The 1,153,433-nt window shown below is 41.4% G+C and overlaps 7 protein-coding genes, 3 long non-coding RNA genes, 1 other non-coding gene and 2 pseudogenes across 25 annotated transcripts; 6 read left to right on the top strand and 7 right to left on the bottom strand.

Moving 5' to 3' along the window:
• The first annotated feature begins 550 nt into the window (after window positions 1-550).
• Window positions 551-82,684, top strand: TRAM2 (translocation associated membrane protein 2). Of its 2 annotated transcripts, XR_003521320.1 has the most exons (12): window positions 551-806; window positions 42,223-42,286; window positions 63,668-63,777; window positions 64,281-64,397; window positions 69,931-69,989; window positions 71,066-71,150; window positions 71,692-71,762; window positions 74,290-74,394; window positions 74,687-74,830; window positions 75,682-75,845; window positions 77,245-78,162; window positions 78,422-82,684. XR_003521320.1 is itself a non-coding variant. In XM_027601419.2 (11 exons), exons 1-11 carry the CDS (start codon window positions 687-689, stop codon window positions 77,316-77,318), a joined length of 1,113 nt encoding a protein of 370 aa, XP_027457220.1. In that variant the 5' UTR covers window positions 551-686; the 3' UTR covers window positions 77,319-82,684. The 2 variants fall into 2 exon arrangements, 1 of the variants encoding a protein (XP_027457220.1); XM_027601419.2 differs by having other exon boundaries at window positions 77,245-82,684.
• A 1,788-nt stretch (window positions 82,685-84,472) lies between these two features.
• On the bottom strand, window positions 84,473-153,657 carry EFHC1 (EF-hand domain containing 1). The gene is made up of 13 exons (XM_027601418.1): window positions 153,497-153,657; window positions 143,867-144,088; window positions 140,097-140,384; window positions 134,959-135,108; window positions 131,778-131,970; window positions 125,663-125,883; window positions 118,879-119,019; window positions 114,528-114,741; window positions 113,995-114,142; window positions 90,604-90,747; window positions 87,931-88,141; window positions 86,436-86,543; window positions 84,473-84,602 (listed from the first exon to the last, which is right to left on the bottom strand). Exons 1-12 carry the CDS (start codon window positions 153,557-153,559, stop codon window positions 86,472-86,474), a joined length of 2,067 nt encoding a protein of 688 aa, XP_027457219.1. The 5' UTR covers window positions 153,560-153,657; the 3' UTR covers window positions 84,473-84,602; window positions 86,436-86,471.
• A 9,458-nt stretch (window positions 153,658-163,115) lies between these two features.
• On the bottom strand, window positions 163,116-278,614 carry PAQR8 (progestin and adipoQ receptor family member 8). 8 transcript variants are annotated; one of them, XM_027604167.2, is made up of 4 exons: window positions 278,524-278,614; window positions 278,055-278,197; window positions 274,293-274,364; window positions 163,116-167,477 (listed from the first exon to the last, which is right to left on the bottom strand). In XM_027604167.2, the coding sequence occupies exon 4, from the start codon at window positions 167,445-167,447 to the stop codon at window positions 166,383-166,385; it is 1,065 nt and encodes a 354-aa protein (XP_027459968.1). In that variant the 5' UTR covers window positions 167,448-167,477; window positions 274,293-274,364; window positions 278,055-278,197; window positions 278,524-278,614; the 3' UTR covers window positions 163,116-166,382. The 8 variants fall into 8 exon arrangements, 6 of the variants coding, with proteins under 6 accessions (XP_027459968.1, XP_027459965.1, XP_035584611.1 ...); XM_027604164.2 differs by lacking the exon at window positions 278,524-278,614 and adding an exon at window positions 278,456-278,517; XR_003521771.2 differs by lacking the exons at window positions 274,293-274,364; window positions 278,055-278,197; window positions 278,524-278,614 and adding an exon at window positions 170,533-170,774 and having other exon boundaries at window positions 163,116-165,904; window positions 166,011-167,477.
• Window positions 278,615-278,842: 228 nt separating this feature from the next.
• Window positions 278,843-296,513, top strand: MCM3 (minichromosome maintenance complex component 3). The gene is made up of 17 exons (XM_027603990.2): window positions 278,843-279,003; window positions 280,120-280,232; window positions 280,833-281,041; window positions 281,487-281,617; window positions 283,587-283,825; window positions 284,297-284,405; window positions 285,461-285,614; window positions 285,960-286,091; window positions 286,667-286,875; window positions 288,725-288,899; window positions 289,248-289,374; window positions 290,140-290,290; window positions 292,475-292,615; window positions 293,942-294,045; window positions 294,803-294,888; window positions 295,327-295,396; window positions 295,562-296,513. Exons 1-17 carry the CDS (start codon window positions 278,926-278,928, stop codon window positions 295,758-295,760), a joined length of 2,427 nt encoding a protein of 808 aa, XP_027459791.2. The 5' UTR covers window positions 278,843-278,925; the 3' UTR covers window positions 295,761-296,513.
• A 21,004-nt stretch (window positions 296,514-317,517) lies between these two features.
• Window positions 317,518-323,868, top strand: IL17F (interleukin 17F). Its single transcript, XM_027603382.2, is given in 4 exon segments — window positions 317,518-317,550; window positions 321,910-321,927; window positions 321,929-322,116; window positions 323,313-323,868. Coding segments are annotated over 4 exon segments (480 nt in total). The 3' UTR covers window positions 323,554-323,868.
• Window positions 323,869-365,536: 41,668 nt separating this feature from the next.
• On the bottom strand, window positions 365,537-369,186 carry IL17A (interleukin 17A). Of its 2 annotated transcripts, none has more exons than XM_027603551.1 (3): window positions 369,119-369,186; window positions 367,704-367,906; window positions 365,537-366,466 (listed from the first exon to the last, which is right to left on the bottom strand). In XM_027603551.1, exons 1-3 carry the CDS (start codon window positions 369,143-369,145, stop codon window positions 366,229-366,231), a joined length of 468 nt encoding a protein of 155 aa, XP_027459352.1. In that variant the 5' UTR covers window positions 369,146-369,186; the 3' UTR covers window positions 365,537-366,228. The 2 variants fall into 2 exon arrangements, with proteins under 2 accessions (XP_027459352.1, XP_027459353.1); XM_027603552.1 differs by having other exon boundaries at window positions 366,229-366,466; window positions 367,704-367,900; window positions 369,119-369,145.
• Window positions 369,187-388,044: 18,858 nt separating this feature from the next.
• Window positions 388,045-400,407, top strand: LOC113926364. The gene is made up of 3 exons (XR_003521294.2): window positions 388,045-388,149; window positions 390,160-390,326; window positions 400,304-400,407. It is a non-coding gene; the product is annotated as an uncharacterized LOC113926364 (long non-coding RNA).
• A 62,867-nt stretch (window positions 400,408-463,274) lies between these two features.
• Window positions 463,275-934,629, top strand: PKHD1 (PKHD1 ciliary IPT domain containing fibrocystin/polyductin). 6 transcript variants are annotated; one of them, XM_027602298.2, is made up of 67 exons: window positions 463,275-463,411; window positions 473,458-473,592; window positions 475,874-475,951; window positions 476,570-476,714; window positions 479,327-479,435; window positions 483,763-483,820; window positions 487,165-487,243; window positions 488,529-488,603; window positions 491,036-491,100; window positions 491,614-491,653; window positions 492,508-492,578; window positions 495,410-495,511; window positions 496,317-496,412; window positions 498,995-499,136; window positions 502,482-502,596; window positions 503,601-503,879; window positions 504,859-504,948; window positions 505,045-505,135; window positions 505,827-505,969; window positions 507,391-507,521; window positions 508,550-508,725; window positions 511,370-511,514; window positions 513,901-514,028; window positions 516,482-516,666; window positions 517,667-517,789; window positions 518,998-519,112; window positions 519,840-520,115; window positions 532,291-532,421; window positions 534,370-534,505; window positions 538,789-538,984; window positions 539,699-539,766; window positions 541,168-542,775; window positions 544,772-544,915; window positions 551,512-551,731; window positions 558,385-558,535; window positions 607,815-607,971; window positions 626,089-626,301; window positions 654,360-654,570; window positions 654,954-655,111; window positions 657,403-657,594; window positions 660,461-660,586; window positions 662,712-662,768; window positions 663,129-663,259; window positions 680,551-680,663; window positions 682,431-682,536; window positions 686,963-687,097; window positions 692,682-692,817; window positions 695,216-695,462; window positions 707,818-707,995; window positions 708,991-709,186; window positions 720,263-720,328; window positions 727,010-727,138; window positions 763,975-764,112; window positions 783,767-783,880; window positions 786,364-786,451; window positions 803,124-803,278; window positions 804,668-804,820; window positions 810,477-811,355; window positions 812,054-812,222; window positions 814,217-814,374; window positions 885,641-886,655; window positions 897,698-897,833; window positions 898,759-898,846; window positions 906,238-906,345; window positions 912,399-912,557; window positions 916,300-916,419; window positions 932,085-934,629. In XM_027602298.2, exons 2-67 carry the CDS (start codon window positions 473,541-473,543, stop codon window positions 932,486-932,488), a joined length of 12,198 nt encoding a protein of 4,065 aa, XP_027458099.2. In that variant the 5' UTR covers window positions 463,275-463,411; window positions 473,458-473,540; the 3' UTR covers window positions 932,489-934,629. The 6 variants fall into 6 exon arrangements, with proteins under 6 accessions (XP_027458099.2, XP_027458102.2, XP_027458101.2 ...); XM_027602301.2 differs by having other exon boundaries at window positions 695,294-695,462; XM_027602300.2 differs by having other exon boundaries at window positions 518,998-519,103.
• Window positions 517,229-517,335, bottom strand: LOC113928112. Its single transcript, XR_003521795.1, has one exon. It is a non-coding gene; the product is annotated as a U6 spliceosomal RNA (small nuclear RNA).
• Window positions 639,713-641,900, top strand: LOC113926911 (annotated as a pseudogene).
• On the bottom strand, window positions 820,814-837,184 carry LOC113926915. The gene is made up of 3 exons (XR_003521448.2): window positions 836,667-837,184; window positions 834,138-834,197; window positions 820,814-821,308 (listed from the first exon to the last, which is right to left on the bottom strand). It is a non-coding gene; the product is annotated as an uncharacterized LOC113926915 (long non-coding RNA).
• On the bottom strand, window positions 872,050-877,188 carry LOC113926913. The gene is made up of 4 exons (XR_003521447.1): window positions 877,143-877,188; window positions 876,353-876,489; window positions 872,970-873,081; window positions 872,050-872,168 (listed from the first exon to the last, which is right to left on the bottom strand). It is a non-coding gene; the product is annotated as an uncharacterized LOC113926913 (long non-coding RNA).
• LOC113926912 lies at window positions 889,046-889,333 on the bottom strand (annotated as a pseudogene).
• Window positions 934,630-1,153,433: the final 218,804 nt, after the last annotated feature.

Raw genomic sequence — 1,153,433 nt, forward strand, 5'->3', positions numbered from 1 at the left:
TCCACCGAACCTGCGCTGCTCTCGGCCCCGCAAGCCCGGGAGTATCCGGCTACCCGGCCCACCCCGCCCTCTGCCGGGCCGCGGCCTCCCCGGCCCTTCCCTTCCCTCGGAGGAAGGAGCGGGCGCCGAGAAGTGGGAAACCCGGGCCCACTTCCTGTCCCGGCAAGGCCGGGCGGCAGCGCCCCCCGCGGCCTGCTCCCTGCGCGCGGCAGGCGGCCGGGCCGCAGCGGCGAGAATGCAGCGGGGCGCGGCGACGGCGACGGCGACGGGCCGGGCCGCGGGCGCGGGGCCAAGGGGGCCCGAGCCGCGCTCGCGGCCCCGCGCGCCGGCCCCGCCCCGCTCCCCCACCCCGGACCCCGCTCCCTCCCGACCCCGCGCGTCCCGGCGGCCAGAGGGTTAAGCGCGCGGGGGGGCGGGGCCGCAGCGAGGCCGGCGCGCCGAGTGCGGGCCGCGGGTGGGGAGGGGGCTGCGGCCGGGGGCGGTTCCGGGCGCCGGGGGCGGGGGCGGGGGCGGGGGCGGGCGGAGGAAGGGGGCGGGCCCCAGAAGTTGTTCGGCGCTAGGCCGGCGGGCGGGAGGGCGAGCGGGGCAGCGGGCCGGCGGGCGGACCGGGCCGGGGTTGGAGAAGTTTGCGCGGCGGCTCGAGAGCGCAGGGTGCGGGCCCCGCCGGCCGCTGCGCGCCCGCTGCCATGGCTTTCCGCAGGAGGACGAAAAGTTACCCGCTCTTCAGCCAGGAGTTCGTCATCCACAACCATGCGGACATCGGCTTCTGCTTGGTGCTCTGCGTCCTCATCGGGCTTATGTTCGAGGTGAGCGAGACTGGGGAGGGGGTGCCCCCTCGCGCGTCGCCCGGCGTAGCCCTGCAGGTCAGGCGGGTCCTCCTCGTAGCCGGGGCGTCTGGCTGCCATGTACGCTCTCTGCACCCCGGCTTTGTGCACTCCGCGCCCCCTTGGCCTCCTGGTCAGCCCGGACGCCACCCCTCAGCTCTGCGGCCGCGCCAGCCTTGCCCTGCTCTGCCGCCCCCTTGAGCACCCACACTATCCTGCAGCGCTTTCTGCAGCCCTGGATCCTAAGCCTGGCCTCGAACCATCCGCAGCGCTGCCACCCTGGCCCGACCAGTGGGGTTTCCTTTCTGGTGTCCGGGAGCCAAGCCCGGAGACTCCCAGACCCGCGGTCATTGCACAATTCCCCCTCCCAAGCGGTGGCTGCCAGCTCCTCTGGGCTTTTCCAGCGGGAGGGACGCTGACTCTTTTCTACGTCCCACCTGGTTTTCCAGGTCTCATGCATCCTCACCTCTGGAACGTGCTCAGGGCGTTCACGTGTGGCCCTGACCCTGTCCCAGCAGTGCCCTTCTGCCATCCCCCCCCCCCTTTTTTTTGCCCTTGCCGAAAAGGCCAGGTTTCATATACCCTTTATTACCCTGAGGACTGTCCCTTTGGATCCATCTGTGGTGGAACCAGAGCTTCTCCCCTGTTACAGGGGCAAGGAGAGGGACAGGGATATTCTCTGCTTTTAGGGGAAAGATGATTCTCTCAGAGCCGTGGGGGACAGGGGTTGGAGGGGATGGGGTCCGACCCCGGACAGCAGAGCCCTGGTGTAGGCCTCACCAAGCCGACCAAGCCGAGTTTTAGTAAGCCCGCTGGGGGTCAGAATCCAGGGGAATGACTGACTGCTCGGGAGAGGGAGAAAAATGTGATATCCAAAGTGGGAAGAACTGGAAGAAAGTGAGGATGGGCTTGCTCTGGTATATCTTGTCTTACGAGTGAGATTATGTGGGTGACGCTCCCCTCCTCTCACCCATGTCTCCTTTGAGGCGTGCCTGGTCCTCCCTGCCTGGTAGTGCTGCTCATCTGCATTCTCAGGGATGGGTTAGGAAGCTGTAACCATTTATAAACGGCCTTGGAGACGGAGGATTCTTAGTGTGGCTAATTCCGCCTTCAGTGCCCCTCTCTCTCTGGGTTCCTTGTCTCCCCTCTGTGGATGACAAGGGTTCTGTTTGGGCCTGAAGCGGCCCTCAGGCTGGGGACATTTTCGTGGTGGTGAGTCAGGGTTGGATGTGTGAATGCATCCTCGGCTGGCCTTCAGGGTCTGTAGGAAATAAACCTGGGACCAGGATTGGGGTCTGCACTCCAGCTTTTGCTAGGGCTCCTGCCCTTCAGTTCCTCCCTCCTTCCTTCCCCCACCCCCACAGCTCTCATGGCATATTCACCCTGACTTTGTCAAGTCAGGACCGTCCCTGGGTCCCCGTCTCTGCCCTGTCACTAGTCCGGACGGAAAAATTGACTGCAGCCTCAGTTTCCCCTTGGCTAAAGAGGTTAGTAAAACCTGTCTTCCTCACAAGGTTATTGGAAGGTTCAACTGAGATCATTCAAGCCATAAGAGCCAGAACAGATTCCACAAATGTGAAAACGCGTCGCTTGTTGAGGAAGCCCCGTTACTATTGATCATGGTACTAGCTTTAATGAAATAAGAATTTTTTTTTGCGCAGCCCATACCCTCAGTATCTATTTGCTGTCCTCCGTTCTAAGAGGCCTCCCGGGGCCGTGTCACCAGTCTTAGAAGGTGTGGTTGGAAAGACACACGTGACAGCTGTAGACCTCATAGGCACACTCTCTTCAGCCCGCGGGTCTCTCGCATAGCCTTGTGCCTCTCTGCTGCGCAGTTGCTAAGGTTCTCTGTGGGTTTTATTGTTGCTTCAAAGAGCTGCTTAGGGTTTGAGCTCTGTACCTCCTTCCCTCTCCTGCCTTCAGCCTTGTGGAAAGTCCTTTGCATGAAACCTGGGACTTTGTGGGAGTTGAAAAGTGCTAGGAGCCCTTACTCCCACTCCCTGACAGAGGAGGAAGGTCCGGGATTGAGGAAATAACAACAATGCCTTCCCCGGTTCCCCATCTTGGGGAATGTGGAAAGGGCCCTGGTTGAAATGCCCTGCAGACTGACTCCTTCTTCCTGTCACCCTCTATCTGCAGAAGCTTAGACCTGCAGCGGTTGGGCTTACAGGGCAGGGCACCTTTTCTAGAAGGGGCATCGGAGGTACATTGTGGGATTGTCGGTGTATGCTGGTATGTGAGAGAGAGGGCCATGCCCAAACCTCCCTTCTGAAGGACACGTGTTCTGCTGTGTTCGGCACATAGGTCCTTGTTGTCTGTGCCTGACAACTGACTCTGAGGAGGTAGGAGAGAGAGTCAAGTTTTTGGAGCTCTGCTCTCCCTACCAAAAGAGCAGAAATAACTCGGTTAGTCCTAGGGACCTCAGAGAGACACATGTGGGCATCTTCACATTTGGGGTAAAGCCGGGGATGGCACCTCATAACCCAGCACAGGACTTACTGGATACATCTAGTTAGGGTCTTCTGGGTTCTCCCCTGGAGGTGTGGTGTATATGTAGGGACGCATGTGGGCAGGGGGCAGTTCAGCTCTTAACAAGCTTTTTCCTAGAAATGAGAATAGAAGGAGGTGGCAAGGGAAGGGGGACAGAGGGAGAGAGGACGTCAGGCTGTGGGGTTTCTAATTTGGGCAGGGCTAGAGTTCCTTCATCAGAAGCTGAGTCAGGAAAACCCAGTTAGGATTCTTGCCACAAAGAGTAACTCTCCTGGCCACTCCTCCCTCGGGGTCCCCCTCCCAGCCCCTGCCGATGAGCTGGACCCCTTTGCCTCCACCCCAGGCCTCCGCAGCCCCTGGCATCCTGACTGGTCTCCATCTCACCCATGCCTTACCCCTCCCCAACTCACCCTCAGCTCGCCAGCATTTCGGGGGGCCTCCATCGCCCCCCCCCCCCCGGGGACCCTAGGACTTCAGTTCTATCCTCTGGGAGAGGCTGACTCCAAATTTCCTCCCTGGGGATCACTGCCTTTGGGGAACACACATGAAAGTGCCCTTCCCTCCTCCTTCTGGTTTAGTTTTGGGTCGTCCTAAAATTCCGTCTCCCATTTCCAAGGCAGAGGGCAGGTTCTTTGCCCTGCATCCAGGTTTTCTTTCCATTCCGCAAGGCCGTTTGGAATAGAGCTGTTCTGTGTAGCCACAGCACTTGGCTAAAAAATGTCAGGAATGTGGAGCTTTATTTTTTTTCCCCCTCCTTCCCTTCCAGCTTTCTCTTTCTTAACTCTGCTTTCGGGGGAGTTGGTGCAAGTGGGAGTTTTCTACCCAGCAGCTTGGGTCTTCAGTCCTGGCTGTGGTGGAGTGCTGACCCTCCTTCGGGGTGTGGGCAGCCAGCTGGGGGGTGTGTGCGTGCGTCAGACCTGAAAGCAGCCTTCCCCTCCCCTTTCCCTTTGCTTTCCAGTGGCCTGTTCAGTGCCACGTTTCAAACTGAAACAGGCAGGGGAAGAGGAAAACTCTCTCATTAGTGAATGGAGAATGAGAAAAAGGCGGCGGGGGCGAAGGCGAAGGCGGCGGCTGGGGGGGGGGAGCATCGAACAGAGAGGAAGCAATTATACATTACCTCTAAAATGTCATTTTGAAACAGAAACTTTTTTGTTGGTTTTAAAGCTCATTTGCAGGCTCTGCTGGCTCTGTGGCAAGGAAATGTTTCTAAAATTCTAGGCCTGTCATTCGTAGGTTCGGGTCCCAGTTCGGTCTGCGATGACTTAAGGGTTCAGGACCCAGAGACCTTTTCCAGTAGTGGCTGGGTTTGCTTCTTTTGGAGGTAGCTGTGGTAGGGCTACCTTCTTCCCTGTTCCTGACACCGTGATTGACTTGCCAGGATGATGCGTCTGCAGTGTATACAATGGGAGTCCTGTTAGTACAGGGGCTCCGTGGCACCTGTTTACATCCTCCCAGACATACAGATCGGCATTATAACCCGAAGCCAGGCTGCCACTCCTGTCTATTAGCATTGTGAAACAGTTCTGCTTCTGTTGTGTTTCTATGAAGGAGAGGTTTATAAATGGCGCAGACCTGCGTCTGTGCACACCGGTTATTTCCTTGACTACCTTCTAATGCGCGTTTGAAGATGTTTCCCCACCAGCTTTTACAGCTTTTGACTTTATGCATCATCCTCTCTAGGCTCTGACATCAATCCTTCAGTGGTGTTTTGGAGAAATTAGCCCAGGGAAACTGAGAAGGGTGACTTACTCTCTTGGGTGCCCTTGTTCTGTGGTTGGATTTCTACACACATCGCTCAGTGATCGGAGCAACAGAGCGGAGACTGGGAGCTAGTTTTTCTCCTGGTCAAGCCTAAGTGTTAAGCCTCACCTATGAGACATAATGGCCCATCAGCCATCCCTGTGTCTTCCCTTGGCCAAAATGTGATATCCAGAAAGGTGGCGTTGATCCCTTAGTGAGTTTTTGACCCTTACTTCAGGATGAAGACTGAGACCTGTAAACATGCCTGGCACTGTGCCCGGCCCATGAGCGCTTGATCGATGGTCTCAACGACCGCGCCGATCGCTGCTGTTCTTGGCTTCATTGCTGAGTCTTGCCTGCACACCTTCCACCACCACACTGGCTCGTGGGGCACCGGGGCTGTGTTTCATTTTAGATATGACATGTGTTGCCATGAGACCTGGCCCCCACGTTTTCCAGTGCTGGCCATTTTGCTCACCAAAGGGGATTTTTGCTCGACACTGGGTCCCTCTTTTCCCCAGGGCGCCCGGGGGACAGCTGCTCTTGCGAGAACATCTGTTTTCTCTCTGACATCCCGCTCATTAGGACCAGGGCTGTGGGTCTCTGGGCGGCCTCTGTCAGCTGTGTGGAGGGGTCAGAACCGTGAGGAGACGGCCGCGCACGCTAAGTAGGTGCCACTTTTCTCTCACTTGCTCCGTTGTCTGAGCCCTCGGTTGCTGGTTGGTTTCTCGGGGGCACTGTCCGGACCAGTCACAACAGAGCTCCTCAGTCCTGACTGTTTGTAGAGTACATGTGTTGCTATGGTGAAAACTTCACTCTGGCAGGCATGAGCTCCCTTTTGATCTGCTTGGTCGTGGGCAGGGGCCCCAGAAATCACTCCGTGGCAGAGCTGATGGACCCCCCCCCACCTTCCCACCCTGGTAAATGACGAAGCCAGAGGCTTGATAAGACCGGATTAGAGTTCCCAAATGACAGAAGTGCTTTCTCATCAGCGAGAGCGCTCTGAGCAGGCTTTGGTGGGAAACTGCCCCGATGCTATCTCTTCACCTTTTCATCCAGCGCTGTGTATCTGGTATCCACTGGTACCTCATGGTTAAAGAAAGGGGTGGGGGAAAAAAGGAGGAAAAGAAAACGGTAAAACTACTACCATGGCTCCTGATGCAGCCCTTCTTATTTCACAAGCCGACCTTTATCTTTTACCCAGTCTGTTGCTCTGCCTTGATTTACCTCCGCTGTCTCAAGTGTCCCGCAGTAGAGGAGAACCCAACCCAACCTCATCACAGCTGGTTGGCGTTGCGAGTTCACTGTGTGGTTTAAAGAGCTTTGCAGGCAGGTCTTCTGGCCACTGTAGGTTCCCACAGCGTTCCTTGCTTTTCAGCCAAGGAAGTGGAGCCCGACTGGGGGCGGGGGGAATCTGAGGCCCCTGAAGCCCTCTGGTGCGTTTGCGGGAGCCCAGGGTTAGGTGAGGCACTGCTTCATGGCTCTCTGCCCGAGCCACGTTGCCTCTTGACGGCTTCCCTCATTTGTCCTGAGGGGTTGGCAACATTTTCCATCTGTGAAATGCTTTCCTAGCCTCACCCTGTAATCTGGATGGTTTATGGGGGTTGTCATACCCATCCAGAGCCTGGCTTCCAGAGGAGAGACTTGGCCAAGGACCATTCCCTCCGAGTTAGAGTCGGAGCCAAAATAAGAATTCAGCAACGTCTGGCTCCCATTTAGAGCTCAGCCCTAACGCTTCCATGAACAGGGGAGTCTATGGAATGTAGCCACAGGCTGCTTTATTTTTCTTTGTCTGAGTGGAATCTTAGTTTATTACCCAGAAGTAATGTCTGCAGGTCATTGTTCCACTTGGAGGCTTTTCTGCCTGGGACAGTCACGGAAACGCGCATCTCCCCGAGAGGGACCACAGAGAAGGACCCTCACGTGTGGATCACAAGTGAGCATAGGCGAACGGGCAGGGGCTTCACCTGAAAGTTACTGCCTGTCGTTCGCCGACATCTGGGTAAGCGGAGCTACCTCTGGCTGTTCTGTTTTCACTGCCCTTATCCTCAAGTTGATATTGTGGCCATTGCTCAAGGGTGTATCTTTCCTTCCATTTCACGAGCTGAAGGGCTAGGGGCAAACCTAGAAGCCACCTACTATGTTTATAGAAAAGGAAAATAAGCCTCTCAGAGGTTGGGAGATTTGCCCAGGACAGTGAGAGGGAATTTTTGGCAAATGTGGGGCTTGAACCTACATCTTCTGACTCAAGTCTAGGGAATTTTCTACACGTCTGCCTGCTGAAATTCTCGATGCTACCTTTGAATGCAAGGGTATGTGAGGAAGCTTTGCAATTGATGTATCTTTCTTAAGTGTGCTACGTTGGTTAATTTGGCAGCTGCTTATTGAATTCCTGCGGTAGGCCTGTGTTGAGCTCTGGGAATGCAGATGAATAAGGTGGGGTCCTTGTCCTCAGAGAGGTCACGTGATTCATGGCAGCTTGAAGCTGGTAAACTGTTTCTGGAGGGGAATCAGGTCTTGCACTTGATGTAAGTGGCAGGTGCAGCATACAAACAGACTGTTGGGCCTCAACCTCAAACCACCGCTGTTGGTGGAAGGGGTTGGTTTATTGAGACCCAACACCCTGAGTGTGGGGTTGTCAGTCGTTGGAGGACAAGAGCGGTGGTCATTTAGAAACTTGTGAGGAACAGCTGGTACTCTTGTACTTTATAGCTTTGACCAAAGGCTGGGCGTATGTGTGTGCATGTGTGCGTGCATGCCTGTGTACAGATGTGATTTCTAGTACTAGGTGGTCTTTATTTATTTTTTTTTAGATTTATTTACTTGAGAGAGAGAGAGAGCAAGCAAGCATGTGAGTCGAGGCAGAGGGAGAGGAAGAATCTCAAGCAGACTCTCTGCTGAGCGTGGAACTTAATCCCAGGACCCTGAGATCTCGACCTGAGCCTAAATCGAGTCAGATGCTTAACCGACTGAGCCAACCAGGCGACCCTAGGAGGTCTTTATTAACTGAGGTTAAGAGAACTCTTCCAGGGGTGCCTGGGTGGCTCAGTCGTTAAGTGTCTGCCTTCCGCTCAGGTCATGCTCAGCGGGAAGCCTGCTTCTCCCTCTCCCACTCTCCCTGCTTGTGTTCCCTCTCTCGCTGTGTCTCTCTCTGTCAAATAAATAAATAAAATTAAAAAAATAAAAAGAACTCTTCCATATGATTTCTTGAGATTTTTACCATCAAACTCCAGCATGATCTGAAATGTTCCTTTTGGGTTAATGGAGGTGATAATCATACCTGGGGTAAGGAGGACATAATACTCTGAGCCTCAGTTGCCCTGTCTTTGAAGTAGGGTGAGGACTTCTTAATAAAGCTCCTGAAATTTGCAAAAGCAGAGTATTTTTTTTTTACTTTATTTATTCATTTTATTATTTTTTTTAGTAGGCTCTATGCCCAACATGGAGCTCGAACTCATGACTTGGAGATCAAGAGTCTCATGCTGTACTGGCTGAGCCAGCCAGGTGCCTCAGGGCAGAGTATTATTAATCAGTTTGTTCCTTCATTTTTATTATAAAGGTGTAGATACTGTCCCACAGAGAGTTTTAAAAAGAGACTTTTTAGTGACTCACCACTATTAGGAAGATTTCTGTGACTTCTGGGAGGCAGAAGGGTGTGCCTACTTCAAGACAAAAGATAGAGATGTGATTGCTGCTCCCCCCCTCCCCCCCCCCCCCCCCCCCGCCCCATTTGCTTTGAAGAATGCACAGGATCATACTGGTTAGTCAGCAAGTGTTTACAGTCTGGTCTGTGTGCCTGGTACAGTGTGGGATCTGCCAAAAGATAGCGTTGAGAGTTGGTAAGAATGTGGCTTAAGGCTTAGAGGTACCAGGGATGTATTACGGGCTCTTTTCCTGAATGTGCAGAGCAGTCTGGGGGCTCCTGACCTGAAGGAGCAATCCTGGGGTAAGCAGGCCTCCCCTCCAGCAATTCCTGGAGTCCTGCAGGAAATCACCAGGCTTGCTTCACAATGCCTGGTTTCCTGCTGAGAATTGCTTGGAACTTGGAGGAGAATTGAACTTTTCAGACCCAACACTTCTAGAGTTTAGAGCGTGTGTAGTTTGTAGTCTGACTTTGCACTGGATCAACTTTTGACCTCTTGGGCAAGGAATCACTTGTTCATATGGATTTTGTGACTGTTGCCCGGAAGCTAGAAAGGAATGATTGTTAGCTGGGGTTTTTTTTTTGTTTGTTTTGTTTTGTTTTTTAGTTGCAGTTTGCTCTCTGGTTTGGCATGAAGTGTGAACACATGCTCCTCTTCCAGATTCCTTGAGGCTTGAGTCCTGACCCGGGCATGGATGCGCGTGGTGGCGAGCGTCGGGGACTAAGACCTGGTGGCCTGGATTCTCCCTGGGGCTCTGCCATTAAATAGCTACGTGGCCCATGCAAGCCCCTCAGCTCTCTGGGCCCCACTTGCTTGCTGTTGTGTGTCTCGGTCATGCCATTTCCACGTGGTTACACAGAACAGCGCTGGGGAATATGTATATGACTTAAGTTGGCAGTCAGAATTGGGTGGGTAGGGAAGGAAGCACCTTCCCCCCAGCCACATAGGTTTAGGATTAGTCAGACTAAAGTTGTGCCTCCATTGGGTTAAGCCATCTCTATTTCTAATCTTGGTTTCATTTCTTATTTGAGTTGAAAATCAGGTTCTAGCCTAAATTTGGGTTTGATGTGGAACCCGTGTTGGGAAGGAGAAAATCCTATTAGAAAGGAATCATCTTGGGTTGGGGGAGAGGGTGGGCTTTGTTTGTGACTTTCACGCCAAAGGCCCTGTGGCCTCTCCAAGGCTCCCCAGGGGGCTGGGGAAGAGCAAGAATAGTGGCCCATGTCTTCCGCCCTGCCCTGTGAGTTTTACCATTCTGGTCCTGTTGAGTGTGCTCTGGGGCCCTGGGCTCGAGCAGATCTTCATACTTAGTGATATGCTTGTCAAATCCACATGGACATTCATCTGTGGCTTATTTATTTATTTTTCTCAGATCAGTAGAGTGAACCTAGTGTCTGGAACCTGACCTGTGATCTGCCACTCTCCTCCCCAAGCTCCCAATAGTGCTCTCAAGGCTCTGCCCGGCCAACTTCAGCCACTTCTTCTGCGAGCCCCCACTGCATGTGGAAGCCTCTTCCGCCACTCTGACCAAAGAGCACGCTTTCTTCCTCAAACTTAGGAGAGTGAATTAAAACCAGAGCAGGGTGGAGAAGAGGTTGTGAGAGAGGCCGCAGGACTTCATGACCTTCTTTTTAGCGCCTAGCTTCAAGTACGAGTTAGCCATCCTGTCTCTCATTGGAAGCATCCGTGTTTGGCTCACCAAAAGTAGTCCACACTTGTGGATGCACTTGTATCCACATCTAGCAGGCCACCAGCCACGTGTGGCTATTCCTACTCACCAGCATGGAAGGAAATAAAAAGTTCAGTTCCTCGGTCACACTGGCCACAGTTCACATCTCAGTAGTGCAGATAGAGATAAGTGTTTCCATCACCGCAGAGAGTTCTGGTGGACCACACCGGGGCACACGTTGCTTTCTGAGGGCTTGTTCTGTTTGTTTTTGTAGTAGTAAGCAGTATCTTGTGGTGTGGTTCTGTGGGGGAACCGTTAGAGGCCCCGAATCACCGTGGTTAAGGTCAGGGTTCTACCTCTGGTTCTATTCTGGTTTGCCATGTCCTTGCCATGTCCTCTGGGTAAGTGGTTTCACCTCTCTGTGCTGTAGTTTACTTGTCAGTAAAAATATGCCACAAGAGTTGTTGGGAGGATTAGGAGCATCAATATAAAATATGTCAGAAGCGTTGATATAAATACAGCGCTTGGAAGAAGGCCTGGCACAGGCTAAGTGCCCAATGCCTGCTACCTGTTGTTACGACACTTGAGCACTTGGACAGCCTTGGGGTGACACCTTGACTCTGCAGATACCCCCTTTGTGGCTGCCTTCTCTGTTTGGAACGTAGCTGAGAAGCAGGATGGCATGGGAAGAATGCAGGGAGGGGCGTCCCGGGGCAGCCCAGGGATGGCCCCAAACCGATGTCCTGACACCACACCTAGGCTAGCCGCTCAGGGTCTTACTCCTGCTCATAACCCACCCAAACTTACTTTTCACACGGTTCTATGAAGCTTGGTTATCTGGTTCCCAAGATTACAGAAGGAAGAATGAGTTAAAATGGGAGAAGTGGCTGGGGTAGCTGACAGCTAGAAGGACCATCCATTACTAAACACTTAAGAGAAATGAAGAAATGGAAAAACAAAAAACTGGGGTGGCTGGGTGGTTCAGTTGGTTAAGCATCTGCCTTCAGCTCAGGGTCCTGGGATCGAGCCCCGCATTGGGCTCCCTGCTCCTCGGGGAGCCTGCTTCTCCCTCTCCCTCTGCCCCTGCTTGTGTTCCTCTCTCACTGTCTCTCTCTCTCTCTGTCAAATAAATAAAATCTTAAAAAGAAAAAGAAAAAGAAAAAACAAAAAATCATGCATACTTGGTGTTACTTAGTATATGCACAACTTCTGTAGATTTCGAGGTTACCATGATAGACTAGCACAGTACAGGGCTTGATCATAATGATTATCAGCAGAGAAAGTAAAAGGTATACAGTATGCTCACAAACATTCTTACTTTTTTAATTTTCATTTATTTTTTTAAAGATTTATTTATTTATTTATTTATTTATTTGAGAGAGAGAGAGCACAAGCAGGGAGGAGGGGCAGAGGGAGAGGGAGAAGCAGACTCCCCACTGAGCAGGGAGCCCGATGCGGGACTTGATCCCAGGACCCTGGGATCATGACCTGAGCCGAAGGCAGAGGCTTAACCAACTGAGCCACCCAGGTGCCCCTCTCACAAACATTTTTAGAAACATTTCTGTCCACAAGGATTAATGTTAAAGTTTCAATACCTAAATCTTTAGCAATAGGGAAAATTTGGATATCCAGAATGATTCAACCCCAGAAATTTCTGGCAAGCCACAGTTTTTTTTTTTTTTTATAGCCCTGAAATAAAAGGCAAAGTTGGTCTTTTGTAAATGTAGGTTCTTACCCAAGAAATGTGGAAGAAACTTTTTTGACATTCTTCTTATCTAGCCTGGGAAATACCTTCATTCAACAATTTAGCCACCTGCCATTCAATTTTCTTTTTCTTATTTTAATCATTCAGTAAGTACACCTATTCCGTGCAAGATTCTGAAATCTGAAGTGGAAGCCAGCTAACATATTTGCTGACATGCCTTGCTCTCCTGTGGTCATTTTTGAGATACTTCTCGGTCACTGTTTTCCTTGAGTTTCATGGGTCCAGATGCTCCAGGCTGACAGCCGTGGCCTTGTCAGGTTGTCACTGGCCACGTCCCACACCTTTAGCCTGCAGCTGTAGTCAGGAGTAACTTGACCAGTGTTGCTGGCTTCTCAGTCCCACCAGGTGGGCTGTTGCTCACATGGCTCAATGGATGTGAATCTGGACCGAGCTGATTCTAATTTCTGGCCTCTTTTTTCTGCAGACGTTGATTAAAGAGTGCTTTTTTTGTGAGGCATTGTTCTAGATGCTGGGAACACAGGGGAAGGCCAGGTTTCCCAATTACAGGGAACAACCTGACCATGTCATAAGGGAGCCAGATAAGAGGAAAGGAGTACAGTCTCTTGGTGATGAGTCCTACAGTTGAGCTGCCATATTGGTCTTCTGTGTCTGGTGCACAGTGGCGTTCACTAAGTAGTGGTCTGCTGGAGGGGGTGCTTGCCCAGAATGGGGGTAAGTGGATGGTGGGCCAGGCCAGGGAGAGAAGAGGATACGAGAGGACACCAGGCAAGGGGATCAGCTCGTCCTTGTGTGTGAATGCACTGCCGGGACCAGCATGAAGCACTGGTGTACTCAGCAGGCTGGTGTCATAGGATGCTCCGGACGAGATTGCAAATGAAGGGTCTGGTCAAGAGGCTGTGACACTGATCCTTGTGAGAACTGACCCCCACCCCGAAATTTCAGTCTCCACTCCAACCAGGAGGCGGGACCAGCCCCCCGCCACCGACATCTGAATTCTCTGATGTCGATTGAGAGGCTGCTGGAATGGCAAGGCCTCTTCTCTCCCAGTTCCCTTGACCCAGGCACTCTGTGTGACACAGGCAAGCGGCCCAGGCAAGGACAGCTAAAGCTAGGAGAGAGGGACAGCCTTTCCTTAGACGTCCCTATAACCCTGAGGCGTGCATCGATGTGTTGTTGCCCTCGAACACGAATATCATTGTTTTACTGCCTTGTGTTGCCTTTGCATTATCACTGACATGTCCTTTGAACTTATTTAAAAGGTATTTTTTGCATTTAATATGATTTCTAATTTTTTAAAAAGTAAAGAGGGCCTCAGCTAATGGAACATCTTTTTTTTCTCTGCCTTTTATTACTTTTTTAGCTGAATAGGCCACAAAGAGGCTTGCAGTCGAGTACTGTGGCCTTACTTAAGGAAGCTGGTTCTGTTGCAGTGTTCAGGGGGAGGTGGAGGGAGGGGGACCTTTTTTTTTGTAGAGGCTTTTCTAGGGAGAGGTGAGGTGGGGACGGACACGTAGTGTTCATTGGTGGACAGAGGAAGGTAGGCATGGCCCGAATGGAGCGTTTCATTTGCCAAGTTATCGAGCACTCAGTGTATACTAGAGTCTATACCCATTTTGTGTTGGGGAGTACCTGACAGGGGTGTCGGGGAAGAATTCTTTGAAGTGATCTGTCCTGTGCCTTCCATCTCTAAAATTTTGCAGACCCCTAGAAACAGATGCAATGAGACTTTCCCTTGTCTGATTTCTAGCCCCTTGTTTGAACCCCTGGGGGTCTTTTTACCAAGGCCTGTTGGTGATCGTCCACAATTTTATTAAACACCCCCTACCCCCATGAGAGGTTTATGTTGTCTCCGGAGGAGAGAGAGAAAAAAAGGGCATGTGTCAGGACAGAAACCCACAGTGCTCATTCCTCCCTCGCCTTGTCCCCCGCATCGAAGTCCCAGCGGTTTTAACCGCTGATTTGCTCCCAAGCCCCTTCTCACACTTAACAGTTCTTGGGCCTTAACTCAGAGCCCTGAATGGTTCCGTGGGTCCTAGCTTGGACCTCAGCCTCTTGTCTCCTCTCTGGTCCCTTTCCACAGAGCTACTGCTGATGGTCCTCAGACACAGAGCTGACCCTGGGGCTCCCTTACTTCAGATCCTTCCATGGTGCCACCGAAAGTCCAGGCTGCTTAGCATGGCGTTCTAGGCTCCGCCGAAGTCTGACCGGCCTTTGTCCTGGACCTCCTCTACTCACTCAGGCCCTGCCCCTGCCCCGCAAACCACCGACCCATGTTCCAGAATATCCTTTCTCTGTGCCTGCCTGCTTTTGTTCATGCTCCCACCCACCCCTGGGGCTTCTCTTTCCCTCTGTCATGGCTGCCCACCTGCTCCTTGAACGCCTGCCTCCCATATCACACAGGCACCACCTGCTCCAAACGTTGTCCCCGGCCCCTCTTCCCTAGCAATGTTCACTCCTCCTTGCTGCCTGCCTCTGTATTTCTCTTGTTTATTCATGCAGCCAGACTCAGACCGAGCATTTGCTCTCTGCCAAGCACTGTTCTTGGAGCTAGGATAAAAGATGAAAAGGCGAAGATTCTGCCGTCAGGGAGCCGAGTCCTTAGGGAGGCGGTAGTGTCTCTGCTGCTGCTCATGTGTGTATGAGGTGCACTGCGAGAGTCAGGGAGGGGAGCAGAATTCTCTGAGGAGGATTAGGGACAGTTTGCTTGAAAACAGAGAAGTTTGAGCTGGGCCCTGGGGCCTGAAGGGCACTGGCCAGGCAGAGAGTGGACATGTGTAAAGGAGAGAGAGGTGCGGGGCGGGGGTGGGGGGTGATGCGGCTCGTGGCTCTGTGTTACCAAAGTGGGGTGGGGGTGGGGGTTGCGGAAGGAAGTGATGGAAGATGAGTCTGGACTGGCAGGCAGAGTTCGGCCCATGGTGGCCCTTGTTCAAAAGTTTGGATTTACTTCTCGGCTCAGGTAACAGGGAGCCATTGAGGTTTCCGGAGCACAGGAGTGACTCCATCACATTGTGCTTGGAGGGTCATAGGCAGTAGGGCTGAAGCTTGCTCCTTGTACTTGGTGTGAGCTCCCTGAAAGGAAGGGGTTGCTTTACACTTTTGCAGGATCCCAGCGCCTCTGTGCCTAACGTGTGTAGTTGGTATGAATTGATTGAAGATGGTCTGGTGCACACACAGGGTAGTGTGTTTCTTGAGTTGCCTTTCTGCTGCCATGGTCATTTGCAGCTTTTCTATCCATGCTGACTCTTCAGGGTTCTTGGGTACCCAGTTAAGAGATGCTCGTGAGCATATTAGGAGTGCCTGCTACTTTAGCGTGTGCATGCAGGTAGGGAACCTCTAATTCTAGCTATTGAACCTTTTTTTTTGAATAGGCAATATCTGGCAGTACAGTCACGTTGTTCAAAAATCAAAAACATAAGAAAAAGAATACATTGAAGGTGTCAGTCCCTGGCCTCTTCTTATCCAGCTTCCCTCCCCTGCCCCCCGGTACCACTTCGTTAATTTTTGTGTATCCTTGGGCCTATTTATGCACATACAAGCAGCTATAAATTATATGCTAGATTTTGCACATATATGTACTGTACATATAGACATAGACAATATGCATGCATATATATATATACATATGTATGTGTGTATGTGTATATTCCTATCCCCTTTCTTATGCAAAACAAATCATATTATCTGCACTGTTCTGCACCCTGCCTTCTTTGGTTAACAAAGCATCCTAGAGCTCTTTCCATGTCAGTACACTGAGAATTTCCTCCTGGCAGTCTAAGGTTGCCTAGGCTTGCGTTGTACAGGTTCACTGTAACTCATTTCACCAGTCCCCTTTTGATGGATACTTGGGTTGTTTCCAATCATTTGCTCTTATAAACAATGCTGCAGTGAATATTTTGGTACATAGGTCATTTCATGCCTGTACAGCCATATATCTTGTAGCATATGTTTACAGGAAGTAGGGTCATTGGGTCCAAGCATTAGTGCATTTGCATTTTTGATAGAAATTGACAAATTGTCCTTGTCCTTGTTAAATACCATGCCGAAACCCAGGAATCAGCCACAGACTCTTTACCATGTATCACTGACAATGTAATACCAGTGTCTGCATTGATCTTGTTCAATATATTCTCGGCGACTAGCATAATTTGCGGCCTGTCACAGGAGTCAAATACTTGTTGGATTTCTTAAAATTACATTGTTTGGCACGTTTGGGTAATGGGAGTTCTTCCCTATTGATTATCTTCCAGCTCTTCTATGATGTTTCTCTCCTGTCTGGCCCTTTATACAAGTATTTTTCTCAGGACACTCTCCTGCTTTTCCTTGGCCACTGTTCCTCATTCCTGAGGCCACAGTCCACTTTTCCTGGAATGCCCTCCTTGGCCCCCTTGGGTGGGGTCCTTGCTTCTGCCTCAGCAGTCAGTTCCCTGGGCTCCCCTGCCCTGCCTCTGTGATGTGTGGCCTTGTCGCTCTGCAGGCCTTGGCCATGCGATTCGCTAGGGCAGGAGAGAGTCCTGCTCACCACAGTGTCTCCAGGACCCAGCACGGTACTTGGCTTTCTGGTGGTTCTCCTGTAATATTCTTGCAGTAAATACGTGGTGAAGTGGAATTCACCAACTGGATAACCAGTTTTCAAAGGACTTTTGCATATTTAATTGAGGTATAATTTATATATCATAAAATTCACCCTTTAACATGTACAATTCAGTTTTTAGTATATTCACCATGTTCTGCAACTATCACTGTTATTTAATTCCAGAACATTTCCATCCTCCCCCAAAGAAACCAGTCAGCAGTCACTTCCTGTCGCTCCCCCACCCCCAGCCACTAATCTGCTTTCTGTGTTTGGATTTGCCTCTTCTGGACTCATCATGTAAATGGAATCATGTAACACGTGGCCTTTTGTGATGGGCTTCTTTCGCTTCGCATAATGTTGTCAAGGTTCATCCATGTTGAAGCTTGTGTCATTCCTTTTGATGACTAATATCCCACTGTATGCAAATACCACCTTCCGTTTATTCCCTCATCAGTTGATGGGCATTTGGATCATGTCCACCATATTCCATGAATAATGCTGCTGTGAACATTCATGTATAAGTTTTTGTGCGGACATAATATTTTCAGTTCTCTTGAGCCTATCTCTAGGGGTAGAATTGCTGGGTCACCACATAATTTTAATACAGGAAAGGAGCCAGGATTGAAACTATAATTTGAACAGTTTGTCTTTTGGATCTGAGAGTTGTATCTGTCTCAAGGGCCAGCATTGCAGATATTGTTCCTTCTCATCCAGGCTTGTCACAGCAGTGCTGGCTATTGAGAGTTACATTTAACAGACTCTGGCTCAATAATCATCTGTGATTCTGAGGCAAATATTGTCAGAGTTTACACAACACAACTTCCTGAATTCTTACCATGTGCATCGTGCTAACTCTATGGAGATGCCAAAGCACATAGGACACAGCTCTTGCCCTAAAGTCATCATTCATTTGAAATGACCCAAATATCCATCTGTATTGAACTGATTCAGTAAAATACGGTATGGTCATACAGCGGAATCCTCTATAGCTGTTGAAAAGAGAATGAGGTCAATCCTTAGGTAATGACATGGACTGATGTGTGAGGGAGAAAATAGGTTAGAGATTAGTATGTACAGGGTGAGCCCGTTTTAATAAAAAACTTACGTTTATATATACACAGTCAAAATCTGGAAAGATCACAGAAGGCTGTCCACATTTCTTATGTCTCTAGGAGGTAGGTTATGGAAGACTTTAGCTTTCCAATGTTACATGTTTCCCCTTAAAAATGTTTTTATACTGGAGGCGCCTGGGTGGCTCAGTCGTTAAGTGTCTGCCTTCGGCTCAGGTCATGATCCCAGGGTCCTGGGATCGAGCCCCGCATCAGGCTCCCGGCTCCGCGGGAAGCCTGCTTCTCCCTCTCCCGCTCCCCCTGCTTGTGTTCCCTCTCTTGCTCTCTCTCTGTCAAATAAATAAATAAAATCTTTAAAAAAAAATGTTTTTATACTGGGTGTATAGAGCTTCTCAAACTTAATTAAACTCCTTAAGTTAATGGATAGAATTTGCCCAATTCTATTTTGGAAAAAGAGCTTGAGATAAGAATTATATGGGAAAACACTAGGTATCAGTGTGGGATCTGATACTACACATCAGCATATGACTAAAGATGAATAAGTTTGTAAGTAAATAGTCTCATATGTAGTATAGCCAGGGGTGAGAGGGCGCTGAGACTCTGGCAGCCAGGGGAGCTTCATGAAAGAAGCTATGCTTGGGCCTTACAGGGTGGTGAGATTTATATAGCACTTCACCATTTATGGGGCCAAAGAATAAATGCATACCAAGAGCTGTAATAAGTAAGCACTTCGCCCGTCTTATTCAGTCTGCACTCACCCTGTGGGGTAGATAACCATGATTACTCCCATTTTACAGATGAGAAAACTGAGGTTTAGAAAGGCTAAGTAACCAGATCAGGCCCCCATCGGTCATAATGTCAGAATCAAAATTCAGAGCTTGTTTGTCTGACTTCAGAGCACGTGTCCTGTACTCCATTTTAAAGGGAAGGAGACCTAGAAAATTCAAATTATTTGCCTAAGATCACCCAGCTGGGAAACTGGGGAGCCAGGATCTGAACTCAGAAAATTCCCCTGAAATCTCTGAGGGTGGTCATGGGAGGCTGGGAGGTTCTGGGTCAGATAGGTGTGTGAAACTCTGCGTATCATGCCCCCTTTGGAGATTCACATGTTGCATAAATTTACTAAAGTAGCGTCCTACATTTCTGGCCTCCCTGACCATCTCTCTCAAGTAGTATTTAGTAACATCCCACAGATCTCACTTTGTGAAATGCCACCCTCCCATCCTGTCAGGAGGCACGAGGGAAGGCAGGTCCGTGAACAGCTTTCTCTCTCAACTTTAATAAATAGGAATGCCAGCTCTAAGGTCAAGGTTGGAAGTGTATGAGGAAGAGTGTATTTGTTGGAATTAGTGAGAGTGGAATTCCCTGGAAGGGTTTGAGGCCACATCTCCACCCCCCTACACAAAATTTATCCACCCTTCCTGCTTTAGAACACCTGGCAGAACCTACTGAGGGTCATATTTGCCATCTCTTTGTGACTTTTTGTCTCAGGAAATCAGGATCCACTGTTGATAACAGTTACCTCATTAAACCTTCCCCCGTACTTCTTAAATTCAAATTATCCAACCCGTATTCGACCAAATTTCATAAAGTATTAGAATTAATGTGTGCCACCTCCCCTCTACCCTGTAACAGGGTACTATTGTTTTTTTCTAAAAACCATGGTAAATACTCATAAATTTTACTATGTTAACCATTTTTTCATTATGTTATGTTAATCACCATACATTACATCATTGGTATTTGATGTAGTGTTCCATGATTCATTGTTTGTGTATAACACCCAGTGCTCCATGCAGAACGTGCCCTCTTTAATACCCACCACCAAGCTAACCCCTCCCCCATCCCCTCCCCTCCAGAACCCCCAGTTTGTTTCTCAGAGTCCATAGTCTCTCATGTATGTTAACCATTTTTTAAGTGTACAGTTCAATAGTGTTAAGTACATTCACACTGTTGTGCAATCTCCATTACTCCTTTTAATTCATTCTACAACTATTGAGCAACTGCTCCTTGAAGGTGCCTGGGACATGGAGATGGTTAAGACACACTTTCTGTTCAGTCTGATGAGGAAGATGGATTAAAAAAAACCCCCAGTGGATTCAGTTCAGTATGGCCAGAGTCGTGAGGTGCTCCTTATGGGATTAGATCCTTGGGGGGCTTCTGCGCTTTGGGGTGGGACCGCATTACCCCCCAGTGCTTCAGAGCACCTTCTCCTCTGGCTTCTTGGTGGCTCCTTGCTGATTGTTTCTTGCCCCATTGTTCCCTGGAGTCGTTTGCTACCTCTGCTCTCCAGAGCCTGGGGAGAAGGTGGGAGACTGTACTTCTCTGAGGTCCAAGTTCTGTAGCTGAGCCCATGTGGCCTGGGGCGGGGGGGCAGGGTGGGAGAAACGTGCTGTTGCCAAAACCAGAACGGCACCAAACCCCAAATCAACGGTTTGCCCAAATATAGTATCATAGACCTCTTCCACCCAGCGTGTGTAAACTAAATGTGCCGTCCTTCAGCTTGCAAGCTCAGCATCCTCCAGGAAGGACTTATGTGATGAATCCCAAGTGCTGTTAGTCCGCTTTACTTTAAAAAAAAACTGACCGCGGTGACGTGGCTGAAATCCCAGACTAGGGGCATGTCAGAAACGAAACAGATTGGCTCTGGGTCGCGTTTGGTTTGGTGTATTTCCATGGAGACCTTGTGGAAGTAAGATAGTGGTATTGTCTTGTACAGTCCCTAGAGCTCCTTATAGAGAAGAAGGTTCGTGATGACGATTAACTCACAGGCTCTCCTTCCCCTGAAAAATAGACTACGGGTTTGAGGCTTAGTTGCCTTAGCCATCTGGATGTGTACCCTGATTCCCCATTGCACGGTGCCAGATTGTACTGGGCTCATGAATACCGTGAAGTGTGCACAGGTTGGGAATGCAGCCTTTGAATTCAGATTGCCTCTTCTTTACCAGCTCCCTCACGTCACTAGATAACTTGATTAAGTTACTTAACTGTGCCCCAATTTTTTTGTCAGTAAAACGGGAATGAAGATAATTGTGCCTACCTCATGAAGTTTTTGGAAGCATCAACTAAGCTAATAATGCACGTATAGCACTCTTACATAGCGAATACCGCGTAAGGACTCCACCGATGTTAGTTACTCATGAATATTAATTAATTAATTCCATGACAATTACCTCTGTCCCTAGGCAGCCATTTTCCTGTGCCTCTCATTTTCTTATTCCATATTAGTTATGTATAGTCTGTATATTCTGGGGCATTCCATACCAGATAGACCTTTCACACTCTAACATTGCTGCCTCAGCCACCAAGACTGTTAAGAAGCTTGTGGGTTGAGGGGCGCCTCGGTGGCTCAGTCGTTAAGCGTCTGCCTTCGGCTCAGGTCATGATCCCAGGGTTCTGGGATCAAGCCCCGCACCGGGCTTCCTGCTCAGCCAGGAGCCTGCTTCTCCCTCTCCCACTCCCCCTGCTTCTGTTCCCTCTCTTGCTGTGTCTCTCTCTGTCAAATAAATAAACAAAATCTTTTTTTTTTTTTTTAAAAAGAAGCTTGTGGGTTGAGTCTGTCTGAGGGCTTCTCCTTGATGGGCTCTGAGCCTGAGCCCCAGCCCATGGTTCTCCCTATAGAATGCCTTTCCTTTCCAGAATTACTCTTCCCCTTTTCCCTTTCTCGGAGATCATATAGCTTCAGTACTGCTGTCTTCCTTTCCTACTTAGAAGAAAACTCTGAGGTTGAATAAGTGGAAATCACCCGCTTAAAATATTTTACATTGAGGCATGACCTGTCATAGCATCTTTTTAGACAATAGGGAGTCTGTGTTTTACGAATTACTTCTGTTGAAGGACTTTTTTGGTGTTTGACTGCTACCTTTATAAACAGATTTCCTCATGCTCTTCCACATAGCACAGTTGATTTCATTTCTATTCTGTTCTTATGCCCAGACACTATGGTTTTTGCGATTGTAATAAAAATACACAGACCAAATTCTGATTTTTTTTCTACTCGATATTATATCCAAATATTTTGAGGTGTTAGCATTTTTAAAAGATGAGGTTGTTCCTTAATGCCTACCAGTAAGGAATTGGTTACATATCAAATGGTGACATACATTGATATGCAGTGTCACTGAACAATGTCCAAAACATATGGCTGTGTTTAAAAAAACAAAAAACAGATTACAGAATGCCATATTGTTGTGGGATTTTTTCTGTAAATGTTTGGATTTGTTTTATTTTTATAAAAAGTTATCTATAAGGATAATCATTAAATATAATCAGTGGTTTTTTCTGTGTAGTAGAGTTACAAGTACATTTTTTTCTCTGTATATTTCAATAAAATGTATATTATTTTGATGATTAGAAAAGGCACATGAAAGCTGTTTTCATTTTGGAAGTAGAAGGATGGAAAGGTGAGATCAGTGACAACCTGTTGCTTGGAGAACAGGAAAGGTGAATGGAGAGAGTGGAGGAGAGAGGCTGGAGCATGGGATAGGAGCTGGTGTGTGTTGCGGGGGAGGGGGATGCCGTGAAGATAAGCCCTTGCCCTTGATCTTAGAGATGTCGTTCCCACCTACTATAAATAAAAGCTTTGCTTTTCAGAGGCCTTTTGAAGAATGGCTCAGAGGGTGAAATAGGGATATTTTAAACCATTCAGAGGTGCCTCTACAAAAGCATCAAGAAAAATGCCAAGTCTAGATTGACTGGAAGTGGAAATGAAACTTCTCAGTTCCAGATATGAACTGGAAAAGTCACATGACCGAAATGGGCTGTGTTGAAAATTTGAGCTTTTTAAAAACAGCAATTGAGCTCGGCCTTAGCGCCATCTTCTTAGAAACCTCTGCGCCATGAGAGCCAAGTGGAGGAAGAAGCGAATGGGCAGGCTGAAGCGTAAAAGAAGAAAGATGAGGCAGAGGTCCAAGTAAACCGCTAGCTTGTGCACCCATGGAGCCACAGGAGCAGAAATAAGGAAAGCCAGAGGCCAGGGACGCTGGTACCAATTGTTGGACTGCATGCCTACTTTCTAGAGCTTGATTCAAGGGCTCTAGGTCATCGCCATCTGATCGCAACGACCACCTTTGAAGAGACTTGCCTTGTTCATACCAAAACAGTCCCTTTTGGTCCTTTGCCCTGGACCTGTGACTTTCGGGACTAATTCTGTTTTCATTTGTGGCTGGATGTAACACGTGTACAATAAATCATCTCTTCTGCTGTCTTAGCTGAAGAAAAAAAAAAAAAACAGCAATTGAAAATGGAAAATTTAAACCCCAGCACAGTAGTCCATTATTGCCCAATTGTGGGGCTGTGGAGATGGACCACCCAGGCCACTTTTGGGTGAGACCCGTTCACTTCAATTTACAAAGCAGCCCCACTCCCCAACCGTCCAAGGGCATAGTGAACAGGTGCTGGAGACAGAGCAGGACAGCATGGTCCAGGAGGTTCTGTGAAGTTACAGGACCATTGCCTTGAAGGACCTCTGTCCTAACAGCGTCCTGCTCAGTGCTGATAGTCTAGGACTGGACTGGTGGCTCTATTTCCCTGCTGGAGATACACATTTTTTTTTTTAAGATTTTATTTATTTATTTGACAGAGAGAGAGAGAGAGAGAGAGATAGCGACAGCAGGAACACAAGCAGGGGGAGTGGGAGCGGGAGAAGCAGGCTTCCCGCTGAGCAGGGAGCCTGATGTGGGGCTCCATCCCAGGACCCCGGGATCATGACCTGAGCCGAAGGCAGACGCTTAACGGCTGAGCCCCCCAGGCGCCCCCGGAGATACACATTTACCTGCCATCTGGTGGAGGGTGGAGCTGTGAGTGGTGGTTGCCTTTCAACACCTATTTGTTAACCCCGATTTATATGTAGAGGGAGGGGTAGGGGAAGGGACAGCACCTAACGGTGGGGCTTCCGGTGACTTCCCATCTAGAAGATACACAGAAAATGGTAAGTGATAAAACCACGATAAGAAATCAGAAGAAAAATGACTAATTTGTTACTTCTTGAATACTGTGATGGGCCAGGCCTTGTGCTAGACTTGCCTTTCTTATCCGGCTAATCCCCTCAACAGTTTTCCTTGGTAGATTCTGTTATTTCTGTCCACACCAAACAAGCGAAACAACTCCATCTCAGAGTTCGTGAGGGCATACTTGGGAATTTAATACAAGTCTTTCTGAATTCAAAGCCCAGGCTTGTAACCATTGTGTGCCCCTGCCTCTCAGCAAGGAGGTACAGAAAGCAGGTGGTTCAGATGGGAAGAAAGGAAGCGGCATGGGCACTCGTGGGAGAATGGGGGAGAAGGAGGCTTCCAGGGGAGGGGAGGGAAGAACTGGCCCTCAAAGGAAAGTCAAAGCAGAGACATAAATGGATGACAGAACAGAGCGCTGGTATTTCAGGCAAGAAAAAGCGTTCCAAGAATTGAAGAAAGCAGTTAATAAGTGTAATGCTAACCAAAAGTTCCTGGGCCATATAGGCTTGGGGAAATGCTAGGCTAAACAGGTTGGTTTACTGCAGGACTTGTCAGAGCCTTTAATATAGTAGTAATGAATATTGTATATCTGCACCAAAAATATTTGTTGACTTTGGAGAGTATTTCATGGAATAATAATCTAGAATATCCTTTGGGACACCCAGGGCAGTTGGGGGAGTTGTGATAATCAAAGGAGGAGAGGGAAGGAGGTTCAGGAATGTCAGATTAAAGAGGTGTTATCCTGTAAGCAGTGGGGAGCCGTGAAGGGGGTGTCTGTTGTTTATATTATGTGTAGCCTGGCTGTTCTGTCTCAGATGGTAGGAGGGGCTGGAGGGGGTTGAGTACTGAGGCAGACCATCCAGTTAGAAGTCTCTTCTATGGGCTGGTATGAGATGAGGGTGTGAGGCTTTTCAGTAGCAGTGCAGGCAGAAATAATGGATTTAATAAAATAATAAGTAGAAAGCCACCAGGTGGCTGGCTGTAAGCGATGATGGGCAGCCTAGGAGGACACGGGCAAGTATAGGTGTGTTCCCTGGGCACCAACTTTCGGAATAAAGATGCAAGGTTTGGTTTGGGGTGTGCTGAATGGAAGTTGGTGCTGCACTGTTTTGGTAAGGATGCAGGACGATCCTCCGGGAGAAAGATCTGAGGGGGGAAAAGTAGATTTGAGAGTCACTGGAATAGAAGCAAACACTGAGCAGGGATTCCAGGGGAGCAAGAAGGGCTGGGCTTGAACCCCTACATCCGGAGGTGAATCCCCGTCTTGGAAGCGTGTGGAAAAAAAATTCATGGAGGCAGAGGAACTTCTGCGAACACCCTTTAAAAAATAAGAGCCCTGGGGGCCTAGCGAGGGGGGCTGGGAGTAGCCTGAGGCCCCACATCTGGTTTGTGGCTGAGCCTCCCCAGAATGGGTCTCCTGCCTCCTCCCAGCCCTTTTTCTCTTTTGCTCTTCTGGGTTGTCGACTTCCTCTTCTTGGTAATATATATAGCCATCTGGGGTTAGACACCTGCAGGTGCGCCAGGAGGGCTGCAGGTGGCCTTCCTAACAGGTGTGGCCACGAATGCCCACCAGGACTTTAGCCTGTCTGTTCTTGTCCCCCGAGAGCTCTGCAGGGAAGCAGAGAGGCCCACGTGGCCTGGTGGTCTCGTTTGGTGGGCTGTGTCCTCTGAATCCTGCTCCGCTCTCCCCACACCGGGCTGTGCATAAGGGAGCCCCAGGTGTCTGTCTTTCAGGCTGGAGACCAGGATGGCTGCCCAGGACCGCGGGCTCTCTGTGCCCTCCACTGCGCCTGGCCTCCGTCTGGGGCCGACCGTGGCCCGGAGCCTGCTTGTCAGCACGTGGCTTGGGTTTCCGTGTTAAGGGTCCCAAATTGGGACCGCAGAGGATTGAGTGTCCGCGCTGTCTGATCACGCTGAGCCTTCTCCGGCAGGCAGCTGCGACCCTTTCAAAGGGCTGTGTGTAAATTGGTTTGGGAGATGTTGGCGGGGGAGGGTGGGGACTGAGATGGGGACAAAGAAGTCAGTTTTTGAAAGAAGAAAAATAAAGGAACCTAACAGCCTGGGGACATTTGGGTGGGGCGTGGCGCCTTGGGTAGTTGAAACCCAGTTTCTTCTCACCTTCCTATTTTTCCACTTCCAGAGCCTCCCCTTTGGCTGGTGCCTTACTGACCCCTGCAGACCCCCTCTGTGTAAATACAGCCTCTGCCTTCCACCCCCTCCCTCATTACTCATTCCTTTAATCTGACCCATCTCCAGGTCGCCAGCTGGCAAAGACTCAGCAGATTCCAAACCCCAGCTGGTGCCAGAGTGTTGACACGGGAGGCGGGCGGGGAAGTTTGGCAGACAGCTTGCCCCCAGGCTACTCAGCTGTAGGAAAAGGTAGAAAGACATCCCAGAGTTGAGTGGCCCGTTTGTTTGCAGAGTCACCCTCCCTCGTTCACCTTCCCCGCATCATGCCCACCCTTACTCCAATTCTTGCTCTATCCTGAACAAATAGAAGGGAAAAGAATCTCTTTGTGTCAGAGGAGCTAGCGGGCTAGGGCTCCCTGGCTTACCCCTTCCGTCTCAGGAACCCCTAGGTGGCACATTGAGCACATAAGGCAAAGAACCTTTCACTTTCTGACCGGAGCAGGGGTCAGATATTATTTAAAAGACACGACTTGTCACTAGAAAGTCACTCCCCATTCACAGGGGCTGTGATTTTCCACAATCAATCCTCAAGGCGGTGTGGTCGAGTGTGTGTGATGCCAGGCTTGGGATTTGCTCAGGCAGCCTGAGGTCAGGAGGGTCCTTGAGGGCCTATGTTCTCCTCTGTCCTCAGTAAAGGCCCCCAGAGACCCTCAAGACAGGTGGTCACTGAGCCCCAGTGAGGGGTGGTCTCGACCGGAGTTGGTGAGAAGTCCCTTCCAGGGCGTCGTGCGCAACTAAAGCTAGTGGTCAGCACTTTTGGGCCTTCGGCACTCAGCTGGCCTGGAGAGAGGGACTGGTTACCCGAGGAGTGGTCCCAGCATGTATGCCTGGGAGAGGATTTTGCTGATTTGAAGTGCCCTGTTGCCAGTGGTTGTATCGATGAGGTTCATTATTATCATGTGCTGTTAGTAGTTAAGTCTTTTATTTGAGGAGCATAACTGCCTCAGTCCGGGTCCCACCGGAAACAGATGGGTGATTAAAGAAAGGTTATTGAAGGTGCTATTAACAAGGGTGTAGAGAGGATCAGGGGAAACAGATAAGGGATGGTAAAGCACCCCACGGTTTGCAGAAGTGGGGAGATAGCCCTAAGCCTGAAGGGCCCAGGAATGCAGTGGATACAGAGCTTCTTAAGATGTAAGGAGGAAAGAGAGGATGAGTGGGGAGGTCATGCCAGGAGCTGTGGCTGAAGGAGAGGGGCTGGACCTTTGATCTGGATCAGGTGGCTGCCACAGCTGCCCAGCAGGGAGGGAGCCAGGTAATGAGCACCCTCCTCGTGCCGTGCGATCTCCTGCGGATTCATCTGAAGCCAGTTGTCCTGGAAGCCCATTGATGCACTCCAAAAAGTCATCCACTCTCTGCTCTGCGGCTCAGGGCAGGATGGAAAGTGGACCTGGACGGGCAAGTGGAGAATTGCCCAGCCCGGTAGCACTTACACACCCTCTGTTTCCTATTGAATCCTGCCTCATTTACACCCACAGGCAATCGGAAGAGGTGGCAAAGCAAGACTGATGCCCCTGAAATACTGCAAACTCTGACAACAGGCTTTCTGGACAGATGTTTCCTGATTGCAATAAGCCGATTAGCGTAACACGTCTACTTTCAGCTATTTATTGCCCTGGTCTCTCGTGAGACCAGGATCGCCCTTGCTTCTTAAAAGTCGCAGTACAGCAAATGCCTCCACTTCCATCTTTTGCGGCTAGCTCAGATAATACTCAAGTACCACTTAAACCCATTTCCTTCTCTTACCCCAGTCCTTTGCACGCTCTGCCCTCAGGGACCAAGAGGAGTTTCCAGTGTAGCATTAATGGGATTCTAATCGCTGTGTCCAGTTACCACTAGTCTTTGAATATCGGTATCCAACAGGAAATTGCTTTCTTAACAGTTTCACATGGAGGAGCTCAGACTGTCTTGTCCATTAGGTAACTGATAAAATTTAATTGGTAAATGATGAAATACGGGACAGCATTTAAAGTTTGTGGCTGGAAATAAAGAGTTTGAATCTTTATGCTACAATGTTGCCTTGCTTACTTTGAGGGAAGCAACTGTTTCTTTATGTGGGCTTGAGTGGTTTGGGGAAGCATGGTTTTGAAATGCACATCCTGCTGGAATAGGCACATGTCTATGGATGAACTCAGTAGATGGAAACAGTTGACATTGGGGCCCAGTAGCTTTTATAATAAATGAATGGATGGACGAATGGATAAAAGCTTTAAGGAGTCTGAGGGCCAGATTTCCTTCCCTCTTCCCATTTTAGACTTGCTTGAAACAGATGAGGACAGCTGAGATCTAAAGTTGGCCCACACAGTGGATGGTCCCCCCAAACCACCATGATTACATTCAGCTGGAAGGTTCCATCTGGAGTCCTCTTCCTGTACTTTCTCAGCACAGTGACTCTCGTAACCCTGAGTCCTCTCCTCTACTTATCTACAATCTATGTCTCCCCCCGCCGCCGCCCCCCCCCACACTCTGTGTCTTGCCAGCTTAGCTCAGTCCCTCCCACAAGTCTTCCCAGAGGAGATCCATAAATCTCCAAACCCAGAGCACTTAACCGACATTTATTGAGTCCCTCCTTTGTGGCAAGGAGCCTGGGGGTGCAAATATGACTAAAACCGGGGTCTCTGCCTTGAGAAAGGGAAAGAGCCTTCCCTTGTCTTTTGCCTAATTGTGTCCTGATCCATGACACCTTTTCTTGCCTTAAAACTCACTTTTCATGGATCAAAGTCTTGCTCCGATCCTGAGTTTTTTTAGAGCTATTGCTCAGGTAGCATGGTGGGTAAGAATTCCGACATCACAGTCCGATGGATCTTGAGATCCAGTTCCACTTCTGGGCTTGTTAGCTGTGTGCCTTTGAGCAAGTGTCTTAAGCTCCCTGAGCCTCACTTGTTTGGTACAGTATGGCCTCAGGGAGGGTGAAATGAGATAGTTTCTATGAGAGTTTAAAGCAGTTCCTGGCACACAGTAGGAGCTCCATAAATAATAGTAGTAATAATAGCAGACCCAGCAGCAGTTTTTCTAGAGTGGGAGGTTAAATGAGGTAATCGTGTTTGGTGTTTAGCACAGTGCCTGGCATTTAGTAAGATCTTTCACATTAGTTCCTCACAGGGCTGTTGAGGGTTGTGTGAGGTAATCATCATATAAAGTGCCTCAACCTTGCCTGGCTTGCAGTAAATGATGAATAAAAGGTCGTCAGTTTTATCACTTCTGAAATAAGGGAGCTGGGCTAGATTGATCACCTAGCTCCTGATTTTCGTCTCTGAGGGAAGGAAGTGGGTCTTACAGATTTTTCTATCTCCTGTAGCCCTGTGCCTTGCTCAGACTATGCACTCAAATATTTTGATTGAAGGGTTGATTTTATATATTTTTTAATTCTGTTTTTCTGGAGATGTTACTAAACAAAGACATGTTTCTGGAGTGTGGAAAAAATGTCTTAGCTAGCTTTGCTCACCTGTGTGTGTATATGTGCGTGCGTGCGCGCACACACACACACTGCTTTCCTTGACACATCCGTTTAGAAAACCTGGTGGGGCCATTATAAGATCACTGTGGCTGCAGCCACTGCAGGTCTCAGAACGTGGAGTGTCAGAGGGAGCAGGGATCTTGGGGAACCGGGAGGTGTGCGGCCTGATGGGGAACCCGCTCAGGGCCAGTGCTCCCCCTCAGGCATCCCTCTCCTGTGGTTCTAGATGCTCTTTCCTAAAGAAATTTCTCTTGGATTGATGTATTCCTCTCCAGCTCCCCCTACTTTTCTGCATACCCAACCATTCTTCTCTCCCTGGTCTTTCTCCTCACCACACTTAGGTTCAAGCATCTCCCACCCCGCACCCCCTGCCCCCCGGCTTCCCACCCCTTCCCCACCCCGGCCTCCCCTCTAGCTCCCAGCCGCCCATACAAGCCGTATGGACCTCTGTCTCCATCTTCCACTTCACGTTCACCTCCATGTGCACTGACTTCTTGCCCCCACCTTTCCTATAATATTTACTCTCCAAAGTCCTCAGTCGCCTTCTGGTCCCCAAATCTGATGGACTCTTCATGCATTCATTCATTCCACAAATATTTACTGAAACCTCACTGTGTGCTGAGCACCATTCCCACTGCTTGGGACCCATCAGGAAAAAAACTAAGCCTGCGAGACTGCTGTCCCCCCCGCTCCCCCGCCGTGCAGCCTGCATCTCAGCCGCAGGTCGACTTGTTCTCCCTGAAGCTCTCCCTGTGGTGAGCACTGATTCCTTGCTGCTGGCCTCCCTTGGCTGTTGGGGCCCTTTGGGTGTCCTCTGACCTGATGTTGGTCCTTCTCAGTCTCCCCCTGCCAGCCCTGGACTTCTGCTGTTTCTCGGTGATACCATCATCTACAATATTTTTTTAAAGGTTTATGTATTTATTTGAGTGAAAGAGAGAGTGTGTGTGTGGAGTGGAGGGGCAGAGGGAGAGGGAGAGAGAAACTCTAAGCAGACTCCGTGCTGAGCATAGAGCATGGAGCTCCATGCAGAGCTCAGTCTCACAATCCTGGGATCATGACCTGAGCCGAAATCAAGAGTCAGATGCTTAAATGACTGTGCCATCCAGCCGTGCCCACCATCTACAACATTTTGAGTAACCAACCGTCCTAATACGTTGCATATTTTACTTAAATTATATGTTTGTGTGCCTGTTTCTTGAGCACGGCCTGAGCACCACTCCTGACTACTTTTCCACCTTAATTTATTGTGCCATCGAGTCTTCGGAAAATCACCCATCACTGTCCTGTGTCTGTGCCATTACCTTCATCCAGACCTGATCATCCCTTGTTGTAGCAATCTCCTTCCTAAGCTTTCCACACCGCCTGGCTTACCTCCCCTTCCCCAGCCCATCCTCCACACCCAGAGTGGGATGTGCTCTCTGCAATGCACATCACTCCGTACTACCTCCCACAGGTAGGATAAAGTCCACTTTTTATACCTGCTGTAAAGGACCCTTCATAGACCTGTTTCCTGCCAGCCTTCCAGCCCCATCACCTTCGACACACAGCATTCATTTTTCCTGGGAATCATATTTCCCCTACTTCTCTTAGTGCAAGCAGCCCCTTTGCTGCTTTCTTTTGGCCCATCCATCCTTTCAGGATACAGGTGAGACAGAACCTCATTGGTAACATTTTCCATGGAATGGAGTGGTTGGTGGGGGGTGCTCAGTCCCCACTTCAGTCAGGGGGACCCCCTCTCGTCTCCTGAATGGCTTGCGCGCACAGTAGTCCCCCTCGTCGGTGTGGTTTCAGTTAGGCGCCGCCCACTGCGGTGTGGACGTGGGTGGTCCTCAGACCATCAGTAGTAGCCTAACACTACGTCACAAGGCCCACATCATTCCCCTCACTTCATCTCATTACGTAGGCATTTTATCATCTCACACCATCACAAGGAGGAGGGTGAGTACAGAACACTAAGCTATTTTGAGAGAGACCTCATTCACGTAACTCTAACTACATACTGTTATAGTTGTTCTGTTTTATTATTAGTTATTGTTGTTAATCTCTTACTGTGCCCAATTTATAAATTAATATCATAGGTATGTAGGTTTGTATAGGCAAAAACATGGTAAGTACATGGAGGGTTCGGTACTGTCTGCAATTTCAAGCATCCAGTTGGGGTCTTGGAGCATATCCCTCATGGATAAGGGGGGCTACTCTACCCTCTAAGAATGATGATTTTGTTGTGTTGTAAGTGAGCTTTTACATACTGATTTATCTGACTGGGCTCCACATTTGGGTGTTGCCTTTCCTGCCTGGGATGGGTGTTTAGAGTGGGAGGGGTACAGGGGCATTCTGGTGTCTGGGATTTGAGGGGGTGAGGCTTGGAAAGGTGAGGTGGGGTACCTGTGGGTCCTGTGATGCCGGGCAGGAGGCCTGATTCTCTTGATTCTAGGCACTCGGGCGTCATGGGGGACTGTAGAACAAAGCCTGCAGTGTTTTAGGAAGACGGGCCTGTCATCTTTCCCAGCAAGAGCACTTGAGGGTAGTCCTTTAATCTGCCCTCTGCAGGCCATGGCCTTGGTTCCTGCCTAGGGCGGACAGAACAGTGGCTAACGAGCGAAAGGAGCAGACCCACACCCCCACACCCAAGGCCTCGTTAAGGGGGAGTCTTGCCTCTCTCCCTCCCACTTCGTGTGTGTCTATGTGTAGCTCTGTCCTCCCCTCCATCAGCTCGTACTGTGTGACTGTCTTGCATGGAGATTATCTGTGTTTCTTGGCCAAAGCTTAAGGTCACTTAACTGTCCCAGGCAGTTCCTGTTTCTTTCTGTATCCCCCTGAAAGAGAGTTGCCCAGTGGGTCCCGGCGTGGGAACACCTGGCCTCCTAGCTCTTTTTCTAAGGCCTGGATTTATTAGCAAGTGGGGTGTTGCTCATCAAGCCTTGGATGCGGGTGCCCGCAGCCTCCTGTCAACCCCTGAGGATCAGCTGTGCGTTCAGACTGGGGTCCAGGCTGTCCCTGTGTTGGCTGGTTTTCTTCCCCGGTGGTGTTTACCCTGTGTGAGGTCACAGTCAGGCTCCTGGGGTGCTGAGAGGCTGGGCAGAGAAAAAGCACACTAATTTTTAGATGTTCTTTAAAATGCTGCTTTCTTTCTTTCTTTTTTTTTTTTTTTTAAGGGATCTATTTATTTGAGAGAGAGAACATGAGTGGGAGGGGCAGAAGGAGAGAGAATCCCAAGAAGATTCTGTGGCTGAGCACCGAGTCCAATGCAGGGCTTGATCCCACGACCCTGAGATTACCACCCTAGCCAAAACCAAGAGTCGATGCCCAGCTGACTGCGCCCCCCGGTTGCACCTAAAATACTACTTTCTATTAGTAAAATGAGTTCTGAAGTAATGTATGTAGCTATATCTTTGGGGGGAGGCGGGAGGCAGGAGGAGACGGAGAGGGAGAGATCTTGGAATATGGCATTCTACCTAAGACTATACCTAAGTATTGACATTTGCCCAGATTTTATTAGGTTTAGGGGTATGGAGGAATTGGTTGGTGGCACAGTGTGGGTGGTGTTTACCGCAGGCCCTGCCTTTGGGGTGAGATTTGTATTTTCTGTTTATCTGTAGCACGTTTCTCTGGGAACTCTTGCCTTTTATGTTATTTTCCTTCTCCACTTTGAAGATGATTTGGAATATCCCCTGTGAATATTATTTGCTGACAAATAGGGATATTTGAGGGCTATTTTTCTTTAACCTTCTTGGCCTTGATTTAATCCACTTGAATCAAATCATCATCATTAAGTTCTGCTCATCAGGTGCTCTCATTCAGGTGGTCCTTGATGGGTCTTTGTGGACTCCCGCAAGACAGGCTGGATGCCAGCCCAGAATGGGGTTGTAATTCATGTCCCATAGGAGCAGGAGGCATTGTTGTGACACAGAGAACGGTGGGAAGTAAAGGCTGATGCAGAATCAAGAGGCACATAGCGGGGGGTCCCTGGCCTGACCTCCATTCCTTGCCATGTGTGGATGGAGGATGGTTCTTACTGGTGTTAGGGTGGTGCCGCGGTGGCCCGTTCTCTGGGACCCATCACCTAACAATCCCTTTCACCCCCAGTGGAGTCGGGGTGTGCAGAAACGGGGACAGCAGAGATCACACATCTAGAATTTCTACAGAATGGCTTATTTTTAAAAACTCATTTATTGGCCTTCTAGCCCTGGTTTGCTCAGTTTAAATATGGGCAGAGGTGGACACGCTGAGTCAGGGCCTCTCTTTCGATGCCCCGACCCAAATAACTAGAGGAATCTGAAGGCTTCCTGGGTGAATCTGCCGTCAACCCCCTGGCAGGCCTGGTTTATGGCCTCTGGAGATGGCTTCACTTTGCCAGTTCATTTTTCTAGCAAGCTCTAATCCCCATGCCTGGCTCTGCAGAGCCCCAAAACATGGGGATCGGCACACTGCTGTTTTGAGTAGAAAACTTTCCAGATGGTAGAGAATAATTAAAAATGGTTGCCGCAGATGGATCACTGTCTGCCTTCTCTTTCCTTCCGTGAGTGTAAACAAGCAGGTGAAGGCAGATACACCTGGGCCCTCCCTGGTCCAGCTACCCATGCGCATTGGAGCCCCTGGATAATCCTTTCATTTCCCCAAATACCAGGAAATGCCATAAGTGCCTTGAGGATGATTCTCCCTGGCACCCACTCTTGACGATTCACAATGATTAGTGACTAGCTGTCGCAGACACATCTGTGACGATTCGAATTACCCCCTCTTGGTGCATCCTGCTTTATGGAGCTCAAGCTTCGTTAAAAACTGCAGCTGAGACAACACCCTGTCCCTGGCAGGGGCCCCTCTTCTGCAGTCTAGTCTGAAATGTGACCCAGTCTTCCCTTGCAACCTGAAATTCCACACTCCAGAACCTCTTCATTTTCCTGTTTTGATTTTTAATTGATTTTAAATTATATATTTATCTCATATTTATATTCTATCTGAACAGGTGGCTTTTGGTCACATTTAAAAATATTTCGTTCAGACCAATGTGTGTGTGTTAGGAACATCCACAGCGTAGCCAGTAATCTGAGCTCTGCCGTGCAGCACGAGAGAACTGCATCTGAAGAACATTGGTATTCTAAGCGATTATTTTGTGTGCATGCTTCTTTATTTTTCTTTAGTTTTCAGCTTCCACACAGAATGGTTTATGAGTACGCCATGCTGTCCAGATGTGGGGAAAGCTCTTGGGATGGGGGTGGTGGTGAGGAGACTGAAGTGTATAATCAAGTAGGATACTAGAAATACTGATCCAGGGATCTTTTTTGAAGGGGTGGATGAGGGTGTATGTATTAAGGCCTTGAGAGAAGAAATACATTTCATGAGAAAGCGTGTATGTTATTTAAGGCTATCTGTAAGGTACCTCGTAGGTCAAGTTCAACCTGTGCAAGCATGGGTTGCTTAAATATGCAGTCTTCTTGAAGTGATCATTCAGTTGTGGATACAGAGGCTGTGGGGAAGAGCTGTCTTCCCCTAGGCCACCTCCTGTTTTTCAGTACATAATTAACTTCCCAAATTGGGGATGGATAGCATGACAGATTCAATTTTCAGATGCATCCTTTTTAAAAAGCCCAAATTCAAAGATTTTTTAAAACTCTGTAAGTGACCCTTTCTAAATTCCTGTTTATCCCAGTATAAAATTTAGACCTTGGAACCGATGTGTATAATAAAGCAGGTAATATAATTTTATCATGGCTGTTCTGATTATGGACTTTTCTCAAGTATTCATTGTCATTTTTTAATCCGATATAAAACTGTGATCGTGACTCTTAAGGGTGAGTCTATTCAGCCTTGTGAACATGGGCTTGTCGAGAATCTGCATGTGTGTGTTTGTGTAGCTTTGCTAAATTCTTCTATCAAGGCAGTTTTTCAAGTGAAAAAACCAGCATCTCTAGGCGTTGCTAAAAACCACACAGAAAGGTACTGTCAGAGCTCTGCCTCCTGGTTTCAGGCACCCGGCCCTCCCCGCCAGCTTCTGGTCATCCAAAACGGAGGATTTCAGAAAGCAGGAGTGAAAAGCATCTTTGTTTCAGCTGTATCTGCCTTTTATTGAGTGACAGAGGGGCTGCAAACTGGGTACATCAAGTCCCGATCATAAAAACGTGCGTGCAGGTGACCAGCCGAAGCAGGAGCCCCGGGGAACAAATGCTCCAGGAAAGAGGGGCTACAAGACTCTTTATTTAAAACAAACAAACAAACAAAAAAAAACTTCCCCACCAATTGGGCGTAACTTTCAAATGTTTTCCTGTCTGACTGAAATTTTCCTATCCACTGCCTCAGGAGCAAGATGCAAAACCAATTTTGGGAAGGTCCGAGTTGAGCCCATTTGGCTGAGCTGGGGGACCAGGACGTTTCATTTGGCCCTCCCCGTGCTTGTCAGGGGAGAGACCCCAAGCTCGCTGTCCCTTGTGGGGGGTCAGGGTTCCCCACACGCTGCTCTTTGTGTTCTAGCCCCGAGGTGGGAGTGGTGGTCGCGGGGCGGCCACCGATGGGACAGAGCTGCTTCTGTGAATCAGGCCTCACACCCTGTCCTGTCCTCAGTGGCTGGTCTTCCCCCCCAGCCCCTTCCAGGTGCCCACGCGTGGTTGTGTCTGCCAAGGAATGAAGGGAACCAGCCAAACCTGAGGGTGAAATGCTACGTAGGAGGAAGGAACGAGTCTGCTTTCATTGCATTTCTTCTCTATTCTCTTTGGTGCCCGGATATCAACTGGCATGGAAGAGACAAGAGTTTGGGGCATTCGGAAAGCCTAGGCGCGCCTGGGGTCTGTGGCTGGCTGGCTGGCGGTTCAGCTCGAGAGGCCTTGCTTCCTCGCTCTGTCAGATACAGGTGATACCCAGGCCCCGTCCCCACAAGGTGGAGGAGCAGTAATACAGTTCGGACTTTGGGGATGACCTCCAGCAAGTTGTCAGTGTAAGGCTGTGCTCCCGGGGGTTGACAGTAAGTGGGATCCAGAAGTGATAACCTTTTGGACCTGAGCATGAGGAGGATCAGATCATCCATTCTACCTGACTTGGCCTGATCCTTTCCACCTTATCTGTAAAACGGGGATATTTTTAGTATCTATTCTGTAGAGATGTCGTGAGCATTCCATGAAGTAATTTATGTAAAGCCCTTATGACCACGCCAGGTGCTGACTAAGCACTTGATAATATTAACTGCCATAACTGTTGTTGTTGCAAATGGATGAGAAAACTGCGGTCCAGCGAGGTAAAATACCGTTGCCTGAGGTCACCCACCTGCCCTGCAGCAGAACTGGGCCTGGAATCCCAAGTCCGGTATGCTTTGCCAGAAGCAGCTGTTTTGCTGGCATCTTTGGTCTAGTTGCAAGCAAGAGCTCAGCTTCATGCGCCCCTAACAGAGTATGGCATGTGGAACGGTTTTAGTTTTGTTATGGCTACACAAGCATATGCTCAGTGTCACTGCCTTTGTGCTTGATGCTCTGTTTTAGTTAAAAGTTCAGCGAAGCTTTCTCTCTCTCTCTCTCTCTCTCTCTCTCTCTCTCTCTGTGTGTGTGTGTGTGTGTGTGTGTGTGTGTGTGTGTGAGAGAGAGAGAGAGAAGGGAGGGGGAGGGAGGGAGATGTGGCCCCTCCTCCATAATTTAGTGTTCTCCCTTTGCATTAGTGTATTAGCACATTTTCACTTTTAACCTTTCACCCACTGAGCCTGGCGTTTAAAATGCTATTAAACCCAATAATGTTTCCTATAAACAGCCTTAGAGGGATGGGAAATAATTGGAATGACATTTTTAATAGGCTCCTGTTTCTCAGCCCCATGTGCTCTATGAACCCAACGAGAACTTGCAGAGGGGGCTTGGTCGTTGTTCTGTCCTTGCTCTGAGGTTGGCAGAGGGTTATGGAGGGAGGTTTTGGGGTGCCAAAGGACCTTCTAAAGCACGGAATGTGGTTTTTATGCTGGAGAAGTAGAACTGCTTTTTTTGAGTAGTCTTTTTGTTTTTCAAATTAATGAAGGTGGTGAATGACGGAGCAGATCACGTCTTCCCCCTTCAGATGGCTTCAGGAAAGCATAGAGCCAAATTTCTGGCCACGTTTAGCGAATGAGAAGGACTTCCTGGACTGCATTTTTGTGGATCAGCTTCATTCCTTACTCCTCTTTGCCTTCAGTAGATATTTTTTGGTCCTCTCCTGCTTCTCTTTGATTAGTTGCCATTCTGTTTTATGTGCCATATTGTGTGTATCCTAAGTTTGTTTTTGGAGCACATTTTTTAAGACTCACATTGAACCTGCCTTTTCTGCTTATAAAGTCGTGAGGTCTCCGGAGGCCACTGTGTGCGTCTGTGCGTCTGGGCCCCACGTTTATCTTCTTCTTCTATAAAACGTGGAAACTGACATCCGCTTGCTGAGACGTAGTGAAGTGGGAGCAAGCATGGCTGCTGACAGAGAAGGATGCATGGCCCAGAATGGTTTCTCCTGCTGCTACCCAGGGGTTGGGGATGGAAAAATACTGGAATTTGGCGTTTTTGCTTTAATCAGAGCCCTAGATCCTATTCTCTGAGAATCATGTTTGGAAACCATTTGTTAAGCATTCATCTGTGGTTACTAACTATTATAGCTGCTTGCAGTGTTAGTTCATCAAATAGGTATTTATGAGATACCCTACGACAGGCCCCGCACTGGGGATCCCAGGCAGGGAGAGAGCACATGGATACGAGCCTAAGTGTGGGCAGAGGACAGGCTGAGGGTCAGCTACCTGAGCACAATCCTGGCTCCCCTGTTTAATCACTGTGTTCATTTAACAAGTGCTTATTGAGTGCTGGTTGTGAGCTAGGCACTGTTTCAGGCTATGGATCGAAGGTAACCAAGACAAGTAAGATCCCCACTTCCCTAGTACTTCTAGTCCAGTGAAGGGAGAGTTTAAAAGTAAGTAAAGATAAACCCCATTAAGCTGTACACTTACAATGGCTAAATTTTGTAGTGTGTAAATTATACTTCAAAAAAGGTGTTTCAAAAGAAAATATCTTGGTCCTCACAGAGCTGGCTGTCAGGTTTGTCCCAACACAGTTGATCCACCTCATCTGTCACACGTTTTGTGTCTGCCAATGCTCCTGCTTGCTAAAATTTATTTGTAGCTCTAAAATCAGCACCGGGCGATCCTGCAGTCGTTTGTGGACGCACACACAGCAGTGGAAAATTTGAGTCACCCCATGAGCACGTTCCCAGCTGAAGTCAAACAAGACCATGCTTTGCCTTCTAGTTTCAGCTTTCCTTGTTGTAAGCAAGTGTCCTTTTTGTGGTCTATTTCGTGCCCCCCCCTTTTCTTTTTCCTTTTTGCATGTTTGTGTGTCTTCTTGCTGATTTTGCTGTTTTAAAATGATTCTCACCCCGGGTGCTGAAGCTCTATTGTTTGTAAGCATGAGAAGGCTCTGTTACGCCTCACCGAGAACATACGTGTGTTAGATAAGCCCCCATAGGCACGAATTGTAGTGCTGTTGGCCATGGGTTCAGTGTTCACGCTTCATCAAGATACATTAAATATAGCATCTTTAAAGAAAAACGCACATAAACAAGGTTGTATATTGATACGTTGATGGAAATGTTGTGACCAGAGACCGTGGGTACCTAACCCTGTATTTCCCCGGGGAGAAACAGTCCTGTGTCCGCTAACTCAGCATCCGCAGTGACTTCATTGAACAGAACTAATGTGAATAACAAGAGGTGACTCTATCTTCAGGACTAGGGAAAAAATACGTGTACAGCCCGTATACCAAATGTCTATCTTCCTCAAAGAAAAAAAGTGGAATGATTCTTTCAGGAGTTAGAGTAGCGGACTCTATACATTTATATACACTGTCAGATCCCGTTTTATTTAGATGAGCTTTTTGGTGTCAAATATTGGTGACTCTGTGAAAAATATTAATGAAAAGTACTAGAATGTGTCAGGAAGTTTTTATTATATGCCTAGGTGTTTGTATGTTGACATGAGTAAACAAAAGTTGACCTACACATTTTCCACGTAGCTAACTATACTTCAAATACTTTGATGTACGTTGAGTAGATTTATATCTTGGCCTATAGGATACTGCAATAACCGTTTCCCTGACAGAGCTAAAAATGTGATTTGAATGTTATTTATAAGGTGTAGCTCTTTTTAAATTTTTTTCACTCTTTCATCCCTTGTGTCAAGTTATATAAACACAGCTTGAGTTATAATGTCAAAATAAAATGAAATAATTCCAAATGGATGCATGCGTAGGAAGAGCGCTTGGGAATTGGCACCAAACATACGGAGGGAAACATGAACGCGGGCTGCTGAAGGGAGGAAGGCAAAGAACACAGAGGGGTGGTGATACTGGTCAGCCAAAACCTCACAGAGGCCCACTCCACGCCACGAACTTAAAAGATGGGTGTGTTTCCCGGATGAAGCTGAATGGAGATTTGTGCCTAGAACATGCGCAGTGTTGGGTAAATACTGTCTTCTTGCCTGTCTGCTTGCCTTCTTCCTCTCTCTTCCCTTCTCCCACACCCTCTGGCTTCCATGTCTTCTCTCGCAGGGCTGTCAGCCTGAGAAGACAAGGTTTACCCTTGAAGGAGTCATGGTGGACAGCACTGAGTCAGGCAGTTGGGTCAAGGATGACCACCGTGAGTGGAGTTCAGGAGGGGACACTGCCGTGGCTGGAGTGGTGGGGGGGCGGGGCTTCATGATGGCGTGGGTTCCGGTGGGTTAGCAGCCAGATGGTGTCAAGGAGGAGGCTGGGGTGACAGCCAGGTGAAAGGGAGATGGCCAGAGTGATGGCAGTGGGGCAGCTCCCGCGAACGAGTGGGGACAGAACAGCTGAGTGAAGCAAGCCGGCCCAGACTCAACTTTTGATTTTCCATCTTGTCCGTTGAGTGGTTCCTGAGCCCTTCCCGTGTGCATCTGGGTTAGTCCCTGTGTGCAAGGAGTGGCACATGAGGAGAACTACAAGGAGGAGACTGAAAGGGTGGTACGGGGGGCACGGTGGAGGGCACCTCCAGTAGAAGAAGCCATCCCCGCCTGTGAGCTGTTAGGGAAGGCTTCCTGGAGGGGCTGCAGGGGAGCTGGGTTATGATGGATAAATGAGATTCTGATCAATAGGATTTGGTGTGTGTGTGCGGGGCGGGGGGGCATGTAACAGAGGTAGGATACAAAGTGAGAGGGGCTAAAACCCCCAAAAGGAAATAGTGAGTAGCACATTTTGGCTGAAACACAAGCAATTGACTAGAAGGGAGGTTGGGAGCCCCCTGAAAAAGGTCTTGTGGACCACAGTAGGAAGGTCTTGGGGTGAAGATCGGGGAAGACCTGTGTATTGTTTTTTTTTTTTTTAAGATTTTATTTATTTATTTATTTGAGAGAGAGAGACACAGCGAGAGAGGGAACACAAGCAGGGGGAGTGGGAGAGGGAGAGAGAGAGACACAGCGAGAGAGGGAACACAAGCAGGGGGAGTGGGAGAGGGAGAAGCAGACTTCCCGCCGAGCAGGGAGCCCGATGCGGGGCTCGATCCCAGGACCGACTAGAGCTGAAGGCAGACGCTTAACGACTGAGCCACCCAGGCTCCCCAAGACCTGTGTATTTGGATAGGGCTTTGTGTTTTCCAGAGCTCCTTCTTATCCCTAGTCTCATTTGACTTTTTCCCTGCGAGCATGACAGAACACGTCCCAGACAACAGCACAAACACATGTGAAGCCTTATGCATCGCTGTGTACAAAGAGCACCTCAATGCAGAGACATGGGGCTTGTTGACGGGGACAGTGGCCGAGAACAGTCCCCTCCTTCTGGGTTGTTGAGAGTCCACCCCGGGAGGGTCTGCAGTGCGTCGTTCGCTCGGTTCCACGCTGCTTTGGCTATGCCCAGTGTGTTTCCCCCACACCCACAGTACAGCCTTAAGACCTTTTTGTTTAGAGGAGAACCAGTAAGTCTTTACTGCTGAGGTGTATCCGGAGGCGTCCTCCCCTGCTTCGGAACGGTGTGGGTGGTGCTTCTGAGCCCCAGCTGCACATCAGAAACATCTGGGGAGCCTTTAACCACACTAGCAGCTGGGCCAGCGCCACCCAGAGCAGCTGGGGGACTACAAACGTCCCCGATTTTGTGCACAGGGAGACTGAGGCTCGGGGTCTGGGGTTACACAGCTAGCAACGGCAGAGGCAGCATTTGAACCCAGGCAGTCAGTCGATCCTTAAGTCCAAGCTTTGAATCCCCACATTTGGTCAGCTCTTCCCTGCAGGCCGAACTGCCCAAGTACTGATTTGGCTATTGATAGCCAGGTGACAAGCAGAGACTAGGGACAGCACAGGTAAGATTTTCGAGGCAGCTTTTGAAATAAACAGTAGTGTGGGGTGTTACATCTGGCCCCCCAGCACAGCGGACGTGAACTTAGCAGTTGCGGTTCTCGGTTTCTGAAGCTCGGGTGTAGACTTTGGGAGCTACTGTCCAGCGTGCAGTTAACCAGTGTGCTGGGGAGACCTCCGCCCCGTGGAAGCTTCTTGAAGTCAGAGTCCTCATTTTCTACCGGCTGCTGTCTTCCGCAGTGCCGGGTGCCTAGGGCTGACTTAATAAATACCTGAATGGATGGCAGGCAGGTCTGTGCCCTTAGCTTGGGAGCGCTCGGCTTGTTTGGTTTCATCTGCAGCAAGTACAAAAGCCTAGATACCACCCAGTGCCCAGCACTGTTTTGTTTGTTTTTAGTGCAGGTATTGGGAGACATGACGTTCAAGAAACACGGGGAAACAAGCAAACACAGTGCTAACTCCTCCTGAGGTTCTACTGTGTGTAATGGAACAGGTCTGTGGGTCTGAGATGCAAAAAGGAAGGGCCCTGGGGGCTGGTAGCAGGATCCACTTGTTTCTTCTGACGTGAGCAAGAAGCTAAATTGGAACATTTTTCCTTTATTTTACAGGTCACCGCCAAGACTGCCTTCCTATTTATTTTACCTCAGTATAATGTTAGCGTGCCTACAGCAGGTAAGAAAAGCACAAGTCTCTGTCTTGCCCTGGCCCCGTTAACTCTGAAGGCCTCAGAAAACGTACTGTTCCTGTGTACATGCATGATCTTGTTAGCCATTGGAGCTCAGCCTCCCACGTCCTAGCACCGCTAAGAGCCAGCCGCGGGCCACGCGCAGCCCTCAGCCTGTGGCTCTGTCCTCTCGGGGACCTTAGGTCCCGCCGTCAGGAACCGGGCACTGCACCCCTCTTCCAGTAGCAAGGCGCTGGGCGTCCTCTTGATGAATAAAGGAGGAATTTTTGTTTGCCGAACCTAGTTCTTTCTTCACTGGTACAGAGGGGAATCATCTTGACTTCGAGGGGAGAGTCTCTTCTTTGCCTGACTCTCCCAGTGACTAGCTGAAGGATTCTGGGGGCAAATCCCCTACCCCATGGCCTATGGAGGATGTAGTCCCCGGAGCCAGACTCAGGGGAAATGGGGCTCCGGGGGCAGCCTGATCAGTTCCTTCGTCTGAGAGTCAAGCTGAGGGGCGCTAGCGAGAGAGGAGGAGAACTCCATGCTCAGGAGAGGAAAGACAGGAGCCCTTATGGCCATTGCAGGTGGTCAGGAAACAAGGCCAACGCTTGCTCGTTCCGAGGCATGCTCCATCCCTGGCGGCCACCATGGGTTGTGGCGCTCGGTGCCACGCGGCCTGAAGTCACATTCTGCCTTCTCTGCTCCTGCCCCTCAGCTCTTTTATTCTAAAATTGAAGTAAAGTCGACACACAGGTGTTACATGAACTACTCCTCTTGAAAATCCTAGTAACTAAGACACCCCTAGATCCAGGGGTACTTAGATTTACTGATTTAAATTGTTTAGCTTTTTTTTTTTTAAAGATTTATTTACTTATTTGAGAGAGGGAGAGAGCGAGCGAAAGAGAGAGCGAGAGCACTCTAGCACGAGCAGGGAGAGGGGCAGAGGGAGAAGGGGAGAGAATCCTCAAGTAGACTCCCCGTTGAGTGTGGAGCCCAACAACTTGGAGCTCGATCCCAGGACCCTGAGATCATGACCTGAGCCAAAATCAAGAGTCAGATGCCTAACCGACTGAGTCACCCAGGCGCCCCCTTTTTCTTTCCTGCTTTTTTCTTTTTTTAAGAAAATTGTGATAAAATACACATAACACACAATTTACCATCTTAACCCTTTTTAAGTGTCCAGTTCAGGGGCATTAAGCACATTCACACTGTTGTGCAACCATCACCGCCGCCCATCTCTAGAACTGTCTTCATCTTGCAGCACTGAAACTCGGTACTCGTTAAACAGTAACTCCCCACCCCAGCCCCGCCCGTGCTACTTCCTGCCTCTACGATTTGACTACTCTAGGTAGCTTATGTAGGTGGAATCGTAGACTGTTTGTCTTTTTGTGGCTGGTTAAAATTTATATTTGTAGATAAACATTTTTCAAAATACATGACTGGGTCAAGTACTATGCACATTTTAAAGGTTTTTATATATACATTGTGTGATACATGATACTCAGAGGAAATTTATAAAATGCAGATAAACATAGGAAGATAGAAATCACACATGACACCACCACCCAGCTAACCACTACAGTTCATGAGTGTTGATTTATTACCCACTATTTTTGCTTTTAGTATATGATGAGCCTTCTTGCCATGCCATTAATTATTATTCTATTCAGTAAGATATTTTGAAAAGCTGCAGAGTATTTTTTTTTAAGATTTTATTTATTTATTTGACAGAGAGAGAGAGAGCACAGGCAGGGGAGTGGGAGAGGGAGAAGCAGGCTCCCCGCTGAGCAAGGAGCCTGATGCAGGACTCGATCCCAGGACCCTAGGATCATGACCTGAGCCGTAGGCAGTTGCTTAACCGACTGAGCCACCCAGGTGCCCCAGCTGCAGAGTATTTCTTAATAGGGATTACCACCAATTATCTATTCAATCCCATATTATTGGATATTTAAGTTTCCAGCTTCTGTTGTAAACGGTGCTACAGTAAACATTCTTGGGACTAAATTTTAACATGCATTTCTGATTATTTTCTCGGGATACATTCCTACTACTTGAATTTCTGGGTCAAGTACTATGTACATTTTAAAGGTTTTATATATGCATTGCCAAAATACCCTCTCTCATCTCATTCTTATGACCCATAACTCCTAAGCTTTTAAGGTTTTTTTTTTTTTCCAAATTTAAAATGGAGAGGCTTTTTTTTTTTTTAGTGTCACGATGCCTATTTATTAATTTATAAAGAGAGATCCAGCTATTGAATGTTGTGTTGGTATTTTCATTGCATTTCTCCCTGAAGTCCATTTGTATGGGAAGCCAGATCATAACCCAACACTGCTTTATTAATTTAGCATGAGAAAGTACTGTCCTGGGGGCCACAGCAGCTGATGTGCGTGTGACCAGGGCATGCTTTTATTATAGGAAGGGCCTCAGAGATACTGTGGGTTCAGTTCCAGACCACCGTCGTAAAATGAATAGTGCAGTAAAGCACATCAGATGAATTTTTTGGTTTCCCCGTGCATATAAACAGCTCTGTCTACACTCTAGCCTGTTAAGCCTGCAATAGCATTATGTCTAAAAAGCAGATTCGCACCTTAAGTAAGAAGTTTATTGCCAACAAATGCTAACCATCATCTGAGCTTTCAGTGAGCTGTAATCTCTGATCACAGATGACCGCAGCAAACATAATAATAACAAAAGCCTTTGAAATATTTTAAGAGTTACCAAAATGTGACACAGAGGCAAGTGAACAGATGCTGTTGGGAAAATGGCCCTGATACACTTGCTTGACACAGGGTTGCCATTAAGCCTTCAATTTGTAAAAAAAATGCAGTGTCTGCAAAGTGCAGTAAAGCGAAGTGCAATAAAATGAGATATGCCTGCGTTTGTAAAGCCGGATCACGAGCGGAGGGTCGATTTCTGAGTTTGAAACTTTCCCAGACAAGTGATATCCTAAAAGAGTCCATCTCCTGCTGGGATGAGAAGGTAGACTTCTGGCTCCAGGGCTGAACCTGGAACCTCTGAGCATAAAGAGCTTCCCACCAGGATTTGGAGGTATGCCACTATTGATCATATCATGCTCTCATTTATTTTTTTTTGTTTTGTTTTAAAGATTTATTTATTTGTTTGGGGGGGGGCACGGGGAAGGGGCAGAGGGAGAGGAAGAGAGAGAATCCTCAAGCAGACTCCTGGCTGAGCGTGGAGCCCAACACGGGACTCGATCCCAGGACCCTGAGATCATGACCTGAGCTGAAATCAAGAGTTTGATGCTTAACCAACTGAGCCACCCAGGCACCCCTCATTTGTTTGTTTTAAATAATTAATTAATTGATCAATCCATACGAATGTTTGTGTGTCTCCTGTGCTCCAAGCCCTGGGTGTTAAGTAATTTACAAAACATCTGATTTCTTTCTTTCTTTTTTTAAAGGAATTGTTATTTTAAATTTTCACTAAAAAGCAATCTGGGAGGGGTACGACCTATTTGTAGATGAGCAAAGAGGTAAGAATTACATCTGAGTTCTTGGAAAGCATGAACAAGCAAGCAGAGAGTGAAATGAATTAAAGTTTTTAATTTTTATTTTTAATTTTAATTTTTCAATTTTTTTATTTGGGTACAGTTGACATACAATGTTACGTTAGTTTCAGGTGTGCAACTTAGCTATTAGACAAGTTTATACCTTGTGCTAGGCTCACCACAAGTGTAGCTGCCATCTGTCAGCATTCGGTGCTGTTACAGTATCACGGACTACATTCCTTATGCTGTGCATTTTCTTCCTGTGACCCTTCATTCCATAACTAGAAGCCTTTCTCCTCTGCCCCTTCCCCCATTTTGCCCATTCTCTTCCCTTCTCCCTTCAGGTAAATATCAGAGAACAATACATTTTGTTCTCTGTATTTATAGGTCTGAATCTGCTCTTTTTTCATTTTTTTTCCTTCTTCCTGTTCCTCTTCTTCTTCTTTTTTTTTTTTTTTTTAAGTAGGCTCCATGCCTAATGTGGAGCCCAATGCAGGGCTTGAACTTACAGCCCTGAGATCAAGACCTGAGCTGGGATCAAGAGTCAAGACGCTTAACCAACTGAGCCACCCAGGAGTCCTTGATTCTGCTTTTTGTTTATTCATTTGCTTTGTTTTTTAGATTTCACATATAAGTGAAATCATATGGTATTTGTCTTTCTCTGATTTATTTCACCTCTAGGTCCATCCTTGTTGTTGTAAATGGCAAGATCTCATCTTTTTTTTATGGCTGTGTAATATTCTGTTCTCTTTTTCTATCATACACACACACACACACACACACACACACACACACACGCCCCACATCTTCCTTATTCATTCTTCCATGTCTTGGCTACTATAAATAATGCTGTAATGAACATAGGGATGCATATATCTTTTTGAATGAGTGTTTTCGCTTTCTTTGGGTAAGTATCCAGTAGTAGAATTATTGGGTCATATGGTATTTCTATTTTTAATTTTTTGAGGAGCCTCCATGCTGTTTTCCACAGTGGTTGGACCAATTTACATTCCTACCAGCAGTGCACATGGGTTCCCTATTCTCCACATCCTCACCAACACCTGTTAGTTTTGTGTCTGATTCTAGCCATTCTGACAAGTATGAGGTGTTCTCTCATTGTTTTGATTTGCATTTCCCTGATGATTGGTGATGTTGAGCTACTTTCCACGTGTCTGTTGGCCATCTGTATGTTTTCTTTGGAAACATGTCCGTTCAGGTTCTCTACCCATTTTCAATTAGATTTTTTGTTTTTTTTTCTTTTTTTGGCATAGAGTTGTAGGAGTCCTTTACATATTTTAGATATTAGCCCCTTACCAGATAGATCACTTGCAAGTATCTTTTCCCATTACTGTAGGTTGCCTTTTTGTTTTGTTGACTGTTACCTGGGGTGTGCAGAAGCTTTTTATTTTGATGTAGTCCCAGTAGTTTGCTTTTGCTTTTGTTTCCCTTGCCTCAGGAGACATTTCTAGAAAAATGTTGCTATAGCCCATGTCAGAGAAATTACTGCCTGTGTTCTCTTTTTGGATTTTTATGGTTTTAGGTCCCCCATTTGTGTATGTGATGTCAGAAAGTGGTCCAGTTTCATTCTTTTGCATGTGGCTGTCCAGTTTTCCCAACACCATTTATTGAAGAGACTGTCTTTTCCCCATTGTAGATTCTTGCCTCCTTTGTCATAGATTAATTGACCATATAAGCGTAGGTTTATTTCTGGGCTCTCTCTCCTATTCTATTGATCTGTATGTCTATTTTTGGTGCACAAAACATGTCTGATCTCTGACTCCTGGAGCTCACCATTTATTAGGGAGGGATTGATAGTGAACAAGTAAATAATAAAAAATTATGGTTGTGGTAGGGGTGGTGAAGGGAATAGATAAGCTTATGTGTGATAAAGAAAACTGAAAAAGTAAGGACAGAAGATGTTGCTGAGAAGCTGACATTGGAGCCGAGTGTGTGTGAGAAGTTGTGTTGGGGGCATAGGGAGAGAGTCCAGGCAAGAGAAAGAACATTCCAGGCACAGGGATTAGCATGTGTGAAGGCCTCAAGTGAGAAGCAAATGTCTTGGCACGTTCCAGTGCCTGAACAAAGGCCAGTGTGACTGGAGCCAGCTGGGTTTGGCATTTTTCTAGGGTGGGGTTATTGAATTCTGCTCCTGGCATCCTCCTCTCAGCCAGAAGAAGGCCTGGGTAGAGGTGAAGGTACATGATAAGCCGTACTGAAACGAGGAGGTTTCAGTTACTTTAGAAAGAGGGGATAAAGTATTGTTAAATAGCCTATCTCTTGCTTAAATCTTGCCATTTGGGGCTAATTCGAAATATGACAAGCAAATAATCAAGAGAAGCAATGAAATCAGAAACAGCCTGCTTAATTTTGTTGGGCCTCCTTAAGCACCAGCTCGGTCCGGTCGTGTTTGGTTTGTAAGTACGGAAGGAAAGCAGACTTCTCGTGGGAAAACAGCAGTTCACAGTAACAGGTCTGTTGAGGTTGCGATTTTCAGGGCCCTCCTCCCAAATCTCTTTAAGGCTGAGGGTGCTTGGGAACATACCCTTTCTGTATAACCTGGGTAAATTCTGGTTTCTAAGGTTTCTTTAAACTGTGTAACTTGCTCAGTTCAACATTTATTTATTTATTTTTCAAGTCGACATTTATTTATTTATTTTAAAGGTTTTATTTATCTGAGATAGAAAGAGAGAGAGCAAGAGCAGGGGGGAGTGGGAGAGGGAGAAGCAGACTCTCACTGAGCAGGGAGCCCGAAGTAGGACTCGACCCCAGGACCCTGGGATCATGACCTGAGCCGAAGGCAGACACTTAACCGACTGAGCCACCCAGGCGTCCGTTAAATTGGACATTTAGTAGAGCAGTGGCTGTGTTCATAGAAAGCGGTCTCCCATCTCTGAATCCCCGTGTCTTTCCTTGGCTGAGGTTTTCAAGTTCTGCGGACAGTAGCTAATGGTAATGCCTCTCTCCTCTCCTCCCTCCTCCCAGCTCCCTGTATCCGTGTATAGGGCTAAGGTCACAAAAGTGCCACCAACTGAGTGGCTTACCAACAGAGATTCATTGTCTCACAGTTCTGGAGGCAAGAAGTCCAAGGTCAAGGCATCAGCAGGGCCACGCTCCCTCTCCAGGCTCAGCCCTGGCTTCTGGTTCCTTGGCTTGTGGCTGCAGAATGCCTGTCTTCATATGGCATTTGCTTTGTGTGCATGTCAGTCTCCGCATCCACGTTTCCCCTTTTTATAAGGACATCAGTCACATTAGATTAGGGGCCCACTCTACCCCACTGTGACCTCATCTTCACTCACGGCATCTGCTACGATTCTATTTCTAAATAAGGTCACGTTCTGAAGTGGCGGGGGTTAGGACTTCAACAGATGAATTTGCAGGGATGCAATTCAACTCATAATACCAGCCGTAAATGTATGATTTTGTCCCATTATAATGAGCTGGCTAAGAAGATTAAGCCCCATTCAGAGAGATGGGCTTTACTCTTGTAGTAATAAGTTGTGCACATCCTGATGGAATGCCTGTCACGCTTCATCCTTGTGTTTTTCTTTAAAGTCAACGGCAAAGAAGCAGGAAGTGTTCCCTGTTACCAAATCCCTACTGTCCTTATTCCCATTTTGCTACCCTGTCAGGGTTGCCAGACTTAGCAAACAGAAATCCAGGACTGCCAGTTAAATTTGAATTTCAGATAAACAGTATTTTCTTTTTTCTTTTTTCGTATGAGTATATCCCAGATTATACATGGGACATAATTATACTAGAAAATTCTTTATCTATCTGAAATTTAACTGGTCTTTTTTTTTTTTTTTTTTTTTTAAGTAGGCTCCACTCTGGGCTGGGCTTGAACTCAACAACTCTGAGATCAAGACCTAAGCTGAGACCAACAGTTGGGCGCTTAACTGACTCAGGTACCCCAGTCGTCTTGTGTTTTATCTGGCAACCACACACCTTGCCCAGCTCTGGCAAGGAATAAAATGTCCAGTTTTTGGTCTTACCATTAGACACCGAGTCTTCTTTCTGATTAAAATACCCCAAAGTGTCGGTGTTATGGCCAGAAATAGAATGTAAAAGCTCAGAAGATTCTTTACAGGGGCGCCTGGGTGGCTCAGTTGGTTAAGCGACTGCCTTCGGCTCAGGTCATGATCCTGGAGTCCCGGGATCGAGTCCCGCATCGGGCTCCCTGCTCAGCGGGGAGTCTGCTTCTCCCTCGGACCCTCTTCCCTCTCGTGCTCTCTATCTCTCATTCTCTCTCTCTCAAATAAATAAAATCTTAAAAAAAAAAAAAAGAAGATTCTTTACACAGACAGACCCTTCCATCTAATCCAGAGCAGGTGACTTCAGATGGGTTTTTACGAGGTTGAGCATTTACAAGGTTGTTTTGGGTTGTGCCACTAATTTGCCGAATGACTCAAGGCCTACTGGCTTTTCATCTGATCTAGAACAAGTGACCCCAAATGGGCTTAACACTTATAAGGTTGTTTTGGGTTGTGCCGCTAATTTGCTCCCTTGTCTTGGGTGGACTGTTTAACATTTGTTGTCTCCATCGTTTCATCTGCAAAATTGAGAGCTATGGTCACGGTCTCAAGCCCATGTGTTTTCTGATTGCAGGAAGCCCCAAGAGTCCTCTTAAGTGTTTGCCCCTCAAATTGTCCTTGGACCCGCACCATTCACATCACCTGGGAACTTATTAGACATGCAGGCTCCCAGGCCCCACCGCACAACTACTGCATCAGATCTTGCTTTTTTTTTAAGATTTATTTATTTATTTGAGAGAGAGAGAGTGTGCATGCCCTTGAGCAGGGGAAGGGGCAGAGGGAGAGAGAGAATCTCAAGCAGACTCCAGGCCGAGCATGGAGCCCATTGCAGGGCTCGATCCCAGGCCCCTGAGATCATGACCTGAGTGGAAAACGAGAGTCAGCCACTTAACGGACTGAGCCACTTGGGCGCACCCAGATCTTGCTGTTTAAGGAGAGCCACAGGTGATTCCTGTAAAGACTGAAAAGTGCTGTTCTCAATGCCTTGCATAAAAAGCACCAGGCAGGCTTTGAAACGACCCTGTGCTTCCGACCTTGAAGGTGAGACAGGGAGACCCACTTGGTCCTGTAACTTGTTTGTATTTTTCTGTGCTCTCCCAATTTTGGTTCTTCTAGAACTCTTTGGTTGGCGGGGGTGGTGGTGGAGGGAGGTGAGGAGTACCACGGGAGTAGATTTGGTTTCGAGCTGGGCCGTAGCTCCCAAAGAAGTCATGGCCATGTTTGTAAGGCAGTGTGGGCAGGGGTCATGGTAGCTGTACATTCCTGAGCCTGTTGCTCCACCCCTCGATCAACAAGGCTGAGGGACCCCTTCAGGAGAAGGGTTTGTTTTGTAGTCCTCAGAGGTGACAAGGACACATCCCTGGCTCGCGTGGTCCTCGGTGGCTTTATCGCCCCCAGCTGCTGGGCGACATTTTGTAGCTAGGGTTGCAAAGGCCACGGACCTCCCCCGCCAGAGCTTGGCCGTGGTTCTCATGGTCCCTGGTAGGACGAGACGCACACTGCCCTGTAAAACCCCCTCAGACAGATGGTTCTCAGGCCTCATTCATCTGAATGCCTTTGTCCAGGGCTCAGAGCGTGTTTTTGTTCCCTGTGCTGCCTGGCAGGAATTAGTCTTGTCTCCTGCTCGTATCACGTACTTGAAAGACTGGCATCACGTATCAGACTGAGCCCCTGCTTGTCAGATAAGCTTGTGGGGGACAAAAGGGAAGAGACAGGTGGGCAGCAGCGGCTCTGGAGACGGAGCCTTGCTTGATTACAGAGCAAGCTACCCACCCTGGACCTGTGGCCTACCCAGCTGGAGGATACTCGAGGCTCACCTAGCCTGGCTCCATCCTTTTTCCCCTGAGGGGGCTGAGACACAGAGAGACCTTCCCAGGGATCCACCACAGGCTGGGCTGCTCCCACCCGATGCAGCACCAGCACCAGGGCCTGGGCAAACCGTGGGAAGGCTGGGTTTGCTAAGTGGGTGATGGGGAGAGGGAGGGGACCCACCAGGGAGGCAAAGACCTGGCTCTGTCCTGGCCCCTCGGGCCTAACAGCCCCCAAGATTCCCTTTGGCCCTAGAGTCCTGCCTGTATGAATAAGAAGAACCCATATTCCCCAGTGTCCCTGGCCTTATTGGTCAACCATCTAAAAAAGAGTGGGGAGCCTCTGACCCAGGACTGATAGCCAGCGACCGCCATCCGTAAATTGAAACTTGTTCTTGAACTTGCTGCCTTCCTCTATTTGGTCTGCTCAAACAAACTACCACAGACTAGGTGGCTTATAAACACCAGAAACCTACTTCTCCCCAGTCTGGAGGCTGGAAGTCTGAGATGAGGGTGCCAGCAGGGTCAGGTGAGGGCCCCCTTCCAGGCACAGACATCTTGTTGCCTCCTGACGGGGTCCGGGGGGGGAGGCAGGGAGAGCTGTGGGTTCCCTTGTAAGGGCCCAGCCCCATCCACGAAGGCTTCACCTTGTGACCCAAGCACCCCCCCCAAAGGCCCCTACCTGTAACACCTTTACATTGGCGTTAGGACTCCAACATGTGAATTTGGGGCAGGGGGAGGACACCTTCACACCAGGGCACCTGTTATCGAAGCCTAACAATTGTGTAGAAAAGTGGACAAACCATAAGTGGTCAGCTCAGTGAGTTTTCACGAGGTGAACACATCAGCGCCTCCAGTGACCCCTTCCAGCCTAGACCTGATTTTCACCAGTTCCCTGTTACAGCCCGGAGGATTCATCCCCTTCAGTGTGCAGTTCTAGAGGCTTAAGTAACTGGAACCCCTGAGTGGCTGTGGCTGAGGGTTCACCAGCCAGAAGCCTAGCAATGGCGCCCTTGACCCGCTGCCGCCTCTTCTCTTGGATTTTCTTGCTCTTTCCCTTCCCCCCACACCCTCTGATCCAGACCCCACCCCCACGTTTTTACTTCACATTCCCGTCTTTCCTGAGCCAATCTTGTCTTCTGTCTAGCTTTGATAATTGTTTTCTTATTCAGTTCCTACTGAAATTTTGTTCCTAATTTAACAATGCACTTGTTGACATTTTTATCCAGGGGGAGAAAAAAAGCTGTGATTCTAGGTCTATTCTTTTTTTTTTCTTTTGTATGTGATCCTTGAGTTATTTTTCCTTTATGGCTCTCAATGAATTTTTTTTTTTTTTTTTGTAAAGCTCACGTTTTCCCTTCCTGTAGGTGTTCTCCGCGTGCTGCGTGTTGTCCGCTCAGGTGGGTTGTAGATAGAAGCCTCACGTTTGTAAACTGCAACAGGGACTGAGTGTGTGCTTGGCACCTCGGAGTTATTGCTGTATTTCTTCCCTGAACGCCCTGGGGCGGGGGGTTTGCAGCCTTGTAAAAAGGAATGGTACTTCAAAAAAACAATTCCAAAGTTAGGCCCTTTATTTCCAAATTCTCTTTACTGCTTCTCTCACTTCTGCTACATCTTTTTACATCATGAAAGTATCCTTTTCTTATCTATTTTACTAGAAAATTGGCAGAAATGTATCCCGAGTCCTGTAATATGGGGTTAAAATGGTAACCTTGACGATTCCTGTGCTAGATCTTTAGTTAACTGGGTGGAGCGGGGGCGGGGTGTGAGGAAGGATCATATAAGGGCGTGTAATTTTTGCGAGGGCTGCCGTGACAAAGGACCACAGACCGAGTGGCTTCAATAACAGAAATTTATTGTCTTCCAGTCCTGGAGGCTAGAAGTTCCAAGATCAGGGTGTTGGCAGGTTGGTTCATTTGAAGGCCCTGAGTGAAGGCTCTATTCCAGGCCCCTCTCCTTGGCGTATGGATGGCCATCTGTGTGTGTGTGTGAGAGAGAGATGTCCAGTTTCCCCTTTTCGTAAGGACACCAGTCAAATTGGGTTAGGGCCCACACTAATCTTATTGTAACTTGATGACCTCTATAAAGACCCTGTGTCCCGGGGAGGTCATATTCTGAGGTGGTAGAGGTTAGGACTCCAACTTAATCATTTTGGGGTGGGGGGAGCCACAGTCAACTCCTAACAGCCGAGTGCGTGTGAGCACCTCGGTGGTGCTTGTAGTTCTGACGCCGCTGGCCCCATCTTCCGGGTCGGGAGGCCAGTGAGGGCATGGCCTGGCAGCCTGGTCGGACGTAGGAATGGAGGTCAGGATGCCGCCCTTTGAGGCGCTCTGCCCCACGCCTGTCCTCAGCCGCACTCATATGGCGCCTCGGGGAGAAGGCAGGCCTTCAGGGTTTAACAGATGCACCGTCTGTATGATTCGAGGGGGAGTCAGAAAGCCAGGAGGCCTTGGCTTCTGCCACTGGCCGCGTGCTGGGGGCCTTGGCACACCCCTCACTAGCTGCTGGCCTCTAAACCTCAGCTGCCGGGTCTGTAAAATGGGCATAATACTCAGGATTCCTGTGAGAGGCGAATGATGCCACCTACGAAATGTGTTCACTACAGCGCCTGGCACAGAGCATGTGCTCAATAAATGGCTTATGGTTGTTGTTTGTAATGTTTATCCTAAATAAGCTCCCTCGTGGGAGTACCTTTTGTGTGTGGTGCATGATGACAGTTATGTTCTTTTATCTTCGGATTCTGGTGGAAGTGGTCATAATGATCCCCTCTGTGTAGCACTTTACAGTTTGTAAGGCAGTTATCGATTTCATCCTTCTACCTTTGATGGTATAGGGTAGGTGGTGTGATCCTCATTGCCCAGGGCGGGTGAGTGCGGGCAGAGAGACCCTGGGTCACATGATTGGCCGCTGGCAGCTCCAGAAATGAGCTTCAGGTCTCTCCATGCCTGGTCTGGGTCCCTGTGGGGGGGCGGGGGGGGGGGATGAGGTGGGAAAGATACCACTTCTTTAATTTTATTTGTACAAAGTGGAAGAATTTGGACGTGTATTTAAAGATCACTTTTTGAGTAGAAACTACACTCACCTGTCCAAAACGTCAGAGTGAAAGTCCTGATCCCACCCTGAACTCCTCCTTTGAGAGCCCCGTCCCCTATGGATGATCCCCGTTGCTTCCTTTGTGCCCTTCCTGGATTTCTCCTCTTACCTTCCAGTATTTCTTTATGCACACACAAATACGCATGTTTCTTTTCTCTTTCTCCTAGAACTGGTAGAATACTGTGTGTTCTGTACCTTGCTTCCCCCCCCGCCCCCAAATAAGTAATCGGTCCTGGATATCCTTCCATGGCGACATGTAGAGAGCCTTGTCGTTTTCCTCACAAACCGAACTGAGATATAGCACGTGCTGTGAAGCACACTTTAAGGGCCCAGCTTGGTGAATTTGCACACAGGTGCACACCCATGCACCTAGATCAAGATACCGCCTCCCAGCGTCCTCTGAGCCAGTACCCCTTCCCAAAGCGACCATTATTCTGCTGTCTAAATCTCCTGATTAGGTTCCCCTGTTTTTGATCTTGGTCTCTCATTTTTAAAAACCGCTCCATTGTTTATGTTGGAATCACCTGGAGATGTCATTGTGTGTGAAGGCCGGGGCCCTCCCAGGAGTGTCTGGGGTAGATTGCAGGAGCATTCATCTCCAAGCTCACGGCTGATGCTGGTGCTGCTGGTCTGCAGCCACACTTGGAGTAGCCCCAGTGCATTAGAACTAGGATCTGTGTAACCAGGCCCCAGTAGATGAAAACCACTTGGATTGCTGCCATTAGTTTATTGTTAAAAACAGTGCTGTGGTGCATAACCTTGTACACGTGTCATTTTGAACATGGCAGGTATCACCATAAGATAAATTCCCAGAAGTGGAGTTGCCACATCAAAGGGTGGATGCACTTGTAATCTCAATAGATATTGCCAAATTGCCCTTCCGAAGAAGGGGTCCATTTTGCATTCTCATCAGCAGTGTGTGAAAGAGAGCCTGAGTATATTGTCAAGCTTTGGATTTTTGCCAATCTGATAGGTATGAAATGGTAGCTCACTGTAGTTTTAATTTGCATTTCTCTTCGGTGTAGGGTTGAGCATCTTTTTAAATGCATAAGGGCCATCTCTTTGTGAATTGTTCATATCCTTGTGCATTTTTCTGTTGCAGTTTTGATCTTTTTATCCTCAAGTGGTGGGAGCTCTTTACATGTTAGCGAGATTAGTCTTTCATTTATCGTCTGAATTACGAATATTTTCCCCCAGGTGATCATTTGCCTCTTGATTTTGCTTGTGGTGATTTTTTTTTCATATCTAAGGTCTTTTTAAATTTGTTTTAAGATTTTTGAGAGCGAGCGTGCCAGAGAGAGAGCACAAGCGGGGGGAGGGGCAGAGGGAGAAGCAGACTCCCCGCTGTGCAGGGACCTTGAGCCCAGGACCCTGGGACCATGACCTGAGCCGAAGGCAGACGCTTAACCGACTGAGCCACCCAGGCGCCCCTAAGTTCTTCTAGAACTTCAAAATAACGTGGAAACAGAGTTGGCCGTAAGCACAGAAACCTGCAGAAAGTGCATTTTGTCATATCCTGGATGTGCAGGTGTTATGAAAGGCACCAGGAACCAAGAGACGGCCGGATGGTGCAGTGATGCTCTCTGAACAGCCAGCTTTTCACACAAAGGTGCAAGGCTCGTTGGAAGATACCCAGACTCTAAGGATCTGAAAGGTGGCTAGGTTGACTCCAAGCAGTCACCAACCAGCTCAAGTCCTAGGAAGACGTGCAAGACCGCACAGGAGTACCCGGACGAGATGGGCACACGTAAGGCAGAGGGGAGAAGCTGCTTACAGGTGACACCAAAGGAAACAGGAATGTATCTCTTAGTTACAGGAAGCAAAACAGGATGTCCATAAGAACGTTACTCCTGTCAAGGGACAGCTGCTGACAGAGGTGGTCAAAACAGCCAAGGCTCATATTGATGACTCTAGCTCTCTTTTTAAACCGTGATCAGAGATAAGCCAAGCAAATGCCACGTTTGATGGGAGAGGAATAATGCATCTACAGTTGGAAGATCAGTACTGAAGGTGCTTTCTTCCGAAGCTGGATTGATTCCTACGAAGGGCATATTGACACATTCTGGTGGGGTGCGTAGGAGGAAGGGTGTCAGGGGTCATGTAGGCTGGAGGCTCCATATTGGTGGCCCATGGTCAGAGTTGGCCTGCAGATTTATTTTCTTTGGCTAGTCTGGTGTTGGCCCATGAAGTGTTTTTTTATTTTTTTTTATAATTTTGAATTAGTCCCCAATATTTTTAAATCAGATGATTTCACGTAAAAATTTTTCTCTTTGCTTCTGGAATATCAGGAATCTGGCCACACTGGGCTGCACCCCTCCCCTGGCCACAGTCTCTGAGGAGCACCTTCCCTACTCCTTCATCCCCCCCGGGGGACATACGCTGTGTGGCTTCCCACAGTCACCCTCTAGCATCCCTGACATCGAGACTACCTGTCAGTTACTGTGTATTCCAGTTTTAACTGTCTTTTATTTTTAAAAAGATTTTATTTGACAGTACAAGTAGAGTGGCAGGCAGAGGGAGAGAAGCAGGCTCTCCGCTGAGCAGGGAGCCGGATGTGGGGCTCGATCCCAGGATCCTGAGATGATGACCTGAGCCGAAGGCAGACGCTTAATGACTGAGCCACCCAGGCACCCCTTTAACTGTCTTTTAGTAAGGTGGAAAAGGAAGTGGATATTTTTTTTTCTTGTACTGAGAACTTTTTTAAAATTTAAATTTTAGTGAACATACAGTGCAATATTGGTTTCTGGAGTAAAAATCACTGATTCGACACATACAACACCCAGTGCTCATCATAACAAGTGCCCTCCTAAATACCCATCCCCCACCTAGCCCATCCCCCCACGCACCTCCCTCCATCAGCCCTCAGTTTGCTCTCTGTCGTTAAGGGTCTCTTATGGCTTGTTTCCCTCTCTCCTTTCTTCCCCTTCCCATATGTTCATCTGTTTTGTTTCTTAAATTCCACATAGGAGTGAGATCATCTGGTTTTTATCTTTCTCTGACTTCTTTCATTTAGCATAATGTACTGTAACTCCATCCATGTCGTTGGAAATGGCAAGAGTTCCTTCTTTTCGATGGCTGAGTAATATTCCACGGTGAGTGTGTGTATACCACGCCTTCTTTATAGGAAAGTGGCTATTTCTTGTCCCTCTCTCAAAGCAGGAAGGTGAACGATAGACCAAGAGGGCGCTCTGTTTACAGCTGTACTGTGGAAGGGGTGATGTCAGCTGTCTAAGGCAGCGGACCTCTGCTGAAAGGTGTGATCTTGCGAGACCTGGACTGCTTTGCTCGTTTGGGTTATCCACCTGGTACCTGTCGGCATTTTGCTGCGACTCGTGACCAGGGGGGCCTCTCTGGGCTAATAGCTCAGAGACATGCTTCAAGTTACTTTTCTGCAAAACTAGTATAGGTTACTGCAAACCATGGCCAGCCTCTTTGAGAGCTTGTGCAAGACAGGGGCAGCCCTTCAAGAGGAGGGGCTCCAACTTGGGTAGTGAAGATTTTTATAAGAATTAGTAACCAAAAACCTAAAAATATATATATAATACACACACACACACACACACACACACACACACACACACACACACGAACATCAATTTGTTTATGGCCTCCTGGAAGATCACAAAGTTCCAGCCTCTGTGGCTCTGTGGAGAGCAGAAGGAGCCAAACCGTCAAACCAGTTTCCTTTCCTCCTTCGATCAAAACTGGGGAGATAGCAGATCAGGGGAAAGCACCAGAGATACTGTGTATGAATCAGAGCACAGCTTTTGAGTATTTATGGATGCTGCTACTTGTTACCAGAGTAGGAGAAGGACCTCAGGGGAATGGATCATCACCAGTAAGCATGCGGGACAAGGGGTGGGGGTGAGTGGGTCATGTTGGCCGTGAGGTGGTGTTTGGTGGCTGGGCTGGGGCACTGAAGCCCCTGGGAGCCCTGAGAAGGGCTTCTGTCCCTTACCTTTCTGAACCCTGTGTCCTCCACTGCTCTCCTTGCCCATCTCATGAGATCAAACAGAATAACACATGTCGCAGAATGCTGAAACCATGAAGGAAGGCTCCAGAGTGCCGATGAGGTTCCAGAAGGAACTTGAGAACCATTCCCCGGGGCCGCTCCATCACCCACATCTATCCGGATGTGTCTTCTTGCCGTGGCTCTGCCACCACACCCTCCTGCCTTCTGTGCATGCTTCTTTAGTTCTCCATGTGGCAGGAAGAGTAAGCTTTATAAATACGGGCCTGAAAGCCTCAGGAGCCTGCCAGGGCCTTTCAGACCTTGCCGGGACCTGTCAGGGGACCTGAAGGTCATGAGCTGGCCCTCCAACCTCATCCCCGCCCCGCCCACCCCATCTGCCTGGGGCCTCTGCCCTCGCAGTGCTCTCCCCCTGCATAGCTCAGCTGTGTCCCCTCCTTGAGCGATCGATGCTTCTGCTCCCTGTTCCTTCCCCTTGAGCCTTTGGTCCACTTCAGAGTACTTACCTAACACCTGGCCACTGGGGGTGGGTTTTTAATTTAAATAGGGGATAAAATTTGCCATTGTCCCCATTTCTAAGTGTACAGTTCAGTAGTGTTAAATACATTGACACTGTTGGGCAGCCCATCTCCAGAACCCTGTTCTTGCAAAACCACAACTTTGTAGCTATTAACCAGCAACTCCCCTTTTCTCCCCAGCCCCCACTCCCCAGCATTCTGGTTTGTGTCTGTGAATCGAACTACATACACCTGCAGGTTCATCTGTGCTGTAGCCCTCGACAGGATTTCCTTCCTTTTTAAGGCCGAGTAATATTCTGTTGTGGGTCTATATAATGCATTTTGTTTGTCCATTCATCTGTCAATAGACACTTGAGTCATTTCTACCTTTGGCTATTGTGAAAAGTGTTGCTATGAACATGGGTACACAAATAGTACTTGGAGATCCGGCTTTCAGTTGTTTCGAGCATATACCCCGAAGTGGAATTGCAGGATTATACGGTAACTCTATTTTTAATTTTTTTTTAATGGAAATATAGTTGACCTACAATGTTGTATTAGTTTCAGGTGTACAACATAGTGACTGGACAATTCTGTACACAGCACTGGGCTCACCACCCTAGGTGTTGTCACCATACGACGTTATTACAATGTTGTTGACTCTATTCCCTATGCTGTACTTTTCACCCCCCTGACTTAGTTTATAACTGGTAGGGTGTACCTCTTAATCCCCTTCACTTATTTCACCCACCCCCCACCCCCACCCTCGGGCAGACACCAGCTTGCTCTCTGTATATAGGAGTCTGGTTGTTTTTTTGTTTTTTACACGCCACCTATAAGTGAAACCATAAGGTATTTTTATTTCTCTGACTTCACTTAGCATAGTACCCATAGGGTCCATCCATACTGTCACAAATGGCAAGATCTCCTTTTTTTATGGCTGAGTACTATCCGATTACATCTTCTTTCTCCATTCATCTTCTCAGTGGACCCTCAGGCTGCTTCCATAATGTGGCTGTTATAAATACTGCTACAGTAAACATAGGGGTGCAGATATCTTTCCAGATGACTGATTTCATTTGCTTTGGGTCAATACCCATAGTAGAATTGCTGGATTGTATGGTAGTTCTATTTCTATTTTTGGGGTGGGGGGGAACCTCCATACTGTTTTCCACAGTGGTTGGACCAATTTACATTCCCACTACAGTGCACAAGGCTCTCTATTCTCCACGTTGTCACCAACACTTATTTCTTGTTTGATTCTAGCCATCTGACAGGTGTGACGTATTCTCCCATTGTGGTTTTGATTTTGATGATGAGTGATGGGCATCTTTTCATGTGTCGGCCATCTGGATGTCTTCTGTGGAAACATGTTTATTCAGGTCCTCTGCCCATCTTTAATCAGATTGTGTGTGTTGACTTGTATAAATTCTTTATATATTTTGCATATTAACCCCTTATTGGATAAATCATTTGCAAATACCTTCTTCCATTCTGTAGGTTGCTTTTTTGTTTTGTTGATTATTTCCTTTGCAGAAGCTTTTTATTTTGGAGTAGGCCCGATAGTTTATTTTTGCTTTTGTTTCTCTTACCTCAGGGGACAGATCCAAACAAAAGTTGCTAAGGCTGATGTCCAAGAGACTACTGCCTGTGTGTTTGTTTAGGAGTTTTTATGGCTTCAGATCTTATGTTTAGGTCTTTCATCCATTTTGAATTTACTATTTTTAATATTTTAGGAACTACCATACTGCTTTCCATAGTGACTGTCCCATTTTACAGTCCCACAGTCTGTGTACAAAAGCTCCAGTTTATCTACGTCCTCACCAACACTTGTTATTTCCTGTCTTTTGGTGGTTTTTTTTTAAAAAAAAATGGTAGACATTCTAATGGATGGGAGGTTGTATCATCGTTTTGATTTGCATTTCCCTAATGATAGTGATGGTGGGCACTTTGTCATATACCTGTTGGCCATTCGTATGTCTTTTTTTTTTGATAAATGTCTATTCAGGTCCTTTGCCCATTTTTTAATCTGGTGGTTTGTGTGGGGTTTTTTTGTTTGTTTTTTTTTGTTTGTTGTTGCTGCTGCTGTATTGTAGTTTTAGCCTCCGGTTTTTTAGTGTGAGGATTTGGTGTGCACTCACTCTGCTTCAGGAAGGCAGGGCCGGGCCCACCTTGTTCATGGTCTTCTCCTGGTGCCCCGAATGGAGCCCGTGCACGTGGGCTATTTGTTGATGGAAAAACACGCATGTCGCTCTCAACGGCGAAGGGATGAAAGACTGTATTAAGTCATGCACTCATTCTTGTTTCAAGAGGGATCGAAAGCAAGGGTCGCATCTCTTTGGAACCATGGTATTTGGGGGTGAAGAGCGTCAGGTGGCCCTGAAGAGGCTTTAAAGAAGATAATCCAAAGTTGACAGGTGTTGTCTCACTACTCTGGGGCCGTGCTTGTTTGGTTGAGTATAAATCCCATTTTGCCTGGTAATGCTGGTCTCGACAAAACTTTGCATGTGTTTATTTTATGGTTTCAAACTATGCCCCCGTCGAGTGTGTGTGCTTTGGTCCTCCCTTCTGAAGGAGGTGGGGCAAGTATCCTCTCACCTCTAGTGCCTTCTCCAGCCCCCATGCCTGCCTCTTCCCCATGCACCGCCCCCCCCCCCCCCCCCCGCCCCCAGCCCTCAGCCCCTGGGTGGGCCCGGTGCCGCGTGCTGCCCCTTCTCACCGATGGCCGTCCTCCTGCTTTACTGCAGGCCTCTGTGGTTCCTGACGTGGATCACGGCGGCAGATCCTGACTGGTGTTTTCACCTCCAGGCACGCCGTCATTCACCGTTGCCAGAGTCCACTTCCCCAAACCCGTATTTCATCATTTGCCTGTTGAATCTGAATTCTCCGATGTGTCCGTGTTGCCTTCAGGATCAAGTCCACCCCCTTTCACGGGGCACCCAGGCATTCACCGTGACCTCCCCCGCCACCCCGGCCTCATCCCCTGCACCCTCTGCCTCGATGCTTCTACCCCCTGACCACCATGCCTACCCCCGGGGCTCCGACGTCGTCCTCTCCTAACCCCCAGACCTGGTCCCCGCCACACCACCCCAGCCGGTGTTGCGCCCTGGCCTGCCGCGGCTCGCTGGGGCGCTCTGTGTGCCTCTTGGCCCTGTGTGCCTGTCCGTGGGGTCATTGTCCGTTTGCTTGTCCGTCTCCTCACCGGTCTGTGTGCTCCGAAGCTGGGCCGGTGTCTCTCATCTCCACACTTCGGCAGTTAGCCCAGGGCCCCTCACGGGCAGGTCCTCGTGGAAAGGTGGCAGCAGAGGAAACAGGCAAGTCTGTCCGACCTCGGGGCTCCCAGGCTTGCTGCCCTCCCACCCCTCGGCACTGTGGACTGTCCATTCTCCCAAGTCCAGGGTGGCAGAGGGCGGGGTGGGGCTCTGCTCCGTTCTGTGGCCACCCTGAACCTCCCCGACCCCTGTCTACCTTCTGGTAAATGCATCCCGGCAGAGAGCGATGACTCATAGGTGTGTGACTCAGCGTGCATGCGGCACAGCTGGAACGACAGCCGTGCGTCTGCTGGGCCGAGGCCAGGGGCGCTTTGCAGAGCAGCAGAGATCCAGGCCTGGGTTCACGAGCCCTGGTACCCCTAGCCTGCTAACTGGAATGAAGGTAGAAACCCTCCTCTGTCCGTGGAACACAAGGCTGCCACTGCAGAGCTTTACAAGGCTTGTATGTCTGGGATTCTTGTCTAATTTATTGCCATTAAATGATACTTCAGCCAACTACCGTTTATTGCATGCTCGCCATGGGTGTAGACACTGTGATCAGCATCTTGCATACAAATTATCTCACTTAATGTTCACACTAGCCCAACAACAAAAATAGTCACAAATACATCTGTAGCACTTACGCTGTGCTAGGTAGAGTTCTGAGCCCTTGCATTGAAGTCCTCTGATTCTCAAGGAAACCCTACGATACGGGAACTGCTTTTACCCTCATTTTACAGATAAGGAAATTGAGGCACAGAGAGGTGTCCCAACATCACATAGGAAATGACAGAGCTGTGATACAGACTCAGGCTTCTGAGTCCACACTTCTAACCCCCACTGCATGCTTCTCTAATGAAGGCTGCAGTCCCATCTTACAGGGAAGGAAATTGCGGCTCAGAGAGGTTGGTTACTTCTGCCTAGTCACACAGCCAGGGTGAGCTGGAGATTGTTTGTCTCCCACCCTGCCTCCTAACCACCATGCTCTCCTGCCCAGAGGCAGGGGAGGTAGTCATCATGGCAATGTACTTGGGTCTCCTTAACCCTCCCTGTCGGCACTTCCCAAGGGCCATGGCCAGAGGTTGGGTAGGATTCTGGGGAAGAAACTGTCTTCTGCATCTAGGGGTACAGCATGGCACATTCTGCTTCAGAGGTCTCCAGTTTGGGGGTCCCACAGCACTTCCTCAGCCCGGGGATGCCGATGTGGCTCTTCTTTCCTCCCTAGATAGTGAGACCGTTCACTACCACTATGGGCCCAAGGACCTGGTCACCATCTTGTTCTACGTCTTCATCACCATCATCCTGCATGCTGTGGTTCAGGAGTACATTTTAGACGTGAGTGACGTGTGTGGGTCCTGACATCATCAGAAGCTGGGGAGTTGCCACGGGTGGTGGGGCCTCACCCCGGAGGAGATTGCAGCTCTGGGCCCCTTTGCCTCCTAATTTGTGTGCCCTGATTGGTCCTATTGATTGGACATCCCTTGCCACACACCGTGGTTTCTGTCCCCGCTCACAGCTTTCTTAGTGTGGGGGACGACAGCACTTAATGATGTGAGGGCGTCACACACCTGAAATGGCAGGGCAGCATCCTTATGGGTCTGCCCTATAGCCTGATCGGGGGATGTTTTCTCTACATCTAGGCTGAAGACCTCCATCTTGCCACTTCCTCAAAATGCTTGCCTTGAACTGAGTGCTCTGTGCACACAGCAGGCTTACACGGACTAGCCCGGGTCATGGCCACCTGCTGCCCTTTCATGGGTGGGAAATGGGAGTTCGAAGCCCACCCGTTACCCATCCACCTGCATATATTAACATGTAGGATTCTCTTTATTCCTTAGAAAATCAGCAAACGGCTTCACCTCTCCAAGGTCAAACACAGCAAGTTCAATGAATCTGGGCAGCTGGTCATCTTTCATCTCAGCTCGGTGGTATGGTGCTTCTACGTGGTGGTGACGGTGAGTGGCCCTGGGGACTGGGGCCTGGGCTGCTGGTGGCGCGTCTCTTCTCGGATTGCTAATAAAATAACTGCGGGGCTGAGCTGGGAAGGAACAGAGGCGGGAGCGGTTTGTAAAAACTTTGAGCAGTTTCTTGGAACTGAAGCTATTTTTGCATCCTCATGGTATGAGAGGGGCCAAGTGGTATAGCTGCCCTTTTATAGCTGAAGAGAGCCCTCTCGTCCAAAAATAAGTCCGAGTTCTCGTTACGATGGGTTGGTATGAGAACGATACCGTGCATCTCCATAGCACTGCTCATTTGACTGGGTCCTCCTACCAATGCTATCCAGTGAGAGGAGTCTTATTCTGGTTCCCATGTTAATGGTTTGAAGACCTCCAAGATTGAATTTTGCAGTGTCCCCATGGTCACGTGGTTCGGAAGCGGCAAGGACCAGACTTGGACTTAGGAGTCTGGTTCCAGGTCCAGGACACTTTCTGTTTTCCCATATTGGCCTCCTGCAAACAAGGCCAGCCTCCCCCCTGTCCGCACATCAAATCCTGTGCAAGTCCATGCCCTTCCCACAAGTGCCTGGAGGACCAGACAACTTATCTACCTCTCCTTTCTACACAAAAGGACTCTTCTTTCAAGCAGCCGTCGATACGGTAGAATTCCTTTGTAGCAGGGAATGTGGACAGCCCTTTGGGGTTCACTGTAGCAAGACCCGGCCTGTGGCGCATGACCGTGGTTAATTAGCAGCCCCCCGCCCCCACTTGGAGCACCTCCCGTCTGGAACTTGGTCTCTTTCCCAAGAGCTAGAATTGTCCTGTGAGAAATGCAGGCCCGGGCTTGGAAAATTCAGCAACCCTGTGATCTTTTAGAAGTTCCCTTCCCTGTCTTCCACTGACCTCTCACCCGCTTCCTCTTCCTTCAGTGACCGCGATGAGCTTTCATATCCTAAGGAACTCTGCTTCCAGAGCCGAACGCTGAATTCCTATTCTGAAAGCGGGAGTCAGCATGTCCTTTCGTATTTTGCTTCTGTTTCTATTATCTAATCATGGAACAGTCTTCCTAGCCAGAACATTAGGAGTTTTAAATGCCAGGACCACAGGCTTCTGTCCCCCTCAAGAGGGACTGCCCTGTTACACTGTCCCCGGGGGAAGACCTGCAGTGTGGCCTGTGTGAGGAGCACCCCCTGCCGTTGTGCAGTGCACGTCCTGGCCCCCCGGGTCTGGGTAACGCTGGATGCCAGAGCTCTTCTGCCAACCGCTCAGTGTTTGGTTCCTGCAGCCTGCGGAGTCCCCTCGGCTGCTTTGAGGCAGAACGGTCTCAGGGTCTTTCAGAAGAAGCATTGCCTCATCTCTGGATCACTTTTACCCAAGTCAAGTGCTGCCTCACCCCCAGACATTCCACCCGAGCTGTGACACATTTAGACAGATTCTGGAGGCCAAAAGCCATGTTACTAACACCCCTTCCAGAATGTTAAATGCTCAGCAGTTCTGTCTTTGCTTCTCTCAGGCCTGCAAAGGCTTGAAAATGATGATGGCTCCTTAGTCTGGGAGCAGGCAGTACTTTACGTGGGGGAGCTCACAACAGGCTTTTATTATGGGGACAGCCAGGTGCCCCACTCAACATCTTCTGTAGGAAGTGGAGACCCGGGGGACCCTGGAAAGCTCTAGTGACCCCAACTCCTAGTAGCACCATGCAGCCCCTGGCCCTCAGCTGCTCCATCTGCACCGTCCTGTGGGGAATGAAGGTGATTGAGGAAGAAGAGAGAGGGTAGTTTTGTAAAAGGAGTGGAAAGTAGCTAGTGTTTTTTAAATGCTATTTTTCTGTGAGGATGAGATATTTTTTGGTCTTCTTTCTTTCCCCGCCCACATTCAGCTCATCAGCAGGGTCCGCCCCCCGCCCCACTGCAGAGCGTGTCGAGGTGTGGTCCCCGCTTTCTGCCTTGGGCCTGTGGTCAGCAGGGGAGATTTGGGGACCCTGGCAGTACGCTGCTGGCATCGGTGGCCGGAGGCCAGGGACACCACCGAATGTCCTGCCGTGCACAGGCCCGCCGCCACGACCGAGGCTTGTCCGGCCCCAGGTGTCAGGAGTGCCGAGGCTGGGGAATCCTGCTGTGCAGTCCAAGCCGCCATCCTCTCTCACCTGGACCACTGACTGTCCTCCCAGAAGGAGGCTGTTTTCGCTCCGGTGGCCTGCCACCCAAATCCACTTTCTGCTTAGCCAGACAGGGCTTTTTGGAACATAAGTCCTGCACCCTTGTGTCAAAGCTGCCATCCCACTTGCAGTGAAGGCGTTTTCTTCCTCACTCCTGTGATCTGGGTCCCCCTCTTCTCACGGCTGCTCTTCTGCTCCTGGCCCTCGGGCTCTGCATGGGTGGTTCCTCCGCCCAGATGCTCCATCCCCTGAATCCGTGGCTGGCTCCTCCTTCCCATCGAAGTCTCCACCTCAGAGTCTCCTCCTCAGGACCCCCTGCCCCACAGCATGTACTGTGTACCCTGCACCCGGTGCTGTGGGGTTTTTCTCGTTCACCTGTGTGTGCTCTGCTGTCCGTCGGTCTGTCCCACTAGCCCCTGAGCTGCTCGTGAACAGCCCGTGCCCACCACCGTGTCTTGCGTGCAGAGCCTGGCAGGTACTGCGCGCTCACGAAGTTGTGCTTGTGAGAATGAGGGACTAAGCTACAGGCCCGTCTTCTTGCTCTGGCCCCCAGCAGTTTTTAAAATCATGAGTCTCTTTGTTTTTATAAACTCATAGGTCTATTAAAAAGTGAGCAAGACACAAAAGGTTTTTAGAAAACATTCCTCAGATCCCTGCCCCTAAAATAACTGGGTTTTGGGGGGTGCTTGATCCAGACATTTCTCTCTGCATTTATACAAGCAGAGTGAGGACAGCATGGCTGGACCAACCAATAATGCAGGAGGTCAACCTCCTTACTTATCCTCTACCTTTGAACTACTGACTATTGATTGTTAGAAGACAAAACAAGACACCCATGCTCTACTGGGGGGAGCAGGGTGGGCAGGCGTCTGGTCTCCCCTGCCCAACTTCCTTGGGAGGTCTTCATTCATATCTAAAACCTGAAGTCTGATGCTTTGTGAGAGCCTGCTAGAGGGAAGGCCCCTCACTCTGGACTGATTTCTATTAACAGCTTGGCCACTTAGAGCAGAACTCGAGTATGTGATTGTTCCTAAAGGATGAACGATGTTGGTATGTCTGAGTCTAGGTAGCAACCGGCTGTGTTATGACTGGGTTCTGCTGTTTCTGTGGTTCTGTTTGTCTGTTCACCAAAAAGGAAGGCTGTGGGGGCAAAGGGAGAGATGGTTCCAGTTTGCTCGGGCCTCCCTTAGCTCCTAGGTTGAGGAGAGAACAAAGGATTTCAGGAGTTCCCCCAGCACCTCTGCCAGTGCCTGTCGGGGACCAGGATTGGGGCAGGGTTGCCACACACTCGGCCCCCTGGGATCTCAGGTCCTTGGCTTCTGGCCCCCAGAGGGCACCCCGGCCCTGGGCCGCCCTCGGGCAGCTGCCTGGCCTGAGGTCTGGAAAAGGCTGTTCTCAGAGCAGTGAGTCATTTTCCTGACTCCCCCGCCCTCCTCCCTGCACTCCTTCCCTGCGCTCCCTGAGGACTAGACATTCACAAGCAGGCAGCATTTTTCTGGGGGATTGTTGGCTTCAAACTTCTGACCTCCTTGTCTCCTAAGAAAAGGGGCCAAGCCGAGGAGGGTTCCTGTTTATTTTTTAAAGATTTTATTTGTTAGCGAGCACGAGAAGGGGGAGGGTCAGAGGGAGAAGCAGATTCCCCGCTGAGCAGGGAGCCCGATGCAGGACTCGATCCCGGCACTCCAGGGTCATGACCCGAGCCGAAGGCAGTCACCCAACCAACTGAGCCACCCAGGCGCCCAAGGGTTCCTGTTTAAAATCACAAGGTCATCGGGGCTTTAGGTTCTCTCAGTGCGGTTTCTCTTGGCCAGTCTCTTTTCGGGCAGAAATGTCCCTCCCACCTCAGTCCCAGATGGACCATTTTCTTCCTTAAGTACATTGCTGCTTCCTTGGGATGTTCTCACTGGAGATTTCCCTGGAATGACGGGGTCATACTGTCCTAACCTTCTCTGAGGGGCTAATAAGAGCCTCGCTCTTCCCTCAGAAGAGAGAAAGTGCCTAAAGCATTCATCATTGATTCATTCATTCAACAAGTTTTTATCGGATTCTTGTAATGTCAGCCGACTCTTGCTCACAGAGGAGTGTTTCCTCTTGTGTTTTGTAATTTTGGATTACAGACTCTTTAGCACGGTTTTAGGTGTGAGAATCCTGTACATCCTTGGATGAGAGTATGCCCCAGTCCCCAGTGGTATCACTGGCCCAACAGTATTAATACTACTAACTTCTAAGCTTTGTAGTTCTTGGACCATATGAGGGGTGTAAGTTTGAACTCCAAACCCATGTGAAAGTGAACCTGAGGTTACAGATTTTCAAGGGATAATATATTTTGCTTTTCATCCCGAGCCCAGGATGAGCAGAAAGCTTCTTTAATCCCTCTTTATTGGTTGTCAGACTGTAGTCTACCCTTTCTCTAGTCTAACCCAAACTAGTGCAGACTCTAGTCTAACCGTCTTTTGTAGCTCTTCAGGGGTCCTGATTTTACACAAGGGTCTTGGATTCCACCTCTGGAGGCCCTGTCTTCTGTTCTCACATGGGCACAGACACCCTGGCCGCAAGACTAGTGCCCTCTGAGCTGCCCCAGCCTCCCCTCACTGCTCTGGCTTTTAGCCTCCTGTCCCTTGGAGATCCCTTTCTGGGAAAACCCTTTGCATTTAAGAGCATTGTTAGATGTCATCCAGCATTTCTAGACGTTTCATGATGGGAGAGTTTTCAGGTTACTTCCCTTACTCTAGGCCCTGGGCTAGGTGCTGGAGGTGTAAAGGAGGGCATGATAAGACCCTGGTGGGAAGGAACTTGTGGAGTAACGGAGACCTCTCATGATGATGACCCAGTGTGGTCGGCACTTAGGAGTCCTCTGGGGTGAGGCCTCCTGGGGAAGCCTGTGCGGTGCTGCATTCTTTTTATTCATAGCGATGCGAAAAGCCAAACTAGGCTTTTCGTTTTTCCAGTCCACTTGCTTATTCATTCTACAAGCATTTCCTGAGTGCCTTCATGCCAGGCATAATGCTAGACGCATAAACATAAGCTATAACATTTATTTCTAACAATAACTCTGCGAGGGTATTTTTATCCTCATTTTCAGACGAGCCAACTGAAGTTTAGGGAGACTAACTTGCCCAGAGGATACAACCGGTGAGTGCCAGGCCCACGTGCGGACACAGGTCTTTAGCCCCCAGACTAGGGCTCTTTCTGCGATGTCGTGGCTCTGTCACAGTGAAGAAGCCGGCTGAGGGCCGGGTGGCTCCCGTGCAGAGAGAGCGCCTTCATTTTTCATGTTTCCTGTCTCTTCCTCTTTCTGGCAGCTGGGGATTGGGTGCGCCTCTGGCCCTGCCCAGGGCCCCGGCGGGTCTCCTAGCCACCTGTCTAAAGGCCGTCTCTCCTTGCCCACTACAGGAAGGATATTTAACAAACCCAAGAAGCCTCTGGGAAGACTACCCACATGTGTGCCTCCCGTGAGTATTCGCAGGACTGTGTCTCCAGGGAGCAGCAAGCCGGGCTGGCTGGCCGGAGCCGCTCACGGCCCGAGCCTTTTTGGGAACCGTGTTGCACACGGCAGTCTTGTCTGGGCACTGCTTCCTGCTAGTGCGCTTGACTGGAGACTCCCAAAATGATGTCTCCTCACTAGCCCCTGTCACAGAGGTGATGTCTTAGCTCCGCCGGCGGAGGCTGGGTGGCTTAGAAATTATACAACAGAAATTTATTGCTCGCAGTTCTGGAGCCTGAGAAGCCCAGGATTTGGTGTCTGGTGAGGGTCTGCTTCTGGGTTCAGAGAGGGCGGTTTTCTGGTGGTGTCCTCACGTGGAGAAGCCTGGGAGGAGCTCTCTGGGGTCTCTTTTACAAAGGGCACAGTTCCCATTAATGAGGTCCCCGCCCCCATGACTAAATCACCTCCCCAAGGCCCCACCTCCTAATACCGTCACATGAGGATTCGGATTTCAGCATCTGAATTTTGAGGGACACCCACTTTCAGCCAGCAGCAGGTGCCTACACCGTCAGAGACCGATAATGGAAACGGAGCATCTCCGGAAAATTCTCTGGGCCTTGTACCTTCTTGATGACCTGCACCCCTTCACAGCACACCTTCCTCCCAGCCTTGCGCGGCCGGTGCGCCTTCTCTCCTGCTCTGTGCTGCCGAGACAACCAGGAGGGTCTGCCTCCCGTGGGAGGCCCTCGGTGCCTTTCCTGAGACCCTTCAGAACAACAGCAAAGGGCTTAGAGCTGCGATGCCTCCTTTGCCACTTAGCTCTGTTCACTCTATTTCAATAGAGTGGTGCCCCATCTTGACTGTCCGTGCTCAGCCTTCCGCTCTCGGAGCCAAGGAACCCTCGTCTGTACTCTCTTCACCGTTTTTGTTTCCTTCCGTGGACTCTGCCTCCCGTGGAGTGCTCTGGTCTGTGGAGCAGGGTCCCTGGGCTCGGGGCCTTCCTCCGGCTCCTGGACCAGCTCCTCCCACAGTCCTGCCACCCCCCCCCCCCCCCCCCCCGCCCCGTGCTCGTCCCTCCCATGTGACTCATTCCCTTGTCTCCAGCTTCCAGGTGAAGTTTTTCTACCTGTGTCAGCTGGCCTACTGGCTGCACGCACTTCCTGAGCTGTACTTCCAGAAGGTACGGAAGGTGAGTACTCCCCATCTGGGAAGCCCCGTGTCCCCCACACCCCCTGCAGTAAGCTGCTGGGCCTGAGCTGGGTGGGCTGTGTTGGCGGGTTGATGAAGATGCTGAGCCAGCAAAGTCTCTGCAAAGATCTCCCAGAGAGCAGGCCACCAGCGCGTCTCCTGCCTCCCACGCTAGATGTGTTGCTTTGCGGGAGGTCTACCTCTTGTCTTCCAGATAGCGGATCAGAGGTTTTGGCCTTTCTCGGTCTTTTTTTTTTTTTTTCCCCTTAAATAGCCTCCCTCTGAATTATTTCCAAAAACCCTGTTCCCCAGTCCCTGTCTCTTCTTTCTCAACCCAGTCCCGCCCCGTGGACTGGAAGCTGGTGCCTCGCCCTCTGGCTTGCCAGCAACCTGGTGCGTGGGCCTCCGGCGTGATCTGGGACTGGCTGGGTGAGAGCAGCCCGGCCCGGCCCACTGTCATCCCTCTGCACCTCCCCTCCGTTCCTGCATCTGGAGTTAGGGGCGGGGAGGGCATGTTTACCGTCTGCTTCTCTTGTTTGCAGGAGGAAATCCCCCGTCAGCTGCAGTACATTTGTCTGTACTTGGCCCACATAGCTGGAGCATACCTCTTAAAGTGAGTGAGACCCCGAGCCGGTCAGATTGCCATGCCCTTGTACGTCCATGCAGCTCTCCACACAGGCACTTGATGAGGCATTTATTAGACACCTTCTGTTTGCCAAGCACCATGCGAGACCTGGGAACACAAAGGTGGCAATTGCTTTATCTTGAGCGGTTCATGCTTAGCCCAGTGGGAGAGACTGTTGTCGGCACAGGTCAGGACCGCTCAGTGTGACCAGCGTGGGGCTACAGTACGTATGCTCGGCTGTGGGAACCCAGAAGAGTGACTCAGTCCCCCTGACACAGAGCCAGGGGAGGCTTCGAGGGATGTTGGCACTTGAACCATAGCTTTGAAGTCGCAGGAGTTGCCATAGTGTTTGGCCTGGAGTGTCTCTTACAGAAAGAATCCTGTTGATGAGTAGGATATGTCATTGCTAACTTGGAATTTTCTTGAGCTTTATCTGTGCAGCGTAGAACACCCTATACTTCTCTGGGCCGACATTTTGAGGGTTTGCGATGGATAACTTTCTGCTAGGCTCCCTGGAGGTCCCTGAGCCCATCATCTCCCAGACCCTCACGGCTGGCGTCCTGTGAGGGTGACCGGCCTGGGGTAATGGAGTTAGGAGGAAGGCGGCTCTTGCACCTGCTCTCTTATCACTGGCGGCTGATACGGCATCAACTCCTGGCTGGGTCTTTGGGGAGCAAAGGTTATATGGTGGGATGATCTCTGTGCTTGTGCAGCACCCAGCAGCGTGCGGTGAGGACCTGGGTGAGAATGTGCAGGCAGGACCAGGTAGAAAGAGAGCTTCCTGCTGTTGGGTCCTTGCTGTACCGTCACTGTTCCTCCCAAAGACAGGAGATGCTCTAGGATCTGTTTATCTCACGTCTGACATGTCCCAGGGAAGGAGATGGACAGGAGTCTGACCCTGTTCAGGCAGAGTCCTGTGATTCTTGTTTTGGAATCAGAATAGAACCAAGAGGGCAGGGAGCAGCAGATCCTCCAAAATGAAGCCCATTCCATTCCCCAGTGATGCTGGTGCAGCCGTGTCTCTGCTCGTGTAAGGACCATGATCTCCCTTCTCCTCCATCCTTTTTCAGAAGGGAGTGTGAGGAAAGGAGAGATACAGGATTTCCCCAGGAAGACACACCTCTGAAATGCCAACTGATGCCTTGGTGTTTGTTTTGGTGAAGAGCTTGACTTTTAGAGGCCTTCACTCACTCAGCACATACCTGAGCTCCTCCCCGGGCCAGGCGCTGCCTTAGGAGCTGTGGTCCCATCTGGCTGAAGGCAGACCAAGGCCTTGCTTTCCTGGGGTGTCCATTCTAGCGGGTGGCAGACCATTAAGAAAACTGAGTTTGCAGGCACCTGGGTGGGTTAGTCCGTTGAGCGTCTGACTTTTGATGTCGGCTCAGGTCATGATCTCAGGGTTGTGAGATCGAAACCGGCATTGGACTCTGTGCTGGGTGTGGAGCCTGCTTGGGATTCTCTCTCCCTCTGCCCCTACCCCGTTCCTCTCTTAAAAAGAAGGAAAGAAAAAATAGTTTCCTGTGGTGCTAAGTGTGATGAAGAGAATAATAAAGCTGGGTAATGGGAGAGAGGGACTTGTCTCCTTGGCACCTTTGTCATGCGGACGGAAGACTCTGAGGTGACTCAAGTGGAGGCAGGAATGACAAGACTCAGGCACGTGAAGATCTGGGGGGACAGCGGTGCGGGCAGAGAAACTGCAGGTCAGAGGCCCTGAGGTGGGAGTGGGTGTAAAGCCCACTGTGGCCGGAGTGCCGAAAGTGAGGTTCGAGATGAGGTCACAGGCAAGATCATGTTGGACTTTCCAGGTTATGTGAGGACGTTGGCTAGTTTTCACGTCATTCTCTCGAGCATCCTCAGGATCCCGAGACCCTCCCCGTCCATCTTGCCCTGCCTGGGTCTCGGTGGAAGCTGCGGGATCCGCAGTTAGCACTGCCTGTGGGAGCGCTCCCACATCATTTCACTTTGCAGTCCTTCTGCGTGTATTTGAACGACAGTTGACCTTCTGTAGCAAACTGCCTAAGGAAATCCGTAACGACCCCGTGCCTGGAATTGAGCAGAGGGGGGTGTCTGAGTGGGTGGTGCTAGTGTTTTAAGAGGCTGGTTCATTAGCACACATTTTTGCGTTAGGTTGAGTTTTGCCTCTCCGTGTACCTCTTAGCTGCGAAGACTTTGATAATGAAAAACCAGACGGTGGGAATCCCTTGTATTTCTACCTGCAAGGCTTGGCCCCTTGTTCTGAGCACCTTTTATGTGCTTGGTCCCAGGCTGGGCGAAGCATGCAAGGGGACAGGTGCCGTGAGAGCCAAAGCCCAGGTTCACTGTGGGGGGGGCGGGGGGGCGGCCCCGGACCCAGACAGGCCCGGTGGACAGCCAGGGGTTTCAGTATTCCCTTAAAGAATCCTGCAGGCTGAGGAGGGCCAGCTGGGGAGAGGAGGCGTGGAGTGCGGACCGCAGGGTGCCTCTGCTCTCCATGGCGCCCGGCGGGAGGACTGTGAGGCTTGTCCTTTGCTCCCAGCCTGAGCCGCCTGGGCCTCATCTTGCTGCTGCTGCAGTACTGCACCGAGTTCCTCTTCCACATGGCTCGACTCTTCTACTTCGCAGACGAGAACAACGAGAAGCTGTGAGTGGCGTGAGGCCGGCTGGCCGGTTCGGAGGTGCCGTGGGCAGGGCCCTCCTGTGAGGCCTGCCTGGTGGGAGGCTCCTGCCTGGGGTATGAGCTGCCCCTTACCTGTAGGCGGCACCCCGAGACTGTTTTTCGGAGCCTCTTACTCTAGATCTCTCCTCCCTCCCTCGGACACCCTACTCAGCTACCCTTGCATGCTCTTTCCACGTGGGGTTGCTTCCAGAGAAGTGGGTGAAGGTTCCCTCATGGGCCCTACAGGCTGATGTCCCTTCTCTGCCTCCCCGAGCAGGTTTAATGCCTGGGCTGCTGTATTTGGGGTCACCCGCCTCTTCAGCCTCACCCTCGCTGTGCTGGCCATCGGCTTTGGACTGGCTCGCATGGAAAACCAGGCCTTTGACCCCGAGAAAGGGAACTTCAACACCTTACTTTGCAGGTGAGTTGGGAAGAAGCCCAAGGAGAGAAATTAAGGCTCCCTGAGCCCTGCCAGGAGCCTCCTGAACTTGGCACAGTTTGGAAGGCCAGGGGGTAACAGACCCCTGAGTCTCCTGCACATTGATGTTTCACTGGAGATCTCTAGACAGCAGGCCCGAGAGGAGAAGGAATACCAGCCTTCTGCTTCCGGCAAGCCCATCCTCACTGGCCGGCCTGGCCTGGCCTGCTGAGACTGCGGTCAGGGTCCTCGAGTGGGAGTCCCCTTGCCCTTGCCCAGTGCTTCGTGGTGCAAGATGCGTGTCCTGTCCAGGCCCTCGATTTACAGCCACGCTTGGACTCTGTATGGTGGTGTGCTAGGCAGCTTGGCCAGTGGCCTTCCACAGAGGGGAAATGGGGCCGGGGGGGGGGGGGGTGGAGGCAGGGAGGAAGCCATTGTGTTTCCAGGCGACCCTGGGGCCTGGGAGGGTGTGTGATTTGTCCGCTGTTGCTCAGCTTTCAAAGTGGCATGCTAAATGAGAAGCCACTCTTCTAGAATTATTTTGCTGTATCTTGATTCAATTCATTTGAATTCTTTCACTCTATATATGAAGCTTAAAGGAGTCCCGTTCTGTGCTGTGGGTACAAAAGAGACAGGCCATGGAGGGCATTTGACTAGGGAGTTGGACGTGCGCCTGTCACCTCCTCCTCCCTGGTCTCCCGTGCCCCCATCCCTCTGTCAGCACCCGTCCAGTGTGCTTGCGGGGAGACTGGCACGCTCTCCAGGGTGCGGGTGGCGGGGTGGGGGCTGCGGAGCGCCCCCCCCCCCCCGCCCCTGAGCCTGGCCCCCGGCCCCTGGCCCTCGGTCCTCTGCAGGCTCTGCATGCTGCTGCTGGTGTGTGCTGCCCAGGCCTGGCTCATGTGGCGCTTCATCCACTCCCAGCTGCGGCACTGGCGGGAGTACTGGAACGAGCAGAGTGCCAAGCGGAGAGTCTCAGCTGCCCCCAGACTGCCAGCCAGGCTCATCAAGAGGGAGTCTGGTGAGTGCCAGGCCCCCGGGCAGGTAGCGGTACTGTCTGGGAGGGATGGGGAGGAGCGCAGGCCCCGGGCCCCGCAGGCTCTCCTTGGACCAGTCCTTCCCTGGGCCCTGCTCTTGGGCTCCTGCCGGGGCCTGACTGGCACGTGGTTGGGCGGGGGCCAGGGCCACGTGGTGGGGGTGGGGCTGGCCATGGTGGGGCAGGGTGGGGAGCTCTGGCGGGAAGCGTGTCCTCGAAGTGGCTTCTGAACGCCGGCCAAGATCTGCCTCCTGTTGCCCGGGTGGCTCTGTCCTCACCTGCCCTCTCGTTCTGCGTCACGCCATGTGCCTGCCTCCCAGGCTGTTGGCTCGTCTTCTGTCTTAGGGAGTGACTCGGGGACACAGTGCCAGGTGGGCAGCAGGGGTGGGATGCCCACTTCTCCTGTGGCCTGGCCACACTCCCATAACCGCCGGCCCCAGGCCCCAGCCAGTCCTTGCCCTTTCGGTCCAGCCTGTGCTCTGACTCACCTGCCTCTCTCCAGGTGCGGCCGCTGGGCAAGGGCTCCTGTGTGTTTGGAGCAGGGCGTGCGCGGCCAGGAGTGGGTGCGGCCTCTGGGCAAGGGCTCCTGTGTGTTTGGAGCAGGGCGTGCGCGGCCAGGTGTGGGGGCTCAGGCCGGGTGGGGGTGGGTGCGGCCACTGGGCAAGGGCTCCTGTGTGTTTGGAGCAGGGCGTGCACGGCCGGGTGTGGGGGCTCAGGCCGGGCGGGGGTGGGTGCGGCCACTGGGCAAGGGCTCCTGTGTGTTTGGAGCAGGGCGTGCGTGGCTGGGAGTGGGTGCGGGCCGCTGGGCAAGGGCTCCTGTGTGTTTGGAGCAGGGCGTGTGCAGCCGGGTGTGGGGGCTCAGGCCGGGTGGGGGTGGGTGCGGCCGCAAGGCTGCAGCTACAGCGACTTGGAGCAGGCACAGGGAGGAGTTCTCCACAACAGTAAAAAGATAGCACAGTGTTTTCTGCCAGAGGAGTATAGGGCCTCTGAGTAAGGCCTGTCCCTGGAGCCTCTGCGGCCTCCTCTCTGTTCTCCCTTCCCCGGGAGCCGGTGCCCTGCAGGCGGCGGAGAGAAACCGAGGCCGCTGGGCGTCTATGCTGGCGGGTCTACGCTGGGCGGGGTCTACACGATTCTACCTAGGATCTGGTCCGGGTGGCGGGCCCCAGCCTGTTCCTGGGTCCCCACTCTGTCACCCTGGCCCCCTTCTGCTAAAGGACAGTCAGGGACCCTCCAGCCTCCTGCAGAGTCACACTTCGGGGAGCAGGAACTCCCTGGGAGCCGTTCTCGGTGGGCAGCTGTGCCGGGCACCGCCCCCCCCCCGCCCGTGTGCCCTGCGCCTGTCCCACGGGAACACTACATCTGTCTGTCTCCCTTCACTTCCTAGGTTACCATGAAAACGGAGTGGTGAAAGCAGAAAATGGCACCTCCCCACGGACTAAGAAACTCAAGTCTCCTTGAGGGCAAAGTGCTGGAACAGGGATCCTCTTGTGGGGGCCCAGCAGGGAGGGGGGGAGCCCGGCCCCCAACACTGCCTTCCCTCTCCTAGTCCTGTTGCTCACTCTCAAGCAGCAGGAACCTGTCTCTGAACAGGGCTTTTCCTCTTTCTTACTTCTTGGCTTTCTCTTCTTACTCTTCCATAAACCATTCTCAATAAAACCAAAACTCTTCTTCTTTCTCTCCCTCAAGCCACTTCATGTCCTCACCTCTGCGCTGTGTTGGGTTTTCTAGAAGCCCAGGCTCTCATGGTTCTGTTGACTGGCCTCCTCTTTCTCTTCCTTCATGGCTGCTTCCTTTGACTTTTCACCATATTGTGCAATTTTTCTGTCTGATTTTTACGAGAGGGAGCTCAAATTGCAGTCCTGGCCATCCGACACCCAGCATCAGTCCCCAGGACCTGTCAGAGTCAGACGCCTCGTGCCCCGGAGCCTCTGCCCGGGGCTGCTTGCAGGCCCCTGGGGGGCCCCCCCGTGTTCGGGTGAGGAGAGGAGAGACCAGTCCTCTTGGATCATCATCTCCAGGTGCTGATTAACTGAGATGTATGATTCCAGGTCCGCACACACCATCCGGAGGCCCGGCAGCGCCACTGCTACTTGGAAATGCCACAGCGTTTGGCTGTGGGGCATGGCGACCTGGGCCAGAAAGGTGGTGGTAACTGTGTTGGGTCCTGTGACTCAAGACCGCTTCCCAGTGGCCGGTCCTGCACGGAGGCCAGTTGGCCCTCGCTCTGCCGGGGAGGTGCTGAAGGAGGACAAGTCTTCCCACCCACTAGAGCAGGAACAGAGCAACAGGCCTTTCTGGAAAGGTAACGGTGGCAGAGATGATGGAGTGGGAGCCCTAGGCCGTTCTTCAGCCCCAGCCCCAGCCCCAGCCCCAGCCCCAGCCCCAGCCCCAGCCCCAGCCCCAGCCCCAGCCCCAGCCGCTTTTTCAACCGTTCACCAGCATTCAAAACCCCACCCAACCACAGTTACCAGAGCGGCCCGGCGGATGCTGGCCCAAAGCCCAGAGCCAGGTGGCCCGGTGAGGGGCTGGCCTTGCTGCCTGACTTGTCTCTCCCGCTGCAGGAACACCAAGCCCCCCACTGGCCCCCTGGTGCCACAGGGAGGTCGCTGGGCTGCTCACCCTCTGGCTCATCTGTTGAGTGTCTCTGTCATCGTCATCCTGTGATATTTGAGCACACCTGCAACATTTTAGACTGTATGAAAGCGGGACTCAGAATGATCTGCAGGGTAGATGAGCAGACACCTGTGCCAAGGGGAGGCTTCTGCCTTACCCTCCCCTCTTCCTTCCCTCTGTTCCACCCAAAGACAAGGCCTCCAAGTCCATACGGGGCCTGGGGAGGACTTCCAGAAGGGGTTAGGCTTAGTCCTAATTAGGAACTCTTGAACTCTGTGCTGAGGTGTGGGGAGCAGGTCTTGGTGGGCGTAGAAATGTCAGTTGAGGTGCTGGTCCTCTTTCTGACCTCATAGAAGCCAAACCTTGGATTATTATCCTAAAAAGGGGGAGATGGGCCTTTTCATCAGGGCAACTCCTCTCCTCCATGTCACTTGCATCAGAGATTGAATTTTCCAGTGACTGAGGGATTTGTACCCAAACACCATTGTAGACCCTCCTCTCTCTGTCCAGGCTAAGGCTATAGAAATGGGAAGATCTGCCCTTGGCGTCTGATTACCCTTAGGAAGCAGGACGGCCTTTTTGGAGATCTGCATCTCTCCCATCCTTCCCTGACACTTCTCTGGGCTGCAGAGCAGAAACGTTGCTAGGAGCGTGGCTTGGTACCAACCCAGCAGACCTGAGCCAGGACCCCTTAACTATTTGGCCCAATACCCCTGCCCAGGCTGTAGTTTCGTTCACGCTCCCCACCTTGCCTGGTGAGGGAAGGGCGTTCAGCCAGCAGCCTCCAAAGCTGCCCCATGAGCCTCCCCGCTCAGCCCAGCCCTCCCCTCCCCTTGGCCATGTCCCGGGCAGTGTTCTGTTCCCTGCAAGGGGCCGCTCCCTCAGGTGAGCCCCGGCTCAACTTTGGCGGGTACGCTGTGACCTGCAGGCCGAGAGACAGGGCGAGCAGCTCAAGGCCTGCATCAGGCAGCCTCCCTTCTCATGGCCATAGGTCTAGGTGTTTGTTGCCAGAGGCCACCTGGCTCTGTGTTCCCGAAGTGTCCTTCAAGCTTCTGGCGCTGGGGCAGGTGTGATTCAGAGGTGGTACCGCCGCCCCAGGGGCTGGGGCTCTGTTTCTTAAAGGATAGGGTGTGTGCAGGGATGAGGGTTAGTAAGATTTTTTTTCTGCCGTGTCAACACCCCTGAGACCATGAGTAAGGCTAGCGTGTCACCAGCTGGGCCTTAGGAAGGATCGGAGGGGAAGGGGGGATATCAGAGTAATTGGAGGGAGCTTTGTCACCCTTCTGGCATCCTGGCCACATTTATCTCTGAGCAGAGCCCAGGCTTTGGCAGGCTGGCGCAGCAGGGTGCCAGGGGCCCAAATAACCCCATCTCATCCTGTGAGCTTGTTGTGCTGGCTTGTCCTGATTTGGCCACCTTGGCTGTCGTCTTCAGTCTTAAACTAGCGCTCTCCTGTTCCCAAAGTGCCGAGCCATCAGTGAGGGCCCTGTCAGATAGCTCTGAGATGCTAATCTACCTCAGCAACAGCCGCCTCTCTCTAAAACATCCCTGACCGGCACAGGCGTGGGGGAGGCCGAGCAGGTGGCCGTGGCAGGACAGACAGGCTGTGTGGTGTGGGGGGAGGACCTGGGGCTGCTGAGGTTCAGTGGTGGGAAAGCTATTTTTACCATCAGGCTCTGATAGCTGCACTATTAATAAGTTACATGTGTTCTTTTTGAAGGTAGGGGAAGGTTTGAGAGGAAAGGGGGAGCAGGCAGGGCCTGGAGGGGAGCTGCTTCTCCCCCATTCTAACCGTGTGTGTGTGTGCGTGCGCACGCGCCCCCTCTGTGTGCGCGCGCCCCCCTCTGTGTGCGCGCGCCCCCCTCTGTGTGCGCGCGCCCCCCTCTGTGTGCGCGCGCCCCCCTCTGTGTGCGCGCCACCAGACCTAAATTGTTGCCGAGAACCTTTTGTGTTTCTGTCTCAAGGCAGCGCTTGAATTTCAGAAACCAAAATAGACCTTGTGCTCTGGCCACCTTTGCAGATGCCGCTCTTGACTGGAATCCCTTGGCCTCCAGAGACCCCTGAAGCCTGGCTTCAGTGTTCTTTCAGGGGAGTGTGCGTCTGGGTTTTCCTTTAGGGACCTCCTTCCTCCGTACCCTTTCACTTTTTTTCTAAATGGTGAAGGAGAGGAAGAGGCAGAGAGTACACCTCCTCCCAAGATTCCACAAGAGAAAATTCTGTTCCCTGGATGCCTTTTTAAGTTTTCAGTGGCTTGCCAGGTCCCCTGTGGCTCGGGAAGGTTTGGTTTGGATATCTTGCACAGGTTTCAGCCTTCCAGTCGGGTTTTCCTCCCCTGCTGACCCAGGCGAACAGACTCCGTTCGCGAATGTTGTTGCCGCCCTCTGCTCTTCCCTGCTGGAGGCGGGACAACAGAGTGGTCTTTCTTCCCTCCCGCTGCCTCCCCTGCCTGCAGCCCTGCTCCTCCGAAGGGACTCTGGGTACAACTGGGGAAGCGGGTCATTGTCCGAGCATGTGAAACTTCCGTGGGACCCCTCTCCGGCCCCGGCTGGCCCAGGAAGCAGCCTTCACCCTCTTGCTTTTCTCTGGTTCCCACCGGCCTAGTTTACCTGCTGCTCCTCGTCTGCTGCCTCCCCTGCGGCCCGCTCCCTCTTGTTCTAGAGGTCTCAGAAAAGCACTGGGACTGCTGTGTTCCGTGCTGACCCTGTGCTCGGCGACCCAAGAGTGCTTGTCCCAAGCGGGCCCTCCTCTTCTTTGTGTACGAAGTGCCTTACTTGCCGTGGGGCCTCCCAGCCCCCGCGCGTGCTGTGTGGCCAACCCCACCGGGCAGGCCTCTGGGGCGGGTTGTCCTCTGCAGCCAAGGACACTGGACCCCGGTACATTCCATGTAAAGGGGACATGGATTGGGAGTTTGGCCTCATTTGTCTCCGTCCCCGCCCCCCGTGGGGGTGGGGTTCATGGTATGTTCTAGGTTTTGTTTTGGCCCACACGGGTGGCTGCAGAAGCCTTGAGGGCCCGGCCGCAGGCACCTGCACGTCCTACCTGTGGAGGGAAGCCCAGGGGCCTCCGGGGGCACAAGCCCCCCCTTGGCCAGTCCTCCCAGCGCGCCTCCTCCCCATTAAAAAGAACAGTAGCCTGGCTCTAACTTCTTCCAATCTTTTTTGCCTCCTATTCAACCCACAGTTGGTAAGATCAAGGTGTTTACTTTTACTTCCCAGTCACAAGTGTTTGCTCCCAGACCCCGGTCTGACGGTGGGTCTGGTTTGGTCGTTGCAGAGTTTCTCCGCGCTCCTAACTCAGTGTTACCTATGTTAGCAGCCGCAGCTGCCCGCCATTCCCTTGCTCCTCCGGGTTGTGCAATAACTCCCCCAGCCCGTGGTCTTCCACAGGCCCTGCTGTCCCTAAGTACCCTGCAGCCGGGAAGGGAAGGGACCCGCGGCAGGGGGGGGTCGTCCTCCCCTACCGAAGAAACGTGCGCTACTTTCCCTTCATCGCAGTCATCTCTCCATCCTGAGTGGGTTTCAGTGGCACTCTCCTAGAACAGTGTAGCATCGCCTTAGAAGGCCGTAGATTTTTCTTAAATCAGTTGAAAAGGAAAAAAAAAAACATTCTCATGATGGGGCATTAAATAAATCCGTGTCTGGGAATAAGATCTCTTGGGACACCTGAGATGTCACCGTCACTCTAAGAGCATTCTAGAGTTTCTTGTTCGTGTGGAGAGGAAGGAGGTGGTTCTGAGGGGCAGCCATGCGTGCACTGTTCACTGACAGGGGCTGGCTGGGGCTGAAAGCTCCGCTGTGTCCTTGGGTACGGATTCGAGTGTTCATGTGAGGAGACCCCCACACCTCATTTTTCAGTTCTTTTGTTCAGTAAACACCTGAAGGATGAGCTGAGGCTGCTGGTGCCGTGAGCAACTCATAATGCAAATGTGGACAAGTCTTGTTTTTCTATTTTAGCCTGTTCATGTCATGGACCAAATTTCAACTAGGAACTCAAGGAAAATTTGTACCTGCCGTATTTATGCTTTCATGTAAAAGGTGGGGTTTTTTGGGCGGGGGCGGGGGGGTCTTTTTACTTTCAATGAACTTTTTTCAAAAGCTTTTCCACTGTTTCTGTCTGGTTTTAAAACAAATTACAGTTTTGTATGGATTTTTTTAATGTACATTTTGAAACAAATCAAATATTTTTGAAATAACTGAATAAAAGGCATAGAATTATCAGTCTCGCTGTCTCTGGTCACTTTATCTTCCTTTTTAATCTGGATGCTTACATTTGTTTTCACTTGAAAAGTAATTTTGTGTCCATTTTAATCTCATTGATATCATTTTTCACTCTAATGGTCCTTTCTTGTATGTCTGTTTTGAGCGGTATTTGTTCGTTTTGGTCCCAGAAAGGAGGGAATTGGAATGAAGGATGGAGAAAGTTATCTTGAGTGCTGGGTCGTTCTAGGCATTTTTGAGTCTGTAACTATAAAGTAAAGTAGAAAAGCAGAAAGGCTTTTTCTTGACACGGGGTCTGCCGCCAAGCTCCACGGGGAAGCACCTCGAGCTTGCTGCGTGATGCAGTCACGTCCTAAGGTGTGCATGTAAAATCCTGCTGTTGGTGCTGAACAGTATTCGTCATGGTGGTGGGCCGTGGGGATTGCTGGGGTCTGTTCTATGGACTGCCCCTGCCTGCAGCGGTCTGTGTTTTCCAGAACGGTCTTCAGAGAGCACAGGAGAGGAGTGCAGTTACGGGGGGCAGGTAGCCATGGACCCCCACAGGGCGTGAGGATGGCACAGGAAGCACTCACCTGAGGTGAAGCTGAGGGACACCCATGGAGGGCAAGCTCTGCTGCAGATGTGGGTTTTGGTCCGGCTCTGCCGGAAGACGCTAGGTGACCTTGGCCAGTTAACCTTTCTGAGCCCGTTTGTTTGTTCATCTGTGTTCTACAGTTTTGAGGGTTGTGTGCTTGCTGCTTGTTTTCACAGGGAGTGGTGCTGGTGAGATTTAGGGAAGGTGAATGCTGAGTGCATGGTACAAATAAAGCACTGTTGGCTGGTTTTTAATGAACACATACACTCAGGCTATTCGGTACCAGCAGGATCTTAAGGAGTCCCTCACCCAAGTGACCCCTGATTTTCTGGAAGCACTGAGAGGTCTTCTCCCCCTCTTGGTCCCAAATGCCCTCAAGGCCTAGAGACAGGGGTTTGACCCGCCCTACTTAGCTGGTATTTTCAAGGCCCCGAGGGTGGTTACAGACAGGGTGCAAGCCCCGGGCCTGAGCAGCGGCTGCCCCCGAGCCCATCTTCCCCGCGGGGCCGATTTTGCTGCCCCGAGCCCATAGCTGTCCCAAGCCGTCCTGTCCCCATTGCTCAGAGTGGAGAGCTGCCGTTCTCGGCCGCCTATGGGGCAGACGCCAGGCAGGAGGCAACCTGTCTCCCCTCCCTGGTGGCCCCCTCAGCAGAGGTCCTTTCCCCTCCCTGCAGTGCTGCTGGCTGCAGGCTAACGTCCCACGCTAACGTCCCCTCGGCCAGGACCCCACTGCATGCCGGGGCTGAGTGCAGCCCAAGCGACATCAGGTGGCTGCGGTGCCATTCGGAATTCAGGAGAACGATCTGTGCGTGGGGCTCTACCCTCGGCGGGGCTTGTATAAACTAGCGGGGCTGAGCAGGGAGCGTGGGGCCCCCAGAAGTGACCTGCTGGCTCTGGTCGTCTGTACGTGGTGACAGAGCTTCCCGCCTTGGGCAAGCTTGGGAAGTGAGGCTGACGTCCTGTAGGCAAGCGCAGCCTGCCGTACTCAGCATAGCTCTCCGTGAGGCACTTGACCTTCACAGCGGGGCAGGCACAGAAGAGAACAGTCAGAACAAGGGTAGAAGGGTGAGGAGCACTTGGACCTCAGAAGGTGGGTGAGAGGACGTCTTCCTAATGTCTCCCTTTTGGCTTCGGACCAAAGCCGGCAGGTACCTCCGTCTGTAGCAGGTGGCGCAGACCTGTGAAAGACTTGAGGATCCAGTTTCGTGAACTTCCCTCTTGCAGGGTTGTGGAGAAGTTACTAGAGTGTGGAGTTCCTGAAAGGGACTGTCGGAGTGCAGTAGGTCCACAAGCTAAGTGAGGAAGATGCTTTAATGGACTCAGTTTGACCTGGGTCCCCTAGAGTTAAGAGAACGTGAGATTTAGTACCTGATTCTCACCTACAGTGAGTCTCCAGGAAAGGACCAGCTGAGCTGCTGAACTGCACAGGCCAGAGAGCAGTCTAGACAGACACACAGCAAGATTGAAGGCCCTGGGAGGGGAAGCCTGAGGGGACGAGGAGGAGCCCGGAGGGAATGTGCTTTTAGGACCAGGCACGCTGGAGACTGGGCCATCTGAGGATGGCATCTGAGAGGTTTCCTGTGGGAGTGTCCTTTCTGGGGGGGGGGGGGAGCGAGAGAGCCAGCCTTTCGGCACATGACACACAGGAGGCCCTGACCCAGATGATAACTTCACTGGACCCAGAAATAAGACTTTGCCCCTTTCCTCTGGGATCTACTCGCTACCCTTCCCGGACACTACACAGGCCAGAAACAGCAGTGTGGCTGAGTTGGGAGCAAGGGGAGCAGAAACCAGAAGGAAGAAGAAACCCGCTATACCTATCACTCACACACACACTAAGGCTTCTAAGTTTGGGCAGGCAGGATAGAGTTTAGGATTTTTACTTTAGACTGAAATGGACTTCTGAGTACTTGGAAATTAGGCTTTTACTAGTTAAGTGACTGAGGGCTTTCACTAGTTCTTGAGATACTGACCTGGAGCAGGAAAGGAGTCAGTACATATGGTCTTACAGCCCTTTGAGTAAGCTAGTTGGAGGGGGCTTGGCTCATCAGTGAAGGAAGAACGAGCCGTTCTGAGAGGGCAGGTGTCCTGGATCCTGTAGGGACAGCTCTCCCCTCCTTTACACCACCACCTGGGGAAGCAGGGAAGAATCTGGGCTGGCAGTTAAAATTGGAGGTGGTGGCTGGCCTCAACTCGGGAGCAGCCCTCATTCTAAAAGCTGAGGCAGAGCTCATCAGATAACCAGTAACTACTTTTCCTCTCATCTCAAGGCTAGGCTCTCAAAAAGCAGCATTTTTCTACTATATATTTTAACTATAATTCACATCAAGGAATACATTTTCCATTATGACCCAGTAAATACACTCAGTTGAAACAAAAGTTTCATGAAACAATATATAACCTATTTGTACCACACTTATATTTTCTATTCCATTTTTAAAACTGCAGGTCCACTAATGGGCCTAGAGCCACAGTTCAAAAACTGTGGCTTCCAGCCCGCAGCAACAGCAGAGTGTGCGTATTTCCAACACCCCACATGCTGCTGCCCCAGCAAAATCTGGCTTTCCTTCTGCTCGTAGTCATTCCATACCCATAGTAGTCCGCATTCTCCAGAGAACCAACCAATGGAATGTCTATGTAGAGAAAGAAGTTTTCTTATAAAGAATGGGCTCGTGGGATTATGGAGGCTGACAATTCCCAAGATTTTGCTCCCATGAGAGTGGAGGGTATAGTTCTAGTCTGAAGGCCAGGCCAGCAGGCACGAGACCCAGGACAAGCCAGTGTTTGAGTCCAAAGGCATGCAGAATTCTCTTTCTTGGGGAATGGTCAGCCTTTTCTGTTCAGGCCTTCAGTGGATTGGATGTGGCCCACCCACCCCAGGGGCAATCTGCTTTTACTCAGTCTACCACTTCAACTGTTAATCTCAGCCAGAAACGGACACACCCAGAGAAATGTCTAACCAAACATCTGGGCACTCCATGGCCCCAGACAAGCTGATACCTAATTAGCCATCACAATACCCTACCCCTACCTCCCTAAATAAAGCACCAATCTTAGCTCTTTAAAAGATCCAGTTTAATTTTAGTATTGAAATCTAAGAACTGAAAAATATAAAGATCCCTGTGAATGCCTCTATGAAAAGTACAAGGTGTTTCAAAACGTAGGTCTGACCTCAAAACGTCGTACTGCATTCTCTCCTCAGCCAGGTCATTTGGAGAAAGCACGCACAAAGTGATAGTAGTTAATCTTGTCTTCTCTGTGAGGGCACAGCCTGATCAACTGCGGGAGAAAGGAGAGAGCAAGTGAGACAGAGCGGCAGGGCCCGCTTATTAATAACCATCCCCAGCCTTTGTAAACCAGGTCAGAGTTTAAATCGGCGGATTCTAAAATGCTCCTATGAACCTGGCACGTGGGTCAGACATAATCCCCATCTTCAACTGAATGAAACTGAAGCTCAGAGGAGTCAAGGGCCTGCCGGGGATTTCAGGACTCACATTTATAAGAACACTGTCATTTCCAGAGCACTCTTAATTATTTTTATATTCAAATACGAGCTTTGTCCACCTGGTCTGCACAGAGTAGAACTCTTTAAAATAGCAAGTTGCTGTTATCACAGGAAAGTAGAAGAATCTAGTTCCGTCACTGCTCACTTGATCTTTGCCCAAAGGCCAAGAAGCCTTGCGTCACTGCTCAAACCACGTCCCCTGAAGCTCCGCTCTAGGGGGAGTAGCCTGATCTGCTGTGGTTACCTTTACACGTGCAAATCATCCTTGCCACCCACACCTTCCCCACCCTGCTGACCGCAATTCCTATGTCAAGGTCACAGCACAAATGACTTAAAAAAAAAATCAAAAGCTGGGCATGCTGTCCATCTGAGATTTGGGAAGCTAAATGGGCATTTGCCCAAGTGAACACATTCTTTTCTACCTGCCCTCTTCCCCTCCCTGCTGATGTTCCAATATCTGAAAAATCCTCTTCTCCAGCACCACACGACAGCCTCCCCTAAATGAGTCTTCACTTCTGAACATCCCTTTTTGCTAAAATCTTTAAGAAGGTCTACAGCAGGCTTTTTATCAGGGAGAAGTCTCAGTGATAAGTCACAGTCATCGGCAACTGTGGGAGAAATTTTGGTCCAAGTTCCAGGGAAGCCCTGGCTAGAGGGATTTCTAATGAAACAAAGGCACAAAACCCTCTCTGCAACTCACTCATGAAAATTCCAGGAGGACAATGTCCATGTCCTTCCTCCGTGTGCAGCTGGCCCTGGGCGGTGGTCACGCCCTCTCCCACACCCGCTGTACTGCTGAGCTTCGGTAAGCGCTGGCTGGGAGGGTGGCCACAGGCTCAATCCCATTACCTTTGGGTCTCCCCTTGGGGCTGCCCCTCTGGGATCACGGCTGCAGCCCTCCTTCGGCGGCCATGGCTTATCCACCATGCTGTGCGGTCTAGCCCATACCCACGTAAAGAGAGGCCTTACTACAGCCATGAGCAAAGAACCCCAATGCGACAATCAAGGGGAAACCATAAAAATGAGGGCCGAATAGGAGATCTGATTCAAACATCTTAAATTTTACCGTTAAAACCAAAACCACCTGCAACTGCCTCTGGGAGAGAAAAAACGGGTGTTCACAGCCTCTGCAATCAACCCAGAAGGGCAACTCCTACTGACCTCCTTAATCAAGGAATCATCAATTGGCAGGTTGAGAGAGTCACAGATTTTAAAGAACATCTCTTTGTCAATATATCCTGAAGCTTCCTTGTCATAAATTTGAAAGGCTTCGCAAATGTTATCTTTGCACGGATGATCTTGCAGTTGCTTCTGGATTGTGTCTATTAATGCCTCCAGTTCTTGCACACCTGGATCCTCTTTAGTTTGCTTGCTGTAGAGAAAGGAAGGAAATGCCTGGGCATCTTATTTATCCTTGACCAGTCTTAGCTCAGTGACCAAAGTTCTCCTTTGGTGAAGTTGGGGCAGCTTCTAACGACAAACGGCCCTGGCACGGAGGTGACCAATAACTGGACGCCTGCCTACGGGGGCTGGCTGACGGCTGGGGAGCCTGGTCAGGGGGGTGCAAGCTGACGCTCAGCCTCCCTGGCTGCCACCTGTTAAATCTCTGTACCACAAAGAGCCAAATCTACCACCGCCACCTCCCCAAGTTCGGTGTTTGTGAGTCACCTACTGCTGCTGAATGCTGTTGCACATCTGCAGCGTCTATGATACATCATCTGCAGATGAATGAGTTTTTAAAAAGTTAACACACATCATGATGTATGGTGACTAACATAATAAAATTTTAAAAAAAAGTTACATTCACACACATAAATTCACCCTGAATTTTATGAAAGATAGTGGATTGAGAAGGTGAGGCTTAGCATTTACTGAAATGAAGAGAGATGAGTAACCCACATCATTAGAAAGAGGGAGAACTCAGAAAGCACTCCTCCCTTATTCAATGATGAAAAAACAGACTCGAAGACCTTAGAGACTTATCCCAGATGTCCCAGCAGAGGCAAGACCAGAATGGACATCTCACTCAGGTTCTGATGTGTTCTTTCAAATACTTCCAGCCACCCCTCACCGAGCCCTCTCCCTCCACACCATCACAATAGTGGTCCCCCGTGGCTTTCCTGTTCCTATTTCCTCCTGCATATAATATTCGAAAGGTTCACTCTTCCAAACGGCCTCTATTAACTTAATTCTCTTTGGATCTGCTGGCAACCCTTGCTGGGGAAGGTACAAAGTGCTAGAACCTTTCAGGAACAATTTGGAAAACATGAAGCAAAAGCCCAGCAAAGAATTTCAAGTAATTTATCCTAAGGAAATAATCATGAGTTGTATACAAACATACAATCTAATAATTAAAGCTGTTTTGAGACAGCCAAAGGTCTAAAAAAATCCTCCCCAAATCAGGAATTGGTTAAACAATATCCAAAAACGATGAGGCAATATAATAATAATGCAGCATGGACAATGTTGCAGGTAGAGTATACAGATCTATTAGAAAAATCAAGGTGTAAAAGTACGTACAGAAGGCTACATTTTGCATAAAAGTTGTGAGGGGAATAAAAACATATTTAAATCTGCTTATATTGTGCAAAGAAACTCTGGGAAGATATTTTAAAACCAATGAAATAGGTAGTTACCTATGGGGAATGGAGGGTAACAAGCAGGTATGTGTATATATAAATAAAACTCATGTGAATGTAATATGCACTCAAAAAATTATCAATGCTTCATAAACATTTCATATCAGAAATGTTCATGATACACTATCAAGTGCAAAGAGCTAGTTAAATATTACAGGATTAATTCTATTTTATATGCATATTAAAGCAATATTGGAGGTAATCATCTCTGGGTTATGGGATTTTAAGAAATATTTTTATTTCTATTTTCTAAATTTTTACTCCCTGAATGTTATTCTGGGCATGTATTACCTTTATAGTAAGACAAAAACAATATAAATTCTAATAAAAATCTCTAGTATCTAAATGCTGTCTGGCATTATTTATTATTGAAGCAGAATATGTGTATCTGATGGGTATACCTCCAATCATACATACTAAATTATGCATAACTGCCAGAGAGCTATTTTAGTGGCAGAAAGCAGTCAAACCTCAATCTTGCATATCTTCCCAGGAGTTAGTGCCATGGTGCATATATATTTAAAATGTGATCATCCAGTCATTTTGGGAAAGAGAAGATAATTCTCCCTTTCCTGAAGGGGCCAGATGTTCATACTGCTTCATACAATAGGGAAAATGCCCATGGCATCTGCTGTCTTTGAGTACGATGGAGTAAACTGAAACAGCTTGCAACAGAGCTTGGTACTCTTTAACACAGAGCTGGTGAAAGTTATAGCCCCTACTTTATTGAGGGGGTGTAAACCAAGACCCATTTTCTAGGAAAGCTGCAAGACCCACATGTTAACAAAGGAACACAAGGGCTCAATGATTATCCTTAACGGGACTGCCAACTGAAAGAGATGGCTGGGTTCCCAACACGCAAGGTGTGGACTCTGTGCCAACCCCTCCAATGCCCTTCTTTTACTTTCCATAAAAGCAAACATAAGTTTTATAGGGTGATTGAACTCCCATAAGTAAGAAAGACTTCATGAGTTTCATTCTGCTCTTAGAATATTTTCCTAGGAGCAACCTGGCAAAACCCTCTACTTAGCAAGAGCTAAATGGAATTCACATATTTTCTTCAACAGCAAAGAGACTTCAATCTTGTTCTTTCTCATATTTTGGGGGCGGGTAGCGGGCAACTCTTCGATGAGTTAGAACTTTAAAGTGTGGCCATTTCCATTGCAAAGATTCAGTGTCAACCCCTTGGCCTGACCTTAGCTCTTGATCCATGATCCAAGGTCTCCCCTTGGTCCCAGTGAAGGTAGACCCACTCCCAGGACAGGCAGTCCCTTGCTCAGAGAGCTTCGGGTAGTCAGGAAGCTGAGTAACAACATTCTCGATTTCTTGCTGCTTTTCTCTGTTGAGACAGAAGAAATTATAGTAAAGACTATGAGCTCTAGAGTCTGACTGGTTCAAAAGCTGTTTTACCACTGAAAGGCTACATGATACTGAGTAGATTAGCTACTTGCTGTGCTTCAGTTTCATTATCTGTCATATGGGAGCTTTGAAAGGAAGTCACTTCATAAAGACTGTGGTGAGAATTACATGACCTGTTACATATAAAGCACTTAGTACCTAACATAGACACACACAAATGTCAGCTTTGAACAAAGTTCTTCTGACAGTCCTAGGAGAAGTATTCTCTCATCTAACAACTATTTGTTGAACATGTATGGCCCAATTCTAGAAGGAACCTGTCTCTAATAAGGATCCCTGATCTCCAGAAGGAAATCAAAACAGGGACTTCAAAATTACTCAAAGAAGGGAGAAAATGACCATTACCATGTAGAGGAGGTACAAAGCCTGAGAGGACCAGGAAGGGCTGAACTAGGAGGTGGCATTTGACCTAGGCCTTGAAGGATGTGAGGGCTTAGGCCTGCAGAATGAAATGAAGGAACTGCAGACTGGGAACAGCCCGAGAAAAGGCTTGAAGAAAGGAATGCTAGAGCTTAGTATAATAAAACCTGTTTGGGGTGCAGAGTATGTGGAAAGGTAAACTGGAACTCTAAGTTAGATGGTCATTTGGAGACACACTATGGAGTTTCTTAGATACCAGACTAAGAACTTCAGAGTTTTGTTTTTAAGTGATGGAAATCTCTTAATAGTAAATATGATGAAGAAATCAAAAACAGGTCAAAAGGGAAACCAAAAAATACCTTGAAACAAATGAAAACGTAAATACGACATACTAAAATATGGGATGCAGCAAAAGCAGTTCTAAGAGGGTAGTTTATCACAATAAATGTTTACATTAAGAAAAAAAGGATCTTGGGGTGCCTGGGTGGCTCAGTCAGTTAAGCGTCCACCTCTTGATTTCGGCTCAGTGTTGTGAGATCGAGACCTGCATTTGGGCTCTGCACTGGACGTGAAGCATGCTTAAGATTCTCTTTTTCCCCTCTCCCTCTGCTCCCCATCTCCTGCTCATGAAGAAAAAAAATAAACACCCTAACTTTATACCTCAAGGAACTAGAAAAAGAAAAAACTAAGCAAAAAGTTAGCAGAAGGAAGGAAATGATAAAAATCAGAGCAGACTAATGATAGAGAAGGTCCATGAAACTAAGAGCTGGTTTTGTGAAAAGATAAAATTGACAAACTTTTAGCTACAGTGAGAAAAAAAGACAAAATCAGAAATGAAAGGTGATATTACAACTGATATCACAGAAATACAAAGAATCGTAAGAGATCATTATGAACAATTATACATCAACAAATTGGATTACCTGGAAGAAATGAATAAATTCCTAGAAACAAAACCTACTAAGACTGAATCATTGAGCTAGAACACCTGAGCAGACCAATAACAAATAAGGAGGTTGAATTGGTAATAAAAAAGAAAAGCCCAGGACCAGATGGTATCACTGATGATTGCTACCTAGCATTTAAAGAGAAGTTTATACCAATCCTTCTCAAACTCTTCCAAAAAAACTGAAGAGAAAGGAACCCTCCCAAACTCATCTTATGAGGCCAGCTTTACCCTGATACCAAAGCCAGACAAGGACACTACAAGAAAGTTATACACCAGTATCTTTCGTGAACATAGATGCAAAAATCTTCAACAAAACACTAGCAAACGAAATTCAACAGCACGTTAGAAGGATCATATGCCATGATCAAATTATATTTATCCTTTGTATGCAATGATGGTCCAACATACACAAAAATCAATAAATGTGATACATCACATTAACAGAATGAAGGATAAAAATCATATGATCATCTCAATAAAGAAAAAGCATCTGGCAAAATTCAATGTACTTTCATGATAAAAACTCTCAAAAAATTAGGTATAGAAGAAATGTACCTCAACATTATAACAGTCACATATGACAAACCCACAAGCTAACATCATACCTAATAGTGAATAAGACAAGGATGTCCAGTCTTGCCGCTTGTATTCAACACAGACCTAGCCAGAGCAATTAGGCAAGAAAAAGAAATAAAAGGCATCCAAATACAAAAGGAATAAGTAAAATTATCTCTGTTCACAGATGACATGTACTATGTACAGAAAACCTTAAAAACTCCACCAAAAAAAGTTAGAACTAATCAACAAATTCAGTTAAGTTGCAGGAAACAAAAATCAGTTGTGTTTCTATACATTAACAATGAACTATCTAAAAGAAAAAAGTATAAATCCCACTTATAGCATCAAAAGCAATAAAATACTTAGGAATAAATTTAAGGACATGAAAGACAGGTACACTGAAAATGAAGACATTGAAATAAATTAAGGTGCAACCAAATGGAAAGATATCTTGTGTCCTTGGATTGGAAGAATTAATCACTGTTTAAATGTCCACACTATCCAAAGTGATCTACAAATTCAATGCAATCCTTATCAAAATTCCAATGGCATGTTTCACAGAAATAGAAAAAATAACCCTAAAATTTGCATGGAACCACAAAACCCCCCAATAGCCAAAGCAGTCTTGAGAAAGAACAAAGCTGGAGGCATCACACTTCCTGACAAAGCTACCATAATCAAAACTACATGGTACTGGCATAAAAAGAGACACATAAGCCAATGGAACAGAATAGAGCCCAGAAATAAGCTCATGCATATATGGTCAACTGTCTTTGACAAGGGTGCCAAGAATACACAATGGGGAAAGGACAGTCTCTTCAATAAATGGTGCCAGGAAAACTGGGTATCCAGGCAAAAGAATGAAAATGGATCCCTATTTTATAGAACTCACAAAAATTAACTCAAAATGATTGAAGACTTAAACACAAGACCTGGGACTGTGGAACTCCTAGAAGTAAACAAAGGAAAAAAGCTCCTTGACATTAGTCTTGGCAGTGATTTTTTTTGGACACCAAAAATACAGTCAACAGAAGCAAAACAAACAAGTGCAACTACACAAAACCAAAAAAGTTTCTGCACAGCAAAAGAAATAATCAAAATGAAAAGGCAACCTATGAAATGGGAGAAAATATTTAAGAACTGTCTTAGTCCATTCAGGCTGCTATAACAAAATACCAGAGACTGGGTAGCTTATTAACAATAGAAATTTATTTTTCTCAGTTATGGAGGCTAAAAGTCCAAGATCAGGGCACCACAGATTCCACGTGGTGGCTGGTGAAGGCTCTTTTTGGTTCATAGCCAGTATCTTCTCACTGTGTCCTTACATGATAGAAGGGGGCTAGCAAGTTCTCTGGGGCCCTTTTTTTTTTTTTTTTTTTTTAATAAAAGCACTAACCCCATTCATAGGGTTCTCATGACCTAATCACCTTCCAAAGGCCCTTCCTCTTAATACCATCACATGGCTTCTTAATAAGGATGATATCAACTTATAAATTCTGGGGGGACACAAACATTCAAACCATAGCACAAACCATATATCTGATAAAGGGTTAATACCTAAAATATGTAAGGAACTCCTACAACTCAATAGCAAAAAAATAAACAATCCAATTAAAACATGGGCAAACAACCTGAGAAGACATTTTTCCAAAAAGGATATACAAATGCCAGTGGGTACATGAAAAGATGCTGAACATCACTAATCATGAGGGAAATGCAAATCAAAACCAAAATGAGGTATCACACCTATTAGGATGGTTATCATCAAAAAGACAAGAGATAACAACTTGGGGAGGATGTGGAGAAAAGGAAACTCTTGTATACTCCCACTGTAGGTAGGAATATAATTTAGTATAGCCATTATGGAAAACAGTTATGGAGTATCCTTAAAAAATTAAAAATAGAACTATCATAGTATCTAGCAATCCCACTTCTGGATATATATCTGAGGGAAATGAAATCAGGATCTCAAAGAGACATCTGCACTCCCATATTCACTGCAGCATTATTCACAATAGCCAAGAAATGAAAACAACCTAAATGTCCATAGATGGATGGAGTTTAAAAATGTGACACATATATAAAAACATGGCACAATGGAATGTTACTCAGCCAGAAAAAAGAAGGAAATCCTGCCATTTGTGATAACATGGATGAACCTGAAAGATACTGTGCTTAGTGAAATAACCCAGAGAAAGACATACTGCATAATCTCATTTATATGCAGAATCTAAAAAAAGTGGAACTCCAGGGGCTGGGGGAAGGGAATGATGTTGGTCAAGAGTACAAACATTCAGTAACAAGATGAGTAAGTTCTGGAGGTCTAATGTACAGCATTGTGGCTGGAGTTATACTGTACTGTATACTTGATATTTGCAGAGATCTAAAGCATTCCCACCACACACACACACGTAAATGGTAGCCATGTGAGGTGATGGATATGTTAATTAACTTGATCGTGGTAGTCATTCACAATGTATATCAAACCAACATATTGTAGAATTTAACTATATACAATTAGACCTCAACAAAATTGAGGAGAAAATAGTCGTATGATGAATTTGGAGCCAGGTTCCAGGATGACTGGTCTGATAACTGTACGTGAACTGGAGTAAGGGAAAGAGTGGACATGGGATGATACATCAGGAGGTATCGCGGACGCTGAGGTAAGCAGTGATGGAAGTAGGGCAGACACTGGTAGTTCCTCTCCTTTTCCTACCAGAGCCCTTATTTTGTTTGGAGCAGCAGCTAGGAGTGGCTGTGTGACACAGCCCAGACAATGAGATGTCAGCAGAAGTTGCTAGGTGGGGCTCCTAGATAAGCCCTTTAAAAACAGGAAAGACATGGTGAGATTGGCTGTTCAGTCTTTTACCCTTTGTCCTTTCCCTTCTTCCTGCCTGGACTACATAGATGCAATGCTAGAGATGGAACATTCACTTTGTGGCTACAGAGTGAAAAGCAGGAGGACAAAAACTACTCGCTAAGGATATCTGAGAAGAGAGAGAAAAAATGTCAAGTCTCTTGTTGGCATTGCAAAGTCACCACACCAGCTCTAGACTGCTTCCCTCCAGATGTTGTATTCCAGGAGGAACACAAAACTCCACTGGGTTAAGCTAATGTAAATTTGTTTTTATTATTATGGGCAGACAAATGCAGCTCCTAACTGATTGAGTGCTTTAAATTAGGAAATGGTGGGGAGAATGAATAGAAGTCAGAGGCAAAACCTATTATAGAAAAAAATAATTTAACATATTGAATAGGGTGCAAAATAAAAGAGGTCAAAGGTATCTCCAAGGTTTCAAACCAAGGTAAATGGAACACTGATGTGATTAAGAGAAAGTGGGCAAGTAACATTTATTGCTTGCCTCCTGTGTGCGCCAGACTCTACACTGGCACTTTACATATGTTATCACAACTCACTGTTATCACCAGTATTTGAGACAGAAAGAAGAAGAAAGAAGGAAAAGCAGTTGTCCTAGAAAGATGAAAACAACAATGGCCTCATTTTTTTGTTGTATAAATTGTGAGGTACTGTGGCTCAGCCAGATGAAGACACACTGAACAGGCCAACCAGGAATCTAGGACTAGAATCAGGAGAATGGTCAGGATGGACAACAACTTATTTAGACACTGTGCAATGAGATAAGATTGTCAAGAGAGTTTAACAAAAGCAAATAAGGGGACCAAAAAAGGATCTCGAGAAACACCAACCTAGTAGACAAAAAGTAGCAAAAAGATACAAAGAATAGGCTTCCAGAGAAGTAGCAGGAGTCTGATCAGTGACTCTGACTTTCTAGAACTCAAAAGGGGGTTTCAAAAAGGGGATGGTAGGGGCGCCTGGGTGGCTCAGATGGTTGAGCGTCTGCCTTCGGCTCAGGTCATGATTCCAGGGTCCTGGGATCGAGCCCCACATCGGGATCCTGGCTCAGCAGGGAGCCTGTTTCTCCCTCTCCCTCTGTCTCTCTCCCTGCTCATGCTTTCTCTCTCTCTCTCTCTCTGTATCTCTGTGTCTCAAATGAATAAATAAAATCTTAAACAAAAACAAAAAAAAGAACCACGCCATCCAAGAGACTAGCGGTTTAAAACTTAAAAAAAGGGGGGGGATGGTAAAGACTTCTGGGAAGATGGTGGAGTAGGAGGGTCCTAGGTTCACCTCAACCCATGGATACACCTAGATAATACCCGCATTAATGTAAATAACCCCAAAATGACCCAAAGAATGGCAGAACAGTTGTACATAGCTAAATGTAGAGAAGAGGCCACACTAAAAGAGTAGAAAGGGCAGAGATGTGGTTAGGAGCCCAACAGACCCACAGGACTCTCTGTGGGAGGCAGGGACTCCACCAGTGTGGACAGAAGAGAGAAACAGACCCCACACCAGGCACCTCAGGCACAGGGGACTCACAGGGGGAAGATGAATCCCCATAACATTTGGTTTTGAAAACCAGAGGGGCCTAATAATCAGTAGGGCTTAACACCTAGAACTTTAAAAATCAGCAGCTTGGCTCTGGGAGAGCCAGAAGGGCAATAGGAAACTGAGTCCCTGCCCTTAAAGAGACAGCACAACAAAGAACCCCACTGAGATACAGCATAGAAGCAGCAGTTTGAAAAACACCTGGGGTATAAAGGAAGGAGATTTGTTTACTAATCTCAGAGTGTGTGCTGGAGGGGCAGGGATCTTTGGGAGACTTCCTTAAGAACAAAACAAGAGGGGTGCCTGGGTGGCTCAGTTGGTTGGGCGACTGCCTTCCGCTCAGGTCATGATCCTGGAGTCCCGGGATCGAGTCCCACATCGGGCTCCCTGCTCAGCAGGGAGTCTGCTTCTCCCTCTGACCCTCTTCCCTCTCATGCTCTCTATCTCTTATTCTCTCTCTCTCGAATAAATAAATAAAATCTTAAAAAAAAAAAAAAAAAGAACAAAACAAGAGGGGGTCTGGGTGGTTCAGTCAGTTAAGTGGCTGACTTCAGCTTAGGTCATGATCTCCGGGTCCTGGGATGGAGCTTCACATTGGCTCCAGGCTCAGTGGAAAGTCTGCTTCTCCCTCTCCCTCTGCCCCTCCCCCACTCATGCACACACTCTCTCTCAAATAAAATCTTAAAGAACAAAAGAGCAGGCATCATTTCCCCCCTCCCCAAAATACAAGGACACCTGTGGGAACCTGGGCAGCACAAACACTCTCCACCTAGCTTGCTAACAGCACACCCCATCTGTGGGTTCTCCTGTAGACATGACCTGTCCATTCTGGCCTGGGCAGAAGTTTTCCTACCTCCCCCACCACTCCCCGGGTGGCTGCAGGTCTCCTTACACTGAAAACCAGCATGGACCTTGTTGGCATAGTGCAACCTGACCCGGATCCCATCCCAAGTGGTGCCACAGCCCGGCAGTGTGCAAGCAGCCCTGAGAGGGCCCAGCACCACTCCAAAGTGACTCCTGCCCCAGGGAGAGGGAAGATAACCACACACACCATTTGGACTATGGCCCCAGCAGTAGGCCGGGGCCAGACATCTGGTCTGACTACAGACGCTGCCCACCAATGAAAGTTTCTCAGTGCACAACACAGGAAGAATGCCCTGCAGTTTGGTGCTACCACAGCTCTGGCAAATGCCTGGTATGACTCAACTCAAGCCCGAGGTGGCCCCAGACTGGCCCACCAACACCACAGGGACCAAACACTGCCCACAACAGGCAAAGAGAACCACTGCAGACAACTGGATTGAAGGCAAGAGATACAGAGAGTTAGACAAAACAAGGAGACCAAAGAATATGTCCCAAATGAAAGAACAGGACAAAATCACAGCAAGAGAGCTAAATGAAACAGAGATAACTGATATGCCTAACAGAGAATTTAAAATAATGCTCATAAAGATATTCACTGAACTTAAGAGTGGATGACCTCAGTGAGACCTTCAACAAAGAGATAGAAAACATTAAAAAGAACCAATTACAGGTGAAGAACCCAATAACTAAAATAAAATATATAAATATTATATAAATATATATTACATTTATATACTAATAATATAATTATATATTTTATACACTAGAAGGAATAAATACTAGACTAAAACAAGCAGCAGATCAGTGACCTGGAGGACACAGTTATGGAGAGCAATCAAGCTGGAGAGAGAAAAAATAATAATAAAAAACGAAAATAGATTAAGGAACACAAGAACACCGTCAAGTGTAATAACATTCACATTATAGGAATCCCAGAAGGAGAAGAGAGAGAAAAGGTGGCAGAAAATGTATTTGAAGAAATAATAGCTGGAAACTTCCTGAATCTGGGGAAGGAAACAGAAATCCAGATCCAGGAAGCATGGAAAGCCCCCAACAAAATCGACCTAAGGAGGTCCACCCCAAGACACAGTAATTAAAATGGCAAAAAGTAATAAAGAGTCTTAAAAGCAGCAAGGGAAAAGAAAACAGTTACATACAAAGAAATCCCTATAAAGCTATCAGTTAATTTTTTAGCAGCAATTTTGAAGGCCAGAAGGCATATAATCAAAGTGCCAAACAAACAAACTCCTGCATTTAATAATACTCTATGCAGCAAGGCTATCATTCAGGATAGAGAGATAAAAAGTTTTTCAGACAAACAAAAGTTAATGGAGGGGCACCTGGGTGGCTCAGATGGTTAAGCGTCTGCCTTCGGCTCAGGTCATGATCCCAGGGTCCTGGGATCAAGTCCCGCATCGGGCTCCCTGCTCAGTGGGGAGCCTGCTTCTCCCTCTGCCTCTCTCTCTCTCTCTCTCTCTCTCTCTCTCTCTCTCTCTGTCTCTCATGAATAAATAAAATATTTAAAAAAAAAAAAAGTTAATGGAATTCATCACCACTAAATCGGCCCTGCAAAGAAATGTTAAAGGAGACTCTTTGAATGGAAACACAAGACCATAAGCAGGATTAAGAAAAGTAAGAAGCACAAAAGCAGTAAAATTAAGCATATCTATAAAAATCAGTCCAGGGTAAGGAAAAAAAAAAAAAAAGGATGTAAAATATGGTACCATACACCTAATCATGGAGGAAGAGGAGCAAAAATGTAGTGCTTTTAGAATGGGTTCAAACTTAAGTGAACATCAACTTAATATAAAGTGCTATATGCAAAAGATGTTATATACAATCCTAATGGTAGCCACAAATGAAAAACTGGTAATAGATATGCAAGAAATGAAGAAACATGAATTCAAGTATATCACTAAAGAAAGCAGTAAACCATGAGAGAAGAGCACAAGAAAGGAACAGAAATGAAATATAAAAACAATCATAAAACAAGTAACAAAATGGCAATAAGGACATACCCATCAGTAATCACTTTGACTGTAAATGGACTATGCTCCAATCAAAAGATATAGGGTGATGGAATGGGTAAAGAAGCAAGACCCAGGGGTGTCTGGGTGGCTCAATCAGTTAAGCATCCTACTCTTGATCTCAGCTCAGGTCTTGATTTCAGGGTCGTAGTTCAGGCCCATTAGGCTCCATTAAAAAAAAAAAAAAAAAAAAAGCAAGACCCATCTATATTATGCTGCCTATAAGAGACTCATTTCAGATCTAAAGACATATACAGACCGAAAGTGAAGGGATGGAAAAGCATTTATCATCTAAATGGCAGTGAAAAGAAAGCCAGGGTAGCAATACTTGTATCAGACAAAATAGAATTTATTTTTTTATTACTTTTTTAAGATTTATTTGAGAGAGAAAGAGTGCAAGCAGGGAGAAGAGCAGAGGGAGAGAGGAGGAAGACTCCCTGCTGAGTCGGGAGGCTGACGTAGGGCTCGATTTCACAACCCTGAGCTAAAACCAAGAGTGGGACACTCAAACAGCTGAGCCAGAAGGTACCCCAGAAAAAATAGACTTTAAAACAAAGACTGTAACAGGAGACAAAGAAGGACACTATATAAAGGGAATAATCCAACAAGAAGATATAACAATTATAAATATTTATGCACCCAACATGGGAGCACCCAACATAACATAAAGCAGTTAATAACAAACATAAAGGAAGTAAACAATAGTAATGCAATAATAGTAAAGGACTTTAACACCCCACTGACATCAATGGATAGATCATCCAAACAGAAAATCAACAAAGAAATAGTGGCTTTGAATGACACACTGGAACAGATGGATGTAATAGATATACTCAGAACATTCCATCCTAAAACAGATTACATATTCTTTTCAAGTGCACATGGAATGTTCTCCAGATAGACTATGTTTGGCCATGAAACAAGTGTCAACAAACTCAAAAAGACTAAAGTCATACCACACATCTTTTCTGACCACAACACTGTGAAACTAGAAATCAACCACAAGAAAAAAAAATCTGAAAAGAACACAAATACATGGAGGTTAAATAACATGCAACTAAACAACGAATAAGTCCAACAAGAAATCAAGGAGGAAATAAAAAAATACATAAAGATGAATGAAAATGAAGACACAATGGTCCAAAATCTTTGGGATGTAGCAAAAGCAGTTCTAAGGAAGTTTTTAGCAATACAGGCCTCCTCAAGAAGCAAGAGAAATCTCAAATAAACAAACTAACCTTAAATCTAAAGGAACCATAAAAAGAACAAACTCCAAACCAGTAAAAGGAAATAAGATTAGAGCAGAAACAAACAAAATAGAAACTAAAAAAACAGAACAGTACAATGAAACCAGGAGCTGGTTCTTTGAAAAGATCAACAAAATTGATAAACCTTTAGCCAGATTCATTAAAAAAAAAAAAAAAAAGACTCAATATCAGAAATGAAAGAGGAGAGATCACTGATACCACAGAAATTCAAAGGACTGTAAAGGCATATTTTTTTTTATAATATTCTAACAAATCAGACAACCCAGAAGATATAAATTCCTAGAAATATATGACCTCCCAAAACTGAATCAGGAAGAAATAAAATTGAATCAGTAACCAAAAAAACCCTCAACAAAGAAAAGTCCAGGACCAGATGGCTTCATAGATGAATTCTTTTTTTTTTTTTTTAGATTTTTTTATTTATTTGAGAGAGAGAGAGAATGAGAGACAGAAAGCACGAGAGGGAGGAGGGTCAGAGGGAGAAGCAGACTCCCCGCTGAGCAGGGAGCCCGATGCGGGACTCGATCCCGGGACTCCAGGATCATGACCTGAGCCGAAGGCAGTCGCTTAACCAACTGAGCCACTCAGGCGCCCCATAGGTGAATTCTATCAAACTTTTTTTTTTTTTTTTTTGAGAGGGAGATGGGGTGGGGGGAGGAGCAAAGGGAAAGGGAGAGAATCTTAAGCAAGCTCCATGCCCAGCACAGAGCCTGACTTGGTTGGTGCTCAATCTCACAACCCTAAAATCATGACCTGAGCTGAAATCAAGAGTCAGACACTTATTGCTTCTCAGCCTTTTGGCTAAGATCAAGAGTCAGACACTTAACTGACTGAGCCACCTAGACACTCCAATTCTACCAAACATTTAAAGAAGACTGGGTGTTATATGCAACTAATGAATCACTGAACATTACATCAGAAACTAATGATATATGTTTGCTAGTTGAATTTAAATAAAAATTAAAAAAATAAAGAAGACTTAATACCTGTTCTTCTCAAACTATTAAAAAAAAAATAGAAGAGCAAGGAAAGCTTTCAAATTCATTCCACGAGGCCAGCATTACCCTGATACCAATACCAGATAAAAAACATTACAAAAAAAGAGAAAGAGAACTACAAGCCAGTATCTCTGATGAGCATAGATGCAAAATCCCTCAACAAAATATTAGGAAACCAAATCCAACAAACCATTAAAAAAAAAAAATCATTCACCATGATCAAGTGGAATTTATTCCCAGGATGCAAGGGTGGTTTACTATTCACAAACCAATGTGATACATCACATCAATATGAGAAAAGATAAAAACCATATGATTATTTCAATAGATGCAGTAAAAACATATGACCAAGTACAATATCCATTCACAATAAAAATCCTCAACAAAGTAGGTTTAGAGGGAACATACCTCAACATAATAAAGGCCATATTAAAAAAAAAAAAAACAACAAAAAACCACAGCCAACATCATACTCAATGGTGAAAAACTGAGAGCTTTTCCCCTAAGATCAAGAACAAGACAAGGATGTCCACTCTCACCACTTTTATTCAACATAGTACTGGAAGTGCTAGCCATAGCAATCAGACAAGATAAAGGAATAAAAGTCACCCAAATTGGTTAAGAAAGAAGTTAAACTGTCACATTTGCAGATGACATGATACTATTTATAGAAAATCCTAAAGAATCCACCAAAAAACTACTAGAACTGATATAGAATTCAGTAAGGTCACAGGATACAAAATCAATAGACAGAAATCCGTTGCATTTCTATACACTAATAATGAATTAGTTGAAAGAAAAATTAATAATCCCATTTACAATTGTACCAAAAATAATAAAATACCTAGGAATAAACTTAACCAAGGAGGTGAAAGACCTGTACTCTGAAAACTATAAAACAGTGATGAAAGAAATTGAAGAGGACACAAACAAATGGAAAGATAGTCCATGCTCATGGACTGGGAGAGCAAATATTGTTAAAATGTCCATACTACACAAAGCAATCTACAGATTTAATGTAATCACTACCAACAGCATTTTTTGCAGAACTAGAATAATCCTAAAATCTGTATGGAATCACAAAAGGCCCCAGACAGCCAAAGCAATCCTGAAAAAGAACAAAACTGGAGCTATCACAATCCCAGATTTCAAGATATACCACAAAGCTGTAGTAATCAAAAGTCTGTACTGGCACAAAAAAAGACCTATAGATCAATGGAACAGAACAGAGAACCCAGAAATAAACCCGCAATTATATGGTCAATTAATCTTTGACAAAGGAGACAAGAATATGCAATGTGAAGAAGACAGTCTCTTCAACGTATGGTGTTGGGAAAACTGGACAGCTACATGCTAAATAATAAACAAACAAATAAATATATTAAAGACCTAAATGTGGGACCTGAAACCATAAAAATCCTAGAAGAGACCATAGGCAGTAATTTCTCTAATTATCAGCTGTAGCAACATTTTTCTAGACAGGTAGCCTGAAACAAGGGGGAAAAAAAAGCAAAAATAAACTATTGGGACTACAGCAAAGTAAAAAAGCTCCTGGACAGCAAAGAAAACAATTAGCAAAGCTAAAAGACAACCTACTGAATGGGAGAAGATATTTTTAAATGTCATATCCAATAAAGGATTAGTATTTAAAATATATAAAGAACTTATACAACTCAACACCAAAAAAGCAAATAATCCAATTACAAATGGGCAGAAGATATGAACAGACATTTTCCAAAGAAGACATCCAGATGGCCAAGAGACACATGAAAAGGTGCTCAACATCACTCACCGGAGAAATGCCAATCAAAACTACAATGAAATATCATCTCACACCTGTCAGAATGGCTAAACTCAAAACCCCAAGAAAGAACAAGTGTTGACAAGGATCAAGAAAAAAAGGAGCCCTTGTGCACTGCTGGTGGGAATGCGAACCGGTTCAGCTACCGTGGAGGTCATATAGTATGAAGGTTTCTCAAAATAGTAAAAATGGAATTACCATATGATGTAGTAACTCCAGTACTGGGTATTTACCCAAAGAATATGAAAGCTCTAATTTGAAAAGATTTATGCACCTGTGTTTATTAATTACAGCATTATTTACAAAAGTCAAATTATGGAAATAACCCAAGTGTCCATCAACAGATGAATGGATAAAGGTGTGGTATACACACATGCACGCACGCACACATACACAATGGATTACTCAGCCATAAAAAAGAATGAAATCTTGCCATTTGCAACAACATGGATGGAGCTAGAGTATAATGTTAAGTGAAAGAAGTCAGTCACAGAAAGACAAATATCATATGATTTCACTCATATGTGAAGTTTAAGAAACAAAACAAACGAACACAGAATAAAAGAGACAAATGACTTAAATTTAGACAACAAACTGGTTACCAGAGTAGAGGTGGGGGGCATGGGTAGAATAGATGAAGGGGATTAACAGTACTTTTATTGTAGAATGTCCAATGGAAAAAAGACAGTCTCTTCAACAAATGGTGTTGGGAAAATTGGACAGCCACATGCAGAAGAGTGAAACTGGACCATTTCCTTACACCATACACAAAAATAGACTCCAAATGGTTGAAAGACCTATATGTGAGACAGGAGTCCATCAAAATCCTAGAGGAGAACACAGGCAGCAACCTCTTCAACCTAAGCTGCAGCAACTTCTTCCTAGAAACATCGCCAAGGGCAAAAATGAACTACGGGGACTTCATCAAGATAAAAAGCTTTTGCACAGCAAAGGAGCAGTCAACAAAACCAAAAGACCACCGACAGAATGGGAGAAGATATTTGCAAGTGACATATCAGATAAAGGGCTAGTACCCAAAATCTATAAAGAACTTATCAAACTCAACACCCAAAGAATAATCCAATCAAGAAATGGGCAGAAGACATGAACAGACATTTTTCCAAAGACATCCAAATGGCCAACAGACACATGAAAAAGGGCTCAATATTGCTTGGCATCAGGGAAATCCAAATCAAAACCTCAATGAGATACCACCTCACACCAGTCAGAATGGCTAAAATTAACAAGTCAGGAAACGACAGATGTTGGCAAGGATGCGGAGAAAGGGGAACCCTCCTACACTGTTGGTGGTAATGCAAGCTGGTGCAGCCATTCTGGAAAACAGTATGGACGTTCCTCAAAAAGTTGAGAATAGAGCTATGGTATGACCCAGCAATTGCACTACTGGGTATTTACCCCAAAGATACAAATGTAGTGATCCGAAGGGGTACATGCACCCCAATGTTTATAGCAGCAATGTCTACAATAGCCAACTATGGAAAGAGCCAAGATGTCCATCAACAGATGAATGGATAAAGAAGATGTGGTGTATGTATATAATGGAATATTATGCAGCCATCAAAAACCCCCCTGAAATCTTGCCATTTGCAATGACATGGATGGAACTAGAGGGCATTATGCTAAGCGAAATAAGTCAATCGGAGAAAGACATGTATCATATGATCTCACTGATATGAGGAATTCTTAATCTCAGGAACAAACTGAGGGTTGCTGGAATGGTGGGGGGTGGGAGGGATGGGGTGGCTGGGTGATAGACATTGGGGAGGGTATGTGCTATGGTGAGTGCTGTGAATTGTGTAAGACTGATGAATCATAGACCTGTACCTCTGTAACAAATAATACATTATATGTTAAAAAAAAGAGAAGATAGTAGGAAGGGAAAAATGAAGGGGGGGCGGAAATCGGTGGGGGAGATGAACCATGAGACACTATGGACCTGAGAAACAAACTGAGGGTTCTAGAGGGGAGAGGGTGGGTGGATGGGTTAGCCTGGGGATGGGTATTAAAGAGGGCATGTACTGAATGGAGCACTGGGTGTTATACGCAAACAATGAATCATGGAATACCACATCAAAAATTAATGATGTAATGTATGGTGATTAACATAACATAATAAAATAAAATTTAAAAAAATAGAGTACCTTTATTGTAATGGACACTGAGTAATGTATAGAATAGTCGAGTATATTGTACACCTGAAACTAATATAACACTATATGTTAAAATTTTTTAAAAATGAAAATAAAGCAATGGAATAAAAAAAGGGGAGGGCGATGGTAAAGAGTGACTTACATGTAGATCAAAAAAGGCTAAACACTAGACCAGGGACTTGGCAAACTACAACAGTTCAAAATCAACCTGCTGCCCATTCTAAATAAAGTTTAATTGGCATTCAGTCACACCTTCATTTACACATTGTCTATGACTGCTTTCACCCTGGAAGGGCAGAGTTGAGTGGTTCTGATGAATGGTATGGCCCACAAAGCCTTAACTATTTACTACCTGCCTCTTCGCTAAAAATATTTGCCATCCCCTGTCCTACACTATGAGCTCCCTAGGCTCTCATATATTTGCCTGAGCATTTATTAAGGTCTGGCACAAGGCACAAGCTCACGTAGCTGTTGAATTAATGAATAAATGACAAGAGACCATTAGATTTGGAAGCAATCAATGACCTTCAAGAAAGCAACTTATGAAGCATGGACGCTGAAGCAGTCAGAGAGGAGGTGGTTACAGACTCAAAACAGAAGAATGAAATTTGTTTGTTTTTTTTTTTAAAGATTTTATTGATTTATTTGAGAGAGAGAGAAAGAGAGAGAGAGAGAGAGCGCATGAGAGGGGGGAGGGTCAGAGGCAGAAGCAGACTCCCCGCTGAGCAGGGAGCCCGATGCGGGACCCGATCCCGGGACTCCAGGATCATGACCTGAGCCGAAGGCAGTCGCCTAACCAACTGAGCCACCCAGGCGCCCCCAGAACAATAAAACTTGGAGAAATGGGAGCTACTTATCGTTGACAAGAAGGTAAAGAAAAGGTAATAGTTCAGAAACTTTTTAACGTGAAGAGTGAGAAAATTGAAGGAACTTACTTTGGATCATTTGATCTCATATTTGAGACCATATTCAATTTGTAAATTGAATATGGAAGAACTTGGGGCATAAAGAACTTGGGGCATAAAGACATTTGGGAATGTCTATATGGGAAAAGTGGCTAAAAGTGAAAAAGGATGAAAAAGCTCACTGAGCAGGGGAGGAGCGTCACCTCAAAGATGACAGCACAAATGGGGATGCTAATTAAGCAATGATATATGAACACATGGAGATTTTGTGTAGAGGGGTGGATTTATGAGCATTTTTTTTTTGTAAGTCTGAGTTCCATATACCATAGCGAGGACCCAAAACCCAAAAGGACTTCAGATAAAAGTCAATACTCAATTACTTGTGCACTTTTAAATTTTCTGGCTCAGAGAAAGAAAATGGGTAACTGCAAATATTATCATCCTGTGATTGACACTTGACACTTCAGGTCTGACAAGTACTCGAGAAACCCTTTATTATTCTTAGTGATGATTAGTCAAATAAAGGATCTGTAGCTCCTTAGAGCAGGTTCTTGATCAGATGGGAGGAGTTAGGAGCCAAAAACAGAATGGCTAGAAGACATGGAAGGTGCGGCATCTGGATTCACATCATTTTTTCTCTCACTTATCTATCTGACCCATCAGAAAAGAGGGAAGATGAGGGTCAAAACAGGGACAGCAATGGAACCTTAACTCAGAACTTGAATTTCTCTTTATTTTTATTGGTATCTTAATCTAAGTGCCACACACTCTTTTCCTCATTACTAAATCAGGAAAAAGAAAGAGATTCTACTGGTAGTATGCCAAAGCAAGAAGCTTTCCAGGGTTGCTGGTATTTGCATAGACATGGGGAAATTACAGAAAAAACTTTTGAGAAGCACTTGAATTAGATATACGACCATGAATCTCCCCTTGGCCCTTAAGGCTGCCCAGTCACCAAACTGTGCTTCTCTAGAACATGGGCCTCCCACTTTCCTAGACAGCTGCCATATTTCATTAGGCCTGTGACATTTGTTTCACAGTTTTTATATGTCTGGAAGTAGGAGGCATTTCTTAATTGATGGTGAATGTCAGTTATAATTGACTGTTTATTTCTTAGTTGATAAAATAACACTATGCATTTTCATTTTCGATTTTATTGATATAGTCAGGAGAATGGTACAATTCACAATTCTTCCACTCTCCTGAAACCTCCAACATGTCCACATCCTCATTCTTCCTATGGCACTATGACTCTGAAAACGAGATGCTCAGAAGGGCCCTTCAACCTTACCCACCCACCTCCCAGGTGCTGCACCCACACACTCCACCTTCCTGCTTGTTGCCATAGATCAAGGTTTCAAAGAGTAATTCTAGGTCTTCCGGAGGCTCCTGAGATCCTTTTGGGGTCTGTGAGGGCAAAACCATTCTCATAATAATACGAAACCAGTATTATTTGCTTTTTGACTTTTGTTTTCTCACAAATGCACAATGGAGTTTTCCAAAGGTTATATGATGAATGATAACACAGCAATCTGAATACAGAGGCAGATGAAAATTCAGCTGTCTGTTAATAAAGTCAGACATTAAGGAGACTTGCAGAAATGTAAAACAATGTCACTCCTCTATTTTTTTTTTTGTTTGGAAATACAGGGGTTTTTTAAAATTTTATTTTATTATTTTATGTTAGTCACTATATAATACATCATTAGTTTTTGATGTAGTGATCCACGATTCATTGTTTTCATATAACACTCAGTGCTCCATGCAGTACGTGCCCTCCTTAATACCCATCACTGAGCTAAACCATCCCTCCACCCCCCTCCTCTCTAAAACCCTGTTTGTGGGCTCCTGGGTGGCTCAGTCGTTAAGCATCTGACTTCGGCTCGGGTCATGATCCCAGGGTCCTGGGATCGAGTCCCACATCGGGCTCCCTGCTCAGCGGGAAGCCTGCTTCTCCCTCTCCCACTCCCGCTGCTTGTGTTCCTGTTCTCGCTCTCTGTCAAATAAATAAATAAAATCTTTAAAAAAAAAAAGTAAAACCCTGTTTGTTTCTCAGAGTCCATAGTCTCTCATGGTTCATCTCTCCCTCCAATTCTGCCCCCCCTTCATTTTTCCCTTCCTTCTCCTAATGTCCTCCATGCTGTTCCTTATGTTCCACAAATAAGTGAAACCATATGATAATTGACTTTCTCTGCTTGACTTATTTCACTTTGCATAATCTCCTCCACTCCCATCCATGTTGATGTAAAAGTTGGGTATTCATCCTTTCTGGTGCCTGAGTAATATTCCATTGTATATATGGACCACATCTTCTTTATCCATTCATCTGTCGAAGGGCATCTTGGCTCTTTCCACGGTCTGCTCTACCTGCGGACATTGCTGCTATGAACATTGGGGTGCATATGGCCCTTCTTTTCACTACATCTGTGTCTTTGGGGTAAATACCCAGTAGTGCAATCGCTGAGTCATAGGGCAGCTCTATTTTTAATTTTTTGAGGCACCTCCACACTGTTTTCCAAAGTGGCTGTACCAACTTGCATTCCTACCAACAGTGTAAGAGGGTTCCCCTTTCTCCACGACCTCTCCAACATTTGTTGTTTCCTGCCTTGTCAATTTTTGCCATTCTAACTGGTGTAAGGTGGTATCTCAGGGTGGTTTTGATTTGAATTTCCCTGATGGCTAATGATGATGAACATTTTTTCATGTGTCTATTAGCCATTTTTATGTCTTCTTTGGAGAAGTGTCTGTTCATGCCTTCTGCCCATTTTTTGACTTGATTATTTGTTTTTTGGGTGTTGAGTTTGAGAAGTTCTTTATAGATCCTGGATACCAGTCCTTTATCTGTAGTGTCATTTGCAAATATCTTCTCCCATTCTGTGGGTTGCCTCTTTGTTTTGTTGACTGTTGGAAAATAGTTATTTTTTTATAAAACACTATTATTTATGTTAACATGGAATGGGTTTATTATTTTTTGAAACAAATTAATGACTATTCTTAATTTCTCAGATATAATTTTTATTATGGTAAATATTGATAGATATAAACCACACACAAAAAAACTCTTTGTGGTCCTCCCTAATTTTTAGGAGTAGACAGGCGCTCTGAGACCAAAGAGTTTGAGAACGACCACCAGATGAATGCTTGGTGCTTCTATCTTAAAGCTCATTCCTCCACCAGGTTCCATGTCCCATCTCTCACACACACTCCACAAAGCTCCCCTCTTACACATATGTCAGTTTCCCTCTCTGCACAATCATTCCCATTTATGTATAAACATGCTGTTTATTTTATCTTAAGGATAAACAAAAACTTCTCCTGTTCCTCTGTCAGCTACTGCCCATGTCTCTTCCCCTTTGCACAAAACTTCCTCAAAAAAGTTGTCCATACTTCCAGTCTCAAATTCCTCTCCTCCCATTCTTTTTTTTCTTTAATTTTATTTCCATATAGTTGACACACAGTTTCATGTGCACAACACAGTAATTCCACAAGTTTCTACCTTATGATATGCTCACCACAAGTAGTTGCCATCCTCCCACTCTCTCTTAAATCCCCTCCCGTTGGATTTTCCTGCTCTTCCCATTCCCCTGAAGTGGGGAGATCCCACTTGGATCCCCCCACATTGTTAAATCCCCATTCGACAAAATGAATCCTGTCTTCCTTGATATATAGGCAGCTGTCCCTTTGCAAGGCTCTGATAAGGGTGAATTTCAGTTAACACTGTTTAGTTAAATAACCCAGTCCCTCAACAACATGGTTCAAATTCCAGTTACCGCATTTAACTGTGAGGAATTACAAGAAGCACAAACTCACTGCTGGGCTGCTCAGTGCACCGACTACCACATAAACAACTCATGCACAGTGAGCAGTGACAATCATCTCATTTCTTTCAAAGTCTGTCAGCGACTGGCCCCTGAGCATCTGTTTTTTAGCTCGCAGATAGACAGCAAAATGTATATTTGAAATGAATCACTGAAAGAGGAAATTAGCGAAGAAAAGTGAAAGTGAAGCAAAGACACAAAAGTGCTAACACTGGATGTAGAAATGGAATCTAACATAATGGAGGTACAGAAGTAGCCGCCTGGGAACGGGGACTGTCAGCGCAGCGCTCAGCTAGGGGAAGGACGACTTAGGGCCTGAATGAGGACAGCGGGTACGTGGGAAGGACAAGCGTCTCCCAGATGCATCGAGAAACTTCACATTAAAAGAACTCTCAGAGGTACTTCACGGTTGTTAAAGGAACACGAGGAGATATTTCACAACATCGAAAGCAAAAATAATAAAATGTTGAAAGCTGATCCAAAATTAGAAAGGAATATGCCAATTTGCCAAGGCATAGAAAAGATATTTGCTCTGGTTATGTGACAAGAATGAGGCAAGCAGTGTTCAACCTTGTCTCAGCAAGTTTATTTTACAAAGAAGTAAAACACTTTAATTCTTGATGTTGCCAACAATTTTTTTTTTTAAGACTTAGAACAAGTGTGCATGTGAGTAGGGGAAGGGGCAGAGGGACAGGGAGAGAGAATTTCAAACAGACTCTCTGCAGGAGCACAGAGCCCGATGAGGGGCTCGATCTCACACCCCTGAGATCATGACCTGAGCCGAAACCAAGCATAGGACGCTCAACTGACTGAGCCACCCAGGTGTCCCGCCTTTGTTTTAAAAAAATTGGTGTACTAAATACAAATTGGTCTTACTATTTTTTCACTTCCTTATACATATATAACCATCAGAGTTTTTCATGTTTTGACAGAAATTTTTAAAGGTCACAGAACAGTAAATTTTCCCATCGATTATTGAGACTGTTTGGCATGGTTGCTTTTAAAGTTGGAGCTCCATGCAAAGGGAGGGTGGCCTGCACTTCCCTCATCTGACTTCCAGGCCACCACACCCACTTGCTTCTCTTCCTGCCTCGCTAGCTGACGTCCCAGTCTCCTCTCTCAACGCTTACTGTGGGAGGACATCAGAGCCCAGTTCTGGGAGCTATTCTACTTGCACTGCTCCCTTAGAGATCTCACCCGGTACTGTGGCTTGAAACATCATCTATATGCCAACAACTTCCACATTTACATCCCCAGCTTAGACCTCTTGCCTGAAAGCCAGATTTATATATCCAATGGCCAGCTCCACCTGGATATGCGTAGATACCTTAAACCCAGGATACTGTTAGAAGATGGAAGAGGGTCAGTAAAGTATCCTCTATAATGTAAAGGCACTTTAAGACTGAAAAAGCAAGCCACTCCATCCCATTTACGTAGTTTCTTTCAGGATAACTTACAGGGGGGATTGGGGAGACGGATACAGACAGGAATGATCCAGGCAGCACTCGGCTATTCTCGGCCCCTCTTCTCCACCCACTCAGGACTTCAATCTCCAGCTTTTATGGAGCAAGGGGCATGGTGGTGAGGTCACAGGGCAGCTATCTAAAGTGGCGCCATTTGTGCACCAAAGGATCTCTACTAGTTACCTAAAGTGGGGCCTTCTGTGGGCCAGCCATCTCTACTAGTTACCAGTGGGGCCTTCTGTGGGCCAGCCATCTCTACTAATTACCTAAAGTGGGGTCTTCTGTTCACCACTTTAGGGAAGATCAGAACAAGCCTCCTGCAATCCCATCAGGGCAGACATTAACCTCCACGGGACCAGGAACACATAGCCCGGAGGGGGGATGTTGCGTGGACATGAACAAAATGGAGGGCCAAAGATGGAGTCAGTGTGGTCAGCACTCCTACAATAGTTAAACTGAAATCCTTCCCCCAACCAAAAAATCCCTCCTCTGCTACCCACAATGCACATCTTCCCCATCTCAGTTGATGGCAACTCCTTCCTTCCAGTTGCTTAGGCCAAAAACCTTAGAGTCATTCTTAACTACTGTCTTATATCCTCTGTATAATCTGTCTCAAGTCCTATTGGCTCTACCTTCAAAATATATCCAGACTCAGACTTTTCTCCACGTTCACTGATGCACCTGGTCCACACACCCTCACCTCTTGCCCGGATTACTATGACATGGTCCTAACTGGTCTCCCTCCTGATCTAGTCTCAGCACAGCAGCCAGGCGAGTTCTTGTAAAACACGTGCCAAATCTGGCCAGTCCTCTCCCAAGAACCCCCCACAGTGGCTCTCCATTTTACTCAGAGAAAAGTCAACATCTTTCCAAAGACCCAGTGGGTCCTACAGGATCTAGCCCCTTCTTACGGGGCTATGTTCTAACCCCACCTCCTCCTCTTTCTCTCACTCCCTCACTCTTGCTGCCTTCACTGGCCTGCTTCTTTCCAGAACTCTGGGCAGGCTGGGCTTTGGCACTTGCCAGTCCCTCTTCCTGGAAAGCTCCTCCTCCAAATAGCCACATACCTGACTCCTTTTCTTTCAAGTGTTTCCTCACTGTCACCTTCTCAAGGTGTACCTGGCTCCCCAGATCAACTGTTACCCACCATCATCCTGCAGAAATCCTTATCACTCTTATTCTCCATTTTCCATAGCATTCATCCCCTAATGTGCTATACAGTTTACTTGTGTTGTATTGGTTGTCTCCCTCTCGTACTGCTTAGAAGGTCAACTCCAGGAGAGCAGCAACTTCTTGTCTATTCTGTTGACTGATAAAAGCCAAAGGGCCTAGTGATAGTATCTGATACATATTAGGCATTCAATAATTATTTGCTAAATAAATGAAGTTAAAAAAGTTCTAAGTTACTAGTTATTATAATGGACCCCCAGAGAACCTTCTGTGTATGTCTAATAACTCCCATTTGGTGAGGAAAATCTAAACGTCTATTACCCATTCATTTTATCAAGAACTATTTCCTAAATATCTTATATGTGCCAAAGCCAAATTGGACCTTAGACGGTCAAACATACTTTTCCAATTCTGGCGCAGGATCTTCTTGCTTTTGAACACGGTTCTGAATGGACAAGAGTGCTTCTGGTGAATACTGGGCAGCATTGCTCTCCATATACTTCAAAACATAGTTGTCTGTGTCAAGGATGACAAACCGGTGGCCAAACACTGGGGAGAGGGTAGAAATACACTTAGCTTGGTTATGGTTTTAATCATGCCATTAGGGGTAAAATAATACTGATCCTCCAATGACAAGGTCACAGATAGGCATCTGTGACCTAGACGAAGGAACATTCCATAGCTCTCTAAACTAATATGCAGTTCGCTCAGTGTTCAGGAAGCTCGGGGTCTACATCTATAGCCCACAAACGCGACCACCTTACAGTTTAATTGACATGGATCAAGACACTGTTATCACATATACAAGAATATTAGCTTTAGTTCAGGTGGAATGCAGCCTAACTGCCTCTTACAAGTTAAACGAATTAAATTCCCACTAAGAAGAATCCATTCACTTGGCAGGTAGGAAACACTAAGCTGTGCTTCGACCTACCCTCAATCACAGCACCAATGAAGAAGTCAGTCGGGCCATAGTAGATGGGGTTTTCCACTGTTGAGGACGGTTTAGCAACTTTAGTTCTGCCAAGGTACTTGCCCCCAATGATGCCAGAATTGCGGACAGGTGGCTCAAAGATACTGATCATGTCACTGGCAAGAAAATAAGAGAAGACAAATCGGCGGTCTTTGTCTTCCGGGATGGGAGATTCCTAGACAGGAGAAGAAAGGAAGTTATTATGAAGGTACATGATAGACCCCAATGTTCCAAACTTAAGATTCTACAGGACAAGGTATAAAATATAAACCAAATACACAAAGTATAATGTAAGTGAACAGGATGGGGGACGGGGACTGTGGTGGTCTGGAAAGGACATGCCTCATCTAAAGGAGGCTGCCCCAACTCAACTCCGACTGGTTGCTGCCTTGTGCAAATGTAAGCTCAATGTTGTGGGATCTTCCCATTTCTCACGGGAAGACAGAAATCCGGGTGTTGTATGTGAGTGATGAATCACAATTCTACACATGAACCTAATATTACACTGTATGTTAACTAAGTGGAATTTAAACAAAAACTCGGAAAAAAAATAAAACCCCTGATTTAAAAATGTTGACCTTGGGCGCCTGGGTGGCTCAGTTGGTTAAGCGACTGCCTTCGGCTCAGGTCATGATCCTGGAGTCCCAGGATCGAGTCCCACATCGGGCTCCCTGCTCAGCAGGGAGTCTGCTTCTCCCTCTGACCCTCCTCCCTCTCGTGCTCTCTATCTCTCATTCTATCTCTCTCAAATAAATAAAATCTTTAAAAAAAAATGTCGACCTTAACTCTTTTAAAGCACTATGTGTGCCAAATAAAACATGTGGGCTATGTTCTGCCCACAGGCTGCCCACAGTTTGAGACCTCTTGGCTAACATGTTCAGTTTCACAGACACTAAGATGATTATGCAAAGTTTAGTTCTTTAAACAAATCCATTGATATACATAATTTATTAAGAAGATTTAAGAAAGGAGGAATGAGTAATATAATGTCATAGAGTTGAAGTTGATTCTGGCAAACTGTCTTGTAGTAAGACTGTTCCTATATCAAATCACTGAGAGTGATCACATAACCCTAAGAAACCAATTCCAGACTGAACAAGCTTAAATATAGACATGCTTATTCTTGACTAAAATCCTCTGAAATTGCAACTTCAGCACATATCTTTTCATTTACAACATGGAATTTCTTGTATAATAATTTCTTGTTTATCAAAGAAAGTCACTGGGTTTCCTCTTGTCAAATAATTTCCTCATACCATTCCCTAATCTAACAGTCTCCAAACTTTTTCAATTAGACTCTAACAATAAAAAATTTTTAAACAAACATCCACAATATAGTTAATAAAAATCAAATCACATCACTCCTCTGCTCTCAAACCTCCAGAGGACTCCCGTCACACTGAAAAAAATATGAAGTTCTGAGCACGGCGACAGGCAGGTCTGTACCAAGGGGGTAGGAGGGGACAGAGCCAATGGTTCATCCTGGCAGGAGTATTTTAGGAGTATTTTAAAAGTTAAAAAAAAAATTCGTTATGTTTTTATTTAGGACTAAGTGTAAAGTTGCATTAACAATAGAGAATTTTCATATACTCCTCACCAAGCTTCCCCTAACATTAGCATCTTATACAACTTACATAACCATACAATTATCAGACCCAGAGTAATGGTACAACAGTAACGGTAAATAGTAATGGCATAATACTATTAAATAAATCACAGTTCTTATTCAAATTTCACCTGTTTTTCACTTATGTTCTTTTTCTGACTCAGGATCCTATACAGGATCTCACATTGCATTTAGTTGTTCTTTCTCTTTGATCTCCTTCAATCTGTGACAGTTCCTCATTCTGTCCTTGTCTTTCATAATCTTGACACTTTTGAAGAGCAATGGTCAATTATTTTGTTGAATGTCCCTTGTGCATCTCATTTTTGCATCTTTGGCAAAAATACCAGAGACAGAATATCTTGTCTTTCTCAGAGCGTAACAAGGAGTTCACGATATCAATAGGTTTTATTATTGGTGATGTTGACCTTGGTCATGTGGGTAAGAAGATAAATGCTGGGTTTCTCCCTTCTAAAATTACCACCTTTCCCTTTGCAGTTGATAAATATCTTAAGAAACACACCTTGAAACTATGAAAATCCTGTTTCTCCTCAAAGGTTTTCCGGTAATTTTAGCATCCACTGATGGATACTCTCTGCAATCATTATTGTTGTGGTGTGTGCTTAATGGTAATTTTTTATTGCCCTCTTCTCTTCCACATTTAGTAACTGAAATTTCTACTGTACAGAGGCACAGCCTGAGGATGAGTATTGTATTGCTGATATTTAGAATTACAGGCACACAATGAGAGTAAGAAGCAGATCAACTTTTGGGTTTATTTTTAAATTGTCTGCAGGCTTGTTACCTACATCCCTTGTTACCTGCATCATGGGTGACTACTCCCACCACTCTATGCCTCCGGCCTTGTTAGGCCACTAGCTGTAAGACTCTCAGCTGGTGCCTGATCCCGTCTTCATTTCTGTCTCTCTAGCCTCCATTCCCTGTACACCACATCTGCATGAAATGCAGTTCCCTCAGATATGCTGCTGGCTAGCTCCCTGGGCCATTCATTCTGGTCTCCACTCAGCTGTGCGTCCCCTCCCCAGCATTTTCCTTATCGACCAGTTAAACGAGCGCCTCCCCATCACTCTGTCTCCTGCTTTACTTTTCACAGCACGCTTACTACTTGTTCTTTGATGATGTATTTACTCTTGACCAGAATACCCTTAACTGGAATGTAAGCTCCACGAGGCCAGAGATTTGTCTGTCTTGTTTTCCACTGTACCCTCAATGCCCAGAACAATGCCAAGCCCAAAGTCATTCTCTAATATTTGTTGAATGAATGAATAATTCAACATCTATTCTTCTACATAAACATGTTCTGTGCCCTACAAAGTACATATAAAAACATCAGGGGCTATAAAAAAAAAGTACACTCCTGATAAATTATAAGCAGAGGCTGTAACATTTTCTTCAGAGCGTCCATGGAGTATAAGCTGTCCACAGGCTCCTTGGAAGGCCAAGCCTGCTGCTGTGGAGACCACTGCTCAAGTCGAGTTCTTACCTTCTCGAGCTTCCCCAAGTCGCTCCGCCGGCACTCCACCCTGAGCCTCAGATACTTCACTAGCCATACTTGCACTTAGGCCCCAACCGCCTGTCTGGGTTTAGCATACTTTATTTCTTTTATATGTATACACTTTTTACTGTGAACTATAACATGCATAGAGAAAAACTGCAAAAAACCAAAATGTACAGTTCAAAGAATTTTCATTAAGTGAACACTCGTGGAACCACCGCCCAGGTCAAGAAACAGAACGTTGATGGAAACTAGGAAGCCCTCCCAACTGAGAGAACTTGGTAATACTGTAAAAGGTTCATTAATCAGAATTTTTATAGTAGGGAGTATGCTACTTGGCCTAGAGTTTGCTAGAACTTCCTTTTTATTTAAAGCTTTGTTCAACATTTTTCTAAAATATAGTAGTCAACTATGTCTTGATTTAATTTTTATTTTTTCAAATATATGCATACAGTTTGAAAACTCACTTGGCCCACCTCCCACACTCCCAATTCCTATTCCCAGAAGTAACTTATTTCAATTTCTATTTATATCCATATTTCTAAATAGAATGCTTATATTCCTATTTCTGTATATTTTCCATTTTTAAAGACATTACCCTTTGAACTCCTATCAGTAATTTGCCTCAGGTAACTCAGCCAATGAGTGGAATATTCAGGATTTAAATTTATGTCTGTTTCCAAACCCATGCTCTTAATCCACTAGCCATATGACCTTTCAAAGGCAATTATCTATTAAATTGGTAGGATCCCATTTATTACATTTAAGAAATACAAAATACATCAAGCTAGATATCACAAGTAATGATAAAAATTAGTAAGATATGGTCCCTCCCTCAAGGAAATCACAGTACACTCGATTGCACACAAGCACACAGATAATTTCACTGTGTCAGACTTTCATAATTACTTAATAAAAAAGGCAAAAAGGTCAGTCAAAATTTGAGGGGTAGAAGGGAGAGATTAACAGTCTAAGAACGATGTTTCCAGGAGATAGGACTAGAGCTAGGTCTTGGCTCAGGGCACCACTGCTAACACTACCCAACCCACCCAAAGGCTGGGGACTGGGTCCCATGGCTGTTTAAATAACACACGACTCTGAAGACTGTTACCCTACAGCTTAACAGACAAAAAGGACCACTGGGCACAGTACTGAGACTGAACGGAATCTGAGCACACAGAAATCATCCTCACCAGTGCAGCCAAATAACGAAGCACCTTGTTATCGTTCACCAGCATTTTAATAACATCTTTTTTCGGAGCCTTTGGAATGAGAACAAAGCAATTCTGAGCAGAGTCTTCAACAAGTCCATAACCGTTATAAGGAGGTAATTCCTGGAGAAATAGAAGAAGTAAAGCAGATGCTATTTGTGTTAAAATTACATTAAAGGTAACCAAGTTTCTTTTTTAAATATCTAGAAGATACTTATTCAAAAGCAATTTCTATATACACAAATGTACTGTAGTCAGAAACTAAAACATTGCCTATTCCATTCCTTTTTATATATAAGCTTTATACACCATGATCCTTGCTCATAGGAGTGACTGATGCTGCTACAGAGTAACCCAAAGGGCTAGATCAAAAGTTCAGCAGTCCCCCTTACCCACGGGGGATATGTTCCAAGCCCCCCACTGGATGCCTGAACCCTATATATACTATGCTTTTTCCCACACATATGTTTGATAAAATTTAACTTATAGACACAGGAAGAGATTAACAATAATAACCAATAATAAAATAGAATAATTATAACGACATACTGTAATAAAAGTTACGTGAATGTGGTCTCTCTCTCAAAATATTTTATTGTATTACACTCACCCTTCTTGTGATGATATAAGATGATAAAATGCCTACATGATGAGATGAAGTGAGGTGCATGACATAGGTGTTGTGACATAGTGTTAAGCTACTATTGACCTTCTGATGATACATCAGGAGGAGGGTCATCTGCTTCCAGACTGCGGTTGACCGTGGGTAACGGAAATCGTGAAAACAAAACCGTGGATAGGGGAGGACTCGTGTGTTGCTGACGTCCACTGATCCCTTAACCACCAAAGCAGGACCTGGCCCTACTCCTGGTCCCAATCTTGGCCCTGTGGTCATCCTACCATGGACAAGCCCAATGGTCTGTGACTTCTTTGTTCTAGGGTGTGTGTGTGTGTGTGTTGGCATTGGGGGAGGGTAGGACTTGGTTCGTGCTACTGTTTTCCTATTTATCTCCTTATTTCTAGTATTTTTATTTCTTGATTTTTGCCACACAAACAGGGATGGCGGCCATTCTTTACTGAGAACTCAGACTCCTTGTCCACTCAGGACTCTCCTTTCCTAGCAAAGGAGCAAACTCAAGACACCAAACTTCTGCTATGACGGTTATTTGGTGAGTTAGCGTGAAAGTACAGGATGAGCTTTTATTTTTCATTCAGGCCCCATGAAGAGCTGAAAGCGTCACTCTAAGATGGTAGGATTTCTTGGTCTAAAAACTTGAGTTCAGCGGCTGTTTTCCTCTCCTTGATGAGGACTGCAGCAGAGTTCTTTCTCTTTGACTCTTTTTTGCTATGCTTTCTCAGCAAAGTCGGCTTATTCCATACATTTCATGTGTAGGGACCTTCCCCAAATCTTTTTATATATTGCATTGAAGCACTTTGACAAATTAGTCTGTACGGTCCATCTGTAACCGTTACTTCCTCAAAACCTGTGACTACTCTGCTCATCCAAGGTGTAGTGCCTGGATCACTGCCTCTTCGCCCACCTCCTGGGGCCGTAATGTGATCATCATGGAGGAAATATGACTAGTGCATCCAGTAGATGGACAACAGCCTAACTTGCTCTAAATGCAAAACCACTACTCAATGAATATACAAGTTTGCCATGGACAGAGGGACCTTGGGTGAGACACCACATGCTGAGCATTTGAGTTACTCTAGAGCATAGGCAGAAATATACAGTGGAGGGTGCCTGGGTGGCTCAGTTGGTTAAGCAACTGCCTTCGGCTCAGGTCGTGATCCTGGAGTCCCGGGATCGAGTCCTGCATCAGGCTCCCTGCTCGGCGAGGGGCCTGCTTCTCCCTCTAACCCTCCCCGCTCTGATGTACTTTCTCACTCTCTCAAAATAAATAAATAAATCTTTAAAAAAAAAAAAGAAATATACAGTGGAATCTAAACTTCCTCTGGGTGTTGGCAGTGGAGATTGAAGAATTTTGAAATAGGGAGGTAAGCCTCTGAACACCTTCCTCTCAAAATTCTTTTTGTGTTTTAACAGAGTTCAACCTATTTTTTCTGAATCACACCTTATGCCCCCTGCTTGGAATGAAGACCTTCCCTAAATATCAGCTCCTATGCCTGGGGTTCTGGCACTATGTTTCTCGTCCTGCAAGCTACTGTCTACTGTCAATGTCCTGTTCTAAACTAGATGAGCCACTCACTCCTCGATAATCCTGCTCACATGCTCCACCCACATTATCTTAACAAAACAAGTACACAAGGAGCTTGAGAGTCCCATAATCCTCCAGATAAAGCTTCTCGAGGCCAGCTTCATAGCGGATTTGCTCTCCTAGTTCTGGATTCTTTGTCTTCCCTACCAGCAGGTCTCCCGATGGAGTCAAACTGAGACGGACACATCTGGCCAGTGGATATGTTTACTTACTCCTAAGCTAACAGATTAGCCTGACTTAAGTGTCATGATTCTTGAATTGAATATATCCTCTTCATATCTGCTTCTACCCCTGACCACTGGCCTGCCTCTAGCTTTATCCCTTGAGAACCCAGCTACAGCTTCCCATCCCTACTTTCCAACCACGTTGTGCAGGGTTTAAATGACAGAAGCATAATGACTAAGGAGAGCTGAAAGGTATTTGCTGTTTGGTAAGTGGTGCTCTCCTACTCATTTCCAACAAAGACTTCCATTGACAAGCTGAGAGCGCTTATGTGTAATTGTTTATTATAGAGAATTTACTGAAAATAAACTGACCAAATACTATGACTCATGTGCCATATGTATGGAGAATTGGTTTTATTTTACAGGGTGACTGAGACAGGGCAAAACAAATGAACCAAAATCTACAGTGGTTCTTCAGTTCACTCTGCTCTCTATCTAAGCCCTCCCTTCCCTTCCTTTCTTTAGAAGACAGGTTAGAAGAAAAAGATGAGAGTGAAAGAATGGGGAGCAGAGGCGTTGTAGGACTCAGAACTTTTATCAGCTCAAAAGATGGATCAAAGCCTTTTCACTAAGAAAAATGCACTATTATATTGCAGTCCCTCCCCATTCTACTTCCTGGTTAGGTCAGATTCCTTCTTGTAAAGGGGTTTGGCATTTAATAAACTCCCCCTTGTACTTTGCAGTGTGACCTTGGACTGCTATCTCATACTATACTTCTCTATAAACTAAAGTGATGGAATAGTTTGCTTAATCAAAATCTAGATCTTTCCTATGGTACTTTTTCTCATATATTGCAACAAATGGTACCCCAATATTTGGGGATAGGAGCAAGGGCTTTATTATAATTCTTAATCAATGAGCCTATTCATTGGCAAAGAATCCTCTCAGAGAAAAAAAACTGACAGCAAGAAGTATTATCTTGATCCATATTCCTTCCAGAAGTTTTATTGCCCCTGGGAACTCATAGCATATTAATCCAAATCCTTCTTTGTAATTGTTTTTATGAAATGTTGGTTCCAAAAGGCTGGCCTAAGATATCACTTGCCTCTTTGGGGAACAAATGCATACTTCACAGGCAGTCTTCCTGTCTAGTTCAAGAAACATACCACATGCGTCCTATTTGCTAGGCACTGAGTTAGGTGCTCCCTGGCCTCAAGGACATTACGGTGTAGTAGAAAAGATTCTTAGACAGATATTTTAATATAATAGGTAAGTGCTAGCAGAGGGAGGCACGGGACCCAAGGAACACACAGGAGAGGTGATTAAGCCTGCTGGGAGCTTAGAGATGCCTTCTTGGAAGAGAGGAGGCCTACACCGAGTCTGGAAGGGTAAGGAAGAGCTGTGTAAAGAAATGATGGCAAAGGGGTTCAAGCGCATGAAAGAGCATCAGCAAAAGTGCAGGAGAGTGAAACAGGAGGCTGTGCTGCCAGAACCACAGCTAACTCAGGGTACTTGGAGGCTAAATGAAAGAAGCAGGGCAGCCGATCAGGGGAAGGCAGACGCCTGCGCTGGAGGAATTCATTAATTCCATCCTTCCATTCACAGCTTTCTTTTGAAAAGAAAGAGCCACAACCTTATTTTACACACAGAGGGGTAAAGATATATATCTTTATATATAAAGATAAGTCACAGGTATCAATACCCAATTTTATACATAGGCAACAGACCAAAGAGGCTGGATACATTGCTCTGGCCCCAAATGCACAGAACAGGTGCCAATGCTGACAGTCTGGGATACGGCGCTGCCTTAACACATCAGATATTTTTTTTAATTTTTAATTTTTTATTTATTTTATTTTTTTTTTAAAGATTTTATTTATTTATTGGACAGAGAGAGACAGCGAGAGCAGGAACACAAGCAGGGGGAGTGGGAGAGGGAGAAGCAGGCTTCCTGCTGAGCAGGGAGCCCGATGTGGGACTCGATTCCAGGACCCTGGGATCATGACCTGAGCCGAAGGCAGACGCTTAACGACTGAGCCACCCAGGCGCCCCAGATATTTTTTTTAATAAAAATTTTATTTATTTACTTGAGAGAGAAAGAATGAGACAGAGAGAGCATGAGAGGGGGTAGGGTCAGAGGGAGAAGCAGACTCCCTGCCGAGCGGGGAGTCTGATGCGGGACTCGATCCCAGGACTCCAGGATCATGACCTGAGCTGAAGGCACTCGCTTAACGAACTGAGCCACCCAGGCGCCCCACATCAGATACTTCTTGAGTTTGCTGAATAATGTGTAATTTTTAACACAGGCAATTTTTTTTTTTTTTTTTTTGAGAGAGAGAGGGTGCGCAAGTGCGAGGCGGGTGGGAGGGGAGAGAAAGAATCTAAGCCGACTCACGCCCAGTTCAGAGCCCCACATGGGGCTCCATCCCACGATCCTGAGACCATGACTTGAGCCGAAATCAAGAGTCGGTCGCTCAACAGACTAAGTGACCCAGGTGGCCCCACATGCAATTCTTACTTGAATTTCTAAAATATGTGGCTGAACCACTCTGAAGGCTCAAGTCTATCCGATTACCATGTGGGTGCATTTAAAAGAACCATGACCTTACTCACAGATCAGAGTGGACTCTGTGGTACACAGTACTAAATTTCGTGGTTCAGTATAATTCTAAGGAAAGCTATGTGGCAATGAAAGAAAGCCATCTTCCAACATCTTCATTAATCAGCTTCTGTTCACTCCCAAATAGTTTTTAAGTAAAAGGGTCTGATAGATAGGCAGGGAATAGTGAAATGCCCTAGTTGTCTGGAATTTTAAGAGATGTCTTTTTTAATCAAAATAAAAAAATTACATGGGGCGCCTGGGTGGCTCAGATGGTTAAGCGTCTGCCTTCAGCTCAGGTCATGATCTCCGGGTCCTGAGATCGAGTCCCACGTCTGGCTCCCAGCTCAGCAGGGAGTCTGCTTCTCCCTCTCCCTCTGCCTCTCCACCTGCTTGTACTCTCTCTGTCTCTCTCTCTCAAATAAATAATCTTTAAACAAATAAAAATAAAAAATAATAAACAGAAGTAATACAAGGTTTGGTATAAGAAGAGAAATTAAAAGCACACAGAGTATAAAAAGAAAGGTCCCTTGTCATCTTGCACTGCCCTCCCCACCCCCATTCTCACATCTGGAACTACCCACTGCGAACAGTGTGGGTGGAGAGTCCTCCAGGTCCTCTCTTTGGTAAGTGTAAGCAGATACTGTATGCAGCAATTTATACAAACAGGGCCGTATCACATAAACGCATTCACTTACAAATGTGACGGACATTTTTCCATGTTGATATGCAGAGACTGACTTCCTCTTTTTCTCTTTAACCAGTCTTATAGTCTCACATTCTTCTCACTGTTCTATAGTTTATTCTGCCAATCTCCTTACACTTTATTATAAGTAATCCTTACTTACACATACCCTTACACCTATTGCTTTATGGTCCCCAAACCAGATTTTCTAGATCAAGAGACAGGTAATATTTTATTTTGAAAAAATTAAAATGACGACACTGTCCTTCAAAAAAGTTTCTCTTGGGGCGTCTGGGTGGCTCAGTTGGTTGGGCGACTGCCTTCGGCTCAGGTCATGATCCTGGAGTTCTGGGATCAAGTCCCGCATCGGGCTCCCTGCTCAGTGGGAGTCTGCTTCTCCCTCTGACCCTCCCCCCTCTCATGCTCTCTCTATCTCATTCCCTCTCTCAAATAAATAAATAAAATCTTTAAAAAAAAATTCAAAAAGGTTTTTCCTCTTGGCTCTCCTGTTAACAGTATATGAAAATGACCATTTCGGGGTATCTGGCTGGCATAGTCAGTAGGGCATGGGGCTCTTGGTCTCAGGGTTGTGGGTTTGAGCCTGATAGTGTGTGTAGGGATTACTTTAAAAAAAAAAAAAAGAAAAGAAAATGTCCACTTCTTCAGATCAGGGCAAACAATGGATATTGTGTCTTTTTAAATCAAATAGATCCAAAACCTCATTATTTTCATTTCTATTTTCTTTGATTATCAGTTAAGTTGAGGGTCTTTTTTTTTTTTTTAAGGATTTATTTATTTATTCTTTAGAGAGAGACTGAGAGCGAGCAAGCATGAGCGGGAGGGGCACGAGAGGGAGAGGGGCAGAAGGAGAGGGGGAAGGACAGAGAATCTGAAGCAAAACTCTGCACTGAGCATGGAGGAGGGTCTTTTCATATGTTCATTAGCCATTTGTATTTCTTCTTTTGTGAAGTGTTCTGTATCATATGCTTTGTCCATTTTTTATTGGGTATTCACATGACTCTGTTTTTTCTTTTTCTTAAACCTCTATATCAAAAGATTAATTCTCGCACTACACTCGGAACTAGTGTTCCATTACCGGTTTCACAGGAGGTGGCTCCTTCTTGCTCACATCAATACGTGGTAAATCAGAGATTCCAAACTTTTCTTTGTAATACTGTCGAGTGAAAGAATCGCAATCATAGATGAAGAAGGTTCTCCCGAGGATAGTGAGTGGTTTCCCCACAATGAAGTCTTTGGCAGTATACCATTCCAACACCTCTTGATCAGAGATCTCCAGCACACACTGAGGGAAGTTCTCTGACAGAAGATAACAGGGAGAGAAGAAAGAAAAGGAATAAGGATGGGAAGAAAGACTGACACACAGCAGCTGGGCACTCTTGAGAATTCGAGGGAGAATGGTCTCTAGCTCTGGTCAGGGGTCTCCTCTACTCTCCAGCAGAAAATAAGGTTGTGTATTTCCATCTGTTGACCGGACACAGAAATAATATCCCAGATAGTTTTTGTGAAATCTCTCTCCCTTATTCAGCCTGAACTATCAGTACAGGTCACTAACCTTAGCAGAACTCATGCTTAGGGGAAATCATTACAGGAGGAAAGAATAAATGTCCTTCCATAGAATACAAGATCAACGGAGGGATCTAAGTCATTCAGTTCAACCTTTGACCCATTTATTCATTCACACAACATATTATCAATGACCACATATATCATGTACCAGGTTCACTGCTAAATACCGAGATTATAACAATTAACAGTGTAGGTGAGATCTCTGCCTTGATGGAGAAAACAGTCTGTTTGGGACAACGGATACTAAACAATTACACAAATAATAGTTTCATTTCAAGTGTCCTTCCACTGCTAGAAGGACAGTCTGACCTAGTCCTCTGGCGGGAGGCAGGGTCAGTGAGATGATCATACTAATCTGTTTATCTGGGCACTCAACAGATTTTCAAATGTAGAATCAACCTTGCATTTTGGGAGGAATAAATCCAATTCTATCACATTGTTTTATGAGAACTAAGGACTGACTTATTTAAGACTGATTCCCTGCAGCATGGCCACCATGGAAACCATAAGATAGTCAATTCTGGTAAAGTGCCACACTGTATAGCTGTAACCACAAAGCTTGACCCTAGAACTCTGATCACAGGGTGCTTGAGAGGCCACTATTCTCCCAACTGATAACTACTAAGATGGAAAAACAGGGAAGAAGGCTAAGGTTTTGTTACATCAGGCAGAAAGGCTTGAGCGCCAGCCCTTGATCATGACAAAAGATCATGATTTTTCCCAATCATGCATCTTAAAAGCCCTACAGACCAAGGGTTCCTTCTCCCATTGCCTAGTGCCTAACCCTACTAGACCCCTTTGAGTTACCCCAGGAAATGATGACCACTGGGGGGCACAGTCAACAATGTTCCAGGAGACCTGGGGTGTGTATGTGTGTGCATGTGTACACACGTGTGCACACACACTATACAACCATTCAACTTTTTTGCTTAACGATTATCTTTTTCATATATAGCTAGATTTCATTTACTGATATTTTATTTAAGTTTTTTGCATATATGACTGTAGTCTTACTCATGGTGTCTTTGGTTTTATTGGTCTTTTCTTTTTAAAGAGTTTTTTTTTATTTATTTGAGAGAAAGAATGAGAGAGAGAGAGCACATGAGAGTGGGGAGGGTCAGAGGGAGAAGCAGACTCCCTGCTGAGCAGGGAGCCCGATGTGGGACTCGATCCCAGGACTCCAGGATCATGACCTGAGCTGAAGGCAGTCGCTTAACCAACTGAGCCACCCAGGCGCCCTTATTGGTCTTTTCTTAATGAATGAATTAGTTCTTTTCTATGAATCTGTATTAGGCTTAGAATTAGCTGTTCTTTATTTGGCAAAACTGAAAAATTATCTAGATCTGGTGTTTCCTTTGTGGAGAATTTTTTAAGTGATTCTATTTCCTTAATGGTTAAAGATATTTGGTCTCTATTTCCTCTTGGACAAGTTAAATTTTTCTAAAACTTTGCTCATTTCACACACACACAAAAGAGACAAACCAAAAAACTGACTCTTAACTACAGAGAACAAATGGATGGTTACCAGAGGGAAGTTGGTAGAGGGATGGGTGAAATAGTTGAAGGGGATTAAAAGTCCACGTATCTTGAGGAGCACTGAGTAATACATGGAAGTGTTGAATCACTATATTGTACACCTGAAACTAACATAACACTTGTATGTTAACTATACTGGAATAAAAATTTAATTTTAATTAAAATTTGCTCTTTTCATCTAACTGAAATTAATTTCCAAATACATGAGTTTTTTAGTAGTTCTGAAATTGAAATGTAACTTGTGTTAAAATTAGAAAATATTGTATAAGATGCCCAGATTTTAAAAATTTGTTAAGACTGACCAGTTTTTATAAGTGTTCCATTTGTACTTGAAGAAATGGGAATTCTCCAGGTGTTGATGCATATACATATTCATTATATCAACACTGACAATTCTATTATTTAAATCATATATACATATATGTGGTTATTGACTTATCTTTTTTGATCTAACAATTATAAGAAGAAATGTTTTAATGGCTCCCACTATTTTGATGAATTTGTCCATTCTTTTGCCTAATAATGCTATAAATTTTTGCCTTTCATGTTTTGAAGCCATGTTACTAACTGCATTCAAGTTTAGAATTAGTACATTTTCCTGGTAAATACAATTCTTGCAATATGTATGATCTTCTTTATCTCTAGCAATGCTTTCTGCCTTAACGTCTATTGGTATTTTAGTAATATAGCCTTAAAAGTTTCTTTTGCTACTTGATTGTACATCTTTTTTGACCTTTTTATGTCTCTGTATCTTAAGTATGTTCTTAAAATATTTTTCAAAGTTTATTGTTTTTTAATCCTATCACTTCTCCTAAGTCTTTGTTGTAATATATTTCAATTCTACCTTGATATTTTTTAACTCCCACAAATTCAACATTGTTTTTTTAGTTTGTATAGTCAATGTTTATTTAGATATACCCACACTCTGCCATTTTCTTCTTCTTTTTTTAAAATCGCTTCTTATATCCCAGACCTAACTTCTGGAATAATTTTCTTTCTACTAAAGGTACACTCTAGAATTTTCCTAGTAGGGTCTTTTGTTAGTAAAATCTGTTTTGTTTGCCTAGAAATGTATTTCACTTTCTTCTTGAAAGATAGTTTCTCTAGGTATTAAATTCTGTTTCCTTCTCAGCACTTTGAAGATTTTAGTACGCTGTCTTCTGGTAACTAGTGTTGCTATTGAGAGGTCAGTTGTCATTGTAGCTGCCATTCTGTATGGATAACCTTGTTCTTCGGGCTGCTTTTATGATCTTTTTGAGTTTGGTGTTCTTAAGTTTGACTATAACATATCTAAGTATGGATTTATATTTTTACAACGTTACTGAGGTATAATCGACTACAAGAAGTTGTACATATTTAGAGTGTACAATTTTGATGTTGTTTAACATTTGTATTTACCAAGGGAAAGGCAAGGTCAAAGGACGAAAGCCAGTCTAAAGGACAGTTAACAGACTTTAAGAACCTAGAACCTTAGGTTCAAGAGCTGAGTAGAAAGCTTCTGGTGACCTTCTTTTGACATTACTTACCATGTAGTGGTAAACTGCAATTACGTTCAACCAAGAAAGAACTTTTATAATTCCTGAAACTTTAACTCTATCCATTATAAAAATACAATTTTTATTCATCTTAACTACTTAAATGAAGGCCCTGGCAAAGAGAACTTCTGAAAGATACTCCCGTAACTGCCTATTACTGTCCAACACAAACTCTGCCTAGCCACTGTCTCTTGGATGCCCCCAAACATAACATACTTGTTCCTAATGCCCAACACTTGCTCTTGTTCTTCTCTAACATGCACTTTCCCTTTGTTCTCTGCCACTCTAAATCTGGGTCCAACCTCAGGTCTCCCACAAAGCCTTCCTTAGTCTTTCTAGGTCACATCTCTTCTTCTGAGCTCTGTCTACATGACATAACTAATTACATAATCAGATGATCTGGTACACTTGTGTTATTGTTAAACAGCTTTGTGTATTTATATGACTTGTCTCCACAGTCACTAGAAGTGATTGAAGGACAGAGATTCTAGGTCTGGAAGTTATGCCTTCATTTTATCCTCCACAGCACTTACGACATGAAATAGTTCCCTTAGCAGATATTTAACTCTTGTTTAATTGAATGTAATTGAAATCATCCACTGGATAAATGACTTTGAGAGTCAATTAGATGCTACTTCTTCAACATCACAGTTCTAGTTAAAGGAATTATTCAGCTGATGGAAGCTTAGTCTTTTCTGTCCTGCTACTGCATGACTAACTTTCACAAAAAGATATGTTTTCTATCTCTTAAAAGGACCCTACATATGTCACCAGGCTGCCTCTCCACATAACTTTGATGAAAATTTTGGTTAAAATTTGAGAAGTTGTAGAGGCACCTGGCTGGCTCGGTTGGGATAGTGTGTGACTCTTGATCTTTGGGTCGTGAGTTCGAGCCCCATGTTGGTTGTAGAGATTACTTAAAAAAAACTGGGGAAGTTATAAAAGAGGATGATCACATATTCAAAATTTTAAACATAGGCCATGTTGATATGGCAGAGACAAACACAGAACTCGAGATTTCAAGGGGTTCAGTTTCAGTGATACTGTTTTCATGCCTGAATAAATTCCCATTCTTTCTCTTAATCTACCATAAATCTAACATTTGTTAGCTCTAGATGGCAGGAATTTCAGGCTCATGTAAGCATTCTGGAAGGCCTAAATTAGTACATTAGTCTCAGTGTCCTAGAACCTAAGAGTGTTCTACAGGAGGGCAAGTATAAGAATATGATCAGCAGCAACTGGACTAGGTTGAACTAGGGCTCAAATCCAGTTGCTGCTATCTGAGAATGCAAGCTATATTAGCAATTATTTTCATCTCTCTAAGAGAGATTTTTACCACTAATTCTTTTAGTTTTAAAATGAGGACTATTTCCCCAATCTCATTCTCCTCTACTTTACATGCAACCGTTCTAACGTGCAGCTTTTTATGTGTGTACTATGCATATTGTTTTGTTTGGACTTCACTTTACATAAATATTATTGCACTGTACATCTCTTTTCTTTCTTCTACACAGCACTTCGCTTTTAAGTGCATCCATTTGCTTTCTTTACATTTAGTCATTGCTTGTAATTACTACTTTTATATTAAGATATACCTTCACCACATTTTGTTTATCTACTATCCCAGTGATGGGAGTCTCCACCTCCTTGCCCCCAAGTAACACTGCTTAAAAAAAAAAATACTATATAGGCAAATCAATACATGTAGGTAGATTGCCTTTAGGCTTCAGACTGCCAATTTGTATATAACCTCTAACCTCAACTTGTTTATAACCTCTACGACAAACCTCTTGCTCAATACCTGAAATTTCTTATCTCCTAGTTCCAAAAAAATAGAGTATAAAGAAAACCAACAAAAGTATTTACAGAGTTCTGTCAGCCGTCCAAGCATGAGAGATGTCATCACATGTGACCAAAAGATGACATTTTTGCAAGAGAAAATTCTTAAACCACTAAGTCAATAACCAAAGTAAGTGTACTTATTCCAGAGAAAGACTGATGGGCAGAGGGTGTCAGCTGCACTTTGTTGCATTCTCCCTCTCCAGTCACTAGGTTATTTTACACAGCAAAGAGAGCAGGGGCTGACACAATGGGGCCCCACCTCTGAGTCACAGACATGCCTTTTCCAATCTTAAGTTATCCTACATACAAACTTCCTGTTTAGGAAGTATTGAGGTGAGGGGCAAAGTCAGGAAAGAACATAAGGAAATGGTAAGCTATATGAAAGCAAGCTTGTTCTAAAACTGCATTAAAAATCTGATATTAAATTGCTTTACTTCAGAAGCCTTGCTCTTCTGCACTTTAAATGAATCTCCCACTGCTGTTTTGGTTGTTTCCTTGATTTGGGTATCAGTGATCTCCACCAGACCATTTTGGAGGCAAGCCTGGACTGTGGGGCAAGCAAGGAGGGGAGTTACGGGAAAGCTATTTTTTGAGTACCTACAACACAGCAAGAGCCTCCCAAGTGTAAAGGGAATGACCATACTGATTAAGTCACTCCTTCGAGATCCAAAAGATGTCCCAATTACGGAGGATAAACTGAATCAAACATACTTGCATTCTCCACCAAAACCTTTGGCATGCGCTGGCGGTTCATCAGGAGTGGGAAAGGATCTCGCCCATCGTTCCGCTCATGGACTTCTCGAATTTCCACTGTATCATCCATAAGATAGTAATGAATGATGTAGGTCCGACATTCACCAAACATGCTGTCCGTATCATCCCAGATTGCATAGAATCGAAGAACCTTTGAGGAATCCAAAGTAGTGACTTAAGTAAGAATTCTACAAGTGGAGAGATTAACTTAACTACTTTGGCATTCATATATCAGACAATGATGGAAAGATTAGCTACAAAGACTATGAAGTAATCACAGATGGTAAAAAAAAAATTCACCAAAGATACAAAAACATACAAAAATTATATACCAGATGTCAACAACTGTAAAATATTAAATAACAGGCTTATAAGTTTGTACTGAGAAAGCAGAATTCACTTTGATCCAAAATATTAGTCAGTGAAAGAGAAGCCGAATTAAAAGAGCAATGGAAACTATAAGAAACTGATGAGAGAAATTGAAGAAGAAGAAGGTAAGTGGAGAGATATTTTGTGCTCACAGTAAAAGAATTAATATTGTTAAAATGTCCATGCTACCCAAAGCAATCTATAGATTTAATGCAATCCCTATCAAAATTCCAATGGCATTTTTCACAGAACTAGAACAAATAATTCTAAAATTTGTATGGAACCACAAAAGACCCTGAATAGCCAAGAAACTCTTGAGAAAGAACAAAGGCAGAGGTACCATGCTCCCTGATTTCAAACCATACTACAACACTATAGTAATCAAAACAGTATGGTACTGGCATAAAGATAGACACACAGACCAAGAGAACAGAAATGAGAGCCCAGAAACAAACTCACACTTCTATGGTCAATTAATTTATGAAAAATGAGGCAAGAATATACAATGGGGAAAGAGTCTCCTCAATAAACGGTGCTGGGAAAACTGTGGACAGCTACATGCAAAAGAATGAAACTAGACCACTTTCTCACACCATACACAAAAATAAACTCCAGATAGATTAAAGACCTGAAACATAAAACTTCTAGGAGAAACATAGGCAGTAAGCTTGTTGACATTGATCTGAGCCATGTTTCTTTGGATGTGACTCCAAAGGCAAGGGAAACAAAAGCAAAAATAAACAAATGAGACTACATCAAACTAAAAAGCTTCTATACAATGAAGAAAACTATCAACAACATGAAAAGGCAGCCTACTGAAGGGGAGAAGATATTTGCAAATCATATCTGATAAGGAAGGAATTAACATCTAAAATATATAAAGAACTCCTACAACTCAATAACAAAACACCACAAATTCTGATTAAAAAAAAGTTGGCAGAGGATCTGAATAGATATTTTTCCAAAGAAGACATACAAATGGCCAACAGGTACATGAAAAGATGCTCAACATCATTAATCATCAGAGAAATGCAAACCAAAACACCAATGAGATATCACCTTACACTTGTCAGAATAGCTATCATCAAAAAGACAAGAAATAAGTGTTGGTTGGAGAAAAAGGAACCCTCGCACACTGCTGGTGGGAATGTAAATTGGTGTGACCACTATGGAAAACAGTATGAGGTGCCTCAGAAAATTAAAAATAGAAATACCATATGATCCAGCAATTCCACTACGGGGTAGCCTCCAAAGAAAACGAAACACTAATTCAAAAAGATATAAGCAACCCCATGTTCCTTGTAGCATTATTTACAATAGTCAAGATTTGAAAATAACCTGTCCACCAATGGATGAATGGAGAAAGAAGATGTAGTTTATATATACAGTGGAATATTACTCAGCCATATAAAAGAGAAATCTTGCCCTTTGCAACAACATGGATGGACTTTGAGGGTATTATGCTAAGTGAAACAAATCAGACAGAGAAAGACAAATATTGCATAATGTCACTTATATGTGGTATCTAAAAAACAAAACAAACAAAACCAAACCCAGCTCATAGACATGGAGAACAGATTGGTGTTGCCAGAGGGTAGGGAGCTTGGGGTGCAGGTGGTAGGGGAATAGATGAAATAGGTGAAGGGGATCAAGAAGCACAAACTTCCAGTTATAAAATAAATAAGTCATGGGAACGTAATGTATAGCATAGGGAATATAGTCAATAATATTATATTAACTTTGTAATATGACAGATGGTAACTAGACTTATTGTGGTGACAATTTTGCAATGTATTCAATTGTTGAATCACTATGTTGTACACCTGAAGTTAATATAATACGTCAATTATACCTCAATAAACAAAAAAAAAAAAGAAAGAAAAAAGAGCATTGTGTTTTATACAGGGGCTCATATGTATTAAGAAAGGTATATGTACATATAGGTATTGCTTATATGTAATTAGTATGGAAAGAATTTTTATTTATTAATCAGTCTTTTTTTATCCATCAACATACCTCTTCTAGTAACAGTATCAACAACACAATCTTTAAAGACAAAAGAATAACAGATATATGATTGATATAAAGAATGTCCTTAAAAGGTGATACTAGTGCTAGGCAAATTTTTCTGAACTAAAAGGAATTACATTTCTGAGAGAACACCAGCAGCAAAGAAGCACTGAGGATGATCTCCCCATCTTCTTTTCTACAGAAAGGAGAAGACCAAATCTCCTCCCACACACCAACTCACAGTGGGTAGGATAGGACGGTTAGAACAGAGCTGGAAAATACCTAGAATATTCTATACTCAAAATTCATATAACATATAACAAGGAAGCATCTGTGATGGGATTTCTGTGAAATTACTATTTTAACATTAGAAAACTACCTATATGCAATAGCTTCGAAATTTCCCAATAAATCACTTAGGGTTTCCCAAAGAAGGCTATGAAATGAACTCCTATTTGGGAAAAGAAGTAGTTGGAAACGTAAAGTGGGAAGCAAACATAGCTCAGGAATTGCTTTAAGATTGAAAAGTTTGGTGGAACTCCTAAAACTTAACTCCACAGCCTCCTCTGGGTCTCTTAATACAAAACCTGGGCATTCCTGTACCTCTAACTCTAGATGAAACCAGAAAAATTGCACTGTCTCCAAATGGCTAAATTACAGATGTAATGTTTTAAAACACACATCTACCAGAACAGCTTGCTAATAAACATGCATCACATGTGGAGATGAGCAAATCCACTGAGGTGCTTACGTCACTTACTTGTTTGTCAAAGGTGAGAAACTGCTTCAGTTGGTCAAAGTCCGATGGGGTGACATACTTACGAAGAGGCTGTTTCCGGAGTTCAGTGTAAGGATCAAGAGCCATCTTCTCTGGTGGATTTAATTCAATTCCCTGACTTTCCAAAAATACCTAAATCACGCAAAAGTAATGATCATCTTTCTTGAAGCTTCCAGGACTATTAACTGATGGTGTAAAGATAAGTGTAATAATAATTTCTACGCCAATGTCCAAATTAATCGTTAGCTTGCAGTTTGAAGCACATCTTAGCAGCATTAAGCCTCCAATTGACCCAATGCTATAATGCAGGTAACAACTGATAATTACCATAAGTATTCTATATTATAAACTTGCTAGGCAATATGCTGAGCTAACTGGAAGACATGATAGTAAGGTAACTGGCTCCATATATGAATTTAGATCAATGAAATTTAGTTAGGTGCCCAAGAACAGAGTAAGTCTTAGGATTGCTTACATACACACATCTGAAACCCAACCACGGTTTCAAACAATATGTAATTCATATCAGGGATGGGGGCAAGCTACATAATGGCAAAGTTAAGCTGAAATCAAATTCCCAACTTTCAACTCACCAAAAACAAGTATCTGATTAAGTCCCCATCTCCACCCTCCTCCAAAAAGGAAAAGAATCACTGGTTATTTTAGACCAGAAAATATTTTAGCAAAATAGGAGAGACAAACCAAGTACTCAAATCTCACCAGATAAAGTTAAGGAAAGCATCTGAACTTGATATGATCTTGTTTAATTTGCTAATTATAAGTAAATACAACATTTTCAGTAACTACATCTTTTAATGCAACTTGGCATTTCTTCTTCATAAAAGCACCACAATAAGCTGTATTTTTTTTTTTTTTTTTTAGTAATCAGAAAAGAACAATGTCATGGGATCTGTTTACATTCTAGAACTAGAAATTAATCTGAAATCTGGGTTTCTTTTGGGAATTGTGTGATTTGCTTTTGGACAATTCAATAGAAAATATGCAGGACTCAGAGCCAAAATATTTGGGTTCTAATATTAGCTCTGCTGCTAACTAACTTGTAATCTTACTACTTAAAGTTTCATTAAGCAGTCTCCAGTATCTTTCAATACTAAAATACTGGGATCTCAATGTCTATTAAAAGTACTGAGCTGGAGATAATGACTAACAATATTCTCCTCTCCCTTGAGATGATATATTAGTGTAGCAGGATTATTGATTGAGGTATTTCATGGGGGTTTTACTCCTTTCTGTTGCTTTCAACAGATAACCAGGCCCTTTGTTAACCTTATCTTAGGGATTTTGGCAGGAATGCAGAAGCTTCCTGAAGTTTGACTATTCTTCCTGTCTCTTAGAAAAAGCCTAAACTCTTTGAAGAGATTATTCTGAAGTATCCCAGAAGGAGGGGAGAGAAGGAAATGTCTTTGAAGGCAAGGAGAGAAAAAGGGGGAAATTCTCCCAGACTGGAAAATAGACACAAGCTGATGGGTCTCAGAAGAGCAAGACTCCACATGTGCTCTTAGGGATGCTCGAAGCACACGTGTAGCCCAGTCAGGCACATCGGTCACAGGCACTCGGGTTCTCAGTATCTGACCTCGCACCAAAGCATCCAGGAGGTGCCCTTGGGCACTGACAGCCTAGGGACCCTGCCTGTATGACCCCATTAGGCCTGGGTGTGCCTTGTTGTTCTGAGGGCCTGGAATTTTTGGCAAAGCTGAGGGTGAACAGAAATAGCAGCCCAGTTGGATGTGGGTTCAAGTAGGTTTTAAGTTATTTTTAAAACACAAAACAATATTTCCTGCACACTTGCATATGCAGAGCAGGATTCACACCCGCTATACTACCGGTCATACTCTAATGAAGATAATAAATTCTAGATCTCTGTTTTCTGGAGTTAATTTTTTTTACTGTGTTAATTCTGTCTCTAGGACCAATGTTTATTTGGAGCAGTGAGGAGGGGCTCAGAAGGGGTGGTGGTGGTGATATATTTGATTAAAGGTGGCTCCTTGTTCAAGTCCACACCATAAAGACAACTATCTTCTTTATCCACTCATAGGTCCAGCCCTAATGAAAACCATCAAATTAGATAAGATGTGTATAAATTTTAAACTGTTACAGGAGCCAATTTCTAACAGATCGACTACTGAAAACATAATTTAATCTAGTCATCGGTACCTAAAATATGCAACTCTAGTCATTAGCAGTCATCAAAATAGAGTTGATCCTATATTTGCACTTTTGCCTATTGCAAAAATTTATTAGTAACCTCCAAATCAATAGTCATGGTGCTTCTGTGGTCCTTTGCAGACACACACAGAGTGGTAAAAATTTTGAGTTGTCTGATAAGGTACATTCCTAGCTGAGGTCAAATGAGATGACATTCTGCCTTCTTATTTCAGCTTCCATACTGAAAAGTGTCCATTTAGATGTCTGTTTAGTGCCACTTTTTCACACTTTTGTGCTTTTGTTGCTTTTGCTATTTAAAATGGCCCCCAACCTTAGTGCTACAGTGCTGTCGCGTGTTCTAAGTGCAAGGAGGCTGGGATAAGCACTTAGTGTCACTAAACTGCACATCGAAGAAAAGTGGTTAAGGTGGTCACGTTTATGTTATGTACTTTTTATCTTTCTCTCTCTCTCTCTCTCTCACACACACACACAAGGCTGTGACGTGCCTTCAGGAGAAAGTACATGTGTGAGATATGCTTCCTTCAGGCATGAGCTCCAGTGCTGCTGGCCATAAGTTCGATGTTCATGAATCAACAAAGTATTTTCAACATGGCAACTTTAAACAGAAACACACATAAAACAAGCTTATAGAAACCTAACCTCGTATTTCTCCCAGGAGCGATGGATCCATAGTTGCTAATTAAGGGCTTGTGGTGACTTCCTAGAACAGAACTACCGTCAACAATGAGAGTTGGGGCCCCTGGGTGGCTCAGTCGTTTAAGCGTCTCTCTTTATGAGAGTTGACTCACCGCTCAGGAATGAACTGCTGATATTCAGATTGTTCATAAAGAGACAACTGTAAAAATAGCCACAATACCTGAAATTTACATAACATTTTATAATTCCTCATTATAGGTACAGTTCTGAAACTGCGTATGATAAAAAGGACCTCGAAAACCTAAACAATGAGCGATCAAAACCTGTTTTCCCAAAGATGGTCTAGCACCTCTACCTTCTGCACTGTTTCTCACTGTTGCTGTGGGATGGCACGGATGCCAGGGCTCCTTCCTTCACTTCCTTGGGGTCTCTGTTCAGGGTGAGGCCTCCCTTGGCCAGCCTCTATACACCCTCCTCACCCTCCCCTCCCTTTTCCTCAGCTCCAGTCCCTTCCGCAGCTCTAAGCAGCATCTGACAGGTTATATACTTGCGTGCTTATTTTTGCCTCCTCCAGCCAGAATGTAATAGCCTTTATTTTTTTTTAAGATTTTATTTATTTGAGAGAGAGAATGAGAGAGAGAGAGAACGAGAGGGGGGAGGGTCAGAGGGAGAAGTGGACTCCCCGCTGAGCAGGGAGCCCGATGCGGGACTCGATCCCAGGACTCCAGGATCATGACCTGAGCCGAAGGCAGTCGCTTAACCAACTGAGCCACCCAGGTGCCCAGTGTAATAGCCTTTATAAGGACAAATCTATATATGTGGCACCTAGAACCACTAGGCTTGGCACAGAGCAGGCACTTAGTAAGTATTTGCTAAATAAATTACTAAATGCAAAACAGAAATGAGTGGATTCACAGGAACTCAGTGCGTGGTAAAGATCAATCACATGTGGCATTTGGTAACATAGGGTTAAAGGCACAAAAGAATTCAGAAACTGGGGCGCCTGGGTGGCTCAGTTGGTTAAGCGACTGCCTTCGGCTCAGGTCATGATCCCGGAGTCCTGGGATCGAGTCCCACATCAGGCTCCCGGCTCAGCAGGGAGCCTGCTTCTCCCTCTGACCCTCTCCCCTCTCATGCTGTTTCTCTCTCTCTCAAATAAATAAATAAAATCTTAAAAAAAAAAAAAAAGAATTCAGAAACTGTATCTTTGCTTCTAGAAATTTTTTAAACTAAGAAATTTAGAACTGACTTCCTAATACCTACATTTTGTGCTCAAGAAAGGACTCTGTGTCTATGTACGTACACATAACTTTAAGTTGTCAAAAATCCATACTTATGAAATAGAGGGAATGGAGGATTCTTCTCGATATAAACAAGCATTCTCCTGACAATAAATTGTCTTTATTTCAGGAATTCTTTTTTTTTTTTTTTAAAGATTTTATTTATTTGACAGAGAGAGACACAGCGAGAGAGGGAACACAAGCAGGGGGAGTGGGAGAGGGAGAAGCAGACTTCCCGCTGAGCAGAGAGCCCGATGCGGGGCTCGATCCCAGGACCCTGAGATCATGACCTGAGCTGAAGGCAGACGCTTAACGACTGAGCCACCCAGGCGCCCTCAGGAATTCTTTAGATAGCCAGTTTCTCCAGAATATAGCAAGTATGATTTACAGGAAAAATATGAACTGCACAAAAAATGTGAGGCTCATATCTGCTAATAAAGGTAATACTATTTTGTAACTCAAACTTCAGATAAATCGTCCAATGCCTCTTTCATATTTCTATCCCATCAAGGGTGCTACCACTTGAACCGGCATGGGAACTGGTTCCTTATCAAATGATTCAGCTATAATGCAAGTTTAATTTTATTTGAATGGATATGTATCCATATCATTGTGAAAAAAGTGATATCACTACACAGTGTTGACAGTTATCAACACACACACAAATACCTAATCAAACTACATAATAATCCATTCAGGACAGAGTACCAGTGTCCTCCTCTCACCCTTATATTTTTCTTTTTAAAGATTTTATTTATTTATTTGAGAGGGAGAGAGCACGAGCAGGGGTGGGGGGGAGAGGCAGAAGGAGAGGGACAAGCAGACTCCTCGCCAAGCAGGGAGTCCCACGCGGGGCTGGATCCCAGGACCCCAAGATCATGACCCGAGCCAAAGGCAGATGCTTAACTGACTGAGCCACCCAGACGCCCCTCCTCTTGCCCTTATAAATGAAATGTATCCTTCCATAAATTAGAATGATGCCTCAGACACCACAATTTCCAGAAATATATACCATACCTGCGTGAATCGGTCGCAGTCAACAATGCGGAAAGTTTTGCCATAAATTGTAATGTTTATTCCTCGATTTAGGTCTTTCCAATGGTAATGGTCTCCCTGGTCATTCTTGGTTAGCCGCTGGCGTTTGATTAACTTGCCTTGAAGGATCCCAGAGTTTTCCACAACAGGCTCCACGACAGACATGCTGTCATCTTCCAGGTAGTAGTAAATGTTCACTTGACGAATCCGATAATGTTCCTCAGTTGACATAGGAACATCTTCTTGGAAATAGGCATCAAATTTCAGCACCTATAACACACAAGGCAGAGAGAAATGGCATTGTATTAGTCTCTCATCCAAAAAACATCCAGTATCCTCCTCTAAAGGAGAGCCACTCGGGGAGAACTAAATACTCATCACTCCTATTTTCTAAATGAAAGGCTGCTAAACTACGGTCCATGGGACCCATCTATTCCTGCCAGCTGATTTTGTATCACCTCCAAGCTAAGAATGTTTTATTTACATATTTAAATGGTTAAAAAAATCAAAAGGATAAAATCTCACAACACATGGAAATGATACAAAATGCAAATTTCAGTATCCACAAATAATTATGTAAATAATTAGCAGGTATTTGTCAATGGCTGCTTTCCAATTATAAGGGCAGGATTGAGTAGCTGTGATAGAGACCACGTGGGCTGCTACTATGGACTGAATTTTGTCTTAGCCCCCCCAAAAAAATTTGTATGTAAAAGCCCTAACCCTTAATATGACTGTATTTGGAGACAGAGTCTTTAGGAAGTAATTAAGCTTAAGTGAGGTCCCAAAAGTGGGGCCCTGATCCAATTGAATTAGTGACTTTGTAAGGAGAGGAAGACCTCTCTCTCAGCAAACCTACCCTGAGGAAAGGCCACGTGAGGACATAGCAAAAAGGCAGCTATCTAAAGCCAGGAAGAGAGCCCTCACAAGAAACTGAATCAGCAGGACCCTTGATCTTAGACTTCCAGCCTCCAGAATAGTGAGAAAATTAATTTCTATTACGTAAGGCACCAGTATATGGTATCTTGTGATGGCAGCTCAAGTAGACTAAGATACCTGCAAAGCCCCAAATATTTACTATTTGGCCCTTTACAGAAAACGTTTGCTGATCTTTGCTCTAGATACTCAAACTACACATAGACTACTTAGTAATGTGGTTCTTGATGAGATGGCTTAAAGACCTTAACTGTACTAGCTTCACTTCCGTGTCAAAAATCTCTTAGAATTTCTGCAAAGAGTCAAAAATTTGGGCAAGACTATAACCTTTGGTTTCAAAATGAAAACGAAGCCTCAAGTCCATTTCTTTAGAAGGAAAGTGGCCTGTAAATGCATATTAATGACATATTCATCCTTAGAGAATTCATATGAATGAGACTCAAATCATCAATCCAGCACAGAATCTTTGAGTGGCATGTAAACACACCCTCACTGTACTCAGAAACATACATGACAGATGGAGGAAACCTTAGGTCCTCTGGGGAGTATCAGGGGGAATCCAAAATGGCATGTTCTCTTGCACATTTAAAAATATTAAAAGCTTGTGTTGACAAGCTTTGGGATTAACTTTAAAACTTTCTTTTATCCTGTCTTTATTTTTAATATTTCCTCCCATGAAGAGAAAATACTAGAATGGTGTTATAGGTAGACAAGAGTGTAAACCTAAACCTCCACTGGAACTAGAGGAACAAACCAAGAAAACCGTTTAGTGAAGACACAAATATGGCTTGATGAATGGGAAGATGCATAATTTTATACATGAGTGCTGTTGCTAAAAAGGTGTAGTGTCTACTGTGGAAAAACAAGATTAAAAGCCAAAGAGATCAGGCAATTGCTTATGTGAAATACGCATATAATGGAATAAAACCTTAAAACTCTTAATAAAAAGATGAAATACATGAATGGAATAGAATGTTTAAAGGAGAAAGATAAGGGCGCCTGGGTGGCTCAGATGGTTAAGCGTCTGCCTTCGGCTCAGGTCATGATCCCAGGGTCCTGGGATCGAGTCCTGCATCAGGCCCCCTGCTCAGCAGGGAGTCTGCTTCTCCCTCTCCCTCTGCCTCTCCCCCTGCTTGTGCTCTCTCTGTCTTTCTCATAAATGAATAAATAAAATCTTTAAAAAAAAAATAAATAAAGGAGAAAGATAATACAGTAAAAACAAAAGACAAAAGATCGTTTTCAAGTAACTTTGTAGATCCACTACAAAGAACTGAAATGGAGACATGATCACTATAAGTGGGGGCATGATCACTAATTCATGCATGAAATGGTCTGTAATATGAGCCACAGATATATAAATACACAAATGTGAGAGCCAGAAATAATCAGCTAATTGAACCTCCCTCATTTTACAAATGGAGACTCAGGGTGGTAAAGTGACTTGCCCGAGGCCAAACTCAGGGTTAGGGGCACAGCTGGGGCTGAAACTATCTGTAGACTCACAAAGAAACAAGAAAAAGGTAGAGAAATACCCAACCATGTAACTGATACTGTTTAGGTTCAGCTTCTGAACGGATATATGAACATGTTCCTATTGGATGAGTTCATTGAGATGGGGACAGGAGGATGGTATGGATTATGGCCGAGACATTTAAAAAAAATTTTTAAACTAAGTGATTAATGAATGTAAATGGCATAATTCCACCACCAGGTTATTTTCTATTTTTCAGCCACTAGTTTCAATAGGTACTCAATTAGGGGCACCTGGGTGGCTCAGTCGTTAAGCGTCTGCCTTCGGCTCAGGTCATGATCCCAGGGTCCTGGGATCAAGCCCTGCATCAAGCTCCCTGCTCCGTGGGAAGCCTGCTTCTCCCTCTCCCACTCCCCCTGCTTGTGTTCCCTCTGTCACTGTGTTTCTCTCTGTCAAATAAATAAATAAAATCTTAAAAAGAAATAGGTACTCAATTAAAGCTGACTAGCTAGATGAACACTATAGACATTTAACAAAAAGAAAAAATGAAAAGAAAGACCAAAAAAAAGACAGAAGGAAAATAAGCTAGGAGTAAATTAGGAAAGCTAACTTGTAAAAACTGGTCAGTAGTTCTCAGATTCAGTTATACATAAAAATTATCTGGAAATTAAGATCGATGAGGGTTAGGGTGACATCTCAGTTTCTTAAAAGCCCCACTAGGGATTCTGTTGCATGGCCAGAGTTAGGACTACCTCACCTTAAAGAGGAGGCCCACTGACAAGGAGAATCAAGGATGATATGGAAATGTCAACAGATGGAACTAAAATAGCTCACATTACAAAAGCATAAGGGTAAATGAGACAGAAATGAAAATGTTAGACTATCCTTTGGTTATATTATGCAAACCTGAAACGTTCCCTGAAAAATAAAAACTTACGCAGACTGATTAAAACTGACAAAAGATGGAGTTGTCGTGATGCATTTCACAAAGACTAAGGGTTTGCCATCAGTACAGATAAGACTTCCAAAAAGTAGACAGCACAGAGCAGGTAAACATGGAGCAATGTGAACTCAAGAATTCAGAATTCATCCAACTTTTCTCTAACTGTATTTGGAAAACATTTCACTGAAGTCTACAGGGAATTATTTTCTGTAATAAGCTTCCTGACTAAAGAAAGCCTTTTTCAATCCTGAGTTCAGCTGTCTATGACTAAAGGTTGAGGCATTTGAACAATTTTCTCCTCAGAGCCCTCTGGAAAACCTGTGGTTTGCTGTTGACTTTTCTGCAAACAGTTGGCTCTCAGAAATCTGAATTCAAGGGGTACCCGGAAATCCCAGATGATACCTTTTTGTCAAAAGCCACATGTGCAGGAATAAATTCTGCAGGTGGGGCCCGCTTAGGTTGGCCATAAGTTAAAACTGGTGCCTTGTTGGCCAACTCATCCAGCTCAGCCTGGGACAGCTGGTTGACCTGGAGCCGCTCCCCGCCTATACCAACTGTTGGATGTCGAACAACTGCATAGCCGTTCCTGTAGCCCAGTGTCTGGCTTCTATGAAATGCTGCTTTCTGAAGAACAAAAGAAGTGTTTCATTAATAATATTTTATAAATATGTGTTAGGTAAAAGAGCTAACTTTCAAAAACATCATAACTTAAACCTTCACTTAAAAACATCACAAACCTTGTATCAAAATGCTTACCTATATTAGAAGGTTCTTATATTTTAAGCTAAAACACCTGGTCAGGAACAGGGAGAAAAGCAGCAGTCTGAGCTTAAAATAAAACTTAAAGCCCTGCTCCAGAATGCCCAATATAATTACCAGCTCACTTTTCATGAGAAACTAAGATATTATCTTATCTATACTCAATCTTTCACTTAATTCTTTCTGTGTTTTTAATTTTTTTTTAAGATTTTATTTATTTATTCATGAGAGACAGAGAGAGAGAGAGGGAGAGAGAGAGAGAGAGAAGCAGAGGGAGAAGCAGGCTCCCAAGGAGCAGGGAGCCTGATGTGGGACTCGATCCCAGGACCCTGGGATCATGACCTGAGCCGAAAGCAGATGCTTAACCATCTGAGCCACCCAGGCGCCCCTCTGTGTTTTTAATCTTATCTAGTGTTCATAAACCATGGAACCTAGAAGATCTGACTCTGAGAAATGAATTTTTGCCTAAAATAAAAGGCTTTTCTTGTTATAATAATACTGATACATTCAAACAACTCTTTGGAAGCAAGTGAGTATTATACGTTTAAAGTCTTGAACTCAATAAATTCTACCCTCGATCCTTTATTTTAAAAATATAATCCAAAATTATGAGAAGGAACAATATGCCTAAAGCTGACCACTGTAATGTTAATTACAATAGTAAAACATTGGAAACAATATAAAAGACAAACATATGAGTTAATGATGGAAAACTCACTTAACGGACTATGTATGACGCAGCCATTAAAATATTGGTTTTAAAGACCATGTGGCAATCTGCAAAAAATGTTTATGATTCAATAAGCACAAAAAGCAGTATATAAAATTATATGTATACCATAGGGCACCTGGGTGGCTTAGTTGGTTAAGTGTCTGCCTTCGGCTCAGGTCATAATCTCAGAGTCCTGGGATCGAGCCCCACATTGGGCTTCCTGCTCAGTTGGGAGTCTGCTTCTCCCTCTCCCTCTGATCCTCCTCCCCACTTGTGCTCTCTGTCTCAAATAAACAAAAGCTTAAAAAAAATTTAAAAATTATATGGGTACTATAATTAGAAGCATGCAAACACATGCACAAAAAGAAACTGGATTTGGATAATGTTCTCTGTATTCTTTCTGAATTAAGTTGATTTTTTTTATAATGAACATATTTTTTTTCTGGAAATTGAAAAAAACAAAAGATTAAATAAAAAAAGAAAAAAGGGGAAAGGAAATATTTTTGAAGGCAGAGGAGAGACCAAAATGGTAACATAGGACACCCCAGCCTCCCTACCCCTCCACAAAGATCAACAATTAGACAGTTATCCACGGACAAAAACAGCTCTGGAAGAGCTTTGGAGTCCAGTTAGGTTTTAGGAACACAGTGGAACGAAAAACCCAAGAATAACTACACAAGAAGAAGGAAGACTTCATTCTGCTGCATCATCTCATCCCCCAAGCCAGCACTGCTCAGTGTCAAGAGGGAACTTCTTGGCCAGAAAGAAATCCCCTGGCCAGGAAGGAAGAGCAACCAGCTTCTCCAGTCTTTTGGGGCAGTCCACAAAGGTCCCACTTCAGTTTCCTCCCACCCAGACTGGCAAAGCTGAAGTGTATAAGGCCAGCTAGGAACACAGAAGCAAAGTAGGGGCTACAGTCGGAGTGACTGTGGTGTGTAGACACCTGCTCTGCAGACAAACCTGGCAGATCTTACCACTGAGCCAAAGCCAAGGGCCAGGATGGCCGTGGCCACTGGGTACCCCCTGCAGATTTCATCAGTGTTCATCCCACAGGCATTCATGATGCCAAGCATCAGAGCCCCTTGCCCAGCCTCCCCTCCCCACATCCCCGCCAGAGCCTGGGAACCATGCCGGCAGCCAGCTCAGAACTCTGCAGCTGCTGGAGTGCAAGATGCCAGCACAGACACCCTCTGGCTGACCCCTCCCCGTTCATGCAGTTGGAACTAGCCCCTCCAGCTGTGCATCTGCACACGGCCCAACCCTCATCACAGGCCTCCACTGCAGTGTGCATGCTGGGGGGAGAGTGTGCAGCCACAGGAGGACACACCAACAACCAGGGCCTTGTGCAGCTGCCAGTGAGCCCATAGCTGGCCCTGGCCCTTGCCTTCTCTGCTTCCCACCACCATGTGTGTGTCTGTAAACGGCCCCTGCCACTACACAGGCATCCACAGCTGGCACCCGACAGCCAATTATGTGTCCTAGCTCCAGTCACCACTGCTGCTTGCCCTGTTCCCTAGCTGCTGGACCTGGAGGTCGCTAAAGACCCCCCAAAGCCCTTGCAGCCACTATGGACCCCCTGTAGCACCTGTCAAGGACTACACAGTTGTCAGTGCCATAGACCCCAGTGGCCTGGGCAAAGAGACATCATGTCCCCTAAACCTAAACCCAGTGTTGCCACAAAGCCCTGCACTCGGTGCCCTACACCACTAGGCCCAGGATCACAGCAAGCTGCAGCATACCTCCACCACAGGTCAAAGTCATCCCTTACCAAAGTCAGTCCATAAAGTCTGCAAGAGGTAGTGCTTCTTCATGTGAAGACACCTATGCAAGATATAGGGATCATGAAGAATCAGGGAAACATGATTCCACCACCTATAGTAACTGGCCCCAAAGAAATGGAGAACCAGGAATTGCCTAATGAAAAAAATTCAGAATTGTCCTAAAGATGCTCAGGAGACCTACAAAAGAACAGAGATGGGCAATTTAATGATATCAGGAAAACAACAAAGGAACAAAGTGAGAAGTTCAATAAAGACTTAGAAAACATAAAAAAGAACCAAACAAACTTTGGAGCTGAAGAACACAATGACTGAACTGAAGAATTCAACTATAGCTTCAAAAGAAGATCTGAACAAGCAGAAGAAAGAATCTGTAAGCTAGAAGACAAATAACTTGAAGTTAACCCACAGAGGAGCAAAAAGAAAAAAGAATGAAAAGGAATGAAGAAAGCCCATGGAACTTATGAAATACCAACAAGAAAAATCATGTATGTATCACTGGATCCTTCTCTAGAAGGAGAATACAGAAAGGGGTAGACAGCTTATTTAAAGAAATAATGGCTGAGAATTACTCAAACCTGGGGAGAGATTTGGACATTCAAGTTCATGAAGCTATTGGTACTCAAAATTTCAATCTAAAATAATCTTCTCCAAGGGCGCCTGGGTGGCTCAGTTGGTTAAGCGACTGCCTTCGGCTCAGGTCATGATCCTGGAGTCTCGGGATCGAGTCCCACATCGAGCTCCCTGCTCAGCAGTGAGTCTGCTTCTCCCTCTGACCCTCTTCCCTCTCATGCTCTCTATCTCTCATTCTCTAATAAATAAAATCTTTAAAAAAAAAAATCTTCTCCAAGACACATAATAATAAAATCAAAGACAAAGAAAGAATTTTAAGAGCAGTAAAAGAAAAAAAAACTCTCTCATACGAGGTAACTTCCATAAACGATCAGCACATTTTTCAGCAGAGATCTTACAGGCCAGGAGAGAATGGGATCATTCAAAGTGTTAAAAAAAGAAACTGCCAACACAGGATACTTTATCCAGAAAAAATGTGCTTCAGAAAGGAAGGCAAGATAAAGACCTTCCCTAATAAACAAAGATGAGAAGATTTATTACCACTAAACCTGCCTTATGAGGAATGCTGAAAGAAGTTCAAGCTGAAATAAAAAGGCATTAATTAGTAACATGAAAATACACAACACATGGATAAAGTGAGCATATAGTCGGATTTAGAATACCCTAAAACTGTAACATGGTGATGTATTCACTTCTTAATTCTAGTATAAAGATTAAAGGACTAAAGTACTGAAAACCTCTGTAGCTCCAACAATTTGTTAGTGGATACAAAATATAAAAAGATATAAATGGTGACATCAAAAAACCTAAAGTGAGGAGGGTAAATAAGGATAGGGTGTTTATATGTGATCAAAGTTGAGCTGCTATCAGTGTAAAATAGACCGCTACAGATATGTTTCATGTGAGTTTCATGGTAACCACAAAGCAAAAACCTACAGCAGCTTCACAAAAAATAAAGAGAAAAAAATCAAAGATACTATGACCAATCATCAATACACAAAGGAAGACAACAAGACAGGAACAAGGGAACTACAAAACAGCCAGAAAACATGAAATGGCATTAATAAATCCTTACCTATCAATAGTTACTCTAAACATAAATGAACTGAATTTTCTAATCAAAAGACAAAAAGCTGAATGATTTAAAAAAAAAAACCCACAAGATCAACTATATGCTGCCTATACTATAAGAGACTATAAGAGACTTGCTTTGGCTTGAAGCACATACATAAGCTGAAAGTGAAGGAATGGAAAAGATAATCCATGCAAGTGGAAACCAAAAGAGACATGGGTAAGTATACTTACAACAAACAAAATAGACTTTAAGCCAAAAATGGTAACAAGAAACACAGATGGTCATTATATAACGGTAAAGGGATCAATTAATCAAGAAGATATAACAACCACCTGAAACTAATATAACACTGTGTTAATTATGCTGGAATTAAAATAAAACAGAGGGGGAAAAAGATATGATCATAAATATACATGCACCCCACATCAAAGCAGATACTAACAGATGTGAAAGGAGAAATAGACAACAAGACAATAATAGTAAGGGGTTTCAATAGATGACTAAATCAGATAGGAAATGAACAAGGAAAGGTTGGATTTGAACCATACTTTAGACCAAACAGACCTAACAGACATAAAAAGAATAATCCATCTAACAACAGCAAAATACACATTCTTCTAAAGTATACCAACATTCTCCAGGATAGGTTATATGATAGGTGACAAAATAAGTCTTAGCAGATTGAAATCATACCTAGTATGCTTTTGCACCACAACAGTATGAAACTAGAAATCAATAACAGGAAGAAAACTGAAAAACTCCCAAATATGTGGAAATTAAGCAACACACCCTTGTACAACCAGTGGGTCAAAGAAGAAATCAAAAGGGAAATCAAAAAGTATCTTGAAACAAATGAAAATAGAAGCACAACATATGTAAACCTTTGGGAACCTGCAAAAGCAGTTTAATAGGGTTTTTTTGTTTTGTTTTGTTTTTAGACAGCAAGAGAGAGAGAGCAGTGGGGGTAGGGATGGGGGTGCTGAGGGAGAGAGAGAATCCCAAGCAGGCTCCCCGTTCAGGGCAGCGCCCAACATGGAGCTCGATCCCACAACCCTGAGATTATGACCTGAACCAAAACCAAAAGTCAGATACCCAACTGAGCCACCCAGGTGCCCCAATAGAGGATTTTATAGTGATAAATGCATGCATCAAGAAACAAAAAAGATCACCCTGATATCAACACCAGATAAGGGTACTATAAAAAAAAGAAAGTTACAGACCAATATCCTTGATGAATATAGATGCAAAAATTATCAAAAAATATTAGCGAACCAAATTGAACAGCTCATTAAAAGGCTCATACATCATGACCAAGTGGGATTTATCCCTGAGATGCAAGGATGGTTCATCATACACACATGAGTACTTGTTATACAACACATTAAGAGAATGAAAGATAAAAATCATATGATCATCTCAAGAGATGAAGAAAAAGACAAAATATCCATTCATAATAAAAATTTGACAAACTGAGTATAGAGGGAACATACCTTAACACAGTAAAGACCATATGTGACAAGTCCATAGCTAACATCAAACTCTATGGTGAAGGGTTGAAAACTTTTCCTCTAAAATCAGGAACAAGACAAGGGTGTCTACTCTTACCATTCCTATTCACCATAGAACTAGAAGTCTTGGCCAGAGCAATCAGGCAACAAAAAGAAGAGGCATCCAAATAGGAAAGGAAGAAGTAAAACCCTCTTTGTATGCAGATGACATGATCTTAAATTCAGAAAACCCTAAAGACTCCACCAAAGAACTGTTAGAACTAATCAATGAATTCAGTAAAGTTGCAGGTTACAAAATCAACATACAGAGAAAAACTGTGTTTCTATACACTAACAATGAACTATCTGAAATTGAAATTAAGAAAACAATTCTGTTTACAATAGCATAAAAACAATAAAATACTTAGGAATAAATTTAAGTACATGAAAAACCTATACACTGAAAACTATTAAGACACTGATGAAAGAAATTAAAGAAGGCACAAACAAATGGAAAGGTATCTTGTGTTCCTGGATTGGAAGAATTAATACTGCTTAAATGTCCACACTATCCAAAGTGATCTACAAATTCAGTGCAATCCTTATCAAAATTCCAATGGCATGTTTCACAGAAATAGAAAAAACAATCCTAAAATTTGCATGGAACCACAAAAACCCCAAATAGCCAAAGCAGTCTTGAGAAAGAAGAACAAAGCTATAATCTCAGGAAACAAACTGAGGGTTGCTGGAGTGGTGGACTGGTGGGGGTGTGGGAGAGATGGGGTGGCTGGGTGATAGACATTGGGGAGGGTATGTGCTATGGTGAGTGCTGTGAATTGTGCAGGACTGTTGAATCACAGATCTGTACCTCTGAACCAAATAATGCAATATATGTTAAGAAAAAAAAAAAGAAGATAGCAGGAGGGGAAGAATGAAGGGGGGTAAATCGGAGGGGGAGATGAACCATGAGAGACGATGGACTCTGAGAAACGGACTGGGGGTTCTAGAGGGGAGGGGGGTGGGGGGATGGGTTAGCCTGGTGATGGGTATTAAGGAGGGCACGTTCTGTGTGGAGCACTGGGTGTTATGCACAAACAATGAATCATGGAACACTACATCAAAAACTAATGATGTAATGTATGGTGATTAACATAACAATAAAAAAGAACAAAGCTGGAGGCGTCACACTTCCTGATTTCAAACTACCATTACAAAGCTACAGTAGTAATCAAAACTACATGGTACTGGCATAAAAAGAGACACATAAGCCAATGGAACAGAATAGAGCCCAGAAATAAGCTCATGCATATATGGTCAACTGTCTTTGACAAGGGTGCCAAGAATACACAATAGGGAAAGGACAGTCTCTTCAACAAATGGTGCCAGGAAAACTGGGTATCCAGGCAAAAGAATGAAAATGGATCCCTATTTTATAGAACTCACAAAAATTAACTCAAAATGATTGAAGACTTAAACATAAGACCTGGAACTATAAAACTCCTTGAAGAAAAAAAGGGAAAAACTCCCTGACATTAGTTTTGACAATGACTTTTATTTATTTATTTTTTAAAATATTTTTATTTATTTGTCAGAGAGAGAGAGCACAAGCAGGGGGAGCAGCAGAGGGAGAGGGAGAAGCAGGCTTCTCACTGAGCAAGGAGCCCGATGATGTGGGACTTGATCCCAGGACCCTGGGATCATGACCTGAGCCGAAGGCAGACGCCTAACGACTGAGCCACCCAGGTGTTCCGACAATGACTTTTAGATATAATAACAAAAGCACAGTCAGCGGAAGCAAAAATAAAGAAGTGGAACTACATAAAATTAAAAAGCTTCTGTACAGCAAAGGAAATAATCAACAAAATGACAAGGCAACCTAGGGAATGGGAGAAAATACTTACAAACTGTCTTAGTCTGTTCAGTCTAGTCTAACAAAATACCAGAGACTGGGTAGCCTCCCCACCCCTCTTAGTCATTATGGTTCACCTTCTGAATGCTTTGAGTGTAATACACACCTAGTTCTTCAGTGCTGAGTAAAGATAGTGACCAAATAGGCAAATAGGTTGACACTTGGACCGTGTTTTTAAAATAGAAAATATGTCCAATGCACAGTTATTCTTATATGAAGGACAGCAATGTATATTCTCAGAGCCTGGGACCTACAGTCTGTACATTTGTAATCCCCCAAATCGACTCAACCCTGCCTAACCCACACTCACCAACACCAAACGCTTAGGCTTGCTCCTGCACGGGACAGGAATGTGCCTACAATTTCTAACAAGAATGAAAAAGCCCACTGAAGGAAAAGCTCTGCGATGCTGTGTCTTAATGCAGGGATAATTATGAAGAAGAGGCTCAGAATCCACACTCCCTCACCAAAATTTCAATTTCAGTTCATTCTCCCAAAGAAAATAAATGGACTACATATTTTATCTTACCTTTATATACATGGAAAGGAGCTTACAGCTTAAATTATTAAGCTATACAATTTATTATTGTCTCATCTATGACAGTTTACTGAATCTCAACATTGATCTTCAAACATATATTTCAGTAACCAGGTTAAAATTAAAACAAATACTAAATAATTCTGTCAAGGGCTAAGCTATGTCAGGAGAAAAAAAAAAACAAGCTTTTTTTTTTTTTGGTCTACAGAATACAACTAAAAACAGTTAAAAGTAGCAAAGGAGCAAAATCATCTAATCAGGCATCTTTCATTAAAATGTTAGAAAAGAATAGGACTAGGGGAAGAAAAAAACAGCTAATCAATTGTGGTTGAAAGGACTGGAATGGAATTATCTCCTACAAAGCAGGGAGGGATGGTTTGGGAGGAAGATAGGCAAGTGTTGAAAGTCTAACTTTTGGAGAAACAGCAATTGAGAAAGAAGATAAAACAGGACTGGGGAGAAGCTGGGACTAGGCTGTAGACAAGTCAGAAGTGCTGAACGGAAAGGGGATGGGGCTAGGTAGAAGCATAAATGAGGAGGGCGGAGACTGCGTAAAAGAACCTGGTGGAAAGAGGAGAATGAGTGGAAATGATTTATATAAGACTGGAGACGGAGCTGGAAGGGGGCAAGATTAGTGGGTCCAGGATAAAGAAGAGGAAGGAGGCGAGCGGGAATGATAGGCCTGGGGAGATGGGCAGGATGAGGCTGTGGGAAGGAGGACGAAGATGTTAAGGAGGCTGAGCGGGAGAAGGGGCTAGCCTGGGGGACTGAGGGTGGTCAAGAAGGGAGCTGGGCAGAGAGGGGTACGGTGTGGGAGAATGAGCTAGGAGAGGACCTAGCCAGAGCTGGGGAGGAAAGTGGGGGAAAACAGAGATCTTGGGGGAGGTGAGGCAGGGGCTAAAGGAGCAGGGCAGGAGGAAGAACGCAGCTAGGCCGACGAGAACGAAGGAGGCCAATAGACTGCCAGGATGGAGTGAAAAAACTAGAGGATGGAGCGGAGGGCAAAGCCTGGGGGAGAGAGGGTGAGGCTGGAGGGGGAGGACGCAGGAATTGTGGTGGCGGACTGAGAAAAGTGGGGACAGAGGACGGGGTCTGAAGGGAAAGGGCAATCTTGGGTGGAGGAGGCAGGTGCACCAAGGGGCGAGCTCTCCGAGGCCGCCGGGGGTGGGGCCGGGTGGGGGTGGGGCAGAGAAGTCCTCACCGTGGCGTCCTTAAAGGACGTGCCCGGGAGAAAGGGCAGGCCATGCACAGGGTTGGACACCATCGCCGCCGCTTTCGCCGCCGCCGCCACCTGAGTCCGGTGTTGGCCTCCTGGGTTGCCGGGGCGACGAGCCGCGTCCGCCGGCCTCGCGAAGCTCCATGGTAATGCCAAACATCCGGAGCGCCGCGCGCGGGGGCGGGGCCTGAGGCGCGGGCGCGACGGGTCTGCGCGTGCGCCGCCCGCGGGCCCGGCGTTCTGACTGAGGCGGGAGCTGGTGGGCGTGGTGGGAGGACGTGACTGCGAGGAGGCTCCCCTAGTCACCTTGAGGTGCAGGGGTGGGGGCCGGCCTTTAGAGGGGTTACAGTGGAGGGGAAGGTGCTTCCTTCCGTCCACCCAGTCCTCACAGCTCCCCGCCCGCGCCGTGAGCTCGGGTCCCGTCTTCTCCCAGCCTTGGGAATAGGGCTCTTGTCCCGGTTCACACTGAAGTGTAAATGGTTGGTTCCGGTTGAAAGTGGCACCCCGTGCCCGTGCTTGTTGGGGGCAGGGGCTGCGGATTACTCATGGTTGTATCTCTTGCTCAAGGATGTTCAGGGAACTAATGCAACCGATCGTCCCTCATCCTCCCATTGCTGCATTATTTTCCATCTTCGCCTCTCTTTATTCTACGGGTCAATACCTGCCGCTCTGCAGCCTCTCAATTTTTGAAGGCTGGGCCTTGCCTATTCACCCCAGGACACTCAATATTCGTTGACTGTAGAGCTATAGGGTGCTTATCTCAATTCTCTTGATCTCTATACCTCTCTGCCGCTGCAATGCAAAGATCCGACCCACAGGGGGAAATGCATCTCCTTCGGAGAGAAAACTAAGTCATAAAGACGCAAACAAGTGGGGTGAGATAGTGTCAGGATCGTAGGTATTCTCGCCTTTGGTGATTTTTATAAAACTTGTTTAAATTATTATGCCTTTAAAGAAATATAATCTCGTTCCTGAAGCATCTTCAGGAAAGAAAGAAAACCCTATCCATCAGCACCGAGGAGTTTAAAAATAAAAACAAAAAGCAAACAAAACCCTGGTGCCCAGACATGGGATTCATTAGGTCTGAAATAGAGTTCAGGAATCTGATTTTTATAACAGCTGTTCCTGATAATGAGCCAGTTTAGGAACATGATAGAGTAGCAAGCCTGCCACAGAAAGCATAGCTCCACGTCATGGGTAGTTGAGTGCTAATGCAGACAGCAGCTTTAGTTTTATTGCCGCTTGTCAGAGCAAATCCCTCTGTTGGGCTTCACTAATGGGCATGAAGCTCAGGGGGTGAAGGACATGAATCCACTGATGGCACCTGAAGCAGTTATTGGTGGCTGTCTACCACATCCTGCTTAGTTTATTTTCCACTAACCCCTCCTCTCTCCTCACTACTTCTGTTTTCCTGTTCTTGTCCCCTCCCCTTTTTTTACCTTTAAATTTTTAAAAATTTTCTATTAGTATATTACTTTAATGCAGACATTTAATGCTTTAAAAATCGATGAATTACCATTGTTGAATTTACTGAAAACTTTAAAAGCATCTGTCCATTGCATTATATCTTAGCCACTGACCTAGGATACAAGCCAGCTACTGGAAGAATACTTCAAAATGGCAAGTTCAACCTTTAAAGAGGTTGAAGATGCCTCTCTCACTTCTCTCCACCTCACTGATGCTGAGTATCCAGAAACACTGGTAGCTATAATCCTTGCTGACTCTTGGATAATAACCTTTAACTCTTACCAGTTATACGATCCTGCCCTCCTCTCTATCTTAATAAAAGTAAATCCATGGCATTAGGATACACTTGAAAGAGCCCTTCTGGACTAACTGCTTGGTCGCACTTGGGTCTATATTCCCTAGATTGGGTAGGGAAGAAGTCCATGGGGGCTGGAAAGGGTAAGTCATGCCTAAGTCTATTGTCCATTGTGTCATCTGTTTCTATTTGAAGAGTGGCCTCTGCTCAAATGCCTTTCTGTTCCAGAAGAACACACTAGTTAAATGGCTAACCAAGTGTGTTTTAATACTTTCAGACCCTAGAAGTGCATGGTGACAAAAACTTTTCTTGGTCTATATTCTCCTAAAAATGCCATCACCCCTGAGGAGAGGAAGCTGGGCCGTGTTGCATTGATGCTAAAAAGCACAGGGACAAGTGTGTAAAGAAGGGGGGGGGAATAAAAAAATAAAGGTAGGGCTTCGGAAAACTGCTTGAACCCTGAGGTTTGGTATGATTAAGAGTTTATATCACAGGGCGTCTGGGTGGCTCAGTCAGTTAAGCCGCTGCCTTTGGCTCAGGTCATGATCCCAGGGTCCTGGAATCAAGACCCGCATCGGGCTCTCTGCTCAGCGGGAAGCCTGCTTCTCCCTCTCCCTCTCCCCCCACCGCCCAGCTTGTGCTCTTTCTCTTGCTCACTCTCTCAAATAAGTAAATAAAATCTTTTTAAAAAGAGTTTATATCCCGGGGACGCCTGGGTGGCTCAGTCGTTAAGCGTCTGCCTTCGGCTCAGGTGATGATCCCAGGGTCCTGGGATCGAGTCCCACATAAGGCTCCTAGCTCAGTGAGGAACCTGCTTCTCCCTCTCCCTCTACTGCTCCCCCTGCTTGTGCTCTCTCTCTCTCTCTGACAAATAAATAAAAATCTTTAAAAAAAAAAAGTTTATATCCCGTTTCTCCCAAACATGACTACTTAGCATGGATCAGGCTTCAGTTTGCACTCACCATTTTCCACTTGGTGCAATATACAGGAGGGAGCAGGAAACTGACCATCCCTGACAGCTCGAGTAAAAAGTGCCACGGGCGGGCGCCTGGGTGGCTCAGTTGGTTAAGCGACTGCCTTCGGCTCAGGTCATGATCCTGGAGTCCCAGGATCGAGTCCCGCATCAGACTCCCTGCTCAGCGGGGAGTCTGCTTCTCCCTCTGACCTTACCCCCTCTCATGTACTCTCTCTCTCATTCTCTCTCTCAAATAAATAAATAAAATCTTAAAAAAAAAAAAAAGTGCCACGGTCTGAAGGCTGTGCATAAAGCCTGGACTCAGAAGACCGCAGAAATATCGCATGACTTTAGCAGGTGTTTCACAGCGTGGGGAAAGGAAGATATGGAAAGATCAGTCTGCCAGCAGACCAAACCCGAAAGAGGGCCTCATGCTGGATGATGATCCCAGGAACTGATGGGAGATAGCAGACTGGCAGAGGTTAAAATAAAGCAGTTGTAAAAATTAGGCATCTCTTTTTCAGGATTTTGCCCAGAATGCTGGCTTTATCCAGAATTCGTTTGCAATCCTGTGATATTATTCTTCAGTACCTAAAGTCACAGGACATATATCAAGCAGGTGTGTGTGTGTGTGTGTGTGTGTGTGTGTGTGTGTGTGTGTGTGTGTGCGCGCGTGTGTGTGTGCGCGCGTGCGCGTGCGCGCGCGCGCGCGCCCGGTAGATATTTATGCAATGATTTTGGGTGCTCTACTTCCCTCTGCTGGATAAAAACGGTACAACATGGTTTCTGAAAAAACTCAATTCTACACCTGTAAGTTTGAAAGTGCTGGGGGTGTGGCTAGTGTGTGGCCATAGTGGTGAGACCTTGCAGGGGAGTGTCCCTCAGTCAGAGTGCTACCCAGCATTCCTTTCCACCGCTCACTTCTTAGTTTCTGGAATCTCTTATCTTAGAAGAGTGCCCAGAGTCAAGCCACTTCAATCTTTGCAAAGTATGGTAGAAGGAGAGAGAAACACCATCAGGGATTTCCAAGTAGTTATAGGGGCAGATTTAGGACCCACAGGAAATCTTCATTTGACACAAACTCATGCAATTTGGGTTTAGTTTTGGCCTTGCAGTGGTTTCCTGCCAGGGGTTCCAAAAAACTTGTGTTTCTGCTCCTTTTTTCTTCCTTAAGTCAGACACATTCTATAACTTTAGCTGATTCAGATGGCATTCCCTTCTCTCTGAAAAAGCCTATCAAACATCACCTCACAGAATCAGAGATTTCACAGGATATAAGCATCATAAAGATAGGTTATTTGTTTTGGTCACTGCCATTTTCCCGGATCCCAACACAGTTGGGATACTCAATAAACAGTTGTACAATGATTGACCAACTAAGTGAGTGAATGACTTGGAGATCATCCAGTATTTTTAACTGCCGGTCTCCACTAGGAGGCGGTAAAATCAACTTAATGGATTGTGACAACAGTCAGAATTTTTCATTAAAAAAAGGAAGAAATAGGATCTAAATTATCAGGATGTATCCCATATTATATGGGTAAGAATAATTTACTGAAAAAGTTTTCAAAATATGTACATACACATTCATATTCCAGATATTTTTTTTCATGGTCACAATCAAAACACTTGGAAATCGACACTATCCAGCCCACTCATTTTACTGATGAGAAATCCCCAGACCAAAAGAGATTAAGAAACCATCAGCTAATGACTGGTTCCCAGCTGAATATTTCTTACACTCCACCTCATCTTCTCTCAGATGGAAAAGATACTCCTCCTTCAGCACGTGAGGGATCATTGACTTTGCAATCCTGCTTGTCAGTCATCTCTGATTTAAGAAGGCTATTAATAGTATGGACAAAGAGAAATATGAGAGTGATGTGGCAGTAATATCTACTATAGTTGTGGATTCCAAATGTGGGCAGGCAGGTGGAGTCCATTAATTCAGGTAAATGATAACCTTGAAACAATGGGGAAATGCCTTTGATACCCCCTCTCCCATTGCACACCTCAAGCAGTCTTCCTTTTCTCCTTTTATATATGCAGCATAGAACAGAAAATGAAACACCAGGTTGGGGTCTTAAGAACTATAGTCGTGTCCTCACTGTGTTATGAATATTTGTGTGAGCTCAAACAACTTACCTACCTGTGATTCTGGTTTTTTCATCTCTAAAATGAGAAGCCTGAACCAGAATTAATGATCACTAATTGTTTGGGGGTCATGGGGTCATCTTGAAAACCAAGTGAAAGCTATGGATGAAAAATATGCAGAACCCTAGGAAAATAAAACATGTATTAATTTGTTATGAGTAGGGAGAAATCCTTCCCGAGGACAGAGAGCTCCCACTCTGGGAGATACCTCCGAGAGCCCATGGAAAGGGTGAACACTTCTGTATAGAACCCACAGCACCCTGCTCTGCATAAAGTGATAGAAATAATTATGACAATGATAGCCACTAGTACTTATTGAATATGAACTTTGTGCTAAGGTATTTTTACCACAGTAAAATTAATCAGATTCCAAAATGATTTGTTCTTGCTGGAAAAAAACAAAACAAAACAAAACACCGAGTGGAGATGCTTTGCATGTTTCCATAGTTGTCTTTGAGAAAAAGAAATTGCGTTAGCCCAGAATAGTGCTCAAGTTCACTTTAATGAATAATAGGATATATTTAACAGGTCCTGAAGATAAGGAAGGATTCACTAGAGAAGTGTAGGGAAATAATCGAGGATAGTCAGTGGTTCTTAAAGCTGGTTTGAGTCCTCGAAGCTCTTCCAGATGTCACAGATGGCTTCTGAGATTGACATGTGTCATGTGACTAGGTCTGCATTGGATTCTAGCACAAAAATACATTTAAGAATTTCACTATCGGTCCTGCTTCAGCAGTAACAGCCTGAGGACTTATGCTTGGCTCAAGTGTCTAGAAATGAAACAAGAACTGCATCTTTAGGTTTATTTCATTTGAGGGCACAAAATAAAAAAAAAAAATCCATATTACCCTTCCTTCCCAATTCTACACTTCTAGTTCACATAATTGGCAGTGGGGAAGTTAGACCAAAAAGACCTTCTACAGTCACTTTTGTTTTGGTTGTTAAGAATATGGACTCTGGATTCAAAGTCCCGAGTCTCTGTGAGATTGCATTACTTACTAGCCAGGTAGCCCGGGACAAACTTACCTAATCTATCAGTTTCCTCATTTGTAACATGGAGGCAACAATAACATCTATCTCATAGGGTTGTATGAAGGGTTAAATGAAAGAATCTAAGAAAACAGCTCGGCTAAGGACTTGGCAAGGAGTGAGCACTAGCTAATGTAAACTGTTAATGTTACTATTATTCCTAGTTTATAGACTCTGCCCTGGGTGTTTCGTTGCATTTTTGCCCAGAGGATTACCCAGAGTACAAACCAGTGTCAGGAGAACAAGGAAACACTCAAAGCCTATCTGGGAAGTGGAGGTCAGTGTTCTGAGCACTTAAAAAAAAAAACGCTAAGAAGAATCTGGGAAGAATCCTCCAGGCACCAGAGTGTGTCCACGGGAACCGAGTCCCTGTGGCCAGGCCCATAGATGGAATCACTTAATGATAACCTGGTTTTGTGTAGATTGAAAGGGACAGGATTTACCATTTTCTATGGGCAAGGTAATGTGTAATTAGTAATTAGTCCATGTAGGTAAACAATGACCCTGAATTTTCTCGAACAGAATTCTTCCCCAGCATACCCTGTCCTAAAGTCACAGTAAGAGCTGAAGTGCTTACAAGGCTCTCACAGTCTGCATCTCCTACTGCCCTCCCTCTCTCCGTTCATGCTGGCCTCCTGCTATTCCTAGTGTGCTCTGGCCTCAGGGCCCTTGCACTTCTTCCCTCTGCCTGGGAGAGAAACAGAGCCAACTCCCTCACCTCTTTCTGGAGTCTTCCCTGATCCTGTTTAAAACTGCACACCCACCCCGCCCCTCTGGCCTGTTCTTCCTTGCTTTCTGTTTCTTCTTGGCACCATCACCTTCTAACATTCTATATAACTTACTTATTTGGTTCATTGTCTGTCTTACCCCTACCTCCAGCCCCTGAATATAAGCCCCCCAAGGGCAAGGATTTGTGTGTTTTGTTCATTGCTGTATTCCTAGAATAGGGCTTGGCACCGAGTGGTGGTCAGAGTTTGTGGAGTGGCTGCCAGTGAATCCGGATACTCACCCGTTCAGCAGGCAAGGCCTCCCCTCCAGTGAAGGTCTTTCTAGCAGGGCACTCTCAGAGGGCTTGAGTCAGGAGAAGCATTTCAAAGAATTCTTTCAACACAAGATAACGTATCATCGGCTTTGTCGTGTGAGCCAGTATCTCAGCCATAGCATCATTAAATTACCGACGTAGTGTAATGTCAGAAGGGGGTGTAATGTAACTATCTTGGTATTTCCATAAATTGAGCCAGAGACCGTTGATTTTGTACTTTATAGAATGAAAGTATTAGATTGCTTAATATTTCTCGGTCCCAATTTCTGTTTTTTTTTTTTTTTCAGGAAGCATAATTTTATGTGACACTAGCTAATTTACCTATCACTGATAACATTTCACTATAGCTTTATTTTTCCCCTGGAGAGGTTTATTTTCGTGATGGGCCCGTGGATTATCTTTTTTTCCCTATTTTTCTGCATTTTCTTTAATTAGCATATATTACTTGAAAATGAGAAATAAGGACTCTTGGGGGACTTTCTGCTAAGTCTATAACTCTTTTATAAGGCAGAGAAGAATTTTTTTTAAATCCCATATTCAAAGTCATACAACATGTCAAAATCCCTGGGAGAACTGATTGTTTGAAGAACTGACGATCCCTAGTGAAAGAGGAGAGGGAGGGTTTGCATAACCCTGGCAAGATTATCAATACCAGATGAATTTCTTATCCAAGGAATCAAAGTATTTTCAAGAATCTGTGACTGGAGAGTGAGATTTGATGTTATACTCTAGGCCAGCAAGGGCCTGTTGCCAATTGGGCCTGTTGCCTTTGGGCTCTAAGAAAACTGTGAGGTGCAAAGAATGCTTTATTTGGCATCCAAGGACACAGTGTGAAGTAAGTCACTTCAACCTGCAAAGAAACAATACAACCCTCGCTATTCATGAGGTATTTAGGAACAAAAGTTAAAATGAGATTAGGTTAAAGTATGCACAATAGTAAAAGTGCTTCACACACTGTAAAGGGCTCTGCAAATATTTGGGTGTTGATGTTTCTGATTAGCTGAGCCTTGGATTTATCTGAAGGAAAAATGCGTTTGAGTTTAAACATTACGAGTTATGTGACTTTGAACCAATCATTCCACTTTCCTAGGGTGTTTCCTAGTTTAGTGGAGATTTTTTTGGCCTTGCTTCACATGATTATTTAGAAGCTTAAATGGATGTGGAAATGTTTTGGAAAGCATAATGCACGATAAGATCTGAGGTGTTACTCTGTAGCCTTTGAGTTGGTCAAGGCCTCTTGGAATCTAAAATACAGTGCATACCTCTTCCTATGAGATCCTGTTAGGTAAGAAAAGCCCTTACCTTAGATAGATATGCTCTCAAAATTAATGTTTAAATGAATTTTCCTTTTATTGCAAAGCATTTCCTTCCATATTATTTTAATAAAAGTTCCTTAAGGGATAAGATGGTTATTTTTTGTTAAAGGAGACAGCTAGAGCGTAACATGCTGTTTCCAATTTAGTAAATCAGGAACTTGTACTCAGGTTGGAACCCTACATTCCCTGAAGGATGGGGCTTTAATTACCTGGGACTTTACTGCCTGTGGAAATATAGGGCTACTCTGTGTCCAGATGTGTAAAGTGTGTCTGAGACTGAATTAAACACTAGAGGACAGTGTAAAGGGCTAGAGAAGCAACAGGAGTAACAAGAAGTGTTGAGGTCTGACCATAGGTGACAGCCTTACTGGTGGGAGAGATATTTCTAGTCTCTGGGGGACAAAGGTAGAGATCTCAGTCCTTTTAAAAATGTTCTGGTACAGAGCAAGTCCCAGCCTCCCCTGGGTTTGGCTGGCCATCTGGCCCTCAGGTTGTCACTAGGAGACCAAGACCTAGAGGGAGATGCTGTGATGGCCCAACATGGGAAGATGCTCGTTCTCAGCAGTCTGAAAACTCTCTGTGCAAGGGTCCCTGCTTTCTTTTCCTCACTGTGGGATATCCAGAGCCAACATGGGTACCTGCCACCAATAGGTGCTCATAAATACTTGAGGGATCAGTAACTGAAGAGTGGTTAAACTATTAATAGTGACAACAGAAGCATTTGCAAGCTGCCTATGGCCTCCGTGGGTCATAAAAAGGGTTAGGGCAAGAGGGATATCCATAATTCTATCAGTGGTGCCTCAAGCCAGACAAATGTTGTCTTCTCACTCTTGTGACAGTACTATGGCTTGAAGCTGGAGCAGTCTGGAGAATGACTTTTTTCTTCACAGCTATTAAATATAACAGGCTACAAAATCCTTTGGTAGATAGGTGCCACATATCACAACACATTCATTATGGTAGCTATTATAGTGCAATTATAATTCATAAGTTTTGTATTTTAAAAACAAAAATTGTACATCAATTCAAAATTTTGAAAACATTTAACACTATTTCCCATGAAACTAGAAGTATTTATTCAATTAGATGGAAATCCTCAGAGAAATCAACTCCATACTTTTTGTGGGGTAGGGGTGGCAATATGATCTTTTCACAAGTGGGGATTTAGGGTGTGTGTGTATATTTGGGGTGCTGGGGTATGGAGATTTTTAAAGATTTTGTACTTTCCTACTTCTAGGTGGATATAAATTGTCCTGACCTCCTCCTCCTGGCAATGTTTGTCTAGATAAAACCTTTAAGGTAGGCCTTGTCAAAGAAACAAGATAGTTGTTGACGGTACAGCAATCCATATATACAAAATCTGTTTAATGGTCATTCGTGTAAGTAGATTTATATTAAAATAGTTCCATTTTTTCTTTGCCAAGCAATCAACCAAACCCTAGGACCCATACAATTAATAGCCCAAAGACTTGGCTACAATAGCCACGCTGAGTAAGACATGAGCGCCATCTGGAGGGTCCACTTGAACCTACAGTGCAGCATCTGAAGAACCTGCTAAGTATTAAGGTACCATTTGTGGATAGGAGTCAGGAATGAGCTACCTTCATTCCACAAACTCAGCTCCTACTATTTCAGGCTTCCAATAGAGGACTGAGAATATTGTTATTCAGTGAAGTGCTTTTAGCCGAGGTGGGAAATGAAACTTTAACACCTGAGGAGTACTGACATTAGCTCATTAGTAAATATAAGTCAGAAAGTACTAGGCAAGAGGGAATAGGCAAATATGTCCCCAGTCGGCTGCGTCCTGATGCCCCATCTCCTTACCCTGAGTAGGGCCTCATACAACTCAATCAGAATTTTTATTCACAAGATGTAAATGACTGATAGTTTAGGTTTTCCAGAGGCATTTACGTTTTAATATAGAGAGAACTGGCAGAATTTCCAGATGTCAACTGTAGGGGAGGCTATGGGGGAGTAAAACAATCATCTCCTTTATCAAATACTTATTTCTTTTAAATAAACTAGGTCTGTTCCTTGCTGATACACTCATTTTAATGAAAATGTTCTAAAAGGAGTATTTAGTCCCTCAAAAGTCTGAGTAACTTAAAACATTTGCATTTCCTATGCTTATATATTTCTAATGAGACACTGATTATTTTGTTTGTTTGTTTTTTATGACACTGGTATTTTAATTCGATACTTAGTCCCCAATGCTCTCAAATATCTCTGGTGAAAAACTATTTTTTAAAAATTTCCTATCACTTGAGGGACCAATACATGGTGTAAATTAGAGTAATAATTTCATGGCAATATCTTAAAGAGTTTCACCTATCTGAACTTGTCACAGACTGTTTAGAGTGGGTCAGCTGACCATGGTCTGTTGACTACATTTAAAGATCGCTGTTGCTGCCCTATTTCTTATTTTCTAAAAAATACCTGCATTTGGCCTGAAGATCTCTGTCCAGCAGGACCACCACCATGTTCAAAAGCCTGACTTACACTTTCCTCCCAACTTTTAGAAGAATACAGTCTTTGAATCCATAAAAATGAACATTTCAAACATTTTCTAGTCCCCATTTTAAACTGACCCTCTTCTTGCAATGTGTTTGTACAACTCCCCCATTCCCTTGTTTAGTTCAACTGGCTTCAGTTTTGCCAACTTTATTTGTGATGAATTTGGCCTAGACACCAGAAGCTTATGTAAGACACTTGGGTAGCACAGAAGTTCAGGTATTTAAGGATTAACAGAGAAATCCATCTAGGAAATCCATGTAGCAGACAAGACATATGCTTTCTTGACATGAAGATTATAGGAAAGCTTCAGTTGAGGCTCTGTTTTTTTTTGTTTTATTTTGTTTTGCCAAATGCAAACTGACAGCATCTTTGTTTGTTTGTTTGTTTGTTTTGGTTGACAGTGCCTTTGATTTATAAGTAATTCTGGTTTTCTGACGTTTCTTTCACCCACTGGTTCAAAAGCAATGCATTCTTTTTTTTCTTATCCCAATAACCCAAAACTGAAAATTCCACATGGCCATCTATTAAGTGTTCGTATGTTTCCATTTATAAGGCACAAAATCCACAAATCGCTCGGAGAAAGGAAGAAAACAAAGACCTGAAGATAAAATAACCTATTAATAGAAGAAATTCATCAAATTGGAGTGAAAACAAAGTACTTCTCTTTGTAGTAAAAGGGATCTTATACTGATAGGAAACATAGCCTCTGAGAAGACTTCCATGGCTCCTCCATCAACACAGCCCCCTTCGCTGGATTAGTACATAAAATCGGTCCTGAGAGAGGGCTGTGTGACCAGAACACATCAATCACAAGTACCACTTATCCCACACAAGCTACTGGGCAACAGAAAATTCTAGCTACAGGGTATCTGGTTCACCATTCTTACCCAAAGGAGCCTTCAGGGACCAACCCACAATGATCACACATGCTCATCTGTCCTGGGGCTTGATTATTTTAAGGATTCAGCTCTAAGTTGGGGCATAACCTCCTGCCTGAGGAGCCCGAACTAGGGTAATTATGTGGGTCCTTTACATGGCAGCATCTAGTTAAGAGGCTGGACCTTGGGATCCTCTTGAAATAATCAGATCCCTAGAAGGACCAGAACCAATTCACTCTATTAGGGTTTTTTTGTTTGTTTGTTTTGTTTTTTGTTTTTAAACATGCTCGTCCGAATCTGGAGAAAACTCCCTAGCACAAGCCCCAGATTTTCTGGCCTGTAAGGCAGCCCTGGTTGATCTCAAGTACTGCAGTCCACAGGTATAAAACAGAAGGGTCTCATGACACAAAACAGTATCCACACTTGTTGGCTGGGCCTCCTGATGGCTCTCGGCACTGTACTTTCTAGTACCATGTAGTAGTATGTGAAAATAAGCTTCCTGAATGTCCATATAGATCCAAGCATTTCCTGGAAATATGACGACTTCATAGTCCTCTATATTACCATGCAAGGTACAGATGGGAGTAGAGAAAACAGCCAGGCAGACGTCATCCCGAGAAAAGGGTCAGTGTCAGAGTGGGCAAGACAGAAGGGACCAGAACTCAGATGAACCGAGTAATTCATTATGTCTAAGGGTTTCACTGAATCATCTTGAAGATTCTGACTTCTCCACCCTGGATCATCTGAAATCCAAATGAAATCAAGTTCTTGGGTCAGTTTACTCAATTACCAAAAACCAATATAGTAGGATGGTCATTCCAATACGGTGTGGACTAGCCACGTACTTACTTTCCAGTCCAACTTTGTTATCCCTTTAGCTCCAGGACTTGCCCCTGCTGGCCAAAGTCAGAATTCCTCTAAATTTTCAGGCAGAAAGATCGTCCTTAGTTCAGTGTCCTTTGAATCCTAGCCAATGTCCCTTCCTTTCCTGTATCTTGTAAGGCTATGACACAGAGGGAAAAGTAATACTCCTTTTATTAGCAACAACTATTAACAACAAAATTCTTGAATCCTTTGGCTTTCCAATTCCATAGCATACCCTTGGAAACATGTGTTAATTTAAAAGCAACTCTTAAAAACAAAAAGTCAACTCCTATTGTTGTACTGAGTTTTCCCCAAATCACGACAGCCTGCCTCCACACCTCACCCCACCTGCCAGTCTCAGGAATCTTTCTTTGTCAGTCTGGCCTTGACTTTGTGTCTCAGGAGGGCTGCAGTGGCAGCGCTGCAGGCCGCCAAGAAGAAGAAAGAAAGACAGGCCATGTAGACAGACAGGGGGCCATGGCGCTGCAGAAAGATCTCCTGCCGCCCTTGGTAGTCCAGAAGGATGGCCTCCAGCTGGGAGAGCGTACAGACAGACAGAAAGGCGTGGAAGATCTGATGCCCATGGCCCACAATGTCACAGGAACCCGGGAAGTACTTCTCAGGCACTGGGCAGGAGAAGAAGTAGGCGCTGACCAAGAAGAAGAGGATTTGGAGGGTGTGGTACCAGGCCGCCTGCTCCTGGCACCCAGCCAGGTGGCACAGGGCCACGCGGTGTGCCACGGGGCTGATGTCTAGGACGAAGGCCAGCCCCGCCGGCACCACTTGACAGATCTTCCTCATGACCGGGTAAGGCCTGCGGTAGCGGTACTTGGCATAGCAACAGCCAGCGCAAGACAACCAGCCGCAGAAGGCAGCTGCCGGCAAGAAGAAGAGCCAGAACAGCTCGTACCAGGCCTGGTCGGAGCTGTAGAAGAAGTGCGCCAAGGCACTGCCGTACTGGTAGACGCTCACGCCCACGTAGTCCACAAAGTAGAAGGTGTAGTGCGAGAGCTCCGACTTGGACTGCAGCAGGTGGGCCAGAAGGCTGCACGTGAGGTAAGTGATCGACGACAGGATGAAGAGGAGCAGGGGCAGCGAGCGCGTGGAGGCCCACGGCAAGGCCTCGGCCTCGGCGAAGGCCCAGAATCGCAGGAGCACGGCCAGGGCGGCCAGCAAGTGGGTCCACACGTTGACCACCTCGTTGTGCTTCTGAAAGAGGCTGAAGAAGTAGTAGCGCCACTCGTGGCCCGTGGGGCGGTAGCCGGTGTGGATGTAGGGCTCCCGGAAGAGCTGGGGCACGTCGGTCTCGGGGACGGTGCAGGGCATCTTGGGAAGGCCGTCCTCCAGGAGCTTGGGCAGGCGGCGCAGCTGCTGCCCGCTCACCGACAGCGTGCTCAGGCGCTCCAAGATGGCGGTCGTCATGCCTGCCGGCGCGGCGGACGGCGGGGCGACCTGCAGAGAACACAGGAGAATCGGCACACCGGGGGCAGGCGCTCGGAGGCGCGGCGGCAAGGGCTGTGGGGCTGCTTAGTGCTTCTAGTGGGAGCCCGGGAGCCGCAGACAGCTTCTCTGAGCCTCATCTTTGTCTCATCGGTACTCAATTGTTGGACAAAGATCCCTTCCCACCTGAAGGTTCTGGTTTCGTCTCTGCTACCCAGGGCGGTGTGAAGCAAAGTCCTATCTAGTAAGATGTAATGATAGCCACAGGGTAAGTAACGGTGCCTTTAGAGGCTTTGAAGTTTCCTAGATGTTATTACAATGAGGTCATCAGGCTCTAGTAGTATGAGATATTATATGGAAATATAAAAATTATATTGATGGTACTAACGATAGCCTACATTTCTTGAGCACCTAATCTTAAAATAGCCACTAAGTTCACCAGTAACTTGAAATTCTGAGATAAGCAATAGTTAACTTGAACTTCAAAGGAAAGACAGGCAAATGAGTCATGAATTTGGTTGGTAAAGACCAATACATATTCTGGGAAATACTTTAACAGTTAAAATTAACACATGGCCTAAACTTAACATAAAATCTAATTGTAAAGATTGGTTTTCTTTTCTTTTTAAATTATGGTCTGGAAGGTAAGTAGTTTTGGATTTGTCTCTCCTGGGTACCTAAATCAGTACTCAATGAATTTCAGACCTCAAAAATGCTTACTTACCCTACACTTGGAATTTTTACATGATACAGATGAGCCAGATGAGCATAGCAGTAATTTCATAAAAAATTTCACAAGATAGCTGCTGCAAATTTTCATGTGAATTTCTTGGGTAAAGAAATGGATTTTCAGCATATATACAGCTACCTTCTGTACTTCGTATTTCCCAGCCTCTTTTCTTCAGAAAAGTTCAAAACTTGATTGTTTTATCTAAATGGCCCCCTCACTTCAGAGCCCTTCTGCTGGGAGAGATACAGCAAGTGCTTCTCAAGGCATTACTAATTTTAGTGAAGAAAATTTAATCTTCCTACTCACATTTCTTAATATTGAAAAGGAAAAAATATTAGGTCTAAAATGCAGGGCATGAAAATTAATAAGATGGGAAAAAAAGTTCAGGGAGATGTGGACTCAGTCCTTGGTTTAGGACCACTTCCTGGGTAACCTTGGGCAAGTTACAGAGCTATCTAGGCTTCAGTTTCTTCATCTGTAAAATGGGAGTAATAATTCTACATACTGTATGAGTGGTTGTGATAGTTAAATGCGAGACTCTAAAGTACAAAATGCTTACTAAGGATTATGGAGTCAGAAGGACAAAAAGAGGGGGGGTGCTGAGAGAAAGAAAACAGTCATCAGAATACCTTAATTTTTTAAAACAGAAAAAGAGAAAAAGTTAAGCAGTGCTTCCACTGTCAGCCAGCAGGGGGAATCCAAGAGCCTGGGAGTTGAGTTCTAGATGGGAGACTCCTCCAATTGACCTCCTGTGGTTGTTAGTGACAGAGCACAGCAGGGGTAAGGGAAAGGGATGGGAAGGTGGGAACAGGTGGAATATGCTGGCCCCAGAATCAAGTGGACCCACTGCATGACTGGGCCTGGGACACGGGACAATGTTTCAAGTTGTCCCGTGGCTACTGGCCGAGAAGCATGTAGCTTGGGGGAGCTGGGCTTTGTTGGAGCTCTGGGGAATTAAAGAGCTCTATTCTTTAGATATAGGCACATCTCTTGTGAAGTGGAGAGGAAATCAGACAGAAATATTGGTGTGATTTTGTGGTTGGGAGAAACAGAGGTGAGTCACTGGGGGATATGAACTGTAGAGGAAAGAATCCCTAATGATACTCCCGGGTAGGCCCCACCATAGCATTGCCATCTAAGATCAAGGGTGTTTCCATCATCTCTGGGTGACCAAACCAGTTAGAGACAATTCCACATCCAAAGTTAAATAACACATGACTGCACGATTTCTGCTCATGTTTGTCTCCTCAAAATAGGGTGTCTAGGACAATAGCAAGTTCTTACAAACCAGTAACACAAGCGAATTTCTAAGGACTGAAAACTTGGGTTTTGGTTGCCTAATGGTTGGAACCGAGCACGATGCAGACCTGGGAAGCAACTGGCATCTGTCTGTTCTGAGGGAGAAAGGACAGATCATGATGCTGCTTTATTGTCATTTTCCAGAAAACCCCGTCTGCAGAGCTCTGACCCCAAGAGTTCCTCCAGTCTTCATATTACCAGCCTCACCTCATGGCTTTATGTGGACAAGTTCTTTTCAGAAAATTATTTCTACGTCTCTCATACTTACAGAAAATAAACAAGGAGAGGTTGCTTCAAAGGAAAGGATGCACAGGAAAAAAAAATTGGCAGAATCATTATTTCTCCTGCAAATGAGGCTTTCTTTTCCAAGGATCTTTAAAATGCCGCCACACCAGCCTCAGGGTCTCCTTAATAACTCCATCCTCTGGAGTGTGCAGCCCCATACCCACAGAGAGACCTGGTTGTTGCTGCGGCACTACCATAATGGCCTCTGACTCAAGATACGATCCCTCATCTCTGTCAGTGATGAGAATGCTACCAAGATCTAGGTCATCTATCTGTGGGTGAAAAGGATCTAAATTCCTCTTTGGAAGGGCAGGTCATGAAAAATTCTAAACTAATGCTCAGAAAGAGAAAGGATTCTTTTTTTGTCCTGTGCTTAGCAACTGCCCCTTCCCTGCCATAAAATCTTCCCTTCATCTGAGAGCAGCCACCACAGACACAGCAGTGGTGATAGGGTGTAATTTTTGTATCATTAACTTCAGAAACTCCTGTCCAGTGGTCACCCCCATAGACAGCACTACTTTCACTGGGCCAGAGTGTGCTGTGCTTCTAGAAATAGGCTTCAAAGGGCCCGCTGTCAAGTTTGAGAGCCTGTCTGGGAGGAAACTACATATTGGCCTCATGATGTTGGTGCAGGCACACATCTCCAGCCATCCTGGTGCTGGCTCTGAGTAAGGGTCTCCCCTTCATTCCTGGCCTCTGTCCCCATGCACTCCTCCCTGAGCTGATGTGGCCATCAATCAACCAAGATGTTACCTTAGAATGATCTCTTGTGCACAGGGTATGCTCCAGCTCTTCTGCTGAGACAGCCAAAAGGTCATCTTCTTGAAGAATTCTCATGAACTGGCTAAGCTCAAGTCCTATTTGGATCAACCAGAGAGCTCTTCCAGAGCAAAGACAGTCTGCTCAACGATACCGCAGACTACAAAGGCCACGAAGGAAGAATAAAAATAAGACCCTTACCTCAAACAGCCTACAAGAAGATTCACACTTCATGAATCTGTAGCCAATACCACCAGACTGCATATAATTGGGTGTTAAGTAGAGTGAAATACAAACAAGTCTCCAGAGCAGAGCATTTGGGGCATGCTGGGGCTAAGACACGTGAAGGGGTGAGGAGCAGGGCATTCTGGGAGAGGGGTGAATATGAGTGAGGGAATGCAGTGGCTTCTTTGTGGGTCCATAAGCAGAGGGGCTGTTGGGGAGTAATAAGGCCACGAGTGGGGTAGGTGCCATGGCATTAGGGGAAGTTTAGATTTGATGTTGCAGAAAGCTGCTAGCTTGCTCAATCCTTGTCTCACCTGAGCTGTGGGGATTCATACTGCTGACCAATGCCCCCTCCTTGGCTTAAGTGATACAATACTCTCTGGTCTTGCCTGTTTTTTGTTTTTTTTTTTTGTCCCACCACCCCTGTCAACTGTGGTGTTCCCAGGGGTCCACCATCTGCTCCCTTTTCCACATCCACAGTCCCTCTCATGCGGGTACTTCTCCCACAGCCTTGGCTTCAGCTAGCACCTGTATCAGATGATTCCCACACATACATCTGCAGCCAGATCTTCCCTGAAATCTGGATTCAATTATCCAGTGGCTCTGGATTTCCAACTGAATATTCCACAGGCACTTCAAATTCAACATCTTCAACTTCTTCAACCCAGATCTGACCCTTCGCCTACATCTGATCAGTCATTTAGGGTCGGTTGATTTTATCGGAACATTTCTGGAATCCATTCATTCTTTCTATTTCTACTGCTCTCTATTCAGGCCTTCACAATGAACTTAGGCAGAGGATAACAGCAGTGTCATAACTCACCTCTTCTCCTCAAGTTCCCCTGCCTCATGTCCCCCAGACCCTCTCTTCTCCAAAGCACTTCAGGGTGATGGTTTAAAAATGGAAGTCTGATCACCACTTCCCCCACCTACCCCTAGCAGCTCACCATTGCTTGTTTACAGCACAAACTCTAAGCCCTTAACAGGCCTACTTCTGTTGACCTCCTTCCACTCCCAGCTTCCTCTCCCAGGAGAGGATCCACACCCCCAGGCCACAGTTGGTGGCCTGGATGATGATACTGGGAGTTTTTCCAAAAGTGCCACACTCTTTATCTCCAGTGCCTGCTTCTGCACACAATGACAGCCCTCCAGTCCAGCAGCCTCAGCTCGTCAACGTTCTGCCCAGGAGCTCTGCCAGGAAGTTTTTCCTAACCCCCAGGCCAGGTTTAAGACTCTCCCCAGCATCCATCTGCCCTGGCCTTCCTCCCCCAGCACACTTCTGTCCTGGGGTCCTGATCGTTGGTTTACTCCACTCACTCCCCTGTTCGTGGCCAGCTCCGTTCTGTGTAGTATACAAGTTCCCATGTCTAAAATGATACACAGCATATAAAATATTTATACATCTGCTCATTATTTACTGAATGAGCAGTTCTTCAGGCCCACACAGATGGCACCAATTTCCTTCTGTTCAGCAAGGTTAAGGGAAAAGAGAAATAATGGTCTGGGAGTTAGGGGGTCTGGCTGTTCCATATTTGCTCTCCTCAGTTAGCTGTGTGGCCATGTCTGATGAGGGAACAGAAGGCTGGCTGAAGACAAAGCGTCAGCAGACAGCCTGCAACCTCCCCCCATCCCCCACTCCTGGGTGGGACATGTGTGACATTCTTCCAGGGAGTTCCCAACTATCTTAATGTTAATGCCTTACTAGAGGTGTAAACAACCTTGACAATGGCAAGGCCTCTGGTATCCTGTGAGTGTTCTTTAATATACAAAAATCCTTTTGAAACCTCCCTTTTCCTAACCTTCCCCAACCCCATGGTATATAATCAGCCACCCCTATGACCCTGGGCCAGCAGCTCTTTCTGCCCACGGGTCCTGTCTCCATGCTTTAATAAACCACCATTTTGCACCAAAGACGTCTCAAGAATAGGGCTTCTGTCGTGAGTGGCACACGTAGGGCAGCTCCATTGCTCTGCGCGGAATCGACACCAGGAGTCCTCGGCTCCGGACTCCACCCCGTTGAACCTCACCTATATCCCAAAACCCCATCATGCCCAAGACATTAAACTACTCATTGTAATTTTCTTCATGAATAAAGGTGGGTGGGAGGTGATTTCCTGACTTTCCATCTCTCAATATAAAAAGAGGATAAATACAAAAATGGACAGTAGTTGGACAGCGCTTTGAAGAGACAAAACATGCACATTAAAGTACTAGTAAAATATTTTAAAAACTCACAAAAAGATTCTAACTTAGTAATATATATTTTTTCTGTCTTGTATTTGATTTTAATGCAGATTTTGAAACGGAATTTAAAATTTTTGGTTCATTTCTGCGAATCCTCATAATACCTTCCCCAACTGCTTTATAAAGCTTTCATTAGACTCAGATTATAATGGAATTGGAATTTAAAGTTCTATCTTAATATGAACTATTATTTAACTCTATTTTAATAATATGAGTATGATATCTGTACCATGAATTCAGGTAATGTTTATATAAGAAAGTGTTAAAAATGTTACATCGTGTTTTGGACTATTTAGGGGTCCAATCTTAAAGTTTTATTTCAGATGCTCCTTTAAGATGATTTAGAAAAATTAAAGATAATTACTGTAAGAAAAAATAGAAAGAGAAGAACAGGTAAAACCTATGTTCATAGCAATAATTTGACATTTTAGTAAAAAAATATATTTACATTTTCTTCTTAAAAAGAAATCACAACCAAAGTATGCATTTTTAAGGTTTGGTTTTGTTTACCTAGTTTTGATGGGTGAAAACTACCCAGAATGCATCTCCTTTTCAGTAACGTTAAATAAAACAACGAAATGACCTGTTTCTGTGAGTGTTGTGGTCCCCTGGAAGCATACTGCAAACAATGTCAAGTGTCCATAAATAACCATTTCACTTTCGGAGAGGAGCTGTATGGATGGATGAGCAGCGCGGCACCTGGGCCAGTCTCCAGTCTCCTAGTAACAGATGTAACTGCTTATACCAGGTATGCCCACTGCCCTTCCTGCTCCTTGCAACCTCCTCCACCTGCTGGGTTCCCTCTCTGTGGGTGCTCAGAAGTGGCCTGGCCACTTCCTACTTTGGGTGCTGATTATCTCCTACAGCCACCTTTGTAGGATATAGGAGGCCTTTCCTCTGGTCCCTACCTGTGTGTCTCCATGACTATTCCCAACCATCGCCTACACTTTTTATGTATTCCATTAATTCTGCCATTCTTTCAGGCCTTTGTGCTTGTGTACATGCCTGGAATGCCCACCACTGATGCCCACTGGCCAACTCCTCTTCATCCTTCATGCCCCAGTTCAGATTTCCCCTGGGGAGTCTTTCCTTTCAGGTGCTTCTTTGCCTATACCACCACTGCACTACCCCCCACCATAGCACTCTCCTTTCTGTATAATTACAGTGTCCTGGTTTGCGTTACAGGCATACCTTGTTTTACTGTGTTTTGCTTTATTGTGCTTTGCAGATACTGCATTTTTTAAAAGATTTTATTTTTAAGTAAACTCTTCACCCAATGTGGGACTCAAACTCACAACCCCAAGATCAAGAGTTGCATGCTCTACCGACTGGGCCAGCCAGGCACCCCAGATACTGCATTTTTGACAAATGAAGGTTTGTGGCAGCACTCTATCTAGCAAGTCTATCAGTGCCATTTTTCCAACAGCGTTTGCTCACTTTGTGTCACATTTTGGTAATTCTTGTAATATTTCCAACTTTTTCATTATTATCACATTTGTTATGGTGATCTTTGATCAGTGATCTTTGCTGTTACTATGGTATTTGTTTTGGTACCATGTACTGTGCCCATATAAGACTGCAAACTTAATCAATAAATGTGTCTGTTGATTGCTCCACAGACTGGCCAATCCCAGGTCTCTCTTCCCCTCTTTAGGCCTCCCTGTCCCCTGAGACATGACAATATTGAAATTAGGCCAATTAATAAATCTACAATGGCCTCTGAGTATTCAGGTGAAAGGAGTCACACAACTCTCACTTTAAAAAGCTAGAAATAATTAAGCTTTATGCAGAAGGCATGTTGAAAGCCAAGACAGGCCCAGAGCTAGGCCTCCTGCACCAGACAGCCAAGTTGTGAATGCAGAGGAGAAGTTCTTAAAGGAAATCAAAAGTGCTACTTCAGTGAAAACACAATGAAAAGAAAGTGAAACAGTTTTATTGCCAATGTAGAGAAAGTTTCAGCGGTCTGGACAGATCAAACCAGCCACAACATTTCCTTAAGCCAAAGCCTAATCCAGAGCAACGCCTTAACTCTCTTCAGTTCTGTGAAAGCTGAGAGAGGTAAGGAAGCTGGAGAAGAAAAGTTTGGAAGAGAAGAGGCTGGTTTTGAGGTTTCAGGAAAGAAGCCATCTCCATAACATAAAAGTAAAAGGTGAAGCAGCAGGTGCTGATGTAGAAGCTGCAGCAGGTTACACAGAAGGTCTAGCTGAGAGAATTAATGAAGGTGGCTACACTAAATAACTAAATAAATTTTCAATGTAGATGACACAGCCTTCTCTTGGAAGGAGATGTCATTTAGGACTTTCGTAGCTACAGAGAAGTTAGTGCCTGGCTCCAAAGCTTCAAAGGACAATCTGACTCTCTTGTTAGAAGCTAATGCAGCTGGTGATTTTAAGTTGAAGCCAGTGCGCATTGACCACTCTGAAAAACCTAGGTCCCTTAAGAATTATGCTCAGTCTACTTTCCCTGTACTCTATAAATGGAATAGCAAAGCCTGGATGATAGCACATCTGTTTATAACATGGTTTACTGAATATTTTAACCCCACTATTGAGACCTACTACTCAAAAAAAAAAAAAAAGATTCCTTTCAAAATATTACTGCTCATTGACAGTGCACCTGATCACCCAGGAGTAATTTCAACTCTCAAGTCTTATTATTTCATTCTTAATTAAATTCCATAATTTAGGGGCGCCTGGGTGGCTCAGATCGTTGGGCGTCTGCCTTCGGCTCAGGTCATGATCTCCAGGTCCTGGGATTGAGCCCCATGTCAGGCTCCCAACTCAGCGGGGAGTCTGCTTCTTCCTCTCCCTCTGACTCTCCCCCTGCTTGTGCTCTGTCTCTGCCTCTCTCAAATGAACAAGTAAAAAATCTTAAATAAATAAATTCCATAATTTATAAATTAAATTATAAAATTTATAACATAAATTAAATTAGATGTTATTTAATTCACATTTCACAAGGCCATAGATAGTGATTCCTCTGATGGCTCTGGGCAAAGTAAACTGAAAACCTCCTGGAAAGGATTCATGATTCTAGATGTCATTAAGAACATCCATGGGAAGAGGTCAAAATATCAACACTTTCATACAGAATCACACACTACAGAGAAATCCTTCACGAATAGAAGAGTCCATCGATGAGGCCGACTTCACTGTTATCTTATTTTAAGAAACTGCCTTTAAGAAACCCCAGCCTTCAGGAACCACCACCCTGATCAGTCAGCAGCCACCAACACGGAGGCAAGACCCTCCACCAGCAAAGAGATTACGACTCACTGAAAGCTCAGATGATGATTAGCGTTTTTTAGCAACAAAGATTTTTTTTTAAATAAAGGTATATACTTTATTTTTTTAAAGACATAATGCTATTGTATACTTAGCAGACTACAGTATAATATAAATACAACTTTTATATGTGCTAGGAAACAAAAGAAGTCATTTGACTCACCTGATTGCAGTATTCACTTTACCTGGTTGTGTGGAACCAAACCTACAGTATCTTTGAGGTGAGCCTGTTATATTCTCTGCCCACTAAACTATTGAGATCCTTTGAGGGCTTGAGAATCTTTTATCATCTACCACTGTGCCTAGCACATAGGAGATGTTCCAATAAATTGTTGAATAAATGACTGAATGGAATGAAAATGTCAGAATAATAATAATAACAAACACTTACATGGTGTTTATCACATGCCCAACAGTATTCTAGGTACCTTGCAAATATTAGCTCATTTAAACTTCCTAACAACTATCTGGCATTAGTACTATTGTCATTATTCCCATTTTGCAGTTGAGGAAATAGAAGCACAGAGAGGTTAAGTAAACTTCCCTAAGGCTACACAATAAGTCCCAGAGCCAGCAGGTAACCCAAAGCAGTTGGCCCTAGAGTCTGGGGCTCTTAACCATTATGTCCTCAAAAACTGCGCTCTAAGTCCAAACCCAAAAATGATGATATGCAACTTCAGATATACTGCTATAAAACTGCTCTGCTCCATTAACAAAGATAATTTGCAGTTGGCCTTACAAAAGCCATCAGTATCACAAAGCTTATTTCTTTGCCACTGAGTTTATTTGTAAATCAGACTCCAAGAGAAGAAAATGTGACTTCCAGAAAATCTGACTGAAATCTATCAGACAATCCAAGTGGGTCTATGACCCAAGTAAAGTGATCATAAACCCAGTGGGCCTGTTTCATCTTAGAAACACACCATTTGTTATGGCTGGCTTTGCAGAACTGGTGTGGTGAGACATTTCAATCATAAACCTAAAGACCAAGGTCATTTACCAGCCTGTTGGAGGAAAGCACACCAAGATTGAGAATAGTCACTGAATTCTGCTCTGTCTGTAGCATGCTACTTAAAAAGTCCTTCCCTGATTAACAAAGTAGAGAATTAAATGAAAAGCTCCATGTTTGGCAAACAGAGTTTGGTACTGATGATATTGTATCTGGAGGCCAAATAGAAGTGCTTCAAAGCAATGGTGTTCCCTGGTCTATTACCTACTTTAATGGAACACAATCTTGGAATAGCTGACTCCCTAGAAAAGCACCAAATGAGGATGTAGAAATCCCAACTTCTAGGGGTGCCTGGGTTGCTCAGTTGGTCAAGCGTCTGATTTTTTATTTTTGCTCAGGTCATGATCTCAGGGTTATGGGATAGAGCCCTGTGATGAGCTCCGTGCTTAGCATGGAGTCTGCTTGAGATTCTCTCTCCCTCACTTTGCCCCTCCCCCCACTCGTGCATGTGCTCGCTCTTTCTCTTTCAAATGAATGAATGAATGGATGAATGAATGAATGAATGAATGAAATCCCAACTGCTTGTTCCAGCTCTATCACTAACTATGGGACTTTCGGCCAATCACGCAACCTCTCTATACTTGGTGTCCTTGTTCATAAAATAGGGTTGTAATCTCTAGAAGCTATAAAATTCTGCACTTCATCTGGGCTATGTTTTGCTTTGTATGGAAGATCAAGCAGTGTGCTGAAACCACCAACAAACAGATCCTATGACATCATCTCATGTCACTGTGTGGGGGGCTCACACAGATGGCAGGAAGGTGGCCTGCTGGTTGTTGGACAGAGAACAAGAGAGTGGCAATTTCCATCAAAGAGAGCAGAAGAAATGCTTCCAGAATCCATAGAAGCCCAGCATCACACATCACTGCATAACTATAAAGGGTTGAGAAGAAACAACAGCCAAAATGCTAAGTTAGGGTCCACTTATAAGGACTGGAACCTTGCTTTTGAGCAGTCTTTGGCCTAACGGAGACAGATGTGAAGTTGCAAACAGCCTGAAACACCTCCAGGATCTCCAGACACCCTTCAAATGAGAGGCTGCTGGGCCCACATTGGTCTTTGTAGCCACATCTGCCACGTAGCATATCAGTGTTTATAAAATCATTTTAAAGTGGCACTACCAGCAGAACCCTGTTATTAGCAGAGATAATTTTGACATGAATTCAGATTCACAAATGGTCAATGCATAGTCTCTCCATATTTAAGAAAACCTAACAATCATAAATAACATCTCAATATCCCAAAATGGGAGATGATTTCATAAATTCTGATAAATCTATACAATAGAATACTATGCAACTGTTAAAATAATTATGTAGATATTTAACATTATTGTTCTAGAAAGATGCATGTGAAATGTGTGTTTTCCCTTGTTTTTTTTCACTGCATTCTCCCCTGCACTTAGAACAGGGACTGACTAGCACATAGTTGGTGCTCAACAGGTATTTACTGAATAAATAAAATGAATGAAAGACATTGTTACAAGGAAGAAGCAAATTAAAAGAATATGTCCCATTTTTGTAAACATACACATGTAGCACAGAGTTAAGTATGAGATTGCATATAATCAAAACATTAATACAGACATTATTAAGTGGTGGGTTTATGGAAAATTTTACTTTTCTTCTAGGTAGATACTATCATTACAGAAGGTTTTTTTTTTTTAAGATTTATTTTTGAGAGAAAGAGAGCGTGCACGCGCATGCGTGAGTGGGGAAGGGCAGAGGGAGAGAGAAATCCTCAAGCAGACTCTACACTGAGTACAGAGCCTTAGGTGGGGGCTCAGTCCCAGGCCCTGAGATCATGACCTGAGCCGAAATCAAGAGTCGGATGCTTAACCGACTGAGCCACCAGGCGCCCCTCACTACAGTACTTTTTAACAATGAACATTTACTACTTTTGTAATTGGAGAAATGGTTATTGCTATTCTACAAATAGGAATATTTGACATAAGTATGTAAAACTTGGTAAAACATGATTAATTAGTACAATGGATTTTAAGACACTCTCCCCAACCCCACCCCCCCCAAAATACCCCAGCATTACAAAGAAATAAAACACTTACTTGCATTATTCTGTGGATTTTGAGCTTGACTAGTTAGGATTCCATACTAATAAAATTATTATTAGAAGCAACCTATCTGTAATGTAAGCTAATGGTCATGGAGGGTTTGAAGGGGAAAAAATGTATGTAACATCTAACGTTAAGGTGGCAATCATGTTCTCTTAGATTGGAAAAGGCAATAATATGCAATATTGTCTAAAGACTTAGTCATCGCACACAAACCCACATGGCCTTAATACGCCAGTCAGTCCCTGACCACGTGGGAACCTGACATGGCTGAACCCTGCCTGTAAAAAAGATGAGGTGCTCCTGTGTGCTACAGATAAGCCAGAAACACATGTCATCTTCTGGGTTCAGGGACCTTTCCACCTCTGAATCTCTTCCTCTGTGCATCCCCGTAATATTGACAGGAGAAAGAAAAGACCACATTAACTTGCTGCTGTGCTCTGGGGAAGATGAACAGAGCGTATTTCCTCCTAGTGACTTTCTCCCTCTGCAGCTGGAGCCCTCTGGCTGGGATTCCTGCATTTTCTTTATTGCTACTTCCTGTACTTCCCACATCTCAGGTCATCTCACTTGAACAGGTACTGTTTTCCAAATGCATCACTACAGGCACAGAACACCCCTTCCACAGGCAATAAACAGTATCTGTGTTTAGTTCTAGTGGGAGGATTCCAGGGAGCTGGGAACAGTTTAGAACACATTGAACAGTCCAAGTCCATCAACAGGTTAGCTGGGTGTGATGCTTGCTTTTCTTCAGAGACTTCTTGTTTGGGTAGAGGTAAGCTCTGCCGTCTGAAATGCCTTTTAATTAATGCCTAGGGACAGGAGTCCCCCCAGACTTTCCCTAAGAGTGTAACTACCGGCTTCGTTAGGTACGGTCTGGCACAGTAACGCAGCCTCTCGGCTTGGTCCAGCCTCTCGCCTGCAGGAAGCTTCATCACCCACCCGCAGTCCTGCTGGGACTGGGGCCAACCCAGGTGAACCCTGAAGAGCACCACAGATTCCACTGGCAGGAAGTCAACCTGGGAAATGCACTTTCCATAGAAGAATCTGATAACAAATTAAGTCCAGGTTGGAGCAGGTTGTAAGGAATGCAGTTTCCCTAGCAATGAAAAGTTAACCCTTTTGCAGCTGATGCAGTCCACTCTGTTGGTAGTCCCAAGGCCCGGACTTCTTATTTGCTCCCAAGAATCAAGCAAGTTGGTTCAATTCTCAGTTTCTCTTTTGATATCCTCAAGGCCTTAATTCAATTCCACATTGACCATGAAGCCTTCTCCAGGCCACCTTGATTTCTTTTCTCCGTGAACACTTACCTACCTATTCCACAAGTTTGGTAAGCAGAACATCCAGGCTCAAGCACTATTTCACTGCTGTGTGTGTAGAAAGCCTTGTCTTTCCTATGTATTGGGTTGCAAGCTCCTTGAGACATGAAACACTGACTGATTTATCCTTTCTCTCTCCTATCAGCAACTATCCGAGTAAAGGTGCCCAGCATGTGTCAATAGATAATTGTTTAAGACAAAGTGAAATAAGATTCCCCTTTTGGCCCTTTTTGCTTCTAAAGGTAAAACCAGTGAGATCTTCGATAATGAAAATGTGAGGTATTTCAAAAGGAAACAACATTTGAGTTGGATGTTGTTTATCTGTGTGTGGTTCATCTACCTGTTAACTGATTTCCAGCCACCAGCTCACTTTTGGTCTATGTCCTCTTACCATTGGTACTTTTTGCTCAAGAATGCCTAAGCAATATAAATGGCTAACAGACACATGAAAAAATGTTCATCATCATTAGCCATCAGGGAAATTCAAATCAAAACCACACTGAGATACCACCTTACACCGGTTAGAATGGCAAAAATTGACAAGGCAAGAAACAACACATGTTGGAGAGGTTGTGGAGAAAGGGGAACCCTCTTACACTATTGGTGGGAATGCAAGTTGGTACAGCCACTTTGGAAAACAGTGTGGAGGTGCCTCAGAAAATTAAAAAATAGAGCTACCCTATGACCCAGCAATTGCCCTCCTGGGTATTTACCCCAAAGACACAGATGTAGTGAAAAGAAGGGCCATATGCACCCTAATGTTCATAGCAGCAATGTCCGCAATAGCCAAACTGTGGAAAGAGCTGAGATGCCCTTCAACAGATGAATGGATAAAGAAGATGTGGTCCATATATACAATGGAATATTATTCAGCCACCAGAAAGGATGAATATCAAACTTTTACATCAACATGGATGGGACTGGAGGAGATTATGCTAAGTGAAATAAGTCAAGCAGAGAAAGTCAATTATCATATGGTTTCACTTACTTGTGGAACATAAGGAATAACATGGAGGACATCAGGAGAAGGAAGGGAAAAATGAAGGGGGGTGGAAATCGGAGGGAGAGATGAACCATGAGAGACTTGGACTCTGAGAAACAAACAGAGGGTTTTAGAGGGGAGGGGGGTGGGGGGGATGGGTTAGCCCGGTAATGGGTATTAAGGAGGGCACGTACTGCATGGAGCACTGGGTGTTATATGAAAACAATGAATCGTGGATCACTACATCAAAAACTTATGATGTATTGTATGGTGACTAACATAATAAAATAAAATTAAAAAAAAAATGAATGCCTAAGCAAAGATGCAGGAAAGAGAGAGGCCAGGCAGAAAAAAAGATAAAGTAAAATAACATTGGAACAGGAGTTCACAGATTAGGAGACCTAGTTTTGTTTGTTTGTTTGTTTTTTAATCCTTGTTGTATAGAAGTCAGAACAGACTGTCCTGGTTCCCTGAACAAGCCACACACTTCGCCAGTGTTAATTGCACCCCTCTCTATGCCTGACAAAGCCACATTCTGGCTCAGATATAACCTCTTCTGTGCAGTTTAGCAACAGCCTCGAGCAGAATTAGTCATGTCCTGTTATACCCCCTCAGCATTATGTTGTAACTGGTTGTACATACGTCTTCCTTTACATTAAATGGTGAAATTCATTAAATTGCACAAGGACGTTATTCAAGACATTAATTTTATTTATTTATTTAAGTTTCTGTTACTTGATTGTAAGAGTAACAGGCACAAAGAATTTAAGTGATCTATTCAAAGCCCTAAACCAAATCAGCCCTTAAAGTAGGGGCAGGCCCTATTGCTTCTGAGTTCTGTGTCCCAAGAGCCAGCTACCCGTGTCTCAGAAAAAGAAAGTCGTGCAAACATGAATGGAAAAAGAAGAGCTGGATGAGATGCTGAGTGTCTGTGTGTCTCCGACCTGATAACAGATGAGGAATCCTGGCTCCCTGTAACATCCTAGGTGTGTTATCCAGAGCCTCCTCTCCTAGGACTTTCCAGGAGGACTCTCTGAAGGGTATCCTTGAAGACCCCTCTCCACTTCCCATTGTAACCTTTTCTACAACATGGAGTAATAATTCATAATCAGTAGCCAGTGCAGTTAAAAATCATTAGTCATTCCAGAGAGGAGCTTCTGTTTGAAAAGTCTGAAAAGTTCATGGGGCGCCTGGGTGGCTCAGTCGGTTAAGCATCTGCCTTCGGCTCAGGTCATGATCCCAAGGTCCTGGGATCGAGGCCCGCATCAGGTTCCCTGCTCTGCGGGAAGCCTGCTTCTCCCTCTCCCACTCCCCCTGCTTGTGTTCCCTCTCTCGCTGTGTCTCTCTCTGTCAAATAAATAAATAAAATCTTAAAAAAAAAAAAAAGTCTGAACAAAGTTCAGATCAGTAACTATAAACTATGCGGTAGTTCCAGTTTTCCTCCCCATTACATGACAACTGCCCACTTGCCTAGACTGCAATTTCTCTACCAAGGTAGTGACTGTTTATCACTCAGGATGGCTTTAGCTCCAAGATCTCAGATTTGAAGCTCCTCCTTCCCAACCATAATACTCCTGATGCCCACCTGTGTTACTGCCTCACCCTCTAACACGCTCCTCCGAATCTCTGGTCCCCCAACCTTTCTTCTCTCTTAGCCCACCCACCTCATTTGGTCCCACTGCCAGCCATTTCATTTCTACCTTGGCCAGCATCCTTCACCCTCCATGCTGGGTCAGCCTGCATAGCCACACTTTGATTACACCCAATTTCTCTCTTTCCTTACCAGCTACTGTGTACTGCTAGAGACACTCATGAAATGTTATGAGATCATGATGAATCCTTGCCTTTTAACCTCCACCAACACTTTACAGTATACATCTGGATATTCCATGTTAAGCATTTGTGTGTTTAAAACCAACTACTGATGTACCTAGTTTTGTGACTTAGAGCCAAGTGCAGATATTTGCCCAGAGCGGATCCATGGGGAATGCCTGTAGAAGCCATTGAGCTTTCCTTCTTTGGCTACCAAGCACTGCTATCACCATCTAATGACACACATCTCATGACAACAGTATACACTTAATGGTTGCTGCATTCCTGTGCGCTACCATTTCACCATGAGGGGAAAGAGAAGCCCATCACTACCATCAACACTGTATATTGGGGGAACTGGAGGTACAGGGGATATCTTGAGCTTGATAACTTTCTGGGCCTAATGACCACAGGCAGTGTCTATGTATAAAGATCAAAGCAAATATATTCAGATGTAAAAGAAATCAAACATGGAGCAGATAAGCATGTGACAAATCAGTCAACCAATGCTTAGTGCCACCAGTGTAGGCAGGACTTAAGAGGGAATCCATTTCTCCTCCTTCTACCTAGCCCCTAATAGTCCCTAGACCTCAGCAATCACTGCATGACTCCAGCCTTGGGGGGAGAGGCACAGACAGTGTGTGTGTTTCCAATGGTTGCCAGTGTAGCTTCAGAATCCTTGACCAGGGACAGGATTGTGGAGAGGCAAGGTGCCTGTCCACGCATGGATGTTCATCTCCCCTCCAAGTTCAGTGGTGTGGCAATGAGGGCATCATGAGGGACTTCCTGACTCCAAAGCAGCGATACATTCTCATTATACTTCTTTTGTTTTTACTAGACATGGAAAAGGTTAACAGATGAGATGTGGGAAAATCAGTTCAAGAACCCAATGCTGCAAACCTCTTTCCATTTTACTCATCGGTACAAAGTATTGGCTTAAATGATGGCAAGCTGATACCTGTTTATATCAGCCTCATAAATTAGTAATAAAACATGTCCAGGTCATGGGATTTTTATAAGCAGCTCACCATTCCAAGCCATATGACCTACCAGAGAGACAGTAACTAAAATAAATACTCTTGAGCTGCCCACCCCCTACCCCCCCAGTTATGGGTTGACAGAAAGGTCAGCTGAAGCCCTAAAAATCCTAGTCCTACGAAGGAGCTTAAAACTCATGTTGGAAATGGGCTAAACAACAAGACGCAAACTTAGGAGGCACTAAAAAATCCAACTCCTGATTGCTGTTTCTAGGTTATGGAGTTTGATTTTAGAAAGGGCCAAGTATGAGAACAACCATTTCTCTTTACTGTAACATGACTGCGAGTCTCAGATGACATCTGATTATAATCTGTGCAAATGCCACCTGAGTGCCTGGATTGTTTTTCCAATTGAGTTGAAATGCCCACGGCCACCGTTTCTGCATCAGCTGCCCACCAACATAAGCTTTCCAACTATGCACCACTTGGTCATTGCCTTGGCATAGCTGCACACCACCTGCGGGCCCTGGAAGATGGAGACTCCTCCATCTTCTGTAATAGCAGCCAAGACATGAACAATTCCTCCAGTCCTCGCTCAAATGGCCCCTCCTCAAGGAGGCGTCCCCACCACCCTACTCATTTAATATCATTTGTACCCTCCCCAGCCTTCTGGGGCCCCTTCCTCTGCTCTATTTCTTGTTTTCTGTGCCTTAATACATTACTTTCTTTCTCGTAAGTTTTTTTAATTGTGGTAAAATATACCTAATGAAATTTTCCATCTTAACCCTTTCTAGGTGTGCAGTTCAGTAGCATTGAGTACATTCACATTGTTGTACAACCAATATCCAGAACTCTTTTCAGCTTGCGAAACTGAAACTCTATAGCCATTCAACAGCAGCTCCCCATTCCCCCTTTCCTCCAACTCCTGGCAAACACCCTTCTACTTTCTGTCTCTATGAATTTGACTACTCCAGGTACCTCAGATAAGTGGAATCATGCAGCATTTGTCTGTTTGTGACTGGCTTATTTCACTTAGCGTGATGTCCCCTGGATTCATCCATGTTGTAGCATGTGTCAGAATGTCCTTCCTTTTTAAAACCGAGTAATATTTCATTGTATGTACTGTATTTTGGTTATGCGCTCATCTGTCAATGGACATTTGGGTGCTTCCACACTACATTCAGTAGTGTGAATAATGTGGCTACGAACATGGGTGTGCAAGTATCTCCTCGAGACCCTGCTTTCAGTTCTTAGGGGTATAGAGTAGTCCTCCCTTATCTGGAGTTTTGCCTTCTGCAGTTTCAGTTTCCTGCAGTCAACTCTGGTTCAGAAGCGGTCAACAAGCGTTCAGAAGCAGATGATCCTCCTTCTGATGTATCCTTAGGAGGTCAGTAGGAGCCTAACGCTACAACCCAACGCCTGCATCATTCCCCTCACTTCATCTCCTCATGTGGGCATGTTATCCACTCACATCACAAGAAGGGTGAGTACGGCACAACAAGGTATTTTGAGAGAACACATTCACATAACTTTGTTATAGTATATTGTTAATTGTTTTATTTTATTATTAGTTATTGTTAATCTCTCACTGTGCCTAATTTATATTAAACTTTATCATAAGTATGTATGTATAGAATATATAGAGAGTTTACTACTCCCTGCAGTTTCAGGCATCTACTGGGGGTCTTGGAATGTAGCCACTACAGATGAGGGGGACACTATCATATACTCAGAAGGGGAATTGCTCCATCGTTGATAATTCTATTTTTTTAAAGATTTAATTATTTATTTGAGAGAGAGAGAGAGGTGGGGGGGAGGAGCAGAGGGAGGAGAGAATCTCAAGCAGACTCCCCACTGAATGGGGAGCCCTTTGTGGGGCTCGATCTCATGACGCTGAGATCATAACGTGAGCCAAAATCAAGAGTCAGACATTTAGCTGACTGAGCCACCCAAGCACCCCGGTAATTCTATTTTTTAATTTGTTTGTTTTTTTTTTTAAAGATTTTATTTATTTATTCATGAGAGACAGAGAGAGAGAGAGAAGCAGAGGGAGAAGCAGGCTCCCCACTGAGCAGGGAGCCCAATGCGGGACTCGATCCCAGGACCCTGGGATCATGACCTGAGCTGAAGGCAGACACTTAACCATCTGAGCCACCCAGGCGCCCCTATTTTTTAATTTGTTGAGGACCTGCCATACTATTTTCCATACTGCCTACACTATTTTACAATCCCACCAATAGTGCACAAGGGCTCTAATTTTTCAGCATCTTTGGCAACACTTGTTATTATCTGGCTGTTTTGTTTTGGATTTTTTTTTTTTTTTGTAGTCATCTTAATGGGTATGATGTTAATATATTATTTTTATTAATTATGTTTATTGTCTGTCCTTCCTGGCCCTGCTGCTAGCCCAGAATATAAGCTCTATTACCAGAGGGATCTTTGTCTATCTTGTTCACTAATGTATCCCTGCACCTAGAATAGGACTTGGCATATAGTAAGTGCTCAGTAAATATACACTGTAAGAGTAAATAAATGAATTGGTGAAAGAAAGACACTGACAGTATACTGGTCTTTAATTCCCTTGTTTCTATATCAAAATCTCAATCTGGCTATCTGGCTATCTGTCTATCCATACATCCACACATTACCTTAATGCAAGCTACTTAGCACCTTATGAAAGCAACTATTCTTTGAACAAATATTTGCTGGGTGTCTGCTATGTGCCATTATTATGTTCAATACTGTTCAGATGGAAATTCTGAAGCACATGGAATTCAGTTGTTTTTGGAGAGCTCACAAGAAATCCCTAAGAAAGCCAAGGAGAGAATCTGTAGTACACAGAAAACTTAGTTCTTATCTGTCATGTCCATTTATTATCGATGTCCATTTGAGATCTCTGCTCATTTGTAACACAGTACCTCACAATGAACGCAACCGAACAGAGCAGTGCTTCTTCCTCCATTGACCTTGCTTCTGTCCCATGCTCCTTGCTCCTATCTCAGTAAATGGCTCCCAGAAACCAGAGATATATATTTTCCCTCAGCCTAACCTGGTACTCCTCCTTATCCAGTTGCCAATAATAACTGTTATAATAACTGACATATATTGAGCTCTTACTCTATGCGAGGAACACTTCTAAGTTCTTTGCATGTCATTAACTTATTTATTCCTCACAACTCTGTGAAATGGAGTACAGGTCAAGTCTCTTGCCCAAGGAAGGGACCACGCATCTGGGAAGTGGGAGAGCCAGAATCCGTACCCAGGTAGTCTTGTGCCAGAGCCTATGCCCTGAACTTCTACTTCCTTCTCAGGAAGTGCTGTTTCAACCTCATTTATTGAAAATCATTCTAAAATGTATTCGTTCACGTTCCTAAAAGTGTAAGTGAAAATATTTTGTATAATAAAGAACTGTGCAAGTTCTTCAGCTCCTTCTGGATATCAGTGATCATTAGGCAGCTTGAATAACAGAGCTACCAATGGTCAGAAAGATAGTGGACAGTTATCTCTGGTGAGCCTAGAGCCTTACTGGGAAGTTGCTCTTAAATAAAAGTTTTTGTTTTTGTTTTTTTTAAGATTTTATTTATTTATTTGTCAGAGAGAGAGAAAGCAAGCACAAGCAGGGGGAGCGACAAGCAGAGGGAGAAGCAGGCAAGGAGCCCAATATGGGACTTGATTCCAGGACCCTGGGATTATGACCTGAGCTGAAGACAGACGCTTAACCGTCTGAGCCACCCAGGTGTCCCTCTTAAATAAAAGTTCTAATAGGACTTTATTTTCCTGCTTTGATGGTTTTTTTTTTTCAAAGTGGAATGTGTCACTAGCAATTAGCTTAACTGAAGACTTTGATTAGTCAAAGCTATACTGTAGTAGATGCATTGTCATTAATGTAAACAAGGCCTACCCATTATATAAACACTATTAAAAAATGGACAACTTTTTCTACTTTGAGATTGTATTGATCTTGGAGGCCAAGGGAGCCAGAAGGCAGAAGGCCCAAATCCTACTCAAATCAAATGAATCACATACTTAAAAATAAACCACAATCCTTCTGGCACCAATAGTGCCATCTGTAAAGGGAGAATAATAAAGGCCAACAACTTGTGATTTCTGAATTAAAGTTGAAAAAATAAAAAAAAGAATGTAATTATAAGCCTAAGACAAGATGATTGCAGGTCCAGAAAGTGTCACTTCCAAGTTTTAAGCCGATTTCGTGTGTAACAGCCCACATTATGTAAGTGCATCATCCATTTAACATTCAAATGAGATGCTTTTAGATCCGATGATTTTAACCAAAAAGGATGCACTTTAACATCCCCAGAGTGCCTTTGGAAAACAAAAGATGCAGTACCAGCCAGAAGCTCTTCAGGCAAGTTGCACAGATCATATGGTCTTGGGAAGAGACAAGCACTGATTGTTACCAGAAAACTCAAGGTCAGTACTTACAGTTCCATTTCCACCACCCCAGCGCTTGCTTCCACAAAGGACAGTAGTATCTACTGAAAAGTTGCAATTATTCCCCAGCTCGCTATTTCAGCCTCACCAGCCATTCATCCCTGCCAGAGAATTCAACTACTTCAGACATCCCCAAATAACAGCAGCAAATGATGTTTGGGGGCCCTTTTTTTCTACGACATCCAAAAAAGTGGAGAAGGCAAAGAATGTCGTAAACCAGAAGTGACTGCAACTGAAGTATGATTTTTTTTTAGATAAGCATAGCTAGATAAAAGTAGGAAGCAGGGCTCTAAACCTAACCTGATTTTTAAAAATACCTTTAAAATACTTGGCCAAACTAATGCTTTGTTGACCGATGTGGTTTTTCCCTTCCCTGCCCTTTCCCCCCAGCCCCCATATCCAGTTGAGACTTCTGAAATGGAAAAGGGCCTCTGCAGGTCCTTGCTAGTAAATCAGAGCATTCCAAAAAGATCCCTGGTTTGACTTTTGCTTGCAAAAGTATGTACTGTCGGTTAAAACAACAAGAGAAAACCACACTTGAGAATGCACAGCCTGATCTTGACTGCCCAGAGGGCAAGCCTGGGTCAAAATTGACAGATTGTCAATCTGTCAATCTTCCTGGAGACGCCCAGGCCTGGAGCAGCCCTCACAGCCTCTGCCCACACAGTTTATCAGACAGTGATTTTTTCTGGTGACTACAGACCGGCCCAGGCCATTCCTATAGTCTAGTACATTATCTATAATATGGTACTGAGTACTTAAAACATCTTCTGTCAAGGAAGTCCTGTTGCTTCACAGGCATTAACTTAACAACCTCCAAATTTCTTCAAAAGTAAAAAGAATTGTGAGTCGGCTGAGAGTAAGTTAATTACAACTAAGCACTAAGTTTCTTGTTTTCACTTCTCATTCAACTACACTGAATCTAAATTCAGCTTAATACAACTGCTAGACTAGATTAGGAACTCTTTTTTTTAAAAAAAACATTTTATTTTTTTCTTTATTTGAGAGAGAAAGACAGAGTGAGAGAGAGAGCACAAGCGGGGTGAGGAACAGAGGGGGAAGCAAACTCCCCACTGAGCAGGGAGCCTGACGCGGGGCTGGATCCCAGGACACCGGGATCATGACCCGAGCCGAAGGCAGACGCCCAACCGAGCCACCCAGGCGCCCCCCAGATTAGGAACTCTTAAAGACAAGTTCTGGGCTGCCATTTAGTTTCTATACCCCTTGAGCATTAAACATTCCATTTCTCCCATGAAAAGAACGACTTTAATTAGTCTTACTGACTAACCAACAATCTACAAACACAACCTACTACGGGTTTGTGCTATGTAAATCCACACGACCTACTATGTGTTGAAAAAGGACAGTCAGTCACCGCCTCTAAATCCTCCATGAACCATCAACATTTAAAACATTTTCCTCTCTTGGGCACCTGGGTGGCTCAGTTGGTTAAGCGACTGCCTTCAGCTCGGGTCATGATCCCGGAGTCCGGGATCGAGCCCCACATCAGGCTCCCGGCTCGGTGGGGAGCCTGCTTCTCCCTCTGACCCTCTCCCCTCTCATGCTGTTTCTCTCTCTCTCTCTCTCTCTCTCTCTCTCGCTCTCTAATAAATAAATAAATAAAATCTTTTAAAAAAAAAAAAACATTTTCCTCTCCCATCTGTTTTCCAGATGGTGGTAACATTTCTCTCTTCCCAACCTTTGATCCGATTCTGGCTGAAAGAGGAGAGCTGGTCCCTAGCTCTTAAGGACCTAATGTGACTACAGGCAGAAAGGCTCAAGGGATTTTAGTGTGGGAAGAGCTTTAAAGACCATTTACTTTGGAAACAGCAAATAGATTTCAACCCTCATGCCAACCTCTTTGGTAAGGGCTTTCTAGAGTCCTGTGCTGAGAGGCATTCTAGGTGTGGGCCAAACTCAGAGGGAAAGGTGCTGTGATTGATTTACTGCCACGGGCTCTTGAGGAACACCAGGCTCAGGAGGGAGCCTGGCACAGAGCCATGTATTTGCTATTCCTGAGTTGATTCTACAATAGAGAGCTAAGAGACCTGCAGTCCACTGTTTTCCCCACTTGACTGTTTAAAAAAGTAGAAGTCACAGCAATCATAAAAAACTATTTTGAAATATTCACGACAATAAATATTTAAAGAAAATCCATGCTCCCTGAAAAGGACCCCAGCCAAGGTCCTTGCTGGCATGTCCCAGAGAAAGCCAAAGGCGGAATTTATTTATTTATTTATTTATTTATTTACTTACTTACTTACTTACTTACAAGAGCAAGAGAGAGAGCATGAGCAGGGTGAAAGGCAGAGGGAGAAGCAGACTCCCCGCTGAGCAGGGAGTCCGATGCAGAACTCGATCCCAGGACTTTGGGATCATGACCTGAGCCAAAGGCACACGCCCAACAGACTGAGCCACCCAGGCGCCCTATTTTTTATTTTTTAAAGATTTTTATTTATTTGAGAGAGAGAGAGGGAGAATCTCAAGCAGACTCTGCACTGAGAGCCGACCCTGAGATCATGACCTGAGCTGAAACCAAGAGTCAACGCTCAACCAACTGAGCCACCCAGGTGTCCCCAAAGGTGGAATTTCTAAGTTCTTGCTCACCTGCACCCTGACAGGTGCCACCTTTTAGAGCTCCATGAGAGAGGGTTAAGTAGGAGATGAGTAGTTCTCCAGCGGTTATGTAGCTTCCGTGATAGGACTGCATGGGGAAGGAGGAAGAAAAAAAAAGACTGAGGTTTGAGAGTCAAGTAAATGTCAGTGATCCCGAAGACAAAGGAGAGAATTAAGAGAAAAGTCAATGCGATGCTTGTTTTGATAGGAAAAATGGAGAATCCATTTCTTGAACTTGAACCAGCAAAGCTCTCATCTTCACTCAATCAATAGTATTTACTTGCTTTCTCTTCTGCTCTTAACACTGATGGACCAAGTGGGTGCAGACAAGGCAAACGACATGGTTCTTTTCATAGCCAGCTTATATAATCTCTCTCCCTCTCTCCTGAGGTGAGCTTGTATGCCAGAAGCCAAGTTAGCCCTCTGGGGAGACAGAGTTGGCCTCCCAACATCTACTCTGTGTTGTCAGCCAACTGGCTCCCAGGTGAGGAGAACATTTTTGGCAGTAACTGTAGTACAAAGCAGGCAAGAGACCTTAAGAAAAGGAAGGGAGAGGAGGCAGGCATGTGATTCTGGAGACAAATAAACACAATTAGCTGTGCTAGAAACAAACTGAAAAGCCTCAGTGGGAAGACTGAGTCCCTCTGCCAAGAGAGAAAACAAAGGGAAATTCATTTTAAAAGAAACCTTTTACTTCCCTTGGCAGCCATGGGCCAATGACAGTCATATTTTCTGTCAAGTCCTTTTACTTGTGGGTTTCTCTAACATCTCAAATACTATGGCAATGATGGTGCTTTACCAGGTTTGCTGATCAGACAGAACCCACTAATGTTTCAGGCCGGTCATGTCATTCATGGAGATGACAAGTCCAAGCCTTTCAGAGCCGTTCTGTCCCTCTGTACCTAAAATGACTCAATTTGCAGCCGTGGTCAGGTGGTAGAATTCACAGAAATCATAGTCACATCCCTGGACGTCTGTTCTTCCAACAGATCCAGTTGTTGTGTAGGATTAGCTACAGCAGAAAGGTCTAGTGGTAACCACCTAGCATGGCGGTTAACAGGTCAGGCCCTGGAGTTAGGTAACTTGTAAGAGTGCCACTTACAAGTTGGGTGACCTTGGGCAAGTAATTTAATCTCCTTGTATCTCACTGTCTTCATCTATAAGGACATAATAGTACCTGACTAATAAATAGGGTTGTTGGGAATTTTAAAGAATTATAATAAAGGAGTCCTTATCTTTTAGAGATGCATTCTAAAATGCTCACAAATAATAATACGAATTCTGGGATTTGCTTCAAAATCATTTGGAGGTAAGGTATATATACAAAGAAGTTGGCCATGAGTTGATAATTATTGATGTTGGGGGATGGGTACATGGGGGTTTATTATACTATTCTGTGCACCTCTGTCTTTTTGAAAGATTTCTATAAAAGGAAGTCTGAAAGAGAGAAAGAGAGAAGATAATACGTGTAAAACTGCTAGCACACAACATGTGCTCAATAAAGGTGATCTGTTATAGATCAGACGGGGTCTTGAAGGCACTCTTGCCAGGTCAAAGAGGCCCACTCTAGCCTGCCTGTCTAGAGACGTGGATGGGTCCTGGGGTAAGAGGGAGGGGGAAGTCAGACAAGCCCTGAGCTTCATTGTCACTCATCCATTATTGCCCAACCTTTTTATCATCAAACCTGTTTTAAATTGATTATTGTTCGTTCCCTATGCTTTGAAAGTTTACCAAATCAACCCCATCCAATAAATACTCATTATCCCATATCTTTTAGTTAGATACACAAGTCAGGGTTTGAGTCAGCTTTAGATGAACTGGTGATTGGCTCTGACCTGAGCTGCCATCACCCCAGCCCACAGCAAAGCACTTCCACGCTTTAATGGCCCGAGCAGCACACATATATGCAGTTCGGCAGGCATGGGAGTAATGAAAAAATGCTCATGTCTCTCTACGCCTGTGTGTATACATGGGTGTATTGTTATTACCTCCTTTGGAATTTGGTTAATATTTAGACCCAGTGGTTCCCCAGGCCATGAGACGTACCAAGACCACATAATTATAGTTTAATATTTTCTTTCTCTTTCATTTGACAAAATTTTGATGCAGCTGCATTCAATCTCCTCCACAGAGCTGATGTATAAGTAACTATGTTACTGTCATCAATACCTCCATGTCCTCTCCTGCGTGATTCCCTTTTCTCCTTCCGTAAATATCTTGTGACCGTATCTTTTAATTAAAAAAAAAAAATCACAAAAAGTAAAAAGAAAAATGTGGTCCAATTCAAGTCTGGCAAGGCCATTCTTATTACTATTGTGCAATGCTTGCTGAATGCCCATCATATATATATATATATATATTATATAGGTATAATATATATATGGTGGAGAGTCAATGGATGAGATGAATAGAAACAATAAAGCCTAAATTCCATTAGCAAAGACTTCAGGCTTCTCTAGGGGAGTTTAGGGCTAATTGGAAATCTTTATCTTGTCCTTAACCTCACCTAAAACCAGCACTCTTTCCCCTTGAGTTATTTTTTTTATAACATTTTTCACTACCTCAGAGTATGTATTTTCTGATTTACTTGTTTATTGTCTGTCTCCCCCCGAGAGAATACATGTTACCTGAAAGCAGGAATCTTGATCACGTCTGTATCTCTAACAACACAGGAGAATGAGTGCCAAGCACGGAGTAGGCCCTTGAACATTATCTTTTCCTTTCTCCAAACACCCAACGACAAAAAGGCATCTAGATCTGCAATCCTGGCCTGTGTACTCCTCACATGGCTGACCCCCGGGACCCAGTGCAGGAGACGGTGTCATCAAGTGGCTCCATGAGAGGTGAAGAAAAATGAAGCAGAAGGAAGTGATTTCCTCACGGCCTTACACGCACCAGATACAGGTACCATTCTGATTTTTGCCCCTGTGCTATTGCTTAAGCCGTTTCTCCCATCAGAAATACCCACGTCTCTACCTACATGTTACCCCCCTTCCAGATCTCACTCAGGCTATTTCTCCTGCCCTTTGCTAAACTGAGGGGAACACCCCCCCCACCAGTGCTTTACAGCCCTGCATGTAACCATAAGCAGTTTAAAGTTTTCTTTTTCATATGAGAAAAATTTGATGCTCCAAATGTATTATAGGCTCCTTAAGCACAAAATCATGCTTTATGTTTCTTTTGAATTCCTCAAAGTAACTAGCACAGTGTTAGGCACTTACTGTGTAGTCAAAAAAAATCCCCGCACATGAACTAACAGATTTCCCATCCGAATCTCACCTCTGCTGCTCTGGCAAGATGCCATTTACTCCCCCAAGAATGTCTGTCTCTTTTTTCTCCCTCATCCTTCCAACTGCTATTAGAAGGACTCTCCAGCTGCAAAGATCTAAAATATGACCATCTCAGATGAGACAAAAAATTGTCAAGGTCCCTGACAGCAGCAACTCAGAAGGTGACATTATAGTCCAGAGATGTAAGCCCTGAACAAGTCATCATTCAGAATGTTTTCAAGAAGAAAAAAAAAAGGCCACAAGACCTAAGAAATACCCACAGCACCTCGTGAATGAAACTGAACCCTTCACCAAGCTGAGATCTGATGAGTCAGTTTCTACCTGAATGCTGCCCAATTTCAATGACATTCCTGCAGCTTTACCTGAACCTGGCTGGGTGATGTTCTAGTACCGCAGCCCATTCCAAGCTCAGCATCAGCATATGCAGGAAACTAACTCCACATTCTGAAGTGCTCAGGGTTCCTGGCAGCTCAAGAGAATAGCATCAATGCCTTTATTTTGCTTAAGTGCAGGAATAAAAAAGCTAAGATGGAACTCTTGAAATGAATTCTTTGGACAGACTTAAATATACCATGGAGAATATAAATTTTCTAATTCAAGAGCCATTACACTTCAACATTGATTTTACATCATCCTCCCTTTTCGTCCATTTTTTTATTCTTTACCAATCCTCTGCAGAGTCTAAAAGAGAAATGAGAAGGTAGTTTTCAACAACAAAAGTTTTATATCTCACAAAATACGATCTAGAAGCCATATTCAGCAAAGTGTGTGTGTTTTAAGTCCATCTTCAATTGGCTGGGGTAGGTGTAGCCCTCCTCCAGTTTCCCACTGGTAGACTTATCTTTAACCTTTCAGGTATTCTCTTAGACTCCAAAGAGCAGGTGTCAAGGATAAGACAAATGCAGTTTCAAGCTACTGATGAAAAGCAACAAATTCTTTATTCCTTGAGAATAGAAACATGTTTTCTTCTTTGCTCTTCTTAATCTTGGACTACATCACCCTAGAAAGATAAATGTCACCGCCCTTAATACTAGCTACATCTCAAGACCAACAAAAACTCTTCAAATCAGTAACCTTTGCTTTGATCTTCAAATCCTAGGACTGGGAATTGGTTGAAGTCAGATGTCAGCTCAGCCTGGGGGCTGAACTCTCCAACTCTCCCAAGGCGGGAGGGCTAGCCTTGGTACTTCTCTGGGTGTATTAAAAATTTTGAAGTCTCCAATTGCTTCTATTGTATATTAACATTCATCATAATTATTATTAATTCACTCATTCAACAAATACTATTCTGATAAAGTACTGAATCCTCTTCACATAAAAAATACTAATAGTTTATTGACTATCTAGATGGCTTGGAAGCTTATACCCTCCCAGATGTGCAGACAAGAAAAGTCTTCCTTAAGCCCTAGGCTTTTTTTTTTTTTTAACATTTTATTTATTTATTTGAGAGACTGAGCGAGAGAGCACGAGCAGGGGAGGAGCAGAGCGAGAGGGAGAAGCAGACCCCACCGAACAGGGAGCCCGATGCGGGGGCTTGATGCAGGGGCTCGATCCCTGGACTTGAGCCAAAGGCAGCCGCTTAACCAACTGCACCACCCAGGCGCCCCAAGCCCCAGGCTTAACTCAACCTGATCATCCAACCCAGTTGATTTACAACAGAGAGCAGTAGTTCCCCACTTTTGCGGAAGTGTGGTTTCTGAATGTCATGTGGGATAACGTGAAGTCTAATCTTCTACTCAAAACTTGTCAGTAGGTAACCAACCAGCCCCCTCCTATTTACACTTGGCCTGAACTTTACTTTGGTCTGGTCATTTTAGCCCTGTGTACAGGTATTAGAAAGCCATGATAAACATTCCCTCCCCCCAGTCTTTAATAAAGGGAAGCGTCATCTCTAAAACTTACCTGCAAACTGTATCCTCCATAATATGTGATGAATGAATGAATGAGTCTGTAATATTTGATGAATGAATAATGAATGAATGAACGAATGAGTGCATGCATGAACAAGGTATCTTTTGGTTTCCACACCACTGAGAAGTCCATCAAGATCTCACTCCACAGGGTTAGTGTTCAGGTTCCTTCTCTGCCAGGACTACCAAAGCCCCATCATGAATTTCAGCAATTCATGGCACTGAGCATCATAAACAGCCTGAACAAGGATGCATAAAGTAGATCAGGCAGCTGAGAGGGCTTTCCTCACTTTATCACTGTGGGGTGTGGGCTTCTAGCCACATACACAAGGAAAGCTGAGTGGAAGCTTCAAGTACTAGACAGAGTGTTTGTGTCCCCCCCCTTAATTCTTACGTGGAAGCCCTAACCTCTCGTGTGATGACTGATATTTGAATGTGGGGCCTTTGGGAAGCAATTAGGTTTAGAGGAGGTCATTAGGACTGGGTCTCCATGATGAGATTAGTGTCCTTATACATAGAAGAAAAGAGCTCTTGCTCTCTTGCTCTCCCCCCACCCCCCGCCATGGGAGGACACGACAAGAAGGCGGCCATCTGTGAACCAGGAAGAAGGCCTTCACCAGGAACTGAATCTGCTGGCACCTTGCTCTTGGACTTCCTAGTTTCCAGAAATGTGAAAAATAAACTTTTGTTTAAGCCACCTAGCCTATGGTATTTTGTTATGGCAACCTAAGCAGATTAAGACATAGGGCCATTTCCCTGTTATTTAAACAAGGAATCAAGAGAAATGGCAACAAACCAGTACTGGGGCAATAAAGAGCACCCATAAAGAATGTGGGCTTGCTGTCAGGGCCCAGCTCTGCTCCTTGGGCAAGTCACAACCTGTTTCCTCATCTGTGCAATGGGGCTAATAATAGTACCTATCTCATAGGATTGTTCTGAGAATTAAGTAACACAAACATACTTCCTGACGCTAGCAAGTGCTTGGTCAACGGTTATTATTTTTACAATGCTGAAGCCAGACACATGCTCTAGTTGTAATTCTTTCTCTTAGGGTCTGCTAATCAGAAGAAGCAGAAAGATGTAGTAGATGGAGCCATGTAGCAGTAATCAGAAGCCCTGGAAGTTTGAGTCCCTGTTTTTGACATTTTCTCATTGTGACTTTGACAAATGCCTTACCCTCACCAACCCCAAGTTCCCTTCATCTGTAAAAAACAAAACAAAACAAAACAAAATATGATGATATCTGTTCTCTAGGCCTCCATAGGATGGTTGCAAAAGTTGTAGTTGATAAGGAAAATAAAAGCACTTTGAAATCTGTCCAGCAGATGCTCACGCAGGAATACTGGAAGAGGTGAATTTGTCAGTATTAATTAAATACCTCTAAGGTTCTAAAACAATGTTTTCAAACTTTTTGATTGTAACCCATTAAAAGAAACATATTTTACATTGCAAACAGGCACACATTGATCACTAAAGCAAAAGCTTAACAAAATACTTCTTTTTTTTTTTTTAAGATTTTATTTATTTATTTGACAGAGAGAAAGAGAGAGAGCACAAGCAAGGGGAACAGCAGGCAGAGGGAGAGGGAGAAGCAGGCTCCCCGTTGAGCAGGGAGGCCAATGTGGGGCTCGATCCCGGGACCCTGAGATCATGGCCTGAGCTGAAGGCAGACACTTAACCGACTGAGCCACCCAGGTGCTCCTTAACAAAATAATTCTTATGTTTATTTTTAATTAGAATCTTTCCCTCCTTCCTTCCTTCTTTCTTTCTCTCTCTCTCTTTCTTTCTTTCAATGCAGGTCATTAATTGCACAAGGCTTGGTCCTAACTTTCAACTCTCACTAGGCATCAGAATAATTTTAAAAAACTGATGCCCACGCCCTACCCATTGAAATTCTGAATCAATGGTTTGTGGTGGGGCTGAGGTGCATTCTTAAGAGAGCCCCAGTTGATTTTATTGTACAACACAACTAATGGTTTCTAGCTCACAGCTAAAAAAAAAAAACCACTGTGTTACTTATTTACATCCTGGTCTGCTAAATACTCTCTGCACCCAGAAGGGATGCCCCACCCCCACGGCGCCGAAGCTCTGCTGCTGACAGTGAGGGAGTGCATTACTCACTCAGTGGCTCTGGGGTGCAGGAGGTAAACACAGAAAGGCAAGACCAAAGCAGAGCCTGGGCTTTTTGGGAGGTCTCCTATCTCCGCACAGATGGCTGATAACCCCATGCACAGCAAAAACCGGAGTGGATCTGGATGATTCTTTAAAAAGTAAAGGGACCCCTAAAGAACTTGTTGCTTGAGTAGGAAGGGCTAAGGAAAAAAAAGGTAAACTGCCAGACCTTGCTAACATAGCAGAGAAAGCTCTGACCCTGGCATAGACAAGGGTCTCAGTAGATTCTGGAGATTAGCTCAGTTGGAGGGGGCTTTCCCAGCCTGGCTATCTCCTTCCCAGTTTAGCCCAGATGAAACAGAAAGCTCCACCCCCAGCTCACCCTTGCTCCACACAAGAGAGATGTGGGGGACTGACTGTCCTGTTCACCTGGCTGGAGTCATCTTCAGCCTATATTTGGCTGCCTAGCAGAACCAGGGCAAAACCTGGGCCAGAATGCAGAAGGAACCACGGGGGCAGAGGTGTCTCTGCCCTACTATCAGACACACAGATGGGATCAGGAAGCCTCGATTGGTTCTGTACACAGTGAATTAAATAACCAAAGCTGTCTGTTTGAAGCCTAGTCCCCGGATTTACTAACCAGACATAACACTAAGAGACTAAAAGTTGCCATTTACTGGGCACCTTCTGTGCACAAAGCACTTTATATTCATTATCTCATTTAATTCCACAATATCTCTTCAGACATGAGTTACACAAAATCTCAGGTTTAAGGAACTTACCCAGGGACATGCTACCATGCTAATGCAGGTTGATGCCCACTCCAGATCCCATGCTCCAGTCCAGAGTTTCTTAGCACTACTGACATTTCAGTTGGTCATTCTTTGTTTTGGGGGCTGTCCTTTGCATTACATTAGGCTTAGGAGCATCTCTGGCCTCTACTTACTACTAGCCTTAACATCCCTCTCCTCTCCAGCTGTGATAATAAAAAATGTCTCCAGACATTATCAGATGTGGGGAGGAGGGGAGGGGATTACTACTCTAGTCTAAACCACCACCATGCTGTCTTGTTTGCTGGTACTTTGTAAGTACATAAACAGCTCCTCAGAAGAGAGACAGAGCTGGAACAAAACACTACTATGGATGTGATAATCAGAAGACTCTAGGAAAGTACTGTACAACAATAATACCACCTTATGCTACGGTTATATATCACTTACAATTCACTAAGTACTTTTATAGTCATTACCTCCTTTCATGGCATATGACTGCACAGCAGGATCTAATTCCAAGAGTTAATCCACCTCAAAAATATGAACATTATTAAGAGATCCGTATATTTAGCCTTCTCCAAGAAATTGAGGGAAAAGAACATGTAGTGAAATCCACATGAATTCTTAGTCCCATAAGCCATTAGGAGAAAAAACTTTTGCACTGCATGGTCCTTAGGGAGCACCTTATGTGAACTCCTGGAGGACAAGTCTGTTTCTACCCCTGTCTCCTGCACACACCTGCCTAAAACAGAGAACTCTCACTAAATGTTGAAGATTTCATGAAACATCTATTTCACAGCAACCTCTAGTTATTTGATTAAAACTAAGATAAAATTCTTTTCCCATATTTTTACATCTCCCTAATTTATATTACAACAAAAATCATAGAATCGGAAAAAAAATTAATGTCAATATTTATGAAAGAGCCGAGAGCTTAGTGCCAAGTTATTCTTCCCTGTCATTCAACAAAGCAGATCGAAATTTTAGTTTAACTAAAACAAATGTGTGCCAGAATCATCCCTTTCAATACATGCCAAGAGAACGGTAGCTATTGCATTAGAATAGTATTCAACCGATTTATAGAGAATTATAGGAGAAGCTTCGGATTTTCACCGAAGTGTTACACCTAATATACAATAAAAATAAGAATGTTCATTTAAAAAAAAATCTGAATTCAAAATAAAGCAGCTAGCAATGGTTGCTTTTTAAGGTCACTTTAAAAATTCCTGAGAAGCTAGGAGAGTAAAAACAAAATGTTCCCATTCACATATTCATTTGCAAAGCCCAGCAGAGGGAATATCATTATCTTGGAAATGGTAAATTTATACATGGTGTCAAAGGAATTTTAATGTAAAACTATCAATAAACAGTATTAATAACAAAATTAGCGAGACTCTCTTGAGCACTTATGTGTCAGGCACTGGATTCAGTGTTTTACATGCAGAAATCTCATCACAGCCTCGTGGAGTGCACACTCATTAGCATCTTCATTTTAAGATAAGAAAACTGAGTCTGAAAGAGATGAAATCACTTGCCCAAGATCACAGATCAACATTCAAGCCCTGGGTGTATGAAGCTTCACGTTATATAACCTTAAAAAAAAATTGGTAATTTAGGGAAAAAATGGAAAAAGGATATGTTAATTTTTCACACTGTGTGCCATGGAGTCCCAAAACTGAAACACATTTGCAGAACTCACTCTCTTCTCCTTACTTCTATATGGATCCTTTCACATAAAAACTCAAGTACCAGGCATTTCTGGGTACCTTTTTTTGGTGAGAAAACAAGTCTTTTTGTTTGTTTTGTCTTCTGTAAAAATGCAGTGATGGAATCTGCCTGGTAAAGAGTACCTTGAAAGAGAAAAGAAAGGCTTATTTTCTCCAGCCCAATAGGCCATAAGGTATAACAATAGATGATGGTACCAATTCTTTTTACATGCACATGAGAGCATATACACCCAAATAAAGGTTGCTTCAAAGCAATTACTTTCCAATCCTAAACACATTTGCATACCTGTACTGGATGCCCCTTTTAAAACTGCCAGTCCTGGGGCGCCTGGGTGGCTCAGTCGTTGGGCATCTACCTTCAGCTCGCGTCGTTATCCCAGGGTCCCTGCTTGGTGGGGAGCCTGCTTCTCCCTCTCCCTCTCCCCCTGCTTGTATTCCTGTTCTTGCTGTCTCTGTCAAATAAATAAATAAAATCTTTGAAAAAAATAAAAATAAATAAAACTGCCAGTCCTTCAAGAGGACTTTCATTACTTTAACAGGCATACTTCCTATTACAACCTCAGTTCCTCACCTCAGAAACCAGAGTTGATCCCACTTGGTATTTGGCTGTTTCCCAACTGAGGAAGGTTTGCCATCACGGAGGCAATTCAGTAAATGTGTTACAAACTCTGAAGGTAACTCCAAGGCAGGAGCTCCAAAATTATGCTCAGCAATGACAGCATCAGTAGAATCAGTCCACAGCTTACCAAGATGAGTCTCCCGAAGGGGAGAGAAATACTCATTTGAATGTATAAATACAGGCATATTTATTTTAACATTTGGATAAAGAATTGAAAGAATCAGCTAGCTACGTCCAAGTAAATAAATATGCTGTGCAATAATGATAATGCAGATTTTGGTGCAATGTTCTGACCACCCCCTTAACGAAAAAAAAGCATGTCCTGAAATGATAGTTGCAAAATGAGTAAATAGTTTTTCCGTTAACTTGAATAATTATTGAAGAGCTTTCTTTTCATGAAGATAAAAAGAGGCCCAACATAAACTAGTTGCCAAAATAGTCCTTGGTCCTCCCAGGAAGCTTAAATCTCAGTGTGTGTCAGAATATGGACCTATATCTACAGCAGAGAAGGAAAGGAGTGACGATCATCTCTCTCCCCCTGCCCCTCAAAGCCCAGGAAACTTCCCGGGGAGAAATCCACTCAGTAGGATTCCTGGGGCCCTGGGTAGTCCTGAATTAACTGTTATATGAAATAATTAAACTAATTACCATACAAAATCAACCATATGGATAAGTTAATACACAATGTCAATATTATTTAACTAATTGAAGGAAGCTGGATACCCAAAATTAACAACAGGAAAAAAAAAACCCAGAAAATGTACTGGTTATTTGTTTATCTTTGGCACACATTTGGCTACCCATTCACTGAGGCACTAAGCAGCCTAGTGTCCTGCCAGTGACCTGGTCGAGGGTGTAGCACCACAGGGGTGGGTACCGGCTGTGAATATCTTAAGAGGGTAGTCAAAGGCCGTCCACCTTCCATGCAGGTAACTTCCTATTGACTTCAGTAAAGGAAGTCCATACCAACACAAACAATCCAAACTGTACAATATTTCTCCTGTTTACTCGACTGTGGAATGCAGTGCATATGTGGGTGGTGTGTGTGCGTGCCTGCACGCCCCACCCCTTTGCTGATTTTCCTCCAGTTTTCACTCAGAAACAGCTTCTCAGAGAGTATAGGAGAGTGGGGAGCAAGTAACACAAGTGGATCTAAGAATTAAACACACCTTTATGATGAGTTATGCCTAACGCACACACACAGGTAGAGCTCTGCACATTTGAGATCTCACTCCTTAACTACTCTTTTAAGCCCAGACTGTTCTCAATGGGTCCCTAGGCAAAATCACTTGTAACCCAGCTTAGAAATAGGAGATGCAGCAAAGATCCCCTCCGAGCCCGCGGATCTGCCCTCGTCGGTCTGTGCTCCACGGCCCACAGATGCACTGGAAGCTGCGGTGCCCCCGCTGCCTTCAGGTCCCCGCGCCAGTTAGCGAGCTGCGCCCCTCCCTAGTCCCTCCCGCCCCCCGTCTGTGGTGGCCTGGTCTTGCTTTCCGGAGTGAATGCCCTCTCCAGGTTTCCATGGCCCCATTCCACGGAGAGAGTACGTCCCCTAGGTCGAGACGTTCCGCGAGTCCCTGCCTCCTCACCCCCGCCCCCAGCCACCCCAGATCCTCCGCCGCGGCGTTCCATCCCTTCGACTCCCTATGCTCCACAACGTATCCCCCGCTTCCCGCGCCCCCTCTAGGAGATGTCCCCTCCCTCCTTCCCCCAAGAAGCCACAAGCCTTGCCACCCTCCGACCCTTTCCGGGGCTCCCCTCCCGCCCCGCCCGCCTCCGGCTTCCGCCCCGCCACACTCCCCTCCCGTCTTCAGTTCCCCTCCGCCCTGCGGAGGGCGCCCCAAGAATGCCGACAGGACACCCTCGTTCTGGCAGCGAAGCTCTCCAACGTCGCGGTCCTGACCCCTCAGTCCTCCAGGCTCGGGCTCCGGGAGTCCCCAACGTCTGGATCCTGACCTGCCGCCTCACTCTCAGGGCTCGGGCTCTGAGACTTCCCAGCACCGGCGCACTGACCCCCGGTCCCCGGGCTCGGGTTCCTCAATGTCGCGATTCTGGACACCCCTCGGGGCTCGGGGTCTGGGGCTCTCCAACCTCGCTGTGCTGACATTCCTCCCCCCCACCCCAGTGCTCGAGCCCGAGGGCTCCCCAAAGGCGAGGTCCTGACCACCTCCCTCCCTGCCCGCCCGGCTCGGAGCCCCCGACTCACTGGCAGGGGCGGCGGCTGAGCCCGCGAGCGAGCCCAGCCCAGCCCGGCCCGCACTCCGGCACGGGTTCCCGGCTACCCGCTTCCCGCAGGCGGCTGTGACTGCAGCGGGCGCAGCACAGGGGAGCGGTCCGGGGGAGGGGACCGCCGGGGGGCGGGCACCGCCCGACTCCGCCCCATCCCGGCTGGAGGCGGGATGCGCAGACCCGTGCGCCCACCGCGGCCGGGGTGCAGCCTCACCGAGGAAGTTGACTGACACCTCTTCCTTCCACCCCGGGTCAGACCCACTCAGCCCCCTTTCAGCTGGGGAGGCCCGAGGGCTTGAGAGAGAGACACGTTAATTACTATCCTGTCGGTTCGAAGAACCCACTCCAGGGGGCCGTTTCCGAGGGTTTTTTTGCTTTTTGGTTTTTTTTGGAGGTGTTTTTGGAGGAGAGAAACGGCAACAACAACAAACTTCATCTTGGATCTCAAGACCGATTCACATTCTGGCCTCCCCCACCCCCACCCCCACCCCTGGCCTCTGCACATTCAGGGTCTATTCTGCCTGCGAGATCCTACACACCAAGGAGGGCCCTTGCAGACACACATTTCCACACCCCTGAGATACACCCGTGAAGTACTCTCCTGTGACTATGCACCACACAAACACACCTCTTACACTGACAAGCGAGGAACAGACGTCTCTTCCCCTATATCCTCAATCCACAGTTCCCTAGCCAGTCCGCAATATCAATGATCTCCACTTACAGGGGGACAGGGCAGGAGAGGAGATTCCACATCTGGCCCCAGACTAGCTCTCCTCGCTCGCAATGTCTGTATTTTACCAGGTCAAAAATACACTTTAGATGTAGGAGCATCAATTAACAAATCAAATTGGCTTTGCTATTAAAAAGCAGTCTCCATTATCTGGAAAAAGAAGAAAAACGGATCAAATCCTGAAAAGATGGCCTGAACCAATGCTCCTGGAGGAAGAATATTTGATTCATGTCATTACTTTTCTGAGACCCTCCGGCCTAGCTCTGGTTTGTTGAAACCTGGCACTTTGCCATTAGACCACCCCTGCTCCCACGACATGTTTAACAACACCTCACATTTGCACTGTTTTCACTTTTCAAAACATTTAAAAATCTATTATTGTCTTTATCTTAAGCAAAACAGCATGAAGCAAAGATAGTAGGTTTTCCAACAGGGGTTATTTGAAGTTCATAAATGAAGACTTTTAGATCCAGCAGTTCAAGGGCCAGGTTTGAAGCAAGTCAGGATTAGGAAAGAGTTAAGGGCCTGGTCTTCAGGGCCATTGGTCTTCCCACAGAATCATGGGCCCAGTACACATAGATACTAGTGGAAATGTCACGGTAGGCCTTTGGCAGATTTGCCCTCTCTGTCTCTGCTTCACCCCAAAGTGTCAGGGAATTCTCCTGTAGTCACAAAAACCTAAGCCCTCAATATTAACAGGCATTTATTTTTTGGCCAGAGATCATAAATGTACAGCAGAGCTGACTGACAGGGGATAAAAAGTCCCTTTTTTTCCTCTCTCTGCCACTCTAGAAACAAAATTACAGGTCAGCAAATATGAAGGCCCAACCACGGCCTCAGTCCAACTGAAGCAGGCTGTCGGTGAGAGCTGAGGACTCTTGTGAAATGCATGTGGATTATGTTTGCAGCTTTTCTTTTCCCCTGAGAGTCCCTCCACCTGGAGCATGCAGAAGGGTTCTCTTGTCTTGAAAGAAGACCTACGAGTCCTTTAAGGCTTTCTCAGCGTCACAGTAAGAAAATGGTAAGTGGGGACACCTGGGTGGCTCAGTCGGTTAAGCGTCTGCCTTCAGCTCAGGCCAGGATCTCAGGGTCCTGGGATCGGGATAGAGCCCTGAGTAGGGCTCCCTCTCAGCGGGGAGTCTGCTTTTCCCTCTCCCACTCCCCCTGCTTGTGCTCTTTCTCTCTCTGGCAAATAAATAAACTCTTAAAAAAGAAAAAAGAAAAGAAAAGAAAATGGTAAATGTTCCTTTCCTATGAACCTCTATCTAGGGGGCAGGCATGAAAGCACAGCCGAAAGTGTAATGGGCGTCAGGCATTTTCACCTGGGGGCAGAGAGTTCTGTTTACAAGTGGTGCCGTCCAGAGCCACGAGATAAGGGAGGTGGTTTCTCATTCATCTCGCCTTTTTTTCTTTTAAGTGTGGTAAAATACTCATAACATAAATGTTACCATCTTAAGCTTTTGGAAAAAACTTTTAATTGTGGTAAACATAATATAAAATTTGCCACCTTAACCATTTTTTAAATGTACAGTTCATTAGTGCTAAGTACATTCACATCCTTCATGCCCTTTAAAACTACGTGGATCTCACACTAGCTTCTTCCATTTTTTTACTTGGAGGTGATGGCCCATTTCAGTTTGGGCAGTACAAGTGACATTTTGGTAATTCTGGAAAAAAGAGTCCTAAAGTGACCTTACTATTTTTGAATTAATAAAAGCCTCCTGGATCTTTCATAAAGGATAGTAAGGGTGGCCTTTAGTATATAGAAATTCACGGCCAACCTCCCTCCATGTAACACTTTCATCTGGCAACAAATTTTGACTTGTGTTTTTTCCAAAAGCTGGAAACAGGCAAGATGTGGGATATTAAAGAATTTCCTCAAAAAAGAGAATGTTAAACTGCTAACCCAATCAACATTCTATCAGACTCATTCCCCGTTCAGATTGCCCTTGAGACCCACAGACATAGCCAATATATGGCATAATTAAAAACTAGATATGCAAGATTAAGGAGCTATTTTTGTCCCAAACTCTAACAAAACAATTTGGTCCATTTTATGTTGTATACATACCACACTGACATTGTTTTTCTATTGCTTTCACAGTGTGTTTACATAGCATTGTTTTCCAAGAAGCTCAAAGTGCATGCAATGACACTGTATCCTTAAACTTCTTAATTTTATGTGAAGTAGGAAGGAGATAGGAACTGTTAGCTTTAACAGTGACATGGAGAAATTGAAGTGTGCTATAGTTACATCATCTGCTGGAACATCTATACTGGTTTATACTGGTCTATCCTAAAAGACCTACTCCTGAAAACTCATACAAGAAATAGTGTTATTTAAAAACACTAGTTATTTTTGGGGCGCCTGGGTGGCTCAGTCCTTGGGCGTCTGCCTTCGGCTCAGGTCATGATCCCAGGGTCCTGGGATCGAGCCCCGTATAAGGCTCCCTGCTCTGCCAGAAGCCTGCTTCTCCCTCTCCCACTCCCCCTGCTTGCATTCCCTCTCTCGCTGTGTCTCTGTCAAATAAATAAATAAAATCTTTAAAAAAAACAAAAAAACCCCCACTAGCTATTTTTGTTTTCTTTTTACATCTCATAGACAAACTGAGGGCTGTGAGTTTTTTCACTATCATGGCAGAGAAAAGGAGAAGCACTTTGCACCACTAACTTATACCATACACAAAAATTAACTCAAAATGGATTAAAACTTGAATAAGACCAGAAACCATAAAAGTACTAAAAGAAAACATAGGTGGTAAGCTCCCTAACATGGCTCTCGGCCATGTTTTTTGGATCTGACTTCAAAGGCAATGGCAACAAAAGCAAAAATAAACCAATGGGACTACATCAAGCTAAAAAGCTTCTGCAAAGCAAAGGAAACCATCAACAAAAAAGAAAAGCAGCCTACTGAATGGGAGAAGATATATGCAAATGATATATCCAATAAGGGGTTAATATCCAAACTACATAGAAAACTCATACAACTCAGTAACAACAACAATATCCAAACCCCAGATAATCCAATTTAAAAATGGGATTTAAAATGAGAAGATCTGAATAGGCATTTTTCCAAAGAAGACATGTAGATGGCCAACAGGCACATGAAAAGATTCACCAATCGTCGGGGAAATGCAAATTCAATTCACAATGAGATACCATGTCACACCTGTCAGAATGGCTATTATCAAAAAGACAAGAAGTAAGAAGTATTGGCAAGGATGTGGAGAAAAGGGAACGCTCATGCGTTGTTAGTGGGAATGCAAATTGGTGCAGCCAATATGGAAAACAGTATGGAGGTTCCTCAGAAAACGAAAAACATAATTATCCTATGGTCTAGCAATTCCACTTCTGGGTATTTCTCCAAAGAAAATGAAAACACTAATTAGGAAAGACATATGCACTCCTACATTCATTGCAGTGTTATTCACAATAGCCAAGATATAGAAACAACCAAAGTGTCCATCAGTGGATGACTGTATAAAGAAGATGTGAGATACACACACACACACACACACACACACACACACACACACACACACACACACGGAATACTACTCAGCCATAAAAAAGAATGAACTCTTGCCATTTGTGACAACATGGATGGATCCTGAGGGTATTATGCTAAGTGAGATAAGTCAGGCAGAGAAAGACCAATAGTGTATTATCTCACATATATGTGGAATCTAGAAAACAAAACAAATGAACAAACAAAAACAAGCAGAAACTCATAGGTGCAGAGAACAGTTTGGTGGTTGCCAACGGGGAGAGGGGTTTGGAAGTAGGTGAAATGGGAGAATGGAGTCAAGAGGTGCAATTTTCCAATCATAAAATAAATAAGTCATGGGGATGTAATTTACAGCATGGTGACTATAGTCAATAATATTGTATTGCATATTATATAACTCTATATGGTAACAGAGGAAACTAGACTTATTGTGGTGATAATTTTGCAATCTACACAAATATCAAATCATTATGTTGAACACCTGAAAGTAATATAGTGTTATACATCAATTATACTTTAATAAAAAAAAGTTTGGGCTTGAAAGTCAGGCCATCTTGAGTCTGAGACCTATTACCATCACTTAGAGCCTTTGGTACTGTACTTCAGGCTCCATATCTGTAAAATGGAAATAATAATTATACCCGCTTCATGTATTTATTGCTAGGATTAAATGAAATAACATATTAAGCACTTAGCATTGTGCTTATCACATAATGAGAGCTTGATAAATGTGGGTAAAAAAGCAATGGCTTCATGTAAATGGTTGCTTATAGGATCCTTGTTCTAATACTTTCTACTTGAAGAGAAGATATACTTATTCCAGTTGACTGCATCAGGGTAATTTGGAGAAACTTGAATATATGTTTTTGTAACCCTGAAGTCAAATCTATCCATTCCTTAACATTCCATCATCAGACATACACACTTAACTCTTTCTTTCTCTCTTCCTTCCTCCCCCCACCCCCCTTCTCTTTCTCTCTTTCCCTCTTTCTTTCTTTCTTAAGTAGGCACCACACCCAGCATGGAGCCCAACACAGGGCTTGAACTCACGACTCTGAGATCAAGACCTGAGCTGAGATCAAGAGTTGGATGCTTAACGGACTGAGCCACCCAGGCGCCCCCACACTCAGCTTTTCTATTTTCTAAACTGCCAGCTGGCCAAGTGGGGAAACAACCATGATACTAATTTCACACACAGGATTCTAATGAGTTGTGGTTGAATAAATTAAAAATAAAAATAAGAATAATGGTTTTCTTGTATTGTGTATCTCCATTATCTTATTTAATAGTGGAATGGTAGGGGTTCATTAATTTGATTTCATCTGGAGAGGTTTATTCCTTTTTTCCCCCATTTTATTTCTTAATGATAACAATTAACTAACAATTCAGGAAGCAAACCAATTAACACATGTAGACAAGAGAGACAAAATACAGCAATTGCTCCTGGGCATGTGTGAGGTTGTGTGGCCTTGCATTTGACCTCCCACTCTTTTGCAACTCATGCCTGGTCCAAGAGCTTCAGATGGGAAACTATAAGGATGAATGATAAAATGAGCAACCAGTTGCCCTTTATATAATCAATAAAACAATATAAATTCCTACATTCCAACGACATGTGATGTATATAAGTGTTAATTTTAACATTTGTTCTAAACAAGACTTAAGTTTAGAAGATACAGTTTATAATTGGGTCGTAATAATTGAATGGCAAATAGAAGTGTGGCTATTAAAATATGAGGCCTTCACTTATTCTTTAGAAGAATGAAACGCCTCAGAGTAAATAATGGGGTTGCCCTCCTCTTGAAACGTGCTAACAATTAAGTTTCTTCCCTTCACTTTGCTCCCGATTCTTAGTCATTATATCCTGGGGGAAGGAGGAGGATGGGCAATCCCTGATCCTGGGGAAAATCAGAGGAACTGAACTTCCAAGACTGAGGTCAAAAATTTGGGGAAGTAAACATTTTTTAGTCTGCCCAATTCCAATTCAATCTGGACTGTGTTCTAAAGGGAAATTTAGGAGGGACCTTTCTCAGCTTTAGGACTAGAGAAAAAGAGTCATGTGAAGTCACCCAGGATGGAAAACTGAGGCTTGAACCTCTGGCCTTTGCCAACTCCCCCACTGGTGTGTTGCAGGCGGCAGTATACAACCCCTTCTAGCTCATTTCTGTCTATCATCTATCATCTAAGTCAAGTTGATGAGCAAAGGCACAGACCATCCTTTGTTAAACAGTCGTGGGGTAGGGCCAGAATCCCCTACAGTGGCAGAATGTTCCATCCATTGCCTTTTAGTTGATGTCTGTCTGAAAGAGACTTATCTTGGCTCTCAGTTCTTTTAAAGAGCATGGAAAGATGAAAATGGCAATCTTGGACAACATGACTAACAACTGCATTATTCATGCTTGATTCTGGCTTGGTTTCAGTGTTTTAATGATTTTAAAAAGAAAAAAAAATCAATGCAACAATTGATCGGTTTTTAAGCCAGCTCACGTTCACGGAGTCTGTTTTTACTGCATAGTGGTAAGCTAGGGAGCCAGAACTGGCCCGTCCATGTAGCCATCTGGAGATCTAGAGCTATAGCCAAGGAAGAGTATGAGGAAGAAGAGGGGAGGTCTAGGGCTACCCCAGCCCAGACCTCAGGAGTGGAGTAGATAAATTGGAGTCTTCTCTAGTTCATTTATATACCTCCCTGAATGAGCCCAGTGACCTGAATGTTGAGCCAAGTTTAAAGTTGTAAGTTTGGTCAAAAGTGACCTTTGGTCTAATGAGATAAAGCATCTTGAGCTGGCCTCTCTTACATCATGACATCATTTTGTAATTCCACATGCTCTACTCGACTGTAAGCTTCAAGGTAGCAAGGTTTGTGTACATGCCATTCATTGCCACACCCATATGACCTAGCACATAGTATGTGCTGGAAAAAATATTACTGATTAAGTGAACAAATAATGTGAATGCTCTGCATATTTGGAATCCAGTGAGCCCAAGAGTTCATGATCATCTACTCCAGATCCCTTAGAGGATGGTAGAATGATCTTAGAAATGGACTAGAAAAGACTATGCCCCCGGGGTGGAAACAAGGAGGACAAGGAAAAGCAACTGAGGATAAGCATGTTTTCCCATTTGGGAGAGGGGGAGAGAGAAGAAAAAAGAATGAGCAAGGGTAATTCTGGGTCCCCAGCGGGACATGCTGCAGAAATAGACCACTCCATTTTTTTAAAAGTCAAACTGAACTGAACTGAATTAAACTGAGTTGCAGGAATTCAGCCTATGCAGGGGGCATCCTGAAGAGTTCAAACTAAAGTAAAATTCTCCCCCTCCTTTATTCTCCCTCTCAATTAAATTAAATATCTCTGGTTACTCTTCCCACTAGACCACGATTCTCCAGCCCTGAAGACACCCAGGGAGGAACCTGGAAACCACTCTATGCATAGAGATCCAATTTTATTGGGTCTTTCTCCCCAAATGTTCCTGAGGGCTTCCAAGAATTACCTAATTCTAATTAGCTAATTACCTAATAGCCTGGGTATTTTGACCAGAATCTTAGAATCCTGGCGATGCCAACAGGGAGTTTCAACAGGAAGCTCACAGGGCAAATAGTCTTTGGGGTAAAATATGATGACAGAGTCCTGACCAAATTAACTAGGGTCCATGCATGAGATGGAATACTGTACAGTCTTCAAAAATAGTGCAGATCATGTGGCATAGAGAAACTTGCAGTCTGTAGTTCTGTGGTTTAGTAAAACAGCAGGTTATGCAGTATGATCCAATTTTTAAAAAAAGACATAGAGGGGGGCACCTGGCTGGCTCAGTTGGTGGATCTCAGGGTTGTGAGTTTGAGCCCCTCATTGGGTGTAGAGATTACCTAAAACTAAAATCTGAAAAAAAAGAAAAAGAGAGAGAGAGATATCTATGCACCACAAGAAAAAAAAAAAGGAAAGAAGGAAAAGAAAGAAAGTTGTACACTCATAATGGTTATTTCTAGATGGTGATATTTCAGAAGAACTTAATTTTTTAAAATAATTTGTAACATTTTTCAAAAAATCCTTAATAAAATAAATACATAAACGAACGGCTGTTGCTCATTGTTCTGCACCTAAGTATAATTCTAATGGACTATAATTACTTGTAGATCACCATAGGATAAAAATATAATGAAGTTAATTATAGCAATTGTGATGTGTTGGTGCTTCTGAGCTCATAACAACAATAAACAAGTATCTTTATTCTCTTTTTAAAATAGATGTTAGAAGAGGTAACTAGCTCAAGGCAACCATAAACTGTGTCAGAGTCACTCCATCATCAGTGGTACTGGGGAAGCGGGTGGCAGGAAGGTCAAAATCAGCATGCTTAGATTCCAAGAACCAGAGGTTCTTGGAGGGGACACTGAGTGCAATAGGCAATGTGCCCTTCTCTTAACAGCCACTAATGGGCATGACTGGCTCCTTCGGCCAGCTCCTTTGGATCTAAACAGTTTCCCTTCCTGCTGTACTCCTCTTTAATGGTGCATTTGACATCTCTTGTCCCCTCTATTAAATCAGGGCTGCAAGAGAACTGTGCTGGCTGATCCAGTTTTACTGAGACTGAGTCCAGTAAACTTTGCAACAAGATGAGGCCTGACTGCTTTAAGTCTCTCTCTCTCTTCTCTCTTCCTCTTTGGACAAATCCAATTAGCCCTGATCTCTCTACATTTTTGACAAGGGGTTCAACAAATCATTTAGGTCGGGAGAGAAATGGCTTACTTGGATGCTGTGAGGACACTAAATAAGATTTAGTCTGGAGACAAAGGGACATGTGCCTATTATTCAATATGCAGTAGTCTGTTATTAATTCTTTCATCTATTCAGAAAATATTTATTGAAGACCAGCTAGGTGCTAAGAGCACTCTGCTAAGACCTAAGGATTAAGAGATACATTTGCAATCCCCATTCTCCCAACTAGTGGAGAAGATGTTTATACAAATAATTATGATACACTCTGGCAAGGGCTATAAGAGATGGACACTGGATGTTTTTCTCTGTATGGAAAAACAGGGAAGGAGCCTCACCTAGCTCCTTAGTCACCTGGCTATTGAGTTGGGAGGGTCAGGAAAAGCTTAAGGTAAGTCATGAAGGATGAGGACTAATGAGCAGACAGGAGAAGAGAGAAGCATTCTGGCCTGAGGGAAGAGCAGGTACAGAAGCTGAGAAGCACACAACAGTACCACACTAGCAGGGAATGACAACGGCTAGTGTGTAGGGCACATATGGATGCAACCGCTGCTTACAGCCCTCAACAAGGAAGGAAGAGACTTAATCACACACATGCAATACTAAAGAAAGTAAAAGCAGTCCTTTACTTTGGGTTCAAGTGGCATGTTCCAACTCATATAAAAACCTCAGGGGGAGAGATACTCAGGGGCAGCTCCTTTTACCCCACAGGTTCTTCTAACTAGCACCAAGACTGAGCATCAACATTCGCAGTGGCCATGTGATATGTACCCTGAGTAAGCCAGGACAGGAGAGTCATCTCTCCCCTTTGAGCTCTCTCTCTATCTTCTTTCTTCTGCCTTTTATCTTTGGTACTTTTAAGCTGTTTCATTCCCTCCACTCCCTGCTCTGCCCAGCATCCCACCTCTTGTGATCAGTCTTGGGAGGCTGTCAGTCACTCCATCCACCTCTACTGCTGGACTGGGTCAGGGCTTCAAATCAAGTGGGTGGGGGATAGAGCCCAGGAGCTGGCCTTAGGGTCAAATACCTGAAAGATCTTCAGACCTTTCATATGGCCTCATTTACCCATTTGCTAGCAAAGCATTTATGAATTGTTATATTTAGTCTTTCAACTTCTCTGCCTTGGGGAGCAGTCTCAGCTTGGTGATATGTAGACCATGGGGATGGGAAAGTTGGAGAAAGAAAATCCATCCTACCACATGAGAGGAGCCATGGCAAGGAGAGATTGGAGAAGGAAGCGGGGGGTCACATAATAAAGGACTATGCATGCCCCAGGAAGGAACTTGAACTACACGATTCTCTGCCAGAGTTGGAGAGGCGGGGGGAGGGCAAACCCCCTTCATGTCATCAATCTCTGCTGTCGTGGGCTCCTGGTCTGTTGGGAGCATGGCACACCCCCCAGGTGTGCTGGGACACTACAGGAGATGAACAATTATAAACAAGGAAATTACGTGAGATATTTTTGTTTTTGAAAGATCTTTCTGGAGGCAATGGGGGAAGGAACTGAGACTAGTGAGGCTGGAGGCCTGAGAAACTGGGACAAGGAGACTGGTTAGGAAGCAGTTGCAGTCATGATGGCATGAACTGTTGAAGGCTTGAAAGAAGGCAAGGGTATATTGTGAATGAAGAGCAAACACCAGGCTTAAGAAGTATTTAAAAGGTAAAATCAAAAGCATTTGGTGGCTAATCGGAGGTAGGAGGTTGGATCCCCGTAGCTGTGTGCTTGCATACAGATGTACGTCCCTGTGTTTCCCAGGTCATAGCTCTCACCTCACTGTGTTGGAATTCTTGATTAAATAGTCTTCTCAGAGTCCTCTGCAGAGGCTAAAACCATGTACATCTTGTTCCCAGCACATAGCACCTACCTGATACATAGCAGGTCTTTAAAAAACATTAACTTAAAGGATAAACAAACGAATGAATGAATGACATAAAGAATGACCCACACATGAATGGCTTAAATGACTGGGTGGTCGGGGAGCTATCATCTAAGGGATGAAGTACAGGAGGAAAAGGAGGGCCAGGTCCAAAACTGCAATTTTATTTTCCTTATGTTAGGTTTGAGATGCCTGTGGGATCTTCGGGGAAGATGTTCAGCTGCAGTGGGAGCCCAGGGGAGGGTTCTAGTCTGGCATTATAAATTAGGTAGTTGTCAGTGAACAGAGAGACATTCACAGCATAGGTATTAGGAGGACAAATATATAGAGGGAAGCAAAGAGGGCTAAGAACAAAGAAGTTATTTCTAACCGGAAGGCTGGTGGTTTCTTGTTTTTCTTATTGTTTGTGTCTATTCACAGGGCACCTGGGTGGCTCAGTCAGTTAAGTGTCCGAATCTCAGTTTCGGCTCAGGTCATGATCTCAGGGCTGTGAGATCGAGCCCTGCTTCCGGCTCCGTGCTCAGCGAAGAGTCTGCTAGAGATTCTCTTCTTCTGCCCCTCCTCCCACTCGAGCGCGCGCGCGCGCGCTCTCTCTCTCTCTCTCTCTCTAAAATAAACAAACAAACAAATAAAATCATTTTTTGTTTAACAAAATATTTTATTTATTTTTCTGTCAGAGAGAGAGGGAGAGAAAGCACAATCAGGGGGGTCGGGAGGCAGATGGAGGAGCAGGCTCCCCACTGAGCAAGGAGCCCGATGTGAGACTCAATCCCGGGACCTGGGATCATGACCTGAGCCTAAAGCAGATGCTTAACTGACTGAGCCACCCAGGCGTCCCTTTTTTTATAAATAAAATCTTAAATGTAAAAAGATATCATTCACATACCATACAGTTTACCATTTTAAAGTGTGCAGTTAAGTGGCTTTTAGTGTATTCACAATGTTGTACAACCATCACCACTAATTCCACAACATTTTCATCATTCTCGGAAGAAACCCATACTCATTAGCCATCACTCCCTATTCCCTGTCCCCTCCAGCCTCTGGCAACCACAGATTATCTTTCTGCTTCCATGGATTTGCTTATTCTGGATATTTTCTGTAAATGGAGTCATCTAATATGTGGCTTTCATATCTGGCTTCTTTCAGTGAGCATAATGTTTTCAAGGTTCCTCTATGTTATAGCATGTATCAGCACTTCACTCAGAAGGCTGGTGTTTAATCTTTAGCAAAGTTTCTTGCACTCTCATCTTTGATTTATAAGGCTCTTCTGGACCTTTTGAGTACATCCCTCAAAGTCGAGATGGTGGGTCCCTTCATTAATCTATAGAATTTGCTGAAAGGAGCCACAAAAAGCATCCTCAGCTACTCCCTGAAGGTGTCCCTGACTTCTCTAGCCCACAAGGATGTCTTCTTTTTCTGACTCTCAGGGCACACACTGGGCACTATGCAATTAAATGCCTGCTTCTGTACATTTCCCCTGTCTGCCTCCTCAAATCAGAGTGAAAGCTCCTGGGGGCTGATGGTAGGGAGTGTCCCCTGCTATATTTTTCTTCTATTGTTTGCAACACTTAACACAGCATCTTATGGAATTATTGTTACAATCAAATAGAAACCAAAACGGCACCTAAATTATCTCTCTAATTGTGAAAAAGTTTCCAGGGACACTATTCATTTTTAAAATGGATTTGACTATTTTTTCTTAGACTCTGTAATAGACCGCTCCTGGATAATTGCCTAGTTCATGATTATTTCCCATTTTCTAGAAACTGGTCCTCTTCTGTCCCTATCCCAGGCTGATAGCCAGCTAGAATGCCCTTATCCAACTGTACTGGTTCTTCGTGGCTGGTGTTCATTCTCAGTGGTTGATGCTCATCCCATAGCAACTGTTAAATATTTTCAATACCACTCCTGTGCTACCATTTACATTGTAGCCACAATAGTATACAGCAGGGTTGTTTGTTTGTTTGTTTCCAATATGCCTATGCCACGCTGGTCACAGCTAGGTGGCCCAGGAAAAGGCACTTGACCCAAGCTTTGCCAATTAGTCCCCTTTCATGAAAAATTTGGGTTTGGTTCATCCTTAATCTATGTGATGTTTTGAACAATAAAAAAGTAAATTCAGGAGACACTGGCAACATGCAAACTGGAAAACCAGACGAAGCCAGCTGGAGCAAATGAGAGAAAGAAAACAGTGAGGGAGTCCTTCCTACAGAGAGGAGCCTGCAAGAGATGGATCTAGAGTCTTAAGGTCATCCAAACCCTTGATTCTAATTCATCCTTGTAGGCTGTCTCTTTCTCTACCCTTGAATTCTGTAAAAGCTTATGTATCTTTATGTGCTGAGTTAATTTATTAAGGTCCCAATATTTGTGTTTTAGAGGAAAAGAACTGGAAAAGAGAAGAGCTACTTTTGTCTAATATTCTTTTCCCCTCGCTCTCCCATTTCACCAGCTCCCAACCCCATCCACCCAGGCTCATGTTCTGCTGGTATGCATCTTTGTGGCTGTGGCTGTAGTGGGTATTAAATATTTGTGCATCATCTTGCCCCTCAAACCCTCACCCCTGCACTCTCACACACCCTATCCTGCATGTTCCTGCGGTCACAACGGGATGAAGGATCAGAATCAGGTTTTGTCTGAGTCAAAGGAAATACACTAATGTGCCATTCCTTGCACACTAGAGTTTCCAACAAATATCCCTTTTTAGCCTTACTAGCTCCGGTGAGTTTCTGTTATTGATAATCAAAAGAGTTCTAATTGAGAATGCTTTTATTTATTTTTTTATTTTTAAAAAAGATTTACTTATTTTAGACAGAATGAGAGAGAGAGAGAGCACATGCCCACACGCAAGAGGTGGGGGGGGGGGAAGGGGATGGAGAGAATCCTCAAGGAGATTGCCACTGTAGGGCTTGATCCCATGACCCTGAGATCATAACCTGAGCCGATATCAAGAGTAAGGCTTAACCGACTGAGCCACCCAGGCGCTGCAATTGAGAATGGTTTTAATGTAAACATTAACATCTTTTTTTTGATGGAGTTAGGAAAGACTTTAGAAATCACTCCATCATTTGACAGATGAGAAAGCAGATCCAGAAAGCCAGAGACCTTGTCTGGCATCACACAGATAATGTGAGATTGGAGGCTGTAGGTCTCCTTGTACTCACTCTGGTTGTCTTCCCCTTCAACACTGCCTCTCCTTCTCTGCCTCACACCCCTGGAATCATGCAAATATGGAAGGTGCTTGCATCATTGAATGGCAGAAAAAATTAATCAGTGCTTGTATTACTTGCCCTGATAACTATCACTGATAAGGAGACTACAACTGCATTTTAGGGGGTGTGGGCCACTTTGAATCTATCAACAATCCTTGTTGAATTGTTAGAAGATCTTGGCTATGGCTGACAAGCAGGAATTGATGCACACCGTATGGTGGTTTAATTCAGTAATTACCAAATAAAGACAGCACTGAGCTGCCTCACACACATTAAGAGGATTTTCTGCTCTTTGCTTTGCTACTGCCAAGCTCTCTGACCATCCCCACCTGATGGCACCACCATAGCATAACACACCCTCTTCTCCTTAGGACTGCCACTTCCACGTTCTGCATCCTCTGTCCTAGTCTACATTTGGCAAAGGAAAGTGAGGAAACCTAGAATCTCTCACATCATCAAGGATGTCCTGTATCACTGGTTGTGAAATGGTTCTTTGATTGGCCAAGGCCCAGCTGGGCTGCCGGTAGCCTGTGTGCTGTCTGGCACAGCAAAATGCCTCATGGCTAGCCAGATGCTTTGAGCACGCCCATGGGAAACATGATCACAGTTTGTAGACACTCTGCACGTCTGCCGGGACGGAGTACCTCTCATGTTAGGGCATAAAACACCAAGCTGGATGGACTCACGACGTTCAGTCCCTGCTCCCACGGTAACAATCCTGTGTTTTGACCCCACTTTGGTCACTATTTTCAGTACAGCTGCAGATACATCATTTAAGTCTTCTCCATTTCTGTTTGTTTATGTAAAAGTATACCACTGACTTACTTCAGAGTCTCTGTTATTCAGAATCTCATGGCTTTGTCGATGCTATTTTGTTGTTGTTGTTGTTAAATGTTCTTTCATTTGTTAGCAAAAGAATCACATGTAGCCAAATAACCAATGTCTACCCCAGGCTGTAAATTTCTTGAAGGCGAATACTGTCAATTGTTTTGTATATTGCCAGGAGAGCAGCATTTACAAATCCATTAAAACCTTGAGTATAACTACTTCATAATGATACTTCAATTCAATTTAGCAGCAATGTAATGACTCTCTTCTGTAGTGACATCTGTTTCTGCCTGCATCTTTTCCTTTGGGAACTCACCCTCCCTCATATGGCAGTGCTGACAATCACATTGCCCCCCTTCCCTGGCCTGTGGGTCAAGAATGGACCCAGGGTGGCCGATCAGAGTTTCCTAAGCCCTGGCAGGAATCATTGGTAAAGAGACACACATCTGCTTAGGGAGGACCATTCAAACCCAGTACTTGAGAGACTCCGCCTGAGAATGAAATCATAGACCTAGTTCTGGCCTATGCAACTTAAAAGAAAACCTGCTGGACTTGGCTCTGCAAAAACTTCTGTTAGTGAATGAGATAGGCATGGTCCCTTTTATTTTCCTCCCTTCTGAACTGAATGCATATGTCATGGCTGGAGCTGAAGCAGCCATCTTAAGACCATGAGGGAAAGGCAAAGAGAATCACAAAGATGTCAATCCTGACATCTTTGAATCCCCCATACAATAACTAGCAATTACCTTACTCTGGCCAAGCATTGGCAAACTACAGCCCTCAAACCAAATTTGTGTTTGTATGCTTCAGGGGCACTGTCTAAGCAGGTCAGCATGGTAAGCCGAGGAACCAAGCCAGGGTATCCTCCTCTGCCCCTACTTCCCCTCTCTGCTCTTGGTACTTGGCTCCCTGGCCAACAGGCAGCTATGCATCACCAGTGTCTAGGGTCCAGCTGACCACCACCAAGATATTAGGGACTCCACCGTTGGCAACAGATGGGCACTGAGTAGTAGACTCTCAGTCCGGGGTTTGGTGACCATGTGAGTCCCCTTGTCTCTGGCCAGCTGCCCAAGTTGATATGCTGGGCTCACAGGAGTATACGATGCACAGGACCCTGGATATCACTGGGGCAGAGTGAAATTAACCAATGAGGTAGCCATCTCTACTACCTACCTGACCAGGCCCCTCCCACTTAAGCCGGTAAGCTCTCTTTCCCAAGAATGTCTGCAGCAGAAGACAACTGGGTGCAAAGCATGCCCACCACCCACATGGCCCACACCAAACAAATGGGGCAGGGCAGGAGTTTTCTCTCCTGTTATAGAAGGGCCTACATAATATCCTTGATTTTACTTTTTTACTTTTACAGAGTCTAAAATGTTTACCATTTATTTTTTGGCCCACAAAGTCTAAAGTATTTATTATTAATATTATGGAAAAAGTTTGCCAACTTTTTCCATAATATTAATAGTTTTTTTTTCTATTGCTCTAGGCAATACCTGTTATGACAGAGAGAAAAAAAAATCCTGTAGTCAAGTTTCTTGTGATTTGTGGCCAAATGCATGCCTAACTTATTCTAGTAATTAGGACTTCACTAGACAAAGATGTTCTAAGTAGGGTATTTGGGGCATAAATGATAGCCTAAGCAAGGTTAGAGAAATAGGAGCTCATTAGCCATGTGTGAGGAAAGCAAGACCTCTAGTGTGGCTCGAGAACAAGGTTAGCAGTAGGGCCAAGGAACTGAAGACATCTTTTAAAATTGTGCGTCAACCCATTAGTGGATCATGACATCAATTTGTGGACTGCAAACAGCATTTGTTTAATTTGGTTTTATTTTTTACCAAGTGTTCTTAGCAGCTTTATTCATAATAGCTAAAAGCTGGAAAAAACCCAAATGTCCTTCACCAGGGAATGGTTAAATAAACTGTCATACATCTACATTATGGAGTACCACTCAGCAATAATACAGAATGAATCATGGATGCAGGCAACAGCGTGAATGGATCTCAAGGGAATTACGTTAATTAAAAAAATCACAATCTCAAAAGGTTATACACTGAATGGTTCAATTTATATGATAGTATTGAAATGACAAAATTATGGAGATGGAGAAAAGATCTGTAGGTGCCACAGGTTAGGGCATAGGGGAAGGGCAAGAGCTGGTTGTAGCTATAAAAGGGTGGCACAAGGAATCCCCACGGTGGAATGTTCCTTATCTTGACTATGGTGGTGGACACACGAGTCTACACCTGTGATAAACTGTATAGAACTAAATGCACACACATGCAAACAGGTGCAAATAAAACTGGTTAAGTTTGAACACGTGGGTGGATTGCATTCGTGTCAATATCCTGAATGTGATGTTGCACTCTAGTTATGCAAGAGGTTACCATTGGGGGAAACTGGATAAAGGGTATATGAGATTCCTCTGTGATATTTCTTACAATTTATGTGAATCTACAAATATCTCAAAATAACAAGTTAAAAAATACATGGAAAAGAGATGGTAGCTTTAGCTTGGCAGGGCCTATGAGAAAACAGGACAAGATGTTGAGGAAGGATGGAAGAATGTGTTCATAACAGAAGTTGGGAGTGCTGAGAATCTGGATACATGGCAAGCCAACTTATTTCAAATGGAACTTGTTGTATCAACACTATTGCAAACTTCATTCATATTCACTTAACTCTATTTCAAGTCTCTGAGGACCTGTTATATTTCAGGCAACTTGATAGAACATTTTCTACTGGCTTCCCTTGAATTAAATGACAAAATGAGCTCTTCTTGGGGAAAACGTTTAACACACAAGTACACTGATTTATACTGAATATGCTACTTACTTTATTTCCTGCTCATGTATGTAGAAGACAAAAAAGAAACTTTTCTAAAAATATTCAATGTCCGTCACTAAACAAGTGATTCTTGAAATTAAAGACAAAAGGGAACCCCCGTTACCATAATGTTTCTCAAGGTAAGGTATGTTCTCTTAACATTTTTGCATCAGTTGAATATAAAAGTTTAAAATACTGCCATAAATCAGTCATAAAAAGTAGCCCTATCTCAGGGCCTTTCTTGGTTGAAGAAGCTCAAGTTTTTGTGTTTTTTCTACCTTAAAATACCTAAAATACTGTCTGCAGAGGGAATATTGGCATTTTTTAAGATGACAATAGTTCTTATTTGTGGTCTATATAATGGCTTTCCTATGAACTTCCAAAATTTTCAATTATTCTACTACACCACAGTTAACTATAAAGTAGTGATTTTAGAGGACATTAAATATCAGCTAAAATTTTCCCCATGAAGAGAGTGGGGGACATGTTTGTGTATAAAGATATATTTTCATGATTATTGGCTTGAAAACAAAAGAATCCCAGAGTGATATAGTGTAGCAGTACATAATACATAAAATGCTGTCTTCACTAACGCAATGTACTATGTTCTGTTTTACATGCTTTACAAAGGTTCTGCCTTTTCACCTTCATCTCGCTGTCCAACAAGTCACCAAGTCTCTTGTTTGCTCTCACTTGTGATTATTGTACATGTTTATCTTTCTTTGCTTTCCAATCTTGCTCTCTACTTCAAATGGGTTTTCTACTCAGGTCATGGAAAGTACACTGTTCCATCAGAACTTCCTTAAAATGCTGCCGGGGAACAGACGAGGGAGGGTGGGGTAGATGCCTACGAGATGAGGTCTGGTTCTCTGCCGCTTTGGAAACTGGTCTTCACAGGGAGATTCCTAGACTTCTCCTTCTCGATGGATTATTTTCATGTGGATTGTTAGGAGGTCTGTGAGGAGCAGTTATTCAATGTTTGAGCATCTCAGCGTGCCCCGGGGGTCGGTCCAAGAGAAGCTGATTGAAATCATCCCCTGCTCCTTGTAATCCATTTCTGAGCCATCAGGGTTTACAGTTCCTGCCAAAGGCTCAGCCTCATCCTCAGCAGCAAACTTCCTAAATCTGGAGGAAGGAAACTGGGTTCTAGATTTGCTTCCTATAAGAAAAAGCCCTGGTCTTGGGGCTCCTCATCATGGCATAGAACATCTCGAACCCCCTATAGCCATAGTGACTGCAGCCCAGAGCACAAAGCAACTGTGTTTCTCACTCTGGTGAGAAGAGAAGCACGTGGGCTGCAGGCAGCATTTTAAAAAAGAATCAACAGAATAGAAAAGAAGGAAAGACAGTGTATTGTAGACAGTCAGGATAAGAATTGTTTTGTAAAATGTTTGTTTTAGGGGGACCTGGGTGGCTCAGTCATTAAACATCTGCCTTTGGCTCAGGTCACGATCCCAGGGTCCTGGGATCGAGCCCCGCATTGGGCTCCCTACTCAGCGGGAAGCCTGCTTCTCCCTCTCCCACTCCCCCTGCTTGTGTTCCTTCTCTTGCTGTGTCTCTCTCTGTCAAATAAATAAATAAAATCTTTAAAAAAAATAAAATGTTTGTTTTAGTTATATTTGTGTATACATATGTTAGGTCTTAATATAAAACACACATACATATATTACATATATACTATATATAGTATATAATTTTAATATTGTTTATACTATAATATGTGCTATAGTATATATAGTATTATAGTGTGTACAGTATACAATCTTATATATACTATATTGTTATATATGTATAATATAAGCATTTTTTACATTTGACCCTATCTAAATACATAAATACATACAACTAAAACATTTTACAAAACAATACTTACTCTTACCATATACAATATGCTTTTTTCTTTTATATAGTATATATTTTATATGTAATTTATAACATGTAATTATTTATTATAGAATACATAATTTATATCATTATATATTGTAAAATTATATTCTGTATAATAGTTCTTTTTAAAGTATATAATATTTATTGCAGGTGATGGTAGAAGTAGAAAGTTCAAGAAACCCGTAACAAAAGATGGTGAAAGGCAGCTGGGGCTAGATTATGAATGTTGGTCTGAGGAATTCTGGCTTAAAGCTGCCTTCCAGGAGGTGCTCTGGGGGGTTTTCAGGAGGGAAATGGCATAATCAGATACAGAGAAAGAACAGAGGTGAGAGAGACCAACTGGCAGGCAGTAAATTAGGCAGGTACTAGAAGGGCAGAAGAGTGTGTTAGCTGGGATTCTTACAGGGCAGGTGATAGCAATTCAACTTAAACTTGAGTAAACAAGAGTTTATTCTTGGTTGGCAAAAGTAAGAAGAATGTGAGGTTATTTTATAGAACCAAATGATCCGAGCTACAGGAAACCAGAGCTTGGGGGCAGCATGGGACTCTCTACTGCTCTGCCTCTCCCTCTCTCCATGAGTTTGGCCTTGCCCTTTACCACAGAGAGCCCCTCTGAAAGTGGTGGGATAATGGATCCCCTCTAGCAGCCTGGGATCCATTTCCTTCTCCAACTTAGCAAGCCTGCCGGGCTTTGTCCAGAACCTGGACATCAATCCCAGTGAATGATTCTAAGAGACCCTGTTCCCATTCCTTGTTCTGAACCTTTTACAAGATTTCAGTGATAGTGCTCTTACCTGGGAGCTATGGAATACCCACTTAAAAGTAGTTTTTTAAAATTTTTTAAAAATTTATTTATTTTTGAGAGAGAGAGAATGACAGAGAGAGAGAGAATGAGAGGGGTGAGGGTCAGAGGGAGAAGCAGACTCCCCGCTAAGCAGGGAGCCCGATGTGGGACTCGATCCTGGGACTCCAAGATCATGACCTGAGCCGAAGGCAGACGCTTAACCAACTGAGGCACCCAGGCACCCTTAAAGTAGTTTAAATAATCAGGATAATCTAATATTTAGATTACAAGAGGTTCCGAGTTAGTTAAGATAGTGGTTCAATGATGTTAGTTGGGGTCTCAGGTGGCTTCTCTGCTCTTCTTTTGATTTTCCCTTCAAAGGCAAGATGGTTGCTGCATTTTCCAGAATCATCTTGTCACATAACAAAGTCCTGGGCAAAAAGAAGCAAGTCTTTGACTTGCATCCATATTTAGAGTGAGGAAAGCTTTCCAGGAAATATCCTCTTAAGTTTCATTGGTTGTGATTGTGTCCTATGTATGCATGTTTAGCCCATCAGTGGTGAGGCAAATGGGATAAACAAGATTGGTTAAGACCAATCAACCGATACCCCCTAGAGTTGGAGAGGTACCCATGGAGCACACAAATGCCCAACCTCTAAAACACAATTAGTATTCTGACAGAACAATGGTTAGCAGACAAACAACTAGCATATCTACCAAGCAATGAGAAGGAAACACTGTATTAGTTTTCTATGGCTGCATAAAAATTTGCCAGCAACTTAGATTAAAACAAGACAGCCTTCTTATCTTACAGTTTCTATAGGTCAGTGGTTTGAGGACAGTATAACCAGTTTCCCTGCAAGGCTGCAGTCAAGGTCAGACAGCACTAGGTTTTCATCTGGAGGCAAAACTTCTAAGCTCACCCAGGTTGTTGGCAGAATTTATTTTATTGCTGTTGTAGGACTAAGGTCCCTGACTTGTTGGTCGGTGACTGCCTTTGGCAACTAGAGGCTACCCCCGTTCCCTACCAAGTGGGCTTCCCCAACATAGCCACTTACTTCATCAAACCAGCAGAGTAAGTCTTCTAGCAAGATGGGTCTTATATAATATAACATAAACATGGGAGTGACACTCCATCACCTTTGCCATAGTCTTTTGGGTAAAAGCAAATCACAAATCCTACCTACACTCAAAGAGAGGGGATCACACAGAGGCATGAACACTAGGAAGTGGGAATCACGAAGGGTCACCCTAGTATCTATCTGCAGGATTCCATGAATAGCCAGGCTTTGGTCATATACCAGTTCAGTTATCAGAAGATGCGGGAAAGGAAAGCTTTCTGGAAAATTAAAGATAGAGCTTCTAGTTCACATAAAAATGAAAGAGACATTCTGAAAATAGATTGCTGTGATATAGCAACCATTGAGTATGGTACAGGAAATGGAAGAGAGAAGCATGACTCAGGGTTTTAGAGTCAGTGGGGACTCAAGCAGAATGACAGAGAAGGGAGGAAAATGAAGAGATTTATTTGAGGTTCCCATAGGACGTGCACCTGGAGCTCAGGACAGAAGCTTGAGACATAGATTTGGATATCATCAGCCTAGGATCAGATGACATTGACAGCTGTGGGAATGGATGGTACTTTTGTGTGTGTAACAGTAGGTGATGATGGCCACACACTCTCCTGCTGAAAGCTTTTCACATTTCCAAACAAACTCCTCAAGCTTGCAAGGTCCTTCATAGTTTTATTCTTGCTTACCTCTCTAGACTCTTGATAGACTCTTTCCTTAGAGCACTATTTTACTTTTTACAGGTCTTCAAAATGTCCTGTGCTCTGTATTTTCTCTGAGCCCTTTCTTGCCATTTCTTCATCCCTCTCTACATCATTGCCTGGCTATGTATCCTTTGGGTTTCCATGTAGATTATGCTCCCTGGAAAGTCTTCCATCATTCCCTGAGACAGTGTAGGTCTCCCCTCTTTGTGCTTCCAGAGCAGGCTATAAAGCCCCTTTCTGTAGTTCTAATGGCACTATATTGTCTTTTCTTCCTTCCTTGTCTCTTAATAGCTTACTGAAGGCAGAGATGGGTTTCACTCACAATTGTATCTCCAGTTCCTAGTACAGTCCTTTGTACACAGAAGATGCTCGATGAGCACTTGTTGAATAAATGAGGAGTGAATGTTAACATATTTATCTCTTGGTTAAAATTTATTTACTTATAAGTATCAGAAAACTCAATCCAAAAAGGGATTAATGCTTAAGCAAAAGGGGGACTTAATGAATAAGTAGAGAAGTCCTGATGTTATATTGTTTTTAGGTGTGATTTGGTACAGAGGTCCAAATGATATCACCAGGACTACTTTTCTTTCTCTATCCTTTGGCTTTCTTTCCTCTGGCTTAGCTCTATTCATAAGCTGTGTCTCTGTTGTAGTAGCAGGATGGCTGTATTTGCATCGGGTGTTATATCTTCATACTTTCAAGCCCAGGAGGAAAAAGTGCCTCACTCCCAGAAGCCTTAGCAGAAATCTCCTGGAATCTTAATGATTCTGAGAGGAAGTGTTCTGCCCACTCCTGAACCAATCACTGTTTGTCCAGGAGAATGAAAGTCTCTGCTTGGTCACACCTGGGTAACATGCAATGCTCAGATCTGCTGGAGCTGGAAGTTGGGAAGGTGTAGACTCTCCAGACAGAAATATTGGACTTGCCCTGGAATTTTGCAAAGGAGACCCCCCCACGAAAACAAATTTCCATGAAAGCAATGCCTATCATTCAAGGTATAGGGAGGATACCTATCTGGGAAAGAAATACCAAGTAAGAGACATTGGCAAAGAACTAAAAAGAATGTTTAGTGTCATCAAAGGAAAGGAGACAAATAGTTGTTTAACACCAATCACATGAGAGAAACTTTTCATGCAATATCTCCACCTAATCCTCACAATAACCCTGCTACATAGACTTTTAAAATTCTTGGTTGACAGACTCTCTGGATAAACTGAGTCTGAAAGGATATGTGACTCACCCAGGCCATCCAGCTAGTAAGTGGTGTAGCTGGAACAGGAACTCTCTATCTCCAGAAAACCAGGTTGTAACAGGAGTTCAGCAAGATGTCAAATCCAGCAAAAGGGCCGAGATGAGTGAGCGCCATGATGAGGACTGGATATTTGGAAATAGGAAGTTCCAGCAGACTCATGATGTCTATTTCAGAAGAGCTGTGAGGGCCACAGGGATTAAGAAACAAAGCGGTGGCTCCTCTTCCAGGAGGTTGAACAATGAGAAGAGGGAGAAAGGGGGCACTAATATATACCTGTTTAAATGTGTCTCCCCAGCCACAAAATGCGCTCCTCAAAAGCCAAGACTTTATTTGTTTTTATGTCTCCAACCTAGGAGAGGCCTTGCCCACACTGTCCATCACTAAGCCTTTGGGAAATTAATGAGTAAATGACTGCATGAATGGGAAGAAAAAAAAAAACTATATCCCAAGAGGAAAGGAAGATAGAGAAAGAAATGTAAAGATAGATTTGAACGTGTTTCTAGGGCAAGTGCAAAGAGGTTGACAATGAGAGAAAAAGTTGATGAATGAGGCAAAGTCCCTGTGTGGTTCAAATCCCATGGAGGAATAAGCCTTACATAAAGGTTTCAATTTTTCTTTCCCCAAGGCAAGAGAGAGGGAGGAAAGTATAGGCTATGATCTTCGGAAAGTCTAGGGTTGAGAGGAGAAAAACCAAGAGCACTTTTATCTACTTCCCTCAGTGTTCACTGTGAAATAGTCAAGGTGCTTATCTCTCTAACTCTATTGAATGTACCTTCAAGGCAGTCCCAGTGTTTTATTTTTTTTTTTAGATTTTATTTATTTATTTTTGCAAGAGAGAGAATACAAGCAGGAGGGGGTGGGGAGGGGCAGAGGCAGAAGCACAACTCCCCGCCGAGCAGGGAGCCCAATGCGGGGCTCAATCCCAGGACCCTGGGATCATGACCTGAGCCGAAGGCAGATGCTTAACCGACTGAGCCACCCACGTACCCTTTTTTTTTTTTTTTTAGATTTAGTCCCAGTGTTTTAATTCATGTCTCACCCCAGAGTGCCAGGCATAGAATAGGAGCTAAAATAAATGCATAAACTTGGGTGGAATTGAATAAAATTAAATAATCTTTTATAAGAATTTGAGCACGGCCTACAGAAAGGACAGCCACAATATAATCCTGATTTTGTGGCTTGTGGAGGGCTTCGTAGGGTGCTGTGGCAACATGGAGGAAGGCAGTACAATGTGTACGTGTGATCTGCTCTACAGAATGTATTTGCTGGGTAAATACCTCCTTATCGTTTTCCTTTTAAATACAAGCTTACGCCCCACTTCTTCAGAACATCTGGGCTTGGGCAGTGATGACTAGGTTGAGCATTTATAATCACAGGTCTGTTTGGTGAAATTATAAGACGTGAAGTCTCAGAGGCTTAGCAGTCAGGAGTGATTTCCTAAGCCTCCTATGGGCCAGCACCAGCCATCGCTCTTAGTGGACTGACTCAGCCAGCACTGACACCTGTTCAGCAGGCCACCCTGTCTCTGCCCACATGCCCCTGCTGCTCACTCCTGAAGGGTCTAGAATAGCAGTCAAGCAAGTAAAGCCAAGGGCTGCCAGGGGGGCCTCCAGTTGCAGAAGGTAGCCTGACCTTGAACTCTAACACAGCTTTAATTCTTCACCTTACAGAATGAGTTAACAGGGAGAATGGATGATTGACAATTAGAACAACAGTGAATAGAAAAAAATAAAATGGATAGGGTGGGGTGGGTGTATCAGGAGGTTCCTTGGCCACCAGTAGGCACCTTTATGGCTGGATTCCTGTGGGGAGGAACAAAGAAAGGGTGCTGCGGAGAATGGCGTGTAATTCCACCTCTTTGCAGTAGTGGAGAGCCAAGAGTAGGGCTGGGCAAGGCAGGGAAGCAAGAGGAACTCACCCGCCCATCTCCAGGGATTTCTGGGCTTACTATTTGTACAAGCAGGCGGTTTATCTCCATGTACTGTGCAGAAGGCAAGAAGATTCAGTATGTCCATTTGCTAAAGGATCTTTTTAGTTCTCTCACAGAGAACTATTTTATAGAACTAACAGAGCTGGGATTACAGCCTTCTTGAATAAATGATGTCAGAAGACAAATTCCTACATCTGGAGGGATTTGACTGCCATGCTGGATTTTCAGGCACAGTAGTAAGCATTAAATAATCTTCCAAATACCTGACAATAACACCTGACTCTAACTCCATAAACTGAGTCCAAAAAAAATGGAAGAATCTCCTAAATCTTTTAGAACCTGGCTTCCTCCCCAACTATTGCACTGAAATTGGTCCTGTCAAGATTTCCTGTGACCTCCTGGCTGAATTATTTCACTTTACACCTGTATCCATCTTGGCTGCTCTGCAGCCTTTAACTGCTGACCACTGGTTGAAACACTCCCTTCCCTGGATTTGGGGGCAGCAGTCCTTCCTGGTTTTCATCCCAATTCTCTAGCCGCTCCTCTTCTTCCTCGATCAATGGCTCAGATTTCTCTGACTTTATCTTGTCCTGGTTTAGGTACAAAGGGCGGAACCCACCCTGGCTAGTTTAAGTAGAAAGGGATAATTACAAGGTATTAATTGGCTTACAGAATCAGTGGGAGAGTTGAAGAAGTAGGCTCCAGGCTGAGTTACTAGGAACAAAGCCACACTCAGGACTGGGTGGCCAAGGAAGCTGCTGCTTCCGCCACAATTGGAAGTGGCTGCTGAGCTGGGAAATCACAGCTGCAGCGGCCCGCCTGAGGGCCAGAGTTGCTACACTCCACACCAGCAAAAGGGATGCCGCCCGTCCTGCCTGGCCCCCCACGTATTCCACTCTGAAACTGGAGTCTTATGTGAGTGCATCCAACTGGCAGAACCCAAATCACATCCTTGGAAACCCTAGCTGCAGGGAGTCTCAGAAACGTTTTTAGCTTTCTAACTTTGCAGCACAGGAAGGCTCACTGAAAGGAGATTGAAATAGATATTGAGTCACCCAGTCCCTTAAATTTCAGTGTTCTTCAGAGTTGTGTTCTTAGCCCTTTTCTTTTCTGGTGCTAAGACTATCTCTCAGCAACTCATGGCTTCAACCACTACATGGGTTGTCTGACTAACCCCAAGTTCCAGACTTGAATGGCCAGCTGGGTGCTGGACAGCTCCACCTCCTCTAAGTCACATCCTCCCCTGTATCTTCTGTATCAATGAATGGCATCACAATCTATCCGGTAATCCAAGCCAGAAATTGGGGACATTGTTCTGTCTCTCATCTGCCCTGCGCAAATGGTTGCTGAGGTATGCAATTGGCCTATATTTTCCAGTCTTCCTGCAATGAGATGGGGCCATATGACTGCGTCCTGGCCAATATAATCTGAACATAGGTGATGTGAGCAAAGTCTGGGTGAAACCTGTGGAAACTTTTCTTACGTTATTTGTGTTCTCTTTCCACATCTGCCAACTGAATGGAGAAAACTTCGGGAACCTACAGGAGGGTTGAACCATAGATATAAGGAGCCTGGGTCCCTGAATGACTCAATGGAGCTCTGCAACTCCATAGTGCATTGTACTATGATGTGTGTGTGTGTGGGGGGGGAGGTGTTGGGGGTGGGGTCACGGAAGTGTGCCATTCAGATCTACTGCAGGGAGAGGGGGACAAGATTTACTATGACCCCAGCCGCTGCCACACTGGGCCTATCACTGTGTTTGTGCCAAGGCTACATTTCCCACGGGCTGCTACCAGCAAAGAACTGACCATGGTGAGTGTAGAAATTCAGACCCATTCCTGCAAGACAAGGGGTTCCTCTAGAAGGTGACTCTGACTCCTGGAGTCTCCACTGGCCTACATGAATTTTTCTTAGAATTACAATGAAGTCCAGGAATCTCCCTACCCAATCTTCCTTCCCTGTGGCTCTCCTTCCATGGTGTCAGGTCTGTACTGGGGTCTGAAAGCTCTCCTCTCCTCCCTTGGCATCTTTTTATTTATCCTTCACAGGTGTTTCCCCCAGTCAACCTCTTGCGTGACTAATCTCATCCGGGCATCTGCTTCTCAGCAGCCCTGAACTAACACAGGGGAAAAATTAACCTTTATCGTATCATACCATAGAGATTTGGGGGTTGCTACAGTAGTTAGCATATTCCAGTTAACCATCAAGTTCTGAGTATTTCTTTCTGTTTTGTTTTTTTTTTTAAGCTTTTATTTATTTATTTGACAGAGAGACACAGTGAGAGACGGAACACAAGCAGGGGGAGTGGGAGAGGGAGAAGCAGGCTTCCCACGGAGCAGAGAGCCTGATGCAGGGCTCGATCCCAGGACCCTGAGATCATGACCTGAGCCGAAGGCAGAAGCTTAATGACTGAGCCACCCAGGCGCCCTGAGTTTTGAATATTTCTAAAAGTTAGTCTCTTTCCTCTTTGCAACTCTGTTCGTTTAGGCCTCCTGAGCTAACTGCTCATCTTCCCTGGTGAGTCTTCTGTGCCTGGTTGTGGTAAGCAACCCAGCTTCAGAAACCACTACCTTCATGGTGATCTTTCTACTGTTAACCACGACTTTTTAAACACTGTACAAACACTGAATACATGCTCTTTCCCTCATCACAGCAATCTTACAAGAAAATTATTATTAGCTCTATTTTATACAAAGGGAACTAAGATTTAGAGAAGATAAATATCTTGCACAATGTTATCTATCTCATTAAGTAACAGAATTGGGATTTGAACCCAGATTGTGTGTTACCAAACTTTGCGTTCTTTTCACTTCCCCAGTTAATTGGGTTTAGACATTTTTTTTCCCGTTGCCACATACCACGACAAATGACATTCATGTGCATACCCTCTCCCTTGAGTTGATCTAAGTTCTGACACAAATTTAACTAGAAAGTGAAGCAAATAGACCACAGACTACTCAGGGAAGAGGTATTATATTAATAGAAGCATATTCTAACTATGTAAGTGGAATATCCCCTTAATGATACTGGTGTTCTATGCATGTTCTCTTCATTTTCATTTTCTCTCCTTTTTTTTTTTCTTTAAAGTAGGCTTTCAGGGCTTGAATTCACAACCCTGAGATCAAGACCTGAGCTGAGATCAAGGGTCAGAAACCTGACTGAGCCACACAGGCGCCCCCATTTTCTCTCCTTTTAAAACTAAAAATATAATAATTGGAAAATAAAAATAAAGTGGAAATAAATATAAGATTATAAACAAACTATTTAAATTACACTGGTATTAGAGGTTATATCAGGAGCCTCTGTGAAGGCTGGAACAGGGATAAGCTGGTATGGGAGTTACGCATGCTATTCCCACAGCTCTGGAGATAACTCCATTCAAAATAATATTTAAAAGCAAGTGGCTAAACAAATAATACATTATATGTTAAAAAAAAAGAAGATAGCAGGAAGGGAAAAATGAAGGGGGGGAAATCGGAGGGGGAGACAAACCATGAGAGACTATGGACTCTGAGAAACAAACTGAGGGTTCTAGAGGGGAGGAGGATGGGGGGATGGGTTAGCCTGGTGATGGGTATTAAAGAGGGCACGTTCTGCATGGAGCACTGGGTGTTATAAGCAAACAATGAATCATGGAACACTACATCAAAAACTAATGATGTATGGTGACTAGCATAACATAATTAAAAACATTAAATAAAAAAATAAAAGCAAGTGGCTCAGAGTGCTGTTACCTAAACATATAGCCAAGTACCTATTTAATTAAAAGCAAGTCATTTATAATTTCAATTCTTTATTATTATTTCCAAATTGTAAATGCAACTGACATAGAAGCAATCTCCATGCGTGGGTGTGAGAACTCTCACACCTCACCATGCTACACGCAAATCTGATTATGTCGTGACTACTAAATAGCCTTCAGAGGCTCCACATCCTACTGGGGATAAGGAGTAAATTCCTCAGCCAGCACCCCAGGCCCTCTGCGAACTGGCCCTTGTTTCACCTCTTGAAACCGTCTCCTTATCTACCCTCTACCCCAGCCCTAGTACACCAACCCACCGTGCTTCCTCCTGCCTCTCCGTCTTTGCAAATGCTATCCTTTCAGGAGGGAACATCTTTCACCCACTCTTGTCTTCTGAAAACTCTAAGAATTCCCCAATATGCAGTTTATGTACCACTGTCTCCAAAAAAGCTCTCCCTGAAATCACTCTCAGCCATACCTAACTCTCAGGCTGAATCAGGTGCCCTCCCCACCCTCCCTTTCCCTTTCTTCCCTGAGGCTCCTGTAGCACCCTCTGTCCTAGTGCACTATTGTAATTGTCTAATTACATAGCAGTTCTCCCCATGAACTGATTTCCTTCTTAAAGTTGGAAATTGATTTTAAATAAATACATTATTCCAAAATAGTAAGTGTCTAGCAAACAAATGCTTGTTAAATGAATGAGTGACTAACTGAGGAAGGAAGGATGAATAAAAATGTTGGCTTCCCTAGTATACAATTTATGTATGCTCTATGTAATTTATAAGGATGAATCATTTGCCAATATAAAAAAATGGAGCTTGTATCCTGTCATGGACATCTAAGTGTATTACTGGTTTAGCTAAAATTTGGGGGTCAGAATTTTAGGAACTGAGAGTTAGGGAAGGAAACCAATTAAGTGGTTATTGACGGACTTATTGAGGAGTCCATGAATTAAATGAAATAATATGCAAAATTGTGTTCATGTGTCTATGCACAAGTCTGCACTCACATTTATGCATTCTCCCCTATCAGGCAGGTCGATCAGTTGCTTTGAAAGGACAAGTGGAAAGCAGCCAGGTCTATTCCAGACAAAGCACCATGGAAACACTCTGATGGGCAATGAGGAGATGAGGAGGGGATAGGCCATCATAAGAATAATGAGATGGCAGCTCCAAAGAAGGGGTGAATCGTACATTTTAATTTATGATTGGGCTCTCATCAGGTGAAGTGTTTTACCATCAAATATAGCATTAAAAATATAGTATATTTACCAATTCCAGTGGGACAGGTCAAATTTTACATCCCCCCCACCACCTCCGCTCATGAATCTGTGTCTGTCCTTTGCATGCTGTTGAAGGTAATGAGGACAGGAGAATTGGTATGTGCAGAGAAAGACAAAATTGATTTACACACATAAAATCGATTTGTATATATACCCATGAAAGAAAGGACTAAATCCAGAGGTGGAGGCAAGGGTCTTCTGGAGTTTTGCCAGCAGGAGAAAGGTGGGGTCAGAAAGCAGCAGCTTGAAGATATGAAACCTAGGAATGAGCTGTCGCCATAGGGTTTTTAGGAAGTATAAATTTTTTTAGGAAGTGTGTCCTTGCCACATTTTCACCAGGCTTCAGTAAAGACGTAAACTGTTTTTCAAGGTCTTAGGCATCAGATTTATGCTTGCTTTTAGCATGGGTGCCACATGGCAACAGGCCTCCAAGCAAGCCTCAATTTATTTGTTCAGGTTACACAGGTTTGCCTGCCTGTTCTGCCGTGAAGCAGCCTTAAGTCTACACCTGACACGCCTCTTTTGGGTCTGCGTTGGGTAAGTTGGGGGATGGTGAGTCACGAGAGGCTAATTGACCCCCTATCAGTAGTTTCACTGACCAAGCTGCTCCCAAGTTTCTATTTGTTTTGTGGGATGTCTGGGCCATTCTTCAGGAGGGGAAATCTGCCGTAGGACAAATCACCAGCTTTCTGGAGGAAAGCAAAGAAAAGACGGTACTATTTTCTCCTGGGCATTTTTTAAATGACTTGATTTTTTTTTTTTCTGCTGTTAAAATATAATTCATTATAACAACGTATAATGAAAATGTATATGTATAAAATGTATAAAAAACATTACAGTGGACATGGTATTGTGCTGCCCTAATCCAGACCCTTCTTTCAGGCCTATTTTCCTTAAGCTAGCTGCAAGGAGGATGGATGGCTGTCAGATCCCAGCTAACCTCTGCCCTGAGATTATCCTCTGCTGAAATGAACAGTTTCATCCACAATTATGTCCCTTTCTCGGGGGCAGCCCACACCCAATGACTGGTCAACGTACCCAAGGTGAGAGCAGCTCTTGAGGGCCATCCCAGTTCCAGAGACTCTTGGAATTTGCAAAGGCCTACATTGTGACAGCTTCACAGCCAAACTTCTCTGCTCAATCTTACTTCTTTACACTCCCACAGATGTTGATCCAAGAGTGCCTTCCAATAAGCTTTCTGCATGCTGCCCTCCACTGCAGATTCTGCCTTCCTGGAAACCCAACTTGTGACAGTTGATGGGGGTAGTGGTGCAAGAAAGCAGATGTTAAATCTGGCTCACCCATCAGTTATCTGGAAACAAGGACCCCATCACAAGTGGTTGGTAGAGCATGGATAAAGCCAGGCCCACAGTAGTAGTGTGATTGTTGACAGTTTTCTGGAATGGCATATTTTTGGAAGGGAATGCATTGGCTGGGGCAATGGAACCAGTATTTGAGAAGCATGAGGAAATTGGTAATTATAAGGGCAAAAAATGCTCTGGAGAAAGACAAGGAAACCAGCAATTATAGGCTAAACATAAAAGCCAGAGGGCCTCCTTGCAAAGTACAATGAGACTCTCATCTCCAATAGCTGGAGGGCAGATAAAACTGAAGATCGGGCTCAGATCTAGGCATAAACTTAGCAGAGCTCCAGAAAACCTTAAATTCTCAGTGGCAGGTTTGCTACACTGAGGTCCAAGCTCTAATGGGGAAAGAGTGGGACCCTGGTAAATGGGAGGTGGATATTTGGGTTGATGTGATGGAAATCTTGAATCTGCATGTTCCCCTGAAGCCTCTAGGTGTGCAAAAAGGATCTACTCCTCCCTGTCAAAGGCTGGTACTCATCCCCCACTTAAGGAGGTACTTAGGCCTCTGACTTGCAAGACATGTGTTCCCATCAGAATCTGCCACCATTTCCCTTCTTGCCACTAGACCCATCATAACCCATTATAGTCAATAACATAACCCATTAAGTCATAGCAAATGCAGTCATGGATGCACTGGGTCTACAAGAGGAAGAAAGGAACTATACCCTGAAGAAGCTGTAGGATCTAGCCAAGATGTACCAGCAGAGCTAAGAGAGGATGTACAGGATTGGATTCTGAGGGTGTGGAATCAAGGGGAAGTAGAATATAAAGTTGGCTAAGGGCATGTCATTTGGTATGGGAGCATTCTCCTGGGCTATATAGCGTTGGCAGGGACCCCAGCATATACTGCTAGGACAGCTCTTAGATACTTGGAGAAAGTGATGCCCACAGTCAATGAGGAGTAAACGCCAGAACCTTTCTTGCAGACTGTGGAAAAAAGAACTAAATGTCCCATAGAAGGAAGCATGCTTGAGTGGATTTATTATGTGAGGCTGAAAACTCCACTAGATGACTATTTTCCATAACATTCCCTGGTAAGAGGGACATCAGATTCACTGAGGAACTCACTGGTGGCTCTCCTTTATAGTCCAGAGCTTGTGGTTAGAGGTGTCATTACAGAACTGGGCTCTTTGATAATGATGGGGATGACAATACCCTGAAATATTAGAGGCAGTGGCAGTGCTTAACCTTTATTTACTTATTTTTATTATTTATTTAATTATTTATTTCACAGAGGGAGCACACACACACAAGCAGGCAGAGTGGTAGAAGCAGGCTCCCTGCTGAGCAGAGAGCCCAACATGGGCCTCGATCCCAGGACCCAGAGATCATGACCTGAGCTGAAGGCAGATGCTCAACTGACTGAGCCACCCAGGCACCCAGTGCTTAACCTTTAGAAGCAAAATGATTTCAATTGTTATAGTGAGAAGCAAAGTTAGAGAGGAAGCAAGAGGAGCCTGATCCATAGAAAGCTATGGAGTTTGTTAACAGAAAAGAGTGTATCTTTATGGGCAAGATAGATATACAGCTGACAAGAGTATTGTTCAATCTACCTAATCAAAATGATCAAGGACGAATGACCAAAAGGCTGAGGGCAGCAATACCAATAAAAACTCATGATCCTGGGCACCTGGGTGGCTCAGTTGGTGGAGCCGACTGCTTTCGGCTCAGGTCATGATCCCAGAGTCCTGGGATCGAGTCCCGCATCAGGCTCCCAGCTCGGCGGGGAGCCTGCTTCTCCCTCTGATCCTCTCCCCTCTCATGCTGTTTCTCTCTCTCTCAAATAAATAAAAATCTTTAAAAAAAAAAAACAACAAAAACTCATGATCCTTTGTGAGCTTCCATACCTGGGTTATTTTACACACCCAGAACTCTTAACTGAACCACAGAACACACTAAGATAAGTAGACAGAATGGCTCAGCCAGTTGACATCAGCTAGGCTTTGTGTTGTAGCTCAGTGTTGGCACAAAAAAGTAGCCATGGTGGCAGGAATGGGAGATACATATGGGTTCAACAGTATGGGCCCCCACCCACTAAGACTGCTGAAGCTACTGCCACCACCAAATTTTCAATCTTCCAGCAATAGAGACCAATCCTATTTTCCTAATACAGTGCCATTACTTAGAAGAGATCAACCAGGCTTTTGGTGTCAAGCTGACTTCACTGGACTCCTTCCACCCTGGAAGGGGCAATAATTTATCTTGACTGAATTCAACAAATATTCCAGCTATTAGTTTGTCTTTTCTGTTTACAGGCTCCTGGACAACGCCATTATCCAAGGGCTCATGGAGTATTTGATACACTAATAGGGGGTTCTACAAAAGATCACACTGGAATAAGGTGAGGTACAGTAGTAAGTATATGATCATAGGATCCACTGGCCTTATCCCATCCCATACTGCACCACACAGATAAAGCAATGGAATGACTTGTTGAGGAGCAACTGAGAGATCAGCCTGGAGGTGATACTTTACAGTATATACCCTAAATCAATAGCCATTATACAGTGTGGTGTCCCTAATGGTTAGAGTACATGGGTCTAAGAACCAAGGGGTAGAAATAGAAGTGTCTCTGATTACCCACACTCCAAGAGATCCACTGGGAGAGCTCTTATTCCTGCAACTCTGGGCTCTGTGAATTTAGAGAGCTTGGCTCCCAGGAAGAGGATGTTCCACCAGGGTGCACAGCAAGAATCCTATTCAAGTTCAAGTTTGTCTGCTGTCTAGTCACTTCAGGTTCCTCATGCCAAGAAATCAACAGGCATAGAAAGAAGTCACTTGTCTTAGGGGGAAATTGACCCTAAACATCTGGAGGAGATGGGGGGGCATGGAATAGTATATTTGACCCCAATATATTGGTGACCACTTGGTACACTCTTGCATCAGCCTTAGCCTGAGAAGGGCAAGGTGACCAGGAGATCAAGCCCCTAAGGTGTAAGAGTATGGGTCATGCCACTTAGAAAAACCACCTAACCCAGAAAAACTGCTAGCTAAGGGTGAGTGAAATTCATCCTGGACAGTAGAAGATGGAATTAATGAGTACTAGGTAGGATGCTGAGACCAGGTGCAGTGGAGGAGACAAGTTTTTTTTCCATTAATCTTCCTCTAAGTTTCCTTCAGGGAAAGAGGCTCACAAGGCTCATCCAAAATCACTCCTTCCCAAGGCCAGCCAGTCCAGCTTCAGAATTTCTCCTGGGATTCCAACAAATCCAACTTTTTCTCCACCCACTCCTGCTACCATCACTCCCTCCCAGGTGCTGATCACAGGGGATTAAGGGGTTAGAAACCTCTTGAATTCAAATCTCCATCTCAAACTCTGCTTTCTGGGGAACTCAACTTGTGGCAATTTTTAATTTTATCAGTTCCTAATACATCTATTTTATTTTTTTCTGTGTTTCTCCCTAGTGGATGCATATTTTTGCAGGGTGGGTGGGACCTTGATTATTATTTTTGTGTACATGTACTTTTGTGTTTATTAACATTGTCATAAAGCACTCTTTCCCCATATTATTACACAGTCTTCATAAATCTGACTTTAATGTCAATATAACATTCCCTTCAGTTGATGTAGCATAATTTTTAAAAACCATCTTTCTATTGTTGGCTATTTAGACTTATTTTTATTATAGAGCACATCTTACATAAAATTAATATCTTCTTTCAGATGACTGTCTTCTTCAATTGAATTAACTCCTTACATAAGTCCTGAATAGTAGGATGATGGAGTAAAAGGGGGTGAATATCTATTTTTAGGTCTCCCTGTATCTGTTACCAAATTGCTCTCCAAAAAAAATTACAGCATTTATACTCCTGCATCAAGGAGCATTTCAGCACAATCTTCTGTCACTAGAAATTTTTACCACAGAATTTGTTGGTAGTTTAATAAATGTAAAATAGTACTTCATTATTGTATTACCTTGTAACTTTCCTGCAAATTCTGGCTGAGATTTTATTGTTCATTGTTACTGTAATCTCCCTTTGTGTGTTAAGGTTCCTAGGAATACTGACAACATTTTTTGTAAACTAGAAGGCACTCACCATCATCACCAAAATAGAAGAGAACTGAGAGTTTCTGATGAGTAAAATTCAAGCAGAAGCAACATGGTAGTCTGCTGGAAAGAGCACTGGACTTGGAATCAGTGCATGTAACCTCAAGTTCTGGCTGAGTCTGTTAGTACTTGTGTTATTTTGAAAATATTTTAGGGGCGCCTGGGTGGCTCAGTCAGTTAAGCGTCTGCCTTCGGCTCAGGTCATGATCGAGCCCCGCATCGGGCTCCCTGCTCGGCGAGAAGCCTGCTTCTTCCTCTCCCACTCCCCCTGCTTGTGTTCCCTCTCTATCTCTCTGTCAAATGAATGGATAAAATCTTTAATAAAAAAAAAAAGAAAGAAAATATTTTAGACCACCAAAAAATTTGAGAGACCTCGGAGTAGACCAGATCCTATTTTGATTTTTTTTGCAAAGATGTTTAAAAATTATAGATACCAAATATAGAAACTGATCAGAAGGATTTCAGTCTCCAGTTTATGCTCTCCAGAATTACCCACATTACACAGGCCCTACACCTGGAGGTTGGAGTCTTCAACTCCCAGGTTGTCCAGGGTATTGGAGCTGACCAGCATGGCTCACTTAGTCTTAGGCAGTTGATGTTTGGTGATAGAGAGGTTATCAGGCTTCTGAAGCAGACACTTGGTTGGCAGAATAGAGAACTAGGCCAACGAGAGAAGGTGTTCAGACCTAAAAAACATTATTTTATGTTCCATGGTTTAAAAAAGTTTAAGAGAAATAGGGCTAGTTGACATTAACAGATACTTTGTAAATCACAGTTATTTTTACTTGTTTAGGATTATTGGTTTTTGGTTTGTGGTCATTGGATTATTGGTTTTTCTTTCATTTTTCAACAGACATTTTTTGAGGCACTAAGCTAAGTGCCAGGGATATAAAAGTGAATAACACAGTCCTTGCCCTCAAGGAAGATCATAATTTACAATGGAGACAGAAACTTACAAGATTATAACTACAATATCTAATTATAACTGTAAGAGTGTGGTAATCACAGCCGGAAAAGCATACACAACGGCTTTCTTCTCCTGTTGTGAATGATGTGTTTCAGAGTCTTAGTGTTTTAAAATATCTTGTACTTTTGCTTATTAAGTAGAATAAAGAGATTAGAGGCTGAAAAATTAGAAAAGAGGAAGCAAAAATGTCATTATTTGAAAGTGATAAAACTGCATATCTGAAAACCCCAAGAATATCAGCTAAAGGGTGCCTGGGTGGCTCAGTCTGTTAGGCGTCTGCCTTCGGCTCAGGTCATGATCCCAGGGTCCTACGATCAAGCCCCCCGCATTGCACTCCTTGCTCAGTGGGGAGTCTGCTTCTCCCTCTCACTCTCCCTCTGTGCTCACCCTCTCTCTCAAATAAATAAATAAAAATCTTAAGAAAAAAAGAATATCAGCTAAAAATTAGCATAAGCAGTAAAAGAATATAGCAAGGTAGTTGCATTCAAAATTAATATACAGAAATAATCTTACATAGAAAAACAACTAGTCAGGAATACACAGAAAAGACCCCATTTATAAAAAGAAATCAAGGATAAAATAGCCATGTATGTATAAATTAAACAGTAATAGATGCATAATACCTATAGGAAGAAAATTTTAGCACACCAGTAAGGAAGACAAAAGATAATTTGAACAAATGGAAAGTCAAGACATATTCTTGGAGGGGATGATGACTCAACTTCATAGGTATGTCTGTTTTCTCTAAATTAATCTATTAATTTAATCCAGTCATCCTCTCCCCACCCAAATTTAATTAGCAAGCTGATCTAAAGTTTATATAGAAAGATAAACAAGCAAGAATATCCAGGAAAATTTTGAAGTTAATGAGAAGGGACTAGCTGTAGCATATATTAAAACATACTATCAAACTATAATTTTTAAAACAGTATACTACTGATATATGAAAAAACAGATCAATGGAGCAGAATAGAGAAGTCCAGGAATGGACCCAAACACATATGGGATTTTGTATATAATAAAATTAGCAAAGAAATGCATTAGTTACTACATGGTGTTAGGAAGGCAGTGTAGTGGATGCTGTCGTGTGCCATCCATACTCCTGCTTTCAGGACCAATGCACCAATTCCCCCAGCTGCTGGGAGTGCTGTTCACTGAAGCTCCTGGCTGAGTCCCTCCGCAGGAATTACTCTCAGCCGAAGGGAGCTGTCACATCTAAAAGCATACCCTTAGGGTCAGTAATATCCAAGGACTGGCTGATGCAGGAATACAAATGCCTGGACCTCTTCGCTCAATTTAAGACAATTCTGGAAAGCCACTCCAGGTCCAAAGCTCATGCAATTGGATAAAGCTTTGTTGCTGCTGCATCACAATTCAACTTCTCCCTCTGCCCAATTTCACTTCCTTCATTCCTTATAGGTATCATTCCTGAGAGTGCTCCTCAACAAACTTCTTGTATTCAAATCTCTGTCCCAAAATCTGTCTCTTGGGGAGGCTGATCTTCAAAACGACCTTCTTCTTTGTTGGATGCAAACCTCACAAATTCAACTAGAATAAATTTCAGCTGAATCAAAGCTTCAAATGTAAAATTAAAAAAAAATTAAACTATCAATGTAGTAGAAGAAACTAGAGAAGAATTTTTATACCTTGATTAGCCTAAATATTAGAACCCATTTAAAAAAGATAGATTTTTTCCACATTAAAATAAAATTCTAATGAATGGGTAAACAAAATGTGGCATATGCAATGGAACATCATTCAGCTTTAAAAAGGAAGTTCTGCCCCATGCTACAACATAGATGAACTTTGAAGACATTATGCTAAATGAAATAAGCCAGTCACAAAAGGACAAATACTGTCTGATTCCACTTATATGAGATCCCTAGAGTAGTTAAATTCACAGAAACATAAAGTGGAAATAGTGCTTACCAGGGAGCAGGGTGAGGCAAGCGGGGAGGGAGGAAAGGGGATTTGTTATTAAATGGGTACAGTGTTTCTATTTTGGATTTCAGTTCTGGAAATGGATAATGGTGATGGTTGTACAACATGGTGCATGTACCTGATGTCACTGAATTGTACACTGAAAAGTGGTTAAAATGATAAATATTTTATGTTCCATATATTTTACCACAAAAATAAATAAAATTCTGTTTGGCAAAACCCACCAAAGTGAAAAGAAACAAAGTATTTGCAACTTTTATCAGAACAAAGGGTTAATTGTCCTAAGAAGTAATAAGGAAAAGACCCGAAGTACAATAGAAAAATGGGGAAAATAACAGGAGCAGAGAATTCACAAAAGAAACAAAGCTGGCTTTTAGATACACAAAAATATGCTCAACTTCACTCCTAAAAAGAGAAATTCAATTCAAATCACATTGAGATACTACCTTATACATGTTAGGTTAGCTAAGATTAAAAAATAGTTGGGATTCCAAAAAGAAACTCGTGCTTCACCGAAGAAAAATATCTAAACATCGAAAAACTTAAACATTATGGGAAAAAAACATTGCAAAATATAAAATAAATAAAAAAAGGAAAGGAAACTTTGAACCTTATGTACCGAGCAAATGCCAGGTCTAGCAAACATAATGCTAGTCCTAGATTACTTATTGATTTAAAAACAACAAAAAAACCCACAAAAATAGTAAAATATAAAAACAAATTAATGTTTTATAGACCCTGGGAAAAAGAATTTTCAGGAAAGTTCAAAAATTTAAAGCATTCCTTTCTTTAATTTTGTAATTCTTTACTGTGGAATAGCTCAGAATATCACTTCTGTTTTAAATAACAGAACTGATAACTGAGCAAGGAAACGTAATTTGGATTATAAAATTCTTGCTTTAATAAAAATTCCTTAAACAGTGAAAAAAAAATAGTTGGGATTCCAAGAGCCAATGAGTGTATGAGGAAATATGCATGTATTGCCACCCCATAGAAGGAAGATTGGCAATAATGATCCGAATTATAAAACCATATACTCAGAAATTCCACTCCCAGAAATTTATTCCACAGACATACTGTACTTGGGCGCCTGGGTGGCTCAGTCGTTAAGCGTCTGCCTTCGGCTCAGGTCATGATCCCAGGGTCCTGGGATCGAGTCCCGCATCGGGCTCCCTGCTCTGCGGGGAGCCTGCTTCTCCCTCTCCCACTCCCCCTGTTTGTGTTCCTGCTCTCGCTGTCTCTCTCTCTGTCAAATAAATAAATAAAATCTTTTAAAAAAAAGACATACTGTACTTACAACTCTTATTGTACTAGATTACAAGATGACACATTGTAGTGTTTTTTTGTAATAATAAAAGTTTGAAAGCAATCTGAAAACCCATCAATAGAAAATTTGTTAAAACTTTTTTAAAAAGGAAAGCAATCCACTGAAGAAATATGTGTCAGGGGATTTGTGAAGGGTTCCACCTTCTCCAGGTGGGTAAGTGAGTCTCTAAGAAGCTCCAGACAATATTTGGGTAAATAGATGAAGGTAATAATCTGAACTATGATTGATGTGATCACCGGTTGGCACAGGTAGTTTGAGTCTTTTCTGCTTTCCAAATGAGCCAATGGCTAGAGGACTGTTTCCAAAAGAAATATAGGAATCTGATGGTTAGGACTGGGGGAAAAAAACCGCAAAGACTGGACTATTAAGTCTGTAAAGAGCTCCAGGGTCCACACAAAGAACAAAGACTTGCACACACATGTTTATAGCAGCATTACTCATAATAGCCCCAAATTAGAAACCACCTAAATGTTCACCAAAGTTTGTGAATGGATAAACCATGGTATAGCCATACAACGAAAAAACTACTCAGCATTAAAAAGGATCAAATTACAGATGAATCTCAAAAAACTTAAGCTCAGTGAAAGAAGCCAGATACAAGCAACCACATGATATATGATTCCATTTATATGAAATTCTGTAAAGAACCTAGCAATAGAGACAGAAATTATCTATGTGGTTCCCTAGGGTGGGGAGCAGGGAATTAACAGCAAATGTGCATAAAGAATCTTATTGGGGTGATGAAAATGTTCCAAAGTGGGTTTATCCTGATGGATTGCACTTTTTGATACGTTTACTTTAAAAATCACCAGATTGTACTCTTAACATGCAAAATGCCTCATTTAAATTATTTTGAAAAAATTCCAGTGGAAGATGGTGTCCCCTCAGGTGGCTTGCATACCTCTAGAGCAAGGAGGCTCAGTTGAGGTCCTTTCCTTACTCTCCTGCATTGTGGCTTGCTTTTTGCCAGCTAGGATCAGCCTGAACAGGACTGGTGGATCCCTAGAAAAGGTCAGGGAAGAGGGTGGGCCTTCTCTGGACTGTTGGAGACTCTCCTGCTTCCCAAAGGAGAAAATAGGAAAGGACAGGGTTAGTGCAAAATCTCCTGAGCCTGGATAGGGAACCTCAGGAGCATCAGAAGGAAGACCCTTTCTTAGCCAGAACTCAGGGCTGGAGCAATGTATGCAGGGACTGAGGGCCCATAGGGAAGTGTAAACCCAAGCTGAGGCCAGATGGGAACACTCTGCCAGATAAGCAAGGAAATGGATTCCTGATACGGCTTGGGCTTGGTGAAGTTTCCAGCCTGGATGGGTCTCCCTTTGGTGTGGTGGAGGGAGCAGCTCTGGTCCCGAGCCTGCAGAGGTAATGCTGCACTAGGCAGCTCTACTAATGATATATGCCACTTATGAGACACAAATTCAGAGTGGCTGGAGCAGAAGATGTATAGAGTTCTCTTTAGTTTGATAATTTCATTATTCTGTGGCTGATTCTGTGAGGTTCCAGTAAGAACACAGAGGCTCAACAGTGAGTCATTCTAATAATTACACTCCCAGGGCACTGCCATGGAACCAAGTGGCAGGTAAGAGAGAGATGTGAAGGGGAGTGGAGGATGTTGAGAGACATTAAGAAAAATGCTAAGAAGGAAAGAAAGGCCAGGACCCCATAGAAAGGGCACAATGTGTGGCATGGAAATTGGGTACCCTGGCTTTGCCATCACAGATTGGATTCTGGACCAGGCTACCTCTCACTATTATGTGCATGTCCTTGAAGAAGTTGCACAAAGTTTCAGATCTTCAGCTTCCTCACTTGTGAAATGGAGACATGGCAGTGCCTTCCACCCAGAATTCTCACAGGGATGAAAGGATGTAAAGCATCTACATGCTTGGCACAATCCCAGGCACATAGTGGCTGCTCATTAAGTGCTAGAAAGTTGTATTATTATTACTCTTCTCTCTTCTTGTCTTAAAAGCACTGAGTGGGGTGACTATAGTAATCCTGTACCCATATTTCAAAGTTGCTAAGAGAGTGGATCTTAAAAGTCCTCATCATAAGAAAAAAATCTGTCACTATGTGTGGTGATGGGTGTTAACTAGACTTACTGTGGTGATCGTTTGGCAATGTATACAAATATTGAATCATTATGTTGTACACCTGAAACTAATAGAATGTTATGTATGTCAGTTATACCTCAATTTAAAAAAAAGCAGTGTTATGAAGAGGCCCATGTGGTGAGAAGCTGACACCCCTCGTCTATAGCCAGCACCCATTTGCTATCCAGGTGAGCAGGCCACCTTGAGAGCAGATCTTTCAGCCCAACTCAAGTCTTCCGATGGCAACAGCTCTAGCTAATAGCTTGACGGCAACCCCATGAGAAACTTTAAACCAGAACCATCCAGCTAAGCTTCTTCTGAGTTCCCGACCCACAGATACTTTGAGATAACAAATATTTATTTTTTAAGCAAAAAAAAAAAATAGTAATAATAAAGGGGGTAGTGAGATCATGCATCAGTGAGGCGTCTCCTCTTTCACAAACAGCAAATAACAGTCAAAGCACACTTCTGGGTGGGGTTGACATTCCCGGTGGGTATACCAAAGACCCCGTCTATTTCTCACCCTGTCTCTCTAACCCTGAAACCATTCAAAGTGAAGGCATCTTGCTGATTATAACAACCATCTGCAAAGGGGACAAAGGTGCTTTCTGTTCCGGTCAGAGGAAGAATTCATGAGCTGTTTTGTATTGCAAACTCCTTAATCAGAATGCCAGGACTGGCTCCTCGCCTTATGCCTGAACTGTTGCCAATAACCCATTTTGACCCCTCTTAAGTTCTTAATGGCAGCTTCAATAACTGTGAGAGTTTGGGGGGCAACTTTTTGAGCCTTAAATATGCACAAATAAATCAGGTGACTGTTTAATATTGAGCATGTTAATCTGTATTTGTAACACAACAGATAGAATATATGCATTATTTACAATGTCTTGTGGACTCAATTTTGTAAGATTTATGAGATGGTGGATGTTTTCATGCTTGCGTTAAGTTAGGAATAGCAGTCATCGGGCACCTGGGGGGCTCAGTTGTTTAAGCGACTGCCTTCGGCTCAGGTCATGATCCTGGAGTCCCAGGATCGAGTCCCGCATCGGGATCCCTGCTCGGCAGGGAGCCTGCTTCTCCCTCTGACTCTCCCCCTCTCATGCTCTCTATCACTCTCTCTCTCAATAAATAAATAAAAATCTTAAAAAAAAAAGGAATAGCAGTCATCATCTGTATCATGTAAACTTAATTTAAACCTTAAGGCTAGTATCCCATTTTTATAGCCAAGTATGCCTTTATCTCTCAAAATCATGCCAAGGGCACCAAATTGTTCCCTTGCCCAGCCAGGACATTTCATCTCTTCTAGCTGGTTTCACTTAGAAGGCAACTGAATCTGAACTTTATCAGGGATGTCAGTTCTGCAATGTGGCCTCCAAGTCCAGTTTTCACACCCTGGAAGATTCTATGACCTTCCCAATACTTTAAAAATAAATCCACTGGCGCCTGGGTGGCTCAGTCAGTTAAGCATCTGTCTTCAGCTCATGTCATGATCTCGGGGTCCTGGGATCAATCCCCACGTTGAGCCCTGCATCAGGCCCCCTGCTCAGCGGGGAGCCTGCTTCTCCCTCACCCTCTGCCCCTCCCCACTGCTCGTGCTCTCTCTCTCTCTCTCAAATAAGTAAAATCTTAAAAAAAAATCCATTTAGAGGGTTGTGGGGGCATGGGCAAAATGGGTGAAGGTGAGTGGGAGATACAGGCTCCCAGTTATGGAATGAAAGACACAGCACAGGGATAGAGTCAATGATATTGCAATAGTGTTGTATGGTGACAAATGGCAGCTACACTTGTGGTGAGCACAGCATAATGGATAGGGATGTTAAATCACTATGTTGTATGCCTGAAACTAATGTAACATTGTGTGTCAACTGTACTCAAATAAAAAAATAAAAAATTAAAAATAAACAAATAAATTTATTTTGTATTTAAATCAGCCACAGTTGGTTTCCTTTCGCTTCACTATAGAGAGCCCTGACTGATACATACTTCTCATACATCAGTTATCTCTTGTAAAATGTGAGTGGTGTTAATTACACGTTATTAACCCTAAATTAGATTTAAATGTTAAATAAGTAATCTAAATACCTTTCCTGCAAATAACTACCAGGAAAATTATTTCACATTTAAAAATGAAATTAGACTGCTTGCTTCTTTCTCCATTATTCTATTTTTTTTTCCAAAGAAACTTACATGTATTAAAATAAGAAAAAAAAAATGTCTGGGCGCCTGGGTGGCTCAGTCGGTTGAGTGTCCAACTCTTGGTTTCAGTTTAGGTCATGATCTCAGGGTTGTGAGATTGAGCCCCACAGGCTCAGTGCTCGCTCATCACAGGGTCATCAGCTTGAGATTCTCTCCCTCTCCCTCTGCTCCACTCCCCTTCCCTTCTCCCCTCCCCCCCTTGCACACATGCACTCTCTCTCTCAAGTAAATAAATAAATCTTAAAAAAAAAAAGGAAAAAAGTGTCCTTGGGTAAGTTGGAAAGTTATTGTTTCTTAAAACAGCTGTTAACATCCTTTGGTAATAAAAATATTATAATACCTTGAACACTATGGATATTAAAATTTTAATTAATGAAAAAGATAATATTTTTGAAAATGTAGAAAAAACTTCCGATCTTCTAGCAAAAATATGCTATAAAATATAAGATAGCCTCATTAAAAGCTATTACAGTAGGCATATAAAGGACTTAGACACACAGGGACACCCCGCTGGAAGGGATGGCAGGAAATGGATTCTTGGTTCCGAGAGGCCTTGCGACCAGCTGATCACTGAGGGGTGTACAGTATGGACGAAGGGGAGAACGGACATGTGGCTCTCTGCTACAAGGGTTTCTTCCATGTCAAAAAATACAGACACTGTTATTTTTAACAATGCACAGACATTTATATTTCACATTCTCTTTTAACTCAAGGTCATTTTCATAGCAGTGTTATGTTTATGTTTCACACAGAGTAAGCGTTTTTCTCACCTCATAGGAGTTCCATTTCAAAGAGAAACTTTTAAGGAACTAGACAGGATGAGGCAATACATGGAGATGCCCAGTCACAGAGGCCAGGGGTAAATCCAGTGGCAATCAGAGCCTCTATAATTAGTGATCAGTGCTCTGTAGGCACATGGTGCTGTATCAGGGAGCACGAGGCAAGTGACAGTGCTGTCTGGGCAAGAAACACAAAATACAGGCCTGGTACTCTCCCTCTGTGCCTCCGTTCTCCATCCATGCATGGAGATTGAATAATTTAGAGAGAAAAAAATGCAAACTCATGCTCTAATTACCCCAGATACTCAATGTTAAAAAATAGAACAAAATAAACTCATGGCTCAATTTGAAGTTTTGAAGGAAATGTATGCTTTTGTTTTCACAGGTTTTTTTGCTTCCAATTAAAGATTATTTAGTGTATTCATGTCAGATTATCTCTGTTTTCTCATCTATGGTTCAAACTTGAATATTTAGAATTTAATAGGGCGTAGTGAGGTATATAAAAAGAATGAAAAATAGGATACCTGCTTTCAAAGAGCCTTTAGAATCTCATCCATGGATAACTGCAAGGGTCTGCTGGTCCATCTTCCTGAACCCTGTCTCTGTTCTTTGCCCAGTTGACCATCTATCCCGCAGTTCACCTCCAACGCTTCCATCATGTCTCACCACTACTATGACTCTTAGAACAGCTTTCAAGGCCCTCTACAATATGGTCTGAACCTACTGTCTAATTTGGTCTTTCACCATTTTCAAGTGGGAATCAGGCAGTCAAGCTAGATTTTCAATTGTTCTGAGACCAGGCTCCTCTTCATGCAGCTCTCCCAACTCAGTGCTCAGTCCCCTTCTCCATGTAATCAAATCCTGTCTACCCCTCTTCTCTCTCCTCAACCGCTTCCTTATAGGTCCATATCTTTTTTCCAATTTCCCTTTTTTGGGGAAGATTTCATTTTTTTTGAGGGCAGTTTTAGGTTCACAGAACACCTGAGCAGAAGGTACGGGAATTTCCCATATACCCTCTGCCCTCACATATGCATAGCTGCCCTCATTACAACATCCCCCACCAGAGTGGTACATTTGTGACAATTGATGAACCTATGTTGACACATCATAATCACCCGAAGTCCATAATTTACATTAGGGTTCACTCTTGCGGCTGTACATTCATTCCATGGGTTGTACAAATGTATAATGACATGTATCCACCACTGCTGTATCATACAGAGTATTGTGATTTCCTTTTAATTCTAGGCATTTGCACATTGCTATTTAACGACTTTAGGAGTGTGTGCTCTTCTCTCAGTTATTAAGCAAATACTCAATGAACACTGTTGTCTGCCAAACAATGTGATTGACACTGGATATGTAGCTGTGAACAAAACAGACCTGGTTTCTACCCTCCTGGAACCTATAAATGAATGAGGCAAAATAGACTGTAAGTAAATAACTAACTAAAGAAAACAATTTCAAGTGATAAGCACTGCAAAGGCAAAACAAAAACAACAACAACAAAAAACGCTGGAAAATTATGAGTAACAGAGGGGCCTAAATTAGAGGGGGTAGAGGGTGGGGGCAGGGTGTGGTCAGGGAAGGTCTCCAAGGAAGCGACATTTAAACAGACCCTGAAGGATGGATTAGGCAGCAAGAAGGGTGGCAGGAAGAGTATTCTCAAGAGCAGATATCTGCAAAGGCCCTGAGGTAGGAAGGAAGGAGCTCAGTGAATTTGAGGAAGTGAAAGAAGCCAGGAGAGGCAAAGGAAAGTTGGGAAAGATGAAGCCCCTTCTTGCCACCTAGACCTTGAACTCCTTAAGCCCAGGGACCCCATTTTGTCTTTTATATATTACTCTTCACTCCCACCGTGAATACCGGGCACAGTATTTAACACATAGTAGATATATCAATACATTGATGGATTTGACTTACTAAGATATCAAGAGTTTACAGAGGGAATTAGAATAAATTTGAAATAATGCATAATCAAGCAGAGCTGTTTTAAGACTTGGCTAGGTTCCAGGTACTCTCCTTTGCAGAGGCCCTACTACCCCCACATTATTCCAAACAGGTTCAAATGAACCCACAGTTTACATCAAATATTGTTTATAGGTTACCACCTTAGAGTTGAGTCATAGTTAATTTTTTTTCATGACGTTAAGTGTGTGGACATTTAAAGATACATATATTAATTTTGATTATGCAAGGTACAGCCTGTAATCAAGGGCCGAACTGGGTAGAAAAACAACAAACACCCAGGGATTTGAGATGGGAAAGCCGAGGGAAAGGAGATGCTAGCACAGCAGGAAGGCTCATACACTGCATCTGGTAACCTGCTGATTTGCCTGGCCAATAGCGCAGCTCCTAGGAAACAGGAAGTAAGAGGACACTGCTAGTCTGGGCCTAACTTGGACCCCAGAGCAGACACTAGTGAGTCAATTGAAAGCACTAGGAGTGTTGGTAAGAAGTAACCATGCCTTTTTTAAAAATTTGGAGTACCCAAGGACAGACACAGTAAGATTTTATGAAGGCAAACGTCAAACCATTCAGGTCTGATTACCTGGCCTGAGACACTGAACAGAAAGATGTCTCCAGAAGGTGAGAGAGCCGTCAAAACTCCAACACTGAGGATACAATGAACAATGGGGGCGGCAGGAAGCTGAGAGCGGGAGACGCTGCAGGTTGAAACGCAAGCTCTTTGAGGTCAGATTTGGAAAAGACCAACTGGGAAAGGGAAAGCATAGCCGCAAAGACAGTGTCTTTGTTCAGACTGCCAGAACATAACACCATTGACTGGGTGGCTTACACAACAGACATTTATTTCTCACAGTTCTGGAGGCTGGAAGTTCAGGATGAAGGTGCCTGAGAGGTAGGTGTGGTTCTGAGGCCTCTCCTTTGACCCTGAGAGGTGTGCTCACATGACCTCCTCTTTGTGGGCATGTGGGTAAGGAGGGGGTGGAGAGTAAACCCTCTGGGGCCTCTTCTTATTAGGGCACTAATCCCATCATGAGCGCTCCGCTCTCACAACCTCATCGAACCCTGAGTATCTCCCAAGGGCCCCATCCCCATATAGGACCACACTGAGGGGTAGGGCTTCAACATGTGAATTTTGAGCGACGTAATTCAGTCCATAACAGAAGGGGGTACACCTACAAGAGGAGCAAGGGGATGAGCTGAGACTTGAGGAAAAATAAGCATAGTTCTTTTCTTTTAAAAGGCAGTGTAATCATGCAGAAAAGAGCAGGGGCTTCAGATCCAGACAGATCTGGCTGAATCCCATTTATTAACTACGTAGCCGTGGACCAATTACTTAACATCTTAGTTTCCACAGCTGTAAAGTGAAGATAAAAAATGCATATGATATAGGGTTGTGGTAAGTGCCTGGCACAGAGAAAAGGCCTTGTGAAGCTCTGGATGGAGCATGGAAGGCACGGGTGTGTGGCTCAGGAGCGGAAGCTGTGGTGGTACTGTGGGACAGAGAGAAACCATGGAATGCTGAAAGGCACTGTTCATGAGTACTAGTTCTAGTGAGTGGGAGGCAGGACTGAGCCGCTTCTCTAGTACCTTCCAACTCCGAAGTCCCATAAATCCACATATCTGCGAGAAAGCAGATCTATTCATCTCCTCTCTGTTGTTGTGACTCTCAGTCAGTTTGTCTCAGCACTCTTACAAAGATCTCTTCCAATCTTCCTTAAGGTCTGACCATCTAATAATAGTAGCTATTATTCCTATTTTACAGAGGTACAAACTGAAGCTCAAAGAATTGGATAACTTAGCCCAGGCTCAGACTGCTGGAGAGTAACAGAACCTGGATTTGCGTGTAGGACTTCCTGGTTTCCATCTCAGAACACCAGCTTTCCTGCTCTGACCTTTGTGAAATTGAATATTCGTCATACAAATGTCAGTAGGAAGACGCTGGAGCACAAAATGAGTGGGATATTGTAAGACAGCGCCTAGCTTCGAAAGAGCTTATGTCTCCAAAGGTTGAACGAATTCCGTTTGGGGGACCAAGAGAAGTTATGTATGAGAAGACTGTTGGCAGCTGTTCAGGGACTGTGGAGCCAGGGAGGGGTGCCAAAGGCTGTGGATGGGTACACACTGTTCCAATCTGTGAAAAAGGGAAGAGAGTTGATTCTGCAAACCGTAGATGCCAGCCCTGGGCAAAGTTCTTGGAAGGGCAAGTTGGGACCATAACGAAAAGGAAGGAAATAATTACTAGGTGCCAGCGAATTTTCAGTGAGAAGAAATTATTCTAGATAAACCTTGCTCCCCTTTGTGATAAGGTAAAAGACTGCCATGTTTTTACTTAGACGATGAATGCATTTTGCTCATTCTAATGAGCAAGTTTGAAATGTATAGACTGGAGGATAGACAAATGGATTCATAACAAGTTCAAATCCATTTTTTTCAATTTCATTGTTTCCATGAAAAATATAAAAAATATAAATTTTGGGCTATTCATTTTTTTTCTTTCTCCTTTCCTTTCCTCTCCTCTCCTTTCTTTTCTTCTTAATTTCTGGCATTTATCTATCTGGAGAGCTACAAAAAGGCAGACTCAGTTCCCTAACCTCAAGGTGTTCCAAGACACCTAGGGTTCCCCCTCTTGATTTAAATGCTGGGCTCAAATCCCACCTCCACGAGCTCACTAGCTTTATGACCTGTGGGAATAACTTGACCTTTGTAAGCCTCAGCTTCCTCATTTGCAAAATGGGGATAATAACAGTACTAACCTCATTGGGTTGCCTTGTGAACAGTAAGCATTCAATAAATATAGCTGTTATTATTTTCAATAAACTGTTATAAGTTATGGCACTTAACGGGAAAGCAAGAGGTACAGGGTCCCAGTGTTAATCATGACCACATCCTTTCCTAAGTCTTCTGATAGTCTTTTATCAGCTCCTTTTGAAGTAATTTGTTTAATTTTGCAGGCCAAACTCACTTCCCTTTCTGGTCAGTTTCCATAGGTTTTGTATCAATTGAGGGTTTCCACTTGGCTTCCCAGAATATTCTCTCATGCTTGGGGGAGGTAGACCAAGGCCCCCGAGTGGCCGATAAAGTATAAGAGTAGACTAAGTGGAGAAATGAGGGTTGGTCTCCTGGGAAGGAGTGTAACCTGGGGTTAGATCTGGAGTGGAGCAGAGGCCCACACTCAAATACCCACGGTCACCTGGCAGGTAGCAGTGTGTGACTCTGGCTTGGTAAAGACTGTATCTAGTAATTGCCTTTTGTTGATATGTGCAAAATATAGGTCCAGTGTTGATGGCATGTATGTATGAATTTTTTTTTCCAAAAAGATGGAAATCCAGATTTTTATAAGAAATCTCCTAGTATTTTAATGTTAGCAACTAATTTAAAAATAAAACCAAACCAGTCTGAGAAGCAGGATTCAGCCCACTGGTCAAAAGCTTGGCTTCTGAGAGTGTTCAGCGTTCCAGGTGCAAACAGCCTCCCCAGTCAGGTCGACACCCTCCCCTACAGAGGAGGAAAGACACTCTGGAAGCCACACAGCTGGTTGTAGAAGCTAGGGGACTAGAACCATGCTTACAGAGCCAGAGTAACCTCTTGTTACAGGTTAATTTAAGCATTTATTTCTCTTATCAGTCAAAATCCTCTGGTGGCCACCTTCTTGCACCAAAGAACCAAGCTTCTGTGAACCTTGTTTTGTAATCACTGGAGGGCGTCTCTACTGCAGAGAGGAAGTGGGAAGCCAGAACTTCAAGGTTTTGAATTTTTGTTTTTATTTTGAGGGTTTTTAAATTTTTTTCTCTCTTGCCTTTTTCATTCTGAGAGCCACGTTACCAAACTGCAGAATCCAATTCAGGTGGTCACCCATGCGGTGGACCTGTCCCTGCTTACCAACTCTCCTTTGCTGCAAGGATCTGCTTCCAGCTAAGAGTCTGCTTGGAAGAAGTCTGATAAATTCACTCACCGTAAGTGTTGATAGCAGCAAGGTCCAGGTATCTGATAAGAGTAACACCCAGCAGCCACCTGTTATCTCTTCTGGAGGGTTTTTGCCTTTAGTACTCTTTAACTTCAAAGTCAGTTTTCTATCCCTGTAAGGGCAGACCCCTCGACAGATGGCTGAGAGAGATCCTTTTCGGAGGCCTGGGGAGTGAGAGAACGGTCTTCCCACTGAAGTTAAAGCGTCGCCAACCCGGAAAAAGACAATCGGGGATTTTCAGTAAATGGCAGACAGGAGTCCCTCCAACTATTTTTGAAACTTTTCCGTAAGTTGGCTACATACACTTTAAAAAAGCAAGTAGAGGCGGCTTGGAGGAAGCGAGGAGAAGGGAGAGGCCGAGAAGAGCGAGGGAGGAGGGGCGGATGGCGGGCGGAGGGGGAGCGCGCAGCGGCAACACTTAGACGCGCCCGGCTCCGGGGACCGGGGTCCGGGCTCCGCCTCCCGCGGGCGCCGGGTCCCTGCGGCGCATAGGTCCTCCCGGCTGTCCGGCCAGCAGGGCTGAAGGATGAGCGCGGGCTGGGGCTGGACGGCTCGCCGGCCCCCAGTGGCCCGTGCCTTTGGCCAGGGCTGGGGTCGGCGGGTTCTCACCTGCCTCCGCCCGGAAGCCGAAGTTCAAGTTAGGTGAACAGCGCCCTGCTCCGAGGCGAACCAGGGAGTCAGGTCAGTCCTCGGTTCATTGCATCTGCGCCGCAAGGACGTAGTGCAGGTTTTCAAATTTGACAAACCCCATTTCCTCTAGGGACTGCCCGGAGGTCGTAACGTGGGCAGTGCTGGCGAAGAGGGAGAGCAAACCTTGGGAGAAGGGATGAAGTAGAGCTATTAGTAAAGGTGATCTGGGGGCAGTGTCTTGATAAAAGCTTCAAACTGGAATGGGAAAAATAAAGTTCCTAAGCTATCCTCATCCATGTACCGCCCCCCCTTTTAAGGGGTGTGTTGCGGGGGTGGGGCAGGGGCGTTGTGAGCATTCATTTTTCTTCCTTTACACTTCCCACCAACCAATTAAAAGCAACTTATTAGCAACAGAAGGACTTGCTCAAAGGTAGGCAATGGGATGTGGAGAAAATCAGCTGGAAACTCCTCTTGCCTCCGTCTCTCCTCGTGGGATCCAATGGGACCAGTCTATGACTGCTAGGGGGAACTTTAAATGGTTTGTGAAAAGACCTGACCTCTAACTAAGGAGGAAGCAAATTCACTAGACGCTCAGTTTTTAACATGTCAGGAGGAGGTATTACTAAAGACTGATGGTGGAGATGTCTTACATCAAAGGAAATAGTAAGGCAGAGAGCACAGAATAGAAACTGACATTTCTTCTTGATCAATGGGGGTTGGCTAAGCTGTCATTTCCAAGTGGAAGATGCCAGAAAGCTTAGTAAGAGAGCAATTTTCCAGACAGGTGGACAGGGAATATACTATTAAAATGAAATTACAGTGAGCCCCAAGGTTGTGACAGTAACCAATAAACCATCCAGATAGGAGATAGGTTTAATTACTACATGGAAGAATTCATCTAAGTCATAAAAGGCCCAAGTGCCAGAATGTTCAGTCTTGCCCAAGTCAAGGATTAGGCACCAATAGCAAGCAGAGACTTTCCATTTACAAATAGCCACCTAGAAAGGGATGAGTAATCGTTGCATTTTCTTTCTCTAAGCTGCTGATCTAATAACCAAGGTGAAATGTAATCCTCTATGCCTGTTGGAATTCCTAGCACATAATAAGGCTCAATAAATATTTGTGGAATGCATTGCTGAATTCACAGTGTTTACTACATTATATTTACTAGACTTTCTTAGAAACAAGCTCTGAGATGCAGTTTCAGCCATCTTAGCTGACATCTTACAGGATCTGGCCTTTTAAATTAGCCCAAAGGATGTTAGAGCAGCAAGGGACCTTAGGGTTAGGTGAGTCCACCCTATTTGCTTTACAAGGAGAACACCTGAAACACACTGAGAGGTTGTAGCTTTCCTAGGCTCACACAGCCTATGGAGCTAGGACACGAGCGCTCCTAGTCCTGCCTAGGATGGACACCAGCTCTTAGAAAAAGATCAGCCCAAAGGACGCATGATGTCATGGAAGTAGATTTTCATTAGGAAAAAAACATCAGGAAAGGCATTGCAGTGGTGTGTGAAGTCCTTAGCAGCCTCTCAGTTCTCAGAGGGTCATTATAAGTGATTTGGCAATGTGTAACTCTCAGATCTAGAACTATAAGTGCTAACATTAAAGCCTATTCTGCCTTGTGGTTGTTCATTCTGAAAACTCTAAGGGATACTTGATCTCTTTTTGTGCTTCTGTGAAGCAGGTTCTTCTTCATAATAAAGAAGTTGAAAATCAGGGTGAAATTTTTAACTAAAAGCCAGGTACCTGAGATTGAAATGGATCTTATCATCTTGCCCTCCAAAATATTAACTAATTAGCTCTTCAGGTGCTTCCTTGTGGGAGCACCAGATGATCAGGGCAAGTAAAACTGGCTGGTGAAGTTCTTTGTATTTTCAGGGTAACCTTTGATTTTAGTGTGTGGGAGGGGACTTCCTGTAGAATTTCACCAATGCGTTTGCTTTGTGAAGAGATTCAGAAGGCCAGGAGAAAGGAAAAGTCCTCTAGGAGTCATTAAGAAGTCTGTGAAGAAGAGAGGGCAAACTGATAGCCACACTAAGAGCCTAGTCTCATTTGCTCTGAGCTCTTTTATCCTGGCTCTTGTATTGCTGACTCAATCTGCAAGAAAATGAACGGAAGTTGCTGATGTGTGGTTACACAGATGAAATTACATTTGTTACATCCAGTTCATAATGGCAGGCCTGATATTCATCAGCTAACTCAACCCTGAGCTTCCTGGTGCCCATACCTACCTGGGGGATAAGAATTTCATTGACCATCATTAGGAAAGGAATACACACCTACACATCACTCTGCCTAACTCAGCTCAATGGCACCCACAACGCCCAAAGCATACTCCATGAGTGCCGCAGCTTGTTACACGAGCCACCCTGCAAATGGGAGCCATTGTTGCCATGCTTGTGGCTGAGAGTGAAGAGGCTGACAAGGAGGCGGCCCTGGCCGAGGCCATGCAGGTCCACCTGAATGAGGCTGTCCTCCATACCTAGAGAACCCACGCAGTCATCCACTTTCTGCTCAGAAAGCCCAGTCCCTTGGAAGATGCGCACACAGGACTGGGGCTCTCCCTACACAATCTCCTCTTTGGCAGGAACTCCAAGCAGACAGACTTAGCCCTCGCAGATGGAGGCAAGCCTTCCGAATGTCTCGGGAGACATTTTACTGTATCTGCAAAAAGCTGGCCCTGAATCTTCAAAGGGAAGCCACCCATAGGAAGCTGCCTTCCTCTGTGCGTCAGAAAGTAGCCATTGAAATGTATCTGCTGGCCTCCCCGATGCCTCCAGGCTGTGTGGCTGAGCTCTTTGAAGTGGGCAGATCTAGTGCTGGGTGTGCCGGCCACAAGGTTGTAGATGCCTTCTGTGCTACCTTTCGACACCTCCAGGAAAACCAGCCTGACTTGGAGGAGGTCATGGAGAGGTTCTGGACCAAGTATGACTTTGTGATGTGTCCTGGGGCTATTGGAGGCACACATTTCGAGGTGATAAAAAGCCAAGTAACTGGATTATCCAAACTATCCAAACAGGCATCGGTATAGTACTTTTCAGTAATTCTTCAAGCTGTGGTTGGTCTTGATCTTCATTTCAGCCAAGTGTTTGTTGGCTGCCCAGGATCCTGCCATAATTCACATGTATTTCAGGCAAGTCATTTTTGCCCTGGGGAGACGCAGGCACTCTCTTACCCCCCAACCAAAAAGAAATGGCGAAAACCTTAAGGCCATAAAGCTCATCCTTATAGGTGAATAGAATACTTTCTCCATCCATCAGTGGCTGACAGCCACATTTAACACCAAATCATCACTCTCTAGGAACTGTGTTTCAGTGAGCAGCTCTTGGCTTTCTGAGGCACTGTGGAGCAAGCCTTCAGGCAGTTGGGAGGCTGGTGACAGTGTCTCTAGGGTAAGGCATTATGTCAGGCCCAGCGTGTCTATGATGTGGTCACTGGCTGGTGCTGGCTCCATAATCTGGGTATCCACTGAGGTGAGGTCTTCTGCCTGGAGTGGGACCAGAGCCTCCACCCTTGCTGTGGCATGGAGCCTGCCATGAAAACAATAAGGCCCTAAGGCAGCTGGAGTTCCAGGTGGGTCAGGTCATCAGTTGGCACCCGGTAGTCCAAACCCGGCCAATTCAGGGTGATGACTATCCACCCTGCCTTTTCACTTGAATTTCTCCTTTAGACCCTCTTTCTTCTTTCCCCATTAAGCTTCCCCTCTCCCAGAGGATAAAGCACTGCCATTAATGTCTGTAAACCTCCAAAGGTGCTGTATCTTTCTATAAAGTGCCTGGAAAGGGCATGCAGGCTGGTCATCACCAGAGAAGAAGAACAAATTGCCTGTACTGTCAAAGAAACTTGTTTCAGGTGTGTGGCTGACTTACAGTCTGAGCAATTTATAGTGGCAGACCTGCTCACCGGCTGGTCCTGCTTAAAATTTCCTTAGTGCTGCTTTTGTCATCCATAAAGGCATAATGCATTTTCATATACATTTACAGTTATATACACACACCTATGCTGTTCAAATAATAATAAACCAATCCTGTTCAAATAATAATCTGTATTGATTTCCTATTGCTCCTGTAACAAATTGCCACAATCTTGGTGGCTTACAACAAATTTATCATCTTGTAGTTCTGGAGGTGAGAAGTCTAAAATTAGCCTCAGTGTGCTAAAGTCAAGGTGTAGGCAGGGCTATGCTCCCTCTGAAGGCTCTGGGGGAGAGTTTGTTCCTTGCCTTTTGCAGCTTCTGGAAACCACCTGGATTCCTTGGCTCGTGGCCCCTTTCTCCATCTTCAAAACCAGCTGCAAAGCATCTTCTCTCCTTTCTAACCTCTGCTTCTGTTGTCACATCTCCATCTCCACCCTGCTTCTCTTGCGCTCTGACGTCCCTTCCATGTCTAACAATCAATGATTCCATGTTCCCCAACTCCTAGAAAGTGCTTACAACTAGGAGAGGACAGAGGTGTGCTGAAGTTGCCCAGGGATCCTTTAAGGCATGAAGTCATCTCCCAACCACTCTCTGCTGGGCAGTGCATGTACTGTTGAGATCATTCGTTCACTAAAAGTTTTATGTGCCTACTATGTACTGGGCACTAGGTCTACAAAAGGGAAAAAGATCCAGTCCTTGTCTTCAAGAATTCTAGTGGGATAAAAAGCCAAGCAACTGGACAGTTAACACAAAGTAAGAGAGCTGTCATGAGGAGATAAGACCTGGGCATATGGCTGTAGAAGAGGGGCAGCAAACTGAGTAGACCAATATGAGTTTGCCCTTGAGCTGGGTGGTAAAGGACAAGCATGGCTAGAAGGAGCTCCAAGAAGTGGGGCCTGCAGAAGGCACAGGAGTGAAAGCAGTGTGGTGCTCCAGAAGAGTTGCAGGTAGTTCTGCAAGCTAGAGTCCAGAGTAAGGTGGAAGTGTGGGGCGGCAGAGGTGGAGGGGGTGCATGCCATGCTAAGGAGGTTGAACTTCCAGTGAGCCAAAAGGAATCACTGATGGAATTAAGCAAAGGGTGACATGATCAGTTTATCTTTTTATTTATTTATTTATTTATTTATTATTAAAGATTTTTATTTATTTATCTGTCAGAGAGAGAGAGAGAGAGCACAAGCAGGGGGAGCAGTAGAGGGAGAGGGAGAAGCAGGCTCCTCACTGAGCAAGGAGCCCGATGTGGGACTCGATCCCAGGACCCTGGGATCATGACCTGAGCCGAAGGCAGATGCTTAACGACTAAGCCACCCAGGCGTCCCTATCTTTTTTTTTTTAAGATGTTATTTATTTATTTACTTATTAAAGATTTTATTTATTTGTCAGGGAGAGAGAGACAGAGAGGAGGGAGCGTACAAGCAGGGGGAGCAGCAGGTAGAGGGAGAAACAGGCTCCCCACTAAGCAAGGAGCCTGATGTGGGACTCTATCCCAGGACCTGGGATCATGACCTGAGCAGAAAGCAGACCCCCTGAGCTACCCAGGCATCCCTATTTATTTATTTTAGAGAAAGAGAAACAGAGTGGGAGAAGGGGCAGAGGGAGAGGGAGAGAGACTCTCAAGCAGACTCTGCTAAGCAAGGAGCCCAGCTGGGGCCTGATCTCCTGACCTGAGCCAAAATCATGCTTAACTAACTGAGCTACCCAGGCCCCCCTCAGTTTAGCCTTTTAAAAAGATAATCCTTAGTTATACTTAACTAATGAATCATTGAACATTATCAAAAACTAATGATGTACTATACCTTGGCTAATTGAATTTAAATTAAAAAAATTCAATTATGTGATCTTAAAAAAAAGTTAATCCTTAGTAGCACAGAGGGATGAATTAGAGGGGGAAGAAAGGGGGCAGGAGAATCAGCTAGGAAATCAGTGGGGAATATCTGAAAGCTGGAGGCTGAACTGTACCGCTCTGTGCATGTGTGTGTGTGTGTGTGTGTGTGTGTGTGTGTGTGTGTGTGTTATCTGAAAGCTGGAGGCTGAACTGTACCGCTGTGTGTGTGTGTGTGTGAGTGTGTGTGTGTGTGTGTGTGTACATGCCTGTGTGTGGGGGTGGGTGGAGGGCACTCTATCAGATTACTCAGAAAGTTCTGCTTTGTTTAGCATCCACCTTTTTCTACTTGTGATTGGCCATTGTAGCTTACTGGATGATGGAGCTGTCCATTCTCTGGGTTGGGTTAAATCGAGTGACTCCGGAGATGTAATTTCTGCAGCTGCCCTGACTTTTCAGCAGTTTTCTACAGGCAAGTATCTTCCCTCCCCTCCCAGAGTCCTCTTCTACCCTCTGAGGCTCACCCACCCACAGAGGCTGGAGCTGGCAAGAGAGGCAGGCAAACTGCGGACTGGAATTCTGTAGAGCTGGAGGAGGATCCTTGGCTCCTCCAGCTTTAGAAATGTAGCCAGACAATCCCAAACCCAGCTGTGATTTTGCTTGTGTTTACCCTGTACCGCCCCCCCTTCTCCATTTTTCTCTCCTTCCCTCACATAATTTCCTGGAAGTGAAAAACCTCACAGTTGTCTGTGTGGAGGGTGGGGTGGTGGTGGGGGGGGATTTTAGGGTGGACCATGAGTATATCATGAGTATATGAGAAAGCTCTACTAGTTAAAAAGTGTAATTTAAAACAAAGTTTTGAATAGTCTTTTAAAAAATCTCTTTTAAGATTTACGGGTCACCTTGCGGGGAGGTGATAGGTAATTTGTAAAAGGAAGCCTTTGTTTTGGTTGCGGGACATGAGGAGATAGGGCAGAAGTTTAATTATTTGCTAATTTGGGGGGTGAGAAGAGGAATGACTTGTTCCTGAGCTGTTTTCAGGCTTGAGATGAGAGGAAGGCTAGTCTCAGGGCCCCAAGAATCCTAAGCAACTGGAACCAGTGACCAGTGGAGAGGGGGTGGCATTCAAACATTGGACGAGAAGAGTAAACCACACCTCAGGCCCATCTTTCACTTGCCCCTGCACTCTACCAAGAGATTACCGCTGGGAAGATAGTAGCTGGGGGTCTGTTGAGATCAAGGTAAGCTTTGGGTGAAGCCTAAACTTGGAAAAGTTCTGGACTGGGAAGTCCATCTCCTGGGACTCCATGGTCTTGGAACCTCTTCAGGTCTCAACTTCTTTCTCTGCAACATGAGAGAGCCGCACTAAAATTAGCAAGTCTGCTTGTAGCTCTAGCATTGTATCACTTCTGGTGTGAAAATGCCATCGTTCTTGCTCATTGTAGACCCAGTGGCATTCTCTGAGGCCTCAAAAAGTTTATGATGATTAGAGTTGGTCCCAGTTCCTGGGTGGAGACTTTCCAGCTAGGTGGCAGGAAAGGAAGAGGGAAGGGGGCCTGCTTTCCTGTCCCCTGCCATTCTTAACTTTCTGGAACCAAGGAAGGCAGGTACCTACCCAGAGGCCTGGGTCATGGTGAGAGCATGGCCCTGGGCAGAGGAGGGAGTTGAGCAATTGAGCAGAGGTTGAGATCATCAAAGATACAGAAGGAGAGACGTTTCACCAATGGTTTTACCATCATTTGGTAAAAAAGCATCAAAGGTAACTCTCTTACCTCCAGGAAAAAGGGCAAGTCTTTTCAGGGAGTTTGAAAATATCCACTAAAACATCCACTTCCGAGGATTAGTTGGAGATGGCTGGAGAGGAGCATTTATGAGGTAAGTGTGTGTGTGGAGCTCCTACTCTCTGCACAGTAACTGTAAATGAGATACTAAAGATGCTTTGAGACACTAAGGCCTAAAATAGGCAGTATTCCTGCTTACGAAGACTAAAAAAAAAAAAGTCAAATACAAAAGGCTTACCACAATACCACACAAAAAAAGAATGTTCTAGGATAGTCTCAGGCAACTGTCCCCCTCAGCCCACTCTGTGCTTTAGGGAGGAAGAGGAGTTGGCCTGTGTTTGCTGGTGGGAGATTCTCGCTACCACCACCATATGTCACCTGCCATGCCCAAGGCAGGGGGCTGCAGTTGGTTTGGCAGAGACTCATTTCCAGGACTATTCTACATTTGGACAAGGGAATGGGGAGCATGGCTTTCTCTGAAGAGCCTACTGATACCTAATTTGCGCCAGAATCACAGAGGCCTTACTGGATCACATCGAGGTGATCTCTAGCCTCACCTGATTACTCTTCCTGTTCGTTTTCTTTCTAGTGGTAATTATTCATTTGTAGTTTTATCTAATGACTATCTTCCCCTTTAAATAAGGTCCATGAATGCAAGGATGATGTGTATTCTTTTTTTTTTTTTTAAGATTTTATTTATTTAACAGAGAGAGACTCAGCGAGAGAGGGAACACAAGCAGGGGGAGTGGGAGAGGGAGAAGCAGGGCTTTCCGCTGAGCAGGGAGCCCGATGCAGGGCTTGATCCCAGGACCCTGGGATCACCACCTGAGCCGAAGGCAGACTCTTAACGACTGAGCCACCCAGGCGCCCCTGTAATCTTTTTTATTGTGGTAAAAAAAATCATAAAACCTCCCATCTTCACTATTATAAGTGTACATACAGTTCAGTAGTGTTAAGTATATCTACATTGTTGTGAAATAGATCTCCAGAACCTTTTCATCTGGCAGAACTGAAACACTATACCCAGCAATCAAGAACTCTCCTTCCCCTCACCTCAGCCCCTGGTCACCACCATTCCGCTTTCTGTATGTATGAATCTATTTCAGATACCTCATATAAGCAAAATCAGATAACATTGGTCCTTTGGTAATCGGCTTATTTCACTTAGGACAATGTCCTCCAGATTCATCCATGCTATATAGCATGTGACAGGATGTCCTCCTTTTTAAGGCTGCATTGTATTCCATTGCATTTATAAACCACATATTGTTTATCTATTCATCCACTGATGGACATTTATTTTGTTCCAACCTCTTGGCTACTTTGAATAATGCTGCAATGAACATGAGTATGCAAATATCTCTTTGACATCCTGCTTTCAATTCTTTTGGATCTATACCTAGAAGTAGGATTGCTACATCATATGGTAGTTCCAGTCTTAATTTTTAAAACTGCCATACTGTTTTCCCAAGATGATGTACATTTTTATCACTAATGAATACCATACCCTGTACTTAAGATAATGCCTAGGCATAAAGTAGACCTTCATACGTCTCTTGAATGTATGAATGATAACAAAAGGGACATGGGGTTAACAAGAAAACAGACCTAAGCCTCACCACCATGGCCCCTCCCGGCTGAGGCCTGATTATAATCATTAGAAGCCCTAATCCAGAGGCTTGTCTACCCTTTGCTATGGGGCTGAGACAGAATGAAACATAAGGAGAAACCCTAAAACACTACCTGCTTTCGAATCAAGATCTTTTTATTAAAATCCCAAGTTTCTTTGCTTCTTATTCACCTTGTTGCCTACTCCTTTCTTTGCTTCTTATTCATCTTTTTATCTATTCCTTTCCTCCACTTAATTTTTAAATTTCTTCTAAAAGGAAAAGGAGAAGAAAGAAGGAAGAATCCAAGTCCCAATGGAGAAATCTTCCCAAAGTCCTGAGTACCTGGGTATGGCAGAAGCTGTGGTCTGTGGGTCTCCTTCCTGGCCCAAGTGGCCTAGACGGGACCTTCGGAGGGCCACTCTCTTATGGACTAGGTGTGCTAGTGTGACTCTCTTGGTGCTAGGTGTGACTCTCTCTGGGCCAGCTGGACCAGGGCTGCCCTGTGGGTATCGTGCTGTTCTAGTTGAGCAACTGACTCCTAGGCCAGTTCTCTGACCAGGCACCTGTGCACTGTGATTTCAGCTGCAATGGTGGCAACAGCAGTCTGATGGCGCCTGAGGGTCCTGGCTGTGCTGGAGCTTGTGTGTTTGGGCCACCTCTGCTCCAGGGTATTCTGTGGACACCCTTGGAATATTTGGGGCTGCTGATGGGAGTCTTTCTGGGAGGCTGGTTTCTGTCTGGAGACTCTGGCCTCCTCTGGAATTCTGCTGGAGAAAGAGAGAAATTACAGCTGCTCTCTTCATCCCATTCCTTCCAGGCCCCAGCTTTAAGACTGTAAAAGATGACCATGATGACCAATTATCAACTACATTTAAGGCAAGAGCCAGTTAAAAGCCAGTGGAGGGATCACTGGGCTCGAGTTCTAGTGTCAGCCTTAACATTGACTGGCAGTGGCACCTTCTGCAAATTACTTTCCTCCGGCTAGGTGTCCTCATCTGTAAAATGCTAGGGTTGAAGACAGTCTCCAGCCATCCCTTACAGCCTTAACATGCTGAATCCATCACCTCTAGTGACACCATGCTTTCTTAAATTTTTAGGCGCTCCCTTGAGGGGATCCCAACTTTTATCATTTATGACTTCCTTCTCCACCCAGTCTCATGTCATGGGGGAAGTAGGCTGGAATGAATCCCTCTCCTTTCTTTACAACCCCCAGTGGATGATGGGATAGTCAGGGTGGACCACACTGAGGCCAGCTAACATGAAAGGCCCTGTACTCTGTTTCTACCTCTCTTGCAAATATGCTGGAATGGCAATAGGTGAGGTACAATGTTATCGAGGAAAGAACTCCCAGAGAAGCCCCCACTACTGTAGAATTTGCTACACCTGCTGCTTTTTGTGTTCCTTTAGCTGATAATCTCCAGGGAGATTATCAGGGATGTGCCCAGTTCAACAGATGATGCTGTGGAGGTTTCAAGACAGGAGCTTGCTAATGTTGTAGGCCCTTGTACTCTGCCCGGCTTTGCTCAGGTTAGGGCCTATGGCAGAGAGGGACAGAACCTACAGAGAGCGTTCACTCACCCAGATGAACCAGAGACCCCAGACCTGCCCAGGAACCAACAAGACTGGATGTGAGGTAAGGAGTTTCCTTGGCCAGCCACAGCATCCCCAGTCTGTTGAAGGGGAAAGGTAAGTATGCAACTACTGTCTTGGGCCCTCTTGAAGCAAACAGTAGGCTTCCTCTAAATAAGCCACGGCTACACTGCCCAGTGTCTGTCTCACTGCAGTGTGCAATTATCTGAGCTACATTCAGCCTTCTTATTGGCCTCCGCTTCACCCTGGCTCCCGAACGGCTCACTGCTGAAAGACACTGGCTGGCCAATAAGCAAGCAGGCCCGAGGCAGGGCCAGTTACCCTCCAACAGACTGTTTGTACAAACATCTTTGTAGGAAAAGCCCTTCGATGGCAACCAAGGAGAACAGACCTGTTCCCACAGCACAGATGACAGAAATATCTTGCCGGCCAGACTGCTGTCTCTGTTAAGATAGTACCACCGGGCGCCTGGGTGGCTCGGTTGGTTGGGCGACTGCCTTCGGCTCAGGTCATGATCCTGGAGTCCTGGGATCGAGTCCCGCATCGGGCTCCCCGCTCAGTGGGGAGTCTGCTTCTCCCTCTGACCCTCTTCCCTCTCGTGCTCTCTGTCTCTCATTCTCTCTCTCTCAAATAAAATCTTAAAAAAAAAAAAAAGATAGTACCACCCACAGCTGTAAGGAACAGCTGATTTGTCTTGAAAAGAGAGACTGTTATCATGAAGACCAGGGCTGCCTTTGGGAAGCCAGGGTTGGGAGTGAGAAGGTGGTTGGGGGACCCACACTTCCACCTGGGACACAGGGGAGGAAGGACATGAACACTAGGTGTCAGGAACCGCCACATCCCTCTCCTTTAACCTCTTGACTGTGGCTCCCTGTCACGGTTCCCACAAAAGAAAAAAGTCAGGTTCAGGACTCTGTGGCACTCCTGGGACACCCCCAGAACATCTCCATTTCTAGACATTGCTCCCAGTCTATCTCCCTTGTCTTCCTGAGAAAGCACTCTGTGGGCCACCTAGAAGTTGTTTTGAGTGTCCCAGCTTAGAGCTGGACAGAGGTTTAAAGGTTTTAAATTCTGAGAGCCTGAAAGAGGACCCAGGAAGACGGTAAGGCAAAAGAGAAAGGCTTGGAAGCCAGGGAATCACTTAAGATCTGAAGTTGTGTATTCACCGTTAAGTCATTCATTAAGACCGACTCTGTCAGACATGTGCTATGCACTCAACTTAAGAAGTGGAATAAGACATGGTCCAGTGGGGGAAGATAGCTATGTAAACAGTAATTGCAATACAATTAAAGGAGCACTAATAGAAAAATGCCAGAGCAATGAGGTGAGGTCATTCCATCCTGCTTTCTTTCTTTTCATTTTTAAGATTTTATTTATTTATTTATTTGAGAGAGACACAGAGAGAGCATGAGTGGAGAAAGGGAGAAGCAGACTCCCCGCTGAGCAGGGAGCTCAACCTGGGACTTGATCCTAGGACCCTGAGATCATGACCTGAACCAAAGTCAGACACTTAACGTGACTGAGCCACCCAGGTGCCTCCATCCTGCTTTCTTCTATAGGGATATGTGGGGGGTGGCTCCCATGTGAGCAAAGTGGATCAGTAGCCCTCTACCATAACTCTTTCTCCTTCGCCACTCCCTCCTCCATTCTTTTCCTTTTCTTCTTTCTCTTCTTTCTTCCTTCCACACAGCATCCAATGGCACTCAAGAGTACTCACTCATCCCACTAATAGAAACAATGTTAAATAAGTTGCTGACCCCTGTCCTAAGGAAACAGAACTTTCCAGTGGAATTGGGTTATCTAGCTCCTTAGTCCTCTGGTGTGAGGAGGGCTCATTATGTTAGATGATTATTTTGTGGATGAAATTTCCTAAGTGACAAAAGCAAGTTCGCGTCCTAAGATCTAAACCAGTCAGACAGAAACAATCCAATACAGAGCAAAGAGGAAAGTATCTGGATGGATGTGTTTCTTTAGAACTTGAGTTTTTATTTATGAAAAAATAAGACTTTAAAACTATTATCCAGTTTCAAACAATATAGTCTGAAACCCAGGTACTCACCACCCACATTTTATAGGTTGACACTATCATATTTGCTTCAGATCTTTTCTTAAAAATATTTAGATTCAACTAAAGATCTACTCCCTTTCCTTTGCCCCTCCTCCTGAAGAAATCACTCTCCTGAAGTTGGGTTGTGTCATTCATTCCCATGCATGTTGTTATAGTTGACATATTTGTGTGTTAATAAAAATAAATACTAATAGTTTATATGTTTTGAAACTTTACATAAAAGGTTTAATACTGTACATATCTTCTGGTACCTGATTTTTTTTTTTACTCAATATGCCCTTGATATATGAGGTTCTATTAAAATTCTGTATTCTCATTGTAAGAAGAAACTGGTATATTTCTTATTTATTTCTATCGTATTTGTTATGCTTTCTATTTATCATGCTTTTCTTTGATTTCTTTTTTCCATCTCTTTTTCCTACCTTCTGTGTATCAACAGTGTTTTCTTTATTCTTCTTTCCTTCTAATACTTTGGAAATGATACATTCTATTTCAATTTTTCTAGCTTCTATCCTTAAATTTTTAATATAACTGCCTCCAAAATGTCCCTTCTCTTTCCAAACAAAGACCTTAGACTATTTAACTTTGATCTGCTCTAGCCACTTGCCATGTTACTACTGTATTACTGTGCTGTCTAACGTGGTAGCCATTACCCATATGTAGGTACTTAAGTTGAAATTAGTATTAAATATAATGAAATTTTTTCTTGGTTGCATAGCCACATTTTAAGTGCTTCATAGCCACATGTGGCTAATGGCTACCATATTGGACGGAGCAGATATAGAACATTCCCATCATCATAGAAAGTAGTATTGGACAATCTAGTTATTTATATCTACTTTTAACCCTCTCCAAATTAGTTATTAGTAGTAATGATTTTTAGAGTCAGTATTTCTTTAGATTTACCTTTGTGTTTACCAATTTCTTTGCTCACCTTTGTTTTTTCCTTACTTTTGTATTTAATTTCCTTCCTTCTGAAATTATCCTGTAGGAGTCTGCTATAGACTGATTTGTGTCCTCCCCACAATTCATATGCTGAAGCCCAACCCCAGTGTGATTGTATGTGGGGATAAGGTCTTTAGGAGATAATTAAGGTTAAATGAAGTTATGGGGTGGGGCTCTAATCCAATAGGACTGGTGGCCTTATTAGAAGATGTTCTGTAGGGATAGATGTTTTTGTGATTTGTTCCACATAACTGACCACCTGGACCTGCATATACACAGGCAGGCTAAGGAATGTGGTTTGTGAGACTTGTGCTGTGTGAATAACCTTGGGAGCTTACTTGTTTGAAATATGTGATCTGGCCTCCAGGTCAGAACTGGCCCTTCCGTTCTAGATGCTGAGAGCTATAAATCTTGTCTCCCATCCCCTCCTGCTCCAGGCTGGGTTGGGCCGCTGGAATGGAATCCGGGAGGGGAGGCAGATACACATAGCCCAGGTTCCTTGAAAATATAGAAACATGATAACATAGAAAATACAGCTTGCTCCAAACTGCACGTAGGAACAAATGGTTTAATTTCAAACCCTATTATTTGCCATATAAATATGACCCTTATGGGGATGATCAGTTGGAAGTCTCACCTGAGGGGAGGATGCTCTGCCCAGGCCTCTCAATCAGGACTCCAGCCTGGCTGTTTCCATGGGGCTTCCCCAGCTAATGAGGTTGGATGTTGTTAAGTACCCGATTTGATGTAATTTTGCCTTATTCTCATTTCTTGCCTGCTATTACCTTTATCTATGTGTAGATTCCCTTCTTCTTCTGTTTCTACTAGGTTTCTATAATAATAAAGTTTTCTTTCCTTTTTGAAACCAAAATATGGCTGTTGTGAATCTTTTGTTTAGAACAGAAGAGGAAGAGAGACCCTTCTTTCCCTCTCTCTCTCAATCTCTCGCTCTCTCTCTCTGAATAGGCTCATAGGAAAGGTCACGTGAGGACTCAGCAAGAAGGTGGACATCTGAAAGCCAGAAAGAGAGCTCTCACCAGAAACCGAACCCTGCTAGACCTTGATCTGGGACTTCCAGCCTCCAGAACTGGGAGAAATAAGTTTCTATTGTTTCACCCATCTAGTCTGTGGTATTTTGTTATGGCAGCCCTAAAACACAAATATAGAGTCTGTTCAGCAAAGGTCTCAAGTATTATTCTGAAAGTCTTTATTTTGCCCTAACTCTTTAATAATAGTTTAGCAAGGTATAGGATTCTAGGCTGTCAGTTATTGTCCTTGGGAATTGAAAATATTATTCCATTGGTTTTTAGCCTTTGTTGTTATAACTGAGAAATTTGTGGCCAGTCTAAAATGTTGTTCTTTTTTTGGATTGCTTTTAATATTTCCCCCAATTTTCTGGGTTTTGTTACAGTGTGTCTAAGTGAAGGTGTGATTTCATATTCCTTGCTTCGGGTTCATTGTGATTCTTTAATCTGAGGATTCTTGTCTTTCACCAGTTCTGGAAAAATGTTTACTTACTATTTATTTCCTTAATTTTTCTCCATCTAGAATTCCCATTAATATATTGAAACTTTTCATTCTATCATTCATTTCCCTTAACTCCTCTTTGTATTTTTCAGTTCCTCTACTCTGCTGCATATGGCAATTTTCTCAGCTCTGCCTTCTAGTTTCCTAATTCTCTTTTCAAATGTGTCTATTCTGCTTTTAACCAGTCCGTTACTTTATTCCTTCAATAACTATATTTTGCAATTCTAAGAGTTTGATTTGCTCAAACGTATCTTTCTTTTGGGGTCTTGTTGTGTACCAAATGTTTCTTTACCTATTTATTGTAAATATATTGATTTTAGAATCTAATTGAATTTCTCTGGACTTCAGTTGTCTAGATTATGAACTGTGGCATTAAATTAAATGGCCTCTGCAGTGACTTCCACCTCTGAAATTCTAGTATGCACTCTGATATTCATTATTTATTTATATATATTTTTAAAAGATTTTATTTATTTTTCAACAGAGAGAGAAGGAACACAAGCAGGGGGAGTGGGAGAGGGAGAAGCAGCCTACCCCTGGAGCAGGGAGCCTGATGTGGGGCTCGATCACAGGACCCTCAGATCATGACCTGAGCTGAAGGCAGGCACTTAACGACTGAGCCACCGAGGTGCCCCATTTATTTTTTTTATAAACACTGCTGGCATACTTTGCATTTCCAATCAATGAAGGTGGCATTGGAGCCTGGCAGTGACTAAAGAATGATTATTTTAAAAGCCACCTTCACCAGACCTCTAGGGCTCTGAGCCAACATCTTCCATTTTCTCATCTCCCCTTCCTGTATTAGCACAGAGAGAAACAGGTGGCTAACCAGACGAAAACAGGCCAGGAAAAATATCCATCTGGGTTTGGTTTCAGATCAGAGATATTTTTTGGAGGCTCATCCAAGAATCCAGTTGAAAGGCTGGGGAAAAAAGGTAAACACTAAACCTCTCAGCTTTTCAGAGATTTTTGGATTGATTGTTGTAGCACTTAAAATATAAAATCAGAGTGATAATGCTTTCTCTACACTCTCTGGAATATTGGAGGGCTAAAAGAAGGATAATGAAGTCCTGTATTTCTTTTTATCTAAAGACTATCACAGTTGAGCTAGAAGAATATAAGAAGGTGCTGGAAGTGAACTGTGGGGTGAAGAATGTAGGACATGATTTTAATATATTTCTATAAAAGGAAAGTGAGTGATCAATACAACCATCTCTGCAGCTTGTATCCCAAAGTGCCTCACAAGCATCTTTCAAATTCTGCTCCTGTGATGTCAAATGTTCAGTGAGTAGAGGATGCAATGAGACTCAGTCTTCCCAAACTCTGGCTTCTAGTCTATCAAACTGACTGTGAACGCTGTGGACAGGGCCTGTAGGTTCTTCGGCAAATGGCATGGAGCCAATTAAAACTGATATTCAGCTTACTTCAAAGGGCACTGGCTTTCCCCAGCATCCTCCCCCACCTGACCAGATACAGTCATGCCGCTTTTATGATTTATTTCTTTTGCTTAGATTTTTAGAATAAAGTTGACTGAGGCATAATTTATGTACACTTTGCTTTATTGAGGTGTAGTTTATATATACTTTGTTTTAAAATTCAATAAAATATAATTTTCCTTCCTTTTCCATGCTGTCCTAGACAAAGTTTTGGAACTAAATGTCAAAGCTGTACAGCTCTCCTGACTACTGTTTTGAAAGATGTGGTTGCCTCTTAAATTTCTTTTCCTCTGTGTCGTAACTGCAAAACAATTTTTCATTCTAAACAGAGATCTAAATAAAGATCATTAGTAATGAGATGCTTTTTGTAAGCCCTTGAGGCATTGTGTGTGAGGCATATGCGTTTATTCGTAATTTTTATGTCTCTCTCCTTCATTTCTACTTCCATCTAAATAGCTTTTAGATCTGTCCATTTTTCCTCTGAAATGTTTCACTCTCATCTTTTTCATTTTTTTCCTTCTTTGAACACCCTTTCCAAGCCTCATTTCTTTTATCTGATGAAAACAATCCATTCTACATATTCTCTAGCCAGATTAATCTTCCTAAAGCCTTCATACTGTCTCTCCTTTGCTCAAAGACTATCAATGGCTCTCTTCTGCCTACTAAATCAAGCACAGCCTTACTCTGCTGGTCAGTGTCCTCTACAGTCAGGCCTAATGCATCCCTGCTTCTAGTCCTACCGTGTACTCACCTGCCTTCATATTTTGCTTAGAATGTCATTACTGTCACATCTCCCTGCAGGAAATACTGCCCACCTGTTGATCCTCAAATCAAATACTATCCCCTTTCTCTAGCTTTCTATCATCATTCCTATGCAAATTTATATCTGCCATTTTTAAACTCCTGTGGGCACTTTGTACCATGCCTAGAACACATGTTGCCTTTTCTTATGGCAATTTATGTTTGTGCCTTAAGTTCCATGCCAGATTGTAACTTTTCATCTTATTCATCTTGGTATCCTCCTAAATACCTTGCATATAATACAATAAAATAAAATACTGGTAGTATTATCTGTAGTATGAATAAATATTCACATCTCAAAGCTCTGTTGGCTGAATAAAAACAGGCACTTAAATGATTCTGAAACTTCAAAATTATGATACACAGTTTACTTGAAGGATAAGATAGAATAAAAACTGATGACAAATAATATCTAATTTACATACTCATAACTCACACGTACATAACTCACACATAATTGATTAAATGAATGAATAAACAAATGTTACAGGACACATACAGACACTAGCCCATCTGTAAACTAGCAGAAGGTGTTCATCATGTCCAGAGAAAAAGTCTCTTTATACTTTAAGCGTAAAATGAATAAGAAAAACTGCAATGCACTAAGGTAAAATTACAATACACTGTCTTTTTAACTCAAGTAAAGTTTTTTTTTTTTTTTTAAGGATTTTTTTATCAGAGAAAGAGAGAGAGAGAGAGCACAAGCAGGGGGAGCGGTAGGCAGAGGGAGAAGCAGGCTCCCCGCTGAGCAGAGAGCCCGATGTGGGACTCGATCCCAGGACCCTAGGATCATGACCTGAGCCGAAGGCAGATGCTTAACTGACTGAGCCACCCAGGCATCCCTCAAGTAAAGTATTTTAAAGTATAAAATATCTGTTTGCTTAATATTTAACTAAATTCTACTGAATCTGTTGGGTCAGATTCTGCATTTGGATCTTAACATACTCAGCTGTTCTTAAATGAGTGTATAATATATAGCTGTACAGACCTGGGTTCATATCCTGCCTCTGTCCCTTACTGGTATGGGATTTTGGGATCTTTCAAGCTGTAGTCTTCTCATCTGTAAAATGAGGATCAAAAATACCACATCACAAAGTATTTTAAAGATTAAATGAGATTATATGGTAAAGTGCTTAGCACAGTGTCTGGCATATAGTACGCGTTCAATAAATGGTTGCTATTTTTTCAAGTTAAATCATAACCTATTTCAAGAGACAGATTTTTGTATTCAAAAGTTGTGCAGTCTAATGGTAGACACTACCCATATGTGGTAACTGAGCAATTGAAATGTGGCTAGTCTCAATTGGGATGTAGGTAGGTATAAAAATCACACTGGATTTTTAAAGAGTATAAAAAAAGTAAAATATCACATAAATACTTCTTTTATGTCAATTACACATTGAACTGATATTTTAGATAAATTGGGTTAAATAAAATATATCGCCAAATTAATTTTCACCTCTCAAAAGTAAAAACTGTTTTTACTTTTTAAAACGTTGGTACTAAAAAACTATATTACATATGAGTCTTGCATTATATTTCTATTGGGCAGCACAAAGCTAAAGTCCCCAGTCAAGGACGGAATTAGGTATACAGATGTTCCACTAATACTTGACTGGTTGGTTGATATGGCTAAATCTCTTCATCATTTCATTACATTGGCAAAATTAAAAGCATAAGAGACTGTGTTTTTTCAAGTGCCCACAAATCAAGACAGATTTACAGAGTGGTTATTATTAGAGAATCTCATGTGTAAATGAGTTATTTACTCAGTAAGTTTTTGGTGATTTTCTCCTGCAAATCTTTAAGCACTGAAGCAAAACTCTTCAAACAGAGCTTTAGTGAAATTTGTGCAGTTAAGAATGGGAATGACCTTTTATTTGTCAATAATACCTTAGTAAAGCTGAAACAAAACAAAACAAAACAAAACAAAACAAAACAAAACAAAACTCAAAAAAGAATGGAGATGACCTTTCCGGAACTAAGAAATCCAATTGCTGAAATTAACTTTGGCAAATGACAATGAATCACAAATTGTCTGCAGGCCAGCTATGTTGTCACATCTAATGGGCAAATCAGGATCACTGATGCCCTCTGGCTCCTGCATTTTCCTGATCTTTATAGCATATCTAACTGGAAGGATTCCAGGAAGCAAATGATGGGGGCATTTGCTATGACACTCTCCTGTCAGTACAAGACATGCTGGCTAACTCCAGAGACCATTTGGTCTTCTTCCATAATGTTCCATAAGCATGGAGCAAATGTCTCTGATGGTTTTCAACACAGGCAGAACTGGAGCCAGATAATACTCTCTGAATGTATTACTCCTTTAGCCAGTTGGATTTGCAGCAAACAAGATCTCACTGAAAGAAATGTCTGGATTGGTTCTATCCTAAGCTTTTGGTGGGAGTGGGAAGGGGCCTTGAATATGATTGAATTGTTCCAGAATGTACCAGGGTGCTTCCTCCCCTTTTTCCCCAACATCTATAGACTCTTCTCCAACCACTAATACCTCCACCACCATCTCACTACCACCATCAGTGGTTAACATTTATTTAGTGCTTACTACATGCCAGGCACTTTTCTCAATATTTTTTATGTTATTACCTCACTGAATACTTGAACCATTCTTTAAACTAGATACCACTCCTAATTTTCAAGATGAGGAAACTGAGGTACAGGTTAGTTAAGTTGCCCACAGTCGCTGAACTAATAATTAGAGCAGCCAGAAAGAGAAGTTAGCCTGCTGCTCTTGGTGCTCAAAACCCCAGACTATAGCATCCTGAGAAGATTTTGACTAGTCTACAGAACATAAGAGAACAGATCGGCTTAGCCAGGGCAAGCCTGGTCCTGTAAGTTATTCCTCAGGCTGCTCTGGCGCCTAGAGGTGTAGAGTTTTTGACCTCCAATCTTTTGTGGCCTCTGAGTGAGTGCCAAAGGTGTATAATGGCATATGGCATTTTCCTGAGTGCCTAAAGCTCATTCTTAATCACTGAGTATTGTTTCAAGTTTTGTAACACATAATATTTTTCACTGGTTTGAAGAGAGAGATGTATCATTTAGTGAGAATAAATCATTTTTATTATGATGCCTTTGGGTACCCTTTGGTCCCTAACGACATGTTAAATGGAAGTACTACATAAACTTTGCAGTCTTGTTTTCCACCATCTTCCTACATGCTTCTGCTCTCCAAGGAGCCCCCTAGTGTTTCCTTAGCCTTGGAGACTGGCTTAGGTCCATCAGGGCATAGGTGGAGAGAAAATGGATACAGAGGGGAAGCAAGAATGTGAGCAACAACAGAAACCACGATCCACTACTTCTTCAGGTTACACGTGCTTCTTCATTCTGAGCAAGAAGTAGAAGAAGGCCATTGGTTAAGCTCAGGTAGACTCTATATAGACTCTATATGAGATGTATACAAATACTCCTAACATTTTTTTTTTTTTTCTTTTAGGAACAACCTGATTGAATTTTCTTTCTGAGCGGTTTGGAGGAGTAGGGAATAACAAATGAAACACTTTCTTTGCTCAAAGATCTCATGCCCTAATGAAAGGGAGAAACCCGATTAAATATCCACATGCCCTTCATGACTGAAGATTATGACATTAAGGCAAATTAAGTCTTTATAAAGAACCACAGCATGATTAATTTTAAATGGAATTGTCTTTACACAGTTCCCAAATTTGCCATGGGCTCATGGGATGTTAGAATGGGATAAATCATTATGAATTTTCTAATTTCCTCATCTTTTATATGAGGAAAATTAAGCCCACAGAAAAGTGCATTAGAGTCAAGGATTTGGTTTTCATACTCTTGCTCCTTTGGACTTTTCCTTTGCAAATGAAATTACTTGCTTAATTTGCTTGCTTGAACTAAGCTTCCTGGTTCTTTTAGTATCAATTTCAACTTGTTTTCAGAGCTGAGAATATGTCAATACTGCCTTCAATATATTCATAAAATGATAGTTATGATCAAGGGATAAAGGCACTCTTAAGCCAGTAAGTAATTATCTCTTACTATATAATTGCAAACACAATCCTCATCTAGAATTTCCATTTTTTTAAAAAAATTTTGCCTGTTAATATAAACAAAAGGAAGCAGTCAGATGACCACCTTTTTTCCTTGACTAAGGATCAATGTATCTACCCACAAGGATGACACCAAACACATAGAAACTATGAACTGTATAGTACCTAAAAATACATATTCACATACAAATAGATAGCATATATATTTTGTTTAGGCAGGTTATACTTAGAATACTTATTAGGGCACAGTGAGTCCTGGAGACCCTTGAACATAAGCTAATGATTAATTGGCTGAACTTTCAGATATAGAATTAACAGGTGTCTAGTCCTGTTGAGTAAAATAAAAAACACATGCTGGGGCAATGGGACTGTTCTTGACTGCACTGGGTGGTTACCTGGGTATACAAATAATAAAAATTCATTGAGCTGTACACTTAAGATTTGTGCATTTTATTGTATATGTTATACCTCAAGAATAAAACTAAAAAATATAAACCACAAAAGACTAGAGACAAGCAAAAAACCCCACCTTTTCGCAAAGGTTGCAAACATGCAATTGATCTTTTAATTCTTTGTAACTTCAGATTTGCTATATCTTAATTACGATACTTGAGTGGCTTGAAACACTTTTTTGTTTCTTCTGTTTAATTATCTTTCAGTAAACTAAGTTATTTTAAAAGATCTTGTGATCTCCTTATAAGGCGAAAAAGGTTTTAACTTACCCATTTGCAAGTAAGATGGAGTAGTAATTATGTGTAGAATTTTGTAGAGTAACACACGATGCCATCTCTATGGGGCGGGATACAATACTGAAAACGTTTCTTTCACTTCGCCCTCTTCCGCCGCCTATTTTTACGGGGTACTTCTGGCAATGGTATTGAGAGAACAAATGGGTCGCTGAACTAAAGAACCTTTCCCAAAGATGCTATTATTCTATTTCCATCCCACAGATTGTCAAAATTCACTTTTTTTTTTTCTCGGAATGCCACTTGAGGGCAGTTGCTTGAGAAATATACCCACTACACCTGATTTGTATACATTTAAAAAAAAGATTTGCTTTATGTTTTTATATCTCCCTGCGTATAAACTCCCAGTCTGACATTTAGGCTACTTTTAGTACAACCTCTCACTCTGCGACAAGTCAGGGCACCGCAGTTTGAAAAAACAAAACAAAACAAAACAAAACCCTACAAAACATCCGGTAAAAGGGGGGAAGACTACGACTCCCAGAATGCAGCGCGTCCTCGTCTTGCCCGGCGGCCCAATGATCAGACTCCGCGAGCCTCCTCTCGGCCCCGTTGGTCAGCTTGCCTGTCAGTGAGGAGAGAAACAGAAGGCTCGGGATGTCATATTTCCCGCCACCGCGAGGCGCCGCTCGGGAAAGCCGAAGTGGAAGAAGTTCTCGATTGGGTGCTCGCTATTCTCGCGTAAGAGGAATCAGCCAATCAGAATGTGTATATCCTCCCGGAAAACCCCGCCCCCTCTCGACGTAGCCTTTGGTGGCGGGAAAAGTTCGGAAGTTTTCGCGCCGGGGCGGGGTCATCTGACGACCCTCCGCGCGGATCTGGGGGAAACGGTTCCCTAGCGGCGAGCATGGCGGGGACAGTGGTACTGGACGACATAGAGCTGCGAGAGGCGCAGAGAGATTACCTGGACTTCTTGGATGACGAGGTGAGGGAGGCGCGGGGGCGCGAGCCCTGGCGCTTGGAGTCCCTGGGGACGCTGACGGGCCGAGGGAGGCCGCGGCAGATGCTGCTCCACGCGGGGCCGGGGCAGGGCCCGGAGCTCCCGGGAGGTCCGCCGAGCTTCCGGACTGTTGCGGCCGGGCCGGCGCCCTCAGGAGTCTTCCATTCCGGATCTCGGAACGTTTCTCGCGGTGGATTCCGTAGTTGGTTGGTCTCCTGTACGTGCAGCCTTGAGAGAGCGATCCTGTCGCTCTCCGAAGTGCAGATGGTGGCGGGGTCTCGCGAAAGGCCACGGGTTTCTTTCAAGTGCGCACAAAATGGCAAAGCTCCCTTTGGCCTTTCGGAAATCACTCCCCGCTCTCCGAATTTGGAAGGAGTCGGGGGGGGGGGTGCGGGGCAGGGCGAATGCTGTAGAACGTAGTGACCCGCTACCTTAGACCTGCAGATTTTAAGGACTGACTTCCCAACCGGGCGGAAAAGACTTCCTAACTTGGTCGCATTCTTTTTCAATGCCAAAGGAGATGCAGAAGAGAAGTGTTTGCTATGCTGGCAAAGGGGGTTTTGTATGCCACCCAGGATTGGAAGCCATAGAATATTGGTAAAGCATCTTGAAGGGGTTGATAATGCTGGGTCTGTAAACAAATAGTAAGGCTCCCTATTACTTTAGGTCCGGATATGAGAGAACTCTTTCCCTGTTATACAGCAGATTGGGAAATAGAATATTTTAATTCCCTACGTAATTCTTAAATGAAAACTCATTTTAATATGCTAATTTACATTTTGACATGATTTTTACTTGTCCTTTTAGACTTATTATGAGCTTGTTTTAATTCCCCATTAGAAGTTCAGAAATGACTGCATACAGAAAAGCTGCAGATGGTAATAGGAATAATAGCAGGGACGTTGAGGAGATCATTATAACTCCTGCAACAGCCTCTTAGGGTGTATTTGGAATCTCATGCTAGTGAGTGAAAATGTGGAGAAATTTGAGGTCAGTTCTGCTGCAGAGATTGATTTATCTTGCTGTGAGAACTGCCTCTGTTTAAATACAACCCTATTTTTGAATTTGTGGCTATTGTGATATGTGGTGGTTATTTTGCAGGAAGACCAGGGAATTTATCAGAGCAAAGTTCGGGAGCTGATCAGTGACAACCAATACCGGTTGATTGTCAATGTAAATGACTTGCGCAGGAAAAATGAGAAGAGGGCTAACCGGTAAGTGGTAAGGGTTCCCAAGAGGTTATCCTGGCTCTGGGTGACAATGGCTCCCCTTTCTTTTCCCCGGATTGGAACAGGCTTCCCAGGAGAGGACCTGGATGAAATGTTTTTGGCCCTCATTGCCTCACCCGCTTCTGTTTTTCTCTTCTTCCCAAAGGAGGTGGTGGGTGTTTTCCTCTTTTTTTTTTAAGATTTTATTTATTTATTTCTCGGAGAGAAAGAGAGCGTACAAGCAGGGGAGCGTGAGGCAGAGGGAGAGGGAGAAGCAGGCTTCCCTCTGGGCAAGGAGCCCAATACGGGAGTGGATCCCAGGACCCTGGGATCATGACCTGGGCTGAAGGCAGCTGCTTAATCGACTGAGCCACCCAGACATCCCTGGTGTTTTCCTCTTAAGAGCTCCTCCTTCCATGTTTTAACTGAGTATCATTTCTGCATCTTTGAGAAGTTCAAGTTAGCTGTCAGTTATGTGTTTTACTGAGTCTTCTAGGACAGCAGGAGAAAGGCACTAGATTTTCACACTACTTTTATTTTTGAGGGTCGATTTTTTTCGAGTTTTTCTCTCTCTGCCTAATTATTTTCTCTCTTGTCCATGTCCAGCCTCCTGAGCAATGCCTTTGAGGAGCTGGTTGCCTTCCAGCGGGCTTTAAAGGATTTTGTGGCCTCCATTGATGCTACCTATGCCAAGCAGTATGAGGAGTTCTACATAGGATTGGAGGGCAGCTTTGGCTCCAAGCATGTCTCTCCCCGGACTCTTACCTCCTGCTTCCTCAGCTGTGTGGTCTGCGTGGAGGGCATTGTCACTAAGTGTGAGTGGCTTCAAGTCGGGGCTAAGGGAATGGAGGTGGGATAGCCCCTAAGGGGCTGGGGAAGCGGGAGAGGGCGAGTAGAGTTGGGTAGCATATAGCATCGAACTTAACAGGGTGAAGCTGGAAGGAGCCGTAGTGTGCACAATGATTAGGGGGTCCAGAATGCTGAACTCTGCTGAGCGTAGGGGAGTCTTGCTCTTGGCAGTCTTCTCATTCTAACTCTGAACTCCTGTCATTTCTTGGTCAGGATCAGTTGTACTTGAAGTTTTATATAGACATGTTGATGTTCTAAATATAAATATAAAAATGAATAAATGACAACTATTATTGAAACAGCTTAAACTAGTCAGAAGAACACAGTGTTAGAGTCATGATAGACTTGCCTGGGTCAGATTCTGTCACTGTCTAGTTTGCATGACTTCATATGCATGTTTTCCATTGCTAGGCTCTCTAGTTCGTCCCAAAGTCGTCCGCAGTGTCCACTACTGCCCTGCTACCAAGAAGACTATAGAGCGACGTTATTCTGATCTCACCACCCTGGTGGCTTTTCCTTCCAGCTCTGTCTATCCCACCAAGGTGAGGGGAAGGAATTAATTGGGCTTCTTGGGAGGTTGGAATCAAAGATGTCTGTTTTAATGCAAATAATTGAGTGATACCTGAAGTTTTCTGAAGTAAATCAGATGAACAGTAAGGATTAATCTAAAGGAAAGATTAATTGCTAACCAGAGTTTAATACGAAAGTCTTCAATTCTTATTTTTTTTAAAAAGAATAAATACTCTATAAAATTTGGCAGATTATGGAAGGATTGAAAAAAGTCATTAATCTACATAGATCTTTTAGCAAAGTTATATATAACTTTATGATCTACTTGAAGTAATATGGGAGAATACTTACACTATAATGTTACCATGAAATATTTGCGAATATTTTACTTTGGGTTGGGAGAAGAATGGCATTGGAAATGGCTTTATAGTGTTCAGATTGATCTGAACTGAGGACAATGTGAGGCTCTCTTAATGAAACAGAAGAGGATTAGTGTTGGTTACTTGATGTCTGAATTCATTCTATCAAAGAATACCTGCCCCTGCCATCAGATTTTTAATTGAGGGCGACTGTATCCAAAGAATTGCTAAGCACTGTGGAGGATACAGATATGAGTGAGACCCAGTTCTTACTTTCAACGCAATTGATGCAGGAATCTTAAAACAAGAGTGAGTACCTTAGAATTATAACTGAAGCATACTTTAGAATCATTTAGTCTGTCTCCAGGTGAAATGCTGAGATTTGGAGAGGTTAGGTGACTTGCACATGGTCCAGTCCTTAGTGATGACCCTCAGGGCTAGGACCCAAGTCCTTTTAGTTTCAGGCCAGTTGCATTTTCTAAGTCACCCTGCTCTCTTCTTCAGTAAGATCCCTTCTTCTAGAATGTCTTCAGTAACTACCCAGGGAGTAGTCTTCTGCTGATTATTGGGGCCAAGCTTCTTTGCTCAAGACCTGAAATACACTGAACTCCTGGAGGTCATCTAATGTGGTACTGAAGAACATGGCTTTGGAGTTAATACTTGCCTGAAGTCCTGGCTCTGCAATTTCCTATGTGACTTGGGGAACTTATTTAACCTCTCCAGCCTCGGTTTCCTTATTTGTTACATGTGAAAGGTACCTGCTTTACTGAGTTGTTAGGATGATTACATGAGATAATCTCATAAGATAATAGCACAATACCTTGTACGTAGTAAGCACTCAATAAGTGGCAGCTCTTGTGTTTTTAGAAAATTCAAGTGGCAAGGAAGTAAAAGTTTAAAATGTTTTTACTAAAGTTCAATATACATACAGGAAAGTTTATATAAGTATGCAGCTCACTGAAATTTCACAAGCTGAAAATACCTGTAAAATCAGCCTCCAAACCAGGAAACAGAACCTTCCTAGCACTCAGAAATGTTTGAGGGCCAACACTCCCCAAGGTTAACCCTATCCTGATATCTAGCAACATACAGTACTTTTGCCTGGTTTTTATATTTTATCTAAATATTGGGCTTCCTTTGTTCAACAGATGTTTTTGAGATTCATCCATGTTGTGTATAGGTGTATTTTATACATTTTCATTGCGGTATAGTATTCATTTGGGTTGATATACCACATTTATTTGACCATTCTGTTGATAGCATTTGGATATTTTCTAATTTTTGGCTCTTGGGAATAATGCTGCTGTGAACATTGTAATATGTGGCTTTGGAAGAATGTTTCTGTCGGATATTACCTAGGAGTGGAAATATTGTGTCATAGTACAGGGGAAATAAGAATCTTAATTTAGATATTAATATAGCCATGGTTCCCTCAGACTATAGTTGTCCCTTCCATTAGATGATTTGTTACTAGTACAGATGGGAATGGAAAAAACTGGAGAAGACATTTGGCTTTTTTTGTTCCTAGATACTAAAATCTCATGAGGTCATTTCCAAATCATATTTATTTCCTACAAAAAATGAGTGTGGCATTTCTAACACCAGGATGAGATAGCAATGCTTTTCTGTGTGTCTTTTTCAGGACGAGGAAAACAATCCCCTCGAGACCGAATATGGCCTTTCTGTCTACAAGGACCACCAGACCATAACTATCCAGGAGATGCCGGAGAAGGCCCCAGCTGGTCAACTTCCCCGCTCTGTGGACGTCATTCTGGATGATGACTTGGTAGATAAAGTGAAGCCTGGTGACCGAGTCCAGGTGGTGGGGACCTACCGTTGCCTTCCTGGAAAGAAGGGAGGCTACACCTCAGGGACCTTCAGGTAAAGGGGCAGTTGTGAGGTATTTGGCATGCTGCTAGCAGCTTGCATTTCTGATAGTATTCTTGCTCTAGTTTGCCATATTCTGGAGCATGCATCAGACAGGTGGAGCAGTCTAGCTGCCTGGGAGATGGGATGCATCTTTTCCATCAGATAAAACTGGTAGTACTATCTTATGCTAAAAGTGGGAGTTACCGGTAACATGATTATAGCCTCTTGGCTTATGTGAGTTTCTCACGTATTCTCACCTCCTCCTCATCCACACTTCTGTCTGAAGGAAGATCTGTGGGGCAGCAGAGGATAAATTCCTGAGGTGAAGAATCATCATCATATTTGTGTCGCAGACCAAGAGAGAATCAATTTGTTGAATTCAGAACAACTTGGCTTTTTTCTCTTTATTGTTTTCTGATTTGCTGTTGGCTTTGATGTTAGGAATTGAAAACCTCAGGCTTCTTATTCCCCTCTTTGTCCCAGGACTATCCTGATTGCCTGTAACGTGAAGCAAATGAGCAAGGACGTTCAGCCTTCATTCTCTGCTGAGGATATAGCCAAGATCAAGAAGTTCAGTAAAACTCGTTCTAAGGTCCGAGCATCTTTTAGGGATTTGAGGGTGGGGATGGATTTGTTAGGGTTGTGTTTTGCATGGGCCGCCTTTCGTCTTTGTACTGGATCAGGAGGAGGGTCAAGCTTTTTTCTCTAAAGGATGTGGTGTTGGCTTTTAGTTTGACCCAGTCAGCAAGTAAAAGGGTGTTTTTGCCGTTTAATATTTCTGTTTTGTTACCTGCTGGGCTGCTAAGTGAACCTAATACAAGTACTAGAATAAGAGAATATCAATGTACCAGTAAGTCCATATGGAAGACAGTAGTGCTGCGTTGTTACTTTAGTTTAAGATAGGTTGTTTTTGTTTTAGTTCTCCAATTTGTTTTTCTTTTTAAAGACAAAATGTCCATAGGTAGAATTGAAGAAAATACAGTTGACCCTTGTACAACATGAGTTTGAGCTCTGTGGGTTTGCTTCCTTGTGGGTTTTTTTCTGATAAATACAGTATGGTACTATAAATATGTTTCTCTTCCTTATGATTTTCTTCATGACATTTTCCTTTCTGTAGCTTACTTATTGTAAGAATACAGCATATAGTACATATCAAACACAAAAATATGTTAATTGACTGCTTTTGTTATTGGTAAGGTGAGGTCAGCGGTGGGGTATTGGTAAAGTTTTGAGGGGATCAAAAGTTATATGTAGATTTTGGACTGCATGGGGGGTTGGCACCCCTAACTTCTGCATTGTTCAAGGGTCATCTGTGTATGCCTGTGTGATTAAGGTTACTGAAAAAACAAACCAAGCCAAACCAAAACAAAAGGTTACTGGAATCGCATTATACATTCTTATTAAACTTAAAGTGTTTTGAACCTGGAAATACTTTTTTCTTAAATATTAAACCTCTAAGCAGGTTTTGGAATACAGGCTTTCTCTTTATCTGTTCTGACAATGGTCTGTTCAGTGTACAGTTAAAAACAGTGTCTACATTTGTGGAGTTCTTCAAGCATTTTTATAAGCTAAAGTATAAAGCAGAGCTCAGCAAAACCCCACTGAATCTCACTAGGCTTTTCACATCTTTGGTTATTCCTCCTGTAGGATATCTTTGACCAGCTGGCCAGGTCATTGGCCCCTAGCATCCATGGGCACGACTATGTTAAGAAGGCAATTCTCTGCTTGCTCTTGGGAGGGGTGGAACGAGACCTTGAAAATGGCAGCCACATCCGTGGGGACATCAATATTCTCCTGATCGGTATGGCATTGGGGATCAGATTCTTGGTCTTCCCTTGTGGAGTGTGCTTGTGGGAATCTATAATCTGTAAGATTGTGTATTCTCTACCTGGTGTATTTCATTTCCATCAAAGGGCAGAAGACTAAAATGAACCTTTTCTTACTATTCTCATTTTTGTATTTCCTGATTTATAATGTCTAAAATATATTCTTCCTGTAACTTGCCATTACAAGTGAAAGGAATATTATTTACAACCAGTTACTGTGAATTTCTGTTACGCCAAGAGCTGTACTAGAAAAGTAGAACTTGCTGGGGGTCGGGGGGAGGAGTTTCCTAGCAAGTCACCACTGCCCCATCCAATTACAGGGGACCCATCGGTTGCCAAGTCTCAGCTTCTACGCTATGTTCTGTGCACTGCTCCCCGGGCTATCCCCACCACTGGCCGGGGCTCCTCTGGAGTGGGTCTGACAGCTGCTGTCACTACAGACCAGGAAACCGGTAAGGGTCTAAGGGTCTTTGGCAAAAGTCCAGCAGTGAGATCAAGCATAGTTTCCTTGAGTTTGCTCTTGGGAAGCTTGTACTGGGAAGATACACTAGAAAGGTTAGTTTGAGCCAGGCAGTAGAAGACTGAGTATCCTCTGGCAATAGGGGGTGAATTATTTAAGTCTTTGGGTGGCCCTCTATGGATAAGAATGTCTCCTAGAAGACAGTTTTTGAAGGAGAAACCTTTGCAAATTGGAAGGGAAATAAAAATGGAGATTGTGCTATTTTATAAGTTGGAGAAAGGGATTTGAAGACTAGTGAAAAGAGAGCAGAGATCTAGTTGGGGAATCACTTGAGGATGAAGATAGAGAATCGATGAAAGAAGTTTGTTGGAGGCTGGCTACTTAGGGATCATTCAGATTGGAGGTAAAGAGGTTGACCCATGAGGGTTTTTCTCTGAGTCTCTAGGAACTGACTGCTCCTCACTGTATTCTCATGAACAACATTGAGTGCTTAGGAAGGAGATTGAAATCTCTCCCCTCATCTTCTACAACCTGGATAGTAAAACGTATCTTTACCTCCTTTCGTAGGGGAGCGCCGGCTGGAAGCAGGGGCCATGGTCCTTGCTGACCGTGGTGTGGTTTGCATCGATGAATTTGACAAGATGTCCGATATGGACCGCACGGCCATCCATGAAGTGATGGAGCAGGGTCGAGTCACCATCGCCAAGGCTGGCATCCATGCTCGGTTGAATGCCCGCTGCAGTGTTTTGGCAGCTGCCAACCCCGTCTATGGCAGGGTGAGTGGAATCAGGCACTTTACCGTTGTCCTCACCTTTGTTTGGTTTTGCTGAGTAGCTGGGCCATGAAGTTGATTCTTGGTGTCCCGGAGGAATAATAGGCCAAAGATTAAGTTAAGCTCATCCCTCGTTTTGCTGTTGTCCTTGATTTAGGGCAGTGGTTTGTCACTTTTTCATCCACATCAGAATCCCCTGGAAAGTTATTTATTTAAAATAACTTTAAAAATACAAAGAAGAAAACAAAAGTGACCTGCACTCAAAACCCAGTAACCCGTATTGCCATTACAACAAAGGTACCATATGCAGATGGTTAGATGTATAAACAGAACAGGGAGTGCAGTATGGGCATTAAAAGCCTTCCTTTGCTCTCCTATCCCTTCTCTGAGAGATAACCACTAACAACTCTTGAGTGGGGAAACAAAAACTTAAGTGTGTACCAACAACCATAATGGCTCCTTGTTACCAAATTCGTCTGTTTATCTTTGTTTTTCACTATGATGATGATGTGCTAAGGTGTATCTTTTATATTTATCCAGTTTGGAGTTTGCCGAATTTTGCTTTTCTTTTTTCTTTTTTTTGGGGGGGGGCAGCTGTCTTATATTCCATTGTATGGCTTTACAGTAATTTGTTTAGTTTCTTTGATGGGCATTTGGCATTTTCCCTTTTCCCCCTTGCTATTATGAAATGAAGTTGCAGTGAATATCCCTTTATATGTATTTTGTTACACATATCTGTATGATAAATGCCTAGTAACAGAATCGCTGGATTAAAGAGTTATATGCATTTTCATTTTGGTAGAGATTGCCAAATTGCCCTCTTTAAAGATTGTACCATAATACTACTATTAACTAAGATTTACAAGTAATTTGCTTTTATCCTCACGATAACCTTGTGGGTAGGTAGTTGTTATCCTTATCTTACAGGTGAGAAAATGGAGACATAAAAAATTAAGTAACTTACTCAAGAGTTGCAAACTAGAAAACGGCAGAGTCAGGATTTGAACCCAGAGCCCATACTGTGCTCTGGCAATTTACAATTCCACAGTGTATGGGGTTACCTGTTTTCGTGGCGTTTTTTAAACATGCAGGTGCCTGGTCCCCAGTCCAGGGTTTCTGAATTCAAATCTTTGGGTTGGGGCTTTTGGTAGCTATGGTTTAGAAAGGCTCCATAGGTTGGTGATAGTGCATAGCTTGGGTTGAGATCCTTGGTTTTTAGATTAATGGTAACATATGTTTATGTCATCCTGAAGAATTATATTGGGAAATGTAGGGAGAAAATGGCTGGTCCTGAAATGGGAACGTGGTCAGAATCATTATTAATGTTACCCACAAGGATGTTAGACCCCTGACTGTGAAGTGTCTGCGGCTCGGTAGCCTCAGAGGCCCAGAATTGAAAGATAAAAAAGTATAGCGGTTCTTGAGTCCCAGGGAAGATCTCCCTTGATCTTTAAGACTTTATGATTTATAGATTATCGACCATTTTCGTTGCGATTTTACTCATTACCTTCTGAGTAAGGGACGCCAAAGTTTCCAAGTGTTTTTGGCTTAGCCAGCTTGTCAGTTACAGGCAGGGGAGAAGGATTCATCTGTCAGGTTAGTCCTGCTCTGGGAATGGCGGGAGCAGATAAAGCTTGGGAAGGAGGACGCTGGTTTCGAGACCTACGATAAGCTTATTAGCGGCACCTCATCTAGGAGGGGGGCTCTGAGTTCGCTCAGGTCTCCCGAAGCTTCAGTGAGGAAGGGTTGCAGACAGACGAACTGAGTAAGTATTTTAATCGCTTTAAATAGCCTCCTTGTCCTCCCTTCCCATTGATGTCGCCTCCACTTTCCTTTTTCCTTCCGTTGCACAGTATGATCAGTATAAGACCCCCATGGAGAACATTGGGCTGCAGGACTCACTGCTATCCCGGTTTGACTTGCTCTTCATCATGCTGGATCAGATGGACCCTGAGCAGGATCGGGAGATCTCGGACCATGTCCTTAGGATGCACCGTTACAGGGCCCCCGGGGAACAGGACGGCGATGGTGAGGCCGAGGGAAGAGTCAGACTGATTAACGGAGGGGCACCTAAACAGATGCGGTTATTCTCAGACCTGGCCCAGGTCGTGGTGGGTGTTTCCGTTTCTGGGTTGATGTTGAAGGTGCCTTTGCCTGCGTGACCACTCCCTTCTTGCTCTCTGGGAGTTATTGAAAGGTGTGTCTTTTGTCCATTTCTGGGTCTAGGAACACCTTTGAGCATCTTCTGGGAGCTAGGTGGTTCCACCTTTCTTATTTGTGGGCTCCACGTGTCTATGTGTCTTTGCTTTATTAGTATTTTCTCTCTTAAGAAGAAGCAATTTCTTACTCTCCTTTCTCCCAACTTGGGTTTTCCAGCTATGCCTTTGGGTAGTGCCGTGGATATCCTGGCCACAGACGATCCCGATTTTAACCAGGAAGACCAGCAGGACACCCAGATTTATGAGAAGCATGACAACCTTCTGCATGGGACTAAGAAGAAAAAGTGAGCATTCTTCATACTTCTCCCTTGAGGGAACCTGAGATTTCTGTCATATTAGCATGTTTTTATGTGCTGCCCAGGCAAGATCATGCTTGGATTCGTAGCCATGTGGCCCTGTTTTCTTTTCTGGATCCCACACTTAGATACTTCTTTTCCTGGCCAGTTGCCTTGTGTTTGTGGCGAATGGGTTTAGGTTCTCATCTTCCTAAAAGGAAGGCTTTGACAACATGCTCAACTGATGGTGGGTATATTATGTTATCCTTGTATGTGAAGTACTGCACAAGTCTTTTAGCCGTTTGTGACAAGCTGCTGTTAAAGGGACAGTAGATGGCATGCCCTGGGTGCTGTGCAGGTGGATTTGGATAAGGGAGACTAAGGTTCGAGTCACAAAATGGGAGATCTTATACCTTATTTAGGGCTGTGGTGCAGTAGGAAGCAAACAGATTCAAACGTGTCATTTAAGAACATGGAATTTAGAGTCAGAAAACTGAATTTAAGTCTTCTCTGAGCTGTAGTTTTTAACCTATTAAATAGGGCAAATAATACCTAAACTTTTACCTCACAAATACCTAAGTAATAGCTACAGAATTCAATTGATATACGTGAAAGGGTCTCGTACACGTTCTATATAAGTGGGATTTATGATAACGTATTTTAGATTGTATCTCTGCCACTTGACCTTGACTTCTCTGAGGAGAGGCCAAGCCCCCAGCCTAGTCAGGTGCCGAGGTGTGGCAGAGAAGAAGAATACACTGTGTGTGCCTGCAGGGAGAAGATGGTGAGTGCAGCGTTCATGAGGAAGTACATCCACGTGGCCAAAATCATCAAGCCCATCCTAACTCCAGACTCGGCTGCCTACGTTGCAGAAGAGTACTCACGCCTGCGCAGCCAAGACAGCATGAGCTCAGACACTGCCAGGGTGAGTCCCCACAGGGAAGATGGACCTGGGAATTCTTGAAGTCGAAGGCTGAGGAGTTCCTGTTATCTGGGTGCTCTGGAAGCATTTCAACTTAGGGATTCCTCACCTTTTTGTTTCTGGTCTGAAGGGCTTCTTGTTCTCCCAATTCTAATCATTTCCTTCTACAAAGGAAAATGAAGTGAGAACACCTTTATCTCATTAGTTCAGAGGACATCGGCTTCCAGAAGCTGTGATTCCATTCAGCAAACATAAGGAGCCACTACTGGGAACTGAACTGGTGTCTGTTCTTACATGCAGGGTTAAAATAGGAAGAGCTCTCCTCAGAGAACTCAGATCTGGAACTTAGGAGGCAGGAAGGTAGATGGAAAGATCATATATGCCTGTTTATAAATATCAACCACAGTGTGGTACCTAAAAGGAAATGAATGTGAAAGATGATTAGAGTGAGTTTAGATGAAGAAGCTATTAGTTTTTCCTTTAGACTTTATAGAAGGGGTATGAATTTGAGGGAAGAGTGTGTGGTATTAGAGCTGGACTTTGACAAATGATTAGTTGGGTAACCATAATGGTTAGCCAAAGCCGTTTCTAGAAATCTGCCTGTGAATTTATCTAAACTCTTTGGGGCAGTAGAGTTCATACAGGATTTCATGGCAGAAAGACCCAAGTCCAAGACCGTTGTTACGTGCTGTAGACATAGACTCTTGGATTTAGACATGATCCCAGGTCACCTATTCCAGCCTCACACCCAGACAGGCATTCCATCTTCTGGAATTTCTGCAAAGACTTCCTTGACATCTCCAGTGGCAGCATGTCCGGCACATCACTGCATTGAAATGTTAGAATATTCTTCTATTTATTGGGCTTAAACCCATGGGGCTTAATTTTGTTTTCTGGGGATTGTGTATGACTTGTCTTCTTCAGATTAAGCAGCCCCTTTTCTTTTTAATTGTTTCCCTCACCATGTGAACATGTTCCAGTGTGTCAGAAGCCTTCTCATTGAACAAAACACTGTTTTAGTTGTGGTCTTAGTGGGTCTGGTAAATCTCTCACTTTGGATTCTGTAGTTCTGCTAATGCAAGCTGGGATTTCACTTGCTTTTTAGGTTATCCGGGAATTGGACCTTATAATGGAGTGTGTAACTGCCATACTCTGGTAGCTTTTAAATCATTTTAAAAGATTTGGTGAATTTATTTAAAAGTGAATATATTTGTTTTTGAATGTGGGATGGGGTATTGTTTATACCATTCCATGGGGTATAAATAATACCCCATCCCATGATAATTTGGGAAACTTGAAAGTAGAAGTGACCAGATCAAGGATTATACAATGGGAGATGTGGGGGTATGACAGAAGGAACTAGCCCTCTGTTCTGATCCCAAGTCTTCAGCTAATTTTTGGGCCTGCACAGATTTCTTCACATCTCAGCTCACAGTTTTTTTAATCCATGAAATGAGAAGGTTGGATAATGTCAGGGTTGCTTAACTAGGTGGGCACATCATAATCACCTGAAACTTAAAGAGAATACACGTCCAGTCCTAAACATAGACATTCTGATTCATTAGGTCAGAGATGCCATTCAGCCAATAGCATTTAAAAAAGATAGAAGCACACCAGTTTGGTATGCACCCACCCCCATGAGAACCACTTGATGAGAACATGCCAGAATTCTGTTCATCCTCTGGACTTGAATTTATCCAACTTTAAAAATTTGTCCTCAGATGACCTCTTTCACGCCCTTCCTTTAGTGTGACCTTGCCCAAGGTCACTTGAAACGCCGAGTCCTATTTCCTCAACTATAAAATTTGGAGAAGTTATCGAGAGTGTTAAACAATGCAGTTGATACAAAAGCAAAGTTCCTGGAGCATTGCAGATTGGCAGTAAAGGATTATTTTTCCTCCTTCACTATTGTAGTCTTTCTAGCCTTTTTTCTTTCCAGCTGTAAGATGCCTCATTTTCTTCTTCCTTGTTCACCTACCCTTTTCTCCCTCGACACTCATATTTCCTTGGCTGTTTTTATTTTTGTGAATTTTATGTGGTGTTTATACAGAATACAGAGCTCTGAATCCTTTGCTTTTACTTCCTAGAGTCATTCCGGTAGTATCTTTGTCCTTTTTTGTACAGTGGGAATGATAGGCAAGCCTAAGGAATTCTGGACAAGTAATCCTCCCTTGTTTTGTTCCCCAGACATCACCAGTTACAGCCCGGACGCTGGAGACTCTGATTCGATTGGCCACAGCCCATGCCAAGGCACGCATGAGCAAGACCGTGGACCTGCAGGATGCAGAGGAAGCTGTGGAGTTGGTCCAGTATGCTTACTTCAAGAAGGTGAGGGTTCACATGGTTGGGCCTGAGAGCTCCTTCTGAGTAAATGTTGGTGCTTGGGCTGCCCAGCCCTCCATGGTGACACCTGCATTTAGGTCATCAGTGGAAAGCAGCATCTAGCTGGGAAGCTTTAAAATACTGATGCAAGAGGCCCCAGAGATTCTGGTTTCATTGGTGTGCTGCACCATCAGTCGACTGCTTCTTTGCCTATTCATACTTCCTTTGTCTCCTAAAAAAGTAGATGTTTCCAAAGGATTAACCTGGGTGATCTTCCTCTTCCCTCTGTACCTTTTCCTTTGCCAGTCTCTTCAAGTATCCCATTGGCATCTCAAAACTCACATCAAAAGTTGAACTCTCGGGACTCCTGGGTGGCTTAGTTGGCTAAGCGTCTGCCTTCGGCTCAGGTCGTGATCCCAGGGTCCTGGGATCGAGTCCCACATCTGGCTCCTTGCTCAGTGGGGAGCTGCTTCTCCCTCTGCCTGCCACTCCCCTGCTTGTGCGTTCTCACTGTCACTCTCTCTCTCATACACAAATAAATAGATAAAACAATCTTAAAAAAAAAAAAAGTTGAACTCTCAAACTTGGACCTGTCATTCTGTTTTTGCTTCTGCTTGTAACATTGTTTCTTTCATTTTAGACACCAAGCCTTGAAGCCTTCACTGTCTTTTCCTTGTTGCCCATCTCCTCTCCAGTTTAGTGAACCGTAGCCCTCTGGGGTTTAGTTGTGGGTCTGATAGGCTTTTTCTGGCTTACTCTTTTTGCTAGGGTGGGAGTTACCTTAAATTTAAATTAACCACCTGATCTATAAAGAAATGGATTGTTTTCCACCTAACCGTTATGGGCTGGACTTTTTTTTCATTCACTTCTTTGTTCCTTAAATACTCATTAAGTATCTACTATGTCAAAGGAATTGAACATACCTCTCAGCATTTTTTTTTTTTAAAGACTTATTTATTTTAGAGAAAGCCCAGGAGGAGGGGCAGAGGGACAGGGAGAGAGAATCACAAGCAGACTCCCTGCTGAACAAGGAGTCGATACGGGGCTTAGTCCCATGACGCTGAGATCATGACCTGAGCTGACACCAAGAGTTGGACATTTAACCGACTGAGCCAGCCAGGCGCCCCACCTCTCAGCATTTTTAAAGATGGGCAGCAGCCTATTCCTCTGCTCCCAGTTCTGGGACTCAGGGACGAAAGAAGCTCGCTCAGTCATTAGACCCATGAAGTTATTTCTGCTGATGGTGTAGAAGGGACTCTTACTCAGAGTTTTTCATTCAGTTTCCCAGCATCAGTGACCCTTCCCACCCACCCATGCTTGGCTTGGTCTTAGGTTCTAGAGAAGGAGAAGAAACGAAAGAAGCGAAATGAGGGTGAATCAGAGACAGAGGATGAAGAGGAGAAAAGCCAGGAGGATCAAGAGCAGAGGAGCAAGAGGTAAGGCTGAGCGAAGAGAAAGGAGACAAAGACATAAGTTGGGGGAGGGGAGGGAGGTGGATCAGTACTGCTGGTTGACATCAAGGTGTTGTTGGGAAAGGGTGCCTAGGTCTGTAGGGTTGGAGGCCACCGACAACCTAGGCAAAGTAGAGAGCTTAGCTAGCCCCTCTGTTCTTTCATATGCTGCCTTTTTTGTTGTTGTTTAAGATTTATTTATTTTGGAGCGAGAGAGCGACCTTGTGTGCACATGGCGGGGTAGGGGGGTGAGGGCAGAGAGAGAAACTTTAGTAGACTTCCATGCTGAGCATGGAGCCTGATGCAGGGCTTGATCCCCTAACCCTGAGATCAGGGCCTGAGCAGAAACTTAAGAGTCTTGGATGCCTAACCGCCTGTGCCCCTCAGGCGCCCCTGGTAGGATGCTTTTGACCTCTTTCCTGCTAAAGAAATGCTAAGTAGCAGGAGCACACTGACTCAGACAGATTTTTGAGTGTATTTTGCAGAATCCTTTCCTCATGGTATTCATGCTTGTGATTGAATGTCTAAGGTGGCTGATAGAGAAAAAGAGCATTGGGAAGCAGGGCCTGTTTGTGTTCTAGTCCAGAGACTTTTGGTCTCTTTCAAGAAAAAGTAACAATTTATGTAGGCCTGGGCCTAGCATTTTGCTTTGATTGTAGATTGTTCTAGTTCTTTTTCTCTGGTCAGAGGCCCAGGATGGATTTCTCCCAAGCCTTTCTCTTAACTGCTATGGGTATTTTAGGAGGAGGACTCGTCACTCTGATGCCAAAGATGGGGACTCCTATGACCCCTATGACTTCAGTGACACAGAGGAGGAAATGCCTCAAGGTGAGTGACTGTCTCCTGTTAATAAAGAGGTGGTTCCTTTGACTGCTAACTTTAGTTGCTCTGTGTACTACATTTTCTGGTGCGTTGCCATTTGGTGTCCTGCTCAGGGCCCTGTGTCCCAAGAGGTTTGTCCCAAGAGAACCTTGGGAAACCCAGTCAAAACTTTGGAAACTGGGCTTTGCTCAGTTGCTGCTTCCTTCCTGAGGAACTGCACTCTTTGCCAAGCCTGGCATAAGCATCTCAGATAACATATGTTGCGGGTCTCTTGCCCGACTCATTTTCTTCACCCTGGCTGGTTCCAGAAGAACCCTAGGAAGTGGGTGTTCAGTAGGCTCAGTGAGGTGTGGGGAGTGGAGATTATTTTCCTGGTGTCTGTGGAAATGGAAGTGGCTTCACCGTGTTGTTTTCCCATTATCTGCAACCATTTATCCTCTGAAGTGCACACTCCAAAGACAGCCGACTCACAGGAGACCAAGGAGTCCCAGAAGGTGGAATTGAGTGAATCCAGGTGAGTAGAAAGGTGGTTTTTAAAATGGTATTATTTCTCAATGTGCAGGAAGCTCTAAATTTGACTTTTGGGGGATACCTATACTGTATTAACACTTAAATCGATCTTGCCTGAGAGCTTTTGGGTTTGTATACTTCTCCTTTATCCATCTTCTGACTTGGACAGGTTGAAGGAGTTCAAGGTGGCCCTCTTGGATGTGTTCCGGGAAGCTCACGCACAGTCAGTGGGCATGAATCGCCTCACAGAATCCATCAACCAGGACAGAGAAGAGCCCTTCTCTTCAGCAGAGATCCAGGCTGCGCTGAGCAAGATGCAGGATGACAACCAGGTCATGGTCTCCGAGGGCATCATCTTCCTCATCTGAGGATAACTCATCTCTGAACTTTGGAGGCTGTGCCAAGAATGTTTCTTCCATATTTCCTCTCCCTGCTCCTGCCAGTCTTTGCCTTCATTTCCTGAATAACAGTGTTAATTGAACCGAAGTTGAGGGACATGTGACAAAGCTGAGCTTTGGGAATGGGCAATGAAAGCTGCTGTGGGGTGAAGAGAAGAAAGTGGGCAAGGACTAAGACTGTTGTATCTTCATTCATTCATTCATTCTTATCTCCCACCCAGAACAAACCAAACCATTGTTCGTGGTAAATAACATATAACCACTGAGAATATGGGGGGAGCACAGCTGGTTTCTGCTCATCCTTTCCTTGTTTGTTGGCTGTTTTTTCTTTCCTGAGCACATTGATCTGGAATAGTCTTTGGGTTGTTCTGTGCTGGTGGGAGTGAAGCTCTGAAGCAAGTCATGAAGGCAAGAAAGCTTTCTTTTCTGTAGCACCAGTTAAAACTAATACATATTTCTGGCTTAAGTGTCCAACACATTGAATAAACTTAACCTATTTTTATATTATATACATGGCCTTAATACTGTGTTGCTTTTGTCGACACCTTTAATTTTGTTTTCCTTGAAAGCTCAGCCCTGCAGGATTTTCTGCTTCCACATTTGCACCAAGTCACCACACGGTGGCAGCAGGCTGCTGTGCTGTCCTTGGGGCTTAGGTCTAGAGGCAGTTTTCTTCCTCAGTGACGCCAGCATTTATTTATCAGTTAAAGTTATGCAAGCCAAACTTTGCCAATTTGGAATAGCTAAATGGCCACAGGAGGCCAGCAAGTGAAAATCAGGAGAGTTGACCCTTTGCCTGCCTTTTTGGAGCCTGAATCAAAGCCCATTCATAGAGAAGTTAATATCTGCTATATCAGACATCTCAATATTATGAGTTCTGGCCCATAAAGAGATCCCCTTACAGGATCCTCGTGAAACTACTTGCACCTGGATGTTCAGCTCTTCATCTTTTTGCGCAGAAGTTTGTGGAGGGGCCTGGGTGGTTCCTTTCCTGCTGTAATGCTCTGAGTGGCTTCCAAAGAACTTAAAAAAAGTGTGACTTTATGGGGACCTGCATCACATGAACTGGAAGCTGCTCTGTAAAGGAGGTTGTGTTGGTTCTAAGATTGGTGAAGTACTTCCTTCTTCCTTTTTATTTTATTTTTTTAAATTAATTTTTTTTGATGTCATGTTCCATGATTCATTGTTTGCATATAACACCCAGTGTTCCATTCAATATGTGCCCTCTTTAATACCCATTACCAGGCTAACCCATCCCCCCCACCCCCTTCCTTCTTCCTTTTTGATGAGGGGGGAACACCTTATCCTGAAACCATGGGGCAGAAGATGGGGAGTTCTAGTTTCAACTTTGATTTTTTTTTTTCCCCAGATGTGAAATCCAAGTCCTATTGGAAGTAATCTAGAGAGTCAGGAGAGGGCAGGGGTAGAATCTGACATGAATTGAGCCCTGGCAATGAGTCCTATATTGTGCTCTACTCAGCAGTGAGTGTAAATAGGACTGCATGCTCTTGAGGTACCGGTTAGGGATTTATATCTAATGTGTCAATGAGAAATTTTAAAATCCAGTGGGGGCATACACAATAAGAACTGTAGGAATGGAGGGAGGGGGCATGAGTGTATCAAAAAGGGGTCTGGGCTACCATGGGGTACTGATATGAAGAGAAGGGGGTCTCAAATGATCATTTCCAGAAAGGTCCAACATTTTGTCAGTAGAACTCTTGCTCTCTATCCTTCACACCTGGAGAAACTTGAGGCAGAGAAGGAGAGTAGGCAGATCTAGCAGTCTGTAGTAGCTGTAAAGCTGTTTACCTTGCTGACTTTTCAGCGCTCTACAAGCTAACCAAAAGAATGGAAGGGAGAAGATCGTGTATTCTGTAGCCACAATAAATGCTAATTGGATTGAATTGACTGTTAGGAACTCAATGACTCTTTATATCAGGATTTTAAAAACGTGTGTGTGTGTAGTTTCCCAACTTAGAGTAACGTTTAAAGAAGTTGGTAAGCATTTAAAGGATTTAGTCTACTACTCAGTGTCCTTATGTTTCTCTTCCTGCTGCAGGCATTGACCAGCCGCTCATGTAGGGGTGACCTCTCTGCAGGTCATTCTCCCCTGAGGGTGTCACTGCCACACACAGTGCTGAGATCCGTGATGGCCCAGATTCACCAGGACAAAAAAAAAAAAACAAAACACCATTATCTATATACTTCACTCAAAAAGAGAAGTCTGTTTACATTTAATTTTGCCATTGAAATAATTAAGATAGTTTGTAAACCTTAGAGAACTATGTCCTATCTTGGAAAATTTTATGCTACCTTATTCCTTATCTCTCCTGGATAAATGAAGTATCAACACGAAAAGGTAGTTGTCAAAAAAAACAATTTGATAAGAGTTGCTGGAATGGGGTCTCTCCTCTGCCACTTAGCAAATAACAGGGTAAGTGTTGACCTGCTTGTTATTTGATCTGTAAAATGGGGGTACTCACTGCCTGGAGGGAGGCTTGTGAGACATAACTGAGAGCAAATGTTAAGTGCCTGCCAGCACGGAAATACTCCATGATACTTCCATTATTACTGCAAATTCCAAGTTTCACAAAAACAAACTTTCATTTTGATGTGTTACAAAAAACATCCTTTGGTCAAAGCCATTTAAAACAATTTCCCCCTTGTTGAGTTCCTGAATTTTGTTCTTTTCCCTGCCTTTCCACTTCCTGATGGTTCCTGTCCTCTGGTCAGTGTGGCTCTGACTCAAGTGCTTCTCACAGGGATGACCCTTACTGTAGCTCGTGGCACTGGGTTCCTCAGCCTTCTTCCAGGGACTGGGATCTGCCCGGCGTGGGCAGTGTTGCCTCTGTCCTCACAACAGCCCTGTGAGGTATGATCATTAGGAAAACAGGACGAAGGTCACGAGGAGAAAGCCTCGTAGAAACCAAATAGGTTATGCCCTTCTCATTTTTCCTGAGTTTTCAAACTGGTCTTAATGATTCCAGACTTCCCGAGGTCAGGGTTCCCCAAAGGGTTTGCTCAGTGGAATAAGGCAGGTGTGAGTCACCTGTGTGCTGGCCACCTGAGCTCTGGGGGAGTTCTCTGCCTCCCCTGCCATGGTTGCTCCCCTCTCCCAGGAGCCAGGTCTCACTGCTTGAGCTTCAGAGTAGGGAAGAGGGGAGGTGGAGTGCTGCGCACGGGTCGCACAGGAAATCTCTGCAGAGAGCCCAGAGTTGGCAGAGGAAATGAGCCCTGCACTGGGAAGCAAGGGTGCTGCCTTCGAGCTCCTTTTCTGACATACTGTGGCTGAGTTAGTGAGCCAAACTGGGCAAGTCACTTCCTTAGAGGGAAATAACTTGGTTTCTTTATCTGGGAAGGGAGGTGGTTGAAATAGGTGATCTGAGGTCCCTTCTGGTAATGCATATGACTCTTAGCACTCAGTGTCCGTTATACCCACAAGACACGTTATAGGCCCTGGCACCACTTGGAGGCAGGTTGGAATGAGTCTCCCAGCATCTTGTTAAATATCCTTTTTGAGGGTAGTGATTTTGGGGCTTCTCTATTTTGTGGGTAGAACTCTGGGATGTTTCCATTTATCCCAAGGGGTTTTATTTAATTCCTAGAAAAATTTTAGAATAAAATGTGTTTTTGTTTAACTTCATTTTAGTTTGCTGAAATACAAACCTAGTTCACTTTCATTGTCAGGTCTGATGCCTCAGGATTGAATGCTGGTTTCTCTCTGGTCCGTTATTAACCAGCATGTAATCCTAGCTCATTCTCTTCAGTCTTTCCTCAAGGGAGACAATTAAGATTCTAAATTCTTTTTTGAAATATTTTTACTATTAAACCCTGAGTATGTTCCCACAGCCTGTAGGAGGATATTAACCTCTGCTGAGATCTACTGTTCTGATAATCGTTCTCCCAGCAGGTACTTTTGCTAGCAAGCTAAGCCTTCCTACCTTTAAGTACCAACATTTAACCTTGATATAGAAAGGTCGGCTCATGCCATCTTACGTATGTGTGCTACTATTCTATTAATATAAGTGAATGGAGTCCTGAATGAGAGCTATAATAAAGTTTGATAAGATCTCCAAAAATGTAGCCTAAAGTTGGAGTTGAACTATGTGCATAGTTCTATTTTTTTTTTTTAAAGATTTGACTTATTTGACAGAGACACTGAGAGAGGGAACACAAGCAGGGGGAGTGGGGAGGGAGAAGCAGACTTCCCGCTGAGCAGGGAGCCCAATGTGGGACTCGATCCCAGGACCCAGGGATCATGACGCGAGCCGAAGGCAGACACTTAACGACTGAGGCACCCAGGTGACCCCGTAGTTCTATTTTTTTTAAAATGTTACTGTGACTAATAAAACATAATGTACAAAATAGAGAACAAAAATTATTTTACCACCTTACTATAACTATTATAATTTATCCTTTTTTAAAAAATTTTTTATTGTTATGTTAATCACCATACATTACATCATTAGCTTTTGATATAGTGTTCCATGATTCATTGTTTGTGCATAACACCCAGTGCTCCACGCAGAATGTGCCCTCTTTAATACCCATCACCAGGCTAACCCACCCCCCACCCCCCTCCCCTCTAGAACCCTCAGTTTGTTTCTCAGAGTCCATCGTCTCTCATGGTTCGTCTCCCCCTCCGACTTACTCCCCTTCATTCTTCCCCTCCTGCTATCTTCTTCTTTTTTTTTTTTCTTAACATATATTGCATTATTTGTTTCAGAGGTACAGATCTGTGATTCAACAGTCTTGCACAATTCACAGCGCTCACCATAGCACATACCCTCCCCAATGTCTATCACCCAGCCACCCCCTCCCTCCCACCCCCCACCACTCAAGCAACCCTCAGTTTGTTTCCTGAGATTAAGAATTCCTGATATCAGTGAGGTCATATAATACATGTCTTTCTCTGATTGACTTATTTCACTCAGCATAACACCCTCCAGTTCCATCCACGTCATTGCAAATGGCAAGATCTTGTTCCTTTTGATGGCTGCATAATATTCCATTGTGTATATATACCACATCTTCTTTATCCACTCATCTGTCGATGGACATCTTGGCTCTTTCCACAGTTTGGCTATTGTGGACATTGCTGCTATAAACATTGGGGTGCACGTACCCCTTCAGATCCCTACATTTGTATCTTTGGGGTAAATACCCAGTAGTGCAATTGCTGCATCGTATGGTAGCTCTATTTTCAACTGGTTGAGGAACCTCCATACTGTTTTCCAGAATGGCTGCACCAACTTGCATTCCCACCAACAGTGTAGGAGGGTTCCCCTTTCTCTGTATCCCTGCCAACATCTGTCGTTTCCTGACTTGTTAATTTTAGCCATTCTGACTGGTGTGAGGTGGTATCTCATTGAGGTTTTGATTTGGATTTCCCTGATGCCGAGCGATGTTGAGCACTTTTTCATGTGTCTGTTGGCCATTTGGATGTCTTCTTTGGAAAAATGTCTGTTCATGTCTTCTGCCCATTTCTTGATTGGATTATTTGTTCTTTGGGTGTTGAGTTTGATGAGTTCTTTATAGATTTTGGATACTAGCCCTTTATCTGATATGTCATTTGCAAATATTTTCTCCCATTCTGTCGGTTGTCTTTTGGTTTTGTGGACTGTTTCTTTTGCTGTGCAAAAGCTTTTTATCTTGATGAAATCCCAATAGTTCATTTTTGCCCTGGCTTCCCTTGCCTTTGGCAATGTTTCTAGGAAGAAGTTGCTGCGGCTGAGGTCGAAGAGGTTGCTACCTGTGTTCTCCTTTAGGATTTTGATGGACTCCTGTCTCACGTTTAGGTCTTTCAACCATTTGGAGTCTATTTTTGTGTGTGGTGTAAGGAAATGGTCCAATTTCATTCTTCTGCATGTGGCTGTCCAATTTTCCCAACACCATTTGTTGAAGAGACTGTCTTTTTGCCATTGGACATTCTTTCCTGCTTTGTCAAAGATGAGTTGACCATAGAGTTGAGGGTCCATTTCTGGGCTCTCGATTCTGTTCCACTGATCTATGTGTCTGTTTTTGTGCCAGTACCATACTGTCTTGATGATGACAGCTTTGTAATAGAGCTGGAAGTCCGGAATTGGGATGCCGCCAGCTTTGCTTTTCTTTTTCAACATTCCTCTGGCTATTCGGGGTCTCTTCTGGTTCCATACAAATTTTAGGATTATTTGTTCCATTTCTTTGAAAAAAGTGGATGGTATTTTGTTGGGGATTGCATTGAATGTGTAGATTGCTCTAGGTAGCATTGACATCTTCACAATGTTTGTTCTTCCAATCCATGAGCATGGAACGTTTTTCCATTTCTTTGTGTCTTCCTCAATTTCTTTCATGAGTATTTTATAGTTTTTTGAGTACAGATCCTTTGCCTCTTTAGTTAAATTTATTCCTAGGTATCTTATGGTTTTGGGTGCAATTATAAATGGGATCAACTCCTTGATTTGTCTCTCTTCTGTCTTGTTGTTGGTGTATAGGAATGCCACTGATTTCTGTGCATTGATTTTATATCCTGCTACTTTACTGAATTCCTGTATGAATTCTAGCAGTTTTGGGGTGGAGTCTTTTGGGTTTTCCACATACAGTATCCTATCATCTGCAAAGAGTGAGGGTTTGACTTCCTCTTTGCCGATTTGGATGCCTTTGATTTCTTTTTGTTGTCTGATTGCTGTGGCTAGGACTTCTAATACTATGTCGAATGGCAGTGGTGATAGTGGACATCCCTGCCACGTTCCTGACCTTAGGGGAAAAGCTCTCAGCTTTTCCCCATTGAGAATGATATTCGCTGTAGGTTTTTCATAGATGGCTTTTATGATATTGAGGTATGTACCCTCTATCCCCATACTCTGAAGAGTTTTGATCAAGAAAGGATGCTGTACTTTGTCAAATGCTTTTTCTGCATCTATTGAGAGGATCATATGATTCTTGTTCTTTTTTTTGTTAATGTATTGTGTCACGTTGATTTACTTGCGGATGTTGAACCAACCTTGCAGCCCAGGGATAAATCCCACTTGGTCATGGTGAATAATCCTTTTAATGTACTGTTGGATCCTATTGACTAGTATTTTGGTGAGAATTTTTGCATCCATGTTCATCAAGGATATTGGTCTGTAATTCTCCTTTTTGATGGGGTCTTTGTCTGGTTTTGGGATCAAAGTAATAGTGGCCTCATAAAATGAGTTTGGAAGTTTTCCTTCCATTTCTATTTTTTGGAACAGTTTCAGGAGAATAGGTATTAATTCTTCTTTAAATGTTTGCTAGAATTCCCCTGGGAAGCCATCTGGCCCCGGGCTTTTGTTTGTTGGGAGATTTTTGATGACTGCTTCAATTTCCTTAGTGGTTATAGGTCTGTTCAGGTTTTCTATTTCTTCCTGGTTCAGTTTTGGTAGTTGATACATTTCTAGGAATTCATCCATTTCTTCCAGGTTATCTAATTTGCTGACATAGAGTTGCTCATAATGTGTTCTTATAATTGTTTGTATTTCTTTGGTGTTGGTTGTGATTGCTCCTCTTTCATTCATAATTTTGTTGATTTGAGTCATTTCTCTTTTCTTTTTGATAAGTCTGGCCAGGGATTTGTCAATCTTGTTAATTCTTTCAAAGAACCAGCTCCTAGTTTCGTTGATCTGTTCTACTGTTCTTTTGGTTTCTATTTCATTGATTTCTGCTCTGATCTTTCTTATTTATCTTCTCCTGCTGGGTTTAGGCTTTATTTGCTGTTTTTTCTCTAGCTCCTTTAGGTGTAGGGTTCGGTTGTGTATTTGAGACCTTTCTTATTTCTTGAGAAAGGCTTGTATTGCTATATACTTTCCTCTTAGGACTGCCTTTGCTGTATCCCAAAGATTTTGAACACTTGTGTTTTCATTTTCATTGGTTTCCATGAATTTTTTTAATTCTTCTTTAATTTCCTGGTTGACCCATTCATTCTTTAGTAGGATGCTCTTTAGCCTCCATGTATTTGAGTTCTTTTCGACTTTCCTCTTGTGATTGAGTTCTAGTTTCAAGGCATTGTGGTCCGAAAATATGCAGGGAATGATCCCAATCTTTTGGTACCGGTTGAGACCTGATTTGTGACCTAGGATGTGATCAATTCTGGAGAATGTTCCATGGGCACTAGAGAAGAATGTGTATTCCGTTGCTTTGGGATGGAATGTTCTGAATGTGTCTGTGAAGTCCATTTGGTCCAATGTTTCATTTAAAGTCTTTATTTCCTTGTTGATCTTTTGCTTTGATGATCTGTCCATTTCAGTCAGGGGGGTGTTAAAGTCCCCCACTATTATTGTATTGTTGTCAATGTGTTTCTTTGCTTTTGTTATTAATTGCCTTATATAATTGGCTGCTCCCATGTTAGGGGCATAGATATTTGCAGTTGTTAGATCTTCTTGTTGGATAGACCCTTTAAGTAGGATATAGTGTCCTTCTTCATCCGTTATTACAGTCTTTGTTTTAAAATCTAATTTGTCTGATATAAGGATTGCCACCCCAGCTTTCTTTTGGTGTCCATTAGCATGGTAAATGGTTTTCCACCCCCTCACTTTCAATCTGGGGGTGTCTTTGGGTCTAAAATGAGTCTCTTGCAGACAGCATATTGATGGGTCTTGTTTTTTAATCCAATCTGATAGCCTGTGTCTTTTGATTGGGGCATTGAGCCCATTTACATTCAGGGTAACTATGGAAAGATATGAATTTAGTGCCATTGTATTGCCTGTAAGGTGACTGTTACTGTATATCGTCTGTGTTCCTTTCTGATCTATGCTGCTTTTAGGCTCTCTCTTTGCTTAGAGGACCCCTTTCAATATTTCTTGTAGGGCCGGTTTCGTGTTTGTAAATTCCTTTAGTTTTTGTTTGTCCTAGAAGCTTTTTATCTCTCCTATTTTCAATGACAGCCTAGCTGGATATAGTATTCTTGGCTGCATATTTTTCTCGTTTAGTGCTCTGAAGATACCATGCCAGTCCTTTCTGGCCTGCCAGGTCTCTGTGGATAGGTCTGTTGCCAATCTAATGTTTCTACCATTGTAGGTTACATATCTCTTCTCCCGAGCTGCTTTCAGGATTTTCTCTTTGTCTCTGAGACTCGTAAGTTTTATTATTAGATGTTGGGGTGTTGACCTATATTTATTGATTTTGAGAGGGGTTCTCTGTGCCTCCCAGATTTTGATGCCTGTTTCCTTCCGCACATTAGGGAAGTTCTCTGCTATAATTTGCTCCAATATACCTTCTGCCCCTCTCTCTCTTTCTTCTTCTTCTGGGATCCTGATTATTCTAATGTTGTTTTGTCTTATCATATCGCTTATCTCTCGAATTCTGCCCTCGTGATCCTGTAGTTGTTTATCTCTTTCTCAGCCCCTTTATTTTCCATCATTTGGTCTTCTATATCACTGAATCTCTCTTCTGCCTCATTTATCCTAGCAGTTAGTGCCCCCATTTTTGATTGCACCTCATTAATAGCCTTTTTGATTTCGACTTGGTTAGATTTTAGTTCTTTTATTTCTCCAGAAAGCGTTTCTCTAATAACTTCCACGCTTTTTTCAAGCCCAGCTAGTATCTTTAAAGTCATGATTCTGAACTCAAGGTCCGACATCGTACTAATATCCATATTGAGTAGGTCCCTGGCCGACGGTACTACCTCTTGTTCTTTTTGCTGAGGTGATTTTTTTCGTCTTGTCATTTTGTCCAGAGGAGAATAGATGAATGAGAGAACAAAATGCTAACAGGTTAACAACGTCCCCAGCAAATACACTCTATACAAATCAGAAAAGACCTGAAATCAGGGTAAAAGAAAGGGAAGGAAAGAAAAAAGAAAGAGGAGGAAAAAAAAAAGAAAAAGATAAAAACAAACAAAAACAGAACAAAACAAAAAAACCAATATGATCAATTATGATCAGGCTAGTGCATAGATCAGTGCCACACACTAGATTTTGGGCATATTTTGGTCTGTTAGAAGAAAGTGCCTCCTAAAATTTTAAAGGAAGAAAGACTTACATATGTACAAAATAAGGGTTGATACAATGAAGGGATGGAAGATGACTGTAAAGATGAAAATTATAAAAGATTTTATAAAAGGCATTGATAAGTTGTTTGAAAAAAGAAAGAAGAAGATTAAAAAAAAAAGAGGGAGAGAATGTGATCAGGCAGGAGACTAGAACAAAGCCATACACTAGTGATTTAGGGTATATTTTGATCTGTTAGAAGAAACTGTATCTCAAAATTTTAAAGAGAGAACAACTTATATATATATGCCAAAAATAAGGGTAACTACTATGAAGGGATAAAATATGACTCTAAAAATGAAAAATAAAAATGTTTTTTTAAAAAGGGATTGATACGATGTTGGTTGAAAAAGGGAAAAAGAAAAATTAAAAAAAAAAACAGTTAAAAAAATTAACTTTGAGAAACTAATGAATCATGGTAAAAAAGCCATGAATTCTATGTGCAGTATTCCCCTAGTGCTGGAGTTCTCCCGTTCTCCTTGATCGGTAAATCTGGTCTTGGCTTGCTGGCTGTTCGTGCTGATCTTCTGGGGGAGGGGCCTGTTGCCGTGGTTCCCAAATGTCTTTGCCAGAGGCAGAATTGCCCCACCCTTGTCGGTCCAGGCTAAGCAATCTGTTCGGGTTTGCTCTCGGGAGCTTTTGTTCCCTGCAAGCTCTCGGTACAGCCTTGGAGGACCAGAGTGAAAATGGTGGCCTCCCAATCTCTGCCCGGAGGAGCCGAGAACTCAGGGCCCCGCTCCTCAGTGCGCCCCCAGAGAAAAGCAGTCACTCCCGTCTCCCCGGTCTCCGGCCGCACTCCGTGCTCACCTGGCCTGTGATCGAGTGTTTCTGTCTCTAGCTCCCGACCCCGTGTGGAGTCTCCAAACCCAGCAGATCCCTGTGGTGCGCTCCCGCGCCACTCCTCCCGGGGGAGGGAGGGCAGTCTCCCTGGATCTGCCGCTTGTTGGGTCCCTGCTGGAGGCGCAGTGGCCCGACTGGGACGCGGATCACAGTTTATGGCAACCCCAAGCTGAGTGAGAGCCCGCGCCTCGGCTCTGTCTCTGCAGCCGGCTTCCCCGCTCCGATACCTGGGAGCTCTGTTGCACTCAGGCACCCCCCGTCTTTCTGTGACCCCAAGGATCCTGAGACCACACTGTCCTGTGAGGGTTCCACCCCCAGCTTAGCCACTGGAGCGACGTCCCTCAGCGGAGCCGACTTCTAAAAGTTCTGATTTTGTGCTCCGCGGCTCTATCACTTGCCAGAAGCAGCCGACGGAGGCCCCCTCCCCCGCCGTCTATCCTCCTGAATATCGCCTCGGATTCACTTCTCCGCATGTCCTACCTTCCAGTAAGTGGTCACTTCTTTGTTCAGAGAATTGTTGCTACTCTCTTCTTCGGTCTCCTGTTGAGTTCGTAGGTGTTCGGAATGGTTTGATCCCTATTTAGCTGAATTCCTGAGACCAGACGAAATCCAGGTCTCCTACTCCTCCGCCATCTTGCTCCCTATTATAATTTATTCTTGATGAACTTTAAAACCAGTTTTGAAAGTGACACCTCACAATATACCCAGTGGTACCAGCAAGTTACAGATGAGGCACTTGAGAGTGAGATTAATAAATAATTGTAGGGATTTAGGGAGTAAGAATGTTTTGAAACTTTGAATTGAAAGTCAGAGTTCTGAAAATCCTGCAGAAGTAGTGAAATTACATGTCACATTTAACTCGAATGGATAATAAAACACTTAACAAATTAGAATTAACAGAGGGATGCTGTATACAGGTTCTAAGCTCCCAAGCAAACTAACTCCCAGAGACAGTGACTCCATGTACTTAGTGACTGGGGCAGGGGAGAAGAGCTGGCCCTACTAAGAGTGATCATTTGTTAAGAGCTTATAATATATATATACTAAGTGCCATGTAAATCATCTCATTAAATCTTCCCTACCGTCCTCTGAAATGCGTTTTACTCTCACAATTTTTCTGAAGAGGGAGTAGGCTTGGAGAGGTCAGAGAATTAGCTCAGGGCCTCCTAGCTCGTAGCCAGTAGAGTCCAGATTCAAATTCAGGGCCATCTTGGTTCTTAACTACTATAGTCTAACCATGATTTCATGTTGCTGCCTTCAAAGGGCCGAGACTGCTCTAGGGAGCTGGAGTCGGTCACAACTATGTCTATGAGTGGAGCTGGTGTGACAGCCTGGGCACCAGGGTGCAGAGATGAAATTGAAGACCTTCCGCCATCAGTGATGCTCTCGGCAATTTGCCCTCGGACCAGTTTGGCAATGACTGGTATTTGCTATTTCATACCATCTCACAAAGTTTGTGCTAGGGTGGGCCCTACAGTTACCAGGAAACTACCATTCTGGAACCTGTTTAAAATTTTTTTAACTAAAACAAGTATAATTTTTTCTTAGTATAAAAACAGAATCTTTTCATTAGAGAAACCCTAGAAAATAGCCATAAGAAGTAAATAGGAGCACCTGTAATCTAGTCACCCAGAGAAAATATACCTTGGATTTCTTTTTTTCCAGGTAAGTCTCTATATATCCCTATATAGTTGGGCATTTATTGTTATTAATTTTTCATGATTATAAATAATACTGTGTTGAGCAGCCCTGTTGCCAAATTTTTATGTCCATACTTATTTACTTCCTTAGGATGATTTCCTAGAAGTGTAATTGTTGGGTCAAAATATGAACATTATTAAAGTTTTAGATATGTTTCACTAAGTTACCAATTTATGTCCCCACACATATGTATGAGGGATGCCCTCTGTCTGACATCCTTGCTGACATTGGATGTCTTGCTCAGCCCCACCCACACCTTTTTTAAATTGCCAAATTTACTCTGGTTTGGATTTGAAATTAATTTTTTTAAAGATTTTATTTATTTATTCATGAGAGAGAGAGAGAGAGAGAGGCAGAGGGAGAAGCAGGCTCCCAAGGAGCAGGGAGCCCGATGCGGGACTCAATCCCAGGACTCTGGGATCATGACGTGAGCTGAAGGCAGACGCTTAACCATCTGAGCCACCCAGGCCGCCCTTGAAATTAATTTTTTGATCTCATACTATGTACTTCCCATATAATACCTTCCGTAGTAGTTGCAATTCAGACTTACAGAATTGCTTTAAAAATTCTATCATTACAAACAGCAAGTGTGGAGAAGGCAACTTCCCACAGCTATATAATCTTTGAGAACTGGAGATGAAAAGTCAGTAGAGCAAGGCATCTTAAGAGCTGTCACTGAAACCATCTGGCCTGCTCTTGTTTCCATTTATCTGGTTCACAGCCAGATAAATGTGTGTAAGACAATGCGTAAAGCCTAGAAAGGGTTCAGAGTAAAACAAGTCAAGGCTGGTTTTATTTCTCCTCATCTTCAGAGAACAGGCAGAGTCACTCAGGTGTTCTGACCCCAGTCCAGACATCACTGAGAAAATGCTGCTCACTCTTCAAGTCTGATCCTCTGACAACTGCTCTCCTTTCCACCATGTCCTGGGTATCTTTGTTGTAAATTTTTCTCCAGCTTGCATCTGCATTACCTCTCTGGGCTTGGGGTCAGAAGCCCTGTTTTGAACTGCAAAATCTATTATTTGGTAGCTGCGTGGCTTTGGACAGTTGCCACATACTTTTTAGGTCTCAATTTCTTAACTTGTGAAACGGAGAGATTTATCATCTTTCTCATGCAATTGTCTTGAGAGGCAAAATCAAGTATATGAAAATGCTTTGTAAGTGTATGGCTTTCCCTACCATGTAAGGCTATTAATATTAGAATCACTTTCCTTCCTTGATAGCACTTTGTTAAAGAGAAAAATGGCCCTGGAAGAGTTGGAGAGAAGGGCCCCTTTATTTGAAGATGGATACTGGAGGGAGTACGAGGCCTCGGTCCAAGCCGGGCCCCTCCCCCAGAGGTGGTCTGTGGGAAAACCATCCAACCTCCATCATCAGCTAAGGGGGTTACTTCTGAAGACCTGTGCAGCTCCTGAAATCTGCGATGGAGGCCAACGGCAAAGGTAAAGAGGAGCCTCCCTGCCTTAATGGCTATTGTGAGTTGGGGGGGGCAGGTGAAAGGGTGCTCTGGACAGATGCATTTGTAAGGTATGAGAGGTGTCACGGAGTAAGAAAGTCAGCAGTGGTGTTCTCTGCGTTATTTGCTTAGCATAAAACCTGGGTAATGGACATAAACGTACAATCTACTGGAAGCTTTCTCTCCAGCTTAAATAAGTACACCTGTCTGCATGTCCAAGAACCTTCTCAGCGTCTATGTTTTTTCCCTGATATCTTTCCCCATCCACTATCTTCTGATCTCTCGGGTCAGATGCAGCAGAGGAAGCGGCAGAACAAGCCTGCTAACTGGGGAGCACTTGCTCTCTGCCCCCACGGGCTCTGCTTTTCCTTTCCACGTCTCTTCCCCTCTGCTTTCCTCCTCCTCCAACCTTCTCCCTTGTGTCCCCTGCAGTCCCTCACCTCTGCAACGATGAACCACCCCTTGCAGGAAACCCATTTCATCCTGCTACTCTACAGTGTTGCTACGCAAATGAGGGGAGCCCCGAGAGTCATCATTGTGAATCAGTCCCATGGCAGGAGTGAAAGTAACACATTTCTCAGAAGGGTGGTTGTTCTGGTGCTCTTTCTCTGGCCTTCCCCCCACCCCCAAGTTATTCTCTTCTTAGCCTGGATCTTTGTGGGAAACATACTTAGAATTCTTAGCATTTGGAGTCATGTAATTGTTTTCCGTAGAAAGAGGAAAAAACTGAAGAAAAGGGCAGAAGATACATAACTGTATCCACCCACATGTGCACACTCATAAATACCCCTACTCCCAAGACTGAGATTGCGGGTATGTTTAATTAAAATATCAATACTTTTTTTTGTTTGTTTGTTTTTCATAGGATCCCAAAGTTGAAGAGACCTTGAAGGAGGTCCGGTCTAAAGAGCCCCCTGATACATGATTGCCTTCTGGGATGTCACTACCTGATATTCCCCAACATCTTGGTGTGACCTTCTGGTGACAGTCTAATCTCTCTCCATTTTACAAAACTTCCAAATACTTGAAAACAATATTATGTGTCTATAAGTTTTCTCTTGTTCAAAATAACCCTCTCTAATAATTTTTTGGGCAGCCCATCTGATCTCTTAGGAATTGAAAGTAATGTAGGGGAGGAAAAACTTTCTCTTGCACCCTTTTAGGTTCTGTACCCAGGCCCTGTAAATTAAACTGACAAAAGACAGATTAACGGGAGAAAGGGTTTGTTATGTATGCATATGGAGGACTTCATAGGAGAGATATGAAGGACCAAAGAAGTAGTTAGACACGGGGATTCATATTCTATTTTAACAAAGAGTGATAAACTATGGAGAAGTAATTAGACAAAGGGTTGGACTTCTGGGGGAAGTAAATTGTGGGAAGGTAGATATATGAGGAAACTAATAAAAGATAAGGATATTTAGTAGGATTTGTTATGCAGACTCCAGTCGGGACTTCACCATTGATAAGAGCTGCCTGCCATGATTAAGAGTTATCCTCCTCTTCCGAATAGTGGTAGAGGGAGACAACTTTACAAAGGGAAATAGGGAAATTTATGTCATGCTTTTAGACAGAAAGATCGGGGTGGGGGCCAGAGAGCTTTTCCTGCATATTTTATGGTGGCATACTCTGATCCCCTTCATCAGCAAGAAACTTGGTGGAAGAAACAATAAACTAGTGTCAACATCAAATTAAATCAAGTGGATAAATATTCATAGAGTACTAGCTATGAATAGGATATTTTGCTAGGGGTGTGGGAATGGTGGGAACATAAAGCAGAAGTCACAGTTGTCTCCTTTAAAGAGTGTAAGATCCAGAGAACACATTAGGAATAAACGCTTGAAAACTTAAAAAGCCAAAGCACGTACAAATAGCTGTTCAAATGGACAGTAGAAAAGTTGTCTCTAAGTAAATGCTGAGTGAAATGCCATGAGAGTAAGTTGAGAGATCAGAAAAGGGAAAGACTTGTAACCCACTTGTAAGTGGGTTGCCAGTCAGAGGAGACAGATTTTGAGGCAAGAGGCTAAGAATCTGTGGTGAACCTAAATGAGCAGAAACAACCGAAAGGGCCAGTCCAGGGAAAAGGAACTGGCCTAGAGAGAGCCAGGGCTCAGAAATATAAAACATTTTGTGGAGCAGAAGCTGAGAAATGAGTTTCCCTCACATGGCAAGTTTGGGAAAGTGACTTTCTTTAATGAAGTGGGCTGGGGCCACGCATCAGACTCGGGCCAGTGTCCAGGGAATTGGCAGTTTAACCTAGAGGCAAGAGTGGAGTGCAAGGTCATCTTTCTGGGGCTAGACTTGCCATCCCAAGTCACCACCCCAGAACGTTGCTGATTGTCAGTACGACAACAGCGGGGGAAGTCCAGGAGCAAACGTTACTGATCCCTGGTTCCTGTATGACCCCGGTAGAAACAAGCTGAGGAGAAATTTTAGTGGGAGGAAGCCAGGAAAATTCGACAGCATTTGACAAGACATTCACTTGGGCTTTCCCCGGGCACCGGTACTCGGGTCTTAGGTTGACTAATTCAATCCACCTTGATGCAGGAAATCAGCTTGGCTGCTGAGTAAGTGAAAGTCTGCACGAAACCTGAGTTGCCTTCAGCTAGCCTGTGGGTAGCTTGGTTAGGCCTCCCTGAGCGGCTGTCGCTGGGTTATGACACGGAGCAGCCCCACTGACTGTCCTATTCTCTCTGCCCTCACCAGGGGACCTTACGGTTCTTAGCTATGAGGAGGACACGGTTGAGATTTAAGGCTCAGGTTTTCTTGTCCCAGTCACTTTTCCAGAGCACCTGACTCTCCATTTCTGTTTCAGAGAATGTAACGCACCGAGCGGGCCCCACTGTGATTTTACAGGAAGTCTCGTACGTCTTAAACGTTCCGTAAAGCAGGGCATCCCAGACTTTCATGTGATGGGACACTCGTGAAAATGCAGAGTCCGATTCAATAGGTTTGGGGTGGGGCCAGAGATTCTACATTTATTTTTGCATATATCTTCAGGCACTTTCTGTGAGTGCACATCTACACGCACACACGTACATACCCATGTGCGTGTACGGAGTATGTGTGTATCTATACATACAGAGTAAGGTCATGCATTATATGAACTGTTCCTTGATATTTTCAACAAGTGTTACAACAGAGGTATTTTTAAAGTTGTTGAATTTTCTTGGAAAACAATTTCTAACAGCTATAAAAATTCTATCATTCTGTATGCTGACATTTACTTAACCATTACTCTGTTGTTGGAAATCTAGGGCATTTTCAATTTTCCCACCTAAATATCCTTGTATATGGATATTTGAGTGCATCTCTATTTCTTTAGAACAATTCCCAGGGGTGGACCTTTTTTTTAGGTTTTTGTTCCATATTATTAAATGATCTACACAAAATTCTACCCAAACCACCCCTAGCTGTAATACCTGAAAGTGCCCCCTTTCCCCATTCTCCTATTCATATTGCATGCTTAAAAATCTGTGCCTATTTGGGATGCCTGGGTGGCTCAGTCGGTTAAGCGTCTGCCTTCGGCTCAGGTCATGATCCCAGGGTCCTGGGATCGAGTCCTGCATCGGGCTCCCTGCTCAGTGGGGAGCCTGCTTCTCCCTCTGCCTGCCGCTCCCCCTGCTTGTGTGCTCCCTCTGATTGATAAATAAATAAATAAATAAATAAATAAATAAATAAATAAATCTTTAAAAAAATCTATGCCAATTTGATAGGCTAAATATGCTATCTTAGTTTAAATTGTATTACTTTGATTACCCTTGAGGTTAAACTGTTTTTTCATATATTTTCTATTTTAATTTCTTTTGGTAGCCACTGTTTCCTTTTTCTTTTTAACTGAGGTATAACTGATAGATGACATTATGTTCAAGTGTACGATCTGATATTTTTATACATTGCAAAATGATTACCACAGTAAGTCTAGTTAATATCTGTCAACCGAGAGTCTACCTTTTTTTTTTTTTTAAGATTTATTTATTATTTGGGAGAGAAAGAGCACGCAGGGATGAGCGGCAGAGGGAGAGAAAGAATCTCAAGCAGACTCCCTGCTGACTGTGGAGCCTGATGCAGGGCTTGATCCCGAGATCCTGATGTGAGCCAAAACCAAGAGTCAGAAGCACAACCGATGGAGCCAACAAGTTCCCAGGATCAAAATGAACAGCAAGGCCCCCTGGATGGTGTGGGCGTGGGGGCGGTGCTTACTTTCTCACTGCAAATGTTTGTTGGTTCCACTCCTGCTGCCTCTCTTTCTGAGGCTGCTGTGTCCTCCCTCCACCTCACTTTGCAGCTATGTCGACATCCTGGGACTCTGTGTGTAAACAATTTTAGACCTGGAATCGATGGAAGAGAATGAAAGCACAATGTCAGCATAGAGACTCTTTAAAGACTAGGCTCATGACTCTTTAAAGTTCCCCTGCTCTGTCAGCTACCACACTTTCTCACTGGCATCCCTCATTTCTCTTCCCTCCGGGGATAACTCAGATTCCTGTTATTTGTATGTGTAGCGCCTTCCTCTTAGTTTCTACCCTGGAAGAACAGCATTTTCCTCTCTGTATTTACCATGGATAGAGAAAGGCTCTTATCATTGCACTTCCCAAAAGGCCCACGGTAAGTTCTCTCCAAAACAGAGGTACCATCTGGTCTGACATAAGATTCATGGCACTCCTGCGTGGAGGAAACTGTCCTGGTGATTTCCTTCTTTTTTTGGACAGTACTTTTATTTTTCTTCTTACCCATGTTAGTTTAGGTGCCCAGCACAGTGACTGGCACAGAGTGGGCATTTAATAAATGGTGTTCTTGTTAACAAGGAGATAAAGCTCTGGTGCAAAAGGTTTCCACAGTCCAGAGAACAGATTCAGAATTGAGGGGTCCCTCATTTGATCTGGAACTTTCTGCAGTGACCTTAACCCTGTCTCACCCAGGATTCTCACATGGCACCCTGGGGAAACACCTTTGCTGAGTCTTTATCTTCCCCTTTACATTTCTTCTTTGTCAGCTTTTGTCTTCAGTCTTCTTCCTTCATATCTCTTCACTGCAACTCTTCACACAGATTCATTTTCTCATCAGATGATCAGGAATTGTACTCTGTTTTAGACAGACAGACGGAACACACACAGATATTGAGACACTTATAGAGAGAAAGGAAAGGAGGGGTTTTCTGTGTTTTTTATCCCTGTTGAGCTAAGCCCCATGTAATTCTTATGCCCACAAACATCAGCACTTGAGAATCCTGACACAATATTTTCATTGACAAATGATCATTATAATAAGCTCTTTCTAGTGGTTAAATCAAAAGTAAAGTTGTTCTTGAAAATCTTTTCACGGTGAAAATGTGTTCAACTTAAGAAAAGGGAGGGGGTGTTGGTTGCTATGGAGTGTGATTTTTCTGGAGATTCTGGAAAGCACACAATGAGTTTGAATTTAGCTTCAAACAAAATAGGTAAAACCGAATTCACAGGCACAAAGAATTCTGGAACTGGAAATGATCTTTTGCATTAAAAGGAGGAAAAAGGATTATGTGGAGTTTGTAGGGTCTGTAGCTTTAAATCTGTAAGAAATGCGGTCATGTTACCACATGGTTTTCTTCAACAGGGGACAGAAAGGTAAGGTTATAAAAGGGAATGGGACGTGGACTTTCTAAATGATCTAGGGGCTAAAATGGCAAATAAGCCATGTATATGATTAGTTTGAATAGCCTAGGCAGAGGAAGAATTTTTATGACTGAGGAGGAGAAGAGCCGTAAGAAGCTTGAAGATGGGCATTAATTATGGCTTTTACTTTGAGGCCATTCTGACCCAATGTTCTTTTTTTTTTAATTTAATTTATTTATTTGACAGAGAGAGACACAGCGAGAGAGGGAATGCAAGCAGGGGGAGTGGGAGAGGGAGAAGCAGGCTCCCCAATGAGCAGGGAACCCGATGCGGGGCTTGATCCCAGGACCCTGGGATCATGACCTGAGCCGAAGGCAGACGCTTAATGACTGAGCCACCCAGGCGCCCCTGACCTGATGTTCTTAACTTGTATTCAGGAAGATCTGACGAACATAAATAAGTACTTTAGGGAAATTAGAAAGCAGGGTTTTAATAACATTTGGAGATAAGACTGAGGTTAAAGTAAATTATATACTAATAGCTTGCGTTTAGTGAATGATAATCTCAGTTTATTTTTTGCATTTAATCCCTTATAAATATTCTTTAGACCTAGTATATGGTAATATCATTTAACTGGCTATTTTGATAAGGAGTCAGAGCTCTGATAAAGAAAATGAAAATAAACAGAAAAGCCTATAAAATTACTTAATGTTTCTATCAGTCAGTTTAGACTGGGATAAAAAAACTTCAATTTGGAAAGAGAAAGAACGGGAGGTGCATAATAGTTTTGGTCTGTAGCAACCTTGAAAAGGATTGACGTGGTTGGCACTGTGGGGATCCCATAGCCAGGGCATGTGGGCTATTCTTTGATTAGACCTGGATTCTGTTTTCTGAGAGGGGTCCACCTCCTAAGTACTCATGTGGTCCCTGGCTCCACCTCCTGGGAGTTTTCTCCCCTCCACGCACCCCCCCCCCCAATAATCTCTGGCCGCATCTGAAGTAGTGTTGGCGAATATACCTTCCTTGGGACCTTACTTCCTGCTCCTAGATGGGCATAGGACTGAGACCTGTTTATGACTAGCTTAGAACTCTCAAAAACTTAGTGAACTTTGATCTAAGTTGGTTCTTTTCGTGGTATAATTCCCAGAACTCTCTATTTCTTTGCTTTTTCATTCCTGTAAGTCTCTCTCCCTCTCTTGATTTAGGGGTAGATTACTGGAACTATACCCTTACAGTCTTTATTCTGAGTCCATTTACCCAATTAAAAGCATTTACTAGATGCTTCATTTTGATTCTTGCCTGTAGGAAGTTTATTTGGTTGAAAGGTTTTACTGGGCATTTCTCCCTCAAAGCCTTTTTCAATCTATCTTTGGTTTTTGGAGGCTAGAAAGAGTTGTTTTTTTTAAGGCTTTGAGTTTCTGGACTCTTTGTTCTCTTTCATTTTGTTTGTAAACTTGCCAGAGATGGCCAGGATAATGGTCAATTATGTGCTTTATGAAAATGATTATTTATTAAGCATCAATAGGATTTTAAGCATGGGGTTAAAATAGAATTTGTTCAGGGAGTCTATGAAACTACCTGGGGATATAATTCTGAATCTCTTACTGATGTCATTAATTTCTTTGGTTTTGTTTTCCCATTCATAAAATGGAGCTAAAGATAGTCCTGTCATTTAACACCAAGGACCCTGTAAAGATAACATATCTCCCACTTAAATCATGGTTCATATCGCATGACTGGAAAGTAGAACATATGGTGCGTGACAAGAGTCGTTAGCCATTTGGGGAAGAACATAAAAGATCATGACAGCAATTTGTAATTTGGTTCATCTCTGTAGTAAATTAGTTAAGAATTTTGCTGTAATTTGAGGGCAAGGGGGGGGTGGAAGAAAAGGAAGATTTGGTCCTTTTTCCGTCATCCCCTTCTAGGGTCCCTCTCTGATTCCCCTTCAGGAAGTGGAATAGAAAAAAAAAACCTGCATTCGTCATTAACTCTGGGGTAACCACAACTAAGACAGTAAGGAGGTCAGTTGAAATAAGGACAGTGATTGCTATAAAACCAACAGGTACTCTCATTGACACAGCACAGGCGTATACAGGGTGACGCACACACACAGGAAGAATTTACTACACAAAGCAGGCAACCAGAGCAAAATGACAATGACCATCCTGCGCAACACGGCCATGGTGAGTAAAAATAATTCCTGTTTCGTAGCCGTCATCCCTAGGATTTCAGGAGAGCAGATTTCTAAGGAATTAGGCCTGATTGGCGTCTTTACTGGGAATATTTCTTAGGGACAGACTGACTTTAATTTTGACCCCTGTCTAGTGGAGAAAAAGAACAAATAACTAGAAGTTATAATGGGGTGCAAAATATAGCTCCTCATATGGTGGCTTTTGCATAGGTGGTTGATAGCTTGCTCCACTCTGGTGTCACAGACAGCTGGACATGATCTCCCCTGTGGCCACCATTACAGAGTTAGATCGGTCTAAAACTCCCATCTCATCATGGGGACTTCCAGCCTTTTAGATAGTACACATGTATTTTCACCAAGGAAAGTGCGTCCTCAAAAGCTTTAATGATTCCCTTAAGACTACAAGTCGACAAAGAGTGCCCAGGGTGAAGGAAGTGAACCCACTCAGTATTGAACTTTGGATAGCTCCCAGAGGAGGGAAATTTGCTAGGTCTCAGATAGTTGATTATTTTTGCATTGTCTCATTCCTCATGGAGGAGAGAGAGATGTTACTATGATGGAAATCTACCTCTCCTGGGTCTAGAATCTTGCCTGGCATTAGTCAGGTAAAGCCTGGGAAGGATACAATGTAGAGGGAGCTTGAAAACAGGGCTTGGGAAATTATACGCCATATTATTGGCTTAAATAAGCCCTCTTTTTTTTTCTCCATTTACAAGTCATGTAACTTAAAAGAGCTTGGATTTCATAAAAGGTCATGGCATATGGTGATGATAATACTATGTTATATTTCTGTGTTGTTTTAGAGAATACCAGAAATGCAGCAAAGTGCAGTAGTTAGGGAGTATAAGCTTTGGAGTCAGACAGACCTGGCTTCACTACTTACTAAATGTGGGATTTGGGGTAAATTACTTAGCTGCTCTGTGCAGAATTATTCCCTTAACTGTATAGGGGAATAATAGTGACATTTCCCTCACAGGTTTTCTTGGGGGATTAATTGATATCATTGAGAATGACTAAATCTGTCCTCTGAAATGGCTTAGTTTTTAGTTAAATTGGTCATTTTAATATGTTAGCCAATAAGGATAGAGAAAGCATTCAATGTGTTAAATATTAATATTAGTAATATTATTATCTTTACCTCTGAAACTCTTGTCAGCCCAGGGAAGTAGATTGGGACTACTTTCACCATCATACATATGAAAAACAGCTCAATTAAGCCAAGTGATTTAACATCACTGGGTACTGAATACGTAAGAACTGGGATATGAATCTAGGTTTACCAACCTCAAGTACAGTATGGTTCTCCTTGAGTGGTTCAGAGGCAGGATTTCTGAATTTGAAGCCATTGTGTCTAAACAAATCTGTCGGATAGCTTCATGCTCTAAAGCCATTTCTATTTTTGGTTTGTTTGAAGTAATCTGTCGGGCCATCTGCTAGAAACATGGTGGTGTGAGGGGCATTAGAATAGGATTAGAAACTGGGAGGTACAGGCAGGTAAGACACATTCGGTAAGCCGTTGAGACAAATTCTTGTGGGCCTAGGAACTGGCCAGGCTCTGGAGCACATTCCTACCCAGGGGTGAGCACACGTCACAGAGAAGTTCAGGAGACAAATACTCAGATGGTCTCAGGTGAGCTTGCAGTAGAGTTGGGCTGTCAATATCCTGACAGTGCCCACCTTCACTGATGTGTTCTCCTGCCTCTGTTTCCTGTTGTACAGAGTAGGAGTGATATCTGTTTATCTGCCTCAGAGGTGGCCTATAAGAATTCAAATCTATAAGATGCTCTGAACCTCTCAGAGAAGAAGTGCTGTGTATGTCATTCTTAAGAATCAGCAAGAGCCATATCAAAGCCTCTGGTGCATAACCACTAAAATCTACAGTTTCAGATCAAAAGCTTTGTGGGGCAAACTAGAGTGATTTGCTGGCATCATCTGATTTCCTGATAAAGAGCTCTGTGACCTCCAATGCTCATGCAATTCTGACACAGCTACCACATTGCTTACAATGCTTGGCTCCTCCTGTGGGACAAAGCTAAGATTAAACACCACGAGTGGCTATATATTGATAATAATAATGGACTTCAATAGCAACAGTACTGACCACTGACACCTAGGTTTGAGTCCCCAGACTGGCACCAACAGGCTGGTGAGCCCACCCACGTTGTTTTGTTACTTTCCAGGCATGACTCTTTCACCAGCCTCATTGGGATAATACGTACTAGCTCTGCCTACCTTGTGAGGGAGTTGTGAGAATCCAGTATTCAAAGAGATGTGAAGGTGTCTTCTAACATACTCTAAGAATATAAGCAAATATAAGGATTTGTTAGAAGCATGGAAATGATTACTGAATCATAGAACCCAAAAATACAGTGACTTTAAAGCTTTGATAATGAAAACTAGAAGTGACTCAGTGAATTTGATACCAAAGAGGAAAGAGGAAACACACAGGAGGAATTTCCTTAAGAAACCAAAGGAAGTGATTCGTAGGCTTGGGAAGCTAAGAACCCTCTGGTCTAAGAAGGCATCTTTTACCTTTTTCGGACTTATTTCATAGCACTTTGTCTAGACAGAAGATGCATGAGGGCAAATTCCACATCTTTCCTGGCCACTGTGCATCATCAGACAAGGTCGACCTATTAGCTGCCTGTGTTGAATCCTTACCACGTGCTGGCAGTGCTTTTCCTGCCTTATGTGGATCAGATTATTTAATCTTTACATTTTCTGGCAGAAGAAATTGAATCACAGCTGGTCAGAGTCCTGAAACTGAGTTATGGACTCAGGACATTTGACTCTAGAGCATGTGTCCCGAGTCACCACACAGTCAAGAAAGAGTTGAATGAATGAATGATTGTAGTAGATGAAAGTAGACAAGTGCTGATTATCTGAAGGCAAATCAGCCTACTTTGGGCTTATCAGAGTCAATCTGGCTTTGACTTCTTTTTAGTATCCGCTACCTTAATACAGGAAATTGACACCTTGACCTTTCTGCATACTCTTGTCATTTCTTGCCTCCAGCATCTGCAAAATATAAAAAGGGGGTCCTTTAAGCAGACATGTCTACTCACCCCCCCACCTTAGCCTGTGGAAGGTGTGAGCCTGAACAACACTGAACCCAGAGAATGAAAGCAACTCAGCTTCAGCTCTTGTTCTAATTATGTTGAGAGTTGGTGATGGGCCTTGTCCATCCCCAGTAAGTTTCGGTGGTGATGGTGGGGTGAGCAGCATGTGGTTGCGACAAAGGGAAGCTGGAGAGATTTTTAGCTCTTCTTTTAGGGAGGTCTGCACAGAGCACTTTCTTTGTGCATTCCTGTAACACCAGATAGACCGATTATTTTGGTGTAAGTATAAAGAATATATGTTCCAGAGCTAAAGACAAAAGACAAATAGTTTTCATATTCTCTGTTGTTGTGCATCATTAGTGGCCCTGCTTCTTTCAGTGAACATGGATAATTGGAACTTTGCTGTAGTTGGTTTTACACAGTGTTTTTCTTAATGCTTTGAATTTAACTGTATTGTTTTGTTCATTCATTCACTCACCTGCTATTACATTCATCCAGAAAGTATTTGTGGAACACCTATTCTGTGGTACGTTCTCCTGCAGGAACTTATAATCCAATAGGTGTCTGACCTGAACAAAAATACTACATTTCCAGACAGTAAAGACATAGCACTTGAATGCTATGGCTTCAATGCTAGATGACAAGTGCTTTATGATTTAAGGAAAATGAACATATTTCTAATTGAATGACTTTAGAGACAGTTCCTGGAGAAGACCACCTCTGGGTGGGACCTTGATGGAAGGGTAGGCTTCCATGAAGGTAGAGGTGAGGTAGTGTATTCTAGGTGGAGGGATGGCTGGGAGGAAGGATTTTGTGGAGAATTCATGAAATATGAGGTTGGAAATAAAAACAAGAATTATCATTTATTAATCTTTTTTATTAGATAAATTTATGGACGCTTTATAATAGAATATTACATTTAATCTTGAGAATATTATTATAAAGCAAGTATTATAATCAAGCTGGAAAGAAGAGAAACCAGAGGTTCAGTGATGAGGCCACATCAAGATTTAAATCCAGTCCCAGATCCTGATACCTTTCTGTCCCACTGTTGAGGAGCTCTCAGACTGTGGGAGGCTCAATCACCAAGCTAATGAGTTTACTACGCATTTTGGCACCCTGATATCTTCATGTGTGACTGTTCCCATTTCCAGGTGAGGACCTGAGGTTCAGAATGAAGCCATGGTCCCATAAAACACTGGGGATCCTGAGTTCAGCTAGAGTCTGGGTTGCCTCTTGCCAGCAAATGACATCAGAGTCCCTAACCCAACTCAACCTTCTCTATTTTCCAGGTCAAGTCCCTGCTCCTGGGTGGTGTTGGGGCTCACCTTCCTGAGGGAGGTGGCAGCTCGAAAAAACCCAAAAGCAGGGGATGCTGCCTTGTGCCCTCCTCTGGAGGGTAACAGTGTGAGGGTTGACATCCGCATCCTCAGGCAAAACCAGGGTATTTCCATCTCAAATGATTTCCAGAACCGCTCCAGCTCCCCCTGGGATTATAAGTAAGTGTAAATGAGAATGATCTTCACATTCTTTTGAAAAATATGTTAATTTATTTTAATGTAAAAAATTTAGAAAATACAGAAAAAAATAAAAGCCCTGATATTTACTCTTAAAAACAGAAATCCCAACTTTGCCCAGGAGCTCACATTTTTTCCTGCTGTTTTGGGCTAGGTCCTCCTATGTGGTCAGAGGTCCTGCTATTTTGCTTCCAACTTCTCATTGATTCTCTACCTTTTCCTGCTTCATGAAGCCCTAGGTTGGAATTGACAAGTTTTCTGTGTTGGAAGAGAGGGCCCTTTAAAGCAGCCCATATAATGATCTCTGCATGGGGTTAAGTGGGAACCAGAAAAGTCAGTGTGGAGTGATCCACTCAGATTAGACATCAGTCTTCAAGGAATGAGGAGGTAGACAGAGTAGACAAGAAAGGCCAGTTTGGGAAAGGGGATGCAAGATGGGGATGGGATGTTCAGGGTACTGTCCTGTGATATTGTCTGATGTGTGGGATCTTGGAATACTAAGTACTCATCTATATGCTCCAGATTGAAGCCTGAGAACAGATTCCAGGGACAATTAGAAGTGCTTCTGGGGCTCCTGCATGGCTTCCTAGAGGAAGGGGAGTATGTATGGGTGGCATATTGGCTGGCATGATTTTGCTGCCTTTGTACCTCCTGGCAGAGGGGGCTTTGAAGGGAGAAACTGAGGAAATGTGCTGGATTCACAGACTGCTGGGGCTTTGGCTTTCCTTTCCAAGCAGCAGGCTTTGTAGATTTTATCTTAGGAGACCTACTAGTGGTATTCCATATATCTAGGCAAAGGATGAATAATAATTATGATAATAACAACAGTGTAAGGAAAAATAAAAGAGCTGACATTTATTGTGTAAGGAAAAATAAAAGAGCTGACATTTATTGAATGCCAACATGTAGCCTTTCGTGTGCATTTGTATCACTGAATATCCTCAGAAGTCCGATGAGAGAGCCCTGTGAGAATCCCCATTTTATAGTGGAGGAAACAGGCTTAGGCAGTTAAGCACCTGCCTGGAGGGCCGTGGATGAATCCAGGCCATCTGGCTGCAGCCCTGGGTTGCTCGGAAACGCCTCCCTGCAGGTGAGTGCCCAGTGGGCGCGGGGCGCTCACATTTGTCCATCGCCCCCTCCCTTGTCTCACCATCTGCTTTTGTCCGCTCCCCCTGCAGCATCACCCGGGACCCCCACCGGTTCCCCTCGGAGATCGCGGAGGCCCAGTGCAGGTACTCGGGCTGCATCAATGCCGAGGGGCAGGAAGACAGCTCCATGAATTCGGTTCCCATCCAGCAGGAGTTCCTGGTCCTGCGGAGGGAGCCCCAGAGCTGCACTCGCTCCTTCAGGCTGGAGAAAGTGCTGGTGACGGTGGGCTGCACCTGTGTCACCCCCATCGTGCGCTATGTGCGTGCCTGAACGTCAGCTTGGCTGAAGAAGCCCTGAAATACCACTCCCAGCGCTCTGCAGCAAGTCCTCTGTGGTCCTGATTCTCTCCACTTCATCGGCCTCTTGATAAGACCTGGGCGGAATTCTCAGAGCTCTGTATTAGATAGAGTGTCAACTTTCTGGGGGCGCTTCCAGACCATAGAGCTGTTCCACTGTCCCAAACCCTTGAAAATGGATGGCGGAGAAGGAAGGCGCGCATAGCCCTGCCGTCGCTGTGATTCGGTGCCGTTCCCGGGAAATTCTGTTGCAAATTCTGTTCCCTGTGGATGAAGATGCAGAAAATGTAACCACAGTATGAGTGTGTGGGAGGGGGTGAAGGGTGGGGTGGGGTGGGGTGGGAGGGATGGGGTAAGGCTCTAGTACACATCCTTATTAAGATTCACTCAATAGAGAGGTTGGCCTGATGCTCCTATTTTTAAGGAAACTGTCCATCTGTTTATGATGTATTGTTATATAAATTTTTAGGAGAAAAATTAATATATCAAGTATTAATATAATAAAGTATTAATGATTGAAAAATACTTCAGGTGTTTGTTTCCAGTCTTGGCTTGTATTCACAGAGCTTGGAGCCCTCAAGATTGTGAAATTCTAAATACTTGTCATTTGTTTTTCATATTTTCTCATAAGCTCCTCATTAGAGGACTACTGTTAGTGTTTTACTATTTTTATTTTTTACTATTTTTATTTTACTATTTTATTTTTACTATTATTATTATCTATTTTTTTACTATTATTATTATTTTACTATTTTTTTACTATTTTTTTACTATTTTACTATTTTTTTATTTTACTATTTTTATTATCATCATTTTTTTTTTACTATTTTACTATTTTACTATTTTTTATTTTTTACTTTTATTATTTTTACTATTTTTATTTTTACTATTTTTTTTTACTATTATTATCATCATTACTGTGTGTGTGTGTGTGTATGTGTATGATCTTGGGGACTTGTTTCCTCAGCTTTGTTGAGATAAATTGGCAAATAATATTATGTAAGTTTATAGCATACAGCATGAGGACTGTCTTTCTATATATAGTGAAATGATCACCACAATAAGGTAGTTAACACTTGCATCACATTTTTACCTGTGTGTGTGTGTGTGTGTGTGTGTGTGTGTGTGTGTGTGTGTAGTGAGAACATTTAAGATCTACTCTCAGCAAATTTCAAGTATACAATACAGTATTGGTAACTATAGTCACCATGCTATACATTAAATCCCCAGGACTTATTCATCTTACAAATAACTTTGTACCCTTTGACCAACATCTCCCCATTTCTCCACCCCCACCCCACAGCTTCTGGCAACTACTGTTCTCTCTGTTTCTATGAGATAGAGAGTTATTTTATTATTAATGGTACTTGGGGGTTACATGGAGAATTAAGGAAAATGGTGTCGACAGAACTCAGTTTCTCTGGTAACTCTTCATTGCTCCATGGCCCTGGCTACATTATATTACAAAGTGAACATTTACTGGCCACTGTGCTTGTCAGCAGAGATACAGAGACAAGTAAGAAATGCATATGGAAGGACCACAGTGTTGGGACTGGCCATCCACGAGCCCCTGGTCACTGGGGCCATACAATCCCTTTGCATTGGCTTTGTTCTGACTCCTGGGACTTTTAGGGTTACTGGTTGTGTTTTATCAATATTGTTATGCTTCTTGGGGGCTCAGGAGCTTCCAGATTCTGGTCTTCATGCCACTCTCTTGTTTCTGTATGGCACAGCACATTTTCTCCTTAATGCTACCACAGGCTTAGTATACCTCTGCATTGCCGCTGCTTTCTAGGTCCAAGAGAGGAAGTGGAGCATAAGTTCTCACTCCCACCTGAAACTTGGCTTGAGGATAGGCAGGTGGCAGAAGCCTGACACCCATTTTTAACTCTAGTGTAGGCAACTTTTTTCTAGCCTAGGTGGGAGTGGGAATGGAATAGCTGGGTAGGCTGGCTCTTCATCTCTTGGCTGCAGAATCTTTTGTTTATGGTATAAATATTGATATTTAAATATTCAGGCTCTTGAAATCTAGAAAACATTTTCTGTCATAGCTATCAGCTTCGTAAGTTTGCTATGAATCTCACAAGTCCATTTTGGTGCTCAGATCTGTACAATGAATCCTTTCTGTTCATGTTGGCAATAATCGCCCTCTCCCGTGGTAGGTTCATATTGTTAGAGCTGGATGGGCCCCTGCAGATCACCTGGTCAACCTTTTGCATTGGCAGATGAGGTCCAGAGGAATTAGGTGACTTGCTCAAGGTCGCGTGAAGTAGTTAGTGGCAGAAAGGGGCTCAGTGACTCCAAGTTCATAATTTTTTCTGTTGGGTTTGCAGCACTCGATAATGTTTCCAGCAAGTACCCGTACCAGTCATTTCTCTGTGCAGCCTGGGAGCAGGTACAGAAGTACCTGCACCTCGCACACCTCCGACTACATTGCACATGGTGCCCCCTGGGGCCTGGGGCCTGAGTTACAGCTTCCTCTGAGCGCTGGCTGTCATTCAGGAAATTGCACACTGTCTCTGGCTCACAAGGTGGCACACTGCGCCCATGGGTCAATGGCTCCCTTAGGGGGGAGTCTGTCTTTGGCAGCCACTGGAGACACTGCTGAGGCGGAACGAGCAGCCTGTGTTCTTCAGCGCTGAGCCTGGCTTCCTGGGACTCAGAGGTCCTTTGTTTTGAATGCAGGAGAAACAGCCTACGTTGAGCAGTCCAGATTTTCAAATACTGCATTGCCATCATAATGTGTAGAGAGACGGACTTCTCTTTCCACATGGAACTTGAAGCATATAGTCTTTACTTTTGATACCCAGTTCTTATATATATGACAGCTTGGCTGAGGGGAAATAGATATTCTCTCTCTCTGTCTCTCCTTCCCTCTCTTTCTCCCCCTCCCCCCGTTACTCCCACATCCAGATAAAAATCGTCTATGTTTGTAATGCTCCACGGGAGAAATTTCACTTGTAATTTACAGTGAGGAAAATGGTTACAAAATTAGTTTTCCTTTAATTTTCTTTTTTTTTTCTTTTCTAATAGAAGAAGTGGTAGAAAAAATGCATTTAGTACTTAGCTTTTGGCTTCAAATCCTGGTTCTACCATTTTCTGGTTATATGAATTTAGGCAGTTTAGTCCTTCTGAGACTCAGCTTCTTCATATGTTAAATAGGGAATGATATCTATTTTAAAGAGTAGAGTGTAATCGAAATAAAAAAAAACATAAAAGACTTAGTACAGTACCCAGGAAATGATAGGTACTTAGTACCTGGTAGTCCTTATCCCAGGAAGTACAGATTTACGTTTCCTGTTTGCTTGGCCCCGGGAAACTCACAACCAACTTTTCTGCTTAAATACCACAGCTATATTAGTTCCTCATGGTTATTAAGTTTATGGTCTCCATTTAATCTCTATATACACACATAGGTAATTCAAGGTGGTTTAAACAAAAGATCTATACATTGTTAATATTATTATATAGATCTTTTGTTTAATCCATTTTAAATTAATTTGACAGGAATAGAGGAAGCTATAGATTTAAGACATTAAAAAAAATTCCCCTGGGTCCCCAAATGTTCACTGTAGTCTACTCCACTGATATAAATTGGAAGAAAAGCATTTTTTTTGGTCCAGTAAGCCCCAGGAGTTGTACACGTTCAGCTGGACTTCCCTCAGGGTACAAAAGAACACACATTTTCTCCAACACTGAGATGTTCTTTTTGGCACCCTGTTTGGTGCCAAGAGAATCGCAGAAAAAGTGGTAGCTTCTGAACCTTGTTTGTACCTAAGTGTCATAAAAGACTAGAAAAACCCAATCCTTCCTCCTTACAGAGTACCCAAGAAAAGAGAATTCCTTCAGTTAGTGAGAGAAATCAGAAGTGGGGTGTTGGCCCGATGGTAGCGAGGAGAAACATTTATGTATGGAAGATTTTCCTTCATTTGTTTCTTATGTTTGTGAATAGGGCAATCAGGGAGGTTGCACTTACCAAGTCATAACTCTGCATCTTCTTATGTTCGCTGTAGGATTAAATTGCATTTGCAACAGAACCTTAGTTTTCTTTTTTTTTTTTTAAAGATTTAGAGGGAGTGCGTGCACACATGTGCGAGCAGGGGGAGGGGCAGAAGGAGAGCGGGAAGAGAATCTCAAGCAGACTCCCTGCTGAGCATGGAGCCTGATGTAAGGCTTGATTTCATGACCCTGAAATCATGACCTGAGCTGAAACCAAGAGTTGGATGCTCAACCGACTGAGCCACCTAGGCGCCCTGACAGAACCTTCCTTTTCATGTCTGGAGTACTAATGTGGTCCTGGGGGCTAAACTCAGTAACAGTTCCATTGAGGGTTATTAAACATAATAGTAGCAGTTCATATATACTGAGTGTTGGCTATGTGTGTCAGACAATGTGCTATTTTATATGCATCTTAGTCTTCACATAGCATGAATTTGGAAAGATTATTATCCCCATTTTACAGATGAGGCAATTGAGGAATTAATTACTTGCCCAAGGTCACAAGAGCTAGTAAATATTAGCCTCAAGGTTTAAACTTCCATCTCTTGGACTGAAGGCCCCTATTGCCTGGTCATCTCATCGGTCCATCTGTGTAAAGTTGGATAAGTTACGTAGTACGTACTTCTTCACTGGATTTTTTCTGTCAAAAATTAAGAATGATTACGTTTCTTACATAGGTCACTGGAGGTGCTCAAGATTAACTCTTGATTTACGAAGAACATTGGAGATCCACTACTCACTGCCTTTCCGGAAACCCATATCTGTTTACTAGTACCAGATGCATGAACTTGGTCTTGTAATTTTATAATAGGGACTATGTGAAGTGTGTGCTTTAAAAACTGTGATGTACTGGGGTGCCTGGGTGGCTCAGCGGGTTAAACGTCAGACTCTTGATTTCTGACTCATGATCTCAGGGCTGTGAGATCTGCGCAGGGCATGGAGCCTGCTTAAGATTCCCTCTCTCCCTCTGCTCCTTCTGACCCTAAAAAAAAATTTAAAAACTGTGATGTGCTGCTGTCTCACAGTACTTAGTGGGTGCTGATTTTGAGAGTTTTGCTCAGCAGTGAAAAGAACATACGTTGAAACGAAGATTAAGGTTTTAAAAAGAAAGCCTCCAATTTGAGCACGAAGACGTTCTTGCCGGCAAAATGGCCATCTCTTCTCTTAAAATGTACAAACATCGTAGCAGTATCAGCGATCACAGAGTAATGACCGAGAACATGGACAGCGGGGCCAGACGCCAGGTGAAAATGCCAGCTTCGGCACCTCCTAGCTGTGCCATCACTCGTGATCTTGGGCAAATCACCTAACCTCTCTGTGCCTCCCTTTTCTCTACTGTAAACTGGGGATGATAGCACCCCCTACTTCAGAGCGTTGTTGAGAGGCTAGAATAAGATAATACAAGTAAGATGCTAAGACTAGTACCTGGCGTGGGACGTGTATTGTCCAGTACGTTATTAAAAAAGAGAAAGGTCATCCAGTAGCATACCCCGATTACATGTGAATTTTCATATTTTGCTTACTGTTCTGTTCCCTTGTCTCACCTGCCTTCTATAGCTGTAACCATAATATAGGTGCAATCTGTATTTGGTAATTTTTTATGTCACGTTACATTTTGCACATTTTCTATGTTTCTATATAATGTTCCCAATAATTTTTAGTGGCTACATTCTATACTTTCAGGTTGATAAGCCAGAATTTATTTAGTTATTCCTTTTTAAAAACTTTATTTATTTATTTATTTGACAGAAAGGGAGCGAGCAAGCACACAGGTAGGCAGAGCGGCAGGCAGAGGGAGAAGCAGGCTTCCCGCGGAGCAGGGAGCCCGAAGCCCGACGCGGGGCTTGATCCCAGGACCCTGGGATCATGACCTGAGCCGAAGGCAGGCGCTGAAACAACTGAGCCACCCAGGCACCCTTAGTTATTCCTTTTTTTAAACCTTTATTTCCACTTACAAAAATTAGATAATGCTTGTCGCTGTTCTAGTGTTGTTTTTTTTTATTATGAACTATATAATGTGGACAGAGGAGTATATATCTTTATATATGTACAGTTACCTTCCGTGTTAAACTTCTATGTGTGTGCGTTTTCATTATCTACAGGTTACCTTGGGCCAGTTACTTGATCTTTTTGAGCCTTGGTTTCTTCAACTATAGAATGAGGATGACAATAATAGTTGCCTCCTACAGTTGTGGTGTGGACTAAAAAATAATAAATATAAATCATTATAGCAGTTCTGAGTTTGAACTAGCTGTTACTAGTCTTACCGGTTTCACACACCACCTTACGTAGGGCCTCTGCATACACACTCCCACCTTTTCGTTCTTGTTTTCAAAGCCAAGTAAATCAATGCATTTGACAAATATGGATTTATGACTTGTTCTGGGTTGTGGCTGTCACAAAACGTACAGACTTCCTACTCCACTGGCTTACCTCTGTGGTTTCCTTACATGCTGTCTGTAGGTGATACACCACAGCCCTTTGCATGGCCTGAAGGCAAGGATCAGACCTTGTTTATAGTGGTGACAGCACCAGAAGCCATGTAACCATTTCCCACAACCACATTCTTGTGACTTTGACAGAGACCAGAGCTGGGAGGCACCGCTCTGGATAGGCCCCGTGTGCTGGATGGTGAAGTAGGATCTGAGTGCACCTGGCTCCCTCAGAGGGGACACCTTGCTCATGGAAAGTTCCAACTTTCCTGGGGTCCCAGGCATCTGCCTATTCCGCACTCCTGGGCTTTTCAACAGCTAGGAGAAAAAAAGATACAGATTTCCCACCGATCACTTGTCAAATGCCTGACTGCCTTTGGTGCTCACCCCAAAGCCCAAGTGAGATCCATTAAGAAAATGAGGTTTGCTTCTGCCACTTGCTTTGGACTGTGTCTGCATAGGGGATGCCAAACTTCTGGTTCCTGTATTTGAAAACATGTAGAAAATAGAATGAAGTATATAAAAGAAAACACATCCTTTGGATCTATGCTGCTTTGCTTTTGAAATCTACGACTATAATTTGGGCTTAAGAATTTAGATGAATTGAAGTTGGCACATGAGAGTGACTTTACTGGGTGAAGAAATGGTTGAATTACTTCTGTACAGAAGGTGAATACCAAGGGCTTCCCAATTGTTCTTATTAGTAGCAGAACCCTTTATCATGAAAGCTAAGACTTCTTGAATTATTACTATAGAATAGACTCTCTTCTAACTTACATACATTTGCTTATTCAATTATAATAACGTCGTTATTATAATTAATAGAAACTATTAATTAGTGTCATTGTCCAGAGGAGAAAACTGAAGCACAGACTGAGTGAATCCCTTCCTTGAGGTTACAATAGTCATCTGGTGGTAGACTTTTGCCTGTTGTCCCTAAGCTACCTTGCCTCTATGTGAGAGATCCGCCAGGAAACAATTGCCTGTCCTGAAATGCCTCAACCATGGAATCTTCTCTGAGGATCCTCCTCTGCGAGGTCCTTCTCAGTGGGAGCAGGTGAATTACAGTATTTGTGTACTCATACAATTATAGAATTTTATGGGATGCTCACTGGAAATGGAATCAATAGATCCTCGACTTCACCAGCTTCCAGAAATACCTTAAGTTGTAATGGCCTTCATCTTCTTTGTGCATAAGGATTCCAGTCCTTTACCTGGCCTTCTTCCTCAGAGCTTTCTGGGAATCTCTGAGCAACACCCTCATTTCCCTCTAATGTTTCCAGGGTTGGTTACTACCTTGGTCAACTGGCTGGCTTTGGAGAACCAATCCCTGCCTCTCCCCACCGCCTGACATAAATCTATCAGGCTTTATGAATTTCCAAGGCTAGGTTATCAAAGGTCATGCAGCTTCCATCTGGTTCTCTTAACATGCTAATTATGGTGGAAGCCAATCGTCATGCAGGAAGTCCAGCTGCCCTGAGAATGCTATGCTGGAAGGGCCATGCATAGATGCTCTGGTCGACAATTCTCGACGAGCTCCCAGCCGACAGCCAGCATCAACTCCCAGGCATGTGGAAGAGCCATCGGGGACATTCGGCCTAGCCGAGACTTCCAGTCACTGCAGCCCCAGCCAATATCGGAATCCAACCGCCTAAGTAGGACAAGCTACATAATGTGTGGGTCCCAGTGAAAAATTAAAGCACACAATTCCAAGACTGTTAAGCAGAGCATTAAACCAAGTGTGGGGCCCATTTTGGAGCAGCGTCCCTATGCAACTTCACAGGTTGTACATGCACGAAGCCAGCCTGCTCTCAAGATCACCCGAGAACTGCGCCACAGAGCCCTTCCCAAAGTTTTGCAATCAAAATAAAATGGTTGTTTTACACCAGAAAATCCAGGGTGATTTATTATGGGGCCACAGTAATCGTATCAGCCCTAAGGACAATTACTTCAGGCTCTAATAGCCCAGCATTGTTACACTTTCTAAAAGTTCATTTAACCTTGAATTTGTGAGTCTAGGTGAGCTGGGCTATACCTATAATCCAATTCTATTTATTGTTCTGTCCTCCAGCGGGAGTTGAAAATTGTGCCTTGGTATCTTTGCTGCATTTTTTACTATTTCAACAATGCTAATTAAAAATGCCCACTTGTATAATAACAAGCAAGAGTGCACAACAGCATAGGATATTGATAGTTCAAAAGGCACTTTTTCTACAAAGGACACAGTCTGCAGAGGTAAAACTCTGCCGACAATATCAATGACCTTCAAAATCACCTTTTACAAAGAGCAATTTAATCCCTAGGAACCACAGCTTCCTCAAGTTGTTCCACTTTATATATGCATAATTAAAAGGCCTGATTGTGTGCATTTCTTAGAAAAAAATAGGGAGTTTCAAGACATATTTGTGCAAGACAAAAAAAAATTGCTTGCCACCTGGAAATGCAGATTTCCTAATTCTACTATTTGCACTAAGCTTTCAAAGATTTTAGGGGACTTGTACTGGAGGAAAACATACCTCATCGTTGATTCTGAAATCAAATAGAGCTGAATCTCTGGTTTCATTTATTTGCCAGAATTCTGTATTAACAAGCACTTTTGTGATCTTAGAATCTGGTAAATTGATATTCATAACGAGAACAATCTTAGGTGTTGCTTTCTTTCTTTCTTAGGTGATGTTTTCTAAATAATCAAGAGATTGTTATGTTCCATTGTGTTAGGGTGCTGTAGAGTGTCTCTGATTATTTTCTTCTTTGAAAATCTTTTGTGGGGTAGTTGGCTAAATATTGACCCCCAAAGATATCCATGTCCGAATCCCTGGAACCTGTGATTGTTACCTTACATGGCAAAAGGGTCTGTGCAGATGAAGGCTTTTGAGGTGGGGAGATTATCCTAGATTTTTATGGTAGACCCTAAGTATAATCATGAATGTCTTTATAAGGGGGGGTGGGGAGCAGAGGGATATTTGACAACAGAAGAGTGTAATGTGATGGATAGAGGAAGGAGCCACAGGTCAAGGAATGTAGTTCTGGAAGCTGGAAATGGCAAATTCCCTGAAGCCTCTGGAAGGAGCACAGCCCTGCTGACAACTTGATTTTAGCCCAGTGAACTGTAAGGGAATAAATATGTGCTGTTTTAAGCCACCAAATTAGTGGTAATTTGTTGTAGCACTGGTAATAAACTAATAAGAGTGCATATCTGATTGTTTATTTCTTGTTTGAAAATCGTTCTTGCATGGGAAACTCTTCATCAGCTTGGTTGTTTGATGAGCCTAAGCATTGTATTTCTGGGCTGCAAGGGCACGCATTAGGAATTATTAGGCATGATTTACCCATTGGTGATCGCTGGGCCACTGTCCTTGCCACAGAGCAGTAATTGAGCTTCATTGCGTTTGGGCTGCTTTTTATGGACAATTTGCTTTATCTCGTGGCCAACCCAGATGAACAGCGTCTTCGGTGACTGCAGTAGCTGCAGGCTGGGAAATGCTCTGACTCACCCCTGTGGTGGGTTGGAAAGGAGGCAGAAGGATGCTGTTTCAGGTTGACTGCTGTGTACCCCGTGTGGGAGACACACGAAGAGCATTCTGGGACCCAAAGTTGGCTTCTCACCATCTGACCGAAACGAGCAACTTCTTACAGTAAGCTCAGGGGAAGGAAGTCAGTGTCGGTGGAGTGCTCCTTCCACGAACTTAAGCCCAGATGTCTGACCTACATTTCCATCCTCCAAAATGACCTTCCTCTACTGTGGCCGAGCAAGGTTAAACACAGAAAAGTAAACACTGCATGGCAATCATGTTTGATATAAAGATTATTTGAAATTCTTTGGCTTCTCAAACTCTTTGAATTTGTTATATTAAAGGGCGATAGGGCCAAAGAGTTTGAGTGGGTCACTATTTGTCTTTATGGATGTGATGTTTTTTAGGAAAACCTGCCTCCTCCACTTCCAGAACCTCTCATTCTTTGTTTCCGTCCTCATGTGGGATTGTCAGCTATGGCTGGGTCTCAGGCTGAGCAAAACAGACTATTTTCTAGGTGCTGTGGTTTGTGGGGGCACTGAGAAGGGATTCTGCTTCCAAAATAGATCTTTGTGTTTTGCTTAAATCCTCTCTTTGAAACATCGCTTTTGAGGGCTTTTTTTTTTTTTTTTAAATACACACCTCCAGGAGGTTGACACATTGGGCTGCTAAGGCAGGTTAAATTTCTGTGACTCCCCAAACTCTCCTCTTAAAGGTCCAGCATTGTGCCAGCTACCGGGGAATCAAAGATCAGTAAGTCACATCTGGTGATATTTCCCTACCTCCAGAGGTATTGCCAAAATTGATTCATAAGAGATCTAAAGTCGTTTTTGTTTGTTTTTGTTTTTTCTAACAAACTACTAGAAATAATAAGGGTGAAAGAAAATGACTATATATGATCAGTAGGTAAGGAAAATAGATGTGAGCTTTTTTTAGATAAGGAAAGGTATGAAAGGGTATGGGTTCTTCCTTTCCTTCCTTCCTTCCTTCCTTCCTTCCCTCCCTCCTTCCTTCCTTCCTTCCTTCCTTCCTTCCTTTCTTTCTTTCTTTCTTTCTTCTTTCTTTCTTTCTTCTTTCTTTCTTTCTTTCTTTCTTTCTTTCTTTCTTTCTTTCTTTCTTTCTTTCTTTCTTTCTTTCTTTCTTTCTTTCTTTCTTTCTTTCTTTCTTTCTTTCTTTCTTTCTTTCTTTCTTTCTTTCTTTCTCTTTCTCTCTCTCTTCCTTTCTTCCTTTCTTTCTTTTTCTCTCTCTCTCTTTCTTTCTTCTTCCTTCCTTCCTTCCTTCCTTCCTTCCTTCCTTCCTTCCTTCCTTCCTTTCTTTCTTTCTTTCTTTCTTTCTTTCTTTTCTTTTCTTTCTTTTCTTTTCTTTTCTTTTCTTTTCTTTCTTCCTGTAAAGGAAAAAAGAAAATAATTTTGCCCTAAAGTAAAATGATTGTTCCAGGATGGAAAAAATATATAGGACAAAAGCTGAATGGATATAGAAATTTGCAGATGGTTTGTGGAAAAAGAAGATTGAGAAAGGAATTTTATGTGCAGTTAAGCTAAAATTGGAATGGATTTGTGTAAGAAGGAAAAAAAGAGAGTTTTAATATCAAATGTATATTGGTGCAAAATTAGAATTTGGTTTTTTTCTCTGTTAAAAGGACAAAGTGGGATGCCTGGTTGGCTCAGCCCGTTAAGCATCTGCCTTCAGCTCAGGTCATGATCCCAGGGGCCTGGGATCGAGTCCCGCATGGGGCTCCTTGCTCAGCAGGAAACCTGCTTCTCCCTCTGCCTGCTGCTCCCCCTGCTTGTGCTCTCTCTCTCTCTGACAAATAAAATAAATAAAATCTTAAAAAAAAAGATAAAGTTTTCTCAGACTATTGGTCTGCTCGATAAGAAATTGTAAACAAAGTTTTTCTTTACCTTTAATGGAATCTACCTAGGAAACAAAGACTCAGTATTTTGTCTTTATCCAGTCTTTGATTGTTTAAGATACTGAGTATTCTCTATTAAAAGAGCTAAGTTTTTTTTTGTTTGTTTTACAGCTATGTGACTTTTTGTATATGTTAAATTTCACAGGAAGCATTGTCAAATAAGGAGCAATGTAGACTTTCTTTAGAGTATATTTGTATGAAATTCCTAAATCTGATTTGCCCCAGTATCATGGTGTCAGTCATCATTTGGAAATGTATGTCAAAGAAATAACCAAATTCCCTTGTCAATTGCAGTATAAGGAACTCTCATCAGATCCTTAACCATGGCTGTTTTTAAGTCCTTTGTTATTTGCAGATAGTTATTGCTTTACTCTGGCGCTTTGGCAAAAAGCATTTCTGCAGAAGTGCTTCCTCTTCAAGGAGGTTCATGGAAAAGACTCTGATAATTATGATCAATTTGCCTTCATAGGGGAGGGACACTACTGAACCTTTCAAGTGTCTCCCCAAGGCTACCTGCATAGCCTCACAGTAGGTCATGTGATGATAGCTTAAGATGTGTCCCTGTTCTCCTTCCCTGCATGGACCCATTACGTTGATGATGTAAGGTTCACATGTGAATATTTGCTTTTGTTGCAGGACAACACCCTGCAGGCTTTGCTGGAACATCTGTGAGGGAGAAGACGTGCCATGAACCCACAGAAAATTCAAGGCCCAGGCACTGCCATAAAGTTTTGGGAGTCAGGTAAGATGCATGTTGTCCCCGAAGTTGTGTTTGAGAAGATGCAAACTTCTCCAAACCCTAAGAACATAAAGGAGATATGCATCTTTGTAGGGATTTTAGGGGTTTAGAGGTCTTTTATTCAATCAGGAAGCTGATGCCCTTGCGTGGATACAAGCACTAGCAACTGACTCTTCAGTAGATATAGCAGACTGAGTGCATAGAAAGAGTGGCCACCACAGTGCCGGGTGGGACGGTGTTTTGCCAAGGAAGCCAGATGGCCCTTGAAATACTGTGACTTGGTTAATACAGTAACAACATGTTCTGTGTCTTCCAAACAATGTCTAAGGCCACTGTTAAAATGGGTGGCGGTCCACCACCAGAGTTCCCAACTGGTGAGGGATTGGTACCTTGATCATATTGGTCAGCCTCCGTGTGAGTGAGGATTTTAAATATGCCTTGGTTTGTGTGGACACTGCATCTGATTTAACCCGAGCTTCCCTAGTCACTGTGCAAACCAGACTGTTGCTACTGGGGGATTAGAGAAGCTAAGTGCCCTGTACAGAAACCCTTGTTGAATAGACAATGATAGGAGGTCATGTTCTAAAGGTCGTGATATACAAGATGGGGCAAAAGAACATGACATTGAATGGAGGGTCCATCTCCCCTATAACCCGCAAGCAGCAGAGTTGTGGAAAGGACAAATGGGTTATTAAAGCAGCAGATTAAATTATTAACAGGTAAAACCACCTTCGCCTGGTGGATTAAAGTACTGTCCCAGACTTTAATACATTTGAATGATTACCCAGGAGGACGTGTTGTTCATATGCCAGACTTTAGATCCCTGCCGAGGTATCCAATACCATAAAGGCACGGAAGTCATGGAAAACATCCATCGCCCTGAGTCTCCATCGTAGACTCAGGTGCTATGCTGCTGAGAACAGTGAGCCCCATCATGCCTGGGAAAGGCAGTATCTACTGGAGTTTGTAATGGGGATATCCTGCTGGGATGGGTGAATTACTTCACGCCCATGGGTGAGGGCGAGCTACTCAATCTCACTGGGATCCAGTTGTCCTGCTGCAAGCTAGGCCTGTAGAAATGTGCTATGCCTGGAATGGGACATATACCATTGGAGGAGGGGTGAAAGTGGGGTTCCTGTTACTGGCATATCCCACCTGCAGTCCATCTCCTCATGCCCGACAAGGCTGTCTTCCCCAGCCAACATGTACAGTATGCACAACGAGGTCAAGTTCCTAAAGCTGCCAACCTACCTCTCCTCAAGGCCACATTCTGTTTTCTCCTGGTATTCCTTCATGGGGGATTTTTTTTTTCTTTTATTTTCTTCCTTCCCTTCTCTCTCTTTCTTCCTTTTTTGTTTAGGACCTCTTTGAACTTGCTGATCTGCGTGTGTTTGAAGAAATTTAGAAAAAGTACAACTATGGTAACAACTCAGGAGTATTTCAGGTTGAGCCATGATTGTGAAAGATTTAACTGTTCTGGAAGTATGGAAAAGTTTTTTTCTGTTTCAATTTACTTTAGTTCTGGACTTGAAGCTGACGCTGAGGGCTGGCAAAGGGTCTTAAAAGGAAGGGGAAAGGTCTCCAAAGAGACTGGCACTGGAGTAGCTCTCCTTCTGGCTGTGCTAGAGTCATTCATATTATTCTTCAAGATGAGAATTTCGACTTTGTTGCAATGAAGAAAGCACATGCATTTGTTCCTTCCCCTTTCTCTCTGGAGCTGAGAGAAAGGGTTATCACATTCTTGTGGTAAGCATCACTACAGTGAGCCATCATCTAGTCAGGAGGGTGTAGACAGTCTGGTTAACCACACAGCTCACTGAGACACAAGCTAGACAGAGCTGAGAGAGGACAGGGCTTGTGGAAGGAGCCTTGGTTGTGACACAGAGATAGAGTCTAGGTTATCTGGGCCAGGGAGGAGCTTTATGAATACTTTACTCAACAACAATATGTATTCAAGGACAAAAGTAAAAACCAGATACTGTCCTATATAGTCCTCCTTCATTTCAGAAACTTTGGGCAGTCATCCGACACCCTTCATTAAAGAAATGTTAAACAGATGTATAAGCCCAGTTGCAGCTACTGCACTCCTGATAGAAAAACTATAACTTATAAAATAAAGTGCAACCTGCAAATATCTCTGTTCTTCTTTTCTAAAATCTGCCCTTGGGCACAGTTGTTGGCTCATCATAAGCACAGTGAAATGGTAGACTGAATGCATGGCTTTCAAATATAAATACAATTTCTTAGAGCTTCTGCGAAAATTTGAGCAGCAGGTAATATGAGGGTATATTCTCCGACAATTGGCTTCTTTCATGTTAGCATGATGTTTCTAAGATCCATTCATATTGTTGTGTGTCAATGGTTTGCTCCTTTTCATTGTTGAATAGGATTCCATTGTATGCCGATGCTAAAATTTATTTATTCTTATGCCAGTTGGTAGACATTGAATTGTTTACAGTTTTTGATCTGACTACTACTAAAATTTTACATTTTTTTGTGTGGACATACATTTTCATTTCTCTTAGGTAACCACCTAAGAGTAGGATTGTTGGGGCTTATGATAGTATGTATGTTTAACTGCTAAACTATTTTCCAAAGTGACTGTGTCACTTTGCATTCCTGCCAGAAACATATAAGAGTTCCAGTTGCTCCCACATTCTTGTCAGCACATGCTTGGTATTGTCAGTTTTTAAATTCGCGTCTCTCTAGTGGGTGAGTAAGGGTGTTTTAATGTCTGTCTATCTATCTATCTATCTATCTATCTATCTATCTATCTATCTATCTATCTATCTATCTACCTATCTATCTATTTATCTATCATATTTTTAAGTAGGCTCCATGTCAAATGTGGGGCTTGAACTCATGACCCTGAGATCAAGAGTCGATGCTCTACCAACTGAGCCACCCAGGCACCCCATCAATGTGCTTTTAATTTGCATGTCACACTATATTGATTTAAACATTTGCAACACTAAAGAGCTCTGTCCTTTCATTTAGATGTTACTGTTGACAGGTGCTTGCACGCATGAGTGGCCAATCCCATGTACCAGCAGTTCCATCTTAGATAATTCTTTATCAGAAAAGTTGATTTTTCACCTTTTATGTCAACTTGTCTGATCTTGTGAGGGTTCCTTTGAGCTTCTTCACGGAATATATGGCATCTTGTCACATGTCCTTCAGTGAGCAATCTGGTTCCAGTTTCATCCTTTATAAGTACAGGTTGACCTTCTGCCTTTCTCTTTTCTCTTGGTAGACTGGCATTTATCGTTATTCAGAATCCACCCCAGGTGATACAGGGTTTTGCTGGTTTTCATGTTTGTGCCACACTCTACCATAGTCCTATATTGAAAGCTTCGGTCAGTCATCATTGATTCTCTTAACTGATTTGGTGCTATTCACAATGCCCAGTGACCCTGATTGATCTGCTGCATTAAAAAAAAATATCTTGAGATGGAGGACTGAACAATGGAGTCCTGGACAGCTGAAGTCAGATAATAGGGATTGGAAATATAAATTTGAATGCCAACTTTATATAGATGACAGCTGAAGTCACAGATCTTAGAAGCATTTCCACATTTAGGGACACAACACAAAGAAGTGACACTGGCATGGAAACAGAAGAAATTGATAGGGAGATGAAGCAGAATGTCACAGAAACCAAGCCAAGAGAGAGTTTTAGGAAGGAGAGGGTGTTCAATAGGGTTAATGCACAGAGGCTTAGAAGGAGGGAACCGAGAAGATGCTGCTGAATTTGAAATTGGGAGGTCTTTTAAGACTTTAGAAAGTGCAGCGACAGCAAAACAGTAGAGTCAGAAGCCAGCATGCATAGGATCAGGTAATGAGAAAGTGGAGGAAACAAGGACAGACATGTCTTTCAATAAGCATGGCAGACATAAAGATAGATCTCAGCCATCCTTTGCTTCTTCCAATAGGGGAAGAGGTGGACATCTTTCTGTGCTTTAGATTCTATTTGCCTTGACCCGAGGAACCTTACTCTCCTGAACTCTCCTCTGTCTTCAACCTCTGGCCATTTTCTCTGTTTATTGCTCAAGAATTTTTCAGTCTTCAGAAAGAAAAACCATAAAAACTACAAATAAGTCACAGGTTCCCATGGCTACCACTCTATTGCCTTTCTTTTTATAGCCAAGCTACTTCAAAAAGGCCCTTTTCTTGTGTCTCCCACTTCTTCCCCTTCCATTCTCTCCTCCGTCTCTTCTAATCTGATTTTGGCTACCACCACACGAAAGACACGTCTCTCTCTAGGGCTCAGTGATTTAGTTTCTCATATCTAACAGACATTTTTCAGGTCATAACTTAATTGATGTTTCTTGGCATTTGATTCTGTTGACTACTTCCTCAACTTTAAATTCTCTATTCTGTTGGCTTCTCTCTCTGATTTCCCTTTGTACACCTTGGGTTGCTCTTTCTGAGCCTCCTTCATGGACATTGGTTTGAATCTTCAGTTGTTGGGTCCTTCCACTTTGTAACTTCTCTTCCGGAGATGCCATTGAAAACATCGCTTCTGATAATCATTCACATGCTCATGCTGTGCTTTGGATGCCACCTGCTTTACCTGAGGGGTTTTACTGTCCAAGTTCCTCAAGCTCCAACCTTTGCTGAGCTCATTTCTCTGTTTTCCCACTGGACATTCTATGTAGATGTCCCATAGATATCTCAAACCCAATATGCTCAAAGTTAATCCACTGCTTCCATTGGCCCCTAACCAAATATTCTTCTTCCTTCCGTTGCTTCTCTTACTGAAGGACATCACCATCCACCCCATTAACCAAGTCAGAAATCTGGAGCCATCCTTGCCTTTCTCCACTCCTGCTTATTTCTCCCCAACTTCCCTATCAAATCCTATTGATTTTACCCTTAATGTTTCTCAAATTCACCCCTTGTTTCCATTTCCACAGCCACTACTTATTTTCTGCCTCGGAAAAATCATATCTTTTCAATTACTTCCTCCATGCTGAGAATGCTGTTCATTTACCCACTCAATTTCATTCTTCAAACATATTCAGCAACTATATGTTACCTACAAATACTATTAAAGGGGGCAGTATCAGCTTCTAGTCAAGTGTTCTATTCTATCTTGGACACTTCCTCTTGCCTGCTTCCTCACTAAATCACATATTAGGAGTCTAAACCTTAACTGATCTTTCCTCCACTCCCATCCCAACCACCCACCAAACTGGCTACTCTGCACATTATGAAATTCATCACTCTCCAGGCTGGATTGGAGTCAGATATGTCGATCAGACAGAGATTAAATTATACCTCAGTAAAAAGCAGGTGGAATGGAAAAATTAATAGTCAATAGTGACTAAATGTGAGTTGAGTACCCCAGTTCCAGCAGTCTTTGACACTTGCTCTCTCACCCCCGCTAAACCCTGTAATCAGTTTACTGTCCCTTGCCCTTATGTCATTATTTCCCCTCCCTAACAAGCTTAAATCCCATGGCCAATTATTATATTCACTCCTTTTGCACATGACCTCAGTCCCTTGCCTCTCTCACTTGGTCATGTTCAACTGGTAAAACCCCACCCGCAGTTAAATTCAAGTCTCCATTTATTCTGTACTTGAACTTACACTGCTGAATGTGGGAGGAGAAAAACCTGCAATCCTGCTGACTAATCTCACATTAAATTCATGACCACGAACCTCAACTGGGCCTGTAATGCTGCCCAAACATCCATTTGCCACCCACTCTCCTATGTAACTGTTTCGGGTTTTCTCTTACCTCCTGGTGCCACTTACCAACGTACTGCCTCTCTTCTCCAAATCTACCTCGATTGATAGAGTCCTCAAATCTCCATTATCTCCTCCACTATCTTCCCTCTAGGTAGATAACCTTGCTTCTTATTTTATTCAGAAAAAAAGCAATCAGAAGAGAACTTAAGTCCTATGTATACACATAGCTGCCTACCTGCCTACCTAGATCTGCCTACTCTCCTATTACTCCAGATGACCTGACTGTACTCTGAGCTAAGACTGACTGCTCCATTTAGTCACTAGTTCCTGTGCTCTTACCCCTACTCAAGCTCATAGCTCCAGAATTCTTCCCTACAAAGGTTTCTTTGTAGTTTTTGCTTTATTCAAATTACTATAGATCTCTTCAGAAGGGTAATGCCACTTGGTAAGATTCAATTAATTAATTAATTGAATACAATTTAACATAGTATTATATCATTATATGATGTCATTATGACCAATGCTGTCTTATTACTCAATCAATGCTGTGTTTTTTTCTCAATTAAAAAGTAACGTATGGCGATTAACATAACATAATAAAAAAAAAAAGTAAGGTTATTACGGCTTCTTGGATATCCCATAGCATGGTCTCCAAAAATGGGGTAATAGCTGTAATAACTTGTTATACAATGATACATGAACCAAATTCAAGACAAAGATTTCAGCTGGGCATAAGCAGAACTTCTTGCTTTTTGGGAGTAATGAATCACTCAGTGGACTGTGACATTTCCATATTTGAAGTTCTTTAAAACTAATGTTATTTGATTTCCTACAAGGAAGTCCAACCACAGTCTGGCAACCAAGGCCTTTGTAAATACTTCTTGTTTTTTATTCTTTTTTTATTTTCCTAAAATTGTTGGTATAAAATCCTTTAACAAAACAAAATTGATGTTATAATGTTTTTGCTTATGCAGAGTATCACTTTCTTACCTTTTGACAGAGACACAGATGGGAAAGCCATTCAAACTTTCTTCCAGCATAAACTTTCATAATAATCCTTGTAATCACCCAATAAGATTCAACTAAGGCCCTCTTCATCCAGGAAGCACTGGAGGTAAATGAACCAGGCTTTTTACCTTTGTCTTTCCAAGTAATTAGCACAGGATCGATGACACCAGGTGTCCTCAGTAAATGTTATGGACCAAATCTTCATTGCCATTATTGTCACCAAATCTACATTTGGCACACATTTGTGTATGTTTAAACTACTGTGCATTGTTACTCCTTCCAGGAACTCATGACAGTAACCTACCTGTAGCATTCCAACATGAGACATGTGAGATACAGGTCACCTTTGATATGAGCCTTTTAAGGCTGCTTGCTTTTAACCACAGACATATATAGACTTTCTCCTGTATCACTAGCAATGAGCTACATGCATTGAGAATTAACTTTGTCAGCTCTGCTCTAAATTGTACACCTGGTGAGACCTGGTGCATGAGGATGTGAGGAAGCAAGCATAAGGACAACAACTCTTGAAGCTTCCAGACCTCTCTTGTTAGTGTTAGCACTATCCTTTCTTATTGTTCTTTTTGTGACAAGTTCTGAGCTTCTGAACCTGGGTTCTAAATATGCCTTTGTAGTCTAAGAAACAGGAAACACCTGGACCATGACCCTGCTTGCTTGCTTCCCCTTTCTCTCTCTTTCCCCGCCTCCCTCCCCTCCCTCCCTCCCTCCTCTTTTTCGGTTTCCTAAGCCTCTGGTTACTTTTATCACTTCTTTTTCCAGCTATTCTGAAACTTCTCCCAGGCACAGCTCAAATTCCTCATCCTGGGTGAAGCTCTTCTTTGCCATCCCTTCCAAAAGTGATGTGCCTTTCTTTTGAAAGTCTTTTGACACTTATAATCTGTTCTCACTAATTTAGTCTATATCCTGCTACAAGACCTCAATTCTTTCTTCGTACTTATACTCTAGCCCCACTCTCCCTGACCCTATCAGGCTACAGGTTCTTTGAGGATGGGAGCCTCATTGTTCATCCTTGACTATCTCCATAGCCCCTAGCAGGATGTTTTGCTCCAAGTAAGTGCTCAGCACAATTGAAACAGTAAAATGATTGATCAATATTGCTTTTTTATTTTTAAATTTTAAGTAGGCTCCACGCCTATCATGGTGCTTGAACTCACTACCCTGAGATTAAGAGTCGCATGCCCTACTGACTGAGCCAGCCAGGTGCCCCTCATGTTGCTTTTGATCCATGGCTCTAGGTAGGACAGTTGTTACATCTGAGAAAAAAAAAAGTCAACTGTTTTTGGTCATTTGGGTTTGCCTCTGTGGGGAACACCAAGAAAAGCTGTTCAGTTAAAGAAACCAACTGCTTTTTGACTCTTTGCAAGCTCTGCTCCACCACCGATGATCTGAGATGCATCCCTGTGGGTCCAGCCCGTGTTGCGTGAGCCCGTCTGTGTGCTTCCCTTACTCACCCCTGTCTCCTCACAGCACCCCCCACCAAGACACAAGAGCACAAGGTCTGAGATTTGGATCTCCAGGATGGATGTTCCCCATGAATGTGAAGGGAAGTGTCCTTGTTTTTGTTGCAGAACACAGAGCCTGGGGCTTGAAGTGTGAGAGTAGGAACGAACAAAAGCAAACATAAGAATGTTTCTTAGAGGGCCCGTGGGTGTCTCAGTTGGTTAAGTATCTGACTTCAGCTCAGGTCATGATCTCGTGGTCCTGGGATCAAGCTCTGCGTTGGGCTCCCCGCTTAGTGGGGAGTCTGCCTGTCCTTCTGCCTTTCCCCCTGCTCATGCTCTCTCTCTCTCTCAAATAATAAAATTTTTTTAAAAAGGATGTTTCTCAGAGAATCTGTCATTCCTTCAGCACGTTCCATTTGAGGCTCTTAGTGACTGAGCCTTGGAACTTAATGGCAGGAGATGCTATATTCACACAGGTTCTTTCCAATCTCAATCTACTTTCCAATCTTAAACATACTTTCTGTTTAGCTCAGAGTAACTTGGCTGGGGTCTCTGTGTGCTTTAAGACTTGGAGTGAGAAAATTTGGAAAAACAATTAGTCATCGAGCTGCTTTTCTATGAAAGCAGTGGGCTCAGAGCTTGCTAATTTATGTCTGAATGGGTTCATTTGACTGATAGGGTGACTGAGGCTTAGAGAACTTAAGTAATTTACCTGAGCTCACAGAGCTAAATAACAGATCTGGGTTAAACCTAATCCAGCCAGGGCTGTTTGTCCTTTAAGCTCTAGTGAATAGTGCTCAGGGTTTATACACTTTTTTGGAGCCTATAAAATGTTTGAGGTGTGAAAAAGGGAATTAACTGGCTCCAAAATGTCAAAGGAAACTGATACCAGAGAAGCAAAGTTAAATTTTATATTGTCTTTTTTAAAAAAATTATGTACTTTCACAGAAACAAGTATCATGTCAATTAGTCAATTGCATTTTATCAACTCAAATAATTATATACAAATTATGCTTATGGTTGGATATAGATGAATTTTTATGGTTGGGTCTCCTGTGTGGTGAGCCTTCAAAAGGAAGAGTGCCTAAGGCTTAGGAAGGTTCTAAAATGGACCTATCTATGCACCCTAGCCTCTGGAGAAGCCATATCTTTTGCCCTTCTTAGAGAACTTTTATTTCTTGGGGAATAAAAAGCGAGCAAGAAGGAGAAGAAGTAGGAGAAGGGAGGATAGGGGTAGGCATGATCTCCTCTAGGGAGATGGTCTTATGTTTCCTTTTTACTGCTCTAAATGCTTAGTTCAAAAAAAGGCACAGATTAAGCATCAAACAAATACTCGAAAGAAGGAGAAAACTCATCAAACTGGTAAAAACCCATTGTTTCCTTAAATCCCCCAGTTCCTCCCGCTGGAGTTGGATTGGGGCTGGGGAGAGAGCAGCATGAATGGTGCAAATTGACCTCCAAATGGAACCCACATCCAAGCAGAAGGGAGAAGAGAGGCCTTTCCAGCAGAAGAGGAACACCACCCCAGCAACAAGATCAAACGTGGTGGCACACGCTGATTCAGCTCTCTCTTAGTTTGGCCTGTGTACTCCACCACGATATTAGCAGGGGTTCAGGATTTTCTGCTGACCACTTTTATATATAGTATAGCCAGTTGCCCAGCCAATAGAAAAAAATAAATGCAATAGCAAATCATTTAAGATGTCGAGCCGTTTCTACACAATAGGCACTATGACCATGCTAACAGTGTAATGAACATTATTAGGGCCATCCAGAATTACTAAAGCTGAGGCCAGGTGTCGACCAAGGCTGTCAAAAGCAGGTTCATGCTTGTTATCAAGTGCTCTGCTGCCTCTGGTTTTTGGGGAGTGAGAAAAAAGTCTTCTTTGCTCCCCTCGATGGTGCCTGGGTGCCCACTCTTTGATAATTCTTTTGGGCTAATAGGGAAATGAAATGAAAATGTGCAAGGAGGAATGACACATTAATGTCTGTCCCTGATATCTTAGTATGGATTAGAAACCCCCCTGAAAGGCAGCTGAAGAGGACAGAGAGAAAATAGAAATCAATGATTTGTCGAGGAGAGGGAGACAGAGGATTAATTTGAACATAGGAAGAGCCTCCATTTGTTTCACGTTGTATAAGCCAGTTTGGATTTTGAATATTCTTCCCATCGTTCCCCAAATCATTGGATCTACCCTGAAAATGTCAATACTTTGAAGTTTAAACTTCTTCACGCAAGTTCTTCTCCCCCCCAGAAATGGCACACAGATCCCTTTGAGACCTCATGTCTTGATGTATTTTCCCATTGGAAATATGGTCACAGTCAGCATGGGGCGCTGCAGCTGAGCCTGTTGATAAAGCAGCAGGAGAAACTGATCATTAAACAAATCAAGGAATATTGGATTTCATCTCATTCACTATTTTGTCCCAGGGCAGGTCGGCTGTGGGTCTCTAGGACAGGGCTTCTTGGTGGAGCCTTTGAGCATCTTTCAGAGCCCAAGACATTTGATAACAGATACCCCTGGGAAGTAGGTATTCCTTCCAACATGAAGTCCAGCCCAGTGCCCTGGGGTAACTGGTGAGAGTATGAGCCACATTTGGAGGAAAGGTGGGCTGGCGGAACCTCTCTAAGACTTAGGAATGTGGGAAGCATGAATTTCCCTAGGTCTCTAAGACTAGGTTCCAAGCGGGATCTTTGCTTTCCCTCCTCCAGGAAATTAGCTACGACTTTCTTGCTAGCAGGAAGGAGCCTGTGGGCATGCACTTTCTACTGTGCAGCCTGAAAAGGAAGGCTGAGGGGAGGGTCAGCTAGGCTCATAACTCAAGTATCTATGGCATTTCTTGACATTTAAGATGGAAGAAGGATGGTTGTGAGGATTAAATGTGGTAACCTAAGGAGCACCCTTGGCACTTGGCTGGCATATGGAAGGGGCATATGTGTGTGGGACCTTTCAACTTCATCTTTCCACTTGTCCTTCATGGTGTAGTCATGGTGCTTTTATATCTGAAGAAAACTTGCCTGCAAGGTTAGCCATGGAATGGAAACTGGAAAAACGAAAGGAGGGAATGTTTCTGCACGTCAAATGTTGCTGAGAGGAGGGGTAAGATGAAGACTGAGAAATGGCCATGGGATTTGGCAACATGGAAGTCATGGGTGACAGGAGCCATTTTGGGGACATGATGGAGTGAAAGCTTGGTTAGAGTAGGTGATACAGTATTTAAAAATCTTCCTCATTGTAAGAGGTGGAAAACTATTAGTACTTTCTCAGCATTTCAGTTTGTGACATTTTGATATTTCAAATCCTCTGAACCCAATTTCCTCGTTTCCCCACCCCCACCTAAACTGCCTCCGAAACTTGTTTTTTGATCTTGCTGAATTGATTTTTCATCTGAGACACCACAAGGCTGAGCAAGTGGTGGAGATGTGGCAGTGATGACCTTAATTTGATCAAGAGAAATAACCCATGTGGCTAGTTTATGCCCTAAGTAGACTTACTGTGCCTTCAGCATGAATAGTTCTTAATAGAGGTTTGCGGCGGGGCGCCTGGGTGGCTCAGTCGTTGAGCGTCTGCCTTCGGCTCAGGTCATGATCCCAGGGTCCTGGAATCGAGCCCCGCATCAGGCTCCCTGCTCGGCGGGAGGCCCGCCTCTCCCTCTCCCACTTCCCCTGCTTGTGTTCCTGCTCTCGCTCTCTCTCTCTCTGTCAAATAAACAAATAAAATCTTAAATAAAAAAAAATAGAGGTTTGCGGCTCTATCTATGGCTGTGATCTTCATTCCCGGGAACTGATAACGACAACATAAAACGGATGAAAGCATATGCTTAGCTCAGTGTTGCTTTGTGTGGGTGAGATATTTTTCCTGATGTTTTGAATATGAGGCTTTGTTTTTAGAGTGAATTATTTGCTAGATTTTGTAGCTTTTTCCAGCTCTAGTGTGTTCTTTCCTGGCTGTTTCTCTACTTGGGTGTGCCGCCACAAGGGGGAGCAATGGGCCACAACCAGGGTGGCCTGTTTTTCTGTTTTATTTTTGTTTTTGTTTTTGTTGGTGTGAAGTTGCAGCCTTCAGGTACTCTTTCCTAGAGCCATTTTCATATAATTTCATATTTCCAACTCATTATACTATATCATATCACTTCCCCGCCTTTTGGCTAAGATCAAGTGCATTGTACTATTTCATTAAACATGGAAATGACTTATTTGAATTACCAAACAACCACTGTTTTTAAAGATGCCAATTTACAGACCATAAAGGTACCAGCATTTAAAAAAGAAGTAGATGTTCTTTTAAAATCAGGAATTATAGGGGCACCTGGGTAGCTCAGTCAGTTAAGCGACCAGCTTGTGATTTCGCCTCAGATCATGATTCCAGGGTTGTGAGATTGAGCCCAGAATGGGCTCTGCACTCACTGGGGAACCTGCTTGAGAGTCTCTCTCCTTCTCCCTGTGCCCCTCCCCCCACCATGCTCTCTCTCTCTCAAATAAATAAATAAATCTTTTAAAAAAAATTGAAAAAATCAGAAATTATAAGAAAACATCAAAATTCTCCATCCCCTATGATTCAGAGTAATTCCTGCTTGTATTTTTATGTATTTCCTTCCTACTTTTTAATGTCTTCTTTCAAATATTGGAACTATTTTCTCTCTCATCCTGATTTTTATTCAAGCGTATAATAACATTTTAAACATTTGAAAAAGTTTCATGATATTTTATGATGAGCTATGATAGTTTTGTACACAGTTTTGTTTGTATATTTTTAAATTATTTTGCTCTGATAACTTTCTAAAAGTGTAGTTACTGGGCCAAAGAGCATAAACACTCCTAAGTTTCTTGAATTAAATTATAAAATTGCTTTTCAGAATGCTGTACTCATTTATGCTTATTAGCAGTGAATAATTGCTCATCTTAGCACATTATTGCCAATACGATTAGAATTAAAAAATTGACTTTGCTAATTTGAAGGGCAAAAGGTAGATAATGATTTAATGTGAACTTATTTGATCACTAGTGACAGTAAATGTTTCTGCATGGGTTTCAAAGACATTTTGATCCCTTACTACGTTTTCAGTTTATATCTTCTGTCCTTTGAGCAGATGTTCTTAATGCTTGTCTTTCCAATTAACATGAGCTTTTCATATTCATTCAGTTACTAAATATCTACTGAGCACCTGCAAGGTGCCAGACACTGTTCAAGGCACTGAGGGGGCAGGGGGATACAGCAGTGAACAAAGCAGACAAATATTTCTGCCCACAAGGAGCTTTGATTCTAGTGAGGAGAGAGAAACAAAAACGGAATAAGTAAGTGACACAGTATGTTAGGAGGAATGCACAGCATGGAGAAAAATACATCAGAGAAGTTGGAGAAGGAGTGACAGGGTGGTCAGAGAAGCCTTCCCTCAGAAAGTGACCTATGCCAGAAGATTAAAATAAGGGAAGAGAAGCTCATGAAGTTGTCTGAGGAAGAGTGTCCTGGGGGAGCGAATAGCAAGGGCAAAGGCCTGGAGGTGGGAGTGTGTGTAGTTCTTAGATTAATAATCCAGACATTAATGTCTTATGGTATTTGCAACAAATATTTTCTCAATTTGTTATTTGCCTTTCAGTTTAATGTTTCAACATATAGAAGATTTACAGTTCTGTGTGGCTGAATCTATCACTTTTTTCCTTTGTGTTTTTTCCCATATATTTTAAAAACTTTTGATTGTGAAATGCATCATATATGCGCAAGAATGAATAAGATGTATGTGTGCAATTTAAAGAATTAAATGAAGACAAACAAAATCCCAACACATGAAACTGTGCTATCCAAGTTAAGAAGTGAAACACTGCCAGGACCTGAGGTCCTGGTACCCCTCCTCTCCCCCTCTTTTCCCTCTCGAAGGGACCGCTGTCCTGATTTTTATGTTACTCTTTCTCTTGCTTTTTAAAATAGTCACATCACACTTATGTTTACATCCTTAAATGACATACTGCTTAGTTGCAAAAAACCGAGGGGGCAACCACAAACCTAGCTGGTGAGAGGCCACATCCCCACTGTTTCGGAGGGCACCCAGGAGCTGTGGACTCCTTTACCTTGGTCAGAGTCTGCCTTCAGCTTTCCTGAGACTTTGCAAGAGCACCTGGAGCAGGCAGGAGTGAGACCTGGGGAACCCTGAAAGGTGTGGGGTGTGGCCAGGGAAGCGGAGTGGCCAGCTGCCCCCAGAATCTGGTGCGGAGTTGTAGTTGGGATGCTTCTGCTCATGCAGGGGTCTCATTTCCCAGCACCCTTACATGGGAGGGAAAGGAGACTGCGTTCCCAAATCTCCACATGGAGGATGCAGGCACAGTGACCAGGAACATTTCACTTGAAGTCTTATGTGATGCTGTAACAGAAAACCAGAGACTAGGTGGCTTATAAGCAACAGAAACTTATTTCTCACAGTTCTGGAGGCTGTGTCCTCGCATGGCAGAAACGGTGAGGGAGAGCTCTGGGGCCTCTTTTTAGGGGCATTAATCCCATTCATGAGGGTTCCACCCTCAGGACCTACTGGCATCCCAGGGGCGCCACCTCCAAATCCCATCACACTGGGGATTCGTTTTCAACATATGAATTTTGGGGGGCACACAAACATTCAGTCTACAGCATGTGAGTGGGGGAAAACTTCTGTTCCACCATTAAGCATTCTGGACCAACTGTTCCTCCGCCGTTTAGCCTACCCTCACTGATACTGCTCCTTCTCCAGGTCCAGCAGGAGGATAGTCACAGTGAGCAAGCTGCTCTGTATCGCCTATTTCTGAGACTACCAGGCCCAACCTTCAGTTTTCAAAGGTAGATCAGAACAGACCCTTTGGTGGCAGGGAGCTGAATGTCTTAAACTAATCCAGTCAGCAGGGCAAGGAGTTCTTCAGCTCATAGCAAGAGAGGCCAAGTACAAATAAGAATTTGGAATAGACTTGTCTGGCTGTTCTGTTCTTAAATTCAAGAGAGAGCTCAGTGGGAGGGGGGATGTTACTGGTAACAGTCTTTACTAGTTGAAAAGTCTTGAATCATATGGCTCCCATCTAGACTTGGTGCTCTCCATCCCTGGGGCACAGAAGCCATCCTGACACCTTCTTTGCCAGTCTATCAGGAAGTCCCTTTGCCTCTTTCCTATGTTGACTCCCTTTTTCCTGTATTGCATATCTTCTATGTCTTGGTTTATGCTCTTGTTTTGATGGAGTGCTTTTTTTTTTTTTTTTTAATTTGACTATAGTTGACACACAATGTTTCAGGTGTGCAACTGAGTGACTTGACAAGTTTATACCTTATGCTGTGTTCACCACAAGTGTAGCTGCCCTCTGTCCCATCACATTTCTTATTACAGTATCACTGCCTATATTCCTTATGCTCTGCCTTTTTTCCTTGTGACTTACTCATTCCATCACCGGAGGCCTGTATCTCCCGCTCCTCTTCACCCGTTTTGCGCCTCCAACCATCCCCCTCCCCTCTGGCAACCAGCAGTTTGTTCTCTGTATTTAGAGGTCTGATTTTGCTTTTTGTTTGTTTATTCATTTTTTAAAGAGTCCATTTATGAGTGGGTCATGTGGTGTTTGTCTTTCTCAGTCTGACCTGTTTCACGCAGCCTAATACCCTCTAGGTCCCTCCATGTCGTCTCAGATGGCACGATCTCCTCCTTTGCTGTGGCTGTGTGATATTCCATTATATATCCCACATTTTCTTTATCCATTTGACTATTGATGGACACTTAGGTTGCTTCTGTGTCTTGCCTATTGTAAATGCTTCAATAAAGATAGGACTACATATAACTTTTCAAGTTATTGTTTTCATTTTCTCTGGGTAAATACCCAGTAGTGGAATTATTAGATCATATGGTATTTCTATTTTTAAATTTTTGAGGAACATCCATTCTGTTTTCCACGGTGACAGCCCTAATTTACATTCGCACCAGCAGTGTATAAGTGTTCCTTTTTCCCCATATCCTCGCCAACACTTGTTGTTACTTGTCTTTTTGATTTTAGCCACTCTGACAGGTGTGAGGTGATGCCTCATTGTGGTTTTTATTTGCATTTCCCTGATGATGAGTGATGTTGAGCATCTTTTCATGTGTCTGTTGTCCACCTGTGTGTCTTAAGAAAAATATCTATTCAGGTCCTCTGCCCATTTTTTAATCAGACTTTTTTTCTTTTCTTTTTTTTTAGTGTTGAGTTGTATAAATTCTTTTTTTTAAAGATTTTATTTATTTATTTGACAGAGAGAGAGAAAGAGATCACAAGTAGGCAGACAGGCAGGCAGAGGGAGAGGGAGAAGCTGAGCAAGGAGTCTGATGCGGGGCTGGATCCCAGGACCCTGGGATCATGACCTGAGTGAAGGCAGACGCTTAACCAACTGAGCCACCAAGGCACCCCAGAGTTGTATAAATTCTTTGTATATTTTGGATATAAACCCCTTATCAGATATACCATTTACAAATATCTTCTTCCATTCAGTAGGTTGTCTTTTCATTTAGTTGGCTATTTCAAAAAAGCAAAAGCTTTTTATTTTGGTGTAGTCCCAAAGTTTATTTTTGCTTTTGTTTCTTTTGCCTCAGGAGACCTGTCTAGAAAAATTTTGTCATGGCTAATGTCAGAGAAATTACTGCCTGTGCTCTCTTCTAGGATTTTTATGGTTTCAAGTCTCACATGTAGGTCTTTAATACATTTTGAGTTTATTTTGTGTATGGTGAAAGAAAGTAGTCCAGTTTCATTCTTTCACATGTGGATGTCCAGTTTTCCCAGCATTATTGAAAAGACTGTTTTTTTTTTTTTCTGCATTGTATATTCTTGCCTCCTTTGTCATAGATCAACTGACCATATAATCATAGGTCTCTTTCTGGGCTGTCTATTCTGTTCTATTGAACTATGTGTCTATCTTTGTGCCAGTACCATACTGTTTTGATTACCACAGCTTTGTAGTGTATCTTGAAATCTGGGATTGTGATAGCTCCAGTTTTGTTCTTTTTTCTCAGGACTGCTTTGGCTATTCAGGGTCTTTTGTGGTTCCATATAAATTTTAGTATTATTTGTTCTAATTTTATGAAACATGCTATTGGTATTTTGATAGGGATTGCACTGAATCTGTAGATTGCTTTGGGTAGTATGGACATTTTAATGATATTAATTTTTCCAATCTATAAGCATGGGATATTTTTTCATTTGTGTTGTCTGCAATTTATTTCACCAGTTTTTTTTTTTAATTTTTTAAAAAGATTTATTTATTTTAGAGAGAGAGAACACATGAACAGGGGGAGGAACCTGGAGAGAGGGGAGAGAGAGAATCTCAAGCAGACTCCCCGCTGAGCAGGGAGTCCGATGTGGGGCTCGATCTCATGACCCCGAGATCATGACCTGAGCTGAAGTCAAGAGTTGGCTGAACTGCTTGAGCCACCCAGGCGCCCCTATTTCATCAGTGTTTTATAGTTGTTGTTGTTTCTTTTTTTTATAGTTTTTGGTGTATGGGTTTTTCACCTCCTTGATTAAGTTTGTTCCTAGGTATTTTATTCTTTTTGGTGCAATTGTGAACGATGTTGTTTTTTTAAATTTCTTTTTCTGCTACTCCGTTATTAGTATATAGAAATGCTACCGATTTCTGGGTATTAATTTGGTATCCTATCACTTTACTAAATTTGTTTATTATTTATAGTAGTTTTTTGGTGGAGTCTTGAGGATTTTCTATGCATAGTATCATGTCGTCTGCAAATAGTGACCCTTTAATTTCTTCTTTACCAATATGGATGCCTCTCATTTCCTTTTTTTGTCTGCAGAGTACTCCCAAGACTATGTTGAATAAAAGTGGTGAGAGTGGACATTCCTGTCTTGTTCCTGACCTTAGAGGGAAAGCTCTCGGTTTTTCCCCATGGAGGATAATGGTAGCTTTAGGTTTTTCATATATGGCCTTTATTATGTTAAGGTATGTTCCTTCTAACTGCACTTTTTTTGAGAGTTTTTATTATGAATTGGTGTTTAATCTTGTCAAATACTTTTTCTGCATGAGATGATCATATGATTTTTATCCTTCATTTTGCTCATGTGGTATGTGACATTGATTGATTTGTGAATATTGAACCAAACTTGCATCCTGGGAATAAATTCCACCTGACCATGGTGAATGATCTTTTTAATGTATTGTTGTATGTGGTTTGCTAATATTTTGTTGAGGATTTTTGCATTTATGTTCTTTGGGGATATTGGCCTGTATATTGTGTGTGTGTGTGTGTGTGTGTGTGTGTGTGTGTGTGTGTGTGTGGTGTTCATTTTGTGGTTTTGGTATCAGGGTAATGCTGGCCTCATAAAATGTATTTGGAAATTTTCCTTCCTCTTCCATTTTTTGGAATAGTTTGAGAAGAATAGGTATTAACTCCTCTTTAAGTATTTGGTAGAATTTACCTGTGAATCCATCCAGCCTGGGACTTTTTTTTTTTTTTTTTTTGATTACCGTGATGGAGCACATTCTTAAATACTTTGTTGAGAAACATTGCATGGGAGGCAAATTCTCTGAGATCTTGAATATCTAAAAATGTCATTTTTCTTCCTTCATAACACAGCTTCACTGTGTTTGGAGTCTTATGGAAGAAATGATTTTCTTTCAGAATTTTGAATGCATTATTTGCTGTGTTCTGTATTCTAGATTTGTGGTTGAGAATTATGAAGCCATTCAGAACCCTGGTCCTTTATATTTGATGTGTTTTCCTAGGAAGCTTGTGGAATTTTCTTTTTGTTTTTAGAATTCTGAAATTTTATGAAGATGTGCCTTGGTGTGTCTGTTTTCACTCAGACTGGGTGATTGATGTGTCCTTCTCTGACAATTCATACTCTTCAGTTCTGGAAATTTTTTTTCACATTTTTTTAAAAGATTATTTATTTATTTATTGAGAGAGAGAGAGAATGGTAGAGAGAGAGCATGAGAGGGAAGAAGGTCAGAGGGAGAGGCAGACTCCCTGCTGAGCAGGGAACCCAATGCGGGACTCGATCCTGGGACTCCAGGATCATGACCTGAGCCGAAGGCAGTCGCTTAGCCACCCAGGCGCCCTTTTCATGTTTTGTTGTTGATTTCCTTTCTATTTGGATACAGTTCTTCCCGGATTGGTTCCTTTTCTTATTTTTGTTCTCTTATTTCTCATCTTTTTGCTCTACTTCCTGTGAGATTTTCTCAACTTTTTCTTCCAGTATTCCATTGACTGTTTTATCTCTGCTATCATGGTTTTAATATCTAAGAGTACTGGGCGCCTGGGTGGCTCAGTTGGTTAAGCGACTGCCTTCGGCTCAGGTCATGATCCTGGAGTCCCGGGATTGAGTCCCGCATCGGGCTCCCTGGTCAGTGGGGAGTCTGCTTCTCCCTCTCCTGCTCCCCTCTCTTGTGCTCTCTCTCTCTCTCTCTCTCTCATTCTCTCTCTCAAATAAATAAATAAAATCTTTAAAAAAATATCTAAGAGTACTTTTTTTAATGTTCTCTCGATTTCCCCCCTTTTTCAAAAAAAGATTTATTTATTTGTTTTAGATAGAGAGAGAGTGAGTGTGCAGCAGGAGGGGCAGAGGGAGAGGGAGAGAATCTCAAGCAGACTCCCCACTGAATGTGGAGCCTGATGTGGGACTCAATCCCAGGACCCTGAGATCATGACCTGAGCTGAAACCAAGAGTCGGACGCTCAAACAACTGAGCCACCCAGGTGCCCCTATTTCCCCCTTTAAAGCAGTATCCTATTTTAATTTCATGGATGCATTATTTTCTCTGAGGATATTAATTATATTTTTGGATGGTTTTCTTCTTGCATATTTTCTGTTACCGCCTAACTGCTGTTTTTTGTTTGTTTGTTTTGGCATATTTTCCATGTGAGAGGGATTTTCTCAGATGTCTGCTTGAGATTAAGATAAAAGCTGGTCAGAAGTTCAGTGGGTAAATTTCTGGAGTTTCACTAAAGAATAAGGGTGGGCCATTTCTGGGGACCCTCTCTGAATATCTTTAGGCTTTTCCTTTTGGACTGGCCAGATTCCTCAGTCTTCTGCCAGAAGTTGGACATTTTGTTGCTAGAGTTCTGGAAACTGAGGGGAAAGAGATCTTAGGATGGGATGGTCCTCCGCATTTAGAACTATAGGATCAATTAATCCTGGTTTTGGTCTCACCATACCCTCATCTGTACTGGGTAGATCCAGGTCGAAAGACCTGCTGTTTTACCCTCTCTAGAGATAAATTCCAACTTTCTGTTAGCAGTGGGAGGAACATTTGCCTAGCAGCTGGAGGTTGGGAAGAAAAGGCAAGGATTAGCTGTTGCTCAAACAGCTTTTCATACAGACCTCCTGAATCTTCACCTCCCCCTTTATTCCTGGCTCTGAGGGACCTGGTGTTACCAGGACCTGAGCCTTCTGAAGATTCTGGGATCTAAACTGGTTTGGTTCTCAGCTTCCTGTCTGCCGGTTTAGGATTTTTCTCTCTCAGTTTTATGAAATCAGCTATCACTTATCCTCTGCTTTATACTTGTAAAATTGTGTTGCTTTTGTCTATTGGGTTTATGGATTTTGTTTGTTTGTTTGTTTTAAATAATCTCTTTATTGTAGTTTTAGTGCAGTTTCAGGACAAAGGAAATTAGATATTTAATTCACCCTATTAGGTTGGAAATCTTTTTTCTGTAAAGCTTAAGGACTCTTCTGCCATACCAATATCTGATAATTATTTAATATTTAATTGTATTTAAATTTTTCAATATATAGAAAAATTTTTTAAAGATTTTATTTATTTATTTTTGAGAAAGGGAGAGAGAGAGAGAGAGCATGAGCAGGGGGAGTGGCAGGCAGAGGGAGAGGGAGAAGCAGGCTCCTGTTGAGGAGGGAATCCCATGCGGGGCTCTATCCCAGGACCCTGGGATCATGACCTGAGCTGATGGCAGACGTTTAACTGACTGAGCCACCCAGGCGCCCAGTATATAGAATATTTTAAATGTTTTGGATTTTGTTTGGTTTTGTTTTGTTTTTTAGAGAGAGAGCAAGCAATGGGGAAGGGCAGGGGCAGAGAAAGAGGGAGAGAATCTTAAGCAGGCTCCATGTGCAGTGAGAAGCTTGATTCAGGACTCGATCTCATGACCCTGAGATCATGAGCTGAGTGGAAATCAAGTCAGATGCTTAACCAACTTAGCCACCCAGGTGCCCCTAAAATGTTTGTTTGTTTTTAACATAACATGTACTCAGTGTAAAATTTTTGACTATCTAGTGAAATGGCCATAAACATTATCTATAATCTCGCTGGCTAAAGATTCTTTTTCAGTTTTTATAATTTGTGGTTATTATTATTATTTTTTAAAGATCTATTATTTATTTTAGAGAGAGACAGCAGGGGGAGGGGCAAAGGGAGAGCAAAAGAATCTCGAGCAGACTCTCTACTGAGCATGGAACCTGATGCAGGGCTCAATCTCATGACCCTGAGATCATGACCTGAGCCGAAATCAAGAATTGGATGCCACCCAGGTGCCCCATGTGGTTATTATTTTTTATATTTTACTCTATAATCTGAAGTTCTTTTAGCTATATGATATAAGCGATATCTATGTTTTGATTTTATTTCTAATTTGTGGTGACAGTTTATTTTTACCATATATTTTAGATTCTTTGTACATACTATGATAAATTTCTGGGTTATTTAATTTGCTTATTGATTTTTCTCTTCTCAACCACAATTCTTCCTTAGAAGATTTTTAGAAATTTGTTATGTTGCCACAAAAGGCTTATCAGGATTTGATTAGTATTGCACTAGACATAGAAATAAGTTAGGAATAGCCTGGTGACTATAGTTAACAATACTGTATTGTATATTTGATGTTTCTAAGAGAGTAGATTTTTTTTTATTATGTTATGTTAATCACCATACATTACATCATTAGTTTTTGACATAGTGTTCCATGATTCACTGTTTGTGCGTAACACCCAGTGCTCCATTCAGTACGTGCCCTCTTTAATACCCATCACCAGGCTAACCCATCCCCCCACCCCCCTCCCCTCTAGAACCCTCAGTTTGTTTCTCAGAGTCCATTGTCTCTCATGGTTCATCTCCCCCGCTAAGAGAGTAGATTTTAAAAGTTCTCTCTCTCTCTCACACACACACACAAATTCTAGCTCTGTGAGGTGATGGATGTGTTAACTAACCTTACTGTCATAATCATTTTGCAATATACACATATATAAAATACATATATAAAATCACAACATTATACATCTGAAACTTGCACAGTGTTATATGTCTATTATATTTCAATAAAGATGGGGAAAAAGAAATAAATTAAAGAATTGTTTTCTTTTGTGGATGTATATAACATTCCCATCTATAAACATTGTATTTCTGACCACTTATTTAAGTTATATTTAATAATTGTCTCTCTCATATTTCAGTAAGATTAACTCTAGGTATTTTGGGTTTTTGTTTTTCCATAATGAATTGTATTTTATTTTATTATGTTTTGGACTTGTTATTACCATCAGATGGGAAATCTGTTTTAAAAATATTTATTTTGTAGTTAACCAGTTTCTGAGCATTCTCCTTACATTTAATGGGTTTTCTATTTATTTGCTGTTTTTTTCTAACTGTGCAATTATACCCTTTGCAAATACTGATGATTTTGTGTTTTCCTTCCATCATTTGTTTCATTGCTGGATAGAACTTCCAGATAATGTTAGATAACAATAGTGTCTCTGCATTTTTAAAGTTGTTTGATTTATATATTTGGATGTGATCCTATACATAAATTTTAACAACTTATTTTTTCCATTTTTAATCTAAATTCTATCCATATGAAGTTACTTCTTTTTTTTTTGCATTTAATGCTTCTGAATTTTACTTTTCTGATACTGATATTCTGATTTCTTCTGGAATGTATTTGCCTGATGTCCTTGTCTATCTTTTTATTTTGAAACTTTGTATGACATTTGGTTTTAGGGCTATTTCCAGAGTATATTTAGATTTTTAAAAACCAAACTTGAGATTTTTTGTTCTTTAAGAGGTGAATTAAAAACATTCAGTCCTGTTGTCTCTTATTTTATGCTTTCTTTGTGTTGATTATTTTCCTGATATTTTCCTGTTCCTTTTGCTCTTTGGCTTTGGCTTTTGATCAATATTTGGTTTGTCTTTTATCCTTTGCAGAGACTTACAGGGCTTATATTTTGTTTTACATCTACTGATGGCTACCTTTACATTTTAGCCTACTTATCAAATTAAGTGACCTTTAAATTGTGTATGTGTCGAAGCCAAGGATGGAGCAATAACTCTGATTTCACTTTAATGAAGGTGAGGGACTCTGTGCCTTTCTGCTGGTGTCTCTCCTTTTCAACCCTGCTTCTGGGCGTGGCTTACCGAATCTCAGATTGCAAGTTATACAGGATGATGACTATCCAGATCATCGAGATGTTGATGTCCAGTTACCTAGATGATGATTATTGTACTGTAATTACCTTACCTTTTAGCTATCTCACTTTCTACAAAGCAATTTTTTTTTGGCTTTTGGATCCATTTAAAAAACATTTACAACCATTATTTAGACATCATGCAATGCATACCTTGTTTTGATGTTCACAGAGTGTCCAGGATACGAGAAATGTCAGGACAAAGGTGCCCATTCTTACATCCCTAGCTTTGGCTCATGTTTCAATCAGCTAAAGCATATTTCTGAATATTGTTTTTACCTAGAAGGGTGCCCCCATTTTCCTCCATCCTCACATGTTTGAGAAAGTCTTTCTGTTGACCTTACAGAATGTTATTTGATAAAGAATTTTTGGTGCCATTTATTCTTTTATTTAGCATATATTTATTGGGAACCTACATGTGCTAAACGTTGTTTTTTTCTTAAGAAAAATTTGAATTGAGCCATTACATACATATGGAGAAATGTTCAACTCATAAGCGTACAACTCAATAAAATTTCACAAATTTATCACTTGGTGGTCAAAAAAATCTTGCCTGAGCAGGTACCATGTGAGGTCACTTTCTTTCCCTCAGTGTTTTGAAGATTTTACTCCATTACATCCTGGTGTTTGATGTGGAAAAGTCTGACATCAATATAATTTTGGTTCCTGATTTCGTATTTTATATTTTCCTCCTGGCTGTGAGTCGTATATCTTTTTTATTCTTTTTTTAAAGATTTTATTTATTTATTTATTTGACAGAGAGAGCGAGCGAGCACGGGAGGGGCAGAGGGAGAAGCAGGCTCCCCGCTGAGCAGGGAGCCCCACATGGAGCTCAATCGCAGGACCCTGAGATCATGACCTGAGCTGAAGGTAGATGCTTAACCGACTGAGCCACCCAGGCGCCCCTCTTTTTTAATTCTTTTTTTTTTTAAGATTTTATTTATTTATTTGAGAGAGAGAAAGAGAGCACATGAGAGGGGGGAGGGTCAGAAGGGGAAGCAGACTCCCTGCTGAGGAGGGAGCCCTATGTGGGACTCGATCCCGGGACTCCAGGATCATGACCTGAGCCGAAGGCAGTCGCTTAACCAACTGAGCCACGCAGGCGCCCATAATTCTTAAAATTAAAAAAAAAAAAAACACCTGGTTCAATATATTTGAGTATGGTCTCTTTTAATTAATTTGGTCCAAATCTACTTTTCAGATTCACTTGAAGAAAAAAACTCTGCAACCATGGAATCTTTTATCCTATTATAACTTTCTTTATTGTATCTCCTTAATTTATCCAGCTTTCTTCCTTTTTTTTTTTTTACCCAGGTTTCTTATTAACAAATAAGAATTCATATTTGTTCACATATTTCATCTCTGCGTCCTGACTTTTATATCTACTATCAGTTTGTGTTTATCATCTCTTTGTTTCTTTGGCACTCTTCATCTGTATTCCCAGAGAACATCTCAAATTGATCCTCTCCAACAGTCCTCTCAAAGGCTGGTCTGTAGAGGGTTACCAGACAGAATGCACCACCTGGGGAGTTTGTTAAGAATAGTTTCTCAAACCCCATCTCCAGAGATATTTCCAACCTTTTAAAGGTGATGAGAAATGGGGAGACCAAGAAGGAAATTCCAGATTAGCAGGAAGCATAAGCAAAACCCCAGATGTGGGAAAGAGTTATGCATGGCATTGAGTGCTAGTGGTGGAAAGGGAACAAGTGGTCGGGAGTGCTTTGAGGAGTGGCCTGGGCAAGGTCATGGAGGAACATTTATGGCATACCTGTGGCAGAGATAACACTCTGTATATAAAAGTCAGCAAGATATTTTACATTTAAAAATATTGAAATGGGTGATGGTGGTCAAAAGGTACAAACTTCTAGTTATAAGGTAAATAAATCCTGGGGGTGTAATGTACAGCATAGTAACTAGAGTTAACAATACTGTATTATGTATTTGAAGTTTGTAAGACAGTAAATCTTAAAAGTTCTCATCCTAGGAAAAAAAGGAGGTAACCATGTGTGCTGATGGATGCTAACTAAACTTATTGTGGTAATTATTTTGCGATATATACATAAATCAAATCATGATGTTGTACACCTAATACTAATACAATCTTATATGTCAATATATCTCAATTTTTAAAAGAGAGAGGAAAATACCAGAATCCCCAGAACTAATCCATTTTGACTCCTGATAACAAATAGTTAACAGGAGTCAAAATGGAAAACAAGCATCTCAGTGTTCCACTTCCCCAACTCCCTCAAAATATTAAGAGTATTTGCCCAAGTCCCCCTCATATCTTATATCCTGCCTATCTGTAATAAGATTGTTCACGCTTTGTACTTAGGAAGAATGCATGTTAGGTAGACTGGTAGCACCCTCTCTGTGTGAGCCACATATTCAATTATGACCCTCACAACTAATAAATGAGCTCTTGCAAAGAATTGCTCTCAAAAATAACAAAAAGAATTCTTTGAAATAAGTATGTATATTACACATAACACAACACAGGACCAGCCACATTTCAGATGCTCAATTGCCACATGTTGTTAGTGGCTACTGTATAAGACAATGCAGTTCTAGCTGTACCCGATAATCGGTGAGAATTTCTTTCTTCCTTTCTTTCTTCCTTCTTTTCTTTCTTTCTTTCTTTCTTTTTCTTTCTTTCTTTCTTTCTTTCTTTCTTTCTTTCTTTCTTTCTTTCTTTCTTTCTTTCTTTCTTTCTTTCTTTCTTTCTTTCTTTCTTTCTTTCTTCTTCTTTCTTTCTTTCTTCTCTTTTCTTTCTCTCTTTCTTTCTTTCTTTCTTTCTCTCTCTCTCTTTCTTTCTTTCTCTCTCTCTTTCTTCTTCTTCTTTCTTCTCTTCTCTCTTCTCTTCTTCTTCTTCTTCTTCTTCTTCCTTCCTTCCTTCCTTCCTTCCTTCTTCCTTCCTTTCTTTCTTTCTTCCTTCTTCCTTCCTTCCTTCCTTCCTTCCTTCCTTCTTCCTTCTTTCTTTCTTTCTTTCTTTTTCTTTCTTTCTTTCTTTCTTTCTTTCTTTCTTTCTTTCTTTCTTTCTTTCTTTCTTTCTTTCTTTCTTTCTTTCTTTCAAGAGTGCATGCTCGCCCAAGAGGGTGGGGAAGGGGCAGAGGGAGCGGGAGAGAGAGAATCTGAAGCAGGCTCCAGGCCCAGTGCATAGGCCATCATGGGGCTCGATCTCACAACCCTGAGACCATGACCTGAGCCAAAATCAAGAGTTGGATGCTTAATGGACTGAGCAGCTCAGGCGCCCTGAGACCGTGCAGTCCTAGATGGTGCTGCTACAAGAAAGCAGAACCTCTGGCAGCCTGAGTTCCTGAATGTCTGAATGGAGCAAACTCCCTGAGAATCCCTGCTGGATAGTAACATGAACAAGAAATAGACTTTCATTTATTTGGGCTTTGTCTATTGCAACAGCTCTTAATGACCTACACTGACCAGGTCTCCTGGAAGTTTGAAAATCACTGAATTAAAAACTGTGAGAAGCAAGGCAGAAAGACCATTTAGGATCATATTACAATGCAACTTTCACAGTAAGTTTGGAGTTCGAGAGGAAAGAGAAGACACAAGAGGACTGATGATGGGTTTGTCATGGTTTGGATGAGAGGAATGAGTGACAGAGAGAAATCAGATTTCTTGCTCAGATGAATAAGTAGGTGATGTCATTTGAGTTGATAAAAAAGGCATAGGAGAACTAGTTTCGGAGTAGAGCTAGAGAGTTGACTTTGAGGTGCCTGTGGACTAATGGTTTAGTTTACTTCAGCATTGACCGTCTGATACATTCCAGGACAGGTGCAAATTGTTTGGCTCTCAAGGGACCAAAAACTGGTTAAATAGATAAATTCAGTGTAGTATGTAAGAGTAGTGATAAACGATACCCACAGTGTTCTTAGAGACCAGAAGAGAGGGACCTACTCTGGAGTGATGTGTCTGGCAAGGCTCTTGAGACGAGATGATACCTAATGGAGTCTTACAGCATGGGTAGAGCAGTGGGATAGGGCAGGGGGCCAGGGCAGGTGTCTTAGACCATTCGGGCAGCTGTAAAAAGAAAAAAAATACCACAGACTAGGTGGCTTATAAACGACAGAAATTTATTTCTCACAGTTCTGGAGGCTGGAAGTCTGAGATCGAGGGGCCAGCATGGTTGAATGAAGGCCTTCTTCCAGGTCGAAGACTTCTTGTTGTATCCTCACCTGGCAGAAGGGGAGAGGGAGTTCCTGGGGTCTCTTTTATAAGGACACTAATCCCATTCATGAGGGCTCTGCCTCCATGATCTAATCACCCGCAGTGGCTCTACCTCTTAATTCTATCATGCTGGGGGCTAGGTTTCAACATATGAATTTTGGGGGAGACATACACATTCATACCGTAACAGCAGGGTATGAATGGAGGAACAGGAGGGAGAAGGTGGCAAAGACATTCAAGGTAGAGGGGACCGCACGACGCAGGCATTGAGTTCAGGAAAAGTTCAAGGATTTCATAATGGCTACAGGGTGAACATCAAGGAGGAAGCATATGAAATAATACAGGTGCAGCAGCAGGGCCAGATTATGGAAGGTGACTCTTGTCCTGTCTGCTTTTGTGCCATAGACAGACGATGGAGGAGGGATTGAGGAGGACGGGAGCTGCAGCCACCAGGACGGATGGGAAGATGTTGCAGTAACAGGAGAGAAATGAGAAGAGATGACGTCCTGAACCTAGGATTAATTTGCGAATGTTCAGGAAGTGAAACTTACTGAGTTTGGTGATGTGTGGTATTAGGCCTGAGGAAGAGGAAGAGGGAAGTGTCAGGGATGCCTCCCAGATTTCTAGGGGACTGGGCGGATGATGGTGCTAATGGGGGCAAAGGGAAGACAGAATAAAAGCAGCACCTACTGGAGGGAGATGGGGAAGGTAACTGCTTCTCCCCACCCATAGAATTCCCAGGAATACGGTCTAGTGGGAAAGAGTGAGTCAGGACTGTGGGTATATTTGCCTTGTTTCCAGCCCTCCATCCCAAAACGGAAATGAATTTTTATTTTCACCACCACCATTCAGGGAAAACTGGGAAATGAGCAGCAGGACTTGAGAACAAGGCTATAAAGCATGAGGGTGCTAAGAAATGGCCAGTGGCAGCTGCCTGTGGACCCTTCGTGTGAGGACCAGGACAGGAGATGGTGGTGAGAATCCATGCGAGTGCACAGATGACACTGGAAGGAGGGACCCCCTGGGTTTGGAACTGGAAAATGAGCAGAGAGAAGCCATGGGCCTCTGAGTGGGGCTGGGGCATGGGGGGGAGAAGGAGAATGAAGGAGCCCACAAGCTGGATTTAACCAAGCAAGGAGTGGTTGGACTGGCCTGAGAATTTCCAGGGGCCTCCAGAAGTAGGGCAAGATAGCATGCTGGGCTATGTTGGGGGAACAGGGTTATGACTCGAAACCCGAAACTACTCTGGAATTGAATATGATTCAGTTTTTATTTTACTTGGGCTGAATATTTCTCATACTTAAAGTTTGTTTTGCCTCAGTGGCTCTTTTTTTGTGTTCTGGGGAATACGGGATCAGAGGCCAGGAGCAAGAGGGGTAGTCCTGGGGTGTGGCCTGAGGAAGGGAAAAGTGTTCCTCTCTAGATCTCCAGGTGGCATTAATCTTCAAAAGAAGCCTGAGTTTGGGGAGACTGGACATTGAGTATGTGGACTTGGGGTGGGTGGGGTGCTATTACTCAAGGGCATGCTTTGTTTTGTTCTTTCAGCAAAGCTGCACACTCTTTCACATAGGGAAGAGCTGGGCTCTCTGAAGGACTTTTAATGAGAAAAAATGAGGAAACCAATTTTCTTTCCAAACTTTATTATAAAATTTTTTTTTTATTATGAGAGTTTAACAGAGCAGAGCTGGACTTGCCATCTCTCTTGTGAAACCTCAACAACTTACAAAATTAATAAATAGGAAACTAGGTTTAGTTTTTTTTACGGCCATGTCATGCACTTCTAAGACACAAAGAGGAAAAAATCCTGTAACCATATGTAGTACAATCTCAGAAATTTTCAGTCGCCACTAAATTCTCTGTAGGATTTCCCTAGGCAGAACAGATAATCACATTCTTCCACCTTTCTCTAAAGGCTTAAGAAACATAAATAGATCCATAAATAGTTCACATAAATATAGGTTTACTTGTTAAATAATAAAACTCTCAAGTCTGGAATCTTGTCTTAAACAATACAAAATAAGGCATGTAATTCTTTAAAATGGAATCTTCTGCCCCAAAGTTATCTCAGGGTCTATTAAATACATAAATAACTTAAAGCCCTTAGAAAAGCACACAAAAAGCAAATTGGTACTCAGTCAAAACTTTGATCTCTGGGGAGAGGGAAAGGTCATTCAGATTCTATCTCTGCACAAAAGTGTTATCTCTGAAAGTTCAATTGGGTGAACTAGTTTAAGAGCCCTAGTGAGTTTGGTCAGAAATGGGACTGGGTCTACTCCTCCAGAAAGCCTAACTGCTCTGGGTTAGACCAGAAGCTCTTAAGCCACATGGTGCACAATGGGGGTGACGCAGGTGCAGCCCACGGCCACCAGCATCTTCTCCAGCCGGAAGGAGTGGGGGCAGTGCTGAGACTCCCTTCGCAGAACCAGGATCTCTTGCTGGATGGGGACAGAGTTCATGTGGTAATTTATCTTCCCTTCAGCATTGACACAGCCCAAGTGGCGGCACTTGGCCTCCCAGATCACAGAGGGATATCTCTCAGGGTCCTCATTACGGCTGCAGGGGAGACAAAAGTGAGGGAGAAAGTGAGTACCGGGTAAAGCAGGAAGGAAATCAGATAGGAATAAACGAAGGGAGGCAAATTCACAGGGTGACAAAGTATAGGCAATGCAAATTCTTGAAGGGCTGCTAGTCAGAAGAAGTAGTTTGGGGGAAAACTTGGATTTGTAGGCACATGAAATGTTATAGAAGAGAATGATCAGTTTGTTCCCAATTTCTTTGAAGAAGGAACCAAATAAGATAGACTAGACTGCAGAGGGGATTTAAGTTTGATACAAAGGACAATTTCTTAAGGTATATTTGATAAAGGCCAAGGGCATCATCTAGGATTATGACAGCCATTAATCTGATTTAATGAAGTCTGGCTTTGAAGCAGGGAATGCATCAAAATTTTATCTGACAGCACATTCATGGGATAGAGCCCAGAGCTGACATGAAGGGCTGGAAACAAAAGCTTAAGCCCCTCTACAACCTTCTCTTCCCTCTCTCCTCCAGCTGAATGAATGACTTGCTTTGACTTTTCAGTTGATTTATTTGAACTCTTCTTAGTCATGGGAGTAGAAGAAAATCACAGTCAGGTGAATCTACAGTCACCACATAACTGAGGTTTTTTTGCATAAAATCAAAGCACTAAAAACTATTTTGTATTTAATCTTAATAGGGCCTAAATATTAGATGTACTAAGAACACAGCAAGTATAGGTCTGTTGGTGATATAGATCAAGTTTGTCTGACTCAAAAAGGGGTGGAAATATCCAACATGACATTTCCTTCACTGGGTTTCAAACTATTTTATCCAACTGCTAATACGACCAAAAAGAGAAAGGCACAAAAATCCAGTTAATTACTAGTTATTTTCAACAAATCATCGCAATGGTAGGTCTGGTAAAGAGAATTCAAGCGTTAATCCCCAAGATAAATTTCTATTTTTTTAAAAAATAAATGAACAATAGACTTGGGGTATCATAAATGCTAGAATAATGACCACCATTAGTGTGAGTGGGTTTTTGGTGTCAGTGACAATGAGATCTAATGGATAGGTATTATGGCAGGAGAAGAGGTCCTGTGCTCTATCAAAGAAGTCTGTAGAATAAAATTTGAGAATCTTTGCACAATAACCCTTCCAGATTTGACTGATGATTCTGCATAAAATCATCCTCAAGGTGACTTAACTGGCAGTCCTTTGCATAAAAGATAGAACAATACAGAGATTTTTATCGGGAGCCATTACGTACTGTAGATTCCAAGGTGAAGTGGATCGGTTGTAGTAATCTGAGGGCCTTCTGGAGTTCGTACTCCGGTTAAGGATATTTAGATTGACCTTCACATGCTGAGGGAAGTTCTTGTCCTGAGTATTTGGGCATCCTGGATTTTGTGGGAACGCTATTCCTGCCTTCCCAATAGCCACTAGGCTCAGCAGCAGCAGCAGTACCTGGAACTGAATGGGAGAAAGGAGAGGTAAGACACTGGATTAGCATGTGGTTTTTGTTAACAAACTGTAAAGATTATTGTACTGTTAATCATGGAGAACATACTATGTTCCAGGGCAATCTACAATAAATTTTCGGATCACTTAGATGAAAAACTGGTTATATGACCAAAATAAGGTTAAGACTATGGAGTGTTTACTAGTCTTGAACATTCTTCTTTTGATGTAAGAAAGACACATTTTTTATTGGTTGGCAGTAATTTTAGTAATAATGGCAAGTCATCGATCTCTGTCCCAACATTCTGTGAAACCCTATGTGGAGTCAAATGTTCACCTTAGAAGAAAGAGCTGTAGAAAATGCATGTCATATCATATCAGGGTTCATGTTAGAAATGCTGGGCAGACATTCAACCTCAGACTGGTCCCGCCCTTACGTTTTCTTATGTATATTTTCCAGTTTTTCTAAATTTATATATATTGATTCTGTAATCAATTAAGTTAATATTTCAGAAATATAAAGACCATTTACTCTAAACCATAGTTACACATGTATCTATTAGAGTAAGTAGGCTTGGTGTATTAGACTATGGTATAGTCTAGGGGCGCCTGGGTGGCTCAGTTGGTGAAGTGTCTGACTCTTGATTTCGGCTCAGGTCATGATCTCAGGGTCGTGAGAGGGAGCCCTGCGTCAGGCTCCATGCTCAGCGGGAAGTCTGCTGGAGATTCTCTCCCTCTCTTTTTGCCTCTTTCCTACTCCCCCAAAATAAATAAATAAATTCTAAAAAGAAGCCTGTGGTATAATAATAGAATAATGGAAAGGAAAGTCAGTGCTGCAGTTAATTAAATCCTCAAGGATAGTGTTCCATTTTATTATGGAATAAAGAAAAACGCTGTGGGAGAATTATATTAAATCCCTTGTACTCAGAAAAGCAGATTTTCAATAAGCATTCTTTCTCACTGCACAGCATCATGTGACACGTCTCATGTGGTTTAGCCCCAATCTAGCTATCTTTCAGTTTTAATCTCATCTTTCAAACTGATGTGTATCAGTTCTTGAAAATGCTATAAAATGACGAGTACCTACCAAAGCTTTAGTATCCTATCCTATGTATGCAGCATTCTTGGATCTCCATAGTTAGAATCCAGAATTTCATGCCTGCAGTCCAGAAATATTATCCGGACCAAATCAACAAAAGCATTGCACATTAGTGCAGGACTCACCATGGATGAAACTGTCGCAGGAGCCATTGTAGTTTCTTCCAGTTGATTGGCGATGGATCAGCTTGTGGCTGCTTCGAGATGGACAGAGTGTAGCACTATCTTGCCCCTTTTTATAGGACTTCGCTCCTCTGTGGTCACTTATGTTGACGTATTGAAGTGGTTCAAAGGATGACACCATTTTCCTTAAACGTTCCATCTTCAAATGAGGTCAGAAAAGAACCTCCCCTTCATGACGGGTAGTATCTACCTCTGAAGGAAAACGGAAAGAGCAAAAATTCATGTTTCAAAAGACTATGTCCTTTCTTCATTCTTCAAGGAAATATTACTTGTCAGAAGTTGAGCAAAGACGTGTTACTGATGAGCTGGTATCATTTATTTATGGGCATATATGAAGCTGTCATAAGAGCTATGCTCTATTTTAATGGTTCATGGGTAAATGAAAGTTTGATACAATGTTCATGTCTTCTGGGGTCAGGTACCTTGATTTCCCATTGGATAACTCCTTTCCTCACCAGATTCCCTAGACAGATGTTGCGGAGTCCATTCTAAAAACGATTCAAGGTCTTGCCGTATAAACAAACAATTGAAAAATGAATAAGAATTTAATGATGAGAAGGTATATTATCTCACCGAAGTAACACCTGCTTTGTTGAACGTTTGCTCTGCTCAAGAAACTAATAACTAGGTTCAAGAGATGTGAGCTTTACTATTAAAGGCATGCCTAACACATGTTACCAAGCAACTTGTTAACAACTCCGTTCTTCAGGAGGAGTGAGATGGAAATGAGGGAGTGAGGGGGTGCAGCCAGACAAAGGAAGGAACTGAGAACAAAGAAACTGGAGCAAGTGGATGGAAGTCGAGAAAAGGAGGGCAATGGAGGGTAGAGAATGACAAGAAGGGAAAGGGGGAAAGAGTGGGGATAATGGTTCTTTCCTTCCTTTTCTCTCCGCTCTAAATAAGATGAACTTGGATTTCAGGTCCTTGAGAATGGCTCTCCCTCAGGAACCCTGAGGACTAGCACAAGGATGATAAAGATAAGGGGTCAGGGGATACAGATGTGGCTGCCACACATCATCCTCTCTCTGCCCCCTCTCCCCAGTGAGGTGAATGATGGCTCCTAGGTCCTTGAAGAGGGTACGTCATATTATACCCAATAACACAGGGGCGTTGACTAGCAGTTCTAACTCAACCTTTGGGGTGTATAAGAAGTCTGCTGGATCTTGGGCCTGTTTGTCCTGCAATGCATTCCTCCTTGCTCTGCCCTATTCTGTGCCTCAGAGGACTGCCCCTGAAGGCTGCTTTCTCAGACTCTTCTGTTAGGTGACTTCCAGCTAGGTTCAGCCAAAGGGAAATTGGAGGGCAGAAGTGTGGGAATTGGGAGAAGGAGACGAGGAAGAACAGAGTCTCCTTACTCTGTCTTCTGGAGCAGTGCTTGCTCTTTTTATCCCTCCACGTTTGGGATGGTAGTAGTCTCTGATGTCAGTCTCAATCACTCTGGTAACCTCTTCCTTGCATTAAATTTTCTCTCTTGCAAATGCCTGAAGTCACTTCTCTTTCCTTGGCTAGGCCGTGACTGATCAGCGAGGGAGGCTATGAGCAGCTGATCTCAGTGGCAATGGTAGATGAACTTGGGAGGTGAAGCAGATACAGATAGAAGAGGAGGTAGGATACAGCGTCTCCTGATTTCCCTAGTTCTGGTGTTGATATCACCATCTACGCTTGAAGATATGGAGTCATTATGAGCCCTCCTGTTCCTCCTCCACATGTGATCAGGTAGCAATCTCAGAAGCTGCTGTGTCTCTCACATCTATTCCCTATTCCCAGACCTACTGCCATTCCTCTAACTTAGACTCTTACCCGCTTGGACTATTTGAATAGCCTTCTTTGCTCTTCCCAGGTGCTGCCTTCTACCCATCTTCAACATTCCTGCAGTAGTCCTTAAAGCATGGCTCCAGTTATGCCTTTTCTTGTTCCCTTAGGTTGCATACGGGACAAAATACACAACCTTGAGCCTTTGAAATAGTATTTGAGTTAGTGTTTGAGATCTGCAAACTTTCTAGCTTTACCTCCCACCATGTTCTATGACCTGGGCTCATGGGTCCGGATTCTTGTCCTTCTAATGCCTACATGCCTTTTGTTAAGGTACTATCTCTGAAATGACCTTCTCGACCTCAAAATGTTTCTTGTCCTTCCAGAACCTGTTCAAATGTGTCTTCTAGGTCTGGCAGTCTTTCTTGATTTTCTTAGTTGGAATAAACAGCTCCCATAACACATAGCTTATACCTACCTCTCTAGTAACTTTTGCTTCATTTTCTATTGTGTTTTATTTGGCTGGAAAAAAGCATATTTAAGACATATGTCTATTTCCATTTTTAGATTTTGCTGTAATCCTTCAAGGCCAGTGTGTTATTCGTCTTTGTAACTCTCATGGTACCTAATGTTGATCTGTGAGCTATCTGGAGATAGGTCGCCATCTTATTTGTCTTTGTGTCACCTAACATGGTTTCTGGTAAACAAGAAGTGCTCAGTATTTTGACTGATTGACAGTATGCATGTTATTTGGGTAGCTCAGAGTCTTGAATATTCTTTTTGGGACCCAACTGCATTCCAACAACCATTTTGACCTAATGCCTTGACTCTCCATCCTGATCCTTCTGTCGTATGACAAGGTTATGGCCTATTTTGGACCACCCCAGAGTGGAAAATTTCTTGCTTGTTGCTTTCTGGCAAGGATGAGGTGGAGGAGAATGTGCTTGTTGCCAGTTCTTTTAGTTGATGGCCAAGGGGACAAAGCTGACTCTAGTTGTTCTCCCTATTGCCTGCCTCCTATACCAATGAAATCCAGCCTGTGTGCCAACTTTTGAAATGTCAACCCTTAAAATAAGAGTGGGGAAACACAGTGGGTTTTCACAAAAGTGTAAAAATAATTATTTTGAAGTGGTGGTCAGAGCGGGGTGTGCCCAGCCTTGAGTAGGACTGGTTTCCCAGATGCACACCTGAGCTGGAAGCCTGTGCCTCCTAGAGGAATGGTCAGAAACACAAAGGGGGTGTGAAGAGTGGGGAGGCTCTTCCTCTGTATTTGTCTACAGATGCGGCTGGTTCAGGTTTGAGTACCTGTTGAGACGGGGGCAGGGGGTGTTGGGAATGCTGGATTGAGAATAAGGATGCCTGAAACACTGGACAAGAGGGCACTTTTGTGTTCGTTGTGGCTCTGCCATTAACTACCCATGCCTTTGTGTACCTCATGTCCTTGAGGCTCAGTTTCTCTCATGATAGAATGAATTTTTGCATCAGGTAATCTTTGATTACTTGTGAATTTTCAGACAAAGGAATTAGTGGAGGAACAAATAAGAGCAGCAAGTTAGGGGTGATTATTTTGCTTCGTGATTTTGCTCAGGTTTCTTACTCTTGCTTCTCTGAGTACTTGGAAAACAGATGTCTACAAGACAGGGGGAGCTACAGATTGGGAGTTGGGACTTGGGTGAGGAGAGTGTCAGCTGCTGGAGATCGGGAAATAGTCCTGGGAACCAAAATCCTGGGTGCATTTGAGGGGATGATACTGGTGAAATGTCTGTGAGCTTCTTGACTTAGGGAAAGGATTTTGAAGTCCCCTTGACATTATTAAGACACCAAACTTTATTCCTTCCTATTTATAATTAAGAACGATGTGAGAGAGAGAAGAAAATTTTCTTCCTTTTGCATTCAGGAGAGAGTATTGTGAAGTCTTTTGTCTTGATGTAGTGGAAAATTAAGACTGTCATTAAAAAAATTAAATAAATAAGCTCATTTTGAAAAAATCTTGCTTGGGTGGTGAAGTTACCATTGACATACTATTCTTTTCTTTCTTTCTTTCTTCTTTCTTTTCTTTCTTTCTTTCTTTCTTTCTTTCTTTCTTTCTTTCTTTCTTTCTTTCTTTCTTTCTTTCTTTCTAGTATAGCTGACACACATGTTACATTACTTTCAGGTGTACAACATAGTGATTCTACAAGTTTATATAAGTTTATATGTCATGCTATGCTCACCACAATGCAATCATCTGTCATGATACTGTATTTTAATTTCTATTCTACAGCCTTTTTAAATAAAAAATAACAATAGTCTGTCTTAGTATAGGAGGAAGCACTGTGCTATCATTAGTGATTAGTGTTTATTATTATTTAAAGGCCATGACTATACAAAGACATGCATGCCATTTTATTTAATGCCATGCACATCAATAGCAAGACTTCTTTTCTCTTGATTTTCATCTAATAGAAGGAAATAGTAGCTGCAGAGAATCCTCTTGAGTTTTATTTATTTTTTTAAAAGATTTTATTTACTTGACAGAAAGAGAGAGAACACAGGCAGGGGGAGCGGCAGGCAGAAGGAGAGGGAGAAGCAGGCTCCCTGCTGAGCAGAGCACCCGAGGCAGGGCTCAATCTCCGGACCCTGGGATTATGACCTGAGCCGAAGGCAGGTGTTTAACCTACCAAGTCACCCAGGTGCCCTTCCTCTTGAGTTTTAAATCTGGAGGCTGATACTTTGAAATAGGCTAGCACACAGCAAGCAACATCAGATATCATACCTTTAAATGAAGATATGATTTTAATGGGGGAGAATGTTTGCAATAGAGAGTCATCTGGGAGGCCTTGGAAAATTGTCAAAGTCAGGATTTAACTGAGACCCAGATTTAGATTCAGTTTTTCAAGGTCTAGATCATCTACCCCCAACTTCAAAATATTAATGGTGTTATGTGCCAGAGACTCAGCTTTGAGGTTAAAACTGTTGTCTTGTGAGAAGCAGGACTTACTATATATGAAATTAACATGATTTATTAAATAGGAAATATCAGTCTTAATGTCAGCCTGATAGTATCATTGTTCCTCTCCAGCATAACAGTGTTAGGTATTCACAATGACCTCTGTTTCTGAGGGCCATCCTGAATGATGAATTGTTGGGTGGGAATACTGTAGGGGTGGGGACAGTCTTCCTCTGGAATCCCTGGTGGAAGAATTTCTCCTCCTTAGAGGACATGATGGATTGAAGGAATGATTGACAATGAGGATATCTGAACAGGGTGATTGTTAATGGGCCATGAGGGCTGAGAGATGAGAGGAAGAATCCTCTTCAACATTCAGACTCTGTTTTTTCACCATTGCTCATTCCAACTCTTGGTCGGTTGTTCTTCTCTGATGAAGACCTTGTGTGAACAGCTCCTTTGAGTAACTTATTTTCTTCTACTCTTAGTTTTTGATGCTGCCCCCTATGTAGTGCAGCCCAGACTATTTTTATCTGATGAAATCGGATCATAAAACTGTTTGAACATCTTTAAAAGCCTATATGGTCAAAAGAACAGTGAACAACCATTACATTATCCAGGTGACATATTTGATTCTGTTCCTGGTAACTTCCAAATAGTGCATAGTGACTTTATCATTTATCTCATACATGAGGCTTGCTCTTTATACATCTTTTCCAGCCTCAAAGCACTGAGATAATGCTTGGAAGCTCTGTAAAAGACCAAGATATGCAAGAAAGAAGATACCTCATATCACGTCATCTTAAAACAACCGCAATCTACCAGTGTTTCCCCAATCCCTCTATTAAAATCCACAATTAAACACATCATATAAACGTGTCAATTTCTCCTTTGAGTAATAACTACCAACCTCATGGAAACCAAGTGTCTTCCTTAGGTGGCTTTCTCACTAGCCTTTTACTGAAACACTGATTTAAAGTGGGTCAGGAAACTTTCCATTTCTTTTGCGAACAAATGAATTTAGAATTCTATAACTATACATTAGCAGGAACATGCAAATTTGTTTTACGGTGTCCTTCCCTTTGGTAATGCTGACTTGATCTTATACCCTGAGAATCAAGGTCAGCAAATGATTGAAGTTTCAAGTCTGAACGGATGTCACTGAAAAGTAAGGTCTAAAATTAAACAAGCAAACCAAACCGCACACTAAGGGTGGGCTACCAAGATAGCACCTTTATTTTCTTTTCAGATATTTTGAAGCTAATGTGATTTAGACACAATCACAGAATGTGGAAAGCAAAGATACAGCATATGAATTGCTACTTGGCTTTTCTTCTCTAGGCAATACAATGCAGAGCCTGGTATGGTGCCATAGTGGTTCCATGACTTGGAAATACGGTAAAATCAATAGATAATAGTGCTGTATTCCTTATTCCAAAATCCTCTGAAGAATTTGAGATAATTTATAACAAAACTTCAGGTAATAAAGTAGATGAAAATATGATTTGGGCCCAGGGAATGCAGATTCAAAAGTCAAGTTCCAGGAAAAGAAAACCCAAATTCATAGTCCATAAGTCCAATAAAGACCAATATAATTACTCTAGTTGAGGTTTACATTTGCTTCTGAGCTTCCTGGCAGCCAAATTAAAAAAGTAGGTATGCTCAGTTATGTAGTTCTCATTATGAGAAAGGAAGAAGCTAGCTAATTTCTTAGAGGAGATGGAGTTTTTCCTATCGTTACATTTTTTTTTAAAGATTTTATTTATTTATTTGACAGAGAGAGAGAGAGAGAGGGCTAGCAAGAGAGAGCACAAGCAGGGGGGTGAGAGAAGCAGGCTCCCCACCAAGCAGGGAGCCCGACATGGGACTCGATCCCAGGACCCTGGGATCATGACCTGAGCCAAAGGCAGACACTTAACTGACTGGAGCCACCCAGGTGCCCATTATCGTTATATTTTGAAGGGAAGTTTTCGTCTGGGGCTTATAAAGGGCCCTTTTTAGTATATTGGTTAAGGATAAGTGGTTGACATTAGACATTCCCATAATCAGATTTCAGCTACACGTTAGTACCTGTGTGCCCTTGGGAAAATTATGTCACCTGTGACTCAGTTTCCATACCTACAAAATGGAGATAACAATAAAACATGACTCATAAAGGGTGGTAAGGAGTGAATTAGATAATATTTGGGGGGTAATATATATATGTATTAAGTGCTCACTGAATGTTGGTAAAATGTTAACTTTTATCAGAATGTCAGGGCATGAGAATCTGTCAGATTTTGTCAAACTGTTTTGAGAACGAAGCCATTGATTCTGAGGGATACTAGTTGTCTGATCATTTGAATATCTACTCTGTGAGGAAGTAGGGGAATTTCTTCAGGGTTCCATAATGGTCTGGATGAAATAGCCATTCATTCAACAAATGTTTCTTGAGTACCTATTACATGCCAGGCACTGTGCTAAGCTCTAGGCATACAGCAGGATAGGAGGGGCTGACATCCAGGGTAATCCAGACCCTATAATTCATATTCTGTGCTTACCAAACTATTTGCTAATAATAAAGTAGCCTTCTTAGGTACTTAGATAACCTGGAAACCAGTGCCCTGGATAGTAGATACAGGCATTCTTATTAGTACAAAGGAATAGTTCCCACTACAAATTATTAATTTGTCCTTCTGGTTTATATATTGTTGTACTGACAATAAAGGAATTTCAAGGTTTACATTTATTGTATTGAACTTAACTCAGAGCTGCCATCCTGTATATATTTATATATTTTCTATCTCTCTCTCTCTATCTCTCTGTCGTCTATCTATCCATCCATCCATCGTCATATACCTTTCTACACACGTACACACACAAACACACCCAGTTTTTTTCAGACCATAAAAGTGATATATGCTCATTTGTTATACAAAATAGTGGGGCGGAGGAAGGAAGAAAAGCAAAAAGAAGAAAGCAAAATTAATCCATAATCCTAATTCTTAGAAATAAGCTTTTGGAGTACACTGCTCCTGTAATTTTATAAAATTGTGACCATTTAAAGTGAATTGCTCTAGTTTTTAAAAATACATTTAAGAAACTATAAATACTTAATGAAATTGGGCCATATTGTAACCTGTTTTCTCACCTCACAATGTATTCTAAACATTTTGTCCTCATAAGCTTCTTTTTGTTTGTGTGTGTGTTTGAAACAGATTGGCTACCTAACATCCTGAGAAATGAGTGAACAGCAGACCATTTAACCAATTGTTGATTGTTAAATATTTTAGTGGCTTCTAAGTTTTAATTATGTCTTTGACTTCTCTATATCATCCCCGCTTAGCAGTGACAACCTAATACCTGGTGATCAGTAGAATTCCTGCAGAGTTCTACACTCTCAAAGTCACTGCATTTGGCTGACGAGCAATGTTATCAGGACATAGAAGCAAAGAATGAGAAAGACCCACAGGGTTTGTTTGCAAAAGTAGGGTGACCTTTGTGAATTCACAATGCCGGCAAGTTACAATTGTTTTTGATGATGGCTTGACTCAGAAGGAAGCAACCCCAACTCAAGAGTTAAGAAAGAAAAACAACTTAGTGACAAGGCCCAACAGGATGGGTTTGGAGAACAAAGCTTGCTCTGTAGTTACAGTAGTACGAAAAGTGTAATGATAATGGGACACAGTCACTGTTTTAATGGTTATGGCAGATAAATCATTACATGAAAGGATTTATTTGTTCAGGCATCACTGAGTTGCAATTTTCTGACTTGTACTTTCCCATGGTGGAGAAAAGAGTGAATATTTTGGATCAACATAGTTCCTTACCAATTTTTGCTTGGTAAGAATAAATAGAAATTGTGTTGATGTTAACAGCTTTATTAAGGAGAGTATGCTATCCTGTCCACAAAAACATGAATATAATGTATGGTAATCTATTCACAGATGGATAACAATCAAATATAATAATAAAAATAATGTTGAAGATAAATTGGCAGAAATCCATAAAGCTTCTTAAAAATCCTAGGTAATGTTATTACAAAGGCAATAGCCATTAAAGACATCGACAAAAATATTGACAACAGAAAGGCCTGTGAGTATGAAAAACATATGGTAGATGTCAAATAAATGTCAGTGCTATGCATTTTGTGACAACATGGAGCAAGACTTTTTTGGTATTTATCTATTCATTTATTTTATTTAATTTCTACAACAATCCTATAGGATATTATTATCCAAATTTACAGAAAAGAGAACTAAGTTTTGCTGGGTTTCAGTAACTAGTTCAAAGTCACCGAGTCTGCAGGTGGTGGGCCTGAGCTGGGTCACAGATAGGGCTGATTCTCAAGTCTGTGGTCTCTTCACTATGACAAACTGAAAACACTGATGGTGGAACTTTTTTTTTTTTGCAATTTTATTTTCTTTTAAATTTTAATTCCAGTATAATTAACATACAGTGTTATATTAGTTTCAGGTGTACAATATAGTGATTCACCAACTCTATACATTACTCAGTGCTCATTGTGATACGAGGATTCTTAATCCCCTTCACTTATTTCACCCATCCCCCACCAACCTCCCCTCTGGTAACCACCAGTTCTCTATAATTAAGAGTCTGGTTTGTTTCTTTTTATTTTTCTTTATTCATATGTTTTGTTTCTTGAATTCCTCATAGAAGTGAAATCATATGGTATTTGTCTCTCTCTGACTGACTTATTTCACTTAGCATTATACTTTCTAGATCCATCATGTTGTTTTAAAAGGCAAGATTTCATTCTTTTTGATGGCTGAATAATATTCCATAGCAGCTTTCTCTCTCTATATATGTATCTACATATATATATATCTACATCTATATATTGCTATATACATATGTACATATACATAGAAGATATATATGTCTTCTTTCTCCATTCATCTATCATTGGACACTTGATTGCTTCCATATCTTGGCTATTGTAAATAATTCTGCAATAAACATAGGGTACATGTATCTCTTCAAATTAGTGTTTCCATATTCTTTGGGAAAATACCCAGTAATGGAATTACTAGATCATATAGTAATTCTATTTTTAACTTTTTTTAAAATTTTATTTATTTATCTGAGAGAGAGAATGGGAGAGAGAGAGAGAGCATGAGGGGGGGAGGGTCAGAGGAAGAAGCAGACTCCCCGCCGAGCGGGGAGCCCAATGTGGGACCCGATCCTGGGACTCCAGAATCATGACCTGAGCCGAAGGCAGTTGCTTAACCAACTGAGCCACCCAGGCGCCCTATTTTTAACTCTTTGAGGAACCTCCATACTGTTTTCCAGGGTGGCTGCTCCAGTTTCCATTCCCACCAACAGCGTACGAGGGTTCCTTTTCCCTCACATCCTCGCCAACACTTGTTGTTGATACTGAAACGTTACAAAAACTTATTCTGCAACAGACTTTCCTACTTTCTAAAAGCGATTTTGTCTTATTTTTGAAGTTTCAAAATCTTGAAGTTTTAAACATTATCATATTATCTTTTGTTCATCTATTTGCAGGTAACACCTCTTCCATTTACCCTTGTCCATTTTCTCTGTTTTATGACAATCCTTCTCTGTCTAGTGCGGTGACCATGTCTAGATTAAGATTTCTCTAACATATATTTATTTTATGACCCTCTCAGGGTGCAGATTTCCATAAAAATAAATAAGGGAGCAGAGAGAGAGGTGTCTATATTTCTGTCTTTTACTGAGGGTGGAGGTAAGAGGATCAGTGCTTAATTTTCTGGCTTAATTTCTGATTAGAAGATTAGTAACTTTTGCTTTTCTTTTTCCCTAAAAACGGGGGCATTGGAAGAAGTAGAACTTAAGCACAAGAACCACATATATGTTGACTATGAATCAGATTGCTTTTCTGTTTGATCTGAAGAGCTAAAACATTACAGTTGTTATACATTTCAACTATAGAGACAAATTTTGCAGGAGTCAGGGTTTAAAACATTAGACTAATCTTGAGTTAAACCTCATGAACCTGATGCCCAGTGTAAGTTGATAGTAAATGAAGATCAATTAATTTTGAAAAATGTCTGATGTACATATTATTAAAAATGTTTGGTCAAAGTTCAACTGTATTTATATATCATCATTCATTTATTTAGTCTGTTATTAATGCACTTTAAACTCATTTCAAATTATTCACTATTAGTACAGTGATAAATATCTTGTTACATCTTTGCTCAACTACATGTTATTATTATTATAGGATATATAACAGTTTTTGCATTATTGTCTATATTTTGTTAAGAAAGTTTGCAGATTACAAAGTTTCTTTCTTTATAATAGAAACTCAGTTGAGCTAGCTTAAGCAAAAACGTGAAACAATTGTAAGGCTATAAAAATGGCTCCAGGAAATCAAGGGCAGAAATTACAGCAGGCATTTAGGAGAGTACTAGTAGGCACAATAACTAAAAAACAAACGAATCAAGTAACTGCTTCCTCTGTCTCTCAGGCTCCCTCTTCCTAACCTACATCCTTACTCTCTCTCTGGGTAATTTTTCTCTACACTGCCGGCTGTCTGAGTTCACACAGTCTCAGGTCCACTGATAGGCATTTCTCCAACGCCAGCCAGAATCTCAGGAGAGTCTGATTGGCTTAATTTGAGTCACGTGTCCAATCAGCCACCGTTGTGCCGGATCACATGGTACAGCCGGTGCCGCTGGGGGTCTAGCCTTGTGGTTGCATTTGCTCTGTTCTTATAGTAAAGGGTTATGAGGTTGCGAAGACATTCTAAATGGGGTGTGTACGCTAAGTAAATTTCCTCCTAGGACAGAGGAAAAACATATGTAGGTGATAGTTTCATCCATACCATCAAATCTTGGCCCGGATGCCCCTGGTTCTTTCAGCTTTATTATTCCTGCTCAACCTGAATGATAATGATTGTTTTTATTTTGTTGATGGCATTACATTTTTTTTTCAAATTTTTATTTGAATTCTAGTTAACATACAGTGTAATGTTAATTTCAGGTGTATGATACAGTGATTCAACACCTCTGTAGGACAGGTGGTGCTCATCTCTGATAAGTGCCCTCCTTAATCCCCCTCACCTCTTAGACCCATTCCCCCACCCACCTCCCCTCTGGTAACCAGCAATTTGTTCTCTAGAGTTAAGAGTCCGTTTCTTGGTTTGCTCCCCTCTCTCTTTTTTCCCTCTTTGCTCATTCATTTTGTTTCTTAAATTCTACATATGAGTGAGATCATATGGTATTTGTCCTTCTCTGACTTATTTCACTTAGCATAATACCCTCTAGCTCCATCCACCTCGTTGCAAATGGCAAAATTTCGTTCTTTTTTAATGGCTGAATAATATTCCATTATATATGTATACATACGTGTGTGTGTGTGTGTGTGTGTGTGTGTGTGTATACCACATCCTCTTTATCCATTCATCAGTCAATGGACACTTGAGCTGTTTCCATAATTTGGCTATTGTAAATAATGCTGCTATAAAGTTGATGGCATTATATTTTAAATATATATGTATATACTTTATATATGTATGTATATATTATATAATATGTACATATATATGTATATCCACATGTATATTTATATTTTATATATAAAATATTTTTGGTCTATTTTCATGAGACTTAAACTTATTAAGTTGCAGTTCTTAGCACTGTACAAAAGATATATGGTAGATGTTTAATACATGCCTGTTTATTATCTTCTCAAGAGCATCTCCCGCCTGAAAAGGCTAGAGGCAGACCTATTATCTATCACTTCTAAAAGTAATTATATGTTTTATATAAGTCTGTGTAGATCTTGCTGAACGTATGTGGTTTTTAAACTTTTTTTTGATAAGATCTGCTGCATAAAACATGGAGACCAAATGTGGTGAGCTTAATACCTGAAAGCGGAACGGAGGGAACCAGGGTCATATGTGGGCTCAACAGAGCAGCTGCTAGATGTGATGAGTAAACAGCCGTCAAGGAAGTGGTTGACAGACCATTTGACCGAGGTGAAAAACTCACTTACCTGCCTTTGTGCTTGTTGCCAGAAGAGACGCTTTGGCAGGGTGTGTGGCGTATACAGAGGGAGGCTCTAGTAATGCTTTTGTTTTTGGGAGCCGGGATCTCAGCAGAAATATATTGCCCACTGGTTGTCCTAATTCATCACACATCTCTATCCACCCCCCATCCCATCTATCCTCTATTAAACATTTATTGAGCAGTTATTGTATAAAAAGCAGCAAGAATTAGTTTTAGAAGGAGCAGTGGTTGAGACACACTCAGAGTTCACAAATACATAGGAAAGCTTTGAGTTAGACACATTTATGACCTTAATCAAGTTACTTAATATTCTTTAAACCCCAAGTTCCTCATCTTTAAAATGGCAGTAATAATAATACTTACATCATAAAGTCATTGTAAGGATTGAAAAAGATACTGCATGTAATTTTTTTTGCACAGAGCCATAAATATTATGTATTATTTTTAACAATCACAGTCATATTCATCATCAACCACAATGAGTTCTTTTTTTTAATTTTATTTATTTTTTTAAAGATTTTTTATTTATTTATTTTTGAGAGAGAGAGAATGAGAGAGAGAGAGCACATGAGAGGAGGGAGGGTCAGAGGGCGAAGCAGACTCCCTGCTGAGCAGGGAGCCCGATGCAGGACTCGATCCAGGGACTCCAGGATCATGACCTGAGCCGAAGGCACTTGCTTAACCAACTGAGCCACCCAGGCGCCCCACAATGAGTTCTTATAGGAGCTTAAACTTTTATGCATTGTGAAATACATAGAAAGAAGATAAGTTCTTCCTGCCACAAGTTGTCATTCTAAGGAAATTGCTTCATGTAGGATGTGTCCATAAAATAACAAGACACCTGAAAGAAGAAAAGATTATCAGAATGTTTTGCCTATGTACTGCCAAATATAACTTTATTTCTACTACTGTATCCAGATGGGCTAATTTTTTCAATTTGTATCTGAAGAGATGGACAGCATGTAAACATGGCCTTAGACTCAGACTTACAGAACGGAAAATGGAAACAATCCAGAGAGCTTATCCAATCAACAGGTGTTCTTGAAAACTTGCCTGAGTATCTATCCTTTATTTAAACACATTCAGAGAAAGAGAGAGAGATGTTATAACTGCCTTTGAAATTTATCCTTATTTCTAACCAAACTCCACACATTTGTAAATTCGATTAATTTGTTTTGTTTTAAACTTTAAGGAATATCTTTCAAGTTAATGAGGTCCACAGCTTTTCATTGTCTTTGACTTTTCATTGCCTTTTTCTCTTCTCCTACTACCTCTCTTCTGAGTCCTGTCACCAGCTGCAGTTTGTTACTGAGTTTATTGTTCTCTTGTGTCCTTCTGCCACGTAGTGGGAGAAGTTCTTTTCACACTTGTTTGGGCCCTCAGTCCCCCGTGCCTTTCTAATAGTCTTTGCCTCCTACTGTTGACTTCCCTATTTCTGGATCCTCCTCATCAAAACCGCATCCACCGGGGCGCCTGGGTGGCTCAGTCGTTGGGCGTCTGCCTTCGGCTCCCGTCGTGGTCCTGGGGTTCTGGGATCGAGCCCCGCGTTGGGCTCCCCACTCCGCAGGAGGCCTGCTTCTCCCTCTCCCACTCCCCCTGCTTGTGTTCCCTCTCTCGCTGTCTCTCTCTGTCAAATAAATAAATAAAATCTAAAAAAAAACAACCATATTTAAAAAAAAACAAACCGCATCCATCTTCCTTAACCATTGCTCTAATCAAAGCTTTTCCTATGTAAAGTTATTATAGGATAGATGAAGTCTGGACTTCTCTGTCATACATCAAGATCCTCCACATGAGAGACTGCCCTTGTCCAGCTCTGTCCTTTAGAATTCCCAGCACTGCTTCCCCGATAGTTTTCTGTCTTGCAAACATAGAGCTCCCATTCTTTCAGCAAGTCTTTGCTCCTGCAAATCATTTCTGAAGAAACTAGACAACCTCTCATTTTTTGACTATCATATGGCTAAATTGTTTAAAAACAGTCAGTTATAAATGTTTAAACTTTTGCTAGCAATTCATTATGGAAGAAAAGAGTTGAGTGGGAAATGGATGACAGTCATCTCTGTTTACACATGAGCTGAGAACTGTGTGTGTTTCTCAGACCAGGATCTGGGAAAGGTGGGAGGTTCTAAGATGGGGATTCGTAACTTAGGGTCCATGGATTTCCAGGAAGTCTATGGATGGGATTCAAGAGACCTGTGAACTTACAAAATTACACGTAAAGATCCATGTGTATGTGTATGTGTTTTCAGGGGGGAGGATCCATCACTTTCATTAAGAGAAATATGACATTCGACAAGAAGAAGCTTGGGTTAGGGGTTTGACTGGCCAAAGGAAGGTAGGATGAAGTTGAGACCGAGTACTGCCAAGATGAAACTTGTCACCTTGTACCATACCATGGTGATGAAGTCTTTGCTTGGATACTGTGGAGAAACTCAAGGTGCAGAAACCAAGCGTCACTAAAGGCTGAACCAGTCATTAGCAATGGCCAGGAGAAACCTGTACAAAAATGATACTAGAACCTCCTGAGTGTCACAGTGCCCAAGATTTAGGCTCAGATTGGAAAAGGTCTTTTCTCAGTTACCGAAGTCAGAGATTAGGCAAACGCAGTTTGGGCTGTTTCAGAGCACTGATTTTGGAGATAGGATGGAAATTCTGGTTGGAGGAAGCAGGGGCCCCGTGGAACATGCATGAAAGATTAAGAACTGAATTCTGGAAAGCACTGAGATCCTTTTTAACAGGGCCACCAGAATGGTTTCAGGTGGGAGTATCCTTGTAGGTGGAAAGAAGAACAGTGACCTCTGCGTATGTAGAACATTCTGTCAATTAAGAGATTTGTGACTCAAGTTTAGCTATCTAAGTTCCTGTTATCTTCTATGTTCAACATGTTTACTTTGTGTTCATTGTGTTTATTGTAATTTCTCCTTCTAGTGTTTGGTAAAGATGTTTTGAAGATGTGAATCTAAGCTGTGTCGAAGGACAGGAAACTTAGGAAAGCGATAGGGTTTAGTGGGGTGGATGAGAGGTACTATCGTAACGGGGCAACGGGAAACACGTGGTGCAGTTAGGAGGCGAGCCCTCTTCCTGCAGCTCCCCTCCGTGTATGGCCTTCACTTATAGCTTTCCCACCCCCAGATACCCACCCATAGCCTAACTGGCCTTCCATCATATTCAAATCCATGAGGCTGTAACTCCTTACTGAGCCTCTGACAAATCTCTCCCTCTGTCTTCCTAGAGCAGTGGTTCTTCACCATAAAATAGATTGGGGAGCTTTTACAAAATAAACCCTCACCACATAGTCCAACTGAGGACACGCATTGTGTGTATCACTTGTTAAAACAAAAACCAAAAAACAAATGATTTGGTATTTATTTGTGTGTGATTTATTTTCCCCAATGATACCCTAAGTTCTTACAGCGTTGTTGGAGTCAGAACCTGGGTCAAATCCTGGCTCTTCTACTGTCTATGCTATTTGATATGAAGTATGCAAGCTTCCTAAACCATGGTTCTTCATCTATAGTTAATTAAGTCCTAATAGATGGTCATGTGATATCATCATTATAGGCATTTAAAAATATTGGATACTGGGGCGCCTGGGTGGCTCAGTCGGTTAAGTGTCTGCCTTCGGCTCAGGTCATGATCCCAGGGTCCTGGGATCCATCCCCGAGTTGGGCTCCCTAATCAGTGGTGAGTCTGCTTCTCCCTCTGGCCCTCCCCCTGCTTGTGCTCTCACTCTCTCTCTCAAATGCATAAAAACAAACAAACAAAAAAAAACTTTAAAAATACTGGATACTAAGAAGAATTGAGTTGGTAATATTTAAGTGTAGAAAGAATATGCTTAATTGGTGCCTGGGTGGTTCAGTCGGTTAAGCGTCTGCCTTCGGCTCAGGTCGCGATCCCAGGGTCCTGGGATGGAGTCCCTCGTTGGGCTCCTTCCTCAGCGGGGAGCCTGCTTCTCCTTCTCCCTCTGACTGCCACTCTCTCTGCTTGTGCTCTCTCTCTCTGTCAAATAAATAAATAAAATCTTTTTAAAAACAGAATATACTTAAAATAATATAACTGAAACAATGTATTCTAAGTTCCCCATCTAGTAAATGTCATAAAAAAGTAAGGCCTTTTTTTTTTTTTTTTGAAAAGAGTTCAGAAATAAATGAATCCAAACCAACTAAGTGGAATTCTTTGGTAAATTAGATGCTGTGTTAGAACTATAAGGTATAAGAGGAGAATGGCTAACAGGCAATCAAGTCTAAATAAGGGCAAGGAGATGTATATAAAGTTTCTTTGTTAAGAGGCATTATTAAAATTATTAAGGGAAGACAGATCCACGGTTTATATCTCCTAGCAGGAAGATCAAATGTTGATGAGTTAACAAAATAGGTTAATACTATAATTTAAACCACCAGATTACAACAGCAGTCAGTCTTTGAAGGTTAGTGAAATAGCTGGATCAGTTAAGATGATTTTATGACCTATTTTCTAAGAAAATAAAGTTTCAAGTTTACTTACAGAAACTATGCAAATGAAAGAGCTCATGGCTCAATAATGACAAACTGACAGAATGAGAGAGGTAAAAGGATTGTAATTTCCCTACAAAAAGATTTTCCGACCAAAGTTAAAAATTTGACAATTCAATCCCTACATGAAATAAAAAGATATACATTGATGAAAAGTTAGCAGATGGTCTAGAAGCTTTCAAGACTTGTGAATATAAGAAAAACAGCATGTAATGGGAAAGATATATTGAATAATAAGAATCTAATGATTCTGAATTTATGTTTCCAACAAAATAGCAATTAAAAAGACAGCTTGGAAAACACATCAAAGATAAATGCTGGAAATATAAGGAGGAATGGAATTTAACCAAAATTAACTTTTCCCTGTTAGAACAATAAAGGTTTTATGATCCATCTCTAATAGAAATTAAAATATTTATTTATTTAATATCAATTAATACAAGTGGAAAGGAAAAACGGTCAGAAGATACAATATTTTGTCCAAAATTTTAAGAATCTTTTATAGAGGGCGCCTGGGTGGCTCAGTTGGTTAAGCGACTGCCTGCGGCTCAGGTCATGATCCTGGAGTCCCAGGATCGAGTCCCACGTCGGGCTCCCTGCTCGGCAGGGAGTCTGCTTCTCCCTCTGACCCTCTTCCCTCTCATGCTCTCTATCTCTCATTCTCTCTCTCTAAAATAAATAAAATCTTTAAAAAAAAGAATCTTTTATAGAAATAGATGTAATGGTGAGCTTTGTTCTTCAGATGTCTTTGATGTAAGATCTTGCAGAGTACCAGCATTTTACCACAACCCCGGAAAAAACAATCCCTCTTTCTTGCCTATAACACATTAGGAAGCCAGGGGTACTCTTTTTTTTTTTTTAATTTTTTATTGTTATGTTAATCACCATATATTACATTATTAGTTTTTGATGTAGTGTTCCATGATTCATTGTTTGTTCATAACACCCAGTGCTCCATGCAGAATGTGCCCTCTTTAATACCCATCACCAGGCCAACCCATCCCCCTACCCTCCTCCCCTCTAGAACCTTCAGTTTGTTTTTCAGAGTCCATCATCTCTCATAGTTCGTCTCCCCCTCCGACTTACTCCCCTTCATTCTTCCCCTCCTGCTATCTTCTTCTTTTTCTTTTCTCTTAAAATATGTTGCGTTATTTGTTTCAGAAGTACAGATCTGTGATTCAACAGTCTTGCACAATTCACAGCGCTCACCGTAGCACATACCCTCCCCAATGTCTATCACCCAGCCACCCCATCCCTCCCACCCCCACCACTCCAGTCACACTCAGTTTGTTTCCTGAGATTAAGAATTCCTCATATCAGTGAGGTCATATGATACATGTCTTTCTCTGATTGACTTATTTCACTAAGCATAACACCCTCCAGTTCCATCCACGTCGTTGCAAAAGCCAGGGGTACTCTTGTATGTTCTTCAGGCAACTGAGCCAAGGACTGCCTGGCCCCAGAGGCTGGGTTTAACTGTGGCATTCATGGTCATCAGAATACATGCTTCCATAATAAAAAGAATCTTTTGAGATGCGGGGGGGGGCCCCCCTGGAAAGCCACACCCATCTTTGTTACTCTCATGTAGCTGCTGAGGAGTGAAAATTTTGTTGCAGAGTTGTTTGATTCGATACTTGGGTCTTAGGTGTGAAGCTGTAAGAAGGAGCCTGAAGTGGGGGCGAGGATTGAGGAAAACCAATACAGCTGGGTTTTCTTTTGTGAGAGTCACTCCACATTCGGGTGAGTCTTCAGGATCAGAGTTGAGACTGAAAATCCATGTGGGTGAGTGAAACCTTCTTGTTGTCCACAGGGAAAGTGTCCACAGGGAAAGGACGACTTTCCCCTATAGAGGAGGACCGTTCTTTGGTCAAGGGTATACGAGTAGCAGCGCTCCCCTGCTAGAACCTCCAAACAAGCTCTCAGGGAAAGGAGTCAGAATGTGTAAAGCTTCAGACACCACAGCCCAGGGTTGCATTTGCATTTAGGGAGATTGAAGGCACATCTTTGAAACATGGTCTGGTCATCACGTTTCTGTCACCAGGCAGTCACGGTAGTGCTTGGGATGCCACTATTGGAGGTAAATTTCTTTGCCTATAAGCTTTGCCCATTCTCTGAAACTCTTTTTATTAAAACAAGTGATGTTAAATTAAACACATGGTGGTGGGCACTACTTTCAAAGAACCTTTCCTGATACTCCAAGGGCACGTAGGAAACCAGGAGAGAAAGTCTGGGAGTAAGGGTAGGATGAGGGAAGGGTGCAGAGCCAAGATTGAAAGGGTAAAGGATAGGGGCGCCTGGGTGGCTTAGTCATTAAGCATCTGCCTTCGGCTCAGGTCATGATGCCAGGGTCCTGGGATCGGGCTCCCTGCTCGGCGGAAAGCCTGCTTCTCCTTCTCCCACTCCCCCTGCTTGTGTTCCCTCTCTCGCTGGGTATCTCTCTGTCAAATAAATAAATTTAAAAAAATATGAAAGGGCAAAGGATAAATTATCCTACGCCATGGTGTGCTCAGAGACCCGTCTTTTGTATTCCTAAATCCTGGGGTTGCAGGCTTGAATTAGGTGCTCCATGGCCTGTAGCTACTCTTTCAAATGTGGCCCTGCTTACAATCCTGAAAATCTCCAGTCACGTGCCCATACCTATTGTTCCTACCTTGGAAGAACATTAAAGCAAATAATACTTCTATGCGCATTTTGAAAAACGGGAACTGGTGGAAAAATATTCATGTGAACAAAAAATTCACCAATTATCCCATCAGCCCCTAAAAGCATCACAGCATTCACGTCTCTCTATGTCTATCATCATATGTGGCTGAAATTAGCCTGGATATACAATTTTATATCTGACATTTAAAAAAATTTCAAATTGTATGATATATATTTCCCCATGTGATTAAAAATCTTCATGAATATTTTTAATGGGCGCCTAAAATTTCTTTTTGTGGATATACCAACATTTGTTTAACGTTTCCATATTATCGGGAAATTAGACTATTTCTAGTATTCTGCTATAATAGCAGGATGAACATCTCTGCATATAAATCTTTGTCTCCATTTTAGATTATTTTCTTAGGACTCTAAAAGTGCAGTTGATAGGGTATGAACATTTTTGGAAATCATGTTACATATTATCAAGTTACTTTTTGCAAACCTGGATTCCAATTTCTATTACTACTAGCAAGGAAAGTACACATTATTTAATTTAGTGAATGAAATGAATAGATTGAGCCGAATCCTTACTGACACTGTTATCATAAGCCATCGCACTAAAAGAAAAAAAGCACTGACATTTAATAACAGTACATATCTTGCTAACTGATACAGAACGAATTGCCTTTAGCTGTATGATTTACATTTCCTTAAAGACTGGTATACGTGGAAAATTTTTCCAATATTTATTAGCCCTGATTTTTGCTCTTCTGTGCATTATCAGCTGCTTTTCTGGGGCCAGAAATTTATGGAAGTAATTGTTTCTATGCTGACACCTGGCGCTGTTTGGCGGCAGGCTAGCATTTGTAATTTGTATGTGGGCGACTGGCTCAGGCCCCAAAGACAATCTTCCTCTCTTCGCTGTGAATAAAGAAAGTCTCTAAAATGGGCTCGGCTGCAAATGGATATCTCAGAGATCTCCAGAGTCGATTGGAATCTCCAATGTTAGCAAAACCCTGGCTTGTAGTGCTTACTCTTTGCCAAGGGTGTTCTAATTGGCCCACTTGTGTCCTATACTGACCCATTAACTCCTTCCAACCATTCTCATGGGTAGATAGTATTACCACGATCATCCCTATTTTTCAGGTGAGAAAAATAAAGAATAGAGGGGCTGAACCATGTGATTAGGAATTACACCACTGGTTGACTGCATGACTGGGTGTTGAACCCAACAATCTGCACCCGGAGTCTCATTTCTTCACCACTAAGCTGCACTGGCTTGCCAAGCAGGTCAAAAATATCACCTAGACGAGGTAGGTGATCCTGTTCTAAGCCTTCTTTACATCTAGTGTTTCTTTTTCCTACTTTGTACTAACTTAAATAATTATCTGTGCAGGGCTTTCTTAAATGTCTCTTCTGCCAGAATTTAAGTTTCCCGAGGGCAGGCATGTTTTTTTCAGTCTTATTAACATCCTATCCCTAACATCTATCATGTGCCTGTGGACGGTATATAGACACAAAATATTTGCTGGGTGAATGAATGAACGGTCTCAAGTGTCATGTTTTCAGTGGGTCTTTGGCTGGGGGGTAGGTTAAGATCTGTGCATGGTCAGATAATGTTTTGGGGGAGAGCTGTGTGAGCACCCAAGTGGATGGGTGTGCATAACTTGTCCCCCCCGTGAGTGAAGATCTTGTGCTGGTCTTCCCGCTTTCTGTCCATGCTCCCCTCCTCCACTGCCAAGCGCATCTCCAAAATGTTATCTGGCTGAGTTTGTGACTGGGGACTGGTTTTTCTCTGACCTGGAGCAGGATGGATTCTGATAACTTGGTTTAATCATGAAAGATTACAATGTCAACCGATCTTAGTAAGCATCTAGCCCACCTGGAATGAGGAAGCAGGTATGAGGAGTTTAAAGAATTTGGTGGTGGGAAGCTATGAATAGGAATTTCTGGGTACTTCTGGGTATTTCTACATTCCTTATGGGAAAGTCACCTCCACCATGTGGACCCAGGAAATTATACAGAACTTTTCAGAGGAACCAGAAGTGCAGCCCCTCATATTTGGGCTTTTCCTCTCCATGTACCTGATCACTGTGTTTGGAAACCTACTCATCATCCTGGCCATCAGCTCTGATTCCCACCTCCACGTGCCCATGTGTTTCTTCCTCTCCAACCTGTCCTTTGTAGACCTTTGTTTCCCCTCTACCACCATGCCCAAGGTGCTGTGGAACATCCAGACTCAGAGCAAAGCGATCACTTATGAAGGCTGCCTCAGCCAGATGTATTTTTCATACTCTTTGCAGGATTAGACAACTTCCTCCTGACTGTGATGGCTTATGACCACTTTGTGGCCATCTGTTACCCCTTGAACTACACGGTCATCTTGGACCCCCGGCTCTGGGGACTGCTGGTTCTGGTGTCCTGGGTCCTGAGTGTCTTGCATTCCTTGTTACAGACATCAATGATGTTGCAGTTGTCCTTCTGTACAGTCTTGGAAATCACCCACTTTTTCTGTGAATTCAATCAGATGATACAACTTACATGGTCTGACAGTTTTCTCAATAACATGGTGATATATTTTGCAATTATGTTGCTGGTTGTTGGTCCCTTTGATGGGATCCTTTACTCTTACTCTAAGATAGTTTTCACCATACGTGGAATATCATCAGCTCAGGGCAAGTATAAAGCATTTTCCACCTGTGCGTCTGATCTCTCGGTTGTCTCCTTATTTTATTGTATGAGTCTAGGGGTGTACCTTAGCTCTGCTGCTCCCCAGAGCTCCCACTCAAGTGCAGTAGCCTCAGTGATGTACGCTGTGGCCATGGCCATGCTGAACCCCTTCATATACGGCCTAGGGAACAAAGACACAAAGGAGGCTCTGGTGAGATTCTCTGGGAGGGCAGGTCTAAAAGGGCCAACCATTCTGGGGATGAAAAATTGCACAGGATTGCAGAGCTCACAGCCTGAGCCAAGTGTTGATATTTTTTGATCAGATTCTTAAAGTGGAACATGCCTCTTCTATTTTTTCTGGGAATTTCTATTTTTTTTTTTTTATTTTGCCCTCTCTGTATAACTTATGTAACTTACTCTACTAAGTAAGCTTTGTGATATCTCTGATATGCAAGAGATTTTCCCTTTGTCATTTTCCTACTCTCAGTGGTATTCCTAACCTCGGATGTGAAATGTTTGGAAATTCTCACTTATTCAAAGGATGACATGGATCTGTTAAAAATGACTTATTCTTAAATAAAATACATCATAGTGTGTATTAAAAAAAAAAAATTTGGTGGGGGCACCTGGGTGGCTCAGTTGGTTAAGTGCCTGACTTCAGCTCAGGTCATGATCTCAGGGCCCTGGGATCAAGCCCCACATTGGGCTCTGGGCTCATGGGGGAGTCTGCTTCTCCCTCTGCCTCTGGCCCTGCCCCTCCGCCCCTGCTTATGCATTCTCTCTGTCAAATGAATAAATAAAATCTTTTTTTAAAAAAAGAATTTGGTGAAACCTAAGGCTAGTTTATGAGCTTCCTGCTGTCTGACTCCCTAGTCAGTGTTCTTTTTACTGCAACACATGGGTTTAACCAGTTGTGCTAAGAAATTTTAAGCTGATTTTTGTGACTTGTTCTAATTCAAGCTCAAGCAACTCACACATTCAAAGCACAAGGGTGTAGCACCTGGAGTGTGAGGGGTCAGATCCTCCATCTCAGACCCTTCCCTGATGATGACTGGTGACTCTGAATAGAATGTCCAGGGGTCCTTTAGACCAGCCCTGTTCAATAGAGAGAACATGTGAGCCACATGTGTAATTTTTAAAAATGTTGTTAAAAGTAAAAAGAAACAGGTAACATGAATTTTAAATATATCTTATTAAATCCAGTACATCTAAAACATCATTTCAACCTGCAATAATGTAAAAATTAATTAACAAGGACATTAGAAAAGACAGTATTTGCCAACACACATACTACTGTACAAGGGTCTTAGGCGATGCAGCAGTGAAAGGGAAATGCAGTTCTACCAGAACAATAAATTGGTGTTTAACAGGGAAATCTTTTACATTGCTTCAAGTTCAAAATTTTAATTTTAATTAAAATTAAGGAGAATGTAAAATTCAGCCTCTGGGTCCCATTAGCCACGTTTCGAGTACTCAGTAGCCACACATAGCTCTAGTGGCTACTGTGCTAGAGAGCATAGCTTTCGAGAGCTACTTGTGAGAGGCCCTCGTGGTAACAGATGGCTCTTGCCTTTTCCTCTGGGGCTGGTCTGATCTGTAGATGTCCCAGGGGTTCTGGGCAATCTCTGCTTCATTCTCAGATCTGAGGACTTCAGAGAGATAACATTGATTCTTGAGTGCTCTTGGATGGGGTTGGAGATCTGTATTTTAGTTTGTGTTGGTCTTTTTGGGGTCTCTCCAAACTTACAGTAGAGAATACTCCATTTTAGCTTGTTCTTCCCCAAAAATAGAACCTAGTAGTTCCTTGAAAGTCAGGTTTCTGGAGCCACATCCTGGCTGTGCCACTTACTGGATATATGCCCTTGGGCATGTGACCTAATTGGTCTTCTGCCTCAATCTTTTCATCTGTAAAATGGGGATTGCGATAGTCCTTCACAGGGGTTATTATGAAGAGCAAATGCATTTATACAGGTAAAGTACTTATGAGTGTGCTTGGCACATACTAAGCTCTCGGGAAGTGTTAGCTATCATTATTATTAGCCATAAGCTAAATGAAATCTCTGAAATCCAGGGCTTAGCAAGTGCTCTTCCTTCTGTTGCAGACACTCCACCTGGATAAAGATTTTCATCTTTCAGTTCCCAGTGGAGATTTTCCTTCTCCAAGGGAAGCCTCCTCTTGCTTCTCAGATTGGCTTTAACTGCCCTCCACTGAGGGCACCTCCACCCATAGAACCCTATTCTCTCCCTTTTATAACAGTCAGTATGTATTTATTTGCCTGTCTGTATCTGACCTGTGAAGGTATATCTTTATTTTGTTCTACACGGTATCCTCAGAGCCTGGCGTATAATATTTGGGTGAGGATAAAAATAATATGAGTAGTAGCTAACGTTTATTGACTGCTCACTAATTAAAGTTCACATAATCCTGTTATATGTTTTTGAGTAAAGGTGCCATCATTTCCATTTCACAAATCAGGAAATGAAGGCTTAGGTAGGTGAAATCGATTTTATGAAGACAACCAGAGAGCAAATGGCAAAAGCCAGAATTTGAACCCAACTTGTCTGACTCTGAGCTCATACTCTCAATGGACGGGCTGGTGTTCTCCATGAGTGGGGTCCTCTGGTGGAACCTTGGACCTGGTAGGCTAAAATTCCTCCTGTCTGGCCCAAGGATGGAGGAGGCTCATTTGTATGCCAGCTCTCGGAAGCAACGCCCCAGGCTCCTTCTCTCTTACTCTCTTGAGGTCTGCAGGTAGCCACAGGCAGCATGATTTAGGCTGGGAAGACGGAGCAAGATCTGGATTCACTCAGTTCTTCAGGTTTAATCAGACTCCTACAACCCTCTGTTCTACAGAACCCTTCAATGCTTCAATTAAAAGTCAAACGGGGCTGGAATCTGTGCTTTTTTTCCCCCTTATGCTTGGAATCTAATTTTGTGAACAACTGCTTGTATTGGCTTGGACATAGCTTATTCACTGTGAAAATCCGGTTCAATGTAAATTCTATAGTTTCTAAATATTTATGAGCATTATTCCCTCAAAATGCTGAGTAGTAACTATACCAATATAATTAGATTGTATTCTGTTTAAACTTTTGTTGTCAGCATACATCTTAGAATAGAAGTTCTAGAGAAGAAAGGAAATTTGACAGCTCGTTGACAAAGCTTTACAAACGTTATGTGTATAATGAAGCGTGAAGGGATGTTCTTACTGATGCTGCAAATGGAGGAAGCATTAATCAACTCGTTGTCTGAACTATCTTTCCTATTATCAACTGCTGTCATCTGGTGGCAAATTTGAGCAATAGCAGAAACCTTCAGTATCCACAGTAATTTTCTCTATGTTTGGCAAAGCGGATAGAGTATTTTCATTGTCTTTGCCTGTAGCATATGATCAAATTAAGTGTTTCTTGACAAAGCTAGCACTTATCATAAATTAACACCTTCAGTCATTTTTCTTCAGGTTATAATAACCAATATTTAATGAAAGTGTATTAGACACCAAGACCTGTTTTAAGTGCTTTACATGGTTCATCTTACTTAATATTTATGAGACTTCTATGAGGTGGATATCATTATTCATTTTATCACCTTGTGGCATCTACTGGTTGACTAATTCATCCAAATCACACTGCTGATAAGTGACAGAGCCACAATGGTAATCCAAGAAACCCGATTTCTGCCCTTGTGCTCTTAACCACTGCTTTACAATAGACATGTAAGCTAAGATGCCCAGCGAGGGAGAAGAAACTGGAAATAGAAGATCTGGGTGTGAATTTTAGCTCCACTGCTACCTTGTCAATAATAATTCCATGGTCCAAAGAAGACTTACCTCAGCAGGCATCTGACCTTGGTCATATTCCCCTTTGCCAGGTCTCATTTTCTTTTCTATAAAATCTTGGAAGCAGACAGGATCATTGGTTTTCTTTTCTTTTCTTTCTTTTTTAAAGATTTTATTTATTTATTTGACAGAGAGAGACACAGTGAGAGAGGGAACACAAGCAGGGGGAGTGGGAGAGGGAGAAGCAGGCTTCCTGCTGAGCAGGGAGTCCGATGTGGGGCTCGATCCCAGGACCCTGGGACCATGACCTGAGCCGAAGGCAGATGCTTAACGACTGAGCCACCCAGGTGCCCCAGGATCATTGGTTTTCAAGCTTGTATTTGTGATGTGCTGGTGGTTCCACATGTGATGAGACCAGAGAGAGAGAGATGGGAAGGAAGGTGGTGCTTGGCTGGTGGGACTGGGACCCTCATTGCTCCCACTGCCCTCCTTTACTTCCATTACATGGTAGTTGCCTAGTTAAAGATTTGGTTCTACAAATGATGTAATACCTAAGAGAAAATTTAGAAACAACACGACCAAACTCTTCTGGGAACTCTGAGAAATACCTGGCAGACAGAACATGCCAGGACAATTGTGGGTGGGGATAGTCACTGAGAGAAAGTTCCCCTGATCTTCAGGAGAGAAGCAACAGAAACTCCATTCCTATGTGGATGCTTCCAGCCTAGCGTTCTGAAATATTGTTGCTTCTATGGAATGTTAAGAAACTATATTTATAATTGCATAAAATATTATAAAGATCTTTGTCTATGGAGAGGATATAAAAGGAAGACTGTTATATTTGGAATAGGATGCAGACTTAAAGGCAAAACATTTACTTGAAGACCTTTTAAAGCTTTTTCTTTGCAGTGTGTGTGGGGGCCAGGTTTACTTCAATAGAAGGAGAAAAAAAAACAAAGCAAATCATGTGCTATTTGTCTTAATGTTTCTGGCAATTTTTTGCCTACTAAATATGCATGAATAATTATAAACATATTTATATCATTAATAATTATAGACATATTTAATTTTATGTAGTATTTCCTCAGTGATGCTATACTTTGGTTGCTTATAAGATATATGGTCTTTGAAAGTTTTGGTCCTAGGAGTAGATTTTATGTCAAAAGTTGAAATCTCTGTGCATTCCTACCACGGTACCTAGTGCATAGTAGGTGTCTAGTACTGTTGAAGGAATATTGCTGTCCTTGTATGAAGGAACATGCTAGATTGGAAATACCATTTAATTCTTTGGCTTTTGGGTCTACTGAATATTCATTGGCTTATAAAATTGATTTTTTTTTTCCATTTCCAGCTTTCCCCAATTTTGTAGATACAGAACTGACACCGGGAACATGGCATTGTTCCAACGTGTTATGGGAAGTTGCTTATAGAGAATCAGAACCTAGGTTTTCCTAATGGCTTTATGTCAACTTTCCAAAAATCAATTTCCTGAAAGCCGTTCATCAATTGATCGGTGCACCACATTTATTTGTTTTTAAATATTCATTTTTGGGTGACCTACTTTCATAACTTTGTTTTAAGGGATGTTAAATGTGCTCTTGCCCCAGCTCCTGCTGCTGCAGTTCGATGCCATGGGGTAGGGGGAGGTGGAAGATGAATGGGGATGTTGTGGGGGAGGTTGGGGGTGGTAGTGGGCTCATTCACTGATAAAAGACTATAAGGAATCTTTATTTTCAAGAGTATATTAATGTTTCTTCATGAATATATTCTCTCCTCCCCTTATTTGGAAATAATAGGATCATGGGATTCTCAAGTTATTAAACATTGCCATTGAATTGGCTCGAAGCCTCTCTCTCTCTCCCTCTTTCATTTTATTCCCACTTCCTCTTCTCATCTTTCCCCACGCCATCCTAGGCAAGCATTAAAATGAGCTTAATTTGTGCCTTTTTGCTTTTATGTGTTCCTGTAGCATGGGTGTTGTTTTGTGCATATGTATTTTTCACTTACCCAAATGATACTATGTTATAGATTTCATTCCCTTTCTTACTGGCTCACTCAGGATTCCAGTATAAAAGCCGTTCAAATTATTACCAGCACACCTTGACCAGTGTTTCTACCCTGTGGTGTAGCTGCTCCGCATTTCACCCAGCTCCTCTCCCAGTGATGGGTATCAGGCTGCAGCCAACTTCCCTCCGCCTCTACCCAAGTACCATTGCAATAATGGTGGTGTGCTTTTACAGACCTGGGTGGGAATTTCTTCAGGTTCTATACCTAGGAGTGGAAACTCTGAATCATCAGGTATGGTCGTATCGCTTTTACTGAGACTTGCCAGAACTCTCCTCAGCCTTTACTTCTTCCAGAACACAAGGGTTTCTCTATGCAGATCCAAATGTTTTGCAAATCTAAATATGTGTCAAGTCATATCTCACCGTTGTTTCCATTAGCACTTCTGTGATTACTACAACTTTGAACATCTCTTTTTAGGCTTGTTAACTTTTTAATTTCTTCGTTTTATTGCTGCTTGGAGGGATTTCTTGTATACTATAAATATTAGTTGTTTCAAGTTGCAATTCTTGTTTTATAGTTTGCAAAGAACTTCTGTGAATCTGTTGTCTATTCGTTAATGTTTCCATGGAGTTCCTTACTGAACAGGAAGGAATAATATGTTATGAACAGGTATATTTACCCCCCAAAGGAATGCAAGCATAGTCCAACATTTAAAAAAAATCTATCAGTATAATTTACTACAGAATACAGTAAAGGAGGAAAATTATATGATTATTCCAATAGGTGCAGAGAAGGCATTTGGTAGATTTCATCACCATTTATAACTTTAAAAAAAACTCTTAATAAACTAAGTTATATTTCAACTTGGTAAAAATTATATACCTAAAAACAACAGCAAACAATATTTTACAGAGAAACTTTGGTGCATTGCTTTTAAGAAAAAGAACAAAGTAAAGAAACTCCCCCATACCACTACTGTCAAACATGGCATTGGAGGTCCCAGACGACATAGAAGGGTGAAGGAAAGGTTTAAGAATTGGAAGGGAAGAGATATAATTGACAGATAACATATTATTATTGTTTTGTTACTCTTTAGATTTGCTTAGCTAATATTTTACCCAGGATTATCACTATTATCATTATTATGACTATTACCCTGTGGTGTAGCTGCTCCATTATCCAGGTAATATTAATGAAAATATAAAATTTTATTTGTATTGTTCATAAATAGCTTTAGAGTCAAGATTACACTAGTTTCATAAAATGAACTGGGTAACATTTGCTCTTTTTCTATTTTCTGGGCAACTTTAAAGTGAATAGTAATTCTGTTTTTGTATTGTTCACCTGTAGAAGCTCTGGGCTTTTTGGTAGTCTTAGACCTCCATTTACATTTGCTTACTACTTTTTTGTTTTATGACTATTTTTATCAGATATGTTTATAAGAAAAAATGAATTCATAAGAATATACTCCTTGGAGATTTTTGTAATCATTTGGCATGTTGGATATTGGTGAACTGGCCTATTTCTTTTCTTGGCCCTCTATTGAGATACACTTTTTTTTTTTTTTGTGCATTGAAAACCATTCTGTTATTATTTTAAGGAAAATAATACTAAAAAGTAGTACTTTTCAATAAATCTGAGAATGTAAGTTCTGGTGGTGTAGACGTATTAGCATGAGGTGGAGGGATTTGCCTGCCAGATTCCAGTGAGTCAGAAAAGGTTGAACTCAGATGGTGCCCTGGCTCTTTGAAGGAATTTCTTTCAGCAGATTTCTCTCTACTAAGCAAATACATATGATACTTTAAGCAATAGCATTAATGATTGAAGTGTTAAGCTATTGAGTTTGTTGAATTTTGCCGTATTTCCCCCTGACCGCGAGGATACGCCTGGTGAAGTTCAATGCCTGGTGGCAGTAACCATCTGTTCCCGGTTTGGGTTACTTCCCTCGTATACATATTTCAGATCACACGCTTTGCTCTGACTCTGTCTTGAATTGTCCAAAACCTGTAAGACGACCTAAATCTCAAGTACCTGGTTTTGTCATTTCATCATCTTTAAATGCTGATAAAGACACCTATATTGTTGTGAGGATTACACGAGAATGTGGAAGAAATGAGAAGCCCCAAGCTGAGGGGGAAGATGCAGGGCAGCCCCCTGGGGCTCACTCACTTCCTAAATGACTCACTTCCAGACACCAGCCTCTGGGAGGGAACACAAATTCCTGTTTCAGAAGAATTATGAATCACTACATCGTGGGCTTTTAGAGTCACTTACAAAGAACCCAAACTGCAAAACTTAAGGATGCATTTCATGTGTTCACTGGGAGACGTAGGAATGGCATAAATGATAAGCAAACGCACGTCCCTATTGAGGGCCATGGAGTAATGGGTGCTCTGCAGAGGCCCCAGCTAATGCTCAGCTCAGCTCAGCTCAGCTCAGCTCTCACCCCCAGGACAATTTTGGCTTTTCCTGATCTAGTCTCATTCGCCCTCCTTCCCCTTTGAGCTGATGAGAGGTAGAGTTCCTGGCTCAGCTTCACTCTGTCAGCGAGTTTGAAGCTTGGTGACATTCCAGCACATCACTGCAGGGCTGAGGGCTAGGTGGGAACCCTGGGGGCGATGCTCAGACTATGACCTGTTAGGGCACGCGGGATTGAGGCAGGGGCCCCCAGGGAGCCAGGGGAACGCAATGGGGAAGAGGCAGGGAGCGAGGAAGAGAAGTGAGGGAAGATAATAAGGTAACAGAAATATCCAAAGTGAGTAACGTATATGGCAGTTTGTAGTGTTTACTCTTCACACTGGATTTCTCTTGTCTAAATGTCTGCCTCTCCATAGTCCCTCCCATCCATTTCCCAGGAGATCGCTCTGAAATCCTTCTCTACCAAGAAGCACTTGTGTGGATCAAGTCAAAACATGTTACATTGCTGGAATTTGAGAACTGGAGTTTGAGAAGGCACAGAAACGGATGTGCGGCGATGTATTTGGAAGATCTACAATTCAGGAATACAGTATTTGCTCTCAGTATTTAAAAATACGTCCCTTTCGGGGCTCCTGGGTGGCTCAGCTCGTTAAGCGTCCGACTCTTGATTTCGGCTCAGGTCATGATTTCAGGGTCGTGAGATCGAGCCCCCTGTTGGGCTCTGCACTGAATGTGGAGCCTGCTTGAGATTCTCTATCCTTCCCCTCTGCCCCTACCCCCGTTCTCTCTTTCTCTAAAATAAATAAATAAATAAATCTTTAAAAAAAATATATGTCCCTTTCTTTTTCCTCCAATTTCTTCTCCATCCTTCTGTCTTCGCTCTTTTGCACTTCCCTTCACACCGCCTTGTTCCCCCGCCACACTCCTGCCGTGCATGCCCGCGGTGATGAATAAAGCACATTGATGAACTTCAACAGAGCGTGACTGAAGGTGCCATTTGCCACTTGGAAAGGCTGAGAGCCAAAGGAATGTCTGTAACACAAGAAGCTTATTTATTTATTTATTTATTTTAAAGGATTCCCTTTCTCTTCTCATCTCGGGATTTTATTTCTCTACCCGATATGTGTGTGTGCTGGTGTGTGCGTGTGTGTGTGTGGGGGGGGGGGTCTCCTGCCACAGGCAGGGGAGTAAGGTTTTCTTTGTTGTAGAGTGTGTTTTATTTTGGCATATGCCCTTTGTCACTGTGTGGCATTCCAGTTTGGACAAGTCAAGCAGAGCAGTGGGTCGCTCTGGCTAACATGCTTTACTGAGTGCGGGGGGTTAAAGTTCAGGAAAGGCAGTCAACAGGTGGTTGATTTTCCGGGATGGCATTTGTCCAGTTCTCTTAGGTGTCCGCAGTTGCTGCTTCGGGAAGAGGATGTGGAAGCGGAGAGGGGTTGGGAGGGACAGAAGTCAGGAGGACCATCACATTTGCTCAACAGCTGAGTCAGGCAGGGCCAGGCTGTAACAAGGACAGCACTATGAGCTTAGGTCACTGGGTAGAATTCTTCTGACCAGTAGTTTCTCGCCACAAAACCTAAAAAATAAAGGGAAAAAAGCGTGCTAATTCCCTTAGGGGATACCACTATGCAGACTTCAGTTGCTATCAAACAACATTGGGACTTCTTCCTTCCAGTATCTTCTGGGGCCCTGGGCCCTAATTTCACTTTTGGATGTGTTGACTGAAGGAATTTTTTTTTTTTAATTTTATTTATTTATCTGACAGAGAGACAGCGAGAGAGGGAACACAAGCAGAGGGAGCGGGAGAGGGAGAAGCAGGCTTCCCGCTGAGCAGGGAGCCCGATGCGGGGCTCGATCCCAGGACCCCGGGATCATGACCTGAGCCGAAGGCAGACGCTTAACGACTGAGCCACCCAGGAATCGCTGAAGGAATATTTTGAAAAACCGTTGCGATGTGGCCACTAATACATTCCAATGAGAACAGAATGAGGAGCCTTGAACCTTTAGCATTTTTTTTTTTATAAAAGAATAAGTTACCAAGTAACCTGCCTTTATCACCTTCATTGCATCCCTCTTCCCCGAATGACCCCATAGGGGTGGATAGAAGTCTGGGATTGGAGAAAGTTCAGGGATGGGGTGGGATCTGGGGTAGGATGAGGCTCAGGGAGGGGTGCGTGTGGCTATACGTGTAACTTGATAATAAGGAAAAGTTGAACATTTATTTAATGGTTTGTTCTTAAAGAATCACGAAATGGTATAAGTGTGTCCAAACATGACAGGGTTCCAAAACAGCTGCTCCAAAATGACCATAGTAAAATGTGAGCTACTGAGGCTAACATGAGAAATCTTAAAGGTCAACATTCAAGATATATAAAGCGATTTCTCTCACATTGATTTTTTTTTCCCCCCAAGAACTGTAAGAAAACAGAAATGACTTTGCATCTTTGCTAACAGAAAAAGCCCATGGAAGGATTTACATTTTGGGGGAAGAAACTACTTGGGCATGGCCCGCTGAGACAAGCCACGGAATTATCCGGAAATTTGGGCTGTGGACACACACGCTCCTGTATTTTCTAAGTGTGCTGTCATTAATGTACTTTTTATTTAGAACAATATATTTTCCTATGAAGAGAACAAGAATTCCTAATATTTTAGTTGAAAAGTCTATAAGTATATGAGACCTACTTATTAGCCTTGGAGGGCGAAAGAATTAAAATATGGGGGGGTGGGGCTGGATGGAAATGCAACTGTTACTGGTTTCCCCAGAGAAAAACTCGAGATGAAATGGGTTCACAAAGTAGGGGGGCTCCGGGGGGAGACGTGACAAAGAGTTTTCAGCAGCAACTTTCTGTCAAGAACGTGTTTGAAGCTTCTTTCCTTGAGAGGTAGGGTGGTCACAGCAGGGTCCATATTGGGCCTCAGACAGAGAGGGACAGAGAGGCCTCTGCAGTGACCCCACCCACCCTCCTCCCAGTTCCCTCTGCCTACAGGGATTCAAGGGGTCCTCTATGGGCACGGGGAGAGCCAATGTCTGAATTCAGCCCTGCCTTTTGAGGAGTCATCAGGCTTTTGCCCTAACTAATGGTTAAGTTTATAGCAAGGATGCCCTGATCTGACTCACAGAACATTCCCAAACTGCATTTCCAAAGACTTATTTCCAATAACCTATGTTTTTCTCCAAATAATCTTTTTGATTGCTTTAGACGTGGATGCCACTGTTGGAGTAGAAATTGGGGATGGGGCAGAGCACTACTGTTTTTCATTAAAAGCTTTACATATCTAGGGGCGCCTGGGTGGCTCTGTTGGTTAAGCGTCTGCCTTCAGCTCAGGTCATGATCTCAGGGTCCTGAGATCGAGTCCTGCATCGGACTCCCTGCTCAGCGGGGAGTCTGCTTCTCCCTCTGTCTGCCGCTCCCAATGCTTGTTCTCTCTCTCTGTCAAATAAATAAATAAAATCTTTAAAAAAGTAAAAGCTTTAAATATCTAAACTTTGTACAGGTGTACCTCTTTGAGAAAAATAAAAAAGTATGTAAAAAGCTAACAAAATCTCTGCTGCTAGCTTTTTGTTATACAAGTAATAAATACATGGTCATTGGGCAAAATTTAGAAAATTGAGAGAACTGCTCCTGAGATGCACCATCTAGAAGTATTTACCATTGAAACTTTGTTCTAGATGCTTCCATATTTTCCTCAACACATACATAGATGCATTTTTTTGAAACAAAATTGGATCACCTTATTTTGCTTTTGTCACTGAACAATATATATTTTGTTCCCAAGTGACAGAATTTCAGTAGTAAGTGCCTTAAAAGGGATACAGGACATAAGAACTGGGCCTTAGGAATAAGTGGGTCCAGAACACAAAGGCCTCCAGGACTCTGTATCTCTTCGCATTTTGTTTTTTTTTTAATGTAATTGGTTTATTCTTCTCTCTTAGTTAATGCTGGGGTGACATACTAGGACTAGTTGTGCAGCTTTACATCTTTCCATGTTAGCACTCCAAGGAAATATATGCCTTTTGTGTAGACCACAGTCCAAATGCCCACAGAAGGGCTCACCGGGATTATTTAGCAGTGTGTGGTCATGAAAAGTTTTTGTAGAAAACCTGGTGAGTGGAGTGAGGGAGAACTTGAAGGAGAATGGTCACAGCAGAGGGACTGAGCTGTTAACAGAGGAAGGGAGGGTTTGGGACAGAGAGATAATAGCATCCTCCCTGCATATGTTCTGATAAATTACGCTCTTGGGAGTAGGTACCACTACCCCCCCTACTCCACTCCCCGCGCCAGTCTACAAGCTGCCTGTTGGCCCGCAGTCTTGCCAGTGCTGGGAACGATCACTTACAAGAAAGCCTTGATGCGCTTCATCTCATGGGATTTTCCTGTTTGTTCTGACTTTCTGTGAGATAGATAGTCCCAGCATGTTTTCCACCAATCCCGTTGGGGAAGAGGTCCTTCAGTACTTTTCATGCTATCATTTTTTTCCCTCTTCGAGATAATGCTGCCGGATGTGGGGGTGGGATCCAGTCTGAAGGGGACCCTGAGTTGTCAGTTTTGACCACTGTGAGGTCACACGCTGCCTCTTCCTGGCACAGGAATGATGATTCTACAGGAACACTCATGAAGGGCCATAGTAGCAATCACAAAACTACATGCCCCGCTGGCTGGCCTAACCTAGATTTCTGCCCTGAAAAGGGGCTGTGGCAGGGTGAGCAAGAGCAAGCCTAGGGCACGATGCCCCAACTCTGTGACTGAGCTGGACTCCTTACTAAAATGCAGAGTTTGGTCTTGTGGGACCTTGGGGCAAAGTTATCAAGAACATTCAAACTTAGCAGAAAATACCCATTTTCTTAAGGGTCCTGCCTTTCCTTTTCGTGGCTAGCAGGAACACAGACACATGTGTTCCTCTTCTAGTTTTTTGAAAATCAGACAGAAACTTGCATTGCAGTTGTATTCTTGGGGCCAAGGACATGGGGCCAGTATGGAATCTTGGGTTTGGCTGCAGGCTATGGCTAGAACTGCTTTCATCCTGTGGGGTGGTCAAGGGTAAGGCATTGGGAGTTTGGTTGGTAATATTTACCCTGTGTCCTCTGACCCTTGTCGGAGGTCCTATGACCTGCCATGGGGCCAGAGTTGCTTCCCAAACCACCCAGTTAGGTGGGGATGGCTAGGAGTTTTCAAGTCAAGCTATGTGTGGGTTGCTTCTTCCTAATGTAGAAGAAAACATTATTTTTCTTAGACTTATGTGGTCCTGTCCAGTTTCCTCAGGTAGGTTAGCCATAAAATCCCAAATGTGAAAGTGGCTCTTTCCTTAGTCTCCTACCACCCCCACCTGCCATTGCTCATCTCAGCTTTACCGACAAGGCCTCTGCTCTCCCAGAGGGAAAAGGTCCTCTCTTGTCAAGTGCATCTAGTCTTTGACTATGTCATATTTGTTTTCACATCATTTAACCCTGCTGTTCTTCCAGGTGTCTGCTTTGGAACTTTATCATGGTGCTTTACTCCCCGCCCGCCGCCCCCCCCCGCCGCCCCCCCCCCCCCCCCCGGCTGCTCCCGCCCAGAGGCATGTGTCTAGTTCTGGGGGCAGTTCCATCACACTGCAGAACTGGAGAGACAGGGCTGGCCAGTGTCCCACCCCTTACTACTGGTCTGCACCAGTGTGCTAGCTTTAAACCAGAAATTATAAGATCCCATTGTTTGTGTTTAGAATACAAAAAAAAGAAGAAGGCAATTTATTAAAGAAGTGTTTATTGAACACCAATTTAGTTTCAGGAACATTTCAGGTACATTGTCAAAAATAAAACCCCTTAAAAGCTTATTATGTATCTCACACTAGTTTTATACATTTACATGTATTTTTTACTTCATTCTCATGAAAACCCTAAGAGGCTGACGCTCTTATTAGTGTCTCCATTCTACAGATGAGGAAATGTAGGTTCAGAGAGGTCAAGCAACTGGTCCCAAGTGGCACAGCTGGTAGGGAGGGGGGTGAGTAGGAATGCTGGAATTTGAGCCCAGGCACTCCAGCTCCTGTGCTTATGTCCAGACTCCACACCTTTGTAATATGCACTCTGTGGCCTTCGTGTACTCAGGGGGACATGTGGTTCCAGACTAGCATCTTAGCACCACGCACAAATGAAAGCTTTCTAGGCAGGATATTTCTTTAAGATGATAGTATCAGACTAATGTATGAAGCATTTTTTAAAAGTGACTCTTACTATACACTAGTAACACGTGTAAGGATGAGTGCATGCTACATCAGAGTAGAATTAATCGTTGGAAAATAAAAAGATCCTGTAATGAGGTTTGTTTCTTTTTTGAGCTCTTTTTTGTTTTATTTTTAAAACTCTCGTCTTCCCCTCGTTGGGTGCCTGCAGACACAACGTGGTCCTTGAGCTGTTGCCACGTACTATAATAGCAAAACACCACCAGCTTCTATTTCTTGATGGCTTATATTTGGCTCTTTGTAAACATTACCTTTTAAATCCTTCAATCAACTTTAAGTGTCCTTGTCTCCATTTTACAGATGAGGAAATTAAGGTTTCTGCAGTGTTAACTCAAGTTCAGAGAGGCTGTCGCAGAGCTAAAAAGTGAGAGGGGCAGGATCCAAACCCGGGTCTCCCTGACCCCAAGGCGTGTGCAGATAAGCACTACATCCCCTGTGTGGACATGTGGTGGGCTCTTGGTATCATGAGACCACACTGTGTCAGAGCACAGCATGTGCTCACACCTGCTTCTGGAATTCAAACAACAAATGTTACGGAGCTCCAGCTAAGTTCTGGGTACACTTCCAGGTGCACTGTCAAAGATACAAATTTTGAAAGAAAGACACATCAGGATATCCCCCTTAATAACCTTAATAACAGGTAACGATTATTGAGAGCTTTCTAACTCCTTTACATGCATTCTCATTTCATTCCACACAAAACCATATGTGGTAGGTGGTATGATTATTATCCCCATTCTACAGATCAGGAAACTGAGTCATGTGTATATTGCTTTGTGAATAGATATCTTGAGCTGCATGGATGGGTAGAGGTTTGATAGCGTGCCATGTGCCAGGCATATTTGGTGGGCTGTGTGAGAAGAATTGCTGAGCTTGCACTTGAGATTCCATTGAATTGTGCCATAGTCATCTGTCTAATTTCTTTACTTAGACTGCTAGCCCCATGTGAGCAGGAGCCCTGTCTTCTAGGTCCCATAATCTTCCCCTGGTTGGCACAAATTCCCTCCTCCAAATCTTTACTGACTGTGTGTGTCAAGAGCACGTGAGTGGATCTGGTTGTGGGTGCAAGGGCACAGAGCTCTTTGTGTTCAGCATGAAAATCTTGCTCACTTTTGAACCCAGGGCTCCTCTCTTCTCCCTTTCTGGGAGCATGAGAGTATATGACAAAATCAGAGTCATTTCCTTAACAGAAGCATTAGTAAGGAATTTCAGCTTCAGGTGAATCTCTTCTGTTTCTCCAAGGACTGGGCATTGCCAGCCCTGCTGTAGCTGGTTGAAGGGGACCAAACCTCTCAGGAAGACGGACTTGGTTCCGTTTGACCAGCCAGAGCAGGGGGCAGCTCCCTTGGGAGGTGACCGTAGCCTCCAGGGTAAGGATCCTTGGTACCTCCGAGCATCGGTTGGGCAAGCCTGCAACACAGAGAGAACCAGCATTAGCATGAATCAAATCCCAGTAGCTAGCCACACCGAGGACGCTCTCTAGTGGGGCTTGCGAGAGCCACACGTAATTTGTACTTTGCATTGCTTGACTTTGTTTCATCTGTCTTTGATCCTTATTCTTTTTCAAATGTAAACACTGTGAAGAACTAAAATGATATCGAATTGTAGAATTTGGAAAATGAAAGTCTCCCATAATTCTCTCTCCTCCCATCTTCCAAAAGAAATGTGATATTTTGGTCTATATTCTTTTGAATGTAAGATAACATTTTAATTTTTAAAATAAAATTTATAGCTTTTGATTCAAATGTGATGTATTTGTAAAACAATACATGTCATACATATGTAAGCTATGACACATAATGATAAAACCAATTCCCACAAATAACTGTCTACCTTAGGAAAAGAACTTCACCAATACTGTTGAGGCTTCCTGAATGCATTTCCCAATTTATCTCTTTAGTTTCCCCTCAGAGGCAATTGAATTCCTTTTAAAAAAATAATTTAAATGTTATTTTTTATAGTTTTTATCATTTTTGCATTTATTCCTAAACGGTATATTGCTTGTTTTTTTATATAATGGTACCATACCACAGGCATTCCTCCATGACTTGGTATTTTCACTTAAAATTATATTTGTAAAATTCATCCATATTGATGAGGCAGCTGTAGTTTATTAACTTTCATTTTTTATGGCTTTCTATTACGTGAATATATTACAATGTATGTAGTCATTCTCCTAGCGATAGACCTTGAGATTGTTTGGTTTGACAAATGGGTAGAATTGACAAAATAGTTTCTCAAGAGAGGTGGGGAAATCTTTGATTCTTGTAGTTTCTAATGGAGAAGTCTGGATTCCAGGGCAGTATAACTTGTACATTGGCCTTACAATGGAAGTAACATTTACCCGTCTACGACACTGGGGGTGGGCGCAGGCATTTGTGTGAGCTGCCCTCCAGGTTAGTCTCATTCGGATGAAGTTTGAGAACCACTGGACTCGCAGAGGTACCCGCTGATTTGTGCCTATTTCTGGGAAAGTGTGATCAAGGGGGCAGGGAGCTGATTGAGATGAAGACCTTCCCCAGAGAGGCAGAATGCCAGAAGGCTGTCCCTCCTCCCTTGGAGGGTACTCTTGCCTGTTCTTTTAATTTCCCCTCCCTGATGAAGAGAAGTGTAATAGAATGGAAAGCATGTGGCCCGGGAGTCACACTTAACTGGGTTCAAATGCCACTGAGGCTTTCTGGCTCTTTTGCTCTGGGGACGTTACGTGTATTCTTTTTTTTTTTTTTTAAGATTTTATTTATTTATTTGACAGAGAGAGACACAGCGAGAGAGGGAACACAAGCAGGGGGAGTGGGAGAGGGAGAAGCAGGCTTCTTGCAGAGCAGGGAGCCCGATGCGGGGTTCGATCCCAGGACCCTGGGATCATGACCTGAGCCGAAGGCAGACGCTTAATGACTGAGCCACCCAGGCGCCCCATTACATGCATTCTTTAAACCTCAGTGTCTACACCTGTACCATGGGGGAGCATACCTACCTTGTCTCCTCATTGTAAGACTTAATGATAACCATAGAAAGGTGCACAACACAAGATCCCCGGTGGACACAGTAGACACTTCCAGGCATTGTGGGAAAGTCCTAGAGACAATCGTGCCTGCTTTTGAGGCCAAAAGTTTCACTCCCAACTTCGGCCCGTTCTTCACATATTTCCCTTCCCCTGGCTGAAGTATTTTCATTTCAACCCTGAAGTTGTAAAAACCAGTGATCAGGAAAAGCAGAACTGGTTTACCCTGCCAAGCGGACTTCTGCCAAATGGACGGCAACTTGGGGGTTCTGTCTGAAATAAGTAAGAGATCGCAGAAGTCAGTGCAGTCAACAAGGCACCGTAGATGCGGCAACTGGGGGAAGTGCGCTGTGATGTGCTGGGGGTTGGGGCGGAGGGGCGGGGAAGCAGGAGCCGCAGCGACCCCTCGGCTCTAGATGGTTGGCACAGGGCCTTGTTGCAGCTTCTTGCTTGTGCTGAGTCCCCTCTGCCTTGGCATGCATCTTGCTGGCTCCGCAGTCAGGCATCGTACCTTCTCCTTCCACCTCTTAACAATGACACAGGGGTCTTGGGGCTACGCCCACCAGCTCTTCCTCCTGCTAACCTTGTCCTTGCTCCTCCTGGGGAGAAAGGTAGTAGGCAGCTGTGGGGCCGGGGGCAGCCAGGCAGTACATCAAGTCAGAACAGACCTCTCCTTGCAGGGTGATTTCTGCAAGTCAGGACAATACTCCTCATCACCTCTCTCCTCTCTTTACTCACATCCTGCTCCACCTGCACAATGGCCCCCCAGTTTCTTTCTTTTTTTTTTAAGATTTTATTTATTTATTTGACAGATCGTGACAGAGTAGAAGCAGGGGAGCAGCAGAGGGAGAGGGAGAAGCAGGCTCCCTGCTGAGCTCAATCCCAGGACCCTGAGATCATGACCTGAGCCGAAGGCAGACGCCCCGGCCCCCCAGTTTCTGAGTAGATGACATGGAATCAACCTCAGGGGAGGAAAAGGAGAACTATCTTTGGAGCAAGTCCAATTTAGAAAAAGAAAGGGTTGTCATTGGGAAGAAGTATAGCTTTGAGTCATCTGCCTGTTTTAGAGATGTGAAGACTGACGTTTGGAAAAGAAGGGTGGTAATTTTCTTTCTTTTTTTTTTTTTTTTTTTAAAGATTTTATTTATTTATTTGAGAGAGAGAGAATGAGAGATAGAGAGCACGAGAGGAAAGAGGGTCAGAGGGAGAAGCAGACTCCCTGCTGAGCAGGGAGCCCGACGTGGGACTCGATCCCGGGACTCCAGGATCATGACCTGAGCCGAAGGCAGTCGCTTAACCAACTGAGCCACCCAGGCGCCCCAAGGGTGGTAATTTTCTTTGGAAGACTGAGTATGTGGTAATATGCCAACATCAGAGACCTTAGTCATTTGAAGCACCACTGTCTAAAGCAGGGTTTCTCAATCTCAGCAGGTGGACGTTTAGGGCCAGCTAAGTCTTTGCTGAGGAGGGCTGTCCTGTGCACGGTAGGGTATTTAGCAGCATCTCTGGTCCTTACCCACTAGATGCTGGTAGAACTCCTTACTTGTGACCAGCAGGAATGTCCCTGGGCATTGCCCATTGTGCTCAGAGGGGCAACATCTCCTGCAGCTGAGAATCACTTAACTAAAGCTGAAGTCTCTGTTCAGTCCTGCAGCTGCCCCATCTCTGGTTCTTCTGAATTCTCTCCAGCCCCTAAGGAGTACAGGTTGGCATGCCCTTGAAGGCCATTAGACCCCTGCCTGGTGTCTGGGAGAGGCAGTGGAGGGTGCCGCCTGTGCTGCAGCAGCCCGGTGGGGGCCGTGGCTCAGTGTGCTGCGACCAGTCGCCTCTGAGGGGATGCTCCCCTTCGCCTCCCGCCACTCTGCGTTCATCCTTCCCTGTCCTCCTCTGCCTGTGCCCCGTCTTGCTGCTTCTCAGTTCTATCTCAGAGCCCTCTCCTCTGCATCGTGCCTCTCCACACGCATCCGTCAAACCCTGGGCTTCTGCTTAAGAACTCACGGTAGAAATTCAGGGTGGCCCAGCCCCAGTCTCACACACACACACCCAAACAGCAGGAAGCAGAGCTGTGGAAAGCACAAGGCCATCCTGCAGCTGGCGGGTAAGTGAGGGAGGGGTCCTCTCAGCCTCCTGCCTCATTCTGGAATGCTGGGGTAGGTGATGGCCCAAGCCTTGGGTGACTGCCATGTCTCCTTATGCCCAAGGCTTCGCTCTGGGAGTCCAACTCCTTCTGCGTGTGGGTTCAGGCCCTCTAGGGCCAGGGCTGGGGACACAGGGGTTCAAGGAAGAGGGGAGAAAGGAACTTAGCCAGTTCGATGAGTGGATTGCTCTCTGAGTACTCTGACCTTTTTAGCAAGCAGCTTCACCCAATGCTGCTTGGCAACAGGGCTGTGATGTGGAGGGGACAGGGTGGCAGAGCAGGGCCAGGGGTCTTTCAGGGACCCAGACTATAGTCTCCAGAACCCCCCAGCACCTGCCGGCCTGCAGGGAAAGCCCTTGAGCTGAGCAAAGTGCCAGAGACACCGAGGGTCCTAAGGGGGAAGTAAGTGATACAGATGGATGTGAAGGCATCACAATTCAGTTTGGTTAGCAGAAAGCTCTCATTTCAGGAGCAAAATGCCCAGTGATGGCTGCCGGTGTGAAAAACCTTTAGGCGATGTGACCTCTCTCTGCCAATGGACATGAGCAGTGGGGTCTGGGAGGCTGGCACAACCGGCTGCGGGCCTGGAACGGGCTGAGCCACGAAGCCTCAGGAGGGAGAGAAGGGCGTGTGCGAGAGGGTCCAGACAGAAATGCAGAGGTTCCTGCTTGCTCGCGGAGGAAAATTCCTGTGTGGGGGGCTGCGGGGGCAAAGCCCTGGGTGAGGAAGGGGGCCAAGCCTGTGCCGGGTGCGGGGGTGGGCCTGCGGAAGAGGCACTTGCCGAAGCCACACACTTCCTTACATTCCATAGCAACGTAATCCGTATGGGGATATAAAGAAGCATGTGGCCTCGGGAAGCCGTGCTGGCCCTGGGCCGCCTTCTCCTGTTGTCCAGATGCAGCCCCGCACCTCTGATGTGGGCCATCGTCCCCTCCCTTCCCCCCGCAAAGTGGAAACGCTCAGAGGCGGGACTACCTATGTGTTCCTCCGCCATCCTATCGTGGCCCCCAGACCATCCTGGAACAGTGTGGTGGGGAATGGCGGCGCTTTGGGGGCCCAGTTTCTTCCCCCACCGTTTGTTCAGAACTAGACAGCACCCAAGTGTCACTGGCTTATTTTGGTGCAGTTATCATCTTGTGATTGTTATTACTATTCATTATTTTATTTTATTTATTTTTAAAGATTTTTAAAAAAATTTTTTTTATTTGACAGAGAGAGAGAGAGACACAGCGAGAGAGGGAACACAAGCAGGGGGAGTGGGAGAGGGAGAAGCAGGCTTCCCGCTGAGCAGGGAGCCCCATGCGGGGCTCGGTCCCAGGACCCTGGGATCATGACCTGAGCTGAAGGCAGACGCTTAAGGACTGGGCCACCCAGGCGCCCACTATTCATTATTTTAATCGCTGCTGCTTTATATATGTCAATATGATTCTTTTTTTTCATGTTTGGAATCTCACGAAGGATAAACCTATTTTCAAAGGGGGCGAGAACCCAGCAGAGAACTGTCCCCCACGTGTGCGGCGAGCATCCCCTGCGTGGAAATGCAGCGGGGCCTGTGTTGCCCGCAGCACCCGTGTTGTGGGCACGCACTGATGGGCCGCAGCTGCCGGCGCAGCGTTCCAAGCACCGTTGCTCACTGTGGCAAGGATCTTTCTGTTTGGCTCGTGCTTCCCCAGGCCGGCACCCGCGCTGCCTTCTGGGAGGCCCCAGCCGCGGAAGGCTGAGGGACTCTGGCAGCGGTCTTGCCGCTCTGGGTCTGGACAGGCCACCCCGGCTGGAAGGAGATGGGGTTTTCAGCTTCGTGGCATCTGATTCTCTGCAGGAGGGTGCCCAAAGTAGAATCGCACCCCAAAGAAGTTTAGAGGCTTGCAGCACTGACAAGGGCAGTTAATGAACTCTACTAATACGAGTAGTAAACTTAAGAACAATTTTTTTTTTTCCCGAGCATACCCTGTGACAGGGATAATTTTCTGTGCTTTGCAAATACAGTCTCCTGGAACCCTTGCTCCTGCTCTACGAAATAGCTAGTATTGTTATCTGGCTTCATAGGTAAGGGTCATGGAAACAAATTGGTTTACATATATGCACATGGTAATCCTTAAAAAGAACAAACTAGCTAATCCGGTTGGAGGGACAGTCTTGATCAACCCATGCAGACAGGCTGGGAAGGTACGTGCTGAGAAAGAAGAAAGGGAAAGAAACACGATGGGCCTTGCATCTTTGCACACGTACCCTCTGCAGCTGTGTACTTGGGTGTTGCTGCTGCCGCTGCTGATGGCTTAGAAACCGTAATTTTTCTCAGGAAAATAGGAAAATGTCCTAAGCGCCCCATTCAAAAATCTTTACTGGCTGGTCCGGGGAGTCATCCATTTAATCCAATCCAATGGCTATATAAGCTCCTGCTATGAAAACATGGCTCTCCCCGCCAGGCAAAGGCAAGCTTCATGTGAGTGAGAATGTGGGGTCGCTCTTCCTCCCCCCGCCCAGGTGTGGGGTGGTGGTCAATCAAAAGCAGGAGCTGACGGGAGGAGAGAGAGTGGGGCCGAAGGAGAAGATGTGGCTGAGATGTCTCATCCCCTCCGGTGAACCAGGGAACTGCAAGCTGAGTAAAGTTTCGTTTTACCCGGTTAAACTTGTCAGGTCAAGATCCTCCAAAGTGTGTGGCATGTAGGTTTGAGGAGTGAGGGTTTGCACAGAAGAGAAAGATCAATGGTGTTTTTTGGTCCAGAGAACTAGAAAGAGCCAGCTTTAAAAGACTTGCCATTCAAGCACTGGGTGTTATACGCCAACAATGAATCATGGAACACTACATCAAAAACTAATGATGTAATGTATGGTGATTAACATGACATACTAAAATAAAATTAAAAAAAATAAGACTTGCCATTCATAAGTAAGCTGAGATCCAGAAGGTGATTAATTCGGGTAAGATGATAAAAGAAATAGATTTCTAGAGAAACGATGTGAGATAACCAAGATAGTGCTAACCCAGTGCTAAATTCACTGGGGTGTGAATTTCTTGGTCTTTATCAAGCCCGACCTTATACGGGTCAAATGGTTACCTAAAAGCTCACTTCAAAATCTACAGGAAAAAAGTAATAACAAAAAGCTTTTAATAACCAATTACTCGGTTGCGCTTGAGTCCAGGAAACTAAATTCTTTCAACGGAGAACGCACAAAGAATTTTGAACCTGAAGGGGAAGTTTGAAACTGGAATGTATTGTCTGAACCCTCATGACACGTTCCCTGATCATCTGACTTAACATGCAAGGAAAGAACTGCATGGAACGGATTCGAAAATGGAGCAAAAGTAGGCTGGAAAGACAAAACGAAACACAAAACTGCAACAGAATTAAAATGTTTCAGACTAGGCATGATTGGAAGTAAAAAAATCTAGGATGGGGAATATAAAGATATGTTTAAATAAAGTCCTTTGAGTTGCTTTGGAGGAAATTTCAACATACATTCAAAGTATTTTACCAAGGCACTGAAAAGACAAGCCAAAAGTTCAAGGTCATGTGCTGTCAGATTTTCATACATCACAGGGCAAAGGACATTGATATGGCGATTGGATGTAGGTTTTTTGACATTATTTATTTAGTGTCCTACCTGCCTAAATCTTCTGACTTTGGTAGGTAGTGTTAATAGGAAGGATGGGGAGGGATGATGTGTCACCTGGCCACTTGTGTGCTGGGTGATATTGGTGACCTTTCTGTCCCTCATCCCTGTACCAGACCCCACGCCAGTTATCTGCAAATAGCTGTGTAACCTCATCCGCCCACCACAGGATGGGTTGAAGATTAATGAGATAACACATGAGAGGGTCTTGAGTTTCTTAGGAGAACAGACTGATGACAATAGAAAATGTCACTCAACGTGTTATTGAAAACAAGATTTATTTCTCCCTCTCTGCCCTGTAATCAGATAATTGTTCAAAGCCTTAAATTAGTAAATGGTCCTTTCCCTAGTTCCTGGGAAGCAAGCATCATTTTCAAGCTTCTAGAACTTAAGTAACAATAAAAGCATCATCAAAAGCATAAGCTGCAATCACAGTTTTGTTTTGTTTTGTTTTGTTTTGTTTTGTTTTTCCTACTTCTTTCACTGAGCAGGGCAGCATTTGAACATAAATGACTCAGCCACAGCTTTACATAGAAGTGAGGATGGGGATTTCCCATTAGTGGTCAGCAGAAGGACTCTTGGATTTGGGACAAATCCAGGACGGGTTAGGAGAGGGAGAACACAGTGTAACTAGCTAATGTAAGTAACATGATATCATCTTTATTGGAAGCAGAGGGCTGCAGGGAGGAAGACCATGGTGTGGGCATCTGTGCGTCTGTGTCTTCTGGCTCTGTGACCTTGAGCAAACTACTTAGCCTCTTTGAGCCTCACTCTCCTTATCTGTAACGTCAGAATAATAATGCTTCCTCACGAGGAGACTTCAATGAGATAGATTGATGTAAGGTGCTGTGAACGCTGTATTGAAAAGTCTAATAAATGGTCCCTTACTAGGATTACTAGTATTTAATATAGGCTTACTACGAAGACAGCAACCAAAACTACTCACTGGATGAAAGTCCCTTCATTTGCTCGACTTTCAAGAGTTTCATTAACATAATAATTGTTATTAGGAAAGGGGTAGTTCTAAGATACTTGAGAAAGCTTAAATATTATAACAAATATTTCTCCCTGCAATTCTGGTTTGCCTGTTTTTTAAAAACAATTTTTGATATTCTCAAATGTCTGAAAAGGATTTGTTAAAAAGGAGGATTCATCAGTGTCATTTCCGATAACAATCATTATAGGTTCTGAATATCCGGGGCACCAGTCTCATTTTCAGGATGTTTATGAGAAGAAAAATATAGTGAAATGCTCAGACTGTTCTCTTATTGGGCCACAAGGACTTGGCCCTCTGACGACAGTTCCTTAGTCAGTCAGCCCTTTGCTGGACGAGGGAAGGAAAACAGGACTTTCTGCAGAAAAATCACCTGTGTCTCACTCTCTGAATATCTAATATGGGCAACTTAGCTTTCCCTATCCCTTCTCTGCCCCACAGTCAGGCTTGCAAGTTTTAAATAATCAATAACCGTTTCTTTTTTTCTTAAAATATAACCAGCCATGCATGCTTTTATGGGGATTAGGACCCTGCTAGGGTCTGCAAGAGGAGTGGTCTGCACTGATGTGTCTGCCTCCCAATCTGAGCACTCGTGACCTTAGGCACTGGTATTGCTACTGCTGTTCTTGGTAGCTAACCACGAAACAGACGCTATTCTGGAGTTCACCAAGGTACAAGCCAAATTATTTGGGGCTTACCATCATCTGGCTGAGGAGGCAGGAAATAAAGCCGAGGCCCCTCCTTTTAAGGCAAGCATGGGGTAGTATGTCGGGATAGGACCTTATTTTTCCTGAGGCTCAGCCAGAATGTCTAGCTATTTTTAGAACACTGGCCAGTTCTGAATGTTGATTCAATCATGGGCATGAGTCCCATTTTAACTTCCCAGGACAGCCAAGAGCAAGGCTAGCTGCAGGAGCCCATCTCCTCTCCCTGCAGGCATCCTGCCTCCTTTCTCTGCAGAGGTGAGTCCCGGTGGCATTTCGCCATCACTGTGTCCTTGCCCTGCTGCTCAGCAGAGCTAGAGAGCCCGAGCTGGGACTTCAGGCGAGGTGGAAAAAGGGGTAGAGTGGGAGCCAATGTTATACTAAAGGCAGTTACTTATTTACAATTTTGTGAAGCACATTTTATTAGCCAGGATAAGACTGTCTCCCGCAGGTTAAGTAATCTGGGAGCACAGAGTGGTTAAGAAGCTCACCCAAATCACACAGCTGGTAAATGGCTGACCTACGACTTGGAGTTCCTCTCTCACCCAAAGCACGCATTCATTCTAACACGCGGTCTTTCCCAACTTTGCCTGGTCCTTAGTGCCACAGAGGCACTTATTAAAACCCCTTCCCCCCCCCCTCCCCCGCCTCACTCCACAACCATGGACTTGGGCTCTCCATGGGGAGGGGCTAGTTGTCCTTATTTTTAACAAGCACTCCCAGGTGATGCTCAGCAAATTTGGCAAAAAAGAGCTCCAGAAGCATCGCTTTCAAACTTGAGTGAACATTGGGATCACAGGGGAGCTTGTTAAAATGCAGATTCTTCTGCCTCACTCTCAAAGATACCGAAATAAGCCATCTGGGCCAGGGCCCAGGGATCTGCATTTTTGCAACCACTTCCAATTTATTCTGTTGCCAGTGGGCAGAGGACTTTGAGAAACATTGACCTAATAATATACGAGAGAGAGCGAGAGAGAGAGAGAGATGGATGGATGCTTAAGTAATAAAATTGTTAATTCTGGGTAGGACTTGTTTTACAACCATCTAAGGCAAATTATATCATTTGGATTAAAGGAAGAATTTCTGCAAACACGGTGACAAATGGTTATACCCAGACACAAGGTAATGCCCCTCTACAACATGAACGGCTAACACATTAGTAACAGAAAGGGGAGCGGACACTCTTGTCCACACCAGCACCCTAATATCTTATCTTTCCAGTGTTTCTTGTGCTCAGCTTCCACCTGGAATGTTCTTTTCTCTTTGCCCATCTTCGCTAGTTAAAATCTCTGTCTCTTTAAGCCCCAGCTCAAAAGACACATCCTCCACAAAGTTTTCTCCCAGTTCTCTCTCATTCTCTTCTTAGTTCCTATCATTTGGACCTGTACTCAGGTACCTATCCCATCTTACTTTGCTGTTCCCATTCCTTGTGTACCTCTGATTCACGTATCTCCTCTCCTTGGGCCAGGATCCTGACTACTTCCTTTTTGATTTCCCACACCACCCAGTGAAGGCCTTTTGCACAGGAAGGGGGGACCAGATAAAACCACCACCACCACCACCTCCCATAGAGAACACTCACTGCATGCGGGTACTGTTCTCAGGGCCGTCAAAAGTCACTTATATTAGAAATACTCCTATTTTGAAGACGAAGGACACAGAGCACTGAGAGGTGGTTTGTGGAAAGTTCTCCTCAGAAACAATAGCTCTATAGGGGACTGGAGTCATGCCTGTAAGGAGATCTGACCTCTGTGTGTTAAAGGAAACAACACTTTAAAACATTGTGACCTCCTGACTTAGTGTGTCAGGGTCATCTGGAGGGCTTGCCCAAGCACAGAATGCCCAGCCCCATCCCCCAAGTTTCTGATTCAGGAGGTCTGGAGGAGGATCTGAGAATCTGCATTCCTAACAGGTTCCCAGGTGATTCTGATGCTGCTTGTCTGGGGACCATACTTTGAGAACCATTGGTCTAGTTCAATGTTTCTGATGCTGAACAATTCAAGGGCAAGGCATTGGCCATTTTGTTCTGAGCTTCCTAAAAATGGGGAGGTAAGGAAAAAGAGTAAAGCCACACAAAGGCCAGGAAAGTGTAAGTCCTCTTTAAGGGTATGATTGTAGGAGCTTTCACCCATGAGGGTGTAGACAGATGGTCAACCCTCCAAAGAGAGGGAAACCCCCCTGTGTGAAGTTACAAAGTTGCTAAATTACTAAATTGCTAGGAGTTTTCAGCCTGAGGCCTTGTATACACTACTGTCTTTTTGGCTCCCAGATCTTACCGACAAACCTTAAGTGGAGTATGGTGAAGACTGGGTATAAAATAAAGCGAATGTTTTTCTTGGGAAAGACAGCCCAGCAGGGGGTTCACTCACTCACAGGACCTCATATCATATTTGCAGAGGGATAGTAATGATTATATAACATAACATAATGTAATAATACCGAGTAATGATAAAGCTCTTTAGGTCCAAAAACTCTTCTTAAAAAAGTGCACCTATTACATTGAGTGAGTAGTAAGAATTGCTTAAGGTCCAGGGGACCTTGTCCTAATTTTCCAAAGAAATACATTGCTCAGGGATTTTGTTTCTTAGTTTTTAAAAAGATTTAACACTTCACATTGTTTTAATGGGGATGTCATCTGAGGAAATCACTCTCATTTAGTGATGGAATAGTTGAGATAAATCACACATCAGAAATAAAGTCCTTTGAGTTGCTTTGGAGGAAATTTCAACATACATTCAAGTATTTTACCAAGGCACTGAAAAGACAAGCTGAAAGTTCAAGGTCATGTGCTGTCAGATTTTCATACATCGCTCTGCAAACCCGAGCTCTTCCTTAGGTAATTGACCGGCTCCTAGGGCGGATTACGCCAGATCTCTCCCCTGGAGCTGAGCTGTGTTTCACTGTCCTTCTGTCTCCATGCCCACCCTCCTTCCCTCTGCCTTTGCTTCGAGTCCCCACACACAGAAACAAGTCCACTGTCAGCAGAGCCAACAAATCATTCCGGCGCACCGAAAACGTGGGCAGGGTGATTTCTCTCGTTTATTTCCCCTCCACCTAGCTCTGCCTGATGGGCTTGGATTCCAGAGGTCTTCCCCGCCCATGTGATAAACAGAATGTGGAGCTTCACCTGCTCGCATAGACACTGCCGGCTTCAGATGACAGAAGCAGATCGCCTGCAGGGCTTCCCAAAAATTCACAAAGCAAGCAAGACAGATGGGCAAGGCAGGAAGAGCCAGAGGACAATTAGAGGAGAAAGCAGCACCGGAACAGCTCGGTACATACCTGGGGAAAAGTTGCAGGCGGGTCCCTCCTCCTCTGTGGGCCTTCTTCCCTGGCAGGCTTTGGCCCCATTGAGGTGTTTAGAGCCTGGGTTGTTATTATTATCTTTTTCAGAGCTGGCAGTGTTGGCTTGCATTTCTACGCCTTCCTGTCAGAATTCTCTCAAGGAAACAGCAGCTGGTGAGCTCAGAAATGTCAGTCAGAATCTTGGCCTAGTTTGGGGCCTTGAAGATTCTTACAGAAAGTTAAAAAGGTTTCTGGGCCAGTGTCTCCTTTGGGTTTTCCTTCTCTTGCTTCTCACCTTTTCCATCTTCTTTTTTTTTTTTTTTTTTCATTTTTACCTCAGTAGCTAGCTACTTAAATTGCCTGCCTCCGCCTTACTGATGGTCCCCTCCTGGGTATGGCTGTGGAGCTTCCTCCAGCTCAGCCTGACAGCCTGGTGCTTTTCAAAGCATTTAACTAGTACCTGTGTGCTTCTTCCTCATTTTGTCTCCTCACTTCTTCCCCGTTTTCTTTCCTTTCACTCTTCTCTTTTTAATCGCTATCCTTCTAGTCACACATGGAGGAGCCATCTTTGTCTTCCTGTGTATGTATATACCCCCTGCCCCGACGGTCTGGCGTCTCTCCCCTGTGCTCTGTCCAGTCGTCTGTCTTTCTCTGAGGTCTGTCCTCTGTTGTTGCTTTAGCCCTGTCGTGTCCTGCTTAGCTGTGACCTCCACCTTGTGCCCCTCCGCCCTCCCGATCCCTACGCCTCACCCTCTGCCCTCTCTCGTCTCCGCTCTCCAAGCGGGCCCCCTCCTTTTGTACTCCCCAGCGCTCTGCCCACCCCCAGCGCACTCTCCACCTGTTTGTGTCTTTTAAGGGCCTTGGTCATGTCCATGCCTTCTGTCCACCTCAATCACCACAGTGACGGGCCTCTGAAAGCTGTTAAATTACACCTCTTCAGCTGTCCCATGGCAAGGAGAAATGTCCTTTGCCAAATCCCTTTTCAGATAGGCCAATCTATATTAATGAAAGGAGGCACGTATTATTTTAAAATAAGAGTGAGGACGTTAATTTTTTTTTCAAGTGAATGAATCCCCATCTTTTATACTGGGTTTCTTTTAGGCTATGGCAATAGATACCACTTCAGATATAGTCATTTCGGTTTGCCTGTAACTTGTTTTGGCCATTTTTCAGATGGGAGGGTGGCTGCAGTGAGGTTATAGAAAATACAGCTAGTTTGGGGCTTGACTAGATTCAATAGCATATATTTAGTGAGTGTCTGCCAATCTTGGTGTATCATGCTGAACACTGGAAATGCAGAGATGTGTCCATGTTCCTTTCCTTGAGAGGCTTAAACAGGTTCTTTTAGAACTAGAACCTATATGTAGAAAAATATACCAAAAAAAGAGAATATGATGATTGCAGAGTTATAGTACAGGAAATAAGTATGATTAGCATTCAGAAGCAGAAATTGTTAAGTGGTGAACCAGGGAGTGACAGCTTAATGGAAGACATTGGGTTTCAGTGGTCACCTAAAGATGGGGAGGCCTTGCATACCTGGAGGGGTGAGGGAAGGCCTTTTCTAGGTGGGGGAACAGCAAGAGCAAAGGCATGGAAGCTGGAATGTCCAGTGTTCCAGAAATACTAATTAACCTGTGGCTGGACCCAGTGCTTTGTAGAGGGGTCACCCTGGGGAAGGCCTTGGGCACAAAGCAGCCATTTTGAGAAAATACACTTGTAGTAGGAAATAATCAGTTTTTTTTTTTTAAAGAATCTTTTAGACCACACATTTATAGGTAACCTAATTTAAAAAGAGTAATGCTATGTTGGTATGGTTTCTACAAGTTAAATAAATATAAATTTGGATTCTTTGATAATCATCACCTGGAAAGCCACGGTCTGAAATCAGTTGCTATTGAATTTAGAGAGAAATAAACATTTCTCTCCAACCCCAATATTAAAATTCTCTTTCTTATTTAATTTTGGCATTCGTTATGAAGGTCTGCTGTTAAAACTGCTCATCCCACTCATTCAATCTATCGCCAGTTCTGTCTTATTCATGTAGCTGGTCCCAAAAGCTAGTCAACAGCATCTTTCCTCTTGTGGAAGGCTCAGTCCCAACATGGCTGGGTTAAGTATTTGTTTTAGGTCTATATACACTTTACCATTATACTGCTTTGTTTGTTTATTTTTATTTTATTTTTTAAAGATTTTAGTTATTTATTTGAGAGAGAGAGAGTGAGCTCGCGAGCTAGGGGGAGGGGCAGAGGGAGAGGGAGAAACAATCTCCCTGCTGAGCAGGGAGCCCAACAGGGGACTCAGTCCCAGGACCCTGGGATCACCACCTGAGCTGAAGGCAGATGCTTAACTGATTGAGCCACCCAGGCGCCTCACCATTATACTGTTTTAAAATTTGTTTTACAGTTTTGTGTAAGTCTTTTTTTTTTTTTTTTAAAGATTTTTATTTTATTTGTTTGAGAGAGAGAGAGAGCACAAGAGTGGGTAGGGTCAGAGGTAGAAGCAGACTCCCCGCTTAGCAGGGAGCCCGATGCGGGACGTGGTCCCAGGACTCCGGGATCATGATCTGAGCCGAAGGCAGTCACTTAACCAACTGAGCCACCCAGGCACCCGTGTGTTTAAGTCTTGAATTCACAGGACTATAAACTCCTGGAAGTCAGGTTTATATTCCTTTTAATTTTTTCCCTTGTCTTTAGTATAAGGCACACAGTGGGCTCCTAATAAATGTTTGTTAAGTAAACCACATAAAGAGGTTTGCTAAAATTCCCACAACAAAATATAAACCCACCAGCCACCCCGTTGAGAGGAAGACAAACATCTTTTTAATGTTTTATCACTCTTGTAGTTCTTCTGAGATTTATCTAGGGTCAAGGAGGGAAGTGATCTTAATTTAATGGCTTACCTGTATATGGAGTTATAGTATTCATTTTCTTTCTTTTTTTTTAAGTTTTATTTCTTTATTTCTTTGAGAGAGAGAGAGAGAGATCAAGAAAGAGAGAGCACGAGCAGGGTGAGGGGCAGAGGGGCAAGCAGACTCCCCATTGAGCAGGGAGCCCAATGTGGGGCTCTATCCCAGCACCCTGGGATCATGACCTGAGCTGAAGGCAGATGCTTAACCAACTGAGCCACCCAGGTGACCCTATCCTTTACATTTTTAAGTCACATTTTTGTGAGCCTCAAAGACTGTTTGAGGTCAGAAGTACAGAGCAGTTAGGGGATTTGCTGAGGGCTAAGTGGCTAATTATTGAAAAAACTGGGATGAAACCCAAGTCCTCAAACTCCTAGTCAATCCACCCCCCCCACCCCCCCCCCGCTTTTTAAATCTTAGCAGTTTTAGGAATTCTGATTCCTCTGACAAAGAGCTACTTTGTTTCCTTAAAGTCTCCGGTAAACCAGGTTAGTTTTTAACCAGGCAAATTGATGAATGAAGTAGAGACTGAATTGAAGGGTGGGGTGGGTCTTTTCCTCAGATCTTTCCTAATGAGACGCTCTTCCCTGTGGAAATCTCCAGAAGCCAGGAAAAGGGTAAAATTAGAGCTGGTCTGAGCAAGATTGTATTCAAGATTAATCTTCAAGATCATCTCACTTAGTTACCTCATTTAATACATGAGGAAACCAAGGCTCCGTTAGCAGAAACTTGCCCTCTGTCACAGAATGAGCACCTGACCCCAGGTCAGTGCTCTTTGTATCGCATTCTAATTGCCTCCTGTTTGGTAAAGAGCCCTTGAAGAGTCCCCCTCCCCCACCCCCACCTCCAGGTGACACTGGGCCAGGGCAGTGGTGGCAGAGGCACTACTCAGCCTGACCTGTTTATGACGGCAGGGCCCTCCTCTTAGAGCCTTCCACCAGTGAGCAGAAATGAGGGGAAACCCCACAACTGTGGGGAGAAGGCAGAAAACAGAGTGTTCCATGTTAAACATGGGTCTCATGCCTTGTAGTGGGCTCAGCTACCGAATTTCATAAGGATGATAATAATAATAATGAAATCATGGGATGATAATAATAAATCCTTTGAGATACTGCCAGAACTCCATATCGCAAGCTTTAGATGCCAATGGGCAGCTGCTTGGCTAAATGTGTCCCCCAGTTGTCGAAGAGAGACCCACCCCGATACGGGAGAAACAAATCAACAAGGATGTGCAGGGCACACACAGGGCAAAACCACTTGGAGGTGAAACTTTCAATTTAGACGCCACTCCTGAAGGAATTAGCAATTTGAAAATGTGCTCAAAATGTCAAGTTTGACACAAATAACGCAACATATTTTAAGAAAAAAGAAAAAGAAGAAGATAGCAGGAGAGGAAGAATGAAGGGGAGTAAGTCAGAGGGGGAGACGAACCAGGAGAGATGATGGACTCTGAAAAACAAACTGAGGTTTCTGGAGGGGAGGAGGGTGGGGGGATGGGTTAGCCTGGTGATGGGTATTAAAGAGGGCACATTCTGCATGGAGCAGTGGGTGTTATGAACAAACAATGAATCATGGAACAGTACACCAAAACAAATTATGTAATATATGGTGATTAACATAACGATAAAAAAATTAAAAAAAAAAAGTCAAGTTTGACAGAGAGGCATTTACGGCCCCATGAACTGGCTTGCATGGATCAGAGATCAAATAAAGTATCAGGTGCCCCGGTTGATTATTCTGTTTTCCACCGAACAGTTGACAGTTGTCAGCATGGAGGAGGCTGGATGCCCATGAAGGTAGTGTTAGCAATAAAGTTCTGTTAACTTTTTCATTTCCAAGATGGTTTGATTTCCTCAAAACTAGAAGGTAGGACTTTGCTGCTTTCTGTGTTAGGGCTAGAAATCCCCGATTCTCACCTCAATTTCTTAATCTAAAAACTAGATGTAATAATACCCGAACCACTTCCCTCGTTAGGTTTATTGGGAGGATTAAATGAAGTAGCTTATTTGCTATGAGATATCCCGAAGTGGTTCTTGGTTGGTTGGCTTTAGTCATATTGGAGTGGGTAAACAGTAAGCAGTGTGATAAAGATGAGGGGCCAATTTGAATTTCATTCAATGGTGGAGGGAATTGATGGGGCTGGGGTGGGGGAGATGCTTTGAGGCATTTGTCCATAAATGTTTATTTTAAGAGGAGATCATCTAGTATAGTCTTCTCCTTTTGTACTAAGGAAATAAAGTCCTGAGTCTTAGAGTGATTTTTCCCCCCTCCATGTTGTTCATGGAGTAAGCGTCTAGTGCTAGGGTGAGAACCCAGGATTAGAACCAAGGCCCAAGGCCCAGAACTTGGGCTCCTGATTCATAATGTTACCATCTGCCAGGTTTGTTCAAGTGAGACCAATAAATGCTTATGAGAGTTATCTGTCAATGAAATAATACTACATAAATGTGAAGTATTCTTTTAATGAAATGTGTCCCCCAAATCCTTATACTGCAGACAACTACTCTTTACCCGGGGTAATGGCAGAAATGTGGGGCTTTGGACACCAGCTGTTCCCCAGAAGGTTTTCCCAGCTGCTGCTAGGACCAACTCTGTGGTGGAGGAACTCAGGAGTGGGGGATTCCAAGAGTGCAGATTCCATATAGGATGGAGCCAAAGCAGGTCAAAGGCAGAACAGTTGAAGCTGTTTGGGAAACAGGTGGGGACAATGGAACATTCATTTGGTTAGATGTGCCCTTAAATCAACACTAAGGTTTATCCCTGTTGCTTGGTTTGGGAAGACAGTGCATGTAGTGTTTAAAAGCTTTCTCTTTGTTTCTTTGTTCATTTCCTTCCTTCCTTCCTTCCTTCCTTCCTTCCTTCCTTCCTTCCTTCCTTCCTTCCTTCCTTCCTTCCCTCCTTTCCTTCCTCCTTTCTCTCTCCTTTTCCTGTTCTTTATAAATTTAACATTTGAGGCTTGTCCAGAACTTAAAAGAAACTAGAAAGGTGATTTGACTCTCTTTAGCTTACGAAGAGATGTTAAATGAAAGTTGATTACCAGACATGTGATTTCCCCCCCCATTTTATAGTGTGTGATTTCAATGCAGAAAAAAAATTTTTTTTTAGTTATATGTGAAGGAAACTAAGTTTTATCAGTCCCCTGGCCTTGGGGACAGCTCCATGTCTTCCCACACTTTTTCTTATTTAATCCTCACATAAGTGTTTACCCAAAGAGATGTTAAACTCTCTATGGCAGAGTTATCTTCTTTGTCTTTCACATTGTCTTGGCTTTCTGCATTTAGATTATTATTTTAAAAAATGTAAACTATGTCTTTTTTGTCCATGCACCAGTTAAAACAATTTTGGAAAAAGACATATTCTCAAACACATTTTAAAATTTACATTTGGGGTGTTAAATTATAATTATTTAAAAGACTCAATTTCTGGTCTATTATAAATATTTACATTTTTTAATTTTTTTTTAAAGATTTTATTTATTCATTTCAGACACAGAGATACAGAGAGAGAGAGCATGAGCAGGGGGAGAGGCAGAGGGAGAGGGAGAAGTGGGCTCCACGCTGAGCCAGGAGCCTGATGTGGGGCTTGATCCCAGGACCCTGGGATCATGACCTGAGCTGAAGGCAGACGCTTAACCCATCTGAGCCACCCAGGCACCCCTATAAATATTTACATTTTAAGTTCAAATAGTATATCATTATTTTAAATGTATCCAGTGAAACCTAAGCCATAGCTATTTGACACTCATCACCTTTTGTTAAAAGAATACAAAAGCAAGCTCTTTTAAGCAGTTCAAGCTTTGTAATATTCATTCTCTTTGCCTGAAACCTGTGTTACTCTGTTTTATTTCTTACAACACATTTCATCCTAATGTAGTGCATTATGTTTGAAGGTACATTTATTTATCTATCAGATTTTGCTACAAATGTATGTACAAAGCTTGGAATTAAATTTAAGATGAAAACCTTTTAATTAAAGATTAAAATAAAAATTGTTTTATTTCCTGTGACTACAGAATATTAAATGTTTTTCTCTGGATTATCATTACAATTATTACTAGTATATAGTTCCTCAAATAGCATAAATACGTTTCAAATAATAATTACTAAACATAAAAATTAAAATTTATTGGAAATATATCTCATGAAACTGATAGGGCTTTAAAAACTTTCCAAACTTTTCCATGTGTTCGTACATCCATGACAGATATTACTACTTCTTAGGGGGGGAGGTTTGGCATTGACTCCCTTCTTTTTTTTCCACTTTTAGATATGACTACTGAGAGTACTCGTTTGCAAAACTAAGAAAATGGGAGGGGAAGGAATTTTATGATGGCAATTTCTCAAAATTCTTTGATCCACCCTTGGTTTTCATGCCAGATATTATGTAGTATTCTATTATAAAAATTATTATTAATGGTCCATCACTCACAACTTGCTGAGGTTCTCCTTCAATTTTGTTGAAAGCCAAGAAATGGGACCTACCGAAGTTGCAAAAGAACCTGTTGCCCAGTTATGAAAATATTCTTTTGGGAGAGGCAGTCCGCATGGCCCCTGAGTGTCCCCGCACATTCTTGCTGAGTCTGCCAAGAATGCAAGACTGGCTGCTTTTTATCTGGGACATTTCTGAAGGCAGTGAGCAACCTTGAGATAAAGTAACATCTCTCCCTAGATAAAGAGCAGGCTTGCTTCTGCTTGCTATAAAAGTGTTAAATCCCCCAGGCTCAGTGTGATACAAACCCACACACATGTGTACACAGCATGCACCTGAGTCCATCCATTGACTTGCATTTCCTCCATGAGACTTGGAGGACACAGGAAACCAGTGCAGACCAACCAAGCTCATGCTTCTTGCTGTGCTGAGAGTAACAAAGATCATAGCCTCTGACCCACAAGTTTCATGTCTTTTGTCTGCCTCCATGAAACTCTCATAGAGTAGTTCATTAACTTTTAAGTAGGGTAAAATCCCAGATCCTTTACAGGCCCTGACATATTTATGTTTTTAATTTCTGGGAACACTACCAAGAAGGCATTATCATGGCTCATTGAATGACTGTTAATATTAGCAGTTACTGTTTCACATGGGGGCACCCTGATGTCATATAATACAGTCAAAGTGTTGGAAAAAATCTAAATATTGTTAACTTTAATACACACTTGTCAATGTGATGAGAAACTCTTCGAAAATCTTATCATGTGCTTTGAATACATATTCATGAAAAATTTGGAACCATAAAAACAATTGGAGCCATAGATATAATTCATTCAAGTTTTGGGAGTCTCTGCCATTATAACCTAATTGGCAAAACTAGTCTTCCTAGTCAAACCGATCAGCTAAGATAAACTTACTCAAAGTCATTTATCTGTCTTTATTTTTTCAATATAAATAAACATGTTAATATGCCTTTCTGGGACACCCGTTTTATTTCTGAACACAGCAATAAATGATCTCAAATAGCTCAAGTTGGTATTATCTCAAACATCTCAAAATGATGGAATTCAGTGCCCCTAACTTCATAACATTTGCTCTCTTAAAGGCAACATCCAATGTTCTAAGACAATTCAGATTCAACCATTTGGCAAGTCAAGCTTGTTCATGAATAAAACAGGGTTTAATTAAGGTTTAACGCATAGATCTGAGCAATGAAGCCCCTGTGCTTGGGTATTGCAGCAGCTCCGTACATATTCTTATTCACTCTCTCCAAAGAAAGGCCAAATCAACACAAATCAAAGTAGGGAAATTTGAAAATCACACCTTCAGTTATGAACTTAGGAAAGTCTTTGTGCGCTGTAACATTTAATAGTATTGTTAAATACAATATTGTTTCTTTTATTGTAATGGTGGATGTATATTATTAATTGGAAATGGCTGGAACTGTCCCTGGGTTTACCGATCTGTAAGGCAAATATTTTATCTACTGCAATTTTCACCACAATCTGCTGGATGGCTTTTCAGTGAAGTATCGGGATATCTGAATAGAGAATCAGTTTAATGTAGGAATGCTATTTCTTGAATTCCTGAACCATGTGTTCACCTGCCTACTGAATATCTCCCTCCCCATTTCCAACAGATATCACAAACTTGAGATCTCTAAAACTGAACTAATTTTCAATTCTAAACTCATTTTTCATCTTCAGGCTTCCTGATCTCTGTTGACAGCAACTCCATCCTTCTAGTTGCTTGGGCCAAAATCCATCCTAGGAGTCATCCCTGAATCCTGTTTCATCTTCACTCCAAATCCAAATTATCAGGAAATCCTATAGGATGGCCTTCAAAATATATCCAGATTCTGGTCTTTTCTCTCAACCTGCACAATCTGTCCTGTTCTGAGACACTATCCTTTTTTTTTTTTTTTTTTGGTCTAAATTATTGTGGTAGTCTCCTAACAATTCTCCCTGCTTCTGTCTGTACCCTTCTATAGTTTATTCTCAACATGGAAGCCCAAGGGATCATTTAAAAACATACATCCTTGGCCTAATGCCCTGCAATGGTGCCCTTTCACCCAGAATAAAAGTCATTATCTTTATAATAGCCCACAAGATCCTACATGATTCCTCCCCTTATCCCCAAACCCCTGACCTCATCCCCTACTACTTTTCTTTTTTGCCTTCTATCCTCATCACACTGACATACCCTCCCATTTGGGGGGGGGTCTTCATTCTCACTACTTCCTCTGTCTGAACTGGTTTTCACAAATATTCATATGGCTGACCCATTCACCTCCTTCAAGCCTTTGTTCACTTGCCACTTCAATGAGGCCTACTCTGAGAGTGCTATTAAAAATTACCACTCGTGCAAGACTGTTGAATCACAGATCTGTACTTCTGAAACAAATAACGCAACATATTTTAAGAAAAAAGAAAAAGAAGAAGATAACAGGAGAGGAAGAAAAGGGGAGTATGTCAGAGGGGGAGACGAACCATGAGAGATGATGGACTCTGAAAAACAAACTGAGGGTTCTAGAGGGGAGGGGGGTAGGGGGATGGGTTAGCCTGGTGATGGGTATTGAGGAGGGCACGTTCTGCATGGAGCACTGGGTGTTATGAACAAACAATGAATCATGGAACACTGCATCAAAAACTAATGATGTAATATATGGTGATTAACATAACAATAAAAAAATTTAAAAAAATTCTACAGAAAAAAAAATTACCACTCATATTCCTTGGCTTAGCATGCCCAATTCCCCTTTTTACCCTGTGGCAGGCAGCTTCTTAAATGGCCCCTGCGAGCCTCACCTCTAGGTATTCAGGGTCTCGGGTTATCCCTTTCCTTTGAGTAACTTGTTTCTAACAAACTTTGGCAAAGTTGAGGAAATGTCACTTGCATGATAGGATTATATACAATTTTGACTTCTTTCTTGCTAGCAGACTTTCTTGATTGCCTTCTTGACTTGCACTTTGATGAAGGAAGCTGCTCCTTGGGAAGGGGTGTGGGGCAAGCCACTGAGGGTCCTCTGTCAGCAGCCAGATAGTAGCTGAAGATCGCAATCCAACAACCTGCAAGGAACTGAGTGCTGCCAACAACTGCTGAGGGATCTCAAAATTGGATCCTTCTCTGGTCAAGCCTTCAGATGAGACCATAGATCCTGTTCTGACTCTTTGATTACAGCCTCATGGCAGACTGTGAAGCAGAGGGTCCAACTAAGTTGTGCCTGGATTTCTGACCCACAGAAACTGTGAGATAAAAAATGTGTTCTTTTAAGGCACTAAATTTTGGGAGCAATTTGTTACTTAGATAACTAATTTATCCTCTGTACTTTTCCCTGCTAGAATATAAGCTCCAGGGCAGAAATCTTTATTACTACTGTATCCTAACTACCCTGAGTAGCACTTTGGACATAGTAGGTTGTTATATTTTTTGGATGAATAAATAAGTGAGTGAATCATTAAACTAATGAATGATGCACTTGGCATCTAGCTATCAACAGTTCTATAAATTTGGGGGCACCTGGGTGGCTCAGTTGGTTAAGTGTCTGCCTTTGGCTCAGGTCATGATCCGAGGGTGCTGGGATTGAGCCCCACATTGGGCTCCCTGCTCAGCAGGGAACCTGCTTCTCCCTCTCCCTTTGCCCTTCTCCCCTGCTTGTGTCCTCTTTCTCTCTCTCAAATAAGTAAATAAAATCTTAAAAAAAAAAAACAGTTCCATCAACTTTGTAGCTATCACCAGTGTACCAAGAAATTATAACTTTTTCAACAATGTAACCCTTTCCATATTTTGCAATGAACAGTGGCTAATTTGTAATAGGTTAACCAAAGTCAACTTTGATGACTACTTGAAAATTTAAAGTCATTTACATTTTTGCCAATGCCTTCAGTTTTCATTAACAAAAAAATGTATAGTTTTATTTTTCAAATCTGGATGTTTGAAAAGAAGAGATTGCAAGATAGTTTCATACTACTGTTAGTCTTTAGTGTCACAAATTCTCCATTAGGAGCAGTGTATTTTTTGATAATAGGGGATCAGAGAGGACATTAAGTTAAAATTGGCATCATCAGTCTATTCTATATCTAAATTCAACTCATCTGCATATTGGCCCAAGTGCCCATTTCTAATGCCATACCTTGCACTAACAGAAATATATCAAGAAGAGAAAGAGAGGCAGCTCTATGGCAATTTCATGGAGCCTTGACTGAAGCAGGTTTTGCAGACATCTAACGTTTCAAATGACCCCTTTTTTTGGTCACCCTTGAGGTATTTTTTTTTTTTTTTTGCACCTGAGGAAAACTTGCCCCAGGAAGAATCAAGTGGAATTAAAGACATAATGTCTTTTTGTTGAGTGCAAGAAATAGGGCTCTGAAAGTAGTAGAAGAGGAGAACTGGATTGAGGTAGTAAGAAGAGTTGAGATTTAGCAGAGAGTATATGTAGAAGCCAAAGATCTGGAAATGGTTTCCCTAGAACTTTCTATGTCCATATACCTAGAAGATCTTTATTTACTCCCATTTTCAGACCTCTGGTCTAACCAACTGAAGAGGGTTTGCTTGGGGTTGGGGTGGGGGCAAGAAGGGTTGAGGAACCAAGTGTCTGTTTTCAGCGTACTCTAGGCTGACTTCCTTCAAGTTAAAGGCTTATGCTATTATAGCATGGAGCTAAGTGAAGAAAGTGTTAATCATCCTCATAACCCATAAAATTTGAGAGTCACAGATTTTATAGAATTAAATGTACTTGCATATAAAAATGGAGAAATAAGTTCACTCCAGTAGAAAAAATGTCTAAGCGTACAAAAGCAGGCAGAGATCTAAACAGGAGGGAAAGTGCAAGTGACTACATTTTCCTTTTTTCTTTATAAATATCTTATTTATGGGGCGCCTGGGTGGCTCAGTCTTTAAGCGTCTGCCTTCAGCTCAGGTCATGATCCCGGGGTCCTGGGATCGAGCCCCACATTGGGCTCCCTCCTCCGCGGGAAGCCTGCTTCTCCCTCTCCCACTCCTCCTGCTTGTGTTCCCTCTCTCACTGTGTCTCTCTCTGTCAAATAAATAAAATCTTAAAAAAAAAATCTTATTTATTTATTTATTTTAGAGAGAGAGAGAGAGAGAGAGAGAGTGAGAGTGTGCGTGCAGTGGGGAGGGGCAGAGGGAGAGAGAGAATCCCAAGCAGACTCCACACTGAGTGTGGAACCTGATGTGGAGCTTGATCTCACAACCCTGAGATCATGACCTGAACCAAAATCAAGAGTTGGGTGCTTAACCAGCTGAGCCACCCAGGTGCCCCTACATTTTCTAATTGCGATGAAAAGTCTGCTTTATTCATAATGTCAGATTAGCTTCCACTGTTCTGAATTATACTTTTTCTTTCAGTAACAGAATGATAGTTTCACATATCACTGACTCCCATCTGGGAGACTTGTCACACACGTATAAATAAGCGGCATTTCTATCTTCCTAATTTTATTAATATTTAATGTATGTATGATGAACAAAAATTAAGTTTGGAGAATGGTTCAGTCAGAGGTATTAAATTATATTGTACCCAAGGCAGTATGGCACCCGTTTCTTACTGTAGTTCTCAAGGAATTGTCAGCAGTACCTGGCAGAGGTCTTTGGTATCTGGAGCACTTATTTGTGAATAAACAAACAAATAAATAAAAGCCTCCCTGAGGCATCTCAGAAATGTTGACATACTTGGGGGAGAATTGTCAGAAGCTAAAGTCCTGATGAGCACATAGGTAAGGGCCAGACACACCCCATTTGCCACTGCATTCCAATGTATGTGGTTGTCCAGTGGAAACTCAAATTACAGATAAAACCCGGAGTTCTGGTTGAGTGGCAGCTGTTGAAACTCCTTCCTTCTTCCCTATCAGCTGCCACTGAGTTACCACATCCCATGCCCCTCCCCGCCCTTTCCACAAGAGGCTAGGGCTGAAAAGTACCATTTTGGCAATGATTTGGGGCAAAGTAAGCTTTTTTCTTGTTGATTTTTTTCTCCAATAGAAAGATGGGTATCTCCTGTCTCAGCCCTCTGATGGACCTAGTCGAGATGGATCCCCAGACCTCCTGAGAATCATTTAAAAGAGAAATGAGGGGGCGGTCTTTACAGCAGTAACAGGAAAATGACTGGCGCAGACTTGCCTGGCCTCTCTCCAACGTCAGAAACCAGCACTCCCACTTGCTCCCCTGGCTTAGCCCTGCCTTTAAAGCCCAAGACCAGCAAGTTGCCTAGTTAATGTTTAAAACAAAAACCTGTTGAACAGAAAGAAATTCTCTCAAAGGACAAAAGGTCTTCATGCTGAAACCCCCACCAAAATCTTTCTTGGGCAGAGAACAGTAGATGTATAATCTCAAACAATTTTTGATGAGATGTATTTGAGTTTCTCCGGGAAGAATATTATTAGAGTTTAGGTCAGGAAAAATAAGGTTCTGAGTAACAGCCTAGAATTTTAGGGCAGGAGGAGAGGGCACTGAGAAGATTAGTGGACCCCAGACACCAGTATGTTCAGAAGAGGGTTTGGGCCCTTTGAACACAGACCACCAGACTGGCCATGAGTTGGGTCTACAGAACAGCTGGATGTTCAATGGAGAAGTCAGTCAGAGTGGTTTCTGAGAAAGGCCATCCTCTCAGCTCTTTTGTGATACAGAAATCATTAACTAGCTCCAACTACACTGGAAGAATGTTCGGGAATTTTTATTAAATGTGGTTAATGTGGGCAGCAAGAGAAAAAAACCAAATGCAGGTGTTTGACATTCTGCCTGTGATCTGAGGAGAGGAGGTAATGGAGGATTCTACTAAAATAAATGGTATTTTACTTTGAATTACTTGATAAGAATGAAAGAACATGTAATAGGAAGGTTCATATCCCTTCCTCCCCAGCTGGGAGTGCCTAAGCAGACTGCTCATGGGCATCCTTCCTTCCCTACTCTGCTAGGAGTTAGACATAGTCCCCTTCAGAATTATAAATGTCCAGGGTGTATTAAGGGTTGGCCCCACAGCTGGACAAATAATTTGAAGACTTTTTCTGTAGGATCACATTCCCACATGGGCCATATCTAGAGAGTGGGTAGGTAGGGCTTATGTGCACAGAAAGGATGAAAGCTAAAATGTAAATCCCTTATTTTGTTCATGGATATGTCCTAAATGATTAGAACATCAGTACATAAATGAATGGCTCTACTCATATGGTGAGATGGACAGCCCAGCTATGGCCAAGGCCTGCACAGCTTCCGATGCATGGATGCTTCTTATAGTAGTTGCTTTCCCAGTGCACTGCACCTGAACCTTTCAGGTCATGGCTCCCTTGCCCCTCATCTTAGCCCTCTCCCATGAAAAAGATCAACGAAAATTTGATTATACCCCCTTTTCTAACTTACAGCATTCCTGCTTTCTATCTTAAGGTATCTGCCCCAATCCCCACATATACCCAACCCAAAGGAGAGCTGCCTTTATAGTTTTACAATGAAGAAAGGGAAAGAAAAAACCCCACAACTGTACCAAGATTCTTGCCCCAGGGTAAATAAATTACCTGCTTGTGAAGTCTGAATACTCCCTTCTGTGTATGCTCTTACCCTGCATTGCATTTCTAAAGGTTCTTAGGGACCATACATGCTATTTATGGGGTATTTTGTAGGATAGAAGAAGTGAAAAAGCTTTATTCCTAAGGAAGACTACTTGGCCCAGCATCAGTCACATTGATGTGTCACGGATATATCACATGATGGTACAGAATTCAGGAGCAGGAAACCAGAGATAAAATGCAGAATGACCTTCTCCTTTGTCATTCATTCATTCATTCATTCATTCATTCATCCAACAAATATTTATTGTGATAAACACTGGTCATTAGAAGCTGGGGATGCAGTGGTAAAACAGAGACACAATTCCTGTCTTTCTGGAATTTACAGTCTTTCAGGGAAGTTATATCTTTCCTAACTATGCCAGTGGACAACTAAAGAGAGAGGAGTTATAGATGGTTAAAAGGCCTACAGCAATCTGTGAACTCTTTCTAAGGAACCTCTGAATAGAAGACTGGGAGAATTTTGGTGCTAAATTGGCCTTATGTAATGAAGGTTATATTAACTCCAGGGGAAATCTAACCTGGCCATAGGAAAATAGTTAAGAATGATATATAAAGAAGTATTCGAGTCACATCTGGGAGTGAGGGTGTGTTTTTAACTCAGGTTTAGTGTTGCAGCTATTAGGCTAAACCTAGGGGAAAAAAAGAAAAAAATCTTACGTATGGTGATGAAATACAAAGACAACCTTAAAAGACAAATTATAGATTGGAAGAAAATATTTGTAACATCTATATCATCCAAGAAGTAAAATATCCACAATATATAAAGAGCTCCTAAAAATCAATAAGGTAGTAAAGATTACAATGTAAAAACAGGCGAAGGTTATTTTATTGGTCACTTCCTAGCAGAAAACAATGGCTTCCTCAAAGATTTCAATGAAGAAGTTTAATGAAGGGACTGTTTACAGAGATGAGACCAGAACTGAGGACAACAGCAATGGTACTGGCAAAATTAGGAAGCCATTAACCACTCCCAGGTCTAGAGGCATAAGCGGAAGGAAAGGCTTCTTAAAGCTTGGAGAGAGCTGAGGTTCCCTGTAGGCCCTGGATCTTGGATCAGAGCCTGAGCAGACATGCAGAGCAGGGCAGAGAAGTGTAAAGAATGGACCTGTGGTTGGGCTGGAGGAACAGAGAATAACCAGGATAGTCATAAATGGAAACTCACAGTTTAGACATAAATATCTAATAAATATTTAATTTATTTAAAACTCAACCTCATTAATGAGCAGTGAAATGTAATTTTAACAATAGGTGCTATTTCCTCACATCAGACTGGGAAAGCCAAAATAAAATATGCCATTTAGTATTGGTGAGGATGGAAAGAAATGAGAACTCTCATACATTTTAATAGCATAAATTGATAGCCGTTTTGGAAAGTAATTTGGCAGTAACTATCCATTTAAAAAAATACTCTGACCCAGCAACCCAGCCTCTAGAAGCAGCTTACTCCCCTGAGAGATAGTGAATTAAATTGTTGTGTTCAGAAGGAGATACTCATCCCTGCCCCCCTCCATCCCTGGAGATTGTAGTCTCTAAGGGAGGATAGCCATTTCTTACTCATTGTTTATAGTTTCTGTCTCAAAGATATAGTTCAGCAAGTATTTATGGAGTACCTACTATGTGCCAAGGTCTTTCGTAGGCACTCAGGAGAGAAAGGGAATAAACCACGGCTCCTCTCTTGGAGGCTTATAATCAAGTAGGTAAGAAGATTATATGAACAGATAATTTGAATAGAAAGTGCTAGAAGAGGAAGGAGCCACATTCACAGAATAATATTGAAGCAAAGAGGAGGAAGAGTGTCACTCACATGGAAGATGTCCTTAGGGAAGGGAAACAATATTGGTTGAGTTTTGAGAGATAAGCAAGATTTACCCAGGTGAATAAGGGGACAAAGGCACTCCAGAAAGAGGGGACAGCATGAGCCAGGCATGAAGGCAGGAAACAGAAGAGTATGTTGGGGAGACAGAAAATCAGCTTAGTAGAGACTATTGCTTCTGCTAAGATGGAGTAACAGGGGGACAGACTTACCCTCCTGCCTGAAAAAAACAAAACACTCAGAAAAATACATAAAGCATGGTTTTCAGGAAACTGGACATCAGGTCATGAACAGTGATCTCTGAGAGATGGAAACAAATGAGGTTTGTTTTAAGATTTCTTCAGCTTACTGCTTGGAGACAGTCACCAGGCTGCGGTGCGGGGGAGCCCAAGTGGAGCCCAGCAGACTCTCAGAGTTGAGGACACAGCGCTAAGAATCCTAGGCCAGTTTCACTGGAAATTACAAAACACTGCTGAGAGAAATTAAAGGAGATCGGATAAATGGACAGATATGCTTTGTTCATGTGTTGGAAGACTGTGTTGTTAAGATATTAATTCTCCCCAAATTGATCTACAGATTCAGTGCAACCCCAAACCAAGTATCTGCAAACAGGGATCCCAGTGGAAAACAACAAGTTGATTCTAAAATTCACAAGAGCCAAGTCATAACGACTTGGAAAAAAAGGAACAAAGTTGGAGACCTGACATTGCTTGACATACCTCTAATATACCTATCATATTCCCTACAATAAAGACTTACTATAAAGTCATAATAATCAAAACAGTGTGGTATTTGGCATTAAGATAGACAGTGGAACAGAATAGAGAGTCCAGAAATAAACCTATACATATATAGAATTGATTTTTGACAAAGGTGCAAAAGCAATTGAGTGGAGAAAAGATAGTGTTTCAACTAGTGGTGCTGGGACAGAATGGATCATAGGCCTAGACGGAATACTTGAAACGACACAACTTGCAGAAGAAAACATGCAAGAAAATCTCTGTGACCTTGGGTTATAAAAGGTACAGCACCAAAAGAAAAATATTTGCAAAACTTTGTATCTCCTAAAGAACTTATATTCAGAATACATAAAGAATTCTCAAAATTCAACAATATGAAGAAAACAAACAATGCCTCTTACCCTCCCCCCAAAGGGGACAAAAGATTTGAACAGACACTTTATTGAAGCAGATTTATGGATGAAAAGCACATGAAAAGATGTTCAATGTTAGCAGTTATTAGGGACATATGAAATAAAACCATAATGAGATACATAGGAGGATATTGAAATGAAAAAGACTGACCATATCAAGTCTTGGTGAACGTGTGGAGGAAAGAGAACTCACACGTTGCTGGTAGGCATGTAACTTCAGTACAACCACTTCGGAAAACAGTTTGGTAATTTCTTAAAAAGTTAGACATACACCCACCATGTGATCCAGCCACTCTACTCCTAGGCTAAGAGAAAAGAAAACATATGTCCTTATAAAGACTTGTACACAAATGTTCACAGCAACTTTTTTTTGGTAAAAACAAAAGTTGGAAATCAACAGGTGAATAGATAAACAAATTACGGCACAGGCATATGATGGAATACTTCTCAGTAGTAAAAAAGAGTAACTACTGATACACGTGGCAACATAGATGCATATCAAAATACGCTGTCTGACCAGATTCAGTGGGGTGATGAGAGCAGACATTAGGTTGGGAAGAAAAAGGAAAACGTTCTGGCTGGCATAATCTACTCTTCTAGAAAACTTGAATGAGAAGAGAAGCAACAATGCATCAGTGGCTACAAAAAAGCTTAGGAGGGGTGCCTGGGCGTCTCAGTTAGTTAAGAGTCCGACCCTTGATTTCAGCTCCCGTCATGATCTCAGGGTTTCGAGGTTGGGCTCTGCGTTGGGCATGGAGTCTGCTTAAGATTCTCTCTCTCTCCCTCCCTTTCTGCCCCTCCCCCTCCCTCTCTAAAAACAAAAAACAAAAAAACAGAAACAAAAACAAAAATCATAGGAAAAAGGAAGAGTTTTGTCTCCCTAGAGATGAGATATGAGCATGGCTCTAAGTCGAGTGGAAATCAGTCTGCAGATACTGGAAGTGAAAACCAAATTCAAGGTTCATATCCCTAATGGCACATTATTCCCAGAGATTCTGACTGAATGCAACTGGTGTGGGTTCTGGGAATTGGTGTTTTTAAAAAACTCCACAGTTAATTACAACACAAGTTTGGTAATTGATAGAACAAACTTTCCGAGGAGGGGGCGGCCTGTGGGGTTAAGAGCACAGGTGCAGGATACCATGTCGCTTGGGCTTTAGGAGAGTGTTTTCAGGTGCTGTGATATTCCCGAAATTCTTTACTCTTCTTTGTTCTTGCCAGTTTTGACCAGAAAAGTGGAGGACTCTGGGATGTGCTTGTCTTTCTGGCTCTTTCTTGTTTGGGGGAATGTGGAGAATAGGTAGACTAGTTAACTCGTTCATTCATTTAAGAAATATTGTGTCCATTTTGCTCTTTGCGGGTCGGGGATAGAGACAGGTAAACGGGTGATTGAGACAGTCTGCACACCTGAGTGCAGAGACGGTGGAAGTGGAAAGCACCAGGAGCGGACATAGCAGGGCTGTTAGGCCTCAGTGGGAGAGGGAAGGAATGTTGACGCAGAGCACTAACAGGTAGGTAGGAATCAGCCAGTGACAGAAAAGAGGATAGTCAGGCAAAGTTCTAATGGGGAAAGCACAAGTGCCAGTTTGGGGAAACTGGGCTTCAACCTGAGGGCCCTGGGGAGCTGTTGAAGGGTTGGAAGCAGGGGACCCCAATATCTTATGTGTGCTTAGAGAGAACTCACCACCCTCAGGTAACAAGGGTCAAAAGGAGATAGGGTTTGGGGAAGTGAGGCTAGTTGGGAGGCAGTGAGGGTAATTCAGGCAGAAGGTGATGGTGCCTGAGGGAGGAGATGGCTGTGGGAAGGTGAGAGGTGGCTGGGTTTGAGAGACAGGGAAGACGACTTCACAGACGTGGCTACTGGGGGTTGGAGGGAAGGGAGAAATTCGGAAGACACCCATTTGTTGGGGCGGGGGGTTATGAGGACAGATTATGGGTTCAATTCTAGCATGGAGTGATGATATCCAGTAGGATGCATGATAAATAATTTGACTCTTAAGAGAAAGAGAACTTTGTTGAAGATGAATGTTTAGGAATCAGTAACATCTTTACTTTACTATAAGGCAAGGAAATTACCTGGCTCTCTCTTCTGCTTCCACGCATTTGTGTCAAAATAAACCAAAGTGTGAGCAGCACCATCTATGCCACTGAGTGGTCCAAGTCCATTGTCTTAGCTTCTTCCTGGCCATGTCTGCAGAAAGCCAAGTTCATACTCCATGCTATTTGGATGCAAGGGTAGAGAGGGAGAGACTCATTAATCTCACCCTTTCCCACATGCAGAACATCTGCTGTCCTTATGATGGGGGTGGCTGCGAGCACACCTCCTAAGCCCCCACAAATATAGGAGGGCTGCATGAGCTGATGGCTGAAACCAAAGAAGCCCCAAACCTGTTGTCAAAGCAGCTGCATGAGCCATAAATTGCTTGCAGAAGCAGACCCAGGGGAGGGAGAGAAACAGGGGCAGCTATGGTTGAGATAGATTTCCCTTTGGTTTTCTTATTCAGCTCAGAGCTGCAGGATTCCAGGTTCTTTCTTGGAGACAAGAAGTCCATGGCCTGTATTTTCCTTTAGATTCCCTTAGCCAGGCTTGTCTTCCCCACCAACCTGGTGAGTAGTTTTACCACTGGGCTGAGTCCCATTTCCAGGAGAGCCTTCCCGTTGTGAGGTCAATAACAAAGCATCCCTTCTCTGGGCCTTGCCGGGGCTCCTTATCCTGTTGATCATTACGGCATCATACACGTCTTTTTACAGAGGAGGAAGAGCAATCCTGTAAATTTATCTCTACTTCATTTTCTTCCTTTGTGGTTTACAAATAAAGATCTTGGCCATTCAGTTGGGGTCCTGTGCCTGACTCTATGATAGGGCCATACACCATATGTAAAATTTGCATTTTTATCTGAATGTGTGTGTGTGTGTGTATGTGTGTGTGTTGAGAAGGGATGACTTACTAATACATTTGATGAGTGTTTTAGTTTATATCCTGTTACTGAAGAGTTTTAAAGACGGAGACATATAGAAACTTACGCGGTCATTAGAACTAGAAGTTCTAGAGGGGAGGGGGTGGGGGATGGGTTAACCCGGTGATGGGTATTAAAGAGGGCACATACTGAATGGAGCACTGGGTGTTATGCGCAAACAATGAATCATGGAACACTACATCAAAAACTAATGATGTAATGTATGGTGATTAACCTAACATAAAAAAAAAAAGAACTAGAGGGCAGAAATCTTGCATCTTACATAATTCCTTGGCCTCCTTTCCTTCCATTCTTCCTTTCTTCCTACCTTCCTCCAACAAATGTTACTGTGTAGTCCCCATGTGCCTATTATTATACTAGGTGCTGTGGATGTTGAAATGAATTAAGAGCCCTTCTTGTCCTTGAGGAGTTGTCTACACTTGCTGTGTATTGAGAGCATCCCCTAAATCCAGAAGGAGGCTTGTTTTGTGTGGCAGTGGACAATAACCAGCCACCTATTACGTTGGTGCTGCTGCTTCCCCACCCTCTTGAGGTCTGCATTTGGAGTTCTTTCCCAGCCAAGCTAATGGGTTTGAGTTGATCCATCCATACTCTAGCATCCAGTTCCCTGGTGACTAAGGACAATCTTCTCCCAGGTGACTGGCCATAGCTGGAGGCACAATCTGTGGTTCTGGAGGTAGGAAAATTAACTGGAATACAACTTTGGGAACTTGAAATTAATTCGGACAAGGGTGATGCCCCTTGTTGAGAATCCATTTCTTTTTCTACTGAATCATTTCCACCGTGGCCATGCAGGTGTGTTCCAAGATCACCATTAGCAACAACAAAAACCCGCCATAGCAAAACTTCTTGAGAAAGATGTCTATTGTCTCCTTCCCATGTTTTTACCTCTTATCCTCTTCTCTTCTTAGCAGCTGGACTTTTTTCCTCTCTGCAGTGAAACTCTTGCAAGGTCACTAATGACTTTTACATTGCCAAGTTCAACGATTGCTTTCTAGTTCCCATTGTGGCATCTCTGGAGCCATCATTCTCTTGCTTCCTTGCTGCATCTTCTCAGTTACGATGTCAGCTCTTTCTCTCTTGCTTGGCCTGTAAATATTAGAGTACCCTGCTGACCCCCAACTCTTCTCTAGTTGTAATCTCTCTTGAGGTGATTCTACACAGCCCCGTGGCTTGACTTAGTATCCAGCTACACAGACGACCCCAGATTTACCTCTCCCCAACCTTCTACCTCATATATCCCACTTCCCACTTGCCTTAGCCGTTTGGAAGTCTAAGAAGTACCTCAAATTTAACACGGTCAAATTGTAACTCTTAATGTTCTCTTCCACTTTATATTTTCCCTCTCTTTTCTCTACCTCGGAAGATGACATGCAGTAGCTCAGGCCCCAAATCCAGGTGGGTGTCATCTTTAATTTCTCTTTTTTCTTCACTCTTCACCTCCAGTCTTTCAGCAAGCCCCCCCCCAAATACATTCCATATCTGTCTCCTTTGTATCACCACCATATTCCAAGCCATTAGTATGTCTTGCCTGGGCTATGACCACATCTGCTTCCTTTTGATCAATTTGTATCTAATTAGCCATTAGATTTTTTAAAAAACAAATCAGAATGTTTTACTTTATGGTTTAAACCCCTCTAATAGAGTTTCATTTTATTTAAAATAAAATCTAAAAGCCTTACTATGACCTCTTCTATAACTTATGTGAACCCCACCAGCTTCTCTCACGTCAAACGCTGTCACTTCTCCCGATGCTCTATTCACGGCTACACTGACCTCCCTTCCAGTCTTTAGACATTCCTGTTCATGCCCACCTCAGGCACTCTGCCTTTGTCGTTCCTTCATGTGGAATCCTCTGCACCCACAGCTATCTCCTTCTGGATGTTTTGGTCTCTGCTGATATATCATTGCCTCAGGATATTCCCTGGATATGTAAAGCTCTAGGCAACCTTTTCACCCCACGTTCCATTGTCTTGTTTTATTTTTATTTTGGAGCCTGAAGTGGGGCTTGAACTCATGATCCTGAGATTAAGACCTGAACTGAGATCAAGAGTCGGATGCTTAACCGATCGAGCCACCCAGGCTCTCCATCTTGTTTTACTTTTTATTACTCAGGTTTCTTACTATCTGAGATCATCTTGTTCATTCATTATTTTTTGTACCTTGTCTTCCTCCAAAAGAATGTAAGCTTTGGGGGAACGAGGACATTGTCTCATTTAATTCTCAATCTCCAGTGCCTACAATGGTGCCTGGTACATAATGGGTGCTCATAAGTTATTCCTCTGCTCATGACCTTTTACTTCTTCCCATCTTAGGGTAAGTCAGGTCTTGTGCTTTTGATGACCTACAAGATCCTATACAATTTGCCATACCTCCCTGTCGCCCAACCACCACTTCCCTGAGCTCATCTTTCTTACTCCACTCTGGTCTCACTGGCCTGCTCACTAAACATTGTGCAGTTGGTTGAGCGTCCAGCTCCTGGTTTTGGCTGAGGTCATGGTCTGAGGGTTGTGAGACTGAGTCCTGTATCAGGCTCTGTGCTCAGTGTAGAGTCTGCTTGAGATTCTTCCTCCTTCTTCCTCTGCCTTCCCACTTGTGCTCTCTATCTCTCAAATAAATAAATAAATCTTACACATTGAACAGACCAAGCAAATGTCTCTCTCAGGGACTTTACACTCTGCTGTTTCTCTGATGGGAGCTCTTTCACCTGAGCCATCTGTGGCCTTGCTCTTCATTCTTTGTGTCTTCATCTGGGGATTTCCTTCCCTTTCCTATCACAAATTTTAGTCCCTGCCCTGACATTTCCTTTCTTCCTTCCTTAATTTTCTTCCTTGGCACTTAACACAATCTAATCTGTTACATATTCTACTCACTTCCTTTTTTTTTTTTTTTTTAAAGATTTTACTTCTTTATTAGAGAGAGAGAGAGAAACAGCATGAGAGGGGAGAGGGTCAGAGGGAGAAGCAGGCTCCCCGCTGAGCCGGGAACCTGATGTGGGACTCGATCCCAGGACTCCGGGATCATGACCTGAGCTGAAGGCAGTTGCTTAACCAACTGAGCCATCCAGGCGCCCATCTACTCACTTTCTTGTTTATTTTCACTTTCTCCCACTAGACTGTAGTTTCTAAGAGGGTAAGGGTTTTTTTGTCTGTTTTGTTTACTATTATATCAAATGCTTGGGTAGTGCTTGGCACGCGGTCGTTCTCAGTAAACTTTTGTTGAGTGAGTGAAAAAAGAAAGAGCAGGTAGGTTCCATTACAAATTCTGGACTTTACTGGGAAGCCATTGAATGATTTCAAGGAGATGAATGTCAGATTTCCGTTGAAAAAAGATTGCTTTGGAGATTTGTGAACGATGGGAAGAGTAAATGTGGCATTTGGGTGACAGGGTAGGAGGAACTTGCAGTAGTTTGGGGGACAGAGAGCGGTAGCCTGGATTAGGGATGTGGCAGTGGGGATGGAGAAAAGGGGTGCCTTTGAGTCAGTTAAGAGGCTAAATATATAACAACTGGTGATTGATTAGAAATGGGAAGCTGAGCTTCGTTGAGAACGAATCTAAGATTTCTAGTGCGAGTACCTGTGTGAATGGTTGTTCTATTCCTGGAAACAGAAAACCCTGGAGAAGGAAGAGATTTCGGGCAGAAGATCAAGGGCTCAAAGTATCTGGACTTTCTGAGTTTCACATGTCTGGGAGATAGAGGAGTGGAAATACTGTGTTGGCAGTTGGATATTCAGGTCAGGAGCTCAGAATAGTTGAGTCATCAGCACATAGATAGTACATGAAGCCATGGCAGTAGATTATAAACAAAACCAGAATCAGGTTGCACCTGTGAGACCAAAAGTTCATCGAACAATTTTATAGTTCTAGCTTTTATGGTTGTTTCTGGTAAGGCTTGTTTGCTAAGTCACTCCTGTACTGTCAGAATACTCTCAATCTCCAGCTGGAGCCTTAAACTTTCTGTTGAGTTCTACTTGTGACCCTTCCACCAGGGTTAGTCTGGACATTACTGCAACTCTGTCTCTTGAATGAGCTCTGTTTTCGGGTTTCCCTGCTGCATCACCTCTGAGTCTTCCCCAACAACCAATCTGTCTGTGAAGAAGATGTGAGGGATGGTGACAGTCACCTAACCCAGCTGCAAGTGGGAGCAATTTTTTCTCGAAGCTTTTGGATCTGTGCTCGGAGCACAGTCATTCAGTGTTACTGGGTTGGGGGGCGGGCAGAGGGACACATAACCCAAGAAATAAAGAGCACAGGGCTAATGAAAATGCCTTAAGTTGAACCCGGAGAGCTCTTGCTACAGTTCTGTGAACACTTTGATATCATTGTATCTTTGTTTCATTCTGAATTAACAGTTGTAGGAAACTATGCATTTGTTTTTGGCTTGTTTCCCCCCCCCCTTTTTCTATTTAAAATATTTTTTAAAGATGATATATTTATTGTAAAAAGTTCAGTGTAGAAGGGTATAAATGAGAAATACAAAGTCTGTTTCCTCCTCTGCACCTTTTTTTCTTTTTCAAGTGGTTCAATGGGTTGTCTTGTTAAATTTTGTTTTAAATTCGAATTTGGTTGCGTTCAACAGCTTAGCATGATTCACTCTGGTTCCACTCAGGTTTCTTTGTAGCAGCTGTTTTCCATGCATGAATATCTTGCTTGTGCCGGGGTCTTCTATGTGGCTTCTCTGGGCAGCTTTTGACTGAAAAGCACCTGGGAGTACAATCAGATCTTAATTCTTGGGCAGGAGATGGTGTGCTCTGAGAACAGGCAGCTGCCCTCCTTTGGGAGGAGCGGGAGCAGGTGGGGGCAAGAGGGCCACATGCCACTAAATCCCTTGCAAATTTTTCCCCTTCCCCAGCAGAGCCTGCCAATTGGGCTGAATACCACAGGGAGATTTTTTCCACTGTGAACAACTGTCCCAGGACAGCACCCTGGGGTCACGTTTCAGGAATCTTGTGTTGCCCTTGAGAAGCCATACCGATGGTTGTCAAGTGTGTGTAGGGGATAAGAAGACTCCAAAGAGAAATGATGAGTCACGAGGCACTGGGGTGAAAGGGGGTCTTCTGGAGGGGTTGGGGGGTGGAGTCCTGTCAGATACCCTCCAGCTTCCACTTCAACTTTCCACGGAAGTGAGTTATCAACATGATAACAACTCACACTTTAAAAAAAATTGTGCAGGACTGTTGGATCACGGATCTGTACCTCTGAGACAAATAATGCAATATATGTTAAGAAAAAAAAAAAAAGAAGAAGATAGCAGGAGGGGAAGAATGAAGGGGGGGAAATCGGAGGGGGAGACGAACCAGGAGAGACGCGATGGACTCTGAAAAACAAACTGAGGGTTCTAGAGGGGAGGGGGGCGGGGGGATGGGTTAGCCTGGTGATGGGTATTAAAGAGGGCACGTTCTGCGTGGAGCACCGGGTGTTATGCACAAACAACGAATCATGGAACACTACATCAAAAACTAATGATGTAATGTACGGTGATTAACATAACAATAAAAAATTTTAAAAAAAGAGCAAAAGCAAAAATTAAAAAAAATTAATTATTCGTTGCATCTAATCTTATTTTTTCCCTTCCTTGAAACGTTTAAATTTCATTTCAATTTAGTTTCCAATCCAATTTGAAATATATTAAGTTTATTTAAATTTGAATTAGGAACTATCCCATAAATAGTATTTCATAAATATGAAATATGAAAGAATTAGGAACAATTTCACAATTTCAACTATGAAACCTATTTACATTATAATAGTTTATTAAAATTAACTGAACATGTAATAATATCACTGTACTCATTTTCTTTCTAATTGTCCTTTGGCTTTGAAACATATCATTAATATCTTCATTCCCAGGACCATCTCTTTCTCTCTTTTTTAAAATCACACACATCATGTATGATTAGATCTTAGGAAAATATTCCAGTAACACCAATTCTTTGCATTTGAGGGCACTTTACAGTTTGCAAAGTGTATCACAATTATTTTCAAATCTGATTTTCCAAAGAAAAAAATCACCTTCATCTGGCAGAGGAAGAATCTGGAAGGCAGAGAGATTGAGGGATTTGCCTGTGTTCATGCTGCAGCAGGAGTCAAAGTAGGATCTTCTGTGTGCTCTACAGTAGCTTCCTTGTCTCCATGTGTACAGAGTGGATCAGACCTCAGGAGGGTCCTGAGGATAGTGGGATAGAGCAGAAACAGGTCATTTTCTAGGAGGTGTTCTCAGCTGATGGTGCACATATACAAATCTTTTGGAAGACCTTGGGAGGAGGGCTCAAGCTGGCAGACTTTTCCAGAGCAAGTGTGAGGCCGAGGGGCTGCAAGAAGAGGAAGAAAGATGGAGGTGGGAGGTCAGAAGGTGAACCTCGTCTGGTTCCTAATTTCAGTCAGTGTCCTTCAGTCACGGCCCAGGAGGTTCTGTGTGGCTCTTTGCTTGGCCCAACCCCCTTATTATAGTCACCGTCCTCAAATGGGATGGCTTTCTTAGATCCCATCCCTGGACAGGGGAGTGTGCCTTGATTTGGTGATCCAGGGCTTGGGCAGGGATTCAAGGAGGCAGCCAGAGCTAAACAACAAAACACACCAATAGCAACCCCTGGGTGATATTTTTTTTTTTTTTTTAAAGATTTATTTATTTATTTGAGAGAGAGAGAATGAGAGCGATAGAGAGCACGAGAGGGAAGAGGGTCAGAGGGAGAGGCAGACTCCCTGCCGAGCAGGGAGCCCGATGTGGGACTCGATCCCGGGACTCCAGGATCATGACCTGAGCCGAAGGCAGTCGCTTAACCAACTGAGCCACCCAGGCGCCCCCCCTGGGTGATATTATCAATATTCCCGGCCCACGCCCTCCCTCACTCCCTCTGTGCAGCCCCTGACCATCAAGACAAACCAGCCAGGCGGGATGGCTTCTCTCCATTCTCACCCATTCCCCTTGGGCACTATTTCACGTGTCCTTGGGTCATTTAACTCAATCCTTGGAGCTCATTTGATCGTATTTCACCTGCATAAACATATTGTTAGGGAGTGTTTGGGGCTATGAGGGGGAAGCTGAGAGAATGGTTTGTTCTGGGCCTTCCCCTCCACTAAAGGGGCCCAACCTTGTCTGGGCTCCCTCCTTTGGGGTTCAGATGGGCTTGAGTTGAGGGGCCTTGGTTTCAGTATGGTCTGCTCCCTAGCCTGGTATCTCAGCTATTAGAATGAAGTCTCATTACCCCTGAGATAGAGAACTGGGGACAACAGCCTCTCCTTAAAGCATGGTGGCAAACTGAGGCTCAGGCTTATAAAAAAAGCCTAAGAAAAATCACATGCAGTGTGCCTCAGAGTTTCCATTTGTCAAGTGCCTCTGATAGGGAAGGGGGCCCATTTAAGATCCAGGAAAGGTACAATGGGAAGGCGTGGAGGCTGGGCCTGGCTCTGCCCCTTGTCAGCTGTGTGATCTTGGGCAAGTCATTTGCTTTCTCCAGGCCTCATTTCCCTCATCATTAAAATGAGGGGATTGGACTAAGTGACTGATATTAATAATATTGATATTGATTATTGACAGACTGATAATTCGAATATCCTCTGGCCTCCCAGCCTAGGAGATCAACAAGGACATGGATTAAAGGATGTCACTTCTCCGATTTTGAATACCCTTGACTATGTTTTTGTTTAATATTTATTTATTTACTTTTAGAGGGGGGAGTGTGGGCATGTGAGAGTGTCAGGGATTGTGGAGGGGCAGAGGGAGAGGGAGAAGAGAATTTCAAGAAGACTCCACACCCAGCATGGAGCCCGACATGGGGCTCAATCTCACAGCCCTGAGATCAGGACTTGTGCAGAAATCAAGAGTCGGACGCTTAATTGACTGAGCCACCCAGGTGCCCTGACCCATGACTACCTTTTGCCTTACAACCTCCCTGATCCCCTCTTCTCCTCCCCACTCCTGGCTCCTTTTCCCTCTCACCCATCACTAGTGTAGATCTAGCTAGCCACATCGTTTCTGTTCTAGACCTAAACCCTATCATTCTGATGTCCCATATCCTCAGGGAATGGATCTTGCTACCTAGTGATGATGACTTTGTTAAGCTGCCTCAGTTTCCCTCAGTGATGAAGAAGGACCATCTGAAGAGACACACTGGAGCCAGCACACCTTTATTTGATCACCTCTTTGTAGAAGTATACTTAAACACGTGGGGTCCCCCCGGCTTAGAATTCCAGAAGAGTCTTATTTGTAGAAAACAATGGTGCCATTGCCTACTTCCCAGAATGTCTGTAAGTTCTTGCATTGGTCCTACAAGCCAGGACTTTTAAGATCAAATCTCTGTGCTCCTAGCCCATCTCATAAGTTCTTTGGCAAATAAAGGACACATTAGCAATCTGAAGGGTAGGTGTGGGCCAGGCACCTAGTCCTGGAAATGATGAAATTCTACCAAACTGCAGAAAATCAATTTCTGAAATCCCAGCTGGTGTTTGTGGAATACGTTGCTTCTCTCAAGGAACACACCTGGGCTTTTTTCATTTACCTCTCTACACCAGATGAGATGGGAAAACATTCTCCTGGGTACTTACTCTTTAATACTTCACTCTGACATTACTTCCTTTTGACACCAGATGTGTGGGTTTTTCCCACATCAAGCAATTCTGTCACACCAGCTGGGTGGTCCTATGATTTAACTGAATTCTGATACTACTTATCTAGAGATAGTGTCAGATCCTACAGGTTAAGGGCTCAGTCGCACAAGACTGCTCCCATATTAGATGCCAGTTGCAAATCCAGGTTATTACCTGTAGTTCTGACCGGCTAGCTATAAATCCGAGGCTCACATGATCCCCTTCTCAGGTTCAATTAATTTGCTAGAGCAGCTCAGAGAACTCAAGAGAAACATTTCACTTACTAGATTACCAATTCATTATAAAGGGACATAACTCAGAAGCAGCCAGATGGAAGAGATGCACAGGGCAAGTGTGTGGGAAGAGGCAGGGAGCTTCCATGTTCTCTCTAAGGGCACCACTCTCCCCCACATTTCCACCAACCCGGAAGCTATCTGAACTCTGTTCTTTTGGGGTTTTATGGAGGCTTCATTACTTAGGCATGACTGATTAAATCATTGGCCATGGTGATTGAACTCCAGCCCCAGCCCTTCTCCCCTTGCTGGAGGTCAGGAGAGCGGAAGTTCCAACCCTCTAATCACAAGATAGGTTCTCTTGGCAACCAGCCCCCTCCCTAGGTGCTTTCCAAAAGCTATCTCAGGAACATCATACCAGATGTAGTTGAAAGAGGTTTGTTATGAATATCAAATGACCTTTATTGCTCTTATTACTGAGGAAATTCCAAGAATTTTAGGAGCTCTGTGCCAGAAATGGGAAGACGACCAAATATATATTCTTTTTTTTAAGATTTATTTATTTATTTTAGAGAGAGAGATGGATAGAGAGTCCATTAGTGGGGGAAGGGGCAGAAGGAGAGAGAGAATTCCAAGTGGACTCCACGCTGAGTGCAGAGCCTGATGTGGGGCTCGATCTCACCACCCTGAGATCATGACCTGAGCCAAAACCAAGAGTCAGTTGCTCAACTGACTGAGCCACCCGGGCGCCCCCCCAAATATATATTTACCGTTACAAATCACAATCTTACACCAGAAATTCCCAAGAATGTTCAGAAATCCTAGTTTCAAGCAAAACGATGAATCTGTGATGAAGTACTTGTGAGATACTTGAACATCTTAAATGGGATTCCTTTCTGCAGGACTTCTCAGGGGCTTTAATAACTCAATCTACTTTGTAAGTTTTTAAGGACGGGGATAGCTCTTAGCATTTTTCCAAACTTAATTGTCTGCAGAACTCGTTTTTTTAAACAGATTATCTTTCTAAATTATTCAGATGCACAGAATATCCTTTTTAAGTCTTTTTCAAATCAAAGAAGTTGCTATTATGCTGCCCCATGAGGTTGATTGGTGGGAAGATATTTTGGCCAGATTGGGCACTGAGATGCCTGAAATTTTACATTTTGAATGGCTCTCTTTTCCTAATTGGTATTTGCTCCCAGCAGTCTGGTTCTGTGTTCATCTTCAAGGGCTCAATATTGCCCCCCAGTGGGTCCAGTTAGATCCTGGATTTTCTGTGCAATTGTCCTAAACTTGGGATATGACCTTGGCAGTTTCTACAAAACAAAATCTTTTAAAGTCACAAAAAAGATAATACTGTTCTCATACGGGATAGCACTTAAAAACCTTTATGACACAATAATATGTGTTTGTTTTGTAATAAGAATAATATTTAGGTAAACAAAATGAAGAAAATAAGAATAACCCATAATCTTGCTGCTCAAAAGTTAACTATTAGTCTTTAGACATGCATATCCTTCCAGTCTTTTTTTATTTATATGCGTACATAAGAATTCATACCTTCCCTGCTCCTAAGCAAAAAAAAAATTTTTTCTAGCCTTTGTGTGTGTGTGTTTCATTTAAATGTCATTTGAGAACCTGCTCCCTGAATATTTTCGGTCCTTTTAAAGGAAGCAGGAGCTGGGGGTACCTGGGTGACTCAGTCAGTTAAGCATCTGCCTTCGGCTCAGGTCATGATCCCAGGGTACTGGGATTGAGTCCTGCATTGGGCTCCCTGCCCTGTGGGGGCCCTGTTTCTCCCTCTGCCTGCCGCTGCCCCTGCTTGTGTACTCTCTCTCTCTCTCTCTCTGTCAAATAAATAAAATAAAATCTTAAAAAAAAAATCAAGGAGACAGGAGGAGAGAGAGGGTGAAGTATTGAAGGGGTAACTCAGGAGCTAAGTAGCTCACTATGATTTATAGATAATTGCATCAATGTCTTCCGAGAGGACCACACTTTTTAACAGCACCCAAAGACAACCTTCCTGGCTGCGTGATTTTCCTTTGGTTGCTGTAGCAGTACCACAAACCTAGGAGCTTAAAACAACGTAACTTTATTGTCCTATAGCTCTGTGGGTCTGAAGTCCAAAATCAGTCTCATGGGCCTAAGTCAAGGTGTTTGTAGCACCTGTCCCTTCTGGAGGTTCTGAGGGGAACATCTATGTCCTTGCCGTTTTCAGCTTCTAAAGGCCACCTGAATGCCTTGGCTCATGGCCCCTTTCTTGTGTCGCATCACCTTGGCTTCAATTGTCACTTCTACTACTGACTCCGATCCTCCTGACTCCTCTTAAGAGGAGGACCCTTGTGAAATATTTGGCCCACATGGGTAGTCCGGGAGAGCCTCCCCATCTCAGGATTCTTAACCACATTTGCAAAGTCCCTTTTGCTATATAGGGTAACAGTCACAGGTTCTGGAGATGAGAGTGTGGATATATTTGGGGGGGTGTGTAATTCAGTCAATTCAGTCTACCACACTGGCTTTTTCTTTCTTCTGTTGTTTTTTGTTTTATTTTTCTAGAACTTAAGGTAAGAATTAGATATTTTTTATTTTCTGGAAGTCATGGTCTCCAAAGGCCATGGATTAATCTGATAAATACGAGAGTTTGTCAGAGGGTGGCAGAAAGTCAAAGAAAGCCCTCTTGCATCATCTACCTTGGCTAAAAGGTACACCTCTGGGATTGACCTACAGGGTTTGGCCATCTATGCTCAGGGTTGGGGGGGTGGACAATTGGGCATTCTTGACATGATTAAGAGCTGGGTCCCAGAAGTTGCTGTGTACAGTCCCTTCCACACTGCATTTGAGAACTTAGCATTTCAGAGTGTTCCTGCCATGTCTCTGGGTGGGCTGGGTGCCCCCTTTGAAGTTTTGTAGCAGTTGCTGTCCATAAATAAGGCATGCCCAGTGCCATCAAATTTCTGAGATTAAAGGCACGACTCACAAGAACACTGGACGTGCAGGGCAATGTTAGGGAGTGACCCTGGTTTCACTCTTCTTCCCCCTCTTCTCCTCCCTCCATCCTTCCACCTCGAACTGCGTGTAAAAAATACATGAAGGCCCCAGAGAGAACAATCAAAGCTCTGTCACCCTTGGCAGACTCTCTCTTGCTTCCCTTTAACAAGAAGGTAGAGGAAATAAATGAGCATTTGGATGAGAGCCCAGTAGCCAACATCCATCCATTCAGACGTTCCTTGAGCAGAGGTGCCTCCTGGATGACCCTCTGGGTGGTAACATTACTGATAACTGTATTTATTGGGGCTTACCCTTGACTCGGCTATGCTAGATTTCCCCATCTCGTCCTCATGACTACTTCCTGGAGTTGGAGTGTAAGAATTTCCGTTTCACAAATGGGGAGTCAGGGCTGCGCTGCAGGGAGGTTAAGTGGTGCTTTCCCCAATTTTTCACTTCTAGGTACACATAGAAAGTGGTAACATTTGGACTTCACACTGCGGTAAAATGATAGAGCTGCCCAAGGTGAGGGTGATGGGCTTTGGCCTCCAGCTGCTGAGGCACCACCAAGCAGTGTGCTGAAGCGGGTGAGACCTCAGTACACCTCAACTTTTCCAAGACTGCAAGACCAGGAAGTCATAGTTGGAAGCCATGTTTGTCTGATTCTCGCTTCCAGATTCCCTTTTTTCCGCTTGTAAATGCTAGGCTTTCTGGAAGCATCTCAAGCTAAAATAATCACTTTGCCTCTAACTTATCTTCGCCTTCTAGTTATCCTGCTGCCTGTCTCAGATCCAGGTTCCCAAGAGGCAGAACCTGTGACATCCTTGGGCAGGGAGCTTACTGTGGGGTGACCTCAGGAGATAATGTGTAAAGGAATGGGGTTGAGGATCCTGGAAGGCACGCAAAGATGAGCCTGATCCCTCGGGGAGCTCTGGAGTACCCTAGTACCCCAAAGCCCTTTTTGATCCAAAACTGACCTTTTTGAGCTTCACATCCCTCAGTCAATGGCTTTGGGCTACCTTGGCGGATGGGTGTAATCTCCCGGGCATTCTGGGCAAGGTGGCTCCCAGGGCTGAGGGTGACTCTCTGGAGATGGGCACAGCTACCAGGGAACCTACACTCAGCAGCAGAGGGACAGGATCACCAACCCGATGAAGGGGATCTGAGCTGGGCATCAATAGCCTCCACCATACATCTCAGTGGTCAAACCGCCTTTTGTCCAACAGCTCAAACTAGAAACCCCGGACTCCTCTTTGATATCTCTTTCTGTTACATTATGTCATTGGTCAAGTTCTCCTGGATCTATAGCAGAAGTTCTGCTTGTTCGCTTCTGACTGCTGCCGGGGTTCAGGCAACCACTATTTTCCTTTTAGTCCATTTTCCTCAAATCATTCCCAAGGTTTCATCACATATCTTCCGACATCCATTTTCCCCTTGGCCAGTCTACACAGCTGCCAGTTAACCTTTGTGTCAGTTGATGTCATTTGACACCAGAAAAGCATCAGCTGTTTTCCAAAGCCTATAGGAGAAAATGATTGTTTCTGTAGCATGGCCCAGAATGCTCTTCCCAAGGTGGCCCATCCCACCTGTCTATCTGTGTCTCTCTCATTCTCCTACAGCACCACTGAGTCACTTGACTTCTACTCAGGTCATGATCTCAGGGTCTTGAGGTCAAGCTCTGCTTTGGGCTCTAGGCTGGGCTTGGAGCCTGCTTTGCGATTCTCTCTCTTTTTCTCCCTCTGCCCCTCCCCACTCACTCTCTCTCTTTCTCTCTCTCTCTCTCAAAAAAAAAAAAAAGGTTTATTTTCTTGCTTCCCTTTTAAATATGAAAAAGTTGGAGATTATTCTAGAATGATCAGAATTTTGCCCATTTTGAATCTGCCGAGGCTCTGCTTCAACCCCCACAATGCACCCATTTTGCTCAACTTATTTTGGGGAATCCAAGAGAGGTTATCCAGGGCTAAATTGAAAAGATATGGAGAAATCCTTTATTTCTCAAGGTGATGTGACTGGTATATACAGGTAAAAACAAAATAAAGAGCCCAGTAGAACTATTTCCCTGCAGCTTTGGTCAGGAGCAGGTGGGCCTGGCTGAGGGACACAAGGTGTGAAGCTGAGAAGAAGGTGGGAGATGCTGCCCCATGTGAGTGTGGGCCTGGTGTCACAGGAGATGCCCAGATGCAGCACTGCTTGGGAGTGGGCTGAGTTACTAAGGCTGCGACCACAGACAGCTGGACAAAGAGAATGGGTTTGTGGAGACTGAGGAGGGCAGTCCTTCGCCTCAGGTTTAAGGAGCTAGCCAAAGCTGGATCTGGTCAAATTGCACCTTTCTTTCTTCAATGATCTTTTTCTCCATATGTCAACCTACTACTTAGAAATGTAATGCAAGTTACTTCTTTTATTCATGGGCCAAGATCTTTTGTTCCTTTTTGCTGCACATATTGCTGTAACGTTCATGGCAATTTAGCTGTTGGATGAGACCACAGAAATCACTGATAGAGCACAGGGCTGTGGTTTGGATGTCCATACCACACCAGTAAGCTTCGATGGATATACGTTTCAACCCTGCACTGCAGCCTCTCCCTGAGACCAGCTGGCCCTGCCCTAGCTCTGCAGCTTTATTTTGCTTTGCTTCTCAGTATGTAGCTTTCAACTGTAGTTTTTGGCTTTCCATTTCTTTTCAAAGAAACAGCATTTCTCCTCTCTCTATCCGTAGAAATCTCATCCATCCTTCTGCATCCCATGTAGGTGTCAGTGGCTCCACAGGCCTCCCTGAAGTGATTACTCTGGATTTATCACTCATTCCTCTTCTAGGGCGCTTCCAACATCCTGCCTTATGCTGCCTTGTTTGTAGGTATTCTATTTTTTTCAAATAGATTGAAAGCTTCTGGAGGGTAGAGGCTACACTGTGGCCCTCATACCATCTAGTGTAACATCACAGGTACTCAATCAACGTTTGCTTTTTTTGCTTAATGAGATTGAATTAGAGTCAGAAGTTCTGATTTTCCATCTCCCACTTTAGTTTCTTCATTAAGTGAGAAACCAACAATTGCAATTAATGACAGCACGTTTTCCTTGTAGGGCCAGTTCTTCAGGACTGCTGCTGAGTGGCCATCTACACTGGGGATGTGCATGGGGGCCAGGGGAGAAGTTTCTTCCTAAGTGCATCTCACTCCACCATGTCGGCTCTAAACCTACCTCATGGCATTCGTGCCTACCAGTTCTCACAGCAGATGTATACCAGTTTCAGTTGGGGAAACACACTGGAGTCTGTGGTCCAGGGATTTTTGTTCCCAGTCCTTATTCCACATTAATTAACTGTGACTTTAGAAGAGCTTGCTTCCTATTTTTGGGAGTCACAATAAAAGGGTACAATAACCTGTAGGACTGCAGTAAGGATTATATGAGTTAATGTGTGGGGAAAAAAATGAAAATGAAAATCTTGAAAAAGTAAAAGAAAAAAAAAAATCAGGCATTATTTTAGGATGTGAATGTGCCCAGCATGATGCCTCAGTGCCTCAGACATAGTCTACATAGTGAGTGTGTTGCTGTAAATCTTGTTCATGGTTTGTGACTTTATTAATTTATCTATTCATCCATCCATCCATCCATCCATCCATCCATCCATCCATCCATCCCTCCATTATTTCATTTGTTGAATGCTTATGGTGTATTAGCTATGGTGTACCAAAATTAAAAGGCTCCCTCAGCATGTGGTGAGACTGGGTGTCCCACCTGTGGAAGACTGATTGGGTTTCAGACAAGTGTTCATGGGCAGTTGTGCTCCCCCAGGCAAATTACCCAAGTTCAGGATGAAGCATTGTTCAGAAACCTGATTGGCCGGCATACCAAGGAATCTCCACTTTTCAGGTGGGTTTTCCTTCACCAAATCCTAAGCGACTGCTCCGTTATCCTCCAGTGTTCATTGATTTGCTTGTGGTATGGCAGATCCTGGCTGGTGTAGCTCTCCCTTTACGCCTGTACCTGAGAGCCAAAATGTTTGCTTGGTGGCATGGAGTCAGATTTGGGGACTGGATATAGGGTTTGAATGTTTAAGGGCATCAGGTACATAACTGATGCATCTGTCTCCACACAAGGTAGAACACATTAAGGTGGACTGGATTTTTTAAAAATATACTTTTATTTTGAAATAGTTTAAAGGACAAGAAATTACAAAAATCAGAGTTCCTGTGTACCCTTCATCCAGCTTTCCCTAATGGTAACATCGTACATAACTATAGAAGCTTTATAAAACTAGGAAATTGGCATTGATATAATACTATTAACTCAACTGCACACTTTATTCATGTTTAACCTGGACTGGATTTGTTTTAACAAATAGATATCAGCTGCAAGCTATGAGATACGCCTGAGGTGTTATTAAAGAAGCAATTAAAAAAAAAAAGATTCAATGAGCATGACTGAAGGCAGTGACTGGAGAAAAAGAAATCCATTTCACCTCCATCAATAATGATGCATACAGAGTTTAAAACATCCGTAATAATTATTTAAGTATAATCGGATTAAATGCTATAATGAAGAAGTAAAGATTTAACCAGTGTATAGAGTGGGGGAACCTCATCTATAGGAGGAAAACTCACCATGGCATCGTCATTTGGAGATCTGAGGATGAGCAGGAATTAACAATGAGGTAACAGGAGTGTGGGGGTGGTTCTTAGTTCAGAGCTTAGAGGATCATGTAAGTGTTTATCCCTGGGCTCACCTATTTCCAGGCTTTTAGGGCTGATTCTGGTTACTATTGCTGCATAGAGAACAGCCACTCTATTATTCTCACAGGTTCTGTGAGTCAAGACTGTGGAAAGGCCATAGCAGGGATGGCTCATCTCTAAACATGCTGTGTGAGGCCTCAGAGAGGAAGACACAAAGGTTGGCAGTGACTGGATGGTTGGGGTCTGGAATGGTGAGAAGGTCCATTCACTCATGGGTGTGGTGTCTGGGACTGACAACTGGAGTACCTACAGGAAGCGTCTCTATGTGGCTTGGCTTCCTCACAGCATGGCGGCCCCAGAGTAGTTGGATTTCTCACGGGGGGTGACTCAGAGCTCTGAGCATCGGTGCAAAGCATCACAAGGCAAAACTGCATTGTGTTTTCTGACTTAGCCTTGTAAGTCAGGCAGTATCATTTCTGACGCCTTCTATTAGTTTTAAGTGAGTGACAAGCCCCTCCGGCTTCAGAAGGAGGGAGACGTGGACTCTCCTTCCCCTGAGATAGCTGACAAAGAATTTGTGACCATTTTGTAGAACTGCCACATTACATATCTTCACAAATAGGCCATCTTCAGCTACATGAATAGCCTTAAGTCTTACTGAGTAATTTGATCCATTAACTTGTTGTTTTTATTGTTTTATTGTTGAATTCTGAATTCTTTCCAGATTTTTGGAATCCCCTCCCGTTTATCACCTCTATGTTCCTCATATTAGGTATTTGCACTCTGTGCTGTTTTATCAGCTGGGGAACATTTGCCGGAGAAGGGGCAAACGCTTCTTCTATTTTTAAAACAATTTCCTCTAAGATATAGAACTTGACAGTATCCTAACATTCTGCTGCTAACGCAAGCATTCTACTGGGCTGCAGAAATGTACGACTTCAGTGTCACTCATAATTTTACAACTGAGTGTGAGATACACTTCTGAAATCTCAGCTGGGCTTCTGGACTCAGAGAGTAACATGGTATCAAACTAGAAAAAAATTAATTGCTTTTGTGTTGTTGCTCCCTGCTGCTATGATTTATTTTAAATTCCGCTGAACCCAGGGAGAAGGAGCTTTACTGTAATTCAGAAACTGACATATGCTGTTTCGCCCCCATCTCTCACAGATGCTCCAAATTCAGAGCAAAGCATGGATCTGCAGTCTGGAAAGCACTGGATATTGCAACATCTATTTTATCTGACAAGAATAGAGTTACTCCATATAAGTGAATTTTGTGAGCAACTGAAGTCTACCCCTTTTGAGTGCCAATGTATTTTATAAAATTTTTAATTTTTTTAGAATAAGATATAACATGTATTATATTCATTTCCCTGTTTCCTTAGATGTAGGATGATCAACCATCTTGGTTTGTCTGGGACTTGCCCTGTTTTAGCACTGGAAGTCCCAAGTCCTGGGAAAGGTCCTAGGCAGGGTAAAGTGGGAGAGATGGCCATCCTACATTTAGATATGGACTTGATTTCGCTTCTTTCTGATTGCTCTGTTTTGTTGGTAGGGACCCAGCTGTGTTGAATGTTATAATCCAATGATGCCCTCAGGATGACTGAGGCATATAACACCGTGTGCCTTCAGACCCTATGATGGGAGAGTCACCAGTCAGCTCTGCTCATTTGTGTGAGGAACTACCTACAGTTCAATGTTACTCCCAAGTGTGCAGTCTTTGTAAGTTGTTTTCACCTGTGCTCCCCAGGGACCTTGTTGGTTTTCAGGACTCTCATCAAGATGATGGAGGTCACTACAGTTTGGCTTCTGGATAAATGGGGTCGTTGTTATCAAAATAATTTAATGAGCAAAACTGACTCAGAACAGAGGCAATCATGACAAATAACTTTTGAGTGATTTTACTTAGTGGGAAAGAAAACTTCTCTGAAGAAATTATGAAGCAGGTGTGTCACCCATACCTTAGACCTTCTGGTGGAACAGATTTGTTTCCCCCCAAATTGGAGTGCCTGTATTCCTTTATCTTGAGGATCTTAATTTAATTAGGAATATGATATTAAACCAGAGAGAATATCATTGCTTTAGTTTTGATTCTCCATGTAAAAGGGAGCCTTGAGGAAAATGAGGGAGGACCACTTGGGTCTATTTTAGACAGGCGAAAGGAGAATTGCCCTGGGAGAAGTCTGCCAACACAGAAGCAGCATACCAGGTCACCATGGCTGGTCACACAGGATGTGTCCCTGGAGAAAAAGAGCACTTGCTTCAGAGCTCCTCTTTCCCATCTTACTTCATCTAAGTAAGATGAAGTTCTTACTTAAACAAAGGGGCCACGTGAATGTCCTGCTCTGTGGTCTGCCTCTGCCTTCTATCAGAAACATGCATATATTTTGTAGAGCATAGAAAAAACAAGTTTGATGAAGAGAAGGTGAAAAAGCAAAATGCATTGACTTGGTTTCTATTTAAAACCTAGTTGTGGCTTCTGTGGCCTTCATCCACTCAGTGTTTTTTCGGAGATGGATTTACAAGGTATTCCTGTGCATTTTATCATGCCTATGCTATATAAGGTACAGTGTAAAATGTTTTGGGGGTACAGAGAAATAAAGATTTTTTTTTTCTTAAGAAATGCAGCATCTGGTTTGGGAATGACATGTATAGGTCAAATGTTGCCAGGCATCGCCAGCCTGGGCATATTCATGAGGTCACATTTACAGTAGCACCCAATTTTTGATGGCTTTGAATTCTATGTTTTCCCATTTGGGAACTTAGCTATCTCTGAGAGCTTATATATCAGTTAGGGTTCCAGTAGGAAACGGATGGAACATTCAGGCTGAAAAATTAATAAAGGGACTATTCTAAGAGGTGTGGCCAAGGTTTAGGAGAAGCAATAAGGGATGGTGTGGTACATGCAAGCTAGCAATGATAGGAGCTGTTAGTCTTGGGCCTGAAGGGACAAAGAGAAGGGCTATCAGAACTTGCAGAGAGAGAGAGAGAGAGAGAGCACTATATGGAAAGGGTGCCTTGTCAGAAGCTGAGATTAGCAGGGAAGCAACTGTGGGAAAAACACCCTTATCACATCTTGCCCCTCTGCACCTCCCCCTGGGCTCCTGGTGGTGTTCTACATTTGTGAAACCAACCAGAAGCCAATGGGCAAGGAAGCCCACTGGTGCAGTCCACACAGGTCACCCCTCCTGGGCACAGAGCAGAGCAGAGAAGGTAGAGAGTAGATCTGGAGGTTCAAATGGAAGATGTCAAGCACACTGATTTCAGAGCATTCATAAGGTGATATCTCCTTGTCCTTCTTCTTTTGTTCTGGCCTTCCTTTGTTTAAGATCCATGGCCTGCAAAATGATCTAAAGGATTTTTGCCATTGACACTGCTCCTGGGGTGACTAATAAAATGTCTGAAGTTCTTGCCAATGTGTTCTCTTCCAGTGTACCTGTGTTAGTCTGAGTCCTCTGAGAAATAGATGCCAAGACAGGATTAAATGAAATGCAAGGACTTTGCTAGGGGAAGTGCTGAAGAGAGAAAATGGGGATGAGCTGGCAAGGCTGGGAGACTGATCCCACGTGAAGGAGAGGTGGGTAGAGGCATCCTAGGCTGCTATGTAGTCTAAGGGAGGTTCTGCAAGGTTGATGGGGAGCCTTCAAGGCAAAGTCTTCATGAGAGGAGTCTTGTGCTTTGCTAGTCCTGACCCATTCACTCCGTGGTTGGGAGCAGCCTTGGCCAAATGTGGTGATGAACTTTAGAGCACAACAGCTAGACATAGATTTGATTATGCTTTTCATAATTGGGGATCTGTGAGGTGCATTCTCATGTGCCCCTCTCCCCCCATTTCCCAGAGCTGCTAGTCCCCAGGAATTCGGAATGGTGTTAGAATCCTAGAGAAAGGGGTCAGAAAATGACTTTCTCCCTTGACCGCCTCAAGTTTGCTTCATAGCCCTGAGCAAAAATTTTTGTGCCAAGATTTCATAAACTCTCATAGAAATAGCTTCCTGGGGAACAGTGTCAGTGTCTGGGGGTGGGCATGGTAGAGGTTGTGTTTGCTTGGCAAACTCAAGGGGTCTTGAGGTGGATGAGGGAACTCACAGAGGGGAGTACTTGAGACTCCCCAAGCTTTCAGGTGGCATACCACTTGCTATAGAGTTCTACAACTTCTCGTTTTAGGCCTTGGAACATTAAATGGCTCATTTCTCTTCATTTCTTTAACAGGAGAGCTTGAGTGCCCACCAGGAAGTTCCTAGAGCACAGAAGCCGAAGTCATTAGGATTCTTTTGGTTAAAAATGGAGAAGTAAACCTACCCATAAGAAGTTTGGGGTGCTTTTGGATAAAATCTTGACAGCTAGGCTGGCAAAGGGAATTATAAATATCTATTATAGGCTATTTACCCAAGAATAGATGAGATTAAAATCTGGAAACCTTTTGCTAAAGTAGCAAGAAATAAAACATGGGTTAAGTTTTTACCAGGAGACTTACTACACCATAGTAATCCAATCCGATCATGTTTCTGTCCTCCCTGCCAGACAGCAAGCACTTTGAGGGCAGAAACTGTGTCATATTCTTTAAAAAATAATTCTGAATTAGCTAAGTGATTCATGGATATGATTTCCTTTACAAAAATAAAAAATTATCAATAACTCTGAAATCCCCTTTGATCATCTTCCCCCACCAGGTCTGTCCTCTCCTTCCCATTACTCATGTGCCAAGCACACAAGGGTGGCTCAAAGGGTGCTTGTTGACCTGCACTGGGGGGATCCAGAGGGAAACTGAGGTTCAGCAGGCAGGCAGGGTGGCAGGGTGGTTGATTCTCTACTTGCTCAGCCTAGCCAGGCACCTGGTCTCCATACTGCTGGCTGCAGCACTAGGAAAAGCATCCTGCTTGTCACTGGTTGCAGGCTGTGAGACACAGCAGATTTGCTGTAACCTCTGATACTTTTTATTTTATTTATTTATTTATTTATTTATTTATTTATAAAGATTTTATTTATTTATTTGACAGAGAGAGACACAGCGAGAGAGGGAACACAAGCAGGGGGAGTGGGAGAGGGAGAAGCAGGCTCTCTGCTGAGCAGGGAGCCTGATGTGGGGCTCGATCCCAGGACCCCGGGATCATGACCTGAGCCGAAGGCAGACGCTTAACGACTGAGCCACCCAGGCACCCCGCCTCTGATACTTTTTAGACAATAGGTTCACTATTAGCATCAGAGTTATGCTATGTTCCCATGCATTAAATCTAGTCTTATGGGGGATGCTTCCCGGTCTGCTGCTGATCCTTTGAGGTGGAGACTCAGGGCTATCAAATTCTACTGGAAAGTTTCCCCTCTCAAAGGAAAGGTCAGGAAAAGATGAGAATTTCTTCTGGTCAGGAACCACTGGGCATAGACTGACATGGTCAGGAAGCTGGTGATATAAATTGGAATGGATGGTGGGACAGACACAGAGAAGTCAGACATGAACCGATGAAAAAGGTGGCTGGTGTTGACTTCCTGGGCCTGCGCCTTCTTTGATTCTTTATCAAGAGACTCAAACCAATGACTGAGACCCATGGTCTGGGTGATGAGTACAAGTCAAGGGCCTCTTCTTGGTCAAGAAAGCGAGGTCAGAAGGGAGGAAGGAAAGTAAAACAATGGAAAGGGTTAGTGGGCCCTTTCTTAGGAAGACTTTGAACAAGTCACTTCCTTTCTCTGTTTCTTTAGACACATACCCCTGTAGGGAGAGTGTCAGCCCATAGCAGGGAACTCACGAGTCATTCCTCTGGATGAAAAGACTGTTCATGAATGGGGACCAGCCCTCCGCTGGCCCTTTGTCCTGGGCCCTGTGTTTGGCCCCTGACTTACTGGCAAATTCTTTCAATCATTGAACGCCTGTTTGTCTCACTGGGTGGACTTTTACTTAAAATTCTTGTCTGGGGCACATGCAGTAAGTGGAGAAAAATGTAAGACACTCTTTCTTTAGTCATTAATTTAAAAGTCCCTGAGGAAGAAGCCTAAGTAGCTTGTGTTAATCATTAAACTTGCCCTGTGGTCAGTTCTGAACTCTTACTTTGGTGCATGTTTGGCCAGGACACAAACGAGTTAGGTGAGTTACAGTCCAACATGAGTGGGTTACCTGCACAGTAGCTATGGGCTGGGCTTTAACCAGATAACACAGCCGTCGGTTCTCATCAGAGAGAGACAAGATCATTTAGAAAGGAAAGATAATCTCTCCCTTGAGTCACAACGAGACAGAAACAGAAAAGGTACTGTGTGATTCAGAAATGTCTCTGCGGTCTGTTCTCTAGGTATTGCATCTCTTGCCAATGTCTGGGTGACAAAAGGAAATGGAGGATATGTGTTAGCAACCTACGGCTCTGTCTCTGAGTCCTAAAGGAGGGGAGGGTGACAGGGGAAGAAGGAAAAGAGGGAGGGGAGGAATGGGAGCAGAGAGATACAGGGGCTGAGAGGAGACTCGACCAAATGCACACAGCTCCTGTTTGATTGGAAATTCTCTGGTTGGGAGAATTAAGTGGAGGCTGAGTTTATCCTGAGGAAGAATTAGTGGATTAATCATGTTAAGAAAAATTACACTTATTATTGATTTGACTGCTCTATTCTAGAGGAAACGATGCAGGTCTGAGCATAGAACTTTAAGAAAACCAGTGTGTAAATATTGACTTCTGTTGTCCCAAGCTGGGAAGCAGGCATTGAAATGAAATATTAAAAGCATGCAGCCAGATTGAAAATAGACTCTCCTGTGCTGAGAATATTCTGTTGGGTGTAATAGGCAAGTCAGATCCTGTTCTTTGGACTGAATAGCAAATACTCCTGGGTACCTTTCTCTATCCGGTAGATGTATTTCTGAAAATTGAATGTTTTAAAATTGAACTCTATTCCAAATAGATGTAAAAGGTAGAGAATTTTGCGACCTGTAGGAACACTTGTTGAATCCACTTGGATATTATAGATTTCCCTTCATAAATGTAAGTAGCCTCTATCCCTAGCCCATCCACCGGGGACTTGAAGGCATGTACTCAGATTGCCTGTTCTCCCAGCTCCTCGCACAGTGCCCAGCATATACTAGGAATATAATAAATGTTTGTGGAGTTTAATTAAATATAGATTATTTCACATATTGGGTTATCTTAATCAGGACATTCCTATAAGTTTATTCTAAGTTTCATGCAGGTATTCTTTTTTTTTTTTTGTGAGTTTATTGTGGCTTTTATGTTTTCTGAAAGGGCATAACTATTTTTGCTAGTTTCAGTGTTTTCTTAAAAATATAAATTAAACACATATTTAGTAACATATACACATATCTAGTTCTGTCAATTTTTTTAACTTTTATTTTTTTATTATTTTTTTAATTTTAATTTTAACTTTAATTCCAGTATAGTTAACATACAGTGTTATATTAGTTTTAGGTGTACCATATTGATTCATCAGTTCTGTTGAACAATAGAGTAATATACAGAATTGTGATTCAACAATTCTGTATATTACTCAGTGCTTATCAAGATGAGTGTACTCTTAATGCCCTTCACCTACTTCACCCATCCCCCACCCAGCTCCCTTCTGATAATCCTCTGTTCTCTGTAGGTAAGAGTCTGTTTTTTGGTTTGTCTCTTTTTCTTCCCCTTTGTTTGATTGTTTTGTTTCTTAAATTCCACATATGAGTGAAATCATATGGTACTTGTCTTTTCCTTGACTGGCTTATTTCACTTAGCATCGTACTGTCTAGGTCCCTCCATGTTGCAGATGGCAAGATTTCATACTTTTACATGGCTGAGTAATATTCCATTGCATATTTTATCCACATCTTTATCCATTCCTCTATCAGTGGACATGTGGGCTGCTTCCATAATTTGGCTATTGTTGATAAGGCTGCAATAAACATAGGGGTGCAAAGATCCTTCCAAATTAGTGTTTTTATATCCTTTCGAACTAGTGTTTTTGTATTCTTTGGGTAAATATCCAGTAGAATTTTTTTAACTTTTAGAGAATTGCACAGCCAGTATTTTTCAGAGGAATTTGTCTGTGTCCTCTGACTTGGGGGGTGCCCCAGGAGGAGCTCAGCAGCCTCTCCAGAGCAGTCATCAGGGCTTTATCCAAGGCATATGGTTTTTAGCTAGGCTTCCATGGATTCTGCCCATCTCACACGTGTGAAAGCCATTTCTTTCAGATTAGGTAAACCGGGCAAAGAATTTTAAAACATATATATACCAGTTAAAATTTACTGAATACTGTGTGGGACCTTTGCACGGAGATGGTTGTGGAAATAGAAGACTGGGCCCTGGACCTCTTAGAGGAAGGGATAATTTAAAAGAAGAGGTATATATGTACTACGTGGCCCAGGCTGCCCAGGACGTAAGCTAGAGGTTCAGAGAGGAAAGGGCAATGAGAAATGGAATGGCTGGGGTTTAGAGGAGGTCACTGAGATGATGTGACTGCTGGTTGACCTGAGTTGGACATGGACAGTCGGAGGCTCCTCAGCCCCTTCCCTGTCCCCCTGTTCCTACAGTGTGAGATGTCTTCAAGGAGACAGCCCTGAGACAGTGATGTGTTGTTGAGACTCTCTGGTTGGCCTACGTGACTAACTTCAGTTAAGGCCTCTGTAGAGAGCTTCTCCTGTTGGGGCTGCCCGAGGCAAGCCTCATATCTAAATTCCCTTGCTTATCAGACCTGCTACCTACCAATCTGGAGCAGACTGCCTCTTTCTTCGGTCTCTTCCCGCCCTTGAGTACACGGGTGTTTTCAAGCCAACAATTGGCCATCCAGCCAGGAGACCAAAGACATGGGCCTTAGGAGAGGGGTATCTGCAGGGGAAATCCTGCACTGCCAGCGGCCTCCATGCAGGGAGGGGTGGCCTGGATGTGAGATGCTTGTGGACTACCACATGAGTAGTGGTAGCCAGGACACCAGAACGTGCCACCGGACCCACGAACTGCGTAGAGCACCTGGTGGCAGAGAGGGGGAAGTGAAGATCTGCTGCAGTGGGCTCTCCTCTGCTCTGGGCCGTTTGGCCAGACCCCGTTGCCCCACGCCGGGCTGAAGCTCAAAGCTAGAAAGTTGGAAGAAGAGCTGACATTAGAGAAGGACGTGCAGATGTCCACCCACTATGCTGCTGGCTCTGGGCCTGGCAGACCAGGTGGAAGAGCAGGATAATCAGCTGGAGAACTTCCTTGTAGATCCCAGCACTTAACGACAAAGCCTGGTTGGGATGCTAAGAGGTGGAATCCCCAGGGAAGTGAGGAGAGCAAGGAGGCAGATGTTGAGGGGGATGCTGCAAAACGGACAAAGCGTCCCGTGCCTTCCTGTCCCTAATACAAAGGAAAGCAAAAAGCACAACAGTAGCAACCCTGGGCAGCCGGCGCAGCCACCAGTTCAGGAAACATTCAGGAGGAGAGAATATAGTCCCACTGAATTTATTGATACGGATGCCATATTCCAGCAAAGGGTAAGTATCCAGGCATGGTTAGTGTAGCTCTGGGATGGACGCAAGGGGCCGTGTCATTTCTCTGAATAAGCAGGAGACAGGGAAGACAAGTAATATCGCCACATACTCTGCCCTCCAGCCGTGCCTGTGTGATGTTCTGGGGTTCAAGGGACCCACTTCCTTATAGATTAGATTATTCTAGCCCATAGGCAGGCTTGGCCCAACAAGGGGGCTCTCCCTGGGTACAAGAGGTTGTGGAAATCTATAGAGAGGGTACCACAAATTCTGAGAGAATTGGAAATGAGACGGGGAATCGATGCCCCTGTCTTTGAAGGCCCTGATCAGGCCACGTTCACTGCGAGAATGAAAGCCAAGATCTCCAGTGTGCCCTCGGTACCTGGTATGGGATGCTGAGATCCATGCTGAGTCCAATCGTGGGATAAGGCATTTATGATGTTGGGCAATCCATCACTGATCTAGGCAAAACTGACAAATCCTGTGAGTGGGAATGGGCCGTGATAAAGACCTGGGACAGAGAGGGAACTCAAAAAGCTAAAAAGCTATTCCAAGTGGCTGTAAAGGGTCTGATAAAAGTAATGAGGAGGTCACTGTGGTTTGACGTCCTTGCTGTGCCAGGGCTCCACCCTGAAAAAATAGCCTGGCAATCCAGTGTTCTGTTGGTCGGCCTGTGGAAAACTTTAAACCGGAACAACAGTTCAGACCAGTTCCATTGGCCCTTACCATCCTTGCTGCCCCATCTGCTCCAGCAGAGGCCATAAGGATATAGTCCTATTTGGGGTGGGTGCCTTCCACACCTTCCATATAGGATGCCGCTCAGGATCACCTCCAGGTTAGGGCCAGTAAAGGAGGTTGGAGGCCTCATGTTCAGCTCACTGTTCACTGGTCCACTGGAGATTATCAAAAGGTGATGGCTCTGGTGGTTACCGGAGCCCAATGCACTCTAATGCACGGTAACCCTCAGAAGTTTTCTGGTCCCCTGAGCACCACTGACAGTTATACAGGGCAAACAGTTATGGTCAGGAAGTTGGCTTTGACACCACAAATTGGACATTCTCCTCCACAAGAATACGAGGTTATTTTTTTTTAAAACATTTATTTATTTAAGGGCGCCTGGGTGGCTCAGTCGTTAGGTGTCTGACCTCGGCTCAGGTCATGATCCCGGGGTCCTGGGTTCCCAGCCCCGAATCAGGCTCTCTGCTCAGCGGGAAGTCTGCTTTTCCCACTCTCACTCCCCCTGCTTGTGTTCGCTCTCTCGCTGTGTCTCTCTCTGTCAACTAAATAAAATCTTAAAAAAAAAAAAAAGATTATTTATTTTATTGACAGAGAGTGCATGCTTGCAGGCGGGAGGTGCAACGGGAGAGGGAGAGAGAGACTTAAGCAGACTTGGTGCTCAGCTGGAACCAGAGCCGGACCCTTAACCGACTGTGCCACCCAGGTGCCCCAAGAACACAGAGTTTCTCTTGCCAGAGAGCACATTGGGTATCTATAGTCTACAAGGTCAAACTCTGCAAACCTGAATTGGTGAATTCTGCCTCCAGGTTAGAGTAGTCAAACCATTGCTGAGGGGACAGGCCAGTTGGGAATCAAGAAGTCTACCACCCCCTTGAAGATGCTAATTGTCAAATAGTACAAATTGCTTGGGGGACACAAGGAACTAGGAAAACTATCCAAGAACCACATCGGGTGGGTACTGTGTATACTGCCCATAATACTGTCGAGAGCTCTGCACGGCCAGTAAAAAAGCCAGGTGGCTCATGGAGGACGATAGTAGACTATCAAAAATTGACGAATGGCATGCCCCCCCCCCAACCAGGTGGCTGTGCCCAACATCGCCACCATCCTAGATACCTTGACCACCATCCTAGAAATGTACCATGCTGTGCCAGACTTGGCAAAAGTCTTTTTTAGTCTACCACTGGCCACTGAGTCATAAGATCAATTTGCCTTCATGTGGGAGAGGCAACAATGGGCCATTCAGATACTTCCCCAAGCTACTTGCACAGCTCCACAATATGTTCCCAGATGGTAATCTGAGATCTGTCGCTCTTCTCCTTCCCCACATCAATAAAAAATGGGCCCATTACACTGATGATATCATTTTAAAATGTGAAGACTAGTCTCTGCGGCAGGACACTTTGCAGGATTTGCTGAAACATCTGTGCTGGAGAAGATGGGCAGTGAACCTACTGAAAATTCAAGGCCAAGGCCCTGCCATAAAATTTTGAGGAGTTGTTTGGTTGGATAAGATGCATGTTATCCTGGAATCTGTGATTGATAAAGATGCAAGCCTATCCAAGCCCTAAGAATAGGAAAGCGATGCAAGACTTTGTATAGATTCGGGGGCTTGGGGGGAGTTTAATTCCATACCTGGCACAGTACCTCCATCCCTTATACTCCTTAGTAAAGAAAGGGCACATATAGAACTGATCAAAGGATCAAAACAACAAGCTGCCTTTGAGAAGGTGAAAATATTAGTGAAGCAGTTTAAGGCTCGGGGTGTCTCCCAAGCAGAGCTACCCGTTGAATTAGATGTGTCTGTGACTCTATAAGGTATGGGCTGGGCATGATGGCAAAGACAATGGAAAGACAGAGTGCCTCTAGGATTTTAGTCCTGGCTCTAGAAGGGGGTAGAAACCCAATATACCCCCACAGAGCAACCGCTCCTAGCAGTGTACCTGGTGCTCCTCCAGGTAGAGCCTCACATGAAGGAATAGCATATCGTGGTAAACACTTCCCTTCCCATCAAAAGATGTGTTAAAAATATGTTCCATTGACCCACCTCTGCCACGGTGGAGGTCAAACCCCCACTTTGACTAAGTGGCGTGCCCGTTTGCAACAGAGAAGCAGCCCGCCGTCTCAAAAATGCAGGTGCTATGAAGCCATGTGGAGTATGTAGATGCTCCAGATGCTCTCACCCCTTTTCCTATAGCAGCCCCTGAAGCCCCGGAAGCCTGGAGAGAGGAAATGGGGGAAATCCCTGCTGATGCCTGGTATAGAGGTGGGTCTGGACAGGGCAACCCTCCTATAGGGACTGGAGCTACCATTCAGCCCAACACTGACACCATCTGGATGGAAGCCCGAAGGAACCTCAACAGCCCTTGGGCTGAGCTCAGTGGTTTGGCTGGTGATCACTTAGGCATCCTGCCTGTTAACCCTTTGCACTGACAGTTGGACTTTACAAAGAGATGAACCCCCATGGCTTATATAATGGGAAGCCAAGGGATGGATGATCATGAATAAGCCCTTGAGGGGTCAGGATATGCGGAAAGACATTTGGGTCCATCTGCCAGAGCCTGAAATAGTCCTCACTGTCTTCCACATCGCAGGTAGTAAGGCACTGACACCCCGTGGCAATCAGGAAGCTGATGCCCTAGCCCAGTACATACCCTAGTAACTGATCCATCAGTAGATAAAGCAGATTGGGTACATATGAAAAGAGGTCACCATAGCACTCAAATAAGATGGCATATTGCCAAGGTTCCATATTGCCCCTGATATACAGTGACTTGGTTAATGCAGTAACAGCATGTCCTGTTTATTCTAAATAATATCCAAGGCAACTACTAAAGGAGTCTGGGACCATCCGCTGGAGTTTCCAGCTAGTCAGGGATTGATTTTAATGGTCCCCTCCCTCTGAGTGTGGGTTCTAAATATGCCTTGTTTTATATGGGCACTGTATCTGGCTTAACCCAAGCTATCCCCTGTCACAACACAACCAGGTTGCTACCATTAGGGAATTAGAGAAGCTGAGTACCATGTACAGACACCCTTATTGAATAGACAATGATAGGAGGTCACAATTTCAAAGGTCTTGATATACAAGACTGGGCAAAAGAACATGACATTGAGTGGAGGGTCCTTCTCCCCTATAACCTATAAGCAGCAGGATTGGTAGAAAGGAAAAATGTAATATTAAAGCAGCAGATTAGATTACTAAGAAGCAAAGTCATTTGGCTGGCTGGGCTAAAATACTATCCCAGGCTTTAATACATCTGCATGAAAAATCAGTAGGACCCTTTGCCCCATATACCAGACTGGGGGCCCCTACTGAGACACCCCAAATGGCAAAGATATGGAAGTCATGGAAAACAGCCATTGCCCCATTTCTCATGTGGCTCAAGGTGCGATGCTGCTGAGAACACCAAACCCCGTCATACCTGGGAAAGGCATTGTCTACGGCAGTTACAATGAGATGTCCTACTGGAAAGGGTGAATAACTTTCCATCCCTGGTAAATGGGAACTACTCAGTCTCCTCTGGGATCCAGTTGTTCTGTGGCAAGCTGGACCTGTCCAAACACACTATGCGTGGAATAGAACATGCACCATTGAAAGAGGGAGAAGGTGAGGGTCCTGGTCTGGCATTCATCTCCTCTGATCTACCTCCCCTGGCCAACATGTATGGCATGCACAACCAGGTCAAGTTCCTAAAGCTGCCAACTTCCCTCTCCTCAAGGCCAGGTGAGCATGTTTTATTTTCCACTGGTACAGTAATTTGGCCACCAACTTTGTCCCTCCATTGGCCTGGAGGACATCATAAAACACACAGAAGCCCTCACTACATTCACACAGCAAGCCTTAAATGATAGCCGGCAAAGTCTGTCCTTACTGAACACCGAAATGTCTCTAATGAGAAAAACTATCCTCCAAAATAGGATGGCTTTGGACATTATTATTGCCTCAGGAAGAGGTACCTGTGCCATGCTCCAGAGTGTTGTTTGTTCATACTTGTGAGAGTCTGCTAATTAAATCACAAAGACACAAGGGAATGCCCTGAGCCATTCGACCTCTATGCTAGGGGACTCAGTAAATGAATGATTTGGGTCATGGGGCTCTTGATGGAAAAAATTGTTACTTATTTTGGGGATCATGATCTTAGTCTATGTTTTCTCTTGCACGTGCTATGGTGTTGCTGTGGTATCTGCCTCTAAGTGCAGCTGGAGAGCCGCCAAATGAGCCACCTCGATGCTGGTGGAAGCCCTTGCTGACTGTTCAGGGCACACTGCCGAAGAGGGGGCACGTGAGATTGTAAACACTGGTTAGGAGGGGTGGCGTGTTGGGAGGAGGGGTCATGGAGAGGACGTGACCTCCAGTTGACCAGAGAGCTGATCCGGGCAGTCGGGCAATCGGAGGCTCCTCACTCCCCCCCCCCCCCCCCCCCCCCCGTCCTTGAAATGTACACTCCGCCCTCCTTTCCCACAGTAGCAACTGTTCTCAAGGACGCGGCTTTGAGAGAACAATGTGGTCCTGAGACTTACCTGCCTGGTATAGTTTGAACCCCGCTGAGGCCTCTATATAAGCGTTTAAGAGTCAGGCAGGCAGGTGTGGAGATCTACTCGTCCCGAGGGCGCCCAAGACAAGCCTGTTATGTACGTTTCCTTGCTTGTTGAACCTGCCGCCTTCCAGTCTGGAGAGGTCTGTCTGCCTCTTTCCTCCGTCTCTCCTTGCCCTCCGGCTAAGGGGGCAGCAGACGAACACAGGGGACAGATTCTGTGGAGGAGGTAGCTCCTGAGTAGGGACAGGAAGGGAAGTAAGGCCAGGATTTCAGTAAGCCATGAGAGAGTTTGGGGAGTGCAGAAGGCTGTCCCAGGAGCCAAGGAAGGGGCTGACCTGACAAAGGCTTGTCTGAGAGGTGATGGGGAGAACCACCTGGTGCAGTGCAGGGTTCGCTTTGGAAAGCCATGCAGGGAAAGTTGGAAAGGTAGGGGCCCAGATCGTGGCCAAACGGAGAAATCAGAGACAGCGCTTTGCATTGGAAATAGAGAGCCCTTGAAAGAAAAACTAACACGCCTGGGGATGTGCCAGGCCCTGTGTTAATTTCTTTGTATATATCACCTCAGTTAATGCTGATAAAGATCCTGAGAAGTATTCTTCTTTTTTTAGAAACATATTTTATTTACTTATTTTAGAGAGAGAGAGAGAGAGAGAGAAGCAAGTGCAAACCGGGGGAAAAACAGAGGGAGAGAGAGAATCTCAAGTGGACTCCCTGCTGAGCGCAGAGCCCAACGGGGGCCTCAATCCCACCACCTGAGATGTGACCGAGGCCGAAATCAGGAGTGGGCTGCTTAACAGGCAGAGCCACCTAGGAGCCCCACTGAGAGGTATTCTTACCATTTTATGAATGGTGGCTGTTTTTCATTGAATTAAAAGCATTAAGCAGAACAATGGCACAATAAAGGCAGGGTTTAGGGAAGCTAGGCCTGGTGGCCTGGGCCAGCATTCCACAGGAATGGGGTAGAGAGACCCTGGAATCCTGGGGTACAGTTTGGAGGGTCCAGCTTTTTCTTCCTGTTTCTTTCCTCCCTTTCTCCTCTGCTGTGAGGACATGACAGTTTACCCCCAAGTTCCCATTAGTACCATTTTTTTTTAACACTGTACCATACTTAACATTTGCTTTGTGAAACTTTTTACTCTTTTGTGTTGATTGGTTTCCTGGAGGACTGAGACACTTCTATAAACAAAACAAAACAAAACAAAACAAAACAACCTCCCCCTGCCCCCCACCGTACAACGAGTATTAACTAGTATCGTGATATCTAGAATTTATTATTTTTTAAATTAAGCTATTGTTCAATGAGTTAATGAAAGAGGCTGTTTTTATTTACCCAGCTTAAACATGCATCAAATAAGTTTGTGGGAGAGGGGGAGGGGGTGGGTAGTGATGATTTTAAACAAGATTCTTAGCTTATCCTTTTCTCCTGAGCTTGGGAGGGTGGTGGGTCCCTTTGAAGACTCTAGGGCCGTGTTGGTATCACTTCCTTCATTTTCCAAGTTTTGGCACAGTCAAGTAATAGTATGTGAGCAAAAATGATGGTAATTTTTTGTTTTTTGTTTTTGTTTTTGTTTTTATAAAGCACGAAAGCTACACTGCTTCTGCAAAATTGAAAAAGTTTGTAACGTCTGAGCAATTTTGAGAGGATTGATTTAAGTGGACAGGATGACTTTCTGGATGATCTCTCTGATGAGGATGAAAATACTACTTCTGGCAGGTGAGTGGGATGTGTTCTGAAGGGATTATAGATAGAACACAACAAGTTACCTTGAGAATTAGTTTATTGATACTTAAAATATTATTTGGGGGAAAGTCTTGAAGTATGTGCTCTGGGTTTAAATTTTCACTGCTTAGAGATTACTTTTTCCTGTTTAGTAGTTGAGGCTGTGTGTTAGTTATGAATATATACTTTTTAAAATTTATTTATTTATTTTTATTATTATTATGTTATGTTTTTTTTTTTATTGTTGTGTGTGTGGTTTTTTTTCTTTTTTCTTTTTTAATTGAAGGTCCCTTATTTATTATTATGTTATGTTAATCACCATACATTACATCATTAGTTTTGATGTAGTGTTCCATGGTACATTGTTTGCGTATAACACCCAGTGCTCCATACAGAACGTGCCCTCCTTAATACCCATCACCAGGCTAACCCATTCCCCCACCCGCCTCCCCTCTAGAACCCTCAGTTTGTTTCTCAGAGTCCATCATCTCTCATGGTTCGTCTCCCCCTCTGATTCCCCCCCCTTCATTCTTCCCCTCCTGCTATCTTCTTCTTCTTCTTCTTTTTTTTTTTTAACATATAACGTATTATTTGTTTCAGAGGTGCAGGTCTGTGATTCAACAGTCTCGCACAATTCACAGCGCTCACCATAGCACATACCCTCCCCAACGTCTATCACCCAGCCACCCCATCCCTCCCACCCCCCCGAATATATACTTTTTTAATGGCCGGTGGAGGTTGCTGTTATAGTCTTGAGCTTCTAATAATAACTTATAACCTTCTTTTTATAGTTCCTTTTTGAGCCATATGATGTAATTCTTTTCAGATTTTATTGCTTTGGTTTCCCAAAGGGAATAGCTTATCTTGTCTTAGAGGTTAATGACTGCTTGTATCAAACTCTTCGTTTCTCAAATCACATCTCTAATTTTCTTTGTGAATTTGGTTATCCTCGGTATCTTTTTTTTTTTTTTAAAGATTTTATTTATTTGACAGAGAGAGACAGACAGCGAGAGAGGGAACACAAGCAGGGGGAGTGGGAGAGGGAGATGCAGGCTTCCCGCTGAGCAGGGAGCCAGATGCGGGGCTCGATCCCAGGACCCCGGGATCATGACCTGAGCCGAAGGCAGACGCTTAACGACTGAGCCACCCAGGCGCCCTTCCTTGGTATCTTTTGATGGCATTTGTTTTGGCCCTTCTTTAGGTAGAAGTATCTAGTACTCTTTTGAAGGGTAAGCATGGGGTGGTCTGGCCGGGCCTGCCATGAATAATTGTGTTGATGTGAATGATTGCCGACCACACTTGGTTGTGCATTATGCCCCCTTTGTAAATGTACATGGAAGGTCTGGGTTAACCAGAGTTAGCATGGCCTGCATTATCCTTTATCTTTTCTGACACAGGAAATGAAAAGTGTTCTGTAGATAACACTTTCCCTATCTATGATCTCACTGAGGAGCTGACCGATTTTTGATGGCTCCTTGAATTGGCTTTGCCTTGGCTAAGGCATGTCGAGAGGCGTCTTCAAAGATAAGGATTGATTATTATGCTCAGCCAATGGTCTCAATGGGAGAACCCAATCTAGCTTAGCATGTGTAGTCTATATTGTTGTTGTTGTTGTTGTTTTTTCCAAGGAAATTCCAGCACTGATCCATGCTTCAGCCTTTCTCTGAGCAGGCAAGGCAAAAAGTCTATAGAGTTTTGTATCCATCTGGGGAGTCATTCTGATCATATATTCAAAAGGAGGAAATCAGAAGATGGTATACTGAGCAGGATGATTGAAATAGGGACAGCTTCTAAAAGTTTCTCCTCTTCTCTGGGAAGTGGCATTACAAGTAATAAGGGATGACTTTACAACTAAATTATGATTACCTAATTAAAGGGTGGGAAAGAGAGAAGAGATATTCTGTTTAATTAGGAACCAAATGTGTCCTTGAAGCCCTTCCCAAAAGAAGTAGAAATTCAGGATTGTTCTGGTGAATGGTGGGTTTTTGGATGTCCAAAATAAGAGGATCAGGCAGAACTCTCCTTAAAATCAAAGTTTTGAAGGTGTGATCCCCAAACCAGTAGCACGAGCAGCACCTGGTCGGAACTGTAAATTCTTGGGCCTTACCCTGCACCTACTGAATCAGAAACTCCAGGGGTGGGGCCCAGCAATCTGTGCTTTTGTCAAGCCCTTCTGGTGATTCTGAGGAATGCTATCTTTTGTTTTTATAACATTAGGGAAGTGGATGTATTGAATCTGAACTTCAAACCCAGTGTTTTTCTTACTTATTGACAGTGCCTTCCCTGAGTTTCCACGTTGAACCTGAAGAAGGTAGTCTTGCAGGGGGAACGTGGATCACAGTCATTTTTGATGGTAGGTTTGGGTCTTACCAATTGTCAGTTTCTTATTTATTGGTGTTAAGAATCCTAAATAATCTGAGTCTTTGGCTCTCTTCCTTGGCTAAGGACAGGTGTAAAAGAGGGCCTGAAGGCTGTTGGAGCCACTGACACTGACCTCTGTGTTTCCAGATGCTCACTTGGTGTCACAGAAGTAGAGCACATGACACCATCATATGCCCGCGTCCGCCTTCGTATCCCAAGCTGTGGGATGGGACCCTAGAAACCCTAAATGACGCGATATGGAAGCGTGTAGATAGTCCTTAGCACTGTGTTCCCCAGAATTTTAGTTATCTTCCTTGCACATGATTCTACATGTGGGAACTTCTAAACCACGGTTTAGCTTAGGGCTGAGAAAGTCCTGGATTTCAGTGCATGGACCTGAAGAGAGGAAAATTCTTCTTGTAAACTCATCAATGAGACCATCCATTTACACCGTAGTCATAAATGCATTTGGAAATGAGGAGTAGTCATTTAATCCTCAGGCAAGCTCAGCTTATCACCTTGCCCCTGTGTGGCCATGTTTTTACATTCTCCTGTGTGTGGATTACAACAACTCTGCTCAGCTGGAGATTCCCCTCTCCCTTGTGTTTAGGTTGGGAGTCGGAGCTCCCTTATCTCACCAATGGCTCTCAGCTGGAGATATACCTGGTGAATGTGGCTGTGCCTGTCCTGCCGAGCATCCCTTGTGACGTCTCTCCCGTCTTCTTGGATTTGCCGGTGGTCATGTGCAGGACCAGGTACATCTGTCTGGGAAGGAGAAGATCAGACAGGGCGAGTGCTTTGCTTATCTCGGTAGTTTTGGGTGGCAAATTAGAGCAACTCCCTCTATGACTGCAGTTATCAGCTATAGCTTTTAAACATGTTCTGTGTGAATATGCTTCTGAAAAGTTCCTTTTCAGGGCTCTGGGGCTTAAGGGAGGATGAAAATATGGGGAAGAATTTTGAGAAACTTGAGACATTTATAAGGAGGGGTTGGATTGTGTTTCCAGCTGTGTTTTCTTATTGTTGTTTGCGAGGAGCTCTATAGGTATTAAGATTTCAATAAATGGTGCCATGAGCCATCTAAAGAACTCATCTTCTGAAATAGGCATAATTGGAATGATTGTGCCTAAACCCCAAACCAGTTAGAAAGGAAATTTGCTTTAGTCCTCAGTGTATTTCCTTTTTGGTGTGATTTGTACAGGATTCCAGGTCATCTACTGTTTTACTCAGGTTTTTGTTGTCTTACGAAGTTTCTACGAGTTCATTCTTTCCCTACTCATGTCTTAAGAGATGCCGCGTGAAAGTGGATCATTGCTTAAGAGAAACAACAACAACAACATTGTCATTTCCTTTTGTTTTCTGTTCTCTCCTTCAGGAAGTCTCCTATTTTTCCATCTCTGCCTACTGAAATCTAACCTGCAAATGTCACCTCTTCCTTGAAAATACAACTGAGTGTAATCCTGCCCTTCTTTGAAAGGGAGGCAGATAGGGGCTGACATCCAGGTGATGGTTCTCACAGATTTGAGGAAGGAGCACCTTTTGTAATTTACACAGAGGCATGGCACGTGTAGCCTCAGTGGCCCTGTTTCCTCAGCCCTGTGTTTCTCATGACATTTAGGTCAGTTGTTCACTCGCAGATTCATCCTAGAATGAAGTGCCTTGAGGACAAGGGTTGTGTTAATACCACCCTTGTAGTCCTTATGGCACTTAGCACAATACCTAGTGCATAGATGTGGCTCCATAGATGTCTCTTGAACTGAACTTTCTTACAGCCCTGCTGCTCATTGTTTCTAAACTGGGTTGTATGTCTTCCTTACATTTTATGGTAGGTAGGGGCATAGAGTTCCTGCAAGAACTTGCCATGAAATAGATCAAAACTCTGTAGTTTTATATGTTCTATCTCCTCAATCCCAACATGCTAATGATTTTCAGATGCACCACTGATTTTATATAATCTTTTTTAGAGGAAAAGAAACACTATACTCTTACATGTACTCATTGGTTGGAAGATGAATATCAAGTTCAATTAACCCCCAAATGTGAAAAAATGCACATTTTATCATCAATGAAATACTGTCATATTCATTATCATAAAGACATATTTGCTTTCACCAGGACTGACATTGTAGCATCTAAATCAGCACTGTCTAATCCAAACCTTAGGTGAGCCACAAATGTAATTTAAAATTTTCTAGTAGCTACATTAAAAAGTCAAAAGAAACAAGTGAAATTATTTTACTAATTTTTATTTAACTCAACATATCCAGAATATTATTTCATATGTAATCAATATATAAATTATTAATGATATACTTTATATATTATTTGCACACCAAGTCTTCAAAATCCACTGAGATTTTACCCTTACAGCACATTGTATTTGGGACTAGCCACATTTCAAGTGCCCAGTAACCACATATGGTTAATGGTTATACACCGGATCGTGCAGATTTAAATACTTAAAGTCATACTGAAAAGTTTAGTGAGAAACTCTTGGAGGGGAGGCACTTCTTAATTCTAGCTCTTTATTCATTATATTCCCTCTCTTACAAAAATCAACAGGAATGGCAGCATCAAAGAGGGGAAGAAATCACTGTGATATTTGTGAAAAGAGGAGAGGGGGTCCAGGACTCTCTTGATGGATCTATGAAGTGTTTATGGACTGCTTGAATATTATGAAGTCAAGAATTTTTTTGGCAACATGTGAAATCAATGCCTTTTATCAGAAAGACCTTAGGATTCAAGCCCTACTTTGCTCTTGACCTGTGGTGTTCGCACACATAAGTTTCTTAATCTCTTTGGAACTGTCAAAAAAAAATTTAAAAGACTTTTTATTTATCTATTTGTCAGAGAGAGAGAGAGAGAGAGAAAGAGAGAGAGCACAAGCAGGGGGAGCAGCAGGCAGAGGGAGAACCAGGCTCCCCGCTGAGCAAGGAGCCCGATGCGCGACTCAATCCCGGGACCCTGGGATCATGATCTGAGCTGAAGGCAGCCACTTAACCGACTGAGCCACCCAGGCATTCCAGGAACCATCAAAAAAAATTTTTTTTAACGGAAACTAGGACTAGATTATCTATCAATGTCCCCTCCACGTCTTGAAGTCCTATGAACCTACAATTCTGAGGAACAAGACAGAATTTTTTTTTTTAATTTTAAGGACTTCCAGTAAAACAATTATAACATGTTGCTGAAGGATCCAATCTTTGTAGTGGATGAGTGGATCTAGACGGTGAAAAGTGAAACCTAGGAATCCTTGGTTAGCTCTGTTTCACAGGTGCTGGAGGAAATTTGGAGTGGTCATGTGGGGCTTCTGGCTTTGGTAGTTCCCAGTTTTTGGTTCACAAGGATTTCCACTTTCTGCCCTCAGATCTCTGCTGTCTGAAGCACACGAGGGTCTGTATTACCTGGAAGTGCACTCTGGGGGACAGGTGGTGGGCAGCCCGAGTCCTGGATCACGAAACAACTGTACGTTCAAGGTGGGTTCTAAGGATGGAGGAATGTGTCTTTGCCTCGTCTGAGGGTGGTAGGCTTGTGCTATCAAGAAGCAAGTTATAAGTCAGCCAGAGTCTGCTTTGCCAGGGTAAGAAGAAAGGTGGGTGGTAGTTGTGAGGTGTCTGAGACGATACCAACGGAAGTTAAGTGTGGAGCCCTTGTATGTCAGGTTCTGTGTTTTATGTACATTAATTGGTGTTCACAACAATTTTATGGGGTAGCTATTTATTATCCTGGTTTTACAGATGAGTGACTTGAGACTCAGGGAGATGAAATAATGTGCCCATCTCATCAATAATTTTGCCTATGTCATCCAGGTACTAAATGGCAGAACTAGGATTTTTTAAAATTAGTTTAATTTTTAATTTTTTATTGACATATGATGTCCTATTAGTTTCAGGTGTATATCATAGTGATTTGATATTTTTATACATTACAAAGTGATCCCCATGAATAAGTCTAGGTTGCCATCTGTCATCACACAGAGTTGTTACAATGTTATCAACTATATTCCCTCTCCTGGGGGGAATGTAAATTGGTACAGCCACTGTGGAAAACAGTAAGGAGGTTCCTCAAAAAAATTGAAAATAGAAATATGATCCAGCAATTTCAGTTCTGGATATTTATGTGATGAAAACTAAAACACCAATTTGAAGAGATATATGCTCCCCTATGTTTATTATTTATAATAACCACAATATGGCAGCAGTCCAAGTGTCCATCAGTGGATGAATGGACAAAGAAGAGGGGGTATATATACACAATGGAATGTTACTCAGCTATAAAAAAGAATAAATCTTATCATTTGTGACAACATGGACGGAATGAGAGGGTCTTGTGCTAAGGGAAATAAGTCAGATAGAGAAAGACCAATACTGTATGATTTCACTTACATGTGGAGTCTAAAAGAACTAAGACTTGAACCTCCATTGGAGTTTATTTTTTAAAAATTTTGGTTATTTATATGTCACAGAGAGAGAGAGAGAGAGAGAGCACAAACAGGGGGAGCTGCAGAGGGAGGGCGAGATGCAGACTCCCTGCTGAGCAAGGAGCCCAATATGGGACTCGATCCCAGGACCCTGGGATCATGACCTGAGCCAAAGGCAGACGCTTAACTGACTGAGCCCCCCAAGCGTCCCCCAGCATTGGATTCTAAATCTTCATCTAAATTTAAGCCCATGAGGAGCTGCAAAGATTATCATTGGTCAATGTTTCATTTCACAGCTGCAATTCTCCTAAGTCTTAGTAGGGGGAAGGGACTCAGAGACCCAAGTTCTACCTTGCCCTCTGCTTCATGTGATTTCTGCTCCTCTTTCTAATCCTAGATTGAAAGGGCATTTGCTGGTGGCATTCTCCAAGTGCAGAGCTAAAAGGAAGCAGAGAGTTTATGAGTTAATGCCTAACTTATGTTGGAGAAGCAATATGTGTACTTGGTCTTAATTCTATGTTTGGTTCAGCCTATTGTCCATTTCAGGTTGGTTTTCCACTAATCTCTGAAAGGGTAGGCCTTAGACTTTTCATAAAAGGCTGAGGTTTGACAGAGCTCTTTGTCATGGTTGTCCTTCCCACAGGGTGCCTCCGCTGAAGAGTTGTTCATAAAAGTCTTTGTCATTAATTAATGCTCCTTTAGAACAAGACTTCATCCCCTAAATTCATCCCTGTTACGATCTACATTTTATACAGGCGATTCATCGACAAATTTGGAATTTGCTGTCAGTTCACATTTAGCAACTTGTTTCTCGCTCCCAGAGAGTCTTGTTTTCTGGAATTTTGCTTCTGTACATATGCAGCAGAAAGAAAAAAAAAAAGATCATTCTTTCTTATTAAGTCCCGCACCCCCACCTCTCCACTGTCTGTGAATGTAACAGAAGACGGATGGCCAAGCACCCTCCCTAATCACCGTGCTGTTTTTGGTTTTGATGTTCCTTTCACCCCAGATAGTAGTGTTCCTACTTATTAAAGATTGGAAAGGAGAGCAAGCGGAGAGAGGAGAAGCACTTCCTAAAATTGCACATTAAAGAAAACAAGTCCTTGAGTGCTTCGCCTAGCTTGGCGAGTTGATGAAAAATCACCAGGGGACGCAGTTAATGAGAGGCATTCCAAGCTAAATAAAACACGGTGTGTCTCTTTGTTTTGGGACTGGGACTGGAGGAGCTGTGAGTATTAAAAATTAATTCCATCTCGCAGTCCACTTCAAAGAGCCGGCTGCGGGCGCTGACAAGTTTGAACAACTCACAGAAGGTTTATGAAGCAGTTGGGGGCTGTGGCTTCACTCTCCTAATCCTCTCCCCCTTCTTGCTGCCGCTGACCTCGCTGGCGCTCAGGGATCCGCAGGCGGGAAGCTTGATTTGGAAGCTCATTAATTTTTCACTTTGTCCTGTCTCTAGCTTGCTGGGTGAGCGGGGCCTGTTTTCCTTAGAAATGTACCATTTTTATGTTGTGTCAGCTCAGAGGAAATCACAAGGGAGACTCTTTCTGAGGTTGAACTCTGAGCCGCCCCAGCATGCCAAGGAACAGGAAGGAGAGTGATCAAGGAGTCACTCTACTGCCCCCAAGCTTGGGGTGGAAGGCTCACAGACTGAGCGCTAGCTCTTACACTGCAAGCTGGAAATCCAGAGGGATGTTTCCTTATTTGGTTTGGACTCGATTGTTCTTTTGCCTCAGTTTCTAATGTCTGTGAGAAGGAGTAGTAAGGCTGCTCTACCTCCTGAGGCTCCTAGGATATACTTCCAGTGGAAATGACAATGGTATGAAAGGTGCCCCAGTGAGAGGTGAGGGCCTGGGTGTGGGAGGAAGGTGGGAGGTCAGGGTAGGGAGTGCAAGTTTGGCAAGTGTGTGTGGAATTGCATTGTTCCTTATCTTTTGGTGAGATCAGAGCTGCTCCCGATCGGTGATGTCACTACAGTCTTACCTTGACCTCCTGACTGTACATACTTCCTGTAACCTGTTCTCTAAACCTCTCCCTTAGAAAGGAGGACACTGGCCTTGATGGCAGGCTGTACAGCCATGTGGATCAATGCCTAAAACCCACACTTGCCAGGCCACTGTCAGCTTTGTTGAAATGTCGTTGGCTCTCCCCTCTGTTTCGGGCTGTCGATGAACAATGGCGTTATTCTTCGGTGATATTCTCCCTGGGAAGGTGGACTCCTGGAATGCTGGAAGCAGACCAAGCTAAATGATCTGCTGTCCTTGGATTTGCAAGTGGGAAGCAGTGTAGTTTATGGGGAATGAAGGCAGTATGGGCATCTAGAGGAGGTTGGGGGTGAGGGTGGCTGGATGGGGAGACCAGGTCTCTTCTTGAGTGCCATTAGCTCATGGGTCAAACTTTGGCCTGGTCAGTGCATCCTTCTGCCTCTCTTTTCACACTGGCCCTGGCTGTGAAATGCACTAATCTTGGGTTAACCCAGATGCCTATAGGAGAGATGGAATTCCAGGACTTGTCTTTTTCTCTCTTTTACTTACAAGCATCATATCAATGATCTCACAGGGGAGATCTACTCTATTCATTCACAAAGATTTGAATGTCTTCTCTATCCCAGGCTATGCACAAGGATATGACTGTGACTGAGTCTGGCATCGTCCCTGCCTTTCTGGAGCTTATAAATAGCAGAAAATGGGCTTTGCAGGGAGGGGGCATAGAAAGATGATTTGGAGTGCCATGACCAGGCTTTCCCCTCTCCCCTCAGCGCTGCTTCCTCCTTCTCAAAGAATAAGTTTCCTTGCCATTCCTTGAGTCATTTGCATCATTTTTCTCCCAATAGGCACCGTCCATTTTCCCAACAAACACCTCACTTGTCTTTCTACCCAACTTCCAATTTTTTTAGCTCGCTAATTCCTGTCTATGTGTTGGGTGATAATAAGTTAAGTGGCAATCCTTTCAATTTAAGTAAGTGAATTATTGTCTAGAAAAATTAAAAAATCCTTCAAGATTCCAAGATACGAAGTTACATAATGGAATTTCTCAAGCCTGGCCTACCTACCTTTCTTTCTGGTAAAACGTGTTCCTGGGTATGGCAGGTGGACAGGTAGAAAGAAACTTGCCAAAGTTTGGACAATATGGTGCAGGGCAGAGAGCTCTGGGACCTTGATAAAATTCCCTTTACCTCCCGAATGGAAGAACTATAATAATATCCGTCACCTCTGCTTCACAGATAGATTATGGGGATATAAAGAAATAGATGTTAGTTGATTTGAGGAAATGTAACCATTTACCACCTTAGACTAATATTCGATGAAGAATGACTTTTGCTTCTTGTTTGTGGTCGTGATATGCTAATGAAATGCTCCCTTGTGATGATCTTTCCTGAACAGTTTTCCAGGGGGCAGACACCCATTGTTTACCAAGTTACACCACCAAGTGGAGCTCCAGGTAAGGAATATCCTATTAAAATAGGAATAATTATGGATCCCTTTGCCAAAGCTATTGTAAACTCTTCTATCCAGGTGGGTGCTGTCTATAAATGGGAGCATTGAGCTTCTTCTCTGATGCTGTTTTAAAAATGTGTCAACTTCTGGTTTAATTTTAACCGGGTTTGGTTTCACCTCTGGGCACTTTTTGCTCTGTTACTTCACTGATAACAAAAGAATCCAAACATGAAAAGAGAAAGAGGCCAGCAAAATCAAACCAGTTACTGCCAGGGAATGGAGGAAATAGAAATCATCATTGCTCTTAACTTTATAATCACCCACATCTCATAGCAAACCGTTATGGAACCTTTCTGTGAGCCAGGCTCTGTTCTAAGCTTTTGGCGTGTATTATCTTGTTAGATCTTCACAAGAACCTGATGACATAGGGACTATTATTCTCATTTGCAGATGTGGAAATGAGATACTAAAAGGTTAAGCAGCTTGCTTAAAGTCGTCTAGTGAGTGTGCAGCTGGGATTTGAACCCAGACAGACAGAATCCAGAGTGGGCAGGTATATCCAACGTTTTGCTCTGTGCTGAGTGGTGGTGTTGCATACTATATGGAAGGCCAGGAACCCTGATACTTATCCTGGGGGCTTGTTTATGAGTTAGAGGACACACACACACATGCAAATGCCAGGGGCTAGAAGAGAAGAAGAGAGAGAAAGAAGAGAGAGATTTACATAGAAGAAAGGATTGCAGCTAAGAAATAGATTCAAGAATTGCTAAGCCTGCCTTACAACTAAGTAGTAAGCACACCTAGGATTATATATGATTTGCCGTCTGATTCTTGGCAAATTCCTATGTCTATTTCAGATTTTTCCTTTGTTCAGGGTTTCCAGATGGTGTAATTATGGGAATACAAGTTGCTAAATGTTTATATGTAGTTGTGTCTAAATGCATAAACTGATAAGAGTTTTGAATGGCTGGACTACTCAAGAATGTCAAAATGAGTATCTGAGTTGCTGCCAAGTGTTTGTACTTGTGTGTGTGCATGCGGTGTGTATAGGCACAGATTTTGTAGGCATGTATTTAAAGATATCCCGAAGAATATGAATCTGGCATGATTTTATTAATGCAGGTTATTCAGAGATCTGTTTCTTTCCATTTGTCTGAATAATCAAGGCATGATCATGTTTTATTAAAAAGAGATGTGGTCGGAGAATCACATGCAGACATTTGGGTCCCTGCTGCTTTGGTGTTAGAAAGCACTTGTTTCGACGGCAGAAGTCCACAGGGTGAGGGATGAGGAAGGAGCCTGCCATCAGAGGTGTGAAATGGGATGCTGGCTCACCCAGATCTGTCAGGCCCGTTTCTCCCACCCAGTATGAGTGCTGCACCCTGTCTCCTCCACCTTCTGGGGAAATGACTGGTGGCTGGCCTGGTTGGAGTGGAGTGGTCCCTCCAGGCAGGATCCACGCGGCGGCATCTTTGAAATCACTTTCCAGACAATTACTCTCATTTCCTTTGGGAAGCCTGCCCAGGGTGGCAGCCAGGGAGATGGGGGAGGTGGTGAGGACAGGAGCGGTGACGTTCCATTAGTAGTTGAATTTCTGTCTGTGGTTAACAGTCTTCCACTGTGACACAGAATCGCCCAGCACCGTGGGCAGGCTTAGCCATTTCTCAGCCTCCGTTGGGCTTCTATTTTAGGAACAAGACAAAAACTCAGAATTCCCAATTTCTATAACTTGTTACCAATTTTTAAAATTGTGCCCATCAGAGCTTGAAATCATGCCCACCAAAGCCAGGAAATCAATAATTTAGCTCTATTAAAATGAAGGGAAATTATTTTGCCAGTTGTTATTAGGAGTGGAGAACTGCAGACTCGAGGGTTTCTTCGTGTCTGTGACCTTTGTCTAAGGCATTAGGTTCCCTCCCTTTCTACCCATTCACTGTACAGTGGCTCTCATATTTCCTGGAAGGTTCCCATGGTTTCACTGCCAGTCCTCCAATGACCGCATCTGAAAGCATCTCAGATTAATACTACACAAGCATATTGTGAAGGGAACGACTTCTTGGTAATGTTCTTTTGTGACTTTGAATGTGGCCGTGAAGAGATCCCAAGTCCTCAGCATTCAGTGACCTCATGAGCCTCCTCGGCGCTCTTTTCTCTTCCATCTTTGAGGTTTTACTTATTAGCCAAAACCTCTCTCATCTCTTAATGTGGTTTGTGATGCTACAGGATTACAGCACAGATGGTTAAATTCTCTAATTATTTGGCAGGCACACATTTCCAGGTCGTGGAGTTGTCTGGTGAACTTTAACTACATCACCTCACTGTGGTGCGTTTGCTTAAAACTTTGCCTCGTGTAGTTCCGCAGAGGGGAGTTTAGGTGCTTTAAACGATGGAACAAAGCAGCTCATGTAGCATCCGGGAGGGGCCCCCAAACTCTTTTTGAGAGAGTTGCATCAGATTCCTTTCTCACCTCTTTGTGAGCAGAGCAGGTAGGGGCAGTACCGAGAGTTGCTGAGAGGGGATTGCTGATGCCCACACTTCCTCTTGAACTTGAACCAAAAGAGGGGAGTATTAAGGAAATGCTTGCCACCCAGTGGAAATCCCTGTGAGTCACATAGAGGAGCTCAGCAGTAGAAGTCATCCGTTTGTCAGGGGGCAAGGCAGACAATGACTGTCTGCAGGTCCCCAATTTGCCCTATCTTTGAACACAGACATATTGGTTCCATGAATGGGATGAGCCATTGCCCATCCTTTAAGCCATAACTCTGTTCTATTTCATCTCATCCCCTCCTTTCTTAGTTTGCATCCATTTGGGTCATCCTTGACATTTATCTTTTGTACTCTGAGGTATGGAAAAAAGTTTAATATCCCGAATACCCATCCAGGTCGTGGGATAGGCACCTCCTGGGTTGTCCATATTAGCAAGTGTCCAGAGGAAAGTCTCATGAAATGCGGAGCACCCCAAGGCACACGGTCCTTAAATCCCACGTTAGGTGGATGGTCTACACACAGCCAAGAGGGTAGAACAAGGCAGCGTGTGGAAACCGGCCCCTTCCTCCTGAAAGCCTCGTGGGACGGTGAGGAAGGCCTCTTATTGCTTCTGTGCTCCATACATAGATGATTAAGCCTGTGATTGCAATAATTGGTTATTTTAGCCTTTCCAACGGGTAGTATTGATCACCGGATCATACTTGGGGCTCCTTTCCTGTTGTACAGTTTGTGAAAAAGCATTAATATTCTGACTCATGGCCAGTTTGGCCGTATTAAATAGATGAAACCAAAAAGAAATAGTTTATAATTTATCGTTGGAGCTAAGTCTATTACATTTTTAAAAAAATCTTCTTAAAACAGGAAAACTAATACATGTGTATGGCTGGATTATCACTGGAAGATCAGAAACCTTTGATTTTGATGCTGAGTACATTGATAGGTAAGTGTGTGTTTCGGTGTTCAACTAGTTACAAATATGCTGGGTTGCTTCCTGAGACCAGCTTCCCCGATAGCAATAAATTGTGAGCAGTTGGCACAGAACTGCTGTTTTCCTCTTTGCAGTTTATGGTCCCTGGTGAGCTGGGCTTCAGCAAACTTTGTTAATGTAATTGCAACTGGTCGATTAAGTTGGTCCATTTATTTACTGACAACTAGTCACTCTGTGCTCAGCGTGAATCGTGCTGTAATTGCATCTGTGGGTTTTCTTTTTCGATTCTTACCCTTCTCCCCCTTGTTTCTCAGGCTGAAATAAATTTTTTAAAAAACGATGTGTGAACCCAAAAGACCATTATAACTTCCCTGTTTGGTTGGTATGCGTTTGTGCATTTAGAAATTATGTTAGTGTGATGGGAGGAAGATGCGGGAGAAGGCACTGAGAGCCGTTGAGTTTTACTGTTTTGTGGGAATGATTGGGATTGCCAACATGACTTTCTTCACCAGAGACTCTTGAAACAGAAAGTGTTACTATTAGATCATGTGTGCTAGGGAAAGAGAAGAACCAGAGGGAAAGTGGTGAAGTTGTAGTCTTTGGCGGAAGCTCTAAGCACCTGATTATGCAACATCTGAAGTAGTTACTGTGAGGATTGATGAGGTAAAGGGAATCTAGTCTTACTATAGCTGAGCAGATTCTATATACTGTGTCTAATTTCCCTCGTACTCCTAGAGAGGATGGGGTATCCTCCTCTGTTCGGTTCCGTCTCTGTGATTCTGCCCTAGTTGAAGAGGACATGATCTGGCTCCTCTAAGGATCTACATTTCTGGCATTAAGTCGTGGTCAACTTGTCTTGAAAGGAAATGACTCTTTCTGTGGAGGCTAGAAGCCCCAAGGGCACCCTTAATAATATGTCACATTCACTGCTTGGTGCCATGTCAGCCTGGGTCTGGGATACAGCATTTGAAAGGTGGAACAAAGACATAAACTCCACAGTGGTTCTGTGTAGACCCAGGAGAGCCAATGTGGACATGATGAAGATTTGGGGGAAAAGGGAAATGCTCCTTCTGCTGTGTGAAAATGTGGACCATGAAATAGTGCTGTGCACTCCTACCTGCAGGCTGAGAATTGATTCAACATTTCCTCAGGGGACAGGCTTTGGCCACCTGCAGAATGCCCCATAAATCCAGAGGAGAATGCTCAGAACAACGTTTCCTGTGAATGTTGCCAGGAATGTTTACTGGGAGCCTTACGCTATTGTCTCATGTCTTTTTTCCCCCCATTTTTTATCCAGCCCATTGATCTTGGAAGCTCAAGGAGACAAATGGGTCACAGCCTGCTCTCTTGTAAACAGGCAGACAGGAAGCCGGTGAGTGTCTTTCCTGCCTACATACATGCTTTTAGGTTCTTCCATGTGGGTTTCTGTCTCTCTCTCTCTCTCTCTCTCTCTCTCTCTCTCTCTCTCACACACACACACACACACACACACACACACACACACACACAATCTATTTTTTAATATAGACCACCCATAACTGATGACTGCCTTATTTTTAGACTTACTGGAAAATACATGGTAATTGATTCAAAATGCAAATTGAAATGGATTCTGAAAACTTTCTTGAAAACAAATAGCTAATACTAAGTGCTCATTCTAGGCCAGGCCCTGCTCTAACACTTTTACATTTAAGTTACCCAATATCCTTGTGAGGACAAATGGTTATTAGTTCCACTTTATAGATGAGGAAACTCAGGCACAGAGGGGTCCAGTAACTTGCCCAAGGCCTTGAAAAGAGAAAGTGGTAGAGCTGGAATGAGTATCGGGGCTGACTAGCCAGACTCTAAGTTCATGCTCTTAACCACTCCACTATACTGACCAGCCAAAGGGAGGGGAAAAAAAAAAAAAAACAACTAAAACAACTAAACTTTGTTTGTTTATGTATTACAATGAATTTTTTAAAATGAGTGTCTACATGCTTACAGTTTAGCTAACCAACATTTTGCTGGATTTTCACTTCACTCAGGATTGAGTAGATTTAACCTTCTCTTGAGGCCATCAAAAGAATTATACTCTATAGCTTAGTTTTATAGGACTGGCATGTTGTAGAGCCAGACTCTATAATGTAGTTTCTTCCTGGTGTCTTCAGTTTGTTTGCTCAGTATCTTTCTTTTGTGGGTTGACAATTTTCTCCCCAAATTTTTATTTAAATTCTAGTTAGTTAACATATAGTGTAATACTGGTTTTGGGAGGAAAATTTTTTTTTTTAAATATTTTATTTATTTATTTGACACAGAGAGAGAGAACACCAGTAGGCAGAGTGGCGGGCAGATGGAGAGGGAGAAGCAGGCTCCCCACTGAGCAGGGAGCTGGATGTGGGGCTCGATCCCAGGACCCCAGGATCATGACCTGAGCCAAAGGCAGCCACTTACCCGACTGAGCCACCCAGGCGCCCCGGGAGGAGAATTTAATGATTCATCACTTACCTATAACACCCAGTACTCAACACAAGTGCCCTCCTTAATACTCATCACCCATTTAGCCCATTCTCCACCCATCTCCCTGCATCAACCCTCAGTTTGCTCTAGAGTTAAGAGTCTCTTATGGCTTCCTTCCTTCTCTTTTTTTCCCCTTCCCCTATGTTCATTTGTTGGTTTCTTAAATTCCACATACGAGTGAGATCATATGGTATTTGTCTTTCTCTGACCGACTTATTTCACTTAGCATAATACCCTCCAGTTCCATCCACATTGTTGCAAATGGCAAGATTTCATTCTTTTTTATGGCTGAATAATATTCCATTGTATATGTATTCCATATATATATGTGTGTTTGTGTATATATATATATACATATACACACACACACACACACACACACACCACATCTTCTTTATTCATTCATCAGTCAATGGACATTTGGGCTCTTTCCATAGTTTGGCTATTGTTGATAATGCTGCTATAAACACTGGGGTGCACGTGCCCCTTTGAATCACTATTTTTGTATCCTTTGGGTAAATACCTGGTAGTGCAATTACTGGGTCATAGGGTAGCTCTATTTTCAACTTTTTGAGGAACCTCCATACTGTTTTCCAGAGTGGCTGCACCAGCTTGCATTCCCAAGAGTGTAAGAGGCTTCCCCTTTCTCTGCTTCCTCACCAACATCTGTCTTTTTCCCGTGTTGTTAATTTTAACCATTCTGACAAGTGTGAGGTGGTATCTCATCGTGGTTTTGATTTGTATTTCCCTGATGATACGTGATGTTGAACATCTTTTCATGTGTCTCTTGGCCATCTAGACATCTTCTTTGGAAAAATGTCTATTCATGTCTTCTGCCCATTTCTTAACTGGATTATTTGTTTTTTGGATGTTGAGTTTGATAACTTCTTTATAGATTTTGGATACTAACCCTTCATCAGATATGTCATTTATAAATATCTTATCCCAATCCGTAGGGGGGTTCACACTTAATAGGTTTTTTTTTTTTTTCTTGTTAAGAGTTTGCTGTCCTTGTTGTAAAGGTTTTGGAAGGAATGGAAAGGTCTGAAAAAGAGGTTAAGAGCGAGTTAAATTTTGTCTCTCACACTGTGTTTGGCTGATAGCATATGTATTGATGAGAACTCTAGTTAGTACTATTCTACATATTTGCTCCAATGAGTTCATTATGCCTTCGGTATCTGCCAATTTTCACTGACTAACTGGCTTTTTATTTATTTATTTTTTTTACTTTCCTGCCTAAAGAGTCAGAACTTCTGAACTGAGATGTCTGGTAATTCTCACCTCAGGTTTTGGTTCTTTCTCTAGTTACCCTCTTTGGGAAGACCATGGTCTTGGAACTCTGCAGTGCCGTGTGGAAGGCAACTACATCGGTCTGTTCAAGAAGTAACCTAAGTTGAACGTCTTATCTGTTTCTTTTTGTGTATCAGAAAAATACTGTTCCAGAATTGGTTCTCACGAGGATGAGAATAGTAACTACCATGTATTGAGAACTGTTTAAAAAGCTACATGAAACGGCTTAAATAGAAACTAATTTAATCGTCACAGTGAGTGGATTGGTGAGGTTGGTGGAATTATTTTCACTTTATAGGTGAGAAAATTGCAGCTAGTAACCAGTGCAGCTGGTTGTGGGCTTATCACGTTTAGTGGTACTGTAAGCCTGGGCTCTTGCCTGCTGTGTGCTACCGCATTTATCCTTTTATTGTTGGAAGTCAACAGTGATGGTGCTGAGTCTCGGAGGTATTTATTTTGGGCACTGTTAAAGAAATTACAGGTTTGGGTGGTAACTTGGTGATATCTGGAGTCCTTGGGTTTATGGTAGCAATGGCCTGGTCCCGGTGATACAGGCAGTCTCCTGTGTTAATGTCTGTTTCTTTTTGTTACAGGCTCCCAGAATGTTAGTTTCTCAGTATTTAACAAAGGAAAGTAAGTAACTGGAAGTAAGCAAATTTATCGTCACCGTATATTATTGATCTCTTTCTTGTCTTTCTTATATTTTTGAATCTTTTATAATGAAAAATTCCAGAGATACAGGGACAGAATAGCATAATGAAGCCCCCTGTACCCACTTGATTTCTTTTACTTAGGTGAATAAAATTGTGTCTGCCATACTCATCTTGAGGTAATGTAAATGTTTCGATGTGATGGTGGCACAAAATTGTGGGAATTAGGTCTTAAGTAATCTCATAATGCTGTCAATTTAAAACAGTGCATTGTTCCATGAAATGCATTGTGCCATTCCAGGAAATGCCCTCTTCAAGATGGAAAGCATCCAAATTTCAGAGTTTTGGAGAGTGGATTATGATTCTGAATGGTTTCTGCATGCCTTACCTAATGTTCTGACACCATATAATTTGTCAGGGGTTTTCCTTAAAAGCATACTCTCTAGCTGATATTCATCCCTTTGTGGTGATAGTGACACATCACCTAAAGCTCACAGCCCCAGGTATGGAGGTTCTCTCTCTCTTTCTCTCAAATTTAGGAAGGAATCACACTAAAATCCTTGGAGTATCTACTCTAGGCCAGCTCCTTACCAAGCCCTTTCATGTTCATCTTTCCCTAACACTTGTTATGCTCTGTGAAGTAGGTATTATTATCAAAAACTTTCTAAATCACAAAACACATGTTGCCCCATTGGTATCATTCTCTACTCATCAAAGCTATCCAAACTGTTCTAAAGATCAGGGGAAATTGGCTCCCAATCTTCGTTTTAGGTAGCCGATTTAAGAAATGCAATCTTAAATGCTTTTTTCATCTAAAACAAAACTTTGTCTTGGAAGGTCCATGGTACACAAGAATGCATGGCTGGTCAGTGCTAAACTGGACCTTTTCCTGTACCAGACATACTCAGGTACTACTGTCCTCCCTGAACTCCTCGCTCCTTCCCTCACACCTCACTCAACGTTGGATCCTCCTTCCCTTGGGAGATGAGGAGGAGGGGGATCCCTCCTTCCCTCCTTCCCTCCTGGCACCATTTCTCTATAACCATGAGCACCTGAAGCTGTCCCCGCCATAATGATGGGTGACCCTTGGGTTTTGAGCAGAAGTTGCTTGTGTGAGTGTCAGCTTTCATTACTATATTAAAAGAGGCTCAATCATAGGCTTTTATACAAAGTTTGTGGATATAAACTGAATGAAAGAAAGGAGGTCATCCTTGTTCTATGTTCTGAGAAATAACAGTAAAGAGGTGGCGCTGAAAAGTACGAAAGTGTGTCTTTCCAGTTACTTTAACGCCACCTCTGAGCATTCATCCAACAATTTATGACTTGCTGATATTCATGCTCAACTATGGTGTTGCTATCTGATGGGTAAACCTCCGTGCTAAAAAGTGAATGCTGAAAATTGGAAGCTTGCATGAAACTGTGAACCCAATTCTGTAGCAGGAAATTGACCACTAAAGAAGAGTGCTTAGATTTGAGTCTTGACGATGATCATAAAACCACTGAAGACACGTCTGTGAGGGAGGAACACATTCCAGGGGCAGCAGGATCTACCTTTACCAAAAGTGCAAGAAATTTTGTAGGTCATGGGGCAAATGTCATTCACTCTCTAGATAGTCTAATTGTGTAAAAAGCTGAATTTTGACGCTTGCCTTTATTTTCTTTAACCCGTGTAACTAGTCTCTTTGGGAGTCCGTTTGAGGAAGCACCCGAGGGGAAGGTGATAGTGAGGGCCGAGAGAAGCATGGCTGGGGATTGCTGAGTGTTTTACATGTGATCTCAATGTTTATTTAATTCAGTTATGAGACGGACAGTACTAGTCTCATTTTACAGATGAAGACACAGACCCAGAAAGGCAAAGAAACCAAGGGTCCCAATACTAGAAAATGCAGATCTGATTTGAAATCTTACGCACACAGGCAATATGCAATGGGAGGTACACTTTCCTGGCCACCTGACCCCAAGCTTCCTTGTGACTGTGCCTAACACAATTGAACCCTGAATGCCACACAGGCTGACAGGTATCTCCAATCACACAACTATTTCATATTTCCAGCACCAATGTCTTCTTGGCATGAGGCCTCTCAGGCCAGAACTTTCTCAAAGCAGGAGAGGTTGTGGGAGACGGGATGTGGACAATGACAGAGAGCTCTTGGCAGAGCTCCCTGAGGACTGCCATTCAATTACTCCCTGAGTTTGGTTAAGTCGCTTAGCTTTTCTGAGCTGTAATTAAATATCTACAAGCTGGACAAAATGGTGTCTGTCCTAACTCCAAAAGCTGTCAAAAAAGGGAGATGAGCAAGAGTCTTGGGATTCATCTACAATTTTCCTCCCTTTTCTTGTCTCTAATCCATTCAGTTACCAGTTTCTGTTGGTTTTACCTCCCATTGATTTCTTGATACGGTTTTAGATTACTATTGCAATTAGACCTCCCATCGATCTCTTAAAGATGAGGTATCTGCTCTATCTCTACAACCACTGCCTCAATTCAGAACCCCATCATCTCTTGCCCGGCCTGCCAAAGTGGTTCCCAGGGGCCCCTATCTGCCATCTGTCCCCTGAATGGTCCTCGCTCTACATCGCCACCACCATACCCTACACCAAACACACACCCGATGCCTCTCCTCTGCTGGCCGCCCTCTATAGAAAATGGTACCACGTACCAGATTCTGGTCTTCTCCTCATCTGCTCCTGCTCCATCTTTCCCTCTTATATTCCAGCGACACTGACATGGGCTTGAAATGCAACCTCTCTCCACACTCAGACTATCACTTGCTTTATTTAAACACCCTTTCCCTTCTCTCTCTCTCCTTCACTTGGCCAGTTCTAATTCATGCTTTAAGATTTGGCTCAGGAGTCATTTCTAGAAATTTCTTTCTACTCCACCAGACCCTCGCTGCACTCCTAAACCGCCCCTGTGCATTTTCATGTGCTTTCTCTAACCACTTGCCCAGGATGTCATAATTATACTGTTTCATGGGCAAGAGCATTATGTAAGAAATGCTGTGATAGACTCCAAACCATTCATGATTAGCTTCTTTGTATCTTCAGTTTATTGGAGAACACAACTCCTCTTTCCCCTGGAGGGAATGGAACTTAGAATGGTCAAAGTTGGATCATAGGAGAAGAAAGCACCAGAAAATCTTACATCCTGGGGGCTATGTGGCACATGACAGTGGGGTTTTGAAGCAGTCAGGAGACAGCATGGAAGAACACATGGAAGACAGCATGGAAGGTTTGAGGTGGTGAGTGCACACAGGGGGAGGAGCATGCAGGATGGGGAGGAGGGCAAGGCTCCTGAAGACGATGGTGGGATGCGTTCTTTTGCTTAGTGCAAACTGCAGACTCATAAGGGTGAATGAAGCCTTGCCTGGTGCTTCCAAAGTTGATTCCTCTGTAACGTATAACCTACTATTCTGTAACTTATACATCGAGTACTTGAATTCTGGTGACAGATTGCCTAAGAAAGCATCATGGTATGTAGGGATTTCTGCTGACAGCGTGAGTGACTGCATTCAGTCATTTTCAAATATCGATCTTATATGTATTATTCATATTGTTATAGATGAGTCCTTATATGTGTTTTAAATGACTATTACTAGAAAAATTTCCAACCGTTGCTCATCTTAGAAAAGTTCAAGTAAGGAATACATTGTTGATAGCTTTCCTTCTATTATTATATTATTATTTGGGTCACATTCTGGTCTATATTTGGAAGTTTACTTTTTTTTTCCTTTTGCAGAAATACTATCAGTGTTTCCAGAAACTGGGAGCCTTGGGGGAAGAACAGACATCACAATTACAGGAAACTTCTTCGACAATCCTGCCCAGGTTACCATAGCAGGTAACTAAGTTGAAATGGCTGAAAATAGTTCAGAGTTTTAAATGCTGCAGGAGATTATGTATATCTTATAGCATGGTGAGAGTGGGGGAAGCAATTTTTGCCTCTTGCAACTCATGCCATCCTGTCCTAAGATATTTGACTCATTTGGTTGAGATCAGGTGGGATTGCAGTCCTGCAGGAACAGAGTGTTCTGCGGACACACATAATTCACGGGCAATTCCCTCAGGGGTCCTCATCCTGGGAATGAAGAGAAGGGGAAATACAGCTGCCTCTTCACAAAGGTCTCTCCTACTGAAAGGCAACATCTCTCTCCACCCTCCTTGCTTAGCCCTCTATATAAGCTGGAGTAGACAGGCATTTGCTATGCAGATTCTTCTGGAATTCCCTCTTGGCTAATCCTTTTGTGGGACTCTTCTAGAACCTTCTGTTCTGCCAGGTGGGAGGCTCCTCCAGTTGGTGATGTCAAGGATGCAGGAAAATGTCCTCACCATCTTACGTCACGCTTACCCTCCCATGCTCAGCTGAATGGTTGGGTGCGTTCTCAGTGAACGGCATTGCTTTGCCTGGCTTTCTTTATGATTACTCTAAGCTGCCCTATGTCCTGTTGCCCTGCGCTCTCCCTTTCCTGGCCCCCCCCCATTTGGGGGGACAACGTTTGCTATGTCACCCACGTCCAGTTCATTGCCTTAGAGTAGGAGCCTGTCAACTTCAGTGTGGTTGTGTTGTCCTGCCATTACATCTATAGACCTCTTTCTCTCTTTCTCTCTTTCTTTATCCATTTATCTAATTAAAGAGTTCTCCTCAGGTATTCCATGTGATATTAGACACGTGTCTCCCAGGAAGATTGAGTGCACCACCAGGGCTCCAGGAAAAGGTGCAACGCTCACTGCCCCTCAGGCAGGTAAGGAAGTCATCACCATGACTGTTCAATGAACTCTGGTTACAACCACGAGGGACGGGGAGGAAGAAATGAGTGTTTGCTGCCTCAGCTGTTTGATTGGTTAGCTCAGTGAGCTCTGGGCCCGAGATACCACTGTCAGGGCTTTCCTTTCAAAGGGGCCCTTAGCTTTGTTCCGATGTCTCGTGACACTGTACTGCTAGCCCCAACCAGACGAATGGCCAGTGGGGTTCAGGGGAGGCCTGACGTAGAAAGCATAACTTCAGTCAAGACATTGTTGTAGCTACTGGTGGAAACCCCTAAGCTGCCTCCCTCCACACCATGGGTCAGTTGGGAGCCCATTGTCTAAGAAGACCAGAGCATTCAAGTGCCCTCTCCTGTGCTCTGAATGATAGCAGCAAGCAAGGCCAGGGAGTGGGGCGCAGTGGGGTGCATTTAAATGCCATTTCTTCTTCCCTCTGGGTGGCTGCCTGCTTCTTTGAAAAGTAGGGATGTGTTGTGCCATTCCCTCAAGTTGATGCCTGAAGTGGGCAGAAATGGGGCAGGCAAGGGGACAGGTTCCACATGTTCTTCTCTGCAGATGAAGAGCACAGCGCTGGAGCACTTTTCTGGAAGCTCAGGTGTAGTTAGGGACCGAGGGCGGTTGGCGGGTTACGTAGCCTGGAACCATGCGCTGCGCATCTGTGGTCCTCACCGGCCCCACGGGGGCTGACTTCACGGTTCAACTACAGACAGGGAGCTCAACTCCAGAAGCTCCACACTTACAGGGAAAGTAACCCAGCGGGGGGAGAAGCCTTTCTAAAGAAAGGCCAGTCAGGTGTGAAAACGCATGCAAAGCTTTGGCTTGAGCATTCTCCAGGTCCCAGATCTGCCATTTTTAGTCAGGGAAAGCTCCCATCCCAGCAAACAAAACTACTGAAGCAGGTGATAGAGAGGATGCGTGTTTCCTCTCAGGAAATAGAGAGCCGCCCCTCTTCGAGTGGTTCCTGCGTTAGCTACTTGGGTGATGGTAGGATAATTTCCTGAATGCAGCTGTTTGTGGGACTTAGCGTCCTTTATGGAGACCTTTTGAAGTTTTTTCCATGAAAGGAGTCCAAATCACTATGTAAAGCAGTGGTGCTCCTAAAGCAGAGGGCATTTGACAACAACTGGTTGGTACAGTGGAAATGGTGGGGGCGGTGTGGCTGGTCTCTCCTGACGGGAGGCCAGGGGTGCCCAGAACATCTTTCCATGCACAGGGCAGGCATTAAAATAGTTCTCCAGTAATCCAAGTACTATTTTAAAATATGCTCTTATTTTTCTGCTTGTTCCTTATCTATTTCCTTTTTTTTTTTTTTTTTGGATTTCACAAGGAACAACAGTAGTAGTTTAAAATAATAATGATTACCTCAGCGATCCTTTATTGAGTACTTAACTATATTTCAGGCTCTTTGTGTATATATTTTAAGCTCCCTTAGTCTTTTTTTTTTTTTTTGCCAGAATTATCAAATTGACTCATTTTCCCTCCAGCCTTACTGAGATACAATTGACATATAACTCCATCTCCCTTAGTCTTTGGTGCATGATCTCTATTTATTGTTGTCCCCATTTTGATGCACAAGAAAATGAAAGCATTAAGCAGTTTGCTCGAAGCTGCACATGTAGAAAGCAGCAGAGCTGAAATCCGAATCCACAAATGGATGATTCCCTAGCTGCACCCTCAGTCCAAGGGGGCAATCATGTAATATTGATTGTACATGTACCTTTGGTGTCAGGGTTTGCTCAATATGAAACAAGTTAATCAGTAGAGTATCACTGAAATTATCATGTAATGACAGCACACCACATAATTTGTTCCATGTGTGAGTCCACACATTGGGGCCATGACATGTGAAAAATTCAAGGATTGCTGATTTTCTGGGAAAAAGGGGTTGTAGGGAATAAAATTCCCAGGCTGAACTAGACCTTAAAAAATACTGAGGGGGCATCTGGGTGGCTCAGTTGGTTAAGCGTCTGCCTTCAGCTCAGGTCATGATCTCAGGGTCCTGGGATCGAGCCCCGAATCAGGCTCCCTGCTCAGCAGGAAGCCTGCTTCTCCCTCTCCCTCTGCACTCCCTCCCCTCATGCTTGTGCACCCTCTGTCTCTCTCAAATAAATAAATAAAATCTTAAAAAAAAAAAAAAGATACTGAAGTTCACTCCTGAACAAGAGAAGCCAAAGCGCACGATTATGTTGTCCTACTTTACTCAATCATAGCGTTTGTTTGCTTGGTCAGTTCTCCCCATGCCTGGCTTTTCCTTCCCTGACACTCCCATTAAAAAGGGCTCCCTACCCTTCTGTGGTCCTCTGAGAATATTTCCCCTTTGTGCTCCTTATCAAGTATCTCTTTCCAAGAGGCTCAATCCTACAGTACACAATATTTTCTGCTTTCCAGAACATTTGTGTTATCTGTAGAACCTCTCACATGACTACTCCATCTGGGTCTCGGTGGACTCATCTTTGTAGAGAGTATCTGGATCACCTTCACTCTGTTATCTGAGGTAAAGTAGTTCCCCAGTTTGGGGACGAATGTCCTCCGATGTGTATGAGGTATGCATGTCTTACAGGCAACCGGGGGCTTCTGTTTGAAGTCGGAGATGCTGTCGAGGGCTTGGATCTAACTGAAGCCACCCCTGGGTACCAGTGGCAGATTGTCCCGAATGCCAGTTCGCCGTTTGGCTTTTGGTCAAAAGAAGGACAGCTCTTTAGGTATGCTGTAGGAAAAGTGGGAGTTCCTATCAAAAGTGTCTTTCCTGGCCTAGGGGAGACCAGGAGACAATAAGCAATGAGATTTCCAGGGGAGAAATTCGAACAGCCACCGATTCAACAACAGTTTGGCCACTGTTCTCAACCAGTGTCCATCATGCTAGTGCAACACAAGCCTTTTATAGGTGCACATGAACTTCTTTTTTTTTTATTTTTAATTTTTTTATTGTTGTGTTAATCACCGTATATTACATAATTTGTTTTGGTGTAGTGTTCCATGATTCATTGTTTGTTCATAACACCCAGTGCTCCATGCAGAATGTGCCCTCCTCAATACCCATCACCAGGCTAACCCATCCCCCCACCCTCCTCCCCTCCAGAACTTCTGATCAATAAGTAAAATTTATATTTTCTACAAGTCAGTTTATAGTCTGCTTTGGGAGATGACTATTAATTGGAACATTGAGCCGAATAAGCCAGGAGACTTGGTAGAGAGCAGGGTAAAACTTGCTGTAGGTACGTGGCTAAGACGTGAAACCAATATCTGGCTGATGCCAAAGAAAGAAGCAGGAATATGACTTTTGGTCATTTGGATCAAGCACCCAGTGTCAAAGGTCAACCCAATGGCTGGTGCGTAACAGGGAAAGCTATTATGGGCTCTGAGAGACGTTGTTTTCTACAACAGTGATGTTTTCTAAAACTGTTTTCTATAACGTTGTTTTCTATAACAATGTAATTATGGTTTTCCTATTAGTGTCGTTCTGAGTATTTTTAATCCCTTCAAGGACATGGCCAAAATGTCTAGTTTTCTAAAGTGGTCTTAAAAATATAAAAAGTTGAGAATTGCTTAGACACACTGTTTCCTTCGTGTGTCCTCAGCGTATGTACAGAGGGATGGATTCTTTACGGTGTGATGATCTCTTCTCTTTTCCAACCTCTTCTCAAAGAGGTTGGTCATGACCCCTGAATGTGAATTCCAGCCATTCCGTGACTTCCTCCAAGGATTTGGCTATTTAAAATTTGAACTCAATTGTGGAATGAAAGACTTTGTTCCCTGTTCAGGGAATTTTAGACATCAAAGAAGCCAAGGAGGGAAGAAAATCTGTGAACAGAAAAGAGTAGTCTCTATTGTCCCAGAAGCCTAACTAACTAGGTATTTAACCACCGATGTATAGTTTTAAAGTGGCAATCATTGTGGTCCCTTGTGGCACCTATGATACGTCTTTATCATAGTTTTTGAGAACCATCAATAATGTTCAAAGGAAAACCTTTCAGCTATATTCATTGTGTGGGGGAGTGTTAAGGAGAGAGTCAGACCACCTCAAAATACAAAAGGGCATTTTGGTTATATGGTACCACCTGCAGGGGATGTCTCTTTAATTGCCATTTGGAGGAGCCACAAACCAGAGTAACTCTTTCCATTCTCTCTCTCCTTCAGTTCTTTAAAATTTAAAATTTTTAAATTAAAAAATTAGAATATTTATTGATTTATTGATAGATCATTATATTGGTGGACTTTTAAAATAGTTATTTTCAAAATGATTTTCAGAAAATATTCTTGGTATTTATTGAGATAGTTTAATCATTTGCTGTCTCTAACACTAAGGTCACTAGAATTGGATCTTAAACATTAAAAAATATGGTCATATTTTTGAAGTGTTTCATAAAATTGCCTGCATTCTTTGAAGTTGTAGGATGTGTCTTTTAATTTACAATTGTTGACACGTTTGATTGACTTTTCTCTGTGGGCCGTAATATTTTTAATTGGAAAAATACTCTCCGTGGGTATTGAGGTAACTGGTAGGCTCAGAGCAAATCACTCCCCCCACCTCTTTTTGTGAGCTAACGTTTAATTAGTAAACCTTCACACAATTAAAAACTATTTACTGATCACCTACATTACGCACAACATTGTGTTCATTATCGAGGGTTTTAGAAGGTGGAGAGCAAAGTCATCATCTTGGGGAATGACCAACCTTGTCATGCGCATGTACAGTCACAGAGCAAGGTCAAACAGCACGTACTGACCTTCCTCAGCATATCCAGTGTGCCTCCTGATCTTCTTATTCAGTTCAACTGATAAGTATTGACTTACTACCATGTTCCAGGCCTTTGAAGACAAGTTAGTTCATGAGAAGCAACAACTGAGGAAGTATTTATAGGTTTAGTTTGCCGATGAGGAACCATAGTCCCCAATGGGTAAAGTGTTTTTCTAATGCTTTTTTAATGTTTTTCTAATGTTACAAATATCAAGTAGCAGAACTAAGCTTTGAATTTTTCTGATTTCAAGTCTTGTGATTTCTCCAGAAGTCCACCTCTGCCACATTATGGCACACATCCTTCTTCACCCATAGGAATATGATATTTAAAGAGCCACAGCAGTCTGCGAAACCCCACATAAACGCCTGCTTCTGTGAAGTTAATGTCTACCATGGGGGAGACAAAATAGAAGCTTCTCTTAATATCACTTGGGGCCATTTCAGTCTATTGCTTTACTCCCTTCGTAAAGAACTGCAAAACGTTGTCCACAAGTCAAGTAAGATTATTCAGCAGGAAGCACATCTGCTGATTTATGATTATGCACATATACTCATTGCTATGTGCATGCACACATGTAACGTGGCTAATAGCTGACTTGAGCCAGAGAGGTGATCTAACATACCTCAGGAAGTATGATATGTTGGAGTAGGAGACAAGGAATGAAGTTTCCAGAACAAGTCAGAGCAAATTCTGATTGCTGATATCTCTATTTCTAATAATAATAATAATAATATTTACCATTAATTGAGTTCCGACAATGGGCCAGGCCCTGCACTAAGTGTTGGTAAATGTTTTCAGCTAAGCCTCTAGACAGCCCTGTCTAGACAGGGCTGTGCTGTGGCTACAACTTTCCCAAAGACATGTTGACTGCCAAGGGAGTCACAGCCATTGTGAAGGGATGGGTTGAGATATTGACTAGCAGGTGCCGCAGGAATAGCTGTTTCCACAGTACACTGGCCACTTACGTGACACAAGAGTCAGGTGTTTCTTCCTCATTGCCACAAAGAAAAACAGTACAGTGGGGTGCCTGGGTGGCTCAGTTAGTTAAGCGTCTGCCTTCAGCTCAGGTCATGATCTCAGGGTCCTGGCATTGAGCTCCGCATCGAGCTCTCTGCTCAGCGGGAAGCCTGCTTCTCCCTCTCCCTCTCCCTGATGCTCTCCCTGCTTGTGCTCCTTCTCTCTGACAAATAAATAAATAAAATCTTAAAATAAAAAAAAAAGAAAGACAAAGTACAAGGGCACCCATTTGTTGAGTCAGTGATTCGGGCGTTGGTTGCTCTCACTTTTCTGTGTTTCTCTCCTTTTCAGAGCACGGCTCAGTGGGTTCTTTGTGGCTCCAGAGACAAATAATTACACTTTCTGGATCCAGGCTGACAACGAAGCCTCCCTGTACTTCAGTCAGTCAGAGGACCCAAAGACCAAGGTATTTGCCTTCCTCTTACTTTCCTTTTTCTTGTCCCCAGTCCTTCACTCCTGAAAAAAAATAAGAATAAACACCAAAGCTCTCATCTTCTACTAATAGTGGTAACATGCCACTAAGCAACCGGGGATTTTAATGTTTCATTTTGTCGGGGGGTGGGTGGGTTTATTTTTTATTAATTTTTTTGAAAATTGAGATATAATTGACATGATTTTAATTGTCGAAAAAGAATTTGGTTGAATGTGTTGGCATGTTTATTGAGCACTTACTATAAGCCCAGCATTAAGCTACATCTTTTATGTACCTTGTCTCTGATCTTCACAGCATCTCTGTGAGCTAAGTATATTTATCTCCATTTTCCAGATAAGGAAATTGAGGCTTAGAAGGATTATATGGCCAATCCAGGGCCACTTGGATCATAAGAGGCATAGTTAGTGTTCAAAGTCATATCTGTCTGATTCTAAAACTTGTGCATTTTCCTCTGATTTTTGGGTAGAGATGTAGCCAGTCTTATTTAGGAATGTCCTGGTCAGCTTTGAAGGATAAGAAAAAGTGCTTTTAACAAAAAGCCAAAATTCCCTAGCACCATTGACAAAGAACCACGTATTCCCCCTCAAATTATTACATGCTTCTATGAAATTTCTTTGCTGGTTGCTAGAGGAACATCATAGATGTTGATGTGGTCATGTCGTTCTAAGGTTCTCAAATGGTTTGGGACTATTTTATCCATCGTATCAGGTAAAGCTAGGGTTTCAGGCTGGCTGTTTCTGCTCTAAACATGGCCCATCCAGCCTCATCTGAATACAATTTAATAGAGAGACAGAGATAGAGTGAGTGAGGAGTGGAGAAGCATACATAACCACAGGCCCCAGGGCGACTGAGCTAACTTGTTGGAAAAACAGATCATTCCGAAGACCCTGTTAGTAGCTGTCCAGACACTTGCTGTTTGAGAAAGAAATGCCCATAAGCTTCATAGTGTTGATTGTGATATGCTTCTTGGGCCACAGGTGAAAGTGGCCTCCATCAAGGTAGGCACTGCTGACTGGTTTGACGCCTGGGAGCAGAATGGGCAGGAAGGGACCTGGCAACGGAAGACTCCCAAGCTGGAGCTGGTTGGTGGCACCAGGTACTACATGGAAGCAGAGCATTGTGGGAAAGCCCCCAGCAGGGGGATGAGAATTGGCGTCCAGATCCACAATACCTGGCTGAATCCTGATGTGGTCAGCACTTACCTCCAGGAGAAGCATCAAATCCGAATCCATGCCCAGAGACTTCCAGAAATCCAGGTGTGTGTCTCTTCTCTGTCCTGTGGGGTTGGACTCAGGGATTGAACTCTGGAAGGAACATCGTCTTGCCTAGAGGAAGGATCACTAGCTGGGAGCCGGGAGACTTGAGTTGTAATGATAGTTCTGCTGCCAAAGAGACAGGATATCTATCCAATAGGGTTGTGAAGACATCTCAAAAAAATGCAAAGTCTTATTATTAAGGTAATTTTACTCATGGTCTTAGTGTTAGGAATTTAAGTCCCAGGTAAATTCTCTTTTAGAATCTTATTCCCCGGAGTAGAGATAAAGTCCTCCAAATAAACACACCCATGTATGCATGCACATGAGTGTGCACACACGTGGTTCCATTGCTGTTACTGATCCAGGTCCTATCTCCCCACACATGGTGTTTTCTCCATCTTCTTTGTAAAGGGTCTCTCAGTGGCGCCCATATTTGTGTTGAACAGTATCAGTGTACTTTTCAGTCGTTCACCTCTTGGTGTACAAAGATGAGTCCACATGGACTCTGCTTTTCAAGCTTAGAGTCTAATAGTAAAACATGAACACAAGTAACCATAGAACAAAGTAGAAAAGGGCAAGTGATGTAAGATGACTGATCTTACTTTGTAACTAAAGTATAGTGTGCCTGTCGGGGAATATGCTAGGAGCAAAGCAGAGACTGAATAAGCCTCTGCTCCTGCCCACCAGGCCACCCACCCCGGGAGAGGGCACTTGGTGAGAAGGGCTGAAAGGGGGCCATTCAGCAGCACTATTGAAGTCTCACACCCTAAAGAGAAGGGGGGACATGGATGAATAGGGAGTTCGACATATAAACGTTTTTGTTCGGTGCTGACACTTGGGCTCGTAGATATTTCTAGATGATAGTGAGTTTAGACAAAACTGATATTATAAATAAAAGGAAATAGCCAGTGGAGGGGATATGTCCCAAGGTTCTCCAGCTTAATGAGCACACATCATTTATTCCTGTCATTCTTGACAGATGCTGACTGTGTCTGGCAGAGGGAGCTTCTTCCTTACTTGGGACAATGTCACCAGTCAGCCAATCCCTGCAAATGCCACAGCCCATCAGGTGGGAACCTTCTTCAAATAATGACAGGTGGGGGAGTTGAGGGGGGTGTCTTCATGCCCATGGTATAAACTCTTCAGGATTTTTTTTCTTAAACAGATTCAAACAGCCATTGAGGAGTTACTTGCCGTCAAATGCAAACTGGAACCGCTTTCGGCTAGCATCCTCCTCTGGCTCGGGTTTGAACCAGGTGTGCTTTCCTTGGCTTGACAAACGCTGATCCCCTTCTCCATTGTCTTCTCTCTCTCTTTTTCTGTAAAACAGGAACAATGTTCATTTCCTGCTACCAGAGTCAAGGAAAGTTATGGAAACTGGATTTAGACACCCAGTGGCCCCGAGAGTGACGACACACGTGGGAGGAAGCCGCTTGGTGTGGGTGTCAGAGAAAGAAAAGCCATTCCCCCTGGGCTGTCCGGTGTAGCCAAGGGCTCCCCATGCCGCCCAGTGGGGAAAGGGCAAACTATACAGGCGGGAACGAAAACACTGCAGCAGCATATTTTATTTAATTCAAATTGTATCCAAATAAAGGAATTGTTACATGAAACAGTCATCTTACCAAATTCTAAAAATATGAGGGCAGGTTTTTAAGATGCTAAGGTGAACTCAATTACATCCGGCACTCCCTGTCTCTTTGCTTCTCAGCAGTTTTTGATGCCATGGTACAAAGAGAAAATCGTAATCGATTTTCAATGCTGTGTGGCAGACAAAATGGGATTCTCACATCAGGAGCCTTCAAGCCTTCAAGCACAAGCCTCACCCCACTCACCCAAGGGCTCAAGGGTTGCTGTCATGCTGAACTCATAACTCAACCCCTCTACACATGTTGGGAAGCTCTATCTTGTCAATCTCTATGCCGGTCTTGCTCTTTTATCTGCCTCCAGGCCCAGAAGGTTCCAGCTTTGAGGGGGACCTCACCAGTGGGACAGAGCCCTTCTGTGGGAGGTTCAGCCTCCACCAGCCCCGACACCTTGTCCTAACACCCCCGGCTTCCCAGAAGGGCTACCGGCTAGATCGGTACACGCACGTAAGTAGCAGCCCTCGCACTTCCAGCTGACGTGGGTAGGGAGGGGTTGGCATTATTCTCTAGGGTTGAGGCTAAGGAAACAGAAGCACAAAGGAGTGATTGCTGTGATCTGCCCAATGCGTTTCAGGCTGAGGTTCCAGGTTTCTTAACTGCTGTTTCAAAGTGGTGAACCGACACCTCGGTCCTTCATTAGTTAGTTGTTACATGGAAATGAAATGCCTTTGTTTTAACTGTGAGACCTATGGATGTTTTTATGTGCTCCAGGATCTTCTTTGCTCCCTAGGGAAGAGCACGGACTCTGTAGACAGACTATCTGGTTTTGAATTTTGGCTCTACCCCCTACGTGTCCTCAGGGTCTCTCTTTAGTTTACCCCCCTGTGAACTGTGTAGTCATATGGTCTAGAACTGTGGTGGAGAGTCAATGAGATAATCTACTAACACGTGCACTGGGTAGGACTCTGTTAAATGCTAGTTGCTGTTATTTATTATAGTTTTTATTTTTTTATTCGTGGGTTGACTGGCACATTTCTTAAATAACATAGCCTTCGTGTCAAGCTCTGCCATCTTTCATAAAAAGAGTACAGTCTGTTCGCCCTTTGGGAGCTAGAGGGAGCCTGACGGGTTGGCTGAACTCATAGCAGTGCTTGCGGGTGGGTGGCAAGAGGTCTCTCTTTCAGCCCTGAGATCGTATCATCCTTTGATATTCCTCAAAATTCCATCTCCTATCTGTTTCAGTGTTCAGTCGGTTCTCAGTGGAACTACCATGGGAGCTGGGATTAGACGGGTCAGGTTGCGGCCCCACCCATCTTCCGGCCTGCCCTTTTTGCAGGACAGCCTCCCAACAGGGGTGATTTTGCCCGCTTGGGGAAGGTTGGCAATTATGGAGACGCTTCCGGTTGTTACACCTGGGGAAGTGCTACTGACATCCAGTGGGAAGTTTCTAGGGATGTTGCTAAACATCCCCTGATGCACAGGACAGCCCCCTCACAGAAAAGAATTATCCAGTCCGAAAGGCCAACAGTGGAAAAAAAATCCTGCTATAAAGTCTTCTTGAGACAATTTTACTTAACTCAGAAACCAAGGATGCCGGTGAGTTAGAGTTCAGGAACTGAGGCTCAGAGAGGTGAAGTGACTTGCTCAAGATTGCACAGGGAACTGGGTCAGAGCAAGGGTGTTCTCCAAAGTCCTAACTGCCAAGCACAGTGGTAGGCATTTAATAACTCTCTGTGGAGTCAATCACAATTTATTCTGTTTGTCTTTCTGGTGAGACTAGTAAGCTCCAGGAGGATGGGACCTGGGCTGACTCTCTCTCTCACAGCACGAGGGAGTCTCCTAGGGAGGGGGAACCTCCTGACGACACATGGCTTGAATGGCTGCTTCTTGCACTAATCGAACTCATGTTCTTTATTTGGTGTCCATAGTTGTGCCTTGCATACAAAGGCCACACGAATAACATCCTGAAGGTGACTGTGTATTTCACAACTGACTCTCAAAACTTCATTAAGAAGAACATCACCTGTGACTGGAGTCTTGTGGGGACCAGTCCCAATAGGTAGCTAATCTGTGGGGAGGTGTGGTGGGAATTCTGCTGGCTGGGATGATTAGCTCTCTTGGGGACAGGGGCCCATGTGCAGTACTAATGATCTCTTATTTGGGGCCTCGGATATTAACCTGGGATTCTTTTTTTTTTTTTTTTTAAGATTTATTTATTTTAGAGAAAGACAGAAAGCGTGCACACAAGCAGGGGGAGAGACAGAAGGGGTGGGAGAGAATCTCAAGCAGGCTCTGACTCCCCGCTGAGCCTGGAGCCCGATGTGGGGCTTGATCCCACCACCCTGAGATCATGACCTAAGCTGAAATCAAGAGTTGGCCGCTTAACCGACTGAGCCACCTAGGCGCCCCTTCACTTGGGATTCTGAACACGTCTTATTCAACTAAGAAGTTTGATTTAAGAGTAATTAGTTGTTAGGAATATAATACTTTTTAGAAGTACTCTCACACTTTTTGTGGGGATAGAATGATAGGACATCATATTTGGGAGAGACTTTAGAGACCATTCCTTGACATTACAGATGAGAAAAATTGGGACCCAGAGAATTGGTGAGTCACCAAAATTTATATAGCAAGTGAACAAAGACTCTGCAGTAAAACTCAGGCATCTTGCTCCCTTGATTCGGTGTGCTTTCCACACAGGTCTTACGGGTGACACTTTTGTAAGTGGTCTTACACCTGAGTAAGTCCAGGAGTATTAATCTTCTCTGTGGTGAGAGCCTAATGTATGACCTGCTTCAGATGCATGATTATACTGTAATCTGAAAGTGCTGCTGACATGGAGTGTTATGAGTAAATGATTGACTTGAAATGTGACTCACTGGCGTGATACCACAAGCCGAACTGAGCCTGTCTTGGATGGGATGCCTCTACCCAGGGCACACAGGACTATTGGGGTGCAGGGGTTCTTGGGGTGTCTCTCCTGATTGCACAGTCCACAGGCCCCCAGGTTGGTGAACTTGGCTCTTTGGGAAGGGGCTTCAGGAGCACATGGAGAGCTCCATTTCTGCTGTGGGCTTTGTTTTTCAGCTGGTGGTTCACTTGCACTGACCTCTGGGAGACTTGTGTGCATCGCTCTGTGAATCTCCAGCCGCCTCTGGCAAACTCCCCTGTGCTGGTTCATCGGATTGACCTCTTCCCTCTGTCTCAGGAGACGGGTGGGTTCTATGTGGATGAAATTATTATTGCGGACACAAACATAACAGGTGATTATCGAATCTGTTCTCGTCAAGGGGCCTGTCTATGAAATGCTGACCTCAAACTTTTCTGCTAGGGGCAGTTCTTCTTTTAATGCAGAGGGAACACGTGATTCCCCATCTTGTCTGCCTTGGTTCTGGAAAGAAGATGGGTTTGGGATTGTGCACCCTTGGTCCTTTTATCTCTCTAGCTAATTCCTTTTTTTTTTTCCTCCTATTTATCCAATGCTTGCTCTTGCTTCTGTCCTCTTACCCCAATTTGACTACTTGCATGCTGAGAAGCCTTGGTTTCCTCATCTGTAAAATGGGCATAAGCAGGGCCCCATCTCATCGAATTACTGTGACGGTTAACTGAGGTATAGCATGTAATGAAGTCATTACAGGTCCTGGACCATGGTAAGTGCTCAATAGGTGGGCCCAGCCTGTTGTTATTATTACTATTATCATTATTATTGTTGGGCCAACAGGATTTCTATACCTGTCCATGAATTAATATCTGTCATGCAAAGTGCTGGAAGGAACAAGGCAACATCTGGCTCTGTAAATGGACTAAAGGTCTCATTTACACCTTCAAGGCAGACTCGGAAAAGTGAGAGAGTTAATCGTGTCCTCACGAGAACAGGCTTGTCCTGCTTTCTGCCTGTCCACATTCCTCCTACTCACCATTTGGAGCTCAAGGCTGGCCTTTCCTCCATGAAGTCCCCCTTGATCTCCCTTAGGCAGAGCCTTAGGATCTCCCTTAGGCAGATCTCCCTTAGGCAGATCTCCTTTAGGCAGAGCCAGCCTCCCCTGGCTTTGCTTGTCCACGAGTCTTAGGGACAAAGAGCTCATCAGGGGTCCTACTGAGGCTGGCCAAGTTATGATGGGCACTCAGGGGAAGAGAAGCCCGTGGCCAAGACAGAATGGTGCAGTCTGTCCCCCGGGATTCGAGGCTTCGAACTTTTGCTCACTTTCCCTTTTCCCTTTATAGTCTTTTGTCTGAAAGTTATGGAGCTGAGGGCAGGAGAGCTTGGGGGTGGGTGGCAAGAGGATTCACTTTCGGCCCTGGAATCTCATCGTTCTAGGATACTCATCAAAATTCCATCCCTTACCTGTTTCACCTGTTTAAGTGTTTTGGGGCATCTGCGTTGACTCATTACTGATTTCAAACCCTGTTCATGTTATATGGCACACTTAGATGATGATAATATTCAAATGGTGTGCTGGGGTAAACACTCGAATTTCTTGGGGCCCAAGACAACTGGTTGGGCCCTTTGGTGCCCTCCCCCCCACAGCCAAGCGCTGTCTGGATCCCCGGAGTGCTGAGGGGATCAATATTTCATGCACTTGAACCAACGACTGGGAACTCAGGACTAGTCAGTCAATACTGTTTCCATTCTCTCCACACCCCCAAAGCCCAGGAGCCAGAGCCCTTGCTCACTGCCCCCACCCTTTAGCTACCAAATGCTCCAGTATGTGGAACCATCTAGGGATGAGGGGAAGGGGAGGTAGGGAGGGAGGGGTGACTTGGGTGAAACAGCCGCCTTCCCACTTTGTCTCGTTTCCCTGCTGTTGATGACTTTGCTTTGAGGATTATTTAATGGCAAGATCAGGCCTGATAGTCATAGTTAATTGAGATTTATCTGATCAGCTTCACACTTTATATTCTCTCACCTAATCTCCTCTATGAAAGTTCCTTTTACCTAGTGGTGCCCACCACTTACTTCTCACTCAGATCTCAGAAGCCCATGAAATGGTCCTATTATCTCTACACTATAGATGAGGAAACCAAAACTAAGAGGGGTTGAGTATCTTGTCCCAAATCACAGAGCTGGGATGTGGGGGAGATTGAAATCTGGACACCGGAACCAAGCCTTCAATGACTCTGTGCCCAGCTGAGCAAAGAAGCATTTATTGAGCACCTACTGTGCACCTGGTATTGCGCTAAATAAGCCGGAGACATGCAAAGACGCTGCCCTTCCCCAGTCTTGGGGAAGATGCGCCCCTTACCCAGGGGGAAGAGGATATTAAAATATATTGTGCTGGCCATTTTGAATCTGCCGTCCCGCTAAACTCTCCCTGCCATGCCGATTAATGTGTTATGATTCCCACTTTACAAATGAGGAAACAGAGAGGTTATGTTGATCAGCCAAATGGTTACCTAATGGAAGTGGAAAATCAGGATTTGCACAGTAGTCGGTTTGAAAGCTTGCACCGTTTCTGCATACATGCTGAGCACGCGCCGTAGATGAGTGCTCACATACCCCCAGGAGGCGCCTGTGTGCTCAGTGTTCCTGAAGTGGATCAGTTGTACATTCCCGGAGTTGCCAGGGGTGTTGGGGAGGAAAGGAGGAAGGGGTAGCAGTCCACGATGCAGTAGATCCTCTGTGTGGGGGTGCTTCCACAGCATCGGGAGGGAGGTTAGCCTGGTGCGGGGCTTATAAAACTTTGCTATGGAATTAGCATTAGTCTCCCTAAACCGTGACCTTACATTTTCCTTTTGCTCTGAAGCTGAATCCTCTTGCCTCTTCTTCCTTTGCTTTTCATGGTGGCAGACAGGTGGGACTCTCTGCTGGGAGTGGGGGGTTGAGATCTAAGTAACTCAGCATTTGCAGTTGGGATTTTCCACCAGACACCAGTTGCTTGCTAATGATGGGATCATTGGTCTCTACAGTTTCTCAAGCAGATTCAAAAATAGCTCGCCCAGGTGGGAATCTGGTGGAGTCGCTCTGTGTAGTGGGAGTGGGATCCCCTCCAGTCTACAATGTAAGCTTCTGGATGGTGGGGTGCGGCCAGGAGCTCCCACTCATCACCGCAAGGTAGGGAGTGGTCCTTGCTCACTTGTCCTTTCTTAGAATTGTCAGCTGGTCTCTGGGGACACAGAGGTGGGACTTTTATCGGGAAGAGCTACCTTACTAGTTGCTTAAAACCACGATCTCAGTCTTAGGAATGCAGAACAGACTGACCAGGAAGTCTTGTGAAAACACAAATTGCTGGGCCCTAACCACTCTGTCTCTAACTCAGTCGGTTTGGGGTGAGCCCCGAGAATGTGCATTTCTAATGAGCTCCCAGACAATGCTGATTCTACTAGTCTGGGGGCTACACTTTGAGAACTTGTTTCTAGTGAATTTGTTTTAAAGTAGTTGTATTTTTATGCTGTTCAGTGCTTCCCATTTCCAATGTTTTCTGTTTACTTCCCTCATTCCATTTCCCATATATTTATCTTATTGGAATCTTTCGAGGTGAATGAAATACTTAAGGAACAAAAAACAGCTGTTTCTAAGAACTTACCACCAGATGGCACCAGAGGTCCATAAGCGTTGCTTCTTAATAGTCAACAAGAGTCCAGCCACGGTTTCCAAAGCAGTAACTAAGGATCAGGCTCCTCCCAACTTCTGGAACACATGTGTGCTCTAAGTCGTTCTTTTCATTTTTCACTTAAACTCCAATAGGATGAAAGGATTGAGATGTTCTGCCTTTAACATTTTTCTTTCCATCTTTTTCTAACATGTTCCGAGATGAGTTCTACTCCTACCATGCTTGGGGGTGGTATATGAAAGGCAGGTGCAGAGAGCTTGAATCTGGGGTCTACTCTCCTCTACTTAGTGTTCCATGGCCCGCTGGGCAGGAAAGACATAAAAACCATCAACAGGATCAAGGAGTGAAGGAGCTGAGGTGGTGGAGGGAGCTGCCATATTAGGTAGCCTGCAGTCCTGCATTCCAAGTGCCAAAGCTTTAACTCAGAAATGCTAGAGGCTGACTTGGGACCACAACAGAATGGTCCTGGCAACCTTCCTTTCTGATATTTCCTCAAGTCCCTTAACTCCTTCTGGGAGCTTCCCGCCTCAGCAAGACAGGATCCCCCTTGGACTGGCCTCTGCTAGCTTCATCCCCAACCCAGATGGTATCACTCTGTTTCTCTATAGTTATATTTATGTAAATCAACATGTAGTTCTTTTTTTTTTAAGATTTTATTTATTTATTTGTCAGAGAGAAAGAGAGCACAAGTAGGGGAAGCAGCAGGCAGAGGGAGAAGCAGGCTTCCCGCTGAGCAGGGAGCCCGATGAGGGACCCTGGGATCATGACCTGAGCCGAAGGCAGATGCTTAACTGACTGAGCCACCCTGGCATCCACATCAACATGTAGTTCTTAATATTGATAAAGATCAAATATGTTCATTATGGAAAATTTGGAAAATACAGAAAAAGACTTAGAAGAAGATAAAATGTCACTCATAATCCCTCTGCTTGGAGGTAACTTCTACTGACGTGTTGGATCCATATTCTAACTCCCTTTTTCCTAAGCAGTTTTTGTATACATATACCCACATATATATGTATATATTTACTTTTTAGACCTCAAATTGGGACCACACATTACACACTATATTTGGCAACATGCCCATTTCACCTAATGGCCTAAATTGAGTATTTCCCGTATCACTGATGGGGAATGGTATGATTTTTCTAAAATATGATTTCATTGGCTGAACGATATTCCATCTCATGGTATGCCATGATTTATTTGACCCATTTATTATATTAAAAGCAAGATTAGGCAGGCAGTGTGTTAGTACACGGGCACCAGCTAAGAAGTTGGCCAGAAGGAGTGGCCTGTGTGTCAGGTGGGGATACAGAATGGGGAAGCATCTGTGGAACAGGGCACTGACTGCTCATTTAATGATGCGAATGGGCTAGAGAATACCACGTTCTCTGTCCACTCTGTGCTTCAGGGCCAGAGCTGTGGAGGCGGGAGTCATCACTTTTTATTCTGGGTCCCTATGCTCCCAGGATCTGTGCAGGGGCAGGGTGGAACATTCTGTAAGAATCAGAATATTTGGGGCGCCTGGGTGGCTCAGTCAGTTCAGCATCTGCCTTCGGCTCAAGTCATGATCTCAGGGTCCTGGGATCAAGTCCCGTGTTGGGCTCCCTGCTCAGTGGGGAGTCTGCTTCTCCTTCTGCCCCTGCCCCCCTGCTTGTGAGCTCTCTCTCTCTCAAATAAATTAAAATGTTTTTTTTTTTTAAAGAATGCTAATATTTACACTGTACTTCTGCTGTGATGTGGCAGGGATATCCAATATTTGGGAGGTTGAGATTGTGTCCTAGAAACATGGCTGACTGGTCTTTGAGATGGAATTAAATTCTCTCTAGAGTGGCACTTCTGGATGGTTACTGTGGTTAAGGCTTTGTTTTTGACATGCCACAGCTCTGTGCCCACTGGAGGAGGAGAAGAAGGATCCAGATCGGTCCAGGTGACAACACGGAGGATCCAGAAGACAAGTCCACCTTTAGGAGGATACTTTCGCATCCAGCTTCCTACCACAGTGATTCCTGGTAAAGGGGCAATTGGAGTGCACCAATGTCTCACTTCCATTTTTAGGGACATTCCCAGGCAAACAGCATCCTGAGAGATTGTCAGGCGGGGTGACAGTCTTAGAGCTATTTTGAACGTGGCCTTCTTAAAATTAAAGATCTGGACAATAACAATACCATATCATTGTTAATACGATCCCAACTTTTTAGTTTTGTAGACGTGGAGATTGAGTGGATTAGCTTCCTGAGGCTGTTGTAACAAATCACCGAAACCTTGGTGGCTTAAAACAACAGAAATCTGTTCTCTCGCATTTCTGGGGGCCAGAAATCCAAAATCAAGTTGTCAGCGTGCCACACTCCCCCCGAGGGCTCTAGGGGAGGATCTGTTTCCCTGCTCTTCCAGCTTCTGGTGGCTGCTCATATTCCATGGCCTGCTGCCGTGGTCTCACTCTTTCTTCCTCTTCTGTCTCAAAACCTCCTCTGTGTCTCTCTTATAAGGATACATATGATTGCATTTAGGGCCTACCTGGATAACCCAGGATAAGCTCTTCCTCTCAAGATTCTTAACCACATCTTCTGCAATATAAGGTAATATACATTCTTTTGCCTTATAAGGAAATAGTCATAGTTTCCAGGGATTAGGATATTGACATATCTCTTGGAGGCCACCATTGAGCCCCGTATACTGGAGCTTGCCCAGAGGTCATACAAATTGTTGATGGCAGGGTCTGGATGTGAACTTGGGTATTTGATTATCAGGTCAGTCCTATTCTCTCTGGAGTTTCCTAGGCCAATTTCTATGGTAGCCTTGGTCGTTCCAAGTTAAACTCCATGGTGACACCATATGCTATTGAGAATTTTAGTGGTCATAACAATGTAATTGGTGTGGAACCTTTTCTAAATCCCTAAGAATATACATGTTTCACAGAGGATAAGGAATAGAAGTGATCACACCATTTATTTGGTAAAACCCTAGGAGAATCAGAAAGGAGGTTCAGGAGAGGTCAAGGGTGGCTGTATAAAAATTGGCACCTGGTCCAAAAGTCTTCTGTCCTCCCAAGAAGAAAGATGGCTGGGCTTGCAAGAATCTTCTCAGGTGGGAGGAATGATATTTTTACTCTAATAGGGCCACTTAGGACAAACTGAAGGCTGTGGGCTACTGGAGTCTGATAAATGGGTGAGTGAGAGTCAACAGTGCCCTGTGTCTATGAAGTCCATCCCTGGGTCATGCTTCCCTTCTCAGGAGCTGCAACCTGTCTGTAGATCCTCTTCCTGCCCCCAGGTTCTGTTGTGATGCCCTTCGCACCACTGCCAAACAATCCAGGAAAGTCGGCCTTAACCTGGCCTTTGGAAATGGTAATGGCCTCAAATTATCTAAATGTAGAGCAACCTTTTTTAAAAGGAGGAGAATTTTGTTTGCACTTTAGAAATACAGTGGTATTTTCTTAACACTCCCAGGCCGTGTGGAATTCAAGAGGAAGACCCTTGAGGAATTAGAAGGCATTCTGGGTTAAGTGTAAACCCGTCTCGCTTGGTTGGGCAGCTTCTGAATCTCACTGGGTCTCACTTTCTTCATCTCTAGAGTAGGCATTAGGATACCTAAATGGCCCACCTCACAGGGCTTTCGGGAGTAGCTAATGAAATGGAAACTTTCGGTAAAGCAAGAACCAGGGTTCAACCACGAGCAGGGCTTAAGCACAGAGGGCTGTTATTTCTCTGTGGGGCTGTGGAATGGGGAAGCAGGTGGTTGGGCTTAAAAGAATTCTAATAGAGAAGCCGAAGTTCAATGCCAACATTCCTCAGCTGGGTTGGCTAAGATTTTATGGGTGCCAGGTGCTGTGTACCTCCTCCAACTGCCTGTGAAAGGTGGCCAACTTTTCTCCGTTCTCAGGGCCAGCTAGAGTTTTCCAGGGGAAACCCACTATTTCATTAGGCTTTCAGGCATTACCAGGGTGTCTGGAGTGTATATTTGGAGTTGACCGTGGAGATGGTTTTGTCTGATGTGACGATACTCTCTGCTTGTTATAAGATGGGATACTGATTAAAGGTATCACAATATAAAAAGTAGGCCTCTCCTTGTATTTGCCTTAGGAAACACACGGTTAACTGGGCTGGTGTTTCACTCAAAGGCATATTTTTTTTTTTTAAGATTTTATTTATTTATTTCAGAGAGAGAGAATGAGAGATAGCACGAGAGGAAAGAGGGTCAGAGGGAGAAAGCAGACTCCCTGCTGAGCACGGAACCCGATGTGGGACTCGATCCCGGGACTCCAGGATCATGACCTGAGCCAAAGGCAGTCGCTAAACCAACCGAGCGACCCAGGTGCCCCATCAAAGGCATATTTTGAACTTGAGGGTTTCCTGTATAATTAGTGGACATCCTGACATTTATTCTCTGTTACTTTGATGAGGAAACCTCGTGTGGTGGAGTAATTAGTATCTTGTATGTTTTATATCAAAACCTTGTCCCACAGATGTCCCCGTGCATATATCCACTAGTCACCTTCGCAAGCTCTTACAGAACAATGCTGATAGCCTTACATCCAGGTACCTCAACGTCACTGACCTCATTGTAACGGAGGAGCTGAAGTCTTGCTATGAGCATGTGTGGACCCTCTCCTGGTCCACCCAAGTTGGAGATTTGCCCAATTTCATGAGGGTATGTATGGTAGTGGTGTGGGTTTGGTGTCTGGGAGCAATTTTGTAAAAAAAGAATCAGAATTATATGAGTGAAAACCATCATGAATTATTAATTTTGTTGGAATATTCAAGTAAAGGGGTTCAGTGATCTTTTGGGAAGTTTTCAAGGCATGTTTTGCATCTCATACCTTAAATTGCTGGTAAAGCAATTTAAATCCAACATCTCCTTCCCTAACTCGGTGTAGGTAGAAGTTGTTGGTCAGTGTCCACCATACAATAATTCTACATCTGTTATTGGATAATTTAAGCAGATGTGATTGACTTAGATTATCATAGAGGCAGATGGCACAGCAGAAGGAAGTTTCGAAAAGGATTTGCTGTCTCTGGATAATGACAAAACCAGATGCTCTTGCATATTTAGGGTTTTAAAAAATAATCTAATGATCATCTAGCATTTGGTTATTATAAAATGAAACCCAAGATAAAATTTTATCCCTGTTATATGGTATTCTGGGTCATCTGGTTTTCAAACAAAATACTGGGGTGGAGATGGAGGACGGATGAGAGTCATCTTATAGCACTTTACCCCTTACCTTTTATTTTATTATTTTGTCATCCTTGCGCAGGGGCCATGCTAATCTTCTCTGTATCGTTCCAATTTTAGTATATGTGCTGCCGAAGCGAGCACATTTATTTTATTATTTTGGATTGCAAACATATAAAATAGAAAAGCATGTAGAAACAAAATATCTCAAGACAGAGGGAGAAGATTGTTTTTCGTGCCTTTTTTGGGCAACTCTGCTTGCAAATAAATATTCCTCTAGTCTATTGGGGTTTTCGTTAGCTGTTACTTAGAGTTAGGTTTCTAGGCTTCACCCCCCTGTCACCTCATCTTCAATTTCTAGCTATCTGGTTACCTTAAATAAAATGTGAAAAGACCCTTTATCATGAGGTTTAGACTTCTATTAGATTAGATGTCTGTTCTGTGACAGAATTCACCAGAAATGTAACCATCTCAGGTCTCTGATGCAAATCTAACTGGAGTGAACCCTGCTGCAACCATGCGGGTGGTGTACGATGGTGGAGTTTTTCTTGGACCCATATTTGGAGACATGTTGGTTACTGCCAACCAGCACACTCAGGTGAGAGTGGAGGGGCCGCCCAAAGTGCAAGTACCACTTCCAGGTGTCTCAGTCCCTCCCTGATATGTAACATGGACCAGTTTCAAGGATCAGTTTTCCAATCCATAAAACAGAGACAGTTATGCCTGTCCTCTCGCTACTTCCACAGTGCATGAAAAACGCTTCGAAAATAGAAGTGCTTTGTAAGCACCACATCCTATTATTATAATTATCGATGCTGTTATTGTGGTACCCAAACTGGAGAACCTCTAGAGCTACATAGGTTTTATTACCTCCACACAGTGGCACTGGAAAGTAAATGAGCTAAGTCAGTGCCTTATCTCTTTAAAATGTCTTTTTATCTTTCCCATCTGCCCATATTCCTGTTATAAGTCATCTGCTTTTAATTTGAGAAAATTTAAAAATGTGAAGACTATAAAGAGTAATGTATCCAACACCTGGGAATCCAAACCAAAGGTTAATAATTGCCAATATTTTGATGGATTATGTTTTGTGTGTGTTTATGAATAAAAGAAAACAGAGATAAAATTGAAATGTTCTTTATCACGTATGCCTTCATGCCATCCCCTCACCCCTTCCCTCCATAAGCAGACAGTATTATAAATATAGTGTGTGCTTTTAATCCATATTTTATGTGTAGAGCATCAAGCAAGTCATATTTTTTTCACCTTCCCCATCTCCAAGTATTGTAGAGTTCCACCAGGTTAACACTAGGAACAGTGAGACAAAGAGTCATGTAGTCTCTTATTGAGGACCTACCATTCTAGGACAAAAAGGCCCCAAACCAAATGCCCAAGTACACTGTTTTCCAGGTGCATATCCACGTAGTACAATGGAAGGAAAGTGCCTACTTTGTTGGCATGTACCAGCAAATAAAGGACTTTTCACAGGTATCCAGTTGAATATAATCTGGAGCGATAAAAAGTCCTTGGGCAATTTGAATTTTATTAAATTTACTACGGAGAGGAAATTTACTCAAGATTCAGCATATTTGATTGTAGAAATGTTAGGTTTCAGGAAAACAACCGTCATTTTAAGAAAGCCTAACATGTTTTGAATAATTCATTAGGGTTTATAACTGAGAAACAGAAGAAAAAAAATGAGTCATTAAACAGGTTAATTTGGGCACATTTCACAAGTGCTTTCAGAAATCTCTTGAGCACATGAAATGCATACACTTGCCTTTAATTCTTCTGCCTTTTTTTCAGGTGGTTGTGCGAGTGAATGATATACCAGCCCATTGCTCAGGTTCCTGTTCTTTCCAGTACCTTGAAGGGTCCACTCCCCAGGTCCACTCTGTGTGGTATTCCCTTGGTATGATTTGTGAGTTGGCATTGAGAGAGTCATGAACTTCAGACTCAGAGTGATTTGTTAGAGGCCATGTACCTGGTGGTGGGTGGACAGAAGGTGCATCAATTCATGGGGTGGATATTAAGTGATGCAGCAGAAAGTGTATTTTTTGTTCAATCTAAATGATATGGTTATGGTTTGAAAGGGAGACAGGTGGAGGGTTTTTTCTTTTTTTGAGAGAGAGAGAGAGAGAGAAATAGAGTGTGCACACCTGAGCAGGGGAAGGGCAGAGGGAGAGGAAGAGAGAGAATCCCAAGCAGGCTCCATGCTGAGCATGGATCCCGACATGGGGCTCAATCTCGCAACCCTGAGATCGGGACCTGAGCGGAACCAAGAGTCAGACACTTAACCGACTGAGCCACCCAGGCGTCCCGAGACAGGTGGAGTTTTGATGACCTAAAATGTTTTATTCTCTTTGTCCCTTGTTTTGAAATGTTGTTTATTTTGATTTTTTTTTTTCATTTTTTAAAAGTTGACTAGTGATCTCTTATTCCTAGTTTGAGAAAACTTCAGATGGGGGCTGTATACTGCCATGATAAATATAGATGCACAATATTTGAGTCAGCATTCAACTCCTTGAATCTTGGGAGGGGAAGGTGAGAGGGAATGAACATTTGACATTAGACAGAGTTCTCTTAAATGGAGTTGTATCACTAAGAGATGACTTTGTTCTTTTATTTTTATTTTGTCCTCCTTTAAGATGGTGACACCAGCCTACTGGTTTATATTTTTGGAACTAGTTTCTCTGGTGACCCCCAGGCCCTGGAGGTTACGGTGAACAACACGATTTGCAAAGTTCTTTTCTCAAACCAAACGAACGTGGTCTGTCAGACAGACCTGCTACCTGTTGGAATGCACCGGCTCTCCATGGTGGTGAGGCCTTCTGGTCATGCCGTCAACACCAGTGGAGAAGCCCTCTTCCTAAGCGTGGAGCCCAGGCTAGATGCTGTGGAGCCTTCCAGAGCTGCAGAGATTGGTAAGCTGGGGAGCACCCCACCCTGCATCTGACCCTCTGAAGCTAGCATGCTTGCCGATATGAGGAACCTAGTCTGTCACGTGATAAATTCCATATCCCCTGTGAGTCACAGCTTTCTGTTTTCTGCCATCAGCATTTTTTTCTAATGAGCTACAGACTTTGGAGCCCTTAAATGAAGTCACTTGCCCCATAAAGGATCATAGTTGGCTGAGGGTGTCAGGCATAACTGGGTCAGTTACTGAGGCCCTGGGACAATTTGGTCCAGGGGAAACAACACTAGATTGGGAGTTAGGACATGTGCCTGGGTTTTTGTCCTGCGAAGGTCAGATATGTGACCTTAGGAGTTTCAGTTACTTTTATGGGATGTGGTTTCCTAATAACGATGATGATGGGCACAGTATCATTTACTGAGTACCTCATCTGGGCAGTCACACTCCCTAGATGCCTAGAGCTGCCCCAAAGACAGAATTATTATCCACTTTTTTTAGATGAGGTAATGGTGGTTCGAAGAAGAGTGACTTGCCCAAGGCTTTCCAATGGGAAGAGGTAGAGCTAGATGCAAACTGGGATTTTCAGAAGCTCAGCCTCCTGCTTCTATGCTGCCCTGCTGTCTTCGCTGTGCAGCGGGCCTGATGATGCCTAACTCACAAGCCTCCTACTTTTGTGTGAGATTAAAATGAGCAAACAGGTGGGAAAGGGCCTTGAAAAGTAAAAACATTTGCAAATATGAAGCACAGGCCTTATGTACACAATCATTTGTGGACTGATGTACAATTGGATACTTGGCTAACATGCAAAGCCAACTACTATTTGAGTGGGCGGTAGACAGAGGGCAGTGGGTCTTATCGACATTGATCCCATGGATTGTAGGTTAGTGCCATGGAAACTAAGGATCTCTCCATGCCTTCTGAGGCACACAACCAGTTAAAAACAACCCGGCCAGATTGTAAGAATGTCAGGAATACTCACACTTATATGTGTTAATGTATGATTTTTTAAAGCATAAAACTACTTTCTTTAATTGTCTTGGATTTGTGTCACTGTTTATTCTCTTGGTCAAAGAACTGTGGCTTAGAACATTTTTTTTTTTTTTTAAGCAGCATTTCCTGCCACAGACTCATTGCTCAAAGGAACAGCTCATTTCTGACTTAACTTTGCCTAGAAGAGTGAATTATGAGGCCCACCCTGCCTCATCTCTGCACAGGAACCGAGCAAGCTTGCTGTATTTCTCGGTGGTTTCAGGCAGGGTCCAGATGATATGGGTTGTTCGGGGTGAAAGATCATATTCTTTAGGAACTCAGTAATTATTGGTTTGAATTTAGGGCCTAAAATAGTGTCTTCTTCCGAGATTTTTAAGTGGCTTTGATCTACTTAGAAGGTTGGCTTTGCGGTTCAGGTCACACAAACCCCACTTCAGCTCCTCTCCACCCCCCACCAACTGGATTGCACACACCTCAAGTGCACACATGGGACCTTGTCATCTTCATTTCCCCTCTGTAGAGTGCTTTTCACAGGCAGGGTGGCCAACTGTTCTGTTTTCTTGGGACTGAGGGGTTTTCCAGGACATGAGACTTTTTAGTTTTAAAGTGAGGATGTGGAACTCAGTGCTAAAACTTGGCAAGTCCCAGGCAAAGCAGGATGATTTGGTCACCCTATCAGGGCATGCTGTACCAGTGTTGTGTAGTGCAGGGATTTGTCTAGGAGGATTGCACTTCATCCTTCTATACTTTAGTAAAAGATGGAAGACTCTGAGAAGGGGTAGTGTCTGATGGGTGCAAGTGGGCTTTTAGTAAGACTAAGGGGAAAGGCAAGGAGCTAGAGAGAGGCTCTAGCTCCTACTTTTCTAATTACTGGTTATAAACTTACCCTGTTAACCCTTCCTCTGCCCTGCCACTTACCTAGTATCAACCAGTGTCAATCAATCAATCAATCAATCAATCAGTCAACATTATAAAGCCCCGCGCTAGATGCTGAAGATCTTGGCACTCAAAGTGTGGTTCTGGACTAGCAGTATCTGCATCATCTGGGAGTTAGAAATGCAGAGTCTCAGCCTCCAACTCAGACCTCCTGAATCAATTTGCACTTTAACAGGATCCTCAGGCAATTTCTAGGAATAGTACAGTTCAATTTGAGAAATGCTGCTATGGGGAGTTTAAATAGAACCAGATCGAGGCCTACCAGCAAAGAATTTACAGAATAGCTTTATATGTAATGAATACATAAAGTAATGTAATCAATAACATTCGAAATCACCACTTGCCCATATGCAGAAGCACCCTAGAAAGGGTTTTTTTTTTTTCTTAAGAGAGAGAGAGTGTGTGAGGGGGAGATGGAGAGGGAGAGAGAGAGAGAGAATCCTCAAGCAGACTCCCTGCTGAGTGCGGAGCCTGACATGGGACTTGATCCCAGGACCCTGAGATCATGACCTGAGCCGAAATTTTCCATTACCTTGTCTCCCAGATCACTGATACATTCTTCTGCATCCTGTAATCTGTTGATTCCCTCTAGTGTGTTTTTTAATTTCAGTTATAGTATTCAACTCTGACTGGTTTTTAAAAATATATTCTATCTCTTTATTGAAGCTCTCAGCAAGTTTTTCCATTCTTTTCTCCAGCCTAGTGAGTACCTTTGTGATCATTACTTTAAATTCTTTATCTGGTATATTACTTATTTTGGTTTCACTTAATTCTTTTACTGTTTTTTTCTTGTTCTTTCTTTTGGAGCATATTCCTCTGTCTCCCCATTTTGCATGACTTTCTGTGTTTGTTTCTATGGATTAGGCAAAATGGCTACTTCTCTGTGAAGTTGGGCAGACTGTGTGTATTTTTGCTGACTGGAGCTATGGATGTATATGCTAGTTACTCTTTTAAACCATGACTTTTTACAGAGAGAATAAAGAAACAAATAATAATAAAATTTAAAAAATAAGATGAAAGAAGAAAAAAGAAAAAAGAAAAAAAAGAAAAAAAGGAGAAAAAAAAGAACAAGAAAGAAAAGAACAAAACGAAGAAAAAAATAAAAACAAAATAAGACAAGACATTTTAAAAAGTAAAAATACAATAAAACAGTATAAATTAAAACAAACAAAACCCCCCACAACTCCACAGCTTGTTTTCTGTGCCCTAGCGCCACAGGGTGGTTGGTGTAAGCTCGTGGACCGTGGGCTTGCTAAAGTCATAAGCTCACCAAGATGACTGAACATTCTAGTTACGGTGTCTAGACCCTTCTCTGGTCTAGGCTTTTATGGTGGGATAGGATTGTGAACTGTGTCATTCTCCAGTCCCTGTGATCTGAAGAGCTTTCTGGCAGCAACTCAACCACTTGGCAAAGTTTTAGTGTTGTCTCTTTTATATACTAGTTGCTCTTTAAACTGCAGGTTTTTTTGTGTTCCCAAGGACAGAAGGATCTGTTCCTGGTCCTTCAGTACTATTCCTCACCACAGCCATTTGCAGCATCAGGGGTGGGGGTTCTTGTTACAGTCTTTGCATATGTGTCACTCTTCTGTTGCCATTCTCTGTGTCTTTGGCTGTTTAATAGCTAGCTGGTCAGTCAGCTCTCAGTTCTTCTTCAGGAGGAATTGTTCTATTCAGAGGTGTAATTTGGTATGTTCTGTGGAGGAGGTGAGTTCAGAGCCTTCCTACATTGCCATCTTGAACTGGAACCTATTATCATCGTGATTTTGATTTGAATTTTCCTAATGACTAATCGTGTTGAACATCTTTTCATGTCCTTCTTAACCATTTGTGTATCTTTGGAGAAATGCTCATCCAAATCCTTTGGCCATTTAAAAAATTGGGTTATTTGTCCTTTTATTATTGAGTTATAAGAGTTCTTTATGTATGGTGGATAAGAGTCTCATCAGATGTATGAGTTGCAAGTATTTTTTTCCCATTTTGTGGGTTGTCTTTTTATTTTCTTGATAGTATTCTTTGGAGCACAAAAGTTGTTTTTAAATTTTAAAAAATTTTAATTCCAGTGTAATTAACATACAGTATTATATTATTTCAGGTGTACAATATAATGATTCAACAATTCTATATATTAGTGTTCATCATGATAAGTGTACTCTTCATCCCCTTTACCTATTTCACTCATTCCCCCACCCACCTCCCCTCTGGTAACTATCTGTTTATTCTCTATAGTTGAGTCTGTTTTTTAGTTTATCTTTTTTTCCCCTTTGTTCATTTTTTTGTTGCTTAAATACTATATATGAGTGAAATCATATGGTATTTGACTTTCTCTCACTGGCTTATTTCACTTAGCAACATACTCTTTAGCTCCATCCATGTTGTTGTAAATGGCAAGATTTCATTTTTTATGGCTGAGTAATATTCTGAGATATATCTCATATATATATATATATATATCTCCCATCTTTTTTATCCATTCTTTATCCATTGATGGACACTTGGGTTACTTCCATAATTTTACTATTGTAAATAATGTTGCAATAAACATAGGGGTGCATATATCCCTTTGAATTAGTATTTTCATATTCTTTGGGTAAATACTCAGTAATGTGATTACTGATTGTAGGGTAGTTCTATTTTTAATTTTTGAGGAACCTCCATACTGTTTTCCACAGTAGTTATACCAGTTTGCATTCCCATCAATAATGCACGAGGGTTCTGTTTTCTCCACATCCTCATGAACACTTGTTTCTTGAGTTTTTGATTTTAGCCCTTCTGACAGGTATGAGTTGATATTGCATTATGGTTTTGATTTCCATTTCCCTGATGATGAGAGATGTTGAGCATCTTTTCATATTTCTGTTGGCCATCTGTATGTCTTCTTTGGAGAAATGTCTGTTCATATCTTCTGCCCATTTTTAAATTAGATTATTTGCTTTATGGTGTTGAGTTGAGTAAGTTCTTTATGTATTTTGGATACTAATCCTTTATCAGATATGTCATTTGTAAATATCTTCTCCCATTCAGTAGGCTGTTTTTTTAGTTTTGTTTGTTGCTTCTTGCTATGCAGAACCTTTTTATTTTGACATAGCCCCAATAGTTTATTTTGCTTTTGTTTCCTTCAGGAAACATCTGGAAAGGTGTTATAGCCAATGTCAGAGAAACGACTGCCTGTTCTCTCTTCTAGGATGTTTATGGTTTCAGGTCTCCATTTAGGTCCCTAATTCATTTTGAGTTTATTTTTGTGTATGCTCTAAGTGTGTGGGCCATTTTCATTCTTTTGCATGTAGCTGTCCAGTTTTCCCAACACCATTTGTGGAAGAGACTTTTTCCCATTCCGTTCTCTTGTCTCTTTTGTTGAAGATTAATTAACCATATAATTGTGGGTTTATTTCTGGGATTTCTATTCTGTTCCTTTGATCTATGTGTCTCTTTTTGTGCTAGTACCATACTGTTTTGATTACTACAACTTTGTAATATAACTTGAAATCTGGAATTGTGGTACCTCCAGTTTCCTTTCTCTTTTTCAAAATTGCTTTGGCTGTTCAGGGTCTTCTCTGGTTCCATACAAATTTTAGGATTGTTTGTTCTAGTTCTGTGAAAAATGCTTTTGGTATTTTGATATGGACTGCATTAAATCTGTATATTGCTTTGTGTAGTATGGACGTTTTAACAATTTTTGTTCTCCCAATCCATGAGCATGGAATGTCTTTCCGTTTGTGTCATCTTCAGTTTCTTTCATCAATATATTATGTTTTCAGAGTACATTTCTTTCACCTATTTGGTTAAATTTATTTTATTAATTTTGGTGCGATTGTAGATGGGATTTTTAAAAAATTTCTCTTTCTGTTACTACATTATTAGTGTATAGAAATGCAATGGATTTCTGTACATTGATTTTGTATCCTGCAACTTTACTGAGTTCATTTATCAGTTTTAGCAATTTTTTGGTGGGGTTTAGCATTTTCTACATATAGTATCATATCATCTGCAAATAGTGAACGTTTTATTTCTTCATTGCCAATTTGGATGCCTTTTATTCCCTTCTTTTGTCTGATAGCTGTGGCTGGGGCTTCCGGTACTATGTTGAATAAAAATGGCAAGAATGGACATCCCTGCCTTGTTCTTGACCTTACAAGAAAAACTCTTAGTTTTTCACCATTGAGGATGATGTTAGCTGTAGGTTTTTCACATAAACCTTTTTTACGTTGAGGTATGTACCCTCTAAACCAACTTTGTTGAGGGTTTTTGTCATAAGTTGATGTTGTGCTTTGTCAAATGCCTTTTCTGCATCTATTGAAATGATCATATTGTTTTTATCCTTTCTCTTCTTGATATGATGTATCATGTTTATTGATTTGCAAATATTGAACCACCCTTGCATCCCAGAAATAAGTACCACTTGATCATGGTGAATATTTTTAATGTACTTTTGTATGCAGTTTGCTAATATTTTATTGAGGATTTTCGCACCTATGTTCATCCAGAATATTGGCCTCTAGTTCTCTTTTTTTGTGGTATCTTTGTCTGGTTTTGGTATCAGGGTAATGCTGGCCTCATAGAATGAATTTGGAAGCTTTCTTTCATCTTCTATTTTTTGGAATAGTTTGAGAATAGGGATAAACTCTTCTATAAATGTTTGGTAGAATTCTCCTGTGAAGCCATCTGGTCCTGGACTTTCGTTTTTTGGGAATTTTTTGATTACTGATTCAATTTCATTGCTGGTAATTGGGCTCTTCAAGTTTTCTGTTTCTTCATGCTTCAGTTTTGGTAGGTTATATATTTCTAGGAACTTATCAATTCTGTCTAAATTGTCCAGTAATTGGCATATAATTTTTTTATAATATTCTTTTCCAATTCTTTGTATTTCTGTGTTGTCGGTTTTTATTTCTCCTCTTTTATTTATGATTTTGCTGATTTGAGTCCTCTCTCTTTCTGTTTTGACAAGTCGGGCTACAGGTTTATCAATTTGATCAATCTTTTCAAAGAACCAACTCCCGGTTTCGTTGATCTGTTCTATTGTGTTTTATATTTGTTTGTGTCTATTTCCTTTATTTCTGCTCTAATCTTTATTATTTCCTTCATTCTGCTGGTTTTGGGTTTTGTTTGTTCTTTGTCTAGCTCCTTTAGATGTCAGGGTAGGTTGTTAATTTGAGATTTTTCTTGCTTCTTGAGGTAGGCCTGTATTTCTGTAAACTTCCCTCTTAGAACTGCTTTTGTTGCATCCCAAAGATTTTGGACCATTGTGTTTTCATTTTCATTTGTAATTTTTGATTTCTTCTTTGATTTCTTGGTTGACCCATTCATTGTTTAGTAACATGTTATTTAGCCTCCATGTATTTGTGGTCTTTCCAGATTTTTTCTTGTGATTTATTTCCGGTTTCATAGTGTTGTGGTCAGAAAAGATGCATGGTATGACTTCGATCTTTTTGGATTTATTGAGATTTGTTTTATGGCCTATTGTGTGATATATTCTGGAGAATGTTCCACATGTACTTGAAAAGAATGTGTATTCTGCTGTTTTAGGATGGAATGTTCTGAATATGTCCGTTAGATCTATATGGTCCCATATGTCCTCCAAAGACACTGCTTCCTCATTGGTTTTCTGGATGATCTGTCCATTGACATAAGTGAGCTATTAAAATGCCCTACTGTTATTGTATTTGTATCTATTATTTCCTTTATGATTGTTATTAACTGTTTATGTATTTGGGTGTTCCTATGTTGGTGCATAAATAATTACAATTGTTATATCTTCTTGTTGGATTTTCCCCTTTATTATTATATAGTGTCCTTCTTTGTCTCTTGTTACAGTTTTTCTCTTAAAGTCTATTTTTTCTGATATAAGTATTGCTACCCCGGCTTTCTTTTGACATCCATTTGCATGGAAAATGTTTCTGTATCTCCTCACTTTCAATCTATATGGGTCTTTAGATCTGAAATGAGTCTCTTGTAGGCAACTTATAGATGGGTCTTAAATTTTTTATCCATTCCGTCACCCTATGTATTTTGATTGGAGCATTTAGTTCATTTACATTCAAAGTAATTATAGATAAGTATGTATTTATTGCCTTTTTGTTACTTGTTTTGTGGTTGTTTTTATAGATCTTCTCTAATCCTTTTTTCTCTTGCTTATCTCTCTCATGGTTTGTGCAGCATGGTTTGTGGTTTTTAATTTTGGTGAAGTCTAGTTTGTCCTATTCTTGTTGGTACTTATGCTTTGTTGTCATATCTAAGAAATAATTGCCTAATCCAATGTCACTAGGATTTATGCATATTTTTTCCTGAGAGTTTTATAGTTTTAGCTTTTGCATTTAGGTATTTCATTTATTTTAATTTTTGCTTATGGTGTGAGGTAGGGGTCTGTCTTAATTTTCTAGGGCTGCTTATCCAGGTACCAGAAACCGGACGGCTTAAACAACAGAAATTTACTGTCTCACAGTTCTGGAGGCCAGAAGTCAAGGATCAAGGTGTCGACCAAGTTGATTCCTTCTGAACCAGCCTATGAAGGAGAATCTGTTTTGTGCCTCTCCCTTAGCCTTTGGTGGTTTGCTGGCAATCTTTGGTGTTCCTTGGCTTGGGGAAACATCACCCTGATCTTCTCTTCCATCTTCACTTGGTGTTCTCCCTGTATCTTTTCTGTGTCCAAATTATTCCTTTTTATGAGGATATTAGTCATATTGGATTGAGGCCCACACTCCAGTATGACTTCATCTTAACTGATTACAGCTGCAATGACCCTCTTCCCAAATTAGGTCACCTTTTGAGGTATTTGGCAGGTGGGACTTCAAAATATGAATTTTGGGGGAAACATTTCAACCTAAAACAGGGTCCAACTTCATTCTTTTGTATGTGGATATGCCGTTGTTCAATTTTGCGTATATGTGAAAAAATAGTAGTATAACATCTTAGAAGTGGAATTGCTGAGTCAAGAGGTTATGCACATTTAAAATTTTGACAATACCAAAATATTCTCTTCAGAGGTTTTATAGTTTATTGTCTGTGTAGCAATATATATGACTATATACTTACCACATCTTACTAACACAATGTGTTACCAAACTTTTTGATATTTGCCTATTTTATGGAAGAAAAATAACATTTCATTGTAGTTTTACTTTGCATTTACTTTGCTAAGAGAGAAATTAAATATCTTTTCATAAGTTTAAGAAGCATCGTATTTTCTTTTCAGTCACCTGTCCATCTCCTTAGCCCACTTTTTTTCAATTGGATTATTTTTCTTTCTTACTGATTTTAAGAGCTTTTTAAATATATTGTGGATGTAAGCCCTTTATATGTTTGTCTACTTGTTTATTATTTTTGTAATTCATTTTTTTATTATTAACATATAATGTATTATTTGTTTCAGAGGTACAGGTCTGTAATTCATCAGTCTTACACAACACACAGCGCTCACCACAACACATATCCTCCCCAATGTCCATCACCTAGCAACCTCATCCCCCTACACCTCTCCCCTCCAGCAACCCTGGAGTTTCCTGAGATTAAGAGTCTATTATGGTTTGTCTCCCTCTCTGGTTTTGTCTTGTTTCATTTTTTCCTCTCTTCCCCTACGATCCTCTGCCTTGTTTCTCAAATTCCACATAGCAGTGAGATCATATGGTACTTGTCTTTCTCTGATTGACTTATTTTGCTTAGCATAATACCCTCTAATTCATCCACATCATTGCAAATGGCAAGATTTCATTTTCTGATGGCTGCGTAATATTCCTCTGTGTGTGTGTGTGTGTGTGTGTGTGTGTGTGTGTGTGTGTGTGTGTATCTCACATCTTCTTTATCCATTCATCTGTCAATGGACATCTGGGCTCTTTCCATAGTTTTGCTACTGTGGACATTGTTACTATAAACATTGGGGTGCAGGTGCCCCTTTGGATCACTACATTTGTATCTTTGGGGTAAATATCCAGGAGTGCAATTGCTGGGTTGTAGGGTTGCTCTATTTTCAACTCTGAGGAACCTTCCTGCTGCTTTCCAGAGTGGCTGCACCAGCTTGCATTCCCACCAACAGTGTAGGAGGGTTCTCCTTTCTCTGCATCCTTGCCAACATCTGTCATTTCCTGACTTGTTAATTTTAGCCATTCTGACTGCTGTGAGGTGGTATCTCATGGTTTTGGTTCGTATTTCCCTGATGCCAAGTGATGTTGAGCACTTTTTCATGTGTCTGTTGGCCATTTGGATGTCTTCTTTGCAGAAATATCTGTTCATGTCTTCTGCCCGTTTCTTGATTGGATTATTTATTCTTTGGGTGTTGAGTTTGATAAGTTCTTTATAGATTTTGGATACTAGGCCTTTCTCTGTTATGTCATTTGCAAATATCTTCTGCCATTCTGTTGTTGGTTGTCTTTGGTTTTGTTTCCTTTGCTGTGCAAAAGCTTTTTATCTTAATGAAATCCCAATAGTTCATTTCTGCCTTTGTTTCCCTTACCTTTGGAGATGTGTCTATGCGGTAAGTGTATCAATCTTTCTTTTATGGCTTTGGGATTTATAAAATACTTAGAATGGGCTTTGCCTCTCTGAAATTATATAAAAATAAGTTTTCCCATATTGCCTTCTCTTTCTTTTAATGTTTTCTTTTTTTAAAATAAAAGTTTAAATATTTGATCACTTTGGAATTTATTTTGGTGAGGATGTGAGGTAGGAGATCAGATTTAATTTTTTCAATACTATTCACTTATTTTACTTATTAGAAAATTCATCTATTTTTCACTTATACGAAATGCCACATTTATCATTTCCTATAGCCTCTTACTTTTCTGGGTTTATTTCTAAACTTCCTATTCTGTTTCAGTGATCTGTCTGAATGTGCATGTTTTATTATTGCATTTTTTACATTTTAATTATAGTAGTTTTATAAGATACTTTAATGTCTGACAGAAGACCCCTTTGGTCTTATTTTTCAAATTTTGTATTTTGTCTATTGCTGTTATTTTTTTTATATTTTAAAATCAGCTTGTCTAAGTTAAATAAAAAATCCTCTTTGTATTTTTATTGGGATTGTATTGATGCCTCAGTTTATTTTGAAAGATATGCTACCTTCATGAGGTTCATTTTTTTCTACCTATTTATTTTAGTTTTTTTAAATTTAAGTTTTAATCCATCTATTAAGTTCCACAGTAGCATTTCAAAGGTTTCTTCAAATTCTTCATGTTCTTGAATATTTCTTGTCAACATTGTTTTCAGATATTGTATCTTTTATGTTACTATTGTAAATTGGCTCTTTTCTTCAGTTTGCCCTGAATCTTCAGGGCAAGTTCATATATTTAACTTCAGGGTATAATTCCACCCAGTCACATTCTCCTGAAAGGTGTTCATCAGGTTGGATAAGTTCTGCTGTCTCACCCTAACATGCTTGGGGAAGATAACCTTGTTCCTGCACCCACTTCCCACTCTCAAGGTGTATGTGTCTCCCTGTTTGGTGGCCTCCTTGCCTCTCTTGTATCCCCATCTGGGGAGATGGCAGACTGGAATCATTGCCCACAGGAATAATAAATGAGATTTCTATTTGTTAGCTTGATCAAGTGCTGGTCCTCCAAATGTGTGGCATAATATCACTACGATTAGTGCCATGTCTCTTCATACCGATGTCTACAGCAAGGAGACAGAAGTTTCTGTGTTTGTTTTTCAGTGGTTAGTACAGAAATCCTGATGGCGGTGGAAGGTGATGTCAGTCACCTCTACAGCATCATGGAGGCTAGAACCTAGTATTTGTGGTATCAAATCATGAAGCTGGAAGGGTTAAGGCTGTCATTTAAAGATGAGGGAGTGAGAACCAGTGAACTCAGGGTCAATGTTACAAATGGTCTGCTTTAAGTGGCAGAGTGATCTGTGGCCCTGACTTTGGGCCCCAGCACTTTGTACCATGATGCTCTCTTATACTTGATATCTCAGAAAGAGAATAAGTTCTATAGGATTGGCAGGGATGATATTTAAAACTCTAGGGCAGGAAGAGTTTTCAGAGACCATCTACTTTACTTCCCTGACTGTTGGCAGCATTTATCTATGTTTTATTTTTAAATATCTCCAGGATGTGTTACTCCTTCTCTCTGCCTTCTACTTACCATTTCTCCCTGTTTATCTAGTAGTTTATATATTTAGCATCAGTCTTTTTCTGCAGTTTGAGCAGGATTTGTGTTTTGACTAAGGAGCTTCATATTTTAATTTCATTTTCTCTCTCTTGTGGACAATTAATTTTTGTCTACCTGTATGGCTCTTCATTCCATCTGAAAATGCTTTATTTATTGCAGGAGGGCTCTGGGCCACCATCCAAGGCTCTGGTTTGGAAGATGTGAGCCTGGTATTATTTGGATCTCGGTCTTGTGCCATCAACATCACCACACGAAGTTCACGAAGAATTCAATGCAAAGTTCCACCCAGAGTAAGTGGAATCTCCTCTCACGTGGGTGGCCATTACTAATGTGTAGTGTAAGGGTTTTCACAAATCTTTTTTAGAACTTAATTAACCAACATGACCTTTTCATCATGAGAGTATGCTAATATTGGTGATATTGCCTATCTTGCAATAAAGTGGGAGGCTGACTCCACCAGTGGGGCTTGCAATTAACATCAGTTGATTTCTTTTAAAAGAACACAATCAGGCAGTCCCAGTTCATACTCTCAGTGAATAATAATGCCACAGAATAAATGGATTTATCTAGTGCATATTCTGGGTATTGATTTGCAAAACTTACATATATTATCATCTCATTTCTCTCTTAAGCAAGCAACAATAACTTAGTTTTCACTAGCACTTTTGTTTTCTGGCATGGATATAAATGGTGGGACTTAGAAACTTCTAGAATGTCTGGTTCCTGTAAAATGTCTTCCTAATTATTCTCTTATGCTTCTTTTTTCCCTTAAAAACAAGTCCCTGAGCTTTCCCTTTCTTCTTCAGTTAGTGCTATCTCATAGCCTACTAGGAGATTTGAGTCCACATTCTTCCCTGGTTCTGCTGGTGAGAGTCATGCTCACAGTGGAAGTTGAACTATCTATTCACAGTTCAGTGTCATCAACATTCTCAGCACGTTCATGACCCTGAAGGATGAGTGTTTACTGAACAGATAGAGACCCCTGGGAGAGAAATTTCAGAATCATCTTTGATCTCTGGCCCTACATTTTTATCTTATCTAGTTATTCAAATATTGTGAAATGTTCACATTTACATATAAACTGTATGGAATTCCAATATATAGTTGTACAGTAATTTGTTTAACTCTTCCCTATTATTGGACATTAAGATAATTTTCAAAATATCCTATTTTAAACAACAGAAATTTGATCATCCCACTACATTTTGGAGCATATTTATTTTTTCTCAGGATAAATGAATCTAAAGCTTTTGATATGTAGTATCCTCTTATCTGAAATTTCTTTTGGTAAAATTTGCATGGTTCAGATTTTTTTTGCTAGAGAGAATAAGCATTAAAAAACAAACTTTAAATTTTGATCCAAGTAATACATGCAAAGATTAAAAGGAAAATAGTAAAACAATCCTGCTCTCTTACCTCTTTGCACCCTTCTTCAAGTTCCCTTTTTTGAAACAACTACTTTTAATTTTTTGAATGTAGTTACAGTACCATTTCTTTTTAAATCAATAAACTATGTTTACATTATTATAACTATTTTAATGATGTGGGCAGAATCAGGTAATATATTTTTTATTTTATAGTTTTTTTCCTTAGAGATTCTAATTCTTTTTCCTAATATGTTTTCCTCATAATAAAAATCCTCTATCTTAAAAAAAATCTCATCACATCAATTACTTTTTTTCCTTGAAGCTCTCTGTTCTCCTGCTTCAATCTAACTTGGTATTTTCTTGGTTTATTCTACAGATTTCATCCTAGCACTTCCCTTGATTGCTCTTCTGGGTAGATTCACTGTCTTTTGGAGTTCATATCTTCTTTTTTGGCTGTTGTTTATGTTATGAGACCATAGCCTAAAGAAACATCCTAGGAAAGAATATGTGGGAGGGAAGTTTTCTGAGTATTTCCATGTCTGAAAATATTATTACACCTGATGGATAGTTTAGCTAGGTATAGATATGTTTGAAATTGCCATTTTTTTTGCAGAACCAACTGATGTGCTAATTGCATATCATTCTTATTTACTCTTTAATCAGTTGGATGCCACACTTGCCTATTCTAAGTAATTGTCACTGTATGTGTGAGTGTGTGAGAAAGGGAAAGAGAGAGAGTGAGAGACTTGAAAGTAGCAATATACTTAAAAAAATAATTTTCTTGAAATTAACCTTTTAAACTAATTCTATATGGACTTCTCTCAAGTCAGTCTTATTTACAGAGGTTTGATTTTAAAAACTGATTTTTCAGGGGAAAGATGGACCCATTGTGAATTTGACTGTGGTTACAGGGAACCATTCTGCAGTTCTTCCTATGGCATTTACATATGTCTCCTCTTTAAATCCAGTGATCATGTCTCTGAGCAGAAACAGGAGCAACATAGCAGGTAAAATACATGATACTGCAACATCTTTTTATTTTTAGACCATTGATCCTATAAAGAAGGCAAACAATGGTCTCTTAATTATATCGAAGATAGCATTATATTTTGAATGGAAATTATTTTTCTGGAAACTGGAACACTGCAATTTTCATTTTAGCCATCACTGAGTAAATCTTCTTATATCTATTTTTTTCCTCTATAAAATTGGGACCATTTCCATCATGAAAATGACATGAGAATTCAAAGGTAACAATTCAATATATACTTATTGAGCACCTGCTATATGCCAGTGATAGCACAGACATGTAATAGACTTTAATCCCTGCCATTAATTTATAAGATTATTATTTTAAGTTTATAGGTTAAGAAACTAAGGAACAGGGAACTGAAATAACTTATCTAAGATGTTACCTTTAGTAAGTAACAGAGCTGTGATTTGAACCCAAGCAGTCTGGTTGCAGATTCTAAGCAGTTAACCATTCATAGTTTGCTGTAAAATACCATTTTTTTTTGGCATCAGGTTCTATTGCAGTAGCTATTTGATATGATTAGAGAAGAAGGTGTTCTGATTAACCAAGAATTCTTATTCCTTGAGACATACTGTGTATAAAAAGAAGGAATTGTTTAGCATAGAACTACCTGAAACAATTTAATCTTTCATTGATAACTCAGATGATATGATAGGATGAGCTTGTAACAATTTATTATTATGTCATACCATATCAATTTAGAAAAGTACCAGGTAACATGTCTTTCTGGGTAACTGAATGCCAGATAAGAGAGAGTTTATGGCAGCCATATCTAAGGATTTATTATAAAAGGCCAACACATTTCCCAAAGAAAAAACTTGGATTCAATTTTTCTGGTACTATTTTCATTTTCCATTGCTCAAGAGCACATAAATAAAGGGACATGTCCTTTAGCTTCTCAATATTGTTCAGCTCAGTTAGTGCAGAAGAAGAATTTGATGCCTCAGGTGACCAAAGTGTGTAAAATTCCTTGGTGGTATAAGAGTCTTCCCAACGAAATAGGAAAGAGAGGAGGGAGTTCTGTGTTCTATTCAGATTCCAAGATTTTGGCTTTTAATACAATTTCCTATCTATGATGAAAAGAATTAGTACATTACATCAGTGCCTCAGAGGCATCTAGGATTAGCTTGACAATAGAACAAGAACCCAAGGAGTTCATGTTATTGATATTTACAACATGATGCATGATTTGCAGAATTTCCACTTGCATTTAAATCTTTCTACAGGGAGAATAAGGAAGAACATGTTATAAAATCCCCAAAGAGTGGCAGCCTACTGGGAAAGTCTCCTTTATAGTTGGAATGCTATAAATCTCCACCCAGGAGATGATGATGTTGATGGTAACAGTGAAGCCAAGATGAAATTGAAGAAAGAGAGGAAGAGGGATAGGGGAGGGGGAGGATGAACCTAATGTGCAGAACCATGCATGTGGTTTTTGTGGTTAGGCAGTACTGGATCTGAATGAATCCAAGCTCAGCCACTCCTTGGGCAAGATAGTTGAATTCCTTCATCTTTAGTGTCTCTACCTGCTAGGTGGGAATAATTCTTTCAAGGTTACTGTGAAAATTGGAGGTAAACTAGGTAAAAGTAATTGAATCTAGGAACCAACATGGAGTATGTACTCAACAAATGCTTTGTGGAGTGAATGGCATCATTCTGCCAGATGCTGAGTGTTATATAGATAAGCCAAAGATGTCCTGTGTCTATTGGCCCTATGTTGTTTACTACTTGACAGCAGGCTGGGACCCATTTGCTCAAAAACATGCCAATGTCAAACTCAAATTTTTACATAACCAATTATTTAAAATATGAACCCCCCCAATAAAACCCCAGATTTTTAGCCTTTTGGAGCCTGCCATTTTGCATACCCTGCAAAACTGTATCCAACCTCTGTTAGCGATAGATAAGATAAACTTGGGGGCTATAAAAGACTGTAAGCCACTGATGCCCTTTGGAGGTCTCCAAGCCAGAGACTACTGCTGAGTGACATCATCTAAACACATAGCCCCCTCTCCCTCATCCCAGGGAGTTCCCTTGCCTTCCTACCCTTCTGGGTGGTGGTCTCCTAATGTTGCCTGTGGAAGGTCTCATGCTGTGAGATTTTGGTAGCCATGCAAACCTGTCAAAGCACTACCCATATAAAACTCATTTTTTTGTGCTCTTGCCACCTCATTGTCATGTCTTTTTTCTTGTTCAGCCCTGAAACCCTTCAAAGTCAATACACTGAGGTTTCAGACTTCACAGTAGAAATGAAGTTGGGAAGGCATGAAGAAGTAAAGAGGGTGTGGAGCAAGAAAGAAAATGAAGTTAATGGAGGGCTTTTGAATGATGTACTGTACCAGAGACTGTCCTAGGATGTCTAACTTAATCCTTACAGTAAGGTGGGCTTACCATCTTACTGATGGAAAATCCAAGGCTTTGAGAGCCCAAAGTAAGTCATCCAGACTCACAGAGATAGGAAAATGGCAGAGCAAGGATTTGAACCTAGAGTCAGTCATCCCAACACCCCACAACCCCTTGTGTTTGACTTTTCTCTTTCAAGTAGGCTCTTCTCCTCCTCACCTAATGGACTGTGCTATTCTGTAGATGCCAACTCTGTAGTTCTCAAACGTTAGCAGCTAAAGGAGTTTTAGACATGCTTTAGCCTGAGCTGAGTCTCTGTGAGACACAGGAGAGGTACATGTATTTATTTCCACTTTTGCCATTGCATGCTTGATTTCTGGCTCTTGTTGAGACTCCGTTGTCTGAAGACTGGATTTCTCCTCCCCTGTCTCTCCAATTAAGTTAATAGACTGGAAGAAAGCTTCAATCACATCATTTTCTTGCTTAGAAACCATTGGAGGGCCCTGCTGTCTACTGAATTAGGTAAAAACCTCTTAGGATTTCTTTCTTGGTCTTCAGCCATATACCCACTATCAACCTGACCTAATCCCATAGAGTCCCTGACTATGTACATGTATCTGGTCTTCCAGAAAGTCACCCAATTCTCTTTCCTTCTCTCCAAGCCACTGGAGGGTTAAATGAGAAAGTGCTACAAAAGACTTTGGATAAAACTGTGAAGTTTTTAGAATTGAATTGTAAACCCCCTACTGTTTATCACTTCCTCTTGGGACTTATTTTTCAAATAAAATTTCAAGCGCCATCTTGTCCATGAGGTCTTTCTTGATATTCAGAATGCTTGTGTGGTTTGAACAAACCCACTGCTTGATTTTCACCTCATACAGCGTGTCTTGTACCGAAGCTATTTTAACACCTATTTTACTAACTTTGAAGTCTCTTTGAAGGCAAGGTCTGTGTTTAACTTATTTTTATTCCCTTTGTGGCATCTTCTTGGTACTCAGTAACTATTTAAGGTAAAAGGAATTGAGTTAAAGTGTTGATACCATACATGGCATTTTAGTAAAGTTGCTAATTAAACTAAAAAGGCAATGAAATGTAAGAGAGGACTGGGCTTAGGCCTTGATATTTCCCTTAAGTAGCTATTAAACATTGGCTGCTGGGCCTTACTTTCCTCAAAAGCTGAATGCCAGTGCTCCTAACTGCTCTGCCTATGTCATGAGGACAGTGTGAGGAGGAAATGGGATGCCACGTGTGAAAGTGGTCAGCGCACTCTGTGGTACTGCACTCCTACACAGCATTATTAAGGGGTTCAATGTACATGAAGTATAGCTTTAGACTTCTGTCAGCAGCAAAGAGGAAGTTAAAGAAAAGGACTTGGGGGTTAAGTGTCCGACTCTTGGTTTTGGCTCAGGTCATGATCTCAGGATCCTGGGATTGAGCCCCACATCGGGCTCCATACACAGTGGGGAGTCTGTTTGAGGGTTCTCTCTCTCCCTCTTCCCCTCCCCCCACTCATGCGCATGCATGCACGCTCTCTCGCTCAAAAATAAATAAATCTTTTAAAAAAAGACTTGGGGTGCTGGGTGCTGGTTGTGAAGACCATCAGCCCCCCACACTACTTCTCGATTTATCTTTGCGTCTTGATTTGCTTTTGCATGGAGTTAAATTAGTGCCTCTGGAGTACAATAGTCCTGACAATTTTGCTTTTTATGCCTTGAGATTGTAGGCAGTGGCTCAATTATTCTGAGAGTTACTAGAAGTTTCATGAAAAAAATTTGACTGGCATTGAAATGTTCAGTTAGAGTGGTATGCACAGGGCTGACCACGTATTTAATCCTGAAAGATAGGTTTAGATTGCATAAGTGGTTGAGGTCACAAAACCACATCGCAGAGGCTAATGGATTCTTTTCAACGCAGGAGGTGAGACCCTTTTCATCAGAATGGCACTTCTGGTGAACTACACCGATTTGGATGTGGAAGTTCACGTTCAGGACACTGTGGCTCCAGCTCACGTGCAAATGCCTCAGGGCCTAGAGGTGGTGCTGCCCCCGCTGCCCGCCGGCCTCCATCGGCTCTTAGTCTCCATCAATGGGGTCAGCATCCGCTCACGAAGGTGAGGTGGACGTTTGCCATTCGTTTTAGGTCTCTTTCATGGTCTAGGGATTCAGTTGAGGAATTCTGGCTTTGACTTAGGTCTTCACTTTCCCCCCTTCTTCTGAAGTTAGGTGATAAACGCATGCGAATCATACAATTTGAAGAAATCTCAGAGACCCTCCCAGATGATTCACTCTCAAGACCCATCCAAGGGCAATGTTTGGCTTATTAGTTGGGGAAGAGAGACTTTCTGGAACTAAGATGTCATGGCTTTTGGTTAAGGTGGGGGTGCGGTGAGCATTTATATATGTTGGGGGTATATTCTGTGCTTTAATTAGAGTCTGTGACTAAATAAGACCTTTAATAAGATTGTGTCTGGGGCTTTGAATAAATGGCTTACAATTATTGCCCAAGCTGTGCTCAGATCCTCTTTGCTCCAACGTCTCTCTGCCTAGTATTTCTCCAGAAGTTCCCTCTCCTCATTCCAGAAAGTTACCTAAACTGTATGGGGCTGACGCCACCACATGATACTGGCCCAGGAAAATGTCCCACACAACATTTTCTCCCCATTGTGTCCTTTCTTCTCTGGGAGACAGGGCCATTCACACCTGCTCTCCCTCACTGCTCCCTGTGTCTGTTCTTCTCTCCCCGATACCAATGTCTCTCTGTCTTGTTCCTTCCTTTCTCTCTTTCTGACTCAGTTATTTTATAACAATCTCCCCATTCTCTGCAGGGTTGATCTTCACATCCAGTACATCACAGAAGTTTTCAGCATTGAACCTTGCTGTGGGTCCCTTCTGGGTGAGTGGTTCTCATATCATTTATTCAGCAGGTCTGCTCACTGGATATTCACGTTCTGTTCCTGGATTTGAACCAGTGAGACCAGAGATGGGACATCAGGGAGAGGAGCTTCCCTTGTGCTCTGGGAATTGAGGGGTGTACTTTGAAGGGTGTGGAAACCAGTGAGCCCCAGTCACCTCAGGAAATTGACAAAATTTATGACAAGATGTGCCTGGTTTTGTTTGTCTGATGAGAAGAGGCTGAAACACCCAATGGATAGCACATCTCTAGAGGATATTAGAAAAAAAAGGGAAGAGCATCCTATGTTATCCTTTTAGATACTGGAGGTGCAAGGAGAGAAGGAATGAGTCTGGTGTCCTCACTTTCCTCTGGGGATGCAGATAAGGACCCAGAAGGAGTTAGAAACACAAATGTCAGTATGGGAGATATAAGGATAAGACAAAAATCTGGAAAACTATTCATTTTTAGAAAAAAATTGAAAGCTATAATCTGTATGCGAATAATCATTGTGATAGTGTATGCAATAGTGCTTTATCTTTTTTGAGTATAGTAAAATCCTTTTGAAAGTTGCTTGCCTAGACTGCAAGTTTGGTCATGATATGAGGTACCTTGCTCCAACCCCTGTTCTGAAGATGGAGCTTGCTTGTCCCTCAACTAGAGAGACAAAATCTAGGAATATAGTAGCAGGATCACAAGCATGTTTCAATATTTCAATGGCTCTTGAGATGTCTCAAAACACACACGTGCACACACACGGAGATATGCCTACATGATATATGGACTATTGGACTATCACATAGAATAATAGAGAAGGTAAGTATAAGACTTCAACAAGTTGGAATTTTTATCAGTGTATAAGTTGAATATATACAGAACAATCTACATATACTCTACATCATAACATATAGAATAATAGGGAATAATATGTGAGATCATATGGCAAATGACAAGAAGACTAAGGAATTTGATTTTCCATTAACATAGACATTATACATATACTCTCTCTACATAATAATTATATAAAATATTATTACAGATTAACATGCCAGATAACATAGCAGTGACAAGAACACTTCCAGAAATAAGATTTTTCATTAGTGTCTACATTGATCAAAGTGGCTTCTAGGATCTTTAAATATACTTGAAAATTTTGTCTGAGGTATTATAAACATCCTTCCCCTATATAACAATTGACACTGTTTTACTATTACATGAATTTCAGCCCATCTAACTCCTGACAAAATGATCACAAATTTAACATTGATGAGGTGAGATGAAGTTGCTGAGGTTTTGCTAACAGCCCACCTTCCACTTAAATTGCACTGGGGTTTACGCAGGTGCTGTGAGTTTCTAGTTCCGAATATCAACTTTTAAGTTTTGTTTTCGATGTTCATGCTTTAGGTGGAACCATCCTCAGCATCTCGGGAGTAGGATTCAGCAGGGACTGCACTCTGGTTTGGGTGCTTGTGGATAATCGGACCTGTGACATCGTGAACTCAACAGACACGATCATCTGGTGTGAGACCCCGCCCGCTGCCCTGCTGCCTGACATGGCTGTTCCTGCTGTCCCAGCCCCCGTGGAGGTCTGGGCTGGCAATGTATCCTCTGCCCGAGGACCCTTACCCAGCCTGGTGGGGAAGGGCTTTACCTTCATGTATGAAGCGGCAACAACACCAGTGGTCACTGCTGTGCGAGGAGAAATGACCAGTAGCAGCCTGAAACTCTCTGTGGAAGGAAGTAATCTCCCCAACTCAGTGATCCTTCTGGGGGTCTTAAACTGTGATCTGGAGGCACAGTCATTAAGGAACAACATGAGCCTGTCTGGGTGCTCTTTTCCTCTTCACAGTTTGGAGGCGGGCATCTATCCTCTCCAAGTTCGTCAAAAGCAGATGGGGTTTGCTAACATGTCGGCAGTGCCCCAACAATTTGTGATAACACCCCAGATAATGGCCATCTTGCCGACCCATGGGTCTGCTTGTGGCGGGACTGTACTCACAGTGAGGGGGCTGGCTCTCAACTCTAGGAAGAGGTCAGTTCGGGTGGACCTTTCAGGTCCATTTACTTGTGTGATTTTGAGCTTGGGGGACCAGACAGTCCTCTGTCAAATGAACAGAGTGGGTGACCACTTGCCTGATGCTTCCTTCACCCTGAACATCACAGTCCTGGTCAATGGGCTACCCGCTGAGTGTCAGGGCAATTGCACTCTTTTCTTGCAGGAAGAGACAACTCCCATGGTGGACTCCTTGACCACTAACATCAGTGGGTCTCTGACCATGGTGCTGATTAGGGGTCGGAAGTTAGACATCACAGCAGAAGAGCCAATGGTGTTTGTGGATAATCACCTTCCCTGTGTTGTAACTTTCTTGAATGCAAGCCATGTGGCATGCTGGATAAGTGACTTGACCCCAGGACTCCACTATGTATCTGTTTTTCATACAAGAATTGGATATGCTTGTTTTGGCAATGTTTCCAGACACTTCTACATTTTGCCTCAAGTGTCTCATTATTTCCCCAAGAATTTCAGCATCCATGGCGGAAGCCTCTTGACCATGGAGGGCGCAGCTCTGCGAGGAGAGAACAGCACATTAGTTTTCATTGACCAGCAGGCCTGCCTGACAGTGAGCATCAGCTCCGAGCTCATCCAGTGCGTTGTTCCTGCAGGAAATGGCTCTGCGGGCCTGGTCATTGAGGTAGATGGACTTTCATACCAGATGGGAGTCATTGGTTACAGCAGTGCCTTCACCCCACAGTTACTCTCTATTTCTCAGACTGACGATGTCTTAACCTTTGTGGTGGCCCGGGTCTCAGGAGCTGAGAACGTTGACATTTTTCTTGGGATGTCACCCTGTGCAGGTGTCTCTGGCAACCACACGGTTCTCCAGTGTGTGGTCAGATCCCTTCCTGCTGGGGAGTACCCAGTCAGAGGGTACGACCGCATGAGGGGCTGGGCCTCATCCGTCCTGGTCTTCACATCCACGGTCACTATTTCGGCAGTGACTGAGAACTTTGGTAAGTCAAGCAAATAAGACAGACCTCTTTTTTTATGTAAATGAATTAATAGCTACTGTTACCACTCTAAAAGGTAGGAAATCAACTGCAATCTGAAAGACAGAAGGAGAGAGAAGCCTGATTGGCCTCCTACAGTCCACGTTTCCTCCTAAAACTTGTCTTTGGCATGCCCCCTGTATGAGGCTTTTTTTTTTTTTAATCAAGGAATTTGTGCAGATCCCGTAAGTGTGATTTTATTTTAATTTGATTTCTTAACCTGATTTAATTTGTGTCTTCCATAATTCCATCTGGAGGAGCTCGTAATTTGATCAACTAAGTAGTACATAGGTGCCTTCACCTCTTTTTTAGACCTCTCTGCCAGCCTGAATTATTTAAAACTTATTAAATATCATTAACTTTTACCATTTTGGAATTATTTCACAGATGAATCCACACCCCAGCACTAAGAGGCCAGTTGCGTAGCATGATTACATTGGTTGAACTGTTTTCTCCCTTTAGATAGATATATTGAAATTTGCCTTGCCTTTTTTTCCAGTGATGGCTTTGGTTTCTGTTCAGGTAAAGCCCTACTGCACTTGAGACCGCTCAAATTTGACTGTGATGCAGAAAGTACAGGGAAATTAAGGGAGCTGCATCTTAACACCGATGAAGTGCTAGCCAAGCCAGTTCTTAGAACAAATTTGTCTGGCCTTGGCTGGGTGGAATGCTATAGGGATTGGGATTTTGGTCCTGAGTGTGTTAGTAATTTAGTGGGGTACATTTTCTACTGATAAAGGGGTTTGGGCTGGATGACCCCTAGGTCCCCTTCCTTCTATGATTCCATGATTTTTATGATGAGAGAGCAGGGCTATGAAACACACCCTAAGCAAAGTGTTCTTCTTGGGTTTGTCAGGTGGGTGTAAGAACTACCGAGACTTGACCTGAGGGCAGTTAGACACTGGAACTCCATCTCAGTGTGCACTAGAGTTTGCCACATCTCTGAGAGTCCAGGTGACATTTACATTTTTTCTTGGTTCTCAGACTGAAGCAAAACATGGTGTTTGTTTAGAATTGTCATACTTGTCCCCATCAGGGACGGGTGCTGTCCTGCGTTACTGGCAGAAGTGTAAACTGGTACAACATTCTTTTGGAGAGAAATTTGGCAATATCCATCACATCTAAAACCTTACTTTTCCTTTGACCTGGAAATCCCACTTCTAACAGTTTGCAGCAGTTTTATGCAAATAAATGTACAATTCCTCGGCACCATTAATTATAGTGAGAGAGGAGAAATAAGAAAAGAATCAATCAATAGGAAAATTGCTAAATAAATTGTGGCATAATCATATAATGGAATTCTAAGTAGCATGCATCTATGTACACATACTTGGAAAATTGTATATGCTGTATCTTTAATGAAAAAATCAAGTTGTAGAAGAATATGTATAGAAAGATTTTCTTTTTTTTTAAGTAGGCTCCATGCCCAGTATGGAGCCCAATGCGGAGGTCGAACTCACGACCATGAGATCAAGACCTGAGCTGAGATCAAGAGTCAGACACTTAACTGACTGAGCCACCCAGGCGCCCCTAGAAAAAATTTCTTTGTATAAAAATATAGATGCTTAAAAAATTCTGGAAGGATTCACAAGAAACCAAACGTGACTAACTCTAAGCAGTGAGCTAAGTTGTTTAGTGGAAATTTTACTTTCATTGTATACTCTTTCGTATAAAAAAAATTAAGAATGATAAATCAGCATGACTTTTCTGTATAAAAATCATTACATTTGTATAGATTGTTGAATATGATTGGAATCTGACAGAACAAGGACTCCAGTCTCTGGAGGCCAGAGCTTAGTGGGAAGACGCTAAGGATATTGGAACATAAAGCCAGTTGGCTAGATTCTGGAGGGCAGAAAAAGAATGAAGGGGCAGCAAGAAAGCATGGATCTGAATTTTGAGTTAAGTAGAGAAAGAGAGATTTGCGTTTGTAATCATGAACTTATATTTTGTTTTGAAGGCTGCCTGGGTGGAAGGCTTGTGCATGTTTTTGGAGCAGGATTTTCTCCAGGGAACATCTCAGCTGCTGTGTGTGGTGCTCCCTGCCAGGTCTTGGCTAATGCTACAGTGTCAGCCTTCAGCTGCTTGGTCCTGCCCCTGGATGGTCTGTACAAATGCCACATATTTTTTTAAGGGTATACATAAAAATGATATTCTTTGGTTAACTGCATTTTTGTGATCAATGCTGTATTGACACCCAATTTTTCTATGTGTTCTTGGGAAGAGGATTTCTCTATTCCCCATCTAAAATGTTAGATGGGACTGCCTATTAAAATGGTTCAGAGTAACTTTTGTCATATTAATGGCAATGGAAAATTATCACCCGTGTTCTTGGTGGTTGTCATATGATGATGGAGAAAGTAATTGTGAGTTCTGAATATTTGTTTTAATGACAGCCTTAGACATCACGGAGCAAACAATCTCTTGGTGTTGTTCTGAGGTGGAATTGTTGAAAACATCTGCTTAGTGGAGGTACTAGGGTAGGGATTAGATCAGCGAGCTGGATTTCTCTTGCATATTTCCCTGGTGCGCCCAGTTCTGGAATTCTTATCATAGGCAAGAGAGCCAACACGAACACTGTCCTCTTATTCTGTAATGCCTGGGTAGTTACTCAGTAGAATACCATGATCTCTCATTGGTTTACGCATCACAGGCATCATGTAAATTGGGGTACAAGAAGCTATGTCTTTGTTAGAGAGAAAGGTACAAAGCTTTGATAGTCCCATGATGGGGCTTTCTAATAGTGGGTAATTACCCACTGAGCTTCAGAAAAAAAGTCAAAGGGAAGAAATTGCCATTATCACTAGAGGATCAGCTTAGCCAGCTGATTAACTTGTTTGCATAATCATAGATTTTGTACCTATGTGCTTAGAAACCGTTTGTACACATGCTTTCAGAATAGTGCTTTAAATTATATTCCTAACTTCTGTCTGCAACTTGAATGTGGGTAAAGGATTTACAAAGTGATCAAAGCATCACTTTATCTGAGCTTAGACAAAAATTCCACCACGGGTAATTGGTGATGGCAGTTTACATTAGATCGTTTTAGCCAAGAAGGGGAAGGAGGTGGAAGGGGGAGGGAGGGAAGGAGGGAGGCAGAGTGAAGAGAGAGAGAGAGAGAGATGATCCTTGTTTAAAATACAAACTAGAAATGGAACTTCCTATTATCATCATATGTATAAGCAGAGCATTATAGAAGAAAGATCTATTCCACGGAAGATTCCACAATAGGAAACTTAAGATAAAGTGGAAGAGTTAGGTTTAAGCTTCTTTACTTCTCCACTCTCCCTCCTGTGCATAGACCAGTGCTGGCACAGCGCATGTGCAAAATTAATGCTTAATGAAGGAATGAATGAATTGGGAAATTGTGGAAACAGAAAACCAAGACTCCATATTTCTAGTTTCCAATATTTAACTAATACTGCTACAGTCTCCCTCCTTTAAAAGGCTGTCACACATACACAGCTTAAGCTAATTAACTTTTTAAAACTCCTTGGTATTATGTCGAGACACAGTTTTGATTAGAAGTACAAAATAAAAATCACTGAGGTTTTTGGGACAGGTAAATTGTGATATTGGAAGGTTGATAACTCATAGAAGAAGAGGTATAGAAATTGTTACATCTTAAAAGACTCGATATAAGTTTAGAAAAGGACTTCTCAAAATGCCTTTATTTATTTATTTATTTATTTATTTATTTATTTATTTATTTATTTATTTTATTATTATGTTCAGTTAGCCAACATATAGTACATCATTAGTTTTTTTTAAATTTTATTTTATTATGTTACGTTAATCACCATACATTACATCATTAGTTTTTGATGTAGTGTTCCATGATTCATTGCTTGTGTATAACACCCAGTGCTCCATGCAGTATGTGCCCTCCTTAGTACCCATCACCAGGCTAACCCATCCCCCCACCCCCCTCCCCTCTAGAACCCTCAGTTTGTTTCTCAGAGTCCATAGTCTCTCATGGTTCATCTCCCCCTTCGATTCCCCCCCTTCATTTTTCCCTTCCTACTATCTTTTTCTTCTATCTTTTTTTTTTAACATATAAGGTATGATTTGTTTCGTAGGGATAGGTCTGTGATTCATCAGTCTTACACAATTCACAACGCTCACCATAGCACATACCCTCCCCAATGTCTATCACCCAGCCACCCCATCCCTCCCACCCCCCACCACTCCAGCAACACTCAGTTTGTTTCCTGAGATTAAGAATTCCTCATATCAATGAGATCATATGATACATGTCTTTCTCTGAATGACTTATTTCGCTCAGCATAATACCCTCTAGTTCCGTCCATGTCATTGCAGATGGCAAGATTTCATTTTTTTTGATGGCTGCATAATATTCCATTGTATATATATACCACATCTTCTTTATCCATTCATCTGTTGACGGACATCTTGGCTCTTTCCACAGTTTGGCTATTGTGGACACTGATGCTATAAACATCGGGGTGCACGTACCCCTTCGGGTCCCTACATTTTTATCTTTGGGGTAAATACTCAGTAGTGCAATTGCTGGGCCGTAGGGTAGCTCTATTTTCAACTTTTTGAGGAACCTCCATAGTTTTCCAGAGTGGCTGCACCAGCTTGCATTCCCACCAACAGTGTAGGAGGGTTCCCCTTTCTCCGCATCCTCGCCAACATCTGTTGTTTCCTGACTTGTTAATTTTAGCCATTCTGACTGGTGTGAGATGGTATCTCATTGAGGTTTTGATTTGGATTTCCCTGATGCCGAGTGATATTGAGCCCTTTTTCATGTGTCTGTTGGCCATTTGGATGTCTTCTTTGGAAAAATGTCTGTTCATGTCTTCTGCCCATTTCTTGATTGGATCATTTGTTCTTTGGGTGTTGAGTTTGATAAGTTCTTTATAGATTTTGGATACTAGCCCTTTCTCTGATATGTCACTTGCAAATATCTTCTCCCATTCTGTCGGTTGTCTTTTGGTTTTGTTGATTGTTTCCTTTGCTCTGCAAAAGCTTTGTATCAAAATGCCTTGATTTTTTAAAAAAGGAAAACAGAAGCTGGAAGCTGTAACTCTGACCTTTGCCACAAGGTGTCACCAAACACCCACTGATTGTGCAAGAGCAGCTCATTCACTTGGGAAATGGGTAATTGGACTTTCCTCTTTCATAAAAAAAGAAAAAATCTTTTTAAAGACTTTTAATTACAGTGTCTAAAAATGGAGAGGAACTGGTGAAAGCCAACTCTGTTGGTTTCTTACTTCAGACCCAGGATGGTATTCAGGGATTCTATCAAATTCCTGAGTTGGATAAAACATTTTGAATTTGTTTGTGTATTTTTTTTTCCTAGAAAGTTGGTCTGTAATGGACATCAAATGATCAAACAGAATGTGTCTCACAACTTGTTAGAAACTGCTAATAATTCCCCTACTTTCAGATAGGATTGCATATAATCAATTTAGTTAAGAATCTGTTATATTTTAAAAGGTTTTTGAAGAGGACTATCTCACAGCAGCATTTAGCCGTGTTTCTCAGTTGCCTTTGTCAGAGCAATCCATCCTTTTACTTAACTGATGCTCCCCCACACTCCTTTTTTCAAACTTAATCAGCCTTTCAGAATGCTGACTAATCTCAGTCCTTCTAACACAGTGGTTCTCAAGGGTATTATTACTGGGAATTACATTATTATTGAGACTATCATATTATTTTTTTTAAAGATTTATTTATTTATTTTAGAAAGACAGAGTGGGAGAGAGGGAGAGAGGGAAAGGCAGAGGCAGAGGGAGAGGAAGTCTCAAGCAGACTCCATGCTGAGCGCGGACCCTAAAGTGGGGCCCAATCCCAGGACACTGAGATCATAACCTGAGCCAAAACCAAGAGTCGGATGCTCAACAGCCTGAGCCCCCCAGGCGCCCCATAATATCATATTAATGTTGTTGCTGGAGCATCAGCATCAGCACCTGCGAGTTTGTTAGAAATGCAAATTTTGGGGCGACCTAATGAATCAGAAACTTTCCACTAACTAAACATTTTGGCATTTCTCTTCCGAGCCCTCTCTGAATTCCTACCTTTTTTCCCCCCTAATTTGAAGTCTCCAACTACACAACTCCTCTGTGTAAGCCAGTTCTGGCCCCATCAGGGAGCCTCGGAGGATTAACTGCCTTGAACCTGGCACCGGATTGGTTTTTACAACCATGTCGCTGTCTTGCTGTTTATAATCTTACTGTTACCTACGATTATTCCAAGGATGGTTTTTTTTCCTCCTTTTTTTTTTTCCTGACATGCTTGCGCACAGCTGGACGTTCCTCATGTGATATTTACACGAGTTTTCTTATTTTTTTTTTCCTGTGGTTTACGGCCTTCCTGTTTTCATTTGTTTTTTTGTTTATTTCTGTAATTTCTCTAATTTACCAAGGCCACTTTGAATTCTGACCCACGCTCAGTTTTATTCCGTAGTGTGGTTTTGCACACTAAGGATGGTGGTGTTTCTCATTCCAGGCTGTGGATGAGGGCCTAGAACTCCAGGCTCCCTAATTATTATTTTGCTTTTCCCCTGCCCGGGGCTGGTCATGTGTTTTCTTTCATCAGGGGGGCAGGGGTGATAAAGGTGGAGCTCTGAGGAAGTGCTTTTGCTGCTTTTGGTGTTATCTGAATTTACATCTCCACCCCCCCCACCCCCCCGCCTCCGCTGGCACTTCTAACCAAAGAAGGATTCTACTCTTTCATATGACGGTTTGCCAAAACATCTTGTTCACTGAAATGAAAGTACTTTGTATTTTTTTTAAAAATCAGCAAAATCTTTGATGTTCATGTTTCTTGCATTTATACCTTGAGTTAGATGGCATGACTTCTTCATGGAACTTTAATTTTTCCATGAGGCATGAAAAGCTTTAGTGATTAAGGTCACACAATTCGATTTCGTGGCAGAACCTTGGATTCTGACCCTCAGCCCTGGGTACTTTTCAGAATCCACCTTGTCAGTTTGCATCCACCTCATCACCCATAATGAGTTAATTATTTTATAGGGGTTGAGCCTATATTTGCCCTAGGGCTTACTAACTGGAAAGTTCTTTTGTTTTGCCTATCCACCCAAGAGTCCTACTGTCAGCCATCTTAACTGCTGTTAATTCATCCTGAACACATTCACCAAGAACCTACTATGTGTCAGGGGCTTTGGAATATACCAGCAACCATAATACTATTTGGATGTGATTGAACAATTATAAACCTTCTCACATGTGCTTGTCTCCTGTGCCCTTTGATGCATGCCGTACTGTGATGTAGGTAGGGCAGCTTGGGTTCAAGCCCACAGTCCTTGGTAGTATTTGTTCCATATTTGCATTGACGGGTTAGCTGCAGAGGTAGAAGGCTGGAGAGATTTTTCTTTGTTTTTCTTTTTTGCTTTATTAAGGTTTTCAAAAAGAGCTGCTCCCCAACCATCTCATGTAGAGACTTGTTAATCTTCCTCTTAAACGTTATTGCCAGTCTGCCTGGTTGATGCTTTTTACATTGTGTCTCATGACTGAGAAAGAAGTGGCCTAAGGGTCAAAGGGCTTCAAATAATTGCTTTTCTTCTTCATAAAATGTTAATAGTTAAAATTATATAAAAATCAAGGACTTCGGTTAATCAAGAGATCCCATCAAGAGAATGAAAAGGCTCTCCAAGAACTTGGAGAAGGTATGAGTAACCATATAACCTTCTAGGATTAGTACCCAAAATATATAAAGGGCACAAATCAATAAGAAAAAGACAAACGTTCCAGGATAAAAAAGGGCAAATGACAGAAAGAGGAATTTCACAGAAGAGGAAATATGAGTTCTGACATATAAGAAGTTGTTTGACCTAAAAAGTAATGATGCAAATGCAAATTAAGGTTGGAATGGGTTGCCCCACTGTATTTGGACTGGCCAAAATTAAGAGTCTGATAATCCCAAGTGCTGACAGTTAGGTGGAGTGATGGAAACTCATGACTGTAGTTGGTAGGCTATAGTAAAATGGCGCAAGCCCTTTGAAAATAATATGGCACTATCTTGCAAAGTTGAACTGGTACTATCTTATGAACAAGTAATTTTCTTTAAGGCATATACCCTAGAGGAAATTTAGTATGTGTTTGTAGTAGCAAAAACTGGGAAATAACCAGAAGTCCCTTGGTAAGAGAATAGGTAAACATACTGTAGTGATTTCACACAATGAAGTGTTAAACATCAGTGAAAATGTATTCTCAAGTTTTATGTGATAATATGGAACTTGATAAATCTTGACACTGTAATACTGAATGGAAAAAAGGAGGTCCAAAAATATGTCATGTATTCTATTGTATAAAATTAAAAACCAAGTAAAACTCAACAATCTCTCATTTAGGAATACAAACCCATGTGAGGACGTGTTTTAAAAAATGCAAGGGGTTATTTCTGAGGATGAGGAGGAAGATGATGGACTTGAGGAAGAGACAGATTCGAGGGCATCACAATAGTTTTAGACCTTATGTTAGCTTAGAGAGTCATATGAGTTTTTCTTATTATGATGACTCATATTTTACAAAATTTTACTTATATTCTTCTGTATGTGTTTGTACACATCATGCATGTTTAAGAAAAGTAAACCGATAACTTTATTTTCCTATTGGTCAAGGGGCAACACATGAAATGCATTTATGTAACAGTGTGAGGCCTTTAGTTCTTTCTGTGGTTACTGCCTAAACTAATTGTGAGTGTTTCCTGCAGTGTCCTTGGCTTTCCTGTGTGGCCTGAAGCATGCGGAGGAGAGCTGTGAAGCCTCTAGCTGCACGTACGTGCAGTGTGATTTGACTGTCACTGTGGGGACAGAGACACTGCCCCAATCATGGCCTTACCTCTACATTTGTGAAGAAAGTCCCCAGTGCCTCTTTGCACCAGATCATTGGACAGAGTCAACGTCCCCATGGTTCTTAGGCCTTTTCATCAGGTAATCCTGTCTTCTCCCTCCCTGACCTTCCCCACAAATGCATGGCCAATGGACAGATGGAACCATCAAGAACTGCAGACTGTGTGGACATGGCCCCCAGGGCCTACCACTCTTGTTAGAGGGACCATTCCATTGTGGATTCCAGCCAGTCTGCATATCAAAGCATCTCCTGTCTTTTCAAGTGTTCGAGAGAACAGCTGAAAAATCTGCCCAGTAAACAGCTCACTTTGTTCTTGCTTAGATTTTAATATTTATCTTCCGATCCAAAGCAACATCTGGTGAATGCCAATGGGGAAAAAGATTAGACATTATGAAAAACAGAAGGCTCTTTTCCCTTTTCCTTTTTCTTTTCTTTCCAAACAGATTCACAAGTATGAAAAAAAGTCATAGAGAAATCTAGCAGATTGCACAATGTTTATTCAAAAGAAGGGGGGGATGTGCAGGCAGAATTACTGTAGATCTAGGATTTAGGAGCCATAAGCCTATGAAGATTTTTTTGAACTTAAAAAACAAACAAATCAATATCACCACTTTCCAGGTAAAACCCCCTTTTCTAAACACACTTAAGGAAAACGTGTGATCCTGTTGGTGACTCAGGACAGCCTTAATTTCCGCCAGCAGTTCTTTTCCCATGCAGTGTGAAATTTTAGTGCTGAATGTCGCCCTCACTCTTCTTTATTTCTTATGTAGATAGAGAGGTCACACCTGGTTGTTTAATGAAGGCCTATTTTCCCATTCAAAATTAGAACTAAACAAGACCCATTACCCAGAATGAAAGAGATAACCAGCACTTTTGCTGACAGTCTGACTTTTTGATGTCCCAAGACTGCCTGTGTTTTAGGACGAATCATCACTAGAGAGAGGTTTGTGTTTAGCCAGAGGAAGAGAGGAGCCTCCTTGGCTGGTTGCTTTCTGGAAGGCGTGAAGAACCCTGTTTAGGTCATATAGGGAATGGGGTACTGGAGGTTGTTCTCAGGCAGGACTGGACTTCAGAACTCACGAATGCTGGATACCAAGAAGCACATGTCAGGTCCCAGCTCAGCTGAATATGAAGACTTCCCCAAGGCCCCCAGCAATTCTTTGAAATTCTTCTATGTTCTTCTCTACTCAGGAAGTCTCTGAGGGAACAGCCTCAGACCCTATTAAAAGTGATGCCCTTCTTATTGATATCATTTGGCAATATGCACTGATGAACTTAAAAGTCTCCATTCTCTGTGTTCTAGTAATTTCACTTCTAGGATTTTAAGAAGGCAGTTAGAAAGATGTAATATTTATGAAAAACTACATATTTTGAAGTTTTAGGTGTAATAACAAAAAATTTGGAATGAAGTGTTTAGTAATAATGGATGAATTTAAATACTAATATCCTAGGAAACTTTTAAAAATCATGATGTAGAATATTTAACTGAAGAGGGAAATGCTTACCATATGTTGGAAAGTAAAAAGGACAGGTCACAAAATAGTGTATCAATTTCATCTTTTTTTAAAAAGATAGATTTATTTATTTATTTATTTATTTATTTATTTATTTATCAGAGAGAGAGAGAGAGAGAGAGAGCACAAGCAGGGGGAACAACAGAGGGAGAGGGAGAAGCAGACTCCCTGCTGAGCAAGGAGCCTGATGCCAGACTCGATCCCAGGATCCTGGGATTGTGACCTGTGCTAAAGGCAGATACTTAACCAACTGAGCCACCCAGGCATCCCTGTATCGATTTAATATTAATGGTCTATATAGTACATATGTTTCTATACACATATAACAGGTGATCAGAAAAAAGACTAGAAGGATGTATTCTTAAATGTTGCGTGCCTACCCTAGGTGATTGGAGTATTACTTACATTTATTCATTGAGTTTTTATGAATTTTTTTCAGTGAATATATACTAATTTAATAACCAGAAAACACACTATAATTATATAAGTGGTATTAAAAGATTATATGCCAAATGGCTTACCTTGTTTCCTCTTAAGATTATGCTTGTGAACCTGGAGAACTACTTGCCATTATCTTTGCAAGGAACCCATTTCCTTTAAATGCTTTATCCTATCCCCTTGCCAGCCACTATCTCTATGGATTTGATGTTATTTGGCAAAGGTAGGCGTGTATCTGTGGCAAAAATATGCACAGGTCATCCATCCATCCATCTATCCATCCATCCATCCGTCTATCCAGAATTTATCAAGTGTCTACTATGTTATAGGTACTGTGCCAGGAGCTGATAACTCAGTGAGGAACAAGATGGCAAAATCCCCACCTTTAAGGGTAGAGGAGGAAGCCAGACAATAAACAAGATCGCATGTTGTGATAAGGGCTATAATGTGATAGAAAATCATGGGGGACTACTATATACACTGTGCTCGGGGGAGGCTTCTCTGGAGTGTCTTTTGCTGAGCTAAGGAGAAGAAGGTGTCATTATGGATGGTCAGGCAGTGGGGGCAGCAATGCAAAGGCCCTATCACATTTTATGAACTGTCAGAGGCCAGAAGGGTAGGAGTAGAGTAAGAAGGAAGGAAAGTTCTCTACTTGAGCTCCGGGAGGTATTTAAGGTCTTGGAGGCCCTAGTAAGGAGTTTAGATTCTATTCTAAGGACACACTAAGTATCTTTCCAGAGTCACACAGTCCAGCCTTGGCAGTGTCAGGACTGGAACCCACACCCCTGGCTGACAGTGTACTTGGCATGATGATGTGCCTTCAGCATCAGGAATGAGAGCCTGGGCTGAAGTGTGTGGTTCAGTGAGATTCCAGAACCACCAGAAGCAATTTCAGGCAAAGTGAGGGAGACATAAACACTGCAAATGTTTTTGATGCCTATCCTAGAGAGTGTGTGCATGATTACCTGCTTACTTTTGGATCTGATTAGACCAACTGAAAGAGCCACAGATTAGGAGTTAGGAAACTTAGGTGCTAGAAGTCTCTTTGCCACCATTTGGACCAAAAATGTTTACCACATTCCCTCAAAATAAATATTTATTTGTGTGCATGTGTGCGTGTGCGCATGCACAACTATATCATCTACATTTATGTATGTCTATATATACACTATTTATACTTAATTCATAGGATTATTGTGGAAGAAAACATGGAATAGTAGCTATTTGGAAACTGGTAAGTTTCATAAATGTTAGTCTATTTTGATATCCTGGTGTCTCTGCTAATTTTGATGATGGACTTTTAATGAAAAATAGCCTCTAATGAGATTACCAGGGAAAAATACAAAACGAAATATGATCTAAAGCTTGTTAAAAAGCCTAAGCTAACAGAAAGTGGTTTTAATTCTTTCAGAACAAGAAGAACATGATTATGGAAGATAGTGCATTACACTGGCAAATGAGAGGATTGTTGGGTGACTTAACCCATTTTTCTCTAGTCTTTGCAGATGAAGAGCCTAGAGAGGGCAGAGGAAGGCTCATCAGCAGGGTAGAAGCTCAAGACCAGAAAAGGTTGTACAGGAAGTTGGTCACTCCTTTCCTTGAGTTCAAGTCTATATCCCAGATCATTTATATACTGAGTACAAAATACTTGCTTGTAGGATTGAGGATTGTTAGTTGCTGGTAGTGAACATGAGCGGGGGCACACAACAGATAGAGGAGATGGCCAAATACTCTTTCCCTTGCCTAAAAAGGGAAAAAGGGAATTCTGGAAATTTAGACATCTAAGTTTGTGTTATCCCTGACAAAATTCTAGAATGAATTATTAATCATATGGTTTGCGAGCTTTCGAAAATAGAAGTACAGATCTCCCTTGACTTACAACGGGGTTATGACCTGATAAACCCATTGTCAGTTGAAAACATCATAAGCTGAACATGCATTTAATACACCTAACCCTACCGAACATCATTACTTAGCCTCATCTACCTTAAACATGCTCAGAACACTTACATTAGCCTACAGTTGGACAAAATCATCTAACATGAAGCCTATTTTAAAAGAGAGTGTTGAATGTCTCATGTAATTTCTTGGCTACTGTACTGAACATGAAAAACAGAATGGTTGTATGGGGACAGAATAGCTATAAGGGTATTGGCTGTTTGTTTTCGTGATCGTGTGGCTGACTGGGAACTGCAGCTGCCCAGCGTCATGAGAGAGGATTATACCATATATCCCTAGTCAGGAAAAAATCCAAATTCAAAATTGAAAGTGTGGTTTCTACTAAGCGGGTATTGCTTTTACACTATCATAAAGTCAAAAAGTCATAAGTCAGATCATTGTAACTCAAGGACTGTCTGTAGTAATCTGGGTACCAGTTCATAAGGAACATGATGATGTGGTAAACCAACTTTACTTCCTTCCTGATATATTTATAAGTGATTTCTGGTGGAAGCAGAGAGAGAGAGAGAGAGAGAGAGAGAGGGAGCCTCTCAACCTATTCTAACAACTCCAACCCCCACCCCCAGTAGTGAAAGGAAGGTTCTAGCTGCAAAGCCCAAAGTGGCCTGCTGCCAGCATCAACTAGCTTTAAAGTCAGGTGTTTTATTTGGAAAATCCATGTGAACTTTGCATTCTATTCAATCATGTTTCCATATTTATCTAAATATTACATTACATTTTAATTTACAAGTTAAATTACTTTGCTTTGCTTTTCTGAAACTTTGAGTACAAGTGACACTTTAGGAGCGAACGTTTTATTTATCCTGTGGCTCTGTCTACCCGCTGGATCATGGCTCAGCTAAATGGATTTGTAGTTATAAGACAGGCTCCAGGTTCAAAACGCATTTGAGCAATGGATCTGTATCAGTGAGATGACATGTAATTCCCACATTTACATTTCAACAGTAATAGCGCCAACATCAGTACCACCAAAGACTGTAACTTTATTGGGCACTTAACTGTGTGCCAGATTCTTTGAAAATCACTTTGTAGGCTGCATTTCACCCTATCCCCTCAACACCTATATAAAATAGGTACCCAATGATTATAGCTCCATTTTATAAATGTGGAAACCAAAGCTTAGAGAGTCATGTCTTTATAACGTCCTATAGAAGGTAAATATCTGTTCGGGGATTCAAATCTAGCTGGTCTGCTTCCTAGCCAAACCTCTGCATGTTAATGCTTTTCAGAAAATCAGTTGAACAAATAAAACATGGCCAAATCCTCAGGCATCGTGGCTCTGAGACTCTGAGTTTACCACCATCTTAATTTCAGCATGGGGCTACAAAGCAAGCACAGTGTTAGATGTCATGGGAAGGAGGACTCAGATAAAAGAAGACCACAGCCCCGGGGGCCAGCTCAAGCTATGTATGTTCAGTTCTGGGCTGCATGGTGTTAAAATATGGACAGTTTCTAGAAGGTCTAGAGAACAGTGGGTATGGAAGCCCTGACTTGGTGAATACGATGCTGGGAGTTTTTTACTGTGAAGAAGAGAAGACTAAGTAGATGTGGTGGTTCTCTTGGTATTTCTAGCAAATTGCGGGAGAAACCATTTTGACATTAATTTGAGAACGGATGCTCTAGTTCGACATGATTTATAGTTTCTCAAGCAGTGACCTTTTGTCCTTTCCGTGGCCCTTGCTGGTCTTCCCATGGGAGCTGCCTTCTTCGTGTGGACGTTCAAACAGCATCTCAAAACTCGAGAGTCCTGCTTTAGGAGACGGGACCCCTGGGTTCCAATCTCGGAGCTGCTGTACTTCTGTGTTTGGCTTTATGCAAATCTCCTGATCTCTATCTCTTTAGGTTACATTTTTTATGCCTCTATCTACTTTACTGGCCCAAATGAGATCATACGAGTGAAACTGTTGAAAAGTACGAGACATCATGCATTGTTGTTACTAATAATCTCTGAGTTAGTTGCAACAATGCCTAAAGCCAGGATTATTGTTGAATAAATATCACACCTGTTGGGGACTATAGCCTGCAATATCCACACTTTCACCTCCTCTAGACAGCGTGTTTTTAGACTTTCTGTAACGCTACACCGCTGTTTTTCATTTTAAATCCAGTCTGGCTTCTCTCCTTAAAGCAAGAGGACTTTTAAAGCGAGTGGCTGGTAGTATAACTGTGGCACATATATCGAATCTCCTTAGTCTGGGCTGTTAAGTAAGTTTAATTAATTTACTAAGTTAATGTTCCACTGCTAGCAACAGAGCCTCATTGCCATCAGCTGGGGAGAGGGAATTGAAAACCTAAATGAGCTCATTTTTTCACAGTTGGAATTGGGGACCGGTTAGCCAGTTGTGTGGGTTTTCCAATTTCTCCATCTGCCCTGGGGGGATTCAGGCAATTCACTCCCCCAACACTAAGTGTGAGTAAGAACAGAAAGAGGGAAGGGGAAAAGAAAAAAAAGAAAAGAGAAAAAAAAAACCACTTCTGCCCAACATTTGCTTCCATTTTTGGAACTGGAAGTATTGTGTGCACATTGCTTGTTAAGTTGTGCTTTGGAGAAGCTTTTGCTAATGTTCCTAATAGATTTGGAGAAGAGAAAGGCCTCAGTGAAAGATATTTACCATGTGCATTTTCATTGCAGGGTGTGCAGATAAAAGGAAAACAAATAAACAATAAAAGAATGGAAACAAAATTACAGAAATTTGCAAAATTTGACAAATGGTGGCCTGTAGTTGCCACAAGCTAATGGCTTGCAATGATTAATAAGAGTAAAAATAATTGCATTTCATTAAGATTGATGACACCCCATTTAACCTCCCCTCTCGTTTCAGCCCTAAAGTGGAAAGAGATGAAGTTCTCATCTATAATAGCTCCTGTAACATTGCCATGGAAACTGAGGCAAAGATGGAGTGTGAGACGCCTAATCAGCCAATTACCGCCAAGATTACTGAGATACGGAAGAGCCGGGGCCAGAACACTCAGGTATAATCAAATCTTTTTTACAGACTGATTCAAACAGCTCAAATTAAATTTGTAATATTGTGTACATTAAAAAAACAATTTAGTCCAAATGGCAGCGATATATAATATTAAATGCTCTCAAACTTTGAGAAGCTGGTCTAATGCACAACATCTGAATTCATAGTTAACTATGGTTAATCATATATTTTCTCAAAAACAAATGAATGCTGCCTGAGCTCTTTTAAAGCAAATTCTGAACAGATAATCTCCTCCGTGTTTTGTCCTGCTCTCCGCGTGCATGTTTGAAAGGGGCTCTCTGTGGTTTATTTCTTCATGAAATAAATGGCCCTCAATTTAACCATGCCCTTCTGGAAGGTTTCAAAATCACTCAGCCATCCTCAGGTGGTGGGACGGCGATGTCTGCTGGTCCATCCGGCTCATCTGTTCTGTGGAAGGCAGAGTGGAAGCTTTGGCTTTTGAGGGGATTATGTGAAAATCAGAACTGTAAAGCACTGCTGGGACTCTTTACCTTAATTTATCCGTTTTGACATCATCTAAACCACTCCTCCCAGTGGCTCCCCGAAGAATGTGCTCTTCAAAGTCCCCCCTGAGAGATTCCACAGCCTCCCCAGGAAATTTTCGAGAATTGAAATCAGAGGCTGAGGGCTCTTTGGAAATATATCAGATAGTCTTTTACAACTCTCTGGGCTTCCGGTGATACACAGATAAAAAATAATATTTATTGAGCACCTACTCCCTTAGGTGCCTTTTTCATTATGAAAGCAATTCTCAGTTTTCCTCTTTTTGTCTCCTTTATTTGGAACAAACATTTATGGAGTGCCTATTATGTGCCACACACTACACGAGATTCTCCAGTGAATGTTGCTTCATTCAGTCAAAACTTCCCAATACCAAACTATACTTCCTGGGTGTGTAGGCATGGTTCGTTCTTTCTTTCTTTCTTTCTTTCTTTCTTTCTTTCTTTCTTTCTTTCTTTCTTTCTTTCTTTCTTTCTTTCTTTCTTTCTCTCTCTCTCTCTCTCTCTCTCTCTCTCTCTTTCTTCTTTCTTTCTTTCTTTCTCTTTTTGAATAATTTCAGACTAGTGTCAAAAATGTATGCAATTACAAATAATATAACTTTTCTGTTCTTCCTTAACTCTTCCTTGTCTGCCTCCTGCCCGGCGCCCCCAGGGCCTCTCTGACCTCACCTCCCCAGGCTCCTCACACCCCTTCACCTTCCCTTCAGGGAGGACTGCATCAGCCTGTCACTTCTGGCTTCCTTGGGTCCCCCGAATATGCCTTTTCCTTTCAGTCCATTGCCCATTTTATCATCTCCGGGACTACAGTCCTCGGATCATAGACTCCCCCTCTCTCCTGTGCTCCTTTCTTGCAGTTGGCTCTCGGTGACGTCTCAAATGTTGATCACAGGGCCACGGGTCTGCTGAGCTGCATTGTGTATCAGTGTTGTACTGTGGAATGAGAGCTGTGGGACACTGAGCAATCTCTATGTCTTCCTGGGCCTCAGTCTCTGTCTGGGCAATGATGTGAGTTGTTGGGATGCTCATGGGAGCAATGGCAGTGAAAAGAAAGGAGAGACAGGTTGCACGGTGCTGAAGAAAGGGCTTTGGAGCTGGACTGTGGGGACTTGAACCTATCACTTGCTACCTGGCGGGCTTCAGACAAGTTACTTAACCCCTCTGTGCTTCAGTTTTCTCATCTGTAAAGTGGGGATAATAATAGTACCCACCTGATAAGATTGGTTGGATGCTGGTATCCTGACATGTGAGCCACTGAAACTGCTCCTCCCGCTGAGTAGATGCCCACAGTTAGCCATCACTAGTGGTGTTAGTCCACTAATAGTAGTGCTAGGAAAGGATACTGCATGATTTCTCGGGGGCGCTTGCGCTTTGACCACATTGTTTTGCTCTTAGATTTCATTTAAATTTTCATCATCTCAAAGAATAATTTTGATTTTTTTCCCCCAGAGGCTTAAATGCCTCAGTCTTCTTTAAATATTTGTGCAGCATGTATTTATTGAGTTGCAGCCATTGTCAGGGTTCTCTGCCATGCTCTGAAGGAGATTTAAAAAAAGTAACATGGAAAGAGACCCTTTGAGGGGCTAAGAAGGAAGAGAGGCCGTATAGGAAGTAGGTAAGGTTTGAAGAATGACACATAGAGTTAATTCATCACAGTTGGAGGAGAGGTTGTACACCCTCTAGACAAGCCCCTTCATTCAAGAGCTGAGTTAACTGAGGTCCTTAAAGGGAGGTGACCTGACAAAGGTCACACATCTAGTAATTTGGCATGATAAGCCTGTGTGACCATCAATCACATGGGGGAAGTAAGCCATTCAATCTTTAGGAACCAGAAGGGCATGTCTGTCAAAATCTACTAGGCTAAGTGCCAGTGTCTAGGAGACTCCAGTCCTGGGATGTCTGGTTACCCTATAGATGTTGGGATGTCTGGTTTCCCTGCTCAGATGTGGGGGTGACCTGTCACTTGTGTTGGCATACACAATTGCCTTATCTGGATGTGGATCTGGGGAAAACCAGTGCTGACAGGTGCTTACCCAGGACTAGAATTCAGGTCTCCAGCTCTAAGTACTAGGTGAGAACCTTGGAACAGACGTTCCATAGAATGTTAATAAATATTTTGTGATAAAAGTGTTCCAAGGTCAAATACATTTGTAAAAACTGGGCTAAACAAATATATATATATATATATATATTTTTTATAGATAAAAATATATACATATATATTTTTTTAACCAAGGGACATTTGAGAACATTCCACATGTGAGAACATAATGGGAATTTCCAAGAGAGAGCTTTTGTGTGGAGTATTATCCAAACTTGTTTGTTCATGGAACACTTTATTTTCAGAATTGAGGTTCCTATCTGTCCTGCTGTTCTCACTTTGGGAAATGTTGCTCATGCCATGCTCTTCCCCTACCATCAAGTGTGGGATCAGAAGTGAGAAAGATTATTTCCAGGTGGGTCAGCTGTCTAGGTCGGCTGAAGTAGGTGGCATTTGTATCTTGCCTTCAAGAATGGGCAGGGTTGAGGCATTCGGGGTTGCGGAGAAGAGGTGGAGGAACCACTATGGACAAGTCACTGAGGCAAGAGCCCATGGGAATAGTGAAAAGAACATGACGTGTGTGAAGGGGACTAGTGAGTTCTAGGTTTGGGAAGGTAGGCTGGGCTGGGGGGTGGCAAGTTAAGGGTTTGACCCTTGAATTCATCAGGTGATGGATCATCTTCGAGGAGGCCCCGCAGGATCACAGGTGTGCTTCAGTCACACTGATCTGGTTGCTGAGTGTGGGATGCCCTGGGGGAATCTAGGGGAGGCAGGACAGAGATACCTGAACTAGGGAAATGATGGAGAGAATGGAGAGGACGAACACACACAGTAATTCGCACTTGATAATTTGTGTTAGTCAAAGCGTTCAAAGATATGGAAAATCAAATGGCGCAGGTAGAAAATGACATGCTGACTTTCCAAAATGATCTTTGCAAATTTTTGAACTAGATAGATAGATAGATAGATAGATAGATAGATAGATAGATAGATAGACAGATAGATAGATAGATCTCTCTCCATGCTCACGACTCCCAAATTGTAATCTCCATCCCAGAGCTCTTCTGAACTTTAAATTCCCGAACCTTAAGGCCTACTGATATCTTCATTTGGATATGGAAGTGGCATCTCAAGTCTAGCAGGTTCTAAGTTGAACTCCTGATCGCTGCTGCTTGTCCCTGCTGTCACCCATCCCCCACCGTCCTGGACCGAGCTGGTGTCAGCTCTTGCTTTTCAGTTGCTCAGGCCATGGAGGTATCCTTGATCCTCTGAATTCTCTATCAAATCCATCAGGAAATTATGTTGGCTGTGCCTTTGTAGCAAGTTAGCTATCATCATCACTATCACATTTTGCTGAGGGTTACAAGGCTTACCCAATGGGTCCCCTGCTTCCACCCTTGCCTCCCTTCAGTCTATATTAATGGGGCCCTGATGATCATTTCAAAATATGTCAGATGATTTCACTCTTCTCAAAAACTTTCCAGTGGCTCCCAAATTCTCTTGCAATTAAAAGTCAAGTCCTGATATTGACCTAATGGGCCATTCTCTGCACCAACCCCCTCCTCCAATTCCTCTCTGCCTTCACCACTGACTTTTGTCACCTTTGTCTGCTCTATTCCAAGCCCACTGGCTCCTTGCAGTTTCTGGACCGTGCCAGGCTTGCTTCCACACTGAAATCTTTGCATTTACTGTTCCTTCTGCTTGAATACTCTTCCTCCTCCTTTTTTTAAGTACCACCTTTCACTTTTAACTTTTTGCTGAGGAGTTACTTCCTCATTGAGGTCGACGCTTACCATTCTATTTAAAACTGCAACCCAGGGCTGCTCACCCCATATATCATGCTTGCAATTGCCCTTACTCTGTTCTGTTTTCCCACAGTCCTTACCACCTGCCAATATACTACATATGTTACTAATTTATTATGTTTATTATTTAGTGTCTGGCTTATCTTGCTAGAATATGACCTCCAAGAAGGCAGAAACATTTGCCTGCTCTGTTCACTGGTATATCCCAAGTAGCTAGAACAGAGACTGAATCAACTGTACTAATGAACAATATAGAAATGCAAACGAGGATAGTTAAAAGAAGCCAAATCACATGTTGCTTCTCTAATCCTATCCTCTGAAGATTATATCTGAAAGGAAACACATACAAACACATACACCACAGGTATATACACATACATTTGCACACAAACATGTTATTGTGTTATTTGTATTATTCTTCAACTTTTTTAAAAAAAATCTAATGGCACTCTAGTATATAAGCTCCTTGAATAGAAGAACTTTATCACTGCTGTTTCCAAATGCTTAGAACTATGCCTAGTACACAGCAGATCTCATTAACAATTATGGAATGGATGAATAGATTTATAAATGAATGAATACATCATGGTTTTCTTTTCATTTTAGCTCAGGTACATTTTTCTTTTCTTCAGGAGACATTGATTCCAACTACTATGTATCACTGTGATACATTGAAACAAGAGAAAGTATATTAGAACGAAGAATCTGAAAGAATGGGTGCTATAAGACAACCTGTGGGTTTGAGGGATTTCTGAAGGACAAATTGGGTTGGATGCGTAAAGCAACCAGAGCTGAATAAACACAAACCAAAGTAAGTTTAGAGAGAGAACTGATAGAATACAGCTATACTCTTCTATGGAGCTCTGGGAAAATTCCAAGCTTGAGTCAGGGCAGACATTGAGTCAGGGCAATTAACGAAAGGATTGCTTGTGCGAATTGCTGGGTTGACATTTCTTTTTTTTTAAAAAAAGTTTTTTTATTAATATATAATGTATTATTTGTTTCAGGGGTACAGGTCTGTGATTCTTCAGTCTTATATAACTCACCGTAGCACATACCCTTCCCAATGTCCATCACCCAGCCTCCCCATCCATCCCTCCCCCCGCCACTCCAGCAACCCTCAGTCTGTTTACCGAGATTAAGAGTCTCTTATGGTTTGTCTCCCTCTATGGTTTCGTGGGTTGACATTTCTTCTCTCTCTCTCTCTTTCTCTCTCTCACTCCCTCTCTCCCTCCCTTTTCCCCTCTCCTCCCCTTTCCCCCTCCCTCCTCCCCCCTCCCTCTCTCCCTTTGTACAGGAAACGGTTGGATCTGTGGCTCTCAAGGTGAAGTCTTAAGAGTAGCTCATAAAAAAAGGAGGAATTATTTGTTTGGGAGCAGGAGATAGGTTTGGTCTACTGTGGATGTTAGGACAGCTCTCAAACTCAGTTAAATCCATGCAGCTCTGAAACTCTCTGGAAGGGGGGAGGGGCAGGAGCACAACATTCTCTCCATTTTTGCCTCCAAGGAATTCCTTTACGTTCACTTGACTCATCCAGATGTTCTACCCAGCAATTTCAGTTGTGATAACCCAAGAGGTTTCTCTGAACATCTGATCTGCCATGTCAGGGGAAAAACAAGTCTGAAAACAGTGCTGTTAACGTTATCTGGGAAATGATTTTAAACCTGGAATCCTACATGCAGTACTATTTGGAGTAAGAACAAAGTAAAGACATGGTGATATGGGATACGGGAAACAGTGATGAACCAATAGCCCCCCAAACAGCAAAAAACATAAAAATCATTGAAAATGTGGCTGTGAAGCTTAATATAGCTAAGAATGGATTTTTAACCAGAGTTGGGGACCTGTTTCATGTAGGTATAATAAAAGGAGAACAAGAAACAGAGGCATAAGTCTCTTCTTTGATAAAATGAGAAGACATTTATAACACAAACACAAGTATTATATGAAGATGAAAAGTAAGAGAGGTGCGAATGATTTAGTGGGGTGGGGTGGAGGCAAGTCAAAATTAAGTTCCTGCAAAGGGAAATTTAGATAAAAAGCAAGGCAGTTTGCCCCAAAGAACCCTAAAGAAGCTTTAGATTTAGAGAAATACAACTACCAGGAAATAGGTCTGAGGCAGGGTGCTAAAAGTTATGTGTGTGGGGGGTTATTTGAAATCCCCTATAAAGAGTGTCTAAATCCCTAGGACACTGCTCCTGACTGACCCAACCAGACATCTCTTCCTACCTCTCCCTCCAGGATGCAGAGGCAAAATTTGTGGACAAATTGAATTTGTAAGATATTAGTGAGGCACTTGATGCCAAACACAGGGAGATGGGGATGGAGGCTGGTACTGAAATCTGGCAGATGAATGGGAAGTCTGCCCGCTTGTTAGAGAGAGGTCAACCTCCTCTGATCCTGCTAAGTTCTTTCCTCTGCCCAGCTCAGAATCCTGGCAACCCAAGTTCTCCTCCTTCTAGAAAGGAGACAAAGATCCTTCTTTGGAGAGATTAAATCACAGTAAGGACCCACCGATTTTGACATTAGGAAGCGTCATGAAGTCCTGCTTGCACAGATCATCCACTTAGATTTTTAGTGCCTTGCTTTTAAATGTGAATGTGTGGGCTTCTGGTTTTGGCCATGAGAGAATAATGAGTTTTAGACTACCCTCCTGCCATACGCAACTATGTTAACTAGTCAAAACGTATCAGATAATAGCACAAGGCTGTGATCCTTGAGAGAAGGGGAACACACCAGGAGAGTGGCATTCTGCCTGGGAGCACAACTGCAGACCACGCACTGGGAAACAGAACCCAAGCAGAGAGAAGAGAGAAGCAGTTTCACCAGCAGGAGCCATCCAAGATTGGAGTTCAGGGCTGCTTATGTAGGGAGCTGGTATGGAAAAGGAGGTAGAAGTAGGATGGATAGAAAAATACTTAATGAAATAATGGCCCCAAATTTTCCACCTTTGATGAAAATTACAAACCCACAAATCTAAGATTAATGAATCCAAACCAGAGGAAACATAATGAGCGAGATCCATTATTGGAATTCTCAATAATGTTAAAATGTTAGTTCTTCCAGTTAAGTTCTATGCTCTAAATTAAGAGTCAGTTCAATTCCAGTAACATCCCAACAGCTCCCTCCCTGCCTGCCTGCCTGCCTGCCTGCCTTCCTTCCTTCCTTCCTTCCTTCCTTCCTTCCTTCCTTCCTTCCTTCCATCCTTCCTTTCTTCCTTTTTTGGAGGGGTAGAAATTTCTAGGCTGATTTAAAAATTTTATGGAAACACAATGAATAGCCAAAACTGCCTTGAAAAAGAACAAATTTTGAGGACTTAACACTGCCTGATTTCAAGTCTTACCAGAAAGCTCTGATAATTTATTGGAGCTTTATGATCTCATTTGAAAGAAGGGTTCTATTGCTAAATGTATGTTTGAAAGTTCTTGCCACAGCATCATGAAACCCAGGAGAGGGGAAGGATTGAAGGACAGTGCGATGAGGTGTACCAAAAATAACATGATCAGGAGATCCTTTGTAATATTTGAGGCTGTAATATGGTATTGGTGGGGAGAAAACCCAGATTTTGGAGGGTTAGGGAGTGGCAAGTAAATGCAAGCGGGATGTACATTACAAGCAGGAAGAGAAAAGAAGGATGCAGATGAGTATTATGGCTGGGCAGCACCTTCCTCATGCCCAGACTCATCGTCACTAGTGCTAGAGATGGTTTCTTCCATTAAAGGTGCTTGGATTAAAGCTGTGTCTTCAAGTGTGTTATTCAACTCGACAAGACCAAGACTCTACAGGGTTCTCACCACATCCATTCATCTAGTGACCACAGAATAGCTCCTACACAACCCTGACGTCAAGTGGCCAAATCACCACCATCTTTTGGGAAATACTTATATTTTTAAATTTACCTGGGATCTTCAGTGCACACTTCCCTCAGGCAGATTGTATTTTCCTTAAAATTAAAGAATTTTCCTCTTGGGAAATCCACTAGTACCGTCTCAGGAGTTTATCTTTTTAAACTATTTAAATTATGTGTATTTATTAAAATTTCTTTTCTCCCAGCTAGACCCTAAATTCTCTGAGAGTGGGATCCATATTTGATTCCTTTTTGATGGACAGATGGATGAAGGTATATATCTGCACTGGATTATTATTTAAAAAGCAAAATCACATTGCTTAATTTAATCTTTACTTTTTGTTGAAGGGGATTCTCCTAGAAGATTAGTGTAATACAGCAATGTGCCAGATTTTACATTTTAAAAATAATGTGTATAGCGAGATAGAGGCTAATTTGAAATGACTTCCCATTCCCGTATTGGTTGTTTTCCTCCTAGTACTGAAACACAAAAATACTTTTCTGCTGTTGTTTCTTCTTCTCTCCTCCCCTTTTGATTTTCCTTCCCTATTTTTTCTTTCCTTGTCTTACTTTTTTCTTCTCCTCTCCTCTGCCTCCTGTTCTCTCCTTCCCCTTCCCTTCTCCTCTTCTCTTCTTATTCTTCTCCTTCCTTTCAAAGCCCTTTTTATTCCTTGTTTATCCTCAGACCTGTGTGCCTGTGGAGGTAGGTGCTACTGAAAGCAAGGCTGAGCTGGTTGTTAGGCCAGACACCTAAGATGTAGGGACTCAACCATTCATCTCTGACCCGGAGGAAACTTACAGAATCCCTTGTGCCTGTGGTTTCTCTGTGAAGTGAGGCCTCTGAGGTATACCGGTTACCTGTTGTGAGGGCAGGGTGAGTTGGGAAGGCAGGTGGCTTCACATCTGAAAGGGACTTTCCCTCCTTAGGATGATTAGGCAGATAGCAGAGATAAATTGGATACATGATGAACAGGACCCCTGCGACCTGGCTTGTAGTTCTAGAGATGTCCTATCTGATTCTGAGTGTGTGGCAAGTCACTTACCTTTTCAGTTGATTAAAGTTAGTACTACCTGACTTCCAGGTTGTGGAGAGAGGAAAACAATTCATATAAAAGGGTAATAATAGGAGGAAACTAAGAACTCAAGATGATCTTGAGCTCTGAATAAAAACTGGACTTGAGGCTGAGCCTCCTACTTACTTATTATATAACATTGGGCAAATTTTTTAATTTCAGTCTGTTAAGTCCTACCTCATACATGTAGAGCACTTAGTGCAGTGTTTCTTCATAGGAAGCCTCCATAATGTGCTGGATATTACCACCTCTGCTTAAATACAGAGCAGGACTCTGCAGTTCAGAAAGATAGTGTGTGAGTGTTCTGCACACTGTGATGAATGGGTAAGCTCTTATAATTTATGGCATTGTTTATTGTGGTGTTGTCATAACCAGAAGTGGCTATATAAAAGGGGACTTGCCACTTTTTTGAGCCCAAGACTTTGAAGGCTTCTTTCTCTTGCTCTTTTTTTTTTTTAAGATTTTATTTATTTATTTGAGAGAGAGAGAGCACATGAGAAAGGGGAGGATCAGAGGAAGAAGTAGACTCCCAGCTGAGCAGGGACCCCCCCCCCCCCCGATGCAGGACTCGATCCTGGGTCTCCAGGATCATGACCTGAGCCGAAGGCAGTCGCTTAACCAACTGAGCCACCCAGGCGCCCCTCTCTTGCTCTTTCTTTAAGAAGAGGGAATTCAGGCAATGTTTAGCCTGAATGCAGGCTTAAATTCATCTGAACAAATTAATTTTGCCTCTCTGTTTCTCAGGGACTCTTGTATTAAATGAGTTCATGACATCCTCCTGTTCCTTTCCCACCAAGGTATTTTAACAACAAATGAGGTTATGGTTTCAAAGACTATCACATTTTGGCCAAACAAAGTCCTTATCATTCTTAGGCATTATAATATCACTGAGTAATTATTACACTACCATACAGGAGTTTGAATCATCTTAGGTAAATTTGTTCTTAACTTTTATCTTAAAATAATAGTTTCTATTCTCACTGGAAAACAGTGAGCTTTGTTAGCCCGGTGAAAATGACTCTATTAATGACAGGCAGAGGGCAGTCCCACTGGGACATGACATGATTATTTCCTTCTAAAGTACAGCTTCGTAAATGGAAACTGTTCTGGTCTAAATAAATACTGTGCGGAATTTTCTCAGGAAACCTAATATTGTGAAAAAATACATGGGCTCATTTTGGGTCTGATTATGGGAATGTAATGATCGGATTTCTTCTGAGCCTTTCCAAATATGAGACTTCAGCTAGCCTGCAGATAGGTGTAGGTGCTAAGAAATTGCTTTGGGTGGTCGGATGGCCCCATAATAGGGTTCTTTAGATACTATAGGGGCATTGGGACTTGGTGAATGAAGAACCAGAAGTGTTCAAGTTAGTCTGTTTGCTGACTCATTGGTGACCTGGGACAACTTAGTTTTCTAATCTCGTGTCTCAGTTTCCCCATCTGTGACATGGGTGGATTATATGGAAGCCCTTAGCCCTTAGTGAGAACTGTGATATATGAATATGTTACATTATCAGTGTATTGAATCCTTCTTCTGAGAGAAAAGCTTGCTTTTTCAGAGGTTTATTAGTTCATTTCCTGGAGACATTATCGTGACTCATCATCTTCCTGAACCCGATGAGGAAGAAAGGGGACACCCAACTATGAGTAGGCTCCCTTCCCAAACATGAAGGGTCTCAGATAGTAGTTGAATGGATTTCAGAAATTAAATGTAGATTAGTTGTGTGTGTGTGTATGTGTGTGTGTGTGTGTGTGTGTGGTGGTAAATGATGTGGTGGTGTTTGTGTTGGTGGAAGTAACAATATGAGTTTCATAAGTGTTTGGACATGTGGTTTCTTACTAAGCATGGTAAACATTTTTTTAATTTTGCTAAAAGCTATGAAATGTTATCAGTTTTGTGTCTAATATATATAGCATTTCTATATGAAACAGCAAATAATCATCCCAGTCTTGAAATACAATAGGCAACTCAGTTAATTTGGAAAACTGGGCTTTTCCACTCAGTGATGTCCTCTTGGAAATCTTGTTTGCTCAGCCATTCATGTTCTTCTTCAAGGTCCTTGCTGTTAACGCCATGACTCTGAGGTCTGCTCCTTCTTTGAAGAGCCACACAGTACTGCCTCTAAAATGCATGTCTTTAGGAGAGGCGTGTGGAGAGCCTTGTCTAGCTAGCTATAATACCACCTGGAGCCCTGAGGGGGAAGAAATTTGGGTGAAAGTGATAGGAAGGAAATCTCATTTTATTTATTTATTTATTTATTTATTTATTTATTTATTTATTTATACAAGATTTTATTTATTTATTTGACAGAGAGAGACACAGCGAGAGAGGGAACACAAGCAGGGAGAGTGGGAGAGGGAGAAGCAGGCTTCCCGCGGAGCAGAGAGCCCGATGTGGGGCTCGATCCCAGGACCCCTGGATCATGACCTGAGCCGAAGGCAGATGCTTAACGACTGAGCCACCCAGACGCCCCAGGAAATCTCATTTTAGATGAGGGAGAATGTGGTTATTCAAACACTGAGAGTGTCATGGAAGCTGACTTCATCAGCTGAACATCCAGCTCGGAGAGAAAGAACTCCTGCCTCTCAGGGGCTTGCTTTAGAGGTGGAGAGAAGGGGGACCAGAAGGAGAGAAGCAGGGGTGTTGTGTAGAATTAAGAGTACTGACCTGCTTTTTGATAAAAACTGTTATGCAGGTGGAGATCTTCTTTATGGCATTGTCATTTGTAGGAGTTGATTGATGTTAACTTGTTTTTGGGTCTATGAAATGGTTGTCTCAGGCATAGGCTTTCCTGCATAAATTTGGATTTTCTGCTTCTTTTCCTACTGGTTCATTTCAGCTTTGAGGGGATTGAACTAATGTCATTGGGCAGATCAATGGAGGGTACATATGCCCTACTCCACTTAATAGTTTATTCGGTTACTGTTGTCCTGCCATCTTCATGGATTGCTTTGGCCCCTGGTAGGGCAGTTAGGATCTCTTTTGGCCCTTTGTTGGTGGCTAAAGTTTGTTGATGAAGGCTACTGGTGGGGTATGGTGAAGGTGTATCTGACCCCAACATGGTTCAAGTTCTCCCTCTGTCTCCCTTTCTCTATGGAACCATCATAAATGCAAGTCAAGGGAAAAATATGTGGATGAGGGAAGCTTTTCCATAAAATATACACCAGGAGATCACCTCAGCTTTACTAAAATGAGGGAAATGTGTCCTTTGTAAAGGAGGAAGGAAGGAATTGTGTAGAATCAGCCATTTAATGAAAGAATAAGTTGCTCGTAGGAGCTTATACATTAAAAAACATCAAAAATGAAAAACAGAAAAGGCATGTCTTAATTCTGTTGATTTGCCAAAGGAACTTCTGGCCTTTCTAGGATATGATAATCACTGTACTAGTTTCTTCAGGTTCTCTTTTTGATGGGAGATGCAGATATAACTCAGAAGGAATCAATGTGAAGTGTTTCCTTACTTCCAGTTAAGTGCTGGGAACCTCCTACGATTAATAATTTGAGTGGTTTTCCAGAACTGTCTCTCCTTTTTTTTAAAAAATTTTTTATTGTTATGTTAATCATCATACATTACATCATTAGTTTTTGATGTAGTGTTCCATGATTCATTGTTTGTGCATAACACCCAGTGCCCCATGCAGAATGTGCCCTCTTTAATACCCATCACCCGGCCAACCCATTCCCCCACCCCCTCCCCTCCAGAACCCTCAGTTTGTTTTTCAGAGTCCATCGTCTCTCATGGTTCGTCTCCCCCTCTGACTTACTCCCGTTCATTCTTCCCCTCCTGCTATCTTCTTCTTTTTCTTTTTTCTTAACATATGTTGCATTATTTGTTTCAAAGGTACAGATCTGTGATTCAACAGTCTTGCACAATTCACAGCGCTCACCATAGCACATACCCTCCCCAATGTCTATCACCCAGCCACCCCATCCCTCCCACCCCCCACCACTCCAGCAACCCTCAGTTTATTCCTGAGATTAAGAATTCCTCATATCAGTGAGGTCATATGATACATGTCTTTCTCTGATTGACTTATTTCACTCAGCATAACACCCTCCAGTTCCATCCACGTCGTTGCAAATGGCAAGATCTCATTCCTTTTGATGGCTGCATAATATTCCATTGTGTATATATACCACCTCTTCTTTATCCATTCATCTGTCGATGGACATCTTGGCTCTTGTGGACATTGCTGCTATAAACACTGGGGTGCACGTACCCCTTCGGATCCCTACATTTGTATCTTTGGGGTAAATACCCAGTAGTGCAATTGCTGGATCGTATGGTAGCTCTATCTTCAACTGTTTGAGGAACCTCCTTACTGTTTTCCAGAGTGGCTGCACCAGCTTGCATTCCCACCAACAGTGTAGGAGGGTTCCCCTTTCTCCGCATCCCCGCCAACATCTGTTGTTTCCTGACTTGTTAATTTTAGCCATTCTGACTGGTGTGAGGTGGTATCTCATTGAGGTTTGGATTTGGATTTCCCTGATGCCGAGCGATGTGGAGCACTTTTTCATGTGCCCGTTGGCCATTTGGATGTGTTCTTTGGAAAAATGTCTGTTCATGTCTTCTGCCCATTTCTTGATTGGATTATTTGTTCTTTGGGTGTTGAGTTTGATAAGTTCTTTATAGATTTTGGATACTAGCCCTTTATCTGATATGTCATTTGCAAATATCTTCTCCCATTCTGTCGGTTGTCTTTTGGTTTTGTGGACTAGAACTGTCTCTCTTTTAATCAAGAGAATGAATCACAGTTCTGCATTTAGTCTCCTCTGTGATAACCATCTCTAATATCCTGTCCTCAACTATTTTGAGCACAAGGAAGCTTTGCACTTTCCCACCCTTTTAAGGTCTGAAGGGCCCTGTGAGTTGCTTAGATTGTCGGTAGAGGCATTTCATTTCTAGGGCTTGACTCTCCAGCCCTCTCTTTTCCTTTGCCATGATGACCAAATGGCTCAGAGCACGGGCTCGACAACGTATAGAGGACAGTTGTTTTACCCTGGAGAGTTGCTAACATTGAAGTGGACTTTGTGTGAGCAAGAAATAAACACTATTGCATTGTGTCCGGCTGGATTTGAGACCATTGAGACATCTAGTCGCCCTAGATGGTGACTAATGACATCATCTTTTACCTTTAGCCTTGTGGCTTACCCACAGCCTTTCACATGGTGTCCTTAATTCTTCTCTCTGACCACATGGAATCATGACCTGGTTCATGTTAGTGGCAGGTGTGACAAACTGGACTATGAGATGACAGGTATGATGGACTGACAGGATTTAGAGGGGTAAAACCAGCTTTTTTCTATATTCTTGTTTCCCACTTTTCTCCCCTTTCACTGGTGGTGTGCTTCCGTCCTCACTCATGGTTCCTATCCACTGAAGATCGTGGGATTTTCTCATGCTGAGAAATGAATCACTTTCTTGGGTAGTGTTGTTGCAAACTTGGGGAGTTTGTGGGGCAATATGGCTATATATATATATACACCACATCTTTATCCATTCATCTGTCGATGGACGTCTGGGCTCTTTCCATAGTTTGCCTATTGTGGACATTGCTGCTATAAACATTGGGGTGCACCTACCCCTTTGACTCACTATGTTTGTTTTCTTTGGATAAATACCCAGTAGTGCAATTGCTGGGTCATAGGGTAGTTATATTTTTAACTCTTTGCAGAACCTCCATACTGTTCTCCAGAGTGGTTGCACCAGCTTGCATTCCCACCAACAGTGTAGGAGGGTTCCCCTTTCTCCGCATCCTCGCCAACGTCTGTCGTTTCCTGACTTGTTAATTTTAGCCATTCTCACTGGTGTGAGGTGGTATGTCTTTGTGGTTTTGATTTGTATTTCCCTGATGCCGAGTAATGTGGAGCATTTTCTCATGTGTCAGCCATTTGTATGTTTTCTTTGGAGAAATGTCTGTTCATGTCTTCTGCCCATATCTTGACAGGATTTTTTGTTTTTTTGGGTGTTGAATTTGATAAGTTCTTTATAGATTTTGGATGCTAGCCCTTTATCTAATATATCATCTTTGAATATCTTCTCTCATTCTGTAGGTTGCCTTTTAGTTTTGATGATTGTTTCCTTTGCTGTGCAAAAGCTTTTTATCCTGATGAAGTCCCAATAGTTCATTTTTGCTTTTGTTTCCCTTCCCTCTGGAGATGTGTCTAGCAAGAAATTGCTGCGGCCAAGGACACAGAGGTTGCTGCCTGTGGTTTGATGAGTTCCTGTCTCACATTTAGGTTTTTCATCCATTTTGAATTTATTTTTGTGTATGGTGTAAGAAAGTGGTCCAGTTTCATTCTTCTGCATGTGGCTGTCCAATTTTCCCAACATTATTTGTGTAAGAGACTGTCCTTTTTCCATTGGATATTCTTTCTTGCTTTGTCAAAGTTTAGTTGACCATAGAGTTGAGGGTCCATTTCTGGGCTCTCTATTCTGTTCCACTGATCTATGTGTCTGTTTTTGTGCCAGTACCATGCTGTCTTGAAGATTACAGCTTTGTAATACATCTTGACGTCTGGAATTGTGATGCCTCCAGCTTTGGTTTTCTTTTTCAATATTCCTTTGGCTATTCAGGGTCTTTTCTGGTTCCATAACTCATGTTCTCTTATTTGTCTCTTTAAATTTTACCTTTTTAAGGAAAATTTATTGTAAGGACTTCAATCACAAGGGAAGTAACACAACTCAAATGGACTTAAGTGATGAAGAGACTCACAGAATGGCTCACAGAATGGGAAAGCTCAGGAATCAGAGGTATGGCTTGATCCAGCAGCTCAGTGCTCACTACTGGATGGCCCTACTGACCAGAGGGTCAGATTCAACCTAAGGCTGCCTCTTCTGTGCCCACAAGATGGCTGCCAGCAGCTCCCAAGGCTATTTGGTCTCATCTATCTTCACGTTGCATGGGAATGAAAGGGTCTTTTATGGGTACAGTCTCAGAAGGAGGAAGCTGCTTTCCTAGAATCCACCCACAAATATCTCCTCATGAGTCATTGGTCCATATTGAGTTACTTGGCCACACTGCCCTGTGCACAGGGAGATAGGCTTTGGTGGTTGTTTTTGGCCAACGAGTGTCCACAGTGGACCTTAAAGTAGACCTAATCCCACCCCAGCACCTGGGTAAGAATATTAGAGCAGTAATGCCTGGAAGGAAAATCTTGGGGTTGTTGATGAAGGGAAGCTGGAGAATGGAATTTGGGGGGATCAGCCAATGCTTGACTACAATGCTTGACTCACTTTTCTCTTAATGGCTCTAAACTAAGGCCTCTTCCTCTGGTCCTCCTCACTGATCCTTTTTGATAACTTAATGCATTGCTATTGCATGGCAATTTGATAGGTGTGAAAACAAAGCACCTCTTCTGTATAAGAGAATTGGCTCTAGAGGGTATTATGCTAAGCGAAATAAGTCAGCAAGAGGAAGACAAATATCATATGATTTTACTCATATGTGGAGTGAAAGAAACAAAACAGATGAACATAGGGGAAGGGAGGGAAAAATAAAATAAGACAAAATCAGAGAAGGAGACAAACCATAAGAGACTCTTAACTCTAGGATATAAACTGAGGGTTGCTGGAGGGGAGGCGGGTGGGGGGACGGGGGAACTGAGTGATGGGCATTAAGGAGGGCACTTGATGGAATGAGCCCTGGGTGTTCCATGCAACTGATGAATTACTGAACTCTACCTCTGAAACTGATAATACACTATATGTTAATTAATTGACTTTAAATAAAATAAAAAAAAAATACCCAGCAAGATCTACCTATTAAAAAAACTGGTTCAATGAGAAGGAACCACAGAGTTGGTAAATCTCCCTTAGAATTCAGTAGAGTGTTTGCTTTTAACAAGCAAACAAATAAACAAGCAAACAAGAAAGCATAATGAGCACATAAAACACATATACCTTCAGTAGTGTGCAGGACCTCAAAATCTGTTATGGTTTATGGTGATGTGCAATCTTCCTGATTCAAAATGACGGTAGTTGTTTTTATGATGTACCAGCTCCTAAAGGTGGTGGTTCATCATTCAGTTCTCTAATAATAGAGAAAAGAGCCATCTAGGGAAAGAAATGGTCTGTTATAGTGTTTGCTTCTCGTAATGGGTCCTCCCAAACACTTTACAAATACTAATGAACTAAACCTCTCAGTGTCCCTATGCAATGAATATCTACTTATATGGAGTGAAGTTGACAGGGCCAACTGACTAAAGCCCCTCCATGAATGAATGTCAAAGCAAGGACCCTGACTCCTGGGCTCACAGCTCCAGTACCAGTTACCCAAAGGCACTGCCATTCAACTTCTTTCCCTTCCCAGAGGGGAAAAGTATGCACAGCCAAGCAGAAGCACATATATTTTCTTCTGTTCCTGACTGGCACTGATTAATATGAGTTTGAAGGACACTACCTGATGATTTTACTCAGACACTGAATGAATGGAAGAATATGACCAGCAGGGAGGGCAAGGTACTCCTGAACCAAGAAAATGAAATCATTGGCCTTTAATCCTCTTCAAATAGCTCACTCCCGAAGTTCCAGTCAATGTATTAGTCCCTGTATGGGAGTTTTAGATGGTTACTGTGAGACATGACAGAAGACTGTGGAACTATGAAGGGCTTGGATGAAATTCTGTGTTTAACTTTGGAAGGGTTGTGTTAACTCTGCAGATGAATAAGATACAACCCCTACTTTGTGTATTGTACTGTTTGATAGGAGAGATATAAGAACCCAATAACTGGACTATGAGTTAAATGTCATAAATGTGATAATAAAGGTATTTTGCATTTTACTGTGGAAAATCACTGAAGGTCAAGAAATCATCTGGATGGAAAAATCTTCACCTAGAAATTCCCTGGAGTGGGTGGCATTATATCCAGGCCGACATTTATGAAGATTTTATAAGGATAAGGGGAGGTAAGGAGCAAAGGTGTATACTAGTGAAAAGACAACTATTACAGAGTCCCCGAAGTGGGAACACATGGTTTATATATAAGTAGTTATATTCGACTGGAATGTAAGGTTTGAAAGGAAGTAATGGGGAAGGGAGGGACTGGAAACAAAGATTGGGAACCATGAATGGTCTTGATGTCAAACTAAGGAGCATGGATTTCCTCCAGGAGGAACTGTAGAGCTATTTGAGGCTTTATAAATTTCATAGTTACCACTTTGTCTCATGAAATATCCCTTAGAGATCATATCAGAGTCAGAATGCTAGTCTGGCTGACGTGTGGCCTGACACCAGGTTAGTTCCAACACAGGTAACTGCTGTTCTCTTGGGGCTCAGATACAGGTAGATGAAAGTCAATCCTGAGACGAAGGTATGAGGAAATGAGACGTCTTAAAGCTGCAGCTGAGAGGGTTGAGGATGGGTATTTTGAAGGAAGTACAGAGAAATGCTGAATGAGAGGAAGCATAGGGACTCTCCTTGGTGTTCTGGATTCTTGGTAAGTTACAGAGAATGCTATGGTGATCTGAGAGTCTCTGGTCTGGTTCTCGCTTCTAGGTGTGGGTAATACCTACCTGTGAAATTATAGACAAGTCCTGAGGAAAACCTCAGTTTCCTCATCTGTAATGAGGAATGGGACTGAATCAGCATTTTCCAGTGTGAGTTCCGTGGACAATAAGCCATGAAGAATGTCCCATTGGAGAAAAAGGGTCTGTGGTCGAGTAAGTGTGAGAAATGCTGCAGACACCATTCCACTCTGGGAGTCGTGACGCTCAGTGACACGTTAGAGGCGTGGGGAGTCCTGCAGAAAGAGACGCAGTTTTACTCTGCTGAACTCGCCTTCCCCGGACATCTTTGGTCATGAGGATTTTATTTATTTATTTTTTCCATGCAACCCTATTGACTCCCTGTGGGAATTTCAAATTCGATCATTGTAAGGGAAAAATCTCGTCACATTCTCGGATTGTGGGTTAACCGCTGAGGGTTTCTAGGATTTTACAGATCCAAAGGATGTAATCTCTTCTACTCTGGTTGAGTGCATTTTCCTACCTATAATGTAGGACTTACCATCATCCCCCAATCAACTTTGTCCCAGAGTTGAGGCAAGAAGTTCTTTAAAAGTGTCTTTTAAAGTGCTTTGGGATCTTCTGACAAAGATCCCTGGTGGATTTGTCACGTGACTTCATTAGAAAGCCTGTATGCTAAGGAGCTATCAACTTCAACTTCCAGTTTGGAATCATCATATTTCTAACGTACTCTATTAACCAGGAAAGAGCCGAGGGATTATTTTTTTCTTCTTCTCTCTTTTGCATCTGTATATAATGTAATTAACCTAGCAAAAAAGACAGTGATTGCCTGTCCCACAGGACTTAATTAACTCCCAGCTTCATGGTGTGCCACAGAAATAATAAGAAAAGGAAAAGTTCGGGTGTTCCATACCTGTCCACTTCCACCTCTGGTGCATAATGAGATGTCAGGAGTGGTGACACCGATGAGATGTGTGAAACATGCTGATTGCAGGAGGCGGTGAGCTGCCTGCTCAGCTCTCGGGAACTCTGGCCAGGCAGGAAGAACCGTGTGGATCTGGGAGAGCAGCCTTTTTTTCCTTCAGATTATGGTTTCCAATATTTTCCCCATTCACCTCCCTGCCACCTGAGCGGTGGTTTTGTTAACCTTTAGCTCTGCCTTCTGCACCCTGGTCAGATGTTATGACAATTGTCACGGGGCAGATGCCATGTTTATTAAGCTGCCTGTAGCAAATCCGGACTGGTAGTGCAGGATTCTACCAGCCAGCCCTCAGGGGAGCCCATTAAGAAATTGCAAGGCTAATAAAAATCATGCTGGATGAAATTGCAATCCTCTGGTGCCACTCTGTGATGGGTCGAATCTGGTTTTAAATTTTAATGGGGGCAGGGACCGAAGGTTTGAACTGGGACCCTTGTACGAGCAGCACTGAAAGTTGTACTTTCTTAACCCAGAGATGGAACAGTGCAGCGAGAGAACAAGCTGGCTTCTCTCTTTGTGCGACGTGTCTGCACATTTGCGATAGGAATTTATTAATGTTGCTTATATGTTAACAATGCACTGCTCCTGGAAAAAAGCCTCACCCTGCCAGGTGGTGTGCAATTTGGGCTACAGTTCAGGTCCTCTGGCCTCATGCTGATGGAAGCCTTCAGTGCCCATGCCTGAGGGGGCCTTGAAAACACATGGAGAACAGTTCCCAGCTCCTTGTCTCCGTCAGATTGTGCTAAAACTTTCCTGGGCTGGAAGCTTCTCTGAAAAGGAGATTGTGTGAGCTCTCTTGGAGAACCATTCTGGCATTTAAATTAATCTTCACACTGGACTCTGTCTAATCCAGGACCATTCCATCAGAAGGTAATTCTTCATCCTTTGAGGAATCTCTTCTGCTAGAATTCATCACTTCCCCTGGATAAACCAATAGCTTCCCCACATTAAAATGAAAGAACCAAACATGTAATTATGGTTTTGGTAAAAGATTGAAGAAAGTGGGAGGAAAAACATGATAAGGCACTTCAGTGTTGGGCCTGGTGCCATGTAGAGAGGTATATTCTGTATTTTATTGTAAAGAAACACGACCTCTACTAAAAGAAGGTGATAACATTCACCGAATACTTACTTCTTGTCAGGAACTGAGTGGAGCCCTTGATTCCAACTACCTGCTTCATTCTCAAAATGAAGCTTTGAAGTGATTGCCGTTATCAGCTCCAATTCACAGATTAGTAACTGCTCAGAAAGCTTCGTGGCTGATTTTAGGACTCACAGCTTAGGTAAATGGCAGAGCAGGGACTCAAAGATAAAAGAATTCTGGAGCCCATACTATTATAGCTAATTTTCTTTAGAAAAATATTTCAAAAAAAGAAAAAATCTGTTCTTTTTTGTGAATGTTTCCCAAAATAAATATGTGAAATTATAATATCAATTTGTGGAAGTAGATCTCAGGGTAGTGGAGAAAATATAAGTATATTAAAATTTATCTCCTGAGTTTCAACCTCAGCTATGAGCACGGGTATAGTTCTGCCCACTGCACCTACCAGAGCTTCTGCCTTCTTATGGGTATTAGTCTACCACTTGTGTTCCAGGTCCTTCCAGTTAGATTTCCTGATTCCCTTACTCTTTTGCAATGATAGTGTTTTGAGTGGAAGTGCCTGTGTGTGTGTGTGTGTGTGTGTTTTTACACATTTATCTTGGTGGGGTAGTGTGCGATGTAAGGCCTAGTATTTATATCTTCTCTGTAACGACTACAAGAGTAAAGTTTTATTGAATGAATACATGCATGAACATAATTAAGGTCGATGGTCATTAGATTGAAATCCATTCTCAAAACTTTCATTGCAAACTTTCAGAGTCTGTTTTGAGACAGTAGACATTGGGAAACACCAAAGAATCCTACTGTTACCAGAGAAGTATTATACAAAAGGTGATTTTACTCAGAAGAGCCCTCCCATTTCAAAGAACTATAATAGTCTTACCATTTGCTACCTGGGTTTTCCTATGGGTTGCAGAGGTGGAGATGTGCTTGACGTAGTTGATTTTTTCATGGTATCTTTCTGAACTCTTTCGCTAAGTCTTAATAATGTAATATTTAGTAGAAATTACTCATTTTGCAAAATAGAGGGAACCTCATAATTTCTTTGCTGTATTATTTTAGTGAAGTAGTGGGAGACCAGATCTGTAGTTCCAGGATGTTCAGTTTAATCTTCCTTTTTACATTTTCTGGGGAATGGGGCAAGTACATCTGATAAGGTAGGGAGGGGGGTGCTGGTGTGGGAGACACAGAAGTTTTATAAATTGGCACTTGCCAATTTTATATTGCCCCAGAATTCCAGTTTCACTCTTCCTACCATTTTGGCTTCTCCACAATATCACTTAAGTACTTTAGTATGCAAAACAAGAGAAAACACTTTTTCATCTTATTACAAATATGTTACATGCTTAGAGTATAAAACTTAAAAAGAGGTAATAGAAAGAGACAAAAAATATCCTTTGTAATTTCAGCATCCAGTTGCTTTGATTCTGGCCGAGGAAATGTTGACCTGTGATGTCAAGAGCCATTCATGGATTCCTTGGCACCTTCACCTTGTAACTTTCAAGGTGGAGCATTTAAAGATGGCAACTCCTGATTTTAATGTCTACAGACATTGAGTGTAGAAATGTCATAATTTGATGAAGTAATTAAAAGAAATTCACTATATGTTGGATGAGTAAATTTGGAAAGGTCATAAGTTTAATGTTGGTAATGTATGGGGTGATATATTTATGTCTATGACTATATATCTATCCAAAAATCCCTCATTAAGACAACTTTGAAGACTTCTGTGTTCCATCTTAAGAAACCATCCCTTTCAGAATCAAGGGAAATTGACCCTATTCTTTACTGGAATGTCACACACTTCTCTGGTAAAATTGGAAGAACAGTGCACTTGGTCTGTTTAAGGCAGTATACTTATTAGGGCTTAATTTTCCTTTAACTTTTTAATAAACAATTTAAAATACATTTGACGCTTGAACAGCTGGCCCACTTTTTTAGAGTCAAAAATCTGTATAACTTTGACTCCCCAAAACTTAACTACTAAAAGCCTACTGTTGACTGGAAACCTTACCAATAACACAGTTGATTAACACATATTTTGTATGGTATATGTATCACGTACTGTATTTGTACAATAAAGGAAGCCGGAGAAAAGAAAATGTTATGAAGAAAATCATAAGGAGGGGCACCTGGGTGGCTCAGTCAGTTAAGCGTCTGCCTTTGGCTCGGGTCAAGATCCTGGGGTCCTGGGACTGAACCCCATGTTGGGCTCCCTGCTCCACGGGGAGTCTGCTTCTCCCTCTTCCTCTGCCCACCCCCCAAATTTCTGCTCTCATTTTCTCTCTCGCTTGCTCTCTCTCTCTCTCAAGTAGGTAAATAAATTCTTTTAAAAAAATCATAAGGAAGAGGAAATACATTTACAGTGCTGTACTGTAAAAAATCAGTGTATAAGTGAACCTATGTTGTTCAAAGGTCCAACTGAATATGAAAGTAGAGAGAATAAAATAATGAACCCATGTACATATTACCCACCTTCAACAGCTATCAGCTTATTTACATTTGCTTTTTTAATTGAAGACTCTTTTATATGGGTTACCTTTGAAAAGGGAATCTGCTAATGGGAACTTTAAGGATAAAGGAAATTTTTAACCCAGGACTCTCTCATAGTTTCACATTTTATACAGAATTTTATACAGAATATATACAGAGTGAAAAGGATGATTGTATTTCACATTTATTGGCATTTATAGGAACAAAGAGGCATCTGGAGTTTAGATTAAAAATTGTTCATATATATATATGTGAAGTTTTTCTTTGAGCCCCTTTTATTTTTTCTTTCTTTTGTTTCTTTCATTCCTATTCAACTTCAACTCCTATTTAAGGCTGAGGTCTAAAACTCTCCAGGTGTATTTGCATTTTAATACAGAATTCTTGGAAACCCAAATACATGACGGTATAATGGTAGAAAAATAGGCAGTGAGGATCATTTTTGCATATGGCATGGGGCATGCTTGGTACCCCGTCAAATTCCATTGCCTGAGCAACTGACTGACTATTCAGTAACTTTCAGGGAATAAATAGTAACTCAGGTATATTAAGCTTTTATATGTAGCTGACACATGGCATATAACTATTTTGTGTACATTATTTTCACAGCACTATGGAGTATATATTACTAGCTCCATTTTACAGATAAGGAAATGGATGCTTCTGAAGGCTGAGAGACTTGCCCAAGGCCGCATGGCTAATAATGTCGGAGCAGGGATTGTGAAATGCAGTCTGCCTAGTGTTAAGCTTTCTCCTAACAGTGATGCTGCCTGCCGAATAAGTTACTAAAGATGATAGCAAATGGTATGTCAGGGGTGGGGAGAGAATGAAATGGGGAAAGGATGGAGTAGTCTGGAAAATAAATTTGAGTTAATCAAAAGAAATCAATAAAATTTCATGTCTCATAAAATTAGAACAATGCTACGTGAATACAGTTTAAGTTCAAGGACATGGCTGTATTTGCTAAGGGACAAAAGTGTTTCAATTTTGTTTTGAAAATTTTGGCGCAAAAAAGCAAGATGCTTTTCACAGCCCTGGCCCTGGAATGTGGAAAGGCTCTGAAAGAAGGGAGGGGCTTCCTACCCTGATTTTGTATGAAAGGATGCCCACTGGAATAAAACAAAGAACTATGCCAAACAAGGGAAGAAAAGGACTTGGGAGCAGATAATATCAGTGCTGGGAGAGGCAACATCTGCACAAGGTTGTTAAGATATAGCAAGTCAAGATGGCCGCCAAAGTAACCACAGGCTATGTGAAGAGATAAATGGTTGACCCCAGCCCGTGTCAGGCTACGATTGATGCCACTATCAGCCCTAGTGCCTTCCCAATGATTTTTTAAAAAAATCTTTGATAGAATGTGTTATCTAGTTACTGGCATGAGGGCAATAGCCCGGAGGGGTGAAGGAAAAGGAAAGAATAAAAGGTCACTCCAGGAGGACAATCTCTGTCGGACTAAATGAGAAAAAAGGATCTAGCTCAAAAGGGGAGGAAATAAATAAATAACAATAAAAGCGGCCGCTAGGTGTGTGGATGGGATAAGTGAAATCGCTGTTTCCCCTTTCTCTTTCCTTCTTCCCTTCCTTCCTCCCTCCCCCCCCCACCTTCCTTCCTTTCTCCCTTTTCTTTCTTCCTCACTCTGTCTTCCTTCTCTCTCCCCTTTTTTTTTCAAATTAAGAGAAACCCTGAGCTGTTCTGGGGAATTTAGCAGATGTAGCTACAGAGTCTTTGTTTTTATCTTGAACTTTTTAAATGGACTGATTGCGATTGTTTTTTTTTTTCTTAATTTCTAGGAGAAGTGAAATTAAAGACATTAATTAGCCTGGCACTTTGTCTGCGAAATAATGATAATTCAAGAGTGAAAGATCCAAAACAAATAAAATGAAATTCCTCTAGATAATAGAAAAATATTCCTTTATAATATGCTATTGTTAATTTATTTGTGGTGGATATGGGACTTCAATTGTGTAATACCTCTCCTGTCTTCCTCCTCATGCACACATGCATACCTGCAGGTGTGTCCACATGCGTAGTTTTTTCCACAAGCACCTATACACCCTTTCGGAGAGGCAGGAATAAAATTGCTTTTGCTCAGTATTTGCTGCACCAACAGGGTTCTATTTTGTGATAATAAAAACTTTAATTGGCTCCTTTTAGCCTTGAAACAAGTTTTGCAGGGGAAAAAAGAAAAGAAGGAAGAACTGAGTAATTTTGTCTAAAAGAATATGGCCTTAATTAGTGTGAATTTTTCTTTTTATTTGACCTGGAAAAATCCAGGGTTCCCCCCCCCCCTTTCTCGAGTGTTTATGGAAGATAAAATATTGGTTCTAGGGCAAGAGGTCTTAAGGCTGGAGTGGATCCATGTTCTCAAAGGAGAACAGTCATGTCAGATATAAAAATATGGGTCCCCAGAAACAACTCTGGAAAGAGTAGAGAAATATATTTGAGTCAGAGTTTTCTCCTCTTCTAAGGCCAGAGGAATTTAACAATGTGACCCCCTGGCCTGCATCCTTGGTTCTCACTAGCCCGTGCTGCACAGGGTCATCTTTAATTGGCACAAGTTGGAGGGCTTCCCTTTCGTTTTGCCATCCCTTCCTCTGGCGGAGGCATCAGAGTAAGGCAAGAGCATGAGCCTTGATTTTGGAAGACTTGGATTCTAGTCCTTGCCAACACCATCTTACTAAGGGACCCGGACTCAATGACTTAGTTTCTTAGAGCCATAATTGCCCTCAGTTATAAAATCGCAGTACTGCTTCATAATATCTTCCTGCAAAGTTTTTGAGATTTAAATGAGTCTACAGATGTGAAAACCTTTGGAAAGCATTAAGGCACTGTTCAACTCTGACAGTTCTCCTATTAATGTGGATTCCAGTGGCGTTTTGTGGTGGTGGTTGCCTGTAATATGGCCAAGTGCCTACACAGAAAACTGTAATGTGGCATTTGCATTATAAAGCAGTGAAACAGTGGTTCTTGGAAATTTCCATACGATTGATTAAAGTGGGAGCAAGGTGGAGGAATAAAATTTTAGGGCTAGATGAAAAATATATAGTGTGGATTTTTTTGGCTTTTACCAGTTTCTAGTTTGGCATATAAAATATCTGCTGTGTAATTTGGCTAGCTCATAGAATTAATATGTTTGAGATATGAAATTTAAAAGTTTATCTTGTAAGAATTTATCTCTATAAAAATTGAGGTATAAATGACATAATAAAACACATAGATCTTAAATGCATATAGTTCATTGATATATGTATACTGTGAAGCCCACATTCAAATTAAGGTATAGAACATCTTCATCACCCAAGAAAGTTGATTTTGCTTTAACTGTTTTTTCTTTAATATTTTGGCCATAAATGGTGATGTAACAACTGAATCTTGTGAGATCTGTCTTCTCCTTGTTTTTTGTTTAAGAAATATGAGAAAAGCAAGGAGTAAGTAACGACACTTACTAAACACTGAATGAGTCTTCCCTTAATCAGCTCCTCATTATAATGACCCTTGAAAAATCTCCATTTTATGGGTGAGGGACTGAGCTTCAAGGAAATTAGGTGACTTCCAAGGGCACACAGTAAAGGTGAAAGTGAGACTTGAATTTATATTGCTGACTCCAAAATCTATTTTCTTCAGCTGGCAAAAGAAAATAGTTGCTGTGATTTGGGGACCAGAGGCTTTTCCATAGAATCAGAGATACTGAAAGTCCACATTTGCAGGAAAAAGGTCTGAAGAAAAAGAACTTCTCCCTCATGAGGGGAGAAAATGGAGTATAACTTGTGATTGGCAATTCAGTCTAATTTGAGATCTTTCTATTTCTGGGGCTGTATTTTTCTCATAATTTCAGCTTTCTGGAAACTTTACCACTATTGAGACAAGAGTTTATATTGCTCTAGATTGTTCTTTAGGGCATAGGCTCCTAATGTCTGAAAAGAGAGCTCTGAAGTCCTGGCTCCACCACTTTTAGCATTTTGTCATTGGGTAGGTGCCTTCGGGCCTCAGCAAGCCTCAGTTTTCCCATCTGTAAATAGGACGAATAAGATAGATCCCTCAGAAGATTTTAATAGGGTTATGGTAGTAAAGGTCTTAGTGCAGTGCCTGGTGTCTAATAAATTCAATTGGCATTTACATTCTTATTGTTATAATTATCATTCCTCCCAGCCTCACACCTCTGGCCCTGAGCATTTTAATAGTTCTGGTTTTTATTTTGAGACTTTCTAAATTCAGATCAATTTAAAGTGCTACCCAAATGGGGGGCTTTGAGGGAGAGAGTAAACAACTGGAGTCTGAGATTGTGCCATGCATATGCTTACCCCCAAGGGCAGGCAGAGGGCTTTCACATCGTGCTGGCTGGTGCTCCATCATGGTGCCTCCATGTTGCCCGTACTCGTCGGTATACCCAGCACCTGCTAATATACTTGTTTCCCTTTAGATTATGTGCCCCTGGGGCGGGGGTAGTCTGAGCACCTAGTACTGTGCCTGGAGTTTAGTGGGTGCTGTGCCACTGTTTGTTGAATAAATGACATTTGCAAATTTCATTCCTTACTCTTCTGTTTTCCCTGGGGAATGAGGAATCATGAGGGAGTTTTCCGGACAACCAAAAAATTTCCCTTTAAATACCAAGCCATGTTTATTTTGTATATTATCTTATAAAACAGTAAAGGTGCTGCCTTTTTGACTGAGTATAGGCGGTAGAATAAAATGTTTTCTTGATGCCTCTGCATCATTTACATAAACATCAGCTATTTTACTTTCAAAAAGAATACCTCTACCCTAGGTGGTATTGAAATTGCAGGAACGTGTGTGCTCCTCACTAAATGGCCCATGACTGTGCTGATAGGTTCTGGCCCTTCCTTTGCTGACAACTGCGGGGGTCAGGTGTCACATTTGGTTGCTGTCAGCAGCCTCCACTTCCTTCTAATCCATCCTTCTGGTCTTTTCTTCACCGAGGGACAAGGTAACAAAATCTTAATAGATCCATGTGCAAAATCAGAGTAAAAAGATTCCGAGTGCAGCCTTCAGAGATACTTCTTGAAGAAGTGCATGAGGTTTAGTGTGTGAATACTACACCATAGTCTCCTCCCCTCCCCCATTTCTCATTGGTCACCTTCAGGATGGAGTTTGTGGGGCATGGGCTCTGCACCTCTCCGCCATCAAGACCTAGTATAGTGTTCTTATAGAGCTAGAGCCAAATGCTATATATTACTTGTATTTATGTTTTTTTTTAAAACAGAAGGTACAAGGTAATTATAGTTAGACACATTTCCAGGACAGTTATTCCTGTTTATCATTAAGTTTTTACTTCACTCTGTCAATTTCATAACTGGAAATATGCTAAGAAGAAAAATAAATTGGTAATGTGACCTGTGCCATTTGTTAAGCCATAACTGTCAAAAGTACACTCTGATTCACTGATGATTATTATAAGTTATTTTTTAAAAAGCTGCCCATTGTATAGCTTTTAGAAATACTTTAGAAGTCTTGTAACATGTGACAATAAGGGAACATATAACAAAGATTCTATATGGTGTTTTAAAAGAACTACAATCAAATAATATTTGATTTTTCTATGAAAAAAATCTAGTAATGACAAATATGTCTTTGGACACAGAGCCCACCTTTCCTGCTTTCTCCCCATTCTTTCGCTTGTGACCCACGGATGGTCGTCATGATTTGGTTTCATCCTTGAGCATTTCCTCCTTTGTGTTGTAGGGGTGGCCCAGCCTTGGTTTGGTGAATGAAAGCTTTGAAATCACATGTGCTTTCTAGTTCACAGATTCTGAACTTCCTTTTCTTTGTAACTGAGATTCCGTCTGCATTCCTCAGAGGCATTCCAGATTAGGGTCTAATTTCTCCTTTTACTTTTACTCTTACTTTTACTTTACATTTTGCCAGGAATGCCCCCAGCAAAGGATACCCCTAAATTCTTCAGCATAACACTGGCTTCAGGGAAAGGTGGTGGTTCTGAGCTTCATACTGATAACTGGCATCCAGGCATGTTTAAGGTCAAGAATCTGTACAGGGTCACTGGACACACGGCAATGATCCTGGGACTGTGGCATGAGATTCAGAGTCATGCTCCCGTTCTGTTTTAATACATCATGGAGGGGGAGGCTGACGACGTGTGAACTCTGCGCAAGAGCAGGGTGTGTGTGAGTGTACTTTTATTTCAAGCTCATTCCTTCTTTTTCATCGTACTCCTTCTTTAGACAAGTCAGTGTCCCTACAGCCTTCTTTGGTGAAGAGTAAAGTGAATAGCTTCCTTCTAGGCCTTTCTCTTGGGGAAACTACTTGGTTAAGGATGGATTCACTTCCATTCAATGAACCAGAATATCACCTAAGAAGAATCCATGACATCTTCCTAGCCTCATCAGTCTCTTCACTGTGTTCTCTTTCGGAAAATAATATTTTTTATGCTATTGACAAAAAAAAAAAAAAGGCATTTTCATCTGGCCAGCTGAAGTCTCTCCATGGGTTCATTCTTTTTTGGCTTGTGGCCCGCCCCTTTGTCACAACTCAAAGTTTTCAAATCTGTCCTTAGGATTCAGGTTGCTGTAGAGCAAAGAACTTCATTAACGTTTTCCTGCTAGACTTGAAAAAACAATTAGGGCAGTGACTTGAAGGAGTTAAAGAAAAGCCCCCAAACCCTGAAACCAAACAGACATCACAGGGCAGGGATAGCAGGTAAAGTGGTTGCTATAAACACTTTCTCTTGAAAGCTGTGTCTTTTCAATAAACACACCGTTAGGACCCTAGCAAAATATTTCCAGTTGCCTTCATGGGTGGTGCAGTGCTGGAAGCTGTTAGCTCATGCTCAGTTAAATTTCAAATGTCAAAGCTCATTAATAGTGATTTTAGCCAAAGACAGCTTGTAAGGAGCTGTGCAAACTTAACTTCCTCAAATAAAATGAGAAGAAAGATGACCATTTAACATTGCTTTTCCTCCCCCTGCTTTCCTCACCTCCGCTTTGAGTTTGTTTTGGGTTTTATTGACAGTAGGTTTCAAGTTTATATTCCACATTTCCCTTAATTCCCCTTGTCCGTTTAATCCCCCCTTGGGAAATAGGCCTATTACAAAGGTGTTGCGATGTTTCTTTGAGTTTTAGGAGGAGTGTTTTGTCTGTTTGAAGCGGGCCTGGAGGAGTCTGTGAGAGTGTTAAGGCAGAAGGTTCAGCTTTTGAGTGGGAGAAACACACTGTGATATGATTATGCGTTCAGATGCCGTTTCCAGCCTCGTCTGAATACAAATGCACGAGGAGATTCCGTTGACACAATAAGGAGGTTTCAAATGAAAATATTAATACAAGCAAGCACCCCCCGGTCCTCGTAGCCCGGCTGGTTCTCGCCACTGTGGCTCCCTGGAAAATCAAATGAAAACAAATTTTTTAAAAACTCGCTCCGAATGGGCTTGGGCAGTCGTGACTGTGGGCTGGCCGGCTGTGTGAAATTCTACAACAAGCTAATTGATACTTAAGCTACCAAGAACAAATTTGACATCAATCTGGCCTCCCCTTTGATTCTGAGTTTTGCTAGCAGCACACTGGAGTGTGCTTCCTTCCTCAGTCCTGCAAGGCTCCCTGGGCACAGAGTAAGCAAGGCCTGCATTTCAGGGTGTGCTGTGGTACGTTTAAGGAGCCAGGGCAGATGCCTCAGAGGTGGTCTGGCGTGGGTATCTTGGAGCCTCTCTGCCTGGGCTCTGTGGCCACCATTGCCTCAAGGAACTTGGGCTCGGGTTGCACTGTGGTTTTGTGCGACTCCGATCCTAGTAGAGGTTGAGGGTCATGGGGAGAGTATGTGGAGGGAGTGTGTATCCGGGGATGGTGCTGTATCAGGGATTTCTTCAGAGGAGTTATGCTGATTCTCTTGGGGGGCAAGCATGAGTCCCTAACAGAGGTTTGTGAGCCCTGTGGCTTTTTTCCGTTTTTCATCAAAACAAGAGAACAGTGATGTTTAGATTTTTAAAGAAGCGGACTGATTTTGGACAAATGTTGCTACCAAGGTCATTAATTGTAAGCAGTCTACCATCTTGCTGTTAAAAGGAATCTAGTTACATTCTTTAAATGGGTGGGTGTTCTGTTATTGTTTATAGATTTCAATGAGATTCAGCTCATAGATAAAGGTTTAATAATAATCATGGAACACGACATCAAAAACTAATGATGTATTGTATGGTGACTAACATAACATAATAAAATTAAAAAAAATATAGGATCATGTTGAGTGGGCTATATTGTGCAGAGTACTAAAAGTTAGAATGGTTTCTTTTTAAAAGCCAAGTAATTATGTTTCTGCAAGTAGGATCATAGTCTGGGGGAGTATGCCTAAGAATACTCTTTAAGCTTTTATCTTCTCTACTTTTTCCTGTAAACATCCAGATTTTGCCCTTTTAAGAAAAGAAGCAAGTGTGTGTGGGTACTATAAGAGTCGGCTTCTATGTTGGTTTCTTCTAGACAGTGAGCTTCCTGAGAGCAGGGATTTGTTATTTATCGTTTTATCCTTAGGGCCTACCATAGTACCTGGCTCAATAAATGTTTACTGGTTGAATATAGTAAAACTTCATTAATTGATACACTAACAAGATTCTAGGTGGAATATTTGACTTAAGAGAAAAATCAATTTTATGGACTCTAGCACATTAATTATTTGCATGCAAATGGGGGTTGCCAATTACAAATAAGCGCTATCAATTTATTGAAGCCGCTCTGGAGACTGTCAGCAGACACAATGCGAGCAGTTTGAGTTATGCCTTGATGAATATATTCTGTAATCTTTTCAAAAACACGGAATAACTTTCACAGAAGACAAGGAAATTGTAAAATTCCAAGCAAGAGAAAGCTTTTGGTGTCCCCACAGTCCACTGTTTGCTGGCCGCTTGTACCACACAGCTGGACTAATTCATGAATTTGCTCTAATTAACTTGGTCAGTGCCCATTATGTGCCAGGTACTGTGCTAGTGGCTGTAATACACAGGTGACCACTCCCCGGAGAACTTAACAATCTAGCAAAGTAAAGCACTGATGTAAATATGAACCCCCAAAGCAGTAAGAGTAGAGTGCAGGGCAGGTGCTGGGGAAAGAATAGCTTCTCAAGAGCCTTAACAAAGTCATCACAGGGGAATTTAAAATGGGGCCAGATCTTGAAAGAGGACTCTTTTGTTCAGGAGAGAAGGAACATATACATGAGCATGTTTATGTTTAGGAGGCGCTGTGGTTTTTGGCATAGCTTGAGGATGGGACATGTCCCAGGGGAGGCATCAGGAGGAGCGGGAGGTGAGGCAGGGGAGAGCAATTATGGGGTGAGAGAGTTATATACTTATTTGAATTTGGACTTTATGCTTTAGGCGCTAGGAGTCAGCTCTCTTCTAAGCTCCACACCTGTGTATTCTAAGTGTTGGAGTGGGGGGCAAGCCAGGTGTGTGTGTGCCTTTGTGCATGTGTGTGGCGGGGGGGAATATGAATTAGTGATGTTCATTTTCCTAGGAAGACAACGTTAGCGGTATTAATGGTGGAGATGAGTGGAAGGATATGTGCAGAGTGAAAGCAGAAAGTATTCATTAAAAACCTGCTGTGGGCCAAGTACTGTGCTAAACTCTACATGTACAAACAGACCTGCTCTCTGCCCTCATGGAGCCTGTAGTCAAGATCTGGGTGAGAGTCGAACACCTCCTATAGCCCACACGTGGAAAGGAAAAGAATGAGCTGAGAGGCATTTGCGAAGCAAATGGTCATAGTTCCGTGACTTACTGGATGTCAGAGGTGAAGAATGGGAGGAGTTGTAGGTGACTGTAATTTGGGTGTGGGGGGACTCTGTAATTTGGTGGATGGTGGCATCATTAAGTGGTATTTTTGGTATTGATGGCTGAGTGTGGAAGTGTGTGGGAAGAGAGAAATAATGAACACAGGTTTACACATGCTCTGCGTGAGTGCTCCACGTAACATACAAATGGAGATACGCAGCTGTTTAGAATTGAGGCGAGGGTTCGGGGTTTGAGATCTAGATCTGAGAAGTGTTATAAGGTAGATGATAATAGAGGCTATGGGAAGTAGTGACGATATCCAGGAAGAATGGGCAGATGAGGTAGAAGGGGATGGAAACGTGGGGACCGCCATTGTTTGTAGGATGAGCAGAGAAGGAGGCTGGTGACTCTGCCTGTGTGCTCTAGACTGCCTCCTCTCCCACCTCGGCACCACTTGACGTCCTCAGTGACCCCCCTCTCTTTTCTCCATTTTCAATGTCTCTTGTTCAGTTAGCTCAGTAGATAAACTGTTTAATCTTAAGCAAAGAAGTCCGAACTTTCCCTAATCTTCCTTGGACTGTGAGGCTCCTTTCACAAAGTGGTTGTGTTCACTCATTCCCTTCCAGCCATGCTTGTTGAAAGGGTCACACCATTGCTATTTCCAGTTCCTGACCTCTGTAGCATCTTTCCCCTCAAGTTTCTTGGCTTTGACAACCCTTCAGCACTGAAATGGCCCTGGCCAAGATCTTCAGTAACCTCCTCCTGAATAAGGACTACGTTTAAGTCCTTATGACCTGCTTTTGAATGTGTTGGTCTTGTTGGGCTCTAATTATCACCCAACTCCAGTTCAGTACAGTGTAATTTCAAAACCTCAAGTTTCTAGTCAATCTTTAAAGGCTCCCCCACCTCCAGATGGCTTGGAAGCCGCTAGTGGGGGAATGGTTATTTCTTCTTTTCATCTCCTTCCCCACTTCTTCTAGGAGTTGACTCGGTGCGATGGATGGTGAGGGTAAAAGGACACACGACACTTGGCAGGCACAGTTACAAGGCATGTTAACATCTGCTCAGTGGGTGGGAGATGTATAGTTGTTCAATCTCCCCTGGGCTTTTTTTGTGGGCTCATTAGAAATCCTCCTGCTGACGTCCTTGAACTGCAACTGTCTCTGAATGATTGGCCCATTGCTTTTATGGGGTGGGGGGCTTTGCTCTCCCCCAGTGGTCCGGTCCACCTCTTGGAAAAAATCTTTTTATGTCACCTCAGATCTGTTCCCTTTGATGGGACCAGCAGTCACCTTTGTCCAGCAGTGACCCGAAGCTTGCTCCCATCCCAACCCTTTTTTCCCTCTTCTGCTGGCCTTGGGCACCTCTAACCACAGTCTCTCTCCTGTAGACTTTGCAGGGGCAAATCAAATGTGCTAGAGCCTTTTCCACTATGTTCTCCCATTGGTTCCTTTGAATCCCTTCTCATTTGGCAAAGTAGGTGGGTGACGTGTCCGGGGGGGTAAATAGGGATTCAAACAGAGAGGCTTTGTAGACATGCGCATGCACATAGACTCATGCAGTGTGCAAACCCACACTCCACAGAGCAATAAGGCAAACCTGTATGTGGACACTTGTCTTCTTTTTGGGTTTTTCCTTCGTTCATCTGGTTTTATTCAGGACCTTGAAAAAGTCATTTAACCTCTCTGGGCTCCAGTGCCCTCATCTGAAACATGAGGAGACTGAGGGCTCTAAAATTCTTCAATCCCTGGTGAGGCTCTTTAGGAGCACCAAAACAACTGGCTAAGTTTCATTTTTATTCTGTTGCTTTGGTCTAGAGAACTAGAGAAACCAAGAAGTTTAGTGATTTAAATAAAAACAAAAAAAGTCTTTTTTACCCCCCAGTTTTTAAATTATGGCAAAACACATAAAATAAAATTTACCATTTGAACTATATTCAGTTGTAAAGTACAGTTCAAATACATTCATATTTTTGTGTACCCATCACCACTGTCTATCTCCAGAACATTCTCTCTTCCCCAACCGAAACTCCGTAGCCATTAAAGAATAACTTCCCAAGTCTTCTGCCCCCAGCCCCGGGCAACCAACCATTCTGCTTTTGACAGAATTTATCAGCATAGGTACCTCATCTAAGTAGAAGCATACAATATTTGTCCTTTTGTGGCTGGCTTCTTTTTTTTTTAATTTTATTTATTCTTTTGAGAGAGAGACAGAGAGACAGAGAGAACACAAACAGAGGGAGAGGCAGAGGCAGAGGGAGAAGCAGACTCCCGCTGAGGTGGGAGCCTGACGTGGGGATTAATTCCAGGACCTGGAGATCACGACCTGAGCCCAAGGCAGACACTCAACCATCTGAGCCACCTAGGCGTCCCTGGCTGGCTTCTCTTAGCATAATGTCCTCAGGGTTCATCTGTGTTACAGCATGTGTCAAAATTTTCTTCTTTTTAAGGCTGCATGATAGTTCACTGTGTGTATATACCACATTTTGTTTGTCCATTTATTGTGATGAAGGCGTGGGCTGCTTCCACCTTTTGGCTAATGTAAATAATGCTGCTGTGAACTTGGGGGTACAAATATTTGAGCCCTTGCTTTCAAATCTTTTGGATATATACCTGGAAGTGAAAAGGTTGGGTTATATGGTAATCCCATGTTTAATTTCTTTTTAAAGATTTTATTTAGTTATTTTAGAGAGACAGAGGGAAAGAGAGAGAGAATGAGAAATGGTGCATGAACACCCAAGCAGGGTAGTGGGGAGGCAGAAGGGGAGAGGGAGGGAGAGAGAGACTCCCAAGCAGACTCTGCTGAGCATGGAGCCTGACATGGGGCTCAACCCCACAACCCAAGACCATGACCTGAGCATAAACCAAAAGTCAGGCACTCAACCGACTGAGTCACTCAGGAGCCCTATCTTATGTTTAATTTTATGAGAAACTGCCATATCACTTCCAAAGTGGCTGCATCATTTTACATTCCTACCAGCAATGCACAAGGATTCCAATTCTCTACATTCTCACTAAAACCTATTATTTTTATTTATTTATTTTACTAACAGCCATCCTAATGGATGTGAAGTGGTATCATTATGGTTTTGATTTGCATTTTTCTAATGGTTAGTGATCTTGTACATCTTTTCATACACTTACTAGCTACTCATATATCTTCTTTGGAGAAATGTCCTTTGCCCATTTTAAATAGGGTTGTTTGGTTTTTTTCTCACTGAGTTGTAGGAGTTCTTTATATATTTTGGATATTAATCCCTTATCAGATTTATGACTTGCAAGTATTTTCTTCCATTTCGTGGGTTGCCTTTTAACTCTGTTATTAGTGTCCTTTGATACACAAAAGTTTTTAATTTGGTGAAGTCCAGTTTATCTATTTTTGTTGTTGTTGCTGTGCTTTTGGTGTCATATCCAAGAAATCATTGCCAAATGTAACGTCAAGAAGGTATGCATGTATAGGGAAATGCACAGTATCTGTAAGGTTCACTGCTATGCCTGCAGTGTCAGGCGTACGTGGGGGTCTTAGGATGTATCCCCCACAGACAAGGGGAGATCACTGCATTGGAACAGAGATCTAAGCTTTCAGCAACTCTGAGGTAATAGAGGGACTTATGGAGAGCTTCATTTCTTTTCCAATTGGGAAAATGGGGAAAGGAGAAATTTCTATTTTCTTAGGGCAAAACAGAGGCCACACAAATAATTAATTCTCAGCAAGTTAAGGGATTGATTTCCAGCAAGGGGCTAATGCTCCGAAGCTGAGAGAATTCTTCAGAAAGGCAGAGGTATCATGGCCTCCAATCCCTCTCTTTACTGCTTATTGAATTAGTCTGGTCTTGAATCCCTGTATAGCTGATTACTGTTGTTTTCTGGCTCATTTCATAGGGGTCTTCATGGCTTTCAAACTTCTAAACTTTGAGGAGCTTCTTAGGTGGTGACTGTCTGTGGATTGTTTGGTATTTGCTAAGGGTTCTGAATTTTCTGCCTTTAAAGATATATATATAAGGACATTTTTTCAAATGTTTATATAAACTTAAGTGTATATGTTATAAGCCCATGTTTCTACATTATGTGCATTGTATACAATGAATTCCAGGTGACTGTAAAGCAAATGATTAAAGTGCATTTTTTTTTCTCTCTGGAAATTATATTGAGCTTTATGAATTTTTGAAAAGGCTTTGAAACATTTTTGCTTTATGAGGTTTTTCTCTGAAGAAGAGTTTGCTAGAAAGGAAAATGCATACATTTCATTAATGTTATTTATCAGTGGTTAAAAAAATAAATTATATATATATTTTAAAGATAGCTTAAAGCACACTGCTTTGATATACTAAATAGATGGCAGTTGATTTTTAGATGTTTTATTTTTAATCACAGGGACATTTAGATTATGTCACCACCTGCTTGCCACTACCCATACTGATAGCTGGCATATGAAATTTTGGAAAAATAAAACACAGATATTTTTCCATCATGTCAAAATGGCATGTGGTTTTGATCCTGAGAGTGGAGGCTTTCCATCAGACTGCCCTATCTGAAATCTCTGGGTCTATTTCCTCCTTTGCCTGGACTGCTGTTACTGGTAGTTGGTGTTATTCAATTATCTCTACATTTTACCTTGGTGTTTACCTCTAATGTCACTCAAGTCAGTAGATGATTCATTGTATCTGGAACCAATAAGCAGAGTTTGGCAGAAAGGGGACAATGTGTGGCGGATGTGTTGGGAGTAAAGGGAACAATGCACTTGAAACTGGGCTCTAAGAGCTTAGAAATTCAATTATGCATTCATGGGTACAGGGGTAGGTACCCCAATGCCTGGCCCCTAGTGAGCACCCAGTGAACATTCTTGAAGATGATGGTGATGATTTTTTTTTAATATTTTATTTATTTATTTGACACAGAGAGAGAGAGACAGCTAGAGAGGGAACACAAGCAGGGGGAGTGGGAGAGGGAGAAGCAGGCTCCCGGCTGAGCAGGGAGCCCGATGCGGGGCTCGATCCCAGGACCCTGGGATCATGACGTGAACCGAAGGCAGACGCTTAATGACTGAGCCACCCAGGCGCCCCAGATGGTGATGATTTTATCTGGCATAATCTGTATATATAAAAAAGGCATCTACACTGCAGTGCCTGGCCAAGTTCCACAAATTCTAGAAACCTGAGATTTGATCCCAGCTCTGAAACACATCATTTCATCTTTCTCCTTCCTTAGGTAGGACTGATAATTTTGTGGTATTAGCTTTAAAGTGAATTACCTTTTGCATCATTGAATACCAGGCGATACATGCATGAATGCTCAAAGGTAAAACATGATGTTCTTTTGATATCAGGAGAGCTAAAAACCTAAATTAACATTCCCTTTGTCCTTCCAAAAAAGTCTATTAATCTCTACTCTGAAGCTTAAAGAATGAGGGAAAAGTTATTTAGTCAAGACCGGTGAAGATACCAGGCACAGGATGGGATTTCTCTGGTTTCTGAGCTTGGTTTTCCTGTGCAAAGCATAGTCTTTTTTCTTTGTTTTTCTTGTGAGGGAATGAAAAAGTCAGTCAGATCTTCTTTCCTAAGGAAGAAATGCAAGCCAAAGAGTAGTGCTATTAAAGCCAATTATATTCAAATACTATTCTCAGAAGTAGAGTCAGAATATGGACTTTTAAATATTCTTGGTATCTCTTAAAGGAAACACATTTTGGCTGTGTTCAGGATCTGGAAGATTTTGCATTTTTTCAGCTTCAAGACAGAGAGGTTGTGAGGACAGCAGTCCTGTGGCATTTACTCTTTTTTTTTTTTTAAAGATTTTATTTATTTATTTGAGAGAGAGAGAATGAGAGATAGAGAGCACGAGAGGGAAGAGGGTCAGAGGGAGAAGCAGACTCCCCGCTGAGCAGGGAGCCCGATGTGGGACTCAATCCGGGTTCTCCAGGATCATGACCTGAGCTGAAGGCAGTCGCTTAACCAACTGAGCCACCCAGGCGCCCGGCATTTGCTATTTATCTTCAGTAGTCTTAGCTCTTCCTGAACAAGTGGAAGGTCTCTATCAGGTCTTAATTTAAACTTCTTGGCATCATAAATTAAAAAAAAATTATATTTCATGTCTTCTGTGTGTGTGTGTGTGTTTGTGTGTGTGTGTGTGTGTATGTGTGTGTGAGGGGTCACTGAAAGAACAACCTTGCCATCGGCTTGGTGTGTTGTTATCCACCCTTTTGAGAGGTAAGTTCAATGAAGGGGGGGAAACCCAACTGTAAACGAATGAAAATGACTCTCCAGAGAAGGCCATCATGGTGCCATATTCACTTCCTATTGCTGCATAACAAGTAACCACAATCTCAGTGACTTAGAGCAATGTCTACTTATTATTTCACAGTTTCTCTAGGTTGGAAGTTGGAAGTCGGGGCACAGAGTGGCTGGGTTCTCTGCTCCAGGTCTCACAAGCCTGAAATGATTAAGGAGTCATCCTTGCTACCTTCTCATCTGGAGCTCAGGGTCTTCCTGCAAGCTCATTCAGGGTGTTGGCAGAAGTCTGTTCCTTTCAGCTGTAGGACTGAGGTCCTCATTTTCTTGTTGGCTGTTAGCCAGGGACCATTTTCAGGTCCTAGGGGCTGCTCTTGGTTCCTGGTCTCATGGTCCTCTTTGTGATATGGCGGTTCACTCCTTCAAGGCCAGTGGGGTGATCTCTCTTTTAAGGGCTCTCCTGAATAGGTGAATCCCATCTCCCTTTGCTTAAGCGAAAGCCAACTGATTTTTGAACTTCATTGCTCCTGAAGAATTCCTTCACCATTGCCAAAACCTAATCACGGAGTGCTATCCCATTATATTCACCAGCTCTGCTCCTACTAAAGGATGCTGGGCTCATACACAGGGTGCAGGAATTCCGGGGGGCCACCTCAGGATTCTTTTTTAATACAGGTAGCGTGCTTGAATTTGGGGATTTGAGAAGGTCTCTAGACACTGCCTTTGTGAAAATCAAGGTCCTGCTGGCATTGCAGTGATCTATTGCCGGCCTCCACCTATTTCACCCAGTCCTGGGCTGTCCTGGACTACCAAGGAATGGACCTCATCTGGGTAATTTCTATTCCTGGAGACGTTCATGAGGCTGTTGGTTCTAGCTTCCCATGAGGAGTTCAGGTGTGGGGTGGCCTCCCAGGAGCTCACTCCATGAGATGATCTGTACTCTTAGTAAAATATTCATCTCCATATTCAGTCTTTCTCAAAGGCAGGGCATGTCTGGCAGAAGACCTGGCCTTGTCTGGCTCTGATCCAAATGTAAGGAACTGGTGTGAAATAACCTCAGACCTGAAATGTGCCTACCAGCTCCTTGCCCTCTCTGAGCTGTGGGCACGGCTCTTCCAGAGAGGTGGGGAAAGGAGAAAGTGGGAGTAACCACAAAGGGAACCCAATTTGTTGGTGTTAATCAGAGACCTACCCACTTTCCTAATTGATTGCTCACTACAAAGTAGCTTGATGCTTCTTTAGCCTGGGAGCTAAATGTAATCAACTTTTGTTTGTTTCTGTAAAAAAAAAATTTTTTTTTCTTTTTGCCCTTAAGGAGATCATTATTTCTACAGTATGAAGATGGTAGCCCAAACATTAAAAGTAATTAGAGCAGATGGCTGTGAATACTTCTATTGTAAAATACACTGATGCTTATAAATGGGTTTTCCTTCTCTGGCTTCCTTCTTTTCCCTCTGCCACCACATATTCATTTTTGTTTCCCTTCAGGTATAAAGGGGAGGAAAAAAGAGAGAAGGAGGGGCAAAAGTCTCCCCTGGCGTATGAAATGGAGGAGCCATCAAAGGCTCATAGCAGGGAAAGTGTACTCCCGTGTATTCAATCACTGAAATTAAGTGTTTTCAAAGGCGGTGCAGTCATGGGTCTATTGCATGGGGAAATAACGTGTTGTAGTCCATCACTTAAAATGTTAACCTTGTCTCTTACTAGTGACTGGGAACAGAAACACATGCTCTGTGCTCGCTGGTTAAATGGCAGTGTGTCAGCTCTGTGGAAAAGGCAAGCATGTATCTGTCAATCTTCTGATTTGGCTCTATGAGTGTATGTGTGCATTGGCGTGTGTGTGGCGCATGCACACACACACATACACACTTGCCCCCACTTTTATTTGCGTTGATGTAGCCTTCAGAGACCTGGATTATTGCTTCTTGGAAGATAGGGAGGACTGAACCAGTTTCCAGTATTTTGATATATATCCTCCACTAAGATTTTTTGGTTGGCCAGTCCCCACACTCTTAAGGAGCTGTATTATATTTATTTATTTTTAATTATAGAAAGGTTCATCTTGAACATATTTAAATATTGATGGAGTATATAGATGTACTGTACTGAGTGTGGTATAGGTACTCGGGCAATGTCAGTCCTTATTGCTAACCTGGTAGCATGAATTGGATCGTTCCAGGAGCCAGCACGCTTTTTCTATAAAGACCCAGATTGTAAGTATGTTAGGTTTTGTGAGCAATATCGGCTCTGTCACAAACTAAAAGCAGCTTGTAAACCATATGCAAATGAATGGTCAAAGCCATGTTCCAATAAAAATTTATTTATCCCAACAGTGGGTGCACCGCTTGTAAGCTGTAGTTTGCTGACCCTGTTATGTACTACTGAATATTTTACATGATTCTTTTCTCTGTGGCATATAAAGACCTTGAAGCCTTTATGCCGTGGCTTAAAGAAAAACAAACGTCCCACTGCATCAGCAGGAAGTTTGTGGAGCTGTGCAGTCTTCCTTCAGACCTCCGCCCTGCCTGCCCTCCTTGTTGACCCCGTGGCACTCCACGCATGCTCCTTCCTTAAGCTCTTTCCCAGATAGCCTCTGGCTCATACTCCACTCCTCGGGCTCCAGTCCTTTATCAGAGGCGCAGTCCCTGATCGCTAGATATAAAATAGCTCCTTCCACCCTGGCACTTCTGATACTCTTCACCCTGCTTTTATTAATTTTTTTCTTTCAGGGCACATTATTTGTTTTATTCTTATTTCTTATTTATTTTTTTAAAGATTTTATTTATTTGACACAGAGAGAGAGAGAGTGAGAGAGAGTGAGAGGGAGGGAGAACACTACCTGGGTGGGGGAGGAGCAGAGTCCTGCTGAGCAGGGAGCCTGCCTTTGGGCTTGATCCCAGGAACCTGAGAGCATAACCTGAGCCAAAGGCAGACGCTTAACGGACTGAGCCAGCCAGGCGCCCCTCACATTATTTGTTTTATATATTTAACTTTATCTCCCTAAAATATAAGCTCCATGAGGTCAGGGGTTTGTTTTGCTTTGTGCCTAGACCAGTGTCTGGCAGGTAACAGGTGCTCCATAAATATTTGTTGAATCCAGAGGTCCACCTGCTCTGTCATTCCAGGAAGACTGAAAAGAGACTGGGATTAGGAAGCGGGATTATACTTGTTAAGTGCATGCAGAAATATGTAGCCATTATTATTAATTTTTAAAATTTAAAAAATTTTCAATTTAAAGTAGAGAGGGTAATACGTGTGTTTTTCAGTTGTGAGGAAGTAGTGATACTGTAAGTAAAATGTCTAGCACAGTGCCTGGGATAGGAGAGGAATGGAAGGATCTGTAGCTATCATTGTCATTATTACTTTCTCTGGCAAGTGGAATGATCTCCCAGTCATTGTTAGAGGAGATCTGAAGATTCACATGGAAGAGAAGATAAAGAGAGGCTCTGTAAATTTGTCCTGTTTGCAGACTGTTAATAGTCCCCTGAAGCTCAAAAGTGTGAAAATAACTTACATGTAAGAAGCATTCAGTTAATATCAATATTTGTTGTGAAATAATGGGAGTTTAGGATGTGTATAGAACCCAGAGGTAAGCTAGTAAATTGCCTTGTTTTCTAACAGGGACAATGGGGAAATCTGAACTGGGCACACGTCTCTGGCAAAAGGCATTGTTGCCATTTCTTTGAGGAGTCAATGTGCTGGACGGTGTGGAAGGGCTTTCTCATGTTATCTCATAATCATGAAGGGTTTATAAGCACCAAGAAAAGAAAGTGATCACTTAGAGCCAGCATGAGCTCAGTAAGAACAAATTATGCCAAACTAATTTAATTTCCTTTTTGTTCCCTAAGGAGTTATTAGATTATAGGTCAGGGGCTCTATTCGTAATCCTAGATTTGTAGATGGTTGACTTTCCTAAAATAAGCATTTTTTGTTTCATAATCAGCTGAAATAATCTTAGCCTGTCTTAATTTATCTGCAGTGTCCAGATTAAAAAAAGAGAAGAAAAGGTGACTAGTAAACTGAGTTTTACCTCTAACGTAGTCCCGACCAGGGTCAGTCAGCTAATCTGCTGAACTCCCATAGCATCTTGGTTATCCCTTTAGTTATTACACTTTATGTTAATTATCCAGCTATTTATCTTTTTCTCAATGATAATATGAGCACCTTAAGAACAAGGATGAGGTCACATGCACCTGGAGGAGATGCCTTTATATTAGTTCAAACATAACAGGTTTGGGATTTTAATTGGCTCACATGTTTAATGTCACCCAACATTATAATACTATTATTAAAATAGCCAAGACTATTAGCTGGGAGAGCAGATGTTATTTAATAAATGATGCAAAGACAGCTAACTATTTGGGGGAAAAAACAAAGAAAAATGGGAAACCTCTCACCAACGTAAATTCTAAATTCGTTGAGGATTAACATACAGATATAAAACCCTACAAATCAAGAAGACTATTTAAGTAATGTTTATGTCAGAATGAAAAAAGGGTGTCCTAGGCATAAAATAAGAGGACGTTACAAGAGAAAATATAAATACATTTGTTTTCATAAAACTTAAAAAAACATTTTTATGTGAAAGAGTATTGAAAAAAATTTGCAGCTTCATATCTAATTATTTTAGTTATTAAGTGATGGCATAGTGATTAGGAGCCCAAATAAGAGCTGACCATTCATTCAAACCTATTTTAGGGGTGCCTACTACATGCCAGGCATTGATGGAACTGGGGGTACAGCAGAAATTCAAGAAGCTCTCATGAAGCTTATATTTTATGGGACGCTGATGGACTATAAACAAGTATACAGTGTTTCCATGATGACAAAAGCTTTGGAGAAAATGAGGGTCAGGGATAGAGAGAATGTTGGTCACAGGGACCTGTCTTTTCCTGTTTCCTGAGCCTGCATGCTCAAGAAGGCATTCTGGTGAGGTGTCAAGACCGTTCTTCCTTGTCTTTGTCATCCAGGAGACACTGTGACTGGAGAGAGGCCCCCACTCTGCCTCCTCCACCAGCCCAGCTTGACACATACGCTCACAAATAGGTCTCTGCTGTGCTTGGTGTTCCAACTTGCTGATCAATGACTTCTTTCAAGATGACTCTGGTGGTGTTGCAAGTACATTTAAGGTGACATGTAAGATTTGCAGACACTGCACATTCCCTGAAGTTCAGAGAAGTGCTGACATGCTGTAAGAAGAAAAATTGCATAAGCTTCCTCGCTGAGGCAGGAAAGTTTTTGCTCATATATATATATTCACTATATATATGTATGTATGTGTGTGTGTGTGTGTGTGTGTGTGTGTGTGTGTATATATATATATGGTATAGGTTTATTTGGGGTTGTATGTACTGAGGTAAAGATGAGGGCATGTTCTGGACAGTTCTTAAATCTCTATTTCCACCCCCGCCCCCATAGGCCTGTGAAGAAATGGTTTTAGGGATGGGAATGAGTCATTTGTTTATCTCAAAGAAGAAAACTAAAGCTAAAGGCTGAGCACCTTGGGGAGTATAGGGGAAAGAGCTTATATTCAGTAGAAATGAAACCTGCATTGACCAGCTGGGTTGGTGACACGGAACATGGCTTTCACCAAATACATCATGTTGGTATCAACTGAGAGGCTTTCTGGTATATTGAGAAGATGTCTTTTAAAATACCCTTAGTAGGGGCGCCTGGGTAGATCACTGGGTTAAGTGTCTGACTCTTGGCTTAGGATCAGCTCATGATTTCAGTATCTTGAGATCCAGGGAGCCCCTCTTAGGGCTCTGCACTCAGTGCAGGGGGCTTGGGATTCCCTCCCTTTCCCTCTCCCTCCCCTCTGCTCTTCCCCCTCTGCTCCTTCTCGTCTATTCCTCCCGCTCTGCTCCTCTCCCACCCTTGTGCTCTCGCTCTCTCTCAAATAAATAAATAAATAAATAAATAAATAAATAAATAAATAAAATCTTAAAAAAAAATCCTCTTAGCATTCTTTTTTGCCTAATTGGATCGAAGTGCTAGGGATCAGAAGATGAGGATGTTGGAAAGTGAGCCACTCCCACAGTTTTCCTGGAGTGTTGCCCTGGAAGTCGCAGGACTACCGCTGACACAAGGAATGACGCTGCCTACCAGTGTGTCATATGAAAAAGTCAAGAGCCAAGATCTTGTGTTTGTAACTACAGGCTCACTGACACCTTGCAATTATGGCAATATGTTTCTCTTTCACTTCCCCAGGTGGCTGCTGGGTAGTTGAGGCGCATTAATTTTTTAGAACTTTTAGTATTTAACCGTTGTTTTTTTAAAAAGATTTTATTTATTTATTTGACAGAGACACAGCGAGAGAGGGAACACAAGCAGGGGGAGTGGGAGAGGGAGAAGCAGGCCTCCCACGGAGCAGGGAGCCCGATGCGGGGCTCGATGCAGGGCTCGATGCGGGGCTCGATCCCAGGACCCTGGGATCATGACCTGAGCCGAAGGCAGACGCTTAACAACTGAGCCACCCAGGTGCCCCTTAGCCATTGTTTTGCACTGAAGCACGAACCATCCAGAAAAAGGTACACATCTCAAGATACCATTATTATGCTAAGGAGAAGTTTGGGCACAAAGGAAGCTTAGGTCCGCTGAAATTTAATGCTTAACATTTATATTCATTTGAAATCTACCACACCGAATAGCGAAACTGAAGGTGAAAGAAAATAAAAAGATTTCACAGGGAAATACACTCACCGTCATTTGGTTTAAGTTAAATAGAGCTTGAAAATGCAGAAAGCAATGTGAAAGCATGTGGGCCAGACCCAATGGATCAAACCCGTGGGCTGCAGATTTGTAAGTATTCTGGGTTTCCACCTATTTGTTCACCTACTGTATCAGGAAGGTGGTTGCGCTCACATGCATGGATGTTGGTGTGTGTGTGTATGTGTGCACATCTGTAAATGTGTGTATGGGATTAGCGGTTGGATGATTCACTTAGGACATTATTTCATCGATTTCATTGAGCACCTGCTATGTGTCGGATACTTTTTAGGGGGATGGGGATTTAGCAACAACCAAAACAAAGTCCTGGCTTTTGTTTGGGTAAACTCAATAGATGATAAAAACATACAGAATTAAAGATCTTACACCAGAATAAAGCAGTACTGGGGACAGGGAGTGATTGGAAGTGCTATTTTATTAAGGAGATAGGGTAGGAGCTATTAATTGCTCAGAGACCTGAATGAAGTAGGAGAGGGACCCAGCAGATATTTCAAGGAGAGGCATTCCGGGAGAGGCCAAGATAAGTGAAAAAATCTGAGTTGCGAGCTTGCTCTGCATGGGTCCCATCTGTTGTCACCGTGGTGGCCTCTGGTACATCCTTCAAACTCTTTGAGCCTTTGTTTCCTCAAAAGTGAGGAGGAGGTAACAATATTTAACCTTTCCACTTGCCAGGTGGGGACTGAGTGTAGCAATTTTTGAAGGTGGCCAGGCTGGGCCAAGATGTTGTAACACATGGAAGACAGCTCTAGATAACAGGTATCAGTGCTAATAGTAAGTGTTAAGATGTTCTCAATTAATGGAAGATACCATGGAATGGCCTTCCTTTGACCCTCTTACATACCTAATTAATGTCTAATTGTTCCAGATCTTTTCACCGTGAGGGTCATGAGCTTTGTTTTTTTTTGTTGTTGTTCTGTAGCTGGGGTATGGATCTGATCACCAGGTTCATGTCTCAGGAAGAGCTGTGCTGCTGAGTCCTTCAAACTCCTTACAACTAACTCATCCACACCCCATCTCACCAGGCTTGCTGGCCTTCCTTAAGACTCTGAGCTTCAGAGGCTGGTTTGGAGGAAATGTCTGGGTTCCTTTTTGGGATACATCTCCCTCCCCTCTAGCCCTTGCCCCGAGTTCGTCCTCAAACTTTGGTGCGGAAGTGTTATCTGATGGATCATGAACAGGACAGTTCCCTGGGCCCCACCTCGTGAGCCTCTGATTTTTTCATGGTGGTGCTGAGGGACTCTGCACCTTACACAGCTCTAAGCTGAGAGACTTCCTTTAAAATGGAGGGACAGGATTTCTCTAGAATCTCTCCATTTCTGACCTTCTAGGAACTTAGGCTTTTTTTTTAGGATTTTTTTTTTTTTTTTATTTGAGACAGAGAGATACAGAGCGAGAGCGAGAGAGCAGGAGCAGTGGGGAGAGGCATAAGAAGAGGGAGAAGCAGACTCCCTGCCGAGCAGGGAGCCCGATGTGGGGCTCGATCCCAGGACCTGGAGATCATGACCCGAGCCGAAGGCAGACGCTCAACCATCTGAGCCACCCAGGCGCCCCTTAGGCTTTTTTGAAAGTCCTCTGGTTCAACTTCTCTGCTGTTGACTTTACCTTCTTCATCCGGTTCAGCATCTTCCACCTTCTCACCACTTAATTCCATTCCAGGTTCCTCCTATTCACCCCCCTTTCCTCTTTATGGATTTTATGGGAGTGAATTAAGAGATTCTAAGAACATATAATGTATAGCCTGTTAAGGACCACTTTGTGAAATTTCACCTCCCTTTGCCTAGCTTCAGTGTGAAATCAGTAGAGAGCTAAACTTCTCTCTGACTTTTTGAGTCTATGGATGGTCATCGTGGGGAGATGGTTCATACAACTCGCAAAGATGCTCACATACCAGCCCTTCTTTTCATGGTGCTGGTGCGGCTGATCAATATGCCTTATGCTTTTCCATCTCTTAAATTGAGAGGAGTCACTGGTTTTTTTCTCATTTGTAGGTGGCAAGCATGAAAAAATCCTGCTTTTCCTTATGCTAAAGGCTTGTTGGTGATTGGGTTGGGGAGACAACTCAAGACTATTGAGCTAGGGGGTCAGTACACTCTCCTGGAAAATCTACTGGCTCTTCTGGCTACACATTTTTCCATTTTCTCTCTCTCAGAAATACTCTAGGGTACTATGTCCGTGTAGGTGTAGTTATTGGTATTATAAACATGCCTTCCCTTCTTAATGATCTTCTCCCATCTGCCTCTAACACTTCACGAGAGGACCTTCTAGGCAGTTCTTTTATAGGAATTCAGGCTTCACATTTGGTTGGAATCTGGGCAGGAAGAAGAAGCATGTGGAAAGAGGCAGACACATGTTGTATGTACTACCTTGAGGGAAACACCTTCTCGATTCTGATTTTATTATACTTATCATAATTATAGTCCCGTAACTGCACAAGACATTTAGACATGTTTTCGGCCTCTTGCGTGAACTGAATACTGCTTTCTGTGGTTTTCACATTCCTCTTCCGAAAACATGTGACTTCAGTCTGACCATTAATTAAAAAAGGAAAGCTAACAGTTCTGGGAGGGAGACTGGAGGCTGGGTGGGGAGGGGGTGCTTCCTCATCCCGAGTCCTCTCAGCCTCCCTCCCTTCCCCTCACTCAAAGGTTCTGGGCTACCATTTGAAGTCGGTGGCCATTTCACCCATGCATTTCGTTTTCAGCACTGACGCACCAAGCTCAGAGGGAAAGGCAACAACAATAAAAAAAAAAAAAAAAAAAAAAGAGGTAGAGTGGGAGGATGGATCAGAACACTTAGAAAGAGGAATGTTCCTATAAAACAGGGACACTTGGCAGTAGAGCCAGTGAAAAATGATACCAATTACATAAAGCAAAATGCCACCCATCAAGCAGAACATTTTAATTCTCTCTATTCCAGGCTACTTATGACTTTTTGTTCAAGACTCAATACATGTCTGTGAAAATAAAAAATGGAATCGACCCCGTCTGTTAGGTAGAAGGGGGCCTGTCCTGGAAAAAAAAAAAAAAGAAGGTCAGAAAACATTAGCAACGGGACATTGTTGGAGAATTCCAGTGGCCGACACAGAGACATTTGAAGTGTAACTTTGCCCCTTCTGTATTTTTCCCTTTTTGAGTTAGTGGTGTGAGGAAGAGAGGGTGACTAATTTTATTGAGACATTTGACATTATATGTAAATTATTTTTAGTTTAAGACGTTTCCATTTAGATTGATCCCCTCCATACTAACCTGCTTTAAAACAAAACAAAACGTTAAACCTGTTTTCCAGGGCAACTTTTCCTTTCAGTTCTGCTGGAGGTGGTCGAGGGCTCACAGCTGGTTTCCTGAGAGAGTGCCAGAAGATGGCGACAACGTCACGGTAGAGAATGGTCAGTCGCTGCTGCTTGATACCAACACGAGCATCCTCAACTTACTGCACATTAAAGGTCTGTGGAGTTTGGTGGTGGCATTACTCTATATAATTCTATCACTTTGGGGGAGCAGGAGGGAGGGGAACTTTTTGGATAAGTTCCAGAACTTGACTGACAACTTCACTCTGGGAACAAACTGAAATTTCACTATAAAAGGAAGAAGTGGTCAGAGGGTTCAAAATGAAGGCCCTGTCTTTTGCCTCTTGTAAGCACAGAGCTTAATTATTTTATTTTTTTCAAATACAAGAAGGTTAACAGTGTTGTCAAAGAATATGCTTCTTTATTCACGCACTTTGTAGTCATGCTTGTCCAGGGCAGCCCCCACAATGTAGCAAAATGCTCAGAAACTGGTTGACACTGTTGCCTTTGAAATTCCCTGCCAAGAAAGCGATGTCTTCCTGCTTTTACCCTGTTGTGGTTTTGACTTCCGGGTCCCATGGAAAGTCGTATAAAGAGGCTTCCTTATTGCACAGCCGGCCACATAGCTCTAGGGTCTGGGAGGTTGGACTAGACTGAGAATGCAAATTTCAACTCCTCTACGGCGTCACCAAATGACTGAGTCCTTAGTCCACCTCTGTGACCATTTGTTTCCTTATCTGCTAAATGAGAATAAAAATCACTGCCTACTTCAGTGGCTGATAACAAGGAATGGTGATCAAAGTGTCAGTCTTCACTGGCAAAGGAAAATAGCTTTGGAAATGTGATTAGTTATGGGTAGCTATAAAACTCTGCACTAAAACACTACTTTTCATTAAAAATATATTTAACACTTACAGGGGCATTTGCTCTTGTTGAAGTAAGAGAATGGCTACATAAGGGAAAATAAAATATTTTGAAAGGGATAAACCGATGTAACATTGATACCTGTCTCTTATGGATGGCATCAGGTTTTTCTGATGAGGCATCTTACATTCTGTATTTTAGGAGGTTTTTTTATCTCCCTGGTAGCAAGGAAGAAGTTTTCAGACAAATGAGTTAATTAGTACCCTTTAAGAAAAATGGTCTGTCAGCTTGGGCTCTTGACCTGTCTTTGTGTGTGTGTGTGTGTGTGTGTGTGTGTGTATGTGAGAGAGAGAGAGAGAGAGAGAGAGACCAGTGGCTTTGGGGAATACTGACTTATTGATGGACATCAACTACCTAAGCACTAGCAATGACAGGAAAAGTACAGACTTAAAATTTCAACTTAAAGATGCTCTTTGTAGACCTTTAACCAGGAGTCAAATGCTGCTGGGGGATGGGATGACCTTTAGGCTCTCAGGGTCTTTGCCTTATTTTGATATCATTTGGGAGAACTTTCCCAGCAGAAGCCTTGCCCAGCTGAGTCTCTGGATATCCCATTAGTTCCAGGCTCAATCAAGGAAAGGTGCTGATAGGGCCAGAGACTGAAGATAGGGGACGAGGCATCAGAGAGAGAGCAAAGGCTAAGAGAAGGGCAAGGACATGTGAAGTATACACTTGGCTTCTCCCTCTTGGAGATTTCAAGATCAAAATAATGCAAATACTTGCCCCAACCTGTCACCTTTCAAAAGTGGTTTTTATTAATATTCACAGTCCAGGCAATATATTTCAGTCTCAAATTATTTGAAGTAAGTGAGCTAGGTTTGGAAGAGCAAACCCTCATCCTGTGGAGAGGGAGAGGGAGTTACCTGAAGGATCCTGTCTTTCTCTTGGAGAGTAGGGCCATTGGTAGGAATGTGAGGCTAAGTAGTAGATACCAGTTTCTATGCATATAGGTACAGGAGTTGCTGGCAAGAAGCAGGGTTGCCTGGAATGAAACTGAGTTTTTTGTCATACATGTATGGGTCATAGCTTCTAGAAAGAATGAAGACAGGGAAGGGGCAGAGGTCAAATTTGATTCAGTCAATGACTTATGAATACTTCGTAAGTGGCCTAGGAACTCGTATGACATATGAGAAAAAGCGAAGAATAATGCTTAATGTCAGTAATGTGCATATCACTAAATAAACTAATTAGGGAGCAAATATAAAAAAAGTAAAATTTCTGATTCTAAAATAATGTGTTGCAAGAAGTTAGGCAGAATCTGGTCCAGAGGACTCAGGGTATCGAGGATGTTAGATTAGAACTGGGTAGTGGAGAGGAGGTGAAGAGCCTATTATTTATGAATGAGACAAGTTTTGAGCATCCATATACACAGAGAATCTAAATTTGAGGAACTTCCCCATCTTGCATAATGGAACCGTAAATATTCAGTGGCTCAGGCCAAAAACCTTGGAATCATCCTGGACTTCTTTTCTTTTTCTCACATCCCGTGATCAAGCCATCATTGATTCTTGTCTAGACCTTTGACATGTGTCTCATATATCAACACCTCCATTGGTACCAACCTAGTCCTAACCAACATAATTTTTGGCTGGGACCATTTCAAATGGCCTTGTAATTGGTTCTCGTGTTTCTGATTCTTTGTCTTCCTTAGTAGAAGACCCCCAATTTTTATTTGGGGCAGCAATGTATCCAGCTAAAATGCTATATTTCCTGGCCTTCTTTGCAGTTAGACACAGCCTTGTGGCTAAGAGCTCGTCAATGAGATATAAGGGGAGGTGTGGCACAGGACATCTGGGAAATGTCCTAAAGTAGAGTGGACCCAATAGGAGGCATGCCCTATTGGTCCTTCCTTCTTCCTCTTCTTTGCTTCTTGGAATGTAAATGTGATAGCTCCATTTTCAGCTGCCGTCTTGGACAATGAAGTGGCTCATTCAGAATGGGGAAGCAGAAAAATGGGAGAAACCCAGGACGCTGATGAATTTGGAGTTGCCTTAGTAGCATGGAAACTTGGATTGCCTACCTCTGAAGTTACTTTATGTGTTTTAAATCATTGGTATTTGACTTTTATGCCATATGCTAAAAATAAACCCCCAATAGTTTATTGTACACATCCTTTAAAAACATGTCAGATCTTATACTTCTTTCCTCTAACACCTCTCAGTGGCTTCCCATCTAACCTTACCATTATCAAACCTCTGATCTCTTCATTGATCCATCTTCCTCATTCACTCACTCTTTTCCAGCTCTTCTAAAATTATACCAGGTGTACACCTACCTCAGGCTTTGCACATAATGTCCTTTGCCTGGAATATTCTTCCTCCAGCTATTCATGTGGCTCACTTATTTTGTTTGCTCGTTGAGAAAATGTCAACTTATCAAGAGAGGCCTTGCTGGTCATCTTTTCTGAAATTGGAACCACTTCTTATTTATTTTGCTTTACCTTTCTTCATAACATTTATCACCACAGAACATATTATAAATTTCCTTGTTTGTTTATAGTCTGCTGCCTCTGCTAGAAAAAGCTCAAAAAGGCAAATGATCTCAGCAATTTATTTGCTACCGTCTCTTCAGTGTCTAGGGCACCAAATATGTGTTGATGGTTGAATAAAACCATATGTTGATGGTTGATGGACAAGTAAAATGGTGCAGAGTTCAGATCCTGGATGAAATTTAAGAAGCATAATTTTTTTTTAAGATTTTTTTTATTTATTTATTCATGAGAGACAGACAGAGAGAGAGAGAGAGGCAGAGGGAGAAGCAGGCTCCCAAGGAGCAGGGAGCCCAATGCGGGACTCGATCCCAGGACCCTGGGATCATGACCTGAGCCGAAGGCAGACGCTTAACCATCTGAGCCACCCAGGCGCCCAAGAAGCGTAATTTTTAAACTCTTGCTTTCCTGATTATTACTTTTCTTTCTTTTTTTTTTTTTTGAAGATTTTAGTTATTTATTTGACAAGAGAGAGACAGCGAGAGCAGGAACACAAGCAGGGGGAATGGGAGAGGGAGAAGCAGGCTTCCCGCTGAGCAGGGAGCCCGATGTGGGGCTCCATCCCAGGACCCTGGGATCATGACCTGAGCTGAAGGCAGACACTTAATGACCGAGCCACCCAGGTGCCCTTAATTATTACTTTTCCTAACTTTTACTGTCCTTTGTCGTTCTCACATATATAGATATGTATGTATGTATAGGTACACAGGTAAACACACATGTATATATGCACATACATATACACACAAATGTACATATATGTTTACATACACATATACATGTATCTATATATAAACATATGCAGTTATGAATTGTGAGAAATATAAAATCCATTGGTAGATTATTTTTCTGTTTCTAAAAGGCATTTGAAACTGGTAAAGGACTCCAACTCTCAAAAATCTGGTTGCTAGCATAGCTCTAAACTTTTAATGTTTTCTCTTCTCTATAATATGCATGAAAGTTCTTAAGAGAGAATAAAAAGTTATTCAAATACGAGATTGAATCATCATCATCATCAACAGTAATTCAGTCTCTGAATCTCATTACTGTCTCTCTTTTTCATACCCATTAATGGTATCAAAAAAGTAGCTGAGTGGAATTTTCTTTCTTTTGCTGATACCAACAGTGAAACTAGATCACCTGACAACCATATTTAGAACTACTTTATGAAAATATTGCATCCTCTATATTATTTTTCCATTCACGGAAGCCAGCCTCCTAATATGTAGAAGACTAGGCCCCTACATCAGGAAAACCAATACTTCTATATATGGCCCTCAAGAGTCTTGAATTCTCTGTGCCTTACTTGTATTTCCATCTATAAAATAGAACTGACATTCTTTTCTTACTAGAACAACTTATATAGTAGAAAGGAGGGTTATAAATGTCTTTGAGGCAAAATTTTCACCATTACTTATGATGCTGTACATCCTGATTCCTGAACTTCATTAAAAAATGGCATCTTAATTTTGTGACCATAAGAGCTTCAGCTGTATTTATTGTTATTTTGCCGTAATTAACAAGATATCCAGAACTTTCATTTACTTACTGTCTCTACTTCTTCCTTCCATTTCTCTTGTCTTTTTTTTTTTTAGATTATTTTTTAGGGGGTACTGTTAAACACAAAAGAGAATTAACCCAATCAATTAATACTAATGAGCTTGGATGGAAATAGGCATATTGCCTTGATTTAATTAATTATATTTTTCGTTCTTTTATGTTAAGATGCCCAACGGCCATAGGCATTGCTGAATTAAAATTTATTATTTTATCCCAAGTAATTATGATGAGCCATAATAACAAAGGAGAGACGTTACCCCCTTGTCAGAGCTGTTATGCATCCTGGGCAAGGAACTTGAGTTTGCGGTCTGCAGTTGGAGAAACATTCATATTTTCTGAATGAAGCAATGAATTTCTGCCTCTTCTGGTGGTCAAGCAGTTTGACATAAAGTGGCCTAGAGATAATGATCAAAAAAGGGGGCCAATTATGGGGTGCCTGGGTGGCTCAGTCAGTTAAGCGTCTGCCTTTGGCTTAGGTCATGATCCCAGGGTCCAGGGTTCGAGCCCTGCATCGGGCTCCCTGCTGAGTGAGGAGTCTGCTTCTCCCTCTCCCTCTGCTGTTCCCCCCCGGTTGTCCTCTCTCATGCTCGTGCTCTCTCTCAAATAAATAAATAAATAAATAAATAAATAAATAAATAAAATCTTAAAAAAGAAATGAAAGGGCCAATCAGGGGAGGATGAACTCTGGAAACCACTCTTCCCTTGGTGCTGGGCTTTCAAAAGGAAGACATTTCAGTTTCTTACTACTTACAATGCCATCTGTTTACAGGGCTTGAGCAGAGACTTGTTTCTAGTCTCTGTGGCTGCTGAATAGTGCACTGGTCTCTTTTAATGTGATTTTCCATTTCTTGGTCTGCTGGTGTATACCAAAGCAGTTAAATGCTTGGCAGGCTTTTGAGCCAGAGAGAACTGAGTCTGAATCTGGGCCTTGCTTCTTACTAGCCCCGTGACCTTGGACAAGTTGCATAGCCTCCATAAACCTCACGTTTCTCCTCATGAGGGTCATGCCTGTTCTAACAGCAGCAACAATAGTGATGATGGCTAACCTTTGTTGTTTACTGTTGTGGGGCAAGTCTACAATGTGTTGTCCAACTCAGATGGATGTTTTGAGTATTATTAGTTGGGGGAATGTTTGTAAAGCCCTTAGCGCAGGGCCTGGTCCCGAGTAAGCACCCAATTAATGACAGGTTTTGTTTTGTTTTGTTTTTTTCCGGACCTGATGGGATAACAGAAGAGATGGCTGAAATATCAGTCCTAAGTTGCAATTTTATTTACAGATAGTGGCTGCTTCTATATACAAAGCAAACTGGATTACTGAAAGAATTAGCTTGGTAATAAGGACCTTGGATTGCTTTTGCTTCTGTTATCTTTGGAATACATATTGAAGTGCTTTTCTTGCTATGGTAAGAGAGGGAAAGACACAGAGATGGCAGTAGCAGAGTCTATCCATTTGGTTGTCTCCATTTTCCTTGTTATTTTGACTTCACGGAAGCGTGTTTTTCTGGTGCTGTTCGGCGTATGGTCTTATTTTCTCCCATTTTTTTGTGGCCTCCAGTTGTGAAGATGCTCAGATCTTTCTAGTCTGTTATATTTGGGATGTCTAGGGCATGCAAATGCATATTCTTGGCCCATTGAGATGAGCCACCTTCGCTTGAGCCACTGTTTAGTTCATGGTGGAGTTTCTTCATCCTTGGCAAGGATTTGAGGAGTTCAGAGTGAGGTACTCAGTGCCGTACCCAGCATAGCCTTTTTGACCCCAGGGATTCTCCACGTGGTGCCTTCTAGTTAGTAAGGAGTCAGGCTCAGTTGCAGTAAGTGCATGCTTCAGATAACGTTTTGCAGTGCCATGATCTGGGAATGCCATGAGGCAGGACTTCCCTGGGACAGAACTTGTGGTTTCTCTGTGCATCAGGTCTGTGTGAGTCACTGGGCAGATTACCCCCTGCTTATAATTTCGACTTCACAGATGTCAGCACAGATTTAAAAGAAATCTATCTGCGGGCAGCCTGGAGCTTTGCTAAAAATGAAATATTCTGCATTAATATTTCTTTCTTTAACTATATAATATCTTGGTCAACATGAGGGAGTTGGGGGGGCTGGTAACATTTGTTACAAATGTTTAAAGTAATTTATAAATTTATATTTTTATAAATTAGAAAATTATAAGTTATATAAATTTATATATAGTCATATAAATTATATAAATTTTGTAAATTATAAAATTATAAATTTAAAATAATTTATCTGGAAGTTGGCTGAAAAAGGAGGTCGACTGAATTGCCTCCTCTTCCGGCTGAACCATAGCGACCCTTCAAGGCAGGAGGGGCGATCAGGAGGTGTAGACAGGGCAGCAAGGTGGGCTTATTACATTTTGGTCAGGAAATTGGGGGCCTGAGCTGAAATTCAAGGCAGCCACAGATTCTCCTTTAGCTTTCAGTAAGGTGCCGGACCTCAAGTCAAAGTGGAAAAATGCAGATGACGGTGACTCTCTTCCCTTTGTAGACAGGAAGTGCAGTAAAGGAGTTAATGTAATTTCTTCCCTGTATTTTCAAGCATGGTGCTCCAGAATGTGCTGGGCTTTGCAGGAGGCAAAAGGGGAAGCCTGATGAAGAAGTCAGCATCAGAGAGAAATAACTGGACCTTTTTTTGAAATCCACCCTTAACTCCCTTGACCTTGTGTGTCTCTGTGTGTCAGTCTTTTCCTGGTGATCTACATATTTAATATTAGAGTGTGTTTTTTAATTCTTTCTACCTTCAGAGAAGGTGCGGTGTAAGGCTATAAGCTCAAGGAAGCAGGAACCAGGTCTGTGTTTGCTCACGTTTATGTTGCCGGACCATTATATCTTCAAGCACATAGTAGGTATTCAAGTAATTGTGGACTGAGCGAACTAATGAATGAATTTCTGACCTAAAGAGGCAGATTAATGTTAGTTGTAGATTTCTCTATAATCAGAGTCCTTCCTGGTATTCTCAAATGTTAGTGGATTAGTCCAGACGGTGACCAATTTCATTTACTATTTGTGTATCAGGAGATCAGAGACAAAGGCTTTTTACTGTGGGGGACACTTGGCTCTGAAACCCCTTATTTTTCCCAATCAGACAATGACTTACATTATTTACCTCCAGAGAACAGTCCCAGACACACTTGATTAGCCTTAAATGAAAGATAAGCCATTGCTATGAGAAAGGACATGCTTTCCATAGATGGGCAGACAGACAGATAGATAGATATTAAACAATTTACAGTTTTATGTCTTGACAACTTGAATGTTGTAACATGAAAAATGCTACCGAAAGGGACCAGTCCCTTCCTAGCACAGAAGCTATAATATTTTCAGTAATGAAAGATAAATATTTTAAACTTCCTTACTTAAAACCCTTCACTGGCTTTCCCTTAGCCTTTGAGATCAAGCCTAAACTCCTAAATATGGCTTATGGAGTCCTTCAGGGTTTGGTCTCTCCTTACCGCTTTACCTCATTTGTTGCTTAATGATTTGCACATCCTGTCTATCCAGGCTGAAAGCAGGACTAGAACTCTGGGATGCTTATGTATCTGGGATTCTTATACATATAAAAATATACCAGAGACCAAGCATTTCATCACTTTCATTTCTCATGTACTGTCATATTCCTGGGGGGGTCAGGAAAAAGTAGGAGGTATTCTCATTTTTTAAATAAATAAATTCTATGAGGAAACAACTGTGACCTGAAACCTCCTGAAGTTATGCTATAGCCAATTTATGTTTACAATATTCAGAGAACAATTATATTTGGAACATTTTGAATTGCTTAGAGAAATGTATCAAATTGGAGGGCTATTCAAAACTGTGATTGGGTCAATGCTAATTTGAACTTTGGCAGAAGGGAGGAGATTATTTGAATGAATGAGTAATTTGGTAGCAAGGGAGATTTTTACCTGCCTCGTACAGACTTTAAAGAAAAGGTAGGTTTTTTTTTTTGTTGGTTTGTTTCATTTGTTCGTAGGTTTTTTTTTTTTTCTGGTCTTTTTTTTTTATTGTAATATTCCAAATTTTATTATTTACAGTATTGGAAAAATATGCCCATTGCATACACTTATTTTTCTGTTAAATGCTTAGCTTTTAATAAATTGCTAAGAGTGTAATTGATGGATAGTCAAAGTATAAAAATATGAAAGACTCTTGCTATCTGTTGCCATTTTCTCTCCAAAAGAATTACATCAATGTGCATAGCCATCAACAAAGGCCCCACGTTTATGCATATATGTGCATATGTGTGTGTACATGTGTGCACACATGCTGGTCTTTTCTTTTCTCCTTATAAAGAGCTTTCGTTCTGAGGTCTTAAGTAACTTTTTAGAAATCCATGGAACAGCTGAGGGCCTTGTGTACTGAAATGCCAGAAGCTGTGTTGGTAAAAGGACGTGATGATTTTTTGGGACGCCTGGGTGGCTCAGTCGGTTAAGCGTCTGCCTTCGACTCAGGTCATGATCCCAGGGTCCTGGGATCGAGCCCCACATCGGGCTCCTTGCTTGGTGGGGAGCTTGCTTCTCCCTCTCCCGCTCCCCCTGCTTGCGCTTGCACTCTCTCTCTCTCTGACAAATAAAATCTTAAAAAAAAAAAAAAAGAAAGAAACCAAGGTTTAGTTAAGTAACAATTGATAACGGTAGCTGTAACGACAAAGGCATTTATTTGTATCTGTGTTTCAGTTCCTTTAAATATTTCTATGTAGTTTCTTTTCCACAAATAGGTTTAAATGTTGTAATTAATATAGTTAATCAATTTATAAAGTTAATTTAATGAGTTTTATGTGTCATAGAAAAAGCGAAAGCTGACTCACAATCTTTATCTTCTTTCTCCATTGTCTGTAAAGTTGGCCAATGCACTAAAACCAGGGTATTTTTATTCACCTGCAGCAATTAAACTTCACCTTGACCTTGTAGTAGTAGAGACTGTATTTTTCACATTTTTTTCCTTCAACATCTAGCAGAAAGGCTGGGAAATAACAGCAAATGTTGGTTGAATGATGAAGTGAATTAATCTGCAATCCCCACCTTGTATTTCTCCACCTATTTTAGATGATAGCAAACAGCCCAAGACTATGGACACCTAGATCAATCGCTTAATTGACTAGAGTAGTGGTTCTCAAAGTGTGGTCCCCAGTCAGCAGCATCACCATCACCTGGGACCTTGCGAGAACTGTGAATGTTGGGGCCCCATAGCAGAACTGCTTTGGGCAGAAGGCCCGCCAATCTGTGTTTTAAGACCTCCAGGGGATTTAGATGCACGCTCAAGTTTGAGAACTACTAGCCTAAAACAATAAAGGGAGCCATATATTACTGTCAGGACTGGAAGCCGATTAACCCAGGCCTGCTACTCGATTCCCAAAGGTTATGTGACCCTTTGCAAAGAGCTATGAAAACTTGGCTGGGCACCTTGCATGGGCCAATCCTGAGCACGGCGGTTTTTGTTAGATGTAGTTAGTTCTCTGTCCTGCCAGGGAAAACGGAGCTGCTAAAAATGATTCCTCCTGACTGCTATTGTTTGTGGCTCTGAGTTGGTGATTTTATTTCAGATATGTCTTCTCCCCATCTACATTGCTCATTTGACAGGCATACCAGGCTAATTAAGGAATTAGTATGTGGCATCCATTTCGGGGAGGTGGGTGATTCTTTTCCTGCATCCTGAGAACATTTTTGCCCACACTTTCTGGTTCATATTTTCTTTTTTTAATCAGGCAGAGACATTACAATTAAAATACCGTTAAAGTGATTCTGGCAAGTATTGCAATAAGCATGTTTTTTAATTAAAGCAAGAACAGGGGGATGCATAAGCAGCATCAGCTAAGGGAGAAAATTTCATTTGATATCTATTTTAATTGAAATGAAAAAAAAAACACCCCAAACCCAAAAAAACCAATAAGGAAAAGCAGCAGCCGCAGCCTGTGCCGGTGTGTGTGTGGCTTGCTCCCAGGTTGCTAGGTTTAGGTGTTCTGTGCTTGATTAATTAGTAGCCAGCCAGAGAGTCCATTCCCTTTGCCCCCAATCCTTAAAGCCTGATTTATGCCTCACATCCCCCATGAATATGTGAGGGCTCAGGCATCTATTTCCTGAGCTGCTAGTGGATAGGATTATGGAGCGTGCACTGAGCTCTTGGGGGCTCTCGTTTGCCAGCCAAATTGATTTTCCGCCTTTCTGGCTGGGGACAAGCCCACCTCGAAGGCTTCCAGGCTCTGCTCCAGTGGATCAGGCACAAGCTTAATCCGGATCTTGCCAACAAAGGAAGCTGTGTGCATCCCCAGCACAACGTAAGCTTCGGGCTGTGGCTGGCTTCCCCCACTACTACCTTTTCCCCCACTCTCTCACCTCCTCCTGACGCCTACTTCCACAGCCACGTGGTACGGTAGGGTGCAGCAATGTGCCCGGATCACTCAGCCAGCCATTCTTACCCAGGCAGAGGGGGGTCTGTCCATCCAGAATGGATAGTCATCTATAATTCTCCAGGGAAAGGAAATTCCACAAGCTTCCCTATCTATTTGACTGCATAGCAACTGGAAAGATAACCAGATACAGGCTGCTAAACATTTTAAGGAATTATTTGCGGTTGACACAAAAAGCTGAGTGGAGGTTAATCAATAGAAATAAGTAAACTGGATAATTTACATATAAAAATTTAGGTAGTTCAGGCTTTGAGCAATGAATGATCTAGTTTGGGTTATAGATTGATCTAGTTAATTGAAGTGCTCAGATGCCTGCCTGGGTCTTGCGTCCATTCACCTCTGGCTTTCCCTCTGCTTAACCCTGGAGTCACTCTCCCTGGGTTCATTTTATCACCTGCCATTCACCTAAACAAGTGCACTCTTGCTCTGCACCCTCTCTCCCCCGAGTCTCCTAAAAATGACATAATGACATCTTCATCTACCACCTTCACACTTCTTGAAGTTCTTCCTAGAGCTTATGTCTCTACAATCTTCCAAATGTTCTATTCACCTAATTCTTTGAACCACACCCAAAAATCTTGCTACTTTCTCACTTTATTCTAGTTTTTGAATAATAATATTTGACAGTTTGTTTCTCTTACCTCTCTTCTGCTCTCACTCTCCATGGGAGACCTCATTCACTTCTATAACTTCAACTCTTCCTTATTCAACCAGTATTTAGTGACCACTTGCCAGGGCTCCCATATGTCAGGCACTGTTCTAGGCACGGGGGCAATGGGTGTGAACGAAATGGACCAAAATTCTTGCTCTTGTGGAGTTTATTTCTATGAAGAAAGTAGTCAAGTTGAGGAGATTACAGTTTTTGTGAGATTTGCTGAGCAGCATGGAGAACAATGGAGCAGGAAATGTGGAGAGGGAGTTTGGTGGTGGTTGGGGGGATTTGCACACAGTGAGGCAAAGGCTGTGAGGCGGGGTAGCAGGAAGGTCAGTGCCGCAGGAGGACTGTGAGCCCGAGGGAGAGCAGAGTGAGATTGTGCCAGCGAGGACCAACCCTATAGGGTTTAGTAGGCTTTGACTCTGAGTGTGGTGGGAGCCATTGGAGACTCTGAGCAGAGAGGTGACATGATAAGGTTTACATAAAAGAAAAGAATCACACTAGGTGCTGTTTTGAGAGTAGACCCTGGGGTGGGGGTGGGGGTGGGGATAGAAGCAGGGAGTTGAGTTGAGAGGCTGTTACAATCATCCAGGGATGAGATGAGAGTGACTTAGACCCCAATGGTAGATGTGGAAGTGGTGAGAAGTGGTTGGATCGTGGGGATTGTCTGAAGGAAGAAGGCACAAAATTTCCTGGAGGCTTGGCTGTGAGTGAAATGTTGACCCGAGGATTTTCAGACTGAGCACCTGGAAGAATGGAGTTGCCCTTTGCGGCCTCGGCCGGACTGTGGGATGATCCATGGGGCAAGGCGAGGAGTTCATTTTCTGGGTGTGCTAAGTTGAGGAGCCTGTGAGACATCTACGTGGAGATGTCGAGTGGTCGCTGGGTGTATGAGTTTGAGTGGAGGGCAGAGGTGGGCCTTGGAGATAGAAATTTGGGTGTCATCGGCAATTAGCCTGTGATGGTGTTTAAAACCCGAGGACAAGGTGAGAAACCCGACACATGGTTCAGAGAATGGTATGAAAAGTGGTGGAGACACGCCAGGTGCCAGTAGTTGGGACAATTGGGAGGAATCAGGTGGGGGAAACTGGGGGGGGGGAGGCTTGAGGGGTGGGGGAGGAGGAAGACCAGCACTGGCAAGGGAGGGGAAGGAGTTTCAAGAAAGAAGGAGTGACCGAGTGTGTGAGATCGTGCTGGCCACTCAGGACGGGTGAGAACGGAGCATCGGGCCTTGGATTCAGCAATGTGGTTGCCATTGTGACCATGACAGGACCGGTTCCGATAGACTTGTCAGACAAAGGGCTCAAGGAAAGGGAGGGAAAGAATTGAGGATGGAAGGTATAGCCGGCTCTTTCAGAGTCTTATCGTGCAGTAAAATATTTATACTCCAAATTTTTACAGTGAGGGGGAAAACAGCTAGAACAGTGTTGTTGTTGTTGTTGTTGTTGTTGTTGTTGTTGTTGGTTTTCAAAACACGTACAACAAATCGTTTTGTGGTTATTACAGAGGATGGCTAATTGTAGGCTTAGCCAAAAATGGGTTTTGAGGGACTTTGCAAACATTAGCTAGCTGCTAAAAGTTCCTTTGACTTCCCTTTAAAAGAAATAAAAGGGATGTTTAATGGAAAGAAGTGATTACATGTGAAAAGTTGTGTTCATTTATTTATTTTAGAGGGGAAGTAGCAATCATGATGGTTGATTGATTTTTATGAAATTACCCAAGGTCACTTGTGGGACAGACTCGGCTTTCATGAACAATCATAACAAGCCATTGAAGGGTCACGGCCACAGGCCACTTTCAGCCCTGTGCTTTATTTCAGTGTTCAGAAATGTGGTCAAGCTCTATAAAGTGGAGGAATAAAGTCCTCCCTCTGCCCTCCCATACGAAGCCACTACACTGCGCACCAGCCCACTGGATATTTGTTTTAAGCTAATAAAGTGTGAGGATACAACACTCAGGGCCTCGGCGCAGGGCTAGCTTGAGTATAAACCTTCCATTCCTTCACTCTAAGAAGCTTTCCTTTTGGTTATCGCTTTTAATTATTCCAATTAAAAAGAGCTGAATTCCTCATCAAACTCTCTTCTTAATTTACCTAGATTTCTTTATCCTTGCCGCTGATAAGGAAGGAGGGGAGGCTTTTTAGCTGGGAATAATGGTTATCATATTAATTAATTAGTCCTGTTTTTAGTACTCTTGCCAACACAAATCATTCATTTTCTTTGGGCTGAGATTTCTCCCTTCATTAGCGTCATTATTAGCTCCCATCAGTAAATGACGTTTTTAAATTTCTACCAATTTGTTTTAGTGTGTTGAATAGTTGGCTTGATGCGACAAGGGACAAAGCCCAGGTTTATAAATTCACCCACTAATCCTTGTAATCTGCCTCAGATCCTGTTTGGAATGAGACGAGGTATATCTACATTAACAAAGTGAAAATAAATCGTACATAAACAAGCCACAGGCAAACTTAACTTAAGCTAACACGTGTTTTTCCTTAAATGTAACTATGATAATTCTAATTAATAAAAAAGCAACCTGGGACGGTTTGCCGAAGTGGAGAAAATATGAGCTCTTCTGGCAGGTGGTCCTGGGCTCCAACGCTGGCTTGGCTTGTTTTAGGCTGAGACAGACCCCCTCTCCCATCCTGCCCTCTGGTCTGCAAAATATGGAGTGTGATACCAACCTCATAGGCTTCTTTTGATGGTCATTTCAGACAACATGTCTAAAGATTTTGACATAGGGTAGGTGTTCAGTAAGTGTTAGCACCCTTGTTTTCCCTGTAGTATTATTTGGATTTCTGATTGTGTATGGGATACTTTTCTCAAGTGAAATTCAAAGTCCACTGCAGGATGGGTGGTGTCAGGAAAACACAAGCTCCATGTTTCCTCCAGTATTGGCACACCCGAGTGCACTCTTGAAGATGTAAATGTCCAATGTTCTAGAGCTGTAAGGAGTCTCAGTGAATGCGTGGTTCTGTTCTGCATGTGAATAATGAAAAAAACAGACCATCCCCGGGCAGGGAGTAGGGCAGATTTGGAAACTGGGTAATCGGAGACCCAGCAATTTTATGGGACTTACTGAGGGTCCTTCAGAAGCCAGTAGACACTCTGCCCCCTATTTCCACCACTTGCTCATCAAGGTCAGTTCAGATTCCCTGCCAGGTTGTAATGGAGGAGGCATGCCATGCCATGCAAATCCATGGTCCACCAATTGAAGAGAATTAGTTGGGACATTAATGACATGTGACTGGGAATGAAAAGTTTTAGGGAACAGGTCACATTTCTTTCCTCTTGTTCACAGAAGAATTAAAGATTATTATTGCATTTCTAATGATTATTCTTGCCATTGGAATGAGAGTGGAAGGGAAAATTAAAGTCCAAATCGCCAGTAGGTCCTTTGGAAGTCTGGAAGTGTTGCTGCTCCAGCATCAAGCCTATAGATCAAAGGAGAGTTGCTCGCTTCTCAGATAGTTCACCGGAGTGCACGATTGCTGCGCCATGTTTCAGAAGGAAAGGCGGGCCTGCCAACGGCGAGGTGTTGGAAGGCGGTGGTCCGGTAGTGCTTGAGTGTTGGAGGAACTGTGTAAATGAGTAGTAATTGGCAACAGTGGGGGGCGAGCAGATGAGTCTGACAGGAGCCACTGCCACCACTACATTAAGTGTCTAACAGGTGTCAGACCGAGACCAACGATCTACAAGCATCACTTCAAGAAATCTCATCATAGTTCTTTGAGTGAAGGACCCTTACCGTGCACATTTTCCCGAGGGAGAAACTGGATACCCACGTGGGGCGTGTTGTTCTAAATTGTGGCTGCAAGGAGAGAACACTTTCAGGGGTCAAGTCCACGTCAGCATCTGGGACTGTTGCTGATGATGTGTGGCTTGGGCTTTAGGACACGAGACTAGAAGGCTTGATGAAGAGGGCTGAGGAGAGTCGAAGTGCAATGTTGGAGCTGAAGGTCAGGGGTGAGGTGGCCTCCACATTTGACTATGGGGCCAAATGTGTATTGATCACTATCTCTGCTGAGATAGAGGTAAACAAAAATGACGAAAGGCATGTTAGCTTTTTTCTTCGGTCCCTCTCATTCCTCCAGTGCATGTTTGAGTCTTCCCAGTTGTGGTTTTTGGAGAACAGCAATCCCGCTCAATAACCTGGCACATTGGATTTAGGACAAAATTTAGCAACTGAAGAGTCTTGGCTTTCACTGCCGCTCACTCACTGAGACCCTCCTTACAACAGAAGAATCTGCTTTTTGAGCCATTTCTTTTCTGACATGTTGCCTCTTCACATCCTTTGCCTACCTTTGGCTCATTGAGACAATGTATGGATTTATAGATTACATGTAATAACAACATCCTCTCTGAGAAAATGAGAGGGTATGTGTGTGTGTGTGTGTGTGTGTGTGTGTGTGTCCATAAAGGAAATTCAGATACTTAAATCAGATTCTCTAAAATGAGATAACCATATATCGATTTGCTCCACAATTCTATATTGAGTGCCAACCACCTATCAGTCACTGTTCTAGACACTGACAATACAGAGGTGAACAAAACAGAGAAGAGCCCTCACAAAGCATGCCCTCTAGTGAGAGGTGGGCAGACAATAAACACACAAATATATAATATGCCTGATGGTAAGTGTTACGAAGAAAAACGTCTTTGGGTAAGGGGCCAGAGCATGCTATTTTATATAGACTGGAAAGGGAGGGCCTCCACGAGAAGTCAACATTTGACTGGAGACAACAGGGAGTGATCACAGGGATGCCTGACAGAAGAACACTGCAGTAAGGGAGCAACTGAGGCCTGCTGGAGAGCTGACAAGTGGGCCCGCATGTGCAGGGCAGGTGAGCGAAGGCGTGAGGCTCACAAGATGACGTTGCAGGGGGCTTAGAGGTGGGTGGTGAATCATGAAGGGCCTTTTGGAGCCCAGTGTCAGGACTTTGACTTTTATTCTGACTGGGATGGGACATTGTTGTAGGATGTGGAAAAGTGGACCCCTGGCTTTTCTAGTATGAAGTCACAACTCTAACCACTTTGTTACAGGATAGAAGAGTATCGTCCTGTACTTTTGCAAACCACAAACAGGAGGGAGATAGATTTAGTAACTCATGCAGGTTAAAGTGGTTGTTTACATGGGCTGCTTTAATTATGTTGTCATTACAGGGAAAATTCTGCTCGGAATGCAAATAGTCTAAATCCTTTTAAAGAGAAGTGTTATAGAGGTGAAATTATGTTTTAATATCTTAAGTATTTATTCTCACAATATAATTTTATTATAAAATAATATTCCTATGTTACAGAAAATTTGGATAATAGAAGAAACATATCTGTATCAGTTTAAGATTATTTGATTACAAATAGCAGAAACTGACTTTCTTTTATAGAAGGAAGTTTATTGAGAATATGTTGGGTTGCTTACAGAATTGAAGGGAGAGTCTGGAAAATCAGGTGTAGAAGTGATAGTGATCAGGGCATTTTGAAGGAGCTTTGCAGGTGAGGGCAGGGGGCCTCAGAAACAGCAGCTCTTTTCAGGCTCATTTAGATGCCACCACTGGAATTACTAAACTCTAAACATTTCCAGTCTTCTATTCCCTCTTGTTCCAGATTTCCATCTGAAGCCTGGGTACATGACTTAGGCTATGGTAGGATGGGGTATGGTGATTGATAGTCCTACTCAATTCAGTGGCACAGAGCAATTTCTTAAGGAAATTTGGGTCTCTTATCAAAAGTAAAGCAAAATGGATGTTGGCCAGCTAAAGTGCTGCAAATGCCATGATGGTAGTCCTAATTACATTTCCTTTTACCACAATTCTCGTAATTTTGACATATTTTCTTCTATTCGTATTCCTCATTCACTTGTTTCTTAGTGTTTCTAAACCTAATTTTATATGCTTCTTTTGTCTGCTGCTAGGTGACGAAAATGGTGACCTTCTCCTCCCTTATTTAACCAGCCCTAAATTGCTGGGCATTTGGGATATTACCATTAAAAATAACATAAATAAAGTTGCAGTGAGTAGTGATAGCTAGCCTAAACTGGCTTAGTATAGTGCTTCTACCCTTGGGGGTCCAATCCATATTCTCTTGTGCTTCTAAAAGAGAGGACAAGATAAAATAAGTCTAAATTGCTGCAAGAGTGTATAAATGCAGAGGATTTCATCAGATGTTAGAACTGTCAAAAGGAGGTGAACCTTATCCTCCGAAGGACTGACAATCTTCTTTCTGGTCATTAGGAGGCAAGCTGATTTTCATGGATCCAGGACCCATTGAGCTTAGGGCACACTCCATCCTCATTACTGATGGTGGAGAGCTCCGGATTGGATCCGAGGACAAGCCCTTCCAAGGCAAAGCTGAGATCAAACTCTATGGGAGTTCCCACTCTACTCCCTTCTTTCCATATGGTGTCAAGTTCCTGGCTGTGAGGAATGGAACTCTTTCCCTGCATGGTGAGTGAGACAGTTGACCAGAAGAGATGAGGTAGAACGGTGTCTTGACAATCTGCTAGTGATGGGCAAATGGTAAAACCTCTTAAAAATCTTTGGCTATTAGTTGCTGAGGCAACAAAGTTAATGACAGCATGGGCACTATTTCCTTAAATAAGAAATATTAGTTGTTATGAGTCCTGTGGCAGACAGAGTATATTTGGTTCCCGAGTATGTACTCCCCTTCAAGTAAGAGGATTATATGCCTCCACCAACTGCCAGGTGACTTTTGGTGCTGCCTGCTGGGTGGACCATACTTCCCTGTCCCACTGGGACATGGAGCTCAGCTGTGGACTTGCTTTGGTCAAGGAATGTGAGTGGAAATGATAGACTGCATGGCCAAGTAGAAGTTTTGAGAGCTGTCACACTGCTTTGGCCATTTGTCGTTTTCCTTCCGCTGGAGAATAGCCTGTCCCATGTAGGGGCGGCTCCTTCAGCTTGGGAACCTGAATGAGGACAGTTGGGGCAGAGTTGCAGCCCACCTCCTGCTGTCCAGAATGGGAATGGGCAATGATTTTGTCAACCTAAACCACTGAGACTGGTGTTTATAACTGCAGTACAGTGTAGTGCAGACTGACTGATGGGCCATTTACATTGATGGCATCACAAATCAAATAGAGACAACTTTATTTTGTTGTTGTCATGGCTGTCTTCCCCTCCTGGGAGCAGCATTCAGTTAGAGTTCTACTTAGAATCCTGTTACAGAGGGGTTGGGTGCTTATGGATTTCTGGGGGGGGGAAGGACACCCCCAAAACAGGAATTAGGCTACATGTGTTTCTGCTGCAGTTTTATTTGTCTTCTGATCACTTAGTCCCACTTTGCAAAATGGACATTTTTATTTTCCTTGAGATTCAGGAAATTACTAAATGTACCAGGAGAATCCTTGGTATCAACTGGAAAATGTGTAAGTATAAAATGAGGAGCTTTATGTATCTTTCAGTGGATACTTACATACTTTTGGTTACACAGCATGAGAAAAAAGGGAAATCAAAATGTAGGCTCCAGATAGTGGCCCAATCTCCACAAAACTTGGTGTCATTGACGTTGGCATTTCTATATTGGCATGACAACGTAAAAAAACCATGGATCGTACCAAACCCCATACACACACACACACACACACACACACACACACACACACATACACATACACTCTGTTTTCTCTTATATATACATACCTATGATAAAGTTTAATTTGTAAATTAGGCACAATAAGAGATTAACAACAATAACTAAAAATAAAACAATTATAACAATATATGGTAGTAAAAGTTATGTGAATGTGGTCTCTCAAAATATCTTACTGTCCTGTACTCACCCTTCTTGTGATCATGTGAGGTAAGAAAATCCTCCACAAGGGGTTGAAGTGAGGGGAATGAGGTAGGCATTGTGGCATAGTGCTAGGCTCCTAGTGACCTTCTGACCAGGTCAGAAGGAGGATCGTCTGTTTTCAGACTGCAGTTGACCACGGGTAACTGAAACCACAGAAAGCCAAACCACAGATAAGGGGGGACTAGTATAATCTGTGGGCCTCAATCATAGTTCACTAAAATGCAGTCTTTTGCCTCTTTTGGCTTTCCTACAAGAGGAAGTGAAATCTTTTCATCAAGCATTTAGTAAGTGTTGACTTTGGACCAGCCAGACTGCTACAACTGGGGATATATTTTGTAAGGCTTAAAAAACCCCATAATTATCCGGACAGAAATTTAAAATGCCTACAGTATTGATTCTTAAGTTCTGCTTTATGGAGGACTCTTTTCTCCTAGCTTCATCAGCAAGAACTTACATTGATGTTGTGGTCCAGCATCCATGAGGCACATCAGCCGTGGTCTCAGTTGGGCTACCAACCCAATGTGCTGTTGTTTACCGCTGAAGAAACACAGCTGCAGAACAGCAAGAGGGCACTCACTGATCAATATTTGCTACAGACCGTCTGAAAAACGCTGAAGCTTAACAGCGGTCCTCTGGTTTGAGAGCCACTGTCCTATACAATGCAGGTGCTCAACTCTTGCTAGAAATGGAAATACCCACGAAGAAGGGTGAAGACTCCTAATTCATTTTACCCTGCTTCTTTCATTCCAACCTTCTCATGCTCATGTTCTATTATGAAGGATCAGCAAAACAGCTCATAAATAAACCTTTATGTGCCTGCATTTTCAAGGTACCCTATGCTCCTAAGCCTTTGTGTTTAAACAGTTATCGAGTTAAGAAAATCCTTAATGCCATTGCTTATAATCAATCAATACAGGCCAACCGAAGCAACGTAGAGCCTTCTCATATGGTTTGAGAATTCTGGAAGTTACAAATCAGTGTTGCAGCTTTAGTCCTGTGATGTTACTGGATATTGAGAGTGCAGACACCTCCTCTCCCTCCCTCCCTTCCTTCTCTTTCTCCTGTTTCCTCCATCTCCTGCCCCTCTCCTTTCCTGCATTCCCAGTGTTAGGTTATCCTCAGCAACTGGTTTACCCATTTGTCCAAAGTCCTGCCAGTATGGGAGTAACTAGGATCTCTGAAGAACCATAGAACTTACACAGTGAACACTTGCAAAAGCAAGCTATTTTCCTCTCTGAAATGATGCCGCTGCCGCTCATTCATTTGAAGGAAGCGCTGTGTGGGTAAGAGCACAGTCCCCAAGTGAGGGCTCCCTTCCCTCAGTGTCTGTCAGAGAATTCCCCCCCCCCCCCCCGCCCCGCCCCAGCCTGCGGCTCATCAGTCCCCTCTCCCGTGTCCTGCACACCTGAGGTCTCAGATTCCCCTCCAACAGCACTGTATAGCATGGCTAAAATCATTACGTAATTTCCCTGGCCTTTTCCCAGGGCCAGACATGGGTCTGGTGACTCTGGGGCCTTAGGGAAAAACTCATTTTCTTTTGCTTTCAAGTATGCAAAACAGTGAGCCACTTGATTCACTGCTTCGCACCCTAAATCCCTAATGACCCGGCGTTCACTCAGCTTCCTGGCATGATGTAGTGAGATTCACTACATAGTGCACAGAAGACTCTTCTCCAGGGGATTTTTTTAAAATCCAGGTTTCTAGGCCTCAGCCCCACAGTCTGACTTGGTGGGCCCGAGTGGGCCTAGAAATGTGCACTTCAACGGGTGATCTGATTCCTGTGGCTCACTGACTACTCTTGGAGAAATGCTGTTTTTAGAGGTTAATAGTTTTGGAATCGGAACTCTGTCCAGTTCTGGCACTAATCACTCATGACCTTGGGCAAATGAAGCTCCATAAAACCAGGAAACATGGTCCCCACCTTGTAGATTTGCTGCTTGTGACTTAGTCCAAAGTATTTGGCGCACACTGACACTCAAGCAGAGTTAATTACGGCTATTTTATTATATTCTCCACCCCCCCAAAGCAGTGAGGACCCAGTGCCAATTATCTCATGTTTTCTTTTAGCGAGGAGAGAGCGAGAGGGGCTTCTTTCTCAAAATTTGGCATGGGGCCAGCCCTGCCTAGAGATTTTTCTCCTTCCTAATTTCCTTGTCTACCTCTTCTGATCAGAGCAAGAGAGAGGTTTTAGCAACATTCCCAGGTATCTTCTGTTCCCACTGCTCAGTGAACACCTTTTGATTTTAATCTCTGTGCAGCTGCTTCCCAGCAGTGGAAAACCACCATTCCTGGGTGTGTTACAGGAGGCTCTTCTGGAAACCATTTACATGGGCCCCAGAATAGCCAGAAGCAGAGCACTGCCCAGCAACGAGGCTTTTTGGAGGCATTTTATCCCTCACGTCCAACAGTGAGAGGGCTGACTGACGGGTACTAATTTAGCTCCAGCTCAGGTCACGGAGATTCACACAAATGGTCTGCATGTCAGGACTATGGCCTTCCCCCACTCCCTCCCCCGTCTCCTTCATTGCCACCCCATGGAACCCTTTTGCTCCAGCTGATTTCTCTCATGGATTCATATTGCTAAGCAAACAGGCTTTGCTGTTCAGCTGTCATAAGGAATGATGGAGTTGAAAGCACATTTCATGTTTTTCTTTTAATGTAGGAAAACTCTCACACACTTGTACACACACACACACACACGCACGCACACACACACATGCAACACCGTCTTTCTCTTTCTCGGGGTTTGGGAGTGGATTGGGGCAGGGCTGTTCCGTTTGGAATCTCTGATGGGGTTCAGATTGCTTAGGAGATCCTGTCAGCTGCTCACTGGGATTCTAAATGTGACTCTAGGGTCTCAGGACGCCTCTAGAGTGGCCATCTGGGGTCTGGCTGGTTGTGGTCAATAAGGAAATTTCACTCGTGCCTTTTTCTTTCCCCACTCTGTCTGCCAATCCAGGTTCACTACCCCAAACTGAGTGCCAATCACTTGTCACTTTTCAAGGGGGTCGCTGTCAGCCTGGGCAACTTGAATTTTTGACAATGTAATTATGGCCCTTGCTTCCACAGTGGGAGTCTGAACAGGATGGTGGGGCTTTTATTGATTGTTCAGCAGGGAAATTTATCAATGTCTCTCACTTCATTTCCAGTTCCTCCCTGAGAAATTTGGCTGACAGTTTCTTAGGAGAAAAAGCAGTCTTATGGCCTTGAATGGACTTCTGTCTTTGTCCTTTTCAAGAAATTACAAGATCCTGGAATTAAATATAAATGGAAGTTTCTGAGCAAAGCTGGTATGTGGGAGCATGGTTGAGGAAAACACTAGTGCAATTATCATGAATGTACGAATTTGGTAGGAACAAATAAGGAAAAAACTAGTCTAAACAGGCGAGTTTAGATATGGTTTGTTTTCCTTCTAAAAGTACCAAGTATCTTTATTTAAATTCCATGCTTTTTATAAGTATGGTGTCACGGGCACTATTTTAGTTGCTGAAGGGCATCGGGCGGTTCTGAAGCATGGTACTGGGTGCGTGGAGTAGACACGCATATAGAAGCGTGTTCCTGGTTTTCACCTTCTCCACAAAATCCAGATGTTTCCTGGAGGAACTTCAGGGGTTCCTCAGATAGTGAAGTGTTTGGGTACCAAGCAGTGAAGGTTTAAATTGCTCAAGTAATCCATTGCTTATCTCTCTGTTTGAGCTCAAAGTAATATTTCTTTAGAAGAAAGAGTTCCATTGCTAAAGTGGTGATGAAAAGCAGCCCTACTAGCTCATCCTTTTTTTTTTTTTGTAGCTCTATTGCCTTTTATTATTTTTATTATGTTATGTTAATCACTGTACATTACATCATTAGTTTTTGATGTAGTGTTCCATGGTTCATTGTTTGCGTATAACACCCAGTGCTCCACGCAGAACGTGCCCTCTTTAATACCCATCACCAGGCTAACCCATCCCCCCACCTCCCTCCCCTCTAGAACCCTCAGTTTGTTTTTCAGAATCCATGTCTCTCATGGTTCATCTCCCCCTCTGATCTCCCCCCCTTCATTCTTCCCCTCCTGCTATCTTCTTCTTCTTTTTTTTTTTTTTAACATATAATGTATTATTTGCTTCAGAGGTACAGATCTGTGATTCAACAGTCTTGCACAATTCACAGCGCTCACCGTAGCACATACCCTCCCCAATGTCTATCACCCAGACACCCCATCCCTCCCACCCCCCACCACTCCAGCAACCCTCAGTTTGTTTCCTGAGATTAAGAATTCCTCATATCAGTGAGGTCATATGATACATGTCTTTCTCTGATTGACTTATTTCGCTCAGCATAATACCCTCCAGTTCCATCCACGTCATTGCAAATGGCAAGATCTCATTTCTTTTGATGGCTGCATAATATCCCATTGTGTATATACACCACATCTTCTTTATCCATTCATCTGTCGATGGACATCTTGGCTCTTTCCACAGTTTGCTAACTCATCCTTTTAACTGTGGTGTGTAGATCCTTTTGAGGAGTTCAGGGCTCCTCTCTGATCCCTTCTTTCCCCAGGACAGATAGAGCTCAGGAACTTTTCCTACCATCTGCTCTTTGATGTAAGGTGAAACTTTCCAGAGCCTATTTCATCTTGGAACAGTTCCTCCAACAATAGGTTTTCAGATCTCTGCTCTTTTGTCCCCTGACCGACCACTTCCAGGTCAGTCTCCTCTACATCCATCACATCTCCTCTTGCCCCTGTGTCTTACCTATTTCTTCTAGACCTTGAGTCTTTCCGTTTTTGTCTCTCATTCCTTTGGGCTGGAATGTAAACCATCGCAGTGGTGTAGCATTTTTGTGTGCAGATTTACTCCTCTTAAATTGCTCGGTTTTCAGGGACAGAAACCCAGGGCAAACAAACTTAGAACAAATGATTTATGAGTTCTCGGTCAAGCGCAAGGTGGACGGGAAGACCACGGGCCTCGGGGATGACTGCCTCCGGGCCCCCATCCTGTCAGGACTCACTCACAGTCCCTCACGTCTTCTGTGTCTCTGTGCATGGATTGGCTTCACTTGCTCCTGCTCCTTACTGGTTATGTCTATATGGCCACTGCAATTTCTGGTTTCATGTGGACTCCAGTTTTCCACCACCAAAGAAAAGAGCTCTGGAAGCAGATGATCCTACTTCTGATGTATCCTCAAAAGGCCAGTAGTAGCCCAATGCCCCTTCACAAGGCCTCCACCATTCCTCTTACTTCATCTCATCACCTAGGCATGTTACCATGTCATATCATCACAAGAAGGAGAAAAGGGTGAGTACAGTACAATAAGATATTTTGAGAGAGAGGGACCACATTCACATAACTTTTATTGCAGTGTATTTTATGATTGTTTTGTTTTATTATTAATTATTGTTAATCTCTTATTGTGCCTAATTTATAAATTAAACTTTATCATAGGTACATATGCATAGGAGAAAACACGGGATATACAGCATTTGGAACTATCTGTGGTTTCAGGCATCCACTGGTGGTCTTGGAATGTATCCCCTACAGATAAGGGGGGACTACTGTAAATGCTATGGTTTTTCTTCCTCCTTTTCAAGGATCTTGGATTTTCTCAATATTGAAGAGTTTCGTTGTCTTCCCTTAGCACTTTTTACCACAAACTATTCCCTGAGATCTCGTGGGTATCTGGAGCTGGTGTGGTGTGTAAATTGACCTTAGGTCCTTGCAAATGGAAGAGGTAACTTTTTAGGGATCTTTGAGAGACTTGAACCTTCTAGACAGAAATTTGACTCAGAACAGACTTTATTTTCTTCTAATTACTATCTTAATCCATATTCTGATGGATCTTTTCCTACTTTCTTTTAACAACACCACCTTGGGCACCATAGCTTTCCAGTTGATTTAAGATATTAAAAAAGATCAGTTCCAGCTCATCTACTTTATTTTTTTTAAGATTTTATTTATTTATTAGAGAGAGAAAGAGAGAGAGCGAGAGGGTGAAGCAGACTCCCCACTGAGCAGAGAGCCTGATGTGGGATTCAATCCCAGGATCCTGAGATCATGACCTGAGCTGAAGGAGGATGCTTAACCCACTAAGCCACCCAGCTGCCCCTATGAACTCATCAGCTTTAAAACTTCAGTCTCCTTCTCATGTAATGCTCCTTTCTCCTTCTCAAGCCTCTGGCCTAAGGCACTGGGAGTGGCAGGGGTTTAGCCTGCTCCTTTGCCTTTCCATCCATCCTTTTTACTTATATTTTCTTGGTGCTGGGACAGGAAGAGGAGGTGAGGTGAGAAGGCTCACTGAAGGCTTTACTGAACTGTGTGCTTGTATCCTCTGCTAGGTGTGGCTGCTTTTCTGGGTAATACTGGTCGACTGTTGATTCTCTCTCCAAAGATTTCTATATAAAATCATTGGAGCCTTGTAGGAGACCTTCCCACTGTTTTTCAGTGTGGAGTCCCCTCCCGCCTTGGGTTTGCAGTGCCCTTAATACCACCTTAGGGCCCATTTAGGGTGGAGTACCAGAATACTGGCCCAAGGCAAGCTACCTTCCCCAGAATCCACTTGATCAGAAGAAAGTTACCAATCTTTGCACACCAAAGGTGTTCTACTTACCACCCCTTTCCCTGCTCACCTCTCTTTTTCTAATTATCCTTTCTCCTGTTCAGATAGGTGTGGGCAGTCCAGCAAATATGCTGCATGTGCAGACATCCAGCCTGGGGAAAAGAAGCCAGTCTCCTATTCTTGCTGGCAACCCGATGCCTGGTACTTTTGAAGCCCTTTTTCTTTAAGTGCAGAGAAGTACCTTCAGACTTCCCTCTAAGGGAAAGAGAGGAAAAGGCCATCTCCGGTTTACCAGGCTGATGACTCATTCCCATTTCTGGAATTCCTTTGAATGTCCTCTTTTTGTTGCTCATATAGCCTGAGGTGGGGTCTGTCCAGGGATGGCTCAGATGGCAGAGTTAGATTAGTCTCCTTTTTGGAAGCCCCAAGGAAATGTCTGCTCCTTTACTGTTCATGGCTCACTTACAGTGTGAGGCCTTTATCATCTCTTTGTTTCCTGCTTGGGCCTTCTTGGTTGGTTTGGGGGAGTAGAAGTCCAACTTCAGAATTTGTTGCATTTGCACCCATATGAAAGGGTGCCCCAAGAGATATTGGGTTGAAGAGAAAGCAACCTTTGATATTTGTGTTTTTGTTTATGTGTGTGTGTGTGTTTTGCTGTGATTCATTTTGATTTAGGGATGGGGAGGAAGGAAGATCAAATTGAGGGGAGAAATGAAGGAAGAAGGGTGGGGAAAATTTAACACCAATTCTTTGCCTTCTATTATCTTAAATTCAAACAAACTTCAATACAACATTGGGGTTTTGGTCAGCTGGTATGTTTTAGCAGATCATCATTATGCAGTCAAGTTAACTTGGAACGCTTAGCATGGTAGGATGGCCAGTGATGGATAACTGGTTCTCCCTTTAGAGCAGATGAGGATCGGTCCTCAACTACATACATGTCTCTCAAAATATAACCAACACCACCAACGAAAGGTAAGGTGATAATTTTCTCTATTATGTGTCATGCTTCAGAAAAGTCCAAAATACAACTATCCAATGCACAATGGCAGAAATATTTCTGGTAAAATCTAATTGATTTTTTTTTAACGGAGATAACTTAGAATCTGTAATTCCTTGATCTGGATAAGAGTAACCTTGGAACAGTCTATATGAAAGAGGACCTTAGATTAAGAGTATAAACCACACTTTAAGGAACTTGTTTAAACACATTAAAGTGAACCTGCTGTTTTTAAGGTCTTTAGGAATTTAGGTGTTTACATGTAAATGTGTACTGCTAATTAGAAATGAGTTCTAGCTATTCAATAATCCAAGTACAGCAGGAACCCCACTTAGAAACACATTGTGAGATACTTTAAGTTTCTATATATACCTGAAAGTGTTGTCATTAGTCAGATCTTTTTTTGGTTGCAAGTAACAGAAAATCCAATTCAGAAAAAAAATAAGAGTATTTATTGCCTCATATAACTGAAAAAAAGAAAACAACAACAAAACAACCAAAAAAAAAAACTTGAGGCACAGCTGAGTCCAGGTGCTCCAATGAGGTTGTTAGGATTTTGTTTCACCGCAACTCTAGGCTCTGCTTTCCTTTGAGTCGTCTTCCATTTTCTTCTTTCTTTCTTCCTTCCTTCCTTCCTTCCTTCCTTCCTTCCTTCCTTCCTTCCTTCCTTCCTTCCTTCCTTCCTTCCTTCTTTCCTTCCTCCCTCCCTCCCTCCCTCCCTCTCTCTCTCTCTCTTTCTTTCTTTCTCCTTCCTTCCTTCCTTCCTTCCTCCCTCCCTCCCTCCTTCCCTCCCTCTCTCCCTCCCTCCCCCTCTCTCTCTTTCTTTCTTTCTCCTTCCTTCCTTCCTTCCTTCCTTCCTTCCTTCCTTCCTTCCTTCCTCCCTCCCTCCCTACCCCTTACTTCCCTCCCTCCTTCCTCCCGCTCTCCCTTCCTTCCTTTCTTTCTTTTGAGAGAGAGAGAGAGAGAGAGAGAGCATGTGCATGTGAACAGGGAGAGAGGCAGAAGGAGAAGGAGAGAGAGAATCTTAAGCAGGCTCCACGCCCAGTGTGGGGCTCCATCTCATGCCCCCTGAGATCATGATCTCAGCCAAAACTGAGAGTTGGACTCTTAACTGACTCTGCCACCCAGGCTCCCCAAGTTGGTGTCCTTTTCAATCAAGCTCTCCTCTCCTGGAGGTAGAAATAGGGCTCTGCAGCTCCAGATGAAAGAGCAACTATTTTCCAATGGCTATTTGACCCCTAAGTAAATTCCAACATTTCCCTCCAGCAACATTCACATCTCTCCTTCTGTTTTTCACCTTTAGCTTTTAACACTAATGTACTATATACAGTTTATTTATCATATTTATTGTACTTGTCTAGAGACTTCCTTAGTGGAATGTATACATCATGATGGCAGGGAGTTTCTGGTTTTTGTTTTTTTTTAATTCATTTATAACATCCCTATTACCTACAATAGTGCCTGGACTCATAGTAGGCTTTCAAGACATACATGTTGTGTGAATGACTGAATGAAAAGCTTGAGCAAAAACCTCAGGATTAACTTTGGCCCTGTTTGGGTCAGAAACCTATCATTAAAACCACTACTATGACTAGGGAAGTGGTATTCCTTTGGCCAAGAGGGAGCAAGTGTGTGGACAACCACCCAGAATGACATTGTCTGAGGTGGAGGGAGGATAGTTTTTAACATTAGAGATGTGTTATCTAACCAGAATAAGAGAATGGACAGGTAAAAACAACAGCTTGTCTACTTTTTAAACATTTGACAATCTAACATTTTTACTACTTTTACTAATTTGAAATTACAAATTAATAAGATTTTACTGGATAGTAAACAAATTCCAATTTCTTTAGTTTGGCTTAGAAAAAAACCCCAACGAACCAGGCACTTCAGTAAGCAAAACCAAAGCCACATTTTTACTACTTTTACTAATTTGAAATTACAATTTAATAAGATTTTACTGGATAGCAAACAAATTCTGATTTCTTTAGTTTGGCTTGGAAAAAAACCCCAACCAACAAGTCACTTCACTAAGCAAAACCAAAGCCACAGTTGATAGAAACACAATTAATTGAAAATTTAGAATTAAGGAATATATAATAACATTGATATTTTCTAGATTTGATTATGGCTAGAAAGTGTTAGTAAATGAATGACATTGGTTTTTAAGATAGTTTTCAGTTAGGGGATCTAGGACCACATGAATCTTGATTTGGATTGGTCACTTTTTTGTGTGAATATGTACATGAAAGGCAATGGCCAGCAAAGGCATCAATACTGAGTATATTTGGCCCTTGAGCAATGTGGGGCTTATGGGCACTGATCCCTTGCACAGTTGAAAATCTGTGTATAACTTTTGACTCCCCCCAAAACTTAACTACTAATAGCCTATTGTTGACTGGAAGGAAGCCTTACCGATAACATAAACAGTCAATTAACACGTTTTGTATAATATACATATTATACACTGTGTTCTTACAATAAAGTCAGATAGAGAAAAGAAAATGTTATTCAGAAAATCATAAAAGAGAAAATACACTTACAGTACTGTAGTGTAAAAATTCTGCATATAAGTGAACCCATGCAGTTCAAACCCATGTTGTTCAAGGCCTAACTGTATTAGGACTTGGCTCAAGTCAAAAAGAGGACCTCTAGTGAGCAATGATATATCATGTGACTAATTCTTCTTGACTAAGCTAGAAGGGGATGGGAAACAAGCTTGCTTTCCTTCTTTACTCCTAAGGCCATATAAGACACTGGGGACTTTGCTGATTAACAAAAGGTAAGTCCAGTGTAGCTGGTGAGTTCAAGAAAAGAAGAGAGCAGACTTGCCTCAGTGCTCAGGAGAGAGCCTGTCTGGCCTATCTACTTTAGGCTTTTCTAGATTAGGGGCAGTTTTGAAGGAGCTGCCTCCTGAATCTTTTCCCTATCCCTGTGAGGGAAAAGAGGGTAAAAGCAGAAACTCCCCTTTGTTTGGCCTGGTGAATTTTCCATTCCCTAGGACTGTGCCATGTATAATCTAGAAATGATTGATCAACAGCAACCTCTTTGGGGGACTTATGGGGGAGGCAGGGAAGAGAGCTGTGTAGAATATTTGGACCACACAAAGATAAATTGGGAAGCTATTTTTCAATTTAGAACAATAGATTTTTTTCAAACTGTGAGCTACTTCCTTCTAAAATCCCAGTTGTTAATAAAATGAAGTACTGAAAATAATACCTGAGGCCTTAAATTTCCTATGTAAACCCCTATAGTTCCAAAATTTTGTCATACATACATATATCATATTGGTTCTATTTATCTGGAGAACACCGGCTAACCCAGTGACTTATTCATTCATGAATAACATTATAAAAAAATTCAGAGAAAAACTTTGGAACCATAAGGATTTAGATAGGAAATTTAAGGCCTTAGGTACTATTTTCACTACTTCATCCTATCAACAGGTAGATAGATAGATAGATAGATAGATAGATAGATAGATAGATAGATAGATCATATTAGTTCTATTTATCCTGAGAACCCTAATATTGTGGATTGTAATAAGATTTACTATAAGGAATTGACTCATGTGATTATAGAGGCTGAGAAGTCCCAAGATCCAAAGTCAGTCAAGCTGGAGATCCAGGAGAGCTGATGTATATAGTTCTAGTTTGAGTCCAAAGGCCTGAGAACTAAGAGAACAAATGCTGTAAGTTGCAGTCCAAAAGCCAGCAGGTTTGAAACCCAAGAAGAGCCAGTGTTTCAGTCCAAATCTGAAGGCTGGAAAAGACCAATGTCTCAGCTCAGCAGTTGGGCAGGGGTTCCCTCTCACTTAGCCTTTTTTGTACTATTGGTACTATTCGGGTCTTTGATGGATTGGATGAGGCCCACCCTCATTAGGGAGGGCAATCAGCTTTACTTAGTCCATGGATTCAGATGTTAATCTCATCCCGAAACATCCTCACAGACACACCAGAATAATGTTTGGCCAGTTGTCTTTGGTCTTAGCCCAGCCAGGTTGACATATACAGTTTACCATCACAGTCACTAAAATGGATCCCATTTTCTGTGACTGACTCTGTATCATTGGACCCATAATCCAGGAAGCTAGCAAGGCTCCTGTCTTGACACATAACTTCCCAAGGGGAAATAGCTAGCTCTATGATCCATTTCTTTTTTTCAAGATTTCTATAGTTTACTTCTCCTGTTAGCACATGAGAATCTTCGCTGACATTCTGCATCTTCTCCAGATGAGCTTGTCCTGACTCAGTTATAGAGCACTCACTCGCTCATCTTCCTCTTGAAGAATGTCAGGAGTTTAGGCTCTGGAAGTAGACTGCTTGGCTCCAAATACTATCTCTACCACTGATTATCTGGTGGAACTTGAAAAAGTCAATTCCTGAGTGTTGCAGTTTCTATTTCTATAAACTAGAGATGATTCTGAAACATTTCGACCTATAAACAGCTTCTTGGCTCCTTCTTGAACCTCTGTCAGGTTCAGCCTACTCTCCTCCACCCCAGCCTCCACTCCAGCCTCCACCGTGTCATCCAGGTGACCCGGAAGTCCTACAAGATGTCCACCTCCAGCCCTGGGGTCTTCAGTAGCCACTCCTTCATGAGGGAGCCTGGCGCACGCATCAGCTTCTCCATCTTCTCCTGGGTGGGCGGCAGGTTCCGGGGTGACCTGGGCACCAGCATGAGTGTGGTTGGAGGCTATGACAAGGCCAGGGGTATGAGGGGAATCACGGCTGTCTCATTGAACCAGATCCTGCCGAGCCCCCTTAAGCTGGAGGTGGGACCCCAACATCGAGGCTGTGCACACCCAGGAGAAGAAGCAGATCCAGACCCTCAACAACAAGTTTGCTTCCTTCACTGACAAGTTGTGGTACCTGGAGTGGCAGAACAAAATTCTGGAGTCCAGGTGGAGCCTCCTGCAGCAGCAGAAACCTGCTTGGAGCAACATGGGCAACACATTAAAGAGTTATATCAACAACCCTCGGCGGTAGCCAGACAAACGGTAGCCTGGGAGAAGCTGAAGCTGGAGAGGTGGAGTGTGGCAACATGCAGGGGTTTAGTGGAGGACTTCAGGAATAAACAGGAGGAGATCAAAGAGCATGCAGACATGGAAAATGAATTTGTCCTCATCAGGAAGGATATGGACAAAGTTTACATGAACACGGTAGAGCTGGAGTTCCTCCTGGAAGGGCTGACTGGTGAGATCAGCTTCTTAAGGCAGCTGTATGAAGAGGAGATCCGTGAGCTGCAGTCCCAGATCTCAGACACGTCCTGTGGTGCTGTCCATGGACAATAGCCACTCCCTGGACCTGGATGGCATTATCGCCAAGGTCAAGGCCCACTACGAGGAAATCACCAACTGCAGCCAGGCTGAGACCAAGACCATGTACCAGATCAAGTACAAGGAGCTGCAGACAGACATTGGCTGGGAAGCATGGGGATGACCTCTCGCACATGAAGATGGAGATTTTTTTTTATTATGTTAATCACCATACATTATATCATTAGTTTTTGATACAGAGTTCCATGATTCACTGCTTGCATATAACACCCAGTGCTCCGTTCAGTACGTGCCCTCTTTAATACCCATCACCAGGCTAACCCATCCTCCTCCCCTCCTCCCCTCTAGAACCCTCAGTTTGTTTCTCACTGTCCATAGTCTCTCATGGTTCGTCTCCCCTTCTGATTTCCCCCTCTTCATTTTTCCCTTCCTGCTATCTTCTTCTTCTTCTTCTTTTTTTTTTAACATATAATGTATTATTTGTTTCAGAGGTACAGGTCTATGATTCAACAGTCTTGCACAATTCACAGCACTCACATAGCACATACCCTCCCCAATGTCTATCACCCAGCCACCCCATCCCTCCCACCCCCCACCACTCCAGCAACCCTCAGTTTGTTTCCTGAGATTAAGAATTCCTCGTATCAGTGAGATCATATGATACATGCCTTTCTCTGATTGACTTATTTTGCTCGGCATAATACCCTCCAGTTCCATCCACGTCGTTGCAAATGGCAAGATTTCATTCCTTTTGATGGCTGCATAATATTCCACTGTGTGTATACACACACACACACACACACACACACACACACACACACACACACACACACACACACCACATCTTCTTTATCCATTCAGAAGATGGAGATTTCTGAGATGAACTGAAACATCAGCTGACATTAGGCTGGAGCTGAGGGGCCTCAAAAGCCAGAGGGCTTCCCTGGAGGTCACCATAGCTGATGCTGAGCAGCACGGGGAGCTGGCCATTAAGGATACCAATGCCAAGGTAGCTGAGCTGGAGGCTGCTCCACAGTGAGCCAAGCAGAACCTGGCGCGACAGCTGCGTGAGTACCGAGAGCTCATGAACGTCAAGCTGGCCCTGGTCATTGAGATCACCACCTACCGCAAGCTGCTAGAGGGTGAAGAGAGCCAGCTGGAGTCTGGGATGCAGAACCTGAGTATCCATACTAAGACCACCAGCGGCTACTCAAGGTGGCCTGAGCTCGACCTATGGGAGGCTCACAAGCCCTGACCTCAACTATGGCCTGAGCTTCTTCCAGTAGAGCTTTGACTCTGGCAGGGACTCCAGGGCCTTCAGCCAGAGCAGCTCCTTTAAGGCTGTGGTTGTGAAGAAGATTGAGACCTGTGATGGGAGGCTCGTGTCTGAGTCGTCTGCTGTCCTGTCCAAGTGAATAACCGCTGTGGTCCCTCCCAGCCTCCCCACTCTTGTGCCTGCCATAGAGCCTTCGGGGGAGGGAGCTGTGCAGGGGAGCCCTGGGAACAAAGAACCCACCTAAGGCTCAGTGCCAGTTCTTATCCTACCCTTGGGGGGAGGCTACTGTCCTGGGTACCCCCTCTTGCCCATGCCTCCAACTAAAAGCCAACCCAGTTTTGGAAAAATGAAGCCCCAGGTGGCTCTGCCAATCCCCTGCCCCCCCCAAATAAAATCAAAACAAAAACATTTCTCATGGTGCTGCTATGTGGTTTAAATGAACTAAAACATGTAAAGCACTTAGCACAAGGACAAACATCAAGCAACTACTCAGTAGATGTTAGTTATTTTCATTGTTATCCTATACCTACAGTTTTGATTTGATGAAGCTGCCTCATTACTATTCTAAGAAGGCTGGAATGGTATTTACTGTTTTCTAGTAATCCATCAGCAAGAGACCTGGTTGTCATTCTTGATTTCTCCTTTTCTATCATTTCCCATATTGTGTCCATCACCAAGTCCTGATTTTAATTCTTGGATAACTTCTGAACCCATTTACTTCTTTTCACCCCCATTACTATATCACCTTCCTTCACGATACCACCAACTTGTGTCCAGACTACTGTTTAAACTTTCTGGTTTATCTGCTAGTTGCCATTTTTGTCAGTCTCCAGGCCATTGTTTACCCCGGAGCCAAGGTGATCTTTTAAAAACACAGAACTATTTATATCATGCTGCAGCTCAAAGCTCTCCAGTGCTTTCTGATCTAAAGTCCCAAGATTTCTAACATGGTTACAATGTTCTACCTGATGCAGTTCCTGCCTACTGCTTCTGCCATGTTTTCCAGCCCTCTCTTACTCTGCCCTGCCACACTGCAGTGTTCCAGTCTTGGTAACCTTCTTTTAGTTTATCAAATGGTTAATAATAGTCTTGAATTGACATTTTTTTACATTTTTTAGTATCAAAAGAAATTCAATGTTGCTAAGTAAATGGACTGTTACATGGGCTGGAGCTTGTGATCTTTCCTTCAAAGAGAACTTTCCCATATATATCATCAAAGCAGTACTATTAATAGTATTGCTTTCAGCCTGGTCATGGAGGAAGAGTATCGTTGAATTGGACATTATATTTAGTATTTGTTAAAATTGGATTTTACCTAGATCCTGGCGCTTTATAATCTTCAAAACTACTTCCCATTCTTTCCTCTCATTTAACTCTCACAACAACTCTGTGAAGTAGCAAAGGCTGGAATTATTACTTTCATCTTACAGATTATGAAACCATGCCCAGACAGGGTGGTAACACTCATTCCATCCTTTTCATACGCTTAAGACACACATGCCTCACTTCTATTTTGCATACACATGGCTGGTGTTCACCTGTGGCAGAAAGACAAACTGAAGATACTCCTTTCAGGTTTCCAGAACAATCTTCTCAATTTTAATTTTTCAGGTTATTTTGGGATTCCAGGTGGGGCTTGTACCCCTTTTGGCTCCCTTTGTAATATTTTCCCTCCCCCTTTGTAATATTCTTGATAGGAGCATAAAGAACCTGTTTCTTTCCTAGTTATTTACTTTCAATATTTTTATGGCATTTTCTGCCCTGTATAATAGCAAGTTTACAAGTATTTTTTTTTTTTATGATTTCTGCCTTTGTTTTTTCACACTTAGGAAACTCTTTCCTTTTCTTTTTCTTTTGAAGAGAGAGAGAGAGAATCTTAAGCAGCCTCCACACCCAGTGTGAGCTGGACAGAGGGCTGGATCTCACAACCCTGAGATCATGACCTGAGCCAAAACCAAGAGTCTGACACTTAACTGACTGAGCCACCCAGGCACCCCAGAAAACCCTTTCCTATATAGACATATAAAAATTTACCTATTTGTTTCCTGGTGCTTTTATTTATTTTTCCACATTAGTGTCTTTAATCCAGGGCTGGCAGAGTATGGCCCATGGGCTAAATCCGGCCCATTGCCTGTTTTTGTAAACAAAATTTTATTACACACAGCCATGCCCATCCACGTGTTTAGGTATTATCTGTGGCCGTGTCATGCTGCAGTGGTAACATGGACCATCTGGCCTGCAAACCCAAAACAATTTACTATCCTGTTCTTTACAGAACAATTTTGCCAACTCCTGCTTTAATCCATCTCGAATTTATTTTGATACAGCGTTTAAGTCAATTACCTAATTTTTTCTTCAAATAGCTAGTACGTTTTCTCGATACTATTTATTCAACAGTGCAGTTGTGATAGGCTGAAAGATGGCCCAGAATATGTTCATGTTGCAATTCCTGGAACCCATGAAGATTGCCTTATTTGGCAAAAGGAACTTTGCAGATGTGATGAAGTTAAAGATCTTGAAATGGAGAGATTATCATGGATTTCCTGGATGGGCTTAATGTAAGTACCCTAGTCTTTACCAGAGGGCTGTGGGAGGAGTCATGCAAAAAAGAAGAGAATGGGATTGAAAAAAACAGAGATAGTAGGGATGCACCATGAACACAGAAGAGCCCACAAGCCAAGGAATACAAGGTGGCCATTAGCAGCAGAGAAAGCCAGGGAAACAGGTTTTCCTTCCCCAGAGTCTCCAAAAGGAAACAATCCTGCCTACACCTTGATTTTAGCTCAGTGAAACCACTTTTGGAATTCCAACCTTCAGAACTATTAAGTAATACATTTGTGTTGTTTTAAGACAGTAATGTGGTGGTTATTTGTTATGGCAGCATAGGAAACTAATCCCGCAACATTTCCTTAGAATTTTAAATATTACCTTTGTCACATGCCAAATTCTTATCTGATATAGATACAAATTCATGTCTTTAAAAAACATTTTTTTATTAACATATAATTTATTATTTGTTTCAGGGGTACAGGTCTGTGATTCATCAGTCTTACACAGTTCACAGTGCTCACCATAGCACATACCCTCCCCAATGTCTATCGCCCAGCCTCCCCATCCCCCCACCCAACAAATTTAAAATCTGGCAAAGAATGTGAATAGGCATAGCTGTATCATGAATGTAAATATCCAGTTAATCTGAGTACATGAGGAGGGGGCTCAGGTTTGTCCTACGTTGACAGAAAAGAGATTCTTTTTTGTTTTTATGAGTTTTCTTCTACCTTCTCCTTATTGGTAATCAAAGAAATGCAAATTAAAACAAAAGTGTTTTTTTTTTTTCCTTAACAATCAAATTGACCAAGACCAAAAGACAGTAGTAGAAAGTCTGAGGAACCGACACTCATGTGTGCTGCTAGTGGCTGTAGAAGTTGTGAATCTTCCTGTAAGGCAATTTGGTAATTGTATCAATAAGCTTAGAAGTAGGTGTATGCCTCGACATAGCGATGCCACTTTTAGGAGTTTGCTCTAAGGAGGTAACCGTGAGCATGCATAAAAATTATGCTCAAGAATGGCCATGTCTGCATTGTTCATGAGAGCAAAATATTGGGAAAAAATGGAGTATAAAGAGATAAGGGATTACTATATAAAATACACATCTTTTAAATGGGTTACTATGATACCATTATGATGTTAAATAATATATAATACAGCTGTCATTAAGTATAGGATTAAGTAAAGAGAATGTATTAATATATCAATATTTACTATATTAAGTAAAGAGAATTACAAAAATGATATGTCAAGAATTAGAACATCATTCTATAGTATGTATAGTATTAATTATTTATATGTGAAATTTTGTCAACTTGTGAACATAGGATAGAAAGGATAGGAAAGAAAAGATATTTATTAATCTGTTGTAGTAAGATTGTGGATGCTTTTATTATCTTCTTTTAGCTTCTCTATATTTTTATACTAAACAGTATCAATTGCTTTTCTTAAAAGAAATTATGCTATTAAAAATTAGCCCTTTTTTCCTCATTGCTGCCTCCACTCCAAACCATAAACTGTAGCAATGATTATCAAAAATACTATCTATCTGGTCTGATACCTGATGTTCTATAAATTTTTTGGACGATGAATAGGAGTGGGAATTAAAGACATGCTATAGAAGCCTTTTGCTTTGACCAATAGGATCTTGCCCCTCTGAGTAAGGGACTGGCCAGTACAGTTCTATAGGATCTAAGAGTGCCATTTGTTTAATTGGCCTGAAATCCCTGAAGGATCTAGGAACAGTGTTACAGATGTTTCCACATATTTTACAATTCACTATTTCCTGGGTTTGTTGAGTTTTATCTTTATATTCTTCTCACTTATTTTTAATCACAGTAGCAATAGTAAAGCTCGGATTGAGTAGAAACCAGGTTAGCCTTTCTTTTATGCCTTTAGAAAAGGCCTTCGATCAAAGCATGGCTCACTGCACCATCCAAGTAACCTTGGTTAGCCTTGGTCTAAACCCCTGTGCCAACAAAATGGTAGAGTTCTTCTCAGCATTAGGAACAGACTATGCCCAATTCCCTTTCATCACAGTATAGAAATGTTTCTTGCTCAGCTGTGGATGCAGTCAGCTGATCTGCACATTTAGAGAATTGGTCCGTTGAGCCTTCTTCTTCCTACAGGCACGTGTTCCCTGCTCCGTCAATATCACCAGAGATTAACCAGTAATGATGCCGAAGGCTCCCAGTACAGACACAGAGCTGAGCTCATGCAGGATTCCCGGGCCAGGTTTTGTCTTCAACCAGCAGAGATATCACAGCAAGTGGTTCTCAAGGGCAGAGGGAAATGGTACATGAAAAATGCCCCATTCCATCTCTTTGGTCTGCTAGATAATCTTCTGTTAATGCTAATGTCACAGTCTCCTCTTCTGAAGCACAGTAAATTGGATTGCCTCCAATTCACAAACGGTTTGAGTTCAAAGAGTTCTCTTTGTGAGGTGGTTGTCTGGAACTTGGGATGCATTTTTCTCAAAGAAATGCCGATAACCTTGTGGTTAAGGATCCAGGTGAGCTCTCAAAGGCCAATTTCACCGAAATCTCCTTGCTGTCTAATGCTAGTGGGAGTATAGCAGTTGACCACTGCGTATAAGACTAATTGTGTGGGAAAGTAAGTCCATTTCCACCGTGGGATTCTGGGGACACATCTCTCTCCACTGGGGCTCTACTATCTTAATTCTTTTCTTATTGAGTCCTAGTAACAGAGGGTGCTCTCAGTCCCTCTGCCCTCAGAGTGGCTTCTGTGGCCCAGAAGCAGACTTCTGGCACAGTGTGGTTTCTGGGAGTAGAGGGAACCAGTTCAGATGCAAGGTGGAGTCATAAGTCATAGTCAGCCTTTCCCCAGTTTCTCTGGTTAGTCATCGCCTCCTCCTGTTGTTAGAGATAGTATATGACTAGAGAATTTGGGCCAGGAGCTAGCAGGAAGAAGGGAGAAGTGAGAAATGGTAGAAGGGCCGGGTTTTCTCTCCATCTCTTTCCCCTCAAAGCTCATATCCTGCTACTCTGCAGGAAGAGAGACGAAATGAAGAGTGGGGACCAGGACTCAAGGACAAGAGACACTGCGAGGGGTGCCCAGACCCTAAAAATAGTAACAGAATAAGGAGACGGGGAGGAATGAGTTTCTCTCCACTGCATTGTTTTGTTTCGTTATTGGCAAGTGTGTTATCTTCATCTTTTGGTTTTCTTCCTTCTACTGCTCCTTTTAGGTTTCTCCTCATCTACTCAATTTTGGAATGACAATGTTCCCATGGGCTCAGGCTTGGATAGTCTTCATTTATAACTCTATACTTCCTCCCAAGCAATCCCATTAATTTCCATGGATTAACATCTGTTTTTATATTTATTTATCTAACCTCAGACACCTCTTCTGAGCTCCAGACTTTTCACCTGGATATTCTCTTTAATATCTAAAATGTAACCTGCCTAAAATGGTCATCTAAAGTGTGGTATGTCTAAAAGCGAATGCCACTAGAATATAAACTACATGAGGGCAGGGATTTTTGACTGTTTTGCTCACTACCATATTCCCAGTGGCTAGAAGAGCACATGGAACATAGTGTAGTAGGTGCTCAATAAATGTTTATTCAATGGACCCTTCCTTTTCTTCCCCAGATGCCCCTGTTTATCTACCAACTTGCCTCTGCTATGCGGCTATGAGGTATTATTGGCATCTTCTCCTTTACCTCTAGATCCAATCATCCACTCCTCTTGGTTCTCCAAAAGAGATCCCAAATTTTTATGCTCTCCAGATGCATTGCCTAACCCTTAGTCAAACTTCCTGAACTTCTTGTCTGAACCACTGCACTCATCCTTCTCCATTTACTGCAGCAGCCTGCTACATAGACTTCTTACTTTCCCTTCCCTTCCCTTCACTCAACAGCCAGAGTGACCTGTAAAAACAGAAATTTGATCACGGAATTATTTGAAGTTAGATTTAAGGCCTTGAAAACACTCTAACAAGGTCCTGCACCATCTTGCCCAGTCACACCGTGCCATCTCATTTGTCTTCTCCCGAACCTCCTATCTCCGTTTAGTTCCTGGAACACATAGCGCTCCCTCTTGCCCCCTGGCTCGCTCTTGCTCATCTTAGGACTTGACTCAGGTTTTTTCTCATTCTCCCAAATATGCAGTGAATACATTTTCTCACTAAGGATTCTCTCTCCTCGGTTTGATTTGTATACTCATGGTCTTAAAATATCACTGGTCTCACAAAAATGTGATTTCGTTGTTACCATCTCAAGTATTCCTTTGGTGGCTACTTTTGGGATAAACGCTTAGTTCTTTGGGAGGGCTTGAGAGTCCCTTTCTGAGTGGGTCTTGCTTGCCTTTCCGGGTACACTGTCACTCTATCAGCAACCCCCCTTCTGGGTGTGTGCCTTCTGCCCATGCCGCATATAGCAGCTATTTGAATGTATCACGTTGGCCCACACCATTGTATACATCATTGCCTTTGCCTGGAGTGCCCTGCCTGGTTTGTCATCTGGCCCACTAGGACTTATTCTTAAAGACCCAGCTCAGTCATCACCTCTTCTGGGAAGCAATCCCAGAAACAACTCCTCCTTTTGTGTGAGCTTGGTGCTCCATGTTTGTGCAGCAGTAGACCCTGGATGTCCCTCTGTCTTAACACTTAAAACACGGTACATCTGTGATTTTTGTCCATTTTTGGTACTGGTCATGGACCCTGGCAGACAGGGACTCTGTCCTCTTCATGTCTGTCTTTCCAGTGCATGAGAAATGTTCATCTACACACACACACACACACACACACACACACACACACGCACGCGCGCACACACACACACATGCACGTGCGCGCGCGCGCACACACACACACACAAGACAGCATTCATTGTTTTGCTATGCATAATGTGAAGTTGCATGCAGAAATAGGGGGAAATCATTTGCATGTATTTCAGAAAAATATTTCTAGTTCTTTTGTGAGTTCCTTTATCTTTCTATTCTGATGTGAATATTATTTTAATGAAATGATTCTTCCCTTCCTTTCTCCCCTCCCCTCACTCTCTCTCCCTCTCCTTCCTCTCCTCATCCTTCACTACCTACCTCCCCACCCCCAGTGATTTGGGAAGGTCTTGGCAATTACTCACTTGGAATAAAGATTGAAGTCCTACAAAATAAACAGAGGGCAATTAGTGATTTTAAAGTGTGTTAACCCACAAAGATTATTTTCTTTCTCTCCGTGCCCATTTGGTAAGATGGTTCTCTGGAACTGTGCAATTATGGATGAATGGCACTGAAATGCTTGGACAATAATTTGTAGGAAATACAATTATGAGTCGAAGTCATTAGTGGGAGTAAATGAATAGTTTGTTGGTTAACAGGTCAATGTTGAAAGCCCAAAGTGGTTAAACATTGTATTAAATTACACATTAAGAGCTGAACCCTTTTCATTTGAACATTTTCATAAGTTATTGAGCTTTTTATTTTTTTATTTTTTTTAAGATTTTATTTATTTATTTGAGAGAGAGAGAATGAGAGATAGAGAGCACGAGAGGGAAGAGGGTCAGAGGGAGAAGCAGACTCCCTGCCGAGCAGGGAGCCTGATGTGGGACTCGATCCAGGGAGTCCAGGATCATGACCTGAGCCGAAGGCAGTCGCTTAACCGACTGAGCCACCCAGGCACCCAGTTATTGAGCTTTTTAAACTGTATTTTTATGTTTTTTGATGTGTGGTAGAGAAAGGAAGAGAGGTGCCCAACTTGGGTTTTCTGAGTTCTTGAAGTGAAATGACTCACGTTTACAGTCGGGTAACGCTTTCTTCATCACAGAAGCTGGCTGGTTTGCCTTGTGAGGCATTTAAATAACATTTATGAAGTAAGGAAAATAATTTTTTGAGTATCAAAACTATCTGGGTACAGTTAATTTAGAGTTATTTCCAGAGGCCAGCAATTCGATTATGTGTCCAGTTCTTTGGTTCTGGACTCAGAAGCCCTGGTTTCAGAACTCAGACCTGATGTCTCATGACTGTCAAATATTGTCCCTGAAGCATTTCAGTTTCCTAATCTGTTTAATCTGTCAAAAGAAAAACAACAAGAAAAAACAAACAGTTCTTACTTCAAGTGAAGCTACTTAGCGTAGGTTGGGTTTATTCTAAGTTCTTAATGTTTGTGTTGTTTGTTCTGCTTTTAAGCATATTGGATATTATATATTTATTTAGGCATATATCTTTTTTTAAAGATTTTTTTATTTATTTGTCACAGAGAGAGAGAGAGAGAGCACAAGCAAGGGGGCGGCAGGCAGAGGGAGAAGCAGGCTCCCTGCTGAGCAGGGAGCCCGATGCGGGACTCGATCCCAGGACCCTGGGATCATGACCTGAGCCCAAGGCAGATACTTAACAGACTGAGCCACCCAGACGTTCCTAGGCATATATTTGATGGGATTTTGCAAGTGAATGTGCAGAAGACAGTATTTAAAATAGTTAATTTAAATCCTTATGAGTTGAATGCTAATTGTGAGCCCAGGACTGGGTTAGGAATTGTGACATATATAAAGGGAACATATAAAGTGGCCATGCATTCAGGTAGTAAATGTTGAGGTAGGAGATAAGCCATAGGCACTGTGATAATTACGGAATAATTTAGTACTGAAATATATGGTACTGACTATAGGTTACATAGCTTGCCTCCTCAGCACGGCTGCCACCCCCTCCCCCCCGCCAAGCCTTCTCAGCCTGTGTGTATTTCAGCAGTGACAACAAAAAATGTATTTCCCTCCCCCTCGCCCCCAACTCTCACAGAATCTCCAGCATTTTTCAGCACTCCTGCCTGCTTGTGATAGGTGTCATCATGACAAATGTCATGTGAGTTCATCAACTAATCTGTTTGTTGCTGTCACCATGAGGCTTCTTTCATCCACTTTACCTCCTCTTTGGGTTTCCTTGGTCATTGTCCTCCATTCAGGAAGGTGCTGTCCCTGCTGCTAGTACCTGCCATGAGGGTACTGAAAGCGTGGGTGCTGAGTGGGCAGGCTTTCACTGCTACCCAGTTGGTCAAACCCTGCCATGTGGGAGTATTGTGTCCCATGATGAAGTGTGGTGACCATCTCTCTTGGCCACTTGGGGTTCCACCTGATCACCTGGACACCAGAACATTGGAGTGCTTATTTCTCCATGTCTCAGTCATGATTTTCCTCATTCAGTACACATCTATTGAACACCCATTATATGCTAAACCCCATGATAGGCATTGGTGCTGTGATGGTGAGGAAATGTAGGTATAGTTCCTACTGTCTTGTGCAGTAGGGGAGACAGACAGAATTACAGTAAGAGATCAAATTGAAGTGTGTTGAGTGCTAGAAAGGAGAAGAACATGGTGATGGGACAGATTATAACACAAGGTTGGGCCCATTTGGGAGGTCTTGGAGGCTTCTCCAAGGAACCAAACTGAACATCATTCTGAAGACTGAGGCAGAGTGAGTTAGTGCTAGAGTTCCAGGCAGAGGAGCTTCAGGTGCAAAAGCCATCTGGAGAATTCCTTCTGGTCCTTTTCTCAGGTTCAGTTGCGGGTCCAGGGGCCCAGGAAAAAGGGCCTATATGTGAGACAGTCATCCTCTATTTTTCTCTCTGCTCCTTTGTGTAAGCTTCTCCTCCCATGCAAAGCAACTCAAACAAATGGCCCACAGTCTAGCCGCAAACTGGGCATGCCCAAATCCCAGATATAAACAGATCTTTTGCTCAAGTACAAGCTCCACATCGCTACAAGGTCTATAGGAGGAAGTGGACATCAGCATGGGCTGAAGTGCTCCCTGAAATCCAATGGAAGAAGTGGGGCTTGAGCTGCATTTTGGAAGAATAGATGATGGAAGGCAGGCAAGGCACGCAGGTGGAAGGGGTAAAATGGGTGAAGGGATAGAGGAAGGAATGATCCCGTCAAATGAGAAGAGGTAAACAGACTGGGCTTCCTGGAATAGAGAGTTTATTACAGAGTCAAAGACCATCAAGTAGAGTCAGATTATGGAGAGTCTTGAAAGTCAGGAAGGGAATTTGGGGCTTTGTTACTGAGTATTGTAGGCAGATACGGCAGGTTATAAACAAAGAAGGAATGTAACTAAAATAACTTAGCAAAGTTTAAAAAAAAGAATAAGGCAGAATGGTCAGAAGAGAAAAAGGTGTTTGCAGAGGGTCTAGCTCAGGTGATATTACAATTATTTTGACATTTGTGAGTGTGAGATAACAGTAGCTCTTCCAAATGTCAATATCCACCATGTAGCTGGAAATACGACGCAGGCACTGTTGAAACATCCAAGCTTGATGCTTTGGTCATACACATAGACAGGTGTTATTTTGCCATGAGAGTGCATAAGTTATGAGATGATTTTACTGCTTTCTAAAAGCTCTGTCAACAATTGAAAGGACATATGTTTATGTTAATAGTTAAAAATGCACTTCAAAGATTCTCTGTGATTTTTTTTCATTCATTCTGACTTGACTATTATAAGAATGAGTAGTTGAGAAATACCTTTTTGTCCCTACTCTTGGTTCTGCTACCTGAAGTTTGCATGTTGGTAGGTGCAGAGTAGGTGTTTTTTGCATATTGACTTAGTATTGTGCACAATTGATCACAGAGTTTAAGAGCATTTTTGTCTTTGATAAACATTTTCTATGCTTGGTAGAAAATTTTCCATATAGACATTCAAAAATGGATCACAGAAATTAGCATATGTATGCATATACATATAAAGAGACTTTATTTTATTTTATTTTTCCCAAAGGTTAAAACATACAAACAAGGAATAAAATTAAAATTATTTTCTTTTGGCATGATTTATGTCTTAATTTCCACCTGCCCTATAATTAGAAATTTTGAACTCTGTAAATTATTTCAAGATAAAATTATTGCCCAAGTAAACTTCAGAAATTACATCATTAACCTAGGGACCTTTCTAAGCCTAGAACAACATTATTGGTACAAGTGCCCATGCACACACAGACACATAAATAAAGAGGGAAGTTTAAAATAATTTGAAAATGATTTATTGTTGGCTACCTCTGTAGTTGGAGATTCAAGTATTATTACTTTACTTTAGTGCAACAAGGGAGGACAGTAAGTTGCTGTGGGCTAAAGGTAAATTATGATCTATTGCAAAGGAGGAAGGAAATGTACTGAGGAAAGAAGAAGGAGTTGGGAGTAAGCCATGTGCTTTCTGAAATATTGCTTCAGATAATGGCTTGAAAAAAGTTTTTGCCTTGACCCTTGTTGGGAAAGGCCAGAGTAAACTGGGAGACAGACTGCCTTCTTGAATCTTTGATAGTTAAGGAGTAGCATCCTGGCATGGGGAGGATCAGATGGATGAGCCGGACCCTGATACAAACCAAGATATCTAGAATCTCAAGTTCCCCCGTCTTCAGCTTTGCTTAGCAAAGCCATCTTGGACACACACACACTTTAGAGTTTGAAGGGATCATTTAATACATCAAGCCTTAGGACAACCAATCCAAGGTAATTTTGATTCTGTATTCTACTAACCCTATCTGTAAACTGAGCTGAAGTCTTCAGGTTAGAGATTTGTTATGAACTTTTATATCAGAGACTCTCATAGCCACTTGTTTTTATTTGGCGTAAGAAAGAGGTGGTAAAATTTCATTCTCAAAACAGTGTGATGCTGGGAAGGAAAAGACTAAAATATGTTTTAGATCTATTACGTGCAAGGTCCAACCTAGATGTTTCATAGTTTTCTCATTTAATCCTCTTACCACTCTGTGGGGAAGGAAACCAGAGCCTATCCTTGAGTATATTACCCTTGGTTAGAACACGGCAAAACTGATTCGATTGTCAGTTGAGCCTGCCTCCAATTCCTGTACTTTTTACCCCCTGCCATGTTCAATCCTGCATTATTTTTTATTGCAACATGTCACAGATGAGAAAAGTAATATCCAAAAAAAAAAAAAAAAAAAAAAGTAAAAGCATTGGTGCTCATCAAGCCTGAAGCTTGCTTTCCCAGACTCTTCCTTCACAGAATTCTTTGGCTGAATAACATCAAACTCATGTGAACTATTAAAATGTCTCAAGGCAAGCTTTCCTCACTTGGCTTTAGGTTTGCTCCCAGAAGTAACTGTCACCCATCTTCGAGCAGCTACCTCAGCCCAGGACACAGTGTTGGCTCTGGAGGATGCCGTGGACTGGCGCCCTGGGGATGAAGTTGTCATCATTGGTGGAATAGGTGTTGAAGGTGTCAAACCCACGGAAGAGCTTGTCACTGTGGAAGCTGTGCACAATACAGACCTCCATCTGAGGTCACCCTTGAGGTACTGAATGTCAGCTTGGCTCCGTTTCGACAGAAGCAGATGAGGTCTTAACTGTGTTGGCATCTGGACACTTGCTTGTCTTTCCATGATGTCTTTTGACATTAAGTAATGCTAGATGTGTTGATGAGAAAATTACAAAGCACAAAATGTTTGAAAGATTCAGACTTCTTGAATAAGTTTTTCCTGTAAGACTCTAGAACTTCGTCTTACGGTGCAGTGCACCTAATTCTCACACACTTGTGCCCATAGTTAACTCTTCTGTACCTGAGTTTGTAAAGAAACAGACTCCCAAAGGAGAATTATGCTAATCTAGTGGCTTACTATTTTAGTCAGATTTGGAGTAATATCTTCAGATGAGTGTTTTCCATGTGTTTTTTCTTCAGATATTCTCACAACTTCACAGAGAATTGGGTGGCTGGAGAACGCCATGTTTTAAAAGTCATGGTAGTGCTGCTCAGCAGGAGTGTCACCATACAAGGAAATCTCACTGCTGAGAGGATGAAGCACCTTGCTTCATGCCAGGAGGCCTGTGCTTCAGAAGGTAGAGAAGTATTTTGCTGGAAAGTCAATGAGTGAAAAAGAATGTTCTTCCTGTCAAACAATATGTAGTAATGTCGACTTCCTTCAAAATGGAATAAACCCTTAACCTTTGCATGTCCATATTATTCTTTAGTTTTCAGAATGCTCTTGATAAATTGTCATTTCGTCTCTTGCCTTCCACGACCTTGTAAATGAGGTAAACGAGTTTCCACTTGTGAAATTATTTCTCTGGGGAAAAAAAAAATCCTGTTAAATAATTAAATCCGGAGAGTCAGATTGAATTTCCAAGGAAATTTATAAGGAAGTCTTAACTCTGATTCCAATCCCCTTCTAAAATTCTCAGGAAAACAATTTAATGCCAGAGTCATAGACCCAGGCAGAACATTCTTACTGATTAGACTGATGGGGCTCTTGTGCCCCCCCACCTCACCCCTACTTTTAGAGTTTGTTTTCTGAGTGAACTACCACATACTTTAAGTAAGTGGTTGAAAAAGTCAATTTATCTTCTAGAAGAATAACAGGCACTGAATCACACTGATGTGCCTATTAAACATCTATTTCAGGGATGGTTAGTTTAGTAGGTTATGTTTTAGTTTCCCAGGCTGTAGATTATGAGGCTTTCACATGTTGTGAAGATATCATTTGTCAACTTTGGTTTAGGATGGTGTGGGTGTCAAGGATGACTCCCAGGCATGAGCTCTGGATGGATGATGAGGCTATTTAGTGAGATGGCAAGAAGAACAGCTTTTGGAATGGGAGGCTACAGATCATGACTTTAATTTTGTATATGTCGGGATAGATGCCAAGCCGGGACCTGCGTAGAGGTGCCTGTGAGTGTCTGGAGCCTGGCAGAAATGTCATGGCTGGAGTTAAAGGTTTGGAGTCGTGTCTACATATAGATGCATGTGGGTGTCATGTTGGGATGTGGTTGGGTGAGAGGGACCTTGATTCTACCCTCCACCACCCAGTCACTTAGCTCACAAACATGCCATTCTGAAAAAGGTTTGGATACTGTGGGTTAGAATCCAGTGATTGCCAAATTTAACAATTTTGCTGAAATGGGAACTGCACTGTATTCAGACTGTCTCGGTAGTTCTCATACAGGTATTCTCAGATCATATTGTCTAAAATGCTGCATTTGATTGTGCTGCTAGGGAGCCCATGCTTCTAGGTCTGGGCCGTTGCAAATCTGTTGGCTCCTACTGGAAAAATCCCTGATTTCATCACAACTCTTAAATGTTATTACAAAATTCTCAAAAAAAAAAAATCAAAATAGACATTCCTTAAAAAAAATAACATATCACTCGCCCTTTCTTTGTATGGGACTGAAGTGTGGAAATGAGATAGCCAAATAAATAATATGAGGCCTGGCCACTCAAAATATTATGGATCACTGGCAGAAATAATCAAAATTGTGATAAAGCATACAAATATGACACACCTCTTTATTTACCTCTTATATATTTCTTCCTGGGTGTTAGCAGATTTACTGTGAATTATTCACTGTGGAATGATACATCATTTTATATTTGTGGCATTTTGATTTATTAACATGGATAATAAAGAACTAATTTAGAAGATGATTTCTTATCCATTCTGAGGTTAGTTCATACCACCAAATGCCATGTGTCCACAGAAAGTGTCCTGGATCTTGAGGTCACAACACTTTGATGCAATGGTAACTGAGTGTATTAGAGTTGTTCAGTTTGTTGTCCTCCCTAGGGAACTGGCTGGGAAGGTGGTGTTGGGGGTGAGGGTGGGGAGGATGCTGCTCAGCTGCTTCTCTGGAGCCCTTTGCCATTTCTGCAGTGGCTTTATTGCCATGTCCCCAAACTACAAAGCAGCAAAATAAAGGGGGGAAACTCCACTGGACAACTTAAGACTAAAAAGAGCTGTGATTACATTCAGTGCTCACATTTTTTCCCTACAATTATCAACCACGAGAAGGTCATTTTATTGCACACTCCCTCCAGGGGATCTTTTGGATTGAAATAAGCATCTATTTAAGTTGGTTTTGTAGGTTATAGTCAGCCTCTTTGTGACAGTAATTAAGGTGATTGATTTGGGGGCTTCTGGAAATAATAGAGTGAAGGCAACATCATGTCCCAGTTATCAGATGTTTTAATTAATAATCCAAAGAGGAGAATCAAAGTAAAAGGGAAATAAGATTATTAAATGAAACAAACAATAATGGTTTGTCCCTTGTGCTGACAGTAAATTTCATACCAGATGATTTGTCTAGAAGCACGTTGCACATGCTTCAGGTCCCCCCGACTTCATTCTGTGTTTCAGGGAATTTGCAGGACTGTTTATATTCCAAGAGTGAGAAGATGTTGGGATCCAGGGATCTGGGGGCCAGAGTCATTGTTCAGTCTTTCCCAGAGGAGCCCAGCCAGGTCCAGTTGAAGGGAGTGCAGTTTCGGGTGTTGGGGCAAGCCTTCCGTGAGCATCTGAGCTCCCTGACTCTGGTGGGAGCTATGAGAGGTAAGCAGGTCCAGGCCTATGACTTCTCATTTTTCTCTCTTCTTCCATGTTCAAGGCTATACATGCAAGGGTCATGATAGGTGACAGGTGGGGACATGGGGGGTTCAAAGGTAGATAATTTATACTCTAGATCTGTGGTTCTCCAATTTTAGTATGCCTAACAAAAATTATTTGGGGCGCTCGCTAAAATTTAGGGTTATAGACTCTGCCCTGACAAATTCTGGTCTAAGGTAGGCCTCGCAATCTGAATTTTTAAAAGCAAGCCTTGTGATTCTGGAGCAAGTAGTCTAAGGAATACACTGTGGGAAACATCACTATAGGTACAGCAGACATGGAGTGAGCCACACAAATCTGTTTTGAATCCTGCTTCTGTCATTTACTAGCTTTGTGATTGCGGGTAAACGGATATTGAATAGTATAAATAATCAGTGCTATGAGAGCCCAGCACAGCAGAGAGCATTTCCATACGAAGTTGTCCTACCTCAGAGGAGTCTTCTACCTGGGAAAATGGGGGAGAATGGGCTGAGAACCAGGTATTTCTCCTGGGCACATTGAGCAGGCAGAGTGTGCAGATCTTGGCCAGAGCTAAAGATACCGGAAGGGAGCAGGAAACATCAAATGCAGGTGAGAACAACTAGGTGAAAAACAAGATCAGAACCAGAAAAGAAGAATATGACCGGATGTAGATAAAGGTTCTAAAACCAAAGTTGGAGAGACGTAGGAGCATCCAGGGCAAAAACCCAATACCGGATGCCGACATGCAGAGAACCAGAGATGCTAGGTAATGAGGATAGCAGCTCCCTTTCTGAATCACCCTCCCCACTCCCAGCGTCTCCAACACCCACACATTCAAGCTTTGCCTTCCTGAAAAGGGGTGGTGCTCTGGGGGTGATGTCTGACAGAAAGTATCAGGACATACTTGGTGGTTCAAGCGGGTCTAGAGAGATGTTAGAAATTCAGCAGGCAATGACAAAGTAATCCTTGAGATCCTCGAGGACAGAATCCTGGCACCTGCAGCATTTTTTTGCTCACCTCAAATAATCTGCACAACCAAGGATGTCTATCCTAATTTTCCAGATCTTCTCCACATTATTTATTTTTGACATTCATTTAGGGAGATGTTTCCTAACGTGGCTCCTTCCCTAGCACATTGGAACGATCAGTATCTTTGTACCCTACTCCCTGGTTCTTTGGTCTCCTGGTGCTTACACTGCTGCATAAAGTTTGATGTGGGACAAGTTCCAGTATCAGTCAGGGTAGAAGTCACATATGAGTTATATCGATTAAATGTAATCAAAGTCCTTCTTTGCTCAAAAGTCTATCTGTCTCCTCCAACCTGCTTCAGAATAACTACACTTTTATCTATTTTTTTTTTTAATTTAGTTTTAGTTGGAAAGGATTCAGTGCTTTAAAAAGTTTGAAAAGCACGGAATTCATACCTTACCCCTGTAGGTCTCTGTTAAAATGCGATTGTCTTTCCTGGGAGGGGTTAGAAACTTCTGTCATGCTTGCCAAAGAATCTCTTATTGTTTCATGCCCTGAAGGCTCTTGTACCCTGTGTGGCCAATTGCCCCTAGACACTAGAGTTAGAGGGTGTTGGAATCTTTGCTACTTTTATAGGTAAATCCCTGAATTCCGCCCATAATAGCGCCAAAAACACATCAGTGCTTATTGATTGTTCGGATGCGCAAGCCTACACTGGAGTCAGGAAAAGTCTGCAGCAGGCAGTGTTTCCTACAGAGGTGGGTATGGATGGGTTAACTTATTGGTGAGTAATATTGTCACCTAACTAATTGGTGAGGGTATCTGGTACCAGAGGAGCTGAGATCTAGGAGAATGTGGAGGCTCAGTGTCTGTAGTGACATTGTCATTGAGAATTTTCTGGATAGCTCCAATTTAAAAGTCAAATTATTCCATAAACCAAAGTAATTTTTTCAGTACTTCAAACATTTGATATTTATATAATATCTCTCACTACCTGGAAATAATATAAAACTCCTTTATCAGGATTTATCATTTAATTATCCATTATTATTTTAATGTAAGTTTCCTACACCAGAATGAAGATACACAAGGGCAGAATTTACTTAGTTTTGTTTGCCCAATTCCTGAAATATATAGTTGATACACAGTAAATATTTATTTATTGACTGATCCAGTTGACATAACATCATGGAGGGGGGTTTTAAAATATGCCCATGGAGCCAGGGTAATGATTTTCCTAAGTGTCAATTTCTTTTAGCATAGTAGAGGTACTTGCCTTTCACTTTCATCAACCTACCACATTCAAATGTGAAAATCATGATCCTCAGGTCAACCTCTGGCTTTGCTTGCATTTTGAATAAGAATCTCTGGCTGTCTTGGGCCAAGGATATAATTGCCTGGCAAGTTAAAAAAAATTATGTCACAGCCTGAAGAAATGATGACTGTATCTCCACATGGAAGATGTGATTTTCAAAGTTCATGGTTTGGTCCTTCAAGAGTACTCTTCACATTGTCCTTGACTTCTCTTATCTACTGTCTGCCATATCGTGATGAGGATAGCAAAGATGGTGGCCAATTGGAAATCCTGACAGCCATGAATTCTTTGGTGGTTTGGCCATACTGTCTCTTTCTCAGATGGTTTTCTTTCTAGCACCTGACTCTTGGATTCCACCTTGCTTATCCTTGGTATCTTTGAGGTGCATTGGCCTGAGTTGCCCATTTTCTTGATTTGATTCCTTTTTCCAACTCCTCATTTCCTGAGTTTCATTATTGTGGGGGGAATGTTCTCAGTTATATTACAGTTTGCTTTGGAAATGATCAACAGAATCTAAGGAGCCTTCAAGATTCACTTCAAATGTTTGACTTACTCTTTCCTCTTCAGATTCCTATGTACAGGGTTGCACAGTGTGGAGCTCCTTCAGTAGAGGCCTCAGCATGTCAAGGACCTTGGGCCTGAAGGTGGACAGTAATGTATTCTACAATATTTTAGGCCATGCACTGCTGGTAGGTAAGTGATGAACTTGTTTAATTTCGGCATTCTTGAGTAGGACAAATAGTTTTTCAAGAGGAATTTCCCCAAAATTTGAATTCCCAATCTGTAAAACTTTTAGCCTCTGATCATTGGAAATAGGCCATAGTTTAAAATTCTGAATTTAAATTTACCCAACACTAATTAGCTTCCTCAACTGTATCAAGAGGAAACTGATCTTTTAAAGGTGACATTTCAATTCAGTTTAATAAATATGAAATGGGAGGTTTTCACATTTACTGTCAGCAATTTTCACCATAATTTAAAGTCACATAAATAAATCTCTGTCCAGTCTCATGAAGTGTTAAGCCTTGATGTTGGACAGGAAGTTAAAAATTCTGAATTCTGTACTTAGTTTCTCCTGTGGCTTGCTAAAGAAGCTCATGTTTCAGAATCTTCTGCTTGGCCACTTGTATACACTTTTTTCTCCTAAAGTTCATTCCCCTTACAGAACCCAGAATTATCCCTAAAAAACGCAGATTGCATCATATCACTCCCATCCTTAAAACTCTTTAAGAATTTCTTATTGCTATTAGAATACAATCCTAAATCCTTAACCTGGCTTAGAAGTCTCCCTCAGTGATTTTGTCTCTATTAATGTTTGTGAACTTGTCTTGCTCTTTTTCTATTCCTTTGTACTCTAGCTACACTGAACTGTTTTAATTCTTTCAAAAGACCACATTTCTTTTTCCCTCAAGGCTTTTGCACAAACTCTTTCCCTCTATTCATACTGCTTGCTCTCCTCCTGAAAAGCTCTCTCCCCCACACCCCCAAGTCAAGTCCCTGTGTTTAAGCTCCTTGAGGATCAGTCATTATTTATTGATTTAAAATTACATATCATGTTTCTGATCATCTGATTAATGTCTGTTTGTACCACCAGATTTCATGTGAACATTGTTTCCTTAGCATTTAGCACATTAACTAGTCCTTTGTAGGTATATCTGTTGAAAGAAATGAATGAATTAATGAACAAAAGGTCTTTGAATATATTGCAATACAAAAGCAAATCAGAGGTTTTCAACGAAAGTCAGACTATATTTGTTAAATAGTGTTTCATATTTAAATTAATTCTGTGATACCATCAGTGGGAACATGTGTGTGTTTCATTTAAGAATGATCTGTTGAGAAAAAAAGCTATAAAGGTCCTAATTCTGAGAGGGAAACTGTTTAGTGAGAAAATATGGATCATATAAACTTGCTTTAAAACAAACTCCAGCTCTAGAAGACAAAGAACTAAGGACAATCATGGCAATCAGGTGCAGGAAAATCTTTTGATTGGAAAAGAACAGCGTCAGGTCAGTTAAACTAACAGGTGGAGATTGACTTTGTTTATTCTTACTTTTGTCTGTGTAAGGGAAAAGTTTGCCAAAACCTGGAGCAGAAATTCAGGAAGGTACCCTAACAATATTAATTTAGCCGAAAACGATTATATGGAATAGACATTAACTAGGCGAGGAAACAAACCTGAAGGAGGAATTTCGCCTTTAGTGCTTATTTTGAATTGGAAGCTCTTGACATCTATTATACTGCAGGTGATGAAATTAGAATATTTGTTTATTAGTGCATTATAGATAAAGTACTTAATTTCATGCAAAATGGGTTTGTAAACACAGTTTATGAAATGACATGGGAAACTCATATACTGAAATACCTAATAAAGAGAAGGGTCCATGGGACTGTTCTTTACTGCTGCCCCATACGTGGCTAATCGGTCTCTGTAGCAGGGCCCATGATCTTTTATTCTCTTCTATTCCAGACCACTGCGGATAGTTGGTGGCCAATTTGAACAGCTAGGGAAGGGGCTGGAGCGGACACATGCATATGTGGCATTTGACTATGGAGACAGTCACTTAGACTCTTCCTAAGAAGTAAAACAGTACCTCTGTTTCTTTGTTCTTTATTCTGTTTAAAATGAACTTCTGATTCACTAGAATACTCTAGAACTAAAAAGCCCATATAATCTATATACTCTTTGTCTGGTCGATAAATTAAAAACACACACACAAATTTAAATAAGCCATACCCAGAAGAAGAAATAGCATTGCTGTATCTCTCATTTTCCTGGGTGGCATGAAATGCGTGAAGTAACGACCTTTGTTCTCAGGTACAGACATGAACATAAAATATATCTCTTGGGAGGCGACTCCTGAAAAAAAAATTGGTAAGTATGTAAATTGGTTTTATTTATTTATATATTTATTTATTTATTTATTTATCTTATGTTATGTTAGATTAATCACCATACAGTACATCATTAGTTTTTGATGTAGTGTTCCATGAAATTGGTTTTAAATCGAGTTGCACTCCACTTAAGTTGTCATGTATTTTACGGACAGATCTGATGGCAAAATGTTAGTTATCTTAAATTTGTGGGACATACTAAATGTTTTCTAAATATATATATTCATGTATGCATGACGTAAGCTGTAATGTGTACTAGTAGAAGCAAGACTGTCGAGGTATGTAAATTTTAATTATGTTTGTGGCTCCTCTGGGTTTGATTTATCTTTTCTTAAATTAGACTGGTCAGAACAGGGAAATATAATAAGAAACAATGTGATCATCAGTGTTTCTGGCACCGAGGGACTCTCCAGTCCTGAAATGTTGACACCATCTGGTATCTATATCTGCAATCCCACCAACGTTGTAGAGGTAAGACCTGTAGCTCCACTAGGAAGGTCAGAGCGGAGAGGCCATCCAATTCACTCCAAAAGTTGTTTGGAGGGGCAGCAGCTGTAGGATGGTATGAAATGTTTACTTGTGGTACACTGGTACTGAAAAACAACTTTATGATTTTATGCTAAACAAGTGCTTTAGAATAAACGTAATCATTCTCTCAGAAATTCCTATGAATACTCTTTGAAGCAATATCTAGCTACCTGTAGCAAAACAAAGTAGATATTGATTATTTTCTGGTCCTTGAGATTAACGCAAACTATAATATCTTCCTGAGCTGTCTGTTGTGGTTGCTGATTTTTGTCTCAATTCCAATAATAATTACTTATTAAGTCTTCATTATCTTACTCTATAAATGTGGTCATATTGTTGCCCTTTAAGGGTATTCAGAACTCGGGATCAGGGCGCCTGGGTGGCTCAGTCAGTTAAGCATCTGCCTTCGGCTAAGGTCATGATCGCAGGGTCCTGGGATCGAGCCCCATGTTGGGCTCCCTGCTCAGTGGGGAGCCTGCTTCTCCGTCTCCCCTTTCTCATGCTTGTGCATGCTCTCTCTCTCTCTCTCTCTCTGAAATAGATAAATAAAATCTTAAAAAAAAAAAAAAAAAGAACTAGGGGTCAGCAAAGTCATGACGTATATGAGATCATGTCAGATTCCAGAACAAATAAAGCACACTCTGATGGCCTTTTTTATCCCATTATTTAGTATAACTTAACATTACTTTTCCTTAGTAAATTTCTCTCTGAACACCTTAAGAAGTTAATTTTTTAGAGTACAGTTTAACCATAGATCTGTGATTGAAGAGTTACATCAGAATAGTGGGAAGGCCATTTAGTTTCTGCTTTTAATGAGTCTATCCTATGGATCATCTACCAAAGGGTTAAGGGCCTCAGTCTTCCGGGACACTAGTCTGAACATTTCTTGTATCATGGCAATTATGCCAGATTTCTGAGGAACTGAGAGAATGAACGTCTCTTTCTGATCATCTGTTTTTAATTATCTTCAGCTGAGTAACCCCTAATAAAAGTCATGGTTATCTCCTCAACCTTCCTCCAGACTCTTAATTACACTTATTCCAAGCACAGCACTTACACACCATTTTTGGTGCCTAATAGGGGCAGCTAATATGCCAGTGAGGAAAGGAAGCTGAACTGCTTTAGACTGAAGGAAACCAAACTCCAGACCCAGAACAACAAGAGCAGCATTTAATGTGTTGGGAATGATGGGGCTTGTTCCACAGTTATTCCCACAGCTCTGGAGCCTAAGGAACTCTGTTTTTGTATGCTTTCTCAGACAGCCTTGACTACATTGAAATATCTAGAGGAAAGTAAGTCCTCAGCCTTGTCCAGTTCATCTTCCTGCCTGAGGCTGGAATGTATCTAAATGCTGCGTTGTATGCCAGGGGTACTGTCCATCTGACTTTGCTTCACTGGGTAGCCCACTGCAGTGTGGCCACAGGTCCTGGCCTCTTGTCTACTGGCGTAATTGAGTTGACTATAGGTGCAGGGGACCAGGGGGCCATCTAAAAAGCTGATAGGTCACCTGAGCTTTTGCAGACTGACCTGTGAATAGTACCAAGTCAGCAAGGACAAAACTGAGTCTAAAGCAAGCTCTTTGTTTCCCATTAGATGCTTTCTATCTCGATTTCATTTACTTTTTCCTCTTATATCCACTTTACAAAAGTGAAAAAAAATACAAAGTATATGTTTTGAGAATGAGGCTTTAGTTTAAGCTGGTAGTACCGATTCATTAAACATATTCATTAGGTGTATTCCTGACATTTTCATCTTCGATGATCTTAAAATTCTGTAGTTGTCTTTTCATTAGCTTATTAGGCTTTTAGACCCTACCACAGTATCTGAAACATAGTAGTTGCTCAGTAAGAATTAATTGAATATAATGAATGAATGTATGAATGAATGAACGAAAGTATGATTCCATAATCAAAGAATGGAGGGAGGAAAGAGAAAAGTAAAGAATAGATTCCAAGATCCTACAATCATTTTGATGACTGAAAAATAAGATGTTTATCTGAGGCAGCATTTAAATCCCATGGGACTTAACTCTCAGGGTTAAATATTGCACAATGCACTCTAGTTTTTTTTAGCTGCATGTCACTGTTCTGCTATGCTGTCTCTTTTGTATCCTTTTGTTTAGAATGTATCACTGCTAAAGACATAGGTGATAACTGGTGTATATGACAAAACCTAAAATTTATGAACTTCTCTTGACCCTGAGGGACAATGAAGGTCATTTCAGTTATTGAGCAAACACTAAGTTCAAGTTTATTAAATGTATCCTATGTGGGTGATACACAGAGTACTTTGAAAAATATATTTTAGAAATACGCCTTCGTTCCAAAAGGATGATAAGGAAGCTATGATAACAATGATACGTGTGTGTGATTTGTGGAACATGAGGAGATGTGAGAGAAAAACCTGCTCTCTTCCAGGGTATTTCTGGTATTCAGGAGAGAGACGTTCTTGTATTCCGAGGAACTGTTTGGGTGGTGGCTTCTATGTCCTGCTATGTGAGTGGTTCAGAGTCAAACTACCACTAAATGGAAGGCAGTCAAGTCTTGGGTGTGCTCAGTTTTTGTAACCTTTGCTTCTGCCTTGTTCTGAAGTTTTCTTGCAGTCTGGCAAAATATTTTTTAAAAGTCACTCCATTTGTGTGATTTATTGGGATTTTTCATTTTTGTTTTCTTAAGTTTTTGATTTTTTTTAAATTTTTTTATTGTTATGTTAATCACCATATATTACATCATTTGTTTTTGATGTAGTGTTCCATAATTCATTGTTTGTTCATAACACCCAGTGCTCCATGCAGAACGTGCCCTCTTTAATACCCATCACCAGGCTAACCCATCCCCCTACCCTCCTCCCCTCTAGAACCCTCAGTTTGTTTTTCAGAGTCCATCATCTCTCATGGTTCGTCTCCCCCTCTGACTTACTCCCCTTCATTCTTCCTCTCCTGCTATCTTCTTCTTTTTTTTTTTCTTAAAATATGTTGCGTTATTTGTTTCAGAAGTACAGATCTGTGATTCAACAGTCTTGCACAATTCACAGCGCTCACCGTAGCACATACCCTCCCCAATGTCTATCACCCAGCCACCCCATCCCTCCCACCCCCAACCATTCCAGTAACACTCAGTTTGTTCCTGAGATTAAGAATTCCTCATATCAGTGAGGTCATATGTCTTTCTCTGATTGACTTATTTCACTCAGCATAACACCCTCCAGTTCCATCCATGTCGTTGTAAATGGCAAGATCTCATTCCTTTTGATGGCTGCATAATATTCCATTGTGTATATATACCACCTCTTCTTTATCCATTCATCTGTCAATGGACATCTTGGCTCTTTCCACAGTTTGGCTATTGTGGACATTGCTGCTATAAACATTGGGGTGCACCTACCACTTCGGGTCCCTACATTTGTATCTTTGGGGTAAATACCCAGTAGTGCAATTGCTGGATCGAATGGTAGCTCTAATTTCAACTGTTTGAGGAACCTCCATACTGTTTTCCAGAGTGGTTGCACCAGCTTGCATTCCCACCAACAGTGTAGGAGGGTTCCCCTTTCTCCACATCCCAGCCAACATCTGTCGTTTCCTGACTTGTTAATTTTAGCCATTCTGACTGGTGTGAGGTGGTATCTCATTGAGGTTTGGATTTGGATTTCCCTGATGCCGAGCGATGTGGAGCACTTTTTCATGTGCCCGTTGGCCATTTGGATGTGTTCTTTGGAAAAATGTCTGTTCCTGTCTTCTGCCCATTTCTTGATTGGATTATTTGTTCTTTGGGTGTTGAGTTTGATAAGTTCTTTATAGATTTTGGATACTAGCCCTTTATCGGATATGTCATTTGCAAATATTTTCTCCCATTCTGTCGGTTGTCTTTTGGTTTTGTGGACTGTTTCTTTTGCTGTGCAAAAGCTTTTTATCTTGATGAAATCCCAATAGTTCATTTTTGCCCTGGCTTCCCGTGCCTTTGGCGATGTTTCTAGGAAGAAGTTGCTGTGGCTGAGGTCGACGAGGTTGCTACCTGTGTTCTCCTTTAAGATTTTGATGGACTCCTGTCTCACGTTTAGGTCTTTCAACCATTTGGAGTCTATTTTTGTGTGTGGTGTAAGGAAATGGTCCAGTTTCATTCTTCTGCATGTGGCTGTCCAATTTTCCGAACACCATTTGTTGAAGAGACTGTCTTCTTTCCATTGGACATTCTTTCCTGCTTTGTCAAAGATAAGTTGACCATAGAGTTGAGGGTCCATTTCTGGGCTCTCGATTCTGTTCCATTGATCTATGTGTCTGTTTTTGTGCCAGTACCATACTGTCTTGATGATGACAGCTTTGTAATAGAGCTGGAAGTCCTGAATTGTGATGCCACCAGCTTTGCTTTTCTTTTTCAATATTCCTCTGGCTATTCGGGGGTCTCTTCTGGTTCCATACAAATTTTAGGATTATTTGTTCCATTTCTTTGAAAAAAGTGGATGGTATTTTGATGGGGATTGCATTGAATGTGTAGATTGCTCTAGGTAGCATTGACATCTTCACAATGTTGGTTCTCCCAATCCATGAGCATGGAACGTTTTTCCATTTCTTTGTGTCTTCTTCAATTTCTTTCCTGAGTATTTTATAGTTTTCTGAGTACAGATCCTTTGCCTCTTTGATTAAATTTATTCCTAGGTATCTTATGGTTTTGGGTGCAATTGTAAATGGGATCGACTCCTTGATTTGTCTCTCTTCTGTCTTGTTGTTGGTGTATAGGAATGCCACTGATTTCTGTGCATTGATTTTATAGCCTGCTACTTGACTGAATTCCTGTATGAGTTCTAGCAGTTTTGGGGTGGAGTCTTTTGGGTTTTCCACATACAGTATCATATCATCTGCAAAGAGTGAGAGTTTGACTTCCTCTTTGCCGATTTGGATGCCTTTGATTTCTTTTTGTTGTCTGATTGCTGTGGCTAGGACTTCTAATACTATGTTGAATAGCAGTGGTGAGAGTGGACATCCCTGCCGTGTTCCTGACCTTAGGGGAAAAGCTCTCAGCTTTTCCCCATTGAGAATGATATTCGCTGTAGGTTTTTCGTAGATGGTTTTATGATATTGAGGTAGGTACCCTCTATCCCTATACTCTGAAGAGTTTTGATCAAGAAAGGATGCTGTACTTTGTCAAATGCTTTTTCTGCATCTATTGAGAGGATCATATGATTCTTGTTCTTTCTTTTGTTAATGTATTGTATCACGTTGATTGATTTGCGGATGTTGAACCAGCCTTGCAGCCCAAGGATAAATCCCACTTGGTCGTGGTGAATAATCCTTTTAATGTACTGTTGGATCCTATTGGCTAGTATTTTGGTGAGGATTTTTGCATCCATGTTCATCAAGGATATTGGTCTGTAATTCTCCTTTTGGATGGGGTCTTTGTCTGGTTTTGGGATCAAGGTAATGGTGGCCTCATAAAATGAATTTGGAAGTTTTCCTTCCATTTCTATTTTTTGGAACAGTTTCAGGAGAATAGGTATTAATTCTTCTTTAAATGTCTGGTAGAATTCCCCTGGGAAGCCATCTGGCCCTGGGCTTTTGTTTCTTGGGAGATTTTTGATGACTGCTTCAATTTCCTTAGTGGTTATAGGTCTGTTCAGGTTTTCTATTTCTTCCTGGTTCAATTCTGGTAGTTGATACATCTCTAGGAATGCCCCCATTTCTTCCAGGTTATCTAATTTGCTGGCATAGAGTTGCTCATAATATGTTCTTATAATTGTTTGTATTTCTTTGGTGTTGGTTGTGAACTCTCCTCTTTCATTCATGAGTTTGTTGATTTGGGTCATTTCTCTTTTCTTTTTGATCAGTCTGGCCAGGGGTTTATCAATCTTGTTAATTCTTTCAAAGAACCAGCTCCTAGTTTCGTTGATCTGTTCTACTGTTCTTTTGGTTTCTAGTTCATTGATTTCTGCTCTGATCTTTATTATTTCTCTTCTCCTGCTGGGTTTAGGCTTTATTTGCTGTTCTTTCTCCAGCTCCTTTAGGTGTAGGGTTAGGTTGTGTATTTGAGACCTTTCTTGTTTCTTGAGAAAGGCTTGTATTGCTATATACTTTCCTCTCAGGACTGCCTTTGCTGTATCCCAAAGATTTTGGACAGTTGTGTTTTCATTTTCATTGGTTTCCATGAATTTTTTTTAATTCTTCTTTAATTTCCTGGTTGACCCATTCATTCTTTAGTAGGATGCTCTTTAGCCTCCATGTATTTGAGTTCTTTCCGATTTTCCTCTTGTGATTGAGTTCTAGTTTCAAAGCATTGTGGTCTGAAAATATGCAGGGAATGATCCCAATCTTTTGGTACTGGTTGAGACCTGATTTGTGACCTAGGATGTGATCAATTCTGGAGAATGTTCCATGGGCACTAGAGAAGAATGTGTATTCCGTTGCTTTGGGATGGAATGTTCTGAATATGTCTGTAAAGTCCATTTGGTCCAGTGTGTCATTTAAAGTCTTTGTTTCCTTGTTGATCTTTTGCTTAGATGATCTGTCCATTTCAGTCAGGGGGGTGTTAAAGTCCCCCACTATTATTGTATTGTTGTCCATGTGTTTCTTTGCTTTTGTTATTAATTGGCTTATATAATTGGCTACTCCCATGTTCGGGGCATAGATATTTACAATTGTTAGATCTTCTTGTTGGATAGACCCTTTAAGTAGGATATAGTGTCCTTCCTCATCTCTTATTACAGTCTTTGTTTTAAAATCTAGTTTGTCTGATATAAGGATTGCCACCTCAGCTTTCTTTCGGTGTCCATTAGCATGGTAAATGGTTTTCCACCCCCTTACTTTCAATCTGGGGGTGTCTTTGGGTCTAAAATGAGTCTCTTGCAGACAGCATATTGATAGGTCTTGTTTTTTAATCCAATCTGATAGCCTGTGTCTTTTGATTGGGGCATTTAGCCCATTTACATTCAGGGTAACTATTGAAAGGTATGAATTTAGTGCCATTGTATTGCCTGTAAGGTGACTGTTACTGTATGTTGTCTGTGTTCCTTTCTGATCTTTGCTGCTTTTGGGCTCTCTCTTTGCTTAGAGGACCCCTTTCAATATTTCTTGGAGGGCTGGTTTCGTGTTTGCAAATTCCTTTAGTTTTTGTTTGTTCTGGAAGCTTTTTATCTCTCCTTCTATTTTCAATGACAGCCTAGCTGGATATAGTATTCTTGGCTGCATATTTTTCTCGTTTAGTGCTCTGAAGATATCTTGCCAGTCCTTTCTGGCCTGCCAGGTCTCTGTGGATAGGTCTGTTGCCAATCTAATATTTTTACCATTGTAGGTTACATATCTCTTCTCCCGAGCTGCTTTCAGGATTTTCTCTTTGTGTCTGAGACTTGTAAGTTTTACTATTAGATGTCGGGGTGTTGACCTATTATTATTGATTTTGAGAGGGGTTCTCTGTGCCTCCTGGATTTTGATGCCTGTTTCCTTCCTCACATTAGGGAAGTTCTCTGCTATAATTTGCTCCAATATACCTTCTGCCCCTCTCTCTCTTTCTTCTTCTTCTGGGATCCCAATTATTCTAATGTTGTTTCGTCTTATCATATCACTTATCTCTCGAATTCTGCCCTCATGATCCTGTAGTTGTTTCTCTCTCTTTTTCTCAGCATCTTTATTTTCCACCATTTGGTCTTCTATATCACTGATTCTCTCTTCTGCCTCATTTATCCTAGCAGCTAGTGCCCCCATTTTTGATTGCACCTCATCAATAGCCTTTTTGATTTTGACTTGGTTAGATTTTAGTTCTTTTATTTCTCCAGAAAGGGTTTCTCTAATAACTTCCATGCTTTTTTCAAGCCCAGCTAGTATCTTTAAAGTCATGATTCTGAACTCTAGGTCCGACATCGTACTAATGTCCGTATTGAGTAGGTCCCTGGCTGACAGTACTACCTCTTGTTCTTTTTGCTGAGGTGATTTTTTTCGTCTTGTCATTTTGTCCAGAGGAGAATAGATGAATGAGAAAACAAAATGCTAACAGGTTAACAACGTCCCCAGCAAATATACTGTATACAAATCAGAAAAGACCTGAAACCAGGGGAAAAGAAAGGGAAAGAAAGAAGAAAGAAAGAGAAAAAAAAAGAAAAAAAGATAAAAACAAAAACAGAACAATACAAAAAAACCAGAATATGATCAAATATGATCAGGCTAGTGCATAGATCAGTGCCACACACTAGATTTTGGGTGTATTTTGGTCTGTTAGAAAAAAGTGCCTCCTAAAATTTTAAAGGAAGAAAGACATATATGTACAAAATAAGGGTTGATACAATGAAGGGATGGAAGATGACTGTAAAGATGAAAATTGTAAAAGATTTTATAAAAGGACTTGATAAGATAAGAAGTTGTTTGAAAAAAGAAAGAAGAAGATTTAAGAAAAAAAAAAAGAAAAAAGGGAGAGAATGTGATCAGGCAGGAGACTAGAACAGAGCCATACGCTAGGGATTTAGGGTATATTTTGATCTGTTAGAAGAAACTGTATCTCAAAATATTAAAGGGAGAACAACTTATATATATATGCCAAAAACAAGGGTAACTACTATGAAGGGATAAAATACGACTCTAAAAATGAAAAATAAAAAATGTTTTTTTTTTTTAAAAAGAGATTGATAAGATGTTGGTTGAAAAAGGGAAAAAGAAAAAAAAAACAGGTAACAAAAATTAACTTTGATGAACTAATGAATCATGGTAAAAAAAAGCCATGAATTCTATGTGCAGTATTCCCCTAGCGCTGGAGTTCTCCCATTCTCCTTGATCAGTAAACTTGGTCTTGGCTTGCTGGCTGTTCGTGCTGATCTTCTGGGGGAGGGGCCTGTTGCCGGGGTTCCGAAATGTCTTTGCCGGAGGCTGAATTGCCCCGCCTTTGTCGGTCCGGGCTAAGCAAGCCGCTGGGGTTCGATCTCAGGAGCTTTTGTTCCCTGCAAGCTCTCGGTACAGCCTTGGAGGACCAGGGCAAAAATGGTGGGCTCCCAATCTCCACCCGGAGGAGCTGAGAACTCGGGTCCCCGCTCCTCAGTGCGCCCCCAGAGAAAAGCAGTCACTCCCGTCTCCCTGGTCTCCGGCCGCACTCCGTGCTCACCCGGCCTGTGACCGAGCGTTTCTCTCTGGCACCCGACCCCGTGTGGAGTCTCCAAACCCAACAGATCCCTGCGGTGCGTTTCCGCACCGCTCCTCCCCGGGAAGGAAGGGGAGTCTCCCCGGCTCTGCTGCTTGTTGGGTCCCTGCTGGAGGAGCAGTGGCCCAACTGGGCCGCGGATCACAGTTTATGGCAACCCCGAGCTGAGAGCCCGCGCCTCGGCTCCGTCTCTGCAGTCGGCTTCCCCGCTCCGATACCTGGGAGCTCTTGCGCACTCAGGCACCCCTGGTCTTTCTGTGACCCCAAGGGTCCCGAGACCACACTGTCCCGGGAGGATTCCACCCCCTGCTTAGTCACTGCAGCGACGTCCCTCAGCGGAGCCGACTTCTAACAGTTCTGATTTTGTGCTCCGCGGCTCTATCACTTGCCAGAAGCGGCCGGCGAGGCCCCTCCCTCGCCGTCTATCCTCCCGAATATCGCCTCGGATTCACTTCTCCGCACGTCCTACCTTCCAGTAAGTGGTCGCTTCTCTGTTCAGAGAGTTGTTGCTACTCTCCTCTTCGATCTCCTGTTGAGTTCGTAGGTGTTCAGAATGGTTTGATCCCTATTCAGCTGAATTCCTGAGACCAGACGAAATCTAGGTCTCCTACTCCTCTGCCATCTTGCTCCGCCTCTTAAGTTTTTGATTTTGAAATAATTTTAGACTTAGAAGAAGTTGCAAAAGCATAACCAAGAGTCCCTATGGGCACTTCCGTCAGTGCCTCCCAGTGATACCATCACCATAACCATTGCCATATCCCTCAGTAACACCATAACCATAACTATCACCATATCAACCATCACCATAGCAATATCAAAACCAGGACGTTGACATTGGGACAAAACTATTAACTGAACTAAAGCCCTTATTTGGACCTGAAGAAGGTGACTTAATCCTAGTGGTTGGGCAGCCGCTTCTGAGGGCCTAGACGCTTTCGCTCATATACAGGAGTCTGACCTTGAAGTCTCTAGCTTGGCAGGCAGGCATGGAAGAAAGAGTTGATCCCTAAGTGTCTGCAGTGATTTATGGTGACATGTTATTCCCAGCTGCCCTGGTCCAGAGCCTAGGACCAAATGCTCTGCCCCTGCATGGAATTCACCCTGGCTTCTTGTCATCCACCTCGACAGTTCACTCATCTTCAACCCTGCACAGTAGAAGGGGATTTCAAGTGTGATATTCCTTTGTAGCTTTCATAAGCATAAGTGGTCTATCTGCCTCCCGGCCCCGGGCTGCAGCTGAGCCAAGCCAGGGACAGTTTCTCTGAGAAGCAAAACCTGTGCTTTGTGTCTTCTTGCTAGGGATAGGATATTCAAGAATGCTATTCCTGTTTGAGTGTCTGAGGAACTCATGGTATTCCTCTGAACACTCCGTAGGTAGGCCTTTGCCATGCTTTTGAAAAACAGATTGGTGGTGGTTCTTCTATGCCTCACCTGTGGCATTTAGAGCATTCCATTTCCAGGCTGTCTTCCCTCGACTCTCCAGCATCTGAGTCTGTGACTCTGTTTATGGAGATTTCTTGCTATCTGTCTAGAGGCTCCATGGCTCCATCTTTTTGGTAGACATAACCTATGTCAACCTCAGGCTGGAAAGTCTTTGCCCTCAAACAGCAGGGGACTGTTCGCTTCCAGAGCTCTAGAGTATCCCATGTTTATGTAGGCACTGGAAATTTCCCATGACCAGACTCCTGTTTAGGATAGTGCGTGGAAAAACCCTGGAGACAAGGCCTTTGGAAACATCCATTTAATTTGAGGGGAATTTGTTCTGGTTTGTGAATCAATTTTGTAAGGAATTCTGTGTTTAAAGGCCAATTTCAATTCTCTAGCTCTCTCCACTCAATAGCTAATGTATATTTAAGAGCTGCCTGAAGGGTTAACTCACTTTTTTTTTTCCTAGTGATTATAGATGCACACCTCAAGGAGCTGGCTTACTTGGGCAGTTAATTTCTCTCTGGAATTTCTCTTGCTTGAATGTCCATAATACATTGACTTCCGCAAAGAATTGATTTCCACACAAAATTCCCTGCTTGCCTTAAACCCTTCTCCACAAGCCGCCAGCTGCCTGCATAAATATGTGGTTTTTCCTCATGAATCATTTGTAGCATACCCAATTGGAATGGAGAGTAAAAAGGGCTGGGAAGTAATGTGATCTGACTGTTCAAGTGCTTCTTTTCTAAGAAAAGTGAGCCTTACCAGCAACAGAAGACCAAAGTTACAATATCCTGCCCAACTATAAATGCACTTGGAAAGCATTTATATTTATGTATGTTCACCCAGATGTTCTATAAATGCTAATAACACTAGGGCAGGTGATTCCACAGATCTATTCATTTGCTCAAAATATGTACTCTCTGAGCACCTGTCTGGCCAAGGTGATGAATATGGATGTAGTTCGTGGAATATATTCTTGAAATATTTCAATCTTTTCCCTCTTGGTAGAGTCTTGGTAATGATGGGCCATTTCATTGGTAATGATATAGAGGTATATATCCCAGTGAGATGTACCTTTCTCATTGTTTATATACTTGCAGAAAAGGTAGAGGTTCAAGAAACCCCCATGCCCTAACTCTCAGTGCTTTTATACTCCTGGCTTTTCCCATGGCTCAGACGTGTGCTAGAGACATAGCTACTCCATGGAGGCTATATGGAAGGTGGAACTTCACATGGACTTCCCCAAGGAAGGTTCCAGTTGTGTAATCATAACAAAATCAATAGCCATGTTACTTCCTTGTGTTTCTATGAGGCCTGAAGAGACATATTGGGCACTTGTATTTGCCAACCCAGCAACAGTGATTCTTCCTAAAGCTGAAAATTATGAGCGCATTGCCTGTTTTCTAGTATGAGGAAAAAATTGAGATAACTGATTTGATGCTAGTAAGTGTTCTTTTGCGGAATGCCTGATATCAGATTTAAATGTTTTAACAGGTATAAATACCTTCCTAGTAAAGACTGTCAAAGCATTCTTACTGTAATTAACCATGTTTTTATATTTAGGTGGTCTTTCTGTCAGAATTTGGAGATGGGCTGCTGGAAAGCAGGCTTGGCTTCTTTCAACAACACATAGCATCAGTCTAGATCAGGGGTTCTCAATCATGGTAGTATTAGTATTTTAGGTGCTAATTCTTTGCGGTGAGAAGCTATCTTGTGTAGAGCAGCATTCCTGATCTCTACCAACTTAAGGTCAGTAGCATCCCTCCCCCTCAATTGTGATAACTGGGAATTTCTCTAGAGCTTTCCAGATGTTCTCTGGAAAAAAAACATCATCTCTGATTGACAGCTCCAGCTCTAGACCATGCCATCTCAAGATGATTGGAGTCTTAGTGATGGCCCAGGTTTCCTGAAGTTCTATAAACATCTTGAATAGTAATTCAATTCATGTTACATGATGTCCAAAAGTCACTTGTGCCGAGTTCCGTGTGGTAGGTGAGACATGTGATTAGAATTTTAAATGGCCTCAGGAAATTGGAGAAATGCTCGGAATCCAAAATAATGAAGTAAGGAGAAAAGGAAAGAAAGAAAATGTTCTGGAATGGAGTAAAAAATGAGGAACGGTGGGCTGATTACAAATACCCAGGATGAGAGATCCTTCTGGCACACAGTGGATGATAAATTAAAAGTAAAGGAAAGAGCACCTTGATTGTGTCAGCACGTGCTGGCTCCCCGATCAGGTCCTTGCTGCTACCTGCCGGCCAGGCTTCCAGTCTCGGTTAACTCTGGCCTTCCCTGACGCTTCCCCAGAGGCGGGAGACCTCCAGGGACCAGGGCACTGGGGCATTGGTTTCTCTTCTCACATGAGGCAGAAGTTGCATATTGCTGGTTTTAAGACAACCTGTTTCAGTTTTTCCTCCATATTGACTTTGCTTGGTTGTGTGTGTGTGTGTGTGTGTGTGTGTGTGTGTGCGTGCGTGCGTGCGCGCGTGCATGCATGCAAGTACATATGTAAGTTCCTAGTGGAACATGTAGCACACCCAGAGAGGACAAGTCTATTTTTTTTTTAAGATTTTATTTATTTATTTGACAGAGAGAGAGAGAGGGAGAGAGCACAAGCAGAGGGGAGAGGCAGGCCGGGAGCCCCATGTGGGACTCGATCCCAGGACCATGATCATGATCTGATCATGATCTGAGCTGAAGGCGGATGCTTAACTGACTGAGCCACCCAGGCGCCCCAGGACAAGTCTCTTTAAAATCCCCTTCTGTGGGGAGCACTGCTACCTACATGATGACCGGTGGTCTACTCAGGTTCAGAGAGCTACCTTTAATAGTACTTAAAATCCTTTCATTTAGGAATTAAAGTCAAGAAAGTATTAGTCTAGAATGACTGAAGCTATGGGCTGAAATGATTTTACTGAACCTAAGGATAAATAGAGAACAGTTGTAAGTAAAAGAGTGTTTGGCGTCTCTACCATCAGTCCTCCCTCCCTCAGAATGGAGTAAACTCCTGGAGCCATGCGAAAGTATATGAGAGAGCTTTGCCTCCAGTAGCCAGAACTTTCTCCTTCAGCTCTAACCCTTCTTGGTGTCCTGTTCTAACACCAATATTCCTCACTCCGTATTAGCATTCCAGACATTGCAGGCAGTCTCACTCTTTTCTTCTGTTGTTCACAACGCCTGTCAGTAGCCAGTGCTCATTCACTTTGTGTCTATGCCTTGATAATGCTCCATCCCTTGATGCTGGAGTTTCAGACCTCCTTAAACATACTCTTCAAAATGACATGGCTTTTCCTGCTGACTGGTGGGAATTGGCTCAATTCCTCACCGATGTGTCTCTCTGTGCCCTCTGAGCTGAGCATGGCATTTTCCCCTTTGGTGGGAATGGAAAGGATTTTATACTGTCTGGAATTTGGGTGTGAACAGAACAGCTCTTTATTTAAATCTGACCTGAAAAATGCTCTCCAATTTTCAGGAAACCTATATTCACATAGCAATATCAAACACTACTCCAGTCTTGTACACCACGTTACCTGGTGTCTGAAGGGTTCACTTACTTTTCTTCTGGTGACTACAAATGCATACCTCAAAGAACTGGTTTACTTGGACAGTTAATTTCTCTCTGGGATTTCTCTTGATTGAATGTCCATGATACATAGACTCCTGCAAAGAATGTTGCTCAATATATCTTATCCATTATTGGGAAGGCCATGACAAACTCTCCAGTTCGCCCTCGGCCTGGTGACATGACTTTGCATTGCACCCTACTATTTACATTTCTTCACTTGCACCCTATTGTTTGGCATCCTGGTTCTGGGTCTTACCTTAATTTCTTTACTTTAGCCTACAATCTCTGACACTTCTAGGTTTGGACACAAATGGAATTGGCTCTGAGTTATTAGCTCTGTGACTTTGAGGAAGTTACTCAACATCTCCAAGATTCAGTTTCTTTGTCTGTGAAATTGTGATAATAATTTATAACTCAGAATTGTTGTGAAAGTAAATGAGACTAAAATCTGGTAACTGGACAAGAGCAGCTTCTCCAGAAATCTTTACTCTGAGTATTATTATCACACTTGGTTCTAAGTCAAGAACAAGATAAATATTTCTAAGGAAAAGAAAATTTTGACATAAATATAATTTGAACTGAGTTGGACAACATTTTCTCTGGGGACCTGGGATTAGATTCCCACCCTGCTTTTCTAGGTCTCTGTCCTCTTTCAGTTTTCTATAGTGGCTCCCATGTACAGTGGGCTCCCCGGGCAGCTCAAGGCAAAATCGCCAAGAAGTAAATTCTTTTCAGTGTCTCTCTCCTCTTTGAACCTCTCCTGGAGCCCTCGATAACTAGACAGTACAGTATTAGCATCTCAGTCACCTCCAGAGAAGTAGTTCTCAAAATGGGGTCAAAAGATCACCTATAGTGGAATCACCTGTGGTGCTCAAGAGTGCAGAATACTGTCTTTCAATCCTTCACCATCACCTTTAGCACCTGCTAAGTGAGAATATCTAGTGGAATATCTAGTAGAAATCTGTATTTTATATACTTCAGGTTGGAGTTGCCAGACAAAATACAACATATCTGGCTAAATTTATTTATTTATTTATTTATTTATTTATTTATTTATTTATTTGGCTAAATTTAAATTTCAGATGTAGCTAATAAATTTTTAGTATAAGTATATCCTATACAATATTTGAGATATGCTTATACTGGAAAAAAGTTTTTTTTTTTTTCAAATCTGAAATTTAAATCTGACTTGGCTTCTGTGTTTTTGTTTGCTAAATCTTACAGCTCTAACCTGCATGCACACTAAAGTTTAAGAAACTGTTCTAGCAAGACAATCCCAGCACAATCCCAGCAATCCCTATACAGAGGCAGCCATGGCACTGAAATACTGTTTTATAAAAAGACATTTAATGCCTTGTTGGGTTGCACAGCATCGTAGTCCCTTCTACTTTCAATTCTCTTCTTCTGTGAGTTGATGCTAATGTTCAGGATGAGCTGTCCTAATCCCATAACATGTGCTCCCAGGATATGAGGTGCTCACAGAGGGGACATGGCAGTTTTCTTATTGTCACATCAGCCAGGCCATGTCAACCCCCCAACTGATCAGGGATGAACTATGTGGAAACCTCTGCAGTTCCCTTTGTTCCTGGAGCACAAAGCTTGGGCCTGAGGCTGGGTGAGCAGCCTGTTTCTTGACTTCTATTCTCTAGGTAGACAGGGGCATCTTGGCCTCAGACCAGCCTCTGAGGCTGAGAGAGAAAAGATGCACATAATTGCCTCGGAAGTCATCCAGCAGCTTGGTCTCTTGGCCCTTCATTCCTCCTCCTGGGACATAGAACAGCCAACATACCATTTACCTTACTGCCTGGAGTTCGAGGTTGCAAATTCAAATACCCATGGGTGCTAGGCTGGTATCATAAATAAGTGAAAGAGGAAGGGTGGGGACTATGCCAGAATAACCATAATCCAAGAAGGCAGGCGCTTCTTAGCTCTAGCTGGTCCATGACCACCCCACAGGAATTTGGGCTTAGTGTTGTTAAAAAACCAAGAGTCTAAATTTTTATATCAAGTGTCCCAATTTTAAAATATTAGAAACAAAGTAACAATTTTTGTAAACATTGCGTAGGCCAAGCAAAATACCTCTGTAGACAATAATAGACTCTGTAGGGAATTAATTTTCTACTCTGTCTTGAAGTATGTTACACAGTGATGATTCCATTGTAGTTATTTTATTGAGTTTGTAAAGAGAATCCATTGTGTTCCGTTTGATCGGAACTAAAGCCCCAAACTCATGTGGTCCAATGGAGAATTTAGATTTTATATCAGTGTATAAAAGACATCAAATTATTTAGATAGGAAATCCTATAAAGAAATATTAAGGTGATTAAAATGATCTAGTCAGGTTAAGAGTACATTGAGGAGATTCAAGTTGTGTTTGAGCCCAGGCACTGTGTCTCAGAACTAAGGCATAGCTTGTACAATCATTGGCCTTCAGCCCATAGTCAAATCATTGATTTGTTTGAAGGATTGGTGAGGACAGTTTGTGTAGACGTGGCTTTAAGGTACGCCTTTGCCCCCAGTACTGTTGCATACACCAAAGAGGAGGGTCTGGATTGATGACAAAGAAAACCTCTCACTATGGAAGCTTACAAGAATGCTTTAACATGATGGGCGCCTGGGTGGCTCAGCAGTTAAGTGTCTGCCTTCAGCTCAGGTTATGATCCCAAGGTCATGGGATCGAGTCCCATGTTGGGCTCTCTGCTCAGCAGGGTTCCTGTTTCTCCATCTCCCTCTACCTGCTGCTCTGTCTGCTTGTGTTCTCTGTCTCTCTTTGTCTCTCTCTCTCTCTGTGTGTCAAATAAATAAATAAATAAATACATACATACATACATACATACATACATACATAAAATCTTTAAAAAAAAGAATGCTTTAATGTGAGATATCACTTATTAAGGTGGGCGAATTACAGCCTGGCTGAGCTGCACTGAGGAAGAAAAATGAGAGTATATCTGATTCCTGGGGTGAGGGGGGCAGGATTGGGATGTGTGAAGAGTAAATGAGTCCATGAAAGTATCAATATACTTTGACAGGAAGTAAATAAAAAAGCAGAATGAGCACATAGGAGAGTTTTCTTTCTGACAACCTTACTGTATCTGGAATAACTATTATTTAACTATCCTTAATTTCTCTAGGGAAACAGGGTGTATGTTGCTGGTTTGGGCTACTTTTTTCATCTTGTGACCAGCCAAACATCACAAGCTCCACTTCTCTCCTTCACTCAGAATATTGCACATTCTTGTACAAGGTAACTTTGGGGAAATTCATCTACCTTTTGGATGTAAGACTTATGATTTAACAATTTTTTTTTTTTTTGGTACAACACTCTCAGAGAGGGTATAATCCGGGGCCTCCATGTAAGATTTGATGATGCACCTGTGTAACCATTTTGGATCATAAAAGTTTGGTGTTGAAGGGAAGGAAAGAGACAGGGAAATCACTTGAGAGTTCAGCAGGACAGAGTGCATCTTTTACATCCAGAGGAGAATTCAGTAGAGAGAGCATTAAAGTTCCAAGGGCCTGGGAGCAACCAGGAGGCAATAATGCCTGGGCTGAGGAGCTGAGTGGGGTGAGGAGCCTTTGGGAAGAGGCTCTTTGCCAGGGACGGGTACTCTGTAAGAGGGGAGGGGACTTGTTCAAAGTCTTTTTGGTATGTGGAGGTAAGGTCATCTGCTAAGAGCGATTGCTGAGAAGCATGGTGGGAACATGGGGGAAACTGTGGACTTCAGAGTCAGTCAGGCCCTGATTCAAATCTTGACTCTACTAGAAAATTGACTTTTTTTTTTTTAAGATTCAGATCCCTCATTTGTAAAATTTTAGATCTACACTGAAAGTTTGATGTGATAATTAGAGATGACTCATATAGTGCACCCAAGAGAACACCTGGAATATAGAAGGAACTCAATAATTGATAGCTACACATAATTACGATAGTAATAGTATAGCGATACGCTCTGATGGACAGTGAGGGCAGAGTGGAATAAGGATTAAGAATGATTGCTGTATACGATCCAGCAATTGCACTACTGGGTATTTACCCCAAAGATACAAATGTAGGGATCCGAAGGGGTACGTGCACCCCGATGTTTTTAGCAGCAATGTCCACGATAGCTAAACTGTGGAAAGAGCCAAGATGTCCATCAAGAGATGAATGTATAAAGAAGATGTGGTATATATGTGCAATGGAATATTATGCAGCCATCAAAAAAATGAAATCTTGCCATTTGCAATGACATGGACGGAACTAGAGGGTATTATGCTGAGCGAAATAAGTCAATCAGAGAAAGACATGTATCCTATGACCTCACTGATATGAGGAATTCTTAATCTCAGGAAGCAAACTGAGTGTTGCTGGAGTGGTGGGGGGTGGGAGGGATGAAGTGGCTGGGTGATAGGCATTGGGGAGGGTATGTGCTGTGAATTGTGTAAGACTGTTGAATCACAGATCTGTCCCTCTGAAACAAATAATACATTATATGTTAAAAAAAAAGGAAAAAAAAAGAATGATTGCTGTGTCCTGTTGAAGTGCCAGTTGAGGGTAGGATTAGCACATGTGCCATGAATTTATCATTAAGATCATGAAGTTTTACCAAGGAGCTCTTAGCAGCCTGGTAGTGTAAACAAAGAAGGTACCCGGAATCCTGTGAAGGTAGGGCATGTCAAGGAGAAGAACAAAATTTGGATGGAGTAAAGATGCTCGTGTCCACTTTCCTAGCATGTTCTAACGGGCTAGGCATAGGTGTCCAGACTCCTAGGAAGGGGTGAACCTAGAGAGAGGCTGGAAGAAGAGATTGGGATCATGGCAATCTGCATCTGCTGAGATTCAGGAGCAGGTCATGGAAGGTAACAGGGAGGGAAGGCTAAGGAATGGGCAATGCTGGGCAGGGAGAAGGCTCACAGGCTTCATCTCCACTTTCCTTATTCATTACCTTCATTTTATATTTCCCAGTGAGAAAAAGTGGGACATTTGAAACATAGGAAGTGGCTGATTTTCACTCTTTGTTTTGCATTCAAGGTCTGGTCTCTTTATATACCCTCAGTTTCGGCCACCTTGGGATAATGGCAGGGGCCCCACCCTGTTCCAAAACTTCACAGTTTGGGGAAGTGCAGGTGGTGCCCAGGTAAGCTGTGTTAGTTTTTCATTAAATTGTCATTTGTTTTCTTATGGTAGTTTATTATGTTTCTCTGTTTAAATGGGGGCGGTTTGGGACCATTATCACAGTGTTAAGGAGCAAACAGCATCATAGGTGTGTGGAAAAGTTGTTGAATGAGCCAATTCCTACTCAGGAAGCCAGGGTCAGTTCATTTCCTCGATGGTGACTTTTCAGCAGCTCTGATGGAAACAATAGAATCATAGAGATTTGCAAGCAGGAGGGATCACAGAAGTCATCAGTTCCTCACCTCCCATGCCTATTTAAAGATAAGAAATGAAGGCTCAGAAAGTAAAAGGATTTGCCAAAGTTCACAGAGTTAGTTAGTAACACAGCCTGGTGCAGAATCCAAACTCCAAATGTTGTGCATTTGAGATCTTAATATCCTAAATAATAATGCATGCTTCAGTCTTAAGAAAAAAATTGTCTTCCTCTTATTTGATATGTGAAATAACTTTCTTAATGTAACTTAATTATATGTGTTTATTCTACTTCCTGATTCTACTTCCTGTTCATCATTGGAACACAAAAATTCCAGCACAAGGTGCCATTCTTACCTTTATCGATGAGCCACATTTTCTTCTATTTTCCTCAAAAGGGAAAAAGTTCACGTTCAGTCATTCACTTTTCATTACCACAGTGATTTCTTATAAGGAAGCTTTGGGTGCTCACTGTTAACAGCAACATACAAAATGACCCAGGGTCACTATTTGGTGTTACACAGAGAAAATTACATACACTTACTTGGTCTCTGCCACTTAGCAATCTGCAGCCTAAGATACGTAGATGAAGAGATATGTTTACAGGGCATTCAGGAAGTAGAATAAACACATATAATTAAGTTACATTAAGAAAGTTATTTCACATATCAAATAAGAGGAAGACAATTGTGGATGGGAAAGCCCAAAAATATATAATTAGGGTAAGCAAAAGGAAGAAGCTCAATTGTACTTAGTGTTTTGTTCTTACTTAACTTTACAAAGTACTTTGTTGCCCATAAACATTATGAATATAGGGGTGACAAATCCAGTAGAAACATTGGTTGAGTGTCATCTTATGCAAAGAAGCAATTCCTGCCTTACAGAGACTTATACTCTGTCTCCATGCTCTTGAATAGCCTTCTTCTAAAGGAAATCACAAAATAACATGAACATATTAAAAGATGATCATTAATGTCAGTTTTCTTAAGTTCTGCAGTCAGAAGTGCTAAGCCCATGAAAGAAAACACAGATCCTTAAAGATGAAACTCTTGTATACTCTAATAATCAAAAAGTTCAAATAATGAGAGTGCTTTTGGAACTTTACTTTGATGAAGAGAGTAAAGGAGAGTAATTAACATGACAGCAGGGAATTTAAAAAGTAACTCCCACCAAAACAGTCCTGAAAAAGAATAAGAAAGATTTACACTTTATTTTAAAAACTACTGCAGGGCAATAGTAATCAAGAAGTGTGGTATGGGCACAAGGATAGAAATATAGGTCAATGGGATAGAATTGGGAGTCCGGAAATAAACCCACGCAACTGATTTTTGACAGGGATGCCAAGACCATTCAGTGGGGGAAATAATAGCCTTCTCTAAGTGGTGCTGGAACAACTGGATAGCCACATACAAAAGAATGAAGTTGGATCCTTACCTCACACTATTTATAAAAATTGACTCAATACTGATCAAAAACCTAAACATTAGACCAAAAACTATAAAACTCTTAAAGAAAACAAAGGGTAAATCTTCATGACCTTGGATTTAGTTAAAGATTCTTAGGTATGACACCAAAAGTATAAGCAACAAAAGAAACATGGATAGATTGGACTTTATCATAATTGAAAATTTCAGTGTTTCAAAGGGCCTCATCAGGAAAGTGAAAATACAACCTATCCAATGAGATGTAATATTTGCAAATGATATATCTGATAAGGGAATTGTATCTAGAATATAGAAAGAACTCTTACAACTCAACAATAAAAAGACAACCCAATTCAAATAAAATGAGCAAAGTATCTGAATAGACAATTTTCCAAAGAAGATACACAAATGTCCAAAAGCATATAAAAAGATGTTCAACATAATTAGTTATCAGAAAAATACAGATAAAAACCACAGTGAGCTACACCCACTAGGAAGGCTAGAATCAAAATGATAACAAGTGTTGATGAAGATGTGGAGAAATTAGGACCCACACACACTGTTGGTGGGAATTTAAAATGGTCTAGATGCTTCAGGGACCAGTCTGGCAGGTCCTCACATGGTTATACATAAAGATACCATATGATCTATCAGCTCTACTCCTGGGTATATATCCAAGAGAAATAAAACATAGATCCACAGAGAAGCTTATACTCAAATGTCTATAGCAGCATTATTCATAATAGCCAAAAGGTGGAAACAACCCCAGATAGTCACCATTGGACAAACGGATAAATACAGTGTGGTATATTGATACAAAAGAAACAAAGTGCTGATACATGCTACACCATGAATGAACCCTGGAAACATTATGTTCAGGTAAGGGAGCCAAGTCCTATCCTTGTGATGTTGGGCAAATCCCATGATTTTTCTTACTTCATTTGTAAAATGGAAAGAGTAATAGTACCTAAAGGATTAGTTTGTTTTGAGAGTTAAGTAAGTGCCTGCATGCGAAGTGCCCAGAAGAATGCCTGGATGTTCTTGGGTACATGGTAACAGCTCTTATTCTTATCACTGTTAGTGAACAGGAGTAGGTAGTGATGGATCAATGTTGACGATAATGTCTCTGGACATTTTAACATTGAGAAATGCTTTCTGCATCCATCAAAAATGCATTGTGTTTAAATTTCATAAACTTTCATTATTAGATATATCCGACTGTATTCTGGTCATTAGACATAAGCGTCATGTATATAATACTTGATCAGAAGATTCCATTGGGTAAAATTCCTATTGTGTATAAACATAAATTTATATTTCCTTGATGATATTGCTAGCTTGATAGCTAACATTTTGGGCTATTTTCTCATTTAATCATCTTAATAACCTTGAGGGAGCCGTACCATTATTACACTTGTTTTTGAAGGTAAGAAAACTTTCTGGGTAGGGGTTAAACTACTTGCTAAAGTCATACAGCTAAGAATTGCTGGATTCCAACTCAGATAATCTGACCCTTGTGCATGCATGTTAGTAAGAGTTGAGAAGAATATTCTCTCCTCACCATGTCTCATAAATGCAAAGCGATTCTTTTAGAAGAGAGAGAGAGGAGAGCACATTATGAAAGTATTCACACCACAAATAGGTGGTTTTTGCTGTTACGTGTTGGTTTTCTTTTAAAATCACCAGCTTCTCTAGCAAATGCAGGGTGTTCTTTGTTTTTAAATATGAGTATATTTGCCAGAACTTGGGCTGATGCCTGTAATTAGTTCACAACCTTTGTCAAGTTAACAGTTCAGATCATATCTATTTTGTTTAAATAAGGCTTTGTGTCCTCAAAGATGTATCATTTTATAAAAAGCTGTTGGTGCATACATAATGGGATATGCAAGATATTCGATTCTTGAAAATTCAAACACAAAGACTGATTGACCTGTAGAAGCATGATACTGTGATAAATCAAGGCTACCAAAAATCAATCAATCAATCAATCAGTATCAGTCAAGGCTACTTTGGCCTTAATTAATGGGAAAATTCTACTTGAAGATACCAATGTAAATACGACCCTATTTAAAAAATAAAGGAACAACTGTGTTAGGTTAATTGCTAGTCCAGACCTCCACCCTGATTTTGAAGATGGTTGAACTGAAGTCTAGGAAAAGATACTTGTCTTGCCCAAGATCATGTAGTTAGTTAATATCAGTGCTAGCTCAAAACCAAGAGCTCTGTCCCCCAAACCAAAGGGATTCTTTCAACTCTAACAAGCTAATTTTGCTAATACTCGATCCCTGTTTGGGCCCATTAACCTAAGTTGTCATGAATATATATGCACATAACATATTTTGAGTCTGTAGTCATGCTGAATTAGTTATTTCATATTTACAATTTTCTGATAATATTAGTTAAGATATACTATACTGAGGAAAACAGTAAGTACTGGAGTTCCTGGATGCTCCACTTTTCTCTATTAATTTTGTGTGATATGACAACTGCACGTTTATTTTAGATATGTGAAGAATTCACACTGACATTTTTAATGTAACAGTTATTATGAGGAGAAATGAAAAGTACAGAGGGGATGTTACCAAAGGGGACTAGTTAGTGCTGACCTCACGCAACTTTGGGATATCTGTACAGATATTGATGGACAAAAGTTGCTTAAATATGATATAGCATGCTTATTTATACTTAATCAATAATTAAAGAAGCTATAGGAAGTCTGCAAGAAAATCCAAGCCTCAGACCTCTGCCATAACATATGCTGTTGTTTTATAGATTTTTAAAAGTAGCAATCTTCACCTGAAAAACTTCCAAGTTTATTCATGCAGAGATTTTGGAATTGACATCTTGGAAAGCGATGCAAATACTTCAGTTACTGACAGTTTATTACTTGGCCATTTTGCCCACAAGGTAAGTGTCTTAGTGTTGTTGTTTTAGGCTGTCCATCAAAACAGAATCATATGTGCTAGGTTCCCTGGTGATCCAGGATATGTAATTTTAATAGCATTCTTCAGTGAATCTTGTGTTTCATTGGTAAAAGTTGGAAAAGCTTTTTATTTGTAACCGTGGTGATGTTTATGATAAAATTCAAATATACACAAGGTTTCAACGTTATGAGTTCATATACATCATACAAGTCATGAGTAGCTTGCAGAATTCTTATTCAGTTGCTATTTAGCATTATTTTCATACCAATTCAATAATAAACCTAATAATTTTAGGTTAATTTATTCTACCCTCACAAGGATTATGGAATAGCATAATTCCACATTTTCTCTTTGTATCATGGTTTGCCAAGTTTCGACATCAACATTTTGTCTATAGGACCCTTATTCTATTTAGAGTGCCCCCCAAAGGAGGTAACATAAATTTACATTGTATAGTATCCTAGGGTTTCTTAGATGATCCCCTAACACTTGCCTAAGTGTGGGTTTCTACATGATAAACATCAGACTATAGATAACTTTTCTGCCACTGCATGGACAGGGTACCAGAATGTAGATGAGGCAAAAAAATTTCCCAGGCGTGGAACTAGACTTATTGGCTTCCCTTAAGGGAAGTCCATGACTGCCATTGGTCTCAGTAGGCTTCAGACCTGTAGTGGGTCCCCTAAGTTCTTGTTCTTGAAGGAGTTACATGTATATTCATATCACATTGTCCTAACAATCAGAGATGGAACAGACCTATAGTACTTCTGGAAACCAAGGAAAGACTTCCCTTGGAGGTTATTTTGTAGGTATAGATATATATAATTAAGATTAAAAAATAATTTTCTTACTAAGCTTCATTTTCCTACATTTAATTCTAAAACTTAGTTAAATCTTTTTTGAACCATCCTTTTCAGGAGGGAAATACCTGCCCGTTTTTCCTTTCCTTTGAAAGGATTACCACCTTGAGAGATGAATCTTATTTTTAGATTGCAGAATTTTCAAGAAAGGATGGAACCCAGATTTAGATTCTATGATACTGGTATACCAAAGGCCCTTAAATTCCTCAGAAATAACCTTAGAGAAGATGCCAAAAACAAAATGTCCATCAAGCTGAGTCACAAACTGTCCTGGTAAATTAATGTTACAACATCTTAATTGATACTAAATAGACATCATAATTAATGGGAGAGTGACACAAATCAAGATGTAAATTATGACAAAAGGGTGCTTATCATGAGATAATAAAAAATAATCCTGCCCCTGGGGCGTGATTCACCACAAAGGCAATGCAGCCAAGTGAGGATCTCTCAGTCTCTTAAGAAAGTGCAGGACAAAAGTCTCTGCATAGAAGATGTTAAAAGGTTTGTTCTAGGAGCGATCTAGATCCTGGTTAGGCATCCAAATCATAAAACCATGGAACTTTAGAGCTAAATATTACCTGAGAGTTGATCTAATTAGAATTCCTGTATTTACAGGTAAAGTGTTGGAAGATTTGGGAAGTCAAATGATAGCCCAAGATCTATGCCTAATATTGTGGAGCTAGGACCACCAGCATACGCTTCCACTCCTGGCCAAACACTCTTCCAGTTGCACATGGAAAATAGCTTTGGCAATGAGCATTGCCTACTCCGGTATTCTCTAAAGTGATTTTCATGGAAGGCTAGTCCCAAGAGGGGGTCTGAGAAAAGCAAGATTCTTAGGTTAATTACATTTAGGATATGCTGTTTACAGTACCTCCATTCCCTGACATTTTCACATTGCATATTCACGCTTTAAAGGCTCTGTGAAATTCTAAGGTTAAAAACAAAAAAGAAAAATATCTATGAATCTTTATTTAATGCAAGGTTGCTCAGATTCATTTGGGAACCACTTTACTGGCACGTGAAACTGTCGATTGTTAAAAAAAAAAAAAAATGCCCCGACCTTCGGTGGTTGTGGAACTCTGATTTCAGCTTCTTTCTTTCGTGCCTGCTATTCGTTTAGGAATTAGGATTTTCAGAAGAAATGTGGCCTATCCATTCTTCGACCTTCCACCCACACATAATTGGTAGCATACAATTACCAGTGAGTCCTATCCTAAAAGAAACGCTAGTTTCTGGGAGAACTTTTTATTAAAAGGAATTTTTCTCTTTTATGCATATTTGTGTATATGTTGGTACCCTCACATTCAACATTACCTTTATATTGAGGTGGATGGACTAACTTTCAGGGAGGGTGGCTTTAATACACAAGAAAAAGAGATGCCTTCTCCTCACACGAGGTATCCCAGTCGGCTGTGTAGTTTGTTTATGCCTATTGTCCTAACATCCTGTTTCATTAGCATCTCCTTTCACTCTCAAAAATGTCCTGATTTATATGTAAATTATGGTCACCCTACTTTGGGAAGTCTCTGTGGGACGGTTGCCTTCTCATTGTTATCGAAATTCATTTGAACAGATGACATACTTTAACATATATTTTATTCAGACAGATGCTGATGGATGGCTTCATTCTTCCTACTATTTCTTGGGGCGGGGGGGTGTTAGTTCCTATTTTCACTTGTGGATTTGTCTTCCTTAATTTAGACTTTTCACCCTTCTGTTTCTCTAAGTTCTGTGGCAGGGCCCTTTCTCTTCTCAATGTACTTGCTCTCCCTGGGCGAAATCTCATTTTCTCTAGTGGTTTCAATTACCATCCACATGCTGATGTCTCCCATATATTTGCATTTATTTCTACCATTTTACTTTGTGCTCCCAGTTGGCAATCAGTTTTTCTTTCTTTCTTTTCTACTTTTCAAACTTGACTTGTCTTGCTTTGAAGAGTATCCTTTTTATATTTACTTATTTGAAAGTTACTCATTTTGTTATGCTTATTTTAGTTATTGGACTTCAATTTTCAACATGCCCTCTTGTCTTAATGAAGTCTAAATTACGACAGCACTGTTAAACTTCACCTGAGCAAGGCAAGGACCTTAAACTCCTTTAACTTCTTTCTTCCTTCCCATCTTGTATGTTACTTTTCTCCCATATCCGTTACACTTCTTAAAATAAACGTTTCATGGAACTATAACATTTATAGAGAAAAGTGCACCAATCACAAGTGAAGAGCTCAGTAGATTTTTATAAAGTAAAAACCATGTAGATATCACTCAGATCAAGAAATAAAACCTTACCTGTTCCTTTGAAATCCCTGCACACCTCTCCCCACCCAACCCCTCTTCTAGCCCCCCAGCCAAAGGGGAACCATTACTCAGACTTCTAGAGACATAGATTAATTTGAATTCCATTCTTGGACTTTATATAAATGGAATCATAGAGTGGTAATTCTTTCGTGCCTGGCTTCTCTGGCACAACACTATATCTGTGAGATTCATTCATGTTTTTATATTTTTTATATGTTACAATAATTTGTTCTTCCAATTATTATGTACTATTTCCCTTTATGAATATACCACAGTTTTTTAAAGGCATGTTGCTATTGATGGACACTTGATTATTTTCAGTTTTGGGCTACTACCAATAATGATGTCATGAACATCCTTTCGTATGTCTCTTGGTGTTCATGCACATGTACTTCTATTGAATATATGCCAAATTATAAAATTGCTGGCTCAGAGGATATCCCTTCAGCTTTAGTGAATAATGCCAAACAATTCCAAGTGTTTACACTTGCACCAGCAGTTTGGGAGAAGGGTTTCACAGCTGCACCCTGAAATTTCTCTTGACCAACATCCTAAGAGTTTTCCTGCCCATCTCCCTAGTATTGGAGCTCTTGTTCCTGATTCCCACATTTTCTTCCTTTCTGATTTTATTATAATTAGTTATAATTAGTTAAAATTTGTTCCTCATTTTATTATAATGTAGCCTTTAGTAACCTTCTTAACAAAGTGGGGGTCTATGGAAGGTAAATATTTTGAGCTACCAACAGAGACCCCCTTCTTCATAGGTTGTCGGTTATGGAACAGCACGTTGGAGTTCATTTTGACTTGGCACTCTGAAGGCAATGCTCGCTCCATTGTGTTCTAGCTTCTAGCATTGAGGTTGAATAGTTTTAAGATACTCTGATTCTATGTTATATAACCTTTTAGGTTTTCTTCTTTGGAAGTTTTTAGAATCTTGTCCCTGGTATTTTGCAGTTTTGGGATGATGTCCCTTGTGTAGCTTTTTGTTCTAACGGCTGTGTTAGGCACTGGATGGGACTTTGCGGTTTAGAAAATATGTTTTTCTCTTCTGAGACGTTTTCTTCAGTCATTTCTCTGATAATTCTCTCCTCATGTTTTTCTTTTTCTTTTTTGGAAGTATTATTATTTGGATATTGAGCCTCCTCGATTGCTTTTCCACTTTTCTTAATGTTCTCTCTGATTTGTCAGCTGTCTTTTTATTCTATTTTCAGGGGTGTTTCCTCAAGTTTTTAATTGAATTGATTATTTCTGCTTTCATTTTTGTTCTTTTTGCTTTTCTGAAAAATCCCTTCTGGGGCTTCTTCTTGTTTCATGGATATAATATACTTATTTCCCTGAGGTTATTAATGTTAGTGTTTAAGTGTTCTTCTGATTTCTATACTGGCTTTGTCTCCACTGGTTTGTTTTTCTTCTTTCTTTTCAGCACCGTCTTTCATGGTGGGGTGCCCTGATAAATTTCTGGTGATTCTCAGGCAGACTATTATTTTTAAGAATAGAAGGGTAAAACACTAACAACTTGACTAGATGGAGTTTTGTTGAAGAGATCTTGTAGAAAATACTAGAAGCAGTTTCTGTTTCATTTTAGATTTTCGAATTTTTATTTTTTATATTAACATACAGTAAAACTGATTCTGTGATTTTAAGCATACATATAATTTAGTGTAACCACCACCATCACCACCATAATGAAGATACAAAACAGTTGGTTCAACCCAAAAAAACTGCCTTAGGTTCCATTTTTTGTAGCCACAGCCACCTCTCAAGTCTAACCCCTGGGGATCTCTAATCTATTGTTTTGTCTTTTGACAAAAGATACTATAGTTTTGTCTTTTGAACAATCATCTAAATGGAATCAGATAGCATGCAACCTTTTGAGACTGGCTTTTTTCACTCTCACATGCCTTTGGGATTTACCTAACTTGTTGCAAGAAGCAGGATTTCATTCCTAATTATTGCTGGGTAGTATTCCATTGTATGGATGTACCACAGTGTGTTTAATCCATTCATTTGTTTAAGGACATTTGAGTTGTTTCCAGATTTGGTTATTACAGATGGAACTGTTATAATCATTTGTGTAAGGATTTTGTATGAACACAAATTTTCCTTTACTTAGGAGTTGGACTGCTAGGTCATATGATGAGAGTTTGTTTAACTTGATAAGAAACTGCCAACCTATATTCCATAGTGGCCACAGCACTTGCTATCATCACTATTTTTTATTTAATCTTCTAATGTGCGTATGTAGTGCATCCTATTGTGATCCTTTGTCCTATTTATGATTTGTAAATATTTTTCCCACTCTATAGCTTGTCTTTTTATTCTCCTGTTTTTATTTGTGCATTACAAATTGTATTTCATGTGGCCAGTTCTCTTGTTCTTTTTTTTTTTTCTTTCTAAATCACAGGGAAGCCTGTGTATGTCAGCTGGGATCAAAACTCCCAAAAGATGGGAACTGATAATCTCTAACACAACCTTTGTTAATTTTGATCTCACTGACTGCGTGTCCATCAGGACCTGTGTGGGCTGTTCCCGAGGACAGGGTAAGTTGTTTGAAGAGATAAGACAGTCGCTAAAGAAGGCCAACATTCAAGTAAATGTGATAAATAGTGATAAAACCTTTGTGATTCATCATTTCTTTCAGTTATAAGATTGCATCAGTAGAAACTGCTGCTCTGATCTGAAAGAAATCCCAGAGGAGGCCAGGTGCTCCCAACGCGACTCTTGTAACCCCCTATTCTTTCCCTATGATGGCATCTGTCACACTCCATCTTCATGGCACCATGTCTCTGTTGGACTCTGAGCTTCATAAAGGCAGGGACCGTGTCTCTCCTGCTCAGAGATTTATCATTAGTACCCAGCAAATCATAAGTTTATGGTTTATCTTTAGTACCCGGGGTCCTGGGTACCCAATGCCCAGTATCATTAGGTGCCTACTAGGCAGTTCATTGATTGAATAAATGGAGTTGGGTGGATAGACATAGGGGTATAAACTAATACACATGCAATCTTTCCTAAAAGAGCCAGAATTCGGTACTTTAGGTTTTCAACAGCCCAAGGCTTGTTGTATACACAAAGAGAACCATAGGAATTCTCGTTCACTTGTTAACCACATCTCTGAGGTGAAGAGAAATACCTTGGAGGACTCATGGGCCAAGGTGAAAAGAAGTAGAGAGCAATCTAGTTGATTTGATCATTGGGTAAACAGCCAAACCAAGTAATTCAAGTAAATATGCTCTTGTGGTTTGAATCACCAATTTAGATAATTGTTTGTTTTTTTAATTAAATGAATAATCAGCAAGTCTCCACTTTACTTTTTTTTTTCTGTATAGGTAGAGTCAAAGATTATTTTTATTTGGGTGGCATCTGAATTGAAGCCTGTAGAAATGATAATAGGAATAAAAAAAAATGCCTTATGGCATTCCCTTCAAATTACAATCCCTCAGTTCTTTAATAGCTTCACTGTTTCATATCATTCATAAGACACTGAAGAAGAGCATACTACTCCTTATGACCTCGAATCTCTTCTCACTGGATGATCTGGACTAAGCTGTCTCTTTCATTTGCTTAAAAATTGTCCATTCCAGGTTCTGTCTGAGGATCTGGGGTGTACAAAGATGAAAAACACATAATTCTTCTCTTCCAGGAGCTCTTGATCTAGGCACAAAAATAAATATTAAGACACTCAACTGTAGTAACTGTGATGAGTACAATCCTAGAGCACGAGACAAGGTCAGTGAAGGAAGCAAGAAAGGGGTCAGGCAAGATTTTATAGAGGTGGATCTTGAGCATGGTTTGGAAAGACAAATAGAAATTTGCAAGGGGGCATCAACAGAGAGAAGTTTCTAGGAATTAGGAACAGCGTATGCAAAAATTGAAATTCCAATAGGACTGAATGGTAGAGCAGTGGGTGGTTGTGGTATTAGGTGAACTACAGAAATTGCAAGAGGCAGAATCCTGGAATCTCGAATGCATGACTTAATTCACTGCAGGGGCTCTACTGGGATGTGGAATGAAAACATCGGGGCCACTAATTATTTGTATCTTACTCTTTTTATTTCCTTTTGGGTATATTTTATAATGTACATAACACAGAAATATAGTAGCATATGTACCGAGGTCCTATGTGTACTCAGTTTCTACATTTTAATGACAGGGGTGTGGGAATTAGAAGGCCCAGGCAGCTGGACCAGCAGCAGTACTGATGAATCACATGCAGGCGGGTGAGAGAAAGACCGCAAACAGTGTAGTCCTATGCTAACACTTAAAAAGGGTGCTGCTATTACCATTTGCCCACGTGGTTGATTGAACCTTGCTTTTGAGGGTGAATGTTTAAAATATGAGCCTCATAACAGATAGGGTTAGACTCCCTATAGAAGAACTAGAGCCGAAAGATCGAACGACTGAGTCACGACCCCTTCACAGTTAAGTAACTAGTAAATTAGTGTTCTGCATCTCTATTTCCCATTGTACCCATTTCTCACCCTTGGTGCTGGTGGTATTTTAAGCTGGATAATTTTTGGTTGTGGGGACTGTCCTGTGCAGTGAGGATGTCTAGCAGCATCCCTGCCCCTATCCACCGGATGCCAGTAGCACGGCCATTCACCCAGCGTTGACAGCCAAACATGGTTCCAAACAGTACCAAATGTCCCCTAGAGGGCAAACCCACCCTGGTTAAGATTCACTGCCTTAGAATACAGGCTGCATGAAGGCAATGCCAATCCTGCTCTTGTTTCCCTCTATGTCTCTAGCGCATACCACAGAGCCTGGCATACAACAAACACTCATGACTTTTTTCCTTGAATAAATAAGTGAGTGAATCATTTGACTGTATAAATATGCAGTTTAAAGTACGAAAAACATCTCAGTGAATTCAGCTGTCATTTGTTATAATAGTCTTTTGTGCCATCTGTAACAGTCTTTCTGTTTTCCAATTTATAGGTGGATTTACTGTGAAGACCAACCAGCTAAAGTTTATAAACTCTCCAAACTTAGTAGCATTTCCATTTCCTCATGCAGCAATTTTGGAAGACTTGGATGGGTCTCTATCTGGGAGAAATAGAAGTCATATTCTTCCTTCTATGGAAACTCTTCCAGCGTCTTGTTTGGTCAATGCAAGCTTCAGTCAGATTGTTCATGGCAGTGTCTGTGGGGAAGATGTTCTCTTTCACCGAATGTCTATTGGTTTGTAAGTTGACTTCACCATACTTTTCAGCTTGCCAATGAGCAGGCATATATTGTTCAGGCTGTTGGGGTTTATAGAAGGGAAATTGTTTTCTAGATTCTACTAGAAGTATTGAGTTCTATAAAAATGATATGGGAATACTTTTGACAGCTGTCAAATCATAAGTTTATGGTCATTGTAAGCTGATTCAAGTGGCAGCTAACTTTCAATATCAGTGGGCCAGATCCCATAGCCCATGACCTCTTATTGACATTTTGAGCTAATGGCTTCTTCTTGAAAAGATTTGCAACCAGTGGAGAATTTGAAAAGTATTTAAATTAGAAGTATTATTAAAAAATTCCAATAATGTCCATTCTCATTTATATACCTGTACTCTCCTCAAGCTCTTTTTAAGTGTTCAATATGCTCTGGCGAAGCAATTGCTGATGCCTTCCTATTACTTGCAAAGTTGCTCCACTCCAGTTCATTTTCCTTGTTAATTTCATGAACTATTGGATCCGTACAATAATATTGGAGCAAGGACTCCTTGGTTATGCTAGTCAAATTACCATTAAGTCAGCAGCTAGGCTGTTTTATAATGCACAATAGGATTGCTTCTGCCCTCTTTAATCTCCAGGTAATGATTGCTGAGTGTCTAGGTTTCTTTTACCTATTTCAGATGCACTGCATATATTTAGCCACCCTTCTTTCTTTCCATTGTCTTAAGTGTCCTAACTGCATGAATATTAAGTCAAGTCATTCAGCCAGACTATGCTGGCGTCTTATTTAAGCCAGTAAACAATATGGTAAGTCAATGTGCTCAGGACTCTGCAAAGTCTGCATTTTGATTGCATATGGAATCAGTATCCTGACATTCTTTTTCATAAGCCATAGCAATACATTGCTAGCATTGACTAGTCTGAAAACTTTCCACTTTTGCTTTCTCAACTGTTTATTATTCTTTCAGATGTTAATGGGCCTAATTCCAGTGAGCAAAACAGCAATGTGGAGAGAGATTTTCATTTCTAATCGTTTCAATTGTGCACAGCATACTTTCTGTTTTCAAATCAGAGATGCATCCTGAGTGTTACTGCTATTTTAGTGATTTTACCAAGGATGTTGTTAATGAGTGTTTGAGACTTATAAAAGATTTATTTCTTAAATACATTTTTTTTCAAATGGGGGAAAATTAAAATAGATTTGTGTAGTTAAAAAGAACATGATAAGATTGCATATTTATTTCTCTGTGTTCTTGATACTCCTTTTTTATGCCCTCCTTTGAGAACTGGAGATTGTCTCTTAGAGAGATACTAAGCAGGGGAATAGGGGGCACAGCCTTCCAGTTATGGAATGAGTAAGTCATGGGAATAAAAGGTACAGCACCAGGAACATAGCGGTATTCTAATAGCATTGTATGGTGGCAGATGGGCGCTACACTTGTGGTGAACTTAACATATAGGGTTGTCGAATCACTATATTATATATCTGAAACTAATGTAACATTGTCCAGCAACTCTACTCAAATAAAAACAAAATCTAAAAATTAAAAACGAAGGGTACTTAGCGATATGGTGGTAAAAGGCTCTGCAGATGTAATCTTGTCTAAGCCTCTATTCTTGGAGAACTTCAGAACCGGATATTTAGGTGCTTACCTTGGCAGGATCATGATCCCAGCACTCAGGGACTGACAAGGTAAAAATGATAATAGTCTTGATACAATATTGTGAGGAGATTCAGAAGGATCCTACTAGGATGAAAGACTAAAGACTTGTCTTGGTTTGGCTGGAATTTTCCTGGTTTCAAAATAGAAAATCTCATGTCCCAGCCTTGAGGAAACCAAGATGGTTGGTCACCCTACTCCCTATGCATCTGTTTAAAAAGTTTCAGGTGGACCTACAGGTCTATGGACAAATGCACAACTACCCCAAAATAATCCTCAGGGAAGTTGCAGCACACTCCCAATGATAAGTCTCTTGGCTATAACGTCCTTACCTCTAAGATAAGGTGACTGGATTCGATGATCTCTTAGGCCTTGCTAGTCAAAGTGCATCAGCATTACCTGGGAGCTCATTAGACATAGGGCATCTCAGACTCCACCACAGACATCCTGAATCAGAATTGCTAGGTGATTGATATTAAAGTTTTAGAAGCACTGCTCTAAGGTCTTTCTAACTTTATTTTTCTATGATTCTATCTCTAGCTATTTGTGCTCAGTGACTTGATCTCTGTCCCAGAGCATTATAACCTCATTAGGAACATGTCAGAGCTAATGAGCAATTTGAATTCAGCATAGATACAAACTTTGCTGCATTTCATGGAGAAAGGATTAATTTGTTGTGCTATTTGCCCTGGAGCAAGCACCCTAAGAGTTGATTTACAAAGCTCGCACAGTCATGATCTTTTGGGGTTGCGTGTTGATGGAGATCTGATATGGCACAAGCACCCTGCTGTCTTCACTTTCAGCTCTTACCTCCCTCCCCCAGCACGAGGCCCCCCAAGGGCAGGGTGTGAGGCCTCACAGAGCTACATAAACAAGGCATCTGTTCGCCCCCCATTTGCTAACAACCAAGTGGCTGGAGTGTGATTTCTTTTTGGGAAGCCCCTGCCTATGGTCCAATTTCACTATAAGTTTTTTGACATTGGAGACCTCCCGTTTCTGTCCCTCACCACCTTATTTAGGTCTGATATATTCCCATGTTTATGGCATTTCCTGTTTTATAGCTTCCTCTGACTCCAGCTGTAACAGCTGGGTTAGCAGAGGTCTATGTATATATTTGAAGTTGGTAATAATATTTAACACTTAGGTGAAGAAAAAATTCCCACTCTCTGCAAGGCAGATTCTAGTTCATGTTTTGTCAAAATGGCAATGTGCTTGATCTGTATGAGTGCTGCTTATATTCTCGCTCTCACTTACCAATTGTAAAAACATTTTCTTTCTGTAGGAGCCACAGGTATTCTGCATAGTGTCCTTGTCCCAGCTTCTGTTACTACAAGTCTCATTCTACCCACCCCATCCTTCCTGATAAGACAGGGGTGGTGTTAGCCCTATTGTGTAAGTCAAGACTTCATTTCAGAAAAATACGTCTGTGGCCATTTTTCTCCAGAGGTCCCGTAATGATGATATGCCTCACATAATTCATTGATTTATGGATTCCCACAAATTTAGATAGATATTTTCTTCTGTATAGGGATAATTACACGGAACAAAGATAATATTAGCAAGAGTTTGTTATGTCTCCTTTATAAGCACTTCTCCCTGTCTCTTAAATGCTAACGTTGGGGCACCTGGCTGGCCAGTCGGTAAAGAGTGTGACTCTTGATCTTAGGGTTGTGAGTTCAAAGCACCACACTGCGTGCAGAGATTACTTGAAAAAATAAATTAAATGCTAGCATTCCTTAGGGTTCTGTGAAGCACTTTCCCTTCTTCTCAAGTCATACTCTTCCCGGGTGATCGGGGTTATTTCACCACTTCAGTTAACATACAGTGATGTTTCCAGATTTTTTTCCCTCTAGTCTATACTGTTCTACTGAACTCCAGACCCATTTATCCAATTGCCCTTAGAATCTTCACTGTCCAATATTGTAGCCACTAGCCACATGTGGCTACCAAGCACTTAAAATGTGGCTAGTCCCTATTGAGATGTGTTGTATGTATAAATTATACTCCATATTTCTAAGATGCTGTAGGAAAAAAATGAGATATCTCAATAACTTGTTTATTTTGATTATGTTGAAGGAATAATATTTCGGAGATATTGGATTAAATATATTACTAAAATTAATTTCACCTATTTCATTTTACTTTTTTAATGTGGTTACTATAGAATTTAAGATAACACCTGTGCCTTGCCTTTTTGGCTTGCATCATATTTCTACTGAGCCCCAATGCTTTCCACTAGAGTATATAGTAGCCCTCTCAAACTCGACTTGTCAAATCTGAATTTATGTTCTTTATCCATAGGCTGTTGCTGTCTGGGTGTTGAGAATTCCTGGATGTTCAGGTGAATGCTTCAGTTATCTAAACCAGAAGCATGGAGTCACCCTTGACTCATCTTTTACCTTATTTCCCACATACATCACCGACGAAGTCCTGTCCACTTTCTCTTGTAAAAAAAAAAAAAAAAAAAAAAATCCTTCTTTTGTCTTTCTACTTCTCTCCTTCCCAACTTCCCCTCTCTAGTCCTCTCATCTGTGGGACCACAACAGCCTCTTAGCTGGCTGCCTTGCAGTGGCCTTATCCTTGAACTTCGTGAATGCAGATCTTGTCTTGCCATCCACTCATTCCCTTGCTTGGAACTTTTTAAGAGCTTCTAGTACCTCCCAAAGACAGTCCCACATTCTTCATGTCTTGCAGGCCCTTCATGACCTGCTCCCTGTTTATCGTTGCAGCCTCATTGCTCAGTGCTCTGCCCTCCCTTCCCCGCATCCTGTGCCTCAGCCACACTCAACTTCTCTGTGCCTTTCAATTCATAAGGTTCAGTTTTCATGAACTCAGCATGAAGTTCATTTTCTCAGGTAAGCTTCCCTGAGTTTCCTGTACAGGTTTGGGTAGCCCTGCTGTGTGCTGGCTCTCTATATTTGCTCTACCCAATACTCAAAGCTCCAGTATAGCTCTATAAATTGTCCATCTCTTGTAGATGGTAAGCAGAGCCAGGATAGGGTTTATTAGTTTGTTTGTTTGACTTACAGTGCCCAATATTGAACACACAGTAACTCAATAAAATTAGTATTTAATAAATGAATATAATTGAAAAAATTGTGGATTCTCCCAGATTTTCCTCTCATGTTCTTACTGTCCATTTCTCTCTTAGAACATGTTTGTGTGGAGTTCATGGCACTCAACGTTTGTTGAGAAGACCCAAGATTGTGATACTATCCTGACTTTATTTCTAAAATTCCTAGGGACATGTAATACTTAAGAATGTTCTTTCATAGTATCTTCTGGGCTTTTGCTTCCTGAAGCTGTAGGTTGACCAGACGATATATTCCAATAGATGACTCCTTCTTTACTCTGCCCCCTGTCCCACCCCTACCGAATTAGCAGTTTGTCAACATTTACTGTTATTTTCCTTCCCTGGTGGTTTAGATGCATCCAGCTGTGATGGGGAGAATAAGAACTCAATCCTCACCATTACCATCTGGGAATTATTATTATTATTGTCATTATTATTATTATTAGTAGTAGTCTAGAGCACTCTATAGGTATTTCAATTGTCATAGAGTTATTCAATTATCAATAAATCAAACCCTGATCTCTCTCTCCTTGTTGACTGTATTGAGTGTGGGAGAAATTAAAAGTTTATAAGATGTTGTAGATGGGCCAACCAGTCCCTCCAAGTTTGTAGGATGTACATAAAATAGTCAGGACACAAGCATATATTTGAAATTATTTTTTGAAGACTAAAGAATAAAGAAGTAAATAAGAATTATTTGTGGGTACCAGCTGTAACTCCCCACCCTTCCTAAAGGGTGTTTCTCTGGACAAGGTGCTTCACCTTAATTTTTTTCTTCAGTTCTCACATCAATAAAATGGACATAATGGTATTTATCTCACAAGGTCATTGCCTGGCATATAGTGAGTACTTAATAAATGTCGTCTTTAAAAGTCTCTGCTAATTGAATAAAATACTATAGATTTTATGCTTCTGAGAAACAAATGCCTGGCAAGGGAATTAAGTAAGCTTAAATGCAGCTTAATCCAATTCTTGAAAAATAAGGAATACTTCCCAATGGTCACATGACATTGTACCGATCCAGCCAAATCTCCCAGCTACTCCTAGAATATGGAGTCATTCTGGACAGTCTTTGATTCACTGTGCTCCAGTACCTTCTACTTCTTTCTTCCTACTTCTGGAGAAGAAAAGGTTAATGTTCTTGTTGATCACCTTGATTCTTAGATCTTGCTTAATATCCTCTCCTGTAGTGCTTGCGTTCAGTTTTTACCTATGTAACTGCTCTTAATGTGTCAGTGTTCAAAGTATGAGGCACCCCCTGCCTCTGCAAATGCAAAAGTAAAGAAGAGTTCAAATGGAAATTTTGGCCTAGCTTTTCCTTTAATAATCGCCTAACTCTCTTTCCTAGGGATAAAGGCATAGCATCACTAATGGTATCTTTTCAGTCCTAAAAAAAAAAAAAAAAAAAGTGAGACAGGAAAATTCCAAGAAGTATCCTTTCTTGTCACCAGAGGTTACAGAAGTAGAAAAAGATCTAAAAATCATAATGGACCCCAGACTGAGGAATATCAACAATACTATATGGTTATTCAATTTCATGAATAATAAAGGGCTATAGTAGCGAGCCGGTAAATATTTAACAACTAGCTCTCTAGAATAAAAAACCCTGATTTGTAGCATTTGCCCAATTCCATGGTGAAAATATTCTCATATGTCCTATTCATGGCTACCATCGTGCTGTCACTGAACGTATTGGGAAGAGGGGCTGACAATGAGTAGTGAGTAAGGGTCAGTCAGCTCCATCACAGCACCAGGTGTGTGTGTGTGTGTGTGTGTGTGTGTGTGTGTATAGAAGGGAAGATGAGTTTCTTAGTCTAAATTCCTACCTGACTCATAAAATTGTTTTTCAATATCCCTGAGAAGTAGTTGTTTGCCTTCTGGGGGCATAGCTCACGTGGTGAAATTCACATGTTCTGAGGTAGTCATTCTGGCTGGATTCAACAGATCAAGAGAAGAGATGCAATCATGTATGAAGGATTATCTTAGGTGGGACATTAGCTATCTATTGCTTCTTTTCATGGATTCAGATATAATAAGCCAGAAGTATTGTCCCAAGTATGCTGCCAAAACTGTAGACACCATCTTTGAGAAGGTGCTAGGTTGATTCAGGGACTTCTCTACAAATTATTATTTGTAGAGAATTATTATTGCTTTAGCCAATTCTGAAAAAGGATAAACAGAGATGGACACCTGCAAAATCATGGGAGGAGTGATGCTGGGGTGTGCCTGTCGGAAACGCAAAGATTATTAAATCATATGGCTTCCTCTCTGCTTCCTGGTTCTATTTGGTATGTGAATTTAGGATTGTTAATAGTTTGGGGGAAAGACTGAGTGTTGTGGCTTTCTTCCTTTTTTAGGTGTCTTGCTCAGAAGGAGAAATATTTTTAAGTGTTCCTCAATCAATAAGGGGATATAAAAATTATTGATACATAGAAAATAGTACTGGATGGTGGCAGGTCAGAGGTAGGATAGTGGTTTTCTGACAAGGACTTGTTATGAGCTCAAGGTATTTTAAAGGATGTTCAAGCAATGCTGTGCTACAAAAAATTGTTGGCTGAGCTCAAAATTCTGATTTCCTCCTCTTTGTGCAGTAAAAGATGAGAGTGACGGCAGCAAGCACTAATATTCAGGAGATGTAGCACCATTTGAGGCTAGTTATTAGGATGTGTCTGGCTTAGGAGATGTGTAATTATAAAGGGTTTATTTCACAGTTGTTCTGAATTGAGAGCATTTAGAGCTCAATGCAATGTTTGTCTTAATACACAGAGATAGGGACCCTCAGGAAAAGTAAGCTAATGGTAAACACAAACCAAGGAGTTAATATTTGTTCTCATTGGTATTGTTGATTGCCTAACAAATCCTTTGTGGGCAGTATACATTCAACAGTTCCACACAGTGTATGGGCACTAAATTACATAACTGTTTATGCAACTAGTATCTTAAATTGATACTTAGGCTGGGAAGTTTTATCAGTAATAGTGCTGTATTTCTAAAGGAAAATATCCCTTAATTAAAAACAATCTCAGTTATTAAAAAAAAAGAAGAACAAAAATTAAGGCACCCTCTTGAACAGGAAAAGAAAAGGAAAGGCTTGTAGTCTTTTTGTCTTTTGGTTATATACAGCGCTATTGCTGATGCAAAGGGAAGGGTTAACATTTAAAATGGACTGGTTGCCTCGTGATTTCTTGCACATAAAGCCATGAGAAGTTCAGGGAGAGACTTCTTCCCCTAGTAATGAAGCTCTCTGCTGCTAATGGCCCATGCAGACTCCCTTGGCTCCTCCAAATTAGAAATACTTTTGTGCTCCTTTGCTTCATTAACAGTAAAGAGAGGGAGATTGGTGGCTATTTAGGGCACAGGGAAATTGGTGGCTATTTAGGGCAAGTGAAAATTGTAGTCATTATGGTTAGTGAATTCTCTTCATGGTGTTCTTCGAGACTTGATGTTCTCTTGGTGCTTTTCAGAAGAGCCAGCCCACCATTGTCATTTGGCCTAGAAGGAGAGGAGTTGATTTCACTTTGGATTTTTGGCTCCCAGTGATGGTCAACACAAGGCATCTTGCCAGTGGGGAGATGGGTCTTTTACATTTTGATTTTCTTTTCGGAATGCACCTTTTCCACTACCAGCTGTAATGAAGGCTTCTTTGATAACCTCCTTCTCTACCTGGATTGAATTATACAAAGCTGGTGCTTCACATGAGGACCTGTAACATTGCATCCCACATAAACCTTAGTTGGGATGGATGGGATGGCTTGATAGGGCCAGGGCAATGCATGAAGAAGGAAGAGGAAAGGATAGTTTAGGATCACAATGTGCTATGGTGGGTCTCTGGTTGATCAGGTGGTTAGCATCAGACTGCTGGATGCCACTTGGAAGGAGAAGGGCATCTGAAGGAAGGTACAATAGTCCCAGAGACAAATAGAACTAAATGAATGTTAGCATTTGGTGGTTTTACAATATTTGAAGATGGGGTCATGTTTATAAGGGCTTTTAGGAACTGGGAAGTATGGTCTGAGAAAATGGCTCTTGCAATAACTGAAGTCACAATACATAGAAACTGAACCCAGGAGAAATTGTACCCTAAAAATTGATTTATAAATGGGATGCTGAGAGAAATTTGAGAAATATTTAAATCTAGTCAAAATGACCTGGAGGGGGCGCCTGGGTGGCTCATTCGGTTAAGCATCTGCCTTCGGCTCAGGTCATGATCCCAGGGGCTTGGGATCGAGCCCCGCATCAGGTTCCTTGCTCAGCAGGAAGCCTGCTTCTCCTTCTCCCTCTGCCATTCCCTCTGCTTGTGCTCTCTGGCTCTGTCTATCTCTATGTCAAATAAATAAATAAAATCTTAAAAAACAAACAAACAAAAGAAACCAAAATGACCTGGAGGATTCTTGTGGCCATACTGCTGAAATTAAGAAGCATTTCTGGAACTATCTACCCAACTGATTGTATTGTAACATACTGAGGTAATATTTTCATAATTTTTAAGATAGTATGCATGATATCTTAAGAAAAGTGTGACAAACATAGATTGCTAAGGCAATGTAAGTGACAAAACATAGGTTGGAGGAACTAAATGTGAACAGATGGATGAATTTGAACAAGTAGAAATCTTCTTTTGGTCTATAATTTTAAAAACTTTGTAAAAGTGGTTTAATTGAGAGCACTTGACTAGGATAAAAGAAATATCGGTTCGTAAGGAAACCTTAGCATTTTTTAATTTTAATTTTAATGTTTTTCTTTAGCATTTTTTTTTAAACCAGGGCTCACTAGAGTGTAGATTGCTTATATATGTCCAGAAGAGGTTTTCTGACCATTATATATAAATGTTTAAGTCTTCATGGCAAGCATCCTATTGAGATGGGGGTTGGCTGTATCAGGGTCTGATAACTTATGATCAAATTGCTTGTCTTCTTCAATTGATAAGTTTATAAGAATTCTTCTCACCCTCACGTGGATTTTCCAGGTAGACTTCCCTGTTGGGGAGAAACATCACCAAGTATCAGTTTGGAGTTTTAACATTCATTCAACAAATATTTATCAAATACCTGCTATGTGAAAGGCAGCCTTATTTGTTACTGTGAATTATTAAGTGGGAATTCTGATTTATCTATGAGTATCTCCTGGATTTAGTTCTTGTGAACCATTTTCCAGGACCCATATGTTTCTGTGAAAACTGAAAGGATACACCTTCAGAATCTGAAATACTCAGAATCATTCTTTGGACTTCGAGAAATCCCACTTTACATACTGATCGGGATACTTACTCTAGCCAACCTATTGACCTCTTTGGTATTTCTTGGTTCCAACTTTATCTCCTCTTAACACATTTGTTTTACATTTATTTCTCAGAAGACTATTTTTAAAATGTATCAGTTGGGACAAATTGTGCTGGATCATCTCCTGGGACTCGGGGACGTGTGGTTTCAGTTGGAGGAAAAGAGAGCCATGATGACTGAGGACAAATGGATAGAAAGTACAAGGAAGAAAATTTAGCTTTCTAAAGATTGTCTAAAGACTAAAATGTAAAAATAAGCTCCATAAATATAATGGTCTTCTATGTGAGAATACGACGTCCCATACCTGGAGGAAGGGACAGGCTGAAATGTGGAGGGAATTCCTACAGTGGATTGGAAGTTAGAACAGATGACCTTCATGTCCATTCTGACTCTAAGAATACGAGTTTAGTATTGTTCTTTCGTTCCAGTGTAAATCCTGATACACGTGTGAAAAACTCTAAGTATCCCAAGCCCGATCAGAGAAAGTCTCTCACCCCAAGCTTTCTAAAGGTTCAGTTAATGTTGCTTCAGGAAATCTGGGAAAAGAGTAGGTTTTTTTTTTTTTATTCCCAAATGCCCTGAACATTTTTCATCCCTTTCATTTTATTAATTAATGAATGAAAGAAACACACGTATTCTTTCAAGAAGTATGTATCAAATACTACATTGCTGGGGCCAGGGTTCTGCACCATAAAGGCTTTTGAGTGTGTTTTTAAATGACCAAATATCCTGGATAAACTGCTAAGCATTAACATAAATAGTGCAGAATGGCAAATCTGGCACATCTGAAGTTTGTTCCTATTTTTTTTTTTAAGATTTACTTATTAATTTGAGAGAGAGACAGAGACAGAGACTGCATAGGTAGGGGAGGGGCAGAGGGAGAGAATCTCAGGCAGACTCCCTGCTGCGTGCAGAGCCCAATGTGGGGCTCGATCTCAGGACCCATGAAATCATGACCTGAGCCAAAACCAAGAGTCAGACACTTAACCGACTGAGCCACCCAGGCGCCCCCTGAGGTTTGTTCTTCAATGAGCTGTGGTAGATATTAACTGGGCTTGGTGATGGTTACTGAATTATCTCAAGAGTTTCACAGTTTTACATATATGTAAGATACATATTATTTACCTCCATTTTTTGAAAAAGGAAATGAAAGTTTAAAGAGGGTCAGTAATTTACCCAAATGCATCCACCCCGCGTATGCGGATATAGATTTCCAGTTTATGCCATTTGATCATAGTGACCAAGCATTTCATGTTAAAAACAGTTTCCTTTTTATAAAATGCACTGGACTGTAAATTGGCTTTGGATATGCTCATGCCACACCTCACTTTGAAAACCCAACATCCTCCTTCGTCTCATTTCCCTCTACTTTGAGAATTTAATTATCTGCCTGCAGCAAAATGCCACAGTTAAAGATTCTCATGAAAACCAAACCAAAGGGGGAAGGACAGTCATAATGTGTATTGATTTTTTTTTTTTTTTACTTTTGCCTTTTATTTTCTGTCCACTTTGACTTTCTTTTAGGGTCCTAGCATGTGGCTAAATCTGCTTGTTTTAGTGAAGTCTTAAAAATCACTTTCTGGGGTGGGTTGTGTAATTTGTAGAAATTAATAAATTTCTGGTTCTGCCTTGTAACATTCACATAATGCTTTTGCCATACTCTGCCTCAATTTCCTAATTTGCTAAAATTCACTTCTAGAAATGCGTTCCATAAACTAGGAAATGGGCACCAGCTGCTTTAGAGAGAGCTCATCCATGCACTCTTCCTTCATATAACAGACATGGTTCGAGTGTCCATTGTGCGCAGATCCTGTGCCAGGGTGGGAGAGACCAAAAAGGACAAAATATCTCTAATTTAAAGATCTCGGTAGGGAAGGCTACTGAAGCCATTTCTGCTGGGTGGTTGGAGGTGGGCTTCTGAGAGTCTAGGCACATTAGGTTCTGGGTCTCAGTCATTGCTTCTCATGAGAATATCTAATAACTATATAATATGTTCTCTGATGCTGATAAAATTGGTCTCTGGCAAAATTCCGGACATGGACATTTCTTTATGAAAATAATAGTATATAGTCCTGGCCTGTATGAACTCGTTAAGATGGCATTTATCAGTGGTCTCAGATCTGAATATTTCTACCTTCAACCCACCAGACCAGTGGAATGCACAAATGATCCAATGACATCTTCCCAACTGGGTTGTTTGACCCACACAGTGATTGTGAAAAGCTCCATAGACATACAGACAAGATGGCCCAAGACATACGTGGAAAGAATAGAAGATGAATTACCACTGATGGGAGAGGAGTGGATTAGATCCAGAATGGACAAATAACTTACCACCCATTTTTTTTTCTTTTTAAATCACCCTAGAGCTAATGCTCCAGATGTTTCTTATGATTTAACCATGACTGACAGCAGAAATAAGACAACCACGGTCACTTATGTACATGATACATTGTCTAACCTTTATGGCTGGATGGCTCTGCTCTTGGATCAAGAGACTTACTCACTGCAGTTTGACACCTCTTGGATCAACAGATCTCTGCAGGTAACCCCAGGAACTCATTCACGGGTATGGTCCATTCCCCAGGGCTTCTTATCTTTCCACCTGTGAAATAGTTTGCAGGAATTAGCATCTTCTGGTGCTGATAAAGAAAACTGCCACAGCATTTTGGCCTGATGAATGTAATCTGAATATAAGATATGGTGGTTATTTTTAATTTTAATTTTTTTTTAACTTAAAAATTTTAGAATCTGTTTGAATCTTGTCTTGAATAACACAATGGTTCTGCCTGAAATTTTAACATTATTAATACAATGAAAAATACCTTCTAAGCATTCTATAGAACTATATTATTAGATTAGGGGTTCAGAACCAACTTACCCCTTAGAGGAGTGTTTGTAGCCAGAGAAAAGGTCTTAACAAAGCATTTTTACGTTGCATACTGCCACCTTGTGGTCAAAGATTAACTTGCAAATAAAGGTCTGGACCTTCATTGGGGTTGGTTGAAGGAGTCCAATCGTTAGGAGCTATGAAGATAGGAATAGCTATGTGGAAATTGGGTGCATTTTCTGAAAGAAAAAAAAAAGCCAAGCTAGTGGATTTCTTCAAGCTTCTCCTCTTCCTTTTAACTCATTTCTCTCTTCCTTCACATTCTCCTTAAAGTCATGAGAGCTGGTCTTAGGTGTGGTATCGTTCAAGGCAGAATCTCCTTTGAGCCTCTCACTACCCTATTCAGAAAGGAGGGTTCTTTCCTTCCTTTGAGGTTCCCATGAGAACATTTTGGGGAATTTTCATAAGGTGAAGGCATCAGAATGATGACGGTAACGGTGGCGATCCTAGTGTCTATCCTGGCTCAATACTCCCTTGCTTTGTGGTGTGGGGCAAGTTACTGAACCTCCGCCTGCCTCAGCTTCTTCATCCGTAAAATGGGTGTGAACTGCTGTATTTCTCAAGTACTCCTTCTGCGTTCTTTGTAGCTCTTTCCTGGCGAAAGCTTTCCTTACTCAATGAGCATTATTGTATTGTTCTCTCACTTCAAGTACTCAGCAACATTTGGCAGCTTTGCTCCTGGGAACTACCTCCTGTTGGTGCACAAGGTCCTGTGGCCTCACCCTGACATCCTCGTAAGGTGTGGGAGTCAGGTGGGGCGGTCCCTTCTGTCTCTGCCGTCACCTGGTCAGGACCAAGGTTGTGACTGGTTCTTCAATACCCAGTTGAGGCAACTCACCTATCTGGGTAAGTATAATTGGATGAGAATATGGAGGGCACAAAGTCGGAAGCCACCATTCACTCTTGAATTCCAAACATTTGTACTGCGAAAGGATGAGGACCTGGCGGGGAGAGCTGTGTGTTACGGTTAAATGGTTGGGCTCTGAAATCAGACTGCCTGGGCAGTTGTCCTGAGTTCCTTGTCCCTCTCCCTTGTGCCCAGCCCTATGTCACCTGAGCCTGATCTACGCTTGAGCCCTGTGACTGAAATTTTAATAGCACTAGAAAGGAGAATATGGTAATTCCCTGGCATTGCTGTCTTTGCCAAATGGATTGCTGTATATTTTATTTGCGCTGAGTTGTACCGTTCAAATTTTATTTCTGACTTGATCAACCATAAATGTAACCTAAAACTATAAAAACTCAGGATGGACAGAGATCCCTGAGACTGTTTTTACCTCTAGAGCTGAATGCAGCCATTAAGTAAGAGCAAAGAGGTGTCATTGACTATGACCGTTCACTTGATATATATTCTAGAACCAAATTTTAATTTCAAATTGTTCTCCTTCTATTACTTAGCATGTCTTGTCCGTTGGCCCGATTTTGTTCATGAACTGCAAACTGACTTAAATGGCCACATGAGCCAAGCATGGTAAAGGAATATTTGTGGCATAATGAAAAAAAAATCAAGTCATGCAGCTACGGATTTTCTTCCCCCTTTTTTATCGTTATTTATTGAATTAATAGCAAATTATACTCTTATACTATTTATACACATATATATGGTAGAAATGCACATCTGTGTAAGTCTGTATATTTATATATAGATGTACATCTGTATGTATTTATGAGCATCTATATGATATAGATGCATTTTTCAGTATAAAACATTTTTATTAGGTAGATAGCCTTTATTAATTGAAATCATTCTTTGTATCAGAATACCCTCGTATCTCCACCTTTAGATAAGGGGAGTTGGAAAAGGACAAGGAAATCACAGAGGGTTGGTTAGAGATGTTTAATGGGCATGGAGACCCTTGTTCTTTAAGACGATTCCTAGTGCTCCACGTACTGGCTTCTGAGGTCATTTGTGCCTCCAGTATCCTCTGGGTGAATGGGGTAGGTAGGTGGCTAGAGCCACTTCTGTTCTCATTCCTGGGCTGGTACAGTGAGGATATGATGATTCAGGGGAAACTGAGGCTTGCGCTGCTCCTCAATGGTGGCGTCCCATGCAATTGTGTTGGATTGGGTAGATTTGGTTATGATTTCAGATATCTTCTGTGTCAAGTTTACAACATCGCTGGGAAGGCTTATAATGCCGTTCGGCAGTGAGGTAGCTGGCAGTGGGTACCTCAAGAGGACCCCAAGCCGTAGAGTTCTAGCTCTCTGCCCGGCATCTTACATTGATTAGCTTGTTACTTTCACTTAATTGTTTTTTGTTTTTTTTTTTTTTTTGGACCGTGTGACTTTATAGGTCTGCAATTGGGGTAATTTACATAAAATAAGAAGAGAGACATAAGTCGAGACCTCACAGTCTATGTGGACATATTCCTGAGATTAAAAAAAAAATGTGGGGAGAGTCGTGTATACAGAAGTTTCATTGTTATTGTAGGGAGACTGCTTGACCTGTTTCAGGGCCATTGAATTTCCTGCCAGACTTTCAGGTGTGGGGAATGGAGAGACCCTGCTCCTATTCCTGGCTGGCTTTTCCTTCAGAGTACCGCTTCCCTGACAATTGGCTGTGTTTCATTCATTTGTTGACCACTTCTAAGTGGACCGTCTTTTTTGTATTGTTTATTTGCAACCTTACCACATCCTCCAGGATGGGAAGTGTCAAACAAAATCACAAAGGTCTTTGTTTCCTCCATTTGGCTACTTTGTGTGTGATTGAAGATACCTGACTAATCTTAGACCCAGCTGAGAAGGGAAGAAAAAAAAAAAATCAGAACCCAGGCATTCTAGCTCCTGGCCCTGGATCTCCCCACTAGAGTGTGCTGCCCACTAAATAATCATTGATCACTGACCAAATAGGGTGTGTGTGTGGGGGGGGGCGGGGTACTAGACAGCTCTGTGGGAGAAAAGTCACTGATCCCTAGTGACAAAGAAAAAAAAATCCTATACATAAAATATGTTTTGAGAGTATTCCTCTTCTCTACCAAGGCAAGTTTTGTCTTTTTTTTTTTTTTTTTTTTAAGCAAATGTCTTTATGGGATGCAGGTTCTTTGGAAAGCTCATGGCCAGAGCTTAGGGTTTAGGGTTTTAATCAGTGGCCGGCTGGCTATTTCACCTGGGGCATGGAATTAAAAATGCTCCATGCCTCGATGGCTTCATCTCTATAACGAGGTTAAGAATACCTACTTATATCTTGGAATTGTGGTACAAAGCACCCAGGTATCTTCGAATGTGATTAGTATGCCCTGTTACTTTACTACACATTTTCTCAGTAGATTATTTCTCTAGATTTGTTCTTTTCTCCCCCAGAAGATGAACAATGTCACATGCCTTGAACTAAGCGTATACACATCACAACATTTCCGAAAGGGTCCTGTTCTATTTTTCTTGACTAGATTTTGTAGGATAACCGAGATTCATGATAACATGACATATATGATATATGGTTTCCATGATTGAAATGCAATGCCACTTGAGCAATTGTTATCCACAGAATAAGATCACCTCGCTCATTTAAAAATATCTTTCAAGGAGATTGGTTCAGGTTGCCTTTGTAGAGCCCCTGAGAATTTTAGCCAAGAAGCCACTTGCAGAAGAGACCACAGCGAAGGACTCGTGTGCGATAGCTTGTGTTAGGACCCAGGAGGAGCAGTGTTTGATGTGAGAAATGATTACGAGTGGCGGTTCCAAACTGTAACTTCTACGCCACTCTTGGAAATGGGCAAGACTGCAGGACAAGTGTTCCTGTATATTTCCCGAGTCGGAGTCAAACCCAGCAAGCCCATTTTTCCGTTTAGGCGATTTGATTAACGGGTAACCCCTGCCTCTGCCTTCACTGCCTCTTTCCCTGCTGTTTTCTTTTCCAGGGATGTTTCAGTTCATGGTTAACTATTTTTATTTTTTAGTTACATTAACGCTATGAAATAATTAGTCAGCTAATTAATCTGGTTTACAAGCTTTGTAGGATTCTTCAGCTGTCAGTCAGGCCCAGGCCTGAGGCCTACATCTAGTCTCAGCTCTCCTGCCCATGTGATTCCTGTTGCCATGGCTACTGGCTACATCTGCTGACACCCCACTCTCTATTTATTGCTTAATTAAGAATTTCACGCTCAGCCCTTATCTGCCTCTAAGAACAAGCGCACACTGTTAAGAAATTCCAAATTTAGGCCCAGGCACAAGGAAAGCCTTTCTTGCAGGCTTGGCTGGATGGAGCCTCTCTAACGATCTTCTCGGCATCCCAGCCGCCACCCTTCAATCAAAAATCATTAAATGGGGCAGAGATAATGAGCATGTAGCATATCAAAAGAAGGATGTTTGCTTCGTCCAAAGGAGGAAAAGCTGCTAGGCCCCATGCGCAGCTCCACTTCAAAGGGAGATGAGACCCCCTCGTCACTGGGGCCCGATAAAGCCTCATTTGTTCTGGGCTTGACTTATGAAAAAGGTCTGGTGTGTCGGGGTCCCGTCTCACAGACGCAGGGTCCCCCCACCTCTTGCCTCCACCTCCACCAGCCCCCTCCCTCGCCTTCCGCACGCACGCTCGTGTGTCAGCACTCAGGCAGCTGGGTCCCCCAAAGCATCAGGCGGAGCGTATAATCACTGACTCTCCCCTCACAATGGCCACTTGTAGGGGGGTGGCCGGGAGGAGGTCTTCATCACAATAGGAACACAATTATTGCAGCTGCTAGGGAGGGCTCTGCTCCTTCCTGTAGGAGGATAATAGGACTTGCCCAAAACAGGAGGAGAAGGTTGGGGGGAGGGGGAGGTGACAGGGGTTGATAGGGGTGGAGGAAACAATCTTGAGTTGATTATTCATATTCTGACTCTTGGAAGCCCGATGCGGAGCCAGTGGGGTTCCAGCAGCTGCTGGTGCACAGTCCTCTCCTAATAATTGTACATTCTGTCAGGGGTCAACTTACTTTTGACCCTGTCCTTTTATATCGGGAAAAGGCTCTTGAGGGCAAACTGTTGGGTTGTGGCAGGGTGCATTAAACACCCACAGCCCCTTCCCCTTGCTTTCTACTTCACCAACCAGCAGCCGGTGATAAATTCGCGTCAGATGCTGGGCCATTCACCGTTGCCCTCCCGGGTTCACACAGCCCCGCTCGCGCATTGGAGCGGCGGCCGAGCCGGGATATTGTGTGAGGCGGCAGCTGAGCGAGCGCCTGCGAGGCGCAGAGGCTCCTGCCTACCACCTTCTTCTGCTCTGACTGAAAAAGAAGAAAAAAGACATGTCTAGCCAGGCTGGCCAGTGCCTGTCTCCAAATGGCCCCCCTCGCCAAGATAAAGGCAGGCTGTTTGGCAAGAAGCCGGGGCCCTTTTCCATGAGGGCAAGAGGGCCGCAGATAGAAAGACAGATGGACTTCATTGTCTGCACCCGTTGCCCTGAAGAAGTCAAGTCACATCACACAGAAGGCTCAGAAAAGATGCTGTTAACCTGGGAGAGCCTGAAAACAAGGAGTGCTTTCCTGAGTTTGCGGCCAGGAGCTCAAGGGTACTGCCTGGGTTTCTCTTTTCTCAGAAGCGCTCAGGGCACAGGGATGGAGTAGGCTGCTGCCTCCATCCTTCTGTTGTTCAGCTGGTCCAGAAGCCCCGTCAGCTTCTCGGGAAGGAATTCTGTTAGTGTCTGTGGAGGAGAGAGGACTCAGCCGGCTGCCCCGAGCATTTTGGGAGGGTTTTATAAGCAGAGCAGAATCCTAATCCTCCGAAACTCTGCCGCCATTCCTATGCTGAGGCCCTCTAAGGCAATCCATAGCATTCTAGTTAATAAATTAATTTACATTCTTCTAGAAAACTCATTCCCCAAAGATCCCCAAGGATTTCTGCCAGTAATATAGAGGATTGACTTTGGGGAACTGCGCTAACCTTTATGGCAAACGTATAGAGAATGGAACAGGAGCTGGTGATGGGAGGACTTTTGCCTCTTGGTTGCAAGCAACTTGTCTCCCGCAAGAAAAAGGAAGGAAATAAATGAGAAAAGGAAAGAAAGAAGGAGGGAAAACTAAGCAGTCAGGATCAAATATTTTTTCTAGGAAGCCCTCTGCTTAAGGAGCTAATTTCTTTTTCTTTTTTTTAAGATTTTATTTATTTATTTGACAGAGACACAGAGAGAGAGGGAACACAAGCAGGGGGAGTGGGGGAGGGAGAAGCAGGCTTCCCGCGGAGCAGAGAGCCCGATGCGGGGCTCGATGCGGGGCTCGATGCGGGGCTCGATGCGGGGCTCGATGCGGGGCTCGATGCGGGGCTCGATCCCAGGACCCTGGGGACATGAACTGAGCCAAAGGCAGATGCTCAACGACTGAGCCACCCAGGCGCCCCTTAAGGAGCTAATTTCTTAGCAATGCTGATGGCAGACCCTAGTTCATGCAGAGTGTCGGTGGTATAACCAGCATTCAAACTCAGCTTTTCTGACCCTAGGTCAGTACTTTTTCTAGTATACTGGTGTTTTGGTTTTTTAAAATCCAAACTTATGTATATACCCTTGTAAACCAGTTCTTCTTTCTATTTAGAGGAAAAACTTGGGCTTATTGAAGGCTCTATGCTTCCTGAACTTTAGGTATTTGAATACCAACTTTACCCTTTGTCACATCCTATGCCTCCTGTTCTATTATTTACCTAAGATTTTTCTTAAATCAATTCCCATGCCATCTTATTTTTAAAACCTAACCTCTTTTAAGCAATAATATCCATAAAATCATGGGTTTAATGACCTAGTTGCTTTTTCTAAAATACATTAGCATCCATAGCTATGAAAATAAAACATTAATGCCACTAAAATCATCACCTCACAGTTTATATGTTGGGACTATAATGTGGTCTGCAAGGTTTTGGTATAATTGGTGAAAAGTAAGAAGTGTGAGCCCAGGGATCTTTTTTTTTTATCTGGGTCTCTTTCCTCCCTTGCTAAGAACACCTGCTGTTGAGAACAAACCACATTCTTTTTTGTTTGTTTGTTTTTACCCAGGGACATTTATGTATGTATGTATGTATGTATGTATGTATGTATGTTCAATTAGCCACCATATAGTACATCATTAGTTTTTGATGTAGTGTTCAACGATTCATTAGTTGCATATAACACCCAGTGCTCATCACCACATGTGCCCTCCTTAATACCCATCACCAGCTACCCCAGGCCCCCAAACCCCACCCTCTGAAACCCTCAGTTTGTTTCCCAGAGTCCAGAGTCTCTCATGGTTTGTCTCCCTCTCTGATGTCCCCCTCTTCAGTTTTCCCTCCCTTCCCCTACGGTCCTCCGTGCTGTATTCCTTATGTTCAACATATAAGGGAAAATGTTAAGTCAAATAAGTCAAACAGAGAATTGTCTCTCTCTGTTTGACTTATTTGACTTAACATAATCCCGTCCAGTTCCATCCATGTCTATGTGAGTGGTGGGTATTCATCCTTTCTGATGGCTGAGTAATATTCCATTAACAAACCACGTTCTTGAGAGAAGTTGTAAAATTCCTCAATTTGGGGCTTTTTAAATGTGCCTCATGGACAAACAGCTGGAATGCTAACCCTTGGAATTTCTGGTTCTGTCGATCTGCACAAATACGCCATTTTTCACAGGAAGTGCAAATGTGGCAAACATCCCTGAATCAGAATAACAATTGTTATTGTTTTCTGAGTTAATTAAGAAGGTTTAATTGAACTAACTCTCAGGACTGAAGTTAATGTAGATATATCCGTCAGTGCCTTGAGTAAGTTCTTTTATTCTCACGCCTCAAAAAACATTTATACCCTTCCATGAATGAATGTTAGTGGGGATAATGGAAGACTCAAAGGTGATCACAGGATTTTCATGTAATGTTTCTGTGAAGGACTTTGAAAGATCCTGCATTATGAGGGCCAAGCTGGTTCTGTCGCTGGCCCCTGAGAAGCTGGAGTCAGACAGAAATATGGTCCCGTGAATCAAACATTAGCTGCCCAGGGACCAGCTGACAAGTAATGCTCAATGGCTAAGTGAAAAAGACTAATTTCTGGGGAGTGAGGTCAAGTTCACTGAACAAGGAAGGAGAGACAGAGCAGGAATGTACAGGTGTGCGAGACAGATCTGAGAGAAGAGGTAGACGTAGAAGATAGGGCAAGGTAAGCTGCAATGTAGAGAGAGAGGACCAAAGCCAACAGCGGGCTCCTGAAGACAGAGCTGGAGCCTGGGTCCAGGGCAGACAGAGACCGAGAGAGAAGGCATGCATCAGGGAGAGAATGGGTGAAATCTGCAGACAGAGATTGCTGTCGCTGTTTCAGATTCTCTCCATGTTTAGTCAATGGCTGACTGACCGTATATAAATGTGAATCGAATGAGAGGTCCAAATATGTGCTAAACCTCAATGGTGAAGTGAAAATGGGAATATGGATGAAGAATGAAATAGGAAAGGAGTCAAGGCCCATTAAGATGCCACCTTGTTTTTTTGTTTTTTTTTTTTTTAATATAGCTAGGTACTTAATTCTCCCTTCAAAATTGCAAGAGAGAATGGGACCTACTCAAGGAGAGAACTAATTTTTGTCTTTCCTAGTGCCCTAGTGAAGACAAAACTTGCCAGGCACAATACAAAATTCTGGAAGACCCTAGTATCATGTTTGGCTGAGTAACTCTCTTTCCTCCTTCTTGGCACATTTCTTGCTTTCTTCTAGATCTCTGTGTTTATAGCAACCTTACATCATATAGCACCCATCAGAATAATTTGACTATAATTGACCCAATGGCTTCTTTTCTTTTTGAGGACAGACCAGATATTCTTACAACCTGGGAAGGATCAACTGCCATGAGGCTCCATTTATAAACAAAGTACATTAACCACTCTCATATTACAAATACACACTCGGAAATCATAAGCACTGAGAAGACATATGTATAATATCACAGCTTGTGTAAGGCTTTTAAACTCTTCCTGAGTCAATACGTTTATTCTCAAACAATTTTCATCCCTCTTTGTGTTTGTCCAAATTGGAAACGACATGTAACATTTACACTTTTATAGAGTCAAAGCACTTAGCAAACTTTAGAAGATCTGGTTAAGTTGCTTCCAACTCTGAATACTATGGCTCCTCATGACTAGGTACAGCTGTAAAAAAGAGTAAAAAGAGTAGAAGCATATTTCTTGGGTTTTGTTGTCTAGCTGCTAGATAATGAGCATGCCATAGAAACAGTATAGGTAACGACTAGCATTTATGTGCCAAGCACTGTGCTAAATATGTTAGAGGGATTATCTCATCTTTTCTTCCCACTCATGCTATGAGGTAGATAGGACGACTATTTCCATTTCTCACAGGAAGGAAGTGAGTTTCTGAAATGATGAAGAACTCATTGGTTGCCCACATCAAGGAACTGGAAGACCCAGGATTCAAACCCAGGCTGTTGGACTTCGTTCAGCAGCTACACTCTTCCCCATGATTCTTTATGGCTCCACTCTCAGGGTGTGGAAATGGTGTTTGGGAAGAATAACCCTCTGACCTGCACTCATGTCTCAGAACCAGCCTGCAGAGGGCCATGTACAAGTGTGGCTAAAGGAAATCAGACTCTTTCAGTCTTTACTACTTTTGGTAACTTTTCTCCATTTCTTTGGATACTGAAACTACTCCTTTTCTCAGACTGAATGGTATTCTCACACCTGCTTTAATAAAAGGAGTGATAGCTTTTCAATGTATGTTTTGGGGAAGAGGCTCCCCAAGAGGTAGGAAACATTTGTGCATTGTAGAGGCTGAACAAGATCAGTGGCCACACAGTTCAGAAGCCATCCACGTAGAGCTGCAGACGTGAAAGCACCCTGACCAGGAAGCCTTGGCTGACCAAGATCAGAGCCTGGGTGAAGTGACTTCCTGAATGGAAGGGCAAGTGGAACAGTCTATCATGGGGGTTGGATGTGGTGGGGTTTAGCCTTTTATGTCTCTGGGTTAATAATTACCATGATGGCTACAATGCATGATGCATTGTAAAATGACTACAGTGGTTTTGAAAAAGCCTTTTTCATGTGTAACTTTACTTTTTTACTCTCTTTACTCGTGTGACTCTGTCTTAAGGAAGAGGGCACAGATGTAGTGAAGTCTACCATTACTTGGAAGCTGCTTTTAACAAGGATGATTTATATAAAATCTTTAAATGAACTAATAACCCTTTCCAAATGATTCCTGGAATTTCTTCTAATTTGCCTTCTTTAGAATTTGATTCTATTACAACACTTAATTCCTTCCTCACATGGAAGAGTGCTCCGTTGTTACGGCCTTTTGCATGTTTTTAGATGTCATCTTGTCCATATTCTCTTTTGCTTTTCTTTCCAGTTGAGCCTATTTTATTATTTTGTCTTTTGGTTCCTTTAAAAGGATTCTTTCCTGCCTCTATTTGCTCAATTGGTTGAAATTGTCAGTTAAGTACTGGGTATTCAGAGTAGAGCCCTATAAATTTAGGATTTCTAGATTAGCTCATGAATAGTATCTACATGTCCGGCATCCTAATATCTAATGTCTGGTGTCCTAAGGTACTTGAGAAAAGTCCCTCCCTCCAAGATTTAGAGACAGAGCTCACGACTGATGCGATCTGAAATTTACCACAGTTGATGCTTGATAAATACTTGCTAAATGGAGAGCAAGCTTGGGATAAATATCACCAATATCAGTTATGAGCACAAATGGGTAAATTAGACATTATAGAAAAAAAGAGAGATGAAATGCTGGGCTGATGGCATTATATTTATTTATTTACTTAAGATAAAAAGTGGGTAAAATATGCAACAGGATAGAGAAACAATGTAAGTGAAGCCTCAGAAGTGTGATAAAGTAGAGCACATAGAGAACATGTTGGTCATTGTACCTGGTCTCAAAATATGTACAGTGTAAAGGAAAGCCACTTTTGGTAATGGGAAAGTGAGAGTAATTATCAAAATAAGAAGAGAGGAATAGAAGAGTTCTCATCATAGATCCCTTTGGGGATTATAATAATAATTATTATTATTATTTTGTAATACTTTGAAGCTCATGCTTTGTAATTAGAAAAAAAAAAATGATCCTTGGTCTACTCCATCTTGTGATGAAGGAAAAGGTTTAGGGTTCCATGGAAAGGCAAATGGAGAGCATGAGTTGGTCTGACCCAAGTCCTCAAGGCTCCAGCCTTCCACAGCATTGGGCCCTCCAGTGGTGGGAGGTGTTGGCTCACATGACATCTGATAAGGCAGAAAGGTAATTAACCAATAAGAGACAAGGTGTTACTGAAAAGTGGAGTTGGCGCACCTGATTACTAATTAATCAGGCGTGAGAGCACCTTGTAGATGCATTCACTATTTAATTATAGCAGCCTCTCTTGGCAAAGGAGCATATGTTCTCAGCTTAATCTACTGGTTTATACTGACATCAAATTGTCATTATCAGAAAGAATCAGGCCTTTTGATTATTTCCACTAATTTATTGAACACTTAAAATTAATGAACCCCAGGCCTTTTAAATGTGCTCAGTTGGTTTGTAAGATGGAGGAGAAAGGCGGGTAGAAAAAAGCCTTCATTAAAAGGACAATTTGTTTGGATAAAGGTAAAGCAAATACATTTCATGGGTGATCTGAACTCTATTGAAAAACACATGAATTCTAAGAGCTAAGCCTCCAAAATGATGGAGAGGAAATAGGATAAGAGGTGTGCCCTGCTGACCAATGTTGGCCTCCAAAGAACATATGGCTAAAGGGTTTCCTCCCCGCCTAATTATTTATGTGCCAATTCTCTGGTGACCTCACTGCAATTAAGTTTAATCAAATAAAAGCAATCAAAATTAAATGTTGGAAATCAATTGTTAGACTAACTAACAAGGAGTTCATTTTTTTTTTTTTAATTTTGAAAATTTAGTTAGGTTGGGGGGAATTTAGCATAAAGCCATTCTTATCACATAAGAATATCTTCTGTATTAAGATGCTCTTTGCAACACTTCCAAGTTGTGGCTTTTTGCATTCAGTTTCAGGTGAAGGCCACGTTCAAGTGACTCTCCAGGTGAAGGAAGGTGTGCCCCCAACTATTTCGGGTGAGTATTAACCTAGCCACCAAATAGTAGTGCCTGGTGCAGTAGAAGGTCCTCCAATAACAGTTCTATAAATTGCTTCCATCATATTGTTTATAAGCAGGTAGGCATCAGCCCTAATGCTGTCATGCCTAATGACTCCCTATTGTGTCACCCTGATAGCTGAAATACGTGTCTGCATTTCAAAGAAAGATATAAGAAGGGTGTATTTCAAAACATTGGAAAGTAAAGAATTAAAACATGAAAATAGGCACATTTCATAAATTATGGACCATATGTGCACACAAGAGTCCAGGTCTGCAGATGGGCCGTTAGGCCTCTACCAAATGGAAAGAAAAATTCAGGGTATCTCAAAACTTTAATCGTTCCCAGTGATTTCAGGACATCAGGGTAAACAAACCCTTCCCAAAAGTCAGATGGTTCTGTGAAATCTCTCTAACTCATAAAAGCCAAATTCTCAAAGACTAAAAGACTCCTAGGCACCTTCTAATGCATTTCATTGTTTGTTTTTGTTTATCCTAGGCCAGTTTAACTATGCATTTGCATTAGGGACAAATCTTTTCAAAGGCCAAGTTTTCCAGTGGCATTTTTGTGTTGTGTCAGAGCAGAGCCCATGCTAATCAGAAAATGATCTAACTGCTCCATTTAAATTAATAAATAAATGAAGAAAATGTACTAGCCTGAAACTATAAACTAGATGTACCGATGGCTACTACTCCATGCTTATTGCCCTGGGAAGAACGTGGTTCTTTGTTTTCATAACTGTTTCTGGGCTACCATAGCATTTTGTTCTTTATGTCCTCTGTCCTTTATCCCTCCTTTCCTTCAGGTGCTCATGATGCATTATTTATTGAGGGCCTCTTGTGCAAGATGCAGGAGGATACAATGATGAGCAATGATGTTTGACTCCATGGGGTCTTATGGTCACATGGGGATGTCGATTAAATGACTAACTAAATAATCAATGAATAAATCTCTTTTAAAATAACAGTTGCCAAGGAAAGTATCTTGCAATTCTTTCTTTAACAGTTCCGTGTTCAAATTTTCAATTGGTTGGGTCAGTTGCCATTTGTAGAGGACATATCTATTGGGGGTTGTTCTCTTGCCAGGTCCCCTCAGAGGATACTGGACTATTTATGGGTGGCCATACCTCATTCAACCAGCTCTATAGTCAGGGTGCCATGCCACTCAGGACTTAGTAGGAAGATTCTGTATTAAGGACTCGTTGGAAGGAGACTGTGGGTGGCCAGCCTCCTGGGCTTGTTAGCAGGTGTCAGTCTAACTGGAAGATGTTTCATTTGGCCTATCAATTACAACATGCTGAATAAATAGAAAGATTCATAGAGTTAATAGAATAAAGGAGAGACCCTCACAGGCTATATCCTATCCAATTGTGTCATTTTACAAATAAGGGAACGGAAGCCTAGAGATTAAATAGATTGCTTAGGCACACCTAGTCAGTGATGGAACTTGGATGAGAGTTCAGGTTACCCAACTCAGTCCGGTGTTCGTTCTGCTATGCCATATAAACTCTAAGATGTTTAAAGTACCTTTTATTGGCATATATTAATTTATGACTTCAATTATATGGTCAGTTTTCCTAGCCAATATAATTTGCAAGAGAAAACAATCCCAAACACAGGGAGTTACAGAATTTGTACATTACCATTCATCAGAAAGAAATTTCAAACACTAAGATACTTCTAAGACATTCCCTGGTTCTCATGATGTGGGGTAGATGGGCTAATGTCAAAATTTAAATATGAGTGTGTATTTTGCTTAATGAAAAGTTCTATGAAAAATAGTAAAATTGTTACAGCATCAAAAATTCTTTGACAAAACAACAGTGGAATGATTAATGGAGTTCTATCTATATGTTAATCCACTCTGAGATTCAATATGAGTATATAATGCAGATGAGACATTTTGGGTGAGGGTGTTCTGCCGCAGAGAGTCTCCTAGTTGACTCAACTGTAGGTTTATTCTGAGTGTACAAGATTGTGCAGGACACTGTGGAGAAATTGTGGACAGGAAACTCCAGAACCAGCAGAAATTAGGGTATATATGGGCCAATGCTGGGGAGAGACAGGGGCGGTGGTGGTGATGTAAGTTGTTGTATGGATGCTTAGTGGTTTTGTGGTGAGGATTTATGCTAATTAGAGTCACGAGGATGTCCGGGTTTCTGAACACTCCAGTGCAGGTCGCTCATGTTCTTCCAACACTGCGGCCTTACTGGTTTCCTCTCAGTGGGCATAATGCTTTATAAGAAATGAGAGAGGGGAAAATGGGTAAAGCAACCCACTTTTGGGGGGAAGATAAAAATATTTCTGAAGAGCCTTTATCTTGTTGACATTGTCTTTTCAGTGGGGGCTAACTGGAAATATAGTGCATAGTCATATGGGACTATGATGATCAGATAGTCTCTTAAATTTGCCATCCTTTCTGCATAGATCTAAGTTTATTTCCTTTCCTCAGGTTTCTGAGAATCTGTCAGCCCTTCTCCTTTTTAAAGTCAACTCATCCCTTTCAGCATCTTCTGAACTTTGTCCCATCAGTAAATGATTCAGTCTTGCGTAGTTAACTTCTCCTTTACTGGTTCCTTCTGGTCAGTGCCTCTCAATTAAAACAAAACAAAACAAAATTCATGAATACTGAGTCCTCCTCTAGCTGGTATCTCTGTTGCAAACTTCTCAAAAGACTAGTCTCTTGATGCAGAGCCATAAAAAGCTGGGCAGATGAAGGATCAAGGTGGAGAGGGCAATATTTGGCTCAGATCTCAAGTTGGAGACCATCTTAAACCGTAGCTGTTGCTGAATGACAGACTTGTAGAGGAAAGCAAGGTGAGGCTTCCTCACAAATGTTGGTCCCGATCAAAATTCATGGAATTCGGTTTCGAGCTAAGACTCATTTATCTAAAGATTGGGAAGACAGATCAAAGCCTGAGCATCTCAAATCCCAAAGCTGTTCGTTCCTCCGTGAGCTTTCGGGACTATTTGACCCAGTGTGTTCCCTTCCTCACCTCCGGTGCATTCCTTAATCCACTGTAAGCCACACTGCTTACCACCTCCCACTCCACTGGAGCCACCCACTCTCACCGGGATCATCTATGCTCTGGTTGCCGAATTCAATAGTCACTTCTTACTCACTCTCTTATCAGAACTCTGCTGTTAACAAGATCACTTCTGCCCTCTGGACATGTTGTATTTCTTGGGCTTCCAAGACATGCCTCTCTCCGGATTCTCCTTGCACGTCTCTGCTTCTTTAACTCTCGTAGGCCTCTTCTTCTCTCCCCACTCTCTACATTAGTAATAGCCATACAGAAGCCTGATATTAACTATAGAAATCTGATTAACTTTGCAAGAGACTGAAAAGTGTTTTCTTCTCCATTAAGTCTTCTTATCTTAAGTCAGAATGGTATAGAATAACCAAAGTTGTTCATAATAACAACTCTTAGAATAGTTACTTTAAGATTTAGTTTGTTCAATTAAAGACAGTTTCAGCCCTCTTATAAATAAGAGTGAAGATCTCAAAGTGAAGAATCTGTTTCCAACATCTACGATATAAAGAGTTTCGGAAGCCTGGTATGTGGTTTTAAAGAGCCTGGTCATTGCCCTTTTGAAATATCACTGGAAATAAAGCATCAGAATATCTCTTTCTGGCCTTTGTGGTGCTACTTCGTGGCCATTTCAACAGAGCCCCCACCCTACCCCCACCTGCATAGTTAGAGTATTGTGTTGGAAAGGAGGCAAAATTGGGAGGAAACTAGGTATTATAGTCTCGGTGTTTATAAAATATTTATAAAGCCTCTTTCTGAATGAAGTTTGTGCCAAGCCCATGCATGATTCCCATGGTGTGGGGTCTATTTTGTGCTAATTACATTGCCTAGGATTTCTACTTGACCACAATCTATATACTTTTCATTTATCCCAGGGCTCTAATGAGACCATGATTATGAGGGAGTTGGGTTCCTGTAGACGAAGTAACTGGGTGTTTGTTCCTCAAGGTTCTGAGCTCAGGCATTTTCTCTTTTTACATTGTAATCCTCCAGAGCTATCACAACCATCCTTAGAGTTTCAAATACGACTGCAAAATCCATCTCCTTGACTCAGAGCTGTCTCCCACTCTTCAGATTCATATCCAATCCCTCCTTGCTGTGTATCTCCACTTGGAGGTCTTTTCGAAGACACCCCAAACGCTTTATGGCTCAAACTGAATTCATCGATGTCCATCTTAATGGACATCTCTGACCATTACCACCTATGCTGGAAATCCAGGGGCCATCTTTGGCGCTTCCGTCTTTGTTACCCATCACACTTGGATCTCTGATTATTTCTCCAACCTCATCACTTGCCTCCTCCCAGCTCTGTGGCTCAGCAACACCAAACTGCTTAAAGACCCTCCACGTAATCTCTTATTTCTTGCCTTTATTTATGATCATCCTTCTGTCTGGAGTGCAAACCCTCACCACAATCCCCTTTACCTTTATAGCTCCCAAGCCTTTAAAATGCAGCTCAGATGCTCCCTCTCCAGGAAGCCTCCCCTGGCAAGGTCTCACTTCCTCTCTTTGTGGGATACCATTAAAGAGAACTCCCTTTATATGTGCAATGGTGAGCACTGTGAATTGTGTAAGACTGATGAATCACAGACCTGTACCTCTGAAACAAATAATACGTTATATGTTAAAAAAAAAAAAAGAAGAAGATAGTAGGAAGGGAAAAATGAAGGGGGGAAATCGGAGGGGGAGATGAACCATGAGAGACTATGGTCTCTGAGAAACAAACTGAGGGTTCTAGAGGGAAGGGGGTAGGGGGATGGGTTAGCCTGGTGATGGGTATTAAGGAGGGCACGTTCTGCGTGGAGCACTGGGTGTTATGCACAAACAATGAATCACGGAACACTACATCAAAAGCTAATGATGTAATGTATGGTGACTAACATAATAAAATAAAAATTAAAAAAAAAGAGAACTCCCTTTAGAGTTCTATCCTCCCAATATTTATTTATTTATACAACTTACACAACAGTGTTAGCTCCTTTCAGGCAAGAATGACATTTTATTCCTTTTTGTATCCCTACTTTTTAGGAGATTTTGGGAGTCAAGGCACTCATCATTTGTGCTTGTGAGATTACTATAACGGTTGAGATTCTGCACCCCCTCCCCAATCATGTGAGATCCCCCATCATTTGAGCTCTTGAAACTCTAAGAACATTTGGAGTCATCTGTGAATTTTTTCATCCTCTTTTTAGAGACTCTTTCTGCCCTCTGTCTCTGTGATAGGGATCACACTCCAGAAAAGAACATGTGGCTGCAGTTCAACATGGTGTTGTGTGTGATGGATACTGTGCTGTCCCCACTGGAAATTATTAGATTTATGGTATAATTCCTGATGAAGAGGCCAGTGGGCTTGTTGAAAAGAAAATGTCACTTGATTATCAGTGGCAGAATCAATAAAAACCAGTTGGAACATATGAACTGTATGTAAATTACTTCAGTGAGAGGTGTCCAGGTTATTATCTTGCCTTTAATACACATTAAGAGCTATGAGAAGATTATACCTTTTGACTCAGTGATCCCATTGCTAAGGTTCTATTTTAAGAAGAAATCATTGTAGGGGTGCCTGGGTGGCTCAGTCGTTAAGCGTCTGCCTTCGGCTCAGGTCATGATCCCAGGGTCCTGGGATCGAGCCCCACATCGGGCTCCCTGCTCAGCAGGAAGCCTGCTTCTCCCTCTCCCGCTCCCCCTGCTTGTGTTCCTGCTCTCACTGTGTCTCTCTGTCAAATAAATAAATAAAATCTTTAAAGAAAAAAAAGAAGAAATCATTGTTACTGGCAGATTTGTATAGAGATATTTAACACTGCATTACTTATAATTTTAGAAGAGAGTGGAAAGATCCTAAGTACCAAACATTAAGGATTGAGTAAATGATAGACTTTTTATATGATAGAATATTATGTAGCCATTGAAATTATGTTGACAAGGAGTTTTAACGACATTAGGAAATACATATCAAAATGGCTAAGCCAAGTAGAAAAAGAAGTGAATATAAAATTGCATATATGATGTAATCTCAATTATATAAAAATGCTGAGAAATTCTGGAAGGAAATACAAATAAAAGGTTAATGACAGTTATCTCTAGATAGTGAGATTATAGGCCATTATTATTATTTTTCTTTCTTTTTTTTAAAGATTTTATTTATTTATTTGACAGAGAGATAGAGAGAGAGCACAGGTAGGTAGAGAGGCAGGCAGAGGGAGAGGGAGAAGCAGGCTCTCCACTGAGCAGGGAGCCTGACCTGTGGCTCGATCCCAGGACCCTGGGATCATGACCTGAGCCAAAGGCAGCTGTTTAACCCACTGAGCCACCCAGGCACCCCAATTTCTCTTCCTATATTTGCATTTTTCAAATATTCCATGATAAGCGTATGTCATATCAGGCAAAGCACAAATGTGTAATAACAAAAGTAGAATATATTTTCCCTAGAAGTAGAGGTAATTGAAGGATTGAATAATTACTTGCTTTACGCTGATAAAATGATTTTTAAAAGGTTATAAAATATCAAAAGGCAGCTACCTTGGGAGGTAAAAATATTATCAATATCCTAAAATAAGGATAGAATTTGCAAGCTATTATAGTGAATCAGATTTTCATAGTTAGTTTGCTATTTTCCTTTTGTTTTGTAGCTTCTACCTCTGTACCTGAGTCAGCTTTAAAATGGTCCCTTCCTGAAGCATGGACAGGCATTGAAGAGGGCTGGGGAGGACACAACCATACCATTCCAGGTCCTGGGGATGACGTCCTGATTTTACCCAGTGAGTAAAACAGTCCATGAATTAAATAATCACAGACAGACTGAACGAGGATAATCCAATTGGGGATTATTTGTCATTTAAATATATTGTACAAGTAAAGAATGTGAGCAATCTTATTTGTGGGCACTATGTCTACAACCTTCTTTTTTGCATTATTATAAGTGAAGAATTTCATAATCCTATGAAATCCAGAAAAAATAGCTCAGCTTACCTTCATTAAAGGTGGAATATGTAGTCACAATGCTACAAGGAGTTAGAATAATCCATTAATGGGATATGTTTCTTATGTGACGGAGAACAGAGATTTGCAGAAAAATTCTAGTGTCCCTGTGTTTGAAAAGACATAGAGTGTTTGGAAAGAAGCAATTTGCAAATGCTTTCTTTTTTTTTTTTTTTTGCCTTTTGTGGCTCTTTTAAAAATAGAACTTTTAAACTTTAAATAAAGAATCGTTCAAATATAGAAAAATGATGAATAAGTTCTTCTGTTGCCATGATTTTTCAAAGATGCTGGAAAAGGAAACTGATAAATAAAACAGAAAAATAAAAGTCTATGTATGTATGTATCTATCATCTATCTAGAACTCTCTTTCCACATAGACGCATATGGAAAAAGATGATTCTTCAGATAAACAGAAACACACACCCATACTTTAAAATTTTTTCTTTCTTTTTTTCTTAAAGATTTTATCTTATTATTATTTTTAAGTAACCTCTACACCCAACATGGGGCTCAAACTCACCACCCTGAGATTGAGTCACATGCTCCACTGACTGAGCCCGCCAGGTGCCCCCCCAATTTTTCTTTCTTAAAAGCGAGTCTTGAAACTCCCAGAAAATCTCCCTAGGCTGGGAAGAAAATGTTTTTCAAAGAACAAATATATTTTCCCTAAAAGACCTAATTTCATTTATGGCTTAATGTGAACTTCCTAAGGTAATACTGAATTTAAAAAGATCCATACTGGAAGAAGAACGTTTGGTCATCTGCAAAGTGATAACAATGATAATGTCCAACATTTATTGACAACTAACAACATCGCAGGAATGATTCTCCATATGTTAACTAATTCAACCCTGATAAGAACTTCCTTGCGATATAAGTGATATCATCATCCCTATTTTTTTAGGGTTTTATTTATTTATTTATTTGACCAGGAAGCATGAGTTGGGGGGAGGGGCAGAGGGAGAAGCAGACTCCCCACTGGGCAGGGAGTCTGAGATCCCAGGACCCTGAGATCATGACTGGATCCGAAGGCAGATGCTCCCAGCTGAGCCACCCAGGCACCCCGGATCATCCCTATTTTTACTGACAAGATAACAGAGGCCCGGGGCGGTTAAGTAACTTGCCCAGGTTCTTGCAGTTTGCAATTCAGCAGTCTGAATTTTAACCCAGGCAGTCTGACTTGGAGGCCTTATTCTTAACCCATCAAGTGCATTCCCTTTCTAAAAGGACAAAGAGGAAATGACAAAGAGTAGTTGTGTCGCTTGTTTTATTTAGGATAAAGAAACGAAGGCAGAATGATTAAAACACAGTAACCACCTCTGGGCATTGCTGATGTGCTGGTATAGCTGTGCATAGAGAGATGAGAGACAGGAGGGGGTGGGCTGACCAGTACGAACTTGAACTATTCTTATCATCCAACTCCTCTCTCATCCACCTCTCTCAATGGAGAATGTAACTTTTTGAATAAACAAGCTCATGAGTCATTCCCATACGGAAGGGAAAAATCTGTTCTGTCTCAGCCATTTCTTTGATGAATGTAGCCAGCGGATTGGCCCTGGGCTATGGTTTTTCCCACTAAGCAAGCTGCTTCCCCCACCCCATGCAGGAAGCAAGTGAAGCTTTTGAAGGTTGCCAAGCTTTTAGTATCCTTTGGGATGTCCGTCATTCTTCAATCCTTTGTTCGTGCATGGTCAGTTTATAAGATGGGCCTGAATTCTCCATGAAGCTGCTCTTAAGTAGCACGGAGCAAAAATAAATAAATAAATAATAAATAAATAAATAAAATATAAAAATAAATAGCACAGATCAGTGCTTTGGAAAGAAGGGGGGCAGGAGGGTGAGGCACAAATGTTGGCTCTATAAAGTATCTTTCCGTTGGTCCTTCAGTGCTATTGTGGGAATCAGAGAAGTGAAGATTTTTCAACTATGCAGTTATTGTTCATTATTTCTGGTTTCCAAACGGAAAGATAAGTGCATAAAAACGGGTGTGTAATATGTAATAAATGAAGTCCTTATTGTGCTGTTGCCTTTTTCCCCTTCTCTTCTAAGCTCTCTTTTAACTCCAACAAACAATCTTACAGTGGCCCGCATTTTAATCCGGTGGTCTCTTCTTTGGGGTCTCACGTAGGAGCTGTTCTGGCTTACTTTTCCTTTCAGGTTTTTGGCCAAACCTCATATTTTGACCTCTGATGGACCTTTAGGTTAAATTTACCTTGTCTTTCTACTTGTGGTTTTGTATTCTTGACCTTTGCCTAGCTCTCCTGGTTTCACTCATTCCCAGTCTTCCTTGAATCAAGTAAGTTTGTTCACCCAAGTGTGGCACAAAATAGACAACAAATATTGCTTGAGTGACGTGCACAATCTCAATGCTGCCGCCCATAATTTAATATTAGGATTAAATCTTTGGGTTTGACGGGTTTGATACAGCACAACTCTAAGACCGTGCAGGTCTGTGAAAATAATGTCTTCTCCTTTGAGCAGATACCTACGAATTACGATTTTAATGATGATGCTGTTGACGATGATAGCAGCAAGTATAATTTGACTGCTTGGTGTGTGCCCAGCACTCTACATGTTCTCCATGGATTTTCTCAGTTAGTTCTCACAACTACTTTATGAGTGGATCCTGCTGCTGTCCTCCTTTTTATAGTTGAGGAATCTGAGACACCGAGAGGTTAAGTAACTTGCCCAAGTTTTTTCCAGCTAGTAAGTCAAGAGGCTGCGACAGGAAATCAGTGTGATTCCAGAGCCCTCTTTATAGTGTTCTTTAAAAGAAAAAAACAAAACTCACCATCCCTGCCTGTTCTGATTCATCCAAATCTGATTGCCTATTATACAGGAATTATGCTTCTCTGCTTATTGTTCATATTGTCTCCTTCGCTTGGAATTAAGAATAGGAAAACAACAACAACAACAACTATTTATTGAGTACCTAGCATATGTGAGATACTTGCAGAATTCAATCTTACCACATCCCCATTAGGTACATGTGCATGGGAGAACAGGCAAAACTTCCCAAAGAGGTATCTGATGTAATGAGCCTTTAGTAGAAGCATGTGCTTTGCTTCTGGCAGCAAATGTAGTTGTAATTCAAGTTAACCCTTCTTTCCAATTCAGTTTAGGCAACACTTACTGAACACTCAACTGTGTTCGAGGCACTGTACCAGGTGCTCCTGATCTGGGGCTCCAAAGGCAAGGCAGGTACACCATGACCTCAAATAGCTAGGGATTTAGCTGAATCAATAAAACACAGAACACATAATAATACAACAAATAGCTGGCATCAGCAACGGAAGTGTATTGAATCAAAGTGTCTCAGGTGAAGGGAAGAGAGATGGCTTCATGGCGGAAGAGGACCTTGGAAAATGGAGTAAGAATCTGAGGGGCAGTTAAGAGAAACAAAGGCATAGTGGGGAGTTAGTGATGCTTCAGGAGATGAGGATGGAATGTTGACTAGGATAAACCTGGGTTCACATTTGCATTTTGACATTGACCAATTGTGTGACATTGGACAAATTTTAAACTTCTCTGACCCTCATCTATAAAATGAGGGCTGTAATTAATATGGATGTCATGGTGTTGAAAAGATTAAATAAAATAATGTCAGTACACATGACCACTGCATAGAGTATTGGCAGTAATGGAATTAGAGATGAAAGCTGTGATTTTTAATGTATCAGGTGCTCTTTTCCCTCATTTTTCCATCTGGCTGCCCCTCTTGGCCTCTGGTATTAGCGACACATTGTATTTGCTTTCCAATGGCTTATTATTTAATTTTCACAACATCCTTGGGAGCTAAATAGGTAATAACTATTATTACAGTAAAAACCCATTTTTACATAATACGATTTTAATGGAACTGCTGATTTTACAAAATGAAAGTGACTGGTAAAGAAGATTTAAGTGATACTTTTGAACCTCTAATATAATTTTATGGTGTTTTGTGTATTTTAATTCATTAATAAAGGAAACGTGTAGAACATTCCCATCATTATTCAAATAGAATAGCATAATTTTTCAATAAAATTCTTAGGGTAAATTGCCTATTTCCATTTTCTGGGAAATCAATTTTATGGAATGACCTCAGACCCATCCTATTCCATAAAAATAGGACTTTACTGTACTAATAAAAGATATCACTATCTTAAGTATGGTACCATTTTCCTCCAAGGCGTTCTATCTTTATAGACATTGGATTTTGAAAGAGCTGTAAATTCTTCTCGGCGGTATTGTATGGAGTAAGCTAAGGTAATTGTGAAGAATTTGCTTTGCATTTTAGTTTATGATAACTTTGCTTCCCACAAACAAGTATATCTGATTGTCTTTGCCTCCTAAATATTGAGAGAATTGGTACAAATGCATTCTAGACATCTTACAGAGTGGAAACAAGTTCTATCTAACATATTATACAAATTGCACCTTCGCAAACATAGATGGTCAATGGGTGAAATAATCCTGCTAACCTGTGCCCCACGTTTTGTCCTGAAAGGACGTGATGGATTTGTATATGATGTTTCCAAGGCTTTCTCTGAAGGAATTTCAGCCATGACAGGATGACATCCTTTTCACACAGAGTAGGCTTAATGAAAGGAAAATGTGTTTTAATTCCAAATGATAGGATTCTGTTTTGAAGGCTACAGATATGATATCATATAGCCTCCAGCGTAGTGTGAGTGTGTGTGTGAGTGTGAGTGTGTGTGTGTGTGTGCGCGCGCGCGCGTGTATGATAGAATTCACTGTGTTCCCCTTTCTCTGTATTACTTTGAACTGTCCTTATTTGAAAAAATGAATGGAAGAATACTGTTTTTCCTTTATAATAGTTCTTCTGTTTGTTCTGATTTTCAATACTTGGGTATTTTAAATGGCAGAGAAGCTCATCAAAGCCATGTGATGTTCAAAGATGGCAATATTTAAAGCATTTCTTTGTTAAATCACAAGGCATTAAAGTTGGTGATATGAGGTGAAATGATCATAAATCAGGAAGTAATGTTGGAGGGGAGAATTGCTACAGAATGTTGTAATCATAGCATTATTAGCTTGATTTACCTTTTTCTTACTTGAGATTATAACTACTTGAGGCTAAGATACATGTAACAAAGACTTAAGTCTGTAAAGTCAATTAGAAATCAGATATTATAAATAATATGTTCTATCCCTGTAGCTTGAGTGGTTTTCAGTATTCTGACCTCATCCCATTTGGGTGAGACCAAAGCGTCTTGCAAACCATCACCCTATTTATTCTGGATCACTGGCAAATGGAAAAGGGAAGAAATTTAAGCTTAATTACCGGGGTCCTTTTTCCGATGCCTGGCATCAGAATGGTGACTGACAAGTTCTGGAAATCTATTTCTATTTAACAAACCACCTGGAAACTTAATAGCTTAAAACCCACCTTTTATTTTGCTGACAATTTTGTGGGGAAGGCTGGAGTATTCTTGTTTGGGATCTTCTGGGTTGTAGTGGTCTAAAAGCTCAACCATGGTGCATGGTTTAAGATGGCTCACTCCCGTGGCCGGCAGTCGATGTTGGTTATTACTGGCTGGGAGCTCAGTCAGGGCAGTCAGCTAAAAGGCCTCAGTGTCTTTCCATGTGTGTTTCTCTGTGGAGCTTCTTGGGCTTTCTCACAGCATGCAGCTGGATTCCAAGAAAGAGCAGGCTATGAAGGAGTTCTTCAAGAGTGAGCAGTCCAAGAGACCTGGGTGGAAGTTATGTGTCTTCTTAGCCAACCTTAGCAGCCTCAGAATATGATGACCACCACATCCTCTTGGTCAAGCGAGGCAGTAAAGGCAGCCCAGATACAAGGGAGGAGAATTGGGCTCCACCTCTCAAAGGGAGGGCCAGCAAAGAGCTTGCAGCTGTCTTTAATCTTACCACGGTGTATGTGTTTATGTGTATGAGTGTGTGTGCATGCATGTAATTAGGAGCAGATATACCTGACTTAATTCAAAAGGTTTGAGGGTTTTAGGGTCTGCTAAATTTGTACTGTCTTCTCTCTCTGGGCAGAATTTATTTAGATTCTGTTGGCTTACCTGAATCAGAAATTGAAGAACACCAGGAGACAGACTGGCCAAAAGATTTTAGTTTCTTTATTCTTCACAACCTGTGATGTTTGGTGGTCTTGTATTGCGTCTTTGCCGCCCAAAAGTAGGATTCTTCGACCTTCCAAACAAAATTGTGGGCCCCTGACCTGGGACTGCTCACTTTGGGAAGGGGAGTCGGATGACAGTGTTTGGGCTGCAGCATCTGTCCAAATCTTTATGTGCATGACCAGAAACCTCTTCTTGGGAGAGAGGAGTGTGCTGGGCTGAGGGGAAAAACAGAGCACAAATATTTTGAACATTTTATTTCTCTCAGGGCAGAAATTAAAAGTGCACAAGGATGGCAGTCAGGATTTTCTTTTCCCTTATTTAGAATATGAATGGGAAAGCCATTCCTTAAGATTTTATGGGGAAGAACAGATGAATATGATATTTTAAGAGGTACTTTTGACACAGAAACTTGAATCAGTATTATTGCCAAATAAAAATAAATAAAAAGAAAATCTGAAACCAAAGATCAAAGGATCTTTAGATACTGTATAAATCTCCTTCCTTTTAGGCAGTTCCTTGGAGGAGAATACAGACCGTGAACATTGCTTAATGGTAAAGGGTGTTAAGGCCACGTTCTTCCCACAAGAAGGAAAACTCAATATCTCAGATTTCATGGGGCAAGTATTTCCATAGACCTCCCCAAATAGTTTTGAAATATTTCATGTAAATTGACTTTTCATATATCCATTAATTTAAGAATATACTATAGAAGCTCACTCTTGAAATCAATTTAAGTATAAAATCCTTTGCAATATGGAGTTCTTTGATGAACTGAATGATTATCTAGGAATTTATTTTGGGGTGTCTTTATGCGGATTTACTTGTATTAAGTAAATATTCATATATATGTAAAAATATGGATACATAGCATTATTGAAGCTGCTAGGGAATTTAGTGGCTATCTGATTCAACTGAAATGAACTAAGGTAATGCAAGTGTTTTAGAAACTGTAAAATGCTGTGAAATGCATTATTATTGCCCAGACTTTTATGATATTTTGTACCAAGGATAAGAGCAGAATTTCTGTCTCCTTGTTCTCAACCCAGTGTTGCAAATTGCCTCCTAAAATTTTTTTTTAAGATTTATTTATTTATTTGAGAGAGCGAGAATGAGAGAGAGAGAGAGAGAGTACATGAGAGGGGGGAGGGTTAGAGGGAGAAGCAGGCTCCTCGCTGAGCAGGGAGCCCGATGCGGGACGGACTCCAGGATCATGACCTGAGCCGAAGGCAGTCGCTCAACCAACTAAGCCACCCAGGTGCCCTGCCTCCTAAAATTTATAGGAAGGGATATCATTGCTTTATTTGTTGTTTTAGATTTCTGTTTCCTTAAAATAGGATTACATCTCCAAGACACAGCTGTAGCCTCGGGAATTCCTTCTACTTGCAGTGACCATGATTCAAATGGCTTCTTACAAATTAATAGTAGCGGTACCCTAACTACTGAACAAAGCCTGTAACGGAGTGCCCTTTCGAGGAGTGAACAATTCCAAACAGGAGTTGGAATTAAAAAAAAAAAAGTATTTTTATAGCTATATAGGTTTTCTCCATCAAAATTAAAGTCCAGTTAAAATAACAGCAGCACAGAAATTTTTACTTCCTATAAGTGACAAAAGGAGCATTATTTAAAAAAATATTAAAATAAGTTGATATCCTTTTCCTAATCTCCATTTGTCAATCTCTGCTCGACTGACTCAATGGTGTTTGTTTCTGGGCTAATTAGAACTCACTTAGAATCTTCTCTCGGGACCCAAAGTCATGTAGGTCCTTACACTCTTAATGGCTTGCTAACTTGCTGGAACTAATGAGAGTTCTACTTGAATTGAGTGGTTTTTCAAACCCTTTGCTGTCATAACTCACCTGAGAAACATAGTCATAGTCATAGAAACAAAGTCATAATGGACTTTGTCATAGTCCATTAGTATTAGTATCATAGCGATTTTTTAGGAGGGGACGTATTTCCTCAGGGTTTGCAGATCATAATTTGGGTGAGGGAGCAGGCTGGCGTTGACAAGTGTGAGGTATCTAAGAGGCCCAGGGCTTATTTTGGTAGTCACCCCCACCTGGAGAGTCACCGCTTTTTATCAGTTTACAAACTCCTGACTCCAGGCTTCCAAAAGTGAGACCCTTCTGGGCACCTTCTGTTCCAGCCAAACGGGTATGCCTATAAAACACCCATGGTGCTTTACCTTCAGTTGCAGTAGATGTGATTTCTTGCCACTATAACAACTTCTTTCTCCTTCATAACCTCTGAATACCTCCATGCATAGTAAATACTACTTTTTCAAGAAACTACGCATTATTTTCCTTAGGACTTTTAAGTGTACTTTGACCTTAATTGTATAAACTACCAGCTTCATAGTAGCAATATATGCATTGGTGGTTGCTATGAACTGTGGGGCTATGGTGGGAAGCAGAACTGGCAGGTTTTGGCATTTTATTAATTGTGAAGAGTAGAGAGAACGAGCCTGGAAAGAGTACTCAGAGCTTTTGTGCATGCGTGAATGGCTGGGGATGCCGTCAGTAGAGAGAGAGGATGCAGGGGAAGGAGTAGATTTAGCAGGGAGGATAATACATTCCCTCAGACATATACTAAATTTCATGTGCAGATGCCTGAATGGTAACAGGAAATGTGGACCAGAAGTTTGGGAGGGAAGCCAGTTGGGAATCTGGACTTAGATTTGTTAATCCTCTGAAGAGTTGACTGAGGAATCTTGGGGACTGAACTAGGGTTAGAGCCAACAGGAGAGCCATCACGCATGGCCATAAGGAGAGGGTAGGATGCAGCATCTTGGAGGAAATTCTAATTTAAGTGGCAGGAAAAGAAACCAGAGAAGGAGCAATCGTGAAACTAGGACATGAGCTAGGACAGCAGAAGGCAAGAAAAGAGCAACACCGAGATGGTGGAGGTCGTTAACAGTAAATGTTCCAAGGAGGCCGAGAAGGATGGTCATTTAGAAATTGCCCGAGGATAAACTACCTACTCCCTGGAAGCTGCTACAAGTCAAATGCAAAATCTAATGCTTGTCTGGTCTTACGATTTCACACATCTACATTGGATCCTTATGGAAACCCTTGTAGAGATCAGTGTCTTTAAGGATCCCCATATCTTTGTTAAAATTAAAACCAGTTACTCTCAGATGAGACAGGAGCACTTCTAGGGTGGCAACCAAATTGTCTCTGGTCACTCTCTGGTTAGAATACTAAATGTTCTAAATTAATAGGCTCCTATAATAGGTTAATTCCAAAAGAATCGGTCAATTTGTACAGTTCAATCCATTTGGGAAAATAGAATAGACTATAATCTCTAAGATATCAACTGTCATTTCCTAAAGGGGCACAGTTTTACAAAAACACAGAACAGGACAATAGATAATTTTTAAAAATATGTAGAGGATTGTGTATAATTCTTACAGTGGGTTTCATTCTGGCGGTAAGAACCGAGGGTCATATTTAAGACAGGCAAGAGTAGGTCATCAGAGCACCTCGGATTCCTTTCAACTTCAGGATACTGAAAGCAGCATCCAGAGATTTTGATATTTATTTTCAGGTGTTGATGTTAGGAACAAATTTCTTTAAAGTCATTAGTAAATAGAATGATCAGCTACTCTGGTTTACCAGGACTTCCAGTGATAACACCTAGGCAGTCTATGGAAAACAAGGATGGGTTGGTCAGCCCACTAAGAAATCACTTTTAAAGTTCCTCCCAACCCCATGTTGTATGGTTTGCATTGCTACAAATTTGCTGAGAATTAATGAACTTTTTCTTGCTTTAAATACATAAACTGTTATTTTCCCTAGTTTTATTCCCTCAGGAAATTTGTCTCATGGAATTAATATTCTTTGAAGAGACACAGGCATTTCTTATAAGCGAAGGGGACCTGAATGATTGCATATGCATTTTGCCCTCCTGGTTGGGGTTGAGGAAGTAGGGCCAAGTAAGGAACAGCTGCCCATGGGGCCCTTAATCTAGAGCAGGGCTTTTTTCACTTGCTTTAATTGAATTACATCTTTTTTCTCTTTACTTCATGGTCTGTTTTTCCATGCAGATATTCTTGGAACGTAGAATTAAATAATTCATGATTCCCCAAGTATTGGTTTGGTAGTGTATAGCTGCCATTTCTTGAGTTGATTATATACTTTCTTGAGGTTGCTTTTGGAGTTTCTTCATACGCAGAGCTTCACAGATGAAAGAAGTGTGTCCAGTGAGGAGGCGATTAAGGGCAAAGTCCAGCCAGCAGGGGGGCAGAAGGAGCATAGGGGGCTTGCTGTCAACTCCTGAGTCACCACGCTTTTATGCAACCCAGGAGTTCTTAACTTTGCATGTGCTCTAGGTCTGACTGGCGGTCTGGTGAAGACTAGATCCATTCTCATAATAATATTTTTCATGCATAAGAAAAATAGGATTATAGGGGCACCTGGGTGGCTCAGTTGGTTAAGTGTCTGCCTTGGGCTCAGGTCATGATCTCAGGGTCCTGGGATAGAGCCCCACGTCAGTCTCCCTGCTCAGCGGGGAGTCTGCTTCTCCCTCTGCCTCTGCCCCTGCCCCCTGCTTGTGCTTGCTCATGCTCTCTCTCTCAAATAAATAAAATCTTTAAAAAAAATAGGATTATATATATGTTATATTAATACAGCTATCAAAATATTAAATAATAAAATTTGTGATATATATGCTTTATTAGAGCATTAAATGATAATATCTAGTGCTGATTCTAATTACTATCATAATTTAAATGTTGTTGTAGCTATTCTTCCAGAAGTATTGCCACATATTCCTTCTCTCCCTGTAATTGTGTGCTATTCCTCCTCTGGAGAAGTCGGTCCTCACTCCTCTCCCTTTGAATCTGAGCTGGCCAATAAATGATGTTCTGGGACTACCAGGCGGTAGGTCACAAGAACCCTTATATAAGAAGACCTTTTTGTCTGAATGTCTTACTTGCTGTTGGGATGCTCCCATTTCAATCCCTTAGGCTCAGGCTATGGGAATCCCAAATCATGGGGAGAGGCCATGTCTTTCACACTGATTGTTGGCCCCAGATACACGCTAGCTTGTAGGCAACACCAATTTCCAGCCATGTCAGTGATCTATCTTGGACATCCAGGCCAATTGAGCCCAATAATGGGGTCTTGCTGACAACTCTGAGAGATTTTTTTTTTTTTCCTTTATCTGAAAACACATTAAAAATCTCCTGTTTTGTCCTTGGGCCAATATTACTCAGGATTTCTTGTAGGGTTAAATAAGGTTCTGTCCTCTAGAATTCCACATGGGCCCTAGAGGAGTTAATGGTCTCCATGCTATCCAAGAGAGCAAAAAGTGACAAAAAACTTCCCCTGTAAGTGAACATTGGATCTTTTTTTCCCAAAATTGATTTACACTTATTCCATCATGCCATTTGCACACTGTGCCTGATATTAAAGCAGAGTTCGGGAATCATGACTATATTGAACAATTATTTACTGGGTACATGTTTTATTATGTGCCAGGCAATTGGCCTTATGATGGGGACAAAATGGTGAGCAAAACAGTTTTAATACCTAGGTGGAACTTACTGCTTAGTATGAGAGACAGAAATGTAATCACGCATACAATTATAAACTGATAAAATTAAGAATTGTGCCATAGGAAATATTTAGAGAGTTCTGAAATCATATACCATGAGGGCCTGGACTGGAAAGGAAGTGAATCCAACTAGGTGAACCATATTGTAAGGCTAAAAACAACCATTTGTATATTATTGCTAATAATAAATGTATCCAGAATTTCTCAAATTGTTTCCTATGAAACTGGCTCTTTTATAAATATCACATGGGAGAAAGATAACAAAGTAAAATGAGCCTAGAAAATTTTGGACTAAACACAGAAAAATCACTTCTTTGCATCTGGTCTCTTCAAAGGCTTTTATATAGGAATACGGATTGTGTAATTTCCAGAGGGGATATAGTATGTGCTGTTTCTCAAAGATGTTTAATCATGTAATCCTTTTATTCACAGAGCAGCTCATGATGCCAGAGTTTTAGGGAAACACTCTTGAGTACAAAGTAATCTCACACTTAATCTAATCCTTGCAAGGGCTCCATGGGGTTGGGTATTCATTCGTATTAGGTAAGATTAGGTCTTCTGTGAATAACAAAGACCCGAGATAGAAGTTTATGTCTTCTTAATAATAGCAGTCTGTTCCACAGGATGAGGGATTTGGACTACATTTATCTTCTTGCTTCACCATGTGTTGCTTCCATTCCCAAAGTCACTCTGTGGTCTGGTATAGTTGCTGGAGCTCCAGCCATTGCAACCGCATTCTAAGCAGCAGGAAGTATAAAAGGATTCTTCCTACAAGTCACACATGACACCTCTTCTTACATCTTACTGGCCAGACCTTACCGAGTGGCCATAACTCGCTGGAAAGGAGGCTGGGAAATGTGATCTTTTGACTAGGTAACAATATATTCAGCTAAAAATTGGAGTTTTTGTTACAAGGAAGGAGAGGGAAAATACTAGGAGGCAGCTAGTGGTCTCATTTTACAGCTGAGAAAAATGAGCCCCAAAAGGGGTGCCAAAAAAAGCTCAGGGATGGTAGAGACAGCACAGATTCAAATCCAAGCCTCCAGATTCCTTGGGTCTCTCTAGGTCATTACACTATACCTATTTACACATTTGGGAGGGATCAGAATAGAGCCTTTGAAAGGATGTGATATAAACAGGTAACGGGTCTAAACCTGATGATCCAAACAGATAACACCATTGTCAAGTATATTTTTAAGGGAAAGGTAGGAATATATATTAGAGGAATATCCCTATATTTGGAAATTAGCAGCACCTGATTAACAGAATCTGTAAGTGAGGTGTGACTGCCTTTCGCTATGGATGTATTATTAAGACCAGGATTCTCTTTGTCAGGCTGCTGTGCGCTCCAGGCCTGCTCTGCATCAAACGGCTTGTCCTCGCTTTTCTTCATTTGTAACATCAGTGATGCTCTGCCAGCCCTGGATCCTATATGAAGCCATCTGTTTGTCTCTCTTTATTTACATGATAACATCACCTGATGGCAATTTAGTGTCTGGATAAAAAACATTGCTCTTACCTAGATTGAGCTGGGTTTTTGTCTGGTTTAATGACAACGGGCTCATCCCTCTGACTGCATTTCTCAGGCGGTGATAGTGGGTGGAGAGATGGTGTCCATCAAGCCCGCATGGAGGGTTTGCACAAAGGTGGTGAACTCACTGCACTGTGTCAGGACTGGCTGGGCTGTGCTCAGCAGTGCAAATGGCAGCCTCACCCTGCTGTCCTGCAGGACATTGTTGGTACCAACGAGAACTTGTCGTCTCCGTGCTCCCAGTGTCCGGGATAGCCCAGAACAGGGTGGATGCTCTTCGCATCTTCTTTAAAGAAGTGGATGAGTGAGTGAGTGAGGGAGGGAAGAGTGAATCGGATAGAACTCCGATTAAATCCCGGGCCCTCGCTTCCATCCATATTGATGGCGCAACTGCTGGATCTGGGAGAGATCAGCAGGAACAGTCGCTTGTTGGCGAACGCCTTGGGTGGTTGCCCTGGGGACACGGCTCTAGTTCTGAATCAGAGTGTGGGCACTGACAAGCCAGATCCTTTCCTCTCCCCTCAGCCCATCACAGGGCAGGGGCCAGGGTGTGGAAGTGCTTTCTTCTTGAGAGACCTAGGGAACGAGTGTCTAGAACAGAGCCTCCTCTCAACAGATGCAGGTATTTATCATTCCAATCTTCACCCCTGTGGCGGTTTTTTCTTTCGAAAACCCTGGGGAAAAGGGAAGTGGGCAGGATCCTAGGGGTAGGATTCAAGCTCAGCTACCTCTGGCAAAGAAATACAGACACGTTCCTCTGACGTAGAGTGGGTTCCAGAGTGCTGACTCCTAGATCCTCCTGAGGGACAACTGGAAAATTAGCCCCTAGTAATACGGATTTGTCTCTGAGATTCTAGAGTTCTGGTAATATGGGAGCAGAGGCTTTCCTGGAAGCCCATGACTCCCCCCTCACTCCTCAGGTGAAATACCCTGCCTCGAGTACTCTGACTTTATCCAGGTTGGCTTTTCTTATACTCCAAGGGGGATCGAGCGCTTGCTTTTTTAATTTGGGCTAGCTTCAAGCCTGATAATGAGAGAGGGATGTCAAGCTGTGATCTGTTGCCTCAATCTTTTATGTCATCACCATCTTTGATTACTCTCCTTGTCTCTGTTTTCCTTCATTTGGTTGATTTGCTTTCATGAACGGCATATTGACATCTATCTACATGCATATATATGAGGGTAGGGGAGGTGAGTCTAGGCATTTGTTAGCTGTCTAATGGAGTGGCTTCCAAAAATGGGGCATGAAAGACAATCCATGGAAAAGCAGATAAAAAAATCCTAAAAGCTTTATTTTAGTTTGTTTTTTATCCTATCCCTTGGAAGTTTTACCTTTGTATATGTTTGATGTTGTAGATAATATGTATTATATTGCAAATTTATCATTAAATTTAGAAGTAAATAAATATTGAGAATAGATGATTAACATTTTATTCATCTAGAGAAGGAATATTTGACATTTATTTGAATTTTAATACCATAGTAGTGTTTAATAACTATAGTAAGAATCCCTTTTAAAAGTACTTACTAGTAAAATATGGGCTGTATATGATACACATCATTCTATACGTATATGATTTTATAGAAGCTTTTAAAATTAAGTGATAGAATATAAAACTAGAAATTTGACTTCAAGAAGCTTAAATATAAGTTAAACTATGGAAATCTGGAAAACTGAAATGGTCAAAGGCAGCAAGTTTTCATTTTCCGAAGGCCTTGGTCTTTTTTTTTTTTAATTTTATTTATTCATGAGAGAGAGAGAGAGAGAGAGGAGGAGTAGAGGGAGAGGGAAAGGCAGACTCTGTGCTGAGCTCGGAGCAGACTTGGGGCTCGATCCCATGACCCTGAGATCAGGACTTAAACCGCAGTCAAGAGTTGGAGGCTTTACTGACTGAGCCACCCTGGCGCCCGAAGGCCTTGGTCTTTTGTATTGATTTTGTATATTGATTTCAGGAGCTTCCCAGTGCTTTCAAGGTAAATCTCAAACTCAGTTGTTCGGACTACGGAGCCCGCTGTGATCCGGCCTCATCACCCACCACGTCCCTGTTTGCCTTGCCCAATCACATCCATCTGCTTACTGCTCTTGGGTGGAATCAACTTCTTCTCCTTTCCGTTCTGGTGTGCCTCACTTTCCCCACCTCCCCTCCCAGCTCTCCTCCCCTTTCCACCCTAACACTCCCTTCCGGTTACTCCTTTTTGTCCCTTAACACTAGGCTTAGTGTCACCTCTTTCAAAAAGGATCCCTAAATGCCATTTGATTTAATTCTCCTTCCCTGTGTTCCTACAACACCTGGGGCGTATTTCTATCACATGCCTGTATTCTGAAATTATGATTGCCTCTTATGTCACCTTGAGGACAGAGGCCACACCTCATTTGACTTTTTATATTTCTAGGGGAAAGCACAGGATTCGGCATGTAGCTGATACTAGGGAATGTGAGAGTGAGTACCTGAAAGAGTCGGTTCCTGCTCAAGGACTTCTAGGGACTTGGGAAGCTGATGGGAGAGATATCACTGTCATGCTGAGAATCTTGTCAAACAAGGGGTAGGTGGAGGGTGGTGGGTCCCTAAGAACCTTAGCAGCTGACGGGGAGGTGCTGACCATGTTGGGAAGCCCTGGTGGTCTGCCATGGAACTCAGTCTGGGAACAATTCAACACCAGAATTTATTTAGAACCTTTGAGCCAGAAACCTGCTCTTTGTGAGATACGCTTCCCACAGGGATGAAGATACTCTATGCAAGAGAACTCGGGCTCATTCCTTTTCTTAATGGAGTTCTCTGAACTCTACTATTCCCAGTAGGTGCCTCCCATTTCCCTTCTCCCCCGGTGAGCTGGTGGCCTCTCATTCAAGCTCCTCCTCCACACAGCTTGTCTCCTCCTTCCTTCCCGCACCTTCCACCTGAATGGTTGATGGGCCCCCTGTGGATCAGCACCTGAGGAACAGAGGGGCCTGGTGTGGCTCACCAATCGGGAGTTTAGAGCACTCTGTGGATTTACTGCCTCCCCAGCCTGCAGGCCTCCCGTGGCTTAGCATCTAGGAGGTTGACACACCTCCTGTGGTTGTAGCTAGCGAGCAGCTTGAGGATCTTCTGTTTGCTGTGAAATAGTTTCAGAGGTTACCTTTTCTCCTTTGCATAGTGTGCATGCACCTGTTTTTGTTTGTTTTCTTTTCTGGCAAAACTACAAAAGGAAGAGTGTAGATGGGAAAACACTGCTGCCTGCTTAGAGCCATAAGATTGGCTACTGCAAAGGGACCCAAGTTTGGCTATTTGTCCAAAAGTTAAAGTCTCTATCATAGTACTGGTACTCTGTAATCCCCTCACTTACAAATGACTGAGGGGATTACAGAGGTGTCGTAAGTCTTTTATGACCCTCGTGTTTGCACCTGGTGTGTATTTAATGGTATCTTATGGCTCTGAATGAATTAAAGTGGCTTCTAACACTGCTTAAATTATCTTATTCATCTGGAAGCACCACTTGAGACGAGGTGGCCCCGTAGTTCAAGTAGGAGGGGAAGGAAATAGTTAAAAGGATTGTAAACTGCTAAAAAGGGCTTTTCCATTTTTCTGGGAAAGCGGCGGTTTGTATGGAAATCACAGCTTTTATACATTAAGTACGGTTATGAGTCTCTTCCCCAAAGCTGTGTGAGAAGTGTGCATTTTTCTCCCCCCTGGGGGAAGAGCAGAACAGAGCAGAGCAAAGGTGCACATATCTCCCTGCCAAGGTTTTTCAGGTGGCAAAAAGAAGGGAGAGATGGTTTGGTATTCCGAAAATGGAAGATTCATCGATAACAGCTCTGTTACACCAGGCTGAGTTCAAGCCTCACTCCGGGAGGAAAACTTGCACCACAATTTTTATAAACTCTTCTGTTTTACCATCTTCTCTTTTCCCGTCTAATTCCACCATCTCCCATCATGGGCAGATGCAAATCACATCACGATAATAAGGGGCATGCCAGAATATTGGTGCCAAGTGCTGAACATGCCCTTCAAGATCTCAGGTTTGTTTTTTTTTTTTTAAAGATTTATTTAATTATTTATTTGAGAGAGAGAATGAGATAGAGAGAGAGTACCTGAGAGGGGGGAGGGTTAGAGGGAGAAGCAGGCTCCTCGCTGAGCAGGGAGCCCGATGCAGGACTCGATCCCGGGACTCCGGGTTCATGACCCAAGCCGAAGGCAGTCGCCTAACCAACTGAGCCACCCAGGCGCCCCAAGATCTCAGGTTTTTTGAATAATAGTGGTCTGTTTAAACCAGAAAGCCATAAACAATTATCAGCAAGAAATGTTGTAGAAAATAGTGGAGGTATTTAAACTTAATTTTTTGAGCCAAAAAAGGGCATAAATTATGTAAATATAAGGCTATAGAAAGATATGACACATTGAGGATATTCAGATTCAGGATATTCACATGGAGCCTGACAGATAATAAAGTGCCCTGTTCATTAATAATTTTGAAAAGCTGTACATTATATAGGTGAAAACACATGTTAGAAAGGATAATATAATCCCAATTGAGAATAGCAGATATCCAAAAGGGGGCAACATGAAGGGGTTAAAGAATTCTTTGATATTTTTGCTTTGTGTATCTTTATATTATTTTGGACAAGAAAGATTTTTCATATATTATTTAAACTTTTTATAAAAGAATAAAGTTACAGAAGCCAAAACTAACTGCAACTAACTAACTAATTTATACTATGTCCAGTAGTATATGAAATTGGGTGTATAAGGCAAGAAAGGAAAGTATGACTCTTTTATTTGGGTACAAAGCAACATGAAGGAAAGTACGGATAAGGCAGCAGGAATAAGACAGATCTGGGTTTGATCCTGACTCAGTCCTTTCTGGTTGTGTAATCTAGGGAATGTTACTCTAAACCAGGGCTTTCAGAAGTGTGGTCCCTGGACACCTTGCTTTATTACTATTGCAGAGTTCATTCAAAATGCAGATCAAATGCAGATCACTAGTATTTTAAAACCATCTCAGGTGATTCTTATGCATGCTCAGGTTTAAGAACTTCTGCTCTCAGTCTTGGCTTCCTTGCATGTAAAGTGTGGTGCCAATGTCACAGCATCGTTATGAAGCTTCAGTGATATTTATATTAATGCAATGCCTGGCACATTAAAAAAACTGAATTCATATTATTATCTTATTATTTTAATGGGCAAATTATTACTAGTAATGCTACTATTAATACCATACTGTAATTACTGCTACTATTGTTAGATGCCAATGTCATAGCATCTTTATGAAGGTTCGTGATATAAAATAAATATCAATGCAATGCCTGGCACATTAAAAAAACTGAACACCCATTATTATCTTGTTATTTTAATGACCCGTTATTACTAGTAATACTATTATTAATACCATACTGTAATTACTGTTACTATTATTAAATTACTGCTACAAATCTTTCTTGTCCATCATAAGCCTTTAAGATGAATACACTTTGTAACCTTCATAACCACCTTATGAGGCACTATTACTATCCTTCTTTATCAGTCAAGCAAGCTGAGACTTAAAGAGCATAAAGTTCGTTGGTAGAGGGACAATATTTGGACCCAAAAGTCTCACTGGAGCTCCTACATGCCATGCTAAGGATTCCTTCATTTCAGCATGAAACTATGTTCTAAGTATTCATATGTGACTTTTAAAAAATTTAACAATATATCTGGGTGATATTATCATATCAGTGAAGAGAAAGCTATCATATCCTTTCTATATGACTGTATAATATTCCAGAGTAGGAACATAACATGATTTATTGAATTACTATCTTACTGATAAACACTGAAGATTTTTATTTTTCTCAGGGTTTTTTGCTTTTACAAAAAATACAGCAGCAAAAAATATCCCTTATTGTATAAGTGGGAGAATTTCTTCACCCAGTTAATACCCAAAGTGGAGTCCATAACCTACCTTTCTCTGAAATCACTGGGCTGCTTTTTAAAAAAATGCAAAACATACCTTAAAGAAACACATAATCACCATACTATAAACTCTTCCAAAGCCCAGAAAAAAAAAAAAAAAGATGGAAGGCCTCCCAATTCATTCTCAAGGCGATAGAATTACTTCTAAATTTAGACAAAGATAGCACAATGAAAGAGAATTAGAGGCTCATCTAATTGACACTGATGAGAATCTTAGCAAATCAAATGTGCCCATGCTTTAGAAGACTCATAAATGATTAAATAGGGCTTAATCCTAGGAATGCAAGGATGGTTCAACTTCAGGAAAAAAAAAATCTATTACCATAATTCATTAAGGCAAAATTAGAACTTTTTCTCTTCCTTCCCCAAGACTGCACTTTGATTCTTTTTTATAATAATGAGGCACAATTTTCACTCTATGGAGAACCAGAGAATGGTAAGAACTTTACTTTCCCTCTCCCCACCTTATCAAATTCAATGATGGTCTCCATCTACACTGCTCTGTTCCTCTACCCAAGTATGGGTTTCTTAAATACCCAGACTGTCCAAGGATCCGGAGCCCACAGGGTCTTGGGAGTTAAAGATGGAATTGTTGTCTATTGTAGGGAGCTAAGTATGAGTGAGCAGAGAAAACTATTTTAGGGGCAGAGACAAGGATGGGATAGTAAGGGCTGAAGGAGGGACACACAAATTGAAAACAGAAATTACAAGTTTTAATGGTACCCCATCATAAGTCTCTCAGCATATTTGGGACACTGAGGGGAAAACTTCTGCAAGCTATTTCACATAAGATTTAGGGCAAATAAATATAAAATCTAAGCAAGACTTTTGAAGGTATTCCATGTCCTTTTTTTTTTTTTTTTTAATATGCAGGCTCCCTCTGGAATGTGGTACACAGCTATTTGTATGCCTTAACTGAGGACAAAAGCTAATAATCACAGTGTGCCAAACTTATCTGCTTCCCACCTGAAGGAAAGATGATTACATGGGTGGTATCAAGAGGATTTTCCTCAAAGCCTGCTCAATCTGTAAAGGAGAAAGTATTTGATCAATTTCAGTAACTGCTAAACAACCAAAATTGTCAGGTTAGAAATAGAAGGAATTTTCCTCAACTTGATATAAAATACTTAGAAGAAATCCACAGGAAACATCATAACCATGAAAGATTAATTGCATCCAACTAGAGTCAAGAACAAAACATGAATGTCTACCATCATTTTTACCACTGGCGGTGTAAGACAATGCAGTAGAATAAGAAAAAATATAACAAAGGGCATAACTGTTAGAAAGAAGGAGGAAAATAATTATTGGTAAACCTGCATCATTTTTTTCCTACAAAAATACAATAGATTCGAGTGAAATACTATTAAATAAGAGAGGTCAGTAAAATGACTGGAAATAACACCAACATACAATGAGCAATCGCATTTCTAATTTAAAAAGGTAATAGGCAAAACATTCTACTTTTGATTTTAAAAACCATAAAATACTTAGATATAAACATAACAAGGCATTCATATGTCATATAAAAAAAAAAAACCCTCAAAACTTTGGTAAGTAGAATGACATACCAGTACAGGAAAATACTATTGCAGAGATTCCCTCTTACATGAATCTAGAAATTCAGGTGTTCCAGTTAGAATTGCAGCTAGTTTTTTAAAAAATAGAATGGGAGAAGGTGATTATAACATTTTTAGGGAGAAGCAAATAGGCAACAATAGGCAAGAGTTTTTTTTAAAAGGAGGTTAATTTGTGGAGGCTTATTCTAGATAAAGCTCAGCAATCAGAGTGGTGTGGTATTGACATTAGACTAGAAAAACAACTGGAAGTGAACGAAACAAAATAAAGTCCAAAAACAGATCCATGGATATAGGAGAATTTACTGGATGGTTAGGATGGCTTTTCAAAACTGTGGGGAAAGACTAAATTTCAGTAAACAATGTTGGAAAAATTATCTACCCATATGTTAAAAAATTCTTGTTCTATTGTCAAGCTCTATCATGCAGGCTATACTAAAAAGCCCTATATTAAACATAAAGGAATTGAAAAGAAATATCGGAGACTATTTTTTATATTCTTGCTTATATTCTGTGGAAGGCCTTCCGAATAAGACAGAGAATCTAGAAAGAGGAAAAGAAAAGATGGAAAAATTTGGTTGCATAAAAATTAAAAACTTCCCTATGATCAAAGAAATTGTAAGCAAAGCTAAAATTCAAGCCATGAGGACAAACTATTTGCAATACACAGTACATGACAATACATATTATTACAATATACAAAGAAATCCTATAATTTTTTTCTGAAAGAAGAAAAACACTAATTATGGTCACAGAGAAATGAGCAAAATGGCCAAAAAAAATAAAAAAAATTCTGAACCTCACTATTAATCAGGAGAATGTTAATTTAAAAAAGTTAGATATTGGATACCTGGGTGGCTCAGTTGGTTAAGCATCTGCATTCAGCTCAGGTCATGATCTCAGGATCCTGGGATCAAGCCCTGCATTGGGCTCCCTGCTTGCAGGGAACCTACTTCTCCTTCTCTTCCCTGCTCGTGCTCTCTCTCTCTCTCAAATAAATAAGTAAAATCTTAAAAAAAAAAGAATAAAGAAGATGTGATATATATATATACAATGGAATATTATGCAGCCATCAAAAAATGAAATCTTGCCATTTGCAACAACGTGGATGAAACTAGAGGGTATTATGTTAAGTGAAATAAGTCAATAGGAGAAAGACAATTATATGATCTCACTGATATGTGGAATTCGAGAAACAAGGCAGAGAATCATAGGGGAAAGGAGGGGAAAAATGAAGATGAAATCAGAGAGGGAAACAAACCATAAGAGACTCTCAATTTCAGGAAACAAACTGAAGGTTGCTGGAGTGGTGGGGGGTGGGAGGGATGGGGTGGCTGGGTGATGGACATTGGGGAGGGTACGTGCTATGGTGAGCGCTGTGAATTGTGTAAGATTGATGAATCACAGACCTGTACCCCTGACACAAATAATACATTATATGTTAATAAAAAGAAAAAAAAATTAGATATCCTTTTTTGGCTCCCAGATTAACGCAGATGACCAAGATTATGAAAGTTAGCACTTAATTGAGTACTTGCTGTTTGCTATATATGTGCTCAATACATTGACATTCTTATCCTCCTAATAACCTTATTAGATATATTGGATATGTATGATTATTATCCACACTTTATAGATGAGGGTTTAGTTGAAACTGTTACATTATTAACATTATACATTAACAGAAATCTGTAACTTGTACTTGATTCTCTGCATACTACCTTTTTTGTATCCCACATCTTCCCCTTCTCTGGATTTACTTTTTGTTTCCTGACACATATCTTCTAGTAATTCATTCATAGAACACCTGAAGAACTTTGTTGATCTTGTCCCTTTTTTTCTAGCACACAAGACTGAAATCCTTTTGGTTTTTATTTTTGTATGTAATTTGTTATAATCTTTGGAAAACTTTCAGGATTTTCTCTTACTCACTGGACTATTTTATTATGAGGATATATTTTTCTTTGACCATGGAAAACTATTCCCTTAATGATTTTCTTCCTGATGTTTTGCTTGTATTTTCCTTTTGAAACACATAGATAGGTATCAGGACTTTAGGGTATGTTAGTATGTTTTATAAGCTTCCCCCACTTCCCCTATTTTCAATTTTTTACTCTTTTTTGCTTTGGGTAGAATCTGTGTGCTTGATTTTGCATTTCAAACTTCTAGCACTATCCATTGTTCTATTTACTCAGGCTACTGATTAAAAAACTTTGTTGATCATATAGCACTGTATGTTAATCATACTTCAATAAAATTTTTTTGTATGATGATTTTAAAAATACCATACATCTAATTGGTTTTTTTTTATGGATATCGTTTCTAAAATATCTCTGGAAATATGCTCAAACTAGATCCTTCTATTTGCTCTATTTTGTATCATTTGGTATTTGTTCTGGGATTATTAAATTGATTATTGATTATTCAGTATCTCTCTTTTATTGTTCTCTGTTTATGTTTGTATTTACAATTCCTTGTTTGCCTATTCATGGGTCCTTGTTTTATTAAGTTGTGTCCAGTGACTCTGGGTGAGTAAAAATGTAATAAGGAGAACTTTCTGAAGAGCAGTGTAATCTCTGCAAGGTACTGGCGTTTGGTTTTGTCCAAATATTAATTTAGCAAGCAAAAACTGAAATCAGAACAAATTAAAACGTACTAAACTCCAATCCCAGTGGCAGAGTCAAAATTTTTCTGGATTCACAGATACTCAGCAATAGGAGGCATTTCACAAATAACCCAAATGTAAAAGAGGCAAAAAATGGAAATGAATGGGAAAGGAACACTATATACCATGTAAACTAAAGACACTAGAAATAGAAAGTCAAAAAAGGCAAGTCAAGTAAGAAACTGCATAGCTAACTCTTTTCCACAAGGCATTGGTAGCAGTGCAAAAAAATTATAAGTCTGGCAAAGACAAGAAGAGAATTCAAGAAAAGACTCTGTCAATCTCTTTCCCTCTCCCGCCACCTCTCTCTCAGACAGACACATACATACACACACATGACTACAATTTTGCCTAAGCAAATAAGAGATATAACCAGTTTATTTTTAATTTTGGTTACAATTTTTGAAATGTTTAAAAATAGTGCATTTGCATTGTTCAAAATTAAAAAAAAACACACAAAAAATACTCATTGGAAATTCTCCCTTCATCATCTGTCTTCCATCTAGTTTCATTTCCTAAAAACAACAATGTTACTAATTGCTTGGGTATCCTTCCAGAGATATTCTACTGCATGTACAAAAAATTTTAAATTACACATATATACATATATCTTTCCTTAACCATTTCCTTTACATAAATGATAGCATATTATAAGCTGTGTTGTACCTTGCTTTAAAAGATATTATTTGAAGATTTTTCCATAGTATTACATTAAGTACCTCTTAATTTTTAAGAGTTCTGTTGAAGCATAATTCACATTCCATACTATTCATCCATTTAAAGGGTACAATTCAATGACTTTTAGTATATTTATAGAGTTGTACAATCATCACTGTAATCAGTTTTAGAACGTTTTCATTACCAGTAAAAGAAAACAAAACAAAACCCCATACCCCTTAGCAATCACTCCCTAATCCCTCTATCCCTCTCAGCCCCAAGCAACCACCAATTTACTTTCTGTCTCTATAGATTTGCCTATTCTAGAATTTAATATACATGAAATTATACAGTGGCTTTTTACACTTTGTATAATGTTTTCAAGGTTCATCCATGTTGTAGTATGGAACCAGTCTCTTTTTGAGAATGGACGGATGGCTAAAAAGACCCCATATATAAAATATATGTTTGGTTTGATATATGGATGTATACATACATACATTAATCACATTAATAATTTCATGTATTTATATAGCAGTCACTCATCTTTATGTATTAATTCTCATCAATTACTTGAAAAAGAATCCCCTTCAGATGTTAAGGTAACAGTTTCTTAGGGAGATGCTAAGCCCAACACCCTGGTATATAGATTTATTTCACACAAAGAATTTTGTAGTAGAGGTCATCACTGATTGGTTGTTGGCAGTGGAGTTTCTGTGAATGTTTCTATTATCTGATTTAGAGGCAAGCTGAAGATGTGTCCTAACTTCACCATTTTTCCAGGGTATTTAATTTTTATACTTTTTACCAACCCTCAGTTTCCTCTTGAAAGGAGGTGAGTACATATAGATTGCACGCGCTCCTAGCTTCTCTCCTGTTCTAATGGAGAAAGTGCTTTACCTTCTGTCAAACATCAGTGTCACCTAGTGTCCTCTGCATCCAATGCCAGTCTTGCTTTCCAGGTGCCTCAAGTATCTCTTTTCTCTCCCTGTTTGCAGGCTTTCCCTCCTTCAGGATACTATCTAGCAGCATACCCGCATCTTTTTATATATCTATATGATTTAAATAATTCCCTCTAGCCCTCATCGACTTCTAGTTATTCTCCCCTCATTCTGTCTTGGATTCCTTGGTGATTCCTGAGAACATAAATTTGATAGTCGTCAACCTAAAGACAGCATTGGGAGCCAGTGAAATCTTTTTGCTTTTTCCAAGTATCAGACCCATATGTCCAGCTGTCAACTTAAAATCTCTACTGGGATAACTTGAAGGTATCTCAAACTAGAACAACCCAGAGAGAATCCTCTGTGTCTATCCTCTTCTGCCCCCGAGGCTGCCATTCCCAGATGGCAACTTGTCCTCCTCCGGCTTTTCCCATTCCAGGACCTGGCATCATTTTCCACTATCGATTGCTTTGAGTTGTTCTTGACACTTCAACCAGTCTTGTATATTCTGTTCCTAGCTATTTGTCAAATCTGTCTGCTTTTCTTATCTCTCCTCTCACTACCCTGCTCAAGGCATTATCACCTCTTGGGTGAATCACTGGAACCCCTCTTATTTCCCTCCTGCTACTCTTGCCCTCATCCACTCTACTGCAACCAAAGTGATATTTTTAATTTACGAATTGCGTGTGTAATCTCCCTGCTTATAAGCCTTTCCTGGCTTAATGTCATCCTTAGGATAAAGTCTCCAATTGTTACAGAGCCTCCAAATTCCTGCTTGATCTGCTTGCTCACCAACCTTTCCAGTACCGCCTCTCCCTGGTTTCCTCCAGATTCTATAGTCCAGGCACTCCTGCTGCTTTTCCGTCTTTTGAATGTATGGGGCTCTTCCCCGTCTCTCACTTTTCACGTATACTCTAGAGCACCTATCCCCATAGCATCACGCGTTTTCCTTCCTATCACTTAGCACAGTTTGTGCTATGTAGCTGTTCGTGTGTGATTATTGTTGAATGTCAATTTTCTCTAAAATATTCTGTTTCATGAGAGCAAGGACTGTGCCTCTCTGGTTCACCAAACAGCAGAGCGACAGGTATATAGAGTGGATGCTCAAAAATATATATTGGATATACAAAACAGGCGATAGCTAATCATTTTATGCCTGTTACGTGCCAAGCACTGTAATACTTTTATATGTGGCATTTCACCTAATCCTAACTATCACCTCCATGAGGTATTATTTCTCTTATTTTGCACTTGAAGAAAAGAAAATCAGAGAAGCTAAGCAATTTTTTTCAAGGAATGGCTTCCTTGGGATTCCAACTTTGGTCTGTCTGAATTCCAATCTGGTGAGCGTTCCATTGTACCGGATTGCTTTTGGGGCAAATAGCAATAGATGAATCAGCCAGTGTATTTGTCCTACACTAATTCTTTGTTAGTCAGGTATCAGTGAATGGAGCCTGGAGAGAATGAGGGCACAGTTGAGAAGTGACTGAAACTATAGAACCCCTTAGACCCTGGATATGTGTGCAGCGTAGGTAGATGGGGGGCATCGGTGGGGATTCTGGCCAGTAGAGAGTTATGAGCAGATGAGGGCACTGAGTGCTGAGGGATGGATGGGCACTAGAAGGAAGAGAGAAAAAGATACAGTCTTCCTTACTTTGAAACGTTACCTGGGCCTTGCCATGATTATTTTGGTGGGTATCGGAAATAAATACTAAAAATGATTCAGATCTACTTCTTCCTTCCACCTGATCAGTCTCATGAAAACATTCATTCCTCTATGTGGAGTGAGAGCCTTGTTTTATTTATATTTGTTTCTTTGGCATGGGTCTGTATCTGGCAAGGCAACTTGGTAATATTTACTAAGTGAATGAATGGACGAATGAATATATTTATTGATCAATAATAATGCTTTTCTTTACATATCATTCCTCTCTTAGGAACTTCTAGGTACCCTGGATTAAAAAAGGGATTAACTCTCAAAATGGGGATTTCAGTACCTTTGCCAGGCAACATGGAGCATTGGGACTTTTGGCAGAGATTGTAAGATCTGGATATTATTATTGAAATACTTAGCATTGTGAGTAAAAGTTCTAGGAAACTTCATGGTCTCTGGGATAGTATTTGAACTCAAGGAGAAAGGAACTTATTCTGGAAGCCCCAAGCAAGAACTCTTTGCATTAAATAAATATAATTATTTATTGGAATTTAATAAAACATTCTTTTTTAAATTTTTTTAAAATTTTATTTTATTATGTTATGTTAGTCACCATACAATACATCATTAGTTTTTGATGTAGTGATCCACGATTCATTGTTTTCATGTAATACCCAGTGCTCCATGCAGTACGCACGTGCCCTCCTTAATACCCACCACCGGGCTAACCCATCCCCCCACCCCCCTCCCCTCTAAAACCCTCAGTTTGTTTCTGAGTCCATAGTCTCTCATGGTTCTTCTCTCCCTCCGATTTCCCCCCTTCATTTTTCCCTTCCTTCTCCTAATGTCCTCCAGGCTATTCCTTATGTTCCACAAATAAGTGAAACCATATGATAATTGACTTTCTCTGCTTGACTTATTTCACTTAGCATAATCTCCTCCAGTCCCCTCCACGTTGATGTAAAAGTTGGGTATTCATCCTTTCTGATGGCTGAGTAATATTCCATTGTATATATGGACCACATTTTCTTTATCCATCATCTGTTGAAGGGCGTCTTGGCTCTTTCCCCAGTTTGGCTATTGTGGACATTGCTGCTATGAACACTGGGGTGCATATGGCCTTTCTTTTCACTACATCTGTGTCTTTGGGGTAAATACCCAGGAGTGCAATTGCTGGGTCATAGGGTAGCTCTATTCTTAATTTTCTGAGGCACCTCTACACTGTTTTCCAAAGTGGCTGTAGAACAGAGGTTATTTACTCAAATTTATTAGTCGGGTACTATATTCTAAGCTCTCTCTTAAATATTAATTATGTATTTATGAAATAATAGATACAATTTTTAAACAAAAAGGATATAAACATCTTTCTTTAAGAAATTTAATAGTGTTTTAGGGTTTTGGGTCCCCCCCACAGTTAGAAGAAGCAATTGAAAGCTTGGGAAAAAACACAACTTAAAAAAAGTGAAAATCTCACCCTGTTCTGGACATATTGCCTTCTCTCAGGTCAAGCAGAGACAGAAAGAGAAGATTTATTTTCAAATAAGAAAATATTTGATGGGGGAAATAAACTCACAGAACAGAATGTTTGCTACATGGGCCTATGCCTGAATAGCCTCTTTCAGGAACAAATCATTTATTTTATGGATATTCATTTTTTTCTTCATGGTTGAAGTGTGAAAATATATTTGCTAACTAGCAATTGGTCTCATTATTTTTCTTAAGGAGACAAACAAAAAAACCCGTAGGAAAATAAGTTCTGTGCCTCCTTTGGCTTTGACACTAACTGTAACATGTTAAAATGTAATAATTCCATTGCCTGAGAGTTACCCGTTTATGCCTTTCCACATATATATGTATCATTCACTACAATGATTGAAGAAGGGTTTTGTCCCCAAACTTATGGTTAGTATAGATTCGTCAAGGATCTATAGAGGTAATAAAATTATGTGGATAAAGCTAAACTATAGTTTAAATCTGACCTCAAGTTTATCAAAATGTATACTTTTCACATTTAGGTCTTCTGGGGATTACAAGGTCTAGATTTCCTTTTGAGACTCAAGACATCGAAGCAATCAGAGCACCATGGACCTTGTTTCAAATGGAACACCAATGAACATGGGCATGTAGATAACTCTCTGAGAACCTGCTGTCATTTCTTTTGGGTCTATACCCAGCAGGGCAATCACTGGATCATAGGGTAGTTTAATTCTTTGAGGAACCTCCATACTGTTTTCCAGAGTGGCTGAACCGATTACCTTCCCACCCACAGTGCACCAGGGTACCCTTTTCTTTAATCCCTTACCAATACTTGTTATCTTTTTTTGGGTTTTTTGTCTTTTTTTCTTTATGAAAATCATACTAACAGGTATGAAGTGATATCTCAGGGTGGTTCTGATTGCATTTTCCTGATGGTTAATTAGTGAAGTTGAGTACCCTTTTATATTACTTGTTTATTTGTGTGTCTTCTGTAAAGAACTGTTGAGTCAGTTCCGTTGTCCATTTTTAAATTTTTTTAAATGTTTTAATTAAAAAAATGTTTGTTTAAATTCTAGTTAGTTAACATACAATGCGATATTCATTTCAGGTGTACAATCTAGTGATACAACACTTCCACACAACATCCAGTGCTCATCCCAAGTGCCCTCCTTAATCCCCATCACCTATTTCACCCATCCCCCCCAACCCACCTCCCCTCTGGTAACCATCAGTTTGTTCTCTAGAGTTAAGAGTCTATTTCTTAGTTTGCCTCTCTCATATTTTTCCCCCTATGGTTGTTTTGTTTCTTAAATTCTACATATGAGATCTCACTCACCTATTTTTTTTTTTTAATCAAGTGATTTCTAGGGACTTGGAGGAGGAGAATATGGGGAGGTAGAAGGCAAGGCGTACAAAGTTCAGTTATTCAAGATGAATAGATCCTAGAGATCTTCTATACAGCAGAGTGCCCACAGGAAACAATACTGTGTTATATACTCAAAAATTTGCCTAGAGGGTACATCTTATTATTACACAAAATAATAATAATATAACAAATAAAAAAGGTGGGAGGAAAAATTTGGAAAGGATGGATAGATTTATGATGATGGGTACACGAATATATACCTAGCTCCAAACTCATTAAGTTGTATACATGAAATGTGTACAGATTTTTGTATGCTAATTATATATCAATATTTTTTAATATTAAAGTTGTTTTTTCCAAAAGCCAACACCAAGTTGGTCACTCTGAATTCTTTGAGGTCTGAGGGAGAGAACGGGCGGCACAACACCATCTCAAGATTAAAAAAATAAAGCAAAGAGAGCCTGAAATGAGAGAAAGCACAGATTCTTTTCTATTTTTATGAAAACAGCAGCACCTTCTGGCATTTTCCTTTCAGAATTCGGCATTCAGAGGATTGATCTGATACAGTTGGTAATTTTACTTAAAAACCTTCGTATTAAATAGACTCAAAATATTTTTGAAGAACAGATGGAGACTAGAGGAAGAGATAAACATTGTATGTTAAACATTTTATTGATCAATTAAAATATCATAATTTAAAATGTTGATTCCACTCTGAGAGTTATGCATGTCTGTATGTGACTGAGAAAGACAGAGAGTGTACACGGGGAGTGGGATGGGTATTTATTACCCGAAGTTAAAGCTGCTCCTCCCCGCAAGCTCCCCTCCACCTCGCCCACACGCAGGCAGGCAGATGGCTTTTTTTCAAGGTGTTAAGGAAGCTGGCTTTCAGTCTTGAATCATGTGCCTCTGGGCACTTTGAAAACTGCCTCTTCTGCCTATTTTTAAGACCAGTTTGAAAAAAAAAAAAATGATAGGCAGAGTAGAATAAAGAAACCACCTGTGTGGATTTGATAAAAAGGCAGGCTATAAAGTTACCAGCTCTTTGAAAAGAATTTCGTTATCGAAAGAATGCATCCTTAACCTTCTAGCACTTCTTTGTTCTGCTTTTTCTACAGTAGAATGAATTCTTGATAAACGAATACCATCGTTTGTGCAAATTGGTCTACTTGACACTAATTTTCAATCACACTAACCCTTCATCTCTGTGATCTATTTATGTATGAGAATTCCCATTCTATTTTAAGAGTACTTTTTTGTGGATGCACCAGCCATTCTCATAAATTGTGTAGACAGAATATTGGATAAATCGTTAGATTCATCAAAAGTTAAGCAAGACTACAAAGGAAAGAAAACCCCACCAATTACTGTTCCAAATGGCACTAAAACTTACTTTTCCATTGGTTCATATATTTATGGGAAAGTATTGTGGGCAAGGCTGAATGTAGAAACAATTGTGTTTAATTGTTAATTATGGAAGGTACAGGAAAATGACAAGCCCACAAATAGTCCTTGTATGTCCTGCTTTGCCCTTGCATGCCATCACGCTCCCTCAGAAGTCTGAGCTATGTCCAAAGTTGGTTGTAAGCTGTGTTTCTGACAATAGCAGGGTTGTAATGGAAACTGTCTTCACCACCTAAGTTATGGGGCCTGATACAGTGAATACCATACAAGCAGTGGGTCGGCCTGCCCTAAATTATGCCTGTTAATGTGACCCCATCATTATTCCCAGGATCTGTGCCCTTCGCCCTTGATCTCATTTCTACAGGATTTAGACAAGTGTCAGACCCTTGGAATGCTACACAATAGTGACCTTGATTCCCTGACTTTGCTGTGGAAAAAAAATGAGTTTAAATCTAGTGTTGAAATGATATGGAATGCTTTGTAACCAAATTTGTCCCAATACAAAAGAATCCCTAGCTCTCTGTCAGAGACATCTGCCTTTTGATTTGGTTCAAGCTTTCTGGTCATAAGGGTAGCTAGTGCATTTATAGAAGACTAAAGCCTCTTTGTTGTTGTTGTTGTTGTTGTATTTGATACATGGGGAAATTCAGGTGATTCCTCTTTAGCGTTAACTTTCCAGATATTATTTTTAAGGCTTTGTCCTTATAATTGTCAAAATACAACCCTTTAGGGGGAAAAAAAACCCACTGCTTGGCAAAAGATGCTAAAATAAAGATGTGGGATGTTTAGTGCTTGATAGATGAACAAGTGGAAAGGGGGTGTAATTCGGAACCAAGAGGCACCACCCCAAGGCTGGTCCTGAGCTCCTTTGGGGGGAAAAAGCAGTCTTTAATTACATCTGGTACTCGTTAATTCTTTTTGGAGTCTCTTCCCAGATCTGTTCCCCCATCAGCCTCCCATCAAGCAACAGAAATTCCAGATGGTTCCCTCCATATGCCTGTGCTCATTCTCTCAAGTAGGATAGATGGGTCACTGACAGAGTAGGATGGAACAGCCTTGGTCAAAGCAAGGCAAGATGAAAAGCAGCGGGCTACAGTTTATTTAGAGGTGGTCTATCATTCATGTTTTTAAGTGGGTTGTATAAATAGCTGTTTCTGAGTGATTTTTTTCTCTGAAATGTTTTGAGTAATTTCATGGAAATGAAGCTACTCAGAGAAAGTGGCATATTGATCCCAATTTTCCACCCCTGGAAGAGAGAGACATCTATTACAGGCTGTCATTATAGTTGAGGATTCGTCAGTTTGGACCTGCAGCTGATCTACTGTGGAGACTACATTGGAATGAATTTTTCTGCATTTGTTACTTGCAGTGATGGCTGTAGTCTCTGTTACTATGATATGAAAATTCCTTTATAGAAATATTTATAGGGCATGTGTTTCTTTCATCTTAACAGAATTTTGTTATTAGGCACATTGATAGACTTTCCATTTTGAAGTAGTTGGGAGTAAAGATGAGGTCAACCTCTATATAATGAAAAAATATACAGTTGGCCTTGAACAACATGGGAGCTAGGGTGCTGATCCCCTACCCTGTGCAGTCAAAAATCTTTATATAACTTTTGACCCCCCAAATGTAACTTGTAATAGCCTATTGTTGACCAGAAGCCTTACCAATAACATAAAGTCGATTAACACGTATTTTGTATGTTGCATATATTATCTACTGCAGTCTTTCAGTAAGTAAGCTGGAGAAAAGAAAATGTTTTAAGAAAACCATGAGGAAGATAAAGGACATTTGCAATAAGTACTGTACTCTGTTTACAAAAAAAAAAAAAATCCATGTATAGGTGGACCCATGCTGTTCAAACCCATTTGCTCAAGGGTCAACTGTATTATCATTTCACGTATATCACATTGTACTTATTTGTTTATCTATCCTCATCTGATGATGGGACACATGTCTTACTCATGTCTGATTTCCCACCACCCAACAAGATTTGGCACATCATGGGGAATGAGAAGAAAGAAGAAAAGGTGAATAGACGGGAAATTTCATTCTTTTTAAAAAAGATTTTATTTATTTATTTGACAGCAAGAGAGAGAGAGCACCCAGAAGGCAGAGGGAGGGGGAGAAGCAGGCTCCCCACTGAGCAGAGAGCCTGAAGCGGGGCTTGATCCCAGGACCCCAAGCTCATGACCTGAACTGAAGGCAGATGCTTAATGGACTCAGCCACCCAGGTGCCCCTAGACAGGAAATTTCAAAGTGGAAAGTGGTGTCAAAAGCAATGAGAGCAATGTTTCAACTCTTGTCTTCATCCTATACTTCCCCTCGAATAGCTATTAGATTTTACATGTGGGGGTGCATGCGTGCATGCGTGCGTGTGTATGTGTGTGTGTGTGTTCTTTGGTGTTAATTCTGAGTATCTATAGTTCAATTTCCTCAGAAAATAAAAGTGAGAATTGCAGCTATGATCTCTGTTCTCATGGAGCTTACAATAGTTAGGCTCTCCTACCATATGATCCAGCAATTGCACTACTGGGTATTTACCACAAAGATACAAATGTAGGGATCCGAAGGGGTACGTGCACCCCAATGTTTATAGCAGCAATGTCCACAATAGCCAAACTGTGGAAAGAGCCAAGATGTCCATCGACAGATGAATGGATAAAGAAGATGTGGTATATATACACAATGGAATATTATGCAGCCATCAACAGGAATGAGATCTTGCCATTTGCAACGACGTGGATGGAACTGGAGGGTGTTATGCTGAGCAAAATAAGTAAATCAGAGAAAGACATGTATCCTATGACCTCACTGATATGAGGAATTCTTAATCTCAGGAAACAAACTGAGGGTTGCTGGAGTGGTGGGGGGTGGGAGGGAGGGGGTGGCTGGGTGATAGACATTGGGTAGGGTATGTGCTATGGTGAGCGCTGTGAATTGTGCAAAACTGTTGAATCACAGATCTGTACTTCTGAAACAAATAATGCAACATATGTTAAGAAAAAAGAAAAAGAAGAAGATGGCGGGAGGGGAAGAATGAAGGGGAGTAAGTCGGAGGGGGAGACGAACCATGAGAGACGATGGACTCTGAGAAACAAACTGAGGGTTCTAGAGGGGAGGGGGGTGCGGGAATGGGTTAGCCTGGTGATGGGTATTAAAGAGGGCAAGTTCTGTGTGGAGCACTAGGTGTTATGCACAAACAATGAATCATGGAACACTACACCAAAAACTAATGATGTGTAATGTATGGTGATTAACATAACAATAAATAAAATAAAAAAAATAGGCTCTCTATGATTTGTGTGAAATTTGTTGGTATATTTGGAGTCGATAGGGCAATTAAAAGGAAAAATTTCTTCTAAGAAGGATATGTAATAAAGACCAAGAGGAAAATTTTAGATTCTGTGTTATTGTCATATTTTACCTGATAAGTTTGTTAAAAAGAAGCCTAATATCATGCTTTTATGTGTGTGAGTACTCTATGAATGAGAGAAAACATTTTTTGAAGGAACTTAATCATTTTGTACAATCAGGCTCAGCAGCCAAACATCGGTAGTATGGGCCATAGATTGGAAGAGATAAAGGCCATTGTTGGTATAGAACTCTTGTTTTTTTAAAAGGTGCTGACTTGAAATAATTTCTGTCTTGCTTTTGAAATCATATAAAACTCATGAAACACAAAATGTGTGTTAAACCTAGAACATCCTCTAGGTATTTCACTCTTTTGTTTGAATGTTTTTAAAGTACCTGAGATGAAATTGAAATATATATTCATTTTTATCTGTTGAGCCTGTTTGTTCATTTTGTATTAGTTACTAATGTGCTCTTGAATTTCAGGTGTGTAGGGAAATAAACTTGGCAGATCTGGACAACATTTATTTAACAACTTTGTCTTTGATGTCACAGTAAGCACGAGGGCTTTTTAAAAATGGACGGTTGCTTCCCCTAAGAAAACTTACAGTGGGTGAGAAAGGCATAATTACACTGAGGAAGAGCCCAGTGACAGTTATCTCCTTATATACACTAGTTATGGATAGAATTACAATAATGTGTTTTAATGTTCTGTTATCAGAAGGTAGAGAGATTTCCATGGGGGAGGGGTGGTGGGTCCAATGGGGAGAAGACTAGAAATGTCTTACCAGCAGAGCTAGAACCTGGGTTGATTCTGATGGGTGAGTGGGTGGTGCTGATGCTGTTGGACCACAGCTATACCTTAAGAACCATTTTTCTACTCTCCAACTGAGAGACAAGGGAGAGAAGGAAGTGTATGCTGGAGATATCCCACTTCAATTCTGCCTACATTTTATTGACTACAACTCAATCGCGTGGCTTTGCCTAACTACAAAGGAGGCTAGAAAACATGGTCTAACTGTGAACCCAGGAGGAAAAGGGAACTAGTTGGTTTACAACCCTACAATCTCTGCCACAGGAGGGTGTGGCTGTCTTACAGCTAGGGAAGTAGTTGGGGACTAGGAAAGACAGCCTCTGAGACGTTAATTTGGAGGGCAGTTCCTTAAAAACAGCAGGGTACATTGTTTCCTGGAATGAGGCATGAGATTATGTTAACAAAATTCCTTAAAAACTTTACATGTGTCAGTGATTACGGTACTTGAAATTCAAGCAGAAGCATTTATTTGAGATCTTTAATTTGTGTTGAATTACTACTAAGCCTCATAAAGTAACACTTAATACTTTGGCATACATGAAATATTTACTGTTTTAAATGAGAATTTTTATTCATGTATTTCCCTATTGTTACTTTCAGACAAAAACTATGATTCCTTTCTTCTGAAGTTATATGGAAATTTTTGAAAGCGGAGATGAAGAACAATGGTTTTAAGTTGTCCAGTGAATTCTACAAGCATGCCAAACTAATTGACAACAGGGCCAGTAATGAAAATACCCAGCATTTTTTGAGAACACACCAGACCTTAGCTTTATGTGGTAGGAACATAAATCAGGAAACGTAAATCTCTCTCTAAATTGGGAGATTACTAGTACTATGTAAGCACTTTAGATCTATGAACTCATTTCACCCTTCACAAAAGCCCTACGATTAAGCAGGTATTTTTATTATTCCCATTTCACAGATTGGGTAACCGAGGCACAAAGAGACAAAGGTGTTGGTTCACACAGCTAATAAGTAGCAGAGCTGGGATTCGCATCCAAATAATCTGACTTCAGAGGCCAAGGTCATATCTGTGGTTCTCTACCTCTCTGAAACTATGGCCAAAATGAAGGGAAGGGACAAAGGATAGGGCATTTTTAGTGCATTTGCACTAAAGTAGTATGGGCAGGGGAGGGGGGTGTGCATGCCTGGGTGGCTCAGTTGGTTAAGGATCTGACTCTTGATTTCAACTCAGGTTATGATCTCAGGGTTGTGGGATCCAGCCCCGTGTTGGGTTCTGTGCTCAGCTGGGAGTTTGCTTGAGGATTCTCTCTCTCTGCCTCTGCCTCAGCCCCTCCCCACCCTCTAAGAAATAAAACATATAGGTTTGTGGTATAAACACTGCCTTTCGTCCATAACACTTGGTTTGTTGGGCCATGGAAAAATTATTAATCATGTGGGGTTTTTTCCTCCTACCTCCTTATTAAGACCTAGTCTTTAACAAACTATTTGTTCTAGTTGCTACACCTGTCCTGGCATGGGTAGCAATGTAAGCAGCTCCTGAATCGCCTGGAGAATCCCAGAGTAAATCAGTGGAGGAGAGAAGGCAATTCTTTTTTTGGTTATGTGTCTGAGCAATTTCCTTTTCTTCTGCAGATAGGACAGTCCTTGTGGATACAAATCTTCCATTCCTCAAAGGCCTTTATGTGATGGGGACTTTAGAATTCCCTGTGGACAGAAGCAACCTTCTGAGTGTGGCGTGCATGGTCATTGCAGGCGGGGAGCTGAAAGTTGGTAAGTACAGGGCACGAGGATTGGGAACACAGTGGTGTCATCTGTTAGAAAGGCCTTGGGAAATGGTGGTGTCATCCAGCAGGTTGGTTAACGGACTTTGGGGAGGGTTAAGGGAAGGGGCGAGTTTACTAGTAAAGCTTTTCCTCTACAAGCTTTAGACACCACAGACAGAGGTGACTTTGATGGGTCAGTTTCATGGCCAGCGATGGTCATCAGGCCATGTTTCTGGCCCTAGGGTTCCCATGCTGCTGCTCATGGTAGGGCTCCTGGCTTCCTCCAGGCCACAGATCAATTCTGCCTTTGGTTCTTTGTCTAAGAATTTACCTATAGCTCACTCTTTCAGAATGATTTATCCTTTGGTTAACTAACTCATGGTAAAATTTCAATTGCTATCTTAGTGCAGATCCTTAGGAATACAGATGTGAAAGCGAGACAGGTGCTAATGCTTTACTGGGACAAATAATTGCAGTGAAATGGGAGTGAGGATAAAAGAGAAAGTGAAAGGAGAAGGGGGAAAGCAAACAGAAGGTGGGCACAGCTGCTTAAGGAAACCTGGCTCTTTGCTTGGCTACGTGAGATGCCTCAAGAGAAGCTTTATAGAACCACCACATCTTGGGACAATAAGGGGGAGCAGCTGGGGAGAAGGACAGCAGTTCACTTTGTCCACCCTGAACCCACGAACTCCTCTGTCTTTCTCTGTTATGTTTTGCAGCTCCCTGGGCAGCTAGCGGAGGGGCCAGAGGCTCAGTAGTGCCAGGAGATGGGGTTCCTCTGGCTGGGAGTGAAGCATGTTGCTGGGGCCAAGGGACAAGCAGGGTGGAGTAGATCTGGGGATAGTGTATTAATCAGGTCTGGTGCGTTGGCTTACGCGAATAAAAAATAGGAGTTGCTATAGGTGGACTGTGGACTTGGGACTGTTGTAGGCAATAATGATCAAAAACATGTATTCTGCCCCCCAAGGAACTGCTTTTGAGCTTAGTAAGGCAGTCTGCTTTGCCACCCCCCAAAGGAGATTAAAAGAAACTTCCCAGAAACAATAATACCTTATCCCAAAGAAATAAATCACTGATGGTAAGGAAATATTCAGATATTATTACTTGGTAGCATCCAAGTTTTAGAATCTGTCGTGAAAAAGATTTCGAGGCCTAAACTTTAAATTGTTGTGAGATAATTCCTGAAAAATTATGGTCAAGCCTCTTCTCAAATACTTCTAATGACAGAAAAGTCAAAACATTTTAAGACAACCTGTTCCTCGTTCCCATTTTTAAAAACCCTATTAAAATTTTTTCTTCTAAAAAAAAAAAAAAGAATTCTTTTGCTTCTAGTAAGCCAGTCTGTCTTTCTCTAATTTGTTATTTTGTGTTCTTCTCTCTGATCCATACAGGATGAGTGTCAGATTCCCTTCCCTTTGATAGCCCTTCATTCACAATTTCTTGAATCGTCTCTTTTATTTTTTCAGATTATGCAGTTCCTATTATTTTAACTATAGTTAAATCATAGTTATTTTAATTATAGTTATTGATGTTTTAAAATAATTTTTATTTTTTCAGTCTGTTATACAAAACTGGGAATACAGAAAAGCAAATGGGAAGTTATACAGCAGAAATGAAGTAGTCACTCATATTCCCAACTGTGAAGATAACCACAGTTATGTTTTTGTAGTCTTGTCTTAAAATCATTTTTTTCAGACTCATGCAGGCATGTACACACATACCTACTTTAAAACACAGGGTACACAGTGTGATAATTTTTTGGAGCCTATATTAACAATGTGAGAATTTCCCCAACACATTTCTATTTCCAAAATATGATTTTAATAATTTTAATATTCCATTATCTATGTGAGTATATACATATGCATCCATGTATAACAATTTAGTTAACCATTTTTCTGTTGTTGAATATCAAGTTTATTTCAGATTTCTTTTTGTCCTAGTAACTTACTATGCAATAAACATCTTAGCACTTAAGTCATTATTTATATCTCTGATTATTTCCCTGGGATAGACTTTTGTAAGTAGAATTAATGGGCCTAAGGATAAGTGCAAGATTTTATTTTAACTGTGGTAAAATTCACATAACACAATTTTAATCAAGTTAAATTCAGGAGCATTTGGTACATTCACAATGTTGTGCAACAATTACCTTTGTCTAGTTCCAAAACATTTTTAAAAATTTTAATTCCAGTATAGTTAACATACAGTGTTACAGTAGTTTCAGGTGTACAATATAGTGATTCAGCAATCCTATGCATTACTCAGTGTTCATCATGATAAGTGTGCTCTTAATCCCCTTCACCTGTTTTACCCATCTCCTCATCTACCTCTCCAGGAGACCACCAGTTTGTTCTCTGTAGTTAAGAATCTGTTTGTCTTTTTTGGAAAAAATGTCTGTTCATGTCTTCTGCCCATTTGTTGATTGGATTTTTCATTTGGGAGGTATTGAGCTTTATAAGTTCTTTATATATTTTGTATACTAGCTCTTTGTCAGATATGTCATTTGCAAATATCGCCTCCCATTTAGTAGGTTGCCTTTTAGTTTTGTTGATTGTGTCCTTTGCTATGCAGAAGCTTTTTATTTTCATGTATTGTTTTGTTTCCCTTGCCTCAGGAGACATAGCTAGAAAAAGGTTTCTATGGTCAATATCAAAGAAGTTGCTGCCTGTGCTCTCTTTTAGGATTTTTCTGGTTTCAGGTCTCACATTTAGGTCCTTAATCCTTGTTGAGTTCATTTTGTGTATGGTGTAAGAAAGGGGTCTAGTTTCATTCTTTTGCATGTTGCTGTCCAGTTTTCCCAACACCATTTGTTGAAGAGACTGTCTTTTTCTCATTGCATAATCTTTCCTGCTTTGTTGAAGATTAATTGACCATATAATAGTGTTTTTATTTCTGGGCTCTCTATTCTGTTCCATTGATCGATGTGTCTATTTTTGTTCCAGTACCATATTTTTTTGATTACTACAACTTCGTAGTATATCTTGAAATCTGGGATTGTGATACTTCCAGTTTTGTTCTTCATTTTCAAGATTTCTTTGGCTATTCAGGGTCTTTTGTGGTTCCATACAAATTTTAGGATTAATTGTTCTAGTTTTATGAAAAATGCTGTTGGTATTTTGATAAGGATTGCATTAAAGGTGGACAGTGCTTTGGATTATATGGACATTTTAACAATATTTGTTCTCCAAATCCATGAACATGGAATATCTTTCCATTTCTTTGTGTCATCTTCAATTTCTTTCATCATTATTTTATAGTTTTCAGAGTATAGGTCTTTCACCCCCTTGATTAAGTTTGTTCCTAGGTATTTCATTATTTTTGGTGCAATTATAAATGGGAATGTTTTCTTAATTTCTCTTTCAGCTACTTCATTATTAGTGTATAGAAATACAATGGAATTCTGTATATTGATTTTGTATCCTGCTATTTTACTGAATTCATTTATCAGTTCTAGTAGTTTTTTGGTGGAGTCTTTAGGGTTTTCTATATATAGTATCATGACATCGGCAAATAGTAAAAGTTTTACTTCTTCCTTACCAATATGGCTGCCTCTTGTTTCTTTTTCTTGTCTGATTGCTGTGGCTAGGACTTCCAGTACTATGTTGAATAAAGATGGTGAGAGTGGACATCGCTGTCTTGTTCCTGACCTCAGGGGAAAGGTTGTCAGTGTTTTATCATTGAGTCTGATGCTAGCTGTGGTTTTTTTCATCTATGACCTTTGTTATGTTGAGATGTGTTCCCTCTAAACCTACTTTGTTGAGGGTTTGTATCATGAATGGATATTGTACTTTGTAAAATGCTCTTTCTGCATCTAATGAAGTGATCATATGATGTTTATTCTTTCTCTTGTTCATGTGATGTATCACATTGACTGATTTGCAAATACTGAACCATCCTTGCCTCCCAGGAATAAATCCCAGTGGATCATGATGAATGATTTTTTTTAATGTACTGTTGGGTTCAGTTTGCTAATATTTTGTTGAGGATTTTTACATCAGTGTTCATCAGAGATAGTGGCCTATAGTCTCTTTTTCTGTAGTACCTTTATCTGATATTGTATCAGGGTAATGCTGACCTCATATAATGAATTTGGAAGCTTTCCTTTGTCTTCTATTGTTTTGGAAGAGTTTGAGAAGAATAGGCATTAACTCTTTTTTAAATCTTTAGTAGAATTTGTCTGTGAAGCCATCTGCTCCTGGACTTTTGCTTGTAAGGACTTTTTTTGATAACTGGTTCAATTTCATTGCTGATAATTGGTCTGTTCAAATTTTCTACTTCTTCCTCAATCAGTTTTGGGAGGTTATATGTTTCTAGGAATTGATCCATTTCTTCTAGTGTGTCCAATTTGTTGGCATATAGTAGGCATATAACTTTTCATAATATTCTCTTAGTATACTTTGTATTTCTGTGATAATTGTTATTTCTCCTCTTTCATTTCTGATTTTGTTTATTTGAGTCATCTCTCTTTCACTCTCTCTCTCTCTCTCTCTCTTTTTTGTTTTGTTTTGAAGAGTCTGGTTAAAGGTTTATCAACTTGTTGATCTTTTCAGAGAAACAAATCCTGGTTTAATTGATCCATTCTATTGTTTTTTTAGTTTCTGTTTTGTTTACTTCTGCTCTAATCTTTATTAGTTCCTTCTTCTACTAGTTTGGGGTTTTATTTGTTCTTCTTTTTAGCTCCCTTTAGGTGTAAGGTTAGGTTGTTTATTTAAGATTTTTCTTGCTTCTTAAGGTAGGCCTGTATTATTATAAACTTCTCTCCTGGAATAGCTTTCGCTGCATCACAAATATTTTGGACCATTATGCTTTCATTTTCATTTGTCTCCATGTATTTTTTTTTAATGTCCTTTTTGATTTCTCAGTTGGCCCATTTATTCTGTAGTAGAATGTTATTTAACCTCCATGTGTTTGTGCTTTTTCCAGATTTTTTTCTTGTGGTTGATTTCTAGTTTCATAGCATTATGGTTGGAAAAGACGCATTATATGCCTTTGCTCATTTTGAACTTGTTGAAACTTGATTTGTGGCCTATTGTGTGATCTATTCTGGAGAATGTTCCATGTACACTTGAAAAGAATGTGTATTCTGCTGTTTTAGAATGGGATGTTCTGAATATATCTGTTAGATCTAACTGGCTTAATGTGTCATTCAAAGCCACTGTTTCCTTGTTGATTTTCTATTTGGATGATCTATCCATTGATATAAATGGTGTGTAAAATTCCCCTACTATTATCCCATGGCTATTGATTCCTTCTTTTATATTTGTTAATAAGTGCTTTATGTATTTGGGTGCTCCCATGTTGGGTGCATAAATATTTACAATTGTTATATCTTCTTGTTGGATTGTTCTCTTTATGATTATGTAGTGTCCTTCTTTGTGTCTTGTTACAGTCTTTGTTTTAAAGTCTATTTTGTCTGCTTGCTACCCTGGCTTTCTTTTTACCTCCATTTGTACAATAAATATTTTTCTATCCCTTCACTTCTTTTTTTATTTTAACTTTATTTATTTATTTGACAGAGAAAGACACAGCGAGAGAGGGAACACAAGCAGAGGGAGTGGGAGAGGGAGAAACAGGCTTCCCACTGAGCAGAGAGCCTGATGTGGGGCTAGTTCCCAGGACCCTAGGATCAAGACCTGAGCTGAAGGCAGATACTTAATGACTGAGCCACCCAGGCACCCCTATCCCTTCACTTTCAATCTGCATGTGTCTTTTTAGGTCTGAAATGAGTCTCTTGTAGGTAGCATATAAATAGGTCTTGCTTTTTTAACCATTCCATCACTCCATGTCTTTTGATTGGACCATTAGTTAGTTCATTCTCATTCATAGTAATTGTTGATAGGTATGTACTCATTGCCATTTCCCTACTTGTTTTATGGTTGTTTTTCTATTTCTTTTCTGTTCAGATAAGTGCATGTTTTAAGGTCCTTGATACATGTTGTCAATTGCTTTTCAGAGAGATTTTACAAATTTGTACTCACTTCACATATCTCAGAGTTATGAGATCCCTCACACTCTCTTAACATTGCCTTTAAACACCGCTTTTTTTCAATTCCTCTGAGAGTATGAAGCCAGAGGGAAAGAAATTTTCCTGGGTGGACCCTGACTTACTCTGAACAGAGTAAAATGAGTATAGTGATGAGCATGGGCTCTAAGTCAAATGGTTTGGGATCAAATCCAGCTTGGTTACCTACTTGCTGTTTGACCTTAAGCAAGTCACCCTCTGGACACATCCATTTATTCATCAGTAAAGTATATGGCAAAAGAAAAACTTCCTCGGAGGGATGTTAAAACCATTAAACATAACAGTGCTTTCTACATGCTTGGCATGTAATAGGTATTTGATGACAGTTTACCTGTCAGGCTACTTGAAGGAAATAGATGCCATACTGAATTGGACAATTTGAGGAGATGTTAATGAAGGAAATATTCACAAAAATCCAAATGGCATGGGACATTCCATAAGGCTAGTAACAGCGGAGTGTCCTTACTACCCCTTGCTTTAAAGGAGTGAGAAAAGGAAGTCATTGCTGGAATTATGGAGGTTATTGCCAGACAGTGCCATGATCTTTTGTGTATCTGGAACTCACTCGGTACAGGGAAAGACCTATGGGAAAAAATACCTTGCTCTCACTTTCTTTCTTCCCTTATCTCTTGCTTGTTCTATCATTTGGCTAAACCCAAGCTCAGAGGAAAGGAGAAGTTGATATAGAGCATGCAGGTCAACAGCATCCTGGGGCACTGAGCAGAGGAAAGAAAGGCAAAGTTTGGAAAAGGAGGTGTCAACAGAAGCTCTCCAGCACAATCAGCTTCCAGCTACCTTAATACATACCCTCCTTTTATTAATACAGCCAAACATTAAATTAACTTCTCTGTCCAACCCTTCATGCTCTTGGTCCTGCCAACTATATTGTCAACTCTAATTCCTATTCTTTTTTTATGTGCTGCCTCTGCATGTTCATATCTCTACATTGCACACTTGTGTAAGGATTATTTTTTTTCCCCCTGAGTTTTAGGGGCAATCTAAGTGCGATACCTTTTTACTTATCTCTTTATTTTATCATTTCAATCCATTTTTCCACAGTGGTGAAATCCTTTTAGATTCTGATCTTTCCTTCCCAGATTAATATCATTTGCCCATTCATTTAATAGTCTATAAAATCCTCATTCAGCTAACTGATTGAAATACTTAATAAAACTGAGCCTGAAAAATGTATTTCAGGTTGACATCTATTGTTAAGTTTAGTCTTTTATTTATAAGTTGTTTTTTAGACTTCTGAGTTCACTTATCACTATAATAAAAACTTGTTACCTGGAAAAATATACCTTTGAAGGGAAGTGACACAGAATCTTTTCAGTTTTGATTTATACATTTCAAATCTGATTTTAAAATCTGCCCATTCCCCACTATAATTTTACCTATTAGTAGACAGTGGTGTATTATTTTTCTCCCTGCTTTGTCCATGTGTTCCAGGCCTAAAGGTTGATTACTGGAACCCATCTGCCCAATTTTATGTGTATTATGCCTGAAGGAAAACCTTCAACCCATCTGTCTAATTCTACCACACCCTAAAGAAATCCCGACATGAAATAAATAATGACTGGTTAGTAAACAGACTTAATAGATGTGGACATTGGCAGAGAACACTGCCAGAGTATGTCTGCTGTCTGATGCCATCTGATCCAAGTCCTAACATTGTGGAATTATATTCTTGGTTGTCCTGCTTTTAAGTCAACTGGTGCTGGCAAAAGGTATCAACTGAATTTTCGTAGAGTAGAAAGATAGAATGCTATAGAATTAGAAGGGAAGTTTAAGATCAAAGCTTTGCTTAGAGGGTTATAGCTGCATCACAAATGCCAAACTCAGTTTCATTCTTCATTCAGTGATTGTCTCATTAATCTGATAAAACATTTGGGATAAGCTTAGAGTATTTCATTTATGTGTCCATTCTTTTATTCATCATGTATTTGCTCATTGCCTATTATTTGCCAAGTACCATGGGAGAAGTTGGATGCACAGAAATATTAGTCAACCACCCTAGTTCTCAAGAGATGTCTCAGTAAAATAGTGGAGACAAACGAGTAAAAACATAATTGGAAGAGTCCCATCTTCCAACCTGGAGGGAGCTTAAAGATAGAGGAAGAGATCTGAAAAGGCACATCTTTGTGGAAATATATTATACCTTCAGGAAGTTGTAGGGAATTGTCTGAATTGCAGGATTTATACATTGGTGGTAGCTGGTGAAGCTTCTTGGCTTTATACATTATGTTAAGGAGTTTAGAGCTTATCATGAAGGCAGTGAGTGGGTAGTCACTGGATAGTTTTAGGTAGGGAAGTGAAATAATTAAGTTTGGTCTTAGAAAGATCACTCCTGGGGCACCTGGGTGGCTCAGTCGTTAAGCTTCTGCCTTCGGCTCAGGTCATGATCCCAGGGTCCTGGGATCAAGCCCCACATTGGACTCCCTGCTCAGCAGGAAGCCTGCTTCCCCCTCTCCCACTCCCCCTGCTTGTGTTCTCTCTCTCGCTGTGTCTCTCTCTGTCAAATAAATAAATAAAAAAAAATTTTTTTTTTTTAAAGTCACTCCTGGTGGTGTGGATGGTGTATTGGAAGGGACACAGTGAAATGTGAGAAGCTATTGAAGTGTTTCAGGAGAGCAAAGGAATGAACTAAGGCATTGGAATTAAAGAGAAGGAATGAATTGCAGAAATACTGAGGGTATAAAAAATCACTAGAACCTAGTGGCAATTTTGATGTGAGGTGAGGCCCACATTTGAGGTTGGGAGATCTGGGTTGATGGTAGTGCCAGGATGGAATTACCTTTTTACCACTTGTTAGTTGAGTGACTATAGGTAAGTTACAGGATCTATCTCTGTCTCAGTTTCCTTACCTCCAAAATGGGAATAATAATAGTTCTTACTTCATGGAGTTTCATGAGAATTAAATGAGTGACTATTTATTAAAGTGCTTGAATAGTGTCAGGCACATAGGAAGCCCTTATAGTTGTTTGTTGAATACATAGACTCATACACCTCAAAATTAGATTTCAATGGAGTGTGTAAGTGGCTAAAATGTGGGGGAGCACCACCCTTTTAAGGGTGGTAGAGGAAGCTGAGTTCAGGGAGGAGGATGGAAAAGAAACAGAAATGTAGGTAGAATGAAAATGAAATGATAAGAAAATAATATCTTGAAACACAGGAGGGAATTTACAAGAAAGAGAGAGTGGTCATTAATATAAGATATAGCAGAGAGAGCAAAGAAAGTAGGAAAGGAAATCAGCCATCTTATTTTGGCTTTTTTTTTTTTTTTATAATGGCTGTCCAATATAGTTTTGATACAAAATGTTATTTTGCATGTGGAACAAAGAAAAAATTCAACACATTATTTGAGGGGCAGTAACTTTTAATGAGTTCAATACCATTTATCTATTCTTTAACAACTTTTTTTTTGACTTTAATATAATCTTAAGTACAATTGGACATATTAAATCTCAGGTTTAAAAATGAACAGTCATCCACATTAAAAGTGATGTCGTGAAACCTTTATATGCATTCATGAATAACTTTCTTTTGGATGAGCAAATGTGGCAAATTAGTAAATATTAAGGAGAGAATAATTTCTCTAATATGATGACTGTCCAAAGTTTTATTTATAGATTTATCCTGTCTCTGTCCCCTTCCTGCTTCCTTTCCTTTCTTACTCTTTCATTGAATGCCAGCTGTGTGCCAAAAATTCTTCCTGGGACTTGAGTACTCGACAGTAAGCAAGACAGATAAGATTCCTGTTTAATGAAATGAAGTAAAGTCCAGGTTGGATCTGTGCACCAGAGATTAGGGAGTTAGTAAAAGCCTTTCTGAAAAGTCATTGTGACCTCAGACCAGAGACACAAGAAAAAGCTAGACTTGCAAAGATTCGGACTACAGGTTTCCAGACAGAAGGCAGATCTAGTGCAAAAGTGCCAAGATAGAGCAGGAATGTGCTTTATGTTGTTGTAAAGCAGAATGGCAGCATAGTAGCTGGAGACTACTGAGCAGTAGACATGAGTTTCAGGAAGAAGGCTGGATTTTAAGCAATGTAGTGTCACTTGCTAAAGTATTAAGACATGAATGAGCCCAAATTGTGCTGAAAATTGTTACTTTTTCATAATCTCGTGAGTATAACTTTAATAAGACAGAAATTAGTTGAAGACTCTCATAAATATGGCAAATCTGGAGACCTATATTATAATTCTAGTTAAGCAACTTATTCTATAACTTCTGGAAAATTCTCTAGTAATAGATTTATAATAGTAATAGCACAGACCTCAATGATTGTGTGAATCATCTGTCTCATTGCTTGGATAAGGAAATTGAGATCCAGAGGGATTACTGATTTGTTTCTAGGTCTCCTAGCTGATAAAGACTAGGACCAGGATTAGACGCTATTTTAGTTACCTTAAATATTCATACCTGAAGCCAGTGCCCAGGGACTATCTTTACTGTGAGTACTTCCTGACTCCATTCACTAGGTTTCAGTATCTTTTTTTCTGGTCCTTTCAAAAGTTCATATTTTCATTATTGCATTCATTTTATTGTTATGAAATGGTATGTTTTCATGAATGCCTTCTGTGTATTAGATGATAGGATTCTTCAGACATTTTGTAACTGAAGTATCTAGTGCACAGTAGGCTACTGATACTGTGCTGTGTGACTGATTAGTATATACATAAATGAATGGATAGATCTAAGTCTTTCTTTCAGCTCAATGCCTTTTTCTTGTAACATTTTCATTGTCCCTAGACTTAAACGTCTACATCTGTAAGGAAGGAATTATAGTGTTAATGTGTAAATGACTGCAATGCTTCCCACCCCCCACCCTGGTATGAAAGGAATAAAACAGTGGTGAAACATATTGGAAAAGTTGGTGATATTCTACAAATCCAAAGTATTTTCAATTTTTAGTCTAAGAGAAGAAAACTCATAAAAATGCCCAACTCAAAGCCTGTTTAATAAACATTGGTTTGTTGATTGTTTTAAATTTTGCATTTCTTTGACCATGAGTAGCTGTCTTAAGTCATCTTTTTCACCAGTGTCTCTTCTTAGAGGAGACATCATTTGTATGCCTTAAAATGTGTTCTTTGTTATTTTAGATATCAATGATGTTAACATGTTATTCATTCAAATGTTCAACTCAATAGAGAGATTGATTGATTGATTAATTTAAAGAGAAAGAGTGTGAGGGTGGGAAGGGGCAGAGAGAGAATTTTAAGCAGACTTCACGCCCAGCACAGAGGCCAACATGGGACTCAGTCTCACGACTCTGAGATCGTGACCTGAGCCAAAATCAAGAGTCAGATGCTTAACCAACTGAGCCACCCAGATATCCAGGAAAGAGTAGTTTAATCTCATGGTTCTAAAATTGCAAATGGACAGTGCACTTCTGATAGTTTATAGGTGGATTTCAGAGAGGGATTACCAGTAATAATTAGTGTCTTTAAAAGTTAATAGAACCCTCCTTGATCACTAGGTAAGCAAGGACATGCCCTGCACATCAATTTCCCTGAGGACAAGGCAGTTCATTGTGTCTTTGGCCTGTCACAACCAGGTCACATGACATGCTGCCTCGTTGCTCAGTAATTATGCTAAGAACTGGGTTTTTATCTTAAAACTTGTCACATATTGTTTTGCAGAGCTAGTGATGGGTATTTGTCAGCCCTGTCTCACATTTGTAGCCAGGAGCCTAAGGTCATCATTAGCACATGACTTTGATTGTCAGGAAATGAAGTACTAGGTGTATGGAAGTTTCTTTCATTGCTTCCATGATTGGGACTTTCTCAATCCTAAAGAAGAAAAATCCATACACAGTTTATTGCCTTCCAAACTGACAGTTCTGTAAGGCTCATTGGATGATTAAGTAATAAAAAGGAGACAAACCAGAGAAAAGTGTAGATTAAAACATATCCTCTAGCCTAAAGCCACAATACCCAGTAGTTAGAGTCATTGAGTAGCCAGAGAGAATCTTGTAGTGATGTTTAAAAATAACATATTAAGTTAAAAATATATATATATATCTCCTCTTTCAAGTTTAACTATGATTAGAAAATAATACAAATAATCACACATTTAATGTGACTATAAGTATACCTAGATACCTGCAAAATGGATCATTTATAAATTAGTTGATATGAATCATCAGTCAACAAATCAGTTTCTGTTTACAGTGACAGTTCTCTAATTAAACTACGTGTTAGCTGATGAAATAAAAAAGAGACACAAAAGGGATGTTACTTTTAATTATTGTAGTTATTTAACTCTAAGACAAAAGCATAAAAGCTTTATTCTTTACAGGTTCAGGAAAACACTAAACTCCATTTCTGTGAGTCTTGAAGCAAACTGGCAGCCAATGTTTAATACGTATCTCAAAATGAAATTAAGCACCGAAATATCTCTTTATTTGCAGATGGATATTAGTTCTCTGACAGCTAAACATCACTTTATACTTAAATATATATGTATTTTAAAGCAAAACACTAACACAAGAAATGATTCTTCTGTTTTGTCAGGCTATCAGTCTCTACTAAACAGTAACATCCTTCCTTTAATATTTTAATATTTTGTAAGCCGGTGTTCCCCAAACTATATTTTGGATATTTGAACTTCTGTTACAATAACATAAGATTCCTTAGAAATTTATTATTTTTAAATTATTTAAATAGTGAATTATGTAATAAATAAAATAACTGTTAAGTATTATTTAATTATTTTTTGCATGGAAAAACTAAATTAACAGGTGATTAAATGAATGAATGAGTAATTTGTTTCCTTGTTTAGCAACCTCTTACCAGAGCGTATGAGTTTAAGATAAATTTAATTGTATTTTCTGCAGTTCCTTGGGCCGGACATTCAAATAAGTAATCACCTAATATTTTTACCATTGAAATGTCTAGTTTCTAGCACTGTAGAAACAGAACATTACTAGTTGGGAAGGGCTTGCCTTCTTTTTCTCAATTTCTCAATTTAAAGGTTAATTTTAAAATGTGTCATTTCTCCATTGTTACTACTACTACTTTTTACTATTATTACTACTAAGAGCCAACATTTTTTTAATTGTTATGTTAATCACCATATATTACATCATTAGTTTTTGGTGCAGTGTTCCATGATTCATTGTTTGTGCATAACACCCAGTGCTCCATGCAGAACGTGCCCTCCTCAATACCCATCACCAGGCTAACCCATCCCCCTACCCCCCTCCCCTCTAGAACCCTCACTTTGTTTTTCAGAGTCCATCATCTCTCATGGTTCGTCTCCCCCTCTGACATACTCCCCTTTTCTTCCTCTCCTGTTATCTTCTTTTTCTTTTTTCTTAAAATATGTTGCGTTATTTGTTTCAGAAGTACAGAACTGTGATTCAACAGTCTTGCACAATTCACAGTGCTCACCGTAGCACATACCCTCCCCAATGTCTATCACCCAGCCACCCCATCCCTCCCACCCCCAACCACTCCAGTAACACTCAGTTTCTTTCCTGAGATTAAGAATTCCTCATATCAGTGAGGTCATGTGATACATGTCTTTCTCTGATTGACTTATTTCACTCAGCATAACACCCTCCAGTTCCATCCACGTCGTTGCAAATGGCAAGATCTCATTCCTTTTGATGGCTGCATAATATTCCATTGTGTATATATACCACATCTTCTTTATCCATTCATCTGTCGATGGACATCTTGGCTCTTTCCACAGTTTGGCTATGGTGGACATTGCTGCTATAAACATTGGGGTACACGTACCCCTTCGGGTCCCTACATTTGTATCTTTGTAAGAGCCAACATTTTTAAAAGCATTTCAAACATTCTGTATTATATGTAGACACTGGACCAATGTATCACTAACATGCAGTACATCTTTAAACTCTCAATAAACATATGCTATTATTGTGCCTATTTTCTAGTTGCAGAAACCAAGGTTTACAGAAGTGAATAAGCTCACCCTTGTTTATAAAGGTTTAAGGATTTTTATACATTTTGCCAGTATGTGAATGAGTAAATTATGTATTAACTTTTATCTTAATATTCTATCAATTGTTGGACAAAATGATAGACCTCATCAATGATAAAAATTTGTCAGCCTAATAAAATCACTCTCAGGGGGGTTAGAGATTATCATTTGATTGTGCCTACTGGTTATTCTTATGACCAATCATTATTTCATTGGACTGAGAGTCCCTCTCTCCTGCATTTTTTTTTTTTTTATCCAGGTTTGATTCTACAGGAGAGGAGTGTTTTAGGAATAGGTGGTTCAAATGGACACTAGGAATTAAAAGCTAATTCATAATAAAATCTGCTTCACAATTTAATTGGTTTAGCACCATTTATCAGTTTGGGTCTGATAGTAGGAATGTTCTAGAGGCGGGGCGCCTGGGTGGCTCAGTCGTTAAGCGTCTGCCTTCGGCTCGGGTCATGATCCCAGGGTCCCGGGATCGAGCCCCACATCGGACTCCCTGGGAAACCTGCTTCTCCCTCCCCCACTCCCCCTGCTTGTGTTCCCTCTTTTGCTGTCTCTCTGTCAAAAAAATAAAATCTTTAAAAAAAAAAAAAAGAATGTTCTAGAGGCTCTGCTCTGAAGAAAATAGCTATAGCAGGACATGAGAAAAGTAGTTATGCTCCAGTTAGAAGCTCAACTTCTAAAGTCATCACCATATAACCTATTTCAGAGGACAAAAGAAAATGTGCAAAATTGATTTTGGGGGGGTAATTTCTTTCATGTGCAATCATGATATTTCATGGAACTTCAAGGTTTATGTGGACAGAAATACAAATTATTTAGAAACACAATTTGTTGCTTTGGATTTACTGAAAAGAAGATATGTCAAAACTTAAATCAGTATACATTAAATATATGTGGTTTTTTTGCATATCAATTATATCTCAATAAAGCTGAAAAATATTAATGGCATGGAGAAGCAGTGAAACAAATAGAATTTTGGTCAGTTTCCATTCTCTTGATCAACAAATACTTATTGATGAGTGTCCTTGAAACATAATAATAAATAAAGTTTTACTGGTTATGAAATATGATATGCATATACAGAAAAGTTTATGAAATAAAAAAGTACCCAGCTAAATTAAACAGAAGTCCATTCTAGCAGGTATGTAGTGAAATCTCATTATTGTTTAATTTGCATTTCTCTCATTTCTAACATGATTGAGCACTTTAAAATTTTTTTATTGTCTATTTGATATCTTGTTTTGTGCAGTAGATGTTCTCTTGCCCTTTTTTAAATGATGTATTATCTGTTTTATATTGATTTATTGGAGTCATTTATATATTGTAGAACATACCTTTTGTTGGTTATATTATTGCAAATGTCTTTGCCCACTCTCTGGCTTGTTTCTTCACTCTCTTAATGGTATCTCTAGATAATTGGAAAATCTTTATTTCAATATAGACCATTTTATAAACCTTTCTCAATATGAATTGTATATTTTGATTGAACTGTGGTCAGCAAGCACGTGCTATATGATTCCAATCCTTTTAAATTTGTTAAACTTACTTTACAGTCACCATAGGATCAATATATGTGACTCTCTTGTGCATGTCTGAAAATGATACATGTTCTTCATGAGTTCAGTTTTTCATCTCTATTGTTAGATTTGGCAATCATATTATTCAAAACCGCTATATGCTCACTGCTTGTTGTTTATTCTGTGAGTTATGTTTGATTTTCCACTGTTGTTATAAATACATCTATTTTCTTTGTAATTCTGTCAATTTTTGCTTTATTTTATTTTGCAGCTATGATGCTAGGCACATAGATGCTTAAGATTATTCTAATATTGGTGAAATGGGTCTTTTTTACTCTGGAGTATTCCTCTTTATTTCTAATTGTTTTCTGCAAGCAAGAAGATTGGTAAAAATAACTGGTTCACCAATTCTGTGATAAAATATAAATGAACTCTGTTGGCAGTACAGTCTTGTCTCTCGATTAACTCTCTGTAAAGAGAAGGAGACCATCAGGGAGAAGGTACTTTGGGCATAGTTTAGAAGTACTGAGATAAGCCATGGTATGCTGTGACAGCCCATAGGGGGTCACTTAACTCAGTCTTAACTGACAAGGAAAGATCCCAAAAGAGGTGGCATCAGACCTGCCTTTGGGCTTAGGTGACTCAGCTTTTGAGCATGTCAAGGAAACTGCGGGGGGTGGGTGGGGTGGGGGTGGAGGAAGGGATCTAGATGGACAAAGTGGTTTCCAATCATTTGTTATTTCAAAGTATTTTCAATTGCTTGAAACTATAAATAGATAAAACTGTAGTGAAGACCTCGGGGCATTCATCTTTGTCCCTATTCCATACTATTTCTTCAGGACAAGCTCCTTGGGGGAGAATTACTGTAGCAAGGGGTATGGACTTTTTTTTTTTTTTAAGATTTTATTTATTTATCTGACAGATAGAGACACAGTGAGAGAGGGAACACGAGCAGGGGGAGTGGGAGTGGGAGAAGCAGACTCCCCGCTGAGCAAGGAACCCAAAGCAGGGCTCCAACCCAGGACCCTGGGATCATGACCTGAGCCGAAGGCAGATGCTTAATGACTGAGCCACCCAGGCGCCCCGGGGGTGGACATTTTTATGCACAAAAGAGGGCATCTAATTCAAAATCATAGAAGGCTGTTAGAAATAAATTACAGTGGAGCCAAGCTTTGAGGGATGATTAGGAATTAGACAGGACAACGGTGGGGATATTAAAGCCCGGGGACGCTCATGTGCAGAGGGGAGAGCATGGAGGGGACTGGTAAGTCAGTCAGTGTGTGTTGGCTTAGGTACAAGGTGTGGGGAGTCATGTAGAGAGAGTGGGCTTAAGTGTAAACCAGGTTTATACTTGATTCCATCAAAGAGCTTTAGTTAATAAAATAATGTAAGTTTCTTTTCCCTGTCTCTTACCTTTGAAGTTCATGGAATCCATTTGTACCATATTCCTCAAATCATTATAACAGCTATCTTTTGTATACCAGAACTTATTTCTTCCATCTCCCCAGGTGATTTTAGCATCTGGAACATATTCTGTTTCCCCTCTGTTGCCCACCATCACACTAAGTAATGGCAACCTCTCTTTACTTCTTTCCTGTTCCCCTATGTCCACATGTCCTAGGATGGTGCCTATTAAGTCTAAGCCGAGGCTCACCACTTGTTAGCTGTGTAATTTCTGGCAAGTTACCTAACCTCTCTTTGTCTCAGTTCCTTCTTGAGAACTCAACAGTAATCCATCAGAGGGTTGGAAGAATTGAAGGAAATGAGTTCATGAATGCAAAAACAGCCATCATGTCTGCAGCACAGCAATAATGATTTCCCCCCAGCACGGGTATCTAATTTCATCCAGGTTGAAAAACGCCTTTTGCTACAGTTTAGAGCAGGTTGAAGAAGCTGGGAAAAGGAAACCCAGAGAGGAACTGCATTATCTTGAGAGCTTTCTCTCAGAGGTGGCCACTGTCATTTAGGGACAAAGCCCAAGCTGGTGGGAGCCCTCACCTCTCTTTGATTGCTAGATTTGAGAATAAAAGAGGAGCCTGGCCTTCAGGGCTTCCCATTCACCAGCTTTTACAAATTCAAGAGGTACTGCATTTTAATGTGAAAATAGCATATTTTTTTTTCCTCTTAGGTCATTCTTGTCTTCTTTCTACCCAGTCCCTATCCTCTATCGTCCCCTTCCCCCACATCACACACACAAAAAAATCAAACTCTGGTCAATTTCAGATACCAAATTATCACGGCAGAGACTAATTTTGCCCAGACTTTCTGCGAAAGCTCACATGTGCTGCAGTTTGGGGTTGCATAATTGATTTAATCTCTGATTTTAGAGGAACGCTGAACTCTCTTTGTGGGACTCTGCATACGTTTCTCTAGGGCAAAAACTGTTCTACTTTTTTCTCTCTGGTATCTGTTTAGTGCTAGGCCATTCCCCCTCCCCCCCCAACAATCTAAACTACCCTCCGTGAAATAAATGAAATCACAGTTGGAAAACGGCTTACTGGACAGACTTAAAGCTGCCAGATAAGAGCTACACCACACACACTTTTTCTTAACATTCTCCTCCTCCCCTGCTTTTCTTCTTTCTGCTCTAGCACATCTTTGTTTGGGCTGAGAGGCTCCATTAGTCACTCAGCTGAGGATTGGCACTGCCTCTGTGGAGTAACAGCAGACTTGAGCAATTCATTGGGAATACACAGGCTGTGGGGTTGATCCTCGCCCACTGGCCTGCTGTATGGCTCCAGGCAGATTTCCTTACCTCTGGGAGGCTTACTTCCAACAGGGCCTCATGGACTAATGGCTGCCAAGGCTAGACTATAAAGATGTAACAAGCTGTAAACTCACAACTCACATGGGAACCTTTTGGCTGACCAGGTATATATATGGAATGCTGGCTGAGGAGAATGATTTTATACCCCCTGAAAGACCACTTAACCAAAATGACAGCCAGGCAATTTTGAGTTTACCAGTGACTTCACACTGTATTTGGCAACCTCAGTTTTAGTTATGTTTTCAGGAATTTCTAAACTGGAAAGTCTCATTTGCTAACAAATGTTCTTTGTCAACCTGTTTGATCCAGTGTAGAGTTTGGGGACTATCTTCACACTAGTTGCTTCTTGAAAAACGAAATCTTTGTAATACTTTCTGTGTCTTAAGATGTATGTTCTGCAGAAAATAACCCCTTTGTTAGGTCGATACGAACACTCTTCCAGCAGAATTCCCCAGACAGTTTGCATCCTGTAAAAGTGACCAAACTCCTCTGTTTGCATCAGTGGAATGAAGTCAGAAGTCAAAAGCGATGCTGACCTTCGTAGCCTGAACGGATTATCTCCTTATGCTGCTAAAATAATTTAGGCTTAGAAAAGAACCTAGTACTTGTTTAATAAATCGCTTGCCATAAATTATTCAAATTCACCATTGTTCAAATTCAGACGCTTACATAATAGTTGGAGAATTTTGGACGAGTCCCTTAACCTCTAAGCTTTGTTATATATGGATATTTAAAACTGAGATAAGAATCATGCTTACTTCTCAGGTTTGCTGTGAAGATTAAATGCAAAAATGCACGTAAAGCAATTTGGAGATCCAGCCACAGACAGTGTATCAGCCAGGTTTTGCTGTAATAGTGTGTAACAAATACCCGCCCCAAAGCTCAGTGGTTTACAACCACAAATATTTATGCTAGCGTCAGTTCCGTGTACTATTCAGGTGTGCTGTGTATGTCTCTTCATTCAGGCATTAGGTGTTATTTAAAGAATTCTCCTTTCATAACACAGAACATAATTGCCGATGATCTGGTGAAAACTGGCAAAGTATTTGAAAGCATCAACTCAGAACTGGTATTACTATCACTTCTACCCAAATTTCATTGGCCAAAACAAATCACATGACCAGGCTAAATTTTAGTAATCAGGAACGTATACCCTCCTAATGGAGAAAGAACGGTGAATATTTGCTGAGCAGTAATCCGGTCTACCTCTGAGAAGTTTACTACATCCCGTTTTTTTCCTGTTTCTTATTTTATCTATGTGACCATTGGCTCTTGTCCATATAGCCTACCTGATAGCATCTACTTTGCATTCTCTAAATTACATCATGATTCCCTCCTCTCTCTTTTAATTTCAAATTTACTTAAACAATATACTTTTCTTTGTAAACAGGTACTTTGGAAAATCCCTTAGAAAAAGAACAAAAGCTTCTGATTCTCCTTAGAGCCTCAGAGGGAGTTTTCTGTGACCGTTTCAATGGAATTCGTATTGATCCAGGAACAATTGGTAAGAGTATAATATAGTTTTTTATTAAAAATGAAATGAAATGTGTGTGTTTCTGATATAGAAGTACCATCCATAGAACATCTACTAAATTCCAGGCACTCTTCTAGATAATTTATATTTATTATTTCACTTACCAGGTCTCCTGTAACAGTGTCCATTTCACAGTTGTCAAAAATAAGACTTCGAGATGATGAACGATATGCAGAAGGCCACACAGCTTTCTAGTGTCAGAGCTTAGATTTATATCCAGATTTATATCCAGATTGGTCCTCCTGGACTAAGGAGTCTGTTATCAACTGTAAATACTATTTGGTTGTTGAGATATTTTTTAATTGATAGATCTATAGATTATTAAGAAACATTTACTGTTGACAGTTTCTTCACTTGATGCTGTCACAGCACCAAATCCTCTTTTAAAATTGACCTGTGTAAGAGCACAGAAGCTGGGACCAGCCTTGCACCAACCAGGATGTGAGAGCCACACTAACTCCATTTTAAGGGATAGGTATAAGAGGCTGTTTATTCTAGCATTTTCTCACTTTCTTTCAATGGCATTACTAATTTTCTAAGATCTCAGCAACCCAGTAAAATGGAAGCAATCATGTTAGGATGGTGTGAAGTTTGATACCTAGTTTCTTCATGTTTAGCCATTGCCAGATAGTACTGTACTTTGACAGGGCTTTATTGTTTCCAAAGGATTTTTCATCCATGCTTTTATCTTTTTAAGAATATGAGGTTCAAGAATATTTTTACTTTTTTCAAGTTGACAAACTAAATGGATAATAGGAACATTCAATTTATTTTTGCCTGTGGTGTCCACTCCGTTTTTTGCAGCACCCCGTTGGATTAAACTTTGTTTTGGGAGTATGCAAGGATGCCTGTCTTAATCCTCGACTCCAACCATGCAGCGAAGCTAGTGTTTTAAAAATTTTCTCTGGTATTAAATTGAATAAAGAATGATATATTTATTTCACTGCATGCTTAAAATTTTGTGACATTATAAGTAAATGACAGATCTTAATTTCTTTAAGTATTACAATCTGGAAATAACTAAATGGTGTAATTTTACAGTAGATCTTTGATGATTGAAAATGATCAAGAAATCTGCTTGTCTGGTCACTCGGATTTTCTGCATAACTCAAATTTAAGGAAACTAACTAGTTTATGCTAAAATCTGTGTTGTTGGAAATTTCTCTAAATTACTTCACATACCTCCCCTTCCTAGGTTACCTAGCCAATAGTAAAGAAGATGGAATTTTTTAAAGATGATGATGATGATGATGATATCATATGAAATATATACATATGTATATAGTCATATATATATGACTATTGTTATGAAAGATTGATTATTCCAGGACATGTCCTGAAAGTGAGAATGTTTCTTACATTTCCATTAATCCTGATTTAAGTTTTATGACTTTTTTCTGAATTAGAGTATGGAAAAAAAATAGGTAGTGACATAAACAGTTGGTTAGGTTCTAATTGATTGAGACTTATTTTTTGTTCACATTGGATTAAAACCCAAGGCATAGTATTTGTACCTTATGGGTGGTGTTTGGTTCTTCTATTCATATGTTTTCTGCTAAAAATTGTGAAATCTTTAGATTTCAAGATTAGTGATTTGCAAAACATGGCGTGCGGTAATCCAGGAGTATGCAGACAATACATCTGGGTTCAGGAAGAAAATATTAGAACTCTATTCAAACATATGTGCATATATTCATATATATGTATGTTTTTCTAAAAATAAATAGATACACATGCATTAGGGGTGCACAGTCATAATTTTGTTACTGCTTGGGTTCATGCTTAAAACATTTTGAGACCACTGGAATATGAAGAATTGTGCTTCATGTGATTTTAAGTGGCAATAAAACATGTAAGAGGAAAGACCTGAAGGAATAAAACTGGACTGCATCAAGCATGTCCCTGGTACGACTTTAATTTATGAGTCTGAAATAAATTATATTTTGAAACAAAGGAGCTAGAGATCTATCCTTTGATATCTGTAATACAAAAAAATATGAGGTCCAACCACTGAAAACAAAGCTAATAGCACCAAATCTCTTTCCTCGGGGAATAAAATTACCCTTGCCTTTTGGAAAGTGAAGCCTATAACATAAAATATCAAAACCAGTTAACTTCCAACAGAATTACAAATGGTTTGGAGTCACTTAATGGTAGAATTTAACTAGTTAGTCATTGGAACGGTCTATTTCCCAACTTTTAGATTACTAGATGTGGTGTAGCATTAATTTCTCTATAGCTTTTAAGAGAACGAGAGTACGTTCTGTAGCCACATGATATATATTCAACCTGCTGAAAATAGAGAACTTAAATATTCTTTGATAAGGTAGACATCTTCATATATAGTTTCCATATCACATATCTTGCACAATAAGTTCTCTAGTGAGTTTTACTTAGGTGGCCCTAATTCCTCTGAAAATTTCTTATCCAACTGATGCTCCTTTTCCTTTCAGGGGTATATGGGAAAGTCCAGCTTCATGGTGCTTGTCCTAAGAAATCCTGGACCCGTCTTGCAGCTGACATCGCCTCGGGCAATGAGAGGTAAGACATGAGAGTAAGTTAGGGATATATTTGCTTGTTTGGTTTGCTGATGATTCAGGTTTTGTTACAATATGAAATTAAATTTTAGATTAAGACTCAAAACTCAAGGATGAATAAATGGTAAAATAAGGGACTAGAAGGAATTTTAAAAAAAACTCTGCAACATAATAGTAGAAGAAGAAAACAAACCAAAGGCAGAGGAATCTATCATTTATTTAGGGAGTAAAGGTTAGATAATACATGTTTACGGCTATCAATAAATCTCTAAAAATATGGATTCTGTGACATAATAGATAAAATGTAAAGTGACATCGTGATTGTCTGAGTTGAGATGATAGCTGGTGAAGAGACAGAAATAAAATAGGAGTGAGATGAAGCATATGAAGAGTCTTCTGGAATTTAAAATGCAATAACAGAAGTTAGTAATGCACTGGAGGTGGTGAAGAATGAAATTGCCACTGCCTCAAAGTGAACAGGCACCATGAAGAGCAAACTGATGGAATCTACCTGAATGCGGAAGACAAGGTCAGGAGATAAAAATCCATAAAAGAGAAAGTATTAGAAATAGAGAACAGAGAATGCAAAGTACATATAGGTAATTGTTTGTTTTTAATAAGAGCCCAGAGTAATTACAACAGAAAGAATAATGAAAACTCCACCTAAAATACACATAGCAAACCTGAGAGAACTTGCACTGAATTTGAAGAGACCAATGCCGAGAATTATGATTGCTACATACCGTCACAGTACAAGAAAAAGTGGTGAACAAAATAAAAGAAAAACAGAAGGGAACATAAAGCTTCTTAACCTTAAAATTCTCTACACCATTAAGTATAGGTAGATAGTGGTGTAAAATATATACAGTTTGGGGAAAAATATATACATGTTTAGTGGTGAAAAATATACACATGTTTAGGGATTTCAATCAAAGAATTGGACACCCTGCTAAAATTGCTGTTTACATGTGAAAGCAAAAAAGCAAAAAAGTTCAATAAGAACTGAAAAAAAAAGCAAAAAAGTGTTCTGATAAAGAGCTTAAACAGATTTAAAATTCATGAATAAAATTCAGGAATACTGTAAAGGCAAATAAAGTGTCTATTTTAAAGTTAAGCACTGGAGTAAGTTAAATATAATACTGTAAATATGGCTGTTAAAATAAGACAAAGTCTAATTATTCTTGTAAAAGAAACTACATAAAATGTGAAAAGTTAATGTATTAGTCAGGGTTCTGTTTATATAAATATATATAATCCATAGATTTTGTGTGTATGCATATGTATAATATGTAGTATATATAATAGTATATATAAAGAGATGTATTTCAAGGAATTGGCTTATATTCTTAGGAGGACTGGTAAGTTCAAAATTTGTAGGGCAGGTTGGGAGTCTGCAAAGTCTTGAACTTTGTCTTGAGGCAGAATTTCTTTTTCTTCAGGGAAACTTTGATTTTGCTTTTAAGGTCTTCCAACTGATTGCTGAAGCCCACCCACATTATTGAGGGTAATCTTTACTTAAGGTCAATTCATTGTAGATGTTAATGGCATTTACAGAACGCCTTTGAAGAAACACCTACATTAGCATTTGATAGGATAACTGGGCACTACAGCCTAGCTAAGTTGACACATAAACTAACCATCACAGGTCATAATTCTCAGATAAAACTCCGGGTTTACAACCTGAGACTGTGGCCATAGGAAACTGACAATGGGACATGAATGCCATATGAAGTAAATATGAGTCAGTCTGTTCTAGCAGAATTTAAAATAGGGTATATCCCTTCCAAATCACCAAAGAGAAAAGAGAATGAAAGAAACCATAAAATAAGTAGTAAAATACAAAAAGAGAAGAAAATTAAATAGTAAGAGAATTAAAGCAACAAAAATGGTATAAAGAAACAACAGAAGTAAGAAAGTAAGAATAAATCTTCCAGTTATAAAAAGAAAATACCCAACTAATGAATCGTTGAGCACTACATCAAAAACTGATGATGTACTGCCTGTTGGCTAATTGGACATAATAAAAAATAATAAAAATAAAAAAATAAAAAAGATACTTTTCTTAAAAAAATTAAAGAAAATATGATTGTTAAAAATGATCCCACATAGGAAAAAATTGGGTAATAAATCAACATGTAATCACAACATTTTTTACTAGAGGAAAATAAAACCAATATAGAAAAAAATTATTTAAATATTAGATAAAATGAATTATTGAAATAGAAACAAAAACAAGAGACTCAAAATTATAAGAAAAGAAAAACTTAAATGTGTAAAATAAATATATTTTATATTAATAAAGACTTCAGTCTCCAGGGAGACCCCGATAGTCAGGAAAGTTTTATACCAGATAACATAATGAAATATATAAAGTAGATCTCAAAAAAAATGAGGAAATTGACAGAAACAAAAATGGTAATGGAAGACATTTACTTACCTCTTTCAGTTCTTTTTTTTTTGAGAGAGCGAAAGCCACAAGGTGGGGGAAGGCAGAGGGGGAGAGGGAGAGAGAGAGAATCCTAAGCGTGGGGCTTGATCCCAGGACCCTGAGATCATGACCTGAGCCAAAATCAAGAGTTGGAAGCTCAACTGACTGAGCCACCCAGATGACCCTCTCTTTCAGTTTTTAAGTTTTAAACTAAGTTAAAAATTATAAAGGAAACACAAAGAAATCTGAATAATGTAATAAAGGCAATTTAATTTATGTATACAAAATATATAAATATAATTTACCCCAGAATATAAATATAATTAAAACCTTAACAAATTTTAGTAAACAGAAATGGTGTAGAATATGATCACAATAAAATAAATGTAAAGGTAGAAACCTCTTAACCAGTAATCTTAATCTCTTGCAAGATAAAAGAGCAGAAAAGAAAAAATAAACTTTCTTTTAAATAACTTTTGTATCAGAGAGGAAATGAAAACTCCAGCAGTAGAATGCTAGCAAAATAGCAATAATAGTATTACATGAGTTGTGGCCAACATGTCATCACATTAAATGGTTTCATTGCTGAATAATAAAATACAAAAATAAACAAACTAAGCTGTCAATTTGAGAAACCAGAAACAAAATATCCAATAAGTCTAATGAAATTAATTTGTGTAAGATAAAGGCAGAAATTGGTGAATTAGAAAGTGGGAAATTAGTAGACTTTGAAATTTGTTTAGAGATAATGGTTTAATCTTTAATGACATTAATTATACAAAGAAAATAATATGTAAACTCAGAAATGAGAATTCAAATGTAACAGATACCAAAGAGATTAGAATTATAATAAAATGTATATATCTATAGAGTGCCATTCTGAAATTACAAAAATAAATTATATATAGGAATATAAATTATCATAATTGGTTAAAGAAGAATATAACTGAAAAAACCACTAATAGCAAAAGACATGCAGTTATCAAAGATTTGTTCCCAAGAATAAATTTGGCTCAAATAAATTGATGGCATATTCTTTCAATCATTCAAATATCAGACACTTTTTATGTTGTATAATCTGTTCCATAGCATAAGAAAATATGTGAAACTTTTGAATTAATTTTAGGAAGCAAGCATAAAATACTTTTTATTTATTTATTATTTTTATTTATTCTCATAAAATAATTTTTAAAACAGCTGCTAAAGGTAATTCAAAAAAAGAAAACTGGGGCAACACCTAAATGTAAATAAGATGCAAAAAAAAAAATCCTAAGTAAAACAGTAACATATGAAATCCAGTAATTTGTTAGGAAAAAAAATCATGGTTGAGTGTGATTTATTCAAGTAAAGAAGGATGGTTTAAAATAATTCCTTAATGTAATTTATCGAAGCAATATATATAAAGACTAAGAACGTAATCAATTTGATACAAAACAGAAACATATTTAATAAAATTCAGCTTGCATTCTTGGAATAAATAGTAAATTAAGACTACAAAAATATTCCTTTATTTTATTTTTTTAAGGATATTCCTTTAAATCAGTGTTTCTTAATAGAGTAGTTTAGCCATTAGTTGAGAATCACTGCTTTAAATAATAATACAAATTAAATCATTAAAAATCCCTCTCAAACAAGCAACTTTGTACTTTATGGAAAAACTGACATTAAAAATTACTGTGTATTATAATAATCAATAAATATTATTATTAAAGTTTTAGCCAATGTATTAAAGTTTTAGCCAATGTATTTAGCCAATTTAGCCAATAAAGTTTTAGCCAATTTAGCCAAAATTTAGCCAAAAATTTAGCCAATGAGTCAAGAAAAAAAATACATTAGTTGTTGCTATTAAAAGGAATCCAAACTGTCAGTTTTTTGTAGATTATATATATTTTGTCTTAGGAACTAGAGAATCATCTGAAAATCCATCATTGCATTCATTCAGTAAATGTACAGATTAATAGCTTTTGAATGTTTTAATGTAAAATCCTATTTAAATTTTAATTTAGAATATTTAGAAATAAACAAGAAAAATTACAGGAGGAATGGAAACAAAACTATAAAACACTAGTAAGAGGCATAAAAGGATATTAGAATAAATGGTGATGCATAACATCAACAGAAAGGCTCAATATTTTAAAGATGTCAAATCTAATGCAACTTTAATAACAGGTCAAATATACGCATTTGAAATCTGATTCACTAATTCTAAGTCTTTTGGAACAATAAACACTTGAAAATAGCCAACATTACCACTTACTTTTTGAAAAATATATACCTTGGGGCACCTGGGTGGTGCAGTCAGTTGAGTGTCTGACTCTTGGTTTCGGCTCAGGTCGTGGTCCCAGAGTCCTGGGATCAAGTCCCATGTTGTCTTGGAGCTCAGTGCAGAGTCTGCTTGAGATTCTCTCTTCCTCTTCCTCTGTCCCTCCCACTCATGCGCTCACTCTCTCTTTCCCTCTCTCTCAAATAAATAAATAAATCTTAAAAAAAAATATATATATATATACACACACACACACACCTTCAGTGTGAATAATTACCTATTGCTGTTGGCACCAAAACAGAAGAGAATGCCTAGCAGTAGACTCAGGTATATATTATTACTTAGAATTTAAATAAATTAGCATTTCAAATTAGTTGCAGACTTGTGCTGGAGTAATTGGTAAACGCTTTGGAAAACTATAAAATTAGATTCTCAAATTATGCTTCACTCTGAAAAAATTATAGGTAAATTAAAAAAATGTAAAAAAATAAAACTATAAAATGATGTGAAGAACATTTAAGTAAATATTATGCAATATTAAATTAGGGAAGACCTCTCATCATAAGAAATGCAAAAACTATAACAGCAAGAAGTCATAGATTTGACAACATAAGAAAACCAATATTTAAGAAAATTAATATTTTTGCATACCAATTACAAAATGCAAAGGTGGATGATAAAATGGAAAATATTTGCAATTTTTGATAGTACAGATGGAGGGCTAATATTTTTTTATGTAAAGAATACTTAGGAATAAAAAGGAAACAAGATGAACATGCTAGAAGAATAAACATTAAAGAATTTGAATACATGAGCCACAAGAGAAGACACACATCTGACTAATAAACATATGGAAAAATGTTCTTCCCTCCTAGAGTTGAAATAAATGTTAATTAAAACAAAATTAAGCACTATTTTAAAATACTTAATTACCAAAGGGGAAGATGATTGAAATCCATGTTGACAAAGGGGAGGAGAAGTGGGCATTCAGGCTAATAGTATACATTAGCCAAGTTTTGTAAATAAACTAAAATAACATTCATGTATGCATATATGTGGATAGAGAAATGTCTGGAAGGACATACAGCATAGCAAGGATCCCTGTGGGAGAAATGATAGCTGGCTACTGCTTTGGTGTGCTTTTCTCTAGGTACAGAATTTCTTCATAGAGTAGTTATTACCTTTGAACATTGTTATTGTTTTATTCAACACAATTTTTGTGAATTCTTACCCTATGTCAAACATTGAGTTATGGTCTGGAAATACAATAACAAGTAAAAATCGACATCGTCTCTGTACCCAGACATTAATGAAATAAATATAAAGTAAATGTAAAATTACGTATGGGATAAATGTTATGAAGGAGGGCTTTATAGGACTCTGAAAACATGAATACGTGGGATCTTGAGGCAGTGATGGAGGCTTCCCTGAAGAGTGATTTTAGAGGTGATAACTAAACAATGAGTGGGCCTTAATTAAGCAAAGTGGAGTGGGGGCGGGGTGGGGAAAGAGGACTCCAGCAAGAGCAAACAGCATTCAATCATTCAACAAATATCTGCTGGGTACTTAGTATGTGCCAGGTGTGGCTGTGAGCCCTGGAGATGTAGAGGCAAATTTGAAGAGATCACTGTCCTCTGGGAGTTTGTATCTTCATGGAGAGAGAGACAATAAAGAAGCTAATACAGAAATACAAACAACATAGTTGCACATTATAAAATGCACTAGTAAGGAAATAAACAGTGTGGTACAATCAAAAATAGTTGGGGAGTGTACAGGGTACCCTTTTAGACGGAACGGACAGGGGAGACCTCTCTGGGGAAGAAAAATTTGAGCTAAGATCTGAATGGTAGGAGGCATTCCACTATTTGATGTAAATGGGTTAGCGTGCTCAGTGAAGGAGGGACATCTGGTCCAGCATTGTCTCTCAGGTGGCCTTTGGGGAGTGGGAGACAGAGAGAAGGTCACTATGGCTGGACCAGAGTGAGCAAAGGGGAGGGTGGTATGATATGGTAGATGCCGGGTCACATGGTACCTTGTTTAGGTGTGAGAGGTCAGAGGGAAAATCACTGAGGGGTTTACGGAGATCAGTTGATAAACTCTGACTTATGTTTTGAAAACAACGCTGGCTGCTATATAGATGATGAGTGGTGGGAAAAAAAGCAGAAGCTGGGCTATGAGTTAGGAGGCCAGCTGAGGCCAAATATCATGGTGGCTGGGACTACAGAGGAGGCAATGGGAATGGAGAGAGGAGGTGGCGCTGTCTGGACATGCCAGTGGGCTGAATGTCGAGGAGAGGGATGTGCTTCAGATTTTTTGACAGCAACCTGATGGATGGTGGAAGCATGCACTGAGATGGGAAGACTGGAAAAAGAACAGATTTGTCAGGGTGGCGGATGGGACATGCTAAGTTGGAGACACCAAGGGGAGATGTCAAGAAGACAATTAGATATGTAGTTTAGGACTCAGGTAGAACATGATAGGTGGTCATCCAGGAAGTAGATGATGTCACTGATCAAGAAGACAGGAAGAGGGGGCAACTGGAGCCTGGAAAAGAGACTGGGGCCAGTCTAATTCTTTCCAAGTTGATAGAGTCAGCACAGATGATGGAGAAGCAGAGGCCCAAGAGGTGATTCTGTGGTGGGGGGAAGAATGGGCAACATGAGAGACTTGGAGGAGGGCCAGGCTGGCTGACCTGGTGAACAGGGGCCCAACGCAGTACGGTTCCCAGGAGTAGTTAGTGGTCAGGGTACATTCACTGGCAATATAACAAGTTTAGTTTTTACCCTCTAGGAGCATTGTGTAACTGTTTTTCGTTTTTAAGAAGATAGTATAGATGGGAAGTAGAGCTTGTGATCACATTCCTATATGTAAAAAAAAAAAAAAAAATCATTCTAGGTACAATGCAGACAACAGAGGAGTCAAAAATGCATCTAGGGACACTGCTTAGGAAGTCCAAGCAAGAGATAGCATAACTTGTAGTCAGGAGCTGAAGTGCCGATGGAAAGAAGTGGGCAGATGTAGAGACAGGAGATACAAGTCTGCAAGATGTATTGGATGTGAGGCACTCTCTTAGTTTCTGGATTGCAGAGACAGATGGTGGTGCCATTCACTAAAAGAGGACTGAATTTTGGGGAAAAAGATTATGAGTTCAGATTTGGTCATGTTGACTTTGAAGTGCCTGATACCCATATGGATTTGTGAAGTAGGCAGTTCAAAGAGGGATAAATACGGAACTTTAATGATAAGGCTAGCAAGATGGACTTTGGCAAGAGCCATATGAATGGATTTTTCTTTAAAGAATGTGTTAAAAACCTCACTCAGAGTCAGGGCAATCGGCTCTTTCAAAAGAAATTCAATTTTATGAATGAAAACTATCTAGAGTAACTAGCTATTATTTATTGAGCTCTTATCATGTGGGTTTACTCTATGTCAAGCACCTACCAAGCATTTTACATACATTATCTCATTTAAATCTCTCAGTGCTATGTTAGGTATTATGATCTGCATTCACAGATACAGAAACTGAGGATAGAAAAGTTGAGTAAAATTTCCAAGTTTATAAAGCTAGGAGTTTCTAGGGCTGACTTTTTTTTTTTTTTTAATCATGGTTTGTCTGATTCCATTGCTTGTGTTCTACTGTTCTATATAATAAAAATATTAAGAATAAAATTTCTTAGTCTGAGTCCTGATGAGGAGTTTTTAATGAGTTTATATGACTGATAAGTAATTACCATAGTGAATCCATTTTATGGAGAGGCTTCCTTTTTCTACCTTTTAAAAAACGTGAAATAATTGAAACCTCACAAGAAGTTGCAAAAATAGTAGAGTTCTTATGTACCCTTCACTCAGCATTCCCTGATGATGTACTTTATAACCTAAACATGATAAAATCTAGCAAATCGATATTAGTCTAGTATTAACTGAAGAATAGACCTTATTCAAACCGTTTCTTTAAACATTGATCTATGGTCTTCTTTATGTTAAAAGTCAGTTTAATAATTCTTTCTAATGCATTGTTATGGGGACAGATTTTACTCAGACCTCCTTATGGATTTTTGCCAACAGAATTACATAACTGAATTTATTTGTGTTTAATTGATTTATTTTATGAAGAACATTGAGGTGAAATCTTCAGAGGAAAAATTTCTTGTTAAGTTTATAAACTTAGACTTATTCCTCATACCACCGATAAAAGGCTTAGCAAGGTATTTGAAACAATATCATTTTCTTTTGTTCTACATTATAATATAAATTTATCTCTAAGTTAAGTTACTCTTCACTGTCACTCTGCTTCAGTTGACTTTGGAGGAGACTGATGAACAACATATTGGATTTTTTAGACTTCAGATAAGTCAAGAGACGTTATGGTGAGATTTATACTTAGATGTAAAGAAATTGGCTTTTTAGCCATTGTAAGTATTAAGTAGAAGTCTTACTGTCATGTAAGGGTGACCATGTGTTCTTTGAAGTTAAGTGGCTACTTAATCAATCCTATGTAAAGGTTTTAGGTTTTATCCTGGTTATTGCAAGATTTTAAACAGGGCAGGGACAGGGTCCAATTCATGTTGTAATCTGGTTCATGCTGTGGGAAGAGTTGACTGTTGCTCGGGACAAGGGTAGAAGCAGAGAGACTGTTAGGACAGTGAACTAACATTACAAGTGACACATGCTGGTGGCCCAGATTAGGATGGTAGTGAAGGAGGAGCACGGAATGGTGAGGTACATATTGAAGACAGAGGAAACATGAGGGGCTGATGGGCTGGGTAGAAGAAAAAGGGAAGAATCAGGGATTACCATAAAACTTTTAACCTGGGCAACTGGGTGAGGAGTGCTCTGGTTTACTGAGAAGAGGAAATGGGGGGAAGAGTAGGTTTACAGAGGACCTTCCTCGAAAGGTCTCACATTTTTTCTTATTCCTTTTCTCATTTACTTTTTAAAGAAAGAAAGTGTAGAGAGCCTGATCCAGTCCCTTTGTCCTGTTCTTGTCTGTGTTTCTTCTGTGATGTACTAACTTACTCTGGTATTTATAAGGAAATAACTCTGAACTAAACAACAAATCATTTTTCTCCTCAGCCTTGCCCCAGGACCCTGGCCTTCCGTGCTGACATCATCGCTGATGTCATCTATTCTGCCATCTCCTGTATCAAATTAGTGATGATGTTCTTTGGCTGTACTTTGTTTGGATACTTCTTGTTCTCCTTTCTGATACGTTCCCACTTCAGACATGAGTGCCCAGAACAATTATTTTTACGAGTCTCCCTAAATACTTGATAAGTAAAATAAGGAGGTGCACAGTGTTCTTCAATCTCCTCTTGCCCTGACACTCCCTGCTTATCCTGAGAATCTACCACATCTTCCACAAGACATTTAATTTCCCCTCCAGCACACACTGATTTTCTCACCATCTGAATTATAGAATGTGGTTTTCTGATTTATGATGTTAATAAAAATATGCTGCCTGGTGACTGATCCTAAGCTACTTAAGGTGTCTATGTCCTGTTCTTCCAAGTGGCTTCTACAGGGGCAGGAAAATATTGTTTTTTATTGATTATGTCTATTACTTAGCACCTAGTACACAGCAGAACACAAAGAAGATGCCTAATAAATGCCTGCTACCTTGAATGGATGTGTCTTTTCTGGAAATCAGAACTTATCAAGTGTCTTGATTCAGTGGTATATCATCTAATAAATGAGAATCTTACATTTATTTTTAAAAACCACTATATTTTGCTTATTACCCAGACTTCATTATTCTACTATAACAATTTTGTTTAAGTAATATTAGAATATAGAGTTGGCAGCCTTCTTCATTTATTGGCAGGAGTTCGGGATCATGTGAGTAGCCCCCAAAAGAAGATGATTCTGTCTGGTCCAGTGAACGAGTGGGTTCTAATCTCAGATTGGCTCTTGTCTCTGTGCTGGGAAAAGGCACATGTGGTAGGAACATAGGATGGAAATAGTATGCTACAATGAAAACAAGCTTAAACTTTGAGGGAAGGCAGAACTGTAATAATTCTAAATGTGCAATTAGCTAAATGTGTAATTTTGAGCAAACTGCTCTTTCTGACCCTCACGTTCTTATTCTGTGATACAAGAATAAAATGGCTGGCTAATCGAGTAGTTAGAAGGATTAAGTCAATTAATGTATATAAAGTGCTTAGCCCAGTTTCTAACACAAAGTGAGCCTCAAGACGTGCTAGTTATTGTCGTTATAGTAAAAATAAGTAAAAGTAGCCTTTCTCAATCCATTTGGGAGATTGTGGCAGGCCCTCCCCCAACCTCTCTTATTTCTCTATTTCGACCTCATGAGCATCTATGGAAGAAAAGTTTTCTACATCCTTAGGGTACAAGTGAACCCAGACCTGTCAGGCTTTTCCTAGCTTTACCACCAGAGAGTAAATTTTTCTCTCTCCTTAGTTTCAATTCAAAAGTCCAGGCAACTGTCGTTGATAGCAATGTATTGGATCACTGGAATTTGCTGACTGTAGAACTTAAATGTTCCCACACCCAAAAAGTCAGTGTGTGAGGTGTTGGATGTGTCAGTTAACTCCATGAGGGCAATCTTTTCCTAGCGTCTACGTAGATAAAATCGGCACATTGTGCGCTTTAAAAATCCTAAATTTGTTTGTCAATTACATCTCAATAAAGCTGATACAATGAAGTCCAAGGGAAGGATTTTCACAGACAAAGGCCTGTTGGATCCCTCGCCCACCCTTCCGTGAAGGGTTTGTGGGACTATAATCAGCAGCACTCACTGGGACACAGAATTAGGATGGTGGTTAAGTAGAGCAGTTCTCAGAAAAGGTGTGGTGAGGGGCGCCTGGGGGGCTCAGTCGGTTAAACATCTGCCTTCATGATCCCAGCGTCCTGGGTTGAAGCCTTACTCTGGGCTCCTTGCTCAGCAGGGAGTCTGCTTCTCCCTCTGCCTGCCACTCTCCCTCCCCCTGCTCTTGCTCTCTCTCTCAAATAAATAAAAAGAAAATCTTAAAAAAAAGAAAAAGAAGAAACGATATGGTGGATTTCTTGGAAAAAAAAGGAGAAAGGAGGCCAGGTAGACAAATAGCTGACATTTATGATAACTCTTCTTATTACCATCATCAGCATTGGTATTGTGCCAAAGTACCTCGAATAATCAATCCAATGCAGGCTGAGGATCTGCAGGACCTTTCGTTGGCACTGAAAAAAATGAAAAAAAAAATTAAACTGAAGTTTAAAAACAAACCTTCAGTGTTAGTAGAATTCAGAAATCTATGGCTATCCCTATTGCTGGAAAGAAAACATCTTGGCCTCTGGACACTCTGAGCCTGTGGTCAAATGCAGCCATCATCATTAAGACCTCCCCAATGTTTAGTTAACAAATCCATTTAAGTGGTAGGTGTTTATGTATGGATTCCTTATGCATGGTTGTAAAAACTTTTTAAATCAGGTCGGGAAGCATACATTTTTTTTCCTTTTTCGTAATTATGTTCTTTTGACCAAAAGTATTATATTTTCTCCAAACTAGATAAAATGTTAGTGCCAAAACAAAGAAAACTGTGCTGACATCTTGTTTATATATTTTTAAAGGTTTTCTTTCAGGAGACTTCTGCAGCGATTATTCATAGTTTCCTCTCTCTTTTCATATGGTTTTCATTTAGGTCCAGTTATGTTGCAAACAACTCTTAATTTTTTTGTTGATTTATTGTTTTAGGTGTGTTTTGCTCAGAACAAAAAGGTCTATCCTCTCCCCTGTAGCTATAGGACTCATTAGTACTAAGTAGACAGCTGGGCTTCAGGCAGTCCTGAAGGTAGGATTTCTTAAAATGGTTGAAGGGTAACCAAATAATAGAAGACTGTGAGTGGAAAGAGTGGATGTTGGAATTGAAGGAAAACTGATACTTGACCTACAGAACCATCTAAGTTCTTGATAACGGGGACCATGACTTTCTTTGAAGTTACCACTATTGCTGTTTGGACACAGAAGCGGAAGGGGCCATACTCCTTTGCCATATGTATACTGTCCTTGCGACATAGGGATTCCCAAGGCTTCAGGAGTATAGGGGAGAGATTAATTTTCACGAACCTGCAAGGTTTCAGAAGACTCAATGGAAAAGGTCAGCTTAAGTTCATTTATATTTTTCATATAAAACTCAGGCTAATGATTTCAGTAGTTCTTTTTTCTTTTTGTCGAGAACATTGCTATGTGCTATAGTGTTTATATAGGTAGGTAGCCATATTTTTATTCAATATTATCTAACAGTATCAAAGTTGAATAGCCACAGAAAGCCAGAATACAAAATCAATTGCAAGGCAGTAGTATCTATGATGTCAAAATTGGGTGGAACAGAGGTGGGGGTTGGGTGTTCAGTGGGGAAGAGACTCCCATGGGAAGATTTCTTGAAGGCAAAGGAACTTCATTCAGTTTTTAAGAATGAGTGGACTGAAGGGCAGAGTAAGGACAATGATATTTTAAGTGATGGGCGAGAAGCACATAGCTATTTCTTGGGAGAGTGAGCAGATTCATCTGGCTGGAGCAGAACCCTTATTTAAGGAAGTTAGGCTTAGTTTACATTAGGGTTCACTCTTTGAGTTGTACATTCTGTGGGTTTTGACAAATGTATGATGACATGCATCCGTCCTTATCATACCATACACTGCCTTGTTTGCAGTCCCTAAAAATTACAAGCTGGTAGCTGTACCGTTGTTTAAATTGTATGACAGTGCACCAGGAGATGGACCCATCATTTCTAGTGTCCCTCAGCTTCTGAGCAGGTTCAGTTTTATATACAACAGAATTCCTGTACAGCGAAGTAAAAAGAAGCCATCTCTGTGAGCACATGGTGTAGACACAATGTAGGCTAAACATGGTCGAAAAGAATCTTTTGGTTTTTATCTCTTTCTCTTATCCCTAAATTGCTACCTATTTTCTTTTGTTTGAATAGTAAAGTTAATATGAAGAACTAGATAGTGGTATAAATAAATGTGATAATGTTTAATCTACTTTTGGGTCTACCCATTCTTTTTTGTACAACATTAAAGAACATGGATTTCTTTCTAAAAAAAAAAAAAGTCTGGGACAGGCAAGCAGGCAGGGCAGCCTCTATCTTCTACCAACATTGCACATGCCTGCTCCCAGTGTTCACAAGTACAAGCTGCCGCTGTAGTCGGGGCCACTGGGGTGGAGGATGGAGCCAGTCCCAGCAGAAGCTGACCAGCTGGGGATGGTTGTCTACGCAGACTCTGGCCCCATCAAGGTGGGCGTTGCAGGAGAGAATATAAGGCAGGCCTCCTAAGACAGAGATGGAGGGGCCCTAGTTCCCTACCCAACACAGGGTCAGGGGCTCTCTTTAGGCCTGGGCGGAGCTCTCTGGAAGTCCCTAGGAGCAGGTGTGGGCCCTCGTCATGCCTCACAGGCTGTCTCTGGGAGAAAGAGCTCATGGCAGCGCTGTACTCTTTCCTGTGGAGAGACTACCCTGTGGCCAATGGTCCAGCGGTCAGCGTCGATCTCAAAGTCACTGCCCTAAAAATTCCCCGTGTCCACAAGATGTGAGTTTCAACTCATTTCATAAGAAACTTTTCAGAACATTATAGTGCCTATTGTCTGAAGAACTTTATTCAGCAGTATGGATAATAATAGAAGATTATCTAGATAATACTGACTATGAAGGAAAGGATCAGTTTCATTTGTGCTGCTAATTGACTTTGGTGTGACTTTTTATCCATAAGCTTATTTTCTTTTTTAAAAAAAGTATTTTTTTTCTGTTAAGTTAGAAAATTTAGGTTTAAGGGAAAATCACTAATAAACTCACCATCCGTAGGTGGACTAACATTTTACTGTGCATCTTTCCTGTCTTCTGTTTTCTCTGCATGCATTGTGTTTATTGAAAAAACAAATTGGGGGGTGCCTGGGTGGCTCAGATGGTTAAGCGTCTGCCTTCGGCTCAGTCATGATCCCAGGGTCCTGGAGTCAAGCCCCACATTGGGCTCCCTGCTCAGTGGGGAGTCTGCTTCTCCCCCTCCCTCTGCTTCTCCCCCTGCTCATGCTTTCTCTCTCTCTCTGTATCTCTGTGTCTTGAATGAATAAATAAAAAATCTATTAAAAAAACAAATTGGGCATATTGTTTTATATCCTCATTTTTTCAAACTAAACATCATAAGCAAAATGTCTTATAATTCATGCTCTGCTACAATAGACTTTTTAAATGACTGCATAGTATTCCATTGTATGGTTCACAGACTCTTCATAATTTTGTGGATTATCTTGATATCATTCTGAGATGTGGGGGGGGGGTATTGTTTTTTTTTAAGATTTTATTTATTTGAGAGAGAGAGAGAGAGAGCATAAGCAGAGGGCAGGGGCTGAGGGAGAGGGAGAAGCAGACTCCCTGCTAAGAGCCCAATGCCGGACTGGATCCTAGGACCCCGAGATCACCACCTGAGCCAAAGTCAGACGCCTAACTGACTGAGCCACCCAGGCCCCCCAATATTGCTTTTTATTACCACTTAGCTGGGGAAGGACTATGAGTCGGACAGGTGAAGCAATGTTATTTGGTGGAAAGAACCTGGACTTAATCAGGAGTCTTCCTTTGTCCTGATCCAACCTCTGGCTCCATTCATTGATCTAGTCTTGAGCTTTGTTATTTCCTCTCTTGGAGTTTAGGGACTTTGCCTTTAAGAACTAGCAGTTGCTTTAATATTCTGTAACTAGGATGTCACTACAAATCAGGAACAAAGGTAAGACTAAATTCTTTCATTAAAATTACAGCAATTGACAGTAGTCTTTTTTTCTGTGACTCTGTTTGAGCTCAGGTGTACAGACTTGAATTAGTAACAGTCTTTGGTTCATAGCAGACTTGTACCATTGACCCACAAATGATCCCCTGTAATTTATTTGGGGTTTTTTTTTGGTGTTAATATTATATAGAAACACGTGTATATTTCCCCTCCCTTGCAGGAAACTCTTTAAGGCTGTCTACTAGTCAAACTCTAAGTTGTCATTTTTAAAAACACAAATGACATATGTTTTATTTACCATTATGCCTCTAGCACCTACTATAGTGTCTGTTGCCTACCAGTTGTTCAATCAATAAATGTTTCATGATTGAATAGCCTTCACATGGACTTGTTGCCTGGGTGAATATTTATGGGTAGAGGAGACTCTCTTGTCAAAGCTTCCTAAAATGTGGACATTAGCAAAAGAGGCAGGTTATTAAAATAAACTTACACCATTGAAATTGGTAATGATTGTGAATGAAGAATAAAGCAGACATTTTCACTAGGAAAAGCTAGGCGACAGTGAAAGACTGAACAGAAGTTTTATTAAATGTGAGTTAAAAAAATGAAAATGAACAAACCCATCGTTTCATATTGTGGTGGAAGCACAACACTCAAGAAATGCATCCCCTTAGTCCCCACAGTAACATGGGAATGTCAGAAGGAAGCTTTCAATATTGGCATTTTTTAAGAGGAAGGTGAGAAATTCAGAAAAGTGACTTCTTGAGGTCACGTAGCTGGTAAGTGGCATCTCTAGGATCCACATTATATCTGTCTGACCATGAAGGTAGGAGCCTTAATACATGATGATAAATTGTCCAAAAAATGACATAACAGTTCTTTAGAAAATGTGAGAAAAGATTTCTTCTGAAACACGTTTATAATACAAGCTGTTTCCCAGTCAGGGAGGAAGATGCCTTTTCTAAGAAACCATGGGTAGTTGGCATATAGAAAACTCTGGAACTTTTACTCTTTCTTGTTCGTTTACCTTGGACTTATGGCTACAGAATCTCTTTGCAATCCCTGTGATATATACACATAAGCCACACCTATGACTCCATGAACATTAAACGTTTCACAGAAGCCTTTTTTCTCTGTCTTGACTTGTTATTTCTAAGTCAGTCTCCCTGGTGGGAACTGGTGGTTGCAGTGGATTTCCTTTCCTCTTTGGAGTTAGTAGGTGATCTGTACTGCATGGCCAGTAGACTTGATATTATTTTTATGCTGTTACAGAATTATAGTAGAGGACACAGTAGATTGGCGGCCCCATGACAAAATCGTCCTCAGCTCCTCTTCTTATGAGCCTCATGAAGCAGAGGTCCTCACTGTGAAAGAAGTCCAGGCTCACCATGTTAAGATCCATGAACGGCTCAAACACCGGCATGTTGGTAAGGCTTTGGTTTGTTGGAGAAGGGAAAAGGATGAGCTGGGAAGAATGTGTTCGGCAACCTGCCTGGGGATCTTGTGTCCAGTGGCCATTCAGAGGGGATGGATAATACTTTGCTGCTCCCTCTCCCTAGACTCATCCTAGAAGGCTTTACCTCTATTCCCGCATTAATTGTATTGCTTAACTTTTAAAGAATACTTAGATGTGAAGGAATTTTTTGTTTTGTTCTTTTACTTTTTACATATAATGGCAAGTTTAGAAGCGAGCAGAAAGGTTAAGCATGTTGTTCAAGGTCACTGGGCATTTTCATGGCTAAGCCAGAATAAACCTCAGGGGAGCTGAATTTCCAGTTCATTTCTTGACACACTGAATCATACAATCACTTAGAATTCAACAGTTATTGTAAATAATGGTTTCTTTCTCCATACTCAGGAATGTGTCCTTCCTGACACCTTATGTACTGACTGCTACTACTACAATTAAGATAAAAAGCTAGATACCTTTTTTCAAAAAGAAAGTGTAAATATTTTTATACATTATGCACAGTTCAAATACTTTGCACATAAATTATAAATAGCCATGAGGTTCCAGGTTCAGTCCAAGTAATATATTCAATCCAAGGACTCTAACTAATAAGTAATAAAACATGGAAATAGAGCGGTTAGGGACTATCTTTTCGTCTCTGACATGGGAGAGGAACATACATGTATTCAGCAGGATTATGTCTAAAGCCATTTCTAAATCATAGTTCCAAGGATGATTTCTTTTTTAAAAAGTGGAGAAATCTCCAGCAGTCCTTGCTAGTAGGATGCAAGGTGCAGTGTAAATGGTGCTCAGTGGAACAGACCAGCAGGGCACTTCATTCCTGCCCCTGAGGAGGCTCCCTCAGGCAACCCTGAGCTTAAGACCCATCATGAGAGGACACTGCCACTGCTCTTTGTCCCTTTACTCCTGTACATTGCTGCTTTAGCTCTGTCACTGCCTCAGTCAGTCTGGGATTCTTCACTTTCTTCGAGGAGGTCCACGGACGATGTACAACCAAACACTCAAGTCTCACGCCTCTGAATTTAAGGAAGGAGGTTGGGGACCCCACTAATTGGACAGGTGTGCCCTGACTTCCTTGTCCCAGTACCCACAGTTATTAAGGAGAAATGAATTTTGCTCGAACACTCTCACTCTGATCCCGAAGAGAGATATGTGAACGAGCTTTTCATTTCTCAGCTGACATTTGTGGAGAATGCCCGAGGAAAAGCAACCTTAATGTTGGTAGGACTTCCGAGGGGAAAGGAGTGTTTTCATTTGTCAGGTTCTCTGGGTCCCCAGCTGGCAATTTCCGAAATAGGTTTTTAAAGTTTTTTTTTTTTTTCTTGTCCAATTCCTATTGCCCCAGGAAGCGTCCATGTCATGGAGGATGGCCGATACATTCGTTTGGCTGCAGAGGTTGGACTTTTGACCCGAAATATACAAATCCAGCCTGATATATCATGCAAGGCGAGACTACTTGTGGGGTCCTTCAGAATATCCAGCAGTGAGGAATTTTCAGGTAAATGGAATTTTAAGTCAGTAAGCATTACAGATTGGAGCCTATTCATCTGGGACATTCAGAAATTCCAACTGTGAGAATTTTCATTTATAAAACAAAACGTTCGAATTAGATGGCTCCTTTGTGCTCTGAGAAGCTATGAATTTTCAGTTCTAATCTGTGCTTAATTATCAGTGTGATGTTAAAATAATATACTAGCGATCAGCACATATGCACATTTTTACCTCAAAGAAAACATCTTCAGCAGATGTGAAATTTCCTCTGCTTTGAAATTATAGATGATTTAATGGCCACTTGAATTTTATCTCTTTCCTGAATTTCTATTACTCTTTCCCAGTAGCATGCTATATCTGATGGCAGGCCTCAACTCATGCTATAAATTAATAGCATAAATTTAAATAAAAATGATTTCCATATTCTAGACTACTTTAGGATCAGTTCAATCTTTCTCATTTCTTTCAAGCTTTAACTCTTTTGGAATGCTGCAACATTTTTTGATTAGGACCTTGTTCTTAAACTTGTATCCCTTAAATATTATTCTAGAATTGTTTCCTGGTCAAATAAATTCGGAAAGGATATCACTGTAGCTCCATCTTAGAAGAGCACTGAGTACATGAATATAATAAAGGCTCTGAGAAGGCGTGGAATAAAGGATCTAACTACTTCCCAAATATATTGAGCACAAAACACTTTTTTGTTGGCACATCTCTTCTACCAGTATGGTAAAGGGCGGTATACGTACTGAACTTAAATCAAAAGTTCAGGATTTCTGGCCCATGGAATAAGCTCTCTTTCCATAGGCCCTGTGTCCATGAGTCCTCAACAGAAGTGACTTTGCTCCTCCCTTCCACCCAAAAGACATTTGACAGTATCTGGAGACATTTTGCTCGTCACAGCTTGGGGGAGCTTCTTGGCATCTAGTAGGTAGATGCTAAAGAGCCTACAGTGTATCCTGCAATCCTACAAAGCAAGGACAGCCTCCCACAAGAAAGGATTCTCTGGTCTGAAATGTCAATAGTGTTGAGGTTGAGAAACCAGGCTTTAGAAGACTGAGACGCAGGCTGAATCCTGGTCTTCTGGAAAGGAGACAGGGTCCCTTTTAACCAAAACTGCTGGCCATGTGAACATGATCACAGAATAGAAGGCCAATTCTGACAGGTTAGCACCAGGCCAGAACTTAATGAGCAGCAAGACTGACATGGTCTTGAACTTCTGGCATTGCTGATCAGGGTTTCTTAAATCATCCCAGGTGGGAAGGGATGTTATAGACTGGGATTAATGCCGATTTTCATGCCTATTTTATCTCATGCAATCCTAATATCTTTGTGAGAGAGACATTTTTATAGATGAGGAAACTGTAATAAAATTGCCTGCCTATGTGTGAAACTCACTTAAGAGCTTGTGAACAACTTGAGGGTACGGTTGGATCTTTCATCACCATTTTTCTAGTGAAGGAACTACTATATATTGAGTGCTCCATAAATGGGAATAAAGAAAGTAAGTGAAGAGTAAGAAAAGTCATCCAGCTAGAAAGTGGCAGAGGTAACATTCAAATTCAAGTCTGATTCTGAAGCCCTTGTTAAATAAATTTCTAGTTTTGTAATCATTTTAGACTTAGAGAAGAGTGTCAAACATAGTATGGAGAGTTCTGTGTACCTTTTGCCCAGTCTTCCCTATTGTTAATATCTGACATATCTGCTACATTTGTCAAGACCAAAAAGTTAACATGGGTGCCTTACTCTTAACTAAATTCAAGATATTATTCAGATTCTACCTGTTTTTCCACTAATGTCCCTTTCTGCTCGAGAATCTAACCTGGTTTCCCACACTAAATTAAGAAGCCTTGCATTTTTCTGTAAATATACTCCAGAGCCTGGATGAAGTGGATTTGGCAGGTATAGGTCAAGGTTGCCAGCTACGGGTGCTGAACAATTATAGGGTAGAAAATTGGGCCAGGACTTAAAATTCCTACTTTTAAATTGGAGGCCCCTGTCATTCTTTTTCTGACCAATAACATCCAGCCATTTGTACTTCGAATTATGATTTTCAAAAGGAAAAATAGGATAGTAGTTGTGAACATAATTGTTGTTTAATTCTTCACTTAAATGCTCAGGACATTTTAAGTACTTACTGTTTTTTTAAATTTTTTAAATTTTATTATGTTATGTTATTCACTATACAATACATCATTAGTTTTTGATGTGGTGATCCACGATCCATTGTTTTCGTATAACACCCAGTGCTCCATGCAGTACGTGCCCTCCTTAATACCCATCACCGGGCTAACCCCTTCCCCTCCCCCCTAAAACCCCGTTTGTTTCCTGGAGACCATAGTCTCTCATGGTTCATCTCTCCCTCCGATTCCCTCCCCTTCATTTTTCCCTTCCTTCTCCTAATGTCCTCCATGCTGTTCCTTATGTTGCACAAATAAGTGAAACCATATGATAATTGACTTTCTCTGCTTGACTTATTTCACTTAGCATAATCTCCTCTAGTCCCCTCCATGTAGATGTTAAAGTTGGGTATTCGTCCTTTCTGATGGCTGAGTAATATTCCATTGTATATATGGACCACATTTTCTTTATCCATTCATCTGTTGAAGGGCATCTTGGCTCTTTCCCCAGTTTGGCCATTGTGGACATTGCTGCTATGAACATTGGGGTGCATATGGCCCTTCTTTTCACTACAGTTGTGTCTTTGTGGTAAATACCCAGTAGCTCTATTTTTAATTTTTTGAGGCACCTCCACACTGTTTTCCAAAGTGGCTGTACCAACTTGCATTCCCACCAACAGTGTAAGAGGGTTCCCCTTTCTCCACAACCTCTCCAACATTTATTGTTTCTTTCCCTGTCCATTTTTGCCATTCTAACTGGTGTAAGGTGGTATCTCAATGTGGTTTTGATTCGAATTTCCCTGATGGCTAATGATGATGAACATTTTTTCATGTGTCTGTTAGCCATTTGTATGTCTTCTTCAGAGAAGTGTCTTCTCATGTCTTCTGCCCATTTTTTGACTTTATTATTTGTTTTTTGGGTGTTGAATTCGAGTTCTTTATAGATCTTGGATACCAGCCCTTTATCTGTCGTGTCATTTGCAAATATGTTCTCCCATTCTGTGGGTTGCCTCTTTGTTTTGTTGACTGTTTCCTTTTCTGTGCAGAAGCTTTTTATCTTGATGAAGTCCCAAAAGTTCATTTTTGCTTTTGTTTCACTAGCTTTTGGAGATGTATCTTGAAAGAAGTTGCTGTGGCTGATGTCAAAGAGGTTATTGCCTATGTGCTCCTCTAGGATTTTGATGGATTCCTGTCTCACATTGAGGTCTTTCATCCATTAGCTTTCAGTCACTGGTTAATATGCACACGAGTAAAAAGATCTTGTATGATTTAAAACTATGAATTATAACCATGTAAGTATAAGACATAAAAAAACACAAATTAAAATAATACTGATATATTGCCTTGCCTGAGATTCTAGAACCACTTTCTAGTCTACAAAATAAGCTATTTATGTGTGGAATCTAGCATTTGGTATCCTTTGGGCCACTGTCTTATAGAGACAGGTTCAACAGCCCTTTCAGCTGTGTGCTATTGGTGAGGGAACTGTCAAAAATGTTACCACCAGACAAATAGTTTTTGGATGTTTTATCATTCAGTGAATATTTCTACACCATCTACCAGTGCCTCCTTAATCGGTGTCATTTGATAAATTTAGATATATTGGAATCCTGTCACCTGGTTATAAAGAAAGACATACATGGTCTTTTTTTTTTTTAAGATTTATTCACTTTAGAGAGAGAGAGAGAGAGAGAGAGAGAGAACATGAGTGGGGGAGGGGCAGAAGGAGAGGATCGGGGAGAGAATCTCAAGCAGACTCCCCACTGAGCACAGAGCCCCACATGGGGCTCGATCCCAGGACCCCAGACCATGACCTAAGCCAAAGTCAACAATTGGCCAGCTAACTGACTAAGCCACCCAGGAACCGCAGAAAGACATACATCATCTTTCTTTTTTTTTTTTTTTAAGGTTTTATTTATTTATTTATTTGTCAGAGAGAGAGAGAGAGAGAGAGAGCACACAAGCAAGGGGAGGGGTAGAGGGAGAAGCAGGTTCCTCACCCAGCAAGGAGCCCTATGCGGGACTCGATTCTAGGACCCTGAGATCATGACCCACACTGAAGGCAGATGCTCAACTGACTAAGCCACCCAGGCATCCCACATACATCATCTTTCACTTCATCTGTCCTCCAGACCATGGTTTGGTCCTCCATGGCATCTGGGTGTTAGTTTCTCCTCTGTGAAAAGGGAGTGGGGAAGGTGGAGGATTTAGGCTGAACTACTTTTGAACTTTAAATACTATTACTGAAACACTATAGCTCCCTTCAATTTTATTGAGAAAAATAACTTTATAGTTCACCTTTGGCAGTACCTTTAGAAAAAGAAAGAAAAAAGGGGCGCCTGGGTGGCTTAGTCAGTTAAGCATCCAACTCTTGGTTTTGGCTCAGGTTGTGATCTCAAGGTCTTGGGATTGAGCCCTGCATCAGGCTTCATGTTCAGCAAGGAGTCTGCTTGGGATTCTCTCTCCCTCTGCCCCTTCTGCTCGTGCTCTTTCTCTCTCTCTCTCTCTCTCTCTCAAGTAAATAAATAAATCTTAAAAAAAAGAAAAAGGAAAAAGAAAGAAGAAAGAAGTAACATGAAGGATAAAGTTGTGACCTATGCGGCTAAAGGCACTAATTCCTGGCATACTAACTGTAGCGCAGTAGCTTGAACCCCAATGCAAGGCTATTCCACCACATCTCCCACTCCCCACAGTGTGCCTCCATGGGGGTTAATAGTACATCCTCTATACATTTGCCTACATCCTAAGGTGCAAGAGTTATTAATTCATCTCATTTTTTTCTATAATCGTGTTCTCATCTATTTTACTGAGAGTATATACATTGACATATTAGTGCTCATTATATTTTTAAATCAATCTAGTGGCTGTAGTTCATACTGTACTTTTGAAGTATCTACTTAAATTAGTACCAATAAATTCCTTGGTAAGACTAAATAATTCACTATCCTCTCCTGAGGTAGAAGATATAGAGAATGTTTTTATTGTGAAAATGAGACAGGGACCACAGTGTGGCTGGGATAAAAATACAGAAAAGATTTTATGGGGTCTTTAAAATTATTTAAAAATATGTTTTATATAATTGACCGTTATATTCCTTCTTGTAATATCTTTGTGAGGATGGCAATAGACCTTTCATATGGTGTCGCTGAGAGGAGACACAGCATTGAGGTGAGTGGCCAGGAACCCGTACTTCCTTCATTCTCTTCCAGGTCATTGACCAGCTCAGCAGAAAAATACGTGGCGTCTGCCAGCTAACGTGCTCATCTCCAAAGCCTAGCTCTCTTCCCTATCTGTCTTTCCTCTCCCCCATCCTATTGCCAGACTCTTCAGACTGCACATGAAACCTTGGCAAGCATTCATGTGATATTTCTGGTGATGCATATGTTGTTAGTGAGACTCATTGTGTGAAATACAGTGCTGGTATTGAGAATAAACTATTACATTAAAAAAATTTTCTGCATCTTCTGATGCCCATAAATGGGCCATCCTTCTGCCTTTTGTAGGGCAGGAGAAAGTACCTGATGATCTGCATTTTGTTTGCAGGTGTCCTTCAATTTTCAAATGTGGAAATTCAGAACTTTGGGTCGCCATTGTATTCAGCCATTGAACTCACTAATGCATCGGCAGGATCCTGGATAATATCGTCCACTCTGCACCAGAGCTGCAGTGGGGGCATTCGTGTGGCTGCCAGTCACGGGATCATTTTAAAGGACAATCTAGTGTTTGGCACAGTTGGCCATGGCATCGACTTGGAGGGTCAGAACTTTTCTCTCTCTAATAACCTTGTGGTTCTGATGACACAGTCAGCATGGTCCACCGTGTGGGTGGCAGGAATCAAAGTGAACCAGGCAAGGGACATCAGCCTCTATGGCAATGTTGTGGCAGGATCGGAGCGACTTGGCTTTCACATCCGAGGCCACAGGTGTTCCTCTCCTGAAGCTCGCTGGTCTGACAATGTGGCCCACTCAAGCCTTCATGGCCTTCATCTCTACAAGGAAAATGGGCTTGACAACTGTACTGGTATCTCTGGCTTCTTGGCTTTCAAGAACTTTGACTATGGTGCCATGCTGCATGCGGAGAACAGTGTGGAGCTAGAGGACATCACTCTGGTGGATAATACTATTGGTCTCTTGGCAGCGGTATATGTGTCTTCTGCTTCACAGGGCCACATTGAAAATGTACAGGTTGTACTTAGGAATTCAGTCATTGTGGCCACGAGCTCCTCTTTTGACTGCATTCAGGACAGAGTTAAGCCTCGCTCTGCCAACGTGACATCAACAGATCGAGCTCCTTCCAATCCAAGAGGGGGTCGAGTTGGTATTTTGTGGCCTGTATTCACCTCAGAACCAAATCGGTGGCCTCAGGAGCCATGGCACAGAGTGAGGAATGGCCATTTAATTTCAGGAATGATGAAACTTCAAGGTAGGAGGTTTTAGCTTCCAAGCAGTGTAGTGCTTAGGATCTTCATACATCTGTGCGTAGGATCTTCAATAGCATTCGGAAATTATATCAGCAAGAGGGTACAATGTAGTCCAGTGATTACTGTCCAGTTGATAACCTGCTGGCTATCGATGAGCACAGTGGTGGTTTATGACAGTGAGTGGCTCCTTAAAAAGTCATTGCTTTATTTATGTTGAAGACCTTTCCCAGTGATTATTTAATTTGATTATATGACAATTCTCTAGGTAGGTGTTCTTCTTCCCATTATAAAAAGGAGAAAACAGACGCAGAAATTGTGCTTCACCCAAGTTGGTTAGTAGGTGATGGGGCAACCTGGATTAGAACCAGTTATACCATAACCTATGATGTTAATCTTCCATCAGATCTCTTTGGTACTATTGTACTCACTCCCACTGGATCATGATCAAAACTTTGATGAAAAGTATTGCTCTTAAGACTTTAATGTGTTGGAATACTCTTCTCTTTTGCATACAATGCCCATGTCTGGAAGAACTACTGATATTTTAAATTGGGATTTATACTAACTCCTGGAACTACCATGGATGGCTTAAATTTACTCCTAGATATGCATTGGTATAAGAATATTGAGTTCTGTATTCTGTATTTGTGGTTGGTAGGTTCTATGATCCAATGTTATGATATCTTAAATTTTTTTTCAGATGTCACCTTTTCTAGTTTTGTGAAGAGTTGCTATAGTGATGACCTAGATGTCTGCATCCTGCCAGATGTGGAGAGCACTGGGATCATGCATCCAATAACAGCAGAGAGGACCAGGATGCTAGAGATCAAAGATAAAAACAAGTTCTATTTTCCTCCTTCACAAGCTAGGTACCAGCTTTAGTATTTATAATAAGCCATGTTTATGAAGTATTTGGCAATTCCTCAAATCCTTAAGCATGTTTAAAAGAAAAGAATAAGATCATCAATATAAATAGAAGAAAGTTTTCCTGGAAAGATATGGTAGATTGATTGAATGGCTTGAGTTCTTTACCCTATGTTCACCCCCTTCAATACAAGATTTTTGCAATCTCTCCTATAGCAGAGGCAGAGGCTCTATTTCCCTCTGGAATTTGGGCTCAGCCATGTGACTTTTTCTGGCTAAAAAAGGGAGCAAAAGTGATAGAATGCTAATTTTACTATTGTTTCACTGTTTTATCTTTATTAGAGATACTTCTTTGGGGTGTTTTCAAAATCACTGGAAAAAAATTTACCCTAATTCTTGAATCTTCCATGGAGTATGGTGTCACTAGTTTTCAGAAGAAGGCTCAGGAGCCCTTGTGCAGGGACTAGGAGGTCAAAGGAGACCATGTCTGTTGTCAGAAATCCCTGCACTGAATGAAGTGGCTTAGATATTGGCACTCGGACCCTGTGTAACTACTGTTCTTGAACACACGATCTGGGACTTTTAGACAGGGATATGAAAACTAGATGAGGGATTTTCTTTGTCATAAAAGGGAGTGGGAAGGTTAGGAGCAGGGATAATGGGTTACTTTCTTTTCCCCACAACACTGGGGGAAAACTCCTTTAGCTGAAAGAAAAGAATCAAGAAAACTTGTCCTAATTAGAAAGTTAATATGTTTGGCCTAACACCAATTTCTTTTTTTTTTTTTTTAAGATTTTATTTATTTATTTGAGAGAGAGAGAAACAGCATGAGAGGGGAAAGGGTCAGAGGGAGAAGCAGGCTCCCCGCTGAGCCGGGAGCCCGATGTGGGACTAGATCCCAGGACTCCGGGATCATGACCTGAGCCAAAAGCAGTCGCTTAACCAACTGAGCCACCCAGGCGCCCACCAATCTCTTTTTAATGCCCATCCCTGAGCCTTTTTTTTTTTTTTTTGGTACCTAAACATTATGAACTTTGCAATTTGTGTTATTCTGTCATTTTTTGTCCTGCCCAATTTTCCTTAGGTTCATGTCTTACTTATGGGATGAAATAGTTATAAAGCTAAATGATATTAGCATCTGATTCTTTGTATTATTAATACCTGACACATGGTTGGCATACAATAAATATTTAATATTATTACCAGTGGTACCTAAAATTATTAGACCAGGGGAAATCAAATAAATGCTCTATAATTCATTGCTATAATTGCTTATAACTTGTTTATATAACCCACTTAACTCTCAATTCTGAAAGTATAGGAACCATGTCTGTCTTTATCACCACTGTATTCCCCAACATATAAATGTAGGTTTTCAATAAATATTTGTTGAATGAAAATATCTATTTTTACTTTGTATATAGCACAAATAGAATTGATATTTATAATAATAATTTTAAAGTCCTGCAAGGCTCCAAAGTTTCATAAAGAAATGATTACATTATGTTCAGTAGATATTAGAGGAAGGAGCATTTTATTTTATCTTGCTTCTTACAAAATTAGCAATTGAAGCAAAGATTATATATATTCAGATATCTAGAATATTTGGTTATAAGAATGTCTTTCTTTTTGCCCATATAATGGGGAAATAACATTTTCTATAGAGTTTTATTTTGTATTTGTGTAGCACATTATTAGTAATAAAATCCTGTTGAATTTCTTTTTCTCTTTTTTCTAAGATTTTATTTATTTGTTTATTTGTGGGGGAGGGGCAGGGGGAGAGGGACAAGCAGACTCCACACTGAGTGTGGAGCCTGATGTGGGGCTCGATGTCAAGACCCTGAGATCATGACTTGAGTCAAAACCAAGACTCAGATGCTTAACCAACTGAGCCACCCAGGCTTCCCGAATTTCTTTTTCATGTCAGCTCTACCAATATCTGTTTTCTTTGTGTTGCTTATCATGGAATGAGAGAGTTGCTTTCTGTCTGTCTTCACAGGAAAGGTTTAGGAATGCTGGTCTGCCCTGAATCAGATTGTGAAGATCCAAGAAAATACCTCTTTAAGGATCTGGATGGGAGAGCACTGGGTCTGCCACCACCAGTGTCTGTATTTCCTAAAACGGAGGCAGAATGGACTGGATCCTTCTTCAACACAGGTTGGTTATATCTGAACTTGATGCCTCCAGCAGAGGGAGGATGCCTGTGAAGGAGCTGGGTTGGCTGGGTCATCTAGTGGGAACAAAAGAGCCAGGAGAGGAACTGAGTTCCAGCTGGAGTCTGTGCTATCACAGGAACGCTGAGGGATTAAGCAATGCCATGACAGCATTGTGACTCGCTCCATGAGATTGCTTATACCTCTGTATAATGCGCAGATTCCAAACACACAGCTCTGTGCCCAAGTGAGATCCTCTCACTAGCATGCTCACCTGCACCTGGAGCAGCACTCTCACTGTTCGCTGCTCCACAGTCAGCCAGGGAACCTGCTCCTCTGCCATCCGAGTCAACATTTCTCTTACCTCTGGAAGGACGGAAAGGCTCTCACTCTGGAGGGTGGTGGAGTAGATGTCCTGTAGCTTCCTTCCTTTCCTCTATCTGTTCATTGTCCCCCGAGGGCTGTACTCAAAATTCCTTCTTCTTGCTTATGCAACCAGAGCCCATTTAGGGATCAGTTTTAATACCTGGAACCCCAGAGAGATCATTGTCTTTCTATGTCCACAAACAATGGGACTCTGAGTTTCTGTTTGAGATCAGGTGGAAACTGTTGCACATAAATCTAAAGAATTTCCCCAGCTTTCTTTCTGTTTCAGTGGTTGATTCTTTTCCATACTTCTCTTCTAGTCTCCCTTTCCTTTTTTAAGTTCTAAGTGAATGAATGTTCCGGGTCTATGTTCTCAGATCTCTTTGGTTCTCTCCCTAATTTTGCTAAGTCCAAGGTTGAAATATCTTCTACTGCTGATGACTTCTAGTTTATATCCCCAGCCCTGAACTTTGGTCTGGTATATCCAACTTACTCCACTGGGAAGTACAATCGGCATTTCAGACTCAACATACCCCAGATGGATTCTTGAGCTCTGCCTGCATCCCCAGCCTGCTTCTTGCCTAGTTGACCCTACCACCATAATTGGTATCATCATTCAAAATCTAGGAGCGAAACTTTATTCCTTTTTCTGATATAAATGCTCTCGCTTGTAAACCATCATCATCTCTCACCCAACAAGGGAATGGAATAGCCTCGTAATTTGATGTTCTTTCTTCTGTTCTTATACCGCACAATCTATTTTTCACATGGCAGCCATAGTGATCTTTTCAACTTTCCAATTGTTTTCCATTCCCCTGGAATGAAATCCAAACTACAAGGCTATAAGTTTTGTAGTATCCGGTCCCTGACTACTTGTGACATCCTTTTTACTTATTCATCATGGTCTTATGTTTTCTTTAACATGCTAAGCTTATTCCTACCCCAGGGCTTGCCTTTGCATTGGCTGTTTCCTTTGCCTGAAATCTCCTGTTCTCATTTCTTTGCAGACCTGGCTCCTTCTGTTCAAATGACAGCTTCTCAGAGAAGCCATCCCTGGTCACCCTGTCCAAAAGAATTATGCACCCCCCCATTCATTTCTACCTCTACTATGCCTGCTTTATTTTTTGTCTGAGTTCCACTATTTGAAATTATATTGTAAAGACCCTCGTTTACTGGTTGATTTATTGTTTGCTTTTTAAAGTGCAGACTTAGTGAGGGCAAGAGTTTTGGCCTGTTCGTTGTTATATATTTGGGGAATGCTCAACAAAGAGTAGTTGATGGGTTGATGAAGTGAATGAATTGTTGATAGCCAAGGAGAATATTAATGCTATTTGCCCCAAACCATTCGAGAACGTACAGAAGAAACTGAGGCTTCAATTTAGGTCATGGGTTTAAGGATTTACCCATAATAGAAAATTTGGAACCAAGACTTTCCTAGGTCTCTTTTTCCTTGTTCCCACCTTACTTTCATTTGAACCACGGCTATTTTAACGTTTGGCATTTACAGAAGTTTCTACGTAAGTCTTTTAATTACCATACGATTTCATGCTTCACTACTTTTTCACATTTCTCTTAAATATTTTCATAGGTTGAAGGCTTACCTTTGCAACAGGATGACATGCTGTGGGGACTACAATATAGGTTTTAAAAAGTCAGTGCTGAGTGCATGGAACATGCTAAGTAAATATTCATTTTGATATGTTGGTCATATCTGTTGAATATAACCAGCAAATACATTTTTGCACAGAGGAATAAAATGCAGGGAAAGTATATATTGAGAAAAATACGTGCAGAATAGTAAAAGAAAAAAAGATAGGCGGCTACTCTCTCATTTGCCATTAAATGTGTTCAGATAGCTTTCTATAGTAAGTTATCCTGTTGGCGTTAAGAGTCATCCCACTGTTAACAGGTGTTTGTGCCATGGAGAAAAGATCCTACTTTCAAACAAAGTACAGGCATAATTGTGAGGGTTTTCTACACTTGTGGTTTTTGGTGAGGACCTCATTGTTGTAGAATCAGTACCAAGGGACGTGTTTTCCAGAGTATTTAATGGACATTACATTTCAGAAAATAATAAGGACCGAAGAGTGTCTTAGTTTGGGTTGCTCCAGAGACAGACATTGATATAAGGCTTAGACTCTAGTAGTTTATGGGAGGGGGTGAGCATGGAAAGTAGAGAAGTGGGGAAGTAAGACAGGGAAAGAGGTGAAGCCAGGAAGGATGAACTCAAACTGGTTTCTACTGTATACAGCTAGAGCTCAAGTCGTGGGGGGAGCTCCAGGAGACCCTTGGCACATGACCAAAACATATCCCTGCTAAGCTATGAAGAGGCTAAGGTATTTATATCCAAACCCCTGCTTGTCATTGGCTGAAGGATGCTTCTGGACATTAACTCTCTAGCCTCTTGGCTTTCCCTGGACAAAGACCAACTATGCTCTTTCCTGTGGCCAGGAACAAACCTTTCTTAGAAGGAAGTGGTAGGTTCTACCAGCAGTTTTTGGTGTGTGAAGGTGAGTGCTAAAAACATATGGCTGTGGCATTGAAAATGTCTGGTACAAACAGGAGCTCTAAAATGGTGATCAAATACTCCATGTGTAGGGGGGCCTGTATGGCTCAGACAGTTAAGCGTCTGCCTTTGGCCCAGGTCATGATCCTGGGGTCCTGGGATCAAGCCCCACATTGAGGTCCCTGCTCAGCGGGGAGTCTTCTTCTCTGTCTCCCTCTGCCCCTCCCCCCCACTTGTGCTTGCTCTCTCTCTCTCTCAAATAAAATTAAAAAATCTTAAAAAAATACTCCATGTGTAAGTAACGGGGTGGTTGGATGAACTCAGATAGTTGCTTACAAGGTGGTATAAACACACTGGTTAGGCATAAACATGCTCTTGCGGCTCGATGTATATTTTATTTTTCTTAATTCTCTGATGCAGTTGTGAAATCTGATTCAATGGTAAAACTCCAGCAGATATTACAGTAGAACATTCCAATTACTGTCAGTGTGTAAACAAGCATAATTGGGAGTGTGTGTGCCTGTGTGTGAATATGTGGTTGAATGTATATAGGAAAGAGTATATGACTGACTGCTTTTGACTCCTGATGTTTTAAAGCTTTATAACATTTTAAATGAGGTTGCTATAGGTACTAACTACAAGGATTCCCACAGTAGAACCTGCTGTTTACTGCACTAAAAATACAACCTGTATCTTCTTGCAATGAAGGAGACAGCACATAGTATAAAGGGTGTCTTCCAGGTGCTGACAGGATTGTATGGTTTTCCTTTGACTTCCAAAATATGAATAGATCCTCCTTCCCTAATTCGTGTCCCTTTTTATTTTTTATTTATTTTATTATTTTAAAAGATTTTATTTATTTATTTGACAGAGAGAGACAGCAAGAGAGGGAAGACAAGCAGGGGGGTGGGGAGCCAGAGAGGGAGAAGCAGGCTCCCCGCTGAGCAGGGAACCCGGTGTGGGGCTCGATCCCAGGACCCCAGGATCATGACCTGAGCTGAAGGCAGATGTTTGACCGACTGAGCCACCCAGGCGCCCCATCCATTTTTATTTTTTAAACCATTCTCTTGTATGCCACTTTCCAATTCCTGTACACAATCTGATAGATGAGAAAAGCACAAATTTAATCTGAAGAGGAGTGTCTATTTTGTATTTTTCCCCTTCAAGACAAGAATCTATAATATTCTGTAGAATAGGAAGAGGAGTGTGGCAGAGATTAAAATGGAGACCACTGGAACCAACTCTCATATTTTTTCCAAGTGGCATTGAATGTGACACACCCTTATGTTCTGTCTCAAATCTATTAATAAACAACTTGGAGTCCCTTGCCTTTGAGGATTATTTTTATTTTGAAAAATACAGATTGTATTTGCACATATAAGCTCATAGTGGAGCTACCAATCCAGACAGATATCCACAGGTCTCGGCATATTGTCATATACTCTAGCATTAGAAGCAAAAATTATCCATGTGGATCAGCTATAAGGAATACTGTGCCAGTGGGTTTTGCTATCTGTGTGATGCAGGGTGTGTAGCCAGGGGAAAAGTGAGCTGTTAATTTTGATTTGTACTTATCTGTAAGTTTGCATTTGCAGCCAACTTTGAAACATTCATGGCAATAGAGTGCAAAGCAGCTAATCCCAAGCAGGAGATCCTCTGAGAACAATTTGCATTTTATTCTGGAAGGGATTTCTTTTGACTATGGAAGCAGCTGATGATCTGAAGATCCAAAATCATGGAGAAAAACCAAGTCTTGAAATGGGTATCCCATTCAGGCAGGACTAGACAGGTGCCAGAGCATCCCACTCTGGCTTCTTAGTCATTTCCAGTCTGTCCCAGACTACAAATGGGTGGCTCTACCTCCCAGACCAGTTTGTACATGTGGAGCTACCTGTGTGGTTGAGAGAAGACTGGAAGAAGTCAGAGCTTTACTTTCAACGTCATTTTATAATTTCTGAGCCATGATGTAGAGAGTAGAAGGGGGGGGTGACCTGGAGGTGGCCCTTCTTGAGCAGCTTTTGCATGCTGCATGCTGAAGTTGGCATTTTCATTCATTGTGCAAATGCATTTTGGCCACCTACCGTCTACAAAGGCTTCTAAGGATGGGAGCTCCAGTTGTGAACAAGACAATGCTCCTGCTTTCATCAAGCTTATGTTCCAGTGGAGAGAGATATATAAACAAATAAAAATATTCCAATAGTGATGGGAGGTACGAAGAAAATAGTACAGGGTTTTGGGTTAGAGCAGTAGATTGAAGGTTGTGCATGTGTGCACGCAGGGGTGTAGATGAGGGAGTTGCTATTTGAAACAGAGTTACATTTCCAACAAGACCTGAATGAGGGGCAAGGGGTCACTGCTTGGAGCAGAGGGAGGAGCCTCCTAGGGACAGAGAGCAGCCAGAACAGAGGCTCTGAGACAGAGGCTTCCGCGTATCTGAGGGGTAGGTGAAAAGGTGATCAGTGCTCCCGGTGTGTGATTAATGGGAACAGGAGTAGTTGCAGGTAGCCAGGAGCCAGCTCCTTCCTAGGCCAGGGCAATTTGATAAGATGATGCTGGAAGATGCATGTTGGAGGATGATGTTCACTCTCTGAAAAGATGGTACATGCAGCCGTGGAATGAATGAATAGGGAGTGGGAGTCAGACCAGGAGCAAGCAGGGCAGTTAGGAAGCTAAAGCTGGGGGGGCTTAGGGATGCACCACCCCACAGGTGGTCCGCTGACGTGTGCTGGCCCGCAAAGTCTTGCACTTGTCTATAATGAGATAATGACATGAATCGGTCGCTTAGAAGCATAGCAACTTGACAAGAGTAATTTTATGTCTGCTGACTCTAATAAAGAAAATTTGGGGCTTTTATTTTGTATGTCTAATTGGTCAGATAATTTATATTTTTTAAAGTGTTGGTCCTCGATGGCCTGGAAATTTTAAAACAAACAAAACAAAGCAAAATACCCTGTTTCTTACCAAATATTTTTCAATTGAGGAGGTAAATTTGAAGTGCTTAGGGCAGTGGCTTCTGTAGCCGACTCACCATCAGTATTATCTAGAACATTAAACATTCATTTGCATGTTGGGGGGGATTTTGAGTCAATAGGTATATGTGAGGCCCAGGCCTTTGTGTTTAAACACACATATACACAGATACACATTCATTCATACCCACAACCTCCCCGAGTGATTCTGTTGTGTTAAGGTTTGAGAATCACTAACTATAGAGTAATATGCTTCCTTTGATGTAAATAGACAGGATGTTATGAAGACAATATTTTTAACTTAAAAAGTGAGCAGTCTCAGTTTCTCATGAAAAATCCAGAATTTGCTCCCTGTGCCAAATACCATAGGCAAAAATATACTTGCTTACACACACACTGGATATATTTCTGAAAGGGAACAGGACATGAAGTAAAAAGATATAGGAGTCTTCACAATCAAATTAAGTCTTCGAATAATAAGAATATATTAAACTTTTTTTAATGTAGATTATTTTTGCTAGTACTAAAGTGACTTGCATGACCTCAAACTGTCACTTTAATAATGAAGCATTGGATAAAAATGAGTTCAATGCTAAGTTTATTTTTTAAATTCTACATTGAATCATTATATTACAAACCTAAACTCACGATAAGCTTTTCCCACACTTTCCTTGACATCATTCCCAGCAAAGTACTGTGGTCTGACCAGAACTTCTGACCAAATCCATCTTTCGGGCAGGTGAGAGTTTCCCATTCTTTGCCACGAAAGGGTAAGAAACATTTTTCAAATGGTGTTCCTTCTTGGTCGCTTCTTGAGAAAGTTATACACCATTATGGAGACCTTAAAAGTGACTGACCTCGAATCAAAAATAAAAGATGAGGTTGATAAGAAAGAAAATAAAGCTGGCATTTTACTGTCAGCCCGTGGAGTGATGAAGTGGTTTCCAACTGAATAATGGGAAAGCTCCAGCAACAGGGAGACATACGCTCAGCTGCTTGCAGACAGAGGGGTGAGCATTTTCTCAACTCTTTGTTGCTAGATCACGAAATGCGTCCTTTCTTTAAGCTTTCGAGGCTTCTCTTTCTTCCCATTTGTCCTGGGAATGACAGCAAGATGGTATTATAAAACGGGAGAAGGAAGAGGGAGGGAGAAAATGAGGGGACAGAATGGAGAGAGGAAACGGTTTGTCTGCCAATATCTGTGCTTGCAGAGGTCTTTTTCTTCTAGCTAGAGGGGGAAATACCATTCTCTTTTCCCAAGCAATTATAGGCCCCAAAGATTGAAACTTGGTATATAGCTCTTTAATCTCAGCAGATATTTATGGTTAAACATTAGACTTTTAGGATTCCAGATGTCAGGGTATTAAAATATAAAAGCACAGTAGAGTCTCAGAAAATATTAGAATCTTTGGGATGCGTGGCTGCAGGGATTTTTCTCCCAAGCAGAAGAGGGCGAAGCTTTCCATGATCCTTCGTGAGACCGAAAGAGCACCTTTCCTTTACCTGATTCTCTCTCTCCTGCATGACTTGTGCCGTCTCTAGGCCATGAATGGCGTAACCGTGTTTGATTGTGTTTTGAAATCATCCAGAATGTGAGTTGGAATGCTTTTCGCGTGTGATTTGTAAAGGATGATGTAAGAAGGCATATGAGCCATGGGAATAACTTCTGTTGCCTCTCCTCAATCTGGACACTTTATTCTTCCTGAGATTGCCTTAATCCTCAAATCTTCTGTTAGCAGCTAATACTTGTGGAATATCCATCATGTTTCTGAGTTTGTGCTAAGACTTTCACATGACTTATTTCATGTAATCCCATCAACAGAATATATCCTATGAGGTAGATACTCTTATTCCCTACCTGTTATAGCTGTGGAAACTGACGTAGAGGTATTAGGTAACTTGCCCAAGCCATAAACTAATTAATAGAAGATTCAGGACTGAACCTGTGTTTTTCACACTATGTGCGATGCTGTGCATGGTACCCTCTTGCTAAGGTTTTTTTCCTTTTTTCTCTACATTCTCCAGTGTTAGCTCTCTTAGATCTATCAGCCTTTCTCACACAGTCCTGTCTACACAGAACAAAGCAAACTGAGGCTGTGCAATTATTCCGGCAATTATCCACCCCAACTAGCAATAATAATAGTTAACCATTTATCTAGCATATTCCATGTGCCAGGCATTATGCTAAGTGGTTTATAAATATTCCCATTTATCCTTTCAACAACCTTAACATGTAGGGATTGTTATCCCTTTTCAGCATTTGAAGAAATAGGGGTTTAGAGAAGCTAACTAATTTTTCATGGTCCCGCAGCTAGACTGTGCAGAACCAAGATTTAAATCTATATTTGTCTGATTCCAAAATCTGGGCTTGGAACCACTTCTAGATAATTATCGTCATGTGGTCTAAATCATCTGGTGGGGAGCTGCACCGAGAGATATTTCTTAAAGAATTCACATTTTTCCATTTTCCATGGTAGCAAATCGATTTTTAGATTTTAAAAAATAACTGTCAATTACTGTAACATTTTTGAAAGACGATGGTAATAATGACCACAAAACAGCCTCACTTAGTTCCTCTTCTTTGTATGTATATAGCCCTTTCCTGTGTACGAGGTAAACGGACTCTGGCATTTTGCCAGTGTTAACCCCTGGTAGTTGTGTGACAGCAATAGAGCAGTATGAAGGAGAAACTTTGGTCATGAACTCAAAAATTTATTATGGTCGGGCACCTGGGTGGCTCAGTCAGTTAAGGGCCTGCCTTCTGCTCAGGTCGTGATCGCCCAGTCCTGGGATCGAGCCCCGCATCGGGCTCCCTGCTCAGCAAGGAATCTTCTTCTCTCTCTCTCTCTCTCTCTCCCTTTGTCCCTCCCCACTGCTCATTCTCTTTCTTTCTCAAATAAATAAATAAAATCTTTAAAAACTTTATTATAGTAATTTTTCTGTAGCTTCCCCTTTCTCCCAATAAATTGAGGTAGGTTTTCTTTTCCCCCCCAACTTAGTTGTTTCTTGAGAGTCCAGTGAGAGTAAGGCACTCTGTACTGTTGGGGTATCCTATACAGGACACAGCGAGGTAGGTAAGAAACCGTCCTTTCCCTCGGCGTGGATGTGGGGGGCGGGGGCAGGCTACGAGATGGAGACGATGAGTTAATATAAAATTGGCACAAAATACCCTGGAGAGTCCACGTATACCTGGGGATCTAGACAAAGGCTCTAGAAAGGAAATGGAGTTTGCCATGAGCGTAGAGCATCAGGTAAAGCTTTGACAAGCATGTATGAAGGAAGCCAGGCAAAGAGGGTGTTTCGAAGCGCAGACAATGTGTTGCAGTGTGGCCGCTCCCCTGTGGAATGCTCCCGGGCTTCCAGACACAGCTGGGGCTCTGGCTCTTTGTGCCCTTGCTCCGCCTATCACTGAATTCTACCATAGAACATCTGATGCTCTCCTGCCGTCATCTTTCAAACCTGTCATCTCACCAGACTGTGAATACCTTGAAGGCAAAGATCCTTGAATTTTCAGTATAATCCCTGGAACATAATATATGCTCAGTAAATGTTTGCTGAATGAGGGAATAAATGAGTAAATGGGTGAATGAATGAGTAAAAACGTCAAGAATTCCAGTTTAGGTTGCCAGTCAACTATTCCACAAAGTAAATCTTACAGATTTACTTAATATATACTTTGTGTTAGCTTTCTCAAAGAATGTTCCCTATTCACTCATCTCAGGAGATGGTGCAAAATGTGGTCCATGGCTAAATTTTGAAAACTCCAACTATTCCCATTTTGGAGATTTATCATGTACATTAAGATATTAAGGTTCTGATAAGTTCTGCAATTAAATTTAAAAATGCTATTTAAATTTGTGTTATCTGGTATTTCTCAAACTTCTTAACCCTAGTGAATACTTATTCATACTACACAGTAGTGTCCGTTGGAATTAGTGTACTTCAAAATGCATCTTGGGAAATACTGGCTCAGATTAATTCATTAGTTTGTAGGGATACATGCCAATTGGAAAGAACTAAGATTACAGGATGTTTAGTTTGGATGGTTCCTTGAAGGTTATTATGTTCCCCTTTTCATTCAATGCATAGATGGTCTCTACCTTTAACTTTCTCAGGAAGTGGGAATTCACTCCCTTCCAGGGATACCTAATATATTTTGAATAATTTTAATTGTTAGGATTCTTTCCATGATTTCCATCACCCATGACCTAGTTTGCCTTTTGGTGTAAGAGTGCAGGTTTAATTCTTTCCATATTATAGCCTTTTACATATCCAAATCAGTAAAACAATGATCTCATAATAACCCAGTATGCCTCTTTCAAGTAAAGAAATTCCAAATTCCTTCTGTTTGTCAACATATGACAGATTGTTTTTAGGTCTTTCATTTCTAAACTGGCTTATTTGTGATATTCTTCAATTTGTTGATGATTTTTCCAAAATGTAGAAGCTAGAACATTATCTATCCAGGCAGCATTGTCTTATAGAGATAATAATGCAAACCCCAAGTATAATTTAAATTTTTTAGTGGACAGGTTAAAAAAAGTAAAAAGAAATGGAATTAAATTTAATAATATATGTTCTTAATCTGATATATTAAAAATAGTATCATTTTAAGATTAATCCATATAAAACTATTGAGATATTTTGCATTTATTTTTTCATATTGTGTATTTGAAATTTTGTTTGTACTTCACAGTTATAGCATATCTCAATCCAGAAACTACATTTTCATCAGAAATATCTTATGTGTATCTAGATTTGAATTGAAAAAGTAGATTCACATGTACAAGTTGTTCCAAATATACGTAAATATTTTCCAACAATTAATCATTTATGTACTTTGAATTATAATTAAATTATATTCAACTTAAAATTTAATTCTCAGTTGCTCTAGTCATATTTTGAGGGCTAAAAAACTACCTGTAGCTATGGTTACCATATGGGTATCTTTCTTCCCTAGTTCTGGAAGTTCAAAGAAAGAGAACTGTTTTTTTTTTGTAACCTGTGTAGTAGACTCTATTAATCTCTGTTAAATTTCATTTTTATAAGTCACTTTTACAGGTCATTAGATGTAACTTAGGTTTCTTTGGATTAGACACTAAGCCCAAAATTAGAAACCATTCCACAGATCACCTAATTGGTTCTGGGCATATAACCCAGTCAGTAAAAGAAAGAAGCTTATCGGAATTATCTGCCATTAGTAGGAGCTACTGTTCAAATAACCAGTCCTCCAATAAAGCATCAAGGTTTTCTGAGACTGGGAATTTTACTCCTCAAGTTAAAGACCCTTTATTGAAAAGTCTATTCACATTTCTATGCTTTATTGTATGAGAAGATGGGTAATATCAGTGTTCCACAAGAGGGACTATTTTTGAATATCTGTAACTAAATGAAATTACATGACTTTTTTCTGATAATATAGTGGCTCTTTCTTTTTTCTTAATTTTCTTTACTTTTCTTTCTTTTTTTGCCCCTGCCCCCATCCACTACTCCATCTCCCCGGATTATTTCCAGACTTCATTGAATAGTAAACTGTGTTCCTATTCTTCAAATTTTAATAATGAAAGAATTCTGCATTGCTGTGTTCAATCTTTCGGTACAATAGCATTGAAAGATTTAGAAGGCAGAAGCTCAAACTTTAGCTTATTTTATGCCTAAGAGAGATGGATGTTGTTTGTTTTATTTGTTTGATTATTTTATATATTCTTATGTGTGTTTGTGTGTGTTTGCATGCACAAATGTGCATTTTAATGGAGGGAGATACTTGAACAGTCCCCTCAGTAAATAAAATGCTTGTGCCTTAGCAATAGGTACTCAACAAGTTCATGACTCAGACCTTCTCATTTCAATATTATGGACCTGGAAGATTCTTTGATCTGGTTCTCAGTTTTTTCTCCATATATTTGTACACTCACTAGATGTAAAAACTAATGGTATTTTGTGATGGTTTGAATGTAATTAAAAATATCCTGAAAATACATGTGTTGAGGGAACAAAAACTTTTAGAAGTCAGATATAGATCCAAATGTATTTGAGAAATTAATTTATAAAAAAGATGACATTTTAATAGAAATTATTCAATTAATGTCATTGAGACATTTAAGTAGTCATTTAGGGAAAAAATTGAGAAATTCATACTTTTCTTTTTATAAAAATAAATTCCATATGGATTAAAGAGGAAAAAAAATTGAGTATGTAGAATTACTAGAAAATACTGGTGAGATTATACTTTTCTAGTTATGGAGATATTTCTTAGCACAAATAAAAATCCAGGGAACATTAGATAAGTATTTGATAAATTGGACTAAGAATTAAAAAGTTCTGCAAAGAATATCAAAAACTAAACTAAAAAACCTAGGAAAAATTTACGACTCATAGAGAAAAGAGCTCATTGGTTGATAATACCAAACAATTCTTGCTAATAGTTAAGAAGGAAAAGGAACAAACCAATTTAAAAAACAGTCAAAGGATTCCAAAATGTTTTTCACAGAGAAAGAAATACCAATGCCAGTAAACATACAAAAAGCCCAATTTCTCTCATAATCAAAGCACGGGTTAAGAGCTTTTACACTGGGACACCTGAGTGGCTCAGTCAGTTAAGCATCTGCTTTGGCTCAGGTCATGATCCCAGGGTCCTGGGATCGAGTCCCTCATCCGGCTCCTTGCTCAACGGGGAGCCTGCTTCTCCCTCTCCCTCTGCCGCTCCCCCTGCTTGTGCTCTCTCTCTCTGTCAAATAAATAAATAAAATCTTAAAAAAAAAAAGAGCTTTACACTGTATCCTACTGCCTGGATGGTGTCCACTTACTAGACGTGCAACGCTAAGCAAGTTTCTTAGCCTCTCTGAGCCTCAGTTTCCCCAGTTGGAAGGTAGAGACATCAATATTATATACTTACGATTATTGTAAGGATTAAGAGAGAGAAGCTCAACAAAAGTGTCCACCACTACTCTTAAGACAGTGGTGACCGCTGCTACTATAATTACTATTAATATTACTGTCTTGGCAATGATTTAAAAAGTGTGATCATCTCTATGTTGGGGAATGTGCACAGAAAGAGTTCTCAGACTTTTGGACTTCATTCTCAAATATCATTTGGTGTAGCCTCTTGGCATCTGGTAACCATCTAAAAGTTCTGACTCAGCAACTCCACTTTTAAGACATTATCCTAGCGATTTTTGTTAAATGAATAAACAAAACAGTAAAACACACAATGAGAAAGAAAACACTCCCTGCTTTTAGCCCTCTGCTATCCTGATCTTCAGTACTACTGCTCAGAGGGAACAACTGGGAAGTTGCCATATTAAAAAATCATGTATATGTATTACTTATTATTTTAATAAGAATAATGATAGTAAAACTCATTTATATAACAAATGGAATCCTCAAAAATGAGTTGGTTATTATGTAAAGCATGTCAAGAAAAGCGACACAGAAAAAAAGAAATTTTCGTAGACCTAGAAGCCAATCTTTTTACTATGGAATTAGGGACTCCCTATAGGACCCAATTCCAATTTGCTTAACTCCCTCACAGGAGAAATATTAATAAAAATTGAATGTAAGTTCCTGAAAGTAATTGCCATGGAGAAAGGGAGTTGAAGCTGATTTTTTTTTTTTTTTTTATGTGGCTGTGGATAATAATCTCTTCCCTTTTGGATGACGCTGGTAGGATGCAACTCTCCTTGAGCATTGCCCATGTGGAAACCAGACTATCCCTACATCTAGGCCATATTCCCTCTGTTTGAATGCTTTCCAGGCAAAGGAGCAGACCTCAGAGCTATAAAAGACACAATGCATATAAAATACTTAGCCCCAAGCCTGGCTTGGGATAAGCACCAAGTAAATACTAGTGACCACCATTTTGTTGCCACCATTTATCGTGGCTCTGGCTGGGACAATGACTTGAACGTTTCAGGCATCACATCTTAACAATTCTTTTTTTTTTTTAAGATTTTATTTATTTATTTGACAGAGAGAGACACAGCTAGAGAGGGAACACAAACAGGGGGAGTGGGAGAGGGGGAAGCAGGCTTCCCGCTGAGCAGGGAACCCGATGCGGGGCTCGATCCCAGGACCCTGGGATCATGACCTGAGCCAAAGGCAGACGCTTAACAACTGAGCCACCCAGGCGCCTCACATCTTAATGATTCTTATGTGCTACTTTTGTATTGCTGCCATAACAAATTACTACAAATTTAGTGGCTTAAAACAACACCCATGCATTGTTTCACAGTTCTGCAAGTCAGAAGTCTGTTAGACTTGGCTGATTTTCTGCTTTGAGTCTCTCAAAGACCAAATTAAGGCATTGGCAGGACTGCACTCCTTTCTGGAGTATCTAGGGATGAATCCACTTCCAATCTCACTCATGTTCTTAGCCAGATTCAGTTTTATGGGACTGTAGGACTGAGGTCCCCATTTCCTTGCTCATAGGCTTAGAGGTCACACTTAGCTTCTAAGGTTGCCCACATTCCCTGATTGTGGCCCCCTTAACCTTCAAAGCCAGCTCTGGTGGATTGTGTTCCTCTCATGCTTTGAATCTCTCCTGTCTTTTCTTCTGCTGCATCTGATTCTAGACAGAGAAAGTTCTTTGCTTTTGAGAGGTTTATAGGATCAGATATGGCCAACCCAGATAATTTCCCTACTTTGAGATCCATCACCTTAATCACTCTGGCAAAGTTCCTTTGATATATTCACATGTTCAGCGTTGGGGCATGTACATCTTTGGGAGGTCATTATTCAGCCAACCATAGTTCTTTGTTAGTTTTAGTTGTAAAAGGTGAAAGAATCAGAGATAAGAAATATTAAGTTGGAACACTGATGCAGTCTCTGAAAGCTTTCTTCTCTTATGGGGAAAAAGTAAGACCTTGTTTGTCTTGCTTCAGAGGTATTCTAGAAACATGGAGGATTCCATATCTCTTCTGCAGGGTGAACATCTAGTTTCGATGGAAAAATTACCAGTGAAACCTGATTCATTTGATGGGTTGTGATTCATAACCTGACTTTTGTCTCGTTTTTGTTATAAGTTGAAGCAAGAAAATGTTATTTTGGTGTGTATTTAAATATGTCTTTTATTGCATGTATTTCAACTCAACTGTTTGCTCTACCCTACCTTTGATGTATTTATTTCCTATGCTAGCCTTTGCCTCCTCCACCAATTGCCCCTGAGTGAAGGGTAGCAGAATTTAGGCATTAGAAACTCCTGGATGTCCGGTGCCTGATGATGCTCAGCGACACAGATGTGAACTTCTATAATAAAAGAAAGCAGCTCATTTTCCCTGGCTCTCTCAGACACATCTATGGCCCACCTAAATAGCTGAGTATGAGCTTGCAAAAGCTTCGATGAGGGAGCACTGCATTTTGCAGCAATTAATTTTGCAGAGAAAGCAGTCTGTTTAAAGATGCCTGCAGCACTCACTAAAATGGGGGTTGTTTTTCAAGAGCTGCAGTGGGCTCAGGCTGGCTCATCAACAAAACAACAATGCTAAAATATGGCCTCCTGGGTTTTGCAAAAAAGGGACTAGAGGGGCAATGAATTATGCTCACCTGCTGGAGCTGGGTGAAGACTGTAATTGTTTAGCCCCCTAGCACTACCCTGCAAGGGTTAAAATGACAGAGATATTAGTTGGCAATGGCTAAAATTGTTGGTTTGAAGCTCTCGGCAATACGCACACTGTTATTTACCGGACTTGGTCGATTTACTTCTTAATGCAATAATGACCTGTGAAATGAAACGTGAGCTAGACAATTGTTCCTCATTGTTTCCAGTAAAACATTCTTTCATACCCCATTAAACCACCATTAATTCCATGTGAAAGAGAGTCACGCACAAGCACCCGGTGGTCTCTCTCTCTCTCTTTCTTGGACTTTCTTACCCCCATGTTCCTGCATTATTTTTCTTCCTTTTCTTTGTATTTCCCCTCTTTCTCACATTTCTCCGAATGGAAGAGGGACATTATGGAGTACATGGTGGGAAATTCCTTTGCAGGATGCCCTGAGTGACATTTCTTCTGAAACGGGCAAGGTTTCAATTGCTGAGCCTCAACCTGGCTCTCCATTTGCCTTGGTTGGACATGAAAATAGCCACAGAAACAGAAGTGTTTAAAACAAGGAGCAATTGTTTAGGTTTGTTTAAAAGAAAGTCCGAATGCCTATTTGAGTGAGTAGGCATCAATCCCTTCACGCTGGTGGCTGAATACCCACTGTGCAGAAGCCAACCATGGGAACTGGTAAGGCCCCTTCACTGGCCTGGGGAGGGGTCCTTCCCTCAGGAGGAACACACAGCAGTGACAGGTAGCCCCTCTCTTTTCCAGGAGCCTAATTGTGGACCACTTCCCCTTCCCTAAGGACCTACTCTAACTTCAGAGCTTAAAGCCCCAACCAAGAAGCACTGAGCCACATGGCTTGAGAGAGACATGGGGCTTGTCTTCATTTCCTTCACTGTGTGACTGGAGTGTTTTGCTTTCCATTTTGCCTCTTGCTGTTTGCATGGTCACTGCATCACTCTAACTTCTCCTCTGTGGTCACATTGTCTTTTCTTCTGTGGTTAAATCTTCAGCTTCCCTGCAAATGTGAGGACATTTGTGATTATGTTTAGAGTCCACCTGGATAATGCAGGATGCTCTCTCTACCTCAAGATCCTCAATCACATCTGCAAAGTCCCTTTTCCATAGAAGGCAACATTCACAGGTGCAGTGATTAAGGAATGAACATCTTGGGGCCATTGTTCAGACTAACATGCTTGGTGATTCCAAGATTATATATATTTTAATTTGGAAAGTCCAGATTTGGCAATTTAGGGTATTTTCTTTCCCTTTCTCCTCTTGAAAAGGATGAAGGAGAGTGGGGAAAGAAAATATCCTGAGTTGCTTATATCAATCTCTCTCTCTTTCTCCTTCTCTCTCTTTCTCCCTCCTTCCCTCTCTCTCTCTCTCTCTCTCTCTCTCTCTCACATACACACAATCACAACAGATCCAAAATAACCATCAATTGTTTTTTAATATTCTTTGAACATTTTCACTTCCAGTTGTGGAGGTGGGTTTATCATACTATTTGAAATTTTCAACCATTGATTTTCCCACCTCTCTCAAAATTGTTCCACCTGAACTTATATTGTTCTTGAATAGCCAGTCAGTTTGTAGGCATGAACTCTGGCACTGGTCTGTGTGATAGTATTCATTCACTAGAAAGGCTACTAAATTCTCCATATTCCCCTTTTAAGGAGGGAAATAACCAGCTGGGTCATCCCCTCACTCTTTCTAGTTTCCTATTAAAAGCATATCTGACATTTTGCTACTTGCAGCTGCTATCATAGACGTCCCAGGAGCAAAATGACTCCTTTATAATGATATAACCTATTAGAAATTCTTCAAGCCAGAATTTCTCCCTCTGTATTAGAATGTCTTTTAACAAAAAGTTAATTAAAAAATAAATCAGTAATTAGTGAAGTAAATAAATGATTAATGGCTCATTTAAAACAAACCTCATATTTTTTCCTAAAAAAAAAAAAGAAAAACAATTGAGAGTAACCCTTTACTGTTCAGAGTATGCCTATTACTGCAGCTATTCCATCTTTCCAAAAGTTTGCAGAGGGCTTACTTATCCTTCGAAAGGATGCCCTCTACACTCCAGAACAAATGAAGTCTTTATCCTCAGAAAACCTTGGAACTTACTTGTGGTGTTGTCATGATACCAGACTGGGGGAGTTCTCGGGCCCTGAGACCTCCACCACCAGCCCGTGCCAGGTTCTTGACTTTGTTGTGAGAAAGAATTCAAGGACGAGTTAGAGTAAAGTATAACGGAAGAAGCTTTATTGCAAAGTGAAAGTATACTCTCAAGATGTGAGAGCGGGTGAGCTCAAGGGAGAGCTTGCCCACTTCAGTTTGGGTTTCTATCTTTTATTGACAGTTGTTAACAAAGGGGTGGAATATTCATGGCCTGAGGTGGGGATTTCTAGGAAGCAAGGTTACCTGTTTTTTCTTTTGTATTTGGTCAGAGGTTTCCTGTCTTGGCACCATTAGGGAGGAGATTTTAGTATGTTAATGTAGTATAATGAAAGAATAATGTGAACTTTGGCCTGCTTTGTCAGCTATCTTGGGCCTGTCTGGTTTGATCCAGTGTCTTGTGATTTTGTTTTGCAGTGCTGCTGGGACAGGCCTCTGACTTCCCCGTGGTTAGCCATGACTTCCTCTTTGCTGGCCTCCAGGCATCCTGTTAGAACAAAACTGCCTACTCTAAAAATCATTTGTGTTACATTTTGTTTAGAATGCTTAATTATGTTAGCATGTAGTGGTGACTTCTTTCCCCCATTTGATTATAACCTCCTGGAGGACAGGACAGATTTATTATGCTAATTTTAGTTATTTAAACAATGTGTGTTGATTTTCTACTACAAAGTAATAATAGGGGTGCCTGGCTGGCTCAATCAGTAGAGCCTAGGACTCTTGATCTTGGGGTTGAAAGTTTGAGCCCCATATTGGGTGTAGAGACTACTTAAAAATAAAAAAAAACCTTAAAACAACACAAAACAAAGTAATAACAGATACTACTATTGTGCTAGCTTCCATTTACTGGGAAGTAGTGGTTGGGTGCCTAACACATGCCAGCCATTGTGTTAGGTGCTTTATATATCAAATCTTTACCATAACTTGCAAAATAAGCCTTGTTTTTTTCATTCGAAATGAATGAAACTGAGGCTCTCAGAATTTAGGGACTTTGTTTAAGAGGGTATGTCCAGTGATAAAGCTGGGTTTATATCCAAATCTGTCTGAATTCAATGCCTAAATTTTTTTTTCTTAATGCCCGTGACCCTTTCTGTATAGAGGCTCTCTGGAGAGTTACATGTGAGATTCATCTTTGACCCCCAAGGAGATACTTTAGTATAATAATCCAAGCATCTGACTATAATATGAAGCAATATAAGATAAGCACCTGCAAATACCTGAAGAGTATCCTGAACAGACTGGATGGGTGGGATTTTGACAGAGGAAGAAAGAATTTCCCACACTGGGGCATGAATAAAGGACACAGATAACACAGGGTGTAGGTATTTTCATAGATTGAAGTATGGGAAACATTGAAATGAAAGGGAGAGCAGAGCCATATTTTTGGAGAGCCTTGAATGCTGGACTCAAGTACTTCTATTTAGTTCAGTAGCTGCACAGAGGGAACGGTGCGGGGGGATACTTGGAAAATTTCAGAATAGAGGAGGAGCCTATAGGAAACTGTAGTTTACAAAGATTACTCAGGCTGTAGGAAGCAGGGTGAAGACTGAGTAGGAGCAGGGACCAAATGGGAAGACTTGTTAGGACACTGTTTCAATTGTATAGATTTAGAGGAAATGCATTGAAGATCTGAAAGAGATTGATGGCAATGAGAATGGAGAGGATGTATAGGTCAAAGAAATGCAAAAGAGAGGAAGTAGAAAGGGCTTTCCTACTCCTGACTGCTGGGGCCTGGCAAGAGGAAGTCAACATGGCATATTTTGCGGGAATGGAGGTTCCAACAGCAAATATGGGGAAGTACGATAAAGAGGACCATTGCCTAAGCTTTGCCTTTAGTGAGTTTGGGTTGCCCACCGTATGGGATAGGAACTATTCACCCATGCAGCTGGTGGCTGGAATCTCTAGAATTAGAGACAGAGATAAATTGCAGCTAGAGATAAAGTTGAAATTTATCTGGAATTAGGTAGTTGGTGAAACATTAGGGGAAAAAAAGGTGCCAATGAAGTGAGAAAGCAAATAAACTGAAGCCAGAGTGTTGATGAATGCATGGCATTGAGGAAAGCCTTTGTTTGAAAGCATGCAAGCAGATGAGTGATACATGATATTTTATGGCTTGTTATAGAGACAAGGAGGCACAAAGGTAGGACTACCCACCATGGAAGCACAAGCTCTCATTGTATGCTTACTTGCTGGCTTCTGGGATACTTACAGGACAAAGATGGGGTGGAGTGTCATCCAGCAGGTGGAGAAGCTGGGCTGGTCTTGTGCACTGATGGAGGAAGTAGGTGTGGATATAATGTGATGTAGGGGATTGGTTCACCCAGGGTCTTGCCAGCCCCTAAGTACTTCCCCTACTCATACTGCCTTCTTCTTTGTAGCCTGGAGCTACTGTCTTTTTTTTTTTTTAAGATTTTATTTATTCATTTGAGAGAGAGAGAGAGAGAGAGAGAGAGAAATCATGAGTAGAGGGGAGAAGCAGAGGGAGGGGAAGAAGCAGGCTCCCCATTGAGCAGAGAGCCCAACATGGGGTTCGATCTCAGGACCCAGAGATCAGGACCTGAGCCAAAGGCAGATGCTTAACAAATTGAGCCATGAAATTCATGCGCCCCTGAAACTGCTATCTTTGAAGCCAGAGACTTTCCTTCAGAAAGTCACTGTTAAGATATACACATTCATTCATTCGTTCATTCATTCCTTTATTCAGCAGATATTTATTGGCAGCTACTATATACCAGGTATTGTGATAGAGCTAGGTGTACAAAATGACATAATTCCTGCCCTCATTTTATTAGAGAATGTAAACAACTAGAGGCCAATATATACATAAAAATGCATATATAATTATATACATGATAAATGCCATAGTAGGAGTGTCGTCGGTGCACCATACTGTAGAATGGTAGAAATAGGCAGTGGGGAGTCAGTGAAGGCTGCTCTTGGAAGTGATATTTAAACTAAAACCAAAATTGAGTAGGCATTCACCAGTTTATGTGTGGAAGGGAAAGCCTTCCAGGCAGAGAGAAATCCCAAGGCAGGAGGAGCAGAACATTGGAGGAAGGAAGGCCAGAGGGACTGAATAATGGTGGGGACACAAATACATGAGTAGCCTATGATGAGGTTGGACAATGGATGAGAGTCAGATCCTGAGGAGCCTTGTGGGACATTTTAAGAACATGAGATTTTAGGGACACCCGGGTGCCTCAGTCAGTTAAGCATCTGCCTTCGGCTCAGGTCGTGATCCCAGGGTCCTGGGATCAAGCCCCACATCTGGCTCCCTGCTCAGCGGGGAGCCTGCTTCTCCTTTGCCTGCCACTACCCCTGCTTGTGCTCTCTCTCTTTCTCTCTCTCTGACAAATAAATGAATAAAATTCCTCAATGGACCATCATAGCTTAGCCTAGCTTGCCTTCAATGTGCTCAAAACACATCAGCTTATAGTTGCTTAAAACATGCTCAAAACATATCAGCAAAATAATCTTAATGTAAAGCCTGCTTTATAAAACAGTGTTGAATATCTCAGATAATTTATTGAATACTGTACTGAAAGCGAAACCCAGAGGGGTTGTATGGGTACGGAGTGGCTGTAGGTGTACGAGTTGTTTATCTTGTGTTCATGTGACTGACTGGGGAGCTGTGCTCACTACTGTTGCCCAGCATCACAAGAAAGGATCATACTGCATATCGCTAGACCAAAATTCAGTATGATTTCTACTGAGTGCATATTGCTTTCCTACCATCATAAGGTCAAAAAAACATTAAGTTGAACCCTTGTACGTCAGGAACCATCTGTATTTGAAGACTTTGTATTAGTTGTCATAACTGGAGGGGTGCAACTGGCATCTGGTTGTTAGAGACCAGAGAGGCTGCTATACATCGGACAATGCACAGTACAGCTCCCCATGACAGAGAATTATCAAGCCCAAAATAATCTTACTCCTAATTTGACACATTCTGCATTACACCGCATTACCTGTCCCAGAAGTTTTAGTATCTGACTGACATTCAAGTTAAATCTGTATTCATATATGTAGTTAAAATTGGCTATTTCTTCTGCATTTCTATGAAGCAGCCATGTCAAAAATATTAAGACCTGGTCATTCTAGCCAGGTAGGGTATTACGTTGAATCAAATAAAACAATGAAATGTCCAAACAGCATAAGCCGAAAAATAGTGTAACCCTCGTGCTATGTTATAAGTACTTAAATGAATAATTTCCCACAACATAAATAAGAAATCAACTCCAAACACATGAATATTGCATTTGTATTTTCCTTTGTCTTGATGTGGTACACTTGCCTGCATCATCACATTGAACCGCATTATAAACTTGAAATGCTGCTGCCAGGCTTTTTTATTTGATTGTATCTCCATTTATACTTGTTCTATTTTATGTGAAAGAGGCTGGAAATATCATAAATCACTTTCATTGAGACTATATTTATCTATAGATCAGATGATAGATAATAAATGTTATTTAATGGATCCAACATAGCATAATCTCTCTGTGCTCAACTTCAAATCCCACCAGTAAAGCCCTTATTGCTTAAACTTCAAGTAGATCATCTGCAAAGAAGTTTTTAATATATTTATTTATCCTTTAGAGATTTTAACCTCCTAACCAATAGTGACTAGACCCACATTTCTAGGCTGTGAACATTAATGACAATATTTCGTGAGTCTGTTCCATGAACACAACTGTTACCCCATTTCCCCCCCTCAGAGAATAACACCTGTACTTACGGTTACTAGAATCCAGAAGAATGGCCCTCATCATTGGGCAGATGCCCTGAGGTGTAGATGCAGTGGAGGAACATAGCTACTGAGAAAGAGTGCGGCATGTGTGTAGGCCAAGCAGACAGCGGTCCGCCTGGCATGATCTAAAGGACCCCACAAAGTGGTTCCTCTCCTTCCTCCAACTTCAACTCAGCCCACCTGTCTTCAGGCACTGCGTTCCCATAGAAAAGATTGATCATTAAGTGTAATGAAGAATTTCTTGTCTTCAGCAGGCCACTGTTAAAATGTTAATGCTCTGAGATGTAGCAGAAATTTTTAACCAGCTACTACTTAGCTCATTTAGCCAAAGGTTCTACTCTGCAATTCCTTGCTGAAGTATTTGTGACCTTTGGAAATGAGACACATGTGGCAGCAAGTAACTATCTTCTCGACCTGAACTTGGCCTACCACATTGGCTTTATTTCTTAACAGACCCAGTACCCTTGAGTCCAGGCTACCTTCTCTAATGCTGCCTCATGCGTTCATGCCTGTGTCCCTTGCATTCTGTTCTCAAAATCCCCTTCCCTGCCCTGCCTCTGGTGATTGCTGACTCAGAATATCAGTCAGGGTGAGGGAGTGAATCACTACTCTGAGAACCTTAAGCAACATGTAAATATTTGGCTTGGGCCTCTGAGGAAGATATTACAATCCCTGACACAATGGAAGAAAGAGGCAGAAGGATCTGAGCCTTGAGGCCTGCCAAGTATTGGGACCAAGGAATCAACGCTGTCAGCCCCTCTCTCTGCTCTTGCTGCTTGTCTCTGCTCCTTCTGACTCCTGGCCTCATTCCCCTCGGCTGCCGAAGAACCTTTTCCATCTAGTTCAGCTTAGTAATCCCAGCTGAAAAGGAATTTTGTTTTCTACCAATATCTGTATATCAGGCCTAGAGAAAGACTGATAATTCCTATTTGGCCTTTAGGCCTCTTTTAGGACCAATCACTGGGCCCAAAGGAATGGGGGAATATGATTGGACAGAGGTTAGTTATGGATCCACTCTTAGCCAGAGGTCAGGATCCACAACCTGGAGAAGGGGGAGGGGCAAAGACATACGGGCTGCCAAACAGGAGCTGTACAGTATACTACATCCCGAGACCCATCTGAAGGGGTACTTTGTGAAGCTTTTCCTGACCCTGCGGTGGGAATGGGCACCCTTCCCTTGTGCCTCTATCGGTAAATCCGAACCATTCATTGTATTAGATTTATGTATTTACCTATATTTACACTCCAAGCTTGCCAAAGTTAATGCTTTTCGAATGTTTTAGATAAATGCTGCATCTCCCATTAGCTCTTCCTCCTAGATTCAGGAATGTTTTAGTGACTGGTATGAAGGGTATGGTCAAGCTAAATGACAAGAAAGTCATTTCAATTCCATGCCACATTTTATCAGCCTACTTGGGTGAAGCCAGCCCTTTCCAGAGAACATTCTAGGTTTTAGCCTTCTGTTGGCCTTGTTATAGAAAAGTACTTCAAACAACGTGAGTATTGTGTTTCAACAATTTAAGGCCAACAGGCCGATAAAAATAATCTGTGTTCCAGCAAGTGGGCCTTTACTTTCCTTTTCTATTACCAAAAGTTGATTTTGAAGGATTTTATTGTTCAATGGTATTAAAAAAGCATAATGAACACCCACGTACCCACCATCCATCTTTAGAAGTAAAACATTACAAACTTACAAACATAGTTGAATCCCCTTTAGGCCTCTCCCTGATTTCAGTTGAATTCCCTTCCCTGCCCCTCCCAGAGGTAACTATCTTGAATTTGGTATTTCTTATTCCTATGTATTTCTTTATACTTTATCTTCTTTTTTAAGTTGGTTATGAAAGAATGAATAAACAAGCTTCTACCCCACACGGGAATATACCAGTAGCAGTGACATTTCTCACTCTGTTATTGGCTGTGTTTAAATGTCTTTCCATATTAGGTCATCCTCCCAAGGAATTGGCATCAACTCTATTAGTATTGTTGAGTAAATGACATGAAGCTGCAAGGAGGCAAAGCAGGAATGTGCTCAAGGACAAAACCCAGCTCCCAATCTTGCTGAGGGAGATAGAATACCTCGAGTGTGTGTCTTTCATGTTCCTTATCACCCAGGTGTTTCTAACATCCTGCTAATAGAATAGCATTTAATTTTAATTCTAAGCATACCAGGTATCTGGCAGGTCATCCATGATGGATAAGTCAAAACTGTGGAAGTCTCTGAAAATGATTCAGTTCTGAATTCCTGCTTTCTTTGTATATAGTAAGAATTGGTTTTTAGAATTGTCTGGCCCTCTAGGAACAAGCATAATGAAGTGGAAGAGGCTTGGGTACATGGCTTTCTCAGCTACTGGCTCTGTGACTTTGGGCAGGTCATTTATGTTCCCTTAGTCTAGGTACAATGATAGCTGTTCTGCCTACTTTTCACAGTTGCTTTTAGGAAAAAAAATGAGATTAATTCATGTGGCTCATAAACTGTAAAAATACCACAAATATATAGGATAATACCTTTGGTGGACACTGTTCTGTGTCTCATCATGGGGGCAGAAATGATGAACATGCTTATTCTGCCTGAGTAAATATTTTTTAGACTTGAGGCTCGATCACGAGAACTCTAATTAATTATTTCCATTTTATCTAAGATTTTAGCATTGTGAAAAATAGTCTTATATCCATTTGCTTGGACATATCCCTAGTCCGGAATCCAGATGTCAAAATCTATCTACTTACTGATTATATATAAAAAAAAAAAAAAAGTGGTAAATGTGAATTTTCCCTTGTGTTGTAGCTTCAGGAGAGGCTCCAAGGCCTGGGAACACAGCAGCAACAATAAAAAATAATGACAAAAACCTCACCTTCTAAAGTGAGGTGCTACAGTTCCAGCTCTGTCCATGGAATTTTCTGCAACAATGGAAATTTTCAGTATCTTTGTTGTCCAATATGGTAGCCACCAGCCACATTTGAGTATTGAGCACTTAAAATATGGCTCATGAGATAGAGGGACTGAATTATATTTTATTTTATTGTGATCAATTATAATGTAAATGTACAGAACCACAAGCGGTGGGTGGCTACTGTGTTGGACAGTGCAGACTAAGACAATTGATGTTGATCTTGCAGAGGAAGTGGCTACAACCTAGTGCAGCCTCTGCCTACCTAGCCCTTAGATACTTCTAGGGTATATAAGAGAAGATGAGCATTCATTGGGAAGTAGAAAAACGTTCTGAGGATCACGTTGCAGATAATTTCATTGTGCTATGAATTCTCCTCTCTTCTCACAGAGGGGCAGAGCATAGTGCTTGCCCTCATGTCTCTATCCAAATGAGTTAGTGTTTAAAGCACCATTAGGAGAGGTTTACAGACAGAGGCTGTTGTCTGATAGGCTGAAGAAGAGTCTGCACATGAGAGACTGGCTAAAGCGGCTGATGCTGAAGAGGGAGATGGCCAACAGTAGACCAGGTATGGGCCTGTTAGGGGAGAGGATCATGAATGATTTTAACAGAGACCCACCCAAGAAGTGTGAGGTGACCTCAAGTGAGGGGTAGACACCAGAAAATAGCAGGGGTTACCAAAGAAGTCTTAAACAGTCAACAGGAACAGGCAATTGCAGATCTTTAGTATAAATCTCTGTGGAATCCTCAGGAGGACCTAACTCAGAAAAGACTGTTTTAGAAATCTGCACTACTCAGACGATATCAATGCTAGATTTTAAATGTTTTGGTAAAGGAAGACCTCTTCTTTCCTATGTTGCTCTTCCCTTTCTTAACCCCAGGCTTAACCCTGGAGGACCAGTGGCTTCCTAGTGAGTGGAGGAAGAAGAATCAAGGGAGGGAGATGGTGCAAAGCCAACCACACTTTTTTCCATCACAAATTTCTCAGCCTGAGGCAGACCCAAACTGAGGGAAGGAAGACGTTTTCAAAAGAATTTGAGATGGTATTGGATTGGACTGGAATTTTTCATATGTGAAAGCAATCAGAAAAGCTATGTCATCTACTTAGGGTTTCATTCAGGATCTGAGAAAAATCATTTGACAGCATGAGTTTAAATGAGGATTGGTTAGAAACACTAAATTTTCTCTCTTGCACCTGCTGAGTCTAGCTCATTCGATAAACTGATTACAATACTAAGGATAATTGTACATTATTAATGATACATTAATAGTGATGGTGATGAATAGCTAACATTTATCAAGTGTTTATAACCTGCTCGGTACTCTTCTGAGCACTTTATCTGCTTTAACCCCTCAGCTGGAGATACGTATGGAACTGATTCCTCCCTATCTGAGGTAGTTCAGAAAACTGAATCATTCGATTTTTGGAGTCTCACTGGAAGACAAAAATTACACCTACTGGACAATCATTATCACCTGATATTTAGTAAGCACACTTATCAAGCATTTCATATATATTATTTCATTTACTACTTTGACAGTGCTATGAAATAATTACTCATTTCATTCATTTTATGGATGAGTAAGTTGAGGTTTAGAGGAGTGAAGTAAATTTATCTAATGGCAGGTCTAGGCTAGGAATCTAGGGCCTGTTGGGCCTCAGTGTCTTGCTTTATTATTCATATTCTACATTGGAAGGAAGGACCAATGCTCACCTGTTTTCTCTTCTTGAAAACAAGTACATTAATTATAAAGAACAAGAAAATGTCTTGCTCGAGCAAAAATTTAAACTTTAAATCGGTAAATTTGCACACTGCAAAAACACCTTGGGTGCTAACTAATAATTAAATTAGTTTCTTCTCTTGCCCCAAACTCTTAACATTAGTATGGAGAAAAGCGAATACAGAAATGGCTCAAATTGACAGTCGATCGGTATCACTGCAAATATAAGAAAAACAAAAACAAGGGGCAACTCTTCATTTTTGACTGCCTTGAATACTCCTGATCCTTCTTCCAAATCTTCCTCCTCTCCACTTGATTTCATTGTTGTTCTTAAAATGAATTCCAAAACCCAAGAGAGGATAAGACTCTTACCAAGAAGAAAAGTAAGAAGCTATGCTGTTATGGTTCAGTGTATTTTGAACTCTTGAAATTTGGGGCCTATTTATACTTCAAAACAAACAGAGATCATGTTAACAATAGCAGATGTTGTAAGGGAAGGATAGAGTTTTTTATAGGCAGATCTATGTGGGGTCAAAAGCAATAGGCTCTTCCTGTGGAGGAAGTCGGATGGGCAGCTGCAGCTTGGCTAGAAAAACCTGGTTATTGTATTACAGTCCAGGCTGAGAGCACAGTGCAGTGCCCATCTCTGTTGGTTGGATGCTCGTGCAAATTTGCTACTCCTCACACAATTTTCTGCTTGTCCCAGGCATTACCTCCAAAACTGAGTAGGTGGCTCAAATGCAAGGAAAACATCTAACCATTTTGAAGGAGCTAGGAGATGCCTCATATTTGCAAATATGATTGGAAGCATTTATCTTTCCTTCCCCCCACCACATCTTCTAAATATTAGCATTTAATAAAATACACATTTCTTTCATTTATTTTGAACTCCCTCCAAAGCCAGCAAATACCAGAACCTCAAATGTTATGATAGGATAGGTTCTTTATTGGTTTGTTTTCTTTTCATTCTTTCTGTTTTTACTGTGTGATTCTTTTTCATTATAAATCCTTAGGTTTCCAACTCAAGGAGCCTGACTAATCAGAAGGGCTTCCAGCAGAGGTAGACAAATATTCTCAATGCTGTCCTGAGACCCTACAGATGCAGATAGCTCTGCTATTCACAGGAAATGAAGAAGTCAGGTCCATCAGAGACAGGGGATTTCCTCTTCAGATAAAGTATGTTAGCTGTTGCATATTACTGATATAAAACTCAGGAGTAGAGACAAGATGGTTTCAGATGGTGGGGGAAATGGTCCCTTCTTATCCTAGATGCCTCTGAAAGCAAAGCCTGAGACAAAGGTTATTTATTTGGAAGGTGATTCCAGGGAACAAATGTGGGGGACAGCAGTAGTGAAACGGAGGAGGGAAAGCAACTCAAGATGCCTACAGGAGATACTTGATCTTGTAAGGCCTTCTGAGGACTTATGAAATGTATCTCAATACTAACCATGGACAAAGAGAGAAGACACAAGACACAGGTTCATGTCTCTGATTGGTCAAAGGTAGCTCCAACTCACACACTTTCTGGTTGCACTTGTATGATTGTAAGGAGGTTCCTCATTCAGTAGCATCAGAGAGATCCGGAGTCAGAAGGCAAGTAGATCTCTCTTTAGATTTCTCCTGCATAGAACTGAGAGCTGTGTCAGTAGCTGGAGAAAGAGTTGACACCATGGAGATTTGAAGGGGCATACAGAGTTATCCAACATAAGCCTCCTCAAAAAATGGTAATTATAGGATTGTGGCTCAGAGTTAACTCAGAAAGATATGAGTTAAAGCCCCATCTGGATTACTTCCCAGCTATGTATCTGGAGCAGGTCATTTGCTCCTAGCTCCAGTTTTATCATTTTTTAATTAATGGCATTTATCTGGTTGTTGTGATGAGTAAGTAAATCACATAAGCTTAGCGCCTAGTACATTGTACATACTAAATAAATTCTATCATTGATATTTAATAGTATTAATATTAAACATGTATTTGATGAGTTTGGTCTGCAGCTCAGATCAGTGGTGGCAAAACACTATTTAGAGAAGTGAAAAGGAAATTTGGAAGAGATGTAGGATTTCATACCTTTCATTAGATAGCTGTGATTCCTGTACACATGAAATTCAGTAAAGACTGCTATTCTTTAAGATGACTCTCAGGCATGAAGATCCCAAAGTTATTCCAAATCACTTAAAAAAAGGATTACAATTTAAAAAGATATTTTGTTATTAGGTATGTTTAATTTTATTTAAATTTATGGGAAAAAATTAAACAAGCCTGCCACTGATTCCAAAGGAGGCTTATAAACTGCAGGAACATTTGCTTCCTTTGTCCTCCATAAAATAATCGTGTTGAACTTGACCATTCTTTTTTTTTATTATTATGTTATGTTAATCACCATACATTACATCATTAGTTTTTGATGTAGTGTTCCATGATTCGTTGTTTGTGTATAACACCCAGTGCTCCATTCCATACGTGCCCTCCTTAATACCCATCACCAGGCTAACCCATCCCCTCTAGAACCCTCAGTTTGTTTCTCAGAGTCCATAGTCTCTCATGGTTCATCTCCCCCTCCGATTCCCCCCTCCTTCCTTTTCTCCCTTCCTACTATCTTCTTTTTTTAAAACATATAATGTATTACTTGTTTCAGAGGTACAGGTCTGTGATTCAACAGTCTTACGCAATTCACAGTGCTCACCATAGCACATACCCTCCCCAATGTCTATCACCCAGCCACCCCATCCTTCCCACCCCCCACCACTACAGCAACCCTCAGTTTGTTTCCTGAGATTAAGAATTCCTCATATCAGTGAGATCATATGATACATGTCTTTCTCTGGTTGACTTATTTCGTTCAGCATAATACCCTCTAGTTCCACCCATGTTGTTGCAAATGGCAAGATTTTGTTTTTTTTGATGGCTTCATAATATTCCATTTTATATATATATATATATATATATATATGTATATATATACACACACACACACACACAACATCTTCTTTATCCATTCATCTGTTGATGGACATCTTGGCTCTTTCCATAGTTTGGCTATTGTGGACATTGCTGCTATAAACATTGGGGTGCACGTACCCCTTCAGATCACTACATTTGTATCTTTGGGGTAAATACCCAGTAGTGCAATTGCTGGGTCGTAGGGTAGCTCTATTTTCAATTTTTTGAGGAAACTTGACCATTCTTAAAGTTAACTTCAATTCTTAAATTTCGTATTCCAAAATAACTTATTTTATCATTCCTGAATATTGATTAGCCAGAATATCTAATTTCCCAGTCATGCCCCCCCTTCCTCACCCAAAGTGACTTACCTGTATATGGCATGGACAAAAAAAGACCTTCTTGTAAATATAGTCATTAAATGTAAGTACACTGACTGCTTCAAATTCAAGATGGATTGATTTCCCAGTGTTTGTTATTTACAATATGGGATGTGGTTTCATACAATGATTATGTTGGGAAAAAAATAGTCAGATCTCTGGGTCAGTGAACAAAAGCCTATTTTAATCATGATGTTCTACAAGCTCAGTATTTTACTGATACTTCTCTGGATTCTGAATACTGTGTATAACAAGGATTCTTTTCTCCATAGGAAGAGTTCTGCCATTTGATACAAAGGCCACTGTGGTTTCTGCTCCAGGGGTCTTAGGGAGCCTCTCTTTCCCAGGGAGTAGAACCTATGACATTTTTCCAAGTATCCTAACTTCCTCCAAAGTGGGACACTTTTGAGAGGGAAAGGGGGAACTACTAATAATTTTGCTGGGATGACAAGTATGAATCATCATTGTCCTGAGAGCACAAGGTTGTATGGTTGTCCTAGTCATATGCCCCTGAAAGTGCTTCCATGGCCCATTTGTAGATATAGTAATATTGACACTGTCATTTATTTTCATTCTTCATTGTGGTTATTCACCAGTGTTTCCTGGGAATCTACCATGTAGGACATCTGGGGATATAGTGTGATAAACAACATGGTACCTGACTTTGCAGAGCTTGGAGGCTAGTGTGAGATGGAGACATTAAATAATTGCAGTAATGCATGAGTGTGATAACAGAGGAAGTCCAGGGTGTCAAGGGAGCACCCAGTAGGGGGCCCTCAGCTAATGATCTAAGGCAGGGCTTAGCAAATTTTTCTGTAAAGGGTCTAGTAAATATGCTAGGTTTTCACTATTTTAGGATTGAAGGGCCATATATGGTCTCTCTCCTCCTCCTCATCTTCCTTTTCCTCCTCTTTTTCTTCTTTTAAAATCCTTTAGAAGTTTTAAAACCATTCTTAGCTTGAGGCCAGTAACCAAACAAGCCATGAGCAAATTTGGCCCACTGTCTGTAAGATCAGGAAAGCTTTTTGGAGCAAGCAGCAGGCAAGGTGAGGTTTGAAATATGAATGAGTGAGCTAGCCAGATAAAGCATTGTAGGAAGAAGGATATGAGATGGAGAGATAACATGTGTAAAGTGCAGAGACCAGAGACTGTATTGTATCTTTAAAGAATCAAAAGAAACCCAACCTGGCTGAGAATGGCTCAAGATGACACTGAGATGTGAGAGATCTGTTCCTACAATGTTTTATAATCCATGTTAAGGATTTTTTTTTTAAGACTTTATTTATTTTTTTGACAGAGAGAGACATAGCGAGAGCAGGAACACAAGCAGGGGGAACAACAGAGGGAGAGGGAGCAGCAGGCTTCCCGCAGAGCAGGGAGCCCGATGTGGGGCTCGATCCCAGGACCCTGGGATCATGACCTGAGCTGAAGGCAGACGCTTAACGACTGAGCCACCCAGGCGCCCCTCCATGTTAAGGATTTTAGGGTAGATCCTAATGGTCCAGACAGATTCACAAAGGATTTTACATGAAGGGGTATCATGATTGGAGTTGCATGGGGGCAAGAGAGGTAACAAGGAGTCTAGTATGGTGGCAAAAGCCCAAAGGAGAGATAATGAGGCAGCATAGACTGAAGACATGACAAATATATGGGTTCAGTGCAATTTATGAGGTGAAATTGGCTGGATTTGTTGATTGATTGAGTGTAGAGGATGAGGAAGAGAAAGGAGGCAAGGATGACTTCCAGGTTCTTCCTTAAACAACCAGTTTTCTTCCTTAAACATCTAGGTGGCTGGTGGTGACATTGGCTGAAAACAAATCCTAGAGAAGGAGCATGTTTGGAAAATAACAATGTAGTTTTGGACATTTAAGACACCTTAAATATGAGGTACATGCTAGATAGCCAAATGGTGATATGGTGATACCCAATAAGAAGTTAGATATACAGCTCTGTTGTTCACATAAGAGGTCAGAGATTTGAAGATCATCATATAGATGGGAACCAAGACCACAGACTGAATGAAATCGCATATATAGAATAAGAAGAGCCTCCCAATGTTGAAGGAATGTCTAGGCAAGGAAGATCTCACAAGAAGAAACAGACATGTAGGAGGAATGTCAGGATATTGTAGAGAACTAAATTCAAGGAATGAAAGCATTTCAAAATGGGTGGGATGGTGCCAGTATTAAATGCTGCAACTAGGGAAAACAAAATAAGGTTGGAGAAGAAATTATTGGATCTAGTAACACAGACTTCATTGGTGATCCTGATAAAAGCAGTTTCAGAGAAGTGGCAGGGCTGGAAGTCAGATAGCAGTGGGTCGAGGAGTGAGTGAGAGTACATGGAGATGGTGAAAGTAAAACCTTTTATCAAGAAGCCTAAAAAGTTGAAAGATTGGGGGAAAAAAAGGAAACAGGATGGTAGCTGGGGCTGGATGTGGGCATGGGGACAGGGTTTCCTAAAATAGGGGAGGTCTTGAACATGTTTTAATGTGCATGAGAAAAAGTCAGTGGACATAAAGTAAGGGTATAGGAGCGAGGTTATTCGAGAAACCAGGAGGATGTAGGATTCTGAGCACAGGTGGAAGAATGAAGACTGCCAGTGGGGCCAACCAAGGCAGCTCCCAAGCCTGTGCTCTGCTCACTAAGACATTCTTCCTGGCATAGGGCTGAATCATACTGGAGTTCCTTGCTCTTATTTTTAGAATGTCATCCTTTGGGCTAGAGGTGGCCTTATACAGGAATAGGAGCATCTCAAATGAGGCAATAGAAAGCAGAAAGGAGGCATGAAGATGCTTGTCAATTTTTTTTCAGACAGAATTGACAGTTCAATATTCTTCCTTATTGTGACTCCCAATCTTTTTAATTGGGAGACTGCCCCAACTTTCAATGTTAAAAAACTTATGAGACTGTCACAGTAGTAATCATTTCTTAATTATCTACTGATATTGGAAAAATACTTGTTGACATAAAGCTACTATATATTCAGCAAGTCTTTTAAATGAACATGTTTTAGTAATCACCATACAGCTATGTAAATTTTTAGAAAGTTGGTAATCTGTGTGTCAAATACTACTTTTCCAGTCTACACAATGCTTGGTTAGCATATGAATCCTCAGATTCTTTGCAATAATTTTGATAATAATAATCCAACTTACAGTAACTTAGCCCTAGCTCAGACCTACAAGCCAGGGTCCTGGGCTCAGCTGTTGCTTTTGGGAAAGGCAATCTCACATATAAAAGCTAATAGCACTTCCTTGACTTTCAAAGAATGGAAGTGAAATTTATTTTTATTTCAGAGGAGAATCAGATTCATTTTCCTAGGCATTTCATGTAAGAGTTTGGCCTGGGATAGGACTGTAGAGAAAAGGCATGAATGGACGGGTGATAAAATGGGGCAGAGTTTAGGGACTGAAGAGGAGTGTCATGATTGAATAGCTAGAAAGTGGTTTCTGGTCTTTAAATGAGTCTTCTTCCACCTATTCTACTTGTTCCTTTTCCTCTACATGCTCCTCCTCTTCTTCCTTCTTCTCCCTCTTTTCCCAGTAATGCTACATATTTTCTACCAATATAGGCCAATCTTGGAGTGAGATGGGAATTATAGATGGTTTATGAAGTTGTCCTTCATAGGGATGAGAAAGGACAGTCAGTTGCCAGTAGAAAGGAAGGTCCATCTTGGGGCTGTAGTGCCTCTTATATAGGTCGAAGTGTTTTTTCCGGTTGCTCATGTGCATATATAGGGACATTGGGCATACATAAATTGTGAATGACCTTCCTTCGATATATGAGAAAACAAAACAAGGATCTACGATCCACTGATTGAGAACTTGGTATGGGGATAGCAGACACAACAGACACAAATGTAAGTGAATTGTGTCAATTGTTGAAGAAATATCAAGAGAGGAATGTGTAGAGGAGGAAAAATTCTACCTATCTTAGATTCATTGGCTGGGGGTCCAGCAAATTAGACCAACATAAGACAAATTAACAAGAGAAAAACAAACAGAAGTCTACTAACATGTACATCACACATATACATGGAGGACTCAGTGACGAATAACTCAGAAGAGTGGTTAGAACTTGAGCTTATTTAGCATGTTAGCAAAGAACACTAATTGTGTGGAAAAGTAGCAAGACAAAATAAAGGGACTTTGAGCTTCTGGGGGTGGCAAATTGTGGGAAGGTAAATTTGTGGAGAAATTAATGATAGGCAAGCGTTACATAGTAAAGTTTATTTTTATTTTTTTTAAAGATTTTATTTATTTATTTGACAGAGAGAGACACAGCAAGAGAGGGAACACAAGCAGGGGGAGTGGGAGAGGGAGAGGGAGAAGCAGGCTTCTCGCTGAGCAGGGAGCCTGATGCAGGGCTCGATCCCAGGACCTTGGGATCATGACCTGAGCCGAAGGCAGATGCTTAACGACTGAGCCACCCAGGTGCCCCCATAGTAAAGTGTATTATGTAGATTCCTCTGGTATCATTTCTGGGCTGATAGTGGTCTAGAGTCTCAGATGATTAACTTCAGTCCTTCCTGGTAGGGAGAGGAGAGGAGGCACCCTTACAGATTTATCTCCTATCTTTAGGCAAAGAGGGGGAATGCAGAGAGCTTTTCTTGTTTCTGCTACTTCTCAATTGCCTTCAGCTCAAAATAATCAATATGCAAAGTGGTATTTTGGGGGGAGGCATATGCTGCTACTTTTCAAAAGTCACCTAGTAACCACTGTCAGACTTAGATTTCCCCACATCCTTCCTTTACTTCTGTGATCATAATGAGGGAAAATTGCAATTGATTCCTGTAAGTTGGACCCTGGGACATTTAATATTTTTAAGCACCATCTCTATCTCCTAAGAGACTTCATTTTGATCCAAATTAGTATTAAGTTTATTAAGTTGAATTTTTAATCCTTCGAGATTGATAATCTATGTATGATGCCTCTCTGAATGTAGGGCATGGAGGATAATTTCAGCTCAACAGCACCTGTGATTAATATGTGTTCTCTGCCCACTACAGAACACATGTAATTTTCTGGCATTACTAGTGACTGAATTTGGGGCCAACCCAGGCAAAACTGTGAGGTAGGCAAAGATTTTCATTGGCATTTGCCTTCTTACTTCCTCTTTCTACTTTAAGCATCTATCCTGGCCTCATTTCCAGTTGTTACTTAGGTATTTGCACTTTAATAGAAAATTCTACAGGGAAAAAAGCCTTCAAGGCCCAACTAGATGATTCTTTCCCCATGGATTTTTAGATGGAAGTGGGGCCCTGCAGGCAAGGCATGTTCTAGAGAAGGACAGCCAGGAGTTTGTGCTCTGGGCAGTGCAGGCCTGTCACATGGGGTTCTGAGCACTAGCTCTGAGACAGGGTCTCTTCTTGTGTCTCCAAACTATTCTTGAGGCCCCTTGAGCCTGCATCCCCCTGTGGCAACGGCTATATTTTCTTCGTCTCCTCATAGTTGAACGTCTTCAGAGAGAATTCTGCCGTCATTGACTCCTTCTTCCTTTTCACTCCATCTTTGCCCACTCATTGTTGTGTCTTCCCCATTACTTCGTGGAAATTGCACCGGCGAACATCAGCAATTTTACATTGACCAGATATTTTCTTCCTATCTATATGATCTCTGCTTGACTTTGACTCTGAGTCTGCTCCCTGATTCTTAAAACCCCATCTTCCTTTGGTTTCTTGGCAAGGCGATGTGTTCCCCTGGTTCTGCAACCTCTCAGTTCTGGAGGAACTGGTGGACCCGGGGTTGGGGGTGGGGGTGGGAAAACATGATATCCAGCAACGTTCCCCATTTCTTGATACGGACACTTGAATTTTCTCAATTCTTACATCAAGTACTCTGCAAACGAATATTCAAGCCCCCTTCCGATGGGATTGCTGGTCTGGATCCTGTCAAAATGGAAATTTTGGAGCTACCACTGCCCAGGCATGGCCTCCTCCTTATATTCTCCATCTCATCAGTCTTCTTCTATCCATACCTCCAATGGCAGTGACCGCTAAAGTTTTGCCAATAACCACCTTCTTCTCCTATTTTTCTCCCATCCTGACTTGAACAATGCTCTGGCTTTTGACTCCAAATTTCTTCTTTTGACCAAATTTCTACTTCTGTTGTAGGCTCTACCTCCCTTCCAGATCTGAATCTCCAACCACCTATCAGGTTATCTCCATTCTACCTACTTCAGAATGCCTTCTCTTCCCCCCTCCCCCCAGATCCAGTCTCCCAAATTAGTAGTCATTCTTGGTCGTCTTGCCCTCTGACGGGCTTTCTTCATACAGTCCCAAAGGCTTGCTAAATCTATTTCCTTAATAGCTGTTCAATTCATACTCTTCCATTTCCTCACTACTGCCTCGGTATGAGCCTTTATCTGAGCAAGAGCAGTAAGTACTGTTCTCCCTTTTACTGCTTTAAGCCTCTATAATTCTAGCATTTGCACAAGGAAGAAAGTGCTTTTTCTAAAATGCAAATCTGATCTGTAAACATTGGTATAAACCTGCCAACTGGCTTCCCTTTATTTTACAGAATAAAATCTTGGTTCATTAACATAACATCCGATGTGCTTTGTGACCTAACCACCTTCATTCACAAGACTCTGGCTTCCTCTTAGGCCCGTATCCCTTCACAGTACAACCTTTGGACAGTACGTTCTTCTGGATCATTCTCTTAGTTTCATGACTGTGTCTTATCTACCGATCTAGAAAATACACTCTATGCTAAAAGGGATTGTGGAGTGAACTCCCTTTCTGTAGGTGTGGATTGACTGAAGCGCATGTCAGGGGAAGGATAAGGAAGGGCAGAGCATGTATCATTTCTCATCTGGTTACTACTGCCTCTCATCAGGATTGGCCCAACTAGCCTGACTCTGAGGTACAAATAACTTCAGAGATGTCCCGGGCAACCTCCAAACTAGGACTATCAGAGCAGAGATGTGAATAACCTCCATTCCTCAGAAACAGCAGTGCATCTTAAATTCTAGACCCTTCTCTTTATGTTTATTGCCAGATAAGCTTTCCAGGACTTAAGACAAAGGTGGACCTTTTGGGGTAGTACAGGGATAATGCTAAAGTTGTCATCTGATTGATATCTGAAGAGGAAAATGTTATGAGATTCTTCAAAACTTCTTCACCCAGGCATGTTGTCACATGTTAGGGTAGTAGTTCATCACAGGCCTCCCCAGGAGAGAGGAGATAGTAGACTTTGGTTTCCTTCTGAATTTATAAAGTAAGTGTGTGGCTTTGGTGGTTTATTGCCTGTTGTTTGCTACATTGGTTTGAAAGATAAAAAAATAATAATAATATTAAAGCTTCCTCCCCTCCTTCTTCTGGCTTGGATTTATATTGAATAATCTGGATGTTTGTTTGTTTATTCGTATAAATCCTCATTTCAATTTTTGCGACTTCTCAGGGAAAATTCACCATTAATTAGAGCCCTCAAATAATCAGAATTTTAATTGTCAGGATAAAAAAACAACTTATTGTGACATGTGTAGTAAAAACATATCACAAAATGCTTCTTGACTCTGTCCTTATTGTCTCTTCTAATTCAGGCAAATTACCTGGAATGTCCACCTCTGTGAAGTTAGACAATGAAAATGGGTCAAAATGGTTATTCAGAAGCAACACTGTGATTCCTAATCAACTAAATATTCTGCAGGCTCAATGTCCTTACTACTAAGACGGCAAGGGGAGAAATACATTTTTAGAAAAACTTCCAACAATATTTTCATAAGCCCTCCATCTGTGTTTATGTAGCACTTTATACAAATGTTTATGTAGCGCTATATACCTACTTTTATGCAGCACACATTATGTGCCATTCTAGTACTTTGTCTATTTGTCTTTTTCCCCTTGAATTTTAGTGCTTTGAAGCGAGGGGGCCATTTCTCTTTGTGTCCTCATCAGCTAGCACAAATTCCACAAGAATCATAGTAAATATTTAATTGATACCTATTTAACCAAAGGCAGCTCCCAGCAAAAAAGAAAAAAAAAAACTTCTGATAATTCTGAGTCCCAGAGAAAATTTGCTACATTTGAATTCTCTATTCTTTATTGAGGTTTTAGAAGATAACATATACAGCCATTACCTTGCTAATTACATTATCTGAGATATGTAAATCTGATACAAGTTTATAATCTCATCAAGAAAAAATTGTGGAAATTTGTTTTCTTTCTTATTGTATAAGTATACATACAATATTCTCAATTTTGCCTCTGTCTGAAAAGCCTAAAATACTTAGAGGAAAGGCTTTCTGACCTCTGTTCTATATATAAACTTTATAAGTTTAAGAAGCAATTTGTAAAAATTTCCCTCATGTAACCTTCTAACACTAGCATGGACATTGAAGTCTTGAATTCTGCTTCTCATCTACATTTCTGTCTGACCCCTTCTTTTGTACCCTATCTGACTTGGCATAGGGCTGAGTGCATAATGGATACTTAGTAAAAAGCGGTTAATTGATTTATTTCTCTAGCTGCTCAGTTTTAGGAAAACACTTTGCCTTATCCCTTTAGAATTTTAATTAATGGAATCCTAAAAATGCAATGTAAACACAAATACTTATAATGAGGATTAGTTTAAATGACTGGGCTGGACTATGAGGGAGATGCTGAGGGATATGCTCAGAAAGAAACGATGGAATCTTCAGACAGACTTAACTTTCTGCCAAACATTAGAAGTTTGTGAAATCTCTGAGGGACTAGAGGTGATAACTCACACAGCCTAAGAGATTCCTCTGAATTAACACATCAGGCCAAATGGGTGGGTTTTTGCTTAATTCTAATTTAATCATTTTAAACGCAGCATTACCAGTGATATCAACCATACAAATATTTTTAAAGATCTCAAAATCAGGTAACTACATAGCAAAAGAATTGCATCGGGTAAAATAAAACCCAGAGTTAATTCCTTGGTCAGTTAAAGTTAGCATTTTAGTGAAACTTCTCATTTTCCCTTTTGGTTCCACCGAAGTACTTGCTAATTTTCACTCATTAAAAGAGTGCATTTTCCACTGCCTGGATAAGGCGGATTGTATTGTAAATCCTGCCTAAATTTAGTTTGAATAAACCAGTCAAGAATTTAACCTCTGTTTGGCAAACTAATTGGCCGGGGTTTTAAAAACCATCAGTTATGTAATAAAACTGTATGCAGTCAATTAGGGTGAACTGATTATGTTCAGGCGACTTCATTTCTGGAAGACTCTTGTTAGCGAGAGAGCTCTGAGTTCCTTGCCTAACCCTTAGAAAGCAAGTCAGCCTTCTGTATAAGCATGAGGTTTTCAATTCCCCGCCAATTTCACAGAGCTTTCAGGTAATGGGCTGCATTTTACCGAAGGGAGCAATGTTAAGTGCACACGAAAGAATGGTTCTGGCATATTATCCTTTCCTTGGTGAATCACAAATGAGCTATTAATGTCTGGTTCCCTCTCTGGATGGCCCAGCAGAGGGGCTGGGTACAGGAAATTAGGAGTCTGAGGTGGGGGCAAATGCAGTCCCTTATGGGCTGGCTCTCCTCTGACACCAGCAAGCTGCAGATCTGATCCAGAGCCAGCAATCCAGAGGACTTAGAGAATAAGAACCCTGGTGTGATCCTTAATAATGAGTCGGACACTGAGAATCTGGACAAGAGAGAGAATGTTCAGAGAAGGAAGGTGGGGGGGGGGAAGGAGATGGGGTCTGGTGACACTTTTCAGCAGAGGGGAGAATTAAGTTTTAGCTATTGGTGACATTAAAATGTTCTCTCCAGGGGCACCTGGGTGGCTCGGTTGGGTGTCCAACTCTTAATTTTGGCTCAGCTCCTGATCTTAGCATTGTGGGATCGAGCCCCACGTCGGGCTCCGCACTCACCACAGAGTCTCCTTGTCCCTCTCCCTCCCCCCACTCTCTCTCTCCCTCGCTCTCTAAAGTAAATTAATAAATAAAATCTTTTTTAAAAAACGTGCTCTCCATTTATCAAAAGAGGTTTGATATTTCAAACTACCATTTATAGTTTTCTTTCTGTTTGCATTCTAGACCTGCTTTTTCCAGAATCTTGCAATTGAAGGGTTTTGTTCGGTTATCACAATTTGGGTTATATTTTAGTTTCTAATATGCACTAATTTCTCAGAAACACTAGATAATTTCATCGTTTGAATTGAAGCACAGCTTCCTATGAGTGAGTACCTGATACGTGTCAAACCAAGACCAAGTTCTCTTAAAACATCTTCAGCTAATATTTCCTATGTAGATCTTTAGGTTGATTACTCATGCAGTTAGTTATTATTGTATATATATTTAGATAGATATATATGCCTCATGAGGACAGAAGCCAAGTCTGTCCTATCTGTGACTACTCCTAGGATAATATCTCTTACCAAATATTTGTTGAACTAATGAATGCAGTTCTGGTCCTTATAGCAGCCCCAATAGCATGGAGGCCATTTTCGTAATTACCGTAGACACAAAAAGAATGAAACAAGTTCAGGGGAATTACAGCTCTCCTGACAAATTACATACTACAATTTTAGAAGATCTTATAGTTTGAATGCAACATTGCATTATGGTTTCCAGTGTTCGATATCAAAGTACTTCTACAAAACACTTTATGGGAAAATAATGCTATTTCCTAACTGGAGAGCTAGTTGCTTTGTATTAAGCATGTACTACCTTATAACAGTTGATAAAGATATGTTTTAATAAAGCCATTCTGGCATTCTTAGATTGAAACTCTCAGCCTAGAGTACCAGGAGCTGGTGAGGATGTGGAGCAAATGGAACTCTCACACACTGTTGGTAGGAGCAAAATTACAGAGATACTCTGGAAAACAGTTTGGCAGTTTTTTTTATAAAGTTATACATTTATTTAACATATTCTCCAGCAATCCTACTTCTGGTCACTTACCCTAGAGAAATGAAAATTTATGTCCTTACTAAATCCGATAGACAAATGTTCAGAACAGCTTTATTTGTGGTGGTCAAAAGCTGGAAACAGCCCAATGTCCTTCAACAGTGGTATGGATAAACAAGTCATGGTATATTCATACAATGGAATACTACTCAGAAGTAAAAAGGAACAAACTCTTGATATATATTGATCTTAATACACGTAAGATAGATAATTCTCGAAGACCTGTGGGAGAAAGAGACACCAGTATGAAAAGGCTACATATTGTATGATTTCAACTATGTGGTATTCTGGAAAAGAGAAAACTATAAAGCCAATGAAAAGATCAGTCAGTTGTCCCAGAGGTACGGGCATGGTGAGAATACTACTACAAAGATGTAGCACAGGGCATTTGGGGGCATGAAGGAATTGTTTTGTATCTTAATTGTGGATACATTATTGAACTCCACGTAAATGAGCACCAAAAGAAAAAAAGCCACCATATGATAATTTAAAAAATAAAATGAGAAAATCTCTTAGCCCATAAGATTTAGGTAATTGTTCAACCAACTGAGACTTACTTACAGTCAGGTGGTAACTTCTCAGGAACAACACAACTAGAGACCGTGGGTTTTGAAAGCCATGTGATGGTTTTCTGAAAGGTGGAATGGTAAAAAGTCAGCTATAGTATAATTTTTTTAAAAGATTTTATTTGTTTATTTGGGAGAGAGAGAGTGAGAGAGAGAGATCACAAGCAGTGGGGAGGTGTAGAGGAAGAAGCAGACTCCCCGTTGAGCAGGGAGCCTGATGTGGGAATGGATCCCAGGACCCTGGGATCATGACCTGAGCCAAAGGCAGACGCTTAACTGACTGAGCCACCCAGGTGCCCTATAGTGTAATTTTTTAGATTATTTTTTTAAATTAAACTCTGCCCAACATGGGGCTTGAACTCACAACCTTCAGGTAGAGAGTCACATGCTCTACCAACTGAGCCATCCAGGTGCCCCAAGAATAATTTTTTCAAGAAGACATAAAATACTATTGTCAAAAAGGAAACTCTACTATAATTATTCAAAATTTGAAGCAGAGTTGTGGAATCTTGTTTGAACCCATCACTTTGTTGCCCAGTTATGTAGATTTCCCCCCTCTGGTGTTTATTCTGGCATTAATTAATATAACAGAATTTGAAAGAAAGATTAGAAATGTGTTAGGTTAGACATAGCCTTGCTTTAAGGGACATGCATATTGATATGCCAGGAAAACTTAGGCAATTTTCTCACTGCTGAGATTTTCTTTTTTTTCCATTCAGTCTGGAGTCCAATGGAAACCACGTATTTATTAAATGATTGATGTTTGTGCTCTTAAGAACCATGGGAATTACCATCCTAGATCACATCATTAGTCTGCCTAGTCTAACATCTTGCTTCTGGCTTAGGTAATTATCTGATGTTTTTGAGGGACATTTAAATCTTCCTTATCAAGCATTGACCATTGTTTCAAATAGTGTTGATTCTCATTGCTGAGATGTAGATGAGAAAGCTGGGCTAAAGAGAAACAGTATAATACAACTAAGTGCTTTTATATTTTTTAAAAGCTAACTTTATTTTGACCATTTGATGATACTGCTGAGATCCCAAATAACAGGAATGTTGTGATACACTTGATCTAATTCTCAAGCATTTGATTTTCCATTCTACTACGAGGCTGCAAAACTACTAGATGCAAATTCTGTCTCATCTAACGGATTTTATACGTTCAAAGTCCCATATTTTATAAGAGGAAAAGCAAATAAGCCACTCTATATTTGTAATATGACTGTTCAATGATTTATGTGCTATGGTCTCAGAACGAATTATTCCTAAACTCTTCCCAGGAGTTATCCAGTGCAGTCCAATATGTCAAAAGTACCAAGGATGAGTAGCTCCACTCTATAAAATGAAGAAAATGTGTTTATAGCATTAAGCACATTGCCCTGAACATGGTAGGTACAGACTATGCATTGAGGTGATTTTCACAAGGGACTTCTCAAACCAGACTCGGCATGGAGGGAGAGTATATATTATTGTAATCAAGCAAATTGCAAAGCAATGTTAATCTAACACAAACTTCATGATATGCGTTACAATTATTTTGCAGCATGTTTGATTAGGCACACATGGAATGCAGCTCATTAAGAGGATTATTACCAGTATCATATTTTAACCTGTGCCAGTAAGCATTGTTTTCCTCTCCTCTCTCTTATAGTTAGTTTGCAAGGATCAGTCATCAGTTCTTCCTCATCTCTTCCTATCAAGGGCACACAGTTTCTGGGTTCCACATCCTACCAGCTGGGGTTCCCCAGCTCCCAGGACAGTTCTCCAGAACTGCAGTTTTCGGTTTTGCCTCTAATATTCTAGTTTGCTAATCCTCTGTGTAGCCGTTTTATCTTTAAACTTGAAGGATTTTGGAGAAGAAAATCCTGTTGATTTCTCTCTCTCTCTCTCTCTCTCTCTCTCTCTCTCTCCTCTCTCTGAATTCTGGATCTTGAAAATAAACTCTTTATAATGAGATAGTCAATAGTAGGGTATCTCAACCAGAAGATGATTTTGTATAAATAATCAGATGTCTGGGGGAGAGCGTAGGGGAGAGAATGGGGTATCTCAGTCCTTGGTTTGGGACTAAAGAGAACCACTTTCAGGACATTTGGGCAGATTTTTGCTTAGTCAAGGGGCTCTCATGAATCTTGCTATGCTGCTCCTGAGAGCTAGCCTTCTAAAATTTTCAGCCCCGTTCCCTCCTTTCCCAGAGATCAATAATGCATCTATGGGCTATAGACCAGCAACCATACTTGGCTACCTTGGTGTCTGTCCATCACTGCCAAATTCTTAAAGCAGAACTGGCTTCAGATTGGCCTCGGAGTGCTAAGGGTTTGCAGACTAGGGAAGACCCCTTTCTAAAAAACATAGCACTGCTTGAAACTTGGTGCTTATAATTCCTTTACTTGAAGATAGACTTTTAAATCCACTGGAGAGTTTAAAAGTTCAAACTTGTAAATGGAAACTGGGAATGCTAGCTTATTAAAACAAGTTTTCATCAAAATTCAAATAAGGATAGCAGATTCTTTCTTCTTCTCTAGGAATAGATATTTTTGGGAACCCAAAAGTGGGAGAGGTTGTTTTTCCAAGAACCAAAAGGCCATCAAAGGCAAACTTTTCCTATTTCACAATTTCACTTTGGGCTTGTGCCATTTTCCTTCTACACTTCACATCCAGATGTATAGCAGATATAAAATAGTAAGGCAGGAAAGAGAAGGAATTAAGATTCCTATTCTGGAGTTCACTGTTACATAGTAGAATCATATATACATTACGGTCTCTACAAAACCTAGGAATTCATAATTAATGTACTTCCCAGAGATCCCCACATCTATCCATAGTGTTATTACTTTAAACCAATGGTATTAAATAGCCATCAGTTATCAATTTCACAGCCTAGGGAAAAAATGTTCTTGAGTATCAATTTCTGAGACTCAGGTAAATGCACTGGTTCAAGCTGAAGAACTATAGAAATGAACCTTCAAAATAAGTGGAATGGGTAAAAGTTATTTCTTGATTACCAACAATATAATAGATTATAAACTTCAAGATTTCATTTTATATCCTTTTTTCGGCAAGTTGGTCTTTATGTTTCAGAAATAACAGTATTAAATGCTATAGAGAGAGGTTAGAGGGTTGAGATTGAAGTTGCATTAAAAAGAGGAGTTAAAAGCTTTAATTTATACTTGAGAATAACAAGATATGAAGGGATTTTGCAAAAATCCTTTGTTCATTAGATAATGTTTATTTAACAAGAAATGAGTGTTTTCAATGAGATTAAACTGAGGATTTTATTGGAAAGACTTTAAGAAGTAAGGTTTCTGTTCTTTAAACCCTGCTGATTTAAAGAAATATTACTAAATACTTTTAAGTCCATTTTTATTCAGTTCTGTCTACTTGCCATTGGTTATATAGACTTAGAGCCTTAAATCATATTCTTTTATTCTTCATTTTCTGTTTTAAAATTTTGGCAAGATTGTTTTCTTTGTGCTTGTTGTTATTTGAAGGCCCCCGCAGAATTCCAATTCTTGTGTAGTCAGTGCTATTGGATGAAGCCATGATGTCATTGTCAGTGGGGATGCTGTTAGCTAGGAAATCTCTTGAGTCAACAACGTGGTTGTGCAGCTGTATCGAGTCTTCTGTGGGTCTAAAGTGATGTGACCATAACTCCTGTTTGCCCAGGACAACCCAAGTCCATACTTGCTGTCCCAGCATCATTGTAATACAGCCACTCTCAAAGTATCTTGGTTTAAACCATCAGTTAAATGGTCACTCCAAACTTAGAAGGCTGTATGGAGAGAGCAGTGATAGTTCAAGGAGTTCTTATTTTTTATGATAGAGGTAGTGTGTAGCTTGTAAAAAGATCAGTAAAATTAGATTATCCAAGATGAAACAGAATGTGGTAGGATTCTGGGGGGACTGAGAAAGAAAACATTTGCAGACATTGTTACAAACTAATAAGCCAAAACAGGGAGGAGGGGAAAGAAAAAGTAAGTATTGTAACAGCAGGGCTATTAATTATTGGGACAAAGCCAGGTGGGGTGGGGGTGCTAGAGAGGGAAGGGATGCATAGTAACCAGCACTCAGTGCTGCTTGCAGAAACCCGCAAAGTGCTTAAGTAGCAATAGAGTATAGCATAGAGGTCAAGGACATGTGCTTTGAAATAGAGTGCCTAGTGTTCACTTTCCTTAAGCTACTGAAAAATGGAAAGGATGCTTAAGTCAGATATGCCTCATTTCCCTCATCTGTAAAATGGGAGTAAGAGTAGTACCTCTTCCATAGAGTCATCATGAAGATTAAATGAGTTAATGCTTAGAAAGCACTTAAAGCAGTGTTTATCACATTGTAAGCACTTAACCCATGTAGTGTGCTATTATTGTTGTTGTTGTTATTGTTTTCGGTGAGCAAAGGAGGTAATGGCTATACCACTGTCGTCCAATACCTTAAACAAAACAGCATATATGTCTCCAGGAGGCAGTATCACACACGGAACAGCTCTGCAGCCGCATGAACTCTGGGGGATCCCTGTCTCCTTCCACTTACTTGTTCGGCAAATTTCTGAACTTCACTTTAGTTTGTCTCTACATCTTTAGATGAAGATAAAAATAGCAGAGACTTTTAGGTTAGACTTGCTACAGTCCTTGTAAAACCACTCCACACAAGTCTCAGGACATGCTTCAGTGTTAGAAGCCCTTCTATTGGAACCTCGCCTAATAAATTTGCATATATGATGAGGAATAAGTAAGCTATTGACTTTCTGGGTCTCTTGAGTCTAATCATTTCTTAAGTAAGTAGGTATGAGCACGTTGTTCCTCTTGAAGTATGGAGGGGGCCACAGGAAAGTGGGTATGTTGGAGGTGTGTGTGAAATGCCTTGAAAGAGAGGGTAGTTGACCCTACAGTTTTGTCATTCAGGAGAGATAGTGAGTTTAGGGTCCATTAACACATGAATTGACTTGCTCTTTCTCCCTCTCCAGGCTCTCTCTCTCTCTGTCTCTGTCTCAAGCTCTTTCTCTATTATCGGTCTCTCTCTCTCATCTTCTCTGTCTCTCTCTGATATTCTCTGTCTCTATTGTCTGTCTGTCTCTCTTTCTCTTTCTCCATCTTTCTTGTGAGATTATGTCCAGGGGGCATATTTGTTAGGAGAGGGTAGCAAAGAACTGAATCCTGAAGAACACCTTCCTTTTAAGGGTTGGATGAAGGAGGACCACCCAATAAAACAATAGCAGTAGAGGAGGAACAGAGGTAAGAGAGAAACAGGAGATAATGATGTCCTAGAAATTAAGACAAGAGAGAATCTCAGGAACAGCAATAACAAAGGCTGTAATTATGCCAAATATGATTAAATCAGAAAAAAAAGGCAACTGTAACATCACTGGCAGTAGTATTGGTAGAGTCTTCAGTAGATGGAGACCTGTCTAAAAGATGAGAAAAACAAAATAATAAGTAACATAAATCAAAATAAAAAGAAAACCTATCTTTTAAAGGAATTTTAGAGTCAAGGAAAAGAAAGAAAGGTGGTGTTTATAATATGGGAAACTTACACATGCGTTACAAGAAGTTTGAAGATCCAAGAAACAGACAGTGATTGCTGAGGCTGATTTGTGGTGTTCGAGTAGGAGGAGACAGGGATGAGGTCACCCGTGTAGTGGTTAGCTTGGGAAATAGGAAAGATCCATTTCTGTGAGTCAGATGAGGAGGAGAGAAGAAAGAGTGAATATTTGAAAACGTTGGGGGTAAAAGTGGGAGGATTAATTTCCTGTGTCCCCAAATGTATTTTTAAAGTGCATGACTTGGTCATGCAGGGAGTAAGATAGGGAACACTAAAGCCTTAAACAGAAGGACACTTCCACTAGAGGTGAATGGAAGATGGGCTGATTAACATGGGAGGCTTGATTGAGGTTGGAGATAAAGTATTTGTGATAGCACCAAATGACACAGTTCACGGTCATACATTGTTCTATTCTTTTTAATTATATGATTTTATGTAGAGTTCTTGAACTTCCCAGGAGCAAAAGTGATGGAAGTGGACGCATAACTATGTTAAAGTCAAAGATTTTATATGTGGACATGGGTGGAGAATGAGTGATGAAAGAACGAGAGGTCAGAGAATGCTGATGAGAAGAGGGTCCAAGGCAGTGATGGAAGAAGTAGCCATTAGGTGAGTAATGAAAGGAAGTCAGGAGAGGGCTGATGGACCAAGACTGAAGTTGCAGTGAGGTAAGGGAATAGATAGAGCAGGAACATAAATACATTTTTTTTTTAATTAAAAAGCAGAAGGTTTCATTGGAGAGATGAGTTTTCCTTTTTAAGATGGTAGAGATGGAGAAATGAAAGGGCCAGGGTCCAGCCATTAGAGTGGGGACTACTGGGGTGGTTTCTAAGTGATAAAATCGTTTTCATGTGGAATGTTGAAAGGGATCTCAATGATAACTTATTTAGTCTATAACTTTTTAAGTCTATTTAGATGGTAAGTTTGAAGTTCTGAGAGCTAAGGCAACTTGTTTAAGAACAGTGGATTTGGGGGGCACCTGGGTGACTCAGTCGGTTAAGTTCCCAATTCTTGATTTTGCCTCAGGTCATGATCTCAGGGTCATGAGATCAAGCCTCATGTTGGGCTCTGTGCTTAGCCTGGAGTCTGCTTGGATTCTTTCTCTTCCTTTCCCTCTGCCTGTCTCCTCAATCATGCATGCTCCCTCCCTCCCTCTCTCTCTCAAATACATAAATAAAATCTTTAAAAAAAAGAAAGAACAGTAGATTTTTGGCTAGTAGACCCCAATTCCCCTTGTTTGCATGTGGGACTGTGTTTAATAAACCACACGGTTATATACTTGAAACACTGTAAAGGAGGACATATTATTACAAAATGACTCTTGATTGTGCTTAGAAATTAACAAACCAATATGCACATTTTCTGTACACTTCATCAAATAAATCCATGGTGTCAAATCCTGGCAGCCTCCTGTGACCAATGACTTGTATATCAGAGAGAAAATGTAATCCCAGTGACATGTGACATGTGACATAAAAAGGTCACATTGCCTAGCACCAGCCCTTGCTTAAGTCTAGCTAATTAGTGGTGCTTTTTGGTTAATTCAAGTGGATGGGCCTCAAGGCAATACTATTTATAGAATTCAGTCTGATAGTCTAGTTACCCTCTATGTTCTAATTAAAAATGTTTTGAGTATTAATCCACATGGTTTGAAACTATAAAAATAATTTCAGGGTCACTTTGGAGATGACAGAATCAAGCCTTGGCTGATTTTTTTCACTCTTAAGTTCACCCACTATTTGGGTGACTTTGGGTGACTATTGGGTAAAACATTAGTTTTATAGCCAATACAAAGACCATCATGTTGTGGCAAGAATATTGGACTAAGATGTCAGGAGAATAATATTTCTGATCAATTCACTCTATCTTTGGGCAAATACCAAACTATCTGAAACTCAGTTTTTTCATAAGACAAAGGGAAATACTGTCTCCTGTATCCATCTTTTGTGGTTGTCATGAAGGGCAAATTATGGCAGGTAAAATGGTGGCAAAGTACATGAAATGGCAACTAAAATATGGCTTCAGATGCTGACTCTTTCACTGAGTAGATAGGTGTCTATGGTTATTTAACCTCTCTGGGCATCAGTCTCTTCATCTATAAAACATGTAATGCATATAATATATCTGTTACATAAAAGGACCTATATTTGCATGTACTAGCAGGAGCTGTGATTATTTGAATATTAAAAGGGACGATACAAATGTAAAGCTTTCTTCTCTTTTTACCTTCCAATTCTCATTGAAATCTTGCTGCAATTCAGACAGTCTGATGAAATCATACACCTAACTTAGTGACCTTCTTGCCTCATGTTTAATTCATTCCTCTCTATGGAGGAAGTACTGGGAATACTATCATTTATGTTTGCCTTGCTTCTGTTTGTCCCTCTCCTTCTCATTCACTTTTTGCAATGAGATAGCTTATGTCTTCATTTGTGGTATTAGGATTTCAGGAAGCTAAGAACATTTTTTTCTGAAAACGAAGGGAAAATGGAGTATCTGAGAAAATATAAGTTCGTATCTGACATCTTAGAGACAGATGGTGACCTTGATATACAGTCCTTCTTGGAAAGCATTTTTAGGAAGATTTCCTTACAGATTTTAAATATACACCTTTGGGGCTCCTGGGTGGCTCAGTCAGTTAAGCATCCAACTCTTGATTTTGGCTCAGGTCATGATCTCCGGGTCATGAGATCGAGCCCTATGTTGGGCTCACATGCTGGGCATGGAGCCTGCTTAAGATTCTCTCTCTCTCTCCCTCTGCCCCTTCCTTCCCCACTCATGCTCTCTCTCTCTCAAACAAATAAATAAAATCTTTAAAAAATAAGAAAGAAAGAAAGAAAGAAAGAAAAGAAAGAAAGAAAAAGAAAGAAAGAAAGAAAGAAAGAAAGAAAGAAAGAAAGAAAGAAAGAAAGAAAGAAAGAAAGAAAAAAAGAAAAAAAGAAAGAAAGAAAGAAAGAAGTTTAACAGGTATCAGATGTGGATTGGTAGATGGAATTTGGATAGAATTCTGGATAATGGACTATGGATAGAATTTGGATATGTGAACACAGAGAGCTTACATAATACATAAGAGGTGTTTGTGTAGTAGATATGGTGGTGTTTGTCCTGACAACAAGTTCTGTTGAGACTCCACTGAATGTACCACCCCTCACCCCAGTGGACTGCTAATTTATCTTAGCACTTTTCTACTGAGTCCTTACATGTCTTCATAATCTTTTCTAAGACAGTACTTCGGCAGCCACTGCCACAAACAGGCACCAGCCCTAGAAGTAAAACCTTTCTGCCATTTTGGTTAGCTAGAACAAAGAAGTTACTCTGAAGAATAGTTAGGCAAAGTTTGCCCAGAGTACAGGGGAGAAATTGGCAAAGGATCTTGGGTTGTGAGGTGACCGTGTACCCACAGGTTGATGTAAATGCAGAGCAGGTTCTCTGGATCATGAGGTAACAAAAGTGAACAGTCTCAAAAGCATTGAGAGACAGAAATAAAAATGTTCACATTTTATAGGAGTGGTAAAAATTATTTTATTTTTTCTTTACCTCATTTCATATGAGAACAAGTATGCTTTCAATGAAATTAACAGTGGGAAAATTTTAAACAAATAAAAGGAAATACTTCTACACTTAGCATATAATCGGTCCATAGACTTTTCTGTTGGGGTAGGTCAAGGAGTCAAATGCTGAAGAGGAAAAGAAAAGAGAGGAAAATCTGGTTAATTTTATGACTAATAATAACATTGTAATTATGCCCTAAGATAAGAATAATGAGGTTGAAGCTTTGGGGCATAAAATGATCATCTCAGAGGACAGGGAAGGAATTCTCCCACTCTTACCCCTAACAATTTGAGTGGCACCAAAGAATTGGCCAGATGCATTATGGGTGTAGTTTTTCTCAGGAGGCAGCTCCTATTAACCTGTAAAACCATTCTTGAAAGACCAGTGGCTAGTTTTATCTGGAAAATCCTGTATTTCAGGAGAAATCAGCCTTGATTCCAAGCAAAAAGAATTTTGTAGTTGATAGAATGATAAACTCCCCAATGGTGGATATGGTCTAATTTTGCTTTTGACCTAGTATGTGAATTTCTCTAAACATAATATTCATATAACTAACTTAGTGTATTGTACTGGTTGGAAATTGGCCTTTGACACAGAGCAGGTCCAATAGGAAGCACATGAGCTATCCCTAAGGAATTGTAAGTATGCTCTTGCCCTTTTGCCAAACCTTTTTCAAATTTTAAACCAGGTGCTTATAGCTTCTGCCTTTCTTGGAGTGCAGTATGCTGCTTGTGTTCTTGTATTCCAGACCTTAGTGAAACTCTGAATTTTTAGCTGTCTTTAAGGGATCCCAAGTGAGTTTTGAGCTGGCCACCAAGTAGAGATCACCAAGAGGGCAAACTCATCTGTAGCCAATTCTTAGTGAACTTCCGAGAGAGAGCAACACTGTCACTAAATGGAGCCTCCATTTTTTATTTTTTTTATTTGAGAGAGAATGAGAGAGAGAGAGAGAGAGAGAGAGCACAAGTGGGCTGAGGGGCAGAGGGAGAAGCAGACTCCCCGCTGAGTGGGGAGCCCAATGCGGGGCTCGATCCCGGGGCCCAGGATCATGACCTGAGCTGAAGGCAGATGCTTAACCAACTGAGCACCCAGGTGCCCCTAAATGGAGTCTCCTCAAGTGGTAGGTATAGTCTAGGTCAGAAAGTCAGGGCATTCAGCCTTTCCTCTTGATACTACTTCTAAACCAACTGGGACCTTAGCCTTGTTTGTTCTTTATGTCTGTGTACTTATTCATTTCATTTGCTCACATAAAACATGGATATTGTATGATACAGAGTAATTAACTCCCAGTTAGCAGATAACCCCCAAATGTCAATTTTTCAAAAAAGGGACAAGTTTTTTTTTTTCCCCACTCACACCTAAACCTAAAAGAAGACAGAGTAGCTCCCCTGGCAGCTCTGCTCTTGGAGATGACTCAGGGATCTAGGCTGCTTCTGGTCTGACTCTGCCATTTTGGGGTCCTCTACATCCAGCTGCAAGCCAGTGTCCTTATTTGGAAAACGGAAGCGATAAAAACAGACCTCTCAGCTTGGCATGATGACTAAGCAAAATGAGACACTTTGAATGCCTATGGCAGTACCTGGCACAGAGGACACCCAGAATTTTGATGTTTCTTCCCTCTGACTGTAACAGACCTTGGGACAGGAGCCAAATTTGCCAAGATGAGTAAGGCAGGCATCTGTACTCAGATTGCTCATGAGTTCACACTCTGAAAAAGAAGGCATATTTTTTAACTAGAAACTTGACTCTATATAAGTTCCATGAAAGCAAGCACTGTGACTCTCCTTTTATTTTTAACTACATATTTCCCGAGTCTAGATCACTATCAGGACAATGATAAATGCTCAAAGTATAGTGTTAAATCAGTGCTTAAAATGGCAGAACTATACAATGAAGAGGCTAGAAAATGATACTCATTTCCTATTTTCTCTCCTCACCTTCCCTTCCCCCAGAATTTACAAAGATTCAAGAGGATAAGATAATGCATAGGATGACTATGGATTTCCTGATTCTATACCAGACTTCATTCAAATTGAGGAGTTCATCTTGAAGTATCCCTACATATAAACCATAGTACACGACTGTTAATAATTTTTAAATCTTATCTATAGTTGAGTAGAACTAAAATTTTGCTTAATCAGTTCTTCTTTCCCATGTTGAAACTGTAGATAGTGTTTTTTAAGCATCTATAAATATAGTTTGCAGTACCTGTTCTTATAGCTCCAGACACTACTTCGCCTCCTGTTTGTATACAGCCTTTGCTATCAATAAGCCATTTTGTCTGAATGTTTGGTGCCCATTGTGCATCTCAGTAGTCTAGCTATGTTTTGTTCCTTCAAGTTGAGTTTCCAGATGTCTTTAAAACCCCTTCACCTTGCTGAATTGTGTTGTACCAGAGTTTAAGGGGAGTCACTGAACTTGAAAGATGACTTGGAAGTAGCTTACCTGGGATCCCCTGGCCCAATATCTTATTTGTAAAAATTCTAACAAATCACTTGTTCAAATGATTGAACAGTACCTGGTTAACCTGATCATGTTTGCCATCCACTCTTCCTTCTAGTTCATATCTATTGCCCTCAGTGAACAGATTGCTTGGGTGACTGCCTCCCCTTTCAATTCTCTTTCCCGTGCAGTATGTTATAGACATTAGTGCAGTCAACTTTTATGCAATCTCTCTGTAGGTAAATATCCATGTATATTGCTTTGTATCTTATGATAGGGAAACTGAGGTGTGTGGTAGTCTGTCTGTTGTCAAAGGTCATCAAGAGTAAGAAGAAAAATAAATGGGAATTGCCATCTTCAAACAAGTGTCCCTATCCATCAAATCAGAGTACTTATCTTGGCAAGATACCCCTTGGCTCTCCCTTTGATGGCTGACACCAGGAACACAATGCTCTCATAATGGCCTCCATCACTTCCTGCTTCCAGAAAGCAGTATCAGTGGCAGACTGTCCAGTCAACTTGTCCTTCTGTAAGGTTGAAAGAGACCATATTGTTTTCTGCCAAAAAATGGACCTGTTTCTTTTTCCTCCAAAGGAGATCTGGACATAGCAAAATGAGCAAGTAGAGCCAGCTGTATGCATTTTTTCACCCGTATTAAAACTGCCAAAGCCCAAACACAAGAACTCATTCTGAAAGACTTCAGCGTGCCAATTCTGGGCTTACAGAAATCTTTTTCCCTAATTACTTCAACAACCTCTGTGCGCAATATACTGAGGAAATTTCATCTTTACATGGAAAGGAAGGCAGGTTTGTAGAGATTTGTGGGACAAATTTTCAAAGAGCTTTAACAAGACAGATTCTTAGGTATTAGATGAAGCAAATATTGAGATAAACTATATGAAGAAAATTTATGTTTAGAAAGGGAAAAATTCCAGTCTAAATGTTGACTGAGGACTCAAACATTTCATGTCCTCATTCTGTCTCCTGAGGACAAAAGGAAAGAAAGGAAGAATGAATGAATGAATAAATGAATGAATGAATGAAAGAGAGAAAGAAAGAAAAATAAAGTCCTCTTATGCTTTTGGTTCTCTTCCCTAAAGCAGGATATATTATGTATGTGCTGAGAAAGATACACATGAGAATAGTAAAGATGCCATAGCTGTCAGAGTAGGCTAGGTTAGGATGTCATAATGCGCAACTTGCAAATCTCAAGAGCTTAAAACAACAAAGGTCTGTTTTTTGCTTACTCTTCTTGTCTGTCTCTGGCAGGGACCCAGGCTTGAGAGAGAAGCGTCCATCTTGTACTTTGCTGCTCACTGCCTCAGAGACAAACTTAGAACTCTTAGAGCAGGGGTTGGCAAACATTTTCTATAAAGAGCCAGACAGTAAATATTTCCAACTTCAACTTCAAGTTCATAGAGTTTCCGTCACAATTACTCAATTCTGCTATTGCAGTGCAAATGTGGAGTTTACAATAGTTTATACTATGTAAACAAATGAATATGGGCTGTGTTTCGATAAAACTTTATTTACAGCAGCCAGTGGGCTGGATTTGGCCTATGGCCTATATTTTGCCAACTCAATTAACTTGTATGGCCGCAAAGAGACACTTGTTACCTCTGCTCAATAATTGATGACTAACTAATGATTCTACTCAACCATAAGAGAATGGGGAAGTACAAGCCTTTCACTACCTGAGATAAGCCTAACCTGTATAGGTGTTCACACACATAACCAGAAAATGATGAAGAAAGAGCTGAGCAGTTATTTCCATAGCTCCACAATGCTTGATGAAGCTACTGCTCTTTTAGAATTTCTCTGATCCCCCAGTTTTCTCTTTAATTCAGCAAAACAAACTTTATAAGGTGGCAGTGTTCCTTTGCTATTTAAGAGGCAGTAGGAGTGACCAGGCAATCAAAAAGGACACTGCTCAGCTCCGTGTTTATTCAGCGTTGGTGGCCATGTTGGGTGTGAATAGCTGGAGTCATCCATTGCATGAAATCTTCACTTTGCTGCTTCCACGGTGAATCAGGATATGCATCCTAGGAGCAGATCTTGGGAAAGGGTTTGGATGCAGTGAGGGAGGTGTTTTGTCAGATGACATTCCTCAACAGTGAAGTTCCTAGGGCACAAAGTTATTTTCTCACAGACCAATTATGGGGATGTTTCCTAGATGTAACATTGTAACCTATACACAGGGAGAACGATGAGATGGGGTTTTCAGTTTATTTTACTAAACATGGCATCTCCCTTAAGCCTGTTTTACCACAGGATGATGTCACTTTATGTATTTGGTTTTCTAGCAAAACCCATCTTCCCAAATCACAGCCAACCCCATTTTGCCCCCTCCTGGTTTGTCATTGTTTTATAAAGTCAAATGGTTCCTTAGCTTTGGTTGACAAACTTCTTTCCATTTTTAGGTACTGCTCTAAGAGCAGAACTTAAAGAGTTCGTTTAGTCTTACACAGTTCAATTTATTCACATTTCTTACTTTGTCCACAGAAATAGTTGACTAGATATAGAGAAATGTATACTTAAGGGGATTTGTCAGCCAGTTAAAACAAAGACATTAGGAATTTATTGTGTAGGTAGTAGACTCTAGAAATTGAAATATCTCCCTTACATTGATTATAATCTATACCTTCGAAAATGTTCAGGTGCTTTCTTGCATTTTATCGCCCAAGCAGAACACTTTAGTGAGCCACTTTAATAATTAAATTTTAAAGAGATAAAAACAGAGAGCAGGACAGACTCCAAGATCTGTTAGTTGGGAATAGCTCTCAACTTTTATTCCCCCAAACAGTGATATTTCTTTTGAGTATGAGAAGATTCCAGAGGCAACGGTTACTTGACCATGACAAAGAGTACTACTTTCAAAAGAGTGAAAATAACCTACAGCTAAAAAAATATTTTCAAGGTCCAGATGATATTTTTATGGACAATGTCCTATATCTTGTCATTAAATGTAGTTGACTTCAGTGAAAGTGCTATTATGGTTTCCCCACACAGGTTTTAAATTTTATCTCCCAGATCAGCTGCCAATATCAAGGTATCCTAGAGAAGAGCTCTAGTGTTTTTAAACAGACTATTATCCAAGTTTCTTTGTTTGGAATAATAACAATAATGACAACAACAATACTTATTAAGTCCTAGCCACTCTTTGAGCCTTTTTTCCCCCTTCTCCTCCAGCCTCTGGCAAGCATCATTCTATTCTCTACTTCTATGAGTTTGAGTCTTGTAAACACCTCATTTAAGTACTATCATGCAGTATTTATTTTTTTAGACTGACTTATTTCACTTAACATAATGTCCTCATTTATCATTTATGTTTCGAGCCCTTTAGAATATACTTAATTTTACAGCCACCTTATGAGCTTGATACCATACCATTTTTCTTCCCACTTTGCAAAAATGGAAACTGAGGCTCAGTGAAGATAAGTTACTTGCCTAAAATCACACAGAAAGTAAGTATCAGAACTAGGATTTGAATCTAGGCAATTTGGACCAGAGTCCATGGGAATAACCACTGAGCTATAACATCTTTTTCACAGCTGGAATAAGGGGGTTGTTACTGAGATTGCAATAGGAGCAGCAGAAGAAGTTAAGGACTTATTAACAACCAATCCACATAACTGAGAAAAATCTATGCTTTTTTGTGCTTATCTAAATTGACCACAAATTCCCCCAACATAGACAACAGCTCTTATGTTGCTGGGAGTGTGGAGATCCAGGGAAAATGCTAACTCCCTTTCTTTCAGCAACTGCCTGGCATAGAGAGTTTCCTCTCTTGAATAAAGGCAACGTGAAAGAGAAGGGAGCCCTCATAAGCTTCAGTTTGCTTTCCACAGGTCGTCAGTGGGGTGGGTCATTATTGCCACCAACCTCCCCTTTCCCCCCGGGATTGCCTTCCTTGGCCTTTCTGCCACAAGTGCCTTTGGAAACTCTTTGCCCTGAGTTCCCCTACATGCCACTCTTGCCTTGCAAAGAAGATGAATATAAAATATCAGGCAAAGGTTTTGTATTCCCAGCCCGGATCTTTATCTCAGAATAAAAGAGGGAAATTTATCTCTTGTGAGTCATGGGCATTGAGGAGCTGGGAACACGTCACTGGCGGGGAGAGTTGGCAAAAACAGTCCTAGTGGATTTCAAATTTATTTGACTAATTCTTTCACCACTTGTCAAACGAAACTACTTTTGTGTAGGTAACAAAACAAGCTGTTTCCTCTGCCATTTCTCCAGTGAGTAGTATAGACACTTGTGGCGACACCCATTACTGCTAACTGTTATGATGTTTGCTGTCAAATTCATTTATTTATACAACTGCTGTAAAAAGCCTGAGGCCCATAAGCAGCCATGAAAGATTTCAGAGTCATGGTGTGGGGTCATGAGAGGGGAAAAAAAAGTCTCCACTGGTTATGAGAAAGGAACTGACACAGGAAATGGTCACATATGGCGCAGATTTATTGTGTCCGGGGCTTCCCATTCAAATCTCATTACAGCCACAGCTCAGAGCTGGGCACGGCACAGTCACATTCATTTTAGTTTTGGCATCCGACAGAATTACTGCTGCAGCTTCACACTGAGGGCTGGAGAGGTGATAAGTTTATCATTCTGGGGAAAGAGCGTGCTCAGATTGTATTTGTAAAGAAGGCTGTTGGCTGCCCCTGCCTTTAATCTAACCCATGAACATCGCTGTGGTCAAAGATGGCAGGCAAGGTTTGCTAGCAAAAAGGAAATCTGAGGGTGGAAAGAAAGGGGGAGTGGGGTGGAGAGTATTACCAAAGGAATGAAGGGGAAAGTTAAGATTAGATGAAAGGGTTGAAACCATCGTGAATTTCACAAGTTTTTATTGATTTTCTAAGTGGTGGAAAAAATACACATCCTGCTTGTAGATGTGTGTGTGTATGTATGTATGTAAATGTGTGTGTGAGTGTGTATTTCTTTCTTGCACATATTTTCTAAAATCATAGATAATATGTTTCCATTGTAGCATTTTCTTCACCTGTAACTTGTCTCTTTCAACATTGTTCATTATGAATGCTTGCAACACTTACAGGTGCTGTTTCAGACTACAAGGCAGATGTTATTAATTTGAGATGAGGGTAGTGCCAAAAAAGGCAAAAAGGGAGTGGGAAGTATCTTAAAAAATACTCCTCTTTTGAGTATGGCTAATGTAGAACTTATATTTATTAGCACATGTTTGTTCCTGACTCTGCGCATACATCACTTCATTTAATCCTGTCTATCAGCTTGTGGGTTGGGTGCTATTTTCAATCCTTTTTACAAATGAGTTAACTGGGTCAGAGAGAGGATAAATAACCTGCCCATGGTTTTGCAGCTCTAAAGTGCAATGCAAATCTCTCTGACTAGAAAACCTGATCTCTTACCTGCCAAACTGTACTTCCTCAACTTGCATTTGCTTTGGCTGTTTTCAATGTAGTAGTCAAAGAATAAAAGTCATAATTGAGAACATACTCATTGGTGTTTGCAGGGCAAAACCTAATACAATAAAATAACAAAAATACAGAAACATTTTCTAAGCCACTTATTTTAAGCAAAATCTAGATGACATTTCAACATAGTAAAAGAATACAAAATGGTCTCCTGGAATTTGTTTGCATGGACTTTATCAATAAAAATCGGTGTTTATTAAAAAAAACAAACAAAAATAGATTCAGAAGAAGGGTCTATTTGATACATATCTGATGCTCTTCCCTCATCTTCATTGTCATTTTATCACTTTCATCTCCTGATAATTTTCCCCCTCAAAGTTAACACTTCTGTAAAAAGGAAACAAATATTTGGAAATACTCATCAAGAGAACTTAGTAAAGACAGAAAGACCATTCACAGAAGGCCTTTACAGACATCTTGCTTCATGGAGTGGTTGGTTTTACATAGTGTTCCATTTTTCTCAGATTAGGTTGGAAATGTATTCCCATTGGAAATAGACCCGAGTTCAAGGACTTTGGTGAGATTACTCATGAAACTGTGGCAGATCCTAGAGTCTAGAGCCCCTGAGGCCCAATCTGCCCGTTAGGTATGCCTTAAGAGGTGTGTATGTCTCATCTAGCAGCTACCATCCTCCTGGGCACTGTCTTCAGTCCGGTACCACTCCCTCCACACTTGGGACTTCTCTTTTCCACCCCCTTATGACTCCCGTGCATTGGAAGCCACTGCACCACACCAATCACCAGCTCTAAGAGTGCTGTCTTTCTCAGAAAGAATGATGCCAGAGGAGACTATGTTCCTAAGCACCACTGGTCAACGAATTATGAAAGCCAAGCTGGCAATACCTTAATTTTGAAGCTCCCAGTCCTGAACTTTGAATACATTAATTTTTCAATTTAATGAACTTTAAATTTCCCGAATTACATTATCTTATAATGCCATCTGTGTATGTGAGTGTATGTATAAGCATATCTATCTTATCTCTTTTATAATGACTAGTACTTCCATATTGTGGTCACTCAACAGAATTTACAGACCTCTAATTCTAGACTCTAAATTAGCAAGCCTGTGTTTTCGGTCAACCATACTGAATCTATGATGCATAAGACCATCATTCTCAATTTACCTTACAGATATAACACACAATCATTATTTCGGAAATTTACAAAAAAAAAACCCTCTTAGCTAGAAATCTTCATTCTAAAAAAGTAGACAATTTTGTCTATTCTTTCTAGTATGACCAAAATGTTTTCTTTAATATTTCTTTCCAAGATTTCAGTTACTCTCTTTGTGTATTTAGGAACACAGCTTTGAGATTTTGGAGTCTCACTCTTCATAGCCTGAGGGTCTACAACAACATCCATAAATGGGGATAAATTCAACCTGTCTACACTTTATTTGATCTGTGGCCATTTATATTTGTTAAATTAGAAACAATGAGGTGTAAATGTTGTTTGACAGAAAAGAATTGTAAATGATTTCTTTTCATTTTGTGAAAATAAGAGAATGATTATATATTTAGTTTTTGTCAAAATCTCCTATACTTTACTGTACCATGAATTGGGAAATCTATCACAAAACGGCTAAAAAAAATTATTGAGGGAAATGGTGATGTTAACCTCGAGGAAAAATATCATTAATGTTGATGTATTTCATTCAATTTTAGACATATAAATTTTTCCCTTTTGTTGAAAGGGGAAGATGGAAGGATTCTATGTGCCTTTGAGTCAAAACATTTATTTTAAAAAATCTTTTTTTTCTTTCCTTCTGACCCATTTTTCTAAATAAAGGATAGAAGTTGTTTCTTTTCTTTTAATTTTTTTTCCCTAGCAAAGACGACCCCTTTGGCATATTTTCTTTTCAAATGTGAAATGAGGTGGAAAATCCTCATTTCACGACAGGAAGGACAAATATTGACACAAAGTTAATATTTGTTAGAACCCTGGAAGCAACCTGAGTATACATACACACACTCACACGCATACATACCTTCTCCTTTTTCTCCTCCTTCACCAGACATACCTAACTCACTTCCTTTTTTGGCTTTTAGGTCTGTGGTTTCCAGTTGCGGGAAAGGTGGATGGGGCATATTGTGTGTCTAGGATATTCTAGGACGTTAAAGTATACACAAAGCAAGTGTTCATGTGCACACATGCACATACAAATACAACCTGCTTAATCTAATTTCCCCCACTTAGAGAAGAGCTTCTGGACTTTATCACTGTGCTTGTCCATCTTGAATGCAATAGCAGATGCCAAGCCAATACTCGCTGGTCACTCAGCATGTATGAAGTTCTGTCCACTCTTGCCTGTTTGAGAAGAATGCCCTGGGGTGACTGGGCGGCCGGCCCTGACAGGCTGTGTCACTTATCTCTTCACATTGATTATGAAAGTCAGCTGTGGCCAGACCTTGTTTTTTTTTTTTTTTTTTTTTTTTTTTTCTTCCCCTTCTCCTCTCAGCCCCTCTTACAAGCACCCCTGCCTGGATTTTCATGAGGAAATAATCAGATTAGGCCTTTCACGGTGAGTTCATATGGAGTTCTCTTTCTCCAGTGTGCTACTAACTGAATAAACGTGTTTAGTGGTAAATTGTAAATGACATTATGATTACCAAAGCCAGCATGGGTTTCATTTAAAAGTGATCAGAATTGCAGACCACAAAAATCGTGACTGGCAGATAAGGCCATTTGGAGAAGGCGGAAAAGAAAAGACAGAAACAAATGAGAAAGATAATCATTACGCAAAATGAAACCTTCCCCAACTGAGAGAAGCGAGAGGGAAAGAAATCCCAAGGAAGAAAAGATGGAACACTATTTCGAAGGGACACTAGACTGTCACCATGGGCTTCTGCCGGCTGTGGCCAGGACAATCAACGATGATGTCTGTTGGCCGTGTGCACACCCCTCTCTTAAGCAGCGTGCATTCTCTCGCACAAGCAAAAACCACGCCTATTTAGGAGCTCTGGAACCCTAATGCATTGCTTACGTGGGCTGGATTTTTGCCTCCCATCAAAATGAAAATACTAGAATTGATTTACTCTGGGGATGACATAGGAAAGTGGATGGAAAGGTATTGATACACCACCCTGTCTCTTAGTCAGTGCTAATAAATAAAATACAATAAATAAAAATAAAATTTCTTATTTATGAGCACCAGGACTCCAAGTTTGGCTATAAAACAGAATAATCAATGTTACTTGCTGGTAATCTTTAGATTGGGGCCTTTGCTAAATTTGTGGCTATGTGTTTAGGCTTCTGGGATCGTACGCGAAAATACTAAAAAGGCCAACTGGCAATATAAAAAAGCAAATGGACTCTCACCAAATATATGATTTGGCAAATAATGACAAATAACCCAAAACCTCTCCCTGAGTTGCTTTCAGTAGACTTTGTAGAGAGAACTCCTGATGATCATGGTACTTCTCAGCCAGTATTACTCGTCACAGCTGACCTTGCATCTAAATACAAGCCAAAGTGAAGTTATTTGGATCATGTTGCTTTTCTCTTCCCCATTTTCCTCATTATTATTATTACTATGTAATGGTGTGAGTCAAAATTATGAGTCAGTTTTTCTATCTATGAACAAGGGATAATTAACCTTGCCATGAGGAAGTTTTAGGTAAAGGAGGTTAGGAAGGGGGGAAGAAAGAAGGAAGGAAAGAAATAGGGAAGGAAGGAAGGACCACCAGTCTGATGGCTTGAGGGCATCTTTGTAGTAAAGTAAGTCTTCCTCTGCTCTTCTAGTCCCTGTCCCATCCCGTCCCCCTTCCAGATACCACTTCCATTAGTCTGTGGACTTGCCGTCAGATATTTCTATACCTGAAGCTCTCCTGAGCAACTATTTTATATTAGTTGCAACAACCATGGGATGGTCACCATCTGGCCACCTAAGACCAATCCAAGCAGTATCCAGAGGCCACCCCCACCACTGAGAAGCTGTGAAATCCACAGGACTCCTCTGATAGTGTCCAACTTCCACACCACATTAGAGAGTATAAGGGTATAGCATATTTTGCTTAGCATCCTGCTTGCTGCAGTCACCACCACATGTCTACCATCTGCATCTCCAGAATACACATCTCTTCCCTGGTCATTCATGGGCTCACCCAACCTTTGACTCTCTTTCAACAAATCTTGCTCCGGGAGCTGTGTGGAACTCTTAAGTTAGAATCAGCAAACTGCTATCTATTTTCATAGAGTGTTCTGGAACCCTTTTACCTCAAGCCTATCTATTGTCACACCCTTAAACCTTGAGGTTCTTGGCATGTTTCGATGTTCTTCACATGCTCTATGTCATACCACTTAAGTAAAAGCCCCTGCTTCTCTGAGGCTGACGTCATTAGGCTCACTCCCTGCTCTCTCTGCTTGACGTGTCTTATATTGACATAGTAGGCACTACTTTTCACTCCCTGAAAGCCATTGAAACTAATTCACGGTTTCCTTCTCCATTCTAACTCTGCCATCACTCTTTTCCAGGTAAATAATTCATCCGAAACCTGGACTCCTCTGGAAATAAAGACTACCCAAATAAGAACAAGCACAGGCTATTTATTCTGAGTTTGCTATAGCCAGCGAGTTACCCACCATCACTTGCTTTTGGCAGAGGCTCAAAGGCAGAGAGAGTGAGAAAGCTTTCTGGTGGAAAAAGGAGAGAGTTCAGGTATACCCTGATTGGAAGCTGTCGTTATGGGAAAGCTGGAAGTGGGCTCATTAGAAATGAGACATCCTATGTGATTGATTAGAGACACGTATGTGGCTTTCTTCATTTGGTCCTAAGCTGGACATGGGGAAGGAAATTAGGGAAGTTGACAGTTATTAATCAGGTGCTAGCTATTTGGGGCTGATTGTTTTGAGGATTATTGTTTGGTAATCCTGGACTAGTTGATGCGGATAGAAATGTGACTTTCCTGGACTGCTTGTGCTCATAATGGACTGGTTTCTTGGCTGGTCACTGGAGACTGTGGTTCAGAGTTCTATTTTCATATATGGTCTGGCTATTGTCTGTATAGTGTATATTCAGCCTCTTACTGCTCAACTCATCTTCAAGGCTTCTCTAGAATACCTGGTACAGAGAAAGTCTTCCATAAAAGTTGTTATTGTTAGTTTTTTTCGAGTATGATTTTTCTCCATTCTACCTTATTACTCACTGACACAGTCTTAGCACTGAAATTGTCATCACCACCAACTTTCAAAATCACAAACTCAAGTATCCTACTCGAAGACCATGACTCATGTCTTTCCAACTCAGTCAAGAGCCCTTTCCTTGTGACATTAAATCTATGGCCATGTGCCCTTTTTAAAAATATATACTTAAAAAAAAAAAAAATATATATATATATATATATATATATACACCCCTTGCGTCATTTCCCTCCTTATGCAGCTGAGATGTGCTATGCTTCATTACAATTGGTTCTTTGAAAATATCTTTAGTACCGGTGACCCTCTGCCCCTTCGTCTCAGTCACAGGCAAAAACCTAACCTTCAGTGAACCCAGCCATCCTGTCGTCCCATGACATCTTACCAGGCATACCCAAAGCATTTGCCCATCTGCTCTCTGCAGCCCAGGCTGATTTATTGTGAAGGTGATGGAGTTGAGGTTTCAGGGTCCTCACTTACACAGGCCACTTCCAAGATTCCAGAAGGAATGCCAGCAGTGTGTTTACATGGCCCTATGTTTTTGTAAAATTTGCAAATTGGAGACATTTTAACCAAAATTTAAGATAACACTCTCTTCTTGCTCTAAATTTTCCTTCATCATAAGCACTGTGGGCGTGGGTAACAGTGGACACAGCATTTTAAAGATCTAGCTAAGGGGGAGTTGAACTAGACACGCATTTGGTATGGGTTTAAGAGGGTGTGGCTTCTGTGGTTAAAAATCACTTCTATATAAATTTCCTACTGGCCATTTATGTCACTTTACCCATGCTGTGACACACAGGAGCCAGACCCTGGGTCGCATGTGTTATGAATATATCCTAAGGCATGAGAAGAAAGTGAGAGGTGGAGAAGTAGGTTTTTGAGTTGACTTTGCCACAGAAGTTACTCTATAAAAAGTTATTCAAATATTACACCTCATACATGAGGAAAACTTTTAAAGAAAGTTCCCACATTTGATAGTTCTGAAGATTTATACGATACCAATCATGAGTTGTGAAGCTAAAAGGAACTTTTCTAAACTACCGGTGATAGAAAATTAATGTCAGTCACCCAGGTTAAAGGCAAGACTGAATTACCTTTCTATCCCCCTGAAGAAAATATTACAACATGGTTGTCATATAAAAAAGCAACACAAAAGTGTGCAACAAAAAATAGGAAAAAGTTAATATTAATTTCCCTTAGATTTTATCATGTTTATGGTATTTATGAGGTTTACATTTATAACTGTGTTGTGACTTTTTTTTCTCATTTTTGTCTAATACTCATTTTGAATTCATAGTTTTGTATTTACTTTTACAGAATGGTTCCCCAACATCGTATAAGCACTAAAATCCAGAACGACTCGGTTCACTCCCCTTGCAAAATGAGAGTTTCCCATCATTTTCTCAATCTGTAAACTTTCCACCCATGCTCTCTCCCTGCAAACCAGCCCCCAACACACATCCTCACCCTAACTTCCAATTGATGACCTTGTTTTGCCTCAGCATGTCCCAGCAGATGACTGCCTTCAGTCTGCCTCTCACCTCAAGCTGCACAAACACTTTCTGTTCTCCTTCCTGTTCCAGGAGACATGGAGTCTTTTGACCTACCATATCCCACCCATTTTTAAAAGCTCTGGACCCTGTTCTCCCTTAGCCTCTCAAGTTTACTTTTATTCATCCACTTCCTCTAACACCAGTCTCTCCCTTTTTATGGATTCTCTCTCATCTGCAGAATTCTAGCTAGTGTCTAAACAAAACAATTTGACTTTTGTTTCCTAGTACATGTTATAAGGCTCTGAATTATCATAGTTATGCTCTAGCTGCTTTGCACAATCTCATCTTGAGTGCCAGACCAAAGTACTTCAATAAAATTAAGTATTGATTTTAAAAGAACCTACTTTTCAGCTCCCATAGAGCACTTCCTTTATGTAGAATCCTTATTGTCAAAACTCTAAGGTTTTGCTAGACGTAAGCCTGTACTATCAGATGACTGTATATTGGTTTAGTGGAATTATTTTGGTTTTGGTTTTGGTTTTGTGTGTTTTAACTTCGTTTATAAAGAAGGACTTTCTAGTTAACTATAATGACATATACACCATGTAAATAATTTCTTTTCCCAGTCGGTTACTTGTATGCAGTTTTATCTCTTTTACAAAGAGGTGGGAGAAATCACATCCCAAATCATCATTCTCCTACTACTGCCAAAGAAACTTCAGCTTTGACTTTTGAGACATGTGGGCCAGAGAAACACTCATAAGTGGGACAGCCTGAAAATATAAGGAGTATGTTATTTATTACATATTTTTTACAGTGCTATTCCTAGGAGAGCAAGAATTGTAGGGCATATGATTTTGGAGGAAAGGCGTTCTGTTTGTTTTATATTTTGTCAAGAAGACCTGAAACGAAGAAGTAATTTAAATATTCTTTATACTTACATTGGATCAAATGGGTATGTCTTGCATTTTATAGGGGTATGGGGAGGAAGGCATGGGGGTAATATTTTATAATAACCAATGTTTCATGAAACTTTTTTTTACTTGACTCAGGAGATACTAATTATTGACTTCATGAAGGTCAGAGCGTTAAGTCTCCAACCAAATGTCTCAGACATCAGAAAGCATGTGTTCCTTTTATAGTAAAATGTTCACACACAGAGCTTCAAAACACAATTAAGGAATTCATTAGGAATAGAGACAAGGAATTCTTTTTTTTTAAAGATTTATTTATTTATTTGAGAGAGCGAGAATGAGAGAGAGAGAGTGCATGAGAGGGGGGAGGGTCAGAGGGAGAAGCAGGCACCTTGCTGAGCAGGGAGCCTGATGTGGGACTCGATCCCGGGACTCCGGGATCATGACCTGAGCCAAAGGCAGTCACCTAACCAACTGAGCCACCCAGGCACCCAGAGACAAGGAATTCTTAATCTCAGGAAACAAACTGAAGGTTGCTGGAGTGGTGGGGAGGTGGGAGGGATGGGGTGGCTGGGTGATAGACATTGGGGAGGGTATGTGCTGTGGTGAGCGCTGTGAATTGTGTAAGACTGTTGAATCACAGATCTGTACCTCTGAAACAAATAATGCAATATATGTTAAGAAAAAAAAAAAGAAAATAGCAGGAGGGGAAGAATGAAGGGGGGGAAATCGGAGGGGGAGATGAACCATGAGAGACGATGGACTCTGAGAAACAAACTGAGGGTTCTAGAGGGGAGGGGGGTGGGAGAATGGGTTAGCCTGGTGATGGGTATTAAAGAGGGCACGTTCTGCATGGAGCACTGGGTGTTATGCACAAACAATGAATCATGGAACACTACATCAAAAATTAATGATGTAATGTATGGTGATTAACATAACAATAAAAATTTTAAAAAAAGGAATAGAGACTCGGGGCACCTGGGTGCCTCAGTCGGTTAAGCGACTGCCTTCGGCTCAGGTCATGATCCTGGAGTCCCTGGATCGAGTCCCGCATCGGGCTCCCTGCTCAGCAGAGAGGGGGAGCAAGTCCCCCTCTCATGTGCTCTTTCTCTCTCTCATTCTCGCTCTCTCAAATAAATAAATAAATAAAATCTTTAAAAAAAAAGGAATAGAGACAATCTGTGTCATTGGCATTGCACTAGTTACTCTGAATAAGAAAGGTAATTAAGTTTAAATAAGCAAATAATTCCTGCCTATGTGAGTAGCCGTATGTGTCTGGCATTTAATCTTTATCACATCATAGTGCTTAATAATAACAAAAAGGCAACTCACTCCTAACAGTGAAGAGAGAGGTGACATAGTAACAAAATCTTCTTCCTGTTAACAGGTTAAGCATGCACAAGGCATTCAGTAAATGCTTATTGAACTTCTTGCCTGGTTCTAGGGTTCATAATCTAACTCATATAAAATTCTGACAGGTTATGAAGATTTCACAGTGACTTCTATTCTATCACCTTATTCCTGTGCTTGTCATGGGCCTGAGTCCTGGACACCCCCCAGTGTATACATATGCTTTGCAACACAGGCAGTTAACATAGGTTGTGCCTTTCTTGAACTTGCTCATTCAAACTTTCTCTGACCCTTTCTTATACTAACTCTTCTTTCCTCCCTCATTCTATTCTTCCTCTTAAGATCCTGCCTCCAGCGTCGTTTGTTAGTCATATTCTGCTCCACCCAATGTCACTACTAAATAGGGAGCTTTGGATCCTGCAGGTAGAGTGGCTTGGGGGTCCAGCTTTCTTGGTGGACTAGTTTCAGGGAGTCACATATAAGAATAAATGAATGAATGGAAAGAACTCTATACTGGACTACTTTGAAGATGTGACTTCTACTAGTATAGCTCCTGTGACATATTACTCTAAAAGAGTATTTGAATCACATTATAAATCATCAACTTTTGTTATTTTAGCTTTGGAAGGCACCTGCCATCAGGAATAGAAATAAATAAAAACTCATGTTTCTACATGTGTATTTATTTAATGAATTAGTCAAGAAAAAAATGCTTCGTCACAACAGAATCCTTTTACAGACAAATCAATTATGTGATTTAGGGACATAAGAAAATTCTTATAAATATAATCAGCCATAATTTCAATCTTATGGTTTAAAGTAAAATAGATGGATTTCTCAAAGTATTGAACTTTATCATATATTAGAGTCAATTCAGGGGGCAAATCTCATAATAACTTTTTGTAGTATATTCTGCGCAGAAGTTGATTTAAAATGTATTCAAGCTATAGAACAATAATCTTATAACTAGATACTTGGCAAGAATACATAAAAATTATTTTAGGGGTGCCTGGGTGGTTCAGTCAGTTAAGCATCTGCCTTCAGCTCAGGTCATGATTCCAGGGTCCTGGGATCGAGCCCCATGTCGGGGAGCCTGCTTCTCCCTCTCTCTCTGCAGCTCCCCCTGCTTGTGCTCACTCTCTCTTTGTCAAATAAATAAATAAAATCTTTCAAAAATTATTTTAAAAAATAAGAGTTTTGAAAAGGACATTACACATCAATCAACTAATACATACTAAGAAGTATCTACTGTGTTTGAGGTAGGGTGTTAAACTGTGTGGTAGTTTAAATAGAAGATATGGTCCCTGGCCTTAAAAAATAACCCCTTAAGGGCACCAATACCTACAAATTCTACGTAATTTATCAAACTACATATAGTTAATAGCAGAGTGATTGAAAATCATATCAACTAAGAGAGTGCTTATTTTATTTAGGGACAGTTCCAAAAATTTAGCAGTCTATAGAGATCACTTTATTTTTTATTTATTTATTTTTTTAAAGATTTTATTTATTTGAGAGAGACACAGCGAGAGAGGGAATACAAGCAGGGGGAGCGGGAGAGGGGGAAGCAGGCTTCCCATGGAGCGGGGAGCCGGATGTGGGGCTCCATCCCAGGACCCTGGGATCATGACCTGAACTGAAGGCAGATGCTTAACAACTGAGCCACCCATGTGCCCCTACAGATCACTTTAAAAGACATTGTATCTCCTGAATCAGAAGCAGGAGAAACAAAATCAGAAATCTATAAAACTGGATGGAATGTGAACAATTAATCAACATGACATCAACATGGCTGGGGGAAAAAATGTGTTAAAAGAAGGTGAGTGAGAGGTAAAGTTTAGAAAAAGGGAAGTAGTGTGAGTCAGGGTTTTTTACGAGTAAAGGCCACCTAACTGTCTCATTTCAAAAGGATATATCTGTAGTAGAGGCTTGTGTCAGAATCTCAGAGCACATGTCCGTTAAGATCATGGAATTAATTCCCTTCATACTGGTTCCATGCTTTTGAAAACAATTCTTGATTTAACATTAGTGTTTCCATATTATATGACCATAGAGAGAAAACATATTATATAAAAATAACCCTTATTTTATGTTTGATAATTAAATATCTATTTAAATTAATAACTTAGTATTCAATTTAGTGATTCTATCTCTTTAAGAGAGTTAGAACAATTTGAATTTTCTGTTTTATCCTATGTCCGTTTTCTATTTGTCTATTTCATCTAAGTTATTGAATTTGTTAGCATGAGGTTGTTTGTAGTAGTCTCTTAACTTTTGTCTGTAGGATCTGTAATATAATCCTCTTATCCCTGAAACTGATGATTTGTGCTCTCTTTTTATCTTGATCAGTCTAGTGAAGGGGTTAAACAATTTATTGATATTTTCCAAGAATCATATTTTAGCTTTGTTCACTTTCTCTATTTTTGTTTCTTTGTTTATCTCTTTTCTATTTCATGGATTTCTGCTGTTATATTTATTATTTCCTTTCTTCTATTTACTCTGGATTTGCTTTGTTTGTTTTCTAAATTTGTAAGGCAGAACCTTAAATTACTACTTTTAGACAATTCTTTTGTAATATAAGCACTTAACCTTATAACTTTGTTTCAAAACACTTTTCACTGCATCTGACAAATTTTGACATGCTCGAATTCCATTATTATTCACCTTGAAATATTTCATAATTTTCCTCATAATTTTGACTATTGTTCTTATTATTGTTGAGGCACAAGTAAACCATGTATCCACTCCCAAAGCAAGATTTTGGTAATTAGATTTATTGATGTTGTAGATGGTGTTGGCACAGATTTCTAAGCATATCATATGGAAGGAAGGATATAGGAAAAGGCTAGATCATGCCCAAATGTAGTGATTTCATTTTTTGGTTCCAATCCAGAGGCGATTTGATGACCTTTCACTTAAAGGCAAATTAAAATATCTTGAAAACAGTACAAGATAATTTTGCAAATATCAATTTTAAATCAATGGGATTCTGTTTGTTGGAAGTTAAAATATCCCTGTGGATTCAGAACAAGAACTACTTACTGTTCATAGACAGGAAGATTAGGAATAGTAGGAATAATGGGTAATGCTGTTTCTCTAAATTCTTGATTAGCCCCAGTCATCCTCAACTTGGGCTCTGTTTAATGGCAATACTCCCCAAATTACTATTTTCTTCTTTTCTTCTTCTTGTATTTTGTTTTTACTCTCCATGTTTAGAGAAAAGAGAGAATGAGAAAATTATATAGTCTGACATCCAAACTCTTTCACATCCTTTCACAGTATACCTCTTCAATTTTAATACACCTCCATAAATTCTCTGTTCCAGCCCCCTCAATCTACCTCCTTTTTCATTGACTGGAATATTGTTACCTCCTTCTCCCCTGTCCTTTTTCCATTACGGAGGCCTTAGTGATTATCCCTTTTCCTTAATTATTTGACTTATTTAAATCTTTTTTCACTTAGCTAATGTCCATTATTACTTTTAAATAATACATATTATGTAACAGGTACATTTATGTTATTAATAGCTATTATTTAATATATGTGTCCTTTCACATTTTACCCAGACTTCTTTGCATACTGAGTATCTAGCACCCTTAAAAGTTCAACAAATGTTTCATAAGGTTACAGATGATAATAAGAATGATGGATTGCAAATCATCTTTGAGAGATTGTGGTTTACATATCACTTACTTTCTTTTATTTTATAGGTACATTTAGGGAAGAACAGAAATGCATATACCGAGCCCTGATACAAGGCTACATCTGCAAACAGACTGACCAAGCAATCTTAATTCTTGACAATGCTGATGCCGCTTGGGCAATGAGGAAGTTATATCCAGTTGTATCTGTTACTCGTGGTTTTGTTGACACGTTTAGTAGTGTAAATGCCAACACTCCCTGTTCTACTTCAACGCCTATATCTACTTTCTATTCCATTTTACCCACCAGAGAAATCACCAAGATCTGCTTTGTGGATCAGCCTCCGCAAGTGTTGCGTTTTTTTCTATTGGGGAACAAAAGTACCTCTAAGCTTCTTTTGGCTATATTCTACCATGAACTTCAGAGCCCCCATGTTTTCATAGGGGAAAGTTTCATTCCACCCATTCTGGTTCAATCGGCTTCCTCATTGCTAGATGAATCTATTGGTTCTAACTATTTCAGCATCTTGGATAACCTCTTGTATGTTGTCCTACAAGGACAGGAGCCCATTGAAATACGCTCAGGGGTCTCCATTCATTTGGCCCTCACTGTGATGTTTTCAGTCCTAGAAAAAGGCTGGGAAATCATCATCCTTGAAAAACTAACTGACTTCTTGCTGGTTAGCCAAGACCAAATCAGACTTATTCATGAGATGCCTGGCAATGAAGCAACCCTAAAGGCCATTGCTGATAATAAAGCAAAGAGAAAGCTCAATTGCCCAACTGTGACTTGTGCCAGTCATTACAAATTTGGTCAACGTAGACCTCTCATGATGGAAATGAGCTCATATACGGTCCCACCACCAACCACTATGGAAACTATCTCAAAAGTGATAGTCATTGAAATTGGTGATCCACCAACAATAAGGAGCACTGGACTGATTTCATATTTATCAAGTAACAAATTACAGAATTTGACTCACCAGATTATCACTGCTCAACAGACTGGAGTACTAGAGAATGTTCTGAATATGACTATTGGGGCCTTACTGGTAACTCAGTCAAAGGGAGTCACTGGCTATGGGTAAGTACTAATTATAATAACATCTAAACAAGGGCTGATTTCTTGGGTGCATATTGCAAATGGCAGTTGACTTCCATTGAATCACATAACCTGTCTGTTTCTTAAGATAAGAATAAAAACTTAGTCACTTACAGACTTAAATTATTAATTAAAATTTTTTTTAATTAAATCTATATTTTTCATGACTATTCTATATCTTGGATGGTTGAAGATGTTATATTTTGGTACCTTAAAGTGAAAAGCATATAGGAAGAAATTTTTTCAAAACAGTTTGTTTTCAGTTCGTTTGTTCATTCTTTTATTCATGTAATAAATTTAAGTAGTAGGTTTTGCTAAGGTGAAACAGATATGATCTTTGCCTTAAGGGACAGAAACACTACATATCACAATTCCAATGAGCCACAAGCTAAAGAATGAGTACTGAGGAGGATGAGAATAATTCTTCTTACCTGGGGAAGGGACTTATGTTTAAGAAAATTTTGGAGGGATGACTAGGAATTTACTAGGGTAATGCAATGACTCTGATTGGGTTTTATTTAGCTTAGGATTATAACGCCCTGAAGAAGTTGCCTTTGTCAAATTGTATGAGGCAGGAGTGTCCCTGTTGCCAACTATGTTTATGGCACAGACCTGTGTAAGATCTGTAACATCTTTTGTGCTATGTTATTCTGACTGTAAATGCTTATTTTTTATTTTGGAGTCCTTCACCAGATTTCTGTTCAATAGACATTTCAGAATTAAATTTACCTGAATGTTTTTCTGAGCTTAGTAAACGGAGAAGCCTGAGAAGTACACAATAGGGAAGGCAAGTGTAAATTCCTCTCAATTTTATAGATTGTGTTAGCCAATTGACCAGCCCAAGTTCATCTAAGGTTATCTCTCTTAAGGTCCAGACTGTAAGTCCCAAGCTCCAATTTTTAGCAGATGCAAAAGAACCAAAAATGATAGCCCAGACTGAGAGACAAGATGAACTTGTTACAATGTTTAAGAAACATATATAAAACCAACCATCTCACAAATGAACACTGCTGGTTATAGAGGGCTAAAGGTGGGCAACATAGATATTCCTTATAAACTTATCACCACTACTGGAAAATAAGCTCAAACCCATGCACACTTTCAGTTGATACTGGGTCCCTGAAATTGGTAAAATTATTTAGATTCTGAGATATATTATTCAATGAGATTTTAGGACATTTATATTTGGACATTTATATTCTTTCAGATTATTCTGATGTTACTGCTTTCTCATTTTATTTGTGGTAGTACTACCAAATAATGGATATTTAATGGATATTAGTTACATCCATGTACCATCTTCAATGGATATGGGATTTGCTATAAAATAAGAGTAAAAACAAAAAGAGACACCTTCACATTGTTAGGCATATTTAACTAATACATTGATTGCGTTTTTAAACACAGAGCAATATATCCAAATGAAAACTTAGCTAGTGTTTTTGAATTACAATGTAGATAGGTGTTCCTTTTCCTAACAGTACATTAATATGTATGGGAGATACGAAAAGAAAACTCAAGCAGTTTTTTTTCTCCCCCCAATCTTGTTGATTTGAAGGGCTTTCGGAATTGTTATTTTATAATTAAAAAGAACTCTTAGTGACACGATTGCTCAGAATCTTTTAAATCTTGGATATTTTTACCAGCCAGCAAACCACACCATGTTATGTCATTATGCTCTAATGCATGGTAATATAAGAATCAAGAACCTGAAAAAAATGATGCCATTGCAGCTTAGCTTATATTTATTTATTTATTTATTTATTTATTTATTTATTTATTATTTTTTTAAACAAGAAGTTTATTTAAACAACAAGACGCTTGACTTGAAGGGAAAACTATCTAGGATTCATTTCTTTTAGAGTAATTTATCCCTACTTAAAGACAGATTGCCCTACATGTAACAGCTACGTACAAAAAAGTTATAAAATTGTCCTTGGTTTTACAATGATAAATGAAAAACATTAAAATTCTCCAATTGAACAAGGTATGCAAGGATTTTTATGTTGTTCTTTTTTTGTTAAACAGTGAGCGCAAAATAACTTACTGGAATATAAAGATAAGAGCTGACTGAGCATGCCACTAATGGAGAGAGGGGGTATTTTCACAGAAGCAGTATTTTCCCCCATCCCATCTCCATTTGATGTCGATCAAAACATACCATTGGCCATTTAGTTAAAAAAAATGCAATATGCTTGTGCACATACACAGTTACTTTATGTACAATGAAGGAATGGGGAAGGGGAAAATGAAAGGTTAGAGAAAACTATACTGTAGTAGTCGTCAGGATGTGGTGGAACCAAATTGCGGCTTTCTAATTGAGAATGTCTTCTTGGTTCTGGAGTTCTGGAGTAAAGTAGCAGGTTCCCTTTTTAGTAGGCACCTCCTGTCTGCTGCTGGAACACATCAACTGTATCTTCATCCTCCATTTCCAACTATGCAGGTGTGTCTGTTTCATTGATTGGCTGCCTATCAAATCGGAATCTGATCTGCCTCATTGACAAACCCTGTTGTTCACAATAGGCTTTCATTAGTTTACTAAGTGGTGTATGCCTCTTAATCTTAAACTGCACCACAGAACCATCCTGCCCCACCACCTTCAAATTAATATGATCGTTGTTCTCAGTCTTGACTCCTTCCTTGGGCTTTTCGTCGGCCATAGCGAGCGCCGGAGCGTCCTCAGCTGCCGCTTCACAAAAGAGGTACCAGGTCCGCACCGAACGAGCACACAAGCCCAGCTTAGCTTATATTTAAATATCTTTTCCCTTTAGCCCAATTTCATTTAGATCCCACTGAGTTCTTATAAATATATTATAAGTATGGCCGACTAGAGAGAAAGAGGGCCAATCCATTGCTAAATTTTATTTAGATTTTACAGTACTGAGCTTTTCTAGTAGGTCATCATTCCCAAATAATTGATTTTGTGTTACATATAAAAAGAGATTCCGTGAATATTTAGCCTTTAACTAGAAGGAGAGAAGAGTCAAAGAGTAGAAGCAATGGAGGTATAGCAGAGGAAGCCCAGCAAAGAGAGTGAATCCGGCACCAGTTTAGGTGGTGCCAGTTAGGTGTGTACCAGTTAGGTACACACACATATCTGTGGGGGATATCATTCCATTACGAAGAGGTGAGACAGTTTCAGAGAAGAGATCATCTTTATGGCCCACCATCCATCATAGCCATCATGTTTTCACTTTTGACTCAGATATTTCTGATTTAATAAGAAGCTGCCGAACATGTATATTATAGCATCGATTTTTCTGTTGGGATGTGTTCTATTCCCTCATCTCTCTCTGTCCCTCTAGTATTTTAAGAGGGATTTCAAACATAAGGCAAAAAGCAAATCTTCTGAAGATAAGGAATAGCTGCTTCTTAAGAATATCTGAATAAATCTCTGCATAATGAGAAATGCCTTGTCCTAAGGGATTGAATGAAAATTAGCAAGGTGTCCCATGGCCCAAAGAATTGCACAATATGCTAAACAACCCTGGAACCTTGTGCAGGCCTCTGGCCAGCCCTGTTTCTTTCAACTTTGATCAGTGTCAGTTGGGACTTCCATTGAACTTACTGGAGAGCCATTGACAAGCTAATGAACTGACCTTGACACAGCAGAATCAGCCCAGGGATGCTGGCCTTTCAGTGAAAAACACCAACGATGTTCTTGAGAGGCTCGTGATTGTTAATTTAATGGGTTTGCATACATTTCAACAAACTGAGGCCATATTGGGCATTTACTTTTTTTTTTGGTTTTGTTTTTTTTCTTTAATAATTTTTTATTGTTATGTTAATCACCATATATTACATCATTAGTTTTTGATGTAGTGTTCCATGGTTCATTGTGCATTTACTTTTTAAGGAGAGTACTACCAGCTTTCAAAAAGTTACTAACCTCTTTTTTGGGGAGTAGAAATGGAGTTCTTTTTACTTTTTAATTAAATAATACACAGTGAATTGGCCTCTCCTGGTCTTTATCCTCTTCTAGAGACATCTGGATTTAAATTCTGTCTGCTAGGCTAAGTCAATTCCATGAACCTGTTTTCCATCTTCCAAAACTTCATTGACTTCTGTTGTCAATACTGCTTTCCCCTCCTGCCTTCTTTGTCTTTGTTAGTTCACCCCATTTATGCCAAGTGGTTTACACCATTTTTATTTATTTTTATTCTTTTAAGTAATTTCAGTGGAGTAGGGGACACAGAGATAAACATAAGTTCAATCTGCCCTTTTTAAACTGGGCATTCTCCACAGGAGTCTTATTTCTATATTCTGTCTTTTGTCTGGAATCCTGGCAGGACACATTTTATATTGCTTACCTTTCTTTCAGTAGGAACTTGATTTTTGCTCTCTTAAATATTTCCCTTCCTTTCTCCTCTTCTCTCCCCTTCCCCCTGCTTCATTACAAACAAATTTTTTTAAATGCCTTTAAATAATATTCTTTGTCATACAGCAAAATTAAATATATCTGTATCTTTTATGGATGTTTAAATATTGAAATGCCAAAGCTATTTGTGGTTGGCAAAATTTCTAAAATGGCCTCCCAAAGATGTGCTGCCCTATTCCCAGGAATCTCTGAATATGGTCAGACAGCATTTCATTAACTACAGGATGTTAGGTGGCACCGTTGACCCAAAGATAGAATATCCAAGATTATCAAGGTGGGCCCAGATAATAACGTGAGCCCTTAAAAGGAGAGAGCTTTCTCCTGCTCTGGCAGAAGAGGAAGACTAAGAGACTCAAGGTGTGAGATGGACTTGAAGGGCCCACTGTTTTTAAGATGGAAGGGACCACCTGGAAAAAAAGCAGGTGGAATAAATCGAGAATGGACCTTGGCTGACAGCCAGTGAGGAAACATGGACCTCCATTCTATAGCCACAAAGAAATAAATTCCACAAATTTATAAGTTTAGAAGTGGATTCTTCCTGAGAGCCTTCAGCACTAAACCCAGCCAAGCCTGTCTGACTCTTAACCCACAACCCAAAGATAATAAATTTGTATTATTTTAAGCCACTAAGTTTGTGGTAATTTGTTACACAGCAATAAAAATCTAATACGCTATCTCAAATAAAGTTCTCTGTTAATGACATTGCCAGGATCCTTGGCTCCTGAAAACGGTTCTAGTCAGGGTGAGAAAGACACTGTAGGAGTGTCTGTGTGTTCTTGAGCCCATCACCTTAATATCTTTTTAAGTTCCCTTACTCTGTGTAAATAGCACCTTACAAGCCGACTTGGAATAGAGAGGAGAGCTAGCTGAGACCATTGGTGAGACTAACAGCCTATTGACACTCAGTCTCATTTAGCGTCTTCTTTGGTATAACCTCTCCATACCTCCAGGCACCTGCTTTCTAGGAAACAGCTGTCGGGAGTATACAAGAACGGAATCTTCTGTCAACATGTGAGGACATTCTTCCCAAGGCTGGCAGAATGTTCATTCTGGAAGAGATTTCTGTACTGCCAGCTTGTCTCTTTCCTCCTTCATGGCAAAACCACTGATCTACCATTGAAGAATGTTTCTGTGCTATTTCTTCTTTTCGCTACAATACAAATTCGCTGCTTTGTTGAATTAGGTGAATGGCAAAATTGTCATAATGGTATTTCATATATCTGGCTTTGTGGGAAAATGAGATGCTCTGCATAGGCAAACTGTCCATTTAATTAAAAATTGTTCCTTTTATCACTACATTTTTAAAAGCGTTCATCTCTTAAACCCCCCCAAAAAAACCCCAAAAACATATTATCCAGCCTTATTAAACTGGAAATAATGTAGACCATTAACATTTTTGTTGATGATTCATGGTCATCATTAAAATTATCATTTATTTCACAATCCTGTTTCTGCAGTGATACCCTTAGGGACCATTGTTCTTACACTAAATGGCCCCAGATGACTAAATCCTTGATTCTACTTCTGCAGGTTATGTTTTTCTGCTATTTTCCTTATAAGTAGGATGTAAATTGTAATCCATTGCTACAGCTGACATAGCTGCATCCAGCAGATCCCCACTCACATTCGTATGTAGTTCTACTCCAAAATTGAACCCTGCTACCTTAAAATCGAGTAATTAAGATCTCTGTGTATGGGTGGTGAAGTTGTAGGTAAATATAGTAAGGATTCATAAAACCTTACATTTCAATGTCTTTTATGTCCCAAACATTAATTGAACAGCTATTATGTCCAAAAAATTATATGGCTCAGATGAAAATCTAGAGATTTAAAAATTAATGAATAGGTAAAACAAACATTTCACAACTACTTAACAAGAATATATTATATTAAATCTAATTCTATATATAATTACAAAGAAACTAATTTGATATGAACCTGCTTTACCATTAGTCCAGGTTTTCATAAAATTAACTTTAGTTATATTAACTTTGGTATATTTTTATCTTTATAATAATTATTAGGTCAACACTTCAACTTACTCTTATATTCCCAAGAGTGCCTAAGCACAGTGTCATGCACAATAAATGATCATTAAATATTTGTTGCCAACAGTGAAATGTAACTGTTTGGCCTCTCTACTATTCTGATACTCCCGTGTAACCAATATCCTGTATTGAATCTCTTTCATCAACTAAATCTTGGATCTTGTTTTCCCGGCCACACTATGAGTGCTACAACACCCTAACGCAAACAGGACATTTTGAATAGTTTGGGTGTGACCTTAAAGAATGTATTCAGAGTTTCCATTATCCCAGATAAGACAGTCATGATAAAGTTTTCATAAAATATTATTTTAAGTGAGTTTCCATCTGAAATACTCAGGTTTTAACCCTTGAGTTGGCCTTGTTGGAAGATGTGCCATGTTTATTCTCTGCCTTCATATACTCCTGGCACACTGCAATCTACACCTAGGGTGACTCAAGTCTCAATTCAAAATGAATAATTTCAAAGAACCACAGAGTTTAGTAATAAGTATTGGAGCATAACAGTAAGCATACCAAATGAGGAGTATACCAGAACTTGAAGTTGGCCAAGCCAATGTAAGAAGTGGCTTTCCAGAGGCAGGTGAAGACCTAAGAGCAGAGGAAGTACATGGTGGGTACTGATTTGTCATAGTGTTACTACAGTAACATGTATTGGGTACTTACAGTGTCTCAGGTTTGGAAGCACTTTGTCATAGTGCCAGAAGGAAACTGTCTGATCACAAAGACATTTTTTCCCTCTTCTCTCCCTAGGAGTTGACAGCAGCTAAAGGCATCTGGCTAAGTTTAATAGGGAGCATAAAGACTGGGAAATATAAATAAAAATGGTGTGTGTCTGTACTCTGAGAGATAGCCAGGAAATCATTTTTGCCTTACAAAGTATATGGAGGCGGGGAGGAGGTACCATGTTCCCGAGGGACAGAGGTTATGGTATCTTATTTACCTTTGCACATCTCACAGTGCCTAGAACAACATTTGTTCATAGTAGAAGGGTTAACATGTTTGTTAGACTGAGTTGACTAGAGAGCTTACTTTCTTCTTCGAGGGTATAGAATCTTGCACACTTCTTTGGAATTCAAGTCCCCTGATGGCACATAGAGATTCTGCCCTATCTAGCCTAGTTGAAACAGGACTGATTAAAAATGCAGGACACCTGAAACATTTAATCAAAACATGGGGCACTTTTATAGGAACCTGACTTAGTAAGTTGGAGGAGACAAATGTTGAAGAAGGAACAAGGAACTCTCTCTAATGCCCCTACCTTCAGCCCACCCCCCATAGGTCTTGCCCAGAGCCAGCTTTCAGTAGGATTTATTTCTTTGTTTGTTAGGTTTGCCATGCAGATAGAAATAATCCTCTCCTCTACAGAGGAAGCGTTTCAGGATCTGGCAGATTGAAAAGCAAGAGTTGGAGTGAATAGTGGTGATCTCTGAACGGGGAAAATGTCCGTATTCTCTTGATCTTTTTTTTTTCTTTTTTTTTTTTTGTAGCTTGTACTTAAGCATTGAAGGGAAAAAAAAATTCTTTCACATACCTGACTGGGTGTTGGAAGCTGTTAAATAGTGGTTAAAACTGGGAGGATTGGAGGGAACTTTCCTCCCCCATTTTTTAAAGTTTGGCTGTAGGTCCTCCTGCCTGCAGGCTACAGTCACATTAGCAGTTGGAAATTGGATAACGACAGCACAATGACAAATCCAGGTTGCTTGCAATAAGTTGCTAATCCCTTTGCTTTAATATCGGAGCAGCGTATAATGATGTTTGGACATCACTCCAGTTTACTGACGACCCCACTGGGGCCAGCAATAGAATCTTACAACTGTCTAACAAGGTGTCAGGTGACTCCCGTCGTCACAGCAACGGACACTGGAATCTAATCTTCCCTCCATCCCTTCTAGCACCCAATAACGCCTAGATTATATAAGTGGCCCATCATTGCTTGGTAACTTGAATCAATTAACGTTAATTCGCACAATGCTATGATGTATTGTGATCACTTTCATTTCAGGGAAGGGGGAGAAATTGCTATAAGTCACCTAAAATGAGGTTGTCTGTGGTGCTGAGGTATTAATTGGGTGTCCATATTAAATGCAAAAGGAGCCCCATCGTGAAAGGAAAGTGGATGAGTGACTCTCTTGGCTGCTATTGACCTATCAGAAGAAGAGAGTGCCCTTTTCCTTTGCTTTTATCTATTACAGTTTTCCCTATTGCGTGTCAAGTTGATGTATTATAAAAAATTCATTTGGTGACCTTTCACCCCCTTAGCAGATTAAACAATTTCACTTCGATGGCATCATTAACAGGACCCTGCATTTAATGATGATTTCTCTAAAAGGCCACGGAGATTCGATTTTAAGCTAACAGATTTATTGCACTATTATAACATATCGTAAAAAACTGTACCACCTACGGTCAGGTTTTAGGATAGGAACTGCTTAAGAGTTTATGTGGAGCTTAAAGTGGTATTACCTTGGGATATGCTGTAGCAGCAAGTCTCTGACCTCCAGTGAGATGCTGTTTACATTTAATAAGAGATGTTTGCTCACAATAAACTTTAAAGTGTGTCAGGGATGGCCTTTCAGCGGGTTTTCAGGCAGTTGGCTCCCATCTCTTTGTCTCTACACGTCAGTGTACTTCTGAAGGATCTCCGCTGGAGTCTTTTGGCTTCCTTAACCCCATTGCTAGCCTGCACCCCATCCCACATAGGAAAGCATTTAAGAAGTGAGTTAGGGGAGAAATAGGATCCAGCAGCAATGTTAGAATTTTCCAATAACCTGGGCCCCATGGAATGATAGAATTAATAGCGTGGATTTTAAAAATCTGATTTAAATTTTTCCCCTTAAAAAAGAAAAAAAAAAAAAAAAGAAGGAGCCTTACCCCCACTCAGGCTAAGGAAACTAATAAATGAAGATCAGGCTGCTGTATGCTGAATTCCCAGTGAGTGATTCTAGCACAGAGGTCAGGGCCTTCGCCGATAGATGACCAAAGGTGATTCTTAGGACTACATATTCTCAACCTGTCTCCATTTCCCAGGATTCTCAGGGGAGAGAGAAAGTGCTTCCTACGGAAACTTCATAGTTTGTGATCTACTGCATTTGCTCTTCCCCTCTTTCCTCTTCTTAGGACTAATTATCTTTGCCTGGTATACACCTTCCATGTTAAATAAATATTTTATCCTTTTCTCCTTAGATGAGAGAGGGGAAAAAAACGGTTGGGGAATAAAGTAGTTGACTTACGAGCATTTAACTGGGACAGGGTAGGCTAACTTCCTCTTCTTCTTCTTTTTTTTTTTTTTTAAGCAAAACCTTATTAGAACTGACCTTAGCTGTTTTGAGAATAAGTCAACAACAGACGCTCTATACTAGGATAATACATGTGATATATGATATCTGTGTATCTCCATGTAATTGCTAAAAATCTACTGCATAACTGTAATGTATGATTTACAGTAAGCTTAATAGGACAATAGATATATAATCTATAATGTCCTTTTTTAAATTTTATTTTATTATGTTATATTAATTACCATACATTACATCATTAGTTTTTGATGTAGTGTTCCATGATTCATTGTAATGTCCTTTTAATAAAGCTATGTTGGTCATCAAAAACACCAAAACTCTGGGAAAAAGATGCTTTGAGGTATCATGAACTGCAGAACCATTTTGTTTTATTTTATGTTTATTGTATTTTATTGCTAAGTCACATCAGCAATTAATGTGCTTGAAAGAGGTCAAAAACAATATAGCTCATTGGTTAACAGCTCTAGACCTTGATCATACCCTTAACTATTTGTAAGACCTTTGGCAAGTTACTTAAGCCCTTTGGGGTCTCAGTTTCTTCAAGTTTAACTAGAAGTACCTACATCACAGTGTCATTTTAAAGATTCAATGGGTTTATATGTCAAAAGCTTAGAATAGTACCTAGTACACAGTAAGTACTCAGCGTATATGAATTTTAAGTTCTTATTCTCCCTACAGGCTTCATTCAATTAAAATAGATTAATCAATTAATTCCACAGTTATGGATCCTATTTAGTGCAAGCACACTGTGGAGAATGTAAATATGGAAAGGTTGTTGTGAGGATTGCGTGAGCTATTCTATGTAAAACAAGAGTTGTTGCCGGAGCTTGCTGTCAGGCGTCTCTTGCGATTCTTTTCAGTGACATCATCTTAGTACCACAGAATCCGCCATCGTCGAAGTCTTTATACCGTAAAAATTGGAAAACACCACAAATCAGAACCTTTTGGGGGAGAGCTGACTTACAAGCAGACTAGTGAACATATCTATCTGTACCTCTGATTAGGCATTCTTGGGGCTGATATTAATGAACGGTGATAAAAATCTAAGTTCATAATTTGTGCTTCTTTCCACCCCTCCCACACACCCAGTCCATCCATTTCCAATGCTAAGCAAACGTAAAAAATAAACATTTAATGACCCTTTGGCTATAAGGTCATATTTTCTATATACTGCATTATGAAATTTCTGGAAACAACAGCAAATGCAAATATTTTCACTGGTAATAATGCATTTTAGAAATCGTCCCTGCCATGATATCTGTAACCTTATGGATATATTCTGTTTTTGTCAACATGTGCCAGAAATATAAGCAGTTTTAAAACTGGGGACTTGATATATATTCGGCCCTACGTTCTCTCGGTCCTGGTCCAGCCTTCAGACGGAGAAGTGGGAAAAGAACTTAGAGTACAACCACGGCTCGTTTTCCTGGATAAGCAGGTAACTGGTTCATGGGGAACAGTCTGTCTTTAGAGCTGGGAGTGTGTCATGTCCGGCACACGTCACGCATTTACCTAGTGGCCCCCGTGTGCTGTCGGCACAGAATTTGTCGTCTGCCTGCCACCTCACAGCTGGCTTCCTTCCACTTTCTGTGAGTGCCCAGAATTTGATCAAGAGTAAAAATAAAAGCCTGATGCTTTTCCTCCCCAAGCAAATCCTTGAAGCAGGTCTCTTGTATCTTGAATCTGGCCTTCCCAAAGAAATCATTTCATATGCTAATGAAAGAATGTTTGCTATCACATCTGCATTACAGTTTTATGTTATTGTAAATGATTTCTCTTATATGTGGTTAACCAAATCATCAACAAAGGTGTCTGTGCTTAATTCTGATTTTAGTGTCCATGCCCTCTGATTCTATTTTATCTTCTCTATATTTACTCAAGTCATGGGCGGGGAAGGAAGGGAAATATGGTAGTTAAATCAGCTTTCTACTCTGTATTGTAAAAATTCACCCCTGACATGTTTGCATGGGGAGGAAGCCTGTGAGATTGAGGTCCACACTTGGAAACCTGTCCCTTTGGAGGTCATCTGGCACTCAGCCAGCTGTGTCCTGCTTCTTTCCCTCAGTCTTGCCTTCCTTGTTAATCTTCAACACGTACTGCCGTTCTCCTCTTCTGTAAACTTAGCTTTCCTTTCTCTTCTTCATTGACCTGCCCCAACTTCTCCAGCAATAACCTCCACTCTCTTTTCTTGATAAGCTTATTTTGATATATTCTTAACACAAGAAAGAAAATACTCATCACTTTCCTTCCTTTGCCTGTCTCTACTAAGTTGTGATTTTGTCTGAATTCTTTTCTGTTTTAGATAACTTCACAAAATTCTCTTCTCAATCCAGCTCCCCCTGCCCCGTTTTTTCTATTTCCAGAATCGAAGAATAGAGTCCTTGGGGCCCCCCTCAGAGCCTTGGGCCATTTCTGTTTCCCTGGAAGGGACATCAGATTCAGTGCTGAAAGGTAGGTACCTGTGACATTCAGACACCTGTTACTACTACATCTGTAAGAAAATGTTTGCAGCCATTAGAGTTCATAGCAAGGTCAGTAATACTGAGCATCTTGGGTAATTTGGAAGAAATCCCTTTATCCCTTGTCTACAGTACCATATCGGTAAAAAGCAAGATTAGACTGGCAGTAAATACTTAAAGAGCCACCTCCTCTTCTCCTCTTGCATGTTGGAGGAGCATTTTTGTCACAACCATATCCTCAATATGATGTAAAAAAGGCGTGTCCCCCAAGACAAATGATTCTGGTACAGTATCATGGACTGGCCCAGGGAGCAAGTCACAGGTATGATGTGGTTCCTTTTTTTTTTTTTTTTAAGATTTATTTATTTATTTCAGAGAGAGAGAGAGATTGAGCAGGAGTGCGAGGGGGAGGGGCAGTGGGAGAAGGAGAGAGAGAATCCAAGCCGACTCCCTGCTAAGTGCAGAGCCCACCCAGGGCTTGATCTCAGGACCCTGAGAACCGAAATCAAGAGTCGGGTGATTAACTAACTGAGCCACCCAGGCGCCCCTATGATGTGGTTTCTATGGGGAAATAGAAACACTTTCAGTATTATGAAGAATAAATGCAATGGCAAACGCAATGGCAAATGCAAAGCACCTGGTCCAGAGCAGGCCCTGAGTTTACTTCCCCCTCTCCACCTTTCTTTGTCCTCTGTTGCCTTCCTGTTCAGTCCTAGTACCACTGCTAGCTTCATTTAATGTCCCTGAAATTGTGCATATAAAAATAAAATTAAAAAAACCCACCATTGTATTCTTTGCTTCTATGAGTTTGACTATTTTAGATACTACATGTAAGTGGAATCATTTGTCCTTCTGTGACTGGCTTATTTCACTTAGCATCACGTCCTTAAGATTCACCTATATTGTTGCATATTTCTGAATTTTCTTTGTTTAAGACTGAATAGTATGTCATTGTATGCATATATTGCATTTTTTAAATCCATTCATCTGTTGATGAACATTTAGATTTCTTCCATTATCTTAGCTAGGATGACTAGCACTGCAATGAACATGGGGGTTTGGATACCTCTTTGAGATCTTGATTTCAATTCTTTTGGATAAATACCCAGAAGTGGGCTTGCTGGATCATATGGTAATTCTATTTCTATTTTTGTGTGGAAACTCCATACTGTTTCCCATAGTGGCTGCACCATTTTGCATTCCCATCAACAGTGTAAAGAGTTCCAGTTTCTCCACATCTTCACCAACACGTTCTTTCTTTTTTTTTTTAAATAATACCCATCCTAATAGGTGTGAGATTGTATTTCATTGTAGTTTTGGTCTGTATTTCCATGATGATTAGTGATTTTGTGCATCTTTTCATATACTGTAGTTGTTGGCCATTAGTAGGTCTTCTTTGGAGACATGTCTATTTGAGTCTTCAGCTTATTTTTTAAAATCAGGTTGTTAGCTTTTTTATCCTATTGAGATGTAGGAGTTTCTTACATATTTTAGAAATATGTAAGAGAGATATATAGCTTGCAAATATTTTCTCCCATTCTGTAAGTTGCCTTTTCACTCTGTTGATTGTTTGCTTTGCTGCCCAGAAACTTTTTAGTTTGATGTAATCCTACTTGTCTAATTTTGCTTAACATTTCCATAGTCACCCAAAGCAATCTATAGATTCAATGCAATCTCTATAAAAATCCTAATAGCATTACAGAAATAGAGAGAACAATTCTAAAATTTATGTGGAACCACAGAAGATCCTGAAAAGCCAAAGCAATCTTGAAAAAGAGAAACAAAACTGAAAGCATCACACTTTGTGGTTTCAAAGTATATTACAAAACTATAAAAATTAAAACAGTACGGTACTGGCCTAAAGATAAATGCATAGACCAATTGAACGAACAAAGAGCCTAGAAATAAATCCACACATATATGGCCGACTGATATTCAACAAGGGAGCCAAGAATACACAATGGGGAAAGGATAGACTCTTCAACAAATAGTGTTGGGGAACTAGATATCCACATGGAAAAGAGTGAAATTGGAGCATTATTTTATACCTTACAGAAAAAATAACTCAAAATGGATCCAAATCTAAAACATAAGACCTGAAACTATAAAACCCCTAGAAGAAAAGACAGCTTCATGATGTTGGTCTTGGCAATGATTTCATCATTGACATCAAATGACATCAATGACCTCAAACACACAGGCAACAATTAGAAGCAAAATAAAAGCTGTGTTGATAACTCTTTTAAAACCTCAGCTTATCAGATTTCTACGTATTTCATGAATTGTCTAGGACAAATCTGTTGGTTTTGGGTTGTCTGTAATCTTTTTTTCTAAACTTGTAAATGTCTCATCTACCAGTTCAAAATATCAGCCTATCTATAAAATAGCTGGTTTCCAAGAATAAGCCATGACTTTACTGTTATTTCTTGCTCTACCTTGGCTATGAGCCTGAGCTTCTTCACATGGATTCTGTAAAATACATGAAATGCCAAAATGTATAAGAATAAGTCCATTGTAGAAATACTAAATCTTGCCATTCCTGCTAGTTGCATTTATTTTTTGGCCTAAACTATTACTATCATCTGGTATATAACACCTGTCTCTCCTGAGGATATTGTCCTTTTGTTCTTTGTTACATGTCTTAAAAAAAGGAAAGATATGAAATTCTTATGATAAAGTTTCTGCATTAGTGAATTAGCATTCAACATAGTTTTTAATGAATTAATCCCAGAATTTTTTTACATCACTTTTATTTAGCTTGTACATTTTGTTTTCTTGTAAAGCTATCCCTCATCAATTCCAGAAAACAGAATTAGTCCCTTTTGAAAATGTTCTTGAAGAGGCAATTGACATTTCATGATTAAATATTTCATAGGTTCAAAACCCTTACTGTTTCAGGCTTGTCTCATTCTCTTCCTTTCTTGTTAGAGCTATAAATTTGCCTGCTATCTCTTTTTAAGTTGCCTTTCAACTATTTTGGCCTATAAATTCCCTACCCTATATATTTACTTATGTCAAGAAACTGAATCTTTTCAGCCTGTGCACAAAAATGATTTTCCCAAACTTCCATAGTCTTGTTACTCTCCTGAGTACCCTGTCCACTTTCTGTTTGTACGATCCAATTTTAAAGGCCCAGTAATGCTGCTTATTCTGTGAGACTCACCTCATAGACTCCATGTTTTCCATTCTTCCACTCATAACAATGTATATTTTACTCACTTTGGTGAAAGTAACACCCATATTGCTGACTCCTATTTTTGCTCTTCTTGGTCATTTCTTTACCAAAGCAGTTAAGTCTGAAACTCCTTAGGTTTAAAATCCCAAGGAAAGAGAACAGCCCAAAACGATGGGGATGTGCAAATTTGCAGAAACAAGCCACATCATTAAAAAAATAAGATAATTAAGTAAAGCTATCCAAGGTTGGCCAGTGAAAATTAAACATTCAAAATTGTATTAAGAGGTAGTTTTAAAATAATGCAATATATGTTAAGAAAAAAAAAAGAAGAAGATAGCAGGAGGGGAAGAATGAAGGGGAGTAAGTTGGAGGGGGAGACGAACCATGAGAGACGATGGACTCTGAGAAACAAACTGAGGGTTCTAGAGGGGAGGGGCGTGGGGGGATGGGTTAGCCTGGTGATGGATATTAAAGAGGGCACGTTCTGCGTGGAGCACTGGGTGTTATGCACAGGCAATGAATCATGGAACACTACATCAAAAACTAATGATGTAGTGTATGGTGATTAACGTAATGATAAAAAAATTAAAAAAAAAAGAGGTAGTTTTAAACTGCCTGTTTTGATGATGTCATCCTGTCCATTCTTCAATGCCATTTAGCTATTGCTGGCATTTTGACATGAGATTCATAAGATAGAACAGTAATTAGTTTAGTTTACCTTCTGACCTTAAGACAACAGTGTCAAAAATATCAATTTTCAGCTTTTTTTCATGTTTTAGTAATGTGTACATCAACTACCCTCACCTGGATACTGAAGCTCACCTACCTCTAGCCTCTATTCCATATTATCATACCCATATTCCATACCTACCCATGCTCCAAACCTTACACATACTTACGCCTATCTTTGTTCTTTAGGGCTGCTATAACAGAGCACCATAGCCAGAGTGGCTTATAAACAAAGAAATTTATTTCTCTCAGTTCTGGAGAATAGGAAGTCCCAGATCAAGGTGCTGGCAAATTTGGCCTCTGGTGAAGGCAGACTTCCTGATTCATAGATGGCCATCTTCTAGCTATGTCCTCACATGGCAAAAGGGGCAAGAGAGCTTTCTGGAGTTTCTTTTAAGGGCACTCATAACTAGTCACTCCACAAAGGCCCCACATCCAAATCCCAGCACACTGGAGATTAAGTTTCCACATTTGAATTTTGGAGGCACACAAACATTCAGTCCAAAGCAATACCTTTACCCACACTCTATAACTTACCCATATCCAGGACCTTATTCATATTCCATGCCTTAACGATACTTTGTATCCTTAGTCATACTCCATACCTTGCCCATATTCCCTTTTTAAAATATACTGTGGTCAAATACTTGCTGTCATAAACATTTTTACACGTACAGTTCAGTTACATATATTCCTCACCTTACTCATACTTCATACATTTACCCATGCTTTGTACCTTACTCATACTCTATACCTTACTCATACTTCATAACTGACCATTCTTCATATATTACCCATATTCACCACCTTACCCATACTCTCTGTTTCACTCATCCTCCATACCTTCTTCTGGACCAGACCTGACTCAGACTCCATGCTTCACTTTGCCCCAGTCCTGACACCCTCCCCCAATCCTTCATTATTTTTCTTTCAGTTATTCCAAGTATATCGCCATTGACTAGCTTAGAATCGTATTGTGACCATGCAAAATGACTGAAACTGTTTGCTATTTTATTTAGTTAACCATGTCACACTCAGCCCGCTGACTCATCTGGATTAGTATGGTCACCACTGTCTTCCTTGGAAGATTTACTGAGGAAGGATGAGAAATGGGCTGAGGTTGTTTCTATGCGCACATTTTGTTGTGTGTGTCATGAAGTGGGGAAAAAAATCTTGTGGAGTTTTGTATTTTTAGAATGCTCACATCACCAGAACACCCTTCTCATATGAGTGAAAGAATCTCTTGAAGCCGTCATGAAATACTTCTCTTTAACTACAGAAAGAGTGGAACCAAAACAATTTGGGATGGATGACCTAGCTTATTCTAAGGATTTCCTGGAGAAAAACACAATAACAACAAAACCATATCTGTATATCTAGTCAAAACCTTTTATTCTTGTCTCAGTAGATCCTCCTCAGTAAATAAGGAGGTTATAACTAATTAACAAAAAAAGTAAATTTATATACTGGAAGATAATTATTTAAGGGTCCTATAGATGCTTTCATATTTAATTATAGATCCTGGCTGTAGGAAAAATATGTTCTTGATATTAAAAAAAAGCCTCAACATCAATGACATACCAGTTTGCTAATATTGCTAGGGATGAGAGGGATAGTTGTGGGGGAGAATTGGGGCGGAGAGGTATTTTGCAAACCATATGCCCCACAGAAACACATTCAGGTAGCACTCTCTTCTAAGTCATGTAGTCAATTTCAATCTTGCTTCAAGCCCAGCACCCCATCTCATCCCAAGTTCCCCCAGCCAGTACATTGCTTATACCAGCTTGATCAAGGAGCCTGTCGATGGCATTTGTATATTTTGCAATTACCATTCCAGAGATATGATGAACCCTGGAGTAATGTACTGTACTTGGCAGCAACTGCCTCAGCTTTTGGGCACATATGCTTCAAATCTGAGAATACCATAGATATATATGGGAATCTTTCTAGAGATCTCTGAGGCAAGCTGGTATTTAACGCAAAAACAAACCCATTTGGAGCTAAAACACTTTCCATTAGGCAGTTAGGCGGCTGTTCTACGAGCCAGACTCACTGTGCTCGACCGACACATTTCGATTAAATGCTGCTTTGTATTCCTCCAAAGATGGGAACAATAAGGACGTTTGTCAAAGGAAAAACTGCAGCAAACGATTTCATGTTGAACATCTGTACTCTGCAGTTCATTGTTTGCAAGAGTTTATTGACCATAATTTTGATGCATATAGGTTTTAAAGAGTATAAACTGCATTTATCTTGGGCGCCTATCATTTATTTGAGTCTTGGCTTATTTATTTCCATTTTTTCTGGGCATTTTATTTATTTTGGGAAGCTGAAGAGATGAAGGAAAAGATGTTTTTGAAAAAGAACTTATAGTTAGCTCTGCAAAATTGATGAGGAAAGACAATGTTTCCACAAAAAGGATTAAGCAATTGAATTGAAAAATGTAACACTAAGCATATTATATCTTTATGATACCTTTCAGCCTTAAAGATCTCAAACCAATTTATAAACTTTAAGACCACTCTCCCAACTCATTGTCCATCATATCAATCATCATGACATTTCCAGAGTATACTGTAGCAGCTGTTAATTATCAAAGTAATTTGAGGGTAGTGGAGTCAGAAGACTAATTAATGGCATTGTGAATGTGATCCTGAGAAAGTTGCTTTCTTTCACTTTAAAAATGGATGGCCTAGTTTTAGAAGATGTAAACTTACTTTCTTTCTTTCTTTCTTTCTTTCTTTCTTTCTTTCTTTCTTTCTTTCTTTCTTTCTTTCTTTCTTTCTTTCTTTCTTTCTTTCTTTCTTTCTTTCTTTCTTTCTTTCTTTCTTTCTTTCTTTCTTTCTTTCTTTCTTTTCTTTCTTTCTTTCTTTCTTTTCTTTCTTTCTTTCTTTCTTTCTTTTTTGCATTTTATTCATGGAAACTATAGCCCAGGCAACCCGAGTTGCTAAATCAACGTAGCCTTTATCAGTCATGATTTGATGCATTGCTGTTGTCCTGCTCTCTTGGCCTAACTCTGCCACCACATAAACTACAGACTTCTTGAAAAAAAGAGAGACAGAGCCTAGAAACTGGCTACCTATAAGATAATAGACTTTCTTGACAGACATTTAATAACAAAATAGTCAGCATAGTTAAGAATGCCAACTTGGAAATCAGGCAGATGTGGCTATAACCCCGACACTGAGTAATTTCACCTTTCATAAGGTTATCTATTTCCTGTTGTGTAGTTTATTTAAAATGATGTATATAAGGCACAGCGTCTGGCATAGCACACTTTTAATTACTGTTATTATTATTCTTTCTTGGATTATTTGGTTCCAAGATTTATCTAAGAAAAGCCTGATGGATTTTGTAATCTGTTCATTAAATCTTTTTTTTTCCCATCAGTGTCCAATTGCCTCTTTACAGAGAAGACTTGAAGAAACTGCTCTTTAGTAGGTAACTAACATTTACGTTTTGTCTCTGTTTGTTTGTAGGATGTACTCAGGCAGAAAGTCAAGATGGTTATGTGAGCTTCTCCAACTTGGCAGTTTTGATCTCTGGGTCAAATTGGCACTTTCTTTTTACTGTCACTTACCCTCCAGGTAATATCAGCAGAGTGTGTTTTTACTATCTGTTTCTCAAAAAAAAAAAAAAAAAAGCTCCGTCTCCTTTATAATGGGAATAGCTCCTATCATGAATAGGAAGTCATCACAGTTTAGAGAAAAAAATTACTTGGTTATATCATTAAGGTATGAGAAGCAAGAACACATGTAGAAATTAAGCCTCTGGAGAATTCTGGTAAGCAAGAATCCAGATGTACATTTTCTTCTAGTTGTTAAAATTTACTTTGAATGCTTTTCATTATTATTATTATTTATTCGTTCTCTGACATGTGGTGGCATTTGGTTGGATATTAACTAGAACATTTTAATTGATAAAAAAGAGAGTCATGGGATATTGAGTATTAGGAAATTTTATCTTTCTGTTCTGCCCTCCTCACCCACTGCCTCCCCCCAACTCCATAAATTACAACCATACCCATTCAAAATCCTGGTGTTTTAGAAGTACAGGTATAAGGTATGTATAAATTGCTTATATGCTCCATTTCTTCTTGAAAAAAGGTCTTCTCCCTCTGAAACGTTCTCCACAACTTTTGCTTTATTAGAGGGTAACACCACTCAATAAGTTTGAAGTAGATAACATGTTAATTAAACTTCAAACGAACCTATGCAAAAGACTCCTCTCCCATTTCCACGAAGGGTAGAGCCAAGTCTCCTCCTACATAGGAGTGGTGAGAATGGAGTTTTTTGGTTTTTGCTTTTTGGTTTTTTTTGAGAGTGTAGTTTTAGACATCCTCTTTTTAAAAGATTGAGCTCTCATAGAGACACAGAATAATCCACTGGAAAAAGAGAAAAAGATTTAACTCTTGCATTCATTATTGTGATTTACCAGAAAAAAAAATTCCTTAGCTAAGAGAGCATCTACAAGAATTCCAAAAATGCTAACACCACATTTGAATTAAAAAAGTAGATATTTATAACCACTTATTAATTTGGGGCAGGAAATCAGTCTGATGCTAAAGCCACGCAACTGTGGAAAGCAGTTAGTGCACGGGCGTGATAATGCAACATTTTATAAAATACCTTCGAATAATCATTACTGGAGTTAAACCAGATAGTTAATGGAAATAGCCAGGGAAATCCCATGTTTTGATGTGAGATATCTGAAGCCCGACAACAAATGTTTAATTAAGGCCACAGATTAGTTCTCCTCATGAAACTTGAATTCAAACTGTCATAGTATACTTCTCAAAAAGCAGAAACTGTGGCTCTTGGGAAAATGTATAATGAGGATTCGTCAACAAGTTCTTTAACTCACTAGTGAGCGTACCAGGAAGACAGCAAAACTGGTTTAAAGAGCATTTGAGGTTACCATAATTAAAAGATAAGCATTACAAAGAAGAGTATTTGAGAGATACGGATCACATAGCCAGCTGAAATAAGTTTGCCACATTGGATACAGGGCAAGAAAGCTGTAACTTTGAGGTTACATGTGTACAGATACCATTTCCGTCTGTACTGGAGAAAAATCATTTGGCAGCTTACCAATCTTCTGCAAATTACCAAGACTAGGCCTAATTAATATTAAATATATATATATATTTCTATATATATTTTATATATTTATATTATATTTACATTTTTATTCTATATTCTATATTATAATAAATATATTTATATATATATACATATATATATAAATATATATATAAAACTATGCTCCAGAGAATTTGATAAACCTTGCATGGGCCTATTTGAAAAGGCTCTGGTATGGCATCGATCAGTTCTGTAATCACTTTTTTCCTTTAATTCCAAGTCCTGGACAATTTTTTCTGCACAAAGGGAATACCTTCTGAGGTCAAGTATATTATTATTAATTTTAATTTTGCAGGACAGATATCCTTTAAATACCTATGAAAGTGTCTTTATATAGGACAGCTCTGTGGAGATACATGTTCAGTGTTCTGGACCATGGGATTCCCAAGTATATATTTTGAAAAGCAACACACGCAGAGCTGGATATTTTGTCCCAGATTTGTCCGATTATTTATTTATTTATTTATTTTAATTTTTTTTAAAGATTTTATTTATTTATTTATTTATTTATTTGACAGAGAGAGACACAGCAAGAGAGGGAACACAAGCAGGGGGAGTGGGAGAGGGAGAAGCAGGCTTCCCACCGAGCAGGGAGCCCCATGCGGGGCTCGATCCCAGGACCCTGGGATCATGACCTGAGCCGAAGGCAGATGCTTAACGACTGAGCCACCCAGGCGCCCCTATCCGATTATTTAAAGGAACTTTGTCCTTTAATTTCCTCAGTGGTTAACCAAGACTAACTAAATACTTCATCAAGGTTATTTTAAGGAATGAGTTTTACAGCCAAATGTAAAACGTGATGTAGACAAAAACTTCTCAATGACAATTTATGATTTTGAGCCAGCCTTCGTGTTCACATTTACTAGATCACTACTTTATTTTAGGTTTCACTATAACTTGCGAAAGAAGCTAGCTGAGAAATTATCTTGAAAAGCTTTCTTCAGCATTTTTCCTTCAATTATTCTTCATAATTTTCAAAACCACCTCTACGAGGTGAGGCTCTGTCAGAATGAGGTTTATGGAGTCTAAATTAGAAGAGAAGAGATGGAAGATAGAAAGAGGACAAATATCTTAGAGAGAAGAACAATATTTTAGAAGTACAGGCATTGAGGGACTGAGAAATTAACTAGGTCTGACCAGATGTGTATGGGACCCTCACAAGTCTTTCTAATATGTTGACTAATCCGGCTCACTTGTTTATTTTGGAACATCCTGAGACACCACCAAGAGAGAAGGGTTTCCGTGTGTTTATTCTACTGACTTCCCAGCTAGGCTTTCCCCCTTCATTATCATACCTGTGACCTGGCTGTGGGAGAGAGATGGTCGGAGAACAGATGGTCAGAGAACTGACCATTCCTTGGAGCCATGCAGTTCGTAGGGGGATTCTCAAGGGCTTCCAGGCTGCAAAGAGACTGAGGAAGCCAGGGCTACTCCTGGCCCCCAAATCCAGAAAAACTCTGTTGTCTTTGCTATTTCTATGCCTGGGATACTCTTCCTCCTGAAATTCACATGACTCATTCACCCTTCCACGCAGATTTCTTCCCAAATGTCTCCTCCTCAGAGAGGCCTTTTCTGCATCACTCAGTCTACCGTTCCCAGCCCTGCGCCACTGTCAGTCACTCTGTCTGCCAACCTCACTTTAGTCTTCATAGCACTTACTACCGCATGGCATCAGGGTAGCAGTGTATTTGTCTCTGGACTCTGTCCCCTCCCCTCACCTTAGAACCTAAGTTCCAAAAGGGACAGGAATTCTGCTGAGTTCAGCACTGTATCTTCAGAGTGTAGAAACACCTGGCACATCATAGCACAACTATTTCTTTACAATGAGTAAGTGAGGATATTGAGATGATATCTAAGACTGCAGTTTTGTAATGTTCTGCTGCTAAAAGTATTTGAAAGCTGGTGGTCTCTACCCTTAGACCCAGGTGCTTCTCTGGGCTTCTAAACCAGTTTCACTGACTTCAGCCCCTCTGCCATTATTTGAGTTCGAAACACTTCCAGGGCCTGATCATCTGTATCCCACTTGGTTCATGCCACTTCCCAGCTCAGAATTCTTCCTTCTATGACACCTCATTGCCTTCAGGGTATAGTCAAGGGGCTTTTGGCTGACATTTCCTGTGACCAAAGTTTATCTGAAATGCTTTCCAGCATCAATTCCCAATATTTTTCAGCCTTAATTTCCTAAACAATTGCTCTTTTCTCCTTTCTGCCTTTATTTGCTTAGCCTTCGAAGCCCCACTTAGATATTCTCTCTGCTGGGGTGCTTTCCCTGACCATATTGATGGGAAATATCCTTCCAGAGCAATTGATTTGCATTATTCTGTTGGCTTGTGTCACATTCTGATTTGTATTACAAATGTTTATAAATATATCTCATTTTATCTACTAGCTTGTAAATATCTTCAGAATGAGAACAGTGACTTACCCAGTTAGCAAAGTAAACAATCACCGAGCAATCGTTGGAAAATGAATAAAAGAATGAGGAATTTTGTTTTACTTTGTCAAATCCCCAGTAAAATCCATTCCCCCGTCTCTGGGCTAGATTTATCTTATTCAGATGCTCATAAAAAGCAACTAATTAATAACAAGCAAGTATGTCTCAAGTATAAGATGTATACACAGGAGAACCATCTCTAGCTAATTTTATTATGGTAGCTTTGGGATCGAGTCAGCCAGGAGTCAAGAGACTGAAAACCTGACTGTAACTTTCAATCAAATTATCAAATTCAGCCCAAGGAAAGCACAGCAAAGAAAAGCATGATGTTTCCTTGAGTAGAGAAAATAAAAACTCTGTTTTTGTCTGCATTATTCAGATGAAAACTGAGGTTTGGTGTGGGTTGGTTTGTTTTGGATGTGCTACTTAAAAATCGCTGGTTATCACTAATTCAGGTTCATAGGCAAGCTTTTTTTAATTTTTCATTTTTGTATTGGGGTGTAATTGACATATGATTGACTATACATACTTAAAACATATGGTTTCATAAATTTTGATGAAAATATGCTCCCATGAAACCATTCCCACAATTAAGATAATGAACATATCTGTCACCCTCAAAATTGTAGGTACATTTAAAAATTTTTTATTTAAAAAATAACATACAGTAAAATTTATTCTTGTATGTGTTTTTATGGATTCAAATATATTAACAGATTCATGTAATTACCACCACGATCAAGATATAGAACATTTCCAAAAAATCTCCCTTATTCTGTTCCTCTGTCCTCACACCCTCCCCTGCACTACCACTAATCCCTGACAATCCCTTATCTGTTCTTTATCTCTATGAATTTTGTCTTTTCTACCATGTCATAGAAATGGAATCATGAAGTGTGTACCCTTTAGAGATGGACTTCTTTCACTTAGCGTAATGCCTTTTATGGACGTCCCAGTTGTTACTTTCCTACTAATAGTCTGACTCTTTCCTCCCTCCCCCCCTCCCACCTTTTTTTCCTTCTTTCTTTGTTTCCTTCTTTCTTTCTTTCTGCTTGCTTGCTTGCTTGCTTGCTTGCTTGCTTTCTTTCTTTCTTTCTTTCTTTCTTTCTTTCTTTCTTTCTTTCTTTCTTTCTTTCCTTTCCTGCCTGCCTGCCTTTATTCCTTCCTCCCTCACTCCCCCCCCCTTTTTTTTTTATTCCTTCTTCTTTCTCTTTTTCTTCCCCTCCTTTTTGGCTGAGTCGTATTCCATTGTCTGGACAAACCATCGTTGGTTTATTGATTCCCATGCTGAAGAACATTTGGGTTCTTTGCTGGTTTGGATGATTACAGGCAGAGGTGCTATAAACATTTATGTGCCAATTCTTATGAATATAAGCAAGCTTTTATTTTTTTGGATTTTGTATGCTTTATTCCAAAAATAACATTGAAGTGAGGAAGTGAGAATGAAATTCTTCAGTCTATTAAAGGCTTTGAGATGACTTCTTAGAAAGATGCAGTCTTTAAAGGAACTTACCCATTTTGCCCCATCATCATGACTCTATGTATTCATCACCACTCTACTCCCAGTTTTCCAGATAACAGAATTCTCATGGACATTAGAGAATTCTCTTGGCTCTGTGGTAGGAGTCCCTGTTCCCCTGTTTTGATATGTTACATGCCATTTTTTGAATAGGAGACATATGTCAGAACAAGTAGTTTCACACATTCTGGGGCTGAGAGCATTTCTGTTCTAATTAGTGGGACATGAGAGTGAAATTGAAATTTTGCATTGGTGGAAAAGGTAAGTCTGAGAAGGAAAGGGGAGAACTGGAAGAATGCCCCATCGGTAACGGACAGAATTGGAAAGATCAATTGTATGTTATTGTTGGAACTGGATTCTTGTAGTTCTTCAGAAACACAAATCTTGGATTTATTATTAGTTCATTTAATCACTTAATTTAATAAATATTTATTGAACCTACTACGTGGCAGGTATTGTTGTAAACATATCTCTTCCACGGTATTTTTGTTATATCAGCATCTTTATATCCTATTAACATGTTATTATTGGGGCTTTTTTTAACAGGGGCCAATTTTACAGCTCGGTCAAGGTCATTCTCTGTCCGACCCGCAGCTAGGTCAGAGAAGTCAACCATCATCTTGGCTGCTTCCCTGTGCTCAGTGGCCTCATGGCTGGCTCTATGCTATCTGGTGTGCTATTGGCTAAAGAAGAGCAAAAGCAGAAGTAGGTAGATTTTTGTTTTTGGAATGAAAATATCGGTGGGGAAATGTCATCATGTATAATATACTAACATTTCTTTTTCTTCCCCCAAAGAGAAATTTTTATGAAACTGCAACATATTAAACCACATGGAACCAAATTATTCAGTTCATACAGTAGAGACAAAGATTGCCTAACCTTAAATAATCATAGTGATAATAATGAGAGCACATATTTATTGAATATTTACTATGGGCCAGGTTCTAAGTACTTTACATACATGGATTTATTTAATCTTCATAACAACCCTGTGACGTAGGGTCTGTGTTATGGAGGTAGAGCATGAGGCACAGAAAGGCTAAGTAACTTGCCCAAGGTCAAACAATCAGGGAAAAGCCAAGCAGTTTGGTTCCAGATCCTACTCTCTGAAACATTATGTTCCACTGCCCAGGTAATCCTCCAAAAAGTAAGTTTAAGGAAGAGGGGCAAGGGAATCAGAAGAGGGAAGAGAATTTTTGGTGTTTTTTTTTTTTTTCTTTCTTAGGAGCACAGAAACTATATTCTTGGACATTTTCCCAGAAGCAGATCATTTCTTTTAGGCTGGAGACATGCAGCATCACTGAGGGAAAGAAGTTCTGGAAAAGAGGCTTCTTTCTATCTTTCTACTCTGCTCTTAGAGTGGCAGGCCAGGTACTGACAAGTCCCTGACTCCACCGCATCAAATGAGTGGACAAAACACTGGTGAGATGAGGAGATGCTAGGAAACCAAAGTGATAAGCAAGCGTGGGTGCAAAAGAGGTGAGGCAAAGAGAGGAGGTCGAAATAAAGACAGGAAAGAGGAAGAAGCATGGTGCCACTACTGGAAGACTCACGGTGCTTGGGTTTCTGAGAGATGCTGGGGAAGGAAGCTCCAGGAGACGCACTCATTATTTTGAACCAAGCATCAGTGTGATATCCCTCCCTCTCTCCCTGTCCTGCTGGGGCTGGGCAAACTGCAAGGAAACTCAAGGGTACCTTGACTTTCTCAAGAAAAATGGGATCTCATCCTGGGTTGTCGCCTGTGATTTGTGGAATGCAGGTTTTGGTCTTTGTTTTTAAATCTAAAGGTGTGTGTGTGTGTGTGTGTGTGTGTGTGTGTGTGTGTGTGTGTGTGTGTTGCTTTTTGGTTTGAAAGTAAAGACTTTTCATGATTTTTAATTTCATGCAATTCTGTGACATATCCTATTTAATTCTCATCCTCCATTTTACAAGCTAAACCTACCAGCAATGGAGGGACTTCCCACTAAGCTCTGCTCACCCCATCTCTTCCCTTCTGTTCCCCAGCGATACAGGAAGCTTCTTCCTACAGTTACTAGCATATTATCTCGGTAACCTCTTTTTCGCTTTTTCGACTTTTCAATAGCTGTGGACACATTTCCCTGTATTAAATTCACATATTTTCCTGAGTGGGTGCAGACTTCTAACTTTCTTTACAAAAATGAAAAGAGATCTTGGAAGCACTTTATGGGGTAAAAAAAAAAAAAGGTACAGGGGCGCCTGGGTGGCTAAATCGGTTAAGCGTCTGCCTTCGGCTCAGGTCATGATCCCAAGGTCCTGGGATCGAGCCCCGCATCGGGCTCCCTGCTCCTTGGGAAGCCTGCTTCTCCCTCTCCCTCTCCACCTGCCACTCCCCCCGCTTTGTGCTCTTTCTCTCTCTGACAAATAAATAAATAAAATCTTTAAAAAAAAGTTATAGTAATCAGTTCTGTATGAGTAATTTGTATTTTCTTCTTTATATCTTTCTGTGTTTTTCAAATTTCTAGGATTAGCATTTGTTACTTTAGAGTAAAAAATATCATTCCCCATCTTCCTCATGGAACAGGATTCTCTGGTTCAGCTGTACGGTCTGTGTCAGCAGTTTACAAACTTTTGATCTTGAGACCTTGTTCCACTTTTAGTAATTATTGAAAACCCCAAAGAGATTTTGTCAATGTGTGTCCATCTATTACTATTTCCAAATTAGAAGTTAAAAAAGCAAATGTAAAATTTCTTATTTACTTTAAAATGACAATAATACATGCATTATATGTTAACATAATTAACATGTTTTTTTAATTTAAAAATGATGTTTTCAAATACATATAATGAAAAGGATGGCATTTTTATGAAACTCTTTAATGTCTGCCTTAAGCTGGATTCTCTTAGCAGCTTCAGCATTACATTTGCTGCAGTGTATTGTTTTGGCTGAAGTATATGAAGAAAATCCAGCCTCACATAAGTACACAGTAGAAGAGGAAGAGTATTTTAATAGCCTTCACAGATAATTGTGGATAATCTTCTTTGATATTGCACCCAAACTGGCCAAGAGTTAGTTACTTAAAGGTACATCTCAATGTACTTTCTATACTCTGTTACATGAAAAACCCACTAATCTATCATATACTTTGAGTGGAGCTTTTACCTATGCATGATTTTGAAACATTATGCTTTAGCCATTTGGAAAATATTGTTTCACTGAGTGATAAAGATCTCTCAAATGCTGACATATTTCATTCTATAATTTTTTAAAAATTGCATTTGTTAGTATCAACATTAATCTTTAAGAGTTAGATATCTGCGAAACTTATAGTTGATATACGTTATCCAAAATTCTAAATTTCCCATGAAAGCTTGAATTGTATCACTGGTGACAAATACTGTCAGTTGTTTCATAGAAGTTACAGGCTGGCTTCATTCACTTAAAAAAAAAACCTACCAAGTACCCAAGTATGAATGACCAGAATCTGTCTTTCATTCTTCCAAGTTCTTTCAATGTAAAAATGATGTTCCATGAAGAAATCAGATTTTTAGCTAAACTCAATCCCTAAAGTGCTTTTCCTTGAGAAAAATTAGCATATGCCATGGCCTGGCATCATTTGACATTACATTACGAATTTTTTTGTTTATCCTCTGCCATTCAAACTAGAATAAAAACTCTATGAGATCAGGGAGCAGGTCTTTCTTACTCATTGTCTTTCCATTGCCTAGAGGGGCAGGAGCAATGGAAATACATTTTTAATTAAAATATTTAATAAATAAATGAATAGAATATAAAACATCTCATCAGTCAAGAACAGAAGTCTTCAATCAAAAGCACACATCTGCACGAGCTCTGTGGATTGTACCAATGTCAATTTCCTGGTTTTGATATCATACTATATAGTTATATAGGTTGTTAACAGTGGAGGAGACTGGATGAGGGTGCATGAATTCTTCCAGTATATTTCTTTGCAACTTCCTGTGAATCTATCATTATTTCAAAATAAAAGGTTAAAGAGTATTGTAACATTCTATACCAGCTCTGTCCAGTAAAAATATAACATGAACCACAAATGTGAGGCACATGATGCAATTTTCTATCCTCTTAACCTAATATATCAACATCTATTTCAACATGCAATAAATATTAGATATTTTACAGTTTTTCAAAATCAGGTGCATATTTTACACTTAACAGCACATCTTAATTGGAACTAGTCACATTTCAAGTGTTCTGTAGCCATATATGGTGGCTATGGTATAGTATAGTATAGTTTTATACCTTAAAGTTGCTGGTCAGTATATGGGATTGTATTTCATTATTCCTTAAGCCCTGAATACATTATATGCATTCTAGTGCTTGTATATCACAATCATTGTGTTGGGGGCATACAAGAGAAACACCTTAGCACTTAGGACCTGTTTACAAATAAAAATGTTTTATTCTAAAAAACAAGAAACAGTCACATCTTTTTTCTCCTTAATCTAGAAATAAAAAGTGAAGATATTTCTGAATTCCAGACTGACAATCAAAAGGATCATATCCACCTCTCATCCAAGCGCAAAAGATCACAAGAGACTAAAAGGGAAGACGCCATGATGGGAGAAGGTAAGCTTGGACAGTGGGGATGATTCCCAAAAGAGACATCCATCATGGATGAACTATGGCCTCCCTCTACCCATGGCTGTCAGTTTCTGGATCAATTGAGTTGTTAGCTCCTTCTTTAGACTGTCACTTCCTCTAAAGGAAATTACACCCCAGGATAGGAGTACCCAAGTCCAGCTGATTCACTCAGCTATTAACCAATTATTCAAGCTGACATTTATATTTTTTTCTTAGGAGATGATAATTGGTTTAACATTTGAATTTGTTACATAGAGAAAGGGAAAACCAAAGTATAGGCATATAATCTTTCCCTTAGCTATTGCAAAGCTGCCAGTCTGGCAATATTATTGAATTGGGGAAATAAGGCAGTGCAGTTGCCAAATACCAACTTTACAAATTAGATTGAATATGGAACCCTTAAGAAATGAGTCAGCTTTGTTAAGCTCTGCTTTGTTGTTTAGCATACTTTTAGCAAAATGTATTATTTGCTTATATTGTACATTAATGCTAGATGATTTTGCTTGTTATATTTTTTAATTGCCATTGGAAATGGTGCCAAGCAAAGAAAAGGTAAGCATTTACTTCAGACCATCACTTTGCCCTTGTCCTTCTGAGACACAGACAACAGGAAGACAGTGGGCAGAACACAAGATGGATTTGCCAAATGTGGATATGGTGTATGAAAAATATTCGTATAATTTCCATGGATCCGAAACGCTTTGAAGTATACACTCTAAAGAGAATAATATTGCTATTTATTCTAAGCAATAGTCAGTATTCATGATATTTTTTGCTTGAGAAAGGAATATGAATCTTAATGGTCCTAGTACGATGTTTAACTAAAAAGTAGCAATTCAATGTTGTTCTTCCTCTAACTAGTTCAGTGAACTCTGGTGTGTGTGTGTGTGTGTGTGTGTGTGTGTGTGTGTGTGTGTGTGTGTGTGTAAATGTCAGTTTGTTTGCCTCTTTGAATTTTTCCGCTGAAGGAAATGAAGTTATTTTTTTAGAAATGTCCCAACAAATTAGCCAGCCATACTCCAGCCTGGCCCTACACCAGTAGGTGGTGGTGATAGGTTTGGGGTGGGTAGGTGTGAGAAGAATGAAGACAGAGAGAAATGCGCAGGAATTCTTTCTGGATTCCATCTAAGACCACATTAATTTTGGTTTCTGGAAACCTCTTGTCTATATTACTGCATGCAAATTCAGAACAAGTGTTTGAAAATGTTCATCTGAACTCGGCACTGCAAAGCACGGCATTCTTAGCTACATTCTTAAGTAAACAGCAGGAGTGATGCTAATCTCCCCCTAATCTAATATGGCTATCTACATGAATCTCAGTTGCCCTACTTAAATTAACTACATTAAGCAGTCCACAATGCCTGTGTGTTTTATTAAGGAACATTTTTTATCTGGTGGCTTATTAATAAATTATCAGGAATGAGATAAGGGACAGGGTTTCGGTGGAAAAGTTTAGATTGAAGAGATGGGAGTATCAAAGCCCGTGTTATTGGGACACCAGGATAAAAATAGAAAGATGTGTTATCCGAATCCACCCCTAGGGATCATAGCAGGTTTGTTTCCTTATTTTCTAAGCTTTGTCCAAATCTGAAGAGCATCAATTCCAAGGCAAGTAATGATGCATCTCCTACTTTTCTTCAGAAATTGTTACCAGCTACAGAACAACTAGTTACTGCTAGCTTCAGATAAGTTTGGTCTTATTTCATTATTTCCATGGCACTTTAGTTTCCCTTTACCCTCTTTATCTAAACTTTTGGGAGGGCTATGTTTCTCCTGAGCACATTGCATTCACTAAGTACTACCTGGCACTAAAATTATTCAGCTGGCGGAATTGAGCATTTCCACTGTCCTGTAGATTCAGACTGTAAATTCATCAGGTTATGGCTTTTACTAAAAATTGCGTGGATGCAATAGGGGGAGTGGAGTTACAATGCGGGAAGAAAGGAGTGGTGCATATATCCCTCATATTTTATTGTTACCAGCCACCTGAACTAGCTTTGAAAATTTGTATCTGCGTTTGTCACTCTGCCAGTCAGAAGATCTAATGAATTTCCAGTGTTAGCTGGAGAGCCGGAGAATGCGACAGTCAGCAGTGTGAAAGCCCGGAGTCAGATAGACTGGGTTTAATCCTGACTTTCCTGTTGACTTGCTTCCTGGCCTCAAGGAAGCCAACTATCCTCTCTGTGCCCATCAGCTCCCTCCCTGGTCAAGTTCCCATAATAATATCGCCCACACTTACAGTTGTTGTGCAGATTAAGTGAGTTAATATCACTAAAGTGTGCAGAACAATCCCTGGCATATTGTATGTAATATATATGTGTTATTTGTTGTTGGTTCTTCTTGTTATTTAAGACTCAGAGCCTTCCAAAGCCTGACTCCATGCTATCTTGGTAATCTTCCGTTGCAATTTACCTTCCTGCCCCTGCTCACACTCCCCATACTAACTCGCTCATCCTGGGACTTGTCTAACTCCTTCCCACCCATTGGCTTGCGTGATTTCTTCCAGTTGGATTGCTTGTCTTCACCTGTTAAAACCTCCGGAAGCTTTTAAGCATCAGCTCAATGTGTTGTTGTTGTTGTTGTTGTTGTTTATAAAGTCTTTCCCAATCCCTCCTACTTCATTGAAAATTAGTATTTTCCTCTTTATGTGCCAAGAATATTAAATGTGTGCCTCCATGGACTTGTGTTTTTTAGAATTGATCATACATAGGTGGTTCTCTGTTCCCACAGGCCCACGGTTCTTAGCCAGGGTAATTTTGGACCCCAAGTGGGATGAAAACCTCATCTTGGTTTTCCCAGGATTTTCCCAGTTTTTAAAATCAAAGCCTTATTTCTCGGGAACTCCCTCAGTCCCAGACAAATTGAGACAGTTGGTCATCCTACATCCAGAGGACATTTGCAATGCCTAGAGATTTTTTTTTTTTTTTTTTTTTTTTTTAGAGAGAGAGTGAGTGTGTGAGTGAGAGTGGGGGGGTGGTGAGGAGGGGCGGAGAGAGAATCTCAAACAAGGTACATGCCCAGCGCAAAGCTGGACACAGGGCTCAATCCCAGGACCCTAAGATGATGAGCCGAAATCAAGAGTCGGGTGCCCAACTGACTGAGCCACCCAGGTGCCCCTATCTGGAGACATTTTTGTTGTCACAGTTGTCACAGGGGTGGGGAGATACTACCGGCGTCTGGTGAGAAAAGATCAGGGGCACTGTAAACATCTTATAATGCACAGGTTCCCCCCCCCCCGCAATAAAGATTTTTTGGCTCAAGATGTCAATAATGTCGAGGTTGAGAAACCCTGGCAGAAGCTATTATTTGTTTTTGTAACATGTAGATGGGAGATGCTGGAATGACTCAATAAATGCAGTTAGATGATGTCTCCCAATAAATATTGAAAAAGTATTTATTTACCTCCTGATATTTATTTAGTACCTTATGAGATCCGTTCTGTATAGTTGCAAAGAGGTCATATCTGGTCCCCTGTCCTTTATGGGTTTGCAGTATGGTTGAGACGCAAGAATAATATTTGGGGGGAAATGAAAGAACAATTCTAGGCAACAAACAATTAAGTATAAAGCCATCAACAAACACATGCATTTATGGATGGGAGAGAATGCTCCAAGAGAGAAAGAATATCATTATCTTAAGTTACATGTTTAGTCCCTCTAGCTCCTGAATCATATCACACTGTTTCAAATCCCATTTGCTAAGGGCTTGGTTGTCCAGTTTTCACACATTCAGGTTTCTAGAAATGCCAGGGAGGGAGGCCAGCTTTGCTCTGTCAAAGCTCAATTTCGTATCATTCCTTCTCAGCCATTCCCTTGCTCCCCTAATTTGGTTGACAGGGGGCGGATCTCCCAGGCGAGACACCTCAGAGTTACCTTTACCTCGTAAGTGTTCCCCTTAGCACCCTGTGCCCTTGTTCACCAAGTTTGACCAATTCCTCTTTTGCAGTCTTTGGTTTCCACCTTCACCCACTCCCTTTCACGGATATATCTTCTGCTGAGTTTCAGTTAACACCCCCCCACCCCCACACTCCTTCTTTCCCTCCAGGACAGTGTTCTCCATACACAACTAGTTCTCCCAGCTTCAAAATGTCCTTCTCCAATGTACCCACGCAGCTAAAGTTTTCACTCCTTCCTATCCCAGATCGAATTCTTTTCCTCCTTTTCATTTTTTTTTTTTTTTTTTTTTTTTTTGGCTAGAAAGAATAATCCCTTCTCTCAACTTTGATAACACTTCCCTCTTGTTCTCTTAACACCTTTTATATACAACATGATTTTGGTGTTTGTGCGGTCCAGAACCTTTCGTAAAAGTTCTGTATCTTTTCTAATTCTAGCAGCACTGTTACCATGGGGCGTTAAGATGTTGGACCACTTATAACTATTGTTGTTGAGTGAACGGTTAAGATGGAGATGAAATGAGACCCCTTCCTGCCCTTCCCCCTCTTTAGAGAACCCCGGGTTCCAGCAGTTTTTCAACTACTATAGAAAAGTCCCCTTATCTCTTCTAAAAGAGACGTGGAAAGTTTATTCGGGTTCACGAAATTAATAGCAGGACAATGACTATACATCCTTGGGGTCCTAACAACAGGCCGAAATGTGACTTCTTACTTCCAGACAAAATGCGTTCTAGGGCCACTTTAGTTTCCTTGCTACTGCCTTTGTCTTTGTGGGACAGCTATTGCTACAGAACTTGGTGCTACCTTCTCCTGAGCAAACACTGATCTTTGGCCACTGGCCACTTTTATTCTTTCTTTTTATGAAATCCATGTACCCAATGTTGGGAATTGAAAATTGACATGTAAAAATGGCAAGATATTATGGATGTGCGACTATAACCATCAACTTCGGGGCTTTAGGTCTCCCATTTTAGAGTCCTAGTGACTATAGACGGTGTATTTTGTGAATATAAAATAAAAAAGGACTATCAGTTTACTTTATAGGTACAAATCTATAAGAATGACAGGGAGAGGGGAGGAGAGAGATGGCCTCAAGACGTCCAGAAGCAGGGAAGACCAAAATAGCTCAGGACTGCAAATCATCCCAAGTTCCCAGGAAAGTAAACTGTATTTGGAAATCACTAATAAAGAGCATACCCATGTCATATAATCAAAAATACATGAACACCTCCTAATTTAAAAATGTGAATAAAATCTAGCACTTAATTCCTTAAGAAAACTTTTAAAAATAGGAATATTTTAAAAAATACTAGGAATAAGATCCTTCCTGCCAAATAAGATGGAGAGTTCCCGTGCTCTTTGCAGTCAAGATCCAATATCAAGCTTAACAATGGAATATTAGAAGAAGTACTACTCACATGAACACAAAACAAACAACTCATTACCACAACTCTATAACATATATTTTAGAATGCTAGGAAACACAGATACAAAAACAAAATAAGGCAATGTTAGAGAAAATATGTGATGGTTTGCAGATGATATAATTGTTTAATAGTAACTTAAAAGATTTCAACCATTAACTGCTATAATTTATAAGTACCTTGAGTAGCTTACTCAAATGTTTTGTCAGTTTGCGCAAAAATAATATTGTATAAGCCAATGGTATACAGTTATGAAACATACTGAAATGCGTAAAAACGACTAAGAAATATACTGTCTTAGAAAACAATCTTAACAAGAGATGTATTGGACTTATATAAAAAATAAACTATATTCTATTAAATTGTTTAAAGGGGAGACTTGATTACATAAGGAATTGCAACATGTTTCTAATTAGATTGACTAATATTGCAAAGACATCGGTAATTCCTAAATTAATTTCAGTTTAGTGCAGCTACAATCATTTTATACTGAATCAAACAGTGTAAGATGATTCTAACGTTCTTCAGAAAATACAGATCAATGATACAAAGCCAAATTTTTTATAAGAAATTGATTTTATGGCAGTAGGGATGGGTAGCTCAAAGGAATAATATTTAGGTTACTATTACTAAGGCAGTGTGATACTGACATAAGAATATGTGGAAATATTAGTGCAAATAACTTTAATTAGATATAAATACCAGATATATAAATATAACATATGATAAAGGAAATAATAAAAATAAAGGAAAACAAGAGTTAGTCTATAAATAGGGTTAGTAAATTTGACTATTTAGAACATTTCTCAATCTAGATTCACACTTCAAAAAATACAGCAAAGTGGGGAGCCTGGGTGGCTCAGTCGGTAAAACATCTGGCTCTTGTTTTCAGCTCAGGTCATGATCTCAGGGTTGTGAGATTGAGCCCCACGTCAGGCTCCTCACTCAGCAGGGACTCTGCTTGAGATTCTCTCTCTCCCTCTCCCTCTGCCCCTCCCCACCCCTGCTTGCACTTGCCCTTGTCTCTCTCTCTCTCTCTCTCTCAAAAAAAACCCCCCAAAATACACCAAAGTAAACTCCATATGGATTAATGAGTTAAATCAAGTTTATTAAAACACATCCATTGCTGGAATATTATAAAAACAATAACATGGAAATCACTCATGATATAATATGGGATTAAATGCATTTTTCCTTCAACTTTTTAAAATTCCCATTCCTTCTGATTTGCAATACATTTCTTATTAAAAAATATATGATAATTTTTCACTTACAGGAACAAATAATCTAGATTAATTAATCTTAATTATTGCGTAAGCCTTCTTCAATATGTGGGCAGGACTGTTGCCCTTATTAACAAATGAGAAACCAAGGTGGAGTACATTCTTTCTGTTGGTTGATCAACTATCCATCTGTCTGCTTCAGACCCTATTTCCTTCTATGCTGAGTCCAGGTCGTCCAACACAGTATGCCGGACATGGAGACTGAGCTGGGAAAATATGAGCAGTGAGGGTGGTGGTGGGAGGGGAGAGATTCATTTCTAATGTTCTCCTTGCAAAAGGAGCCAGTGAGCAGTACCTACACAAATTTTAAACAATCACAGGCACACCATATACTTGTTGCCCAAGAAAGTTTTGGAAAACAAAGGAGGTTAAGGATAGCTGGAAAAATTATAGCTGTCTGTGGTAAACTGGATCCAAAACCACTAGCTGAAAGGATCTAACACCACCAAGTCTTCCTTTTCATAGAAAAGTGATATATGTTCCCGTATTTTATCCCATTCTTCCTAAAACTCGATTGAAGCCACCAATGGGACTCTAAGTGTCATGGAAGGGCCATTTGAAATCTTATCTTTCCATTTTAATCGGGACTCACCAACAAGGTGGAGGTAGAAGAGACACATGCCAATTCATATGTTTTGACATGCACTATTCTTCCTTCCCTAAAACCCAAACATTCAGCCGAATGCCTTAGGACACATATCTGCTATAAATTCATTTTTTATCTAATTTGTCTGAGATCTAAGCTTCCTGTGGAGGTCCAAGATCAAAGGATCCGATTCCTTCTGATGTCAGTGCTGACATATAATGTGTGCTGACTTAGTTCTGTCTATAACCTCACAGTGGGAGGTGGCCAGTCTCCCTGGACACCTTTACACAGTGCACTTTCATTTTGACTAGGGAGTCTGTCAGGTATGTTGCTGATTGGAGCTTCCATGTAAATAATTCATGGAAGATTTTTTAAATGTTTTGGGGCCGGCAAAGGAAAGATAAGCTTGTGTTAGTCTTCATGAATAGATGCAGACTTGAAGAACAAGGGGGAACAGATCTCCAATAACAGTCTCTCAAAAACAAGATAACAATATCTTCAATGGGTTGAAAATAGGTCACTCGTTGTGTTTGATTCCTCTTCTATGAAGTGCTGTTGGTTTTACCAAGGTATAAAAATTCAAAGCCTTTTTTTCTTTTTTAAGTCTGCTTCTATCTGACAATGTATCATTCTTGTTCTTTGGTTATTTGCTGATCTCAGTAAACTATGTATTTTCCTCCTGGCGGGAGCAGTAATTATGGAGATGACAAAGAACCGGTCAGTAGTTGGCATAGAACCGGTCATAATAGGGAGACAAGGTGGATGGCACAGAAAGTTCCTTCCTGGAAGGAACTCAACATCTCAAGAGGAAGACGAGACTGTCATACAAGGAAAGGTGACCAATAATAGAAGCAGTTGCCCAAGTCAGATGAGAAACTTTAGTCAACAAGTATTGAGGCATAAATCAGTGTAGTTTAAGCTGTCCAGGCATAGTTCTGTAAGGATCTGAAGATCCCATAGGGAAACCTGGGATAACCTGAAAGTTCTCATAGCTCTAAGCAAGAGAATCATCCCATAGTTAGGTCGTATCCCATAGCAGACACATGCCAGGGAAAAGGACTGTGGAAAAGCAGAGAGAAGATAGGAATAACATGGGTTTAGCAGAATATTAATTGATGTATCACAGAAACAATGTAAACAACATGATTATTTTATCTCACTTGACTGCTCCAAATCAAAAATATATCACATCTATTTATATTATGTCATTACCCCCCTTTTCTCACCTCACTTCCCCTTCATTATTAGATGAAATTGAGGTAAGAAATTGGTACCCTTTGCCCCAATACTGTCTGTTAAGAGTATGATACAGACATGATCACTGTCTGCTAATGCACATCAGAACAACTCTTGGGAAACTGAGAGAGGAGATAATATACAGGTTAATAAATCAGCATTTACGTTACATATAAAAGAGTGGTTAAGGAATTTGGAAGTGAGATATAAGAAAAGCAGACATGGGCAATGTTGAAGACAGTATTGCCACAGCCTCCTTCCCCGCCGCCGCCCCCCCACCCCCCCCCCCCGCAAGGAGTTTAAGATGGTTCTCAACATTTGTTTTCACTGTAAGGCCCATGAAAGATGACTTTTGCATGCATGCCATATTCCCATGCGTGTATCCAACCCAACATTCTTCTCAACTTCCTGCTGCTATCCTTAACTCTACACTGTATTGTGTGGTGCTTAAAGTACAGACTCTGGAGCCAAGAATTTTGAACTCTGTCAAGTAAGTAAGATCTGCCACTACTTTGCATGTGGTCTTAGGAAGTTACTTAACCTCTCTGTACCTCAATGGCCTCCCTTCTAAAAGGGAGATAATAATAGCACTTGCTTCAGGGGGTTGTTGTAAGTATTAAATTACATATATGTATAATTAGTGCCCAACATGTGATAATTGCTATAATTGCTATTTAAGTGTTATTTTCAATAATTAGCCTGTTCCTCTTCAAAAGACACGTACTGGAACACAAATGAGTAAGGGCGTCTTTAACAGAACAATCTTGAGTTCCTTTTCATTTGTTAAAAAAAAGCTATAATTTAATAAAACTGTTTTTTTAAAGATTCTATTTATTCATTTGAGAGAGAGACAGAGACAGAGAGAGCACAAACAGGGGGAGAGACAGAGGGAGAGGGAGAAGCAGACTCCCTGCAGAGCTGGGAGCCGGACATGGGGCTCTATCCCAGGACCTGGGAATCATGACCTGAGCCAAAGGCAGATGCTTAACCATCTGAGCCACCCAGGTGCCCCAATGAAACTGTTTCTTAAATCGAATCATAATATCTTAATGTTTATAAAAAATAGATTGATACATCCCTCAATACACAATGTGTTGTGACAATAAGAAATGCGTGAGGAAGTATTTTCTGAAGGAAGTAAGGCATTTGGGGAGATGAATAAAAGACAGAGAGTGTTGAAAGATAGGATGAAAAAAGATTTCAGCGCTAGGGTATTTTAAGATAATTCTTACCGTTGAGAGATGGGGTAATTAGGGGGAAGAGCTGAGACTTTTGGACTCAGAGAAGGATGCAGCCGGAGACTAAGCACTATGTATCTATAAAGTACTTGAAAGGAATTGGATCTGGACACTCGGATCATAGATACTTTAAGACGGCAAAGTTAGAAAAGGGTATATTTTTTTGAAAAAAATGCTTGTAATGTGTAAGCCAGTATGTACATTAAATTTTCATGAAATACTCAAATGAATGGTTCTTTTGTTTCTTCCTCAAGTTATCGTCATCATCACAATAATAACACAACCACAACACAAGAGCTGAGCTTTATAGGGTCCTTCATAGTTTACAAGGTGCCAAAACATGTTGTAACTCATCTGCTTTCATGACAGTTTTAGGAAATAGCAGACCAAATTATCCCATATCACTAATAAGAAAACTGCAATTCAAAGGGTCAATTCGTTTTTCTAGTAAACCCAGACATAGGTTCAATAGTTTGTCCCATTCCAAAACTTGTACTCTTAACCACCTGCTCTGAGGTCACGTGCGAGTGCACACATGCACACGCACACATACGCATGCACACACACAGAGTGAGCACTAGCGAGAATTTGAAATTAGGGTCTTTGTTACTGTGAAGTGCCTTTTCATATACGTCATCTGGAAAAGCTTCCCACTTTCTTAACAGAAAAGGAAACTAAAATCAGTGTTCAGTTAACAGTGAGATAATTTCAACAGAAGATAAAAGCAGAGTAAGAGCAAACCCATGTTTTCAAGAAAGCTATAATTTCTTGGGAGGAAATGTAAAATATATTCACATCCTTATATTTACAGCATTCCTTCAAGAAAAACTCATTAGCACCTACAGTCACCAGGAACTTGGACAGCCACCAGTAATACAGCCCGAGAGGAATATTTTTATTTTCAATGGGTTTATTTTCATGTGCACCAAAGAATGTTTCGTGTTTTTTCCTCATGCAATAGAAATGCATTCTGTTTTCCTTTCTCTAGATTTCAAGGTCTCTTCTGTCTTCTAATCTCTCATCTATAAATGGGGATAGATCTTAAGTCCTTGACCCATACCTAGATGTTCAATAAATATTAGCCTTCTTCTCTTCCCCACCACTGTTACATCTCGTACTCAGAATCTCTCTGCTTGGCTCTTCAACATCTTTGACTCTGGCCTACTGTTCTTTATTATGTTTTGCTCAGACTATTGCAGTAGCCTTTCAGCTGACCTCCTTCACTCCCCCACTGTTCACTGTCTTCGTTATAGAAAGGCTCTTCTTCCCAAGATGAAAATAATATGTCACTGCCCTATTCTAAAACCACCACCTCATCTTCTGTGATATAAATTCCAGACTCCTTAGTAGAGTTTTCAAGACCCCCTTATTTATTTATGGCCTCTATCAAGTATGATAACTTTTTTTCTTTTACCACTCCCCACCCTACATACACATCCACATCTGTATACACAACCTCAAGTCTCAGTGTCTGGAGCTATTTTCAGAGTCCCCAATTATCTTGTCCGTTTTTGCCACCCTGCTTTTGCATATGCCATACTGTATGTATGTATGTATGAATGTCTTCCCACCATGTTATGCCTCAAAACTTGAGTCATCTCCTTTGTGAAGTCTTCCTAAGCTTTCAGGCAGTGTTAAGTAATTCCTCTTTTGTCTTCCCTAGTATTTTACTTGCACATTCGCTGTACACACTCACTATAGGGCTCTCACCTAAATCAGCTTAGAGGTCTGTTTCCTGGAGCCCCTGGATAGCAGGGGACATGCTCCCAGGACCTGTGTTATCATAAGACCTAGCACAGGCTCCATGCATTTTGTAATTTATGTCTGTCTCCACTATTAGAGCATAAACTCCATGATATTAGGACTGCTTCTTGTTCATCGCTGTATTTCTAGGCCTACCACATAGTAGGTCCTCAGAAATTAATTAATTAATTAACTAATAAACCAGTGAGAAAATAGATGAGTTCTCCAATGAAGAATCTCCAGAGGCTCAGAATGATTCCTCCTGCAACCTAGTTTGAGCACCCGAAAAGGGATTACATGAATGAAATAGAGTAGAGAAAAGAGTAGAATTTGAGAAAAATTTGACAAGTTCATTCTTTTGAGATATTGAATCTGAGGCATTTTGAAACTTCAGAATGAAAATGTTTCAAACCCTCAACAACCAAGATATTTGGCAAATAAATGCAAATCTAAGAGCTGACGTTTAAGAAAATTGGTGAGAATGGAATGTATATACAAAATATAAGCAATCTTGGGGAAAAAGATACTCCTAAGTTAGACATCTGGGGTCTTTCTTGTGGATTGTGCTTGCTTGTTCATTTTAATGTGAATTTGTATAATGTTTCTATCTGTGTGAGATAAAGATATCTACAGGGCTATTAATTTAGGGTACATTTTTTATTAAGATAAACTGTAGACAGAGTCAAAAAAGATGCATGTGGAATTAACATAATTATTAGGTAATTATGTTAGATGGTAAAGACCAGGCTAGCTAAATTCCAATCTCATATCTACACTCGGAGGCTTTGTGACTTGGGGCAAGTAACTCCACACTCTGTACCTTTGGTTCTCCATCTGTAAAGTGAAGACAGTAATGGGACTCGCCTTCTGGGGTGGCTGTGAAGATTAAGTGAGTGAATGAATGTAAAGCATAAAGAACAGTGCCTGTTGGGGATGAGTACTCTCTGAGCATTAGTGATCTGAATTATGATTATTATTTATCCAATCTATCACATCAGAGATTCTGGGTGGTGCTTAGCGTGATTCATTTTATTTAACCTTCAAACAATCTTATGAGGTGGGTACTATCAATATAACTGTTTTACAGATGAGGAAACTGAAGCACATGCAGAGTAAGTACAATCCGCACATGTGTTCAGCGAGTAGGGGACCAAGCAGGAAATCTAACAACACTTGTTTGATTCCAAGCCTGTATGTACTTTTAGCTGCTTTGCTATGTTGCTTCTAGGGACCATCTCTTGTATATTTAATGTCATAAACATCTGTTTTAGTAGGTTTTACTTAACTGCATCAGTAGAACTCGATATAGCTCTAGTTCATCTTTATTTATTACCCAATAATATGATAGGTTAGTTAGCTCATTCACATATGGCATGATCACATTTTAAAAGGCTAGAAGTGTTATGGTTTATATAATATATCCTGCAAAGAATTGGGATGGATTAGGGCAAAAGTGCCCAGATCATCTGTTTACCGTAGCGGTACCAATGTTGTACTCTTCTGAGTTGAATATTCATTCTGTTGAATAGGAAAATAAAATACAAATGAAATGTCAAGGGAAGAAAACTGTAATTAAAACAAGACTGCTAAAATGAAATACATTTTAGTAAATTGTAAAGTAGTACCTGAGAGTAATATGAAATTATACAACTGATGTCCAGAGAGGCTAAAAGACAGGATGAAAGTCACAGAGCCAGCTAGCAGGGAAGGGGGATTGAACCCTGACTTTGTGACTCCAGTCTAGTGGTCCTTCTCTCCTTCCACTATTATACAACCATATATGTACACACTTATATGGATACATGTTTATTGATATGTTTATGTTATCTCTTTAAATTCATATTTTATAGAATCAAAGATAATCAAATTGTGAATTTTTCATAAAAACCACAGTGTTAAGACTAGCTTTTAGATTCAAATTTCTTTTTTTTAAAGATTTTATTTATTTATTATAGAGAGACAGAGAGAGTAGGGGGCGGGGGAGAAGCAGACCCCGCTGAGCAGGGAGCCCAGTGTGGGGCTCAATCCCAGGACCCTGAGATGGGCTTGAACCCAGGACCCTGAGATCATGACTTGAGATGAAGGCAGATGCTTAACCGACTGAGCCACATAGGCGCCCCTAGAGCTCAAATTTCTTAATACAAATGTGAGTTGACCAGACTGTGGTCTGGTTTTTGTATTTAAGCCATTATGCTTATAAGGAGAAATCCTTGTTGACTTAGCCACATCATAAAAAGTATTTTTGGGGAAGTGATATTATCAAATTTTAATATTTGTTTGTTTGTTTGTTTGTTTATTAAGTGGAGCCCAATGCAGGGCCCTGAGATCAAGGCCTGAGCTGAGGTCAAGAGTTGGACGCTCAAGGGGTGCCCGGGTGGCTCAGTCGTTAAGCCTCTGCCTTCAACTCAGTTCATGATCCCAGAGTCCTGGGATCATGCTTGCATTCCCACCAACAGTGTAGGAGGGTTCCCCTTTCTCCACATCCCCGCCAACATCTGTTGTTTCCTGACTTGTTAATTATAGCCATTCTGACTGGTGTGAGGTGGTATCTCATCGAGTTTCAATTTGTATTTCCCTGATGCCAAGTGATGTCGAACACTTTTTCCTGTGTCTGCTGGCCATTTGTATGTCTTCTTTGCAATGTCTGTTCATGTCTTCTGCCCATTTCTTGATTGGATTATTTGTTCTTTAGGTGTTGAGTTTGATAAGTTCTTAATAGCCCTTTATCTGACATGTCTTTGTAATTATCTTCTCCCATTCTGTCAGTTGTCTTTTGGTTTTGTTGACTGTTTCCTTTGCTGTGCAAAAGCCTTTTATCTTGATGAAGTCCCAATAGTTCGTTTTTGCCCTTGCTTCCCTTGCCTTTGGCGATGCGTCTAGGAAGAAGTTCCTGAGGCTGAGGTGGAAGAGGTTGCTGTCTGTGTTCTCCTCAAGGATTTTGATGGAGTCCTGTCTCACATTTAGGTCTTTCATCCATTTTGAGTCTATTTTTGTGTGTGGTGTAAGAAAATGGTCCAGTTTCATTCTTCTGCATGTCGCCGTCCAATTTTCCCAACACCATTTGTTGAAGAGACTGTCTTTTTTCCATTGGACATTCTTTCCTGCTTTGCCGAAGATTAGTTGAGGGTCCATTTCTGGGCTCTCTATTCTGTTCCATTGATCTGTGTGTCTGTTTTTATTCCAGGACCATACTGTCTTGATGATGACAGCTTTGTAATAGAGCTGGAAGTCTGGAATTGTGATACCACCAGCTTTGCTTTTCTTTTTCAACATTCCTCTGGCTATTCAGCATCTTTTCTGGTTCCATACACATTTTAGGATTATTTGTTCTATTTCTTTGAAAAAAGTTGGTGGTATTTTGATAGGGATTGCATTAAATGTGTAGATTGCTCTAGGTAGCATAAACATTTTCGCAATATTTATTCTTCCAATCCATGAGCATGGAACGTTTTTCCATTTTTTGTGTGCCTCCCTCAATTTCTTTCATGAGTATTCTATAGTTTTCTGAGTACAGATTCTTTGCCTCTTTGGTTAGATTGACTCCTAGGTATCTTACGGTTTTGGGTGCAGTTGTAAATGGGATCGACTCCTTAATTTCTCTTTCTTCTGTCTTGTTGTTGGTGTGTAGAAATGCCACTGATTTCTGTGCATGATTTTATATCCTGCCACTTTACTGAATTCCTGTATGAGTTCTAGCAGTTTTGGGATGGAGTCTTTTGGGTTTTCCACATAAAGTATCATATCATCTGCAAAGAGTGAGAGTTTGACTTCTTCTTTGCTTGATTGGGATGCCTTTTATTGCTTTATATTGTCTGATTGCTGAGGCTAGGACTTCTAGTGCTATGTTGAATAGCAGTGGTGATAGTGGACATCCCTGCCGTGTTCCTGACCTTAGGGGGAAAGCTCTCAGTTTTTCCCCATTGAGAATGATATTCGCTGTGGGTTTTTCATAGATGGCTTTTATGATATTGAGGTAGGTATGTACCCTCTATCCCTACACTCTGAAGAGGTTTAATCAAGAAAGGATGCTGTACTTTGTCAAATACTTTTTCTGCATATATTTAGAGGATCGTATGGTTCTTGCTCTTTCTTTTATTAATGTGTTGTCTCACACTGATTGCTTTGTAGATGTTGAACCAACCTTGCAGCCCAGGAATAAATCCCACTTGGTCGTGGTGAATAATCCTTTTAATGTACTGTTGGATCCTAACTAAATCCATTTCTTCCCCAACTTCTTTTCTCCCACAGATATGAAGATGAAGGTCATTGTGGACAAGCCAAACCAACTCCCCCACCATTCCCTGAATGGAGTGTCCCGAAGGAAGGTGGGCCGGCGCACTGCCCAAGAGGAGGGTGGCTGCCGAGAAGAGGCTGCTGCACCTGCTCCCAGTATTACCAGTGTCACATCCCAGGGACATGCATGTGTTCCAGGCTCTCCTGCTCAGCACGCATACCTGCAAGAGACTGGGAACTGGAAGGAGGCCCAAGAGCAGTTGATCAGATACCAGCTGGCAGGCCAAGATCAGAGGTTGCTGTTCTGTCCAGACCTCAGACAAGAGAGGCAGCAGATGCAGGGGCAGAGCCAGTTGGGCCAGGAAAGAGGCCGTGTGGGGCTTGCTCAAGAGAAGAAAGCCTCTTGTGGTGCTACCTAGGCATTCTATCCTCATTCCCTACACCTGGAAACTACTCAGGAACAGCTGTGATGGACGCATAAATATTGATGTGCTCATGGGCTTTGCTGAGACTTTCATTAAGGACAAAGATATAAAAACAGTAAGTTTGGAGAAGGCAGTTGTCCATGGACCAAAGTCACATTTTTTTTTTAATAGTTCTTCCTGTTAGTAGCTGGGTCAAATTTACAACTAGAAGAAAACTATTTGGGGAGACCAGAGATAACCAAGTGCCCAAGCAGTTTATGAGTGCACTCATTTTTCAGAACATTGATTTTTGGAGAAGATAATGTGTACAGCTGCTCAATGAAGGAGGGAAGAGGTTATATCATGTGCAGCCTCTCCAGGCTGTGTGCTAGGGGTTCTAATGAAGACCAGAGTGGAGGGTCAACTGGTATCAAGTTAGGTAAGGATACTAAAGGCAGTTTCACCTAATTCAAACATCTGCAGAATGCTCATCAGTGTTCAAAGTAGACACCTTAAGCAGCCTGGTTGTGCCCTTGGCTCTGGATCCAAAAGGCCTTATGCTCCAAGGGAGTAAAACAAAGATGGCAGAGGTGAGGAGAGGAGAATCTCCAGCAACAACTTGCTCTCAGCTTTTCCCAAAATATAAATCAGGATTTTCCAATCTCTGAAAGATTCAGAGGCTCTCCTATGTTTGAATTAGAACAGAGAAAGGAAACAAATGCTTCTGTTGCAGAATTTTAAATAATGATGCTCTGGAACTAGTCCCATAGTGGGTAGGGACTAGCAGGAAGTCATCATCTGCAAGGCATCAATGGGAAAGTGTGTCTTACCCTACTATGAGTTTTCAGGAACATTCTCAGCCCTTTATCCATTCTTTAGATGTATTATAGACATCTCAAACCTTAAACCTGCCTTGAAAGGAGGGAGGCAGCTTTCTCTGTGACACGGTATTGGATTCTGAGGGAGATAACAATTAGGTATCAAGATTGATGTTGTCCAAGAAATTTCAATCCAGGCTGTGTTTAAGAAGGGCATTGATGAGCAATCTGGCCTATAGAAATTACTCTGGAGGTACAAACTGGCTTCCTGCAGTCCTTTTTGTGTTTTGTTTGGGCACTAACAGTATTTAAAAATATAATAAAGAAAAAAATAATAACTTGGCTTGGGCAGATTATGCCTTCTCTAGTTTAATTAATCCCCCATAACCTGTCCTTTATCTATTTTTTGTAGTTTCTGTGAAGTTATTTGTATTTACAATCCATAGTCCATACATTGAGCCATCAGAGATCTATAATCTTTTTGTACAAAGGCATTTCAGAAGTTAAGGCTTTTGAGAATTATGAAATGATAGCAGTCTTAGCACTACTTCTGTGGGCTTGTCTACACATTCTCCCTTTCACTCCGGTGACTTCTTTTACCACCACAAATTCCAGCCCAGATTTCTTTCCTGAGCTCTACACCATATAGTTAGCTGCCTACTGAGAACTTCCACTAGGTTATCCCACAGCCACTAAGAAGTTAATGCAGACTTAAAACCTGCTCCTCCTCATGCTTGCCCTAACACAACACACAACATCACTGCACTCTGATTGGAAATCTCAAGGTCAACCCAGACTCCCTGTTCTACCTTACTCTTCCCAGTCATTTAACATCTGTTATATCTACTCCTTCTTTACCCTTCTTCCAACTTTTACTAGCTTCTTACCAATCTTCCATGTGCCAAAAGATGGATCTTTCTGGGAGGCAAGTTTGATCCTATTCCTCTGTTTAGGAACAACCATAATTAATCGATTAATTCTCCCTTCACAATTCTTGGGATCCCAGAAGCCAAAATGGACTCTTTGGGCCTTAACAGCAGTAACTTACAGGGCTCTAGCATGTGGCACGGAATTTCAGAGTCTAGTCAGAATCCTCTAACCTATAATTAAGCCTGTCCTCTTTTTCTCCTCAGAAAATGGGAGAACTGGGTAAATACTGGAAGCCAAGACAGTAGCTCTTGGTTCATTTATGTCTGGAGATGAGCTTGTTAGATAAAGTACCACTATCAGCCAACTGTAAACTTATTCAGACCATTAACACAGATGGCCCAGAAAATATTTCCCAGCAGTGACAGGCTTTATTCTTTTTTGAAATAAATAATTGAAAAGTGTCATGTTCTTCTGTTATTTCAAAGAAATTCTTTTTGCTTCCCATTTCTGATTTTCTATATATGGTGGATTCTTTTCCCCCAAGATACTGAACAAACTAAAATTAAGAGTTCAAAAAAATTTGTAAATATTTCTGGATGTTAAACTCAAGAAGGAAGGATGAAGGGAGCTAGGGTAGTTCCCACCATCTCTCAAGTTTGAGGGGTTGTGTTCAGAGAAGGTACCAGACTTTGAGAGAACTTCGTGTCTCCCTCAGAGTGACAGACTGACCCAGTCTGACCAGGGTCGTGTCCCGCAGCAGATTTGCCCATATTGTTGCCCATTGAGGCTACTGAGAACCAAGAGGCCCAGATCTTTCAAGAATTACTTAGTGAATGGCTCTCTTCCATGTAGCAGTCTAAAATCCCAATGTATGAAATTACTATACATTGAAATGTATGCAAACTCTATGCAAAAATTTGTATGGGGAAATTGAATGTAAATCACATGCAAATATTATTCAACCAAGCTTCTATAAAATCGTACATGTCAATAACAGTAAAGGATTTTAATTAATTCTGTCATTTAAAATTCATGCATTTATTCCATATTTTGTTTCCAGAATTTATAATGTATTCAGTGTCAATTTTGAAAGAGCTATAAGTAGAAGGAATTACTCTACTGAGTGTAGAACAGTTGATTTCAACCTATGTGATAGCACGGTAACTAATTGCAGATATATTTGAGAGATCACATTTCCTGAATGTAATCTTTTAAAAGGGATAAACCATTTTTATAAAGTTAAATGACACTTAAATGGTAGAATATGGAGATTTGTGTGTTTACAAATATTCTTCTAACATTTGTTATTTTTATACATGAAAAAAGACCAGGGTTCTCTGTGCTTGGAAAAACTCAAGAAGAGAGTATTTTCTGCCCATCAATCTGGTATCTTTTGAGACAGAAGATTCACTTAATGCATTTGGAGGACTTTCTAGAATTTACTGAGTTTTTTTTTTTTTAAAGATTTTATTTATGTATTTGGCAGAGAGAGACACAGCGAGAGAGGGAACACAAGCAGGGGGAGTGGGAGAGGGAGAAGCAGGCTCCCCGCTGAGCAGGGAGCCTGATGCGGGGCTCGATCCCAGGACTCTGGGATCATGACCTGAGCCGAAGGCAGACATTTAACGACTGAGCCACCCAGGTGCCCCTAGAATTTACTGGGTTTTGAAGAATTGTTTCTCTCTTTTCTTATTTCAGTCTCAAAATGATGATTCATTTATTATTATCACCATGTATTTTATTTCAAAATTAGTGGCTTTAACAAGGGGAAAGAGAGTCAATCTCCTTTTGAAAAATATGGGAAATGGCCACTTCTATCTATACTTTATAGATGAAGAAACAGTCAATTGCCAAACTCCTGCAATGGTCCAAGGCAAAACTGGAAATTTGTCTGGACTGTATCTGATTCTTTCTAAAATGTCCTCAATGTAATGGTACATCCATCCAGTAGAATGACTGATGTAGAAAATTATTCAAGATATACTATTAAGCTAAAAAAAAAAAAAAGCAAATTGCAAAGCAATGTGTATATTATGCTTTTACCTCTAGTTTACTTACATATAGAAAAATTATGGAGAGATGGCCAATAATTTTTGAAAATAATAGTTATCTTGAGGGAATGGAGTAGGTTTGCACTTCAAATTTTATCTTTTTTGTATTTCAGTGTTTTTATGACATTTTACTATTAATATAAATTAAAAAAATATATTTTCTGCAACTTATGGTTGACCGGAGGTTAGCAATCTCTTTAGTTCTCATCCAAAAGTAGGACTTGCTTATAGAAAATGCATTTAGTTCTTGATGGAAGACTTATATATACAGGAGAAGGAAAAGATGGTAGAGAGTGGATGATAAATGGTTCAGAAAGAGAGGCCAAAGAGGAATGAAAGGGAAAGGAAGGAAAGTCTCCAAGTGAAGAAAGAAATGCTCCTTGGTGGACAATGGTTAGAGTGCTAACAAATCTGCATTCTCACCACAGTATCCCTGGAATGTCATACAGGGCATGCCACCTAAGGTCCAACTGTATAAGTGGCCTAGAAGGAAAACCTGTATATGGCTATGGACTCAGCATTTCTTAGTAAGGTTCAAATATAAAAGAGCCACCTTCCCATCTCTTTTATGGAGGAAACACTGTGGAAGCAGATTCTCACCCTAAGCCATGAGTGGACCCAACATAATGCCCATAACATTGAGAAGTGCCCACTAGTTGGTATGACTCTCTCTGTCAGATCAGTGCCATACTGTGTACTTCTTCCAGCCCAGCTCCATAAGAATTTATTCTAAATCCACACCACATTGTATTAAGACCTGAACACAAAGGGCTGAGCTATCACAGCACACTTATTAGGCAGATTCCAGAGACTCAGAGTTTTGTGATAGAACCTTAAGTAAAAAGACTGTGGGCTTACTGTATGACCCAGCAATTGCACTACTGGGTATTTACCCCAAAGATACAAATGTGATTCAAAGGGGCACATGCACCCCAATGTTTATAGCAGCAATGTCCACAATAGCCAAACTGTGGAAAGAGCCGAGATGTCCATCAATAGATGAATGGATAAAGAAGATGTGGTATATATATATATATATATATATATATATATATATATATATATATGTGTGTGTGTGTGTGTGTGTGTGTGTGTGTGTGTATACACACACACATATATATATATATATATACAATGGAATATTATGCAGCCATCAAAAAACAATATCTTGCCATTTGCAATGACATGGATGGAACTAGAAGGTATCATGCTAGGCGAAATAAGTCAATCAGAGAAAGACATGTATGATATGATCTCACTGATATGAGGAATTTTTAATCTCAGGAAACAAAGTGAGGGTTGCTGGAGTGGTGGGGGGTGGGGGGGATGGGGTGGCTGGGTGACAGACATTGGGGAGGGTATGTGCTCTGGTGAGCACTGTGAATTGTGTAAGACTGGTGAATCACAGACCTGTACCTCTGAAACAAATCATACATTATATGTTAAAAAAAAAAAAAGATAGCAGGAAGGGAAAAATGAAGGGGGGGAATCGGAGGTGGAGAACCATGAGAGACGATGGACTCTGAGAAACAAACTGAGAGTTCTAGAGGGGGAGAGGGGTGAGGGGTTGGGTTAGCCTGCTGATGGGTATTAAAGAGGGCACGTACTGAATGGAGCACTGGGTGTTATACGCAAACAATGAATCATGGAACACTACATCAATAAAGAAAGAAAGAAAGAAAGAAAAAGAAAGAAAGAAAGAGAAAAGAAAGAAAGAAAGAAAGAAAGAAAGAAAGAAAGAAAGAAAGAAAGAAAGAAAGAAAGAAAGAAAGAAAAGAAAGAAGAAAGAAAAAAGACTGTGGGCTTTAATTTGCAAATCATGGGTGTGGCCTGAGAAATAAGATGCTCCAAAATTTTCTAAAAATTGGGGATGAATAAATAACCCTGTATGCTTATCTATAGTTTAGACAACTCTAGAAGTGCTATAAACTTGGGCTACAAGTCTAGTAATACCAAATTTTCTCTTTAGTATTCTTTTCTTTCCTTTTTTTTAAAGATTTTTATTTATTTATTTAAAGATTTTTTTATTTATTTGATAGAGAGAGACACAGCGAGAGAGGGAACACAAGCAGCGGGAGTGGGAGAGGGAGAAGCAGGCTTCCTGCTGAGCAGGGAGCCTGATGTGAGCCTCGATCCCAGGACCCTGGGATCATGACCTGAGCCGAAGGCAGACGCTTAACGACTGAGCCACCCAGGCGCCCAGTATTCTTTTCCACATGTCATCATTCTGTTTCCAAGGATGTCACTGCCTCCATTATCAGCTCTCTTTCAACATCATCAATCTCTCCCCCTCTACTGGCTTATTCCCACGGCTATCCAACGTGGTTAAGTAACTCCCACTTAAAAAAAAAAAAAATAGGAAAGGAAAAGAAAACATTCTTTGATTCTATAGGCCCCTTCAGTTCTCTTTCTCATTTTTCTACTCTTACTCCAGCAACATTGTTTAAAAGAGTTTTGTTCACACAATCCATTACTTCCTTAGTTTTAGTCTTCGTTCACTCTACCAGGCACTCCAGGATGCTTTCTGACCCATCTACAGAACAGGGACTGTTCCTGGGGCAAACCCAGTGAACTTCCATATTGCCAATTTTAAAGAATAATTCTCTATCTTCATCTTACATGGTATCTCAGGAGTATCTAACCCAACCTTTCTCTTCTTTCTTGAACCACTTTCCTCTCTTGGCTTTTGTAATGGTTCCTCTCCTTGATTCCCTCTTATGTCACTGAAGACACCTTTTCAGTAAGCAGTAGACTGAAGGCTGAAAGCTGGGTTTCTGATCCCAAATCTTGTGATCCCCTAGTATTCCCAGTCCTTTGACTTACAGGACTGAGAACTGATATATGGGTAAGTGGGATGTATCTTTCTGAGCCTATTTGTCTTAGAAAATGGTTTTCTATGTATAAACTATTTGAATCACAACCTTTACTCTGCAAAACTGGGGAAACAACATTCCAATATTTTTTGACTTTAGTGTTTTAGAAGAGATGTCAGAAAGCAGTCTGAGTTTTGTTCCTATTTAGGAATGACTGGAAAACCATAAGATCTTTTTTCTACATTATTTTAAACACTTTGAAAATTCTCTCCATAGATGAGCCTTTTTGTATACTAGGAATAATCACTGAAAAGAGAGGATAAAAATTTTTGAAATAAGGGAATAAAGGCTTTAAAGGGAAGAAAAACTTAAGTGAGACTTCAGGAAATAGGATTTAAATAAATTTTTTAAAAGATGACATTTCGGGTAGGGTAAATATATAAATTGGACTGGAATAGTTACCTATCCCAGATCTGGATTGTTCAAAGAATGAATAATGTTGTTGGACACAGGAAATAAAAGCCTGAATGGGTAATTAATAACTATTTTAAACATGTGAAATTATATTTTAAAAAATGGTAGAAGTGACTGTGATTGGGCTAGATGGAGGGATACCCACCATTTATGAAGAGATTAGGCATTAGGGGAAAAAAATTATTGCCTAGAAAAAATATCAATAAATATTACAATTATTTCAATATCCTACTCTGTTGAGATTTTTAAGGCATGGTTAAATGCCACTTTCCTAGTCTAATATATAAATATAATGGGATATCATGGAGCAAATGACCTCTAGATATTCTTATTTCTTCATCTATCAAATAAAGTTTGTATCAAAGAAATATGGCGTCCCAGGCAATACTGCCTTTAGACTCAGTAAAGAAGAGTTTCCCCAGGCTCTGGGCTCTAGAGAGCTCCATTTTGACCTCCCCTCATCCCCGGATGCCTTCCTCCACATAGTTAGAGAGTCCATGTGGCCAAGATGATGTGCCTACCACACACCATGCCCACCCTGTCTAGACCATTAACTGACTGCTCAAGACTGAATTTTCTGTCCAAACCCCTGAGCCCTCCACCAGTGCTTCCAAAGGCTGTTTAGATTCCTCCTTTGCTTGTCACATCAGATCTAGTGAAAGAAGAACCACTTTGACTTAATGCTGAGAAATGTGCCAAACTAACATTGATATTATCTTTCTGATCAATACCAAGTAATTGTAACTTCTATGTCTTATTTTTTCTTAAGAAGGACACAGATTAATACATTTATAAATATCCTTTGGCTTTATGCCTTGCTTGCTACCCTCTGGATCTCCAGACTTCTCAGGAACCACCAGCTAACCTCAGCAACCCTGTGTCTACCCTGGGCTGGCACCATGGATCACATAGTAAGCAGAGTTTTAAGATGGCCTCCATTTTCTCAGTCACCTGGTGTCACACCCATGGTTAAATTAAGTGGCAAAAGTGATATTGCAGTTTTAATTAGGCTTACTGATCACTTGGCCTTAAAAAGGGACAACTGAGGGGCACCTGGGTGGCTCAGTCGTTAAGCGTCTGCCTTCAGCTCAGGTCAGGGTCCCAGGGTCCTGGGATCGAGCCCGGCATGAGGCTCTCTGATCAGCGGGAAGCCTGCTTCTCCCTCTCCCACTACCCCTGCTTGTGCTCCCTCTCTCGCTGTGTCTCTCTCTGTCAAATAAATAAATAAAATCTTTTTTTTTTTTTTTAAAAAAAAAGGATGCCTGGGTGGCTCAGTTGATTAAACATCTGCCTTCGGCTCAGGTCATGATCCCAGGGTCCTGGGATCGAGTCCTGCATCAGGCTCCTTGCTTGGCAAGGAGCCTGCTTCTCCCTCTACCTGCCCCCCCCGCTTGTGCTCTTTCTCTCTGACAAATAAATAAATAAAATCTTAAAAAAAATAGGGGGACCTGGGTGAGTCAGTCAGTTAAGAGTCTGCCTTTGGTTCAGGTCATGGTCTTAGGGTCCTGGGATCCAACCCTGCATCTGGCTCTCCACTCAGTGACGAGTCTGCTTCTCCCTCTGCCTCGGTGATCCCCCTCCCTCCGTGATCGCTTTCGCTCTCTCTCAAATAAATAAATAAAATCTTTTTAAAAAATAAAATAATAAAAAATAGTAAGTAATAAAATAGGGAAATTTATTTGGGTGGGCCTAACCTAATCACATGCATCCTTTAAAAAAAAGACAGTTTTCTCTGGCTGGTGGTAGAAGAGGAAGTCAGAGATTTTCCAAACATGAGAAGGAGTCTGTGTGTCATTGCTGCTTTGAAAATGGAGCAGACCACTTGACAAGGGATCCAAGTGGTCTCTGAGAGCTATGAGTGGTCCATAGATAACAACTAGTATAGAAACAGGGACTTAGTCCTATGACCATCAGGAAATGAACTCTGCTGACAGCCTGAATGAGCTTCTGAGCGTCTGATTCTTTCCCAAAGCCTCTAGATAAAAGCTCAGCCTGGCTAACACCTTTGTTTTGGCCTTGTGAGACCCTAAGAAGAAAATTCAGTTGAGTGTGCCCATCTTTTGACCTACAGAACTGAGAGCTGATAAACAGGTGTTGTATTTTGTTTTTTAACCATTTTATTGATGTGCAATTGACATGTAAAAAGCTGTATGCATATTTCATGTATACAACTCCGTAAGTCTGAGAATAAGTATTCACCAGTGAAACTCTGTCACCAGTATTGAGGCCAAAGAAATATCCATCGTCTCCCAAGGTTTCTTCCCACCTTATTATCATTATTACTATTATTTTAGTATTTGTGGTAAGATCACTTAACGTAAGACCTATCCTCTTAGAAAAGCTAAGGTATACAGTACAGTATTTTTAGCTATAGGCACTACGCTGAATAGATAGATCTTCAGAGTTCTTCCAGAACTGAAACTTTGTACACTTTGATCATCACCTCCCCTTTTCCCTTTCCCCCATCTTCTGGCCGTCACCATTCTCTGCTTTGCTTCTGTGAGTATGACTATTTTAGATTCCACATATAAGTGAGACCATACATTAGTCATCTTTCCAGGTCTGGCTTATTTTCACTGAGATAATATTCCCCAGGTCCATCCACATTGTCACACGTGGCATGATTTGCTTCTTTTTTAAGACAGAATAATATTTATTATGGTTATTGTCTGAAGCAACTACATGTGTGGTAATTTGTTACACAGCAATAGAAAACCGATAGAGACACTAGGGTTTCACTGAATAAAAGGGGAGCTGAGTCCTCCTCTCTTGTCTTTGCTCTGGTATCTCCTGATCTCTTTTTCAGCTGACATCAATCACTTCCAGTCCTCCAGAACTTAACTCCTCCTTCCTTCTGTCCAGAGACTCCTGTCCAACAGCATGGCGGCCTGCTGCCGGCAGCTGGATCCCATCAGTTCCCAGGTGCCTTTCCCAGGTTGACCACTGGCTCCCTCTGTGGAAAAGCCTCCAGGTGTCAGGGCCTCAAGCCACAGTGGATTTGCTCCCGTCACTGGAACCACTAGGTGAAAACAAGCCAGATTGTTCTTTTCTATCTGTCTCCCTCTGTCTTCTCATTTCCCAGTCTGTTTCCCCAGCTCGATTCTGACAAAAGTTATTTGCAGCATCCCCATCAGTTCCCTGAGTGACAGGAGACTGGTGTCAAGTGAGAAAATGAAATGTAAATTTTATTAAACACCCCCTCTCATCTCTGCGTATCAATCCAGATTCCAGCTGAACATAGCAAATCAAATCCTGTCTATGCCAGGCCTCGGGGCACACAGAAAATCATTTCTCCTTAATACCATTCCCTTCCGGTAAAATATTTTTCTGTTTGGTGAATGAAAATTTTAAATGCAACCCTGTTTTAATCCCAGAAAAAAAGTATATCTTCAAATGAACATTTGAAAGAGGGAGCAGAAAAGAGAGAAGAGAAGATGGGGGATCAAAGGGGAAGGAGAAGGGAACCGGGCAAACGGAATTGCGTTTAGTGGTGTCATGTCTGGTGGCCGCACAAGGATGCCTATCCGCAGAATAAATGGTGACATTCTTTGAAAGCTTGGACTATCAGGACATTTATCTACATGCTGTCCTGTCTCAGAGATAATAAAGATCTTAAATCTGATACACGGCCTTGAAATAGCATTAGAAATATAGATGTTTCATTCTGGGTGTGAATATGTGGACAATTACCAGCTCGTCTGCGGTTTTGACAGGTGGCGTCTGACTGTGTACAGAGAAAATCTTGATTTGGAACCTGAGGAGTGTGATTAACTTCAAAATGAAAAAAGAACGTTGATTGCTCATCGAAGTAAAAATAAGACTAAGTAAAATTTGAGCCAACAATGAACCTTGAAAACACCACCACTACTTAAAATATTCTATTTATGTATATTCCACTGAATACATTTAAATGAAAATCATAACTACTGCTCTATGTTAGAAGAAGATTATTTAATGTAAACCATTGTTGAAATGACATTTCGTCAGGTATTTGCTGCCTGTGGAACCTCTCGTCCTGATTTTTTTTTTTTAAGATTTTATTCATTTATTTGAGAGAGAGAGAGAGAGAAACAGCATGAGAGGGGAGAAGGTCAGAGGGAGAAGCAGGCTCCCCGCTGACCCGGGAGCCCGATGCGGGACTCGATCCCAGGACCCCGGGATCATGACCTGAGCTGAAGGCAGACGCTTAACCACCTGAGCCACCCAGGCGCCCACCTCTTGTCCTGATTTTCCCGAGTCCGAGGGGGTTTTCCAGGCTATGGGACTATCAGTTCTGAAACCAGGACAGCCCAGAAAGTCCCAGGCCAAACAGGATGAGATGGTCACCCTAATATATTATCATTATAATTACAGTAAAATAGTAATTTCTTCTACTGTAATGAGTTATTAGTATTGTCGACTATATTTTTGTAAAATGGTCTTGAGCTAAATAAACTTATAGATGTATCTGGAAGTGAATTCGATTGGCTCCAACTTCGTAGACTGAGTTCAGACTTCCAAAACATGTGAGGTTGCAGCTCAAGCATTACTATCGATATCTGAAAAAATGGCATTCTTAACCTCTACGTTCCCTGACTTTGGTTAAGCTTAAAAAACATTCTTCTGATACAGCTGAAGTCAACAGAAAGGAATTTGAGTTTGCTTTTCAGATACTTAGGAATGTGCCAGAAGAACAACTGATATTACATTAAAAAAAGTTTCTACTTTTAATATAGAACACGACTTAGATGCATTAATGTACTTAAGATCCAAAAATGTAAATCAAGTGTTGGGCGAAACAGGGCATTCACTTCCCAAAAGAGGGAATTCTCACCTAGCAGAGGTCTGGCCCCTGAGATAGTAGGTGTTACATTTAGTTTTAAAAAAAAATAATAATGCCATGCTCTCTTGTGCACAAGAAGAAAGTTTATATGGTAATGTAGAAATTTTAACTTGAATTATTGCATTTAGAATCCACAGTCCTTGGATGCTTACTTAAATATATTTGATTTCTTAACTGTTCTTCCTTTTTGGTATTTTTGGGCACTAATTAATTAAAATAGAGTATTTTGCTTTAGAAATGGGTATAAATTATATGTATAAAGGGCATGAAAGCAGGACTAAGTTGAGGAAAAACTGTGGAATTATTAACATGAATGTTTTGGGTTTGCCCTGACCTTGTCCTATTTTATTACTTCCAATCTCGGTCTCCAAATGAGAAGACCTCATCCCAGATGTGTTTCAAGCTCTAGGTCTACTCCTTCTACATCTTTCCCAAGAAACTTAGCCTGCTCAGTGACCCGTTTCTTCCAGAATTTCTAGTTTCATAGAATAATTCACACTATAATTCACAATAATTCTATGATGTTTAAATATATCATACCTATGAGGAGTATTTTTATTTTTACAGATTTCTCAAGCCATGGCCTAAAAGAATATATCTAAAGCTGGAATTACAATTACAGGAAAAGGCTATTTTAGGAGAGTTACCTTAAATAATGTGCTTGTGTTCTATTGCTGCTATTATGACAAACGTTGTGCCTTGAAACATCCCAAATTTATTCTCTTAAAGTTGTGGAAGTCACAAGTCTGATACCTGATTCGCTGGGCTAAAATCAAAACGTAATCAAGCCTTCTGGAATTTCTAGGGGAGAATCTGTTTTCCTTGCGTTTTTCAGCTCCTGGTGGCTCCTTGTATTGCTTGGCTCATGGTCCCTTCTCTATCTTTAAAGCATATCTCTAAGGTCTACTTCACTCCAATTTCTTGACTCACATCTCCTACAGTTTTTCTGATCTCCTGCCTCCCTACGGACCCCCGTGATCACATTTAGGGCCCACCGGGGTAGTCCTGGGTAATCTTCTCATTTCAAGATCCTTAACCTAATCACTGACGCAAGTCCCTTTTGCTATGTAAGATAACATTCACAGGTCCCTGGGATTAGGTTGCGGATAGCCCTGAAGTGGCCACCATTCAGCGTACCACAAATAATATCCTTGCTAGTTGTATATGTCTATGGGTGAGCCTGGCTTTGGAGGAAGGAAAAGCTGTAGCGATGACAACCCTGCGTTCAGCGTGAGGGTATAATTTGGGAATTGAGGATGGAGTCCCTCATTATGGTAACTACCTCGCTATACACCTTTATAGTCGCTGTGGTAGGGAGAATGGAGAGGTCATAGCATGAAGCCCCTCTGTCCACTTGTCTATAAGATCCCCTCTCAGTGCTACGGGGGAGGAGGTACAGAAGCTTAAAGAAAGGCACCACGGACACAAAGATGAAAGTCATTGAGCCTATTGGATCTTGGAGCAAAAGGATTATATTTTGAAGTTCAAAAAATTACAAGAAAGAATACTTGTCTTTTTCTTCATAAGTATAATTTTCCCTTTCTTTCCTTCCACAATTCATATGCTGTATATTCTTCAGAGCCCAGACAGGGTCTAATTCTGGTCTTTCATGCCGCGGTGAGCTCTTCTGAGATTGTCTATGCTGCCCTCATTACAACGCAAGGGCATGCCTAGGTGATGAGTGACTGTTGGCGTTTTATAGAATGTCTATTTCCCCAATTAGGTTGTAAACATAGTGACAGCAAGGACCACGTCCCCTGTATCACCGAATTCTCCACCACTCCTAATGCAGTAGGAGTCACTGTCTTAATAGCGTGCCTCAATAACAGAGTGGATGAAAATATTGAATGAATGAGACTAGGAAAAATTTGTTTTCTTAAATCAGACTTAAGGCAAGATCTGTGCTTTTTACATATTTATAAATAAATATTCTAAATATTTATGATTCTCCTAGGCAATCAGAAGTAGAGTAGGTGCTCAGTAAATATTTGTTGATTGATTGATAACTTAAGTCCTATAGAAAGAAAATTTTTCTGGGTTCACTTTAATGGCATTAGTTGGCTTAATGTTTTTTTCTTGAATATTCTATATCCAAATGGTTGGAGTTTTTAGTGTAAAACAAATTTAGGATGGAGCTTCCAATATTTTTTTTCTCTTTTATTCCGTTCTTAAATACTGCAAGTTAAAAACAAGTACTTTACAGGAAAAAAATGTAAGTATTTTACATATAAGCTATATGTAAATATTGTTTTAAAACCTAAGCTTTAGGGGCGCCAGGGTGGTGCAGTTGGTTAAACCTCTGACTCTTGGTCTCAGCTCAGGTCACGATCTCAGGGTCATGAGATCAAGTCTGCCTCTTTCTCCACACTCCCAGCATGGAATCTGAGAAACTCTTAAGATTCTCTCTCCCTCGGGGCGCCTGGGTGGCTCAGTTGGTTAAGCGACTGCCTTCGGCTCAGGTCATGATACTGGAGTCCCGGGATCGAGTTCCGCATCGGCCTCCCTGCTCGGCAGGGAGTCTGCTTCTCCCTCTGACCCTCTTCCCTCTTGTGCTCTCTGTCTCTCATTCTCTCCCTCTCAAATAAATAAATAAAATCTTAAAAAAAAAAAGATTCTCTCTCCCTCTCCCTTTGCCCCTCCCCCCCACCCACCCCATTCCTTCGCGAGCACCTCACTCTCCCTCAAGTAAATAAATAAATCTTTAAAAAAATAAATAAAACCTAAGTTTTATATGATCACATGATGCTTTAGAACCATTGCTAGAGATACAATGGCTTAAAGTCAGTAATGTATCTATTTCATTACTACATCCATTTTAGATTTTTAGTTTAATGCTTCCTCAGAGCTCTGGTCACTGGATAAAATTGTTGGTAACATAGAAAACAAATTTTAATAATTAAAAGCCTTTTAAAATTCCTTAGGAAAAAATAACCATGGTCAACTCTCCTCAAAACTAGTAAACATACTTACAATAGAACAAATACATGCAAGTAATCGTGTGAAAACATTCATTTCAATAATAATGCAAATAACAACAAAGTGATGCCACATTTCGCCCATCCATTTGGCAAACATTTAAAGAAATGATAATACTCAGTACGTGGGAGGACCCTTTAATGCTAGCAAAAATACAGTCCAATAACCATACCCATGCATTCTTGGTGTGGCTATCAGTTGGTAGAAACTTTATAGATGGCCATTTGATCATTATCAAAAGACTTGAAAATGTACATATATTTTGTATAAGTGATTAAAAAATAAAAATTTAACTAAATAATTTATTGAAAAATATGCAGACAAAATGTATACTATACTCATATGCCAAAACAACAACAAATTCCCTAAACTATTGACAAAATTATGTGAATTTAATTAAATCAATATTGGTATATCCCCATAATTAAAGGTTTTGATTCATAAAAGCTCTGTTTTCAAATAATTGCATAAAATCCTTATTTTTAATATTAAAGTCAAACATACAGCATGCAAACAGGGTATAATCTCGCATAAATTTATGCATGTACATTTATGCCCCTATATATGTATATGTGATAACAGACGTTATCTCTCACATTTGTTTTCTTTTCCTTTTTCTTTTTTCTTTTTGTTTTATTCAGACTTTCAACAATTAACATGAGATTAAATGAATGAGATTAAAAAAACAGTAAGTTTTCTTTAAGACTAGAGACCCCAACTTCCTAGGTGATAAACAGATCCCTCCCATGCTAGCCTTGAAAATGCCTACCTGTACAAAGTCACTTTACACTGACATGCTTCCCTCTTGCCCCACTGTGGGAGACTCGGCTGGAGAGGACAGAGCATAATCTGCAGCCAGGAAGGGGTCATGGAACCCAAGGTCCCTTGGCAAGCCCCTCTTATATTTTGCTTTTATTCCTCTTCACTGTCCTCACCCTTGTCCAAAATGAGGGTGAACCCAGTCTGCTCACCGCAGAGGTTTTTCCACCAGACCCAGTGGGGAAACATTATTCTTACCACTCTTTTCCCTACAGCTGCCTGACTAAGAAGGGGTGGAAGAAGGGTGCAGTACTGTGCAGCCGGTCCAGGATAGAAGGGTAATATACAGGAGCATTGACTAGACTCAGTATTAGTGATGGTGCTTGGGAGTCATCCTGGCTTTGGGCTGCCTGAAGGCAGTGGTGATCCCCTGCTTGTCCTATCTGTCAGTCTATTTGATCTCCAAATGAATTGCTTTTGATAACAGCTATATAAATGCAGAACTGATCCGCTGGGCCTTCTTAAATGAGACTCCTCACTTTCATCTTCCAGTCATTTCAAAAAGCAGATAGACTTGTTAGAGGTTTCAATGCAATGATTTATGTTTTATCTTGCCTGGTTGGAGGCAGCATTTATTTAGTACTAAATTCTTCCCGAGCCTCTCGGTGAGGGGAGAAATGTTTGAACACACAACATTTGAGGTTTCTTTTTTTAAAAAATAAATTCAATAATATATGTTTTTTTCCTTTACTAGGGAAAGGAAAGGCAATAAACTTTATTTCAAGGAAGGAGAGAGGGAAAAAGTCACCAGACAAAATTCTTTCATTACCACACCCTCAGCAAAAATGACAGGGAACTAGAAAGGAAAAATACCAATTTTCAAAATCTATATAAAACAAATCATTAAGGTTTCCGCACCCAGTGACTGCCAGAAAAAGAAATCACAATTTGTTTCAATGAAAACAAAGGAAGACAAGATTTCTTACAGTTTTGCACATGTTGTTTGCGTTATCTATAAGAGAATAGTCTGTAGGAGTCTTAATTATTTTTGTCTCTTAGATGTTTCTCTTCCTACACTTCATTTTCAAGCTTCTTTCTGCTTTTACCCTTTTCCCATATGAATGAGGAAAATTCTCTTATTAAAGAGAGTAGAGCATCATTCAGACTAGGCAGAATCTTCAGTAAAAAGTTTTGCTAGTTTACCACTCATGTGCTATAAGTAAGCTTATTTAAGATGATATACTTAAGGGAATAGACAAACCTATTGCAACTCGAGAAATGAAATAGAACTTGATTCCCACCTCATCAGAGGAATCCTTCCGTTCACAAACTAGTAGCTGTTAAGAAGCACAAAGCGAATTGCGTGTGTGTGTATCAATCAAACCATCTAAATGAATTGTGACTATTTTAAATGATTTTCAATCAAATAAATTATGATTTTTAAACCAAACATATAATCAGGCTGAATCTGAATTTTTTATTGATTGTGTTGGGTTAAAATAAGATCACTCTCTTACGAAAAACCAGACCAGTTTATTCCAGTCATTGTACACTACGACAACCTACAATGATATCTTCTTAAAAGAGATACATAATAGAGAAAAGGAAAGCCTGTGGTGTGAAATACTTGACATCTCTATCTCTAGGAGATGGGATTAGTTTTTTGAGAGGTGAGGGGACTCATAATTCCCAAGTGTCAAAGCTAATTGGAGATGGGTTAAGACTTTTTCTGTGTGGTAGAAAACACATTTGCATCCTACATCAGGCTTTTCCTCTGTAATTTGCTTTTGAATCCCAAGAAAAGATAAAAGAAGTCTTTTAAATGCTTGAACATTTGGTTAAAGCAGCTATCTTGTAGTTCCAGCATTGAATGCAACAGGTTACAGCTGCTGGTGATGATTAGATTGCCCCTATGAATTTTTTTTCTTGTTACCCTTTCTAAATGTTTATATGAATACCGTAAACTTATTACATTGCTTGAAATGGAATAAGCAAGTTAAAGGAGAATTGACAAGTATATAGTTTTCTTGGGGGAAAAAAACGCCTTTATATTGATAATTATAGCTAATAGTGATACAAATATTTTCCAATGAGGAAAATATAGTAATAAAATAGTTTGATTCCTATTTTTCAGATGAGCAAAGTAGTATTTTAAGCAAAGTTCGTATACATCTTAGAAACAAAATTATGTCACCTGAGATTCACTTTCCTGCCTTTTCAGGACACCAGATAGCTTATACTTTCTTTTGAATTCAAGTATTTTGATTAAATATAATGTGTCATATAAATAGCCCTGGATAAATACAATCTTAAAAAGTATGGTACCATTTTATATTCTACAGAGAGAAATAATTATAGAATGACTTTAATCATAATAATGACTTTTCAGAGTTTTGTAAATCACAAATCGAAACTGATCCACTCTGAACATCAAACCCATTTAATAAGGAGAGTGCCTGTTATTAATCCTAAGTTATACAATGTGAGGATTGTATTGCTATAATTATTGTTTGCTCTAAAGAATATTGAAGCTCAGGAATGTAAAGTGATCTCTCTAATATAAGACATATTAGAACTAGTTGAGTTTTGAATAAATTTGGCTTTCCTGACTTTAAAGCCAGGAACCTCCCAAGACACCAGTGTTTTGGTTAAAGGGAAGTCAAGTCATTCTCAAGGCTAGCTCTTCTAAGTGGTTGCATGATGATGATCCACGCTACCCCACCCAAAAAGTCAGATCACAGGTGTTGTGTCTTGCTCAAGGTGCAAAACCCTGAGTCATCTTTTCGATCTGGGAGTTCCATTTTTACACGACACGATCCAAAATTTACTTCGGGAATAAAATTGTACTATCCAAATATCGATTTGGGACAAGATCATATCTCAACTAAAGTATGTTTTACACTTTCTTGAAACTGTGCCAGCTTCTTCACTCCACAACACAAAACATATATACCATCTATTTATGTGGCCATATACTCTCTCTATTTCTAGATTTCTCTATTTGTCTGTTTCTATTGTAAATACATTCGAAGTACATTTCTCTCCTTTTTGTCTATTAAGTTTGAATTCATAGGTGTCTTGATTTCCCATCATAGAGTTAGAGAATTGTAAAGAACTTAAAATTCTTCCCATCTAATACTATTGTATTACAGATAGGGAATTAGATTTAGTAGATCAAATCATTAAATTCAAAGAAACAAAGACAATTTGAAAGTCTCTGATTAGTAAGCCTTCTATATATCCACTCCCACAGTTTTAGTGGTGGCTTTCAAAAATCATTAGAGTGCTCTTAAAATTTAAATAGATTTCAACCATAAAGCAACTTCTCTTCCTCCCCATCTTCTCCAATCAGTCCTTTACACCTGTGCTTACATTAACAGAGGAAGGTGCCATACGTCAGCTTAGTGGTTAGAAGGGGAGGCTCTGGAATCAGCTATTGGGGTTTGAATCTTCACCACTTACCAGCTCCTCAAACTTGGGCAAGTTGCTTAACTTCTCTATGCCTTACTTTTCTCTTCTGTTAAGTGGGCATAATTGTAGCAACTACCATTTGGATTGTTACAAGGCGAAATCAGTTAATCTCTGTAAAAGGAACATGAATGTGGCTAAAGGTTGGTAACATTCGAAATATGATAGCCATTACAATTACTGTAACCAGTAAATGAAATAGCATGGAATATGTAATAATCAAAAGGCAACTCATGTTTATCTTTTACCACCCTTTTAAACTTTGTGGGTGGAGAATACCTTTCCCCTGCCACTAGGTGAAAAATCAGCAGACCACAAGATTTTTCTGTTCTTCCACAAGTATTAAATAGTTCTGTGTTCACTTTATGATATAGAAACACAGAAAAAGAAAGTGTGCCATTCAAGGTACCAATCAACACTTTAACTTCATTGAAAAGTAACTCTTTCCCACCTCCAACCAGCTTGCACTGATGGACAGTTTGCCTTGGAGAAAATCGGTATGGATGGCTTCTGCTTCCTTACTCTGCTCATCCCTTCCTCCTCTTAAGAGCTGCTGGGGCCAAAGTGACACATAAAGTAAGGACAGGAAAGTACCTGTTGGCCAGGCAACAGTTCCATTGGAAGTTGACTTTTTTCATCCTTGTTTAAGAATTTTGCCTTTTTTAAATGGAAGTATATTTAACATACAGTGTTATATTAGTTTCAGGTGTAAGATATAATGATTCAACAATTCTATACATTTTTCAATGCTCATTAAGATAATCCTCTCTTAATCCCCTTTATCTATTTTTCCCCTCCCCCCCACCTCCCCTCTAGAGAACAAACTGGAAGTTGACTTTTACACTTCCTGGGCCACTCTCATTGGGCAGAATTATAAAGATGATTTTGTGGTGTTGGAAGATAATCCTCGGTGGGTCTCTTCGGTTTCTGAGCATCTCATGAGCAGAGGCACTGACTGCCTTTGTTCCAGACCATCTTTTCAAGGGTGTCTACATCATTAACATCCTTAAAAAAACAGGAACAGTGTTTCCCTCCAAAGAAACTGATAGGCATGTTTATTGTCCGATAGAAAAGATTTAGATTTCCTGAGCTCAGGGTTCCTCTTCTGTAATGCAACCTACTGCCCATGGAGTTGTCATCTGACCCTTTTTGCAAATCCCTGTGGAAACCAGAGCTTGAGAAACTAGTGCAAGAAAATGCTGATACTCTGAGTATTGCTACTGATGTGAGTAATAAATCCTCGTTTTATGACCTAGTAGTCTTGTTCTACCATCATTCATGAAGCTAGCTTATAAAGGGGTAAAATCTCAAATCTTGCACAATTCTTGAAAAGGAGATATTCTTTGGATCCTCAGCAACCCCTGCTTTGGAAAACCTCTATACTACAGTTCCATTCTCGTAGGTAATGCATTCCTTGTGACTCCCTGCTCCCTTTTCAGTGCCTGATTTTCCATCAGTTCACACTACATAGACTCTGCCTGTTAAAATGTATTCACTCTTAGAAGAATAGACCTAAAAAGCTCCAAGAAGGCTCTTTCTCCCATGTGGCCAACATCTGGTACACAGGAAGTACTGAGGCATATGTGCTCAAACTTTGCAAATGCAAGCCAATTCTAGTGTTGACATATGCCACTGTAGCTCTCCTAGGCATGAGTCAGGCATCAATCCTCCATGTTATACTGAAGGGCAGGTATTTCAAGTTCTCCAAGTGGTTTGACAAAATGCACTTTCATAGTTTGCAGTCCCTTCACTTCCTAAATTTGGCCTCATGAAATGGCAATAGCTTTCTCCAAAGAAAACTACTCACACATCTATCCTTACCCTTTCATTTTCTTGGGAACAAAGGGTTTCTATTAGAGGAGCCCCAGAATCATGAAACTGATTATAATACATTTCATTTGTAAATTCTGAATGTGGGTAGATGCCCCCATTCAATTTAGGATCTTTATATCTATCCTATTAATGCCTTGGGAGAAATGGAGGCAAGAGGGCTACATTTAATAAGCCCTCTGACATGATTCTTATTGCTATAATTATTCAATCATTCAACAAATGATGGTCATCTTGTGAGGTTTCTCTCTGTGTGTCCTCCTGAAGATTGGCAGCAGACATGGTGCAATCATGGAAGTGGGCAGTTTCTGGCCAGAGGACCAAAAATAAAAGGGAGACCCAGGGAACTGGAAAGTATTGGGATATGGGAAACAGGGAATTAGAAAAGTAACCCCATAAATTTCTTCATGAACTCAAGGGTTCTTCCCCAACCTGTACATGCTGGATCTGATCCCAGTTAATATAACAAAGATCTTGAGAACTGAGCTAATGAATAGACCTTTGCCCAAGTCCAAGCCTGTCTCATACATGGGACTAATCTGAACAGCACTTCAAAAGCTGTGGTAACATAACTGACCTTAGAACCACAGCCTCTGCACTCAGATTGGAACCTATAGTCTAAAGCTAACCAGGTCAGGTGCTGCTAAAATTAAAACATTAACATTCTCCATTAGGTTAATACAATACTCAGAGTCTCATCACATAATATTCAAAATGTCCAGACTACAACAACAAAAAAAATTACTCAGCCTACAGAGAACCAACCACAACATGCCTGGGAAAATATAATCAATAGGCACCAACAAAGAGGTGATACAAATGTTGGCATTATCTGACAGAGTCTTTAAAACAACTCATAAAATATACAAATGATGGGTGGCTCAGTTGTTAGGCATCTGCCTTCGGCTCAGGTCGTGATCCTGAGGTCCTGGGATCGAGCCCTGCGTTGGGCTCCCTGCTCAGCAGGAAGCCTGCTTCTCCCTCTCCCACTCCCCCTGCTTGTGTTCTCTCTCTCACTGTCTCTCTCGCTCTGTCAAATAAACAAACAAATAAATAAATAAATAAATAAATCTTTAAAAAAATATATATATACAAATGAAATTATCAATTGCAAACACATGAATTAAATATTATAACTATAAATGCCAGCAAAAAAATAGAGATAAAAAACCAAATTAAAATTTTAGAACTGAAAAATCCAATAATTAGGACAAATTTCACTCAAAGGGCTCTATAGTAGAATAGAGAGAGAGGAGTTACTGACATGGAAGACAGATCAATAGAAATGATCTAATCTCGACAAAAGACAGACATTGAAAAAAGTGAACAAAGTCTGACAAAACTATATGCTGTTAGAGCAAACTTACTTTATAATATATGCATATTGTAAAGAAAAAGGATGTGACAAGATATACAGTGCAAACACTAATCAAAAGAAAGCCGGAATGGCTATCTTAACATCAAACAAACTGGATTTCAAAGCAAAGAAAATTACTCAGGGAGAAAAGAGACATTATATATTGAAAAAGGGTTAATTCATCAAGAAGATATAACAATGCTGTTTGTGTATCTAACAACAGACCTTAAAAATTGGACAGAATCTAGAACTGAATAATGCCATCAATGAACTGACATTTCTAGAACATCGGATCCAACAGCAGCAGTACTTTTCCAAGTATAGATATTCATGGAGAGAGGCCATAAAACATATCTGAACAAACTTAGGAGGACTGACGTCAAACAAAGTATGATCTCTGGTCACAACAGAACTAACTTAGAAATGAACAATACAAAAATAACAGGAAAATCTCCAAACACTTGGACATTAAACGGCATACTTCTAAATAATCCAGGGGCTAGGGGTGCCTGGGTGGCTCAGTTGGTTAAGCGACTGCCTTCGGCTCAGGTCATGATCCTGGAGTCCCAGGATCGAGTCCCATATCGGGGTCCCTGCTCGGCAGGGAGTCTGCTTCTCCCTCTGACCTTCTGCCCTCTCATGCTCTCTCTCTACCATTCTCTCTCTCTCAATAAATAAATAAAAAAAAGAAATCTTTGAATAATCCAGGGGCCAGAGGGAAGTTTCAAAGAAAGTTATGAAACATTTCGAACTGACTGAAATTGAATATGAAACTTACTGAAATTTCGAAGATACAGCTAAAACAATGCTTAGAGGGAAATTTATAGAGTTAGATGCTTATATTAGAATAAGAAAATTTCTCTTCTAGTTTTATGGTTTCAGGTCTCACATTTAAGCCTTTAACACATTTTGAGAATTTTTTGTGTGTATGATATAAGAATGTGATCCGTTTCATTTTGCATGTAGCTGTCCAGCTTTCCCAGCACCACTTATTGATGAGACTTGCCTTTTCCCAATTGAATATTCTTGCCTCCTTTGTTGTAGATGAATTGACCATGTAAGTATGGGTTTATTTCTGGCTCTCTATTCCATTCTATTTATCTATTTGAGTGTTTTTGTGCCAGTACCATATTGTTTTATATTATATCTTAAATCTGGGATTGTGATACTTCCAGTTTTGTTGTTCTTTTTCAACGTTGCTTTGGCTATTCCGGGTCTTTTGTGGTTCCCTACAAATTTTAGGATTATTTGTTCTTGCTTTGTGAAAAATGCTGTTGGTATTGTTGTAGGGATTGTATGAAATGTATAGATTGCTTTGAGTATTTACCCAAAGAAAAATGAAAACACAAATTTTGAAAAGATATATGCATTCTTATGTTTATTGCAGCATTATCTATAATAACCAAGATATGGAAGCAACCCAAATGTTCATCAAGATGGATAAAGAAGATGTGGTATACATCTACAATGGAATATTACTTAGCCATAAAAAGAATAATATTTTGCTATTTGCAATAATACAGATGGGCCTAGAGGGCATAAAGCTAAGTAAATTAAGTCAGGGAAAGACAACTACCATTAGATTTCACTCATATGTGGAATTTAAGAAACAAATCCAATGAACAAACAAATGGACAGACTCTTAAATACAGAGACAAACTGGTAGTTTCCAGAGGGGAGTTGGGTGGGGGAATGGGTGAAATAGTTAAAGGAAATCAAGAATACGCTTACCATGATGAGCACATAATTTATAGAATTGTTGAATCATCATATTGCACACTTGAAACCAATATAATGCTGTATATTAATTATACTTCAAATAAAAAAAGAGTAAGAAAGTGTCTCAAATCAGCAATCTAAACTTTCATCCCTAAGAAATTAGAAAAAGATGAAAGGAATAAACCCAAGTCAAATAGAAGGAAAGAAATAATAAAGATAGCAGAAGGCAATATAACTGAAATTAAAAAAAAAAAAACAATGGAGAAAAATCAATGAAAGCAAAAACTGATTCATTGAAAAGGTCAATAAAATTGATAAATCTCTAACAAGAGTGACAAAGAAAAAAAGAGAGAAGACACAAAATACCATTATCATGAGTGAAAGAGAGAATATTGCCATAGACTCCATTGTATTGTATTGTACTTATCACATTATATTATAAAGGATAGTAAGAGAAAACTATAGATAACTCAATGCATATTGGACCAGTTCCTCCAAAATCAGACTAGTGAACCAATTTCTCCAAATCTACAGATTACCAAAACTTACCCCAAATGAAGTAGATAACTTGAATAGTCCTATAATAATTAATAAACCTGAATTTGTTGTTTAAAAATCTCCTGAATAAGAATCTTCCATGCCCAAAGGGTTTCACTGGTAATTCTACCAAACCTTAAAAAAGAAAGAAAGAAAGAAAGAAAGAAAGAAAGAAAGAAAGAAAGAAAGAAAGAAAGAAAGAAAGAAAGAAAGAAAGAAAAAAGAAGTAAATAATGGCAATTCTGGAGAATACCTTACAGAAAATGAAAGAGGAGATAACACTTTCCAAGTCATTTTATGAGACTTGAATTACTCTGCTACCAAAACTAGATAAGGGCCTTCACAAGAAAAGTACAGACCGATACCCTTCATGTGTATAAATGCGGAAATCGTCAGTATTAACAAATCAAAGCCAGCAATATATAAAGAAAATAATACCCCATGACCAAGTTGGGTTTGTTCTGGGAATACAGACTGGTTGAATATTCAAAAACACATCAATATAATTCACTGTATCAATGAAATAAGTAAAAGAAACCATGTAATCTTACCCTTGGATGCAGAAAAAGCATTTGACAAAATATAATATCCATTCATGATAAAAACTTATTTCAAACTAGGAATAGAAGGCACTTTTTCAACCTGATAAAGGTGTCTACAAAAAAACCTGCAGGAAACGTTGTATTTAATTGGGGAAATATTGAGTGATTTATCCCCTAATATCAGGAACAAGGCAAGAATCTTCTACACTACTCTGTCTTAGTCATGAAATAAGGCAAGCAAAAGAAGTAAAAGACATACAGAGTGGAAAGGAAGAAATATAACTGTTTTTATACATGCAAATGTGATTTCTTATGTTGTAAAACCCAAGGTAGTTTCAAAAAACTGAGTTTAACAAAGTCATAAGATATAAGATCAGTACACAAAAATCAATTGTATTTCTACATACTAGTAACATACAGTCTGAAAAAAATTTAACAGAACAATAACATTATTGATTTGGAACCTTGAGAGTTTCCCAGGTGAAATCTGAGACTGACCCTTGTGAACAAGGGCAAGGAGAGGCTGAAAAAAGAAGCAGACTGCTCCAGATTGGTAAGAGGCGGTTTTATTAAGCAAGGGAATTTACATACCAAGGCTTGTCTTGAGCAGCTGTAAGATGAGTAGATCTCCAAACCCACTCTCTGGAATCTTAAAAGTTTATACAGAGGCATTAACTGGACTCAGTCACTTACACCATACAGGTGGTCTCAAAAACACTTTGCTCTCTCAAGGCTACATCTTTGAAACAGCTCCAGCTATTTAATGGGAGGGGGAGAGGGTGGAACATCTATCCCAAGAATGGGGGCAGTGAGGAGCCTCCAACTGCCTGGGTCCAGCTCTCGGGTCAACCAGCACTCACACCCTCTCAATGACGTCCTTCAATGAACATTTACAAAAATTTCCAGAAAATTAAATATTTGGGTATAATTCTAACATAGCAAGTACAGAAACTATATGCTGAAAATTACAAAATGCTGATGAAAGTAATATAAAAATCCCTTATTAAATGGAGGGACATCAGATATACTTGGTTTGGAAGAGTCATCATAATAAAGTATCAACTCTCCCCAAATTAATTTATAGATATATCACAATATCAATAAAAAAATTTCAGGAGGATTTTGTATAGATATAGGCAAGATGAGTCCAAAATGTACATGGAAGGGCAAAAGAAATAGAATAAATCAATTTTGAAAAAGAAGAATAAAGTTAAACTACGCTACTATATTACAAAATTCTAGAGAAATTACAAATCAAGACAGTGTGGTAATGTCAAAAGCATAGATACATAAATCAGTGGCAGATTTTAGAGAATCCAGAAATAGATCCATAAAAATAGAGCCATTTACTTTTGTGAAACATGAAAAGATAAGACAATCAAGAAATAACAGAGTTTTCAATAAATTATGTTGGCATCACTGGGTGTCCACAGGTTAAAAAAAAGTAAACCTTTTTTATACCTTATACAAAATGTAACTCAAAATGGATCATAGACTTAAAAATGAAATGCAAAAGTATAATATTTTTAGAAGAAAACTAGGAGAAAATCTTCATGACCTAGATTAGAGGAAAATTTCTTAAACATGACATTAAGAGCACAATTCATAAAAAAAGATTGATAAATTGGACTTCATAAAAATTTTAAAAATTCTTCTGTGAAAGACCCTGCTGACACAATTAAAATATAAGCTACAGACTGACAAAAAAATTTACAAGTTACATACCCAACAAAGGACTTGTATTAATAATACAATAGAGAGCTCTCCACAATATTAAAACAAACAACCTAATTTAAAAAATGGGCACATGGCTTGATTAGACACTTCAGAAAAGGACCAAAGATGGTAAATAAGCACATGAGAAGATGTTCAACATCATAAGTCATTAGTAAAATGCTAATTAAAACCGCTATGTCCATTCAGGTAGCTAAAATAAAAAATGGTAGCACAATACCAAGCGCTGGTAATATATGGAGGAAATGGAAAATCTCATACATTACTGGAGGGAATAAAAAATCATTCATCTATTATAGAGATGGTTTGGCAGTTTCCTATAAAAAATAAACATATATTTACATACAATCCAAAAATTCCCCTCCTGGATATTTACCCTAAAGAAATGGAAACTTATGTTCACACAAAAATCTGTACATGAATGTTTATAGCAACTATGTTAATAATTGCCCCAAACTGGGGGAGGAGGGAACTCTAAATGTCCTTCAGTGAATGAATAAACAAACTCTGATACATCCATATAACAGAATAGTGCTTGGGAATAAAAAGGAACAAACTATTAATGTATGCAATATGGAAGGATTTCAAAACCATTGTGCTGAATGAAAGAAGCCAGTCTCAAAAGGTCACATGCTGTATGATTCCATTTACATAACATTCTCAAAAAGACAGAAAAATAGTGAAGAGTGGAGAACAGATCAGTAGTTGTCAGATACTGGGATGGGAGAGGATGTGACTATAAAGATGGAACAAGAGGAAGTTTTGGAGTGATGGAATTGATCCTGATTGTGATGATGATTACATAAATCCATACATGTGATAAAATTTACAGAACTGTACAAAAAGGTTAATTTTATGATATGATCATTTTAAAAATAAAACTTAAAAGGCAATAGAGTGGATTTCACTTAAAAACAGTATTAAATTGGGGCTCTTCGTGGCTCAGTTGGTTAAGAATCCAACTCTTGATCTCAGTTTGGGTCTTGATCTCAGGATCTTGATCTCAGAGTCTTGATCTCAGGCTCATGAGTTCAGGCCCCATGTTGTTTGGCCCCCACCCAGTGTGGAGCCTACTTAAGAAAAAAAAAAATTAAATTTCTAAAAATACCTCTTTTTAGATCTTTTAGACCATTAGCACATGAACCTGTGTTTATTTTCAGAGTTAAATTAAGATAATCTGTTACTCCTGCTTCAAAAAGGAAGACTTTATGATGGTTAACAACTTCTGGTAAAAGTTTACCATTCACATAAGTTGTTTTATAAGAAGTCAATAGTACTCACCTTCAAACAAATAACTCATAATTTCAGAAGCTTTTATCTACTACCTTCAAGCCCACCATTTACTAAGGTAATAAATGTAACATACTTGGTATAGCACTGAGCATTATTGAACACTTGGTAAATATTAACTATATTTTTCATTTCATTTTGCTTGGGTATGGAAGCCAGAGTTGAGTCTTTAGTATGGTATGTCTTCAAGCCTAGCCCATATATACTTCTAAGACCCTGCTCATTTGAAAAGACTAATATCACCAGACTCTGACATACATATATGTTTTTTTAAAAAGCATATTATGGAATCCACCCAATTTGGCAGAATAATCCTGAGTACAGTGGTAAATTTGATTTAGGACTAAGTTAACAATTGAGTTATTACTTTATAACAATATGTTTATCTTATAAATCATGAACTATAGTATAATTGCTATAATACACCAGTTCTTAAAATAGTAAATGATTATATTTTGGTGCAATTTTTCTGAGTCAATGAACACGAAATGAGAATTTTTATAATAGCTCTTCGGAGATATATTTTATACTCATAGGCACAGTAGGTGTGTATAATTTGAGAGCTCTTTTTGGGGGGGGAGGGGACTTTTGTAGTAGGAGGAGGAAGAAGGGAGGAAGAGGTTTGTTTGTTTTTAAGTAATCTCTATGCCCAACGTGTGGCTTGAACTCACAACCTTAAGATTAAGAGTTGTATGCTCTACTGACTGAGCTAGCCAAGTGTCCCTTGCTGGTGTAATTCTTCTAACAAAATTATGTAGTAGTATGATTTAACATCCTCCACATTTGAATTTTGTGGTATGATGACAAAGAATGTAGTTTTTGCAAAAAATAATTTTCTCTTGCTTTATCTGGTCCATTTCTGACAAATCCTCATTTGTAATGGCATCTGGATAAGACATTTTACCTCAGTTGTCTTATCTGTAAAATGAGGCCAGAACTGGAACCCATTTCATAGAATTACTTTAAGGATTAAATGTGAACCAATCCAAATTAAGCATTTAGCAGAGTATTTGGCACATGGTAATCACTTAAATGGAACTTAATTATTAGCATTGTTTTATTACTTCCTGTCTTCAAACTAATACTCTGACATGATGATTATTATTCCAATTTATAGTAAATACGTGTAGTACTATTATGACTTAACTGAAAGTTAATAATTGTCTTTTTTATTTTCTTAGTTTTTATATTCTTTTCACTAACCCAGCCCTAACCTTTCCAGTAAAACTGTAAAATACTTTCACTATGGTCAAACAATCAGGTATATTTTATTTCCACATTATTTTTTTTAAAGATTTTATTTATTTATTTGACAGAGAGAGATACAGCGAGAGAGGGAACACAAGCAGAGGGAGTGAGAGAGGGAGAAGCAGGCTCCTGGCTAAGCAGGGACCCTGATGCGGGGCTCGATCTCAGGACCCCGGCACCATGACCTGAGCCAAAGGCAGACAACGATTTTGATACCATACTTTGTGAAGCTCTTCTTCCAATTAGGATTAGTTACTCTATATACCTGCACAACTACAGTGCATGAGACTATCTACACTATTCTCCTAGAATGGTGATACATATTTCTTCTTTTGTGTTTGACCTCCAGTTTCCCGGACTTGCCTCTTTCCTGTTCTTAGTTTAATCCTTTGTTTTGGCAGAACACATTGTCTAATCACTTTCTGAGGGTGTATGAAGAGATCACTTTTCTGAGATCTCATATATCTGAAAATGTGTTTATTCTATACTCATGCTTAATATAGAATTTTAGTGGATATAGAATTCAAGATGGAAATCATTTTTCCCAGGATTTTGAGGTTGTTAAACTATTGCCTTCTACTTCTTATTGTTACAGTTTGATGCTATTCTCACTTTTTTTTTTCCCAGAGGTTTTTGAAATAGTATCTTTATCAGCATTACCTTGAAATTTATTCATGTGTATCTTCTTTTCCTATTTACTATGTTCAAGATTCAATAGACCTTTTTAATCTGGAAGCTCATGAATTTCAGGTCTGACAAATTTTCTTGAATTACTTCTTTGATGACTTCTTTCTATTTTTTCTATTTTCTCTTTTAGGTACTTCCATTTGTTAGATATTGAATGTCCAATATAAATTCTCTAATTTTATTGCCTTTTAAAAAAAGATTTTATTTATATATTTGAGAGAAACAGAGAGACCACTAGCAGGGTGAGGGGCAGAGGGAAAAGCAGATTCCCCACTGAGCAGGGAGCCCGACATGCGGCTTGATCCCAGGACCTTAAGATCATGACCTGAGCCAAAGGCAGCCACTTAACCTACTGAGCCACCCAGGCATCCCTGTAGTTTTGTTGCCTTTTTAAAAATTCATCTTTTTGTCTTTTTTCTAGTTTCTGAGAACATTCCTCTATTATACCATTCAATCTTTCTATTTTTAAAATAAATTCTGCTTTCATATTTTCATTTCCAAGATCTCTTTCTTATTCTTAGAATATTCCTGACTTAGAGTTTCCTGTTCTTGTTTCATGAAGGCCTGAAAATAATATCTTCTTTTCTTCATTCTCCTAGGAAAGGAGACACACACCCCTACACACATACTTTCTCTCTCTTTCTCTCTCTCTCTCTCTCTCTCTCTCTCACACACACACACACACACACATTTTTCTTTGAAAGTTCTCTATCCTTTAAGTTCTAATTTTTATTTTTAGTTTGTTTTGGTGTGTTAGAAGTCTACCTTAAAATTCTGGAAATCTTTGGCTGTACATTTATATTTAAGATGAGGCACTAAAAAGGTGACTTTAAAAGCTCTGTATGCACAAGTGAGCTTATAAGGCTCACTATAGGTTGATCAATCTGTGATTTGACTATTGCATTGGATTCATAACTTACTAACATCTGTAGCATTTTTTTTTTCATTTTGAATGGGGTTAGTTCCTCTAAAAAGAAATTCTTCTGATCTTTACCTGAGATTTATGAGCAAAGATACTATTGTTCTGAGAGCTGACCAGGGAAAAAATGCTAAGAAATTCTCAGCATCCAGGATGCAGCTCTACTCTCTATCCACTTGCATGCCTGGATTCAAACTTTCTCTAACTCAATCTCTCTGGAAAGCGAACCCCCGGTATTCTGTTGGAGTTGGAAAAAGATTCTAAGGGCTCAACTATTCCTTTACATACTATCAACCAATCCTCTTCATTTTAAACCATTGTTCATCTTTCAGAGATACTAGCTCCTCCAACTCCTAGACCTTTTGGGGTTTCTGAAGCAGGTATTAAATCAGCTGGTTTCCCCACAGAAGTTTGGTTTTAGCTTCTTTGCTCTGCTAATTCAGTTACACCCATAATCCACTTTCCATTTCAACCTTTTCTTGACATTTTTCATCTCTTATCATCTCCTTTTCTGTTATCTTTGTTTATGTGAGGGCTTAAGTATTTTCCTCTTTCACTGTCATTTTAGTGTTCTTTCTGGGAGATGCAGAGACAAAGTCATGTGCCCGATAGATATGCCATGTTGAACAAGACATCTTTACCACCAATATCTCAATCCATCCCCTCCTTTACCTCTATCCTCTAATTCCATTATGTTTTATCTTTCCTTTTTTGTTTGTCACCTTTTTTATTTCCAGCTAAAGTCTCTCTTTTCTATCTTACATACTGCTTAGAAAAGTGATCTTTATAAAAACAAATTCTGAAAACGTCACCACCTTGTGTAAAACCCTTAAGTGCACTAGCAGTAGGAAATTTATAATTAACATACGAGGTCTTTCATGAATCTAGTTTCCTAGACTTTTTCTTGATCACTTCCTTGGAACTGCCCCATTCATATTGATCTCCTTGATATTCTCCAAGTGAACTTACTCAGTTCTCTACTTAGAATATACATCCTCTTTCTCCCTGACTTGTAAATGTCCATTCTTCTAACAAAATTCAACTTAGAAGTCACCTTCTCAAGAAGTCCATCTCCAACCATAAGTACTTCTATGTATCCCCACAGTGTCTTTTACATGGTTCACTCATAGCAGTTAGGTGAGTGAGCAGGGTTATAATACTTTGTAATTCCTTCTTCACTGGAATCTGAGTCTATATTCCTTGTTCCTATTACAGTGCCTGGCATAAAGTAGGCAGATAGTAAATGTTGGCTGAATGAATGAATGAATAAATGAGTTGGCTCTTGGGCACGACTGGGGTACGTTGTTGGAGATTAAAGAAAAAAATATACAAATGTAAGTTTATTAAGATAACATTTCATCTAAATTCATCAAAGATATTCACCACTGGTTTCTGGAAAATTCTATCACTCTACTAACTTAGTCAGATTTAGATACTCCTCATGTCATTCTTTATTATTGGGAAAACATTTTAATTGTTTATAACAAACAAATGATAAAGATAGCTGGGCCTTGAGTGGGGAAGTAGCTTAGAAGGAATAGAATTAAGAATGTATTGGAAAACAAGAAGTTGCCCAAAATAAATGATCTCCAGAGTCCACGATTCTTTGATGTGGCAAAGAGACCTTGGTGACTGTTCTTGTTGCATCATAGCTCCCACATTGCTTTGTGTTCCTGGAGGACAAATGTCCCTTCATCAGGAGACTGTACCGGTTAACTCTGTTTCCGTTTTGTTGAGATTCCTAAAAGGCTATTAGTTGCTGTGGGTGAGGAGAACAGACAAATCCATTTGTCTTTGTGAGTCTTCTGTTGGTTGATACATCCCTAGCCACTCTTCAATAGTAAATAATACAATTTCCAGTATTTTTGCTTGATTTTAGATAAGAGGAAGTCCATATCGATTTTACTGCTTGTTTTACTTGACTCTCCCTCCTTTTTCTTGCTTTTGGCTTCAAACAACCTCCTTTTTTTCAGTGTCAAGGAGGCTGGGAGTTTGCTTTAAAATAAAGAGGGTAGAGGAACAGGCCATAGTGCTTTTGTATTTCCCCCTATGTATCACTTATTAAAGTCCTGTTGCCCTGACCATTGTTGCTTCCCACTGAAGTCTGGTTTATTTACTTGAAAATCTGATTTGTTTCATTTTATTACTGTGTTTGCGAAGTAACTGATATCAGATTCGGAGGGAAAGAACTGCCATTTAGCAGCAGCCTGTGATGGTTTTGCCTCGGTCTGCACGCCTGATTTTGAGGCCTCGTCTGCCCTGGGGCGCCCACAGAAATAAGATTACTGGCAATAACTGCTTCAACTGCTTTGAATAACAGACACAACTCAGAGAGCATAAAATTAGCATAAACACAGCACTAGTGTGTTCCCTCAGCGGATATGAGACAGGCAGGCTATGGAAAATTGACTGAAATGGGGTCAGACAACGTAGAAATCTGAAACGTAGGAAATACCGCCTGAGAGATAGGAGGTATTACTACCTCTCTCGTTTGCTTTTATCTCTCTCTCTATATATATTCATGCAGTTTTAATGACAAAATGTGAGAACTGATGAAAATTAAAGATGCAAAATCACTACCCCCCCAAATGCCTGCATTATCTTTCTAGACAAATTATTATTAATCATTTCTCAGCTTTTTAATCCTGAGGGTAGAAAAATAAACACATTTTCACAGTCGTTTTAAATTGATTTTTCTTTTGGGGGGATATTCGTTTGAGGATAGAGGGTTTGCTTGAGAAAGGAGGTGAACAGCTGAAGCTGTACAGGATCGTGGCTTGAAACAATTCCTCCTATATCTATTTATCAAATATTAAAATGGAATATGCTGCCAACAAATGCAATAAAGTCTAACATTACAGGGAAAACAGTGATGCTGTGCATCTCAACAGGCAGATGGAAGCTATGATTTTGCTGTTTTAGTAATATGTTGTCACATATGGAATACAATTTTCAATACAGCTGCATATAGATGGGTCTCGTTGCTTATTTATTTTTGGTGTGATGTTGGCAAAGGCCCAAGTTACCAGCCCCTCAATGGCAAGCTTTTGGAACTTAGCATTTTCTGATCTTATTCTGACCAGCAAGAGTTTCAAAGGTTGATAATCTAGCACTTCACATTTGGATTATGGAGAAAGGATACAAACGGTCAGTACATGCCTTCCCACAAGACTAGCTTTAGGTCACTCCTGCAGGGTCTATACACATTCACTTTCATAGCATTTTTCACATTTGGAATTATTTAGTTAATGCCAGTCTTCCCCATTAATCTGTAAATCCCATAAAGGGAGGGAGCATCATTTGTCTTATTCCCTACAAGATTCAGAGGGCTTAGTACTGTGCCTAGTATTTATTAAGCACTCAATAAATATTTACTGATTACAAGAACAAAATATGACTGGGGACTTAATATTGTGAAGGATATCACAAATTTTAGACAGTGATTCTTACAGAGTTATCTATCAAAATTTTGACTAAAGAAAGATGATGTATCTTTAAAATATTAAAATTAGGTGTCAAGTAGCCACCACTGTAATATTTAACACCAAAAATAGAAAATAGACGTCACAATAATTCCAAGAGACCCTGATGTTGGGAAGTACATCTGACATGTGACTTTTGTTTTGTTTAACATATTCATAAATGGTCAAGCAGTTTAGGTTGTCAAGTCTATGCTTCTGTAGCACAATGGTATCAAAAAGTTGCAGAGTACCAGGTGCCATTTCACTCTATGCTGCGGAAGATTTTGGTGAGGGCGCCTGGGTGGCTCAGTCAGTTAAGCATCTACCTTCAGCTCAGGTCATGATCCCAGAGTCTTGCGATCGAGTCCTGCATCGGGCTCCCAGCTCAGCAGGGGTCTGGTTCTCCCTCTCCCTCTGCTGCTCTCTGTCTGTCTGTCTCTCTCTTTCTTTGTCAAATAAATAAATAATTTTTTTTAAAAAGAAGATTTTGGTGAGTTACTCCTTTTTATGTTTGCAGGTATTTCGATGTGTCCTGTCAAGATAGCTAAATGGAGAAAATTCACATTTCATTTTTGTCTAATGATAATTAGACAAAATGTGTCTAAAAGCACAAAAATGTGCTTAAGCTTGAGATAGAACTTCATCATTTTTCAAACACATTTTCATGGTAAGGAACCATCTTCTCTTCTTCCTCTGATATCTTATAACTACTATGATCTAAATCATACATTTGAGGCAGAGGAACTGGAACTTTGCATTATTAATTACTTTCATGTCTTCAGTCTGCCTCCCTGGGTAAATGAGAAGTACCAAAAAGCAGACACCATGTCCCGTGTGGCTGGTATCTTCAAATCTTGGCATATTGGTGGTACCTATCTGAAGGGTAGGTAGTATAGACAGTATTCTGACTTAATTCGCCTCCCACTCATGTATAAATTAAAATACATATACATGAACCTCAAAATTCTGAAAAATGGATGTTAAATCAAGGACCCTGCCATATGCATATTTAATCTCAACTCAATTTCCAAAAAAGTAATTTTCATCCAGAAATGTTCCCTGCCCAGGAGAACATAAGTCACCGGGCACGGTTATATTTGTGCATGTGTACTAGACGTGATTAGGAGAGTCAAATGCTGTGGTTGAATTCACCGTGCCTTTTTAAATAAAGTAATAGCAGTTCACATCATTGGGCTCTCTTCTTCTTTCATGGTTCATTTGGGGAAAAACCAGTTTTCCCCATTAATCTGTAAATCCCATAAAGGGAGGGAGCATCATTTGTCTTATTCCCTACAAGATTCAGAGAGCCTAGTACTGTGCCTAGAATTTATTAAGCACTCAATAAATATTTACTGATTATAAGAACAAAATATGACTGAGTGACTGGGGATTTAATATTGTGAAGGACAATGTAATGTATGGTGATTAACATAACAATAAAAAATAATAAAAAAATGAAATATTGTGAAGGACATTACAAATTTCATGGGTTCATTTGGGGAAATACCAGGCAGCATAATTGCTGGATCATAGTCTTATTTCTACATATGGGATTTTAAACAGAAGTTTTGCAAGGACCAGGGCAATATGTATATGTGTGCGCATTATTCATATTACAATCTACGGGCAGAGTGTGAACTACTGCACACATTTGCCACATATAAACCAATCTAATCGATTACATTTTACCACTCTTGAGACTATTTCTTGATTTAAGTTATGTGTTTCATTGTCTTTTCTGTGCATTCACCAAACTAAATTCAATCCATTTCAGCAGAAATCTATAAACGTTAGGGTTATCATAGATGATGGAATAATGACTGGGAACTGTAATTTTCCTTCCAAAAGAAATGCAAGAGCAGTGTGCGCATCTACCTCAAAATAAGTGAATCACTTTTTAACTTTTAGAATTATGGAAATGTGTGTGGAAAATAGTGTCAGATATTTCCTGTCTCCTTTCTCCATGTTTCTGTCTCTGGATAACTTACTTGTGCTTCCTCCCCAGTCTTGGCTATTCATGCATCAACTCTCTCTTCAGTAAAGACTCAGCAGTTAACCATTGCTTTTTAAAAATTGACTCTGCACATTTCCTAGTTTTTGTATGGGCAATCTGCTGTGTCAGGCACAACATCAACAAGAGTCTTAATTCATAAGCTCCCAGTCATTATTAAGTTCCTGGATCAGAGTCTGTGCTCAATGACTATTGACTCGACTCAACAAATTTATACTTAGTACCTCTTTCTCTCCAGGTAAACTTCTAGGTACGCAAAATACAGAGTTGGAGGAGACAGACAAGGTCCTTGCTCCCATTAGAATCCACAAAAAGTAGATGGCCGGGTGGACCATTCATTAGGAGGATTTCTCCTCACTGCTGTGTGTTCAGACCACCCCTGAGGCTATAGTGTAGGGCAGTCCACTTTTAGTTTACATCCTCATTCCAAGCCAAATCATTCATGAGCCAAGCTTGGCCTTTTCTCTCTTCTGTCAGCTAGTTGTAAGGGAATACACTCCATGTGGCCACAGGTATGAGCTGAGGGAGAGGTGTGATGCAACAGTGATAGATAATAGGAGAGTCTGGGCTCACTTGTATTCTCTGGTCCTGCTTATGTGCTATCTTAGATGAACCACTCTCATTATTCAGGATTGCTGCTGAGCCTGGACAACCATATGACTTAGTGGTTCTAACAGACCCCAGCTCATGATGGGCGATGCTACCTGCATGGTCACTGAGAGTCCATGGCTTGTGTGCTCCTCTTAAGCAGCCTCCAGTAGCACACTAGGAGTTGATTTTTGAAAGATGCATAATTTTCCAATGCATGTAGCATTGCCTTGTTTCAGAAACCTAGGGGCCTATATTGTGATTCCATTAAGGCTACCTGTGAACTTAACACGCTATCCTTCCCACCATATACATTTCCAAGCTCATAGGGCCTACTGGATCATGTGACCCAAGGAGCATGGTCATGTGCAGAGCCATTCCTGTTCAGTGCTCACCTCAAACCATGCCATCAGTGTATCAGCTCAGAAGTATTCCCAGGTATAGAATATGCTGCCTCCGAAACCTGATGAGGCCTACCAATCATTCTGCTTTATTTTTCATGGTGGGTGTTGTGAATATAGTAACTGTGCTTCACTTTAGATGAGATGTCCTTGCATGTTCCAAACCATCATCTCCCTGAATATTTCACTGGTGCAGGGGACCCCTGAGTACCCAGGCTTTATGTCTCACCCTCCGGAATACATGTGTACTACTGCACGCTCCTACAGTCCAATTAGCAGGACACCACCAATGGAATGGACCAGTGTGATGTTCTGTGGGATATCCAGGCCATCCAATTCCCATTGTGATAATGCCTCTGTTAATGCTGGACCCAGTCATCCCCATCACTACCTCTGAGCCCAGTTCTAGAGTAACAGCTCCCATCTCCTACTGTAAGGCCCTCAGTGATTCTGGTGCCCATCTCATCAGCACATTTTCCATTATTTTAGCAAACGAAGCATCTGCCAGACCCTCCTGTAGGATCATAATCTTCTAGTAAATTTTGCAGCCGTACATAGCACATCCACACTGGCATACTTACTTCTCTGAGCTTTTTGATTCCTTCTTCTACCATCAGACACAGCAATCATGGCGTTTACACTTCACCTTGTAAGAAGCTTCTATAAGCCATTCTAGCAGCACGTTGGCACCATTTCCTGGGGTCCTTGCCAACATATTAAATCCTGTGTTGTGGAAGATTGCTCTCCCTTATCCATCATCATATTCTCCCAGCTTTAAGCCAACATTCTCAGGTTCCAGTTCTATGTGAGCTCTCCAGGGTCCTGCTGGTGTATGATGGCTGGGTCCTGGAGCTTCTTTGTGGTATAGTCCTTTACTCCCTTTGGCAGGCACAACATTCCCCAGCTGGGTTAGTATGTGACTTAAACCTAACCATTGGCTTAAGGGCTGTGAGGAAAGCTGAGAGTATATCCTGAGTGCGGAACTACTTGATTTGAGAAATAGAAGTCTCTGCACTATCTTGAAGCAAAGATGTGCCCTAGTCTCTAACAGGGAGGTTTAAGCCACTCCTACCAGCACTGAGAATTTGCAGCACCAGTTCCCAATCTGGGGAGTTTCCCCCCACCCCCAGGAGACGTTTGGTAATGATTGTCACAAATGCCGGGGAAAAGCTACTGGCTGCTGGCCTCTAGTGGGTAGAGAGCAGGGATGCTGCTAAATACCTTACAAGGCACAGGACATCCTCCCTGACCCCTCCCAACAACAGAGAACTATTTGGCCCCATGTGCCATTAGAGCAGAGGTTGAGAAATCCTGGTTTAGGGGAACTTTGGAAGTTTGTGGTTTTCAACACATAATGCTTGATATCTCATCACTTATCTCAGGGTGCCATTCTTCCTACCCAGGTCCCTGATCTTGGCATAGAAGACCAGCTTAGGTTCTCTGGAGTTCTGCCATTTTCATGATTAAATCTTGGTTTGGTCCTTAGGTTGTTCTGCCTTTCAACTGTGTGAGATAGATCTAACTTTATATATTGCCAAGGGGATCTTCTGGCTTTCATCCCTAGCCTTTAATTTCTGATTAATCACTCCAAGCCTTCCATTATTTGTTTTCTGAAGATTCAAATATCCCCAGCAAACCTACTCAGTTTCATTGTTCCTGTAGTTATTATTATCTCTGTATTTCTCAAACACCTAATACATTACAACCACTAGCATATTTCCTTCCACCAGTGTACCATCACAATTCACCTCAGTTGGAAGTTTTAACTTCACTGCTGCTTTGTGCCAGGTTATGCATACTCCACCTTCCACCAGTGATAGGGAACTCATGCCCACTGGCAGGCAGGTGAGCCAGCTCCATAATCCCATGTCAGCATCTACTTTTTCTGACTCCTGGTACCAACGGTCAGCAGTCAGTTTCCCCAGGAAGGGAATGCAGACCCCCAGATGGGGATTTGTCTACAGAAGATTTCTTAGAGAGTGCTCACGGATTGAGCACCTGTGGGAGAAAGAAAGGCAGCACATGTGCATGAGAACTTGAGCTATAGTGCGGACACAGTGACGACAGTGGGCTCAGGCAATTCCTGGGGAGCTCTTAGCCAAGATGGTCTTGCAGGTTTGACCAGGTTGAGGTAAAGGGACAGGTCCTTTGTTGTCCTGCATTAATCCATCATCGGATCTAGGCTGCCCCCTGGAAAAGGTAAAACTTTGGGTCAAGCAGCTCTCTTCAGTGGAGGGCAATTCCTGGAAAGAGCAGAAAGCAGAGGGCTGAATGTGAACCTGTACTTCTGCAGGTGGATAATAGGTCCTTCAATCCAGAGGGAAATCTGGGTAGCAGGGCACAGCATCCATTACAATGGGTAACCCCCTCTGGCTGAATTAAATGGGGTGACTGGTTATCTGCTCTCTCTGCCGCTGCAGGTGGTAAGGCAGTCAAGAAGAGAGTGAGGTATTTTCAAGAGATTTCTTTCTTAGACGCTAAGAGTAAATAGAGGCCCTCTCTTCTGCTCTCTGATAGCAAGATCATGTAGCAGTCTGCGGGGAGGGTGCATAGTGGTATTTTCACTGGGGGTAGAAAGATGAGAACTGCTTCAACTCTGTGGCGGACCTGAGAAGAAGTAATAGTTGATGGTTGCATAATAAGGAAATGGTAATGGTCTTAACAAATATTGTCAGAATTCTTAGAACAGAAACTATCTTTGGAAAAATATCTTGATAATCCACTTGGAATAGTGTGAGACTCCACGCTTATGAAAATTCACACAGGTCTAAACAAGGGATGATCACTAAAGTGTTTTATATGAATTTTTAAAAAGAAAGAAAAAGTAGGTTGCTTTGTTCCTGAGAAAAAGGACAATTGAAAAGAGAACTGTAATCAATTAGGATACCTCCTCCCCTTAGTAACAAGAATCTGATTCAAATAAACTTAAATGGCAATATCTTATACTCCAAGAAATACAGAGGTGGTGCGGGTGCTAGGTATTAAATCAGTTTTTTTTTTTTTTCTGTCTCTTTGCTCTGCCACTCACAGCTTCTTCTTTTGATGTCAGGCTAGCTGCCAGTGATCCTCAGAACTTGTTTCTGACTAGCAGAAGAAAGAACACCTCCCCTTCAAGCATCCTTCCCTTCCACTTGATTGGATCTTCCTAGGCCAAATGACTTACAATGGACCCACAGTCTGATTTAGGGGAATGTCTGTGCTGGATGTGGTCTTTCTTTCTTAAAACATGTTTGCTGAGGGAGGTGTGGATACTTAATCAAAATAGGATTCTGTTTGTAGGAAAAACAGGGAAGTGAATGTTGGGTTGGCAACAAATAGGACCATCTCCAAAACCACAGGTAAGAGAAAGAAGAGAGAAATTCACAAATTAAAAAACACTGGGAAGGTGACAGCATGAGGCCAGTGACAATTCCTTAATAACAAGGTAACCAAAGGATATTACACAAAAAACAATGCCTAATATTCCATTTATAGTTATTTATGGTTGGGCAATAACCCCAACTCTATTCCCTCCCCACACCAGTACTTCTTGTAAAAGCTCCTTACTTATGCATGAATGTGTTGTGTGAATGAATTATTTTGTGAAACTAGAGAAGTGGCTTTAGTGCAGAATAACAAGCATGTACGCATGTATGCACACATGCACACACACACACACACACACACACAAGCTAAAATGGAGAGAAATGTAATTAAATTCCCTAATAACTTACTGGACCCTTCTAAGGTTTTTAAACTTTCACAAGGCAAACATATAAAGTCTGAACCAAGATCTCAAGGGGTAAGTAGACTGCTTGACATCTAGTTTACAAGTAGTATGTTCTAGGAGGATTATGAACAAAAAGGCTATGTAAAGATACTGAAAATTCTTTTAGAAATTGTTAATCTGGGGGTGCCTGGGTGGCTCAGTTGGTTAGGCATCCAACTCTTGATCTCAGTTCAGATCTCAATCTCAGGATTGTGAGTTCAAGCTCCTTGTTGGGCTACACACTCGGTGTGGATTTTACATTAAAAGAAAAACAAAGAAATTTTTAATTTAATTGGAGGAGATAAGTCACAGACTCCAGGAAAACAGTACTTTACATGGATTTCTATTAAAGCACCAAATGAGTGACATAGGCTAAAATAATTCAGAAGAATAAAACTTCCTTTATCATGCAATGATTTCTTTTTACACTTAAAAAGCCTGTTAGTCTGCAATTATTCAATATCAACTGTACCAAACTTTTCTTGGAATGAAGACAAATATTGTCCACAGTCTATGGATAAGGAAACTCACACTTTGGAAGTCTCTAAGGACCCTGCTGGTTCTGTGTCTGATTGGCTTTGTCTTTCCCAAGATCCAGGAGAAAAATTCATTACAGGTCCCCTATCCCTTTCAGTATTTCCTATCTTATATTTATTGATATCTGAGCAACTGCAGAATAGGAACTCCTTTTGCATGCCAGACATTTTCTATGAACTCAACAATATGTCTCACATATAGTTACTGTTTTTCAAATATATGTAGATGTTAGAATAAATAAAATGTAAATTTATTTAAATCATTATTTCATAGAACTATAGTTTTTTATAGTATGTTTTCCCAGTCAATAGATACATTTCAAATACAATTACTGTCAATTAAGGATCCAGAATAATTTTTGACATTAAATCTAGGTCTTCAATCTTTAGAAGGCTGGAAAAATGAGGAACCTCTCTCATTTTCTGATTGTTGAGATTTTGAAAGGGGGAGAATTATATTCATGTTGGTAATTATAAGATTATGTAACAAACCAATTTGTCAACCAGATAACCTATCTCTCTTTATGGTATTCATTCACACAGTCACACATTTATGAATAAGATGGGTATATTGATTCAAGTTTGTGCAGGAAATAAAGGTAATTATTATTTTTACAACCTCGTATAAGAAGAGAGTGGTTTAAGACAGTGACATAGGAAGATCCTGAACTCACCTCCTCCCACAGATATACCAAATCCATGGCTACATATGGGTCAATTCCCTCTGAAAAAGACCTGAAAACTAGCTGAAGAGCTCTTCCATAACAAAGGATAAAAGAGGCACATTACGACAGGTAGGAGAGGCAGTGATGCAGTCTCATCAAAAACCCTATCCCCAGTGCAGTGAGCCATAATCTAGAGGGATCAAACAAATATAGAGTTTTTCCTTGAGAAGTGAAGGACTCACACTCCACATGAGGCACCCCAACACTTGGGACCTACACTAGAGAGAGTCCCCCAAAACATCTCGCTCTGAAAAGCAAAAGAACTTACATCCAGAAAGACTCAAAAGGCTAAAGGAGTAGAAAGTCCACTCATAAAAGGCATTCACAAAGATTCTTAAAAGCAGTAAGAGAAAAACAATTTGTTACATACAAGGGAACCCCCATAAGACTATCAGCAGATTTTTTTTAGAAACTTTGCAGACCAGAAGAGAGTGGCATGATATATTTAAAGTGCTAAAAGTAAAACAAACAAAAAAAAACTTCCAACCAAGAATACTCTACCTGCCAATGCTAGCATTCAGAATTGAAGGAAAGACAGAGTTTTCCAGACAAGCAAAAACTAAAAGAGTTCATCACCACTAAACCAACCTTATAAAACATGTTAAGGGTTGTTCTTTAAGCTGAAAAGGCACAAAGTAGTAACAGTAAAATATATGAAAGTAAAAAATCTCACTGGAAAGGCAAATATTTAGTAAAAATGGTGAATTAACCACTTATAAAACCAGTATGAATCTTAAAAGACAATAGTAGTTAAATTAACTATAACTATAATTAGTTAAGGGATGCACAAAATAAGAAGATGTAAAATATGACATACAAAAATTAAAATGTGGGGAAAAATAAAATGGTAGTTTTTAGAATGTGTTCAATCTTAAGTTGCTATCAACTCAAAATAGACCGCTATACATATAGGTTGTTATATATAAACCTCATGGTAACCACAAAACAAAAACCTATAGTACATATACAAAAGATAATGAAAGAGAAAACTAAACATAACACTAAAGAAATTCATCAAACCATAAGAGCAAGAAAAGAAAGCAACTGAGAACTACAAAAACAGCCAGAAAACAATTAACAAAATGGCAATAGGTATATCCCTAACAACAATTACTTTAAATGTAAGTGGACCAAATTCTCCAATCAAAAGACATACATAGAGTAGCTAAATGGATTAAAAACAACAACAACAACAACAACAAACAAGGCCCATCTAAATGTTGCTTATAAAAGACTCGCTTCGGATTTAAAGACACACATAGCCTGAAACTGAAGGGGTGAAAAAAGATATTCTATGCACATGGAAACAAAAAGAAAGCTTGTGTTGCTATTCTTATATAAGACAAAATAGACTAAAACAAACACTGTAAGGGTGTCTGAGTGGCTCAGTCAATTAAGCATCTGATTCTTGATTTCAGCTTAGGTCATGATCTAGGGTCATGAGATGGAACCCTGCATGGAGCCTGCTTAAAATTCTCTCTCTCCCTCTCCCTCAGCCCCTTCCTCCCTTCATGTGCCCTATCTCTTTCTATATATAAAAAAGTAATAGAAAATAAAATGAACACAGTAGTAAAAGGCAAAAAAGTGCATTATATATATATATTATAAATATTTGTGCACCCAACATAGGAGCACCTAAGTATATAAAGTAAATGTTTATAGACATAAGGGAGAAATTGACGGCAACACAGTAATAGATCATCTAGACAAAATCAATAATGAAACATTGATCTTAAATGACACATTGAGCCAGATAACTTAATGGATATGTATAGAACATTCCATGGAAAAGCAGCACAATACACTTTCTTTTCAAGAACACATGGAACATTCTCCAAGACAGATTATGTTAGGCCACGGAATATGTTTCTTTCTTTTTTTTTTAATTTTATTATGTTTTAGTCACCATACAATACATCATTAGTTTTTGATGTGGTGATCCATGATCCATTGTTTTTGTATAACACCCAGTGCTCCATCCAGTACATGCCCTCCTTAATACCCATCCCCGGGCTAACCAATCCCCCCTCCCCCTTCCCTTTTAAAACCCTGTTTGTTTCTCAGAGTCCATAGTCTCTTATGGTTCATCTCTCCCTCTGATTTCTGCCCCCACCACTTCATATAGGGAATAGCATGGAGGACATTAGGAGAAGGAGGGAAAAATAAGTTTCAATAAATTTAAGAATATCGAAATCATACCAAGCATCTTTTCCAACTACAATAATAAAAAACTAAAAATCAATTACAAGAGGAAAATTGGAAAAATGCAGATTAAACAACATGCTACTAAACAACAAATAGGTCAACAAAGAAATAAAAGGGGAAATCAAAAATATTTTGAGAAAAATGAAAATTGAAATAGAACATTCCAAAATCTATGATACACAATAAAAACTGTTCCAAGAAGGCAGTCATAATGATATAGGCCTGCCTCAAAAAACAAGAAAAATCTCAAACAATATAACTTTACATCTTAAAAAACACTAGAAAAAGAACAAAGCCAAACGTTAGTAAAAGGGAGGAAATAATAAAGATTAGAGAAGAAATCAATGAAATAGACCTAAACACAATAGAAAAACCAATGAAACCAAAGAGCTGTTTCTTTGAAAAGATAAAATTGATAAACCTGTAGTCAGACTCACTAAAAAATAGAGGGCTCAAATAAAATGAAAATAAGTGAGAATTTACAAATGACACCACAGAAATACAAAGTATCATAAGATACCACTATGAATAATTATATGCCAACAAATTGGACAATCTAGAAGAAATGGATACATTCCTACAAACATACAATTTTCCAAGACTGAATCATGAAAAAATAAAAATCTGAATAGACTGATTACTTGTAAGAAGATTGAATCAGTAATCAAAAAATTCCCAGCAAGAGCGCCTGGGTGGCTCAGATGGTTAAGCGTCTGCCTTTGGCTCAGGTCATGATCCCAGGGTCCTGGGATCGAGTCCCGCATCGGGCTCCCTGCTTCCAGGCTCTGGGAGCCTGCTTCTCCCTCTGCCTCTCTCTCTCTCTCTCTCTCTGTCTCTCATGAATAAATAAAAATAAAATCTTTAAAAAAAAAATTCCCAGCAAATAAAAGTCCAGGACCAGATGGCTATACTGGTGAATTCTACCAAACATTTAAAGAAATCCTGTCTTTCTCACACTCTTCCAAAAAATTGAAGGGGAAGGAACACTTCCAAACTCATTCAACAAAGCCAGCATTACCCTTATACCAAAACCAGACAAGGACACCACAAAAAAAGAAAATTAAAGATTTATCCCTGATAAATATAAGTGTAATAATTTTCAACAAAATATTAGAAAACCAAATTCAACAATACAGTAAAAGGATCATACACCATGATCAAGTGAGATTTATCCCAGTGATGCAAGGATGGTTTGACATCTGCAAATCAATCAACACAGCACATTAACAAAATGAAAGATTAAAATCATATGATCATTGCAATGGATGTAGGAAAAGCATTTGACAAAATTCAGTACCCACTAATGATAAAAACTCTCAACAAAGTGAGTATAGAGTAAAAGTACCTCAACATAAGGAAGGCCATATATGACAAACCCATAACTAAAATCATACTCAACACTGGAACAGTACAAAGATGCCCACTCTCACCACATTTATGCAACATAGTGTTGGAAGTCCTGGCCAGAGCAATTAGGCAAGAAAAAGAAAAAAAGTCATCTGAATCAGAAAGGAAGAAATAAAACTGTCACTATTTGCAGATGATGTGATTCTATATATAGAAAATCCTAAAGACTCCCTGAAAATTGTTTGAACTAATAAATGAACTCAGTAAAGTAGCAGAATACAAAACCAATATACATAAATATATGGCATTTCTATACACTAATAATGAACTATCAGAAAGACACATTAAGAAACAATTCCATACAAATTTTAGGATTATTTGTTCCATTTCTTTGAAAGAAGTTGATGGTATTTTGATAGGGATTGCATTAAATGTGTAGATTGCTCGAGGTAGCATTGACATCTTCACAATATTTGTTCTTCCAATCCATGAGAATGGAATGTTTTTCCATTTCTTTGTGTCTTCCTCAATTTCTTTCATGAGTATTTTATAGTTTTCTGAGTACAGATTCGTTGTCTCAAACTGAGGGTTGCTGGAGTGGTGGGGGGGTGGGAGGGATGGGGTGACTGGGTGATACACTTTGGGGAGGGTATGTGCTATGGTGAGTGCTGTGAATTGTGTAAGACTAATGAATCACAGACCTGTACCTCTGAAACAAATCATACATTATATTTAAAAAAAAAGAAGAAGAAGATAGTAGGAAGGGAGAAATGAAGGGGGGAAATCGGAGGGGGATACGAACCATGAGAGACTATGGACTCTGAAAAACAAACTGAGGGTTCTAGAGGGGAGGGGGGTGGGGGGATGGGCTAGCCTGGTGATGGGTATTAAAGAGGGCACATATTGAATGGAGCACTGGGTGTTATATGCAAAACTGTTTCTTTTTTTAAATTTTATTATGTTCTGTTAATCACCATACATTACATCCTTATATGTTAAAAAAAAAAAGAAGATAGTAGGAAGGGAAAAATGAAGGGGGTGGAAATCAGAGGGGGATATGAACCATGAGAGACTATGGACTCTGAGAAACAAACTGAGGGTTCTTTCTAGAGGGAAGGGGGGTGGGGGGATGACCCAGAAGTGCAGTTTGTGTCTTGAAGTCAGAGAACACTGTGACCAGTGTGGCCACAAGAGCAATGCTCCATTCAATATGTGCCCTCTTTAATACCCATCACTAGGCTAGCCCATCCCCCCACCCCTCTCCCCTCTAGAACCCTCAGTTTGTTTCTCAGTGTCCATAGTCTCTCATGGTTCATATCTCCCTCCTATTTCCCCCCTTCATTTTTCTCTTCCTATTATCTTCTTTTTTTTTTAACATATAATGATGTAATGTATGGTGATCAACATAACATAATAAAATAAAATTAAAAAAAGAAACAATTCCATTTACAATTCAATCAAAAAGACTAAAATATCTAGGAATAAATTTGACTAAGGGGGCAAAAGATCTGCATGTTGAAAAATATAACATTGATGAAATACATTGAAGAAAAAAATAAATGGAAAGATGCTCATGCTCATGGATTGGAAGAATCAATATTATCAAAATGTCCATACTACCCAAACAATCTATAGATTCAATGCAATCCCTACCCAAAATCCCAATGGCATTTTTTCACGGGACTAGAACAAATAATCCTAACATTTGTATGGAACCACAAAGACCGTGAATAACCAAAGCAATCTTGAGAAAGGGGATCAAAGTTGGAAATATCACACTCATTGATTTCAAACTACACCACAGAGCTCTAGTAATCAAAATGGTATGGTATGGTATAGACACATAGATCAGTGGAAGAGAATTGTGAGAGCACAGAAATAAATCCACACACAGAAGGTCAATAAATTTATGACATAGGAGCCAAGAATGTATAATGGATAAAGGGCAGTATCTTCAATAAAAACTGGATAGCCACATGCAGAAAAATAAAACTAAACCACTATCTTACACCATATACAAAACTAGCTCAAAATGGATTAAGCTTGAATGTGAGATGTAAGACCATAAAACTCCTAGAAGAAAATATAAGCAATAATCTCATTGATAAACATCTTGGTGTCAAATTTTTGGATAAGACTTCAAAAGCAAAGGCAAAAGAAGCAAAAATAGACAAATGAAACTACATCAACTGAAAACCTTTTGCATAGAAAGGAAATCTTTAAGAAAATGAAAAGGTAACAAAGGGTGCCTGGTTGGCTCAGTCATTTAGGTATCCGACTCTTGATTTCAGCTCAGGTCATGATCTCATGGTAGTGAGATCAAACCCCACATGAGCCTCTGTGCTGAGCGTGGAGCCTGCTTAAGATTTTCTCTCTCCCTCTCCCTCTGCTCCTCCCCCAACACTCATACTCTCTCTCTTAAAAAAAAATTAATGAAAAGGCAACCTCCAGAATGGAAGAAAATATTTGCACATCTTTTATATAATCAAGGGTTAACAACCAAAATATATAAAGGACTCAACTCATTCACAAAATGAAAAAAAGCAAACAAAAATTTCAATTAAAAAATGGGCAAAAGATCTAAATAGGCATTTTTCCAAAGAAGACATATAGATAGATCATAGGCATATGAAAAGATGTTCAACATCACTAATCGTCAGGGAAATGCAAATCAAAACCACAATGAGATATCACCTTACACCTGTCAGAATGGCTATTATCAAAAGATAAGAAACAACAAGTGTTGGAGAGGATATGGAGAAAAGGAAACTTGTACATTGTTGATGGGAATGTAAACTGGTTCAATTACTATGGAAAACAGTATAAAGGCTCCTTAAAAAATTAAAAATGGAATTATCATATGATCCAGCTATTCCACTCCTGGGTATTTATCCAAAGAAAATGAAAACATTCATTTGAAAAAATATATACATCCCTAAGTTCATTGTAGCATTATTTACAATAACCAATATATGGAAGCAACAAAAGTGTCCATTGATGGATTAATGGATAAAGAAGATGTCATACACACACACACACACACACACACACACACACACACACACACACACACACACACACACACACACACTGGAATACTACTCAGACATCAAAAAGAAAACAAATCTTGCCATTTTGGGATGAATGTAGAAGGTATTCTGCTAAGTGAAATAAGTCAGACAGAGAAAGACAGATATCATATGATTTCACTTACATGTGAAATCTAAAAATAAAACAAATGAATAAACAAAACAAAACTCATAGATACAGAAAACAGATTAGTGGTTATCAGAGGGGAAGGGGTTTGGTGGTGGTTGAAATTGTTGAAGGTGATTAATTATATGATGACAGATGGTAACTAGACTTATTGTGGTGACCACATTGTAGTGAATACAAAAATCAAATTATTACCTGAAACTAATATAATGTTATATGCCCATTTTTTCTCAATTAAAAAATGATTTACTTAAAAAGTAATTTAAAATAAAAGATATTAAAAAACCTCAGATAAGAGGCTTTTGTTATCTTTCTGACTCCTGCAAAAATTCTGTTATGTGTGTGTACACTAATAAAATAGAAATATAGATAAAGCATGTTGAAGATATGTCAGGTGAAGAGAAATCACTGCATGAAAGTATTGTCAGTATGCTTGATGTCTTTCTCAGTTTTCTTCTCCTTTTGGTGGGATGAAAATTGTTCTGGTGTGGAGACTAGATAAAAGAGTAATATTTCCTCTGTTTTTAATGACAATACTGAAGTTTTAATTAAGCACAGTATATAAGGAGATCATTAACAGATTTCAAAGTCTCTTTTCCTCTAGGCTTCAAAACACATGTATGCTATTGTAATTTCCCAAGAAGCCAGCCTTTTGCTCCATAACAAAACTAGCCAAATCTCTCTATTATTCCTACCCACTGTCTCATAAGCATCATTGAATTAATCTTAGAATATCTTCATCACACATCTACTTATAGCTAGTACAGTTCCTAATATTAAATAGGTGCTAATATTTTTTTAACAAATGAAAAACTATATTCTCAATTTTCAGATAAATTCCCCTGATTACTTCCTTCCACGGAAAACCAGGGAGATGCATTTTCCAATTTGCAATTTAATAAACTACAAGAAATTTTGAATCAGTTAATGATGTTACCATAGATACAGATAGCAGAACATCTCCAGATTGGCATGTAAATAATTACTGCCATAATAAACCAAATAATCAATAAATGACAAGTTATTGATTTATTAAATGTATGCAGCAGCCACCACTTTTATTTCCTTAGTTTTGCCTTCATATTGTCAGGAGTTATTTTAAGTGATTTGAATTTAATTGATCTAAAATTTTTGAGACAGAAATTTTTTTTTTTTTTTAAAGGACTCTTGGGACGCCTGGGTCGTTCAGTTGGTTAAGCGTTTGCCTTTGGCTCAGGTCATGAGCCCACAGTCCTGGGATCAAGTCCAGCCAGCATCAGGCTCCTTGCTCAGAGGGGAGCCTGCTTCTCCCTCTGCCCCTCTCTCTCTCTCTCTCTGTGTCAAATAAATAAATAAAATCTTAAAAAAAAAAGGACTCTCTACCTCAGTGTTTAAAAATGATGTGATATGGTATTTTTCCTATATTTATAGTTGCCTATACAGATGCATTTCTATGCACATTTACTTCGACTTTCAAAATTAATAAATACTCTCTACAAGTAATTTTTGTGAACTCTAGAGGCACAGAGTTTAATAAGACAAATTGCTTTCAGAAATTCACTACTGGGGTGCCTGGGTTGTGCAGGTGGTTAAGCCACCGACTTGGTTTTGGCTCAGACTGTGATCTCAGGGTCATGGGATCAAGCCCCGAGCCAGGCTCCACACTCAGGCTCAGGTTGCTTGAGACTCTCTCCCTCTGCCTATGCCTCTCCCCATCGTGCTCTCTCTCTCTCAAATAAATAATCTTAAAAAGAAAAAGTAACTCACTATTATTAGAATGTATAGAGATACAAGCATACAAATTTAAAATCATGGTCTCATTTGAACTATTCCCAATCAGAGGATGAGGGTAAAGGTGGTTTCCCCACCCAAGGGACATTTGGCAATGTCCGGAGACATTTTTTGGTTATAACAAGTCAGAGGAGAGGTGGGGGAACAGGGTGCTACCAGTATCTAGTGGGTTGAAGCCAGAGAGGTAACTGACATCTTATAGTGCCCCATGATAAGGAAATATCTATTGCAAAATGTCAATAGTGCAAAAGTTCAGAAATACTAGATTTAAGGAAAAAAGATAGTGGATGCCTGGATTAGAATTCAGATCTGTTGACTCAGATGTGACCATAGGACAAATTATGCCATTGTATCCATCTCTCTGTGGAATGCATAACAAGCCCACTTTGCTAACATGGAGAAAATTATACCTACCTTAAAGAGTTCTTAGAGGATTAGATGAGATACATGTGGATATTCTAAAATTTTCTGTTAACCCTCTAGTCTAATAGGAACTCCAGCTCCTATTAAAGACCTACCCTCTATATTTTCTAATATTTCCCAGTAATAGAGGTAACACACCTAGCCCCTTTCTTTAAGGTTGCTTTATTTCCCAAGGATCTCCTCAGCACTCCCTATAAGTCAGTTTACCAGAAATTTCTAAACTTACCTTAATCCCAGCAATGAATGTATTTTAGACTCATTTTGAAACTCTACTATATGTGAACAATTTTTAAGATTAATATATATATAAATTATTAACTTTTCTGTTCATTTTAAGAATTAATAATAATATAAACACTATATACCTACCTTTTGGCTTAAGAAATAAAACATTACCAGCCAGCTATGTGTCCTCCCTTTCCCCCTCCCTAACCACTCATGAAACTTTGCACCCACTTACTTCCCAGGTAATGACAATCCTGATTTGGTGTTAATCATTTATACATTTTTAATTTGTATTTTTATATTTATTCTTTGATAATATATTGTTTGGTTCTGCCTGTTTTTATTTTATATAAACAAATTATTTTCTCACATAATATTTTTGTGATTTTTCCATGTTGAAACTTGTAGTCGTTTATTCATTTCATTAGTATTTCATTTTATGAATAAGCATTCATTGTTATTGATATTACATTTTGTGAATAAATATACCACAATTTACTCCATTTTACATTGACAATTACTTAGATAGTTTACAGGTTTTGCTATCACAAATAATGTCGCCATGAACATTGATTCTGTACTTTTCCAAGTGTATACCCAGGACTAGTTACTGAGTGTCAGAGGGTATATTTATTCAACTTGGCTCATTAATGACACTTAGCAGAAGATGAGAATTTTTGTTGCATTAATCCTTGCTAAGGCATTTCTAGGCTTTTCTATTTGTGTTTTAATTTAAAAGACATGAAGTGCTAGTGCATTGGGGCTTTAATTTGTTCTTCGTTTATAATTAATGAGATTGATCTCTATTTATGTTTATCGTTCAATTGTGTGCCCTTATAAGTCAAATGCCTGCTCCTGGCTATTAAACATTTTTTCTTACTGATTTATTAGAGTTCTTTCTATGTTCTATATACTAATCCTTTTGTTATACATATTCCAAGTATTTTGTTGCCTTTATAGTATCTTTTGTTAAATAGTAAGTCTCAAATTGAATGAAACTGTCTTTAATCCATCTGAAATTGATTTTTGTGATGTATAAGCTAAGAATTTAATTTTTTTTCCCAAAAAATAATTGGGTTTTTCTTCCACACCTTGTTTTAAATAGCCCATCCTTTGGCCAATGATATGCAATGTAAAATTTGTCATATATCAAGATGCCATATATGCATGGCATATTTTGTGGCTCAACTTCTATTACCTTGGTCCCTTTATTATCTATCCCTAAGTTAATATTATAATATCTTCAGAAAAAGTAGTTTCTCATTGTTGGTGTATATCATGTACCCCTCATGCCATACATTAGTTCTTTTTCTTCTTTAGGAGTACTTGGCACTTTTTTTTAGTGCTTTTCTCTTCCATTTAAATTTTAGAAGGAAACATCTAGTCAATTCTTATTTTAAAGAAACTCTAGCATTTTCACTGAAATGTCACTAAAATTGTACATCAGTCTGAAAAAATTTGACTTTATGATATTGAGTTTTTGTATTCATGAATACAGTGTGTGTCTCCATTTATTTAGATTTTTAAAATGCTTTTCAATAAAGTATATAACACTCTCCATAAAAAGTTTTACATACAGTTTTATAGATTCTTAAATATGTTATTTCTGGAATATCATTACAAATGATATAAATTTTAATTAATTTTTCCAACTGTTACTGATCTAAAGAAATGTAATTACTACAGAGTGCCTAGGTGGCTCAGTTGGTTAAGTGTCCGACTTAGTTTTGGCTCAGGTCATGATCTCAGGGTCATGGGATCGAGCCCCACATCGGGCTCCAGGCTCAGTGGAGAGTCTGTATGTAAGATTCTCTCCTTCTGCCCTTCCTCTTGCTCTCTCTCTCTCAAAATGAATAAGTAAATCTTAAAAAAAAGAAATATAATTACTATGTAACATTTTATAATTAGTATATGGGGAAAAACAATGGATGGTGTATTATCTTTTGATTATATGGCAGGTAATCAGTTTTTGCCTTGTTATAATTTTATATATTTATTATCTACCTTAAAAATAATGTTGATGTTGTAAGATTTTCTCTCATTCTTGGGTGATATTCACCAGGCTGATCATCCTACTAATACTAGGTATCACATTTTTTTTTATCCAGAGTCTGTCTCACCAATGCAACCCTTTACGGAGTATTCTCCTTTTATTTTGTGGGAACAACATCCCAGCTTAGAACCAAATTCTTATATGGATGTCTTATATGTAGTGACATATTGGAGCTATTACTGATGTATTTTAACAAATAGAGTGAATTAACTTATTGGGTTTATGTTTATACTTTTATGGTAACCCACATAAAAATTTGTTTAAGTCAGTGTCTCACTTAATTACATAGCCTCTCCTTAAGAGCGAGTGTACTTGAATTTCATAAGAGCGTGTGATTTTCCTAGTTTGACATTTTTATCGTAGGGAATGACTCCAGACCCAGAGGAACAAGGTCATTTCTTTAAAATGTTAAACTCTTCCTTGATCTAAAACTTTATTCTTCTTTGCATTTTTAAAGGACTTTTTTTTAAAAAGTCCAATTAGTACATCTTCTAGAAAATGTCAGATGTCCTGTCTTAATTTACCACTTCTACCTTTACTTCCTGTCCATGCAGCCATACACCAGCAAAGGGAACTATATAGCCTTTGTGTTGTCTCAACAAATACAATTTGAGACATAATATTTGGGGGAAACCTTGATGGTTTAAAGTCAAAAGATGTACCCAAACTAACTTCTATTACTTATGGGCAGGCAACAACAACAAAAAATCAAATAACCAATAACCCATTCTCTTCCCAGAGCTGCAGGCATTTGACTTACATTTGGGTCCAGAAGCCTTTCTTTAGCTAATTTTGTTTTTATTGGCCAGTTCTTTCATTATTTTTATATAAACTAATCAATGTAAGCCCTAGTCTAGACAGCAAAATCAGCAAGAGTCCCTTCTATGTGCCTCTGTCTGACATCCATGGGGCTGCTACTATGTTTCTCTAAAGGATACATATTAAAACTTCCTATTATGTTCACCAGAAATAGAAATAAGGATTAAAGAAATATTATATAGTTTCTACCTTTTGATAGAAAAGTTTGCATCTGTTATTATTATTTCTAGTCACTATTTTTATTTCTTGTATCAAGCCTCCTTCATGTAGCCTTTTTAGTATGCTTATAAACTAGGGAGCTAATTATAGTTACACAGTGACATAGAACCCATATTCTCCAACCCATCAGAAGAAAAAATAAAAAGTACATCTGATAACCTTCCCTCTACCACTTAAGTCTTTGTTAATATTCTCCTAGATCACTGAAGACTTAATCCAGCAAAGGTAGAGGAACTCCTGTGTGTTTCCCTCCTTGCCATCATTCTGTGTTTTACATCCCATTTCATCAGGCAGGGCAGGGGAGAAAGGAAGTGTTCCTTCCGTTGTTTCTCCCAGGCCAGATGAAATAAACCTGGCAGGAGCAGATGTTAAATCGAAGCCAATGAAAAGTTAACACTATCTTCTGTAATTGAAACCTTAGGGAGGAAGGCTTGAGACAACTGCCAATGGACATAGAATACCAATGCAAGAGTTTATTCCCAGGATCATTTCTTGTACCCTCTCATACATGAAAGCTAAGTTACCGACAGCTGGGCGGTGGAGTGGGCAGGAAGTGGTGGGTCCAAGTGAAGAGAAGACTTCCAAAGATACTCCAGCCTCGGTTCTAGCTGCACCGAACCCCCCAGTGAACCTTTCTTAAAAGTTCTTCTCAAAGACCTTTCTGAGGCATTTCAGGAAGGAGAACCTCCACCAACTTGCTTCTCCTTTATCAAGTAGATTCCCTTCTTTTATTTATTAATTTATGTATATATTAATTTATATATATAACAACACTTAATTTATTAATTAAGATAGGACATCTGACATTTTCTAGAAAATGTACTAATTGGATTTTTTTAAAAAGTCCTTTAAAAATGCAAAGAAGAATAAAGTTTTAGGTCAAGGAAGAGTTTAACATTTTATTTTATTTATTTATTTTTTTAAATTTTATTTATTTATTTGAGAGCGAGAGAATGAGAGATACAGAGCACGAGAAGGAAGAGGGTCAGAGGGAGAAGCAGACTGCCTGCTGAGCGGGGAGCCCGTTGCAGGACTCCATCCCGGGACTCCAGGATCATGACCTGAGCCGAAGGCAGTCGCTTAACCAACTGAGCCACCCAGGCGCCCAGAGTTTAACATTTTAAAGAAATGACCTTGTTCCTCTGGGTCTGGAGTCATTCCCTACGATAAAAATGTCAATTGTTTTAGCAATTGGCTTCTCCAGACTCTATTACTAAGTCCCTCATGATTATATATGTTGGGTTTTTTCTCTATAACCCTTTCACTTGGATACACACAGAGTGCTCATTTTGCATAAATCACACTTCTATGTATTTGTTGCCTGGGAGTGTGGGGTGTTGAAGCAATATATCCCACTTACTATTTTTAAAAGTTAAAAAGTCATTTGATGTTATTATTTAAGGATTGTGAACTCAGGTATGAGAACTATTGCTTCACCTCTTCCTACTTGTGTCATCTTGAGCAAACCACTTCACTTCTTTATGATTCAGTCTTCACATCTGTAAAATGAGGATAATGATCACATCTACCTCCTACTTTTATTTTGATGATTTAAAGTGCTAACACATGAGAAGTACCTTCAGCAGTGCCTGGCTCATAGCGAGATCTACAAACAATTACCTATTGTTTTTATAATCATTTTACTTGTCTTGCATAATATAAACATAATATAATAACGATGCTAGTATTTGAAGATTCAGGATGTAATGACTCACTCTTACTAAAAGTCTCATCTACACGGTATCACACAGAGAAAATGAGAGCAAGCTCAAGAGGATTCTGTTTGCTTGTTACTTTTGTGGAAAGAAAGACTCAAGTGTATTTAAATATGTAGGGGAACCAAATAGCAGACAGAAATGCAGGACAAAATATAGGGCCAGGATCATTCTCAACCTGCCCCATAGTTGTGGGTAACATGTTTTAATAAAAAGTATAATGATGTTCAACCCCTAGAACGAAATGACAATTCTGTTAGATTGGTAGACGTGTTAATCATTGCTCTAGGCATTCATATTATACTATCGAAAGGTATCAAATTAACATGTACACCTTAAATTTACACGACGTATCTGAAATACATATCAATACAAAAATGTTAAGTGTGATGATGAGTACTCTTCAAAGCATGTATGTCTGAAAAACAACACGGAAGTATTGCTAGGGGTCACTGCTCCCACCATCCCTGGTTCTGCAGGTGAGGATTACCGTCAGAAGATTTGCAAACAGATGTCAGGTCTTCAGAGGATGTGAGAGAAGACAGCCCTGCAGAAGATGGAAGTGGATCCACAACGGGGGCTGCAGAAGGAGAAGACGTGGCCAGCCCAATGCCCATGTGTTCCAGCGCCGGGAAAATGGCATGAACACCGTAAGAGACAGAGGACAGCTTCTGAAGCTGCTTTCTTCATCAGCATTTTCCGTATTTCCCTCAGTATGTTTCACCGGTTACTAGGAAGTCTCCTGACTCCCCGACGTCCTTCCCACCCGCCCTCAGTTTTTCCAAGTCCGTCTCCTTTGGTAGCTTCAGTTACTGCCCATTCTTATTCTTTACCTCATTTCCTCTTTAAACTTTGATTTTTAGCCTCTAGTTTTAACAGGTCCCTTCGAGTGCTTCTGTGTTCCCACGCTTCACCTTAATAGGAGGAAAACGTTGCACAGAAATATTCTCAAAGGTGTAAGTTAAACCCCACTACCCCTTATATATTTGTCTTGTTGGATCCTACATCCTACTGGGACATAACGGTGCAAGACCTATTCTTAATCATGGCCCTCTTAATGGAGGACTTAGAGCATCCTCCCGGTTTAACTTTTGCATTCTGTTCTGTTCTTGCAGTGTCCAGTCTCTTTCTTTCTCTTTTCCTCCTTCATTTACTTAGCTGTCACTTTTCGCCTGAGGAGGAAGCCTTCGCAGAGCGAGGGAGGCATCCCCAGCCAGGGGCCAGATCTCTCAAGCGGCATGGTGTACTTTTACCTGAGTCTGCCTGACGTGTAACTATGAATTACGGGTACCCTAACTCTCCTGCTGCCACCAGCGGGGCACTGGAAGGAGAGGCGATGCTCCCACCGGGTTTCACCTTTGCAGATAAAGGCAGTAATAGGAATCTGCCTATTTATGCATAACGCAGAGTAGGGTGGATACGCTGTGAGAGATTTTCTAACAGTTGACTTTTCATCCAATTTTCCTTCCTCATCCACCAGTGAAACAGGAGTTTGGCTTTGGGGATCGGAATAGATTCTTCCACAGTGCTTCCCTTTTTCCACTTGTGAAAGAGAGAAAATGCATTTGAGCAAGAATTACATACAGTAGCTTCCTTGAATTGTAAATAGAAAACAGAGAAGCAGTTTGCCATGGTGGCAGTTAATGAAAAGGAGAAATTATTTTTGTAATTCTCACAAAACTCCTGGTTTCTCTGGGGCTGGTACAGTACTTAGGAAAGATGAATTTGAGGGATTTTTCACTTTTGTATTTTAAGATACTGGATGCTCTGTTGAGGTCTTTATCTCAACAACACAGAAATGTGTGTACTCTTGAAACTAGACAGTATTTTATTAGTGTAATTGCATTATTTGTAACTAAATATTTACCTTACTATTTTTTTTTAAATTGGAAAAGTCTAGAGATCTTGGCTAGGCATTCAAAACTATTTAAATGATCTTTCCAGCTTCTTTTCAAATACTTCTCAACATTAGCCAAACCAGTTGACTTTCTTTCCCCCTCAGGATTTTTCAAATGTTACATCCTTATCTTTTGTATTGTCTTCCCACCACTGCCAAAATACTTCTCATTGTTCAACACCAAGTTTCAATCTTGCCTTCTCAGTTACCTTTCCTGACCATTTCAACTAAATATAATCTCCCCTTCTGCTGCTTGCTTAGATAACTTGATCCTTTCTGGAAGTTTCATATAATGCAAGTATTCACAAACTTTGGAGTGCCTGTAAAATGCAGCTCCCAGAGCCCTATTCCCATGAATTTCTGACTCAATAAATCTGGGATGGGCCCCTGGCATATGCATTAGAATTTTTTTATTTATTTGACAGAGAGAGGCACAGCGAGAGAGGGAACACAAGCAGGGGGAGTGGGAGAGGGAGAAGCAGGCTTCCCACCGAGCAGGGAGCCCCATGCGGGGCTTGATCCCAGGACCCTGGGACCGTGACCTGAGCCGAAGGCAGACGCTTAATGACGGAGCCACCCGGGCACGTGGTGGCATTTGCGTTTTAACAAGCATACTAAATATGTCTGATACAGATCGTGTGTTGAGAAGTTTCAATGTGATGTTTTATACATTTGTTAGTTTTATAAGTGTGTGTGTTTTATTTCCCCTGTTCAATTATATGCTATTAAAGGGCAGGGATTATATCTTACACTGCTATTTATCTTACACAATGTCTTAAGTTGAAACAATATTAATCCATATTAATAGCACTAATTTAGGGGCGCCTGGGTGGCTCAGTCAGTTAAGCATCCGACTCTTGATTTCAGCTCAGGTCTCGATCTCAGGGTCGTGAGTTCAAGTTCTGCCCTGGGCTCCATGCCCAGCATGGATTAAAATTAAATTAAAAAATTAAAAAAAAATTAATAGCACTAATTTATGGAGTTCTCCTTAGACATGTCAAAATAATTCTTTTATGCTAAGTGCAATATTAGGAAGAGGGTTGATCTGTAATATTATTCAAAAGAGAAAAATAAAGAAAGCAGCAATATTGGGGTTTTTTATCATAGCACGAGGGCAAGAAGAAGTTTCAAACTAACGGTTATAATTAAATATTGATTTACTTGGGGTCAGATACTCTCCTAATATTTTGGTACACTTCCTTTTAGGGGACACCCAGGATTCTTTATTTTCTAAATGTCATCACTTGTGGTAAAAGTGAGTACTGAAAACTGAAACCTAAAAAATTATAAGGCTGCCGTAGGACATCTTGTTGAAGGGAAACCAATTTTCCTGGTGAGAAACTTGGTTTCATTTTTTATTTCATAAATGTTGGCTTAATACTGATTATGTGTCATGGAAAAGCCCCACAACATTCGCTACATCAAATGCTGTGAAAATTATCCAACTCATATTATACCTCTAAGCACTCCACCAAAATGTAATAATTTCCTGAAACATAAAAGAAACTTCTCCCCATCTTTATTTTTTGTCAAGTGAGAGCACTGTGTTTGTGCTTTCGTTCTCACTTTCCAAACTCGAGGCAGTGAGGCCACTTGATTTCCTCTCCCTTGTAGCGAAGTTGAGTTGGTGGAGGCATAAAGCTAGAGCTTTGAAATCTCTGCCCCATGGATCACTGGTTCCAGCTTCCTGGGTGTCAGTGGAGGAAAACCATCTCTGATTGCCAGACAAAATGAGAATCCAAATCACTGACTTACAGAACCAGAAAATCCAATTTCTGGAAGGTTCAATACCTGTCTTTCCCTGATCTGGAAAGAACTATGTAGATACTCTATAAAAGCAGCTATAAACTCTCTTCTAGGAAAGATGGCTCCACAGCCTCCCTGAAGCCAGTGGAGGCGGCTTTATGTCTGCTCCTGGATCTAGACTAGTTCTCCTAGGGACCGCCTCACCTGTAGTGCTTTCCTATTTAAAGTCATTACAATGCACCCTAGGGACATGGGCTAGTGGAAGGACTTTGAAATGGAGTATCATCCCCTCTGCGAATGAACTGCCAACAAGAGGCACTTTGCAAACATGTCTGCCCAGGTCTCTGATGTTCCATCTCTGGAGGTTAGTGGTTTTGAGTTGAGATTCCTTGAGGGCTTTTTTTTTTTTTTTTTAAGTTTAACTCTCTTGAGTGAAGACGCTCTTCGTTGAGAGGTCTGACTGACTGCTACACTTCCTGGTTTGCTGTCTCTTATCATGACTTCGTTCACACACTGCATCTTAAAAGAGTGACAGTCTACCTACTATACTTTGGGTCAGATTAGTCCTTGTATTGCCTTCCTCTGAGAGGGCCTCCCTTTGGTTTCATCATGCTTCTTAGGCTTCATAAGTAAGTTCTAAGCCTTTCAGCCACCATCCTAGCAGATTGCCCGAGGCCTTACATACTTGATACCATCTGCAGGTTGAAAGTATGGTGATAAAAGTCTTTGTTTTACATAGAAGGGTTTCTTTTTCCCAAGACTGATGTTCTATAGAAGTGATTTTCTTTCTCTATTCTTACTCCTTCTTTTCTTTGCCTTCTTTTCTTTTTTCTTTCCTTTCTTCCTCCCTCCTTCCCTCACTACCTCCCATTGTCTCTCTCTACTCCCCCCCACCCCTGTCTCTCTCCTCTTTGTCTGTCTGTCTCTCTCTCCTTCCTTCCTTCCTTCCTTCCTTCCTTCTAAAATTTGGAACAAGATTATTTTTGGTATCTCAAGAAACCACAGTTATTCCCCTAATTTTTCAATTTTCCACATACATGTAATTTCTACTTATTTTCTTATATACCATGTCTTTCCTCCCCTACCCCCACATGTCTAGCATCAATTTTCCCTGAAAAGTATCATTTGGTGGTCTTTATTCCTTTCCTTTCTGTAGTATTGCCTAATATCCATTCTCCAGAGTGATTATTCTAGTCAATCATGGTTATTCCAGGGGTTTGGGTGGGGTGTTTTTTTGTTTGTTTGTTTTTTGCTAATGATTGGTTTAGAAATGGGCTTGTGACCTGTACTGGCCTATGAGATTGGAGAAGTCCAATGGGGGCTTCTGGGAAAGCACAATTTTGCAGAATTTCTTTTTCACTTAACTGTCTACTAGATAATACCACATTGGAAAAGCCTTCATTATTTTTATTTGCCAAAAAATGGTATTTGTATAGGAAGAGTAGCCAATTTGCTTAATTACTTGAATGTTGAGCAATAAACTGCACCATTTAATTATTTCTAATTTTTCACTATTATACATATTTTTAGAGGATAGTCTTTTAAAATATTATTTAAATTATATTCCCGGAAGTGGAATTACTAGGTCAAAATGAGACAACTTTCATGTTTCTTAGTTTCCGAAACATTTATACTAACTTCACGTGCCATTGGTAGTTTAGAAATTTTCAGTCTGTCCACACCTTGGAAAGAACCAGGCATCATCCCTTTTTACTAGTTTGCTTGAATGTGCTTTTCTTTGATTCTTGGCACGTTGGAACATTTTCCCCTCTCACATCTGTTAATTGTATTTCTCTTTGGACACTTCTCACCTCTTTCCTTTCTGACAATTATCTATAAGGTCCATAGTTTTCTCAAATAAATATGTGGGAGTTTTTCATATAGCATAGTTATTGGCCCTTGCCTTATTTGCTGAAAATATTGTGTCCTTTCCCATTTGGGATACCTTATTATGACTGCAGAAGTTTGTAGCTTTAATGTCATCAAATTTGTTTATTCTTCCTACATGATTTCTTTTACTATCGTTCAGTGTAGCGAGTCCTCTCTCTAATCCCCCAAATCCAGGGAATATTAAATTCCTCATCTGGTTTCCCTAACATTTTATTTTCGTATTTAATTATTTTATCCGACTGGAATGACTTTTGACCAGTATTCGGAGTTTCAAGTCTTGATTTTCTTTTTTTTTTTTCCTGAAATGCTAAGCAGCCATTCAACTACCATTTACTGAATAATCCTTTGCTTCCCTGCTGCTTTGATAAAATAAATCTTGTATATAATAAAGTCTGTTTTGAAGGGACTCTCTTCTGCTCCATTTAGCTTTGCTTTGTAGTTCTCAAGACACTTTAACATACATTATCTCATTTCATCCTTCCTACCCCACACTGATTGCCTGGTTCACCCCCTGCTGCTCCTCCTGCAATGCAAACATCAAACAATCTGACTTGTCCTATCTCCCTCTTCTAGATGGAAAACAAAACCGGAAAGGTGAAGCCACTTATTAACCAGCCCTCCCAGCCATTTAGTATTGGGGAGAAATGGAAAATTTCAGTCTTCATTTAGCCCTGTGCCCTGGGACACCTCACGCTCCCACTGGGGAAAACGTTGGTCGCCATTTGTTTTGCTTTCAAGATCACGTGAGAGCCTCCTTTGGGGTTCCCCCCCTACTACGAACTGAGAAGCATTTCATATACACACACGTCCACCTTGCAGGGTACTTGGGAAGCTTCTGCTCCACCACTGGCAGAGGGGAAAGAGGCGGTGGGTGCAGAAAACAGCCCGGTGCATCTGCGCTTCCCAGCCTGTGTGTGCTTGGCACTGACTGAGAACTCTGCTTTCTGTCAGTGCATTTGTGCGGTGACACATATTCTCCGGTGATTAGATTAACGCTGGCAAAGCCAATATGAAAAACCCACACAGATTACCACTGTCACCCGCAGTAATTACATTTATTCATTTCCATTTAGCCGAGTTTTTACAAGCCGAGCAAGGGGCCAAATAAGCAATAAACACAGAGGCAAGAAATTAAAATGCTGATCTGTTTGCTGTGAAAACAATCAAACTATCATCTTTCTTTAGGCACCTCATTCATCATCGGATAGGGCCACACTGGTGAAATGGAGGTGGGGAGCCTAATGCTATTACATGTAAATTCACTAACATGAAATTACTGCCCCTGATGTGATTTTACTAATAAATTAGTTCATTTCTACCTTTTCGCTAGAGACTTTAGGGACCGTGGAGAATGTACATGTGTCTTGTAATCTTGCCTGCTTTATTTCAGGCTGGCTAGCTGCTAAATTTCTATTTCTTTTCACTCCCTCCCATCTGATTCTTTCGTTTCCTTGCTATGCCTTATTGGATAAACATGCCATACAATTTGTTGTCTTCACATGTAGTTTGGAAATAAGCAGCTTAAGGACAAATTCTCTTTCGCAGGCAATGAGAACAGCATCGGGAAACATTATGAATATAATGGGTCTTGCAGCTAGTTGGCAGCTATTATTAATTCATTGCTGGGTGTGGTGGGTTTTCTCATTTCTGTATAAATTTTCAATTTGAAAACAGAATGGAGCCAAACTTTGCCATGTCAAGTAGCTATTGAAGCAAGGAAATCAATCTGCAAGCACTCCCTCGCCTAGCCCCCCCTCAGCCGCGTCTTCAGAGTAGCAAAGGGAACGCAGTGCGAGGACCGCCAATGGCTCACAGAAGACAGATGCGGAGTCGCCTTGGATCTGCTCGTCTCTGGGACTTGCACGGTGCTTCCCTTGCTTATTGTTAATGGCCCATGTCTGGATGTAGAATATTTCATTTATTTTTTAAGATTTCATCGGCTCTGCTGTGTATCCCCAACCCCAATATCACGATTCATTTTTGCAAGATTACGAATTGTTTCTATGAAAATGATTTTGATGCTACCAAGGAGTGAGTGGAGATGCCGAGAGAACTGGAGCGGGAGGGAGAGACGAGGCTTTGGTGGAAACCCCCTCCTCCTCCCCATTCTCCTTCTGCCCCCAAATGGAGATTCTGTATGATATGGCTCAATGTGAAGCCTTAGGGAAACATAAAATATGCACAATAGTATATTCATGCTTTGTACAGTAAAAATGTGTTAAAAAAGAGTTTCTCTGATGCAATGGTTCAGTGAAAATCCAAAGCTTAGAAATGGTAGACATCACACGTTACACCCACCTCACACATGATCATTGAATAGAGTTCCCTCATCCCCTCTAAGAGTTCTGAATGGAGTTCCCTCTTCCTACCAATTAATAAAATTGGCATAATGAGGAGGAAACCCGTATGAACAGGAAATAACTAACTTTTTTATTTGAATTTAACTTTATACCATGTAAATTATATAATGAGGGGGATTGTGCATGTAATTTTTTTCTTTTTTTTCTGGAAAAAGTAAATGAGAATGAGTAATCTGTTTATCTAGAATGATTAGGTAATTGGCTAATTGACTATTTTCACTAATGAGTGAAATAGTTGGACCACCCATTTGAAAATAACTCAATTCAATACATATCTATTGATCAATTACTGTGTACAGAACCCTAAACTAAATGCTGTGCCAAAAAAAAAAAAAAATAAGTAAGTCCTGCTTTTCGGGATTTAAGATAATTAAGATTCTTTAAGTTCCTGAGGTCACCATAAGGACCCACATCTCATTGTACACCCAAAGAATCTTAAACTTTTCCTTCATAGTTCTTACTGCACAATTTGACATTTTCTTTTGTTTGTTTGATTATTTCCTTAATATCCATCTTCCCAATTAAAGTATACTGTCCAGTGGAGCAGGGACTATTTTAGGGTTTTTCATCATTGTATCCTCACTGAGCACATATTAAGTGTTAAATAAATAGATATTGAATAAATGAATTAAAAAAATGAACTATGCTACCCTGTTGAGACAGAGATAGTGTAGAAGGTTGCTTTAAATCTGTATTTTTGCAAGAAAACATTTAACAAATATGTCCATAACTTATTTACTGAGCATCTTGTATGTGGGTGCTCTTCCAAGTGCTAAGGATACAGTAGTGAATAAGACAGACACAAACTCTTACCCTTGCAGAGCTTGCATTTTTATTGAGTGAATAAAATAAGGAAGATGTTTCAAATCGCGAGTGATATTTTGTTATGTATTTACATAAACCCTTTATCTTAGATATTGATCTTATCTTTTAGAGCCAATCGTTTTTTCCATTTCAGCTTTCTTAAAGCAGCACGAGATATAAAAAATTATATATATATGCTTATATGGAATATAGGCTTATACATGAATACATATGAGAATACAGTATTATAAATGTGCATATATGTGTATATGTATATATAAGTACACGTATATATTCTCATAGTTAACAAAAGGCCCTCAACTGTCACTATAACATTGAATTCCTCCTTCCATAACCCCATCCCATAATCTGTCTAAACCTGATTCTAAATGGTGTTGAGAGTCTCTCCTTTCTATCCTAGCTCACCCCATTTGCTTACATGGATTTGTCATCTGAGATGTGGACACTTACTGTGGTGTGACTGTGAGTCTCCCTAAGGTCCATCCTGGCTAAAGGAGCACCCCCACCGCCTGCCGGATGTACTGCACCCTTTGCCTTCTTAGCTTTGCTCATGCTCACTCCCTCCCCTCCCTGTTCCCCTTCTCTCTGAATTGACTCACACAACCACACTCACTTTGTGCATGACCTTCTTTAAAAAGGTGTCTCTGATCCGAGCACCAAATCACCTTTCATTGCTCTAAGCTTGTAGCCCACGTGGCAAATAATCCTAGCCTGCTTGGGATAATCCCACATTGCCATTCATATCATTAGTTCAATTTTGTTTTTACCCTTTTCTTGCACTTTGTGTTTTCACTCTGCAATCAGAATCAGCTCTCCTCAGGAAAAATATTTTCGTTATCCCCAGTGCCAGTACTGGGCCCATGATTACCACTCAATACATTTTTGTTAAATGTACAAACAGACGAAGAAATGCAATCCTAAAGTCTGGGTCTTCCTTTTGAAAATTTCCGTGGGAACTATTGATTAAATTGACATCATTCCATGTGCACCGAGAATCTCTTAGTCCTGCTCGCCCTTCTCTTCTCTGCTGCAGAACCAAAAGCCAAAGGAAGATTCGTGTGATTTGTTAAATTCTCTGAAGTATCCCATATGGATGGGATAAGTGAGTGGACACAGATAGAGTCACCTGCATTTTAAACCTTCTGCAAGTTGTTTTCTTGTTTTCTGTCTGCATTAAACTTCTGATTATTGAATGTTAATATATCCTAACTATTACAGCAATGTAAAAAGCAAGCATTGCTTTAGGAAGTATTACTTTTATATTGTGGTAAAATGGGTGTATGATAAAATTTAACATTTTAACCATTTTTAAGTGTATGATCCTGTGGTATTATGTACTTTCGTATTGTTGTCCAACCATCACCACCGTCCACAAAACTTTCCCAGCATCCTACGCTGAAAGTCTGTACTCATTAAACAGTAACTCCCCATCTCCTCTTCCCTCTAGAGAATATTACTTTTAATCGTTGAAACATTGGTAACGTTTACGATGAGTGTTTATTCTTTACTGAGATCTAAATAGCATATCAATGAGGAATATTGATTTAGTTGAAAGTTGGGTGCTTCTGCAAGAAGACATCACTGAATGATGTAAGAATAAGAATGATCATATAGAGATAAAAATAACTCACGTAAGGGAAGGAGAAGCTGTTTCCTATATTTAGTACGTAATTTTCCCCCACTTACTTCAAGGAGTTCTAAGAAGGACTCAAAGGGCAGAGCTTAGCAGCCTCGGGTTTTATAGATTCTTAGGAAATAAAGACTTACAAAGTATGACATACCCCCAAGTAGTGGTATTTTATCCTTCTTTCATTCTTTGGGTAACAAATCCCTTACACTGAGAGATGTTTTCATCCTTTATCTTATCTGATTATTGAGAATAATTTCTCAGAATGTATAGTTTTATTTTCTACTATTTGACAATTCCATTTTCAACGGAGTCTTATCTACCTATAGTGCCTTAGTTTTTCTAACTTTATATGTTGTACAAATAAGACTTTTTAAAAAAGGAATTAGAAAAGTAAAGCATTAGTACAGAAAGATAGATCCTGCTGGTAACTCAGGCTCTGTCTTGAGCCCACCGTGCCCACTGCTGTATTAGTAGGAAACCATTTCTTTTTTTTTTTCTCCCCTCAGAGAATAATTGATGGGCAATCCATTGTATAGAGATGGGGAAAGTGGAATGCGTAATTGGAAGAACCAGCATTTATTCCTCTATTACTCAGATGAGCTGTGGAGGGAGATAAGTGATTGCCAGGAACAAATGAGACCCAGAGAATAAAACAAAAACATTCTGCCCGTGATCTATATCGGTAAAAAAGCTGACCAGCCTCAACCATTAAGAACTCAGCAAGGAAGACGGCCGTCACATCAGTAAGCAGGGAAATGCAACACGATGTCCTGAGTCAACTCCGGTTGTTCAGGCTAGTTTGCAACTTTGAGCACCAAAAGTTCTAGAAGACTAATTGATGGTGCTATTAATAGAAGTTAAATGCATGTCTAGGTGTTTGTGTTGTATGTGTGCATCTTCCCGTGCATATATATATATGTATATATATATATACATATATATATATACATAGATATGTGAAAGTATTTGGACACAGCTGCATAAAAGACTACAGGGAAGTTTTCTCCAAAGGAGAAAATTGCTGCTTGTCAACAAGACACTTCGAATAAAATAGATGATGTTATCTGGAAACTCCAAGGGTTAGTCAATTAGGCACCTGTGTTGATAAACTCAAGGTGTTACTTTTGCTAAGTCATGATTTGCGAGGACGTGTGATAGGCTCAGACTAAAAACTTGAGAAGATGGGGAGCTGCGGACACGTGTGTGCTCGGGTGTTGGCCCTTGGAGTCCCTCCGTGGTAGAGGAACAGAGCATAATTCCTCTCTCCTTCTGCAACGTGCTGTAAGAGTGAGTACCAGGACTCCCACAATTTCCCTCCTGATCCATGGCTTTCTGGGTTAATCAAGAAGATTAGTAAATGGCTGCACAAACCCTCCACACATACAGTAGGCAGAGGTGTGGTTTGGTGTTGGTTTAATAATAGAGTGTTATCTTGCCCAACAACTGTAATTTCCATGTTCTTATTGATTGTAATTTATAACATCATTAGCTTTCTAAACTGCCATTAACTAATGATGGACTCTGTGGGCTAAACAGCTCTTTGAAATCAGTTACTGACAAGTTGGCCCCAGAAGCATTTATCAAAAGGGTAATGGATCCCTATTGGAGTGACAATAAATTAGGTTATGCTCTTATCGAATTAAACAATGGATGAAGGAAAATTAGCTATCAATAAACATCTCTAAAGCCTTCCCGATTATTCCCAGTCAATTATATCAATTAGAGATCAAACAGGGGACCCCTGCAGTACGTTAAATAGGACTAACCAGAGCCCAAAGAGGCCAAATTGTGTTACAAAATGCAACACGGGGGCGGGGGGGGGGGGGGCAGCTGCAAAAGAGGTCATCATTACCGCCATTGACAAAAGGGCTGCTTTATTAGAACATGGGGTATCGCCTGGAGGCTTGCCTCTAGCTAAAGGACAAAAAGACTCCCTAATAAAGGCAAAAAGGGGGAGAGACGCAGGAGAGGAAGAACCGGAGGAAGGAAAGGGAAAGTTGTGTGAGGCAGAGAACACAGTGGGATGAGAGAGGGGAGGGGAGACTTGTTTGTGTATGCGCAGCCTATCCTTCTTTCTGATACAATGAAATTAAGGCTTTTGGCTTGTAAGGATGTTTCCCTAGCTCTCTGCAAAACAATGACTTTTGTGGAGGCCATTATCATTTTTAGGAAGTCTTAATCATGCATACATATATATGTATGTATGGGTGAGTGCAGCTGGATACGCAGGTAGGTACATTGGACACATAGATACAAAGATATATGGATAGATACATAAGTCAATATATAGCCACACTCCACTCCATTTCATGGGCTAAGGGTCTTAATAAGCTTGAGCTGATTTTCGTTAAAATTCTTCATTAAATTAGAAAGCTTAATAAAGGGATGCCCATCTGCCTTCGGCTCAGGTCATGAGCTCAGGGTCCTGGGATCAAGTTCCACATGGGGCTCCTTGCTCAGTGGGGAGCCTGCTTCTCCTTCAGCCTGCCACTCCCCCTGCTTGTGCTCACTCTCTCTTTCTCTCTGATTTAAAAATAAATAAATAAAATATGAAAGATTAAGAAAAATGGAACAAAATATGTTTTCAAGTAGTTTGAGATCACTGTTGAGATTCAAGAGGAACTGGACACATGATTTTTTCCAGCGGTTATACCTCAATTTCCTTAACGTTTTGTACAATAGATTCCCAATAAACACCTGTTGTTCCAATCTGACAAAAGGCTTGAAGTTCACATTTGGGGAAGAGAAAACCACAAAAGACGGAATAGTGTAGTGGGTATCTGAGGTTGTGAGTCCAAAGCTCTTCTGACATATATGCTTTTTGGTCTTGCTGACATTTTTTTTTTATAAAAGATGTATATCTTTTTGCACCATGTCTTTGAATTTTATGGACATTTATCATGTGTTTTAGACAGATTCCACTTTATTGTTCTCTGTGAAAAATCGTTCACCAGGAGCACTGCTGATGTTTTGCCTCTGCACATTTTCAGCCCTTCTAGGAACCCAAGGTGATATCTGTTTAAGGACCTGAAATGACCTATTTCCATGTATGATCCATTTTTTTAAAGATTTTATTTATTCATTTGAGAGAGATACAAAGACAGAGATAGAGAGAGCACAGGCAGGGGGAGGGGCAGAGGGAGAAGCAGACTCCCCGCCGAGCTGGGAGCCCGACATGGAGCTCAATCCCAGGACCTGGAGATCATGACCTGAACTGAAGGCAGACGCTCAACCATCTGAGCCACCCAGGCGCCCCGCATGTATGATCCTTAACAAAGCTCTGTTGGGGTTGGCTTACAGTGTGCAGAACCTAAAAAGACCTAAATAGAAGCTAAGTAAAGAGGGGAAAGAAAGGCCTGGGGAAGCCAGCATGACCTGCTGCAATGACCTTGGAGCCAGGCAGTGAGTCTTGAGTTCAAATTCCATTTCTGCCACTCATCAACTCCACTGTCAGCCCATTTGTTTAATTTCTCTCTCCTTCTCGGTAAAGTGGGGGTGTGAAATTGGACTGTGCAGAGTTGTCCGGCTGGTTGGAGGTGATGTTTACATGAGGCCTGCCCGCAGCCCCAACCTCCTCTTGGATTCTCTCAACTTGGAGATTTCAGCCTCCACGTCTGTGAAGTAGAGCAAGGATCCCTGATATCTCGCTGGCTTTTTGTGAGGCTCAAAAGTGATCATTAGTTGGGACAATCCTATGTCAACTATAAAGCACTAACCCACTGTTAGCTGCTATGAAAAATCATAATCACCATTACTGCTGTCTCTCAGAGAGTCTTAGCTTAACACAAGAAATAGTCCACTCGCCTAAATACACACTTCCATAAGGCCAAGTATCTTATTCCTTTGCTATCTCAGGAAAGACAGAACTTAGGGAAAATGTCCATGGCTGCAGAAAATGACCTTGCAAATGTAGGCAACTACCTGAGATTAGATTCTCCAAAACAAAATGCACCACATTTAGTTTCGGTAGCTCAGGAAAATGTGGGATTTATTTTGAAATACCTGAAAAGATGACGCAGTGTGTAATTGTCCTTTGTGGTATAAAGAGAGTTTAAGGGTTGGGTTTGTACTGAGATTAAAAAAAAAAAAAAAAAAAACAAGTCGGGAAAGCCAAGTCTCATTGTTGGTGCTGCAAGAGGGTCTTGGCAAATGCTTGGCAGCTATGGTCTTTCCCAGGGAAAGCCATAGTGCCCACATGTGTGTGTGCATGTGTGTGTGTGTGTGTGTGTGTGTGTGTGTGCCTCCTGTGCCTCAGTTTCTCCACCTACAAAAAGGGGCAGAAGATGTTGTAACAATTAAATGAGGTGATACAGACAAAGTGATCCCCAGAATGCTGGGGACACCATAAAGACTTCATAAATGCAGGTCATGTTTTTATTGTTACTGTTGGTGAGTTAAAATACATCAAGTTTCTACTGTGTGTTAAGCACTGTACTTAGATCCTTTTCTTTTGCAAACCCTCTGAGCCACTGTTTCCTCATATATAAAATGAAGATGGTAGTACTTATTTAAAAGTTAGTAAGTGCTGGGGTGCCTGGCTGGCTCACTTGGTTAAGCAGTTACGCCTCTGCCTTCGGCTCAGGTCAAGATCCCAGGACCCTGCGATCAAGCCCTGCGTTGGGTTCCCTGCTGAGCAGGGAGTCTGCTTCTCCCTCTCCCTCGGCACCCCCCCAACTCATGCTCTCTCTCTCTCTCTCAAATAAATAAATAAAATCTTAAAAAATAATAAAAGTAAGTGCTAACCTCCTAAAGATGTCACACAGTTTGTGAGGGACCCAAGATTTACCAACTGCCACACTCTTTCTACTACCCCTTGCTGTCTTCCAGCAAGGTCTGTTGTGAGTCATATCTTATATATATGTTTTTTCTTTCATGTATTCATTACTTTTACTAAAGCTTGGACCAATCCCTTAAAGGTACTTTATAGATATTAACTCAAAGGAAATGTGAATTACGCTTAAGGGAAAAGGAATGTTACTCTTCATCCTTCTTGTTTTAAAAAATGAGGAAGTACACTTCCCTGCAAATAATGGAGCCACTCTTTTCCAACATTTATTCTAAGTCTTTTGTGTTCATGGATGGCATAGCACAAGCCCTTACTACTACTAAGTGTCAAATGCATCCATGCAATCTCACAAGCAGGATAAATAAATTATAAAAAGATACGGCCTTTCCCTGAAAAAGTGGGTAGCTTAATAGTTGTAAAGCTGCCTGAAAAAGAATGGTTAGTCGCCACTCTGGGGATATGGTAATCTTGTAGTGATAGGAGTACGACTATGTCTCTATACAGAGGCCACAATGAATGCGTGTGCATGTACACACATATGTATAAATCTAAGATTTATTTTGTTTCTGTAAACAATGATTTGTTCAGATTACTTCTACATACATAGAAGTGTTATGCACCAGAAGGTGTCAGTGTGGGAAGGGATGATGTGTCTGGCGGATACTGGGAGGAGGTAAGAATCATAAAGTTCTGATCTGAATTTGAGAAGCTCGCAAAGGGAGAAAGAATGAACATACACTGAATACAGGTGGAAAGTTTTTTAACATTTTATCAACTTAGATAGGTTATAGGACAGTAAAGAGTAGAGAAAGGGTTTATAATACATATTAACTCTTCAAAAACGCTACAGACCCTCTGAGTTACATTGGACTGACTTGAGTCTACTTGCCAATAACATCTTTTTTGTTTTGTTTTGTTTTTGGTTATACAGTACACCGTCTGAGTGGTGACATGTGGATACCAACTGCAGTATTTTCAGCATCTTTCCCCAGACCACATTTTCTTGCTATTCCAATAGGGAAAGAGAAATAAAAGGAAGAATTTACTGAATTCCTATTAGGCCTTCCAGTCTGGGGATCCCCTCCTGACTCGTTCCATCTGGGCCTAAGCATGTGAGGCTTTGCCTGGTGGATGTACGATCTGATAGGACAGCCTTTAAAATATACAGAAGAAAAAAAAATTTAGTTAACACAAATGCTTCTTAAAGCATAAATATGTATTTAAAACATTTGTAGCTCCATATTACAAAATGCATATTAATGTTAGCAGTAGACAAAATGATGCACAATAAAACGCAGATTTTAATTCAATACAATGTCTGAAATTAGCGAGTTAAATTAGCTACAGTAGTTAAGGTTTATAAATTAGCTTCACTGAAGCTACACAAGATTTCTGAAAGAAGCATTAGCAGTAGAACGTGCATTTATCACTCTGAAATAGACACACTCTGCCACGTTGCTTTTGAAATCATCTGGGTGGCCTTGAATGAACTTGTAGCAGTTTCATTAAAGGCTTGCTGGCATCATTTGGTCTGTGATTTCAATTTGTTCAACTGGCCACTTTAAAGAAAGTTAATTTCTCTGCATGTTTAAATGTACTGCCTGGTGCTCCCACATTTACACATCAGATTTCTATGAACAGTTTCTGCCTTTGATTCCCTAGGACTTTCCACTAAATTCATTTAAACACATGTCTATTAAGCACCTAGTACGTGGTGGATATGGTTCTCAGTCTTGAGGATACAGCAGTGAACAAAGCAACAATTCCTGACCTTATATGCTTTTGTTCTGCTTGAGGGGTACCAATGATAAAGAAGTAAAATATAAATGATTTTATGCTTATCAAAATGTCTACAAGAAGAACAGAGCAGTTAAAGGATGGGGCGCATACACGGTCTGGGAAGGGGAAAGAGTGTTGAAAAAGTTGATAAAGGCCAAGGAGGACCTCCCTGAGAAGACAATATTGAAGCCAAGACCGAAAGGAAATGAGAGAGGGAGGCATGTAAATATCCAGGGAAACAGAAGACAGAAAAAAATGGCAAGTGTAAAGGCCCCCCGGGGCAGGAGTGCTTAAGGAACAGCAAGGAAGCCTGAGTGGCGGGAGTAACTGGGAGAGTGTAGGAGCTGAGGTCGGAGGGCTAAGGGCAAACAGACTAGCGAGGAGCATGTCAGCTGTGGTAAGGACTTTAGCTTTTACTGTACAGGAGATAGAAGGTCATTGGGGGGTTTTGGACAAAGGAGAGATGCTTCTATTATGAGTGTCTTTTAATCTTTTGAACCAGGGACCAGTACATACGGTCAGATGAGTGAAACAAGTGGTTGCTGCTGTGATCATAAAAAGAATACCAAGGTCCGAAGCGTGGTGAGAGGCAGGGATAATGAGGCAGAGAACTTTGTGTGCTCCCATGCTTGAGTATAACCAACAACACATCTCCCCTCCGTATCTCCTAACTCTTTCCCTAAATCATCCAGAATTTAAGATGAAGCCAAGCAGCGAAAGGTCCATATCAACCTCCATTCGCTGATTCCACTAACTCCAAATGTTCTACTGAAATAGAATTTGGCTTAAAAGAATACAGAACTGAAAATGACCCTCCAAAAAGGCCTCGTCCTAAAAATAAAAGTCTTTCTTAACCAATCCCTTGATTTTTAGAACCCATGCATGTTTTCTTTCCTATCACTAGCTGCTTTGCAAGTGGGCATATGTTACTAGTGTTTTAACAACCCCCCAGCTTGCTGATCACCCAGGAGGCATCTCACCATAAAAAAGAAGTGACATCCCTATTCACTAACATTCACTTGGTATAAATTTTTGCTATCTTAGGCAAGCGGCTGCATATCTCTTTGTAGGACAAGATTGTACACAGAAAGGCTGATGGTAAATTCTTTTCTTGAAGCGTGGAATGTATGAAGGGCAGTGCCCGTGAACTCAGTCAGGTCTTGAAACTCAAAAAAACCGTAGTGCCGTAGAGATGACTCCGGGGATTCCTTGGCTCTCTTACCACCAATTGTGTGATGACAGTAAAGCACTCTCTGATTTTTGAAAGGGGTGATTTCCCAAAGTGTCTTTTTATCCCATAATTTGGAACTTGGAAGACATTTTCCCTGAGAAACAAGATTATTGATGGTGTTTGGATTCCCAGATGAGCTCCTGAAGCCTCCTTGGCCCAGAGGATGGTTAGATTGTAGCAAAGATGAGATATCTGGGAACGCTAGGTCACCCAAAGGAGGAGAGGGAAGAGGAAGAAGAAGGGTTTCTTCCCTCATTCAGTCACTGAGATGAACCCAGGCAACATTTAGAGACTGATTTGTCAGGTATCTCCTGTCTTCCAATAGACGCCCCTTTCTCTTACCCAGCAGCCCTCTCCCCCGTCTAATAGCATGTAACCCTCTGGCCTGCCTCTCCCCAAAGGGAGGCACAATTCCAAACGACTCATCTCACCTCCCCCTCAAACAAAACTCCACAGTCTTCAAGATAGCTGGTCGGAGCGACACCCTGGGAGGCACAGTGATCAAACGACTTCATGCCAGTGAGCGAATGATTGATAAGCCAGTCGTGTACGAAGTCTAAAGAAAGGAAAAGAATTTATGCTAATAAATTTAGGGTTGGTAGAATTTCTGTCAGCATGGCCACTACCAGAGAATGGAAGGAGGAAGTCCACCAGGAAGTTGCACCTGGAAGTGGTGTGTTTCCTGATGGGCCTCGCTTTCCTCAGAATATCCGCTCGCTCTAATTTTGAGCCTCGGTCTAGGGTTCAGTTTTCCACAAAGATGCAACAGAGGTGGCAGTGTTTATGGTGACAGGTGTGGGTCCCATGTGCCTGGGAATGTGGGAGAAGAGCACTAGTGAGTGAGAGGTGGAGGGAAAGGGGCTAATTTTTAATTTCAGTGTCAACTTCAAGGATAAGCAGCCCCACATCCCTGAGAGCCATTCACGCTCACTTACGTTCATTTTACTTTGTTGTTATGCTTTTTCCAAGCTCAATGAGTATGAGTTTTGAACAAAATAAGCTGTTTTAAAGGCAACTTATTGTTATCCTCATAAAAACAAAGCATTACAATAACTGACATGAAGAATATAAAGCATCTCGCGTGTCTTCTCTCATGTCTAGGTGTCTGCAAGCTAGTGATTTTATGACACTTTTCTTTTTAAGTAGAATATTACCTTTCAGCTTGGAAATGAACAGTAAGCCCCAGAAGTTTTTGCTCCATGGAAATAAATAAGAATCATGCCTAAAATAAGAACCTAGAATGGTTATCACTTCAAAAAAAGCGCAGCTGAGCCACTACCATAAAACAATAATAGAAGAATTCCAAAACATAGTCAATTTATAGCTGCGCTCAGTGGCATAGTTTAAATTCCAGAGCCTCCAAGCATATTTTTGCATAGGAACTTGGCTGTAGTTTCTCCCCCCATCCTTCTCTATACACCTCATCCTGTAACCCCCTCACCGCCACAAACAAAATGCCTCCATCATAAATCAGAGGGCCGTCCCGCCCTCACAGCCCCTTACTAACTTCTGGGAGCACCCAAGCGAAGAGCACCCATAGCAGGGAGCATTGCGAATAGGGTTGGAAAGGAAGACTCGGCTATTTTATTGACGAGTCCCTCCTTCCAGTTTCCTATTGCCTTTTGCATAAGTTGCTAACAACCAAATTAGTTAACGTTCAGGCCCTGGAAACTTGTGAAGTCATCATTCCTTTCTAAAGAGCACAGTGGGGGTAATTCTTCGTTTTATTTGTTTTCTTTTACATTCACCGTATCTCTCTTTTTTCCTTCCTTAGTTCATGCTCATACGGTTTTCCCCTCTGTGCCTCAGCTATATATTGCTTTGAAAAATCAATAAAACCTTTGCACATAATAATGCTTACCTACTCTACCTCACAGGGGTGCTGTGATGCGTAATTAATTAATGTGTGTAAAGAGCTGGGGGCTCACACGACGCAAGACACCCTAGAAGTGGGAAGAATCATTATTAATAAGTGTTATTACCCAATGCCTCTAGATGTCAGCAAAACATCTTTTTAAAAAATATAATTGGGCAGCTAGTTTTGAAAAGCCCAAGTTCATCCTTTCTCGCATGCAGGGCACACACAGAAAGAAGGGCATCAGTACCAATGCTGGTGGAGGCTTTTCTTTTGGCCAAGGGAGGCTCATTTAATCTGAGAGTATGAACTTTGAATAGAAGTAAGCGTTGGAACAAAGCAGCACTTGAATGCCTTGAGGTCTGAATGGGTGGCAGGCTGCGTCATGTTCTGGACAACCCGTATGAAAGATCAGTCTTTTCTCTAAAAATAGCATTTCATTTCCTCATCTCTGAAGCAATTGGTGTTGGCAGTGAGTGGACGGGAGAAGAATCTATGGATAGATAGATATAGTATCTATGTGCATATATTGTGCATATATTGAATGGGTGCACATTTTCTCTGTCCACTTTTGTGTATGTGTATATACCTTTATATATATTGAGAGAGAGAGACAGAGACAGAGAGGCAGACACACACACGGAGTAAATAACAGAGAAATAGGTGGGAGCAATTCTCACGGTTCTGAATCCAATGATGTCTGCTGTGCAGGCTTCATTCCCCGACAGAAAGGTGAACGTGAAAATTACGGCAATTTTCCACAAAGTGCAGGCAATGGCAGCCCAGACCAATTTTCAACAGAAGACAAAAAGCAACCTAAATGACCGGTTGTTGATGCTTATCTCAGTGCCCAGTTATTCAGGTCTCTGCTTTCTTATTGTCCATCATTTGGTCCATCCAGGGGGGTGGAACTGTGAGCAGTGACCCAGGAGAGGAAACTGCAGCCAGGGAAGCCTACCAAGAGACTTCTCAGCAATGTGAGTGCTGCGTGGTGGCAAAGTGTGAAGGAAGACAATAAAACTCAGCTGGGAAAGTGCATTCCCTTAAACGTGTTTCAGTTCGACTCAACACACCTTGGTTTTATGGTTGGGTGCAAAGTTTAGACAATTTAACTTAGCAAGTACTTCTTAGGTAAAAGTTTTATTTCAAAAGTGCCCACAATTTAAAAAAAAAAAAAAAAAGCCCCTGCATGTTATGTTTAAGTCAATATAGGAAGTTTCAAATTATTTTCTTTTCCATTACTCAGCATCACACAGACTTTATTTCTCAAGGGAGCTTCACAAGGAAGAGGTTGACTGTTTTAGGTGACTAGGGAAGTTTTTTAAAGAGTCTGGCTTCCCAGGGCAGAGCAGACACCAGCCCGTGCCCCGGGCTGTGCACCTGTGCGCTCATCCGAACCTCTTGGGCAAGAGTGGAATTGCCCTTGAAGAATCTGGGATAGCTTTCTCCAGCTAGACCCTGAGGCTCCACCCACTGCGATAGGATGGAACAGGGTCTGGGCTTGGCATTGACAATGAATGTGGTCATTTGCTTTACTTAATTGTGCCTCAGTTTTGTGACTGACAAATCTGAACCCCAGAAAGATGACCAAGGAGAGAGAGAGGGGAGGTATAGCAAGAGAGTGAGAGGAAATACAAACATTGTTAATCAGCATTTTCTTCCATAAATTTAAAATTGCATCTAGACTAGTGAATCACGTAGAGCTTTGCTCTTATTTTGGAGGGACAAACATAAAACTCCACCAGAGCATTTCAGAAAGACTCAGCGGTGTGAATTTCCTCCAGGTGTGTGGCTGGTGGCTGGTGGTTGGTGAGGAAGGTTTCAGTGCACATCTGCCATCAGTCCCCCTCTCTATTTAACCTCCCAGCCTGTCTCCTCCTGCACCATCACCCTGCTCCTCCTGACAGGTCTCCTTACCTACACAGAGATTAAACCAATCTTTCAGTTTCCAGGTTTCCCTCACGGGATTGTCATAAGGCTTAATTAAATAGTGTTCATAAAGCATTCGGCTGTTCAGGTGTCCCTGGATAAAATGCAAAGCACAATATTATTGTGATTATTATTAATTAGGATGATCCTGTCTGAGGCAAGGGATGTTTTCTGCCAGCTTTGGAGAGTTCTACCATGGCCTTTAGCTCTGCAGAGAGGATTTGCAATTCAGATGGCTGAATTTGTAATCCTTGATCTTAGAGGAATCTTAGAGAACAAGAGGGATGCCAGAACAGATGACCAGGAGCTGCCAAGGGTAATTTTTAAGAGGAATAAAGGAAAATTTGGCAAACAACCTGCTAAGGCCCTTAATTCTAGTATTACTCCTTCCAGAAGCATCAGGACTTTTTGCTAAAGGGCTGGCTTAAGAATCCTGGGAAATGTAGTAGTGATCATTAAGAACCAACATGGGGTCACCCAAAACAAGCAGTTTCTATCATCTCCAGTGCTTCCTTTGATAGGATCCTGAGACCAGGAATGAGGGAAATGTAATCAACACAAGAGCAAGATTTCAGGGAAAAAGTCTGTAAAAGCCTTGCATGAGAGCTTCGTGGACAAGTTTGAGGACCAGAGCATAAATAGTCAGCATGCAAACGGCAGATGCCATAGGGAACTGGTTAATGGGTAGGAATGGAACTGGGGGGCAGGGCTTCATCGGGGACTCTGCTTTGTTTAACTTTTTTTTTAAAAGATTTTATTTATTTATTTGACAGAGAGAGAGAGAGAGCACAAGTAGGCAGAGTGGCAGGCAGGGGGAGAGGGAGAGGCAGGCTCTCTGCTGAGCGGGAAGCCCGATGCGGGGCTTGATTCGAGGACCCCAGGATCATGACCTGAGCCGAAGGCAGCCGCTTAACCGACTGAGCCACCCAGGCACCCCTTTGTCTAACATTCTTAATTGATGACTTAAAATGTCATTTTATTTGGAATGACAATGAACATATCAAATATTTTTTACATGTTGATGACTGGGGCTTGATAGACTAAATCTCAGAATATGAAATTCAGCAGGGACAAAAATAAAGCTCCACACATCAAAATGCCAAAGGCGGGGCACAAAGAGACATGGATAAGCACAGAATATGTGAGTTTGGACACTCAGCAACTTGGCATTAGGCTGTGGCATCCGAGAAAGCAAGATACAATCCAGACCTCATCAACCGAGTATGTTGTTGAGTTCTAGGCAGAATACAAGGGGAATCCAACAAACTGGGGCATGGAATATATGGTCTTTGAGGGGAGAGGCTATACATTATTCAGTGTGGTATCACCACAGCCTAACATACCATCTGACAGAGTAAAGACTCAATCAGTGTTGAATGAACAAATTTAGAATTTGGAAACATGCCGTATGAAGCAAGGCTGATGAAAGTTATTGTATTTAACTTGGAAAAGAGAAGACTTGGAATAATATGATCACTATCTTAAAGTATTTGAAGGAAGATTGCCATGTGACAGAGGGACAACATAGGTCCTAAATGGCCCAATGGATTACACAGGGTGTAGGGCACCCAGGGCTCCTCAGTTGTACACTTTTGGTGGCAGCATTCACATAAGAAATGGCTCAGGAGCCCTAAAGATGTGCAGTATACAGCCTGCGCAGCGGTACAAGTGACCCTGAGAGTTCATAAGCTTGAAACTTTTTCCTCTATTGAGCCAAAAATCAAAGCAAGCTTTACAAAGATACTATGAGCTGCCTTCAGATCTAGAGATATACTGTTGGCTTGGTTTTCCAAATCATGGCGTTTGTAAAGATGTTCAAGGAAATTTCTGTTTTAAAATGTGGTAATGATGTCAGTTTCAATTTCAATTAAAAAATAATCATCTACATGTTTTCCCTTACAGAGGGAGGATCTTGAACATATGCAAGAAAGGACGTAATTTGCATGCTGACTGATTGATTCTATGAGCCTGTATGTGATCTAGCCACATTTTGTATGTGAACCATTACACATTTTAAAATCATTTTTACTCTTAGACATCAGGATATAATTTACACAAGTAATAAACATAAAGAAAACACTGGTGTTTTAGTTTTAATACAACTTAGTGAAGAGAATATAAATTATTATTTAATATCTGTATTTAATGTATATAGTGTGCACCATATGCTGGGCACTGTTCTAATTGCTTTAAAAATACTAATTAGGGGCACCTGGGTGGCTCAGTTGGTTGAGCGACCAACTCTTGATTTCAGCTCAGGTCATGATCTCATCGTCATGGGATCCAACTCCGCATCAGGCTCCACACTCAGCGGGGAGTCTGCTTGGAATTCTCTCCCTCTCCCTCTGCCTCTCCCCTCTCTCTAAAATAAATAAATAAATCCTTTAAAAAATAAAAAAATAAAAATACTAATTAATTCAGTTTTCTTAATAATTTCATAGGGTGGGTGGGCACTGTTATTATCCCAATTTTACAGATGAGGAAACTGATGCACAGAAAGGTTAAGTCACTTGTTCAAGGTCACACAGCTAGAACATGGGAAAAGTGGCTTTAAATTCAGGCACCTGGCTCCAGGGTCCTCCTCCCAACATCACATTGTGCTAGCTCTCCCTGAAAAGGCTCCCCAGAACCCACAGGGTACACTTATCTGATCAGAGTTCCTACATTACCTTGTCTCCAGTCCTGCAAAACACATATTGGAAACAGCACTTATTAGGGCCAATTTGGATGTTCGTTTGCTGGGAATAAAGAGTATCCATATCTAAGATGTATTATTTACAAAGACGCAGTGCAAATAGTAGCCCAAATCCTTCTCCATTATCATTTCCTCTAGAAACACAAGAAAAAAAGTATTTCAAAAATAGCGCTTTAGAATAAAGTGCAAAAATTCCAAATAAGAAGTTATAATAGCATTTTTAAAAGATTTTGATGTTGTAAAATAGTTAATTTTTTAATACAGATGCCCCCAAACCAAATTCAACACTTTTTAAAAAAATTAATTTGTACATAAAAAAATGCTTTTTCTTATGTAATTAAATAGTAAATTAAATAGTGCAAATGTGTTAAATGGGGAAAAGTAAAAATTAACTCTTATATGTCATAAATATTATTAACTATTATATTAGAATGTATCAGACAATTTTGAATTACAGACTGTCCTTAAATGAAATATATCTTATTTTTAAAATTTCCTTCTCCTGTGCCATGCAACATTGATGAAATGATTTATAAACTACTCAGGGGGTTCTCAAGATTATGTTTTTGTGAAAGGGATTCCCAGCTTCAAAATGAAATCCCATTCTAGACTAATCAAGAATAGAAAATGAGATTGAAGTCACAGAATTTTGAAGGCCTTCCTCATGCTGGTATTCAACATGACATCACCAAATTTTCACTTGGTTTACTCAGGGGGTGAGTTCATGATATTTATAGGAGCCTATCAGGTTTATTCAAATGAGAAAATAGCCAGAACTTTGGGCATTTTCTAACAGATAGAGCCAAGTTAGCTCCTAGGTTTTTGGTTTTGGAAGGAGGGAGACGTTTTAAAATGGCTTCTTCTATCTATAACACTTGTCCAAATCCTACTCATTTTTCAATTCCCAATGATAATTTCACCACAGCCAGGCCATTTGGGATTCCTCCCGCCGCCTTGATCTTCTTTAGGACTTAACCTGGCCTCTTAGTCACCTGGTGACTTGCATTGTTATTATAGCAGAGACTATTGCCTATCTCTTATAAACTCCTTAAAGACATTTGCCATCCTCAGGGCACATGGGTGGCTCAGTTGGTTAAGCGTCCAACTCTTGATTTCGCCTCAGGTCATGATCTTGGACTCATGAGATCCAGCCCCATGTAGGGGTGTGCTCAGTGGGGACTCTGCTTAAGACTCTCTCTCCCTCTCCCTCTGCCCTCCCCCCTGCCACCTGCTCACATGCACACGCTCTCGCTCTCTTAAAAAAAAAAAAAAGGCATTTGCCATCCTCTCTGTTATGGTTTTAAATTTAGGTACCTGCTCCTGGGTCTCCCTCCTTTTTAACATTTTTTTGAATGTTTCCTTTGGAGTATGGTCATATATACCTCAGTACTATGTACATAGTAGGTGATCAAGGTGGTTTTGGCCTTAAATTGAAGACTAGGTCATATTCCTTAATCCTTCGTTTCCTTACGTTACCTTGCTTTTAGTGCCCATAACAAAAAATAAAAACCACCACCAAAACAACAGTCTCCGGGGTACTTGGAGACTCTGTACTTTGGCTGTCTGCTGGATGGACTTAAGTGGAAATAAGAAGGGAGCCACTGTGCCCGAAGACTGGAGGGCAGGAACCCTCTCCTAACTGTGAAGATTCCTTCGGGTCTCTCTGCAATTTGTAGTGCTAATTTATTGCCTGAAGTATTACCAGAACCATCTAATCTGTTTAATTTCATAAAGTTTCACTTCCTTTTCCTCCATAAATCTCCTCGTTCCCAGCTTTATGCCAAGGATGACTTTGTGGCTGCATTATCTAAAAGAGTAATGGAAAGTTAGAAAGGAACTAATGACCCCAAGTTTCCTGGGAGAACTTTAAAACATAGCCCCAAGGATCGAATTTCTGATCCTCATACTCTCACTCTGTTTCGAAACCCTGGCCCTACAGATGTCTTTCTAACTTTAATATATTTGGTTAGAAAATTATTTCTGTTTATTGAAAAAGAGCAGTAAAAATCGGAACATCCTTAAAGGAGAGGATGGAGGTTGGGGGGGGGGAGATAAGAACAAAGAAAAATGCAATCGAGCAGCTGCAGAAGTAGGACAGAAAGAATCTAGAAGGCGCAACTGGTCCAATGATCTCTCTCTCTTAGCCTTTTTTTTTTTTTTTTTTGCCAATTTCTGTGTATGCGTGCGTGCGTGCGTGTGTGCACGCATGTGTCTCTCAACAAAAGCCTAGGCAGTTAAAAATGGAGACACTCTGTGCCACTTAATAGCATCTCTGTTGATCTTTCTCCAGTAGGTGTAAGTACTGAGAGCAACGGCACCTCTTGTCACCAGCTGCGGATGGGGAGTGGCTGCCTCAGGGGGAGCCAAGCCTAAAAAATCCACCACTGAGAAAAGGCAATAACAGAAGTCTGTTGCTGTCTAACCTGCCATATAAATGAAACAATCAAACAAGACAACAAAGAAAACTCCAGTAACCACCAGAGGCAAAAGCAGTTGGTGTAATATATCCTGGCTTCAGTGACTATTTTTAGTGTCTTCCCATCCCCCCCTTAAAAAAAACCCTCTAATTTAGATTAACTGGGGAAAAACATTAAATAATTCAAGAGAGTCAGAGATAAGGAGAAGCAGAGAGACAGGGAGGGCACGCCTGTGAATGAAATAAAAAACCACACTGATACCTTGAAATGTACATGTGAATGTGCTTGTAATCAACGGATACTGAAGACTGTTTAAGAATCAAAGGAGAGGCCACTCATCAGTTTCATCCTCTGTTCCTTTCTCCTTGTTCGTGAGTCTGTGCTCTACATACACTGAGTCCACTCAGAGAAAGGACTTTCATGAATGGGAGGAAGAAAAATAATCATTCATCCCAATCATTTTTATTAGCTGACTATTTTAAGTTCGCTCTGGGCATGTTACTGCATATGTCGGACCAGCAGATCCAAAACTGTCTCCCAGAACTTTTGTAGGAAAATGTATGCAAATGTCACTAAAGTGCGCCTTGCCAAAGCGCATGTTTTTGTTTATTTGTTAGTTTGTTAAAGATTTTATTTATCTATTTGAGAAAGAGAGAGCACAAGCACGGGGAGTGGGCAAAGGGAGAGAGACAAGCTGACTCCCCGCTGAGCGGGGAACCCAACGACAGGGGGCTCGATCTCAGGGCCCCAAGATCAGGACAGGAGCTGAAGTTGGATGCTTAGCTGACTGAGCCCCCCAGGGCCTCAAAGCACACGTTTTTAATACCACTCAATCCAGCACTCTGGTGTCAGTGGGCAAGGATGAAAACTGAATTTTCAAGGAAGCTGTGGAGTCTTTTGGACTCCAGGAAGATTTGACTACTTCAAACACAAATCCGTGAAATTTCATATGTATAATTATTTTAAGAGAACTCTGGAAATGCTCTCGCTGGTATAATTAACATTCAAGAATAACTGAGGCAGAATGAAGCTTTCTCAGAACACCGTCTCATTATATCTCATTTACTGCAAAAGGCAGCCTCCCAAGAATTAAGTCCTGATGCGAGAGCCCACTTACTTTCTCTCAAGCCAAGGTGACATTTGTCCCAAGAAGAACTTCCTCACACTGTACCATTTTGTTCCATCTGGTTAAATCTTAAACACTTTAAGGTGTTGAATCCCCCCTTCGCTAACCTCCCCCACATGTTCATTAAGGCTTAATTAAGCGTACTCCTCTGAGAGGCACTTACATTAAGAATATCTGATGGCAGGATTTCAGACAGCAAGTCCGACAAACGGTAGCAGAATGGATGGAGTACCACGGTGGGGTGTTGGACTCAACAGAGGACACCATCAGGACGTTGAGGGAAGGGAAGAGAACCTCAGAAGTGAAGAGAAGGGTTCTATGTACAAGAAGGATCATCTTTCAAGAGCGCAGTCTTTAACATGCTGGCCATGAGCACAGCGCAATTGCATGAAGAACTGGGGAAGGCGGCTTCAGCCCCCCAAAGTGGAAGCCCTGTATCTGGACCAGGTGAGGATACAATCATAGGTAGCAAAGAGCTTAAAGAGTGTGAGAAAGCAGAGGGAGAACTAGCTGTCTAGAAAATAACCATCCAGGGACACAGTAAACACTGCCTCCAAGGAGACTAGACAGAAGAAAGTCCGAGGAAAGAGGACCATCATGACTATGTGAGCAGCTGTGAGCAACGGCGGGAATGGGGATTCCCAGGGCCATAGGAAAGGGGCCATGGCCAGATTTTACAGAGTCCTATGGTCTTTTGTGTGGCAGGGAGGGAACGGTTAAGGGCAGGGTTCTGGTTTAGTGACCAAAAGCAAAACAAAGAGGGATTGCATGAAATGCTCTTTCTGGAGATCTAAGGCATATAAAAGAGATCTATGGGAAGTGCATTTCAATGCATTTCCATAATTTTATTGTGTTGCATAAAATCATGCTCTCTTTAACTTGGGCTTATTTATGTAAGGGCATGGTAAGATGACGTATTCATGTAATATGTAGAATTAGCCTCCATGCACAATCATGTCAATTCTGTCCCTGCAGGTGGTTAAGCACCTGACATAGGACTCTAGTCTCTGTTGGCTCTGAACTATGACAAATAATCATCTGCAGTGATAACGCCCATGCTTATTTTTCTGGAATAATATAAAGTCTACCCTTCTATCTACCCAGGGCTGCCCCTTGCTTAGATTATGTATTACTCTATGCCTATGTTCTGGATTTCTATCTGTCTCTCCTTCTCTTTCCTCCACTCTCAAATGCCTGTGAGTTTTTGTTTTCTGTTCATTTATTCCATGCCTCTATGTTTCCCTTACAGATGATACATATAAAAAGTTCCCGGATGTAAAGTTACCCGCACTTAGTAGTAATCATTGCTGATATTTACAGATATAATGGACATTTAGGGATAAATAGTAATCATAGCTGACATTTATAAGGCATGTTTAGGTATGTCATGGACATTAATTCTTTCACTCATCACAATGGCCCTATCATTATCATGGTAATAAGAAGCTACCACGACAAATGAGGAAATGGAGTCAAATGTGTTCAAACCAGGAAGTGGTAGCTCTAGGATTAGAACCCCAGCAATCTGCTCTGAGCCCACGCCCTTAAACCTTATACAAAACTGCCGCCTTTATGAATAGCATATGTTCAAAAATAGCCCCTTGGGGAACATGACCTTAGGTTTATCTTTAATGCTTTACGGCTCATAAAGTTCTTTTGCATACACAATTTCATCTCTGCATCCAGGAAAACATCCAGGGTGTTATTAGAGGAAATGGAAAGACTTACTTTTCAGGATTCTGCGGAACCAAGGTCTGGATTCAGTTGTTATGGTCCAAATTGGTCTAAATTGGGTGCTTTTTTCTACTTTTCAGCCGCTTTAACTGCAGAATGGGCCTGTTGCTGGCAGGATCCAGATGGCCTCGAAGGCAGCGGGTATGAGCTGGGTGTGTAGAAGGAGGGAGAGGGGTACCTTGGTAAAAGAGAACATAAGGCAGATAGAAGAGATTTGGTGGAGGTCTGTCTGGGTCCAAGAAAATCCAAGAGCTTTGAGTGTAGAAATTCATTAAAAAAAAAAAAAAAAAAATCCCCTCTCTTAGAAAGCATCCTTTGGGTCAGGAGTAAAGCACCAGACCAGTGCTTTTCAAATGTTAATATGCACAGGGGAATCACCCAGGGATCTCACTGAAATGTAGGTTCTGACTTAGAAGAGCTGTGGGTTGAGACTGCATGTCTAACGGGTCCGCAGGGATGCCCTGCCTGCTGGTCATGGACCACACTGTGAGCAGCAGATTCTCCTGCTCTAGTTCTCTGAAACCCATGAATAACAACCCATGAGTTCCCCACCAGTCTAGCATCTCCTGTAGGTCACAGTCAACCTGCCCACCTCCCCCTGGTAGAAACCTGCTAGGCTAAGGGGGCCTACCTCTGAAACTCCAATTATGGAAACAAACTACCACTCTCGCCCAGGAAGCATCTGCATCACGTGGCCATTAGTCTCAGGCACCGAGGAAGAACTTCCATCTTTCTATGAGTTAATGAGGCAAGGGCATTTACTGACAAGACCCCCACCCTGCCCCCCTCAAAAAAGGAGAGGTTTCTAGAAGCTTTTTATATGCCTGAGGACACAACCTGCCTTGAGTGACTTACATGGAGGGAGCCAGGTAAGCTAGGCAGGGACCCCCCAACCCTAGTGCAAACCTTTCTTCTCCACTGGGTACCCCCAGTTTTCAATCACAGATCACACAGGACTGAGTGGCGCTCCTTCGGTGCCCTCCCCACTTTGACGCCAGCCCTTTGAAATGATATTAGCGCTGGCTAATGGTCTGTAAATGTGTCAGAATGATGCCCCCTAGTGCCACGGATGCCATTTTCCCTTGTGAAGTCACACTGGCTGCACCACAGCAAGCCAGAATATAATTAGTGTTAATTTGGTTTTTCACTGAATGACTACTGCACAGCATTCATGGTCTCTACTCTTTGCTTATTTGGGGGACTTTTTTTTTTTAACACACTGAGGGGGTAGGGCGGGAATGTTAGGGTGGGGGCACGGCGTATTTGGCTCCCTTTTTGGCTGATGTCTTGGAGGTATTTGATCAGTATATGTTAATGGAATGTACGCAATTTGGTATTTTTCTCTTGCTTTCATTTTGAATTTAGTGGCTTCATATATGTCTAGAAAGAATCCCAGGGGGTCAGATATTCTAAGTCCCTCATTTTGTTCCTTTGGGCAAAATAGCACCCCCAAATTTCCAGGTAGACCAGCACCTATTAGCTTTATAAACTAGTTCAAAAAAACCTTCAAGGCGGTAAATATGTTTGCCAACAACAGAATCTGATTCATGTAATAGTGCCATTAATTTGAAGTACATTTCTAGTGCACTAAGGCCCGTGTTATATCTTTTTCTTTAATTAATATTATAGTGTTCTACTTGGTTTCTTTAAGACCAGATTTTTTTTTTAAGCAATTTCATGGATGGTCTAACTTATAAAAAGTCTTATATAGCCCTGTAAGGTATAACACCCTCAATAAATCCAGATGATAAAGAAACCTGTGGAATTTAGGCCTGAATGGAAGTTTAACTAGGGGAATGTTTTGGTGACTGAAATTCCTGAAGAGGAATTACCCTACCAAGATCTCCAAATGAACGAGTCTTCCACAGGCCTGTGGAAAAGAAAACCCGGTGTGAGGGGGGAGACACCTCAAGTCATACCCATCCATGCTTTCCCTATCCTCTAATGTGGCATCGTGGATTCTCTGGATTTGAATTTTTCTCTCTTTTTTTTTTAAGATTTTACTTATTTATTTGATGGAGAGAGGGATAGCACAAGCAGGGGGAGCGGCAGGCAGAGGGAGAGGGAGAAGCAGGCCCCACGTGGAGCAGGGAGCCTGATGAGGGGCTCGATCCCAGGACCCTGGGATCATGACCTGAGCCAAAGGCAAATGCTTTACCGACTGAACCACCCAGGTGCCCCAGGCTTTGAATTTTTCTAAGAAGCCAATGTAGTCTAGTTCCTGTGACTCCAAAGCATGGACCTCTGCCATGGCTTTCCCTATAGGTGGTCATCCAGCTTCCAGGCCAGTTACCTAAGGGATAAGAGATTCTTTCTCAGGGTAGTTCGTTTCCTTCCTATCTCCTAGGACAGCTGGGGGCAACCGATATAGTGGAAAAGTTCAAGCCCTGACTCAGCCCTGCAATCTTGGACAAGTCTCTCCCTCCCTCCCTCCTTCCCTTCCTCCCTCCCTCCCTCTACATCCTGGCTTTTTAGCTTTTAGCTCAAGTGAAGATATAATAAAGAACTTCCATTAGTTAGTCTCTTGCAAAGTGTAAGGAACAGAGACACATTCAGGCTAACATAATTAACGATGAAGTATGGAAGGGCAGGCAACCATCTTGCAAGCTACAGGGTGAGGCCTCCCAGAAAATCACTGGACATTGCAGGCTCTGCAGCGCTTTGGCAATCTGATAATTTTGCTGTCTCCCCAGCAGCTCACTTCCACTCCCCTGCACTCTAATGGGCCATCAGTATAGTGACATCCCTTCTATCTCTGCTTCTACAACCCCCCCCCCCCCCGCCCCCGGTGCTAACTGATAAACTTACTCCCAGCCTCTCCAATTCATAATGAGCCAATCCAATGGATGGGTCCAGCCCGTCACGATACAGTGACAACAATCCTGGACCAGGTGAGCTCCGCTGGGTACTCCTCACTGCCAATCACCCTTGGTTCAGACATTCACAAGGTCACTGGCAAGTATTTACTGGTCCCATGCTACATGTCACACTCTAATTTAGGCACTAGGGATTCAGGGGTAAGCAAATCAAAGTCCCTGTTCTCGCAACAGGGAAGAGTGACAATAAGTGAGTAGGCAAACCAATAAGACAGTTTTAGACAGCAACACAATTTCTGAGGACTATAAAAGAGGGATAGAGAGGAGGGGGGTTGGGGGTGACTGCTGAGCCTCAGATGGTCAGAAAAGAGCTTTCTGGGGGGGGGGGCATTTGAACTGAACCCTGAAGGAGGGGAGGTAGCATTCCAGCGTCATGAAGAAGGGCACTTTAAACAAAGGGAGTAGTAAGTACAGAGGCTCTGCGACTAGAAAGGGTTTGGTGTAACTGAGGACAGAAGGAAGGTCGAGGGGTCTGAAACGTTAGAAATTGAGGAGGGAGTGAGGAGGATGGGCAAGGCAGAGAGGTGACAAGGGGCTTGCAGGCTGTGACAAGAAGTTTGGATTTTAGGCTCATTGCAACGGGAAGTCATTGAGTCATTTAAGGAGGAAAAATTTTGTTTGGTTTCACTTTGAAAAGATGAATAAAATATGAAAAAAGATCCTAAGGCTTGAGAATGAATACCTAAAGGAAGCTGTTGCAGTGGTTCAAACAAGAGATGATGGTTCTCCAACCAGAGTTTTAGAAGTTGCGATGCTAAGAAGCATTTAAAATGAGGATTTAGGGGCGCCTGGGTGGTTCAGTTGGTTAAGCATCTCCCTTCAGCTCAGGTCATGATCCCAGGGTCCTGGGATGGAGCTCCCTGCTCAGTGGGGAGTCTGCTTCTCCCTCTCCCCGCTCTCCCCCTTTGCTTGTACTCTCTCTCTTTGCTAACTCTCTCTCTCTCTCTCAAATAAGTAAATAAATAAACTCTTTAAAAATAAATTGGAAAGAGCAGAGACCAAGAGAAGAGAGAATCTCAAGGTGAACGGGACAGGCTCTTCCAGATACTGCAGAGAGGCCGAGCAGTTTCTACAGGCCCTTCGCAAACCACACGAGTGCACGTGTAAGCCAGTGGTTACAAGGCCGTTCACGCTGTCCGGGCTTTCTCCTAGACCCATCCTCCTGCTTTCCTGCTCGGGCTCCCCCAGCATCTTCACCAGGATCCTTTCTATTTTTACACATAAATCTCAGCCCAGGAAAGCTCTCCTGAATTCCCCTCCCCCCCTCACCACCCAGTGTACTTGGTGACTCTCCAAGGCATTTTCCTATATGTAACTCTCAAATAGCACTTAGTGTGCAGTCTCGTAATTATATATTTGTTTATTACCCTACTGAAAAAATTTTTTTAAAAATGTGCTTTTTAAATCCCCATTTCCAGTGTCTGACTTGGCCCAAAGTTAATCGATGAGGTTGGTGAGCTCGAGTGCTCTCTTTTGTATGAACTGAATTTGCCTTCTCTGGACCCCCCTGGTGGCTCCAGGTCCTCCGGCTGGGCTTGCGTTACTAACCCACCCTCACTGGGTCTGAGTGCATTGTCTGCTGGCCAGGCCTGCCCAGGAAGGGGAGGCATAGGCTTCAACATTAGGTAAGTTGGACCCATGCAAACACGTCTTTTTTGTTTAGTTTTGTTTTGCTCGTTTCTGAGTGATATAGGCTGGATCTTCCACCCAAATCCATGTATCATCTGAGCAGCCAGGGAGGCCGTGGCCAATTAGAACCCTGGAACTTGTTTATCAGTCAGTCAACAACTGTTAGCGGAACCCACTGGGATGGAGGGCACTGTGCGCTGCATGCAGCCGTGGTTATACTGGAGTTAGGCTGAATTAGTTTCATTTTCACAAACATATAAAGTCCCTAAGAATCCTCACAAACTGTTAATTCTACTCTTGTTTTACGAGTGGACTCATGGGGCAAACAGATGTAAACTACAGCCAACTCTAACGAAAAAAAAAATAATAAAATGATTGTGAATTTAGCACAAATACTTCTGCAGAGGGTGCCTGGGGTGCTCTTGTAAACTCACTCTCAGAAGGCAGCCTTCAAACACTGCCACCTGTCAAGTATTAACCAGGCTAGTTTGAAAACAGAGAGCCCAGTTACAATTTTAACTAATGTAATATTGGGGATTCCCAGCTGCCCGGTGCTATGAAAAGAACCTAGAATCCCGGGAGGACAATAGAACACATTGGAATACAAATGTTGCCACCTATGGTTGTCCAGGGTACGACTTCCATATATACACAATTCATTATATGAATCGTTATATTATACATACCATTGTAGCTTATCTGCCCCCAGTGAGTCAGCTTTTCTAGATGCAGTGGGAAACCTTGGGGAGTCAAACCCTTGTGTTCAGATGTCAAGGCTTGTATTTTTCCACTCATTTACAGCTAATTATTGACTATAAAGAAGATGAAACAACATCCTATGGAAGGCGTTGTGTTCATGAACCTGGTAATTCCAAATCTTTCTCCAGGGTTGCTGACTTGTGGTTTCTTGCTTAGATGACCTTTTCCCTTAGAGCTTTGACAAAGTCAGGATGTGGACTCTCCCATGTCTCCTCCCCATTTTTATCCTCACCTGACTTCGGCATGTCTTGGCATGAAGGATTTGGGGGATTGTGGACTCATCCCTGCACCTACAGTTTCCCCTTCTTTTCCTGCCTCCGACGTGCCATCAGCTTCTCATGGTGCCGTGAGCAAGATGTCCCAAGATATGCTCCGAGTTCCAGATGCTGCAGGCAACACTAGCATGAGGCTTTGAAAAGTTCTTGGCCAAATGATGAAAAAGAGGCCCCATCGTCACTCTGAAAATCAACAAGAGGAATATTATTGGAAATAAGGCATAGGATGTTGATGACTGACAAACAATGCAGGCTTTAGAGAAAATGTCTTGAGGAATGTCTGACTCTGCTCGACACGTATTGGACACGTACTGGACACGTACTGCAAACAGGTGCTGGGCCCTGAGTTTGCAAATACTAGCACAGAACACAGGCCCTGTCCCGGAGGAGTTAATGTGTGTGTCATATAGACAAACATCACATGCCTAGTAAACATTGACTTTCAGGGTTCTGATGTCTGCTCTACTATTGGTATTCTCTGTGACCCTTAGCTTCTCCCTAAACACATGCAGTTGTTTGTCAAAGACAAAGTAAAGAAGCTGGCTGTGCAATCTTGGGCGTGACTGGATACATTTCTTAGAAGTCTCTCAACTCCTGGGGACTGTGGCTTCAGGAACCAAGTGCCAGACTTGCCCCTCTCTCCCTGGATGACCAGCTGTTCTTGTGGCTCTGCCTGGGATGGAGTCTCAGGAGGCAGCCTGAGTTTGGGGTGGGCAAGGGTAGCCATGGGGGGTGGGTAACTTCTTGGGGCTTCACGGAGGGTGGACCCCTTGAAATCCATGGAGGTTGAAAGTTTCTGAAGAGGACTTCTGATAATAAGGGTGAGATATCTATAAGCCTTCCAGAAACAGTGGAACCGATGGTTTCCCTGTATCAAAAGCAAGTGGTGAGAGAGAGCAGACTACTATGGCTCCGTCTTACCCCTGGGCTGGCATGTCCTGGAGAATATGTGCTATTCAGTGAGGTTCAGTGAGCGAACGCCCCAAATCATGTCTAGGTCGAAACATCCAATTATTTTCCTAAATTTAATCATGACTTTCTCCTCCCATGGCTTCCCACAGCTCTCCAACACCATTCTCTCTCTCTCTCTCTCTCTCTTCCAGGCAACCTAATCTCTTGAGAAGGCTGGCTGGGAAAAGAATTCAGAAGTTGCACAGTGCTAAGTCCTGATAAATGCACTCTTCAAGGACAGAGTTAAAACATAGACTGCTCCACAGCCCATTCTCTTAAAAGGTTCTCTCCAAGGATCCCGGGTTTTGGTCATTAGGGTTCCAGATGATCACTTCCTCAGTGGCTCTTCTTGACAATTATTACAAACAACCTAACCTCAGAATTACCAGAATGAAAAGGAGATTCTAGTTATTGACAGGAACATGGGCTTCTGGAGCCAGGCTGCTCATCCTTCCTCAGCTATGTGACCTTGTACCTGCCTTCTTAATTTTTGAGCTTTTATTTCCTTGTTTGTAAGTGATAAAAATAATGGAAACATAATATCAATTTTATAATACTGAAGTGAGGGTTAGCTCTATGTAAAGGATTTATCATAATGCCTAACCCATGGTCATTTTTCTATGACTGTAAGTTCTTTTCTATCCTATTAAAAGTGAGTTAAAAGATATACTGGAGGGAGAGGGTGGGGGTGGGCAAAACAGGTGAAGGGGAGTACTGGCTTCCAGTTATGGAATGAATAAGTCATGGGGATGAAAGTTACAGCGTAAGGACTCTAGTCAATGGTATTATGATAGCATTGTGTGGTGACAGAAGGGAGCTACACTTGTGGTAAGCGTAGCATAATGTACAGAGTTATTGAATGACTATGTTGTACCCCTGAGACTAATGTATCACCGTCAGCTATACGCAAATAAAAAAATAAAACAAAAGTCAAATAAAATATATACTGGGTGTTGGGGTGCCTGGATAGCTCTGTCGGGTAAGTGTAGGACTCTTGATTTCGGCTAAGGTCATGATCTCAGGGTCCCGAGATGGAGCCCCATGTTGGGCTCTGTGCTCAGCAGGGAGTCTATTGGAGATTCTCTCCCTCCAAGCCTCCCCTGCCCCCGCCTCTTGAGCACTCTCTGTCTCTCTAAAATAAATAAATAAATCTTTAAAAAGTACACACACACACACACACACATACACACACACACACTCTGGGTTTTTCATAACTTCCGCAGAAAGAACAGATGATTAGGCCTTTCCTCCCTGATAATTCCCACGTCAGAGGTCCCAGGGTCTCAAGGTAGCTGTCGCAGTTTTATGAATACGGTGTACTCTCAGTACATATTTTGTGAATGAGTAGATGAATAAAGTATAAAATGTGTTGCAATATTTAAAAATGCAAGTTAGATTTAGGACAAAACCAGCAGATCCTAACATGGACTTGCCTTACTCTTAGACTATTTTTAACTTTTAAGAAGTTAGGACAATACAGCCTGGGTGGCTCAGTCGTTAAGCGTCTGCCTTCGGCTCAGGTCATGATCCCAAGGTCCTGGGATCGAGTCCCGCATCGGGCTCCCTGCTCCGTGGGAAGCCTGCTTCTCCCTCTCCCACTCGCCCTGCTTGTGTTCCCTCTCTCGCTGTGTCTCTCTCTGTCAAATAAATAAATAAAATCTTAAAAAAAAAAAAAGAAGTTACGACAATACAAAACAAAACAAAATCCCACAGCCTTTATTAGGCGTGAGCTCCCTGGCTGAAACTGTTATCACACCACAGTAAACGACAGGAGTTTAGGAGGGCAGGAGCCTTGGAGTGTTACCTGGGATGGGCAGGTGTCGGGTTTTTGGTCTGCTAGGTGAACATTTAGGACATAGGAATGATAATGCCCCAGATTGCCCTAATCGACTGAAAGAACCATTCAGCTTCCACAAGCACCTGGCTCATTGCCAGGGAAGAGCTTACGAGGCCAGCTAACCTGATTCACTATGTCATTATCCTCTCTGTGAGGGACTGCTTCTATCTGTAGCCATTTTACAGAGCAGGATACTGACCTAATGATCTCTGGAGTCATGCCATAAGTTAGCGGTGGCCTGGCCAACGTGCTCTGCAGCAGGATATCGGCTCTGTGAAAATATCCAAAACGGTACAGTGATTTATATTCAAGCATTTATATATGGGTCATCATGGTGGGTATTCAATGCATAGGCAGCAGTGAGGAAATATTAGAGGCCCACATAGTATAGTAATTAAGAATGTGATCCGTAGAGTCAGACTTCCTAGGTCTATAGCCAAGCAAGCCCTGCACTAGCTGCCTGACCTTGCCCTATGCCAACACTCCTTGTGCTTCAGTTCCTTCAGTTATAAAATCCGTGTAATGAAAGTACTAACCTCATATGATTGCCCTCTCAACTAAATAGGACATAGCACGAAGGGGCAGGTGACTTGTAGAGATCATCTATCACCACATAAACCAAAGTGTGTTCTCCATTACCCACTAGTTCATTAACTAGTAACCCGTGTGATGGAAAAACAGTTTGGGACTTGAATAAATTTGATAAACAGTGCATTAAATCACCCATAGATAAAATAAATGCTAGCAATTCTACAAACTTCAGGTGCAGTTTCTAAATTGCTAAACTCCTTGTCTGATAATTACACTTACCAGAATAGATTCCCAAGTAGGTGTTCAGCAAATAGAATTACCATACTTAGAACCACAGAGCTTTTAAAAAAAAATTTTTTTTAAAGATCTTTTTATTTTAGAGAGAGAGCGAGCGTGCGCCAGAGCACGAGTCGGGGGCGGGGCAGAGAAAGAGAGAGAGAAGCAGACACCCCACTGAATGCAGAGCCCAGAGCCAGATGCAGTCGCCCCAGAGCTTTCTGAGGAGGCACCCCCTTTACCGGACTTGAGGGAAGTGGCTTTAGGGAATAACATCATCCTCATACACAGGGATTCCCAAATTGCCTGGTACCAGATGGAAACTGCTTTTAGTGAAATAGCTGGGTTACAAAGCAGGAGAAAGAGATAGGCCCATCAAACTTCTGGTGTCTTCAACTATCCCTGGAGGAAGCAGACTCTTTAGCTCAGGTCAGTGTCCTGACCTCCAAGGATTCCTGGGAATGCCCCTGGGACTTCCCTTGTTAATAAATGGCATTTTATTACTTAAGTCAGAAAAATATACAGCCCACTCTCTCACAGGTGGTGGATTATCAACAGTACATGTGATATTTTTCATTTTCTGCATAGTTTACCACATAGTATAGGTCTAATAAAGGTATTCATTTGAAAGATTATTCCTAGAGAGGTATAAAAGTCAAAGATTTGCTCAAAAATTACAAAAGAAATATTAGATTGATTTTGAACGTTATTATACTTAAATAATTCAGCAAAATTCAGTAGGTGGAAAACTTGGTATATGGGCTGCCAAAGCAAGCACAGTAGGTGAAAGATTTAAATCTGCAAGTAACTTTTTACTCAAAGGCAATCTAGTGATTCATAACGTAGATCATAATACCCATATAATCCTCATATCTTCATGGTTTAATCTATGCTGATATGTAATAGTCCTGGGACTTAATGCAAATCAAACCTGTCACTGCTTTGTTGGGTATCTGTATATTTACTTTCATGGAATGCCAAATTCTATGTGATAATTTCATTTTGGATCCCATTTCAAAACCTATCTCGTAGTGCTACTTTAAGAATCAAATTTAAAAAATTGATGGGAGGCATTCCCTCCGCTCAAAATGACAGATTTTTCATCTACACAGTCAGTCTACCTCTCTTGCCCTCAAAATAATCCTCCCAGTCCAAGAGGGTCACTGAGCCTATATTCCTTTGGGTTTTGAAGCTAATATTTTGCATAAACAGATGCCTTCACCTGCACTGGTTGACAACAGATTTAAAGTGGGTCTTAGGGTATCTGGACACAGGTCTGGGTCTGAGAGGATGGCATGTGGAATGATGTTAGAGGTGAGGCTGGGAGCGCAAGCAAGCGTGAGTAGGCATTGGTGGTTGAAGGGACCACTGAAATACAACGCATTAGTTAGGGCTGCTTAGTTTTAAGTGACAGAAAATCACCTCACCCTCCTTAAACAAAAAACAAAAGGGATTTATGATTTTGTATAACTGGAAAGTTTAAGGGCCATTCAAACTAGAACTTTATCTCTCTCTCCATCACTTGGCTTGTCTTCTCACTCTGTGTTGACTTTATTCCCAGGCAAGTGCTCTGCACTGGCAAGAATGCTGGCTCTGGCAACACTAGGAACTCATGACCTGAGAGAAGAGTTAATTACTCTCACCCATACAAACTTTTGAAAATTCTGGGCAAGAACTTCCATTTGCTGAGCTTCGACTCCATTTCCAACCTCACACCTGTCACTACACTCTGGGAAATAAAATACTATAACTGATCCAGCATTGGCCAGTTGTAGGAGTAGAGGACAGAGAAAGGGGATGACAATGATGATGGCAATTGCCAAATTTACCAGGGCCCCATGGAGAGGAGAGGGGTTCTCCAAAAGAAAGTGTGCTAGGTGAGGAGTCCAGATCCTGACTAAAAACCTATGTGTGATTTTTCAGGCTCCACCAAAGACTATGACAAAGCAGACCTCATGGAGAATGCTGCCCTACCACACCAAACTTGGTGCACATCCAATGGATGGCAGTCTGAAGGGAGTTACAGTCAAGGACTCCCTCCCCCGGCTAGTCACACTCTTAGGCATATCTATATTCCTTCATTCTGTCCCAGGTCCACAAAAGCCTTTAGTTTGAGGACCCTTTGCCTGCAAGACTATCTCCATGTCTGTGCTGATCCACCTGATCTTTTACAGGTGCCATGCAATGGCGGTGTGGGGACTGGTGGGGCCTGGGGTTGGGGTGGGGGGGATGAAATATGGAGGAGTCAGCACTTTCTCTGGTTTAGCCTCTTGTTTATGCTATTGTAGTGGGCGATTAAAGCTTTCACTGTTACTTTCATTTTGGCTTTTTGTAGTAATCAACTACTCTGACACCCGGTGGTTCAGCTCTCACCAGCTCAACTGAGCTTCTGACAAATTGTCACAATGATCAGAATAGTTGATTAGGCAGAGTGCCACTCTGGAAAAACAAAAAGCCTGAAAATCCCACAGGCACCTTTGGGTACTGCTAGTGGAGTCCATGGGGCTATCTAGAGGGGTGTGGCAGATCGTTTCCAAGAGTCTGAGGTCCTGTGAGGTACTCACCAATGGGTCTTGGGAAATGCTAGTGGATCCTGAAAGACACTTTGCCACCATGACACTGGATCTCAGAAAGTGCTACCCAAAGCTTCGGGGCATTATTGGTGTGTGCTAGTGGGTTATAGAAATAAGCTTTTTAGTTCTGAGGGATATCACTGGTCCTTTCTTTTGGCCCCTGACTCCCCACCTGAACTCATTTGGTAGGTCAGATGAGAGATCCAACAGAGGAGTTTGGAGAAAGCTAGGGAAACAGTTTCTTCCTAGCCACTGTGTAGGGCCCTTTGATAATGGGGCCAGAGATGGTCACTGGGGCTTCTGGGAACCGAGTGACTCCAAGCAGGTCCAAGGTACGAATAAATGCCCGTGGTATAGCAGCACATGCTAGAACGTTAGAGAAAAAGGAAAAGGAAAGGAACAAATCAACTATTTGGGATCGTGTTGGCAGCCTCAAAGAGACCTTAGAGACTTAATTAGATCCCCTCCAGAGGTAATCTTGCTGAAGTTAGTAAAAAGGGAGAGAGGCCAACAGTTTGGATTGAAGCCTTCAGAGCAGATTCTCTTGACCTCAAACTCAACAGTAATATTTTAGGGCTGTATGTGAAGAGACAGCTCACTGAGCTGGTGGAGTGCAGAGTGAGGAATAAGAGACTATTAGCTTAGAACAATCCTCAGAAGATTCTGTAAGAGATTCGACTGAGAGAAGTGCCCACCCTCTTCTTAAAAAGGGAATTTTTTTCCACGGGCTCATTTCTGGGATCTCCAAGTTTAGGTTTATAATAGTCAGTGAAAGCTACTCAGGAGTGGGAGAATGTTCACGAATGAAACAGTGTTAGGTCTTTTTTTTTTTTTTTTTTTTGGTGTTAGGTCTTAAGCAAGCTCTACTATATATTTTGTAGCTTGTGGAGACCTTGATCAGAGGAAATAAATACTTGTATGTAATATAATTTCTCACCTCAAGGAGCTTTGTGTTTACTTGGGGATAACAAGAGGACAGAATGTATGGAAATGGAAACAAGAGATGTTCAGTCTACAATGACCTGCCAGTGTGAGTAATTAAGGTCCTAAGTGTTCTAGGAATCCAAAGAGGAGAGATCAAAGTAGAGGAATAATCAAGGAAGATTTCCTATGCCGTGCTCTCACTTCTTCCTGCTGCCTCTCACACTTTGCTCCATCTACATTCTCTTTGCCACCTCAACCAGCTCCCCTATTATGAATCTGTCTCTCAGCATACAAATACTGAAGTCAGTGCTTCTGTTTTTATCTCCCCCTCCCCATTCTCTATAGAGCAAGAGCCGTCTTCGAACCGTCTCCATTCCTTTGCCTCTTCTTGATATTTTTAAAAGCATAAAAGTGGTTTCTTTCACATCTAACAATTACATTTAGCCCTATGCAGCATCAGTGTCTTGTTCATCTTTGTCTTCCGTTGGGGCAGTGGGTGTAGTAGTTGAGCACGTATCTCCCGGAGCCAGTCTGCTGAGGTTCAAACCCCAGGTCTTCAAGTTTCTAGCAGCAGGAAAGTTATATATCTTTCTTGTGAATCCGATTTCTCAACTGTAAAATACAGGATAATAATAGTATCTATCCTGGATATTTATAAAAATTAATTAAACTAGGGGCACCTGGGTGGCTCAGTCAATTAAGCGTCTGACTCTTGATTTTGGCTCAGGTCATCAGCTCAGGGTGTTGAAATCGAGCCCCACATGGGGCTCCACACTCAGTGTGGAGTCTGCTTGATATTCTTTCCCTCTGTCTTCCTCCCCCTCTACTCCTCCTCCCACTCTTACTCTCTCTCAAATAAATAAATAAATAAATAAATAAATAAATAAATAAGTCTTAAAAAAATTACTTAAACTAATAATGTAATCACTCGGAACTGTGCTTGACAGAGAATAAATACTCAGTAATCGTTAGCTGTTATTATTATCCTTGCCTTCCACCTGACCACTTGTCTTCCTGCTTAAGAATACCATTTAATGGCGGTTTTAGTGAGTTTGTGGTAAAGATTTCCCAGTTTTGTATGTTTTAAAAAGTTTTTTTTTTCTGCCTTCAAGCTTAAATGATAATACATTTGAATATAGAATACTCGGTTGATAATTACTTTTCCCTCAGCGGTTTGGAGACATTATTCCAGTGGCTTTGAAATTTATTGTCACTTAATAGTCTTCAGTTACCCCAATCTTTATTCATTTTTAAGCAATACACTTTTTCTGGTAGCTTTTGAGGAGTTTTCCTTGTCTTTGATAGACTACACTTCCACCGTAATAGGTCTAGATGTAGTTTTATTTTTATTTATCCTACTCAATGGCTGGAATGCACTTTTGGTTTATATATATATTTTTTATGTGGGAATATTCCATAGTATTTATCACTTCTCTGTCATTCTTTGGCATTTTCTTCTATGGGACGTCTTATTAAGTACAAGTTGGAGCCATTCAATCTTTAATCAGTAAACGGTAACTGCCATTTCACATTTTTATCTTCTTATCTCTTGGTGCTGGGTTCTATGTAAGTTCTGCTTTAGTTCTGTGTTAACTTTGGTACAGTTACCCTTTCTTTATTCCAATCCAGACTTTATTTTATTTATTAAATTTTATTTTTTTATTTCACTGCTTATATTTTTCATTTGTAAAATTTTCAATTGTTCCCTTTTTATAACTGATTTTATTTAATTTTTATCTATTTCTGGTTTGTTTCTTGTTTCTTTCTTTCTTTTTTTTTTTTTTAAGTAGGCTCTACACCCAATGTGGGGCTTGAACTCATGACTCCAAGATCAAGAGTTGCAGGCTCCACCAACTGAGCCAGCCAGGAGCCCCTTGTGTGTCTTTCTTTTTAGTGGACGTTATACATTCATTTATGTCTTTGAAAATCCCAAACATGAATTTATCTGGTTTTAATTTTCTGTTTACTAGTATTTGGTTTTTCAAGTTTGGGAACTTTAGTTTGTAGGGTTATTTTGAGTGGCGTGTCTTCTCTTGTTTCCATTCTTCTCCCTCTAACTACTTTCCTCCGCTAGCTTTTTTCCCCCAGAAGTCCCCTCTTTACCCCCTTTTATAAAAGGAGATCTTATAAATATGTCTTGGAACTCCTATGCTCTTAGTTCTTTCCCTCACCGATTTATTCTCCAAATTGTTACCCAAGTTGGTGTAACCTCCCAGTTGTTTCTTTGCCTTCAATCTCATCCCTTCCCACCAGATTCTCTTCCTCTAAGTCTTACCCTTTCTGGTGTGCTCCGCACTTCTATCAAAGTGAATTTCCTAAAAAAAAAGGAAATGTGATCACAATACTCACCTCCTTAATGTCCATCAACGGCTCCTCATTGCTTTCATATTTCCAGAACAATGATTTTGTATGACTCACAGAGTATTTCACGGTGGGTTTCTTGCCATTTTCACCAGCTTCATCATTTGCTGTCCTCCTTATCACCAGAACTGCCCTACCGAACATCTTGCAATTTCTTGAATGTGCTGTATTTTCTCAGAATCTCTGTTATTTTCACACTCTAATCCTTCTGATTATGGTACTGTGCCCACATCTCCCTTGCTCTACTCTTACTCTCTGTCCTGTTGATATGTGTACTCCTGCGTCAAAATACTACTCAGATTCGACCTCTCCCAGGAAATTTTATAGATTTCCCATCCATCTTCTGTCCCTTAGAATTGGCTTCATAGAAATTTGTGCCCAGCTTACCTCCATTATCATGTTTGTTTGCTTGTTGTCTTTCCCTTTATCTTTCAAGTTTCTTGGGGTCAGAAGCTATTTCTTTCCTTTACCTATTTAAGCTCTGTATTCCCAGCACCTAGCATAGCACCTACCCTGGAGCAAGTACTGAATATTTGTTGCATTAATATGTAAATGTTAAATACATAAATGAATGAATGAATTGAAACCAGAGCCATTCTGGTGTCTGCTACATTGAGGACAAAAAAACAAGGGAAAGCCAGGTGGGGACTGAGAAAGAATCCTGGAACTTATTCACAGAAAGGCCCTTTTAGGGTTCCTGGACACCAACATTATTGACAAGGGACTTACTTGTCAGTAAGGGGGATTCACCTTGTCATGTGGAGTCCCACACATCTCCTGATAGATAGTATGTGCCAGATTCTACCATAAATGTTGAGACACAGGTATGAATGAGTCAAGACCTCTCCCAGAAGGAACGAACATTCTAGGAAGGAGATACAGATGAGTAAAATGATAACACCAATACAACATGTAACTGCTAAAACGGAGGAATGTGTGGAACGTAGAGAGAACACAGAGGAGAAAATGAATGACTGCTTATGGGAACCAGAAAAGGCTTCATGGAGGAGGCAACATTTCAACAGAGTTTTCAAGGAGGAGCAGAAGTTTGGACAGAGAAGGAGATGAAGATCTTGAAGTTGAGGGAGGTGTGAAGACCATGTTGTATGAGAGCTCATTGAGCTAAACGCATAGGGAAATTTTTAAATTATGAGATACAAAGTGGTATACCACAGACTCTCAGCTTTAGTATTTGAAAACCTGGGCTCGAATCCTGGCTTCCTCTTTGACCAGGTATATTACCCTGTGGTAGTTCTGTTGAGCATGATGTCAACTCGGGCAAGGCGCTTACTTTTTCTGAGTTCTGGTTTCCTCATTTGCAAAAGGAGAACAGCCATGTTTCCTGAAGCAATTGGAAGCAATAAATTAAAGGTTGTCAGAGCTTTTTATAAACTATGAGGTTTTTCTTTATTTTGATGAGGACAACAAATATTTAACTAAATAAATGATGAAGTCTTTAGCTTTAGCCAGAACGCTGATGATTCCATAGGCCACATAGATTTTAAGGCACGGCAACCTAGAACCAAAATAAAAACCAAAATGATCTAAAAGCAAAATCCCTCAGACCCTTTCTCTTCTCCCTGAGAGCTGAACAGTCACCCTTTTTTTCAGTGTTCTGATCTTCAACAGAACTGGCAGTGCCTCAAGGCCCAGTTCAGGTGCTTCTGAGTTCAAAAGTCTCAACACTTCTACAGAGGGATGAAATTTCCATTTTGCAAGCACCACTGTGCCACAAAGGGGTAGGGGTGCTCTGTGTAAGCCTTCACCACGTGCTCTCCCTAACCAAACCTTTTGACTAAAAATATGATTTATAAAAATTGAGTTTAGTAGGTGTCTTCTATATCATATACATTTCTACTCACATTTTTCTTCTAATTAACATCTGGTCCAGAGATATCAGCAAAGACTTTAGTGTACAACATGTTTAAGTTCTGTCTTTCTGTCTCATGTTCAGCAGGACAGTTGTAGAGGGGCCGGAGATGGTGACCCTAGGGTTGGGAGATTTGGTTACAAAGGCCACCTTTCATTAATCTGAACAGATAGCCACAGGGCAATGTGAATCCTCCACAACTGGATTTTATCACAGCAAGTTCCTTTCGATGTGCGCACATTAAAAAGAATGCAATAAAAAAAGAAAACCTTGTGTTTTTTTTCCTCTTCTGTTTATTATGCAGTTCTTGAATGAAGAGGAAAATAAAATGATTAGATGAAAGGAGAACCGACTAATCCCTTAAAGTAGGCATTAAAAAATGGTTCACAGTGTGTTTGCCTCTTAAGCAACATGCCTAAAAAAAAAAAAATTAACGAGTTGAAACATGCAGGAGTAAGGCTATGACATCATTTCTGGATAAGGTGTCCTTCCTCAGCGCTGAGTTTGTCCCTGGCATAAATCCACAGAGGTAGTCTGTGTGGAACAGAAAAACACAGCTGGGACACTGGGGAACTCCCCCCAGGATCCACAAAGCAAGTCCGATCATTTACCTACAGTGTTACGGAGCTAATGGATTCCACCTGCAGCATGTTGGCCATGACACCACCTTTTCTTCCAGGGTCCTGAAATGCTGAACCCTAGCTCGCACCCTTTCTTTGTATTTCTTACTCTTTAGCTTGGGGTATTAACCCATCTGTACCTTTGGGTTCAGATGGTGTCATTTGTTTGGTGAACTTCAACATGATGTCATTAGGAATTCACACTGTTGTTCTTTAAGGGCTCTGAGAGGAAGAACAAAGCTCTGTGTACCCGGGGGCTTGGGTGGAGATGCAGGCGGTCACAGTGTTTCCCCTTCCCCACGGTGGCCCACAGCCGTTCTGGGCCCACGAGCAATCTGTATATAATAAGTGACAGATTCCGCCTCCTCTAAAGGAAAGGGCCATCGGAGAGCAGCACAGAGCCAGTACAATAGCGAGGCAGGTGCTCCGGTTAGACTCCACTCTACCAGGAAACGCTTCTGGAATGCATGACCAATTTGGTTTCAGAGCAGAATACTCTCTTTAATGGACAGAAAACACTAACCTTTTCTTTTTCCTTTTCTCTTTTCCCTCATACCCCCACCCTCCTGACTCCCTACTTTCAACGAGACCCCTCTCCACTTAACCCTTTCAAAGGAGAAAGGGCCAGGCTCCATGTCTGCACGCACCCATCCATCTATGTGTTGCTTTGCGAACAATCCGGGAAGAAGAGTAAAAATTCATTAGCCAGGAGACCAAACCTGCTCTCGGCTGGAGGAGCACAGGGAAATAATGGGGGTGGGAGTATGAGCGTATTACTAACTCGGTAAAACCAAACTACAAAAAAACCTACAAGTTTCACTTTTACTTCTGATTCTCATCTGTAAACAACTTCAGGAAGCATACTTTTAGAAAAAGGGCTAGAGTAATAGAAATCTGGAAATAAGGGCTCTGAAAGGAAGAAATACACTATTAAATTTGAAATGATCAAAATCACATTAAAATCACACGTCCTTTTACAGATCATGTAGCATTTGAGTGAAATAAAAAAATCTCATTTTAAGGATTCTCAAGTGGGTCAGGTTGCCATAATATGGATTGAATCAAATAATAAATAATACTGTTATCATGATTTTGTGCTTTGCTCATACATATGTATAGGTGGCATCACTTGATCGTATATTATTCAATATACCCATTTCCCAACACACAAAGAAAAATACCATAACTTGGGTGGGGGGATAATTTTCCAATTTTCCAATTAAATTCTTACATATGCACACCCTGAGTCTATTGACAAAGGAAGATGTAAGCAGTCTGTATGGTTTCTTTTCCATGTAACCATATTTGAAATGCCATGATAGGGAGTAACGTATATTAACATTAATAAGGGTTTCCCCTCCGAGAGTTATTGTAACTTATCTTTGAAGTTAAGCTCATTTATCATGGGGAGAATAGACCCCAAAAAGTACGGCAGCCGCGGCATCCTGCCCGAGGCAGAGTTAGAGACTTCCAATAGCTGCTGTAAAGAAACATTCTGAAAATGCGTTCACTACTGCACCAATAAATCTTAAGACAGAAGAGTTTTAATTACAGAGGATGGCAAAGCCAAGATTTTTCAAATGAACCCAAAAGTATTACTTGAGAGAGCCTCCCCACTCCCCCTGCCATATTACCCAACCTTTGATAAATTTCTGTGTTCTTCCTCTGGGAATAAAAATCTGCTTTTTAAGCAGGACTTCTGGAGGATATCTTCATTTGTAACATAGTAGGCAGGAGAAACAATGGAAGTGAAATATAGGAAGCCAATCTACATGCATGCGTGAGGAGCAAAGAACATGATAAGCGCACCGTAAATTCTTTGGGGGCATATTGCAGGTTGTATGTACAGGAGAACGTGTCATGCCTGTGTATGCATGTGTGTGGGCATGTGCTCCTATAGGGCTTGATCCTTAATAGACTGCTTCTTTAAGGAAAGAAAAAATATTAGTGTCATTTGTGTCCTAGTACCAAAAATGAACTCTTTTATTTATTAGGAAAAAAAATTAAGGCTAATGAAATTAGGAGTTGTTTAAATCAGACGCAATTAAAATGCACACATTTCTTTTCCTGGAATCTGCAATTGTATTCAACGTTTGCGGTACAACGCCTGCCTGTAGGATAAATAATTTAACGGGTTTTGTGATTTGGTACTAAAAGCATAACAAAATCCTACAGCTGTAGCCTCATTTTTCTCCACACTCAAACTGTTCCCTTCTTAAATTGCATAATTTTTACAATTTTTTTAAGAACACAAAGTAGGTTCTACATCTTTGAGAACCAATTTCCGACATAATAGGTAATTGCACATAATTACAGGAGTTTCAGAAACTGAAACAAGAAAAAAAAAATCTCTCCTCACTCCAAACGTTTCTTCTTCAAGACTGGAATTAAATCACCATCTGATTCTGTTCAACTTTGCCCTTTATTACAACAAATGATGTATGCTGAGAATAGCCCAAAGTGAAAACTACCCTAAATGCTTCTGTTTTCTAGTCATTCAGTATTAATTTAGCATTTTGATTATACAAACATGAGGACAGGTTTTTATAAATTGCTTCATTTTTACATGGTGCATGCCACACTGCAAAGGAATGTGGTCAGTTTAAGGCTTTGGAATAGCGGGGGCTGCGTTTTTAATTACCTTGCTATTTTCCAAATCCACACTGTGAAGTGCTTCCTGATATGCATTAACCCTCAGTCACTCAGAAGGAGACTAAGGACCGAAGGAACACCTGGCTTGCATGGCCCTAGAAAGATGACATTGAACTTCCAAAAGAGGATATGGCAGACAAGTACAATATTGCACAGATGAACTCTGTCTTCCTTCATCTTTTCGTACTTCTTCGGGGTTGTGATTGAGGCGGGGTTGGGACCTCAAGCAAAGGTAAAGTCTCACTCCAGGGCCTCAGTGGGTGTGAGCGATTCACAGCCGGAAACCAAAGCTTCTGGGGTTTTCTGCCTACTCGTGGGATGCTGGTGGCAACCCTTTCTCTCTGCCCCCTCTCCCTGACAGGAGACTGTAGAGCAGAGGCAGAAAGAGCATTTTCAGAACTTCCTATCTTTTCCTACCTTTCCAACTAAAAAATAAACACATCTCATTCAGTGCGTAGGTAAAATTAGCCAGATTGTCTTTTGAGTATGTGCTGTAGGTATTAGGGCCGCCTAGTGGCTTACAAACGGGCCGCTGCTCAGACTCCAGGAGGAAGAAGTGGGGAGGAGACTTTAGTCTTAGAATCCAGAAAATGGACTGAGTGTTATCTGCGGGGTACATCTTCCACTTATTTCTTGATCTGCTATGATCCTCAAGTGTCACTCAATGCCACTAAAAATAAATAAGGTGCAAATTAGGGGTGTGCAGATATATTTTTTCTTCAACCACAGGCTTAAAACTCAAAGTAAATGTGTCAAGCAAATGTATAGGAAGGGTCAAATTTATCAGAGAGCTCAGGTCATACTCTGCAGCCAACCCCGGGAACATTATGGATATTGGCAATTCGATATTCATCTCTTTATGAGGAGTTAGCTGTGAGGGAACGTGTCTGTGGGCTTGATCACAGGGACGAAATTTGGAAATTCTAATCCTCATAGATTAGTAAATAATTTCACAGTTTAAGAAAACCCAACCCACACAACAAAACATGAATAGTCGAGGAGTCAGCATTTCCAGAACAAATCACCTTCAACTTCAAAACGCAAGTAAGACAAGACTATGTCATTCCTTCCATTTTGCAGGTCTGAATGCTAACGGCACAGATGAGAGCAGGTCAGAGATGGGCTCAGAAGATAATGCTCAAGAGAGGCAATAGCGGGGAAAGACATTTGTCTTACTCTAAAAGAATCTAGAGTAACTTCCTTAACTAGAGACTTTGCAAAAGTCTCTGCACCTCACTTCTCTCAACTACAAAATGAGAATGACAATAAAAAGAACGAGTCTATAAGAAGGCAGGGATTGGACCACAGAATGCCTTTAATATTTGTCATGTCCTGCTTTGATTGTTGGCATGTCTCTATCCTGCTACACTGTGAGGTTTTCATCCGTGTCTCCCTGACCCTTCCAGAGTGTCTGGCACAGAAGCATTCCACAGTATTTGACAAATAACTGAATGATGGCCGGGTTAACTCTCTTGAGATCCCCATCCATTTTAGGTCTGTGACCTTATGACAGTCCATTCAAGAAAGCAGAAGTCAGATAAGCCCTTTTGTTTTGCATATGATCTTACAATTGCTTCTTGCCTAACTCCCCCAGGGCACCCCATCCCCAAAAATGATTGAATTATTGGATGTGGTGAATTTGTCAGACATTTTTCTCATATTCCACATAACGCCTTCCACAGTTTAGGAACTTATTAAATACATGTTGAAATGAATTGAATAGCAAACCTATAACTTAAAGCAAGGTTGGCAAAGTAGCCCAAGAAGGCCTAGTGCATGTAAAAAAAAAAAAAAAAAAAAGCTTTGTTGGAACATGTCCACACTCATTCCCTGATGTTTGTCCGTGACTGTTTTTGTGCTACCAATGCCTGAGTTGATGCAACAGAGACCACGTGGCCTGCAAACACGGAAATATTTGCTATCTGGCCCGTTCGAGAAAACATTTGCTAACTCTTAGAGGACTATCTCCTTCCTCCACTCATATTAATTCACTGAGACTGAATTCTGGCCTTCCATCTCTGATCAGAGAATTAGGATCAATTATATTAATAGTAATGTGATTAACAGGAGTTACTCACCATGTCCCTTCATAGACCCTTAACTAAAAGTGAGGTAGTGTTGTTGTGTGTTCCTCTGGCCTCTCAAGGAATAGAGGCTCTCTTTTTCCATCCTTGTCAAATGGTTCTCAAGAAATACCTCATGGTCTCATACGTAATTTTGTGACATAGCAGGTTTCAAGCTGCCAGTGTGTAAACTCTTGTAAGATCAGATCACAAATATTTTTTAGGCTGTCATAGTCTAGACATGGATGACTCCAGGAGATGTGAAGAAAGCTTAGTTTGGGGAACACAAATAAAGACTTTAATAATATGTGCATATATAGGTTAAGAGAATGAAGTTCCTTTTCATCATACTGAAATCATCTTTTTTCTCCAAATAATGTTTATTGTCCTCAGACTTTTGAAAGTGATACATGGAGATTTCAGAATGGAGAGTAACATCAAATCCGATTGTGTTTATTACTCTACAAAGGCATCGAGGGTGTCATTTTAGACTGTGTAGGTTTTGGTTTATGTTTCCCAGGTAAAGCATGTGTACATCTTTTGCAGAGATACACAAGCTATGTTCCTACTACGTGGATTAGGGTTAAGTGTTAAGATTGACCTTTTACCTTGTAGTATAGAAAAACTCGTATGTTCATAATATGCTGTTGTGAACCCATAGAATATAATTAGTGGATTAGAAAAGAAGCAGGTAGCAATAGTTCAGAAGCCTCCTCAAGATTAAACACACAGTCAATATCTGGGGCTAAAAGGTATAGATTTTGTCTAGATTTACATAAAGGAAGTTGATACAGTGAAAAAAAATGTTTTAGCATACTTTCTGAATGGAGAGGTTACATCCATGGGGTAAGTATTCATACATTCAAACCCTGACCTTCAGTCCTGGCTCTCTCCCTCAGACTATGTGTGAATTTTTACAGGTTACTTAACTATTCTGTCCCTTAGTTTCTTCATCTACAAAATGGGGATACTACCAGTGCCTCCTGGTAAATTGTCAACATGAGTTGACACAGGTGAAGCTCTTACAACAGTGCTTGGCTCAACAACGACAATTACTATTGCTGGCCCCAATCCAGCATGAGCCTGTCCTTTCTGAACCTCATTTACTTTTTCTAAAATGGAGTTTATGGAGAATAGTTTATCCACCTTACAGCTTTAATTTTTTTGTATATATTTTATGGACGATATAGGAAGAAGTCTAAAGAATAACAGAAAGTGATGGGGAAACTGGGACAGTCAAAGCAGAGATTACAAAGACAGTAAGTAGAGCCGTAGGTCTGCACAAGCATCTGAGATTTAACTCACGCATATGGACACAGATGCTCACATGCCCCCACCACACACACACACACACACACACACACACATGCACACACACGCACGCGCGCACACACACACACGCACGCACACACACGCACACACTCACACCTACACCCCATGTTTGGCATCTACATTTATCATATCGAAGAAAACCTTAATGGTATAGTCATTAGACACCAGGCTCCAAGGAGTTGTTTCTCACAGTAAATTGAGGTTTGTTTTATTTTCTTACACTTGTTAAAACACAAAACAAAACAAAATCTTTTCTGAAAATATAACAACCACAATTTTCCATGCCAGTGAGCTTTTAGGAAATGGTTGCTTTTGGCAAAATACTTCAAGGCAGTGGTTAGAAGGGAGACTTGGATTCCAGCACATCTAACCTTGCCTGAACATACAGAGAATACAAATCTCTTTTCCCAGGTAAATGTAAAATTAGACCATACAGAATAATCTTAAGAGTTACTAGAAAAACAGGGGCACCTGGGTGGCACAGTCGGTTAGGCACCCAACTTTTGGTTTTGGCTCAGGTGGTGATCTCAGGATCATGAGATTGAGCCCCATGTCAGGTTCCATGCTCACTGTGGAGTCTGCTTAAGACTCTCTCTCCCTCTTCTTCTGCTCCCCCCACCCCCAGCCCTTGTGCACTCGCATGCTCTCCCTCTCTCTCTAAAATAAATAAATAAATCTTAAAAAATGAAGGTGTTATGAGAAAAACAGTCAAGATCTTAGATTGAGTTTCTGAGGTCAAAAGATTCAGTAGAAGACCAAACTCTTGAAAACATTTTGCAGTGCGCTTCATTTATCATAGATTAGATTCATCTACCAGAGGTCACTGGATGATTGGGTGACATATTTCCCACCACTGTTTGAAATGAAAGGTTACCACACTTTCTGAGCTTTTTAAAGAAATTGCAATTTAGTCTCCCCCCCCCAAAAAAGGGTTTAAAGGAGATGAAGAATTTTGGGAAACATAAAACTTTGCACTATGATAGTTTGTCTTAAGATGAACCATTTCAATGCTGTTGGGGTATTGGAGTCATGACTGACCACATGATAGCATAAAATCGGGAAAAGAATTTGCTACAAATGTGTATTTTATAACCATGCCACCCACTCCTAGTTAATGTTATATGCACTGTGTTAGCAAAGTAACATTTAAAATTGATATCTCAGCTCTACCACTTACTATGTAATCTTGGGCAATCATTTAATACTTGCGAACCTCAGTTTCTTTACCTATAAACATAATATTACTTATCTCATAGTGTTATAATGAAGACTAACCAAAATATTCCATGAGTTTTAGTTATCTATGTCTGCGGAAAAAAAATTACCCCTTCCTCCGAAACTTAGGGGCTTAAGAACAACATGTACTATATCACAGTGTCTGTGGGTCAGGAATCCAGCCGTGGCAGAGTTGTGCTCCCTTACTCAGAATCTCTGACAAGGCTGCAGTCGAGATGCCATTGACTGGCATCTCAATGCTCAAATGGAAAAGGATTTACTTCTAAACTCATTCACATGGCTCTTGGCAGATTGTTACCCTGATGACCACCTTAGTTATTCACTGGATGTTGAACCTCCAGTCACTTGCCATGTGTGTCTTTTCATAGGACCATTCACAATATGGCAGCTCGTTTCATCAGAGTGAGCAAGTGAGAGGCAAGATTGCAAGAGAGACAGAAATCACAATCTTCTGTAACCTAATCTCAAAAATGCTTTCCCATCACTTTTGCAAAATTATATTCATTAGAAGTGGATCACTAGATCTCAAGTGAGAAGGATTTAAACACCGGCATTAATACCAGGGAGTGGAGATCTTTGGAAGCTGTTTTAGAAACTGTCATATCACACAAAGTTGTTAGCACAGTAGTTAACACAGAAGAAGTGCTCAACATCTTTTTCTCTTAGTATATATTTCTAAGAATTTTGCTCTAATGGCGAGTCTAGAAGCAAAGAGGTATGAGGTCAGATTTAAAGCTGGGCTTAAGGTTCTTGTAAAAGGATGCAGCTTCTCTGTGACTGAATTTCTGGATTTGTGCCTCAGTTTCTCCCATATATTCATGGAAAGTATAAAATGATTATGTGAGCTAAAATGAGTGGAATGAGTCACTCAGAATTTTTTGTTGAAGAACAATATAAATAAATATGGGTGCTGTTCTTCCTCCCAATCCTCCCAATCCAGCCATAAAGTACATGGGCTGAAACCAGAAAAAGGAGAGTTCCATGTATCCAATTTTCTTCCCAAACTTATCCTAATGCCTGATGCAAGCAAAACAGGAAACTTCCACGCATGTTCAGTGTAAGAGTGATGTCTAACCTACATCTCTCTGAATGGCTCATGTAGATTTTAAGATTTTCATTACACCATTCCTAGTGCCCTGATGTCGCTTGTTCAAACTCAGTGACCTTCCTACTCTATTTCCACAGATGCCTGAATGTCTACGTGTCAGACCATCACTCTGCACCTCCATCTATATGATCTTAAACTCTGAAATAGCCCTCCCTGAATATGCCTTTTGCACTCTCTCATTCCTATTCAACTCCGTCTTCACCCTCACAAAAAGCCCCAACAACAGCACATATTCACTCAGTTTTGTCATCTTGCCTTTTTTTTGCTCTTCTTCCATTTTATAATCTGGGAACAGCCATTTAAATCACTAGATTTTAATCATTTAAATCCTCCACCAGGTTTCTCAGTTTCTGAACTTAGGCCATTTTCCTAATCCTGGGTTAATCCCTTAATTACTTCCTCTGCTCTAGCTTCCAGGATACTAAGAATTATTGATGGAAGTTAAAAAAAAAAAAACCGTTAGGATGCCTGGGTGGCACAGTCGGTTAAGCATGCGACTCTTGATTTCATCTCAGGTCATGATCTCAGGGTCCTGAGATCGAGCCCATGTAGGGCTCTGCACTCAGTACAGAGTTTGCTTAAGTTTCTCTCTCCTTCTTCTCCTCCCCTCCCCTCAAATAAATAAATATTTTTTATAAAATGTTGATTTGGTCCTGTGCAGTTTTTGCTGGTTAACTTTAGCATGATCCCCAATATTACATAAACGTCCATACTTTATAGTCCAATAGACATGTTTAAATTCTAGGTCTGCCAGTTTTTGGCAATATGAACTTAAGCAACTTATTTTAACTCTACATCTCGGTTTCTTCATTTGTAAAGGGGAATGGAATACAACTAGAAAACAAAACCAAACCAAAAACCACTTTCTATGCTTTTTTCCACTTTAAACTCTCTGAAGCATTTCATTATTTTGGTTACTGGCTCCTTTGTCCACATCTCTTTTACTTTTTGTCATTCTGCACTATCCTGGTTCTTCTCTTACTTATATACCAAGTTTTTGCATAACTTTCTATAACCTCTCTTATAATCATGGTCGGTATGTTTTACTTGGTCTCAACTGATCACAAACACTCTCCCCCCCAAAAAAACACAATGATATTGACCTAATTTCACCGTAGTACCTTTGGCATGGTGCCTTGCATATGGTTAGTGCCTAATAAATGGTTTTGAACAGGGATGGGTTTAATATTTAAGAGGCTTGCCTGCAAGCTTTTTAAATTTTGGCATTCATCGTGTGTGTAAAGCAGAAGAACAATTCTCTTCTCCAGTTTACTGAATACCATTCTCCAGTCTGCAAAATCTGAGGACCATGCTTATTTTGATGTTCATCCTTATTTGGGAGCTGTTGCTCTACTTGTGAAGAATGTATCAGAAACCAGACGGAAACACCAGAAAATGAGCTTACTCTCCAGGTACAATTTGTCCCAACTGCCACACTGATAATCTCAGATCACAAGAGCCTAAAGCACAAGAAGTTGTGAAAAAAATAATCACGGCATTTTGCCCTCCCCACCGTGAGAATAAAGCAGTTCTCATTTAAAATTGGGAAATGACACAAAAGTAAAACTAGGAAAAGTGACTAAAAATATTCCATTATCTAATATCAAGATACTACCTTGTTTGTAGATAAACGGGGAGCACTCCAGCAAGCAAACTAGATATCTCATTTTGATATCTTATCTTGTTGAAATTCCTTCCAGCCAGTGCTTAAAAAACTAATATTTGATCATTTTAATTTTCAAATGCTCTGACACCTCTCTGCACCTTTGGAGTCAGCTGTAAACTTATGAATCTAGAAATGATCAATTCATATTTCTTTCCTTAGTAACTTCTTATCAGAGCTTGCCCGAAGCAATGTATCTTCTTTAGTGCATGCCCAGGAAGTCTGACGCATTTTCTCCTTTGTGACCCAGATTCTCTGATGTGTGTGTCTGTATCTAGCTTCCAATTATGTAGAGCATCTCCTTGTACATGCTGTGTAGTCCTTATTAGTAACTTAGAAAAACAAGTAGCTAAAATATGATAGGTTGTATTCTCCAAAGGACACTTGAAGGAAACATGTGTGATTCAGGATGTTTTTGGTTGTGGGTTTTTTTTTTTTTTTTTTTTTGCCATTTAATACTTACATATCAAATATGAGTAGCCAACATTTCTCTGGCTATTTCTCTCGCCATTCCATTTAGAACACCCGCCCATTCCAAAGTCCCAGCTTTCAAGTAAACTCGGGAGTTTTCCGGGGGGTTTCCCCTGTGCCTGCAATGAGTTATCACCCGCTTCTCTGCACAGGTCCCACTGCCACTTCGTCTAGGCACCACCTCATCCGGGCACCTGGTTGTCCACGACACACTCTCCTCTTCCTCTGGACAACACAGATTCTTACTGGGTATTGCTGCCAAGGCACGGGAAATCTCATGGTGTCCAGGCCACGTGAGCACTGGAGGGCAAGTGGGGGGAAGGTCTCTCATAGCCTATCTATGGCGTGCTCTGCTAAAAGGATGCTGGGGCACGGCTGCTTTGCATAGAGTTTTAGTTCAACCGACTCTTCTCCGTTGCTGTCATTTTCCCTGCTTCCTCCCAGACCACTCTGGCTTTACAGGATTCAAACAGGACTCACTTGTTATTCTGGTCCAAAGGCAAGGCTGAAGGGCAACCATGTCATATTCAGATGACCGAAGCTTTGTTTCTTGGTCGAGTTTGTCTTGACAAACCCCATCTTTATGGGGTGGTGTTCTTTCCCAGATGTTTTCTCAGCCCTTTACACCAGTAAACGTCTGGCAGTTTAGCCCCACCATTTCACCAAGCCTACCTGGCATGTCAGGACTCCCCAGGTCAGCTCTGATAGGAACTGAAGTGACTTAGCACACAGGGAAATGCTGAGCCCAGAGCGGGTGCTTAGGCGGTCCTCTTGCCTCATGCAAATACATTAATCACAAGGACTATTGGGCTCTTCAAATAGCAACATTAGCAAATGTGGAATGGTCTTGTTCCTTTTTACAGAATCCTAGTAGAAGGAAGAATACTTAATTTTGGCAGGAGGCAGTGTGGATAAAGAACATGTGATTAAATAGTTCAGTCATTAAGTTTAGGGGACATTGGGGTGCCATTTGTAAAAGAAACTCAGAGAGAGCACAAAATTGTACCCCTAGGCCCAATAGGAGTGTATCACTGAGTTAGGGGCTTGTTTTTATGCTGTGATTTCCTGGAACATTTTATTCACCCCAGAGCTGTGTCTTTCAAACCTTTCTGCATGAGACTTTCAGTAATAAAGACTTTTAAAGAATAACTCAGGACAACCCCCCCGCACACACGCGTGCACATCTTGACGCATGTGTGTATTTGTGTGTCTATAGAACAAAAACAAGTTTCACTAAACATCCACCCTCTTTACATGTAACGTATTTTTTCTGTGCTGTGGATTTTTTTTTTCCTTCTTCTCCTTCTCCTCCTCCTTCTTGTTTTTCGCTCTCTGTCTCTGTGACTTTTCACTGCTGCTAATCAGATCCATTGACGGGTTGCTCCCTCTGTTTTGAAAGGATAGACCAAGAAGAGCTCACGATGCCTCAGAGCAGGTCAAGCTCATTTGGGAATTCTGGGAAACGAATAGTGACCTCCAAAAGTTTTCCTCCAAAAGAAGCCAGGTAAGGAATCCACAGACAAGATGCCTTCAGTCTGACTTCAGCTCAGTTTTATCAGCTCAAACATCGAGCCAGGTGGGACTGTGGCTTTTTAAAAGAGTCTCCTCATTTGGCAAAACATTGTTCAGGGAAAGCATAGGGATGAGACAGTGGCAACCGAGACTGGTGATAAATACAACCTGACCTCTCAACTTGTTTGGCATCAGTGCTAGTCCTCACCTTCGAAAGTACTGATGGTGCCAACAGGGAGCCTTCTCTCTGCCTGAAAAAAATGAACAAAGAACTCCTTAGTCGACCATTTCCCTAGTGTTGTGAGTAGGTGGGGAAAAGAGATAAGAGAGGAGAGAAGGCCAATAAAGATCTCTAAGGGCGCCTGGGGGGCTCAGTGGGTTAAACGTGTGACTTTCGATCTCAGCTCAGGTCTCCATCTCAGGGTCACGAGTTCGAGCTCCACATTGGGCTCCATGCTGGGTGTGGAGCCTATATTAAAAAAATTTTTTTTTCTAAATAACTATTCCATCCGTGAGTTTCTGGAATTCTGTAGTTAGTTCTTTTCCTTAGTCCTGACATGAGAAGGGAGTCTCATCATTTTGAAGCTTGTATAGTAGAATTCTTTCCAACCTCCACTCCTCGTCTTCTTCACAATAACCTTAATCAAGATTTATACATTCTAAGATCCATGCATGTTGGGGGCAGGATTCTCATTGTCAACCTACCGATTCTCCTGGGGCACCTTGGAATGAGCCCCACTGCCTCCCAGAATCCAGGAGGAAGGAGAGAAGGAGGGGTCCTTCTGCCTGGGAGATCAGAGAGCTCAGTGCCTGCCCTTCCTAGACCACTGGTAGGAGAAAATGGGGGCAACCTCTTACAGTTTTCTAATACCTTTCTCAGAACTGTTCTCCACAGCTTTCTACAGATCCTTCATTCATTCTTTCCGTTGTTCCCATGGAGAACTCCCTCTGTAAACTTGCATTTCTCAGACCTGGAGATGAAACGGAGATACCGTTACTTGTGTGCATGCAGTACACACATGTCCATGGAGCGAGAGTGAAAAGTGTTGTCCAGGTCTGCTCAAAACTGAGGTTTTATTCTCATTTAAACCGTTAACCTTATGATGGCTCTTGGAATAAGATGGGATGGCAATGTGGAGGAAATGTCCTCATAAAACCCATTTGAAGATTTTTTTTTTAAAGATAAGGGCAAATGGATATGATTGCCTTGCATTGGTTGCAATGCTCAGATGAGTCGATGGCCTCACACTCAGCACAGAGCAAGGCAGACAGTGTCTGTATATGCAGCCCCCTCCAGAAGAACACATGCACCTCCTTTTCTGGAAGTATGAGAAGTCACACTGGCCATGTGGTGCAAGGAGGAGTCAAAATGGAGATCCCCATTTCGTGGCTGCAATGGTGTAAACGTATGGCACGCTGACTCCACATTGTGAGGTTTCCTTGTGCCGGAGGGACCCCAGTCCCGAGATGTCTGGATCCCCAGCAACAGGCCCCTCTCTGCAGGCTTACTCTCTACGCCACGAGATGTAAAAGGGCTACACTAAGCATTGTGCTCTGCTCAGCTGCTCACACGTCGGGCATGCTTGATTATAACTGTTGATGCAGCCCTTTCCCTGGGAGTCAAATGGACAGACACCTCGCAGGGAACAGGACCCTGTCAGGCCACTGGGGGACCATTCCAGAAGTTGCTGCTTCAGTGTGCTAAACGGTAGCCTAGGGCCTGGCAGGGATTTCACGCTGCTTCCTAAACTGCCTGGTGAACACCCAGGGAGCAGCTAAGGTGAGAAGTTGCTTCATTAAACAGAGAAAGCTCGGTTTGAAATAATAAGGCACTATCTTTCTTATTTGAAACCAGCTGCTTATTTCTAAGTGTTTTACAAACAATATCTCTGCCACCTCCCACATCACCGTGAGGGATGACAGGGAAGTGTTCCTATCTCATCTGAGAAAGAGCAGATAGCTGGCAAATGACTCTTTATCCGACAGCAGCGGCCGAAGAAAATAAAGGTCTCTTCCACCCACCTCCAGCTCAGCTTCGCAGATTGGCCCCCACTCACCCTCTGGGTCAACCCTCTGCCTCAGCCGCTCCAGCAGAGAGGCCATGCAAGGCTCTCCTCCTGTCCTGCCTTGTTACTCGAACCACTGGCCTTCCCTCCACTCTATTTGCATAAAGCTTGGCCAATCCTTTAAGGCTCAGATCAAATCCCACTTCCTCATTCAAGATTTTCAGGAGCCTTCCAGCTTGGAAATTCACCTTCCGTCCTCTGACAGTGTCACATTATGTTGGAATTCACTCACTTCCTCTTTGTGTGGTCATGTTTTATCTTCCCAACTAGAAGGGCAGCTTCGTAAAAGCAAGGACAATCTTTGAGATGCCTCCTTCTCTTTATCATCAGCAGGCCCCTAGCAGAGCTTTGCTCCTGGCAATCTCCCAAAGCATGCTTGTCTGCTCCTCCCATGGTTACTAGTTCAGGGTATGTCATCTACTCCAGACAGAAGCTTCTGTTCAGGGAGCTCAGATCTACCTAACACTCCGATACTATTAGATGGCCCTGCCTTCCTGAATTATACTTACTGCTCAAAATAAGTGGTTCCACTCTGAATATTATCCTCCTGGGGCACGGGCCAGGCCAGCCAAAAGGCAGAGGAATGTCTGAAGGGGCAGATTAATGAGCAATCGGAGGGGAGGTTGTGGATGTCCATTCGAGTTCTTGGAAAGGGTCTGTCTGTGGTGTGATGAAGGGGGCCAGAGGGTGAGAGTGGTTCCACATGTCCCCTCCCTCCTGCTGCTGGAGGCCCGAAGAACAATGGAGAGTCGGGCAGACAGCGGCACGTGGGAGGCAGCTGACTCCAGCGGATTGAAAATAGGCCATTTGTCCTGCTCAATGCAAATGCGGCGGGGGTCCACACGGTAGGGGCTGCAAAGCGGGACAAGGAGGCCGTTGCATTTATGTGTGCTTATGTGTGAGAGATGAAGCCCTCCTTCTCTGCTTTTTAATCAGTTTTCCCTACTCAATAAAGGACCAATAAAAGTAGCCTATGATCTCACCAGTTTTTCTAGCTGGTAAAAACAGAAGTGCTCTAGGGGGAAAAACAAACAAACAAACAAACAAACAAACAACCACCCCTGGATTTGAAATCTCGAGATTGGTGACGGCCCCATCAGGTATTTCTTCCAACCCAAGGGAAGAAGGGTTGATCAAAAGTAGTTAAGAGCACCAAGGCTGTTAAAGGCACAGCTGAATATTCTAATTGACTGGATATCTGTCCTCAAAAATATTGCTTCATTAAGTAGGCATTCGTAAAGCTTAGAAACCTCTGGGCTATCTGGAGATTTTTACTGAGGTGATATTTGCAGCCAGTCCTGACAATCTGATCAGTAATAGCAACTGTTAGGGACTGTTTACTCAAAGTCAGCTGGTCACTGCCTGCAGCATCAGGGCCCCGGGGTGGGGAGGGGGGGGGGGGGGATACAGTATAGTCAGCCTTTTCCCCGGGGAGATGCTGTACACAGTCAGACTCCTACAGGAAGATTCAGTTAACTGCTGCTGTTTTTTCTTTGTTTTTTTTTTTTTTTGTTGTTGTTGTTGTTTGTTTGTTTGTTTTGGGGTTTTTTTTTTCATGTGTTTTAGATTCCTTGTAGAAATGATGTCAGCGCGGGGTGCGCCTGCGCACACATGTCCCTGTTGTTGATGGTAAAGAGGGACTTATAACACCTTATGTCTTGCCTTTCACAAAGATATTATAGAAGGGCCATAAGCTTTCACTCTGGCACCCTGAAAAGTCATCTGACGAAACGGAATGTGGTCCAACCTCCTCATTTCTCGGTAAGAGATAACCGAGGCCCAGATAAGTTCAATGTCTTGTCCACAGCCATTCGGTGGCATTTGTCCCTTCAATCTGTGCCAAACCCTCTGCTAGGTCAAGGACAGAGCTCAAGTCACCTGGCCTCCAGAGGAGAACTTTGTTCCACCGTCAGTGCTGACATAAGCTGTCAGAGCTCGGCAGTTGAGAATCTGCCAAAGATAAAGAGACTCTTCCTTCCCAGGCAGGCGTCTCTACATCTGCAACAAGGCTAGTGATTCAGACCCAAATGGCCAATTACGTGCTGGCGGCATTTAGACGAATCATTGATCCCCATCACTGGTCTGGAAGTTGAGAGGTGGCTCATGGGTACTGGACTGTAACGCCCCAGCCACTGAAGAAGTAGAGCCAGATGATTTTCAATTGCTTCCCAGGGCTGTGAAGCAGCCAGTGCTGCTCCTGGAGTGGCTCTTCAGTGCTCCCTTTTGTCTTGCTTTTAAAAAAAAATCTCATAGAGGTTCTTGTGAAAATATTCCCACATTCTACTTTAAAATAACTCTCAGTAATTTTTAAAAAAATAAAGACAGCAATTCTGTTTACAGAGTTGCCTCTTGGACCAAATACTGGGTGCCAGTTTCTGGTGTTCCTTCAGGAAAGCCTCAAAATTCAAGGGCAGGAGAAACGTCCAGTTTGTTCCATGTCCCTCCGTCCTCCATGCTTTCAACTCAAGGTTGCTAGCAGGAGGGGATTTGGAGATGCAAAAACCAGTAAGACATGGACTCGCGTGCTTCAAGAAGTTTCTATTTTAGCATGGGAGATAGCAAAGGCAAAAACACCAGTGCAATTCAAGGTAGAAGAACATCAATAATATGAAAGGCACTGAGGAAGATCCCACCCTTTCCTCGTGGAGCCCTCAGCTAAGGCTTTGAGGAAGAGGTAATATTTGAGCTGAGCTGTGAAGCGTTGATAAGATATGAACATCCAGCCAGGCCGGGACATCATTTCAGGCACGGGTGTTACGGCAGCTTCTTGGTAGCTTTTGCCATTACAAATCTCCTTTTCAGAGGATTGAAGCTTCATTGTCTTCCTAATTCTTCCAAAATACATTCCTGCATCGAATCTTTGGTTTCAGATACCTAGCCCGAATCGTGCTGGACAAAGCATACATTCAGAGGGAATTCTAGTTCGTTACCACAAAACACAGGAGTGGGCCCTCGGAAGCACACGCTCTGGGTCCTTAGTGAAGTAATGATACTAGAACATTGTCACACAGAAATACTCAATACAGGATGATATTCCTGACTTCTCACTATGGTGAGGCCCTGTTTTCAAAGCCTGACATCTGAAACTAAGATAACATTGTATATTAAAAAAATAAATAAAATAAATAAGAGCTTGACATCTATTAACTCCTTAACTCCCATAATAATGGAGGGGGATAATTTCAAGGTACGTTTCTCTTTTTACCCTCACTTAGAAATGAGAACACTGAAACACAGAGTGTCAGTAACTTTACCAAAGTCAGTCATTAAGAGTTTCAGCCAGGATTTGAACCCCGGCAGTCTGACTGGAGAGTGTATGTGGATAAACACTGTATCAGACAGACCCTTCTCCATATAAAACCAATTGCTTACTGAATTATTTTATTTATCAAGTTTTTATTGAGCAACTACTATCTTCTAAGCACTAGGTTATGAGCTGAGAATAAGAAGAAAGCAAAGAAGTGCTTTCTCACCTTAAACAGTCTATCTGAAACCTTGGAAAGGGAAGCCGTTATTTAAAATGAAGCCAATTGCTCATAAAAAGAGGACTGGAACTAAAGTCTTTGGGCTTTATCTTTTAGGTCAGATATTAGAAAGGAATAATGCTAAAAACCACAAAAGAGGCACCGCTGAATCTCAGCAGCTCAGCTTAATGTAAGTTACTTCTCACTCAGTAATTCAAAAGGATGTTCCTATTTGGGCAACTCTCCAAGTGGGGATTCAGGAACTCGGGCTTTTTCCATCCTGTGTTTCCACCATCTCTCCAAGCTCTTCTCAGGGGCTCATCCTTTCCTGTCAGCTAGAAGATATGAAGATATAGAGAATCATGCATGGGAGGATTTTATGGGACAGGTCAGGAAGTGGCATACCTCACAGGCACTCATATTCCACTAAGTAGAAGTCAATCACACAGCCAAATCTAGATGCTATGGAGATGGGGAAATGTGGGCTCACTGGGGGCCCATAAAGAAGGGAGGATGGGTTGGATGATCACCTGGAGGTCTCCACAACATATCCCTACACCATTAACTTTCCAATTAATTGACTTCCCAAATGATACGACTGTGCTGTTTGAGACTATATGTACCTTTTAATATCCAGGAACATTATGGAGATAGAATAAGATCTATCCTGTAATCCTATAATCTCTTTCCTGTTGTTCATCAGAGAGCTGGTAGTCTATAAGGGACAGGAAAGACAGGACATTTACTTAACATAGCACCAATTCTTGATTCTTTATCCCACTACTAGATATGGACTACTGGGCAAAATACTGAATAGAAATTCAATTGTTTGTGCATAATTCCATCTACTTCAGCTATTCTAAAAATTTATGCCAAATATGTATCATCAAAGGTATGGGGGAAGATGCAAAGAAGACTAACAACATTTATTGAGTATTCACTAGGGAGCACTCTTCCAGGTCCTTTGATATGACTGTTTTGATCATTATAAGACCCATTTCATAGACAAGGCTTATTATAGGCTAGAGCTTACGTAACATGCCAAGTGTCACCTACACATAAATGGCAAAGCCGGGATTCAAAACCTGTTATATCTAATCTCCAAATTTTTATTAGTCCTGAGAGTGACTGAATTTGCTCAGTCTGAACAGGCAAATTCAGAGAAATTCAATGGGGGAAATAACTCAAAAGGTTTCAATTTACAAACCTGAAGTACCAAAGTAATGTCTACCACTCTCTGATGAACTCTACCCAGACAGACAATAAATGTTTATAATGCAAAGTCATCTGCAAGCAAAAGAATCACAGGAACTCTGTGTCTCAGGAGGCAGCTCATCACAGATAGTGCTCATTAATTCTATCAGCGTATACTGAGTGTGAATTGTATGCTACTCACTCCCAAGCTTGCAGTGATGATAAAAGCCACAGTTTCTCCCCTCAAATGGGTCCCCTCTATGAGTGCAGGCTTAGGTATTTTTCTCAGGAGCAGATCTATAGTTACCCTACTGCTATACCTATGTCACATGCTTTTTTTTTTTTTTTAGTTGTTTTTCCAATGATTTTATTTATTTATTTGACAGAGAGAGAGGGGGAGAGAACACATGCAGGGGGATCGGGAGAGGGAAAAGCAGATTCCCCGCGGAGCAGGGAGCCCAGTGATGCGGGGCTGGATCCCAAGACCCTGGGATCACAACCTGAGCCGAAGGCAGACACTTAACCCACTGAACCACCCAGGTGCCCTGTCATGTGCTTTCGTAACTGCTGTTTTATCTGACTATATCCTACATTCTATTAATTCATGGGTTTTTGTGCTTTGCTCATGACCACTCCAGCACCTCACCTCATTCCTCACAAATGGGTGTTCAGAAAGTGTACTCTGCAGTAAATAGGTAGGTGGGTATAGTTCTGGGGAAGATAATCAGTAAAAGCAAAGGCATTAAGACACAAATTAGTGAAGTCAAGGAACTAGCAGAAATTCCTAAGCGAGGATGATGTGGGGAATAGGGGACATGAACTAAGACAAGATAGGAGCCAATTCAGAGCTAAAAATTGTGGGCCTAATTCAAATATATACATCACTGGAGGAAGGAGTTTTCAATGTGCTTGATTGTTTGAAGGTAATAGTTGAAGTGCCAACTTGGTAGATAATGATCACTTCAAAACAGAAACTTTTTCTTTCATTATTTAATTACAGACCACTCCAGTTTCAATGAGAGGTCATGGTTAAAGGCCAAGAGAAGGCTTTATTTTGTGGGACTGAAATAAAGGTAAATTATTTGAAAACTTAAAACCTTTACAGTAAAAAGTTCCAGTGAATTTACTAACTTTTTGAGAGCGGATAAGGATTCTGTCATAAAGTAAATATTCACAATGAATAAAAAAATAATAATATATGATCGTTTAGTTCTTCATTACTGGTATTGCCTGGAGCGCTGTTGGGTAAACACTTGAGGAATATATTTTGAGTGTGTTTCCTGTTCAGATGTAAATCAGAGTTTACATATGATGGGGATTGAGGGAGGAGGCAGGAGGAAAATCAAGGGAATGGTGGTAGGTTAGGAGAAGTACTGGGATGGAATATCAGGATTAAGGAAATCAGGCCATCCTCAGAGTCCTGGGGAAAACAAGCAATTTATTCCACCAGGTCAATAAAACTCAGGTTGAGTGAAGGTCAGGAAAGTGCTTTGTACTCAGAACCAGGAGAATTTGTTCTAGATCTAGCCCTGCCACAAATAAGATGTGAGATCTTTGTCAAATCACTTACCCTTTCTGAGTCTGTTCCCTCATCTGAAAAATGAGGATTTGGAATAAGATTATTAGACCAGATAATCTAACAAATCATTTCCATCATTAAATAAGGTATGAAGTTTTCAAAGCATGCAATTTAATTTTTATTTTACCTCGACTCACAATACAATCTTTGGAATGATCTAGCATTACATCATTAGCATTCAGTTATTCAATTAGCATTCAGTTATTCAACATTAGACCCCTGGAATTGGAATCTGAAAGAAAACCAGGTCCTAGGGTCCTAGATTCCCAGGCTAGGGTTTCTCAGTGTTGCCCATCAGTGGAATTCAAAAGAGATGGTCTTCAATGTTCTACCAACTTCAGGGTCCAGCGGCAGAAGCTAGTAGGAGATCACCTTGGCAGAGGAAATTATGAATTGGGTACAAAGCCAACAGAGGTAAATGTAGGAGCAAGTGTTGTATATACCAGCTGTATTAGTTTTCCATTCCTGCTATAGCAAATTAACCACAAATTTAGTGGGTTCAACAATACAAGTTTATTATCTTATAGTTCTTGAGGTCAAAAATCCAAAATGTGTCTCACTGGGCAAGATGTTGGCAACGTGTGTTCATTTCCTGAAGGCTCTAGGGAAGAATCCATATCCTCGCCTTTTCCAGTCTCTAAAGCCTGCCCACATTCCTCAACTCATTGACCCCTTGTTCCGTCTTCACAGCCAGCCACACTGCACTCTCTGACCCTTATTCTGTAGTCACATCTTCCTTTTCCAGTTTTAATAGCCTTTGTGCTTTCATTGAGCCCAATCAGATAATTCAGAAAAATCTATTTTAAGTTCAGCTGATTGGCAACATTAATTCCATCTGCAACCTTAATTCACCATAACTCTGTAATCCAACAGTCCCAGTTTCAGGGGTTAGGACACAGGCATCTCCAGGGGGGCCATATCTTTCTTATCATACCTGTTCAACATGAATCTAGGGGAACACGAATATCTGATTGCCACATCCCTGCTTGGTATGCTCCAGGGCTATGGCCAGTCTCTACTAAAATGTGTGTGCATTATTAAAAAATAAAAAAAGTAAAATAAAAACTAGACTTGGAAGTTCAAAAGAGTTAGTTTGAACCCTTGGACAAATTATTTAATATTTTATATCTGTAAAGGGACATAATAGTCCATATATGGCAGGACTGTTTTGAGGATTAAAATATTTGATAAACTGGATCTAGTTTCCTCATATGTTTCTATCTATAACAATTATGATATATATAAATGATTGTGTTTTGTTTTTATTTATTTTATTAATTTATTTTTATTCTTCAAGACTAACACTGGTAAAGTATGGTACAAGTCTTGATAGTTCATTTCCTGATTGTTAGAAAGCCATATCTAGTTTTGGGTTTTGATGCACACAGGAAAAGAATAAGCTTTTAATTATCCTTCTGAGGAAGAGCACACTCTCCAGACATTTAATCCATCACAGTTTTTCAAAGAATATAAAGGTTTATTAGTTCAAGCAAGCCCTAAACATTTATATATGAAGGCTGACTAAGACTAAAATAAATCAGGCTCTTGGCAAGAGACAATTGTAGTATACTAAAAATAAACATTTCAACTGGAGATCAGAGCTGATTTCTGTGACTGGCACTAAGTCTGGAACAGCGATGGTGAACATCTCAGCGTCTTTCAACTATTCAGCATTCCTATCCAGGAGATCCAAGGCCTTCTGCGATATTGCTCATCTATCTTGTGATGAAGAGACCCATCATGCACAGAATCTAACACAAACACCGAGAATTTTTCCAGCTCTCATTCTGAGCATTCTTGGCATTACTGAAACATGAACTAGTCTTGTTTGGCCAGTCGGTCAATGAGTTTTGTCTTTGTGGTTAAAAAAAATGTAAAAAATAGGCAATTTTCCTCATGCTTTCACTTCAGTGACCACACTCGTTGTGACTGCTCCATTGTCTGTTATAAGGTCTCTTAGGTTGGCAATGGCCCAATGTCTGTGGTGACCCCCAGTTCACCATCACCAAATCAAAAGAAAACAGAGCAGTGCTGGGTCAAGGTCTAGAGCAGGTAGCATTGTGAGTGAAAATATGAGCCAAGTAGCATGTCTGTGGAGGCCATTTTGGCTATGGCTGCCTGTGTGGAATCCTCTAGGCTTTACTCCTTTGGCTGTTTTGAAGCTGCCTTGGTGGCAATTTGCTATCTGTTAATTATAGCATTATGTTGACAGATTTTTTTGCATGTTCAAAGGGTACAAACACTAATCGTTCATTTTCCTGCTAATACTTGACCTAACTCCCTTCATCTGTTTCACTGGATGATATTAAACCGAAAAGAAATGGGATGGCTTTACTCAAAACGACAAATAAGTTTTCCTACCTCAATTTTGTATTATTATTATTATTATGCTACCTACTGGTGTTAAATCCTAAAATCAGTAAATATGTTAAAAGCCTACTACATACAAGTATGGTAAAAGGCACCATATAAGATTATGAAGAAAGCTAAGAAAAAGCTGAACCTTTAGGCAGATCACACAACTTTTGTACCATTGTATCAGTATGGAAGACATTTCTGAGGAACCGAGGATGAACGACTTTGGAGACATACATGATTAGGAACTACAGATTTGCGAGTAAGATCAAGCTGAGCTAAAGTCACTATTACTCCAGTTTGAAGAAAAAGAAATGTCTCATTTTTAAAATGTTTATTCTAAATGTCTATGATGCTTCAGATTGCTAGAAACTGTATCACAGACTTAATGTGTCCAGAGCACATTTAGATGGAACACTGTCACCATGCCTAGACAGAGAATGATACCACTTTAAAGAACTCATTTGGATTTATGTTTAAGGATTTGTTTATGGAATCTTTTAAAGGAAAGATAAGGGCAACTTTGGTCTGTTTGTCAAAGTGATCAGTAAGATTTGGGAGTTGCCACGAAGAAAATCTTTTATTCATTGCTCAACAAAAATGGATTACAAGACATATGAAAATACTTTAGGTAAATCAAATATCCAAACAGTCCTTTGGGGAGACTCTGCCCAAATCCTTGTTGACAACCGCATTATGAAATGTGTTCATCCCCATTCCTCTCCTTCATCTGTTGACCCCAACCAATTTTAGAGTGAGTCCCTACAAAAGCAAGGATTTCACTCTATTATTGTCTAACTTGGAAGGAAAACAAAAACAAAGAAACATGAGAACAACTCCTTCATATGGCACCAGGAAAATTTTTATCTTAAAAAATTGTGCCACAGAGAGGCTATGAGCATGGGGGTGCCCGACACTCTTCAAGAAGATATTTCAGTGCCGAGAGACTCCTTTTGGCACCCATACTAAAGGCGATCCACTTACTACACACAGGCTTGTGGCTAGTTAGGGAACACCAACTTAGGAGAGCCGTGAGATAAGACAAGCAAGATGCCACAACTTGAATTATTTTCCCTCCATATTATATTCTCTGATAATAGCACTTACCACTAGTGAAAAATGGGTATGCTGATCTTCTATTAATCAAACAACAGAATCTTCCTGTGGGAAAGAACCAAATGGCCATTTAGTTTGTTCACTAAAGACCATGAGGAGCCTCTGGTCCTCTGTTTTCTTTGGCGAGATGTTTAGTTACGCAGCAAAGCTTCACACCTCAGTGGTGAGTTATAGCTTGACACTGCCTTTCAAAACTGCCTTTCCAGAATTTACGTCAATAATACCTTGAAATTTCTTCAACTGAGGAATTATTTGTAGGTCATTTCATTTGGTTTTAGGGCTACATTCACTTGTAAATATTTTCTTCTTAAAGGTCCAATTTCCTTTGAAGTTTGATCTCACTACACTGAATTCCACATTTTTTGATTCTCTCAAAAATATTTTTAAAAAAGGAAAGGTGAAAGGTGCTTGAGTGGCTCGGTTGGTTAAGTGTCTGACTCTTGGTTTCAGCTCAGGCATGATCTCAGGGTGGTGAGACCAGGGTTTATGTCAGACTCCGTGCTGGCTGTGGAGCCTGTTTAAGATTCTCTCTCTCTTCCTCCCTTTGCCCCTCCCCACTCATGTGTGCTCTCTCTCTCAAAAAAAAAAAAAAAAAAGGAAAGGTGAGAAAAAGAAAAGAAAAATTCCAATTTGAGAGTTTTAGTAGGTGTTAGATGCCTCCTGTGGTTCTTTTTTTAATTCAGATGTTGTTTGTGTGTGCCTTGGCCAGGGCCCTTCCTTGCCTCATTGGGCTTTGTGCTACTTTAACAAAATATACCACTTCTGTTTGCTTTGATTTGATTTATGTATTTACCTTCCTGGGCTGCTCTGTATCAGGATGTATCTTTATGCAGATACCTAGAATCATGATCAATATAGCAAGAAAAATTCAAATCCCAGCCAAATTAGGTTTCTCAACCCATGTCCCACATACACTAAACTCTGGAGTCACATTGATATGAGTGGGTGGGCCACTCACCACTCCAGAAAAACAATTAGAAAATGTGATATCTGTTAGCATACTTTCCTTCAGCCCCCACAGTTCCCCATTCTAGGAAATTTGGGGAGCTTCTGTTTAGATTGTTCTCTGCTAGCTTGCTAGGTGACGTAAACAGCAGTACAACCTGGCAAGAACAGATGGGGACACGCAGGTACTGTTTGGTAAGAATAAAAAGCAACACTAATCATTTTGCTTACAGCAGCTAGCCTGCATAATCCCTTTACCTCCCACTTCCCCAGTTTTGTAATAAAGTGTTCTCGGCTTGATTTACTACTAGGGATGGGTTGAAAGGGTAACCTTTATCTATCCTCCCCCCCAAAACTGAATTATGGAAATTTCAGGCTGCCCAATATTTTTGCTATAAATCCTTAGACCAATGCAATCCCACACCTGTTTCAAAACTCATTTGTGTCCATGTAAGGCAGTATGGCAGGAGACCAGACCCAGGTAGGGTAAAAAAATCAATGTTCATGGGGCGCCTGGGTGGCTCAGTCGTTAAGCATCTGCCTTTGGTTCAGGTCACGGTCCCGGGGTCCTGGGATCGAGCCCCGCATCGGGCTCCCTGCTCCGCGGGAAGCCTGCTTCTCCCTCTCCCACTCCCCCTGCTTGTGTTCCTTCTCTCGCTGTGTCTCTCTCTGTCAAATAAATAAATAAAATCTCTTAAAAAAAAAATCAGTGCTCACTTTATGTACATCAGTTTACTCAAAGTCATTGTTTCCTTCCACCCAGTTTCGTCATTCCATATTTCTGCAGAAGAACCAGTTGTCATGCAGGAGGCTCTGCTCTCTAATGACTCACAAGATATTCCAAACCAAACTTTTTTTTTTCCCTGCAAGACTTTAGTAGATTTCATGTATAAGTGTGGAGTCATTGCTTTATGAATTGCTAATATCAATTTGTCTTTCTTTCTTTCTTTCCTTCTTTCTTTCCTTCTTTCTTTCCTTCTTTCTTTCTTTCTTTCTTTCTTTCTTTCTTTCTTTCTTTCTTTCTTTCTTTCTTTCTTTCTTTCTTTCTTTCTTTCTTTCTTTCTTTCCTTCTTTCTTTCTTTCTTTCTTTCTTTCTTTCTTTCTTTCTTTCTTTCTTTCTTTCTTTCTTTCTTTCTTTCTTTCTTTCTTTCTTTCTTTCTTTCTTTTTTCTTTCTTTCTTTCTTTCTTTTTTCTTTACTGAACAATAAAGGGAATGGTTAGAGCTCTAACAACCAAGACATAAATAAGAGAAACAGCTCGAAAGCAGAACACTGTGTGCCTGTTAAACCATCAGCTCCTTTCAGATCTTCCGTGAGGATTAAGGACTAAATGAATCTTTTCACATATTGTTACTCGGACACAAGGCACAGAATCAACTTCATTCTTCTCCTTTGAACCAAAACGACAATCATACGGGGAAGCCCCCCCACCATCCTCTGAATCAATTAAAGATCCTGTTACTGGAGTTATTTTAAATGGGTGTGTATAAAGCGCTAGGGGACAGATTGTAGGATATAATCCTCCACTGACAGAGGGGAATGTACTAAAAGTCCCCCAGGAGATCACCCATCTTGATGTTTGTGAGACACATGGTAGCAGAGATGGACAAACCAATTTGAATGAGATAAGAAAAGCCAAGCTTTTTCTACCCTTCCCCCAAATCCTCAGCCACCTCACAAGCTGAACCTTTCAAATACACTTAGTGCTGAGGCAATTTGACATGGGTGGTAGATTAGCACACCCACACAATACAAACAGGGAGGGCACCTCCTTTATTGACGCCAACTTCTCAAAATCAGCTGCTGCACGTAGGCCAAAAGCCAGCTCGGAAAGACCAGAATCGTATCCTTAACTCTGTCTGTCTTTATTTTTAGGGCTCAACTGGGAGTCTGGGGGAAGAAAGTTCTATAGATTCTTGAAAGTCCTGAGATGGACTAATTTTAGGAAGGAAAAAAAAAATCTTTAGAGTATGCTTTTTTTTTTTTTTTTATTAAGTTGTGGTGGTATTCAGGGGCCATGGGTGGGGAAGAGCTGAAGGGGTCCAAGAGACCAGGATTCACCCACATCCAGATACAAATGCAGAAATCTTGCACATTTTTCTAATTTCTACATATCGTCTTATATTATTATTGAGAACCCCCATCATTTTTGTACTTTTCTCTGCTGGTTATATCATAACGCTTACAGCAAGACACGGAGGGAACCTAGCCCCACAAGTACACACCGTCACTAGCTTTGGAGTCTGTTCCTGGAGCCCTGTCCCCATGCGGCAGGAAGGAGAGATTCCCCGTAGTTCCTGCTGAAAAGGAGACCACATGGGCTAAAGCAGAGGAGTTTGGTGCATCCGTATGATCTAATACGGCTTTCTTAGTCTTTACTTTAACCTCCCACAAAAATAACGGGGTTAGAAAACGATTTGAAAATGAACTGCTTAGAGGCCAGTTTCTCTTAGGCTGACAGATGACTATGTACGTTTGTTTCCAAAGTTTTCATGTATCCTAAGCCCAAGCACACACTAAAGCCCACGTGCCCACTCCAGCATGTTTCCATCCCACTAGGCTTTATCTTCTTTACCTGACCTCTCCTAGTTCATGCATATACCCTCCCCAACCTCACACCAAAATGAATCAGTGGGCAAAATCTTAATAGCATCCATCTGAGTCATTACCATAGGATGTAAACAATGAAAAGTAAGAATTTTGTTTTCTTCCCCCCTCCTAGATTTTAATATTTACTTTGATTACTTTTAGCCCTATACATTTTTTGGAATCATGGTGTTAAGTTTTCTGTTGAATGACATTTAACTCGCTCAGGTTTCCCACAGATTATGTTGTTTTTTCTTGATATTGTCAAGATTTTCATCAAAATAGAGAATACTTGTGACCCAGTGTTTGAGACAAAAGACATAATGCAGCTGAGAGATGTAAAAACATATGAAGTGGTGAAAAGAGTAAATGCTGAATGTGAATACGCACAGTGTCTCATATGTGGTCCTTTCAAATGAGTTGGAAAAAGGAAGTTAAAAACATCGTCTCCTCAGGAAGTAGCCTCTGAAGAAATGGATATGAAGTTTTGGTCAGGGTATTGGTGTATCCACTTTATGGAAAACCCAGATTTCTTGAGAGCAGGGATTTTCCCCAGGAATTCATGAACATTTTTTATTTTTTTTATTTTTTATTTTTTAAAGATTTTATTTATTTATTTGACAGAGAGAGAGACACAGCGAGAGAGGGAACACAAGCAGGGGGAGTGGGAGAGGGTGAAGCAGGCCTCCCGCGGAGCAGGGAGCGCGATGTGGGGCTCGATCCCAGGACCCTGGGATCACGATCTGAGCCGAAGGCAGACGCCCAGCGACTGAGCCACCCAGGCGCCCCTCATGAACATTTTTTAGAGATGACAAAACTCAAACCCAGAAATGGAGAGGATAATTTGGAACCAATAGATATACTAAAGTCACATAAAGGGGCGCCTGGGTGGCTCAGTTGGTTAAGAGACTGCCTTCAGCTCAGGTCATGATCCCAGGGTCCTGGGATCGAGCCCCGCATCGGGCTCCCTGCTCAGCAGACCGCCTGCTTCTCCCTCTCCCACTCCCCCTGCCTGTGTTCCCTCTCTCGCTGTCTCTCTCTGTCAATTAAATAAATAAATAAAATCTTTAAAAAAAAAAATCACATAAGTCCTTTCAAAACATGGTGCAAAGCTACCATAAAAATTTTTCAGCCTTCAGTGGGAGGGTGCGGGAGGGCGGGGTAGGGAGCTTATGCAATTCCCTTACGGAACTATTTTGTTCTGCCCATCTGCATTAACTCATGCTATTGGAACATACCTCTCAAAATTCCCAAGTACTGCCTGATAGCTCCACAGACCATTTATTGGTTTCTTGAAAGAACCTTTGATTTCACAGACTACTACTATTTCAGCACATTCTCTATCTTTCCTTTTCTTTTTTTTTTTTTTTTCATATATTGCTTATATTCTACAGACACAAGAACATCTTGTTGGAAATAATCATGTGTTTTCCCATGGCCCTAGCCAATTATAAATAACTTTTGAGGTGTGGAAAAGAGGGACAAGATCTTGATTTTGGGACCGACTTTTGAACTATATATTAGTTTATAAATTGCTTAACAACAATAACATTAAAATGATTAATGCGAAATATGTTCAGAGATGTTTTTGACCATCTCTTTGAGTAAACAAACACTAAGGAACTCATAAATCATGTGTACTTATGCACTCATTTGCCAAAGTGATAGCCCTAAATATGTATTCCAACTATTTTCATATCCATTTCATGGGTCTGGTTTGGTAGAAGAATATTCTTTTGTCTTTAAAGACAAAGTCATTATTCTGATGGTCTTATATGCTGAATATATGTGTGGCTCAAAAAAGGTAAAATTTTCTTTCAAATATTTATGATTCCTTTTTTGTCATCTCTGTGTGTTATTAATTAATGATTGTTAGCTCCCTTTGTATATTTATAAGATATTGGTCTGATTTCCACTCTATGTCATTAAATTACTTGGTTTACACAGCCTGCCAATGTGCCTACCATAGTGCCTTGCGCAGAACTGATAGTAAATTCAGTTTAATCATGTGTCATTTCCTCTCCTTTTCTGTTTATTCTTCAAATCTGATGGAAGATTGAGGGAGATGGAAGATCCATCCTACATCTGTACTCAAGGAGTCTCTTTTCTGTGTTTGAATGGTCTAGGTAAATGAATCTCTGATATACACAGTACAAAATATGATAGCACACCCTCCCAATTATGATCTCCATCTTGTGTCTAATATCAAAGAGATGGGAGGAGATGACCTTTTCTAAAATAGCAGTCAAGTTTTTAAAATGTTTTCCTGCTTAGTAGACAAAGGTTTTTTTTTTTTTTTCTAACTACTAAAAATACAGGGAAAAAACCACCACAAAACCCAAAAACCAAAAAGCAAAAAAAAAAAACAAAAACAAACCAGACCCCAAACCCAAACAAACAAAAATCTATAATTCTGCTTGTTTTGTGTTTTCTTCCATTTCTAATTCCATTGACTTAACTTCAGGGCCCAGAACTACCCTCCCACCTTGGGCAGTCAATCATGCCACATGGAACAAGAGCCCTCAAGCTGGGGATATTGGATACAGTGAAGAAAATACTATAAACTGTAAATCAAAGATGATGTCTAGTTTATGAGAATTTTGCCTGAAGACACATTTTTATTCCCCAAAGCCTCTTTGCTAAAGCATTTATTATGGATCCTAATTCCTCCTGCAAACTTAGTTAATACTCATGGATATCTTTTGCATACAGAGCAGGGCACATGCCATCAGAACTGATGTGTCTGTCTGGCAAGTGCAGCGCGGAGCAGAGTCGATTAGAGAGAGGAAGGCGGACAGCTGAACGATGCACTGCCTAAACAAAATGCGGCAAAACTGTTCGCTCCGTGAGCCATTCTGGACATCCTGTGCCTTAGTACCACCTCCTTAGGACCATTCTCTGGAAAGTTCACACTTTGAGAAAAAAGTAGTCCTCTACATTCTCCAAAAGCAACTTCATAACCAGTTTTGAAATGACTAGAAAAAAGTTTGCTCTCTTCCTTCAAGCTGGTGTTTATTCAATTCATATTTCTGAAGTTTTCTGGCTTGGTTTCACTTGAAAGTCAACATTCTTGGCCTCCTCCTCCTGTCTCAGCATGTTTAAGTCAAGATGGTGCTCTTTCTTGTTTCCTTAAAAGCTCTTGCCAACTCCCTGGGCATGTGTCTTCTGTTCATCTCCTGGGAGTCCCCAATAAATACATGCCCTGATTTTTCCAATGAGTCAAAAATTAAAAGCTCCCTTTCTTTACAGGTGAACTGAATTCTTTTCATTCACAAAGGTATCATATATTGGTGCCTTCCCAATGCCTGGAAAAATTAGGTTTTGTAAACTCCTAAAAATGTCCTCCAGCCTTCTTCACCCCAACTCCACATCCAGACATGGCTGACTAACCCTCAAGGCCACAGTCAGGCTGTCCCACCTGTGTGTGATCACCTGTCACATCCTGCTACAACTGACTTCTGTGGACAGAGATTTCCATACCCTAGTCCTAGTTTTTGCCCACTGACTTTAAGAAGAATTCTCTACAGTCAAATTCTGAACTTATAAAGGCATGTGGATAGCTTCTTGAGAGTCAGTTGAAGTACATTTTACCTGGATGGAAGAAAAATGTGTTCTCCCTTGGAATACGCAATATTTTCCCAATGCTCAGGAAAGTTTCTTTTTTTTTTTTTTCTTTTTTACTGCAGCCACATAAATGCATCTCTGAGGAAAACATTTCTGGAACCCAAACCAGGATGCCTCACTCCCTTTCAACACATCGCACTCCATTTAGCGTTTGCTTTATTCATTTGGCAGTTGCCATATACTACCATTTTATTGTTTTTTTCTCTCTTTTGGATAACATTCCCTATTAAACCCAAGAGTTAGGAGTTACGTCTTTGATATTATCTTTCTGGACTCCCGGTGCTGGTTTGATCATTCCAAGCCCCCTTGGCACTAGATATTGCCTATGTGTATGTGATTGTGCTGCTGATACACAGGCCTGGTATGAAGCTCTGGTTTAAGATGACGGAAATCAATGAGAAAAAGAACTGCTCACTGATGTATCGTAAACAGCCCCTTAGGAATTCTATGCTGGAGGTGAACCATCCAGGAGAAGAAAGCACGTCTAGCTTCAGGTAGAGCCTTTCCCGGCTTTTCCCTAGCCCAGTCTCCTTGAGCTGAGATATACAGGGCCCAGGACTCTGTCCAGAAGGGTGCTCTGAAATTTTCAGCACAAGCAAAAAGAAGTGTTGAGATATTTGCTTGCACTTCTTTGGAGTCCTAAAAAAAAAAAAAAAAAAAAAAAAAAAAACCAAAGCCATAGGCTGAAGGACACCTGGATTTTGAAGAGTTAATTTAGTTTCTTCAGTATACCAAAGTATCTTTCACTTTCCCTACTGGAGGGAAAGTGCCTGGTTTCAGAATTCTGTCTTTTCACCACTCCATCATATACTTTTCCTCCTTTCAGTGATGCCCCTCGCAGGTTCCCTGAGCCCATATGTTTTCTCTCTCCTCCTCATCTCTCTATTTTCCTTCTCATTCCAAAAATGTTCATTTAAATATTAGATTTTAGTTCACACTAAAGAATAAATGACTGATAACCATCTGTGTATAAAGAATGCAAATTGTATACATGATATTTAAGAATATGAAAAAAGACTGGAACTCTTACTGTGAATTTTGGGAATTAACACAGGGGAGGAGGGTTAGGGGGAGAGAAGCTTAATCAAGACCTGTAACATTGTGCAAGGTAGGCAGTACTCTACCCCGTCTATAGAGTCTCTGCTTGAGAAATGGTAACTGTATGGTACTTTTTCCATGAAGATGCCCTGCCCCCTGCCATACACCAGCTCTAACCTTGAAGGAGATAACAAATATGAAAAAGATATGATTAACTCATCTGAGAATCAGAAACATTCTAATAGAATGGTGCGGTGCAATCCAAAGAGCCATCCTATATCCCAAAAGCTCCACATCCCATGTCAGACTGCTGGTGTCATCCTCCAAATTCTCTTGTTTTAAGACATGACTCAGATTTGGTGGTTAACAAACCACATAAGATCATATATCTTGTCTGTAACAAGTGACCATTCATCCATTTTATCAACAAATTGAATGCTTTTTACTAGCTAGGAATTCCGATGGCTCATAGAACAATGTTTATCAACCAGGGTGTCCTACTGCATGGACGTATTTATTCACATATTCGGGAAATACCTTTTGAGCAGGAACTTTATGCCAGACTCTAGTCTTACTACTGTGAACACAGTAGTTATCATGGCGAAGACCTTCCTTGCATGTAGCAGGGCTTTATTTTTTTTTTAAACAAAGAATTTCCAAAAACTTTTGTCACAAGGAATTTTCAAACAATTCCCAACAAAAATGCACCCTCACTTATTTGCCTTCCAATACACTTTTCCGAGGAGAGGTTTGAATTATTTCCCTATGTTCTTCCACGAGCATATCACACAGGAGAGTATTAAAATTAGCATTTTGTGCATGAAACATTTTTGGCAGTCACTTTTTAATGAAACTGAGTAGGTTTTACAATTAACAGCCCCCAAATCTGTTCACTTTATTACACTAAATTCAGAAAACAGTCTTTTGAACGATGGCAGCCCCCACCAACACAAGACTCAAAGCAATGATTCTCAGTACTTGGTAGGATTTAAAGCACACCTTCACCATTGGCTTCCATTTGGTTATTAGGAACAGATTAAAGTTCTTAATGTACTTGCTACCATCCAATGACCTGAGGCATGTGTAACTTTGGGAAAAGTATTACCATGAATATCACTCTTACACTCCAACCTTAAGAGCTAGACACTGCCATGAATGATCTAGAATCTGAACTGATAGCTGTCTAAATCCTCCACGCCAGGCTTTGCTTGACTTTGGTGGAGATGGGAAGGGTCAATGATTGCGTTATTGAAACTTCTCTTTTCACTTCCTAATCCTTGCCAATTTTTCTCTGTATCTCAGGTACATTCCTTCCATCCTACTCTGTACTTATTTGATTCCTCTTTGGTAGAAGTTGGTCACCAAATACTTGAAATTTGGCTACTGTCCTAGCAATCCAGACATCAGAGTTACAGTATTGGGAAAAAATGAGAATTAATAACCATGGTTGTCTTTGCTAGACCTTGTTTTCCTAACTGCCAAGACGTTCCTTTCTAAAACCAATGTCTCCTGCCACTCCAAATCTACCTGAAGAAGGACCTACCAGGTGCTAGAGGAAGGGTTAGGGCAGTGATATAATCCCCCCAAGGGCCTTTCCTCATCCATTCTGCTTCATTCCTGCAGGATTTCTGTCATTTGGGGCTCTTACTTCCTTTCTTATCCCTCTGTTTAGATCACCCAGATGCAGCCCTTCTTCAATGCATGTTAACACAACTGGCAGAGTCCATCAGAAATAGTTAAATTGTTAGTGAAATGTGTTTGGTATACATGAACAAAAGAACCAACCAACATAATTAAAAAAAAATTTCAACCTGTGGTGCATGTTTACATACTAACTTAGTGGTGAAAAGCTACCCTCTGGAGACTATATGTCCAGGAGTAGTAGGCAGCAGAGCCTCAGCCCAAAGAATCTATTATGTTTCAGAACCTCACAAAAGTGCAAATGCTGCATGTTAGGGAATTATTCACCATTAGTCAAAGTTACAGAAAAAGATAGAAGGGAATGTGAACGCTGGGTAGTTTGGGTAGCCCAACACTTTGCACTTGGGAAATTGTTCAGCACTTTCCTAATTAGGGACAGATTTTATTAGCCAAAAAAAAAAAAAAAAAAAAGGTGGCCATCAATAGAGCAAGGACACTTCTTATCAGTATCTCTCTACTGGGGAGCCCACTGCTCGGTGAAGATCTATTACTCTGCACTGGTAACTTTGAAGACCTTTGCAAGTACCATGTAGCGATTAAGGAGGGAAGAGTGAGAGCTTGAACGATGTCAGAATCTTAACATAACATCTGTGGGTAACTTCGTGAATCCCCGATAAAAACAAGTTTCTCAGTATTTCCAGGAATTCAATATAATCTTCAATAGAAAATATGGGAACTTACTGGAGTAGCCACAAAGGGGATTTAATGCATTTTAAAAGGTGAAAAAAAACATACAGTGTCTGAAATTATTTGGTTTAAAGGTGGTGAATTGGAGATCTCTGAATATACATAGACCGTGATTTGCCTTTTCCAAGAAATTTACCCGGGCTTAACCACTTCCTATAATTTTTAACTTGTTCTATTCTCAACTTTAATGCGCAGGATCCCACATAATTCTGCCCTAGCTTATAAACCGTGCGTCAGCAGTCGGCTGTGTTTATGTCTCATTTCCTTTATCATGTTACGAATTAAGCAGCAGCATGTTTCCTCCTCACCCTGTGCCTCTTTTCGCATCGAAGGCTGCTGAGTTGTGCGTGGTGTGCAGTCAGAAATGCCTATTGAATGAACTTCTTGTCTATGTTGATCCTATTAACCAGATAATTGCCTAATCTCCACTTGGCTTTGTGCTCTATAGGCACAACATAACAGGTGAAGTGAATAAAAGCTCTCTTCAAGCAAATACGCTCATGAATGGGGTCTTTTTCCGAGAGGGCATGGTCGCCTGTACTTCTGGAAGACAATGATCATCTCACACCAATGAGCAGATTAGACCCAGAGCAAAGTTGACCCAAAAGATCAGATTTAGTATCAACAAAAACAAATCTTTACAGAGGAGAAGGCAGGGGGAGGCTGCACACCCACCAGCACTTTGCCTTTCCCATCTCCACTTTTCTCTGAGCAGACATCCAAACCACAGACATTCCAATCACCATCAACACTGTTTACTTGGGCTGAGGCAAAACTCAATAAGATTGATTCCAAGTTACAGAACCAGATATACGGAGGAGGAGATGTGGGATGAATGCAAAAGAAAAAAAAAGAGAGAAAGAGAAGAAAGGAAAGAAGAAGGATCTGTGCTCTCACAGACGATAGTCAGGTTGCTAAACACATCCTGAGTTTGGGGGGGGAATAATCCAGCTCTCAACAGATCCACTGTATCTGAGTTAATCAGATACGGTTAACCGGCATTTCAGGGGACGTTCTACTATTCCTGAAGGTCAAGAATGTTCACTTGAAGAAAGTTATTTCAAGCAGCTACCTGTATGTCTTATATCCCGACTCTTGATACATTAAAAAAAAAAAGAAAGAAAGAAAAAATATGCGACCCATCGTAATATTTTCATATTGGGTAACTACAGAGAATATTTTGGCAAGGGTACTTAATCTAAAATGTTCAATTTTAATCAGTTTGAACTATGGTCTGTCTTTCTGTGAACTGAAAGCCACCAATCAATTTTCCTTTATCTTTTTTTCTGTTTTTCTTACCCAAGGCAATGCCTTTTGTAAAAGGGTATTTATTTTTAATGGATTTTTTAATGAATTTTTCAGTCAAGCTATTAATAATGCCATTAATTATAGGCAGCTTGTATTAAAGTGCACACTGGCCTCTTAATCCTGACCCCCAGCTATTGGCTTGCAGCTAATCCAGCCTGGTGCTTGGCAGAGAAGGGCAGGACTCAGCCAGCGGCTGCTAGGAGACAGGGCAGGGAAAGGCAGGACCACGGGATAAGAGGGAGGAGGGCTCAAATAGAACGTTTTCGTCTCTTCTTTGCCAGAGGGCCTGAAGTTTAAAAGCCAGATGATGTGTGAGTGGGGTGGGATAATCCTGTGGATGCCCTGCAAGCACTTAGGAAGAACTTCCCAGTGGAAGGGCTTTGCTTTGCCTTCAAGGCCTGGCCGGGTTGATAACCCCACAGGAACACTGCGCTCCCTCACCTGAGGCGGTCACGTGCCTGGGCTTCAATCTGCTTAAATCGACAGGACAGAAGCCTCAGCCACATAATGGATTCCAATCCCTAGCTTTCTTTCCTTCCCTGCCCCGGCTTCCCAGGGTTAGGAAGAGTGTTTAATTACCATTCGCTTTCAAGATAATTCAGTGTTCCAGGATTTCACCCGTTAGTGAGACTGTTGCTCTGGGTGTCTGGCACTGGGGGTGTTGTGTATTTTTAGGAATGTTGGCAGGTAGCACGCAAGCTCTTGGGTTTCGGGGACGAACAGCACGCTTTGGGGGCGTCTTTTGCTGATTGTTATGGTGGACGTGGGAGCTCCATTTGAAAGAAGGAAGCCAGTTTAATCTGAAATTGTGGGGAAAAGGTTTCAGGGGGCTAGAACAGCCCAAACGGGAGAAAGGAAATGTCAGCAGTAACAACTAGAAAACAGGAAAGGAGACACACTATCGTGAAAGCACACAGCTAAATGAGATTTTTTTATCATGACTGTGAGACAAAAAGAGGAGAATAGGAACTCACGGGTCTTCCTGACAGCACCTTATTTTGTCTCTCAAAAGGAAGTGGTTGCATGTAATTGGTATGAGAGAAAATATTGTTTCTAATAACAAGTCCATTCCAATCAAAATAAACAATAATCCTAGTGGCATTAGTCTTTGAAGGACAATGTAACAGCTATCTTCTGGTGCCATGATTTTGATGTGAATCAAGGTGAAACCTCACTTTTAATAAATACCCCAAATAAGTCTGGGTTCAATTCTTTAAAGAAATGAGAAAATTTTAAGGGGTTTATTTCACATTGGGTTGTGAAATAAATATTTACATCATGTGTAAAATGGAAGAGTTTCATGAGGAGTTATTTCAGAACCAACTGATTTATTGCTGACCCTTGACTTTTATTTTTTCAACTCTAAATAATTATCGGTTGCGCATCTGCCTAAAAGGATTCCTGACATTAAAAATAAAACAGTATATTAATGGGTTGTTTTGACTAGGACAAATTAGAAAAGTATTGTCACATTAGATTAAATGGCTTCTTCGTGTAACCAGTGTATATTATATGGCTTGCGTGGGTCTGGTATTGTGCCACATTTTGTGGATGGAATGATGAACAAGAACAGCATAGTTCTACACCTACAGGGCTTAGAGTTAAACCAGGTACCTTGGGAATGCCAACACCTACCTTCCTCCCCAAGAGTTTTTCTCCCCTACCTCTGCCAGAACCTTATAGGAAACGAAAATTAACTTAGGGTTTGATAGTATGAATGCCACCGCCAAAAAGTTCCTAAAGAATACGGGAGAGGTCCGATATCAAGGACATAGAAAATAACTTGTTCCCTCCATTACTTCTACCTTTGATGAGCATAACGTTTTTGGATGACGCTAAGAGCACGCATCTTGATTCACCTAAGGCAATCCTCTCTGATGATACCTGATGAAGTTATCATATGGAAGAGTTTTATGGGGCAATTTGCTCACCGCCACTGGGAGCTGCTGGGCTCAAGGATCTGCCTATTACATCATCTGTCAGGGAATATGAAGAAGTTCCCTCTCCAGTTCATCACTTCCTGGCCTAAAGCCATGCTCCTTTAAGCTCTAGACACTTGATGGTCAAGCCATACCCTGAACTCTAGACAGAGTAAGCAGAAACAGCTATTCAATTTGCCCCAAACAGCTATTCCATTTCCCGTATTTTCTCGGTATATGGGAGAATTGGGATTATGATCTCAAAGGCTAAGTAGAGTTCTCCTATATATCACCAATAGTTCGTATGTTTGACTTCCCACCAAACTCAAATTTGGAGGAGCAAATTTTTTTTTCTCTTCTTAATCTTCTCAGTCTAGCTCAGTGAAAGATGGAGCTGACGCTCAGAACCCCTGAGTGAATAAGAGAGTAAAGTGGAAAAGCTGAAATAAAATGGAAGTGAAGTAAGATGTGAGGGAATTCAAATTTTGTGTTCAGGGAAGTTGGTTCCTGGTAAATTGTCATTGAACATTTAAGCCTCTTATTCTTTCTTTGACCCCCTAACTTAACCATCCACAAGCTGGATAAACTTGAAGATGTTATTTAACTGCTCTAACAAACTGTCTACTCATCTTTGTTTTTTAATTTTTTTTAAGATTTTATTTATTTGAGAGAGAGAATATGAGAGAGAGAGCACATGAGAGGGGGGAGGGTCAGAGGGAGAAGCAGATCCTCCCCCCCTGCCCCCCCCCGCCAAGCAGGGAGCCTGATGCGGGACTCAATCCAGGGACTCCAGGATCATGACCTGAGCCGAAGGCAGTCGCTTAACCGACTGAGCCACCCAGGCGCCCTGTTTACTCATCTTTAAAATGGTAATAAAAGTCTCTACTTCTCAGGCTAATGAATTCAAAGTCTCCATAAAAGACAATGAGTGGGAGCTCAGTATATGGTACTAAGCTTATTATTACACTTGTTGCCACCTGACACAGCATAAATTAAAACCATATCACATGTATCACATAGCATTCTTTTTTTTTTTTTTTTGAACATGCCCTTTCCAGGAAAATAACTATGCCCATTCCTTTATCATGCGCTTGATTTAGCTGGAGATAAGACCTCATAGGCTGTTGTTTGACTGTAACAGCTTATAGATCTTGAAGCCAGCTTCACACAATTAACAGATGCAAGGGCAAACAGAATTCTTGGCTAAACATTACTTAGAGCCGTTCTAGTTCCTCTGTGAATTTCTACATGCTTACAAATTATGCAGAATTATTTTTTTAATACAAAGTCTTAATGTTACGGATGGCTTATCTGGGTTCAAACTCAAAATCCAACTCAGTTGAGACAAACCATTCCATTCCAGTCAGTTTACTGTTGCTCTGCTACCTAAATGGAGATGAGGAAAAGACTATGTAGCTTTAATTTTATGAGCGCTCGACCTGAAACTCACTAAAGGAATACTCTGTACTCAGGTTTCTGAGCTAGGCATTCTTTCCACCAGATTAATGGGTTTATAAATTGTGTCATAAAACAAGCAGTAGAGTGAAGACAGATTACTGGTGATGGACTCAAGGTGTTCTGGAGGCCCAGGTTACATGAATGTGGCCATGGTGCCTCTCTCAGAAGATACTGTAGTTGGAGCATCATGGTTGGTTTAGTCATCCCAAAGTGTTGGTGGTTTTCTATGTTTGGTGTTCTGTATTAACTAAAAACTTCAAAATTTTCAGAACAAATAAAACCATAAATTTACTTAGCTGGTTTCAAGTATGTTGATGGTTTTATCACATATCCAAAATTCTTCCATTTTTCCTGGGAAGCTGTGCTTCCTATTGCTATGATGGGGACAACTTGAGAGTTGACTCAAAGCCCAACATTTGATGTTAGCTTCATTATCAAGCCAGACCAGTCAGAGTCCTAGAAGTTTCCTAGTTCATTTAGATGCTTGTAGCACAGATCAGAGCTGTGAATAAGTCAGAAAGTTGTTCTCTTCTGCAACATTCATTTTGGAACAAATACAGGACTCAGAGGCCTAATTTTTCTGATAACAAAAAAAAGCAACATTTAACTAATTGGGCAATGTGTCTCAGTGAACATATATATTTTATGTCTCTGTTCATGCCAGCTCTTCAATGTCTTAATCCAATTTTATCTACAGTTTTCATAATTTTTATATTTTATTGGAAATTAACATACAATTTCTAGGACATTTTTCTAAAGAAAAGTTTTGTGAAAAGAGTAGCACAATCTCTGAATTTGGCTTAGTTTTATATGACTGTGTCATTGACTATATTCATTGTCTTTCTCCAGTGTGAGATACTGCCGTTTTATACACAGTGGAAGCTGTTTCAGAATATAAATCCTACACTTAAACAGATTTAAAATAACTCAGGTACAAGATAAGATAAATATTTCTGAGATAAGATTGAGAAGGATCTAATTGTTTTCCTGAGGGGTACAAAATAAAACACAGAATTTTTTGGTATATCAAGGTTGGAATTATCAGACGAGGCCTTAAGGAACTTAATTTTATAATGCTTCTGACCCTCTTTTCCTCCCATACCCATTCCCAAGTAAAGAGCGCAAAATACTTAGTTTCTGTCTGAAAGAGACAGCAATCTGTGCTCATGGATGGTATCCTATATAAAAGTCATGACTCACTTTCCCCAATTCCTTGTTCACTACGCCATGCCCCTCTCTAAAACGGAATGGAATAAGCCCTTGTTTTTATATGGCAGCCCACCTAGAGGTTACAAACTGCCTTTACATCATTCATTTCTTCATACTACCCATGTGGTAACTGTAAGCAGTAGACAGAAAAGAGATTGTTATCACCACTTTATAGATTAGGAAATTCAGGCTCAGAAAATTCAAGATAAGTTTACCATCCCATAACTTTAAGTGCCAAAGTTAGGATTTGATCCCAGATCATCTGAGTCCCCATCCACTATGCTTTCCATCACACCAAGTAATACTCATGGTACTTACCGTTGACAGAAGTTAACTTGACTTCCTATGATGTGTGAACAAAAAGCTATGGTAGAAACTGGGTTGGTAAGTTGAGTTATATGAAGTCAAAGTGTCCTTGCAACCCTAGCATTTTCTAATGGTGTTTCTAGACCACGCTGGAATATTTAGTTTATGCTGTGAGGAACATGAGGACCCCAACTAGAACCATCTTTCTCTCCCCTTTCCAGTGCTAGAGATATTCCTCACAGGGCTTCTGGTTCCACATCAGATAAGAGAAGGAGACATAGCACCTGCAGTGAAAGACTATAAAAATTAAAAATAAATCTTTGAACAAATCCAGTTCATTAAAATTATAAATTAGCCAATCAGGGAAGGTAATTTCCCCAAGATGTCTTAGAAAATTAAATAGTAACCTAAGAATTCTGAAGGAAAGATGGGCTAAAATGAGTTCTTGAATCATTCCAGGTCTATCCAACTCAGTCCCTCACCCAACTGGTGTTCGGTGTGAGGGATGGGGGAGGCCCAGAGGACGATGCAAGCTCTCTTAGGGTCTTCAATTGCAGGTGAATGATCTGGGGAAATGACTCCTGTTCAGACACAAGCAGAGAAAGGGAATTGGTTGTTCTGGACTCCTCTTCCTTCCATCTTTCAATTAATTTATTGGCAGGGCAAACTAGTGCATTGCCAAACTCTTTACCCTTTGTCCATGGTAAGTCAGGTGTCTTCCTCTCTTCCTCTCTCTGTCTTTTAGTAACCCTCAGAGGAAATGTACTTGATAGTTGGAGAGTTTTGCCAAAATTAATTGCCAATAGGTAAATCTATAACTATTTCAAATCCTTAATTTGTTGCTTGTTTCTCTTGTTCATTTTTGCCCTTTCTTTCTCATCCGTCTTGATGGTGTGTCTTTAAAAAATATTTTTAAGGCTTTCTGGAAAAGAGTTCAATATTGTTCCCAATCCCACTACTTCCCTTTTCCTAGGGAAATTTCGAATGGCTGATGCTTTGTTTCATGTCACTTGCTAGTTGTTTTACTTTGACAGAGCTGGGTTATGGATTCAAGGGAAGGAAAGAGTAAAAGAACAAAAGGAGTCCAATTCAATGCTTGAGATTTTCTGTCTTCCCAGTGGGACTGTATTTTTGTTTGTTCTTCAGAGGAATGATGAATACTGATGAGACTAAATTTAAGACCCACAGGGAAGTTGTATGTACTATAAAATTCTTTGGGTCCCTAACAGGGTAACACACTTTATGATTTCAAAAAGTGCTGAAGAATTTCAGTAAAGACCAGGGTAAACTTTTTTTTAAGGCAAAGTAAATAGAATGCCCAGGGGATTGGAGTTCTCTCTCATTTCTCACTTTCTCTGTTTTTTTCTTAACTCTGGAAGCCCTGACCCTTCCAACATTTCTCCAGGGAGAAATGCAATTCCCAAGGTTGTAGCAACAACAAAAATGACAATCAGTGAGCTTGCAGAGTAAACAAAGGCTGTGCTTGTGTACAGAATCTGTTTTATCGGCCCAATTTAACAAACTCCTTCCTTACGGATTCCTGGCAAGAGAAAGCAACTCAAATGTTCAGTTGTATCTGATTTCACCCCATGCATATAGATGTGGTGGTGTAATGTAATTGTGGAAAAGGTAGCAGAAAGGGACATGGATATAAACTCATACCTAAGGTGATTTGTGAATCCCAAGAGATCATGATATGCTTGTCCCTTTTGCCTCATGGCTTGTCTGGCTATAAAGAAAACTGGAATATCTAACGATAAATTTCAATATGTGCTTGAATATATAGATTTTATTTTATAGTCACCTTTAAAGGACAAATTGATAAACATTAATCTTTCTTTCTTTAATTTTATTTTTAAGTAATCGCTACACACAATGTGGGGCTTGAATTCACAACCCCAAGATCAAGAGTCACATGCTCTAACTTAGCCAGCCAGGCGTCCTTTGATAAACATTAATATTAACTCATTTGAATTAACCACAAGAAAATAAAAAGCTACTAGTATGACTTCTTTACTTGTTTCGTTACATTCTTTTCCTCAATGGCAGCAAGAAATTCCAGTATAGCACAGTATAGTTTATCTAGTCCAGTCTAACCTAGCCTATCTGGGTCAGCAAAGTTTCAGAAAAGGTCCAGAGAGTATTTCAGTCTTTGTGGGCCATGTGCTATCTGCCTGAACTACTCAACCCTGCCATTGTAGTGTGAAAGAAGCCAGGGACAATATGTAAACAAATGGGTGTTGTTGTGTTACAACAAAACTTTATTTGTAAAAACAGAGGGGATCCTGCCCACAGGCCATAATTTGCCAACCGCTTTCTACCTCAAGGCCTATTAGGTATGGGCTGGAGAAAAATTCCTCCTCGGTTTTTGATACTAACATAAAATCCACACAATATTGTAGATAATACAATCCAAAGTAGAACTCTTCAGTTAATCCTTCATCTGTAATATTACTACCTAGAAGACTACTATTCAATAAGCCTGAATCTATCTTTCTATTCACTGGCAAATCAAGAAAGACTGTATTGGACATGTATATGAGTAAGGCATCATGCTTGATTCTGTAAAGAAATGAGTGTCTATGAAATCAAATTCTAGATTTTTCCAGAATCTACAATCTGGTTAGGATTTTAAGGGATTAACCCCTAACTGCAATACAAGATATACTAAAAAAAATATGTCATACTTTAAGGGTATTGATAATGCATTGTATTGAAATCCAGAAAAAGCAGGAGTGATTGGTAAGGCAGAAAGAATACGAGAGTATCCCCAGGTGTTGGTCAGTGTGCCAAGTGCTTTAGCTTTATTTATTTCTCATTTAATCCTGGACATTAACCTGAGGCAATGGGATTGTTCTCTTCATGTATTTCAGATAGGAAACTGAGACTCGGGAGGAATAGTCTGATCCAATCAAAATATTCTTTTTTTTTTTCAATTTTTTATTTAGTTACTTATTTTTTTTAAAGATTTTATTTATCTATTTGACAGAGAGACACACAGTGAGAGAGGGAACACGAGCAGGGGGAGTGGGAGAGGGAGAAGCAGGCTTCCTATGGAGCAGGGAGCCCCATGTGGGACTTGATCCCAGGACCCCGGGATCATGACCTGAACCAAAGGCAGACGCTTAACGACTGAGCCACCCAGGCGCCCAATCTGAAGTATTCTTTATCCGTGTATGCCTTCTTCCCTGAAGTCATGGTAGCTCATTAAGAATGTTTGCTCATCTTTGCTCAGTACAATTCAGAGAAGTACATGAGAAACTGTACTTCCTGTCAAGAAGCCGAAGCAGAGACAGATGGCGTGACTTGGCTCTAGTCTCATAGTAACTTTACGAGAAAGCTGGATTGGAATTCGCATCCTTACGTTTTGAAACCTCAACTGCACACACCACCATGTAAAAGACCAAGATCTAAACCATAGTAACCTGGTTACACAAAACTGGTGAGTGGGACATGAGTTTGAACCACTGTTGTAAGATTGGCATTTGGACTCTTTTGAATGAAATGCCATAAATACACAAGAAAGTATAGGAAGAGACTGTGAGCCATTAAATTATCCTGGGATGGTACTTCTGCAAAACCTCTGCAAGGCTACACTACCGCAGAACGGATCTCGGATGCCATGGGGATAATTATAGCAGTTATCTGCCAGTCTTTAGATCTTCAAGCTCATTATAAATGTCATTAGCTCATTAGGAGATAAGTCATTTCATCTCTGGACCCCAGTTTTCTCATCTGGAACAATGAAAAACTGCACCAATACTGATCACTAAGGTTACTTCCAGTTTGAAAAGCCAAATTCAACTGAGATTCTCTTACATGCTGTGATCTAAACCTACAAGTTACGCACATTTGGGATTAACCTGCCCACGAGAGCCTCATTTGAGCGCTAAATCAAAATACACGTGACCTCACACAGAGCAATTAGAGACAACACCTGTGATAATGACTGCTACCATATCTTTTTTTATTTTTTTAATTTTTTTATTATTATTATGTTATGTTAATCACCATACATTACATCATTGTATTTGATGCAGTGTTCCATGATTCATTGTTTGTGAATAACACCCAGTGCTCCACGCAGAACATGCCCTCTTTAATACCCGTCACCAGGCTAACCCATCCCCCCACCCTCCTCCCCTCTAGAACCCTCAGTTTGTTTTTCAGAGTCCATCGTATCTCATGGTTCATCTCCCCCTCCGATTTCTCCCTCTTCATTCTTCCCCTCCTGCTACCATATATCTTTTAGAGTAAACAACCCCTTTCCTCTTTTTTTTTGTTTGTTTTTATTAAATTAGAGAAGTTTTTTTTTAAACATATTTCATGACTTTGGCATTTTTCATGACTACTCCAAAGTCAGAGCTAGGAGGATGTTGGAGCTAATGAAAGGGCTTTGAGAAGGGAAAGTTCAGGTGAGTGTCTTCCTTCTGAACAATGCTGAGTAAATCTGCGGCCCCAGAGCAAGGAACCAGGTTATCAGGAGCTAATGGTTTCCCATCTTTCTCTTTTAGGAGCTAAGATTCAGGATCTGGTTTGTGCTCTGTCCCTTTTTCTTCTGTTACACATATTACACATCACGGGAAAACCCTGCCTCGACCAGCCAGACATATTGCTGGGCATCTCTGTACTTAGCGCGGGGAACCTGATCAATTAGTCCATTTAACAGGAGCTCCCCAGCCAGCCTCCCTCTGGAAAATAGGTGAGAAATTTTTATATTCCTCTCAATATGTTAATCAGACAACTGGTATCATAGTTCTCTAACTGTGTAATACCAGTCCCCCTTGGCAGATATATTTTATTTGGATAATGATGTGAAATTTAAGATCTACGTTTCAATTGTGCAGAGCCACAGGCAGTTGTCAATTTTAGTGACAGACATAGACCCCGAGCTAAATTCCTGTGCACAAGCAAAAATTCCAACAAGCGTAGCACAATTCTGGTCCCTTAATAGAAATACATTTTCTCCCATCGAGGGGCAGTATTTTTAAACTGTTCATCGCATCTCTTGGTACTGGCAAATCATTAATGCTCTCGAATATTTCCTTTAACATGGGCATCGGTGACTTGAGCCATCAACCAGCCTGACAGGAAATCACATGGTTATAACATGATAGCCTACTCCTTCTCTAGGAGAACAGTGCCGAACGTACACCATCCTTTATCCCTCTGCAGTTTCTCTAGCAATGTGGCTCGTTAATAGGTCCAAACTCCAAAGCAAAAAGAAGAGCTCGCAAATGCTGAATTTCTGAGACCTTAGGATCTACGTACTGGGGAGAATTCCCACTGCTGATCTTGCTGCTGGCAATTACATTAAAGAAACAGCCAGCAAGTGAACTCCATGGCCTGGGGCAGCGGTAATGTGATGAGCGGCCTCTCACCTCTAGGTCACTGGTTCAAATCCGACCGTGGCTAACAGCCGGGGTTGGGGGGGGTGGGGTGGGCGCTGAACAGTGTCTGGTATTTCTAGGTAAAATTATTTGTTAGACTTGTGAAAACACACATCAGATCCTCAGGCAAATGTACCAAAATAAACATCACAATTAATCCTAAACCATAGGTATTATGATTTAGCACTGAGTGAGTTTTAACCCACAAAGTTGAGAAGGGAGGAAAAACAAGTCTGCAAAGTATATATACTGCTTTGTACTGTGTCCTAAAGGTAAATAAACTGGGGCTTTGTCTAAGTGGAGAGCAAGGCAACGCCAGAGAAAAGGCTCCACTTCCCCGAAATGCAAAGCAGGGACATCAGCAAAAAGAGCGGGCTGAGTTTTCCTGCTCCAGCGCGGACAGGGAGAGAGGCTGTCTCCCCAGGGACTTGTTTATCCCACTCCTGGATGCTAATCTGGTGGCACAAATAGGAAGACAAAGGATCTGGGGGCAAGGCCAAATACGCACCACGGTTTCCTCCCTGGACCCGATTTCTTTATCTGTAATATAAAAGGTTTAGGGAAAAAAGTTCAGAAGCACCTAGTAGCTCTGCGAGTCTGTAATTATTTTACTGAGAACTCTGAGCTCTCATCTGCAGACAGCTTTTTACTCTCTGATTAGGCTAGTGTCACCCCACCTCTCCATGCCCCAGCAAAGGCACATCGGAGATCTCTGACAGGAGACCCACACAGGCTTGGGGGTCACCGGGGTAAGATCTGAAATGCATCTCTGCTCTTCCCGGCTGTGTGTCCTTCTGCAGGGGGCTTCCCCTTCCTAAGCCCCAGCCTCCTGGCCCACAATAGAGCGAGAGACTACCTCAAAGCGTAGTGCGGATTAAAGAAAATAAATAAAAGAACCCGATACAGTGCCTGGTACGTAGCACCTATGCAGTCAATGGTAGACACTTTACTAGTAAATTACCTTTCACCATCGCCAGAAGCATTATAAGCTTGGAATTGCTTATTCACTCACTCCAGGGGTCCTGAAATTTGAACTTTTTTTTTTTTAAGATTTTATTTATTTATTTGACAGAGAGAAAGAGACAGAGAGAGAGGGAACAAGAGCACGGTAGTGGGAGAGGGAGAAGCAGGCTTCCCGCCGAGCTGCGAGCCCGACGCAGGGCTCGATCCCAGGACCCGGGGATCATGACCTGAGCCGAAGGCAGACGCTTAACGACTGAGCCAGCCAGGCGCCCCTGAACTTATTTTTTATTGATTGGATCTATATAATCAGTAAAAGCATACTATGTGGTGTCAGCTGTTTATCATCACAACCTCGCTTCTGAATAAAGTGAAGATGTCTACCTGACTTACGACTTACGTGGAGGGACGTTCAAGACGGACAGGGCAAACCAAAGTGCTTTGAATATGCCTAAGAAAGCCTTTAGTTAGGAGGAACAAAGAAACTGAAGGTATTTTTGAGATTGACTTTTTTTGTTTGTTTTTTTAAAGAGACTACTGGGGAAAAATCAACTTTGAGAGGGTGATTGGAGATGACTTAACAACCCATGTTCAGTGTCTTTCTGGACTCAGCTTGTTTGTCTACCTCTAGCCCATCTCCCAAACATATGCACCCATGTTAGTAACTGCAATGACTCATCAATCAACACTGCATGGATAAAAGAAAATCTTATGGAAGATTAATGCAGGTCTCCCTTGATCACTTAAATTCTTATTTTCATACCTCTAGATCTAGAGCAAGGTTTTTCAACTTTGACACTTTGGACACTTTGAGGAGGATAATGCTTCTTTTAGAGGCTGTTCTGTGCTTCTTAGGATATTCAATAGAATCCTTGATCTCCAGATACAATCACCAGGTACAAACAGCATAGTCTCACTTGTCACAAGAAAATGTCTCCAGACATTGTGAAATGTAGCCCAGGATGGCCACATCAGTCCAACTGAGAGCCCCACTGCCCTCTTTAAGCTGGGAAGGGAACACCAATGGAAGATGAATAGTTGGCCCTTCCCCAGAGAGAAAGGGAGCTACACTTTGTGCTGAGTTTACTTAACTTTCAAGTTATCTGTAACGAGTGTTCGTCTTTCTGGTCTCCAACCCCTGTGTGGAGCTATGGATAGATATGTTGGGTTTGAGAAACAGAAACTGGGGTACAAGCATTTGGTTTCATTTGAGTTTTTGAGGTTCTAAGTCTACTGATCTTTGACATCTTCCAGATGGAACACATAATAACGTGCATCCAGTGGTTGATTTAAAAAAAAAAAATCATACAGAGCAATTTTCAAGAAAAATCCAGGGGAAAAAAATGGGCGTAGCAGAAATCCGGCCACAAAGGAACATCCCTGCAATAGGAAGTAGTAACTCAGAGCCATAGCATAAGAGCTGGAGCCGGAGAGGAGGAAATCAGAGACATAAAGGATGTCTGCCTCACAAACAAAGCCGTGTACTTTCACAACTCTAGAACAATAAATAGATTCAGTGTTCTTTTATGATTGACTGGCACTTAAACCTTATTATGAGTCAATATGTCAAGATAATAACAGAAAAGTGCTGCAAATATGCAAAGAAAATTATTGCACAACAGCCTCCATAATTCAGGGGGAAGAAAAAGATAAATGACCCAACCACACCATCTGAGCGAGAATATGAAACTGGTTAAACTGGACTGGATTGCTGCCTGCACTCTGCACCTCCCAAATGCAGGCACTGTTCTGAACCATATGTAGGGAGGTAAATGTAAGCCAAGTCTTGCAAATACCCTCCATTACCAGGTAACTTTGTCAGATACTTTGGCACTTTGCCCAAACGTCTTCAGGTGTGTGTTGTTACATGTCAACTACAGAACTATGTTACTTCCCCCCGCCTGCTTTTGTGCTATACACTGAAATAGTACACTCACAGTTGTCCTTACCATCTCACATTTTTCTTAAGAACCAGACTTAGATATCTGAGTCTGAGGAATAATATATTTGGGAATTCATGCCTTTAGACTTCCCCACTTTGCCTGTGCTCATAGTCTGGGGAAAGGAAAGCAGAAATAGTATGGTAGGAAGAGAGGATGAAGGAGACAAGAAAGACGAGCACAATTAAAATATTTTCTGCCCATTTGTTGAAAGATCCCTGAAAGATTCCCTTCCTCCCTGTCATTCGCCAGTTGCTTACTCCTTGCAAGAGGATGAGGTGTGTTTATCACTTCAGCATCAACTAAGGGCACCCCGTTGCTTCCACAATAAGACTTTCCTTCTGTGGGAGTTTTTCTGGGATTTGGAATGAACTGATCAGCTATTCCTCTCCAATGTCTTTTACTTGCTCTGCATACGGAACCTAGAAATCAGTATTTCCCAGTCCCACCACCCGCAATTCCAAACGCCACCAGTGCATTTTGCTGTTAACGAAAAATAAATAGTACCAGCTCCTTTTTTGAATCAAAGACAACCATATTGAGCCTGCGAAGGAGTCCCCAAAAGGTGGCTGGAACTCTCCCTGGGCAGAGAAGACATTTTTTGGATTTGCAGCCACGTACAAGTTAGAGTCATAGCCAAACTCCTCTGCTTCCAAATAAAAGAGCAGCAACGCTACATTGTCAACACCTCAAGATTTCACAAATCGTTTTCACTCTAACACTTTTCACTCTAACAATAGTTTTGATAACAACTATAAAAGGAAGTTGCGCTTGGGATTTAAATAAGGCAAGATGTTTACTCCCAAACTTGTTTTCAACAGAGATGGAAAGAAGATGAGCGACTGCCCTCAGTTAATACAACAGCTAAGAGAAATTGTGTGGATTATTTCTGAGTGATCTGTAAAACAGAGTAGTATCAATTATCTTATAGAGTTGCTTTGAGGATCAAATGTGATGGTCTATGAAAGCATTCCGAAAATATAAAAATGACATTTAAATGTAACATGTTATTAACAACAATGGTCATTAGTTTAAATAGCAGCTCAGTGTCTAGTGCATTATTTCATCAGATCAGAGATGTGGAATGAAAGTAAGTTGGGTGACGTTCTGAAGCACACGTTCTCTCCACTGTTACCTGTCAACGTTGTTTAAGTATGTGGTGATACGTTAATTGCATTCTGCTCTTAAGGAGCCTTCACCACCTTGATCACCATGAAGTGCTTGAGGTTATTTGTAGCCCTGGGCTTGTTTTGGTCACATGAGCAAAGGAAACCACTGACGAGGGTGCAAGGTATGTGGAAGGATCACAGAACACGGCCCTGCATTCACATCTTAGTTAAACCTTTTGCTTACTTTTGTGACATTTTCCAGTTGATAATTTTTAGAAGCCCCATCCCAGTCCTTAAGGGACTTAATATTGAAGATAGATAATTATTATATGGACATGAGCAGTTCAAGTGCAAATATTAAAGGAACAAGTAAATAGATAACTCTGTGACAGATCATATCTTAAGAAATCTTGGGGACTGGAGCAAGGCTAATGTGTGGGATCAGGAAGAAGAGTAAAGAAATGGGAAGACTGCTCTTTATTTAACGTCCCAGTGATTTCTCTTTGGGAACATGCTTCATCAGAAACATTTATTTCTTTGACAGTAAGGACAGAATCCCTACATTTTTCTGGCAATAAATATCTCTTCTCCAAGAGACAATTGCCACTTTTCAGATACTAAATGCATAACTTATACATTTTACTTGTTGAGAGAAGAAGAAAAGAAGGGACTCCGTTCTGATTATACTCCTTTATGTTATTACTCTAGGCAAGAAAATATTTGTAGAGAATAAATATCTAAACTACTTAATTAAGTAATTAATATATTTGAGTTAATACTTGTCCCGGGCATAATTACCAACACGGTACAGTTCCTTCCTTTTTAATAGTGACTTATATTTAAAGTTACTAAAACAATGATTTTTAATACAGATCCTTAAAAAGAGAGGGAACACTATTTTTGCATGCAATCGGTATTAGATGACACTTGAGACCATCCTCATTCTAAGGGGTTTCTGCATAAATTTAATAACTTAGAAGGCTGAAAGGCTACAAAGAATGGCTTTTTCAAATACTGATTATCTTGTCCTTGATTGTGTTTCTTTTATTTTATATAAGGCTTGTGTTTTTCCTAAGTGTTTTGAGTAGTAATTTCTAATAAAGAAAAGAAAGCACTTTATGGAAAAATGGTAACCAGTACTAAATTATAGCTAATAAACACAAGGTCTACATAATAGTAGAGAGGAAGTCTGCTAATTTATAGCCAATTCATTATAATGCTAAATATTAATACATTTCTATTCTGCCTTCACTTAGAGCTGGTTGAATCATGAGCCTCATCAAGGAACCATTAGGGGCTCAAGTTAGGGCCCATACAAAGAGAACAACACAGACCTGTTTCCTGTTCCCTTGGGGCTCAGAAACCAATTTGTAAAATAATAATGTGGGCAAAAAATTTACAGACAACAGGAAAAAAAATGAAATCATCATCTTTATAGGCAATATTTTGCATCATGTGCTTGTCCCATATGTAAGTATTTTTAGAGATAAGGAAGCAATACTCTACACATAGTAGACGTTCAATTAATGTTTCCTGATTATAATTAAGGATTATTTATGATTTTGTGGTGCAGAGCTACATTCCTAAAGCTCTAAAATAGCCCCACTATTTGGTAGAAAATTGTACAAGCAATCTGCAAGTGGTCAAAAGCGAAGATGCCCTCCACCCCCGTCCGTGTTCTAGGCCTCCTTAAAAAGACTTGACAGACTTCAGGGAGTGCAGTATGCCTATAATTTTCCCCCCTCATAGAAATGCAGAGAACAGCACCACTGTTCTATAAGAGAAAGGGAAATGACAATAAGATTAAAAGCAAGGGGTGTTGATCATTACAGCCAGAGAAAAATTTTCATTCTCCCCCAATGACTGCCCTCCCCCAACCTAACAAATATCAGAAACCAATGGTACCTCCTTCCCTATTAGTTGCTGGATTCAGAATTCTTCATTAAAGTTGAGGGATTAAATGTAGCACTTTAGCTAATTAATTATAGTTTGATCATTTTGACACCTCCAAATGACTCAGCCACATACCTTGAAGCTTTGTCAACTCAATTGCATCTTTATTTTTGTTGCCTTTAACCAACAATGAAGACTAATGCCACTCTTTCTAGTTCTCAATCACCTCTACAGAAGTGCTCCCCTAGCAATGTGTAAAGGCAGACCTAATTAATCCCTCATCCGCCCTCCGTGGTGTCTATACATCACACTGGCAGTTGGAACTGCTGCTTGTTTTAAGGCTATTGCTGGAATGAAAAGCTCATCTGTTTTTCAATAATTTTACCACAGGTGGTGATTTGTAATTAGAAAGGGCAGAATCCAAATTTTTTTGGGGGGGTGGGGGGTGCATGTGCGCACGTGCGTGCGCTGGCATGTACTTTCTAGTCTACAAAGGGCACGTATTGTAGAAGAGAGGAAAAGAATGGAAAACAGTAGCACAGCAGGAGAAAAACAGTAAACTTTTGCATCAGGCTGAACAACAGGATTGTAAAAGACATTTTGTTGTCGTTTTATTTCCGGTTTTTCTTTTTTCAAATTGATAGAGTCGCATACAGGTTAGAGATCAAACACTTGGAGAAGCTGGAGACTGTGAGATCCAGGAACCCTTAGGACTCCTTGGTGCTCCCCAGAGGGGTACAGGTTTATGGTGAGCGCCTGGAGGTATATCAAGGAAGGTCAAGGTGGAAGCCTCCACTTTGACTTTATTCTCACTTGGATCTCTGGTCTCACTCGAAGGGGAGGCACGGGCATTCTCATTTTCATCCTAGGGGAAACCTGCCATAACTGGTAGGAGAGTTTAGCAGAAGCAGGAAGTCTGGCTAGCTTTAGCAAAGCAGCAGGGAGAGGAGATTCACTTTCAGGTGGACGAAAATTCTTGATAAAGGGAACTTGATTTCAGGACTTTATCCGTCGGCAGTGACTACATCACCATCCCCTGCCACTCGCCTTGATCACTTTTTTTTGCTCTTCTTGGCCTATTCCGAGTCTACTTTTTACACTCGAAGGCAATTCCATGAAGCATTTCTCCACCATTCCAGCCTGCCATTCATCTTAAGCAGACCACGTGGCTTAAGGCTCTTTTTCTGGCCTGAAAGATGAACAGCCTGGGTTTCCAAATATCAGTGAGATCCTCCAAGTCTTGTCTCTCCCAGTAGACTGCAAATCCCTGGAGGGTGAAGGGATTTTGGGGGGCTTCCTCTTGGTCCCACAACCACACTGTGTAGAGCTAGTTTATGCAAATATGTTTGTATTTATATAACATACGTTTACACATCATACTGTAGAAATATGAGATCTGTGTCGGAGGTCAGGATGCTCTTTCACATCAAGAGATTTTGGCATTTAGAGGAAACCCATGCCTTGTTCTCCAGGGCTTTCTCTCCACATGAGCAAGCTTACGGACCCACAGTAGAGCTGATGTAGACATGCTTCCCATTCCACCACGTCTTACATCTTCTTCTTACTTACACCTGGTGATTTGTGGGAATTAGTTAATCCAAACAACTGAAAGGCATCTGGATCCCATAATAATCTTGTCTTCCCATTTAAATAGTTATTTGTATTCTGCCTATTCTAATATCCTCACATTCTTAATTTAACAATACGAAGAATATTATCTGCTCCATTCATTTAAAAAAGGGGAAGTAGAACTTATAAATGTAAAGAATAGCTTGGATCAGTTTTTTAAGCTACCTTTTTGTTTGGGTTTTATAGTTTAGACCTTGTGGTTTGGGGGGTATTTTTTTTTTCCCCAAATACAGCGAATCACCTTATATCTCTTAGTTCAAACTGCTTACCCTGTTATTAATGCCTCCTCCTATTTTATATGCAATATTTATTTTCAGCCTGATTCCTCACTGTTTCCCTACATGGATTTTCCTTTGTAATTAGACTTCTGTTCTCACGCCCTGCAGACATGCATATACATTCCCATTCCTGGGCTTGTACACACGATTCCCTCCACCGAAGACACGCTCCCCACCTCTTCTCATCATGTGAAAATCTTACCTTTTTCAACCAGACTATTCCAGTTGACCACGGTGCCTGCTTTTTCTGACCTCAATGCTCTTAGCATGTGTAGGATGCCATAAAGCTCTACTTCCAGTACTAGGGCAGTAAATCGCGTTTTGCCCCAAGACATTTCTGTATTTTTATATTTATTGTTATTTTATTTCAGTAGCATCATTTTATTTATTAATGCTTTATTTCCCTAATTAAGTTATAAGCATGTCTCTTCTTTGCCTTTCACAGTGCACACAGCCTTCAACAAATGTTTGATAATTTCCTTTTAAACAGCACATGTGATACTGTCATTCTATTTCCTGAATCCACTTTAACTAAAGAAAGGAAAAACATAAGATTTTGAAGCCACAAGGAGTCTGTAGGATTCCTTCCTACAAAAGGATCAGGAATCTAATTGCTATACTACAGAACCAAAGATACTGAAAAAAAATTATACTTTTGCACAATTGAGAAAATAGTTCATACTTAGACCTAGACGGAGCTGGAAGGTATCTTAGAGCTAATTTCCTCTAACTCCTTCTTTCAGTAAATGAGAAAACTGAGACTCTATCATAGATAACTTGATTTTATATCTTTTTATAGTACCTGGACAAAATGTCCCATAATATTAGTACAATTTAATATACTTCATATTTTTCAAAGTATTTTTTATATACATCTATTTTTGCAACTGTCATAGCATTGTAAGACATTTGTTATTATCCCTCTTCTTTGTCTTCTTCTTCTTTTTTTTTTTTTCAGATTACAAACTCTAGAGGTTCATGTACTCAGTCCACGGCAGAGGCAGGACCAAGACTTGCATCCTTGGCCATCGTTCCCTGGGTGATTTCCTCCATTCCCCCAAAAGTCAAATCTATGCGGCCAACTCAGAACTTGTCCTACACATATAGACACACATAAGTAATCCAGGTGAACAGAAGTTGTGGGAATGGGGAGCAAGAGAGATAAAAAAAAAAGAGAGAGAGAGAGAGAAGTATTTCTAGGCAGAGGGAAGAATATGTTCAAACACTTGAGTTGAGAGGAAGCCGATGAACTCTAAAGAAAGAAACGAAGGCTGCAATGTTGTGGTAGAGTAGCAGAGGCGGGGTGGGGAGGGGTGTGTGTCTGTGCGTGTGTAGAAGAGGGCGATCCCCTTCTACACATTTCCATTTGGATGTCTCAAAAACATTCCAAACTCAATATATCCAAAGCCAAACTCACTATGTTTACCAAACAGCCGCCCATCTGATCTTACTCCAATATTTCCTCGCTTGGTGAAGAATGTCCCTATTCACGAAGCTGAAAGTCTGGCACTCGTCCTGGGATCTCTCACCCATTGTAACAATTCACCACCAAGGAGGCCTGGTGATTCTGCCATCTGAAAGTGTCTCCACCGCACTCACTCTCTTGATGTAGGCCATGTCCGTTCTGGCCCGTGCTACTGTTTGCTCTTGCCTTATTGAACCAATATCTTGGTCTTGGTCGTTCTGCTCTGCCCACCCACTCCTGTCTGTACTTTCACATGACAGTCAGGGCAACCTTTCAAAAATATATAAATGTGATCATTTCACCAACCTGCAAATATCGTGCAATAACTTTCCATGGCTCCAAGCACTGACTACAAATCTTTAATTAATTTTAGAGCAATGCCTCTTGAACTTTAATGTGTATACACATCACCTGGAGATCTTTTTGAAAAATGCTGATTCTGATTTGGCGTGTCAGGCTGGGCTTCGGCAAGGCAATGATGGCCGTCTGCAGATGACACTTTGAGTAGCAAGGGCCTAGGAGACCACCACCACCTTCAGGAGGCCCTCCTCTATCACTCTGTATTCTACCCACAGTGGACTCCTTTCCATTCTTTGAAGTCAGCATGTTCCCTCTCATCTCAAGCCTTGAACGTGTTCTTTCCTCTACCCAGAATTTTTCTTCTCTATCCCCTTTTTCCCCACCCCCAATTCCCAGGTCCCTGGCCCACTCTTATTCATACCTTTGAATTTACCTTCTGACCCCTCTGCTGCCTGTACTTTTTCTTTTTCACAGTACTTAACACAATTTGTATTCACATCTTTTTCTTTTTAGAGAGAGCAAGAGAGAGCATGAGCGAGCGAGCACATGCCCATGTGGGGAGGGGGGCAGAGGGAAAGGGAGAAAATCCTAAGCAGGCTCCATGCCCAGCATGGAGCCCATGGTGGAGCTCGATCTTCTAACGCTGAGATCATGACCCCAGCCAAAATCAAGAGTCAGACACTTAACAGACTGAACCACCCAGATGCCCTCTTATTCACATTTTTACATTGTGTGATTATCTGATTAATGTCCGTATTTCCCTATCAGACTCCAAACTCCACGAAGATTGAACTTAGAAATAAAAACCAAGAACTGTGTTATCAGGGGTCCAAGTACCTTTATGAGTCCCTCTTCTGAGCCTTCAAAACAGAGCTGGATATTAGAAATAACACTTCCTACTGGCTGAAGTGGCAGATGAGCACCAGGAACCTGGATGGAGGTCAAAGATGGCAAGAAGTAGAATTTTCTGCAGTAGCAACTGAGAAGGAGAGAGAGAGAGAGAGAGAGAGCAGATCATGAGGTACCAGAGGCCAAGAATGAGCCATGTATGTACTGGTCTATTTTGCTTACCATTAAATCCACATCTTGCCAGTGCCTGGCACATAATAGAAACTCAATAAATACTCTCTGAATATAAATACACATAAATAACGAAAATACATATCTTCTGATCTGGTCACCCCTCTAAATCAGCATAGTGTAGATATAGTGTGAGCTATATATGTAATTTTAAATTTTCTTGAAGTCATGTTAAAAAACGTAGAAAGAAACAGACGAAGTTAATTTAATATTTGGTTAACCCCAAATATTACATTTTAGCATACAATCAATATTTTACATTCTTCTTTCTTTTCACACTAAGTCCTCAAAATCCAGTTCAGATTAACCACATTTCCAGAGCTCAGCAGACACAGATGGCTACTGGCTACCATATTGGACAGGACAGCTTTAAATCACGTGGCTTCTCCCTACATATCTCAAATGAGTATATAACCTGGCACGTACATGAGATGAACATCTAGAAAAGAGTGTAGCCAACAACTGCAAACCCACAACATCCCTCAGCCCTCACCTCTTAAACGAAGTCATCTTTTTCCCCACTGATGTATGCTGTGTGCACAACTTCGTCTCCATGAAGAGCCCATAGTGTGAGCAACTCTCACTGTTGAGAATGCAAAACACAACAGCAAATAGAAACTACTCACTACTGAGAATGTAAAACACAACAGCAAATAGAAACTAAGTGCGTTTATTTCTGTACTCATATGCCTAAAGGGTAGAAACAGTTTTGGGTTTTTTTTTTTTTTAACATCTTGTACTTGTTTGGGAATCTTGAGGAAGGTGATTGAAGGATTTCTGGTTTTACATCACTTGCATGCTCCTAATGAGCCACTGACAATTACAGGTAATGTATGTAACCTGTATCTATTTACACGCATTAGCACTGGCTAGTGACAAGGAACAGTTCCCTAATAAAGCATTCAAGACAAATGCTCTTTGACTACTGGGAAAGCCATTCATAAATACACGTGTAATTTTGAAATGAATCAAATGCACTCCTTGATTTATGCTGCACAAGTTGTATGCCAAACATTGTCTATTTCCATGTGTAGCTCTAAGGATCTTCGTTCCACATAGAAACTGATGGGTTACTTATTCATTTACTCAGTCTATTCATTTATTCATTCTTTCAACATATTTCTTGAGCACTCTCATGTGCATGCGGGTGCCTGAGGACACAGTGACCCAGAAGGCACGGTACCTGCACTTTACAGTCTAGGGAGTCTCTAATCTGGTGACAGAACGCTTGCATATCATTTACACAAGGAATTTTTACGTGTATTTGGGAGATACTGGAAAATAAGCTGCTAATTAAACACGGCGGGTGTTTGTGTTAGGCCTATAGAAGTTCCCCATGCCAGCAAGATAAGCCAAATGTTTTCTAGGCCCCACCCCCTACATTCCAAGGGAAGGTCACTTTCACGGTTTGTCTACAGGTGTGCTGATCAACATTTCCATCCACCATGTGACAAAATCTCAGCAGTTTTCCCCAACACCAGCTGTCCTCAGTCTCTGGGCCCTTAAAGGGGAAGGGCGTGGGAGAGGAGAGATGCCTCATACAGCCTCGGCGCTCAGCCTCAGCCACTGCAGTTCTGTTGTAAGCCTTCACTAAAGCCATCTTGCTCTGGGTTTTTGAGGCTTAACTACCCACTTTTTTCTGCTCACCCAGTGGGATGGGCCCAAAGTAGGACTCCGAAGCTTCATAATCTGCTGGCCAGCTTTGTTCTAGTCTCTTCGCTTCTCTGCTGTCACTCTATGGAACTCCTTGCCATCTCTTGGGTGTCTCCAGGTCTCCAATGCTCCCCTTTTCCTTGGTCAAAAGGCAAACACACCTACTTCTAGTACTCAGCCCCTTCAGAAGGGATGCTCACAGCAGAAGTTCTAGGGTCCCTAGTCATCAGATCTTTCAGTATGTTCGATCACACAGTCTTAGCACAGTACGTATTTCCTAGGGAAGGGGCTGGATAAGGAAGGGTCAGAAGTCCTCCCTTACCCTATATATTCTGAATCACTTGTCTGTCCCCACTCTCTGACTCTGCTACTGAGTCTAAACCACTTTGCAGACACACGCTACCAAAGAGTGAATATTTTTTTCTCTTGATTTCTCTATTACCCCACTGCACTCTGGATTCAATCAACCCCCGTCCCCCCACTGAGATGGGTTGACATGTGTACATTTAAACTTCAGTGGTAGTCAAGACTCAAGTATTTACTCTCCGAGCTCCAAGGCCCTTGGTAAGACACTTGTTTAAGTGTTTCTGAACACTGTGTGTCAAGTGAGGAGTCTGGGTCTGCCCAGAGAACATGAGGGACTGTCAGGAGGTGTCCGCTCTCTCCCCACCGAGAAACCCTGGTATGTCAGGTGCGTGCACTCTAAGTGTGTTGGGACTTTGGTGTTCATAAAGTTTAAATAATCAACCTCTCAATTTCTAGCTTCTATTATTGTAGATAGTTTAAATTTCCCTTTAATATAACCCCCAAAAGAAGGTAATGGAATTTGTGTATGTGCACAATGAGTAGTCATTCAAGTGAATTTTTTGTGCACAATGTATTGGAACATGCAGATTATATGATGCCATCCCAAGTAGTTGCCTAGTTGAGAAAGGAGCAATCTCTAGAATGGGAATTTTACTGTATGTGATCATTAAGTTAAGTAACAAGACGTTGATCCGTTCTTTGAAAATCTAACTTCTTACTTAGAAGCAAGAAAGTGTTTGTTATATACCTACTCTTTGAATCCAGGCTTTTTATTGGGTTAATTTCTTTGAGATGGTGAATATATCCTTATATAGATCGTGACATTCAAGGTCTATTTTTCCCGAAAAAATGAGTAAAGATAAGGTTATACATAGGATCACATACTGTCATTGACTTTTATGGTCATTTTAGAGAAACTTTCCCATGTGGAAATTAGTAAGGAAAAACACAATAAAATTTCCAACTTTCCATTCCAAATGCATTCTGCTTTATTAAGATACTGCCTTTGTGGCTTTTATTTTCCTAACAAATGTGCCAGGAATTAAGCAGACGAATGGATGACCCACATGAACTGAAGATATTTCCTCAGGAGTATTGTATTACAGGACATGTATTACTATGTCACTGGAGATCCTTTGGACTTCATGGGATTTGCCTATCAAATCTGCAGTTCTGACAACATTAAACTGAAAAAGTCAAGGGAAACTTTTTATTCTCTAATATCTCAGATATTATAAAGTGTTACTCTTCCTCCCATTGTGGTTCTCTACTTTCTGTAAACCTTAGGAGATATCAACACCTGCTTCATTGACAACAGAGTATCGTTAAACTGGAATTTGATGTAGGGGATAATCTTATCTTTGAAAATTTGGTAGAGGGCAGTCTTGGGTGGATCTTCCTCCACTACCCTTCTCTAAGGTGTTGGGATGGGTAATTTGGACTGGCCATGCTGTGGGAGACAGAACTTGCCATCTCTCTCCAAGTGAGTCCCAATGTTCCCTGAGTAATTTCATGCACAATGAGATCATTTCCAAACAGAATATTTAGGTGTACCCTTATGATCTGTAAGTATCTGTAGTATTTCCCCACTTTCCACTTGTAGTCACCTCCTATGGGCATTGTGAAAATATAGATGATTAAGTAGAAAAACAATGCACAGTCATTGCTTACCTTCTTAAACACCTTCCACCCTTCCCATCCCCACTGGAGGGAAACAAGACTGGGAAGAGGATGCCAGTGTACACGCCTCTGGGCATGGCTTCTCCTCCAGCCCCAGAATCCTTTTCTAAGTCCCAGTTATACTACCTACCTGGGAAAGTAAACAACGAAGGGATTTTCTGAACATTTCAGCAAGGCTGCCTTAAAGATTCTCTATCAGCCCTTCGATGTGTGTGCTTTATGCCTTGGAGACGATTTGGCAGAACCAAGAAAGGCTTATAAATCACCTCTGGGTGACTTGGCCAAAAGTCCAACAGTCTCTCGATCCCCCCAAGTGATTTACTTTGCCATTTATTTTTAGCCTGGTATCAGATGAGGTGGTTGATAAGGTGAAATCCTAACAATCAACTGACCATGGTCTGAAGTGGCAGCAGACTGAAGCGGATGTCTGCTAGGCCTGGTGACAGCCGCTATATGACAGAGCTTGTCGGAAGCACTCGTGGGGCCTCAGGTTGCAAGTGTAGGCCTAACCCTTCCAGATGAATGGGAGCTGACAGGAGTGATCCCTGAAACATGGAATGGAGTCATGACATGAAAACAGGGGCATGTTTGGGATTGAAACACCAGGCACGGATATGTCACTTATAATGGCCAGAGAAATGAAAGGGGACTCACACTGACTTTACTTGATCTCTGTTTAAAGATGTCCTTTGTGAGACGAGCCAGAGCTAGCTGGGAGTCATGCATTGGGAAAACCACCCCCTCCCCAACTATGCCCACCCCAATTTAATAGGAGCTACAAAATCATTGGCATTGTGTGCCATCGGAATAGGGATCCTTGACCCTGGCTTCACATTAGAATCACCTGAGCATTTATGGCCTGGGGCCCGGGGAGGGAGCTTCTGATCTGACTGGTGCGAGGGGTGGGGTGGAGGTTGTGCAGGCATTGACAAGGCCTAAAGGCTCCCACAGGTGATTTTGATACACAGCAGGGATTAACAACCACTGTATGAGAGGACTGAAAATGAAGACCCTGGAAAATGGGTATAATTTTCACCAGAGTAACACTATGAATCTATATTGCCCAAGGAGCTCAAACCCTTACTATCTTATTATCTCATTATTATATTTTTAAATATTGGCCCCTGAAGCTAAGCAAGGTTAAAAGAATTATCTTGTCTCATCCAACAAGTCACTTGGTTCTGGGAAAACACATTTCACCCCCCTCCTCTCTAATGCCCTTACTTTGAGCTGGAAGTTAATATTAATTGTGATCCTCAAACAAGTGTTAACCTTGTTAACCTTGACCCTAGCCCAATTTAAACTTGGAGCATCTGAGAGGGAAAGGTGCCCCAGCACTGTTTAGTCAATACTACAAATGTGCTGCCCTTTTTATGTGGAGGTGATACAGACCCACAGATGTTAAAAAATGGTGGGTACCTTCTAATTTCTAATTTCCATTTTAACTGAGGAAGTAGTTCCCACTTTTTTCTTTTTTGCATTTACATATTTTAATTCAGGGTGGGGAAGGGTGGGGTGGGATGGATCAAGATTATGACAAAGACCAAAGTGAGTTAATCCTTTCCTCTTCCACTGCCTCCATCTCTCATGTAGGATTGAGTCCACACATCAAAACCTGTCTTCCAAAAGGATCCAAGAGATGTCGTTCCCTTAGCAAAACTTTGTTAACCTTAACTTTTCCTAGGGTTATTTACATTTCAAACATTATCCCTAATGTAGATTGAAAATAATGCAGACATGGGAAATCAGGTTAGAAATACAGATAAGTAGATTAGATAGATATGATAGATGGTAGATAAATTAACAAACTGGTAAAAGATATATCATTGTTTGGGGTGCCCCATGGAATTCCACAATGCAGGTAGTTCTGAACACAGTGGAATAGGAATGAAAACTAATCCTTATATCTTCCTTCTGTGTCGCTTTACAGGCCGGGAGAGAAAAGATATATGCATAAGGTAGAGGTGGGTGGGTTAAGGGACTTCAAATCACATCACTGTAACTGATTCCTTAAGTAACTCTCCACCTTAAGGAAACTGCCCAGTAGTAATTGCTACCTGGACAGACAAATGAAACCACGTTTTGATGTATTAGGAATTGAAAGCGAAATTATAACTCAAAAGTTATTTTTTACCAATCCATTAAACACCAACAAACCATAATTTCTGCTTTGTACCTTTTAATAATAATTAAAAAACTGAATAGTGAAATAGGATATTTATTCCAGGAAGAATGGCCATTTTATCTCTTGCTTGTGGGGACCAACAAGTTAAGTGGAGAAATATGATTGCCACTGAGATATTCTTCAAATATAGAAGTTTTTTCCAAATATAAAAGTTATTTATTAAAATATATCCAGGGCATGATTAGAACATGTACCTTATTCATTTTCATCCACCCAGGAAAACAGAACAATAGGTAATGTCACAAATTTTTCATCATATCAATTTTGGGGAAGAATTATTCTCAATGACAGCATGGGTAGGATGAATTGGGAAATCTCAGTCACCAACTCATGTCAAAACCTATAAAGCAAAGTAATTCAGCTAAACGGGTAAGAGATGGTAGAACACCCTCCAAATTCACTTATGTCAGAGAACCAGGCTATACCACCAACAACACTGATTCAGGTGCTCAGAGGTGTCTGCTCCCCTCTTGAGTCCTCTGTTTTCAACCCCATCAGGACCTCTGTTGTGGTCTGTCTTTGAAAGACTCTGACATCTAACCTGCGCTGACGAGGAGTGAAAGGTCATAAATACTCATATCCAGCATCCTGAAATGTCCATTCAGATTAGATGAAACAGAGGCAGGAAAGACAAAGGGAGCACTCTAATAAGATATCTAGCAAAAGGAGACCACAGACTACTTAAATATCCTTGAATAATAATCAACCTCCCCAGAGTTAGAATCTGCACAGTAAAATCACTGACCATATTCAAGAAAATAGATATATCTTAGGAAAACTGACTTTTCCTAAGTGCCAGACAAAGGGAAAAAGAAATAAATGACTTTAGGCTAATCTCAGATTTCTCTCCCTGACTGGAAAAGTTCCCTATTGAAAAATAGTCTGTGTTAATAGTAAACAGAGATGAAATTTATAATGAAATACGCTGCCAAAAATGTTTTAAAAAACAACACTTCCCAAAGTTTAAGGTGGCAATGAGAGAGGTACTCAATATTGTTGGAGGCAGTATAAAGTATTTTGGAAAACATTATGGTTTATATGTCAAGACTCTTAAAACTTTAGATTAAACTTAGAGAAAATCTATCCTGAGGGTGGAATCAGAGTTTAAGACACAGATTTGGGTATAAAGAGAGGGAGCTCATCATGACTGGTTAAAGCAAAAAAAGTGTGATAACTGAAAATAACCAAAAGTTAACAGATGGGATAAATGAACTATGCTACTCTTTCCTGTAAGGTTTGTATAGAGTTATTAAAAATATTTGCAGGTAATATTTTACAAAATTGTAAAAGCATCTATGAGATATTAATGATAATGCAGAACACAATATATATACATAAAACAATCCAAAATTTTTAAAAATCTACATGAAATATGTATATAAATAATCTGAGCCTGATCCATTTTGTTTTTCGAACATGGGAAAATCCTGGATGGAACTTTACCAGTATCCCTTGTAGTGCTGTCAAGCAATATGTCTCTGTGATGGAATGTTTATTTTTTTCTACCATGTTATTTATTTTAATTTTTTTATCATAAGCTGGTAATATTTTATACTGAAAAAAATAATTATATTTATTTCTAAGTAATAAGAAAATTCTTCACTGGCTAAATTCAATAGTTAGTTTCCTTGCTCTGAGAAGTGAGATAGCAAAAAACTTTTAAATAGAGCCATAAAATGATAAAATGGCAAATGATTAGTATAGGGAATGTGTCCTCTGGAAATTCAGAAGAGAGAGAGCTAGTTTCTTGGGGAAAATGGAACAACTCATGAAACATAGTTGAAGTCAGATTCAGAAGACCTTGAACGCTAGACTAAGGAAGATAGACTTTATTCTGATGCAAATAGAAGTGCTTGAAGAAATTTTTGTAGCCCTAATTAATGAACAGCCTTTGTTCTTCTCCATTAAAGCTGGTACCTTGAAAATGTATATGCATATGTGTATTCATATCTGAACGTATGTACACTGAATGTATTCACCCCTGGGCAGGAAATAATGTGTCTATAAAGAAGAAACAGGAAGAACGATTAAGGCATTCGTTAATTAGGGTCCATTTACATTTCCAGAGTCAGCTAAAATCATCCACTTATTTAAACAGAAATCTCCTCAGTTCATTACAGTCATTATTACTTGGCAGTAAGAGATAACTAGTTTGAATTTCACAAGTAGAGAAAATTGCATAGTCTTTTGCTTCTCTCAGGGGTCACTATTAGTCAATGTTTGAATACAAGAAACTGCAGTTCTTAGTAAATGAAATTAACATTTATTGAGTACCTACTATGTGCAAGACAGTTGGATGAATCCCCTATATAATCGCATTTACTCCTCACAGTGACCCGTCGGGTTGGTATTTATAATCCACACATTAGAGTAAAGGAGACTGAGAAAGATATTAAGAAAGCAAAGAAATTGGCCAATGTGAGTCTAGATCTATACTCAGAACTGATCTCTCACCCTTCAGTGTAAGCCAATGGATGATAACTTATCACACTAGAGCAGACCCATTAACTCATGCGTTTTCTGAAATTACTGTTGAATTGTGTATTTTCGAGAATATGTGTATAGATATGCAATATGTCCATATGCTTATGTGGGTATTGTGTGTATATATAGCTATTATGCACCTGTATGTTTATATGTGATATACATACACATACATTATAGCAACAAATGTATACATAAAATTAGAGCACCATATTGAATACTTGTGCTATGCTTTTTATAAGCATGTGTTACATATAACTACATATAAACATATATTAAATAATACATAAATATAAATTATATATAAATGCATATGCATATATCATCTACACATAAAATTACAAATGAAATAAATGAAGACAACTATATTATACACACATGCACATATAAAATTATTTTCCCACTGTCCTTACCTAGAAAAAAAATTGCTGGGCAATTGGAGAACCTGTATTATAGCTGAGGAAACATTACCCCTCACTGCAAAATGAGTCCTGACTCTACCTCCAGGATTGTAGCCCTAACGAAGAGTGTTAACGGTCATCTAGAGTCTAGAGGCTATGTGTCCCTAAGAATGACCTGAGAACCCCCAGGTGTAAATGTGAAGGGATCTACTTTCTCCCATCCCTTGCACCCTACTCATCCAACACCCACCTCTCCAACACTCAGTGCAAGTCCCCGGTTAGAGGAGGGATGGCATAGCCCCTTCAGCCCTGACTCTAATTCTATTCTATGTACTCAAAAAGATCAGCTCTAAATCTGAGCCCTGCAGTGAAAGGACAACCACCTACTAGTTAAATTCATTCAGCTCTTTATTCAATGAAATGATGTAGCATTTTCATCAGTGAGCCAACTGAACAATCAGCCCTGCAAAAAATAAAGCATCGACGAGGATCGAAAAGAGCCCTTGGTGGGAGTTTTTGGTTCTGCACAAAGGCTGCGGAGGCTGAGCTGTCACTCCCTTTCTTCGTCCCAGTACCCCATGCATAGCACCAGCTCTAGCGTGAAGGGAGATTTAAAAGCAACTAAGTACATATAAACATTTCTCATTCATTATCTGGGGTTTCTGCTACTGGGTGACATATCATTAGTCCTAGTGTAAGGCAAGCTTTAAAAACGTAATTACTTAATCATGCAGTTAGCTTCCCATCAATCCTAGCAGCATTTGTTCTTAACTAGCTTTTAAGAACAAAATTAGGAGTAATTTGTAAACAAAAGTAATTGAAGAAAGGCAGATATTGCCAAGGTGTTGACAGCATTAGCAGACATTATTGTTTCCCTTAATGCCACCACAGCACTGCAGTTAACAATAGGTAGCTAGCAAAAGGCAGTGCTAGGGAATGAGTAGGTGGCGAGCTGAGGAGGTGTGCACTAGCCAGAGCGGTCCTTCCCCAGCCCTTGCAGGGATTTGACTCCAATAGGTAGTGGACCCTGTCTTCTTAAGTTGATTTGCTTTAGAATTCAGTGACTTGGAGTTTTATGGTGTGCTTTAATATTTTTAGCATGGCCATACAAATAAACTCATCACATTTTCCATACCCTCTTATTAAATATTAAGCCCAAGAATTTTCCCCTGAGACGTGCGGTGCTATTTACATAAGACACAGATGCATGGTTTCCATCTGGGAAGACCCACTCGGGCAAGTCTGAGTGATGACAAAAAAAAAGGCAGAAGCCAGTCCTTTCTCCGAAAGATTTTGGCCTGTCCTTATTTCTCATTACTTGTAACAGGTTCAGTGAACTTAGAGTGCACGTCACTCCTGGGCCGGACAGTGTGCTAAGCACTTGAGAAATAGCAGTGAGCAAGAACTGGCCGCCATTTTCAAGGAGCTCACCATTTTGCATGGAGAGAAAAATGGAAACAAAGTGTGATCAGAAAGACAAACCAAGTGTGTCAAAGCCCAACCCTTAGTTTCTGACTCTGTCTGCTGGTGTTGAGGCTTACACCTCAACACTGGGCCTCCAACAGAAAGCATGAAGAAATACTAAGTCTTGGAGTATAAAAAGGAGTGTCAGGCCCAGGAATGAGGATATTACTATCTTTAAGTCATAGATGATGTAACTGAGCCTGAAATGAATCAAATAACATACTGAAAATCATGCACAGAAAGAGTGGCAATTTGGGATTCAGATCCAGGTCCTTTACTTTGATTATCACTGTTGGTATGATGATGATGAGTCCAAATATTTTTCTAGGATCCACTAGGATTCAACACAGGTAGTCCTGGACCCAGAATCAGAACACTGAATTCTGCCTCTGAAGCCTTCTTCTGTGTGACTTTACACAGGTCATGAAAACTTTCCGTGCTTTGGTGATTCCATCCACAGAAATTTATGTCTTGGGACCTTCACTCTGTGGCTACAAGGAGTAATGAAAGTGAAAGTGCTTTGTAAATTTTAAGTTCAGAAGGAAGGTGTTAATACTGTACGATTCAACTCATATGATGTCCAGGAACAGACACAATGACTTTTAGCAATCAAAATTAAAATATGGTTGGCCCTGAAGAGTTAAGAATTGGCTGGAAAAGGGCACAGGGAACTTAGTAGTTTAACGAAAATATATATCAATTGAACTTTCTAGGTTAATGAAAATATATATCAACATCTAGTTGAGCATTTAAAATCTGTGTACACTATTGTATGTAAATGATGCCTCAAAATTACATTGAAAAATTGGATAGGATTATTTCTACTAAAGTTTTTTTTAATGAAATATAACTTTTCACATCAATTGCCACCACCAAGTGAATTGAAGTCTAACGTCCAAAATGGACACTCCAAAGGATTTGTCTCATGTACCATTAGAAATCTGAGAGAGGGCACATATCGTTACATCTCTAATTTAATTCAAAATAAATTTCACCTCTTCTTTACTCCTTAAAATCCAAAGCATTATGAGCCATCGTGGACTTCCAAGCATATCAGCAGAAGATAAAAACTCATTTCTCTCTATATTTGTCAATGGGGGGTAAGGAGAATGTCAAAATTTAAATGTACCAACCAGAGAATAATAATCACATTAAGTGTGGTCTGGGGATAGACGTAAGACAGAACTTTTGATCCACTGGCATATAAGACAACAGAAATTGTTACCAAAGCAAGTATGGTTTCGCTAACCATTCTGGGCTGGGTAAATGCTACCTTATTTCATTTTTAAAAAGTGATTAGAGCAATTTTTAACCTCTATAGGGTTTTATGATTCTAACATAAAGAAGGGCAAGTAAATGTATTTTTCCTAAATGCTTAAGGCATTTGGCTTTCAGAATCATTAGGTCAGAGTTTGTGTGTATACATAGATATAACATAAATTATTAATTTCTATGTAAATTACATATATGTGTAAATTATTATAAAGATATATTTATAAAATGTCCTTAAAAAAGAACAAATCCCGCCATTTTGCAACAACATAGATGAACCTGGAGGGTGTTATGCTAAGTGAAATAAGCCAAACACAGAAATACAAATATTGCATGATCTCACTTATATGTTGAATTTGAAATTGAACTCATAGATGCAGAGTGTAGAACGGTGGTTACCAGGAGCTGGAGGGAAAGAGAAATGAGACATAAGAGATGTTGGTCAAAAGGTACAAAGTTTCAGTTTTGTAAAATGGTTAAGTTGGAGATCTAATGTACAACAGTGTAGCTGTAGTTAAAAATACTTTTTTGTATAGTTGAAATATGCTAAGAGGATAAATCTTAAGTGTTCTTAACACACACACACACATAAATGGTAACTATCATTTATGGAGATGGGGATGTGAATTAGCTTCATTGTGGTGATCATTTTGCTATGTATATGTATATCAAATCATCCAATTGTACACCATAAATATATAAAACTTTTCATTGTCAAATATCCCTAAATTAAAGGAAAAAAAGTTACATCATATTCAAATATGGGAGGAAAAAGAATTATTGCGCCAAGTCTTCATAGTCAAAAGCAAATCAATCAACAAATTTCCATTGAATGTCTTCTATGAGCTCAGAACGGCAGAGTTAAAAGGGTTGAGATAATTATCCAGATAATTATCTAGGCCCCAAAGTGACTTTTATTGGTTTACATAGATCATCTGGGCAGAAGGAGGTTTTTCCCTTTTAATTATCTGTAAAACGAAATTGCTATATTATAGGTCTGGCCTACTTTTTTAAAAGAGTAAATAAAAATTACTTGTAATAAATGTAAACACTTTGGCTGAGAAATTATTCTACAAATCTTTAGAACCCGGGTTGTAGGGGAGTGTATCAGCTTAGGTTTTAGTGTCAACCAGTTAGGTGAGGACTGAGGAACTCTCCGATCATGAGAAGTGCTCAACATTTTTTTCCTTCTTCATATCACTTTTCCCTCTCTAAAATTCTTATAAATATGCTTTGTATTCATTATCTACTTTTTTCACAAAGTAAAAACTCAGAAGAACAGAAGTCTTGTCTCTCTGGTAGTTTCTAGAACAGTGTCACTGTTCAACAACAATAATTCAATAAATAAATGGAAGACTATTCCTGTAGGGAAGAAGGAACTATTATTATTCCCATTTTACAGGTGAACAAAGTAAGACCAAGGGAAGATTAAAAAAAAAAAAAAAAAACTCACCCAAGGTCAGTCCCATAGCAAGTAAGGGCATTGCTGGGATTCCCACCTAAGCAGCTCTGCCCCCACAGCCCACTCCCTCCACACCTCTGCTTAAGCTCTCCAAGTCCCTTTTGTCACCTGAGAAAATGTAGATATTCTCTACATGTTGGGCTTATCACAAGGACAAGAGATAATGTGTATATACCCCTAACACACTATTTAGTCAATAAATGGTAGACATGATCTCTCTGGGGACCTCATGAAACAAATATAAAACTGTGCCCTTTATTAGGATGGTACCTGAACTCTTGGCCACAGTCTTCCTCCAGACTGGGATATTCATCTGTGTGTGTAGTTTGGGCCTTACATGGAATTAGATAGGAAGAAAAAGAATTGATCATTTATTATCTACTGTATGTCAGACACACAGCAGCATACTTAATTTTCAAAATAGCTCTACGAAGAGAGCACTTTAACAGTTAAGTAAATTTCGGTACAGGCAAGTAAAGTGACATGCACATCACAAACAGTATATAATGTAAAGGGGCCTATGGAGCCCACGAAGGTCCTACTGCAACTTTAATTATTTGACTGCCTGCCTCCCAGTAGACTACATTCTCCTGAGGACAGGCATCATGTATCCAAGTTACCTGTGCATCTCCAAGATCTATTATTAACTGCATACACCCACATGTACCTTCAGCAAATTTTGGCCAAATGGTTGAAAAAATATAAAAAAGGAATGAAGCCCAGTGCTCCTTCTAATCTGTCCTGCAACCTAACTGAGCTCTAAAACTAACTCTTAGCATTGTGAGTATGGGATACAATGCAAAACTCTAGGAAGTACATGGAGAAAGCTCATCAGGCTTACACATGGTGTGAATCTTGTGTTTCTATCCGGGGAACACACTGTTCAGAAAGCAAAATGACTGGTTGCAAAGGTTTATCCTCAAAATATAAAAGCAAATAATTGGTATTAAATGTTCTAGGGTCTTAGTACCTTTAGGAAACTCACTTAGCATCAATGAATAAATTAATCTACTCATATTTATTGTGCTGAGCCAGGGACTGCAGGGAATAGTAATAATGATTTACACTTGGGTCTACATTTACAAATGACTCTTGAGTATTAATCTACTTTCTCTTTAATTTTCAGTACAACTCTGTGAGTTGGGCCTTATCGCCTATTAATGTTACAAGAGAGAAAACTGAGGTTTGAAAGTGGTTTAGATTTCAGTGGGCTGAATAATTGGTTAAGTGTCAGGACCTGGGTTTGAATTCATGATTCAGATCCAAACTTATGCTCAGTCATCATCACATTTGAGAAGAGAGGTTTAAGATACGGGCTCTGAATTCCGAGAGTCTGTGACCTCGTTGTAATAACCCCACAGTGCCTGAGAAACAAGACAACACAGTAAAGAATAATGACTGGATTAGAAGGGAAGACAGACTAATGAAGGCAGCAGACACTGAGAGATGAGCATAACCTTCCAGAAAGGATGTTCTTAGGCTGTGTTATTTGAGAAAACCTGGGAACCAGAAGGATGATGCATCCAAAATCTTATTTTTATGTGTTTCTGAGATGATTACCAATGTAGAGTATAGTTCTAATGGAAAGCAAACACTTGCACGGCGCTTTGCTGTTATAGGACACAGTAATTCCCTTTAGTCAAGGGTAAAAGCTAGTTTAGACAAAAATGATGTATTTAGATTTGAACTAGTGGCATTTAAGGAGATGCTAAAATATCAAAGTAAAAACAATCAGTTGGGTCCCATTTTAGGGAAGAAATCAGAGCTTCAAGCTAGAGCACTGTGATCTCTTGGGCACAAGCTAGTTTTTAAAAATTCATCTTGTTTTCTCACAGCCATCTTTTATTCTGGACTCTTCTCCATTTTCCTGGCATATATCAGGGCTAACTAAGTACGTGTAATTGTTTGAATGAATAAATGCTTGACCTAATAATTATATCTGTTACCTTACCTGCAATCACAATAATAACAAACCACCCCCAAAAAAAGGCTTTTGAAGCCCTCCCATCTCTCTTCTGAAGAGCAATGACTCCAAGTAACAAGAAATATAACACAACTTACTATGGTTTTCTTATTTTTTTCTGTTTTCATGGGAAACCGTATTTTCAGGCAAACTGCTGCAAGTCAGATCTTCTCATTTTTTTTTTTTTTTTTTTTGTGGGAAGATGAGAGGAGCAGGAAGAGGTATAAACACTCTTAAATGCAGGGAAGGCCAAGGCAGATCAAATGCAATTCCCTCCTGTGCAATGTTTTTTGTTTGTTTGCTTGTTGTTTTGTGTTTGTTTCCAAAAAGATGTCTAAGACCCTTCCCCCTATACCAGGACTCCCACATGCCTTGCAATTCACAGACCCTTCTGATCTTGGAGGATGGCTCTTGTTTAAAAACTGCACAATGTAAATGGTATCTGGTATTTAATGAAAAGCACTGAAATTGCTATATGGTGCCACAGATTCACTGCTGAACATGTCATGAGGCAACATTTTATAGGCGTTGTAAAATCTTTTTACCACACACAGCTGCATTACCCAAAATTACTCAAATCTGCAGGGCATCTGAAACTCACTCTGTAATAGTAATAGGCTTTGCTGCTTAAAAAGTGATTATGACTAATGCACAAAAACAATTATCACTAGACTTAATTGCCAAGAGTTTATATATATATATATATATATATATATATATATATATATATATTCCTTCTTGCTGAAATTTGAGCAATCACTAGGAAAAAGTAAGTGATTTTCAAACCTTACAGGATTCTGAAGCAGGACTAGGAAAAAATGTTTTTAATCTGTCAGTCCATACATGAAAGATTTCATTGGCATTATTTTTATTAAGTCCTAAAACTGTATTGCTTTTAATATGCACTTTGAGTTAATTGAAGACATTTTTCAAAAATATTGATGAATAAAACTGCCCCATGGGGCTGGCTTTTCACCAAGAGAAGGTACCGTGAGGTATTGGATAGACCAAGGGATGGAATCTGACAGACTAGGTTTCAGCCCTGAGCAATCCCTCCTTTCCGTAGATCTTACCTTCTGCTCCCATACAAAGAAAACTTTGGGCCAAGCATTATTGGGCCCTCTTCCTGTGTCAACCTTCTGTGAATTGATCTCATTGATCTAAAGTTGAAAGAGTTTGCTGTCACCTCTGTCCTCCATCTTCTGAGAGGAAGGGTGGGAGAAAGCGAGGGAAAGAGGTGGTATTGTGCCTTGCCTTAAAGGGTTGTGATGTGAAAGGGAGTGATTTTGAGCCTTTAGGCAGAATGGACAGTCTGGTATGGTAGAGGCTGTGTGGTAGGATATTATAGCAATGGTTCAAGAAAGGGCTGGAAAGGAACACTGCCCTCGTACTAGAGAAATTTAAAGTTAATAGTAGTTTTGACTTTCTTCCCTAGATGTGGCAGAAAGTTGCTGCTAGCTCAGAAAGGTCCACATTCTTCTTTCTTCCTTACCTGGCCTCACCATTAATCTATCGGTTCTAACTACAGAATGGGGCATGGAGGGGACATATGTCACTTTGGGGCCCGCCCCATAGAACACTTCCCTGACACTCCTCCTATACTCTTTCCCATCGGCTAGCAGCAGTGAAAGGACAGATGAGTGAAGAAAGGGAGTATCTGAACAAATGGAGCATGTTGTTGAGAAGCCAATTGCTAGGAGTTCAGGCTCTGGAATCAGAGGACCAGAACTTGTTTCCTGGACCCAGCTTCATGAGATACGTGATGGTAATGCTTGATACACATTTTGCCACTGAATCCTCATCATGACCCTATTCGGTGGATACTTTTTTTTTTTAAGAGTTTATTCATTCACTTGCGAGAGAGACAGAGAGAGAACAAGCAGGGGGAGAGGCAGAGGGAGAGGGAGAAGACTCCCCGCCGAGCAAGGAGCCCGAGGCGGGACTTGATCCCAGAACCCCGGGATCACGACCCGAGCCGAAGGCAGACGCTCAACCATTTGAGCCACCCAGGGGCCCTCGGTGGATACTCTTATTAATCCCATTTTAAAGAGGAAGAAACTACAGCTTAGAGAGCCAAGCACATTGTCTGAAGTCATTTATGATTAGAAAAGTAAAGCTGCGACTTAAACACAGGTCTACCTGACCCCAAAGCATAGAGTTTGTGCTTGGTTAAGGTTGACATTGGTCAGGTTGTGGGACAACTAATAAAACACCTTCAAGATTAGGCACGTGCTCAAAATTGTTCCACAGTTGAGCTGACCTGTGCTATCTGGGAACACTGACAGGAAGGAGAGATAGTCAGAGGCCTCTGAGCACAAAGATCCTTGGGCACTTTGATCACTGGGCCCATCACTGCCCCACACCACATGAGGTGAAACTAATGTCCCTTACCACAAAGAAATCCCGAAATAGCTACAGGAGACTGAAAGAACAAGTCATCCCTAACTCACATCTCTGTCTCTAGAAGTTAACTGAAATAAATCATCACAGCATTTTATTGCATTTTACTAATTTCTAGCTTAATGTAGAAAGCAAAAGTTGCTAGGTAGCCCCTACAGGCTATAACTGCGTGGTTTTAATGGGCTCTGGTTGAATGGTTCAATTAGGTAGGTCTTTTCTGCGGCTTCCACTGTTCCTGAAACCCTTGTCAAGGCAAAGACATGTCACCTCAGGAAAGGACTTACCCAATCACGTGTTAGTTGAATATCTACCGTGGACTGGGCAGTTTGCTAGCAAAGTAGAATCCAGGGAAAACTTAGACATGGCTCCTATGTTCAAGGAATTCCTAATCTACTAGAAAAGGGACACATGTAAAAGTTCATTTGGTTATGGTGTAATGGCTCAGAGCATGCAACGAGAGAGGGGATATATCGGTTTGCCCCCTAACTCTTCCAGTTACTAATGGAGTGAATTTGAGCAAGTTACTTCCCCTCTCAGGGCCTTGGTTCTCTCAACTGTAAAATGGGAGAGTGCGGGGCTCCTGGGTGGCTCAGCAGGTTAAGTGTCTGCCTTCGGCTCAGGTCATGATCCCAAGGTCCTGGGATCAAGTTCTACACTGGGCTCCCTGCTCAGCGGGAAGCCAGCTTCTCCCTCTCCCACTGCCTGCTGCTCGCTCTGCTCATGCTCTTCGCCTGTCAAATAAATAAAGAAAAATCTTTAAAAAAAATAAAATGGGAGGGGCACCTGGATGGCTCAGTCAGTTAAACAGCTGCCTTCGGCCTGGGTCATGATCCCAGGGTCCTGGGATCGAGTCCCACATCGGGGTCCCTGCTCAGTGGGGAGCCTGCCTCCCTCTGTCAAATAAATAAAATCTTTAAATAAAACAAAATAAAATAAAATGGGAAAATGCCTCATAGTTTTGTCAAATGATAAAAAAGATTAAATGAGTATTTATGCTCATTAACCTCAATATACTTGAGGTAGTGTTTTTTTCATGAACGTCTGATGAGCATATTAAAACAGAAATTAAATACATCAGACTAGTTGGCTTTGTCACTTTAGGTTTCCCATCGGAAGTGATGGCTGAGTTGGGCATTGAACTCAGTGAGCATTGGGCATTGAAGATGGAGTAGGCATTAACCAGTGCCACAGTCAAAGATGTGAAGGTCTTCTAGGCAGAAGGTGACATGTACGTGGAAATTGTGAAAGAGTCTATTACAACTTTAGGGAAACTTCAAGTAGTCCCATCAGCTGGAGAGTCATGTATCTGAGGTAGAAGATACAGAGGAGGCTGGAAAAGAAGATAGGAGCCAGCTCACGAGGAGCCTGTAAGTCAGGTTCAGGGTTAAACTCATTCCTAGAGGTAGGTAGAGCCACTGCCAGCCTTTAAGCAGGGCAGTGATAGACGGACACCCGTGGATTGATGTTGGTATGTGCCGATATTAAAAATCAGAAATATCCACACAACAACTGAGAGAAGTGAAGCCCTATGTGCCCTGTTAGCCACCTCAGATTCCACCCTTGCTCCTAGTGTCTTAGAAACTGAAAACAAGAATGAGATTCTGTCTAGCCTGCTCTGATAGCACCATGAAGGCAGAACATTAAATTCAGTGCAACAAAGTCAAAAAAGCAAAAGGTCAGGCATTTGATATTATATTCTAAGTGAAAGAGCAAAAAAAAAAAAAAAATACATGTAGACATACATAGAAACATATGTGAACCCTGGTTCTTTTTTGTGTGGGTGGCTTTCTTCAATATTGTTCTTTCTGTTTTTTTTTTTATTTTATTTTATTATGTTATGATAGTCACCATACAGTACATCATTAGTTGGTTCTTTTTTTTAAGATTTTTATTTTTAAGTAATCTCTACACCCAACATGGGCTCGAACTCACAACCCTGAGATCAAGAGTCACATGCTCTATCGACTGAGCCAGCCAAATGCCCCAATGAAAATTGGTTCTTGAGAAAGTGATCTCTGGGGCACCTGGGTGGCTCAGTTGGTTAAGCGACTGCCTTCGGCTCAGGTCATGATCCTGGAGTCCCAGGGTCGAGTCCCGCATCGGGGTCCCTGCTCAGCAGGGAGTCTGCTTCTCCCTCTGACCCTCTTCCCTCTCGTGCTCTCTGTCTCTCATTCTCTCTCTCTCAAAAACTAAAATCTTTAAAAAAATAAAAAAAAAAGAAAGTGATCTCTACATCTACAGCAGTGTCTCTTCAAACTTGTTGAAAACGCAGGTGCCTAAGCTTAAATTATGGAATGAGTAAGTCACAGGGATGGAAGGCACAGCATAAGGAATACAGTGAATAGTGCTGAAATAATGTCGTATGGTGACAAGAGTGGTGAGCATAGCATAATGGATAGAGTTATCGGATCACCATGCTGTACACCTGAAACTGATGGAACATTGTCAACCATACTTCAACTAAAAAAAAAAAAAAAATGTACGTGCCAGAGCTCCATCCAAGATCTGATTAATCAGAATTTGTGTTTTTAGCAAGTTTTCAGCCACCTTACCACACACGAAAGAGCACCTTACCTATACCATTCCTTATTTTAAATAATTATGCAAGCCTACATGCATCTGTAATCAAAGAAGTAGAATTACGATTTACCTGTTTGGGACTATTCTGTTCCCTCAACGTGAGGGAGGAATGACTCATCCTTTTAGGAAACTCATGCGTCTCACAGGCACTAAAACCATTTAATCTTGTGGACCAAGGTTAACCACTACAGACAAGAGAACCAAATCAATTATTGGTTTAAAAGATAAGACACTTCAGTATTTTCTTGGCATTACTGTAATGTTTGAAAGAGAACCCTGCTTCTAAAATGGCATCAATTTAGGGACAGCCCTTTGGCTTTGCACCAGCCAGTACTATTGTCTATATACATGAGGTACTAGGTGCCAAACCCTTGGATTACCATGAGGAGTAGGATATGATCTCCACGTGAGGAAAGCCATGGTCTGTTCTTCTTCTTTTTCTTCTGTTTTTGGTCAGAGAATGTGATGGCATTTGATAAAGGTACGTAAATACTATCAGATGAGCACAGTACTAGAAATAGTCTACAGGGACTTTGGGAGCTGAAAACCTTAGCATATCCGGGAAGGTTTCACAACAGGCAGTTGCTTCTGAGCAGATGCTGACAGATGGGAGGGATGTTCTTCCCCAAGGGGTCAAGTCGAGGAAGGGAAATGCAGGCAGAGAAACTCACAATGGTCACAGCCTCAGGGAAACACTAGTCCCTGAGTTTTCTGCAAGGGCTCCTAGGACCCAGCCTTTTTTGTAAAACTTGGATAGCCTGACCAAAAGAGTCTTTACAGATATCAGATCTGTACCATTTGTGTGTGAATAGGAATACTATTCCTTCAAACATCAAAAAGGAAAATTAACCCAAATAATTTTGTTTCAAATCAGTTAGCATCCTCATTTACTTTGTCTTGATAAAGAAAAAAGCCTATATTTTCTTTACATTTATGACATTACATTTACAAAAAGAGACATCTCAAGACATCCTGTATAAATTACTAAAAGAAAAAAAAACATTATATTATAATTAGGTTAACTCTATCCCCTCACACCTCCTTCTAGCCACCTCCTTCCCAAATAGATCACTGTGTAAAAAGTAGCAGTTATTCAAAACAAAATATGTCGGTGTATCTTGCAGCCAAAAGAAATGGATCGACAAGACACAACGATAGGAACCAACCTCAAATTGATAAATTTGTCCAGTAAAAAAAATGTAGCCTGAGCAGCTTGTTGATCATTTTAAACGTTAATGGTAATATGCTTCTTTATTATTGAGATATTTATGACTAATGGTGTGATGCTATTTAAATTTACAACATTCATTACTTTCAGCTGTTTTTCATCATTAGGAAAAATAATTCAAAAGAAACTTCAATATTTCCCAAGAGTAATGTATGAAACAACACCAGAGTGCTATCAAGCACAGAAGGCCCCTTCCACAGACCTAGTTCTGCCAAAACCAGGCCCTTGAGAGAAGACTTTCTCTTAGTAATTTCTTGGTTGTATTCAGATTTCCAAAGACTTAAAAAGCACTCTTCTAATTCCTCAATTTAACTTGGTATCAGAATATCATTAGTTCCACTGTAGTTATGATTAGTAATATATAAAGGCTACATTTATGCCCCATGTAAAGGAGGTCATATGACCAAAGTGATTTTTCCCCTTGAGTCTATGGGTGACTCAAGAGTAACGTAATGTTCACATTTTATAACAGGAAGTAGAAAGTTAATTGATAGCTATTTAGAGCCTTAAAAAAAAAAAACCTAGTTAGATAATGAAGAGTTACTTTGTATAAGATTAAAAAGATCATGGAAAATAATTTCTTAGGACTGACTTCCATATTGGTTGTTGTGCCAACAGACAACTGGCGCTAATTTTTTACTTAAACTAAGTCACTGTAATTCCAAGTCAAAATGTTTTCCATAATTTGATATTGGCTTCAGCCTTTCACCTCCTTGAATTGATGGGCATGAAGGTTCCACAGGACATCCGTTCTATTTTTTTCCCCCTGCTCTAAAAAGATTTTAATGTTATGTGAAGTCAGGGGTTTTATTTTATTTTTGTTCTGTTCTACATAATCCTGTCTTTATTCATGTGTATGGATGTGGAAAGAGCTACATTCATAGCCATGCTTATCTATAAACTTATTGCCTTGTTCATTCAGAATAAGATTAAAGAACCACAGTTTTTGCTACCAGATACTTAAGCAGTAAGCAATGTACTAATTTGAGTATGCACTATTGCCAAAATTAATATGTACATAACAAATGAGATAATTAAATTTAGGTCATCTTGGCCTTTTAAGAGGAAGGGCCCTCACTCTGCAATGATCATTTAATCAATGAACTGTCCCATGTTTTATAGTCATGAATAGCTAACTAAACTGAATGTAAAGTACATATCTACAGAATCATGGTGACCTAAGAAAGCAGTCACCAACTGTCTGCTGATAAGATGAAACTCATTTTCTTAACTAACAATAACAATAAAATACTAAAATGAAAATGGCTGAAAACTGCAAAAAGGAGGGGAAGCATTGACAGAGAGAGCTGTAGAAGATAATGCTTGATCAGGCATCCTTCATGGCTCTTAGGAGAGATCACTGAGCTCAGCTCTGGAACATCCAGAACTGTATGGGGTGACTTATTCTTGAATTTGAGCCAAGTGTACGTGAGGGACCGTGCCTGTTTCTATTTTGCAAAAACAAGAACAAAAATGAAAGAAAACAAAAGAAAAGAAAAGAGAGTGAGAGAGGAAGGAAGGGAGAAAGGAAGGAAGGAAGGAACCTGAGATTTAGGGAAAAGCAAAGGAAAAAAACAACAGTAAGTGAGTGATCAGTGATCCCTAATACACCCAACTTGGCACCAGGAAAATGGTTGTAATAGATAGTAAACATTTTGTCAAAAGAGACTGTTGTGGTTGACTACTCTGCATTGTAAGCCTCCCAAAACTGTGGCTTGTAAGAATTTGTTAGGGACCACACTTCTGTAAACTGACAGCACTCATCAAGACTCTTACTTAGGGACTCTCCTGAAATTGCAGTTGGATGTTGGCTGGGACTTCAGTTACTTCAAGTCTTGACCCAACTGGCTGTCCAGGGTGGCTCCCTCATGGTTGGCAGCTGTCAGTGGGGATGCTCCACACATGACTTCTCTATGTAGCTTTGGTTTCACATTGTGTGGTGGCTGGGATTTTAGAGGGAGTGTTCCAAGAAGCAGCATTCCAAGAGATTCAGGGGAAAACTAAGAAATCTAATGACCTAGCATCTGAAGTACCAAATCGTCATCTTTGCCACACTGTATTGCTCAAGCAAGTTACTAAGTCCAGCCTAAATTCAAGGAAGAGGGAAAAGAGGACTCTATCTGGACACAAAGCAGCAGGTGCATGTAGAGAGGAAAGGAATTGATACTAGCCATCTTTGAAACTCCCACAAAGGCACTGTTTCTGTCTTGAGCATGCTAAATACAGTCTGTAGATCCTTCATGATGGGTGTGGATTCAATGCACATTGATGTGGCCACTAATTTTGATCTCAAAGGGAACATAAAAATGAGATCATGTCACCCATCCATTTAAAAGTAACCAATACTTCCATTATACTGAGAATAAAATTCACACTTCTCATGGTCTGCAAAGCCCTCTATGGTTTGCTCCATTCCAACTTCTCTGACCTCCTTTCCTTAAACTTTTCCTTGCTCACTTTGCTATAGCCATGCCGACTTTCTTGTTTTTCTTCCAACGATCCAGGCTCACTCCCACCTCACAGCCTTACCTGCCCTCAGATCTATATACATCCCATTCCTTCACTTCATTCAAGTTTCTGTGCAAATGTCTCTTCAGAGAGGGCATCCCTTAGCCATCCCCTTTAATTGATCACACACTAAGATCCACTGACTGATCACCATGTCATCACTATCTGGAACTACCTTGTCCATTGGTCTATTTAGTTTTGGGTGTCAGGCACCAGACTATGATCCCCGTTAGAGCAGTGGCCTTAACTGTCTTACCCACTTCCATAGCCCCAGAAGAGTATCTGGCACATAGTGATATTCAATACATATTCAGAGCATCCTTCATGGCTCTTAGGAGAGTAGTACATATCCAGGCTTGGTGTATGAATAAAGGTGTAAGTCATGTTCAATTTTTCTTTTTAATTGATTATAATTAGCAATAACCTAAATATCCTTAAAAGTTATAAGAGCCTTATGTATAATTCATTCAACCTTCAATTTGACCTTTGACTATTCACATGAAATATAATCTAGAAGGAAGAGAGTCATATTTCTTAACTTACCTTTATACCTCTCATCTATTCAGGAGTCATCTCTTGCAGCCTGTGCTTTGTTTCCATTATGCTACCCAAAATAAAACAAAATATTTTTCTGCCCTTCTCTTTTTCCAATCCAATATGGTCTTTAGGAAACTAAGGACAGAGGGCTTAAAGAGAGAAGATAGGTAAGGTAGCATTTCACTACCTTTCAAAATTATTTATTTATTTATTTATTTATTTTTCGATCCCATATTCCTCTCTCTGCTCATTATTATATCTCTGGCATCTGTTACTATAAAATCTACATTACTGCCCACTAGACTACTTTACACATCCCTTTGAAAACTAGATTCTCTCCCTTCTCTCTCTCTCCTTCTACGTTTCTGGAATGCTCTTTCCTCCTCTGTTCCTCCAGCAAAGTACCTCTCATCCCTGAACACTTATTTCATATATCTGCCTGTCTGGAAAGACTGACACTAACCACCATCTCCACTTCCCATTTCCTAACCCTTCTGGATTAGGTCTCCATTATTAACTGCGCTACAGTGAGGTAAGTCTTGTCTCCTCATCCAGCTGAGCTCCTTGGAAGCATTGATGTCATCTTGTTAATTTCTAGAATATTATTGCCAAGTCCAACACCTGACACATAGTACACTTTCAGTAAGTACTTACTGGATTGGATCAGTTTACATTGCCACAAAGTAAAAAAGAGAACAGTGGGGAATTAGGACATTGGGAGAAAATGTCAAGGGGCTAAGAACACACTGGCCTCCTCCTTTTACACACAGTAATTTTATTAGTTCAGGCCCAAATGTGCTTTTCCAGAAATGTCACCATTGTCTAATATGTTAAGAAAAGAAACTGAAACTGGAGTTATTTAGAGCACAGGCATGAAATCAGGCATTTTTACACTTCTTTTCTGCCACACCCACTCCTCCTCCTCTTGTTCATTTGCATTTTTCTTGCTCAGTCTGTGGGTTGCAGGTGCAGAAAATAGGCACCAGGTGCAATCTATAGAATTCTATGCTATCCCTGATGAGAGGCATCTATCCATGTATTCTTGTAATTATAAATTCTCTTTTTCATATCTATGTAGATAGATCTACATTTGTGAAATTATATCTTTTGTGTGTGTGTGTGTGTGTGTGTGTGTGTGTTTGGAGGTGTCTTTCATAGGCATACAGAAATTGGATGTGATATCCATCTCTAACACATAGAGCTGTTATTGGCAAGACAAGCTTTTACTTTAAAAAGGGAAGAGATTGATACTGCCTTTCAAGAAATTATATCTCTTCAAAAACATTGCTAACATGGGGCTTTTCCACTTTTTTAAAGAAAATGAAAAAGGAAACAGTCTGCTAGCAAGCTAGTTAAGTCTTACCCTGTTCACTGCATACAGAAAGCAATTTTAAATAGTCCCTAAGTAACCTTCAGTTTAGCACAGCCATTCATCACCCTGTTAATAGCACTAATATGGGCCCCCCTTTGAAACACCCCTGTAATTGATACTTTCTATGTGGGGAAAGATAGCACAAGCCAAAATAACAGATTTTGCTCTGGCACAATGCTTGTAATGCTTGTGAGTATTATGTTATTTTACAATGTGGCTTGATCAATAATTGTTGAACAAGGTTTTCTACAAAGTCTGAAAGATTTGGGTCAGCTGGTGGTAAAGGGTGGTGGATGAATTAAGTTAATGGAAAGACAAAACTAATTAATAGTAGAAATTATGACTTTGTGATAGTTTGGAAGATTGAGGATTGTGCTTTCTGGTCCAAGATTTCCTATGAAACGCAAGTGGCTGATTAAGAAAATACATCATATTTCTCTGTATGCATGTGTCTTCATTGAAAGGATAAAGCTGGTGTCAAGTTTCTTAAATGCCACAGTGATAGAAGTTTTAATGTGTACTACAGAAGTGTCAGACTGAATCTGGCATTAATCCTTTCATTTGCAGAAAGAACACAAACACCCAGTCCCCCGCCTTGAAATGCCCACCACTTCCATTGGCGCATGTCTGTTAGAGGCCAAGACAAATGTACCACATTTCACTGCTTCTCAGCTATATGGCTTACTCTGTAATCTAATGCCAACTCCCATAAAATTCAAGCTGTAGCAAGTAACCTTGCGCAGCAGGTCATTCACATAGCTTTGTCCCTTTGAGTTTATGGGAAACAGGAGGAAACTCGGTAGTACATATCCAGGCTTGGTGTAGACCATCAAATCACTCTCCTTGACTAATGGTAGACTCTTGGTCGTCATTTGCGAAAGCCAGTTCTTAGGTCAGCCAGGCAAAGAGGCTTCTAATAGATTTCTTGATGTCTATTTTTTTTTCATACTTGACACCCATGAGAAATATTTTCTTTTTTTCCTAAACTTACATTTAATCTGTGCCTCAACTGTTTCATCTACCACACCCTGCCTCATATAATATCCCTTATATCCCCTACTAGACTGAAAGCTCCAAAAGGGCAAGGTGTTTGTCTAATTCAGCTTTTAATGTACTAGCAAATGCGAGGATACAATGCATGGCACAGTGACTCCATATTCATTTAACGAATGTATGAATTAATAGATAATTTTGACAGACTGCATGGCATGCTTTCAATTATGGATGTAGAAAACCAGATATAATCGGTTCATGCTTAAAGTTATATTGAAAAATAGTCTAATTTTAGTCACCTGATTTTGTGACCAAAGGCAAATCTGTAAAACATAAGAAGCCAGAATTTATACACTTCGTATTTTACCATACTCATTTAAGAGAAATTCAAAATTATGTGATAGAGGTACCAAATATTACTGATTGTCACACTGTTCTTGAGAAGAATTTTCAAATAAAATCTGCGTTTAGCAACAAAAAATAGCAAGATTGATTAACTGAGTTTGCCATTGGCACAGGGAGAAGTAGAGACATGCCTCTGAAATTTCAGATCAGATTCAGATAATTTATATTTAAAATAATGAGTTGGGGACCACAGAGGCAGAGTCATCTTCCTAAAGTCATGTATCAGCAGCCAGTTGTTACCAAGGCTCTAACCAAGAACTCAGTTCTTAACACCCTAGGAAGGGCTCTTGGGAGAAAAAGTTGAGTGAAGAAGATTCTGCAAAATTCCTCATCCAACCCAGGAGAAGCCAAACTTCTAACCTTGAGCCCCTAGCCTGCCCAGACGTTCTATGGCTGTCACACCCAATGGATACAAAACTATAGGGGATGGAAGTGAGACAAAAGCACTGGAGTGGAGGAGCAGGACTCATCCTGAAAAGCCTGAGCGTTCTGATACAATGAAGACTATGTTCACAGGCACAAGAGTCAATGGGGGAATCCTCAAGGGTCCTCCAAATACCAGCATGTCTCCATGGTCAGCTTCTAGAGGAGCACCAGCAGCTACAGGGAGCTCTCCCTGGTGCTGCCACAGCATAGCGCTAACCCCCAAATTCAGCACCGTTTGCTACTCTGACTCTAATCTCTCTTTGTAAGCCTAGTTTCTCAGATACAAAACCAAACCAAACCTTGTTTGAAAATGTTTTACTATGGAAAATTTCACACAAATTAAAAGTATGGAGAGGAGTTGATGGAATCTCTTGTCCCCATCCTCCAGTGTCTGTATTTGGTCATCATGCCTGATCGTGACTCCCCAGTCCGTCTTACTATGTTGCCATGTGTGATCAATCCCCCAGCCTCAGCCGCTAATTTAGACTGATCCAGGCCTCTGTGATTCACCATGACCTTCCCAAGATTTATATCCCACCTCAATCCCAGACCAACAGGCCATAGCTCCCGAGTCAGTCCATTCGTTCTTTTGCTTTTTCTCTATTTAGTACCTTTTAGATACTCAGGCACTGTGCTGATGATCAGAGATGCAACAGTTGATAACTCTCAGCTGCAGTCCTGATGGAGATAATGTATGATGCAAGAGAGGTCTATCTGTCTGCTAAAGGATGTTGGGAAGGAGAATGTAGGTCTTTTCCACGATGGCTGAGACTGGAACGTAGTAGCAGAGTCGGGACTGAAACCTAAATCCAAAGGTATTGCATTTCTATGATATCAATTATCTCTGAGAAGCACATAGGTACCTGTTACTTACTAGCCTAAAATGCCATTGAGCCAGTATTCAGAATGAAATGACTACCCTTTTCATGGGACACTGCACAGGAATGAAGTACACCCTCTAAAGGAGAACAGTGGAAAATAAGTCCCGACTACAGTAGAATCGGGGGGGGGGGGCAATGTGAGAGAGTGGGATCTTCACACAACGTGTAAGCGGTGAGGGTGATAAGTGCAGGGAAAACCACATGATGAGTCCCTGAGAGACAGGAGTTCTAGTATTGCCTCTGCCTAGAATTAGATGGTGACCTTCAGCAAGTAACTACTTTTCTTTGGATCTCCGTTTTTTTCCTACTGTAATACAATCTCTAAGATTTCTAGTAGGCTGATCTTAAGGCAGCACAAAGGGCCGCCACCACCTCATGGCTAGGATTACCTGTGTGCTGTGACCATTCCACTGGACTCCACTTCCTGGGAGCTGACACTAACACATATTATGGGGCTTTCCCCAAAGGGTTGCCGTGTAATTCCTCATAACTACATCATGCGTTGTGACTGTCAGAATTCTCTCTCACACTCGTCTCTTTCCACTTACACAGCTAGCTGAAGCAGCTATTCATGTTCTCATGTTCTTAGAAGAGAAAACAGAGGCTATGACCCCCACCCAATGCCACTTGAAAGGCAACTGTCTTTTCCACTGCTTCTCAAGGGCCCACGTAGAATCTACTTTTCTGAAATAGATGCCAGCTAACCACTTCTGCTTTCTTTTCTTTTTCTTTTTAAAATCTCTTTGTTAGATCTGATGCTAGAAAAGGACTGGTCAGGGGTATGGATAAGTATAGATGCATCTCATGTTCTGACCAAGATAGTGCTTGAATGATTGTATATGAAGAGTCCTTTTAATCACATTTTAAATATGCTAAAGACCTATTCAGTAGAGAAGACTTCTGTACAGTGAATAATAATACCTCGTGGCGCCTCCCACCCCCAGTAATTTGTTCTGGAAACTCACATTTCCTCTTATAATGTGTACTGAAGTAGAAGCATAGCTGCATCTTAATGAGACCCACATGGTCTTCCTGATGAGAACATCACTTCTTTGGTAATATCCTGCTGAATTTGGGGGTTCAGAGATGAAGCAAGCACATTGCTTTATTTAATGTCTCCTTCCTGCTGGAACACCTATTTGGAGGCCCTGTATTTCCTGGCAGCTGTGCTGTTCTTACATCATTTTAAGTCAATTAAAATTATTAGTGTAGTTTTAATAGCCAGGGTTCCCTGAGGCCAAGTAACAAACGGTGCAATTTGAAGAAAATTGAATAAATAAAATAAGGAGGAGACAAATGAAACAATAGTCCAAGAAAGGAATGAGGAAAAAAATTAGTCTAATAGCAAAGCCATCTACATTAAATATAATAATAATAACAATAATAATAATAGTGCACCATTTGAAAAGCTAGCCAGTACACAGGATAGAACCAGACTTAAAAAATAGATAAAACTGGTTGCAGCTGATGATGCTGTGATTTCAAGGACACTGGGATGACCCCCAGAGGCCACCCCATCTTCAACAGCCTCGCTGGCATTGGTGAGGATGTGAATGATTCTTCTATCCTCTAAGTTACCCCGTGGGAGGGACAATGCATGCATTGTGCTTTATTTTTAAGTTATACAGGATGGACAGGATGTTTTTTTATTTATAAGTTTATCACTTCCATTTTGCTTGTAAATAAGGCAATTGTACCAACTTATTTGTATGACCTCTCAAGTGCCCATAATGTCACAATCTCTGCTTCAAGAAAGGAGTCAGTAGGGACATGAAAATATATATACATTTTTAGGACATGAAAAGGGGAAAGGAAAAACAGATTGGGGCAATGAATTTATGCAGATTGAAGCAGATCTCAGTAGTGGGGAGAGTAGTTAGGGTCCTGGGATAAGAGGTTTTCCCAAATGTCACCAGAATTACTTGCTGGCTTTTAAACTTTGGACAAGTTGCCTAGCATCTGTGAATACCAGGCTCTAAAAAGTGGGGTTAAAGGAAGAATCTATTTTCGGAAGATGTTGGGATGATTAAACGATATCATATAGGCAAAGTACTAAACACAGGGTCTGAAATATGATAAATGCGCAATAAAAGTCAGTCATTATTACCATTATAGCTTTTTACTCAACAGTGGGGAGAATTCTCGGGACTAAGGGAAAATGTAAAGAAGGAAGAGACTAACAATCTTAGAGGCCACACTAGTGATTTTCTGTGTTTGTTGAGGTCTAGGCGACCTTAGCACTCTGCTATACATAAATCGTATCAGACAAAATTTCTTGAGAGCTTCATTTGTCCTGGTTACTGTTTCACATGCTTTCTATGAATTTTCTCACTTAATCCTCAAAATGACTACTGATAGATGCTATTACTACATAACCATTTCACAGATCAGGAAACCAGGACATTTAAATATCTTGTCCAGGATAACAGAACTGCACAGCTCACAAATGGTAAACCCAAGATTCAAACTCTCAACACAGTGTGCCTGTGTATCCCTTGCCCCGTGCCAGTACATCCCATTACCACTCACATTGGCTGTAGCTCAAATGGCTGATAGAGGTATCATGGCCTATTCAAGCTGTCCCACATAGCTCTGGATTTGTGCAGAGTGTGAACCCCAGCGTGGGGAAGGAGAGCTATGTCCATTGAGAGGAGGCAACTTTTTCTAATCCACTGGCCTGGAGGGGCCAGGGTTCTCCAGTTCTCCTAAGAGCCCTCCCTGGGCCTACACTGCCCCTTCTTCACATGTCCAGCACACATTCAGCCTATAGAGCTAGGCTCAGCCCTCTCATCTATGGCCAGAGTTCTGTTCTCCAGGCGGAATGCCCAGAAAAGACTAATCATCTGAAAACGTTGGCCATGGGAACGGATGCCCTGGTGTCACTTGATCAAAGAAGACAGAGCTGTTAATGTACCGGAGCACTCTCGTTGCGGAAATGAGTCACTCCACAGAGCCTGGCTGCTGCAACATCATACGGAAACTGTACCCAAATTCAAGGGCCACTCTCAAGTGGAGGAGAGCTGGGCAGATGGCCAGGAAAAGGTGCAGAGGGTGCCAGACTCCTCATAAGAGAATGGCTTCACAGTCAGGCCTCTCGCTTAACTGTCTCTCCTGCTTTCTCTTTTTAAAGCTATTTTTCCTATTGTAAATAATCCCATTAAATGAGGACCATTGTCTCTCCTCCCACACAAGAGGCCCATTCAGAGCCTTGAGCAGCAATGAAAAGTACACACAATCAAAAAGATGAGGGGTGTGGTGTGTTCCATCAGGAGGGAAGGAGCAGGAGGAGAAGGGGAGGAGCTGGGTTGAGTAAGGAAAGGCCCAGTGTATCAACCTGCCCAGTCATTTGGAAAATCTCTTGTGAAATCTCTCCATAGTTAATGCTGGCTACAGGGGGAGGATGGGGGGCATAAAAGGGAAGATAGATTTAGGGTGCAAGACTTATACTTTCGAATATCTCTGGGAGTCAGACAAATAAGCAGGACGATAAGTGATGCAAACAGAAGACCAGATTGGGCGACCAAAGGAACACATTTTCTGTAGTCTTTAGCATAAAGATACTATGCCAATTAGCTTTAGTTTTCCTGGGCAGCATCAGAATGAACTTCTCTGCCATCACACAAGGTAGACATTTCATAAGATAGGCAATCAGCTGATCTTAAAAAAAAAAAGATTTTTTTAAAAGGCTAATGAGAAAGTTTGAAGTCCTTTTAGGGGTAGATTCTTGACAATTTTATTTTTATTATGTTATGTTATGTTATGTTAGTCACCATACATTACATCATTAGTTTTTGATGTAGTGTTCCATGATTTATTGTTTGCATATAACACCCAGTGCTCCATGCAATACGTGCCCTCTTTAATACCCATCGCCTGGCTAACCCATCCCCCCACCCTCCTCCCCTGTGAAACCCTCAGTTTGTTTCCCATAGTCCATAGTCTCTCATGGCTCGTCTCCCCCTCTGATTTCCCCCCCTTCATTTTTCCCTTCCTTCTCCTAATGTGGAACATGAGGATTCTTGACAATTCTTACAGTTATCTTTTTACAATCAGGCATCAGCACCAGATTGGCCAATCACCAAATTTTTCTCTTTAATTCTTAGAACACAGCTGATACATTTCAAGGAGAGGAAAGAATGAGTTAAGGAGTTAGGAGAGCATGCTGATTAATACAGAAGACCCTGGAAACAGACCGCATGGATTCAGATTAGCTCTATCATTCATTAATGTGTAACCTTGAGGAAGTTACTCGACTTCTCTGTGCCTCTCTTTCTCATATATAACTTGGAAATAATAATGCCAAGTACCATGGAAGATTGTTGGGAAGATTAAATGGGTTAACAGAGGTGAAGTACTTAGAATTCTGAGTGGCTGGCACATCATTAGTGCTCAATAAATGCTTGGCGTTATTATCAAAGAATCACTGCCAACTGGAGGGCCAGCAACTCCCCCATACACTGTCACCTAAGATATTCCACGAACAGATAAGACATGCAATGGTTCTGAGCATGAGTTTATCCCTTTTACATGGTATCATAAATGCTTAAGATTTTGTTCAGAACAAAATGCAAATCATACCTGTCTACTCTATGACCCTGAAGCATTTGAATGCAACTTGTCACCCAGGTTGGAAACAAAGGTGCTGGTCATGAAATCTTTATTCACTCTTTCTGCTGTTTAACCAGAGTTAACGTAAGGAAACATTGAATCAGATGGTCACCCCAGGCCCCATTTTTTGGAAGTTTGGTAACATCTGATCAATGACCTTGAGAGAAAGCAAATGAGTCCTAATAAAATGTCTGTGAATCATACACCATCATTCTCTGAATTTCACCCCAAAATCACCAAGCAAAGCTGAAAGACTATTCTTTGCTGACATCCCTGAGATTATGAATTATGCTTTAGTGACTTTTTCCCTTTGAAAGTCATCTTTCTTATAGTTTTAATGCAATTTCCCTAAGTACAAATGTTTATCAGGCCATGGTGAACACCATCAGTCATGAGATTAAATACGACAAGGATGCTACTTATTCAGGCTGCTTTCTGTGCGAGACGATCTATCTATACCACTGGGTCATGTCCTCATTGCTCAAGCTACCTCATGGATGGTAGGGCTAACCCCCTGTACTGCTCACATATTTTTAGATTGCCTTGAGTGGACCAAGTGGACCAAATGTGTTAAACCCATCTAAATTATTACACATATGAAATGAAAGCTAAAAAATCTCTGCATATTGAAGCCTGTAAAGTTGCTTTAAATGTGGATAGAAAAAAAAAGGATGAATCTCAGAGCAACAAGTTTTAAATAGTACAATACTGCTCATTCAGATCCGTTAATTGGAGAGCGAAGACATGAATAAAAACATTTAGTCCAATCCCATAGTAGTGGCTCTCAATGGGAAAGGTCCAGCCCCTGAGTGTGCTTTGGAAGTTTGCAGGGGTAATTTTGGTTGCCCCAATGATTGGGTTGGTACCGGAATTCAGTGGGTGAGATCCAAGATTGTTAAAGCCCTGCATTGGGTGGACAGTCTGACACAATAAAAAGTTGTTCTACATCCCTCATGACATTTTTTGTATCCCACTGGACATCCACATATACAAAGATCTGGTAATGTGTTTGGCATGTTATTCCTATACCAGTTAGTGTTATTTCCTTCTTCCTGCCATAATATGCTAATAAATCTAGTCTGTTATTATGTTGCCTAATGCTAGTTTTTAGTTTAGTCTTTGCTTATACCTCTGTTCTTTCATTTTCCTGTGTAGCTTGACTGGAATGGCTTCTGATCTTTTTACAGCTCTTAATCCAGAGTTAGTCATTTTAAGTGGGAAAAAAAAATCTAATTCATCATCACAACTTCTAGTACAGTCATGCCCAAGATTTTTCAAACTGAAATACCCATTATTTTATTATCAATTGCTTTCTTTCTATTTCTCCTTCAAAAAGGACATTTTATTAAATATTTAAATTATATGGGTGCCTGGGTGGCTCAGTCATTAAGCATCTGCCTTCAGCTCAGGTCATGATCCCGGGGTCCTGGGATCAAGCCCCGCATCAGGCTCCCTGCTCGGCAGGAAGCCTGCTTCTCCCTCTCCCACTCCCCCTGCTTGTGTTCCCTCTCTTACTGGCTCTCTCTCTGTCAAAAAATAAATAAAAATCTTAAAAAAATATATTTAAATTATATGTGAAGTCATATTTTATATTTATGAATTTTCAATTTAGAATAAGAAGAGCATACTTATACATATATTATACAAATACTTTATAAATTGTTATGTGTGTTACATATATTCTGAAATATGTCTTATGTTTTATATATATTTATATGTCATATATAAATCATATAGTATAAGTTCATACGTTACATGTTATAGAGCTATATGCCATATAGTTATTCATATTACACGTGCCTGGTATGTTTTTTGTTACATATGTTATATGTTTACCTACTCACATAAACATGTTACATATATATGTATATATTTGTGCACCATGTACACATGTCTTTTAATGCATAAGTATATACATATCATAAACATGCCATGCTTGTTATGTGCATTTTACATGTGTGTATGAGTTAGCATCACAAATGTGTGCACATGCACACATGTGCTATACAGGTATGTGACATAGATTATTTAAATACATACATATTGTGGACTTCACACATGTACATGTTTATGGGTATAAGTGCTTTGTACCTTCATGTTATATATGTTTCTTATATTCATCTTTTGTATATTATGTAACATAAAGGGAAGAATATCTAGAACACATTTTTTTTTGTGATAAGGAGATACCCCATGAGGATAAAGTAGCTGGAGAAGCATTGCTGTGATGTTTATTTAGTCTAATCTCTCTCTCAAATGGGCAGTGATAAGTTCTCAACTTTTAGCAAACCCATTGTATTTTCAGGGTCTATTTCAAATGAGATTCAACAAGTCTAAAAATATTTGAGAAGAAAAAAACAGCAATTATATGAATGAGGTAATACAGTACTTACTGATTCATCAGCATTAACATGACCAAAGCCGTGTTGGAAACTAGAACGTTCTAGCCAGTTTGCTTACATCCCATCTTTTCCCATTTGTAGGTCTGAGCCAGAGGCAAAAGGCCCAGAAATATCCATGACTCTCATTTGCATTTTCATATTTGCACATAATTCAATTTCCTATATCCAGCTAAGGCTAGCATTAGAAGCGCCCAAAGACACAGAGAAAGAGCAAGAGTTAGAGAAATTAAAGATATAAATTCACTGAAATATACTGGAGGAGGAATACGCCCAGAAGCCCTCGTGCGAGTGCCAGCTCATATAGAGTCTGGCCCCCAATCTCCTCAGAAATTTTGTCAGTTGACAGACACCATGCGGATCTTCCACCTCTTTATCTTGGCATACAAGTCACTGCATTATCATATGCAAGAAACTAATTCCTGTTCATATGGCTTGATGCTAAGTGTGATTCAGATATTAAACCATCCAGTGGACCAGTAATTCTCCTCTATGAGTCAGCCCTGAGGTTGGCAATAAATTGTCCTCTCAGGCTTCATCTGGTAACAGAAAATAGGATTTCTAGGCAGATCACTAAGGCTGAGGAAATCTTTGAGTCAAGTTGCAGACTAGTCAAAGCTATAAGATACATTCAGGCCTAGACCTATTCTTTTGCCTGGACTTTTAGTCTTAACTAAGTAGAGATTTTGCATTCCAAAGGCTTAGGGAGGGCTTGTAGGTTGAATTCTACCCTCCTGTTGTCCTGGTTCTCAAAGGTATCCTTGCCTAGAGATGACCATAGCAAGGAGCCCGAGGAGAAAGACATTATTATTATTTTTATGTAGGCTCTACGTCCAGTGTAGAGCCCAATGTGGGGCTTGAACTCATCACCCTGAGATCAAGACTTGAGCTGAGATCAAGAGTCAGACACTTACCCAACCGAGTGACCCAGGCATCACGAGAAAAACATTATTAAGAACTGCTGAAGCTGGATGATTAATCATTAACCTGAAATGATCAAACCCTTAGAGGACGTCAAATCCTTAGATCACCCACAGTTAGCCTTTCAGGCAGTCAAATAGACAATGAAGGGCCCAAAGAGAATGGATATATCAACAAGTTCTTTGATATTTTACTGAAAGCAGAGATCCCACCCTTACGAGCACATCATGACCACGTTAAAGTCCTAGCATTGACCTGTGTCCATTGACCTGTGTCGTCCCAACTGTTCCATGACTCTGTATTAGTCTTAATGCTTTTCACAGACTATTTTGACCCACTGGAAGTGGCTGCCTGTAACTCAGCTGAGAAGAATTAGAAGCCTGAACCTAAACTCAGGCTGTATAGGTGTGCACGTGTGTGTGTGTATGTGTTGACGTGCTATTCCAGTGATATTGATATCATATATCCTTATATATGATATATAGGGATAGCACCTTCCCTTCCTTTTCCTTCACTCATAGAGAGGATATAAATAAGCAAAAAGGAAATACAACCCATCTAATATCATAGGTTACTGTCTGACTGGATTCTAACTCTCAGTTACCTAGAGCTCTCCTGGTTCACTTGGCAGTGTGGGCCTCTGGAAGACAGTCTTGCTGCCAGAGGTGGACGTGGCCAGGAGAGCCATAGGCAGGGGCTGGGGGGTTGATACTCCATGTGGTGGGACCATGAGCCCAGGGGAGAGGAAGGATCCAGGTGGGCTTTCAAGTACATGTTTCCTTCTTGTGTTCTATGTTTTGTAGAAATTGTCAGTTAATGGGGCGCCTGGGTGGCTCAGTTGGTTAAGCGACTGCCTTCTGCTCAGGTCATGATCCTGGAGTCCTGGGATCGAGTCCCACATCGGACTCCCTGCTCGACGGGGAGTCTGCTTCTCCCTCTGACCCTCTTCCCTCTCGTGCTCTCTCTCATTCTCTCTCTCTCAAATAAATAAATAAAATCTTAAAAAAAAAAAGAAATTGTCAGTTAAAGTGTTTCTTTCTGCTTAAGACAGAACAGAAACAGAGACTGTGCCTTAATTAACTTTGTATCCAAAAACTTCTGTGGAGTACCTGTCAATCCATAGGCACTCACTCAATAAATAGTCCTTGTCTGAATGAACACATAAGTAGATGACTGGATGTCACTGAGCCTCCATTTCATCATCAGTAAAATGGGGATAATAACACCATCCTCGGGTTTATGTGAGCATTTTGTATTATAATATACACAAAGTGACAAACTCATAGAAGGTACTCAATAAATATTAATGCCCATCCAGTGCCCCTTCAACTTAGGACCTGATGGAAACTAGGGAAATGGTTGCACCTGGCCAAAGAAATATGCAGATTTCAGTGCAATATTTATCAAGCACCATTACCGTCTGGTATGACTTCAGGTTCTTGAAGACCTGTTTTTCCCCTCTGACCCAGGGACATATGTGATTTAAATGAGTATGGTCACTGATGTTAGAATAAGTGCCTACAAAGATTTATTTTTACCATTTGTGTATATGAATTTTGTTTTTGCCTCTGGATACCCTCATCTTCTCCAGTTGTGCCCAGATACTCCAACCTGATTCCCTGTTTTTCATTGGCTATTCCAAGTCCACTTTTCACTCTTATCCGTCCTTCGCTGCCCAAAGACTACATCAGTGGGCTCCCTTGCTGGCTTCTGCTGGTTGCATTCAGCCAAAATAGGTAGGGGCAGGGGTGTGGATTGGGATGGCACTGGCAGGGGACTGAAGGATGATGACAGGATGGGAGAGAGTGGTGTTCAGGTGTTTGTTCCCCAAATTCTCTTCCCGCTGCCATGGTTGCGGGTTCAACCCCATGCCAGGTTGACTACCTGCATATACCAAAAGCTACAATGTCTGTCATGCTGTCTTTTATGTAGGTTCTGGTAACTGCTCACTCCTCTTGCCATTCAACTGAAGGTTGGTAATGGCTCCCCGGCTCTCACTTGGCCCTGAGGGGCTGTGGTATCTCTACTCCTCTTCTCATCTCTGCAAATAGTCTGCAATAAATTAACCTCCACTGCAGCTTGTGTGTGCTATCTCTTCCTGTTTCTACCCTAATGATATAGTATCCATGCGTCTGATCTTCTAACTCTTTTTTTAGACAAAATTCTCTTTTTGAAATATTTCATCAGTATAATGATTATGGTAGGCAAAGCAATGGTCCCCAAACGTGTCTAGCTCTAATCCACAGAATCTATGAACATATTACCCGACATAGCAAAAGGGGCTTTGCAGATGTGATTAAGGATGTGGATGCTGAGATGAGGAGCTATCAGGGATTATCTGGATTGGCCCAATACAACCACATGGGTCCTTAAAGAGCACAGAACCTTTCCTGGCTGTGTTCAGAGGGAGATGTAACTATGGAAGAAAGATCATAGATACACAACATTGCATACATCAAGGAAGGAGGCCATGAGCCAAGGAATCTAGGTGGCCCCTAGATGCTGGAAAATGCGAGGGAATGTGTACCTGTCCTAGAGCCTTCAGAGAGCAATGTAGCTCTGTTGACACTTTGACTTAAGCACGGTGACAACTCTGTTGAACCTCTGACCTAAAGAACTTTAAGATAATCACGTTGTGTTGTTTTAAACTACTAAGTTTGTGATAATTCTCATGATAGCAACAGGAAACTAATAACACAGTACAAATCCTCCTTGAGATCCAGTCCAAGGATCTCCCTCACTCAGGAAATGATGATCAGTCACACAGGTACCTGAAAAATACTAGGTGCCACTAATGAAGGGGCCAAGAAAAAACCAATATGTGTAAAATTTGAGAGACATTGGAAACTCCTCTGTCAAAACATATCTCCCCCACTGTGTATGGAACAGCACTATTACACAGTTCATTTTCATAAAGGTAATACTCTCTATTAAAAGGCAAACGCCTCTGAGAAAGTTAGTGTATTAACACTTACCAGTTATTAGCACCACAGAGAGAGGTCGATGAATGTATAAATGTAAACTATTACTGTTATTAATAAGATTCACTATAAGAATAATAAACATCTTTTTCAGAGAGGTAAATGCCTTGGAGTAGGCTCCTGGAGGAATGTGATCTAGAACATGCATGATTGCATGGAAGGAAAAGTCAGGTCATCTTAGGGAAAGTGGAACACCGTCATGGGAGGGAAAGATGAGGGATGAAAACAGAAGAGATTCCCAAATTATGAAAATGGAAAACCTAGAAGCTGGGAGGGGGTGAAGGAGTAATTTAAAGAAGAATAGAACACACAAATGAGGGTAATGGGATCAGAAATAAAACACATTTGATTTAAAATTTTGTCTGGGTCTGTCCTTGGCAAGAGTAATATCTTCTTAACAGCCCATAAAACCCCCTCTGTTGCACCCACATGTTCCTGTGTTATGTTGTTTATTCAGCTTGATTTGACCCATTTATTCAACAACAAAAATGTACTGTTACGTGTTCATCGATAAGTTAAATGTGGACATTTTAGAAATAAAATGGAACACAGTCCCCACTCTCCAGATTTGCTCTAGCAGAGGAAAGAGCATGTGGGTCTATGGTAAAGAGATAGAAAAAGAAAGTGGGGAGGGGATGGGGGCAGGAGTTGAGGTAGGCAAGAGATTCATACCCATGCAGGAGGGAAAATCTGAACGGTGGAGCTGTGCTTCCCATCAACCCTTTGCTTGCGGCAACATGGGGGCAAGAAGACAGCATACAGGATACTTAGCCTTGAGAAGAATGAGGGCAATCTGCTCTAAAGAGCAGGTTGGTGACAAAATTTGATAGCCAATGTTAAGACCCTTCAAAATTTTTAAACATACTTCCCAACAGAGCATTCTAAACCATACCACCCTCTCATCTCGAAGTTCCACTACCATTTTTCAAGTCCACAAATTAGGATTCAGAATGCTGACTTTCTCGCAACACTTGGTAAACTTTTAATGGATGGATCAATGGATGAAAAGACTATAATCAGGAATTCTAATTAATATTAGTAACTGCCTTAGATAAAAAAAGACAGTGACTCTAAAAACTCACTTCGTGTTTTTGGCCCTTTGAGGTGCTAACCTCTTGCTTTGATTTTCATAGAAAAATAGTATCTCAGTGGGCTTGCACAGACATTGCCACAGGCTGGTAAGTTCAAAATGGACTCAGAAACCTGGGAAGAATTTCAAGAGATCACCTAGTCCCTTCTTTTTATGAAGCTGGAGCTAATAGACAATTATCTGTATGTAAGAATGTAAATAAGCATTAGACTACAACATAGAACACTAGCATTTTTCTCTTGATGTTAACATGGCTCAGATTTGCTACAGGATCTGTGTACTTTTGAAAGCCAGCACATTTGAAGATCAAATCTCATCTAGTGAAACAGGGGGTAGGGGAGAAAGTAGAACAAGAGTTAAGAAAGATAGGAAACCAGGGCACCTGGCCGGCTTAGTCAGTGGAGGGTGCAACTCTTGATCTCAGGATCATGAGTTCAGGCCCCATGACGGGTGTAGAGATTACTTAAAAAATAAACAAAAATAAAATTATATATATATATATATATATATATATATATATATATATGAAAGATAAGAAACCAAAATGGATAGAGTGGACAAAGTTATGACAAGCCCTCAAATACGTAACTTCTTTCTCTAATTTTCAGAGCTTCAAACCTTCTAAATATCACACATGAAAATGAGTATCTCCTCATTGCGTTATTGGGGAACACACATTTCTTTTCATTATACTTCAGACGTTATTAATTACGCTGGTGCAATGTTATTATAAACTGTTGTTGATTATCTGACTTTTCTGGGCATGTAAGTGATGCCAGAATGTCAGTTTTATATTAAAAAGATGTCGTTTGTGAAAACTAAATGCAGAAATAAAGTATGTGTTTAATTAAGGCTTTAATCTTCCCTGAGTTCATTTTTTAGAAAGAGGGGTGGAGCCCTGGATGCCTATGGGCTTGATAATATTTTGCTAAAATGGTTCGTATTCCTATAATAAGTATTAGTAAACATCCGTTTGTGTTAGTAATTAGCTTTAATGGCTTGATGTTATTTTACCTCTCTTGATTGTATGTTTCAGTCCAGATACTTATAAATGGTGCCATCTATATATTTTACTGAGTTAAAAAAAAAGCCAAATATAACTGCCCATTTAGCAGACTCCTTCGAGCTGAGAAGAGAAGGAAGAGAATTTTAAAAAGTGAGAAAGAAAGAAAGAAGAAAGAAAGAAAGAAAGAAAGAAAGAAAGAAAGAAAGAAAGAAAGAAAGAAAGAAAGAAAGAAAGAAAGAAAGAAAGAAAAAGAAAGAAAGAAAGAAAGAAAGAAAGAAGGAAAACAAGACAACTAAAATCCCCTCAGAGCCAGGGAGCTGGGAAAGGAGAAGAAGAAAGCCACACAGTGTTGGATCAAGGCCAGGATAGGCTAATGCCAGGCCCCACATGTGCAGAAGGGGGCTCTCTGGTCTCCCAGTGACTAACGGCCATAAGCGGAGTGGTTGAGACAGACTAAAGCTTGAAGCTGGCTCTTCGTGTGGGGAAGATGAAGATAAAAGGAAATGTAAGAAAATTAAGCCCACTACTGAAGGGTGTTTTCTTTTACAGGTTTCCAGGGAAAGTTTTTTTCCACTTAGCAGGCCCCATTAGTAATGAAAACGTATCCTGCATTTCCCCTTTGGCCTTCCATGGTTCAGTCCTGTGAGGTTTCCTTTTCTCTCTGCCATCCCTCACCTGAACTACACACCACCTGGGGAGAGAGTGGGGTGGCTCCTAGAGAGCAGGTCACTGCTGCTGGGGCTGGGGTAGGGGTGGAGGCCCATTTCCCCTCCTGTTTGTAGAAGAAGGGGCAAGAGAGTAGGAGAAAAATCAAATCCAGGGGGTTGGGCCCTGGTGACTTTGAAGGGTTGAATGTGGCTGGTTTCAGAAAAACAAGTTCCTCTATCTTTTGTGAGAATAATCAGCAGGTATTAAAAAAGAAAAAAAAAAAAAGGAATCTCTTCCAAAATGGGTCAAATGTTGAAATGGTATAAAAAATTCTATTTTATTCATTTTTTTTTGTTCCATCCGTGGTCCTGGAATGCTTGCTGACATCGCCCCACTTAGGTTTCAGATTCAGAGAGTGCCCTTGAGTTCTAATGATAACTGTAATGATATTTTGTGGGTTCCCCACTGCTTAAACAAAGACAGAATTTAAAATGCGCCTCAGAGCATCAAAAATGGATGTTAGAAAACATTAATATTACTATTTTTATCACTATTTAGGGAGCAGTGCTGGAAGATATTAATATTACCATGATCATTATTGCGGTGAGATAACGAAGACGCGCAACTCCATGTGGCAAAGAGATTGCTGAGGAGGAAGAAAATGGATGAGCCTATTTTTCTCGAAGTTCTTTAAATCAGGCTTAACTGGAAAAACAACCGCGGTGGCTAACAGAGTCAGGAGTCAGGGTAATTAAGTGGGTAAATGAGGCCCGTGTCATTTGAATTTATGCGTCTTCCTTCATCCCTTTGTTTGCTCTGCCTTTCTCTTCACTGGGTCTCCACTGCAATGTTGTTTATTCATGGAGGGCATGCCACAGTTTTTAATACTGGGGGGAAAATCTGAAACCCTTCATCCGACTGGCCAATGTGTAGACTAGGGAGAACACAGGGGGATCAAAGTGATATGAAGACAACAGGGGTTTCATTAAAATGTTCCATACTCTGCCTGAGGACAGAGCAGTGAGAAAAGCATGAAAAAAAAATCATCTAGCCCAAACAAGTTTAACTTAAAAAAAAAAGCAACGAACCACCTGTGGTCTCCTTGGAAACAGGCAAGCACACCCTCCAGCCACCTTTTAATGAAACCCCAGAGCCCCTTTATTAATTTATTAAAGAATCTATTTTCTGAAGATTCATAAACCACATATAACTCATATTCCAACACATCTCTACTATGCTAATGGAATGCACTTCTATGAATAATTAATTATTTAATTAGTAATAATTAGAGGTTGTTGTATAGGTCAAACCATTGGACTGACAGCATGCTATTGTCAAAATGTCACTTAAATTAACGGAACAGCATTGAGACACAGAGTGATTCATCGTTTAGGGTAGTTACTTACCTACCCGCTCCCTTCTCCACAGAGGTAAGTGGCATTTTAAGATGTATAGAACTTGTAAAATGGAGCATTTAACGTTGAGCATTCTGCAGAAAGTGCGTAGCCTTCAAGACTTGGTTAGATGCATGGGACAGGGTGAGGTAAGTCACTGAATTTGTGACATCCAAACGCTACAGCCAAGAGTACATGAGTTAACACCATTTACATACACTTTCTAAGGCTCTTTATATCACTGGAACTAAACGCTCATAAAGATCAATATGCTCAAAGTGAATAATTGTTTGAATACACTTAAGTACATTTGTTGGGGAGCTCTGGTAAAATAAGTCTTAGCAATGATTTTTCTAAAACAATCTAGTATTATCGTGTCACTGTCCAGTGCTGTGCCAGATCTTCACACCAGCTCCCACCTGGCATCCAGTCTGAACAGAGGTACTAGGTCCTCACCAGACAGATAAGCCACCTGAGAACAGATCTTCCTGAGCTGGGAGCCAGGCTTTGCACTTGCTGGCCCTTTCTCTCTAGCCATGTCAAACAAGCTCTTGAGGTCCCACTTTCCTCATTTATCACATGGAACCCATGATAGGGACTACCATCTGAGGATTCAGTGAGATGGCCCATGTAAAGGGCTGAGCTAAACACCTGACTCACGATGAGTTCCCAATAAATGATAGCTATTGTTATTTCATATTTTAAAAACCACTTTTCTACACACAGAAGAATGTCACAAGTCAGACAAGGTAGACATTTATGCCCTTATTATTCAGATCAGGAAAATAAGCCAGGGATAATATCCTTGATTCTCTAAGCCAGAGGTCACAAACATTTTCTGTACAGCCAGTTAGTGAATGTTTTTGACTTTGTGGCCCATGTGGTCTCTAGTGAAAAAGACAGCCACAAACAATATGTAAACAAATTGGCATGACTGTGATCCAATAAAGCTTTATATACAAAAGCAAGGTAGCAGACTGGATTTGGCCCCTGGGCCGTAGTTTGCAAACCCCTGGTCTAAGCCATGTTGGTAGCAGGTGGCACATAGGAAGTGCTCCATGAACTGCAGTTGGACAAATGAAATAATGAATGAATAAATAATCCAGGACGAGACCCCAGGTCTTTTTTTTTTTTAAGATTTTATTTATTTATTTCAGAGAGAATGAGAGATAGAGAGCATGAGAGGGGAGAGGGTCAGAGGGAGAAGCAGACTCCCCGCTGAGCAGGGAGCCTGATGTGGGACTCGATCCCGGGACTCCAAGATCACCACCTGAGCCAAAGGCAGTCGCTTAACCAACTGAGCCACCCAGGCGCCCCCGAGACCCCAGGTCTTAATCTTAGTGCCATACTTGGCCTGGACAGCACCCCTTTAATTAAATTTACAGTAACTTAAAACAGTGAAATTTACATTTTGATTTTTATATGGAAAAAAGTACTTGTGAGTATGCTGAGGTAGACACTTTTTAGGGGAATCTCATAATGGAAACGTTTAACAAAGGAAATAGACTGCTAAAAAATATGTAAATTTTTATAGACTTTTAAACAAATATGTATAATCTCCATATTAGCTTCAGCTTAGAGCTGATGGATGGCAGAAAATAGAAGACTCTGCCTCCTATCTTAAAAGAGCATAATTAATTTCATTCAGCCTTCTCCTGGTCTTCCTCCAAGGTGTAGCAAAATATCCAGAGTAGGCTGGAGGAAAGGAATTTAAAGCAGTGTTGTGCCCCTTTTCGTCTGATTCTAGCTGGAGCCCCAAACTCTTCTTCCTTGTTTTCCATCCCCTTGTCCTCCATGATCCTGCCCTTCCTCATGGTTTCTTCACAGCCTCCAAGATGGAGAGGTGATGACCTCCTTACGTAGGGAAAGTCTCTGAGGATGTGAGCAAAGCCCTTCAATTATTCAGTCAAAAGAATCTTGTCAAAGCTCTAAAATAATAACAGAGCATATAGGGAATGACCCATAGTATTTCATGGAATTTTATAAATACAAAGATGCAGCTGCTACATGAGCTGCTACAAACGAGAGAATATTTCTGATTGAGGAAGTCAAAATGAACTGGACAACAACATCTAGGAGTCAGAATCTACTCCCAGAAGATACTTCCGGGAATTTCCATGTGATTGTTGAAAATTTGAGCCAAAAAATTGTAACAAAGGATATCAAGTCATCCTTTTCCCCTATTGAAGGAATGCCAGATACCTGGGTTATTAGAGATATAGCAACTGGAAAAATCCATTGAGCTATCTACTCTTGAGCTATCATTTTGTATACTTTACAATTAACTGGATGAAGAAGATGCACTGCATATGTATAGGATCGGTGATGAAGTAATTGTCAGGTGAGTTCACTGAGCCATACAAAAGCCACGTGCACCTAAAGTACATAAAAATACAACCAAAAGCAGTTGAAAGTTGAACATCACAAATGTAGTGGCTTAAAAAGCCACACATTTATTACTTCATAGTTTTTGTGATTCAGGAGCCTTGGCACAGCGAAGCTGTGTCCTCTGCATAGGCATATAAGGCAGCCAGGTCTGGGTTCTCACCAGAGACTCAGCTGGAAAAGGCCCCATCCGTGCTCCCCACATTCAATGGCAGATTCCATTTCCCTGTGTCTCCGGCATGCATAAAATCTTGCTTCTTCAAAGCCAGCAATGGAGAAACACTCTCCAGCAAGTCTGCCAGCAAGACAGTCTATGTAACATAGCATAATCCCATCAACCTTTGCTATTTTCTGTTGGTTAGCAGTAAATTGCAAGTACTGCCCACACTCAAGGAGAGGGATTTATACAAGTTTGCGAATGCCAAGAGTCAGGGATGATGGAGGACACCTTCAAGTCTGTCTGTCATGAGTGTGTTATGTTTCACAACAGAAATATACTTTGAACATGAAAGCCTTGGATCTACTGGCTTTGTAACCCCAGGGAAGTTTCTTAACCTCTCCAGGACTCATGAAAGTTATAGACAGTAACCCTGAGTTAATAAAGTTGTTGCATCTAAAATATAATAAACATGAACATGCTTTGTAAACACTAATTTTAGTGAACATGAATTAGTCAACCGGGTCTCCCCTTTTCTTTGCATTTTCTTCTAGCCTACATACTCTTCTACCTATATTTTCATTAGGCCTAAATCTCTATGATAACTAGTTTCTGAATCCAATATCTGAGGAGACTTGAACTTAAAAACCAGGGGAATATGTCTGCAATCCATACCAAAGTATGAATAAGTAATTCTAAAAGGCAGGGTTTTCCCCTCCAGAGCAATTTTGGGTAAGTGGTATCAGCCCCACGTTTCTCTTCCTAGGTGGTCAGTTTTGGGACCCATCATGTGGCAAAGGCTGGTAACTCATTGCTACAGACCCATGCTTCCCTTGTGTGGGGTGGAAGTGTGGCTGGGTAGCAGCCTGGGCCTGGGATTAAATTTTGCAGCCCTGCCTTGTATCTGGGCAGAACGCTGTGGCTGGGTGCTGACCAATGTAACGTGGGGGGAAATGATGCACATCACTTCCAGGCCAGGACCAAGAAAAGCTCCAGGAGGTCCTCCACTCTCTCCTCCCCAGTTTTCCACTGGATGTTGACACATTCACAGTAACTTTGGGAGCCTGGTTTGAAAACAGCAGTCTCCATCATCTCCACGCCCTGACTGTGTAGAACATAGTTCCCCTTCATCACTAATTAGACCTTAGGTTGAACAAGAAACAAATTTGTGTTATGTTAAGCTACAGATTTCTGTGTTTATCTGTCCTAACACCTAGCGTTGCCTTCATAAATACATCTTGAAAAGAGATCAGTGGAATTTTTAAAAATACATATACTTCCTCTAACACAGTACTTCTCAAACTTTAATATATAAAATTGATCAGGGGTCCTGTTAAAAATGTTGGTTCTCATTTGGTAAGTCTAGAGGAGGGTCTGACTTGCTGTACTTCTGAACAGGCTCTGACATGACGCCGAGATTGGAACACACTAGGAGTAATAAGGCTCCAACACAATGGTTCTCAAACTTCACTGGGTATCAGAATGCCCTAAAGGGCTTGTTATATGGATTGCTGGGTCCCTTCCCAGAGTTCTGGGGTCAGGCCCAAGAATTTGTATTTCTAACAAGTTCCCAGACAATGTTGATGCTGTTGGTCCAGGGCCCACATTGAGAACCACTGGGCTAAGCAATTCTGGTCCACACCGTTTCCTGGCTTCTATGAAACTTATTGGTCCTCAGGTCAGTGTCTCATTTATCACAAGTGTTTTGATAAGAAAAGAACTCTTATGGACCAATACCTTCAGGTAGTTGTAATCACCCAGAGTACTTTTTTTATTATTTGTTTGTGTGTTTTGATTTGTTTCTTAAAATACTGATTTCCAAGTCCCAGTCCAGACTAACTTAATCTGAATTTTGGAGAGGAGGGCAAGTGTTGGGCATTAATGTTTTTTTAAAGCAGCTCATGTCATTCTACAAAGCAAGTACGGTTTAGAACCACTGCCTTAAAGAAATGTCAAGTGTTAGCAATCTGAGAGACAAGACTCTTGCTATTCCTTAAACTGTTAACTAATGATATGAAGACCAGCCTTATCTAATTCTTTCTCTAACCAGTGGGAGAGAGCTCAACTTCTTGAACATATGGTTTGTATCAACACTATTTGATTAGGTAACTCTCTCCCTGCCTTTGATAAGAGGTTAAATGAGGCTGAATTAATGCAAAAGAAACTCAAGAGAGATTCTCTAATTTAAAAAAAAAAATGCAAGTGAAAGCTAATAATAACAGGAGAGGACGGGAGGAAGGAGGAAAGGGGGGAAGGAAGGAAGGGATGGTTGGTTGGTTGGTTGGTTGGCTGGTTAGAGACACACAGAGAGAGAAAGGAAGAGAAGAGAAGAGAAGAGAAGAGAAGAGAAGAGAAGAGAAATGAAGATAAAGATGCATACAGCAGTTTTCCTGGGGAAATGGAAATTACTTTGCTCCAAGTCAAGAATTATTTCCTGATTCTGTCAGAAATCATTTAGCAGTTATTCACATTGGTGGATAGAGTTGGACCTCATAGTGCTTTACTATTAACAAAACCAGGCCAAGGAAGATACAGCAGTAGATTCTTTGGAACTGACACCAGGGGGGATGTTTTCACCAAAGACAATGACTCAGGGTGATTAAAGCGCATTAACGTTTCTTCATTATCAACTGCAGAAACCACTTCCTGGTGTACACTGGCTACCAAAATTATGCAGTATAGTAGAAAGACATCATCTTCCGAGAAGCCCAACATTCTTCCTCACTGAGAGTTTAATGGATAATGGGTGTGATTGGTCACATCCTATCCTCAGGGGTCACCAGCTGTGCACTCTTCTGGGTAAAGTGGGGGGTAGTATTCCAATCATCATCTCAATGCCTTACCTTGACCCCTATGCCTGACAAGACCACATCTTCCCAGGAGCATCCCATGTGGCCAGTACATGTGGCCAATAACTAGTCACATGATGGCCCTTCCCAATGGAGTTTTATGAAATAACAAGGAGGTGGAGACAGGACAGCACTATGGCCAAGACCATGGGCACTGAGTTCATTCTCACCAGGCTTTCAGTTGCAATTACATGACATCATCTGTGAGACCTTTAGGCAGCTTCCTTGACCAAATGTCTACCTCTTCCTATGCCTATAGCCCCAGCAGCTAGACATTAGGTTGCAAATTATTTGAGTAAAAATTAAAAGAGATGAAAAAAATTAAAAGAGGTGATTCATCCTTGTAAAATACCTGGATATACCTAGATAAAGGACTATTCCCTGGGTGAAGGTATTGGCAAATAACTCTCACAAGTTATGTTTTAAATATATGATATAATACTGCAATAATAGTATAAACAAAATATTGAGGAAGCATAAAAAAGGGGGAACTGGGAAGACAGCAGAGTAGGGACTTCCAGTGGCCCTTGGACCAGCAGCCATCAGCATTACCTGGGAACTTGTTAAAATGCAAATTTTTGGGCCCCACTCCAGATGTACTGAATCTGGAACTCTAGGATGTAGCCTACCAATCTGTTTTAACAATCCCTCCATGGGATTCTGATGTGCCCTAACTGTGAATATGATTGCCCCAAACCAACGAGAATGAGGAGAGAACTTACGGCAGGGTGATGGATAAGCAAAGAGTATTGAATGCTGTAGCTGAGCCATTTGGGATGCCAGTACCTACTCCAGAGTAACAGGCAACAAATGGGAAGGACCAGGATTGAATTGTGGATTCGAGGGGAAGAGGACTGGAGAAAGTGGGGGCGGGGGAGTTATGCATGAAAAAAGTGAAACCAGGTGGGAGTGAGTCAAGGTCAGGGAGCTGGGTATGGACAAATGCATGGTCCAACCAAATGGGTGAAATGCCAAGAACCCAAGGTGTAGAGATTAGTGGCAATGGACAAATGCATGGTCCAACCAAATGGGTGAAATGCCAAGAACCCAAGGTGTAGAGATTAGTGGCAACCAAGATGGGCAAGGCCTGCTAAAGAGTCAAGACAGGATGCACAACGTTGTAAGCACTGGTTTGTTGTCCAAAGTCTTACTGATCTAGGACCCAGAGAAGAGAATGTGACATGGGGCCTCCTCCTCCTAGAGACACAACTCAAAGGGAAGTAAAGAGATCAGAAGGCTGAGCACTGAGACCTCCAGCAAATGAGTGTTTATTGCACATCAAGACTTAAAAGTTGACCTTTCAAAATTAAAAAATCCTCCTGAAAATTGAAGAAGGATATCCCCTGGAGGATAACTGAGCTCCTGGTGCTCTGCATGTTCACACCTTCTCCTCTGAGAGATGGAGCCTGACCTGAGGTTCTTCTCCCTACGCCCAGAACCCTTTTTGTCCACCAGCCTCACATCTCAGGCAAGATAGCCATCTGGTTCACTGCTTCTTGATTCCTGTCCTTCTGGGTTTAATTTCCTTCTGACCTACTTTAGAATATCTCATTCAGCAAATTCTGTGAATGGGCACCACCCAGTCTTTGTCTAAATGGATTTTTAAATGCACTTTTTTTCACTCAGTTCTATGAAGGTATGCCTCTTATTATCTTCTTGCCTTCATTTTACTGATGAGAAATCTTTTCTACATATAAATGCTCCTTCCTAGGTCCTTCTTTACTTCATATCTGGTGTTTTGCAATTTTTCCAAGATAAGTCTTTGTGCGGATGTATTTTTATTTATCCTGCTTGGTACTCATTGTGCTTCTTAAGGTTCATTTTGTCATCTGCTTTAGTAAATTTTCACTCATTATTGATTCAATTAAATGTGATCTGATCACCATTACCTTTATTTCCTGTTTCTGATTTTTCTCATTTTATGCCTCAGCATAAAAACATCATTCTGTTTTTTTTCTCTCCATGCTGCATTTGGGTTTTTTTGTTTTGTTTTGTTTTTTAAGATTTACTTATTTGAGACAGAGTGTGAGCTGGAGAGGAAGTGGGCAGAGGGAGCGGGAATCCCAAGTAGTCTCCCCACTGAGCACATCAGTTGGAATGAGTTGGAAGCCAAAAACCAAGAGTTGGAAGCTCAAACGACTGAGCCACCCAGGCGCCCCTCCATGCTGCATTTTGAAAAATTGCCAAAATACGTCTTTCTGTTCATTAATACTTTATCTAAGTTTAATGCAGATGTTTTGTTTCTAGAAATTCTATTTGGATCTTTGTCAAATATTCCTCTTCTAGTTCATAATGGGTTCTTTTCCCTATGGCTTCCATGCTATTTTAATTATTTAAAACATCTTTATTTAAAGTCTCTGGATTTTCCCACTGTCTCGATATTTTAGGATCCATCATTTCCTCATGTGGTTTATAATTTTCATTGTGAGCTTACCTTACCAGGTTTTATTCCCTCCTGGGGAGCTGGAAATTGTGGCAGTCTTGCTATGGAGAACTTTGCATTTGTTTCTTGCTGGCGCTCTAGGAATTTCTCTGGTCCAGGATCGGTTTTACATTAATTTATACCCCAGAGGAAAGTCTTGTAGTGAAAATGCATGTAGTGAAAATTATAGTCCACACCCACAGCTTGTGCAGGCAAGCCTAGTTTTTAAATTCCTCATAGAAGACTTTTTATCCACCCATAGCCCAAGGCAGAAAAATACATTCAGGTCACTTCCCTGTGCTGGTGGGAAGAATCCTTCTAGTGCTATCACTTAAGGGTTCTGACTTTATGTAAGTTCAAGTTCTCTACCTCACATAGGCCTAAGGCCACATCTCTTGGCCTTATTTGGGTGTTCAAACCCAATTCCTTAGCCCTTAAAGCCTTTATCCAATCTGATACCCCTCTTAACATTGATGACATCAGTTCATGAGATTTATGTTCTGGTTTTAATTTCCCTTTCCATTTGTGACACCGAGGGGATTTCTTTCTTTCATTCTCTCTCTCTGTCTCTCTTTCTTTCCCCTTTTCTTTTCTTTACAGTTCAGTTATCTATTTAAAGGTTTAGCTAAGTCTGACACAATGGAGAAAATGAGAGGTAAGGGACATTTAACAGTCTCTCTTAAATAACACTGGCTCCTTTGACACTCTTAAGTATTCGGCAACTACCTCAGATCCATCTTTTGGCAACAGTGATCTGAAGCTATTCTATTCTACATCTCTCACGGTGACCAGACTGAAGTGATGCCTTGTGTCTCGTTGTGTCCTCACTGCCCACCACATGCCCTGCATTCATTCTTCCAAATGCTGTCCTGGTAACAGAAAGTGCTGGTAACAGAAAGCGGGGAAAATCAAGAGAGTAGGTGGCTTCTAAGGCAAGCACCGGGCTATGTAACGAAGGCAAAGGCTTGTTAAAGAAACAGCACCTCATTTCAAGTCAGAGTGGCCCCTACAAACCTGGCAGAGTGTCATGGAACATTTTGTTTCCTATAGTCTCCCTTTTCTATTTTCCTGTCTCCAACCACTTCTACTCTACAGCCTGGACTGGCAGATTTCAAAAGTAACTACTCTAATATTATAAAACTTCCAATTACACCTAATTGAAGAACTCATTTCCCATTTGGATCAGTCAGGATAGGTTAGGTTAAGCTGTCCTAACAGAAACCCAAAAGTGAGTGGCCTAAAACAACAAGAATTATTTCTTGCTCATCCACGCGGTTATCATCATGGTGACATGTACCCATTTCCATAGGCCAAAGCAAGTCATGTGGCCACAACCTCACCTCAAGAGTGCAGGTACTAATCCCACCACATGCTAGAGAGGAGGACTGGAAATATTTGGGAAACAGAACTACAATTACCACACCACTCTATCCTATACCAGCTTTCTTTGCCTAAGGACAGAAATCCTTCAGGGGCTACTCCTATGATCACTGCAGAGAAGCCACTGGGCAGTGCTAACTCTGTGGAGAGGAAGCTGCAAAGAACACCATGGCAGCCCTTGGCAACTAATTATGCTTCGACCTGCTCTGACCAACTGGGAGTTGGAAGGGGATATGCTACATGTGACATACACCTTCTATACGTAGTAACTGTTGTAGCTTTTTTTAATCAGGGAACCTCCATAAGGCTAGACTTTTCTTTTTTCTTAGACTAACTTTTCATATCAAACAGTGATATTTCCTTCTCAAACCTGTAAAGTCATAAGGTTTTATGGTCTATGAGTCAATTTAGTTGGATATTCTGAGAAGGAAGTATCACCGTCCTCATTTTATATATGCTCAAACTAAGACAAAGAGAAGAGGCAAAATTAGGTTTCCCTCAGTTTGCTCATCTGTCAAATGGAACTAATCAAATACACTTGGTAGATTTATTGTGAAAGCAACAGATATAACGTATAAAATTTAAGCATGATGTGAGTACTTAGCAAATAGTCATTCCCTGTCCAGTTCAGAGATATGGGAGATCAGTAAGGGATAGATTGGCTGGGGACTTTACAAATGAGATGAATCTTGAGCTAAAGGCATTTCACTGAGTATAAAACATTCATTTAAAATCAGCAACAGCAACAACAAAAAAACAACATATATCCAGTTCTTAAAAGGGCATTGCTTCTTCCAAAATAAAAAGCATAAAAAATAGCATTACTGTGTGTAAGTTTCCTTACAAATATTAACTCATTGAAGCCACAGAATAACTGTATGAGATAGGTGCCATTGCTCTCATGATTTTACAGGTGGTGATAGGGGGGCACAGAGAGGTTAAGCTATTGGCCCAAGGTCACACAGGGATGGACTGGGATTAGAACCAATCAGTCTGGCTCCCGAATCCACGCCCTTAGCCAATAGAGTTTCCTAATGCGACAAACAAAGTCTATTTTGAACTACAACTGCATGTGAAGAATTTGTCATTTCTGTGGCTCAGAAGCAGAAAGCGGTGTGTGGCGCCCCCAACGAAGCTAGAATGTGGCACATTCTTCCTTCTCGCCATCACCTCCTGACACAATGGAAGGCGTGGTTCAGACACACGGTGATCCTTGTCACTGATGAACAGGAAAGCAGCAGTGTGGTTTTAAAACCCATATGTCACTTTTCTTTTAACATCTGAGTTTCCACAAGTTCTTATCTACAGATGGCTATGAAATTTATAGACTTTTTTTAGTACCTATTAAGTATTTTATGCAATCTTTAATACCTGGCATCACAACTGGATCAAACGTACTGCAATCCTATTTATTGGTTTAGCAGCTTAAGTACACTGTAACAACTGGGCTGGAGTTTTAATTTATCTCACTAGATATGGCCTCAGTTTTCCTTATAACTCTACAAATGCTACAGAGAAAACTTGTAGATCTAATTTCAATGAACTGTGAAAGTAAATGTACCATTAAAATAATTAATAATTATCTAGAGATTGGTCAGATAATCCTGTGTCCAATTCTCTGTTAGGTTTTTGTCAAAGGCAAAGAGTCCTTTGTTCATTAGCTTGTGCACTTGGTTTTATTTCTGAAATCATTTCTAGATGGTTCTAGATAGATACTTTGTGGAGTGATTAGGAAAGTAAACATCTAAACAGTAACTTCTCAGAATCACATAAAAACCAAGAGGTATTGACTGAACTAAATTGCCCAGGCTGAGAGACCTTCCAATGAGAATTTCTACCAAAGGAGATCACTAAATAAGTAGTCTGTGACATTCCTTTATTTGCATAAGCACTTCACCCCAATACAGGTGACTCTTCCAAAAGAAATTAAAAGTGAAAGAAATATATGGGAAGAGAGCTAGAGGGTACTTACCAGAAATATAAAATAAATAAAACACAACCAGCCCCTCCAAAAAAAAACAAAACTCAAAAGCTCTTCTTTAATTGACATGCAACCAATTAATTTTAATTAGACCACAAGCCCCTCCTGCTTACCAACCAGTGGTTGAGGGGTTAATGGAGTTAGGGAGGGCTACCAGGGTAGCTGATGAGTGATTCTTGCATGAATAATAATTCCTGAGTGGGAGTGAGATGTGCCACCTCCCTCCCCATCTCAAGGTACTTCAGGCTCAACTGGATATAAAAATTAGACAGTGTTCTTTCTGCTTCATACATCACCCAGCAGAACACAGCTGGCTGTTTGGCTCCAAGGCAAACACATTTGAATAGACAAAAATACAGGCTATATTAGGGTAACTTGACTGAATTGCCCTTCAACCCGAATTTTTTTCTTATTCATTTATTTATTTATTCATTTATTTATTTGACAAAGTAGGAGGACTTTGAAAAGTTCAATTCCCACAACACCTCTTCTTTCAATAAAAAACATTTCTACTCTGAAATCTTGTTTTATCATTGATCAATATAACCACAGTCAGCATCATCTCCACTGATAGGAATCTCAAAATGACAAGGGAGGTGCTGGGCCCTGAATTTAAGAAGGCTTCATTCAAAGTGGCAACAATCCAGGCTTATTCAACATACCTCCCTGTTCTTCTCTTCCAACTTCTGGGAATCATCATTGCTTTACAGGCCTAATGCCAATCTATAAAGTTATAATCTCCTGTAAAGCCTATGAAAAGTGTCCCTGTAAGAGCCACCTGCCCCTCTCAGGGTTGTGGGGAGCTGCCCTGCTCATTTAGGGACAGCTTGATCTGCTGCCAAGTTGAAGATTTTACTGGCTGATCACTGTTCAAAAGTAAACATGGGATTTTCAGAGGGAGCGGGAGATGAATGCTGGAAGATTAAAAACCAGGAGAAATGAAGGCATATAAAAGAAAAAAAAATGGGCCCTTGGAATTGGAATTTCAGTGCTCCTGCCTTTTCTTTCCTATAGCCAGGATGAGTAAAGAAACAAATCTCCCATTTTATCAAATCACAACACAACTCAATGGAAAATAAAAGAATTTACCAGGCCTGCTCCCAGGACTTTGTAGGAGAGAACACAAATGGATTGGCCTTACAGACTTCACTAGAATCAGATTAAAGGGATGAAAGAAACAACAGGTGGACAGACTCTACCAAAACAACAACAAAATTCTTTTCCCCAACTATGATGAAATTGACTCTGGTTTTATGCAAAAATGTATTTGATAACAGTTCTGAGGCTTCAGGGCATGTGAACAATTGCCGAAATACATAAGAGAGAGGGAGAAATTGTGGGTTCCTCCCACAAAGAGAATACTACTATAAGAGCTACATAATTAAATTTAGATACATATTAAGATTATAATTTTTAACTTTAAAAAGACCAATTTTTTTTTTAAAAGTAATCTATGCATGATTTGTAAAGCCCACATGATGCTTCTGTACTTTGAATGTTGTCTTATATTAGAAGAGTTTGTTCATTTTTTTACTCTGGGGTGCGTGTGTGTGCGTGTGTGTGTTATGCACATACATACACACCTTAATGAATACTTTCTGTACACAAAAATGACATTGTCTTTGCATAAAAGCACATATAGTTTCGATTCAATTACCAGTATAATGAAATCCACTTATTAAAAAAAATTTTTTTTTGAAATCCACATTCATGTTCTTCCCTCCCTGAAACTTTTAAAACTTTACTCTTAAATAAATTAGTATTGACACCTCAAAATAAAGAAAAACCAATTCGTGTAATGATTACATAACTATTTTGCTCCTTCTGGTTCTGGCAGTTGGTCTCAAAGCCTAAAAAAATCTGTCTTATGTCCATGAATGAGTTTTGCATGACACAGGAGATTTGGGCCAGAGAATATGCGACAAATAAAAACAAGAGTTTTTTCATGGTGCCAGCAGAGTAGAGATTTTTGGAACTGGAAGGTGACCAAGAGAGTGGATCCAGGAAATTGGAAGGAGGTTGTCTATTGACTCCTGCAAAGAGATAACCTCTAGACGCCTGGAGGATTTGGATCTATTCAGTAATTGGTTTTGAAGACAGAGGGGGATGAATCCTTGACACCTCAGTTTATTGTAGTGATTCTCAATGGGGAGAATAACAACATGATGCTTTCAAAACTGCACATGCTTCTACCCATCTTAGAGATTCTAATAGTCTCTATTCAGGAGAACATGTGCCCCAACAGCAAAACCCCCAGGAATGCTGTTGGGTGGAATTAGAATCACAGACTCTCATGGTTAAAAAGGAGTCAAAGAATCACAGAGCCCAGACCTTTGGGATAGGCATTGCCATGAGGTTCTAGTAAGGTTTATTTTTTTTTATCAGTGTTCACAAGCACTCATTTGACAGAGCTCTCTATGGCCCCTGGCCTTTTGCTTCCACTAGTTCTTTGCTGCCAGTGCCTACCTTCCCTTTGCTCTCCTTCATTCCTCTGATCTCTCCATTTTACTGCACTTACTCTACTGTCCCAAATCTAACCCTCTTTTAAGACTGGGCTCACAGATCACCCTCCCTAACTCTACAAGTCTGAGTGAAAGTCTTCTCCTTCCTGTTCTCTTGGAACCCCAGGTTCCTGTCTATGCACGTTAGTACCTCCTATAATTGATTTGTTTATTTACGTGCTTATGTTCTCATTATATGCTGAGTTTTGTAAGGTCAGGGAGCAAGTTTCATTTGCCTTTGAAATCCTCCTCTTAGTAGGGTCCAGTGCAAAATAAACATCTTCTAAGTATTTGTGGAAATAAACTAAATTGAAAATCTAAAACAGGTTTTTTAAGGATTTATTCAAAATGACAATTTTAAGAGCCACAGCAAAGGAGAGAGAGGAGAGGGATGAACTTAAATTATTCAATGATCTTAAGTAATGGCATCTAGGAAATATTATAACAATGAGCTATACATTATTGTCAAAGCTATACTTAAAAATGGAGTTCAGGTGGCTACCAAACAGAATATTCAGGTGAACATCAAAGGTAGTCTAAATAGATACTACTGAATTGGATATTTTGTCTTTGGATACATTTGATTTGGCATGACTTTCATTGTTTTAACAGATGCACTTTCTGCTATGCCTTGCATTACCAGAGCCACAACAACCTACGGTGTGGGAAGATTTCTGGAATCTCTATGATCCTCTGTCTTTCCATATTTTTCCTGGCTATGCCAAGCCTGAATGACATGGCTCACCCCACTCTGTGAATTTTGTTTGGGAAGATGTGTTAGGTGAGTCTAGAGGACAGAAAAGGAGAAACAATGAAATAGTTGATATTCACTGAGCTCCTGCTATGTACTGCCAGAAATTTCCAAAGAATTCTACATATACCAACAAATGTAAGCCTCATAATGACTGTTCAGGATCAATGTTTGCATCACTGGGTAAGGAAACCGGACCTCACCGAAGTGAAGTCACTCTTCTAGAACTACACAACAGGTGGAAGGCAGAGACAGAATTGGAACTGAAGCTTATCCGACCTCATAACTCATGTGTGATTCCTGTGCCCCATGGCCCCCAGTCCCACCCGAGGACTGGTTCAGGGAGAGTAAGGTCCACCACAAAGGGCTGACACAGGGATCCCCTACTATTGAGACGACACACAACAGAAATACTTAATTACACTCACAAAAAGTGTTGTATGGGAGAGTGGACATATTCATTAATCTGAGGCTACAAATCTAGAAAATTACACATATAAATTCATTCATTCAATAAAATATTTATGTCCTTGTCTTCATTGTAGGAGATCAGTATCAATATTACTTGATCACCCTTCCTGCATCCTATACTGGGAAAGAGGATTTCCTCCCATTCACATTTAATGTAATAACTAAATGAGTGATTTTACTCCTTCTGTGTTATGTTTAATGTATATTGTGGTTTGTGATCATTTCCTCTTTTCTTGTTCTCAATATTTTTTTAGCTTAAGATTCCATTCATTTCCTTTCTCTCTGTTAGTAATTTGGAAATTGCTTTTTAATGTGAATAGTTATTATTTTCTCATTCCTGTGATAGCAAACTTTAATTCTTCTATTATTATACTTGAGTTTGAGAAGTAGTCTTCCAACTCCTCCTCATTGCACTGCAGCTCAACAAGATCAAATATTCCTTCCAGAGTCATTTTCCTATGTCCCATCCTTACTCCCAACTCTTAGTTTTTGTTGAGATAAACCGTAGTTCCAGGCTTTGATTTCTTCCACAACAGAATGCCTCTTCTGTTTCCAAAAAATCATTATTTAACAAATACATTTTTTTCGACACTTCTCAACCATTTATGTTAACTTACATATTGCATGATTTGCTGCTTAACAAAATTTTCACTTTTCTTCATTTTTGCCTTGCCATCATGAATTAATCATTGATTATTTAAAATATTTTTGCAAAATTTTCCCTAGATAAATGGCATCTTCATTTAATTCCTCTTCTTTTGTTTCTCTCCTTTTGTTCACTGTTATTTCATGATCTTTGGGCTTCCAGAATTATAGATGAGAACTCTCATACGACTCTAATCCCTTCCTCTATGTAAGTAAATTATTCTTTCTGGGTGGAAACTTATGATACATTCTCCTTATCCTTAGATTAAGTAATATCCTGGATGTGCATCTTTTATTTAATTCTGCCTAACACTAAGCTCAGTTAATCTCCTCATTCGAGTTCTTCTGAAATCAGAGATATTTCCTTCTATGGTCTAGTTAAGTATCCCCCTTCCTGTCTCTGGAACTCCCATTGATTGCATGTTGGTCCTGAACCTGCCCCCTCCACCTCCTGCTCTCCCCTTTTGGTTTCTGTATCTTTGCCTGTTTGTGGGATGAGCTATTTCTTCTGCTGATCTTCTACCCCCCACTTTTGTCTCCAACAGGGTCCATCTTCTTCTTCTTATCTATCTATCTATCTATCTATCTATCTATCTATCTATCTATCTATCTATTTATTTTAGTGGGGGACAGAAGGAGCAGAGTGTCAGGCAGACTCCCCACTGAGCACAGAGCCCATACAGGGATCAATCTCATGACTCTGAGACCATGGACCCTGAGATCATGACCTGAGCCAAAACCAAGAGTCAGACACTTTAACCAACTGAGTCACCCAGGTGCCCTCAACAGGGTCTATCTTCTTTTTCAAATCCTTTATTGGACTTTTTAAGTCATGGACCATGTTTCCTAAATTCAAAACGGAAGTCCTCTTTTTTGTGCTCCAATTTTACTCACTTGAGAGCTCTAGTGTTTTTTTATGAAAGATCTTAATTGACATTTTTATTGTCTCTACCTCAATGGGGATTGCCTGTTCCAGACCATCAGATTGGTTTTCCCCTTTCAGATTGCTAGTGCCCTTGAGTTGTAACCTATCTTTGCCTCAATATAAGCTTTGGGAAGTCCAGTTAAACTATAAGGTCTTTTAAACAATGGAAAGTCAGAAAATGGCAAATAGTTTGCCATCTGCTGAGGCTTTCTGCTCCTGGACCTCCTAGCAACATGTAAGAGCTCTCTCCAAAACTCAGGAACTGGGAGCAACTCCATGTACCCATGTAACCGCCCTTACCCATGCCCTCCAGGGCCAGCTGGACAAGGCAAGCCTTCCTGAGATGATAGAAAATTGGCTGGTGTAACATTTGCTGAAGAAAAATGTTGAAGAAATGCTGAAGAAATGTCAGCTGACCAGTCTGGCAGGTACAAAATTTTAGACTTGGCCTCAGTCCTCAGGGACAAAGAAGATTTCCTCTCTACAATGGTACCCCGACTCTCCCAAATAGAACCAAATCCTGGAGCTGCTCTTTCCTTATAAATGACATCTAAGATCCCTGAGGTCTACCGGCCTGCTCCCCCTCATTGATGCCTCATGCTACAGACTAAGATAGGAGGGAATGAGAGCCAGGGCCACATGCTCAGGTTGCTGTCTTCCCAGAATTTCCTCAGAACATACTTACTGAGGGTTCATTATGTGCTGTCAGTGGGACATGTTGAAATGGAACCATCAGAGGCATTCATAGCTTTATTTGTTTAAAAAGGTTGTTAAAACTACAGTTAAAAGAACTGAATGGTTCTAGACAATCTGTGAAGATAAATAACACAGGAAGAGCAAAGTCACAAACATT

This window comes from Zalophus californianus, chromosome 7 (genome assembly GCF_009762305.2).
Source record: "Zalophus californianus isolate mZalCal1 chromosome 7, mZalCal1.pri.v2, whole genome shotgun sequence".
Taxonomy (NCBI): domain Eukaryota; kingdom Metazoa; phylum Chordata; class Mammalia; order Carnivora; family Otariidae; genus Zalophus; species Zalophus californianus.

Coding starts and splice junctions, on each gene's coding strand:
- MCM3 (XM_027603990.2), top strand. CDS start 278,926: ATGGCGGGGACAGTGGTACTGGACGACATAGAGCTGCGAGAGGCGCAG. Junction 281,042..281,486: donor GGAGGGCATTGTCACTAAGT/GTGAGTGGCTTC, acceptor TTCCATTGCTAG/GCTCTCTAGTTCGTCCCAAA. Junction 285,615..285,959: donor CATCAATATTCTCCTGATCG/GTATGGCATTGG, acceptor ATCCAATTACAG/GGGACCCATCGGTTGCCAAG.
- PAQR8 (XM_027604159.2), bottom strand. CDS start 170,616: ATGAGAATTCTTCAAGAAGATGACCTTTTGGCTGTCTCAGCAGAAGAG. Junction 167,478..170,532: donor GCACAAGAGATCATTCTAAG/GTAACATCTTGG, acceptor TGTTCTCTGCAG/GTCGCCCCGCCGTCCGCCGC.
- PKHD1 (XM_027602298.2), top strand. CDS start 473,541: ATGACTTTCTGGATGATCTCTCTGATGAGGATGAAAATACTACTTCTG. Junction 488,604..491,035: donor AACAGGCAGACAGGAAGCCG/GTGAGTGTCTTT, acceptor TTCTTTCTCTAG/TTACCCTCTTTGGGAAGACC. Junction 539,767..541,167: donor TTGCTGTGGGTCCCTTCTGG/GTGAGTGGTTCT, acceptor TTCATGCTTTAG/GTGGAACCATCCTCAGCATC.
- IL17A (XM_027603551.1), bottom strand. CDS start 369,145: ATGGCTCCTGCGACAGTTTCATCCATG. Junction 367,907..369,118: donor CTGCGACAGTTTCATCCATG/GTGAGTCCTGCA, acceptor TCTCCCATTCAG/TTCCAGGTACTGCTGCTGCT. Junction 366,467..367,703: donor ACTTCACCTTGGAATCTACA/GTACGTAATGGC, acceptor TCTCCCCTGCAG/CCGTAATGAGGACCCTGAGA.
- EFHC1 (XM_027601418.1), bottom strand. CDS start 153,559: ATGGTGTCCAACCCTGTGCATGGCCTGCCCTTTCTCCCGGGCACGTCC. Junction 140,385..143,866: donor ATGTGGCTTTTGACAAAAAG/GTATCATCTGGG, acceptor TGTGTGTTATAG/GTGCTGAAATTTGATGCCTA. Junction 125,884..131,777: donor GGTTTTGGTGGAGAATGCAA/GTATGTTTGATT, acceptor ATCTTCTGTCAG/AGAACTTCCCTCAGTGTGTG.
- TRAM2 (XM_027601419.2), top strand. CDS start 687: ATGGCTTTCCGCAGGAGGACGAAAAGTTACCCGCTCTTCAGCCAGGAG. Junction 63,778..64,280: donor TTCAGGAGTACATTTTAGAC/GTGAGTGACGTG, acceptor TTTATTCCTTAG/AAAATCAGCAAACGGCTTCA. Junction 71,763..74,289: donor GCTGGAGCATACCTCTTAAA/GTGAGTGAGACC, acceptor CTTTGCTCCCAG/CCTGAGCCGCCTGGGCCTCA.